Below are 1,153,433 nucleotides of genomic sequence, written 5' to 3'. Positions count from 1 at the left end.
GTGTGTGTCATTTAAACACACACAAGTTTCTTAGAGATGACTATAACGCTATATGAAAGCTATGACGCTTCCATAAGCTGCTATTGAAGTTTTAATTCATCCGACCTACGATTCCGGAGTTACGAGTTGAAGAGTGCGGTCACACAGCAAATTCCCATATAAACTTGTAACACCATGATGTCCAAATGATGTGTTACATCCTCCACTCCCACTCTACTAACCCCCACTTCCAAACCCATTCCCCTAGCATTTCAAAATATGATCACTTGAAGTTAACATTGAGCTCATGCTGACTAAGCTAATTAAATATTAAACTCCGAATGAGAGCTCCCTGACGGAGGAATTTCTCCCGACATTGATATCCGCTTTCTTGAGCCATTTAGCTCCCTGCGTCATCCAAATGTACTCGGATATTACCCGTCGGTGAAAGTGCCCTACTCTGACTTAGAGTTCCCCGACGATGGTTTTTCTCTCGCTACCGATGTCTGTTCCGTGAGCCAATTAGAACCTACTCTACTTTGAATTTCTCGGTGGTGGATTTATCCCGTTACCGATGATTCTTTTCGTGAGCCATTTAGCTCCCCGTTTCGTCCTGATCTACTCGACCTAGTCCCCGGCGGTGAACCTAGCCTACTCAACAGACCAGCCAGTAGGTCCGACGTTTATCCTATGGTTCCGGGTGGGGCATAGCTTCGCTGGCGCACCAACAGCGCGCTGCTGGCTATTCTACGTGATATACTCGAACTAATCCTCGGCGGAGGATCTAGCCTACTCACGAGCTACCAGGTAGGTCTGGCATTTCCGGTGGAGCTTGGTGTCCGATTCGCTGGCACAACGATGACCCGAAGTCGGTGCATCGTCGCGCACTACTCAACTGGTCACTCTGAGGGAGCACTCTTCCGCGGCGACTTTCTAGTCGACGGCGCTTTATTGGTCCATTCGCCATTCTCTCTGTAACTGGAAAGTACATTCGTCACTACTCTGTTAACCGCATCCCGATATGCTCATCGTGGTATATCTCTTCGGCGATATTATCGACTGTCGCACCCGGCATACCGCTTTGAACTTCTTTGAACCTACAGCATTCGAAGACCTCGTGTTCCGGACTCCTCACGCTTCCTATGCACCCACGCCGACACATTTAGGATGAATCGGTGGATCTACCTTTCTTTCTTCACGTTGTCCACTTAGCCAACGAGTCCGCTCCGACCAGTCTCCTTGTGTGGCGCCCTGAGGTACTCCCGCCGTGACACTAATCGCCATCTGCCCCAATTGCTGTCTCGTTCTCCTTTGCTCCGATACTTTCTCCGCGCTAGCGATAACTGTGCAAATGGAATCCACCGTCGAGATCCCCTGTCGGAACCCGAGCTGCCTCTGAGCATTTGAAGCCTCAAGTCATGTGGTCGTCTCCGTCCTCCGGTTTGCAGATCATGCACCTTGGCTGCTTCGTGCAGTCTCTTGCCACGTGTCCATTTTCCCAATATTTTCTGCAAAGATCAGATTTGTCCGGGCCTTTGCGGTTTCTTGTCTAATGATTGAAACCCTGAAATACCTCTCCGTGTGTTGAGTGGCTCTATACACCTTCCTCAACCTGATTGAAATCTGCTCTTTCTCCAGGTTACATTGCTCTATTAGCGCGCTCCTCAATTCACCTTCCATTGTGATTTCGTCCAGATTCCTGCACTCGACTAATGCTTCCTGAACTAAAGCTCTCACTTGCAGCTTTTCTTTCTGTTTTTCCGTCTATCTTCTACGATTAGCCATCCACTTTCGATTTGTCGGTTTTTTGCTGTCCTCTTCCTCTCCTTACTTTTTACACAGAACGGCAATACCGGTTACCCTTCGGCGTCACTTCTGCTTTCGCTACCTCCGTGGTCTTGAGTGTCTTTTCGGCGTTTTCTGCTCTCTCCAGTAGCGCCATCTGTTCGCAATCGGCTTCTGCTATGGTGGATTTGATGCTGATCATTAGATCCCTGCTCTGTCCGTGCACGTTGCCCTTGAGTTTCACGAATTCGTAGAGCACTTCGATTTTTTGCCTCAGCTTCGTCACTTTAGGTAACTCAGACTGTTGGAGGATAAGAAATTTACTACGGACCACCTGTTTCGGTGGTAAAAACCCATCAAAGAGAGAACCGCGATTCCATTGTGTCTTGCGACCCGTACACAGTGGTTGGAAACCCCAAAAACGTGAACTTTATTCACTAGAGGCCAAAACATCGAATATTTTCACAGGGTGTCTTTGGTCGAATTGTTCGTCAGAATATTCCCCTCAACATGGTAAAAATTAAAATTTGGCGTGGCTTACTATGACCGAAATAAAAAAAACTTTTTATACTGAAGAGGTAGAAAGTTGTCTTCGACAAAGTTTTAGAAATGCTGAGTCGTAGTGAAGAATTTTGTTGAACAACTTGACCTTGTAGAACTTAATAAAGCGTTTTCTATGGCAACTTCCTTAAGTTTAGATTTTTATTTAACTTTTTCCATTGCGACTTTCCGTGCAAACCATGTTCCAAACAAATATGGAGGCATTAAAACATATCGTTTTAACATTGTTAAAGATTGCATGTAAGAATACTTATTCGTTTTAAAGTTATTAAAGGTTTTAACATTTTTTACGCCAACTTCAACTACGTAAAAGAAGAAAAGGTGCAAACCAAAATGCACGAGCAGGCACTTTTCTAGTTCAATCATAGTAATCAATGCCTCATTTTAATTTTTATCAGATTGTGGTGAATATTCATCGAACAATTCCTCCAAAGACACCCTGCGAATATATTTGATAGTTTCGCTTCTAGTGAACTAAGTTCAGGGGTGGCATTCCGCATCTCGATTCGAGCGACTCGATTCGAAACGTTTTGAAGTTGTTTTGACTAAATTGCGGCATTACGTATCGCATTCGACCAAGCGTTCGAGCTTGCTAGATAGCGGTACTAGATTTCGACTGCCTGTTCGAGCGCAAACTGTCAAATAAGAGTATACAATATTTTTAATTCTGCTACGAATAAGTTTCATAAAACCAACTTTGGTAAAATATAGGAATTGTTTTAATTTATTTAGTTTTAGTCGCTTGTTATCGAAATATATATATGGATAAGTTTCGCAAATATAGCAATTTTTTCTAGTACACAATAGGGGTGAGCACTTTAAAATAAAATCGATGTTGTCAAACATCGATCCAAAAAGATCCGATGTGATATGAAAATATGTTTTTTTTCCTTTTATATACGAAAAATAAATTTACCCTTACCAAAAATATTTATACTATATAAAACAATTGGTAAAAGAACGAATCATTTCGTTTCATTCACGAAAAATAGTTTAAACATCGATGATAACTTTTATGGACTGTACGGGCCAATCAACGTCAGATTTACAAATAAAATTTTAGTTCATTCCAAATTTTTTTCTTGCATTATTTAGTTAGTTAAAAATAGTTAAATATATTTGACAGGTATTTTTGTTATGGCTGAATATAACATTTACTTCAAGGTATGAGCTTTCAACTTTTGAAGATAGAAAAATTGAACAATTTTCAATCGCTGATACCTCGGAAAGTATTTGATGCATGGAAAAAATATTAAATATAAAAAGCTGCATTTTCGCATGAGCTTGCCGGAAAAATTGAGATTTTTTTTTTGAAGATGGATCAATTTTTTTGCTTATTTTTTCTTCAAATAATAGAAATCATGATAAAAATATTGTGTAAAAAATTTTGCAGTGAATCTCAAAATGTTTTGCAAGATATTAAAATTGTAACATTAAAAAGGGCAATTTTACATTAAATGCCATGTTATGGGCCAGCTTAATTGAAATATCTCGTAAAGTAATAAGGTTCTCAATATAATTATAAATGTTTTCATAGAATAAAAAACTTATTAGCCCAAGCTTGTTTTTTTTTCAATAATAATTCATAACATAAATAACAAAAAAACTATATCAGATTTTTATTAGTGAGCTCATTTGAAAACGCACTTTTTATTATTAATAAATTTTTCCGTGCAACGAAGAGTTTCCGAGATATCAGTGGTTGAAAAATGGTCCAATTCATAAAATTTAAAGACTCATAACTTGAAAAAATCTATCGTATTCAGCCAAAACAAAAAAACGATGTCAATTATTTTGTGTTAAGATCGCAAGAAAATTTTTTGGCAGGAATTAGCATTGTGGTCGTGAATTTGACGTGGAATAACCCGTACATTAAATATGTAAGACTGCTGAACTTTTCGTTCATCAAGATGCCATTTTTTTAGTTCGTGAATTAGACGAAACGAACTATTTACAATGCACGAAAATGCTTCGTTGCCGAAAACGAGTTATGATTTTGTTCATCGTATGATAATTTTAATTCCACCTAAGAATTTTTTTTCAGTGTAAACACAATTGCAGTTTGTTTTGTTTTTTTTTTTTCGATGAGCGTCAAATTCACAAAGTAAAAATAATGATAGCGGTAAATAAGTTGACCCAAACATGTTTATAATTTGTTCACGTCACTCACCCTAACCACCTTTTTTCGATGCCTGGACATTATTTTAGTTTGATATAACTGTATTGTTGAACTTCTTACCACAAAATTTTAATATATCTCACTGTTTAAGTTGAAGCACCGAAACATCGAAATGCCTAGCTGGTAGTGTCTCTTATTCGGATCTCAGTCGCATGATGGAATGTATTATCTGCAGAATGAGTTATTCACAATTATTCTTAGATTAATTAAGATTAGATTAATATATTAGATATTTAATATCTATGTAATTGTTTAAAACAACACAACTTCTGTTTTTTTCAGGAAACTGATAGCTTCCAAAAGCAACAATTTTTTTCAGCAATTGATGATGCAAAAATTTAAAAACTAGTTAAAATAGCCATTTTTAGTTGAAATATTCAAGACAAAAATTCGTATTCGTGTTTGCGGCGTGTTCCGTGTACTTGATAGTTAATTATTTTGTTATAGCACACAACTAGAGATAGGAAGAACACTATCAAAATGAAGTATTTCCAGAAATTGTCGATGGCATAATTTTTATTCGTTGATGCATTCAAATTTGTTAGTAATTCAATTTGATTCAAAGTTCTTGGCTATAAAAAATAATATTCTGTATTTTCAATTCTGTTGGTGTATAAAACGTACATTATGGCTATATTGTGATATTAAAAACAATTGAGGTATAGTCGGGAACAAATGCATCAATTAGAATATTAAATTGTTTAAATCACCACTTTGAAATCAAGAATGATTGTGATTCAACACATCTATCAAATAGCGATTAGACAAGTCAAGGTGTCTTCACTTTGCTCCACTTTTTTATTATTACTCGGTTCGAAATACATAATGCGTAACAAGGTCGAGTCGATAGAATTTTGATCGAATCGAGATGCGTAATGCCACCTCAGTTTTTGGCATTTCCAACCACTGTGCCGTGCTATGGTTAAAATTGTTGAGGTGGTTTAAAGCATTCTCTCCAGTATGCTACATTACGCAGGGGAACGTTCACAGGAAACTTCTATATTGGAAAGCTACTTAACACAGCCTTCATAGCTTACGACAAGATAGGTATGACTAATCCACGTGAAATGCCTCGTGCATGCATTTTTACATATTAAGCTTATGACCATATCGTAGCTGACAACTCGTGATATCTGTGCTGTCACAGTTACTGTGACTGTCGGTAGCATAGACGAAAAGCATATCTACCGCACACCGAGTCATCGCCTTCTGATGACTACGAAAGCTCTCTGTCATATTCTAGAAGACAAGAGCTTTCGCTCATTATGGGCAGTGATGCAAATGCTCATCGTATCATTTGAGGAAACTCAGACAGCAATCTAAGAGGCGCTGAACTGATTGAGTACATAAGTTGTACAAATCAATGCATGTAGGAAACTGAACAACTCTGGAAGATCTGGTAGAAAGAAAATGTTAGATATAACGCTATGCTCTGAAACAGTTTTGCTTGAGCTTGAAAATTTGATGAGTCCAAATTATACAGAGCCGCATTGATCAGAACATAAATATATATTTTTCGATCATCTTGATGTCACCCTAAAAATGGTAGCAAATCGTAATCTTTACTCTACAAACTAGGATCTCTTTCTGAAATATTAGGCGACTAAATTTCATGGACAAAAACTATCCAGGTCGTATCGATCAGGAGCTGGACAATGTTCACATATCACATTTTATTGATTTGAAATCGGTCAAGAGGACAAATTTACAAATCGCTCGGAAAAGGTGGAATCTTTCCCGTGCTGCTGCAAAAGGGATTTGATATTCTCAAATATGTCTTGAAAATGATTATGCTGACCAGTTTTGCTACCGGGTATATCCCGAAAGCAAAGTGAGAAAAAACTGTTAGATTTATTCCCAAATACGGGCGCTCAAGCTATGAAGAAGCCAAGCGTTTTATGCCTTTCAACTCAAGTTCTTTTCTCATAAAAGGTTTGCAATGGATAATCGATTCTATGAAATTAGGATTTAAAACATTCGTTTAACATCGCCCGTACATCTAATCATAGATTTTTTAACAAAAGTTTGTACATCAACCCTACTATTTTGCACCAGGAATAGAAGTCATGATTCTTTATCCAATTGACAAGCATTAAAAACAGATAAAAGGGTTCCTCATTCTGGATATAAAATAAACCGGAAATATTTTCTTCGTTTCAAATATTATTTGCAATTTTCTAATTTTTTTTGAAACATGACCAAACCGAGATGCTACGTGGTAGAACTAAACACTCTCAGATCATCGTATCGCATCTGTTCGCTCAACATCGACCTTATTGGCGTTGACCGCAGATGAGTGGAAGAGGCATTGGTGCCTTTTGAAAGGAACCATTAAGCATTCGCGCTTAACCATCAGCAGGCGATGTTGCAGATATTTTCCAACTGAAGAAATGATTAACGCGCTTCCTGGAAAGTTTTGTGCATAGCATTCTGTAGTTAACTTTGTCAAATTTCTTTGTGTATAAATGAGATTCTCAGCTCAACCAATCCTACGGAATGACGCGTGATAAATAAATTAAAAAATAATTAATTGTGGAAAGCACACCTTATATTGGAATATGGCGTCCCGATGAACAATATATACGCGAACGGAGGTCTTAGTGGAATGTACGTAATGTTTCAAAGGTTTTCTTCCATTTAATTCCACTATGTTTCACCAGCAGAAACATAGTGGAATTAAATGGAACATTAGTCCCGATGAAGCTGTTTGACTGCTGTTGGTTTTAGTGAACGAAGTTTCATAGTTCGGTCTTACAATGGAATGAAATGTAGCCAAAACGTTTATCAAACAAGAAAAAAATGCTTCGGCAGATAAAACGTCCTATGCTACAGTCGAGAAGTGATAACAACGGAATCGCCTGTCAATCGGTATTAGGCTTCCCCGTAACAATTCTTTTATCAGCTCGATACGCCCCCTTTTCGGAACCGCTTTGCATGAACGGAATGCTGGTTCTGACATTTTTTTTGTCTTCCCGTTCAGCTGTGGCAAACATTAAGACGTGCATAAATAATGCTTCTTTCGTTTTTGCTGGGAGAACTGAAAGCCCATAAGACATCAACGTCTCCACCAGCTGTCAAAAGCACATTAGGTAAATCCTAGCTACAACTAGGCCAATCTCCGGCTGATATCGCGTCGAGTCGCGGTCGACGAGGTGCACGAGAGAGAGAGTGAGCGAAACAATTCACCGGAGCTGCGGCACAGCGATAATTTGATTTCGCGCCAAACCAGAAACCGGCAGCAGCGGTACCAGGCTGAGTGATGTTGAGAGAGAGTTGATTTGCGGAAGCTGTGCATTGTCTCTAGAAGGAGAACCTCTCACGCCGCCATCCATGTCAGTTCCTTTCCGATAAATGGCGTCTCAATATGGCTGCTCGAGAGGCGATACACGATGCCAAGATATGGATTTGAATAAATTATAAAGTTGAAATGTATGTAATTATGTTTGCAGCCGTGTTGAGATAAGCGGATGAATGTCATCTTCTTAGCCTCCGCTCGAGTGATGCGCCCGAGGGACTGAAGAAAGTCAGACGCAAAGTAGATGTACAAAAAGCGAAACTTGTACATCAGATAGCGCACCGTGGGGGACGGCGCAGGACACCGAACCTCGGCATGTGCAGAATGTCACGAAATCGATACTTTGTAGGTATCTAAATACGTACTGGAGGGAGGCTTTTTGCTGGTTTACTTTTCTTCGTGACGTTTGTTGATTGTTTATTTATTTTTCGGAGTGTCGTTTGACGAGGAAGCTGCGCGACCGGATGGGTACGAGCTGATCGTGATTGAAAGGTGAAGGTGATGTCCATTTATTTTTCAACATTGCACATCCAGCTGCGAGCGTAATGTATCACGTTACTCTGAGTGCTCAAAATGGTTTCTGCTTAGATCTGAAATTTTTTAACGGTGATGATTAAGCTACAGGAAACGCTAGGTCGGGTCGGCCATACTATTTCGAAGACTTTTATACTCAGAATCTGCGAGATGGTTCGATGCCTTCAGTAGTATGTAGACTATAGATATTCAACTATTGAATCATTCGTCACTAATGAGATGCGAGAAATATGAAGTGACTTGTGAAGAATGGAAGTGAAGTTTAAAGAATGAATAATGAAGAGTGAATAGTGAATAGTGAAGAGTGAATAGTGAAGAGTGAAGAGTGAAGCGTGAAGAGTGAAGCGTGAAGAGTGAAGAGTGAAGAGTGAAGAGTGAAGAGTGAAGAGTGAAGAGTGAAGAGTGAAGAGTGAAGAGTGAAGAGTGAAGAGTGAAGAGTGAAGAGTGAAGAGTGAAGAGTGAAGAGTGAAGAGTGAAGAGTGAAGAGTGAAGAGTGAAGAGTGAAGAGTGAAGAGTGAAGAGTGAAGAGTGAAGAGTGAAGAGTGAAGAGTGAAGAGTGAAGAGTGAAGAGTGAAGAGTGAAGAGTGAAGAGTGAAAAGTGAAGAGTGAAGAGTGAAGAGTGAAGAGTGAAGAGTGAAGAGTGAAGAGTGAAGAGTGAAGAGTGAAGAGTGAAGAGTGAAGAGTGAAGAGTGAAGAGTGAAGAGTGAAGAGTGAAGAGTGAAGAGTGAAGAGTGAAGAGTGAAGAGTGAAGAGTGAAGAGTGAAGAGTGAAGAGTGAAGAGTGAAGAGTGAAGAGTGAAGAGTGAAGAGTGAAGAGTGAAGAGTGAAGAGTGAGGAGTGAGGAGTGAAGAGTGAAGAGTGAAGAGTGAAGAGTGAAGAGTGAAGGGTGAAGAGTGAAGAGTGAAGGGTGAAGAGTGAAGAGTGAAGAGTGAAGAGTGAAGAGTGAAGAGTGAAGAGTGAAGAGTGAAGAATGAAGAATGAAGAGTGAATAGTGAAGAGTGAATGGTGAAGAGTGAAGGGTGAAGAGTGAAGAGTGAAGAGTGAAGAGTGAAGAGTGAAGAGTGAAGAGTGAAGAGTGAAGAGTGAAGAGTGAAGAGTGAAGAGTGAAGAGTGAAGAGTGAAGAGTGAAGAGTGAAGAGTGAAGAGTGAAGAGTGAAGAGTGAAGAGTGAAGAGTGAAGAGTGAAGAGTGAAGAGTGAAGAGTGAAGAGTGAAGAGTGAAGAGTGAAGAGTGAAGAGTGAAGAGTGAAGAGTGAAGAGTGAAGAGTGAAGAGTGAAGAGTGAAGAGTGAAGAGTGAAGAGTGAAGAGTGAAGAGTGAAGAGTGAAGAGTGAAGAGTGAAGAGTGAAGAGTGAAGAGTGAAGAGTGAAGAGTGAAGAGTGAAGAGTGAAGAGTGAAGAGTGAAGAGTGAAGAGTGAAGAGTGAAGAGTGAAGAGTGAAGAGTGAAGAGTGAAGAGTGAAGAGTGAAGAGTGAAGAGTGAAGAGTGAAGAGTGAAGAGTGAAGAGTGAAGAGTGAAGAGTGAAGAGTGAAGAGTGAAGAGTGAAGAGTGAAGAGTGAAGAGTGAAGAGTGAAGAGTGAAGAGTGAAGAGTGAAGAGTGAAGAGTGAAGAGTGAAGAGTGAAGAGTGAAGAGTGAAGAGTGAAGAGTGAAGAGTGAAGAGTGAAGAGTGAAGAGTGAAGAGTGAAGAGTGAAGAGTGAAGAGTGAAGAGTGAAGAGTGAAGAGTGAAGAGTGAAGAGTGAAGAGTGAAGAGTGAAGAGTGAAGAGTGAAGAGTGAAGAGTGAAGAGTGAAGAGTGAAGAGTGAAGAGTGAAGAGTGAAGAGTGAAGAGTGAAGAGTGAAGAGTGAAGAGTGAAGAGTGAAGAGTGAAGAGTGAAGAGTGAAGAGTGAAGAGTGAAGAGTGAAGAGTGAAGAGTGAAGAGTGAGGAGTGAGGAGTGAAGAGTGAAGAGTGAAGAGTGAAGAGTGAAGAGTGAAGAGTGAAGAGTGAAGGGTGAAGAGTGAAGGGTGAAGGGTGAAGAGTGAAGAGTGAAGAGTGAAGAGTGAAGAGTGAAGAGTGAAGAGTGAAGAATGAAGAATGAAGAGTGAATAGTGAAGAGTGAATGGTGAAGAGTGAAGGGTGAAGAGTGAAGAGTGAAGAGTGAAGAGTGAAGAGTGAAGAGTGAAGAGTGAAGAGTGAAGAGTGAAGAGTGAAGAGTGAAGAGTGAAGAGTGAAGAGTGAAGAGTGAAGAGTGAAGAGTGAAGAGTGAAGAGTGAAGAGTGAAGAGTGAAGAGTGAAGAGTGAAGAGTGAAGAGTGAAGAGTGAAGAGTGAAGAGTGAAGAGTGAAGAGTGAAGAGTGAAGAGTGAAGAGTGAAGAGTGAAGAGTGAAGAGTGAAGAGTGAAGAGTGAAGAGTGAAGAGTGAAGAGTGAAGAGTGAAGAGTGAAGAGTGAAGAGTGAAGAGTGAAGAGTGAAGAGTGAAGAGTGAAGAGTGAAGAGTGAAGAGTGAAGAGTGAAGAGTGAAGAGTGAAGAGTGAAGAGTGAAGAGTGAAGAGTGAAGAGTGAAGAGTGAAGAGTGAAGAGTGAAGAGTGAAGAGTGAAGAGTGAAGAGTGAAGAGTGAAGAGTGAAGAGTGAAGAGTGAAGAGTGAAGAGTGAAGAGTGAAGAGTGAAGAGTGAAGAGTGAAGAGTGAAGAGTGAAGAGTGAAGAGTGAAGAGTGAAGAGTGAAGAGTGAAGAGTGAAGAGTGAAGAGTGAAGAGTGAAGAGTGAAGAGTGAAGAGTGAAGAGTGAAGAGTGAAGAGTGAGGAGTGAGGAGTGAAGAGTGAAGAGTGAAGAGTGAAGAGTGAAGGGTGAAGAGTGAAGAGTGAAGGGTGAAGAGTGAAGGGTGAATAGTGAAGAGTGAAGAGTGAAAACCGAAGATTGCAGAGTAAACAGTGAGTAGTGAAAGGTGAGTGTTCGATAAAAATGAGCAGTAAAGTTTGAAGAGCGATAAACAGTGAATAAATAGAGAAGCGCGATCAAACATTATGTAACATCAATCTTGTCTGTGTTATGTCATATATACCGTTAAATAGAAATGATCAGAAACACTGCACAATCTTCAAGTGAAACTTCTGAACCACCCGGAGCGTTGGTAACAGTGGGAGCGTTTCTTTCTTTCTGCGAAAAAGCTGTCCACTGGTGAGTGCCAACCAAGTGGTAAACGCTCAATGAAGGCCTATTTGCCGACCGCAACAAGTTACCCCCTAAGCAGTTTTATATCTCCGGGCGCTGAATTATTATTTTAATTTAACCCTTTCATGCCCAACTTTTTTCTAGCACATGTAGGGTTTCAAAACTATTTTTCCTTGAAAACGGTGGGGTCAAGAAACACGAAAATCCTATTTTCATAAAGACAGGTGCTTCCATAGCAGTGCTAGAAGCTGGTCAATTTTTACGTTTTAATGCTCAATACAATTCTCATAGAATAATTACAATAGTCCAATTACGTGGAAAACGTAGCCAACAACGTAAACTGTCCCTGGCAGCACTGCTCCATCGGAATCCAACCAGACTAATTGCAAAAACTTCAGTTCTATAGCTGATCCTTGTAATTGTTAATACTCAAATTAAATGTAATTTTGTGGACTTTCGACTGGATTATTGTTATCTAGAAATTTGAACGGCTTTTTTACAGTCCTTAGTGGATTAAAACGATTTGTTTGCTTTTTAAATCCCAACGTTTCGACGCCTTGTTTGCGCCTTCTTCAGGGGAGACTATATTGCGGAGTAACAGAGTAGACGAATTTTACATTTAACAATTAAAATAAAATATTACAAGAACTTACAAAAACTGATTATCGTTCCTCGTTAATATCACTGACATGTAAGTGTATGGTCAATATATGGGGATTTTGCTTCTGGCACAAACGCTACAAATAATACACAATAAATTTAACGAGCTACACACAAACTTTGACTAACTATTTAAACTGAATCTGGACTTACTGCAATAACGATGAATTTACACATTTGGTTAAATATTCTTTGGCTATGATCGATCTTGTTTAGAGCAGACGTACAAAATGGGTGAAATATAGTTCTGTGTAGAAAGTGAAATGTTTCTACAAGATTCCCTGTTATAGCTGCCCAGGTGTGTATATTGGTATGACAAAGAACTTGTTAAAAAGTAGATTATCCGGCCATAAGTCCAACGTAAACAAACTCGATAATTTGATACAAGATCAGACCACCACAACAGATAGCCGAGTGGCCTCTCTCGGAGCACAAACAGCTTTAATAGAACATTGTATGCAATACCAGCATAGGTTCGCATTTGAGAAGACCACGATAGTAGATCGCACATTCCGCTCATCGTCTCTCCCATATTTAGAAATGTGTCACATTACTAATACACCCCATACCGTCAACAGTCGCTCAGATGTAGACAATCTTAGCGTCATATACGCAGCTATATTACACACCACAAAGAATTAAGAATTATTTCGCCCGCAAAAAGTCCACTCCACCATAAGCTCTATTTGAAACAATTCCACACCAGCACTGAAACATTTCACTTTCTACACAGAACTATATTTCACCCATTTTGTACGTCTGCTCTAAACAAGATCGATCATAGCCAAAGAATATTTAACCAAATGTGTAAATTCATCGTTATTGCAGTAAGTCCAGATTCAGTTTAAATAGTTAGTCAAAGTTTGTGTGTAGCTCGTTAAATTTATTGTGTATTATTTGTAGCGTTTGTGCCAGAAGCAAAATCCCCATATATTGACCATACACTTACATGTCAGTGATATTAACGAGGAACGATAATCAGTTTTTGTAAGTTCTTGTAATATTTTATTTTAATTGTTAAATGTAAAATTCGTCTACTCTGTTACTCCGCAATATAGTCTCCCCTGAAGAAGGCGCAAACAAGGCGTCGAAACGTTGGGATTTAAAAGCAAACAAATCGTTTTAATCCACTAAGGACTGTAAAAAAGCCGTTCAAATTTCTAGAACTCAAATTAAAGGCAACAAACACATTAATGAGCCTTACTTGTTTTTGTGAGCAAATCTCGCCCCAATCAAAAGTTATAGCTGTTTAAAAACGTTGTTGTCCACAAACAACATGGGCATGAATGGGTTAATTGAATGTGAGTGGATTTCGTTTTACTCCGCTGTATCATCACACAGAACGACGAGAAGAATAAGAGGAAAGGATGGAAAACCACTGGAAGCTTTTTTATTAGTGCTTCCCTGTTATCATTCGCGTGGATGGTTCACACTCTTGGGGGTAAAGCATTTCTTGAAGTTCAATGCTTGAAGCGCATTCGGAGAATGCGGACTCCCAAAACTGTTTGATGCTGAAAGATTGCTTTGGTCCCACGAGCTTACCCTCACTTTCATCACCCCCCCATTAACTTCAGGAACCAAACGACCTTGGGCGAACAGCCTCCCACACCTTTGCAGTCGGCTCAGAACAGATCGGCTGCAGATTCTGATTGATGTTTATTTGCCGGTTGGATGCTTTCCATTCCACATGCTGCTATACTGGTCTTCTTTGTAGAATTATGAGCAAACATGTTTAATCCTCAATAAGCCGGCTGTTTCTATTAGACAAACACATCTACACACAATCATTCGTCTCAACGAACACAAATTCTTTCGGCCCTTGCGCCCATATATTGCCAGTTGCAAACCGCACCCGCAGTTGGTAGTAAAATGTATATACATAATTTCCCGACTGCCTATAGAGCATGGGAAAGGTGGGAAAGCGCCCGCCCGGTGAGGAAGCCGCGGTAGCACCGACGGTACGTGATTCAATCAATGTAGAAAATTTGAGCAGATTTTACGCTTGATTAAACCTGAAAATCATTATCGATGCGAGCAATTGGAACTGAAGCGAAGAAATATGTATCATGTGAAAATTGCTTCCCCGGGATTTCGTTGCGCCAGGGAAGGCATTGCTCGTCGCTGGTGTTGCCAGGGAGAAGGTAGCGGTGTGCAGTGCACTCTACTTCTGTTGTGCTTACACGAATGCTGAAACCGGGAATTCGCTGCGAAGCGGAACAAGTTCACACGGTTTTATGGAATGATTCCCATATTTGAGCGGCCGGCCGTGCGTAGAGAAAAAGGGATCTTTACGTTTTTTGAGGATGTTTAGAGACTGAAGCAATTTTTATTCAAAGAAAAAATCATAATTAAAGTGTTTTAATATTTAATATTTTTTTAAACAATTACTTTGCTCAGTGGTTCGCAAACGTCGACTACTGTAAAGATGTAATCCAATGTTTAAAAAATAAAAAAATAAAAACAAGTTAGGAATGACGATTCCCTCTATCTGGTGCCTGATTAAAGTTTTGTTCATTTGACACGAATTTACTAGTTTCATGTTTCTAAATTTCAATCACAGGGATAGAAAATATCCATTTTTATAATTTTTTTAATTCCAAATGAATAGCCTTTTAAACACTAAAGGACTAAAACTATCAGTTTTCGTTGTATGTATAAGAAAAACTATTTAATTTATTTAAGCGGGCGGGCATACTTTAGTTTTAAAATCTATTGCATTATTGATTCAAACCCGCACAAAGGGTTTGAGGTTTGTCTAACCCGAAAAAAGAGGCGAATGGCCCTAAGGTTAAAACCTCTATAAATGAAATAAAAAATATATTTAAAACTAAAGAGGACATAGAACTGTCTAATGCGGGACGTCGACTTCTTTTCTATCCGCTTGATTGTTAGTATTGAACGTCTAGAATAGTCTCCAAAAATCTTGGTGCCCAGGCTGAACTTCTTTCAGCCATGCATTAATCGCGCGTATTTGCTACAACACACGCAGATTTCAATTGATTGGCAACAATTTTCGAAAAACGGACGGCGATGAAATACAGTGCAAACAATACACTCTAAACTACTTCAATCCAATTTTAAAGAGTGTACCCACTGGATAATTTTCTACAGCGTTTTTTCCGTGGCGCAATTTGATGTCGGACACCCTTTAAGGTTGGACAGAGAATGCGCAAAATTCGCAAACGAAAAAATCAGTTTTTTTTCCACACCGTATGTCAGATCTTCATAAAAATCAATCAGCGTATGTAGAATGTTGTTACAGTACTGCTGATTGGTTTTTATGAGGATCTGACATACAGTGTGGAAAAAAACTGCTTTTTTCGTTTGCGAATTTTACCCTTTCTCTGTCCAACCTTAATAGTGTTTTGATTTTTTATGAGAATGCACAATATATGTAGCCTGTTGATGAACGACAGAAAACCGTATAAAAAAAAATTATCGCTAATTTTTTGAAGAGAAGTGAGCGAATTTTACAGTAAAATATGAGATTTTTTGGTTTTCATGAAGCGGTTTTCCGAAACTCGAATTTTTTTTCTATTTTTTTTCTTTGGTTAAACTACAAGTCTAAGCTTTACAAATCTTATTAAATTTCATGTGCCAGACAATTTTATCGTGATCATCGTGGCGCTCACCGACGTGGAAATAGTTGGACGTGACCGAAAATATTTTTTTCGTAGCTTTTTAATGTATAAATAAATCTTAATATTACACAAAAGATCAATTGTTGCCTTACTCTCAAAATCGTTAACACAAAATAACTTTCGGTTTGAGGACTTTACACCAGACGCCCCTCTTAAGACCACTTAAGATAATATAAATTTGTAAATATTATGAAATTGAACTTGAAATACACGAATTCATTCGTCGTTTTCTGCAACGAAGTATTTTCGTGCATTGTAATTAGTAGGTATCGTTCATTTCATGAACAAAAATGGCCGCTTGGTGAACGAAAGCTTTCGTAAATTTTACATATTTGGTATAAACTGCACGAATGTTATTGTTGATATCGACATTATTTTTCGTGAATGAAACGAAATGTTTTGTTTATTTTAATAAACGTGTGTGTATATTACGAACGATATCGTTGGTAACACGAATTCATTTCGTCTATCTTAGAAAAGTTTTCGTATTTATTAGCATATTATTTTTGTCATTCGATCTTTTGGGATCGATATTTGACAATTTTTTTTTAATTTAAAAGAATCGATCTGGCCAAATCGATTTTATTTTGGTATGAAGCAATGGCCGCTTGATGAACGAAAGTTTTCGTAAATGCTACTTATTTAGTGTACGTTGCACGAATGTTATTGTTGAAAACGACGTTTCGGGAATGAAACGAAATGTTTCGTTTATTTTAATAAACGGTTGTGAATATTATGAACGATTTCGTTGGTCATATTCGATCTTTTAAGATCGATGTTTGACAGTACCGATTTTTTTAATTAAAGGGATCGATCTGGTAAAATCGATTTTATTTCAACCTGCTTATCGTTATTGAAGACTAGAAAGATTGTGGTATAAAGAAATGGCCGCTTCATGAACGAAAGTTTTCGTAAATTTTACTTATTTAGTGTACACTGCACGAATGTTATCGTTGATAACGACATTGTTTTTCGTGAATGAAACGAAATGTTTTGTTTATTTTAATAAATGTTTGTGTACATTACGAACGATTTTGTTGGTTGCACGAATTCATTTCGTTTATCTTAGAAAAGTTTTCGCATTTATTACCATATTTTTTTCAATCGTTCTTTTAGGATCACAACAATGATGCCTGACGATGCAACGATTTTTTTTTATTTTTTTAGCTGGCGAAATCGATTTTATTTCAACCTGCTCACCTCTATTGAGGACTAGAAAGATTGTGGTGTGAAGTAATGGCCACTTGATGTACGAAAGTTTTCGTAAATTTTACATATTTAGTGTACATTGCACCAATGTTATTGTTGTTTTTTCGGGAATGAAACGAAATGTTTCGTTTATTTTAATAAACGGTTGTGTATATTACGAACGATTTTGTTGGTCGCACGAATTCATTTCGTTCATCTTAGAAAAGTTTTCGTATTTAATTGCATATTATTTTTACATTACTCAACTGGATCCGTACTGCTCCGGATTATGGATCAACTGGAAGCGAAAGAGGTTCAGGAAATCTTCCTGAAACCGGAGGACACGGATACGGTTACTAAATAGTCAGACCGAGATCGCCGTGATGATCAACAATTATTGACCCATATTCTATCTCTCTTTTGACGTTGACGGTTTGACGAATGATGCTTGTAAATATTACGAAGACTTTCGTATATAGCAGTGAACAATTCGTTGGCCTAATGAAGCCGTTTCGTAATAAGCCAACGAAAGTCGTTTCGTGGTTTTCACGAAAAACTCGTAATAAAAAATAAAAGTGTTTCAGTTGAACTGCGAATGATTCATCATATGTACGAAAAAATTCGTACACTGAAGTTTTTTTTTATGCGGGGGATACGTACCGCATAAAAAAATCCGCATAAAAAACCGCATAACTTTGAAAATCCGCATAAAAAAACCGCATAATTTTGAAAATCCGCATAAAAAACTGCATAATTATGAAAATCCGCATAAAAACACATAAGGTGTGAAATATTTTTCAATATTAAGAGCCATAGTACTCAAGGAAGAGCAAGGATTTGAAGTAAGAAAGTTTAGAGAAAAGCGTGGAGTAGGGTCATATGAGCGAGCTTAGAGTTTCATGGCTACTTAACACTTTTTCTTCTGCAACGCAGGAATCAGGATCTTTTGGCATTAAATGCGAATCACCTGAGTCTGCGGCATGTCCAGACAAGCGTAAAGGCACTTAATGACTTATACTGTCGGAACCGTGACTTCCCGAAATCGCAAAACTGACCTCGGCACCTAACCGACCAGCATCGAGATAACGATTTAGAGAGAAATTTCAACGTCGGGAAATTTTTCCGTCGGAGTAGACTAGGCCCACCGCCGGGAACTAGTTCGAATACATCGAGAAGTAGCTCCGGCATATGCTCGTCGGGGCGCCTGTCACCTGGAAGTCACCCTCCACCCAGAATCGCAGGACCGACCTCGGCATCTGCCCGGGTAGTATCGGTTTCGGAAGATTTTCCACTGCCGGGGAACTCTTCGTCGGAGTAGGAAAGATCCACCGTCGGGGACTATTCCGAGTAGTCCGTAGCGAATCGTCGGCTTGAATCATCGGGGCACCAGTGAACCGGACGCAATCCTCCACCGGGAATCGCTGGACTGACCTCGGCATTCTGCCGGACTGCATCTAAGGAAGAATAACGCGTCCGTCAACGGTAGCGTGAGACATTCTTTCGTCGGGGAACTCTCCGCCGAGGTAGGCTGGCTCCACCGTCAGCGACTACGCCGAGTAGCACCGAACGCGACAAACCACCAGGGACGTCGGGGCACCAGTGAACCGGAAACCACCTCCCCAACCGGAATCGCCGGATCGGCCACGGCATCCAACTGGTCAACGTAGAGAGGAGGGCATGTAGGATATAATGCCGTGCAGGATTGATATGGCGGTTATGAGACAAGCGACCAGCTAGACCTGGAATCAAGTGAAGTGCATTAGCACGCCTCCCCCCGAAGTAGTCATGTCAAATGGAATCCTGGGGATCAGGCAAATGTCGGACTTCTTGGTGGAGTTTAGAGGAATAGGGTTGAGAGTTATCCTCTCTGTTCAGAGTCCCTCACTCTGGCACACGATGGACGAAATCGGTAGTATGGTCTAACTACTGAACGTGTGCCGGGTCGGCGTAAAAGCTTTATCACCAAGTAAAAAAAATACACGCTCAGAGACTTTTTTCCGATCTCGCCGAACTGAGTCGAATGGTATAAGAGATTCGGCTCTGCGGGCCTCGGTTGAAAAGTCGAAATTCCGACCGATTGCATAAGTTTTATTATGAGAAAGGTAAAAAGGTATTCAGTCATTTTCTGTTTTTATTTTCACTGCATCAAGAATGCTTCTCATATCCTTAACCCAAAGACTAGTAATTTATAACCTAAAATAAAAATGTGAACATTTTATGTCTTTTGTTTAAGCATGTGCATTCACGAGGGTCTTTTTTTAAAGTCGCTTCAGGTGATGCCCTAGAAATTAAAAGGAAGCTGCATAAAAAGAATCGCATAACTTTGAAAATTCGCATAAAAAACCGCATAACTTTGAAAATCTGCATAAAAAAACCGCATAACTTTGAAAATCCGCATAAAAAACCGCATAAAAAGAGACTTCAGTGTATGTAGTAGTATGGTTCTTCATGCCGCTCTAAGGCTCTACCAAACATATCAATTATGTTTGTAAGGGAAAATTATCAAAAAGTACGTAGAAAAAGGTCAATTTTCAGAGTGATTGCATATGTTTATAATAAGAGAAAAGCAAAAGCATGGATACTGATTCTTCCACCAGGTTGCATAATACACGCAAGATGATCCGAGTTGATCCAAAAATTGTATGGCAAGTCATGCGCATGACTCTAAGGTAGAGCTACTATCGATTAATCAGGAATCAGGAGTCAGTTACGACTGGCTCAAATGGCACGTTTCCCATGTTGATCGGAGATTTGTGCCTTGCAATGATCTGCTTTTTCATCATTTTCCTGATGGGAAGGATTGGGGAAGTGGTAAGGAAAATAACGACACAGAACAATTGAATCAGAACATCCTGAACCCCCGGAAGAATGGTGAACAATCTACAGGTGCTACAATACTAGAAATAAAATTTCCAACCACCGGAATGATTTCGAATTTTTATTCAAACAGTGAGCGCATATATCAACACCCCCGAGGGTTAGGAACAATAACAAATCTTTGAGATTCAGCTCTTTGTACATAGGTTCATCTGAATATGGAGAAGCAAAAATCTGAATTCGCTATTGCATTAGATATCAAATGATTTGAAGTTCCGTAATCAGATTCACAAAGATCACACGAGTAACACGCTGAATAGAAGCCAGGTGATAATTGAGTTTGCAATGTCCAGTCACTGCTCTGACTAGAATGCTGAAATTGTGCTTGAAAAAATGCAGCAAATTCTTTAACATTTTCGGACTCAAATCCGTCAGAAAAGTGTTTGTTTTAACGTAAGTTTGCGCCTATGGTTGGCATATTCCGATGCAGCCAAAGAGCGAATCTTGTGCTTTATCTAGTTTATCAAAAGTGGTAAAACTAGTTCTGGACCAACGAAGTCAGTCGCAGCGCCAACTCTAGCCAATTCGTCCGCCTATTTATTTCCAGTAATACCGGAATGACCGGGTATCCATAGAAGATAGATAGCGTTTGAAAGGCTAAGTTCTTCGATTTTAGTTCGACATGCGACTACTAATTTCGATCTCGAATCAGCCGAACTAAGTGCTTTCAGGGCAGCTTGACTGTCAGAGCAAAAATTGATTCTTTTACCGCAATTTCCCTGTTGAAGTGCTGATTGTACGCCACACAGAATCGCAAAAATTTCTGCTTGGAATACGGTACAGTATCTACCAAATGAATGGGATTGGTTTAATCTCATTTCATGACAATAGACACCAGCACCGGCTCGGCCCTCTAACAAAGAACCGTCAGTATTACAAACTACGTATTCTTCAAGTTGTCACTCCATCCAGCCAGACAGGCATTCCTCTGCGAAGAGGAATTCTCAGATTGAAAGTTTTAAAAGGAAATCTACATGTAAGTGTGAGGTTACTGGGAACAAGTGTATACTTGTATTACTCATCCTAAGTAACCATTTGGGGCCACAATCATATATGGCTAGTTGTACGATCTATTGGGTTACTGTTCCAGAGTCCAGTAACCTTAAGGCGGTATTCACAAGAAAGTGCTTCTTGATTCAGAAACATGTATATTGGTTTTATGTTCAAGAGTGCCGCAGCAGTAGGTGTTGTCGAGAACGCACCAGTCATCACCATCAAGTCCATCCTCTGAAGATAGTTTAACTTTGATTGGACTGTCATGACTTCTCCCTTCTGCCACCAAACAAGGCACCCATATGCCACTATTGGTCTAACAATTGTTGTGTAGATCCACTGAATGTACTTGAGTTTGAGTCCCCAAGATTTGCCGAAAGCTCGTCTACATTGGCCGAAGGCCATGCAAGCTTTCTTGATTCTGAAATCGATGTGAGCTGTCCAATTAAGTATTGAGTCAAGAATTACTCCAACGTACTTAACTTGATCTGTGATAAAAATTTCTGAGTCAAGAAACTGTAATGGACGAGATCCGGTTGTAATCCTTCGTTGAGTGAAAAGCACCATTGATGTTTTATTTGGATTAACTGATAGCCGAATATGAAGACACCATTGCTCAACAACACATAAGGCTTGTTGCATCAAATCAAAAAGTGTGTTAATGCAAATACCGGTGATCATTATATGATAATCATCGGCGAAACCATACGTCGGAAACCCAAGCTCATTAAGTTTCCTTAACAAGCCATTGGCGACAAGGTTCCATAAAAGTACATAAGTACATAGTGACATAACACCACCTTGAGGACATCCCCAGACATTTAGTTTCCTGAGCACAGATGTCGGTTGTTAAGCATTGCGTGTATCCAGTTCGTGACATATGAAGGTACTCCATAACCTCGCGATGCTTCCAAAATGGAATCGAAAGAAACGTTGTCAAAAGCACCTTCAACTTCGAGAAAAACTCCTAAACTTGATTGCTTTTATGAAAAAGCTTTTTCAATGTTGTAGACAACATAAGCTCTTTACCTCCTCATAAGTGAGTGACGCGGTCACCTTTGGGAATGAATTTGACAGTTATTTCACGCCACGCTAATGGAATGTATCCTGTTGCAAGACTACAAGTAAAACACCTTTTTCACAATATGCTTGAAGTGTTCATATCCCTTTTGTAGTAGAACTGGAATGATTCCATCCTTTCCCGGAGACTTATACGAAGCAAAATTTTCAATCGCCCATTTGATCGATTCGGTTGTCACAATTCTTCGAGCAAATGCCCAAGAATCAGCACTACTCGAAAAGAACTCAGAGGCTGCCGTCAGTGATGGCTCCGTACAGCCTAGAAAGTGCGTTTCAAAAAGACAGTTGAATACTACATTTTCGTCAGACCAGTATTCACCATCAACAGTTCTAATTGAACTGACATGAAAGTCTTTCGATATCGAAAGTAATTTATTTAATCTCGCTGAGACTTGAGACATTTGTGCTCAGGATTTTCCAACCAATTCGCTCAGAGGATCGAAGGGCATTTCTGTATGCTTCACGAGCCAACTTAAATGCCTCTGACCCGTCCCTGCGTCTGCGATTCCAAGCTCTTCTACATAACTTTTTAAGTCGAACAAGTTCGGTATTCCACCATAGTGTTCCTCTAGAACAAAAACGGATCTAGAAAAAAAAGTTTGGGAGGGGAAATATCAATTTTTAATTGAACGTTACACAATTAGTAATATGTAGTAACCTTATTTAATCACACACCTAGAAAAAAATAGTGTAAATTTACGTCTCCTGACCCTGACATATACGAGCATCAAAAATGACTTAGTTTTACGTTTGATTTTAATTTTACATGACGTTTAATTTCGTAAATCATGTAATTTTACTCCACATACAGCGTTTGTTCTGAATGGTAGGAAGTGTAATTTTATGTCATTGCGCATGTAAAGTATATGTTTCATGTAAAATTGAATGGAACACGGTAATGTTCCGTCATTTCGTAAATTACGGTTTGTTGAATTGTGTCATGTTTACAATTACGTCAATTACGTCAACAAACGATAAAATTCAGATTTTTTTGGTGTGCAATATAAGTTTTGTTGGTCAAATTTGGTATGGAATGATTTTTAACTTGAAGCTAATATAAACTTGAAACTAATTTAAATTTTTTCAACAAGTAAAAAAATCGGACCCCCAGGACCCTTCCCCTGGATCCGCCACTGCTCTAGACGAACGCATAACTCGAAGCGGACAACCGTCTTGGTATGCTGCTACTATGAGTGAGCTTGTTTTATCCACGACCTCATCCAAGTCACTAGGAGATTCAATCGTCGGAAGATACCCATGAAACCTAGTCGCCAAGGCCTCGTCGTAGAGGTCCCAGTTCGTAGATTTAGGATTACGATATGTGACGATATCTAGCGAGACGTTTAAATAATCAAAGACGATGTACTTATGATCAGATAACGACGGTTCGAACGCGTTTGGTACGAGCCAGTTTGCCAACTCATGTGTAATACCGTCAGAGCAAAGAGTTACATCTAACACCTCTTCTCTGCTAGTTCGTCCAAATGATGGGCGGTTTCCTGCATCAAGAATGTGCAAGTTTGTACTACTTAAGTATTCCATTAATTCGGTGCCTCTCAAATTGATATCTGAACTGCCCCAAATTGCATATGCATCACTGCCGATTATTAGAGGTGACCCATACAACCCTTTTGAAATCATCAGAAGGTGATGGTTCATTATGCGGCAAATAAGCTGAACAATAGACGTGTTTCTTGTATATGTTGTCAACAGTCATATTTACCAAAGCTATGGAAGCTTTTCCTTCCTGTAGAAGGCGGGATAGATTCATAGTTGCTGTAGATTTATGCTGAAGATTAATTTGTGCTACTCTAACAATACTCGATTACGGCACTACACATTTCATCATCAGCATTTGTTGTACAGTAATTAGAAGGTGCCAAACACGTTGGCTTATAAACGCCTATAGCGAACCCCGAAATGGGTATTACGGACATGACCATCATTTGAATCCCATGATTTGCGATTAAACAAACGTCCACTGTGTCAGAGATTCGCGTAACACAGCAAGGGTAAAACACACGACACTCTGTGCGCGACTGGCATATTTTAGTCCTGCCAGCCATTCAGTCCTCGGCACCGAGAAACACCTTAACTGGAGGACTCCTGATTTCAGTTGCCTCTTACGACATGGAAACAGGAACCCAGTGGATCAATTCTTGGTTGAAATACTTCAACCCGCCGGATACCTAACGGCCCTAGGCTGTTATTAATCTCCTAGTGGACCACAGCCGGTGAATACGTACGTAATTTTTATATGTACTAAAGAGTCTCAGTCCGATATTTCCGCTTGAAATTTCAATCTGATTTTTAATATCCAATATATTTTTGCCTTTCTCATATAGAAAGGTTATGCAATCACTCTGAAAAATGTCAACTTAATCCCGGCCCGGATGGACGAGTGTCATGTCCCATTCGACTCAGTTCGTCGAGATCGGAAAAAGTCTGTATGTGTGTGTGTATGTGTGTGAATGTATGTGCGTATGTGTTAAATAATGTCACTCATTTCTCTCAGAGATGGCTGGACCGATTTGCCCAAACTTAGTCTCAAATGAAAGGTGCAACCTTCCCATCAGCTGCAATTGAATTTTGGATCGATCGGAATTCTGGTTCCGGAATTACGGGTTTCAGAGTGCGGCCACACAGAAATTTCTCATATAAACTATAGGAAAAATTAAATAAGAATTTTTATTTTTGATGCTAAATGTGTTCAAGGTGCATGAAACGTCGAGATTTCATGCAAACTCGAAAAAAAATTTGACGACGATTCACTTTTTTGGATTTTGGCACATTTTTGCCTTTCTCATATAGAAAGGTTATGCAATCACTCTGAAAAACGTCAACCTAATCCCGGAGGGCCAAATTTTTTTTTTGACTCGCATAAGGTTTCTGGATTTTAACAGGGGCGTAGTTGATGGTTTACGGAGAGGGGTTACATCCCCCCCTCTACTGTTCACTCCCCTCCCTTAAAAATCTTCTTAAATCACCCCTCAGACCACCACCCCATCCAGCCCTCATACCCCTCCCTTTCAACCCCATCATCTTTAAAGCACCACTATATCACAAAGCATACCAATTTAAGCTGGGGAGCCGTTCGTTCATGGGACTTTCGCCATCCTCACATACCCACCTCCGCATGACAAAATGAGTTAGCAAGCAGATAACATTGATCTAATGCTGATTAGGCTAATGAAGTACGATATTTTTTTGTTTCAAGTGTTTCACCGTCGACACGTAGCTCATCAAGTTCGTGGCTGACAAGCCATTGTGTATAAGTGCAAAGTGTACTAAGAATGTAATGGACATTTCCACAATTATGTTGAACATAAAAAGCCTCCGTGCCATAGTTTAGAGAAATGAGAAAGGCACAATTGCACCGCTAGGTGGATTAAAACAGGTTTTACATTTCTTATAAAAGAAATGTATAGAATTCGCTCAAACTTTCAAGATTTTTTCCGAGGCCCAGAGGGCCGAGTCTTATATACCAATCGACTCAGCTCGACGATTTGGGACAATGTCTGTGTGTGTGTGTGTGTGTCTGTGTGTGTGTGTGTATGTAACGGACAAATTCTCATTCGTGTTTCTCAGCAATGGCTGAACCGATCTTATCCAAACCAATTTTAAATGAAAGAACTAAAAAACAGTATGAACGCTATTAATTTGTTTTTGATTCTGATGTTTAGTTTCCAAGATATGAATGTTTGAATGCGTAAAAATGGCGTTTTTTGCAGTTTTTTTTTCAATTATCTGCCGAAACTGACATGACAGAATAACAATTTATATGTTTTTAGACAGCTTTAACGAATACCTTTCGAACAAGCTATAGATTGTTGAAATCGGACTATTATCAAAAGAGATATTAAACATTAAATACGGACGAAAGATTTTTATCATTTCCCATTGCCAGAAATATGACCAAAAACATATAATCTATTATTAACGCCAAAATGGCTTATTTTAGGTCAATTGTATCTTCGGAGAATTTAATGGAGGTAATATGCCCTTTCTTTTGGTATTGTGCTGTTGCTGATTAATCCCCCTATGAGTGAGATATTTTCACAAATTTTCTTGGAAGTGATTATATCTAAATGATGCCTTCAGCAAATTTGTAGCTCTTACTTTTGCGAATAACTTTACTGAAGACTTCAAATATTTATTTTGAATACTTTAAAAGTTATGGGTTGTTGTTTGTTGCTTACTCTTTGTTGGCTATTTATTGTTCAATATAGAAATAATCCATTGAAATAAGCCAAACATTATTTCGATAAAACGAATTTTTTATTTCATTTTTCTATCTACAACCGCTAGAAATAATCACCGAACACTTCCAAGTTGTCTGGAAGGAACTTGATAACTTATCAGTGTAAAAATGTTCATTTGTGCGAACCTTCTGACTGCAATTTTTCTAACTTATAACCATCGGATCGATCTGAAACATATCGAAAAAAGAAAAGCGAAATAAATAACCCCAAGTAACGGCATAGCCAAGAGAAGGTTTTGGAGTTTAACACCATACAACCCCCCTCCCCCACCACACCCAAAAAAAAAATATTGGATTGAAGTTGAAAATTTATTGATGCAGACTGATTTAATTCAATAATACAATAACAATTATCTGATCCGTAGATTGATAACCTGTTGTTGTAAACATCATGAGGACTTTTGATAAATTGTCGGAATGGGGTCCTGATATGTAACTGATCTATTGGTCTTGATTTCACAGTTGTCTAATAGCATCAATATCAAATTCCTGCCTGAAAACATTCCAATAGAAAATTCCAGAGTTCTGTAATCAATAATAATCCTCAGATTTCTTTTCAAATTGAGCTCGCATTTGTAGAGATGTACTGTAATAAGGGTCTTTATTTAATAGAAAGCGAAGTTAAAATTGATTTAATGTCTATGAAACATAGAACTGCTCACCAAAACATTGCATAACTTTCAACATTTGCTAAAAATGTTCTTGCCTTTCTCATTCACTCTAAAATTCGTCAATCTAATCCCGACCCGGAGGGCCGAGTGTCATATGCCAATCGACTCAGTTTGTCGAGATCGGAAAATGTCTGTGTGTATGTATATGTCTGTATGCGTGTATGTGTATATGTGGAAAAAAATTGACCTCTGTTTCTCAGAGATGGCTAGACCGATTTGCACAAAGTTAGTCTCCAATGAAAGGTACAACCTTCCCATCGGCTGCTATTGAATTTTCTATTGATTGGACTTCCGGTTCCGGAGTTACGAGTTGAAGAGTGCAATCACACAGCAAATTCCCATATAAACTGAAATGAAAATTTTTCAAAATCAAATTTGTATTTTGGATGCCAAATGACTTTAAAATGCATGAAACATTAAAATGCATGACAAAAATTGACTTTTTTGGACTTTGGTACATTTTTGCCTTTCTCATATAGAAAGGTTATGCAATCACTCTAAAAATCGTCAATGATACCGGCCCGGAGAGAATATGCAGTGAGGGGTTGCTACTTTAAAATTAAAACTAGTTTAAAATTTGTTAACAAGTTGAAAATTTTCGGCAGGACCCGGATCTCCCGGATCTTTCTCCATAATCCGCCGCTGGTTTCAAGCGATGTTTCAGTATCACATAGTATCTCAAGATCGTAGCTGTCGATCCGTTGTATGTATGTGCAAATCGTACTGAACATGTAATATTCATTTCCACCATTGTATTGAACATAACCAGCCATGGAATCGTAGTCTGGACAAATTAGACAAGCACAATTGCACCACTAGGTGGATTAAAACAGGTTTTTATTTTGGGAATGCGTCGAGTTGAGACGAAAACGTAATATGATTAATAACGAGGATAACACTTTCCGAATGTAGAGAGAAATTTATGAAAAATGACGATTTCCATTCGACTCTAGCAGGTCCTGATCGATTTTGATGGGCATTTGATTTTTGTTGTATGACCAATTATATGTATAGGTCAAATGTTCAAAAACAGTAATTTAAGGTCAAGATAGCATCATTTTGAAACCGCCAATTTCGGAAGTTTAGTATCTTCAATGAGTTTTACAAACGTTAAACAGCGCATCATTTGATAAAATAATTTTGACGATATATCGTCCAAGAAGTATTTATGGTGAATTTTCTCGGGTTAATATTCATGACAAGTCTCAACAAATTCGCTAAAGACACGAACTCTGTTACTATTTTCTGACAAATTAATTCTGCATAATTTTATAACTTCAAAAATGACGGTTTCGGAATTATGCCGTTTGGACAGTAAGATCGATTTTCACCAAACCCCCACCAAACCGAATTTCTGGCTACACCGCTGACTTCCAGTAAGTAAAAACAAAGTCGTTCTACACTCGTTCACAAGAAACGTCTTCGAATGCTGAATATCTATTATAATACATTAAAACCCCGATTTTATCAGCCAAATATGAACATCTGTTTGATGGGCTCTAGCAGACGAACAAGACAGAATTCGAGTAAATCCTTTCTTGAGCACGTTTTCCTTATCATGGAGATGGAAATATGTAAAGTAAAAAGTTCATCATAATCAGAAATAGTTATCAGACTACATCAAGGGACGGGAAGAATATTTTAACAGCTTCAGTTTATTATAAAGAAAAAAATTGCCCGATTTAGTCAATGTACCCATTTTGTCAGCCTAAAATACACCATGAGACTGATAAAAATGGGTCTTTATTGCATGTATTATTCACTGTGTTTCACATTTATAGGTATATTTCACTTTTGGGGATTTTTTTATTGCATCGAACTACAACAATTTTTAGGTAGTTTTCAAGGGGTTCTTCCAAAATTTGGCGAACCTATTCCAATTCGTATACCAATTAATCGGTATACTTAAGGGTTTATATGTTGCAGATAGAGAAAATACTGAATTTTTTTTTCCTACACAATATTACGAAAGCAATTTTTCTTAATAAGTTTGTGAAAATTATAAACTATTTGAAATTTTTAAATAGTTTTATTTTTTATTTAACCGTGATTTTTTAATAAATAGTGACCATCGCTTCACAACGTAGTCTATTTCTCATGGCTTGCGGTGAGCACGATCTCTCGAATTGCTGAACTGAAAATTATGGAATAGAAATTAATTTTTAGTATTCTTTACAGATTTAACTCGTCGCGCAGATAGCTCTGAATTAGACCCGCTGGTGCCCTAAGACGATTTCGCTAGATTTTCAGAGCACTGTGCACCCAGTGCATTAACGCAAGTGACGGAAGGTTATCGAGAAGTTTCGCGAAAATGAAAATTTCAGTAATGATGATGATTTTCCCAAACGGTTCGTTTTCGAGAGGTTTTTATTTGTTCTTTGGCATTAGGATTAGCGATAATAATTCAAATCAAGGATACTACTGGGAAGTCACCTTTAGAAAAAGTCGATGTCGAAGTAAAATTTGGAACTATGCACGCATGCACTTCAGAGATAGCGTGATATCAGGAGCTGCGATTTCATTAAATTTTCTTAGTTCTCAGTCGCGTTGGAAATTTGAGTAAAGTATAAACTTCAAATCGATTAAAAAAAAATCCGATTTTTTTGGCTCAGTACAATATATAAATTTAGTTTTCCCACCACAATTTAGATATTTAGATATTTTATGGGCCATTTTTTCGCTTTCGCATTGATTTGGTTTGAGATTTCTAGCACTGATGTTGTCCTATGCTGATTTGAGCGATTCTCTGAGTCCTGCCACTATCCCATGTAATATGTGTTATCAAAAACATCGCGAAGCATCACGTTCTAAATGTTCTCAAACGATATAATACCCGAAGAGAGTGATAAGAGTTATAAGAAATGTCTCATCACACTGTTAGGTGGATTAAAAGCGTTTTTTATTTCGATTATAGTGGTTTTAACTTTAAGGTCATTCGCCTCTTCGGGATAGAAAAATCTTTGATGTAAAATTTCCAACCCTATGTGCGGGGTCGGGACTCGAACCCTGGTGCGCTGCGTACAAGGCAATCGATTTACCAACTACGCTACGCCCACCCCCAAATATATTTAAAGCGGGTCTTTTACAGAGCATTTTCTGCCCTTTACATCCTTAGTTTCGATCACTCTTATTTAGAGAGGTCTCCTTGACTGTAATATGAAAGACCAATATTATGTTTTTTACGAGGTATACATACTGCCAGATACTGATGAGACGAAGTAGAAAGACAATGGAATGAAAATTTTGAAACTTTTCAAATTTCTCTGATAAATTGTTACTTTTTATCGAATGGCTGTCAGTATAGACTGACAAATTCCCTAACTGAAGTAGAAATAAAAATAAATTGGTTGAACTTCAAATTGCTAAGTAGTGTTCTATACACAGATTTCGTTCAATGTATTCACCCATCACTCGTTACGAAATTGTCCATCCAAATAGAAAAAGTTAACAGTACATACCTGGAATGAAATTCCCATCAGCATTGAAAACTGAACCGAAGATTCAACCCACCTGATCCGACGACACCAATTCGCTTCCACCGATAATCTCCTGCATAATGGCAGCAAAAACAAGCCATCCCCGTTAACCGCAGCAGCGCATCAATAAATTTCCCCTTATAAACAAATTAACCACAATCTTTCGCTATTAGCGCGGGCTCTCCCGCGCTGTTCTTTGACTCGGTCAGTGGTGGAGCTTTGCAGCCACCGCCAAAGCAAGGCTTCGGATGCATCGAATGGATGCATTTGGGATTCGAATTAAGCCGCGCGGATATTTCTGCGTGTGCCTCATTGCACGGGAGAGACAGAGAGAATGAAGAAAAAAAAACACAGCGATCTCGAACAGCTTTTCAACGAATGGGACCTACCGCGAGCTAGAGTACGAGACGAGAGCGTGCGCACGCCCGAGACGAGATCGATCGAGCCGAGTGGCGAAAGAAGTTCAAGAATAAAATAATACTCAATCATGAATGAGAAATTGGCTAGCGGGAATGACCGTACCGGGGTCCAGATAGGGAAACCTATGACTCAGGGAGTGCAACGTATGGGCGAACGGGCCCGAGACGAGTCCTCGTTTAGTGGAAACCCAATGCAACTAACTATGCATAACGCTAATGGGCAGAAAAAAGAGTTAATCTTTATTCATTCTCAGATGCTGCCCGCTGATGCGATGTGCGATGTACAGTTTGAATTTATGTTTGCAGGTTTGGCTTGGAACTTGTGCTGACCTGGAGCGAATGCGTTTTGGTCTCGTGAACGTTAAAAGGAAAACAGCAGGTATGGTGTGAATTGTGGGTGTTTTAAAAATTTCTGCTCTATATTTCATGAATGGTTTTAATATGTTCAAACGACAGAACGATAACTTCCTTAGCAGAATAGCAATACACATTCAAATTAGATTCACTTCTGGACCATTTTCGAAGCAATCTTTCCCACTATCAACGCATCCAAAAGACACTGCACTGATCAACCGAAATGTGAGTGTGTGCAATCCCGAACGGATCGACTATTAGCTCTTGTCCCTGAAGCAGATTCGCATGTTATTTCGTCTTGCTTGATCTCGGGGCAATGGAAAAACAAGTGATAAATTCTCGAACAAGTGAATAATTTAAAGGATTTACAGCTTTCCTCAGCCCTCACATACACGTTATGCCCCTCCGCGATCCAAGCAACGTAAGTGAACAGGTTCAGATAAAAGTTACCATTTTTCGACCCTTTAAAGGAAGATCTCCGCTCTCGAGGAGGCACTTCGATTCGCCAGGTTCCTCTGCCCGAACCCGGTTCAATTAATTATGATGTAGCTGATAAGGGTACGCGCAGTAACATGGCTGAAGGTGTCAATGTTATTTATCACTACTCGGTACATACACTCTGCCGCATAGATAACTCTCACGTGCAGACACTAATCGAGTCTTAATTGAGGCTCCTCAACCCAACCAACACGTACGGCAGCGCAGCAATTGAGAATCCAAAAGACTAGCATTTAATGCATCATCGCTCTTCGGATTAAGAGGGCCAGTCAAAGACACAGACCCTGTACTTATCGACTAATCCTTCCGTCAGTTTGATAACAATGTAGTCAGAGTCGAAGTTCTACTTCAAAAAGCAACTGAAAATGCAAAGAAGTCCACAATGATAGCAGCCGGAGAGTCAGAGACGTTCGCCAGGACAGAGGGAGAGATTGCCGTTCGCCCGGAGCATACATCAGGCGAAATTGCAGTAAGAAGATTAAGGTTTTATAGCAGTAAAATCATTCAGATTTTAGTTTATAATTATAATGCCATTTTATGTATCAGTGTAATGATGGAGCAAGTGGTCTGCGGTCGAGTAAGATTAAAGAACCGGTCGAAGTAAGCGAAGGCATAATCCCTTGTCATTCCGGTAGATTTACTCAGAGGACAGTGAACTACTTCCTTTGAACGAAATAAGATTGCATTTTACATTAACGTGAGTAGCGTCTTGTTTTCAACTAATCGTGGTTATATTGTTTTCAAGGATTTGATTGAAAGCTATCAACCATCAATCCAGCCAATTAAACTGAATGATGTATTGATTCGGCTATTTCAGATGGTTGGAATTGAAAAAAAAGTCTTCCACCATGTTTAGGTGTAATTATATTCCCTTTTCGACGAAGCCATTTGACCTCCTTTCTCATGCCAACGGCGGCGGTAATTGCCCTCATCAATTACACAATTAACTCCCGCAAACAATGTTGGGCCTAATTCCTACACACTTCATAAATCACGAACCGAAAGTTTGATGCCTATCATCAATCAAGAAGACACAACGACCGCGATGCGTGTCTTTTCGGTTCTTTGTCCTGTCTGAAGTCGGGCCGATTTGGTTCTTTCCCATCGTCGATGATTGCGGGGGACTTGGTTATTATTTCCATGTAGCTTTGTCAGCTTTGCTTACATATAGAATATTTTTTTCGGAAATGTATATCATTTTTTGCGGTTTAACTGTTCACAGCTTACTATCAAACTTTATTTATTTGGATACTTATAAATAACACTCGAGTAAGAAAATCGAAATTTACAATTAGGTCGCTGAATTTTTAAATTTAAATTTAAGTTTGTGCTCTTTAAGATTGTATTTGATCCACAATGTGGAGTCATTTATTGGCGCAATGGATTTTAAATTCGGGACAAGTGGCAAGAGAAATTTTGACTAGATGAATTCGCAATTGCGCTCTGCGAGTTGTGCAGTCACTAAAGACGGCTGAGGCTATTTGCCCAAATAGTGTAAGGTATGATTTGTGCATCTTTTAAAATATCGATCGATTTTGTAGGATTCTGCAAATATTTTCATAGTGAAACCATCATTATTACCTTACTGATTACATGTAAGAAGCACCTAAGGCTCTACTTGGACATGTGCGTAGTAGCGTGCTTCGTCATATGTATTTTTAACAGTAATACTTTTTGAAATCCTTTTGTAGTGTCAAATGGTTGTAAATTTTGGAATCGACCGGAGGCTCCTGGCTTTCCACATTGCGTTCAATGTTTATATGGAATAGTCAGGGCCGCAGAAAGAAAATACGGGCCCGGGGGTTCCAACGTATTGGCCCCCACCACTGTGTATTGCCTGAGTACAAAAAAGTTAATGTTTGAAATCCATTGGAGTTCATTGATATTATATTATGAAATTTTATATTTCTGTCCAGTTTTTTGCTCTAGTTGTTTGTAGTACCAATGAATGAAAAAATCGTACAGCTTTTTATAATTTGTGAGTTTTTTAATACCTCTTCGACAGTTTTGGTGAGTTTGAAAAGCGCCATTTTTGTCAATAGTATTTGTAAAAGTAAGGAAATGGAAAGATAAAAAATGTAGTAATAACAAAATTTAAAAAAATATCTAAACGGCGATCAACGGCAAAAGATAAAAAACAACAACTAAATAATAAAAGAATGTACAAAAAAGCTAAAAACAACAAAATCAACCAAATAAACAAATTAATGTCAAAAAATATTTAATCGAGAAAAACCAAAACAGAACCTATAAAAGTTGATAAAAGAAAACAGGAAGCTAGATAACCATATTGCAAAGATCAAAGAAGTCGAACATTATTGAACAAACGGTGAAAATAATGAAAAATCGGTAAAAAAGTAGAAAAAATGTTAAGAATCGATGAAAATTTAAAAAAAACTGCTGAAAAGAATGCAAACAATAATATAAAAAATTCATAAAACTGAAAAACTCGATTAAACAAGAATAATAAAATTTATTTAACATTAATAACATGACATATTTAAAGCAATAGAAAAAGTAAATAAAACGTTAAGAAAGCATAAAATTAGAGAAATATACATATATAAAAAACGAGAATAAAAAAACCATAGAGACATTTCAAAAAATGGACGAACTGGAAAATTTTGAAAATCTGGAAAATTGGCATGATGAAAAGACAAAAAAGTAAAGAAAATTGGAAGTACAGTAGTATTCCGTTTTTGGCAACAATTTTATTTTTTTCAGTTGCCAAAACCGGAACCGTGCCAAAAATGGAACCTTTTTTTTAAACTTTAGATTTTCAATTTACGATTTCAAAAATGTTTCAAAGATTTTTAATCATATGTTAAATGAGATGAGATGAAAGAAAAAATAAGCAAATTCAATTTTATTCGTGTTTTTATCAAATTCAGACGTCGTACGGTGGGGTAGAATGCTACTTTCGACGGTCGAAACCTCTAGCACCTTGGGTATATATCCTGGAGGATTAGTGTTTTTAGAAAAGTATCTTAGATGGAAATGATAATTACACTGAAACCTCCATTTACGAACTCTTTTTTTACGTAATATTCGATTTACGTAACTTTTTTTACGAACTAAATTCGAAATAACGAACACTTTTTGGAAAGTTTGAGTTCGTACATTACAGCATGAAGTTATATACTTATGTATTCTTAGTTAATTGTTACTAATATAAGTTGGGTATTTTCGAAATAGGGTTGACGAGTGCATGACGGAAATCGATATCTTGAGCCATTTTGGAATCCAAGATGTCGACTTCCGGTTTAGATAAATTCTCTATAACCCCAACAATATGGGTATTTTCGGAATGGGGTTGACGAGTGAATGACGGAAATCGATGTCTTGAGTCATTTTCGAATCCAAGATGTCGACTTCCGGTTTAGATAAATTCTCTATAACCTCAACAATATGGGTATTTTCGGAATGGGGTTGACGAGTGCATGACGGAAATCGATGTCTTGAACTATTTTGGAATCCAAGATGGCGACTTCCGGTTTATATAAATTCTCTATAACCTCAACAATATGGGTATTTTCGGAATGGGGTTGACGAGTGCATAACGGAAATCGATGTCTTGAACTATTTTGGAATCCAATTCTCTATAACCTCAACAATATGGGATAGGGTTGACGAGTACATGACGGCAATATAACCCATATTGTTCGTTATCAAGAATAATGCTCAACCAGCAATCGTCATATTGAACTTGGAAAAGTTTCCAATTGTCAATTTTCATCATCTACTTGTCAAGCCCGTTCCAAAAATACCCATATTGTTAGGGTTATCGAGAATATTGGTCAACCGGAAGTTGCCATCTTGGATTTCAAAACGGTTCTAATTGTCCATTTTCAGCATCTACTTGTCAATCCCGTTCCGAAAATACCCATATTGTTAGGGTTATCGAGAATATAGCTCAACCGGAAGTCGCCATCTTGGATTTCAAAACGGTTCCAATTGTCCATTTTCAGCATCTACTTGTCAAGCCCGTTCCAAAAATACCCATATTGTTAGGGTTATCGAGTATATTGCTCAACCGGAAGTCGCCATCTTGGATTTCAAAACGGTTCCAATTGTCCATTTTCAGCATCTACTTGTCAAGCCCGTTCCAAAAATACCCATATTGTTAGGGTTATCGAGAATATTGCTCAACCGGAAGTCGCCATCTTGGATTTCAAAACGGTTCCAATTGTCCATTTTCAGCATCTACTTGTCAAGCCCGTTCCAAAAATACCCATATTGTTAGGGTTATCGAGAATATTGCTCAACCGGAAGTTGCCATCTTGGATTTCAAAACGGTTCTAATTGTCCATTTTCAGCATCTACTTGTCAAGCCCGTTCCAAAAATACCCATATTGTTAGGGTTATCGAGAATATTGCTCAACCGGAAGTCGCCATCTTGGATTTCAAAACGGTTCCAATTGTCCATTTTCAGCATCTACTTGTCAAGCCCGTTCCAAATATACCCATATTGTTAGGGTTATCGAGAATATTCCTCAACCGGAAGTCGCCATCTTGGATTTCAAAGCGGTTCCAATTGTACATTTTCAGCATCTACTTGTCAAGCCCGTTCCAAAAATACCCATATTGTTAGGGTTATCGAGAATATTGCTCAACCGGAAGTCGCCATCTTGGATTTCAAAACGGTTCCAATTGTCCATTTTCAGCATCTACTTGTCAAGCCCGTTCCAAAAGTACCCATATTGTCAGGGTTATCGAGAATATTACTCAACCAACGAATAATAATAAGAATGTGAAGCAAACTTTTTTTACGAACTAAATCCCAAATAACGAACACTTTTTACGAACTAATTCAATTTACGAACCCCCGGCTTGGTTCGTAAATGGAGGTTTCAGTGTATTTTGACAACTTTGGTTTTGATCTAGATAAGTAGAAACTGTTCTAGATCAGTTTCATCTTTTGACTATAAAAAAAACCTTCTTCGGCAAAGTTGTTTGTTTGATATTTTTAACATATGCCCTGAAGACATTTATACTTTATAACTTATGTAGATGGCGCTACATGACATTTAAAAAATTACTTGAGAAAATGAATTTTAACATTTTTTTATGAAAAATATATCTAGAAATAAATGTTTTATTCTTAAATCTTCGCAAAAAACACAATAATAAAAAAGCTTCAAAGTGTGACAAATGTTATCATGACATTCGTTCCTGGGATTGTTATCTTTTCTTTCGTGAATATTAATGAACAATTTTATTAAAAAACATAGCTCTTTTAAAAATACATAAATTTTGTTCTCTATAACTAACCAATCGTCGATCTTCCAATTGGAATTGATAGATTGAAAATCAAATTGCAATGTTTGAAGATAGTTAGGTATAAAGAAAACCTGTATAAATCACTTGCAACTATCCAAACAAAAGGGATTGAAACATCAGTGCTACTTTGAAAATGTGCTCCAAAAAAAATCCAGAAATCTCTAGAACAATGCATTTGCAAGAAATTAACACATCAAAAGATAATATAAGCAACCCTATTTTTCAAGAGACACCCTACCTTAAATCTTTGAAAAAATCATAACAGATTAACCATTATAGATAGCCTTGTTTATTTAGCAAACTTGCTTCAATTCATTTGTGTTATTATATTGTAGGGCATTTCGCAGGTAAAATTCACACATCTAAACAGTCGATACTTTGAACACCTCAACCACAAGGACCACCCTAATTCCATTCATTTGAAAAAAATTCGCCAAAAAAACTAACAAATATTCCAAAGCTAAACCAAACTATTTGGGGGCCATCAGTTTTGTATTCCCAAATACGTCTTTGGGACGCACCATGGTCAGCTTTCGATATGTACTGAAAATTTAGTGCCAAGTTTTGTATTGACGTCGTAATAATCCAAAGAAAAAGAGGCTCGCAATGTTACTAAGGTTCTATTGAAAATTTTCTCCAGAACTAGTCTTATTATGCAGTGTAGCGCATTCCTCTTAACTTGACTCTTAAAGCGCTCTGGGTCTTACTATAAAAATTGATTCCGTCAGACACTAGTTACACTGTTACCAGTTATATTATACATAAATAATACATTTCTATACTTATTGTGATCATTAAACACAACACGCATAGTGTACAATATAGTTAACCCTTAAATGCATAACACTGTTTCAAAACAACATTGCGAAAAAACATCTCAAAATTATCACAGTAATGAATTGAAACTATGATACAATTTTAACAAAATTTAAAAAAAAAGATTTGCCCCTTTGAGGATTAATATGACTTCCATGTTTGGAAATAAAGTCAAATGTGATGTCAATTGATATAAAAAAATATTTATTGCACAGTTTTAAAAGACGTATTATGTACAACAAGAATGTTGCCAAAATCGGAGTGTGCCAAAATGGGAGCATGCCAAAAACGGAACGTGCCAAAAACGGAATCTTACTGTATTGTACAAAAACGGAGACAACAGACAAAATGGAAAACAAAAAATAGTAGGAAAAAGCCAAAATGGTATACTATAGAAACATACAAAATGGGGAAATTAGCACGAAGAAAATGAATAAAATGGATCAATTATTTAAAGAATAGAAGAAAAACACTAGAAATTAAATTTTAAATAAACCAAATGTAAAATGAAGCAAAAGTTTACATAGTGTCAAAAAAAGATAAATCACAAGTTTTTTTTAGGAAAATAAAAAAAATAAAAAAATTCAAAGTAAACGTATAGAGGAATTCCACGAAGATCCGTCCGAAAATAATTAGAATCCTGGCCGACCATCTTAGATTTCTATGAAACTTTACACATTTCATCGGCATGGAAGACTAAACATTTTCCATTTCTACGTGCATTAATTTCAAAAAAAAAAAGTTCGATTACTATATTTTATATAGCAAAACTTTCTGAGAACGAGTTTCAGAGAATGAATAATTATATACGAAAAAAATATACACTGAAAAAAATATTGTGTCATATTTCACAAAAATAAAAATTTTTGCTAAAAATTTAAATTGAAAAAAAAAACATTTTTTCTATTTCTTTATATTTTGTAAATAAAACCTCAAGAGAAAAGAAACATTCTGAATGTGGTTGTATGATGGACTTATCGGTAAAAAAGTTTTACTAACAATAACTTTATACCTGTTTTTAAATTTCATGCTAAATTTCATATTTAAATGCCCGTTCTCGCGCTATCATGAACCATACTCGTCCGGAAGCACATTCAAACTTAAACAATGGAATTACGGCCCGTGCGAACATTTCAAAGTTGACACGAATATGCAAATGTCTACACGTTTAAATAGGCGAATTCAAACACCCAAAGTTATTCACATTCATACGCAACATAAAAATGCTCTAGCGGTAAAACACGTTAACATAGAAATGCTTATACCCTTCGTGATAATACAAATCTGGTCACTCGTGTGCGCGATGATCAAGTCAATATGTTAGCACCTACGAATTTATAACCGCGATCTCAAATGCGATTATACCAACAATGAAACTTTTTTAAACTCCCGTAAACAACAAGAAAGTATGCCAACGCTCTTTGGGTCCATGCCTTCAGTCACACATATATACACTAGAAGTCTCAGGACGCCAAGACCTTGGAAAAGCCCACGCAAATATGCAGCAATTACACGATTATATAAACTAATTTATGCGCGCCAAGATACATACATGCGATAGAAACGCGGCCACGCCTTGAAACCTCTTGGCATACAAACGCTGTAACTCAACGCGCTAACACAATATTAGCTACAAATTGGAACATACAATTGCAATCATCCACGCAAACCGACGCCCTCGAAGTCGCAAACAAAAAAACGGCCCCTTGGTTCAGTGAAAGTTTTAACTCCTACGAATTTATAAACGCGCACTCTTAGAAAAAATGAAAATTAAATTTGACGTAAACAACACAGCGACGTATTTTCTGTCCGATAAGAAGATTTTACATGCTATAATATGTAAAATAGAATATTATGACTCTTTTGATATAAAACTCAGACTGAATGATCTAGAAAAAGCCGAACATCTCACATTTTTGTAATGTAAATTTATGTGAATTGGGACGCTCCTTTTATGTGCATCTGGCAAGACGTAAAGTTACATGATTTTTTGTTGCTGTGCGGTCTTAACTGCTATTATATAAAGCGGACCCTACACGAGTAGAAATATTGACAATAAATCATATATTGATAAATATATTGATGGGGTAAGGTCATCTTTAAAATATTGACTCTGTAGAATTTAAATGGGATTAATGGATTGAAGCAGTCTTGAGAATATATTTATTGACAATATTCCTGTCTCGTGCAGGGTCCGCGATCATGGATCGGTCTAGTCCAGAAGCCATACCCTCGTTCCTAGCAGCATAGGTTGATGCTTCAGATGGACCATTTTCAAAATAAAAACACTTATATACCTATACAACAAATTCGAGGGCGACATTGCCGGGAACTCTAGTGATATGGGAGTCTCCACTTTCTTATAGCATCTGAACCGTACACGCAAAATTATACATCAGAAATTATACAATCGAATTTATGCCAGCTAAGTCACGTATACCCTAGCACGCGCGATATGCAAAAGCCCACACGACCAAACGCGTTAACATACGAAAGCTCGGGCCCTTCGCGATCATTTAATCACACCTACATCCGAGGCATTTAATATGCCCCGCTAATCAAGTTCATGATTCAGTACTTATAATTTTAAAAACGCGGGCTCAAGCACCAACATATAAACGCCCGTTCCCATTCAATTGGTCTTAAGCAGTGCTTTAGAGTGACCTGAGTATAAGGAGTACCATGACTCATGAAAGATTGGAGTGCGTCAGATAACTTACATTTGTTATTAATGCCAAAACAAAAACTTATCATAACGTGATTTGTCACAGATTCCACTTCTTGAATATTGTAACCGAGCCATGGGACCATGAACAAAAATCGTGTGTTTTATAATTATGTTCCATATTCATTTGAACGTGAACTAGTTTCTATCTTTATTAACATTATTCATAAAATCAAAGGTTGAATCATGATTTTATTCATAAATAAGAAAGAATACTAGTATTTTTTCTTGTTTTTGATATACTTTTCTATTCTATTCTAACCCTTACACAGCCAGTATTGAAAAGCATCCTGGAAAACACCACAGTTAGTCTGTAGTGTTTTTCTTGTCAACATTAATATTTGAAGCATATTTTCATATGTCGCAAATATTGAAACGGCCAGGCCTACTGTGCAGAGTTGGGTTTGAAGATGTTTCAAAATTAGACGGCAATTAAATTATTAATTTAATGAATAATTTAATTAACGAATTGTTTTGAATCTTAAAGGAGGAAGAACGAGGACAACCGTACCGACCGTTTCAGTTTAAAGGGAATATAATAAATCGTCGGGAGTGACTTGACTAAGAAGGTTAATGTCACTCCTTTGGTCCTTTGGGGATGGGACAGAGGTATTTACACCTTGCCCTGGCTAATAAGCCTAGGTTAAAGCGCCTTCACTAGCTCTTAAACTTATCGTGCCGTGTCAGATAATAATATTAACAGTAACTACATAATTCCGAAGAATTAGGAAGTAGGTGGAGACATTATTATCTTTTGACTAGAGACAGGCGATTTATGTACCCTAATCCATGTCATAGTTCGTATAATGCTCTGATGCACCCACCCTGCCCAAATATTGAAATAAATAAACATCATGGATTAAATGCATATAACGAACCTTACAGATAGTGAAAATAAAAAGTAATGAAATACTTAGAAGGAATAAAATCACCTACCACTATCGAAAAAATGACATACAATTTGAAAGTAGAAACAATATAATCAGAACGATCTCACCGGTAATTGCAGATACATCACACTGCGTTGTGGCCCTGTCGGCGTAGGTTGTGGAATGATGTTTTGCTTTGGATGATAATGATGAAGACGCCGCAATATATTCGGACGTTGGCAGTGTCAGTTTTGCTACTGGAACTTGTTAGCCACAGCTGGGGTCTATCGGTGGCGTTGATTTTCCTCTCATTGTACGATGACTAATGAAGCAAACAGCTCACCGCCATCCAGCAGTGTCTCCTGTACGATGACCGCTGATGTTACTTCCGAACACAACCAGCAGCGGTAGGCCCGGCAAACGTTCCGCTTGCACGAGCAGCACAATGACGCCAAAATCGTTCCGGGAACGCTGAATTAGCTATTCAATGTATAGCACTCCGTGTTCCACCACCGAGAATTCGTCTGAAGTGGTACAACTAGTAAAACTTCTGAAACTGCAGCAAACTTGTGAAAAAAAAACACTGATGGAAAAAAACAGAACTGTCTTGAAAGAGACCCCGCCTACTATCTCCTTGTTTTTGATATACTTTTCTATATAAAAACCCGTTTTAATACACCTAGTGTTGGAATTCTGCCTTTCTCATTTATCCAAACTACGATTCCGTGGCTGGTTATGTTTAATATAATGGTGGAAATGTCTATTACATATTCAGTGCGCAGTGTCGACCCAGAAACACTTGAAACCAGCGGCGGTTCTAGGAGAAGGGTTCGGGGGTTTGAATCCCGCCAAAAATTTTCAACTTGTTAATAAATTTAAAATTAGTTTCTCAACTCAAAATCATTTCAAATCAAAATTTTCACTGGTTTTTCAAACCCATTAGGGACCATTCATAAATTACGTAACGCTTTTAGGGGGGGAGGGGGTACAACAAGTTGTGACATGTTGTGACATAGGGGGGAGGGGGAGTTAGCTAGATCGTTACGTAACATGTTTTCACCGAAGAAAGAAAATTTTTTCTAGGAATTTGTTACGTAACAGGGGAGGGGGGATGAAGAAATTTGTGACAATTTGTTACATGGGGGGAGGGGGGAGTCAATTTTGGGCAATTTTTGCGTTACGTAATTTATGAATGGTCCCTTAGGGAAATTCATTCTAAAGGAACTACAAAATTCCATTCGGGTATGGGGCTACATGATGAGGGAAGGGAGGTTTAGGGAATGGTGGTGAGTGATGTGGGAGGGGGTACCCCTCACCGTATTCCCCTAACTACGCTCCTGTTAAAATACAGAAAACCTATGCATGTCAAAAAAAATTGGCCGGGATTTAGTTGACGCTGTTCAGAGAGATTGCATAACCTTTCTATAGGAGAAAGGCAAGATGTGAATTAACTTTGTGTCCGCACTCTTAAACACGTAACTCCGGAACCAGAGCTCGGAATTTAATGAAATTCAATAGCAGCCTATGGGAACGTTGTACCATTTCATTTCATTTGAGACTAAGTTTGATTAAATCGGTTCAGCCATCTCCGAGTAACCGATGTGCATATTTTTGGTTACATACATACACACATACATACGCACATACACAGACATTTGCCGAATTCAACGAACTGAGTCGAATGGTATATGACAGACGGCCCTCCGGCCCGGGATTGAGTTGACGATGTTCAGAGTGATTGCATAACCATTCTATAGGAGATGGGAAAACCATTTAACAAATTTTCGATTGCGATTAGAGCTATGTTCACCTGTTAAAATATGTTAAGATATATCTTAGGAACAACATTTGATGATATGTGGGCATGTAGAGCCTGTTAAAACTTAGTGTATATGATCTTACTATGGAAACAGCAAAAACACGATTTTTGATTGAAGGTACCTCTAAGTCATGTCCAAGTCATTTTTGGCGAAACTTTTATATTTACTCGTAGAACAAAAATCTGAGCTGACTCATGTATATTTCCAAATTTTTTAAAATGTGAATGTAAATAGTCTTGAATTTTTCAGGCACTATTTCACAAAATTTGTTTTTTTTTCAGGAAATATTAAACGGTTACGTCTAGCTTCTAGCGACTAATAATAACTAAACATTGCAATATTACGCCGTTTACATTTTTGTGCGAATAAGGTTTTTGAAAACAGACATAGTTTTATGAATACGATTTTTGTTATCCATAATTTCAGGAATATGGTCAGGTTTTTCGTAAATTGTTCAGTTTACAAAATCATGATTTTTTGTTCATGAATTTATGAACGGATTTTTTCCGTGTGTTAGGATTTGAGTTTCTAAAATTGGACACATCTAAATTGACTATTTTCCTAAATCGTGAATAAGATATATTTTCACAAAACTTATACTCCCTTTTTGCCAGCCAGTAGGAGCAGCTCATGTATTTCGATGAAATATCTGATTGGCATTGCTAGTGTAATAGTTTGAAATATCAACAGATTGCAGTTTCGTTTTTGATTAGTGATGGGAATCGATTCTACCCCACATTAATTTTAACCCATTTTATCACTAATCTATAATTTCTCCTAGCTTCTTCCATATACACATGTGAAGCAAACGAAATTTCTGACTCACCACTTTGGCATGCGGGTCACACATTCCATCTGTTCGAGTAACCTGTTCCATCTACCGTAATTCGTCGTCCACCCTCGTTTCATCGTCATAGGTATGTAAGTAATTTAAAAGGACACCACAAAGAACACATCCTAATTTAATCCACTCAAACCCACCATTACCGGACACATGTCATTGTCTAGCTGACTTGTGCTGCCGCGTCGCTTTCGTCCCCTACCCCCATCACGCTGAAGTCACACACACACGGCGACTAAACGAACAAAGAACAAACCGATTCCGGGGATCAGTCAGATGTTGTTAAATTCTTCCCTCACACTTTGCATGGCGGAACAATTCTTCCGAAGCCGTGTCGGGTTGGTTGACGGAACGGGTCACCGCATAAATTTCTCACCTCAGTTCTATCCTTCCCTACCTGGCCACCTATCTATATCTAGAGCAGCAGCATTTCGGGCGAGAACTTTTGGTTGCGCGAGACATGTGACGGTGTGTATTCGTTCGTGCCACGGACTGGAATGGAATCGGACAGAATGGCATGACATTCCGGAAAATGTTAATGGATATACCTACACATCCCCTACTTGAGTCGAGTTGACTCGGTTCGGACTGCTGACTGCTGCTGGCTCGGCTCGTAAAAGTGTAACTTCATTCTTATCATAAAAATGCAGCCATAAAGATGTGTTCTAGTAGATAAAACTCCAAGTTGGACCAGGTTCGCCACTGCGGATGGCGATGGAGCAGTATCTAACTAGTTTACGGTATTATACGGCAGATATCAACGGACGTGAACGTTTCGGCGTTCTGGTTGCCTGTTTCAAAAACAGCAACGCAAAACCAAGGGGATTGTTTTCATAAAGTCGGTAGACCGGTAAGAAAATTGAGTGTATCTACGGCGTATAGAGAAAAGCGGTTTTCTATTCCCAATTGCTCACTTGCAGTTATTGTTTTATGAGGTGCACTAAATACATATCGAGTTCTGGTGGGAATGGTGCTACGGAAATTTACCTTTGGTGCATTTAAATGGAATTTTATGAAATGGAAAATTTATTATGAATAAAATATCAAATGATTTGACAGTGAAAAATTTTGCTGGAAGTATTTCTAAAAAACCAAAAAAGTACAAAAAAACCACGTCGTTCAAAATCGTAAATAAGCTTTCTTAATCAGATAAGGGATTTGTGGAGATTGTTTTTTGGTATCGACTTTAAATCAAATATTTAAATTATAAGATATGCAAGAGTTTGGTTATTATGCACATCTTGTACCACAGAAATAAATAGTTTATTTAAACCTACACCAAACAAAAATCTCCACAAATTTCTCATCTGGTTAAGAAAGCCCACCTACAATTGTAAAACTGCATCCGTGGCCTTAGACACGACTAATCGAATAATTCAAATATTGATCTAGGCAAGATTTTATCCTATCGCGGAAACATAATGACACGATGCAACGGACGCGACTCAACAAACAAAACCCCCGCGATCAAAAGAGGACACATTCGGGTTTAACGGCGGCTAGGGATCGGGAAAAAACACCGGCGCCATTCTGATGTCAACGCGTTTTAATAGGAGAATGATGGATCGAGTCAATTTATCACAACAAAGTTTCATCCCCACCCGGACCGGGTCGGTTGCCGCTGTTGTTTGGTTGGTTGGTTAGTTGATATTAAGACATGTTCCGATAGAGAGAGTACCAAGAATATAGCCGTTATCCGGCCCCGGTGGTCAACTTTTGGGAATGCTCCAGTTGGACAATATCGAGGGAGTTGAAACGATTTTATTTCTTGGAAAAGAAAATCTCCGCATTCTCGGTGGCCGGTTTCGGTTACCAGCAGGCGGGAAGGAGAAAATCTCATCAATAATTGTTGTCAGCTCGAGCTGGCTGTGTTTCAGGGAATTATTTGTTTCCAGCTAGGAGATATAGCTAACCGGGCCGTTTTTTTGTTGTTGTTTTTGTTGATTCAATTAAATGGTTCGTTGAACCTACAACAAACTGTGCCGGAATGAGTGACTGACACATCCGAGAAGATCTTTGTGATGAAGATGAATGATAGTTTTTCGGGTGGAAAAGTTTATTCGCTTTTCGAAAGGCTTTAATTTTCTGAATGGCAATTTCAGATGCAAACATGTATGGTGGTTGTCATTATGTCGCAAGTATTTTATCAAGCAATCATTTGATTGCAGCTGATACTGCTTCACATAAAAACATAAATGTTGTTGAATTTTTTGTCCCGTATCTAATGATAGCCTGCTGGAGCGCAACGATGGAAGCGTCGTTCGTTCCATCAAACCGACAGGTGTAACACGGAGGTTGATTGGATCGGAAGATCATAAAGTTGATGCTTGGAAAATGCCCCAACAGCAGCAACTCATTTGCATATGATAACATAATGACGGGCCGATGGGTATGTTTTTCGATTTATTGCACAAAAAATTTGAAAGGATGTAGTTTTTAATCATTTTACGTTTACTTACACTGAAACATGTGCGCCGTACTTTCTTAGTATGTTTATTTGATAAACACATTACGTTTAGGTGTCAAATTTCTCTGTTTTTCATTTAAAATTTTACAAAACAAGGTATTCACAATTTTACATTATTTTAATATGATTTTTTAATACTTTTATAAGGGATTCAACTTTATCGCTTACTTTGACTAGGGATACTAATAGATACATAAGCTGATCAACTGTGTTTTGTATTTCTCTTGCTTACTTTATTTTAATACAGGTAATGGGATTTTTAACAGTTATGTGTCCAACAAAAAAAACACCTTTAACAGGCCAACGAGGGTACCCGGGTACCCACAAATTGAAATGCTCATAACTATGGCTTCCTTTAACCGATTTGGACACTTTTAGATATTTTGGATTTAGGAACTCGTCCACTTTTTGATTCTGTACAATAGAACCGGAATATTGGATCTGGTTTTTGGTGATCCGGATTTTCCGGAGTAATGTTCCAGTACTAGGGTATGACTTGTAAATTTTAATAATGTACTAGCAATATGAGTATCAAAACTCTTCAAATTGTCTCGGAAGTCTGTTTTTTATTGTTTCGGGACCCTATGGCAATTTGAAAAATGGAATTGGAATGGAATGGCCACTCACGGCCCCACGGGAACCTGCTCCGGAATGTCCGTTCCGGGGTCAAATCACCAAATGGTTCCAAAACCACGAGATACAACCTACTGATGCAATTCCAAGAATTTTGATACCCATATTGCTAGTATTCCATTGAAGTTCGCAAATAGTACCCCAGCACAGGAACCTGCTTCCGGAAACCCGGATTCCCGGGAACCGAATGAAATAACCCGATGTATTTTTACCAAGTCCAAAAGTGGGTGAGTTTCTGAATCCAAAACGGTCAAAAGTATCGAAATCGGTTGGATATTACCTTAGTTACGGGCATTTTAGTTTTGTGGGTACCCGGGTACCCACGTCGGCCTGTTACGTAGTAAAAAAATTCAGGAGCCCCTCCTCACTCCCACCCTTACTATAACAACAATATTATTAACCCAAAAGCTTGACTTAGTGAAGTTCGAAGATGTCACAAAGTTTCAATTTTCAGCTATGGATAAAACATAGGAATTTAATTAATTGAAACTTAAAAAGGTACCCGGGTACCGCGTCGGACACACAACGGTTAACAACGATTTTGAGGGGATTACATATCGTAGTTGGTAAATTGATTGGTTCAATACCCAACCCCGAACACAGGGTTAGAGTTTTTTCAAAAGAGATTTTTCTACCCCGAAGAAAAGAGGTAAATGACCATAATGTTAAAACCTCTAGAATTGAAATAAGTTCTGGATTCAATGTAAGGGATGGATCACAGATATTGTATGTCAGAGTTCCTGTGTTAGTGTTCTGATCGGTTTTCTCCATGTACATTTGTTAATTAATTATCAGTGCATATTTATGGTACCAAACTACATTTAGTTTACCATCAAAGTCTAGTTCGACTATTCCGAGACATCGTTCCGTTCTTCGGATTATGTTTTTAAAAAATCCAGCAAAATTGTCTTCTGTTTAACATTCTTCATGTGAAGTTCACAACGAACTGAAATTATTTGCCATGCAGAAGGTTCTTAGAAATTATATGGGTTTCTGTAGAAAATTAGGGGTGTATCCCATTAGGCAAAAATACTTTAGGCATACGGACGTTTTGCATAATATACGGTAAGCATAATGGACGTTAGGCATAAAGACGTTTGACATAATGGACGTCAGGCATAAATTATTATATTGAAGTAGGAATCCTTTAAGGAAATAACTTTTTGGTTGTGAGAGCCTCGGGTGGTGAGAGCGTAAATGTTTGAAATTTTTGGAATTACTCTGGAAGCTGATAAAACTCGATCAATATTTTATTCTATTGTATATACCTGTACAAACCTGTATATACCCCAAGATATCTCCACTCAAATAAAAGAGGCAGAACGAATGAACATCTAATGAACGTATGAACAAATTGCACATCTCTAAAATAGGTTAAATACTCTTGTTTAAAATCAGTCTGTATGAGCTCAGTCAGGTATGAATAAAGCACATAAACCCCTTCATGCCCATGTCTTTTGTAAACAACAACGTTGTTAAACAGCTAAAACTTTTGATTTAGGCAGAATTTACTCAAAGAAAACAGGGAAGACCAGTAACTGGGACTATTAGAACTAAGAACTGAAGTTATTGCTATTAATCTGATATAACTCTGCTGGAGCAGTACCACCAGAGATATTTACAGTTGGCGTTGATAAATCAAATTTGATATATCTAAGGATTAACTTAGATTAGTTCTTCGTGCATGTAAGGTGTAATTGTCCAAGAAGAAAATATATAACCTTTAAGAACAGCTAATGAAAGTAAGAATGATGCAATTTATTATACGAATATACTGCCCATGATCGCATATTTGTCCCGTTTTCTATGGGATTTCCTATCATTATGGGACTGATTTGCGATCATGGGCAGTATACTAATATCGCTGGTTCTAAATTGATTATCTCCCATATTTTTAAGCACAATGGTCCCGAGATCCATCACAAATAGAACTACGGAAACTCTTTGATGTGAGAGAGAGTTTATTCCTGTACTGTGATGAGTTACCAAAACGAAAAAGGTAACGTCACAAACGAAGAATCCGTAGCCTAATGTTGATCCTGTACATAACACTGCTAGTTTCCATTGGATCCAAAACTTAATGTCTGTTCATTATTTTTCCCCATTTTTTTGTTAACAACCTATTGAATCATTTTGTTAAAAGTAGTAACGGCATTTAATTAGCAAGGAACTGGAAGGTGAAGTATATTTTTCAATATTAAGAGCCATAGTGCTCAAGGGAGAGAAAGAAGTTGAAGGAAGAAAGTTTAGAAAAGTATGGAAAGGGTCATATGAGCAAGCTTAGAGTTTCCCGGCGACTTAATCCTTTGTCTGCTACCGCAGGAGTCAGGATCTTTTGGCATTAGAAATGCGAATCACCTGAGTCTGCGGCATGTCAGGACGAGTGTAAAGTAACTTTGTATTTCATGCTGTCGGAATCGATCTTCAAATCCTTGCTCTCCCTTGAGTACTATGGCTCTTAATAGTGAAAGGGTTAAGTAGTTAAGGGTTAAATATTTCACATGGTATTTTTCAATTTAGAGTCTCTCACTAGAGTTATGCGAAGGTATGGTATACTGCCTATAATCGCAAGTCAGTCCCATGTAGATAAGGAATCCCATAGAACATGGGACTAACTTGCGATTATGAGCAGTATAGCAAAGCGTCATATTTTCCTAACCTGAAAAAACAAGCGAAATTTCTAACGAAAGCCGTGCGATTATTTTTAACGTATGTTTGCCAAACTTACTTATGCCTAACGTATTTATGCCAAACGTCGCGCACCCGAGAATTAGATACTCCGATCGTTGCTCGATCGATTATGTTGCTTAGAACATTGGATTCAAAATGATTAGGTTTCGATCTTAAATATCCACGAACATCCAATTCCGGAGTTATAAAATTTTATTAGGATCTGAATACTGAGACCAAAGACCTGAAACGTGTGAGTTTTTTGTCGTGACTAACGACTTACCTTTCAATATAGGGGCTCCTTTTCAAAATTTCGGAAGAAAAATGATGTAAGATTTTGAACGCTTATATCTTTTGTTGTACTGAATGGATTTAATCAATTTCTTCGGCATTTTGTCGAAAATATTTGTACAAATATTGCATTAAACTTTGAAATATGTAGGACATTCATTATCAACGGAATAATAGTGTTTTGAAAAATCTTTCGAAAACGACTAGGAAAATTGAAAATTTTCAGCCCATCCCGCACAGAGCCGTCAATGTGGTGCACCAACCGAGCAATAAAATAATGAAAAGTTTATATATAGGTCCACTACAAGTTTGTTCCTATGATTATTCGTATTGGGTTGCTTGACGAGAGCAGTTGGTGGGGGAAAGCCGGCATATTAGTTTTGGTTATGCCATTAGAAGCCGGACGGAAAGGAAAGGCTCATACACGGCACGAGAACGAGCGAGAAAGCGATAGTAGTGCGTATTAGCGAAAGCGTTACGTACATTTTGAACCTTAATAACATTTCTTCTACTAAACGGATTGTCAATCTTGTTTCATAAAGCGGAAGGAAAACGTTCAACACTTGCTACCGATACGTTGTTTGCTATATAAAATTTGTTTAAATAGTTCAAAAACTACTTTAAATGAGAGTCAACATTAATGATAAAACCTATAAATAACCCCTATTTATAGGTTTTATCATTAATGTTGACTCGCATATCGCAGCTTTTCTCAAAGCCAGACGTGTGTAAGACGCAGTGCATAACAGACGTGCGTTGTCGTGAGAAGCTGCATCGGACGACCAATCAAATCGGCTACCACCAGAGAGAAGAAGAAAAACGTTGGTGGAGGTGGTGGCGGTGAGAAGGCCAAAAAGCCAAAGGCTAAGAAACGCAGTCACTGAAAAAGCGGTAGCAACTGCCACTAAAAATGCCACCAAAACATCGAAGGCTGCAGCGAACAAGCCGAAGACCCTAAAGCCAAAGAAGGCCGCCAAATCTGCCAAGAAAGCTGCCCGATGAATATAAGTAAATTCACGCGTCTCTAATGTTGCCAACAGTCCTTTTCAGGACTAACAATATACTGGTGCTTATTTTCCGCTAGCGCTGTTAATTGTAGATGGATTTGTGGCATAGTTATATGCAAACCGTAATTAGGATCAATATATAATGGAAAAAGAATTTTATTAGGAAGTTCCTTTTATTAATATGTATAATCAAAAATAATTATATAAGAAAATATTTTTCAAATTAATCTACAAACCCGAAAATTTTTGCAATTCCATCCAAGAAAATCAGTGAATGTGGCAACTCTGCCACTAAGCGAAAGCTACACCAAAACGAATGGTGAAAATATTTTCATTTATCGCACAAAAGGATGGCCTTCCATCTGCAACGAAAAGTTAATAAATAGGATCGCCTTGATGCAAAGCGTACTCATTCGGTGTGAGCTGCGAAAGGGGAATGTTCGTATGTGTGTACGCAGTAAAAACAAATCGTCGGCAAGGTTTGAATCGTTTCAAAAGATTCTCGTCTTGTGTCACCATATTATTAGGACGTCCTTATTAGGACGAATGCAAAATGGGAAAAGAATTTAATTAGAAAGTTTCTATTATTAACTAGTATTAAGTTTGCGTTTGTTAATTCTGTACTTTTACCAGTGAATCATAAGAAAATGTTTTTCTAATACACATACCTGAAGATAACTCTGCTACTAAGCGAAAGCTACACCAAAACGAATGATGAAAATATTTTCATTTATCGCACAAAAGGATGGCCTTTCATCTGCACCGAAAAGTTAATAAATAGGAACGCCTTGATGCAAAGCATGCTCATTCGGTGTGAGCTGCGAAAGGGGAACAAAGGTTCTTTTCAGAACCACCATAATTATTAAAAAGAATAACTTGAAACATTCCCACATATTTCATTGTGTATCATTCGATTTGAATTACAAGTCAAACGAGTAGTCACGACACTCCGGTTATGTCCTAGACATTACCCACCCATCTTTTTATCCTTTTTAATTTTGAATCTTGGAATAAAGAGGATACAATCTATACTTCAAATTCACAAAAACAGTTGTACGTACAAGAATTCCATATAAATCGACGGATTAAAAGTTAAATGCAAATGCGTTTCGAATTCATCTCATTAGTAAATGCTACAGTATTAGCACCACTTAGACCCCAAGTCCGAAAAACCATAAATGAGGCAGCAGAAACAAGCACAGGATCTCTAGTTTGCTGGTAAAAAAGTGCACGCTACTTGCTATGGTGCATGGAAATTACCTTTTTCATAGCGGAACGGTATCTAGGGGGCATTAATTTCTCTCAGGTTGTCCTACAATACGGACGATATGCGATATCGCGGTTGGGTCTTCTTTCTTTCTTTTAACCATTACAAATCGCAGATGTGGATTCGTCCTCTTTGGCATTTTCGTCTCAACTAAAAACTGTGGCTTTTGATTTGGAGTTATTGCACACAGTTTTTGCTGTTTTTCAGTTGCCGTTATTGGCTGAACAATTGTTACAAAATTGACAACCATTTGCTTATTGAAGACTGTGCATTGGTATTGATTGTCGGAGATGAGTTTTTCTTAACGACACGAGAATATTGGATTTCATTCTAATGCGTCACGATCAGCGACACGTTGTAGATTGTTCTGCAAAATGATTTTATTTGTCTGGCGCAATCTATTGAAAATGATCATTATTGAATTCCTGATATGATGGCATTGGATAGAGGTGACTTTCGCAAGCCTAGGCTATGAAACCTGTAATAAATATTCCAAAAACTCAGGCTAATACGAAAAGACTCGAAGTCACGTTCCTTGACCAGAGTTCAGCTTTTGTTTTTCATTTTCACACACCTCGACACTAAACGATCACTTCGGCAAGAATTGAAGTATTACAGCCACTGTTGTTCAAATCGGCTTTTCCCGACAGATTCTACAATACAGTACCTAGTTCCTCCAAGATTTATCCAAAAATCTTTAAAATCGCAAACGACCATCTTCGATACAGATGAAACATTAGACGTTTTACCAGCATGGTTTCTGAGCATTTTACAAGGCAAAGCAAATCATTTTGATTCAAGGGCAATACTTTAAAAGGGCCTAAGATTTTTTGTAGGCATCGTTTTCAAAAAAAATTTGCTCGAGATCTGTATTTTGTACATCAAAACACTCCGAGAAAAAGTTGCAGGGAATAATCTTCGCAAAAAACAAACGCTGAATAAAAAGTTTTTTTTTCAAAAAATTTAAAAAAAAATATTAAAAAATAAAACTACAATAAAAACTCATTTTTTAGAAACCTTTATTTTCTGCAAACGAAAGTCTGAAGAGAATGGAAACATTTAATGTGGTTGCATCGCGAAGAAGTTATTGGTAAAAATGTTTTTTTTTTCTTTTAACAGCTTTAAATAGGGTAGACGTGCCCTTATTCATCTCATTAGTAACGATGTCACACTATTTCGCTGATAACTCGGCTTTCACTGATTGGATTGCGCTTAAATAGGTATCAACATCTTTGCTTCGTTCTTAAGAAGCAGATCAATAAAAATCTGACTTGGAAATTGTAAAATACTCGCATTAGAGCGAAGCGAAAAATCGAACACAACGCACCCTTATTCATCCTACCATTTGAGCTCATGCGTTGAATAGAGATAGCAGACACTGCTCTAACTAATGTGTTCAAATATGTGGGATGAATAGCGGTGCTAAGATGAATTAGGGCACAGTAACCCTATGTTTCTAAATTCCATACTAGGTAACTGGTAGTCAAAATCATAATATTATTACAGACGATTCTCAGAATTATATTAAATTTTGTTTTCTTTCTTTTTTTCGAGAGTTGTCCTACTGGAGCTGTAGAGCTGGCTTCAGAGAAGTGCTCCCCATCAGAATCACTTATTACAATTGCAGACGAGACGTGAAATGTCGTCCACTAAAAGACTAACAAAATCATTGGGGCGTTTTTGTGTTTGCAAAATCTTGGGCGTAGTTGTGCGTGGATGATCGCGATTGTATGTTCGTATTTGTGCACCATCCCGAAGGGCTCGAGTGTTTGTATGTTATGTTGTTCGATCGCATGGGCGTTTGTATGTCGCGTTTGCTAGTGTATCATTTCGCATGCATAAATTCGATTTAAAAACCGGGTGTCCATTCGCATCATCGCCTGTGTTCTTGGACGATCCTGCTGACCTCTAATCTAATACCTAATTTTCAGTGTATGGTTCAGATGCTAGAAGAGAGTGAGTTCTTTATCACTATCAATTCTATCACTAGAGTTATCAGTCATGTCGCCATGGAACGTGTTGTCTGTGAATATGAGCGTCATTTTTTCTGATTGCCAACTGACGGCATGGATCTAGGATTCTAGGGCCGAAAAGAAGAACTTCTAGGATCAGATCCTAGAAGAGAGTGAGTTCTCCCATATCACTAGAGTTCCCCGTTATGGCAAAAGAAGCATCCACATAAAATAAAATAATCCCAATAACTGAAATGGAAGTCAAAAATCTCATCACGACAGCTTACAGCAGTAAATATGGAGGCTTTTTGATACAAAAAAAGCCTGATATATAACACAATTTCTATTATGCCATAATTTTATGAACGCTCCTGAAGCCACGCAGTGCACTAAGTATACGACACTATAGTCAAAAAAAGCAGCAACTATTTTGCACAAGAAGAAATTTATTACTGAATATAAAAATACATGTCCACGCATTTTGCGCTTATGCTTATCATGTTCCTTGTATATCGAGCTGCCCGATCAGTTTATCTGGTTAATATTTAACGTAAAATTAAATATTCTATTGTACTTAATTGTATTAATAATTTGGTACCGAAAATGTATAATTCGGATCATTTTGAGATACCTTCATAGGAGGTAAATTGAGTTGAACCAAACGTGTACATCGAGTGTATCATCGCGAAGGGCTCGAGCGTTTGTACGTTAACGTGTTCGATCGTGTATCCATTTGTATGTCGCTTGTGTTAACGTGTATGGAACTTCGCGTATATAAATTCTATTTTATGACCGTTTGTCCTTTCCCACATTCATGCGTATTCTTAGATGATCGCACGGACCGTGAATCTGACACTTAATTTTCGGTGTAGGGTTCAGATGCTAGAAGAAAGTAAGTTTTTCCATATCACTAGAGTGTCCGGTCATGCCGCCATGGAATTAGGAACCAGTAGCGACTGGCTCAAATGGCACGTTCTCCATGTTGATTGCAGGTTTGTGCCTTGCCATGATTTGTTTTTTTATCATTTCACTGATGGGAAGGATTGGGGATATGTGCTACCTAAGTATTCCATAAATTCGGTGCCTCTCAAAATGATGTCAGAGCGGCCCCAAATTATACGGTGGGCATTTGCATCACCGCCGATTATGCGGAGAAACCCACCTCAGCAACAATATAATACAACCCTTGATGATTCATTATGCGGAAATAGAGGTATTTCATGTTTATGTTACCAACAATCATATTGACTGTGACAGCACATGTACCGCGAGTTGTAAGGTCGGATATAAGACATGCGTCAGTAGCACTATTCAAATGTATACATACATACAGGAGGCATTTCACGTGGATTTGTCATGCCATTTTTGTTCAAAACTACGAAGACGGGTTGGCTTTCCAACATAGAATTTTCCTTTACGGAAATACGGTTCTTGAACCAAAGCTATAGAAGCTTTTCTCCTGCACAAGATGGGATAAATTGATAGTTGCTATACGTTTATACTGAAGATACATTTGAGCTACTCTAACCATACTCGATCCCAGCACTATACATTTCATCATCAGCACTCACTTTACAACAAGTAGAAGATACCAATGCTTATAATCGCTTACAGCGAACCCCGAAATGGAAATTAGGGGTATGACCATCATTTGAATACCACGATTTGCGAAGAAACAAACGTCCACAATGTCAGAGATTCTAATATCTATTCCAATTGGACACATTTTTTGAAAATCTGAAGGCAATAGATTATGCCATAATGCATGCTAATACAAATGTTGTTAGTAAACATATTCTCATCCCGAAAGAAATTGAAATAATAGCTTTACCATGAGAACTGAGGGACAAGGCTGTCTTTGCCGTGAGACATGTTGGTAGACTTGAGTCATTCGTAGTGACACTGCCTAAGCTCGACTCCTGCCAGCAGAAGACAAAAGATTAGTCCGCAAGATTTTAAGTCTGTTTCTTATGACCCTGTCACTCTTAGTTTTGTGATCTGCATATTATCCTTACTCTCACCTCTAAACTTCCATAACTTTCATTACTCAGTAATCTCCAGCTAATTGAATGTCGTTAAAAAGTAAAAAAAGTGTGACTACAAAAGTCGAAATAAAAAAATGAAAAAAAATATATTAATTTCTGTTATTACTAAAATAAATCGTCTCACTTATTAGCGTTACTAGTTTTAGCTAGGAAAAAATATTTGGGCCGATAGTTAAAGTCAGTCCCATGTTGGTAGGAAGTCCCACAAAACATGGAACAAATATGCGATTATGGGCAGTAAAATGGTTAAATGAAGGAAATTTCAAAACATTTTCCAAAACAACTAATAATTTATTTTGATTTTTGATCAACTCATTTTATAGTAGACACTAAGTCCCTATATTCGCAAGTGCCCCATGAAGTCGGACGGTCACATATTCGATTATTTTTGGTAACTTCACAAGATACGACACACAGTTTCGATACATGCTGAAAAAATAGATTTCTTTTCCACAATTTACGCTGCAACCACCCGAGCGTCGACTACGAAGCACGCATGAGACTGGCCACTTTCGTCCACCAAATCCATCTCGATGGCAACACTGACCAACGGATATATGGCCGTAATTGGCATACTCAGATGGTGAACAAGATCCTCTCCGGCCGTCAGCGGACAGCGCGATTGCACCAGCCAGTTACAGGCGGCGGCACGATCCGCCGGCAGTTCATAGGGAGCAGTGATACCCAGAGCGGTTGCAGTAACCTGTGTGCGTAGATTGGATGCATCCTGGACTAAAATTGTAAAACGAATAGAAGTTTAATCAATGTTAGTTTACAAGTTGAACAACTGTGTACTTACCAGCAGTGAAGTCAACTGCCATCTTGGCATCTGTTCCACGTTGCAGTAGACACGGAACCGATGGACAGTCCCGAAGCCGAGTTACAGCTGGAAGTGGTCGAGCACCAGCACATGGTCTGACGGCTACCACGTCCCAATCCGAGTAGTCGATGTTGTCAGCGTTCTGCAACAGAACGGCTGGGATGAGAGTGGCTAAGAGCAAGTACTTGAACATTTTTGCTAAGCAGAGAAGGTTTACTCGATTGGTATTCTACTAATGGGTCAATCAACGAATTGGGTCATAGTTTTATACTGAATCGTGAATTGGTCGACATAGATAAGCTAACCTTATCACACGACATTCAGGTGTTCATCGACTACTCGGCCACTAGTTTACGATTAGCGAAATCATTGCAGGTGTGCAGTTTGTAAATTATCCTCCGTTTTTTGGGCCTGCCATCGAAACCTGATAAGAGACAGCCGATAGTAGGTAATACTCACGACAAGGAAGTAGATATGAGGTTTCATAACATGACCAGACGGGAATTTCCGGGTAAAACGTTCCAGGATGTCGATTCAGGGGATTAAAAATTACACTCGTTCAAATTAACCGAACCTGTTCATTCGACAATTTCCGTATTGTGTTCCACGAAACAAAATATCAATTAATAAATTAAATGTCACCCAAGCCTATCTCAGACGGTAATTTTTGCGGTCCACTTACTTTCGGTTCACCGAACGCTCGAACGCACCCATCCAGACACCCTGATGCGGCGGCTTATGCGGTCGATAAGATCAGGATCGTATCCCTCCTGCCCGGGTTAGTCAGGGCGGCCGGGTGCAGTGCGTTCGAGAAGGCGGCTGACCCACAACACCCGGACCTATCAGATAGAATCTTCACTTCGTTCGGCGTGCCCCGAAGGCTTCTAGTGGTTCAGAACCGAACTCGAAAAAGGATAAGAATTATATCTTTGAAGCTGCAGATGCGGCACAGCAGATAACATTCAGTTTAGGGGATTAAATTCAACATTTTGCTTTTGCTTTTTCCATTCCCGACAGTTGTTTGGACTGCAAAATAAACCTGTAAACAGAATTATTTTTCCTTAATAAGCAAAAGAAAATCTATCTGGATCTGTTATTAGAGCTATTGCCGTTTGAGATCTTCGCCGCTTTCTACAATTGTAGACAAAAGTTTGTGTACGTTCCAGCTCAGCAAATTTCTTGGCTCAATTTCGCTTTTGTGGGCCATTAGTCTAAATCATAGCTCCGTGAGCAAAGGACCCGGTGAATTTTCTTCGAACAATATTCCTACATCCGAAGAAAGGATGTATCACTTCACTTTTGCACTTCTGCTTGTGTCTGGGCTAGCGTTAGAAGGTTATCAGTGCCAGACGATCTTGAATGAGGGTTTTTAAAAAGCAAGCAAAGGCAGAAACAAAGAGCCAAACAATCTGCTCTCCGTTTGCTTTTTTTTCATGTGATATGACTGATGGTAAGAGGATCTTCGTCTTTTCCCCTGCAGGACGAGTTGATAGTTGATAGTTTCAGAGTTGCTAAAATGAGTAACTAAATGATAGCTCCTACGCTGGTATAGGATTAGATTCTTCATAAAGTTTGTTCTTTGTTCACTGAGTTGTCATTAAACAAGTGTCCAGTCTTAGTTATTTGATCTAAAGTAGTGAGTACTTTTATGGGGGGAATTCTAATATTAAAATGCTCTGATACTGGACAATTGCTCATAGCGAACGGGTAAAAAGTCGTGCTTGACACCATAGGCTTTTATGTTTTTGCTGGTACTATACACGATGTCTGGAATATTAGAGAAATATAAATCATAAACTAAAACAGCAGTGCATCGATTTTTATGCTGTTGATTTTATGAATGTTAAACCGATTTTGTTTGTACACGGAAAAAATCGTTCATGAATTATTGACAACAAATCAAAATTTCGTAATTCGTTAACGAAAATCGATGATAAGTTCCCGAAATCATAAATAATAAGTTTCGTATTCATGAAACAATGTATGTTACCCCAAAACTAGCACACGCTCAAAAAATACAGAAATTAATAATTGGAAAGGCGAAGCGGAAGATACCGTTTTTTTGTTGGAGACGAACCACTGCGACCAGTATTTAGATCTATTGTGGAATATACCGTTGAATCTGTTACTATTAAAAGTCATTTGTCGGACTAAAAACATTCCGACGAGGATGTAGCCTATCATAGGACCCGAAGGGCTCAGGCCAGTCCCGTAGTCAGGAGAGGGACCTAAAACTTATTGCATAAATGTGTTGATTCTGGTTACTTCGCAGTCAGAAGGACCTTGACTAAACCCCTAGTCCCTGGTCAAACCACGGGGACCGTCTGGGGTGGTCATCAAGCGCTTCTTTTATCTTTTTTTTGGGGATTATCGATTTCCACGCAATCTATGATGAAAGGCTAGTTTCTCGAGTGCTCGTCAATACCCGACAAAAATGGCGGTTTGGTTTGGATGGCTCGACGGGTTGAGTGCTTGTAGATTTGCGCTCTCTGATTTCTGGGTTCTGCTATTCCCTTGCTTTGGAACTAGTCCTTGCCAAAGCGTCGTGATTTCCCAGGGAATACCAACTGGGCCATGATTGGATGAAATGGCGTGGGTCAACCAGTATTAGAGGAATTCCACGAAGATCCGTCTGAAAATATTTAAAATCGTGACCGACCATCTTAGATTCCTATGAAACTTTACGCGTTTCACCTGCATGGAAGACCTAAAATTTTCCACAATCAGCAAGATTATTTTGACTAAGGAGTATTTTTTTTAAAAGGGCGTAAACATTCCTACGTGCATTATTTTACAATTTTTTTTGTCTGATTATTGTATTTTATACAGCAAAACTTTCTGAGAATAAGTTTCAGGGAATAAATATTTATGTACGAAAAAAATATGCACTGAAAAAAATGTTGTTTCATTTTTCACAAAAACGTAAATTTGTGTTAAAAATTTAAATTGCAAAAAAAAAAACTATTTTTTCAAATTTTAATATTTTGTCAACGAAAACCTAATGAGAAAAGAAACATTTTGAATGTGATTGTATGATGAACTTATCGGTAAAAAAGCTTTTCAAACAATAAATTTATACATATTCTTAAATTTCATACTAATTGACATACAAAACTGTAATTTTATTACAGATCATAATTCTAAGTATCGTTTTAAATCGAAATGCATTTAACAAAAATCTTCCAAAATGCCATAGTTTCCGAGATATTTAGAATATTGTTCCAACAAAAACAGTTAATTAGTGTTATGATGCCCTTTTTAAAATTTATTCGAGTTACCCCATTATAAAATGTCAAAAATTAAATGTTTATCATTTTAAAGACGGAAAGTAAACTTTTTAAGTGCATTTGGATCATGGAGAAGCTTTCAATAAAAAAGTTTTCCTAACAACAACTTTTGACATATTTTTATAATTCATACTTTTTCAGTCAAAAATAAAATTTTCTTTTTGAATATGATTTTAAACGCTTTTTTAAATCAAAATGCTCATAACAAAAATTTCCTGAAATGTTGTTCACGAGATATTTTAAATTTTGTTTTAACAACACAAATCTTTTGTTTTATTACGATCTTTTCAGAACTTATTCGCAATTCTTCATCAACAACAATAAGTTTTTCAGAAGGCCCATAACATTTCCTGTAAGTTTCTCTTTGACATCAAAGTGATATTGTAAACCATTTGAAAGCTATACGAAAACAACAAAAATACTATTCAACCATATGGTCTTATGATTTTTCCGTTATTTTCATGTAACTTTCAAATGGGTTATAATATCGCCTTGATATCAAATGATATGATACAGGAAATGTTATGGGACTTTTGAAAAACGAATTGTTGTTGATGGAGAAATGCGAATAACTTCTGAAAAGGTCTTAATAAAACAAAAGAATTGTGTTGTTTAAACAAAATTTAAAATATCTCGTGAGCAACTACATTTCAGGAAATTTTTGTTATGAGCATTTTGATTTAAAATAGCGTTTAGAATCATATTCAAAGAGAAAATGGTATTTTGACTGCAAATAGTATGAATTATAAAAATATATCAAAAATTGTTGTTAAGAAAAAATTTTTACTGAAAGTTTCTCCATGACCCAAATATACTTGAAAAGTTTCTGTTACATCTTTAGAACGATAAACATTTGATTTTTGACATTTTATGATGGAGTAACGCGAATAACTTTTAAAAAGGGCATCATAACACGAATTACTATTTTTGTTGGAACAAAATTCCAAATATCTCAAAAACTATCACATTTTGGAAAATTTTGGTTAAATGCATTTCGATTTAAAATGATACATATAATTATATTCTGTAATAAAATTACAGTTTTGTATGTCAATTAGTATGAAATTTAAGAACATGTATAAAGTTATTGTTAGGAAAACTTTTTTGCCGATAAGTTCTCCATCATACAATCACATTCAAAATGTTTCTTTTATTTTTGGGTTTTCGTTGATAAAATATAAAAAATAGAAAAAATTGTTTTTTTTTCGCAATTTACCAATTTTTAACACAAATTTTTGTTTTTGTGAAAAATAGCACAACATTTTTTTCAGTGTATATTTTTTCGTACATAAATATTTATTTCCTGAAACTCGTTCTCGGAATTTTATGCTGTATAAAATAGAGAAATTGATCAAAAAAAAAAAAATTTAAATTAAGGCACGTAGAAATGTTTACGCCCTTTTGAAAAATTGCTCTTGTATCAAATGGAGATTCATAAACCGACCACAACTTCAACGTTTCGTTCGAATCGACGATGGTCATATTTTGTGGTCGGCCGGTTTCTCATGGCATCTCTCTATAGGACAGGTGCTACTCGGTTGGACTAGAATATTATTGGATAATTCGTCCTACCTGATTCCAGTATTCCAGAAATAATCTACTTGTCGGAACTATCCGGCAAAATGTAGTACTACTTCACTTTCTTAAATTCTAACCAACCTGTATACGACGATTCTAATTCCAACTGTGATTTTTTATTTGTTTTTGACGACTTAGTCAGTCTTTATAGAATTAATAGAACGTGTTTTATTTTTTGTCCGATGTTTCGGTGCTGTTTAGCACCATCTTCAGGGAAAAAATAGTTCGTTCTTTGTCTAAATGCTTTTTGAAGCTAGACAAAGAAAGAACTATTTTTTTCCCTGAAGATGGTGCTGAACAGCACCGAAACGTCAGACAAAAATTAAAATGCGTTCTGCTAATTCTTTAAAGGCTGACTAAGCCGTCAAAAACAAATAAAAAATCACAGAAAACCGTCACAGTCGAACTCCACATATAATAAATCTAATTCCAACTTTACAATCTGACAAAGTGACGATTCAAGTGAAAATGAGTTTTACATTATTCTAGTCTCAAACGCAACGTCTCCCTATCAATGTCCATTCCGTTTTTATTATTTCTGTATCCTTCTCCAATTTTTCCCTTTTTCCAGTAGATCTATCAATTAGTGTAGGTGTTTTGTAAAGTAGATATAATGTGTGTTTACAAATTGTGTTCTATAATTTTCAAATTGACCGTTAATCTATCTTATCGCTTATCGTAGTGGAGTGTTTATCTAAATCGGTTATGTATTTATAAATATTCTTTTAAGTCTTAACTAACTATTATATTCGTTATTTAAACATTTATTCTAATTTAGTGAAACTAGATCTTGTGCATGCTAAGGTACATTACCACAAATAGTAACTCCGATTTTATAGCACTGAGTCGATCACACCAGGCTACAACGAACAGTAGTATAGAGTTCTCTTATCTTCTGCTTTTTGCGTGCGGACTGGTTAAATAAGGTAAACTACCCAAACGGTAACACTTGAGATAGTCACTGAACACTGAAAGTAATTTTGTTGTGTGAAGTTCTTAGTGAAAACAGTTCCAAATTAAAGCAATAGACAATATGTTATCTGATACAAGAAAAGCTATAGTAGAACGACGAATTATTGCTTTTGAATTTGATTTTTATTATTAATTTACAAGTTACAATTTTCACCTTTAGAACATCGTCTGGTCATGCAACTTAGAAAAATTGAAGCTGTCCAGCGCAGATTCATACGACATGCGTTACGTCAATTGCCTTTGGACGATCCGCTCAAACGAAAACCGTTGTCGCTTATTAGGACTACACACTTTAGAAGATCGTAGACACGCGTCGCAAGCTACCTTCGCATCCAAGCTTCTTCTGGCTGAATATGATGTTCCCAATCTCCTATCACAAATTAACCTCTACGCACTAACCCGTGTCCTTCGTCCTTAAACACTGCTGCAGACCGAAATGCGTAACACTAACTGCGCTGCCAACAGACCGATATTAGAAATGACCCGTTGCTTCAGCGATTATAGCGAAAATTTGGACTTCGTCATTAGTTCTACACACTTTCGTAACCGTTTGTTGCCACTTTAGGTCACTTCGTTTTAGCTTAGTTTATTAAGACTCAGTGTCAGCTGGACTTAAATTTTTTAAATACAAATAAAAGAGAATGTCTATTTAAAACACCTGTGAAATTTTTCTTAAATTTTTTCCCCCTTTTGTGTACCAAACTATATTGTTAGTTTTAAGATAACTGTAAATATTTCCTAAAAAACTTTTACTATTGAATTACTTGTTTTAAAATTTTTCATAAAAAAAATCTTTTGCCCCCTCTCTTGTATATAGTCTTAAGATAGCTGTAAAATTTTTCTTTTTAAAAAAAATATTTCAGCATTGTAACCTCCTAGTTTTAAAATATCCAAAATGTAAAAACAAAAGAATTTGGCACCGCCAAGCTAACGCATTTGTGCCTATCAAATAAACAAAATGAATAAAAAAAAGAGAATGTCTAAATTCGCTACACATCTTCGGATCAGGCAGGCGATTTGCAGATGCAAAGAAACGGTTTAACTGCTATTTAACCTAAATTTTTATTAATTTTAATTTAAATGATAATACAATAAAGACTATTTTCGGCAATATTACCAGACAAGTGAGAACAACTAATTGTTTATCCCTTAAGATATTCAGATGTTTTCGCAGATCCTATTTTTACCTCTCTTCTATAGAAAGGCTATGCAATTACTCTGAAAATCAAGTTTTTAACCGAGGCCCGGAGGGCTGAGTCTCTTATAACATTCGACTCAGTTCGAAAAATGTCTGTGTGTGTGCGTATGTGTGTGTTTATATGTTTGTATGAATGTGACAAAAAAATGCACATCGGTTACCCAGAGACTGCCGGACCGGATTTCTCAAACTTTTATTTAATTCCGACTTCCGGTTCCGGAGTTACGGGTTGAACAGTGCGGTCACGCATGAAATTCTTATATAAATAGGAATGTTATCTAAAAGATGCAACACTTCATAAAATGTGTTTTAAATTGCTTGAATTTATAGCTTCAGCTCACTGGTACTCAGTCAAAGCCACATTAACCACTTTGGACAACTTGGGCGAAACCGGAAACTTCGGAAAAGTGGCTAAGTTCTTGAAATGAATGCAAATCTGCTTACTCGATTGTACCAAATTTAGTCTCAAATGAAAGCCGCAATATTCCTCTTGACTGCTATTTAATTCCATTAGAATCGGAGTTGTGGTTCCTGTGTTACGGGTTGAAGTACGGTCACATAAGAAATACCCATATAAAGCGGTATAATTATTATATCTAAATGATATAAAACTAACTGAGATGAGTTCTAAATTGCTTGAAATTGTTGGTCCAGATCACTAATTGCAAACCAAAGTCTCTTTAACCATATTGAGAACTGTTGAGGAACCCCGAAGGGAATTGCCATGTTCCGAAATTAGATTCACACCTATTTATCATACAGGGTGTTTGGTTCATGGTTAAGAATCTCTCGGGGGGTGATAGACTGCCATATTTGGAGAAAAAATTGTTCTACACATACCATAAAATCTCAACCGTTACAGAGTTATTAAAAATTTTGTGTAAAAAACTTATTTGTCCTAAAATACCTCTAATTTTAAAAGTGTACTTTGTATTTTAAATATTTCAGTTCCATTCGAAAGGTGAGAAAATTTTCTATTGAATGGTGTTCTCATATCTTTTAAGTAATTAGTTTTAATTACCCTTTAGCTGTAAAGTAGTTAAAAGTTAGTGTTTTTGAGGAGGTTTTTGCTAATTTTCTCGAAATAATCAAGTATGATTATAGCAATATCCATTACCCAAAGGTTGGGTTTTGGGACGATTCATAATTTGTTCTTGGACGTCATATTTCTATCTCTTCTCATTTCTTTGTAATTTCATTACTATACTTTTCCTGTAACCGACTTGCAAGTGCTTAAAAGACTCTAATCTAAAAAATATGCTTTATATCGTTATTTACAAGATTTCATTGGAAAGCTGAGAAAATGTCCTATCAGTGTATGTACAAATATATTTTAGTTAAGTGTACTAAATGATTTTTTACTAACGAAATAACTCAAAATTTGTGTTTTTTTGGGGAGTTTTTTAATTATTCTAATTATTAATCAACAAAATTTATCGTTACTATTGTTCATTTGATGCCCCTTAATGTTCTCTATAACTTTTTACTTGACACTTTGTCTATATCTCTTTTCATTTTGCTGCTATTTAATAGTTAACACAGCATGAGCTTGCCTTAAATGTAGTGGGTTCGAAATCGTTATTTTTGCATATGAAACGAGGTGATACAAACGATTTTGCGTCGAAACCAAAAGAGATAATTGAATGGAGTCAATAAAAAAAAACTGTAGAACTTGCTGAGATGCATTATTTCCATGATACTAATGGTGATGTTTATTATTCACTATTTTAAGTAAATTGACGAAAATGCTAATAATAGCACTAACTTTAAACTAATTTACTTCTAATAGAATACTAAGTTCACTTGACTGACAGGTATTAATACATTTTTCGCTGTAAAATTTTCCTGGCTTTCGAATAAAAAGAAAAAGTACAATAAGTGCCATAATTTTTCAATTAGAGCTGGTACTAGTGAAAATGAGATAAAAATATCCAAGTTAAATAACCCAAAATCATGAAAATAAGAAAAGGTAAGTGTATCATGTCAAAGAACGAATTAAGCAGCTTATCAAGACTAATAATCTGAATTATTAAAATGATGAGGTTAACTATTAGGATTTTCAAGAAATGAACGAAAAATCGTTTGAAATTGTTTAATTTTCAATAAATTACTTTGAAAAGGCTACTTAAACTCATAAGCTGAAACAAGTGAGGGCATCACTCAATGCGAAATTTTCTTCCTTTCGAATGGAACTGAAACATTTAAAATACAAAATATACTTTTAAAGTTAGAGGTATTTTAAGACAAATAAGTTTTTTACACAAAAAGTTCAATAACTCTGTAACGGTTGAGATTTGATGGTATGTGTAGAACAATTTTTTTCTCCAAATATGGCAGTCTATCACCCCCCGAGAGATTCTTAAGCATGAACCAAACACCCTGTATACACTCAGGTTTTAGGCAGTTTTTCGCGCGGTTTTTTTTACGATTTTTTTACGCAGAGTCCGTATAAAAAAAACCGCATTAATTGAGAAATCTGCGTAAAAAACGGCGCTAATTCGAAAATCCGCGTAAAACAAAACCTTCTGCAAAACAATTAATTTTTGGAATATTTTTGGAAGTTTTTTAGCGCGGATTCCGCAAAAATATTCTAAGACTTAAAAGATTTTCGGAATGATGGTAGAGATGGGTCTGGAAGACTCCTCACGGCCCGCACCTCAACAATATGGGTGTTTTCGGAATGGTCTTGAAGAGTAGGAGACAAAGGTGACGTCACTTCGATATTCTAGATGGCTACTTCCAGTTTACCGAAATTCTCGCATAAAACATCTGGGCGATCATCCAAAACATCCTCGAGTATAAGATCTAATCGTAAACCAGCGAAATGCAAAATATTTTTATGTGTTCATCCAGAAGAGTTCGGTGAGATTGGAAGTGAGAGAAGAAAGAAATGGATGTGGTGTAGGTTGGAGGTTTGAATTGATTAAAATTAAACACATTGCTAAATTCAAATGTTTAATTAAAACTTTTTGTACTACAACTTCAATTACCAAAAATACCCATATTGATTGGGTAGGAAATTTAGCTAAACCGGAAGTCGCTATCTTGGATCTCAAAATGGCATCAAAAATCAATTTCTGGCACCTATTCGTCAAGACTATTCCGAAAATACCCATACTGTTGAGGTGCGGGCCATAAGGAGTCTTCCAGACCCGTCTCTACTATCTTTCAGAAAATTTTCTAAGTCTTTTGCATTCAAAAGGATTTAGAATATTTTGACGTAGGACTACGTCTTTGTTTTCGATATGGGGGTGCACTCTGCAAATTCTACAAAAATGATATGTAACGAAAAGTGGTCCAATTTTAAACGCATATAATTCAGCCATCTCACGATAAATTTTCAAATTTTTTGCACAAATCGCTCCGAAATACTTCTAAGAATAGATTCCAATAGCTAAACCCAAAGATTTTTGATATCATAGCATTAAAAAATTAAATAATATACAACCTTGTCAAAATATCGCGCATTAACACACAGAAGATAGCGCTTCCCAAGCCCTGTATGACGGATTGGTGTACGTAGCGCGCAACGCTTCTATGGATGACGTCATCATCGACCATTTAAAGAACGGACTTGGCCAGACACGCTCAGTTCCCTGTTGAACGGCTGGCGAAGCAGATCGCTGCGCTGTGTTTTTTACAGCCCGTGTCACTGAGCTATAAGTCCGTTACACTGGCTGTGGAGGGACACTACCCTGTGTCGTCCAACAGGCGACCGCTCCAACTGCTTCCTAAATGCCGCTGTAATGTTGCCAGTAAATTTTTGGTTTAACTAGCACATGTATTTGCTATTTGCGCTTGAAATTAAGTAATGTAGTGGTAGTAATAAGCTTCCCATTTTGGTTTAAACGCAAGGACAGTTTTTAAAACAGGATTTGATTAATTAGTTTAGCTCATCTAAGCAATTTTATCAATTCTGTAATTTAAAAGGAATTTTACGGAACTTGATGAATTTGGCCCCACTTGCAACTGGTATAATCAACCTGCACAAAGTGTTGCATAACGCAGGGCTGTTTTTGGAACAAAATGTGTTATCATTCAGCCCTTCGCTATGCAAAATCACGATATTATGACAGATGGGCTAAGCGCGGCCGTTCCTTTCAATCGGGAATGGCCGCGTTGAATTTTGGTGAAATGCGCTAATAGTGTCGTGGTGGTACTAGTTGTCTCTTTCGCTCTACCCATCATCATCAGCGTTGACTCATTTTGCACTGTACGCTTGGGTTCAATGTATGGGGCGAATGTGTTGGTAGGTAGGGGAACTGGCGGTAAAATGAACACGTTAAGCAAAGTCATTATTTTCTGCAGATACTGTCGACTCGCCGTATCTTCCTGCATAGAGTTTTTGTTTTCGACTTGCTGTCAGGTAGGGTTCGTCGCGGTTGCAGTAATTACTGCAACCGCGCGGTATTTACCGAATCCGCACCGCAAAAACTGCGGTGCGGTGAGACACTTTTTCCCGCGGATGCGGTGCGGGAAATGAACTTTTACCGCGCGGTATTACCGCAACCGCGCTTCAAAAAATAATTGATAAAGTCTGCAGTCTGCTTTAAAAAGTGAATTAAAACTATGACTTTTACCATTTGAGAATGACGCAAGATTTATTTTCTTAACGAATGCTTAGCAATGCCATTATTAGGAACATCTCTCTATCAGAACGTTCGAGTTTTATTTATTTCCCTACAATAGAGAAACATGATAAACCTCTAATTGCTCTAATTTCCATAGACTTGACAATGATTTGAAAAGAAATCCGAATATAATGGGTTTTCGACTTATAGCTACTTGATTTTTTACATGTTGGTCATTCAAATATGATAAAACATACTGTTACTAAGAAATAAAATCTATAAGCTGTGTCAAATATAATTTGGCATCATTATTTTTACGACATACTTTGAAAACTATTTATTTTATACTTCAAAAAAAAAATTTAGAAACGAACCTTTTCAAATACATAAAACGCAAAATCCAATCATTGAAAAACAATTGAATTTTACTGTCAAATCCAATTACAAAATGCATCATTTAGGAGTATTTTGTAACTTTTTGAAAGTAAAGCTTTCGAAGTCAGTGTAGGGCATTGCGATTTTTTGTGTTTCTCAAACTCTTCCTTCACATTGTGACAAGTGTCAAAGTTAGCTCAGATGCCAAATTTTGCATAGTTTGGACAGTTTTTGCTTTAATTGAAAATTTAATCGAAACTTTAACGTAGGGGTTAGGTATTTTTACATAGAATCTGTATACAAAGTTTGAAATACATCAGTTAAGTAGTTTTTGAATGGCAGGTAACACCGCGAATCATGTTTTTCCAGAGACGTTCTACAAAAAGCTTCGTCACCGAGTCGTTTGTCGATATTTTTGCATGGAAAAATTACAGCATGTTATTGACATGATACACTATAATGTACAAAAGTTTTGATCAGTTCGCTTCACGTAAAGTTTAAAAAAAAAATCGAGAAAATCGTGTTTGTTTCACGCCAAAACTCTTACCCCTCTTAATAAAAACTTGCAAAGTTGAATATTTTCATAATTGATACATTCTGAGGATTCCGTCAAAGAAATTTTTCGTGTAAATAAGAATAACATTTTACTATATATGGCTATACAAAACAAATGAATAATTTTTCAGCACAATTTTTAAAATACATGATTTTTACCGCATTTACCGCGCGATGCGGTGCGGTAAATGCAATGCGGTTGCGGTAAGCGGTGCGGTTTTATTATTTTTTTGCGGTTGCGGTGCGGACTATCCATTTACCGCCCACATCCGCACCGCGACGAACCCTACTGTCAGGTAATATCGGCAGTCCTGATCTTCTCTCGGGCGTTAATTTGTATGCGCCCCTCCGTGTTCTTCGTTACCCCACTCTGTTGTGGATCTCTGGACACCGTACTTCATATGATCAAAATAATCCACTGGATATTATTTCGTGCTACACCAATCAGCGAAGGTTTTAAACTGTTTTTGGAGTAATCAACAATCTTCAGTAGATCGGATGAGAAGAAATAGCTTGAGATCGTCTACGAAGGACAGGCTCGGAGTCTTCAAAACTAGTTGGGTGTTGTTGAGGTGAAGAAGGAAAACCAACGGTTCCCTGAGGTACTCCTGACGTAGAAATAAATTTGGGTGCCTGACAATGAATATATCTCGACCTGTAAGATAGGGTCGAAATAACTGTAACAAACTACCGTCTCTCAATTTTAGCGATTGTTCACTTTGTCAAAGGCAGCAGTTGGTATGTGTAAATAAGATAGGTTTAAGTGCGACGTTCTACGCTCTCTGTTATGCAGGATGTTAGACATAGCAGGTTAGCCCAGACATGATGCCATGTTGATCGTCATTTAGGTACTGTTTGCAGTGATGAGGTTCCATAATCACCAGCTCGAACAAATTCGAGACGTCTAACTTATTCCACTTTTCAAGGAGAGGGAACATGTTCGTGAACTTCCAGCAATATGGAAAAATGCCACTAGCAATAGACGCTCTACAGACGCTAAGAAGCGTAGTCACTGAAAGATCCATATGCCTTTTCAAAAGTACTGAAGGGAAACCGTCTCACAATTCGTCGTTATGATTTTCTTCAAGCGTATTGTTGGGCACCTAATAAATCGCTTCTGGAAGTCGGATGCCCAGAGATTTCTAAAATTTTGAATAACACACAGCACAATTTTTAATCGAATACCTATCCATACTTCCAACACTTGTGAAGTGCCCAGTAGTATATACGTAGTATTCCTTCTGTTCCCTGCTTCGATTGACGTACAGGCCTGTAATGATCAATAAATAACTTTGGATTACCAGGAATTGTACATTAAACATCATTCTCCCAAGCATTACCATCTATTGATTTTCAGTGCAATTCCAGTTAGTCCCGATCAATAACGTAATTGGAACCCAGAGAGGTCGCACAAGCTCAAGCTATTGGGTATCCGATAATTGTAGATTTTTTATATTCGTGCTGTTGACAGAATTTTTCTAATATTACATCACATTCATAATATGAGCTACCTCTAACGTACTTCGCCAATAAAAGTTATTTTAATAAAAACGTTCCCATGTGCTGAACGCTCGAGCTTCATGGCTCGTTCACAATCTAGTAACCCACTGTGACACTTTTCAATCCCTTTTGCTATGTTATTCATGGATATCAGTAGGCACACTTTGGATCTTTGTGATCAACAGTTAGCAGCTGCTGCAGGAGTGAATATGTTTTTAGATATTTGATTGCTCGTGCCTTTAGCAACTCCAGGCATAACGAAAATTTGATTTTTATTTGCAGGAATTCATTTGTCATATTTTTTATTTCAGTCTGTTGAAAGATGCACGGATACAATACAACCAGAACACAGCTCGCAATATTGTTATCCCAGTATAACAGCCTTGTTGCATAGCCCCGGAGTAAAAACTCTGTTACATTCAAACAGCTAACTACAAATGATGGTAATACCATATATTGAAACATGGTTCCGCACAAAAAGCGCATTACATAAAAAACATAATTTCTGGTATGTTTTCTAAACTCTACGGCACCTCCAAAAATATTTTTCTGGCTACATGCTTTCATTCCGATAAATATCATCTTATGGCGGGTTAGTATCACAACTTTTTTTTATTGTTTGTTCTTTAGTCCAAGCACATTGAACCCGGCGGGAGAAGCAATGTCAAAATTACAGCATTCGGCATTCTATTCTTTGCTGGGCACCGACAGCCGCGACACCCACGATAAACGCTCGCATTTATAGCATTCATAATGCAGTCCACCAACCACCAATGAAACGCGCTGTCATTGATAAGTTCCCTGATTTCATTCGTCCCCACCATGGTAACCTCGTTCCCCCCACCAAGTCCTATCATCATTATCATTGTCACCCCGAAGGGACACTTTACTGACACAACAACGTGCTTCATTTCGCTTATCCCCACAGAGTGAAACTTGAGCTACAGTTATAATACCACCTGAAAAGCTTGAAAATGGAAATTAGTCTGCGTGGAATAAAATGTAAAATATGCACTTGGTGATCTTTCGACGGAAACTATTGCCAGGGATGCCTCGAGGGAAGCTTTTGCGAAGAGAGTTTTCCTGAACCAACGCCACCTTTCGGGACGGGAGCTGAGACGATGGCATCCCACCTGGCTGTCGTTGACGGAGCCGGGTGGGGGTGGTAGCAAAACCGGGTGTGAAAAGGAAACTTTTGCCACACTATCGAAGGAAACCAGCAGGTGTAGCTAAGATTTCTGAGGTATTTCAATTTAAAACTTTGAATTAGCTATTTGAGTAAGAATTTTCCCGTGGATTTTCTCTCAACCCTTTCGGTCTTGGGTGGTGGTGCGGGGTAGGGTGGCTTTTATGCTGTTACTATGCAGCAGCTGGGTATATTATGCGACGAAACTTTAACAATTCTTCAGAGGCACTGTTTACCAACTGTATGTAAATCTAATGCTCGCTTTGCGGGCGCAATCAACTTTTATTACGAATCGAAGAATAACAAATTGGTTCTCCAGGGGACGGTTTTCATTTGCCTATTTGAAACATCCGCTCGGAATGCATTCACATAAATCTTCATATTTCCATTCAGCTGCCATACCACCCGGTGCACGGTGGAATTATATGCGGCTATCAACGGTCTCGCTGGGTGGTCCGGCCGGTTTTAGCACTTGCAGCTCTTGTCCAAGCGCGACGCATCTTTATGTTCCGTTCCCTTTTCGTTTGGTGAATGCTACATACCTACCTACCCTACCTACGTGTAACTTGTGATAAGTGTCGATGCTGAGAAACGAGACGGATAGCGAGGTGAACGATTGAGCGAGAGTTGCGCAGAATGCGGGTAAAAATGATACAAAGTTGCTTCGGTGGTCGATCAGGTGCCTTTGATTCGCATCTCCTAGCTAGAACTGGCTTGGAATGTTCCCTGCTGATTCGTTAGCATGCCATAGTAATTTCAATTCCACTAGTTGGTATACGTTTGTACATTGAAATGTTCAATTATAATAGAATAGAGTAATGAAGGAAGTGCGTAATGGGAATTATTCAGAACCAATATATAAATCTAGTTAGATTAGTTAATTGGCACAGATGACGCCAGTATCACCTCTTACGACGTCACTTTTCACTATGTTGAAAAAAGCTCCATGTTTGATACCAAAGCCTTGTCTTTCACATATGCGAAGTATTTTGAAATGGTTGATAGACTAAATGCCCGAACTACTTTTTAACGCACAGTTACAGTTCTTCGACTGTTGCTAGATTATAACATAAGGTAATAAGTTAGCGCCGGCTTCAGAATCAGTTTCTTTTAAAATTACTTGTAGTTTTGGAGGGCTTCTACTACAATAATCATTTGGCGTTAAAGACGAACTATTTTCGAGGAAGAATATTCGTATTTTTTTTCTTTAGAGTTCCACTCGAATCATCGTAAAATCATTTTCAAAACACTCCACCTGTACTTCTCGTAATGTCTAATGTTGATTTCGGTTTTAGAACAGTGTCATTCTTGAAATTCTACTTGAGACTCTCATTTTTATATGGATTTAGAACAAACCTAAAGCGATTCGAATCCAGAAACGAAATCTGCATTTAGATAATACGGTGCTACTGTGATTTTGAGCCTTTCAAGTGAACTATAGGTTGTAGGTCTCAACTGCCACACAAAATAATGTTTGAAAAATGTTGTATACCCTCACAATCTTGATCTAAAACAAAACAATAAACATTTTCTGGGTTCCCCGGCACCAAAAAATTAGCTGCGCTATCATTTTCAGTCGAATTTGAATTTTTATCAGTTCCAAAATTAAAAAAAATAGGCCTTTCCAATGATGTGCTAGATTATGCTGTTTGTAAAGAATTTTTGCGGGATATTGGGACAATGATATGAAAATTGCGATTTTCGCGATTTTTTTATGAAAATGGTTCAACTATGTCCTACTGCAAGTCCTTGTTCTAGTAATAATTAGAAAGCTAGAACACTACTTAAGGCCAATTGCAGCGGACCGTGATTCTGAATGCGATATTTATTTATGGTTCAAATATGTGCGGGCGTAGGGATGCGATCGCGTGTATCATCGCAAAGGGCTCGAGCATTTGTACGTTAACGTGTTCGATCGCGTGTGCGTTTGTATGTCGCGTGTGCTAATGTGTATGTAGCTTCGCGTGTATAATTCTATTTTATAACCGAGTGCATTTCGCATACTCGCGTGTGCTGTGAAATGATCTCGCATTGGCCGTAAATTTGATACTTAATGTTTGGTGTACGGTTCAGATTCTTGAAGAAAGTGGGTTCTTCCATATCGCTAGAGCTCCCGGTCATGTCGCCATGGAACGTGTTGTCTAGTGGATATGAGCTTTATTTTTTTTATTGGTCCAACTGAATTTATGAACCTAAGTTGCTAGGGTGGAGTATAAAGATTTTCCTGCATGACCGATTCATGATCGCGCGGACAAGGACGTTTGCGGGTTCGCGTTTGAGACCGCGTTTATATCTTCGTAAGTATTATAACGTTCATCTTGTTACCGGAGTGGTTAACAGTTTGCGCGATTGCGGTTGTAGATGTGCGTAGATGATCGCACCTTCGTCTGTTGACGTGTTTGTCTCGTGTGCTCGCTTGTATGTGACTTAGCGTGTACAAATTCGATTTTGTAACCCTGTGGCCATTCACATATTCGCGTGTGTTCTTGGATGGTCGCGCAGACCATCATTCTGATATTTATTTTTCAGTGTACGGATCACATTATGACAGGCAGTGAGTTACCCTATTTCACTAGAATGGAATATGTTGTCCAGTGGATATGAGAATTTCTTTTTTTTTAAATCGTCCAATTGAAGGCTTGGACCTAGACTACTGATACCGAGAATGGAGACTTTCGGAAGTAACCAATTCATGATCGCGCGAGCGCAGGAGTTTGTAAGTTCACACTTGAGATCGCGTTTCAATGTTTATAAGTGCTGAGAAGTGCATATTATCACCGGGATGTTATCATATCTGCGAGAACGCGGGTGTAGGTTGCGTGGATGATCGCGAACCGCTCAAGCATTTGTATGTTAGGGTGTTCGTCGCTTGTATAAGATCGATGTCGCCATATAACGTGTTGTTTAGTGGATATGAGTGTCATCAGTGTCCACCTGAAGGCATTGGGTCTATGCCGAGGATAGCGACTTCCGGACATAACCGATTCATGATCGCGCGAGCACGGGCATTTGGAGGTTCACCGTTGAGACCGCGTTGGCGAATTTATAAGTGCTAAACTGTTCACTTACTCACCGGGGTGTTATCCTGTTTGCGAGATCGTGGGCGTAGGTGTGCGTGGATGATCGCGACGAACTCGAGCGTTTGTATGCTGACGTTTTTGTTGCATGTGCTAGCGTGTATGTAACTTCGCGAATATACATTATTGTTTATAAGCATGTGGCTATTCGCATGGTAGGTATTTGTTTATTTGTTTATTTGTTGTACCGTCACCAACAGACCCCTTGGCCCCAATGGTGGTTACTTAAACTATAACTCGCGTATTTTTGAATGATCGCGCGGATCGTGAATATGCTTATTTTTTAGTGCATTGCTCAGTTGCTAGAATATAGTGAGTTCTCCCATTTCATTTCAGACTTCTCAGTCATGTTGCCATGTTGTCTATTTTTTTTTCTATTGGTCGAACTGAAAGCATGAGTTTAGGCGGCTAGGATCAAGGGTAGAGACTTCCGGACGTGACCGATTCACGTGATGATTGTAAATGTATATGTGCTAAACGTTCACTTAATTACTGGGCTGTTTCAATTTTGACGAGATCGCGGGCGTGCGCGTTTGTGACCAGATTTGTGTTATAGCGAATGCCTCGTTGGTACGTTTGAGATGAGAGAGATTATGACTGTATATGAGAGAAAAAGAAATTTATTGTATTAGTGAGTGTTAGCATGGATCTAATTTAGGATATAGCAATAAATTAGCAATTATTTTTGCTGCACTTGAGTAGTGGAAAAGCAAACTACTACAAGTACAAAAAACAAATTAATGAAGTAGAAGAAGAGAACACATGTAACACGCAATCAAACTACTTAAAATTGTCTTAATGCCAGCAAATGATACTTATTGCGATTGCATTCCGTTAGAAGTTTTTCGTGCTATGCTGATCGGGAATGAATGATTCACGTGCGTCGGTAAATTAATCGTACATTAATTTATCCATTCCGATCTTCCTGTATGAATCAAATCGAATGCACGAATTGACAACCGGTAAAAAGTTACCAACGAATCCCAAGAAGGATTACCCACTATTCTATCATATACGCCAGTTCTTCATCTATTCGCTTACCCATCTGTCACAACTACTTAGATGAATACATACATAGATAGACATACGACTAGCACATAACAATTGATTACTAGTACTAAAACTACAATTATTACAACACAACACAACTAATAGGGTTCAACTGTTATATTTTTTTGGTGCCAATTGTTGGCGCCCGCATCTCTGGACAATCACTCTATAGCCTACGCACTTTTTTTAATGAACAAGCGTTCCAAGTCTGTCGGAAACCACCGATCTAGGCCATTTTCCGAAGAAACAGAAGTTTCGTAGGGATCCGTTATGTCGACCACTATCATCTTCGTTACAATGGATGGAGTGTACTTCAGACTGCGTAAAGAGGGGTACATTTTCGTCTACGCCGACGACATTAAAGGGCGAACACGAAATTATTGCGACACATTCAACAGGGCATAACTTTTTTACCATTGGGTAAAAATCAACCAAATTTGCACACTTTCTCATTAATGTGTATTGTTTACATGCTGTCAAACTCGAAGTCGTGTTTTTCGATTCAACGAAAATGGAGGTGAACCAACGCGAGTCGAGAGAACAAATTCTTTCCAAACACCTGGAATTTTCTGACCTGTCACACCAGCAGTTGGGAAAAATGTTGAACTATCTCCATTCAACCGTCTCTAGAGTGTTGAAGCGGTTCCAGGAGCGGTTGACGTTGTACCACGGCAAAGGAACTGGAAGAAAACCGGGACCGGAGAACAAAAAGACGGAGGGAAAGGTGAAGCGGATGATTAAAGCAAATCCCAACGTCTCAAGCCGTGATTTGCCGAAAAAGATCGGCATGTCGCAGAGCTACATCCAGAATGCAAAGAAGAGAGCTGGACTACATACATACAAGGTACAGAGCCTCCCAAACCGCGATGAGCGGCAACAATCGACGGCTAAAACTCGGGCACGGAAGATCTACGAGAAGATGCTAACAAAATATGGCTGCTGTGTGATGGACAACGAAACGTATATAAAAGGCGATTTTAAGCAAATTCCGGGGTTGCAGTTTTTCACCGGCAAGAGTAAGTTCTATGTGGACGACAAATTTAAGAAGAAGAAAATGTCGAAGTTCGCCTCCAAATATCTCATTTGGCAGGCCATCTGCTCTTGCGGACTGAGGAGTGAGACTTTCGTGACAAAGGCACAGTAAATGGCGAGATCTACAAATCTGAGTGCCTCGAGAAGTGCCTTTTTCCGTTCTTGCAGCAGCACGACGAAGCTCCGCTATTTTGGCCAGATTTGACATCATGCCACTATTCTAAGAGTGTCCTGGAGTGGTATGAGGCCAATTCTGTCCATTTTGTTCCAAAGAGCATGAATCCGCCAAACTGTCCGGAGCTGCGCCCGGTGGAGCAATACTGGGCAATGATGAAGCGGGAACGTCGGAAGAGCAAGAAGACAGTCAAAGACGAGAAGGACATGTTACGAAAATGGAAAAAAACTGAGAAACTGGTACTGGATGACACTGTAAAGACTTTGATGGAGGGCATCAAGCGAAAATCCGTCAATTTTACACTCAAGGCTCCATCGATTAACTTTTCTTTTGATTTTTGAAGTAAATATATGTATAAAACTACCTTAAAATTTTGGTTTGATTTTAAACATTATAAGAAAATAGGCATGACATTTTTGGTGTCGCAATAATTTCGTGTTCGCCCTTTATGCTGTTATTGGTTTGTAAAACACTAAAGGCAGCAGGCAGAAAACTACAGGCAGCCATCAACGCTACTCACATCTGGTCTTCAAACAGTGATACCAGATCCCCACTCCGTCTCCTCCGCCGAAGCCGCAGCAGTTTTCGTGGATAATCTAAAAAAACGGTTAAAAATGCTTTCTTCACACACACACACACGATTATCCATATTCTGGAAACAAAACAGCAAAGCCGAGGATCTATTGCATATTTCCACTATATAAACAATAAAAATAATAAAACGAGGTTTACTGGTTGCCCGGAAGATCTCGCGCAAGCGCTTAGCCAATGTAAATGCATCTGGTTTCGTTCATTTCTATCTCGCTACACTTCCGTGACATCATAGTGGTTGCAGCCGTCGCGAACATCTGATTTATACCCGTACGAGTGTGAACTTCCTCAATGATGGTACTGGTTGTGGATTTTGAGGTACTTGACGCAGCTTTTGCCGTTGTCAATATTACCTGAGCAGCTGCTACAAGTTTGGCCATTGTATGTGTTCAGCAGTATCTGAGCAGAAAAGATCGTAGTATTCGGTTTTTTCACGGAACTGGCACGTATTGGTTTGTCCCTGATATGTGTAAAGAATTCTCTATGTAACTGTACTATCGCATTATCTTTTCTACTGCAAGTAGAAGGAAATGGATCGGTCCACTGATATTCGCACCACAAACGATAAGTAAAATACTGGGAAATACTTCGTACATGTGTCCATCGGAATGGACATGAATGTTGATTTTCTCATCGTCAATATATATGAGGATTTGATTTTAATTATAGCATTACCACACACAATTATGTGTTTTAAGTTATTCAAAATGAATGGTTTTGTCTGATCCAGTTTAGTCTAGTCTACACATACAAAGCCAATTCATGTAGGGAACCTGGAAAATTGCAAACGTTCGTCTACAATTTTTCTTGTTAATATTAATATTTGTGGCACATATGATATACGCGACACAACCATTAAAGCGGCCAGGCTAACTGTGCAGCGTACAATGTAGAAGATGATTCAAAATTATACGGCAATCAAATTATTCATTTAATGAAGAGTTTAATCAACGAATCATTTCGAACCTTGAACAAGGAAGAAACATGGACAACCGTACCGACCGTTTCAGTTTAAAGGGGGTTTGATAAATCGTTGGGAGTGCTTTGGCTAAGGAGGTTAACGTCACTCCTTTGGTCCTATCTTCCTGGGATGGGAAAGAGGTATTTCGACTTGCCCTGGCTAAGAAGCCTAGGTTATAGCGCCCTTACTCGCTCTCTGAAATAAAGAAAGATAAAACCAATCGCCGAATTTTGTTGTACAGTGGGTTATTGTTTGACTGGTTGTGGTTGGTTTGGATAACATTTAACAGAATAATTATATGAAAACACAATAATATGATCGTTAGACATAGGAACAATTTGAAGGTGTTTTATAAAAATATGAAAAAAAAGATCTCACCGAATTTCAGTAACTGCGGTGGACATTCATCTAAACTATGATATCTATAAGATCCATTCGGCCTTTTTCCAATTGAAATCCGGTTCATCTTTTCAGCAATTGCTAATCGTGATTCCTTCGATGTAGATTTTACTACTCCGCCAAAGCCCGCCAAATTTTTCTTAGGTAAAATACGATCGAAGCCGACTCACATTCATTTTTTCGAGGCTAACATCAATTAATTATTCGCGACAATCTTCAGAATACGCCCGGGTACTTGAGCGCCAGCGGCAAACACGCCATTGCCTTCACTCCCGCAAGAGTTCCTTTCATATCCGAAGTAATTTTTAGAAAGTTTCCTACCTTAACACTGTATTTTACGGTAGCTGAAATGTTTCACATCCTACGCGTAAGACTGCTGCGATCGAATCTCTCAAAATGAATGGCCAATTTTTTAATGTTGTAAACGCTGAATGTCTGACATGGTAGAACGCGATAAAGGTGACTTCCATAAGTCCATCATCTATTTTCACCTTCATAAAATGTTCCACATCACGAATGCTCGGTCTTATACGAGTCATCAATCACCACCCTATTAGGCCGGAGCACCACTTCTTGTTTCTGCGACTCACTCATCTCGATAGATTACTACGCCAAGAATTAGGCTAACAGTTTCTTCTGTTCTTCATAGAAGGTCCACAATATAAAAGTAGTTTTTTGTCGTTTGCTTGGCAATGGCACGGGCAAAAGCACATCGAATTTCGTGATACTCTTTGGTGGTTGGAAATAGCAATCTACTTGAACTTCTCCTCAATAATTTGTTCAACCAAAAAAATACAAATTTGTTTAAAGACGTCGACCTTATTCGCCTTTATAAATTGCATCAACATTCCATTTCGAAAGATTCAGGAACTATTATTCCCACTTTTGACGAAAGCAAACACTAGAAAAAAAAATAAAACTCAACAGCCGAATCAAAAGTGATGATAGCCACGACCAGATAAAGTATGTTTTACATTAATGTAATTAACGTTGGAATGGTCAGAATTTATCACCATCATTCGGTTCGGTTGGTTTAATTACAAGCCTTCCCTTCGAGCTGTCCCATTTCGCCCCTCCGTATAGTCCACATCAGCATTCTTCAACTTTTTTTTTGTTTTTGTGTGTTTTCTCTCTTCCGATTATCCATGGAGGACGCAGTTAAAGCAGCCCGAAGATATTGGCTAATGTTCTGTAAATAGTTTAGTTTTGATAAGGGGCCGTTTTGGTCGTCTTGCACAACTGCTGCCGCCTTCGACGACGTTGGAATGATTTACTGCTAAGACAACCCTTTTGTGTTTGCTGTGGGCTTTCGTTAGAACTTTTGTTTTTTTTTCTGATGGACCCATTTTTTGGCTACAGCCAAGAAGAAAATTTAACAAATTTGTAAGGGGACCAGTCCAATATATAATGTCACTTAATGACTTCTAAATGACTTAAAGGCAAGAACCAACGAGGATATAAGATGATATAAATTTGAATTTTTATGTGAGTGTTCTCACTTCTCGAACGGGCAAACTGTTGCTAGTTTCGTTTGCGCCATGTGGTGGATAGGATATCAACGGCTTTAGATTTTAATCAACCATTACAAAATAAGGGCCCTACACAAACTGGGTCAAGCTGTCAGGTTGATCGAACAAACTCTCTATTACTGTTTAGCTAATAACAATTTTACTAACACAGGCACCGAGGATCTTCCAATTATAATTTTAATCAAAATGTATTACCACGCCACGCACAACACCAAGCTGACAGTGCACTCAGCAAAATTCACCGGCTGTAAAAGTGAATTAAACGTAATTGAAATTCTACTGACATTAGACTAATTTTCAATTTATCCTGCCGTGTGCAGCCAGCCAGCCAGTTGTTGCTGCTTTGAGCCTTGGAGACGAAACACGCCCCAGCTCAGGTGCTGGCCACGAGGCTTTCAAATTATCATCGTCCTAAACTGCCGTCGTAATTCGCTCACAGCCAGTGATGATCGTGCTCGGTTTATTGTTTTCTCGCACTAGTTTCCGCTGATGCAGCTGCTCTCCGGGTGTGGGCTGGGTAGGCAGGCAGCAGTGGCAAGTGCGTCGGTCGGTATGTGTGTGTGTGTGTTGATGACATTATAATCAAATTCCCACCGACCTGGTGGACCTACTACAACGCAGCAGCCAGCCGCCGAGCTTGTGTTCGAACAAAATGGGTAACTGCTTTTGAGCAGTTGCTAAACTCGCCCATTGTAACTGCTATCGTGCCTTATTACTAGTGTGCAACATGTTGCTAAATTGGCTTCGACGTTTGTTTCGTTTATAGCACACACGTGCACTTATAATTTCCCCAAAGTGCACCGATGACGTCGGTTGGACAAAGTTTTCTACACTTTATAAGTTACCAGCAACCATTATTCGTGTGGGGGAAGAGTTTCTGAACGCATGCAATTCTCCGGTGTGATTAAAGTTCATGTTTTAATTAATTATTCTAATCGGGTTAGAGTTGCTGAACGGCGCTCGCTAGATGGTCCTAGCATCAGTCTTGCGGAAACTAGAGCTAGTCACTACTTATAACAGATATTAAGAATAATTTAATTAAACAAAACTTTTAGATATTAGTTCAAATTTCATCGAGGTGCTCTGTAGTGTCTACTGGCACGATTATTGTTTCACGATCGAAGATGGACTGTTAGAAAATATGGTTAACACCAGGTATTCAGCATCATTTTGGTCGAAGGTACTGAAGACTTTCTAGTTGTCTTGCACATTTGCATGCGCACATCTCTCTATATCACACAGCTTCATATGCGGCTCCAGCCCACAAAGGGGGGGGGGGGGGCATTTCAACATGACAAAATATATCTTATTCATGATTTCAAAAAGAGAAAATCGAGTAAGTTCGAAACTTTGCTGGTACGGTTTGTATGTAGAGAGTGACGAATAGTTGGTAAAATCACACTCAAAAAAGGCTTCGCCTGCTTTAACGGTCATTTTGACCCATTCATGCCCATGTTGTTTGTGGACAATAACGTTTTTAAACAGCTATAACTTTTGATTGAGACGAGATTTATTTACAAAAAACAAGGAAGGCTCATTAATGTGATTATTGCATTTAATCTGAGTCTTAACAGTTACAAGGATCAGCTCTAGAACTGAAGTTATTGCAATTAGTCTGATTGGATTCCGATGGAGCAGTGCTGCCAGGGACAGTTTACGTTGACGACGGAAAATGATTTTTTCATATGTCTTCGTTTTAGTGCAATATTATTGAAAACTGATAAAACTTATCAATTTAGACTGTCGTTGGCTACGTTTTCCACATAATTGGACTATTGTAATTATTCTAGGAGCATTGTATTGAGCATTAGAAGGTAAAAATTGACCAGCTTCTAGCACTGCCATGGAAGCACCTATCTTTATGAAAATAGGCTTTTCGTGTTTCTTGACCCCACCGTTTTCAAGGAAAAATAGTTTTGAAATCCTACATGCAATAGAAAAAAGTTGGGCATTAAAGGGTTAAATATATTTGTAGTTGGGACTCTGGTCATTTGCAATTATGGCGCCACCTGCCAGACATATGGGGGATAGACCACTAGTGAAAAATTGTTCCCAAACCTGAGGGGTGACCCATCTGCGAATAAGTGTTTGGGACCGTGAACAAAAGGTGGAGATAGTGTTCTGGGAAAATTGCCGGATCGATATTTTTTTAGGTAAATCCCTCATAGTGTTAAGACTATTAGTCTGTAACTATAGTTTAGTCTCTTCTACTCTTTAGAGGCGCCCCGAGCAAAGTTGAACATCAAAATTACAACAAGTAGAAATCATATTTTGATAATAGCATCAAATTGAAATCTTATTTTGCTATCAGTTTTAGATTTTTTAAATATAACATCAGATTTTGATCTCATTTTGCTATCCTTCTTTTTTAGAAGAATTTTCTATGTTTATATTTCTTTGGTGAAACATCTAAGTGAATTCATATTTTGTTGTAAAAAAATATCAACATCGCAATGAGCTTTCAATTTACTCTCACTGATAGCAGAATTAGTTTTCTGTTTGATGTCATAGAACATTTTTGCTGCTCTCCATTTTGATCTTTTAACCGTTAAACCGACCAAAACGACAACAACCTGAGTAATCATTTGCCGAACATCACAACATCAAGTTTAGTTTTCAATTTATTGTCAGACTCTGCTCGGGGCACCGTGTCATAAATTCCGAGGTCATAACGTGTGAAGGGTCATTATGACGCATCAGGCTACATCATTACATCCAAAACGGATGTGCGTCATAATGTCCCGAACGTTATTACGCACATTCGATTTTGATCTTATATCGCAGTCGATATCCTGGAAACTGTGACGCACTTATAGTTTCGGATATTGTGACGCATAAGAACTGCGTCGTAATGTCCCAGGTAATATCGTACCAAAATAATGTGGGTAGTATCGTCCGGGACATTGTGACGCACGAGAGTGTGTCATAAGATCCGAAAATAAATGTATGTCATAAAGTCCGCAAACATTCTAGTTTCCCAACGTCCGAAATCTGTACTGCGTCATAATATCTGAGATTATATGACGAACATAAATTGGGATGTTACGACGCAGAGGCACTGCGTCAAAAAGTTCAGAATTCAATGACGCACTCATAGTTTCGGACATTACGACGCATAACGTCCCAGGTCATAAAATCCCATCATAACGTCCCAGGTCCTAAAATCCCAAAGAAGGACGTGTCATAATGTCCGAGACAATATGACGCACCAGGCTGCGTCATATTATCCGAAAACGGGTGTGCGTCATAAGTTCCCGGACTTTATAACGCACTTTTGTTTTCGGATCTTATGACGGTCGTCAAATGGTGGGATAACAAAATTCTCACAAGTTTCCCATCTCATGCCTCCACGCGAGTCTAAGTCTATTGATGACATCTGGTCCTTAGACCGGCGACGACTGGGTGCTATCAGCCTTCTGCCGATAGTAGCAGATTGAGAGAGTGCGAACAGATCTAGTCGAGAAAACATTGCTGTAAAAATGAATAGTTGATCGGAAATTAACCCCAATACGACCAATCTGAATAGTATTGATGATCACGAGTCAATACGTAATGAAAATTCGCCGCGTCTGTTTTTATGAACCTAATTTCAAGCTCCGCAATTGCTAACAAGCCCGTGCATCAGGTTAACAATCGTTTATATTTCCCTTCGGTGTTCGTTATTATCGCTCGTATACTTGTATTCCAAAAACAATCCGATATGGAAAATAAGAAATACTTTCCATGATTTATAATATCTCGCGCTATCTTTGCCTGTATAATGTGTTATCACTCGGTAGTTTTCAAGCCAATAAATATATCGTAGAGAAGAAGTAACAAATTCCGTCTAAATACTGTTTCAAGAAATAGTGATCCGGCCCATTACACAGATAAGATTAGCTTACCTAGGCAATACTCCCACGGTCGGCCGAGTGGAGTTCAAATTGCTTTTGTTTTGGGAACAAAGGATACTCTCGGTAGCCGGCTGCCCAGAGTTTAAAAAAAACCAAAAACTATTCAAGATCTTTTTTTCGAGTCATCGTGCACTCGAAGGCTAACTAAACAACTATCTAATAAAATATGCTTTACAGGTCGCATCGCTTGATTGAAGCGAATCCTAGACCTGATACCCTTCCAAACTACCAACTCCGCAACTCTAAAAACCAACTCCGTTTTCACAAAAAATAAATGTAGTATGCAACCTAATTGATCGTGTTGACCAGATGTCCACCAATTTAAACAATAGACAAAAACGTAAAATCACCTCACAACAGCTCATTTCCAATGATTATCCTCGTAGCTTTGTAAACAGATGCTTGATTAGGATGGATCACATAGTCAAACCAAAAAATGCAAACGAAAATCAAAACACGGAAAACCTTTTAGGGCTGGACCCTACATACTAATCGCTATCATATATTCCACAGCTAACACAAAAATCTTCCGCCAAGATTACCCAAATGTAACCATAGCCACCAAATGTGTCAGTACCGTAAAAAATCTACACACGCGCGTAAAAAACCCGCTACACATACTACACCACCACAATGTGATATGTATACCGGATACCATGCCAGAGATGTACCTGTAGGAATGACCCGGAATCTACTTAAAACGAGATTATCAAGGCACCAAAGCAGTATACACAAACCGGATCAGCCGCTCAGCTCTGATACTATGTATAAACAATTCGACATCATGCATCTCAGAGAGAAACCATCTCATCGCTCACTGCATAGATGAGCACCAGACTTCCCATGAACATCGACAAGTTTGTACCTGTGAACAAAACAGGTTCGCCTCGAACATCGAACCTAAGCGAACGATGTACAAACTCTAGTCAAAGCTAGTGATGATGAGAGTGAGAAAGAGAAAACTGGTGCCACGAAGCTGATTGTTCGCCTGGTGTACGCACACCATGTAGGTACATGGGGTTCGGTTGAGCAGACGAACATGTGCACGTGTTTTGGAACTAAATAGTGTGTTCGAGTTCGTACACAAAATGTGGGTTTAATATGAGAGAAGAACCAGAGCGAACATTGTGTACGATGTTCATTTGGTAAGACTGATGAGCACTACCTTTTTGACCTCACAGCAACTACAATACTAGACCAATCAGAGAAGCACTCAGCTCTCGCGCTGCTGGAAATGATGTGAGTCTGACACACAATAGACAAACACAAAACCATTCAGAGAAACTCACAAAACGCTCAAATTTCAAGCATTTTTAACAACACGCACAGTTAGTAACGCATTAATGCCAAAACAGTGTACACGCCAATATATATTTTCAGTTCACCCCACACGTATGAAACAGTATATAAGCAAACAAAATAACGAATAATAAATTTAAAAATATCTTTAGTACAGTTATGTACAACAGACGAACGAATATTGAAATACAACATAGTATGACAATGAAGAAGGCAAAATATATGAGCCGAAACGTCGGATTAATAGACAACTACTGTTGTATTCTACCAGACTGAATGCGGAACAAAATAACATCTGAAATTCGTTTCCGTGAGCTATTTAGCTCCCCGCTTCGTCTAGATCTACTCGATCTAATCCCCGGCGGTGGATCTAGCCTACTCATCGGGCCAGCCAGTAGGTGCTAAAGTCCATCCAGCAATTCCGGGAGGAGCGTAGCTTCCGGTTCACTGGCGTCCCAACGACCCACTTCTAGCTATTCGACACGGTCTAATTCCCGGCGGTGGATCTAGCCTACTCACGAGCTGGCGGGTAGGGTTCCGAGGTCGGTCCAGCGATTCCGGTGAAGCCTGACGTCCGGTTCGCTGACACCCCGATGATCCTAACCCGGTGCTACAACGTGTGCTACGCAACCGGTCCCCTGCGGTGGACCTTGTCTACATCGTCGGAGAGTTTCCCGGCGGCGGAATTTCTCCCGAAACCCGATTTGTGGTTCCACGGCGGCGTTCTAGCCAATGACGGTACTTTGTCGGTCCCTTCGCCATTTCCTCCGCAGAGCTCTGTTGACAGCGTCCCAGATATGCTCGTCGTGGCACATCTCTTCGACTATATTGTCTACTGTCACACCAGGCATACCCCTGCGAACTTCTTCGAACCTAGGGCATTCAAATACCACGTGTTCCGGTGTCTCTTGCACTTTCACACACTCCAGGCAAAGGGGTGACGAAGCGTGTCCAAACCGAAGCAGGTACTTCCGGAAGCATCCGTGTCCGAACAAAAACTGCGTCAAATGGAACTTCACCTCTCCATGTTTCCTATGTACTCAAGCAGACACATCCCGATCAGAAACACATAACAGAAATATTTCAAAATTATAACTCGCATTGTTACTTGTTATAAATTTCTGTTATTTTAACTACTAACGAGACCTAATTTATAACACAATATGTTACAAAAAATGTGTCCTGTTATAATCTTATTATTTCATTCTGATCGGGATGTGGGATGCGTCGGTGGGTCCACCTTTCTTTCTCAGTGTTGTCCAACTCTTGCTGTCACTTAGCCAACGAGTCCGCTCGTACCAGTCTCCTTGCATTCCGTGCATTTCTCCTCGTCCTCAGCCAGAGTGATGCAGCTGGGAATCATCTCGGCAACTACGCATACCGCCTCCGACGACATCGTTTTGTACGCACTCGCGACTCGAACAACCATTAGGCGAAACATGCTTGTCAACTTTAACCGGTTCCGCATTGAGTTCAGCGCAGCAGTCCAGGTCTGTACACCATACCTTAGTATTGAGGATGAAACACCCGCCAGGAGATGTCTCGTGCTGCCTCTTGCTCCTCCGTGATACGATATGAACCCGACCGGCTCCCATGATCCTCCAATTTCTATCATGAAGCTAATTGTAAATTATATCATAAAGACTAATCGAAAGATAACTTTGAAACTTAGAACTCAAAAACGATTTCAACGCGCAGTGAGCAAACAGACATAAAATTTTTTTTGTAAGTTGTGTATTAAAAGACTGCAATTTATTTTCTATTTCATACTCTACTATAAGTATGTCATGAATTTTAACCGACTATTTGAAAAATTCTTAAGCGTTTTTGAGTTCCGGGTTCTCAAAATATTTTTTTTAATATTTAACTTTCTCAATTTAAATAAATTTTTAAACTTTTTTTTTGACATTTCGTCGGAGAAATTCTATGTTCTTTATATATGCTACCGCTTCTATGGTTTCTAATTTTTCCCTTTCCATTATTTCATATTTGATTTTCTGTGTCTTTTTTTATTCCATACTGGGATTTCATTCTTTCTATTTTCTCCATTTAATCTTATTTTACATATTTTGCATGTGTTTCCCCATTCTTTTTTTGCCATTTTTGCTTAATTTTTACAATTTGTTTAATCTTTTCATATTTTTTCGTATTTTTCATTGTATCCATCGTTTTATTTGTTTATTTTCCATTATTTTCATTTTTGTTCAAATGATTTCATTAAATTAATTTAGTTTATTTAACTGAACTTTTGCATTCTATTATTTTTTGAATGTTTTTTTTTCAATGCATTAATTTTAGTATCTCTATCTGACCTTTTTCCATATTTTTCATTTTAGGTCTCTCCTATTTGCTTAAAAAATCATTTTCTTTATTTTTTCGTTTTACTATTCTTCGTGTTGAGAATTTTTCCGTTTTTCTTTTATCAGTGGATTTATCGTGTGGATTATTTCAATAATTTCCCATTTTCCTTTATTGTTATGTTCTATTACCTTAAGCATTTAACTTTGTTACCCGTTCAAACAATTTTGAATATCATGCTTTCTGTTTTGTTATTTTTTTCATTTGAACATTTTTGCATTTTGTGAATGTTTTCTGTTTTACATTTCATCAAATTTTAATTTTTTCCACTTTTATTTTATGTAGCCACGGTGTGCCAAAACCGTTATTAACAACAATTCGGCATTCGAAAGATACAATATAAAATAATCTTCTCAGTAAATTTTAAAATTATGGTCGTTTATTTTTCCATTTATTCTACTATTTTCATTTTTACCCATTTTAACCATTTTGATTTAAAATGTTTTCATGTTTTCTGTGATTTCCATAATTGTTTTTTATCATTTCCTCTATTTTGAAACATGTTTCTATTTTCCTATTTTTATTTTCTATTTCGTTGCTAGTTTTTATATTTCCAATAACACAACAATTATTTTTACGTCTAACTTTTGTTAATTTTTTGTAGTTTTGTTTTTATATTTTCTGTTGCATTAATTTTTCTTCATTTTGCCGGTTTTCCTGCTCTCGATGCTTGGGATAGTTTTTTTTTCATTTAAATGTTTATCCGCTTTCCACTATTTTAATTACTTTGAAATATTTTTCTATTTTTTCAATTTTTGTCTAATTTTCTGTTTCGTTTTCTTCGGTTTTATCGTTTCAATTGTTCAATATGTTTTATTTTGCCATTTTTTTCAAATTATCTACATACAATCGAATTTAAACTTTTCCATTGTCCTAATTTTGTCCATTTTCTGTTGTTTTTCTACTTTGCTTGTTTTTTTATTTGTTGATAGTGGTAGGTTTTTGAATATTTCCATCATATTAATCTTTTTCCATTATTTTATGTGTCAGCTTTATCGGTCTGTTTTATTTTATTTATTTATCAATTTTTTCCTCATTTGTTTTTGTTTTTCTATTTTGTCTCCATTGAATGTTTCTTTGTTTTTTTTCTAATTTATCACACTTCCGTTTTGCTATTTTTTCGCAATTTGTACAATGAGTTTTTGAATAATATTATACCAAATATATAAGCAAACGACTCGCAAAAATCATTTGAATTAGTTTCCCCCGAAACCAGAAATAGTCAGATACACTATCGATCAAATGCGATGTTGTATTCAAAATGTTGGCAATGTTGTTTCCTTAACGAATTCTAGGTGAAACAGTTAAGTTAAGGGGTTATATACAAAGTTGTGGCAAAAAAGTGAGCGAAGTTTGTGATTTCTATAAAGTGTTTTATGCAAAGTTTATTGGAAAAAGCGAAAGACCGTTCGTTAGTAGTACTATCGAAGATAGAAAAACCAAACCAAGAATTAAAAAAAAATATTCAAGGTTGTCGGAGTTATGGCCCCTCCCCCGAAGCATGTTTTTGGCAGAGGTTTGCGATTAACGCTCTCCAAGCCGAACCGCTCAACTGAAATCCAAAAACTAAAAAGATTATTAAAGAAAAATGTATTGTGGTGTACTTGAACGGATCGGTTTCACAAAAGAAAATTTTTCTTTCCTGCAAAAAAAATGTTGACCAAAAAATTGAGTTTTTTGTGTTCTAAATTTTAAACAATAATTCGTTGCAAAGAATTGAAAATTTTTCCATGAAAAGTGAACTGTTCAAGTACACGAGAATGTAAATACAAACAATTCAAAAAACATGTTATGAAGATCTGATGAATAATTTTTTAGATATCACGTTCACCGCAACGGTACTTTTAAAAAAATTTCATTCCGAGATAATTGCGTTTAAAGTTTTGTGTTAACTTCATACGTGGAAGAACCAGCTCGCTACAAATGGCTGTACTTTGAAATCTGGTGCTTCGATCTTGATGAAATTTTGAACAGATGCTTTCAAAAGCATGTCCTTTCAGAATTTTCAACTTTTTTTTCCGATTTTTTGAGTTTCAATTTTTTATATAACCTCATAAATAATCGTTAAAAGTGACCAATTCAACTGTTGCCAGCATAATGGTAATAGGAAGGATTAGTGATGGATATTTTCAATCATATGAACCTATCGAAGTTGACACAGAAATATCTGGTTTGGCAGGCTTTCTGTATTTGTGGTTTGAAAAGCGACATTTTCGTTTCGTTGACCGAGTCCGTCAACAAAGACAATTACGTCAAGATTGCATGAAAAAACGTATGCTATCTTCCATGAAGCAACACGATTGTTCCACGGTATTTTGACGGGATTTTGAATTCTGCTATCACGTAAAAAGGAAGATGTAGTGGGATAACGCCTACAAGGCTCAGGTTGCGCCCAAGGATAAGAACCCTTTCACCACACTACCGTTCAGCCCGGGGAATATTGGTCAATTGAATAAGCTCCTATTGAATTTTTAGTTGATGCGACTTCCAGTTCCGGAGTTACGGGTTGAAGAGTACGGTCACACAGCAAATTACCCTATAAACTGGTAACACTATGGTGTCCGAATGATGTGATACATATTCAATTAGAAAATTACTTCGATTTGCGGGTCTAGATCACTAATGACCAATCAAAGTAGCTTTGACCACATTGGCCACCTATGACGGATCTTGATACCCCCGGGAAACTCGCTAAGTTCCCAAGCTAATATCACACCTATTTTCCAGCGAACTCTTAACCGATTTTTACAAACTGAATAAAATAAATGCTTTTATTTTAATAAAAATATTAAGAAACAAATAAGCTTAATAGCGTAAAGATCATTTGTAGGAGACTAGCCAAAACCAAGATATCACGAAAAAAAATTTATTATCTTTGTACTATAACTGGACCTTATGGATGAATAGGGAGCGGACCACAAACAGCTTGCGAGAGCGGGAACTATTCTTCATAACTAAAACCAACCAATGACATCAGCAAAGTGTCGAACGCCTATGAGAATATTTGCGTGAACATTTCCTCATTCGTTTGATATCAACACTTAAGCTATCACAAAAATATTATAAATTCACTTGACTGCCTTGACTTTGCGAAGAATACTACTGTGATGAACAATAGAATCACTACGCCTATCGTAGAACGCTAGTTTTTATCGCCCGCAGGCCGTTATACGAGAACTGTACATGGTATCAGAACCAGCCCACAGTTTGATAATTTGTACTTTTAAAGTATACGTTCTCGGCCTTCTTTTAGCGCCAGCCAGTCAGCTAACGTGTCCATTAATCCATTTACACATTTGACTCCGGCGGTGGTAATTTACCCCCGTATAAACAGTCTAGAAGCACTCTGCACTCCAAAACTGAAAATAGGAGGCAGACCAAATTAATAGATAACCCAACCGCAGAAGGCACACTCGATTATCTCGTTTATAATACACATTATGAAGGTATCTACGTCATACGTCATTGTACCTAGACATAGGACGAGGCCTGTCAAACGGGCGAAACCATTTAGGAACAGAGAACTATCAGATTAGATGGTTCCCCTCCCCCTGCTGGATAGAACGCGAATGAACGAATGTACAAACGAAGCAATCTATTTGTTTTTGGATGAGATAAACATTAATTTTATGTGTATTTATGATTATGATTATTATGTTTATGGCACTCGTTTGGTTGCGATGAGCGGTAAATGAAATTTTGATGGGATTGCATGGCAACTTTACCTCACTTAGAGCCTCGCTGCTGCTGATGACGAGACTCAGATAGGGATGCATTTTTTGACCTTTTTTTATTTTGGAGGGGTGAAGTGGAACGGAATGACCGTCAGTATTTTGGTCAGCTAATTAAAATGTCTCTAGCAGTTAGGAATTTGAAAATAGAACCGTCACTTTTAATTGTATCATTTTCTATGGATGTCGAGAGATTGCATTGTTAAGGGAAACTAATGACAATCATATTTCATACGTTGAATAGGGTCATTGCTTGTGTATCGTTAGCCGAAATATGTACCCGGGAGCTTTCTCTGTCCAAACTTGACTGGCATTCTTTGTACACGAAACTATCTGCCAGGTGCCAACAACCCTGTGAACACGTCGGCAGAATGCCACAGTAAAAATGTGCTCGTCGCCGACGTCGTCGTCCTCCGAACCAAATTGAACTAAGTTTACACAGAGCACCCATATCAATTTAATTTGCATTAGTAATTTCCAGTCGCTGCCTGCCCAGGCCTATCATTTCGGACGTTTGCAATTTCTGTGCTGCTCAAATAAACACTTTCCCGACCGGTCCGGAGGGAAAAACATTCGCGCTATTGCAAATCTTGATGGTGCAATCCGGAGCTCTTGGACGTAATCATAATAACAGTTTTCGAAAATATTAAAAATTTATAAAAGCTGTCCCGCTTCCTCCCAATGCTGTTTTGTGCCAAAGGTTTGCACGAGCAATTACCCCCACCCCGTTCAGTGCTTATGTGTGTATCCGCTGTCTGCTCGCGTAAAACAACCGAAAACAGGCACTCGAGTCGGGAAGGAACATGCCAAGACAATTAACGTTAAGTGTAGGTTTGGTGGCGCAACTTTCCGTTGGTGGACCCAGGACCAAAACCCTGGTCACCGAGTCCCTTCTTCCGTGGTGTAGCTGGCTGAGGGGAGATCGGATGGACTGTGAGCAGTCAGGTCGTGTCAGTTACAATTATTTCAACCCTTCCGAACAACAGAACAAAAACTGTTTTTTTTTCACTGTGGAAATTTCACCGATTTGGAAGGGAAAATTACATGTCGGTAAAACACTCCGGCACAGTTGACGAATTGCACGATTTTCGGGCTAAGGAAGGCACGATTGTCCAACGAATGCCACGCCGTCGCCACTAACTGCGGCCAAAGTGATGAAATTCATACCCAGGAAAGCCTCAAAAATCCTACAGGTAATGAATATTTATTTATGCACTCTTGTTTATTTATATCTGTAATACACCGTGGAGAAGCATGCTAGAACTGTCAAGAACCGCGATGCCAGAAGCGAGGGCGAAACAAATCCAGTGAAAGAGCGCAAAATCGTGACGTTTTGAAATCATAACTGTTTCGGCTAGTCAGTGGTTAAGGCCTTGTTCGAACTGTGCCACAGTTTGCTGGTTCGGATCCTTGAACGGATGGGACAGAAGAGGCTCGGTGAGTTATCCACCGTCAGGGTGGATAACTCTCTGAGTAGAGGACTTTCGGCACCAGACAAAGTTTTAAAAAAGATTGAAATTCTCTATGAGAGGATGCGTGTACTAATTATGTTTAAATAAAAGTCTCACTTAGAATCCGGACACTCTATTTATTCTAAAACAGCGACTCCAGTGGTCGGATTCGGAATGTTTTGGCTACAATTTGTTTTGAAATCACACTGTCGTGTCCCGGCTTAGATTTGGTGCGAAAATCCATTTTACGTCCGTTCTTCTATACGCTACTCCGAAAACTGACTGTCGCGAAGAAGGTTCTTGTTTTTTAACTACCCACCGTAACCAAAGTAACAGAATCCTGAGGATTTTGTGAGAAATACGTTTCCAATAAAACTAACTGTTTGTCGCTTAGCACGTTCTACAGTAACCAACGTAACGGATCGTGGAATCACGCTTCAACAAGAGATTTGCTTTCTGGTTCAAGCGTCTAGTTTCTAGGGAGACGAAATTTTCCAAGCAACGGTGTTTGTGGAATCGCGCTTTGTCGAGTGTGTCATGTCGATCTCCTTGTTGTTTTATGCGGGTGTATATTATATCATATTCACATTTTCTATGTTGCAATGAAGCATAAAAACTAACCGTTAGCGCATCTTTTATGCACATAGTTTAGGTACATTGAAACAATTATTACACTTTCTTTATCTTTCTTTTTTTTTTTTTTTTTGCCTTATCTATCATATATACTACAATTCATCCCTCCCCTACTCTAGATGATGTTTTTTTAAACATTAAAGATACATAGTCAATGGACGGGATCATTCAGTATATTTACTAGTGTATGTTAACAATGTATTATGTGTTTCAATTTGCATTAAACAGTAAGAACAATTGGTTTCAAAAATCTATCTATTGGTACACGTGATATATAAAGTTATCATTAAACCTAGCTGGTTTGCGAATATCTCTCTTTGGTCTCTTTGGACAGGCGTTGGATACATCTGTCGAATGATCGTTTGGTTCATCCAAAGGCACAGTTGGAAACGAATCGAAATCAGTGATGGGCTCTACAACATTTTCTTCAGAATCCTTCAATGATTCAATTAATCCAGAAACCTTTTTAACGTCCTGAATGTTACGTGCGTACTGTACACCGTCTTCGTTTCTGATAACTACTTTGGCTCCATGACGCTTTAGAACGGTAAATGTTTCCGAAGAGAACGTTGGGTCTATTTTGCTTTTCTTTGGAATCGAAACGATGACTTTATCCCCGACTACAATGTCACTGCATTTTGCTCCTCTACGCTGATCTGCATACTGCTTACTTATTAATTTAGCCACGTCATCAGTATCTCGAACATCTGATCTGTCCAAGTCTCCGCAATCTTTCGCGTCCCACAAACTTGGAAATGTGCCACGATATTTCCAGCAGACGAGAAGCTCAAAGGGTGTTACTCCTAATCGTGCATGAGGTTTCACGGTGTTGTGGACGTGTACATATTCCTGCAAGGCTTTTCTCCAATCATATCCGCTTTCTTTTGCTCCAGCGAGGGCCTTTATTATCCCTTGGTTTTGTCTTTCGACTAAACCATTCGATTGTGAGTGCAGAGGGATCGACTTATAGACTTTGACACCTTTGGATTCCCAGTAGCTGGTAAACTCGTGTCCTTGAAACGGTGGACCGTTATCGCTCTGTAGCGTTAAAGGAAGTCCCCAAACGTGAAAGATCTTCGATAGTGAAGAATTAGTTGTTTTCGCGTCTATAGCCTTAATTTCCATAACGGACAAATATCTCGAATATGTATCAACACATACCAGAAGCTCACCGGATCCACATCCGGGAACCGATAGAAAATCGATTTGTAACATTTGCCAAGGCCCATCTGGCAGCTTACGACTTGTAAGGGGAATGGGTGGATTCTTTTTTGATATTACAAGACAGACCCTACATTCTTTGACAAATTTCTCTACGTCCTTGCTCATTCCCGGCCACCAGAAGTACTCTCGCATGATGCGTTTCATAGCTGCACAGCCAATGTGCCCTTGATGTGCAGTTGCCAAAGCTTTTGAACGGAGGCTGCTAGGGAGCACGGTTTTGTCATCTTTGAATACAATTGATCCGAAAATTCGCAATACTTTACAATGCACCTCAAACCGCCGAAGGTGTTCTGGCCATATTCCAGAGGTTAAAGCTGCTCTTACTGTGCATAGATCTTCATCGGATTCGGAAGCAAACTCAATGTCTTTCCAAGTGATATTCATATATCCACTGTCTACAGCGTATAAAACATGTTTATCGTTATCATCGTCGAAAGGTTCATCGCTTTGTGTCCTTGCTATCAGGCGAGATAATGCATCTGCTAAATTTAAATGACTAGGAACACGTTTGACCAAAAAATCGAATGACTGAAGTCGTAGTGCCCACGACTCAGCACGGGTTATTGCGCGTTTGCTTGATCTATGTCCATTCCCGAAAATAAATTCATTGGCCTCTGAATCTGTCCGAATAGTAAACGATTTACTAGTCAGGTAAAAAGCGAACCTCTCCACGGCCCAAACCATAGCCAAGGCTTCTTTTTGCGTTTGAGGATATTTTTTCTCCGTATCCGACAATGCCTTTGAAGCACATGAAATTATTCGGGGTTTTTCTTCTTCGTCAAACTGGATTAGTACTGCTCCTAGACCTATAGGCGAGGCGTCCACATATAATTCCGTTACGTGATTCGGATGGAAATATCCCAACCGAGCGATGGATTTCAGTGCTTCAAACTTCAAATAGAGAAACTCATCTTCTTCTGCTTTAGACCAATAAAATGTGTCAGACTTTGCTAATAACCTCAACATTTCCGTTTTATCTGCCCTTTTTAATATAAATCTCTCTGTGAAATTCACCAGGCCCAAAAAACTCTTCACCTCCAATTGTGTTTCAGGTCTGCGAAATTCTCTGATCGCTCGTAATTTTTCATCCTCTACTCGCATTCCATCATGTGACAAAAGAAACCCAATAAATTTCACGGATTGTTGTGCAATAACGCATTTATCGACGTTTATGCTTACTCGATGCTCCTTTAGTCTGCGTAATACTTCTTTCAAGTTTTCGTCGTGCTCTTTTTTTGTTTTTCCATGCACCAAAATATCGTCAAGGTAATTTCTAACACCGCGACAGCCATTTAGGATTTTTGTCTGTAGTATCTCCTGAAAAATGTCGGGAGCGTTACAGAGACCGAAGGGTAGCCTTTTGAAACGGAAAGTAGAACTTCCGGCAAAAAAATTTGTGAGATGTCTTGATTTTTCAGCTAATTCCACATGGAAAAAGGCACTGGTCAAATCAATAGTAGAAAACCAAGTTGAACCGTGCAAATCTGAGAGAATTTCTTCTAGAATCGGCATTCTGAACGGAGTCCGTATAATTGACTTATTGGGTCCTCTCAAGTCCACGACGAGTCTGATATCGTCCTTACCTTTAGGTACTACTAGCAGGGACGAACAAAATGACCTGTCCATCGGATCGATAACTTGCTCAATAATACCGGAAGACAGCAGATTATTCAATCTACGTTCTGTTTCTGCCCGGAAAGCCAACGGAATATTCGTATATATGTTTCTTGAAGGTGGTTTGGTTCTGTCATAATCAAGGACAACAGCAGGTACATTGAATTTCGGGAATTCATCAAAAGATTCCACAGCGAAAATTTCACCCGGAAACGGCTTGTTTGCACCATCGTTAGGTGATGAGCAATGGATTGGGACATTTAGCCCGATCTGCAGCACACAATAACGGATCGCTGTGTTTCTACTAAGTAACGGTTTGACATTGTTAATAACATAGAACTTTTCGAGAAATTGCGGACGATCCTCCGATATGAATAACTCGGCCACGAAGGATGCCACAACAGCGATCTCGCCAGGACTTGCATATGCCTTCAACGGTTTGTCTGCACCCTTGGTGACATCGAATAAACGATCTTTAGACTGTGCACAACTCGTCAAGAGCTCATACACATCTTCTCCAACGGTGTTCACTTCTGCCCCAGAATCTATTAAGAACTCGACGCATATCCCAGCGATACAACCAACAATAATCCCGCTTTGGTTTTCTGTTTGTTTGCCACATTTCATATTGGAAATTCCGTTAATTTCTTTCTGTAATAAGATATCTGTTAGGGCCAGTCTACTTGTCGTAAGTAATTGATCATCCATGCGTTTGCGTTTTGATATAGAGTCCGTTGATAAAGGCAAGCCTGTAGGAGATTTTGATATTGAAATTTCAAATTGACCAGAACATATTTGTATTTATTTACTCCTTAACAACAAAGATACAGTAACTAATTCTAAATCAAAACATTTAATACAAGTGATGAAATCGAATCGCAGTGGACTAATCAATAATCAAGGTAGTGCTAATTATTCACTTACGGCATTGTTGTCTTCGTTTGGATTGTCCTCCTTAACCAATACGGCAATCCTTTTTGCTTTTGGTGTAATTTCATTCTCGTTATCGCATTCACGTTTCGTAGTTGTTGGCGATGGCATCTCTCGACAAGCACGTTCAATGTGGCCGATATTTTGACAGTTTCGACAGATCTTACTTATAGCGTGACAAGCAGAAGGCAGATGAAATTTGCTGGTGCATCTCCAACACGGGTTTCTAGCTGCTTCGGAGATTCTACCCGTACCTGAGCGCTGAAAGTAACCTCTATCTCGATTGTTCCGCCACTTGCTGAAGTTCCCAGCCTGTTCGTAGCCAATCCTGCGTGAGCTATCTCCCTTTGAATGGTTGTCCGTACGATTCAAATACCTCGATCTAGCCTGTCCACTTGAAACAGCAGCTACTTCTGCATACGTTACCGCTTGTGGGTGATTTTTTTTGAAAATTTCCTCGTTTGCTTTGTCCACCTCGTATGCGCGTATCTTCTCGATAAGATCAGTAATCGTTCCTCCTTTTCGCAGAAGTTTCCTACCTGCTTCGCGAACTTTTAAATTCAAGGCGTGCAACTGGATTACATCCGCCACGTTTTCAGCTAAGTGTTCTTCCTCAAAGTCACACAACTTAGCGGACGCAATAACCCGCTTGACATATTTCATGTCCGATTCGCCGACTTTCTGTGAAGTCGATCTCAACTTCTGGCGTTGTAGAAACTTGTACTCGCGAGATCCAAAATAGTACTTTAGACGACTGACAGCATTCGAATAAGGGGCAGTAATTACATCGGGCGCATCGGATGGTGCGGTGGTACTGTCCAGAAGCTCCAGAAGCTTAGGACCTGCTTTCACTTTGAAGACGTTCATTTTTGTTGTTTCATCGATTATCCCCACAAGCTGAAACGATGCCTCTATCATCTCCTTCCAATTATCAAAGCACTTTCTATCTATCTCGTCTTCATTTTCTGAAGGTTTGCATTCTGCCACGTTCAGTGAAGCCACTGATAAATTATTTACAGATGTCATGAGCAGGGATTCGCCGTCGCTAATCTGCCGATCATCGCGCATCGTAGAATTACCACGCGTGAAATCAACTTGCGCGTCATGAATAGCGTAGGCCTCTTCAAGTTCACGTTTATCTGTTTTTGCTTTTTTTTAATTTTGAAACTAGGCAAGCCGTTCGTTTTTTCTCCGATTCGAGTGCTTTTTTTAAAACTTGTAATTCTTTCTTAGAGGGTCCGTTCCATTTCCTAAAAATACAATGGAACATTTTAGGACTTTAATACATACTTTATGTTTATGATTCTTCATTTATATATTCTTTATCGGCAATCAAAAATGAGAATGGCATGGTTATATTGCAATAACCACGGTTTTAACATTAGTTTTCCATACAATTGATTTAAAACTGCAGGAATAATAATCATTGTCCAGCGCAGAGGTCAATTAGTCCCGCTCAAGGGTTGTATAACGACTATTCTCGCAGCCACGCAAAGCTGCTGTTCCCTCACGAGGGAACTCATCCACGCACGCAGGCGTAATTTTGAATCATTCAGCCACACCAAGCTGGTCCCTCTCGGGGAAAGATTTTGTCATAGGATTAACGCATTTAAACGTAATTTTAAATATTTTAAATTGAATTTTAGTTTTACCAATGGATTTGTTCCGCTCGAGGAAGCTATTTCAATAACCAGTACAGGCACTCAAGCGTACGATCATGAATTGAGCATTATTGGTGAAAATTTATGCTCTTATATAATTTTCACAAAGATGGAATCGCCATATTGGAAGTTCAAATTTAGCTAATTTACACGCCTTTTTCGGAAACTTCTACAAGTCGTTCTGAAATCCAAAATACTGCTAAAATGGATGCCGCTACTATCTATTGGACCCAAATTACCGATGAAACAGAATACTTACTTCCCCGGAGCGTGTTTTGCGCCATTGTCGTGTCCCGGCTTAGATTTGGTGCGAAAATCCATTTTACGTCCGTTCTTCTATACGCTACTCCGAAAACTGACTGTTTGTCGCGAAGAAGGTTCTTGTTTTTTAACTACCCACCGTAACCAAAGTAACAGAATCCTGAGGATTTTGTGAGAAATACGTTTCCAATAAAACTAACTGTTTGTCGCTTAGCACGTTCTACAGTAACCAACGTAACGGATCGTGGAATCACGCTTCAACAAGAGATTTGCTTTCTGGTTCAAGCGTCTAGTTTCTAGGGAGACGAAATTTTCCAAGCAACGGTGTTTGTGGAATCGCGCTTTGTCGAGTGTGTCATGTCGATCTCCTTGTTGTTTTATGCGGGTGTATATTATATCATATTCACATTTTCTATGTTGCAATGAAGCATAAAAACTAACCGTTAGCGCATCTTTTATGCACATAGTTTAGGTACATTGAAACAATTATTACACTTTCTTTATCTTTCTTTTTTTTTATTTTGCCTTATCTATCATATATACTACACACACGTCTTTCAATAGTGAAAGTTTAGTGCATGGAAGAAGATAAATGACTACATACCTGGGAAGAAAGCCCGATTTGATCAATTCTAAATGTTGTGAAAAAATTGTAATTGGCCCTTTCTACCGAGTTCTGAAGCGATTTTGTGATCGCAGGATCTATGCTCCTGTAAACGTCGTGATGTGTGGACTTATGGATGCTAGCGTCGACAACAAATAAATAACAAATAACAGCTGTAGTACCTAGCGGAAGGTATAAACAAACGTACAGGCAGAATCTAATGGTCAGAACACGCACCCGAATTGTTATTATTTTTTTTTATTTTCTTAATTTTATAATTTTCCGGTTTCCGGAATTTAGTATTTTTATTTGACATAAGATTTTTTTTATTATTTTATTGCTCCTATTTTTTACAGTTTTATTATATGATTAAAGTGGTCATAATCACTTTAACTTTAATATTATTTTACTTTTTTAACGACATTGAATTAACTAGATATTACTGAATAGGAGAAGTTATGAAAATTTAAAGCCAAATGTGAGCAAAGATGTGAAATATATTATTACATTTTAATCACTAATGAATCTGACAACATGCTTCTGCAGTTATTTCTAAAGCAAGGGGGGACTCAACTGGACTTGCGTCTACAGAAACGCGAGGATTGGTTGGAGATATTGCTGGGCGAGCAGACTGAATTATGTTAGAGCAGTTTTACTTTTGATTTGTTTTCAAAATTTTGAGAGATAATCTATAGCGATCCTTGGTACATGCACTAAGTTTATTGCTTTAATTTCAAAATGGAACATTTTAATTTATTCAATAATTTTATTTGTTTGTTCATTAATCGAATAAGAAACACTTAAATTTAATTGGAAAATTAAACTTCATATATTCTGGAAGAACCTAGTATTTCCTTTGGCGATCGTGGGCTTCCTCGTCACAGTCCTTAATATGGAGCTACTCGTTTTTAATATATTTTTAAAAACAGCCCTTTCTAATTTTGCTAGATGGATCAGCTAAATAATGCCAATCAGTTCGTGAGATAATTGAATAATTGAAATAATTGAATGACCTTCAATGAATTATGTTTGAATGTGGAGAGTTCATAGCAAATTGCAGTACCGTCTTTTCGCATGGGCAGACTGGGCCAGAACCAAAGGGCCTCGGAATTGTGGGGCTTCGAACTTAGGATGAAAATAAAATCATTCCAAGGCTATATTCTAAAACATAGTCGCACTAAATTGTTTATATTAATTCAGCGTCCTGAACATGAGATAACCAAAGCGCAACGATGGTAGCTGTAGGAAATGAGGCGCCAAACAGTTTTGAATCAATTCGAACGTCAATCCAACATTACAAGTTTCAATTTATTTTGAGCAAAAAACGTTTAGCACAAGGAAACTGTACAAAAGAGTGGAAGAATGTGTCTATAGTCGCTGAAAAATCTTTATTTGTCAGGCAAACCGCTGATGTGTCAAGTATTCATTTCTTTATCACTTTCATGAGGTCTCACGAAGGCTCGATATTTTCTCGCTCGGATTGGTACATAATCAATAATGTTATTTTTCTACTATACCACGCCCAGTTCAAAAAGTTAGGGTCAACTTTCCTAATATCCCAACAAAAAAAAATATTAAAAAAGCCCTTGTGGTGACAGTGTGATAGAAAGGCCACACTCCCTTCACTCTAAAAAATATTTTTGTAAACATTGAACAGTATTGTGAGGTGTGTCCATTCAAAGTATAGTTAACACAAGCAGTGTGCTTCCGAAATAAAATGATTTTCATTTTAAAATTTGGCTTTTGCCTCGCTAAATTAAAAATCTCAGCTTACAGACAAATTATGAACACGAGGGCATATTATGCGTCACGGCGACGTGCACTCGATGGGTTCCGATAGTTTGACATGACGGGTATTGAAATGAATTGTACCGCTCATATTAATAAGTTCAGGTAATTTCGATATTTGGCAGCATTTTTGAACAAAATGGACGTAACAATTAGGGTATTCAATTTGCTGATTTTGTAGAAAATATGTTTACCAATATTGTATATAGTTTTGAAGTATGTATGGCATGCTTTAATAACGAAAAAGCTGTGTTTTGAAGAGACTTTTGAAAAAAATAGTAAAAATTTCCAGATTATCTCGGTCAGAGCCATCAATATGGTGCCCCAACCGAATAATAAAATGATAAAAAAAATTAAATGAAGGTCCGCTACAAATTTGTTCCTATTATCATGCGTGTTAAGCTCCAAAGAGCAAAGAGTTCTACAACAGCGAGAAAAACATATTTCTGAGCATTGCACGGTTAGTGTGATTGAATTAGTTTGTATCGGTCCGTGCTACTAACAAAGGCATTTTTAATTCGGATGGTTGAAAACCAACATCCAAAACGTAAAAACCACTTTAAAAATATTAAACTCATTTGTGATTTATCCCCGCTAATTTCATGCATCGAGCCGCAAATCTTGAACATAATGAATTAGGATTGCAGTTGAAGCTGCTGTTCAAATCCGTCGGGTTTGTCCTTTTTTTGGGAGACTTCATATCAACACCGAGAGAGAATATAATCAACAGGAAGCCGTTTCGGTGGATAGTCATTTTTAGTTTGTCTAGTTCCGTGCTCGTAGCAAGACCTAATTGGATAAAATTAGGCATATAAGGGACCATTCATAAATTACGTAACGCAAAAATTGCCCAAAATTGATTCCCCCTCTCCCATGTAACAAAATGTAAAATTTTTATATACCCCCCTCCCTTATTACGAAACAAATTCCGGGAAAACATTTTTTTTCTTCAGTATAAACATGTTACGTAACGATCTAGCTAACTCCCCCTCCCCCATATGTTACAACATGTCACAATTTGTCGTACCCCCTCCCCTCTTAAATGCGTTACGTAATTTATGAATGGTCTCTAAGTACCGGGTGGTAAGACGATTAGTACGATTATTAATTGAATATCAATTTATTTGAATTAACAGCCCGAAGTGTAGTGCCGACTCTCCTGTTAAGTCACAGGCATTAACCACTCATCGTTTTTTAATAATTTCAACATGTACTTGTTTCATATTTTTAAAAAATATCAGAGCAGCGTTTCATCATTTTACTTTACACCAGTTTATAGCTGTTCAATTGTAGGGTCCCCTAAGGGCCCCGAGTTGCTTTAAGACGACTCTGGCCAGTTGGTAGTTGCGATAGATTAAATTTCGTTAGCGAATTATATAGTAAGCTCTTGAAAAAAGCTGCATTCGGCCTAATGACCATTCGGTCTAATGACCATTCGGCCAAATGACCATTTGGCCTAATGACCATTTTTGACCTGACTAATCTTCCATTTTCGGTCGTGTGCAAAACGCCTTGCTCAACAATAACAACCGTATATAGTAGTACCTTTTTTCTTTTTGCTAGTTTTATATGCCTCTATACATTACGGCCTATTATATGGCGTCGTATGCTTTTTGCACTTCTGCCCATCACGGAACATGACCTAGAAAAGCTTGTGTACTACAATACCTTTGCGGAATTTCAACCGCTTGCTTCAACTGATACCGTAGTCGATCCTTATCATACATAACAATTTCAGGGCACGTGCTATGAGCCTCCTAATTCTTAGAATCCTGCCCGTTCAGGGCTATGACGACTGCGTCCTGCTATACCAGAATTACTATTTCCACACGGAAAAAAATAAATTCGTTCGCTGAAAAAAAAATCCCATATTCCCAATTTTTGAATAAAGTCCCGTTTATACGTTACGAAAACAGGACCATGATAAAATATCACGTTTTTTGCCGTCTTGTTCAATTTTTCTCTCGTAACGTCCAGATAACGCCTATATTTCTGAAGATTGTTTTCCTTCGCGAATATTAATCATGTTTTCTGCTATGTTTTTACCCAATCGTGATTTTGTCCATAAACTATTTCACGAAACTCGAAATATTATTCATGGATCCATCTCTGCCTCATGAATCAGTTCCAGATTCATACTGTATTGGTAAGGGTTCAAAATTCCTGTGCGTAAAATTGTTCACAAAATCGTATTCATTAGCCTATCATACAATTTTGTTTATCGTCTAACGTGAACTACTTTCACGAAACTTGCAAAATTATTCACGGGCTTACGAACTAGTTCATGTATTGGGGCATGGTCTCACGTAAACTACTTCACGAAACTCGGAATAATAGTCATGGATTCACGCACTAGTTCACATATTATGCAATTTAGGGCATAGTAGTACGTGAACAATTTCACGAAACTCGGAATGTTATTCATGAATTCACGAACTAGTTCACACATAGAGAAATAACTGAAATTATGATTAAGTTCCTAAAATCACGATAAAAGTTCACTTCTTGTGAAAGTCTGACCGTAAATTCACGAACTCAATATCACGATAACCTACAGAGAAATAACGGAAATTGTGAGCAAGTTTCTGAAACCATGAATATGAGTCCCTTCACTCCTTGTGAAAATCCGACAATTATCCGTGAATAAAATATCACGATAACGTAATAATAAATTACGTAAATCTTGACTAATAGTTACTGAGCTAGCGGAACTTGAATCCTTATAAAGTCATGAACTCGCTTCTTTATGAATAATGCAGTGTAAGTAATCAGGATTCAAACTAAACATTTGCTGGTAACGCCATGTTTTTTGGTGTGATCTAGTTTTGTGAAAACATAAGTGATTTCACGAATTCGAAGTTTCAGAGCCATGATTTAGGAACTTGGTTTTAATTTTCGTAAATCGTTCAGTTCACGAAATCTGTATTGTTTGTTGATGATTCTATGAAAGGATTTTTTCCATGTAAATTGCATGAAACAGATCGTACAATGCACGAGTTCATTCGTCGTGTTCCAAACGAAGTATTTTCGTGAATTATAAATAGTTAGTTTCGTTCATTCCACGAACTAAAAAAATGGCCACTTGACGAACGAAAGATTTCGTAATTTTACATATTTTGTGTACATTGCACGAAAGCTATCGTTGGTTAATTGCGTTTCGTGAATGAAACAAATTGTTACATTATTTTAATAAATGCTTTTAAATAGTATAAATGATTTCGTTGGTCACACATCCAAGTAACAATTGCGATTTTACACCACTTTTAGAGAGCCTCTTAAAACTTAGATTGCGCTTGTAGCACGCTATTAAACTTTAAATGCTACTTGGGCACATTCATTCTCGCTCATCGAACAAGACTTTTTGCATCGGTCATTTTTGATAACCCTTATTTTTTTAATCGATTTTATTACAAACTGCTCACCACTATTGAATACTAGTGTGATTGTGGATTTTTTGTGGATATTTTTGGAATACTTTTAGGCAAAAATCGCGAATAGCGCAAAAATATTTCTCGGGTTGATGGCGAATCTATTTCACTAATAGTAAGATTTTTTGATAAAATACACGAAAAATGTGTAATATTTACCAACATCTTTAGGCCCCCTTACATGCACAATAAAAGCCTCAAAACTACATAATAACATGACTGGAATTGTACAAAAATTCTGTCATTTCTCCCTTTACACGATTATGAAAAATGACATACTGGATAACGAAACCAACGTCACGACTTTACACAACTTTCTGCATAGGAATATTATACATCGACATGCAGAGGAAAGGTGACAAACACATTAAGCTGTCGAAGTTCGCAAAAAAATATCTAGCGTGGCAGGCCATCTGTTCCTGTGGCTTGAAGAGCTGCAATTCCTTCGCAACCGGGCCCATAAGCCAGGAAAATGTCTGTTGCCTTTCCTCAAGCAACACAATAGTTACGTTACGTTTTAACCGGATTTGGCATCTTGCTATTACGGAGAAAAGGCCATGAAATTGTATGCCGCGTCCAGGTGGTGACCAAGGACATAAATCCTCCCAATAAGCCAGAGCTCCACCAAATAGAAAAAAATATTGGGCAATCGTCAAGCGGAACCTCAAGAAGACGCGAAGGACAGTCGTCAACGAAATGCAGATCAATGCATCAACACAAATAGTACTCTGTATATTAGACTTTTTATTATATTTAATTTTTTGGTTCGTTAAATTCGAAGATTTGGCGCTTTCCCGTTTGTTTATAAATTCTTATATTTGTTCTAAAAAGAATCGTCTCAGAACTACATAATATTTTTTGTTTCCTCTTTCATTTGCTTTTAACCTCTCCATCATTTTTTTAGCAATTCTTATAGAGCGAATCACAAAATTTTGACTTTGTCTTCTTCGACTTAGATCCAAGTTTAAGCCAATGGTTGAACCGGTACACTCTGTACCGCCACAATCTGAACAAATATGATTTCTGAGTCATCTATTATTTATGGGATTGTCGGATCTATAATATTTGTTTTTCACTATTCATCAACGAAGCTTTCGAATTTTAAAAATCGTTAAATTAAAATATCATCGCTAGCTTCTCATGTTACAATAGTAGCAATAATAAACTGAAGATAATATGTCAATTTCGGCATCCCCAGATAACTGCTTAGAAGACATGATCTTTTCGATTGATTACAACACCTTTCTTCCCTTCTATTCACGCCAACCAAAAATAATCTCACTCTCGTCGAATAACTCCACCAATAACCGCACCAAAACAACAGTGCCTGGCGATCCGTAAAACAATGTTTGAACTGCGGAACTGACGCCCGTCATCACCAAGTGTAAGTCAGTCAGTGCCATGTCGGCCAGCCAGCCAGCCGGCCGATGATACGGCTACGGTGTGGTGTCAGCTCACGACTTTTCTTTCACTCCCCCAGCAGATCATCTCAGCCGGAGCCTGAGCGGCACAAAGCAAAATCAGTAGGTAGGTTGGTAAGTAAGTAAGTACTTCATGGGACTGCAGTTTTAAGCCATGGTTGCGCAGCTTTACTACACACCGTATAGGTATAGTGATCGTGTCCGGATCACAGCGGGAATGCAGAGTCCCCTAGTTCGCCGCAAACAACGCCTCCTCCCGGAGAGGGTTCGATGAAAGCCGTAGCAGATTTCAATTTGCAAAACAATTTTCAGTTTCTCGTCTTTTCGCGTGTGCCAGAACTTCACACTCCGCAGCGAATCGTATACGAAACTGTCCAGACTGCGAAAGTCTTTCACAGCCGTGTAAACCGGGACCGCTGATTTCCAGGTGATGCAGAGTGATTGTATATTAAAATTTGCGGCACACTGCACCGGGGCGCGATTCGGTTGATTGTTTTCGATTCACATCAGTTCCTTTGTTTTCTCGGTGTAATTTTATTTGCAGGCTTTTTTGGCAGTAAATGGCTTGGGCCAGACCGGACAGCTAATTGAGATTGCCGCAAGGATTTACGCACGTCTTTCTGCGGTTTTCTCCGGCCAAAATTCAAAATAATTGGATTTACCGTTTCTTTTCTCACCTTCACTCAACACTTTCGGAAAAGGTAGCCAGAAGGAATTGTTTGTTGATTCCTAAAAATGGTTGCGCATTATCGCACCGGATTGGCAACCACTAAAAATAAATTCAATTATGTCTCACGATCCGCTTTCTCTGAATCCCATCTGGTCGTATTTTTGTCACTTCATAAAATGCCCGTTTAATTGCTTGTGAACCCAAAATCCGAGGCCTACGGGTCAGAATAAATCCGCAAACAGGCAACAATTATGATTTGAATAAACTGTTCCCGCATTGTTCGTAACGAAATACCCCCGGCGAAAAAAAAGGCTAACGACTCTTGTCACTCGGAGAGTGAAAGGAACAGGACAGATGGCCAAACAAATGATTAGGATCCAATCAAATACGGCTTTGCCTGTTTGCTGCCACTATTGCTTGGTGTTTGTTGCTCTTTTACACCTCCTGATACCGTGCTGTTTATGCGTTCGACTATAGAATCGAGCAAAGAAGGGCCCGAAAAATCCCTAAGCATAAGTGACAAATCAGTTAAACATACAAATAAACAGGCGACACCTAACGCATTCAAGCTGTTCCGGGACTTTTGATCACAGCCAGCCGAGCCGAGAAAGTGCGATTGTGACAGATTTTTGGTGCGGGAATTTTCAACGTACATAATCCTACCTGCCTCAGTCAGCAGCATCCCGAGTGCGATCACTGAAACGACCTGCCCGTGTCGGAGAGAGAAACGCTAGCAGCAACATGAGAACGCTAAAAGCCTCAACAACCAAGATAATCCGAAGGCCTGAAAGATTTTCGCCTTGGGGTCCTTTGCCGGGCGCGATCAGAACGGTCTCGAATCCGATTAGGAGGTAGGTAGGTAGGCATTGTTTTCCCTCTGCCCGAGGAGAACGTCAGTCTGTCGGTTCTGTTTCGGGTTCGTTTCCTACGCCAGTCAGTCTAATCTGAAAATTGCTTTATTGTGAATTCAGGAGATTACCATTCGAGGAATGCATGTAAGCTCTGGACAGGGTTCATTCGATTGCAGTCGTGTGTGTCTTGGGATACCGGTGTGATGTGTACGTATAGGTATCAGGCAGCAACGAAAGCGAACCGCGAAGATGATTCGAAAGTGGAATTAGGGGAAAATTGATTGGTTTTTCCTTCTGTAATTTCTCGCTTCGATGAACTTCTTGGATTCGGTTCCCTGCAGTTTTTGTTGTAGAACTTTCTCATTCTTTTAAACGTTTGAGCCTACTAGATCCGTTTGCAGTGCATTTATTTATGGACCCTGAAGACAATTTGGATGTTTTGCGATGTAGACCGAATATTTGATGGGCAAAGCAATTATTGGTAACTTTGATTTCCGTCATGATCTTAAATGTTTTGCATCGATCCTTCTATCAAATTTATGCTGCTGTTTTAGAGTAGATGATATTTCTGTCCATTCTTTAGAGATTTATCCACTTCAATCGTCGATGAAATGTTTTTTGTTTTCATTTCGTCGCAGGGAAGTGTCATTGGATTCTGTTCCGATGTAGAAATGTCCACATTCGGCCTTGTCAATGTGTCAGCACCACTTGGCCTCTAACAAGAATCTGGAATATATGGTTAAGGCCAATAGAAACGAATACAGCATTTTTACGTGCTTTACGTTTGAAAATATTAAAGATATTTTTACCATCTTAAGGCAAATCTTTTAGTGTTTGCTAAATAATAACGGGAAGAAAAGCATTTTGTTGTCGCGGAAGGAATTGATTCCGCCACAGGATTAGGTCCTCTAAATACCGTCTACTAACGGCACGAAACGGAACAAATTAATTGAATTCGCAATAATAACCAGAGCTGCTAATTTTCAACAGGTTCGTTTGAACTTGAAGGGGGAACAAATTTCAAATCATGCCCTACTATATTCAATCAGCAGTTGTTCGTTGCATCATTCATTCAAACAGCCAAGCCACTCAATCATTTTCAAATATATTTTCAATTTCATTGACCCTGTGAATATCATTCTACTGGGGTAGAGATTCCAAAACTACCCAGAGTAACTTAAGGGTTAATGATTGAGTGTGTGTTTGAATTTGAAGCTTGCTTGCGGTAGTTTCAACTGAAAGTTGACATTTGAAAATAACAACTCGCATCACTGAATTAAGGGGGGCAAAGGTTTCAGCGTGAAAAAAAAAACTTTTTTTGCGATTTTTTAGAACTTTGCGTGAAGCAAATTTATCAAAATTTTGTACATTATAGTGTATAATTCATAACATGCTGTAATTTTTCTATGTAAACGACTCGGTGACGAAGCTTTTTGTAGAACGTCTCTGGAAAAAACATGATTTGCGGTGTTACCTGCCATTTAAAAACTACTTGTTCGTTCTCAGCGGTAGGACCCATTTCCTGCCATCCAACTTTCGACGCACAAAAACTCCAACGTATACGGAAAAGTAACACAAAGACGGACTGTGATAGAAGTGGAAAGGAAACAATGAACTACGATCAAGCGACCGCCGCCGGCGGTGGCTGGCTTAGGCTGAACTACTTTTATTATTGCTCAATATCACAGATTCAATTTCAAATGCAGAAAAGTATAAATAAGTGGCGAGGGGACGACTAGAAATTGCGCTCTGCCGCAACACCACTTAACCGATTTCTTTCAAACTTTGCATACACATTCTATGTTAAAAATACCTAACCCCTACGTTGAGTTTTTTAGATAATTTTTGATTTAAGGTTGTGTTTAGTGAAAAAAAAACCCTTAATTGAATATTTATTTCAAAAACACGCCTCCGTAAGGGAGCAAGATGAAAAACGCTAGAACTTTGCGTCTACTTCCACGATCTCTATAAAAATTTGAGATAACATTCTTAAGAACCTGAACTTTATGATAGTAGAATAAACAAAATTCGATGTTTGTACCGACCTCAACATATGTAACCCCTTAAGCGGATTTGAAGTGACTTCAAGCCCTGTACCATAGTCACCGTAAAAATATCTTCATATAACGTCACAATTTAGTAATATAAAACTATTACCAACAAAACGAGAATAAGGAGTTGAGGACATTTGTTTGGAACATGTCATAGTCACCAGTCACCTTTATATGTCACCATTAACTGAACGGATTCATTTACCGTGTATTTAAAATTTTGGGTCAACTTTATTTAGAATGTTTCAATAATATAATGAAATGAGAGGAGTTGTGGTTTCAGTGAACTAGTTCCGTCGATTTCGTGGATTTGAAACTGCATGGTGAATGGAGCGCGCACGGCGACTTGACGGTATTCGGTTCAATGGTAGAATAGAATACACAACGTAAGACCTAGCCACCAGATGAAACATTATTTCTCTCGTTAATCCGTGGACAAACCGATGACACTAGCCGCGTTTTCAGCATTGATTAAGTTTGCGGTTCTAACGTTGCGTATATTCGAAAAAAAATCGGGCGATCTGACGATCAAAAAGTCCTTATTCTGTGTGCTCTGTACCCACCACAAAGTGGCAGACCGTTCACTGCTGTTTGCCGGGATCTCGTTTCGGCTGACCTTTAAACACAGTGTCGATAATCAAACCAGTTAAAACCTTGTGTGCTTCCACCGGAGAAATTTCTTGTTTTTATTCGATTATTCCAGATATAGTGGACGCGTAGCTGTTCCCATCAATAGGCACACTAATTGAGCTAAATTATGACAAGCGTCATTTAGCACATTTCGATAAAATCGATTTTTAAAATTTGAGATTGAATATCTTGAAACTTATAAATGGTAAAAACAATTCAAAGAAGACAATTAATGCTTCAATCTATTCTGTATTAAACTCTCAAATATCACGAAGCTCGGTTGACTATGTTGCGAGTTTTCACTATAAATGTAAACAAAAGTCGCACTCACACGTGTCGTAGGCGTGTATTTGTATGGCGTGTCATAATTGTGCATGGAAAATTTTCCATAGAAAAAAAAGCATCAATTATTAACTTTTATTAATATCTTCGGCTTTATTCGGCCTAGAAACAATCGATGAGATGCATTTTGAAGGAAATTGAGCAAGCAATCTAGAAAAAATAGTAGTTTTTAATTACAGTGTTGCCAAACATGAAATATTGCCAATTTAAAAGTACAACTGCATATTTCTCGCAATACATGTATTTTATTTTAAAAATTATTATGCCATTGTGTTCCTCAGACATTTTTACATATAAAACATCTAAAACTTCTACATTACTTAAGCGAATCCCAAGATACAGTGATTTAAAGCAAAAAACTGACAATTTCTCATCACTTTTTTCGCTATACCTTAGTAACCAAGCAAAATTTCAAAATTCTGAAAACGCCATTTTGTAGAGAATTTTCATATTAGTAATGTTGCCTATCTATCTCAGTTTACCCCAAAATGGCGTTTGTCATAAGATAGCACAACAGCGACGAAATACAACGCGCTTGACCGCAATGGAGGAGTAGTAATGATCATATTGAAATTGTTGCGAATATCATGCAGTAAGATAGATCGGATATTAACGTGAAGACAATCCTATGGCATATCGTGGGAGTTGAAGTTTTCTTGAAGCAGCTAAGGAGCGATGTGTAGGGGAATAATGTCTTCCTTCGGACTTGACAACCGACAACTTCAATATCTGGTACCGAGGATTAACTTGGCCCTGGCGAAAAATGTTAAAATTGTGGAAGATCTACGTCGGAAGTTGACCAAATACTTCGTGTTGAACCTAGGAAAATCATGGGAATGAAATATAGGGACACTTGGGGTTTTCTATTTTATATTTTTATTTATATACGCAACGTTAGAACCGCAATCGCTAGCATTATTGCAACAATCTCCGTTGTTAGAATGATTCTTGGTACATCATTCGTAACAAATGAACATGTTGCCTATAAGCTCCGCCTCTTGCGCGTTTTCAATTGCAATAACAGTTGTATAACGCTTGCTGAACGAATATTTTCACAAATTAATGATTGACATTGATGTTGTAAAAACAGCTTATCAACATACGTGTTGCTTGGGAAGTAAATATTGTAATTTCATTCTATGTAGTTTACATATGCTTGTCGAATAAATAAATAAAACAATTTCACCTTGATATGCAGATCACAACACAAGAATAATAGTAACGGTGTTCTTTGTTCTTCAGACAAGGCACACAAGATACTAGCAACTGTATGCGCTGACTTGGGTAACCGCAGGGAGCACACTGGTATCGTTACCGATGTCGTTGGTGGTTGAGAATAGACTGATTGTTTCTAGAGTTCCTAGTATCGACCCTTTTTGGCAAGAAACGATACAGCGGTATTGAAGCCCTCAGTACCGGTAGTACCGGTAAAGTACCGGTACATGAATATTTATGCCTACTATTTTGCTGTTAACTATGGAGTTTTGCTGACCTTTCCGATCACTACAAATTACAAATCGCTCTATTTTAAGCAGTTCACCAACTCTAAAATTGTTAGCTAACTAATCGCTGTTCATTCTTTCATAGATAAACATTTAAGAACAAACCAAATACAGACATGACTTAGGCCAAAGTCTTATTGTGCGGCACTCAGTGAATAATGGGAATCAATCAGAATATCGCGAATATAAAAAATCGAAACAATTTTTTACGTCTTTTACGCCATATGGTCGGTATTAGATCAGACCGGATCAAGTCGCAAAACATCAAAAAATTAGTTAATGATAGCACTGGATAAAGAATTTCTTCATCTACATTCCACTTTTACCAGATTTGAAATATGAAACAATAAGCAAGAATTATGGTAAAAATTATTTTCCAATTATAATGTAAAGGATGCTGCGATTCAAACTTTAAACGCGTTTTTCTCGAAATCAATGCACTGTCACTTAGTCCGGTCTGACCTAACACCGACCATATGTGAGTACTTTGAAATTTGTTACAAGCTTCAATTAATGTGTGAAGCAATTACTCAAATTTTAACATTTAAATATGGGTATGAATCGACTCTAAAGATTCCTGGGGCTAGATCAATTACAAAGATGTGAGAATGAACACAATCCATGTCCGTGTCATGGCTTGTAACTAGAAGAAATAACACCGATTTGAGGAAGCGATTTGGTATTTATAAGAACCAGGGTGATTGGTGGCACGAAACAATGACCAAAAGACACCCAAACAACTAAACGACAGCTATCAATCAGATGCGAGTGTTCTGCCCCCGTTTCTTGAGCAATCGTCACAACCAAGGACAAAAGAGTCGACATCTAGCAGAAACTACATGTCATCCCATTTAAAGGAATTAAGTTATTCATTAAGTCGACAAATTTGAGAACATTTTCATATTCAATTATACCAATAATATAAAAGTTTGGTGATATAAGATCTCGTCACACTGTTAGATAGATTAATTCGGTTTGCCCCCATTTCACGTAGATGTCCAGATGAACAAAATAATCTTATAAATTGCTATCATTTTCATTTATAAACTGTTCTTTGGCCTGAAGATGAGAAATAAGAAATGGTCGGTTAATTGATGCTCTTGTGGCATTATTTGTATTGAACGGTGAATGGCATTCTAGAGTTCACTTTTCGCGAATTCTGTAGTAAATTTGCATATTTTTGCCTATCTCATATAGAAAGGTTATGCAATCACTCTGAAAAACGTCAACCTAATCCCGGCCCGGAGGGCCGAGTGTCTTATCCCATTCGACTCAGTTCGTCGAGATCGGAAAAAGTCTGTATGTGTGTGTGTATGTATGTATGTGTGTGTGTATGTGTGTGTATGTGTGTGTGTATGTGTGTGTGTGTATGTATGTGCGTATGTGTCAAATAATGTCACTCATTTTTCTCAGAGATGGCTGGACCGATTTGTCCAAACTTAGTCTCAAATGAAAGGTGCAACCTTCCCATCGGCTGCTATTGAATTTTGGATCGATCGGAATTCTGGTTCCGGAATTACGGGTTTCAGAGTGCGGCCACACAGAAATTTCTCATATAAACTATAGGAAAAATTAAAAATAGAATTTTTATTTTTGATGCTAAATGTGTTCAAGGTGCATGAAACGTCGAGATTTGATGCAAACTCGAAAAAAAAATTGACTACGATTCACTTTTTTGGATTTTGGCACATTTTTGTCTTTCTCATATAGAAAGGTTATGCAATCACTCTGAAAAACGTCAACCTAATCCCGGCCCGGAGGGCCGAGTGTCATATCCCATTCGACTCAGTTCGTCGAGATCGGAAAAAGTCTGTATGTGTGTGTATATGTATGTATGTGTGTGTATGTGTGTGTGTATGTGTGTGTGTATGTGTGTGTGTATGTATGTGCGTATGTGTCAAATAATGTCACTCATTTTTCTCAGAGATGGCTGGACCGATTTGCCCAAACTTAGTCTCAAATGAAAGGTGCAACCTTCCCATCGGCTGCTATTGAATTTTGGATCGATCGGAATTCTGGTTCCGGAATTACGGGTTTCAGAGTGCGGCCACACAGAAATTTCTCATATAAACTATAGGAAAAATTAAAAATAGAATTTTTATTTTTGATGCTAAATGTGTTCAAGGTGCATGAAACGTCGAGATTTGATGCAAACTCGAAAAAAAAATTTGACTACGATTCACTTTTTTGGATTTTGGCACATTTTTGCCTTTCTCATATAGAAAGGTTATGCAATCACTCTGAAAAACGTCAACCTAATCCCGGCCAAATTTTTTTTTCGACTCGCATAAGGTTTCTGGATTTTAACAGGGGCGTAGTTGATTGTTTACGGAGAGGGGTTACACCCCCCTCCCCTCTACTGTTCGCGCCCCTCCTTTAAAAATCTTCTTAAATCACCCCTCAGACCACCACCCCATCCAGCCCTCATACCCCTCCCTTTCAACCCCATCATCTTTAAACCACCACTATATCACAAAGCATACCAATTTAAGCTGGGGAGTCGTTCGTTCATGGGACTTTCGCCCTCGTCACATACCCACCCCCGCATGACAAAATGAATTAGCAAGCAGATAACATTGATCTAATGCTGATTAGGCTAATGGAGTATGATATTTTTTTGTTTCAAGTGTTTCACCGTCGACACGTAGCTCATCAAGTTCGTGGCTGGCATGCCATTGTGTATAAGTGCAAAGTGTACTAAGAATGTAATGGACATTTCCACAATTATGTTGAACATAAAAAGCCTCCGTGCCTTAGTTTAGAGAAATGAGAAAGGCACAATTGCACCGCTAGGTGGATTAAAACAGGTTTTTTAATGAGCGTTGAAAGTAAAAATTAGTCGTGATTTATGTATATTGCATGTTTATAATATTTAAAAGAATCGAATATCGGTTGAAAAATGCCCGAGTTTTTCAGTTTTTCTCAAATAAGGGTACTATCTCATATGAAATTTTCATTGATTCATTTTTACTCGATTGCAATTATATTCAAAAGTGGAAAAAATAACGGAATATTTAGTTATAGAATCTCACCGAGCGCGACAAGACACACGGCCAGCAGTATCGGTCGCCCATGTCGATTGTCCATGGGGAAGGATAGAGGTAGGGTAGACAGGAAGAGTTGATGCTTCACCTACTTAACGTAAAGACGACGACTCATCCGACTCTTCCATAGGTGTCGCGGAGTAGGAGGTTTAGAAGAGTATTAAGTATAGGATTTGCTCCACGCTGTAAAGCATAGTTTATTATTTAGTTGTTTCGTTAGTCATACACGGTCACTCGAAATAGATCGGATCTTTAATTTAGTACAAAATCCAAAACTTTTTGAGCGACTTAGTGAAATGTCACAATTAATCCTGTTAAGACAGATATCTTCCGTTTAATGCCACTATAATAATAATAATGAAAAACTGTTGCTTTTCACCATCAACCAGATACTAGTATTCCAACTACTACGTATAGTCTTCTTCTAAATTGCCTATTGTATGCAGAGAATGCTTTCAAGAACTACAACAGCAATGTCGGCAGCTAAATGACTCAAAGGACCAACAATTTAATGGTTCAAATGAGGCACCGAGCTTCGTAAGCAAAACACAGAGGTGCGGTAAAGTAATATCAGCTCCTCCAGCAGTAATGCTTTGAGGCAGTTCGGTGGAGCAAAATCAGGAAAGAAAGTAAAGAATATTTTAAATAGACTGAAAGTGAGCCTCTCACAGTACCAACACAGTACAGGCAATGCTTTTCGGATTTCGACAAACGTAGTCGAAATCTATGAGAGATTTGGCCCTCCAGGCCTTGGTTAAACAGTCGAAGTTCGGAGCGATTCATTATCCTTTCAATATGACAATGTAACGTTTTGTATCGATTTTTTGTCTTAAAATGCTTCTCAATCGTCAATATTGATTCTTTTCATTGTAACGTTGAAGATTATATGAGTTGTTATTGTGCAGTTACGGATAAAACTGGAACAACTGCTCGCGCGATGACTTGATTTTTTTCTTAGTCGCACAGCAAGGTTAAAAAAATTGCTACAGAGAGCACCAATTTCTTTCGTAAAAATACAAAATATCGAATATTTTTTTCTTCACTGTATCTGCGAAAATCAGTTTAAAATTAAATCTGTTGCTGACCGACCCTACGGCATAACATGACTCAAAAATTCACCATAATGGAACGATTTGGAACGTGGTGAAGTATTGTCGTTTCCTGACTAAATAGTTCAGAACAATCGAATCGTGATAGTGTCAAGATAATACGGAAACATAGAAAGGAAGTATCCCGCTTTACTGGGAAGTGTCATACCGATCATGATGTAGAGTTGGGCCCTATTAATGATTTAAAATAACATTAAAAAATATTGTCACCGAAATTCTCCCCCCGTCAGCCCGTTGTTTAAAACACACAGGACATGGTTCAACCATGTGATACAGATTGTCCATTCTTCAGCCGGCCAGAAATATGCACCTTTTCCATTAATCATTATCAGACAACAGCCTCAAATCTATAATTTATAGTCCGATTAGTGAGCGCGTAATGGCACTTCAAAACAGAACGCATATGGAAAGAATTTAGGAACTACTCTAAATGGACCATAACTCAAGGATTGCCACTGACCGTCGGAGCCAATTTTATAAACCAAACAAATACTCGCGAGAAGGAGAAAAAAAACAAGAAGGCTAACAACAATCCGTTTTATCTTAATGGAAAATTATTTCTTTCAGCTATCGCACAGCGGTGCTAAGCTTTTATTCCCACAGTAAGAACGATTGGTATTGATCATATTTTATATATGCCTTTAATATTCTTAATATAAAGCGTGTATCACGGTGGAATAATTTATAGACCTTATTGGGATGCCAATAAATTCACGAATTCCGCCGACTGGTAGCCATAAACAAGAAAGTCATGTGGGACAGAAATTCCGTGGCAAAGGGTGTTAATGAGAAAGATGTGTTTCGCCGAAAATGGATTTTATTGGGGATCGACATTTTTATCTGATTCAGGTAGGAACAATCGAAATCTTTGTTTGGAAGAAAAAGTTACCCGCCTCTGGTCGGATTAAATGCCAACCGTTGGGAAGCTTTTTTCCGCTGCAAAAACACTTTACACAGCAATCGCAATAAAATTATTAAATTAATTTTCGAATTAAATCAATAAACTTACCGCGGGACGGTCCGGGTGCAAGAAGGGAACCTCAAAAATAAAACCCACACAGACTGAACCGAAGAACGCCTCCGAGTGAGTGAGTGGCAGTCGTGAACGGAAGCTTTCAGTTGCCTACTGCTAGCCCCGGAGTTACTGTCAGTCTGCTTCAGGGAGAGAGTGCTGCTGCACAAACAGGCAGCAGAACAACAATTTATGAGAACTTTATTAGCGTCCATCAGTCGGATCCGGAGAACTGGCCGGACGGAATTGAAATGTGAACTTGTGTAGGTACGCTTTCGGAAGGTTTCACTAGTGCGAGGGTTGGGGGTAGAACTGAGGTAGGATTATAATTCGTTGACCTGTTTATCCGATTATTTCCATCCGTGTGTCTCGGTAGCATGGACTTTCTGATTGGATCCGATGAGTACGGTGGTGGTGAGTCGGGATGCAATTTCTCGTGCTGCTATCGATATTTCGATGGTTCGTGGTTACTGTATTTAGCTTCGGAAAACAATTTACATCTTAGCAGTTGGCCGTTGTTTTATCGGAATGACGACGCTAGTAATTAATGAGATTGAGTGATACCTGAACTGGGGTTGATCGGGGAGATGAAATGTCTGATGTCAATTTCTAATTGAGACAAAAATGACTTTTTACAATGACTTGACGTTCAGAGAAAATATTAAATTGGTGACTTAAAGGTTATTAGGTTCCATCATACAAAAGCCATGCTTATATTTTGCTGCTTTGTTATCATTAATTCTTGAATTTGGAGTACTACCTTCTGCTCTAATAACAAACGCTTTTCTCATCCTATCACTACTGTATACCTTGAATGATAACAGATAACAGCTAGAGTCACCCCCTGTTGGGTACGTATCCCATCGTCCAACGTAATTGAACAAACCAACGAAACACATTATTGAGAAAACCATTCCGCAGTGAAAGCATTATGGAAGCAAATTTTAAAGTTGGAAAAACTTGTTAAAAATTCAATCTCATTTGTGCTATCTGTAGATTAAATAGTCCTTTGAAATTCTATTTTATTCCCGTTCGAAGCTTCGGATTTTAAAACTGTCTTAAGGTGGAGACAAAATTAGTCGTTAGGAAATGTCTTTTCGCACCTTTAAGCTTGCTCGCTAGAAGCGTATCTTATAACCATACCTTCAAGCTACGAAGTGGGAAAGCTATTTTCCAGTTCCACAGAAATATAATTGGGTTGGATCAAATGTAATGTGTTACGATAACGTTTCTTCGTGATTGTGGTAATTACGTTACTCTTGAAAACGCGATGTGAACATTTCCGTGTGGTATAACCGTAACCACAATTCAATAAAATATTATGATCAAATATTTAATTCGATTTTCATTGTATATTTGGATACTAAATATATGCAAAAATTTACAAATTATGCAAATTATACAAATTGTACAATTTATACAAATTATACAAATTATACAAATTATACAAATTATACAAATTATACAAATTATACAAACTATACAAATTATGCAAATTATAAAAAAAATATACTAATTATACTAATTATACAAATTATAAAAAAAATATACTAATTATACTTATTATACAAATTATACAAATTATACAAATTATACAAATTATACAAATTATACAAATTATACAAATTATACAAATTATACAAATTATACAAATTATACAAATTATACAAATTATACAACTTATACAAATTATACAAATTATACAAATTATACAAATTATACAAATTATACAAATTATGCAAATTATGCAAATTATGCAAATTATGCAAATTATGCAAATTATGCAAATTATGCAAATTATGCAAATTATGCAAATTATGCAAATTATGCAAATTATGCAAATTATGCAAATTATGCAAATTATGCAAATTATGCAAATTATGCAAATTATGCAAATTATGCAAATTATGCAAATTATGCAAATTATGCAAATTATGCAAATTATGCAAATTATGCAAATTATGCAAATTATGCAAATTATGCAAATTATGCAAATTATGCAAATTATGCAAATTATGCAAATTATGCAAATTATGCAAATTATGCAAATTATGCAAATTATGCAAATTATGCAAATTACGCAAATTATGCAAATTATGCAAATTATGCAATTTGCGATTTGTAATATGGTTAATATGGTAATTAATGATTTAGTGCACCCCAAGCAGCACTTGTAACAAGCAACGACAGCGATTAGTTGCATAAGCAAAGGCTTTTACACGTGCGCTTTTTGGGTTGCTTAACCAGCGCAATAATGGTTGCCATATACCTTTATGTAACGAATTATGTTGCTGAAACTGCTAGTCAACAACTGGTGTTGCTCGGGACGTACCACTCAAAAGCATATGAAGGTACTCAATACAATGTGAACAATTAATATGATGAACACTATTCAACGAACTGAAAGTAAACCAGCCTATATGACAATAAAACATTTGTTCTTCGTGTTGATACTTCTGCCGCAAATTGCTAACTGGTTTTTGATCCTTTTCGCGAATTGTCAATTTTCAAACTTCATGTACCTCATCAGTTCTCGTTCCACTCAGACAAGACCATGCGTATTCCCCACGCACTAAACAAAAAAGAAATTAGTTTACTCAGTCCAGAGAAATGTAAGCTCGTTTAGCATCACCCGGTAGACACGTGCCACTGTTTGTACTTGAAACAGGAACTGGCTCGCCATTAACAGCTGTCAGTCAGATATTTGGACAGGTTAACGGGTTGGTGATTAACCCGGTTCTGTTACAAGCGAAAGCGGCATTGAAGATCGACTGGGATCGGTGGTCGTATGCTGACAGGAAAGTAAATCTTTTGGTAAAGATAATGGTTATTTTAAGCCGCTCAAAATTATTTCATATTCCCTTCACGAATAAAATCGATAGTTTTCATTTGTAGGCTCGGAGTGTTTACTATCCTCTTTCTTTTGCAAGTTTTCCCTTGGTAGTTCTTATTTTTTATTTAAATAGCCCGCCTCTTACCCCCACACCAAAAAGCTCACACAACTTCTGTAAAACATATTTGAAACCAAAAATTCTATTGATACAGTTCCACGATTCAGCATGTCCAGATAAATAACGGAATTGCAACCAGGCGCTATTGCGCAAGCTCAAGCTAAACGAAAACTAGAAATAAGAATAAAAAATCTGGAAATGTGCATTGAAGAATAATTAACAAGGAACACTCCCGTCGGCCGATAGTCCGAAGCTCAAGTTGCTCGATATAAATTCGTAGAAATTGATCACGAACGACGTTCGTTCATATTGTTAAGATCAGATTATCTATTAAGACATAGTTCCTGATTTTTCCCTTTCTTACAAACGTAATTCCTTTCCCGCGATGCTCGTTGAGATGCAGAGGTAGTTTCGGTCTCTATCAACAGTGAGTGTCGAACTAACATTCCTCTCGTTCCCCAGTAGATCAGCATTGGTCCAGGCCGGCGTCGTTATTGACCATTTTATGGAAAGCTTGAGACAGTGAAACATGGACGGTGAGAATGATTCGCTCCTCACACTATGAGAAGTCTTCCTAAGCTTAATTAAGCTAAGCTAGCGTTATCTGGATCGAATGAATTGTGGACTCTCAGGCAGCACGATCTTGGTAGCACATACCGTGTTTTTATGCAAGGGCACTCTGGGCTAGGGCTAGAGGTCCCGCGATTTTGTGGTTTCCGTACTTTGAATGGGTAAAATATCATACTAAGACAGTATTCGAACAAAAATTTATATGACCCTTAAAAATGCGACAAATAATCTTGTGTTGCAAGCGATCCACGGATGTAGCCAGATGATTAATCTTTTTATCATATCTGGGACCGTCAACGGACAAATCTATAAGGATTAATGCCTTTAAAAGCCACTTCGGCATTTCATAGGGCCTTACAAAGACCCGACGTTGATTTGGAAGGATTTAACATTAATCATTATGCACGAACCGAGTTAGACAGATACAGAACCAATGACGTTAGTTTTGACCGTGAAATCCTAAAAGTGATTAAAATACATTTAAATAAAGGAAAGCGTGATTGAAACTTTCCACTCAAATCGACCCTATCTTAGCCTAAACCTGCTTGCATTTGGGTTGAAAGTTATATTCGCTTGCCTCTTCGGCTATTTTGAATCAGTTTAAACAGCTTTGTCGGATAGTTATGTTCAAGTGTTATCTGCCACAGTTCGTTTTGTTTAACTGAATACTACGCTGCTTTGAAATCCATAAGTCCATAAGTTGTATACCATCACTGTCAATTCGATAAAATGTATTTCACAAATGACTGTTACCTAATTTTTAAAGACGCAAAAACATTTTTGAGCTCCATCTAGCTTCAGACCCACTGTGCTCGCATGTTTGTAGACTGATGGGCACTTCCGTTGACTGAAGAGTTTCTGTCCTGTAATGTTTACTATTATCTATCAGTTCAGACACATCCACCTATTATCGGGATATCCCTTTTAGTCGATCGTTCAGTTTTTCTGAGTTGCAACCATGAATTGTTATTTTTTAAATTATGGTAAAAAGACCCAGTGAACAGTAAATGGAACCTGAACTGTAGACGTTGCTGATATGTTGACAACCGGAGCGTATATGTAATTCGTCTCCGAAAATGTAATATATGTTAACGGCAAACTTGAAATAGCAAAACAGAAAATTACGTGTTGTGCTTTTTAGCTCACATGCCATCAATTTTGCATAGCAAAGCTAGTGTGGTACTACATCCTGCTAGGGCACTTGACTTGACTCATTCACCATACTTCGCAACAGTTTTGCAGCATAAAATGATACAACAAACCTTCTGATGGTGAATATCGATTCCGATCGGGAAACGATCATACAACAACTGGCTTGTGAGATCAACGCCTATCATCTGCTTCACCGGTGCAGTGAACACTGAATCTGGCCTGTCTCCGCTAGTGAGCAGGTGAAAGGCAAGCAGCAACATGTCCTCGATGAATGCGTCCCATCATCGTTCCAACATGCTTCCAAATGGCAAAACTTGTTCCATTTCTGGATGAAAGTTTTGCGCTATTATGACCCCTCGGGAGTTTGATTCCGAAAATGTCACCTCTCACTCCCAGCCAGCCCACACGCGGCTGGTAAATTCTGGTCGGAGCATCAAAATTTGTCACCTCGAATGGGGCGAAGTTTGGGTGTGAACGGTAGCGAGGGGGTGTCTGCATAATATGACAAGATCAGGTGTACGGTTTAATTATTCCACGGCAAAATAATTTCGATGTCGGCACTTGTAAATAAACGCTGCAGAACGGACGCTGGTGTTTGGATGCTCTCACACAGCTACCCGACAGGCTTATTTTCACTTTTGCTCTTTGTTTAGTTGGCAGTAGTGGAGCCATGTGGGAACAGTCGGCTTGCGTGTCATTGCACCATATGGCGACGGAATAGCATGATGATGTGTTAGATACTGTGGGGTTCTGTTGTGCAACGCTTCTGCCAGGTGTTGATGCGGTTGCGGTGTACCGGTTAAACATGAAGGCATTTCGAGCTGGTTTGCTGCCAAAATGAGAAGCCTTTTCCGAGTGTGTAGCTTGTAGAATTCACTTCTTAGTCGCTGTTATCCTGTTTGGTACAATCAACTACAGATATTTTGGCAGTAAATGAACTCTACGATCTGTTACATAAGTTGCGAGGAAGTTCATTGGTGTCTTTACTGGTTGTGTTGCTTTATTTGACATGTAACTCATTTAAGGATGTTAGTGGGAATGTTCCAATAACCCGTTTCACATGTTCTATTTTTGGTACAATTATTTACTAGATATACCGGAAACACCTGACGCATTCACATACATATCCGCTCTCCAAACGTTGCGTAATTTTCCAGCATCCTGTCAACACGACTTTATTGCTACTTGCTCACTAATATCATTTCCCTGTTCAACAACCATCTTTAATCGCTACATTATTCAGATTCATAATAATATATCATCGCAATAATGGTATCATCTTTTCAACCAAAGGTAAAGAAAACTTCCTTGCCATCTGCACAGCATAGTCATTACGAGTGGATCCTGTCCCGGTCCCGCAATGATCATAGCAGGGCTCAACAACAAAAAGTCACATTCTTCCCTGATGGTGACGCATTATTATCCACCTATGGAAACATCCTGAGTTTCGTCGTACACATACACACTCACATTCTACCCATGCCTCCAGTGAGTGATTGCGGACGTTAAGAGGTAGCCTCCCCCCCTGTTTTAGGCTCCGTGGACTTGTTGCCTTCTGTGTAACGCAGTTGAGGGTAATAAAAATTTTCATAAAGGCTTCAAACCATCATCAGTCCTCTGTTGCTTTCGAACCGGTATACAGGCTGGACGAGGACCTGGCACTAGGAACGGACGGGACGGATTGCGCTTAACGTTGTGACCAAGTTGCGCGTTCGGGGTCTGCTTGTATGATTAAGCGTATTATTATGGGAGGTAATTACAGACATTACTGCTTTATGAATCTACCTCCTTCTCGTCTTTTTCGGAGCACGGTACATATTACGAAATATTCATCTCGTGAGGGCTCTCTTCATATAAGGAACTCGGATCGTAGGTTGGTAGTTGCGTTTTGGGATTGGGTTTTATTATTATTAAAGTCAGGTTGGTGACTGTCGTCGTCGTTTTCGTCATCATCGTTCATCAATTCATGACTCCAATCGTTGGCAGCAGCGGTGTGGGAAGCATTTCCCCAACCTGCAACTTGGCATAGGGAGTCATTATTGGCCTTTTCGTGTGCATGTGGAGTACTTATTACCGATATACGTTTCGAGTGTGCATTAGAGGACGGTGCATACAAAATTGTACCCAGATTGGCATCACTGGCTGGAGACGACTACAATTGGGAGCACCTGTGCCTTTACATGGATGGTTCGGAACACTCACTTATTAAATATTTCGAAATGAAAGGTTATGAATGTTCTTGATCGCACCACGCAGAAATAATTAAATTTAATGCATGGGGAGAATTATTTTTCAAAATAAAAACACATTCGTTGAGCAATCGTCAAAACAGCTTTGCTGTCAACTACTATTAAAAATTTGTAAAACTGGTGATTGAGCCACTATTGGAATTCGTCTGCAATAAGTTCTTCTCGAAAAATACAACTGGCTTGCTTATTATAGGCAAAGCTGATTCCGAAACTAAGTAAAAAAATTTAATAAAAAACATATATGATTATACTTACTTTAGCTCGTCCTTTGTTGAATATTATTTGATCCGAGGTTCATTCTCAATGCTACACAGTTCAAATCTGGAAACAAAATCGTATTCTGAACATTCCTCGCACGATATTTTCGATACTGTGAATTCTTTGGTACGACGTGAAGCACTAAAAAACGTTAGTTGAGAAACAATTGTCACGGAGCCGAATGCTTGCAGCGGCTATACGTCAGAACAGAGAATGATATGGTGAGTTGAGAGAAGCTGAGAAATAGTTCTGTAGAAAAGTGTTAAAAAATTACCGTTGATAAGAAAAGAACCAAGGTTGAAGTTTTAAAAGTCGGTAGTTAAGTTGTTAGAATAAATTGGTTCGATTGGCACGTTCCTTTTCCTAACTGTCGAGGATGAGCAATCCAGCGCGTAATCGGAATAATTTGGGTGACAGTAGTATAACAACTGAGTTCATCGAGCTTTTTAGCAGACTGCTCCATTGGACCATTTCATGTCGCTAATACCAAAGTGGCTTCTGAGAAGGACAACCAACGATGGAGTAGATAAATTTGAACGATTCATTGTTACAAATCGAACAAGAACGTAACATTCTCGAATTAGATTAGGTTATATCAAAATAATTGAAGAGACGTTCGACTCGTTTTTGCAAGTGTTTAAGTGGTAAAAATATTTCATTGCGCGTGCAGTATTAAAAATTTTCTTCTAGATGTAATGTCTCAAACCCGGGTTAATTGATTCGAACAATCGCGAAAATGTTCAAAATAGCTGTTTCTACTGTGGACAGAGCCGCAGCGTGGTCATCTGTCGCCCTTGGCGAAGTTTAATGTTTGCGCCCCTTAGGTGTTTACTTTTGATTTCTTTTTTTGCTCGACCTTCGAACAATAATTTTGTGAGTGGAAATGTCATACTTTCTCCTATTAATTTTTTTACTTATCCGCGACGGAAGCTATCCCGGTCAACTTCAAACAATGTGCTGGTAAAATTTAATTGTGGAAAAATTCGGCATTTGTTAATGTTAGCAACATTGTCAGCAAATATAGGGTCACCAAATTGGTTAAGAGCAACTAAAGGACACGTTGAATATCGACCGAGACAAGTTGGAATTATTTAGATTCCGGACACTTTATTCAATATCAGCAATTGTGGTGGACGAATTAGGAACGTTCAAACGGGATTTTTTGGAAATATCGATTCGGTACGATCAGTAATAAGTTGTGTTAGATGGAAGACGAGAACAGAAAATTGATCCTGCACACATCCACGTCGTAAACGAGTTTCTGTAGGCCCTAGGATAAAAGTTTTATCTAGCATAAGGCCCCCAGCAAATTCAAGCGCACGCTCACCGATAAATTTGTCCAGAAACTGACGATCTGGCAAAGAATTTGCAGCAGCGGATTAAAAACCAAGCTTTTTACTCCTAAGAAAGCGATGGACTCTACAGCCGGAAGGTACTACAGTAGTACCGAAGATTCAGCAAGATCGGAAATTCCTGCGCCGTATTAAAACTATTTGTAAGCTAACTTTTTCCAGTCTCCAGTATCTAGTGTAATGTATTTCTCAATTAAGCGCAACGTAATTGTGTTTAATGTGAACATTTTTATTTATTTTGTTAGTGGGATAGTTATGCGTAGAATTGCAACAATGGGACAGACAGACTAGGTATTTTTGCACGGAGTCTTGGAGCAATGATGATGATTTGATTTGGATGTGTTTTCTGAAAATATACATTGAAAGGGAATCATTGATGAAAAAAAACTGAAAATTCACAAAAACTAACAAGGGACTATTATGTGTAGAATGGCAGAGTTACCAGGAGTTAAATAGGAGACAATTTCTGGAAGTTGTGACCTGGTTGGTAGATTGTTCATTACGATGCATATCATTAGATTATATTAGAGATTAGTCCAAGTGCCATTACGACATTACGAGTAAAACAAAAGTGCTCAATCATCTATTTATGAAAAGGTTTTTTTCACATTCTTTGTGCCAAGTGTAAAAAAATCGGAAGCATCCAGCCATACAGAAAAAGACTCAACTGATGATAATATGGGTGTAGAACCTGATTCATCAGCGAGGATCGAATCATATCTGCTATTCTTGTAGATAGAAGGTAATCAGCTACGTATGCTCACGATCTCAAAATAACTGACGCAGAAATATTCACTAATACAAATATATCGAAAGTTCACCCAAGCTGTGATATTCTATCGAAAGCAATCAAATTACATTACTGGTGACACATCGTTTATATAGAGCTGCCATATCGACATACCCGCTCACAAAGTAGAGATCGACGGTGTGATTGCCGATTCAATGGTTTTGTATGGATCTGCTGAAGCTCGAGGTTTGCTGTTTCAGTCGCACAGGACATGACAAATTTGTATGTCGTTTCAAGCGCGTGTCGGATAATCTGCTTTGCCTAATTACTTCTTATTCAGCATGGTTCGACTAGAGCTTCCATCCCGGGAATTTATTTCCCGGGAATCCCGGGATTTTTAGATTTTCCGGGATTCCCGATTCCCGGGAAATTGTGTTTTCTCATTCCCGGAATTCGGGAATCCCGGGAAAAACGATTTTTAATTTATTCCAAAAGGCTTAGGTTCTGCGAAAGAAATTCTGTAGGAAATATCTTTATCGGCAAATATTTGGAGTGAGCAGTGAATGCAGATTGTGCTTTTCCAACTGATTTGCAAATCAATGGACTAAATATCATTAGGTTCGCTGATATGTTTTCGTGATTTTTTTAGGTATATGGTCCAAGCCTTACTCAAAACACTGCTAAAAATGTTGATATTTTCATGCAAAAATGTATACATTTGCCGGCCGTTGTACCGCAGCATTTCCCTACAGTAGCATTAGTGATTCGATATCTCTGCAACCGATGAGCTGATTAATCAGATTTTTTACAGTGCTTTTAATAGTTTATTTTAATAATTATAGTAAAGGGCTTGCAATCAAATTAGTAATTGAAATAGCGGTAATTTCTTAAAAAAATCAATGAGTTTTTGTTTCAAAACTTGGGATGGTTTGTAGTGATATCATGCTTAACGCAAAATAAAATTTAAAATAAGAAATGTTTCTAGAACGTCTGCAGAAATATTTTATTGGTTCACCGAATGCATATTTCGTCTTATTTGTTATACCGTAACTGTAACATCTGTAAATTTTTGGATGCATGAAAAGAAATGCATAACGCTGTAGCTGTCCAATATCATGCGCATCCAAACTCTACGAATGTCGATTTCAAGGATGTTGCACTTAATTCGGAATGATGCTGATCCTACTGCGACGGAAATGGATTCCATATATCACATTTTCCCATTTGATCAGAAATAATTGCACAATACACTGTAGCAGCTGAATCTTTTCATTCAAGAATAACAAAGAAAGTGCTTTGCATTAAATTGATCACATTCCATCGTATCAGAACAACGAATTCCAATTTTGGACAGTAACTCCAGCAGCTGCGTATATCGTCCAATTGTAGTCATAATTACCAAAATTTAGGTTATACATATAACCAAGAAAATCATCAAAAGAAGTTGATGTTGCGTAAACTTATTGACGAGCTATCAAATGATTGAATGATTTGTAGGACACCAAATCGCCGTTTTCTGACAACTGCTTCCAGGACAGATATATATGCAATCAAACGGGTTTGAAAACTTTTCAATTTATTCTTTTATTTAAAGAAAATCATTCGCCTTTTCATTTTTCTTCTGAATTCCCGGGATTTCCCGGGAAATTTATTATTTATTTCCCGAATCCCGGGAAGCTGAAAGCCGTCGGGAAATGGAAACTCTAGGTTCGACTACCTGTTCGGCTGTTTGTAACGCGCGTCATGTTTTGCAATAAATACAAGCAAATGAGCCGTTGTAGTAATTGTAATTTATTGTTTTATTGGTTACGAAAATCTCTCAGTACAGGACTGTATATCAGGTCAAGGATATAATAGTAATAAGACCTGCTGGCAAGCACTAGGAAGTGCTGACACAAATACGAAGCAACCAGCTCCGGGTTCTAGACTGTTGAGATCAAACAAGGAGTTTCTAAGACTTCCAAAAACAGCAAAAAATCCAAATAGCTCATCATTTCAACCAGGGACTTAACTCAGTACACAATGGGTTTGCCCTACATTGTGCAACGGTAGCTTTGTGACATTGTGGAACTTCTGGCACCGAGGATAATTTCAGTTCTAACGGTGCGGCATGGGATTATCTTCTCAATCATAATCGATCTAGCTTACTCCACGATCTTTGCTACAGCTTTATAAAGGCCCATGATAAGATTTCTGTCTCATTTGTTAAGCAATAAAACTGCTAAAAGAGCGATAAAGTTTGTAATAATTTTCGCTATTTTTATAAGTCATATCTCGTCCATCATTCTCTATCTGTTAAGGTTGGGTATAATGAATCTTACAATTTTATCGATATGTCAGGTGTACCCGAAGGAAGCAACCTCGAACCTTTGTTATTCTCTATGTTCTTAAATGATGCTTTCTATGTCATCCCACCAGGATGCATACTTATATAGGGTGTTGAGCCCATTTTCGCCATGTTTCTATTATCACCCTACCCATTTGAAGCCGTTGGTTAGAGCAGTGTCTGCCATCTTTGTTCAACGCATTGAGTCAAATGGTAGCGCAACAATAGGGGCACTCGATTCGAGTTTTCGTTGCGCTCAAACACGAGAATTGGTTCTTAATGACGAAGCAAAGCTGTTGATGTCAATTTTTTCGCATTCCATTGATTGTAGGCCGAAAAATTAATGAATTAGTGAGACACCCTGCTTAGTATGGTGAAAATAGGCACTTTACTCTATGCTGACGAATCTAAAATCGAAATACTCTGAGTCACTTGAGAGAGTGTCAGTCGTCGGAGACCTTGGTGTTCTTCTGTTGACTCGTAGTTATCTTTCAGAGATCACTGCTTCCATGTTATAGTAAATGGGAACAGAAACCTTGGTTTAATTATGAGAATATCCAAAAATTTCATTGATCCATACTGTCAATACTCCGGCGACCCTGGCACTAGTCCAGCGTGCCCATGCATGATATTGATGTTATTCCTATGGATAAATATAATATGTTATTTTATTTATTCACAATACTTGTTGTTTGCTTCTTTGCTATGGTTTAAGCCCAAGGGTAATTCGCTTTGTACACTACACTAGAACCTCTTTATACCGTTTATTTGATAATGCATGTGTGCGTTATCTTGAAGATGCCATTTTCTTTGTTTCATATTTCAATCTAATAGTAAATTATTTATTTCGACCCAATTGTTGAGGTGAAATAGGTTAATTTTCTCTAACAACTTTCGGATAAAGAACTGCATTGCAATCGGTCGATATTGGTTGTGGTCGGAGTTTGGTTTTCTTGGTTTTTGGATGACGATGACCATCAGTTGCCTCCAGTAGGGCATTTAAAAAACTTATTTTTGAATTCTCATATATATGTTAAAAAGAGTTCTGATGCCAAAGTTCACATGACTTGAACAATTTTAGACCTCCGCTCACTTCGCTTGAAATTTTGACATTGGAACTATGGAAAAAATGATAAAATATATTATATGCTATAACGTTTTATGTAGAACTGAGAAAATTACAGTTTATAACTTAAAGGAAAGAACCCGAATATAATAACCGAATAGAATATTTCTGTACACGAAAGATACAAGAAACCGGGGCTTTGGAACACTTTCTGCTCTATGCTGCAAATGATACATATTTTGCATTTTTTCTTATGTGGAAAAGTCTCAGTAATCTAACGAAATCTTTGCAATTTTAGTTCGAATATAAAGGGATGGGGTTATAGGGCATTTTGTCAATCATATAATTTATTTTATTCTATTCTATTCTAAAATTATTCAATAAATTTTTATAAGGTCTAGGATTCGCTCCAAGCAAGCGATGCGACCTGTAAGGCATAGTTTATTTGGTAGTTGTTTTGTTAGTTTTCGAGTACACGATCACGAAATAAATTGCTTAGTTTTTAATTCCTTTTATGCTCTGGGTAGCCGGCTACCGAGAGTATCCTGTTTCCTAAACAAAGGCAATTTGATCTCCACGCAGCCGACCGTGAGAGTATTGTCAAGAAAAGAAATATTATCTATACGTAATGAGCCGGATCACTATTTATAGGAAAATATTTCCTATTTTCCATATCGGATTGTTAGTAAAATACACGTATATGAACGATAATATCGACCACTGAAGGGGTAATACAAAGAATTGTTAACATGCTACACGGGCTTGTTAGCAATAACGGAACTTGAAATTAGTTTCATAAAAACAGACACGGCGAATTTTCAGCACGTATAGACCCGTGATTCTCGATACTAGTCAGATTAAAGTCTGATTTCCGATCAGCTGTTCATTTTCACGGAAGAGTTAAAAAAAATCTTAAAATTGTATTCGTGTAGTGGTTCATGATACCAAATACAATATTCACGACTGACCATTCGTTCTCGCAAAAAAGTTCACAAAATCAAAAAAATATTGTTCACGTATTCGTAAACTGGTTCATGATTACTAATATATTAGTCACAATGTAATATCCGAGCTCGTGGAATAGTTTACGAAATCATGAAATATTACTCACGTATTCGTGAACTGGTTCATGATACCTAGTATAATTTACCATTCGTGCCCGTGAAATAATTCACGAAACCATAATATATTCCGGTATTCGTGAACTGGTTCTTGTTTCCTAGTACATGACATACGATTTTTTTTGACCAGTTGGTGATATTAAGAAGATATCCCTGATCAGCTTCAATTTCATACAACATTCACGTGAACTGTTTCACACAATATGGAGTATGTCGCGGAATCCTATTTTTACATGCACTTGCCCATGAAATGCCTAGCGTCTAGCTACAGTAGGATTCCGTTTTCGGCAGCAATTTTTTTTCTGTTGCCGAAATTGGAACCGTGCCGAAAATGGAACCTCACTTTAACCCATTATAACCCAGCTATGTTAAAATATTTGGTAATTTATAAAATACTTCATAATCCCTCATATTATGTCGAATTATGTATTGGAAAAATAAAATAAATGTTTCGAAAAAAACTAACGTATGAAATTTCATACGCTGGCCTGATAGGGTATCAAAAAACCATTACAGGAAAAAATCGGCTAATATCCTTATACTTAGCATAAAATCCAATAATAGTTTCAACCTTGCGAGATCATTCATTTAGCAGCTTTCTTGAATGATTTTAACACTTCTCTTCTCTCTCGTGCCGTTTTGTTCCATGATTGGTTCATTGAATCAAACCATCTATTTCTCAAACTTTGTAATTATTTTAAAAAAAAGGACATTTTCTTACGAGAATTTACTTAAAAAAATATTCTGGTTAGAACCAGGAATGATTTGCAACGTATTAAGCATTTGTTAGCCTTGAATGCGCCGATTCAACGTTAAAGACAGCGAGAAAATTATAAATCCCCTCCGGGTATTAGGGAATTTAATTTTGCCTTAGGAAAAAACGATATCGGTTCAGCGTAGCGTATGAAATTTCATACCTTGAACTATCAGCAATTCACAATAGTTTCACCAATTTCTTCCATTTTTTCGCACAGAGCCACATCTTTCACACTGCTCTTGATCACTCATTCTCAGTCCGAAACAAGAATAAGTGATTTAGAAGAGGAATTTAACAATATGTATTGTTCATATTTTGGTTTGAATTTTGTCCAACTTTGACATTCGAAAACACAATGGAATTTAAAAAAAAATATTGAGCTTACACATTATAAATTATAATGTATTAATTAACGTTCACAGAAAACCAGAGGTTTGAAGACGCCTTTATTGTATAACAAGTATGATCCAGAAATGTGTTGTTTTTGCGTAATAAATTTCATATGCTGGGCCATAATGGGTTAAAAGCTTTTATTTCCAATTTGTGACATCATAAATGTTACAAGGACATTAATTATATAAAAATATGTGAAATGGATTGAAATGATAGGAAAAAATCAGCAAATTTAAATTTATTTTCTATGCCCGCCCCCATAAAATATAGTATATATGGCTCTCATGTTTGGAAATAAAGTCAAAAGTGATATCAATTATTACAAAAAATGTGCATTGAGCATTTTTTGAAAGGTTTACTAAGTACAACATCAATGTTGCCAAAAACAGAATCCATTTGTTGCCAAAAACGGAACTTTTTTGCAAAAATAGAGCATGCCAAAAACGGAATCTTACTATACCAGTAATAGGTACAGATTTTTCATGAACCTCGACAATTTCGTACCTGTGTACAAAATTTCGCGCACGCGTTCAATCTCAAACATGCTTTATTTCAATGTACAGGTTCGCCTCGAACATCGAATCCAAGCGAACGGTGTACAAACTCTAGTTCAAACATTCGTGTATGTACACCGGGAGCATACACGAGAACGATTCGCACAAGGCAAAAAGAGTCAACGCTAGTGATGATGAGAGTGAGAAAGAGAAACCTATGTGTACGCACACCGTACGTACTACATGGAGTTCGGTTCTGCAGGCGAACATGTGCACGTGTTTAGGTACAAAATAACGTTTTTGAGTTCGTACACAAAGTATGGGTTAAATATGAGCACAGAACCAGAGCGAACATTGTGTGCGACGTACATATGGAAAGAGTGGGTACGAGCAGTAATTATAAGAAAACTATTAGGGCCTCGAATGAATAACGATTCATTTGACAAGGATCAGTGTGATGTCTGGACAGAAAACGAAAACTACCCTGGGCACCACAAATCGTGCTCGTGATATAGTTTACAGAACAAGATAGCGCATATCAGTAACACTTTCATGATTTCAAAACATCGTCACGTTACTCCGAATAAAAAACCGTTAGTAATAAAAAAAACCTGTTAGCGGTGCAATTGTGCCTTCCTTTATCATAAACACGAGATTTTTTTAGTTGCTTATATTCATTAAAAGCTTTCAAATGTATACACTACAATTTTATTAGACATGACTTGACAACTATATACAAGAAAAGAAATCATTATTCGAGTACTAAAATTTTACAAAAGAAAAAACAGCCACGGTAATATTGAATTGAAAAAAGGAGCGAAATCAGCTAAGTCTCAAAAAGTCGATCTTTATAAAAAAAATTTTCGATATAACATAAACTCTCGACGTTTCATGAATTTTAAAGATGTTTGGCATCAAAACACTAATTCGATTTCTGAAATTTCATAGGGTCCCCCCTTTGAAAAAAAAAAATGAGTTTCGGCTTATATGGGAATTTCATTTGTGACCGGACGGTTTAGTCTATATTTCCGGAACCTTATAAGCGATCCGTACGAAATTTTATAGAAATCTGTGAGGATAACATAGTTATCATTTGGGACTAAGTTTGTGAAAATTGGTTGAGATTTCCGAGAAACTGATGTGAGTTCGTTGATTTGGAATGATGGCCGCTTCCGGAACAGTCTATGGTGGTCAATGTAGTCAACAAAAGTTTGGTTGGCCCTTCGGTGACCTAGAACTGCAAATTTAAGTTGTTTTTACCTTTTTTGCTTTCATCGGAGTATCGGTTTGAATCGCAATTTGCTATGTGATCGCACGGCACAACCCGTAACTGTGGAACCAGAAGTCGGATCGGGATAAAATCGAATTGCCATTTACGGGGACGCAACATCTTTCATTTGAGACTAAGTTTGGTTGATTCGGTCTAGCCACCTCCGAGAAACCGATGTGACTGTTATTCTGAATTTGGATACTTCCGCCGGGGCTTCCGGAACCGATGATGGTGGCCAATGTGGCCAAATAGACTTTGAATGGATGTTAGTGACCTAATACTAGAAATCGAAGTAGTTGTGGTTACATTTTGGGAAAATTTTCACCTTTATACATTCATTGCAGAATTTATTAAAATCAACATTTTCTGCGTGATCGTGCTCAACACCCTGTAATTCCGGAACCGGAAGTCGGATCCATTAGAAATTCAATAGCAGCCTATAAAAACGTTATACCATTCATTTGAGACTATGTCAAAATCCGTTTCCTCCATCTCTGAGAAAAATGAGTGACATACACACACGGACGCACATACATACACACATACATACACACTCACAGACATTTGCCGAACTCGATGAACTGAATCGAATGGTTATGTGGGTTATCACGGTAAAAATAGACACGTCTATCGATACCAGGACACATGTTAGTGAACTCGGGTGATTCGTAGTTATACTGCCTAAGCTCGACCCTCATTGACAGAAGACAAAGATTAAGGCCATACGATATTAAGCCTGTTCTAATGACCCTGCCACTTCTAGTTTTCCGATCTGTTTATTTCACATCCTTGCTCTCACTTGAGTACTAAGGCTCTAATTTTCATAACTTTCCCTACCCAGTAATCTCTAGCTAATTGAATGTCGTTAAAATGTAAAAATAGAATCGAATGGTATATGTCACTCGGCCCTCTGGGCCTCCGTTAAAAAATTGGTTTTCAGAGCAATTGCGATACCATTCTATTGAGAAAGGCAAAAATAGATTGCGAAAAGGCGGAGAGAATAAAATATAACCATAACGTGAACATAAATTACGAAAATCGTGACTAACATCCTGAAATCATGAACAGAAATCTCTATTTACGACTAAAATATCACAACGTGTATAAAAATAACGAACATCGTGACAAAGTTCCTGAAATCATAAACATCATTCATATCACTCTTGATTAAAATATCAAAAAATCATGACAAAGATCCTGAAACCATGAACATGAATCCCGCTAGTCTCACAGAAAAACCGATGGTAAAATCATGAGTAAAATGGCACAGTAATGTGATAAGAAATCTCAACAATCGCGATTATGCTCCTGAAATCATGAACATCGTTTGACTGTCGGCTGTGTATTCCCAAATAATGAACAAGAATCATAACAAAAACTAGACATGGCCTGGGAAAAACAATTGCAACCCAACCAAACATTCAAATGTAACGCCATGTATATATTCAGGGTGATTTTTGGCCAGCCTTTTGGAAACACAAATAGTTTCATGAATACGAAGTTTATTATTCATAATTTCAGGAACTTGGTTACGGTTTGGGTAAATCGTTCAGTTCACGAAATCTTTTGTTCTTGATTGGATTTTTTTCTGTGTAGAACAGGGAAAGTATGCTAGAATATGACGAAATATATCCTACTGAAGAAAAAAAATAAAGGAATAAAACAAATTACTTTGTGTACTAGACGTTCCAAATATTTGCAGCTTGCAGAAAGGAGGAAGTCAATTTTGAGAATTTTTGCGTTACGTGTTTTCTGTGAAGCCCCTTACGATTAGATCAGATATTCTCATTCTGATAAGATCATAGCAACATCGAAACGCGGATTAGCTGCGGATAGCAAGCCAATGCGAACGATGATTGTTGGCTCGCTATATTCCGAAGATATGAAATCGAAACATTAAATACAACTTATTAAATGTAGTACCTTGCCTAATCCTTCATCTATTATTCTTTTAGAGAGATACAAAAAATCTATTTTATTTATTCACTATACTTCTTGTTTATTTGTCTATTGGGTGCTTAATGCTAAGGGTCATTCATCTTTCACAATACTTCCATGCAAGGACCTTTATAAACTTTGAGTCAGAACAGATATATTTTAAATTATTATGATTTTACAATATTTGTCCTACAACGAATTTAGTTTCTTTGTTTCGGAATAATTTCTAAGGGGTCAAACAGAGTCCTTCGTCACTGATGCAGCGTCGGGCTAAATTCAATAAGTTTTTAATTAGTCATTGCTACATTGCCTTGCTCGCAACATAAGCTGTCCATGATTTAATACACGTTTCAGACAGGCTCTAACTTAAGACCGCATTTCAAGAAGGCTGACAACTCTGTCCAGAATTTAAAGACAGTAACAGCAAAACTTCTTCTGGGTGATGGTGATACTTTCCATAGTGGTACACATTTCTACTTTTACAGTGAGTTGCCTAAAGGGCGAACACGAAATTATTGCGACACATTCAACATGGCATAACTTTTTCACCATTGAGTAAAAATCAACCAAATTTTGCACACTTTCTCATTGATGTGTATTGTTTACATGCTGTCAAACTCGAAGTCGTGTTTTTCGATTCAACGAAAATGGAGGTGAACCAACGCGAGTCGAGAGAACAAATTCTTTCCAAACACCTGGAATTTCCTGACCTGTCGCACCGGCAGTTGGGAAAATGTTGAACATTCACCATTCAACTGTCTCCAGAGTGTTGAAGCGGTTCCAGGAACGGTTGACGTTGGACCACGGCAAAGGAGCTGGAAGAAAACCGGGACCGGAGAACAAAAAGACGGAGGGACACGTGAAGCGGATGATTAAAGCAAATCCCAACGTCTCAAGCCGTGATTTGGCTAAAAAGATCGGCATGTTGCAGAGCTACGTCCAGAATGCAAAGAAGATATACATGGTACAGAACTTCCCAAACCGCGATGAGCGGCAACAATCGACGGCTAAAACTTGGGCACGAAAGCTCTACGAGGAGATGCTGACAAAATATGGCTGCTGTGTGATGGACGACGAAACGTATATAAAAGCCGATTTTAAGCAAATTCCGGGGTTGGAGTTTTTCACCGGCAAGAGCAAGTTCTATGGGGACGACAAATTTAGGAAGAAGAAAATGTCGAAGTTCGCCTATAAATATCTCATTTGACAGGCCATCTGCTCTTACGGACTGAGGAGTGAACCTTTCGTGACAAAGGGCACAGTAAATGGCGAGATCTACAAATCTGAGTACCTCGAGAAGCGCCTTTTGCCGTTCTTGCAGCAGCACGACGAATCTCCGCTATTTTGGCCAGATTTGACATCATGCCACTATTCTAAAAGTGTCCTTGAGTGGTATGAGGCCAATTCTGTCCATTTTGTTCCAAAGGACATGAATCCGCCAAACTGTCCGGAGCTGCTTGCTGGTTTGGTTTTAAACATTATAAGAAAATTGGCATGACATTTTCGGTGTCGCAATAATTTCGTGTTCGCCCTTTACCTTCATACAACAATAGAGACGTCGCAGCGAAATCTCTGTCGCTTCTTATTTGTACGGGGCATGTTGATTTTCTTGATATGTAGTCTTCGTCTTAATGCTCAGTCAGTAACGAAGCGATGCATTTCTACATGTCTGCAACCACGAAGCGATTGTAATTTGTTGCTAACAAGACTGAAAATGAAGCATTCAGTTAAGATAGCAGTTGTACCAATCATATGCCATCTAGTACTACACATGATTATTGTGAGAAACGATGTCGCTTGAAAAAAAAAACAAAAAATAGTTCACATACTATTGCTATAAACTTTTACAACACATTATAAGTAATCATTCCGAAAAAAGAAGGTCAAACAACAAGCCATTGCGTAACCCCACGGAATGTATAACAAATTTTACGACTTTTCACATCGCACTGAATCGCAGCTGGACTGATAGCTGGAAAGCATCTAAACAAACCCGGCAGCACTAAAATAAAGAAGCCATTAAATCTACACTTAACTTCACACTTTCTACCTCGTGCCACGATGTGAAAGATATGGGATGCAGTTTTTCCTGGCTCATCATTTTTCACAGGACGTCGTCGTCATGCGAAGAAAGTAATGCAGTAAGTTATTTCTTTCTCCTCCTGCTTCCTTCCGTCTCTCCCCCCCCCCCCCTCCCCCCCGGGAGCGGATTTCGTGCTGCACCAGTAAACTACATATATATGTGTTTGACCCATTTCCGGGTGGGTCGGGTTTACGAGCATCGAAGAAATGCACCCTCACCTTCACCCTCACTCAGCTCAGTCAGTCAGTCAGTCAGGATGGTGCGCTGATGGAAGCCGGAGTGTTGATTTAAGGCAGTGACCGGAATAATTGCGCCTGCCGGAGAATCCCGTATCCTCGGCGAGCAAACATTTTCGCTCCAACCAACCGTAAACAATCACCGTAGGATAGCAGCGGGCGGTTGCTGTCGGCTCGCTGCGATATTGGCAGAGCCGAGAACGAGGCAGTCCTGCTTAGCGCTGCTCAATATTCATTATACGTCATTTATAATTCATTTATTGAATTAATTCAATACGTGAAGGATTATTTGTAATAATATGTCGGATTTGCTTGCTTTTCCACACGCTTGCCGTTCGTCCGGGTCCGGGTGGTAAATATTTGAAATCTTCGAGAAGCACCGGTCTGTCATACATCGACGATGTGATGCTGGTGATACCTTTCTAGGTCTTCTTTTGCAGAGGGTACAATTGGAAAGGTCTTGAGCGTGGGATCTACTGGACTAGAACATATAACTCTATGAAGCTCCTTGCCGGTTCAACTTTTTGCTGAACAGGCGAGGCGATTGGATTTATGACAGTTCAGAATTAAAACATTTTTGTGATAGGAAAATGGAGCTATTCTGGTGGATGGTTCTGAACTTTAATTTTTGTGAAATGAGTTTTTCTTTTATTGACAATATAGTTATTTGGTCAAGATTCACCGAACAAGACACTCCCCATGCTCATAAACATTAAGTACTTAAATAAAATTGCTACGTGCCAATCAACTGACGACCGACCAGATTGTGCTCATTTCTATATTATCTTATGAAGCTATTTTATGATGATAGAAGAATCTTTACCACTACGACCACTATTCGGGTTAGCTATTATGCTGCCCCTCTGTACTATACATGCTGAAGTTATTAACCTTATTACGGGTAAAATGAATTAAATAAAGCTCCTCCTTCTTGAACTAGAGTCCCAACATTTTTAAATTTAATTCTCACTCTATAGTCCTATCACATTCGAACGATCGTCCCTTCGAACCGAACATGCTACCAGCCGCAGCGCGTTCAGATTGCCTAATCGTTTGCAATCAATTGAAGGGCTCACCTAATGACCTCCACTTTCTCGTCGTGGCAAACGAGACGAGAGAATCATTCCCTCCCAATTCAATGAACCTCCTGCGGGCTGGAAAGTGACTCATTAGTCAACTGTTCAACAACAACCGGAATTCAGTCGGTCGGTCGGTCGGTCGGTCGGTCGGTAGGGATCGATTTCCCACCAACCAACCAACTAACCGCACTTGACTCGACTCGAATCGACTCAGTCGGTGCCGACAGATGAGCCGGCCGACCGGGCCTACTACGTTGGTACTGCCAACTATAACTTGTTGTGCGCAATCAATTTGAACAAATTTCCTGTGAAAATTAAAAACATTTATCTTTTCACGAACCGAGCAAGCTGGGAAGGCTCCTGCCGGAGCGCGATTGTTTAGCCCTTGCGCGTACCAAGTACTCAGCCTACTGTAATGAGCAGGAAAAGGGGGTTGGGTTTTGTCCGCGGTAAGTTTGGCTTTGTCTCTTGCGCTTCATTTACTTCCCCCGTAAGTTGTGAATGAAGAATTTAAATAATTATAAAACTGTCTAAATGGATTGCTACCAGCGATTGTTGTTGATGATGTTTACCCTGTTCGCCTTGCAACAGGCAGAAACGGGGGTGGAGTGGAGGACCGAAGGATCGTTCTTTTCTTGAACAGTTCCACCAGACAGCATTGGAACAATTATCAGCCGCGCAGTAAATCGAAATGAAATGAATTGAGACGCACCCCGTCTCGGACAGAACCCCGGATTGGCATGAAAAAATGTGAAAATAAAAAACTAATGTAAGAAATTTACAACAAAATAAATAACGCTCATTTGTTTTAATCTCGGCGAGCCTGGAAGCGAAAACAAAACACACAAAGACGCGACGGTGTTTTCTTCGTCGATGGCCACTATGGGTCCCATCCCTCAATGGTTGCTAGGCTACCAGCAATAAACATCGTTATTCTCGTTGTCGTGGTGCTGCACTGGATGCCTTACCAGTGCCAGTGCAGTCATTTAAATCTTCCACATCGGAATAGCCGGTGGGGAATCTTTCTTCTCGCAAAATCGCGAAAAAGCTATTGGATCCGCCTCCAGATGTGGCATGCGATACGGACATAGACACTAAACTCCATGGTGGCGGAATCAATTTGAACAAACCCGCACGCATGCACTTGCAAACTTCGAGGGGTCACACGATTGAGTGGCGATAAATAAACCAAGCTAAGACTCAGTAGGCAAGCTATCAGTCATGTAATTTGACGTATTAGGGATGTTTTAGGAAGTTTTTTTTAATAATTTATTCTCTTGAACCCCTAGCACGCAGGTTCGGTCAACCAATTTTATTACTATCAGTGTTATTGTCGAAGAAGTCATATCCCTGAGGTTTCCTCGACTAACATTTGTTTATTCATTTATATACCTCTATAAATTACCTATTTGTATTCATAAGCAATTAGGAAAAGTTTAATTGCATTTTACTTATGTGCCTATTTTTCTTCCAGCGCTGATATCCGATATAGAACGGTGAGGGGTGCACAACCGTGGCTGTTTGTTGGTAGCCAAGCAAATTAATAAGTAATAATAGAGCCAAGATTTATTATCGCGATTTCACGCCGTTGCTACCGAGGCGCACACGCGGGAGGTTTCTGAGCAAAGCTGGATTCCGCCGATCTCGTATGTTTCCGCTTCAGTCTTCCACCTGCACGGCAGCACCTCGCTGGTCCGCCAGTCGTCCGACCAACCGTCCGCCCGACCGACCGATCTTAAGCAGATTTATCGCATTTGCGTAATTTATTACCAGGGATGTAGGAATTTTAAACCACTGCCTATATAGTAGGGGCTCTTGTTGAATGTTCACCTGTACCGTGGAGCACTGTGGCCCTACCTTTTCGGTCTGTGGAACAAGTCCTCTAATTACCGCCGGCGCGTCGTCGGTTGCACCGACGATGATGCGAGAGGGCGGAAAGAATAAATATTTTATCAAATCGAACTACAATATTTCTTACTTAAAATAAACTTTGCTCCGGCTTCGCTGCTGTTGCTTGCGAAACCGGGGTTTGGAAGCCGCGTTGGGCCGGTTCGGTATCGAAGTCTAATATTTGAATTATAATAATTTATTAGCGGCTGATATAAGTGAAGGCGAGATTTTAGGTTGGTTGATATTTGTACTATTGCTTTTTACCTTCTTGGTAAGAGCTCGACTGTTTTGTAATATATTCTTGTTGGATTTATTTCGGCTAAGCAGTCATTCACTATTTTTGAACTTTTCGCTTTTTACTTCGGTTTAGAATTTTCAGCGGAATACAAAAAGCACTAGATTTTTCGCTGTATATAAGAACGCGAAGAAGATTCTATTGTGCCGATTTCTAGAAATTTGAAATTCCTGTTCCGAAACAAGATTTTTGTTCCAAAATATGTGTGATACATATACAAAAAATACATTGGACATACAGAACCTGTAGTAGTCTCGTAGTTTGATGTTTTCAGCAAAAGCATTCGGGTCAAAATGTCCAGCATATTGACATATGTGATAGAAGTACAAAGAAAAAAATATTTTGCAATTTTAAGTTTATTTTCATGCACATATTTGGAGCATGAATATAAATGTAAAATTAAGTTCCACCAAAACTCCACACGACTTGTGCTTTCTTCAACGAATTTTATTATAATTTTACACGTGGATTGAAAATTACAGTTTCTTTAAACGGAAAACCAATGCACTTCAATGTATTTTTATACGCATATTGCTGTAAAATGAATGGCATGTAATATTACACGAATGAAAGTGTAAAATTGTATGCTTTTTGATGCTCCAATTGAGTGCATTGTTTTTAATGCAATTTTCAATCAAAGTTTTGATTCAATCTCTGTATGTTTACATTCGTATTGATTTACATGTCGTTTAAATTTCATTTTTTGTTGTGTGTATACTAGCAAATCAAAAATTCTTTATTTTTTCATTTGCAAACATATGCTTTGAAGACCCTCATACTCCAAAGTGTGTGCGGATGGTGATGTAAGGCTTAGTCCTAAGTTTTACATTTCTTACAAAAGAAATGTATAGGATTCGCTCAAACTTTGACAACTTTTTCTGAGGCCCGGAGGGCCGAGTCTCATATACCAATCGACTCAGCTCGACAAATTGAGACAATGTATGTATGTGTGTGTGTATGTGTGTATGTATGTATGTACAAAATGTCATGTAGTTATCTCAGCAATGGCTGAACCGATCTTAATGAAATTAGTTTCAAATGAAAGGCCTAACGTTGCCATTTGACACTATTATTTTTGATTTTCGATATGTTGTTTACTTTCTGAGATATGGGCGATTTTGTCAAAACACAGCAGGTTTTTCGCAAATAACTTTTGAACAATACAATATTGTCCCACAAACTGCACATAAATAGAAAACTTGTAAAAATACCTTTCTAACAAGCTATAGATTGTCTAAATCCGTGCACGAGCGACGGAGATATTAGACATTTTGTATTTTTAGTTCTTGCTTACCAATTTCCACCAATTAAAAATGAGATTGTTTCATACAGAGTATTGCTTTACTGGTGTTTTAGGGGCAAAACTAAACCGATTTTGAATATCGGGGTATGAAAACACATCTACGTGATTCAAGGAATTCGATGTTGAGAACATTTTGTGAATTACCTTTATAATAAAAGAACTATTTCTCAAAAATCAATATATAAGTTCACTTCAAAGACAAAATAATGCATTGATAAAGAAACAGTGAGTTCTAGTATTTATTCCTTGGATTGGGCATTGCGTTCAATCATGAGGTAAATGTTGGATGGTATATCAATACACAGATCAACAAGTAATTCACCTAGTAGTGAGATAAAAGATTTCTAATATAATTATACTTGTGGCGTCACCGAAAGCAACTGTATGTTTGAAGCCCAAAAATCTAGCGAAAATTTAGCTCTTTTGCAAGATTTAGGTTATACTGGTTATGGAGCAAAAATTACTACTTACATTATTTATGATAAGAATGTAAGAATCAATATATCATAATAATATACCTATAAAAATAATGTCACTGCATTAACCATCATTTGCCATTCCTCACACGCCCCCCCCCCATCTCTCTCACTCTCTCTCTCTCTCTCTCTCTCTCTCTCTCTCTCTCTCTCTCTCTCTCTCTCTTTCTCTCTCTGTCTCTCTTCTATCGCATCTATCTAGCTATTTCTGTATGCATTTCTAAGTTGTGTGATAAGATCTTCTGCCAATCTGAAATATTTATTAATTGTAATTGCGAAGGTTTGAGAAAACAAAACTATTTTTGTCTGCTGCTACATCAACTTAACTTTAATTCAATTGTATTCAAAACCTGTTTCTACACTATAATTAAGGAAATTCATGGCTATATCAGAAAAATATTTGGCTTAACTGGGTAATATGAAAGTTTGACGATGGAAATTTTCAAAAGAGACATTCCACGTGCGATATTTAAACTATTCGTATCTCTATTGAATTTTGAATGAAATATATGCTCAAAGACTGAAAGCTGAAGCCAGGATTTCGAAGACAAAATACATGAGAAGAAGAGGTTCTAGAGACGACAATGTGAACCTCCCACCCGAGTTCGGATTGACGGTGACGAAATCGAGATGGTCGACGAATTCATGTATTTGGGCTCACTGGTAACCGACGACAATGAAATTCAGAGACGGATCATAGCGGGAAATCGTGCCTACTTTGGACTCCAGAGGACGCTCCGGTCGAACAAAATTCGCCGCCGCACGAAGTTGATTATCTTCAAGACGCTGATTAGATCGGTGGTCCTCTACGGCCACGAGACCTGGACTATGCTCGTGGAGGACCAACGCGCCCTTGGAGTTTTCGAACGAAAAGTGTTGCGTACCATCTATGGTGGCGTGCAGATGGGAGACGGAACGTTGCGCAGGCGAATGAACCATGAGTTGTATCAGCTGCACATTCGTTGTATTGGTACGAACTTTCATGAAAAATAACGGATCAAAGACCACAAATTAGATCCAGGAAAAGAAGTCCCCAAAGTACCCACTCTCGATGGGGGATGCAACTACAATGTGTCTTCTAACTTATCGTCGTCCATATTTGGATATACTGAGTAGTTTGAACCATTTCTTTTTCACAATATTGGTCTGTATAGGACTTATTTATCCATATTTCCTACACGAGAATTCCGAACGAAACAATACAAACACGGCTTTTATGCAATCGACATAGCCTAGACATTTCACACTATTTACTTCAATGCAAATAAAAACATTGAAATATCTACCTGTCTCATTCACGAATCGCATTCTCCCTCTGTCGTTCTCTGTTCAAGGGGCTTGAAAGCACATGTGACCTTGTCTCACTTTACTATATTCAATTGCGCGTTAAAATACTGGACCAGTAAATTCTGTTCTGCACATAAATTTTTTTTCGGGAATATGTGACCAAAAAGTAAACTTTGAATTCGTCTAGTAAAGGAGCATGAAAACAAAAAGAATAAAACCAAAAAAAGATGGAAGCCCTAGAAAGTCCATTGCATATTTATTAGCCTTTCCTCAGAAGATAGGATTTTCAAAAACATTTCAAAACTTTCTGATGCAATGGTTTTCATATTCGTACATTCCGGTTTATTCATTATCTTTATTCAAAAATGTGTTTGGCTTCAAATATATGACCATTTCATTTTAATTAATAATTTTAATAATTTCATTCCGCATCTTTTTATTCGTTTTGTTCATCTGCGTTCATTTTACTTATTTTATTCGTTTCATTCTTTGGATTCACTCTGATCAGTTTATTCTTTTTGTGCATTTTACTCATATCATTCATTGTATGAATTTTATTATTTTTTTCCAGTTTATTCATTTTGTTCAGTTTCTTCATTTTAATAATCTGACTACTTTTTCAGTTTTAATCATTTCATCCAAATAATTTATTTGATTCAATTTATTTCTTTATATTAATTTATAACCTTTTACCGTTGTTCAATTTTTCATTTTAATCAATGCATTTAATTCTGCTAATTTTTTTCTTTTTATTCATTTTATCACTCCAGCTCATTTTATTTATTTGATTCGTTTGTTTTATTAATGCATTTAATTTATTTTTTACTTTATTCATTTTGTTGATCCAGTCTTTTTATTCATTTGATCCATTTCATTAATTTGATTCATTGTATTCACTGGATGAATTAAAGCAATTTGATTCATTTGATTCATGTGATTCGTGTGATTCATGTGATTCATTTGATTCATATGATTCATTTGATTTATTTGATGCATTTCATTTGATTCATTTGATTCATTTGAATCATTTGAATCATTTGAATCATTTGAATCATTTGAATCATTTGAATCATTTGAATCATTTGAATCATTTAAATCATTTGATTCATTTGATTTATTTGATTTATTTGATTTATTTGATTTATTTGATTGATTTAATTCATTTGATTCATTTGATTCATTTGATCCATTTGATTCATTTGATTCATTTGATTCATTTGATTCATTTGATTTATCTGATTCATTTTATTCGTATCTTTAATTTTATGCATTTCATGTTCAGTCATTCGTTTTATTTCATTCAATTTGTTAGTATGAGTCAATTTATTCTATTAATCTTATAACTATTTCTAAATATAATCTTAATTTTTATGTAATAACCTAATCTAATTTGATTCGTGTATTTGGATCAAAATTATAATGATTTCCATTAATTTTTCGACTTATTTTATGAATTTAAAAACCTATTGTTTCATTTTTTGCTTTACTTTATTATTTCGGTCGTTTTGTTGATTTCTATAATTTATTCAGTTTATTCGAGATTTTATTCGTGCAAGACTAGAAACTGTTTTCATCCCACCTCTAATTGGGTGCCTACTTCTCGTGAGTTCTGCAAACTAATCCAATAGTGAAATGTGTAAGAAATGTCTCATCTCACTGCTAGGTGGATTAAATCGGTTTTTTTTTTACTATTTTCAAATTTATAATTTACTGATATTATTCACATTTTAATAATTATTTTCATACTACAGTCATACCTCACAATAAATCAGCTTCGATATAAAGCAACCTTGACACAACGTAACTCGGTATAACGTAATTTTTACCTCGATATAACGTTTTTCGAAAAAATAACTTCCATCGCTATAACTTTAACATCTAGGTTTCCACGAAATTGCAGCATCATGTGCTTGTCCAATGTCCAACTCCATATAACAGTATAAATGGATATCTTTGATTGCTAACATCATTAAAGGTTATGCAGACTTAATGTTAAGATAAGTCAAAATAACAGTTACTGCTAGTGTCCAATTGTAAACTACCAAAATATAAAGTGATAAATTACAACTGTACTATAGGTATGTTTCCTTTGAACAGCAAGCTGGAGATTAGGTCGGGAATTTCAAAATAGCACATCCTGTTGATTTCAAAATGCAGAGTTACTGAAAAGTTGATCTTGTTACTTTGGGAATATTTCATTTATTTTTTTATTATTATTTAATTTCAAATTATTTTTTTTATTATTATTAAATTATCTAGCGCATGCGGTGTATCACTTCCTAGAATACACTGCACAGTGGTCCAGAATTTAAGTTTAACAGAAATTTTAACTTTTTGTCAAAATTAAACAACATAGCCTTACAACAAGTTTAGGAAGTTGTTGTACTTTTCGTTTAAACAGAAGCTAAGGTGGTTCTAATTTTAGCAAGATTTAAAATTGAACTTTTTAAGGGTTCGAGGTAATTCTTGACGGTCTTCGATAAAGTTGTAGAACAACAAACTTTTAAAAAAATTGCTGAAGACACACAAGCTCTATCTTTTATACTTTCCATTGCACGACAAAACGAAATGTAAGCTTTAGGGTGTTCCTTAACCCTCCGGAAGTTGCGCTCATGGCCCACTGAACGAGCAGCCGCTGGTGTCCTAAGACGATTTCGCTAGACTTTCAGAGCAGCGTGCACTCAGTGCACTAGCGCGACTGCCAGAAGGTTAAAAAACGATTTTATTTCTATAGCTTTTGTAGATTTCATTTTACACTGAAGTGCCCCTTGAACAACTTGAATTGCATAATTTGTTTTCATATACCAACTACTAAACTTTTTTCGATTAAAGTTATGAGATTTTTCACATAAAAATATAACTTTTTCAAGTAAATAGCTTTGATGTCACATGAAATATCATGCATAAATCATTAAAAAAATGGCAAATGCGATTTTTTTGTATATCTTGCAAGATTTCCTCACAAATAGTTCATTTTTATTAAAAAGTTGTATAACTTTACAACGAAAGAAGCTAGAAGTTCAGTATAATAAGACCAACTGTTCTCTTTCGAGATATCTGAAACATCATTTTACGGAAAAATCAAAACTGCAAAAATCATATAAATCAAACCATTATTTTCAAGAAACACCCTGTTTTTTCAGTAATTTGCTTGTGAAATGAAAAGAACAATACAAAGGGTTCCAGTGTCTTCGACGAAGTTTTTTAAAATTCGATTTTCTTCAGTTTTTTGCAAGACTACAAAACTGTCTCGAACCACTAAAAAGTTTATTTTCTGATATTCATAAAATTAGGACCAAAAATTTTCAAGTGAAGAATCCTTTCCTCATAGAAAGTATTACGTAATTCGTAAATATACGTTAAAGTAGTGAAATGATTCTATATTAATCGAGTGATTGGAATGAAGAAAGATACAAAATTTCGGATATTTACTTTTCTCTGGTACCTAATGTAAATGTTAATCATGCCACAAAAACCCGCTTAAACTTCAGCCTATAGTCAACAAAGTGAGCAATTATATGTAATCAGTACGACGTAATCAGAACAGTTAATCCCAAAACGGAAATGCATTAAAAAATCAAAATTCATGAAATGCTATCCTTTTATATTTTTACTGTTACTAAGGACCTCGAAAATATGGGAGAAAATGATAAGTGCATGTTTTATGCCATTATTTTTTGTACTGATATTTCAAAATTCTCTTGGACAAGTCTCCCAGCGGTGGCAAGACTTGACCAGAAAAAAACGATTATAGAAAAACTTTTATATCTTTTCAAAAAGTAAATTAAAAATTCTGCAAAAAATCGTTAAATCCGCGCAATACTATTCAACACTTCAACGAATTTTGAGGGATTGAAAACTTTTTTAGAGAGCTACGTAGGTTTAACTAAACACCTGGTCAAGTCTCCCCATGTTCCTCTATCTATACTATCAAAAATTGATTTTTTTGAAATAAATTTTGCGAAATTTTAAAAAAATATCGTTGATCAGTTATACCTCGAATCATAACGTTATATATAGTCGAAAAAGAATTATCTCTTATTTGCCCCAATGAGTGATATCGTAATTCCAAAAAACACATTTTTGGCGAAAAAACGCTCATAAAATTTTCAACGATAATATTTGGATATGTTAGAAAATAGTTAGATAATTTGCCTTAAAGATGTCTGAAGATTACTGGGGTTTCCCTCGGTCTAATTTGATTGACATGAGCAACGACAGTAGTGTTGGAAAACGAAGGTGAAGAAAAGATAGAAAACAAATAAAATATAGACGACAGGTGGTGGAAGATTATAATTTTGGATTGTTTAGAAGGAAAGTATTACGGATAGAAAAGTGTGAAATATTTCAGAAGTTTAATTAATTCAGATATTCAGAGCACTGAGTAAAATTTAAATGAATTCTTATTCGATTAATTAAAAATAAAATATTTACAATTATAACTACCTGCAGCACCGTGATTCTAACCTTAAAATAGATAGAAGAAGCTGTTGAAGGTTCGGACAAAGTCGGGTAGGAGACTGATGTTGAAAATATTAATCGTGAAATATATTTACAGTTTGAGCTGCACGCAAATGGCTGCTACAGAAATTTGGAAAAAAAATCGATCCGAACACTACCCTTTAATTTAAACTTATTGTAATATGACAGATAGAGCGAACATGTTTTCAGCTAACTTTTCTAACAGTTGTCGTTCTGCAATTTCACTGAAGATCGTGTGGTTCTATCTAGAATTATTATAAAGTTAAATTTTTGATATTGGTAAAATTACAACCACCCTAACTGTTGTTTTAACAAAAAGGGGCTCACAAACTACGAAAACTTTTGCAAAGACATGATAAGCCTAAGTGGTTTAGTTTAAGGATTTGCAATCTAGACCACTGTGCACTGATTCTTATAACGGTATACGAAAGAAAAACTACTCTTCAAAATTAGTAGACAGATCCTGGAAAAAACAAAGAACCATGGCTCACATTCCTGCTTTTGTAAGCATAACCAATTAGTATGTAGAACTCACACAAAGTAAGTACCCGACTACAGATGGGGTGACAATAGTTTCGAGTCCTGCATGAAAAGGACTTCAAACAAAAAATTATGCAGAATCAATAACATGAATGACATAAGTTAATTAATGTAATTAACAAATTGGGAAAAGATGGAAATATCTGCATGCAATGAAAGAAACAAGCAAAATCATAATATGAGTTGTATGAGTCATATAAATCAGTTAAATAAATAAAACGAATAAAAAATAATACGATTAAAATATAAATAGATGTAATAAATTAAATGAACCAAATGAATAGAATAAATACATAAAATAAAATAAAGAATAATATGAACAATAAGTAAACTCAATAAAGTAAAAAATAAATAGAATAAAGTAAATCGAATGAAGAAATACATCGAATAAATTGGAAAACAATGAATAAAATAACTAAAATAAATACTGTAAATAAAGTAGATAAAATAGTTATATTATTAGAAAGAAAACAATAAATAAAAGGAACAAAACTTATAAAATGAATAAAAAATAAATAAAATGCTTGATGCAAAAAAGGAAAAAATGAATAAAATGAGCTTAATAATTTCAATAATATGACAAAATTAACTAAATGAATACAACAAACAAAATGAATAAAATAATTTAACGTGTAACAAAAATAAAACGAGTAAAAGCTATGCAATGATTGAAACAAATAAGACGAAAGTTGTGAAAAAATCTTTGAAATGCTCAAAATTTATTTACATTCGGTTTGGATGTTTTGAAGAAGAATGCCTCTCTCCACTTACGGTTGCGTCCGATACCTTCCAGATCTTGCTACACCTGGTCAGCCCATCTAGTCCGCTGTGCTCCTCTTCGCCATGTACCTGCCGGATTTGAGCAGAACACAATTTTAGCAAGGTTTTTGTCCGGTTTTCTCGCAACGTGCCCTGCCCATCGTATCCTTCCGGTTTTGGCCACCTTCTGGATACTTGGTTTGCCGTACAGCCTGGCGAGCTCGTAGTTCGTCTCCAAACACCGTTCTTCTGCACGCCGCCAAATATAGTCCTAAGCACACGGGGCTCGAAGACTCCGAATGCTTGCAGGTCCTTCTCGAGCGTGGTCCAGGTTTCGAGCCCGTAGAGGACTACCGGTCTTATGAGCGTTCTGTACATAGTACATTTAGTGCGTTGGTGATTTTTTTCTTGATCGCAATTCCTTTTGAAGCCTCTAGTAGGCACGACTTCCTTTGATGATGTGTCTTTGGATTTCTCGACTGTTATTATTATCAGCCGTTAGCAGAGCATACAAATTGGCTGGATCGTGTAAAAATCTTACCTCGGTTGTTGAACCCCGCTCTCCGCATAACACCTTCTAGTGCAATGTTGAACAGCAGGCACGAAAGACCACCACCTTGTCTTAGTCACCTGCAGGATTTAAATGAGCTTTGAAGTTCACCCGTTATCCTCACACACTTTTGCACCCCCTCCATCATCGCTTTAATTAGTCTTGGGAGCTTTCCGGGGAAGCCGTGTTCGTTCATAGTTTTCCATAGCTCAGAGCCGTTGATGCTATCGTATGCCGCCTTGAAATCGTCGAACATATGGTGCGTTGGGACCTGGCATTCACAGCATTTCTGGAGGATTTGCCGCATCTGGTCTGTTGTCTAGCGCTCGCTGATAAAACCGGCCTGTTAACTTCCCACGAACTCATTAGTAATAAGTGAGAAGCGTCGGTGGATAACCTAGGATAACATTTTGTAGGTGGCATTCAGGATGGTGATCGCTCTATAAAAATGCTAAAAATGTAAGTAATGAATGAAAAGGATGAAATGAACAAAATTTCAATTGCATAAAAAAGAATAAAATTAATAGAAAGAGTAAAACTAAGTAAACGAACAAAATAAATTCAATCGAATGAATCCTTAATGTTAATGAAGTATTACTGTAAATAACAGAATTAAATTAACCGTTGTGTGTCCGACGCGGTACCCGGGTACCTTTTTAAGTTTCAATTAATTAAATTTCTATGTTTTATCCATAGCTGGAAATTGAAACTTTGTGACATCTTAGAACTTCACTAAGTCAAGCTTTTGGGTTAATAATATTGTTGATATAGTAAGGGTGGGAGTGAGGAGGGGCTCCTGAATTTTTTTACTACGTAACAGGCCGACGTGGGTACCCGGGTACCCACCAAACTAAAATGCCCGTAACTAAGGTAATATCCAACCGATTTCGATACTTTTGGCCGTTTTGGATTCAGGAACTCATCCACTTTTGGACTTGGCAAAAATGAATCGGGTTACTTCATTCGGTTCTCGGGAATCCGGGTTTCCGGAAGCAGGTTCCAGTGCTGGGGAACTATTTGCGAACTTCAATGGAATACTAGCAATATGGGTTTCAAAATTCTTGGAATTGCATCAGTAGGCTGTATCTCGTGGTTTTGGAACCATTTGGTGATTTGACCCCGGAACGGACATTCCGGAGCAGGTTCCCGTGGGGCCATGAGTGGCCATTCCATTCCAATTACATTTTTCAAATTGCCATAGGGTCCCGTAACAATAAAAAACAGACTTCCGAGACAATTTGAAGAGTTTTGATACTCATATTGCTAGTACATTATTAAAATTTACAAATTATATCCTAGTACTGGAACATTACTCCGGAAAATCCGGATTACCAAAAACCAGATCCATTATTCTGGTTCTATTGTACAGAATCAAAAAGTGGACGAGTTCCTGAATCCAAAATATCTAAAAGTGTCCAAATCGGTTAAAGGAAGCCATAGTTATGAGCATTTCAATTTGTGGGTACCCGGGTACCCACGTTGGCCTGTTAAAGGTGTTTTTTTTGTTGGACACATAACTGTTAATAATAATTGTAAAACATGGAATTTATGACATAAATGAATTTATAAATATGTATGTATATATGAGATTTGAAGTAAATTGAAGAAAAGGAACAAAAAGTCAGTACAATGACTAAATAAATACTGAATCAATAATAGTCTAATAAAAATCTATCCCGGCATTCGAAAGGCAAACAGAGATTAACAGCAGCAATCTCATTGATTGATGCTAATCGTCGACTGGTTGGTGATCTTGCGTGGCTTTTCTTTTGTCGGTTCTCACGGTAAAGAGGGACAAGCCTGTCTTTGCCAAGAGACTTGAGTGATTCGTAGTTATGCTGCCTAAGCATGACCCCCACCAGCAGAAGACAAAAGTTAAGCCCGTAAGGTATTAAGCCTGTTCTAATGACTTCTAGTTTTCCGAATTGTATACTTCACATCACTGCTCTAACTTGAGTACTATGGCTCTAAATTTCCATAACTTTCCCTACCCAGTAATCTCTAGCTAATTGAATGTAGTTAAAATATAAAAAATAAATCAATAAACTGAAGTACACACTGAAAACAAATGCGTCGATGAAAATAAAAAAAAAAGTTAAAATACTTCAAACGAATAAAAAAAATAAATAAACAAAATTAATTAAATAAATAATTTAAATAAAAAAAATTAAATCAAGCGAATAAAAATGATGGGAATGCTGAATTTAATAAAATAATTATAATTAATGTATTGAATGAAGTCAATAAGTAGGAATATACTACGTTCACACTACGAGTTTAAACGTGTTTTAACGCTATCTGGATGACATTTTTCTTATTGCTAATTGTTATAACGTGTTTTAACTCTTTAGTGTGAACATAGTATTGTACAGATGAAATGAATTACTGGGCGCAGATAATAATAAAATTTCAAAATTGATGGGTTAAACGAAATGAAAACAATGAATAAGATGTATTAAATAAATTAACAGACGAAAAATTCATAATATGAATGAAAATGATTGAATGGATAAATTAATAAAATGGAAAAAATGAATAAAATGAATTAATGGAACGAATGAAATAAAATACATCAAATATAGCGATGTAGGGGGCGGTTCTCATTAAAGTTACCAAAAAGTAAGCAAAATTTTATATTTTTTGTCGGCCAATAAAAACACAAAAGAAAACAATTTTTGGTTTCAAAAACAAAAAAAAAACAAAATGGCTTAGGCGATGACGTTCTGTCTAAGGTTATGTGCGCGTGGAATTCCAAAACTGCGTACAGCCTGCTGCACCAGGATCGATCTGAAACACAAAACTAGTAGTAAGGTTCTAAAGTAAATTGCAGGAATGACCTAAGAACGGGTAAAAAACTTCAAATTTAACATAATGGTACTATCCCATACTTTGAGATCGATTTTTTAGCCCTTTTCTAACTTTAAAGCTTCGCTAAAAATAATGACCTATAAAATCTGTAAGGAATTTGCAGATTTTATAGGTCATTCCTCCAATGAAAAGGGGTTTTCATTTGAGAGATGAAGTCTTGAAATTGAACCGTTTTCAAATGAGAGACGCGGTTAAAGTTTTTAGAAGACACTCGATGAATTATTCGTGGTAGAATGTCAATATTTTGTAACAATTACATGAAATTATGGATTTTCGGCAGCGACATCCGTTTACGAATCTGAGGTCAGTTTTTCGAAATTCAAAATGATCGATCCAATATGACCCACCACACGCGGATCGAAAACCCCATTTAACACAATACAGTAGACACTTATACCTTTCAAAAATTGCTAGGAATAAATCTAATTTACGAAATATAATAAATGAGATGAATTTTAGAACCATCGTTTCAGAAAGCCCTACAGTATTAGTGAATACCCTATTATTTGATGGTTGGTTTAACAGTGGTTAAAGTGACTAAATAAACAATGAACCTTCCCGTATTAACAATATATTTATTGTCTTTATCGTTTTCACTCTTTTTGGAGTTTCAACATTGTTTACCCAAGAAATCTGTTTTGCGATAATCACGGTTTATGCCCCGTAAAATTTACCAAATCGATCTCTTTCATAAAAAAATCGATGTTGTCAAATATCGATCCTAAAAAATTTAATAAAAAACCATGCAAACATTTTGTTCGATGAACGAAAATGAAATCGTGGGACTAACGTTTGTGCTTGAAGTTCTTAAATTAAGTTGGATTTTTGTGTTTTTCTATTCCATTCTAACCTTTAATGCTTTACAGGTCCGTGCGCACGGGGGGGGGGGGTTTTGAGCGTTTTGAATTACTTTTAAACATTTATTATCTTCCTGTCCAGGAAAAAAATATAGTGCAAACCGTTTGGCCACAAAATGTCATTTGAGTTCGGTCACTCTATAAACAAGTCAATGAAGAAACCAAGGACGAAACTTTGCGAGGGTGGCTGGAAAGGGATGTATGTCAAGTTGGACGGATCGGTTAACGTTTTGACAAGCTTCTATATTAGCAAAAGTAGTGTGTAGACAGCAGATGTCGGTCAGCGGGCTAGCAACGGCAGTTAAGGAGGAAAAACACGAAGTTGGAGAAAATCGGGATATCGTTGTCTAGAGAAATTTTACCGCCGATGATTATTCCGTTAGAGTGGCTGCGAAATGGATCGCGAAAATGGGTATCGGTATAGGGTGAAATACTGCCGCCAAGAAGTTCTCAGTACCAGCTAGTAGGACAAATAGGAACGACTAGCACCAAGAAGGATAAGAAACCCGGCGAAGGTGGTTGTAAATAGATTTTTTTTTTTTTTTTTTTGTTGTTGTAATATAGATTTTTTTCGCTGTGACTTTTCGTGCAAACGATGTTCCAGACAAATGTTGAGGTATTAAAACCACATAATATTGTTGAAGACTGCATGTAAAAATTAAATTATTGTTGAAGACTGCATGTAAAAATAATATTGCGCACACCTCTTGTAAAAATACTCATTCGTTTTAGAGTTATTGAAGAATTTTAAATTTTCTTACACTAAGTTCAGCTGCGTATAAGAGAGAAAGGTGCAAACCAAAATGGACGAGCATGCACTATTTTCAATGTCCAGACTACGCATAATAAAGGTAAGAAGGTTTTAAGCTCATTTTGTAATGTTTTTTACTTTGGTATTTTTACTTACAGTTTTAAACAATATATGGTTTTAATGCCACTTTTGTCTGGAGCACGGTTTGCACGAAAAGTCACAGTGGAAAAAGTTATATTTAAAAAAAAAACTAAATTTGAGGGTGTTGCCATAGAAAACGCTTTACAAATCGATAACATTAAATCCTACAAGTTCAACTAGTTCAACAAAATTCTTTATTACGAGCATTCTACCTCGTCAGCATAAAAAGTTAATTTTTTAATTTGAACACAGTAACCCATGCCTAATTTTAATTTTTATCAGCTTATGAGGAATATTCTAACGAACAATTCGTCCAAAGATACCCTGTGAATATATTCGATGGTTTGGCCTCTAGTGAATTAAGTTCACGTTTTTGGGGTTTCCGACCACTATACACCGGTGTCTTTTGATGACTCCTTCTCGTTAACAAACATTTACCATAACTCTCCGAGCTCTCGATCGAAGCAGTTCGTTTTCTGGTGCTGTGCATAAAGTGAACAAGAATAAATTGTCAGTGAAGGTCAACCATTGTTCGAGGCAGTCTTTGTTCGCCGGTGCCCAGGCTGGTGAAGTGAATACCAGAATAGCCGGAATCGCCGCTATATAAGCTAAGTATTTTTTTTTCTTTCATTTCCCTTTCCCCGATCGGTCTCTACTTCTGCCCTTTCCCCTGAATATAAGTTTCATCTCTCGTTTACACCACGTGTTATCCTCGTGCCTAAATGGCCGAGGGCGAAGTAACATTGGATGGGAATGATATTCCCATGGATATACCGGATAAACCCGAAATTACTCCCTCCCCTGATTCCCCCAGTCCTCCCCGTATTAAAACATACCCAGCCAGTTCGACTGGACCCTGGGTGGTGTATTTCCGGCCCAACACGAAATCGCCCAATATTCTAGAAATCTCACGGGAGCTGACTGCCAACTACCCGTCCGTGGCTCAGATAACACGTGTTCGAGCTAATAAGATACGCGTTATAGTAAATGACCTCGACCAGGCAAACCAGATTGCTCGCAGCGAGCGTTTTACGAAGCAATTCAAAGTGTATGTGCCTTGTAGAGTTGTGGAGATCGATGGGGTCGTCGCCGAACCGGGTCTAAAGTGCGAAGACCTGTTGAAGTACGGGGTTGGCTGCTTTAAGGACCCTTCACTTCAAAAGGTGAAAATTCTGGAATGCAAGCAATTGTATTCCGCAAAAACTGAAGATGATAAGACAACTTATTCTCCGTCAGACTCGATTCGGGTGACTTTCTCCGGATCTGCTCTTCCCAACTATGTCCTCCTGGATAAGGTTCGCCTACCTGTTCGCCTATTTGTACCGCGGGTAATGAACTGCAGCAATTGCAAGCAACTGGGCCACACAGCCACTTATTGTGGCAATAAAAAACGGTGCGGCAAATGCGAGGGAGAGCATGAGGATGACGCTTGCGGTGGAGAAACTGAGAAGTGTATTTACTGCGGGGGCCCTCCGCATGCTCTTAAGTCATGCCCGGCGTACAAGCAGCGCGGGGATAAAATTAAGCGCTCCCTTAAGGATCGCTCGAGGCACTCTTATGCAGAAATGCTAAAGAATGCTTCGCCATCTGTCGCTTCCGAAAATTCCTTTGCTCTTTTGGCTGGCGTTGAGCAAGAATCTGACGACCCACAAGAGGGAACATCATTGGTTAACCCAGGGGAATCCAGGAAGAGGAGAAATCTAGCCTCCCCTACATTGCCTCGTAAGGGTGCCAAGGTGTCGTCCACTCAGAGTGCGCCAACCGCAATCAATAAATCCAACGGAAGTGATGCACAAAAGCCGAAGCAATTTGCTCCAGGACTTGGAAATATTAATTCTAACAAGGAGTACCCACCACTTCCAGGGACACCAAAAACCCCAAGTGTCCCCTTTTTTCAAACAGATACTCAGTCCAGTAGCGGACTAATGAAATTTTCTGACATAGTGGACTTAATTTTCACAGCTTTCAATGTTACTGATCCTCTTAAAAGCCTTCTGATACGTTTTCTCCCTATAGTGCAAACATTTTTGAAGCAGTTGACTACTAAATGGCCCCTCCTTGCAGCGATCGTATCCTTCGATGGCTAAGTCATCGAACGAGGTCACCGATTCGATCACTGTTCTACAGTGGAACAGCAGAAGTATCCTCCCGAAAATCGATTCCTTTAAATTTTTACTAAATAGTTTAAAATGTGATGCTTTCGCATTATGTGAAACTTGGTTAACTTCCGATATAAATCTCAACTTCCACGACTTTAATATAATTCGTCTGGATCGAGAAAACCCCTATGGAGGAGTACTTTTGGGGATCAAAAAGTGCTATTCTTTCAACCGAATTAACCTCCCTTCGACACCAGGCATTGAAATTGTCGCTTGTCAAGTTTTAATCAAAGGTAAAGACCTTTGCATTGCTTCCATCTACATTCCTCCTAGAGCCTCGGTAGGGCACCGAACGCTTTGTAATATCACGGAATCCTTACCGGCACCGCGGCTAGTTCTGGGAGACTTTAACTCGCACGGTACGGTATGGGGCTGCCTTCATGATGATAATAGATCAACATTAATCCAAGATCTTTGCGATAATTTCAACATGACCATCTTAAACACGGGAGAAATGACGCGGATTCCTACACCACCAGCACGCGCAAGCGCGTTGGATTTATCTCTATGCTCGACTTCGCTACAGTTAGATTGCATGTGGAAGGTGATCCCTGATCCCCACGGTAGCGACCATTTGCCTATCGTGATTTCAATTGCTAACGGTTCAAGACCATCGGAAACAATCAATGTATCGTATGACCTCACACGGAACATTGATTGGAAGAGTTACGCGACCGCGATATCCGTTAAAATCGAATCCACTCAAGAACTTCCTGCGGAGGAAGAGTACAGGTTTTTGGCTGGCTTGATTCTCGACAGTGCGAATCAAGCTCAGACTAAACCAGTACCCAGCGCGAATACCCATGGACGGTCTCCCACACTGTGGTGGGATAAAGAGTGCTCAGAGCTGTACGCGGAGAAGTCCACTGCATATAAGGCCTTCCGGGAAGACGGGTTACCCGCTAGCTATCTACAGTACGCGTCGTTAGAAAGGCGAATGAAGAGTCTAATGAAAGCCAAAAAACGCAGTTATTGGCGCCGGTTCGTCGACGGGTTAACGAGAGAAACAGCGATGAGCACTCTTTGGGGTACGGCTCGACGTATGCGTAACCGTAATAGTACCAACGAGAACGTGGAATATTCAAACCGTTGGATATTTGCTTTCGCCAAGAAGATCTGTCCGGACTCTGTCCCGGTACAGAAAACGTACCGCGCCGCGTCTCCTCACGATACCGCGAACGAAACACCGTTTTCGATGGAGGAGTTTTCACTTGCTCTCTTATCATGCAACAATAACGCCCCAGGGTTAGACAGAATCAAATTCAACTTGCTGAAGAATCTACCTGACACTGCAAAAAGGCGCTTGTTGAATTTATTTAACAAGTTTCTTGAGGGTAACATTGTCCCTCATGACTGGAGGCAAGTGAAGGTCATCGCCATCCAAAAACCAGGAAAACCAGCCTCCGACCACAACTCATATCGGCCGATTGCAATGCTGTCCTGTATTCGGAAGTTGTTCGAGAAAATGATCTTGTTTCGCCTCGACAATTGGGTTGAAGCAAATGGCTTACTGTCAGATACACAATTTGGCTTCCGCAAAGGCAAAGGGACGAACGATTGCCTTGCGTTGCTTTCTACAGAAATCCAAATGGCCTATGCTAACAAAGAGCAGATGGCATCAGTCTTCTTGGATATTAAGGGGGCTTTTGACTCAGTTTCTATCAACATTCTGTCAGAGAAGCTGCACCAGCATGGTCTTTCGCCAATTTTAAATAACTTTTTGCTAAACCTGTTGTCTGAAAAGCACATGCACTTTTCGCATGGCGATTTAACAACATCGCGATTTAGCTACATGGGTCTTCCCCAGGGCTCATGTCTAAGTCCCCTGCTCTACAATTTCTACGTGAATGACCTTGACGATTGTCTTGCCAATTCATGCACGCTAAGGCAACTTGCAGACGACGGCGTGGTCTCTGTTACAGGGCCCAAAGCTGCCGACTTGCAAGGACCATTACAAAATACCTTGGACAATTTGTCTGCTTGGGCTCTTCAGCTGGGTATTGAGTTCTCCACGGAGAAAACTGAGTTGGTTGTTTTTTCTAGGAAGCGTGAGCCGGCGCAACTCCAGCTTCTATTAATGGGTGCAACGATCAACCAGGTTTTCACATTTAAATATCTCGGGGTCTGGTTCGACTCTAAAGGTACCTGGGGATGTCACATTAGGTATCTGAAACAGAAATGCCAACAAAGGATCAATTTTCTCCGAACAATAACTGGAACATGGTGGGGAGCTCACCCAGGAGACCTGATCAGGTTATACCAAACAACGATATTGTCGGTGATGGAGTACGGGTGCTTCTGTTTCCGCTCCGCTGCGAACATACACTTCATCAAACTGGAGAGAATCCAGTATCGTTGCTTGCGCGTTGCCTTGGGTTGCATGCACTCGACCCATACGATGAGTCTCGAAGTGCTGGCGGGCGTTCTTCCGCTAAAAAATCGATTTTGGGAACTCTCATATCGATTATCATCCGATGCGACATTCTGAACCCGTTGGTGATTGAAAACTTCGAGAGGCTCGTCGAGCTTAATTCTGAAACCCGATTTATGGCCTTGTACTTCGACTACATGGCACAGAGCATTAATCCTTCTTCATATACTCCCAGCCGTGTTCGTTTCCTAGATACTTCTGATTCTACTGTATTCTTCGACACATCCATGAAGGAAGCGATTCGTGGAATCCCGGACCATATACGCCCGCAAGTGATCCCCAATATATTTTATAATAAATTCCGAGAAGTCGACTGTGACAAAATGTTCTACACTGACGGATCAAATCTCGATGGGTCCACTGGCTTCGGTATCTTCAACAATACTATCACCGCTTCATTCAAGCTCAATGATCCCGCTTCAGTTTACGTCGCAGAGTTAGCTGCAATTCAGTACACCCTTGGGATCATCGACACTCTGCCCACAGATCACTACTTCATCATTTCGGACAGCCTCAGCTCCATCGAGGCTCTTCGTGCGATGAAGCCCAAAAAGCAATTCCCATATTTCCTGGGGAAGATACGGGAGTCCTTGTGTACGTTATCTGAAAAATCTTATCAAATTACCTTTGTTTGGGTCCCCTCTCATTGCTCTATCTCGGGCAATGAAAAGGCCGACTCATTAGCAAAGGTGGGCGCATTAAATGGTGACATATACGAAAGACCAATCTGCTTCAACGAATTTTTTAGTATTTGTCGTCAGAGGACACTCAACAGTTGGCAAACCTCTTGGAGCAATGGTGAACTTGGACGATGGCTACATTCCATTATCCCAAAGGTATCAACGAAGCCTTGGTTCAGGGGGATGGATGTGGGTCGGGATTTTATTCGTGTAATGTCCCGACTTATGTCCAACCACTACACCTTGGATGCGCATCTGCGGCGTATTGGGCTTGCGGAGAGTAGTCTGTGCGCTTGTGACGAGGGCTATCACGACATCGAGCACGTTGTCTGGGTATGCGCCGGGTACTTGGACGCCAGGTCTCAGTTAAAGGATTCCCTTCGGGCCCGAGGTAGACCACCCAATGTCCCAGTCCGAGATATACTGGCAAATCGTGATTTCCCCTATATGTCCCTTATTTATACTTTCATAAAAACGACAAATATCCCAATTTAGCCCCTTTCTTTTTATTTCTCGTTTTAGAAGCTTTCTCTTGCCTTGTGGGACCGATCAGCTCCAGACTGCAACTATGTAACCGCCGTCGCACTTACCACTACGGAAACTGAAGCGAGAGCGACTCAAGGTCCGATGACTTTTGAAGGATTCCCCGCGGGTCCGAAGAATACCATCCGCCAATCCGACCTACTAGACTGAGGCGGTAATCTTTCGCTGATCTCCCGTTTGAGCGAAAGTTGCAAGTTTTGCTCTTCTCTCCCGGTCACCATCTACGCTTTCTCTCCCCTGTCCTTGATACAACTGCTTCTACAGCCCCCCTCTGAATATCTTGACCAAGCATAAGTCTCCGCTAAAAAAGTTCAAATTTGTATTCTGTATTCCTAGTTTTAAGATAGTTGTAATTTTACCTCTTTGTTAAAACTATTGTCCCCCATCTTGTAAATAGAATAGTATCCCTAGTCTTAAAACACATGCGAATTTTCTCATAAATATTTGTTCCCCCTTTTGTGTACCAAACTATATTGTTAGTTTTAAGATAAGTGTAAATATTTCCTAAAAATTATTACTATTGAATTCCTTGTTTTAAATTTTTTTCATAAAAAAAATCTTTCGCCCCCTCTCTTGTATATAGAATCTTATTTCTAGTCTTAAGATAGCTGTAAAATTTTTCTTTTTTAAAAAAATATTTCAACATTGTAACCTCCTAGTTTTAAAATATACAAAATGTAAAAACAAAAGAATTTGGCACCGCCAAGCTAACGCATTTGTGCCTATCAAATAAACGAAATGAATAAAAAAAAAAAAAAACAAACATTTACCCAATTTGTTGAGCAGAGTCGTTTGGTTCACAAGACTAGGTCCAGGCCTCTTAAAAAATATTCAAAGTTTGAGGGTTTCTGTACGTTTCTTTTAAAATAAACTTCAAAGTTTGAGGGTTTCTGTACGTTTCTTTTAAAAACGTTAAACGTTAACAAATCAACCCCCCCCCCCCCTTGAGAATTTTCTGCGCACGGGCCTGATGCTTTACAATACTGATTATTCTAACATTAATGCTTATCAATACTGGCTGTGTAAGCAGTTTTGAAAAACATCATGGAAAACACTGCAGTTATTCTTTAGTGTTTTTCTTGTCAACATTAATGTTTGAAGCATATTATGTGTAATATGTTGCAAATATTAAAACGGCCAGGCCTACCGGTCAGAGTTCGTGTTTAAAAATGTGTCAAAATTATAGGGCAATTAAATTATTCATTTAATGAATAATCTAACTAACAAATCCTTTTGAATCTTGAAGGAGGAAGAAACGAGGACAACCGTACCGACCGTTTCAGTTTAAAAGGGATATGATAAATCGTTGCGAGTGACTTGGCTAAGAATGTTAACGTAACTCCTTTGGTCCTTTGGGATGGGACAAAGGTATTTACACATTGCCCTAGCTAGTGATCCTTTTGTGTTTCGAATTCATCTCATCATCAACTTAGGGACAAGTTGGACGATGCGTCTAAACTAGTACCCAAATCAGCACTAGTTACACACTATATCCAAACAATCACACGACATACATGACGCCCCAAGCAACTGGCAAGTCCCGAATGATAAGTTAATCTACGGACCGTTTTTATAACGATTACGATTGCCTTAGCGCATTTATGATCGGGTTGGTATTATCGCGTTGGTCACGAGCGTTTGTTTGGTATCGGATTTGATCGCCTGGGCGTTTATATGTCGTGTGTGTGAATTTGTTTGCATAACAGTGTGTCCGTTTGTACAAAACCGTTGTAGGGTAAAAACGTTTACTGCTTTGGTCAAACTAGAATTGGAGTATACGTATATCTATATTCGCATTTCATTAATGTTCACTTTTTCGTGACTCGGAGTGTCAGCTCCATTCTGGCTTGCCATGAGATTTACAGACTCTTTCTGCCTTCCAGGTAAGCTTTATACCATATTTCTATGGATAATGAACCTTTTTGATTTACAGATCTAGATTTCGGGAAAATCCCGGTTTGTCGTTTTCAAAGATGGCTTCTTTTGACGTTTTCTCAGTTGAACCAAAAAGAGCAATTAGCTCACGAGCGCGGATCAGCCTGTACCTATAATGCATTTAACTAAATGTTCGACCTAGAAAATAATATTTTAGATACGACACCAGCAATACTCAGATGCGGTTCGATCGATATGAACTATATGCGTTCCTAAACCAGCCAAACGACACCTTCAAATCTCACTCAATAATTCACAAAATTTGATTGCCTTTACCCAGCTACGCCAAGCATCAAAGGTAAAGTGTATTTTTAGAAACATCTAACCAAGCTAGAGAAGCTTAGTCCGAGATAAGTGTTTACTTGTGCAGCGAAGGGGCTTTCCGATGAGAGAATAAAACTCGATTGCCTCCTCAAAAGTATCAAATTTCAATCTACTAGAAAGCTTGTCGATTTACTCGAGTGACGCCTATTCGCGCTGAATGGGGATTGCTTACTGGAAATTACACAGCAGGATCTAGCAGAGAAATGACTAAGGATAGGAAAATTTCGCGAAGGGAAGAATTTTGCTTTCGCATTTCAAGCGTTGGTCAATGGGTTGAGTACAGCACGTACCGATTGCTATTTGAACCCTGCGATCAATTACGGAAAGTATAAACTAAAACGGTCTTTTGGTGGGTTCGTTGGCGGATAAAATTGGTTTGATGTTATCGATTGATTAATGTTGCCTTCGATCGAAAACTACACGTACAATTTTAGCGGCGCAAAGGTCCGTTTTTTTGTTAGGTATATCCAATCTTGAGGCGTAAATCTAGTGAATTTCTTTCCAAAAATGCCCGTTCGTCGACCGTTGTAACACCTCACGTGGTCAGAAACCCGAAAATTTCGGTTACAAAACATTGAGAAAATGGCTAGGCTACTTTGATTACCGGAATATTTTATTTGATTTTGGTGACTCACACCAACTGTCCACTGCATTTCCAATTATTTTTTTTCCATTTCCCGGGTCAATACAAATTCTGCGATTTGGCTAAATTAATACGCTTCTGTGAGTTCCGCAGGAATATGCGTGTTGCTGTGGGTGCATACAAATTAGAAATCACACGCCCCGGACACATTTCCAGTAACCGGCGACATGCGAAAGGACGATCATGGTAGCTGAATGCGTGTCAGCCGCACCGCAATCAACCAGAACCGGTTAATTAAATGCGAAACTATTCACCAAACGAACTTCACTTGATCATCATAACTAGTTAGCCGGAGTTTCAATAAAAACCGCTTGATACGTTTCCTACAATTGGACTGCAAAAAAAAAAAAAATAACATCCCACTCGAAATGTAAAAAAAACCGAGGGTGCCACTCACACATTTTGCGGCTCTAAAGTTTTCCATTGAATTAATTCTAATTTACACCCGTGTGCGACTGTCATTCTGTAACACTGCTAGAATGGCGTACGCGAAAAAAAATACTCCGCTGTTACCGAAAAAAAGGGTTTGATTTCGTTTGCTTTGGCAGATTTGTTTGTTGAGCGGCGTCCGTTGGAGCCGGAAAGTGTGCGATTCGTTCGCGGTGTTGATTTATGAGTGCTTGAAATTAAAGAACCCGCTATCTCTCTGGTTAGGTTAGCTTTTTACGAGCAGATGTGATTACAATACTAAACTAACTATGAGTTGTAGTTGGCGGCGCGTGGCAATCAGGAGGCGGGTGTTTGCATTTTAATCGATTCAATGAGGTTTGAAATGGATTAAATGCTGTTGGGGGAAGAAGTTTCTATGATTTACTGCTGTAAAGTGCGAATTTGAAACAAAATTTTATTATGAAAATTTCCACTCAAATTTTACCTAACGGATTGTCAAAACGATATGGGTGCTCGAAGTAGCATTAGATCGAATATGTTCAACTCTGTTATTGTTAGAGGAAAAAGTGATATCGGAAAGTTTCTTAATCCCACTTTCATAGCTATGAAAAAACGGCATGACAAATCCACGTGAAATGCCTCGTGTGCGCATACTTACAAATAGTTCTTTTGACGCCTGTTTCATATTCGACCTCATAACTCGTGATATTTGTTCTGTTACCTTGATTGGAAATACGTCTATTATTTGGCATATTGCGGCAAGCATAATGATTCCCTTCTGATAATTTCAGGAGGTTTGCAACATATGAAGACAAATATAAGTTATAAATATAAATTTCCAAATGCTCACTATGTTCATTGGGGCAGATCAGATGTCGATACTCCGCATACTCATGGATACTTCACATACTCAATACAGAAAACAAGGCAGATGTATGAGATATATTTCGCCTAAATATACGAGCTCACTCATAGTGGCATCACAATAATCTTAACCATGTCGAATTATACATACCTCTAGAGAAATAGATCAAGTCACCACTACAGTTTTCACTAGCACTCAGTGGAAATCAATTTAACCCGTTTCCGATTAACGCATAAAACTGCACCCGAGGAGCTGTTAACGTTAAGATCCGCTAAGCCATCTGTCGCTTCTATGCCTTTTGAAAGCCGGCGGCTGGCGAAGGTAGATGGTGGTGCCGTCAAGCGTGATCGAAACAATAGCAAACCGAAGGATTTGTATTGACAGGAGGAATGGAAATAATTGACTGCCGCAGGGCCATTTTCAATTAGATTTATTTGCCGTTCCGATCAAGCCAGACTTTCTTCTCGCATCCAGCTCGAAACAGATTGACAGGCATTGTTGTGCTAGGCCAACAGGCGAAGTGCCGAATTTATTTCAATTAATTCGGCACTTGCTGGCTGGCCGACCCGCTCGAGGCTGCTTGACTGCGGTGGATCTGTAAATATTTGACGATTTTGCCATTCTCGTGTTTCAGATTTTGAATATTTAATTGAACCGTGGAGGATAGCGGACCTCCGGTTAGAGTTGAGAAGGGAAAAGGGCTATTTCTGTGTAGGTGGATAGGAAAGGATTACCCGATGGGAGTGGTGTCACGTGGCCGGGTCGTACAAGTTCGCGCTTTTCGGCGGAGGTGGTGAATTGTGCTAACGTAGACAACGAGGGGGAGTTTTTTTTTGTGCCAGTAGGACGAAGAGTGCCCTTTTATTCTTTGCAGACCCAATCCGTCCGGTGCTAATCAGTCGATCAATCAATCATGATTAAAATATTCAAAGGGTTCAGTTGCAGTGGTGCTGACAGTTGATTGATATGGCGGCTGGAGTGGAAATTGAATTTGATGTGCCATGTTGCACTGAGTTAAATGAGCTATGTTGTTTAATTGATAGTGTTGAATGCGTGAGAATGTGCATTCAGTGGGCGGCAAATATTACAGTGATTGACCGGTTTCTCACAAAGCAAATCGTGATTGAACTAGTTGCTGTCGAACAATATCCCCTGGATGGGTCATTTTATGTTGCTATCGTTTCACAGAAGTGTTTTCACAGCTAAGCGTGTCAAGTGTTGTCCGCTTCGAGCACTATCTGTTCAACCAATTATGTAAATTGCTTATTGAAATTGATTTTACACCAATTTTATTCAATGGATATTTTTTGCAAATTTTCCAATGTTTAACATAATATAATTGAGGTCGGAAGGTATGCAAGGTAAGTTTTAGTGTTTTTGGATGAAACTTTGCCTTTACTACTGCTATTGTTTCTGGCATGGGTGAAATTGTTCCTTCGCTATTTATTATTAAGTAGTCTTAAGTTGTAAAGCATTTTACTTGTACAATGTACACAGAATGAAGCAAAGCAACCCGGTGCCGCGAATGCACGATAGTCAAAACTGCATCAGCAAATGAAAGATACGCAGTTTTTATGTTGTTCGGCTCGTCTCAATGCTAAAGGTTTTGTTCGTGATGCTCTTTACTTCACCAGCAACTCGCGGAATGTAATAAGCTTGAATGAAAAAAATAGAAAAATTGATTCCAAAATATATTTGGCGAACCAGATATCTGTAATGAATCTTCACTCCTTCCAAATTACGAGCCAGAATTTATCATCAAAAACAAGCCACAAACCCGGTGACAATTTAACAATTAAAAATAAGCAACAATGAAAGATGATAAAATTTAAAGGTGTAAACATTGATTGATTTTGAGCGCGTTGATTGCTTGTTGGCGAAATTGGTCATGACGATCGGGCCTGCGGTGCCTAATGTTATCACAACCAGCCACTTTGTTTCGATTCGTTGGTTTTGATAACATTAGGCTCCACACACAAAAATAAAAAAAAGGCGGCATGGCTCACAAATGATATATTGTCACTGTTGTGCTATCTTATGGCAAACTCCACTTTGGGGTAAAATGAGTTAGATATGCCACATTACTTGTCTTGAAAATCTCTACAGAGTGGCGTTTTCAGAATTTTGATATTCTACTTGGTTATTGAGATATAGCGAAAAACATGCTGAGAAACTTTTAATTTTTTGCTTCAAATGACTGTGTCGTAGGATTGACTCAAGTTATCTTCATGTATAAGATGAATTGTGAGAAAAATGCAGTTTAAGTTTTAAACTGAAAATATAAGATATTTGGCAACACTGTAACCAAAAATATCTATTTTTTCTTCAAAATGCGTCTCACCGATTGTTTATAGACCAAATGAAGCCAAAGATATTAATAAAATTAATAATTGATGATTTTTTTCTATGGAAAATTTTCCATGTACGATTATGCCATGCCATACAAATTTTGTCATCAAGACACACCTATGACACGTGTGAGTGCGACTTTTGTTTACATTTATAGTAAAAACTCGCAACATAGTCTACGGATCTTCACAAGATTTGAGAGATTGATTTAGAACAGATAGAAGCGTCAATTGTCTTCTTTGAATTGTTTATACCATTTATAAGTTTCAGGATAGTCAATCTCCAACTTTAAAAATCGTTTCTCTCGAAATGTGCTAAATGGCGCTTGTCATAAGATAGCACAACATCGACGATATGCATTTACATCACTAACAAATACGAACAAAGCGAGGCACAACGTGTTTTTGTTATTGCTTTCACATGTTCTCGTTCGTTCGAAAAAAATAGGACACCAAAATTCACACATACGATCTAAAGCGATCGACCTTTACCCACAATGTACTTTGTCACTAAAATTCATTGAACGAAGGCGTAGCATGTGGTATTTCCAAATTCAGGAAGTTTCACGAAGCTAATCTACAAGATTGCGTTGAAATTTGTACCTGTTTCAAGTTTGCATACCATTTTTAATTCAATTTTTCATGCAAGCATTTATACAAGCCTACACACAAATTTACGTACATAGTTGTGGTCACGTTATATGTAGTAGTTTATGTACAAATTCACGTTTTAAACTTGAATACAAATTTGTTCGTTTTGTAAAAAAAATCACACAAGCTTTCGTGCACATTAACGTTCTAAGTATTCGTTTCAAGATTGAGTTTCATATTGCGCTCAAATTTACGTTTCATACTAGCTTTACAAGTTTGTGTTTCAACTTTGCGTACTATCTTTCGTTTGAAAATGTGGTCGCGTATTTAGTGTGTGAAGCTCGTGTGCGTTTCATGTATGCGTGCAATTTGACATTTTAAATTTGCGAATAAGTTGGCGTGTATTTTAAGTTTGCGTTTCGGGTGCCTGTTTAAATTTGCACGCAAGTTAACACATACGCGATTGTATTTAATTTTGTAAACAAGTTTGCGCTCAAGTTTCCAGATTATTTTGAACACAACCTCAAGTATCATTTTGCGATTCCATTTGCGATCGCCATTTTGGGCACACGTTTGCCTTCAAATATGCGTTTCAAGTAATCGTTCCCGATTTTCCTTTAAGTTAGCGTTTTATACTGCCACTTTAGTCTTGCTTACCTTTCAAGCTAGAGTTTCAAAGTTAAGTTTTTGAGGTTGCGTTCGAAACTTACGCATGATTAAGTTTGCGTGAGTTAGTGGACAAATTTACACGTAATATTGGGCTTTCAGCTTGCGTTCAAGTTGCCGGTTATGTGCACCCAAGTGTAAACACAAGTTAGCGTTTCTAGATTGAATGTTATAATTGCGTCTCGAATTTGCTTTCAAAATGATAATTAGGATCTGCTTTTTAAGTGTGCGCTCTACACAGCGTTCGAGCTTGTATTTCTAGCTTGCGTATAAGTTAACATTTGAGCTTGCGAACAAGTCAACGTACAAGTTTTCCGTCAAAGTTTGTGTACGGTTTGCGTACATGTCATAATTTCAAGTTTGCATTTCGAGGTTGCATTTCGCGTTTGCGCTTGGAGTTTGTTTTTCGAATGTAGATTAAATCTGCGATTAATTTTGTTTAAAAGTTTTCACATACACATTTTTTAGCATACACATTTTTTCGTGAAAGTATCAATAAGTTTGCAGTTCTAGTTTGCATTTAAGCATGTGTTCAAGGCGTGCGTTTCAAAGTTGTATTCAATTTAGTGTACAAGGTTACATTCAGATGTGCAATATTGCAGGCAAGATTGAGTGTACTTTTGTGTCTGATTTAGTAGAAGTTCAGCGTTTCACGCTTCGTGCAAGTATTTATAAAACATTACATACCTACAAGTATATGTTCAAGTTTTCGTATGAAATTTACAAAAAGTTTGTGATTCATTTTTACGAAAAACTTGTCGTTTTAATTGTGTACAATTTGATTGAAAAGTTGGCGTAAACATTTTCTTACTATTTACGTACATTGTTTCATACATGTTTTTATACAAATTTACATGAAACATTGCGTTTCAATAGTGCGTTTTGAGTTTGTTTTTCAAAACCGTGTATCCGGTTCAAGTTTACAGTTATTCATTTCAAGCTGCTATTTAAATTTGCGTACAAGTTTGGTGCACATGTGCATATTAATTAGTGTACATGATTGCGTTCAAATTTTACTAATTCGATTTCTTAGCTGTGTTCAAAGTATTGTACAAATTAGCCTTTGCTTCGGTATCGTTGCCAAAATGCACATCCTTCGACTGGAACGAACTCAGTATCAGTGGTTGCGTGTTGGCAGCATGCATTCAATTCACTCGATGACCTCGAAATAAGAACCTTTCGATTTTATTCCGAGATTCGTTCAAAAGCTGCTAGATAAATAAACTCTAATTCGATTTTAAAACTGTGTTTAAAAGAGTGTACAAATTAAAATACAAACTAGCATAAGCACATATTAAAAAGTTAAGCACTTTCGTGTTTAACTTTTTAATATTGTACGCTTGAATTTGAATATTTGCTTGAATTTAAATATTATTAGATTCCATGCAATTATGCACTCTACTTTGCATACAATTTTGTGTACGAAATTGTCTAAAAGGTTGCGTTTTTCATGGTTACGTAGAACTTTTAGTTCAAATTATGTACAAATTTACCTAGAAGTTTACACATCTAGATTACTTCTTAAATTTTCCTCAATTTTTTCTAGCCATTTATGTTCAATGTTTCGTACATGTATTCAATTACGATTGACCAAAATATTGCTGTTCAAAGATACGTGTTGAGTTGGTGTTTTACATTGCGTTTATGGTTTATCTTTAGGTTTGCATTTTAAAATACTTTTCAAATTCTCGTACTAGTCTTCTCACAAGCTTGCATTCCAGTGTACATACAAGCTGGTTACATATTTGCGTTCAAAATTTACTCCTTGTCTAGAGTTTCATGGTTTGCGTACAAGATCGCAAACATGTTCGTTCTCACATTTGCACCCAAATTTTCCCTCAAATTTTCACACAATTTTACGTTTTCGCATGCTTTAGTGGCGCACAAGTCAAAACATACGATTATGCGTTACGAATTTGCGTTTTAAGTTTACATTCAAGCTTGCGTTTGTGTTTGCGTACATGCTTCCGAACAAATGTATATATATACAAGTTTGAATACAAGTTTGCGTACATGCTTGCATCCATGGCTGGGTTTCAGTTTGCTTTTCCAGCGTACATGTCCACGATGGCGTTTACGTGCAAGTTTTCCTTCCAGTTCCTGTTCCGTGTTAGCATGTTAATTTTGCTCCCTAGTATGAATTTTAGTTCACATACAATTTTGCATTCCCAAGTTTGCCTGCCAGGTCACATACGAGTTTGATCTCTGCAGGAAAATTTTCACAGCAGATAGTGTACAACTTTGTCTGCAAGTATACGTGCATAGAATATAAAATAGTTTGCGTATCAAAAGTGCGTGTCTGGCTTGCGTTCAAGCTTATGTGCATGTTTTTAAACTTGCGTTTTTGGCTATCGCTTCAAGTTTGCGTTTGATTCGCGTCTCTGTTGCGTGCAAGTATACGTATAAAACTGTCCGCAGACGAGGCAACAGGACACGTGACACGAAAAATATTCACCATGGATTTTGTTCTAGCTATTCTAACACGGCAACAGCAACAGCGTGTGTATAGCTACAACAAAATCCATGGATATTTTTTGTGGCGAGATGCCTCATCTGCGGTCAGTTTAAGTTAGAAGCTGGCGTGCAAGGTTCGTAGTGTTACCGTTTTTGGGTTGATATTTTTCGGTCATAGTTATTCAAAAACACACTTTACCTTTAAGTTTTAGCTTACTTTTTATTTTCTTTCTGCCCTTCTCAGAACCAACACAAGCAGGTGCTACTTTCTCTCGAGGGAAACTAGTTTCGAGCGAAGGCAGGACGCGCTTGGGTAATATAATTCTGAGGATGGCTGAAAGGAAATAAGTAAGCAGAAACGTAAACGGTTAACTATGATTTTGAATAAACATCACCGTAAAATATCAACCAAAAAACGATAACATTCATGAACGGTGACTAAAACAGGAAACAAGTTCGTATAGCCAAAGCTTGCTCCTAGATTTGCACATAGGTTCACTCTCAAGTTTGTGAACACGGGTGCATTGAAGTTTGCTCACCAGTTTGCCTTAAATGATGCACTCAAGTTTAGAAAAAAAAATTATAGTTCGCCACTATGCGTTTAGTTGGGGAACACCTTTGCGTATAAGCTTACGATTCTAAATTTCGTAAATGATAACCTACATGTTGGCCCACAAGTTTACATACCATATGCGTGCCAGAATGCAAACAAGTTTACGTACAAGATTGCCACAATCATATCAAATATGCGTTCTGAGTTTCCGTTTCAAATTTGGATTTAGACGTTTCAAGCTAATGTTCAAAAACCTGTTTCAATCCACCTAGTGGTGCAATTGTGCCTTGCTCATTTGTCCAAACTACGATTCCATGGCTGGTTGTGTTCAATATAATAGTGGAAATATCTGTTGCATATTCAGTATGATTTGCACAGACTTATAATGGAAGTCACGAGCTTGAGATGCTATGCTCGATTGGCACGTTTCACACGTTTTTCGGAGAGTACAAAGTTTAACGTTTCATGCTTGCGTTAAAGTAATTTAAAATATTCCACACAAGTATGCGATCAGGTTTGTTCACGAAATTGAATAAAAGTTTGCATTTCTCGTTTACGTTCAACAAATGGCTCGAATTGCGCACAAATTTGCGTGCGTTTGACGTTGTTTTGTTATGCTTGCGTAATTTTTTTTTATTTGTGTGCAATGCTGCATACAGTTTTGTATACAAGAGTGCGTTTCCATCATGTGAAAACGTGTTTAGGTTTTAGGTTAATGTTTCAAGTTACAACTCAAGTTTGCGTACAAATTTGCGTAATAGTTTGAGTTTGAATTAGTGAACATGTTGCGTTTATATTTTGCTAGTTGCATTTCATGCTTGCGTTTCAAAATTAAGCTCAAGTAAGTTTACAAATTTGAAAACAAGTGTGCTTAGTTAGCATACACTTTGTGTCTATGTTTGAGATTTTAGTTTTGTACTTATGTTTCACACTTGCGTTCGACCACAGTGAAAACCGGATTTTATCAGTCCTCGATTTTGTCTGCCACCAATTTTGTTTGCCTCATAGGAAAATTCGTTCGATTTGTTCTAGTACTATTTTTTTTAAATTTCGCGCTGTAAGACCCCCTTAACGGGGGCGCCTGGTGTAAAGTGATCAAACCGAAGGTTATTCTAAAGTTCCTTTTGCTTCAGCCTGACGCCATTTGCACCAACTGTCCTCGCCGGGTAAACACTTTGAATGTTGGGGATTTTCGTTCGATGACGAGCAGTGTTCGAGGGAAGCCCAGATTGCATTTCGCATATGTTCTACAGAATTTAAGTTTCTCCGAATCGCAAACCCATAAGATTTTGTTAGCACGCCGATTGATTTGTCCGTCAACTTTCCCTTTCCTTTCCCACCGATACCTATGTTTTCTGTCTTCACTTTTCGTCATCTCGTTTTCTCGTCCCAAAAAGACAAAAAACCATTCACAGACACTCACCCATTCATAAACCCTCAAGAATGGACCGGAGAATTCTTTAAACACTGATGTTTCCATAGAACAGCCTCAGAAACAGCCGGAGCTGGGCACCTTTCGGTTCTTAGAAACATGCCAAGGAATATGATTTTCATAAAAACCTTTCTGTGGCGTATACTCAAATGTATATAGATTGAAAATAAACAAAGAAAAAAATCAATTTTTGAAACCGTGAGAGTAGAGCTTGCGTTCCAGATCGTTTACAAGTTATCACAGAAAATTGCCTACAATTTTGTCTGCAAGTGTTCGTACAAATTTGTGCACAATTTTGCATGCAATATTACACAGATAAAAAAATTCATGTAAAATTATGCTAAATGGTCTGCACATAAATGGAACACGACTAATAGTGTAAAATTATGCGAGTGATTAATTTTACATTGGCCACAAATCGTACTATAAATAACTTACGTATGTATTGGTGACGATACGGACATCAAAAACCCGTTAAATAATACTACCAAGACTTGAACTGACAATCATTTACTCACCAGAGACATCCCCTTAGGGACTAGGCTAAAGCGACACATAACAACGTGACTGCAAAGTGGTGTACATAAGCTTCGCTTGAGCGTGGACGATCCAAGCGCATTGAGTTGCGGCTCGTGCATGTATGTGTATGACGCAGTTAGTTTTTCTCTCTGCTCAACACCGTTTCGTATAAAATCGTGTAAAAATAAGATATTTTACCTGCAAGTTGAATTAATAGCGCGCAGGTCTCGAGCAGAATAATGTAAATTTTCATAGGAACATACAGATTTGCACGATTTTCAGGGGTCATTTTATGTGCATGATATATAGCGTAAATTTATTCGTGAAACATAATTACACGAATAGTTTTTCTGCGATATCATGAAATACGCTTAAATTAATTTTCATATTTTTTTGCTGTGTATGTACAAGCTTGCGTTTGGAGTGTGCGTGTCAGGCGTGCGTGTACAAAATTGCGTGCATACTTTTTTTTTTTTCAAGTTTGCGTTTCGGGTTAGCGCTTTAAATTTCCGTTTAATATACGTTCATGTAGCGTATAAGTTTGTGTATAATTATATGTATAAGTTCAAATAGAAGCTTTAATAGAAATTAGTGCGCAAGTTTGTGTACAAATATGCTTTTTAAACTTCGCTTTATAATTTGCACACAGGTTTACTCTCAAGTTTGTGTACACGGGTGTATTAAAGATTGCATACAAGTGTGTCCAAAATTTTGCACTAAACTTCAGCATAAAAATTATAGTTTGTAACTTTGCGCTAATATTCGGGAACCAATTTGAGTATAAGCTTTCGATTCTAGATAGCGTAAAAGATAACCAACATGTTGGCGTACAAGTTTGTATACGATTTAAGTATATACCAGAATGCAAACAAGTTTACGTAAAAGATTGCTACAAATCTGCATATCGAACATGCGTTTTGAGCTTATGTTTCAAATTTGGATTTAGATTTACGGGTAATGTTCAAAATAATGCATGCTTGCGTAAAATTTTTAATTCAAATTTTAGGTACATATTTGCGTGTAGTTTCACGTTTCCATGTTTGCAAAGTTTGCATACATGTCCGCGAGTTAAGTAATGACAGTTTGTATTCAAGTTCCAATTGAAATTTAGTTACAGTTTGAATACAAGCTTGTGTGAAAGCTTGTGGTCAAGTCTGAATTCAAATTTGTGTACTACGTTTACTCTCAAATATGCATACCAGTTTGCTCTTAAATTTACACCTTACTTTGCCTGTATATTTGCATATAATTTTGAGTAAAAGTTTACATACAAAAGCAAGTTCGAAGTTTTCGTAGAAATTTGCGTGCAAGTATACGTTACGAACGTGCGTTGCAGGGTTGCAATTAAGTTTTCATTTAGATTTGAGTACAAGTTTGCGTACACTTGTACACTCACTCTTGCGTTGAAGTTGGTGTTTCAAAAATCACGTCTACGTATGCGTTTAGGTTTGCGTAGAAGTTTATGTGCAAGTTTGCATGCGATTCAGCGATTCAGCGCTTCTACTTTGCGTATGGGTTAAAGAATAAGTTTTGCTTCAAGTTTGAATTGAAGTTTGCGTACAAGCTCGCTTTCTAACCTTGCATACTAGTTTGCGTGAAACTTTATCTACAATAATAATTTAATGTACAGGTTTGCCGACAATATATCATTCAAGTTTGTGTACAAGCTTTAGTAAATGCGTTTCTAATTTGCGTTTCAGGTGTGCGTTCTAGTTTTCATACATATTTTCACATCAGGTTTGCATATAAGTATGCATTTCGGGTTTGCGTACAAGCTTGCATTCAAGTTAGCATACAAGTTAAAATACTAGATTGCATTTAAGTTTACAATATTTTCATTTTAAGTTTTCGTTTAAAGCAGTGAATTCACCCCCAGGGGTAAATTGGACTATTGTAGGGGGTGAATTATGCGGTACAATTTTTAACTTGTTATCCTAAAATTCCCGTCGCATGTTTATCTGTCAACAATTGGGATGCTTACTGAGAGTGCTCATGAACGGGTTTATAATTCGAAAACTAAGGTTTTTGGCCAATTGAAAATCTTTTTTTCTGATAGGGTAATGATGGTAAGCAATTTTCCGAAAGGGGTACATCATGGGGATCAATATTTAGAAAGGCGTATATGGAAGCACTGGTTTGAAATTTGTGTTTCAAATTTGCCAACAATTTTGCGTGCAGCCATCATACGGAGTGTTTTCATAATTTTTTATCTTTATTATACTTTGATCATTTTTTTATTAAAAGTACCTTGTTGAACGTGGGAACATGGAAAAAACGGAAGTGGATTCCTTATCGGTAAAATTCAAATTATTTTTTTACGTTTATTCTAGAAACCACATTTTAAATTATATTCATTCATTATTATATTATTCTTATTACTAAATCATTATATTTAATAAAGAATTAGTATTTAATTCACTACTTCTAGTATAAAATGCTCGATCTGTTAAAATAATTTCCTAAATTGCGTGTTAAAAATTCAGGAAATTCGAACTAAAAGCTGCATAAAAAATTATTTTATCCTGAGCGAATTTTGCTTAAAAATATGAGATTTTCAGAAATTCAAACTTTCTCTATTTTTTTGGTTCATCGAGTTTCAAAAATCGAATTTCCTGTTTAAGACAATTTTGTTACGAATTATCATGGTCGCCGTGGTGCTCCTCGAGGTGGAAATGGTTGGACGCCTATTCTTTCAACGCTCGTGCGTGTGGCTTTGCGCTACTGAAAAACATTTTTTTCTGTTCATAATAGTTTATATTCAACATGACAATAGTTGTCCATTGTTACCTTGCTTTCAAAATAGTATAGTAAAATTACTTTCGGTTTGAGCACTTTAAACCATACGCCCGCCCTTGCAGTTGTGAGACATTCTCCTTGTACATAGAATGAAGTAAAGCAGCCTGGTGCCGCGAAAGCATCCTATTCACAGCTCATCGAATGAAGTAGTTAAGAACGGAAGCTTTTGCTTCAGATCCGTTACCAAAATGCGCATGCTTGCGTGTTGGGCTTTTCGAACATTTTGTTTTGAGATTCGTTCAAAAGCACTTAGTTACATAAACTCTTTATAACCTCTGATCAATCGAATTACTGCTATTCAGAATAAATTTAATGTGATTCCATCTAACTATCCGCACAAACTTTAATTGAATGATTCAATTAAACTTTGCTTAGCTCCATTATAAAACGCTTTGCAGATCAAATAGCAAAATGAATGAATCAACTTAGATTCAGATTTCCATTTCCTTTATATAACAATGTCTACTGGCAGTTTAATTTGATTCAATCCACATTCGAACAAGGCAGCACGTTCCAGTCGCTCATTAGAAATTCATCGCTCAAAGAATCAAAGTTTCTTGGAATGCCAGCACCTTTCGAACGGATGCAGCAGAATGTACAATCTGAAATCGCTTTCGAGTGGTACTGCATGTCAATTATGTCACCTTTTACAACATTTCACGGTACGTGGCACAAAACGAGTTCGCCGGCGTCGTCGTCGTCGTCGTTGTCGTCGTTGAAGCCGTCGTTCGGTACAAATGGCGCGCCTGAATTATTCTAATTTGAAATTTCGCTCATGACTGAATGGCAGAATCGGTCACGATGTGAACGAACCTATGTTCGATGTTCTGTACCAACTTCCCTGCACACCTCGGCGCGGCGAGAAGAACGCTCGTCTTCCAGTTTCCATTGACAGCGACATCGAAGGTGTCACATCGCAAAATCTTTTCCCTATCCCTAAACAGTACAACAGGCAGGCAAAAAGTGAATGTTCTAAATTTATCAAAAATCACGTTTCATACTGAGAAATTTGAATATTACAAAAGGCAACATGTATATGAGTTCCAGCGTGACAGCACCGTTCTGCCACGGAGTTGCTTCTGAAGAAACTCGAATCAAACGACATTTTGATTTAATTTTCAACCCTGCTCTTTCCATCGACGAACACCTTCCAGCCCATCCAGTTCGTTCGGCTGTCTATTTGCACCCTCCTTTTACCGACGAAACATAACACTGCACTGCAACTCGTATGAATTTAAACTATGCTGGATACATTCAATCTTAATCATATTTATATTCAACTCTGTGCCTGTTCAGTTTACTTGGTCTGGTACAGGCCACTTGGCTTGGGGCATGCATTTGAAAATTTCAACACGTCCCATAAAATGCTATTGAGCCGAGAAAATCTGATATCGGCAAACCGACCTAGCAAACAGAAGCCAAACAGGAAGGCATACATACTTGTTTTATGTTAATCATTCTGATTTGGTCGTGCTTCTGTATGCAATTCTTATGCACTTGCGAAAAGTGAAACCAACCGGTTGAGCGGTTGATTATTTCATTTTGTGGACAGTTTTGTTCTGAATTGTCTGATCGCGTCAGAATTGGCCTCCACACATGGCATACCGGGTGCGGGCTAATGGTCCCAAGAAATGCATCACAGCCACAAGCTGAACGTGATGATTTGAATATCACCGGAAAGGTCTGTGTTAAAAGATCACTGAACTGAATCACTCAATTCGTGGAACGAAGTGCAGACAGTTCGGGCTCGCGAATGATGCAAGCTAGGGTATGACTATTTTGCTAATGTGTTAGTCTGCTCTTATCCCTCGTATTTATCGTTAGGGTAATTTCTTGTACCGAATTCGTTTAATTGACACATCTCGTTGCATTAGCTTCAGGGAGTCAGAGATTCCGAAAATGAAAGAGTTTTTGTGTTCAGTATTGTTGCAGAAAATGGCCTTCTCAAAAGCATGGTCTGACATTTATTTTTCCCAATTTTTGGGAACCGTATAAAATTAAGGTATATTCCAAAAAAAATCCATCTGTCAATTCAGCTCTGTTAAACTACACTACCATATTAGTTACATCGTGTCAGGTTATATTTTCTAAAAAAATAGTTCTGGATAATTAATATGGATGTCGTTATAGTTTCAATTGAGATTTTTCCAGTCCGTGTGCTTGTGCATAGCGAAAACAATAATATGGATACAATACTCCAGCGATCAATAAAAAAAATGTGCCTTGTTGACATTTTAGTTTTTTGTTAATAGGATACAACATATAGTCTGTGTTTGTCCAATTTGATATTTGAAATATTATTAGGTAGCCTGTCGACAGTTTCAGTATATTATGTTAACTGCTATCGGTGGTTCAGTCAAACTGAACTGAACTTCGAAAAAATCATACTACCTTGAGTAAAGTCTTGAAAATCTTTGGAAAGCTCGCGAACTTTCAAGTCATTCTCATGAAACATATAGTTGAGTAAAACGAAATATTTCGAGAAAAAATTACACGACCGGAAAAGACGGACGAATATCAAATTTCTCTGTGACCTTCAGGTAAGGCAAGTCTCACACACTTCAGATAAATCTTACTAACTTCAAGAAAATCTGTAATATTTAAAAAATTCAAATGAATTTTTGGGGTAAGCTTGAACGTGAGCTTTAGCTTATGCGACCTCTTGTTGCTACTCCGTTATTGATCAGGACCAGCGGAAATTGCACAGAGCATCAACAGACGACAATGCCTGGGAGTAACAGGTCATCCTCCATAATACGCGAAAAAAAGTTACTAAAACCGTGAATAAAATGCCATGAATTCTGGAACAATCACGTTATCACGTTACGAAAACAGGACCATAAACAAAAAGCATGTGTTTTGTAATGATGTTCCGGTTTCATTCAGTAACGCCTATATAAGGCTTTTATTAGTGAAGATATTTGTTTTGTTTTGTGAACTTCAGTCACGCTTTCCGCCATACCATTACCAAATTGGTGTTCTGTACGTGAACTAATTCACGACTTTATGAACTTTATTCATAAAGCCAAAGGTTGAATCGTCATTTTATTCATAGCTTTTGGAACATTATTTAGAGTTCGAAACGATTCATGATTTGCTACATCTTGAACATGCTCTGGTTTTCGTGGTTTTCTCTATCCCCCTCCCTAATTACGCAACAAATTCGTTGAAACATTTTTTTCTTCAGTAGAAACATGTTACGTAACGTTCTAGCTTACTCCCCCTCCTCCATATGTAACAATATGTCACAATTTATCGGACCCCCCCCCCTAAAAGCGTTAAATATTTTTTTCCCTTAATAGAAACGTGAACTGATTCTTGATTCCCAGTATAATAGTCACACCTGACCATTCATGTGTTAGTGAACGGTTTCATGATTCCTAGTATAATTTACACGACTGACCATTCGTAATCGTGAAACAGTTCACAAAATCATAAAATATTATTCTTGAGCTAGTTCATGACTCGTAGTACATGCTTCTTGATCTATCTTGAGTGCTAGTGATATTTAGAAGACATGCGTAATCATTTTCAATTTCATGCAACTCTGCACATGATATTGAAATTTTCACGTTAAATATTTCACAAAATTTAAGTTTTGTTATGCAATTTCATATAGTTATGTTCAGCTAATGGCGACTAGTCGTCGCTGTTGTGCTATCTTATGACAAACGCCATTTTGGGATAAACTGAGTTAGATATGCCACATTACTCGTCTAACGAAACTCTACAAGATGGCGTTTCCAGAATTTTGAAATTTTGCTTGGTTACTGAAATATAGCGAGAAAAGTGATTAGAAATTATGAGTTTTTTGCCTCAAATCATTATATCTTGGGATTGGCTCAAGTTATAATAAAATTTTAGTTGCATTTATGTGTAAAAATGTCGTAGGAACACAATGGCGTAATAATTTTCAAAAGAAAAATACATGTATTGCGAGAAAAACGCAGTTTTAGCTTTAAACTGGATATATTGCCTATTTGGCAACACTGTAACTAAAAATAACTATTTTTTCTAGATTCCCTGACTCATTTCCTTCAAAATGCATCTAACCGATTGTTTATAGACCAAATGAAGCCAAAGATATGAATAAAAGTTAATAATTGGTGATTTTTTTCTTTGGAAAATTTTCCATGCACGATTATGACACGTCATACAAATTTTTTCATCAATACACACCTATGACACGTGTGAGTGCGACTTTTGTTTACATTTTTAGTGAAAACTCGCAACATAGTCAACCGATCTTCGTAATATTTGAGAGATTAGTACAGAATAGGTAGAAGCATCAATTGTCTTCTCTGAATTGTTTCTACCATTTATAAGTTTCATGATATTCAATCTCAAACTTTAAAAATCGTTTTTCTCGAAATGTGCAAAATGGCGCTTGTCATAAGATAGCACAACAGCGACGTAGTAAATATGTGCGAGCAGCAGATATAAGAAAACTATTAGGACCTCGAACATCATAATTTATTCGATAAGGTTCAATGTCTGGACAAAAAAGGAAAACAACGCTGAGCGCCAAAAATTTATCATAGTGCCACAAATCGCGTTCGTGATGTAATTAATAAAACAAGATACCGCGAATCAGTTGCGCTTTTATGAACCAAGCCATATTGTGACGTTACTCCGAATAAAATCTGATGGTAATTACACATGAGCATGAGTCACATTACTCCACGTGTCAAGTTTGAACGTGAGCCCAAGAATAAAATATCACGATAACGGCTGTCTCAGTCTTTTAGAGCACAAAGATGGTTGTTTACTGCCCGACGTTTCGGCCTTGTGGTGCCTTTTTCAGGGGAAATATAAGTCTATCGTTTTTTGTTTGAATGTCGCTGTCCGACGATAGGGTGTCTGGGAACTATTTTTTCATGCATGAATTTATATTGTATGCAAAATATAGGCTGAATTTGCATTAGATAAAGATGGATGTCACTACTACACTACTTCAAATAACTCAAAATCTCATCATCCCATTAGTTTGAACATAATATCACGATAACGTGCATATAAATTACGAAAAATGGGACTATGATCCTGAAACCATTAACACAAATCATTCTACTGGTATCTAAAATATCAGGATAACGTGAATAAAAATTACGGAAATCGTGACTGAGCTCCTGAAAGCATGAACAAAGTCACACTACGCTGTTAGAAAATCCACGAAACTCATGAATAAAATATCACTAAAACCTGAATATAAATTACGAATGTCGTGACTGCAGCTCCGAAATCATGAATATAAATCTTGCTAAAATGTAGCGAATGCAGTGGTCTTAATCATGTATCGACACTATAAATATACAAGAATCGAAAAAAAAATTATATATGGACTTAGAAGCGTTTTTGCTACTGTTTTTCTAGTGGCAGTGCATTCATTCATAAATAGTCTTTGTAGTATGTACCTATTAGCAGAAATAAAATAGGATAGGCTGAGTGGAAATGAATCACGTGAAGTGGAACTGCAGGTTACGCATGCAACCGCTAACAAACTCGGATGCCACATTGAAATCTGTGTTTCGGTCAAAACATCTTTTTACCATCTGTGATAACTGAAACAGGAAAAAATCTGTGATAAATTTCCGAAAAATCTGTGAAAAATCACAATATTTCCAAAAATCTGTGAAAATTTGTGAAATTTTTATCAAAATGCCAGAAATCTGCCATCTGTGAAAAAGAATTTATGATCAATAATTGTGCAAAAAATTTGACATTACAGAAAAATCTGTGAATATGGTAACCCTGCTAACAAATTAGATATACCTACCCACACATTCGCCTCAAACATTGAACCCAAGCGCACAGTGCAAAATGAGTCAACGCTGATGATGATGTGTAGAGCGAAAGAGACAACTAGTACCACGAAACTATGTTAACAGTGTTTGCAGATGGAGCTCGAATGTACAAGCGATTTGGTGTACGAATAATTGTGTTCGAGATTGTAGGGGAGAGAGGGTAACAGTGGATCAGCAGGAACTATGAAACATTCGCAATAAAATCATAATGCATAATCAGAATCATCTCATTCCCTCATATTTCACGATTTCGAATTCTTTACACGTGTTGCTATATTTTGGAAGAGATCTGATAACTCTATCTCTTTTAATGGATATTTGTTTGTTTTGTGATAGCCAGAGTAAATTTGCAATGAAAAACATTATTCCATCTTTATGAGTTACCATTCATTGAGTAAATGTTTAGTCTATTGCTATTTATAGCAAATTTTATGCTCAACATTTGCCGCGAACAAAGTTTTTTGGTAACTTCTCATGGTTCTGTGTAAATTCACAATTTTCATGAATAGACCCATTGGGTAAATGTGGAACGATGTCGTATGGGGAACAGTGATTTTTTTTTGTTTTTGTGGTCTGTCTCAAAATGTGAATGGGTTCCGATTTTCCACAGTAAATACTACCCATATAGTGCAAATTTAGTAAATTTGGGCAAGTTTTGTAGAAATTGTCTCTTATTTCAGGATTGCAGCTAATATGCATATATGGTGGTTCGATGTTACGCGATGATATAGTGGATTCTTTCGTAAACAAACGATTTTCGCCTCAATATAACTTTAATTCAAAGCGTTTCTTCGTCAAAACAAAAGAATAAAATTTATAAGTAGAATATTTCACTATAGACGACATCGTGTTTCATAGTTCCTACCCACGGGGCACACTGATACATTTTACCACCGACTGTTTATTATCCAAAAAATGTTATTTCCCGTGAATTTTACCAGCTGGAAAAAATATATGTATTAGTTAACAACAGAGTGGCACTATGTATCACTTTTGGTTACACAAATAACAAGTATTATCATCAAAATTAAATTGTAGAAAAAATGTGTTTCATTGTTACCCTCTCTCCCCTACATAAAGTGTGCTGGAAACGAGCACAACACAAAAGAAAGCATAGTGTTTGAACGGACAATCCCAGTCGCGTGTTGGATAGCACTGGTCCACAGCCAGTGTAACAGACTTATAACTCAGCTACACCGGCTGTGAAAACACACAGCGTAGTGATCTGCTCCGCCTGTCGTTCAACAGGCAACTGAGCTTGTCCGGTCAAATCCGCTCTTTAAATAGTCGATGATGACGTCATTCATAGAAGCGTAGCGCGCTAAGTACACAAATCTGTCGTGCCGGACTTGGGAAGCGCTATCTTCTGTGTGTAAATGCGCGATATTTTGACTAGGTTGTAAATTATTTAAATTTTTAATGCCATAATTTCAAAAATCTTTGGTTTTATCTATTGGAATCTATACTTAGAAGTATTTCGGGGCTATATTTGCAAAAAAATTAAAAATCTATCGTGAGATGGGTGAATAATAAGCGTTTAAAATTGGACCTTGGACTTTTCGTTACATACCATTTTTGTAGAATTTGCAAAGTGCACCCCCATATCGAAAACAAAGGCATAGTCCTACGTCAAAACATTCCCGAATATAGAATTTTTTTATGCAACTGCTAGTTAAGGTACGAGAAATACTTCTTTACAAATGGATTTATTTGAGTTTTAAGATTTAAGTTGACCTACTGGACTTCCATCATGACCATCGCAAGCCTTCTAAATAATAAAATGGTTTCCTCAAAATACTAACTGGGACTACAAAACAACTACAAAAATATTGACTGTTTTCGTGACAAGAATATGAAATAATTTTAAGCGTCCTAAAATAAAGTATCAACTGTACTGAACTGCGTGCTTTGTGTAACGGACATACTAGCAATTTCACGCGTGCTTACTTTATTATTACCCTAACTGTCTATTAACCTAACTACAGGTTTATCACGAAAAGGTCAGAAGATGATCAGAATTAATTTACTAATCTAGTAAAAAAATTAGAAAGTCTAAAAGATGCAGTATATGAAGCATAAAGAGTCCTGTTTCTATCGCTTCTCACAACTTCAAAGCAGAATTAAATTCATGGGTTCTTCCGGTGGGTGCCTCTCGGCCTCTAGGCTGACGTTGAATTCTTAGTGGATTCCATTCCCATATGACGCCTGTTTTCATGTTTATTACTAGAACAAGATTGAAGACAATAAAAACGAATAGAAATTAATTTATTAATTTAAAACAACAATGTTTCAAATCCAAAAAATGTAATAAATAAAGAAAGGATTCTTGTTTTTTTTGCAATTAATAGTAGGGTGCATGTACTACTGATTTTGTCGCAATTAATAACACTGTGCAGGTACAGCTCAAAAGTATCAGAAAGTACCCAATACAAAGAGAAAAAATTCAATAAAGAAACTGCCGCAAATCGGTAACTGGTTTCCGACCCATCTCGCGAATTGTCGATCTCATAAATCATTATTCCACTCAGACAATTCAATGCGTATTCCCTACGCATATTTAATGGCATGTGGATGAACTCTCTAGCTGGTCAAATAAATACTAAACAAACAATGAAACTAGTTTGCTAAGTCCAAAAAACGTAGGCTCGATTGGTATCACTCCGCGAATACGTCTTTCCTTACAATGCTATCAAATCAACGAACATTTAATATAACATACGATAAAATTTTGAAAATAATAAAATGAAAACTATTACTTATTTATGTATCAGATACATATAGAAATAAATAGATACATTGTATCTATTTATATCAATATGTCTATCTATCTTCTTCGATCTACCTGTATATATACAAAAGTCAATGATTGTATTATGTGATTTATGGACTCCCAAACGGCTTAACTGCGGTAGAAAATTCTGCATTGTAGGAATTTGTTATGTAGCGTGTTTGTGTGCTATTGGTTGGGGAATTTTTGCCCGCCAGATGGTGCTTCGGAATAAATTGCGTTTTCCTCCTAATTCGTTAAAAGGCAATGCGCGGCGGGTATTAGCTAGTTTGCAATAAGATAGGATCGGATAAAAATTAAATAGAAAACCAAGGACCACACAGTGTTTTACCATTGAAAATGCTTTACTCGGTTATATCGGGCTGGAGATCGGTGTAAAACTAAAATCTAAAATTCGACCCGCGTCACGTAATTGTGCCATAATTAGAAACCACTGTAGCTCTATCGAAAATCGAAAACCGAACATCGAAAATCGCGAATCGAAAATTGAAAATCGAAAATCGATAGGCTGGAGAATTTCAGTTTACCGCGTCGTTTTTTTTCTGAAAATCGATTCTGCAAGTTTAAGTAAAAGTTATACGTAGTCATTCAAATACATACTTTTTATAGAGCGGGTCCTGGTCTTGCTGGCCGCCGCCATGAAAGCCTACTTTAAGAGAGTGCAGAAATCTAATTCAGGATAAGTGTCGAATTAAAAAAAAAACAAAACTAAGTAAATATCAAAGAGGTTTCGTAAAGGGCACTAGAAAACCACGTTCTGCATGTCACATCTTTAAATATGTTGGAAAAGGGTCAGCTAAATATATGTTCAAGTTGATAATTTTACGCTCCTCATAAAAAAATCGCTGCCTCGAAAACTGAAGCATGAAGGTGAAAATGCAGAACGAGTATGTGTCGGAAGTAAGCGCGAATACGCGTTCTTCGCTGCACTAGTGCACTGTTTCAAGCTTTTCACCTCAGCTGCAAACATCAAAAGCAAGAATCCTACTACACAGTCCAAATGACTGACACATTAAAAAATTCATCGTTTGACATTTTTAGTACCATAAAGCATTGAATACGCACTCAACCGTCAAGCGCTCGGTTCTTTTTATGTTAGTCTTGGCAATTAATATGCAACCCTCTGAGAAACGGAAGTGTCAAGCAGCCTCAACCCTTCAACCCACTCGCACTTCAACCATCTAGTCCGAGTAAGGTAGAGCCCTTTGAAACAATTTCTATGAACAATGGCTTTGCCATTAATTTCATATTCCAGTGGCTCCTGACAGGCAGTAACAGAAAGACGGTGCCAACACTAGACATCAAAGGTGAAGTGAGTAATAGCATATTTTTACATACGTGATCATTTGCGAGGAAATGAAATGCCTCAAGTTCCTTCTAAAGGAAATTGAAGATGCCTCACTAACTACCAAGACCAGCATCAATTGGAAATGCCTTATGATAAGCGTGGAATTGTTTTGACAGTAGATTTTTTTAAATAGAGATAACTACTTTAAACTCAAAGCAAAGATAAGTGCTATTTGCTAGACGAACAAATGTGTGTTACGATACGACCGTAACAAGCTCGTACCCTATTGACAAGAACATTCAAATCGAAAAGTTTGCCCACTCAGCCTGACAGCCTGAATCGGAAACAGTCTCAATAACAAAGTTAACCTGCCAATAACAAAGGTAAAACTGCTCCCCCAATCTAGTCAGTAAAAGCATCGTCAGCTGCACCGGTAGGCCACGTGATGATGCCGACGACGAGACTAGACTCCATATATCAATTCCAAAGCCAAAGCTAATCGAAGGTAATTTAATAATGGACACGACTCTAATTGAATAAGTTCCGTTAGGTTTTCCGTCGCTCGCGCGTAATGCTTTCAATTGGTGGCCGCCTGGTGACGGCACGCAATCCACCTTCCTTTTCGGCGTATTCGGAAGTGGAAATTGGATTTTTCATTTGGTAACTGAGGTGTGATTCATATCCTTTGCGCGTTTCGGGCGCCGGTAACCGGAATCGTACAACGTGCTTGCTAGTCAATAACAACTAGCAACTTTGCTGACGATATTTCAAAGCCGGACTTCGATAGACTTGTTTGACCGGTGGTAGATAGTAAACCATCCGGGAAAGGTTGTAGTTCAACCGATATCCTCTTCCTGGGCTCCGTCTGTCTCTTTCGCTTTCTTCAACAACTCATCGAAAATGCCAATCGAGTTCAAATTAAAAACCAATCAACTCACCATCATAAATTATACGTCAAATCCGAACAATATGTCTCCGCATTGATTGGTAGACAGACAAATGGTTGGTCGAACGAAGCAAAAGTTGTGGAGGATAGGTGGACCAAAGATGACGACATACGCGTCCTCTCTTATATGACAATACCATGAAACCCACAGTTCGCCCATACCTCATCGAATTTTTTATTACCATAGTATAGCTGTGACCTGCGGGTTCATCTTTGGATGAATCGGAAAACATTTTTTTTCGTGAGGTTGTCTTTCGCTTCTTTCTGTTACCCTGTTACCAATGCACTGGATGAGTTATTTTTACTTAATGTCGGAATGTAATCGATCTCTGTTCGAACTTTGGAGCACGAGTTCGATCTTCTTATGCATACTTGGTTGCCATACCAAACAAATTTAATTAAATGGAACAGGCGACCAAGTAGAAGTAACGTCCGATAACATTTACGATAAAAAGTGTGAATGATCAAATAGGTCAAAGCCCCAATAAACAAAAATAATAAAAAAAAATCCGTAAAAGCTTCCAATAGATGCAATTGGTACATTAGAATTTAGAACAGTCACGATAATAAATTGTTGAATATCACAAATTTGTAAGGTGTTTGTGACAGACACCTTCAAACGTGTTTTCCAATTTATCATCTTAAATGTCCAGAAATGTTCTGCAACAGTGTTTATGTTATAAAAAGACACTACTTTTCGGAACACAATAGTGTCTAGTATATCAGACAGCTTGCAGAGTTGTTTTAGAAAAAAATGATCTATTTTGAACTAAAAGAAGTTGAGAATAGCTCAATACTTAGTGCAAATACAAATACAATATAATGACAACAAAATTCAGTGCATTTTCCTCAATTCTCCCCGGCATGTTTCAAGACGCATTAGGAAAACCTTACACTATTAAAAATTGTCAAATAACTTTAAATATAACCAAGAAAAGATTAAATTATCTTCTTCTTCTTTTCTTTCTTCTTCATATAACACTCTAAAAAATCACACTTATCGGTGGGATTATTTGCTTCAAACACATCACTTCAAAAAAGTACTAGTGACGCATAGTGGGACCAATCCAAAAAAGATGGGACAAAACCTATTTAAGGTTAAAGTCCAAAAAGTCGATTCTAGTCAAAAAAGTTTTTACGATATTACATCAAATCTAGAGCTTCCATTTCCCGACGGTTTTCAGGTTCCCGGGATTCGGGAAATAAATAAAAAACTTCCCGGGAATACAGAAGAAAAATAAAAAGGTGAATGATTTTCTAGAAAACAAAAGAATAAATCAAAAAGTTTTCAAACCCGTTTGATTGCATGTATATCTGTCCTAAAGGTAGTTGTCAGAAAATGGCGATTTAGTGGCTTACACATCATTCAATCATTCGATAACTCGTCAATAAGTTTACGCAACATCAAGTTTTTTTGATGATTTTTCTTGGCTATATGTATAACCTAAATTTTGGTATTTACGATTACAATTGAGACTAAACGCAGCTGCTGGAGTTACTGTCCCAGATTGGCATTCGTTGTTCTGATACGATGGAATGTAATCAATCTAATGCAAAGCACCTTCTTTAGTAATCTTGAATGAAAAGATCGAGCTGCTTCAGGGTACTGTGCAGTTATTGCCGATCAAATGAGAAAATGTGATATATGGAATCCATTTCCGTCACAGTAAGATCAGCATCATTTCGAATTAAGTGTGAATCAAAATCAAGCAGATAATGGACGAACTGTGCAGCGATGGATGGAGCCTATTATCGATTTCCTGTTACGAGCAAGTATATGGATTGCTTGATCGTATCCCTTTAAAAATCCTGCCTGCATCCTTGAAAGCATTCAAAGAGTTTGGATGCGCATAATATTGGACAGATACAACGTTATGTATTTCTTTTCATACATCCAAAAATTTACAGATATTATAGTTACAGTATAACAAATAAGACGAAATATGCATTCGATGAACCGACCAAATATTTCTGCAGACGTTCTAGAAGCATTCCTTATTTTAAACAGCTTTTGCGTTAAGCATGATATCACTAAAAACCATTCCAAGTTTTATAACATACACTCATCGATTTTTTAAAAAAGTACCGCGCGTCACTACGCTACAATCTGCATCCACTACTCACTCCAAATGTTTGCCGGTAAAAACATTTCCTTTCCAGAATTTCTTTCGCAGAACCTAAGCCTTTTGGAATAAATTAAAAACCTTTTTTCCCAGGATTCCCGAATCCCGGGAATGGGAAAACACAATTTCCCGGGAATCGGAAATCCCGGGAAATCCAGAAATCCCGGGATTCCCGGGAAATAATTTCCCGGGATGGAAGCTCTAATCAAATCTCAACGTTTCATGCATTTTAAAGGCATCAAAAATACAAATTTAATTTTTCTTAACTCCCCCCTTTGATCATTTTCAGTTCAGTTTATATAGGAATTTGCTGTATTCACTCTTCAACTCCGAAACCGGTACTATATGACATTCAATAGCAGTCTATGGTAAGGTTGTACCTTTCATTTGAGCCTAAGTTTGATAAAATCGGATCAGCCATCTCCGAGTTGGTCACATACATATATACACACACATTTGCCGAATTCGACGAACTGAGTCGAATGGTATATGACACTCGGCCCTCCGGACCAGGATTAGGTTGGCGATGTTCAGAGTGGTTGTATAACCTTTCTATATTAGAAAGGCAAAAATATTTAAGCAAAATATGAATAAAAATATCTAATTCATAAAATGAGTTAAAAGATTAACATTAATCAAACTATTAAAATAAATAAATCAAATTAGCTCTACTCATTAAAAAATAGGACAATATTCAAAAAGTTATAAAATTAATTAATTATGCAAAACCATATTAAAAAAGTGGATAAAATAATTAAAAGAAAATACTGAACAGAAATAATAAAAGTCGCAAAATAAAGAAATTGATAAAAATGTATGAACAGGAAAAAAATATGAATAAAGTGATCAAAATAACTTAAATGAATTCAAAATAAAATGAACAAATTGAATAAAAATAAATGAAATGTATTAAATGAATAAAATGCATAAAATAAATAAGTTAAATAAATAAAATGAATACAACGAATAAAAGTTACAACATTCATAAAAAAATAAAATCAAAAATGTTTATTGAAATTAATAAAATGATTGAAATGAATAAATTGAATGTAAAAAATAAAATGAGTAAGACGAATAAAATGAACAGAATAATTTATATCAAAATTATTATTATAAATATTAAAATGAACAAAATCAATAGAATTAATAGATTAACATAAACTGAATAAAATTAAAACTAGTTTAAACTAATTAAATAAGTAAAAGGAATAAAATGAAGAATTACAGGGGAAAATTGAATTACATGAATAAAACAAATTTGTGTAGAATCAGAATAAATAAATCAAGCTAAATTGTTCGGATCATTGAATAAAGCATAACACAATTATAAAAATCGATTTAATCCACCTAGCAGTGAGATCAATGTTGGATCATTCATTAGTTTGCCGAACTTATGCGAAGTAGGCACCCAAATAAAGGTGGGATGGGCAATTTCTAGTCCTGCGCGAAAAAAATATCGAATGAACTGAATAAATTATAGAAAATCATTATAACGAACGAAACAAAAAAATAATGCAAAAAATGAAAGAAATAGATGTTCACATTCATTAAAAATGAGTACAATGATTAATGTAAAACAAAATTATAAAATACACGATTCAAATTACATTGGCTCATTAAATGAAAATTTGGATCAAAGGAATCAAATGAATTTAATAAATCAAATGAATCAAATGAATGAAATGAACAAAATGCATGATATGAATAAAACAAATAATAAATTAAATGAATAAATAAAACAAACGAATCAAATAAGCAAAATAAACTAAATTGATAAAAAGAAGAAAATGAGCAGAATAAAATGCATTGATTGAAATAAAAAATTAAACGATGTTAAAAGGTTAAATTTATAGATAATTTATAGCAAAAAAACAATTGTGTCATATAAATTATTTGGATGAAATGAATAAAACTGAAAAAATGAATAGAGATGAAAAAATGAATAAAACTTAAATAATGAATAAAACTGAAAAAATGAATAAACTGAAAAAATGAATAAAACTGAAAAAATGAATAAAACTGAAAAAATGAATAAAACTGAAAAAATGAATAAAACTAAAAAAATGAATAAAACTAAAAAAATGAATAAAACTGAAAAAATGAATAAAACTGAAAAAAATGAATAAAACTGAAAAAATGAATAAAACTGAAAAAATGCATAAAATGCATAAAATGCATAAAATGCATAAAATGCATAAAATGCATAAAATGCATAAAATGCATAAAATGCATAAAATGCATAAAATGCATAAAATGCATAAAATGCATAAAATGCATAAAATGCATAAAATGCATAAAATGCATAAAATGCATAAAATGCATAAAATGCATAAAATGCATAAAATGCATAAAATGCATAAAATGCATAAAATGCATAAAATGCATAAAATGCATAAAATGCACAAAATGCATAAAATGCACAAAATGCATAAAATGCATAAAATGCACAAAATGCATAAAATGCATAAAATGCATAAAATGCATAAAATGCATAAAATGCATAAAATGCATAAAATGCATAAAATGCATAAAATGCATAAAATGCATAAAATGCATAAAATGCATAAAATGCATAAAATGCATAAAATGCATAAAATGCATAAAATGCATAAAATGCATAAAATGCATAAAATGCATAAAATGCATAAAATGCATAAAATGCATAAAATGCATAAAATGCATAAAATGCATAAAATGCATAAAATGCATAAAATGCATAAAATGCATAAAATGCATAAAATGCATAAAATGCATAAAATGCATAAAATGCATAAAATGCATAAAATGCATAAAATGCATAAAATGCATAAAATGCATAAAATGCATAAAATGCATAAAATGCATAAAATGCATAAAATGCATAAAATGCATAAAATGCATAAAATGCATAAAATGCATAAAATGCATAAAATGCATAAAATGCATAAAATGCATAAAATGCATAAAATGCATAAAATGCATAAAATGCATAAAATGCATAAAATGCATAAAATGCATAAAATGCATAAAATGCATAAAATGCATAAAATGCATAAAATGCATAAAATGCATAAAATGCATAAAATGCATAAAATGCATAAAATGCATAAAATGCATAAAATGTATAAAATGCATAAAATGCATAAATCGCATAAAATGCATAAATCGCATAAAATGCATAAATCGCATAAAATGCATAAAATGCATAAAATGCATAAAATGCATAAAATGCATAAAATGCATAAAATGCATAAAATGCATAAAATGCATAAAATGCATAAAATGCATAAAATGCATAAAATGCATAAAATGCATAAAATGCATAAAATGCATAAAATGCATAAAATGCATAAAATGCATAAAATGCATAAAATGCATAAAATGCATAAAATGCATAAAATGCATAAAATGCATAAAATGCATAAAATGCATAAAATGCATAAAATGCATAAAATGCATAAAATGCATAAAATGCATAAAATGTATAAAATGCATAAAATGTATAAAATGCATAAAATGTATAAAATGCATAAAATGCATAAAATGCATAAAATGCATAAAATGCATAAAATGCATAAAATGCATAAAATGCATAAAATGCATAAAATGCATAAAATGCATAAAATGCATAAAATGCATAAAATGCATAAAATGCATAAAATGCATAAAATGAATAAAATGCATAAAGTGCATAAAATGCATAAAATGCATAAAGCGCATAAAATGCATAAAGCGAATAAAATGCATAAAGCGCATAAAATGCATAAAGCTCATAAAATGCATAAAGCGCATAAAATGCATAAAGCGCATAAAATGCATAAAGCGCATAAAATGCATAAAGCGCATAAAATGCATAAAGCGCATAAAATGCATAAAGCGCATAAAATGCATAAAGCGCATAAAATGCATAAAGCTCATAAAATGCATAAAGCGCATAAAATGCATAAAGCGCATAAAATGCATAAAGCGCATAAAATGCATAAAGCGCATAAAATGCATAAAGCGCATAAAATGCATAAAGCGCATAAAATGCATAAAGCGCATAAAATGCATAAAGCGCATAAAATGCATAAAGCGCATAAAATGCATAAAGCGCATAAAATGCATAAAGCGCATAAAATGCATATAGCGCATAAAATGCATAAAGCGCATAAAATGCATAAAGCGCATAAAATGCATAAAGCGCATATAATGCATAAAGCGCATATAATGCATATAATGCATAAAATGCATAAAATGCATAAAATGCATAAAATGCATAAAATGCATAAAATGCATAAAATGCATAAAATGCATAAAATGCATAAAATGCATAAAATATATAAAATGCATAAAATGTATAAAATGCATAAAGCGCATAAAATGCATAAAGCGCATAGAATGCATAAAGCGCATAAAATGCATAAAGCGCATAAAATGCATAAAGCGCATAAAATGCATAAAGCGCATAAAATGCATAAAGCGCATAAAATGCATAAAGCGCATAAAATGCATAAAGCGCATAAAATGCATAAAGCGCATAAAATGCATAAAGCGCATAAAATGCATAAAGCGCATAAAATGCATAAAGCGCATAAAATGCATAAAGCGCATATAATGCATAAAGCGCATATAATGCATAAAATGCATAAAATGTATAAAATGCATAAAGCGCATAAAATGCATAAAGCGCATAAAATGCATAAAATGCATATAATGCATATAATGCATAAAATGCATATAATGCATATAATGCATATAATGCATATAATGCATATAATGCATATAATGCATAAAATGCATAAAATGCATAAAGCGCACAAAGCGCATAAAATGCATAAAGCGCATAAAATGCATAAAGCGCATAAAATGCATAAAGCGCATAAAATGCATAAAGCGCATAAAATGAATAAAATGCATAGCATAGCATGAGCACCTCCACAAATCGTAGAGAGAGTTGCAGAATTGAGTATATCCATTGTCATATCAGATTTCTCCACGATCTACAATGACGTAGACCCGCTCATTTCTATACACCTGGCCACGTTCTTACAAACGTTTTATTTTACAATAGTCCTATCATTTACTTAAGGAAAAAGCTCGGAACCGAAACAGTTTTCATCGATGATATATCAAACAGCGAAAAAAATGTGTCTTCGTCATCATCCAAATTTTTTTTGTTCCATGTTGACTATTTCGTCACAGAAAGCGATTGCTTCACAAACTACCACGTGGTTGGCAGACGGCATGGTCTCTTGAACAATCTCATCATGGAATTTTCTTCAGGGTTTTGACACTATCTAATACTGGCCAATTAAATACGTGCGCAAAGCTCCCGAATCATAAAACAAATAAAATGAATAAAATAAAACGAATGAAATGAATAGAATGAATTGAATGATTAAAATTAATAAAATAAATAAAATGAATAAAAGTATTAAATAAATAAAAGAAATGTACAAAATCAATTTATCGAATAAAATTATTAATATGTATAATATGAATGAAATAAATAAGTTGAATAAAATAAACAAAATGATTCAAAAGAAAAAAATTTAAAAAATAAACAAAAGGACTAAAATGAATAAAATTGATTATACCAATTAAAAGTAATGGAGTAAAAATCAATGGAATAAATTAGAGGAAAAGATTGAATAAAATTCACAAAATAAAAAAAAATATGAATAAAATGAAATAATTTTGATTATTAAGATTATTAAAATTAGTAAAATAAATAAAATAAATGATATGGAGTTATTTTAAATTAATAAAATGAATTAAATGAAATGTGAAATTATTAAAATTGCTAAAATGAGTAAAATAAATGAATGGAATGAAATTAATAAAATTCAGAAATTAATAAAAGTTACAAAATTAATAAAACGAATAAAAATGATAAAAAAACATAAAATAAATATTAATAATACAAAAAAATGAATAAAATAGTCAAAATATTTAAAAAAATGTTATTAAATAGTTACACACACTTACCATTTTACACAGGCGGACGTGACAATATGTACCTCGATCATTTTTATCAAGATCAAAAAGTACTTCCTGGCATTATGGAGGAGGGTCCTACTTACTCAACTTGCACAAACCAGTGTCGACGACAAGCCATTCAACAAATGCGTTCAAAAGTGCAGCTATATTGAAAATTTCTACTGAATAAACCAAATGTACCGAATGCAGTTTTTCTGTACATCACGCTTTTTACAGTTCAATGACATTGTACATCGACATACCATCCGCTTATTCCCGGATACTTTCTTTCCCATCAAATAATTTTCCACGCCAGTGCACCCTTTAGTCCCATTGATACCGTACTGCATTTCGTTTGCATGCATATGAGTAACGTGTTTTTTGTGACGCCCAACTTGTAGTTAACTATGTACCCCCTAGATTCGTGCTCAGTTATCAACCTGCACGCGGTTGACAAATTTCGACAGATAAGCCACCGGAACGACCATCGCAACCATCGTCAATGGGTACGGACTTGATTGGCTTCGCTAGCAGACGGTTCTATCATTTCTTTTCAACGTTATCTTGTTTGATCTAAAGGTAGATTCAACCAATTCCCAGAATTGGTTAGCGGTAGATCAAATAGTGCCTTCCTGTGTGAGTTTTCGGTGCCACGGGGATAGTGAAACGGTGCATCAGTCATTCAGTCAAAAATGGGGGTTTGAGTGGGAGCAGTACCCAATTATAGTTCTACCGTTTTGATCTATAACCAACAATAGCTGTTGTGGTGTGTATAGGATTTCAAAAAAAAACTTTTCTTCTGATAACTATACAGTTGTAACTGTAAAGAGCCCATCAAACAGTCTCAAAACTCACAAGACCCGCAAATTTCGAATTGAAAACAGTCAAATTAGTCTCAAGAGTAATGATAACTTGGCGTTAGCATGTTTTTTTTTTTTTCCACAACAGATCCTGACGAGAAAGGACAGAACTTTGCCCGGAGCATTCTTAATGACCGAAAGGGATACAAGAATTTTGACTGCGAGCAAAAAAAATCACTGAACTAACCAAAAACTTCAGCGACTCCGACCAGTTAAACAAAATTCTCCGTTGTCCGGTCGTCGTCGTCATCGGCATCGTCTATATTCAACGGGGTGATTATGGCAATTATTTTCATTATTGTTTGCTCCATCTCCTACGTCAGCATTTTTTGTCATCGAAACATTTTTTCTCGCCCAGCAATTTTGATCCTGCTGCTGCTACTCGGAAGGAATGTAATTGTTCTGCAAAAAAACCCGAAATTTTTGCAAGGGTTCCGCCGGTTTTCAAGAATTTGCTCCTGCAATTTCCTCCATAATGCAGCCGGCAGATGCTTGCAATATCTGCTGCAATCAATTACCACCAGTAATCCAATTTCAGGTCGTCTTTGATTTCTACTGTACCCAGTTGGGACGGGCTTAATTTGCACTGGATGGCGCTTTCATCTCGAAAGACATGCTCTCTATCCACGCTGCCTGCTGGTTGAGCGCTGGAATGAGATATCGTGCATAATTACGCCTACCCATTTTTGCCATTTGCGCTAAAAGTTCCATTCAGCATCTTTTGCTCTGCTGCGAGTCTGCACTGCAGGCAGCCAGGCAGGCAGGCAGGCAACTGATAAAACAGTATCCTAGTGCATCAGCAATGCGCTTCTTGCAAGGCATTAATTAGCTTAGTTACTGGAATATTCCTTTCATATTCAATGCTATTTGCGCACAGCATACTTCTTCGTCTCTTCGAGAGGAGCAAAGCTGTGTGATGGCGTGCCCTTTCGAGTGGTGATAATATGCAAACAAATTGCGATATATGAGCGTGGTTCTAAAACTATTAAATCATTGACAAGCACAGCTTGAAATTGTTTTTTTATGTTGCAATGAAAAAAAAATCTAAGTTATTCTGACAAGTTAATGGAAATTTTTCCAAAAAAAATCTCATCTTCAAACAACGAGTCCAGCTCGGAAGCCACTGGTTTAACAAGAACAAAATAATGACCCAAAATAGCAGAGACATTACGGAAGCCCACGAGTCTCCCCTCGGCTTCCTTCCTGGGTTACGTAAATGCCTCAATTAAATTTGCTTCATCATCTCGAAACTACCTATCTTTCAGGAGGTGGAGAGCATCCTTACAGGTACTAATTCTCAACAACAGTGGCAGTATGCGAAGCTTCTGGCTTACCATCATTTGGGTCAGTGATGCGAGGGGAGGAAGGGTGCGTATCTCAGGCGAAACCCAGACCAGTGATTTGTTTACTTTCCTTCGATAGGGCACCGATTGAGCAATCCAATCTGATAAGGCTGTGGTAATTTGAGAATCTACTATAATTCCGGGTGTTGGGAGTAACTTTTGCTTCGATCGTCTCCGTTGATGAAAGCGTGTCGAGGGTGTTACCTTTAGCTCGGTGTATCAATAGATGTTCACCGTCTTCGATGGTCGGTTTGGTGAGAACGTAATTGATGAATGGACCTCATGCGGGTTGTATTTCTCACCTGTATGCTACTGATTGGGACTGGCACAATGTAGGTAGTAAGTCGGTATCGGATATTCATTTTCTTTCATTGCACCTCGGTTTATCTCATTCCCGTCGGAAGTGAGTTTGCACAATGACGTGCTTCACATGCTGAGTACATGGAAATAATTCTTACCTTAAAAATAGATGTAAATGTTGCCTGATGATGCTACCAATAAGGGGACGTTCATATATCATGTTTTTGATCCCCTCCTCCCCCTTCGTAGACAAGCGTGGACAATCCCTGTACCCCTACCCCCCTTCCTACGATGTCCCCGTAGACTTACTAAGATTTTTTCGGATAGTTTCGTAAACATGGGTTTTTGGAAAAAAGATGGGTGGGTAATGTCAGAGACATAACTGGAGTGAAGTAGAATACAATTTAGGCTGTTAATGCATTTTATGCATTTTATGCATTTTATGCATTTTATGCATTTTATGCATTTTATGCATCTTATGCATTTGATCATACAACGCCAACATTACTAGGACAAAATTATTTTGAAACCGGTAGAAAAAAATTGGCCAAGTAAGTGTTAACAAGATTCTGATAATAGACCCGGCAGTCATTTGGCCCAGTAGAAGTCGCCCTTGTGTTATCGGTTATCTGGTACGGCTCTCTTAGTCCTCGAGGATTGTTTTCCAAGACCCGAAGGGGAATCAGTCTAAACCCCAAGCTACTGGTCAGACCAACGGAAGCCGACGGGGTGGATGCAAAAGGCCTCTTTCGGGTCCTCGATTCCCAGGGCCGTCAAAGAGGTGGTGGGGAGGCGTTCGGACTTTGTAAATAACGAGATTCGGGGGTTAGTTTTAAACTTTCTGTTGCTCTCTCAAACAAAAGATGACGATGACTTAATGGTTGGTGGCTGGAACGGTGGTGAAACGGGTCGATGGCGACGGAGCGGGATACATAGCGGAACGGTCACTGACGGTTGGCGGTTGAGTGACTTTGGTTTCTGTAGCGCTGGCAATTTGCTGCAGACGGCGGTCTACTTTCACCGTAGCACTCGCCGGGGCAATGCGTGAGCCTACGCTGGGCAGTGGAAGGTTCCCTCATGGTCTTGAAAATCACGACCTCGAGTCGGGCGGGTTTCTCCAGGGGTACAAATACCGGGTAAGTAGACAACTCCCGGGACACAGTATACCACGGTCCGCCGAACGCCTCGTCCTTGGCGATCAGCAGACGGAAGTTGTGGCGAAATTTATCACCGGGATCTGCGACGATCGCCTTTTCGTATTAGCCATTCGGACACAAGGCCCGATTACGGCGAGAAGTCTCTTTGTATGGTTTTGACTTAACTCCACGTTTATCCTTACTAGGCACTTAGCACTCAAATTTGGATTTTAGGTAAAACGATGCGTTCACTTCCACGGTCTAGATACAAGAGCACTAGGTCTCGTTTCTTGGCTCCAACTAGGTTTTCGATCCTCTCCTTTCAGTGCTGTTCCCCTATCCAGCATCCGGTCCACTCGTCTAATTTTCCTCTCATCTCATTTTCTCACTCCCCGAAAGCTACCTGTTGTAGGGTTCTAAAACCTCATTCCTAATCCCGCGCATACCAAAGCGTTGAAAATCGCTATTTTGTTTTCTCGCGATAATTTTGGTAAATTGTAACACTTCATGGTTACACTGGGAAGATGAGTGGAAAAACGGTGGGTTATGTTGACCTGATTGACGGTTCGCGCAATCCACCTCGAAGTAGTACACTCACTTACCACTGATTCGTGCATCAGTGCCCTTTGAAAGTGCTTTTCACGGCGTGGTTGTTCCAGGAAAAATTTTCTGATCGGGGTTCAAACTTTGTTGAGGCCAGTAAAGAGCTAAAAAAGCTAGTAGAGAAGATAGATCGGGAAGTGATCACAAAGGAGCTTGCAAGCTTAGATACTGAGTGGGTGTTTAATCCACATATGGGCGGAAGCTGGGAACGTCTCATATGCACTGTAAACAACAAGCCATATGTTCATCACGAAAGCCGACTGATGAAGTGCTCCGCAACTTGCTTACAGAAATCGAAAACACTGTAAACTCTTGACCCTTGACACAAGTTCCGATTGATGACGATTTCGCACCCGATCTTATTCCGAATCACTTCCTGTTGGGAACCTCGAACGGTATGAAGCCACTTTGTCTGTTGCACGATAGTGGTGCGACAAAATTGGCGTGTATCTATAAGATTCTCGCGAACCGATTTTGGACGAGGTGGTTATCCGACTACCTACCGGAAATTGCAGGACAAAATGGTTCGTCCATACGGAACCAATTGCTGTTGGTGACGTTATGGTCATCTCTGACAACAAGCTAGCCCGGAATTGCTGGCCCATGGGAAAGATTATCTAGATTCATACTGGCAAGGATGGCCAGATACGATCGGCTACAGTGCGGATAGCTATAGACGTGTGCGAGCGGCCCACTTCGAAGTTGGCTGTATTGGAAGTTGGGGATCACTTATAAATTACATAACACAGCAGAACTGAAATTGATTTTTTGGACAATCTGCACTTGGTAAATTATTACAATAATTATTTGACAGCTAGTATTGTTTGCAAACATCACAGATATTGTCAAAACCGGTCGACATTCGATGCCATAAGTATCGAGGAATAGAAATATGATCAAGGTTCATACAAATTTAAACTTGGATTGTTTTGGCAGGTTGTTGGTTGAAATACTTTTATGTACGGTAAGGAATACGAAATACGAATTCTATGAGGAGATTATAGACGAAATTTGGATGGATTTGTGATTAAGGTGCGGGAAACGAACGAAATTCCAAGGAAATGGAGCGAAACGCGAAAACAACAGCAGAATTCAGGAGAATTACATTATACAACCTAGGCTATAAAATATATGCAACTTGGCTAGTGAAAAGACTTAAGAAATATGCAGGGGAAGCGGGATACCACCAAACGGCATTCACTTGGAACAGGTCCACGGATGATCAGATGTTCTACGCGAGAAGATACCTAGCAGCGTATTGGAATATATCAGACATCAGAAAAGCATTCGACACAGTAAACCTAGTCTCAATTGAACAAATCTTAATTGAACTGCAGATACCACAACACATTATAAGTAGAATTAGACAAGCAATCAATTGTGAGGTCAGCAGGATATTGTGCGAAGGAACAGAACAGAACAGAACAGAACAAAAATTGCCCCATGTCACCATATTTATTAACACTAATAATGCAAAGTGCATTAGAACAGGTAAAAATACAATTTCCATCGCTGAACTTACTAGAACTTCATGAACGGGGACTTCCAATAATATTAGCATTTGCAGACGATATACTAATTTTAACTAACAACATGAAGGATCTAGAGCAATTAATAAAAACTATTAAAAGAGAAATTGAAAAAACTAAACGAAACAAAATGCAAAACGTTGATAAGAGAACCACGCTCAGATAGAAATATACCAGCCACTATAAGTATAGATAAAGAAGCGTTTGAGGAAGTGAAATAACCTAAATATTTGGGAACCTTCTTTACAGAAACCTTGGATAGACCCAACACAACAAGAACAAGATGCAGACAAGCGATTAATAGCACAAAAATAATAAGAGAATTCATGAAAAAGTTTAAACCTAGATGGAAAATAGCAAAACTAATATACTAAACTGCGATTTCTCCAGCAGTAACGTACGACTTGAAGGCTGCAACGTTAGTAAAAAGAAACAGAAAATCTATAGCTAGACACGAGTTAAAAATTTTAAAAGAGTTTTTAGAATACAACAGAGACTGGCCGAAAGGAAGAAGCTTCAAGACTATTAAATGGAAAAACAGTTAGAGTTATGAATCGCTTATGGAAGACAAAGAGAAAATAGCCGAAATGACCGAAACAGAAGCGGAGAACAAAATGGAACTAAAAAAAAACAGCGAAATATATAACAGAGTAGGTAGCGAAGAAGAATCAGTATCTGAAATAGAAGATTGAATAAATAAAATTGATTGAATAAATTGAATCATACAATGAAACAAAATAGCAATTTAAATGAATTAATAGGAAATGGACAGAAACAAAAATAAATACAATATGAAAAAGACAGTATGTCAAAAATAGAACTGAAATTATATCGCAATGAGGAAAGAAGGGCCCTAAATTAAAATACAATATACGGAAACCATGTATTTAAAACTAATACGCAATCATTTTAAAATCTTTCTCCAAGAAATTCTACTTATTATATGACGGGGATATACAGGGTGTTTGGTTCATGATTAAGAACCTCTCAAGGGCTGATTGAGTGCCATATTTGAAGAAAACAATGGTTCTACACATACCATCAAATCTCAACCGTTACAGAGTTATTGAACTTTTTGTGTAAAAAGCTTATTTGTCTTTCAATTCCTCTATTTCAACTCAAAAGGTATACTTTGTATTTTAAATCGTTTAGTTTCATTGGAAAGGTGAGAAAATTTCCTATTGAGTGGTGTTCTCATATCTTTCAGTTAATTAGTTTTAATTACCTTTTAGTTGGGAAGTATTTAAAACTTGGTGTTTTTGATGCGGTGTTTGTCAATTTTCTCACAATAATGCATTACGATTATAGCAATATCTATTATCCAAAAGTTGGGTTTTAGGACGATTCATAATTTGTTCCTCAGCATCCTATTCCTATCTTCTCTCGTTTCTTTGTAATTTCATTATTAAACTTTTCCTGTAGTAGACTTACATGTGCTTAAAAGTCTCCAATCTAAAAAATATGCTTTATATCGTTATTTCCAAGGTTTCATTAGAAAGCTGAGAATGTACTTACAAATATCTATTAGTTAAGTGTACTAAATGACTTTACTACTAAAATAACTTTGAGTTATTGGCGTGTTTGAAGAGTTTTGTAATTATTCTAATTATTAATCAGAAAAATTTATCGTAACAATTGTTCATTTGGTGCCCCTTAATATTCTTTATAACTTGTTATTTGAAACTTTATCCCTATCGCTTTTCATTTCGCTGCAATTTAATAGTTAACACAGCATAACCTCACCACAAATGTAATGGGTTCGAAGTCATTGTTCTTGCATATGAGACGATGTGATAAAAATGATTTTGCGTCGAAAAGAGATAATTGAATGAAGTCAAAGAAAGAACTGCAGAACTTGCAAAGATGCATTAATTCCATGATAATAATGATGATGTTTATTATTCACTATTTCATGAAATTATCGAAAATGCTAATAATAACACCAACTTTAAACTAATTCAATTCTAAAAGAGTACTAAATCCACTTAACTGAAAGGTATTAGTACATTTTTATCTGCAAAATTTTCCTGGAATTCGAATGAGAAGAAGAAAGGGTACAATAAGTGCCATACTTTTTCAATTAGAGCTAATATTAGTAAAAATGAGATAAAAATATCCAAGTTCAATAACACAAACACATAAAATAAGAAAAAATAAATGTGTCTTGTCAAAGAACGAATTATGCAGCTCTTCAGGACTAAAAATCTGAATTATTAAAATGATGTTGTTAACTATTAAGATTTTCGATAAATGAACGAAAAAACGATCCCAATTGTTAAATTTTAATTAAATTATTTTGAAAAGGTTACTTAACCTCATTAGCAGAGACATGTGAGAACATAAATCAATGGGAAATTTTCTCACCTACTCAATGGGTTCAAAAGATTTGAAATACAAAGTATACTTTTTGAGTTAGAAGTATTTTCAGACAACTAAGTTTTTAACACAATAAATTCAATAACTTACTAACGATTGAGATTTGATAGTATGCGCTGAACGATTTTTTTCTCCAAATATGACAGTCAATAACTCCTCGAGAGGTTCTTAACCATGGATCAAAAACTCTGTATGATAGATAGAAAAATTAGAACTATAACATACTCACTACTAGTTAGAAAGGGCTTTACTCGGTGGAGTTCAATGAACTCAACAGTACATGCTAGATTAATCGAAGAATGTAACAAGAGTTCACAAAAATCAGTCGTTGGTAATATTAAATCAAGGTTACATAAAGGTTAAAAGCTGAGATACCTAATAAACAATAAACTAACCTAAATAAAACCAAATGATACACTAAATAGGCGTCAATTTCTTGCACACGCATTCGTAGCAAGGAATCGAAAGTTTGATTATAATACTGGTATAATTGTGGTACACGTATTATAGTTGAGCGGGGCTTGCCGAAGGGAAAATCTCCTCGGAATGTACCGCTCTGTCTTTTTGAAATGGGTATTTGGAAAATCGATAGAGCTAACATCTACTACATCCCTAGATTAATTATTTTTATAACACTACTGCCGGCAGTGGGATCTAGAAGGTTGACACACACACATACAAATACTTCTATGTACGATGTAGCAGATATTCCAAGAATGTTATTTTTAGCTAAAAATTACATTTAGCTGGTAATGCTGAATAAATATGTTTCTAGCCAGTGAAAAAATCTAACTTGAAGTTATAATTGCACATATTTTTAGCCAAACAGATATTGACCTTTTCGTCATTATGCTTAGTTAGAAAGCAATAGGTATGAAATAGGATAACAATATTTTGATTTCATAAATATTAAATTAAATTAATTTACACCTATTCTCGTTTGACCAAATTTTGATCGTAATGCACTTTAAAATTAATTAAAATTAAAAAATTGAAAACAAGCCTAAATTAAAACATAAAATTTCCAATGCGCTTCTGCAAACTCTGAACAGTTTCTCTACTGAATCATTCAAAGAAAGTCATTTAAATCTTCTACAAAAGTTGGAAACGCTAATACCTGTGCAACTAAATCAAATCCCTTCCGAATAGAAAAATGCACCTCAAACGACCCGTTCATTGAACCCTTGTTAAACATACTGCACAATGCGCGTCACTTTATTTCGCTAGAGAGCCACCGCCAGCCTGCAGCGGCGGTGAACTACAAACAATAAAGAGCTTTGGGGTGTTGCTGCGCAGCCAGCATTAGTGTTCTAGCTGTGTCCCTATCGCCTGGTTGCATTGTGTCTGCTAAACGACATTCGAACAGACGAAATAGCGACTGAAAATGTGTGTCACCCTCCCGTGTTCGAACGTCTAGAAGGGACGCGCATAGCACCTTCCATGGAGAAAGGATCACACACAGGCACGCATATATGTATATTGAACGACAACAATGTGCAGCGTCGATATGATGAGGATTAAAATATGAAATATTGGAGACGCGCATCGGAATGGTACTCTATCGACCAGCAGCGCGTTGGCGCTGCTGCACAGACCGGAGGGAGAATCCTTTTGCCGTGGGTTTACCTTGTTCAGAAGGAGCAGCTTCACCGTTTCGAATCCAGTCGCCTGCCACACACAGTGACAAATAAATCAAGGGAAAAATACGAGCTGAATAAAAAATAGAGGATTGTCGCGTGCATTCTGTTCCGGGAAATCCTTTTTCGGGTTATTTAGCGGGTTGTGTGCAGTGTTTCCAGGTGGTGTTGAAAATTTTCCAATATATTATACGCCATTTTTAAATTTTTTGAAAAAAATTTAAAGTTATATTTGAAAATGTGTTGTGAAACTGGATCCTGTGTCACATTTTACATATATGTTTAATTGGTACTGTTCTTAAAATATGTTAATCCATTTCAACTGAATTTTTAATCAAGCCTTATAGTAAAACAATGTATATTTACTGATTTACACATCGTTAAATTTCATTATTTATTGTGTACTCTGGACATCTCTATAAAAAATGCTTACATTCCAGTTCTGTAATCCGACGACAAATTTTGCGATATAATGCATAGGAGCAAATACGGAATACTAATCTATGGTAATTAAATACAACACATAGTCAATAATATCTTCATCAGCGGTTCAGGCCATAATGGTAACTGCAAAAGCTGCATCCAATATCTCCATATCAACAGCCAACACCATCAGCTGGGAAGCTAATAACAAAGACGGTGGGTTCACACATGTGACTCTCTAAGTTCAAAAAACAATGAAGAACATCTGATCGCAAACACCAAGACAGCATTACCGATGATGACAATGATAACGATAAGGAAGCGAATGACTCCCAGGAGATAGCAAACGACGGAGCAAATGATTCTCCGCCGCAAAAAAGTATCGTATGATGCATGTATTTGGTTGGTATTTATATATTTTTATGGTATTATTTTTATATTTATATATTGTAAATACAAAAAAGCCCCAAGACCCCGTTTAGCTCTTGCATTGAATAGTGTCAAATGAACGAATTAAAATAATGTATGTCAGATTTCAGACGTTTGCCCAATTTATAGATAGCAAAGATCCAGGTAATAAAAAGTGTACTGTATCGATTTTCATTAATCGTTTACGACAAGAGTGATAGAGAGATGAACACGGTTGATATCAACAGAAAGAGAAAAATAATCTTTTTTTTACTGCTTGTATTAAAAAGTTATTTTGACTTTGTTGCGTAATGTGCGTCAATCTGGCGCCAGCTAAGTCCTGTCACTAAGTTAGTGTCGGATTTTTATGAGAGGAAATCGAAACACAAATTTCATAATTAATTTAGATGATTCAAAAAGTTTTGACACGATTTGCGTCAAAAATAATAAATGTTCTCATATGTAGCTAGAATAACTTTCCCCAAAACTTGGCACCACTTCCATATCATAAAAATATCAATTGACAGCAAATAATGCCTGAGTTTCAACCGGGACTCGGAGAAGGCACGCCAAAAGGACTACATTTTTAGTCCGTAGGACAGATGTTTTCATTTACAGGATTTGATCCAAAATGCAAACACAAAAAGGCTCCGATAGTTTTTTTTTCTTGCTTGCTTTCCGTCCAGGGTGCAATGGGGTGCAATCAAACGAGAAAACAATCCTTCAGATGTACAAACCAACAGGGCGGACCGGGCGGTGAGAAGTGTTTATTGAGTCACACAAAAATACACTCCGCTCGGCAAACCGGAGTGTATATGTTGGTATATGGGATATGAAGGCACGCTCCGCATTACTAGCACTGGTGCGGATGACAAATGATCCCGAAACTGAGGCTGGACTCAGTCAAACCAGGGGATCCTTATGAATATGTTTGCTCGCGTTACGTTTAGCCGACCCGGCGAAGGAATAACCCAATACCGGTTTGTGTATAAAAATGAGTTCTCTCCTGTGCGGTGAATGAATGGTGGAAAAATGTGACCGATACCCGAAACGGGATTTAAAGGCGTACGTTGCGGGATTGGTAAATAAATAAATTGTTGTATGAACTGCTCCGTCCTGGGCGCACGCTGCTAGCCGTAACACTGCTTCGCAGTTTAATAACTCGGGAGACGGCCAAAAAAGTATGCACTTCCATAAATCATAGTACAGAATGGAAGATAGTGTTATGCCGAGCGATGTGTAGCTTGCTTTTTCGAATCTCTTTTTGATTATTGTCAATATTTGTTTTTCAAACAATACAAGGTACACTGGTGGATAGGGTAAGTCTATGAGATGTGGTATTGCGGACAGAGATTTTATTAATTAAATAAATTACTGATATTGCGCAGTAGAAACCTACAGCTTTCATATATTGATAAAGGTGAAGGCAGAGGATTTTCAGTTCCGAAAATTTTACTGCTCCGATAATTCATTCTAAAACACTGAATTGTTTACTTGAACGTAAAAGTACAGTGGTAGATATTCATTTCGTCGCATCCTAATGTTTCGTTTTTTTCAATTTTGAAACTATTTTGATTGAAATCAACTTGTTGTTTTTTTTTTTTTTTTCAAATTGAAATTATTGTTTTGCTCAAGAAATATCTAAAAAGTTGAAATGGTGTTCTGATGCACCGTCGAACTAAAAAAACAATGCGTTCATTCTTCTTTTGCTATGATTTTTCTTTTCTACACCCAACATTTATAAAGCTAGCATTTGCAACATGCGAACGTTCACGCGATAAAAAGAACGCGCACAGTAACATACAAACGCTCGAAGCATTCTCGGTAATACAAATTCGATTGCAAACGTGATCATCCATGCATACCCACGCCCATGATCTCGCAATCATGTAAACGTCCCGGCTTTTAAGTCAACCTGTACCAGCACAAAACGCCCGCTTTAAGAGCGATTATGAATCATATCGATCCGGGAGCTGCCATTCTAAATTTCGGAACTCTTATTCACTAGGCAACAAGTTTCAGGGCGCTTTCCTCCTTCATCTGAACCGTAAATCAAAATAAACATCAGGATTACGAGCCGTGCGAACATTCAAAAGCCCACGGGAATCCCGCACCCTAAATTGAAACGAATATCAGCGAAGAAGTTAATAACAATAACGACGGGTTTACACGTTAGTCACCGGTAAGTTCAAAAAGCAAGGAAGAGTATCTGAGCGTGAAGCTAATGTCGTTTTCGCTTGAGGCAGAAACTAACTCAGTTTCGGACCTAACTGCTGTCAAACCGTTTGTTTGAAACCAGTTTCGAACCTAGGTTATGCGCCACTGAAGTGAAACCCGGGTTGGGTTCAAACCTGAAATATATTTCGGGTTCGCTCACACCATCGCTGTTATGCGAGAGCCCAACTCAGCTTCATTGAAAACGTTTGTTAGAAGCAACTAACCTGGGTTAGTTTCTGGGATCTCAATCGAAAACGACATAAGACAGCTTTAACGTTGATGACCTTAATATTAAAGACACGAGAGAATTGAATGAGCTTCATGACGCAGTAGGCGGGCAGACAAACGCTTCCCCACCGCGGAAGAAGGTTTCTGCTAGCAATCGAAAGTTGCATGTTCGAGATCTAACGGACAATCAAAGAACCACAGTTCTGTTAAGCTACCGCTATCATCAGTATCAAATAAATGAAATGGGAAAAATATACCAAGCTATACACATATTAACATATGTGACTTAAGAACAGCCACGCGAACCAAAACGTTAACATAGAAACGCTTGAAGCCTACGCGATATTATTTTAAACCTGGCCACGCATGCGAACATGCAATCGGGATCATCAGTGCACACTTGTGGCCGCGATCACGCACATTTAAAAACACTCCATTGTTCAAGTCAATATTTTAGGACTTAGGAAAAATATAAACGCGGTCTCAGGTTCGATTACTGCAGTTCCCACACTGTTATGAATCGGTCAGGTGTTCCATGAAGATCAGTCCGAAAATTTTTAAGATCGTTCTTGAGGGAAAAACGAGAATAACTTATGAAAAGGTCGTAACAAACAAAATAATTGCTTTTGTCGAAGATATCTCATATCAAAATATGTTGAAATTTGTTATTGGGATTATTTATAGAAAGCTAATAACTTATGAAAGGGCATAATTTCAAGAATTATTTTTTTTGTTGGAACAAAATTCCAAATATCTCGACAACTATCGCATTTTGGAAGATATTTGTTAAATGAATTTTGATTTGATATTTTTGTTCTGCAATTTGTATTAAATTTAAATACAAGTATAAAGTTATTGTTAGAAAAACTTGTTTACTGATGAGTCTTCCACCATTCAATCACAATTAAAAAAATTATTTTCTATTTTCGTTTTTTTGTTGTCAACATATAAAAATAAATAAATGGGTTTTGAGAATTAAAAATTTTAACATAAATTTTACAAACGTTATACAAATGAATTTATTACAATTTTACCAACATTATACAAACGAAATTTTACAAACGAATACATACACGAAACACATACACATACATACTCTCGCGATCAAACCCGTTAACATACAATCGCTAGATCTCTACGTGACAATACATCTCTAGTCGTAAATACCAATATACAATCGTGATAATCCACGAAAAACTATGCACGCGATTTCACACACCTCATTTTGGGCATTTTTTCGCCGAAGTTGTTATATCTATGTTTTTGAAAAAAAAACCCACATGGAGACGCCCTGTAGCTCATAAACATTCCTACAAATTGGTTGCCCAAACAGCATCATATTACTAAAAAATAAGTGATATTTACTAGTTTTGTCAACCATTTCTGCTATCTGGTGTGATTGGCTACTCTTATTAACATGTATATTAGCTCATAACCCTTTAACGACCAACCCCAAATAGGTTTACATAAAAGTAGTATAAACATATGGAATTACAAAACTGATAGCAGAAATGGCTCAAAATTAGTAACTCAACTTAAAGCTCAAATTTTAGCCACATAAACAATTTTTTTTTAATTTTGTCGCAACTTTGTATGAACAGGTGCCACTGTGCCTCGGTCTTAGCAGCCTAGGCTTTCAGTTGGACTATTTAAAAAAACGCACAATCGCTACCTATAATTGCAACTCTGTTCCGTGTTCTGCAGGATTGATTATCTATATGAGACCGACTTGTGATTATAGGCAGCATACTAGACAACAAGCTTCAGGGCGACATATACGGGAAACGCTAGTGATGTGGAGGAATTCACTTTCTTCTAGCATCTGAACCGTACATTCAAAACTAAATATCAAACTCGCGATCCACGCAAACATTCAAGAACCCACTTGAGTATGCAAATGGTCACAGCGTTAGACAATCGCATTTATACACGCGAAGTTTCATATAAGTCATAGAAACGCCCTCGTGGTCAAACACGATAATATACAAACGCCCGAACCCTGCGCGATCATACACACGTACCTACGCCTATCGCATATTGCAAACATGAAAACGCCCCGGTAATTAAGAGGGGAAAATCACACTGAATCTGTTTCGTTGAAGTATGTCCTTTTCGTTTGGGAGATTTAACATGCAAATTCAATATGTCTTTTAGATGGTGTCTAGGATTGCAAGAGAACGGCTTGATCGATTTTCAGGATATTGATATCAAACTAAAGATAATTTTAAACTCTCTACGTGATTCAAAAATCAAAGGCACTTTATTTCTACTCTCATTGGCTCAAAACATAAAAAATTATCTTAACTGGTTTTTATAGAGAACTATTAAAAAAATAGTTTTTTTTCCTAAATTCATATTGAAGAGCTTGAAATTACACTTATTTTGATATCGATATGATTAAAGTCGAACGAACCGTTCTCTTGCAATCCGGGACGCGTTTTCGCCGTAAAATCTCCCAAATAAATATATATATATATGTACTCGAGCGAAAAAAATATTTTTGCCTATGTATAATAAAGTCTTCAAAATGTAAAAAAGCTATTAATATGGAAACTTATCTAAGTACGCATAGATTCAGTATGACATTGACCGTTTCGCTGATAATCCCTTTTAAGGAAACATTTTAGCTCCTATGAATCTATAAACGCGGTCTCAAACATGAACATACAAATGCCCGTTCCCACACCATCAGGAAATCTACACGCTTCTACATCTGAACTATACACTGAATATCACAATCAGAACCATGGCCTGCTGTAATTTGTCTTAAGTAGTATTTTCGTGGGTGACATTCCCCGTCTCGTCTGCAATTGTAATGAGTGATTCTGACAGGGATCCCTTTCGAGAATCAAGTACTACAGCTTCAGTTAAACGACTTAAAAAAATTGTGTGGAAATGACGTTGATATGCTGCACCGCATATTTTGGGAATGTTAATACCTTCAGCCAACTCTTTCGGGACAAACGCTGTAACGAGCCGCTCTTAAGATGAAGAACAGACACTCTTTGAGTTTTCATTTCCCTGTCAGTACTCGAACACAATATTATACCAGGGTTCGTTACGAGATTTTCACTAGTTTGGTCACTCAATACCATTATGACAAAAATATTTCGTACACGGAAAAAAATTCTGCCAAAAATCGTGAATAAAGTGCCATGAACTCTGGGATAACCACTTCTTACGTTCTGAAAACAGGACCATGAACAAAAATCATCTGTTTTGTATTTACTTTCAATTTTATTTCAGATTTTCTGTACGTGAACTAGTTTACATCTTTATGAACATTATTAATTAAATTCAAATTATGACTCATGATGTTATTCATATATTTTAGATTAATTCACAAATCAAAATATTCTGGACATTTGTTCGTGAACTATTTCAAGAAACTCAGAGCGGAATTCTATTCATGAATCCATTCAATCCTCGTGAACGATTCTTAATATATTAGTCACGATCCAATATCCGTGCTCGTGAAATAGTTCACAAAATCATGAAATATTATTCATGCATTCGTGAAGTGGTTCATAATACCTATTGTAATAGTCACGACTGACCAGTCGTGCCCGTGAAATAGTTCACAAGATCATCAAATAATGTTCATGTATTCGTAAACCGATTTATGATTCCTGATATATTAGTCACGATCTACCATTGATGCTCGTACATGAAATCATAAAATATTATTGATACATTCGTGAACTGGTTCATGGTTCCTAGTACAATAGTCACGTCTGACCATCCGTGCTCGTCAAATAGTTCACAAAATCATGAAACATTATTCATGGATTCGTGAACTTGTGATATGTAGAAGATATCCCTTATCATTTTCAATTTTATGCAACATAGTGATGAAATTTGCACGTGAACTTTTTCACAAAATAATACTCCACTTATTTGCGGAAACATTTTTGTTCCATGCACTTTTTCATGAATTGTCCGACTGCTAGCGATCAGTAATAGGTACGAGCATTCGATATAAGAAAACTATTAAGACCTCGAACATCGTTTTTCATTTGATAATGCTGAGTGTGATGTCTGTATAGAAAACGAAAACAGTGCTGAGCCTATAGCATATGAGCATCTGTTTTTCGTGATATAGTTCACAGAACAATATACCGCGAATCAGTTACACTTTAATGATTTATAAATTACGAATACCATGATAAATTTGTTGGTATCATGAACATAATTCACATTACTCCATGTGTAAAATCCGAAAATAAGATACAGAATAAAATATCATGATAACGTGAACAAAAATTACAAAAATCGTGACTAAGATTCTGAAAACATGAACATAAACCTCGCAGCTCGCAACAAAACTATCCATAATCGTGACTTAGATTCTGAAATCATGAATATAAAAAATATAAACCAATTCTCGCGACTAAACTATCACGACAACATGAATTGAAATCATGACAAACTTCCTGAAATTATGAACAATTACATTAATTGTGACCAGTGTTTCAAAAATCACTCCAATCAGCAGGCGTTGATAAACCCATAGTTTGACAAATCATTAAAATCCATGATTTCTTCACTCATGGTTTTTTGGTTCCTGAGGAGTGAAAACCGCCAAGGAGTGAAAACAGGTTACTAGATTATAATTGCAGCATATAGTTTAAAAGCCCGAACTCAATTTAGTTTTTCAATTTTCATTTTATCAAGCACAAAAGCAAAACAGATCCTTGGCCAACATTCAATGGTTAGCGTACCAAGCTAGGCTTAGGCCATTACTGTAATAAATAGTACACGTGTTTTGCATCCTTCCACTATGCATTTGAACTTTTGGATTTCATCACTTCAGCAGAAACTGTTTGGGACGGAGTGTGCTCCAAAACAATCATCGGTCCTTATTTTTTCAAAGAGGGTGAGACCATCGACAACGCACGCTACTGTTGGATTTAAGCGCACTTTGTCTGTCCAGAAATGCATAAAGAAGGTCTGAAAAAATTCTATTTTCAACAAGACAGGGCACCTTACCACACCGCAATCAAGTTCTTACAGAGCATATTCCCGGGACGCGTTGTCTAAAAAAATTGTGATTTCGAATACCCTCCTCGTTCTACAGATTTAACGGCGCCAGACTTTTTCTGTGGGGTTATTTGAAAAGTAAAGTGCATTCTAGCAAACCTAAGCATCTTGACGAACTCAAAGCTAATTGAAATTGCGGCGATTAAGCCCGAAACGCTGTCAAATGTCATGCAAAATGCCCGCGAAAAGCTGCTTTTTGTGAATCAAATGGGGGTGGTCATTTAATCGACGTTGTATTCTAAACCTGGTTTATAATAAATGGGATAAACTATCCTAAAACACTTGTTTACTTGTGAAAACGGCTAAAAATGGCGGAGTTGTTCAATGTTGAAAAAGGATACATCCAGCTGGCGCACGCTGTACAATCTGCTGGGATAATTGAGAAATTAAACATACAAATCTTGAAGCCACACTAGCAAAGTTTGGAATTAAATTCGGTCTATAAGCGGCGCCAGAACAAGAATCACAAACCTGAGTGGACAAGAGGAGCCAAAACCAGGAGTGAAAACCTAAGAGTCAAAACCAACTTGGATTGCTTTGATTTTTTACTCACTCCCAGAAACGTGCATAACAATGATTGGTTTCCATCGCTCCTTTGGAAATAGGCTCCTTGATGTGAAATGTGTGGTTTATTTGAAACACTGATTGTGATTAAAACGTCAAAAATTGTAACTAAGATCCTGGAATCATGAACATGAATCACTCTACTCATGACCAAAATATCACAATAACGTAAATATAAATTACGAAAATTGGGACTAAGATCCTGAAATCATGAACATAAATCCAGCTAGTCTGACAGAAAAACCTCATGGGACACCCATGAATAAAATAGCACAGTAACGTGATGAGAAATCCCGAAAATCGCAAATAAGCTCCTGAAATCATGAACATCGTTTGACTGCCAAATTGTGTACAAGTATCATAACGCTAAACATGTCCAGGGAACAACAACAGTAACCCAACCAAACATTAGAATGTAATGCCATGTACACATTCGGGGCAAACTAGTTTTTTAGAAACACAAATAGTTTCATGAAAGCGAGGTTTATCTATATATATATATATAAAAGTCAATGTTTGTATGTATATGATTTATAGACTCCCAAACGGCTTAACCGATTTCTGTAAAAATTTGCACACAGTAGGTATTTGGTATGGGGCGTGTTTGTGTGCTATTAGTTGGAGATTATCTGCCCGCCAGATGGCGCTTCGGAACAAATTGTGTTTTCCTCATATTTCATTGAAAGTCGCAGCAACGCGCGATGGGTATTAGCTAGTTATTTATAATTTCAGGAACTTGGTCACGGTTTTCGTAAATTGTTCAGTTCACGCAATCGTGATCTTTGTTTCATGAATTTATGAACGAATTTTTGTTCACGATTAAACGAATGTCGTTAACTGTGTTAAACTATAATTGACATACGCATAATAGCATCCCGATTCTAGGGTGAGTGGAGCTAGTAATGTGCTAAATTTCATGTTTACAATTCGAAAACAATCCCTTCTTGGGATTCTCCAATATGACAGATTATTGCTATTTTGCAGTCTAACTTAGAACTTTGCCATTATTTTGAATACAAGGGTATTTCTCAATTCAAGGGTAGTTTCAGAAGTTATACAAAACATCAATCCACTGATGATAATTTGCACATTCTAAATTTGCATTGAAAAGATCCAATCAAACTTATATCAACACGATAGACAAAAATACATATTTGATATGAGTATCGTTCTGCTTGGCCAATAAAAGTGAAAAAATAATTCAAATAAACTGAATTCGGACTACTGCACTTGAAGCGGCAACTGCTCCAGAAAATTCAGATTCCTTTTTATTTAGCAATCCCTTTTGTCTGAGCACGTTTGTAAACACTCGGAATAAATTATTACCGGAAAAGATCGGTTTCCGCCGCAGGGATGATGATGCTGTCGGAATGTTTACATTTTAGTCTGTCTGCATACGGCGATAGCACTATCGCTTCAGATTGAGCTGCGCTTTCACAGTTAAATGCAAAGCTGTTCAAATGGTGGCGAAAAAAATACACATTCATTCCGATTTTCCCATGATAAATATTGCACTAAGCCACTTCAAGTTCCGCTCAGCGCTCGAACCCGAACGGATCGCCCGGCGGCAACGGACGAGATTCGTATCAAGATTTTACAAGTGATCCTGCTGATTTGAAAGTGTTTTCTAAAACACGTTCAATTTTTCATGCCTACAGGTTTATACAAAGCCACTTCTCGAGTTTGCAGAAGGGGAAATTCCCCTTTTGTATTTTTTAATCGTTGCATTGGTGCTGCCGCGTCCCGCCAGTTAGGTTAAAAAGAGGTGTCAAACGAAAGTGCAACAGAATCATTATTTTAATTGAAGGGGACGTAATCGCACCGTTGTTGATATGAGCTTACCGTTTTTTCGGAAGGGATTTTTGTCGCGCTGTCCTTCGATGCAGCAAAGAAACGGCAAGCAGCTTCGAACAGTGGATAAAGGGCGAACCGGTACATTTTCATCCCGGGGGTCACCGTTGAAACCCATTCATTATACAAGATGACTATAGGTCTAGCGGTGAATAAAAAAGCAATAATAACAGGGGAGGTAGGTAACATTGGCATTTGTGCTTTGGGAAGTATTGCTATCGATTTTGGGCAGTTTCGTCAGCTCGAGATGGGTAAAAAATTACATTAAAGTAAACGAATCATACCAAAATACAATGCAAGTGCATAATTCATTACATTCCATTTTTATTTCACTGTAAATGTTGACCCTTCCCCTACTCCATTTACTATTGAGTTTATTCAGTAAAATCAATTAAATCAGAAAATAAACAGGATCGTTAAATATGCTTAATCCAGTTGCCGCCCACCTCCTCGCCAATGTAAAAAAAAAAAAATCCTTCCGCCTGATACCTTGGCGTGACTGTAAATTATTTTCATATGATTTAAATTTTAAAACAATTGAATCCGCGGGAGCTTCCGTTCGTTCCTACCGATATACAGTTTCACACCGCACGCTTCGTTTGTTACCACGTAAAACCAGGCCGTACCACGTATAGGTAGGTAGGTAGGTATGTGAATCCCCATCGGCACGATTGCAGAGCGAACGGATTAATTTCAGCAACAATCGAAGCACGAACGATCAGCGGGAAAATGATGAATACGAAACCGCACATGAAATACTCAGCCAATGCGGAGTGCATCGAGAACAAAACGGTGATGGCTGCATGGATGGGATGGTGGATGGAAGGGGGGCGGGGCAGGAGACGAAAGTGCATTAACATACAAAGAGATAAATTGCAGTGAAAAACAAGCAGAAATTCAACTGTCACTCAAAGGGTGACCTTAAATCAATCGCAATGGCTTTCAGAAGTGCGAGACAAATGAGCAGCTGGATATGTTGCACTACGGAATGGGGCCATTCGGGTGGGCATGGAGTTATTGCCAACGACAATTTTGTTGGCACTTGTTTGAAGTTACCGTTAGTTTTATTTATTAAATCTAGAATTTAATGGATTATGCAATGAAAATGTAACATCTAAATCCTCGCAGGCGATTTGAACTACTTGTGAAACTTACCTGCTACCAAGTACGTATCCAATCAAAGGGCCTGAAAGAGACCGCCCCAACCCGCGAAACCAAATTGAAGGTTAAATCAAAATGGAAATTATCTGAAGCTTTAGCTCCCCAAAACCTCTAGTGTAGTTATTTAAAACGTTAAAACGAATGTTTATATGAACCCTAAACTTCTGGTAAATTTTTGTTTTGTTCTGTTGCGCAATTGAATTCGTTTGGAACATTCGACATTAAAAAAAAAATGTTAAAAGTTCCAAGAAAGAATTGCTTTTCTTAGGAAATTTTATTTTTCAAGACTTTTGTTAATCAGTGCCAAGGTATCAAGATTTTTTTTATCCAAAACTTGCATTTTTGCTTTGACACAGATCTCAACCTTTTATTAATGTCCAATCATGCGTGCGATGTAATTGTGGAGGTTTGAGAAGACAATACTATTTTTTGTCTGTCGTTACTCTGTAAATAGATTTTTGCATTTTAGTGTATGAAAACAAGCTTAATATTACATCCTACTTGGTAAATAAATTATTTTATAAATAAATTATTTTAATTTGCAAAATGTTTGTATTATGAGAAAACTATAACTATTTTCACATGTTCACACCCTTAAGATGAAATGTTGAACTATGGGTTGGCAGTTGATGTAGGTTTCGACCAAAATTCGAAGACTACATCAACTCTAATTTAATTCAGTTCTATTCAGAGCTTCTATATACGCTATAAATGGGTAATATGGATGCTTGAAGATGAAAATTTTAAGAAGAGACTTTCATTTGCGTTATTTAAACTTTTCATATCTGAATTGAATTTTAAATGAATCATATGCTCAAATATGTCATGTGAAAAGTAAGAACATCTTTTTTGTGATGATATTATTGAAAAGATATATTCATTGTATAGGTATGAACTATTATGAAGAATAACGGATCAAAGTCCAAAAATATCCACGAATTAGATCCGGGAAAATAAGTCTCCTACAGACCCCGTTCTTGATTGGGGATACAAGTAAAATGTTTGCTTCATACTAAGTAAAATTCAATTGATGTTTCAATGGCAGTCACAATTAGTAGAGAGGCGTTGGATGTACTGTGTACTGAAACGTTTGATTTGACTACATTTTTGTCATACACATTACTGTGTAACAACAAAGGAAATAAATAAATTAAATACTTATTCTGAAAATTTGAATCATTTCATTTATCCATATTTCCTGAACGAGAATTCCGAACGAAACAATATGAAAGCTATTAGGATGACTGAAAATAGAGTATATTATTATCAACTGAATGCACGGCTTTTGTGCTATCGACAGGGCCTAGAAACTTCACACTATTTACATCAAAGCAAATAAAAATTTGAAAATTCTACCTGTCTCATTTACGAATCGCATTCTTTCTCTGTCGCTCTCAGCTTAAGGGGTTTGACAGCATATGTGACCTTGCCTTACTTTACTATTTCCAATTGCGCATATTTACGTATTCTGCGTGAAAATCTTTTTTTTTGGAATATGTGACCAAAATGACAACTTTGATTTCCAAAAAAAATGAACGTTCCATGTTCCTGATAACTAATTAAGGTCCATCAATAAGGTAGAAACACCAGATAATCTTAAACGACGCTGCCAAGAAAAAACCACGAAAAAAGGTGAAAACAAAGAAGAATGAAAACTTAAGAAAGTTCATTGCATATTAATTAGCCATTTTTCAGATGATGGGATTATCAAAAACAATTTATAGCTTTCTGATACAATAGTTCTCAAATTCGTACAATCGGGTTTATTAATTTACTTTATTTAAAAATGGTTTTTAATTTGATTGTAAATAGTCAATTTTTTCAGTTTCTTCATTTCATGGAGTTTATTCATTTTTAATACTTAACTAGTTTTAAGTATATGATTTTTTTTGCATTGGAAATATTTATTTTATTCAGAATTCTGTTTATTCATTTTGTTGATTTGGGTTCATTTTATCTATTTTATTCATTTAATTCTTTGGATTCACTCTGATCAGTTCATTTTTTCATACATTTTATTCATATCATTCATTTAATTTATTTTATCCATTGTTTTGCTTTTATGTACTCTGTTATTTTCTAGTTCTTACATGTTTTAGTTTCTTCATTTTAATAATTTGACTATTTTTCAGATTTATTTATTTCATCCAACTTATTTATTTGACACAATTTATTTTTTTATTGATTTATTTTTCATTTTAATCAATTCATTTTCTCCTTCTTTTTATTCATTTAATCAATTCAATTTGTTTTGTTTATCTGATTCGTTTGTTTTATTTATTCATTTTATTCAATTTATTCATTCATTTATTAGTTTTAGCATTTTCATTCATTCCAATCATTTTATTCATTTTATACATCTCATTCATGATAAACAAATTAATCAAATGGATATAACGAATTTAATGAATCCAGTGAAAACAATGAATCTATGTTTTCACTGGATTCATTAAATTCGTTATATCCATTTGATTAATTTGTTTCATTTGGTCCATTTGATTTAATTGATTCATTTGATTCATTTGATTCATTTGATTCATTTGATTCATTTGATTCATTTGATTCATTTGATTCATTTGATTCATTTGATTCATTTGATTCATTTGATTCATTTGATTCATTTGATTCATTTGATTCATTTGATTCATTTGATTCATTTGATTCATTTGATTCATTTGATTCATTTGATTCATTTGATTCATTTGATTCATTTGATTCATTTGATTCATTTGATTCATTTGGTTCATTTGATTCATTTGATTCATTTGATTTATTTGGTTAATTTGATTCATTTGATTAATTTGATTCATTTGATTCATTTGATTCATTTGATTCATTTGATTCATTTGATTCATTTCATTCATTTGATTCATTTGATTCATTTGATTCATTTGATTCATTTGATTCATTTGATTCATTTGATTCATTTGATTCATTTGATTCATTTGATTCATTTGATTCATTTGATTCATTTGATTCATTTGATTCATTTGATTCATTTCATTCATTTGATTCATTTGATTCATTTGATTCATTTGACTCATTTGATTCATTTGATTCATTTGATTCATTTCATTCATTTGATTCATTTGATTCATTTGATTCATTGGATTCATTTGATTCATTTGATTCATTTGATTCATTTGATTCATTTGATTCATTTGATTCATTTGATTCATTTGATTCATTTGATTCATTTGATTCATTTGATTCATTTGATTCATTTGATTCATTTGATTCATTTGGTTCATTTGATTCATTTGATTCATTTGATTTCTTTGGTTAATTTGATTCATTTGATTAATTTGATTCATTTGATTCATTTGATTCATTTGATTCATTTGATTCATTTGATTCATTTGATTCATTTGATTCATTTGATTCATTTCATTCATTTGATTCATTTGTTTCATTTGATTCATTTGATTCATTTGATTCATTTGATTCATTTGATTCATTTGATTCATTTGATTCATTTGGTCCATTTGGTGTTAGCGGGTCATATTGACTCTGATTTCGAACTTAGTTTTAAGACACATTTTCAAGCAAATCAATGTTTGTATGTATATGATTTATGGATTCCTAAATGGCTTAACCGATTGCCGTTAAAATTTATACATAGTAGGCATTTGTTCTGTGGCGTGTTTATGTGCTATTAGTTGAGAATTATCTGCCCGCCAGATGGCGCTTCTGGACAAATTGTGATTTCCTCATATTTTGTTGAAAGTCGCAGCAATGATAATAACCAAAACCCAACAGATCGCGATAAGGCGAAGAGAGGTTACGATTATCATAATCAAACTGTTGATGTGATGAACATGAGTCACATCACTCCACGTATCAAATTCGAAATTAAGCTCTAGAATTAAATATCAAGATAGCGTCCAAATAATTCATTTTATTCAATTTATTCATTCATTTATTAGTTTTAGCATTTTCATTCATTCCAATCATTTTATTCATTTTATACATCTCATTCATGATAAACAAATTAATCAAATGGATATAACGAATTTAATGAATCCAGTGAAAACAATGAATCTATGTTTTCACTGGATTCATTAAATTCGTTATATCCATTTGATTAATTTGTTTCATTTGGTCCATTTGATTTAATTGATTCATTTGATTCATTTGATTCATTTGATTCATTTGATTCATTTGATTCATTTGATTCATTTGATTCATTTGATTCATTTGATTCATTTGATTCATTTGATTCATTTGGTTCATTTGATTCATTTGATTCATTTGATTTATTTGGTTAATTTGATTCATTTGATTAATTTGATTCATTTGATTCATTTGATTCATTTGATTCATTTGATTCATTTGATTCATTTGATTCATTTGATTCATTTGATTCATTTGATTCATTTGATTCATTTGATTCATTTGATTCATTTGATTCATTTGATTCATTTGATTCATTTGATTCATTTGATTCATTTGATTCATTTGATTCATTTGATTCATTTGATTCATTTGATTCATTTGATTCATTTGATTCATTTGATTCATTTGATTCATTTGATTCATTTGATTCATTTGATTCATTTGATTCATTTGATTCATTTGATTCATTTGACTCATTTGATTCATTTGATTCATTTGATTCATTTGATTCATTTGATTCATTTGATTCATTTGATTCATTTGATTCATTTGATTCATTTGATTCATTTGATTCATTTGATTCATTTGATTCATTTGATTCATTTGATTCATTTGATTCATTTGATTCATTTGATTCATTTGATTCATTTGATTCATTTGATTCATTTGATTCATTTGATTCATTTGGTTCATTTGATTCATTTGATTCATTTGATTCATTTGATTTCTTTGGTTAATTTGATTCATTTGATTCATTTGATTCATTTGATTCATTTGATTCATTTGATTCATTTGATTCATTTGATTCATTTGATTCATTTCATTCATTTCATTCATTTGATTCATTTGATTCATTTGTTTCATTTGATTCATTTGATTCATTTGATTCATTTGATTCATTTGATTCATTTGATTCATTTGATTCATTTGGTCCATTTGATTTAATTGATTCATTTGATTCATTTGATTCATTTGATTCATTTGATTCATTTGATTCATTTGATTCATTTGATTCATTTGATTCATTTGATTCATTTGATTCATTTGATTCATTTGATTCATTTGATTCATTTGATTCATTTGATTCATTTGATTCATTTGATTCATTTGATTCATTTGATTCATTTGGTTCATTTGATTCATTTGATTCATTTGATTCATTTGATTCATTTGATTCATTTCATTCATTTCATTCATTTCATTCATTTCATTCATTTCATTCATTTCATTCATTTCATTCATTTCATTCATTTCATTCATTTCATTCATTTCATTCATTTCATTCATTTCATTCATTTCATTCATTTGATTCATTTGATTCATTTGATTCATGTGATTCATTTGATTCATTTGATTCATTTGATTCATTTGATTCATTTGATTCATTAGATTCATTTGATTCATTTGATTCATTTGATTCATTTGATTCATTTGATTCATTTGATTCATTTGATTCATTTGATTCATTTGATTCATTTGATTCATTTGATTCATTTGATTCATTTTATTCATTTTATTAATTTTATTCATTTTATTCGTTTTATTTCTTTATTCATTTGATTCATTTGATTCAATTGATTCAATTGATTCAATTGATTCAATTGATTCATTTGGTTCATTTGATTCATTTGATTCAATTGATTCATTTGATTCATTTGATTCATTTGATTCATTTAATTCATTTGATTCATTTTGTTCATTCCTTTATTTTTTATAATTTCATAATCAGTCATTCCACTTATTTATTTCGTTCAATTTTTTAGTTTGAGTCAATTTAATTTGTTCAATTAATTTTACAACTATTTTTAAATATTGACTAATTTTTCATTTAATGAGCTAATCCAATTTGATTTATGTATTCTATTAATTGATTTATATAAATCATTGTACTCATTTTATGAGTTTGAAAACATTTTGTTTTGCATTTTTGTATTGATTTTTATTTGGTTCGTTATATTGATTTTCTATATTTTATTCAGTTTATTCGAGGTTTTATTCGTGCAGGACCAGAAATTGCAAACTAATAAACGAGATCTGCAAATCAATGAATGATCCAACAGTGACATGTGTAAAAAATGTCTCATCTCACTGCTAGGTTGATTAAGTTGGTTTTTATTCTTAATATTTATTATATTATAATTTGTTGATAAATGTGCTTTAAATAAAATGTTGATAGAAAAATTCAAAAATGTGTTTACAAGTTTTCACAAACAAAAAGAAGATTTTGGTATTGAATCTAATAGTTCCATGAGAAAATAACATTTATATGCAGGATACATTATTCAAGATTTGCTTCGTGTTTTTCATTGGAATAGATTTGAAATTTGGTTAACCTTTAGGTGTTAACTTTTTGTAACGTATAAGGTGTTAGCGGGTCATATTGACTCTGATTTCGAACTTAGTTTTAAGACACATTTTCAAGCAAATCAATGTTTGTATGTATATGATTTATGGATTCCTAAATGGCTTAACCGATTGCCGTTAAAATTTATACATAGTAGGCATTTGTTCTGTAGCGTGTTTATGTGCTATTGGTTGAGAATTATCTGCCCGCCAGATGGCGCTTCTGGACAAATTGTGATTTCCTCATATTTTGTTGAAAGTCGCAGCAATGATAATAACCAAAACCCAACAGATCGCGATAAGGCGAAGAGAGGTTACGATTATCATAATCAAACTGTTGATGTGATGAACATGAGTCACATCACTCCACGTATCAAATTCGAAATTAAGCTCTAGAATTAAATATCAAGATAGCGTCCAAATAAATTACGAAAATCGTGACTAGGATTATAAAATCAAGAACAGGAATCATACTACTCGTGACAAAAATATGAGAATCGTAACTAAGATCATGAAATCATGAACATAAATCACTTTACTCTTGACTAAATTATCATGATAACGTGAATAGAAATTACAAAAATCTTGACTAAAATCCTGAAATCATAAAAATAAATCGTGACTAAGATCCTGAAATTATGGAAATGGTGACTAAGATCCTGAAATCATGGTTTTAAATTACAAAACTCGTGATTAAAATGTTAAAAATCGTGATTGAAATTAGGAACATGAATCATTATGCTCATAAATAAAATATCACGGTAACGTAATGAGAAATCACATAAATTGCGAATAAGCTTATTCCAAAATTATGAACGAGGATCATAACAAAAACAAAACAAGTCCAGAGAACGACCACAGTAACCCTATCAAACATTAAATGTAATGCCTTGTCTATATTCGGTGCGAAATAGTTTGTTGAAAACACAAATAGTTTCATGAATACTAGGTTTACTATTCATAATTTCAGGAATTTGGTTACGATTTTCGTAAATTGTTCAGTTGACGAAACTGTTATGTTTTTTGTTGAATTTATAAACGGATTATTTTTCTGTGAGATGAGGTTTTCGATTCACAATAATAAGCAGACAGTTTGATTCGCTCGATTTTAGTTTTAGTTTCGTATACTTGTTATTTTAGTAGTGTAGCATGTTGTACTGTTGTTGCAAGAAATTATTTCAAGGTGGATGACGAAGTTCGACCTCACATATTCCAAGAATACGATAATCCGTGAATTGAAGATCCTCGTTCCTGCAAGCATAACATTCAAGAATTTTATTTTAATTTATTTTAATGATACAATAATTAAAAGAATCAGAGCCTCCAATCCAGGAAAATAATAACAAGCACAAAAAATCAGATTGAAAAAATCGAGATTCTGAGTATAACGAATCTGAAAATTTCTAACGAATGGAAAACAATCTAAGTCTGGACTTCGCAAAAAAAAAACTCCTAATTGCTACTTGCACTTTCCAAGCCCGGGGATGGGGAATCATCAACGCAGCGTCTGCATCGACACAAACAACTCATCATTACCGCATTAATCGGAACTCATCCCCGCAGGACACCCAGTCAAATGGCACCAATTTCTCTCAGCACATCACAACAGTTTACGACAATCGTGGCAGAAATTTTCGACGCACTGCCACCGTCCTTCGAAGCTTCCGGCCAATTGTTAATGATGCTTCACATTAGTCGAAACTAAAAAGAGCGACTCCGCGGAACAGCTCACCCGAGCAACGAAACAAATTGACAGGAATTATGCTGCTCGCCAAAACATACCTTTGCCGAGCAGAACGAGCGGGGAATCTCAAAATCGCATGTGTCGAAGCCCACTATTTAGTGTGTTTATGCAAATGACAACGACTGAACCTGGTGGACTTTCAGGCCATGGCAGAATGCAACTGGCTTCGACGAAACGAAAAGAGAAATCAACCAAACCTATCGCTATACCTCTACCATCACCCGGTCGTGGTCAGCCGGTCGGTGCGTCAAGTTCTGTGTTCCCATCTCGCGTCGCGGGTACTACTTAGCGATAATTCCGCCAATATGTCTGCGTCCAGCGAACATGGTCTGAGATGTTTTGAGAACGCTTATTATCGGTTGGTCCCAGGCATTGCACCACTCGCTGACCGACCGTATAGCAGCAGCGGACGCGACAGCAGTAGCAGCAACTCGTGAACGAAGGGTCACTTTTCATACTTAAACCCATACCTTTCGGTCATTAAGCCGATCTGTCCTTTGCGTTGGGGACGTGAGAAAAGAGATTGTCCCTCAATTAAATCCCTGTTGATGCGGCAGTAGCGGACAGTAATCTGGGGACCCGGTTTGAGAGGTGCTGTTTTCACACGATCTCCCATTTGGTATGAGGCCGGGAGGATAAACCGACTAATGGGATTCGAGTTAAGCGTGGCTAATCGCAGTTACAACGTACAAGTTGGAACTTGGGTGAATAATTTTTCTGGGACAATTATCTGGTTTTGATATTCTAAAACATGTTTAAAGAGATTCTTTGTGTTTTCTTAATCTGTTTGCTTCGAAGATATTTCCAACAGTCCGTGTGTTCTTTGCTGACTATTACAAATCGTATTAATCTCACAAAACTGTTAGCAAGTGGAGCAGACAAAGACAATGATAAGTGTGTTAGATGAAACTATTTGCATTTCAAAACGTCAACAAAAAAACTCAGTTTACACAAGCATACCGGGTAGGCAAAGTATGTCAACATGTTGTTTATTGCAAAATCGCAATAGTAACGAATCATAGAAAATATTCCGCCAGTTCAACCTATTGGTTTCAAATAAGCAACCTACAAGCCCACCCCGGCTCCGGAGGCCATTTTCCGCTAACCATCTGGTAGGTTGGTGACCGAGCGAGGTATAATTTCACACCTCGAGCAACGGCGTGCTGCACTTTGATGGTCACAAAGCCTACTGCTTGTACAAGCTCGCCTTACAACTGGCAGCTAATTGACGCCATTCGCTGACTTAATAAATCAATCAAAGTCACCCTGGTAGTGATCGGCACGCTGGTGGTGGTGGCGGCGTTGGCGGCGACGATGGCATTGTTAAACGAATAAGCACTTAGTCGCGAGAGGGACATCGGAAAGCAATTGTGTGACCCATGTCCAAGCCATAGCCTACTCTATCGATGTCGTGAAGTACTGCCAAATGGGCCAAAAATGGACCCACACAGTTTGCAGCCTGTCGATGTTTGTTTTGAATGCGAGTACCTACCTGAGTGCACTAGCAGTCCTGAAGAATGGCAATATGATTGACTTGTACACGATCGTAGCTTAAGTAGTTTTTGACGGGTCCGCTCGATCCACGTTAGTCCGCGTTTGGTCTGCCAGATTATAGGCATGCAAACAATAGGCTTTTTCACCTTTGGCAGATTGACATCCAGCGCGGGGAGTCTCACGCCATGGGGCCGTAAGTGATCTCAGCATGACTAATTGTCGATATCGATTTCTAAGCAATGCAATCAGTGCAGTGATTGAACACGGCCGGGTGTCAATGGGAGAGCATAGCTAATGGCATACATGTTAGGCGTGACCTTGTCCGCTTCGTTCAGTTCGCTGGCCGGCCGACTGTCACTGCCAATCCTAATGGCTATATCTAATTCAATTTATGCCTACATCCAACGTGCGAACGGAAAGTGAGTTCCCTAGCATTCGGTGATGACTCAATCTTCAATTGCCAGCGCTCCACGACGATGCCGACGACCGTCATCGCATTCCAAGAAAATGATTCTTGATTGAGTGGACAGGAGAAAACCAGAAGCAATGGACGTCATTAAACTCTTCTGCCTCATTCACTAATTTGACTGTCTGATTTGTGGCATGTTGCGTCTTTCTCGGTGCGGTGCGATGGATGGATGGGCTTTCATGTCGAATGGGAAGCGGTCAACCGGAGGTTGGATCAATTAATCTAATAAGTTTTATTGCACCTTCGGAGCAGCTTCAAGTCACGGTGTGGCTACCGTTAAGGGGAAAGCCCTTTCCTGGGAGTGAATCTTGAGTCGTGAGTTTGTGTTTTATTTCGAAGAATAAGTAATTGTTGAGATGAAGATTGGGGAAGATGAAGATGATGCACAATTATGTATCACCAATAATCGTAGAAAAGCTTCTTTTAACAGTTTGAAACATTTGTTTCGTGTTCATCGTTTAAAATTGAGTACATTATCATGGAATTGAAGTAGGATTTTTAATTCTTATACAGGAAATTAACACCAACACTGGAAAAGAATTCTCATTTGAAAGGGATTCTCATTTAAAGTTTCGAAGAGAATAGAAATGAAAGAGATTTATGGAAAAGAAATAAAGGCAACTATTTTTATACCAAATGTGCAAAATTTAAATTATATATGTACTTAGGGTAAGGTGGGGCAAATCCGACCGTTGGGTAAACCCGACCCCCCTCTGTTACCGAAAATCAGAAGCACTACACGAACTAATATCAATGTTTGTCTTTTCAATTAAACTGTACATTATTCGACACTTTTCATTACATTTTACACAAAATGTTTAACAAAATTACTTTTACGCAAAATGTTTAAAATTAAGAAAATTTACAAAGTATGCTTAAAAACACAATATCGCCCACAGCTTCTACAAAACAAAATGTTTTGCAAAAAAAAAAATGAACTGCGAGATGACTTTTAATTATATTAACATAACTAGCTCTCGTTGTACTGAACGGTTTGTTTAAATTCCTGCACTATTTTGTCGAAATTAAATTTTAACGATCTTGTACTAAATTTCAAAATATTCAAATCTAGCGTAAGAGACGTAAACATTTACTATGATTTTTTATTAGCAACGTTCTGATTGGTTTCCATTATTAGTCACTGGGTGGCGCGTAATAGTTAAGACTATGATCTATGTCATGTCTGTATTTGGTTTGCTCATAATCTTTTATCTATAAAAGAACGAACAGCGATTTAGTAGCTAACACTGCTTTAAATGGGGCGATTTGTATTTATTAATGATCGGAAAATTCAGCAAAACTCCATAGTTTACAGGAAAGCAAGGAGCCTGGGTATGCATTAGAGAGTAGTAGGCAAACGACATAAAGGTCGAAACCAATTTACAGAAAAGCAAGAGAGTAAATGCGAGCAACCTGCTCGGATTCACTGCCATTCTCGCTTTGATTTACTGTTGTTAATAGGGTTTCTTACATTTACCGTCTGTTGAAGTCGACGAAAGTCGCACCGCGTAGCAGTTATACGAAAAATATCTTCTGTGAAATAAGTCATGCCATTCCAAAGCAATTAAAAACAATAAACATGCTTTTTTGATCAGCACAAATCAATCATCTGAGAATAAGGTTTTCGGTTTGAGCATTAAATTTCACTTTGACACTTTCTTCGATTTTTTGAAAAAAATATTCGAGTACCGGTACTACCGGTACTGAGGGCTTCAGTACCGTAGTACCGGTTCTCGCCAAAAAGGGTCGGTACTGCGAACCCTAGTCTACATTGAGATGCTCATACGACAAAAAGTGTGTTTTTACAACTTTTGATTTGACTTTTGTGCATCATTGACTACAAGATATTTCTGATTGTTAAAGTGATTGCATAATAAATGTAAGTGGATTTAAATTCTTTAATTTAAGTCCTACAAAAGTGCGTAGATGGATTTAGTTCAAACTTTTTCATATTTTTTTAAATTGCATCGTAATGAAAAATGACGCGGTGGGGTAAATCCGACCTCTAAATATTAGGGTAAATTCAACCGCTTTTTTGCTAAGAAAATTTTTATTTATCAGATTGAAATCTATTTTTATGATTTTTATTTAATATTTCTTTTGCACAGTGGTTCATAATTACAAACGAAAGACACAAAAACGTGATGTATATAGTATTCGTCGAGCAATTGCTCAATTGCAAATGGGAATATCATTACGTGCTACTGCTCGTAATTTTAGCATTCCAAGATTGACATTGAACTCCATTTTCTTCTTGTTACAATTCAATAAGACAACATTCATTGATTTATCATTGAAAAACCATAAAATTTGAGTAAAATCTGCACTAAATTAACCAAAAACATAGGGGGTCGGGTTTACCCAACCATTTTTGAAAACAGCAAAAATGAACATTTTTGTAAAACGCTTGTATCTCAAGATATTCACAAGACCCAAATGAAATGCCATATACAGAAAGTTTCCCAGGAGTCTAACCTTTAATTTGGTTTGTAAAACAACTTGATTCTATGTGAAATGAGCATTTTATAGCCAAAACCATTTACTAGGTCGGATTTGCCCCACCTTACCCTATCCTTTGCGTTATACTGCTCTACCGGATTAATACAGAAAAACTTTGAAAGACATCAAATCCGTAGATAGCGTCTCTTCGTACTTCACTGAAATTCTCAATAAAATCTTCAAGTACATGTTGCAAAAAAGATTTTCAGTCAAATAATTTCATTTGCCATACAAACTAATTGATTATAACTGCAACGTTCGGAGGTTTAAATCTACTATGCTATATACCTCCCTCAGGAGAAAAAAATGGGTAAACACCAACATTTCTCGCTAGGGCGGCAATTTTCGGTGAAACCATTCTTTGTATGTAAATGGCACAAATCCTAACTTATCAAAGGCATGGGTTGCGTTTCGACCTCGTCTCATCAGAAACCGACACTAACTTATTGTAGGGAAACCAATCCATTTCACATTTTCTCACATTCGGCTATCGAAAGTGTCAAATTGACAGCGCATTTACCGAATTTTCAGTAATTCAGGCTGGATCGCTCTAATTTCCGCAATTGCACTCTTGATTACATTGCTTTAAGGGGGGTGAGGGTTTCAGCTAGTAAAAAAAGAACTTTTTTTGCGAATCTTTTTAGAACTTTGGGTAAAGCGAATTCACCAAAACTTTTGTGTGTTATAATTTATCATTTCAATAACATTCTGTAATTTTTTCGTGTAAAAATATCCACAAGCGACTCGGTGACGAAGCTTTTTGTAGACCGTCTCTGGAAAAAAAACACGATTTGTGGTGTTATACGGTGTTACCTGCCATTCAAAAACTGCTTAACTGATTTATTTCAAATTTTGCATACACATTCTATGTGAAAAATACCTAACCTCTACGTTGAGTTTTCTAGATAATTTATCGATTACTCCCTGTATTTTACTCATAAAATGGCGGAATTTTTCGTGAAAGATAGCATTTATTTTTTTATTTTTAGTAGGTAGTTTTTCCTGTTGAGTTACGTGTTAGTAGGTTGAAATATCGCGAGAAAAATGTGATTTTGCATAGAAATTTGTCGTTACAACTTTGCCATTGAAGTATGTGAAGCAAGACGCGAAAAAATACGCCCGTTCGTTGCGCTTAGCGCCTGCAGCGCTGCATGGACCTGAGTAGCTGATGCAACAATTTCACGGATGGAGGAGAATTTTTCACAGAAATCTCATGAATTTATTTATTCGGAGCTGGTGAGATCGTGTCATGTAATTTTTCAATGTTTGTCTACAAAAAAATTCCTTTTCGTAAATACGTGCCAGAATAATATTTTTCATTCTGGAAGTGCGAATATATTGCAAATATACAATTGATACGTGGATGTATTCGCGCGGGGCTTATTGTATATGAAGGCAGCCTAAAAATGTACGTGTAGGAACAGGCATTCTTGAAATGGGTCGTTAGATGTACAATAGAGCTATCGCCTTTCATTTCCAGGGCCAAACATGTGTACATCTATCGATGAATACAAATATATCATTACAAAGATGTAGACAAGTTCCTTCCATAAAAGCACTGCCGGGCAGTAGGAAATGGATTATAGACACACATGCACACACAACAGCAGTAAATAAGAATTGTAATGGCAGTGCAGTAGTTTAGTCGTAGATTTAGCCAAAAGCTGCTTTTACATAGCATTTAAAACTAGTCGGAGATCACGCCGTCGATCTCTACTTTATAGGTGGGAAAGTAGATACGGTAGATAGATGAACATTTCTGTGTCAGCTTTTTACAATAGGTGTTTTTCGGGCTAATTCAATTGTGCACAGTCCTGGAGCCCAACGCAAAGTTAAAAGTTGAAAAGACAGCAATTACGGGAGATATCAGATATTAAAGGACTAATCAGTCGATAGTACAGCAAAACTGTGGTCATCTATCTTGTCTCGACGCAGGGCTGAATAATACCGATACCTAATGCAAAACCGATAGCAAACGACAAGAGGAATGTATAAAAACTTGTATCAACAGCAGATCACAAAAGCAGCACAGGACTGTAACTCTAATATTAGGCACCTTAAACAACAATCCACCACCCAGGTCTCCTTTGTATGCAGGTCTTGATATGAAATCTACTGAATATATACTCCGTCCGTTGCATTCAAATTCCTAGTGCAGTGCTGAGCTCCATCATGGTATTGATGGCAAACCTAACAGACAAAAGAGAATGAAACGGTGAGCAGTTAAAACAGAAAACAGTGTTTATTTAGTTATGGTTTTCACTCCAATGAATTGACAACAGTAAGACGGTTCTCTTTTGAATCTCTCACTCAATGGAATCATTACTGAGAAAAATGGAAACCGACCATCATTTTAATTACAATATAAATACTAGACTGGTTCAATTTTTGACTTTTAGCTCCACCAGGCTCTACTGATTCCTTTTATGACCCTTAGTAATTGTGCAAATTTTGGTACCGATCGGTTGTGTCTACGGACCCTCCAAAAATTTCAAAGTTTATATGGGAGTTTGTATGGAAAATCGGTTAACATTGAAAATAAATTCTTAAAAAATCACCTCATCAATCAACTAATCAGCGGGCGGTGGATGGCAAGTCCAGTTTACTCTTGTATAACGATGTAGCTATTCAAACAGGGTTGCTATGGTTAATAATAAAATCCACTTGTTTTGAAGTCATACTGCTTCTTTAGTTAATAACTTTTCTCAATGAATTTTTAGAAACTTGCAATGTTCCCCGAATGTGTTCAGTAGAAGAATACCTTTAGAAATATATAGTGTACTGATAAATTGATTGATAAGGTGATTTTTTAAGAATTTATTTTCAATGTTAACCGATTTTCCATGCAAACTCCCATATAAACTTTGAAATTTTTGGAGGGTCCGTAGACACAACCGATCTGTACCAAAATTTGCACAATTACTAAGGGTCATAAAAGGAATCAGTAGAGCCTGGTGGAGCTAAAAGTCAAAAATTGAACCAGTCTAATAAATACGGTTATGACGGTCATCTTATTACAAACAACGAGCTAGTACACTCAGGTTTTTACGCGTTTTTTGCGCAGTATTTTTTACGCGGTTTTTAGGCGGATTTTGAAATTTACGCGGTTTTTATATACGCGGATTTTGAAATTTACGCGGTTTTCATTTACGCGGATTTTGAAATTTACGCGGATATTGAAATTTACGCGGATTTTTTAATTTACGCGGTATCCATTAACGAGGTTTCCATTAACGCGGATTCTTAAATTTACACGATCTTCATTTACGCGGATTTTGAAATTTACGCAGTATTTGAAATTTACGCGGTTTTTATTTACGCGGTTTTTATTTACGCGGTTTTTATTTACGCGGCCTGTATCCCCGCGTTAAAAAAAACTTGAGTGTATTAACAAACAGGCAGTTTTACACAAATAGCTTTGAATAAAAGAAAAAGAAAGGTGGAATAAAAATCAACAAAGCACCGCATATTGCCTGAATACAATAGACTGATAATATTTCGTTTACCCACGGTGTGTTTGGTAGAACAAGTCTCGACAAACCCAACCAGAACAAGTCTCGACAAACCCAAAGCCAATTGTCAAAAAATTCTTTGAAAGGAAATTCTGGACAAACCGTTACTCGCCAATCACAGATGTTGGTAGTAAACAAAACAGAAAAGTTTTCTCTTTCATTAACTTTCATTAACTGCTATGTACTGTGTTTAGAAAGTAACGGTTTGTCCGGAATTTCCTTTCAAAGAGAATCTTGACAGTTGGCTTTTACGCCGTAATCATATGTTCGTCAAGAAGTTTATTCGAAAAAAAATCGGCATCTCTATAACTTCAGTATGTGATAGAATGAAAAGTACAAAATTCTGTCGGGGGCTCCAGAACAACTTTATTTTAAAGACTTTTTGTTTGACAACGCAGGTTTTCCAATGAAACTGTTTCACAGTATTGCCACTAGGTATTGCTGTAGACCTTCAAATATTACAAAAAGAGGGAATCGGATGGGCAATTGCATTGTCTACAACTTTGTAGAGAACTACAAATTGATCTAAAATCGTTCGGGTAAGTTATTAAAATGTTGTCAAAATTTTAAATTTACTTGGAGCCTATTGGTTACTAAGCCATTTCAAAAAATATTTTCATTGGTGAGAAATGCTTTGCTTAAATTGAACAGTGTGTTTAGAGGAATTTGAGTGCCGACAAAGTCCCACCTGAAAGCAGAAAAAAATATAATTCCAGATTCCACCGGTTCTTACGCACAAATGATATCTTATGACCAAGGAGGTATATAGAAGAGCAGACAAATTTGTATTATATTGGGACTCTTTTCAAAGATGCTGGAACAGTTTTTTCTGTCAAAACTATATTTGTTTTTTATTTTTAATTTCTTCCCTCGTTCTGGAAGATGGCTGATATAAACTTGAACCAACCTCATTTTCCATCCTGTAAGATACATTTGGCTTAAATTTAAACATTTATATTCCAACAAACTCGATTAGATATTTAATCATTTGAAAATCCTGATTGACGGTTTTATAATTTAATAATTGAAAAAATATGATTCAATGAGATTTAGGTTGAAGTTTGTTAACTTTTAGGAAAAATCGGAGGATTTCTGTTCATCTAACGATATACCTACAAGGCTATTCTTGTACTCCCATCACACTTTGGCTTTAACAGGAACACATTTCTCATAACCTAGGAGAAAGATGTCGAAGCATACTGTTCTCTTTGAGAAGAAATTCCGGAATTGCTATACGCTGAATACAAATCGTAATAGTCAATGATAAATAAAAGTTTTGTATATTGTACGAAAATTGGGAGCTCAACATAAAAGGTGTTGGTCTCCACGTTTTTCCACGGGGAGAGGGCTGGGGGTATGGGAAATATCCACGTGGATTTTTCATTATATTCGTATCGTCATTGGTGTGAGCGCTTATCTTCAATTATTTTCAAGATTTTGAAGTAGTTAAAGCGCCTATAACAGCATAGGATGTGAGTGGGCATGCATGTGTGAGAATTGAAAACATTGATGGCAACTATCATCAAATTGGTAAAATCTCAATTTGGATTTCAAAGATTGTGGTTGAAATTACGAACCATTGCAAAAATCCATAGGTTATTTCAATTTTGTGTCACTATGATGAATCTTTAAACCATAAGACGTTCAGAAATGAGATATTTCCATGGGAATTTCACAAAAGACCAAATAAGTGTATGACATTCTGTGGTTGAAGTTTGAACGACTTTCATCAAGTCCTTCTTCATAGTAGTCTAACACATTGCAAAGTTTCCCGAAAGCCCTTTTTCATGAAATTAAACTTTTTTGACAATTCCGTCGTAAGGAGGGTGTAGGGATACAGTAATTGTACACGCTTATCCACGGAGGGGGTCAAAAACGAAGATTTTTATTGTCCACGTGGTACATGAACGGCCCCTGATAAGTATGGTTAAATGTATTGCGAATCTATGCCAATGAAAAACACAAATATAAATATCATTTACTCATAAAACTATTAAATTCAATATCATCATTTTGATTGAATTTCTGAAAATGGAATGGTATCCCATGCACTTTTTCAGAAATATAAAATTACATATTGATGCCAAATGATTTCAAAATGCATGAATGTCAAGGTATAATTTCAAAGCAAAAATACAAGCTTTGAAAAAAAATCCTGATACCTTGATAAAGATAAATAAATGAAAAATACAATTTTGTTGAAAACAAGAATCATCCTTGGGACTTTTAACACTTTTTTACCAACGAATTTTCCAATTACAGTTTAGGGTTTCTATTTCACCGTTGTGAAGAAAAATGTCTTTGCAAACTTTTACTTTGAACTGTGGAATCACGTTTCATTTTTTTTTTAAATTCACCTCGGGTTTTAGGAACCACAATATTCGGGTAGTTTACATTTGTATTCAGCTTCCATTTTTTTGAAATTTGATTTTAAGGGAAGAGCGGGGAGGGGGATTCGGTCTCTACGGCTGGATACAACTTTGTTGTCAAGATTCTTCATCAAAGAGTTCAACTTTCCGTTTCGGTCGATCCATTCCTTCTGTCGGATCAAAGATTTTTCGCCATTTAATTTTAAGAGATCTGACGCAGTAATATTCAGCCGTGACAGGTATCTCTAAAGCTCACCCAGATGAGCTCAAAGTTGTGATGTATTTAAAGTAAGCAAATCACGTTACTGCCGACGTCTACATGCCAGCTCACAGAGTTAAGATTGACGGTGTACTTACCGATTCGAGCTTGTCTTGCTTGGTACCACTGAAGCACGGAGTTGGCTGTTTCGAGGACCCCTTGTTCCAGTGAGCAACGATTTTGAATGAGAATCTCACTGAATGGGTCAATATACCATATTCAATGGCAAACTTGTGTCGAGTTCTCTTCAAACTCATGTCGAGTGATATTTGGCGGCACTACGTTTAATTGCAACTTCTTCGAAAAGGATTGTCTACCCGTTCGGCTATTTATATAAATGGCCTATTGTAGCAATAGGGTTCGGTATGACAATTGTTTAAAGAATCATGAGAATGACTCTTGTTTTGGAAATGTTGAAATGTGTGTCTTTTGCGGGGTGCGTCCACATGATCTACTGCTATACCCCGCGTACAAAAAGCTTTACAGGAATTTAATCGGCACTCGATGTTTTGATAACCAGCTCAATAAGCTTAGCTTAAATGTGGTGGGCAGTCCGTCCGACCAAATGAATAAAAATGTGCAATGATCCAAAAAATCATGCTTGTAAGGAGTAAAGCATTGTACAGTGTACATGTTTCACTGACCCAATATCTTCATAAAATGGTTAAGAACGACGCTGGCTAGGTTCAATGCTGTTCTACCGGGGAAGGAATGGAATGTTAGTTCGACACTCACTGTTGGTAAAAATCGAGCCTACCTTTGCATATCCACGAGCTTCGCGGGAATAGAATTGTAATAGCAGGAAAGGAAAAGATCAGGAACTAAGTCTCGGTATACAATATGATCTTATGAATATGTACAAAAGTTGCTCGCGATAAAATTTCGAGAATTTTGAACGAGCAACTTGATCTTCAGATAGTCTGATATCGGGAATGTAGCTTCTTATTTAAACTACGATCCACCAGCAGACTTCCAGATATAGATATTCGGACCTTTCCTACAAACTTGGATGCAATAGTTATTTACGTATGCGAAATTGAGTGCGATGCCGATTACTGACGTATTTTTATTCGATTATTCAAGCAGATTTTTCGTAAAAAATTGTTATAGCTTACAAGTTTGTTCTTTATGAAAATATTTTGCGATGTTTTATTCTGAGCCGTCTCTCCTGTACAAAGCAGTTCATTTTTATAGAGCTCAAAACTTTTTACTTTCCAACATTATAATCTGCTCACTGATACGTGTCAGAGCTCATATAAATTACATTGATAAACATGAAACAAACTCTTGCCTAAACATGCACGATAGTGTGTGCTTAAAAGTGCGCCACGTCCCACTTTCCCCAACCAAAGGCGCTCCTGAATATGTAGGACGTAGCTTGCGGATAAGCTGATCCTGTTTGTAGATCGCTTTATAGCATAAACAATCACGACAATCACTTTGCCGACCGTCTTGCTCGGTTATTATCCTGGTTTGCTGTGGCAAACTATAAAACTCAACCAATTTTCCCTCATTTTGCTCAGTATCCAACGTCTTACGAGGAGGTGTTGGGAAAATGCCAGTATAACAGTTGTCCCACACTTTCGGTATATTGCGCCGGTTCTATATTTCTGCTACTGCAAAATGTGTACACAAAGTTTTAATTAATATTTTCACAAACCACGTATCCCCCAGTCGTCCCCACCATCCGGCCACGAGCGGTTTGGCGACAAAGGAGCAACCAAGCACAACGACGACTATACGATGAATGACTTTATCTGGACAAAGGATTTGCTAGTGGTAGTACGTGTTAATTGGTGCTGACAAGTTTGATCCAGGAAATTTTAAAGTTCTCGATTACACTAACGGAACTATTTCCTTCCCTAATATGGGCGCAAAAAGACTGTCGTGAACACAGAGACCAGCTGAATTCTTCACCATATTTGGATCCGAGTCTATCTCCTACATTTATCGACTCCATTCTCTCCAACAAAAATACTCCATCAATTCGCTATCGCTCGCGCACCCCAGAACCATTATTCTTCCATCAAAACTAGCTTATCGTCGTAATTGTATCGCCATATTCCTGGCAACTGAACAGAAGCACTACCGTGTCTCCGGTCCGCTGGACGATTAAAATTTTAATCGCTCAACTATGTACCTCCGGCTCGACGGTTCCCAAAGCAAAAATACCGGTTGTAAAACCGGTGCTCCTGAGCCTTAACCTTCCACACCGTGCAATTTCAACACCCAGCGAGCACCCCCGAGTCTGCTGCTGCCAGCAGCAGTGGTGCACTGATTATCGAGAGCAATAAATAATATCTGCGGGAATGCAAAAAAGGTGAAAAATATGTGCCTTGCGGTATTCGAACCGCCAGCACCTACTGGTCTAGCTCGTCCAATCTAGGTTCGAAGAGTTCCTCGGCACATACCTCCTAACCCCTTCGACGACCATTGCGTTGAAGTATGTGATGCCTTACTTCGGCCTGGTGCTTTTCACTTTTGTTAGTACACATGTATGGAAGTAGACTGAAGAGTGCACAATACGAGCTCTTACGTAAGTGAACCAACCGCTGCTCCAGGCCTTCAAGGTGCCAGACCAAGCAGGGGTATCAAAATTATGAATACAGCCTTTGGCATTAATTTGCATTAGAAGCGGTAAGGTTTTTTTTTCTCGCACCTTCTTGGAGGCAACACCGTCAGTGCCGATGTTGTTGGAGCACCCGGGTGATCCAAGGGGGTCGTTTGCCACTTGGAACGCTAGTACCCTGTATAAACAATAGACACATGGGTACTTAGCACATAGTCAGCGCGCCACAAGTATGTCTCGTACATGCATTTAAATCAAAGCAATATTTATTGCCATGCTGGTGCTAATTCACTCACCTAACACACAGCCGGTACCTAAACAACATACCTAGTCGTGAATATATTTTGGAAGTACTCTACCGATGCGGTGCAGCGGCGCCGCGGGGCAAAAACATGCCTATGGGGAAGTATCAATTGCCGGCGAGTGAACTTTGCGGAACATGTGTGGAATGGTTCCTAACTATGGTAGTGCCCTTTCGAGCTAATCGAATGTTATGTTGCGTTTTGCATAAAGGTATGGCTGATTACGGTAATTGTAGTGAGAATGACTTTCACTTTTATTTGTTTCCGACAGTGAAATTACAGCAGAACAGTAATATTAGTAACGATAATTCTGTTGTATAAAAATGTGGGATTAAAATAATAAAATTACTATTGACTAGAAAAGGACGGGTGGTTTGTCAAGATTCGACGACTTTTGAACGACAAGAATAATCTCGACTCCTCAAGTAGAGTCGTCAGTAGAAATTTTAAATTACGGTCAAAGTTTCAATAAGAATGGTCTACACGAACATTTTCATCTTTGACTTATAAAAATGAGTTAGACCGACCCAACATGGCCGCTACGGTACTAATATATTATATTTCATGAACCAGTTCAATCAACAAAAATTTATCCATAAATATTATTACAAATTTTCGTGAAACAGTTCACATGAAAATATTAAGACCATGTACAGAGTAGCATGGAAGTAAAAATGGTTATGGATATCTTCTAGCAGGAATAAGGGCCATTTTAAGACAACTCGGGACCCCTGGGCACTATTGAACTATGGAGCCCCTTTTAATTGACCATGTTTGAGCAGATGTATTGTAGGATGACCAATAAAATGATCCACCGCAATAACGACTTATTCCTCAAGTCACTCCTAGACATTGTTAAAAATTTTAACCATATATTTTAACAATTATCGTATAATAATAAATTCTGCTACCAAGTGGCGCCATGTATACCAGAAATGATCGGAGTTGATCTAATCAGATTAATGACATTTTATGAAAGTGGTGTTCGTTCAATAGTAGCCTAACACACTAATGTACATCCCTTTTTCAAGTACAAAAATAATAACTTTAAGCAGTCAGGTTACGGTAACTCCCAATGTGCAATTCTATCGTAATCAACCGACTTATAATTATAAATCCTGCTTGTACCAAAATTGATCATTCAAAATTTCATATAAAAGTTTTAGACTTTGGGGTATCCTCACCTAGTGGTGAAAATTTGAAATTATGGTAATTATTTATATATTTCGAGGTATTTTTCCCATACAAACTTCGAAACGGCCTAAGAAATGAGTTGGATGTTGATTGATTTGACGTAGATTTGGGACAGAGTATCTGGGTGACATGGGGAGTCAGTGATTCCTAATGCACAGAATTGTATTGCGATTCTCATTTTCATTTGAATGATGTAATCTAGAGTTAACATAATCAAAATGAGGTATCTGATCGTCATAGTTACATGATGTTGTTTGAGGATAAAGAGTGATTCGGCCAAGAAGGAAGAATGAGGAAGTAGGACGAATGATGTCCTCTCATTGAATGTTGCCTAGATCGGAAAAAAACATTTTTCGTTCTCCATGATGTGTTTAAAATTTTCGTTTCGCCACACAGAGCGCTCACGTTTATCATGGCCTTAATTCATTTAGTAGTACGGTTTTCATAAGTTAAATCTGAATTTCTTAACATCAAGGCTGTGTCTGTTGATATCAACCTTCATTAACTAATGGGTAATCATTGCTATTTCAGAAGATTATCATACATTTCAAACTTAACAAAACGGACAACATATTGCTTGAATTATTTGTTCTTGATTTTGATCGTTGTTCATTATAGGTAGGGTTGGGAAAACCGAGGTATTTTAAAAATCCGGTATCGAAAATGAAAAAAAACCGGTAAAACCCGGTATTCAAAAAAAAATTAATATTAATGGAATTTACAAAGCAGTCGTATTTTACTTAGTTTGATGCCAATTCATACTTTATTAACAAAGTAATCGTTCAACCCCAGTTACTTGAAAGCCCCTGATGTGATTCGGCAGCTTGTTTCTGCATCGCAGCATGAATAGTGTGCATGTCGTCATGTTGTCTAACTCGCTTATTGAACCAAAAAGCATAGCAGGTTATCTAGAAGCAGTAGACGTTCCGAGACTTGCCAAACCATTGCTTCGAAAACAGAATTCAAAAATGTTTGAGCCAATTGAGCATGAGCAGGATGACCGTACAATTCGTAATTGCTACTCCTTGATTGAACAGAACAAGCAAAATTGAACAGAAAATTTGCGAATGGAACCTGAAAGTAGCTATCCATCCTCAATATGTACGTTTTGAAAATTCTGTACGTTATACTGCCAATGACGATGTCGGCCGCATCCTTACAGCCATCTGGGAAGGAAAGAAATGTTAGCGTAACAAATGTTGTTACGGAGACCGTGTATACCTGTGCATCTCCACGTTTGCCACGGGCAGGAATTTTGTCTGTGGGGTGGTGTAAATAATTGCACAAGTCTAAGCAGCTTGGTGAAGTTTTATCATGTGTTTATTGCTCTGGGCAGCTAGCTGCCGAGAATTTATAATAAATTCTCAGATTGTTAAAAATGCAACTTCAACTCCGGACAACTGATTGTTGAGAATATTGTTGAGTTGATTCATGCGACATGTGACTGATTAGTATGGTAATAGCTATGAAATTGAAGATTTCGAAATATAAATAATATTCATCGTATTATTATAACCAATGAAACGACAACTATGAGTTGATTTCTCTCTCCACGAACAATTGAATTAAGATGCAAATTTTTATGCAATTAACATTCGCGCACATAACATTATTAAAATTAGCAAGAATTTGTTTGATCAAGCTTATACAAAAACATTGAAGTGTACCAAAAGAGGCGATCTTACCACAGACTAACAGACATAACACTATGAGGGAATTCACTCAAAAAATATCGATCCGATTATTTTCCCAGAACACTAGCTCCACCTTTTATTCACAGTCCCAAACATCCATTCGCTGGTGGGTTACCTCTCAGGATCGGGAACAATTTTTTACTATTAGTCTATCCCCCACATGATTGTTCATATGTCAGTGACGCCATAATTTCAAATGCGGCCACAGTCCCAACTACAAATATATTTAACCCATTCATGCCCATGTTGTTTGTGGACAACAACGTTTTTAAACAGCTATATCTTTTGATTGAGACAAGATTTGGTCACAAAAACAAGTAAGGCTAATAAATGTGACTATTGGCTTTCATTTGAATATTACCAGTTATAAGCATCAGCTCTAGAACTGAAGTTATTGCAATTAGTCTAATTGAATTCCGAAGGAGCAGTGCTGCCAGGGACCGTTTATGTTTACGACGGAAAATGAATTTTTCATATAACTTCGTTATGTTGCAATATTAGTGAATACTGATAAAACTTATCAATTTAGACTATTTTTGGCTACGTTTTCCATGCAGTTGGACTATTGTAAATACTCTATGAGAATTGTAGTGAGCATTGGAAGGTAAAAATTGAGCAGCTTCTAGCACTGCAAGGAAAAGGTGCTTTATGAAAAAAGGTTTTCGAGTTTCTTGACCCCACCGTTTTCAAGGAAAAATAGTTTTGAAACCCTACATGCACTAGAAAAAAGTTGGGCATGAAAGGGTTAAAATGCCCGTTAATGAGGATGAAGCATTGTTTTCGAGTGTTATGTCTATTAGTCTGTGAGCTTACTTCTACACCGAGCAAAATTTGCACTGAATTTCCATATGACTTTCAGACATAAGAATTATTAATGGAAATCATAAGTTTGTGTTATGATTTGGAGGGGAAATCTTCCAAAATCTTCTCTTACTATTTTCATAAGACAGTCTTATGAAATTCATATAAATATCTGAATGAACGTCATAGCTGCCCATTTATAAAACTTATTTTGTCGTATATAAATTTATTAGAAAATTGCTGAAATTTCGAACTAGAAAATATGGTAGCAATTAAAGATTTTATAAAACAGTCTTATGAAATTTATTGCAATTTTCGAATGAATAACATATGTTTTTATTTATGGATATTATTGTGCATTTATATAAAAATTCGAACCTAGCTGATATTTTTCGCGTGTTTTTATTAACAAATCAACTGTCAAAATACACTTGGAATAAACAATCCAAGTGTAGGTTCCACCAGAAGATTGAATTTGTACTTGGTGAGTAACGGTCCGTCGGTATTCCCCAAAAACGTGCATTAAGACAGACAGATTTATAACTGAATGATTACTTTTACTACTCAAATGGTTTTAATAATTATATAATATGCATCGGACACTAATTATATGCACAATTGATTTCAAAGTCCATATTAATGATAATCGAATTTCTTCTCAATTTAAAAATCATGGCAACTTTTTTAATCCACTAAATAATTTATTGAACAGCATAAGCACACTAATTTAAGATTTTGTTTCAATTTGTGTGTGAAATCTTCCATCTTTGCCTGTACTGAATTCATAAGATCCAATTATGAACTTTTCACAAAAGCGACGTTTATGAAAAATAAAATATGATACTATAAAATCAATACCATTTCTCATGCGGGTTTCTTAAGAAAAACTTATAAAATTCTTAAACGCATATATTGGAGCGGGGTCATAAGACTGTCTTATGAAATACATAAGTTGAACTTCCATGGACTGCAACAATAATTAGCCTGCTTATGACATTCTAAAGGACGACTCAGACGATACATCAGCTTCCGTCAACGTCAACGGAACGTCACCGTTCCGTCAGGATAAGTTACATTCACTATGCTATATTTCACCCTAAGGAGGAAAATTTGGTAAAAACCAAAATTTCTCACTAGTGTGAAAATTTGTTGGTAAAAACCAGTCTTTGTACAGGAGGGCACAAATCCTTATTTCATACTTAGTTGCGTTTCGGCTTCGCCTCATCAGAAACCGACACTAACTTATTGTCGGAATAGATTAGCGCCGGCTTGACGCAAATCCCTTAAAACTAAAACACACTTTGTGTTTCAATCGAACGACTGATCAAACGTGATGTCCCGTTCGAGCAGAAGTTCTGTTTATGCCGATGAGACACAGTGAAGCCGAAACTTGTCTTGGCTTAGCAGGCCTATGCGAAAGGGCCGGCGCTAATCTATTCCGACAATAAGTTAGTGTCGGTTTCTGATTAAGCGAAGCCGAAACGCAACTAAGTATGAGTTACATTCAGTTAAATGGAGGCATTCACACACAACATCAACGGCACGGAACGTTTTGACGTACGGTACGTATGAACGGGCGCAAGAGAAAAGTATTTAACTTATCCTGACGGAACGGTGACGTTCCGTTGACGTTGACGGAAGCTGATGTATCGTCTGAGTCGCGCTTAAAGCGTTCGATGGAATCGGCATAAGGCTGGTTCATATGCCGAGACTTATGAAATTCTTGAATGCTATTTCCTCGGTGTAACACTACTAGGTGAAAATATTTTTAAAGTATTTCGAAAGCTCTATTATAAAAAAACCAAAGAAAAATTATTAAAATAGTTTTGCTAACAAAAATACCGAAAATACCGGTTTTTCATTCTTGCAAAACCGGTATTTCGGTATTGAATATCCGACATCCAACATCAAAAAATTCATATAATCTCTTTACTGAATCTTACAACCTTTGAAATCTATCGATATTATGTTAATTCTAAGCAGGCATATTGCTTGACGGCTGGCTCATTTCCGATCCTTGCGTTCCTTGCTGTACGAATCGAAAATAATGGTTCTTTGTAATATTGTATCTTTTTGCACGAATTTTAATAACAATAATCTCCCGACTCACACTTAACAGACGGCGTCTGTGGTTGAGTTGTAAGTCTGAATGGTTTAGTGTCAGCCGAGGTCGTTGGGAGTTTTGAAGTTAAAATCTACGATCACGGTTTTAATAAGTGTATTTTGATTGTCAGTATCCCATAATTTAAGTAGGGTGATGTGCCTATTATGGCAGTAGAGCCTATTGTGACCCTATTTCGTACCCCTTGGTTTCGAACCAAGCATATGAGATAATGACACTATCGATTTGGCTAAAGCAGGTGAGAAAAAATAAGCTCAAGTTATATTCTTTATTTGTTGTGCACATATGTATTTAGAACTATCCTCTAAATCCAACTTTTAATTTAAACAAAATCACCTTATTGAAATATCTACTAATCCGCCTCACTCACGTAGTGAACCGAAACTGGATGCAACGGCGCTTAGCAAAATAAACACTTACGAGCCAGCATTTACCGTCTCATATCACGTTATTCCAGCACAAATATACTAAACATTGCACTGATACATAGCTTTATTTTAGCTGGAGAATCTTTTTACGATAATTTCACTTTAAAATCACTCGTCAAACACTAGAATAGGCCTAGTGTTATAATAGGATAAAACTAAATACGGGGGTTCCTATTATTGGCATGTTTTGCTGATACACTACCACAATCAAAACCAACTTTTTGTATCCATCATACAGAAAAGAATCACCAGTGCGGCCAAACCAAAACATGAACTTGTAAATATAATTTAATGCAATTTCAGGTATAAGTAATCAATTACTTCAAGTTATTCAACTAATTGTATTAGTTGCACATATTTTATTTTCATCTGCACATACAATTCGGATCGGGAGAAAGCAATGTGTGATGTGAAATTTGTCATTCCAGTTGCTAACCTTCGAATGGTTTTTTTCTGCGTGCGCAATTCTGGGCGCTCTTCTACTAACAGCTGATGAGTTTCATTGATGTGCGTGATGTTTACGTTTGTTTTGATCGGCTAAAAAAAGCAGAATGATTCGTTTTACAAATCACACGTTGGCGTCCATGATCTGGATACCTAGTTAGAATCGATGCAAATGGAATATGAGGCATTGCGTTTCAACTAGATTGTTTTTCGATGAGGTGGAAATTGGCACACCCATGAGGCGATAATTGGATCGTTGAGGTGGGAATAGATGCACAGAATGGAACATTTATTTTCATTTATGCTGAAAATTGAGGCAATTCTGCTAAATAAGCATTATATAGATGTTTAAGAAACAGTACACTGATACTTTATGCTGAGAAAGGTTATAGATAATATGGCTTCTTTTAAAGTTGTTCATAGTGCGACCCTCTCCCTAATGGTGCCAAAATAGGCTCATCACCCTATGTTTATGAAAATATTTTAGAAAAAAGAAAGAGATGTTCAATTTTTGAAATTTCGTTACTGAACCATTACACTCACTCGACTATTTTTTGAAAAAGTTAAATAAGTACAGAAACGCATAACAATTTTCATCAAGTCACATCACTTCTCACTTTCTGGTGGAAGTTAAGTACTATGAAATCATTGACATGATGATAGATGTGTTCTATTAAGTTCCATCTTTCAAGCCAAACACCTGCAACTTAACCTAGACTTCTTTTATTTAGTTTGTTTGGTTAGAGAATACTTATTTAGACACTTCTTTTAATGCATATTTAGTTGCAAATAATCTTGTAATATTACGAACGTTTGCCTTCGAGGCGGTTCAAAATTTCTTGTTAAGGCGTAGTTCTGGGATGTTTGCAAGGTTAGCCTCTTTTAGTTCCAAAACAACATTATGTACTAATCTAAAACGGTCGGGAATAGTGGAAGATGCTACATTAGTAATAACAATGCCAACTCTTCCTGACACCTCACAAAAGGAAAAAATGATTTTGGAGGCATTTGTCCGTTGACGACACCAGATCAGGAGCTGATTCACTAGGCCACATCCGCAAATCGCTTGCTAAACAAATTTTTTTTCCAATTTTGATAGCATTTTCTTCAACTTGCCGCAAAGTTGTTTGCCATTACGATTCAGTACCTTTTACATGGTTTGTGCTTAAGTATTTCAAAAGGTTTCATTAATTATGGTCACAATAAATTGAAACTTGAAGCGAAATGCTGGGTTGACACATTACGGTGTCTCTGGTAGAACAATATTTATACAAACAAATCAGTATTCTTGAAATACTCACTAATTGAAAGCTTAGATACTCCTCTTTCACCTGAGAATAAATTTGAAATGTTCTATCGGGGAGTCTAGAACAATATTTTTTTCAACATTTTGATGATTATTTTTGAAGACTGCGTTTCAACGAATAGCTCTCAGAAGATATCTCACTTTTAGAAGGATGAATCTTTGGACATTCAGTATCAGACGGGGGGACTTGTTACGTTAATAAATACCTCCGAAGACACCAATGACCGACATTTAGCAAATTTTGCGTTATTTCACCTTTAAATATGAATAATATTTTTACTCGGTATATTTGTTGTCTATGGTAGAACAATATTACCTCATGTAAATCAATATCACTGATGTACGCACTATTCGGAAACTTGCTTCTCTTTTAAAGGAGACAAGTTTTGAATTGTTCTTCCTAAAGGTTTAGAACTTTTTTATTTCAGAAAAATAAATATCTATTTTTATAAAACACGGATACTATTACTCATTTGTAGGTCAATCTAGGAAACTAACTTTTTTGAACCTTAATGAATAATTGGCATCAGAGAATAAATGTTCAGTTTATGATGTATTTGAATTGTGTTCGTTGAATTCAATTTCATGGTAATGTTTAATATTTAAATTTAGAGAACTTTTTTTACAAACGAGCATCCCTTTGTTCGAGAAGTCATTTTTATGTAATCGACTTCAATGTTAGTTAGTACATACGTTATAAAACATTGACATAATATATGCTTCTTACTTTCTAATATTTGCTGCTTCCTACTTCAATGGTAAGTGTGATAAAACTATCTTTGTGAATTAACCTTCCGAAATTGGTTGAAATTTTGAATATTTTCTCTTTTTGGATTTGCGGTCAATTCACTAAAATATTATTATATTTTACCAGACTTCCCATGAGCATCTAAAAGTTTGTATCTGTGTACAAAATTTCGTGTATGCGTTCAACATCAAACCGCTTCGATGTACAGGTTCGCCTTGAACATCGAACCTAAGCGAACGATGTACAAACTCTAGTTCAAACAGCCGTGTACGTACACGAGAACGATTCGCACACTGCAAAAAGAGTCAACGCTAGTGATGAGGAAAGTGAGGAAAGTGAGGTGCCACGAACCTATGTGTACGCACACCGTGTACGTAACTGGGGTTCGGCTGTGCAGGCAAACATGTACACGTGTTCAGGTACGAAATAACGTGTTTGAGTTCGTGCACGAAACGTGGGTTTAATATGAGCGCAGAACCATAGCGAACATTGTGTACGATGTTCTTTTGAGAAGATAGTATTTTATCTTGGAAATACTACTATATAAAAATTTGTTTTAATCCACCTAGCGGTGCAATTGTGCCTTTCTCAATCATGAACACAAGAATGTTTGCGTTGTTTATATTCATTAAAAGCTTTCAAATGCAAATATTACATTTTATTATTATACATGACATGACAAATATACAAGAAAAGAAATCATTATTCGAGTTCTAAAATTTTGTAAAAGAAAAAAACAGTCACGGTAATATTGAACTGAATAAAGGTGCGAAATCGGCAAAGTCCAAAAAAGTCAATTTTTATAAAAAAAAATTTCTTGATAACATAAAACCTCGACGTTTCATGCGTTTTAAAGATGTTTGGCATCAAAAATACGAATTCGATTTCTGAAAAAAAAATTTGAGTTCCGGCTTATATGGGAGTTTCATATGTGACCGGACGGTTTAGTCTATATTTCCGGAATCATATAAGTGATCCGTGCGAAATTTTATAGACATCTATGGGGATATTATAGCTATCATTTGGGACTAAGTTTGTGAAAATCGGCCGAACCATTTCCGAGAAACTTATATGAGTTTGCTAGTTTTGAAAGATGGCCGCTTTTCCCGGGCACTTCTGGAACCGTCAATGGTGGTAAATGTAGTCAACGAAAGTTTGTTTGGCCGTCGGGGACCTAGAAATGCAAATTTAAGTTGTTTGAGAGACATTTTAGCGAAATTTTTACCTTTTTTGCTTCCATCGGAGTATCGGTTTGAATCCCAATTTGCAATGTAATCGCACGCCACAACCCATAACTCCGGAACCGGAAATCGGATCGGGATAAAATTTAATAGCCATTTACAGGGACGCAACATCTTTCATTTGAGATTAAGTTTGGTTGATTCGGTCTAGCCATCTCCAATAAACCGATGTGATTGTTATTCTGAATTTGAATACTTCCGCTGGGGCTTCCGGAACCGATGATGGTGGCCAATGTGACCAAAAAGACTTTGAATGGCTGTTAGTGACCTAATACTACAAATCGAAGCAGTTGTGGTCATATTTTGGAAAAAATTTCACCCGTATAAATTCATTGCAGAATTAATTAAAATCGACATTTTCTACGTGATAGTACTCATCATACTGTAATTCTGGAACCGGAAGTCGGATCCATTAGAAATTCAATAGCAGCCTATGGGAACATTGCACCTTTCATTTGGGACTAAGTTTGTGAAAATCGGTTCAGCCATATCTGTGAAAAGTGACAGTGACACACACAGATGCGCATACACACACATACATACATACACATATATACACACAGACATTTGCCGAACTCGACGAGCTAAATCGAATGGTATATGTCACTCGGCCATCCGGGCCTCCGTTGAGAAGTGGGTTTTCAGAACAATTGCAATACCTTTCTATTAAGAAAGGCAAAAATGATACAATTTTTCGCATCTATAGAGTTGTGAAAAGATTTAAACAGATGAGCTTTTGGGCCAACATAGGGTTATAAACCTGTTATAATAACGTTTTATAAATTCTTCAAATCCGCGAAACAATACTCTTTTGTTTATATTTTATGTTATTAGAGTTTTTGCTCGGGATTCTTTTCCGACCCTTTTCTTTTTCAAAATTATATTATTTTCGGATTTTTCAGACCATTTTACCATTATATGATGTATTTAGATCCCTTGTTTCGTCGATAAATCAAATCTAAATACTTGATAAATTGGACTTTACAATTTCAACTTTCCCATATTTCCTATAATTGCTTTGCTACTTTGAACAAATACAAAATCCCTAAAAACAGATAACATCCTGCTGCTTCCAAACATTTTTCTGCTGTATACAAATCAGAACATGAAATGATTTTGCGGAAATATAACTTTCTACTAAAATGTGAACCACTGATTTTCTGTGTTTTTAAAGGGAGAGTCTTTCGATCGTGTTTTAACTCATATTTTTCAACAAAATTAAAAACGAAAACAAATCTAATTGAGACAAAATTGTTCAAAAAATCCATAGAATAGTAATAGAATATTAAATGAACAATAATTTACATAGAAACCCCGAGCAAAAATATATTTCGAAGAAAAATAAATTGAAGAATTGTTTTACGAATTTCAAGATACCTAATTATCAACGCGAAACTGACTAAATGATGTCTTCGAAGGTTTTCTTAACAGTCCATTCCACTGACCGTGTGTGCTCATTGATTAAACCTCCCAAAATGGAGATATCTGTTTTCAGCTACAAATTAAAAAATTACCCTAAAAATCTATCTTCAATATGTTTAAAAAACAAATGTTCTAGACCCCCCGATAGAACATTTCAAAGTTATGCTCAGATGAAAGAGGAGCATCTAATCTTTCAATAAGTGAGTAGTTTAGCGATACTGATTTTTTGTCTAAATATTTTCTACCAGAGACACCGTGGCATGCATTTCTATAATACCACCCTGACTTTGTTGTGCTGTATTTCCTACCACTATCATCGTTCCGATTAGTTGGCTGATGCTCTTTGATCATCTTGATCTCATGAGATACAGATCAATTTATAATTCTGAGTTGATCTGCTACGAATCCATTGGTTTGAAAAGTTTGGATAATGACGAAACTCTTTCAATATATTCATTAGATTGTAAACCATATTCGATTCCAATTCCAATTTCAATAGTTCGTGCTCAGTGTGCCCATGCGAAAAGAAAATTACTGAAATTACTGGAAAAAATCAAGAATAAGAATATATTGGCTCGAAAGGCACCTTCCCCGTGTTATTCGGAGATTTGTGCCTTGCCAGGTCGTCTCATCACTTTCCTGTTGGGAAGAGAAAGAGAGGTGGAAGAAAAAAGGTAGGGAAATGAAAAATGGAATAATGAACTCTACTGATAAAGCCCATATCTCTTTACCACACTGGGTTAGAAACAATAGCATATCTTTGAGTTAAAGCTCTTTGCACACAGATTCTTCTATGTTAAAAAAACAACATGTTTGGAGACGCAATTGCATTACTACAGGGCTGTTAGTTACATATCAATTGATGGTTTAGGGCTATAGAGAGTAATTATGGGCCCGAGAGTCCAGCATAAGGCCCCCCTCCATCATTGTAGATTTTTGGAACACAGAAACGGTAAAGCTCGAAAACTATTGGAAAAAATAGTTCTACAAATTACACTTTTTACTAAGTTTTAATGGCTGTTCTGTCGCATAATCCCAAATTTGTACAAACTAATTAACCAAACTTCCCCATTTGGATCTCCAGAAAAATAAGGAAAATGCTGAAAAAATCTAAGACAGGAACACTTCAACAGGCATAAATTTGAGATTTTACCCAAAACCGACACATTTTTCAAAACATCTTAATTCGCTACCTGTAGGGAGCGTTTTAGCAAATTCACACCGAAGAAGAAAGTGATCCTTATACCTTAACCTTTCATTTAAGAATTGAACCCGATGGCTTTTTTAACATGATGTCATTTTGGGACACCCTATTATAGAGTCCAATTTTGTGCAAAATTTAGCGCAGTTTTGCTTGATTTTATAACCGGCCGTGGTGAACAATTTATTTTGAATTACACTACTTACATCCAAAACCTCTTCAAAACTGTAGTCCAGGTAGTCGAACTGTTGCTATAGTAATGTCTTACAGCAAGGAGTTGGTCTTAACGAATGTTATATAAATATTCGGCAATCGAACCAAACCAGAACCCGACATGAATAATAAGAAAATACAACAGTTTCTTACTACGGAGAAATATTTTGCTGCAAATCACTTAACGATAAAACTTCCGACTCTTTCCCCTCAATCACCAAGCAGTGCCATTTATAATAACCGTAACCCGAGAAGTGTACAAGTTACTAATATGGAAATGGCAATGTTTTCGTCTTGCGCAAAATTTATTGATGCTAATTTAATAAAATGTTTGTACACTTCTTTCCCTTGTTTCAGCCTGCCCATGTCGCGACTCCAGCTGGGGTCTACTTGCTTTTGCTTTCCGCCCGACTTGGCCAAGCTGTTAATGCTTCGCCACTTTTGTGCGAACAATTCTCAACTGCAAAGTTTTACTTCTTGCCTTCAAAAAACAAGTACAACGTTGTCGCTCGCATACAGTCGTCCGGTAAACTTTGAAATCTTCGGTCCAATCTTCCCATCGAACTTTCCGTCCAACTTTGCCCGGGCACCGCACGGGAGACAATGGCACGGCCGCCAGTAAGGAGCGAAAATCTGGGAAGCGAAAGCAGTTAACAAAAAAAAATCCAACTTAACACACTTTACAAACAAGCTGCAATAAATTAAAACTGAAATTTATTATCTTAATGGCCATATTTAAGAACTACTTTAAATATATTAAAATGCGCTGATACGTTGGTCTCCATCTTGCGCACGGATATATCGCCCGATCGTGATTCGTTTCTGCTGCGGTGGCTGCTGCTGTTGCTGCCGCCGCCGGAGAGCCTACGGAAAGCGAAGGTTGGTCAGCCGCACCCGTCGCGTCACCTCGCAGCGAGTCAGCGCGCACACTGAAGTGCTGTTTTGTTTTAACTGTTCGCAAAGAGCTGCGCGCGGTTGGGTCGGTGCTGCTGCTGCTGCATTTGCTGCAGCCGCGTGTGCGAACGATGCGAAGATCATCCTGCAGAGCGACATAGGACGATGCGTTGTCGTTCTGCCTACAGCTTAAGACACAGACCGAAATTGTCCCGGTCCCGGTATGCCATAAATTCCGAAATCATAAAATATTCTTCACGCGCGCTCGCGACAAGTGAAAAATGGTGTCTGAACCAATAAAAGCAATCCCACGCCAACGGCTTGAGAGAGCCGTTATTAGGAGCTTTTTTTACATTCGGATGATTCGGTGCTTTGAAATTTGAACTTTAATCTTGACGAAATGATATTAACGAGTGTTTAATTGAATAGATCTTGATGTGTTTGATTACTCCCATATCTTGATCGGATTCTCTTATCATTATTTTTTGTCTATTTCATATACAGTGAAGACCCGTTTTTATCAGCCACCTTGGTTTATGTTAGGTTGACAAAATGGGAACAATGGCAAAACATATTTGTTTGTTTTATTTAATAAACCGAAGCTGTAAAAAGCAGTTCTTTAATCCTTGAATGTAGACTCAAAAACCTGGCGGACCGATAAAATCGGGTCAACAAACTGATAAAATCGGGGGCTGATAAAATAGGGTCCTCAATGTAGCATTCCCAAACTAGATTAATTGTAAAACGACACTTATGCGGCGTATATTATAGTGTATACAGTGAAAACCGGATTTTAACTGCCCCACATAAAAATCCACTTGGTCAAATTCTTGAGCATAGTTGTCTTATCTTAAAGATTCAAAATATACAAAATAAAAATGTTATTTTTAAAATTTTCCTCTTATTGGCGTAGTCAGAAATTCGGTTTGGTTCCGCAACCGTCATCTTTGATATTTTATCGATAAAGTTTTCCAACATGAAACAAAGCATCTTTTGATAGATTATTTGAGTAATTATTAATTTAATTTGAGTAAGTAATAACGTAAGTAAAGATTTTTACGAAATGTTTTTTTTCGAAATATCTTTTTATTGTGAACTTCACAAACTCAAGCCTTGGATTGTGATCTTTTTTGTTTTTAAACCGCAGAAGAGATTTATCATAAACAGTAATATCAATTTTGAAGGCTTCCTTCCACAAATAGCAGGAAATATTTCAATATGCTGAATAAATGGAGTATTCATGTCTTCTTCAAACTGGTTTGTAGTAGCACTCTTGAAAACCTCACTGAAGACTTCGAGACTTAATTCGTTTGAAGAGTAAACTACTTAACTACTTCTTGGATGATTTAACGCCGAAATAATTTTATCAGAAGATGTGTTGTTTTACGTTGTAAAGTTCTTAGAATATGCCAATCCTCCGAAATTGGCGGTTTAGAAATAATGTGATCTTTACTCTACATAACTATTTTCATTTAACTGGTTATCGGGCCCGAAGCGTTAATTAAAAAATCAAATCATGTTTCTTTTATAAGTTCAATTCATACATTTAAAAAATTCACTGAAACTTTTTTGTTTTTAATACGAATTACAGGGCCTTACGTTTCACTCCTTTTATTTGGTTTAGCACAGCCTACTTTTCTCGCCGCAGAACGCCGATATGCCTTGAGCTACCCCTCGTTGACAACTGTCTTGCGTGTTATCTTGAGGTCCCGCCTAACGATCGCCCAATATTTTTCAATTGGTGGGAGCTCAGGCATGTTGGGAGTGTTGATGTCCTTGGGCACCACCTGAACGTTATTTGCGGAATACCACTCAATGGCCATTTTACGCAATGGAAACCCAATCAGAAAGAAATGACAAGATTTGAACAGAACGCAATTTTTGTAACATATTGTGTTATAAATTATTTCCAGGTATACACCTGTTCAAACGTCGATCATAAAAAGAAAGCCAATGTAAACACCAAAGGGGTGCACAACAGAAACTCCGTTAAAGGTCACGTTACAGCCCTGTTAGTTCCATTCACAGATTTATTCACAATAAATGGTGTTATTCTCAATTGTGAAATAGATAAACAAATAAACAACGAAACGTATTTCAGTTGCACGACACGGAAATGTTAACTGCTAGGAATTCAAATAAAAAATGGCAAACTTTATCATTTGTTTTTTCAGTTTTATTGAAACATTAGTTTTATTAACACTCGGAATACCAAGGGGGTAAAAAAAATGGGAACGCTTACTTTGACCGGTCATATCTCAGCTGTTACATAATCGATTTTAAATCTGTCTTCACCAATATAAAGGTATGTCTTTTGTGAACACGTCGAATTAAAAAAATAGAAGAATAGAGTTGTCTACCGTAAGTTACAGTAAAAAGAGTATAACAAAGTCAGTGAGAAAAAAATGGGAACGCTTCTTTGACTTGCCATATCTTAGCTGTTTGCTCACCAATTTTAATTTTTTCTTCACCATTGGATAGGTAAATCTTTTATAAAAATAGTGAACAAAGAATGATGGAAATCAAATTTGTATATCTGAAGTAATTGTAAAAACAGTAATTGAGAGTCAGTACAGACGAAATTACTTTTTCTGTTCAAACAATCGTATCACGACCGTTTGTCAACCAATTTCAATTTTCCTTACACCAATGCAATCCTTAGAGCTTCTAGACTTGTAAATATATGCAATAAATAGTAGATTTTCAAAAATTACTATACTTTTTCGAGTTTTTAGGAGATAGGATTTTTACAATGTACGTAGCATACGGTTGATTGAAATTCTTTGCGACTTGTTAGTTTTGCGGTTTGAAAATTACCTGTTTACTCAATAGTTCTACATATTATACATGGATATTATTATATCAAAATGTTTGCACGGACGTGGAGAAACACATTATTGTATGTAAGTTACTAAATAATAGAGTGTGTTAGGACGATTCAGTAAATACGAAGAAGTTCAGAATTTTAAAATATTCGTGATATAACTTTAAATTTGAAGCGATGACCCATGCATTTTAATACACCAGTCGATTGTAATTGATGGCGGCTACAATTTCTGAAAAAAAACATTTTTATATTTTCTCAAAAAATAGCCAAAAGTACGTAGAAGTACAGAAATTTCATTTAGTTGGCAAAAAATGTTGAATTCAAAGCGATGGCCTATACCTTTTTATATACCAATCGATTATAATTGATTTTGGTTACAATTTCTGGAAGAACAATTTTTATATTTTCTCAAAAAATAGACAAAAGTACGTAGAACTACAGTAATTTCATTTAGTTGACAAATAGCTTCAAGTATTCAAAGCTATCACCTATTCCATTTATACACCAATCGATTGTAATTGATTTTGGCTACAATTTCTTAAAGAACAAATTTTTATATTATCTCAAAAAATAGCCAAAAATACGTACAAGTACAGAAATTTCATTTAGTGGGCAAATAACGACGAATTCTAAGGGATGATTTATACTTTTTTATACACCAATCGATTGTAATTGATGGCGGCTACAATTTTTGAAAGAACACATTTTTATATTTTCTCAAAAATAGACAAAATACGTAGAAGTACGGAAATTTGATGTAGTTGGCAAATAAGGTCAAATTCAAAGTGATGGCCTACACTTTTATGTATATACCAATCGATTGTAATTGCTTTCGGCTACAATTGTTGCAAGAGAAACTTTTCATATTTTCCCAAAAAAATGACAAAAATACGTAGAAGTACAGAAATTTCGTCTGATTGGCACATAACTACAAATTTCCGTACTTCTACGTATTTTTGGCTATTTTTTGAGAAAATATAAACAATTGTTCTATCAGAAATTGTAGCCGCCATCAATTACAATAGATTGGTGTATAAATAGTGTAGGTCATTCCTTTTAATTTGCAGTTATTTGTCAATCAAACGAAATTTCTGTACTTCTACATATTTTTGTCGTTTTTTTAAGAAAATATAAAAAGTTTATCTTGTAACAATTGTAGCCGAAATCAATTACAATCGATTGGTATATATAAAAGTATATATAAAAGTGTAACTTTGAATTTGACCTTACTTGCCAACTAAATCAAATTTCCGTACTTCTACGTATTTTGTCTATTTTTTGAGAAAATATAAAAATGTGTTCTTTCAGAAATTGTAGCCACCATTAATTACAATCGATTGGTGTATTAAAAAGTATAAATCATCCCTTAAAATTCGACGTTATTTACCCACTAAATGAAATTTCGGTGCTTATACGTAGTTTTGGCTATTTTTTAGAAAATATAAAAATATGTTCTTTCAGAAATTGTAGCCAAAATCAATTACAATCGATTTGTGTATAAATGGAATAGGTGATAGCTTTGAATACTTGAAGTTATTTGTCAACTAAATGAAATTACTGTAGTTCTACGTACTTTTGTCTATTTTTGAGAAAATATAAAAATCGTTCTTGCAGAATTTGTAACCAAAATCAATTATAATCGATTGGTATATAAAAAGGTATAGGCCATCACTTTGAACTCGACGTTATTTGCCAACTAAATGGAATTTCTGTACTTCTACGTACTTTTGGCTATTTTTTTGAGAAAATATATTTTATCAGAAATTGTAGCCGCCATCAATTACAATCGACTGGTGTATTAAAATGTATAGGTCATCGCTTCAAATTTAAAGTTATATGACGAATATTTTAAAATTCTGAACTTCTTCGTATTTACTGAATCGTCCTAACACACTCTATTATTTAGTAACTTGCATACAATAATGTGTTTCTCCACGTTCGTGCAATCATTTTGATATAATAATATCCATGTATAATATGTAGAACTATTGAGTAAACATTAAATTTTCAAACCGTAAATCTAACAAGTCGCAAAGAATTTCAATCAACCGTATGCTACGTACATTGTAAAAATCCTATCTCCTAAAAACTCGAAAAAGTATAGTAATTTTTGAAAATCTACTATTTATTGCATATATTACAAGTCTAGAAGCTCTAAGGATTGCATTGGTGTAAGGAAAATTGAAATTGGTTGAAAAACGGTCGTGATACGATTGTTTGAACAGAAAAAGTAATTTCGTCTGTACTGACTCTCAATTACTGTTTTTACAATTACTTCAGATATACAAATTTGATTTCCATCATTCTTTGTTCACTGTTTTTATAAAAGATTTACCTATCCAATGGTGAAGAAAGAATTAAAATTGGTGAGCAAACAGCTAAGATATGGCAAGTCAAAGAAGCGTTCCCATTTTTTTTCTCACTGACTTTGTTATACTCTTTTTACTGTACCTTATGGTAGACAACTCTATTCTTCCATTTTTTAATATGACGTATTCACAAAAGACATATCTTTCTATTGGTGAAGACAGATTTAAAATCGATTATGTAACGGCGGAGATATGACCGGTCAAAGTAAGCGTTCCCATTTTTTTAGACCCCCTTGGTAGTCCGCGTAACTTTTTACCCCCTTGGTATTCCGAGTGTTAAAACACTAGTTTTATTGAAACACAAGTGGCACCGATCTGTGCTCGCAGCAAAGTTCGTAGAGTTAGCCAGATAAATTATCATCTAGAAGACAACCCCATGCCGTACCGTGGTAGTTGAAGTCTCTTCGATGTCAGCTCAACACTATGCTTCAATAGGTCTACGCATGACAAATTCGAATCAGTAATTACACCGTTGATTTCAACTTTGCGAGTAGGTATGTAGACACGGTAGTCCTTCATATAATGCTTGTCACGGGAAGTCGAAATCTTTGTTCGCGAATCTTACTCGACATCTATTTTAATATTAGCTGGGTTTATTTGTGTGTGTGGGCCTGGAACTCGGCGCAAAGTAACAATTTAAAGAATATGAAGGAAAAGACAGAATTTAGGGGAAATATAAAAAAATGAAAGATAAGCCATAATAGATAAGGATAGCAAAACAAAAATGTGGTCAGGTATCTTCACTTCATGCATAATAGATTGTCTTCGAAGTCTGTATGGTAATCCTTATCAGCAATCATTAAAGTATCTTTGCTTCATGTGCGTGTTTAAAAAGGTGGGTAATGTTTGGGAAATAACACGAACGTCGTGACGGCCCTTGTGAAAAGCGCGCAACTTGAAATATACAAAGACAAATCAACACATCATATAGCGAGAAAAATGCCTTGATGTCCCGAATACCGAATTTTGAATAGTCAATATGTGATCAACACGTCCACTCCATCATTCCTCATTCAAGGCCAAGACACTTTTTGTCCTAGTACAACGGTACACCACTATAAGGCTAGATTCTCACATGTTAGTTCCTTCAGTATGCGGATGAAACTAGGAGAAGCGCATCTTAAAGATCTCCGAATGATCTGTTGTCTTTACACTTGCTATTAAAAAAAATTATATTTAAAAAACTTTTAACGAAATACGATGTGCTGAAGTTAATCATCTGTGCGAGGTGAAGTTTTATCATTTTCAGCCAATGTAACTGTAGTAGAAAAGATTGATTATTATACCCGAATGGTCTTCAGATAACTGCTTTGTTATGTAACTAGTTACACTTGCAGATAGTTCTAACAATGAAAACGATTAATATTCAAACCAATCAATAAAGCACTAATAATAGTTACTACCATCCTCAAACAATTACCGGACGGGATATCTTTCGCTGAATTCATTTTGAATAATATTAACCTTCTGTATAAAAAAACCAAAGTCGTTTTCCTGAGATTACTAAATCTCGGAAATTAGGAAAAATAAATTTTCCGCATTTCAAAATTCCGGAATTCCCGGGGAATTATTACCTTTTAATAATTCGTCAGCAATAACGATAAAAGCATCCACCATCACCCCATTCATGTCATTTTCCACTCTCGAACTACTGACTATTCGGCCATTTTGGTCGACAGGTCAATCGGCTGAATGGATCATTTGTCCGAATTGGTTTTTGGCCGAATGCCGATTGGCTAAACGAGTCGTCGCCGAATTTCGTTGGCCATTTCACCGAATTTGGCCGAACTGGCCATTTGACCGAATTGGCCATTTGGCCGAATTTGCAAATTTGCCGAGTTTACAGAATTTGCCGAATTTGCCGAATTAGCTGAATTGGCCGAATTGGCTGAATTTGCCGAATTGGCCCAATTTGCCGAATTTGCCGAATTGGCCGAATTGGCCGAATTTGCCGAATTGGCCGAATTGGCCCAATTCGCCGAATTTGCCGTACTGGTCATATTGGCCGAAATTGCCGAATTGGCGGAATTGACCAAATTTGCGAATTGTCCGAATTTGCCGAATTGGTCGAATTGGTTGAATTTTCCAAATTTACCAGATTGGCCGAATTGTCCGAATTTACCGAATTGGTCAAATTTGTCGAATTGGCTGAATTTGCCGAATTGGTTGAATTGGTCTAATTAGTCAAATCGGCCGATTTGGCCGAATTCGCCAAATTGGCCGAATTTGCCAAATGGGCCGAATTTGCAGAATTGGCCCAATTTGCCGAATTGGCCAAATTTGCCGAATTGGCCGAATTTGCCGTACTGGTCATATTGGCCGAAATTTGCTGAATTGGCAGAATTGACCAAATTTTCGAATTGTCCGAATTTGCCGAATTGGTCGAATTGATTGAATTTTCCGAATTTGCCAGATTGGCCGAATTTGCCAAATTGGCAGAATTGTCCGAATTTGTCGAATTATCCGAATTTACCGAATTGATCAAATTTGTCGATTTTGCTGAGTCAAATCGGCCGATTTGACCGAGTTCGCCAAATTGGCCGAATTTGCCAAATTGGCCGAATTGGGCGAATTGGTTGAATTTGTCGAATTTTTCGAATTTTCCGAATTTGCCAAATTAGCTGAATTAGCCGAATTGGCTGAATTTGCCGAATTGGCCCATTGCCGAATTGGCAGATTTTGCCGAATTCGCCGAATTAGCTGAATTGGCCGAATTGGCTGAATTTGCCGAATTGGCTGAATTTGCCGAATTGGCCCAATTTGCCGAATTGGTCGAATTTGCCGAAATTTTCGAATAAGCCGAATTTGCCGTACTGGTCATATTGGCCGAAATTGCCGAATTGGCGGAATTGACCAAATTTGCGAATTGTCCGAATTTGCCGAATTGTCCGAATTTGCCGAATTGTCCGAATTTGCCGAATTCGCCAGATTGGCCGAATTTGCCAAATTGGCAGAATTGTCCGAATTTGTTGAATTGTCCGAATTTACCGAATTGGTCAAATTGGCTGAATTTGCCGAATTGGTTGAACTGGCCAAATTAGTCAAATCGGCCTATTCGGCCGAATTCGCCAAATTGGCCGAATTTGCCAAATTTTCCAAATTTGCCGAATTGGGCGAATTGGTTGAATTTGCCGAATTTTTCGAATTTTCCGAATTTGCCAAATTAGCTGAATTAGCCGAATTTTCCGAATTGGCCGATTTTGCCGAATTCGTCGAATCGGCCGAATTTGCCGAATTGGCCGAATTCGCTGAATTATCCGAATTAGCCGAATTGGCTGCATTTGCCGAATTGGCCCAATTTGCCGAAATGGCCGAATTTGCCAAATTTCGCCGAAATTGCCAAATTTGCGAATTGTCTGAATTTATCGAATTGGCTGAATTTGCCGAATTGACTGAATTTGCCGAATTTGCCGAATTGGTCGAATTTTCCGAATTGGCCTAATTTGCCGAATTGTCCCATTTGGCTAATATGCCGAATTGGCCTTTTGGACGAATTTGCCGAATTGGCTGAATTTGCCCCGAATTGGCCGATTTGGTCGAATTTGCCGAATTCGCCAGATTGGCCGAATTTGCCAAATTGGCAGAATTGTCCGAATTTGTTGAATTGTCCGAATTTACCGAATTGGTCAAATTGGCTGAATTTGCCGAATTGGTTGAACTGGCCAAATTAGTCAAATCGGCCTATTCGGCCGAATTCGCCAAATTGGCCGAATTTGCCAAATTTTCCAAATTGGCCGAATTTGCCGAATTGGGCGAATTGGTTGAATTTGCCGAATTTTTCGAATTTTCCGAATTTGCCAAATTAGCTGAATTAGCCGAATTTTCCGAATTGGCCGATTTTGCCGAATTCGCCGAATCGGCCGAATTTTCCGAATTGGCCGAATTCGCTGAATTATCCGAATTAGCCGAATTGGCTGCATTTGCCGAATTGGCCCAATTTGCCGAATTGGCCGAATTTGCCAAATTTCGCCGAAATTGCCAAATTTGCGAATTGTCTGAATTTATCGAATTGGCTGAATTTGCCGAATTGGCTGAATTTGCCCCGAATTGGCCGATTTGGTCGAATTGGCCGAATTTGCCGAATTGTCCGATTTCGCCGAATATGCCGAATTGGCCATTTGGCCAAATCAATTGACTTGAATAATACTTAGACAAAAGGTTGGAACGATTTGAACAAAACGTGGTAGGTTCAGTTTTTCTACATAGTGCAATCAAAACATTTTTAGATTGTGGTGGACTTCTTGCATTTTGTAATACAGCTACGGTAGTTTTTCTCTCTCAACACATCGAATGGAGGTTGGTGGAACTGATAATAATTCATAACATCTTTTTGCCTTTCTCATATAGAAAGGTTATGCAATCACTCTGAAAAACGTCAACCTAATCCCGGCCCGGAGGGCCGAGTGTCATATCCCATTCGACTCAGTTCGTCGAGATCGGAAAAAGTCTGTATGTGTGTGTGTATGTATGTATGTGTGTGTGTATGTGTGTGTATGTGTGTGTGTATGTATGTGCGTATGTGTCAAATAATGTCACTCATTTTTCTCAGAGATGGCTGGACCGATTTGCCCAAACTTAGTCTCAAATGAAAGGTGCAACCTTCCCATCGGCTGCTATTGAATTTTGGATCGATCGGAATTCTGGTTCCGGAATTACGGGTTTCAGAGTGCGGCCACACAGAAATTTCTCATATAAACTATAGGAAAAATTAAAAACTGAATTTTTATTTTTGATTCTAAATGTGTTCAAGGTGCATGAAACGTCGAGATTTGATGCAAACTCGAAAAAAAAATTTGACTACGATTCACTTTTTTGGATTTTGGCACATTTTTGCCTTTCTCATATAGAAAGGTTATGCAATCACTCTGAAAAACGTCAACCTAATCCCGGCCCGGAGGGCCGAGTGTCATATCCCATTCGACTCAGTTCGTCGAGATCGGAAAAAGTCTGTATGTTTTTTTTTTTTTTTTACAATGGAGAAGACCTTTATGTCCTAGCCCAGTACACGTGCTAACGGTAGGGTCCAATCTACCACACGGGGTGCACTGAGGGCGTGTCGGACTCGAATGGTGACCAGCCATTAATACCGACTAAACTCCATTGGGCTCCGCCATCATTCCTCCCAGGAACTACCTCTCGGTATTACTTCTGACTGGCTGACTTTTGTGCTCACCTTTTTCATTCCTTGCTAGGCTGACTTTTGTGCTAGCCTCTACCAACCTGTGAGGCTGACTTTTATGCTCACCCTTAACATGCAATGTGAGACTGACTTGGATGCTCACCCTTTCACTCCTCTGCCACGCCATGAGGCATCGATAGCTTAGTTCCAACATACTACGCTACGACCCTCCCGTCTTGGCATGAGGCAGTCCACTTATACGCCTATACACTCACTCTTCTGTCTTGCTTCGGGGTGGCTGGGTTTACCCCTTACGCGGTTGCCATTCGCTGCGCCAACCAACCTCGGCATGAACAGACCATTCACTCTCTTATTTTGCGCTTGGCCTTTTTCGCTCCAACTAACCAATCACTAGTTAGCCGTGCCCGCCGTCTGTTGCTCGGTTCGCCAGATTACCTGTAGCCTACTGGCAATCTGGATGGTAGCAGCCGAGACTGCGTTCCACTTCTCCACCGTTTGACACATCCGCTGGATAAGGGTATCCGGGGTTGTGTCCCAGCCACAGACGTCAAGCATTGCTCTTCTTTCGACGTCGAACCGATGACATACGAACAGTATGTGTTCGGCAGTTTCATCTACACCTGGGCAGTCCGGGCAGACTGGGACCTCCGCGTGTCCGAACCTGTGGAGGTACTGACGGAAACAGCCATGGCCTGACAGGAATTGTGTCAGGTGGAAGTGAACTTCCCCATGGGGTCTTCCCACCCAGCTCGATATGCTAGGTATCAGCCGGTGGGTCCACCTACCTGACGAGGAGTTGTCCCACTCACGCTGCCATCTGGCGACCGAGGTCACCCTGGTGCGCTCGCGGGCTCCCCTATTTCCACGTAGCTCAAAGCACTCCTCATCTTCCCGAATGACCAGCCCGACTGGCATCATGCTCGCTATCACGCAGGATGCATCGTGTGATACCGTGCGGTAGGCAGATATCACTCTGAGGCACATCACGCGGTAGGTGCTCTCCAGTTTCTGTAGGTAACTGGTTACCCTCAGTGCTCTTGACCATGACGGGCCGCCGTACCTGAGGATAGATACGGCAACGCCTGCCAGTAACCTACGTCTACTGGCGCACACCTTTGAGCTGTTGGACATCATTCTCGATAGTGCCGCAACAGCAGTCGACGCTCTCTTACACGTATAGTCGACATGGCTGCCGAAGGTCAGCTTGTCGTCTATAATGACTCCGAGAGACTTCAGACTTCGCTGTGAAGTGATCGCGACTTCTCCCACATGGATAACTGCATGTTGTGCCGACTTGCGGTTGTTGACGATAACTACCTCCGTCTTATGATGAGCGAGCTCCAGGCCTCTCGCGCTCATCCATTCCTCCACCGTGCTAATCGCGTGTTCTGCGGTTAGTTCTACCTCAGGAATTGACTCCCCGTAGACCTCCAAGGTTACGTCGTCGGCAAAGCCGACGATCTTGACCCCAGGAGGGAACTTCAGTCTCAGAACCCCGTCATACATGAGGTTCCATAGCACCGGGCCTAGGATCGAGCCCTGCGGGACTCCGGCGGTAATCGGAACCCTTTTCTGACCGGCATCGGTCTCGTATAGCAGTACGCGGTTTTGGAAGTAACTTTCCAGGATCCGGTACAGACCCACCGGTAGGCTAAGCCGGTGTAGCGAGAGCGCGATGGCATCCCAGCTTGCGCTGTTGAATGCGTTCTTCACGTCAAGTGTCACTAACGCACAGTATCGAATACCTCGCCTTTTTCGTTGGATCGCTATCTCGGCAGTATTTATCACTGAGTTGAGAGCGTCCACTGTGGACTTACCCTTTCGAAAGCCAAACTGGTTGCTTGACAGACCGTCCGTACCTTCCGCGTACGGGGTGAGCCTGTTGAGGATGATCCTCTCAAGCAGTTTGCCAGTCGTGTCTATCAGACAGATTGGTCTGTACGCCGATGGGTCGCCTGGCGGCTTCCCGGGCTTCGGCAACAGCACCAATTTCTGCCTTTTCCATCTATCGGGGAAACGGCACTCGTCAAGGCATCTCTGCATAGCTAGCCTGAACATGTTCGGGTTCGCTATGATCGCTGCCTTGAGAGCGTTGTTTGGAACTCCATCTGGCCCTGGAGCTTTGTTCATTGCTAGGGATTTAGCCACTGCGAGTAGTTCTTCATTCGTCACTGGAGCCACCATTTCGACCGTGCCCGCACTGTCTCGTAGTGCAGGTGGCCAGGGGCTTGTGGCTCGAGACGGGAAGAGTACTTCGATAATCGTTGCCAACCGGTCCTGAGACCGTTCTGGGGGTGAGGAGCCCCCTTTGATCTTGGCCATCACAATCCGGTAGGCGTCACCCCACGGATTCGCGTTGGCACTCTCACACAGGTTGTCGAAACACGCTCTCTTGCTGCTTTTAATAGCCTTGTTAAGGGCTAATTTCGCAGCTCGAAACACTTCACGGCGGTTCTCTCTTGCATCCTCGGTGCGAGCTCTTTGCATCCTACGTCTAGCTCTGAGACAGGCTGACCGTAGAGCTGCAATCTCGGCACTCCACCAGTATACCAGTATGTATGTATGTATGTGTGTGTATGTGTGTGTGTATGTGTGTGTGTATGTGTGTGTATGTGTGTGTGTGTATGTATGTGCGTATGTGTCAAATAATGTCACTGATTTTTCTCAGAGATGGCTGGACCGATTTGCCCAAACTTAGTCTCAAATGAAAGGTGCAACCTTCCCATCGGCTGCTATTGAATTTTGGATCGATCGGAATTCTGGTTCCGGAATTACGGGTTTCAGAGTGCGGCCACACAGAAATTTCTCATATAAACTATAGGAAAAATTAAAAACTGAATTTTTATTTTTGATGCTAAATGTGTTCAAGGTGCATGAAACGTCGAGATTTGATGCAAACTCGAAAAAAAAATTTGACTACGATTCACTTTTTTGGATTTTGGCACATTTTTGCCTTTCTCATATAGAAAGGTTATGCAATCACTCTGAAAAACGTCAACCTAATCCCGGCCAAATTTTTTTTTCGACTCGTTTAGGGTTTCTGGATTTTAACAGGGGCGTAGTTGATGGTTTACGGAGAGGGGTTACACCCCCCCCTCTACTGTTCGCGCCCCTCCTTTAAAAATCTCCTTAAATCACCCCTCAGACCACCACCCCAACCAGCCCTCATACCCCTCCCTTTCAACCCCATCATCTTTAAACCACCACTACATTACAAAGCATACCAATTTAAGCTGGGGAGTCGTTCGTTCATGGGACTTTCGCCCTCCTCACATACCCACCCCCGCATGACAAAATGAGTTAGCAAGCAGATAACATTGATCTAATGCTGATTAGGCTAATGAAGTATGATATTTTTTTGTTTCAAGTGTTTCACCGTCGACACGTAGCTCATCAAGTTCGTGGCTGGCATGCCATTGTGTATAAGTGCAAAGTGTACTAAGAATGTAATGGACATTTCCACGATTATGTTGAACATAAAAAGTCTCCGTGCCATAGTTTAGAGAAATGAGAAAGGCACAATTGCACCGCTAGGTGGATTAAAACAGGTTTTTTTTTTAAAAATGCATTTTTCTAGTAAATTTTTTATAATAAATCAAGGACAGAAGAAAATTCTTTTAGAATTTAATGAGATAAATTATCTTTTTGCATAAATTTTAATCGAATGGTCACAAAAGTCGGATGAAAAATGTAGATGGTATGAAGCACTGAGTGAAAATTGTAACTTTATATTTTTCGCACAATCATATTTTCGGCTGAATTAATCTTCTATACTTGATAGTTATTGTTTGTGTGGGGTACTGTCTTCTCGAGCTTGCATTCATCCATCCTGGGGCATTTGAATGGTTTTGGACATTTCATTGTACAACTAAGTGCTCTTTTTAAAATGTGGAAATATCTTTGGAAAAGTTTTGTTTTGTCTGTGGTGAGTACATATTTTACGAAGTAAAAGAATTTTAGCCTTCTGCTTCAACAGGCTTCACAGCAGATTTTCAGTTCACAGAATATTACTTGGCTAGTGCTACGATCCCACTGAGACTCCTTCCCGATAGAGACTCGAATATTTGACGACTGGCTTATGAGACCAGTGCTACACCCTCTAAACCGCCGCACCAGGGCAGGGTCCGCTAAAATCATAAAATTTCCATTTCGCTCAATGTGCCATAGCATCAACATTTTCCATCCGATGTTAGTGATATTAGGCTTAAAATTAACGTAAACATATTATTTATCATCTTAGATTCTAAAAGGTCCGAAAAAAAAAAATTTCAGTAAAAAAATCATTTAAACATGAGTAACTTTTAAAAATGGTCAAAAATGCTTTTTGCCTTTCTCATATAAAGAAAGGCTATGCAATCACTGTAAAAATCGACTTTCTAACCGAGGCCCGGAGGGCTGAGTGTCATACACCATTCGATTCAGTTCGTCGAGATCGGCAAATGTCTGTGTGTGTGTGTATGTGTGTGTGTCATTTAAACTCACACAATTTTCTCAGAGATGGCTGAACCGATTTTCGCAAACTTAGTTTCATCTGAAAGGTATAATGCTCCCATAAGCTGCTATTGAATTTTTAGTTGATCCGACTTCCGGTTCCGGAGTTACGGGTTGAAGAGTGCGGTCACACGGCAAATTCCCATATAAACTGGTACCATCATGATGTTCAAATGATGTAAAACATATTCAAATAGATGTAACATTACTCTATTTTGGGGGTCTGGATCACTAATGGTCAATCAAAGCAGGTTTGACCACATTGGCCACCTATGACGGTTCATGACGCCCCCGGGGAACCCGCCAAGTTTCTAAGCTAATATCACATCCATTCCCCAACGAATTCTCTACCGATTTTTACAAACTTGATTTCAAATGAAAGATACAGTAATGCCATTGACTGCTGCTGAATTTCATTCGGTTCTGGCTCTTACTTCCGGAGTTACAGGGGTGTTAGTAAGGATACACTGGAATTTCCCATATAAATCGGTACAATCGTAATACCTCAGAGGCTAAAAACTATTGAAATGGTCACCAAATTACTTCTAATCGCAGATCTAGATCACTGTTTGCCAATCAAACATTCTTTGAATATATTGTCCGACGATTCCGGAAGTCCGGAATTCCGGGCATATTCCACAATTAAAGTCACATCGGTTCATCGGTGAAGACTGAACCGATTTTCTCAAACCAAGTCTCAAATGGAAGGCAAAATATGCAGTTGAGTATTGCGTCGCCGCCCCTCCCCCCTCCCACCTTGCCTTTACACCTTCCTCCTTCATCACTCCCCTCCTCTTGGACCACCCACTCCTTCATCCACCCCGTATACCAAAATAAGATGATGGATTTCTGACGCATCCTCCACTCCCACTCTACTAACCCCCCATTCCCTACACGTTCAAACGCATTCCACCAACCTTTGCAAATTATAATCACATGAAGATAACATTGAACTCATGCTTATTAAGCTAATTAAATATTATTCTTTTGCCTTTCTTATATAGAAAGATTACGCAATTGCTCCAAAAAACGACTTTCTAATCGAGGCCCGGAGGGCCGAGTCTCATATAACATTCGACTCAGTTCGCCGAGATCGCAAAATATCTGTGTGTATGTGTGTATGTGTGTATGTATGTATATATGTATGTATGTATGTATGTGTGTATGTATGTATGTATGTATGTATGTATGTGTGTGTATGTGCGGATTTGTTAACAAAATGTCCACATCGGTTTCTCGGAGATGGCTGAACCGATTTTTACAAACTAAGATTCAAATGAAAGGTATAATATTCTCATAGGTTGCTATTGAATTTCATTTTCAACTGACATCTTGTTCCGGATTACGAGTTGAAGAGTATTGTTACAAAACAAAATTTGTTGATTTGTCCACATCGGTTTCTCGGAATTTTCTGAACGAATTTTGACAAACTTGATTTTAAATGAAAGGTCCATAAGCTGCTGTTGAAATTTGTGTGGATCCGAGTTCTGGTTCCTGAATTACAGGGTGATACGTACGATCACGCAGCAAATCCCAATTCTAACGAATTCTGCGATGAATGTAAATAGGAGAAATTTTTTCCAAAATGTAAACATAACTGTTGAATTTGTAGATCTAGGTCACCAACAGTCATTCAAACTCTCTTTGGCCACACTGGCCACCATCGACGAATCCGGAAGCATCCAAATTCAGAATAATGGTTATATTGGTTTCTCGAAAATGGCTAGACCGATTTGATCAACTTAGTCTCAAATGAAAGGTGTTGCGTCCCCGGAAACTGATATTAAATTCCATCTCCATCCGACTTCCGGCTCCGGAGTTACGGGTTGTGGAGTGCGATCACATAGAAAACTCCGATTCAAACCGATACTGCGATGAATGCAAATAGGTGCTCTTATATAGGTATACTTACTAAGTGTAATAATAATGAAAGACATTTCCATAATGTTATATTGTACGAACCAGCTATTAAATCATAGTTTGAAGAAATGAGAAAGGCACAATTGCACCTCTAGGTGGATTAAAACAGGTTTTTTTAGAACTCATTCGCTTTGGATGTTGAGTCCCTCCTGAAATGCATTAAGGGGCTATTAAGACAGTGGGGGTAATTCCTACCCCCTCGATTTCTCAGAAAATAGCAAGGCTTTTCCACTATCGTACATATTCGTGGAACCGCTACTCTGAAACAAAAATTTTGGGAATTGAATTTGATGCTTTGTTCTTTGTAGAAAGGAAATACAATGTGTTTCATTTTTTTCCAATCCTCAAAACAAAAATCATTATAATGATAAAACCGTGAATAAACCAACAAATAAAAGTGAAAATATAAATGGTAACTGTTTTGGAAAGCTTTAGGCTTCTATTTAATGGAATGATTTTTGTTATGGTGAAAACACAGACATTTTCGAAGCGCTCACTACTATTGTGCGAAATGAGCATACGGGGCTATTCGGACCCCCTATTCCGTCAACCACCGTTCAGCGGCTTGCGGCTGCGCACACGCCACAGCAAAGAAAATACATGGGCCGCCAATCGACAGCTGTGACTTACCAGATTAAGTTTTTGTAGAGCATTTTTTTGCTCCTTAAGGAGTGTCTCTTATAAATATTTCATAGGTAAACATAATTCCACTGCAAAAAAACAAAGAAAGATGACGCTCTGAATTGCCTCGTAGAGAGGTCCGATTTACACCTACATTTTAAAAGGATGGAAAAACGTAGAGATTTGCAAATCGTCGCCAAGCGCTGCCATTGAGTGGTTCAAATGAACCTTTTATGGCACCAAAATGTAGCTGAGATTTCAAACTAACATTCAGGACCTTTGGCCTGTAAATTTCTCCACATCTATCCACCTTGCGATTTGCTTAAGTAGGTTCAGAACCTCCCTATAAAGTGAAGGTCAAGTTATAATTCTAATTGTAGTATAAAACCTTAACACTGCTCCAACAAACGTCGCTGTACAAAAATGGACTATCATTGTACTATATATTCAATTGAACAGTATATTTTGTAATGTGTATCAAATTGTATCTTTTTAATTATTCTCCATAGCCTATAGAACTGTTTATTGAATATAATATACTTTTTAATACTTTTATTGTCAACATAATATTATCAATCATACTAAAAGCAGTTCTTTTAGTCCAAATTATTGTATTTTCTTCTTTTCGTTATCAATACAGTTTTGAGCCCCGCCGCCACAAAACATTCAGTGAAACGTGTATAAAATTCAATAAATTCGTGATATTGTGCCAAAGTCAACTTACGTGTGGCCATATGGCATTCGGTTAAACGGCTTTCGGCCAAATAGTATTTGATCAAATGGTATGCGGCCAAACGGCGTTCAGCCAAATAACCCTTTCGGCTAAATGACAGTAAGCCAAATGAACCCTACGGTATAACAGCTTTCGGCCAAACGGCCCTTTCGACTAAATGGCATTCGACCCAAAGGCATAATGCTAATTGACTGATTCGGATAAATCATATTCGGCCAAACGACATTCGGGCGTATGGCTTTCGGCCAAATAACATTCGGCCTAAAGGCATTCGGCATAACGGTATTCGACCAAAAGGCATTCTGCCAAATGACTCTTTTGGCGCAATAACATTCGGGCTTTTGGTCAATCGGTCTTTTTGGCCAAGTGGCACTCGGCCAAACGGCGATCGGTTTAATTATCCATTCGGCATTCGGCTTAATGACTCATTCGGCAAGCGGCATTCAGCCAAATGGATTCGGTGAATTGAGTTTAATCGACGAAATCTTACCAAGTTACGCAAGTTTCGTTTAAAGCCAAAAAACTTATATTCTTATTCTTGCTTTATTATTTATTTTCGTCAAGCATATGTAGACTACATAGAATGGTATCAGAATATTTGCTTATATACTATACATTATTTCTACGATTAAGTTCAAATTTAATTTGTTTTCTGGGCATGGAAAGGTCGTTTATTGCACAATTTTTATTATAATGACGCATCATTCTATTGATGGGGCTATTTTTAGCATAGTTTGCCCTAAAAGATTGTTCTTGGCATAAATTACGAGTCCTTAGTTGACGGCTAGGTACATAAAATTTGATTTTCGAGAGTAATGATGCGGATTGTACACGTTGAGAAATAATGTCGTTGATAAAGCAAAACATGGTAAATTCGCGCCGTTCTTTGAGTGTTTGTATATTAATGAGCATACAGCATGCTTTATACGATGGAAGAGGAAATGTCGTCCAGTTTAGATTACGAAGTGCGTGCAAAAGAAATTGTTTTTGGACTGATTCGATGCGTTCTTCGTACAGGAGAGTGTATGGGTTCCATACTACGCTGCAATATTCCAAAATTGGCCTGACATATGTATTTTATAATGATTTAATTGTGTAGGAGTCTTCAAAATTATAGCTGAAGTGTTTAACAAAGGCCAGCATACTATTTGCTTTATTTATTATTATATTGTAATGTTCCACAAATGTGAGCTTGAAGTCTAGGATTACGCCTAAGGGCCGATTTCTTCACCCTCGCTTAGCGTTTAAGCCAGGTTTAAGCGTATTGGTAAACCTGGTTTAAAAGTTAAGCGAGGGTGAAGAAATCGGCCCTAAGTCACGTACTATTTTGCATTTTCTACTAATTTGTTTCCTAAGTGTATTTCTATTGGAATATTTGTTTTTCTGCTGAATGTTATTGTGCTACATTTCTTTACGTTAAGTTGGAGTAGACTTTTGCTACACCATATGTGGAATCGGTTGATTTCGTTTTGGAATACTTCAGCGTCTTTAACATTTCTTATTTCCGTGAAAAGTTTCATGTCGTCTGCATATATGGCCTGCGTTAAGCCAAACCGAACTAAGCGTACTTTTTTCGTATATTTTTCGTACCAAAATTCATTTTTCGATAACTTACCATTTACGTAGAAAGTCAAAGAACACTTGCTTGCTTTCGTTTGCTATTTGAGCTCCCAAAACATAATAGATATTAGAGTTCCTGGTGTTACATTGGATGTTAAAGCGATTTTAGATAAAGTACCTCAAAATGGCGCTTGGTCCTCTCTGGCTTAACACAGGCCATATAAGCACTTTTATATGATTGAGTATAAAAGTAATGTCATTTACGTACAAAATAAAAAGAAGAGGGCTTAAGTTGGAATCCTGGCGTACGCCAGAGGTGACACGAATTGGTTCAGACAGTATATTCTGGAAGCGAACTGTTAGTTCGCGTTTCGTTAAATATGATTCGAGCCATTTCAAGAGTTTATTTTCCATGCCATATTTTTGCAGTTTGAAGAGTAATAAAGGTATGTCAATACGGTCGAATGCTCTACTAAAGTCTGTGTAGAGAGTTTCCACATGGTTGCCATTGTTCTTTGCATTTACAGTGAATGTTACAAATTCTAAAAAGTTTGAAGTTGTTGAGCAGCCTTTATAAAAGCCATGCTATTTGCTTGTTATTTGATTTTTGATTTGCTGGAATATTTTGCATTTATTAGTTTTTCAAATAATTTTGGAATGAATGAGATAATGGCAATTCCTTGATGGATTTGAATGTCAGATTTAGCGCCTGAAATTGCCACCAAAAAGAATTATTTCCATATTTCTAGGAATGCTCCATTTTTCAGTGACATGTTGAAAATACGGTGTAATGGTAGAGTAATTTCTTCTGCTAGATTTTTTAAAAATATTGGGATAATTCCGTCAGGTTCAGGTCCTTTTGAAGAGTCTAGGTTTTTTAGTGCAGTGGTAATTTCGTGTTCAGATAGTTCGTGGACGGAAATGTCATTTGACAATTCAGGTATAGATGAAAAGTAGTCGCGTTCGCGGTCTGTTTCGGAATGTGGAGTATATACTTCTTGAAAGAATTTTTTTAATAAAATGCAAATTTCACCACTGTTATTTCCTACAAGTCCGTCAAAATGCATTTGGGATTGAAAGTTGCTACTTTTCAATTTCGTTTTTACGTAATTGAAGAATTTTTTTGGACAAGTCTTGATTTCAGTCTCGATTTTATGATTATGTTTTTCATGTGCAGTGTTAATGGCTATGTCGAGTTGGGAACAAATGTCCAAATAATTTTGCCGATTTTCTATGCTATTTTCTTTCTTGTAAATTTTATGTGCCTTTTGTTTTCTATTTTTTTTTTGTTTTTCAGATTTTGGTTGAACCACACAGGCTGTTGACCGCCATGAGTTCTTCTTCTTCTTTTTACAGATACTGTTCCAGAGATTAAATTCGTTATAATTAAATAGAATTTAGTCACTGCTTCGTTGACATTTCCTTCTATACTCAATACAGTTTATTCTACATAGTTTACGTTTGACTTCTTCGAAGTCGGTTTTATGGTATTCCCGCACTTCATAATACTCCAAGTCGTTCGGGGAAGAGTTTTGATGAATAAAAATTGGATATTCGATTGCTGTGTGAAATACTTCATTTTTCCATAATAGAGTTAAAGATGCATTAACACAGAAGTTTTCAGTGCAGTTCGTGAATAAGAGGTCTAAATATGAATTTTGTCTATTTTTTACATGGTTGATTTGGTGCAGGCCAAATTCTGATATTTTGTCAAAGAAGTATTGAAGTGTTTCATTTTTGCCTACGACTGGGAGTAAGATAGGTTCGTTTTCAATGTCTACGAAGAAGTTGGTGTTGCGTTGATTGAAGCTGTACACCCAGATGCTGACGAAACCTCATTGTCTCATCATGGAAGATGGGACTTACGTTAAGGCGAACTTCCGGCAGCTTCCTGGGCTACTGGTTTTCTTCGCCCAGCGCAAGTCTGATGTTCAGGAGGAAGTAAGGAATCAGAAGCTTTCAAAGTTTGCCAATAAATATAAAATCTGCTGGCAAACGGAGTGAGCCTGTAAACGGTGAGATCCATCTCAAGGAGTATCTACAGAAGCGTCTGCTTCCTCTGTTGAAACAACACGAGGACCCTACGATTCTTTTGTTGAATTTAGCTTTGCGCTACTATGCACATGCTGTCCTAAAGTAGTACGAAGCCAACGGGGTATACGGGTACCCAAAGAAATGAACCTTCTACGGAAGCATCCCAAGGAGGTTAAATCTAAGAAAGACATGAAGAAACAGTGGGTTTCCGTATAGAAGAAGCAGCAGCCAGATGTTGTACAAAGCGTAGAGAGCGTACAGTTATGGTAATGTAGTTTAATGAAATAAATATGCCAAAAGCCTACTAATCGATTATATTTTATTATCTGAAAGTTTGAAAAATATCGGTCTACTAGGTAGTTTCCCACACCGTTTTTTCCGTGGTTCAATTTGATGTGGGGCACCCTTTAAATCAATTTTAACATGTTTTAGAGCTGTCTGTCTTAGTTTTTACATTGTGTTTACCAAGAATTTTTAAAAATTTCAGTTTTTGTCAAGTCGTCATATTTAATATATTAATGCAATATCTTTTCAAGCCCCTCCTACTGATTGTGGGATTTTTTTGGCAATCCGAAAAGTTTTACTCGTATAAATATTCCATCGTGTTATTGTTGGTCATGTTTCCTGGAGCTTAAGAACTATTTTAATAGTGAATACCGTATTCTTTGTTTCGATGATATTGATCACTTACTTAGCGGACTCAGATGGCAGAATCGATAAAAATATTTTTGTCATGGCCCGGTCTTTGAACGAATTTTATTTACCAAACATTATTTTTACTATTTGCTATTTTAGCGTAATTTGGAAGTAATAAGAAGAAATAATGGGAACATAAGTTAAAAAATGTCATGTCTGACCATTAAATTTTAGGAACAGAGACTTTCGAATTTACACTCCATTTCGATCACGACCATTAACACCTGAAACCAATCCGCCTGCAGTAGGCTCTGGCTTTAGCATGTAAAACGCGTGGGCAACCAGGTGTGAAACTGTGGACCTAAATTTAATGCGATACAAACATTACGAAAGAATAGAAGCAGCAGCAGTAGCCAACAACTCGAAATAAATAAATCAGTCGAAGCCACTTGACTGTGGACAAGGGAAGCAAACACCAAACCTAACCAAATGGTCACAAACGATGGTCATCGAAAAAAATAAGCGTACAACGTGAACAGCGTGAAAGCAGCATAGTTTTACATGGGGGAAGCTTTGCCAGATTACAATGACGACGACGACGACGTCCCACATCCTGACCTCCGCCCGCTACTGAGCTGAGCTGCGTGAGGTGAGAATGATTAATAGCCGTTATATTTGCTCGATTAGATAAACGAAAGTAAAAGTATTGACTAACTATGGCCAAAACATTCCCGGTCAGGGGTCTCCGCTAAACAAGCTGTTTGCAATGGCGAATGGTTGCTTCGGGCTACCAACCGTATCTAATCGATATCTGGAAAATTTGTGAACTACACGCGTTACGGTGGCACCGCTAAACCAACCTACGGACACCGATGGGTGGACGGCCGGACGCATAACCACAGCGGCACACTGATTCTTTGGTCAGGCGTCGAGGAATTTGTTACTATTTTGGTTGAACCGGATCACTGGATTGACCGTCGAAGCTATAATTTATTGAACAAGCTGTTGAGATTAATTAAGGCCGCACTGCTATAATTGGCAGCATGTTTTGCGCCCATGGTCGGGTGTACATGTCGGATCCGGGAGATTGGGCGACATCCCGGTTGTTAGGGGTATTTTTTCGGTGTGCTGTACTTTTGGGTACAGTCGGTTTTTCGTGTGTTCCGAGTGCGAAAACAGTGAGAGCGGTATGAATGGATTGAAAACAATTTAAAATTTGTTCGTCGTGTCCGTAGATCAGTCGTAAAGATTTAGGGACAAGACTTGGTCCATAGCAGATCAACTTTGTACCCTTCGTGGTTCAGTTTTCATACGTTGTTTGCTTTGAATACGAGCTGGAAAAGAGGCAGTGGGTAACATAGCGAACATGTTTGCGTGATTAACTTTCAATTAATAAAAAATCAAAACTAAAACTTGATTCAAACTATAGTAAAAATTTTTGGTTGTTCAAACAGCTCTAGAAATATTTAAGATTATAGTAAAGTATTTGAACAATCAAATAATCTCACCAAATTGTAAATTAAAAAAAATTATCCTTGCTTCTTAGCCAATCGAACAGTAGTAGTCGTTTTCACTCAATCCAAACAACCCGCCTTAAAAACTTCGTATATCTTATTTAATCAACATTTATGGTCACTGCTCTTTCTTCATGTTAACTCGGACCCGTCCCACAGTAATCATTTAACGGGCAGCCACAGACTCTGAATGACAGAAAATAAACAACAAGAATGAATGAAGCACTCGTCAATCTAATCATAGAGACTCGCATTCTCACATGATTGCCTACTGAGTTTACGGGCGAAACATAGACACCAAGGCTACTATCTGGGGACATAAATCTGGCAGGCTCAATCTTTATATTTGGCACATAAAATTTTCCCTCCGGCGCATGGTTAACTGCCGAATAACTAGCTTCCATTCTTAAAATTTAACGACTTTTCAGAGGTGTACTGTCAGTCGTGATGGTAGATTAAAAGTGTTGCTCATATTGTGATCATGATTGAATTAGACATGATATGATCTTGCTGTGTGTTGCCGGCAGGAGGCCTTTCTCCCTAGAATTTCTCCCACCACGGGAGGGTGTGTCGGAGATATAGCTCCAACAGCATCCTCAAAGCAACATTCCAGAATTTCGACACACCCTAATCCCGAACCGGTGCGAATGAGCATCCATTCTAGGTATTTGCAATAAAAATAGTTACATTTTACTCTTTTTCGACGGGACTCATATTAAATCCCAACGAAACTCACTCGTAAACCTACCGACCAAAAGACCGGCAACGTTGGTGGCGGAATTCGTTGCAGAATTTCATTCACTCCAGCTATGGCAGCGCACAACATCGTCACTTATGAGCCGTGCAATATTGCTGCTTAAAAATAGAAACTAATTTTCCACCACGCCCGGCCAAGCGAATCGCCGTGAAGTGAAGCAGTTGCAATTGCCGCTGCATGCCCATCAGGGAAGATTGTCGTCACTAAATTTGCACATCCCGCGCTTCTTGCACCTTGATCGTATTCCGCAAATACGTGTAGTGTAGATATATAGTTTATGCCACTTTCGCTGGAAGGTGCAATTTCGCTTCCTCCCAGCAAGCCCGAGCCGCCGCGCAGTCAGGCAGTCAGTGATGCACCTTTGCATAATTGAAATGGTTTACCGTTGGGGAGTGATTTTTCGACCAGGTGGGATTTTACTCTTCGATTAGAGTTTTCATTGTTGTGCTTAGTGATTGATTACTGCAGGGTTGAACATAATATTAACTCTTTCATGCCCAACTTTTTTCTAGTGCACTTGGGCTTTCAAAACTATTTTTCATTGAAAACGGTGGGGTCAAGGAACACGTTCCTATAATATTCACAATAGTCCTATTGCGTGGAAAACGTACCCAAAGACAGTCTAAATTGATAAGATTTACCAGTTTTCAATAATATTGCACCGTAACGAAGATTAAAAAAAAATTATTTTCCGTTGTCAACGTAAAGTGTCCCTGGCAGCACTGATCCATCGGAATCCAATCAGACTAATTGCAATAACTTTAGTTCTAGAGCTGATCCTTGTAACTGTTAACGCTCAAATGAAAGGCTATTGTCGCACTTATTAGCCTTTTTTGTTTTTGTGAGCAAATCTTGCCTCAATCGTAAGTTATAGCTGTTCAAAAACGTTGTTGTCCCCAAACAACATGTTCATGTATGGGTTAAATTGAAATCAGAAACTTTGAAATTTTAATTTTCTCATGTCAAACAAAATTTGAACATCGCTGTCTGACGGCTATGAACACATCGTTGCTCGAAAAAGGTTTAATGTAATTTGGCCGAAAGGCTAATTTGGCCGAAAGGCTAATTTGGCCGAAAGGCTAATTTGGCCGAAAGGCTAATTTGGCCGAAAGGCTAATTTGGCCGAAAGGCTAATTTGGCCGAAAGGCTAATTTGGCCGAAAGGCTAATTTGGCCGAAAGGCTAATTTGGCCGAAAGGCTAATTTGGCCGAAAGGCTAATTTGGCCGAAAGGCTAATTTGGCCGAAAGGCTAATTTGGCCGAAAGGCTAATTTGGCCGAAAGGCTAATTTGGCCGAAAGGCTAATTTGGCCGAAAGGCTAATTTGGCCGAAAGGCTAATTTGGCCGAAAGGCTAATTTGGCCGAAAGGCTAATTTGGCCGAAAGGCTAATTTGGCCGAAAGGCTAATTTGGCCGAAAGGCTAATTTGGCCGAAAGGCTAATTTGGCCGAAAGGCTAATTTGGCCGAAAGGCTAATTTGGCCGAAAGGCTAATTTGGCCGAAAGGCTAATTTGGCCGAAAGGCTAATTTGGCCGAAAGGCTAATTTGGCCGAAAGGCTAATTTGGCCGAAAGGCTAATTTGGCCGAAAGGCTAATTTGGCCGAAAGGCTAATTTGGCCGAAAGGCTAATTTGGCCGAAAGGCTAATTTGGCCGAAAGGCTAATTTGGCCGAAAGGCTAATTTGGCCGAAAGGCTAATTTGGCCGAAAGGCTAATTTGGCCGAAAGGCTAATTTGGCCGAAAGGCTAATTTGGCCGAAAGGCTAATTTGGCCGAAAGGCTAATTTGGCCGAAAGGCTAATTTGGCCGAAAGGCTAATTTGGCCGAAAGGTTAATTTGGCCGAAAGGCTAATTTGACCGAAAGGCTAATTTGGCCGAAAGGCTAATTTGGCCGAAAGGTTAATTTGGTCGAAAGGCTAATTTGGCCGAAAGGTTAATTTAGCCGAAAGGTTAATTTAGCCGAAAGACTAATTTAGCCGAAAGGCTAATTTGGCCGAAAGGCTAATTTGGCCGAAAGGCTAATTTGACCGAAAGAGTGATTTGGTTGAAAGGGTTATTTGGCCGAAAGGGTAATTTGGCAGAAAGGGTAATTTGGCCGAAAGGCTAACTTGGCCGAAAGGGTGATTTGGCCGAACGTGTAATTTGTCTGAAAGGGTCATTTGGCCGAAAGGATGATGTTGTAACATATTGGGGGAGGGGAGTAATCTAGAACGTTAAGTAGCATGTTTCTACTGAAAAAAATTCAAGGTATTTGTAACGTACTAGGGAAGGATAAAGAAATTTTGTGAGAATTTGTTGCATGAGGGGAGTCAATTTTACATTACGTAATTTATGGATGGTCCCGAATTGGAACGCGATTGTCCAAATAGCATAGTACATTGCGTTCGTTAGTAAATCGCAGCATGATTCGATTTCGTTGAGTCTCAGAGCAATTAACAACTTCTGTGGTTACGGCATTATATTCTAAACTAAGTGGTTTTTTCGCACTCATATGTAGTGTTAAGTTTTTGAAGCTTCTGTGCGGTGATAAATCAGTGCCAGTTACTCACAAGATGAACTCGACACCGTCTTAACGATGAACACAGATATCGGTTGCAAAGCATTGCGTGTATCCAGTTCGTGCAGTATAAAGGTTTTCCGTGACCTCGTGCTGCCTCCAAAATGGATTCGAAAGACCTCAACCTTCAAAGCACCTTCAATATCAAGAAAAACTTCTAAACTTGATTTCATTTTTGAAAAAGCGTTTTCAATGTTATGGACAGCATTGTGTAACGGGGTGGTAGTAGACTACCCCCGCTGAAATTCATGTTGCATTGTATGCAGTGGGTGCTCGCTCAAGCTAACATCCCGAATGTAGTGGTTTATTAAACGTCCCACTGATTTGAGAAGGAAGGAAGTCAGACTGATCGATCTAAAGCTCTTTACCTCCTCATGAGTATGCTCAGAGGATCGAAGGACATTTCTGTACGCTTTGCGAGCCAACTTTAATGCCTCCGATCCGTCCCTACGTCGGCGATTATAGGCTCTTTTGTATAACTTTATGAGTCGAAGTTCGGTAATCCACCAAAGTGTTACCCTAGAAACACGCATAGCTCGAAGCGGACAAGACTCTTGCTATGCTGCTACTATGAGTGAGTTTATTTTATCCACGACCTCATCCAAGTCACTTGGAGATTCAATCGTGGGAAGATACCCATGAAACCTAGTCGCCAAGGCCTCTTCGTAGAAGGCCCAGTTCGTAGATTTGAGATTACGATATGTAACGATATCTAACGAGACGTTTAAATGTTCAAAGACGATGTACTTTTGATCAGATAATGAAGGTTCGAGCTCGTTTGGTACGAGCCAGTTTGACAACTCATCGGTAATATCGTAGGAGTAGAGAGTTACCTTTAACACCTCTTTCTATTCCATCAATTCGGTGCCTCTCAAATTGATATCTGAGTGCCCCAAATTATATGGTGGACATTTGCATCACTTTGCACCCATTTCTGCTACAGTATGATAGAACCCTTTTGAACTCATTAGAAGGCGATGATTCATTATGCGGCAAATATATTGAACAATAGACGTACTTCTTGTTTATGTTGTCAACAGTATTATTGACCGTCAAAGCACAAATATTGCGAGTTGCAAGGTCGGATATAAGACATGCGGCACTATTTGAAAGTACACACGCACGAGGAATTTCACGTAGATTGGTCATGCCATTTTTGTTGAAAACTATGAAGACGTGGTTAAGTAGCTTTCCAACAATAGTTTCCTTTATGGAAATACGGTTATTGAACCAAAGCTATGCAAGCATTTCCTTCCTGCTCAAGGCGGGATAGATTCATAGTTACTGTACGTTTATGCTGAACATTGAATTGTGCTACCCTAACCATACTCGATTACAGCACTACACATTTCATCATCAGCACTTATCGTATAGCAACTAGAAGAAACTGGATTCTAATAGCCTATAGCGAACCCCGAAATTGGTATTAGGAACATGACCATCATTTGAATCCGACGATTTGCGCAGAAACAAACGTCTCCTGTGTCAGAGAACAGTAACACAGCAAGGGTAAGACCCATGACACTCCGTGTGCGACTGGCACATTTTCGTCATTGACGTGAGACCTCCTATTTTCAGTCGCCTCTTACTATATGGGAGCAGGAACCCAGTGGATCAATTCTTGGTTGAGATACTTAAACCAGCCGGTTTTGTCCAGAGGAAGATATACTGTTATCAACCTCCTAGTAGACCACTACCCATCAACACATGAACCGGGGCCAACGGTTTCACTTCCCTTCCGGGTGACCACAGATTTTTCAGCTCAGATAATCTCAACGACCTCGGCTGAGATGGAACCTAGACCCACTAACTCACAGGAGCCAAGAACCTAGAGCCAAGAGCCAAGCGCCAAAAACAAAGATCTAAAAGCCAAGAGCCAAGAATCAAGAGCCAAGAGAGAAGAGTCAAGAGCAAAAAGCCAAGAGCCAAGAGCCAAGAGCCAAGAGCCATGAGCCAAGAGCCAAGAGCCAAGAGCCAAGAGCCAAGAGCCAAGAGCCAAGAGCCAAGAGCCAAGAGCCAAGAGCCAAGAGCCAAGAGCCAAGAGCCAAGAGCCAAGAGCCAAGAGCCAAGAGCCAAGAGCCAAGAGCCAAGAGCCAAGAGCCAAGAGCCAAGAGCCAAGAGCCAAGAGCCAAGAGCCAAGAGCCAAGAGCCAAGAGCCAAGAGCCAAGAGCCAAGAGCCAAGAGGCAAGAGCCAAGAGCCAAGAACCAAAAGGAAGGTACCCAACAAAAGAAAAAAGTGTTAAGAGGCATGATCTAATATCCAAGAGCCAAGTGCCAAAAAGCCAAGAGCCAAGAGCCAAGAGCTAAGTGCCGAGAGCCAAGAGCCAAGACCCAAGAGCCAAGAGTCAAGAGTCAAGAGCCAAGAGCCAAGTACCAAGAGCCAAGAGCCATGAGCCAAGAGCCAAGACCCACGACCCAAGAGCCAAGAGCCAAGTACCAAGAGCCAAGAGCCATGAGCCAAGAGCCAAGACCCACGACCCAAGAGCCAAGAGCCAAGAGCCAAGAGCCAAGAGCCAAGAGCCAAGAGCCAAGAGCCAAGAGCCAAGAGCCAAGAGCCAAGAGCCAAGAGCCAAGAGCCAAGAGCCAAGAGCCAAGAGCCAAGAGCCAAGAGCCAAGAGCCAAGAGCCAAGAGCCAAGAGCCAAGAGCCAAGAGCCAAGAGCCAAGAGCCAAGAGCCAAGAGCCAAGAGCCAAGAGCCAAGAGCCAAGAGCCAAGAGCCAAGAGCCAAGAGCCAAGAGCCAAGAGCCAAGAGCCAAAAGCCAAAAGCCAAGAGCCAAGAGCCAAGAGCCAAGAGTCAAGAGCCAAGAGGCAAGAGCCAAGAACCAAAAGGAAGGTACCCAACAAAAGAAAAAAGTGTTAAGAGGCATGATCTAATATCCAAGAGCCAAGTGCCAAAAGTCCTAAGCCCACAATCAAGAGCCAAGAGCTTCAAATCTCAGAAGCCTAACCATGGAACCAAGGATATTAAGAAACATAAGATTGGTTTCCGAAAGTTCTTTAAATTCATAATAAAAGAGCAATGATTAAGCTATACCGGGAACCTGCAAAAGGTATTCACAAAGTAAATTAGATAGGAAATAGAAGATTAAGTCTGTTGTTTGGAGGAACTGATCACAGTACTTGTTGAGTGGGTTATCTTTGTCGGCTGATCAGCTGCTAATATTCGGGTAACTATTAATGGTTCTGCTGAAGATGTTGAAAATTAGTTGTTAGATTCTATTACAGTATAGATGTATTGTTCTTAGAAATCCCGGTGCAGGATTTTTAGTAGCGTTTCGTGTACTTGTACGTACCAATCTGTCCTTGAAACGAGCACAGTGCGGTCTACCTAAAGATAGTGGCGTCTGCTTGGTGTGATATCGTCAGATAGGAAATAATAAGATGATCAACCAGCATTTTTACTACTTAACCAAATTATAAATACCTGACCATAGCGTTTTTCATTGGCAATGAATTGCGCTGGTGGTTCACTTTTTAGCAGAAGTGGGAATGAAACATGTGGCCCGCTCTTCTGCTAGAAAATGTACCATCAATTGTCCCGGGATGTACATATTTTGTGGTATGAAACATTTAATGTTCGTTGAATTGGTGACATCGTAAGAGAACACGCTTCCACCGAGTGATGCCAATCGAGCTGACATTTCTTTAGACTGTGAAAACTAATTTCTTGATTTGTTTAGTGTTTATTTGACCAACTAGGGAACTAATCCACAGGGCATTAAAGTTCGTGGACAATACGCATGGTCTTGTCTGAGTGGAATGATAACTGTTGAATCGTGTATGAGGGTTGACAATTGACAACAACTTTTTTCGGGACAAATTTATCCTTTAGAGTTACCAGTAAAGTAGAGTGAAATTTTTTTTTGAAAGGTTCTGGCATTCATCTCGAAACATATTCAAGAAAAACTTTTTCTCATCTAGGTAAACCTGGGACACAACAGGAACAAGTTTATAATTCAATGGAATAGTAGTTTCCTCTACTACTGATGTGTTCAGTACTTTTCCTCCATTATCAATGCCGCATGTAATTACCGACCTATCTTTTAAATAATGTTCGAATAAATATGCTTAATAAGATGCTGATTCGCGATGCTTTCTGATTCGAAGTCATTCTAAAGGTTTCCGGATCATCATATTCAATGCACTGCCGATGAATCTAGTCATACTCCCTGAATCTCTTTGACTTCATGCACCCCGTCTACTAAATATTTTACGTCTTCCAAATCGGCATAAAAGATCAATCTAACTTAAAATTTTCACGAATTTACTTTTTAAGCTCGATTTAAAAAATTTATTCCTCGGGTCAATTCCCCATCGACTTTATAAATCAGGCTGTTTGGATTTCAAATTGCTTTTGTTTAAGGAACTATAAAATCATTTTCGATGGGCGGCCGTCCAGAGTTTAACCACCTAACTTAACTAAATATCTTCTTACGCTGAATATTCGCGTACTCGGAGACTAACCAACCTACCACCTTTAAAGCATATTCACTTCGCATTGCCTACTTGTGGCGAATCCTAGACCAATACCTTTCCTTCAATCCAACTCCGTGATATTTATGGGTGCGTCGCTGAGTCGGGGGCCTTCCTTTAAGTAGGTATCACATCATCATTTCCTATCCTATCTTAATTACCGGTGAAGATGGTCGTGACCGATAATGACGATTCTCGTGCTATTGGTTCATTGGCCTCGAAAGATGTAATGCTCATTCTCGAACAGCAATCTACGAATAGCACAGTGCTTCGCAACTACTGAAGTTTAGAAAAAAAATATAGTTCCACTGACTTAAAAAATCCTTTAAATCCTCTAGAATAAGTAAACAAAAAAAAATCGCCCAAAGGATGGATAAGGAAAATAAATTTCTAAATTTCTATTTCTAACAAATTCTTCTATTATAATATCAAAAAAGCAATTTAAATGGACGTTATTAATGAAAATTATAATTAGTTAATTAAAAACTGGTTAACATTTTAATAAAGGATGTTCTTAACTTCTTTTTTACGTAAATGTGACGTTCACGCAATTTAAATCATATTTCAGAAAATCATTTCCTGAATTTTAAAATACGTGAAACTGAAATTTAACCAAATTGCATCAATTTTGAATGCCAGACCGGTTATACCCCCTAATGAACCTTTCAATAGAAACGCAACGACCTATTTCGACTGTGAACCACATCATACCGATCATTCAACTAACAACAGCATTCCAACTCTCGCCGACCTGACGGTGGCACAGCATATCTATCAATTTTACGTCTACCACGGTTTACCCGGTTGCTCGAACTACACACAGGTCGTCACATTTCGGAACCGCAAATGTTCGGAATAAGACAACGACACATTCGGCATGCATGCTCATTTCACGCGCACAGGAAGACTCAAATTTTTACCGGTCTCCTGTAAGCTAAGCGCACTAAATATTTATAACTTGGCTGTTTGCAGATGCAAAACATTCGCGAACTTCGTCATCGGTAGAGCGATACACAGTACCTAAGCCGAATAATGTGATGGCGGCGGCGGCGGCGATGGCGCATCCTCCATCCAACACAGGAAGCTACAAATTATGTGACATTAAATTTACACGGATAGGACCGGTTAAACAGCGCGCGTAGGTTGATACATACATAATAAATGTGCGGAGGGAGAAAAACCTCTTTAGTTTCGAAATAAAAAATAAGGCTATATAATAAGCAATTTGCGTCAACCTGACTACAAGCAATGCTCCCTCGTATGTTCTGGAACAGATCTCGCGGCTGTGGCTCGCACCGTTTTGCGATCTTGTTTCTCATTCTTTTTATTTATTTTTTTTTGTAGCCGCACGAGACCCCCGAAAGGTGCGGTTTTTATTCCAGTCCACTTCGAAGGTTGTAATTTTAACACCATTCACGTCTTCGATTTTTGACCCGTTGGCCGGACCTGAAAATAAAAAAAAAACACTTCGGCGAAGAATATTTGCAGAGCGATGGTTAAAAGGTAGCAGCAGGAATTAAATGATCGCATGATACAATGTAATTTTAGTTTTACGAGAGTTAATTGGAGGTTAAAATATTATTGCTTCTGCTGTTCGATTGGGTATTGATGGGGGCAAACGATAAACGGTTCAAATTAGTAGTTCTTCTGACAATCTTGAGGGAAGAGATGTTCAGAAATGTTTGCAATGTGCCATGTGTTGAAGTATGAATGTGATGTAGCTAAAAAACTAAGAAGTATGTTATAGCTTCCTAATTGGCAAAATTCATGGCTCAACCATTGGTGTGGAGTACAATCATTTAGATCTCAACCACCAGCATCACAGATGGATTGCATCTGACATTCAATTTTAACTAATTTTTTTATCGATCAGCGTTTCTGAAAAGTTCAAGATTATTTATTGTTCACTCTTTTTTCTATATTTAACATTCAACAGGGCCGTAGAGAGCAAATCCGGGCTCGGTGGTCCAACATAAGGGCTCCTACCATTGTAGATTATTCGACCATCAAAATGTTTAAGCTCCAAGATTCAATGAAAAAAATACTTCTCTGTTAAGTATAGAGCATAGCAACTTTATAGTTATGCAGCAGTTTTTTTTTTGTTTTTGTTTATAATATAGTGCATCTGTAAGACAACTTGATTTTAATTAAAGTTGTTAATTTATTGAAGCTTCTCTCAATACCTCTTCATAAGCACGAGCCTACAATTCGAATATGCTACAATGGGACTGGCCGGAATAAGCGAAATTGCACAGAAAATCATCGAATGGAGATTCAATTTTTGCAATACCACTTCCAAAAGAAAACACATTGGACCTGATTGGTATATGAATGGAAATGAAATGAATTTTAGAAAATATGTAGAATACAAGTTGGACGAATTACGGATGAAGAAAAAATATTCGAATAAAAAAAATAAGTATAAAAAATATAGAAAACGGCTGAAATAAAAAAAAAATACTTATCTCTATGTTTACAATTCAAACTTTTGGCCAGTTATAGGAAATTCGTTGCGAATCACGATTGTATATTGTCACTATTAGGAAGTCATCTTTGTAACTTTCCCAACTCTTATACGACGGTGAATGTGGAAAACGGAAAAAACGATTTTATGTACGGTAGTGTAATTTAGACAAAAAATTATCACATTATTTGAATTGTTTGGAAAAATGCAAAAAAAAATATATTGGTAAGTTGCAAACTGTTACTGGGTGTTCAATAAAAAATGAAAATGATTTTAATACCTTTCTGTAATTTTTTTCTCTCCCAAGAAATGGGTGGCATGTTTCCAGGCACGGATCCAGAAAAAAAATTCGGGAGGGGTCCGAAATTTCGACTTTAAAACGAAGATTGTACAATTCGTAATACGTAATAATGTTATGTAATGAATCTCAGTTTTGTTGGTCAAATTTGGTTTGGAATTGTTTCGGGTTTGAAAATAGTATAAAATTGAAACTCATTTAAAATTTCTCAACAAGTAAAATAATTTCGGAGGTGGTCCGGACCCCCAGGACCCTCCCCCTGGATCCGCCACTGCATGTTTCTTTTCGCTCGGATGCTGTCAGTTCAATCGAAGATGGCATAGAAACAGCAAGCACTCCGTGAGCGTGTTGTACGGTTTTACGAAACGCATGGTCATCGTGGAAAAAAGTTTACGGTAGACCACTTACCACCACTTTACAGTTTACCGGATCCTGGCATCCCTGAGTGTGTAGCGGAAGGCCGGTAGCGGCCGCCCGGCGAAAATAATAACGAATAAGAAGAAGAAGAAGGAAACGTTGAAAAAGCTGTTCGAGAACAAGGACGGAAAGAGTTTGCGTGACGCCGGTCGAAAATATCACTGCTCCCATACCTTGGTTCACCGAACCCTCAGCATGGAGGACATCATCTGTCGGAGGAAAAGTCGGTCCCACAAGTACACGGACGATCAGATAGCGTTCGTAAAATCGCAGTGCCGGTGGATGACGAAGAACTACCGCGGGACGTCGTTCGTGCTGAACGACGAAAGTTACTTTCCGCTCTCAAAGAGCCACATTCCAGGACATGACAGATACTATTCCAGCGACAAATTGGCCCTCACCTTCAGAATTAAAATATAATTTGAAACATAATTTTGAAAAAAAGTTATGCTGTACATCGCCATATCGGACTGCAGGATACAATAGCGGCGGTTCAAGCCTAGCGATCTGGCCATCAATCAACAACCCTAGTAACAATTGAGGTCTTATGGTAGTTTTATAGCCACTAATAAAATTTAGATTGCACTTGTAGCGTACTATAAAACTTCAATTGATACTTGGGAAGTGTATCAGTGGGAGTGTCTTGAGAAAATTCTTCTACTGTTCTTAAAGGAGCATCATGCGGATGGGAAGTAAGTCTTCTGGCCGGACAAGGCGTCTTTCCATTACGCCAAGAAGACGCTGGAGTATATTGAGCAGAAAAAATACCGTACATGCCGAAAGAAAGGAGCCCGACCAACTTCCAATTGAGAATTTAAAAAAAAAATTTTGAAAAATTTACCATTTTGGCTACCAAATTTTTGCTAGCTCACAAGCTCCTCAAGAATTATGTCAAAACATATTCCTATATCATTAATTTTTTGGGATATATTGCAATCTACGCTTGCACGCTCACTAGCGCCGCATAGTGAGAGTATCTCAAACTAATCTGTCACCATCGGGCAGTCCTTGACATCGCGAGCAACTTTGCTGAAGACATCACCCTTCTAAATTGCTATTATTTGGAGATACTTAAATAAAAAAAGTTTGCTCACTAGCGCCGCCTATTGGGTGATATCCATTTTAATATTTACAACTTAAAACAGCCCATGTCGTTCTTGGAAACTTTACAGAAAACATCATTTTCCTAAATTATCAAACTTTCGTGACAAAATATCACCTAACATTTACTGGAAGTTGAATTCTCCCTAGCGCCGCCTAGTGGTTGAATTCTGAAATTATCTATTTGCCTTCGGGCAATATTCGACCCGTTGATGAATATTGCGGAAGACACCACACTTCTAAATTATCCTGATTTCGAGATATAGAATTTGAAAAATAGTACATGCTCACTAGCGCCACCTGGCGGATCTATTCTATTTTGATTTGTCCATAATCGCGCAGCCCTTGACCTTCTCTAGAAATTTGCCGAAAACACCATATTTCTTAGTTGTTCGACTTTTGAGATGTATCATATTCATATATAATGTGCTGAAAGGTGGTACGCTCACTAGCGCCACATAGTGAGAGTATCCCAAACTAACCTGCCACCATCTGGTAGTCTATGATTTCTCAAGCAACTTTACTGAAGACAGTACCCATCTAAATAATCTCATTATTGAGATAAAGAATGATTTTGACATTAATTGAAAATATGCATTCGCTCTAGCGCCGCCTGGTGGGACAATTCCGAATTATTATTTCCACCATCCAGAAGCTCTTGACTTTCTAGACAAATCTGGCTAAAGCACCACCTTTCATGTTAAACCCATTCAACAATAGTCACATTCACGGTTTATTTACTCTCTTTTAAAGCACCCCTGTCGGCATAGATGTCAACTAATTGAATATCCAATTTCTCTGAATTGTAGGTCTAAGCAAGCACAATAACTTTGTCAAAGAAAGTATGCGCTAAATGTTAACGAAGATGAAAGATTCGGGCACAGTCATAATTAGTCGAAATCCCATAAGCTAGTGGATTCCTATTACGCGGATTCCTTTTCACGTTCCAATTGTTCGCGTAGTAGGACTGTAAATGCCAAAGTGGATTATATGAAAAAATGAAGAAATAGAAATAAGGAACGTTTAAGAAAATTACAGAGAATAATTGAATAAGCAAAACGAAATGAATATAAACGAACAAAATGACGGGGCAAACGAAAAGAAAAATCAGAGGTTAATGAACAAATCGAAAAACTGTGAATGATTTAAATAATAGGAATTTTTTTTTATAAATTACAAAAAATAAAATATCTTGTATTTCATGCATATAAGATATTTTATTTTTTGTAATTTATCAGAAAATTATTAAGAAAAATATAAAATATTAAAAGGCACAATTACAATAAATGGAACAAATAGGCAATTCGAAAAAATGGAATATTCAAATATGAAGCAGTACAATAAATTAAAAACAAAGATGCAAGAAAGGATATAAAACTTTCCATTGCAACAAAATGCAAATAATAGGATAATGTATTGAGACAACCAAATAAAAATTGTAAAAAGACAAGGAAATTACAACTAATTATAAGAAAAGCGAAAATGAATAAAATGAAGAGGAGAATAAAATGAAAATCCGGTAACAGCAAAAAATAGGCAAGAAAGGTAAAGTGGAAAAATGTAAAATATGTACATTAAAATTGATGTGAAAAAGTGAGAAAACAGGCTAAATATTGGAAGAATTAAACAAAACAAAAAAGTAGAAAGTAAACAAAAAATGAGAAACTACACAAATATTAAAAAAAACTTTGTGGTCGGGTCGTGTGGCATGCTGGTTTCAAAAAAAGAAATGTTGTGTCGTTCGTGGACATTTTGGAATATATTGAAACAATGTAGCAACTTTGGAACAAGAAATTGTTGCGTTCAAGAAGTGAAAATTTGTAGGTTCATAATCTTACGCTCTGACAGGTGCGAAAACTTTTTTTGCCTCGCTATAATTTTCTGGTGAATTTTGGACCACCAAATACGAAAATCGTTTCTTTTTGTGTTTTCGAGTTTAGGATTTTGTTTTTTTTTTTTGGGGGAGTTTCAGATTTTTTTCATTTATTATAACTGCAATTTTTGAGATTCACCTTGTATTTGAGAAGCCAGAAATTTTAACAAAATGAAAAAGCCAAACTTTTTCTGAAACTTACGGGCAAAAGAAATGCTGATCGCATGTACTGCCTTTATCGGGTTAGAGAAATCTCTTTTGAAAAATTTCTTACCCTATGTGCGGTGTTGTGAATCGAACCCTTGTTAGCTGCGTACAAGGCAATCGATTTACCAACTATGCTATGCCCGTCCCCAGTAACGGCTTTGTATTTAGCGCTGTATTTCAGCATAGGGCGGTAACACCAGGGTCGCTAGAAGTGGTTCGATTCCCAGCCAGTAGAGTGGACAGCAGTCTTAGTAAATGGATTAACGTCAAACTTAAAAAACAAAAATCATTAGCAAATAAGCACGAGTTCAATATGAGGACCAATATATTTCATTAGTTGACAAATTTTTTTTGGCATTTTTTCGTATTTAAAAATGATTTTGCTTATGGACTTTGCCCCAATGAACATGAAACCATAGATTTTCAGTTTTCGTCTCTTCTTTAACATTGAACAAGCTGTGTGGTGTCCGGCGGACTAATTTTTTTTTTGTGCTGTTTCAGCCAAGAATATAACTACTGGGAACTTGTTCCCATGTCGTAATAGGCGACTAACAACATGCTAGGAGTTTCTGGGTCAAGATATTGATCTGTACCGAAGACTTAACCTGGACGGACTTAAATGTTTTGCATCATAGCCTCTATTCATTCTATATTGAGTGAACCATTGACATATACTCTCCTTTTCTGATTCGCCATTTCCTATTGTGACCTACGTTTTAAGTTTCTTCTGGCGGTTGTATAATAGGCGTAAAGGATGAAATTCTACACTAAGTAACAGGATATATTAATATACCGGCTCTTCAACGCCACGATATAACTTTCGAAGCTTTGGTTTAAAACCGTATTTAAAAAGTAAACTTTTAAGTAGGAAATTCTTTGAATTGGCCTAAGACGAAGCTGTCGAATTACACAAAATGTTTTTTGTGTGGCAAGCGATCTGTAGATGTGTCGAAATAAGCCAGTTTTTTATTAAATCTGGATCCATCTACAGACAAATCTACATTGACGAATACCTCCAAAAGTGACTTCTTGAGGTCTCATGAAGGTTTGACACTAGCTTCGTACTAATTTTGCCTTCCTAAACAGTGGTAAACATTTCAACACTCCAGAACTTCACTCTGTCAGAAAATGTAGACCATCGCAAACTAAAACTTAGTAAAATCGCACTACTGGTCCTTTCTTCAAAATCATCCAGTGCAGTATTCTGCACCACACTTTCGAGTTTGAACCGTTCATTTGGTAGTCGGTCTTTGCCAGTATTGCTCTTCTTCCATTCATTCTTCTTGTGGGTCACCGATGGATCAAAAGCCCTTGTCGTTCATTACGCATAATAAACACGTCGTTTGCAATTTGGCATTTAACCCAATTATGGGAACGTGTTTGATAGGGAGAGTAGAGATGCCAACTTGTCATTAACATTTCGCATAGAATTTCTTCACATTCATTTGAGATATTTTTTATGCTTTTGTACGCTTGCTTCGTACTCAAACATTGGAAATGATCATTGAAGTGTTAATAAGAAGCAATACTCCCGGCTGTTCGGGGTTCAAAATACTCGTTTAGAGTTATCGGAAACTGATTGCGAGTGACTTTCGTACATATTGCTACATATTGCTAAGATCATATTATCTATAGATGAATGACCTCTATTTAATTCTGCGTGGCTTTATCCTTTTATGTAATTCCCCGTGGAAGAATAATTATTAAAATGCCTATTCGAACGGCATTCATATTTCTATCTCCTGAGAACTTTGATCTAAAATGAAAAGACAAAGCGCGTGAGTATCTATCTAAATCACAATATCTACCAAGTTATATCCTGATTCATTTCCCTACTTTCCAACACCCATTCTATCTTGTGACACTTGTGGATAATACATAGAATTCCTTGGTCATAATAGTCACAAGTGTTGAACTAACAGCGGCCATCTATATTACTGATCATACTATAATATTAGTCTCTTTATGTTGCACGTTGATTATGATGTACTACTCCTAAGTATCATACAATTGAATCAATATACAATTTCAACAGGCTTTGATCAATCACGGGAAACTCACGGGAAGTCAACTAAGCTAAACTGTCTCTAATAAAGTTATTGAACTGCCGTGTGAGCATTTTGTTGCATTGTGAGCATCGCCCAATCGAATAACTATGTATGGATATGCATAAAAGAAATTGAATGGGCTACTACTTCGACTCTGCCATCCTGTAATCAGGCGACACACTGTGGAAAACATTGTACGGAAGATAATGAGGAGAATCACAGCAGGTTGCCCACTATTCTAAGACAATCAAAGCCAGTCTTCAATAGTATCACTTGAATCACAAACGGTTGCAAATTTTACCTGTTTAAAACATGATGACAACTTCAAAAGTGGCATCTAGTACCCCAAAATGAACAACCAGCACCATGAATGAGAAATTACAAGCGACAAGGAGGGATATCTGATCGCGAGTACCAAAATAGCTTTAACGATAATGACATGGATGTTAACGTCAACGAGAGAGAATTGTATGACCCAATGGGCAGTAGACAAGCAAATAAATGATTTCCCACCGCTAATATATCTTTATGAAATCAAATATCCACATCCAAACCCAATTAACGTCAACTGCACAGTTGTTCCACCGCACCTTTTTTGAACAAAGTCCTTAATCACAAAAATAATATAACCCGAAAACCAGATAGTCGCAGCTTGCCGCGCAGTGCTCCGCTACTAATTGTGCTTGTTATCGGATATGCACCATCATTGATCACGTATGTAATAATATTTTATCTTCCATCGCCCAGCACCAACCGACCGGGCCCGGCCCAGGTGGAAAATATTAGAGACAGCAAAAATATTCCCCTGGCCAGGAAATAAATTTTGATTTATACGACACCTCACACGATTGCAGGCGAGCAGCGCGCTTGCCATGAATCAAAGCTGAATTCAGACAAGTTTTCTCGTTTGCCGTTTGGTACCCCCCTCCCCACCCCTAACGATATCTTCTGTAAGCCCAATCAAGGTAACCCCGGCAGGAGAATAATTTTCGAAGAAGAACAACGATTCTGCTGGTTGTCTTTTCAAGTTTGCGCATCCCAAGAATAACAATCCTTTTAAGTCCAATTCCGAGCAATGCAAAAGCTCATTCAAACTTTCAGTGACAAACGAAACTCCATTGTCTGTCTGGCTGTCGGTCTGTCCACGCCGCTGCCGCCGCCGAGAGTCGAGCAGCAGTCGAGGAAGCTTCACCTTGTCATATCGGTCGGGAAAACTTTCAATTTATTGACATGGATTTTCGGTGTGCATCCACGAGTCGGAAAAGTTTATCCTTCGGTTCGGGTCCTTTCTCAAGCTACGTGAGACACAAAGAAGGGATTTCTTACATTGGGCTTTCTTGGGTCTTGGGAGAGAAACTTTTCCTGGGTACTACTATTTATTGATGAAATTCAATTATAAATTTTGTTTTACATTCTATCCTTCGCTGGATGTTACTTTTCCGTTTCGCCATCCGCCTTCTGCCTGGAACCTGCAAGTCAGGGTTCGGGAAATTTCTCAGCAGGAACGAAGCTTCAAATTAGAAAGAACCTCAGCGCAGATTCACTGCCAGTCAACCAGAGGAAGGGATAAGTTTTATTTCCTGGATTGGGAGCAGCAGCAGTTCAAATGGAGCGCAATCATTTGTGAGTGCAATTCTTACCGGAAAGTTTTACACCGGAGAGATATAAAAGTTATCGGGGAAATATGTTCGGTTCGGATTATTGCAGCAGTTGGATCCAGCGAAGGTAGCTAAAGCGGGGAATAATGGAGATTGATTGATTGCGTGGAAAAATCTTGTTTAGCAAAGTTGGAAAAAAAAACCTCCAGGGATGGACTTTATGGTGACATACGCTGTCCTTGACGAAAATCACTAGCATTAGCAAAAAAATCCAATAGCACAAGACAGTTCCAGTTTGCATGTTCCATGGCTATGAATAGTGCCAAATTCAGTGATGTCATACCGAACGCTTCCCGCCATCAAAACACGTTTCGGGACATTACTTCCAGATAGTTAACGTCATAATTTTTCTGCTCAACTGAATGAAGCGTCACCCCCTTTCAAAGCTAGCAAGCCGTTTTCAGCGGGAGCGAGCCCCGGATTGTAAAGCACCAATCGCTCTCGAAAAATACACAAATCCCCCATCAAACCGTATTGTAACTATACTTTTCCAGAGCTAAGAAAATCTTGGTCGCGGAAAGTGGGGCAGAAGGAAAAGAGTTTCACAATAAATTGCATTTCCCTTCAAGTAACAAACCATAAATTCTCGATTTTTTGCACTTGTTTGACTTTCATTCAGCGAGGTTTCCATATTTTTATCCTCGTCCCGTGGCACAGCCACCCGAACCTCTACAGGACTTGGTTGGAAAATGGATGATTCTGGCACCAAACCCTACCTGCTTTTCTTTGATTGTGGTGCCGGCGGTTGGTGGTAAGTCGTGAGAATATGGTTTTATTTGCCAAAGTGAGTATTCCCAGGAACTGCGCTTCTACTGGGGAAAATCCCTGGCATCATCATCTACCGGCTCTGGGTTTGACTGGGATGCACCCACTGTCACGTGTTCGGGGGGAATTGTAAACGCTTCATGCCTAATGCTTTAGCGGTGTGGTATCTTCCAATTGTAATGCTTGGAAGGTAGGTAAATGTTTCAGGAGCGGAAATGTTATGCGATTAAAAGTGGCATAAGCGTACCAGCCTTTCAGAAACATCAGATTGTTTGTCACTCGGGCGTTAATAAAATAATAATAATCATATCTTTGTATTCAATAGCCATATATAATTAAGTCATGAAAGTGCGGATGAAAAGAATACAAGATCGAATAAATCGAGTATTTATTGAGTGAACTGATAGGACTGTCTAATAAAACTAAATTTAGAAGATTCTTTTACATATTTTCCAAGATTCATTCGTTTCATTCGTTTCATTCGTTTCATTCGTTTCATTCGTTTCATTCGCTTCATTCGTTTCATTCGTTTCATTCGTTTCATTCATTTCATTCGTTTCCTTCGTTTCCTTCATTTCCTTCCATTCCTTCATTTTGTTCATTTCCTTTATTTCCTTCATTTCCTTGATTTCCTTGATTTCCTTGATTTCCTTGATTTCCTTGATTTCCTTGATTTCCTTGATTTCCTTGATTTCCTTGATTTCCTTGATTTCCTTGATTTCCTTGATTTCCTTGATTTCCTTGATTTCCTTGATTTCCTTGATTTCCTTGATTTCCTTGATTTCCTTGATTTCCTTGATTTCCTTGATTTCCTTGATTTCCTTGATTTCCTTGATTTCCTTGATTTCCTTGATTTCCTTGATTTCCTTGATTTCCTTGATTTCCTTGATTTCCTTGATTTCCTTGATTTCCTTGATTTCCTTCATTTCCTTCATTTCCTTCATTTCCTTCAATTCCTTCATTTCCTTCATTTCCTTCATTTCCTTCATTTCCTTCATTTCCTTCATTTCCTTCATTTCCTTCATTTCCTTCATTTCCTTCATTTCCTTCATTTCCTTCATTTCCTTCATTTCCTTCATTTCCTTCATTTCCTTCATTTCCTTCATTTCCTTCATTTCCTTCATTTCCTTCATTTCCTTCATTTCCTTCATTTCCTTCATTTCCTTCATTTCCTTCATTTCCTTCATTTCTTTCATTTCCTTCATTTCCTTAATTTCCTTAATTTCCTTAATTTCCTTCATTTCCTTCATTTCCTTCATTTCCTTCATTTCCTTCATTTCCTTCATTTCCTTCATTTCCTTCATTTCCTTCATTTCCTTCATTTCCTTCATTTCCTTCATTTCCTTCATTTCCTTCATTTCCTTCATTTCCTTCATTTCCTTCATTTCCTTCATTTCCTTCATTTCCTTCATTTCCTTCATTTCCTTCATTTCCTTCATTTCCTTCATTTCCTTCATTTCCTTCATTTCCTTCATTTGCTTCATTTGCTTCATTTGCTTCATTTGCTTCATTTCCTTCATTTCCTTCATTTCCTTCATTTCCTTCATTTCCTTCATTTCCTTCATTTCTTTCATTTCCTTCATTTCCTTCATTTCCTTAATTTCCTTAATTTCCTTCATTTCCTTCATTTCCTTTATTTCCTTCATTTCCTTCATTTCCTTAATTTCCTTAATTTCCTTCATTTCCTTCATTTCCTTCATTTCCTTCATTTCCTTCATTTCCTTCATTTCCTTCATTTCCTTCATTTCCTTCATTTCCTTCATTTCCTTCATTTCCTTCATTTCCTTCATTTCCTTCATTTCCTTCATTTCCTTCATTTCCTTCATTTCATTCATTTCCTTCATTTCATTCATCTTATTCGTTTTATTTATTTTATCCATTTCATTTATTTTATTTCTTTTCTTTATTTTATTAATCTTTTTCGTTTTAACTATTTTATTCTTTATATTCATTTGATTTTATTATTTTTACGATTTTTGTTGTCAATTTGGTTAATTTTTTTCATTTTATCCATTTTATTCGCTTTACTCCTTTTTCAGTTCAATCATTTTATTCCGTTTCTTCTTTTTATTACTGCTTTATTATTTATTTTTTCAATCATTTCATCAAATTTGTTTATTCGGCTAGATTTAATAGATTCTATTATTGTTGTAACTTTTTCAGAAGTTTTGTAATTTTTCATTTAATTAATTGAACTAATTTTATTCATTTGTGTTAATAATTGGATTTACATTAATCACTCTACTCATTTTATCAATTTAGGCATTTTAAAATAATTTTGCTTCATCATTTTATTTTAAAATTTCATTCGTTTTATTGATTGTCTTTAATTTATTCGGTTTATTCGAAGTTTTATTCGTGCAGTACTAAAATCTATGTACATCACACCTCCAGTTGGGTGCCTACTGCGAATGAGTTCTGTAAAATAATGAATAATCCAACATCTCACTGATAGGTAGATTAAATTTAATTTAGGTAATTTATTTCATTTATTTCCTTCAGGTAATTTTATTCATTTCAAACATTAAACTAATTGTAAATATATTATAAATTTAATTATTTATTTCATTCGTTATTTTTTATTCGGTTCATTCATTTGATTCATTTTATCTATGTTATTCGTTTCATTTTTTGGATTCATTCAGTTTATTCATTTCCTGCATTTTATTAATTTCATTCATTAAACTTATTTCATTCACTGCGTTCATTTCATCCATTTAATTCATTTTATCCAGTTTCTTTGTGTTATTATTTAATCTGACTTATTTTCATTCATTTCATTTCATTCAGATTATATTTTTTTACAATTTTGAGGCAAATTCATTTCATAGTTTTTGAATATCATTTAATTTATTTTATTCATTAATGCTATTGATTTTATTAACTTTTCTAATATTATTCGCTTTATTTATTTATTTATATTATTTATTTCATTTTTTTATCCTCTTCATTGTTATTTTATTTTATTAAATTTTTCAGTTCATTAATTTTGTTCATTTTATTAATTTTTTTACCGCATTCATTTTATTCATTATTTAATAATCTTTTTTGGATATCCCTTTTATCCATTTCATCCATTTGACTTAATTTAATTTATGCTATTTTTTTACTTTTTAATATAGTTAAATTTTTATTTTAACGAGCCAAACCAATTTTTGATTTATTTATTTTATGAAATTGATTTCAAATTTATTCAATTTATGAATTTATTAGCTTTGTTATTTTTTTCTTTAGTATTTTTATAATTTCATTTGTTTTATTGATTGATTTTCTATAATTTATTCAGCTTATTTGAGGTTCTTGAACAACTCGAATGAATGATTCAACAGTGATATGTGTTAGAAATGTCTCATCACACTGCAAAGTAGATTACATCGATATTTTTAACTAAATTTAAAATACCGAACTCTTTTTCCAACCAAGTTTGAATTCGAACGGTACTGTATGAAGTTGTATATAATTTTATAAATTATGAGTTCACTACTACTAATAAAAGTTGGATATTTTCGGAATGCGGTTGACGAGTACATGACGAAAATCGATGACTGAAACACGATGCCCAGTCAATCGTTTGCCACTGTTCCTTTTTGGATTTTACGGCTTTATTTCGCTGAAGTCGACTGTCAGATATTAAACAAACGAAGACAAAACGTAAATCCACGGTTTACCAAAATTTGAGCTGGTTGAATTACTTAATTTAAATGTAATCTTCATAATAATGTAGGATAGAGCGAGAAAAGGCGCTTTAACCTAGGCTCATTAACCAGGGCACCGTTTAAATACCTCTGCCCATCCAAATGGACTAAAGGAGTGACATTAGCCTGCTTAGCCAGGTCGGTACGGTTGTCCTCGTTTCATCCTCATTCAAGTTTCAATACGATTCGTTGGTTAAATTGTTCGTTAAATAAATAATTCAATTGCCGTGTAATATTGAAACATCTTCAAACCCAACTCTGCACAGTAGCCCTGGCCGTTTTTATAATATAGGATATTATCTACCTATAAACACGTTTTATTTCAATAATATGAAATTTTGAACCTCCTTCAGCGCTACTAGTGAGCAAATAGTTCTCATTTCGGTAATAATGGACAAATTGAATATTTGATGAATACTAAAAGATGGTTAATGTGAACACATTAGTTTGATATCGCTTACAAAGTTACAAAGTTTAACAGACCCATCGAAGTCATAGCAGAGATTCCAAATACGAACACTTTCTCGCTTACAACCAACCGTCCACCAAAGCCGGTAGATTGAGTTAACTAAATCAAACGGGTATTGGCTATTTCTGGCTGCCCACCGGAATTTATCTAGGTTAACAGGTCCTCCATCGGCGGCCAAAATGGTGCCATCGGCTACCGCAAATAGCTGTGTGGATCGATCTCTACCGACATCGAAAGCGCGAAAGATGCAAAGAATAATGACTGAAGTCAGCACAAGGAAAGCAAGCGATGGAACTGTGATTAATAATAATTGATTTTTATTTTATGAATTCATTCTCTACCTAGGCAGATGTTGAGTGATAGCTGCTGCTTTGTGCGGGACACTGAAGTGGGCGCGCCGGGGTGTTATCGAACATTGGAATCAAATTTCACATGTCATAGTTTGCGGAAGGCGACGTCTTCTGAACGATTCCTCGAAGTGGAATGGGGTGCGACGATTCGAGCTGTCGAATGCGATTGGGCACGGAAGAGACCGGATTCCAATGCTTTCGTCTGTCCGCGATCATCAACAATTTATGCCCAACGCATTCGATGGACCACGCTGGAGAGGTCTTTAATAACGCATAAAATTTGAACGGCTTTGTGTGCCCGATGGTTTTGGCGTCTTTATTACTGTACATATTGATATTTTTTTTGCTCCGATCGATCGGTTACAAAAGTGAAACCTGACACTTTTATGACCCGTGATTTGTTTTCATCCGGCCGGCAGCGGCGCAGCTCGCTCTCGGTGGTGGCGTGAGTGATAATGGTGGACGAGAAATTTGGCGCGCTCGCGTGCGTTCATCATTTTTTCTTTCGGACATGGGTTAAGATCGTTCGGTTGTCATTCACAGGTCGTAATCAACTAAATTGAAGCATAATTTCCGGGAATGGGTTTGACCACGGGTCAATGGCTGTTGATGGAGTGTGGTCTTTCAAGTTGTGATGAAATGAGTAGGGTGGATTTATCTGTTGTCTAAGGTAACGATGATGCAAACCATTGATATAATGTTCGAAATCGAACCTTTTTGCACAGTTGAAAATTACTTCGAACATAAATGTTACTAAATCAAAAGTTAAAGTAAACCGCTCCTCGAAATACCACAGCGCCAGGTAGACCTACCATTTTAGGAATTTCTCCATTCCCAATTTGTTGGATGCTATTTCTCCATATGAAGGCGTTTGACGCACCAACCCGTGAATTCCGAAGGCGTGTGGGCAAGCTGAAAAGGAGTACGCACGCACTCACAGACGGTCTCCCAGCTTCTTTGTTGAATGATGTTTACTTTGATGAGCATAAAAAATAAACGTTTTCATACTCCCTCTTTGTCCGAGTTCTCCATGGCACTTTTGATGCTGTGGCAGGTCCAACCAAGTTTCCTGTATACACAAAATATTAATTATCGTTTGATCTGTACCGCCCGAATAATGTTGAGGTTGCCCCAACAGAACGTGAAGATGTCGAACCTACGTAACGTTTTGGTTGCCACCTTTTCTTAACATTTGTTGAATCATTATCATCATCATCATCAAGCTACTTATTGCCGTTGCCATTTTCGGGTGACTTTAATATTGGAAGAGTGCTACCACAAACTGAACATGGTTATGTGAGCTAACAATATTTGTCGTATTTACTGCTAGCGTCGTGTTGGCAATGTTAGAGTTAGAGCAATTTACCTGTTTTAATGAATAGTATAATAAAATAATAAAATATGCTTACGAAGCTGAAGAGATCGAAATGGGCGGATGTTTTCTCTAATTTATTTTTGAATATAGTTTTGCGAACGACGTTGTTATTTTGGCATCGACCGCAGAGTAGTGGAAGAGGACTTTTCAGAGCCTACGATAATCGGACTAAACTCTACCAAGTTCTAAAGTCCTGGTGTTACAGGAATGCGAATTTGTAACGGCCGAGAAGATTTTGTTCCTCGTCTGCTTACCAATCTTTCCATCGCTATACACTGGATAAGACTCGGGCTTCTCTATTTCTTAAGTTGGGAAGGGCCCACCTTCCTAAATCCTGGAGAATCTATCTGGTAATGCTCTCATGCCAACCAGGGGTAAGTATCTCAATAAGGAATAACCACGGCGTTCAAATCTGGCAGAATTGCTCCGTGGCCACGCCAGCCGAAGGCTCATTGCCCTCCCAATTCTCGCCTGAAGTGAATGTGATAAGAATATCCTCCAAAGTCCACTTCGTTTTAAGAGAGTAGAGAGAAAGGGATTCCGTTTGCAATTCCGTAAAACATAAGCGTTGTGGAACTGTTGACGGATAGTGCGAAACCGTTTTCGCTTTTTTGCTGCTTAGGTATTCAGTCACTATCTACACTGTTCCGCCATCTACTGGTCGGTGATGATTCCATCCCGAAAGGCAGCTCAACTGTACGTCAATACCATCAGATCTATTTTCTAACCGCTCGTGTGTACCTGATACACTCGGGTCGATTGATAAACGACACTCTTCGATGACACCTGTCCTTCTTCATCGTGTTGTTTCTGCGGTTGACAAATAGGTCAACGTGCGACTTGTTGTCGAAACGGACACTTCGAATCACTTCTCATTGATCCTGTATTGCTACCTGATAGCACCAACACTACAAATGAGATTACCCCGTACTGTCTTGCAAGGGTAGACAAATGTGTCTACCCGTGTCTTGCTGTCGAAGAACCTTTTGTAGGAGATGCTTAAATCTCCGCGTTGAAAGAATAAGCTGCTACTTGTCGACTACGCCTCCGACTATCGAGCTACAGTGAATCAGTCGGCATCTGCTTCCTACTTCTCACCATGTAAGCCGTTTTTAGGTTGCTCATTCTCTCGGGAACAAAACTTTTCTACATGAGGCACAACAATCTTAGCTGGAGGCGAAAGTTTCCACACGTCTGAATCTTCGTGTTGGCAGGGATGTACTCAGCTTTTGTGTGATGGGGAGCATCCATCGGAAACTCCCTAACATATTTTGGTATACGGCGTGGATAAAGGGTATACAGGTGTGAGAGTGGTCTGATTTGGGGTGGGCGAGATTTGTAAGGGGAAACTGGATCTCAAATGCTGCAACACCCAGCAGCATATTATAACTTCCATTTGAGACCAGTTTTGTGAAAATTTGTTCAGTCATCACCGAAGAACAGACTTTCGGAAATATTGTTAGTGAACAATAACTTCAAAGAATCTTGAATTGACCATCAGTGATCTAGATCTGCAAATCTAAGTAATTTGATGGACATGTCAATTGACATGAACCTCTAAAGTATATTGATAGTACCAGTTCATACTAGAAATTTCCATGTGATCTCAGTAACCAACTTGTAACTCCGGACCGAAAAGTCAGACCTTAATGAAAGTCAAAAGATGTGACATAATTCCTATCTATTCTATTCTATTCTAACCCTTACACAGCCAGTATTGAAAAGCATCCTGGAAAACACTACAGTTATTCTATAGTGTTTTTCTTGTCAATATTAATATTTGAAGCATATTTTCATATGTCGCAAATATTAAAACGGCCAGGCCTACTGTGCAGAGTTGGGTTTAAAGATGTTTCAAAATTAAACGGCAATCAAATTACAGTTAACTCTCTCTATGTCGAAATTGAAGGGACCATCGACATAGGGAGAGATCGACATATAGAACACAATGATTTTCTTTGAGACAACTTTTCCTTCAGGACATCATAATACATACCGGGAAATGAATATAGATGCTCGTATTGGGGGGAGTAGGGTAGTAGACGACTTGGTAAAGTTCACTCGCACTGTAAAATATCAAGTTTGCTGTTTGAGAAGGAATCCCTTATTTGCTGTTTATCATTCTGCCGCACATGTAGGGGAACATGGGGAGACTTGACCAGGTTTTCAGATAAACCTGCATAAATCTCTAAAAAAGTTTTCAATCCTTCCAAAGTCATTGAGATATAATGTATAAAGGTATTATTCGTGTTCATAATTTTTTGCGGAATTTTTAACTTACTTTTTCAAAAGTTATAAAAGTTTGTCTGAGATCGTTTTTTTTGTAAAATCTCCCCACTGTGGGGAGACTTGACCAAGGCCTGGGGAGACTTGACCAAGAGAATTTTGAAAAATCAGAACAAAAAATAATGACATAAATAATACTGTAATCCTTTCTTCCATATTGTCGAGGTCATTAGGTAGCAGTAAAAAATATAAAAGGGTTGCATTTCATAAATTTCGACTGTGTTTAATGCATTTCCTTTTAAGGATTAACTGTACTGCTTACATTGCATATTAACACGTCACGAAATCAGCCATATTACTGCCTACTTTGTTTACTAGTACAAAAACATATAGACTGATGTTTGATGTGGGTTTTTTTTTGTGACGTGATTAACTAACAGTAGGTACGACAGCATAGTAAATATCAGAAAATTTTTATCTTTCTTCGGCTTATTGCCACTTGCTCATGTCTCCCCATAAAATCTTGGTCAAGTCTCCCCAACATTACAACGATTTCGTTCAATCTCGTGCAAATTTTAGTTATAACTATTTCAATGTTCCGATTTATGTAAAATCATTTCACTAGTTCATAAAGTATAAAATAATGTATGAGTACTTTAGAAGTAATTATTAGACGAGTAGTCCATGTCCATACAAAGTTTGATACATAATTACATCATTTAACGCAAATTTATTAAATACGAAATCTTTTCTATAAGGAAAGCATTTTTCATTCCAAACTTTTAAAATTACCATGACGTACCGAAACTAGTATAAAAATATTTTTGAAATTTTTTTAAGATCCTAATAGAACACGTCATAGCCAATAATAGAATTGTGCGCTTGGTCAAGTCTCTCCATGTTACCCTAATTTAAAAATTGTTTTGACCACGAAAGAATGATGGCTGCATTTTGAATATTTTTATAGCACGTTGAAGTTAAAATTTTGAACCTAAAAATGCATAATTTCTAGAAAACCTCGATAGTTGCAGATTAAGATGAATTCGTTTTACAAAGTCTCGTAGGAAAACATTGAATATCCACTTAATCCCAAATCGTGTCTTTACTGTCCCTACATGCAGAATATTGATATAGGACTTAGCGCCCTGATCGCCGATTTTCATTTCATTATGTATACGTTTTGTGATGTCCTGAGAGAAAAAAAAACAAATCGACATAGAGAGAGAATAATACAGGCAAATATAAAGCTAGGTATATCGAGATAGGGAGATATCGAGATAGAGAAAATATCGACATAGAGGAGTTTTTATACGTGCGATCTGAAGGGACCTACGAAATAATCGAGATATAGAAAGATATCGACATAGAGAATATCGACATAGAGAGAGTTAACTGTATTCAATTAATGAATAATTTGATTAACGAATCATTTCGAACCTTAAAGGAGGAAGAAACGAGGACAACCGTACCAACCGTTTCCGTTTAAAGGAAATATGATGAATCGTTGGGAGTGACTTTGCTATGAAGGTTAATGTCACTCCTTTGGTCCTTTGGGATGGGACAGAGGTATTTACACCTTGCCCTGGCTAAAAAGCCTAGGATAAAGCGCCTTTGCTCGCTCATTACACTCTTATCTTAAAATTCTCGCCAAACATGATTAGGTTTATGATTAGGGCTCAACTGTCAAAACTCACTTTGGGGGACAATTCCGGACGAACCGCCAATCGCCCAACACAGAGAGCAAACGAAAGAAAAAAAGTTTTCTCTTTCGTTGACTGCTATGCACCGTGCTTGGGTACTGGCGGTTCCCTCAGAACTTCCCCTGAAAGTGAATTCCGACATCCGGCCCCTAAGCCCCAATCAGATATTTGTCGAGAATTGAATTAAATTATTTTTATATTATTAATAAAACAAGACTAATAAAACTAAGAGAACACTAGACAAATGAAAATAAACCCTACTTAAGTCGCATTACTGAGAGGCTCTAGCAAAGCCTCCTAGAGCTTCATGCGGTCCAAACGCAGACAATGACGCGACTACCGGAAGACCAAAAGTACCATCCAACGATTTAATTAAAATTTAAACGATCTCACCGGTATGTCCTTCCAGTCGTGCCGAGACATGTTGCTGAACACATCAATCTGCAGACTTCGGGCCACTTCCTAACCATCCGTGGCAGCTCACTCAGCTTATATTGTATCAGTGGCGTTGCTTGACTTAATCCGCTCTTCACTTCTGGAGGTACTTCAATGGCAGGGCATGTATAACTTTCGGCTGAATCCGGCTTCTGCTTCCGGCGAATTCAGTGCATCAACTCGATTGCTTTCTTTCTTCACCACACAGTCCAACCGATCCGTATTCCAGAAATCACGACAAATGCTTCCACACTGAGACTTGTATAATATTAAATATCCGACCTCTTAACGTATTTATTCCTGTTCGCAGAGCAAAAATATGACGCGAGAAAATATTTATGTTCACCTTCGGTCGATGCCTACTTCGATCTCTCTTCAAAAGTCAAAAGATGTGACATAATCTTAGAAACTAGACAAGACCTCACCGTTTCACCTACAGCTCCGGAACCGGAATTTCGATCAACAAGCAAATTCAATAGCAGCTTGTAGGAGTGTTATATCGTTAATTTGAATCTTTGTGCAAATCGGTTTAGTCTTCTATGAGAAACTTGTATGAGTCTAAATGATACATACACACATCTACTCACAGAAATTGCCCGATCTCGACAAATTGAATCGAATGGTATATGACGTTCGATTGCAAAGTCGACTTTTGGAGTGATTGCATAGCGTTGTTTGATATGAGAAGGTAAAAAGGCTCCGGGAATATTATGTGTAACCGTCACACACACACATGTACACTGGACTGCCCAGAAAAAAAATGAATTTTTGAAAACTCAACCAGCCTACTCCTGAGTCGATTCCTAGTCCGACAAGGAGTACTTACACCAAATCGCACGAGTCTAGCTACCAGATAAACGCATCTGAAGTTTGTATAGGATTTTTCGACAATTTACATGGAGAAAACCCACTTGCTCGCATTTTCATTGCTAGGTGACATGTATCGTATTATCACTGTCAGGGAGCATAAGAAAGATAATTTAATTGTATACCACTTTGCCCAAGAATGCTAATCAATCCGATTTTGTTAAAAGAAGTTATTAAACTTTTAGTGAAGTGTTGTCTAAGTCAGTTTTGCATGGTTCTGTAGCTGCACTCAATTCCCACGAACTATAATTTTTTGTTAAATATTTTTTTAGATTTAGGTTAGATTTAGCTCAATAGTATGTTCAGAAGAATTGTAGTATATAATACGAGTTATGTTTTGGTTAGGAAAATTTAGTTCCAGCTGTGACCTCATAGAGGGCGCCAACACTAACTGTACACATAGGAGAGATAGGATATCGAGATGCTCAGAAGAATTATTGCAAACTGTCCGTTCTACAACTTTGTAGAAGACACCTAATTTCTGTCTCTCTCCGTTGAAAAGTTAGTGTTGGTGCCCTCTATGTGGTAACATGAGGAAATAATATGTTTTGACTAATACATGACTCTACTGAGCTAAACCTGATCGGGACAAAGCGGGAAGCTAAATGAAGCATCGGTATCGGGATAGATCCCCCGCTGAGGAATTCACAATTGGGTAGATTCTAATTGGCTGGGAACTAATTGGTTCACGAAACAGACATCGGTACAGAGAGAAATTCCGCCGCCGGGGAACTCTCAGTTGGAGTAAGGTAGTTTCACCGCCAGATAAAATCCGAGTAGATCTCGATAGAACTAGGAGCCAAATGTCCCAAGAAAGTGGGTATCGGTGTCGGGAAAAAATCCTCCGTTGGGGAAGTAGGGTGAGTTAATCGCCGGGGAGCGAGTCGATCGCGAAAAGGGTGGGAGCTGAATGCGGAAACAGGAGCTAAACGGCTCACTGAAACTAAAGTTAAATGGCGATGTAATAGACGAAGATTAAAAGCCAGAGGAGAGTCAAGAGCTAAATGGCTCAAAGGTCGAGCCATTCCTTGAATCAGGCTTCGAGATAGCTGAGTAGTGCCAACTAGAGGGGTGCGCCGCGTTGCCGTTTTCAGGTAAAAATCGGCGGCGCGCCGGCGCCACGCTGGCGTGCTTACTATTTTTACCTGCAATCGTCGGCGCGACGCACAACTCGGGGAACTCTCCGTCGGCGTATGCTAGATTTACCGCCGGGAACTAGACAGAGTATACCGCGACAAGACACTACCAATAGCGGGTCATCGGAGTACCAGCGAACCGGATGGTCTGCTCCACTGGAACTATCAAACCAAACTCGCCACCTAGCTAGTTGGCTTGGTTTGAAATAACTTCTCTCACCGAGGAATTCTTCGCCGTAATAAGCTAGGTCCATCCTATGGGACTAGTTTTATTACATCGTGATGTAGCATCGGCAAATGGTCGTCGGGGAGCCCGTGAACTGGAAGTCACTCTCCACCCAGAATCGCAGAAATGACCTCGGCATGAGCGCGGATAGCATTGATTTCGGAAGATCTTATACTGTCGGAGAACACTTCGTTGGAGTAGGAAAGATCCAACGTTGGCTACTCTTCCGAGTAGTCCATAGCGAATCGGCGACTTGAATCGTCGGAACCAGTGAACCGGATGCAATCCTTCAATCGGAATCGCTGGGCAGATCTCGCAGTTAGGTTAGGGGAGTAGGGTTCATAGTTATCTTTTCTATTTAAAGTCTCTCACTCTGGCACACGATGGTCGAAAACGGTAATATGGTCTAGCTACTAAACTGTGCTGGGTCAGCGTGAAAGCTTTCCAACCAAGTAAAGAAAAACATACAGACATTGTTCCAATTTGTCGTGCTGAGTGCATGGGTACAAAGATTCGAACCTCCTGGTTTCGGAAAAAGATTTCAAAAATAGAGCGAATCCTATACATTTCTTTTATAAGAAATGTAAAAAAATCATATAGTTATAGGCGAAGAAAGTCTAGAGTACTTTCTTCCTACTGCACCCCTTGAACGCTCATCTTCATCTGCTTTTGGCAACCCAGCAGTGATTGAGAAACTCATCTTACATGCGCCACTGTGTACGGCTGATATTCATGCCTTCTTCCTGCTGCACCCACTGAACGCGCATCCACATGCTTCTCATTCGACTATCGATAGATGAATGAAGCATTAAAATATATGCGGGACTTATAAAACTTCTCTGTGTTCGCTTAGGTCCCTTGGGTCCTCCGCTTTCTCCGAAAGATTTGACAAAATTAGTTTTTCGGTTAGAGCTCATGAAAACTTCGAAATTAAATACAAGTTTAGTAAGCATTTCTTTCCAACTGATCAGTGTTGTCATGATGCAATTCCAATAAGTGCAACGAAAGTTACCAACTTTCAAACCTCTTCTGATTTACCCGAAATTTTTAAAAGGCGACAAAAATCTCAAAAAATACGCTGTTTCTTAAGTTAGTTATGAAATTTGCCTTTCGATTTCGTCTCATCAGAATTCGACACTAACTTAGTGACAAGCCGTCAGTTAGACACGAAACCCAAAAAAGTATACAGCTTAAAACTAGCGTTAGGACTAACGTCCCGCATAGCACCCCGATTTTGGTTTGCAGCTAAGATAGTGTTACCAAAATGGCGTAGAGCAGATTAAGGTCACATTAAATCAAATGTTAAAGCATGTAGTACTCGGAGTATTCGGACACTTTGTTAATTATGTGGCAATGGTCTATACTAGTGGTTAGATTTTCAAATTTTCAAACAGCGATTTGCTTGGAAAATGTGTTTCAGTGGAAAATGTTTCGTCTCGCTATCATCAGTAAAACTAGAGGAAAGATGCGAACAAAAAAATGGTTAGGTATAATATCAAAGACGTAACCGCCATGCTGTAAATTGTCTTCGGAAACTCGAAGAAAGTTATTTGGAATGATTTTTTTCAAATTTGGTGAACAAAAATCTCAATTGTTATTTATCAAATTCAAAAAAAATCGTATTCAGTGTTCTGGAATGTGCAAGTACTTTAAACCAATGAACATTTTCTCTGGGACGATATTTGCAAGGACTTTTATTATTTTAATAGTAATATTATTTACTACAAAAAATCTAGAACTGAACTGCTCCTGGACTTGTCCTTCGGTCATTACTTGACTCAAAATTAGGGGAAGGCGATCTAATCTGAGTGTAGTGTGCTGAACACTCTTCATTCAAAACACAGATCTAAATGTGTTTCAAATGAAGCAAAAAACAGAACGACAGCATATACCAGTTTAAAAGTTTGAAACAGAACAGTTCGAAATAATGAATTAAAATGCTCTGCTTAGTATGTGATCGTTTCCATTCCAATTCCATTTTGAAACTTCTATATAAAAATCCACGCTGCTGAATATGCCCTACGGAATTCGATCCGAATAAAAAATTAATGCTTGCAAACTTGTGATAAAAATAAAAACCATTCTTGGTCCTTGCTCTAAGAGAGCTCAATCTCCTCACCCTCCAAAATTTCCCACTAACCCTCGCTTTTGAATGATCACAAATCCAGTTAAGTCCGTCCGTGCTTTAGAAATACTTTCAGAAGCACGTTATCATGTGCCTGTCGTGATAAAAACGCATCACGTATATTCGAAATCTGCAGCGTGTGTGCCATAACGGGTGTTCAATGAAAAATGAGAATGTTTTCAGTCATTCAGTTGAACAACAACAAAGAATTTCAACGAACTCAGTATTTTTTATTAAAAACATAATGTTTATTCTTCAAAAAACATCAATGAATATTGGAGAAGGGCCCCAAGAGCGCTAAACGGCACTGGCGTCCAGCTTTCAGATACAATTCCGGATCCTGGTGGTCAACTGCTTCGTATCTTTGGCCTACCAATTATTATTATACACTAGGGCACTGAGGGAGCCGAATAAGTCCTCAATGGGACGGCACTGGGGCAAGTTTGTCGAATTCCTTTCTTTCAGCACGTACGGTATCTTTTCTGCTCCAGCGTCTTCTTGACGTAATGGAAAGACGTCTTGTCCGGCCAGTAGACGTATTTACCATCCGCATGATGCTCCTTTAAGAACGGTAGAAGAATTTTCTCAAGACACTCCCCCTGATACACTTCCAAAGTATCAAGAAGTTTTATAGCACGCTACAAGTGCAATCTAAATTTTATCAGTCGTTATAAAACTACCATATGACCTCAATTGTTACTAGGGTTGTTGATTGATGGCCAGACCGCTTTGGTATCCTTCTGTCCGATATGGCAATGTACAGCATAACTTTTTTTTCAAAATTATGTTTCAAATTATATTTTAATTCGGGAGGTGTGGCCGACTTGTCGCTGACATATTAGCTGTCATTTCTTGGAATGTGGGTATTCGAGAGCGGAAAGTAACTTTCGTCGTCTAGCACGAACGACGTCCCGCGGTAGTTCTTCGTCATCCACCGGCACTGCGATTTCACGATCGCTATCTGCTCGTCCGTGTAATCGGAAGACTGAGTATTCTTCCGACAGATGATGTCCTCCATCTTGAGGGTTCGGTGTATCAAGATGTGGGAGCAGTGATATTTTCGTTCGGCGTCACGCAAACTCGTTCCGTACTTGTCGTCGAACAGCTTTTTCTGCGCTTCGTTCTTCTTCTTCGTCATTATTTTCGCCGGACGCTCAGGGATGCCAGGATCCGGTAAACTTTACTCACGGGCACATTTTCGTCTCGAAAGGTATCTTCCGTAAACTTTTTTCCACGATGACCATGCGTTTCGTAAAACCGTACAACACGCTCGCGGATTGCACCCGAGCGAAAAGAAACGTGGCACCTATTTCTAGGGAGTCCAGAGAGAAATTTTGTTGGAGAAAAAAAAAATTACGCTCTTTACTTTAATTACAGAAAAGTATTGAAATCATTCTCATTTTTTATTGAACACCCGTTAAGCGGTTACATACCTTTTTGTGAGAAAAATGTCAAAAAAGTTTGAATTTACGTAATGCAATGATTTCATTACATCAAATTTATAATATTTTGGTAGCATATTTTTCAGTGAAATACATATGTATAACTTTATAAAAATGTATTAATAATTGGCGGAACTATGGTAGAGACCCTTTTCATTGAAGAGGTTTGCGGTAATCACGATTGAAGACGAAAAGATCAACTAAAGTCCCAAAACTCAAAAAATTCTATTAGTATCTGAGTATCCCCCGTACCTTAACGTTTAGTTGAACAAATAATATATTTTTCCTGCATTCGGGAACGTTTTTTCTAAAAATTCTCTAAAAATCGTGTTAAAAAATTTCTATCTGCAAAACAAAAATTAATGCATAAAAAAGTACACACCTAGAAAAAATAGTGTAAATTTACGTCTCCTGACCCTGACATATACGAGCATCAAAAATGACTTAGTTTTACGTTTGATTTTAATTTTACATGACGTTTAATTTCGTAAATCATGTAATTTTACTCCACATACAGCGTTTGTCCTGAATGATAGGAAATGTAATTTTATGTTATTGCGCATGTAAAGTATATGTTTCATGTAAAATTAAACGGAACACGGTAATGTTCCGTCATTTCGTAAATTACGGCTTGTTGAATTGTGTCATGTTTGCAATTACGTCAACGATAAAATTCAGATTTTTTTGGTGTGTATGGTTAAAGTAAAATTAATTACGATCAATTGAAAAAAAAATTAAGAATATCGGTTGAGTGGTTGTTCGGCAATCGTGATCACGGAAAAACCATTTTTGGAAAAACGACATTTCGAGATAAGCGAGTTTAAAATTTCAAGTTACCACTGCTCTTGGTAGACAAAGCACTGTAACTTTCAATATATTTCTCAGATCTCTATAAAAAATTGGGAAAATATTCTCATCGTTCTATACTTTCAGATAAAGTAATAAAAAAATCGATTTTTTGAAAAATAAAAAGGTATGTAACCCTTCAGTTCATTGCCCTAGGTACCTAAAAATCGTCAAAAGCATTTTAATTTGAGAATTACCAGTCCAACGCCCACATAAGCATAAACATAAATAATTTGTTTTTAAATTACAACTAACAAGCTGCAACACGTCGCACTCTGCAGTGTGGTGTACTCAATCTAAACCCACCCTACCAACATTATTTTGTAAATCATTAAGAATACACGACTCGAATCATACCATAGCAAAAGTATACTCGTTCGTTTCAAATCGCGCGCGTGATATGCTATGCCCACGGAAAAGAAACGAGTGCAATTTTGAGCATGGTTAACGTTATAGCCATGATGTTGTTCGTTTGACAAGCGAGCGACGAATGATACAAACGGACACGCGGCATTTCTATTTAAAAATCAACGTACTTGATTGAGTCTCTCAGGTGCCACACCCACCATATTGACGGCTTTGGATAACCAACGAGCGATCTGAGTTTGACGGGCAACTGCAATCACGCTGCAGCTGCTACGATATCAAGAAGCAAACTGGTGAGCTTTCCTTCTGGATCATGCCTTATATGTGTGTCGCAGTTCATTTGACGTCAAAAGGGCCGTGCTAGCAACGCTAGCTCGCTCGGTGGAATAGTACGGCCAATCATGGTACAAATAATTACTGCTTTCACAAAATCCATTATTTTCGTTATTTGCACTAATTTTTCAATCTACGAAATTAGTTAAAATTTTGAAATGGGATCACTGTATGGAAATTTATTAAGTAGTTTAATTTTTTCCTTTTATATTTCGACCAATATGTAACTATTCTTTTTTACTTTTTAACGACATTTAATTTGCTAGAGATTACTGAGTAGGGAAAGTTATGAAAATGTAGAGCCATAGTACTCAAGTGAGAGCAGGGATGTAAAATATACAGATCGAAAAACTAGAAGTGACAACATCATTAGAAACAGGTTCAAAATTTTACCGGCTACTCTTTTGTCTTCTGTTGGTAGGAGGCAGCATAACTACGAGTCACTCAAGTCCACCAGGAGACATAATTCGTAGTTATACTGCCTAAGCTCGACTCCTGCCAGCAGAAGACAAAAGATTAACCCGTAAGAGTTTAATCCTAATTTCTATTGTGAAAACTATAATGATTGTTTGAAATGTTTGAAAAATCGTGCTTCAGTATTTTGCATCGTATCATAAACCAAATTGTACGCCCAAATGTAGCATCCGTGATGATCGAGTTTATCCGGCCACTGTTTCGCCATTCGTGCTTACTCACCTTGAATCCCGCGTAACAGGACGCCACCCGTAGCAAACCGGACACAGCATTCGCGATGATGTTATCTGTTGTCATTTTTCATTGGCACGTCCAAAATATCTTCCCAGCTGCCGCCGCGGTTAATGTGTTGCTTCTGTGTCCAGCAAATGTTTTCGTGTTCGGGTGGGAATTTTATTTATTACACCTTGTTGAGATATCACCGATTCGGGTGGTGCCATCTTTTGATCAATTGGAAAGTATGTACCAGCAACCAGAATGACAGAGTATCCAGCTTTCAGAAAGTGGGTGTTTTGCATCGGAGGGCTGTACAAGTGTTTCAATAAATTACCCCGATGTCAGACGAAATCCGTTCTCTGTTGATTATTAGGGATCGTTATTCACTGTTTGGACATTTTGGTGTTCAGATGCCGTGGAAAGATCGAGTTGTTGTTAATTACCAATTACTTCAGTGGAGGAAAAGTTGGCAATGCTAAAAAAGGAGTAAACTGTATCATTGAAATATGCAACTTTCCCAGTAGTCGACAAGGCTTGCGGAAAGATGCAAACGGTTCGGCAATAAAGCAAGAAACAAATGAATATGCACTTTGCTTGTTCCAGAATCAGATAAACATGTCATATGTCTCTCGGCAATAATTGCCATGTCCCGGTACGAGATAGCAGAATCGATAAGCGTTCATGCCTTGGGCTCGTCTTCTCGCGATCTTCTCGTGGCGGGGCTCGATCGGATCCAGGCAGATCTTTTCCGGGCGGTGACCGGGCCAAGGCAGCTCTCAGCAATGAAATATGTGCTTTGGACTCTCAGTTCACTCTGTGAGCTGTTCCGCGGCGAGGAAACAAGTTCTCAATATAATATTTTAATTTCGATAACATCTATGATGAGAGCAAGAAAAATGCCTTCCCAGTGCCAACGTCAATGCTATTTTACATCTCGAATCGCATGCACATACCGAGTCCGAGACTAAGCTATACACATTCACTTGTTTCCCGCTCCGGAGGGCCTAGTTCCCGGGCTTTGCGTTTTTGTGCAACTACTGCCCGGTCGGGGAGAAAACTACACCGACTCGTAAAAAACACGCTCAATAAATAACCGTTTAGCGAGCGAAAAGGCAGATTAATTTCCGACGATACCGAATTAGCTGTCGGTTCATCCGTTACTTAGTTAGTTTGGAGGACGCAACGAAGAAGCCTCCCAGTCTTTAATTTATATACCTTGGCGCGCCGGTCTATCTCTGTTTTGAAATCAATTGCTCGGTGCGGTTTGCTACCTCCGATCGGAAGCTGAACCGAATCCCGACAGACAAACACAGACAGAAGCTGATTCGACTGTCAAGATACCGGTGCCGGGAATTGATCTTTGGATATTCGACGACCCGCGTGGATATCCGCTAAGCAGCAGTGGAGGTGATCTCTATCTAATCAGCGCAATCTTTTAGTTTGGGGTATTTTCGAAAATTCTTTTCTCTCTATCTTAAACAGTTTTTTTTTTTTATGATTAGTTCGTGGAACAATATTTAAGCTACTGGAAGTTCAATAACAATAACGTAATCAACGTTTAACATAAATTGACTAATTTCCCTCTGGTACGTCATTCGATTGTCGTCTTCATTTCGGTAGATTGAATCTTCAAAGTTCAATTTGCTTACAGGTTGTCAGGCACATCTGCGGTTGGTTTCGCATTATTTAATTCCATGAAATTTTACTTTTTCGGACAGCTGACAAAGCTTGCCTCCCCGGGAACGGAGTGCCACTCTCACTTTGAAAGAATCGAACTTGATGTTTGACGCGTCTGTTCACTTTGGCTTCGAGCTCGGTCCCCATGATGCCAACGAAACGGGTGTCCTTTCGTTGGATTGATTTATGCACCTGTGCCCTTCTTTTGTGCTTCTTCAAGGACCAGCCGCCAGTGTATGGGGCAAATTAATCTTTCTAAACGAAAGGTCAGATTGACATCGCCGGCGTACCACCACTATGATCGTTATCGTGTTTCTTATGCTCTTGTGTGGTAATATAAAACATGGTGAACCAGATGTGCACCGCGCGCCGCCGTCCGTATTGTCCTTTCAGGGATATTTGGCTGCGACAGTTTTGGCTTTATTATGCTTTGCATATTTTCGCTTGCTTCGATTATGGCGCTCGGTAACTGCCGTACCTTCCTTGGGAGCTCATAAACGCCCTGATGATGGTAGAACTTTTAACACGGCTCGTAAATCAGCGCTGAAGCGCAAAGTTTTCACGGTGGAGTGCAATCTGAGAAATTGGAAAATACCACGATGAGTAATCTGTAAGTGGCTGTTGGATTTTTATATATCATGATCATCGAAATTTTTATGCAACACATGTCTCTACTTTTGAACGGTCATTTTAAAAGTACTCTGTATATATAAGCTTACATTGTATATCAGGTCGAGGGGATATAAAATGAGAGGAGAGGCACAATAGACACATTCCACGCACTTGTATCGCTTACCTCATAAACATAAATCTGCTAATATAAGTAAAAGTTGTTCTGAAATATGTTGGTATAGGTTTAAGGCTCCCAAATAATAGATATATAGATTTTTTTTAAAAGAATTATTGCGGTCGTCAATGAAAACCAGACTCTTTTTGCCTTTCTCAATAGAAAGGTATTGCAATTGCTCTGAAAACCGACTTTTTAACGGAGGCCCGGAGGGCCGAGTGACATATACCATTCGATTCAGTTCGTCGAGTTCGGCAAATGTCTGTGTGTGTGTGTATGTGCGTCTGTGTGTGTGTACGCGAACACAATCTCACTCACTTTTCTCAGAGATGGATGAACCGATTTTTACAAACTTAGTCCCAAATGAAAGGTGCAACGTTCCCATAGGCTGCTATTGAATTTCAAATGGATCCGACTTCCGGTTCCGGAATTACAGGGTGATGAGTACGATCACGCAGAAAACGTCGATTTTAAGAAATTCTGCAATGAATGTATAATGGTGAAAATTTTTCCAAAATGTGACCACAACTGCTTCGATTTGTAATACTAGGTCATTAACAGCCATTCAAAGTCTCTTTGGTCACATTGGCCACCATCATCGGTTCCGGAAGCCCCGGCGGAAGTATCCAAATTCAGAGTAACAGTCACATTGGTTTCTCGGAGATGGCTAGACCGAATCAACCAAACTTAGTCTCAAATGAAAGATGTTGCGTCCCCGTAAATGGCTATTAAATTTTATCCCCAACCGACTTCCGGTTCCGGAGTTACGGGTTGTGGCGTGCGATCACATAGCAAATTGTGATTCAAACCGATACCCCGATGGAAGCAAAAAAGGTAAAAATTTCGCTAAAATGTCTCTCAAATAACTTAACTTTGCAGTTCTAGGTCACCGACGGCCAAACAAACTTTCGTTGACTACATTGACCACCATAGACGGTTCCAGAAGTGCCCGGGAAAAGCGGCCATCTTTCATAACTAGCAAACTCATATCAGTTTCTCGGAAATGGTTGGGCCGATTTTCACAAACTTAGTCCCAAATGATAGCTATATTATCCCCACAGATGTCTGTAAAATTTCGCACGGACCGCTTGTATGGTTCCGGAAATATAGACTGAACGGTCCGGTCACACATGAAATTCCCATATAAGCCGGAACTCAAAATTTTTTTCAAAGGGGGGACCCCATGAAATTTCAGAAATCGAATTCGTATTTTTGATGCCAAACATCTTTAAAATGCATGAAACGTCGAGATTTTATGTTATCTCGAAAAAATTTTATATATGAAAATCGACTTTTTGGGACTTTGCCGATTTCGCACCTTTTTTCAGTTCAATATTAGCGTGGCTGTTTTTTCTTTTACAAAATTTTAGAACTCGAATAATGATTTGTTTTCCTGTATATAGTTGTCATGTGATGTATAATAATAAAATGTAATATATGCATTTAAAAGTTTTCAATGAATATAAACAACGCACACATTCTCGTGATTCATGATTGAGAGGCACAATTGCACCGCTAGGTGGATTAAAATAGGTTTTGCCTTTCTCATATAAAGAAAGGCTATGCAATCACTGTAAAAATCGACTTTTTAACCGAGGCCCGGAGGGCCGAGTATAGTACACCATTCGATTCAGTTCGTCGAGATCGGCAAATGTCTGTGTGTGTATGTATGTGTGTGTGTATGTGTGTGTGTATGTGTGTGTGTGTCATTTAAACTCACACAATTTTCTCAGAGATGGCTGAACCGATTTTCGCAAACTTAGTTTCATCTGAAAGGTATAACGCTCCCATAAGCTGCTATTGAATTTTTAGTTGATCCGACTTCCGGTTCCGGAGTTACGGGTTGAAGAGTGCGGTCACACAGCAAATTCCCATATAAACTGGTACCACCATAATGTTCAAATGATGTAAAACATATTAAAATTGATGTAACATTACTCTAGTTTGCGGGTCTGGATCACTAATGATCAATCAAAGCAGCTTTGACCGCATTGGCCACCTATGACGGTTCATGCCGCCCTCGGGGAACCCGCCAAGTTCCTAAGCTAATATCACACCCATTCCACAACGAATTCTCTACCGATTTTTACGAACTTAATTTCAAATGAAAGATACAGTAATGCCATTGACTGCTGCTGAATTTCATTCGGTTCTGACTCTTGCTTCCGGAGTTACAGGGGTGTTAGTAAGGATACACTGGAATTTCCCATATAAATCGGTACAATCGTAATACCTCAGAGGCTAAAAACTATTGAAATGGTCACCAAATTACTTCTAATCGTAGATCTAGATCACTGATTGGCAATCAAACATTCTTTGAATATATTGTCCACTATCGACGATTCCGGAAGTCCGGAATTCCGGGCATATTCCACAATTAAAGTCACATCGGTTCATCGGTGATGACTGAACCGATTTTCTCAAACCAAGTCTCAAATGGAAGGCAAAATATGCAGTTGAGTATTGCGTAGCCGCCCCTTCCCCCCCCTCCCCACCTTGCCCTTACACCTCCCTCCTTCATCACTCCCCTCTTCTTGGATCACCCTCACGCCCAGATTTCCTTCATCCACCCCGTATACCGAAATAAGATGAAGGATTTCTGACGCATCCTCCACACCCACTCTACTAAACCCCCATTCCCTCACGTTCAAACGCATTCCACCAACCTTTGCAAATTATAATCACATGAAGATAACATTGAACTCATGCTTATTAAGCTAATTAAATATTATTCTTTTGCCTTTCTTATATAGAAATGTTATGCAATTGCTCCAAAAACCGACTTTTTAACCGAGGCCCGGAGGGCCGAGTCTCATATAACATTCGACTCAGTTCGCCGAGATCGCAAAATATCTGTGTGTATGTATGTATGTGTGTATGTGTATGTGTGTATGTATGTGTGTGTATGTGCGGATTTGTTAACAAAATGTCCACATCGGTTACTCGGAGATGGCTGAACCGATTTTTACAAACTAAGATTCAAATGAAAGGTATAATATTCCCATAGATTGCTATTGAATTTCATTTTCAACCGACATCTTGTTCCGAATTACGAGTTGAAGAATATGGTTACAAAACAAAATTTGTTGATTTTTCCAAATCGGTTTCTCGGAATTTTCTGAACCGATTTTGACAAACTTAATTTTAAATGAAAGGTCCATCAGCTGCTGTTGAATTTTGTGTGGATCCGAGTTCTGGTTCCTGAATTACAGGGTGATACGTACGATCACGCAGCAAATCCCGATTCTAACGAATTCTGCGATGAATGTAAAAAGGTGATTTTTTTCCAAAATGTAAACACAACTGTTGAATTTGTAGATCTAGGTCCCCAACAGTCATTCAAAGTCTCTTTGGCCACACTGGCCACCATCGACGGATCCGGAAGCATCCAAAGTCAGAATAACGGTTATATTGGTTTCTCGAAAATGGCTAGATTTGCTCAACTTAGTTTCAAATGAAAGGTGTTGCGTCCCCAGAAACTGATATTAAATTCCATCTCCATCCGACTTCCAGCACCGGAGTTACGGGTTGTGGAGGTCGATCACATAGAAAACTCCGATTCAAACCGATACCGCGATGAATGCAAAAAGGTGCTCTTATATATACTTACCAAGTGTAATGAGTAAAGCCATGTCAAGTGATCCTCGAATTTTTCGCAAAATCACCGATTTTCATGAGATATATTTTATTGTATAGGGATTATGGTAAATAGGTTTTGGTATAAATATTTCGTTAAAACTCCTTTTTTCCTTTGAGATATTAACCCTTAAACTTTATAGCATGATAAAATTGTAAAATTTATATCTCAAAACCTACTGAAGATAATTGAATGAATTTTTGTACACTTATGGAATGATATTTACACTATCTCATAAAAATAATTTTACAATATAATTATGTGAATAACGGTACTTTGCATCTACTTAAAAATTTCAATTGTATTTTTTCTTGTGTTCTTCACGCTAAAAATTTTCAAAAGGTATGTCAAATTACGCGTCAATCTCTCACCTTCAATAATATGTATTGATAATTTTTCATTTTTGTTTCTATCGAGAGTTATTGATGATTTTGTAACGGTGCGTACCATCAACGCACGGCCCACTTTGATGCAGCCCGGTGGAACTTACACATTGGCAACGCCGCATGTCCAAACGTCCTACTGCGCATCGCGTAGGAAACATGCATCGCATGACTAAATGAAACCACATCTCTAGATTGGTGCAAAAGAACAAACTTATATATTCGAATTATCAAAGGTTAATGTTTTCTGGATACTTTGAGATACTTTTAGATTTTTTTTGACCGAAATGCACAACAAAAACAATTTTGTTTAATGAATACTTTTTTATTATAACTTAACGTTACTAGGAATTAAACTGTATCGCAAAGAACCGAAACATAACTTATATAATACGCTTATGTTATTGCCATTTTTGAAGACACTTTTGTTATGGCATTTTCGTTTTTGACAGTGTACACCAGTATTGTCGGGGCTATACTCATTCAAACTTCAGTGTATCTCTTTTTTTTCACTATACCGGTGTATACCAGGTTAAAAACGAAAACGTTATTAGTCGATGTTTCATCCAAATTCATTACTAGTCTACAACATTATACAGGAAAATTGAACATTTTATGAAAACAGCATTTTACTTCGCTTGTTTATGTCCACTGAGTGATCTTACTTATAAGCAACGAAGTGTCTTGCGAAAAAAAAATTACTTTGAATCTGTTTTTCAATCGCATTGGCGTGTTTTCTTTATCGCTATTGCTTCTGTCAATTCTGTTAATTAGTGGTTCTCCAAGTTCTAGTAAGATATTATTTACTTTATCAAATTTCAGTAAATCATCAACGAATTATAATTCCAAATCTTCATTACTTTTTTAACGAAATACAGTATTCGGTTGGTCGAACCATATTTATAACATAAAAACAAACGAATGTTTTTTGAGCAAATATACTGTGCTAACACCTAGACAGAAACAATTGACGATAAAAAGTGGTAAAATATGTCAATTTGCAAAAAAGTCATATACATGCAGATTCAAAAATGCCCATAGCTCAAGTTTGCACAGCAACTGCCAACATCGGAGCGCGCCGGTTTGAGAGTTTGAATGACAGAAAATTAAATAATTCCTGAAAAATATAACACTAAAAACCATGCAAATTACTCGGAATATGTTCACCTTTAAACATCCGCACAGAAAAGCTTATCTTTTTGCTCTAATATCGAAGATGGCAATTTTGGACATAAGATACGCTCTGCCAAAGCGATACGCAGTAGGACGTTTGGACATGCGGCGTTGCCAATGTGTAAGTTCCACCGGGCTGCATCAAAGTGGGCCGTGCGTTGATGGTACGCACCGTTACAAAATCATCCATAACTCTCGATAGAAACAAAAATGAAAAATTATCAATACATATTATTGAAGGTGAGAGATTGACGCGTAATTTGACATACCTTTTGAAAATTTTTAGCGTGAAGAACACAAGAAAAAATACAATTGAAATTTTTAAGTAGATGCAAAGTACCGTTATTCACATAATTATATTGTAAAATTATTTTTATGAGATAGTGTAAATATCATTCCATAAGTGTACAAAAATTCATTCAATTATCTTCAGTAGGTTTTGAGATATAAATTTTACAATTTTATCATGCAATAAAGTTTAAGGGTTAATATCTCAAAGGAAAAAAGGAGTTTTAACGAAATATTTATACCAAAACCTATTTACCATAATCCCTATACAATAAAATATATCTCATGAAAATCGGTGATTTTGCGAAAAATTCGAGGATCACTTGACATGGCTTTACTCTAATAAGAATGAAAGACATTTCCATAAAGTTATATTGTACGAACCAGCTATTAAATCATAGTTTGGAGAAATGAGAAAGGCACAATTGCACCTCTAGGTGGATTAAAACAGGTTTTTTATAATTGAATTGGTTTTTCCGTACCACACCGGTAGGTTTTTAATAAAATTATTCTGGAGTAATCTTAAATGTCATTTTATTGTTTACATTTTGTGCAAAGATTTCATCTTTGGACGAAGATTTATTGAGTGAATGGATAGCCGGATAAAATTGGGGTAAAAATTGACCATCTTTGCGTTGTCCCCTAACGCAAAAATAATGTTTTTTTCAATTTTTCACGAAAACAAAGCATGATATCTATGAAATCATTTCAGAAGCTATTAGTACTCATCAATATCATTCTAAAAATGTGCTATTTTTATATAACAAGCTTTGAAATCGTTCCCTCACAGGGGTGCACTGAAGTGTTGTCCCCAAACGCTTTCCGTTACAGTACGATAAATCCTACTGAAGAGTTATTTTGAGAGTTTATAGAACAGGATATGGACATAAAATATATAAGCAACCTATTTCAGCAATAGTGGAGCCATGGAATGATATGACTGGCTTAAGAGGTGGAGGGAGTTGGGGGGCATGCCATTATGGGCGAGGCCTAACTTATAATATCGAAAAATAATCAAGTTTTTTATTGCCATTTCGCCAATTTTGCCAATATTGCCAATGTTACCAATGTTGCCAATATTGAAAATATTGACAATATAAACAATATTAACAATATTTACAATATTGACAATATTGACAATATTGATAATATTGAGAATATTGACAATATTAACGATATTGACAATATTGACAATATTGACAATATTGACAATATTGACAATATTGACAATATTGACAATATTGACAATATTGACAATATTGACAATATTGACAATATTGACAATATTGACAATATTGACAATATTGACAATATTGGCAATATTGATAATATTGACAGTATTAACAATATTAACAATATTGACCATATTAACAATATTGACAATATTGACAATATTGACAATATTGACAATATTGACAATATTGACAATATTGACAATATTGACAATATTGACAATATTGACAATATTGACAATATTGACAATATTGGCAATATTGATAATATTGACAGTATTAACAATATTGACAATATTGACCATATTAACAACATTGACAATATTGACAACATTGACAATATTGACAATATTGACAATATTGACAACATTGACCATATTGACAATATTGACAATATTGACAATATTGACAATATTGACAATATTGACAATATTGACAATATTGACAATATTGACAATATTGACAATATCGACAATATTGACAATATTGACAATATTGACAATATTGACAATGTTAACAATATTGACAATATCGACAATATTGACAATATTGACAATATTGACAATGTTGACAATATTGACAATATTGACAATATTGACAATATTGACAATATTGACAATATTGACAATATTGACAATGTTGACAATATTGACAATATTGTCAATATTGTCAATATTGTCAATATAGTCAACATTGTCAATATTGTCAATATTGTCGATATTGTCAATATTGTTAACATTGTCAATATTATCAATATTGTCAATATTGTCAATATTGTCAATATTGTCGATATTGTCAATATTGTCAATATTGTCAATATTGTCAATATTGTCGATATTGTCAATATTGTCAATATTGTCAATATTGTCAATATTGTCAATATTGTCAATATTGTCAATATTGTCAATATTGTCAATATTGTCAATATGGTCAATGTTGTCAATATTGTCAATATTGTCAATATTGTCAATGTTGTCAATATTGTCAATGTTGTTAATATGGTCAATATTGTCAATATTGTTAATACTGTCAATATTATCAATATTGCCAATATTGTCAATATTGTCAATATTGTCAATATTGTCAATATTGTCAATATTGTCAATATTGTCAATATTGTCAATATTGTCAATATTGTCAATATTGTCAATATTGTCAATATTGTCAATATTGTTAATATGGTCAATATTGTTAATATTGTTAATACTGTCAATATTATCAATATTGCCAATATTGTCAATATTGTCAATATTGTCAATATTGTCAATATTGTCAATATTGTCAATATTGTCAATATTGTCAATATTGTCAATATTGTCAATATTGTCAATATTGTCAATATTGTCAATATTGTCAATATTGTCAATATTGCCAATATTGCCAATATCGTCGATATTGTAAATATTGTCAATATTGTCAATATCGTTAATATTGTCAATATTGTCAATATTGTCAATATTATCAATATTGTCAATATTGTAAATATTGTTAATATTGTTTATATTGTCAATATTTTCAATATTGGCAACATTGGTAACATTGGCAATATTGGCAAAATTGGCTATATTGGCAATATTTGCAATATTAACAATATAAGCAAAATTGGTAATATTGGAAATATTGGCAATATTGACAATATTGGCAATATTGGCAATATTGCCAATATTGGTAATATTGGCGGTACCGGCAATATTGGCAATATTGGCAATATTGGCAATATTGGCAATATTTGCAATATTGTCAATATTGTCAATATTGGCAATATTGGCAATATCGGCAATATTGGCAATGTTGGCAATGTTGGCAATATTGGCAATATTGGCAGTATCGGCAATATTGGCAATATCGGCAACACTGGTAATATTGGCAATATTGGCAATATTGGCAATATTGGCAATGTTTACAATATTGGCAATGTTGGCAATATTGATAATATTGCAAACAACTAAACATTCCAACTCGACAATATTTCAGTTCGTATTTTATATATTAAAGCTCCCCCCTCCCTTCCCGTACTACGTCCTATTGCTCAACTACCTACGTCCATGAAATCGATCTAAGCCTTTTGGATAATTCATCCAACCACATTCCAATGTGGTATATCTAAAATATATGTTGCTGTTTTGATAAGCTATATTAAATATTATTGGTACACCCAGCAGTGTTGGCAAAAAACTTATTTTTGGCAATTGATTCGAACTATCGAAACTTAAACAGCTGTGACTTGTTTTAGAGACATTCTAACACCATACATTTTTCGGTAAAGTTGTTCAGTATATCCGCACCTATACTTCTGTCTAACTAGTTGCATACTGCAGGAAGCATTGTAGTCTGTTGAATTGAAAATGCAAAAAAGTAGATTTTCCCATACAAATTTCCATACAAATTTCAAACGCAATTCGCTATGCCGGATCAAAACCAATCGACCCGAAATTTTTAGTTATTAGAGACCCCAAATGGAACCAAAAAAGTGCTGCGCTGAAAAAACGATCATTTTGCTTCATCCTATTCTATATATTTATAAAACAAAATTAGTGCAAGTTAAAATAATTTAATGTGTTTATAGCAATTAGACAAAATAAATTACAAAATAAAATGCAAAAAAAAAATCCAATAAGTACGACACTTAAACGCCACTTTAATTATTTAAAAATTTGTCCATCACGCTTGGTTTCCCAGAAAGACATATTCATCGGAAGAAAAAGTTTACGGGAATGCAATGTTGTTTGTAGCCACTATTTATTTCCACACTTTCCTCTAAAGACAATCATTAAACTTTCTCGTAAACTGTTCGTAACCATTACTGAATAGGAATTTAGCAGGTGTCTTCCCATGCAAAGAACTCATAATAAGAGTTGGTCGTCGAATCATCAATAATATCACCATTCCGCTGTCGTTGTCTCTGAATGTCCAACCTCCGTAGCTTCCGTCTTACTCACCGACACACACTCACACGATCAGCAACATCAGTAGGCGAAAGCACATCACAAACAAGTCAGGACCATCTCATCGTTGGAGTGAAGATGTGATGAGATGCTATCGAAGGTCATAGCTACCGCCCAGTCACTACCTTACGTTTGCTACCTCCAAACAACCCCATCTCTTTCCAATCACCAAGCACACTTGGACTCACTTGGTGTTGCAGGAAAAGAAATTATGATTGCTTTCGGTTCCTCTCGCATCTCCCTCGCATCACGTCGTCGACATGACACCAGAGATCGAGATAGTACTGTAATTTATTATTATTTGCATGTAGCTGTACATTCGCCGAAGTAATTACTCAGAGGATGCTCCAACAGGTATTCTTCACTCCCGTGTGTTTGGTTCGGTTTGCTAGGTTGGTCAGTCGGTTCATTAATTATGGCCTACAACACCTTCGGTCGGCTGTAGCAGCACTCATGCCAGGGCTACCCGTCTATGCAAAACTAATGGATTATGGATCCTGCTGATCCCGAAAGACAACTAGTGTCCGATGCTTGTTCGGTGCTTATCAACTGTGTCCACTGTCGCATCTTCTAGCCGTCTTTTGCCAACTAGATGTGACACTTTGGCTGATGATGGGATGCGCTTTGCGGTTGGGATTTGCTTAATGGCTTTTACTGCATTCATGTCACTGGTCATGGTGGAATGGATTCAGGTACAGGGAGGTATTCTCAGTGGTCAGTTGAATCGTAGTACTAGCTTTGTGCTTTACGAATCTGCTACGAATCTGCTTGTCCAAAAAGAAGGTCATGTTCCACAACGGAATGAAAATACCTAGGATTTGTTTTGATTTACAGAAAAAATGATTCGAATTATCTTTGGACCCCTGGCGGGAGCTATTGTGATAAATGAAAACGACACAAAGCCATGCCACCAAACTAAGTAACAAAACCAAAGGTTGTATGCGACCCATTATTACCGATCAAATCAGCAACTGCATTAGCTGGAACTTTCCGAAGAACACCGGCTGACAGAAAATAAATCATGCGACACATTCTGCATCTGTCTCGATCTAATTTGCCTCCCCTAATTTAGTACACAAACCTGATTCCTCTTTTCCGTAGCACGCAAAAATCTTCGAACAGCGTTGAGCGTAAAGTAACAAAAAGGTGTGCATTTAATTTACATAAAATCCGGGTGCATTTTGCAGCATCACCGGCTGGACCAAGTCGCTGGCTACCGTTCTGTTTCGTTCTGCGCTACACGAACGAGATCATGTTGCGTGACCATCTTTATCACCGCACACTTCCCCTTGCGAAGCCCCATTGCCGCAAATTGCTACCGGTCGAGTAGTCGGTAGCTTCCCAAACTCCAAACGAGATACTGACTAATCATCTCCCGACGCGGCGAGCTGGTAACTTCGTCCGTTCCACACAGACTTACTGGGAAATAATTATCCACGAATGAGGCTTTCCTTGTTGGGTGTGCAACAGATTAATTTCCCTCTGTTTTAAGTTAGATATACTGCAGTTTCGAAGAATAAGCTGCACATCTTGCTCCGCTTAGCGGTCGATGCGGGCTGCATGCGACTCCTGCTTTAAATGATAACAAATTGCACGCAATGTTTTTGACATCTGGAATCAACCAACATGGAATTTAATCCTTTCGGTGCTCTGAGGCACTCTTTTCTGACTGCAGCGTGGGTTCGTTGTTTTAAATTTATCTACGTTTAAGTCCCTTGAAGTAGGTAAAATGTCGTGACGAAGCGTTGCTATGTCTCACTAAATCTATGCTTGTGGTTTAATTGAAAGCTTTCTCGACCTTTATTTGTTAGCAAAGAAAGGAAATATTTGTAATGTCTTAACCAATTTACAAAAATATTTTACTAGAATTGTCGAATAGAAAAAAGATAATTGAAGAAACTCACTCGCAAGCGATAAAGAAAAGAAACTATTTCGATGTCTTTCAATTAATTCCTTACACCCCACCAGCCACTAGCTGATAAAAACCATTTCTCGAGTTAGGATTGCATGTTCGAGCTGTTCAATACGATTGAACAACCATCGCCTGGCTCGTGTTGGAATTGTTTGACCTTCGATAACCACCGGCACGCACAGTACAGGTATACAAAACAGTCCAACGACGTACGTAAGCACTAGCAGGTCTCGGGAGCAATTAACCAAGTTTGGTGAACCCGAACCCCTTCTAGAGCCGTCCTTGTTTTTTACCGTGTCATTATCGCAGATCGGGCTCAGATGGATGCGCAGAACGGTAGCCTCCGTTGGGATGGGGATCCAGCCGACTCCAGAAATTCCATCAACTGCGTGGCGAAGAAAAATGACCTGACTGACCACCATCGGGAGAATGATTTATCGACCTATCGACCGGTGCGGTGATATCGTGCTGGCTGCCAAAGCTTCTCCTTTCACCTCGGAGACGGAAAAGACGGCATGCAGATGTGATGACGGGAACCAGCACGCATCACCTCGGAGATGAAGTTGGAAGTTTCCGCCGGTAGGTCTCGCGTTCCTACGTGTACCTACCTACTGTTATTAATGGTTCGGGTGCAGAAATTCGAAGCAGTGTGCAATTTTGACTGATTGGTTCGTTCACCTCTGCGCGTCGAGAAGTGACAGGGAAATGATGAAGGAACCTGGACCTGAACTTAAATCAAAATATAAAGCTGATGGGATGTGATTGTTTTACCTTCTCCGGAATATTATTTCCAACAACAAACTACAAAAGAGAGCTTTGTGGAGTTGCGCCAACTGTTAACGTAGGACTACCCTAATGTAAAATATTTTGATTATACAAATATCATTTGTTATATATATATATATATATATATATATATATATATATATATATATATATATATATATATATATATATATATATATATATATATATATATATATATATATATATATATATATATATATATATATATATATATATATATATATATATATATATATATATATATATATATATATATATATATATATATATATATATATATATATATATATATATATATATATATATATATATATATATATATATATATATATATATATATATATATATATATATATATATATATATATATATATATATATATATATATATATATATATATATATATATTTGTTCGTATAACTTATCAAAAATTGATGCGACCAGGTTTAAAAATTTTCAACTGAACTCGTATTCCGAATTTTGATTGTTATACTATTTTTGGTCACAAGTGATCAAACTAGATGCATAAACTATAGAAATGCACATTCTACAGGTTTTGAAGTCAATAACCTCTTTGAAACAATGCTTCAAGGATTTACTCATTGTAAGTACTCGGGTAGAAACCTCTTGATTCACATAATACTTACAAAAGTAATAATTGTATTTTGTATATAATTTCCACAGCTCACTACACAGGATTCAAGAGTACCGTGTAACTGGTTATTGTTCAACTTTGCTTTTCTCATTAGAGAGCTATAGCAATAACTCTGAAAATGGACTTTTTAACCGAGACCTGGAGAGCCGTGTGTCTATACCATTCAATTCAGTTTGTTTTTTAGAGAGCAGAAAAAATGTTCAAGAACCCGATCAGAAACACATAACAAAAATATTTCAAAACTGTAACTCGCATTGTTACTTGTTATAAATTTCTGTTATTTTAACTACTAACGAGACCTAATTCATAACACAATATGTTACAAAAAATGTGTTCTGTTATAATCTTGTTATTTCATTCTGATCGGGAAGACTCTGAGCAGGAAAAAAATATAGCATAGGAAAAAATGTACAAAAACCAACAGCTCAGGGAACAGATTTGAGCAGCCTCCCGACCCGCTAAAACAATTACTCTTGCATGGAACCTGATTCCTCCTCGGCACTTACTAACGGCATTATTTCAGGGAGGGATTTTTTATGTACATAGCACTCACACTAATCCTACTGCTTAGTAGTTAGCTTCTTCAGTAGGATTAGAGTACCACACCGCGACACACTACCAATTTTCGACCATCCACAATTTATTTATTTATAGTAATTTCTCTATGGCTGTAGGAAAGCCAGGTGTGGGTAAAGAACAAGTGCTCTTCCCCTACGAGGACAATCAGAGTGGAAGTCTTCAGATTGTATAATTTTCGGAGTCCTTCGGCTCCCTTGTGTCATTCAACACTACGACGCTGCTCCCTTGTGCCATTCAGCACAGAAACTTCTCGAACCCTTTGGCACAGAATCTACACCGACGAAGAATTCCCCGGGGAGAGAAGTTCACCCGAAACGGAACCAGCTAGCCAGGTGCCGAGGTCAATTCGGCGATTCCGGAAGAGCAGGACGTCCGGTTCGCTGGTGTCCCGACGAACCGCGACTGATGCTGTTTCGTCGCGATCTACTCAGTTTATTCCTTGGCGGTGAGTCAACCTTTCGCCGACGGAGAGTTCCCCGGCGAAAGAAGTTCTACCGATACCGGTTCTTCTTTGGCTTTCACTGTGTTTCTCTCGGGCCAACAGTTATGGTACCGCGGTCAGTCCGGCAATTTCGGATGGAGTGTTGCGTCCAGATCGCTGGGGCCTCGACGATCCATATAGTCTACTAGTCTCCTGCGGTGGATCTAGCCTATTCCGTCGGAAAATTTCCCAGCGTTGATTGATCACCCGAAACCGTTACACGCTGTTCATCACAACATTTCTGCTGTAAAGCGATCCTGATCGGTGTTACCATTCTGTTGAACGTGTTCTACGTGTTTACGTCGCTTGTCATTCCGTTGACGACGATATCCGGGTTGATGTTCGGTCCTCCCGTTTCAAGCGAACACGAGGCCTGATCGTTCGAGGGCTTTCCTGACCTTGGCAGCAATACTAGCTTCTGTATCTTCCACATGTCTGAACATGTCCAGATATGCCAAGATCGCAGCTTTCAGCACCACGTTTGGTATTCCATCCGGACCGGTGGCTTTCTTTGACTTCATTCGCTTCGATGCTTCAGCAAGCTCATCGCTAGTCACTTGCCGATCGTCCGTGTTTGCTCCTTCATCTTCGCCGTACGATGTCGGTAGTTGGTAGGCCAGGTAGTTGGATCGTGCTTCGGGAAGACACCCTCAATGATTATCTTCACCTTATCACAATTCAGCTGTCATCGACGGGCCCATCATCTTCGCCATCACGACGCGGCTCGCGGGGGATTGGCGACTACTTCGCGACACAGTTCCTTGTGGTAATTGGACATACTAAGCTGGATTTCCCATTTTAGAGCGACCCTAGCTTCCCGAAACGTTGCCTTGCGCTCCTCTGTATGTGGCTACAATACTGCTCTCTGAGCCCGCCTTATGGCTCTGAGACAAGCAGCGCGTAACGTACTGAGCGCCTCGGTCCACCAGTAAGCTAGACGCCGTCTACTGCACAGCTCCAGTTTTCGCGGCATTGCGGCGTCAAATGAGTGTGTGTATCTGCGTGGGCATGTTTTTTTTTTTTTAATTTGATGGAAAAACTTTTATGCCGACCCAGTAGTTAAACTAGAGAAGATAACTCTGAACCCTACTCCTCTAACTTCCACCAAGAGTCCGTCATTTGCCTGATCACCCCGGATCCCATTTGATATGACTACTTCCGGGTAGGGGGCAATACTCATGCATTTCGCTTGATTCCAGCCTGTAGCTGGGTGTCCTTCTAGTTGATCTCATCACCGCCATATCTGCTCTGCACGGCTAATATTTTACATGCGCTCCTCTCTGCGCTGACCCGTAGGATGCCGTGGTCGATCCAGAGAATCCGGTTGCAGGGTGGCTTCCAGTTCGCTGGTGCTGCGACGACCCGATACTGATGGTTTGTCGCGTCCGGTGCTACTTGGCCTAGTCCCAGGTGGTGGAGCTAGCCTACATCGGCGAAGAGATTCCCGACTAAAGAATGTCTCCCGAAACCGTTGACCGACGCGTAATTCTTGCTTCGATGCTGTCCAGCTGAGTACCGAGGTCTGTCCAGTGAGTCCGCGTGAAGGATTTCGTCTAGTTCAATATTTTTCAACCGGGGGTGAATTCACCCCCAGGGGTACATCAGATTATGAATTATTTCGGGAAAATTTTAACTTGTTATCCTAATATTTTCATCGAAATATTGACTCTTTGATATAGAGACAATAATTCGATGGAAATATTAAAATAACAAGTCGAAATTTACCCGAAATAATTCATAATCTGATGTACCCCTGGGGGTGAATTCGTCCCCGGTTGAAAAACACTGGTCTAGTTGATCGATGCCCCCACGATTCAAGCCGGCGATTCGCTACGGACTACTCGGAATACTCCCAGACGGTGGATCTTTCCTACTCCGCCTAGGTCTATCCTGCGATTCTGGGTGACTTCCAGTTCACAGGCGCCTTGCAGACCATTTGCCGGTGCTACTTCACGATCTACTCGAACCAATCCCCGGCGGTCGGCCTAGCCTAGCAAATTCTCTCGAAACCGTTATTATAATATAATAAGCGTATACGCTGCTGGTCGGTTAGGTGCCGAGGTCAGTCCTGTGATTCCAGATGGAGGATGAATTCCGGTTCTTAGAGGCTCCCATGACCTATCATCGACGAGACGTGCGCTCAGTCTAGTCCCCGGCGGTGGATCTAGCCTACTCCGGTCGCGCCCGCTGGTCTCCTTTATCTCTCTTCTTCTAACTTGTCGAGTGTCAAGGTCGGTTCGGCGATTCCAGTTGAGTTGTGAATTCCGGTTCATTGGTGCTACGACGACCTAAAGCGATTGTTCTGTTCACCGCGTCCCATTTCATCCGTTCACATTCTTTGGTCAATATTGTCCATGTTGACGATTGTATATCGACAACGGTTCTCATTTCGTTTTGCTCATGCTCGAATCGCGGGCATTCGAAGACCACGCTCGAACGCTCAGGCGTTTCCTATTCAGATACTTCTTGAAACAGCCATCACCAGGTAAGAACTACGTCATGCGGAAGTTCACTTCATCGTGCGGCTCTACTCACCCACACCGACAGGCACGGAATTAGTCGATGGGTCTCCATCTACCGTTTATAGCGTTATCCCACTGATGTTGCCCTCTTGCTTAAGATATCAGCTCGGGCTCATTTACGGACTCCACTCGTGCCTCGATCCTTATACAACTCGCCACTCCGCCAGGCATGGTTTCTTGTATGCTGAAGGATCTTCAGGGGGCTTGCCAGGCTTCGGTAGCAACATCAGCTTTTGTCGCTTCCAGATGTCGGGGAAGTTATCATCGTCGATGAACTTTTGCAACGCGATCCTAAACATATCCGGGTTAGTTAGGGTTGCTGTATTCAGAGTCACGTTGAGGATACCGTCTGGTCCCGGGACCTTCTTGGTTCTCAAGGCTTTGGTACCACTGTCAGTTTCTTGTTGGTTACCCGAATTTCTTTGTCGTAGTCATACTGACTCCCGTACGGCGAGGGCGGCCAGACTGTCGACTTCAGGCACCAGTCCGGTCCTCTTATCCTCGCCATGGTAACTCTATAGGCGTCCTCTCACGAATCTGAATTGGCGTTGCGGTAAATCTCCTCTAGACAGGCTTTCTTACTGAGCTCCTTGATTTACTTGTTAAGTGAGGCTCTTACCGCCTTATACGCTGGTCTTAAAGCTGCTTTTCAAGCGACGTTGTGGGCTCTCTGTATTCTATTACAGGATCGGTGGCAACATGCATGTAGGTCAGCAATCGTCGAGTTTCACGAGAAAGCTGGGCGGCATCTGTGCCTTGGTTTACCAGCTCTTGGCATGGTTGCATCGCACACTCTTGCTAATGCCGTTTTCACTTCATCTGCACTAAAGTACAGGTGATTGCTCTCCCGCCTCAACGCTTCCACGAACGCTCTGTTGTCGAACTTCGGTCTTTTCCTCCTCCGCTCGTGTGATTGATTCTACTTGTCACCTGCTATGAGGACTGGCCTCTGATCGATAAGCTCATAAGAAGACTCCATTGATTTTTGCGATTACAAAGTGTTCATCTGCGCGATAAACTACTCCTTGCAATGGATATCCTTCCGTCGTCCAAATCTCTACTGATTTTGCTTCAGCTGATATCCAGTTTCCATCGCTGGCCTGGACACGGTATGGCTCCGAGATGATAGCTACAGCGTACTTAGAGTCCGCTACAGATTGCCACAGCAAGTGTTATACTGTGTCGCCGGGGTTGAGGTTGATTTGCGTTTCCTCTACTGTGACTTTTCTCAGTGGACATACCGACCAGCCAACATTGATCTTAGCGATTTTTAGTACCCTTGTTTGCTGCTTCGACTGGAAACCTAATCGAAGCCGCTTGTGTGTTTCATTCGGATTGACATCGTACGAGTCATCGTAAACTTTGACTATGGGTGCTTCTTCTTTGTTTCGTCCCTTGAAGAGCTTTCGCTTTCCGGACCTATCCTTGTTGCTCGCCTTCCGTCTTGTGCTACCGACGACTTCCCATTGGGCGTTTTTACCCACGTTAGTTACTGCTTCGTTCGCTACGCGTTCCACGATGGCGAGAGCCTCTTTATGTTTCTTGTAATTTCCTGGTCTCGCATCACCTGGTGAAGCTATTGTTCTCCTACACGTAGAGAGTGTTTTTCTTATAATAAGGTTTAAAAAGCTTCAAAAGCCTGGCATGTAAAAAGCCTGGCATGTAATGTATTGGTACCGTGTGGGACTCACGACTCACTTTCGTGCCTAACCACCAAAAACACTCCTTATTTATTTTTCGCCCTTCTTGCCCAAGGAACTACATCAAGGTATTACTTCGTAGGGGGCCTGCACTCTCTCGGAGCCTCACTTGGTCCATGAGATTGCTCAACCTTTGAGCTTTGATTTAACTCTTGTCTCCATCCATTACGTCGCCAAGCCATTCAGCTTCTGTTTCCGTGAGTCATTCAGCTTCCGGTCTTTTGGAGATTTGCTCTCGGATAGTCCCCAGCGGTGAATTTACCTTATTTCGACGGAGAGTTCCCCGATGGAGGAATTCTTCCCGACATTGATACACGCTTCCTTAAGTCATTTAGCTACCAGCTTTATCGCGATCTACTCGGATACTATCCGGCGGTGAAACTACCTCCTGGCAGCATAATTTCACTCGGTACTGATGCCTGTTTCGTGAGCCAATTAGCTCCTATTTTTGTCACGATACTGTCGGATAGTCCACGGTGGTAAATCTATCCTATTGTGAATTTCCCGGCGATAGATTTCTCCCTATACCGATGTTCATTTCTGTGAGTCATTTAGCTCCCCGCTTCGTCCCAATCTACTCGATCTAGTTCCCGTCGGTGGACTAAGCCTACTCACGAGCTACCCGGTAAGTTCTAGAGTTCAATCCGGTGATTCCGGTGAAGCCGACGTCCGGTTCAATGACACGCGACGACCCGAATCCGGTGCTACACCGCGCATTATTCCAATAGTCCCTGGTGGTGGGCCTAGTCTACACCGGCGAAGAGCTCTTCGGCAGCAGAAACCCGATTTGTTGTTTTACTGCTGCTTTCTAGCGGACGGCGTTACTTTGTTGGTCCCTTCGCCACTTTCTCACCAGCTCGGAGAGTATACTCGTAACTGCACTGTTGCCTTCATTCCAGATATGCTCGTCGTGGCATATCTATTCGACGGTGTCTCGTACACGTTCACACACTCAGGGAAAAGGGGTGACGAAGCATGTCCAAACCGATGGAGGTACTTCCGGAAGTGGAAGTTCACCTCGCCATGCTTCCTATGCACCCATACCGTGCTTATGTATGTGTGTATGTATGTGACCAACAATTGTACTTCGGTTGCTCGGAGATGGACGAACTGATTTTATCAGACTTATTCTCGAACGAAAGGTACAGCGTTACCATAGGCTACTATTGAACTACGACTTCCGGTTTAATACACTAATAATATAAATTCGTAAATATAATAAAATCGATCATGCAATGCACGAATTCATTCGTCGTTTTCTGCAACGAAGTATTTTCGTGCATTGTAAACAGCAGGTTTCGTTCATTTCATGAACAAGAATGGCCGCTTGGTAAACGAAAGCTTTCGTAAATTTTACACATTTAATGCACACTTCACGAATGTTATCGTTGATAACAACATTATTTTTCGTGAATGAAACGAAATGTTTTATTTATTTTAATACACGTTTGTGTATATAACGAACCATTTCGTTGGTCGCACCAATTCATTTCGTTTATTTTAGAAAAGTTTTTAGTCGATCTTTTGGGATCGATGTTTGACAACATCGATTTTTTTAAATTTCAAAAAATCGATGTGGCCAAATCGATTTTATTGTAGTACGAAGTAATGACCGCTTGAGGAACGAAAGTTTTCGTAAATTTTACTTATTTAGTTTGCAATGCACGAATGTTATCGTTGATAACGACATCATTTTTCGTGAATGAAACGAAATGTTTCGTTTATTTTAATAAACGTTTATGTATATTACGAGCGATTTCATTGCTCACACGAATTTATTTCGTTCATCTTAGAAAAGTTTTCGTATTTATTAGCATATTCTTTTTTCAATCGATATTTTAAAATCGATGTTTGACAACAACGATTTTTCAACTAACTAAAAGGATCGACCTGGCCAAATCGATTTTTTTTTCAACCTGCTCACCTCTATTGAGGACTAGAAAGATTGTTGTGTAAAGAATTATCTAGTGTTATCGTTGATAACGACATTATTTTTCGTGAATGAAACGAAACGATTCGTTTATTTCAGTAAATGTTTGAGTATATTACGAACGACTTCGTTGGTCGCACGAATTCATTTCGTTCATCTAAGAGAAGTTTTCGTATCATATTATTTTGACATTGCGCCGGCAGAGAAAAATTCAAACTTATTCTTACAGAACCAACGATCAGTTCGCGATGGCTCAACTGAATCCGTACTGCTCCAGTTTCTTGATCAACTGGAAGCGAAAGAGGTTCAGAAAATCTTCCTGAAACCGGCAGACACGGATACGGCTACTAAATAGTCAGACCGAGACCGTCGTGATGATCAACAATTATCTGACGTATATCAACAATGACTCCATATTCTACCTCTATTGAAGCTCTTTTGACGTTGACGGTTTGACGAATGGTGCTCGTAAATATTATAAAGATATTCGTATATAGCAGCGAACAATTCGTTTGCCGGACGAAGTTGTTTCGTAATAATCCAACGAAAGTCGTTTCGTGGTTTTCACGAAAAACTCGTAATAAAAAATAAAAGTGTTTCAATAGAACTACGAACGATTCTTAATATGTACGAAAAAAATCGTATATTTTATGAAAACTTTCTGTACGAAACTAATTCCTAGCGATTTACGAATATATTCTATCAGTATAGTCACGGGTTGGAGAGTGCGGTCACGTATTAAATTCCCATATAATCAGGTATCAACATGTTATCTAAAAGATGCAAAACTTCATAGAATGTGTTCAAAATTGCATGGATTTATAGCTTTGGCTTACTGATGCCCAATCATACCCACATTGACCACATTGGACGCCTTCGGCGGAAGAGGAAGTTTTAAGAAATTGTCAAACTCCTGAATTGAATTCACATCCGCTTAGATAAGTATGACTCAATTTTATCAAATTTAGTCTAAAATGAGAGCTACAGCGTCCCTATTCACTGATATTAAATTGAATTGGATTCGGAATTCTGTTTCCTGTGTTACGGGTTGAAGCATGCGGTCACATGCGAAATTCCTATATATTTCGGGATAATCGTTATATCTAAATGATGGAATGAGATTTAAAATTACTTAACATTGTTGGTCCAGATCCCTAAATGCAAATCCAAGTCTCTTTGACTATATTGAAACTGCTGAAGATTCCAGAAGATCCGAGATCCGATCTACCTGTGCCCCGTCGAAGGAGAAAATTCTTTAAAACCACCTTTGTGCGTGAAGAGCACAAAACCTATAACTAAATTAGTTATGGAATTTACGTTTCATCTCCTCAGAATCCGACACTAACCTAGTGACAGGACTAAACTAGCGCCGGATTGACATTAGCTCCAAAAATCCTGAATCCTGCGCGATGTCCCACAAGAAAAAGAGTTCTGATAAAGCTGATGAGAATTAATGAAATCGAAACTTGGTTGGGTTTATCAAACCAATGCAATGTCCCTTAAATAATGAAAGTATTCAGGTCATTCACGGAAAAATAGAAGAAAAAACACTTTACACTTGTTAGGGATAAATATCTCGCGTGGTATTTTTCATTTGGCAGTCTTTCTTTAAAGTTATACGGAGGTATGGTATAGCAAAGCGTAGTTTTTTTCTAGCCTAAAAAACGAACGTAAAGTTGAAATCTCTCCGATAGAAAACGGTTACTTTATATTTCTGTGAATTATGCCAATCGTCCATTAAGCCAAATGTGTTTATGCCTAACGTATTTATGCCAAACATCGCGCACCAGTTTATTTTAAAACCAATAAGTGGAATACTACCTTGATATTTATATGATCGAATAGAAAGGGGAAATGTTAAAATAAATTGTATCCCTACTTTTTAGAAAGCATAATTCATTCTTCCTAGCGAAATGAAAATTATCGAATTGCATCACTAGTTTAAGAAATCCTTATATTATGCTCTCTAGTTTATTTTTTCCATTTTTTGTTATTTTTCGACTATTATGCAGCAACTTTCCTTAAAACAACATTTAAATTAACAAGAATTACTAAATACGAATAGTTACGAAAATTTTGAAACCATTGTACTCATGTGAGAGCAAATGTTTGAAATATACAGATAGAAAAACTATAAGTGGCAGGATCATTTGGAGCAGGCCTAAAATCATACGGATTGCTTACTATGGTACTATGGTTCCAATATTTTTAAAACTCTCCCGACCTAGTAATCTTTAAGGTTCAAAGAACTTTCGGAGAGCATCTACACGAATTGAGCGCTTGATAAAATGGAAAAAATGCGTTCAACTTTGTCACCGCTTTATCCATATGAAGCATTTATTAAACTCTAAAAGAAGAATATCAGTCGATTTATTAGATTATCACGATTCAAATCATGCAAAATAGTTGGTGGAAAAACAATTGACCGGGCGGAATGGTGCTTTTAAAAAAATGGTTGGGATTTTTCGTCACACCACCACACTGTGCCGGGGCACGCAACACAACTGCGAAGTGAAAAAATCACAGCCACTTTTCCAAAAGCACCATCCCGCCCAGACAATTGTTTTTCCACCAACTATTTTGCATGATTTGAATCGTGATAATCTAATAAATCGACTGATATTCTTCTTTTAGAGATTAATGAATGCTTTATAAGGATAAATCGGCGGCAAAGCTATACACATTTTTTCCTACGCATACTACCAAGCGTTCAAATCTTACACATACTCAAACAAAGTAACTTGAGCCTTACCTGAACCATTTACGCACGCGGACTCCGGAAGCTTAATCGACGGTTTAAATTCAGCTTGTATTCGAACCATAAACGAACTTTTCCAATCGAACCATAAATGGAACTTTTTCAAACTTTTGCAATCAGTTGCATACACAAGAACTAGATTTTTTTTTTCTATTTGTTTATTTGATAAGGCACGTATGCGTTAGCTTAAAGGTGCCATTTTTTCATTGTTTTACATTTTGAATTTCTTAAAACTAGGGGGTTACACATTTCAATATTATTTTGTTTTATATATATATATATATATATATAGTAGACGTCAAGTGGTCCTCGAAAAATCCACAAAATCACCGATTTTCATGAAAAATATTTTTTTGTGTAGGGAACATGGAGTGTAACTTTTGGGATAAATATTTCGTTAAAACTCCTTTTTTTGGTTAAGTTATGGGCTTTCAAACTTTTAAAAACGATAAAATTGCTTTTTTTTTAATTTTTTATTTCTCAAAAACTACTTTAGATAATTGAATGAAATTTTGCACACTTCTAGAATGATATCTATACTGTCAAATGGATAAATATCTATGAAATATTTTTTTTAGTAACAGCATTTTACATACATTTTTTAATAAACAATTTAATTTTTTTTGTGTTCTCGGCGCTCAAAATTATCAAAAAATATGTCAACTGACGCGGAAAACGTTCACCTTCAATAATCTGTAAAGATATTTTTGTCCTTTTGTTCCAATCCAGAGATATGGTATTTTTTGTCACGCAAGGCGCGCTTTCAACGCGCTGCGCATGCGCTCAACGAGTCACGTGACGCATTCGCTCGAACAGACTCACGCTACGCTGCCGGCATTCTGGGACCGATAGCAGACGGTGATGGATATTGACGAATAAATAGAATGGTTAGATTATGGAATGAGGTGGTACACCATGTGTCATTTTTGTGAAGTTTATTGAATTACAAAGTTATAAAGCAGTAACATAATTTACGGGTTATTGTTCCTTTTTATCTCGTTACAATACTATCGAAGAAAGTATCAGCATATGAAAAAAATTTGCTTCGAATCTTTTTATGAGTTGTAGGTTGAAAAAAGTGATATTGCCTCGTGTGTTTGACAGCTACTGCCATACTTTGGCGCACACTAAATTTTTTTTCATGAGCATCATGATCCACTTGAGTGCAAAAAGCGAAATCTATTGTTTTGAAAGCATCTTTTGCCCATTCAAAAAGAATACGAGCATTAACTATATGATCCCAAGCAACACGTTGCATGCTTGCTTTGCGCGCTAACCTTTTGACGGTCCCTCCAACCCCATCGCATGCTCCCTTACCATGAGATGTTGCAAAAAAGTTTCATTCGGCTTCTATGCCAAAATCTTTTTTGTGGTAATATAAATTTTGAAAATTAAACTTATTCTTGTATTGCGATGCAGCTCCATCCGAGAAATAGTGAATTTTTTTGATGTTCCTGGATCCAAATTTGCTTTTCAAATATTTCACAAGTCTTGTATTAAACAAATGTACTGACTGTGCATCATGAGTCAGTTTCTCCGATATAATTACAAAGCACAAGTGATTCTGTTTGCCGTTGACACAATAATAAACTACGTATGGGTGAATAGTTGCTTGACTATTTGACCAGTGATGGGCTTGGATTGCGTCTTGGACTTGGAATGTATAATTTTCCGCGAAATCCAACGTGACAACAAATTCGCCCTCACTCACAGAATTTTTTTTTTCAACGAGGTAGGTTGCTTGTGTTTTCGATAAAAAATCATGCTTCAACAAAGAAGCCAAATCATTCTTCAGTTCTTCTAAATATATCGCTGTTGTTTGTGTCGATTGCACTATATCACATCTGTGAAAATGGGTTATTAACAAATAGAGTTTTCAAACTAAAATGTGCTTATTACCTGTCAGTAGTGATCCATTGGCTGAATGTAAGTTCTGTGACGTTGTTTTCAGTCAATTTTCGTTCCAATTTTTCGATAACAGCTGCAGAGCCAGGACATTTTTCGCAATTTCCCAAAAAACAATTGGACGTTGAGTGTTCGCATACTGATTGCCTAATGTATTCACTCACGGAGTCATTGAAGGTTACCTTGCATTTTTGGAATACTTGCTTCATTCCATATATTTTCAGTGCTACATTTTTATGCATCTTGCAAACGCAAACATTGTGCGTACCGTTTTTGTCAGCCAGAATGCATTCAGGTGGTCTAAGATCTTGAAATTTTGATAAGCTCATCGTTACATCAGAATATTCCATCTTAAAATGTTCGTGTAAATCCATCAAATTATATAATAAAAGTCGTTTTGAGCCTTTATCCTTTTTTCATGTTTAATAATTGTTTTACAGTCTTTTATTCCCGGTAAAAGTCTGCTAGAAAAATCTGATAAGTAGAAATTTTGCACTTTTTCCACTGTTGAGTAGGGAATTCTTTTCCCGCGCCGCAGGCACGGATGCAAACCCCTTTTCTTTTTTCAATTTTTTCGATATTCTTGCCATTCGTTTTGAAACAGAAAATGTTTCACACATTTCTTTTGTAGTCCAATTATCTGGAACTGTTGTCAAGATTTGAATTTTATTTTTGGCATTTTGTTTACCACGCAGGGCATTACTTATGTTTTCCACAAAACTTGTATCCAAACTGTTTCTTCCTACTTGGCTATTTACTTCAAAATTTTTCACTGTTTTATTCATTTGAACAATCTCTGCAACAATTTCTCTTATAGTTCTATTACAAAATTTTGAAAACCGTTTTTTGTTTATTTTCGGTAGGGTTCGTCGCGGTGCGGATGTGGGCGGTAAATGGATTGTCCGCACCGCAACCGCAAAAAAATATCAAAACCGCACCGCTTACCGCAACCGCACTTTATTTACCGCACCGCACCGCGCGGTAATGCGGTAAATGCGGTAAATTTTTTATATTTTTAAAAATAGTGTTGAAAAATTGTACATTTGTGTAACCATATATAATAAAATGTGATTCTTATTCACACGAAATTTAACTTTAAGAGACTCATCAGAATGTAAAGTTTATGAAAAAAATCAACTTTTGCATTTTCTATTAATAAAATTCCGTTCATTTTGAGGCAAACATTATACATTCAAAAACGTTTTACTGCAGTAATAGGAAAACTTTTATTTTAGCAACCCTTCAGTTAATTGAAAAAAAGTGGAATAAAAATGTAATAAGAAATAAAGTTGCATATTTCTTGGTTTAAATTTTCATATTTTCAAGTCGAAATACCAGTACTTATATATAGTAGCGCATATATTCCAACACAGTGGCATAAAAACATTGTATTTCATCAATAAGAACGACGCCATATTTGACAAAAAAATGCTCTATACATTACATCCAATCAGGAGTCCGGTCTCAACCGGTACAGAATTACTGAACATTAGAAAAACTGCTAAAATGGCAAAAACTTCAATTAAAGTGGACAGGAGTCAAACGATGTGGTATTTGGCAAAAATAGTTTCAAAAAAGCTACAAAATAGTCTTAACCCTCCAGCACACGCGCCGTTGTATTTTGTGTAACACCTTCCGAAACTCTAGCGAAATCTTCTTTCAGCAACAGCGGCTGCTCATTCGGGAAACCATTCGCGCGGGTGCTGGAGGGTTAACTGAAACATTTTAGGACTTAATGTGGTAGAAAACTATCGTAAATTTGAATGGAAGTACGCGAAAAAAAGTTATGTAGCATAGTTTTTGAGAAAGAGTCCAATAAAGTTGACTGCATTGACTCACATTGAATTTACACAGCAATCAAAGAAGATAGAAATACGATGTTGATGAACGAGTGATAGAATAATCATCCTAATTTGGACCTCTCCTTATTTTGGACGATTTAATACATTTGTATCCTTTACTGTCAATTACTTCAAATTCGTTTGGTTTGATGAAAATAATTATATTCTTTGGGTTGTGTTTGAGTCCCAGCATAATTATTTTATCTCTAATTTCTTTAAATTAATCAAAATTCACAGGTGAAAAATTGATATCGGAAACGATTCATAATTCAACGATTTCCAACAGAAATCGGGAGAAGTGATGCACTTTTAAATTGGGTTTAAGAGTAAAAATTTATTGTTTTTAAATGATCTAATAATTTTGTCTCTATCTGGATCTTGCATTTTATGTATTTGAAATGGTTAGTTTGTGAAGTCTTACTTAGTATAAAATAACTAGTGTCCAAAATATGTCGTAAAAATAATAGCGTCAAAATATTTCGGACACAGCTAGATTTTCTTTCGTAATAGCAGTCCGTTTATCAATTTAGAATAACCAAAATTATCACTTTATCAATTTTTTTTTGCGGTGCGGTTGCGGTAAAACCGCGCGGTAAAAGCTCTTTCCCGCACCGCATCGGCGGGAAAAAATGTCTTACCGCACCGCAGATTTTGCGGTGCGGGTGCGGTAAATACCGCGCGGTTGCGGTAATTACCGCAACCGCGACGAACCCTAATTTTCGGTTCACCAAGTTGTTGCAAAATATCATTAATTTTATCTAATTTTAAAGAATCGTCGATGCACTTGTTTTCATAATTCGAGCCATTATCGGAATCGTCGCTTGAATCGGACGAAACTTCACACGATTCTCCTTTATCAGTACTATAAAAAGAAAGAAAAACAAGTTTTCTTTAACAAATACTGTTTGCTAGGACAAACATTTAATTTAACACGTATATTTTCGTTAAAAATGTGAGTAACGTTTAGATGCATTATTAAAGGTGAAAACAGAAAAAAATTACAGGATCAGGTTTTTTCCAACGAAATAAATAAATGCAAAGTGTTCATTTAAATAATTATAAAAAATCAAGTGGTTTTAAAATTGTAATAAATATGATACAAATTATATAATATAAAATCATAATACACCTACTGTAAGTTTGAATGCTTTAAACTCGCAACACTTTCAATAACACAATCTTCTTCGTACATCTTCCGTCGACATGACTTACAAACGTATTTGCCAACGTACGGTTTAAACTTTTTATTCCACTTAGCAGTTATTAAGAATAAATTATAACGTACAAAGCTGTGAGATTTTCTTCCTAGTGGATTGCAGCATTTATTCGGCTGAACCATATTTGTGAAATTATCGAAACTCAAATTATCCCACAAAGTACAAAGGTGTTTTCCGTACTCAAGGTAGACTAACAATAGATATTTCAACGTGTTAAACAATATAACTGGCGAAGGTCTCAATGATATAAGTTGCCACGTGCAAAACAATATAAATGGCGTGGTGCTAAACTATACTTATACATGTTTGAACACGTCCGAGGCATGAGACAAGGAGCTAAACGCTGTTCAAACTTACATGCCTGTTGGTCGCGTTCACGTGGGCTGCGGCCAATGAGTTGTCGTAGGCAGCATCGAATTGCGCGGCACATTGGAAAAGCGCGTCGCGTGTCAAAAAATTCTATATCTCTGGATTGGAACAAAAGGACAAAAATATCTTTACAGGTTATTGAAGGTGAATGTTTTCCGCGTCAGTTGACATATTTTTTGATAATTTTGAGCGCCGAGAACACAAAAAAAATTAAATAGTTTATTAAAAATGTATGTAAAATGCTGTTCCTAAAAAAAAATATCTCATAAATATATATCCATATGATAGTATAGATATCATTCTAGAAGTGTGCAAAATTTCAATCAATTATCTAAAGTAGTTTTTAAGAAATAACAAATTAAAAAAAATGCAATTTTATCGTTTTTCAAAGTTTGAAAGCCCATAACTTCACCAAAAAAAGGAGTTTTAACGAAATATTTATCCCAAAAGTTACACTCCATGTTCCCTACACAAAAAAATATTTTTCATGAAAATCGGTGATTTTGTGGATTTTTCGAGGACCACTTGACGTGGTTTGACTCATAATGAAACTAAAAAAAAAACTTTACAGCTAACTTATACATATAAAAGAGGGTATAATATAATATTCGTAAGATTTGGGGGACGGGTCATTTTGTGTGTTCTTTGTATAGTAATTCACTTTATGATTTTTAGAAGGGAGATTGTAGGAGAAATTAATTATTAACTAAGCGGAACATTTTACAAGCTTATTAACTAGAAATAACTAGAAAGAGTGGTTCAAGATTAAGGGGAATTAATTAGGGCTATTTTAAAGTAGTGGTACTGCTGGGCATTTCTTAACGAGATTAAATATTGATCAACTAAAACTAAGCACATAAGTTTTGGGGATATATTCAAGGGGAGAAGGGGGTGAAGTCATACATCTGTGTATCAGAGACATGGGAGGGAGAGCGGACAAGGCTGAAGGGGGGGGGGGGGGGTGAGATATAAACTTTCAGTTTCCGGCATCAGGAATTAACGGCCAGGATTACAGATTCGAACGGATTGATCAACTAACACTAGAAGATAGGGGGGCACATAAGTTTTGGGAAGATATTCAAGGGGAGAAGGGGTTAAGTCATACATCTGTGTATCAGAGACATGGGAGAGAGGGTGGACAAGGCTGAACGGGGGTGATATAAACTTTCAGTTTCCGGCATCAGGAATCAACGACCAGGATTACAGATTCGAACGGATGTATCAAGTATTGGGACGCCGGGCGGTTTTCCTCGAGCCGGCAGGGATTCCTCCAGACGATTTCGTAGTACGGCTCAGATACGGATCGGGAACACACCGTGCTGCGTGTGTGATGTTGTACTGTAGATCTCGTGTTGTTGGTTCATTCGACAGATGTTTTGTCTCGTCTTGGAGTCGTATCAAACCATCGTTGGGGTACGGTAGGCGGAAGAGGGCACTTCTGGGAATGATAAGAGAAAAGATAGGGGCATTTAAATTTGGATATTGATGGTTTTAAGGAACGTGTATATAAGGGACATGTAGAGATTATCGCGGCTTGCAAGAACTAGATTTTATCGACTAGTAAAATTTTTGAAAGGTTAGCGACACAGTATTAGTGCAATTGGTACAGAAACCACTCAATATTCTATTCCTAAGTGAAATCAGCAAATTACCAGCGTATTTAGTTCTAGGTCATGATAACCATCACCAATGAACATAAACTGTCCATTACTGTGGTTACTTTTTGTTCGCGGTTTTTCCGTTGATGTTAGTCACGCTTGACCAGACTAGAAGCATTCCTTTGGGTGCAATTTCAGCGCAACAACATCGCGTCACCACATTCACCATTCGCGCAGATAGCGTCCGGAGATTTTCCCTTGAGAAAAATTGCACCTGCACCGGTCACACTGGCTGCCACCGATTGCTCCCCTTTCCAAGCTTATGCTGCCCAGCAGGCAAAAGGGGTGAGAAATCAATAAACCTAAATGAGATTGTGGTTTCGGTTTGGTCTCAAAGTTACTTTTCCGCTCAGTGAATTTCACATTCTTGCGTGTTTTCGCAAATCAGCAAACATAAATGAGCGAGGCAGACAGGGTGTAGCGTAATAACTTTGGTCCCTCCGGAAAAAAGACCCAAAGCTGCTTCCTACACCTCCCCTTTCGTGCGGCAGTAGCAATTTGGTCTGCGGAGCAGCAAAAGGAAATGCTGAGAGTGAAGTAATTTCTTGATTACGTTGTGGTTAAATAAATTAACGCGTAAGTTTGACGCCGCGACGCCGCTGCCGAAGGCTTTCCTCATCTTTTGCTTCCAACGTTGTTACCGTATTTTTTCCACCTGATGCTGTGCCTGGTGTAGGTACACTGGTGGTTTACGAACGGTTACGATACAACGCCGTGATTGACCGTTTGGCTCGTGAAATCGATCCCCAATTAATTACGTCGGCCGTCTCACAAATTAACGAAAAACCAACTTCGTTTCGGGCAGCCTGAGCAGGATTAATTTCGCGGTGATTTATTCATTAGGCTTGAAAGCTTTACTGGCAGTCAGCAATGAAGAAATAATCAGGTCACAGCGAAACACACACACAAAAAACCGTAACACCTACTGACGAGAGAAGCCATTGAAATCCATTAATTAAAGCGAACGATGAGTAAAGCTTCGCTCAGGACAAACTTGGAGAAACAGTCGGGGGTTTTGCGAAGGTCAACCCGGGCTGTATGAGCTGCAAGGAATTAAAAGAGATTTGCATTTTGAATGTACGGGAGTTGAGCTCCGCCGAAGTTCATCGTGATGCAGTTCAGGTGAAAAGAATCCTATAATATATAGCTGGATTTAAAAGTCTAATATTGATTTTAACTTTCATCGCATTTATCTTAAGCGAACTGTTACATTCATTAACGGAGCTTATTTGCGAGGATTATAATCAACGAGTCAGCCAGTCTGATTACAACCCATTAGGAGCGTCTTAACATGCATCTTAAGCTGTTGAATTTGGAGTCACGGGCAAAAACTGTGTCCCGTTTCCCTGAGCAACAACATTCAAATTGCTTCAAATCAGCACAGACCATCTGCCGCGCAGAAAAGAAAACCATGATCTCGTATAAATATTTCATATTCTTTCCTGGGGAGGTTACTGTTGATGCTACCGCACGGAAAGTTGTCTGATTGTATTTCCGTCTAAAGAAATTATTGCTTATTTAGTTCTTTCGGATATAAATTGCTTTCCCTGCTGCCTTACAGTTGTATGTGTGCTTCGAATGAAAATAAAATTAGGTGGATGAATTGAATGTTAACAAAATTATAAGTAAATACATGTCTAGAAATCAATACAATGACAAAACATTTTTTTTTTTAATTTTTTCGATTCTGTTTGTTATTTTCGGTGAATTGATGACTATCACAAGAAATATGAAATACACTCAAGTTTTTTTTACGCGGTTTTTTTTTGCGCGGTATTTTTTTACGCGGTTTTTTTAGCGGATTTTGAAATTTACGCGGTTTTCATTTACGCGGATTTTGAAATTTACGCGGTTTTCATTTACGCGGATTTTGAAATTTACGCGGTTTTCATTTACGCGGATTTTGAAATTTACGCGGTTTTCATTTACGCGGTTTTCATTAACGCGGCTCGTATCCCCCGCGTAAAAAAAAACCTGAGTGTATTTCAAAATCGAAAGACGGATAAATAAGCTAGAGCAAATCTATTATAAACTTAAAACTAGGCAGGATTAGATGAGAATGAGTGAAAGAAAATGCGAAAAATATTTTGTCTATTACCTGAGTCTTGTGGCGAATTTTATTTTGTAATCTCCTCTTTCGAACGGGTTTCCGTGTTTTCAAAACCATAGGCTATTAGTATATCATAATCCTCTTCTTGCCTTTCTTCAGTATTTCTAATCTTCTCGGGCAGCAGCTCAGTCTCAATATTTGAAACGAATCAGAATCTAAAGATTGCGTCAATGACCGAAATGTCCGACTGGAATGCTGGTCCCAAAATCGTTGAAGCCAGTCACGCTCAATAAAGCGCGGCATGTTTGTGATATGTTTTTCACTTTTTTCACAACATTCGTCTGAACTGAAAGACCCACACCGATTATATAGTCCTCTGGTATATGCTAATCTTGACTGCATTTTCTGAGAAGTAGAACGATTAATAAATACTCTCTACCATTCATCATCGGTCAATTTTTGTCATTTTTTCAATGCTCTGTAACCGCCTAGCCAAAACCTACTTGGAAGAGAAACGGAAAATAATTTTAATATTTTTCTCATTCTAGGAATCTGAGTATAAAGTACATTATTATATGTACCTTCAAATACCTGCAATACAAAAACATGAAACCCGTGCGTAGCCATTCAATTCAGTTCGACGAGATCGAAAATGTCTGTGTGTTTATATGTGTGCGTATGTGTATGTGGCAAATAATGTCACCTCTGTTTTTCAGAGATGACTGAACTGATTTGCACATATTTAGTAGGTTGAAAGGTACAACCTTCCCATCGGCTGTTATTTAGATTTTTAGTGATCGAACTTCCGGTTTCGGAGTGTCGGGTTGAAGAGTGCGGTCACACAGCGAATTCCCATATAAACTGAAATCCACCATGATGACTAAATGATGCAATACATATTAAAATGTGTTGCAGAATTACTTGAATTTGCCTGTCTATATCATTAATAAAACGAAGTAGCTTTGACCACATTGGCCGCCAATGACGGCTCTTGATGCCCCCGGGGAACTTGCCAAAGTACTAAGTTAATATCCCATCTATTTCCCAGAATTCTTGACCGATTTTTGCATACTTGATTTCAAATAAAAGATACGACTCTACCATTAACTGCTATTGAATTGTATTAAGATCTGACTTTTGTTTCCGGAGCTATAGGTTCGATAGTACGGTCACACAGGAATTTTCCATGTAAACCGTCTCAATCGTAATACCTCAGAGGTTAAAAATTTATTGAAATGGACATTAAATTAATTCGATTTGCAGATCTATATCACTTGGCCAGTCAATGATTCCTTGAAGTTATTGTGAACTATTGACAATTCCGGAAGTCCCTGGTTTCGGGCATATTCCCGAATTAAAGTTGCACAGGTTATTCGGTGTTGACTGAACCGATTTTCACAAACCAAGTATCAAACGCGGTTGATTGCACATCCTGTCAACTATCCTCTCTTTCAAAGTCTCGTTGGCCACATTGACCATCAGTCCCGGGAAAAATAGCTATCTTTCAAAATTACCAAACTTACATCGGTTTATGGTTATGGTTCTACCGATTTTCACAAAATTAGTATCTATTGAAAGGGATTTTTTTTTGTTATGCGAATCCGGAAATATAGATTGAATCGTTCGGTTACATATGAAATTCCCACATAAGCAGAAACAAAAAAAATTCAATGAGACCACATGAAATTTCAGAAATCGAACTCGTAATTTTGATTCCAAACATCGTTGAAATGCACGAAACGTCAAGTTTTGATGTAAACGCAAATAAAAGTTTGACGAAAATCGACTTTTTGGCACTTAGCTGATTTTGCATCTATTTGCCTTTCTCATATAAAGAAAGACTTGCAATCTCTACAAAATTTTACTTCCCAACCAAGGCCCGGAGGATCGAATGTCTTATACCGTTCGATTCAGTTCGTTGAACTCGCAAAATGTCTGCTTTTCTTTTTTTTAATTTTATAGTACGGTTTAAAAAGCTTCAAAATCCCGACGTGTAGTGTATTGTTACTGTATGGGACTCACGACTCACGTTCGTGCCCAACTCCTTGCTCTTTTTTCGCCCTTCTTCCTCACGGAGCTACCTCAAGGTATTACTTTGTGGGGGCTTGTTGTGCTTGTCTTTGTCTATTACGTTACCATTTTAGCTCTCGCCCCCGTCAGTCGTTTAGATGCTGACTCCATGAGATATTTAGCTCCTGTTTCCGTGTGCCATTCAGCTCCCGGCCTTATCACGACTTACTCCGTCAGTCCTTGACGGTGAATTTACCCTACTCCTACGGAGAGCTCCCCGACGGGGGAATATCCACCGAAATCGATACTCTCCTCCTTGCGGCATTTATTTATTTATTTATGTATTTCTTATCTTCGGTATACACCGTACAGACACCTTTTAAAACTATATATTTCTATATAACTTATTAATAATTTTTATCTATGCTTGGAAATGTTAAAATCATACAAAGAAGAAGCTTCGTTAAATCTGCGGCAACATCTTTCCAGTGGATAATTTTGTCCATATGAAGTACGGTGTCCAGGGATCCACAACAGAGTGGGGTTACGAATAACACGAGGTGATACAAATTAACGTCCGAGAGAAGATCGGGACTGTCGATATTACCTGACAGCTAGTCGAAAACAAAAACTCTGTGTAGAAAGATCCGGCGAGTCGCCAGAGTCTGCAGATCGAGTAGCATACATCTATCGGCTTAAGGAGGCAATACAACTGGATCATTCCATGGAAGTTTTCTGAGGACGAATCGCACAGAACATCTTTGTATACACTTGCACAGCATACTCCAGAACACTTCTGATCAGGACACAGTAAAGTGCTTTTAGGGCATAGAAATCATCGAAGTCCACTGTGTTCCGCTTTAAGAAGCCCAGCATTCCGAAAGTCTTAGCAGTTGTCGCGGTGATATGATCGGGAAAGCTCATCTTCGTATCGAAGAGCACTACCAAGTCAAAGATCGAACCGACACTTTCCTGGAGTAAGCAAGCGTCCGAAACATGGCATTTATTAACGTTGACTTCCATTCCGTTAAGCTTGCACCATTCTTGAATAGTACAGATATCTTCTTGAAGCACTACGGCGTCAAGTGCCGAGGCAAAAAAAAAATCCCAGGCTTGATCCGACTACAGATATCGTTGATAAACGAAATAGAAATAAGCGGGCCCAGATGACTGCCTTGCGGGACATCTATGGATGTTCTGAATGGGCTTGAGCGCGTGTTTTTTATACTCAGGAATGCCGTGCGATCGGAAAGATACGACTGCAACCAGTTAGTCAGCCAGTTTTAATTTCAGGATTGCGATGTTGTGCAGTACTTTGTCGAAAGCTTTTGAAAAGTCGTTATAAATTGCGTCCACCTGATGACGCTTCTCGACGGCGGGAAACAACTTAGAAGTGTAAGCTATCAGGTTAGAAGTTGTTGATCGTTTCGTGACAAACCCTTGTTGATACTCCGAGATAATGTGGGAAGTAGCTGCATACGTGACGTTGTAGACCAGCTTTTCGAGAACTTTGGAGAGATAGTTTAGTAATGAGATACCTCTGTAATTTTCGACGTTATGAATATTGTCAGCCTTATAGATGGGAAAGATTGCAGCTTCTTTCCAGACGATAGGAAAATGCTTTCAGTGAGAGAGCGATTGAAAATATGCACACTGGAAGAGAATTTAGCTCCCAGCTTTATCAAGATCTATTCGGATATTATACGACAGAGAACTGTACTATGCCGACTGAGAGTTCCGCGGCAGCGGCATTTCTCTCGCTACCGGTGTTAGTTTCGTGAGCCAGTTAGCTCCTATTTTTGACACGATATAGTCGAACAGTCCACGGCGGCGAATCTACCCTACTGTGAATCCCCCGCGGTAGATTTATCTCGATACCGATACTCGTTTTCGTGAGCCATTTAGCTCCCCGCTTCGTCCCGATCTACTCGATCTAGTCCTCTGTGGTGGACCTAGCCTACACAACGGGCCAGCCAGTGGGTGCTGAGGTCTATCCAGAGATTCCGGGTGGAGCGTAGCTTCCAGTTCACTGGCGCCCCAACGACCCATTGCTAGCTATTCGTCGCCGTTTACTCGATATAATCCCCGGCGGTGGATCTAGTCCACTCACGAGCTACCCGGTGGGGTGTCGAGGTCGGTACGGCGATTCTGGTGAAGCCTGACGTCCGGTTCGGTGGCGCCCCGACGACCCGAACTCGATGCTACGTCACGTACTACTCAACTGATCCCCGGCGGTTGATCCAGTCTACACCGACGGAGAGTTCCCCGGCGGCGAAATTTCTCCTGAAACCCAATTTGTGGTTTCACTGCGGCTTTCTAGCCGTCGGTATGCAGATGGGAATCATCTCGTCAATTACGCATACCGCCTCCGACGATATCGTTCTGTACGCACTCGCGACACGAACAGCCATTAGGCAAAACGTGCTTGTCAACTTCGTCCGGTTCCGCTTTGAGTTCAGCGCAGCAGCCCAATTCTGGTATTGAGAATGAGACACCCGCCAGGAGATATCTCATGCTGCCTCTTGTTCCAATGCGTTAGTTATCCTCACAGCCTTTTCACATACATAGTCGACATGGCTGTTGTAATTTAATTGATCGTCGACTATTACACCCAGGTACTTCAGCGCATGCATTGATGGAATGGAGTATCCCCCGACGCTGATCACGACAAGCTGGATTTTTTACACTTCCTCCGTCTTGTAGTGAGCCAGCTGCAACTTGACGTCAGCCATACAGGTTTCCACGATACCTATTGTCTCTGCCGTCAACATACAACTCCTCAAGGGTCTTGCCGGTTATCATCAGGACAACATGATCTGCAAATCCGACGATCTCAACTCCCCTGGGCAGTTACAGCGTTAATACTCCGTTGTACATTATATTCTAGAACGTTGGGCTGAGTATGGAACCCGGAGCTACTTCCACCGTGACCCTAATCAACCTCTTCCCCATGGTCGTTTCATAGACCAGAACTTGGATCTGGAAGTAATCTTACATAACCTTACACAGATAGTCCGGAACCCGCTTTCTGTGCAGCGCTCTGGCTATAGCCCCCCAGCTAGCACTGTTGAACGCGTTCTTCACGTCTTACCACGGTGCAGTGGCGGTTAGCCCTTCTCATTTGCTTCAATGCTTTCTCCGCGCTCGCGAACTGCTATCACTGTTTGCCCCCTTAGCTAACTCAGTCGCCGCCAGACTTTGGCAGGGTGCAGAGCTATTAAGCGGCATGTTGATGTCTGCCCTCAAAGCCTATCGGCAGATGCTAACGACAAATCCAGTCGTTGATGGAATTTATATATTCCCTTGTTTTGACGTGAGTCTTTGTTTTTTTCCTTTTTCAGAGATTTTTATGAACGTGTCCACTGGAAAGCAGACAGAGAAGGAATGGACCGGAACTGTGAGAATGAAGAAACGGCGAAAATTCACCTTGTTATTGGAAACACTGCAAAAAGATATGTCCTCAAGCTTCAAGCCTGAGTGCAGTTCACTGGACCTAAAAATAGATAACGAGAGTGATTTGGCCCGATCGATGAGAGGGAGAGGTGACGATCTGTTTATAGGGGACATTGGGGGTCGATAAATCTATTAGGAGGTATTGGAGGCTGTTGCGGTGATCACGATACTGTTGGGAATATGTGATGACATCATCACAGTTCCTCGATGGCGGAGTGGTTAACGCACCCAACTAGAGACTGAGAGATCGCAGGTTCGACTCCAGCTTGAGGACAAATCTTTCTTCAGTGTTTCCAATAAAAAGTTGAATTTTCGCCGTTTCTTCATTCTCAGCGTTCCGCTCATTCTTTCACTGTCTGTTTTCCAGTGAATTCATAAAATCCTTCTAAATGGAAAAAAACAAAGACTCACGTCAAAACAAGGGAATATATATTTCTGTCCAGAAATGTCGATCGCAGTCTTCAGTGCCACGTTAGGGATACCATCCAGTTCGGGAGCTTTCTTCGCTTTCAGCCCTTTTGCCACTATAAGGAGCTCGACGTTGGAAACTCGATTGTCACCTGCATTTTCACCATCTGCATCAACGTACGGTGTAGGTAGCCATGTGGTTGGGTCGTGCTTCGGGAAAAGACCCTCCACGATAATTTTCAGTTTGTCGGCGCACAATTCGACAGACGTCATTGGACCCTTGATCCTGGTTATAACGACATGGTAAGCATTGCCACAGGGGTTAGCGTCTACTTCTCTGCACAGCTCCTTGTAGCAGGTGGACTTACTTGGCACTATCTTGCGTGTAAAAGTGGCCCTGGCCACCTTACATTCTTCTCTGAACGCGTCTTCTGGCTTTCAGGCAGGCAGTCTGGAGGATATAGAACCTATCTTTCCACCAGTACGCTGGACGTCGCTAGTTCCTCGGCATTGTTACATCACATGTCCTCGCTGCTGTTTCCGACAGCTCTTCAGCATTCGGAATCGGAGTGACGTTATCAACACGAAGTACTTCCATAGAAAGGTCCTTGTCGACGTCCTTTACTTTCCACTTCCGCTCGCTAGTCTTCATTCTCTGCGGTACCGTGAAATTCCGCCGACCAATGGTGTAGTGGATCGCTTGGTGCTCACTAACTCGCCAATTCATGTTATCTATCAGCGAAGGACGGCTGCATGTTATGTCGACGATGGATTCCCGACCGTCTATACTGAATGTGCTAGCGGAAGCTTCGTTACACAGTCTTACATCCAGTTTCGCCAACCTCTTGCGTTGGTCAGCCTGATACTCCACTCCACGGTCCAAGCGTCAAAGTCTCCTAACAACCGGCGTTCGTCCGACTAACGAGTCGGTTAGTGCGTCCAGCATCCGATTGAGCTGCGCTGGTGTCCAACGTGGGGACTATAGCAGGTACAGACGAATACGCCGTTGAAGCAGGTGATCACGAAACCTTCGTGTGTGCCATCCACGACCTTATGGACAGGGAAACCGCCCATTACTTATGTTGTAGCCATCCCTGCACTATCCACCACCCAGTTACCGTTATCGGGAGGAACACGATACGGTTCTATAATAATTGCAACGTCGCATTTCGTTTCTGTTGTCGACTGCCACACCAGTTGCAGTGCAATGTCGCAAAGATTGAGATTTAGCTGAGTTATCTCCATCAATGTTGGCCTGCCTTCGCCTTTATGTACGCAGGGCATTTGAAGCCTCACGTCGTGTGGTCATTTCCGTCCTCCGGTTTGCAGATCATGCACCTTGGTTGCATCGTGCCCTTTTCAACCGTATTCTGTACACAGTTCAGACCTGTCCGGGCCCTTGCAATTCCTCGCCTGATGTCCGAGATCCACCTCGTCCCATCTGCTTGGTAACTCGCGGAGCAACTGTCAACGAGCACACCGACCATTCAATTTTTATCTTGCCGATCTCCGCCAGCTTTTTGGCAACGACCACCGGTAATCGAATCGCCTCCGTTTGAGTGCCTCCATAAGGTTTCCTAACACGGATCGTCTCCGGTTCATCAAGTTTGCACTGTTCGATCAGTGTACCCCTGAGTTCTTCTACGGTCGTTATCTCGTCTAGACCTCTGCTGAAACAGGGCTCTTACGTTCGCTACACTGCCCAAGAATTTAGCAACGAGCTCGCGGTAGGTCAAACTCTTGACGGAAGGATATTTTTTCAGCTCGAAAATCATCTCACCTCGTTTTAACAACATGGTATTCCAACTCCTTCAGCTTTGGGTTCTCTTTCACTTTGTTGAGAAGAGCGGCGTAGAACGTCTTATCGTTCGTTTCGATGATAATCAGTGTACCGCAATTGTTTCTCTCCTGAGGAGTTTTACGTTTCTTTTTTTTCTGTGGTTTCTTCTTCTTTTCTTTCTTTTGTTTTCGTTCCATCCGCTTCGCCTGCTGGCTTCCCACGATGCACCAGCCGCGCTCTTACCCAACGTTCCTCTACTCGCGGGTGCCCTCCAGCTCGCTCTTTTGCTTTTTCGGGCCCTCTTGCTCCCCCACCGTGTCACTCACTCTTTTTTCCGAGCGAGTATTGTGGTAACTCTTCGGCGTCACCTCAGTTTCTGCCGTCACGTGTTCTGTTCGGCTTCCATAAGAGCTTTTTCGGCTGATTCAGTTCTCATCAAGAGCACCTTCTACTCGCGTTCAGCAGCTGTTACGGTCGATTTAATACTCATCACCAGCTGGTTCACCTTGGCGTGCACATGGTGCTTGTCCTTCACGAACTCTTAGAGCTCGTCGATCTTTTTTCTCACCTCCATCTAGTTCGATTTCCCAAGATGTGAGTCATGCTGGGTGAAATCGCCATCTGATCTCGGGTGAACACTCGATTCAGTAACCCAATCTCACGCTGCTGGTACTCACTGTGGTTACCGGTGCACAGTTGCTCAAAACAGCGTTGTGAGGTACTTAATTTATTATTGACAAAACTGTCCATATTTGCGATTTTACAATATGTAAAATCGCCAATATGGCCAGCTTTGTTTCTAACAAATTAAGTACCTCACAACGCTGTTTTGAGCCACTGTGCACCGGTAGCCACAGAGAGTATCAGCAGCGGCTAGGTTTGTGTGTGTAAAAAGCGCCATTTTTTCGCAACACTTTGTTTTAAATTGATCATAGTAGGCTATACAAAATTTAACTTTGGAACCAAAAGAGATAGCGCTTGGCTGTCGTCTACATAGTTGTAGAGGAGAGCATTTTTAAAAATTTTGCGAAAGACATGCACTCACAATAATCGAGTTACAAGACGATTTCTATGATGAATTTTTCTAATTCTTATTTTACCTTATAATGCTTCAATTGAATTTTCAACGACAGTCACAATTAGTGGAGAGGCTGTAGAGAATTCAGTACACGTTTCCTTTGCGTACTCCGTATACTACAAGTAAGTTAGTGAGGATTACAATCAGATTTCGTGCTTTGCACAGACAGTTTATCTGACTACATTTTTACACAGTAATATTGGCAAATGACACAGATTTGTACTGAAAACCCCAAGGTACCTTTTTCAAAATCAATTTGACTAAACATATTTATTTCGATACCCTCTTTCTTTTCCAAGAATTTAAATATATATTCTGATAGTTTGTAGCATTTTTTTCACCACGATACTCGTCTGTATAGGATTCTTTATTCCATATCTCCGGAACGAGAATTCCGAACGAAACATTTCGGAAGCTATAATGAAGCGTAGAACGAGACTGCATTGTAAACGACTGAAAGCTTGTGCTATCGATAACGAAACAATCACCAACATAGCCCAGAAACTTCATACTCCCGTCCATTTACTTTAATGCAAATGATTACTTTGAAATATCTACCTGTCTCATTTATGAACCACTTTCTCCCTTCCTCTCGCTTTCTGTTTAAGGTACTTGAAAGTACAGTTTACTATTTCCAATCACGCGTTAACACACTGGACCTGAAAATTATATTATTACAAAAGTCCTAAATATATGTGTTTATTAATTCTTTCATGTTTTAAACTCACTTCATTAGTGTCGTTTTTTACTATCATTTCAAGCAAACTTTTTGCGCATGAATATGAGACAAAATATTTTCAGTCATCCGTTTGTATTAAACCTCCCATTTGACGCAAAATGAATATATTTTCAGAAATCTTTTACCAAAGATATCTTTGAAATTTAAAACAATTTTAAAGATCCAGCTTCCTGATTACCAATAACCCGATAATTACAAGAAAAGGAGAACAGAAACCAAAACGTGAATACAGAAAAGAATAGAATCACTAGAAAAAAGTATTTTCTAATAATTAACCATTCTTGAAATAATGGAATTTAAAAAAAAATTCATAATGGTTCTTAAATGTGTCTACTTCGTTTTATTCATTTGCTTTATTTAAATAATCATCGTTTGGATCATGTATTTCATTAAGTATTCTTTTTATTCATACCATACATTTGACTTATTTTATTTGATTGTTTTCATTTTATTCATTTTATTAATATTTTTGGTTCATTAATATTATTCATTTTTCATTTTAAAAGTCTTACTATGCTTTCAGACATTCATTTTATTCATTTCATCCAATATGTTTATTTCACTTAACTTAATTTATTATTTTGATTTTATAACCTATTTTAATGGTGTCTAATTTTTCGTCTAATGAGCTGAACTAATTTGATATATAAATAATGATTAATTTATTAACCCATTATTGCCCAACCTACTATATATAGTAGGTGCTAAGAATAGTTCCTATTACATAATTAATAACGCAGAACAAGCATTGTTAAAGAGTTAATATTGTTCATATACTCTTGCAGAATATGTTTAGAGAAGTTAGCGTGATTTAACCAGTGTTTATGTTTTGTTTTAATCAATTTTTCCTTAAGGGGTTACACATTTTTGATAGGGAGAAAAAAATAGATTTTTTGTAAATTAGATATTCTGAAACTGCATACGCTGAGAAAAATTTTCTCAAAGTTTCATTAAGATCAGAATACTACAACTTGAGTTACAGCTATTCATAGACCGATACCCATTGATCACTCGTAGGCGGTGCGTAGTGTTTGATACGCTAGACCGTTGACACGCTGCACCGACAGTAAAGCTCGATTATCTTGGAGTTGTATTTTGTTGAAAAGTTCATTCGCGGCGATCACGATATCTCAGGAACCGATTAACCGATCATTCTTAAATTTTCACTGGTTGTTCCTTATTATATCAGCTACTTTGAGTACAAAAATAATTTTACTGGAATGAATACATCATTTTTCTTCGATCTGAAAACACAATTTGTGATGCTCGTGAAAAATAAGTTGGGCAATAATGGGTTAATTCATTTTACGATTTTGATATTTTTTTGGCTTTATGAAGCTTTTGATTTCGTTTGTTTTATTGATTTTGTAGAATTTATTCAGTTGCTTCGAGATTTGAATGACTCGAAACTGTATTAATCCAACTTTTAATTGGGTACCTACATTACATAAGTTCTGAAAACTGATGAAGAAATGTCTCATCTGACTGCTGCAGCATACTGCATGGATTAGATCGGTTTTTTCATAACAAATTTTTGTTCGGCAGAATCCGAATTTCTTAATCGAAAATATATTAATGCAATTTAACGCATATTTAAAAAAATAAAGAACTATAAAAATCTACTCTTACTACCTAGATTTGTCATACTTAATTTTTACCGCAATTTTTCTAACGCGGCCCGGTTGTGATGCGGTAAATGCAGCGTGGATGGCGTATGCGATGCGGTTTTGATTTTTTTGCGGTTGCTGTGCGGATTATCCATCTACCGCCAGCATCCGCATCACGAATAACTATAACGGTAGGGTATGATTAAAAATTTGTTTCTCCTTCAAGTTCAAACAAACCTTTCGAAAATTAGAAGCTCTGAGTGAAACCGTTGTATCTAATCGGTGGCGAAATCATTCGTATTGTGTCGTTTTGATCACATGCCCAGACTTTTTCCTTAGATTTCATCCCCGTTACAAACGCACGTAATGGAATCTTAATGCTTCCCTAGAAAAGAAATCAAATCGATTAGCAAAGCGTGAACCAAGGCGCACTTCTTTGCATGTTTCTCCAGCGAGTATTCCAATCACTTCCAATTGATTACATTCGAGTGAAAGATTGTACAGTGCAGACCATTTCTCTTCATTACATCACCCGTCGCAATCGCAATCGCCGTAGTCGTCGTCGTCGTCGTAGTTGTTTGAAATGAAATTCATTAATTTGCAGTGACTTGTGACAGTGCCTGTAGACTTGAAGGAATGAAACTCGAACAGTCCCGGTGACGCCCACCCCGTTTGCATTCAGAAGAAAACAGTTCCAGTCCGGGATGGGGACAAAAAAGAACCGGCACTTGCTCCTTTCCATTTACACTTGGCAGACTTCACCAATTTCCACTTCATCACGCGTTGCCGAATGAAATTTCTTTTTTCGTCGACTCCATTCAGTTGCTCGCTGCTGGTTGGGTTTTCGTTCCGGTAAAATTTGTAGCCCTGTTTCACTTGAGGTACTGTGGGTAAGGTTGTCATCTTAAAAGACGACAGGTTTTGAGTTCGATTCAGTATAATTTTTTCGATCAATTTTGTATCATTATCACTAATTAAGCAGTAAAAAAAAATTTAATTTGTGGTAGTTAAAAAAAGTCTCGCCTTAAAGTCGATCGATCGAATTAAAATCGTGTGCGGGAATGTGATTTGTTAATTTATCAAAATGTCACACGCCACCTTCAATCAGAGTCTCGGCCCACCCACCGCTGCGATCGGGCAAATTGTCCCAACTGGCTTTCAAAACAGTTCCGTTCCCCGGTTCTTTGTATAGAACACTTTTCATCCAGTCCAGTCCTCGTCGTAGTCGTCGTTCCGGATCGATCGTTTGTCACCTGTTCGTTTCGTGTTCTGTTTTTTTTGCCTCGATTTATTTTGAAGAACTAACCCACCTATTCCAGCTTCAAAGGAGCCATTTTTACCGCGCGCGCAGATTGTGGTACATGGCCACCGTGATGCGTGATGGGAAAAGGAGGGGAGAAAACCGAAAGCCAATTTCATCAAGTGGTGGAAATATTGCTCACTGCCACCACCACTAAAAGACACCCAACTTCCCAAAACTGAAGAGCATTTGAACAGTGAATTCCAGTCACCTGATTGAATTAGACAGTTTTGGGATGGGAAGTCATTCAGAATTTTGAAACACTTTGTGAACCAGCGCACTCCTCCCCCAGTACACCGAATAGTGTAGTCAAATGGGGCAGGTGGGTAAGTTGCTTCGGAGGTGCCACCATCGCCAAGCGGAAGTTTTTCACGCTGCTTTTCATGCGGAGATGAAGAGTGTGTAGTCCTAGGTGTTCACTGCTCTACGTTAGAAGGCGAACGAGAATAAATGGTTACACGGAAATTTAATTTACGATTCGATTTGTGTTGAGCACGAGGCACTCGCTATGTTTTTGTACGAATCGGTAACTATTGCACCGATTCGTTTTCATTCCTTTTGGAAAGCGGGTAATTTGCTTTCCAATGAATTTTCAGTGGTTTAATATATTAAGCGGGAAGATTCATGGTGGGAGTAGTGCGTTGCTCTTGGCAAGATCTTTCACAGTTGAGTGGCAGTTATTACAAGATTCGAAACGGTAGATGAGTTCTTGACAGCTTGCAAGAAAGCACCGTTATAGAGAGATATTTTTAAGGTCTTTGAAAACAGCCCAGAGATATTATAAGAAGTACACTAAAATATTCACCGAAAGAATGTCTCAAATGGACTTTTCGATGAGTAGTTCCGTGCCCTGTTTTATTTTTTTGCACCTTAGAGCAGTAGCGGAAAAATGGATTGTTTCATAAGCATTTCTGCTTGGAAGTACCAGCCCGGGGACAACTTGACAGCTCCCATATATTGAACTCATAAGCAAATTTTGTGGTGATTTGGTGATGTCATGGCGGCTGGAATGGAACAAAATTTAAAAAAGGCGCATCCCATCTGTTATTTTCTATAGCTGTAAAAAATGAACAATTTAAGCATTTCTATCACCAAATTTATTTCGCTGTTCAAATTAAAAACTGTCCATACCTTAACAGAAACATAGATTCCATTTTGGATCTAAAAATCCAAGAAAAATAAATCGATTTTCAGAAATACAAGAAGATGGCTTTCAAAATCGAGCCACTTCCACTTATGTTGAAATTTCCGAACATCTTCGAGATCGAACCGACATGAAATACTCCGGTGTTCAATTGGTTTTCTGTCGGGCTGGAGCTGAGTAATATGCGAAATGAATTCTGAAGGAATCCGTACCAAAACCATCGCAAAATCTTTTGGACAGAATTATTGCAAAAGTCGAATAAAACTCTGGCAAGAGTCGAACATAATTGTAATTCCTGGCAGCATTCTAAAACCGGCCACTACCAGTTTGCTGCCAGAATTCTGGTAAAAGCGCTCAAATTCTATCCAAACCCAATTTTGCTAACTGTGTAGAAAATCCTACATATTTCGTTTATATTCCCAAACAAAATTATAGAATTCTTGACGTTCTTAATTAATTTGAAACAAGATGTCATATGTTCACGAATTGTTAGGCTTGGTGATTTACTTTCATTGGCCAAAATGATTTTCATTCATATTTCTCGGGCAAAAAGCACAAATGATTACACACTTCACACAACAATAAAACAAAAAAAAACAACGACTTCCAGTTAAATTTATAATAAGATTTATGTACCTTGCTGACAGTTTCCAGTTAGGGATAAGTTTATTCTCTAATAATTGTTTTCTTTATCCACATTTTGGAATACGCTTTTTCTAAATGTTGTTCTTGCTGCATTGACGACGTTCATAACACACGTTACGAAACACGCTTTTCTCTTGAAACTATTTCGTTTCGTTGTTCGTGGTACTCGTACGGAGAAGGCATACTAGCGCCACCATAAAATTAGTGGTACACATATGAAACAAGCACTATCTGTCAAGTTGCCCCCGGGCTGGGAAGTACACTCCACTACGCAGGTGCACGACCATCGAAAATGGTTAAAGATTCCCGGCCGTCATGGAGAGGGTTTTTTTTTCCGAACAGTCACTTTACGTGATTCGCGGCTTTCATGATTTGGTACAGCTTTGTGCCAGCGCTTTCTCATGCAAATAGATAAGGCGTCTTATGAAGATAAAAAAATGACTATAGTTTTAGGAGCAGTAATATATGTCCCACAGAAGGATTTCAGAGTCGCACTCTCCTAAACCAAAAAACCATAACGAGTGACGTAGCTCTCTAGTATTTCTGCAAAAGAGGACTTAAAGCGTCTTCTAATGGACCTTCACTTCATTTCTGATTCTCCGGGTGGTATTTGTACGCGGGGCATGGTAATAGATCACATGGACTCTCCCCACAACAGGGACATTTTACAACATTCTCGAATGCGATAGTCATCGTTATTGGTACAATGATCAATTAGCTTGCATTTTGTGCAAAACATGATGCGCGGTGCAAACAGCCGAACAGGCAGACGAACCTTGCCGCAGAAGACATAACTAGGCAAATGAGTCCCGCCAAAGGATACCGGACACGAATTTTAAGGGACGTACAATTTTATCTTATCCTGCGTGATTCCCATTCAAAATTTTCGCTCACTGACGAAAGACTCAAATCGGTGACAACAGCGTCGATCTCAACTATGTGATCGGGTAAATAGATGCGGTAGTACCTAGAAAAAACTGGCAATTCAATATCATGCTACTCGTTACCTTTCCCGATTCATCAGAACCAAAATTTAACAATAATTTCATCTTTATACCAGAGATGGGCGAATGAATCACGAATCGATCAAAAGAATCAATTCTTTAGAAAGAATGAACGAACCGAGATTCTTTTTTAAAGAACTGCGATTCACTGAAAAAGTGACTAATTATTATAAACAAAATGACAACCAACAAGAACCGAATGAGTCGATTTGACAGTTTACCATGACTATGAATCATTAGAGCGAATGAAACAAAATGAAGGACAAGCATTCAACACTGTTTGTCTATACGGAATATGTACATCAGCAAAACAGCTGTTATATTCAACATAATGGTAGAATAGGTGTTTCAATTAACCAAGGATGAAGTAAAGCCCTCTCATGGTTTCCGAAACAGCTACTGCAGTTGCAGTTGTAATTTAAATAGTCTTAATAGTTTAAATAGTAGTCTCTTCAATAGCTCTTGTCACATTCACATGTGATTCAACTATTTGATGGAAGCAGGGCCAGCGGAATACTTTTTGCCCTAGTGGGGTAGTAAGATTCGGAGCAATTTCTACTCGCATTGATGAAAGTTTAGACAGGGCGTGTGTAAGTGAAAATGAAAACTCCCTGATGATAGCTTGTATTCATTTGGATTCCCCCCTTGGTTACGGGCTGTATGACCGACGGCTTAGCGAAAATGTGTTTATTGATTACTAATACTACATAGAACATTTGTACAGCTAAGTACCAATCAGTTTATTGTTTTCAATTTCGTTGAATTCCCTGCGATAGAACCTTCTTTGGTGGATACTGATGCCCGCATGATAATATTGACTAAAGGGGAGGTATCTCCGATGACCGACATATAACGATTTGAATATTTCTCCGACGGCAAACATAATGCCAATAAGTCACCTTTTCAATACAAACCATATCCATCTAATACAACCTGCCCTTGGACGGTCTACTTCCGAACCAAAGATAAGCCATTTAGCATCATCCATATATCGCGTGATCTAACTAAACAACACTCGGGCGAATACGAACAAGTATTTGTATACGTACCCGCCCGAGCAGTAGAGATTGATGGTGTAGTCTCCGAGAGGGGGCTTAGTTGCGAAATATTAGATTGGTTCCTTTCAGAACCCTTCGCTTCGGTTGGTGAAAATTCGGCTATGCAAGCAATAACGTTAACCAACAATCGAGGAGTATAAGAAAACATTCCATATTTTCAATTGGCCTCATTTCAAGCCTTTCGCCGGATCCGTACTTTTAAACTTTGTTCTTTTGAACGAGGCTCGTCTAGCTGGTCGCCTTTTTGTGTATAAACTACCGACCGGAAAATGCGGAGAGAATCGTGAAAAGTTTTCCTTCTGTGGAGAGACTCCGTATGAACTGTCGATACATCCTACATATAAATTAGACGGGAAAACATTGAAGCATTCTTTTGAGACCACTCCGAGAAGAAAATGAAATGCTTAACCACTACTTTCTACGCTCACTAAAGAGTGAGATTCTGACAATCCCATTAAGGGGACATCTTGTAATATGCCTATAAATTTTCGAAAGAGACACGAAGTGGTTAGTTTGAGGTTGTGGTTTGCCAAACTTTTGAGTAGGACATTCCCCCCCCCCCCCTCGGTAATTTTCGAGTGGGTAGTACTACGCCTATACGTACCTTCAACATCAACATTCTCTTTAACAGTATTCGTGAAACATACAATGAATTGAGTCCATTATTGAAAATGGAAATATGATAGAAAATTGCTTCAAATATGTGTAACACGAAAGCGTTTCACAAAGCCCTAGATTTTTTCTTGTTTTATCTCAAACAATCATTTTTAAGGTACTTAAATCAGTCTGCGAATCGATCAAAATCCGATTCACTCTCCTAACTGAATCGGTTTGCCCATCTTTGCATTATACAACTGCCGAATACAACGAAATTTTCCTGTCCGTCTACTACCAGAATGTCCATGGAATGCGAACAAAAACTCAGACGTTCTTGTTTGGGCTTACCTCCTGCGATTACGACATCACTCAGCAAACAATTTTGTAGTTATATCAAAATTTCAACCGAGTTGTACATGCAAATATACCGTACAACAAAGTCGTATACAATGCACAAATATGCTATATACGGACAAAAGTGCAAGAATTATATGTACATCGAGATGAAATTGGGTTTCACTACATGATGTAAACTGTGCACTCAAGTTTTTTTGACGCGGTTTTATGAGCGGTTTTTTACGAGGTTTTTCTACGTGCATTTTCGAATTAACGTGGTTTTTACGCGGATTTGCCAAATACGTGGATGTTTCAATAATAATGCAACAGACTTAGACGGTCAAATACAAAGAACTTAGAAGAATTTTAGCAGCTTTTATTTGCGCGGATTTCGCAATTAACGCGGTTTTTGAAAAAAAAATTCTAAGTCCCTTCGAATACAAAAGACTTAGAAGATTTTCGGAAAGATGGAAGACACGGGTCTGGAAGACTCCTTATGGTCTGCTTCTCAACAATATATGTGTTTTTTCGGAATGGACTTGACGAGTAGGTACCAGAAATAGATTTTTGACGCCATTTTGAAATCCATGATGGCGACTTTCGGTTTAGCGAAATTCGCTATAACCCAATCAATATTTTCGGAATGGTCTTGACGAGTAAGAGACAAAGGTCGATGTTTGACGCCATGTTGAATTCCAAGATGGCGATTTCCGGTTTAGCGAAATTCGCCATAACCGAATCAATATCGGTATTTTTGGAAATTGAAGCTGTAGTACATATAGTTTTAATTAAACAGTTGAATTTTCTTGAATTTTAGCAATGTGTTTAATTTTAATCAATTCAAACCCCCAACTCACACCACATATGTCTCTTTTTTCTCTCACTTCCATTGTCACCGCACTCTTCTGGTTGAACACATAAAAATATTTTGCATTTCGCTGGTTTATGATTAGATCTTATATTCGAGGATGTTTTGGATGATCGCCCACATTTTTCACGCGGGAATTTCGGTGAACCGGAAGTTGCCATCTAGAGTTTCAAAATGACGTCAAACATTGACATTTGTCTCCTACTCGTCAAGACCATTGGGAAAATACTCACATTGATTGAGTTGTAGAGAATCTCGTTAAGCCGGTAGTCGTCATATTGGATTTCAAAATGGCGTCAAAAATCAATTCTTCATGGACAATATTGCTCGGAAGATGCAGATTTATTTATTTATTTTTTTCTTGCACCAACTCGTTAAAACCATTCCGAAAATACCCATTATGGTTCAACTGCAGAGAATTTCTTTAAACCGGACGTCTTCTTCTTGTAATTCGAAATGGCGTCAAAAATCAATTACTGGCACCTACTCGTCAGTACCATTCCATTATTGATTGGGTTATAACGAATTTCGCTAAAGCGGAAGTCGCCATCTTGGATTTTAAAATAGCATCAAACATAAATTTCAAGCACTTACTCGTCAAGACCATTCCAACGATTCCCATATTGTTGAGGTACGGGCCATAAGGAGTCCAGACCCGTCTCTTCCATCTTTATAAAAACTACTACGTCTTTCGCATTCAAAAGGACGAGTTAACGCGGTTTTTTCCGCGGTTTTTACGCGGTACTTATCCCGCGCGTAAAAAAAAACCTAGGCGTACATAAATGCGACTGGTTGGTACTGAGTCTAAATTTATGTGGCAAGAAAATTACCTTTTATACACTTTTATGACTCAAAGCAGTACCATATACGATCATATTAGGCTTTCTGAAAATATTAATCTCTCGACCGCCAATTTTTTTGAGAACGAGAATTACTTTAAAATTTTCGCATGCTAAAACGTTCCTAGCATTTTTTCCCACAAATAGGTTCGCTTGGTCTCGAACCCTGAAGCATTAGTGTACGTGCCTGCAGCATACTCATACACCATTTGATAGGTGGGGTTAGTTCGGACCAAACACATTGACCCTTGGGAAAACGCTTATCATTATACCATCTGTTATACGACTTTGTCTATGCGAACGTGAGTTAACTAACTCGCCTATCATAACATACTTTTATTGATATCCAAGATGTTCTGTATTCAACTAATACATTATAATATCTTCCTTGTACTGTTGAAAATGTCCATAAATGTCCATATTTACATATAATGATCCAAATAATGTCAAATTTGTATAAATTCTTCTAGGTCTCTCGATCATTTGCTCCATTATAAGCTATGCATCTTCGCCAAAACCATCGAAGAGAATGCCACATTTTATTTTATAAAATAAATTATAAATTATAAATTTTTGCTTCGCTACTCCGAAACATATATACAAGTTGGCGTAAGATACTCTATCGGCATTTTTCTTAATGAGCATTTTTCGTCAATAGAAACCCAATTTTTTTTTTGCAAAATTTATCAAATCATAGAAATAACCAAAAGAGTCTGAATCAATCACAGGATACACTTTAGCTTCAACATGTTTTGATTTCTGTAAATACTATCCACGATCTTTATATTTTTGGTTCTATTGACATAAGTGCCTGCTCTTGTCTTGAAATTAACTTATGCTGTTTATAAACAACATATAGAAAAACTCATAATTCAAACTATTTTTAAAAGTCTTGTCCATATTTCCGTAGTTCTAAGTTCCTATTTATGGTACATTTTGATATTTCATTTTGTGGATTGGATTGTAGTCGGTACCAAGCCAGCATTTCATAAGAAATTAGCCCCACCACCCTTTGCTTTGCGATTCTTCGCGTACAATACTTGTAATAATTTGGCTATTACCGACACACATTTGTGTAGTCGTAATTGTGGCATATGACTGCACAAATAACGATCCTTTACAGACATTATATGAATTAGTTTGCACTCATATACGAGAATCGTAAAGGTGACACGACTTAGAACAAAAGGTGGACTAAAGTCCAAACTTTTCCCTGTCGGTTCATATAGGACATTTTTATGCAATTTTGGTACGCTGAATTCGTTTTCGATATTAAAACATTTCAAAAATGAACATTTACTATTCATTAGGGTGTCTCAAAAAATTATTTTTTTCTAAATCGTTCTTAAAATTTGTGTATGTTAATTTTCGTGTGCTAAATCGTTTTTGATATTAACATTTGCAAAAAAAATCATTATACATTAGGGTGGCTCATAAATAATTATTTTGTTGCGAAGATTCAAAAAATTTTTAAAGACATTTTTGTGCGATGAATTCTTATGTTGGTTGTCGAAAATAGAAATTAACTTTACTACTTATTAGAGTGGCTCAAAAATAAATATTTCGTCTTTTATAAAGATTTCTTTCAATTGTAATTTTGGAATTTATTTTCCGTATTGAAACGAATTGATTCTCAATATGTGGCTTTAGAAATGACTATATTATTTTTAAGGATCAAATAAGATGTGATCAACTAATTTTGGAACGCTTAATTCATTAGTGGGTTGCTTGGTATGAAAACTATTTTTTTTTCATTTTCAAAACAAACATTTTGAGCGTCTTAGTGGAATATATATTTACATTCACTAATCAACAAGTTGGTTAACGATTTTGTTTTCGCAGGTGTGTTTTAAGTTGCTTAGATTGCTTATTTCATACCTTAAATTAAAATAAATCCAAAATCCTTTTTTCGCGTATATGTTTCATTTAAAAATGGTCTTATTTTATTAGGATAATATCGCATACCCTTAAGCTATATCAGCGCTATGCAAACTCGGAAAAAATAGTCTCACCAAATGACTAGAACTCAACTATGTTTACTCAATTTGACAGTTATTGCGTAAGTTAGCAAAAATAGTTCATGAATCATTTTATGACACACAGATGGTTGAAAATATTTACTGAATTTTAAACATTCTTAATTCCTTTACCACTTAAAAACCATACTTCCCATTCGGCTCCTTACTCTTGATCACTAGTAAAATCCTTGTAGATCATGCTCTAAATGCTATTTGAGAGTTGTGCATAAATTAGTGTCATTATTCTAGTCATAAAGTGAATATTCAAATTAAATATCAGTAATAACCATGCGTCTCCATTCACAGTTTTTTCAAATTTTGACTGCTTATCGCAAGTTTTCGCAAAACTAGGATAGGCAGATTTTAAAGAGAATATGAAAAGCTTTCGAATGAGCATAGTGCGATCGCGGGCATTCACGGGCGTCGTTGTTGTTATCGCTTTAGAAGTTCGAATTCAATAAAAATGCGTGACAAACAGTTATCTTAACACTAACTAAACCAACTAGTGACACACGGATAATTTTGGTGAAATAATGCAATTCATAAAATCAACCGTTTCTTTGAAAAACGAGAATAACCTATGTAGTTCCTATGGTCAAATAATGCAAAAACACTTGAGTTATGCCCTTCGAAAAGCTGTCAAAAATTCATTTTGCATTCAAATCACCTAAAATCTCGCGAAAATGTCTCTGATGGCTCAGCTGATACGAGAAAAATACTAGTGAGTATATCGCATAACCTTCATATATGGACTTAAGTCCGGGCTCGTCCCACTGTGCAACGCACTAGTTAAGATAAATTTTGTATAATGCGAATACATACGGTGTACCATTCTACGATTCCGATAAAAATTGTATGCTTATACGATTTTTGTTGGTTATCTTTATACGACACCTGGTTAACTAGGTATTGTTCTCACCGAAACATGGCTACGTGATGAAATTGGTGATATATTAAATTCCGAGCTTACGACAAACTACGTTTTTTTATCGTTGCGATCGTAATCCTACCAGTCATCTACGTCGCGGAAGTGGTGTTCCTATTGCGATAAAGAAAAATCTTACTGCGACTGAACTAAAAAGGCATAGATGCGATTGTTTGGAACACATTGTCGTACGCATTTCTCTGCCAGGTCGGTCGTTATTTATTTGCTGTATTCATCTGAGGCCGAACAGTGATCCTGATTTGCATAACGTTCATTATTCTGCGGTCCAGAGCATTCTTGACGATGCCAGTAGGCAAAACAATGCACTTGTTGCAGGTTTTCTACGATGTAATATATGGGATTCTTCGTGGTAATGTTCCTAAAAAATGTACCACTGGAAAAGCAGATTATAAGCATCCGTGGTGGAATGGTGTTTGACCGGTTACACAACGTACTCTGGAAGCATAGCAAGCGATTCTTACGTCACAAGACCGACGACAAAAAAGTTATTCTTCGACAAATTGAATTTCAATATGAAACAACCCTAAACAGTGCATTCGGTGAGTATCTTATTCCAAGTCCAATGCAATCTGCGAAATAATCCCTCGACATTCTGAAATTTTATAAATAGCAAAAGACGATCCAGGGGTATTCCAGAAAGTGTTTATTTTCGAGACACAGTCCGAAGCCGATCGGTGGATCTGTTTGCAGATCGCTTACCAGCTCTCCTGTCTGTCCATCGTAAGACTACCTTGAAACATTGCCAACCTATATCAGCCACCCACCCTAACGTGAACGATGCCGATGCTTGGAGAGATTTGTCCAGCGTTGACCCGTTTAAAGGGCCAGGTCTGGATTACTTGCCTCCTTCGTTCACAAAACATTGTGTACGAGCGCTTTCTGTACCACTAAGCATTATTTCGTTCGATCACGGAAAATTTTTTTCCCAAGTGTATGGAAAGAAGCTGCTATAGTTCCTTTCTATAAGGAAGGAAATACTCATAATATTGAAACCTATAGAGGGATCTCGATCCTAAATTGTCTGGGCAAAGTTCTGGAGCAGTTTGTTTACAATGCGATGAATACTGCTTCTTCAAACCTAATTGATGAACGTCAGCACGGATTTTTAAAGAAGCGCTTGACCACTTCGAACTTAATGATGAAGTGTTTTAGTTCCAGCCGTCGAGAAGCGTCAGCAACTAGATGCAATATATTTTGATTTCTCCAAAGCCTTCGACGGGGTGCCGCACAACATTGCAGTTATGAAACTGCAGCGACTAGGATTTCCCTCCGTAAGTAACAAGATGGCTACAACCTTACCTTTCTGAACGATCTGTTTTTGTTAGAATCGGCACCACATGCTCAAGCGTATTTGAAACCCCAACAAATGTCCCTCAAGGAAGCCACCTAGGACAACTTTTTTTGTATTATTCATCAAGGATCTCTGCACCCGCTTCATGTCTGGGAAACTGCGTTGATGATCTGAAAATCTTTCGTTCAATTGCTTCGGGACTGCAAGATAAAATGATTACATTTAATATGAATGACAAAAAGCCCTATAACCCCAACTTCTCGTATTCGGACAAAGGTCAAAAAGATTCCGCAGGATTTCTGAGATTTTTTCACATTAGAAAAACTGCAAAATATGTATGAATTACATTACGGAGAAGAAAAATTATTAAAAATAGGGGATTTTGGGGACAAAATGACCCAGTAATCTACTTTCCTGTATTTTTCGAGACACAGAAATATCTCCATTCCAGTACTAAGGTTATTTTCTTTAAAAGAGGTGTGAATTGTAATTTTCCGAGTGCTACTGCAAAAGTTATAGCATTTAATGTATTTTTCTTTCAAATTTTCCAACAGTAAATATTTCAAAAAAATTTACGCGAAGTAGGCGGGGGTCTAGAATTGTCCAAATGTTGTGAAATTTTGAATCTGAGCTTACTTTGACATGTGTCACAATATGAGAGGAGGTGCCTTTGAGCATTCAAAACAAAAATTGGTTTTGCAATGCCCTAACCAAGGGCGCCGGAAGTGTACGCTACGGCCCTGTCGGTATTATGTGTCCAATGTTTTTAGAAGACCGCATAGGCGGCAGCATGAAAAATTCGAAAAAGGTGTCATTCTTTATATAACGAAAAATATATGCATAAAAATTCTTGGAATGTCGTATTTTTAATCAAAGTATTGTTATGCTACTGGAATAAAATAATGTCAATTTTAGAATTCAGTTTGTTCCCGTTAAACTCAAAACTTTAGTTTATGAGTAAATGCCGAACGTAAAGACACATTAGTCACTCGATTGACGTACAATCGACGTGTTTTCTACTCCATCGAAAACAAATTTATTGAATATTCTGAAAGTACACACTTTTGAAAATATCTATGCGAAATTGCATCCAGATCGCAGCACTAGATTTCACATTACAGCCGTTTGTAGCGCGCTGGTTTTTCCACAAATGAAGTGAAAACAAAACTTTAAACGCAATTATCTTGGAATGAAGTTTTTTGAGAAGTACCGTTGTGGTTAACGTGATATCTCAAAAACTATTTTTTTAATTGTTTGTATTTTCATTCTCTTTTTATCAAAAAAAATTCGATTCTTTGCAATGAATTTTTGTTTAAATTTTCGATCACAACAAAACTCAATTTTTTGGTCAACATGTTTTTAGCAAGAAACATTTTTACATTTCGTATAAAAGAAATGTATAGAATTCGCTCAAACTTTCAAGATTTTTTTATGGGGAACCAATCCGTTCCAATACACCACAATACATTTTTCTTCAACATTCTTTTTAGTTTTTGAATTTAAATTGAACGATTCGGTTCGGAGAGCGTTCACCGTAAACCTCTGTCCAAAAACCACGCTTCAAGGGAGTGACCATAACTCCGACAACCTTGAATATTCTTTTAAATCCAACTTGTTTTCTCTATCTTCGATAGTGCTACCAACGAACTCTTTTTCGATTTTTTAAATAAAATTTGCATTAAATGCTTTTAAAAAATCACGAACTTAGCTAACTTTTGGCCACAACTTTGTATATAACCCCTTAATGTATGCGTAATAATAAATGTATGGAACAATTCTATTCATGGTTGATGACTAATAATCTTACTCGAATGACAGGTAGCAAAATTAAAAATTTTAATAAATTTTATTCAAATTGAAAACTTCTATTATTAAAATTCAATGTTTTCATTAAATTAGGACTGGCGCTGTCTATTGATTTGGAGGTACTGTGTGTAAATTTTGCAGTTGTTGGATTCGTTTTCTATAGTTGAATTGTCCTTAGCGGTTTCTGGTCTTCCAGCTTACACTGAATTGACCACATTTTACCAGTTTATGCTGTAGTTCACTTTCCCCCACTGTTTTATTAGTTTTTATGTGCAATTTCATTTTATTTTTCAAACTGTAATAATAGCTAAGCATATATAGCATAGCCAAGTACGATAAAAATGCAAAGTCCGCAAACAAACATTTCTACCAAAATAGCCGCTATACTCAAGCGCTATTGAGAAGTAATAACAATTTTCTCACTGATTTATCAGCACAATGACTGCTACACTGCGTCAGTAGTTCGTCGGTCCCCGATTTTCGTTGAACCAGAAGAAAACATCGGTATTATCGTTATGATTATATTCCACCGGCGACCTTTATTTTCCATTCATTTCCAATTGCACTCCGGGTATGCCCGGTGAACTGAACTTTGACATTAGTTCGAGAGCGGAGAGGCAACAATTGCAAAAAAAGAAGCATCAATAGCGGACGCGACCAATCTTAGTTCGACTAAGAAAAATGATTGGATTACGGTTGGGTGGAAGTGGATTGGTTTGAATGGGACAGGCAGGGGTTTGATATCGGTTTTGATAGAGAACCAGGAGGTTATATGACGCAAAAACGCTACCGGTAGTGGTTTGAGACTAACAAAAATAACTAAACTAAAATAACGTTGATTTTCGAATTTAGAATACGCTAGCGTTGAAAAAAAAAATTATGATGGATAAAATGTGATACTTATTTTGCGATGGAAAGACAATGAATTTCGGAGACCATGATTTTGTCTTCAGGTGGTTTTTATAGTTATGGTTTTTATAGTTAAAACACTTGTCTTATTAATTTTTTTTGCGATTTAAAATTTGGAATAATCTGAGTTAACTTATCTCCTCCCGATGTCATAACATTGGTTCAAACGGCAGTAACTGGCGTAATCAAAAATATTCTTCATCTTTTTCTCGATCCAGCAATACGGTGCATGCTAGAATAGCCATGAATCGAAATCGGATTGATTGTGATGGCTGAGTAGTGAAGCAGCTACGTTCGTGATTTATTTTCTTCCAACACAGGAGCATGCAAACTAAATAAAGAAAAAAAACACAAACCAATACTAAAAACCCGGTCTCAAAGTCAATTAAATGAGATTCAAACTGAAAACTTCCATAAACTCAATAACACCAACTCAACCCAAATCGCAATGCCACCTCGAAAGGTATTAAAATAATTCCTCTAGATACCGACATTAATGGGGGAAACCGGTAGTTGTTTGGATTAATTTAATATTTATTGAAAAGAAATATCGCGGAGCCGCAGCAAGCTGAGTCTGGACTCGGCTCCATTGCGATGAGGTCTGTCTGTACCCGCACACACGAACATATGCCGCATAAATTCTTCTTTTCTTGGCGCTTCCCGTCTTGTGTTTCCCTCCACAGCCCGTTAGTGTTCTTTCCGCTAATCCTGGTAAATGATAGCAGCAGCAGCAACGGTGACTCCGCGCTCGTGTATTTGTGTTTGTATATGATGAGTTGTCGAATCCGGATTATATGAAAGTCGTTCCCCAAGATTTTCTGCTCCCCCTATACGGTGACGTCTTAGCAGCAATCGCTGTGGCTTCTGAATTCAAACCAGCAGCGCTTAGCGAGACGAAGGGAACAAAAAAAACATAACGAGAAACAACAACAAACGAGAAGATTTAAGCCTTCAAATCGATATGACAGTAATATATTCTAAATTTATTAATGCTATCAATATGAGAAAGGGGAATTTGCCTCCAAAAGACGCTTATTATTGGTGGCTTTCTTTTCTATGGATATTCCGTGAATAAGTGGGTCTTTGCCGCTGCATCATTCCCGGGCGCGCGTCGTTGGCATTCGATGATGACCCGGTATCCGGTTTGTTTGAGTCCGGCGTTTGGTCGTAACGTTTCTCATTGTGTTCGTTTTTTATCAATTTTGTTATTAATATTGGCGCTGGTTTTCCGTTCCTTTTGTATTGCCCCCGGAGAACACGGACCAAACAAATAAACATTCACCTATTTTCCCGATTCCATGTGATGATAGTCAAATAAGGTAAAGGACCCATTCCGAACGAGAGCGTATTCGATGAAAAAGGCAAAGAGTGGATAAATTCTCAAACAAATCTGCATAAGGTATGCATATGCGTAATATGATAATCCTCCGAAAATCTCAAAAAGGCCACATCTTTTTAATTTTCAGATCTTTTGGTTTTATTATTCTAGTTTTTAGGATTTGTACACTAAATTGTATCATTTGTTCAAGTATATTTGAAGAGCACGTTTGCGTCGAACTGCCTCGGAATCTTTGGTGCTCTCGGGTTCGGGTCGAGTTCGGGCTTCGAAAATCTATCATTTCTTGCCGCTGTTTGCGTTTACACACCGTGCAGCAAATCAAAGCGTGTATGAGAAGAGCGGAAGATTCAAATCTTTCTCTTGATAGTGGTGCTGAGAGATCGTTTGAACCAGCGTTTCCAATCTTCCAGATTTTTCGTACGTGAACATGAACATCCGGTCAAGCCAGATATTTTGTCAGATTTTATCAATTTTGCCAGATTTTCCCCGATATTTTGAATACTACGTTTCACTTCGGAATCACACTTCAGAAGATGAATTTGACTCTCGGGGGCTCTTTTCTCGATTTTATAAAAATCTTCGATATTGTAGGAAATAAAGTAGTATTGATTTATAATATCTGAAACTACCCCTTGATGAACATGTATCTCTTCTCTTATACTAAACCTTTGTAGTTAACCTGGATTGAATCGATTAGGAATATTGCATAGGTAGAGATTAAAATTAAGGGCGGACATAGCGTAGTTGGTAAATCGATTGCTTAGTACGCAGCTCAACTGGGTTCGATTCCCAACTCCGCACATAGAGTTAGAGATTCTTCTAAAGATATTTTGCTAACCCAAAAAAGAGGCATCGTAGACGACGACAAAATCAATCGATCACCTACGCGATCTGGCGCTTGATACTTCAAGGAACAACATATTTTTTGTAGTCTTCCTTCGGTAGGAAAGTAAAGCCGTTGGTCTCAATACATGTGTTAATGGGCCGAGCAATAAGGGATCAAGAGATATATTGTGGCGGAAAATGAAAAAAAGTGGAATCCATTATTATCTTTGGTTACAGAGCTAAGGTGTCTTTGGAAAGGTTGCTGTATGGTACCTAGCGTTTTATTTGGTTGAATCGTACTACTTAGGAATTCAGTTGCTAGATCGGCGCTGTTATCAATTTTTTTTATAAAGCTAGATAGAAATGTAGTGTCTTCGAGAAAGTTGTAGGTCCTATCATTCTAAATATATCATCTAGCATCTTTAGACTTTGTTATAGGCCCTATATGTTCCGAGATAGAGCATGTTTTGATTAAAAATTTTAGTTACAGACAATGTTTCCAAAAACGCGCTATATTTCAAAACTTTAAGGACCTAAAAAGGTAGTACATTCAGAAAATATACCTACAATTGCTTGCCATACAACTGTGTCGTAGACACTATCTTTCTATCTCGTTCCATTAAAAAAAATGATAACAGTCTAATAACTAATAACATCGTGTATTTCAACAATCAAACAATGTTAATTTGGAAATGAGGAAGTTTTTTTTCCATTGGTCCATTAGTCCAGGTGCATTGGTCAAGTGCCTTGGTTCTGAAGAGACGAAGTCAAAACGCAAGTACCTGGACTAATTATTAGGTTTTATCAGATTTCAATAATATTGCCAGAGTACGAAGATATTCCAAAATTTCATTTTTCGCCGTTAACAGAAATCGCCCCTGGCAGCACTGCTCTAACGGAATCCAATCAAACTAATTGCAATAACCTTTATTCCACTGATAATACTCATAACTGCTAGAGCTCAAATGGAAGCTAATAGTGTTATTAGCCTTACTTGTCGTTGTGAACCTAGGTTGTCTAAACCAACATTTAAAGCTATTTAAAACGTAGTAGTTTATCAACAACATTGGACAACATTGCGTTGAATTCTATCGGAACTCTGAGCAAGACATTCATCAGAACTTCACATAGTATTTCATCGAAAATATGAGCATCATTCTATCAGTATCCTGAATAAAAAATAAACCTTCCGCAGTATGCTACATTGAGATTCTGCCAGACTTCTGAGAAGCTTTTCTCTAATCCTGCATTAAAATTCAGTAAAAGAATACGTTGATATACGGTAGTGTTCGAAACTCTGAGATAGATTCCATTGGAATGTTTAGAAGACATTAAAAACCTGTTTTAATCCACCTAGCGGTGCAATTGTGCCTTTCTCATTAATCCAAACTACACGGAAAAAAATTGTTCTCAAAATCGTGCCATGTGTCATGAATCCTGGAACACGTTTTTACGTTATGGAAACAAGACAATGAACAAAAATCATGTGTTTTATAATTATGTTCAATTTCTCTTCAGTAACGCCCGCAAAACGCTTATTTTAGTGGAACTATTTGTTTTTGTTTTGTGAACTTCAGTCATGGTTTCCGCCAAGTCATTTTTAATGCGATATTCAGTACGCGAACTAGTTCACAACTTTTTGAACATTATTCATAAAACCAAAGGTTGACTTATAAGGTTTTTCATAGATATATGGATATATATATATATATATATATATATATATATATATATATATATATATATATATATATATATATATATATATATATATATATATATATATATATATATATATATATATATATATATATATATATATATATATATATATATATATATATATATATATATATATATATATATATATATATATATATATATATATATATATATATCTGGATATGTTCTCGTGAACTACTTCACGAAATCAAAATTGTGTTCATGAATCCATTTAATTCTCGCGAACTAATTCATGATCTCCAATATATTAGGTACGATCCAATATACGTGCTCGTGAAATAGTTCACAAAATCATCAAATATTATTCATGTATTCGTGAACCGGTTCATGATATCTCGTATAAGTCACACACAACTCACGTTCATTTTTGTGAAATAGTTCACAAAATCATTACATATAATTCATGTATTCGTGAACTGGTTCGTGATGCCTAGTACATGATTTACAATCTATTTTGCGTGCTGGTGATATTTAGAAGATAGCTCTAATCATTTACAATTTTATGCAACATGATAATGAAATTCTTCAGTGAACTCTTTCACAAAATTTGAAGAATTATTCGTGGAATCATTTATATTTTTCTCTTTCACAAAATTTGGAGAATTACGTCCAGCTGCTAGCGACCATAGTAATAGACATGAGCATTAGATATAAAAAAACTATTAGGACCTCGAACATCGTTATTCGTTTGATAAGGTTAATGGTGATGTCTGTATAGAAAACGAAAACTGCGCTGAGAATCGCACAAAATGGGCGTTATATAATTCACAGAACAATATATCGCGAATCAGTCACATTCTTATGATCCAGTTCATATCGTCACGTTATTCCGAATAATAACGAGTTTAATCCACCTAACAGTGTGATGAGACATTTCTTATAACACTTATCACTCTCTTCGGATATTATAACGATTGAGGACATTTACAACATTATGTTTCGCGATGTTTTTGATAACACTTTTTTTTTTGGAGACGGACCACTGCGACCAACATTTAGATCTATTGTAGTTTGATAACACATACTACATGGGACAGTGGTAGGCCTCAAATCAACATCTTCGGATATAATATCGATCAAATTAGCATGAGCCAACATCTTTGCGAGAAATGTCGAAAGTCAAATCAAAATAAAAAAAAACGAAATAAAAGAAAAATGCCCTTTAAAATTTGTCGAAAATCCACTTAATACTAATGCTTTGTGAATAAAACATTCAAGTTCTGCATTCAACGTACTATGTATGGCAAAACTGAATTGTGCCCTCCTGCACAAAGACTGGTTTTTACCAACAAATTTTCACCCTAGCGAGAAATTTTGGTTTTTACCAAATTTTCCTCCTTAGGGTGAAATATAGCGTAGACCTCTTTTTTGTCTCCTAAAGCGGTTCACTCCCTTATTTGTACCTATTAATTTAGGACACTTTTCAACATAAACTACCCAAATAAATGAACGAATGGGAGAAAGCTCGCCAAATTTAGAAAGAATCTGTGAAATTATTATTTGAACCAACTACCAAAAATGGTGTAGTTGGTGTAGTTCGATGCAATAGAAAAATGATATCCTCAAAAATAATCCTCAAGGACAGTATTCGAAGAAGTTTCTTGTGGACGAGTTTTAAATGACTTTGTTTCCACTTACTTGATGTCATTTATTTCGCTTCTCCTTTTCCGATATATGTTCCAGATCAATCTGTTGGTCATAAATTAGAAAATTGGCTGTCAGAAGGTACTGGCAAATGAAAAATTGCACATTGATAAGTGATCAAGACACAATCGGACAACTTGAAATTATTTGGAACTTAATCCAAGCGGTGGTAGGTAGAAAATGAAGCACAAAATATGTACTGATATCATCCTTTCCCGTTTCATCGAAACAAAATTAGGCTGGTATATTAAAACTGATCATTACTACATTGAACGATAAATGATAACATGATATAACTTTTAAAGTATACAAGACAGACACGTGGTGTCTTCAGCAAACTTATTCGAAAAAGAACGAACTAAAAATTTTGCAGAAGACATTATCTCAATATAAGCACTTAAAAGAAAATAATGACAATATCTCACTTTTACGGGGATTAATCAGTAAAAACATAATGTAAAAAGAAAGAGCATATTAATTCCAATAACTTCTCCGAAGATGCTATTGACCTCAACTTAGCCGATATTGAGAAACGGCAAGAAACTGTCATCCGTAATTAATGTTAAATATCTCTTTCGCTAATAGTCCAATTTCAATAAACTATAGTTCGTTCGAAAGGTATTCGTATAAGCTGTCTGAAGATGTCTAAAGTGTTTATCTATATTGTCAATTTCGACAGTAGTTCCAAAAAGTGCCTTTTTGGACATTCAAACATCCATATCTTAGGAACTAAACATCAGAATCAAAACCAAATTAATAGCGTTCTGTCTGGGTGTGAGGCCTTTCATTTGTAATTGGTTTGGATAAGATCGGTTCAGCCATTGCTGAGAAACACGAATGAGAGTTTGTCCGATACATACACACACACAGACATTGTCCCAAATCGTCGAGCTGAGTCGATTGGTATGTAAGACTCGGCCCTCCGGGCCTCGGAGAAAATCTTGAAAGTTTGAGTGAATTCTTTTATAAGAAATGTAAAAACCGATAATAACCAAAAAGTAATAGATCACAATTAGGCGAAGAGAATTTACGAATACCATGGTAAAACTGCTGATATCATGAACATTAGTAATATTACTCTTCATGTCAAATTTGGAAGTAAGTTCTAAAATAAAATTTTACGATAACATGAACAGAAATTACGAAAATCATGACTAAGATCTTGAAATTATGGACATGAATTACTTTATTTATGACTAAAATTTTACGATAACATGAACAGCAGTTACAAAAATCGTGACTTAGATCCTGAAATATTGAAAACAAATCACACAACTCGTGACAAAAATATCTAAAAGCGTGACTAAGATCTTGAAATCATGAACATAAATAACACTCCCGCTAGTCTGACAAAAAAGGCGATAGTAAACTCATGAATAAGATAGCACAATAACGTGATGAGAAATCACAAGAATCGTAAATAAGCTCTTGAAATCATGAACATCATTTGACTGTGTATTCACAAATCATGAACTAGAATCACAACAAAAACTAACATGTCCAGGGAACAACAACAGTACCCTAACCAAACATTCTAATGTAACGGCATGTATATATTCGGGGCAAACTAGTTTTTTGAAAACACAAATAGTGTTATGATTTCGATGTTTATTATTCTTTATTTCAGGAACTTGTTCAGTTCACGAAATCGCGACCTTTTATTTAAAAAAATGAAACTACAAGTGTCGGAACACTCCGGAAAGTTATGTATCAAAGACTATGGCAATGAACGACCGTTACCACCGTAAAACTTGAGCACATTACTTTGCACCGTTTTATGCAAATGTCTCTCCCGAACAAGTCCACCCAGGAGGGGAAGCAATAACACCCAGCTCGGTTATCGGTTCGAGACTATCACCTATACACATTCCATACCGATTGATGCGGTTAAAAACCTGCTCTCGTTACCACTCCATTAAATCATAAATCTCGCAGCATCCAGCAGCAGTCAGGTAGTTGCTTCACCACTGTTCAAACTGCTGTCCGAAGAAAGGAAATCTGATATGCCATTATTTTGGACTCATTTCTTTGCTCCGTTGTCTTGGGATGCCCGATGCTACGCGAAAGGAAACTGGACCCGCTACCCGGTTGTCGGTTACCGTCATCAATCGTGATCTTCACCGATCCGCTTGCCGCTTGTTCCAACCAACTGCACACCGTTTTCATCGTTCGTTCGTTCGTATAAACCGTCCTCACGTACATACGACGACGACGGATGGACACCAATACGGGGGGACAGTGACTCTTGGTGTCATAACATTGATATTGACCGTTGGCCGGTTGTGCTGGTGATACGATGGGTTCCCGCTTTGCCCGGTGAAACCTGGTTCACTGCTACCGTGTTGATTGATTACTTTAATCATCTACGCTGACGTCGTTTTATCGGTTCGCGATGGCAGGTTTTGTTTTTGCGCTTGTCATATCGATAAAAACAGACCGGGAAAACATCGGCTTATATTTTAATTAGCCGTTGCTTCTGTCGTTGCAACTGTCCGGTACGTTGATGGCATATAAGCGAGTGATCTGTGACGTCCCTGGCGGTTAAATGTTCCCATATGAGTTAGCGAAATAAACGTCTCATCAAACAGCTGTATCTAACACGCTAGAGAGATGTAAAAAAAATATTTTTACTTTGTATTCATCTGCTTACTAGTCTAATAGTTGCACGTTCCGTCGTTTAGCGATATTCGACTGGCATTGCAATAAAATCTCGCTCATATTTGCAATCCAATCCAATTCCATCATGCCAGTGCTATACTCGAGAGAGAACCCCGGTTATGAATATGACAGTAAACTCCCATCACACTGATGTTGCATACTAACGCCAAATGGTACCGGCATTCATCCTGTGTGGTAGCGTTTCCAGCCAACATCAGCAACAGCAGCTCCACCAGTTGCGCACCGCACGAAATCGAACATATTTTTTTTTTATTTCTGCTGATTGGATTGAATCCGTTATAAAATATAGAATGTATGTACAGTCTTTCGATTTACCAAGTGGTACATCGAGTACCGGCAACAACAAAAAAGTGCAGCCCTCCTGTGCCATCCGCCAAAATACGAGCGTCAACCCGGGATCGAATTTCGGTAGCTGAAGACACATTCGCAGCGCATCCCGGCGATGGCAGCGAAAGGCACCCAGCTATTTTCCACTTTTTTACCAAAGCATGTGGCTTTCCAGCGCAAATACCGGGGTGTTATAGTTTTTTAAGTTCATTTATTATATGCTTGTCTTATTTCATGAAGTGTGTTGTATTGTTATTTTTCAAGTGGGGTCCGTGCGAGGGGCGGCTCCTCGTGTCTCCCAGTTTGAAGTGGAATCTGCTGAAGCTGCATAGGAACAACATTTCTCGAGTCAGCTTCTGTTGTACGGTGTGGTGTGGAGTCCGGTGTGTGCGAAGCGATGCTGCAGGAAATTGAATGCAATTTTTTTCGCGCTCGCTTTGCTCGATGAATTTTGACAAGCGACCGTACCGTCGTTGGCTGCGTCGTCGTCGTCGTCGTCGTTCGGTGTGCGAGGATGTGGAAGCATTTTCGTGCAAGGTTCACCTAATTGAGGCTGACATTCTGCAAAGCGATGGTTTCTCTACCGGGGGAGATGGTGATTCCTTGCTAGAACTAAGGTTCGGACTTGATTAAATCATCACTGGACTACCGCTGGGCTGTGAAGTTAGTTGAATTTTGCATGAAATAATGTTTCACTAGATTGTGCTTAAACGAAGGCAGTTAGTACCTTACAACTTTGTTGTCAGTAATAGTGAATCAATTTTCCGCCCGTTGCACAACAATTGATTATGTTGGCGAGTTTTTCCTTTACAAGGCTTTATTCTAGGTATTCCATCAAGATTCTAATGAATTTCGATCAGCCACACAGCCGAAAAAAATCATATAACTTTACGTATTTCCAGATGCACATAAAAGGAGCGTCCCAATTCACATAAATTTACATTTTATTACATGTAAAAATGTGAGATGTTCGGCTTTTTCTAGGTCATTCAGTCTGAGTTTTACATCAAAAGAGTCCCAATATTCAATTTTAAATATCATAGCATGTAAAATCCTATTGACGGACGGAAATATACATCACTGCGTTGTTTACGTCAAATGTAATTTTCATTTTCTCTATGAGTGCAGGTTTATTAAAGTAATTTACTATTATATTTAAAATTCACTTGTCAAGTGTAATAGAATCCAAGTTTTTTTTTTGGGGATAATTGTTAGGAATATTACAGTAGCAACTCGTCAAATCAGATCAGAAAGAATAATGCTATTATGGTATATTCCAAGCATTTTCACGGATTTTTTCGTACTAAATTTGCATATTCAATTTTGTTTAGCCTAAACAACTCATCAATATTCTGAAAATTTATTTTCTAAAAAAATCATAATTTGTAGGTTTAACTACAACCCAAAGTTTTTCATAATAATGGAAATGATGAGCAACGCAACCTCAATTTCCATAAGTATTTGTTTTACACTCAATGTAATATTTTCCTAACTCGGATCAGAAGTACTTCCCTCCACTAGATTGATGGGTTTGACGGTATTGCAAACATCATCAAGCATATTTCGTGTATCAAGTGCTAAAGAACTTCTGACAGACAATTGCTTTAACATGCTTATTGCATTACGCCTCGATAGTTGTGCATCGAAGAGACCGAGAGCGCTGAAGCTCGTTTTTTATGTTTGATGTTTTTTAATACTCTGCACCAGTCCTAACTAATAATCAACCACAAGCCTGTGTGCGCTGGCGTGGCTGGTCATCGTGTATTGGCTTTAATGGCAGTATTTGTGAACACGGCTCGCAGTGGGGGTCATTGTGTGTATATTTATCGGTCGACTTCATCATCGTGCACAGGCTAATTAAATAAATAATAAAATAGAAACCCGTTAGTGGTAGTTTTGTAATAATTGTAGTTTCTAGTACTAGCGTAAATTGTTATGTGCACCTTGTATGTCTATCTGTGTATGTGTTCGTCTGAGTATTTGTGACAGCTGGGTCAGCGAATGGATGCAGAACTGGCGCATACGATAGAATAGTGGGTAATCTTTCCGGTGTTCAATTTATACATTTAATCCGATTCATGTGGAAAATTGGATTGAAAAAATTATAGTTCAATAAATGGTATAATAAAAATCGAGCAGAATGTAATTGTTGTTAATGATAAATAAACATCATTTGAATTCAAGTAGTCAGGTTGTAAGTTACATGTGTTCTCTACTTCTACTTCATTAATCTGTTTTTGTTTCACTATTAGTTTGCTTTTCCACTACTCAAGCATACCAAAAATGATATCGGTCAATTTATAGACTTCTAATTAATCTCTGCATTTTTTTCTTTATTCGGCATGTTATGTTTCCTTTAATTACTATATCTTAAATTAGATTCATCTGTATCGATTTTGTTGGCTATTTTCGGCGAGTTTGAGACTTGGAGAGGTGAGGTTAAGTGACAGATGGATGTTCTAGAGCGAATCAGTTGTAGACTTAGAACGGAGGGCTAGGACTGGGCGTAGGTAAAACGTGATGATGAGTTGTGTTCAGCTGCCATGCGGTAGACTTGGGTGGAACGCTCGAATCCTGCTAGCGGAGGGTAGGCGATTGTTCACGCTTCCTTTCGATCGTGTCCATATGAGCCTGCCTGGTTCTGGTTTTCCATTCTGAGTTTGTAGCTGATTTGCGCGTCTTTCGATTTAATTGCTTTCGCTTCTATTGGTCTTGAATTTGCCGAGGGAAGGTAACAGGATCAATACAGCAGAACCTAACGCCAACTAAAACATAGTAATAAATAAGATTCATTCTGTCACTAACTAACACAATTAATTGCATAATCTCTCATATATACTCACAATCCCTCCCATTCCAAACATACAAACGCTCGTGCCCTTCGCGATAACACAAACTTGATCACAAACGCGAACATGTAATTGCAATCACCGAGACATACTTACACCCGCGATCTCGCCAACATTCAAATAACCCGGTAATTGAGCTAACGTTTTAGTACTTATAAATTTACAAACTTGGTCTCAAGTATTAACCCACAGCTCGCGTGACCATGAATCAGTCCCGTACAGAAGTTTCTACCCTTGGTCCTAGCAACCTCACACCTTCAGTAGGACAAATAAAAAAATGACGCTCATATTCACTAGACAACACGTTCCATGGCGACATGACCGGGAACTCTCTTTTAGTATCTGAACCGTATAACACACGAATATGCGAATGGCCACACGGTTATTAAATCGAATGTATCCACGCGAAGTTACATACACGTTTGCAGACGCGACAAACAAGTTAACCCTCCGGAAGTCGCGCATATGGCCCATTGAACGAGCAGCCGCTGGTGCCCTAAGACGATTTCGTTAGATTTTCAGAGCAGCGTGCACTCAATACACTAGCGCGACTGCCGGAAGGTTAACATACAAACGCTTGAGCTTCGTCCATGCAACACTACGCCCGCGATCTCAAAACAAGAAAACGCCTAGGCGATTAGATGAACGTTTAAACATGTATAACCTGCTAAGCTTATAAACGTGGTCTCAAGGGCGGTCCTACAAACCTATGTATTGACACGATCATAAATCGGTCACGTCCGAAAGTTTCTTACCTTCGGTGCTAGTAGCATAGGTCCATGTCTTCCGTTGGACCAATCGAAAAAATGGCATTCATATCCACTAAACAACACGTTCGATGGCAACACGAGCGGAAACTTTAGGGATATGAGGAATTTCAATCTCTTACAATATTCAGTACTTTAACATATAGACGCTTCAGACCTTCGTGATCATCCACGCATACCAAAGCACACGATCTCGCAAACATGAGAACGCCCCGGTGATGAAGTGAATGTTTCAGCAGTAATAAACGTATAAACGCGGTCTCAAGCAGGAATCCCATGTTCGCGCGATAATGCATCAGCCACGTCCAGAAATCTCTTTCTTCGGACTTAATATCCCGGGGCCATGCAGATGAACAGTCCGCGTGTGATCATTTAAGAATACATGCGAATATGCGCATTTATGAATTCGAAGTTACATACATGCTACCGCAAGCGACAAAAAAGTTAGTATACAAACGCTCAAGTCCTTCACAATCATCCAGGCACATCTACGTCTGCGTTCCCGCAAACATGAAAGCACTTCGGTCATAAAGTGATCGTTTTAGCACTTATAAATTTATTAACGTGGTGTTAAGAGTGAACCTACAAACACCCGTGTACGCGCGCTCATGAATCGGTTACGTCTGGAAATCTTTATTCGGTCCTAGCAGCCTATGTCCATACCTTCAGTTGGATCAATAAAAAATGACGCTCGAATCCACTAGACAACACGTTCCATAGCGACATGAGCAGGAACTTTAGGGATATGAAAGAACTCACTCTCTTCCAGCATCAGAACCGCACACCAAAAATGAAGTACTACGGTCCGCGCGATCATCCAAGAACACATGGATATATGTGATTGGACACCGATATGAAATCGAATTAATACACACGAAGTGACATACACGCTAGCACATGCGACACACAAACGCACACGCGATCGAAAACGTTAACACACAAACGCTCGAGCCCTTCGTGATGATACACGCGATCATGAAGTCCCTACGTCCACACATATCCGAACCATACCAAGAATATCACATTCAGAATCATGGCCCGCTGCAATTGGCCTTAAACAGTGTTCTTGTGGGTGACATTTCCCGTCTCATCTTCAATTGTAGTGAGTGATTCTGACGGAGAGCCCTTCCGAGAACCTAGCTCTACAGCTCTAGTAGGACGAAGCACGAATCGTTTACGAACACAATAGACAGTAGCGGGCCTAGATGGCATCCCTGAGGTACGCCCGAACCTTTCAAAAACGTAGATTATCTCGTTTCATCTCTGCGCACATGGTCGAAGCTTTTGTCTGTCACGTTACATGTGTACGCATAGTTCATAAGATAGGGTCAGGTGGGGCAAATCCGACCATGTGAGTAAACTCGACTCCTCTCTGTTATCGAAAATCGGAAGCACTACGCGATCGATATCAGTGTTGTCGTGCAGGACATCGAAAATAATCATAATGGTAGCATGAAAGTCTACATTGAGATGCTCAAATGACAGTAAGTGTATTTTTACAACTTTTGATTTGATTTTTGTGCATAATTGACTAAAGGATATTTCTGATTGCTAAAGTGATTACAGAAAAAATGTAAATGGATGTAGATTCTTTAATTAAAGTCCTACTATGCTCATAGATAATTTTGGTTCACTTTTAAGTAGAATACTTCTAACGTTTCAATATAGGGGTCCCGTTTCTGACGGATTTTTACCCGATTTTTTTAACGTGAATATTAGACCTCTCCACATTTTGAAAAAGTTTTGAAATATACATGGGTCAGCTCTTCTAGGTGTGAATTTAAGAACTTTCGCCAAAAATGGCCTCATTTGGACATGATTTAGAGGTGTCTCCAATCAAAAATCGTGTTTTTGCTATGTTTCCATAGGAAATTCACTTAATAAGCCCTACACGTCCACATATCATCAAAGGTTGTTCCTTACACATATCTTAACATGTTTTAACAGGTGAACATAGCTCTAATCGCAGTAGAAAATTTGTTAACTGGATTTTCATATAGAAAAGTATATCAAAATCAAGGAAAAATAGTAGTATTTTTTCTTGGTTTTGGTATTCTTCTATTCTATTTGGTTGCGTATTAGCACGTTATCGTGGTCAAATAGGCCTCGCATGTCAGCGTTACGTCAGCACGACGTGTCAGACTATAGAGCTGACGTCAGGGTTACGTCAGTTCCACGTTTCTTACTGGGATATGTACAGCTTGCTATGGAGAACGAATGATGCATAGCAGTTGATATCTCTTCGAATGGGAGAGAGAATGAGCAACGGGTACTATTACGCTATGCTCATATACCTACACTTAGGGTTCGTCGCGGTGCGGATGTGGGCGGTAAATGGATTGTCAACACCGCAACCGCAAAAAAAATCAAAACCGCACCGCTTACCGCAACCGCACTTTATTTACCGCACCGCACCGCGCGGTAAATGCGGTAAATTTTTTATATTTTTAAAAATTGTGTTGAAAAATTGTTCATTTGTATAACCATATATAATAAAATGTTATTCTTATTTACACGAAATTTAACTTTAAGAGACTCCTCAGAATGTAATGTTTAAGAAAAAATCAACTTTTGCATTTTCTATTAATAAAACTTCGTACATTTAAAATGCAAGCATTATACTTCAAAAACGTTGTACTGTAGTAATAGGAAAACTTTTATTTTAGCAACCCTTCAGTTAATTGAAAAAATGTAATGAAAATGTAATAAGAAATGAAGTATTTTTTTCTTTAAATTGTCACATTTTGAATGTGTTTGACATATGAAAATGAAATGGATGATGAACCACCTTTTCTTAAAGGAATTTAAACAAAAAAATTAAAGTCGAAATACCAGTAATTATATATAGTAGCGCATATATTCCAATACAGTGAAATAAAAACATTGTATTTCATCAATAAGAACGACGCCATATTTGACGAAAAAAATTGCTCTATGCATTACATCTAATCAGGAGTCCGGTCTTAACCGGTACATAATTATTGAACATTAGAAAAACTGCTAAAAATGTATGATTTGTAACATATAGCAGAAATGTTATTAAAAATAGAAGGGTTTTATGGACAAAATATCTCAAAACTCTAACTTCCGCATTTTTCAAGAAACATATGTATTCTCATTCAGAAACTAAGATTGCTCCCTTTAAAAATATATGAAGTGTAATTTTCTAAAGGCTAGTTCTAGAATGTTCTAGCATTTAATATATTTTCCTATAATATTTTCCCAAAGAGCCAATGGCAAAAACTTCAATTAAAGTGGACGGGAGTCAAACGATGTGGTATTTGGCAAAAATAGTTTCAAAAAAGCTACAAAGAAGATAGAAATACGATGTTGATGAACGAATGATAGAATAACCATCCTTATTTGGACCCCTCCTTATTTTAGACGATTTAATACATTTGTATCCTTTACTGCCAATTACTTCAAATTCGTTTGGTTTGATGAAGATAATTATATTCTTTGGGTTGTGTTTAAGTCCCAGCATAATTAGTTTATCTCTAATTTCTTTAAATTAATCAAAATTCACAGTTGAAAAATTGATATCGGAAACGATTCATAATTCAACGATTTCCAACAGAAATCGGGAGAAGTGATGCACTTTTAAATTGAATTTAAGAGTAAAAATTTATTGTTTTTAAATGATCTAATAATTTTGTCTCTATTTGGATCTTGCATTTTATGTATTTGAAACGGTTAGTTTGTGAAGTCTTATTTAGTATAAAATAACTAGTGTCCAAAATATGTCGTAAAAATAATAGCGTCAAAATATTTCGAACACAGCTAGATTTTCTTTCGTAATAGCAGTCCGTTTATCAATTCAGAATAACCAAAATTATCACTTTATCAATTATTTTTTTTGCGGTGCAGTTGCGGTAAAACCGCGCGGTAAAAGCTCTTTCGTAAAGTGTCTTACCGCACCGCAGATTTTGCGGTGCGGGTGCGGTAAATACCGCGCGGTTGCGGTAATTACCGCAACCGCGACGAACCCTACCTACACTATAGAACAGCAATGATTCACCAGCCTCGGTGGTGGTGAACCAAAGCCGTCAACTCCGCAGCTCAGTGGTGAATGGTTCAATAGGGTGTATGTTCGTGAAGCTAAGAACGAATGAAGAGTGTTCTTTCTTTTTCAGCTGATTCGTTTTCCAAGCTCTGCTCTCTTGCCATTTAAAATATATGCGGCGTCAGGTGCGTATTTGGATAAATTTACCATGGCGCGCTTTCCAGAGTGCACCGTAGTGAATTTATCTATGTATTTCCTCCGGCAAGCGGTAGTGCGGGTGCGATCGACGATTTGATAAACACTGGTTGTTTCGTTGTGTAAAGGAGACTGGTTCGTAAAGCTTATTTACGAGTTTAAAGAGCATTTTTACACTACCCGGGAAAATGTAAAATACTCGGTCCTCGAGGCAAACTGGGAAAAGATTATAGCATATCATCATGCTATAAACATAATGAAATAAATATCCGTCAAATCAGACTAATTGTATAACAGGTTGATGCATGACGAGATTTTTACATCCACATTAGGGCCCGCTTATTATATGTGCGGCTAAATGACGCAATGTGCATTTTACTTTTCTGTTTGCGAATATCGCGGCTCAACAAATGAAAAGCTCCATTGAAAGTAATGTCCTGGTACTGAATTCGTTATCGATCATCATACGTGACAAATGCAGGCTTATTGCTAAAATTTCACTCTAGGAAATCTGCTTGGTTGAGGTTTGAGCATATTATTATTTAGGAAAAGAGGGAGTAAAACGCGTCCCCTAAGATGATCGTAACTTAGCTATTAGAACAACAAGAGAATTTAATTTTTGAAATCTTTTAACCCTTTCATGCCCAACTTTTTTCTAGTGCATGTACGGTTTCAGAACTATTTTCCCTGAAAACGGTAGAATCAAGAAACACGAAAAGACTTTTTTCATAAAGATAAGAGCTTCCCTTGCAGTGCTAGAAACTGCTCAATTTTTACCTTCCAATGCTCAATACAATTCTCTTAAAATATTTACAATAGCCCAATTGCATGGAAAACGTGGCCAAAGACAGTCTAAATTGATAAATTTTATCAGTTTTCAATAATATTGCACCATAACGAAGATATATGAAAAATCAATTTTCCGTCGTCAATGTACACTGTCCCTGGAAGCACTGCTCCATCGGAATCCAATCAGGCTAATTGCAATAACTTCAGTTCTAGAGCTGATTTTGGTAACTCAAATGAAAGGCAATAGTCAAATTTATTAGCCTTACATGTTTTTGTGAGCAAATCAAGCCTCGTTATAGTTATAGTTATAGTTATAGTTATAGTTATAGTTATAGTTATAGTTATAGTTATAGTTATAGTTATAGTTATAGTTATAGTTATAGTTATAGTTATAGTTATAGTTATAGTTATAGTTATAGTTATAGTTATAGTTATAGTTATAGTTATAGTTATAGTTATAGTTATAGTTATAGTTATAGTTATAGTTATAGTTATAGTTATAGTTATAGTTATAGTTATAGTTATAGTTATAGTTATAGTTATAGTTATAGTTATAGTTATAGTTATAGTTATAGTTATAGTTATAGTTATAGTTATAGTTATAGTTATAGTTATAGTTATAGTTATAGTTATAGTTATAGTTATAGTTATAGTTATAGTTATAGTTATAGTTATAGTTATAGTTATAGTTATAGTTATAGTTATAGTTATAGTTATAGTTATAGTTATAGTTATAGTTATAGTTATAGTTATAGTTATAGTTATAGTTATAGTTATAGTTATAGTTATAGTTATAGTTATAGTTATAGTTATAGTTATAGTTATAGTTATAGTTATAGTTATAGTTATAGTTATAGTTATAGTTATAGTTATAGTTATAGTTATAGTTATAGTTATAGTTATAGTTATAGTTATAGTTATAGTTATAGTTATAGTTATAGTTATAGTTATAGTTATAGTTATAGTTATAGTTATAGTTATAGTTATAGTTATAGTTATAGTTATAGTTATAGTTATAGTTATAGTTATAGTTATAGTTATAGTTATAGTTATAGTTATAGTTATAGTTCTTTAAAAACGTTGTTGTCCACAAACAACATGGGCATGAATGGGTTAACCAACATTTTCCCCTGTAATCGCAATCATAACGCTTTGCAAAAAGATGCAAATATTTCAAAATCACTATAAATTACGCTTTGAAAAATGGGCAGGGCAAAATGCACTTGTGCGGGGGTAAACTTCACCACAACAAGGGGCCATAATTCACTACAACAATGTGACAGAAGGCTCGTTTGACAAACACTTTATTTTGTATTTTGTTTTCTGTCGAGATTTCACAAAAAAAATCATCTGAGCATTCCAAATCGACAATATTTCAGCTATTTCAGATCGAATTTAAATATATTGAAGAGGAACCCTCCCCCGCCCCTCGCTACGCCTTATTCCTCAACTACCTACGCCCATGAAATTGAGCTGAGGTTTTTGAATAATTAATCCAAAAATACCAATGTGGCAAATCTAAAATATATTATGTTACGTTGGTATGTTATATGGAATATCATTGGTAACCTGCAGTGTTGCCAAAAAAAAGATTTTTGGCATTTATTTCGATCTATCAAACTTTGAACAGCTATAACTTGTTTTAGAGACATTCTAAGATCATACATCCTACGGAAAAGTTGTTCATCATATCTTTGACTACACTCCTTTCTAGTTGTTGGCATACTGCAGGAATAATTTCAGGCTGTAGAATTGAAAATGCAAAAAAGTAGGTTTTCCCATACTAATTTCCATACAAAACGCAATGCGTTACACCGGGCCAAAACCAATCGATCCCAAATTTTGCACAGTTATTTGGGACCCCAGAAGGAACTAAAAAGTGCTGCACTTCCATTTTGAGACATCGAGTGACTTAATCGGTTTACGTGACTGTAGATATCGCGAAATAATAGCTTGGAATGTTCCAAGGTCTAGGTCAAGTCTATTTATAAGTAAGTACATTGCATAAAATTTCATTTTTTACAGGTGCATGTTGCAGAATGAAGGTAAGTATTGAACATTTCAATCGTCAATGAAATTTTGAGGGTATTCAACGGGCATTAGCGGTGGAAGTTCAAGATTCTTTATGGTGATTAATGTTCAACGGGATACAGAGATACAGAGTCGTCTTGCCTGTACAGGCCCCGTTGCAAAAAGGGAGCATCTGTACGAGAAGTGTTGGTTAGAGTGGGGCACTTAACTTGAGTAAAGTCCATGTCGAGGGTTCTAGGATCCCACATGGCGAGGTTTGGCGACTCAGGGCTACTATTCGGTGTTGCATGTGTACTACGCTGGATGGCGCAACTTCAATCGGAAGCAAACAGAGCTTCGAGATGGCGCGTCGAACAATGCCGAAGTTCGACTTCGCGGACATCAGAGCCGGGAGCAACGCTGAGCACGCGTCCCTGGGGCCATTGCAACGGCGGAGTTCTCTCATGTTTGAAAGCGACGATGGAATTAACGACTAGGTTGTCCAAAGCTTCTGTCCAGCGGTAGCGATTTTACAGAGTGGTAAGTACTGGTTGTACTTTCTCTCATCGAGGCAAGCTGGATTCAGGAACTTCGTGGCAATCTAAATCAGGTACCGCATTCAGCGGACGACCAATCAGGAAATATCCAGAGATAATCGAAAGGATTGCCCGGCAACGCCGTGATTGGGCGAGAGTTCAGCATTAACTCGACCTGAATCAATGCGGTTTGCAGTTCTGATTCTGTAACTTCACGCAGACTTTCCGAATTCCACCGAATGTAGTAGAGATTCAAAAGCACGGTTTTGGTAGTCATACATACGTCAACGATGATGTAGGATTTAACGAATAACTATCTCTTATTTCGGAGTGACGTTCTCACGAATATTGGCCCAGCCAAGTCAACACCAACATTCTAGAACGGTTACACCTTTTTGATCCGAACATATGGCAGGTCCTCTCTCAGCTGTTGCAATGGTTTGGGTTTGGCCATGCTGCCGTGTACAATGTTGCGAGCTATGTTCCGTCCGCCGAAAGGCCAGAATCTCTGGTGGAGTGAGGAGAATAACAACCTGGGACCGGCATGGAGCGTCTTGTGGTGTTTTCTTGTGGTAATCATCTTGGTGAGCTGATGTTTAGGGAGGACGATCTGGCGTCTTTCGTTAACAGCATTATTCCAGCATAGCGAAACCGGCCGCCGATACAAATAATGCTGTCCACGAATTGCGAATACAGATACTGCGGTGCGATGAGGCATTTTCCCCTCCAAATGCGATGCGGGAAATGAGGTTTTACCGCGCGGTATTACCGCAACCGCACTTCAAAACAAGAATCGATAAAGTCTCACGTGTGCGTTAAAAATTAGATGAAAACTAGAACTTTTACCATTTGAGAAGTACAGATTTATTTTCTTGGCGAATGCTTAGAAACGGCATTATTAGGAAAATCCATCTGTTAGAACGTTCGAGTTTTACTTTTAACTTTACAATAGAGAAACATAAAAACATTGAATTGACATAATTTCCGTTGAATTGCTAATGATTTAAGAAGAAATATTCCGAATATAAGCTGCATTCGACCTATCACTACTTGATTTTCGTTTATTTTTTCACTGCGAGATTTTGATAAATTTGAAAGAATTAGAGGTGAAATAATGATGCTGGGATCTAAATGCAACAAAAAGAAAGTAATCTAATTGGCAGTAAAGGAGATAAATGTTTGCAAATTGTGAATTTATCTGCAGTCCATTTTATAAGACTCTTTATCAAAAAGCATGCTACATAACTTTTCTTCACATACTTCCATTGGAAAGCTAGGAAAATTTTTTACCAAATTAAGCCCTAATGTTTTAAAGCATTTTGTGACTATTCAAAGTTAATATTTTTATACTGTACGGTATTGCGATTTTTTGTTATTCCCAAAGGCCCTCTTCATACCGTTACAAGTGTCAAAGTCAACTCAGATGCCGAATTTCACATTGTTTTGACAATTTTTGACCCCAGTACCCTTCAATTGAAGATTTTGCCATTGGCACTATGGGAAAATACCTGGTGAAATTACATAAAATGCGAGAATTTTAGAACTAGCCTTTAGAAAATTAAAGTTGCTACATATTTCAAAGGGAAGAATCAGAGTATTTTATTATGAGAATACATCCGTTACTTGAAAATTACGGAAGTTAGAGTTGTGGAATATTTTGTTCTTTAAATGCCCTTTTTTCACTAACATTTCTGATGTAGTCCGAAAATCATACATTTTTTCAGTTGGTCAATAACTCTGTACCTCTTTTTTCCTGTCAAATATGGCGTTGTTCTCATTGATGAAATCCAATATGTTTTGGGATTGGGATATATGAGCTAGTTTATAGAGTACCGGTGTAATATCCCTTTCATTTTTATGTGTCGAGAGCATTGATAGTACGAAAAAAAATTACATATTTTTGTTATTCCATTTATTTTTTTTTTCAATTAACTGAAGGATAGATTAAATAAAAATAAAAGTTTTAATTTTAATTGCTGCGGAAAATGAAATACAGTGACATTTCGTCAAATGTCGTCTCTAAATATTAGCATAGCCTTACTATGCTAATATTTAGAGGAATGGTATTATTTTTCCTTGGTTCGAGAGTATTTGTCTTAAAATGTATGGCATTTTATTATTAAAAATCACAAAACTTGATTTTTTTTTATAAACGTTACATTCTGAGAAGTCCGTCAAAGTTGAATTTTATGTCAATGTGATTACCATTTTATTATATATGGTTTTACAAAATATATGAATAATATTTCAACACAATTTTTAAATATATCAATTTTACCGCATTACCGCGGTGCGGTGCGGGAAATGCTGTGCGGTTGCGGTAAGAGGTGCGGTTTTATTATGTTTACGCCCGGAAATGGTATCGTTATCCTTTGGGTACATCGATGTGAACGAAGTTTTGGAAGCTTTTGATAGAAGGCTCTAAATTTGGATGACAAAAATTATCAACATTGGAGACGCTGTTTACCTTGTGGACCGGTATAATGAAAAAAACATTTTTCGACTCTGATCCGAGTAAATCGTGATAAGACTGGGAGCTGAATGATTTACGGGAACAGAATGGCTCAAAAAAATCAGCAGTTAAACGGCTCACTGGGACGAGAGCTAAATGACGACGTAATAGATGGAGACAAGAAGCAAGAGAAGAGTCGAGAGTTAAATCAAAGCTCGAGCCACTCCATGAGTCAAGTGAGGCTCCGAGATGAAGCAGAAGAAAAAGGAGCGACGAAAGCACAACGATCCCCCCCCCCCAAGTAATACGATGACGTAGTCCCGTGGGGAAAAAGGGCGCAAAAAGTAGGGATTGTTTTTAGTGGTTAGACACGAACGTGAGTTCCACACAGTGCCAATACACTACAGGCCAGGTTTTTGAACCTTTCTAAACCTTATATAAAAAAAAATTCTACAGTCAACAGTCCTCAATCAACATTGCAGAGGCCACTATGCACGGTTCACAGTCCATAGTCCACAGAATGCGTTTGGCGTTTTTGATTTGACATAATCGACAAATTTGTTTAAGACACCAGGAGTATTACTATTTTTGAAGAGTTAATGCTCCATAATAACTTGTAGAAGAATTATTCACTAAAATTATTATATCAAAAGATGCGTTGCTTTGTGTTGGACATCTTCTGGCGGAACTCCCTCACTCCAAACCGAATTTCTAGTTTCGCCACTATGTTCGACAATTTTGTAGCCAAATCAGTTTTCTAGTGGCACCGTGCAGCTGTTATAATTTCAAAAAGGTTTCTGCAAGACAAAATTTGTCATTTTGGTTACCTTAATCCGTTCTAATTGATTTCATAATTTAAAAAATCCGTTATCAGAGAGAAGGAAGATTAAAAGTTTATTATCCAACGAAATCTGCTAGAACTTTTCCAATAAAGCAGATTAATATCGTCAAAGATGCAGACGTAGGTTTTCTTCGTTGGAATAAATTCAATTAAACCGAAAATTCTATTATACATGCAATGTTTTTCCCGATCGTTTCCACAGTAATACGTTTGTTTGTGGGAATGAAATTTGCATTATTCATCTTTGAATTCATTTCTGCCTAGATTAAAGCCATGGTACGTACGAAGGAGAGCTTCGTAAATGAGAAAAAGGAATCAAAAATAATATACTATTTTATTGAGGATTAACCTCGATGAACTTGATGATGCAAAAACTCTTAAATATAACCGATTCTAAAATAAATTCAAGGTGTATAAAAGATCTACTATTCGCAAGTAATAACCGATAGCCACGATTCAAAAACCAGTTAAAAGTCAAATGATGCAATCCACTAGTATTCAATATTAACACTTCCTCTGACATCGAAAAACAATTTCAAGACGCCACGATGATCTCATTCCGCGAACTCTCCATTCTGTCCACAGCTTTCCCGTCTCACACTTGTCACCCACCAATGGATCGTCTAAATGGAACGGCTGAAACGATATTCAATGGATCAATAAAACCCATTAACATGATAATTTTACATTGGCAATTTCGCCGTTATGTTCTCCTCCTTTTCACTGCTGATGCTGTTGCTGCTTCTTGGATTTCACACCTCCACGCACAGTCGTAGGTACGTGGAGCGGCTAGAGCTATTCACGCACGTCCCGCATCGTTCAAACGTTCATCGTCCATCCGTGCTTGAGCCAGGCCCGTAGCCAGGATTTTGTTTCGGGAGGGGCTTAAAAAAATTTGCATAAAGCTTTTAATTCTGACAATTTGATATAGTCACTAGAAACTAAATTAAATTTTGAAAAGTTCATAATGAAATCAATTCCAAATCAAAGACAATCCTAAAAATATGTTCATTGTCACAAGAAAGGTTATAGTACTTACTCTCGTTACAACAAAGTATATTCTAGAGTTCACAGTATTTATGCGCTAACCGAATATAACAATGCTTGACGGTGCTGGAAAACACTAGGTGTTCCAAGCTACACCTTTAAAAGGCGTAGAAGATGCTAAACCGAAATGAGTAGAAAAATATCCATAAAATGTTCGAACGAAGAGAATGTCGAAATTCGTACAAAATCTTCTGATCAACTTCTATTTTCTTTGTCTGGTGTTCTGCGAGTATTACCAGTTCCAAGGCATCATGCTAACACAATTTTTTGATATATTCTATTTAAATGAAACTATTTTCAAGACTAGCCTTGGTCGGGTAGATTAGAACCCCAGTTAGGAAGGATTTTTGGTAATCAATAGGATCAAAATATAAATTTAAATGATTAAATCAACTGAAGGAAACTGCCCACAATTTAATTGATTAAAGAAAATTGTCTACAAATCGAATGAAAACACTGATTACTAATATCTTCTAATTTTCCTTCAAATCGCCAGTCGCCGTGCATGTGTCGTTCACCGTGCAGTTTCAGAATCACGAAATTTAAAGAACTAGCTCCCTAAATCCATCGGAGAGATCCAGATCCCAAATCCTTTCGTTTCATCGTTTTATTGAAACATTCCAACTAAAGTTGAATCAAAATTTTAAATACACCGTAAGTTGATCATATAACGTGCACTGGTGCCAAACAAATGTCCTCAACTACTTATTCTCGTTTTGTTGGTAATAGTTTTATATTATTTCTAAATTGTGACGTATTTAGATAGGTATTTTTACGGTGACTATGAGGGCGGTTTTCATTTTGATAAAAAAAACAGGATTTGAAATCACGTCAAATCCACCTAAACGCACGGTAACTGGGGACTTGACGGTACGTGAAATTTGTTAAATGTATTACCAAAAGAACTAGAAGGTCTACCTTCTGATGTCGCAAAAAGCAGAAGCAAAAAAAATTGCTACGCTATAGCAGGCAACAGGCACCAGTGAATCAAGCTAGCTATTGTTCTATATCAGTGCACATACAAATTGTATCGTTGCCCCCGGCTGCGGAGTAAAATGAGTTTGCCAAATGAAGCAAAAGTGCCTGTGCTACGGGATAACACGAACAGTTATGGAAGTGGAACAATTAGTTAAAGTGAAAATGGAGCTTAATCTCGCTGAAGTTACCTACATTCAGCTACATCACGTAAAAACTGTGTTTTGATCACGTTTAGAAGCTTAGCATAGGCCGAAAACTTTATTGCAAAGAACAACATGCAACACGAGGTCGAATTTAATAACACCAGAATCAAGATCCCCGTGCATATGGAAAACGACATGGTGGACGTGCGTATCCATGATTTGGCCCCGCGCACGAAGGAGGATTTCATCAAACAAATCATGTCGTAATATGGAGAAGTAGAATCTATTACGAATGACACCTGGAGAAATTTTTTCTCCGGCATTCCCAATGGCGTTCGTATTGTGAGAATGCGAGTGACTAAACCAATACCTTCTTACATGACTATCGAATGCAAATCACCGAAGGATGGCGTGACCTATAAGCAAACAACGCTAATCACATATCCCGGGCAGACCCCAACATGCCAATTCTGTAACTATACAGCCTACTACGGAAAAACATGCGCCGAAGCAACTAGTCAAAACTCATCTACTACAGCCAACTCTAACACGCAGCCACCGATACCTTCAGATAAACCTAAAACAACGATCCAATTACCCAATAATGCAGGTACAACGACCACGACAACCGCTCCCAAACCAACAACTAGCATCGCCAATAAAGAAGCAAATACCGATGAAGACGGATATACAACAGCGACCCATAAGAACAAGAAACAAATAAGAACCTCTGATCGTGAACAGGAAGAAAGCAGTACCGATGACGACATGGACGGGAACGATAACGCGAGAGAAGGCAGACTGAATGACCACCAAGCGGCCTCACCGCCAAGGAAAAAGATCTCAACACGCAGCAGCAAACTGCGTCAACAAGATCTGGCAGACCGACATTCTTAGAATTTTTTTTATTTTTACTTATTGTAAAAAAAATTAAAAGACCCACGGATCAGTTGTGCTAACGCATTGAGCCGTTTCAAATAAAATTTTAGATTGAAAAAAAAAAGAAATATTATAAATATGAACAAGCTCAATAATTTCAGCATCTCTTTATTCCGACATATGGACGGGTATACATCGTACTTACTTCACCTCTGTCGAAGAGTAACGTAGGTGTAAGGCCAACTTTCTTTGATGATTTCTGTTGTTCTGTAGTTGAGTGCCCAGAAAATATAGAACAGCTGCTCTTGGGTCGATTTCAATTTATTTATTATTTTTTCTCTCTTTTTCTTCGTGATCTCTGCTCATCTCTCTCATTTTATTCCATAACGAACACAAATAAAACGAAAACATGAAATCGAAACATTAATCCCAATTTATTGACTGTAGACTCAACTAGTTACAACATTTTAGTCGCTCTCCGTGATAGGCTACTGATGTTTGTTCACTGTATCGTCACGTCGTTTTTAGACTTACATGGACATTAATTGGAAACCATCGAAAGAGACAGAAATGCTGCTGCTTACAACATTAAGTTTATTATGATTGATTGACTAATATGTGGTTTAGCATCTATTGACATCCGTTGAAAAGTAAGGATAAAATCACAACAGATAGTCCTACCGCTACTATGTACGTTTCTGTATGTGAACAACATTAGTAATATACGACGGTATACAATTCTTGGGTTGATGAACACCTCAGAAAAACCGCTGTTTTACCACTTTTTGGCTTGTTTATTTTTTGGCATTTTTCTTGCTTATTGTTCGATTGTTTAAAATATCACTACTTTGCGGACTAATAATGTTTAAATACGGACCGCATTCTCCGCATAAAATGAAATTGAGTGTCAACAGAAATACTATTGCATTAAAATGACGCGAAAACAAAAACTGTCTTCTCGACTATATTGTCATCAACTAACGGAAATGTTTTTGTCTAGCACGCTTGAGTGAGATGCCTGATGTTTCTACTAAGCGTACAGTGCACTAACCTATTACAGAAATTCAATCTGCTTATGCTTTAACTAACTTTATTCTGGCTAATATATAACATAATATCTGAGTTTTGTTAGACACAACCACTAGCGATAAGGTTCTCATTTTGGGACAGTTTTTGAGCTCACTTTTCTATAAAACTTCTGCAATTTTATTATATATTTCGTTTATTTTATTCGGTTCAATGCATTAGCTAAATGAAGCCTTGTGTCTTCAATATATTTCCATGATGTGAACAATGAAAGTGATAAAACGTAAATGGTTGTCCTACAGATCTCGTGCGAACAACTAGCGATTGCATGTGGAGAACTATTTACTAGGCTGAGAAATATTTTTCCTAACCAACAGTGTCGCGGTGGTGTTCATTTCTATCTCGTACACTTCCTTATCATCATAGTGGTTACTGCCATGTCCATATTCGCGAATTTCTGACGGGTCACGAGTGTCGACTTCCTCAATGATGGTGCCGACCGTTGATTTTGAGATACTAGACGCAGTTTTTGCCGTCAATATTATCCGAACAGCAGCCAAAATTTGGCAAATGTTTGTTTTTCAGGAAATGGTTTTGGAGACTATGTATATGCAAAGATATAATGTGTAAAATAATTCTATCGCATTCAGTTTTTACGTGCAGGGTCAGGTTGGAGGAAATATGTCTGTTCACCTAGATTTTCACCACAAAAACACCATTTAATATACTTCCTAGATGTGTCCTTTATAATGAATACCATTTTTTCCAAATGTGACAGGAATCTTTTAATAGCCACAGTGCAAGTAAGTGGTATCAGATCTTGTAGCATTGATTTTCTCATCGTCCATATATATGAGGATCAACCACATGTTACAAGTTGTTATGCAAAATGACTGGTTTCGCCTGGGCTAATTTGTTAAATGGCATCAGCACTGAACGCCTGACATGGTTAAACTCGTTAAAGGCGATGTTCGTAAGCATAACCTCCATAATCACCTTCAGCAAATATTTCACATCATTAATGTTGCTCCAGCCAAATACGGAGGCTATTGACTTCAGGTCTTTTCGCATAAGATCGATCTTATGCGAAAAGACCTGAAGTCAATAGCCTCCGTATTTGGCTGGAGCACTACTTCTTGCTTCTGCGACTCAATCATTCGACAGATCCCCACAGCAAGAATTAAAGTAACAGTTTCGTTTGTCTTCCGACGAGTCACACAATATGAAGGGAACTGTTTTATCACACTCAGCATACTGAGTAGATATCCTGACCGCTGTCTTCGGTGGTTCGAAATAGCAATCTTCCTCACAATTCTCGCATTAATTTGTTGAAACCAAACAAGATACAATTTTTTTAAGAGTCACCGAAAAACATGTTGTTTCTTAAATTTATTTTTGAAAATTTTCGGGGGGGGCTTTAGCCCCCTAGCCCCCCCTCTGGCTACGTGCCTGGCTTGAGCTCCACTATCGAACGAACGAACGAACTTGCAACCGGACGGAGGAGTGCCCGCTTGGTTTGGCGCTGCTGCTCCGTGATGGGACATTCCAGTGTAGTCATCTAAAGGAAAGGCACATCTTAATTTTCGACCGTGTGTGTCTGTGTGGTGTGTGGCTGCATTCGATCGTGTCGGCGGCCTTCGTCGGACACGCTCTGATTGTCACATTATCGCCCACATTGACATTGAACCACCCTGCTGCTGGATGATGGGACCCGCCGTTGCCGGGACGGGAAATGCAAATTGCACAACTTTTGACCGAAACCGCACCATCCCGTTTCGAAGGCGAATTATCTTCTTCTGATCCGTGGGTTTAAATTAAAAGGCTTTCAGGGGGCTTGAGTGATTTTCGGGAGATGGCTCTGCTGATGGGTTGATCAAATGGCAGCCGATGTGGGGTGTAGCGGATTAGAGCGCGGTTGACACGAACGGACCTAAAGTCGTTAAGTCTTAATAGTATTCGTATGATTACGTCGCGAGCTGCATGTGAAATGTTCTCACAGCTTCAAAGGTGTTTTACTTCAACCTGGTTTCCAGCTTATCTATTTGCATTGTACAAGTATCGCGGGTACGATTTTCATCTGCGAACTTATTACTAGTAAACGGTTTTTGCAATTTATCAAGCTTCAAATTGGCCAGGTACTCTTGCATATACAGAGTCGAGGTTAAAGTTTTAATGATAATGAATAGCATGGTTTTGAGTTAGAAGTTGCAAATTAACTGTCAGATCATTAGTAGAGATTCCATTTCGTGCTGTTACCAGACAAAACTTTTGTCTTTGAACTGTGCCCGAACTCCATCTTGACATGCATCTCCTTCCCTGATATACATAAAGTGCGACAATATATGCTTGATATTTGGTGAACTTCTATACATATAATAGAAATAACCAAATGATAGAGTTTCGTTAAAAAGATCCAAAAGGTCTTCTTGAAATTTTGAAATTTTCGGAAGCTTGAAAACTTTCTTTGCGTTTACAAGATAAACCAAGGATTCTCTTTAATTGAATTGTAATTCACAAAAAAAGCTCGTTTTTTATTCTTATTAAAATTCTTTTCATCAATGTAGCTTACAAAATTTAATAATTATTATGTTTGAGTATTTTTGAAATGTGCTTGACGAGCGGTTGATGAAAATGGATGTCTAGAATCTGATTGAAGTCTAAGATGGTTACTTCCGGTCGATCAATATTATCGATAATTCTAAGAAAATGGGTATTTTTTGGAACGGACTTGATGAGTAGATGACGGAAATCGATGAGTGACGTTGTGAAGGCCAAGATGGCGATGTTGATAATAATTTTAATCATATCATCACTATATGTATCTATCTCCATATACAGTCAATACCCATTTTTATCAGCCTCTTGGTGAATTTTGGGCTGACAAAACATGGATATTGACGAAATCGAGAAATATTCTTACTTGCAACTTTTATTTTTCCTAATTGAAAAGAAATTGGATGTACCAATTTGCGCTTAAGGACGCAAAATCTAGCTTAAAGATGTTGCATTTGAATGTTACGTGTTCCACTCGTCAGTAACTGACACCAACTTGCTGTCAGTTAGACGATTTATTTGGACTAATACCAAATTGGCGTCAGTTAGACAGTTAGAGTTAAATCCAAACAGTTCGCACAGCATGTGTCAAGGCATGACTGGTTCCGAGTGATTGCTCGGTTAGTCAGGATAGGTTCGGGTCAAAATACTGACAAATTCGGGGTAAGACGAAATGGAAGGTAGACAAAACCGGAGGCTGAAAAAATCGGGTCTTCCCGGGTATCTACCACATAGTTATTCAATTCCAAAAATACCAGTACTAATGAAGTTATAGAAAATGTATATAAACCAGAAATCACCATCTTGCATTTCAAAATGGCTTCAGACGTCGATTTAGTCATCTACTCGTCAATTTAATTTTACCTACAGGTCACGTCAGATTTACAACTAAAATTTTAATTTCGTCCAAATTTTTTTTTCTTGCATTCTTTAGCTAAAAATTATTGACACGCATTTTTTGTTTTGGCTCCATATGATATTATTTTCAAGTTATTAGTTTTTGAACTTTTGAAGTTTGCAAAATTGAAAATTTTTCAATCATTGATAATTCAGAAACGATGCTATATATGTGAAAATCATTTAAAAAAAAGTTGATCTTTTAAATGAACTTCCCGAAAAAATAAATCAAACAAAAATTGTGTAACTTATAAAATTTGTCATAATTAAAAAGAAATTGAATATTTTAAAGGTTGGGCCAAATTTTTTAACTTATTATTTTCTTTAGATTTTAAGAATTATGTAAAATAAATTATGAATGAATTTGGGAATAAACATAAAAATATTTTTCGAGAAATTACAATTGTAAACTTAAAAAAAGTCAATTTTACACTAAACACACAGGGATAGACCTGTCATAATTGAAATATTTCGTAAAATACTTCGAGCTCCATTCTGAAATTTTCACACATTTTTATCGATATAATTATGTTTTTTTATTTCAATTTTTTTTGTTTGGTTTTAAAAATAGTATTTGCTTCTAACATTTACAGAATACATAAGGTACAAAGCGACTGGCTCAAATGGCACGTACCCCATGTTTATCGGAGATTTGTGCCTCAAACATATATAGAAAAAAAATTCCGTGAGATCATACGAAAACTCAGCTTTTATTATTTAATGGTTTTTCTGACAAATCTGAAAGTTACTGAGTTATCGGTAATAGAGACATGTTCAATTTTATAAAATATATGAAATTAATAAAAATATTTTCAAAAGTTCAAAAACTCATAACTTGAAAAAATATCATATTCAGCCAAAGCAAAAAATCGTGTGAATAATTTTTAGCTAAAGAATGCAAAAAAAAATTGGAGGAAGATAAAATTTTAGTTGTAAATCTGATGGATGACCCGGATTTTGCAAATGTTGGAAGCATTTTTTTTTCAAAGTCGCACAAAAACATTTTTTTTCGATAACATAATTATTTTAAGAAGATTGTGTGAACATCTCAGAATGAAGCTCGAAGTATTTTACGAGATATTTCAATTAAAATAAGCCGTTGGGCGTTTAATGTAAAATTGCCTTATTTTAAGTTTACAATTGTACTATTTAGCAAAGTATTTTTATATACAATCAAATGTCTACACATTCTTTTAAACATGATTCCTAATATTTAAGTAAAATAATAAGTAAAAAAATGTGTTCTAACCTTAAAAAAAATTAATTTGTTTTTAATAATTGTGTAGTTTAAGTTGAACACAAAAATTTTTTTTTGTGATTTTTTCGGTAAGCTCATTTGAAAACGCAACTTTTTTATTTATTTTTTTCCATATATCAAATCGTTTCAGAGCTGAGAGCTGAAAAATCTTGAAATTTATAAACTTCAAAAGTTCAAAAACTATTAGGGGAATTGTGGGTAAAACCGACACCCCACAACATTTCCTAGAAATCAAATTTTTATTCATTTCATAATGATACATTATTATTAGTACGTTTATTTAGAGCATTTGAAGAAAAATTGGATTTACGTTAGTACGCCAAATGTAATAAAAATAAACAAAACATACGACAGCAGCGTTCATACTCGTCTGGATGTTAAATTTCGTTGGTAGATTTTAAGGTTTTAACCGAACAAAAGCTTTTCAAATCACCACATTTTTCAGTACCTATTATTATCGGCCTGTCCTATGATCAACTAGGTGCATTGAAGACGAGTTTGAGAAATTCAATATTTTTAATCGCTTTTATAAAAAAATGTGCGCTGTTGGGGTAAAACCGACACCCTATGGTTATGGTAAAACCGACACGCTGTTAATATGGTTGTGTATATTTGCGATTCATTTGAAAATACTGGGGATCTTTGTGACACTTCAATTAGCCTATTAGAACACTATAGTATCAACAGAAATGCACAGAAATACTTTTATTGTGTTTATTTCTTGTAAGTCTCTTTAAAAATCAAAAATTGGAATTTTTGCTTATCTGATTCTATCGAAGCTGTTGCTATTTCTGCAAAAAGCTCATCAAACCGAATTTCTAGTGTTCTCTTGGTTTGTCATAGACGAACTTTATCACAATGAGACAGTGATCTTATGTATACCCCAATAGATCGTTGATGATCAGAGTCCGAAAAATCAAACCTGAAAAAAATAGTTTTACTAAGAAGTGTGTGTGTCACTTATAAGTGAATGAATCCAATTAGCAGAACGTAGAACGCTTGCAAATCTTCTCTTACGAAATAATATGAAACTGGAGGTTGCAACGATTTGCGCAAGGATTATTTGGAAATACTCATCAATAAATAATCCTATAGCATAAAATACTCTTATTTATAGTACTACGCTTTCGAACTTTCTTCCCCTCACTACATGATGAAGCAATAAAAAGCACATATGTGCATCATACATACTCACACTTTATTATTCACGCATATATCTCATGTTTAATAAAGATAAAGATTTTAATAAATTGGAGAGAAAATAAATTAAAGGGCCTGTCGACCTTACCCCTATAGGGTGTTGATTTTACCCGCAGTGCCTACAAAAAATCACTTTGTTTTCCAAGTTTTACAACCAATAATTTAATTTTTTGAAGCGCTGAAAAAATTAAGTCTTCTTAAGAATTTTCTGAAGAAGAATTCTGCATAAAAACTATAATTTTATTGGTTTGGTGGCAACTTAGAAAAATTGTTAAGCTTAAGGTGTCGGTTTTATCCACAATTCCCCTACTTGAAAAAATATCATATAAATCCAAAATAAAAAATACGTGTCAATTACTTTTAGCTTAAGAATACACGAAAAAAATTGGAAGGAATTTAAATTTTGGTTGCAAATTTGACGTGTTATGACCCCTACATTTTTGAAGTTATAGTGAATTTATCTAAACCGAGAGTCGCCATCTTGAATTGGTTTCAAACATCGATTTCCGCTCTGTGCTCGTCATTAATATTCCAAATTAACTTTTATCAGCAATGTTTAGCTATACGAAAACTAAATAATAATCAAAATAATATGTATGAAGAAGAGGATACTAGTAAAATCAATAAAATTAATAAGAGGAATAGATTAAAAAAAAATGAATGAAATTAATAAAATGACTAATATAGACAAACGAATAAAAATTGAATGAATTGAGCAAAATTAATAAAATAAGTAAAATAATAAATTAAATTAAATAAAGAAAATAAATAAAACAAATAAACTTAAGAAAATGCATAAAATAAATAAAACATGAAATGAATATAGTGGATACAATCAGAAAACTGAACAAAAAAAAATAAAATAAATTGATATGATGAATTCGATGGATCGAGAAAGAGCAAGATAAATGTAAGTCATGACAGTTGCCACGAACACGAGGAGAGAGATAGACTGAAGATGGATTAAGAGGGGGGGGGGGGGGCGTGTGAAGAATGATTAAACGATAGGGGGAACCCGGGGCTATTCGGATCTACTTAAGCAAATCGCCCTTTTAGGTGGATAGATGATACAAAATTTACCGGTAAAAAGTCCTAATTGTTAGTTTGAAACCTCAGCTACATTTTGAGTTCCATAAAAGATTCATTTGGACCACTCAATGGCAGCGCTAGCCGACGATTTGCAAACCTTTCCATTTTTCCATACTTTTACAATGTAGGGGTAATTCGGACCACCCTACGGGGCAATTCAGGTCGTCATTTTTCTTTAATTTTTTTGCAATGGAGTTATCTTTACCTATGAAATATTTATAAGAGACACTTCTTAAGAAGCAAAAAATAAATAAATTGCTTTACAAAAACTTATTCTGGTAAGTTGCAGATGTCGATTGGCTGCCCATGTATTTTCTTTGCTGTGGCGTGCGCAATGGTGTGCGCAGCCGCAAGCCGCTGAACGTTGATTGACGGAATAGGGGGTCTGAATAGCCCCGTTCGCTCATTTCGCACAGAACTGGTGAGCGTCTCGAAAATATCTGTGTTTTCACCCAAACAAAAATCATTTCATTAAATAGAAGCCTCAAGCTTTTTAAAACACTTACCTATTATTTTGTTCACTTTTATTTATTGCTTTAATCACAGTTTTACTATCATAATGAAAGATGATACATATTGTATCTCCTTTCTTCAAAGAACAAAGAATGAAATTCAGCTCTCAAAATTAATGTTTCAGAATAGCGGTTCCATGAATATGCACGATAGTCAGAAAGTCTTGCTACTTTCTGAGAAATCGAGGTGGTCCGAATTACCCCCACTGTCTTAATAGCCCCGAGTTCCCCTATTTTGATTCCTTACAACCTTATTATAAAAAATGCAACTGGTATTTTTTTCGCCATGATCAGTATAACCTAAACCTTGCAGAAGACGTCAAATTTTCTCCAGAGAGAGAGAGAGAGAGAGAGAGAGAGAGAGAGAGAGAGGAGGGAGAGAGAGAGGGAGAGAGAGATTATGTTATTGTCGACAGCATAAAAGCCGTGGATTCAGTCGATTACAAAGCAGTCTCTCTCAAGTCATTCTTATCGTTTGCAAATTGTTTCATTCAGAACTCTCGTTCCGGAGATATGGTTTAATGAGTCCCATATAAACGAATATCACGTAAAAATCTACTAATTGTCACTGCTATTGAAAATTTAATTGAAGCGTTCTAAGCATAGAGAAAATATGGACAACTAAAACTTTCGCTGTAAGTTAGAAGAATCATTATACTTGCATCCACCATCGAAAGTTCAAGGGGACTTTAGTAACCTTTTTTTCCCGGATCCATCCCGGAAAATTTTGGCGGGACTATAAATATTTCCTTTGTCTAGTAGGAAGTAATATTAAATTTTTTTCCGTGAGTATCTTTGTTTTTTACTAAAAAGCGAAAACTATTTTCAAGGAAACAGCAGACAAAAAGAGTTTTGTCTTCTGAAATCTATACAATCACATCGCACATATCTGATTAGCTGAACATTAACAAATATTACAGATTAGTAGAGGGTCGTATGACACATCTTAGAAATGGACAGAGAAATACCAAGATAGGTGTGAGTCATGATAGTTGCCACGAACACGATGAGAGGGATAGACATAGACTCACAAGATATTTTCGGAATCGATTTTTTTAATCACGTAGATGTGTTTTCATACCCAAATATTCAGGGGTGTAGTTTACCCCAAAAATACCAGTAAATCAATAGTCTTGATGTAAGGGTCTCTTTTGAGTTATTGAAAAGTGTTAAGTGAGGAATAAAACTAGGATTTAGAAAATCTATGACTTGTTAGAAAGGTATTCTATTTATATTCACTTAGTGCAACTTATTGCTTTGTTTGAAAGTTATTTGCTTAATACATGTTGTGTTTTGACCAAATCACCTATATCTCAGAAAGTGAACTACATATCCAAAAACAAAAATAATAGTGTCAAATTGTCAATTTAATCCATTTATTTGAAACTAGGTCGGTTAAGATCGGTTCAATCGTTGCTGAGATAATTACATGACGTTAGTGCACATACATACATACAGACATTGTCCTAATTTGTCGCGCTGAGTCAAATAGTATGTAAGACTCGGCCCTCCGTATTTCGGAAAAAAGTTTTCAAAATTCGAGCAAATCCTATGCATTTCTTTCGTAAGATATATAAAAAGAGATCGTATATGAAGGTTTCAGTGTAGTGGAAAAGCAAACTACTAAAAGTACAACAAAATCAGACTAGTGAAGCAGAGGAAAAGAATACACGTTATATGCAATATAACTACTTGAACTCGTCGAAATGCCAGCACTATCATTTACCATTAACAAAAAATGCATTCTGTTATTTTATTATTTTATCACACTATACTGATCGGGAGATGATTCACGTGCATCGGTGAATTAATCGCGTCCTAATTTATCCAATCTGATCCTCCCGAAGGAATCGAATGAAATTCTCAAATTGAATATCGGCAAACAGTGACCAACAAATCCTAGGAAGAAATAGATGGCACGCGAGACAATAAATTGCCCACTATTCTATCATATACACCAGTTCTGAGTCCATACCCTGCTGGGTCAAATATTCAGAAGGAACACATATACAGAGCCATACGACTGGCCCATGAAAATTGCACACTAGTACAAAAAACTACAACTTTTAGTACCCTACACTAATAGGTTACTACTTTTACATCGGTCTCCTCGATGCACCACTATCGAGAAGTAATGCAGTAACCATTTTAAAACAATTCTCTATCAGAGGGTCTTCAAAACTGATGCACGAAATATGCTTGATGACGTTGCAATACCGTCTAACCCATCAACCTAGGTGTGGGAATTTTTTTATGTCAATCAAAAAGGAATCCAGCACCCCAAAATCAATTTAACATATGTTTTTCAGCAACCTTTTTGAGGTTTACCCGACTTTGGTTGCCGCCACTGTGCGACGGTTCTTATGTTCTGAAGACAATGCGTACTAGATCGAACTGATACTAGAAGAAAGTAGTTTTGTTATAGTCTCGAGGTACTCTGGCAAACGCCTGCGAGGGACCTAAAAAACTAATTTTATTGAAATCTTCGCATTCAATTATGGACACTATTACATCAGTCACTTATTTCATCACTTGCACAATTTCACAAGTTTGTAAAATACTGATTCAGCTGAAAAAACTAAAGTAAAATTATTGTAAACATCCACAAACAGCAATGGTACCACGGTAACAAGCACGTAGCCAGAGGGGGGGCTAGGGGGCTAAAGCCCCCCCCGAAATTTTTCAAAAATAAATTTAAAAAACCGGTGACTTTTAACAAAACTTGTTGCTTATTTGGTTTGAACAAATTATTGAGAAAAAGTTAAAGAAGGCTATTTCTAACCACCGAAGGCAATGGTCACGAAATTCAGTGTGCTTTATGCTTTTGCTCGAGCCAGTGCGAAGCGAACAACAAAAAAGTAACTTTTATATTGTGTGCCTTGTCTGAAGAATACAAGAGACTGTTACTTTAATTGTAGCTGTAATAATCTGTCGAGATTAGTGATTAGCAGAAGCAAGAATTGGTGCTCCAGCCAAATGCGGTGATTATAAAATTATTGATCATTCGCATCCTGAAGGTGTAAATAGAGATTAGACTTTCGGAAACCGGCTCTATCCAGTTCTATCATGGCAGGCATTTAGCGCTCAACAAATTAGTGCAGACGAAACCATTCATTTCGCACAACTTAAAGCACAAGGTTGTGTGTGACAATGCTATAATTAAGATCCTTCTGTATATGGACTATGAGAAAATGAATGTTCCGCTACAAGATCAGATACCGCTTACTCGCAGATTAATGTCACATTTGGGAGAAATGGAATCTATTTGGAAGGGCAATTATTGAGGGCGAAAAGCAAGGAAGATATTCGCGAACATAAGGCAGCAACTACGATGATGACACGGAAATGTACAATAGCGAGATAGAAATGAACTACTCCCCCCCAAGACATAGTTGGTGAGGAAAAAAATATTTCCTCGCCTCGTAAACAGGTTTCCACGTGCAATGGCTAAGCGCTTGCGCGAGATCTGTAGGACAACCACATAAACTCGTTATATTATTTTTATTGTTTACATAAGGAAATATATAAAAGACCCACGACCCAGTTTGTTATTTTTAAATGATAAGTTTTTGAATTGCACACAATTTTGAATTTCTGTATTAGGTCAGTGCACACTGTACACTCTGTTCTCTGTACACTACTCTGCGCTACACAAAAAGTATTTCAATTTATCTGAGAACGATTGAGCCGAGAATAGAATTTTCATTTCGCGTCATTTTAACGCAATACCATTTTTATTAACGCTTCATTTCATTGTTACGAGTAATTCGTTCCGTACTAATACACTGTTAATCCGTAAATCCGTGATATCTTCGACAAACGTGCAAAAAAAATTCTTTTAAAAGTGGACCGGGCAAAAAGTGGTAAAATAATAGGCAATCACGAAGAGGGACTAAAATGTTGGGACTGATTGAATCTATAAGTCAATAAGTTGGGATAACAGTTTCGATTTCATGTCTTAAGTATGTGACAGTCTTTCGTTCCGTTTTTGCTCGTCATGGAATAAAATGAGAGAGATAATCTTAAATAAGAGAGCAAAGAGAGGAAAAAATCAACCAATCTAAATCGACTCAAGATCACTCTTCTATCTTTACTATACACTCAACACGAGTTCTTTCCGAATTGCGCTCTGATCTTCTCATTTCGTCTTCGTTGCGTTAGGTGCAACAACTTTAATTGAAACTTTTTCCCAAATAGTGATAAAACAAACATGTAATCAGACAAACATTACAACTTTCTTCAAGAAATCATACATCTCTTCCAATCTTGATGATGATTGAAAAAAATCAAGAGCTAATTATTTTTATTCACAAACAAACCTATTACTAAACAGATTAGTGTTCACATTTGTTTAATGAATTGGCAAAGAGTTTTGCAAAAGTTTTACAGGAAACGGATAATTTGCTGTAATTTAAAACAGACAACTCTAAAAGAAAGCCTCGGCAAATTAGGTGCAAGTGCGATGTGTTCTCTTCCATGTGTCGGAAGCAAGTGATGCTGAAATTATTATCTATGTTTATAGTCTCTAGTTATATTGGTGTCATCAATGTTATATTTACCAAATTTTATGTAAATTAGAAGCATTGAGTAATCAGTGCTAAGTAATTTTCTTTCGATTTGTGAATAGATTCTGAGCAGTTTCGCTCAGTAGATTAAATTCTGGGTAGTTTCCATTAGTAGATTAAATCATTGAAATATATATTTGACATTGTCCAAAACCCCACGAATTCCGAAATAAAACCTTCAAATAAATAAATAAAACCAAAATGTTCAAATATAATATTTACTTAATCTAGGTAATCTTCTCAAGTTACAACGGTTTTGCAAGATTGTCAAAAGTCAATAGAGCTAAGGCATTCTTGCTTTGTAGTGAAATCAGTAGTTTTTGCACTCACTTTACATTTTGACTTTTACTATAGTTTTAGGGATCTAGGAAAATCAGTCTACGATATTTTTAATTCATAAGTACAATGATATAAAAAGTACCTAAAAAGAATCAACTTAAATAGATAAAAAGATAGTTATTCTGAGTTGCCTGATAATGTTGTCGAAGATAGTCTTTAACCCATTACCTATGAGAGTCAAATGAAAAAACATGTGTTTTTTCAGGATTGTTTTGATTACGACATGATCAGTATCATTTAAATTGAAAATTTCATAAAGTCGAGTTAACGCAAACTTCGGATGAAGTCAAAGAGCTAGTAATAGTAGAAAGAAACCTGATCATGAAAATAGGAGTTGAACCTATTTTCTGCATCTACAAATCGCCTGCCTTATCAGAAGATTTGAAGCAAATTTCGACATTCACTTTGTTCGGACATTCTTTGCAACGGTAAACTTTGATTTCACACTGATATATTCCTATTCATGGGGACAACCTTGACGTTGGTTTCGTTCTTCTGATTGGCAAATGCGTGTAAAGTTTCATGAGACGGGTTTTTGGATATTTTTCTACTCATTCCAATTTAGCGTCTTCTACAAATTGTAAAGGTGTATCGAATGTGTAGCATTTTCAAGCAGCGTAGCATGCAGCGTAGCATTTTCAAGCAGCCCTTAATACTTTGAGCTCTTGACTATTCATTTTTGTAACTAGAGAAATTTCTAACTTGTAAATCAAAAATAATCAAATTTAATTCGTCGATGCACTATAGCCTTTCTTGTAACAGGCAACATATTATTAGAGTTTTTAGTGTCTATTGTCTTATTTTTGGAATTGTTTTCACTAAGAACTTTTCATAATTACGTTCAGTTTCCAGTGATTGTTTCAAGTCATCAGAATTAATACATTTATGCAATAATTTTTAAGCCCCTCCCGAAAAAAAATCCTGGCTACGGGCCTGCACGGTAACTACCCTCGGCCAACTCAACCCAAAACCACCACCCTCGGGTAACACAAAAAACCTCCCCACCAGTAGTGCACCAACTGCGGTCATCACTTTCCAATGACGATGCCGCCAAACGTATATCACTTACAACGATCGCTGAAAGGAAAATTGTATGCCACCGGACGTCCACAGAGTGGGTGCATCAAATTGAATAATTTATATCGATTTCAACTCCGATTACGGGCGAGATTCCTGTCTGACATTCTCCAACCCGGACCCGGTCTTCACTAGCGACTGTATACGTGGCGGCGAACGACGTGCGACGTGGCCACTAGGTGCGGTAGTACCACCGGACCGCTACTGCTGCAGCTGAAGGACTTTTCACTTTAGCGCACTAACTCGCAGTTTGCCAACTCGCACCGACCGACCGGGGCGATAGTTCTTGTCTTTGGCTGGCGAGGAAAATTTATTTGAATTTCAATTGATTTCGAAATCAGTATCCATCCTTGCTGCGGACGATTGGTTTTGTGTGCAATGTGGCCTTTCGGTGGTTCGGTTTGGTTGAAAGCTCAAAGTGTGGGGGTGTACCACCCATTCATCATGGCGGACAGGGCTTTTCTGCAGATGGCGAAAAGAATAAGGTCAGAATAAATTTCTACTCCTGGTCGGTAGTTGTTTGACAATGGTTGAAATCGGAAATAGAGGAAGTTGATTGATAAAGTTTTAATTGAAAATTTAAATTAGTTTACTCCGCTATCAGTTGGATACTTTACCCGAGTGCCGGTGATGGCCGAGCTGATAGAGTGATGGGTGACCTTTTTCCACTTGAAATGAAAAATAGCCTTGTTTGGGTTCGGTTCGGAAATGAACGATGCCAGTTGAGATAGCTGCTTAGGAATGGAAATTCAGATACGTTAATTGCTTTATTCTTGTTAGAAAGCGAGGGAAAAAAGGGCAAAACTGATCTATTGTTGGAAAGCAGCACAAAACGCAAATATGTACTAGAACGAAGCACCACACGAGCATCAATTCAGCAATCAAGAATGAATGAATCAGACATGCACATATGTTTTATGGTTCCCTCGTTGAGTCGATTTGCTCGTCGTTGTTGTTCGCTGCATTTGGCCTTTGATTACTGCGAATTGAAGTGAATTGATTATGCAAATGATTAGTTTGCATGCAATTGCGAGTCGCTGCTTTTCCATTCGGTCGTTCTCGCTTCAACAGCTTTGGCACAGATTTTCTGACGGAAAAGCATAAGGTAGAGGGACAATTAAATTCAATAGATTCTGAATCCGTTCTTAACCTTCCGGAAGTCGCGCTAGTGTACTGAGTGCACGCTGCTCTGAAAATCTAGCGAAATCATCTTAGCACACCAGCGTACAGTGATGCCGCGATGGCAAAAACCCCCAAAAAGTTTTTATTTAATTCATATGCCATATTATTTTTTCCCAATTCTATGGCACTTCAGACATCATACTTCCAATTTTCTTGATTATCGTATGACAAATAAGCTCTCCAGAGCATTTTGAACTAGGGGTGTTGAAAGATGTTTTTCATTCTTTTCATGGAAAACATATGGCGCTATAATGCAATAATACAACTAAGTTTTTAAATAGGAAGGAAAAGGCAGAAACGGATCACTCCAACTTTAATTTGTGGCAATTTTTGTGTACTTTAAGGAAATCTTAGTGCGATCTTGCGCAAATCTGCGACAAAAGAGTTATGATTAATTTTTTTCACCGTTGACTGTAGAAACTACGCAAGGGCTAGGTATCAAGTGGTATGAAGTTGATAATCGCAAAAAATTTTTTTTTGATTTCCAGAAAATAATCCAAGCTGATCTCAAATTTTGATGTCTTATTTTGATTATTAAGTACTATTGTGAAATAAACCGTCCAATGTTAAAGTGATATTTTGTTCATTTTGCACTTGGCCCATAACAGTACTTCTCACATTAACCAGGCCAACTAACGAATAAAATGGGTTTTTTGTATCGACAATGTTCAATTTATATTAAACCTTATTAATATGTTGGTTTCCACCCTAGAATATTTTTTTTCGTTCAAATGTTTTTTTTTCAAGACGTAGTTTTTAAAATGGCGTATCAAAACAATTTAAGAACATTGTGAATTATAAAAGAAAGTTTGATCGAAATGACGAATGAGAAAATATCATTGCATAGTAAGTGGTAATTATTGACAAAATACACGGAAAAACACCATTTATTGCACCTAGCAGTGAGAATGAATGAAGTGAATAAAATGAACAATAAAATGTAATGAATTACATGAATATAATGAACGAAATAAAAGAATAGAATAAAATAAATAAATTGTATTAAATGAATAAAATTAACAAATTCTGGTTGGGCGATTTCAAAAAATATTTGTTTTTGTTTTACATATTTGTAATCTATACCTATATAATATCTATAAATGTATGGAATATCTATCACCCTGGCAAAACCGATTAAATCGTAAGTTTCAATAATAATATTCTATTTAAATTTTTATTTTATTATGCGTTTTCTATAAAGTCGTGTTTTCGTTTGTGTAGGCATGTTCCGTTCTAAAAATTTTAGTATATCGTGTGTTTACGAGTTTTGATTTAAAAAATGTTACTATGGCCAGACACGAGCTATTTGGGATTCTAGGTAAAAGAAACAGTTATTTTTTTTTGATCAGCGAAATAAAAAAAACTGCAATAAATACATCCTGGAAAACGATGCTCGAAATTCGACCTCACGGCTAGAAGACAGGGAAATGAATAGCATATAAATATAAGGAGTAGAACCAACAAAATGAATTTATGAATAAAATTTATATAACAAATAAAAAGAATTAATCGAATAAAATAATTAAAGTAAAAAGAACTAATGATATGAATTAAGCAAATAAAATTAGCAATATGAACAAAATGAATAATATGAGGAAATTTAATAAAATTAATTAAATAAAACAAAGAAATTACATCAAAATAAATAAAAAAGAATAACACAAATAAATAAAATGATGGAAAAAATTAAAGAACAATTTAAATAAACAATGAAAAAAATAAACAAAATGATTAAAATGAATTCATAAGTGATAGGAATAAAAATGATTACATGAATAAATTTCATAAAAACCAATAAATTTAAACATCATATAAAATTTCTGTTCTAGATCGAACGATTCAAATTAATAAAATACAAAAATGAATCTAATAAACAAAATGAGCAAAAATAACAAATAAAATTAGCAAATCATCAAAGTACATAGAATAAAATATAGTAAAAAATAAAGTCAAAAATAAATGCCTATATTATATGTATAATCAATAAAAAATGAAAAATTAAAGATAAATTTTTTTGTCATAGTTTCAACAATCTCTAAATATGAGCAATAGGGCTACTTTTGGCGAATTTCGCGCCAACTCGAACAAATGTTGGCAGCACCCTCTCAGATTTTAATGAAACTTACTGTACATGAAAACTTTGTCACAAAAAGCCACTTTGCATACTTTGTTTTTTCAAAAATGATCTAGACTGTCTTTTGTAAAGGGCCAAACTTTCTTTACCAACTTTTTTTCAAATGGCTATAGTCTAAAAATGACAAGTCCTAAAAAAATGTTGTAGGGGTGATTTTCATAAAATTAGTCAAATTTTTGAATAAAAATATTGAAAAAATTCTTCGTTGACTCCCACACTGAAAAAGATCGATTTTAAAAATTTAAAGTCGATTTACAAAAATACCCATTTTTGATTTGGATGAAATTTATTTGAAAAGTTATTTGAATAAAAATTTTCCTTGTCCAAACCAAAACTGACTTTTTTTCAGTGCATTTTTATCGAAAATTAAACCAATGAAAGTCATAATCATCTCAGATTCCATTTTCCCAGCTGCTAGTTGCCTGATACATGCAAAAAGTATCAGTAACGAACTTGGTATATATTCATAACAAACTTGAATAAAGACTGGAAGGCTGGAAGATTGGAAGATCAGAAGACTGGAAGATTGGAAGACTGGAAGATTGGAAGATTGGAAGACTGGAAGACTGGAAGACTAGAAGACTGGAAGACATGAAGACTGCAGTTCATTTGTTCCTCTCAAAACTAATAAATTTCTAAAATTTATTTTATGTCTGATGGAGCAGTAGCACAATACAAAAATAAGAAAAACTTCGCAAGCTTGTGTAGATTCCAATCAAAGTATGAGTTAAGCGCAGAATAGAATTTTGTTGCAGCATCCCATGGAAAAGGACCCTGTGATGCTATTGGTGGTACTCTCAAGCGAATGGCAAAAACATCCAGTCTTGCTCGCGACTATGGAAATACCATAACAACTCCCCGAGAGTTATATAACTGAGCAGTTGAACAAACTGATAAAAATATCACAAAATTAATGTTCTGCTACATATTCACAACAAAATGTCAAAAGAATTCGAAGAGCTGTATAATAACTCCAAAACAATATCTGGTACTCAAAAATTCCACAGTTTTGTGCCTATTCCTAGTGGCGAAGTAGAAAAGGTTTTCAAACTCAAAAGATGAACCAAAAATATTTTCCTTGTATAAAAATAGTACAAAATAGCATGCTTGAAGATAATTCTAAGACAAATGTTATATATAAAATTCAATACATAATGTTGTGGTGGTTTTTTTCTTTCTCTGATTCTTCCTCAGCACTAAACAAGAAAATAAAGCAGTAATAATGAAATATTCGTTTAATGACGTTAACTCTTTTTAATGGGATTCTTGATTAAGGAGTTACATACCTTTTAATGATAAAAATGTCAAGAAAATTTGAATTTATGTAAATGAATAAAGCAATTATTTCATTACATCAAACTTATAATATTTTGGTAGTACACTTTTCAGTGAAATAAACAAGCATACGTTTATAAGAATATTTTGATAATTGGTGGAGTTATGGCTTTTCCCGAAAACCGTTTTTATTTAAGAGGTTTGCGGTGATCACGATTGAAGACCAATAGATCAACTAAAATCCCAAAGCTCAAAAAATTCCATTAGTATATGAGTATTCCCCGTACCTTTACGATTAGTTGAATAAAAAATAACTTTTTCCTGCATTCGAGAACGTTTTTAGTAAAAAACGCTGTTTTAAGCTCTAAAAATTGTATTAAAAAATTCTTATCCATGAAACAAAAATTTATGAATAAAAAAAGAATCGTTAAGGTACGCGAAAAATTTATTACGATCAATTGAAAAAATAAGAAAATTGATTCAGTAGCTTTTCGACAATCGTGATAGCGAAAAAACCATTTTTAGTAAAACTACATTTCGAGATAATCGAGTTTAAAATTTCAAATTACCACTGCTCTTGGTAGACGAAGCGCGCTTGGAAGCACTGTAACTTTCGATCTATTTCTCGGATCTCTATAAAAATATGGGAAAACATTCTCAAGGAGTTGTACTTTCAGATAAAGTAATAAAAAAAATTCGATCTTATGAAAAATGAAAAAGTGCTTAACCCCTAAATAAAAATATGCTTTGTTGCTAAATTAGACAACATCTTCTCACAAACCAAGTTTTATTGGAGTCTGAGATGATTACGGCTTTCATTGATTTAGTTTTAGATAAAAATATACTGAAGAAAAAAATCAGTTTGGTCAAGGAAAAGTTTTTTTTTATTAACTTTTTTCCTTAAAAGTGACAAACTTGAATTTTTGACGGTAAGTAGGGAACATAATTACCTATCTTGGAACAAAATTTCATCCAAATCAAAAATGGGTTTTTATTTGCAAACCGACTTTAAATTTTCAAAATCGATTTTTTTCAGTGTAGGAGCCAATGAAGAATTTTTTCAATCTTTTTATTTCTTATTTGACTAATTTTGTGAAAATCACTTGTTTAACATTTTTTTGTAGGACTTGTCATTTTTAGACTATAGCCATTTGAAAAAAATTGGTAAAAAAAGTTTTTTCAAAATACAGTCTAGATCATTTTTGGAAAAACAAAGTATGCAAAGTGGCTTTTTGTGACAAAGTCTTTATGTACAGAAAATTTCATTAAAATCTGAGAGGGTGCTGCCAACTCTGAATACGATTTAGCGCAAAATTCGTCTTTTTGAAAGTTTGTTTACAAGTTTTTGGAAAAGTGGTTACATAAAGTACCAAAAAGCCTGCCGGTACTTCCATTCCATTCTTTTCCACATTCTTATTTTTATTTTATTTTATAATTTCATAGTTTGTTTATAATTTAATCATTTAAACTTGTCATTTACAAAAATAGCTCAATTAAGTGTTTAATCCTAAACTAGCATATTTCTTTTTGTTATTCCTATACAATAATTGAATCCAGAGGGAAATATCAATCGCATGAATGGCAGAGATACATTGTCCTTCCATTAAGTACATTTCGGCACTTTTTGGGTAACACTATTAGGAGTCTGTACAGAAATGGGATTAATACGAAATAATTTATCAAATTCATTATTTTTCTATTATTCAAAAGTGCTTGAAATGCTTGTTTGTACACGAATTTATCACAAAGAAAACGGTTAGTGATATAGGGATACTTTATTCAGAAACATTATGTTGTATTAAAATATTGTGAAAACTTATTTTTGGAGACTTTAATAAATATTGCGATAAATTTGGAAGTCCATTCAAGGTAGAGAATTAATGTCTTCAAAAAAGATTGTTTAGATTGTAACTTTGCTGAGAATGAAAATTTTCTAATAACATTTTTACAGTCGGTAGTTTTGTTGAGTTTTTTTATGATTACTGACCGCTGAGAATTACGATTAATGCAATCAAAATTCGGCATTTATATGAGCCAAAACGCAGACTGTTGCATTACAGCCAGATGATCATTTCATCAAAAATTGCTCGAAAAATACATACTTTTACTATTTTACCTTAAGGATTTATATATGTTGTGCTTGGCCAAAAACCGAAAATAAATTTCATATATTTGTGAGTATCATATCCTCAATAGCGTTTGGTGAACTTTTCATGGCGAACTGAGCACTCTGAAGTTCATGGGGTATACATGGGTGCAAGCTATATCACAGTGTATTTCCGGAGACCTGTTTCAAACTTTAAGTATTGTTGTGCCGTGTTTCAAAACAACGGGATCAAACAAATAATAGTCTTCTGTGCTCTACGTTCGGGTACGTTTTCATTGAAATGTGAATAAATTACACAACGTGATTATCTCGAGGCGACTTTTCAAAAAGTGACCGCGTGATGACTAAAATATTCTAAATACCGCTGAACCAATCGATCTGAAATTTTCAGAGACTGTTTATAATTACACAATTTCAATTTTAACCATTTACACTTGTCCAAATATGAAAGCACCCAAAAACCGTTTTTTAAGAAAAGTCGTCATCATTCTCGAAAAAAAAGTATCTTCGCGAAATCCGTTTTTCGCCAAATCCCCATTTTTATGGTTGATAACTGTGTGATAAGGTGTAGGTATCAAGAATATTACTATAATCTTTTATTAATTTCTAAAGCTTAGCCTAAGCTGATCTCGAATTTCAATAGTTTTTTTATTGCTTGGAACAGTTTTGAAATAAGGCAAATGTTAAAAGTGATGGTTTCAATAATTTTGAATATGGTACACAATTATTCTTATTTCGCGTTTTAACTAGGCCAAATAGCCAAATAAAACTAATTTTTGTGACAATAATGTTCAATATATAATGAATTTCTTGAATATCTTGAATATCTTGATTTATACCCTGTAATATCTTTTCGTCAAAATATATTAATAGTTTAATTGCTTTGAAGTCTGTACGAGGTAAAGTACCTTCAAAAAAGTTTCTTATGAAAAAATATTTTGTGTGGAAGTTACAATTTCCTGTCTATATTAAATCGAATAATTGCTAATCTCACTTTCAGGCAGATTCTCCACTCACTTACAGAATTCGTTCTCTCTACAAGGAACTTGAACTCTTTCAGAGCGATCCAAAGATTTAAAGTTCGACAACAAGTTATCGCAGGGTTCTGCAAAATTAAAATATCTGCATTTATTGAAAATTGGGGTTCCTATTTTCTGCAACCAACCAGTTTGAAATTATTCACTGATTGTTTGGAAAAAAAATAATCATATATATTTCGATTTTATTAATTTTTCCATTCGATTAACAAAGAAGTTACGGTTAGTTAATAATATCGGGTTATTACTGTACTGCATTAATATTTATGAAAGATTGATTCCTAATTATTCAAAAAAAAATTCCACAGCTATTTGTTTTGGTGAGTTTCGTATCGTTATCGACTACCGGAATTAAAACTTCTGATTGCCACAGATAGCGATTATTGCATCGAAAATGCAACATCCATTTTCATAAAGAGAGCATGCGTTTAATTGTTTGCTCATGCAGCATGATTAAAATCATACATTTCTCGAATAAGATTATGTTGGAAATCGATTCAGAGACCTGAAATCATGGAAAAAAGTTATCAAATAAATGTTTTTGTACACCTTTTGGGTTATTGCCAACTTCTGTATGGAGTGGAATCACTGTGCAGCGGCTGCTCAATCAGTTAGCCATTTGCGCGACTTCCGGAGGGTTAATATACCTTCACTCACAATTTTCAAGTAAACATATTTCTAGAAACATGTGCCCATTGAGACTCGCTCTCCGAACAAAACAAATTTTTCCCGCCGAACGTGATTTAAGCTTCGCTGTGGTTATTTTTGTTTTACGATTTCTCGCCAACTTCCAGCCAGCGGCCCGGACTGGTCCCGAAGAATCCCCTTGGCAGTACATCGCAATACGGAATTGTTTAATGGTTCGAAGCTGACTTGCAGAGGCATATTCTTTTTTTTTCGCCGCTTGGCTCAGCTGCATTGTTGTTGTTCACCTGCAAAGTAGAACCCGCGCGGGCCACAAAAGACCATGATTAGCTTATTGCTGCCAACAAGAACAGTGGCGCTTTCATGCCGGTCGCTGGTTCTGGAATCGGCGCAGGCAAAGGCTTGGTGCTGGGTGATTTTATTATGATTACAGAAGAGCGACTGGAATATTTCGTTCACTACATCCTTTCGGCTATTTTCTTTCCGCCGACTGAAGTTGTTTACAATACATACTGCAAATTAGTGGTGCTGCTGCCTGGAAGCTACTAGGTATGTGGGTTGTTGATTATTGGCAGTGAGGTGCTGTTATGCAATGGTTCACGGGTTGCCGTTAAAGGGCTTTGTCGGGCAAATTACGGGGACATGATTTTTTGCAGTCACCCAGCTTTCGCTTTATGTTCGTTTCAGCGACACCGAGAAATGTTATCCATGGATAAATAGCTAAAACCTGTAGTACAGGTTTTAGCTATACACATAAAACTGGAATATTTTTTGATGAATAGAAAAATAAACCCGATAATTTCGCTAAAGCTCGTAGAATTAGTAAGAAAAAATTATCAATCTCTAATTAAGATAAACATTGTATATCCAATACAAAAACATCTGTAGCAGGCCGACAAAGGCAACCGAATGTGTTCCAAATGAAAAACTCATAACTATGATTCTTTAGCCGCATTGAAAATCACTTTCCGGTTAATTTTGGTTCGGTAGCTCAAAGGGGGCTGTTTGTTTAGCGACTTCCGGGCAACCTGTCCACTCCAAAAACTACAAGGGGCAGCCCTATGTGGTTGCACGAACTGTAGACGTAGGACTATACTACTTAATGTAAAATATTAATTTTCTTAAAACATTTAGAGTAATAATAAATCAAATATATTTCTTACGCATAGTTTAAGCACAACCAATCAACATCGAATGTTACATATTGAACCACACCTTCTTGGTTATCAGGTTATTTCATTTGTAGTAGATGATCGAATCCGATTAAACTTATTTGAGAAGATCTGAAGAAAGAAGATAGAAAACCTTGACCGAACTAATATCCGGAACTAAATTTTTATAGCACAAGATTAGCTTTTAAAAATTGTAAAAACTTTTCGATTGTGTGTGTTAAAAAACCCGGACCGGTGAAGAAAAATCAAATTTTAGACAATATAATCACATTTCATGTATAGACCAAGCTTTCTAGTTATATTTTGCCATTATTGTATTTTTCCTAAAGTTCGCATACAAATGTAGCAAATGCAGTGATCTTAATCATATATCGAAACTATAAATGTACAAGAATCGAAAACAATTTCATATATGGACTTAAATGCGTTTTTGCAACGAGTGGCAGTGCATTCATTCATATATAGGCTTTGTAGTATGTACCTACTAGCAGAATCAAAATAGGATAGGCTCAATGGAAATGAATCACGTGAAGTGGAAATGAATCAATGAATTGATCGAAGGTAAATAATAAACTTTCGTTGTGCTTTCCATGGATCCGCGTAAATTTGTTTCTAAGAAAGTTTTCGTCTTTACGCAACGAAACCACAGATTGCTATCAAGCAGGTTATGCATGCAACCGCTAACAAACAGGGATGCCACATTGAAATCTGTGTGATAACTTTAACACGACAAAAATCTGTGAAAATCTGTGAAAAATTTCCGAAAAATCTGTGTAAAATCACAATATTTCCAAAAACCTGTGACATTACAGAATAATTTGTGAATATGGTAACCCTGTTAACAAATTAAGTACGATTTACACGATACATCAGGCTTCCGTCAACGGTATGAAACGTCAAGATTAGTTACATGCAGTCAAATGGAGGCATTAACACACAACATCAACGGCACGAAACGCTTTGACGTACGGCACGTGTGAACGGGCACTAGAGAAACGCATTTAACTTATCCTGACGGAACGGTGACATTCCATTGACGTTGACGGAAGCTGACGTATCGTCTGAATCGTCCTTTAGATATACCAACATTCGCCTCAAGCATTGAACCCAAGCGCACAAAGCAAAATGAGTCAACGCTGATGATGATGGGTAGAGCGAAAGAGACAACTAGTACCACGACACTATGTTAACCGTGTTTGCAAATAGAGCTCGAATGTACAAGCGATTTTGTGTACGAGTAATTGTGTTCGATATTGTACACAAAAGTGTGCTGGAAACGAGCACAACACAAATGAAAGCATAGTGTTTGAACGGACAAGCTCTCAGTCGAATATTGGACGGCACTGGATAGCGTACCTACACAGCCAGTGTACCGGACTTCTAACTCAGCTACACTGGCTGTGAAAACACACAGATCAGTGATCTGCTCGGCCTGCCGTTCAACAAGCAACTGAGCTTGTCCGGCCAAATTCGTTCTTTAAATAGTCTGTCGTGCCGGACTTGGGAAGCGTTATTTTTTGTGTGTAAATGCGCGATATTTTGACTAGGTTGTACATTATTTAAATTTTTGATGCCATGATATAAAAAATCTTTGGGTTTATCTATTGGAATATATTAGAATAATTTCGGAGCGATATGTGCAAAAAATTGGAAATTTTTTCGTGAGATGGCTGAATATATAATTCGTTTAAAATTGGATCATTTTTCGTTACATACCATTTTTGAAGAATTTGCAAAATGCACCCCTATATCGGAAACAAAGACGTAGTCCTACGTCAAAAGATGTCGCGGGAATAATGTAAAAATTCGCGCCACTACCACCGCTGTCTGTGATACTAGAGACTGACCCACCTCGACTCGAGTTATATAGATTCTAGCTATGACCAAAGAACCACCCCCAGCTTCTTTAGTATGCCTGGAGATTAGACTGCCCAGGAAAATAATGAATTTTTTAAAACGCAATCGGCCCACCCCTGATTCGATTCCTAGTCCCACCAGGAGAACTTGCACCAAATTTGAAGCAAATCGGACAAGTCTAGCTATCGGACCAACGTGCCTGAAGTTTGTATGGGATTTTTCGACAATTTACATGGAGAAAACCCACTAACTCGCATTTTTGCCACTAGGTGGCATTGTATGTATCGCATTATCACTGTAAGTGAAAATAAGTTAGATAATTTAATTATCTACAACTTTGCCGAAGACTACTAGTGAATTCGGCTTTGTTAAAAGAAGTTATTAAGCTTTTAGTGAAGTGATGTCTGAGTCAGTTTTGCATGGGGCCTAGCAGTGCATGGTTGTGTATCAGTACTCGATTTTTTTTTCTCATTCTTCTTTTCGAATATTTTCACCCTGCCAAAATCTTCCGAACAGTGTTGCTATTTTTATTAATGAAAATGGAGTCTTGTTAATTTATTTTATGCCGGCAATATTTTGCATCTTGAATTCACTATATTGAACTAGGGCATCGTTTTTCCATGTCATGGGTGTTTAGTAAGGTTTGATGAAGCCATTTTCTGAATAATTTTAGATTATGGTGTGGTTTCTGTCTTATTTTTGTTAAAGTTAATCAACCACGTATACGGTAAATGCATGATAAATACTTGCTTCACTTCGCCGCACAATTTCATTTCAATATAGTAATTTTCTTTTTTTAACGATAATAATTTTATTTGTCACAAGTAATGACAATCCTTTATTATAAATATAGCAACACTGCCAAACATCATTTCGCTATCCCTGCAGTAACATTGCGTACGGTGCAAAAAGTCAGAATCAACCAATCAGGAGCTGGAACATTCTGACGTAAAATTGGAACGAATGTTGTCGTTGAAAACGACATTAATTTTCGTGAATGAAACGAAATGTTTTGCTTATTTTAATAAACGTCTATGTATATTACGAACAATCCCGTTGGTCGCACGAATTCATTTCGTTCATCTAAGATAAGTTTTCGTATTTAATAGCATATTCTTTTGACATTGCTCCGGCAGAGAAAAACTTGATCTATAGGTAACCCCATTCCGTACATCTCTAATCCCTGTTAAAATCCAAAAACCCCACCTCAGTCAAAAAAAAATTCGGTTGACGATTTTGAGAGTTCTTGAGTTGCATAACCTTTTTATATGAGAAAGGTGAAAATGGCCAGTTTGAAATCATAAAAATTGCCCCGTGTTACCGAAAGTGGAGAATGTAAAGTGATTTTTACGCATCGCACGCCAACAAAAACGAACAAAATAGATCGGAATGTATTTCTATCGAAGTTCTCAAAACTGGAATTGTTCAAAATTGTTTCATAATTTCTTGCGCATTAGTAGTTTTTACTAAATTTAATGTCTCGATATATCAAATTTGATCAGATGTATTCAATGGGTGCAAATTTGTCGGTCATTGCATCTGGTGAAAAATTTTAAAGTATGCTGGGTGCAAACACTACGGAATCTGAAAATAATCTCAGAGCCTTTTCGGTCTAACATGTTTAAAGAACCGGCTCAATTATTTGTGAATGATAAAATCAACTACATATTTAGAATGCATAAGGATTCACCTCCATAGGGGAGACTGGAGCTAGTTTGCAGTGTCTTTAGTTTTCATTTTTACCGCTTATCTTGTAAAAAAGAATATGTTGCATAAAAGGGGAGACTGTTCGCATCACCCCTGAATTTTATGGAAGTGTTTGTTACATTGCCTTTGTTTTCATAGATAAAAATATGGGACGCGGAAAATTCGCCAACTTACCCCGGTTCCGGTACGCTAGAATATGCAATCAATTTGAGATTCAAATGCTTCAGATGTCCTTGTGGAACGTGCTGAATGTCTTTCCCATAAAATTGTATATTAAATAACATTTGCCATTATATTGCAGTCCCAATACCCCGGCATTTTGACTTCAACGCGTACTCCATATTCAACAGCAAATTTTCGAAATTCTTCAGACAATTGGCCGAAATATATGCCACTGCATTAACGAGATACAGATACGGGATTTTCTTACTTTGGAGTGAATTCCAAAAATAAAAATATTTGATGATTATTTTGCACTGTAAATAGTATCGCCAACTTGCCCCGCGTACATCACCGCCAACTTACCCCAACCGCATATTAAAAAAAAAAAAAAAGAACTGTAGATATAGGACTACACTACTTAATGTAAAATATTTATTTTCTTATTTTCTACATATGGGGAACGTGCCATTTAAGCCAATATATTCTGATTCCTGATTAAGCACAACCAATCAACATCGAATGTTACATATTGAACCAAACCTTCTTGGTTATCAGGTCATTTTATTTGTAGTGGATGATCGAACACTATTAAACTTATTTGAGAAGATCGAAAGAAAGAAGACAGAAAATCGCTGACGGACTAATATCTGGAACTGTTTTACATTTTTATAGCACAATATCAGCTTTGAAAAATTGTAAAAACTTTTTGATTGTGTGCGGTAAAAACCCCGGACCGGCGAATAAAAATCAAATTTTAGACAATATAATCACATATAATGTATAGACCAAGCTGTCTAGTTATGATTGTAAGTTTCCCAAAATGCGCATGCAAATACAGTGGATACAGTGATCTTAATCCTATATCGAAGCTATCAGTACCGTCTTTAAGCATGGGCACACTGGGCCCAGGCCAGGAGCCCCTGGATTTTGGGTGCCCCGCGATGAAGAGAGGCGCATAAAATCATGCTGACTGTCTGCACTACTGGCGCCTTGGAAATATCAAAAGAGAGAGCCGCCCAATTTTTATTTGTTTCAAAAAATATTTCGATGAACACTCTTGGATTAATATACCGATCACAAGCAGAATATTCTTCAACTCTGATTTCAGTTTCGGTAAAACCAGAATAATGTCAAACGCATAGGAAAACTATGAGTCTCGGTGACATATATTCGACCAATCAAAGAGCCATTATTACTTATCCCGCAGCAGGAAACACGAGGCTTGAAAAAGAATCATCCCGATTCTAAATTTTTTTGAAAGAGATTCGCCGACATAGTATTGATTGATTTCAAAGCCTTCTGCTCGCGAAAAGATATGTTTATTGTTAAAAAATATGACTTTTCTCAGTACACAATATATCCAGCTCAGCTCTTGCATAGAAAAACCCGTCGACATACATCTATCATTGGTCCTATTCGTTAGATGTTGGATGGAAACGACGATTTTGTAGTACGTTTAACACACCCAAGTAACGCCAGAAAAGATAAACAAGAAATAATCAGCTGATCTAAAAACGTCTCATGGAGTCGAATTAGAGATGACTGTGACATTTTGAGGGCCTTTGTGGTATATTGAACAGGTTGACGGTGGAGCCACGCGTCGCCTCTGTCGAGAGGCTCAAGCATTTGTAAGTTAACATATTCTGTCATGTGGGCTTTTGTATTTCGCGTTTGCAAAGTGCAACTTCGCTTGTATTAATTTGATTTGATAACTCTGTACGGTGCACAATGTACGGGATCGAGAATCTGGATGGCTTCTCCTGATGGTGCTCCAAAACGACGCACAGTGGCGGCTCTTCAAACAAAAGTTGGACAAAACCTCAAATCTTACCTAATTTGGCTGAAAATCGCAATTTAAGCTAATTTTGAGGTGCTGAGCTCATTTTTGATGTCAAAAGTCGTAAAATGTTAAATGCATTTTTCCATACAGTGTCATCGAACCTTTCTTATAACTATGATGCCGTTTTCATGATAGATTTTCCGTTACTGTTCACCAATGTCAACAATATCATAAAAACGCTTTTAATCCACCTAACAGTGTGATAAGACATTTCTTATAACTCTTATCACTTTCTTCGGATATTATATAGTTTGAGAACATTTAGAACTTGATGCTTCGCTATATTTTTGATAACAGATAGTGGCAGGACTCGCTCAAATCAGCATAGGACAACATCAGTGCTAGAAATCTCAAACCAATTTAATGGGAAAGCGAAAAAATGGCCCATAAAATAGACATACAAACGAATTATTGCTAATGCTCTGTTAATAAAATATCTAAATTCCTCAATCAATGCATTGTGGTGGGAAAACTGAATTTTGCTAAAGGGGTTATATATTGTACTGATCCAAAAAAATCGATTTTTTTTTTGGAATCGATTTGAAGTTTATACTTTACTCAAATTTCCAACGCGACTGAGAACTAAGAAATCAATGCTTTTTCTTGAAAAAGCGATACTAGCAGTGACACCATTCAAAGAAAATCAACAGTGAATATTTCCAGACTTGGTTTTATTTCCTATTTAAGAACTATTGTGTTTTTACATCCTAGATTGCATGATTCAGTGATTGAAACCCAAAACTTCATGAAGTATTTGAAATTATTAAATTAAAATTTGTGTTTGCTATTGAAATTGACAAAATGATAGTATATATAGTATATAGTCCCTTTGGCGATTGTTTACTTTTTCGGTCCCACCTATCAGCATTGAAGTATCGCCCTTACGTTTTTTTACAATACCAATTTTACAATTGGTGGGGGTTTGGTGAAAATCGATCTTACTGTCCAAACGGCATAATTCCGAAACCGTATTTTTGAAGTTTTAAAATTATGCAGAATTAATTTTTCAGAAAATAGTAACAGAGTACGTGTCTTTAGCGAATTTGTTGAGACTTTATTGTAGTCATGAGTATTAACCTGAGAAAATTCACCATAAATACTTCTTGGACGATATACCGTCAAAATTATTTTATCAAATGATGCGCTGTTTAACGTTTGTAAAACTCATCGAAGATACTAAACCTGCGAAATTGGCGGTTTCAAAATGATGCTATCTTGACCTTAAATTACTGTTTTTAAACATTTGACCTATACATATAATTGGTCATACAACAAAAATCAAATGCTCATCAAAATCGATCAGAACCTGCTAGAGTCGAATGGAAATCGTCATTTTTCATAAATTTCTCTCTACATTCGGAAAGTGTTATCCTCGTTATTAATCATATTACGTTTTCGTCTCAACTCGACACATTCCTAAAATAAAAACCTGTTTTAATCCACCTAGTGGTGCAATTGTGCTTGTCTCATTTGTCCAGACTACGATTCCATGGCTGGTTATGTTCAATACAATGGTGGAAATGAATATTACATGTTCAGTATGATTTGCACATACGTACAATGGATCGACAGCCACGATCTTGAGATACTATGTGATACTGAAACATCGCTTGAAACCGGCGGCGGATCATGGAGAAAGATCCGGGAGGTCCGGGTCCTGCCGAAAATTTTCAACTTGTTAAGAAATTTTAAACTAGTTGTAATTTTAAAGTAGCAACCCCTCACTGCACTCCCTCCGGGCCGGTATGATTGAGGATTTTTAGAGTGATTGCATAACCTTTGTATATGAAAAAGGCAAAAATGTACCAAAGTCCAAAAAAAAATCAATTTTTGTCAAACATTATTTTTTTTTTTTTTTTCGAGTTTACATCAAATCTCAATGTGTATGCATTTGAAATTGGTAACAAGCCCGTCCATCAGGTTAACGATCCTCTGTATTTCCCTTCAATGTTCGATATAATCATTCGTATACGTGTATTTCACAAACCATCCGATATTAGAAATAGGAAACACTTTCGTTGATTTATAACATCTAAAGCTATCATAACTCTTTGTCTGTATAACGCGTCATCACTCGGTGGTTTGTAACCCAAAAAATATATCGTAGAGAAGGAATAGCGAAGTTAGTCTAAATAATGTCGCAACAAATAGTGATCCGGTCCATTAAGCAGATAAGATTAATTTTTCTGGGCAATACTCCCACGATCGGCTGTGTGGAGTTGAAATTGCTTTTGTTTAGAAAACATAGGATACTCTCGGTAGCCGGCTACCCAGATTTTAAAAGAATAAAAAACTAAACAAGATCTTATTTTTCGAGCGATCGTGTTATCGAAAACTAACTGAACTACAAACTATGCTTTACAGGTCGCATCGCTTGCTTGGAGCGAATCCTAGACTCTATTTCCTTCCAAACCACCAACTCCGCGACACCTATGGAAGAGTCTGATGAACCTTCTGTATAAGATTCCTCATTTTATTCAAACGATCGCCGGGTAAAATCAGCACCGACACGATAGAAACCACGAAAAAAATTCGTCGCGTGATTGAATATTATTAAAAAATATAAGCAGTGCTCCTTATAGCCGGCTATCCGGAAGTCAAGTTGCTTATTTTGCTAATCGTATTAATACAACAAATGATAAATTTACCAAATTCTCGGCAGCCGGCTGCCCAGAGCAATTATTACATGATAGCGCTATGGGCACACTTACTAACAACTCTCCCCTTCCCGTAATACATGTGGAGATGCAGAGGATTCCTCGGTCTCTAGTAGCAACATGTATCGGACTAACATTCCTTCCTTTCCCAGAAGATCTGCATTCGGACGTGGCCGGCGTCGGTATTGATCAGCATGTAGGGATCAGAATAGATTGAACAATGTGGCTCATCATGTTATTCCCAAGCATGTTGTTCCAATCAACTACGGGCGATCTCTTATGCTTATGCTTATTTGGGATTCTGTTTCAACAAAACAATTAATTCATGAAATTTTGTCTTGTTTATAAGTTATTTGCGTTTCTCATCATAAACTATAAACAATCAAATGTTTATCGATTTAAACACGAGCAAGATTTTGTTTTAGTGCATTTGCATCATGGACAACAATAAAGTTTTCCTAATAACAATTTCTAACATAATTTTATAATTCATTAATAACAGTCAACAATACAATTTATTTCATAGTAAGTAATTCTAAATGCCATTATAAACCAAAATCCTTACAACAATTTTTTTTTAAAATGTAGTTATTTTCAAGATTATTTTAAATTTTCTTTCAACAAAACAATTAATTGGTTTTATTACGAACTTTTCATAAGTTATTCTAGTTTCTCCATCAAGAACAATAGGATTTGAAAATGCGCAGAAAATGTCCCATTGACATCAAGACGATATTGGGTCATATTTGCAGGCTATTAGAAAACAATGCATATATCATTGAACTATATTGAGAATCTGAGAGCAAGGGTGGGTTGAAAATTCACTAAGAGCAAAAACCAAAGCATGATTTCAGAAGCTATTTATCACAAATCAGTAAAAACCATCATCAATACCATTTGAAGGCTGTGGTCAATACATATAGAAAATTGATGATTAATGCCTTTTTGAAATCCATGATGGTTACTTCCGGTTACCAGAACTTAGAGAGAACACTCGTCAATATGGGTATCATTTGAAAAAGGGTGGTCAGTAGACAACGAAAATTGATGATTAATACCGTTTTAAAATGCAAGGTGCCTACTTCCGGTTACCACAAAACAGTGAAAATCATCATGAATATAAAAAGAGAAAGAGATGGTATGTAGACATCGGAGATTAATAATTTGGAAATCCATTATAGCGACTTCCAGGAGGCACAAAAATAGTGAACCATCGTCAATATGAGTGTTATTTTAAAAGGGCTGCTCAATAGGCGCTAGAAATTCATAATAAACGCTATTGTGAAATCCAACATGATGACTTCCGGTAAGCACAAAACAGTGAAACAAATCGTCAATATGGGTAGCATTTGCAATGGGGTGGTCAGTACACATCAGCAATTGATGGTTAACGCCATTTTAGCACAAAACACTGAAAGCCATCAGCACTATGGGTGTCATTTGCAATGGGGTGCACCCACCCGGGTGGTCAGTAGATATGAGTATTAACTGATGATTCTACGGAATTGTGAAATCCAAAATGGCAACTTTCGGTTACCACAAAGTAGTGATAACCTTCAACAATATGGGTGTTATTTGAAATGGGGTGCTCAGTAGGTACCAGAAATTGATGTTTAACCTTCCGGACAGTGTTCCGAAATTTCAAAATCAGTTACTTATTTCTGCTTGTATTTACCGAAACCGACATTCAGATTCAACGCCTCCCTCATTCATTTACTTTCCCACTGACTGAAATTTCATGCAGAATAGAATGCTTGAGTGCAGAGAAAATATAAATGCATTCACCAACCAAAGCATTCATTTGTTATTATGTCGACAGTTTGAAGACAGAAGCTAGCATTTTCTACATTTTCGAGCATAAGTGAACTGCGTAATCTATATCTGGTGCACTTTTGATCAATAATTCCTCCAGAGCTAGCATAGAAATAAAATTCACTTTGCTTCTGAAACTGAACATGTTCGTACCTGAAAGCGCTGCGTCGGGAGAACGAATGACGATGGAAAGGAATCAAAAATTTCATTCATCGCAGCGGGCATGAATTAAATTTCGTTTTCTTTCAAGTTCATGCAGCGATGCCAATTTTTTTAAGCTCTACTTCCGGAAGTTGCGCTAGTGCATTGAGTGCACGCTGCTCTGAAAATCTATCAAAATCCTCTTAGCCGCACCAGCAGCTGCTCATTCAGTGGGCCATTTGCGCGACTTCTGGAGGGTTGACGTCATTTAGAAATCCTAGATGGCTACTTCCGGATACCGCAAAACAGTGAAAACCATCGTTAATAAGAGTGTCATTTGAAAGGGAATGGTCAGCAGATATCGGTAATCGATGATTACCACCATTTTTAAATCGAAAATGGTGACTTCCGGTTAGGGAGCATCCATAAATGACGTAGCATTATATGAGGGAGGGGGGATTTTTGTATTTTGTAATAATGTGTGACGACAGGAGGTAGGCGGTCATGTCATGCTACATAGCTTTTTCAAAGGGGAATAGGGGTTGACCTGATGTCACGACAACCTTACCCGTTTCATCTAACTAACTTCGCCTTTCATTTTTTTTTTAATTTTTTTCGGTGACAAGGGAGGGGGAGAGTAACCGTCAGGCTACGTTATTTACGGGGGGGGGGGGTATTTAGAGATTTGTATCGAAATGCTATGATGGGGGAGGGGGATGACCACCCCTTCAAATGACACCCATATTGATGATGGTTCTATCTATTATCTGGTAATCGAAAGTCCTTATCTTGGATTTCCAATTGGTGGTAATCATCGATTACCGATATCTACTAACCACCCTATTGCAAATGACACTCTTATTGATAACGGATTTCACTGTTTTGTAGTAGCTGGAAGTCGCAATCTTGGATTTCCACATGGCGTTAATCATTAATTCCCATACTGACCACCCCCTTTCAAATGACAATACTGACCACCCCCTTTCAAATGACACCCATATTGATGATGGTTCTCTGCATTTTCTGGTAGCCGGAAGTCGCAATCTTGGCTTTCACTGTGGCGTCAATAAACAATCTCCGTTAGCTGCTATTATGATCAAAATTTACTGAAATTCCATCACCTAGAGGTCCGAATAAGAAATATTCCTAACGCCTGTTATGAACCTATGTATTATTTTCTTTGCGCAAAAATTTGTTAATATTCTATACCTTCGTAATCAAACGAAATAATTTAAAGATTTAAAAAGTCTTGAAAATGAATTTCATTTTGCTGTAAGCATTTTTATTTGAAATGGCAATAAGAATAAAATTCTACAAGAAAATTGTATTTTTGACTGCAAATAGTATAAATTCTAGATACATCGTAAAAGTTGTGCTAGGAAAAAAATTTACATTGGGAGCCTCTCGAGGATGCAAACGCACTTTTTTTTCTTTGTTTAAAACGATAACCATTTTATTATAATTATAATTTCATTATAATTATTGATAGCTGCCGGTCGGCAAACTTTTCTTTGGACTGAGCAAACTAATTTTTATGTTTCTTTAGGGTTTGTTTTACCAACGGGGGAACTGATTCACAGAGCATTCCATGTGCTTTGGGAAAACACATGGCCTTATTTGAGTGGAATGATGACTTCAATCATGTATAAGGTTTGAGCATTGACAATTCGCGAGAGGGATCGGGGACCGGTTGGCTATTACCTTCAGTAATGTCAGCACGAAGAATAAGTGTTTTGCTGTCATTTTCATTGCTTAGTTTTCTATTCTATCGCATGCCTCCACGCGAGTCTAAGTCTATTGATGACATTTGGTCCTTAGACCGGCGACGACTGGGAGCTATCAGCCTTCTGCCGATAGTAGCAGAATGAGAGTATGCGATATAGCCGAGAAAACAATACCGTAAAAGTTGTTCGGAAATCAGCGCCAATAAGACTTTAATTTGACTAGTGTCGATGATCGCGGGTCAATACGTACTGAAAATTCGCCGCGTCTGTTTTAATGAATCTAATTTCAAGTTCCGTTATTGGTAACAAGCCCGTGCATCAGGTTAACGATCCTCTATATTTCCCTTCAATGTTCGATATAATCGTTCGTATACGTGTATTTCACAAACAATCCGATATTAAAAATAGGAAATCCTTTCGTTGATTTATAACATCTAGAGCTATCATAACTCTGTCTGTATAACGTTTTATCACTCGGTAGTTTGTAACCCAAAAAATATGTCGTAGAGAAGGAATAGCGAAATTAGTCTAAATAATGTCGCAATAAATAGTGATCCGGCCCATTACACAGATAAGATTAGCTTTTCTAGGCAATACTCCCACGATCGGCTGTGTGGATGTGAAATTGCTTTTGTTTAGAAAACATAGGATACTCTCGGTAGATCTTATTTTTCGAGCGATCGTGTTCTCGAAAACTAACTGAACTACTACCTAATAAACTATGCTATACAGGTCGCATCGCTTGCTTGGAGCGAATCCTAGACCCTATTCCCTTCCAAACCACCAACTCCGCGATACCTGTGGAAGATTCTGATGAACCTTCTGTATAAGATTCCTCATTTTATTCAAACGATCGCCGGGTAAAATCAGCACCGACACGATAGAAACCACGAAAAAATTCGTTGTGTGATTGAATATTATTAAAAAATATAAGCAGTGCTCCTTATAGCCGGCTATCCGGAGTTCAAGATGCTTATTTTGCTAATCGTATTAATACAACAAATGATAAATTTCCCAAATTCTCGGCAGCCGGCTGCCCAGAGCAATTATTACATGATAACGCTATTGGCACACTTACTAACAACTCTCCCCATCCCGTGATACATGTGGAGATGCAGAGGATTCCTCGGTCTCTAGTAGCAACATGTATCGGACTAACATTCCTTCCTTTCCCAGAAGATCTGCATTCGGACGTGGCCGGCGTCGGTATTGATCAGCATGCAGGGATCAGAATAGATTGTACAATGTGGCTCATCATGTTATTCCCAAGCATGTTGTTCCAATGAACATTTTGCAACCTAATTTGGTTCTGGTCAATAACGGAGTAGCAACTACGGGCGATCTCTTATGCTTATGCTTATGCTTAATCTCAATGTGTATGCATTTGAAGTCATTTGGCATCAAAAATACAAATTTGATTTTGAAAATTTTTCATTTCAGTTTATATGGGAATTTGCTGTGTGATTGCACTCTTCAACTCGTAACTCCGGAACCGAAAGTCCAATCAATAAAAAATTCAGTTGCAGCCGATGGGAAGGTTGTACCTTTCATTTGAGACTAACTTTGTGCAAATCGATCTAGCCATCTCTGATTAACAGAGGTCACATTTTTTTCCACATACACACACATTCATTTTCCGATCTCGACGAACTGAGTCGATTGGCATATGACACTCGGCCCTCCCGGTCGGGATTAGATTGACGAATTTTAGAGTGAATGAGAAAGGCAAAAACATTTTTAGCTAATGTTGAAATTTAGGCATTTTTTGGCGAGCAGTTCTATGTTTCATAGACATTAAATCAATTTTAACTTCGCTTCCTATTAAATAAAGACTCTTATTACAGTACATCTCTACAAAAACGAGATCAATTTGAAAATAAATCTGAGGATTATGATTGATTACAGAACTCTGGAATTTTCTATTGGAATGTTTTCAGACAGGAATTTGATATTGATGCTATTAGACAACTGTGAAATCAAGACCAATAGATCAGTTACATATCAGGACCCAATTCCGACAATTTATCAAAAGTCCTCATGATATTTACAACAACAGAATCTACGGATCAGATAATTGTTATTGTAATATTGAATCAAATCAGTCAGCATCAATAAATTTTCAACTTCAATCCAATTTTTTTTTTTGTTGGGTGTGGTGGGGGGGGTGTTAAACCCCAAAACTTTCTCTTGGCTACGCCGTTGCTTGGAGTTATTTATTTCGCCTTCCATTTTCCGATATGTTTCACATCGATCCGATGGTTATAAGTTAGAGAAATTGTAGTCAGAAGGTTCGCACAAATGAACATTTTTGCACTGATAAGTTATTAAGTTCCTTCCAGACAACTTGGAAGTGTTCGGTGATTATTTCTAGTGGTTGTAGATAGTAAAATGAAATACAAAATTCGTTTTATCGAAATAATGTATAGCTTATTTCAATGGATTATTACTATATTGAAATAGGCGACAAAGAGTAATCAACAAACAACAAGCCATAACTTTTAAAGTATTCAAAATAGATATTTAAAGTCTTTAGTAAAGTTGTTCGCAAAAGTAAGAGCTACAAATATGCTGAAGACATCATTTCGATATAATCACTTCCAAGAAAATTTGTGAAAATATTTCACTCATAGGGGGATTAATCAGCAAAAGCACAATACCAAAAGAAAGGGCATATTGCCTCCATTAAATTCTCCGAAGATACTATTGACCTAAAATAAGCCGTTTTGGCGTTTATAATAGATTGCATGTTTTTGGTCATATTTCTGGCAATGGGAAATGATAAAAATCTTTCGTCCGCATTTAATGTTAAATATCTCTTTTGATAATAGTCCGATTTCAACAATCTATAGCTTGTTCGAAAGGTATTCGTTAAAGCTGTCTAAAAACATATAAATTGTTAATCTATATTGTCAATTTCGGCAGATAATTCAAAAAAATGCCAAAAACGCCATTTTTACGCATTCAAACATTCATATCTTGGAAACTAAACATCAGAATCAAAAACAAATTAATAGCGTTCATACTGTTTTTTAGTTCTTTCATTTAAAATTGGTTTGGATAAGATCGGTTCAGCCATTGCTGAGAAACACGAATGAGAATTTGTCCGTTACATACACACACACAGACACACACACACACAGACATTGTCCCAAATCGTCGAACTGAGTCGATTGGTAAATAAGACTCGGCCCTCCGGGCCTCGGAAAAAATCTTGAAAGTTTGAGCGAATTCTATACATTTCTTTTATAAGAAATGTAAAAATGAAGAACACTACTTAAAAACCATTGTTGAACGTGTTGGTTTACTGTAGATTGTCTAACTATTTTACACAAAACACCATGCGTCTCCATATCAGCAACAAAACTTCAAAATCTGCTTAAAACTTTTTGCGCACCTAGACGCAAAACGAGACCATGATATTCGAAAAGTAGAGGTAATTTCACATAGAATGTATACTATGTGACCGTTCCAAACTGATTCCGAAATTTGTACAGAATACATTAGTGAACAAAATATTTTTGATCTGACCACCTTAAACATATTTAAACTAAAAAGTCACAGTTCCAAGCAAATTTACCGAATGAATTTTACTCACTAACCAAGTTCTTTCGTTCCTCTACACAATGAAACTAGTTGTGCTAAAATCGGACCAAAATCAAAAGAGCAACATGCATTTGAAGTGAACAGAGCAATGGTGGTTTCGGAAATTTGGTACGTTTAAACTCGTGTTAAAAATCGTGTTCTTATCAAATGATCATAAAATTTTGAATATACATCATTCAATACATGAGAAATTCAGGAAAAATATAAAATATCAATATTTAAAAAATAATTTTTTGAGGTTTTGGCCAGCCTCCGGCCAATGTGCGACGATGGTAGTCGATTCGAAACAACAATAGGTTGTCCGTGTGCAAGTCGAACTGGTGTCCATAATAGATTACCGCGGGTGGGGTCTAAATGTGGATCAGTTCGATGGGACCAACGCTAATTGCCTCCTCGTGTGCGCACTCCGATGCGCAGCAAGTCAGTGGACTGTATTGTGATGGCTCAGTTACAGCAGCAAACGGATGCCTCAGATCCAGCAGTGGAGGACGAAACACGAATGGTGCTCGAAAATTCCGGATTCTCTTAGGATATGTATATTTCGCGATGTTTACAGTTCGAGTTTTACAAAATTACTGGTGCTGATACGTGCAAATGCATTTCATTTATAGCTGATTGCTTTGCGGTCTGCTGATCTGAATCGGCTTTGTATGATATTGGCTCCTCCCACTTCCATTGAAACAAAAAAGCATGATGGTATGGCTGAGCGGGAAGAGGTTTCTTTATAGGACATGATTGAACAGGATTTTCTACATCTACTTATGAGCTATGGGAGAAAGATACAAGAATGGGATAAGATTTATTTTCAAGAGAACGATTCAATAACAGATTGGGATACTCCACGTTTAAAAGAGTTCCGAACCAGGGCTCAGAGTACCTCCAGAGAGAACATGGTGCTAAACCCACTTTGTACACAAAACGTTATCTATTCATATCCTAACCATGTAACCATGTAACGTTCTCTATACTAGAAATCATTACATACTGACCACTCTCTTTCAAATGATACCCATTTTCCCACTATTTTGAAGTAGCCTGAAGTAGCAATCTTGGATTTCAAAATGGCGCCAATCATTAATTTTCTGTGTCTACTGACCACTCCTTTCCAAATGACACCCCTACCGATGATGGTTCTCACTATTCAGCGATAACCGGAAGTCGCCATCTTGAATTTCAAAACAGAGCTAATTATGAATTTCCGATGTCTACTAACCACTTCTTTCAAATGACTTCGATATTGATAAAGATTCTCACTATTTTGTGGAAACCGAAAGTCGCCATGTTAGATTTCGAAATGGCGCTAATCATCAAATTCCGATATCCACTGGTCACCCCCTTTCAAATGACATCCATATTGATGGTGGTTATCACTATTTTGTGGTAATTTTGGATTTCAAAATGGCTTTAATTTGGAAAAATTGCGTCAGTTTTTCATATGTATTGATAGAGTATACTCACATTATTTTTAAACCTTAATAACCTTAATTTTCTAACTTTTAAATTAAACAAAAAACAAATAAATTCAACCAACAAACTGGCAGTTGTCCTACTAAATAATCTGCAAATATCTCGTTCGCCTCATTGTTAACCGGGACAATATCCCACATAGCATGATCTGGTACTTTTGCAATCCGCTAGCAGCTTGCAATCCCAAGTTTTATCTACAAACTATGGTAGATCTGATGAGGGAACCTATAGAGTCGTGCAAGTCGCATGGGTTTGGAGCTGATATTGTCCTAAAAACAGAAAAAGGATTGAGATATTCACTCATAATACTAATCTGCATCAGAAAATGCCTAAGCCCGCACACCCCTAAAGATCCCTATTTTCTGTGGGCTTTGGACCATCCCCTTTCAAATGACACCCATATTCATGGTGGTTCTCACAATTTTGTAGCAACCGGAAGTCGCCATCTTGAATTCAAAATGGCGGTAATCGTCAATTTTCGGTGTCTGCTGACCACCCCCTTTCAAACAACATCCTTTTTTTTATTTCAATTATAGAGGTTTTAACCTTAATGTCATTCGCCTCTTCGGGTTAGAAAAATCTCTTATGGAAAATTTCTAACCCTATGTGCGGGGTCGGGACTTGAACCCAGGTGCGCTGCGTACAAGGCAATCGATTTACCAACTACGCCACGCCCACCCCTAACAACATTCTTATTTATGGTGGTTTTCATTGATTTGTGATAAATAATTTCTGAAACTAGGATAAAAATGGAATATTTTTCCTCTCAGGGCAAAGTGGAATCTTTTTATCCCATTTAATTTTTAATCAACTCTTGCTCTCAGCCTCTTAATAAACTTCGGCATGTTTCATACCAAAATCTTTGTGTAAAAAACCTCTTAACCCTTTCATGCCCAACTTTTTAGGGTTTATAGGGTTTCAAAACTAATTTTTCTTGAAAACGGCGGGGTCAAAAAACCCGAAAAATCTTTTTTCATGTCGATTGGTACTTCCCTCGCAGTGTCAGAAGCTGCTCAATTTTTACCTTTCAATGCTAAATACCATTCTCCTAGAATATTTACAATAGACCAATTGCGTGGAAAACGTAGTCAAAAACGTTCTATATTGATAGATTTTTATTAATTTTCAATCATATTGCAAAATAACGAAGATTCATCAAAATTTAGTTTTTTGTCGGCAACTTAAACTGTCCCTGGCAGTACTGCTCCATCGGAATCCAATCAGATCAATTGCAATAACTTCTGTACTAGACATAATACTTGTAACTGTTAGTGCTCAAATGAAATATAATAGTCACAATTATTAGTCTTACTTGTTATTGTGAGAAAATCTTTTCTAAATCAAACGTTATAGCTCTTTAAAAACGTTATTGTTTATGAACATGGGAGTGAAGGGGTTGGCTTTCCTGATATCACACAAATGGTCACTGGACAAACAACCGCTAAGGAACGTAGACGAATTCGTGGTCGTAAGGAACGTTTCTAATTCGTCCAATTATTTTTTTTGTGATTTTTCAAATTTCACTTTGGGGAATTGTAAGTAAGACAGACAAAGGGGTAAGCGAAACATATGTTTTTATAAATTTAACATTTAAAATTCAAGTAAATTTTATGTGCATTTTCCACTCTATTTTATTTCAATACGTAAACACAATAAACAGAAACAACTGCAAAACTTTTGACCGAAAAAAATCTGACAATCGGTAATACGTGATTCAACTAGCAAACATGATAATATAGCATACAGCCTGCTTTGATTATGCAGTGTTGCTGGTTTGAATTGTTTCTGGCAAGATCGGCTTTTCAAGACGAAGCTGAAGAGTTTGGTAGTCCAAGTTGACTTTTCGTTGAGCTCACAGATCGAGATGTGTGCTACCTTGGAGTATGTATTTAATTTAATTTAATTTTTAATTTAATAAAATAAATTTTGTGTTGGGCTGATGTTAGTAAAAATATGAAATTACCCAGGTTCATTTGCTAATTAGTCTACACTAATTCAATTCCAACATACATACCTGATCAACCGAATCTGTTTCTGCCTTTGTCTATTCAAATTGCTGGTGTTCGGCAAGCCCTTCAAATAAAAATACCGCTTATAACTGCTTGAAACATGATTTACAGCCCATCCGGTCCGTGCCTACCGCATACTCAAAGACTCCTGATTATTACAACATTTTCATCGCAAAAGCGAGATCCGACGTGCGATCTTCACCGCTCTGTAGGTAACCAGCTTGGCGCAAAAATTGCGCCATTGCGAATATTGCCAGCTACTATACCCGTGGTATCCCCGCCATAAAGTTGCGCTATTTGTACAATGCAGATGATTAGCTCCTGCTTACTTCCCGCCACAGTATCCTACTAGGTAAGTACATGTATTTACCGCGGCTACTGCTTGTTTGCCGGCAGGCGGCAATTGGCAGTAGGCTGCTGTGGTTTTTTTAACAGCCTTCTAACTGTGGTGGCGGCTACGCGGTAGCGAAGCTAACGTGATCACGACGAGCTGCGCCTTGGAACTACCTCCTACCGATATTGACGGTGCGGCTTGGCTGGTAATTTGTAGTTGATAACTAATTAATCATAACCGAAGGGAGCTGCAATAATAATACAGTGGGTCTCTTTAAATTGGTTACTAGCAGCGGCTAGTAGATGTTTCAATCTCATTCGGGTTAGGTAATTGGAAAACTGGGAGCGATATCACTAAACTGTTAGAACCGCCAACGTTAAGATATGATTGCATCATTGGACAATGATTCATTACAGTTGACTTTTGTTGTTATAAAAGCGAAAATGAAAAGCAGGATATTTCGGATATAGCAGCTCGAAAAAAATCACAACCAGCCTACTTTGATATCTAAATTTATTTTACTTTCGTATTGCTTTTTCCACTTGTTTTCATTTAGTATTTCAGTTTTACAACATTTGCTCTTGATTTACAGTAACTTTGTTCACATTTTTCTCGCTTTTCCCTCTTAACTGCCTACCTTAACGCACACAAGTATCAGCTTGTTTAATTCTTCCATCTGTATTTCTACTTTGATTAATCTTCGGACCCATTCATACGCATACTTGATTTCATCCATCTCACTATTTTGGGGGGTTGCTCCTAACTTAAATTTCACGACTATGCCACCTTACGTTTGGACTTTATCTACTGTTTTAGCACAAAATATTGTTCTAATTTTCACAATTTACTGCGGAATTTCGCTCTACCGCGCTAATGAGTCTTCCTATCCCCGTGAAAAGAAAAAAACAGCCCAAAAACAAACAGTTTAGAGCAAAAACAGTTACCCATCTGCTCTGATTCTTCCGTCTGCTACGACTAAATGGTTCCAATTTCAGTTCAACCCAAACTCCTCTAAATCCGATCCGCTCAGTACTGGTATGCTAGTCGCGTCGTCGTCCTAGATAACGTGGCTTGGCTGAAACAACGGGTATTGTTTTTTTTCTCGTTACGTGTTTCATCCTAGGACTCACAACACTCATTTGAATATAATTTAATTTTCATTTTGAAATGCAAAACTTGGAAACAGAAAGCGGTTGCGGTTTCGCTAGGAACCAAACACAAAAAACAATCCGATTTTTCCTACTAGCTTTAAATTCTTTTAGCTTTTGTGTTCGTTTTTTTTATGTCTGGTAATGAAATTTTCTCTCGTTTTTCGGTGTGACTGCCCTTTGCTGCTAATATTCTATCGCTTTTCACGGTGCTAGTAGTAGTTGTGGTAGTAGTATTTCGATTGCAGGTTGAAGAAGTACAGGTGTTTTTTGTTCTTGCGCGTTTTTCTCACTATTTATTTAAATATTCAATTTTTTGTCTGTTCACTATAGCATTGTTCTATCTCGATTTGGTTTCTGTGTGTGTGTGTTAAGTTTTTATTTCGAAAGGCGCTGAATACTGTAGAACTTTTTTTTCTGGATGGAAATTTTACTCTCTTTCTCTGCACTAGCTAGGTTATGAGACACTGAAAGAGGTAGGATTTTTAGGAGGAAAACAGGACGTCCCGAAAAGTTATGTACTGATAGCAAAGCACGGAACATATAGGTTTTAGCTATTATCAATTGAATTGTAAAATTTTAATTCAAACGTCGTGGTCATTAATATTAATTAGGGAACAAAAAGTAATTATCTGAAAATGCTTGAACTCAGGTTTTTTTTTCAACAAACTAGACAGAAAAGAAAACATTTCATCTCAAGTTATTCACAATATTTTAGGTCGTCATAAGCATTTGATATTGAAAGCTGTGAAAACAGATTGTTGACCCTACAATTCCCAGCCGAAAATAAATTTCAAAGGGGATGATATTTACTTTTAAATAGCGGACTTTTTTGTTAGTGAAAAATTAGACTACGGTCTGGTATGCGTATACTGTTGTACTTCCAAGCTTACGAATGATAGAACCAAGGTAGCCAGCCGAGCTGTTGGTTTGAACGAGGGTGGGAAATCGAAACAAAAGCTAAACTGATAGAAACGGTTTGATTACTTTTTTCTCGTTAATGCTATGTGCTACACGATGTATTTTTTTTTGTTTTCGCTCTTGCCAACGGATTCCGTGACTGGTTTCGAGGGTTTGCTTTCCCACTTTTCTATACAATAGTTCACTACAAAACGTATTTACAACCACTTAATGCTCATTCATTTATTTAGTTTTAATTTACGATATCACATTTGCATATATTTCTTTTCCTCTTTCTGTATGATTTTTTTTCTGTGTGTTTTCGTTAGTTTCTTCCCATGGTAGAAAATATATAAAATAAATTTTATAGTTCTATTCAGTTTACTTCTTCTCTTCAAATTCTTTCTCGTTAACACTGCAAGTTTGACTGCCGGTAGTCCGAACTTGCAATCAGTTTACTTCATTCTTTTTTTGCCGAGTTTCACTTTCAACCAATGTATTGCTCAATCCTTTGTGAACGAATCGATGGGCGCAGTAGCCCACTCTTTATATTAGCATTAGCCAGGTGTCTTCTAACTCATTTCAGGTGTCTTTGCGAAGGAAGGAAACGGATGCCTACTAATTATTTGACCAGCAGTTTATAAGCACGAATCGGTACCAAGGGCGCAGCGTATCATTTGATATCCCACAGGGAGAACAAATAATATTAATTTTCGATATGTTGTCGAACAATATTGACTGTCTCGTTATTCTCTCCAGGATTCGTTTCTTTGTTTTGTTTTGTTTCGCTCATGACAGGAGGCAAATTAAGGTCATCGCCATCTGAAACCAGAAAAACCGCTCTCCGACCACAAATCGTATCGACCGATTGCAATGCTGTCCTGTATCCGAAAGTTGTTCGAGAAAATAATCTTGTTTCGCCTCGACAATTGGGTCGAAGCAAATGGCTTACTGTTAGTTACACAACTTGGCTTCCGCAAAGGCAAAAGGACGAACGATTGTCTTGCGTTGCTCCCAACAGAAATTCAAATGGCCTATGCAAGCTAAGAGCAGATGGCATCGGTTTTGCTGGATATTGAAGGGACTTTGGATTGAGTTTCTAACAACATTCCTTCTGAGAAACAGCACCAGTTTGGTCTTTCACTAAAAATAAAACAACTTTTTGCTAAACTTATTGTCTCAAAAACACATGCATTTTTCACTTGGTGATTTATCGACATCACTAATTAGCTACAATGGCCTTCCCCAGAGCTCATGTCTTAGTCCCCGTCTCTTCAACTTTTACTTGAATGACATTGCCGAAAGGCTTGTCAATTCCTTTACGCTAAGGCAGTTTGCAGATGAGGGTGTGGTCTCTATTACAGCTGATGTGGCTTTTTAAAAAAATAAAAATTGAAGCGAGATCCGCTATGATTTATTGGAATGCAGTTGTTCCTCGATTTTGTCAGTTATTAGTGTAGCTTTTACTTTGTTTTTAACGGCTTTATCTGTCTTTAAATGGTGAGTGAAATGAATTTTAATATTTGGACACGTCGGTGCTGTTTGGCACCATTTTTTAAAAACTGACGAGGCCGTCAAAATAGAAGTAAAATTTACAGTAAACCGTCACAGTTGAACTCTACTTATAAATATTCGTCAGTTCTTAGATATTAGATATTTTTTAGATATTTTCGCAAGAGTTGTGAGAAATTGCTTCCACTGAATATGTTTCGTTGAAGTCAGCAAAAAATCAATGTGGATTCCGAGTGAGTTGTAAAGTAAAAGCCTGTTTTAAACCACCTAGTGATTCAATTGTTGCTTTCTCCTCTATCCACACTCTGATTCAATAGTTGGTTATGACTTCATTGGTGATATACCACAGGGAGAACAAATCGAAATGGCAAGTTAAACAAAAGCAGTTATGTGAAAAAATCACCCCCGAGGCAGGATTCGAACCTGCAACCCTTGGGACTTCGGCCCAATGCACAAACCCTTAGCTGGGGTAGCATAAGGGTTTTCACAGGGTGTGAAAACAAACATACACCCAAAACGGCGCGGTCAGATTTTCTGTTTTTGGGCTCACAATCTCGTTCCCAAAAGCAATCCTTTTTGAACATTGAGCTGTTCGCGCACAATTCAAGATGAGCACAACGCTCACGAAAAGAAAAAAAAACGATGACACACACTCACATACAAGGAAACTTTGTTAGTATTTGGTTTCGTATCTTTCTTCTACACCTTACATTCCCCCCACCCAGGAATCAGGAACCCCCCACCCAACCACCACAAGCAATCTCATCATCATTGTTGCTGCATTGTATTTTGTTTTGTTTCATTCTTTTCTCCGCTGCTATAAATAGCTAGTGACCTGAAACTTCCAGTAAAAAAAATCCTGATATCAGATTCTAGATTAGAACCGACAAACTTCTATTCGGTAAAAACACCTCTTTACTACCCGTACCATGACGACACACTGGTGCAATATTAAAATGACATATATAAGCTTCACACTAATGATGAATGCGATAATATCGTTTGCCTCCCCACCGTCGGTATTTCAGCATGGTCATTGACGCATTTTGCTTTGTACCATTTCCCCGCTGTTATTAATATTTCGTTTGTATGTATGTGTTGGGAAATAAGCCTAACTAGAAAAAAAGATTACCGGGTAGCGTCAGAACTGGAACCAACAAACATCTACTCGGTAAAACGCCTACTTTACACCTTAGGCCATAAGGACACATAATGAGTAGTTCGAATGAGCTATATATAAATATATATAACTTCTCATCATTGCAGCAAACTTCTCATCACAAATGGGACAGCATGGAGACGATGGTATGTGTTATTCAAGTTATCTCTGCACTGCATGAGCCAACAGCGTGTAGCTATGTGGTACGATATTGTATTGCACAAGTATGAGGTTGGTTGAACACTAACGCATCGTTTGGGAGCTTATCGCTCACAGTTCGAGAGCGAAAAAAAACAGATACATTTCCGCTCTCAAAGATTCGTTTTGGGTGTATCCAGAATGAAACGCAAGATAGACTAAATTTCGAAAAAAAAGTAACGAAGGTCACGTACCAATACAGGAAGCGAAAGACGACAGTTGGGCTGCCTTCCTAGACGGCATCGGACTAAACTAAACGACAGCGGAAATGTGGAGGAGAACTAATGCAATCAATGACAAATGGAGACACACAGGATACCCAATAACAAGCAATGGAGTAACCACAATTGATCCGATGGAGATCGTCAATCATCACGGTCAGTTTTTTCAGCAAACATCCTCAGACAAGACGCTTCCACTGAACTTCTTAAAAAAGAAGAAGGTTATCAAGACAATACCAACTGTCTTCGCCTCCGCACCCAACGAAATGTACAATAGAGTTTTTTTCGCATAGCCTTAAGCACGGTCAGAAGCAAATCTGCCAGACTGGACGTATCCTCTTCTTCAACATCTACCACCAATAGCAAAGAAATCTTGACTAAACAGCTTTACTAGGTTGTGGGAAGACAGTCAATTTCCTGACGATTCGCCTAAGTTACTGGCGATACAAATCTCAAAAAGAATTCAAGGAAATAGAGAAGCGGGTGGTTATCGTCTGATAAACCTGGTATCATGCACAGCTAAAATCCTCAAAAGGATGGTGCATCGCAGGCTTGTGTCATTCCTGCGGGATAACCAACTCCTGAACAAGAGGTAATTTTCATTTAGGAAAGGTCTTGGACCAGGTAACTAAGCAAAGTACTATAGGGAGCGAGGCAGGATGGGATCCACAGCGGATATAGTGATACTCGACATCGCCAAAACATAAAACAGTGTCTGGAGAGAAGATATACTGCGCCAACTACATGAATGGGGAATAAGTGGAAGCATCCGGAGGAGGAGAATTAAGTTTATGAACAGTCGGCGTTTAAGAGTTGAAATTGGTGGAAGAGTCTCTGATGAATTATGCGAAGTCAACGGGGTCCACCAGGGATCTGTTATCGCCGTTACGTTGTTCCTAGTGGGAAAGAATTCACTATTCGCAGCACTTCAGATCGGGGAATTTATTTTCGTTTATGCGGATGACAGAGTCATTGTTGCCAAAGGCCATCCAAAGCTACATACCAGGAGGAAGATCCAGTCGTCTGTTAGCTGTTGGGCGATGGGCCGAATCTGTTGGCTTCAGCATTGCGGCCAAGAAGATCATCAAGACAGAGTTGTTATCAACGCATCTACAACTAAACACCGAACTGGTCACGGTCGCAAGGAGAATATCGTACCCCATTCGCTGCTCCTTAGTCTGCTTGTACATACCCCAGGTAACCACCAACATCAGAAACAAACTATCCAGCTTGATAAATCAGACGCCCGCCTCGTTTGTCGAAATGGGGGACTTTAACGCCCACCATACGGCTTGGGACTGGGACAAATGTTGTCAGAGAGACAACGAATTCATCCGACTCATCGAAGAAGTTGACGGAGTGATACTGAACGGCAGCACCACCATCGGATAGGACACCACTTCCAATGCTTATCCGCTGACGAAGTCTTGCCTGCTGCCTTCGTCCAGTACTTAAAGAGACTAAAAAGCTTGTTGTCTCCGACCACGTTCATGCCTAATTCCTACAAAAAACCCTTCACTGTAATGGAACTCACCACCGTCCTCAGTACCGGAGGGAAAAGGGCCCTTAAGGACTCTTTCAGTGCAATCTGGGAATTCGGGTCCTTCCCAGAAGAAAGGAAACTGGCCCATGGACTCATTCCCAAAAAATGCCTGGGCAGCCGTACCACTAACGACTTCCGGCAAATCAGCTTGCTCTCCTGCACCGCCAACACTCTGGAAAGGATGGACACCCGGCGACTGACTACGTGGCTGAAAGAGCACAAACTCCTTGACCCTCGTCAATTTGCTTTCCGAAAAGGACTCGGAAAAGGAGCCCACCTAAGATCCCTCGGGGAAGTGGTCGACAAGGCCTGTAACCATGAAGTGTTACACTTTACCAAAATTATCGCGAGAAAACAAAATAGCAATTTTCAACGTTTTGGTATGCGCGGGAGTAGGGAGGAGGTTTTAGAACCCTATTTACTCGCGGCGATGCAAACCAGTGGGAAGCAAAATAAAAACCCCAGCTTTTGGGGAGTGAGAAAATGAGATGACAAAAATTAGACGAGTGGACCGGATGCTGGATAAGGGAACAGGACTGAAAGAGGAGGATCGAAAGCCTAGTGGGAGCCAAGAAAATTACACTAGCTCTCTTGTATCTAGACCGTGGAAGTGAACGCATCGTTTTATCAACCAAGTAAAAGTTTTTTAAGGACGGCTAGGTAGGCTGATAGGATAGGTTCACTGATAAACGTGGAGTTTAGTCAAGACTGGACAAAGAGACTTCTCGCCGTAATCGTGCCTTGTGTCGGAACGGCTAATACGAAAAGGAGGTCGTCGTCGCAGATCCTGGTGGTAAATTTCGCCAAAACTTCCATCTGCCAATCGCCAAGGACGAGGTGGTCTGCGGACCGCGCTAGATTGTGTCCAGGAAGTCGTCAACTTACCCGGTATTCGTGCCTCTGGAGAAACCCGTCCGCCTCGCGGTCGTAATTAGAAGCAACTATCCGCTACCCAACGTAGGCCCTCGCATTGCCCCGCCGCTTGCTACGATGAAGGTAAACCGTCGTTTGTAACAAGTGGCCATCGCTACAAGAACCAAAGCCACTCACCCGCCAGCCGCCTGTAACCGTTCCGCTATGAATCCCGCTTCGCTCCCATCGGCCCGTTTCACCACCGTCACAGCCACCGCCGTGCTCAACCAGCTACCATAAAATCGTCGTCATCTTGTGTTTGAGAATGAGTAATAGAACGTTTAAAACTAACCCCCAAATATCGTTATTAACAAAGTCCGAACGCCTCCCCATCACCTCTTCAACGACCCTGGGACTCGAGGACCCAAAGAGGTCTTTCGCGCCCGTTGGTCTGACCAGTAGCTTGGGGTTTAGATCGATTTCCCTTCCGGGTCTCGGAAAGCAATCCTCGAGGGCTAAGAGAGCCGTACTAGATAACCGGTAACAGGCCATATTAGAAAACCTACACGCCAATATCGTCATCCTCGACGTAGCAAAAGCCTACAACACAGTGTGGCAAGAAGGCGTGCTCCAAGATCTCAAATGATGAAGTCTACAGGGAAACCTCGGCACATTCATCCAAATTATCTCACCGACTGCCGCTTCCGGATCTATATAGACGGGACCTTATCCCAACGGAGAGCCGCAAGGCTCCATGCTTGCTGTGGTATCAACCTGGTGGCCCTGGGGAAAACCTTGTTGCGTACTCGGATATCGTTATAGGCGGCCGCCACCGCCGTCGGCCAATGGGCACTCGCCGCAGGGTTCAACATCTCCGTCGAAAAATGCACTATTACTCACTGCTGCGGCACGAACCACCTAGCCACCTGCAAGTCAATCCACCGCAACGACACTTTTGTACCCTTTCGGAATGACCAGTGATCCTCGAAGTTACCCTCGACAGGTAACTTACGTCGACGTCCCACTTCCGAAGAAAAGAAAGGACTGTGAAAGCAGAAAGAAGCTGGTCCGCCTTATCTGCTCCCGTCAGCCCAAAAATATCCGTAGAACTACATCCCTAATCCCTAATAAATAGCTAAATATTCTACGAGATCGAATTCACGTGCCGAAACTTAGATGGGCTCTCCACTATCCTTTGCTCACTATACCACGGAACGGTGCGGTTAGCATCCGGATTACTAACAAACACCCCTGCCCAAAGTACCCTCTGTCGAAACCGGAGTGCTGGGAAGCAGCCAAGGTATCTCTTAAAAGGGCACCAAACTTCCTCGAGAAGACAGTGGGCAACGAATACCACATTCTCACAGCCAACATCTACCAGGAGTTCACCAACAAGCCCCTCCCAACCATCGCCCGACTGCATCGCGTGAGACTGTGAGGTACGACCCTGAACGACATCCTTACCCGCACAATAAAGGTTGATGAACCCCCGAGCATCATTATATCGAGACACAGGGAACTCATCAACCGCAAGTACCAACAAGATCTCAAAGAATACACCGACGGCTCTAATGCGGATGATGACGTCGGAGCGGGAATCAGCAGATTGGGAAGCGGACTCTCTTTCCATTTTCCCTCCTCTTGCACAGTTTTCACAGCGGAAGCGGCAGCCATTGCTGTGGAAATGGCCAAAAGGAACACAGACGAAGCCACAATTTTGCTCACTGACTCCCTGTCAGTACTGAGGGACATCGCATCCGGAACGACCACCCATCACTTTGTGCAGGCCAACGAGGCGTACCGAGACCCACTGGTTACACTGTGCTGGGTACTTTGCCACAGTACTATCAAAGGGAACATAGATGCCAACCACAGCAGACGAGCACGAGACCGCCTTCAAGACGAAATCTCAACAACCAACAACATCCACAGAGAGTTCAGCTTGAATCTGCGGCACGGATTCACCAACCATTGGCGGAGATCCCAAGGCCATACACAGAAGGTCAAGGAATCAGCGAACATTTGGACCGACCGAGCAAACCTAAAAGAGCAAAGAATACTCTCCCGACTCTTGATACATCAGACTGACCCACGCCCAGACCATGTGCAGGGAACCAATGCCGAACTGTGTATCTTGCAACACCCTACTCTCTGCCGAACATCTCCTCTTCAACTGCCGAGAGCTTCAGGTCCTCCAGCGACAATATGACCTGGTAGAATCAATACGGAATGTACTAGCCAACGGTAAAGTGTACAGCAATGATTTCTTCTAGGTTGTTTTATGATGATCCAAAACCTTTATTTTGAAGATATAGTTATAGTGATTGATCCCCCTTGAAGTGAGATATTTGCTACATTTTTTTAAAGTATGAAAATCAAGATAAAGAAAGTATTCAGAAATTTCAAAGAATTTGTTTTTGCGAACGTCTTTACTGAAGACCAAAAATTCCTATTTATAGTACTTATAGACCGCTGTTTGTGAATGACCCCTTCCAGGTTTTAATTCAACATAACTTCTTAAATATCATGGATTAAACTTCGGCATGTTCTCCAACTCTGATTGCAATTATAAATGATACATCAACACTAAGGAAATTCAATAGAGTTCACTTGTCTCTCGTTGTCTCCAGTAGAGTTATAGACGATTTCAAAAAAACTATTGTTTTTTTTAAAAAAAAGTCAAATATTGTCGAAAATACTCGAGATAAGAAAAATTATACGTAAATAAAAATTGTGTATTTTGACGATACTTGGATCTCGTAGAATATATGAAACCCGTAGGAATGATAATAGAACACATATTTTAAAATATATATTTCAGGGGGTCAACCAAATATAACGAGCTATAACATCTTAATCATTGAAAGAAGAAGCAATCTACACAACTTTTACGACGAACGAAACGAAAATCATAACAGCAAATGATAAACCTTGTTATTTTTGATGAGTAGTCCAAAATCACCATTGACGTCAACTCAGCCGTTTTCCTGATAACAACCAATCCCCATTTGACACACTTTATTTACTTATTATAGCCAAATTACTTTAAGAATACACAAGATAAGCCATTCTTATAATATAGAAAAATTTTCATTATGATAATTCAAAGCTTTCTACGGAACATCTCGAACTTGTCAGAATGATTCGCAGGAATTTGTCAACACTATAAGCCCTTTCATATAGTGTTGATATTTTAATGATTAATCTCCCTAAAATCTCCTGCAAGCGTATGTATTAAAATTAAAAAGTTGTATTATTGAATTGACTTTGAAGGGATCATCCAAAAACAATCAGCAATCGAAGATACTAAAGATAAAGACTTTTTGTCTTCAGTAAAGTTGTTGGCAAAGGCTTGCTCAACAATATTGCCATAGATATAATTTTAATACATACGCTTGCAGGAGATTTTAGGAAGATTAATCATAAAAATATCAACACTATATGAAAGGGCTTATAGTGTTGACAAATTCCTGCGAAGGCATCATTGATTCAAATTTAACGATATATGCGTAATTAATAGATCGCAGGTTTGGGCCAAAAAAAAACCGCGGTGGACCTTCTGTCACACCCCCTAGCGGGTGCTGGAGAGACTTCCCACGGCCTAGATCAGCGAAACCGGACTCTTCGAAAGCATCCAAACAGGAACACACCATGACCACACCATCAATAGGCCCTCTGCCACAACCTCACGGTGAAGGAGAGGTCGTCCATGACCCAAACAACTAGTAACCCAACGAACTCCCCATCAGCACCCTACAGGCCCAGCAACGGGACCCGAGGTAACCTCAAGGGGGCCATTCGCCGCTCTCAGCCGAGCTGCTAGGATTCTTCCCGCGATCAATCGACATAACCAGCTCAGGCCGTTAAAACATAGTAGGCATAAAATTAATGAAATGTAATTACGAAATTTTTAAGAACGAATAAAAAAAAGTTTTGGTACATTGAAACAAATTGTTCTGCTTCAAAATATCTGAAACTATTTCTAAAGTCATCCTAACGAAAAACCAAATCTGCAAAAATTATATAATTAAAACATTTTTTTTAGAAACACCTTATTTTTTTGGCGAAAACTCGTGTAAAGTAAAAAGTTAAAGACTAGGAGCTCCAGTCTCTTTGACAAAGATTTTAAAAATTTTATAAAAGAGTGCGAAGCTCTATATCGAACTATTAAGAAGGTAATTTTCACATTTTAAAAGACTTCCCCACCCACTATTTGAAATAACAGAAAACGCTTGTAAAGTGCAAAATGTTATCATGAAAACGAAACTATAGCTTTACTAAGGGTCATTTCATAAAGAACTAAATGTTTAATATAACTTTTGCAGTTTTAATTTTTTGCTAACATATCTTTAAAGGATTTTCAGTGTTTTTGAAGATGAACCTGAACTTAACAGAAACACTTTGTAGTTTATAGAAATTGTCAAAAGTTGTTACAGGCTACCTCAAACTTTATAGACATTTCCTGGATTCTGACATCATCCAATCGCTTTTTGCTGTAAATAAAGCATAATAAAATAACCAATCAATTTCTATCCACATATGGTCGGTGTTAAGTCAGACCGGACTAAATGACATCGTGTTGATTTCGAAAAAACGACTTTAAATTTTGAATTACATCATCCTTTACATTATAATTCCAAAATAATTTTTGCCATATTTCATACTTATTGTAACATATTACAATTCTGGCTAAAGTGAAATGTACCCGAAGAAATTCTTTATCCATTGATATAATTATTTCACTTTTTGATATTTTGCAACTTAATCCGATCTGACTTAACTCCGACCACATGTACAACCAAATGTGAGAGTCTGGTGAATCTAAATGAGACAAAAACTATTGTTAAGTTTATTTCTAACAATCCCAAAAACCGTATTCACAGTGCTGTTGGCGGTGGTCAGCTATTTTCGTCCGCGTCTCTTATCACCATTTTTTATAAAGTGTTTCATCAGCAGTGCTATCTTTGAAAATAAACACCCTTGGTTATGCAACTAATTTTTTCAGATCGTTTTTCAAATGCAAATAATTAAGAAATCTAAGTTTTATTTTGAATGGCACATATTTTGTCGTATGTAATTTTAAATGTGCTTTCATTTGATGGCATTGTAAGGGAACACGTATCCGCCGGTTGATGCCAATCGAGCTGACATTTCTTTAGACTGAGCAAACTCATTTATTTGTTTGTTTAGTGTTTATTTGACCAACTAGGAAACGAATCTACTGGGTATTTAATGCGTGTGGGAAATACGCATGGTCTTGTATGAGTGAATGACTTTCGAATTATGTATGAGGGTGGAGCATTGACAATTCGCAAGATCAATTCAACTACAATTACCAATTTGTGGCAATCATTTCAGCACGAGGAACAAATGTTTTATGGTCATATTTATTGTTTTACTTTTAGTCCATTAACTCATCGGTCAATTATAATGAGCTAAGAATAAGTTCGTACTATTTGGAAACGGGGGGTGTTTGATTCGTGCATGATGTTAATATCGTTTAGGGATCGGAACGTTTACTCGAACGAGATGGAAAGTTTCAAGTTACAGGATCTCAATATGCTTGTGATTATACCAATAAGGACCATTTATAAATTCTGCCACGCTATTAGGAGGAAGAGATATGACTAATTGTGACATGAATGGGAGGGGAGCACATTATGTACTTTGACGCAATCGGCCGTTTTACGCACGATTGCGCCATGTATATAGGAAATTCCACAGAACATGAACACTTTTGCGAGTAGGGGCATTAATGTGCTACTACAAAATGAAAGAAAAATTAAAATCATTTGAGTCGTATTAAATTAAGTGGCAAAATAACGTGGTAATATAACAGAGAGTTAGTTAGTATTGGGTAATCTTTGCGTGACATAATTTATGAATGTTCCAGCATACCACTTTTAAATTCATTGTTTAACACTCAACACTCCCGACAGCCGGCTGTCCGGAGATCAAGTTGTTTTTGATGGAACAACCTCGATAAACGATTACCCAGAGTTTAAACGCCTACAAGATTTACGTATCCTACAGTCAATCAACTATTCAAACATGCACGAAAATATATTCTCAGTCGCATCGCTTGCTTGAAGCGAATTCTAACTAACAACCCACCCACTACCCAATCCGTGGTACTTATGGGAGTGTCACTGAGTCGGGGCCTTCCGTTAAGTAAGTACCACATCAACACTTCCTTTCTCATCCCAAGTTACGGTAAAGATGGTCGTGGCCCGCAATGGTGGCTCTCAGGCGAAATTCTCGCTTGGACTGGATCAATTGTTATTCCCAAACAATGCTCCTCAAGTAGTCTGGCTGGAAATGAGAGTCTGCAATCTACGAAGTATACCGTGCTTACGCAACGCAACAATCCCAATAATCATATTCACAGTGCTATAGATCAAATAGAATGCTCCGTCACTGACGCAATGTCTAGGGTTGCCACCTCTGGAGAGGCTTTGACCCGGAGATTCTCACTGACCTGGGACTAGACAAAAATTGGAATCTAAGCGATTGCTCGGCGTTTTAGAGCACTTTAATCTGGAAAACAGACAGGAATGACCGGAATGGTGAGAATGAAGAAACTGTGAAAATTTACCTTTTTATTGGAAACACCGAGAAAAGATATGTCCTCAAGCAGGAATCTCTAGTTGGGTGAGTTAACCACTCCGCCATCGAGGAACTGTTATGATACTCACGTCAAAACAAGGCACTTTAATCACTTTTTATTACTACGTTACAGTAAAGAAAGCTGCGAATTTTTTCCGTTTGAGAACGGATTTGTCGGTTTAATCTGGTGTAGTATTTCACCTCTCTGGCTAAGTACCCAGAATACAAAGGCACCGGCTACTCTCGCGGTGGTGGATACGTCGAACGAGCATTGCTCTCCTCCATAACTTAGAGGAAAAGGAAAGCAAAGGAGGCAGGGCTGCGGCATCATAGGACGCAACAAAGGGGCAAAACTCACTTCCCTAGCCAACAGTTTAAGGGGCGCTGCAGGAGTAGCAACAACACGAAAAGAAGTCATTTGATGTTGACTTAGTCAGTTGGGTTTAAAACAAATCTGCCAGTTGGTCAGTTGGATTAGAACAAATCAGCCATACTTTATAAAGTGATTTGGTAAAATTGCAGCAAAATATCTTTTTTACACCATTGTGGGATGCTACATTTCAATTGTAGCATATAGGAAATATTACTTTCCTTTATTTGTAGTAAATTTGATTTGTTTTTCATTTTCATAGCTTTGTGAAAGAAATCAGCGATATTTTGCGAACTCATCTCCGCCACCTTGAAATGAAGGGTTAGTCGGGCAAAATAAATCTGAACCAGAGTAATACTTTACTTAGACTTTTTAAATATTTTGCAAAGAATCAATTAATTTAAAAAAAATGAAATCATGCTTCTTCCCACCAAACCCGGAGAAATTTATGTGAAACCTGGATGCCGGTAGACCGCTCCCGAAAACCGGAGTTTCCGTGTCAAACCCGGAGTGGTGGCAACCCTAGCAATGTCAGAGACAATTTAAAAAGTTTCAACGCTGAGGTACAAGCGGACCAAGCACTGGACAAGCCATTATCCAGCATAATTGTTTGTTGGCTATCGCGACAACATCACCCCACTCACCATAGAAAGCCATGAATAGCTTGGCATACTTTCTAATCCAAGAATTGACGCTTCTTCATTGATGGAGTATTCCGTTTGAACTTTTAAACTATTGCCCGAGCAAAGACGACTGCGATTTTCGAAATTCAATTCAATATTCCATACAAAATCAATGGCTGAAAAATAGCTGTTCATTAAACTGAAATATTACTAAAAAATTCATCGACTAATCTACCAAGCACTACACGTGCTCGAACCTAGGTCACAAGAACGATTCAAGTCACGTAAACCTGCTTTATGTTGCTCTTTAAAACGTGCACCCGCATCTCGGCTCTATACGTGTGATTTCACCCGGTGATACATTACACTTACCCCAGGCTCCACTACCTGAACCGTGAATTATTCCATCATGTGGAATCAAACACTTTCCTGCGAAGAAGAGGGAAAACAACCCAATCCCAAGAACTGAACAAATTATGAGGGTATCTCTTCTTGCTAGTACGTACGTAGTTAAGGAACCGAGAAACCGTTTCCTTGCCCCATTCCACACCAACTTCGCAGACAGACTGAAAAGTGCTGACACAGTTTCCTTCCTTTCGCAAAAATAAACTTTTCTCATTTTCCTCATAAATTCCAGATTGTTTCTTTCTATGCTTTTCAACCGGCTGGCAGGTTTATGATTGTCTCTCCCTTTAAGTTACTCTCTATCTCTCTCTCACTCACTCGTCCTCTTTCTCGCTATCTATCTTTCTTTCTCTATGTGCAGGCAAAACACATTGGTAACATATTTACCACTTTTCGTATCCTACTCCTGGTATCTACGGTGGATTCGGTGAGGGATGTTCTACTTTCCTAGTATGTATACTTTAATGTTTCGGTTTCGTAGCAGAAAGACACCAGGCTCTAGTTCCTTCTTCAATGGACTACCGAGTAAAACTTTTTTTTGTTATAATTCTCTTTCTCTTTCTTTAAAAAGACATTTCAACAAAGCGGGTAAAGTGGAAACCTATGACGTCCCTCCACGGGCACGTCGTCTGTCTTACTTTTCATACAGGAAACAGCAGAAACAAGAAAACAGTGTGTATAGAGGCTATAACAAAAAAAATTAGACCAGTTTCATCATCTCGCTACTGACTAGACTACGTAGTACGGCATCATTTCTTAGTTTAACGACACTAAAATTTACATCTGCTACAATGTTGCTTCGCTAGAAGGGTCCTCCCAGGCTTGTTGCTTCTGGTACAAAAACACTATTTACAAACAGCTCTGCCCCATTGCATTGGGTTACACACAGTGGACAAATAGGACTGCTATTTACAAAACACTTTACCCCAAGATCCGGCTTGACTTAACTTTTGCCATTATAAAAGTATATTCATTAAAGTTATCATACTACTGAGCTGTTTTCTGCGACCTCTGGCTTCGCACTAATGCTATGTTTTATCTCATTTTTTCGAATTTTCAGGGTGGCATCTTGCTTAAGGTTATGGACTCTCTATTTCTCTCTCTCGTTAACGGATCACTGTTTTATACAAAAGCAAAGAAAAACAGTCGAAAGGAAAAGTTTCGAGGATATTTTCTCCATTTAAAAATAACTTTTTTTCCATCTTACTTTTCTCTGAACTATTTACACAATTTCCCCCTTCTGCTATCATCACCTGTTCTTGGTCCTTCACGGACAACGACCTCCTCGTAAGAGGACGTAGCAAAAAAAACTTTATCAGTACCACATTTTTTAGCTGGAACACCAGTCTCCACAGTCAGTGTGCAATTTGTTGCCTACTTATTGTTAAATGGTTCTAAACCTTCTCTCTACCGCTTGCCTCCCGAACACCGAAAATACATCTAAAGGGGGTGGGTAGAAAAGTTACAAGCTTTCCAAAAACCAGAAAGCGGAAACCCACGTATCAACCCGACCCGACCCGAGGAACGGAAAGGAAACGAACCCAGGGCATCGCCGCGGTTTACGCTATCCGGAACGAGTTCAGGAAGATGATGAACAGCAGATACGCCACCATCTGGCACTGGATCCCGGCCAGCGAGGCGCCACTCAGACCCATCGACTCGGTGGCCGAACTGCGCGACACTTTACTCCGGGCGGCACCCTCTATCACGTTGTTGTCGTCCAGCTCGTCGTCCTCCACCAGCGGCAGGTCGACGTTCGTTTCCGACTCGGTTACGTAGTGATTTCGGTTCTGGAAGTGCACGTTGGCAACGTTCGGACCTCCGCCGGTAGCGGCACCGGCCGGCGGCCGATTGAAGCTGCACGATTTCGCCAGCTTGTACGATTTGGTGATGTTCGGTGCGAAGCCGTCCAGGCTTTCGGTGCCCTGGAATGGAAGTTTGGAAAATGACGTTACAATTGATGTATGACTTGGTGTATGAGCGGTTGAATTAAAAAATATTTTGATAAAAATTCGAATTTGAAGAAAAATAAATAGAACCAATTTAAACCTGGAAATATTTGTCAGTAATAACCTGAGGTTTTAAGAACTTCTGAGAAGTTTCATTAATGTCGTTGGACAGATTTTTAAAAGTAACAAAGTTAATCGATGCATCCTTAGTTCTACTACCAGGACTATAGTCAGAAGTTTGAATTGATGGGAGGTGTTAGGCAATATCCATTGCACTATGCTAGATTTCTCCACACGGGGAAAATTTAGGAAAAACTGAATTTTCTCCGCTAGGCAGAAAATTGGGTTTGCTCACTACTATCTTAGTTCTGGCACTAAGTGTCGGATTCTGTTGAGACGAAGTAAAAACGCAAATTACATAACTAATTTGATATTAATCGATGTTCGAGGACATTGTGGAATGTAATGTAAAACTTATCTTAAACTTAATACAGATTAAACTGTATATTGCAACTAATAAAACAGTTTAAACAACCGTAATACGCTCCAAAAGATTTTCTCGTTCCAGGAACTTTAGAAGCAAAACTCCGATTTGATTCACCTAGCAGTGAGATGAAGCATTCATTATAAACTGTCTGCAGACAGTTTATAATGAACACGACAGAACACACGCGACAAAAAATATTCAATAGAGATTTTGTTATAACTGCTGACACGCTGTTGCTGTTCCCGGGTGCGTATAGTAAGAACAAAATCCATAGTGAATATTTTCTGTGGCGCATGTCCTGTTGCCTCGTCTGCGGACTGCTATACATAACCCTGATTGCTCATTCATTAGTTTCATGCATGGAAAACCCCTCGAATAAAATGAATAAAGTCAATCAAACGAATGAAATTGCAAAAATGAAATTGTAAATAAAGTTGTCAAAATAAAAAAAAAATAAGACGAATTTAAAGAAGAGGAAAGTGAAAAATAAAAAAAAATTACAAAATGTCCAGAAAAGTTACTGTGAATCAAAAAAATAATATTATCAATAAAGCAATTAAAAAATGAGAGAGAAAATTAGTAAACTAGATATAATTATTAAAATATGAAATTAGTGAAATTAATCCAATACATAAAACAAATAATGTAATAAAATGCATTGAATGAATAAAATGAATCCGAATGCGAATATTAGAATACTGATAAAACTAATGAACGGATTAAAATGATTTAAAGGAAAAACATTATTAAAATCAATTATATGAGTAATTAAATCGAATGAATGAAAAGTAGGTATAAATGAAATAAAAAGATGAATCTGAGTAAAATTAATAAAATAAGCAGAATATATTGACCAAAATGAATTAATATAGCTAAATAAATAAAATAAAAAAAAAATTAGCGAACTTTGCAGATGCTTAAGGCTTAACGTATCTTGAAAGCTGATTAAGCCGCTATTATAAAACGAAACATATCGGAAAATTACCTAAAACGAGAAGCTTATGCAGTTAGCTTATTCGAACTTTTAATTACTTGAGAAGTATGCGTACAATTCGTAAATTTTTGCACATCGGCTGACAAACTTAAATGTTGTAGCTTGATTCCATTTTGGGTCGATTTGAACCTGTTCCTACTATATATAGTTTATTTATTACAAAATTTTGCGTATGGAAGAGAACTTTTAATTTCAATGTTTGAAATTTGAGTAAAATACAAATGGTTCAATGGTTCGAATTTGATCAACGTTGGGGTAATTTGGGCCTTTGATATACTTTTGCGTGGAAACACTTATTTAAATTATGGTAAGAGATCGAAAAAATGTGTGTCAAAAAAACTGTAAATTGATCAGGACTTTAGGAAAAGTAAGCAATTGCACATACGTTGACACGTTTCAGTTCTGTAGGCCATAAAGCTTTGCTAAGCCCAAATCAACCCAATGCCCCTAGTCATGAATAAATCTACAAACTTAAATAAACTGTATACAGAAAGGAAAAGATACAAATGCCACACATATTTGAATAAAATATAACAGCAATCAATTGAAGATTTAAAATAGAAATTAGCTAAAGGAATGAAATGTATATAATCAATAAAAATTTCAAATATTCACGAAACAATTAAAATAAATATTATTACTACAATCATTGGAATTCATTTAAAAATATTAAGTAAAATACCTATTAATTAAAAATAGTAAAAAGAAAAAAATACAATACTTAACAGAACTAATAAAGCAAATTATATTGACAAGATGAAATAAATGAAGGGGATTGATCACAAGGAAAAATTATTCAAACGAAAAAAACTGAGCAAAATAATAAAATAAAAACAACGAAATGAATAAAAAGTAAAAAAAGAATAAAATGAAAGCTGTGAATAAAATTTATTAAATGCATTAAATAAATAAAATGGATAACTTGAACAAAGCGAATCTAAAATATACAACGAAATAACGTGACAAAATAAGCAAAATAAAAAAAAAATGAACAACACAAATACAGAATCAAATAAATAAAAAAATTATCAAATGTTAAAATTGAATAAAATAAACCAAACGAATAAAATGCACAATGCTGTACGCACACGAAGCGACAGGACACACGCCACAAAAAATAGTCACTATGCATTTTGTTCTAGCGATTCCAACGTTGCAAAATGCATCCTAGTGAGTATTTTTTGTGGCTTGTGTCCCGCCGCCTCGAGTGTAAACTACTTAAAGTGAATGAAAGATTGTTGAAAAAATTCAAATAATGAATAATAAAACGAATAAGATAAATGTTAGAGTAAACTTTTCAGAAAGCCCTTGTTTCCGCACATCAACGTCTGTAGAGCTGTCGGATTTTATGACGAGGGAAAACTGTTCGGTTCACGGTGCAGTAAGAACTCGCGGTCACTTAGATAAATTCCGTGGGTTTATTCAGTAGAACTAGGCACTTATTATAAGCCCAAACTATTCAGTATAAAACGTGGCACTATTCTGTATGTAATTCATTTTCTTCTATATTGTGACCTTGTAGTATGATAAGGTTTGTTACAAGTTATTAGGAGTAACTATTGACACTGATTAACTATGAATAATGACTGACTGTTCTGATTGCAATTTGTACTATATATAGGTTGCTACAATTATTAGATGAACACAACTGTTCTGTTCAGGAAGTGAGAATCTTCTAGAAAACTGACTGCAGTATGAGTGTTGAACGCAACAAACTCTTCCGTAACGCCTATAGTAGTTGGTTCATTATGCGACCTAACTGTCCTGTACTACAGTGAAGTCTCACTTCCTCGAACTTATGCAACCCTAATGCTGGCGCAAACAGCCCTCAAATGATTGTGAAACACCTTTTATTTGTCGGTTGGCTTACATGCATCTGAAGCAATCGCTAAATAAAGTTACAATAAACCTTTCAACCTTTCGATTGTATTACTTTTACCCTTTTCGTTTTCGTTTTTATTTTATAGGCAGCATCGGTTACTTTCATCTCATGTTTAAACTTTTTACAAGGGCCTTAATTAGTTTGCATATGTCGTGTGACTACTTGGATTTAGTGTCCAACTAGTGCTAATTTGGGTACAAGTTTAGATACAGTTAGCATTCGAAACACAAAAATGCTCTTGAATATCCATCTAGCTTACCCTACAATCCTCAATCTTTTTTCTATTTGTGAATTCTCTACTTGTGTTTTCCGCAATAGGCCTTCTATAGTTGCTCTTCCGTTCAATAATGTCTGAAAGTACTTGTTCCAAATGGAGCTGGCTGGGTTCTAAAATTTTCCTATGGATGTTTCGTCCTGGAAGGTAGTGAACAATCGTCTTTTGGAAGGAATTCAATTCATATATTCTGAAAACCTTTTCTGTAATGCTCAAATCTGGCGGAGAAATGAAGACTTAGACGCTTTTATATTGCTAGCTGTCGCAGTTTTCAGTTTAGAGGTTTGGATTTATTGAACGTTTGAACGTTTGAGATGTGTTTTGAGGGACTTGATCGCTGCCTCTCAAAGACCTTCAAACGTGGGGAGCGTCTGGCGGGATAAAGTGCTACTTGGTTTCTCATGTGCGGCAAAACTGCTCGATTACTTCGAACCGCTTACTGGTCACGAAACTAGAACTTGTGCTTCTCGTGACTGTGACTGATGAATCTTCTCAGGGATACCAGAAAAGCATCGGTACAGAGGTCGGGCATTGCTTGGACGGCCATAGAAACCATGCAAATGTACACGATTATGTATGCCTTTGCTAGGTTGGGTGGTCGTGATCCTTGACTCAGAATGGAGTGGAGCAGTCGACGCTGGTGATTGTGAACGGTAGTGACGAAACAACTCTCGCGGAAACCAGCTTTCTCATCAATTGCATAGTGTCGGTTGGATTGCATCAAAAATATCTCACGCAACACCGCGTGATTCGCCTGCTAATCGATAGAACCTTTAGCAGCCAATATCAGCTGCCGAATGGCGTTGATCAGCCCACTTTGACCGATGTCACGTAGCTCGACGGGCATCCACATCAGAAGATTCTTGTCTGGCAGTATGATTGGAGGGCGGGTTTCGAAAAGAGGTTGTGATCAATCTAAACAACCAGTCCGTCTTGGAAGAGAGGTCGGAGGTTGCTAATCTTTCTGCAGAGGTTTTTGCATTTAACTCGCTGAATATCATCACCCAGATGGACCAACTAGATCATCTTGAATAATGCCTTCTTTGATTAGCACGTAGTTCATGGATGGTCAAATTTTGACCAGTTCCAAGTGAGACTGCTTTCTTCCGGCAGTTGTCGACAAACCACAGTACGTATCCGATGAGTCGTTGCAGTTTGCGGCAGCTACTGCATCATTTCATTTTCGTGTTGCAGCGTTTGGTGGGGTAATGAGGGCGCAAGTCAGTCCAAGGCCGATGATAGGAGGGGCAATAGCTGAATGGTTCATGCAAAACACATAAACGCGATGGGTGGTGTATCAGCGTTTGGGTTGGGGTGGTATTGAGAAATTTATGTATTTATTGACGAATAATTGTGCTGCAGAATTTGATGAAAAGGTGAATTGAACAGTACCACTGTTGGCTGTTCAGAAATAAAAATAAAATGTTTCTCCATATGCTTTGTATTTTGTGATTATGTGATGTCGATTCAGAAGTGCTGAAAAGTTCACTTTAGCAATGTGGTGTTAACATAATTGTGAGATTGTGAGCGTAGGTGTGCGTGGATGATCGCAAAGGGCTCAAACGTTTGTATGTTCACGTGGTGTATGCCAGCACATATATGACTTCGCGTGTTAAATCTCGAGTTCATAACCGTGCCATTTGCGCGCGGTCGTGAATGATCGCGCGAATCGTCAACACAATACTTAATTTTCAGTGCTCGGGTAAGATTGTAGAAGAGAGTGAGTTCTCCCCTAACACTAAAGTTCAGGGTCATGTCGCTATGTTGTTGTGTAGTGGATTTCAGCGTTATTTTTGATTGGTTCTAGGACCAAGGGTTGAGGCTTCAGGACATGACCGATGGATGATTGCGCGAATACGGGCATTTCATGATTGAGACTGCGTTTGTAAATTTATAAATTATAAATATCGCCGGGGTGTTATCATGTTTGGGAAATCGCGTGCGGGTATGTGTGGATGATTACGGAGGGCTGCCAAAGTTCATCTGGTATATTCTCATCTGCGGGAATCTTGGAATGGGACAATTGAAGTGTAAAAGAGTACCAAAAAAGGCTCATCTTCAAGCACAAAGCATATCTATAGTTTACTTGTCTGTAAACCCACTTTGTATATTATTTCGACCATGGCTAAGTGGGTAATATAGGTCGCTAATTTAAGTACTAAATTTGATCACAATGTAGCTTAACTAAAAAGAAAAAAGTCGTACTTAAAGTTTCTATGTGATACAATCACTGTAGCACCGCTTTAGTGGAAAAACCCTCGAATCACGTCAAGGTACAGTATCATGCCGAGGGCGTATGCGGAAGCTACTGCATCGAGAAAAAAAGTGAAGGCGTATAGCAAGGGGTTTCCAACAGCATTGATTACATGTCACTCCTGAAAAAAATTACCTAGATTACTTCATGGTTATAAAGATTACTTCTTCGAAAAACAGATTACTAATTAATTACTCGATTACTATAAAATTCCTCGATTACTCTGGATTATTTGGAAACAACGCGAGTTCTTGTTGGAATTACTTCAGATTATTCAATTATTTTAAGCGGAAACTGTTCATGCTCAGCAAATTTATCGCTATTTTATTACATACACCTTCAATACATTCTAGCTCTGCTGGATTATTCTCACTACAAGAAACCCAAACCATGTGAACCGACGAAAAATTCAAAACGACTATTCGGATAAATAGTAAGCTGTTTTTTGCTTGTTTTTTTTTATCATTTCACACAATCTTTAACAATTTTTATAAAATTAAAAAAGGCATGCGTCTTCCTCTTAGCCCCCTTTTGTACAATTGGCTTGTAAACGACATCTATGAATATCTTGTAAATATTAACACGCTAATGCCACTAGCAGATGATGGAGTGGTCTACGTAATAGGATCCAAGGCCATCGATCTGCAAGATACTTTGGATAGTTTGTCTGCTTCAACTTGCAACCGGGTTCAAGGTTTCCATGAACAAAACAAAGCTAGCCGTATTTTCAAGGAAGCGCGATTCAGCATAAGTACAGCTCTTTTTAATAGGTCAAACTATCGCTCAAGTCACCGCAGTAAAATATCTTGTCATCTGGTTCGACTCGAAAACCACATTAGAAATCTGAATTAGAAGTGGCAACATAGAATCAATTTTCCAAGTTTTTTTTTTCAATTCAATAATCAGAATATAGTGGGGTGCTCAGACTCATCAAAACTCGACGAGTCTCCTGGCTTCGACACATTCAATCAAAATTCACCGTTTTCCACAAACTGCTTCAGTTTATGTCTCAAAATCAGTCGTAATTTGGGATATCCTTGGGATTGTCCACACCCTGCCTGTAGACCATTATTTCTTCGTTGCGGATAGTTTAAGATCGTGAAAAGCACTCCTAGAATTTTTTAGGGAAAGCACGGAAACTCCTGATTTTTTTTCTTCTGAGAAATCATACCAGATTAGTACATTAGTTTGGGTCCCTTCTAATTGCTCCATTCTGGGTAATACGAAGGCGCAAACTCTAGCTAAGGTGAGTGCATTAGAAAGTGATTTTTACAAAGGATCAGTTCACTTCACATGTGATTTTGTCGTCACTGGACACTCGAAATAAGGCAAATCTCGTAAAGAGCAGTAAAGACTTAGGGAGGTGGCAACATTCTATAATCCCACAAATGTCCACGTAAGCCTGTTTCAAGGGGATAGATATGGGTTGTAATTTAATTCGAGTGAAGCCCATGCCAAATCATTATACGTTGGCAGGCCCGATGAGAGGGGGAGGTAGCCAGGGCAATTGCCATGGGGCCCGGGTCGTATTTTCATAGAAGATATATTAAAATAGCAATAGTAATTTCTTTGTAATCATTCGCATTTTTAAAATGATATATGATGAAACCGTCAAAAATGAAAATTTTATTTGATAGTTGATATTTATTAAAACAAACGTTCTTAAGGGAGTTGTCTAGCTTGTGTACAAGTTTAAAAAATGAGTTTTTTGTTTGAATCGACGGAATACACTACAAAATATTGAGAAGCTAATTTAAAGTATTTTCGAAGAAAGCAATAGAGCGTCAAACAGAAATGCGAGCTCACAGGCAAACGCATCCGTCCTCTTCTACGTTCGATTTTTTTATGGTGGTGCCGGTTGTTGGCATGGAGATACTGGGCGTGATTGTTGTTTAGTGAATATTTGTTCCTGTCAGATCCGTACATATTGGTTTTGTAGCTAAAGATGGCTAATGTTTACAATTTACAATTTCAACATATTAGACATAGCGTGCTGTCTATGTTCCAGACCATCAATCAAGCAGAAGTGTTTGTTTCGCGAAACGAAATATATCCGCTTTTTGTTAAAAAAAAATAAAAAAAATCTAATTCCCTCCGGGGGTTGGAAGAATTATTCCTGCTATTGTAGCACCTGCAGATGGTTCAGCATCCTTCCCGGGTGCAGAATGCTCTGTTTAAATTGTATTGCGTCGGTACCCAGGTAACCATAAGCACTAATTTAAAACTCTAGATAAGCTATAAGTTAGCATTTCCATTGCTAACTAGCCGTATACAAGTATTTTCAATGCTTCACTGCACCTAAAATGTAAAGCATTAAATCTAGCACTATATCGACATACAGAACATAGACATCGTGCTAAAAAGCTTTTGAAGATAAATGCTATGAAGCTTTTATAGAAAACTCTAAGTGCTAATATAGAATCTTCTTATAGTGCATTGAGACACCGAGCAATAACAAATATACGTATGCGTTCCAATAGTCACCTAACCTCGTATGCCTTCATATAATAAATGATGATGCAATAAACTTAAAATCAAAATGCAAATTATGCACGATTTTTCCAAAAATTATAATTGCAAATATAATCCACAATAGACGTTTGCGTAATATTAACCAAACATCTAGGTAGAAATTGGAATAAACCAAGTATACATGCAAATTTTCTCATCCCAGTTCTGTAGGCACTAAATCATCAATTTAAACAGTCGGCATGTCAAACAAAAGAGGAGAGGAAGGGTGGGTACGTTATCGAAAGTTATTTTTTTTCTTTTTCTGCGTCGACAAAGAAGTAGAAAGTTATTTAAAAAAACACGGCTCTATGTTACCATTGCTGACAGTCATTAAGGTGCTTCTGAACTTGCTCTATTCTGGCACACTATTTCGCCTTTTCCGACACTAAGTGTGCTTTAATGATCTCTATAGAACTATAAAGCCGTAAAGAATATGTTTTGTATGCGAATATAGAACATATTTAAAGCCATTAAATAATACTTCGTGGTTTCTTGGGTATGTTCATTACTCCTAACCTTACCACTTCCCCCATCCTTCATGAAATCATGAAAAGACGATTAATGGCGAGGCACAAATCTCCGATCAATATGGGGAACGTGCCATTTGAGCTGGATGCTACTGATTCATGATTCCTGAGTACTCGCAAATTAAAAAACTCGTAGCTATGGCAATTTCACACGATTTGGATACCACGGAATAAGAAGCTGTCGAAATTCTCCTGTCTGGCACGCTATCCATGGATGTAGCAATATGAGTCAACCGGAGACTAATAGAAACCACTGACTCACGAGTTCCCTATGGCTGAAGAGGTACTAACTCATACTAAACTAGAGGGCTTAGGTTTAAAAGGGCCCGACGCGGCTCTCGACGGCCTTGTACGTTGGATGTCCATTCCCAGCATATTGGGCTTGTAGAGAACGATATTTGAGCTTGTGGCGAAGGATTATCATGACATCGAACATGTTGTCTGGTCATGAGATGAGTATTGTCGCGCCAGATCTCAGATAAATTATTTCCTTTGAGTTCTGGATGTGTTGGCGATAAATGTCCAAACATAAACTATTTCTTCTCTTTTCTCTATCATTCTCTGATCTCTACTACAAGACCAGCAGAAAATCTATCGCTGGAAGTCGGGTCTTTAAAAAAGACCAGCCGCTTGCCATAATGGTGCAAGTTTGTGTTCGTCTTGTTTCTGTCATCGTTGTCCGCCATCTCTTTGCTGTCCCTAATATGCTCTTTACTAATAAATCCCCCGAATGTCGCTCTTGTGAATGACCCCGTTGTGAATGTATTTCCAAAGAATTGATCCCCTATGTGAATGTCTTTCCAAAGAATATTTTGCGCGCCTACCAAGAGCTGAAAAGTGTTTTCCTAGTTTTAATTGTTAAGGGGTCTGGTGTAGAGGGCAACAATAATCGACTTTTGTTTTATCCGCTTAATTGTTAGTATTGAGCCTCTAGAAAGGTCTCCCGCAATCTCTATGGCCACGCTGAACTTATTTTGTTTTAAACCGCCATGCATTCCACGTGCGTATTTTCTATAAAACACGCAGATTTCAATCTATCGGCAACAATTTTCGAAAAACTGACTGCGGTAAAAATACAGTGTAAACAATACACTCTAAACTACTTCTACCCAAATTTTTAAGAGAGAATACCCAATGGGTCATATATCATTTTTAGAGGATATCAAATGATTTTGAAAGATAATGATATTATCTAATACGCGAATCATCAGATATTTAAGCAAATCAATACTTTTTATCAAGGGCACGCAAATGGGTATAATTTTTAACACCCGCAAATAATGAATGATCTCGGGAAATGGTTTGACATGATGTACTGGTTATTTAGCACATGACTGGTGAAAAGCAAAAAATTTAATAAGTCGTTCATAATCAAGGAACTTTTTTAAAATTTTGTATCATTCTGGGTATAACGGACACAATAGGATAGGGAAAGATGGGCATATTTCTTGGGTGAAACACAGAAAAATGCCGTTAAATTGTACACCCTTGGGCTATTTTTCAATATCGAAACGTTGTGATATACCGACAGAAAACTAAATTTATTAGTTGCGAAGCTTTTCACTCTTCCCTTGTCCTATCTTCATCTTTATCAACACCACATGTCCATCTTACCCATAGCACTTTTGAAATGACGATTTTGTTCGTCATTTTCACAAACATTTTATCTTTTAGTTTGAAATTGAGCAAAAATGTGAAAATCAACATAGAATGAGTCTTGTAGTAATAAATTACTTTATGATTAACTGATTACATAGTATTCATGGTTGATTACGCGAATTATTTTAAAAATACAGACAATTACCCTGCTTATTATTGATTACCAATGTAATCGACGGATTATCGAATTATTTCGAAAAAGCGAAGTAATTCTTGATTAAGTGTCACTATTTTGGCTCGTTGGAAACCCCTTGGCGTATAGATTTTTATAGTGGGCGCGGCTAGGACTGCTTTCATTTCTGGCCAATCAGCGTCTACTGCAGACACTACAATATAGTCTATCAGACTAGAGGAATTCAATGTCATGCCACCAGCGGTTATTATGCTCAGGATCTTGAGTAACTGGCCACGGAAAACGACGTTGGCAGAATTGTTCTCGGTGCTAATGTACGTTGCGCTTGTTGTTTGGCGAGAACGATGGATGGTGAGTACAGACCGAGAAAATCGTAGAACTTAGCGACTTGGACGTAGATCAACCACATGGTCACAACTGCTCTCGTCGCTGACTTCATCCGGTTAGCGAGGAATAGTGTGTCTCTAGATCCTAGAGCAGACATAGATGACCTTATTCACTCTGCTTTTCTTTCACGGTACTTAGGGCTCACGTTCTTAGGGTGGAACGTGCTGGAAGAAATCTAATAAATTGGAGCAGTATTTTTTTAATTTGTTTATTTAGCACGACTCATTGTGTGAGTTTAAAGGAGCCGTTGGTCTTTTATATATTTACATTAAAAAAAAGTAAAATCGAATTTTTATGTGATTCTATTGAGCCCTTCGCACGCAATTTTTCTTTTCTAGCGAAGATTCATTTCCTAGGCTTGTGGAGCTTTATCGGCGTCGCCAGACAATGCCTGAGGGTCATTCAATCTGCTACCTCGATCATCTATAGTATCATTGCTGCTGTTGTCTTGAAGGTTACGGTCGATCATTTTGTTATACTTCTTTGTTTTGCTGGCTACGGTCTCGAAGCTTCCCTCCTTGTTGTCTGTATTTTGTTTTTGTGGTGATTCTTGTTGTAACAGCACTTGTAGATGGGAAATCTACCGCGAGACAGCAGCTACTTCATTCCCAGCAGTTCTACGATCGTTTTCGATACAGATACGATACCACAAAGCATATATAGTGATGGTTCGTTCTCACCAGATGCTTCGCTGACAGAGTTAATGTTCAGGTGCCATCAGAATTCAACGACACCTTTTGGAGATGTCTGCCGTGAAAGCTACTTTGTGGGTGCAAAACGAAGCATGATGTAGGCGCTTTGCACTACCGGACCGGCGTCAAGATTGTATGGGAATGACTTTGCGCTGGCATCGAATAAAAGCCGACATTTCGTGGCTGAGCTAAAGGGCCGAAAAATGGCATGATGTGACAGGTAAAATTCCTCTGGCACGGTGCGACGGGTTATCTGATTCAGTCACTTGGTGACAATGACCGAGAGCCTCGTATTCTCGGAAGAATTCAATGTACTGCGTTTGAATCTCGGGGTTACGTATCAATCTCTTCTCTGGCATGAGGAATCGCTTCAGTGCCAAATGTCGGTAGTCGTCCAGCATGGAAACGATTTCTTCGTTTGGTTCTAGTACCACAGGGAGGCCCCTGTCAGATGTCTATAGTACGTGAACATGAAGTGGGTTTTGCTGCCAACTTTTTCTTTGGATATTTCAGGGCTGCCCGGTAATTGCTCGATCGCTGCATCATGGTTTCAACCTCTGTAATGGAGACCTCATTGGAGTGCTGCACAGGCTCATCGGCGACGTAAGACTCCTTAAGAACACCAGCTACGATCCACCCCAGGTGAGTTTCTCGCAGCTGTGACAGTTTGTCGGACAGGCTCAGATGTCTTGGCTTTAGGATCTTACTACTACACTTCATCGATCAGCATATCCACCTTGTCGGGTATGTGGAACGCTGGATCAGCACGAACTATTCCTTCCGATAGGAGCCATCCGCTGACATCGATTTTGGAGGTTTGGATTTTTGTCAGGGACTTTTATTTTGAGTTTGGGCTCTGAATGTCTTGATAGTTTGTCCGTAACTTGAAAGCTCTCCCTTTCGCTTCATGGACCCCCAAGCCTTTCATGTCGACTTGTCAAGAACACGGTCATGCTATCCGACATGCCGATCATCTCTTGCTTTAGGTAGCACAGACTCTCCTTAGGTAGCTCAGACTGGCGTGTAGCCTCGTTGACTAGTTGACTAGGCAACTCTTCATGAAATTCGGACGTCTTGAGCGAGAGCAAACCCCGCAGGTGAGACTCCACAATCGCACGTATATTTTCGAATCGATCAATTTGAATGACCTAGGTTTGTTGGTAACTACCCTCGCTTAATACCTTGGCTTCTAGTTCTCCGAATGCTTCTTCAGCCAAGCACTTGCCGAGATGATACTGTTTTATACGTTCGGTATAATTCAAGTTTGCCATCAGATCCAGGAAAAAGCTTTCAATTTCGGCCAGCTGGGGTAACTGCCATCAAACGTAGGACTTGGCGCTTTTAGGGAATGCTTGATGATGATACCAATATCTACGCTGTGCGCTATGGGTAGCATAACGAACATAAGGTATTAGACGAAATATAGATATTGTCGTATGAAATCCGTGACCAAAAAGCCATCTCTTCATATTATAACGAACATAGTCTTGTCGGGTACATCACATGGAAATCAGCAGTATGGTTTGTCCAACGATGACTTGTTCAATGTGCAATACTGAATACTGACCAAAATAGGTGTAAGATTATTTTAAATTTTTCTTGGGTTGTTACTGCATTTTTCTAGGATTCTAATGGTACTCTACTTAGGATCCTGACGATAAATTTCATACATGGAATCTATCTCAGCATTCTGATGGAATCCTTCTCTGATGAATGTATTTCTCACGATTCTGACGAAGTCCGACTCAAGATTCAGATGATATGCAGATTAAAATTTCGACGAAAGCCTCGGGATTCTGATGGTATATTTAGCAGAGTGCTGAAGGATAGCTTGTCATGACTCTGGTGGAATCCTGTTCAAGGAAAAGTTCTGCTGAGGATTATGATTTGCTTAGAATTCTGATATAATCGTGCTCATGATTTTAATGGAATGCTACCAAATATTCCAGAAAAACTTTGATTCAGAGTTGTGTTGGAATCATACTCTGCATTTTTATAAAATTTTTCTCATGAATTTGCCACTCAAAATTCTGATGGAATTGCTGTTCTGGTTACATTCATTTCCAGAATGAACTTTTGAATCTCTCTCTGGGTGTTTAAGTGCAAGTTATTCTATATGCACTTATGTACTCAAAAATCAATACGAATTTTCCAATTTCACAACAGCGGAAAGGAATAGAAACGTCGGAACGTTGAACGGAAAACGGGGAGAGGTAGTCGAAGTTCGTATTGGGATTGTTGGTGGATCAAATTCTTCTCTTGGCGCCATTATTGTAGTTCATAGCTTGACACATTATCATCATTAACAAATCATGGATTGCGTACCAACTTCGTCTTATCCGAATCTAGCACTAATTTAGCACCTACTTGATGCTAAATCCAAAACGGAAACACGATTTGTGTTCCAAAGCAAACAACTGGTCAAGCGTAATGAATCGTAAGAGAAGTTCTGATTTACTGATGCCAAATCGGTGTCATAGTCCGATGGGATAAAATCGAAACGCCAGACATGACTTAATGATTTTTCAATCTTGGAATTGGAACTGCCGAGGTTAAACTTCTATGTTTAAAATGTTCTCTTTTTTCTAGTTTGATTATTAAGTTTTGGATTAATTTCCACTAATCCAGTTGTCCTGGAAAATAGACCACCGACATCGCTGATTAACTATTTCAACTAACTTTTTAGTTCCACTCTGGAAAATTTACTGCTATTTGCACATTGCACAAGCAAGCCAATCTAATCCAATTTCAATTTTAATCGTCCACCAGCAAATATTTCATTCTCACCCCACCATGATCTCAGCTGCAAAGCATCTTCCTTGGAGAATTTTCCCAGCAAATCAAACCACCTATAGCCAGGGCAGGCATTCCAGTCAGGTTTAAATTATTGCTTGCTAAATCTGTAGCAAATTTTCCGTTATAAATAAATTAGGTCCGACCGAGGCATTCGATATATATCCCGGAACATTCATCCATCCACAAACGAGCTTCAGTCCTCCGGTTGTACTCTCTAGAGCACAGTGCACGGCAAACCGAATGGCAAGTGGAGAAATTAAGCAATGCATTCGAACAGTCTACACACTCGAGCCGGCAGCAAACTACTAGACTATATGCTACCATCACCTCCGACTCCGGAGACCAAGGATCTATCGACCGACGCACCCCCGCCCGTCCGCAGGCTGTCTGCGTGTAGGCTTAAGGAATGCAATTCCTCTGTGAGGCTTTCAGCTTGTCGAAGAAGTTCCCCAACGGCGATGGTGGTTTCTTCGCACCATATACCGCAGCCGCGCGGCTGCGAAAATCGATATTGGTAAATGCTAATTTTCGGCTGCTAATAAATTCTATTGATAAAGCACTTAAAGTCAGCCACTGAATATTTCAAAACTGAATCCCATTTATATAAGCTATTTATGGGCTTTGCTCAGGCTGTACCGGAATGGTTTTCTTGTTCCCAGGAACTAGGCGTCGTCCGGAGCTTCACGTATGTATGTACTGTGCGGTGCAGTGTATAGGCAACCGAACGATCCTTGCACTAAAGCCTACACGCTTCTGTGAGTACCAGTGCCGTTTCCTGATGGTATGCTTGGGTGGAATCTTTTAATAAATATTCTAAAGTTCTTCGTTCTCGGTTCGATAGCTCTTCATTCACTCACATACGTATATTCTCTGCCAGTTTCAAAAGCCAACTAAACGTTATTGCTAGATTGTCAATGTGTGTGTGTGTGAGTGGTTGTGTGTTTGTGAGTAGGACATTTTAAGCTCAGGCACCATAATTTCCATTCATTTTCACCTATCCTCTATTTTCACTGCTACCAAACACTCCAACGATGAAGAGTGCATCATTCGACTACCGGGATGCTGATGTGGTTTGGTAAACTTGACATTGGGAATATGCACGTTCTACGTTTGAACCCAGGAGAGTGCTTAATGTCAACCTCCATGATTCTCTGTAGTAGAAACGAGTCCGAAAAAGTTCTCGGTGTCAGTCAACTTATTCCGAGCAAACGGTGTTTTATGTTCATTACGTGATTGGTGCGGACCAAAATCACTTTTATGTGATAAAAAATGAGTTTTGATTCTACATTGATTGGGTTCGTAGTTTGTTCATCATCCTAGGTACAACAAGGAAGAAGTGACTTCGAGCATAGCCTGGCTTTATCCGTGCTTCGTCAAGCGTGTCTGAATCCGATTTAATATATCAAACATCATCACGGGGTTTTTGGGAAGAGCAATATTCATTGGGTGTCTGGAAATGTGGTGGATTTCAGCACGCGTCTCCATAAAAAATTCGTTTATCGTTAAACCAACCAGATCGAAATGAAATAACAAAATTCTAACAGAATGCAATTTTCGTTTCAATCAGAATTATAAGTGATGAGAATTAAAAGAAAGTTGGATAACTTCAGTAAGTAGAGTAATTTGCATTTCAAATTCATCTCAGCAGTATCTGACACTGACTTAGCACCAAATAATCAATTTCGTCTCATCAATATCTGGTATTAACATAGCTGCTGCTAAATCCTGAAAGGAAATACTAGGTTTGTGTTCACAGCTACCACAATACGCGAAATTAATAGGCGAACCATCACTTATTATACTGAACTTTCAATTGAACGCGTAACGAACCGAAATAGGTTCAATACCGCTCCAATTTTGATCGGGTATTTTTTCAACACTGGTTCTACATTAATCCACCATTTTGCAGTACTGGACAGTGCACTGGATTGATATTGCACAGCGGTCCAAAAATGGGGACTTTTTTGATTCCGCAAAAATATATATTTTAGCAATGCGATGTCTTTGAGAAAGTTTCTTTCTTTTCATGCAATTGGACCGATGATTAATCCTCCTTACAATGAGTTACGAAATTTATATTCTTCAATACTTCAATACTTTTAGAGATATAGAGGGCTATTTGTGAAAGACCCCTCAAAAACAGTTTTATCACGGTAAGCTCTTTTGTATAGCTTTAAATGATTTCTGAAGTTCTAGAAAATTACGTAGACGACTAAAATAGACAACTTTGTGAAATTTGCTAACGTGATACCACTTGTCTTTACAATGTTATTATTATTAATAATTTTGTTCGACATAGAGAATTTCGCAATATTCCGGAAAACAAGAGTGTAGGAATTCCAACGATTTAAATATTTCTTGTGCTGGATGAAGTAACTAAATTTTTGCACAATTTAATCAGAAATGATTATATATTGAATTTAAAATAATGCATTAATAGAGAAAAAACTGATTCCCATAAAAAAACTCGCCGAACTGGCGCAGAACAACTCAATATTCTTCGTCTATCTCGAGCAGAGCCATCAATAACAAGCTCCAATCGAAAAGGAAAATCTTTTAAATTTGTAATTTAGGTTCGTGCAATATTTGCCGATACCACCATTCGTAGCTAGCCGTGTTAATGCAATGAAGCTGCACTGTACACGTGACCAGTATACTGAGAAGGCAATATTGCAAGGCCAAACATGGCTGGATTGTTTGCTATTCTGGTAAATAATTTATTCCATTCCTTGCCTTTTTGGGTTGGGGTCAGGTTCAAATTTTTGAAGATTTGAAATTTCGGGTTCCATTTTTTTTAATTTCAGTTCAGAACATTCTTTTAAATCTTGTTTTCAGTTCCAACCACAATATCACTCTCTTTCGTCCATTTGGACTTGTGCCCTTCGGCATAATGACCATTAGTCGTTATGACTATTCAGCCTAATGTCACTCGGCCTTACAGTTTAATGATCCAGCATCATCAGAAACTATTTGTCAGCCAGATTGTTATTAGGTTAAAAGATTAATTTAACGAATCGTTGCATTGCGGCCTGTCGATTGACAGGCTTTAGACATTTAGTCTTCACTTGTAAAATTACTGTCTTCTTCAATAAATAGCTGGTCTACATGTTTTGGGCATGATGCAAGATTTACAGCTGCATGTATCATTAATTTGCATGTGTTTTTTCTAGCTATTGAGCTTTAACTGTTCTTTTAGCATTTTGAACAAGTTACGGTTTTGAAATAATCAGTCAACAAAGCAGTCAAGTCGAGCAGATAAGAATCCAGTCCTACTTAATAGGACTCAATAGGATAGAATTCGGTCCAATTCCGATTTGTGACTGAATGTTTTTCAAATTGCTTGATCTTGGGTAGCCAGTCACAAGGCCCTTTTTCCACTAGACATCTGTGAATTTTACTGTATTGCACTATCACTATGGCCATTTGGGGACATGGCAAAGCAATAAACACATTGTTTTGGGCATTAAAACCAATAAATGTTTCCAACGCAGATGCAACCTCAGAAACACTGAACTAATTTTCACCTGCATTGTTTTCACCTAATAAGCCCACATTTTTGGAGCGTGTTGAATTCACTAGCCATCTGGATCCACCCACTCGGCCTTATGACACATTCGGCTTTATGACCTAATACTGCCTTATGACCCATTTGTTCTTATGACCCATTCAGCCTTATTATCCATTCGGCCTTATGACCCATTCGGTCTTATGACCCATTCGGCCTTATGACCCATTCGGTCTTATGACCCATTCGGCCTTATGACCCATTCGGCCTTATGACCCATTCGGCCTTATGACCCATTCGGCCTTATGACCCATTCGGCCTTATGACCCATTCGGCCTTATGACCCATTCGGCCTTATGACCCATTCGGCCTTATGACCCATTCGGCCTTATGACCCATTCGGCCTTATGACCCATTCGGCCTTATGACCCATTCGGCCTTATGACCCATTCGGCCTTATGACCCATTCGGCCTTATGACCCATTCGGCCTTATGACCCATTCGGCCTTATGACCCATTCGGCCTTATGACCCATTCGGCCTTATGACCCATTCGGCCTTATGACCCATTCGGCCTTATGACCCATTCGGCCTTATGACCCATTCGGCCTTATGACCCATTCGGCCTTATGACCCATTCGGCCTTATGACCCATTCGGCCTTATGACCCATTCGGCCTTATGACCCATTCGGCCTTATGACCCATTCGGCCTTATGACCCATTCGGCCTTATGACCCATTCGGCCTTATGACCCATTCGGCCTTATGACCCATTCGGCCTTATGACCCATTCGGCCTTATGACCCATTCGGCCTTATGACCCATTCGGCCTTATGACCCATTCGGCCTTATGACCCATTCAGCCTTATGACCCATTCGGCCTTATGACCCATTCGGCCTTATGACACATTCGGTCTTATGACCCATTCGGCCTTATGACACATTCGGTCTTATGACCCATTCGGCCTAATGACCCATACGACCTAATAGCATTTGGTCTGACGACATTCGGCATAATGACCCAGCACCGATTTTCCATTATAAAGTCTAAAGGAAACATATGCTAGTGTTTGGTTCCTAATGTGATTATTGGATGGTATCAACTACTAAACGTGAATTATCTGCACAAAATTTTATTTAACAGAGCAATCTAAATATCGATTCAGGTATTTTGTTTTCAAATTAGTCGTTTCTTTTGTTCATCAATTTTCCCATAAAATCGAGACAGAAACAATCATTTCTAGGTTATGTTGCGGCCCGTAGTATTTGTGCGCTAATTGATTATGACAATCCCTGACGGTGCTAAAAATGCAAGATGCTCAAAACTAAACGTTTACAAGTTGTAGAAAACGCTAAATCCACGTGAGTAGAAAAGTATCCAAAGAATGTTCGAACGCAGAGAATGTCGCAACTTGCACTAAATCATCTGATCTGGCAGGCGATTTGTAGATGCACTGAAACGGTTTAATTTTTATTTATCTGACATCTTACCGCTATTACCAGTTTTTTTTGGGCATTACGTTAAAACCATTTTTTATGATATGATGAAACAATTTTCAGGACTGGCTCTAGCCTAGCAGATCAAAGTCCCAGCCAATAAAAGTTTTCAATTAAAGTATATATTTCAATGAAAATGCCAAAGGAAAATGCCCACAATATAATCCACCAAAGAAAACATCTCACAAATCGAAAGAAAATCACTTTACACTGATTACTGATATTTTCTAATTTACGTAAAATGTGTTAAATGTATCATTGATGAACAAACTAATTAGAAACTAGAAATATGAATAAGTTCTATAATTTCAGCATCACTTGCTTCCAAGATATGGAAGAGAGTACAATGCACTTGCTTTCCCCTTTGCCGAAGAGTAAGGTATCTTTCTATGACCAATCAGTTACACTTTCTAAATTAATTCATCACTTCGTTAAACAAATATATTGACACTAATATTGTTGAATAAAAATAATTTGCTCTTTTTTTCGAAACTACTATAAAGATTGGAAAATATATTCGACTTCTTGAACAAAAGTGTGATGTATGGTTTTACCACGATTTGGAAAACAGTTTCAATTAAAACTGTTGCACCTAACGCATCAAAGCCCTATGGGTAATGAAAACGAAAAGATTTTTCTAAAAATGAGAGAATTACGGCGCAATTCCGAAAGCACTCAAGTGTATAGTAAAGATAGAAGAGGTGTTCATTAGTTGATTCCAGGTGATTGATTCTATTTTCTCCCTTTTCTTCGTGATTTCTGATTAGTTGATTTCAGTTGATTGATTCTATTTTCTCCCTTTTCTCCGTGATTTCTGATCATCTCTCTCATTTAATTACATAACGAACACAAATGGAACGAAAGACTATCAACATTAATCTTAACTTAATGACTTATAGATTCAACCAGTTACAACATTTTAGTCGCTCTTCTTGGTTGATGTCTGTTCGCTGCATAGTCACGTTTTTTTCAAACTTACATAGACAATAATTGGAAACCGTAGAAAGCGACTAAAATGCTGCTACTGGTAACAACATTAAGTTCATTACGATTGATAGACTAATATGTGATTTAGTAGCAATTGACATCCGATGGAAAGTAAGAACAAAATCACGACGGTTAGTTCTGCTTGTAGTGTGTATGTTTCTGCATATCAGCAAAGTTAATACACTAGAACTTCCATTTAAAACGAACTAACCCGGTCGTTCACAAATTGAATTGGTTCGTAAAAAATAGAGTTCGTTTTCGGGATTTGGTTTGCAACCAAAGTTTGCACATTTCTAAAGAGAACTTGAGTAATATTCTCGATAACCCTAATATGATAGATATTTTTGGAACGGCCTTTACAAGCATATGATGGAAATAGATATTTCCGACCTTTTTGAAATCCAAGATGGCGACTTACGGTTGAAAGCAATTCTTGATGACTCCAATTTGGAAATTTTTGGAAAGGGCTTGATAAGTAGATGATGAAAATGAATTTTTGGCGCCACTTTAAAATCCAAGATGGTGACTTGCTGTTGAGCAATATTTACGAACACTCATTATTTTTGGAACGGGCTTCACAGGTAGATGATGAAAATTAATGTTTGACGCCATTTTGAATTTCATGATGGCGACTTCCGTTAAAAAATATTCTCGATATCCCTTTCAATATAGGTAGTTTTGGAAGTGGCTTGACAAGTAGAAGATGAAAATGGACGTTTGGCCCATTTCGAAATCCAAGAATCCGAGACCAATATTTTCGATAACCCTAACAATATGGTTATTTTTGGAACGGGTTTCAGGAATAGATGATGAAAATGGATGTTTGGTGTCATTTCGAAATCCAAGATGGCGACTTTTGGTTGAACAATATTCTCGATTACTTTAACAATATGGGTATTTTTAGAACGGAATTGACGAGTAGATGATAAAAATGGTAGCTTGGCGCTATCTCGAAAGCTAAGACGACTTTCATTTGAGCAAAATTCTGTATAACTCTAATGAATAAGGTATTTTTGAATGGGCTTTTCGAGTAGATGACAGAAATAGATGAGTGACGTTACTTTGAAGGCCAATAGCGTCTTCCGGTTGAGAGAAATTATCTAGAACTATCATCCGCCTCACTATTCATTGTACCTCTATCTACTATATGATTATCTCTTTCGAAAATGCCTATATTTTTCAGGTTATCGAGTTACCGGAAATCGCCATCTTAGATTTCAAAACAGCTGCAGACATCGATTTCCGGCATCTACTCGTCAACTTCAATCCGAAGATACCCATACCGTTGATATTCTAGAGAATTTATCGAAACCAAAAGTCACCATCTTGTATTCCAAAATGGCTTCACACACCGATTTTCGTCATCTAATCGTCAACCTTATTCCAAAAATACCCGTACTGTTGAGCCCATACTGTTACCATACCCGATCAGAAACACATAACAAATAGATTTCAAAATTATATCTCGCGTTGTTACTTGTTATAAATTTCTGTTATTTTAACTACTAACGAGACCTTGTTTATAACAGAATATGTTACGAAAATTGCAATCTGTTAAAATCTTGTTATTTCATTTTGATCGGGTATACCCATACCATACCCATATAGATACCCTTATAGATTATTTATTTAAACATGAAGGCGCCATTTTGGTTTTCCAAACAGTTTCAGACATCGACTTCTGTCAAGTATGAAATTATTAAAGATATCACGGTTATCCGGATTACAAGTGCGTAAACAGAAGCTGGGGTAGATCTTATATTGGTAAGGTTTAAAATTGAACTTTTAACCGGTTCGAGATAGAGTTAGGCTATCTTCAATGAAGTTGTAGAACAACACATTTTAGACGAATTTGCTGATGACAGGCAAGCACTATCTTTTATACTTTCCATTTAAACTGACGCATATTGGTCACCAATACACATACATCGCTAATGCATAGGCGAAATTCGTTTTTTCTGTTTCTTACATTACATGCAAAGATGCTTCTTGCAATTTTCGCTCGTATTTATTGCATTCATGTAAGCGATTCTTACCGGGTACGTTTTGGGTGTAAAGTTCCTTTTGGGTAGCTTGAAGATTATTTTAGGGTTCATAATTTGTTTTTATACATCAACTACTAAACTTTTTTCGTTCCAAAGTTATGAGAACTTCTACTAAAAATATAACTTTCAAATAGCATTATCTTTCATTAGGGCACTTAACATTTGAAATATTCAACTTTGTGGAATAAATCATCAAAAAATGGTAAATGCGACATTTTTATACATCTTGGAATAATTACTCAAAATACAGTTCATTTTTAATAAAAAGTATAGGGGTCATTCCATGCGAAGTTATCAAGGCACGTGTAATCGACCTTCACGGATTTGAACCAAATTTGGAAGAATTGTTCATCTAGGGCCAATATATAAAAACCCAAATTTTTGTGACAATTGAACCACCCCTCGGGTCATGGGATTTTTAGTGTTGTGCGCTTGCGATTTTATATGAGAAAATGAGAGTTTTTCCCTTCAAAACGGTATATCTCAGGTTGTGCTCATAATATATTGGGATGATACGTGTTTTTTATGTAAAAATGTCTGAGAAACGCGATGGCATTAAAATTTTCAGAATTAAAATATATGTGCGGAGAGAAAAAACTTTATTTAACTGAAAAAATCGCATAGTTGGCAGCACTGCCGGCAAAAATAATATTTTTTCTAGACTCCTTGCACAATATTCTTCAAAAGCCATCTTGTGGTTTGATTCTAGAGTAAATAGAACCGGAGATATGATCAAAAGAAAATCAAGAGTTTTGGCAATTTGCCAAAATGGGGGGTGCTCCCATGACCCGAGGGGTGGTTCAATTGTCACAAAAATTTTAGTTTTTATATATTGGCCCCAGATGAACAATTCCTCCAAATTCGGCTCAAATCCGTGAAGGTCGATTTCAAGTTTGCATCTTTTTTTGATCACTTCGCGTGGAATGACCCATAGATAACTTTCCAACTAAGGAAGGTAGATGTTTAGTATATTGAAACAAACTGTTATCCTTCAAAATATCTGAAAATATTCCTAAAGTCATCGTAATGAAAAATCAAAACTGCAAAAGTTATAGAAATAAACCCATTTTTTAAGAAGCACCCAAATTAAAAATAAATTCTTGTAAAACGAAAAGTCCAAGACATAGAGCTCCAGTGTCTTCGAGAAAGTTTTTTTAAAATTAAATTTTCCTTCAATTTTCTGGAAGACCGCTAAACACTATCTAAAACCAATAAACAGGTAATTTTCTGATTTTATTAACTTTAGTTCCACCCTACCACTATTTAAAACAATAAAAAGGTCTTGTAAAGCGTAAAGTTTTATCACGAAAATGATACTATATTTTTTACATTGTCCATATTGAAAGTAATAGTAACTAAATTAAAGAAAAACCAGATTTTTGATTAAACTTTTGCAGTTTTCATTTTCACATATTCTTTAGATGTTTTTCAGAGCTTTTAAAGGAAAATATTTTCCAATAATACATCAAAAATCCAGCTTCTGTATTAAATTTTTCAGCAGGTCTAGCGTCTTGGTGGTCGTTCATTTCTATCTCGAACACTTCGGTGTCTTCATCGTACTTTCTACTTTTATGTACGCAAACATCTTATTTCTTATCCATACTAGTCGCGAGTATGAATTTCCTCAATTCTGGTGCTGGCTGTTGATATTGAGATACTTAACGCAGATTTTGCCGTCAATATTACCTAAACACCTGCCACATATTTAACAATTGCTTGTGATTCGGGTTATGGTATTTGAGCCTAGGTATTTGCAAATATGTAATGTAATAACGCTTTATGTTTTGTGTGTGCATGATCAGGTAGCAGGAAATGGATTGATCTACCCGAATTCTCACTACAAAATCACCATTTCAAATACCGGGAAGTAATTCCTAGATATGTCCTTTATAATGAATTCCATGTCTTCCAAATGTGATATGTATCTTCGAATAGCCATGGTGCAAGTGAATAGTATTAGATCTTGTAGCGGAAGACTAATTTTCTCGTCGTGTATTAATATGAGGATCAAAGTTATAGCGGTATCGCACACAACTTCGTGTTACAAGTCGTTATGCAAAATGATTGGTTTCGCTTGTGTTGAACGCTATCAGCATTGAATGCCTGACATCCCGAGCAAACGTAAAGTCCATAATACACCCATGCTCATGGGTTTTGACATGGGTGTTTGAAATGGATTCAACCCATGAAAACACCATCACCATGGTCCGGTAGATCCCATATAAAATACCATATGTTGGTGTATTTGTGGGTTATCGAGACCATTTTATGGTGTCTTAATGGTTGTGAATTTTGGCACGGACCATGTTTAAGATATTTTTAAGGGGCTATGTGGTGTTTGAACCCATGAGTATTTGCTCGGAATGGTAGAACTCTATAAAAGCGACGTTCGCAAGCCTTACATTCAGAAAATGTTTCACCTCACTAATACTCGATCTTATACGAAACGGTCGGAAGTCATTGGCCGACGTATTTTGCTGGAGCACCACTGCGACTCACTCATCATCACAGCAAGAACTGTTTTGTTCTTTTGATGAGATAAACAATATGAAAAAAACTGTTTCGTCGTTTGCTTCGTTCTGGCTCGGGCAGAAGCAGAAAGCAAATTGAGTATCGTAACTGGTGTCTTTGGTAGTTCGAAATAGCAATCTTCTTCATTAATTTGTTCAAACCAAACAAGATACTAATTTTATTTAGAGTCACCGAAAAACATTTTTTCTTTAATTTGTTTCCAAAAATTTCGGAAGGGGGCTTTAGCCCCCTACCACCCCCCCTCCCTCATAGCGACGTGCATGGTTATTTTTTGTTTCCTGAAACACACATTTGTAGGAATAAAGCGCACAAAAGAGCTGTTTTAATGTTTCTGATGTTCACAATTTTTAGACCTTTGCAACATCTATCTGAATATTTTTTAATACTGTAAAATATTTTGTTTTTGTTATATTTATTTTCTACTGATTCCATCAGATATCTTTCGATATGGATGAGTTCTAAAAACTTTTATCCTCCCAACAACAGTAAAGTCATCTCAATGGTAATTATTAATTCAACCCAGGTGCCGACATCCTCCACTTGTCTTAGAATGCCTTTGCGCCAACCAACACCGGTACGGCGATTACTCGCCCGTAACCCCTAGAAAGAAAAAATAAACGCCGCCGCCGGTAAGCAAACGTCCCCGAGGCAATCTCTGGACCACACCAGCAGCAGCAGTAGCCGGTGATGTGGTGAGGTTTGCAATTTAAGAAAACATCGTTCTCAAACAAGCAAAAGCTCTCCTGGGAACCAGATGAGCCGTTAGGCGTTTCATTCCGAAGAATATTTTATTCCCCTCACCGATTTTGGCACTAATGCTAATAGGATTTCCACCCTCCTGAAACACCCGGCGCGGTCGCGGTCGTGGTCGGTAGTTCGTGCTGTGGCTAGGAAATTCGACTTCTAAAAAGCTTCATTCACAGCTCACAGTCACTCTGACGCTGGTGGTTAGGAACGAAGTACATGTTTTGGTATATTAAAACAACTGAAGCTAGTAAATGGGCACTTACCGCCAATGGTTGATTTTTCGCACTCCAGCAGAGTGGCTTGAAGGATCCTTTACGCGTTACGTACTGAAAACTTTTGAAGTTGTTTCGCCAGTCGTACGAGATGAGACGCGTCTCTAGCGTCATGCCGGAAAGTTCCGTCGGGGAGGCGATCCGCACCGGATTCGAACCGCTGTTTTCGGAAACAAACGAACTAATTAGCATTGTTAAACAAAAGCATCAAATAGCAAAATACTTACGGAACGAGCTCGTTGATTCCCAGCGAATGCAGCACCGTTGGTAGGCTGGGCAACGAGTGGCACGTTGTTAGTTCTTTCTGCCTCGGGAAGTACAAGGTTAGCACCAGGCAGGTTTCCTCCCGAGTGGTCAACCCACCCAGAGTGATGGCTGCTCGTCCCGAACTATCGTAGATGCATTCGGCAATCAGTCGATCACCCGGAAGCACCCTTACCGGAGATGTTAGCCTTCGATACTCCTGATAGTTGTAATCCGTGTTTCTATCGTGCGCGATTGGCAAAAGTTCCTCCCGGTAGCGGATCTGCCTCAGTTTGATTTGCCTGCCAATTTGATGCGTCCGCATCATAACAGCAAAAATATTAATCCCGTCACGTGGAAACGCTCGCTGGGTACACTCGCCGACGCAGTGTCCCTCGGACACAACGTGGTCCTGCCCAGGCGGTATGATATGCCTCCAATTTGGGTCCATTCCAACCGACAGCACTCCGGCATCGTGATTCCTCAGCGCACTGGTGTAGTAAATTTTCAACCCGGAATTGTCCACCATCACCTTACTCTTGCTGGCAGCGGCTGCCATGGAGGCAGAGGCGGCGGCATTCACTGCACTTTCGCCAAACTCCACGCTGCTGCTGTAGTGCGTCTCCATTAGATAGAAGCGGGCCTGATTCGAATCCAGCGGGTATCCGGCTTCGGCAGGAAACGAAAAGCCCTGATAGTGAGGACGATGATGCGGATGTGCGATAGAATAGGATAGAAACAAAAACAACTTCTTTAGTGCAATTTATTGGATTCAGCGCGAGCTGCAATAAAATTCCGATGGTCAGTCCGGGGGTGGTGGGAATGGGGCGGGACCACAAATAAAGGGACCATCAAAAGGCAATAACTCAAAATCATATTTATTGCTTGGTTCGGTTGGTAGGTCGACTGCTTGAGTGGGTTTTATTGTCATCGGTGTGGCTGAGTCACCGCGGGAAAGGGGGTTTCCGCATTCAAGTGAGAATGCAAAACAAAAGCAGAGATAGAGATGTCGTAAAATTCTGATCTAGTAATCTCGATCTGCTGGAAGTGACGGAACAATGGCAGAATTGTTGACGCAGGATTCTTGGAGCCCGTTTTACCCAGGAATTTATTGGATTTTGATTGAAATCGTAAATCTTTTATAGGATGTATTTTTCGAAGGAAACAACATGGTAATGAAATTGGATTAAGGTGTTCTATCGGGAATATTTATTGCTGATTGAAGCTGTTGTTTTTCAAGAAAATTTCATCAATCAAAGTTTTTGTCGATTATAGTTGAAAAAAGTCCTTGAAGTGGATACAATTTTAATGGCAATAAGAGGAACTTGCTTAATTAATTAAGTTTCAGGCTGCGATCCACTAGGAGTTTGGTCTTTGTTCGGACAAAATCAGCCTAGAATTCATTTGGCATCCGGCAAGTTGCAGTATCTCAACCAAATAAATTTCGAAATAAATGAAATGGGTAGTGCTGTGATCAAGTGCGGTTAGAGTGGCACAAATTTATCTTCAGTATACACGTACAGCAAGTATTAATCTGTCCCGTCTTGTGCTACACGTACAGCAAGTATTAATATGTCCAATACCTCCTAATTGACCTATCGACCCTCAATGTCTCCTATAAGCAAAGCAGTCACCTCTCCCTCTTATCGATCGGACCAAATCTCTCTCGTTTTCCATTTTTAGATCCAGTGGACTGGGCTCAGGCTTGAGATATTTATTATCACTGTTTGCCCCCTTAGCTAACTCAGTCGCCGCCAGACTTTGGCAGTGGGTAGAGCTATGGAGGGGCATGTTGATGTCTGCCCTCAAATTACTACTATTACTGTTGCTAGTGTAAATAGAAAATATGTATGTTGTTTGGCATATCTGATACATAATGAAGCTTCTGGTAATTTCAAAAGGGCTGAATCATACTGTTGCAGAAATGGGTTTTTTCTCATAATCGGTGGGCATGCAAATACCCACCACATAATTTGGACCAGCTCAGATATTAATTTGATAGGCATTGAATTGAAGGAATACTTAAGTAGTACAAATATGCTCAACATTTTCACGATCTGGCTGAAAAGAGGTGTTAGATGTAACTCTCTACTCTGACAGTATTACGCAAACGGGGTCGTACCAAACGAGATTGAACCTTCGGTATCTGATCATAAGTACGTCTTTGATCATTTAAACGCCTTGCTGGATATCGTCATATATCCTAATCTCGAATCTTCGAACCGGCAACTCTTCGAAGAGACTTTGAACACTACATTTCATAGGACGGTTCCAACGATTGAATCTCTAAGTGATTTGGATGAGGTCATGGCTATCACAACCTTACTTATAGTAGCAGCATATCAACAGGGCTGTCTGTTTTAAGTTTAGCGTCCTTTAGAAGAACCCCTTAGTGGAATACCGAACTTGTTCGACTCAAAAAATTATGTGGAAGAGCTTGGAATAGCAGGCGCACCAAGGGGTAGGAGGTTTTTAAGTTGGCTCGCAAACTATAGAGAAATGCCATTCTAATCTCTAAGCGAAGTTGTTGGAAAAGCCCCTGAACAAATGTCTCAAGTCTCAAAGTTTAAATACTTTTCAAATTGAAACACATTTATATATTTTCGCTTAAGACTGCTAATGGTGAACTCGTCTGACGAAGATGCAGTACTCAACAGTCTTTTTGACACACACTTTCAAGGCTGTGCGGAGTCATTACTGACGATTGTCCCTGATTTCTTTTCAAGTAGTTCTGATTTTTAGGCATTTGCTTGTAGACCGAATCGATCAAATGGGCAATTAAAAGTTGTACTCCGTATAAGTCTCCGGGAAAGGATGGAATCATTCCAGTTCTACTTCCAAGAGGACATGAACACTTCAAGCATATTTTGAAAAACTTTCTTACCTGCAGTCTTGTAACAGAATACATTTTACAATTTGGCTAGTTATGGCGGGAAATAACTGTGAAATTCATTCTCAAGGATGGCCGTGTTACTTATGAGGAGACAAAGAGTTTTAGGCCGACCAGTCTGACCTTCTTCCTTCTCAAGTCAATGAAACGTTTAATCGATAACTGTATTCCAGATGTTGGCCCAGCAAACAAGCAGTCGTATATTAATGTCCAATACAAATTGTAAATATTATCAGACGAAATCAGAATTATAAATACTTCCAGCTAAAGTCATGATAAGTTGTAAAAAAGTTACTTAAAATGCAAATCAATGATCGAAATACAATGTTTATTTAAAGTTGTTTATTGATCCTCCCTAACTCAACACAGAATTGCAAAACAGAAATAGTTATGACATCTTCGATATATTATATATAAGTCGATTAGGAATTGGATTAAATTGTAAAGTTGTTCTTAATAGTAATCTTATTTTTACAAACGTTGCTCTTTCGCGGAATTTACTGAGTGTCGAAAAAATAGAGAATGAACGCTTTCGTTATTAAAAATAAATTGACTCGTATTCGCAAAACTGGAACGTACAGTCGATTGCTCCAAAAATGCAAAAGACAGATTTCTTCTCAGTATAAAGATCGAGTAAGTAGGGATTATTCTGGCCTACAATATTGTGGTTCATCACTGGAACCGTTAGATGTTCCGAATATTGAAATCAATGAACAAGAAAATATGCACAATAATGAAGTTCCGTTTGAATTATTCCAAGAAGCTTGTAAAGTAGACGATTCTGAAAGTAAAGGTATTTTTCACTTATTATTTTGAATTGGACATATATATTCACTATGTTCTAATGGGCTTCTGAATACCAAATATCGCAATCTGCTCTAAAATCACTTATTGGTGTGCTGAACACTCATATACATGCTGATCTACCAAAAGATCCCAGGACGCTTATGAGGACTCCAAAAGAACTAGAAATAATTAACATGAAGGATGGTGGAAAATACTGGCATCATGGATTGAGATCTGGTCTTCTCTATCATCTCTATCAACATCAATATCGACGGTCTACCAATATATAAAAGCATATAACAATGTATCAATAATTATTTTCGATACTAATGAGTTATATAAATGACCGGTTAGCAATTCAAATAATGTCAAACCTAATCGCATATATTTCCCAATAAAATCATTTAGCGAGATATCATGCATTGAATTCTAAGCAATGTTAGAGTATCATATTTGAATTCCATTATGGTATTTCGAAATCGTAAACACAAAAAGAATAAGATGGGCGAATATTACCACTTGTCAACGGTATACATATAGACCAATGCATAACGGCTACGCTGTGGATACAGATATCTCAGGATCCAGACTGGAAACAAAAGGTAATTTAAATTCAAAATTTTATTTTCAGAGAATAACGACTTCAACTATGAAATATTAACAGTCTTAGCAAATTAAGCAAAAATTATCCAGATTTATTTATTTTGAATATATAGGAAGAACTGCTTGCTCTTTTGCATTTTTAAGCAAAATGCAACCCGTATTCGTTATAGGATACATACCTTTTTTTGGCCATAAAGTTGTATAAGCTTCCCAATATAACTGTACAGCTAATCACATACAAATTCAAAAGAACAATCTGAAGGATTGTATAAACATTTTGATGGAATTAGCATACATCGTATATCACATTGTAGCTATAGTCCGAATTGTACCTATATGGCCTCCACTTTTGTTCACTTAGAAGGAATGTATGCATTTTATACAATAATTTTGCATCGTATAAACGTATGATTAATTGGTTTGTAATCGGTAAAAGTGAATCAAAATGTTGGCTGGGGGTTTAGCCGTGCACCCGTTGCATGCATCAGCAGGGGAAGTCTACTACCACTCTGTTACACAATGCTGTCTACAATATTGAAAATGCTTTTTCGCAAAAGCGATCAAGTTTAGGAGTTTTTCTTGATATTGAATGTACTTTGGACAATGTGTCTTTCGAATCCATTTTGGAAACAGCACGAGGTCCGGGAATACCTTTCTGTATCACGAACTGGATACACGCAATGCTTAGCAACAGACATCTGTACTCATCGTTAAGACAAGTAAAGATAAGGATGCGGATGTCCTCAAAGTGGTGCGCTGTTACCACTTCTATGGAACATTGTCGCCAGTGTCTTGTTGAGGAAGCTTAATGCGCTTGAGTCTCCGACCTACGGTTTCACCGATGATTATCATATAATGATATATATTAACACAGTTTTTGATTTGACGCAACAAGCCTTGTTGTTGAGCAATAGTGTCTTGATTTTAGAATCTCAGTTAATCTAAATAAAACTTCAATAGTGCTTTTCACGCAACGAAGAATTACAACCGTAGCTCGTCCGTTGCAACTCTTTGACGCTAAAATTATCGGCGCAGATCAATGTATCTACGTTGTGATAATTCAGTACTCAAAATTCATTTGGACAGCTCACCTTGATTTCAGAATCAAGAGAACGGCCGATGTAGACGACCCTTCGGCAAATCTTGGGGACTCAAACCCAGGCACATTCAGTGGATCTAAACAACAATTATTAGACCATGTACTGGTATACAGGTGCCTTGTGTGTTGGCAGAAGGGAGAAGTCATGACAATCCATTTAAAGTTAAACCATCTTCGACAAAATCTACTTCTGCTCTAGAGGCACTCTTGAAAATGAAACCAAAATACGCATTTCTAAAATAAGAAACACTTTCTTGTGCACATTATCTTAAGGTTACTGGGCTCTGGAACAATAACCTAATGGATCGAGCAACTACACGGGAAAACATTGGTCCCAAAATCTTGAATGAAGTGCCATGAATTCTGAAACAATCACGTTTTTACGTTACGATTACAGGACCATGAACAAAAATCATGAGTTTTATTATTAGTTCCATTTCCCTTCAGTAATGTCTATATAACGCTTTAATTAGTGGAAATATTTGTTTTTGTTTTGTGAACTTTAGTCACGGTTTTCGGCATACCATTACCAACCCGATTGTAAGTGAATCAGTTCACTACTATATGAACATTATTAATAAAATCAAAGGTTAAATAGTGATTTTTTATTTTTTTTTTGGAGCATGACCTGCTTTTCGTGATTGTAAAGTTTTTCACAAAATCAAAACACATTTTCTCGCGCACTATTTCACGAAACTCGGAATATTATTCATGAATCCTCTCCATCATCGTGATGTAGTTGATGATTTCTAATGCATTAGTTACAATTCAATAGCCGTGCTCGTGAAATAGTTCACTAAATCATAAAATGTTATTCATGTATACGTGAACTGATTCATGATTTCTAGCGAATGTCGCAACTTATCATTCTTGAAATAGGTCACAAAACCATGAAATAACTTTCATTTATTCGCGAACTAGTTAATGATTCCTAATATAATAAAGTATTTATGTATACGTGAACTGATTCATGGTTCCTAGTGACTGACCATTCGTGACGATTCATGATTCTTAGTATAATAGTCACATCTGATAATGTGTACCCGTGAAATAGTTCACAAAATCATTAAATATCATTCATGGACTTATGAACTGGTTTATGATTCGTGATATATGATTCACGATCTATCTTGAGTGTTTATGATGTTTAGAAGACATCCGTTACCATTTTCAATTCCATGGAACTTTGCACATGGTATAAAAATTTTCATGTGAACAATTTCACAAATTGAAGTTTTTTCATAAAATATCTAATAGTTATGTACAGGATATATAACAAAACTTTTAGTATCTTGAACAGCTTTATTTATTGGATGAGGTTCAATGAGATGTCCGGATAGAAAACGAAAAATGAGTTCAGCACAAAAAACATATGATAGAGCCACAAATCGTATTCGCGATGTCACGTTACTCAGAGTAAGAAATTCGACGGTTGTTAAACATGAACAGGAGTTACATTATTGCAATTGTGTCAAATTCGAAAGTGAGCTCAAGAATAAAATATCACGATAACATAATGAAAACCGTGACTAAGATCCTGAAATCATGAATATAAATTACACTATTCGTAAATAAAACATCAAAACTCGTGACAATGATTCTGAAATCATGAACACAAATCACTCTCTTTGTAACTAAAATATCACGAAAACTGGAATACACTGAAACCTCCATTTACGAACTCTTTTTTTACATAATATTCAATTTACGTAACTTTTTTTACGAACCAAATTCGAAATAACGAACTCTTTTTTACGAACTAAATTCGAAATAACGAACACTTTTTGGAAAGTTTGAGTTCGTACATTACAGCATGATGTTATATACTTATATATTCTTAATTAATTGTTACTAATATAAGTTGGGTATTTTCGGAATGGGGTTGACGAGTGCATGACGGAAATCGATGTCTTGAGCCGTTTTGGAATCCAAGATGGCGACTTCCGGTTTAGATAAATTCTCTATAACCTCAACAATATGGGTATTTTCGGAATGGGGTTGACGAGTGCATAACAGAAATCGATGTCTTGAACCATTTTGGAATCCAAGAAGGCGACTTCTGATTTAGATAAATTTTCTATAATTTCAACAATATGGGTATTTTCGGGATAGGGTTGACGAGCGCATGACGGAAATAGAGCCCATATTGTTCGTTATCGAGAATATTGCTCAACCGGAAGTCGCCATCTTGGATTTCGAAATGGTTCCAATTGTCCATTTTCAGCATCTACTTGTCAAGCCCGTTCCAAAAATACCCATATTGTTAGGGTTATCGAGAATATTGCTCAACTGGAAGTCGCCATCTTGGATTTCAAACCGGTTCCAATTGTCCATTTTCAGCATCTACTTGTCAAGCCCGTTCCAAAAATACCCATATTGTTAGGGTTATCGAGAATATTGCTCAACCGGAAGTCGCCATCTTGTATTTCAAAACGGTTCCAATTGTCCATTTTCAGCATCTACTTGGCAAGCCCATTTCAAAAATACCCATATTGTTAGGGTTATCGAGAATATTGCTCAACCGGAAGTCGCCATCTTGTATTTCAAAACGGTTCCAATTGTCCATTTTCAGCATCTACTTGTCAAGCCCGTTCCAAAAATACCCATATTATTAGTGTTATCGAGAATATTGCTCAACCGGAAGTCGCCATCTTGGATTTCAAACCGGTTCCAATTGTCCATTTTCAGCATCTACTTGTCAAGCCCGTTCCAAAAATACCCATATTGTTAGCGTTATCAAGAATATTGCTCAACCGGAAGTCGCCATCTTGGATTTCAAACCGTTTCTAATTGTCCATTTTCAGCATCTACTTGTCAAGCCCATTCCAAAAATACCCATATTATTAGGGTTATCCAGAATATTGCTCAACCAACGAATATTAATAAGAATGTGAAGCAAACTTTTTTTACGAACTAAATCCCAAATAACGAACACTTTTTTTACGAACTAATTCAGTTTACGAACCCCCGGTTTGGTTCGTAAATGGAGGTTTCAGTGTATAAATTACGAATATCGTAACTCAGACCCTGAAATCGTGAACATAAATCGAGCTTCTGTACTAAAAAAATCCGATAGTAAACTCATGAATAAAAACGGAAACGTGATCAGAAAATACGAAAATCTTGACGAAGCTCCTGAAATTATGAACATCGTTTAAATGCCGTTTCTATTAGCTGATATACTTTATACAAACCGGTGTATCCCAAAAGCATGTACAAGAATCAGAACAAAATCTAAACATGTCTACACACCAAAAAATTATGAATTTTATCATTGACGTAATTGCAAACATGACACAATTTAACAACCCGTAATTCTCGAAATGACGAAACATTACCGTGTTCCGTTTAATTATACATGAAACATATACTTTACATGCGCAATGACATAAAATTACACTTACTGCCATTGAAAACAAACGCCATATGTTGAGTAAAATTACACGATTTACAAAAATCAACGTCATGTAAAATTAAAACCAAACGTAAAACTAAGTCATTTTTGATGCTCGTATATGTCAGGGTCAGGAGACGTAAATTTACAAGATTTTTTCTAGGTGTGTAGAGAACAACCACAGTAACCCAACCAAACATCGCAACGTAACGCCATGTACAGTTCTGCACGAACTTGTTTTTTGAAAACACATAGTTCCATGAATACGAGTTTTATTATTCATAATTTCAGGAACTTGGTCACGATTTTCGTTCAGTTTATGAAATCGTGATTTTTTGTTCATGAATTTATTAACGGATCTTTTCCGTGTTGGCACACAGAATTGGCCCCAAATGATTATCCTGGATGAGTGTATGCTTGCTCCCAGTGACATAACACTCACATATAGTTTTCCTTTTACAACTTTCAATGCGAGATTCCTCCTCGCGAGCAACGGCTGTCTAGCTGGATGAAGCGACAATTGAAGAATACGTAGTTTGTTATACTGACGGCATTGCTTGCAAACTTGCATTCAAACAAAGACTTTGTTGCTGGATGTGAGTCCGAAAATGTCAAAGAATTTTCTGCATTTTCCCAAGCACAATTGTAGTATTCTAATCATGGCACTGACTTGGCCTTGCAAACTCAATTATTACATGGCTACTATGCAGCGTGCTTGATATGATATGTAACTGCCCTGCAGTAATGCGATTGTGTAACCGTATTTTTGGTTTTCCATACATAGCTTATGTACAGAAAACTGAATCTGAAGTATATGCTATTGTTTTTAACCCAGTGTGGTAGAAAGCAATAGAGTTTGCTGGGAAGTTCTGAGAACCAAGTCGATTACAAAGAAAATACAGCAGTACTTTTGCAGTATCAACGACTGATTTTTGGAATATCTGGCGAAAAACAAAGCTATGAACTGAGCTATGACTTCCAAAAGTCACGCAGGCACGTAGCCAGAGGGGGGGCTAGGGGGCTAAAGCCCCCCCCGAAATTTTTCAAAAATAAATTTAAGAAGCAACATGTTTTTCGGTAACTCGTAAAAAAATTGTATCTTGTTTGGTTTCAACAAATTAATGGGAGAATGGTGAGGATGATTGCTATTTCCAGCCACCGAAGACATCGGTCACGATATCTACTCAGTATGCCGAGTCTGATAACACACTTCCTTTCATATTGTGTGACTCGTCGGAAGAACAAAAAAACTGTTACTTTAATTCTTGCTGAAGCAAGAAGTGGTGCTTCAGCCAAACCTGGAGGCTATTGATTTCCGGAATTTTTGCATAACCGAATTTCATGATGGGAAATATTTGCTGAAGGTGAAAATAGAGGTTATGCTTACGAACTTCGCCTTTAACGAGTTCTACCTTGTCAGGCATTCAGCACTTATGTTATTCAACAAATTAGCTTAGGCGAAACCAGTCATTTTGAAACTTGTAACACGTGGTTGATTCTCATATATATATGGATGATGAGAAAATCAATGTTCGACTACAAGATCTGATACCACTTACTTGAACCGCGGGCGAACGACCAAGAGGTTAAAGCCCCAATAAACAAACTTAACTTATTTGAACCGTGGCCATTAAAAGATTACTGTCACATTTGGAAAAAATGCAATTTATTATAAAGGACACATCTAGGAATTAGACGGGCAGGGTAAGCTAGGATTTCGTCCTAGCTGACCCTGCACGTACAAAACGCAATGCGATAGTATTATTATACACGTTACATCTTTGCACATCCATAATCTCCAATACGATTACCTGAAAAACAAACAATTGCCAAATTTGTGGCTGCTGTTCATATAATATTGACGGCAAAAACTGCGTCTAGTATCTCAAAATTAACAGTCAGCATCATCATTGAGGAAGTCGACACTGGTTGCCCGTAAGGGGACAAAACAAAAATGAAATCAGATATTCGAGAACATGGACATGGCAGTTACCACGATAATAATACGGAAGTGTACAAGATTGATATGAACGACCACCAAGACGCGGTTGGTTATGAAAAATATTTCTCAGTCAGTAAACAGGTCAATCGCACGAGATCTGTTGGAGAACCATTAGCGTTTTATCATTTTCATTGTTTACATCGTGGAAATATATTAAAGACTCAAGGCTTCACTTAGCTAATGCATTGAACCGACTCAAATAAACGAATTGTATAATAAAAACGTCAGGCATCTCACTCAAGCGTGCTAAACAAAAACATTTCAATTAGCTGATGACATAGTTGTAACCGAGACGACAGTTTTTTTTTATTTTCGCATCATTTTAATGCAATAGTATTTCTATTGACACTCAATTTCATTTTATGTGGGGAATGCGGGCCGTATTGAAACACTGTTAGCCTGGAAAATCGAAAAGCAAGAAAAACGTGAAATAGTAAGCCAAAAAGTGGTAAACCAGCGGTTTTCCTGAGGTGTTCATCAACCCACGAATCGTATATTACTAATTTTGTTGATATACAGAAACGTACACAGTAGCGGTAGGACTAACTGACGTGATTTTACACTTACTTTCCTTCGGATGTCAATTGATCAATTGATGCTAAACCACATATTAGTCAATCAACCATAATAAACTAAATGTTGCAACCACCACCAGCATTTTAGTCGCTTTCGATGGTTTCTAATTAATGCCTATGTAAGTTTGAAAACGACGTGTCGATAGATTGATTAGACATCAGTAGGTTATCACGGAGAGCGACTAAAATGTTGTAACTAGTTGAGTCTATAAGTCAATAAGGTGGGATTATTGTTTCGATTTCATGTTTTCATTATATTACAGTCTTTCGTTTTATTTTTGGTCTTTATGGAATAAGATGATAAGACATCACGGAGAAAAAAAGCAAAAAGGAATCAACAAATTGAAATCGAGGGGAAGTAAGTGCGATGTATTCCCTTCTATGTGTCGAAATTAAGAGATGCTGAAATTATTGAGCTTGTTCACATTTATAGTTTCTAGTTATGTTGTCAGCAATGAAGCATTTAGTAAAATTTTACGTAAATTAGATGATAGTAGTAACAGTGTTAAGTGATTTTCATTCGATTTGTGGACAATTTTCCTGAATAGATTAAATTCCGGGCAGTTACCTTTAGTTGATTAAATCATTGAAATACATAAGTCATTCCACGTCAGTTTTACAACCAAAATTTCAATTCCTTCGAAAATGTTTTCTTACATTTTTTAGCTAAAAATAATTGACACGTATTTTTTGGTTTGGCTAAATATTATATTTTTTTCAAGTTATTCGCTTTTGAACTTTTGAAGTCTATAAAATTGAACATTTGTCAATCACTGATAACTCGGAAACGACTCGATATATGGAAAAAAAATTAAATAAAAAAGTTGCGTCTTCAAATAAGCTTAACAAAAAAAAATCACAATTTTTTTGTTATATAACTTATGAAATTTGCAATTACTTGAAACAAATTGAATTTTTTTCAGGTTGGACCAAATTTTTTATTTATTATTTTCTTTAAGTATTAAAATCATGTTAAAAAGATTGTGTAAAAATTTGGCAGTGGAATTCTTTGCGAGATATTACAATTATAATCATAAAACAAGGCAATTTTACACTAAACGCCCAGTGAAAGGCCTGTTATAACTGAAATATCTCGTAAAACACTTCGAGTTCCATTCTGAAATTTTCACATATTCTTCTTAATATAGTTATGTAACCAAAATAAATTTGATTTCGGGGGACTTTGAAAAAATATTTGCTTTTAACATTAGAATACCCCCAAAAAAGTATTAAATTTGCAGAATGCGAGTCATTCCACGATTTACAACTACAATTTTAGTTCCCTCCATTTTTTTGCATTCTTTAGCTGAAAATTATAGACACGATTTTTTTACTTTGGCTGAATTTGATATTTTTTTTTTCAAGTTATGAGTTTTTGAACTTTATAAAATACTAGCTAATACCCATCGCGTGTTGATGCGACTTTCAACCAATATTTGTTTTTGTTAAATAATTTATGTATTATGCAAATATTAGTAACAAATAATTTTTTTTCAGGGTAGAGCCAAAAAAATCTTTTTAGATTTTTCAAATAATTTATAATTATATCGAAAAGATTGTGTACAAATTTCAGAAAGAAATTCGAAGTATTTTACGAGATATTCCAATTACAATAGGCCTATCACTAGGCGTTTGGTGTAAAATTGCCTTGTTTTAAGTTTATAATTGTAATATCTCGCAAAGTATTTTGATATCCACTCCCAAATGTTGGTAGTTTGCACAATTATTTTAACATGATTCTTAATATTTAAAGAAAATAATAAGTAAAAAATTGGTCCAACTTTAAAAAATTCAATTTGTTTCAAACAATTGCAAATTTCATAAGTTATATAACAAAAAGGAATTGCAATTTTTTTCAGTAAGCTCATTGAGTACACAACTTTTTTATTTAATATTTTTTTCCATATATCGAATCGTTTCCGAGTTATAGGTGATTGAAAAATGATCAATGTTATAAACTTCAAAAGTTCAAAAACTAATAACTTGAAAAAATCATATTCAGCCAAAATAAAAAAATACGTGTCAATTATTTTTAGCTAATGAATGCAAGAAAAAAAATTGGAAGGAATTCAAATTTTGATTGTAAATCAGACGTGGAATGACCCATATATTTTGATCCTATTGATCACCAAAGATCCTCCTTCCTAACTGGGGTATGCCAAAAAATTATGTTAGCATGATGCATTAGAACTGTAATAGTTACAGGACGCCAGATCAAGAAAATAGAAGTTGAACCATCTACAATTCGTTTGCCAAATCAGAAGATTTTGTGCAAATTTCGACATTCTCTTCGATCGAACATTTCCCGATCAGAATGAAATAACAAGATTATAGCAGAACACATTTTTTGTAACATATTGTGTTATAAATTAGGTCTCGTTAATAGTTAAAATAACAGAAATTTATAACAAGTTACAATGCGAGTTATAGTTTTGAAATATTTCTGTTATGTGTTTCTGATCGGGTTTATGGATATTTTTTTACTCATTTCAATTTAGCGTCATCTACACCTTTTAAACGTGTAGCTTAGAACACCTTGCGTTTTCCAGCACCGTCAAGGATTGTCATATTCGGTTAGCGCATAAATTCTGAGAACTCTAGAATATCCATTGTTGCAACGAGAGTAAGTTGTAAGTTGTAAATAAAAATAAATAATAAAAATCAAATTAAACATCAATAATTCGTTGATGTACTATAGCCTTTCTTGTGACAAAGAACATGAATTGTCTTAGATTTGGCTTTGTTTTCATTAAGAACTTTTCAAAATTTCGTTTAGTTTCTAGTGACAATATGAAGTAATTAGAACTAAAAGCTTTATGCAGGGGCGGGTAAAGCGTAGTTGGTAAATCGATTGCCTTGTACGCAGCTCATCACGGTTCGTTCATCAATCCCGCACATATAGGGTTAGAAATTTTTGTAAAGAAATTTACTAACCCAAAAAGAGGCGAATAACCATAAGGTTAAAACCTCTATAATCGAAATAAAAAAAGCTTTATACAATAATTTTTAAGCCCCTCCCGAAATAAACTCCTGGCTACGGGCCTGAAGTCACGGCAAAAGTTTATAAACCTAAATCGGTTTAAGCCGTATTTGAATGACAATATCTCTTCGGGGATAGTGTCGTTTTCTGGTATCTCAATATTCTCTGGGAAGTGTTGATATAACCGCTCATCGAAACGTGTCTTATATTCCCTTGGCAATGAATAATATTGTCTATGTTCTCTGTGTTGTTATTTTCCTTATCCCCAACTTTACCACTCCTCAATCACGGCAATGCGAAAATCTCCGATCAACATGGGAAACGTGTCATTGGAGCCAGTCGCTACTGAAAGTATTCTATAGGAAGTGTTTATTGTAATTGAAAAAGATCCTTAACGTGGATATAATTCGAATGATGATGAGAAGAATTGCTTAATTGAGATGTTTATAAATTTTGCATAAATAAATACTTCTTCCCAAATTTTGATCAGTAAAACGTTATCTCCAGCCCCAGAAAAAATAAACTTTTTTTTTAACGTTTACATTACCTTACACCGGTAGTGTTTGGATTACATGGCTGCATCAAAATTGAACAATAAAGCTAGAACGTAAAAATCCATACTGCGTGATAAGTGTATGATACAAGATAACAAGATAAGATCCACACCGAATATCAGAATCGATCCCGATTTTGTTAAAAAGACCCTTGAAAAATAAAGATGAAAATAGAAACCGGTTCAACTTCAGCCCAAACCATAACATAACCTTCAAACGGGTGCGATATTCCCGCTGGACGCACTTACCTCCGAACCGCGGGTCCACGCGGCCACAATCGAATTGCACGTCAGTATCGATCGGTCCGCTTGGTAGCAAGGTCGCCCGTTCTCCCGGGACATGATTTCCAGCTCCGGCGACGAGCCCTGGCACTCGTGCAGAATAATGTGATTCAGGTAGGGTACGCTGGAGGCCGAATCAAACACCGGTTCGTACTGAAAAAAGGAGAGAACAAACATAAATGGCACACTTAAACATACGTACGAGAGCACATGTAAAAATTCGGAATTCAATGTATTTATGCACGAGAGCCCCATCACTTGCCAGTGAGTGATGCATTCTGATTTCCGGCCGAGATTTTCACCAAAAGAGCCCCTCCCCCCCCGTTATCTCACCCACACCGTTTGCAATGTATGTAGATTACAGCGCAACACGAGTGCTCTCACGTTACAACCATCATGGGTCGCTTTCCGATTCTCTGATTGATATGTTTTAAATTGTACATTCGTTTTATTTGATCAATTTAAAATTGCCAGAGCAATCTCGTTGCCATCCGTCGCCACTGACACCGCTCCAGCCATCATGATTCAACGACGGTGGATCGAGCATTTTTTCGCAATTGAAATAATCCACGTTGCACAAGCCGCTTCCACGGCCACCTTTGACGCGGGGTTGGTTTGCAATCCGATGATGGTAGGTTCTTTGAGGTAGGTCAAAGCGGACCCGTTCAACCGTGGCGCGCTGCAGTCGGCAACCGAGAGAAAAAAAAATCCAACGACTATCGTTTTCATTTAATTACATTTTATTTACATTCTCGTGATTTTGCAATTAAAAATATTTAACAGCAAACAAACGAATGAGAATTTTTCAGTACCGTTTTCGATTCGCTATTTTTTCGCGATTGATGGTGACGGTTTCGCTGAACGAGAGGGAAACTCCAGCTCTTTTCGATTGTCGTTTATGTTCGAGCGGCATCGGCGGCGGCGGCGTCGGTTGCAGCAGATTATATCTGGGAGTCACGTGCAGGTTGAAGCATTGTAGAACACCGGCTAGGCTGGTAAGGCGGGAACTGCATTGACAGCGGAGGAAGGAATGTGCATTCGTCAGCCAACTCTTTAGCACAGCGATGGGCCTTTTTGTGCCACGGTCGCAGCTTGGTAGGGAAACATACGACCATTGAACTCTGCCGGTTGCTACCAACAATTAAAATGGCAACCTACATACATACATACATACATATATGACCAGAAAGCAGCAGCACCGTTTGGTAACTACGGGAGCTCCGCTTGAGCCTCGACCCCACACCGCACCTGATTGTAATCTGTCTGTCGCTTTGTCGACTCCAATGCACCCCGGAGACATAATGTATTTAGGAGTGAAGTGGTTGACTGGGTAACGCTGGGCTCTGGAAGCTGGCTGAAGCCGGCTCGGTTTTAAAAGCGAAGCGCGAATTTTTCGTTATTGTGAGAAATTGCCCGGTAGCAACGTGACCCTCGGAATCCACCTACCCAGCCAGCTACCTATCCGGTCTCCCCCGCCTGGAGAAATAGAACACCGGTGGCATTTATTTATTTTTTCCTGTGCCGCCGAACGTTTCAGAGACAGCGTGCGGACAAAAAGCGATTGAATGTTGCATTAAATGAAATTGATTGTACTCGATGGAGGCCAGGGAGAAAAACGAACAAAAAAAATTGTTCATTTGTGATATTTTATGAGGATGCAAAGTGGGTCGCCCTGGTTGGTTCTTGTTTTCAAGGAGATGATAGTACGCCGTGCAGTTAACGGTTGAATTAAGAATGAATCTATCAATTTTGGTTCAGATATTTATTGAATCAAGCCTATTCCTAATTCTATTTTCGTTGTTGTGGATTGAACAATTTTCAAATCGATTTCTAATACACCTTGTTCCACGTTGAAACAGTAACCAAGTTTGTTTTGTTACAGCGATATTACACTCACATGTAGTTTTCCTTACAGGACATTCCATCTGGAGATTCCATCTCGAGAGAAGTGGTTAACAACAACAAGCGCAAGTGGCTCGTTACGCTGACAGCTCTCTAATGGAAGGACCTACTGAGTCTGGTGTCCACTGTCGTGAAATGGAATTGAAACAGCCTCACTTGCAAGGTAGATACTGTACCACAAAAAGAAGTCGTTGTCAGTCTCATCCCGACACGAAAATTTCAAATGCAATGACTTCAAATGGGAAAAATTAGCGGAGATTATTGCAAACTGTAGTGCGCTAAATTGATTATCATCAAGAAGACAGGAGGCGGGCATGGCGTAGTTGGTAAACTGGTTGCCTCGTACGCAGCTCACCTGGGTTCGATTCCCAACTCCGCACGTAGATTCGAAAGTCTTCAACAGAGATTTTTTTAATCGAAAAAATAGGCAACTCTAAAGCTCGAACTTCTACAATCCCAATGAAAATCGAGTGGACAACTCCATATCATACCGCGAGAATCAAAATCTCCTCGGTATTGGAAGGAATTTCGCAATAACACAAAGGGTCCGATGCCCAACCTAAGTCCATCCAGGCCTACACTAAGTTGAATCTCTGGAGGAAATATTGAGCCACCTAAGATTTTCGGTGTTCCGGGAAACGCTGAAAACTCCCCGTTTGATCTAGAATTACTAAGATCAGAGGCGGTTTTCTTAGGCTTTGTATTAGTGCTTCCCCGAGCTGTTATATTGGGTGCCCCCAAAGAGAAATTTTTTAGCCATATGCCTATAGATTTAAGGTGCAAAAACAACTGCTCATAACATCGCTTCCGGTTTTCTGTAAAAGAGTGCATTAACATTTGTATACCTGGTTGTTTTTGATCAACATCCAAAAATCTCTTTAAAAACGTCTTGTTATTAAACTGCAGTTTGAATGATCAACAGCAGTAAGAAAGAATTTCAATGGCAGTGCAGTAATGTAGCTGCATATTTTACCTAAAGCGGCTTTAAAATGACCCTCCCACTTCTAGTTTTCCGATCTGTATACTTCACAACCTCGCTCTCACTTGAGTACTATGGTTGTAAATTTTCATAACTTTCCCTACCCAGTAATCTCTAGCTAATTTAATGTCGTTAAAATGTAAAAAAGAAAATGTGACTACATAGCCGAAATATAGTAGGAAAAAAATAGCATTTAACAGTTATGTGTCCAACAAAAAAATCACCTTTAACAGGCCAACGAGGGTACCCGGGTACCCACAAATTGAAATGCTCATAACTATGGCTTCCTTTAACCGATTTGGACACTTTTAGATGTTTTGGATTCAGGAACTCGTCTACTTTTTGATTCTGTACAGTAGAACCGGAATAATGGATCTGGTTTTTGGTAATCCGGATTTTCCGGAGTAATGTTCCAGTACAGGATATGATTTGTAAATTTTAATAATATCCTAGCAATATGAGTATCAACACTCTTCAAATTGTCTCGGAACTGTGTTTTTTATTGTTGCGGGACCCTATGGCAATCTGAAAAATGGAATTGGAATGGAATGGCCACTCACGGCCCCACGGGAACCTGCTCCGGAATATCCGTTCCGGGGTCAAATCACCAAATGGTTCCAAAACCACGAGATACAGCCTACTGATGCAATTCCAAGAATTTTGATACCCATATTGCTAGTATTCCATTGAAGTTCGCAAATAGTACCCCAGCACTGGAACCTGCTTCCGGAAACCCGGATTCCCGGGAACCGAATGAAGTAACCCGATTCATTTTTACCAAGTCCAAAAGTGGAAGAGTTCCTGAATCCAAAACGGCCAAAAGTATCGAAATCGGTTGGATATTACCTTAGTTATAGGCATTTTAGTTTTGTGGGTACCCGGGTACCCACGTCGGCCTGTTACGTAGTAAAAAAAATCAGGAGCCCCTCCTCACTCCCACCCTTACTATATCAACAATATTATTAACCCAAAAGCTTGACTTAGTGAAGTTCTAAGATGTCACAAAACTTCAATTTCCAGCTATGGATAAAACATAGGAATTTAATTAATTGAAACTTAAAAAGGTACCCGGGTACCGCGTCGGACACACAACGGTTAAAACTGGTTGGCGATCATGCCGTCGATCTCTACTTTGTAGGCGAGAATGTAGACACGGTAGTCATATATAAAATTCTTGTCGCCAGTAACATCATTTGCTTGCTTTAGATATGGTATCACAATGCTGACCTTATTTGGGCGCATTTTCGTGAGCTCCGTAGCGACTGAATATTTCTTTGTCAAGTCTTTAGAATAGGTCTTTTGAGGCTAGTTCATTTACGCACGGTTCTAGAGCCCGACGCAAAGTGAAAAGTTGAAGAGACAGAATTTACGGGAGATATAAAAAAAATGGATAACCAGTCATGCGATTGTACAGCAAAAACATAATTTCCTTTTATAACGTATGGCTGGATGCTACCGATACTAAACAGAAAAACCGGTGGCAAGTTAGCAAGAAGAAAACAAAAAAAAACAGCCGCATCTTTCTTCACTCGCTTGTGACAAAAGAATGTCGTGACGGCCTTCGGTCGAGAAATTCAACTCTATTATTATGGACGGCAAACAACAATCCACCAACCAATTTACAGTTCCAAAAGTCTTGATATTAATCCTACTGAATATATATTCTGACCGAATAGCTGTTTTTCAAGAATAATTTCGCCATTTTATGAGCAAAAAGCCCCCTTAATTGAAATAATATCCCAAAAACTCAACTTAGGGGTTAGGTACTTTTTACGTAGAATGTGTATGCAAAATTTGAAATAAATCGGTCAAGTAGTTTTTGAATGGCAGTGAACACCGCAAATCATGTTTTTCCAGAGACGTTCCACAAAAACCTTCGTTTAGTCGCTAGTTGATATTTTTGCGTGAAAAAATTACAGAATATTATTGAAATGATGTAGTATAATGTACAAAAGTTTCGATCAATTCGTTTCACACATCTTTCTAACAAAATATGAAAAAAAAAACTGATTTTTTTTACGCTGGAACCCTTACCCCCCTTAAATAAAAAGTTAATAAATCCCAAACCCAAAACAAATTAATTTTCTAAGCAGTACACATGTAATTACAATGAATATAACTCAACTGATTCGAGTAGAAAATTCCAGATATTTCGTAATTAAACCTCAAACACTATAATTGGTCTTTTTAAAAAGTTATAACTTTTGATTGAGGCAAGATTTGTTCACAAAGACAAGTAAGGTTAATAAATGTGACTATGGCCTATTTGAATATTAACAGTTACAAGAATCAGCTTTAGAACTGAAGTTATGCAATAAGTCTGATTGAATTCCGATAGAGCAGTGCCAGGGACAGTTTACGTTGACGACGGAAAATTAATTTTTCATATATCTTCGTTATGTTGCTATATTATGGAAAGCTGATAAAACTTATCAATTTAGACTGTCTTTGGTTACATTTTCCACGGACTATTTTAAACTTTCTGGGATTGAGTAGCTTCTAGCACTGCGAGGGAATCACCTATCTTTTTTTAAAAAAAAGCTTTTTGTGTTTCCTAATCCCACCGTTTTCAAGGAAAAATAATTTTGAAACCCTACCTGCACTAGAAAAAAGTTGGTCGTGAAAGGGTTCCTTTTGTTTTCAAGGATATATCTACACGCGTGAAGCGCTTTTCAGTCCGCCAGGTAACGGAGCTCGTCGTGGCAGAAAAGGGAGCAGAAGTGGCTGTCGACGACGATGGAGAAAATTAATCCAAAATATGCAACACTTGCTATTACTAGAAATTGTGCTTTCAATGACTATATTACTGTTTATAAATATCAAAAATGATAATTGTTATAATATATTGAAAATGTCTAATTTTTCCAACTTTCGATTTGCTGAGAAATTGTTTTTTTTTTTCAAGAAATTATATTTTTTTTAGTCAAAATATGACTAATATAACCGTTCTGTATTTTAACAGGGGCGTAGCTAGAGGTTGCCCTTCTCTCCCCACATTACGCGACAACTTTCCCTAAATACCCGCCCCTCCTCTCAAGTTCCCCCGTCAAAGCTCTCCCCAGATCCCCCACAAACGACCACCTCATTCATCCACTTCAGACCCTCCCCCCCTCTCTCATCCCAATCACCTTCAACTAGTAAGCATACCAAGATAGGCTGGGGGTGGTTCGGTTGCGGGTTATTCATCCTCTTCACACATACACCCGCATGATAAAATAAGTTAGGCGAAAAACGACATTTGAGTTAATGCTGATTAATTTCCTATTGGGTTTGAACTTTCGATTTTGAAATGAACACATTACGTAATACGCAATAATCGCATTTAATACCAACCAGTGAAAAATATAGTTTGAAATGATTTTTAGTTTAAAACTAATTTCAAATTTCTTAATAAGTTGAAATTTTTTGGCGGGGTTCCGACCCCTCGAACCCTCCTCCTGAATCGGCAGCTGGTTTAAGGTGTTTCAGCGTCGACACATAGCATTCCAAGTTCTGTCGATCTATTGTATGTATGTGCAAATCGTACTGAATAAGTAGTAGACATTTTCACCATTACATTAAACATAACCAACGAAGGAATCGTAGTTTGGATAAATGAGAAAGGCACTATTACACCACTAGGTGAATTAAAACAGGTTTTGTACATGACAGCTGATTTGTTAAAAATCAGAGTATAACATCGATGTTAATAAATAAGTGTTTTTCAACATTTTTTTCTTTCGCCCCTCTCGGTTTCTTAAATTAAAAGATGAAATTTATTAACATTAATATTTATTTAAGTCAAATATTAAACTACAATGGAAAACTGAATATTTAAAATTGATTGATTTGAACTAGAGATAATTGACTTTGAATTTTACGCCGGGTCGAAAATATTTTGGAGTTATAGCGTTTGATGGTTAAAATAGTTAATTCCAGAAATTTAATATCGAAATGTTAACACTCCAACCATTCTTGTTATTCGTTTACTCGATACAGGTTTTAAAACTGATCATCATATCATAATAATATATATTATTCAATATTTTAGTTTTCGGGTCCATCCATAAATGACGTATAGGGGAGGGGGAGTTTGGTATTTTGTGAGGATTTGTAACGACAGGGGGATATGAAGTCATGTCATGCTGCGTAGCTTTTTTTAAATATTCTCTGAAAAATTAGGGAAAATCGGACTATTGTTTATAAAGGTAAACAACTTTGAACGGTACCGCTTTTTATATGCGAGCAAATCGTACACAAAACTTTACACGCGTTTTTTATTGAAACCATGGCTTCAAAGTCGGTACTATGAATATCGTTTAAACCGTACATACTATCCCCTACATTTTTTGTTGTTTAGAAGCTTATTAAATTATTTAGTTTTTAACTCATCTTATTTTGCACAATTTGAAAAATATTTTTCCGATGCAATTGAAGACGCATTTTGCGCTAAAAATTAATTTTTGTCTTCAATTTCATGGGTCTAGTACAAAATAGTTAAGTATACTTTAAGACCCTATTTAATTTTTCCATTTCCAATAAGCGAAGCAAAGATAGTTATAGCGATGGCTACATGAACGTGTACCATGACGCGAGAAAAGGCACACTGATTGAATGCCAATACAATCAATGCTTCAATTATAAGAAAAAGGATCTGCATCAGCAGGACCCAGCAAATGCAGTTTGTTTTATTTTTTTATTATTTTGTATACATTGTATATAGCCAATCAGCCTAACCTACATATTTCTGAAAAGAATGGAGAAAATGATTGACTTACAGATTAAAGCAGAGTAGTTGAAAGACTCCGCTGAGCGAATTTCAATTGACATATCAAAACAACAAATCAACAATAGATGCATTACACATGTTGGTTGGAAAAGGATTCTATTGAAACAAAACAAATCTCACTTGCGGCTTTTTCAGACATAGAAGGAGCTTTCGACAATGCATCTCATAGTTCAATGCGGAATGCTATGAGAAAACATGGGTTTGATATTTACACAATAAATTGGATCAACTCAATGTTTACAAACCGCGAAGTAACTAGCACGCTTGGAAACACGTCACTGACTATGAAAACAAATAAGGGATTTCCTCAAGGCGGAGTTCTATCACCCTTATTGTGGTTATTAGTTGTAGATGAGCTATTGAAATCATTAACTGAAATGAGATACGAAGTGATTGGATTTGCAGATAATATATTCCTCGTGAGGGGAAAATGTGATTATGTTATCTCAAATAGAATGCAATGTGCACTGAACTTCACTTCGAAGTGGTGTAAAAAGGATGACCTGAACATAAATCCATCGATTGTTTTGGTTTTGGATAATCCCATTTACTCGAAAAAGGAAATATTCAATATCAACATTTCTGTTCAACGGAACAGTAATTGAAATATCCTCTTAGGTAAAGTATCTGGGATTGGTACTCGATAAAAAACTAAACTGGATTGCGCACATTGAGAAAGTTATAAGCAAGGCAACTAGTGGTCTTTAGGTGTGCAGTAGAACAATTGATAAAAACCCGTTTTAATCCACCTAGTGGTGCAATTGTGCTTTTCTTATTTATCCAAACTACGATTCCATGGCTGGTTATGTTTAATATAATGATGGAACTGTCTATTAGATATTCTGTGCGAATTACACATACGTACAATGAATCGACAGCTACGAACTTGAGTTGCTATGTGTCGACGCTGAAACACTTGAAACCAGCGGCGGATCCAGAAGAAGGGGTTCGGGGGTTTGGACCCCGACAACATTTTTCAAATTGTTAAGAAATTTTAAATCAGTCTTTCAACTTAAAATCATTTAAAAAAATAATTTTTCGCTGGTTTTTCAGACCCACAATGAAAGTTTATTTTAGAGGAATTAGAAAATTTTATTCGCGTAGAGGGAGGTTTAGGGAAGGGTGGTGATTGATGTGGGGGGGGGGGTTCCCCTCACCGTATCCCCTTAACTACGACCCTGCTAAAATACAGAAAACCTATGTAATTAAAAAAAAATTGACGATGTTCAGAGTGATTGCATAACCTTTCTATAGAAGAAAGGCAAAAATGTGAATTTGCTATGTGTCCGCACTCTTAAACCCGTAACTCCGGAACCGGAACTCGGAATTTAATGAAATTCATTAGCAGCCTATGGAAACGTTGTACCTTTCATTTGAGACTAAGTTTGATGAAATCGGTTGAGCCATCTCCGAGTAACCGATGTGCTTATTTTTGGTCACATACATACATACATACACACATACATACGCACACACACAGACATTTGACGAATTCGACGAACTGAGTCGAATGGTATACGATAGACGGCCCTCCGGGCCGGGATAAGGTTGACGATGTTCAGAGTGATTGCATAACCTTTCTATAGGAGAAAGGCAAAAACGTCAAAGTATTTTTACACTCGCAGTGGTGCAAATTAAACGAGCGCGTAATTTGACGCTCGGCCTGGTGGTGCATGGCTGAAAAGTCGCAAAGTGAATTTTAGAAAAGATTCGCAATACTTTGCGTATCCATCGGTCTGGGCAATGTTGCCAGAACTTCGGTCGAAATTAATTTATTTGCTGTGGTTGCAATAATCACATTTCGTGGCTTTTATCCGTTTAAGTAATGTACAGGTATATAGGAAACTCCTATGTGACCGCACTAACCAACCTATAACTCAGGAGCCGAAAGTCAGATCGGAATGAAATTCAATAGCAGCCAATTGAAGCATCACACCAATCACTTCATATATAGAAGATGATGGAAAACGGTCAAGAATGCTCTCTGAGGAATAGGCGTGAAATTAACTCTGAACATTGGCAAGATTTCCGGGGCATGAAGACATTCTAGGTGACCAATGTGATCAAAGTGACTACATGCCAGCGAATCTAAGTAATTTAACAAGCATTTTAATAAGTTTTACATCTTCTAGGTATCATGGCAGTACCAGTTTATATGGGAATTTACTGTACGATCGCACTTGTCAACCAGCAACTCTGAAACAGGATGTCGGATCAGAATTTAATTCAAAAGCAATCTAGCAATCATAGGCGTGCGCAGGCTTTTCCATTAGGGGGGCTAATAGCTTAAAAACTTTCAATTGTGTTAAGCCGTCATTATGAGTTTGATTTATTGTAGAGATTCGATTGTAAAACAATTATTTTATTTTGTTTTTGAAATTTACGTTGTTTCATTTATTTCCTAAATATATAAAAATATCATAACACATTTTCAACTTCCTTGAAAAAAATGTATCATGGTCTCCAGCGCAAAATAATACTCACGTTTTTTGCAATATAATTTTTTTGAAGTTTATAAAATTGATGTTTTTATTTTGGATCTTTTTACTGATAATTAAAGTTCCCTATGAGCTGATTGGAATTTTTTTTTTAAACTTTTAAAACAACGAATTTAGTTGAAATCGAACAAAGATTCTGTTGGGTTTTAACTAAGGGAACAGTTGGATCTAACAAATTTTATTTTGTTTCAACAATGTTTCTATTTAAAATGCAAACAGAAGTATTACACAAAATTTGTACTTTCGAGAACAGTTTGAAGCAGTTATTCGTCAAGTTTAAAATTTAACTAAACGTTTTGTTGTTTCAAAAAGGCCTGATTTTTCTGCGTGTATGTATTTATAGAGTGTATAGATATACTTAGATTGTGTGGAATCCCGGGCAGTTTAGGGAGTTCAACCCATTCTCATGGACGTTGATGTTATTTTCCTGGCACAGCTATTGAACATTCTTACTGTAATGGCTACTCGCAACATCTGGCAAAAACTTGGGAGGGCCCTTGTGAGACCTAATTACTGGACGCTTTTCAGACCATCGTTGATGTATAATTCGGTTCATACTGTTGGTTGTGATGGAAATCGGAGTCTTGCGGCCATAACTGCAAATTTACCAGATTACAAACTTTGTCCGGCAAAACTGTACGCAAAAACATTTTTTTACTTCTTGGGAACATCTCAGTGATCTTTGGAATCATAAAGCTTCTGTTTCGGAAGCTGTTTAGAGTCAAATTTGACATTCATTTCATCAGCCTTTTGTTGTATTTATAGAATTTGTTCAGATGCTGATCATATGTCTTTGAGACCAATTTTGGCCGTAATGTTTTGCTTTACGGTCCAGTTCGATTGTTTGATGGTCCCATGCTTGAAGAAAATTTCCCACAACCATGCCCAAAAGTTCTGGATTAGCTTTGAAAGCCTTTATGAAGTTCTGACGCAGTTTCCGGTACCCCTTCGACGACACGATGGCACCTTCTCCTCAGCAGACTAACATTACTTGGAATCGGGTTATACTGCACATATTGAGGTTTATCCATTGTGGTCATCATACTCGGTTTTTAATTTCTAGTGTGCAGAATTAATTCTCTTTTTTTTCTATCGCTTGATAATTTATGAAAACATTACTTTTTCAAACCTTTTGCACGAGGTCAAATGTCTTTCTCTTGAAGACATTATATGCAAATTGTAGTCAAAAGCTTCCGGAACTGACCACAAAGAGCACTGTACCTGATAAGAAGTAGCATATCGATTCTACATTCGCAGAGCATGTATCTGACTTTTTGTGTAAATTTTTGGAATTATGTTGAGAAAATTTTGTTAAAATCTCAAGCTGGATCTCAATACACCAACTGTTTCAATTTTAACAGGCCACTTTCTATAAAGTTGCCTTGCTTCAGTTGTTATAAGACCAATAAATTTTTTCTTGAGTATCCAAAACTCGAAAATGTTTCAGTGAAATGTTTTACAACTGAACAAAAAACAAAAAATAAATAAAATCAATAAAAAAATATTATTAACTGGTGGAAAAATCCATAAAAAATCATTGTGAGATATAAAAAAGTCGACGACGTCTTGCAAGTTGTCTACTAATCACTCTAGCGGGTCTCTATCCTCCGCGCTTCATGCCCAAAAACCTCTCGACGTAAGCATGCGTGTATAATCCGTACAGCTCGTTGCTCATGCTTCGGGGTCATATTGTATTTTCTTTTCGTCGTAGTATTTAGTAGTAAATCTTTAGTAGGAGTTTGGCAGAACTTATATTTCGTCATTTTTGCCTAATCTGTGATTAACGCCATTTCCGAAGTCTTTCACGAAACCAAGAAGCATGCAATTATGGTTTCGTTTCTTCGTACACTACAGTGTATCGTATTTTCAAGTGCATTTCCATATTTTCATTTATCTTTTGATTTGATTACCAGTCCGCAAGTAGCATTGTCATAAGAAAATGGTCCTTCGTTTGTCTTCTCGTAATCCGCTGTGGTAATCACTGACAAAATATTATGTCAATGGCCGTTGCTTGCTAAACAGAACACGGAAGAGTAGCTTATAAGGGATATTGAGGCGCGTTATGTCTTTATAGTTATCGCAGTCGAGTCTGTAGATAAGCCGTATATGGCCATCCAACTATTCCGAATGCAGTTTTTTTCCATTCATCATCACAATCACGTGGTGGTTCACATCGTACCGCTTTTCAACTACTGGATATCATTTTACACTGCCTCTAACATGCTAGTTCATAATTCTCAAGCCTTATACGCCCCTGTCATGATCGTCTTTTTCAGCGGCTTTCAGGTCACTACACTGTTCCAGCATATAACCAGTGTAAGCAATAAACTTCTAGTCCAATCTGTTGCTCGTTGGCTCTCCACATGGAACCAATTTCCTCGTGTGAGTAAAGCCATGTCAAGTGATCCTCGAATTTTTCGCAAAATCACCGATTTTCATGAGATATATTTTATTGTATAGGGATTATGGTAAATAGGTTTTGGTATAAATATTTCGTTAAAACTCCTTTTTTCCTTTGAGATATTAACCCTTAAACTTTATAGCATGATAAAATTGTAAAATTTATATCTCAAAACCTACTGAAGATAATTGAATGAATTTTTGTACACTTATGGAATGATATTTACACTATCTCATAAAAATAATTTTACAATATAATTATGTGAATAACGGTACTTTGCATCTACTTAAAAATTTCAATTGTATTTTTTCTTGTGTTCTTCACGCTAAAAATTTTCAAAAGGTATGTCAAATTACGCGTCAATCTCTCACCTTCAATAATATGTATTGATAATTTTTCATTTTTGTTTCTATCGAGAGTTATGGATGATTTTGTAACGGTGCGTACCATCAACGCACGGCCCACTTTGATGCAGCCCGGTGGAACTTACACATTGGCAACGCCGCATGTCCAAACGTCCTACTGCGCATCGCGTAGGAAACATGCATCGCATGACTAAATGAAACCACATCTCTAGATTGGTGCAAAAGAACAAACTTATATATTCGAATTATCAAAGGTTAATGTTTTCTGGATACTTTGAGATACTTTTAGATTTTTTTTGACCGAAATGCACAACAAAAACAATTTTGTTTAATGAATACTTTTTTATTATAACTTAACGTTACTAGGAATTAAACTGTATCGCAAAGAACCGAAACATAACTTATATAATACGCTTATGTTATTGCCATTTTTGAAGACACTTTTGTTATGGCATTTTCGTTTTTGACAGTGTACACCAGTATTGTCGGGGCTATACTCATTCAAACTTCAGTGTATCTCTTTTTTTTCACTATACCGGTGTATAGCAGGTTAAAAACGAAAACGTTATTAGTCGATGTTTCATCCAAATTCATTACTAGTCTACAACATTATACAGGAAAATTGAACATTTTATGAAAACAGCATTTTACTTCGCTTGTTTATGTCCACTGAGTGATCTTACTTATAAGCAACGAAGTGTCTTGCGAAAAAAAAATTACTTTGAATCTGTTTTTCAATCGCATTGGCGTGTTTTCTTTATCGCTATTGCTTCTGTCAATTCTGTTAATTAGTGGTTCTCCAAGTTCTAGTAAGATATTATTTACTTTATCAAATTTCAGTAAATCATCAACGAATTATAATTCCAAATCTTCATTACTTTTTTAACGAAATACAGTATTCGGTTGGTCGAACCATATTTATAACATAAAAACAAACGAATGTTTTTTGAGCAAATATACTGTGCTAACACCTAGACAGAAACAATTGACGATAAAAAGTGGTAAAATATGTCAATTTGCAAAAAAGTCATATACATGCAGATTCAAAAATGCCCATAGCTCAAGTTTGCACAGCAACTGCCAACATCGGAGCGCGCCGGTTTGAGAGTTTGAATGACAGAAAATTAAATAATTCCTGAAAAATATAACACTAAAAACCATGCAAATTACTCGGAATATGTTCACCTTTAAACATCCGCACAGAAAAGCTTATCTTTTTGCTCTAATATCGAAGATGGCAATTTTGGACATAAGATACGCTCTGCCAAAGCGATACGCAGTAGGACGTTTGGACATGCGGCGTTGCCAATGTGTAAGTTCCACCGGGCTGCATCAAAGTGGGCCGTGCGTTGATGGTACGCACCGTTACAAAATCATCCATAACTCTCGATAGAAACAAAAATGAAAAATTATCAATACATATTATTGAAGGTGAGAGATTGACGCGTAATTTGACATACCTTTTGAAAATTTTTAGCGTGAAGAACACAAGAAAAAATACAATTGAAATTTTTAAGTAGATGCAAAGTACCGTTATTCACATAATTATATTGTAAAATTATTTTTATGAGATAGTGTAAATATCATTCCATAAGTGTACAAAAATTCATTCAATTATCTTCAGTAGGTTTTGAGATATAAATTTTACAATTTTATCATGCAATAAAGTTTAAGGGTTAATATCTCAAAGGAAAAAAGGAGTTTTAACGAAATATTTATACCAAAACCTATTTACCATAATCCCTATACAATAAAATATATCTCATGAAAATCGGTGATTTTGCGAAAAATTCGAGGATCACTTGACATGGCTTTACTCGTGTGTTATCCGATAGTCATGTGACTGCTGAACTGATCGCCTTATGAACTTGTGCTATGTTGTGATCTCTTGTTGGTCGTTCTGTTTTTGGTTGTCCCTAGGGCGGAGTTATATATCTGATGCTTTCCATGAAATAAGAAATTTAAGCAAATATTTTTTGGTATTCACTATTAAACTATGTTTATTAATACATTTTTTTCAGTTTTTTAACGGAATCTTTTCAGATGTTTCAGAAGCATTTTTTTTCTATAAATGAAACTTCAATATATGGATTACATGCTAGGGCAAATAACCCAATAGTTATGGTAGCAGATACCATCATGCTGTTTTCATTAGGTCACACTCAAATAAAAATAGAACAAATTAACATAAAAACTATAAAATGAAGAACACTTTTTTTTCTAAATATGTATCCCAAAAACCTATTTTCATATTTCTCATTCGTATAATGAGTTCTTGGACAGTTCCTTTTTTTCCTTTTAACGACTTTAAATTAGTTAGAGATTACTTAGTAGGGAAAGCTATGAAAATTTAGAGCCATAGTACTCAAGTAAGAGCAAGAATTTAAAATATACAGATCGGAAAACTGGAAATGATAGGGTAATTAGGAACAGGCTTAAAATCTTTCGGACTAATCTTTTATCTTCTGCTGGTAGTAGTCGAGCTTAAACAGAGTTACTACGAATTGCTCAAATCTACCAACATGTCATGTCTCGATCATCTACTTATTGAAAACGCTCGGAACCGAAACAGTTTTCATAGATGACGGAGATAACGAAAGGCGAATCGTATGTATATAAACCTATATTGAAGTTATATCAATACTAATAAAATTTCCAATGCATACGCAGTTCTCCTGAAAACAATATAATCAAAATAACATGGAAAAATCTCACCGGGAACTCCGTGGTGCCGTCACAACTTCCAGCGGAATGCCGGTACTCGTGGGTCTCCTAACAGTCGGCGAGGGACTTCCGCATTGCCGTATCGGCTTTACACCAGCACGTCGAAGCAGTCCCAAAAGCCGGCAGATCAAACAAAGCAACTAATAGTATCTTGTTGGCATCACGTTGGAAACTGTCCTCCCGGGAACGCTGCGCCTAATGGTTCACTGATGATTCACTATCAGAATTACGGCACCGAGGGTGAAAAACAAACTGTTTTTTCAATTAAAATGCACACCAGAACCATGAGAACCGACAGATTTCCTATCCGTATATTCCAAATCCTATCATAACTAGAAATTTTAAAACTTTTGCTAAATAGTAAACTCTAAACTAAAAAAGATATAAGTAGAATAAGTTGTTATCCAAACAAATAACATCGATATAATTCCAAAAGTTCTTTTCAGGTTATATTACTGTTTAGAAGTTTAGTTTTAGAAGAAAGTTGAAAGTTTCTCTTGTTATCGATTTCCATGTAATACTTCTTGAAATAGCCATATATGCCTTTGCAATAAAAAGTTTATAATTTTTAGTCAAAGCAAAAAATGAAATTGATCACCAGTACTCTTGTATTTTTAAGTCGGTAACCGAATCTTTGTTACAGTTACTGCTTCCTCTCAGCAACCTTATCTTGTTATAGAGATTCCTGATTTCAAAGAACTTGCGCCAACTGTTGATTTTATCGAGGCGTTCTAAGATTAAATGGCTTGCTTGAACAGAATGAGTTCTGCAGTTTCACATATGTATCGTAGGTCTTCATCATTATAATCATACTTATAAAAGTTCATAAAAAGTTCCAAAACATTAGGGGGCCCCCTAGCCCCCCCTTGCGCACGCCAATGCTAGCAATACTATCTACCTTGAGTAACCGATGTGCGATTGTTAGCCAAATACGTATGTAGGGGAATTGTGGGAAAAACCGACACTGTGGGTAAAACCGACACCCCACAACTTTTCCTAGAAATCAAATTTTTATTCATTTCATAATGATACAATATTATTAGTACGTTTATTTAGAGCATTTGAAGAAAAATTGGATTTACGTTAGTGCGCCGAATGTCATAAAAATTAACAAAACATTCGACAGCAGCGTTCATACTCGTCTGGATGTAAAATTTCGTTGGTAGATTTTAAGGTTTTAACCGAACGAAAGCTTTTCAAATCACCCCATTTTTCAGTACCTATTATTATCGGCCTGTCCTATGATCAACTAGGTGCATTGAAGACGAATTTGAAAAATTCAATATTTTTAATTGCTTTCATAAAAAAATGTGCGCTGTTGGGGTAAAACCGACACCCTATGGTTAGGGTAAAACCGACACCCTGTTAAGATGGTTGTGTATAGTTGCGATTCATTTCAAAATACTGGGGATCTTTGTGACACTTCAATTAGCCTATTAGAACACTATAGTATTAGCAGAAATACACAGAAATACTTTTATTGTGTTTATTTCTTGTAAGTCTCTTTAAAAATCAAAAATTGGAATTTTTGCTTATCTGATTCTAACGAAGCTTTTGCTATTTCTGCAAAAAGGTCATCAAACCGAATTTCTAGTGTTCTCTTGGTTTGTCATAGACGAATTTTATCACAATGAGACAATGATATTATGTATACTCCAATAGATCGTTGATGATCAGAGTCCGAAAAATCAAATCTGAAAAAGATAGTTTTACTAAGAAGTGTGTGTGTCACTTATAAGTGAATGAATCCAATTAGCAGAACGTAGAACGCTTGAAAATCTTCTCTTATGAAATAAAATGACACTGGAGGTTGCAATGACGTGCGCAAGGATTATTTGGAAATACTCATATCAATAAATAATCCTATAGCATAAAATACTCTTATTTATAGTACTACGCTTTCGAACTTTCTTCCCCTCACTACATGATGAAGCAATAAAAAGCACATATTTGCATCATATATACTCACACTTTATTAATCACGCATATATCTCATTTTTAATAAAGATAAAGATTTTAATAAAGTGGAGAGAAAATAAATTAAATGGGGTGTCGATCTTACCCCTATGGGGTGTCGGTTTTACCCGCAGTGCTTACAAAAAGTCACTTTGTTTTCCAAGTTTTACAACCAATATTTTTTAATGAAATTAATTTTTTGAAGCGCTGAAAAAATTAAGTCTTGTTAAGAATTTTCTGAAGAAGAATTTTGCATAAAAATTATAATTTTATTGGTTTTGTGGCAACTTAGAAAAAGTGTTAAGCTTAAGGTGTCGGTTTTAACCATAATTCCCCTACATACGCGCGCACACACATTCGCCGAACTCGAGGAAGTGAGTTGAATGATATAAGAGTTACGGCTCTCCGGACCTCTGTTGAAAAGTCGATTGTCAGAGTGATTGCATAATTTTTCTATATGAGAAGGGCAAAAAGGTTTATTTGGGAAATTTATGGTGTGAACGTATTCTTATATTTATAACTCCGGAACAAATACTTCGTTAAAATGACAATCGGTAGCAATCAATGTGAATACCATACCCTTCATTTAAGCATAAGATTGTGAGAATCGATTCAGTAATATATGAGAAACAGATGTGACTCTAATTTCAGAATTTGCCCATTTCTTCGGACCTTCTGGAAGCCTCGATGGTTCCCAAAGTGGTCATAGAGACTTTGATTTGCAATAGTGATCAGGACCAACAATTTCAAACAATGTAAAATTCATTTCAATTAGTTTTGCATCATTTTGATGTAATGATTATACCGGTTTATATGGGAATTTCGCATTAGACCTCATGCTTCAACCCGTAACACAGGAACCAGAACTCCGATGCCAATGGAATTTAAGAGCAGTTAATAGGGATTTAGTAGCTTTCATTTGAGACTAAATTTGAGAAAATTGAGACAGACATTTCTAAGAAGCAGATGTGAATTAAACTCAGGAATTTGGTCATTTTCCCGAAGTTTCCGGTTCCACCGAAGGTGTCCAAATTGGTCAACGTGAGTTTGATTGGACATAAGTTAGCTGAAACTACAAATCCAAATAATTTAGGTCACATTTTATGAAGCTTTGCTTCCTTTAGATAACATGCTGATGCCGATTTATATGGGAATTTCATGCATGACCGGACTCTTAACCCCGTAACTCCGGAACCGGAAGTCAGAATCAAATGAAATTCAATAGCAGCCTATGGGAACGTTATGCCTTTCGTTTGAGACTAAGTTTGATAAAATCGGTTCAGCTATCTCCGAGGAACCGATGCACAGTGGCTCAAAACAGCGTTTAGAGGTACTTAATTCATTGGAGTCAAAACTGTTCATATTAGCGATTTTACATATTTTACAATTTTTTTGTGTGTAAAAAGCGCCATCTTTTGGCAACATTGTTGTTTTAAAAAATTGATCATAGTAGGCTATAAAAAATTTAACTTTTGAACCGAAAAAGATAGCGCTTGGCCGTCTTCGACAAAGTTGTAGAGGAGAGTATTTTTATAAATTTTGCAGAAGACATGTTGTCTCTGTCACTCACAGTTATTGAGTTATAAGATATTTTCTATGTTGAAGTCCTACAATTCTTATTTTTATTTATAACTTTTTTGTTTCTGATTTTTTGCGTTAACAATGTTCGAAGGTATTTTTTATCATTACAAAACACACAACTTTTTCGAAGAAACAAAATAGCTGTGAATGCTGTGTAAAGACTTATGGCTGATTTTGATTTTATTTTGGACTGTTTTTGAACCCGTGTAACTTTCCTATCGGCAAAAACTGTGATTATATTATCAATTATTCTAATAGGACTGGGTTTCACCTACAAAACGAAGGCAAAACCGTTTGTCCATAATCATCCGTTCAGAAGTTATACCCTGTTGAAAGTTGTACATCTGGACCTCTTGATGTCGCGCGTATGGCTCACTGAACGAGTAGGCGCTTGTGTTCAAAGACGCTTTCGCTTGTTTTTCTGTGTGGCGCACACTCTGTGTACTAGCGCGTCTGCTGGAAGGTTAACATCGATATTGCATGATGTTCTAACGGGTAATGTACAATTTCATTTCCGTCCGGGTTACCGTATGTATGTTGTTAGCTTTAGAATAAAGAAGATGCACAAAATTGCTACATTCACCACGGTATGAAATATTTGAAAATATTAAGGCAATTAATACAGCGATTATATGGAAAAGTGTATCTTTTGCCTCTTCTTCAATATCCAGAAACTAAAATTCATTCGATTAACTGGAAAAATACATCACCCGTTAGAAAATCATTCAATATCGGTGTTAAGCTTCCAGCAGACGCGCTAGTACACAGAGTGCGTGCCACACAGAAAAACAAGCGAAAGCGTCTTTGAACGCCAGCGCCTACTCGTTCAGTGAGCCATACGCGCGACTTCAAGAGGTCCAGATGTGCAGCTTTCAACAGGGTATAACTTCTGAACGGGTGATTATGGACAAATGGTTTTACCTTCGTTTTGTAGGTGAAACCCAGTCCTATTAGAATAATTTATGGTATAATCACAGTTTTTGCCGATAGGAAAGTTACACGGGTTCAAAAACAGGTCAAAATAAAATCAAAATCAGCCATAAGTCTTTACACAGCATTCACAGCTATTTTGTTTCTTCGAAAAAGTGTGTTTTGTAATGATAAAAAATACCTTCGAACATTGTTAACGCGAAAAATCAGAAACAAAAAAGTTATAAATAAAAATAAGAATTGTAGTACCTTTAAACGCTGTTTTGAGCCACTGTGCGATGTGCATATTTTTTGTCACATACATACATACACACATATATACGCGCGCACACACACAGACATTTGCCGAACTCGACGAACTGAGTCGAATGGTATTAGAGACTCAGCCCTCCGGGCCTCGGTCAAAAAACTGGTTTTCAGAGTGACTGCATAGCCTTTCTATAGGAGAAAGGCAAAACGCATTTCATTTCCATTTTTGCATCGACTTTCATTCTTTCGCTGAAACATTTGTTCAACAAGCGTCTTACGCTGATCTACTTCGTTCGAAACTTTGTTGGAGTAGAATTATTTTGTGGCAGGGCTTTAACGTCTTACACTTAACGCAAAATGCATTTCAAGTTTCTATTTTGATGTAAAGTAAATATTTAATTTCGTTGATTTTTAAAAATGCATCTCAAAAGAACCGTCCCTAGATTTCGGTACACAATTTGAAGAAAATCTCTGCGAATCTTTATCGAACGAGGACTATTGAAAAATCTCGAGCTCGATTGGAATGACACTGACAGTAAACGGTGAACACACTATAGAAATGGCGAGTATTCAGCGTGTTTATTTCAATTTATTGCGCCACTCAAATTTGACAACCGCACCGTTACATAGTAAAAACCCCCACCTTTCATTTACCATCCTAGACAAAGTCACTGTCAAAAAATCTAAACCAGCAAGCTGTGATTTAGTCCAGCATAAAACTTGTCACTATCAATATAGATGCAGAAGTGCCATGATAAACACGTTTGCTATATGAATTGCTCAGTTACGACCGTTTTAGGAGGAATTGTTTATGACAGGATTATTCAAGTATACCAAGATTTATTTAAAAAAAATGTCGCCTTGAAGCAAAAATAGCAAATTGCAAAGTAAAATTTCTCAAATATACGACTTCTTGTTCGTATGAAGGGTGGAATCAAACATTTTGAGACATTTTTTGAAAGAATCTGCACTTATTAACAAAACATTTAACATTTTTTACCAAAACTTGGCTAAGTATTGTTTAAATATTTGCAGAAAAATAGTACCGAATGCTCTTTTTTAGCAGATTTAATGGGGCGCATTTGTTTTGCGTTGCTCTTTCATGAAATTTAATCATAAATCCTTAACGGCATGCCTTCAAACACGCATGGATATATTATAAACAATAATAAAGTTCTAACATAGATGGAATAAAAAGCTTTATGGACTTCTTCAGGAAGACTTTACACAGATTTATGATGGTTTAATAGCGCTCATATAGTGGTTTTCCACACTGCTAGGTCAGAAAAAGGTTTTATGTTGTTGGTTTAATATCACACCTAAAGAGTAGAATAGAACTGTAATAAAACTATTACTCCTATGATAGTTTGCATAACAAGTTTTACTGATTACAATGAAACTGGGCCAATTTGTCATAACATGGGATTATAGCAGCCTGTAGGAAGTACATAAGACCATAAATTTAGCATGGGAGGTTTTAAATATTAGTTTTATTAAACGCTATAAAACTTCAATATAACCAAAATTGTTACTTGGGCGTGACCGCCACTCATTCCAGTTGGTCTGGGTTCAATCCCAACCGAGGTCATTGTGATTTTTCTGAGGTGAAAAAATCTGTGGTTTTTACAACAAAGCTTTCTGCTATATTCGATAAATAAACATTTTTGGTTTGAGAAATTCGAGTAAACAATTTTCCTTCGCTTCTGCACCTTTTCATAATTCAGGATTTTTTGACAACACAATGCCCTTTACTAAAACTCCACTCAAGCTGACGATCCTGAATATTTGTCCCCATCATTTCATCGGAAGCTCGGCCCATTTATCTAGTCCCAACTCGGCCAGTGCCTCTACCCGATGACTCGTTCTGGCCACTAGCAAGTACCCATTTGCTAGCTTTCGTGACACCAACAAAGCCACCGTACAACCCAAACACAATGCTAAACGCCATTATCTTAAAACAACACCCATCAGCACCGTCATCAGCTTCATCGCCATCAACGGTTTCACCATTCCCCGGTCCGAGTTCATTCTAACTGAACCGTATCGGTTCATATATAATTCTTGGTTCCATCATCAACATCATCACGGTGGTAGTAGGAACAATCGGACCATTGTCCAATCGGAGCTCAGGAACTCGGGTTGGATAGGAAAAAAATACGCTGCTGTTTAGCTTTGAATGGGAAAGTTCCATTCAGGTACTCTCCCACATCTACCATTTCCTTTCATAAACCCCAGCTCGGAAGCTTCGACAGTCGTCAGAAGCGGTGATCTTCTATGGTCAACGATTTGTAAAAGCACCGAAAGGCAACCCCCTTCCACTGGTTCTAGTTTGCGTCCTCAAACCCATGGTTTCGTGATGACGATGATGACGATGATTTCGGTTTATCCAGCCCGAATTGAGTAGGTGGAAAAAGTTGTCCAGCTGGCAGCGAACGAACATGCAAATTCATCGAAAATGCAACCGGCAAGTTCTAAATTGTCTGAGGGTACATTCGAACCACCCCCTGTCTGTGTCCACTGTTTGGACAATCCATGAGTTTTGTTAGTCTTTACTCTACGAATTCGAGCAATAGTTCTCCGGTGAACAATGCTTTGGATTTTTTTTCCTGACTTGGACTGCAATCAACTTCGAGAGCCTTCCCACAAATTCAATGGTGAAAGCTCTTTTTGTGCTGCTACCGACTCTGGGCCGGGGTTGGTTACTCCAATGGCTTAGAATCTAGTCTGCCCGGTTGTCGGTCAACTATCGTCGTCACATCGGTACATATTTCCAACAATTTTATGCTCCTTTCTGACAAAACTGTCGGCCATTATTGCAGGGATAGTACTAGTCACAAGGGAAAGAAGCAATTGGAGCATGTTTTATGTCGATTTAGAATAATGTTTGTTCGGACGTGGCTTGGATAGTATGTAAATTTCCGAAAAAAAAATCATTTCTCATTTCACGTGTATAAAAGAGTCACACAAAGGCATGGTTTAGTTATAAACAGTTGTAACATTGTTTACATCCGTTCACCACAGAGGCCAATTTCAGTTACATGAGGACACAAATTTATGTACCGCATTGTGGTACAAAATATTCTAGTCTGTTTACCCGAGCATCATCTCATGGTTAACAGTTTTGTTTTCATTGTTCCCATTTTTCGAAACGTGCTTTTCCGAAATCTCCAGTTCAGAAGTATCAATGTTGGTATAATATTTTTTACGCCAACCCATCCGTGCAAAAGGAAGAAAGCTGCAGAAGCAACGAACAAGAATAATGCTTTGAACAGCATGGCACTTTTGGCACAAACAACAACCATTTGTTTGTTATATTGATTTGCTTGTAGTAGCTAGTTTTTCGAATCCGGCAGCTGTTCTCGTTAGGCATTACTGCAGCAGTAAGTAAACTGACCTGAATTAATATGTACCAGGTTCTAGTGACCTCGGAAGGTCGGAGCAACCTAGCTACCGTCTTACGTTCGTTTTCCCTACTGTGACAGCCACCGAAGGCTATGCTCCATCAACCACAAAGCCTCGTCCTGTAGGCAGTCCGTTTGAAGTAACACTACCTTTCACACAAGTTTCCATGTAATGAAACCGTTTAAACCTCTTCCTTCTGATAAGGACACAACAAACCTCAGGCTGATGAACGGCCACACATATGTGAATCAAGCTGCCATGTCGTTATCCCCTGGGCTAAGACCCAAACCGGTGGAACCAAGAGATGTTAATAGACAGTAGGATATGTTTCCACAGATTTTCCTCCCCCTCCTTTCCACAGAGTCTGACAATCTGTAGCCGAGTCTTCGACTGGTGAGACGACAAATGAGTCTACGCCTCCTCTCGCCGTCCATTGCACGCTTGGAACGAAGCAAAACATTTTCATTGGCCCAATAACTTCTGCCCACCATTAGACGGATGGAATTCAGTATCTTCCTCCACCGTCTGCGAGCATATATGTGTGTATGTTTGTACGTCTTTGCTTGATGTGGAAAGGTCTTCTTTCAAGCAAATGATAACAGTGCGTGGAAGCGACGATGAGATACCGCACATACATGGGGACATCAGGGTCCACAACCCTATGAACTAATAGGTTGAGGCGAGTGCCCGAGGGGTCATCGAGGTTGACAGATTTCAGCTTCAGTTGAAAAGATTACGTGACATCTAAATTGGACCTTCAGTTACATGTAATTGTGCTAATTGGATTGCAGCAATAGTAGATCCCATATGGGGAGCCGTTCTTCCGCCGTCCTGTTATCCATTTGTGGGTTGACTCTGTGTGGAACCCTAGGGAATATGGGTCATTTGCGGTTCGGCTTCTTGTTTTCCTTGTTAGCATGCTGGGTTTATTCTAGGGAGAATAGTTTTGTCGGGCTCTTTATCACTACAACCACTACAACGGCCGGTCGGTGACCGAGTTTTGGATAAGCTCTGGCACGAGAGATTTTAAATTTTTTGATGCGAATCGGATGGGAAAGAACGATATGAGTATAAAATTAGCCACTACCAATATATTCAAACTGAAACTCAAACAGAATAATTTTTGGGAATAAGTATAACATGTTCAGTAGAATAACGATAAATAATAAGACGAAACATAGCACTTAATTTGAAGTGACTTGAGCCGTACAAACTCTCGACGGAACTTGAGGATGTTATGTTTCATGTACCAAGCTCATAATTTCACGAAGCACGTATTGCACAATCTTAAAGGGCGAACACGAAATTATTGCGACACCGAAAATGTCATGCCAATTTTCTTATAATGTTTAAAATCAAACCAAAAATTTAGGGTAGTTTTATAAATATATTTACTTCAAAAATCAAAAGAAAAAATAATAGATGGAGCCTTGAGTGTAAAATTGAACGCATTTTCGCTTGATGCCCTCCATCAAAGTCTTTACAGTGTCATCCGGTACCAGTTTCTCAGTTTTTCTCCATTTTCTTAACATGTCCTTCTCGTCTTTGACTGTCTTCTTGCTCTTCCGAAGATCCCGCTTCATCATTGCCCAGTACTGCTCCACCGGGCGCAGCTCCGGACAGTTTGGCGGATTCATGTCCTTTGGAACAAAATGGACAGAATTGGCCTCATACCACTCCAGGACACTTTTAGAATAGTGGCATGATGCCAAATCTGACCAAAATAGCGGAGCTTCGTCGTGTTGCTGCAAGAACGGCAAATGGCGCTTCTCGAGGCACTCAGATTTGTAGATCTCGCCATTTACTGTGCCCTTTGTTACGAAAGGCTCACTCCTCAGTCCGCAAGAGCAGATGGCCTGCCAAATGAGATATTTGGAGGCGAACTTCGACATTTTCTTCTTCTTAAATTTGTCGTCCACATAGAACTTGCTCTTGCCGGTGAAAATCTCCATCCCCGGAATTTGCTTAAAATCGGCTTTTATATACGTTTCGTCGTCCATCACACAGCAGCCACATTTTGTCAGCATCTTCTCGTAGAGCTTCCGTGCCCGAGTTTTAGCCGTCGATTGTTGCCGCTCATCGCGGTTTGGGCAGTTATGTAACTTGTATGTATGTAGTCCAGCTCTCTTCCTTGCATTCTGGACGTAGCTCTGCGACATGCCGATCTTTTTAGCCAAATCACGGCTTGAGACGTTGGTATTTGCTTTAATCATCCGCTTCACCTTTCACTCCGTCTTTTTGTTCTCCGGTCCCGGTTTTCTTCCAGCTCCTTTGCCGTGGTCCAACGTCAACCGCTCCTGGAACCGCTTCAACACTCTGGAGACGGTTGAATGGTGAATGTTCAACATTTTTCCCAACTGCCGGTGCGACAGGCCAGGAAATTCCAGATGTTTGGAAAGAATTTGTTCTCCCGACTCGCGTTGGTTCACCTCCATTTTCGTTGAATCGAAAAACACGACTTCGAGTTTGACAGCATGTAAACAATACACATCAATGAGAAAATGTGCAACATTTGGGTGATTTTTACCCAATGGAAAAAAAGTTATGCCCTGTTGAATGTGTCGCAATAATTTCGTGTTCGCCTTTTATGACTAATTGATCGAATGAGGTTACCGATTTGATCACTGTTCTATAGTGTAATTTCAGAAGCATTATCCTGAAAATTGATTTATTTGAAATTTTGCTCAATATTTTGAAATGCGATGCATTTGCATTTAAATTTCAGCCTTATTCGACTGATTCTCTTACTGAAGACTCTTACGGAGGAGTACTTTTAGGGAAATAAAATGTGCTATTCTTACAGTCGAATCTGTCTACTCTCGAGACCAGGCATTGAAGCTGCCGTTTGTAAAACTAGAATCAAAGGTCCTTTGAATTGCTTACAACGTACATTTCCCCAGAACCTCAGTTGGCCACCAACGGCTTTGTAATATTACGGCACTCCTCCCCTTACCGAGGCTAGTTTTAGGTGATTTTAACTCTCACGATACGGCATGGGGTTGTTTTCATGACGATAACCCATCTACCTCAGTCCTCTAGCTATATGACGACTTCAATATGACTATTTTGAACACTGATAAAATGACACTAATTTCCGCAGCTCCAGCGCACCCGAGCGCCATCCACTTATCCCTCTGCTTGACATCGCTACGGTTAGATTGCATTTGGAAGGTAATCTCTGATCCCCACTGTAATGACCATCTGCCAATCGCAATTACTATTGCTAACAGTTTAGGACCACCAAATACAATCAATGCTTCGCATGATTTCACTCTTCACCCATGGTGGTACAAAGAGTACACAGACGTATACGCGGAGAAGGCCGCCGCTTATAAGAGCTTCAGGGATGACTAGTTACCCACTAGCTATTGACAGTACGCAACGTTAGAATAGCCAATTAAACGCTTGAAGGCAGCCAAGAAACGAAGTTATTGGCGCCGGTTCGTCAACGGATTAACGAGGAAAACATCGATGAGCACTCTTTGGAGTACTGCCCGGCGTATGCGGAACCATAACAGAACTAATGAGAGTATGGGATATAATTGTTGGATATTCACAGAAGATCTACCGCGCTGCGTCCATCTTTATCGATGGTGGAGTTCTCACATAACAATAAAGCCCTAGGGCCAGACAAAATCAAATTCCACTTGATGAAAAATCTGCCGGACTCTGCCAAGAGACGAATTTATTTAATAAGTTTCTTGTGGTTAATATTGACCCACACTATTGAAGACAAGTGAGAGTCTCCGCCATCCAAAAACCAGTCTCCGATCACAACTCGTGTCGGCCAATTGCAGCGCTTTTCTGCATGCCATAATTGTCTGAAGAAATGATCTCATTTCGCCTCGACAATTGGGTCTAAGCAATTTCGTTTCCGCAACGCTAATGGGGCGAACGATGACCTTGCGTTGATATCAACAGAAATTCAAATAGCCAATGTCAGCAAAGAGCAAATGGCATTAGTTTTCTTGGCCATGAAGCAAATAGTTGTTCAAAGTCCTGCTTCAGTTTACGTTGTAGAACAAGCTCCTATTCAGTACACCCTTGCGGTCATTGACGCTTTGCCGGCAGATCATTGCTTCGTCGTTCCAGATGGCCGAAGTTTCATTGAAGCTATTCATTCGAAGAAAACTGGGGAACACTCTTGGTATCCAGAAATTTCCATATTACCTTAGTTTGGGTCCCCTTCACATTACTCCATTCTGAGCAATGAGAAAGCGAACTCTTTACCGAAAGGGAGTGCTTTAGAAGGCGACATTTAAGCACACGAGGCGACAGGCAACGGCAACGTAGCACAGTAGTATCATGGTCGTTGCAAATCTATTACCAGAATGTTGGGGGTATGAATTCCTGTACAAATGCTCACCGTCTAGCTTGCTCCGATAACTGCTATGATTTAATCGCACTCACCGAGACTTGGTTCAACGATAAAACTGCGTCAAATCAGGTTGTCGGTTCTGGATACGATGTCCTCTAATGCGACCGATACCCTCTCAACAGACGTAAAACATTAGATAGAGGTGTTTCATTACTTAGAATTTGCTAAACATTTGTCAAAATAATTATTTTAAATTTGTTGTTGAAAATGTGATAAACTTTTAGCAAGATTTCATAAAATATTAAAACAAATCTATAATTAAATTCTCAACAAGTTTGGAAAATATTTACTAATCTTTATATGCAATAAAGTAATTTTTAACAAATAAAAAAATAAAAATTAATGTTACAACAATTCAAATAACATTTCTATGGTGCTTTTAACAAATTTCTAACAAATAATTACAAATTTACTAAAAATTTGTTAAAAATTTGGTAAAATCTTTAGGGATTATTTTAAAACTTTAAAAAAATCAAATCATTTTAATAAAATTTTAAACAAAATATTTTTAAAATACTTTAAATAAATTGGTTTGAATGTTATTAAAAATTCCTCACAATTTTGAAATCTTTTTAAAATTTAAATAAATTTAACAAAAAATTGTACAACAATTGTTGAAAATTTGCTAAATATTTAATAAGAATTTGTATGAAATATTTTGAAACAATTCCTAAAATGTGGCAATTATTACTTGATTACGCTATTGGCACACTTACTATCAACTCTCCCCTTCCCGTGATGCAAGTGGAGGTGCAAAGGATTCCTCGGTCTCCGTCAGCGACATGTATTGGACTAATATTCGTTCCTTTCCTAGAAGATCTGCATTCGGACATGGTTGGCGTCGGTATTGATCGGCATCCAGGGATCAATATTGGTTGCACAAAGTGGCTCACCATTTTATTCCCAAGTATGTTGTTCCAATGAACATTTTACAAAATCAATTGATTCTGGTCAATAAAAGCAGCAACCAGGGGTGATCTCCTATGCTTATGCGTATGCTTTTATATTGTAGACCATTTATCTTTAAGCATTTTGTCCTTTCGAGTTTGTCCTTTCAACTTTTTATTTTGCGACCATTTGTCATAGCCAGAGTTAAAAATATTCAAATTCATTGAATGAAAATTGATCATATTCAGACGCATTCATTTTCAATATTCAGTGACGCAGCTGAAAACGTCAAACGACCAAACCGCCCATTCATCCATGCAGATTTTCATTCGTCTCCGATTATTACACGGAGCGCCCGTCCAGTAACGAATCAAACGCATCAAAGTAGGCCCTGGCACAATGTAAGCGATGATGATTGTTATTTCATATGCTTTACCGGCATCTGAAAACATTTTCCTAGATAAATACCGAAATGAATATATTGTACGATATTCAACTGAATGAATAACATGGATATTTGAATGAATATTTTTTCTATTCACCGCGAGTCGCATCAGGTTCATTTTCAGCCGTCAACAAAGAGCTTCGATTATTTTTAACTCTGGTCATAGCTTCGCTATTTGGAAGGTGAGCCCGGTTTTCTTCAAAACAGCAACTTTGGTTTTGTCTGAAAACCTTGGTCAAATTTCACCAATATTAGACCTTGTGTTCAATAGGATAATGAGTAGGCGATAATAGGAGCATTCGATTCTAGTGTTCGTTGAACTCAAATACAAGCTTTCAGGTCATTTTTGTTATCATATTGGTTCGTAGGAACGAAGCAAAGATGTTGATGCCAATTTATACGTATTTTTTTGCATGTAAGTCGAGTATACCCTCCCTAATAGGGTCAAAATAAGCTATTTACTCTGTTTCATTATTCCCTTTTATATTAAATTATTTCACTACTAAAGCGACCGTCAGAGAGACTCAATTCAGTTTGACCTCATCGAACCGTAACGTGGGTGACGTCGTGAAAACTGTCGAATAGGAGTTGATGACAGCTTAAAGAAGCATCATACGGTAAGATTCTTGGATAACACCAGGGCCTCAGTTGTGTTTGTGTTATATAATAGCATTTATGCGCAAATCACTAATACTATACCGATTGGAATATTCACACGTACGTATCGCCCAGTAAACAGCTGATAGATTTTTTAACTACGTGGTTTTTATTTTTTTGTTAAAAACAAAAAGTTAAAAAATTTCAAACATTATAAAAATATCTCACAAACTCGTTGAGACGTTAGTATTTTCTCAAAGATTGACTTACAATAAGACATTCGCTTTTGTCGGACTGCATTCAAAAAAAAATTCAGCTAATGTATATGTATATTAATAAGCAACGAGTGAGAGTTTAGCGATTGATTGTTGATCTTCAAGATGATTTTTCTAGGAACTCGTAGACGATTCATAAATATTATTCGTGATATTGAATCGTATTTCGCATGAACTATGCGACTATATGAAATTCCCAGGATCTCAGTATTCTAAATTTCGGAAGAAATCTTTATCGCTATAAGTTTACGAACTGGTTTATGTCACAAAATAATGAAACACCAGGAAAAATCCCTTTGCTTTATGGCACTTATATTTGTTTTCACTTCTTATTTAATTACCTTGATTACCCTCTAGTGTATTGATCAGCCTAACAAAGCCGCTTCATACGTACCCTCGAAAGGAAAACCAACCGAGTGAATAAAATTGTGCAAAAATCAAATTGTCTACGTGTCGCCAAGAATTGCTATACATACAAATATATTACCCCCTTTCGGCAACGCCAAAGTTGCAGAACCTTAATTCACGCGAGGGAAAACAAAGAAAAAACCATCCAATTCTGGGTCCTTTTTCTCAGTTTCTTCTCGGGGCCTCGAGGCATTTTCACACACCACCGAGCGCAACATTTCGTTATCGTAAGAACACGAAATCGAACGCGCTCGGAACGACAGTGTTGAAGTAGGTAGGTAACGAACGAAACGAATAAAACTTACCCTAATCAGATGATGTTTACGATTGATATCGCTCAGCTTGAACATTTTGCACCAGTGCAGGGTGTTGTCGGCCCGCGGCAACTCGACGTCTTGATTGCGTAGCTCCATGATCTTCATCCGGGCGTCGAGCTTGATTGGAGCCTGATTCACGCGTTGTGTCAGGAACAGCGAACGTGCCTGCTTGAAGGCTTCCGCCGGGTCCGGCAAACTCCCCGGTGTGTACGAGGACCCGTGCGGTTCCTCGTCGTGGTACATGAAGATCACGCGCATGGTGTCATTCTGCAAATGAGAGAAAGAAAGGAAACAGAATCAACGGTTTGGTTTCGTCAAGGATGGCACAATTTATCGGTAGCATTTTTCTTCCCCGGGCTAGCTTTTTTTGTATGATTTTGTTGGTCACAAAACAGAACAAAATAAGAACAAATAGGACGGATAAGACAAGACACCAAATCGTGCGTTGAAACTCCCTCCTCTCGACAATGCAGCTATTAATTGTCCAGATAAATGGGTCATTAAGATAATTAAATCCTCGTTTCACAGACCAACGTGTCGGAGTGACCGAACGAATGAAGCACAGAAGCAGCGAAATCTCGGCGCGCTCGCCCTTCTATTGGTAAGGCCCTTGAGAGCGAAACTTGGTGCCAAAAAGTCAGGGTCCTTTCGCAGTAAGCAACGACGTTGCACTGGACTTCCACATCCAATTTATAGTTTTTGTAACGAAGAGATGGTGTTCTTGGTGCTATCTTTCTGCTTCGGTCGTGCGAAGAAATCAGCTCTTTTTGTTCTCGTTTTGAATGGGATAGGGGTGATTAGTTTAGGGATTTTATTCCGAAAATTGTATTTTTCTAAAACACATAGCAAGTGGGAAATAATCTTGGTGATGTTCCGAATTGCTTCGTAATTAATAGAAATCCGTTTAACAAACATACCGCAAATGGGATGCATCTTAAATTTTCAGTAGCAGTAAGATCAACCCACATCCCTCCTTTCTGATACTAATCCTGATGCATCCCATGTTCAACCGTCGAAGCAAAAGAAAACAAAAGATACACACTGTCATAATTTTTCTTGTGCTCCGACAGGATAACAAGAGTTGGTGAAATCTTTTATCATCCAACCATTTGACACATTTGTCTTTTAGCCAACTTTCTTCCCCTGCGCTGGCAACAACGGTGGCCGAAGTGGGACCATCTATCTTTCAGCTGCTCGTTGGCGTGCGAACGACAAAAAAAACATACTCAAAAAAGCGAGGAGAAAGGTCGTGGCGTATCGAGCAACCCATGAAATATACAACAAGCTAAAATCTTTTGGACGAGAAAGTTCTGCTCTAACAAGCAAATCTTCAACGGAAAGTTGATAATGTTAAATGGCGGACTTTCCGCTAGGTATCGGGACTGCTGTGCTGTGTTGCATTTTTTATGCTCACCTGATGCAATCTGGGTCGAAGTTGGTACTGCCGAGTACATTTTTACAGCAGTTTGATGATGGCCATATTAGTGCTCAATAGGGGTTTGATAAACTATTTTGAGCACGGCGACAGTCTGTTCGTTTAAATAACGAATAAATACAGCTTGAAAATGGCTTGTATTTTGAAGGATTGTTTATTAGGATGGGGAAATTGATCGTTTGTTAGCACGAAGTTTTTTTGGTTCCCTTTCGGGTTCCAAATAACTGCAAAGTTTAGGATCGATTGGTTATGATCCCGCGTAGCGCGTTTGAAATTTGTATGAGGATTTGTATGAGAAAACCGAATTTTACCATTTTCAATTCTAGAGACCGCAGTTGCCCATGCAGTAATTAAACAGCAGGAATAGTTCAGGAATTGGCCAATAACTTTGCCGAAAGAAATATGGCGCGTAAGATATCTTTGAACAAAGGTTCGATGGTTCAAAATAATATCGATGATAGTCAGACTTGAAGCTGAAATAACTTCGTAGTTTTTCGTTCTACTGAATTGGTATATTCGGGTAAATAGTACAAGTTTACAGCATTTCTGAACTCAATAAGTTGGTGGTCATTTTCGATGTAAAATCGTGTGTTGAATCCGAAAATGATGCCCAAAAAACCAGTAGAATAGTTAAAAATTAAAAAAAATGAATCTCAGCTTTAAAATAAAAAACGATTTTAATCCACCTAACAGTGTGATGAGACATTTCTTATAACTCTTATCACTCTCTTCGGATATTATATCGTTTGAGAACATTTAGAACTTGATGCTTCGCGATGTTTTTGATAACACATACTACATGGGATAGTGGCAGGACTCAGAGAATCGCTCAAATCAGCATAGGACAACATCAGTGCTACAAATCTCAAACCAAATCAATGGGAAAGCGAAAAAATGACCAATAAAATAGACATACAAACGAATTATTGCTAATGCTCTGTTAATAAAATATCTAAATTCTTCATTAAATGCATTGTGGTGGGAAAACTGAATTTTCCTAAAGGGCTTATGTATATTGTACTGAGCCATAAAAAATCGATTTTTTTTAATCGATTTGAAGTTTATACTTTACTCAAATTTACAACGCGACTGAGAACTAAGAAATCAACGCTTTTTCTTGAAAAAAGCGATAGTAGCAGTGACACCATTCAAAGAAAATCAACAGTGAATATTTCCAGACTTGGTTTTATTTCCTATTTAAGAACTATTGTGTTTTTTACATCCTAGATTGCATGATTCAGTGATCGAAACCCAAAACTTCATAAAGTATTTGAAATTATTAAATTAAAATTTGTGTTTGCTATTGAAATTGACAAAGTGATAGTATATATAGAATATAGTCCCTTTGGCGTTGGTTAATTTTTCGGTCCCACCTATCAGCATTGAAGTATCGCCCTTACGTTTTTCTACAATACCAATTTTACAATTTGTGGGAGTTTGGTGAAAATCGATCTTACTGTCCAAACGGCATAATTCCGAAACCGTAATTTTTCAAGTTTTAAAATTATGCAGAATTAATTTTTCAGACAATAGTAACAGAGTTCGTGTCTTTAGCAAATTTGTTGAGACTTTATTGTAGTCATGAATATTAACCTGAGAAAATTCACCATAAATACTTCTTGGACGATATACCGTCAAAATTACTTTATCAAATGATGCGCTGTTCGTTTGTAAAACTCATCGAAGATACTAAACCTCCGAAATTGGCGGTTTCAACATGATGCTATCTTGACCTTAAATTACTGTTTTTGAACATTTGACCTATACATATAATTGGTCATACAACAAAAATCAAATTCTCATCAAAATCGACCAGGACCTGCTAGAGTCGAATGGAAATCGTCATTTTTCATAAATTTCTCTCTACATTCGGAAAGTGTTATCCTCGTTATTAATCATATTACGTTTTCGTCTCAACTCGACGCATTCCCAAAATAAAAACCTATTTTGATCCACCTAGTGGTGCAATTGGGCTTTTCTCATTTGTCCAGACTACGATTCCATGGCTGGTTATGTTCAATACAATGGTGGAAATGAATATTACATGTTCAGTACGATTTGCACATACGTACAATGGATCGACAGCCACGATCTTGAGATACTATGTGATACTGAAACATCGCTTGATCGCCGCTGGTTTCAAGCAATGTTTCAGTATCACATAGTAAGATCCGGGAGGTCCGGGTCCTGCCGAAAATTTTCAACTTGTTAAGAAATTTTAAACTAGTTTTAATTTTAAAGCAGCAACCCCCTCACTGCATACTCCCTCCGGCCCGGTATGATTGACGATTTTTAGAGTGATTGCATAACCTTTCTATATGAGAAAGGCAAAAAGGCCAAAAAAATCAATTTTTTTCAAACATTATTTTTTCGAGTTTATATCAAATCTCAATGGTTCATGCATTATAAAGTCATTTGGCATCAAAAATACAAATATGATTTTGAAAATTTTTCATTTCAGTTTATATGGGAATTTGCTGTGTGATTGCACTCTTCAACTCCTAACTTCGGAACCGGAAGTCCAATCAATAAAAAAATCAATTGCAGCCGATGGGAAGGTTGTACCTTTCATTTGAGACTAACTTTGTGCAAAATCGATCCAGCCATCTCTGATTAACAGAGGTCATATTTTTTTCCACATACACACATACACACATACATACATACACACACATACATTTTCCTATATCGACGAACTGAGTCGATTAGCATATGGCACTTGGCCCTCCCGGTCGGGATTAGATTGACGAATTTTAGAGTGAATGAGAAAGGCAAAAACATTTTTAGCAAATGTTTCATAGACATTAAATCAATTTTAACTTCGCTTTCTATTAAATAAAGACCCTCATTACAGTACATCTCTACAAAAGCGAGCTCAATTCGAAAAGAAATCTGAGGATTATGATTGATTACAGAACTCTGGAATTTTCTATTTGGAATGTTTTCAGGCAGGAATTTGATATTGATGCTATTAGGCAACTGTGAAATCAAGACCAAGAGATCAATTACATATCAGGACCCCATTCTGACAATTTATCAAAAGTCCTCATGATGTTTACAACAACAGGTTATCAATTTACGGATCAGATAATTGTTATTGTAATATTGAATTAAATCAGTCTGCATCAATAAATTTTCAATTGCAATCCAATATATTTTTTGGGTGTGGTAGGGAGGGAAGTTGTTAAACCCCAAAACCTTCTCTTGGCTACGCCGTTGCTTGGAGTTATTTACTTCACTTTCATTTTCCGATATGTTTCCGATCGATCCGTTGGTTATAAGTTAGAAAAATTGCAGTCAGAAGGTTCGTACAAATGAACATTTTTGCACTGATAAGGTATCAAGTTCCTTCCAGACAACTTGGAAGTGTTCGGTGATTATTTCTAGCGGTTGCAGATAGAAAAATGAAATACCAAATTCTTTTTATCGTAATAATGTTTGGCTTATTTCAATGGATTATTACTATATTGAACAATAAATGGGCGACAAAAGGTAATCCACAAACAACAAGCCATAACTTTTAAAGTATTCAAAATAGATATGTGAAGTCTTCAGTAAAGTTATTCGCAAAAGTAAGAGCTACAAATTTGCTGAAGGCATTATTTCGATATAATCACTTCCAAGAAAATTTGTGAAAATATCTCACTCATAGGGAGATTAATCAGTAAAAGCACAATACCAAAAGAAAGGGCGTATTGCCTCCATTATATTCTCCGAAGATACTATTGACCTAAAATAAGCCGTTTTGGCGTTAATAATAGATTACATGTTTTTGGTCATATTTCTGGCAATGGGAAATGATAAAAATCTTTCGTCCGCATTTAATGTTAAATATCTCTTTTGATAACAGTCCGATTTCAACAATCTATAGCTTGTTTGAAAGGTATTCGTTAAAGCTGTCTAAAAACATATAAAGTGTTAATCTATGTTGTCAATTTCGGCAGATAATTTAAAAAAAACTGCAAAAAACGCCATTTTTACACATTCAAACATTCATATCTTGGAAACTAAACATCAGAATCAAAAACAAATTAATAGCGTTCATACTGTTTTTTAGTTCTTTCGTTTAAAATTGGTTTGGATAAGATCGGTTCAGCCATTGCTGAGAAACACGAATGAGAATTTGTCCGTTACATACACACACACAGACACACACACACACAGACATTGTCCCAAATCGTCGAGCTGAGTCGATTGGTATATAAGACTCGGCCCTCCGGGCCTCGGAAAAAATATTGAAAGTTTGAGCGAATTCTATACATTTCTTTTATAAGAAATGTAAAATAGGTATAGTAAAATACAAATATATTCGGTTGTGGTGCATCGATATGAAATATTAATATGTTGAATCAAAGGTAATTGAATGCACTTTTGATCGCTTAATATTTTGTTTTAGTACGACTACTGGTTCTGACGTTATTTATAAGTGTATTCAACTTTTTCTTAATTTTTTCTCATTTTTACATTTCTTACAAAAGAAATGTATAGGATTCGCTCAAACTTTGAAAACTTTTTCCGAGGCCCGGAGGGCCGAGTCTCATATACCAATCGACTCAGCTCGACAAATTGAGACAATGTCTGTATGTGTGTATGTATGTATGTAAAAAATGTCATGTAATTATCTCAGCAATGGCTGTAACGATCTTTATGAAATTAGTTTCAAATGAAAGGTTTAACGTTGCCATTTGACACTATTATTTTTGATTTTCGATATGTTGTTTACTCTCTGAGATATGGGCGATTTTGTCAAAACACAGCAGGTTTTTGGCGAATAACTTTTGAACATTACAATATTGTCCAACAAACTGCGCATAAAAAGAAAGCTTGTTAAAATACCTTTCTAACAAGCTATAGATAGTCTAAATCCGTGCACGAGCGGCGGAGATATTAAACGTTTTGTATTTTTAGTCCTCGCTTACCAATTTCCACTAGCTAAAAATGAGATTGTTTCATACAGAGTATCGCTTTACTGGTGTTTTAGGGGCAAAACTAAACCGATTTTGAATATCGGGATATGAAAACACATCTACGTGATTCAAGGAATTCGATGTAGAGAACATTTTGTGAATTACCTTTATAATAAATTAACTATTTCTCAAAAATCAATATATATATATATATATATATATATATATATATATATATATATATATATATATATATATATATATATATATATATATATATATATATATATATATATATATATATATATATATATATATATATATATATATATATATATATATATATATATATATATATATATATATATATATATATATATATATATATATATATATATATATATATATATATATATATATATATATATATATATATATATATATATATATATATATATATATATATATATATATATATATATATATATATATATATATATATATATATATATATATATATATATATATATATATATATATATATATATATATATATATATATATATATATATATATATATATATATATATATATATATATATATATATATATATATATATATATATATATATATATATATATAAGTTCACTTCAAAGACAAAATAATGTGTTGATAAAGAAACAGTGAGTTCTAGTATTTATCCCTTGGATTAGGCATTGCGTTCAATCATGAGGTAAATATTGGATGTTATATCAATACACAGATCAACAAGTAATTCACCCAGTAGTGAGATAAAAGATTTCTCATATAATTATACTCGTGGCGTCACCGAAAGCAACTGTATGTTTGAAGCCCAAAAATCTAGCGAAAATTTAGCTCTTTTCCAAGATTTAGATTATACTGGTTATGGCGCAAAAATTACTACTCACATTAATTATGACAAGAATGAAAGGAATCAATATATCATAATAATATACCTATAAAAATAATGTCACTGCATTAACCATCATTTGCCATTCCTCACACGCCCCCCCATCTCTCTCTCTCTGTCTCTCTTCTATCGCATCTATCTAGCTATTTCTGTATCCATTTCTAAGTTGTGTGATAATCTGCCAATCTGAAATATTTATTAATTGTAATTGCGAAGGTTTGAGAAAACAAAACTATTTTTTGTCTGCTGCTACATCAACTCAATTTTAATTCAATTGTATTCAAAGCCTGTATCTACACTATAATTAAGGAAATTCATGGCTATATCCGAAAAATATTTGGCTTAACTGGGTAATATGAAAGTTTGACGATGAAAATTTTCAAAAGAGACATTCCACGTGCGATATTTCAACTATTCGTATCTCTATTGAATTTTGAATGAAATATATGCTCAAAGACTGAAAGCTGAAGCCAGCAGGATTGGTTTTGCCATTAACGTTTCGAAGACAAAATACATGAGAGGAAGAGGTTCTAGAGACGACAATGTGAACCTCCCACCCGAGTTCGGATTGACGGTGACGAAATCGAGATGGTCGACGAATTCATGTATTCGGGCTCACTGGTAACCGACGACAATGATAACAGCAGACAAATTCAGAGACGATCTTAGCGGGAAATCGTGCCTACTTTGAACTCCAGAGGACGCTCCGGTCGAACAAAATTCGCTGCCGCACGAAGTTGATCATCTACAAGACGCTGATTAGATCGGTGGTCCTCTACGGCCACGAGACCTGGACTATGCTCGTGGAGAACCAACGCACCCTTGGAGTTTTCGAACGAAAGGTGTTGCAGATGGAAGACGGAACGTTGCGCAGGCGAATGAACAATGAGTTGTATCAGCTGCACATGCGTTGTATTGGTGCGAACTTTCATGAAAAATAACGGATCAAAGACCAAAAATATCCACAAACCAGATCCAGGAAAAGAAGTCTCCCAAAGTACCCACTCTCGATGGGGGATGCAACTACAATGTGTCTTCTAACTTATCGTCGTCCATATCTGGATATACTGAGTAGTTTGAACCATTTCTTTTTCACAGTATTGGTCTGTATAAGACTTATTTATCCATATTTCCTGCACGATAATTCCGAACGAAACAATATGAAAGCTACAAGGATGAATTGAAAGAGACTGCATTGAAATCAACTGAATGCACGGCTTTTATGCTATCGACATAGCCTAGACATTTCACACTATTTAGGGTAAGGTGGGGCAAATCCGACCTAGTAAATGGTTTTAGCTGTAAAATGTTCATCTTACATCGGATCAAGTCGCTTTATATACCAAATTAAAGGTTAGATTTCTGGGCAACTTTCAACTTTCTATTTATAGCATTTCATTCGCATGATGGGTAAATTTTGAGATACAAGCGTTTTACAAAAAAAATCATTTTTCCTGTTTTCAAAAATAGTGGGGTAAACCCGACCGCCTATGTTTTTGGTTAATTTAGTACAGATATTACCCAAATATTATGGTTGTTCAATGATAAATCAATGAATGTTATGTTATTGAACATGTAACATGAAGAAAATGGAATTCAATGTCAATTTTGGAATGTCAAAATCACGAGCAGTAGCACGTAAAGATATTCCCATTTGCATCGGAGAAATTGCTCGACGAATACTATATTCATCCCTTTTTTGTGTATTTCGTTTGTAATTATGAACCGTTGCGCTAAAAACACATTACCACTGTGCTAAAAATAATAAAAATATATTTCAATTTGATAAATAAATATTTTCATTGTAAAAATGCGGTCGGATTTACCCCACCATTTAGAGGTCGAATTTGCCCCACCGTGTCATTTTTCATTACGATGCGTTTAAACAAAAATGTGACAAAATTCATCTATGCTCTTTGTAGGACTTTAATCAAAGAATTTAAATCCACTTACATTTTTTATGCAATCACTTTAACAACGAGAAATATCCTGTAGTCAGTGATGCACAAAAATCAAATCAAAAGTTGTTAAAACACACTTATTGTCGTTTGAGCATCTCAATGTAGACTAATAAAATGCTGTCATACCACCATTATGATTATTTTCGATGCTCTACACGACAACATTGATATTAGTTCGCGTGGTGCTTCCGATTTTCGATAACAGATGGGGGTCGGGTTTACCCAACGGTCGGATTTGCCCCACCTTACCCTACTTCAATGCAAATAAAAATTTTGAAATATCTACCTGTCTCATTCACGAATCGCATTTTCCCTGTCGTTCTTTGTTCAAGGGGCTTGAAAGCACATGTGACCTTGTCTCACTTTACTATATTCAATTGCGCGTTAAAATACTGGACCAGTAAATTCTATTCTGTACATAAATCTTTTTTCGGGAATATGTGACCAAAAAGTAAACTTCGAATTCCAAAGCAAATTGAGGTTCCTGATAAATAAATATGGTCCTACAATAAAGTAGAAACACCAGATAATCTCAAAACGACGCCGTCAAGTAAAGAAGCATGAAAACAAAAAGAATAAAACCAAAAAAAGATGGAAGCCCTAGAAAGTCTATTGCATATTTATTAGCCTTTTCTCAGTAGATGGGATTTTCAAAAACATTTCAAAACTTTTTGATGCAATGGTTCTCAAATTCGTACCGGATTGGTTTATTCATTTTCTTAATTCAAAAATATTTTTAGCTTCAAATATATGACCATTTCATTTTAATTAATTATTTCATTCCGCATCTTTTTATTCGTTTTGTTCATCTGCGTTCATTTTACTTATTTTATTCGTTTCATTCTTTGGATTCCCCAGCCAACATTTTGATTCACTTTAATAAGTTGCAATTATATGAATTGATTGTATAAAATGCACAGATCTCTTCTATGTGAACAAAAGTGGAGGCCATATACGTACAACAAATCGGTATTGTAGAACTATGTGATTTACGACGAATTTTGATCTCATCAGAAGCATTATACAATTATCTAGCTTATCATTGTGAGTTTATATGTGATCAACTTTACAATCACACATGAAGATTTATGCAGCTTAAGGTCCCCAATGTGGTAACAAGAAGTATTTTTTTAAAAATATTATGAAAATAAAAAATCAGGATGAAATTTCCATAATTCTGTTATAAGACACAGTTACGCCCACACTGGTAGATATGTTTTTCATGGGTGAGGTTGGAGTTACTAGAATATCAATTATTAAAATTACCTGCTACGATTTACTTCCAGTTTCGAACCTGAGATCTTCGTATTCCCAGCATAGCCGCTATGTACTCATCTATTTATACACTGTCACGCAACGATTATATTTAATCATTTTTATCGCTTTGTGATTACGATCTAAGAATACCATAATCCAACTTAAATATGGCACTCCAATGATACCTTCTATACCTGTCAAATCACCACCTACATTCTGTACTCAATCCATTTTTTATTGCTCAAATATTGAACTAGTCTGGCAGAGAATTTGCGAAGTGCTATAAGGAGGTAACTATTTTTTTGAACGATTTTGCAGTTTAATCTAATTGTAAATTAATTTCTATACAATGTTTCAAAATTGTCTTTATTATTCCGCATATACAATTTTGTTTCAAGTTGTAGTGGACTAATAAATAACTTCAAGTCAACATTGTATTTCGATCACAGATTTGCGTTTTATGTGAACTTTTTACAACAAAACATAATTTTTGCTTCCACTATTTGTAATTTTGATTTAGTCTGTCATTATTTGTAATTTATTGTAAACTTTTATATACGATTGCTGGTTTGCTGGGACTCTGATCAGTTTATTCTTTTTGTGCATTTTACTCATAACTCATTTAATTTATTTTATTCATTGTTTTCATTTAATGCATTTTATTCATTTTTCCAGTTCAATCATTTTGTTCAGTTTCTTCATTTTAATAATCTGACTATTTTTCAGTTTCAATCTTTTCTTCCAAATAATTTAATTGATTCAATTCATTTCTTTATATTAATTCATAACCTTTTACCATTCTTCAATTTTTCATTTTAATCAATGCATTTAATTCTGCTAATTTTCTTCTTTTTATTCATTTTATCACTTCAGCTCATTTTATTTATTTGATTCGTTTGTTTTATTTATGCATTTCATTTATTTTTTACTTTATTCATTTTGTTCATCCATTCTTTTTATTCATTTGATCCATTTAATTAATTTGATTCATTGTATTCACTGGATGAATTAAATCAATTTGATTGATTTGATTCATTTGATTCTTGTTATTCATGTGATTCATGTGACTCATGTGATTCATGTGATTCATGTGATTCATTTGATTCATTTGATTCATTTGATTCATTTGATTCATTTGATTCATTTGATTCATTTGATTCATTTGATTCATTTGATTCATTTGATTCATTTGATTCATTTGATTCATTTGATTCATTTGATTCATTTGATTCATTTGATTCGTGTGATTCATATGATTCATTTTATTCATATCTTTAATTTTATGCATTTCATGTTCAGTTATTCGTTTTATTTCATTCAATTTGTTAGTATGAGTCAATTTATTCCATTAATCTTATAACTATATCTAAATTAATCTTAAATTTTATTTAATAACCTAATCTAATTTGATTCGTGTATATTATAATTTTGATTTACATTATTTTTTCTACTCATTTTATGAATTTAAAAACCTTTTATTTCATTTTTTGCTTTACTTTTTTTTATTTCGTTCGTTTTGTTGATTTCTATAGTTTATTCAGTTTATTCGAGATTTTATTCGTGCTAGACTAGAAACTGTTTTCATCCCACCTCTAGTTGGGTGCATACTTCTCGTGAGTTCTGCAAACTAATCCAATAGTGAAATGTGTAAGAAATGTCTCATCTCACTGCTAGGTGGATTAAATCGGTTTTTTAAAGAAAAGGAGCGTTTGGTCAAGATTTTGGGCAAGATAAAGCAATCCTAAAAATTATATTTATTTGGAAAATTAAAGCCTGCCTATAACCAATAAAAATAAGCTATTACTAGTTCAAATCGGATGCAAATTGTGAATTTTTGTAGAATGGGAATTTTTGAGTTTCTCTGGATCATCTTATTAAACCGTCTCGATCGCATTTTTTCTAGGGCTTGTTTCATAATATATGTCAGAATGGTATTGAACAAGTATGGAAGAATTTTGAGAGAATTTAATCCAGGGTAATGATTCTCGACTGCTGAAAACAGGCTCAATGAGGTTAAAAGTTGCGGCATTTTTAAACACTAGCAGCATTGCCAGAAAAATTACGCCATGAATATAAAGTTAAGTGTCTGGGATACAATCTTAACGATAAGTAATGTATGCCCACACCTTGAATACTTCTGAATCTATTGTTTTTTTCGACACATCGACAAACGTGATTCGTGGAATTCCGGGCCACATACGCCCACAAGCGATTTCAAACATTTTTTACAATAAATTCCGAGTAGTCGAATGCTCTAAGATGTTTTATACTGACGGGTCAAACCTCGTAGGGTTCACAGGCTTCGATATTTTCAATCGAAAATTCACCGCCTTCTACAAACTCAGTGTTCCTGCTTCAGTTTTCGCCGGAGAACTTGTTGCTATTAAGTACACCCTTGAAGTCATTGAAACATTATTCGCAGACTATTACTTCATCGTTTTGGATAGCCTCACTTTCATTGACCCTGTTTGCTCGATGAAACATGAAAAGCGCTCCTCGTATTTCTTGGGGAAAAGTGCTGAGTGCTTTGTCCGACAAATCTTTCCAGATTACCTTGGTGGGGGTCCCTTCTCATTACTCCATTCCGGGCAATGAGAGGGCGATGGCGATGGTATTTATAGAAGACCAATTTGCTTCAACAAATTTTTCAGTATTTCTCATCAGAGAACCCTCGAAAGTTGGCAAACTTCGTGTAGCAATGGGGGAATAGGAAGGTGGCTACATTCGATAGTCCCTAAGGTATCGACGAAACCTTCGTTCGAGGAGATAGATGTGGGACGTGACTTCATTCGTGTGATGTGCCGACTCACAGCAAACCATTACTCGTTGGATGCGCATCTCCGGCGGATTCGAAGGATAGTGGTATCCGCGCTTGTTGCTATCACGATATCGAGTACATTGTATGGGCGTGTACCGAGTACAGTTCAGCCAGGTTTCGGCAAATGAATACCCTCCGAGCTCGAGGAACATTCTTTGTGCTAGTTTCTAAGAAAATCGGTAGTATCCCGTCGTACATTGCGTGAAAACAGGTAACCACATTATTACTTTGCAATCCTCTAAATTTTTTTCGAACGTTGTGAAAAAGTTATAAATTTTCAATTAAAACATACTTAAAAACAGTACATGGGTCATTCCACGCGAGGTGATCAAAAAAAGATGCAAACTTGAAATCGACCTTCACGGATTCGAACCAAATTCGGAGGAATTGTTCATCTAGGGTCAATATATAAAAAACCAAATTTTTATGACAATTGAACCACCCCTCGGGTCATGGGAGCACCCCCCGTTTTGGCAAATTGCCAAAACCCTTGATTTTCTTTTGATCATATATCCGGTTCTATTCACTCTAGAATCAAACCACAAGATGGCTTTTGAAGAAAATTGTTCAAAGAATCTAGAAAAAATATTTTTTGCCGGCAGTGCTGCCAGCTATGCAATTTTTTCAGTTAAATATTAAAAGTTAATTTTTCTCTCAATACATATATTTTAATTTTGAAAATTTTAATGCCATCGCGTTCCTCAGACATTTTTACATAAAAATACTTATCATATCAATATAATATGAACGCATCCTGAGATATACCGTTTTGAAGGAAAAAACTCCGATTTTCTCATATAAAAATCCATTTTTAATGGTCAACATTGAGAAAATCTTCAAACGGTCATAAAAATTGACCCTGATCTGCTAGAAGCAAACCAAAAACGTAGTTTTTCATCATTTCTCGTCTACTTCACGAAAAATTGTGTTTGAACTCAGAATGCTCAAGTTGGTTTTTTAGTGTTGTGCGCTTGCGATTTTATATGGGAAATTGCGGTTTTTCTCTTCAAAACGGTGTATCTCAGGATGCGTTCATATTATATTGAAATGGTAAGTGTTTTTTGTATAAAAATGTCTGAGGAATGTGATGGCATTAAAATTTTCAAAATTAAAATATATGTATTGAGAGAAAAATTAACTTTTAATATTTAACTGAAAAAATTGCATAGCTGGCAGCACTGCCGGCAAAAATATTTTTTCTAGATTCTTTGAACAATTTTCTTCAAAAGCCATCTTGTGGTTTGATTCTAGAGTAAATAGAACCGGAGATTTGATCAAAAGAAAAACAATGGTTTTGGCAATTTGCCAAAACGGGGGGTGCTCCCATGACCCGAGGGGTGGTTCAATTGTCACAAAAATTAGGGTTTTTATATATTGGCCCTAGATGAACAATTCCTCCAAATTTGGTTCAAATCCGTGAAGGTCGATTGCACGTGCCTTGATCACTTCGCATGGAATGACCCACATGCATTTATTTTCATTATGAAATTTCAATTGCTTTGGGGCATAAACACGTCTAATTTCACTCAAAATTCGCACATATTTTTTGTACCTTGATCGATTTTGAATGGGCGTCCATCAACGCAAAAATATCTGGCACCCTAATACTCAATTAATTTGCTGCTTCAACCCGCACCGCAGAGGAGAACGACAGAGATTGGATACTTCCATTTAGTGTGCATTTTCTAAAGAGTGCAGGAAATCATTACGTTTTTGCCTTTCTCATATAGAAAGGTTATGCAATCACTCTGAAAAACGTCAACCTAATCCCGGCCAAATTTTTTTTTCAACTCGCATAAGGTTTCTGGATTTTAACAGGGGCGTAGTTGATGGTTTACGGAGAGGGGTTACACCCCCCCCCTCTACTGTTCACTCCCCTCCTTTAAAAATCTCCTTAAATCACCCCTCAGACCACCACCTCATACCCCTCCCTTTCAACCCCATCATCTTTAAACCACCACTATATTACAAAGCATACCAATTTAAGCTGGGGAGTCGTTCGTTCATGGGACTTTCGCCCTCCTCACATACCCATCCCCGCATGACAAAATGAGTTAGCAAGCAGATAACATTGATCTAATGCTGATTAGGCTAATGTAGTATGATATTTTTTTGTTTCAAGTGTTTCACCATCGACACGTAGCTCATCAAGTTCGTGGCTGGCATGCCATTGTGTATAAGTGCAAAGTGTACTAAGAATGTAATGGACATTTCCACAATTATGTTGAACATAAAAAGCCTCCGTGCCATAGTTTAGAGAAATGAGAAAGGCACAATTGCACCGCTAGGTGGATTAAAACAGGTTTTTTATTTTCGTCGTGGTGACCAGTTGAGAAGAGTGAATTTCAAAAGAAATAAGTCAGACTTCTCATGAACATTAACAAGTTTGTACCTCTGTACAAAATTTCGTGCACGCGTTCAACCTCAAACATGTTTCATCTCGATGTACAGGTTCACCTCGAACATCGAACACAAGCGAACGATCTGCAAACTCTAGTTTAAACATCCGTGTACGTACACCGGGCGCGTACCCGTGAACGATTCGCAAGAGGTGAAGGGTGTACGCACACCGTTTACGTACATGGGGTTCGCACTTCTATGCAGATGCACATGGGCACGTGTTTTGGTGCGAAATAGCGTGTTCGAGTTCGTACACAAAATGTGGGTTTAATATGAGCACAGGACCTGAACGAACATTATGTACGATGTTCATTTGGGAAGACTGAAATAAGCAATCGCGAGTTAGAATATTTCCTGGTGCGGAAAAATGGAACTACCCATATTGATTCGGTTATAGCGAATTTCGTTAAACCGGAAGACACCATCTTGGATTTCAAAATGGCATTAAAAATCAATTTCTGGCACCTACTCTTCAAGACCATTCCGAAAATACCCATCCTGTTGAGGTGCGGGCCATAAAGAGTCCAGACTCGTCTCTTCCATCTTTCCGAAAATCTACTAAGTCTTTTGCATTCAAAAGGACATTTTTTGCTAAAACTGTGTTAATTGCGAAATCCGCGCAAAAACTGCCAAAATTCTTCTAAATTCTTTGCATTTAAAAGGACTCAGATTTTTTTCCAGGAAAAAGTCTAAGTCTTTTTCATTCAAAAGGACTTTTGCAAAAACAGTGTTGATTGCGAAATCCGTGCAAAAAAAACTTCCGAAAATAAGTCCTTTGCTGAGAGTTTTTTTCATGAGGATTTTTGAATTAACGCGGTTTTTACGCGGATTTTCGAATTAACGCGGGTTTTTCAGGCGGGGGATATGTTCCGCACGTACGTACCGGGGTGTATTTATCATCAATGTAAAACTTACGTAGCTCACATGAGAAATTTGACAGATGTGCCAGATTGAAGCTGGTACCACTTCACAGCGCTCACCCTGTATAACCAAAATCTGCACATAGTCATCATATGCTAAACCCCAAACGGCTGCAAAAGCAATATCCGCCGATCAGACAGTAGCATATACTCAACAACCGTTGCTCCTAGTACCTTCAAACCAACAACCAGCACCACTAACAAAGAAGTTAACGCCGAAGAAGGTGGTTACACAATTGCGTCCCTAAGTACATCGGCGTACATGATTACGCGAGAAATCCTCAAATTGCACTGGACAGCTAGTGCTTCCACCAAGAAAAAAGATCACAACTCGCCGCAACAGATTGCGTCATCAAAGGGTATATTGCGTTTTTATTTATTTTTCATCGATTCAGAAATTTATTTAAAATTTTCGCTCATTTCAATAACTAAGGAAACGTCCGACTTCTTTTTAATTTTTTTTTATTTCGATTATAGACGTTTTAACCTTAAGGTCATTCGCCTCTGTTGGTGAGAAAAATCACTTATGAAAAATTTCTAACCCTATGTGTAGGGTCGGGGACTCGAATCCAGGTGCGCTGCGTACAAGGCCATCGATTTACCAACTATGCTATGCCCACCCCGTCTGACTTCTGTTTGCAGCTCAAGTATCTAGTTTTGTTTATCGTCTATGTTGATAACTGAATCGTTCTACAATAATTATCCAGCTTTCATGTTTTATTATTTCTTTTCTTAAAGCTGTCAAAACGCCGTAAAACAACTAAAACATTTCTGTCTCTTATTCTTTAATTTTTCATTTTGCGCCAGACTTTAAGCCAGCGCATAAGTAAAATCTCCTTAAAAGTCCCAGCTGATGGTAAAATGGATGTCGAACAAGATTCGTTATAAAAGACTCCCCTTTTGAAATCATACACATTGAACTCGGTCGTACCATATCTGATCTTTTTTCGGATTAAAGATAATCCGCTAAGTTTTCCAAAGATGTCGAAAGAACTTGACGCAGAAATATACAGCCGTAAGACATATCTAGAAAGTTCACTCAGATAAGCTCAGAATTGTGATATTTTGTCTAAAGTAAACAAGTGATGTTACTAGTTACAAGTCTTCTATGAAGGACTTCCGCGTCTGCATACCCTCTCGCAAAGTTGAGATGGACGGTGTCGTCACCGATTCGAGTTCGTCATATGAGGATCTACTGGAGCACATGTATTCGAATCACATTCGTACTGGACGGGATGTTGATATGAATGCATCTATGAAATGATGTAAAGTATCACTAATAAACAAACAAACAACGTACTGGACTGGACAAATTTGTGTGTCCCTTTAAACTCGTATCGGGAGACTTTTGGCGGCATTACTTTGCAATTAGATTACGGTGTATCGGTGCTATAACTGCGCAGAGAATCATGAGAATGACTCTTGCATTGAAAATTCTATAAAGTGTGTCAACAATGGGGAGAGTCTACATGTTGTGTTACCATACCCCGCAGTCCAATTTTTATAATGTTATATTTCCGTGTGGTTAAAAATATTGAATTTGGTATACATATGCCAAATCTGACGCAAAAATCCGCTCACCATTCGCAACGCAATCGTTCATAACGCTCAGGCACACGGTTCGTACAGTGTTCAAATTTGTTTGACATTAAAAATGTCCTCCTGCACTATCTGAGGCTAGGTGTCATTCAAAAATCTAAATTATCCCCAATGTAACGAAACTTTGTAAGGTTTGCATTCTTAAAGCTACTTTTTCAGGCAGAGTCGTCAGTACGAAGCACCTAGGTGGCTCAATCCAATACAAGAGGTTGTATATAGAGGTGCCGCGTATTTGTTTGAATCTGTTTCAATTATTATTGCTGCTGTATTTTAAGCAGTGGTGGTTTTTATCCGCACACAGTTAATCCGTATCCAAATTTTTCGGGTGCCATCAGCGATGCCAGACTTGCAGACATGTCTGCATTTTGAATTTTTCAAGGTCAATTTCAAATATCCTGCCAAATCCAGACATTTACACATTACTAGGCAGTTCAACAAGTTTGCTCAAAAACTACTGTATTCAAACATTGGTCCTACATTCAAAATTGTATTCCATTTTCAATCTACATTGTTCTATTGTGAGTAGGATTTACAAAACTGTCTACTAGGGTGGGGCATTGTTATATGGAAAAACGTAATCATAGCCGCATTAACCGAGCACAGCACTTTTTTGGTACTTTTTGGGGTCCCAAACAACTGTGCAAAATTTGGGGTCGATTGGTGTTGACCCGGCGCACAGTGGCACGACTTAGAACAAAAGGTGGACTAAAGTCCAAACTTTTCCGTGTCGGTTCATATAGGACGTTTTAATGTAATTTTGGTACGCTGAATTCGTTTTCGATATTAAAACATTTCAAAAATGAACATTTACTATTCATTAGGGCGTCTCAAAAAAAATTTTTTTTTCTGGATCGTTCTTAAAATTTGTGTATGTTAATTTTCGTGTGCTAAATCGTTTTTGATATTAACATTTGCAAAAAAAAATTCATTATACATTAGGGTGGCTCAAAAATAATTATTTTGTTGTGAAGGCTCAAAAATTTTTTAAAGACATTTTTGTGCGCTGAATTCCTATGTTGGTTGTAGAAAATAGAAATTAACTTTACTACTTATTAGAGTGGCTCAAAAGTAAATATTTTGTCTTTTATGAAGATTTCTTTCAATTGTAATTTTGGAACTTATTAATTTATCCGTATTGAAACGAATTGATTCTCATTATGTGGCTTTAGAAATGACTATATTATTTTTAAGGATCAAATAAGATGTGATCGACTAGTTTTGAAACGTTTAATTCATTAGTTACTTGGTATGAAAACTACATTTTTTTTTTTTTCATTTTCAAAATAAACATTTTGAGCGTCTTAGTGGAATATTGATTTACATTCACTAATCAACAAGATGGTTAACGATTTTGTTTTCGCAGGTGTGTTTTAAGTTGCTTAGATTGCTTATTTCATACCTTAAATTAAAATAAATCCAACATCCTTTTTTCGCGTATATGGTTCAGTTAAAAATGGTCTTATTTTATTAGGATAATATCGCATACCCTTAAGCTATATCAGCGCTATGGAAACTCGGAAAAAATAGTCTCACCAAATGACTAGAACTGTGTTCACTCAATTTGACAGTTATTGCGTAAGTTAGCAAAAATAGTTCATGAAACATTTTATGACACATTTCAAATGGTTGAAAATATTTACTGAATTTTAAACATTCTTAATTCCTTTACCACTTTAAAACCATACTTCCCATTCGGCTCCTTACTCTTGATCACTAGTAAAACCCTTGTAGATCATGCTCTAAATGCTATTTGAAAGTTGTGCATAAATTAGTGTCATTATTCTAGTCATAAAGTGAATATTCAAATTAAATATCAGTAATAACCATGCGTCTCCATTCACAGTTTTTTCAAATTTTGACTGCTTATCGCAAGTTTTCGCAAAACTAGCATAGGCTCATTTTAAAGAGAAAATGAAAATCTTTCGAATGAGCATAGTGTGATCGCGGGCATTCACGGGCGTCGTTGTTGTTATCGCTTTAGAAGTTCGAATTCAATAAAAATTCATGACAAACAGTTATCTAAACACTAACTAAACCAACTAGTGACTTTATTTTGGCAATTTTACGATGTAATTTTATCACACGGATAATTTTGGTGAAGTAATACAATTCATAAAATCAACCGTTTCTTAGTTCCTATGGTCAAATACAGCAAAAACACTTGAGTTATGCCCTTCAAAAAGCTGTCAAAATTTCGTTTTGCATTCAAATCACCTAAAATCTCGCGAAAATGTCTCTGATGGCTCATCTGATACGAGAAAAATACTAGTGAGAATATCGCATAACCTTCATATATGGACTTAAGTCCGGGCTCGTCCCACTGTGCGGCGTGGCGCATTGCGTTTGAAATTTGTATGGAGATTAGTATGGGAAAATCTACATTTTTGCATTTTTAATTCTACAGACTACAATTCTTCTTGTAGTATGCCAACAAATAGATAGAAGTATAGTCCAGGATATGCTGAACAACTTTGCCGAAGGATGTATGCTGTTAGAATGTCTCTAAGCCAAGTTATAGCTGTTCAAAGTTCGTGCATCGAATTAAATGCCAAAAATCATTTTTATTGCCAACACTGCGGGTGTACCAATAGAATTTCATATAGAATTCCAAAATAACATTATATATTTTAGATTTACCACATTGGAATGTTTGGATGAATTATTCAAAAGCCTTAGCTCAATTTCATGAGGTAGTTGAGCAATAGAGCGTAATGAGTGGTGAGGGGGGGGGGGGGACTTTAATATGTAGAAATTCGAACTGAAATGTTGTCGAGTTGGAATGTTCAGATGAATTATTTCAAAACATTTACACATTGTCCTACGCATAATAGTAACGATGAAATAAAACATACTGTATCCATTTGTCTTGACTTTTGTCAATAGAAGTTATGTTACAGACTGAATCAAATGATGTCGAGTTGATATGTCAGAGGATTGCATTGATTATATTTCAGTTTAATACGCACTATGATTTGATGGGATGCTCATTTCGATGCTGCTCGATCACCTGAAGCAAAAATTGATGTAGGGATCTGGTAGATTTTATGTTGAAATCCAAAAATTAGCTTCACGCCTCGTGATCGAACAGCATAGAAATGAGCATACTATCAAATCATGCGTATTATACCGAAATATAATCCTCTGACATATCAACTCGACATCATTTGATTCAGTCTGTAACATAACTTCTATTGACAAAAGTCAAGACAAATGGATACAGTATGTTTTATTTCATCGTTACTATTATGCGTAGGACAATGTGTAAATGTTTTGAAATAATTCATCTGAACATTCCAACTCAACAACACTTCAGTTCGAATTTCTACTTATTAAAGTCCCCCCCCCATCACCCCTCATTACGCCCTATTGCTCAACTACCTCATGAAATTGAGCTAAGGCTTTTGAATAATTCATCCAAACATTCCAATGTGGTAAATCTAAAATAAATAATGTTATTTTGGAATGCTATGTGAAATACCATTGGTACACCCGCAGTGTTGGCAATAAAAATGATTTTTGGCATTTAATTCGATGTATCGAACTTTGAACAACTATAACTCGGCTTAGATACATTCTAACACCATACATCCTTCGGCAAAGTTGTTCAGCATATCCTGGACTACACTTCTATTTATTTGTTGGTATACTACAAGAAGAATTGTAGTCTGTAGAATTAAAAATGCAAAAATGTAGGTTTTCCCATACTAATCTCCATACAAATTTCAAACGCAATGCGCTACGCCGGGTCAACACCAATCGACCCCAAATTTTGCACAGTTGTTTGGGACCCCAAAAGGAACCAACCATCGTGTACACACGATGATTCGCAAAGATGGCAGGTAGGCTAGATTTGGATTGAGTTGAACTGTGCAGAGTGCGACGTGTGCGCGCTGCTGGTGAGCAGATTTATCTGCATTATACTGATTTTAAGCGAAGATACACTGCCCATAAAAGCATAAGAGCCCCATATGGATTTTTGTCGAAAATGAGATATCTGTTGGATTGTATTCTGTATCACAACTGAATCATAATGCACAAATAAGATTATCAGGTTTGTTTAGAAAATATCGAAAAAATACCAAAACATGGTTGTCCCATCAATAAGACTCAATGAAAATGTAAATCTTGAACAGCGTTTTTCTCGGGTTGCTGTTTTTCAATATGGGATTCCTATGCATATATGGGCAGTACAGATCTGACGCTGAATACGGTTTTCATTCAGATTTTTGATATACAGATTTCATTGAAATTTTAATTTAAAACATTTTTATCGAACCCTCCTTGCAGCCCTTTTTATTATTAATCCTTCTATAAATTCTTGTCAAATAAACCATAACACTCTTTAAATTTATTTATATGTGCAAGTTATTTTGAAGTTCGCATATCCAACATCTTTTTTTTTATTTTATAGAGTGAAGAATGCTTTAAATTCTTAAACGCTCATAAAATAAGTGGGACAAACTAATTTACTTTTATCATTTTGTGTGCGATGTGTTGACGATCCGGAGAAATTCTCATATCAAGATGCTTTCGGCAGTCTGTAGGTACGTAAGGTAATGTGTATTGGCACACATGATTTATATTATATTATACTTGATGCTTTTTTATCTCTACGGCTTCTGTGGGTATTTTGAAAGCACGGGCGGACTCAACTCGATTTATGCTTACGGGAATGCGGAGATTAGATTAGGTTTTGGTGGGTGAGCAGATTAAGCTGTGTTAGAGCAACTTCAGTTTTGCTTTCGAAAAATTACGAAGCAACTAAAAAAATGCTGCGGATGATGCACTAAATTCATTGTATTAGTTACAAACTGGATACGGTTTAATTCTAAAATTGTCAAAATTTCAGATTTGCACGATAATAATGCTGAAATTTGCTATGTAATGTTTATGTTAATGGATTAAGAAATTCTTAATATAAAGATTGTTTACCTAAGTTCATTAGTAGTTTATTGAAAATTGTATTGGAAATTTCATATTTCGTGGAAGAACTGATTATTTTCTTTGACTTTGGCTTCCAAACCACAACTCTCAATAATGAAGCTGACAGTTAACCACAAGTCAGAAGCAGGAGGAAAACCGGGTACAACGAGTGAAGAAACCGACAGAGTGTTGATTGCTGATTGCAAGTAGAATCCGAAGATTTCGACGCGAGACTTGGCCAAAAAACGTGCAAAATACTGAATCCCTCAATCACTTTTAAGTTCCTGTTTTGGCAAGCCATATGCACTTGTGGTAAACTTACAAGCTGTATTGAAGAGCGTCAATGTCTAATATTGAGCATTTTACTAAAAATTCATTCTAAAGATAATCCGACATATGTAAGCTGAAGTATATACATAGGTACTGAACTATAGTAAAACTTTGATTCCATTGCGACAACGACGGTCGATTTACCACTCAACGCTGTAATTGTCGACTGGGAAGGGCTTAAGACTTTTTTTTCATTTTGAAGACTTTATTATAAATATTTAAAAAAAATCATTAACTTTTTCACATATCTATATACATAAAAGTCAATGTTTGTATGTATGTGATCTATGGACTCCCAAAAGGCTTATCCGATTGCCGTAAAAATTTATACGTAATAGACACTTGTTGTGGAGCGTGTTTGTGTGCTATTTGTTGGTAATTATCTGCCCGCCAGATGGAACTTCGGAAAAATAGTGTTTTACTCCGGTTTCGTTGAAAGTCGCAGCAACGCACGAAGTGTATTAACTAGTTTATAACAAAATAGTATTCTGAACTAGATTACCGCCAGAATTCGCTAGCTAATAACATATTTTTCAACATAAACGCACATTCGAGATAATGATATCTACAGAGGTTATTTTAGATAGATGCAGGTGCATAAACAATTTCTAGATTTGGATTATGACTTCAGAACTGTTTTTGATTCTTAACAGTCAATATTTTCACCAAGATACAAAAAAATAACTTTATCTATAAAATCAACGCTATAAACCAAGTAGAAACATGCCTGGCAAGACCGCTAAATTCAGATGTTTTATTTTTATTTGAAACGGCGAGGGTGCATGAATCCGATCTGAAGTGTTACTCTTCAATCGATTTCCAATTTACAACAATTTCCCTTTCCAAGCAATGCCGTGCCGTCAAGAAGCTATTCCCAATCCAATATCCAACCAATCTCACGTTTGTCGCTGATGGATCGCAATCGCCACAATTCATCTTGTCTGGGAAATGCAATCAGCGACAGCAGCAACCACATAAAAGATGGCTTCATTCCATGCTATCGGTGACTATACATATAACGAAACTCGATCTGGCCAAGCATCCTGCGGAGCATCGCTCAACCCTGGTGCCAATTGCTTATCACTTCTGGGGCTGTCCATCGACGACAATAGCTGAGATGCTGGACGAAATGGGCACAGATGGGAGGGAAAGCGTTTGTTCAGATAGCCCACACCGTCGTCGTCGGTCGTCGGTGTCCATCTTTCTTGTACGGAAGAATGAAGCAATATTTCCCGGGGGGCGCAAAGCTTCCATGACGAAGCATGGAATCGAGCACACATCGGGTGGCTGTGTCCGCTCTTCGAATTGATGTGATACGATGCAAAAGTTGTCTCTATTGTTGACTGATCACCCGATGGCAGACCGTGCATCCGTGGATGTCTTGCGAGATGACGAGATGTTCTCCTAAAAATACCTTAAAGGCACATCCTTCGGTATGTTGATGATGAGTGCACACAAATGTTACGCTCGTAGCGAAAAAGCTCACTGAGCTTCGCCACGCTTTCGTGCCTGAGGGCGACGGGATGAGGAAGAACCGGTTTTCTTCCTGCGGACCTGTCCGATGGCAAACATAGAGACTGTCACGAATAGCTATCGTTTAATATTGCGCGGTCGCGCAAATTATATCAAGGCGGGACGCTCAATGATGGCGGCGATATAGCGATCCATTTGGCGCTATTAAATGCAGACAGGCACTGCTCTACGAATCGGGGGGCATGGTGCAGCAAGCACATTGCACTTAGGCTGCACGCTACATTAGGGAGCAAGCTGGCCCCGTGGGGCTCGGCCGTGCGTTGGCTGGGCATAGAGCTGAAAGAAGTGCGAAAATGCTCCGGTCTTTTATGGCATTATGTTGTCATTCAGCGCTGATTGGCAGCGAAATTAGCGATGACTTTGTCACAGTCTTAGACGGAGTAGTTGGCGGAATTACTCGGCAAAATGTTGACATGCTGCAGAATATAATATTTGAATGGATAATAATTATATGAAATATTCTAAGTCAATCGACAAATAAGTTAAGTAATTTATTGATTAAATTACGAAAAGAGTAGGCCTGACCAGGTGCAGTCCCCGGAGGGTACCCGTTATCGGTCGCATAAGAGTGCAGTTTATCCTCGGAAACCGTGTCTAGCCGCGACAAGACGGTACCTTGACATAACACGCAAGCAATTGCGCAACTTTTCTTTTCCGAACACGGTCCAAGCGATTCGACCAGACAGCAGCTGTGGCCGCAAGCGAATGGGTACTCGATGCGCTCTTGATAGCCACAGTGTTGTTACTTAATAATGCATGTGATTAATTTCGAACCGACAGATTTGGGCCACTGCAGAAGCCAATCATAGACTGCGGGACGGTGGTGTGGTACGGAGATAAATAAGCCATTTTCCGACACCCGTTTTCTACTGCGGTGGCAATGGGGACATAGGCTGACATAGTGACGGTTCACGCGTGTGAATAGTTTCAAGCATTTTAAAACCGATCACGAATTCGTGTTGGTTCGCGATTTTCTCATCAGTTTTATTATTTATGAAGTTTCTGCTTCAGTTTGCACGGTTCAGCTTGATTGCGCCATGCACCAACCGCTTTGTACTGTTTCTGGTTAATTAATGTTATGCAAAACGATTTGAAGGGTGCGAAATGCCTTTGAATGTGGATCTATTTTATACGAAACTGCTCCCGTTTTGGGCTAGAGTCGTGATTCACCAGCAGCAGATTTGTTCTTAATGTACTGTTTTTTTCATTTCTTTGAAGGTTCTTGTCTAACTAATTCGTTATTATGTTCATTACGGTTCGAGGTGAATTATAGCCACTGAATAGAAGTTGAAGTGCTAAATAGTAATGCAATTTGTTATTATTTATTTTCTTGAGTTTTAGTTAGCATGAAAAAGGAATATGATTCGAATTTATCAGCTATCTTGCAGGATTTCTGTTACGCACCTTTAGTGCTTCCTCATATAGCTGTCCAGTAGAAATTAGAAAGTGAAAGGGTTCCGAACATCAACATTTAGTGAAGGGGTATGTTCCCGGTTGTGAGCCAGATTTTAAATTCTGCCCATAACATTCGTTTCGATCATTCGACGTTCTATACACTATTTGAACGGAGTGGCAAATAGCTATCTTTCCACCGAAGATAGTTTATTGACTCTGTTTGAAACAAAAAATGTTATGAGCAATTTTCCGAGGATATATTTATTAGCCAACAATTATTTTGCCGCCACTCATGTTGTGCATAAGATCGCCCAGAAAATTTTTTTTTTTGAGAATTGAATCGGCCCATCAGATCTGTTCCAAAAATGGGATAAATCACACAGGTTTAGCTATCGGAACTCATTTTAACCGATGTGACATTAATTCTGGAATATGCCCGAGATTGTAAAGGTTTATATTAAATTCTTTTGTGACCGTACTAACCAACCTATAGCTCCAGAACCAATTGTCATATCTGAATAAAATTCAATAGCAGTTAATAAGAGTTCCATATCTTACATTTGAATAATTGTGTAAAAATTGGTTAAGAATTCACTGAGGAATGGGCGTGACATTAACTTGGAAGTTAACAAGCTCCCGGGGGCATATAGAACCGTCGCATAGTGTTTCAGTTAACCATCTCTCACAGAAGCCGTGTGTGTGTGAGAGAGAGAGAGAGCGTATTAAAATGGTAGGTAGGTTGAGTATCATTTATTTTGTATTGGTATGGTAAACGAAATATTATCAGTGTATTGTATTCAGGCAGCAAGCGGTGCTTTGTTGATTTTTTCTCTACTTTTCTGTTTCTTCTATGCAAAGCTATTTGTGTGAAACCGTCTGCTTGTTAACACTACTTCGTTGTTTGTAATAAGATGACCGTCGTAACCGTATTTACATCTCTATATATAAAAATGAAATGGTTTCCGTGCGTCATCACATAACTCAAAAACGACATAACGGATTTAATGTTTGCGTTATTTTGTTGGTTATTTTCTGTGGAAAGTTATTTGGCATAAAACTGAAGAATTGAAATTTTCTTAATCCACCTATTTGTGCAATTGCGACATTTTTAGATTGTTTGCATAGTTTGTCATTATTTGGAGTTACGTAATAAAATGTCACTGGTATTTTGTTGGGTTCCCGTTTTTCCGCGATGGAATGTTTTGTTGAAAAATTCTACTTCATGACATATCTTGCTTTCATGAATTTTAAAACAAGAGCAAAAACAAAAGCGTTGTTTATCATAACATATATTATAGGACTTTTCGTAACATGTTTTAGAATTTGAACCACCTCACTGGACTTGAAATTTATAAAAAATTAGGTCCAGAAGCATTGCTATTTTTACTTTCGTTGTATTTTCCAGTAAATAATCATAAGAAGGACAACGTCTGTCGGGTCAGCTAGTTGTAAATAAAATGATGGTCAGTTTCAATTCCTGTCAATAATAATTCCAATGAGTGAGAGATTCAGAAGAGAATCGTCTTACTGTTGTCAATTCATTGAAATGAGAACCGTAACTCAATAAGCATCGTTTACTGTTTCGACTGCTAACCGTTTCATTCTCTCCAAGGTTTGCCATCAGTACCGTGAAAGAGGTCAGCACTGATTGCACCATTTGGACATCATGGTGGTACCAGTTTATATGGGATTTTGCTGTGTGACTACACTCAACATCCCATAACTCCGGAACCGGAAATCCGATCAATAAAAAAAATCACATCAAAAATAGAATAAATACCCTGGAGTGCAACGAATCTAATCATTCATAGTGATACAAATATCATATATCGTATGGTGGTCTACAGCTGGGCACAATTTTTTGTACGGTAAACTACACCTTCAACAGCATGAAAAAAACTCAAATAGCTTACAAAGTTTAAAAAATATTTTAACCATAATTGTCATAGTTTTAAATTACATTTTTAACGTGCGAAACTTCGCAATCTATAAGCTAAAGCAACGTGTCATGTATAACAGAAAATTAATAATTTATTTAATATTATCTGATGTGGAGGATCAATAAAGCAAATCGTTTCAAGATTTGTATGAATTCTAGCTTTAATAACTAACAGGTTGACAATAGTCTAAAGTAAAATATAAAATTATTGACTGTTCTAAAACTGACACATCCCCACTACTTTTGAATTTGAATGGATTTAAAAAAAAAACAATCGCGAATAGCGTAGTTCACGGGTTGATTAAAAAAAGTTTAATAGTTTCTTCTTCTCATTCTATCGCTTTTCAACTTGCTCGTCATTCTAGTCTGCTTCCATACACCAAAGACACCGGTCACTAAAAACGTATTCAAAGCGGAGAAAAAAATGATAAATAGTTACCCGGCGCTTGGGTCATGTGCACTAAAGGTCGAACACGAAATTATTGCGACACCGAAAATGTCATGCCAATTTTCTTATAATGTTTAAAATCAAAATAAAATTTTAGGGTAGTTTAATACATATATTTATTTCAAAAATCGAAGGAAAAGTTAATCGATGAAGCCTTGAGTGTAAAATTGAACGCATTTTCGGTTGATGCCCGCCATCAAAGTCTTTACAATGTCATCCGGTACCAGTTTCTCAGTTTTTTTTCCATTTTGTTAACATGTCCTTCTCGTCTTTGACTGTCTTCTTGCTCTTCCGAAGTTCCCGCTTCATCATTGCCCAGTACTGCTCCAGCGGGCGCAGCTCCGGACAGTCTGGCGGATTCATGTCCTTTGGAACAAAATGGACAGAATTGGCCTCATACCACTCCAGGACACTTTTAGAATAGTGGCATGATGCCAAATCTGGCCAAAATACAAGAACGGCAAAATGCGCTTCTTGAGGCACTCAGATTTGTGGATCTCGCCATTTACTGTGCCCTTTGTCACGAAAGGCTCACTTCTCAGTCCGCAAGAGCAGATGGCCTGCCAAATGAGTTATTTGGAGGCGAACTTCGACATTTTCTTCTTCTTAAATTTGTCCTCCACATAGAACTTGCTCTTGCTAGTGAAAAACTCCAACCCCGGAATTTGCTTAAAATCGGCATTTATATACGTTTCGTCGTCCATCACACAGCAGTCATATGTTGTCAGTAGGGTTCGTCGCGGTTGCGGTAATTACCGCAACCGCGCGGTATTTACCGCACCCGCACCGCAAAAACTGCGGTGCGGTGAGACACTTTTTCTTGCGGATGCGGTGCGGGAAATGAGCATTTAAGCATTTGATTTTTTACATTTTGTTTATTCTAATATGATAAAATAATCTGTTATTAAGAAATAAAATCTATAATCTGGGTCCAAAATAATTTGCCATCATTATTTTTACGACATATTTTGAACACATTGAAAAATTTACAAGCGAACCTTTTCAAATATATAAAATGCACAATCGAATCATTGAAAAACAATTGAATTGTACTATCAAATCCAATTTAAAAATGTATCATTTCTCCCGATTCCTTTTGGCAATCGTGGAATTATGAATCGTTTAGGATGACATTTTCTCAACTGTAAATTTCGATCAATTTGGAGAACTTAAAGATGAACTTAAAAAAGTTTTAAGACTTCAAAACAACCCAAAGAGTGTAATCATAATCAAACCAAACGAATTTGGAAGAATCTGCAGTAAGGGAGACAAATGTTTGAAAAGCGTCCAAAATAAGGAGGGGTCCAAATTGGGCTGATAACCTTATCATTCGTTCTTCAACATTGTATTCCTATCTCTGTTGGTTTCTGCGTAAATTCGCAATGAATTTTTCTGCGGTCCGTTTTTAAGACTCCTTCTACATAACTTTTTTTCGTATACGTCGATTGTTCGTCCAACTGGGAATATTTTATACCAAATTGAGTTAATGTTAATTAACAACTAATATTTTGCAGTTAGGAGTATTTTGTAACTTTTTGAAATTATAGCTTTCGAAGTTAGTGTAGGTTATTTCGATTTTTTTTGTGTTTCTCAAAGCCTCCCTTCACATTGTGACAAGTGTCAAAGTTAGCCCAGATGAAGTTTTTGCCATTGGCATAATGGAAAAATATTAGAAAAAATACATAAAAAGGTAGAAATTTCGAACTAGCTATTAGAAAATTACAACTCATACAATTTTAAGGGAGCAATCTTAGTATTTGAATAAGAATACATCCATTTCTTGAAAAATGCGAGGTTTTGACGTATTTTGTTCCTAAAATCCCTTATTTGTGATAACATTTCTGCTGTATGCTGTAAATCATACATGTTTTGCAGTTTTTCAAATGTCCTTCAACAACTCTGTACCGGTTGAAATGGGATAGATTCATGTTATGTTATGTGTAGAACGATTTTTGATAATTAAATTAAAAGTTTTCCTATTAATTGCTGCGGAAGTACGTTTTTGTATGTATAATGATGAAATACAGCTACATTTCATAGGACTTCAGTGCTATGCAAATATTTACCTTGTTTCGAAAGTATTTATCTAAACGGCATTTTATTGATAAAACTTGCAAAGTTGACATTTTTTAATAAATGTTACATTCTGAGGGGTCTGTCAAAGTTAATGTTCGTGTAAATAATTATTATATTTTATTATACATGGTTAAACAAAAAAATGAATAATTTTTCAACACACTTTTCAAAAACACAGAATTTTTCCGCATTTACCGCACTACCGCGCGGTGCGGTGCGGTAAATGCAGTGCGGTTGCGGTAAGCGATGCGGTATTAATATTTTTTTGCGGTTGCGGTGCGGACTATCCATTTACCGCCCACATCCGCACCGCGACGAACCCTAGTTGTCAGCATCTTCTCGTAGAGCTTCCGTGTCCGAGTTTTAGCCGTCGATTGTTGCCGCTCATCGCGGTTTGGGAAGTTCTGTACCTTGTATGTATGTAGTCCAGCTCTCTTCTTTGCGTTCTGGACGTAGCTCTGCGACATGCCGATCTTTTTAGCCAAATCACAGCTTGAGACGTTGGTATTTGCTTTAATCATCCGCTTCACCTTTCCCTCCGTCTTTTTGTTCTCCGGTCCCGGTTTTCTTCCAGCTCCTTTGCCGTGGTCCAATGTCAACCGCTCCTGGAACCACTTCAACACTCTGGAGACGGTTGAATGGTGAATGTTCAACATTTTTCCCAACTGCCGGTGCGACAGGTCAGGAAATTCCAGGTGTTTGGAAAGAATTTGTTCTCTCGACTCGCGTTGGTTCACCTCCATTTTCGTTGAATCGAAAAACACGACTTCGAGTTTGACAGCATGTAAACAATACACATCAATGAGAAAGTGTGCAAAATTTGATTGATTTTTACCCAATGGTAAAAAAGTTATGCCCTGTTGAATTTGTCGCCATAATTTCGTGTTCGCCCTTTAAGCCATAGAAATCCTTTTCAAAGTATCGTTATTCTCATTGTGTGTGTGTTGTGTGCATTATATGGATCACGATGTCTCAGACGGGGTACAATGGAGTTACATTGAAGCGTTATTTCACAGCGGTCGTTGACCTTAAAACTTGTAAAATTCGTCCGACCGTACGAGAGGTTGTATTGCCGATTCCAAAATTATATCTATTCAATTCCAAAATGTACGGAATGGGGTATAATACATACATACATACAGTTCATTGCATATACCGCACTGTGTAGCTGTGACAACGAGACTGCCACGTGCCAGTTCTGTGAACAATCTGCACACTATTGGAATCGTTGCAGGGGAACCATAAAGAAGGACCTAACTGTTAATAAAATTGTATAAGGACAATATTTTAAGTGATTTATACACAAACCAAATGAATAAAGCCTGCAGCACATGCTTTGACCTAATATTTCGAAAATAAAAAATTATAATTCTAGAATTTTCAGTAAATGAATGTGAATAGCTTTCTAGAATTGTTGGGCTTTTCGGCTATTTATCACTCTCAGCAAATTTCTTTATAAATTTGCGTATATTTCTTAGTAGTTGATTGAATATTCTAGTTGAAAACGAAGATCGAGGTGAAATATCTCTTAATATTATTTTTTAAAGGCGTTGCAAGTAAAAAACTCTGTTAATTGAGCGGTAGATGTTTCGTGCAAAAAAACCTATCCAGCTCAGCAATATTAACATCTTCAATGAAATTGAAAATGAAAGGTAATTTATTGTGCGACTGGGGTGTCTGAATGAATGATGCAACGATTTACTGCTATTTGAAAACATGATTTAAAAAAAATTACTACTTCAAATTCAAATAAACCTGTCACCAATTAGCATGTTATGGAAGACAACTAAGTCGAATCAGAATGTCAGAAGTTCTATGGGAGATTGAATAAATCGCACATTTTTCTTCATTAAACACTTTCTGTGAAGATTTTTATTCATAGATGCTCCAGAGTGTTTGAAATTTAGCGTCTCCATACACAATTTCAGATGTCTTGCTAAATCATTAATTTGTTACTATTTTTTAATTGCCGCATGGTTCTAATGTATCGATTTTGTTGGCTATTTTTGGCAAATTTAAGACTAAGAGAAACGAAAGCAATGAAATTGAAAGAAGAATAAGGAATTCTAGAGTGGGTCAGTTATAAACTTTGAGCGGAAAACTAGGACTAGGCAGGCACATATGGACATGATCGAAAGGAAATGTGCAGAATCCTTTGCCTTCTGCTGGTAGGAGTTGGGCTTTCCATTCAAATCTATCGCATGATCGTTGATAGTATATCATCAATCGAATTTTTGGGACTGTATGTATGTGTGCTTCAAATAATGTCACTAATTTTCCTCAGAAATGCCTGAACCAATTTATATAAACTTATTTTCAAATGAATGCTATAATCCCATAAGCTGCGATTGAATTTTTAGTTGCTTGGACTTCCTGTTCTGGAGTTGAAGAGTGCGATCACACATTCCAATATAACCTAGTAACACTACGATTCTCGTTTTAGAATGTTCAAAACTATGACAAGTTGTCGAAGATAGTTAAGCTCTGTGCCTTCAAGAACCAAAGTTATAGTGACTATTTCAAAATATCAGTGAAATTCACGTTTTTGTACCATTTTATTCATATTCGTTCGCCTACAAAATTAGATTTCTATCAGGACTGATAATTTACGTCAATTACCGAAAACTTTGTAAATTTCCGATACATGTTAAATAAAATGTGAGAAAAAGTGTTGAGAAATATCAAAATTTTAAAACTCAAAAAGTTGCAAATGGTAAATAACCATCAACATTTCTTAGTCTACCATATGTGTCCTACAAAATGTGAGAATAGGCCAGGTACATGTTTTGATATATTTGAGATATCTTGTTTTAAAAATTTGATGATTACCCGCCTTTAAACGAACAGGCGCTAGAGTTCAAAGACGGTTTTGCTAAAGTATCTGAACGTGGTACACTCATTGGATTCGCGCGACTCTCGAAAGGTTAAACATTACAAAGAAATAATTTTTTGATTATCTTGCGTGTATTTGTAATATATTCATTATTGCAAACATGTAAGTTTCACGGAAAAACCACATCGAATGGAATCCAACTCGAGCATTGTTGTGTTGTTTTCATAATCGGTCAAATAAAAAAGACGTTTTCATTTCCGCTAGCCATGCCATTTGATTAATCTAACAACCAAACAAATAAAATGGTCATTTACCGTCAGATTACCGATTTTTGATTAAGCGCTTGAAACATTAATGCTACTTAGTCTGCAGTTTAGTTGATTGACGATCTTTGCCCACCCACCACGCATTTCAAAATATGTTAACATTAAGATAACGTTGAACGCACGATGCTTAAGCAAATTAAATGTTATTTTTTCTTTGTTTCAAGTGTGCCAGAGTCGACGTATTACTCGTCAGGTTCGTGGCAGTGGTGCATTTATATATATCTACCAAGTGTAATATGAATGTAATAGACATTTCCACAATGTTATTATATGCGAAACCAGCTTTTAAACCAGAGTTCTAATAAATGAGAAACGCACAATTGCACCACAAGGAGGATTAAAACAGGTTTTGGCACTTTCGACAACTGTGTACTGTTATCGCTTTTGTTATATTGTTGAACTGGAGTCGACTGTTTCCAATTTTTATGTTAGGTTACGGTTTTACAGTTTTATTTTTAAGCAAAATCAAACTAAAGTTAGCAGTTAGTTGAAAAATTTAGAGGAAGAAAAGACAAGCGTTTCAATCCAGAAAAGACTTTTGCACGATCGGAACAGATGATCCTAAAAAACAAAATGACAACAGATCTGACTACAAATCAACAATTATCGAATCCTTGAAAAAGGTCCCAAACGGACCGAAACGTCGGATAAACATTCAACAAGATGCTTATGCCTATGCCCCTAAAAATGCCCCGTAATAGCAATCAATTCTACCTACTGCTTTGTAGCTTATCCATTGCACAAACCATATAGCCTCATTCCACCAGCTACGTAGCGAAATAAGAAGGCCACGGAAGTGTGAAGTACCCCATGCTACAAAAATATAATTGCGATTGATCTTAAGGACATTATACATGCGAGCCACAACATAGCTCCTACGCCGCACACACCTCTCTCCCCTGCCTAACCATGTATCTGACATGAGCAAATATAAAAATAAGTTTTTCAACACACTAACCTTACGGGTGTGCCACGAAACTGCTACTTAAGGAAGCTAGAACATTTTCCTATACAATCAATCCGAGTTTTTGACGAAATGCCATCTGTAGCTCCTATTTTGTGCGAAAATATCACCCCTCTTCACTTGGGGTTTCTTTTCGAAACACTCTTATTTTTCTTCTTCTCGTTTTCATTGCACTTTTTCAAATGCACTTTATTCATACAGCACTGCAAAAACACTCGCGAAACTTTAATCGTTTACTAACAAAACTTCAAATTTTCTGCCAAAGGAAAATGTTCGGAAACTCTCATTTGTGCGTTCGAATTTTCACTTCAGATTTCAGTTTTTCTCAATGTAAACAAGCGAGTCGGTGCCTAGCAACGTGGCTTCCACATATCTTCACCTTAAACAAATTCGTTTTGGACTTACATTGCGGGAGGTGGAATAATTACTACAGTTGAAAATAAGGTTTATCCCAACAGAAATTGTTACATCATGCGCCTATTGCAACACTGAAAACGTTCAGAGATGTACCCAAGGCAATAAGCTTTATTGTGAAGAACAACATGCAACTCAACATCGAATAAAGCAACGTTTTGAGACAAGAGCTGATGATGGAAAATCGAGGAACGTCTGCACGATTTGGCATCGCGCACTAACTCGACTTGAAGGAATCAAAATCGAAATCGTTTGCAAACACTTTTTGTTCAGACCCCGGGCGAATGATCAAACAGTTAAAGCCCTAATGCCCAAAAATTGTTCATGCAACCGTGTTCGTGAATGGATATTAACTGTAATAAAACAACCCTAATCACATACCCTAGTTAGATCCGAATGTGCCCTATTCTGGTCAAGGTTAGGTACTGAGTCGATATTTGTTTTTTTTGTGGATTAATTTTAACAGCAATATAATGCATGTGTGACTTAGGCCACTTAGTATGTCGGAACACAACGATTAAATGGATACCAATCCGAACGATGTGTATGGTTCTGGAAATAAATCAATTTTGTTTCTATTTATGCTACGTCTAAATACTTTGAAATTTAATACAAAATGGTAGTAATTATTTTTAAAAGAATTGTACACTCTCTTCAGTTCAATTAGTATCCTTGAGCTTCTAATACCACCTTGCTGGCCGATATTATGCAGTAAGCCGCTATATTGAAAAATCGAATATATTCTTCATTAAAATCTATGCATAGTACCGAACACACCCGCATTTTTATCAATTTGGTACCAGCAGGGCCGCCGTGAGGGGGGGGGGACCGGGGTGTTTCCCCCCGGGCCCGGAGTTTTGAAGGGGGCCCGGATTTTTAACAGAAATTAAAATTTTGACAAATACTTTTTCGACAAAAATTTATTTGAGAATACAATTAAAAATTCAATATCTTGTGTATGAGGTAACTAGAATGGCGAAAATTCTAAACTATTGCATATTTGATATCAACTATGTTTATACCAACGTAAATCTCGCATCGAAACAAGATCAGGCTCGAGCGGGCATAGCGGAATTTGTACATTGAATGTCATGTACGCAGCTCACCTGGGTTCGAATCCCAACCCCGCACACAGGAATTGAGATTTGTTATAGGAAAATTCCTAACCTGAATGAAGAAGCGAATGACCTTATTAGAAGTCATGAGGTAGTCTTCAAATTTCGCCAATTTGAAATCGATTTTTTGATTTATTGAATTTACAATCTTCGAAAGCGCTGGATTAGTATCGAAAGTAATTATTGAAAGAAAAAACCCTGCTTAGGGTTGCAACACCGGTTTTTGGGGGCTAATTCCGTGTCTTCGTAAATCTGAATTCGCCCGGAAGAATCCATTGGATTATTTTGCAATGTTGCGTTGCCCTTTTCTTTACCAGGAATCGCCCAGCATCCAGTCTTCATAAACATCATCCTCGGGTTGCAGGCCCTATGTTCCTCACAAAGATTCTCGAAAGAAACTGAAGTGTGATTTCACATCCCGTGTTTGTTTACTGAGGAGCAGAGTAAAACTCGCTCGGGTTATCCTTCACAGCAAGAGTGGTTGGTGCTTTTGGATTCTTTGTGAATATCCGAGAAAGCGATTCACTACATCTAACTAAATAAACAAAACTGTTAACAAATGCAAAAACATACAACTAAATGTGAACGTCACAGAATGGTGGAGTGCTTTACCAAAACATTACACTCTACGGTGAATGTGAAGAAAATAAGATATTTTTCCTCCTAGTGCTACGAGCTACATAAGATATAAAACAGTGCATATTTATTTATTTTTAAGCGTTTTATACAATAAAAAGCAATAGAAGCGCTCCAAAATTCTGTCGAGTGATCACTTTAATTCGAAATTCGAATTGATTTCAACGCATACCCATGTGTCTCTTGAAGTCTATCCCCTGCTAACTAAAATTCTGCTGGTCAAAGTACCACTAGAGGCGGTAACCCTACCTCTATTTGAGAGCTTAATTTGTCAAATGAGTCATCAAAAACTCTTGATATACCAAAAGAATTCGAAATTAATCCAAAAATTTAAATTTGAAATTTAATATATTTGGTTTGCAGTTCATTGATAGAATGTCTTATTGTTTAATTTTTTACCTTTTTCCTATTTTCTTCCTTATTTTCTATTTTTTCTCTTATTTTCTTCCTTATTTTCTATTTTTTAGTTTTCCGTTTATCGTAGTTTTATTTTTTCCCATTGTTCATTTAATATATTTTTTTTATACCTTTTTCTTATTATTTAATTCGTTATTGTTATTTCTTAATGTTTTCCATTTAACCTATTTTGAAAATACTTTTTCAGTTGACCATTTTCCTATATGTTAACATTGATTTTTTTTTTATTTTTCTAAAAAAACATTTGATTTATCTTTTCCTGACATAGAGTCGCACTTTTTCTAAATTTTACATTTAGTTCGTTGTTTGAATTTATTTCAAGTTTCATTTCTAGTGCTTTTTTATTCTTTAAATAATATCCATTTTATTCATGTTTTTCGTGTTAATATCTTCATTTTTGTGTTTCTATAGTATGGCTTTTTTCTACTATTATTTTTCTATTTTGTCTGTTTGCTCCATTTTTGTTCAATACTTCCAATTTTCTTTACTTTTTCGTCTTTTCATCATTTAAATATTACAGTTTTTCAAAATTTTCTGGATCGTCCATTTTTTTAAATTTCTCTATGGTTATTGCATTCTTGTCTTTTATATATACTCCTCTAGTTTTATGCATTTTTAACGTTTTATTCATTTTTTCTATTGCTTTAAATATTTCTTGTTTTTAATGTTAAATAAATTTTATTATTCTTGATTTATCGAGTTTTTCAGTTTCACTCATTTTTTATATTAATGTTTGTATTCTTTTTAGTGGTTTTTATCATTTTCATTGATTATAATTTGTTTTTCCTAATTTCCTATCAGTTTTTAATTATTTTCACCATCTGTTCAACAACGTTCGACTTTTTTAATCTTCGCAATATGATTGTCTAGTTTCCTGTTTTCCTTTTTTTATAGGTTTTGTTTTGGTTTTTCTCGATTAAAGATTCTTTGACAATTGACATTTGTTTATGTGGTTGATTTTGTTGTTTTTAGCTCTTTTGTACATTCTTTTAATATTTAGTTTTCCTATTGTTTTTTTATCTTTTTTTAATCTTGTAATTTCCTTACTTTTATAAATACTATTACAAAAATGGCGCTTTTCAAAGTTACCAAAACTGTCGAAGAGGTATTAAAAATTAGAGCAACAAAATGGTACATAAATATAAAATTTCAGTATACTATACATAATATCAGTGAACTCCAATGGATTTCAAACATTGACTTTTTGTACTCAGGCAATACACAGTGGTGGGGGCCCGTACGTTGGACCCCCCGGGCCCGTATTTTCTCCCTACGGCCCTGGGTACCGGTGTTTTTGTAGCAATAATGGGAGGGTATTCCCGGAACCGACAACCCTATCTGCTACTATATACCTGAAACGATTGTTGCTCATTGATTGAACCCAAATATAATCTGCATATTTCCTTCATAAGTCATACTTCATATAAACAATCGGTCAAATATGCAAAATTCGTACTCTTTGTAAATTTAAGCATTAAGCAGCTGCTGTTGACGATATCACTTACATCTAAATTATGCTAAATTTGCCACTGAAATGCCTTATCCATATTCAACGGTACCAGGAAACCAAGCGCAATTGTAATGCCAAGAACGCTCCATCTCAGCTCCGCTCGATTAAATAAATATGGTATAGAAAAAGGAAATGACACATTGAATTAATTTCATTGAACATTATTCGCACACGCAAGTGTTTGTTCCGTTTCTAAAACTGGAAAATACGGATGCTTCTGTGATTCGATTTCAGTTCAACTAAAGCAATGAGTAGAAGAACGTTTAGTTTACTGTTCATCATCTTGCCTAGTGTAACCATCGGCACTCTGGCAAATGATGCAGCAAACAATTTCACTTTAAACGTCTTCCGGGAAGTATTCGCCAGAGAACCACGAAGTTTTGTCATCGCACCTTCCGTTGTTCGGGCAACTTTCGCCCTTCTGAACGGAGTGGCCAATGAGCGCGTGAGGATGGACATGCAGAAAGTGATGCAATTTCCAGCGGATGAAACCGAAGTATTTGCTGAGCTTGAGAGATTTTCAACCGAATCATTCAAAAACGGAGAATATTTCCGTGTCCAATCAAACATCTATCGGGATCGGAAGGAACTGAGCGGGGAATTCTCGTCATTGCTCAATAGTCACTACAACGATGATCCAAATTCGTTCCTTGTGATTTTACCAAAGTCCGGCAGGCATCCTGTGTACAGTTTACCGATTGAAAGTGTGTTCAATTTCGGACCAGTGCCGTGGAGGACCAGATTCAACCCGTCAAATACGGAAATTGGAAATTTTCGGCATCTTAATGGTGATTTGCCGGTGGACTTTATGAAACAAACCGTTCGTTGTGGAATGGTTAAACTGGATGGATTGGTTGCTCTTGAGCTACCATTCAGCTGGGAATCCGATTTGTCTATGGTTTTTATTATGCCCGAGGAGGAGGAAACGCCATTTTTCGAAGCTATGGAACAGTTTAGCTTCGGTTCGTACCGAATGATTGTTGATGGCATGACGCAGCGGCTTGTAGAGGTGTCGATTCCAAAGTTTTCGGTCGAAGCTTACGTTTCTTTCGGTGGAGTTCTAGCTGAAATGGGCATGGTGAGCGCTTTTCTGGCCAATGCTTATGATATCTACCGATACAGGGGAAGCGGTATCGGTCCGATCGAGCAACTGGGGTTGATTGCAGTGACGGAGCAGGGCACCGATGATGGCGAGGAAGCTGGTAGGTGGATTTGTTTTGGAACGTAATTTCGAAGTGTTGATTCAATGTTTCTTTTAGTGGACCGTGATCTTCCGGTGTTCAAAGCCGATCGACCCTTCATGTACTTGGTACAGAAACGAAGTAGCAAGGAAATTGTCGGGATTGGACATTACTCATATTACTAAGGTTGGCCATTCGTGTCAATTCAGCGTGTTGAATCATTTTCTCTGGGCTACCTGAGACCAACATAAAGAAAAGGAATAGCTAGATTTTTTTTTTCAATATATTAATGACGTTTCCGATTAAGCAACACACTGAAAACAATTGGTAAAAGGTACTAAGTACCTACTCAATCCGTTTATATATCGACAACGTCTTAACTATCAATTTCCAATCATTAAGATAAAATAGCATTTTGTTGTAAACTGCCCGGAACAGAACTAAACGACAGCAATCAATTTATTAAAGTCCATTAAATAATCCCGCAATAAATTGAAATTCATTTCAGACACCATATTGACCACCAGTCGAACTTTTCCTATCACCAGTAGCGTGATTGATGAGTCAAATGAAAAGATCCAACCAACGGCGAAGAAAAACTCATTCGAAGGCCATCTTCATTTCCTGGACACAACAACAACAACAAAAAACTAATCGTGCGAAAGAAAGTTTTTCCACCCGGCTCCCACTCGATAACGTAGCCCGACACACGGACGACATTCTCATTCGATTTCATTGAGACTTAAATGGTTTCAACATTTCGCACGACTTTTTTTCAATCTTTCAGCTACTTGACGCTGATGACGCTTTCGAAACATCATCCAACAGCGCGATTCGCTCGATTGGCAATCGATTTTCTCCCCATTTGGCTTGAAACCGTCTCCAACCGTCCATATAGAAAAACCATTCAGATGTGACTACTGTTTGGGATCGATTTTTTGTCCTCTTCCAAGCTTGACCCCTTCGATGACTTCATTATTTTCATGTTCTTCGAAGTGGGTGAGTGAAAAACGTTTAAAGAATCGTCGCCGCAACAATTTACAACGATTAACAGTACATTTGAAGTGCTCGAGTGGCACTTGCGCGCGTTCTCTTTCGGCAAAGCTGCTCCAAAGCAGCCTGGAAAGGAACGGCCGTTTTCCCATCATCAATAGTTGATAATTAAAGTACAGTCGGAGCGGCATCTCCAAGTTGGGGAGTACAAAAGGTCCACCGATCTTTGGCTGCTGGTTTACTGACTGCCCGACTGACTGGATGGATGGATGGATGAGTGCACGGAAAGGAAATAATGAAGTCTAATAATTAACGCCGTACGAAGAAATCACAGACTTTGCCGTTCTTCTGTCTCAGATTTTGGAGCTGGTGCAGTAATGGGCGCTTCACTTCCTCTGTTTGTTTCGAGCGTTCATTGCCCGGGTGCCGTTGGATGCAACGATGTTGATGATGATGATTATGGTAATGATACACCTGACACCTGTGTAGAAGTTTCGTTCTACGAGCAAAGACGAAAACGGTTGATGTAACGAGTAGCTGTGTAATGTTTCGTTTTTAATGTAGCCACGTTTGCGCTATTATATAAGATTATAGGAGAACATACTAATGCAAGATGGAAATGCAAACGTGAACAAAATGGAACACATGATTCCAATCATATGTGATCAAAATGTAATCGATTTAGTTCTATCCAACTTCTGAAAATTGAATTGATCAGATAGATACGGTTGAGGTATTTTACAGAAGAAACACTTTTCGCCATATTCTTATTACAACTAGTCATGGAGATGAACCATGGAGCTAACATTTAATTACGTATGACTATGACAAAAGAATTTGTTTCATGGTTAAATTATATGTAGAACAATAACTATTTTTTTCAAGTGGAAATTTCCCGCTCTGATTTGAAAACAATTTAATTTAACCAATTTGTTCCTAAACGGCACAACATCCAATTTCGATAAAGTTGGATTTTACTTCGAATTTATCTCATCAGTAACTAGCACCAACTTGGAGCCCCTTAAACAATAAAGCCCATCAAACGAAAATCCCTCAATACTCTCATGCTTATAGTACAAATTCAATGTTCACTGCATAGTGGTTTAATAGTGTTTGAAATGAGATCAACCCACGAAAACAACAACAGTATGGTAAGGGCTGTAGAGAGAAATTACCCAGGTAGATTTGGATGTAGATCATTGTAGATTTTTAGAACACCGAAGCGGTTAAGCTCGAAATCTATTGGAAAAAATAGTTCTTTGCTATTATGTAAATAGTATATAGAAACTTTTGTGGCAGAACTATAGTAGTATGCACTTAGTGCACAACCAGATATCGGTTCTTCAACCCATGTACCGGGACCAACGGCTATACTTATCTTGCGAAGGAAGAGGTGACCCAGAATTATCACTCAGAAATACTCAACGACCTCGACTGGGTTTGAACCCAGACCCACTGGGATGAATGGTAATCACGGTTACCACTAATCCTCCGGCATTGTCAGTGATCAAAATGGGTTCAAACAATGCATGTAAATTGATCAAATTTTTTATTACAAAAGATTGTGTTTTTTAAGTTCAATTAGAATAAAAAACAGAAACATATTCAGCTAAAGTTTTGGTCAAGGTTCATTTAACTACTGCCACTAAATTCTGCCCAATCACCTCGTCCACTTTGTTCGCCACAACCAGTTTACTTAAACCTCCGAAAGTCGCGTTTATGGCCCACTGAACGAGCAGATATTTCTGTGTGAACTTCGGCAGATTCCTATGCTTGAAAATATCGACAGCTTTTCCCTTACGGTTGCCATTAAACTGGTGCAAGTAGTTCGGATTCAGGCGACACGCGAGCAAAATTTCGCTGTGTTGCTCCACTTGCTTAAACGACACTTTTATAACTGAAGACCAAATGTCAACAAAAAATTTAAATATCATGCAAAGAAATGCGCAAAGTTTAAGTCGGCCAAATTTTGACCATAAATTAAATTTTGGTGGCTTTGAAAGGAGTCTAATGATTAATAATTCATATTATCCTGGTGTCAATATTGCATGGATTTCTTCGGATGTTTGTCTGGTTTCATCTGGAATTTGTTAAGGAAAAAACACATTCGGACAAATTGGCGCACTACAATATTGCCAGCCTCTAAAAATCCAACATCTCGTTTGTTTACAATACAGCTAACTGTCTTTAGTATCGAGAAGAACGGATGCAGGTGATTTTTGCGAGTCTCTAATTTATATATTTAACACAATATTATTTAAAAACTCTTAATTAAGACGAAGAAGTAGTAAAAAAATGGAAAAGAAATTTAAATTTAAAAAAGCAAAAAGAACAATCAATAGAGATAAAATTAAAAAGAGAAAAGAAATAAGTAACATTTGAGGAAAAAAATATGAATGGATTAAATGCAATAAAACGAGAAAGTTGAAAAAATGATACTTAAAATAATAGAAAACAATTAATAGTATTCATATAATCAAAAATCTACCAATATCCAAAACAGAACAAAAGAATCCAAAGTGGAAAAACAAAAGAAAACAAACAAAATTAAGGCCAAGTTAAAATTTGGAAGTATGTAAAAAAATTGAAGAAATATCAAAATAACATAGATTGAATAATAGAAATAATCAAGTTAAACGAAAGAAATTAAAATGGAAATTAGACAAAAATTTGAGAAATAGAAAAATATTGCAAAGTGGTAAAAATAGTGAAAAACAAGTAAATAGAAAAAATGACAAATAAAATATCATGAGTATAATACTATATTTCGCTATCGTGGTGAACAATTTTGGTAAAAAGTCCTTTTTCTGCATTAATGAGAAAATGGTTTAAAACTATACTTACGCGTGGAGAGCACAAAACCTTTAACTAAATTTGAATCCACATAAAGTAAAAGTAAAAAAAATGATATTTGATGAAATGGAAAACATGCACAAAATGCAAAAAGATCAAAACAAATTAATGAGAAAACTGTTTACATGAAAACATTAAATTCAAAATTGTTTCAATGGGTAAAAAAGGAAAACGAATATAACAATAAACAAATATGACCGAATCTTGGGAAAAGTCCATACAAAAGAAAAGCATAAATATCATAACTGATAATTTGAGTACAGAAATATCCACAATACTAAACAAATTGAAAAGAAAAAATAGAAAAAATGATTTGTTTAAGAAAGCGGAAAAAACTTCAAAATAAAAAATATGGAAAAAGGATAGAGAAAATACTAGAAGAATTGGATTGTATTGGAAAATATAAAAAAAATAAAAAAAAATATAGAAAATAAAAGCTTAGTAAAACGTGTCCACTGGAAAACAGACAGAGAAAGAATAACCGGAACAGTGAGAATGAAGAAACGGTGAAAACTCACTTTTATTGGAAACACTGAGAAAAGATATGTCCTCAAGCAGGAATCGAACCTGCGATCTCCCCCAGTCTCTAGTTGGGTGCGTTAACCACTCCACCATCGAGGAACTGTGATGATGCCATCACATGTTCCCAACAGTTTTTGTGATCACCGCCGTAGCCTCCAATACTTCCTAATTGACCCATCGACCCCCAATGTCTCCTAAAAGCAGATCGTCACCTCTCCCTCTCACCGATCGGGCCAAATCTCTCTCGTTATCTATTTTAGGTCTAGTGGACCACTGCGCTCAAGGCTTGAGATATTTATTATCACTGTTTGCCCCATTTCCTAATTCCGTCGCCACCAGACAGTTGGCAGTGAAAGAGCTATGGAGGGGCATGTTGATGTCTGCCCTCAAAGCCTATCGGGAGAAGCTAACGACAAATCCAGCCGTTGATGGAATTTTATTTATTCCTTGTTTGGACGTGAGCCTTTGTTTTCTCTTTTCTTACGGATTCTTTATGAACGTGTCCACTGGAAAACAGACAGAGAAAGAATGAATGGGGGTAGATGGGTCAATAAGAAGGTATTGGTGGTTGCGGCGGTGAACACGAAACTGTTGGGCACATGTGATGGCATCATCACAGTTCCTCGATGGCGGAGTGGTTAACGCACACAACTAGAGACTGGGAGATCACAGGTTCGATTCCTGCTTGAAAACATACCTTTTATCAGTGTTTCCAATAAAGGTGAATTTTCACCGTTTCTTCATTCTCATCGTGTTCCGGTCATTCTTTCTTTGTCTGTTTTCCAGTGGACACGTTCATAAAAATCCTTGAAAAAGGAAAAAAACAAAGACTCACGTCCAAACAAGTAATAAATAAAAAATGCCGAAAATTAAAATATGAATCAATAAAAAAGAGAAAATTGCAAATAATAGAAACTGCAGATTATATGAAGGTTTTTACCGACGAAATGCCAAAAATTGGCAAATTTATTTAATTTGAGAAAATTAGTTAAAGTTAAAAGAATATTCAAGTAAATTAAAAAAAACACAGATATCGTTCTACGTGGATTTTCACATTCCTTCTTGCTATTTGACTAATAGAGTACTTTGAAAGAAGTTTGTTGAGTGTTCTTCTTCTTTCTAATAAATACTTTTGTGATTCATTTAACAGTTGCTACGGATTAAAACGAGTAGAGTGGAAGTCGCAGATCGTCCAGAAAAGATAAGAAATCGCCATTGGACTAATGATTCCATTTTAACCATAGAGCTTAAACATAAAATTAACCACCGTTTTTCGTAACCCATCCACAGATTGCAAAGCTTTGAATTATTTCATGAAATACAAATGAAAAACATTTAAAAAAAAATTCAATAGTGGGTCAAATTTCATAAGATAATTATAGTAAAGTATGAAACTTAAACAATATTAAAATATATTTCAGTCTTTATTTACAAAATTTATAAAAAACGATCTTACTCGTTTTTGCTCACTGCTCGTTAAAATCGTCAACAGAAAACAAACAAAATTAAGACAGTGGAAAAATTAAACAAAAAATTGAATGTATGAAAATAGTTTGAAGGAATAGCAAAAAAAACCGATTGCATAATTAAAACGATCAAATTAAACGAATGATATGAAAAAGGAATTTAGACAAACATTGAAGAAATAGAAAAATATTGCAAAATGAGTAAAATAGTGAATAAAAGAGAAAAAACTAAGTTAAAACTCAAACATCATTAATATGAAAAACAGTAAATATGGAAAAAGAAAAATGAATTCAACAAAAAATACTACAAGACTAAAATAAACAAATAAAGAAATTAACGAAATGGATCCACTGACGAAAAAATAACAATTATACAAAATGTTTGAAATATAAAAATTAGTGCTACATTAAAAAATGGAAAGCATGAAAACAAGAAAATAATAAAATGATAAAAATGTTTCATAACAAAAGAAAAAATAAAGTACAAGAATGGTATAAAAGATAGAAATAAAATAACTATGAAAAATCAAAAAAGGTTTTTTTAAATGGATAAAAATAAAAATCCTAGAAGACATGAAAAAGAACAAGAATATTATCATGAAGAAAAACAAGAGAAAATTTAACAAATATATGGATAAAAAAATAAATAAATCTATATAAAGTAAAAGTGCTAAAATTTTTAAATTTGATGAAATGGAAAACCGTAAACAAGCACAAAATACAAAAAAAATCAAAATAAAATAATAGGAAAAATGTTGAAGTAAAAAACAAAATAGAAAACATGCGATTCAAAATTGTTTAAATGGGTAAAAAGGAAAATGGGACATACATACCAATATACAAAAATGGGATAATATTGAAAAAATCCATACAAAAGAGAAGCAAACATTTCAAGTGGAGAACAGAAAAGTTCACAACACAAAAAAATTAAAATGAAAGAAAAAGAAAAAATGGAAACTTTAAGGAAATGAGATTAATCTAAATTGAAAAATATAGACAAAAGAAGGATACAGAAATACTAAAATAAGTTTATTGGAAGATATGAAAAAATACAATGAAATAATAGAAAATAAAAGTTTAGTTAAATAAATTAAATAGATTTAATGAAAACTTTTTTACATTTTAACGACATTCAATTAGCTAGAAATTACTGTATAGGGAACGTTATGAAAATTTAGAACCATTGTACTCAAGTGAAAGCAAGGATGTGAAGTATACAGATCGAAAAACTAGAAGTGACTGGGTCATTAGAAACAGGCTTAATATCCTACAGGCTTAACTTTTGGCTTCTGTTGGTGGGCGTCGAGCTTAGGCAGCAAAACTACGAATCACTCAAGTCCACCAACATGGCTTCTGGTAAAGACAGACATGTCTCTCTTTACCGTGAGAACCGACTCTAGCTAATTGAATGTCGTTAAAATGTAAAAAAAATAAAATGTGACTACATATTACACAAAATAAAAAGGGAAAAAGATTTTATGAAAACAATTAAACGAAAGAATACAGAGGAAACGTATAAAAGTATAAGTAAAATGGAAAAAAAACATGAAAAGATGAAACAAATCGCAAAAATGGGACAAATTTAAAAAAAGACGCAAAAATGGTAAAAATAGAAAATGGAAAATGTGGGGCAAAATATAAAAAAAGGAAAAAAGATTGAATGAAGAAAATAGAAAGAATACAAAACCTGGATGAAATGGAAACAGAAACAAAAAAGCAAATATGAAACAAAAGAAAAAAATGGAAAAATTCAATTAAATTGAGAAAGTGAGTTAAAGATGAAAAAAACTTTCGGGTTCTCGTATTTAAATAAAAAATTTAAGCGAATACGAAAAATTACTGTGGATGCTTCGTGGATTTTCATATTCCTAATTGATTTGTGGAGTTATTCAGAATTCGTTTCACAAGTTGTATTTCACCAGTTGAACATGCTAAAAGAAGGTTGCTGAGTTTTCTTATTCTTTCTAATAGATTATTTTAAGTAGAAATAGAAGTCGCTTATCCTCCTGAAAAAATAAAAAGAATTCGCAATTGAGCTTATCATTAAAAAAACCACTGTTTTTTTGAAACCCATGTATAGATTAAAAGTTTCAAATTATTTAGTAAAATACGAATCAAAATCAATTTCGAGAGCCCACAACTTTCAATTTTAACTAACTCAATTTTTAAATAGTTGATCAAAATTCATGAGATAATTGTTTTATAGTCTGAAATGGAAAACACATTTTAGTCTTTTAATACACAATTTACAAAAAAAAGATCCTGATTTTTTGCCCACTTCACGCAAAAATCGTTTTTGAGTTCTAAGTTTCAAAGTTTTCTTTTGATTAATCTTTCATGCAGTATAAACTTTATACTGTTTTGTAAGATAATGTTTATGTTAGAAATTGGAGGAAATTAAATTATACCAACATTGAAACTCTAAAGATTTTCAAATAAATTATTATTGAAAAAATATTTTATAGAATCATTCCTTCTGTTCATAGTCCGGGTCCCCTCCACAACTCCGGGCCCGGGGGAAACAACTGGTTAACTTCATTTGTGGAGGAATCAACTGTAATTTGAAATCTAGTGCTCCGATCTGGATGCAATTTCGCAGAGATATTTTCAAAAGTAAGCACTTTCAGAATATTATAAATATTGTTTCGATTTTTTGAGCTCCAACTTTGTATAAAACCATGTAAGGTACTTCGTTTCCCGTTCCTAGTTACAACGAGTAACGGACTAATATTTCCTCCTTTACCTATTAGTATAGCCTTGGTCGCATTCAGTGTCATTTTTATTATGTGACAATAAAATAAATTAATGGCTTGTTTCTTCCGATCGTAAGTTTGTTTGTTGGCTGAGATATATTAAAAATAAACATTTCCCTAAATTGATGTTTTATTATCATCAAATATGTTCATTAGACCGCCCAGAAAAAATACGAATCCCACTAGGAGCATCTGGTCCGAATTTAAGCCAAATTGTACTTGAAGTTTGTATGGCATTTGTCAACGATGTCCATGGAGAGAACCCTCAAACTCGAATTTCCATCACTAGACGGCACTGAATGCATCACTTTATCACAACAAGTAAAAATAAGAAAGATAATTTTATTATCCATAACTTTGTCGAAGACTACAAATAAATCCAGCTTTAGTAAGAAAAGGTATTAAAATTTGAACGAAGTGACATCCGAGTCAGATTTATTTGGGGCTAAACAGCGCATAGTGCTGAATCAGTCGTAGAGTTACACGATTTTTTTTGTTTGTGAAATAACAGTCGAATTTAGTTAAACAGTAGCTTCAGAAAAAATTCAGAGCATAATAAGAGTAATCTTTTGGCTTCAAAATTTTAGTTTCATATCTCATCACACTAACTTTTTAATGAAGAGAGATAGAATCTGAACATGTCCTGATAAATTATTGAGAAATATCTCTCCTGCAACGTTGTAGAAGACTTTCTATCACTTATTTCGCAAAAAAACAAAGTTCTTAAAAATCGACTACCAATTCACTGCCTTCGCGGTATGGATCTGTGTGAAACTCACTCAAACATCCTTTCGTTAAAAGTTTAACAACTTCTCCTACAAAAGCTCGATTTATTCGTAGTCTTCAACAAAGCTGTGGGCAATAAAACTATCTTGTCCATTTTCACTTGTACTAATAAACAGATGCATACAGTGCCACGTAGCGGTGAAAATGCGAACAAGTGGGTTTTCTCTATGTAAATTGTTGAAAAAAGCTATACAAACTTCAAGTACGTTGGTCCGGTAGTTAAACTTGTCCGACTAGGCTAAAATTTGGAACAGATACTCCTGATGGGACCAGGAATCGACTTTGGGGTGGGCCGTTGTAGTTCAATTTTTTTTTCTTGTCACTCTAATGTTCATCTGAGATGTGTCATATGACTATTTACATTAAGGCGACTGCTTGAAACTCTAACACGGCTTAACTTGAATTTTTAAAGGTTGTGGACTCAATGCACTGCGTGACCTCCAGAGGGTTAAACAAATTATAGGGCTTCATTCTCCATAATTTATTATACAAAAATATATAAGGACACGTAAGATTTTTTTTTCAATCTCGATTTAAAGTAGTCTCCTACTACGGAACGGAGAACCAAGTTTTTAATAAGGATATTTCAAGCAATTACATTATCACGAATCAAGATATCTTTCCAGTTCACATGCTCAAATAGACTCAATTCCAATGACATGCACGTATTTCCTGCATGTTCTAGACTACATTTATCCGACCGTAGAACAAGCTTTTATTAAGAAGACATGAAGAATATCATAAAAACCAATTGCTATTGCCGACAACGACGACAACGCCGCCGCCGCCGACGACGACGACGACGAGGAGAGAAGATAGCAAGTAGCCCATCATTACCGTTCAGTATGATTAGACCGATGCGCGCCTTCTCTGCTTTCTTTTAGACTACATACAGCCTCATGTACCCATGTGTGATGCCACCATGCTAAGTGCCCATCATCAGCCTCATCTGCTTAGTCAGTGCCCACAAGAGATGTCGGCCGTCACCGGGGGACCGTTTGGTTTGTATTGCGTTAGGAATTTATGTGATCTGGATAACTGTGAGCTCCACGGTGCAATTATATTGCGCTGGCGTTGGACGACTAAAAACTGGTGAGAGCAAAATGGGGGCTCTTCCTTGGATGCAAGTGCATTCGTTGCCGCTTTGATTGAAAGATAATTGCCGCGTGGCAGAGAGACAGAGAGACTTCATGCGTGTGTGAAATAGGGTGGCTACGTTTCCCCGCAAAATTACCACCTGATGGTCGTTAATTGCAGGCTTTCACCTGGTAATACGATTGTCTAACGCGACACCGTGCATGTGGGGCAATCTCACACGCTTGGCAGATTCTAATGTTGGTTATCATGACGACGGTTTGAGTTTTATATGAAACGAAGTCATCTACAGTTATGACTCTATTTCAACAGAATGCGAAGAAAGAAAGTATATAATTGGCGGGTAAGTTATGAGATTTTCCTGTTCAAGCTGTATAATCAGTTAAGTTCAAGCCACGCTTGTTTGTTTCGCAGAAGCGATTCTTGTAACTTCGACAGTTCATTGATTGATCGATCTAGAAACGTACGCACATTTCCGGGCTACGCAACCGAAAGAGCTACCGCAACCAATAACGACCCAAACCGAGGCGTCCAATTACCGCATGTAACCAGAACACGTGAACGTGCGAAACTCCTACGTTGAAAATCACTCGTTAACAAACCGCTCATTAGCGGTACCGGCACCGGTTGTAGGTAGGTACCTGGCCTGACAAACCGAATGGGGTGCTGGAGTACCTTCTTCGGCGAAGAACGACTATCATCGCATCCGCATCGCGGGATAGGGGAAAACGGCAAAACTTACCGTTATCGGCACATCGTACGCCACGTCGCAGGTGTCCAACTTCCGCTTGAACCGCAGCACCGTGTGCGTCTGGTTCTCGTATCCAAGCAGTAGGACGTAGTCCTGGGACGAGTCCACCAGGGGCTGACCGTCGCCGTTCTTTTTCACGTGTCGATCCTGTGGGAGGCAAACAGAGAGAGAGAGAAAGAGGAAAAAGACCATCGTCAGTCAGAGTGTTTACCGCGGGAGATAGCAAATGTATATTGCTGTTCTGTGGTTTATAATTATGGTTGCCACTCTCGGGCTTTTCCCCCCGCTAGTGATCGGGGGGCCAAACGAGTGCGGGTGAAGTTTTGTGTTGCCTAATGATAAATAAATAGAAGTACGCTTGCTGGGCTGGAAAAACAAATTCATGATTAATGAGCGTCGTTTTTCCTTGGTGGCCACAAGTTGGTCTTTTCGTGACGATTGTGTGGTAGGCGCAGGGGAAAAGTTTTCTGTTTGGTTGTTTTGTCATTTACTTCACCTTCCCTTTCCGGTAGAATCGATGAATATTTTCTTACTGCGGGGTGCAATCGTTCTAACAAAAAGGGGGTGATTCAGTAGGTTGGTGACTAATGGATGAATTTTGGGACTACTAGGATTAGCCATCTTATTGCGGTATTGGCCGTAGTTAAATTGCATCGTGGCTTCCTGAAAAAATAATTATTTCAATATATAAAGAAAACACGATTACTTTTGCAGTACTCGAGACACAGGATGCTGTAATGTACTTGGTTTGACGAAAACGATATTTGAAGTCCTAAATTACGCTCTATCAAATGACAAACAAATATGGGATAACTCTTATAAATCGATTTTTTTTTCTGTTTCGACTGTGAGTAAACATTGATTCGCAACTAGCATTCTCTATGCGTAATACACTACTCAACTTTGTCGATGTTAATCCAATGAGACTTTGTAGAGACCATCATTCAATCAAAATGTTTGTTTAATCAATTATAGTTTTGTACAATAATCTTCCTTATAAACTCGGATAAAAACATCAGCGAACGTTAAAATAAATCTCCGCTAATGTTTTGATCATCCAACCGCGATATTGTTTTCTGGAATTTCTGAAAACCTCAAAGGCATTTTGAATGAAGCACTGTCCTATGAGTAATCGAAATTACATAATAAACGGAATTTCACTAGAAAGTTTTTTTCGGAATCTGCAGATCTACGTAAACTTAAAATTAGCTATGGAATTTGCGTTTCCACTTTGTCCCGTCAGAATCTGACACCAACTTAGGGACAGGACTAAGCTAGCACCGGATTGATGCGCCATAAAATTAAAAAAAAAAATATTTTTTGTGAGCACACCACTAGCCCTGCGTGATGTCCCGCAAGGAAAAGAAATTCAGATTAAGGGATTCACGGTGTTTCCAAAACCGTTATTAACTAAAAAAAATGACCATAAATTTGGCATACGGCATTCGACAGATACAGTATCCAAGCATCTTCTCAGTGAATTTCAAAATGATCCATCGAGGTATTCGAGAGATATGGCGAATTGAAGTTTTATGATACGCTTCATAAGGCTACCAGCAAACACCCACGGGTTTGGTCCAATCTCCATGAACAAAAAATATTTGTCTACTTATTTAGTACATGGCATTCAAAAGATATAGTAATCAAGTATATCCCTTGCAAGTTTGGAAATATTTCATTGACGGAATCGAAAGTTATAACGGTTTGGATGTGGTATGCGGTCATAGATGGGTTTTCTACCAGACTTCAAGCGTGAATCCATGTTTGTCCATTAACTATTTAGATCGTTTATACGTGTCGCGATTTTTAAAGGAAACCCTTGCGATTTAATTAGATAAATATAATGTACAAATGGTATTATTTATATGGTGCACTGAAAGAATATGAAAATAGGGTTGTCTACCAAACGTTAAATATAATGTGTAAATTAAAAAAAATAGATGAAAGTTGGAATGTTTACTTCAAAAGGCTATATCTCAATAGTATGTTGACTGATTCTAATTATTTTTTCATTATTGAACAGGTAGACGTTTCATCGTAAATTTTCATCAAGAAGAATATAAAATAGAGTTTGCTACTTCAATAGACAACTTAATTATCCTCAACTATATGTATTATCACTATTTAGTAAATATCTTTATATTCAAAACGACGACCCATCAATTTCTATACATTAGTTGAATGCAACGAACGCAAACTACAAATCATGGAAAAATAAAACCATAAATTCATATATTCAAAAATATGAAGGTATTTGCTGATTCAGATCAATTTATGTTATGATACGGTTTTTGTTGGAAATTTTGTACAATCGTGATTCGCTGGTTGGATTGACAGATGTTAAAACTGGGGGATGTTATAAGTAGGGGGATCAAAGGGGATGATATTAGTACAAGTTCATCTGCGCATATCTGTAACTATTGTCAGTTTTATTGTCGAATTGAATTTAACATGAGAATTTGACATTCAGATATCCACAATGGACCAACTAGCGGAGGTCCAACTAAAAAGCGGCTCCTGTTAAAAATTGAGCGACCAGCGAATCACGACTGTGTTAGTTTTAACATTTCATATATCCATAATTTGTAGTAAACAGCTATTGCAATCAACTAGTATATAAAAATTGATAGGCCGCTATTTTTAATACAAAAATAATCACTAAATAATTATAATACAAATAGTTGAGACCAATTATATTGTCTACTTATTTATGTAGACAACTCTATTTTATATTCTTCTTGATGAAAATTAACGATGAAACGTCTACCTGTTCAATAATGAAAAAATAATTAGAATCAGTCAACATACCATTGAGATATGGCCTTTTGAAGTAAACATTTCAACTTTCATCTATTTTTTTTAATGTACCCATTATATTTAACGTTTGGTAGACAACCCTATTTTCATATTTTTTCAGTGCACCATATAAATAACACCATTTGTACATAATATTTATGTAATTAAATGGTAAGGGTTTCCTTTAAAAATCGCGACACGTATAAACCATCTAAATAGTCAATGGACAAACATGGATTCACGCTTGAAGTCTGGTAGAAAACCCATCTATGACCGCATACCACATCCAAACTGTTATAACTTTCGATTCCGTCAATGAAATATTTCCAAACTTGCAGGGGATATACTTGATTACTATAGCTTTTGAATGCCATGTACTAAATAAGTAGACAAATATTTTTTTGTTCATAGAGATTGGACCAAACCCGTGGGTGTTTGTTGGTAGCCTTATGAAACGTATCATAAAACTTCAAATCGCCATATCTCTCGAATCCCTCGATGGATCATTTTGAAATTCACTGAGAAGATGCTTGGATACTGTATCTGTCGAATGCCGTATGCCAAATTTATGGTCATTTTTTTAGTTAATAACGGTTTTAGGAACACCGTGGATTATATACAAAGTTGGAATCCAAAAATCGAAAAAAAAAGTTGGATATTCCGAAAGTACATGTTTTTGAAAATATCAAACTACAGCCGTTCGCAGCGCGCTGGTTCTTCCGCGAATGAAGTTATCACAAAACTTTAAACGCAATTATCTCGGAACTAAGTTTTTTGAAAAGTACCGTTGCGGTGAACGTGATATCCCAAAACCTATTCATCCGATCTTCATCAAACTTTTTTTGAATAGTTTGTATTTATATTCTTGTTTACTTGAACGGTTCTTTTTTCATCCAAAAATGTTCGATTCTTTGCAATGAATTTTTGTTTAAAATTTTGCACAGTTGCTCAAAACGTTGTTGATGATCCTGGCAAGGAACACAAGGCTCGTGCTCTACTCGACTCGGCCTCAATGTCCAACTTCACCTCATGGTTCGTTACCGAAGGTTCTATTCAGTCGTCGCATCAAGGTGAAAATTTCGGTCGCAGGAATCGGTCTCTCAACGCTGGAGGTGGAAATGTCATCGCCGCCGAAATGTGTGCACGTTCGATTAGGAGATGCCAGTTCCATATCCCACCTCGATCTCGTCACTGGAAGTGAGGCTTTGTGGCAACTTCATGCCACTATAACGATGTAAACTTGTTGGATTTAGTGTCTTGGCGTCAATTTGGTATAAGTGGCAGCAAGTTGGTGTCAGTTTCTGACGAGTAGAACATGAAATATTAACTTGTAAAAATTAAGTTACATAGGAAGATCTTGCTCGGTGGGTAGGTGAAACGCTATTCGGATGGCCGGCCTCTGGTTACACGTTCAATGGATCTTCCTGCATTCCACAATCTCTTCATTACCAACGAATATTTGAAAGCTGTACCTCAGAAGATTCGGGACTTAGAAGCGATTTTCAATGGTCCCGTACAGTCTCTTGACGACTGGGAAAAGTTGTACTCCAGTACAGTCAAGCGTGATTCGATTGGAAGGTACGTCTTCCGTGCATCGAAGATCTAGAAATCTTTTTAGATGCCTCCAGAACCATTTTAGACCGCCGTTCAACGAGATCCTGCAATCAAGGAATCGTATCATCGCTTAGTGGACGACTACCTACAGCTCGGTCACATGAGAAGTCACGACGAACCTATTAGTGACGTGAAGGTTCACTGTTATCTAGCACAGCGTTCTGTTTTCAAGGAGTCGAGAACCACGACGAAGGATGATGATAAGATGGATGTGCGTCGACACGATCTATCCACGCGCATTATTAATGAATTTATTATAACCAATATGTCAGAATACGTAACGGTAAAATTTGTTAAATTTGAAACATTCAAATTTTTTCCAGGTATTTCCAACGGTTTTAATGTCATGGGACTGCGAGTGACGGAACCTATTCCTTCATACCTAAACCAGCAATACGAAATAGACGGCGTAACCGAATCTCAAATCACGCTGCGCACATATAAAGGACAAACTCCTACGTGCTAGTTCTGCAACAAGAAGCCACTCTAGGGAAAACCATGTATGAATGTACCAACGAAACAACATCAAAGCACATCCAAAAGACAGCCCTTATCAACATCAACAAAATCACAAACAACCAGAAGTTCGGTTCAGGCACCAGCAAATGCTGGAACCACATAACCCATGCATATCGTGTCCGATCATTGTGATGCGCCTACCACTTCCCAATCAACTGTCAGCACCACGGATAATAAAATAAATGAAAAAACACTGAAAGACGATGGTAACCCGTAGATATCACAAATCGCTCAAACCAGCGACTAACCTGTCGAGTATAGCATCCCACATAACAGGAAGTATGGAATGTCGCTCTTAAACTGATATTATTTACAACAACCTATCTCCCAGTTTCATGTAACAATCAATAAAATGGAGAAATTTGGAATCAATGGTAGGTTTTGCAGCTGTTTGGATCCTAGCTCTCAGATCGAGAGATAATGGTTGTCATTGGAGATTGTCGGGTATAGCGCAGGGAAGCTACTTGGGACCGTTGATGTTTCTGCTTTACTTCAATGACGTGTTTTTAGTGCTGAAACCTCCTCGCGGGTCCTACACAGATGACCTCAAAATATTTCATCTCTTCCGTTTAATTCAGGATTGCCGATTTCTCCAATAACACCTTGAAACATTCGCTGATGGTGGTGTAGCAAGAAATGCGTGTGTGTAAATCCGAAAAAGTGTTCGCTGCTTACGAATGTTTACGAAAGGATTTCTGGTAGAGCTCTTCATGGCTGGCGAAACACCTTTTTCCCGAGTGGGTAGTAAGATTCGGAGTGATTTCTCCCCATACTGACGAAAATACTGATATGGCGTGTGTAAGTGAAAATGAAAATTCCCTGATGATATCTGGTGGCTATTTGGAAACACCGTTTATTAACAAGGCTGTATGTCCGACGGCTCAGCGAAAATATGTTTGTTGAATACAGATACAACAAATGTTCCACAGCTAAGTACCAATCACTCCATTCTTTAACATTTCGTCGCATTAATTTTCCGTTCCCTGCTTTAAAACCTTTTTTTCGCGAGCCCGCATGATGGTGACTCCGACGACCGACATCTTTCCAGGTTTTGTGGAGGTCGATTTGAATATTTCTACGATGGCAAAAATAATGCCGATTAGTCTCATTGTCGATTCAAATTCTATCTAATACAACCGGCCCCTGGATGGTCTACTTTCAGACCAAAGACAAGCCATTCAACAGCGTTGATATATCACGTGATCTAACTAAACAACACTCGACCGTGCTCGAAAAAGTATTTCGTCTACGTACCCGCCCGGTAAGTAGAGATTTATGGTGTAGTCTCCGAGAAGGGTCTTAATTGCGAAATAGGGTGTGGCTCCTTCCAGATCCCTGACCTTCAGTCAGTAAAAGTTCTGGTATGCAAGCAATTGCGTTCAGCAAAAATCGAGGAGTATAAGAAAACTTATTTTACATCAGCTTCATTTCGAGCCTTTCGCCGGATTTGTTCTTTCAAAATTTGTTCTTTTGAACGGGGTTCGTCTACTTGTTCGCCCTTTTGTACCACGGGGCATGAACTACCGTCGTTGCAAACAATGGACCCATTGTAGAAACAAGACGCTGTGTGGAAAATTCTTTTGAGAAACGCTGAGAAGAAATGTTCTACGCTTCCTACGCTTCGTCTAATGTGCCTATAAGTTTTCGAAAGAGGAGAATCTTTTTCTCCCCTGAGTTTCCTTGTAAAGGCTTGAAAGTGTCCCTTGATGGATGCTGCTTCAAAACCGAAGAAAGTGGCTCATGGTCTCGTAAAGTCCGCATAGGACATCCAAAACTCCAAGTGTCTCTTTATTTAAGTCCTATTATTTTCTTAGGTTTTACACAATGCATTTGGTTTACTTTCGACGTAGATCTTCCACAATTTTAACATTGAGGACTTTTTGAACGTCGCATCGCCCAACTTTTTTCGAATATACGCGACGTTAGAAACGCAAATGAATAACTTGATGAAAACTGAAAAACGCGGTTATTGGCACCGGTTCGTCAACGGATTAACGAGAGAAACGACATTTCGTCTGGTAGCTGTGCTCTACGTACTGTGTACTCGATTCAACCTTTGATCGGAATACACGGAACTAAAAATCCTTTATCGGCGACAACAGTATTACACGTAGATTCACATTCAAATGATAGACGTTTCGCGATGAAATTAAAATAATGTATATAAACGTAATAATTATTCTGCAAACACACAAATTTATCTGACAGCAAAGATACTCGCACTAAGCATTCTCCCTACAAAACTTATCGTTTTATATTTACCATGTCCACATCGTTACAGTTTCAAGTAAGCACTTCGATCGATGGAGGATGGAAATCACTCTGTGTTTTTTTCTCCTGGAGAAAATATGTGTGTTCCTAAATTCTTTATGTTAAAATCGTTCCCGACTACCTGACACAAATATTAGTTTGAGTTCTTTTACATTGTTCTATTCCGGGTAATGAGAAAAGTGGCAATTAGATTAGAATGTTAATGAGAAGATCAGTATTTCTTGTCAGAGGACGCTCGAAGATGGGCAAATTTCATGGGATAAAGGAAGTTTTGGAATACCAAAGGCATCAACCAACCTTGGTTAAAAAGAAAGTATGTCTAATCATTATACGTTGTATGCGCATCCCCGGCGCATTGGGGTCGTGGAGAGCGTTTTCTGCGCTTAAGGTGACGGCTATCGCGAAATTAAGCATGTTGTCTGGTCGTGCGCCTAGTGTTCTAGCGCCAGATCTCCGTTAAACGAATCCCTTCGGCCTGGCTCTAGTCTAAGATGTTCTGGGTATCCTCCAAATTTATTTATATCTTCTCTTTTAGTTGACTTTCTACCAGCTACCTGCAAATGTGATCCAAAGATTTCCCAGCGGATCCAAGGAGGCTAGCCGGCGATCCGGTTCATGATGTCCTGGTAGTGATCTTTAGTTTGCCACAAATCTACACGTTTATTTTTTTCCGGCCATTTTTGTTCTCCATTCCCCTTTGTTAGTTTATTTACGATTTTTCCATTCCAATATGTTTGAAATGGGTTTTGCGAAGCGTATTCCATCCTTGCGACTTATATTTTTGGTCCCTCATTTCTCCTTAGTGTAGAACAATTTTGGTAAAGACTACTTTTTCTCCATTAAGGACAAAATTGTTTAAAACCATCGTTGTGCATGAAAAGCATAAAACTTATAACTAAATTAGTTATGGAATTTGCATTTCGACTTCGTCTCATCAGAATCCGACACTAACCTAGTGATAGAGCTAAGCTGCACTAGCTTGGTTGGATTGACGCTAGCTCCAAAACGGAGACAAAATTAGTGTTCCTGATCAAAATTGTTCTCCGCTAAGGAGAAATCATCTAAGGAGAAGTTCATCTTGCATTGACTTGCTAAGCCAAACCAAATGTTTCGATTTCATTAGTTCTCATCAGCTTAGAATAAGCTCCTTTTTTTGCGGGACATTACGCTTGACTAGGGGTTTGCTCAGGAACACAAATTGTGTCTCCATTTTTTGAAGCTAGCGTCAATCCGGCGCTGGATTAGTCCTATCACTGAATTAAAGGGCGAACACGAAATTATTGCGACACCGAAAATGTCATGCCAATTTTCCTATAATGTTTAATGTTTGGTTGCTATGTCATCCCCCTGTACAACCAACGCTACCAATATTGCGGTGTAACAGCTACTACCCGGCGCATGATATCAGATATCTCAATTCACCACGTTTGATCACCGAAAGGGACAGCGAGTGATAGTGCTGATGATCTTTCTCGCCGTGATCGATCGGCAGTCGTCTCCAACCACCTACTTGTATAGCACGTGCATGTACGGCGGTCCACCGCTGGTACTTATTTTAACCTGTCTGTCTAAATGTTAAGTGAAGTAAATGTAGTAAATCTAGTTCTAAGTGGAAAAATATAATATTTAAGTTTAATAAAGTCGCGTGTGATAATTAAAGTGAACAAGTACATGTTTTACTTGCCGTCGGTGCGGCATTTCGGAAAAAGGAGAACCGGTATCGCTATCCATCCCATCCCATATCAGCTGGCCGCTGGCAACCGTTCAGGTGACCTTCAACCGACGTAACCCCCAAACAGCTGGTCCTTCGAACCGGATCGGTTGGAGGCCTTTTCGGAAGGACGGATTTCCCGGGATTTGGCAAGGACGCCATCCACCATTGTCGCGAGGACGCACAATTGGTTACCACCATTGCTACAAGGTTGTACAAAAGGCATCTAAGAAATCGCCATTGCGATTGGCCGCCATTACGAACGCATGCATGTGGTCCGCGTGGTTCTGTAAAATTGCATGAGAACCCTTTGGAGACGACGAAGGTTCCAGATACCAAATAATTCAAGGTCCAATATTATTTGGAATCACGTGAGTAGTATTCCAACACGTTCACGTTAGTTGCATAGGTGCTTCCCTTGGTTTTTTCTCTCTTTTATGGTCGCGGGGAAGACTTTACGATTGCTACTGAGAGGCGCTGAACTAGACGGCGAAGGAAGCGATTGTTCTCGGCAATCGGCAACCTGCGTTCCCGATCAAATTAAAATACAAAGCCCGATTTATTCGGGAGCAGGTTAGTACCTCTCCAAGCATTTTAAACGTGTTGGTCGGTGTTACCTTTGGTGTTTTCTCCTTTTCGCGAGCTCAATTCGAATATCTAGCTCAGTTGCTCATCCAATCACCGGGATCGATCGACACCCTTCAAACGGACCAAGGGTCGGCAAGGGTCGATTACCACAAGTCGGCTATACGGAGGTCGGCGTTTATTATCACGGAGGAGAGGCGGAATTTCCCGATTTTACACAACCATTTCAACAAGCTGCTGTCTGCATGCAAATTCTAAACACTTGAGGAAACCAAAAACTGTGGCAGAGAACCCAATACTTTCAAGGCACGAATTTATTGGGAGCAGGTTAGTACCTCTCCAAAAACGGTAATCATATCCAAAGGGTGCTTCTTGTGGATTTTGTTTATTTCTCGGTATTGCGTCTGTTGCCGTTATTGCTTCCAAGATGTCCAAACTCCGCGCCAAGCAAACACGGCTGCGAAATTTGATGACATCATTCAACGTAATCTACGCATTCATGGAGCATTATGAAGACACCAGGCATTGCAGTGAGCTGGCTTCGCGGTTGGAGAAGTTAGAGCCACTGTGGGAGAAGATAGACGAAGCTATGACGGAGACGGAATTAGCCGACAGTGAGGAAGGAGCGGCAGGAGAGAGGTACGTTAAGGAACGAGTGGACTTCCAGAATAAATTCTTTATCCTTAAAGGATTCTTGGTCTCTAAAATTCGGGATAGCCCCGAGCATAACTGTGCCCTGCAAACATCTCAGGTTTTGGAGTCCACTTTTGCACCCCCGCACCCGCATGTTAAGCTGCCTTTGATTAGTCTTCCCAAGTTTTCTGGCAACGTGGAGGAGTGGTTGTCTTTTCGCGATTTGTTCATCTCATTGATACATTTCTCGACGGACTTGCCGGACATCGAAAAATTCCACTATCTTAGAAGTCAGTTGGAAGGGGAGGCGTTAGCAGTAATAGCGTCATTACCACTTACGCAGGCTAACTACACTGTGGCTTGGGAATTACTGGTCAAACGGTACTCGAACAGTAAGTGTCTTAAGAAGAAGCAGGTACAAAATCTATTCGATTGTGCAGTCATGCGGAAAGAATCAGCAGTGGAACTGCACAAATTGGTTGAAGGTTTCGAGAAAGCTACCAAGGTCCTAGATCAGGTGGTGCAGCCAGGCGATTACAAGGATCTACTGCTGATTCATCTGATGTGTTCAAGGCTGGATGATAAAACGCGGCGAAGCTGGGAAGAACATGCGTCGACTTTGGAGGAGGAAGGCTTCAAGGATTTGATGGAGTTTTTGCTTCGACGCATCACGGTGTTGGATTCTTTACCAAGTAGGCAATCGGATACCCAACCCCCAATGGTTAAAAAGGTTTATTCATCTAAGGTCGCTAGCCATGGAGCAGTCCAATCGACTCAATCAAAATGTTTCTCTTGTTCCGACACGCATCCACTTTTCACGTGTCCAGTTTTCGGTAAATTGGCCGTCATCGAAAGGGAAAAACTGCTGCGGCAACATTCGTTGTGTAGGAACTGTTTCCGGAAAGGGCATCAGGCGAAGGAATGTTCATCCAAGTTTTCGTGTCGACGATGTAAGGAACGGCACCATACCTTGGTTTGCTACAAGGAGGAGAAACCCAATACTCAGCACACAAATGGGACTGAAAATCAATCCAAAGAGGGAAGGGGTCATAACTCCACTGAAAGGGTATCTACAGCTAATGCCGCGGAAGTCGCATCGGTTAGCAGTAATATCGGGCGGTCGGGATCGAAGGTACTTCTAGCTACAGCAGTAGTTCGCGTGGTCGACGATTATGGGCACGAGTTTCATGCGAGAGCGCTCTTGGATTCCGGATCGGAGTGCAATATTATCTCCACCCAACTTTCGCAGAAACTGCGTGTCAAGAGAACTAGGGCAGATATACAAATAACAGGTATTGGACAGGTTCCAACGAAGACCAGGGAGAAAGTCCGAGCAACAGTCAAGTCGAGGTTAACAGACTATTCCGAGACCTTGGAGTTTTATGTACTGACTAAAGTGACCGAAGATTTGCCCACATCAGCCATCACTGTGAACAACTTGGAGTTACCTGCTGGAATTCAGTTAGCAGACCCGGAGTTTTTCAAAACTCACACCATCGATTTACTTCTTGGTGGGGAGTTCTTTTTCGATTTCTTCCCGACGAAACAACGAATTGCCCTTGGCGAACATATGCCTTCACTCGTTGATTCGGTATTCGGATGGTTGATGACTGGTCGTTGTGGTTTGAGTCAAGGTGGGGCATTAACGGTTTGTCAGCATACGGCAGTTTCAGAGGCGATCGAGGATCTCATGAACAAATTTTGGGAGTGTGAGGAGGGGCATCTTTGCTCGAACTATTCGGTTGAGGAAACCAGGTGCGAAGAATATTTCTCTAAGACAGTAAAGCGAAAGGAGGACGGTCGATATTTAGTTGGTTTACCAAAATCTCAGGATGGCTTGGCTAAACTGGGTGAGTCAAGATCTACGGCTTTCCGACGTCTGATGTTGCTCGAACGGCGACTGGCACGAGATGAGGCGTTAAAGAAAGAGTACCATTCGTTTATCTCCGATTACAAGGATCGTGGACATTTAAGGAAGGTTGCTGAAGAACATCCCGGGGCTATTACTAGCTATTATCTTCCGCATCACCCGGTAATAAAGGATTCAAGTACAACAACCCGCGTCAGAGTGGTTTTTGACGCATCCAGCAAATCGTCCACAGGAGTGGCTCTGAATGACGTACTTCTGAATGGGCCAGTTATCCAGGATGATTTGCGCACAATTATCATGCGAAGCCGACAGTATCCAATTATTCTAATCGCAGATGTTGAGAAGATGTTTCGGCAAATTTTGATGGATCCCGAAGATTTGTCGTTACAAAGGATTCTTTGGCGCTTTTCACCAGACCAACCGATAGAAACATACGAATTGTTGACCGTTACTTACGGTACGAAACCAGCTCCCTTCTTAGCCACCAGAACCTTGAAGCAGTTGTCTATCGACGAAGCGGCCACCTTTCCTCTGGCGGCTGAACGGATTGCTAAGGACGTCTACATGGATGATGTTATCACTGGAACAAACGACGTGGAGGAGGCAAAGATCATCCGAAGTGAACTTGATGGATTGCTGCGAACGGGAGGATTTCGGTTACGCAAATGGGTTTCGAACAATGAAGACGCTCTTGTAGGTGTCGCTGAAGATAATCTGGCTCTTCCTTTCGAGAACGATGTCGATTTTGATGCCGAACGAACGGTGAAAACTTTGGGTTTGGTTTGGGAGCCTCGTACGGATACTTTCAGATTTAAGATCCAATTCGAGGAGGTTCAGTCGGTTGCGCTTACTAAACGGAAGGTGCTTTCCTGTATCGCGAAGGTGTTTGATCCATTGGGGCTAGTCGGACCCGTCGTAACGAAGGCGAAGATGTTTATGCAGCAAATTTGGGAGCTTAAGGATACAGCACAGAAGGCATTAGGCTGGGACGATAATCTGCCGTCATCGTTAGTAGACTCTTGGACGGATTTCTTTGCTCAATTCCCCAATTTAAATGAAATTCGTATTCCTCGATTCGTTGCCTGTCCCAATGCGATTTCGTTTCAACTACACTCATTCTCGGATGCATCGGAAAAGGCGTACGGTGCCTGCATTTATTTGCGTTCTGAAGACAGCAAAGGACAAGTCACGGCGTCGCTCATCTCGTCCAAATCTCGAGTTGCACCACACAAGCGTCAGACGATTCCCCGGTTAGAGCTGTGTGGAGCACAGCTGGCGGTAGAACTGCATCAGAAGGTGACGAAGTCTCTCAACCTGACATGTGAATCGTTTTTTTGGACGGATTCCAAAACGGTTCTACAATGGCTCGCACAGCCACCGAATACCTGGACGACGTTTGTAGCACATCGCGTCTCATTCATTCAACACTCTACCCAGAACTGTCATTGGAGGCATGTACCAGGGATTCAGAATCCAGCGGATCAACTCTCCCGTGGGTTAGATCCAGGCCAAATGATTGTAAATTCAGCATGGTGGGATGGTCCATTATGGCTGGTCGCAGATTGGAATTCATGGCCAACGCAATTAGGAACTCTACCAGAATCAGATACACATGAAATGGAGAGAAGGAAAACTGTCGTAGCTGTGGTGGTTCCTGTGAAAACGTTCAACGATTGGTATTTTGAGCAGTTTTCTGAATATACAAAACTCATCCGTGTTACAGCATATTGCCGGAGATATTTAAGAAACCTTCGCACGGGAGCAGAGAAAAGATTACGGTCTTTACCACTTACCACCCAGGAACTAAGCGAAGCAGAAATGTGTCTCGTTCAGCTGGTCCAGCAGGAGGCCTTTCCCAAGGAGCTCAAGGCACTTTTCACAAACGAACCGGTTCACCGAGGATACAAACTTCGCTGGTTCAACCCAGTGCTTACCAAGGAGGGAATCATTCGAATTGGAGGTCGATTGGCGAATTCTAGTATTCCCGAAGAAACTAAACATCCTATGGTCATTCCAGGAAACCATAAATTCTCAAAGCTTCTCGCCAGCAGCTATCACAAAACACTCTTGCATGCGGGTCCTCAACTCCTGTTGAACTCAATTCGATTACGTTTTTGGCCACTTGGAGGGCGAAATCTATGCCGTTTAACAACTCATCGTTGTCTAATGTGTTACCGAGCTAAACCGAAACTTCAACAACAATTCATGGCTCAATTACCTGCACCAAGAATCACCGCAGCTCGTCCATTCACTACAACAGGCGTCGATTATTTTGGTCCTGTATATATTCGCCAAGGCTACCGGAAGGGATCAACGAAGGCTTACGTAGCGGTGTTTATCTGCTTCTGTACGAAGGCAGTACATTTAGAGCTGGTTTCCGACTTGTCTACTGCAAGGTTCATCCAAGCTCTACGAAGGTTTACAGCACGGAGAGGAAAATGTTCGGATATTTATTCCGACAATGGAACCAACTTTGTCGGTGCACGCAACAGTATAGCAGAACTCCTTCGTAACTTAAGAGACCGCAACCACCACGAAGCAATTCAGAAAGAGTGCAGCAACAATGGCATCACATGGCACTTTAACCCTCCTGCCGCCCCTCACTTCGGCGGACTATGGGAAGCCGCAGTACGCTCCGCTAAGAAACACTTGCTCCGTGTCTTAGGCAATTCCTCCGTCTCTTATGAAAATTTTACAACCCTCCTAGCCCAAGTAGAAGGTTGTCTTAATTCCAGGCCCCTCACACAGCTTTCGGACGACCCCACAGATCTCCAACCGCTCACACCAGCTCACTTTCTTGTTGGATCATCGCTACAAGCACTTCCCGACAAGAACTATAACAGTGTTCCAGCCAACCGGCTCTCACACTGGCAGCTAATCCAGCAACAGCTTCAACACTTTTGGCGCAGATGGCATACCGAATATCTGTCGCAGCTTCAGGCACGAGTGAAGAATTGGCAGCCAGCAGTCAATATCGAGCCCGGCAGACTTGTCATCATTGTCGATGAAAACCAACCACCGATGAAATGGAAATTGGCACGGATTCACCAAATACATCCAGGCGACGGCGGTGTAGTTCGAGTCGTCACTCTACGAACTTCGACTGGTTACCTGACGCGACCGGTGACCAAAATATGTCTGCTACCACTACCGTCAGCAGATGAGGAGAAAACTAGTAATCAGCCGTAAGAATCAACTGAAATCGTGCAATTTCAGGGTGGTTCGGGATGTTTGGTTGCTATGTCATCCCCCTGTACAACCAACGCTACCAATATTGCGGTGTAACAGCTACTACCCGGCGCATGATATCAGATATCTCAATTCACCACGTTTGATCACCGAAAGGGACAGCGAGTGATAGTGCTGATGATCTTTCTCGCCGTGATCGATCGGCAGTCGTCTCCAACCACCTACTTGTATAGCACGTGCATGTACGGCGGTCCACCGCTGGTACTTATTTTAACCTGTCTGTCTAAATGTTAAGTGAAGTAAATGTAGTAAATCTAGTTCTAAGTGGAAAAATATAATATTTAAGTTTAATAAAGTCGCGTGTGATAATTAAAGTGAACAAGTACATGTTTTACTTGCCGTCGGTGCGGCATTTCGGAAAAAGGAGAACCGGTATCGCTATCCATCCCATCCCATATCAGCTGGCCGCTGGCAACCGTTCAGGTGACCTTCAACCGACGTAACCCCCAAACATTTAATATCAAATCAAAGTTTTAGGGTAGCTTTATACATATATTTACTTCAAAAATCAAAAGAAAAGTTAATCGATGGAGCCTTGAGTGTAAAATTGAACGCATTTTCGCTTGATACCCTCCATCAAAGTCTTTACAGTGTCATCCGGAACCAGTTTCTCAGTTTTTTTTCCATTTTCTTAACATGTCCTTCTCGTCTTTGTCTGTCTTCTTGCTCTTCCGAACTTCCCGCTTCATCATTGCCCAGTACTGCTTCAACGGGCGCAGCTCCGGACAGTTTGGTGGATTCATGTCCTTTGGAACAAAATGGACAGCATTGGCCTCATACCACTCCAGGGCACTTTTAGAATAGTGACATGATACCAAATCTGGCCAAAATAACGGAGCTTCGTCGTGCTGCTGCAAGAACGGCAAAAGGCGGTTCTCGAGGCACTCAGATTTGTAGATCTCGCCATTTACTGTGCCCTTTGTCACGAAAGGCTCACTCGTCAGTCCGCAAGAGCAGATGGCCTGCCAAATGAGAGATTTGGAGGCGAACTTCGACATTTTCTTCTTCTTAAATTTGTCGTCCACATAGAACTTGCTATTGCCGGTGAAAAACTCCAATCCCGATATTTGCTTAAAATCGGCTTTTATATACGTTTCATCGTCCATCACACAGCAGCCATATTTTATCAGCAGTCGATAGTTGCCGCTCATCGCGGTTTGAGAAGTTCTGTACCTTGTATGTATATAGTCCAGCTCTCTTCTTTGCATCCTGGACGTAGCTCTGCGACATGCCGATCTTTTTAGCCAAATCACGGCTTGAGACGTTGGGATTTGCTTGAATCATCCGCTTCACCTTTCCCTCCGTCTTTTTGTTCTCCGGTCCCGGTTTTCTTCCAGCTCCTTTGCCGTGGTCCAACGTCAACCGCTCCTGGAACCGCTTCAACACTCTGGAGACGGTTGAATGGTGAATTTTCAACATTTTTCCCAACTGCCGGTGCGACAGGTCAGGAAATTCCAGGTGTTTGGAAAGAATTTGTTCTCTCAACTCGCGTTGAGAGAACAAATTCTTTCCTCCATTTTCGTCGAATCGAAAAACTCTCTGATGAGACGAAGTCGAAACGCAAATTCCATAACTAATTCCTGCCAGCAAAAGACAACGGATTAATCCGTGAGATTTTATACCTGTAGCTAATGACACTGCTAATTCTAGTTTTCCAATCTGCATATTTCACATCACTTGAGTACTATGGCTCTAAATTTTCATAACTTTCCCTACTCAGTAATCTCTAGCTAATTGAATGTCGTTAAAAAGTTAAAAAATAATTTAGAAAAATTACTACGTTATTTTACACGGAAATTCACTTCTGATGGTAGTGGATCACATTTTGGTTAAATTATTTCAATCCACCGGGCTCAATACGTCTTGTAAGCTAGATAGTATTTAGACCTAATGTTATTAAACTCTTAGTAGAATTCAACTTCACATTTACCTTCGATTGCTCGTACTGAAATAAGTCAATTTAATGATATCAAATTCTCAAGCGACTTCAAACTCCACCAACACTTACGATCGATCGATGCAGATTGCAAACACCGTTTGATGATTATCTGCCTTTTGCACAAACATATCAGCATCGATTGAACGATGTGCCCTTTAATTATTCAACACAGCACATAGAGGCTGCCGTAATTCAACACCATCCATGTCTGCTTAATTTACCTGCTGTATTTGGTGACAACACTTCACTCACTTAGTCTCAGCAAAGGAAACACAATCCCTCTCATTAACCTTATAGCAGATACCACCCTCCTTGAACTTGGATCCGTTGAAAACGATGACGACAACGACGACGACGACTACGACGATGAACATTCCACCCAAATTGCCAAGTTCAACGATGGCAGCAAGACAACCCCCGCACATGGCTCTGACCCTGGAGGTTGTTGCGCCTACCTGAGTAGTTAATCCGCAGTTGAACGTAATCCATGTGTGCACCCGTCGTGGCTCAAAAAACGCGAAACGCCTCCGCAATCCGAGAGGCACTCATTAAAATAACAACGACAACGCATTGCTCGTTTAGTCCAATGTACGTACAACCTTGCGATGGTACCAAAGTGTCGTAGACCAACACGCGTGAAGCTGGGCCTGAGCTGAGGGATATCTCTCAAGCCAGTGCAAATCGTCGCGATGCTAAAATTATGCGAAATTAAAATGTTGTTTTTTTACAAGCACCAAGCACTTTGTTCACTGCTACTGTGATCTTTCCTTTGCTGGTTCGCGCAAACGTGCAATGTCTGTGGAAGAGGCCAACTCTCAACTCGACTGTAATTATTCAATTACTGTGTCTGCATATTTAAGCGAATTAACGAACTCCCGGTCCCGGCTCGATCCACCGGCTCTTAACATTCAACTCAAACCAACCTTCAGCAGCAACAGCAGCATCAGCATCAGCATGGGGTCAAGTGTGAGACCCGCTTCTCCAACTGGTCCTACTACATACACGGAAAGATAGACAGTCGTAGCGATTCATAGATGAGACAGCGAATTCAACTGGGTGCTCATTTTTTCACTTTTCTTACAGTTCGAGAGGCCCTACCTGCCGTTGGACAGGGGTGGAGGGCAATAAATCTGTTAACAAATTAAATCGATTCCGATTCTCACTAATTTGAACGAATCCCATGGTTGTTTGAAGGTTCGCCTAAGCGAACCAAGCAGCGAAATGGAAAAAGAGACAAGGAAAAAGCTTCAAATTATTGGGAAGGTCTTCCTCATTCCGTTCGTTTCATTTTTTCAACTTTTTCCCCAAATACATTGACTAGTTTTTGGGGAAAGAACAGGAGGAAATGAATACTTGCAACATTGACTCTTAATTAAAAGCGAAAAGCGAACGGATTCGGATGAGAACGAACGATGGAGGGCGCGTTCATTTTGTTGTTAAGAACATGGAATGCATTGTAGAACGATATTAGGAAGTGGGAGATTGCTGGTTGTTTTTTTTTCTTGTGGCATGCTTTCCCATAGCAATGAAAATGTTTACATTTTCGTGCATCTAATAAATTTCCGGTGGAATCTGTAAAACAGTGTTCGAATAATTGATTCTAGAAACAGACAGAACTTACAGAAAATATGGTATTGACAATATTCACAGCATTATAATAAAATTGGAAAAGTTTACAGAATTGATTGAAATGGCAGAATTTACAGAGTCGCATAAAAAGACGAAGAGTCTATATTTTAATTTTCCGGAAGAACATGAATGGAACGATACTCCAGCCAAATAACATTTTTTTCATCTATTACGTTCACATGGTTGAAAATTCCGTTAGAAAATAACACTCCCGTCTTGCATAAGACCGCTCACCAATTCCCAAATCAATATTCCCGAGGAAAAAAAACCATCACTCGCTTCATCATTCAATTATTCGCTGCTGTTCGGAAGTGAAGCTACATCCCTCCCACTTCCTGCCACAATCTTCGCAAACAAAATACACCCCCTGCGTCCGCCCACGCTATCCCACCCCGCGTATGTACGCTGATATAACCATCATCATCACTCATTCTTACCAATATCCAACCCGACATATTCGGCGAACCTCGGCAATTTCGCCTTCTACCGTTTTCTCTTTGCGCACTACGTTGCGGCGCCCATGTCGCAATCCCCAATCCACCCGTCGTCGATGTGTGATGGAAAGTTATCGAACTGCGCTCCGGCTCCGAGTGCAATCGCTAGAGGATCACTGTTACCCCGAAAAGCTCCTACAATTTCTTCATGTGCCCCTGCGCGTGTCTTCATGTCCCCATCGACGTTCTGTCGATTTCCAGGAACGAATGCACGAAACCATGCACAGCTGATATTTGACCGAAGCCATCATGGATCATGGATGAAAACCCACGTTGGGTTTACTCTTTCCTACTCGTTCCCTTCGCTGTCGATCATCGTTGATAAGCGAACCGCAAATGGTACAGCTGCGATGGGATCTGCACACGCGAGAAAAGCGTTCTCTGGTGGTAGATAAGCGGGCAAATAATTAAAGTAAAACAAAAGTCGGACACATGGGAAATTAATTAAGAAATCAATAAGCGGAAAGGGGCATCGCTGCCGGCATGACGGCCGATTGGTTGGTTGATGTGGGGGTGTATCTCGGTTATGAAATGTTTAGCTACGGCCGCTGCGGGCTTTTGGGTGTAGGTGGTGGGAAGCGGACGGAAAAAGCAACTGGTTACTGGTGTTGGCTGAAATAATTGCTAATTACACGAGGAACAAGGGATGTTCTGAGGTGAATTATTAAATGGAATGATATTTCGACTGTGGTCGGATGCTTATACACTTTTAATGCGGTTCAGTGGCACTCGGCCGAATTTCAGCTCTGTAGCGATTGTAGCAAGTTTGTATAGAATTACAATAACTAAGGGCTATTCTAATTTTATTAGAAATGTGGAGAATGACGATACCGCACAATTATGCAATCAGATGTTTATTGCTCAAGCTGAGTCCAATAGATCTGCAGCGCTCCTTTTTAAGAATTTACGCGTTTTTTAAGTCGCAATACAAAAGTCGTATATGCACTCAAAATATTATTTTGCATCATTTGCATCTTCAAATTTCCTGCTAGATCTTGAATTTTTTAATAAATTCAGTCTCCAGTATAGTTTGGTTGCTTGCAGTATCGAAGAAAACGGCAAGCTCCATTCAAACGTATCCTTCAAGTGACACAACGTGCAGTGAAAAAAGCAGAAAATTGCAGCCAGATGAAGTTTATCAAAAAATACATTTCTTATGTCAAAAATCTGAACGTCAATTCCATACTTTCTCTCCTCTAATTTGTTATGTTGCTTAAGCTGTAATCTTAAACATCTTCAGCTAAATCACAATCAAAACAATGGGAAATTAGGAGTATTTTTTCCTGGTTTTGGTATTATTTTCTATATAATAATCCAATTAACAATTTTTCTATTGCGATTATAGTTATCTTCACCTGTTAAAACATGTTAACATATGTCCAAGGAACAACCTTTGATGATATGATGGCATGTAGGGCCAATTAAATCAGAGTATAAGTGATCTTACTATGGGAACATAGCAGAAACACGATTTTTGAGTGGAGACACCTCTAAATCATGTCCAAATTAAGTCATTTTTGGCGAAAAGTTTAAATTTACACATAGAACAAAAATCTGAGCTGACCCATGTATATTTCAAAGCTGTTTCGAAATGTGGAGAGGTCTATTGCCCAAGAGGATGTAGTTCGGCCAAGCGGTACCAGCGTAGATCACCCAATAAGAGTTTGATTGGGGGTACCTTTTTGAACCATCCCCCGCAACTACTACTGAGTGCAAACGCTTGCACTCAAGTATTTTCACTGGCTGAAGTAAACGGTTTCTAAAACGGCCAGCCCCCTACCGCAGCAGAACCTCACACGTCGAACTCTCATCGGTGATGACGCCTTCAGACTGTACCTTTACAGCTGGAATATACACGTTATAATCCCGCGAAAAGTGCTCACAGCAAGCAATATCGTTTGCCTACTTTGAGTTGGCTAGCAACACCCTTATCTTGTCCCTTTTGAAATTTCGGTCACAGCCGAGAACCGTTCTGTCAGGTCTTTAGAAATCTGAAGAAGATTCAGCGATTTAGTCTTGGGCCGAAAGAAGACCACAAATGGACCGGTTGAGAGTTCTGGGTTATTGTAACTTGGACTAGATGTCGTGCGCCGCCAGCTTTCAGTCACAAAATATGAATACTACCAGCGAGCGCATAATTCTTCGGAATCATACTGTTGCTGTGAAAGTTCTTCTCTGACAAGTGGTAACAAGATTGACGCGTCCTTCTCACACAAACCATCAGGTAGTGCCTTAACAAGTACCGTAAACCGGCGTGACTTTGATCATCGGAGTGACTTTGATCACTCGAAACTTTTTTCGTAGATCGCTTATTAAACCAGAATAATCTACCGAATCATTTTAATTTGAAATGATTTTTACTCTAAACTTATAAAATACTGATTTCTTATACTTTTTAAGTATATTGTTCGGTTTTTGGGTGCAAAAACTACAAAACACCAAAATTTGACTTTCCCTTATTTTTACGAAGCTTTGCAAAGTGTCTAATTTATATAAAACAAATAAATCTCAGATTTGAGCAAGAGTAATAAATTGCAAGCTAGTTTTTATTTTCCTTTAGAATGGGATGTGCCAAATTTAGTTTCAAGAGTTTGTTTATTTTAAATACATTTTTTGTGAAACTAGTTGGCAATTATTTCAAATTATTTTAAACTAAAATTCGAAACATTTTTTTATTGTTCAATATTCCAACGTGTTAAAATGGATAAAACTTTTTGTGCATTAATAAAGCACTGAAATAAAACCATTTTTGCAGTTTTTGAGATTTTCAAAATATTTTATTCTAGTTGGATACAAATTATACGAATTTTGGTTACTCGAATTGTACAGTACATTGAAATACTTTTTATAATACCAATTAACATCTATTTAACAATGAGTATCTTTCCAGAATTAGTTTGAACAAACATTTGAACGAAAAACATTGACATCAACAACTTAATGTGGGTGAACATGCAGGTTATCAAAATCACCCAGGAATACGACAACGGACTTCAACTTGAAATTATTTTTGGAAAAATTACTATAAGCGGATAATTTTAGGTGAAACCATCCAATCTTGTTCTCCATACATCAGTACATGGTTTAAAATATTAAACTTGAAAAAAAAATGTGTTGCGTCTAAAAATATGTTATGATTACTTCGAAAAGTGATCAATGTCACCCCGATTTACGGTATTGAAAATTAAGTTATGCAACTGGCTGGATCTTTTCATTGGAAGGAGATTCTCTGTCCCCTCGGATTGCGCATAAATGACTCTGTTTATGGGTCCGCCCCATTTTGGCCCTTCATACAGTGTTAATGTGAATGTCGGTTGATCCTTACTGTTAAAAGCATCTTCAGCCACCGGAGTATTCCATGCACTGATGGTGGGGTCCTATATCATCATCATAATCATCGTTCGAGTCTAAAGCACCACGTTACTTGAGGCGGAAACCAAACTACTAAGGCATTTCAGAGAATAGAGCTCAAATAGGTGATCAGTTTGATTCCAGCATTAATGGCGAAACTTGAATATTCCTCCCACGGTCTAAGCTATACGCAAATATATCCACTGAGCCATGGGTGGTGGCTTCCGGCGAAAAGTTTTTTTTTTAAATATTATTCGTATTTCTTGGGATCTGATGGTCTATTATATGACCGTGAACGATACAAGAATATAATCTACACACCAAAAAAATCTGAATTTTATCGTTGACGTAATTGCAAACATGACACAATTCAACAAACCGTAATTTACAAAATGAGGGAACATTACCGTGTTCAATTCAATTTTACATGAAACATATACTTTACATGCGCAATGACATAAAATTACACTTCCTACCATTCAGAACAAACGCTGTATGTGGAGTAAAATTACATAATTTACGAAATTAAACGTCATGTAAAATTAAAATCAAACGTAAAACTATGTCATTTTTGATGCTCGTATATGTCAGGGTCAGGAGACGTAAATTTACACTATTTTTTCTAGGTGTGTAGCAGTTTGTGCGTTGTTATTGGTAACCTAAAGCAATCAAATGCAACTGTTTGCGCTGGTCGCTTTACAACGGATTATCGTGTCTACGTCCCAGCTTGTTACGTGGCGGTTGACGGCGTCATTTCTGAGATGAGTCTCACAGGACATCTCAATTCAGAGAGTGAAGATATTGCTTTGAAAGCAATATTCAGCCGTGAGAAAGCATGGCATTTTGCCGCCTATTGCCGCCTATTGCCTCATTTGATTCCTTTGTTGTAATGTTATCTGCACTGCCATTACTTTTGAAAAACCACACATTGTCCGAAACATTTAAAATGAACGACTGAAGGCCGAGACAAGATAAAATTTTACTTCCGTGTGCAGTCGAAGATTGCTGCGATCCCACATTCCCAACGATTGCCTAATCTTGCTCTCAACAGAAATTTAAGTCGCATTCAATACATTTTTACGTGAATGACATTGATAAATATCTTGAAAATCTCTGCTCTAAAACCATCTATTTGCCTGGACCATTGCGAGATACCTTGGACAATTTGTCTCCCTGAACGCTTCATCAGGGCATCGAATTCGTCACGGAGAAAAATAATCCGGACGTATTTTCTAAGAAGTGTGAGCCGGCGCAACATTTATTCATGAGTGTTCGGAAAAAAAATTGTTCCCAAAATCGTGCTAAAAGTGACATGAAAAATAAAAAAATGCCTTTCAATAAACTAGAAGAAACCGTGCAGAACGAAATGCGAGAAAAAAAATTCTGTCTGAATCATTTGATTCAATCTTCTGTGCCTTGGTCAAATACTACTACTTTGGATTGAGAGCTTGTGGTTGAAATTACGAGTCAATTCAAGAAGCAATTTTTTGTTATTATGAATTTTAAAACGAAAATATAAAAGATCATAATGTTGTTCTGAAATGAGATATTTCCATGGAAAATTCACAAAAGACTAAAGTAGTGTATGGTATTCTGTGGTTGAAGTTTCAACGATTTTCATAAGGACTTTCTTCGCCATAGTAGTCTGACACAAAGAAATAATTTCTGAAAACCCATCTTTTATAAAATTACAAAAAAACTAGAAAGTCACGTGGACATCATAGGTAGGGGTAGGGGTATAGGAATTATCCACACTTGTCCACGGAGGGGAAAAAAAAGTGGAATACGAACGGCCCTTTATGTATCCTTTCAATCATCGTGAACTAGTTCATAATTCCTAATATATTAATCACTATTGAATAGCTGTGCTCGTGAAATAGTTCACAAAATCATAACGTGTTATTCATGTATACGTGAACTGATTCATGATTTTTAGCTTGAACTACTTAATGAATCCTAGCGAATTCTTGCTCATCGTATAGCTCACAAAATCATGAAATCTTAATCATGGAAACGAGAGCTGATTCGTGATAGCCACACCTGGCCATGTAGGCACGTGAAATAGTTCACGAACTTTTTTGTGTTCGTGAACAGGTTCATAATTCCTAGTATAATTTTCACGATTCACCATTCGTGCTGGTGAAATAGTTCACAAAATCATAAAATATTATTCAAAGATTCGTGAGCTGGTTCATGATTCATATTAAATGATTCACGATCTATGTTGGGCGCTTGTGATATTTAGAAGACATTTTAAATTTCATTCAACTCTGCACATAGTCGTGAAACTTTCACGTGAACTATTTCACAAAATTTGGGTTTTTGCATGAAATATCATATAGTTATGCCCAGCTTCAAGCGAGTAGTAACAGGTGCGAGTAGCAGATATAAGAAAACTATTAGGTCTTGAAACATTGTTTTTTATTCGAAAAGGTTCAACGTGATGTCTGGACAGAAAACGAAAACTGCGCTGAGCGCCAAAAATATATAATAGAGCCATAAATCGTGTTCGTGATGTAGTTCACAAAACAAGATACCGTGAATCAGTTACGCTTTTATGAACCAAATCATATTCTCACGTTTCTTTGTATAAAAAATCGATAGTAATTAAACATGAAAACGAGTCACATTACTCCATGTGAGAAAATTCGAAAGTGATATCATGAATAAAATATCGCGATAACGCGCATATAAAATACGAAAATTGTGGCAAAGATCCTGAAATCATGAACATAACTCTTCCAGAAAAATCCAACACGAAACTCGTGAATGAAAGATCATGAAATTGTGAATTTAAATTACGATTATTGTGACTAAAACCCAGAAATTATCAACATAAATCGTGCTACTTTGCCAGAAAAAACCCAAAAGTAAACTCATGAATAAAATATCACTTTAACGTGATGAGAAAATAACGAAAATCGCAACTAAGCTTCTGCAATTATGAACATTGGTTTAATTGATATACTGATTTTGGAACAATCATATTTTTACGTTACGAAAATAGGACCATGAACAAAAATCATGTGTTTTATAATTATATTCAATTTCCCTTCAGTAACGCCTGCATAGCGCTTTTATAAGTGAAAATATTTGTTTTTGTTTTATGAACTTCAGTCACGGTTTCCGCCATGTCATTACCAAATCGATTTTCTGTACGTGAGCTAGTAACCAAAAAAATAACAGATAAGGATTTAGGCGATAAGGCGAAAAGAATTTACGAATACCATAATGAAACTGCAGATATCATTGACATGAACAGCATGAATACTCTAGAATTAAATTACACGATAACGAACTGAAATTACGAAAATCGTGACTAAGATCCTGAAATCATGAATACAAATCACACTACTCGTGACAAAAAATATCGAAAATCGTGACTAAGATCCTGAGACCGTGAACGTGGATCAATCTACTCATGACTAAAATATCACAATAACGTCCATAGAAATTACGAAAATCGCGACTGAGATCCTGAAATTATGAACGTAAATCCCGCTAGTCTGACAGAAAAATCTGATAGTAAAATCTTGAATACATTAGCACGGTAACGTGATGAAAAATTACAAAAATCACGATTTAGCTCCTGGAATCATGAACATCGTTGGACTGTCGGCTGTGTATATTTTCCGTGTAAAAGGATCGCTCAGGTCATTAATTTATCTCTGGGTCTGGTTTGACTCCTGAGGTACCTGGGAATATCATATTAAGTATCTGAGAATGAGGCGCCAACAATCATCAACTTTCTGCCATGGTGGGGTGCTACCTAAGAATCCTTAGGGGAACGAGTAGGATCACCCTGCGTATCGGTTGTGTTCTTCTTACCTCTGTCATCGTTGTTCGCCCCCTCTCTCTTTTTCTCTCCCTCTCTCCTGTCTACGGTAAGCCTTCTGCTATCTTGAGGTTCTTATTCTTAATCATGAAAACGTGATTCGAAATTACTAGTGTAATACTCACACGTGGCCAAGCGAGCCCGCAAAATAGTTTACAAAATCATAAAATATTGCTCACGTGTTCGTGAACTGGTTCATGATTCCTAATATAATTTTCACGACTCACCATTCGTGGTCGTGAAATAGTTCACAAAATCATAAAAAAATATTCATGGATTCGTGAACTGGTTCATGATACGTAAAACATGATTCGCGATCTATTTGAGCACATGTCACATTTAGAAGACATCCGTAATCATTTTCAATTTCATACAACTCTGCTGTGATGTCTGGACACCAACGAAAACTGCGCTGATTGCCAAAAATATATTATAGAGTCACAAATCATGTTCATGACGTAGTTTACAAAACAATATACCGCAAATTCGTTACGCTTTTACGAACCAAACGATATTGTCATGTTACTCCGAGCGAAAAAATTGCAAGCGAGCGCAAGAATAAAATATAACGCCAAGATGCATATAAATTACGAAAATTGTGACAAAGATCCTGAAATCATGATCACTTCTCTGCCAGAAAAATCCAACACGAAACTCGTGAATCAAAAATCACGAAAACGTGAATATAAATTACGAATATCGTGACTAAAGCTCTGAAATCGTTAACATAAATGGTGCTACTTTGCCAGAAAAATCCGATAGTAAATTCATAAATAAAATATCACCGTAATGTGATGCGAATTTACGATTTTATTAGTGGAAATATGTTTTTGTTTTGTGAATTGCAGTCACGGTTTCCGCCATGTCATTACTGAATTGATTCTTTGAGCGTGAGCTAGTTCACAACTTTATTTATTTATTTATTTATTTTCTCAATATATTAGTCATGATCAGATATCCATGCTAGTGAAATAATTCACAAAATCATAAAATATTATTCATGTATTCGTGAACTGGTTCATGTCACGACTGGCCATGGGTTCCCTTGAAATAAATCAAAAAATATAAAATTTTATTCATGTATTCGTAAACCTGTTCATGAATCCTAGAATAATAGGCACGACTTACATTCGTACTCGTCAAATAGTTCACGAAATTATAAAAAATATTCTTGTGCTCGTGAACAGGTTCATGATTGCTAGTACAAAACTTGCTATCTATCGTGCTGGTGATATTTAGAAGATATCCTTAATCATTTTCAATATCATGTCACATGGTAATGAAATTTTTACGTGAACCATTTCACAAAGCTTGGAGTATTATTCGTGGAATCATTTTTGTTTTACATAATTTTACATGAAATCTCAGCAACTAGTAATTAGTACGAGCAAAAGGTATAAGAAGACTATTAGGACCTCGAACATTGTTATTCACTTTATAAGGTTCAGTGTGATGTCTGTACAGAATAGGAAAACTGCGCTGAGCAGCCCAAATCGTGTTCGTGAAAAAGTGCACAGAACAAGATATCGCGAATCAGTCACATTTTTATAGTCCAGTGCATATTGTCACGTTACTCAGAGTAAAAAAACCGATAGTAACCAAAAAATAGCAGATCGCGATAAGGCGAAGAGAATTTAGGAATACCATGAATGATGAACATGAACTTCATGAATGCTCTAGAATTAAATCTCACGATAACATGAACAGAAATTACGAAAATCGTAAACTAAGATCTTGAAATCATGATTACAAATCACACTACTCCTAACAAAAATATCGAAAATCGCAACTGAAATCCCGAAATCATGAACATAAATCCCGCTAGTCCGAAAGAAAAATCCGATGGTAAACTCATGAATAAAAGAGCAGAGTAACGAGATGACAAATCCCAAAAATCGTGAATAAGCTCCTGGAATCATGAACATCGCATGACTGTCGGCTGTGTATTCCAAAATCATAAACAAGAATCAAAACAAAACCTAAACATGTCCAGGGAACAACAACAGTAACTTCACCAACTTATATTCGGGGCGAACTAGTTTTTTGAAAACACATATAGTTTCATGAACACGAGGTTTATTATCCATAATTTCAGTAACTTGGTCACGATTTTCGTAAATCGTTCAGTTGGCGAAATCGTGTTTTTTGATAATGAATTCATGAACGGATTTTTTCCGTGTGAAAGGATCGCTCAGGTCATTTATTTATCTCGGGATCTGGTTTGATTTTTAATGTACCTGGGAAGATTACATTAGGTATTTGAGACAGAGGCGCCAACAATCATCAATTTTCTTTCTACGATAACCGGGCCATGGTGGAGTGCTACCTTAGAATCCTTACGGGAACGAGTAGGATAACTCTGCGTCCCGGTGGTGTTCTTCTTTCCTCTGTCAGCGTTTTTCGCCTTCTCTTTCTCCTATTTACGATACGCCTTCTGCTATCTTGATGTTCAAACTAGTCCTTGTGAATGTCTATCCCAAGCTTACAAAATATAAAATTGTTTTTATTGAATGGATTCAATTATCTTTCCAAGTTTTCGAAATATTTGATTGAAATAATTCTAATTGTTCTAATCTCTAATCCTTCTTGTATTTGAACTGTATTCAAAATTTTTTCTCAAATCGTTCCGTTTAGAATTAATATATAAAATAGTATCATATTCTATCATCTCCAAGTTTTGAAAAATTTAATTTGCAAAATAATAAAATTGACACCATCAAGCTAACGCAATCGATACGATTGTCGAATAAATAAAATGAAAAAAAAACTGTGAGAGCGGTTCACCACTACCAACACAGTTAAGAGCGTTTCACACTGAGTTCGAGAGCGAAAATACAGAAGCATTTGCGAACCAGAGGATTTGTTTTGAAACAAATGAAATATAACGACGTAGAGAAAAGCGAAAATTCAAAATTGGAACAGCTGAACCGCACATCCTACCCGAAAACACTCATTCTCCATTAGGGAAAACCCCGGCCAGAATTCGCACTTTCCGAGCTGTCGGTTGGCCGCCCTGTGCCCAGCTCTACTAGACTAATAAATCAATATAATACTTCCCCCTGAAGTAATAAATCAAGCACCTTTTATTTCGGAACTTCGCATCTACTTTCTCTCTCTCTCTCTGTCCCTCCGCGTGCTCGAATGTTTGCAAGACTTTTTCTCTCCTCGCTGTCCACTAAGCCGCACTGCGAGTGGCATAGCAGAGCGTTAGGTTGTTTCCACTCGTTCCTCCCCCCGAAATACACATTTTCAGAACGCACTATCTAGATTCTCGTAAGATACCACCTCCGGTTTTTTGGTCGGATTTCGGTGTGCATCCAACTATGCAAAGATCCAGACGATTTCGTCGGGAGAGAAAAATTTATTCGTTTTCAGATAACTGGCCGCGATATTTATGAGGGAGGCCTGGCCTCCGCTAGCAAAGCCTGGTCTTAATTAGTATCGATAACAACCAAGCCGAGCAGCCGGGCGTCAAATTGCGCTTGTGTATTTTTTTTCTTTTCAAACCATGAACACGTGTATGCACGGAAATGTTGTTATTTGTTGGCGACCGTTTCACAGCAGCAGCAGCAGCGTCATCGTGGACGGTACGACAGGTTCTTGACTAGACCACTTTCGTTGCGTAAACAAATTTTTCCTGTTCTTTCCCGCTACTGGCAGGGCTGATTCTGACCATTCCGGGTAGGGTTCGTCGCGGTTGCGGTAATTACCGCAACCGCGCGGTATTTACCGCACCCGCACCGCAAAAACTGCGGTGCGGTGAGACACTTTTTCCCGCGGATGCGGTGCGGGGAATGGCTTTTACCGCGCGGTATTCCCGCAACCGCACTTCAAAAAATAATTGATAAAGTCTGCAGTCTGCATTACAAAGTGAATTAAAACTATGACTTTTACCATTTGAGAAGAACGCAACTAGATTTATTTTCTGAACGAATGCTTAGCAATGTCCCTCTATCAGATCGTTCGAGTTTTACTTATTACCCTACAATACAGAAACATGATAAACATTTAATTGCTCTAATTTCCATAGACTTGACAATGATTTGAAAGGAAATCCGAGTATAATCTGTATTCGACCTAGCGATACTAGTTGATTTTTACATTTTGGTCATTATAATATGATAAAACGTACTGTTACTAAGAAATAAAATCTAAAGGCTGTGTCCAATATAATTTGGCACCATTATTTTGCGACATATTTTGAAAACTATTTATTTTATTCTTCAAAGAAAAAATTTACAAACGAAGCTTTTCAAATACATAAAACGCAAAATCCAATCATTGAAAAGCAATTAAATTGTACTGTCAAATCCAATTACAAAATGCATAATTTCTCCCGATTGCTCTTGGTAATCGTGGAATTATGAATCATTTTCGATGACATTTTCTCAACTGTGAATTTTGATTAATTTGGAGAACTTGAAGAACTACTAATACTAAGACTTAAAAACAATGTAATTATCATCATCAAAGCAAACGAATTTAGAGGAATTTTTTTCGCGTGCATCTATTGTTCGTCCAACTGGGAATATTTTCTACCAAATTAACAAATAATACTTTTCAGTTAGGAGTATTTTTTAACTTTTTGAAAGTAAAGCTTTCGAAGTTAGTGTAGGGCAGTGCGATTTTTTTTTGTGTTTCTCAAATGGCGTTTTTCATTGAAAAACCCCGGGGCGGTGGATTGCACTGGTGTTGCATTTTCTAGCAGAAGAGCAGACAACTAGACGTGTTTCATTCCCACTTCTGCTAGAAAGTGCAAAACCAGTGCAATCTACTGCCCCGGTGTTTTTCAATGAAAAACGACAAAAGTCTCCCTCAAGGCCTCCCTTCATATTGTGACAAGTGTTAAAGATAGCCCAGATGCCAAATTTTGCATAGTTTGGACAGTTTTTGCCTTAATTGAAAATTTATCTCGAAATCTTAACGTAGGGGTTGGGTATCATCTACATAGAATCTGTATACAAAGTTTGAAAGAAATCGGCTAAGTAGTTTTTGAATGGCAAATAACATCGCAAATCATGGTTTTCCAGAGACGTTCTACAGAAAGCTTCGTCACCGAGTCGTTTGTCGATATTTTTGTATGGAAAAATTATAGCATGTTATGAAAATGATACACTATAATGTACAAAAGTTTTGATCAATTCGCTTTACGCAGTTTAAAAAAATTCGAGAAAGTGTTTTTTACGCCAAAACCCTTACCCCCTTAATAAAACTTGCAAAGTTGAATATTTTCATAAATGTTACATTCTTAGGAGTCCGTCAAAGTTTATTTTTGTGCAAATAAGAATAACATTTTATTATATATGGATATATAAAACAAATGAATATTTTATTCAGCACAATTTTTAAAATACATGATTTTACCGCATTTACCGCATTACCGCGCGGTGCGGTGCGGTAAATTCAATGCGGTTGCGGTAAGCGGTGCGGTTTTATTATTTTTTTGCGGTTGCGGTGCGGACTATCCATTTACCGCCCACATCCGCACCGCGACGAACCCTAATTCCGGGAGCCAACCGTAGCAGATCGATGCCGTTCCGATGGGGATTGCTCTGCTAGTGGAATTGTAGCCGAGCATCGAGAGCAATGTAAATATTTGATGAATATTTATTTCAATCCACAGACGTCGATGAGGGCAGTGATCGAATAAATTTCCATTCCCCGACGGTTAATTGGAAGAAAATGACGGGAAGCTGCACCACGACTGGCTGCTGTGCTTCTGCCCAAGAGTGGAAATCGGGTTTGCCAGTCTCTCTCTCGCGCTCGTATTTCAGTACCCCTGTTGTAGGTGTGGAAAACGAACCGTTGTGGCAGGATGGGGACGGGCGGTTATAGGCTGTTTGGTTGTTAATTACATGCCTGTTATCTGCGAGCAGGGCAGGTCTGGTTGTGTAGTTTAGAACGTCATAAAATCACAAGACACGGAAGAATCAGACACGTGCAGCCAATTGGGAACAGGGAGGGGAAGGGCGGCATAGCTCGGAGCGCGATATTCCCGGGAGGGCTTTTAGATGCGCACGTATTACCTACTCGTTCGAGGAAGGGAAGATCAAAAGGAATGGAATTGCTTTAGAAGTGGTTTGATTATAAAATGGGTTGGCGGTATTTGAAATGAGTTTTTTTCCAACTTTGACTTAGTTATTGATAGAAGGGGATGCATTCGCATACCCCAACTACGTGGAAGTGATTTACGAGTAAAATTAGTGGGGACGTGAAAAATTTAACTCAATAGCTTGTCAATGTCACCCCAGTCGGAAAATACCCAGGCCGTTCACTGCAAAAGAAAAATCTCACAACCTCAATTTCAAGCTGTTGTTCCGTTGTGTATCCCCTTTAAGGTAATCATCATCACCGTGTCACAGCAGCGGAATCGCCGATAGACGAGACCTGTCGATGGTAGAGTGTACGCGACATCGACATGACATGCGTGCCATTGCTCGCGGGAATTCAACTCAATCCCACCGCACCGTCTCGTCGTTGTCACGGGCACCACTCTTAAGTAGATCCCTAGCGGTAGGAGAAGTGTTTGTCGACGGCGATGATGATGATGACGGATGCCTTAAATCAACTCTGTCTAACAACAGCATCACACAGGAATCCCCTGGAGGGAGCATCGCTCCCTTCCGTGATCCTTTCCGCGCTAAACGAACACCTATTTACCGCCGATTTTAAAATCACAATATTTCACTCTGAATGTCATCCAGTGTGACATATGTTTTTAATGCGTTTGCTCTTTCGCTGAACAAAAACAACATCAACTGTGCGAGATGTCTTTATAGACGTTTTTCTCATTCATCGCCGAGGACTGTCTATTTACCACGGATGTCATGACTGGAAGTTACATTCGGGAGTCTTCTGCAACCGTGTCAAACGAAACCAGATCTCGGTCGGCCAGCGTCAGCCGAGCTATAGTCACAGCTATTTATGCTATTGAATGTGTAGTAGTAGGATGGAAACTCATTTTCCTCAAATTAGTCTGTAAATGAACCGTACTAATTGAGAAAAATATGACGACGTGAAACAAGCTCCGTTGCCGTAGTCCGGACCAATCGTTTGGCAAGGAAGTAGATAACCCGTCTACATACAACGAACGAACGGACGCACGGCGAAAGCAAATTTCGTGAAAAACTCCAACTGACTGACAGCTTCGGAGTGGAAAAATTCAACCGACATGACAAACTTCAAGCGGGTGCGGGTTTGATTTTCTTTGGGTTTTTGTTTGCCGCCCGGAGACCCGGCTCGGAAACATTTGTGCGAATTAGTCGCCTTAGTGTCACGGTTACAGGAAAGTGGGTGGTAGATTGACTAAAATGAAGAACACGTTGGTCTTCGTTTGTCGCTCGTTTTGGTCGGCACTGGTGACGCACTGATGGATGGCGGGCAGGATCGATGGGTTGGGCTGGAGTAATTTATTCTGAATGTTGTTCCTAATTTGACTATTTATTAGTTTCGACGGAAGAAAGATTTTGGCACGGGGAAAGTTTTCTGCGAAATGGTTGCGATTTTGGACGCTGCGTGGTCGTGTCGCTTGCTGGGTGAAACATTTTAAGGAACAGAATTCAATTTACTGAGAATCTGGTTAATTACGTTGCCATGAATATTCATGTGATGGTAATTAGACAATCTGTATAAAGATTCAATTGAAAATGATTATTCTAAAATTAATGCTTCATTGTTCCGTGTGAATGATTACTAATGACTAAGACTAATTCATCTCATTAGTCATCGCCCCATACTAGCTCATTGACTATTTGGCCTATAATCGATGGACTATGTTAAATTGGTATTAATATTTCTACTTCATTCTTAAATCGGTGCTGCAGCTATTTGGTTTGAGCAAAGCGAAAATTTGAATCTTTCACCCATTTTTTCATCCTAAGACAAAACGTAGAAAAAAAGTTGCTCTGTTCTGCGGGTTTACATAGGAAGAACTGTCTTTTAAAATCTTTTTTTTAATCATGTATATTAAATAAATTTTAACAGAAAGAATCGTATAGCGCTCATAACGAGCCATAATAGCGGAGTCTAATGTTCTAATGTAGGATGAATTTATCATAAAAGCTTTTAACATTGTTCCAGTATATATCGTGATTCGAGAGGCTTTGACTTAGACTAGCATATAATATAAATAGTTAAGGTTCGAGCGGCCAAATTATTAACAGATGAGAAAGTAAACAAAGAGAGACTCTCATTTGCATTTAGGTTTATTTGACGTGGTAGTCTAGTACACTAAAACCTTTGGTTATAACGTGACAGATCAAAAAACGTTTCTTCAGAAAAAAATTATTTTAAACGCTTCTTTGTTTTCCAAGCTTAAACGTAAAACTGTGTTCACGCAAATTTGCGGGCTAGTGCTTTATCGAGGAAGATGATGAGTGGACAGATAGACTGGTGAGAACCGACTTAAGACTAGTTTCTTATAATCCTCATAGTTACGTTGCGTTGCGTAAGCACGGTATACTTCGTAGATTGCAGACTGATGACTCTCATTTCCAGCTGGACTATTTCAGGAGCATTGTTTGGGAATAACAATTGATCCAATCCAAGCGAGAATTTCGCCTGAGAACCACCCTTGCGGACCACGACGATCTATACCGTAGCTTGGGATACAAGAAAGGAAGAGTTGATGTGGTACTTACTTAACGGAATACCCCGACTCAGTGACACTCCCATAAGTACCACGGATTGGGTAGTGAGTGGGTTGTTAGTAAGGATTCGTCTCAAGCAAGCGATGCGACTGAGAATATATTGTCGCGCATAAAAATTTTGAGTAGTTTTTTATTCGTAGGATATGTTTCATCGAAAACAACTTGAGCTCCGGACAGCCGGCTGTAGAGAGTGTTATCGACAATATAAAATGTCACGCAAAGGTTGCCCGATACTAACTAACTTTCTCTCATATAACCACGCTTTTTATCATCTTGGTCTAATACGAACCAAATGATTTCCGTTTTTCCTTTTTTTGTAGGAGCACAATACTGCCGCTGCACGCAACATTGTCCATGTTTTACGAAATTTCCCATATACATCGTACAGTTGTAGGTAAAACGGCCGATTACGTCAAAGCACATGACGTGCTGCCCATCCCATTTAGTACACTATTTGTCATAGCTCTTCCCCTCAATAGTGTATTAGAATTTATGAGTGGTCCTTTATAGGTATTAACATACCCCGTCTCCAAATAATACGTACTTATTCTTAGCTCAGTACAATTGACTGACCATGGACTAAAAATAAACCATTAAATATGAAAATAAAACATTTGCTCCTCGTGCTGAAATGATTACCGCGAATTGGTAATTGGTTTTGAATTGTTCTTGGGAATTGACAATTCTCAACCCAACATACATGATTCAAAAGTCATCATTCACTCAGACAAGACCATGCGTATTCCCCACGCGCATTAAAGACCCAGTGGATTCGTTTTCTAGTTGGTCAAATAAACACAAAATAAACAAATAAATTAGTTTGCTCAGTCTAAAGAAATGTCAGCTCGATTGGCGTCAACCGGCGGATACGTGTACCCTTACAATGCCATCAAATTAAAGAATATTTAACCGTTGTGTGTCCGACGCGGTACCCGGGTACCTTTTTAAGTTTCAATTAATGAAATTTTCATGTTTTATTCATAGTTGGAAATTGAAATATTGTGACATCTTAGAACTTCACTAAGTCAAGCTTTTGGGTTAATAATATTGTTGATATAGTAAGGGGGGAGTGAGGAGGGGCTCCTTAATTTTTTTTACTACGCAACAGGCCGACATGGATACCCGGGTACCCACAAAACTAAAATGCCCATAACTAAGGTAATTTCCAACTGATTTTGATACTTTTGGGTTTTTTGGATTCAGGAACTCATCCATTTTTGGACTTGGTAAAAATGAATCGCGTTACTTCATTCGATTCCCGGGAATCCGGGTTTTCGGAAGAAGGTTCCAGTGCTGGGGTACTATTTGCGAACTTCAATGGAATACTAGCAATTCTTGGGATTGCATCAGTAGGCTGTATCTCGTGGTTTTGGAACCATTTGGTGATTTGACCCCGGAACGGACATTCCGGAGCAGGTTCCCGTGGGGCCATGAGTGGCCATTCCATTCCAATTTAATTTTTCAGATTGCAATAGGGTAACGTAATAATAAAAACAGTCTTCCGAGACAATTTGAAGAGTTTTGATACTCGTATTGCAAGGATATTATTAAAATTTACAAATCATACCCTAGTACTAGAACATTACTCCGGAAAATCCGGATTACCGAAAACCAGATCCATTCTTCCGGTTCTATTTTATAGAATCAAAAAGTGGACAAGTTCCTGAATCCAAAACATCTAAAAGTGTCCAAAACGGTTGAAGGAAGCCATAGTTATGAGCATTTCAATTTGTGGGTACCCGGGTACCCTCGTTGGCCTGTTAAATGTGTTTTTTTTTTGTTGGACACATAACTGTTAAAATTACATACGACAAAATATGCGATTCTTAACTGCTTAACTGCTTAATGATTTGCATTAAAAAAAGATCGGAAAAAAATAGTTGCATAACCAAGGTGGTTCATTTTCAAAGATAGCACTGCTGGCCACCGACTTGTTTCTAATAATCCTCATAGTGGTCCAAAAGTACTAGAAATTGTCATTTTTGAGCATTGTGCTGATTATTACAGACTAAGTTAGCGTGTAAAAAGCTAAAATAAACAATACTCAATACAATTAACAACGTGAAAATCGTATCACTGGAAGTTTTTAGAACTTTATTACAATTAGTATACTCTGTTTACGGAAATAACCTTCAACATATCATGGAATACGAAGAATAATTTCTTGCCTAGATAATGTTCAAATTATAAACGTTCGCCATTTCTCCTTCTTGGTGAGGGCACATAATTGCTCCTCATGCTAGATTGAGGCAGAAGCTTATGTAGAAAAAATTATCCAAATCAATGGAGAATTAATGTAATCACCATGATTACAGTTTTGCACATCCAGTCCAGAATCACTGTCTGCTTTGCCCTCTGCTGTTTTCTGCTCGTTTCATCTGACTTTTCCGTCGCTCGTGCGTACGTCCATGTCGTCGTCGCTATAGCAGTTTTGGTTTTCACTGTTGAATGTTTGAAGCTTTTTGTGTTTCTGAGTTACTATGGTATACTCGTCTTCTTCTTTGTTTATAACTTCCCTAGCTATTTTTGCTGGTTCGGGGATACCCTGAAATATTGTTTGTTCGGCAATTACTTTTTGGCCAGCTGTCTGTGGGGTATCAACAGATGTTGCAGGCTGTTTGTTAGTTGAATTTTCTTAAATTGTTTTGACGCATGGCCACCGTAGTGTGCCGTCTGGTTACAAAACAGCATGTGCAATGCGTTTTTTGTATGTGGTTAATATCAAGAGATGATCTCGAAGGTCAAGTAAGAAGATATAGGTTGATTCAGCCGCATGCTCACACACCCGCACACTGTTGAGAATGTCAAGGAAAAAGTTTCCCCAAACGTCATTTGTGATGAATACCTTTTTTCCAAATTTCAAAATCAGTCCACATCCTGATTTCGCACCAGAGGCTAACTACACACTGCATGTTCACAGCAAAGCAAATGAACAAATTTCATCCGCGTCGCTTCGTTACTTATTAAATTCATTTCGAAATACGTTCGTGTGGTTAGAATGTAGATAAACCAATCTACACTATCTCTTACTTGAATTTCAAATGCAAGTCTGCTCAAGGTAGTACCTACATTGAAAGAACGCTTTGCACATACCCTGGAGAGAAGCCCACGTGCAAGTGCTGCAACCAGACGACACAATACGACAAACCATGCACCAAAACTGTTAAAAGAAATAGATCTACTACAGCATACACAAACAAACAGCCTTCGATTGCTAAACCACCGGTCAAACAATAATCCTCAATAACCTTAAACCAAGCGAATGAATAACCAAAAACCGATTTAATGCACCTAACAGTGAAATGAGACATTTCTTACACACATCATTGTTGGATCATTCATTAGTTTGCAGAACTCACGCGAAGCTGGCACCCAATATGAGATGAAATTTACACAGTTTTGAGTCATACGCGAATAAAACCCCGAATAAATTGAATTAAATAAAAAAATCAATAAAACAAATAAAACTAAAATATCACTAAGCAAAAAATTAGATATAAAATTCATAAAATGGGTAGAATGATTAATATAAATTATTATTAAAAATTATTAAAATAAATAAATCAATATTGTTCAGCTCAAATTAAAAAAGGACAAGTTTAAAAAATATTATAAAATGAATAGAATAAATTAAATTGTTTCAAAGTATCAAATTGGATGAAAAGAATGAAAAGAACGATAGAAAAGATTTAATAAAATGAAGAAGCTTAATAAAATATATGAACTGGAAAATAAGAAAACAATAAAATGAATAAATTAAAATAATAAAATGATAAAATAAATAAAACAAACCAAAATGAATAATATGGATTAAATTAACTCCCAACGTTGTTCTAGCGCATATAGCGTTGGAGTAAAGAAAACGAACAACCAGTTTTGCTCAACTACTTTTCTAGCAGTGCTAGAAGCTGCACAATTTCAACTTCCGATATACAGCACACAACTCTTGCACAGTTTCCAATAGTTGGATTGGGCGGAAAAGGTCTAAATTGAACGATTTATCAGTTTTGAAAAATATGTTAATACAACGAAGATATATTAAAACATTATTTATCACTGATAGCTGAAAACGTCTCTGGCAGCACTGCTCCAGCGGAATTCAATCAAGGAAATTAGAATAACTTCAGTTTTACGGATAATTCTTGTAGTTGTTAGCGCTCAAATGAAAGGCAATAGTCACAGTAACTAGCTTCTGTGAAGAAATCTTGTCTCCAACGTTATAGCTGTTTAAAAACTTTGTTCTTAATAAATAACATGGGCATACAAGTGCTAAAAATCAATAAAACGAATAGAATGAACAAAATAAGCAGCATTAAAAAATTGATGAAATGAATAAAAAGAAAAAAAAATAAACAGAATAAAATGAAAACTTTAACGATATTAAAAAAGTTACAAAACAGACAAAATAAATTGTGTCTAATCAATATTCTGAATGAATTCGATATAATGAATGATTGAAAAAAATAGTCTGATTTTTAAAACAAAGAAAGTGAATAAAACGTATATACTAGAATGAAAAGCATGAAAGTGATTAAAATAAGTTAAATTAATGATATGAATAAAATGCATGAAAAAAATTTACTAACCGTAGTGAATCCAAAGAATGAAGGGACTAAAATGGATAAACGAACCAAATGAATGAAAACAAAGTTAAATAAATATATTTAAAATTAGTCATCTATCTAAATTGAATAAAAGGGGGCGGATGTAGCGTAGTTGGTAAATCGATTGCTTTGTACGCAGCTCATCTGGGTTCGATTCCCAACATAGGATTAGAAATTTTTCCAAAGAGATCTTTCTAACCCCTAAAAAGTGAATGACTCTACGGTAAAAACCCCTATAATCAAAATTAAAAAAAAAATGAGTAAAATGAATTGAACGAATAAAATCCGTGAAATGCATGAACTGTACAAAATGAGTACATAGATATTTGGAAAATGGCTTATTAATATGCAATGCACTTTCCAGTGCTTCCATTCTTTCTTGTTTTTACCTTTTCGTTTTTGTTTTTTTCTTTTCTGGATGACGTTGTTTTAGATTACCTGGTGTTTTTACTTCATTGATGGAACCTTATTGTTCATCAAGAAACTAGAATGTAAAATTTGTTTTGGAAATCAAAAATGTCTTTTTGGTAACAGATTTCTGAAAAAGAGATTTTTGTAAAGAATAGAATTTTCAGGTCCAGTACTTAACGCGTAATTGAAAATAGTAAATTGAGAAAAGGTCACATTTGTTTTCAAGCCTCTTACACAGAGAGACGGAAAGAACACGATGAATATATACGCGAACGGAGGTCTTAGTGGAATGTACGTAATTTTTCAAAGATTTTCTTCCATTTAATTCCACTATGTTTTTATAGTTAGATGCACTTGCACTTCACTATTTAACAGATACCGGTATTTCGATTACTACTTGTAATCTTCTTCAGTGTTTGTATCAGTCTAGACTGATACAAACACTGAAGAAGGTTACAAGTAGTAATCGAAATACCGGTATCTGTTAAATAGTGAAGTGCAAGTGCATCTAACTATAAAAACATAGTGGAATTAAATGGAAGAAAATCTTTGAAACATTAACACGATGAAGTTTTATAGCCGTTCATAAAATTTAAATTGCACTTGCAGCGTGCTATAAAACTTAAATTGTTGCTTGGGAATTCTTGTAAATAGTATTCATTTGCACTAAGGGTACATACCTTATTTAGCGAAATATGTCAAGAAAGTTTGAATTTACGTAAATGCATAACGCAATGATTTCATTACATCAAGCTTATAGTACTTTGGTAGTACATTTATCAGTGAAATAAACAAGCATAAATTTATAAAAATATATTGATAATTGGCGGAGTTATGGCTTTTTCCCTGAAACCCTTTTTTGTTTAAGAGCTTTACGGTGATCACGTTTTAAGACCAATAAATCAACTAAAATCCCAAACTTCAAAAAATTCCATTAGTGTATGAGTATACCTCGTACCTTAACGATTAGTTGGATAAATAAAATTTTTTTCCTGCATTCGGGAACGTTTTTCCTAAAAACTCTAAAAATTGTACTAGAAAATTCTCATCTACAAAACAAAAATTTATGCATGAAAAAGAAATCGTTATGGTACGAGAAAAATTAATTATGATCAATTGAAAAAATAATTAAAAAATCGGTTGAGTAATTTTTTGACAATCGTGATCACGGAAAAACCATTTTTTTGAATAACGACATTTCTAGACAAAATTCAAGCTACCACTGCTCTTGGTAGGCGAAGCGTTCTTGGAAGCGCTGTATTTATTTCGAACTATTTCTCGGATCTCTATAAAAATTTGAGAAAATATTCTCAAGATGTTGTACTTTCAGACAAAATAAAAGAAATAATTTGGATTTTTTGAAAAATAAAGAGGTAGGTAACCCTTTAAGTTAAATAAAAGACAATGTAAAGTGTCTAGGCCTTGTCGGCGATTATATTATTGTCGATAGCATAAAAACCATGCATTCATTCAATTACAATTCAGCATCTTTCCAATTATTTCTCATTCCGAAGATATGGAAAAAATAGTGCTCTAAAATCAATAAAAAGAAAAGGAAAAGGTTCAAACTATCAGAATAAGTAGTTAAATTCAAGTTAAAGCAAGAGTTCATTAAAAGTGCTCAGGACATTGCCCTAAATGCTTTTTATACATGTTTTTAAAGAGGAATCAAGTGCCTTCATATTGGGGACCGAGTCCCCACTAATCCCACTAATCTTGTCCCTTCGTTTGTTTTTCAGAAATGCTCATAGTTCTTGTCCAGTGAAATATTTTAATTTTTTAATGATTTTCAGTCATCCCTAGAAAGTATATAAAACTACATAACATTCTTAACTTTTTATCATTTCACAGAGTTGGATTGAAACATAGAAAAGGGGATCAAGTTTCCTCAGGCTATATATAAACGCTTAGTATAGAATTGAATTGGATGGGATTTCATGTAGTTTTTGATTTTTGGTCACATTACTCTTCATAGTGCAACGTTTCGAAGAAAAATAACCCTTCATCGTCAAGGGAAAGTGGGGTTTGAAAATAAATTAGGTATAGTTTTCTCATAATACAAATATTTTAAAATTTTGACAGGAATCCAAATATTTTCTCTTTTCGAGTGGAATGAAATATAAATTTTGTTTCCGTGAGTGGTTCTGCTCTATACTAAAACGGGTAAATTATTTATAGGAAAACAGCAGACAAAAATCGTTTTGTTTTCCTAAACCTACACAATTACAACGCAAACATCAAATTAGCTTGGGCATAACAAATATTTCAGATTAATTGAAGATCTTATGACATAATTTAGAAATGGATAGAGCAAAAGCAGGATAGTTGTGAGTTGTGATAGTTGCCACGAACACAAAGGGAGAGGAAGGGAGTGGACCTGTGAGAAAGGGTAAATAATGGTTAGTGATGCGATGTTATTTTTGCGTATTGGGCGAAATTTTGATTCCTTACATCCTTATTGTAAATAATGCAACTGTTAATTTTACACCATAATCAGTACAACATAAATCTTACAAAAAAGTCAAATTTTCACTTGAATTTTGGGATTCAAAAATACAGATGCTCTCGCGGATTCTACGAGTATAATATTAATAAGAATTTACCTCACGACTGAACGCAATGCTTAATCCAATGGGTAAATACATCACCTATGGACAAATTTTTACTTTGAAGTAAACTTACACATGTTTTGTTTTTGAAGTGAACTTATAACAGCACATTGTTTTGAACACAAGACTCGGGGAGAATCGAGTCGACAAACAAGTTTTCCACTATATGAAAGTGAAAAGCTAGAACTTTCAGCAGCTTATGATGTTGTTTGCTTCTTTTTGCTCCTTAACGGATTATTTAAGGTGGAAGTTACCCTAGAAAAATAGCGAAATTTTAATATATTTTTAAATATAACAGATAGAAAGTTACGTTGTTCCACAAAAATAATTACACTGCAAACAACTCTGCGGAAGATTCCAAGAACATAGGAGGATGATTAAAGAACTTATCACGAAAAAAATAATTTTAAGGGGGCTTCTATATTTATAACGTGATTTATAACTCGAAAACAATCAAAGTTAAAAATATAGTGTCTTCAGCAATTTCTTTTGTAGTAATATTTTCTACAACTTTGCCGAAGACACTAAGTTTCTATCTCAATCAGTTCAGGACACAAAGTTCGATTATCACCTTTAGGTGATAAAATCACTGAACAATATATTCCTGTAGATGCGCAATCATAAAGGCAAGTACTTCTCCGAAGAAACTATACTCCTAAAATTAACGGTTTCGACGCTCAAAATAAATGAGCATGAAAACGACGTTTCAAAACACTGTGCATTCTTCGCTACATCCGGCATCCCACAAGGAAGCCATCTCGAACCAGTAATATTCCTCCTCTACTTTTGGCCACGAAATGGCTTGGACTCACAATTTCACAAATCCGAAATTGGAAGAGTTTGGTCGGTACTGAATTTCGGTCACATCTACGGAGACTTCTGTCAGTAGTGACGGCAAAAAACCCTTCTAATCACCTATCAGAGTTACGATTCCCAGAAAATTGATACCCGAATCGTATTGAATTTTCATCACTCCCCCGCCACTTTCTAAACCATTAGTAGTGGAAAATAGGGTCAAATAAAATGGTTTTGGGCCGCGCTTAGATTCATGCTAATTTATGTTTACTTTTTTCAGGGTGTCTAGAGCCTTAACAAATGATCAATAGTACAATCATTGATTACCGATTAGATAAGCTCCTCAATTAAAAAAATTATCTGTTTCCAATCATATTGTATTATCAATGTCAGCGAAAATATATAAAATAAATAAACAAAGACACATCCGAAATGTCACATTTCAACTAGAAATAGCGACATATGATGGCGAACGCATAAAAACTAGTCGGTCAATGTTTCGTCCGGACTTCAGAGAAGGATGAATTAATTCGTGATCTCATTATTATTCTAAAAATTAGCTAAAAAATCAGCGTGAAAATTTATAGTTTTGTTCATTTATGATAGCGGCTAGCTATTTCAATAGCAAATCAACAGAACAGAACATTTAACTACGAAATTAATCTGCGCTGTCAAATCTGTCAGTATCTTTTCCATAATTAATTGAATCTCCGCGCGACAGAATGAATACAATTTGCTGCTGCCCAACGCAGAATGACAGATGACTATTTGCACTGATTGTCGACCCATCAGTTGGTACATACTACTTTTCTTCGTTTCTAAGTTTACCTTCATTTGCATAGACACATACTCACCTCATATGACCAACACCCACCCCTCCTCCCTCACACAACCAAACGCAAACACAAACCAGCGCAGATCAACGAACCGAAACGGCTTCCCCCGGTGTTGGGCCGCCGCAGCATTCGAACGAAGTATAAACCAGCTAATTATCTCCAATTAGCTTGATTAGCATGAGTCTCGTTTGCTCTTCCGAATGATCGGATCCGACCCGAACGCAAAACATATGCCCTCTTTCAACGCTCCGCTTTTCCACCGCCCGCCACCGCCATCTCAATCATGATGGTGATGGGCCCAACCAGAGACGATCGATCTCCTCGACCGGTGCTCTCTCGGCCTCTGGAGCATGCACTTGATGAGAAGCAGAAGAATGCACACCTCTGACATTGAAGGGAATCCCCCATCGTTGTTCGTTCCACCCACCGTCGGCCACACATTGTGAACTAATTAGTGTAAATTGAAGCATAATGTGAGTCAAAGTACTAGAGAACACGTCGTCATAGGAACCAGATCGGAGATGTTTATTTTTAACGTTACGCTTGCATGGTTCTGATGGGATGATCGAATCCGAATAGTGATGCCCGTTTCCTTTCCCACCACCCATCTGGGACACCCCCGTGGAAGTTGTACAGTCAAACAACCGAACGGTAGCTGCTCCGGGGTGTGCAGTGTAAATGCAGTTGGAAACACACTTTTGGAATGTTTAAATTTAGACATAACCGAGCCGCGCAATGCCAGTGCCGGCTCCAAGTGGGACCAGCAGAGCCGACCAACCGAGATGCGGCGGTTCTATTGTAGAAGGAAAACAGTGGCACTGAGGCTGGTTGATTGGTATTTTCCTGGCTTGTTTGATGTCAAACACTTGAGAAAATAAACCCGCGATTTGCATCTGGAAGCCGTAGTAGCAGCGATGCGGCGGTGCGAGGTGCTTGAATCTACACACCCCGGTCAATGTGGGGGTCAGTCGTAAAAAGCGGTACGGTTATAAACGCGGGAAGAAAGCGGTTTGTTTCCGGGGTCTTTTTGAATACATATGATTGTATATAGTATAGTAATAAATCGCTTTACGGTTTTCTTTAACTAATTCAGTCGAAGGTCACTGCAATGTATACCAAAATTGGTAATCTAACCTAATTTCAGGAAACCGCAATATTAGGAATAAATTTACGGCGGATTTCGCAGTACTTTCAGAAACGTTACCTGAATGTTTGGTTAAACATATTTGGCAACCGATTTTCATTGTACAAAACAGTTACTGGGCTACCATAACGGGTCCTTCTTCACACTAAGAAACCTTTGGTTGAGATGTGAAATGTGACAACAATATAGCGAAGCTTTAAAATTGCCTGATAATCTCACATATCAATAATTTGTCAAGATAACGTAATCTGTGCGATCCTCTTCGCTGTATAGTTTCACCCTCTTTTTAGTAGCCTGAACGGTTTCTGCGTTTTTCCGCATTTTTTAAGAATTGTAGAACCATATGTTTTGTAAAATTTACAACCTAATTCATGGACACTCCCCCAAACTTCATATTGTAATCACAAGTCTAGCGGCAGTACCTAGCTACAACCGAAACTTCAAACCGTACCCAATAGCCTGGTCCAGTGGACTGCTGCACTCATCAAACAACGAACGCCCGAGGTTCGTGCACGGCCGGCGCACAATGTTTACCTTTCTTATTCACCGGTAGCGGCTTCCGCGGTTGACTGTTGGTGGCGTTCTGTGTTTGAATTTTTGTCGGTGTGTTTTGGGTCCAATGGTTCATCGCCACCAACGGCCGATGAGGAACCGATCGATGCCGCTCACTGGTAATAGTCTAGAACCGTGCGTCGTCGTCCGAGGCGGCAAACGTGATGGAGTCGTCTTTGAAGCAGGACCAATTGCAATTCGATCCGCATACCTCGTGTGTCAATTTGACTAATGGAATTCCGGTATCACTACGTTTGGAAAGTTTTGTCTCTGTGATTCGTGGAGATCAGTGCGTTGCGCTTGGAATAGTGTCACATTTGCTGTAGTCATCAAGGCAATTATACCGAGTAGACATACCTTCACGGCATCTGGTCGGCGTCTGGCTTTGAGCAATTACGTGGCGTCATTGCCATGGTCAGAAAATGAAGCAAACCAAAATATCTCAGGATCAAAATTCTTGTTTTCCCACAAAAAATTAACCGAAATAAGATAATCACCTCCGAATACTTCCACAAAGCACATGAAAACGATTCGACCAAACAAAGCGTACTGACAATTGGCCGCTACTTTACCGCAGAAACCGACCACCCCGCCAGCCGGATGCCGCAGCAAATACCTTCGGACCTCAGCATTCCGCTCGCATTAAGTCGCATTCAATTGCAGAAAAGTCAATAAGGAAAAGGCAAAAACCGCAAGCACATAGCCCTGTAAACGACCTGCTCTCTCCTGGCCGGATATGGCAAAGGATCGATTAAAATAAATTTCCACCTCCACACGGTTCCACCACGTTCCTTCGGGGCCCCCTAGCACAAAACTTTGCAATCTGTTTGATGCGAGAGAAGAATGCTACACGAATACGCTACACAATGTCATCAACGAGTATCGGAAGCTGGACAATTGAATGGAACGACACCGGCTCCATTGCTACCTCAAAAGAATACCGTAGTTCGGAGCAAAAGTTAGCAGCAGCATCACACGGTATTGTTCCCCTCCGGTACCGAAAGGACACGTTTTCCAGACTAAATCCTCCGACCTGACGCTGACTGTTTTGGAACGGATGCTTCGGTGTCCCATTTTTTTTTTTCGTTCACCCATTTCGAAGTATCGTCCGGTATTGCATATTGAATCAGCATCGTCACCCTCTTCGATGTGTTTCCCCGTAATTAAACTTCCCTATAAAAGTCTCACTTTGCATGTGGGCCACCGACGCTCCATTTTGTGCGTTTTCAATGTGGCTTTGTAGGGATGTGGAAACCAGTTAACACCGTTGTGGAAATACTGCGGTCAGCAATTTACTGCGGACAATTTCTATTGACGCGGTGTTTCTTCAGGCACGTAGCCAGAGGGGGGGCTAGGGGGCTAAAGCCCCCCCCGAAATTTTTCAAAAATAAATTTAAGAAGCAACATGTTTTTCGGTAACTCGTAAAAAAATTGTATCTTGTTTGGTTTCAACAAATTAATGGGAGAATGGTGAGGATGATTGCTATTTCCAGCCACCGAAGACATCGGTCACGATATCTACTCAGTATGCCGAGTCTGATAACACACTTCCTTTCATATTGTGTGACTCGTCGGAAGAACAAAAAAACTGTTACTTTAATTCTTGCTGAAGCAAGAAGTGGTGCTTCAGCCAAACCTGGAGGCTATTGATTTCCGGAATTTTTGCATAACCGAATTTCATGATGGGAAATATTTGCTGAAGGTGAAAATAGAGGTTATGCTTACGAACTTCGCCTTTAACGAGTTCTACCTTGTCAGGCATTCAGCACTTATGTTATTCAACAAATTAGCTTAGGCGAAACCAGTCATTTTGAAACTTGTAACACGTGGTTGATTCTCATATATATATGGATGATGAGAAAATCAATGTTCGACTACAAGATCTGATACCACTTACTTGAACCGCGGGCGAACGACCAAGAGGTTAAAGCCCCAATAAACAAACTTAACTTATTTGAACCGTGGCCATTAAAAGATTACTGTCACATTTGGAAAAAATGCAATTTATTATAAAGGACACATCTAGGAATTAGACGGGCAGGGTAAGCTAGGATTTCGTCCTAGCTGACCCTGCACGTACAAAACGCAATGCGATAGTATTATTATACACGTTACATCTTTGCACATCCATAATCTCCAATACGATTACCTGAAAAACAAACAATTGCCAAATTTGTGGCTGCTGTTCATATAATATTGACGGCAAAAACTGCGTCTAGTATCTCAAAATTAACAGTCAGCATCATCATTGAGGAAGTCGACACTGGTTGCCCGTAAGGGGACAAAACAAAAATGAAATCAGATATTCGAGAACATGGACATGGCAGTTACCACGATAATAATACGGAAGTGTACAAGATTGATATGAACGACCACCAAGACGCGGTTGGTTATGAAAAATATTTCTCAGTCAGTAAACAGGTCAATCGCACGAGATCTGTTGGAGAACCATTAGCGTTTTATCATTTTCATTGTTTACATCGTGGAAATATATTAAAGACTCAAGGCTTCACTTAGCTAATGCATTGAACCGACTCAAATAAACGAATTGTATAATAAAAACGTCAGGCATCTCACTCAAGCGTGCTAAACAAAAACATTTCAATTAGCTGATGACATAGTTGTAACCGAGACGACAGTTTTTTTTTATTTTCGCATCATTTTAATGCAATAGTATTTCTATTGACACTCAATTTCATTTTATGTGGGGAATGCGGGCCGTATTGAAACACTGTTAGCCTGGAAAATCGAAAAGCAAGAAAAACGTGAAATAGTAAGCCAAAAAGTGGTAAACCAGCGGTTTTCCTGAGGTGTTCATCAACCCACGAATCGTATATTACTAATTTTGTTGATATACAGAAACGTACACAGTAGCGGTAGGACTAACTGACGTGATTTTACACTTACTTTCCTTCGGATGTCAATTGATCAATTGATGCTAAACCACATATTAGTCAATCAACCATAATAAACTAAATGTTGCAACCACCACCAGCATTTTAGTCGCTTTCGATGGTTTCTAATTAATGCCTATGTAAGTTTGAAAACGACGTGTCGATAGATTGATTAGACATCAGTAGGTTATCACGGAGAGCGACTAAAATGTTGTAACTAGTTGAGTCTATAAGTCAATAAGGTGGGATTATTGTTTCGATTTCATGTTTTCATTATATTACAGTCTTTCGTTTTATTTTTGGTCTTTATGGAATAAGATGATAAGACATCACGGAGAAAAAAAGCAAAAAGGAATCAACAAATTGAAATCGAGGGGAAGTAAGTGCGATGTATTCCCTTCTATGTGTCGAAATTAAGAGATGCTGAAATTATTGAGCTTGTTCACATTTATAGTTTCTAGTTATGTTGTCAGCAATGAAGCATTTAGTAAAATTTTACGTAAATTAGATGATAGTAGTAACAGTGTTAAGTGATTTTCATTCGATTTGTGGACAATTTTCCTGAATAGATTAAATTCCGGGCAGTTACCTTTAGTTGATTAAATCATTGAAATACATAAGTCATTCCACGTCAGTTTTACAACCAAAATTTCAATTCCTTCGAAAATGTTTTCTTACATTTTTTAGCTAAAAATAATTGACACGTATTTTTTGGTTTGGCTAAATATTATATTTTTTTCAAGTTATTCGCTTTTGAACTTTTGAAGTCTATAAAATTGAACATTTGTCAATCACTGATAACTCGGAAACGACTCGATATATGGAAAAAAAATTAAATAAAAAAGTTGCGTCTTCAAATAAGCTTAACAAAAAAAAATCACAATTTTTTTGTTATATAACTTATGAAATTTGCAATTACTTGAAACAAATTGAATTTTTTTCAGGTTGGACCAAATTTTTTATTTATTATTTTCTTTAAGTATTAAAATCATGTTAAAAAGATTGTGTAAAAATTTGGCAGTGGAATTCTTTGCGAGATATTACAATTATAATCATAAAACAAGGCAATTTTACACTAAACGCCCAGTGAAAGGCCTGTTATAACTGAAATATCTCGTAAAACACTTCGAGTTCCATTCTGAAATTTTCACATATTCTTCTTAATATAGTTATGTAACCAAAATAAATTTGATTTCGGGGGACTTTGAAAAAATATTTGCTTTTAACATTAGAATACCCCCAAAAAAGTATTAAATTTGCAGAATGCGAGTCATTCCACGATTTACAACTACAATTTTAGTTCCCTCCATTTTTTTGCATTCTTTAGCTGAAAATTATAGACACGATTTTTTTACTTTGGCTGAATTTGATATTTTTTTTTTCAAGTTATGAGTTTTTGAACTTTATAAAATACTAGCTAATACCCATCGCGTGTTGATGCGACTTTCAACCAATATTTGTTTTTGTTAAATAATTTATGTATTATGCAAATATTAGTAACAAATAATTTTTTTTCAGGGTAGAGCCAAAAAAATCTTTTTAGATTTTTCAAATAATTTATAATTATATCGAAAAGATTGTGTACAAATTTCAGAAAGAAATTCGAAGTATTTTACGAGATATTCCAATTACAATAGGCCTATCACTAGGCGTTTGGTGTAAAATTGCCTTGTTTTAAGTTTATAATTGTAATATCTCGCAAAGTATTTTGATATCCACTCCCAAATGTTGGTAGTTTGCACAATTATTTTAACATGATTCTTAATATTTAAAGAAAATAATAAGTAAAAAATTGGTCCAACTTTAAAAAATTCAATTTGTTTCAAACAATTGCAAATTTCATAAGTTATATAACAAAAAGGAATTGCAATTTTTTTCAGTAAGCTCATTGAGTACACAACTTTTTTATTTAATATTTTTTTCCATATATCGAATCGTTTCCGAGTTATAGGTGATTGAAAAATGATCAATGTTATAAACTTCAAAAGTTCAAAAACTAATAACTTGAAAAAATCATATTCAGCCAAAATAAAAAAATACGTGTCAATTATTTTTAGCTAATGAATGCAAGAAAAAAAATTGGAAGGAATTCAAATTTTGATTGTAAATCAGACGTGGAATGACCCATATATTTTGATCCTATTGATCACCAAAGATCCTCCTTCCTAACTGGGGTATGCCAAAAAATTATGTTAGCATGATGCATTAGAACTGTAATAGTTACAGGACGCCAGATCAAGAAAATAGAAGTTGAACCATCTACAATTCGTTTGCCAAATCAGAAGATTTTGTGCAAATTTCGACATTCTCTTCGATCGAACATTTCCCGATCAGAATGAAATAACAAGATTATAGCAGAACACATTTTTTGTAACATATTGTGTTATAAATTAGGTCTCGTTAATAGTTAAAATAACAGAAATTTATAACAAGTTACAATGCGAGTTATAGTTTTGAAATATTTCTGTTATGTGTTTCTGATCGGGTTTATGGATATTTTTTTACTCATTTCAATTTAGCGTCATCTACACCTTTTAAACGTGTAGCTTAGAACACCTTGCGTTTTCCAGCACCGTCAAGGATTGTCATATTCGGTTAGCGCATAAATTCTGAGAACTCTAGAATATCCATTGTTGCAACGAGAGTAAGTTGTAAGTTGTAAATAAAAATAAATAATAAAAATCAAATTAAACATCAATAATTCGTTGATGTACTATAGCCTTTCTTGTGACAAAGAACATGAATTGTCTTAGATTTGGCTTTGTTTTCATTAAGAACTTTTCAAAATTTCGTTTAGTTTCTAGTGACAATATGAAGTAATTAGAACTAAAAGCTTTATGCAGGGGCGGGTAAAGCGTAGTTGGTAAATCGATTGCCTTGTACGCAGCTCATCACGGTTCGTTCATCAATCCCGCACATATAGGGTTAGAAATTTTTGTAAAGAAATTTACTAACCCAAAAAGAGGCGAATAACCATAAGGTTAAAACCTCTATAATCGAAATAAAAAAAGCTTTATACAATAATTTTTAAGCCCCTCCCGAAATAAACTCCTGGCTACGGGCCTGTGTTTCTTATTGGGTTTACTGCGCTTATTGTAGGTCTGAATCATTGAGAATAATACATAATTCCTTAGGGTTCTGTTCAATGTACCGGACGAGCTGAATAGTCGGTCTTTGTTGGAAAAGTCTTATTATTTTAGTCGGATTCGCTGAGAGAAATCTGCAACATATCTCAAAAAAGTCAGTACTATATAGGTCGGGGTTATTCGTGGACTCGATTACCTAAGGACTCGATTACCCGGGGTTTGACTATCCGGCATTTTAGACTCGATTATTCGGAGCATTTTTTGGTGATTTTTTTTTTAAGTTTTTGTGCAGAAATTTGAAAAAATTCAGTATTATGATATATTTACTTAATATTTTAACAATAGAACTCCGTTACCCGTAGTGTAGATCTAATTACTATATTCAAATTAATATATTTATTTTATATTTATTCATAATAAAGTTATTTGAAGGAATATGAACGTAGCCAAGAACACTAGAGGCATTTTCATATATTTTATCTCATTCATAAATTGTATACGGTCAAAATCATATTGAAATGGAAATGACTTTCAGTATTTCTGATTACTTAATCAAACATGAATGTAGTAAGAAAGATGAGGGTTCGGAAAGGGGGGTATTGGAAGTGTTTGAAAGTGGCCTTATTTTTATCCTAATTTGCTACATTACCATCGCAGAACCTTTATGATTTCAATAATCGTAGATAAATGAAACTAGTAAAGCTTGTCAGGTATCTTATTGTTTATTTCGGAACAAAAATAAATTCATTCATTCCGAAACAATGCATTCGCAAAAAGCAAACATTTAGTTACGCAAGAAATATAAAAACAAATACTAACCTTTTCGTAAATCAATTATTTTCTCTAAAATACTTCCACGTACGTTTCGCAGCAGTAACTGTCTTTCCAATGGAAGTCCGTTTTCCACTGCCCGAGCAATTACTAGATCGATTCTCGATAAAGTTTTCGTGACAAATAGATAAAAAAATTAAGCCACGTAAAAATCTAAGCTGCGTTTCGGCAGTACAGTTAAATATCTTTGCGTCGATTATTTCATTATCTTCGCCAACGATTTGTGACTTTGTCGATTTTTATCGAGTGAGTAGATTCTCGGTTTTATGTTTTTATGTTATTTATGTTTTATGTTTAAATTGTTCCTTTAATAAATGAGCCCTGAAGAAGGCCCAAACCGCGCGTCGAAACGTTGGCAAAGATAATGAAATAATCAACGCAAAGATATTTGACTGTACTGCCGAAACTCACCTTAGATTATTTAATCAACAGTCGAAAACATTCCATCTTACTTGTAAATAAAAAAAATGGTAGGTACTGTCATAGACATAACCGTATAAAAGTAGAATGCACTTACGATTATTTATATGAATATGTAGTAATTGTATTCAAATGAATACTTCATCAATTTTTTATGAAGATTTTCTGTACACGCGGCTACAAGGTACGATATATTGACTTCTGTGGCACTTGAATATCGATTTTATTTTTTTTTAATAAATTTAAATGCTGTTTATGTTGAAGCAATCTATTTGCGCATGATATTTTCTGCGGAAATTTTGTTGGATTTTATAGATTTCTAGTGAAACAAACCATTTCTATGCGATTTTTCCGTCTTTCGCGCATTTTTGGAATTCCCAAATCTTGCCCGCGCAGAAAATTCTCAAAGGAAGGGTTTTATTTAAGGGGTTATATACAAAGTTGGAACTCAAAAAACCGAAAAAAAATTTATTGAATATTTTGAAAGTACATACTTTTGAAACTATCTGTGCGAAATTACATCCAGATTGGAACACCAGATTTCAAACTACAGCCGTTCGCAGCGCGCAGGTTCTTTCACGAGTGAAGTTAACACAAACCTTTAAACGCAATTATCTCGGAACTATGTTTTTTGAAAAGTACCATTGCGGTGAACGTGATATCTGAAAAACTATTCATACAATCTTCATATTTTTTTTTGAATTGTTTGTAATAATATTCTCGTGTACTTGAACGGTTCCTTTTTCATCCAATAATTTTCGATTCTTCGCAATGAATTTTTGTTTAAAATTTTAAACACCAAAAAACACAATTTTTTGGTCAATATTTTCTTTTGATCGGAAATTTTTTTATTGGAAAACCGATCCGTTCAAGTACACCACAATCCATTTTCTCCAATAATCTTTCTACTTTTTTGATTTCTGGTGAGCGGTTCGGCTTGGAGAGCGTTCACCGCAAACCTCTGCCAAAAAAACACGTTTCGGGGGATAGGCCATAACTTCACCAACCTTGATAATTTTTTTAATTCAATCTGTTTTTTCGAACTTCAATAGTACTACTAACAAACTGTCTTTCGCTTTTTCAATTAGAATTTGCATAAAACACTTTAAAAAAACACGAACTTATCTCACTTTTTCGCCACAACTTTGTATATAACCCCTTAATTTTATACGAGAAAGGCAAAGAAACCCTTTTCCTTGGTTGAGGGGTTTGACGGTATTGAAAACATCATCAAGCATAGCTAGGTCAGGGAATGGATGCAGAACTGACGTATATGATAGAATAGTGGGTTATCCTTGCTAGGATTCGTTGGTCACATTTTCCGGCGCTCAACTCGAGCATTCCATTAGATTAAATTACCGACGCACGTGAATCATCTCCCGGTCAGCAAAGCATGATAACATTCTAACAGAATGCAATTGTCGTTAATGGCAAATAAATATCATTTACCGGCACTCACCGGAATTCAAGTAGTTTGATTACATGTTACATTTGTTCTTTTCTTCTATTGGTCTGCTTTTTTGTACTGTTAGTCTAGTCCTGCTTTTACACAACTCATATGTACCAAAAATAATACCGGTCAATTTATACGCTTCTACTTAATATCTTTGTGTTTTTACTTTATTCGGCATGTTATTTTTCTTTTTATTGATTTATCTTTAATTAGATTCATACTACCACTCCCTAACACAACACAATAGCATATTCTCTAATATACACTCACATTCTCTCTCATTCCAAACGTATAAATGCTCTTGGCCTTCACGATAACACAAAGCTGGTCACAAACGCAAACATGCACTTGCATTCATCCAAACATACTTACGCTCGCGATCGAGCCAATATTAAAACACCCCGGTAATTAAGCGAACGTTTTAGTACTTATACATTTACAAACGCGGTCTCAAGCATTAACCCACCGCTCGCGCGATCATTAATCGCAGCCATCTGGTAATCTCTACCCTCGATCCTAACAGACTAGCCTCATGCCATCAGTTGGACCAATCAAAAAATGACGCTCATATTCACTAGACAACACGGTCCATGGCGACTTGACTGGGAACTCTAGTGATATAGGAGAGCTTATTCTCTTCTAGCATCTGAATCGTACACTGAAAATTAACTATCAGATTCAAGGTCTGTGCACTCCTCTAAAACACACGCAATTATGTGAATGAACACACGGTTATAAAATCGAATATATACACGCGAAAACATATACACGCTACAAACACGTTAACATATAAATGCTTGAGCCCTTCGCGATCATCCACGCAACCTACACCAGCGATCTCGCAAATTTGATAACATACCGGTGATAAGGTGAACGTCTCACTTCTAGAGGTCTCTATCGTTGTTATCAGCAGACTAGGTCCATGCCTTCAATTGGACAAATTAAAAAAGAAAGAAAGTTCCATGGCGGTATGACCCGGAACTCCAGTGATATGGAGTAACTCACTTCCTGCCAGAATGTGAATTGTACACCGAAAACGCGGTGCTACAGTGATTTTGTACTTTTCAAGAGACCTAGTACAGGTGTTGGATCTCATCAAATGCCACACAATACTATATATGAAAAATGTTGTATAACCTCAAAATCTTGATTTATTGCAAAAATTTTGTCGGAACTTTCGACGCTAAACAAATTTTTGCGCTGTCATTTTTCACCCGAATTTAATTTTTTTGAGTGTTTTGAAAAGAAGAAGAAATCACCTTTCCAATGGTATGCCATGTTATGTTCTTTAGTTAAAAATACTATGCGGTTTTGGGACAAAAATATGATAGTTACCAATTGCGATTTTTCCATTAAATTTGCGATTTTTCCATTAAAAATATGAAAATTGCTCAACAGTTTTATTAGGAAACGTCCTTGTTTTCTTGAAAAATTAAGGAGCACATTTAATACCGCATCAAATTACCTATTTGTAATCAAAATCGGTTGAAAAATGGTTGAGTTATTTTTTTTCCAAATTAGAAACCTGCTCGCTTGAACTCTCAAGGGGTTAGTGAGGTATTGTCTCGCATTATGAGATGCTATAATTATATCTTCCATTATTTTATCCTACTTCAAATTCAAAGTTCACTCACATACTTTTGAATGTATACGCAATCGAGCAAAAAATCGTTTTTTTGAAAAAAAAAAATTATGAGACCGTTCCCTTAAAAGTTCATGCAAGAAAGTTTCTAATTTGGAAAAAATAATAACTCAGCTATTTTTCAACAGATTTTGATCACAAATGGGTCGTTGGTTACGGAATTAAATGTTCTCCTTAAATTTGTATTAAAATAAAGACGCTTTCTAATAAAAATGTTAAGCAATTTTCATATTTTTCATGAAAAAATTGCAAAATAATGGTAACTTTCATATTGTTGTCCCAAAACCGTATAGTACTTTTAATAAAAAAAAAACTTAACATAGCATACCGTTGGAAAGATCATTTCTTCTTCTTTCCAAAAGACTCAAAAAAATAAAAATCGTTTAAAAAATGACAGCGTAAAAAATTTTTTGCGTCGAAAGTCGAAAAATCGTTTTTTGGCTGTAAATCAAGATTTTGAGGGTATATTAAATTGATCAAACGTGGTTTTGTGTTATATTTGACCAGACCTACAATTTTTACTATGCCACTTTAAAAGTACATTCAATTATTTTTATTTTGTAGCACCGTGAAATTTAATATCAGAATGACGGATTGTGTGACCATCCAAGAACGCACGTGAATATGTGAATGGCCACACGGTTACAAAATCGAATTCATACACGTGAAGTCACATGCACGCTAACACACGTGACAAACACGTTAACATGCTTAAGCCCTTGGTGATCATAAACGCACACCTACGCCCGCAATCGCGCAAACTTGATAACACCCCGGTGATAAGGTGAACGTTTTAGTACATACGAAGATACAAGGTCTCAAAGGCGGTCTCATAACGATCGTGTCACCATGATCATGAATCAGTCCCGTCCGAAAATCGTTACCCTTCATCCTAGCAACTTAGGTCCATACATTGAGTTAGATCAATCACAAAAAAGCTCACGTTCCTATAACATCTGAACCGTACACCGAAAAGTAGGCATCAGATTCATGGTCCACGCGCGATTATCCAAGAACACGCGAATATTCGAAAGGCACACGGTTATGAAATAGAATTTATACACGCGAAGTTGCATACACGTTAGCACACGCGACATATGAACGCGCACGCGATCGAACACGTTAACGTACAAACGCTCGAGCCCTTTGCGATGGTACACGCGATCGCGAAGTCCCTATACCCGCACATATTTAAACCATATAATGAATATAACATTCAGAATCACGGCTCGCTGCAATTGGCCTTAATGAGAAACCCTCAAACTTTAAAAAAATTTCCAAGGCCTAGACGGCCGAGTTTTGAGTACCAGTTGTAACCCGTCAGGGTAACAATTTAGCACAGGATGGAAATATATCTGTTTGTACGCATTCTCTCCGTAAAGTGTATTGTTTTGCAACATAATGCTCACCACTGTTCCATATGATCGTTCACTTTTTACGTAAAATTTTGTTTATATTTTTGTTTGTGAACGATTTTGTTAATTCACACAGAAAATTATTGTCTATTCACGGGGAGTGAGTGGACCCGACGAAAGTTTGCCAAGCTAAGCTCTAGCTAAATGGGGTAAATGTCTGCTATCAAGAAGAAATCTTTGACAGACACCGTCGTCTGTTAGCTCGTGGTAGTGTCGGATTGGTTTGATCATTTGTTTATGTTTTGTATCTTCACCAACAGACCCCTTGCTACCAATAGTGGTTGCTTAAACTCAGTCAACACTGTTCTGTTTTCGCTATTCGCAAAATGAACCCAAGCTGTCTTGATGATCCACGTTGTATGAAGAATGTGATTTGAACTTTAGAACGTTTCCGCGTGAACGTAACGATTGAGCATTTACTCGGGTTTAAAACCATTCTGTTTTGATCACATCACGTGCTAAAGCTCTACAGTTCCCTCTGAAGAAGCTTGGCATCGTTTTTATCTAGTATTTATAGAAAAATGTTCATGTCGTCGGCGAAAGAAAGACATTAATTAGACATTAACATCATTAAAGTAGAGGAGAAATATTATTGGACCGAGATGGCTTCCTTGTGGGATGCCCAATGTAGCGAAGAATGGTGCAGATAGATGAATTGTCTTCCATTGGGATAGGAACGAAATCAGTGCAGAAGTTGTCCATGAATACCGAATGTGTCCAGCTTCGCTATTGCGATATCATGGTTGATTTTGTCGAAGGCCGCAGTCAGATCCACGTAAGTAGAATTGGTTTGCAATCCGTCAACGAATCAATCTTGTACATATGTTGCGGACGAGAGCAGGTTCTAGCAGGTCGTTGTCGATCGATTAGGCATAAAACCGTATTGGTGGTCTGCGATGTAGTGTTTGCAGTGAAAGAAGATAGGGTCTATAAGAACCGGTCATCTAGGCCCGGGGAACTAAATGCTTTCAGCTTGGAATTTGTTGCAAGAATGGTAGCACTATTAACGCAAATTCAGTTGATGGATCGTCCAAGAAAAAGATTTAGATTAGGAGCGGCAGCTTGTTGTGGTGGAAGTTTGTAGTAAAGTTTAGCGACTAAACCTAAACCTCTTGTATCTCGCCATCCTCATCCATCCGGGGCAACCATTAGGTACTACTTCAGTGGGAATTGTGCTTTTTCTCTTTTTATTTTGTGTTAATCGTTCATGTTTTTCCCATTTCCCATTTCCTGCTTTTTCTTGCTTGCTGTCTAACCTTCGCGGTATATCTGATCTGTTTAGGTCTGGTGCATATGTCGTCATCTGAGAGCGTGAGACATGAACCGATCCGTAGGTGTCGACCGTAATGATTAACAATTCTTCGCACCCACCTTCGCAGGGTTTATTATCCCTCCTATTTATCTGCTAGTTGGTGCTGAGAATTTCTCGGCGGCGGTATTTCTCCCCATATCAATACTCCCATTTTCGCATGCCATTTTTTCCTCCTTAGCTTTCGTTGCTAGCCCGCTGACCGACCTTTACTGTGTAACTGGTCTTCTTACAACTATTTCTAATATCGAAACTTGTCGAAATCTGAACCGATTAAGAGATGCCGACCATCTTGACTTACATCCCTTACCAGCCACCATCGCAAGGTTTCTTCAACGACTTGTTTCTAGATAACTTGCTCAGTTGTGACCAGCTTAGGAGTATGTGTCGTACAATTGATTTGTGGCTTCGCCACTGTATCATAAAAATAAAAAAAGCAAAGAAAAAACTTTTCGTTCTTAAATTACAGCTTTGAACATTATTTTTATGTGATTCGATTATCAGGAGTGAAAAAAATTTAATACTCCAAATAATCGAGTCCGACCTGTAGTTATATTTTGAACAACAGAACAAATTATTTCTAGGTGTGCAAATCCCGCCCAAATTCATAAATCTGATATTACCAAAAATAAAGCGCAATTCGCACGGTCAATGAAGTGAAAAGTTTTCTTTTCCGCTCAAAGCAATAGCAGGGCGAAATATTTATGTCCAGCAACCACCTCAGATGCAAAGTGTTGAAAAATAAAAACCGTTCACGCGTACATTCAATTTAATTTTATGTTATCTCGGTTTTATGGCTTGTTTAAATCAATTTAATTATCACCTTTTGCCCGTTGATCGAATTTCCTGCTTTACTACAGGAAGTTTTCCCTTCCGTCGTTGCTGATTTTACTGGGCTACAATTGGCTAGGTGGGGGCGAGGAACCGTTTGTTGTTCGTTTTTCCTTCATGGGTGCAAGTTTTTCTGTTCCCTGCAAAGCGGCCACCAGTGCTGCGGAAGGTGTTGGTTGTTTCCGGTGAAAATGGCCGCAGCGAAAAATACCGATGGGAGCTTGGTGCGTCGGGTGTTTCAGTCTCTGCTCTTTGGGGATGATGCTGATGCTGATGATGATGATGGAGATGGAAACGCATCACAAGGCAAGGGGCTGTTGGGTGTTTGTTGTTTCGGAATGGGAAAGTGTCTTGGATAATAAATTATTCTTGACAGTTCAGTAATAGAGAATGAAAGTAGGTCACTAAAAGTAACAGTGGAGTCGAGTTTTGAAATAAATAGGGTATACATTAAATTGTACCACATTTCACAACGCTTTAAATTTAATAAAGATAAACTCACTTCACCTAACGTTGTTTCAGCTATGCGCTAGAAAATGTTCGACCACCTCAAAATCACAAGGGTCTACGTCAAGTGGCTAGCAGTGATTCTGAAAATCATATTATTGTGCGATAAAATTCAATTTCCTGCAAACGTTCCCAACTTTCTCCATCCTCTCAATAGCGTGACTCTGGCTGTTGGTTTTTGTATGTAGGGGAGATCAGGTCAGGACTAATTTTTTTTCGTATCTGGAAGTGTAGTTCTGTTTCAAACAACTGAAAATATGAATTGTATTAAGCATTGTAGCTACATGTTCTGGTCAAATCATTTTAGTTTCAAAAATACCTAAAATTGACAAATTTCGAAAATCATTACTGAATACCTGCAAAGCTTCGACGAGTATCAACAAACCCCAGTCTCCCCTAGCAACGCGTTGCCAACTGGAGATATTCAAGTGTGAACAGAATGCCGAAACGCTTCGGTTTTGGCCCTTCTGCCGAGGTCCTTTATACGTATGTCCGTATGTTCATTCTACATTGTCCATTCCCAGATGCCTTTGGTGATTGTGGTGACAGTGGTGGTGACACACTTTTTTTTTCACCACCAGCATTCTCTGGGTTTGGCTGTGGGGTGTGTTTTCCTTCTGTCTTCATCGCGCTTCGCTTCCACACCAGCATTGATGATGCTGAAGCTTTCATGGTAATTGAGCGATTCGGGAAGATTGACACTCATCTAGAAGGCTTATAGAGGGTGTGCGTGGATTGAATATTGGAAGAGTATTTTCTTTTTACGTGAAACTTTTTTTTCAATAGGAAGTAGGAACAAGAACAATGAATACACATGCTCAGATATAGAAACAACAAGGGCCGTAACCAAGACTTTGTTTTGGTTCAAATTGTCTTGACTAACTGTATTAATTCGGATGACTTGAGATGATCATTGGAAACTAAATTTAATTTTGAAATAAACTCAGTGGAAATAGTTCCAAAACTAAGACAATAGACACTAAAAATTCTAACAATAAGTTATCTGGTACAAAGAAGGCTATAGTACATGGACGAATTTCGGTTTTATTTCTATCATTACAAGTTACAATTTTTTTTAACTACAAAAATAAATACTCAAGAGTTCAAAGTATTCTAGACTACATGCTTACAAGGTGTAGAAGACGCTGAATTGGAATAAGTAGAAAAATATTATTCAAAAAAAATCATCTCACGAAACTTTACACCTTATAATAAAATCGTGTCCTACTATGATGGAGGACGAAACCTACGTAAAACGTAACGTATGTAATCTCCATCGATAGGAAAGCATGAAATTCAAGTTTACCGTTGCAGAAAATATTCGAACAAAGAGTATGTCGAAGTTTACTTTAAATCTTCTGATCAGACAGGCGATTTGTAGATACGGAGAAACGGTTCAACTCCAATTTTCTTGATCAGGTGCCTCACCCCTGTTACTACTGTTTTGTGTCATCACCCAAAGTTTGCGTTAGTTCAATTTTGTGATATTTCCAACTTAAATGATGCTACATTATCAGACAAGTGAAAACAACTATTTATTTAACTCCTTAAATATACTGATTCTTTCAGATTGTACATTTTTTACGAAATTGATATCATTGAACTTACGAATTAAAAATATTGCAGACTGATTTTTCTAGTTCAGAAAAATGTCTAGATTCCTGAAACTACAGTAAAAAAATTAAGGCCATAATGAAAGGTGCAATTTTTGCCGAAGAGGCACTTTTTGCCAAACAGACAAAGGAAATGTTTGCCGAACAGGTAATTTCTGCCGAACAAGCATTTACATTGAACAGGCAATTTTGACCGAACAAGTAACTTTTGCCGAACAAATAATTTCTGCCGAACAAGCAATGATTGCCGGACAGTCAATTTTCGCCGAACATGCCATTTTTGCAGAAGAGGCAGTATTTGTCGAACAGGCAAGTTTTTGCCGAATAGGATATTGATACCGAGCAGGACATTTTTGCTGAACAGGTCATTTTAGCTAAACTGGTTATTTTTGCCGAACTGGCCATTTTTGCGGACCAGGTGATTTTTGACGAACATGTAATTTTTACTGAACTGGTCATTTTTGCCAAACAGCCAATTTTTGCCGAACAAGCCATTCTTGCCGAACAGACCATTTTTGCCGAATTGGACGTTTTTCCGGAAAGGTTTTTGCTGAACAGGTCCTTTTTGCGAACAGATAATATTTTCGAGCAACCCATTTTTGCCGAACAGCCAATTTTTGCCGAACAAGCCATTTTTGACGAACAGATCATTTTGGCCAAATAGGTCATTTTTTCTGAACAGTCCATTTTGGCCGAACAGGCCATTTTTTCCGAGTAGACATTTTTGCTGAACAGGTCATTTTACATGCAGTGGTTATTTTTGTCAATCTGGCCATTTTTGCAGACATGTAATTTTTGCCGAACATGCCATATTCTCCGAACAGGCCATTTTTGCCGAACAAGTTATTTTTGCTGAACAGACCATTTTTGCTGAGCAGGCCCTTTTTACTGAACAGACAATTTTTGCCCTTCAGGCTATTTTTTCCTAACAGGCCATTTTTGCCGATTAGGACATTTTTGCTGAACTGGTTATTTTTGTCGAACTGACAATTTTTGCCGATTAGGACATTTTTGCTGAACTGGTTATTTTTGTCGAACTGACAATTTTTGCAGATCAGGAAATTTTTGGCGATAAAGCAATTTTTGCCGAACATGTATTTTTTGCCGAACTTGCAATTTTTGCCGAACTTGCAATTTTTTGCCGAATTGGTCATTTGTGCTGAACACGTACTTTTTTGCCGAACAGGCTATTTTACCCGAACAGGCCATTTTTTCCGAGCAGGACATTTTTGCTCGACTGGTCATTTTAGCTGAACTCGTTATTTTTGCAGAACTGGCCAGTTATGCTCTCCAGACAATTTTTGGCGATGAGGCAAATTTTGACGAACAGGCAATTTTTTTCGAACTGGCCATTTTTTCAGAAAGTATCCTAAATAAGTCATTTTCGCCGGCCATTTTCGCAGAACTCGCCTTTTTTGCCGGCCCGACCATTTTTACAGAACACGTCCTTTTTGCTGAACCGGCCATTTTGGCCGAACAGGCCATTTTTTCCGAGCAGGATACTTTTGAGGAACAGGTCAATTTAGCTGAACTGGTTATTTTTGCCGAACTGACAATTTTCACAGATCGTCGCTGTTGTGTTATCTTATGACAAACGCCATTTTGGGGTAAACTGAGTTAGATATGCCACATTACTCGTCAAACGAATCTCTACAAGATGGCGTTTCCAGAATTTGAAATTTTGCTTGGTTACTGAAATATAGCGAGAAAAGTGTTTAGAAATTGTGAGTTTTTTGCTTCCAATCATTATATCTTGAGATTGGCTCAAGTTAAAATAAAGTTTTAGTTGCTTTTATATGTAAAAATGTTGTAGGAACACAATGGCATAGTAATTTTCAAAAGAAAGATACACATATTGGGAGAAAAACGCAGTTTTAGCTTTAAGCTGGAAATATTGCCTATTTGGCAACACTGTAACTAAAAATAACTATTTTTTTCTAGATTCTCTGACTCATTTCCTTCGAAATGCATCTAACCGATTGTTTATAGACCAAATGAAGCCAAAGTTATGAATAAAAGTTTATAATTGGTGATTTTTTTCTATGAAAATTTTCCATGCACGATTATGACACGCCATACAAATTTTGTCATCAATACACACCTATGACACGTGTGAGTGCGACTGTTGTTTACATTTTTAGTGAAAACTCACAACATAGTCAACCGATCTTCGTAATATTTGAGAGATTAGTACAGAATAGGTAGAAGCATCAATTGTCTTCTCTGAATTGTTTCTACCATTTATAAGTTTCATGATATTCAATCTCAAACTTTAAAAATCGTTTTTCTCTAAATGTGCAAAATGGCGCTTGTCATAAGATAGCACAACAGCGACGAGATCGGCAATTTTCGGCTATAAGGCGAATTTTGCCGAACTGGCCATTTTTTCGGGAGCAGGCATTTTTTTTGAAATGACCATTTTGTCTACCAAGCAATTGTTGGCGATAAGGCGTTTTTTCCGAACATGTAATTTTTGCCGAACCGGCCAATTTTTTTCCGAGCAGGTCATGTTTGCCGAACAGCCAATTTATGCCAAACAGACTATTTTTGCCGAATAGGTCAATTTTACTGAACAGGCCATTTTGGCCGAATAGGCCATTTTTCCGGCTCGGCCATTTTTACCGAACAGGCAGTTTTTGCTGAACAGGCAATTTTTGCAGAACAGGCCATTTTTTCCGAGTAGGATATTTTTGCTGAACAGGTCATTTTAGCCGAACTAATTGTTTTTGCCGAACTGGCTATTTTTGCAAAACGCAATTTTCGGCGATAAAGCGGTTTTTGACGAACATATAATTTGTGCCGAACTGGCCATATTTTCGAAACAGGCCATTTTTGCTTAACATGCATTTTTTGTCGAACAAGCCATTTTTGCAGAAAAGGATATTTTTGCCGACTAGGACATTTTTGCCGACTAGGACATTTTTGCCGAATAGGTCATTTTTGCTGAACAGCCCATTTTGACCACTCAGGTTATTTTGAACATACAGGCCCTTTTTGCAGAACACACCTTTTTTGTCGAACGGGTCCTTTTTGCTGAACAGGCAATTTTTGCCGAACAGGCCATTTCTTCCAACCAGGCCATTTTTGCCGAGAAGGACATTTTTTTGAATAGGTCATTTTAGCTGAACTAGTTTTTTTTGTCGACCTGACAATTTTTGCAGATCAGGCAATTTTTGAGGACTATGCAATTTTGCCGAACATGTAATTTTTGCCGAGCTGGTCATTTTTGCTGAACACGCCTTTTTTCCGAACAGGCCATTTCTGCCCAACAGGCTATTTTTGCCGAGCATGACATTTTTGCTAAACAGGTCATATAAGCTGAACTGGTTATTTTTGTCGACCTGGCCATTTTTGCAGACCAGTTAACTTTTGGCGATAAAGCAATTTTTGCCGAACAAGTATATTTTTTACCGAACTAACCATATTTTACGAACAGGCCATTTTTGCCGAACAGTTATTTTCGCCGAAAAAGTCATTTTTGCCGAACAGACCATTTTTGCCTAATAGGTCATTTTTGCTGAGCAACTCGTTTTAGCTGAGCTGGTTATTCTTGCCGAACTGGCCATTTTTGCCAACCAAGCAATTTTTGACGATAAGGAGACTTTTCCGAACGTGTAATTTTTGCCGAACTGACCATTTTTTCTGAACAGGCCATTTTTACCGAACAGCCAATTTTCACCAAATGGGTCATTTTTGCTGGACAGGCCATTTTGGCCAGATAGGCCATTTTCGCCGGCTCAGCCATTTTTGTAGAACACGTCTTTTTTGCCGAACAGGTCATTTTTGCTAAACAGGCTATTTTTGCTGAACAGGCAATTTTTGCCGAACAGGCCGTTTTTATCGAACAGTAAGGAAATTTTTGCTGAACTGGTCATTGTAGCTAAACTGGTCATTTTAGCCGACATGGCCATATTTGATGACCAGGAAATTTTTGGCGATAAGACAATTTTTGCCGAACATGTATTGTTTGTCGAACTGGCCATTTTTGCATCATCCAATTTTGCCGAATAGACCATTTAGGCCATTCTTGCCGGTCCGGACGCAGAACACCCTTTTTTTACCGAGCAGGCCGTTTTTGCTGAACAGGCAATTTTTTCCGAATAGGTCATTTTTGCCGAACAGGCCATTTTTGACATTTTTTGGGTCAAGTCTTGGGAATCAAATGATATTGTATCATTTCAACCTGATATGGCTCGCTACATGCGTTTATATCACAATTTACTTGGTGTCCTCCAGCATAAACGTATAGAAACTATGAATCTATCTCGACTTATACAGGAAGGTAAAGCTTCCATAGCATAGGTTCAAGGACCGTACTTCCATAAAAGAAAACTTCTATATTGAAAAGTTTGTTAACACTGCCTTCATTGGTCACAAGACAAACACGACTAACCCACGTGAAATACCTCGTGCATGCATTCTTGCAAATAAGGCTATAGACGCGTGTCTAATATCGGAGCTCACAACTCGCCATGTCTGTGCAGTCACAATTATTCTGACTATTGATAACGTAGATAGAAAGTATTTATATTGTGCAGAATTTCAATCGCATAACAAGTCATCTCCTTCTGATGATTTCAAAAGAGTTTTATCATATTGTAGCAGCGAATGTCTTCCGCTAATCATCAGGAGTGATACAAATGCGCATCACATCATTTGGGGCAGCTCAACGTGGTAACATATCGTAATCCTAAATCGACAAATCTGTTTTTTGGAAAACTTGTGTTGCAAGTTAACGCGTTTGACTGTACCTCATTTCTCCTTCAGTCGTCCGCTCCAGGACAGACGCTATTCTGGGCCACTCATAACATGGAGTACAGATGCATACCAAATCGAATATGGATTATTTGTTCAAGTTTCCACTAGAATTGTTGCGCTAGTCCCGGAAGTTTCTTATTGAATGTAATACCAAGGATGAATTTTAATGTATACCCGTCTTTTATTCCCTTTATCCAGTTCCATCACCTACGACATGCAGTATTGATGTCATTCAACACATTTGCCAGGCAGAATTTTCGTTCTGTAGAACATCCTAGAACAGAATGCACGTCTCAAACCGGAGAAGTGGAGTCCGTTACACCTGATACTTGATGAAACTTGCTATGAGGTATTCATAATGGTGTGCTTCTCCTATCTGATTATACAATTCAAAACACATGGAACTTAAATTACACAAACTACGCGTTGAATCCACCAAACACTACAGTGTGGAAAACTTCAAACAGATGGCACAGCATGAAAATAAGATTCAACGAGCATCAATCTTATATTAATATATTTATTCCTTGTTTGGACGTGAGTCTTTGTTTTTTACTTTTCAAGGATTTTGTGAACGTGTCCACTCGAAAACAGATAGAGAAAGAATGACCGGAACGGTGAGAATGAAGAAACGGTGAAAATTCACCTTTATTGGAAACACTGAGAAAGTCCTCAAGCAGGAATCGAACCTGCAATCTCCCAGTCTCTAGTTGGATGCGTTAATCACTCCGCCATCGAGGAACTGGGATGATGTTCATCACATATTCCCAATAATATCGCGATCACCGCCGCAGCCTCTAATAATAATATATTGTAAATAGAGAGGTAGAGTGCGGTTGGTCAGGTTGGCCCCAAGGGCGCTAAAATCTTGATCTGGTTTTTAAAATAAGTGACCTTTAGTCATGAAATTTATCAGGATAGGTACAGGTACACAAAAAATTATGGTTTGAAGTCGAACTGAAAAAGAAAGCCAAAGCAGACAGCAAAAAGGCACATAACTGATACTCTACCAAAGGCGTCAGAAAACTATGTTACGGTACTGACTTCAAATTTCAACAAAGAGCAAAAATATTGCAAACTTTTTCCGCTCGTTTTCTCAGTTTCATAGAAACAAGGGGAACGGAAATGTGGTCATAGCCATTAAAGCAGGCCGCCCTTTTAAAGCGGTAGTGACCATCGCTTAACGCACCCATTTGCTGTTTACCAAACATAGCAGTGGTGCATCCTAACTAGCAGTGTCAATATTTACGCCACATTCATGAAGTGCAACAACTTCACATTAAAAAAAATTTAAACTTAGGAAAAAAATTTAAAAAAAAAACTTTTTTTCGTTATTCATAACTTGAAATTTATTGAAGCCATTAATGACTGTGTACGAAGAAGTACTGTTTCGCCAAACGCTTCAAAGTATAACAGTATTTCTGCCTAAATTGTGAAATAGGATCTACACTAAGAGCATTTTGGTGTATTCTACATTGACACAAATTTGCGAACAATATTGTACGTATTTCAAACTACATTTTCAATATCACCGTAGTCATGTACTGTAAACAACCCATCTGTGGATATACAAGCCTACAACTAGATGCGCAATAAACCGATCTGATTCAAGCTGCTATTTCTGGTCCCAAAATCATTCGCCCCAAAAACCTTCCACCTAATGGTTCGAAACCAATTATCAACACAAACGCGCGATATTAAGAACCCAACTCGAACACCGATAGCGGCCTGAGTCATTAAATTGCGCAGCCCAAACAGCTTGGTACCAGCAGCCGCCGCCTACCGAGTGGCAGCAATCAACTAACTTTTTATTGATTTTCCATTCCCCCTTTTCAATTTAACGAGTTAATAACTGCCTTCGAGAGCTAATCAAAATTGGCAACTACTGTTTTGAGCCACCGTCAATCGTACCAGGCCCAGGCTTCTGCCACGTCCGTATTGCAAATGCCCGAAGCAGCAGCTGATTCAAAGGCCTTAGGTACCAGTAACCGACCGCACAGTCAAAACACATTCGAAACAAACCCTTTCGCATCTCGTATTCATTCAATTAAGCAATCAATCAACGAAGTGCTTCCCAGGTAAAATTGTTGCAATTGAAAGCCTATTAAAACCACATCAGGAATGCCTCTGTTGGAGTTCCCTCTGGCACAGTACAACGCGAAATTGTGGTGCCTTCATAAACACAAGCTGAGCCCACACAAAACAACACAAAAAAGATTGTTCAACCTGTTAAGTAGACACAGCCTCTCGATTCAATGCCAGAGGCCTCCAAAGTTCGAAGTCCGAGCCCGGCAGCTCTTTGTGGGAAACCCATCGAACGGAAGGCTTACTACAAGAGATCAACATTTACCAGCATGCATTACGAGTACTTTTGTAAAAGACCACTTCTAGGCTAGTCTAGGCCAACCAACGCCACCGTGCCGAGTGCGTGCTGGTATGTAAGTTTGCAATATATTTCCGTCAAGTGGTCTCGAACAACAATAACAACAGCCGCTTGTTTTAAATAGGAGAGCACACACATCCAGCACTTGACTCAAGCAATAGGTATGTACAATGTCTAGTGGTTATGCGATTCTATTGGCGCACTTGGCCCTGCTAAAGCTGGCTGCCTGTGTTTTAGGAGATAATACGCGCCAGTTGTTTTTGACCGAAGTATGTTCGCACAATATACTGCCACACACGCACACGGTAGCCGGTGTGGAACGAGAGCCTCTAATATGCCTCCCGTCCGACTTGCAGACCGCAGTTCTCAAGTTTCCAAGTGAATGGTTCTTGTAGCCGATTCGTGTGAATACATTGCAACCGACTTTCCATTTGCCAGTGGAGAGATCCTTGCAGATTGGAATCAAAATCTGTCCAATACTATCTTGTGCCAAACGATGGAGCTGCCTCCAAGCTCGACGAGTGTCGTATGGCCTTCCTACATACGATATGTGGGTTTGATCTATGGACGATGGGAGATATGAATCTATGGTCCAACCCGCCGGGAGATTAATCTCTCAACATCAAAGTGATGTGTTGCGACGCAATGACGTTCCGTCGAGGTTAGGAATTGCACGAAATGATGTTTATTTGTTTGTTTTAATCATAATTATATGCCAACCAGATAACAGTACGCATGAGAGTATGACTTGAAGGATAGTCAGAAGAAGTGGTGAAAAAGCGTGTTTACCTGGTAATGCACTGAACTGTAGTAATTCAAGTAAACAAATATTTCTTTCCAATGGTTGAATAAGCTGTTTGAGATCAATAAATAATATAACCTTTCGAAAACAAGTCCATTGTAAAATTGCGGAACAGTTCAAAAGGTAGTGTAGTGGTCTTAGTGACCTTAATAATCTTTCCGCGCCAGGGTTCAAACTTGCGGCCAGCGTCAACCTTCACTTAGGAACACATATTCAGTAATACCAAATGCTTGTTAATTTTTCAATTGTTTAGTTATTTCTGACTTCATTCTGGATTTTCCTTTTTCTCACACTGTTCTAAATTCCCTTTTTTCAGTTTGCCATTTAAATGGTGTACGGAATCAAATTGCATCACAATGAGAGGCTAGTCAAAACTAAAACATTCATCCGATCGGTTTTAAACTTCCAAGCAATAAAATAAAACGTATTATTAAACTTTTTCATGTTCGTTTAATTCAATCTCATAGCCATATTCAAATGTGTATGTGGAAGGTATGTGTTGCTCTCAACACTTATCATAAGATCGACGTTTGGAACAACCTATTCATGATTGCCCAGTATTTCTCAATTGGCCACAATTTCGGTGCATTCGGAAGATTGAGATTCTCAGGCACGGAATTGATCTCCTTAACCTTCCACCCCTCCAGAACATCCTTCGAGTAATTGAACGAGGCTAAATCCGGCCAGAAAAGCGTACGACCATCATGAGACATAAACCTGAGAGTAGACGCTTTTAGAGTCATTCTGTCAAGTAGACCTGCGCATTGATGGTTTTGGTTGTCACGAACGAGATGCTCCGATTTCCATGCCAGCAAATTGCCTGTCAAATCATGTATTTATTTGCAAACTTGCATCTTCTGCTTTCAAACTACGTCAGGGATGTCGAAGTTGTGACAAGAAGTGTGAAAAACTACAAGGGACCGCCAAATGGGATTGCATGAACTATAGACGTAGGACTACTATACACTACTTAATGTAAAATATTGCATGTCTTAGTACATTTAGATTTATAACAAATTAAATATTTCGTTCAGTTTAAATATCGAACCGTCTTGTTTATCAAGCAAGATCTGAAGAAAAAAGACAGAAAACTGAGACCGAAAGCCGAACTAATAGCTGGAACTGTTTTAAATCTTTATTGGACAATATAAACCTAAAAAAATTGTAACAACTTTTATATTGTGTGAGGTAAAAACACTGGTGCAGAAAAAATCAAGCTTTAAACAATATAGTCTACAGGGCCGACGGATCACGTGGGTAGGATAGATAGTACTACCCGCCTGAAAATAACCCACTCGAAACTTTGGAACAAACTAAAACCTGAGATTACCCACGTATCTGTCTCGTGCACACAAGCGTCTGAAATTCTCGATGCATAACAATTTAATTATGTTTTATTCAGTCTAAAAATATTAATGGAATTTTATTCAGACTAAGGGATGCATTCAGAATTATTTTAAAAGAATACAGGGTTTTTTTATTGTTTTACAACAACTAATATTTGATTAGCAATTAAAACAAGGAGAAAGACTGTTAGTCTTTTTTATAAAAAGGAAAAAACATAGAGGGCGGACAACAATGATAATAGAGGGACTCGGGGCTATTAAGATAGTGGGGGTAATTTGGACCCCCTCTATTTCTCAGAAAATAGCAAGACTTTCTGACTATCGTACATATTCGTGGAACCGCTATTGTGAAACAATAATTTTGAGAGCTGAATATGATTCTTTGTTCTTTGTAGTGTTTCATTTTTTGCCATCCTCAAAACAAAAATCTTTATAATGGTGAAACCGTGATTAAAGCAATAAATAAAAGTGATAAAAATAGAAAGTGAGTGTTTTGGAAAGCTCGACCCAGCAAACCAGCAATCGTATATAAAAGCTTACAATAAATTGCAAATAATGACAGACTAAATCAAAATTACAAATAGTGCAAGCAAAAATTATGTTTTGTTGTAAAAAGTTCACATAAAATGCAAATCTGTGATCAAAATACAATGTTGACTTGAAGTTATTTATTAGTCCACTACAACTTAAAACAAAATTGTACATGCGGAATAATAAAGACAATTTTGAAACATTGTATATAAATTAGTTTGCAATTGGATTAAACTGCTAAATCGTTCGAAAAAATAGTCACCTCCTTATAGCACTTCGCAAATTTTCTGCCAGACTAGTTCAATATTTGAGCAATAAAAAATGGCTTGAGTACGTAATATAGGTTGTGATTTGGCAGGTATAGAAGGTAATGCCATATTTAAGTTGGATTATGGTACTCTTAGATCGTAATCACAAAGCGATAAAAATGATCAAATATAATCGCTGCTTGGCAGTGTATAAATAGATGAGTACAAAGCGGCTATGCTGGGAATACGATGATCTCAGGTTCGAAACTGGAAGCAAATCGTAGCAGGTAATTTTAATAATTGATGTTCCAGTAACTCCAATCTCACCAATATATTTACCAGTGTGGGCGCAACTGTGTCTTATAACAGAATTATGGAAATTTCATCCTGATTTTTTATTTTCATATTATTTTTAAAAAAATACTTCTTGTTACCACATTGGGGACCTTAAGCTGCATAAATCTTCATGTGTGATTGTAAAGTTGATCATATATAAACTCAAAATGATAAGCTACATGATTGTATAATGCTTCTGATGAGATCAAAATTCGTCGTAAATCACATAGTTCTACTATACCGATTTGTTTTACGTACGCCTCCACTTTTGTTCACAAAGAAGAGATCTGTGCATTTTATACAATCAATTCATATCGTTGAAGAGTACAGTTAATCAAATTGCAACTTATTAATATGAATCAAAATGTTGGCTGGGGAGGCTGCTATTTAATGGAATGGTTTTTGTTTGGATGAAAACACAAATATTTACGAGACGCTCACCACTTCTGTGCAAAATTAGCGTACGGGGCTATTCGGACCCCCTATTCCGTCAACCACCGTTCAGCGGCTTGCGGCTGCGCCCACCATTGCACCAGATTAAGTTTTGTAAAGCAATTAATTTATTTTTGCTTCTTAAGGAGTGTCTCTTATAAATATTTCATAGGTAAACATAATTCCATTGCAAAAAAATTAAAGAAAAAATACGGTCCGAATTTCCCCATACGGAGGTCCGAATTACATCTACATTGAAAATGGATGGAAAAACGTAGAGGTTTGCAAATCGTCACCTAGCGCTGCCATTGGGTGGTGCAAATGAACCTTTTATGACACCAAAATGTAGCTGAGGTTTCAAACTAACAACCTTCGACCGGTATTTTTTTTCACATCTATCCATCTAAAAGGGCGATTTGCTTAAGTAGGTCCGAATAGCCCCGGGTTCCCCTAAATACTGATAACTCGTTGAAGCTAAATGATCTTTTAAAAATATCACCTGCTAATGCCTAAGTGTCCGTTGAACTTAGTGAGATATTTCTTTACTCGATTAGCGCAAATAATCGATTAATTTCTTAAATAATCAAAGAATTAATAATCGATTAGAAGCTTTCGGTATAATCGAGTAAATTGATTAGCTGACATAATAATTCATGAAGGGTTTGTGCAAACGCTAAATATGAAAACCGCAGAACAAAGTATGCAAGCATCTCAAAATTTCAAAATAGACCCGGCGGCCTTTTTTTCTTGGTTGACAAACTAAGATATCAAGCTCTAAAAAATTACTCGATTAACGGATAATCGATTATTTGCAAAAATCAGATATCACTAGTTGAACTGTAACGATATAGGCCTGCGTTAAGATGAAGAGAAAGGAAGGTGGGAATATTTAGCATTTTTGAGTCTATTAGTTTTATACTTAAGCATGGCGCCCGGACCCCTGTTAGAAAACATAAACATCCGAACGAGCATTCTGATTCATTGACGTACGACGAAAAGAAAGAAAAGGCCAAGCTTTACATCGGATCTTCCGGTTCGAACACTTAGAGACACTTGTTATCTCGAAACTACCGATAAAAAATAATTATGACCGAACCAAAATAAAACATAAAAGCCTACAACGTCATTTTTTTCGCTTTTCTTCTTCACATACTTCTGTTTTATAGGCTTCATTGAAGAAAAACGACAACCGAACTCATACTTCGAATAAAAAATGTGCCCACCTGTATCCGTCTTAGACATGATTGTTGGTAGGTAAATATAAAACCATCAGTTTTGTGGGGAGGATGTTGCAGCCCGCTCTCTGTTATGGTCTCAGAGAGTAGACGACAGCAGGCTTCTTGCTCTTCTTAATTTTCTCTACTAGGCCCTGTCAAAAATCTAAACACATCAAGGGACCATCATTGCCAGATTCCTTTTGTATAGGTATTGATGACATTTGGTTAAAATAATTGTACCTCAAATCACCTAACTGTTACTGGCGCTTATCTGCAGCTACGCTCGATAGGAGGGCGGGTGGTCCAATCCAACCAGTTGGATCAACATCAAACGAGATGTTCCCGTATAAACGTTAACTGTTCTTTCACCCGTCCTTAGATATTGACTAGGTAGGTGAGCTTTGCTCCTTTTTCGCAACCTCTCTAGCGAGCGCTTCCCAGGCGATGCTGCTCTCCTGACTCTCTCTTGTTCCTGTTAGCTGTGTAGGAAGGCAATGCTCATTTGGCTTATCCTCCACAGTGAGTGTGGCTGGTGCTTTTGTATACTTTTCCGTAAACCGGGGAAGTAAAATTCTATACTAAGCGAAAGCGACAAAACCTTCAACAAACGCGAAAAATAACAGTTTAATGTGAATGGCACTCGATAGCGGTGCGTTTTGCAAATCTGGTAATTTTGGTAATTTTCAACCAATCAGTGCTAAATTCCATATTAACTTTTAAATAGGGCTAGTAAGATTTGCAAACAAACTTTTGTTTGCTGATTTCTCTTAACTTGTTACAATTACTCAGAAAACATTTGAAATATATTCTACGAAGAGTAAAGATGCTGATTAATGTATATTTTCCATGATATTCAACTCGGTAGCGGAATAATGAGCGAAATAAGTTTGTTTACAAAAATCTCTTCAGCCCTTTTGAAGACTTAATATTGAATTCAAAATGCAGGAACGATTTTCTCCCTGTTCGCTCTGGATCACTTCCAACTATGAAGGCGATGTCGCAGCGATTTTTTTCAAAATCGATTTTTTCTACTCAAAAATTGATTTTTGGAATCCGATCTTTTCTGTTCGATATTTGACAACATCGATTTAATTGAATCGAAAAAATCGATTTGGCAAGATTGATTTGTTTTTCACAATTTCCATTGAAAAGGAGCGATTTTTTCACAATCGATCTTTTTGGCTCAAAAAATCGTATTTTTTATCCGATCTTTTCCGTTTCGATGCTTGACAACATCGATTTTTTAATTAAAAAGATCGATGCAGCAAAATCGATTTTATTTTTAAAAATGTCCATCACTCTTTCCAGTTTCTCCCTAAGGCAAGACGTGACACTTTTCCTTCGACGTTCTTCTTTTCGCATAATTCCCCCTGCCGAAATCTTCCGAATAGTGTTGCTATTTTTATTGAAAATGGATTATTATTGTTTAAATTTATGGCTGAAATATTTTGTATCTTGAATCCACTATACATTACACCGTTTTTACATGTCATGGGGGGTCTAGAATGGCTTAAAAAATATATAAGGATAGTTGGGGTTTTTGATATCCCATGTGAAATTCCCTGCAAGGTTCTAAGGTTTCCGAGAACAGGAACGACTTACTTCGATTTTGTAACAACACTTCCTCGAGCTATTATATTTGGAGGCCCATCAAAACACACCCTCGGGCTTTTGCGGCGAGAAAGTTTAGGAGCAAATGGTTGTTGCGGGAGCCAACCCCATACTTTAGCGGATCTCCACAATAAAGGCCTACGCCGGAGACAGCACCATCAATCTCTACTTCCCGGGCGGGTACGTAGGCAAGATATTTCTTTCTTGAAAGCGATATGTCTAATCTTTGGTCAGAAAGTAGGCCATTTAAGGGCCGGTTGTATTAGACGGATATAATTTGAATCGGAAAGAAGACTTAAAGGGCATTATTTTTACCGTTCGGGGAAATCGACCTCCAGTAACTTAACTGATGGGGTAACATTACCAATATATTTTGTTAAAGGGGATTCAGACTTTGTCAAAAAACTCGTGTTTGGCTTATTCATCTTGGTTTTTCAAATCTTCACCGCAAAAAGTTACTGCAATTATTGTTGTACACTTGGAGATTAATGCGTTTTTTAGGAAATTCCGCTTTGCAGCGGAATATTGTAAATAAGAAAATATTTAATTAATCAATTTTAAACAATGTTTACAGTACGAAAATTGTTCTCTTGGTCAAAACATTTTCGATTACCGATTTGCACATTTATAAACTGTGTGTATTGTATGAATAAAAATACATAACAACACGGAGTAGAATGTACCAAAAACAACTAATTTTTCTCCTAGATTTGTTTTCTCTCAGAAACATGGGCTCCGGCAGCGAATTTAACACCGTTTACCCTGCTTACCACCGCCCCCCCCCCCTTGATACGAACATCTATCATCGTTTCATGGCATGCATTATAATATCCTGAAAGAAAAGATGTCCTGAAAAAATGTTATTATATTACATATCTCGATTTTTCCCTACCTCGATGGTCCGTTCAATATCGACATGGAGAGAGGCAACTGCACATTTTTTCCGTGATTTCCATTTATTTTCATTTTTTACAGTTTTTAACCCTTGGATATCCCGAATATGTGAACCTGTATAGAATAAAAAATCGACGGTCCATTTCATTTTATTTCTCCTTCAACTAATCTATTTTTGATTTTTGCAGCATTACTTTTTCGTTTTCTATCATTTTTCCCCCTTTGACCTCTCGCAATGTTACACTTAAGAGTGATCGATGAAACAAATGGTATTTCCCGAAGTTGACAGCTCCATTCGAATCGAATCTGATCGAAGGACATTCAAGTTGCTGTAGCCATGCTTCCCGTATAACACAAATTTCATATTTGCCTTATTGGAAAATATGGGTGTTTTGCGATGGTAGATGCAGTTACTCGACCAGTTAAATATCTGTTATTACATTTATCGGCGAAAACCAATTTGAACCTGTTCGAAGCATCATCTGTGCGTTATTAAAATTAATTTAATTTAAAAATTGAGCTAAAAATAATCTTTGGGTGTGCCGTATACTGTATTAAGAGATGGCATTTTGGTCACGACAATACCCTTATTACTATTAATATCAACATTTCGAGAGAACAAAAAAAAACGGTGCAGTTATTTAACGGCCTCATTATTGCAAAAAAAATGCTCTCAAAATATTACCATACCCTTCACAAAGTAAGGCTTCTCCTGGGTCTGACTTAAAAACGGTGAATGTTAAAAAAATATGACAATTTACAGTTTCGGATATACAACACCTGTAGAATTTTGATAGCACCATGAACAATGAACGTAATCTATAATTTGAATCACGTGTTAAATATCCAATATTGTTCCTGACGCGTCTTCCATTTTTCAATAACTCACGTAATTCTATTTTCTCATTCATATTCTTTGTGTTTCTAGTTTACCACGGGATCCAAGATCGTGCATAATTAGCTTTTTTGATAAAGACTTTCTTGCTAATAAAATGAAATTCAAACAAAATTTGTCATTTACAGCCTCGATCTTACACTTGAAAAAATATCCATCGTTCACAGTCGAACTGTTTGTGATCTTTTGCTGACGAAAGAGAATAAAACGGTAAATATTCTAGATATTTAAAATAACCTGACTTATTCACTTTCGGACACATCAATGCTTCACCCAGGTTAGCTAAGGTTAGTGGTTTCCATACTAAAGCAGGAAAATTGAGATTGCTACCGGTATGCTTTTAATAAAGGAGTATCGCGTCTACGTGTCCGCTCACCTAGTTGAAATGAACGGTGCGGTTACCGACATAAGTGTGATAGGCTGCAGTACGATATAAGCTGTTTAAAACTGTCACGCACTCCACAGAAAATGAACACCATGGATTTTGTTCTAATTATTCCAATGCGGCAACAGTAACAGCTACCCTGATCCTACCGTATTACCCTGTGCTATGAGAATTTCAAATTGTTCGCATGCGACGTTTTAATACCCACATTATATCATGACAGTTTGCAAACTTTGGTGGCTGCTGATACTTTTAGCAAATTATGTTTTTTGCTTAACACACCTAAGATTATTATGTTACATTTCTTACAAAAGAAATGTATAGGATTCGCTCAAACTTTGAAAACTTTTTCCGAGGCCCGGAGGGCCGAGTCTCATATACCAATCGACTCAGCTCGACAAATTGAGACAATGTCTGTATGTGTGTGTGTGTGTGTGTATGTGTGTATGTATGTATGTACAAAATGTCATGTAATTATCTCAGCAATGGCTGAACCGATCTTAATGAAACTAGTTTCAAATGAAAGGCCTAACGTTGCCATTTGACACTATTATTTTTGATTTTCGATATGTTGTTTACTTTCTGAGATATGGACGATTTTGTCAAAAAACAGCAGGTTTTTCGCAAATAATTTCCGAACAATATAATATCGTCCCACAAATAGAACATAAATAGAAAGCTTGTAAAAATACCTTTCTAACAAGCTATAGATTGTCAAAATCCGTGCACGAGCGGCGGAGATATTAAACATTTTGTATTTTTAGTCCTCGCTTACCAATTTCCACTAACTAAAAATGAGATTGTTTCATACAGAGTATTGCTTTACTGGTATTTTAGGGGCAAAACTAAACCGATTTTGAATATCGGGGTATGAAAACACATCTACGTGATTCAAGGAATTCGATGTTGAGAACATTTTGTGAATTACCTTTATAATAAATTAACTATTTCTTAAAAATCGATACATAAGTTCACTTCAAAGACAAAATAATGTGTTGATAAAGAAACAGTGAGTTCTAGTATTTATCCCTTGGATTAGGCATTACGTTTAATCATGAGGTAAATGTTGGATGGTATATCAATACACAGATCAACAAGTAATTCACCTAATAGTGAGATAAAAGATTTCTCATATAATTATACTCGTGGCGTCACCGAAAGTAAAGTAGTAAGTATGCTTGAAGCCCAAAACTCTAGCGAAAATTTAGCTCATTTGCAAAACTTAGGTTATACTGGTTATGGCGCAAAAATTACTACTTACATTATTTATAATAAGAATATAAGAAATCAATATATCATAATAATATACCTATAAAAATAATATCACTGCATTAACCAACATTTGCCATTCCTCACACGCCCCCCATCTCTCTCTCTCTCTCTCTCTCTCTCTCTCTCTCTCTCTCTGTTATTCTTCTATCGCAGCTATCTAGCTATTTCTGTATCCATTTCTAAGTTGTGTGATAAGATCTTCTGCCAATCTGAAATATTTATTAATTGTAATTGCGAAGGTTTGAGAAAACAAAACTATTTTGTGTCTGCTGCTACATCAACTCAACTTTAATTCAATTGTATTCAAAGTCTTTATCTACACTATAATTAAGGAAATTCATGGCTATATCAGAAAAATATTTGGCTTAACTGGGTAATATGAAAGTTTGACATGAAAATTTCCAAAAGAGACATTCCACGTGCGATATTTAAACTATTCGTATCGTTTAGAGGACAAAATACATGAGAGGAAGAGGTTCTAGAGACGACAATGTGAACCTCCCACCCGAGTTCGGATTGACGGTGACGAAATCGAGATGGTCGACGAATTCATGTATTTGGGCTCACTGGTAACCGACGACAATGATAACAGCAGAGAAATTCAGAGACGGATCTTGGCGGGAAATCGTGCCTACTTTGGACTCCGGAGGACGCTCCGGTCGAACAAAATTCGCCGCCGCACGAAGTTGATTTTCTACAAGACGCTGATTAGATCGGTGGTCCTCTGCGGCCACGAGACCTGAACTATGTTCGTTGAGGACCAACACACCCTTGGAGTTTTCGAACGAAAGGTGTTGCGTACCATCTATGGTAGAGTGCAGATGGAAGACGAAACGTGGCACAGGCGAATGAACCATGAGTTGTATCAGTTGCACATTCGTTATATTGGTACGAACTTTCATGAGAAATAACGGACCAAAGACCAAAAATATCCACAAATTAGATCCAAGAAAAGAAGTCTCCCAAAGTATCCACTCTCGATGGGGGGTGCAACTACAATGTGTCTTCTAACTGATCGTCGTCCATATCTGGATATACTGAGTAGTTTGAACCATTTTTTTCACAGTATTGGTCTGTATAAGACTTATTTATCCATATTTCCTGCACGAGAATTCTGAATTAAACAATATGAAAGCTATAAGGATGAATGGAAAGAGACTGCATTGCAATCAACTGAATGCATGGCTTTTATGCTATCGACATAGCCTAGACATTTCACACTATTTACTTCAATGCAAATAAAAACTTTGAAATATCTACCTGTCTCATTCACGAATCGCATTCTCCCTCGTTCTCTGTTCAAGGGGCTTGAAAGCACATGTGACCTTGTCTAACTTTGCTATATTCAATTGCGCGTTAAAATACTGGACCAGTAAGTTCTATTCAATACATATATCTTTTTTTCGGGAATATGTGACCAAAAAGTAAATTTCGAATTCCAAAGCAAATTGAACGTTCCAGGTTCCTGATAACTAAATAAGGTCCAACAATAAAGTAGAAACACCAGATAATCTTAAAACGATGCCGTCAAGTAAAGAAGCATGAAAACAAAAAGAATAAAACCAAAAATAAGATGGAAGCCCTGGAAAGTCCATTGCATATTTATTAGCCTTTTCTTATAAGATGGGATTTTCAAAAACATTTCAAAACTTTCTGATGCAACACAATCCGGTTTATTCATTTTCTTTATTCAAAAATGATTTTAGCTTCAAATATATGACCATTTCATTTTAATATATTATTTCATTCAGCATCTTTTTATTCGTTTTGTTCATTTGCGTTCATTTTACTTATTTTATTTGTTTCATTCTTTGGAATCACTCTGATCAGTTTATTCTTTTTGTGCATTTTACTCATATCATTCATTTAACTTATTTTATTCATTGTTTTCATTGTATGCATTTTATTCATTTTTTTCAGTTTATTCATTTTGTTCAGTTTCTTCATTTTAATAATCTGACTACTTTTTTAGTTTTAATCATTTCATCCAAATAATTTATTTGATTCAATTTATTTCTTTATATTGATTTATAACCTTTTACCATTGTTTAATTTTTCATTTCAATCAATGCATTTTATTCTGCTCATTTCCTTCATTTTATTCATTTTATCACTTCAGTTCATTTTGTTTATTTGATTCGTTTGTTTTATTTATGCATTTGATTTATTTTTTACTTTATTCATTTCGTTCATCCATTCTTTTTATTCTTTTGATCCATTTCATTAATTTGATGCATTGTATTCAATGGATGAATTAAATTAATTTGATTCATTTGATTCATTTGATTCATTTGATTAATTTGATTCATTTGATTCATGAGATTCATGTGATTTATTTGATTCATTTGATTCATTTGATTCATTTGATTCATTTGATTCATTTGATTCATTTGATTCATTTGATTTATTTGATTCATTTGATTCGTGTGATTCATGCGATTCATTTCATTCATATGAATCATTTGATTCATTTGATTCATTTGCTTCATTTGATTCATTTGATCCATTTGATTCGTTTGATTCATTTGATTCAATTGATTCATTTGATTCATTTGATTCATTTGATTCATTTGATTCATTGGATTCATTGGATTCATTGGATTCATTGGATTCATTGGATTCATTGGATTCATTTGATTCATTTGATTCCTTTGATTCATTTGATTCATTTGATTCCTTTGATTCATTTGATTCATTTGATTCATTTGATTCATTTGATCCATTTGATTCATTTGATTCATTTGATTCATTTGATTCATTTGATTCATTTGATTCATTTGATTCATTTGATTCATTTGATTCATTTGATTCATTTGATTCATTTGATTCATTTGATTCATTTGATTCATTTGATTCATTTGATTCATTTGATTCATTTGATTCATTTGATTCATTTGATTCATTGGATTCATTGGATTCATTGGATTCATTGGATTCATTGGATTCATTGGATTCATTGGATTCATTGGATTCATTGGATTCATTGGATTCATTGGATTCATTGGATTCATTGGATTCATTGGATTCATTGGATTCATTGGATTCATTGGATTCATTAGATTCATTGGATTCATTGGATTCATTGGATTCATTGGATTCATTGGATTCATTGGATTCATTGGATTCATTGGATTCATTGGATTCATTGGATTCATTGGATTCATTGGATTCATTGGATTCATTGGATTCATTGGATTCATTGGATTCATTGGATTCATTGGATTCATTGGATTCATTGGATTCATTGGATTCATTGGATTCATTGGATTCATTGGATTCATTGGATTCATTGGATTCATTGGATTCATTGGATTTATTGGATTCATTGGATTCATTGGATTCATTGGATTCATTGGATTCATTGGATTCATTTGATTCATTTGATTCATTTGATTCATTTGATTCATTTGATTCATTTGATTCATTTGATTCATTTGATTCATTTGATTCATTTGATTCATTTGATTCATTTGATTAATTTGATTAATTTGATTAATTTGATTAATTTGATTCATTTGATTCATTTGATTCCTTTGATTCATTTGATTCATTTGATTCATTTGATTCATTTGATTCTTTTGAATCATTTGATTCATTTGATTCATTTGATTCATTTGATTCATTTGATTCATTTGATTCTTTTGATTCATTTTATTCATATCTTTAATTTTATGCATTTCATGTTCAGTCATTCGTTATATTTCATTCAATTTGTTAGTATGAGTCAATTTATTTTATTAATCTTATAACTATTTCCAAATATAATCTTAATTTTTATTTAATAACCTAATCTAATTTGATTCGTGTATTTTATAATTTTAATTTATATTCATTTTTCTACTTATTTTATGAATTTAAAAAACTATTATTTCATTTTTTGCTTTACTTTTTTATTTCGGTCGTTTTGTTGATTTCCATAATTTATTCAGTTTATTCGAGATTTTATTCGTGCAAGACTAGAAACTGTTTTCATCCCACCTCTAGTTGGGTGCCTAGTTCTCGTGAGTTCTGCAAACTAACCCAATAGTGAAATGTGTAAGAAATGTCTCATCTCACTGATAGGTGGATTAAATCGGTTTTATGTCATCAAACTGCTTTTTAGATTGTCACTGTGTATGGATCCAAAACGGAGCGGATCCACAAACAGTGTCGTTTAAACGCGATTCGAAAGGGTAGAGCTGCTTCTACCAGTGCTAAGATTTTCCGTATGTATTCTTGATTCCGGAACACTTGTTAGGGCGCTGCCTTTTTAATTTGTATGATAATTTCCTTGCCGCTCGATAGGTAATGATGTTAGCACAACACCTAGGTCACTTTATAACTTCAAGGATATCAGGATATCAGGATGCTGCCTTCCACCACACTGGCTTTTTAATAGTGAGTAATGAAAACAATTAATATGAAATTATCATAAAATAAAAAAAATAACCTTTCGAATGAAACTGTACAATTATCGTGCACAAATACTGAGGTTTGAGAAAGTCGCAGAATATTTAATTTAGCGTTTTTTGCAGCAACATAAAGACCGATGTTTTTGCACATGAGCGCATAGACCATCCAGAATAAAGTTTGTAATCTCGATTTGCACCACCGGCAAATACGCGTCGTCTTACATGATATTTATGATGCAACATACAAGCAACATCCCATACAGTTAGAAATATCACAGAAACCATATGCGCTCCTTCAACCAACATCGAGTTCCCATTCCCAGAAATACTCACGTTGCCTCCTTGTCAGCAGAAACGGTATCATGACTGAAGAGACCCGACTGACGGAAGAATGAAAACAAAGTCCACAAGAATAGGTAGGACAAAAAAGCAAAATCTTGCTGACTGTCATAATTTCCAAGATGAAATTCTTCGCGCCACATCGCGGTTGGTTTGTATTGAATTTGTCCTCCGTCTGTCTGTTTGTTTGTTTGGCTTGGCCCGAAAGGAGCAGAAGAAAAGTTTCGAACCGTATCATGTCGATCCGAAAGGGGAGATAAAAATAACAAAATACCCACCACCATTCGCCCGTCAGTTCGTTCGTCCATCCAGGCACTGACTGTAGTCGGTGACTGGGTGTGCGGGTGGTTACGCGACCAAAGTTTGATTGATGCCTCCTGGTCTGGACCCAGTCCCCAGGAACGATGGTTCTACGGGTGGTGGCCGGGGGCTGGAAGGTGGTCCAAACGAAAATAAAATAGCATTATGTGCCTCCAGTTTTTTTGTTGTTGTTGTGTTCGCTCTTCTATCCGAGGTATGTTCGAAAGCCAATGCACAGGCAGGCGGGCGTCAAGCCGATCGTCATAACAGAAATTCGACCGACTGGTGATTCTATTGTGAGGTGAAAAATGAGGTTTTTGTTGATTTGTTTACCTTTCGATGTAATTTTGTTTTCATTTTACTCGCAGCGCTGAATGGATCCAATTATTTTTTTCGACTGTTGTCGGTGAAATGTTTTTAAACCACACATTTAATGGACAAAGGCAGTATAGGGTTCACTCAGCCATAAACGAAACACTTGTCGGCTAATTTGATTGAATGAGGGTATTTGAAAATTTAACCCTTCTGTGCTGGACAGCTTTTTGTACGTACCAACATAAAAATGGTTCGGAAAATTTCAACGCTCGATGTGAGTTGTTTAAAGTATGAACGTTTTGCACATGTGACCGCAAAAACCGAACTGAAAACTTGTTACTTTCGATCATATTTTTTTTTCAAGCAAACCAACGTTGGCAGATAGAGCACTTTCCCAAGGGATCCATAAATAAAAGCTCACAAAACTATCGGATGATGCATGGCTCCCTGGAAACATGCCATCATCGTTTCGCATCACCGTACCCCGGCCAACTGAAACACGAAGAGGATGCAATCTTGTAGCGAAGTGCATCCAGTGTGCACCATCATCATGCGAAAATCTTTCTCTCTACTTTCAGCACCCAACGTTGCAGTGTCCTGGCACTGTGATAGAAAGTTCCTGAAATGAACTTTTCAAAACATAAATTGACTTGTTAACTAGCAATTATTGCAATTTTTCCAACGAAACATCCACGTCCACAAAGGACACCTCATACTTCGTCAAGCTGCAAACGATGTCGGTGCCATCATCGGTGGAGATGGAAGGATGTTTCCCGGCTAGACTCCGACTCAAGCTGCTGAAAGTACCGCCTAGGGAAAACCGATGCCTGGATAGATCTCTTTTACCTCGGTGCTAGTTTCCAACAGACATTCGTGTCATTTGACCACCATTCCGAAACTGCCAGGAACCGGCAAATTCAATGTTTCATTTCATGGAATTTACATTCAAAAACGAAAACGGATGCCCGGGTCGTCATGGTCATCATTTTACAGTTGCCGTTTTTGGGACAACTCGACACGAATACTGATGGAAAATTTTATTACAAAGATTGCGATCAACTTATTATTGATTCAACACGATTCGCTAACAAACAGTAGAATTCTAAAAGTAAAGCACCACCCTAACTTTCACCAGTCTCTGAAAACTTAGCAAACTTACATTTACTGCAACGAAGCATCAACCTGCAACTTCGCCGTACCAAAACCTGAGCTAGACTGCTCTTAATAATTAATGACTGTATTGAAGAGGTTGACAAGGCAGCGATAAATAATAGATTTAACGATCATTCGATGTTTTCAAATGCTAGAACCGGGACCGGTCTTCCCGTTGACGAATACAAGCAAGCGACTGAAAAGCGAAAGAGTTAACTATTCGCTCGACTTTGCCCCCTCTCGTACGCACCCGGCTGCTTCCCAGCGATGTGACGATGGACAATATTTCTTCTATATTGCTTGCTCTTGGATACGGCAATCGAAAGAACTGCATCCGCCGATGCTGACGATGCCGCTTCGGGGGCACACGCGCTATCATTTGCTTATTCGTTTGTTTTAAATTTATGATTAATTGCTGCGCTTTCATTCCTGACTGCAAACAAGATTAGTCTTCGACGCCTTCTCGTCGTCATCATCGTCGTCGTCGTCGCCGTTGGTCTTCGTTGTTGGGTTTGTCACCCGCCTAGCGAGGACACGGGCCGTCAAAGTGAGATTAAGCGTGTTTGCATTTGCTGAACCCCGTTCGTCCGGTGGCCGGGCGGCCCCGGGGGTGAAGAGTTTGCAATTTGATCTATGCAAAGTGTATCCCATTTTTGTTGTCGCTCGTCGTCGTCGTTGTCGGTTGGATGATGGCGGATATTTGAACAACGGGGTTCGCCGCATCGACTATATTGGAACCAGCAATTGAGATTGGCACGGACCGAGCGAGAAATGGGAAAATGACACCGATTAGATTGCGAGATTGCTGTTTTACTACAAATTAATGACGCTTTTGTGATTTGTGAATGAAGATTGAGATGAGAACTTGCATTGGATGGAATTGAATAAAATATGAGTAGTTAGTTTCCGGTGGCATTTAATTTGTTGAATGAATGAAGAATTAACATTCGGAAAAATCTAATGATTCAATGATGTTCCAAAAGCTTTTAAGCTGTTGAATGGAAACTGACAAAGAAATGTCATTGGAAGAATAATAGATTAGTGTTTGAATTCGTAATCTAAAATAAATATTGAACAAAATAAAAGTCATGCGAGAAAATGTATGCATCTGATAGAATCTTAGATATGCAGAAAGGACCAGTAGAATTAATAGTTTTTGCGGCTAAGCATGACTAATCTTCCTTCATTTGGAACGTTGTACAATTAGTAGTCAGATATTAAAACGATCTATTTTAATAGAATAATTGGGCAATCAGGTATAGGGAATCAGAATACAGAATGTGCATAGCCTTATCATTTCCTAAGCGGAAGGAAAGGAGAAGTAGGAGGGAGGAATTAAAAATGGAAGGGTGGGAAAAATAACCACAAAACTAAACAGCAGGTAAGTTAAATTCCCAAGTAGTTCAAATTGCCTGCCATCTTGAATTGCAAACTGGCGTCAATCATCCATTTTTGTCATCTCCTAGCCAGCCCCTTTCAAATGACACCCATACTTATGATAGTTCTCACTGTTTTGTGATTACCGGAGGCAGCCATCTTGAATTTACAAATGGCCTCAATCATCAATTTTCGTCATCTTCTGATCATCTCATTTAAATGATAGGGGAACTCGGGATTATTAGGACCGTGAGAGTAATTCAGTCTCCTTCCATTTCTCAGACTTTCTGACTGTCGTACATATTCGTGGAACCGCTATTCTGAAACTAATTTTGACACCTGAATTTAAGTCTTTGTGTTTTAGAAAGAAAATACAAAGTGTTTCATTTGTTGTCATCTTCAAATCAAAAATCATTGTAATGATAAAACCATGATTAAAGCAACAAATAAAAGTGAAAAAAATATCAGATAAGTGTTTTGGAAAGCTTGAGACTCTTATTTTATAAAATGATTTTTGTTTGGGGAAAAAAAACGCAAATATTTTCAAGACGCTCACCACTTTTGTGCTAAATGAACGTACGGGGCTATTCGAACCCCCTAATCCATCAACCACCGTTCAGCGGCTTGCGACTACGCACACAATTGCACACGCTACAGCAAAGCAAATACATGATGCGCTAATCGACAGCTGTGACTTACCAGATTAAGTTTTTGTAACGCAATTTATTTATTTTTTGCTTCATAAGGATTTTATCCAATAAATATTTCATAGGTAAATATAATTACACCGTAAAAAAAATTAAAAATGGACCCGCCGTAGGGGGGTCCGAATTATCCCTACATTGTTAAAGGATGGAAAACGTGCAAATCGTCGACTAGCGCTGCCATGGAGTGGAGCAAATGAACTTTTATGGCACCAAAATGTAACTGATGTTTCAAGCTAACAATTGGGACCTGTGCCCAATAAATTCTTTCAAATCAATCCACCTAAAAGGATTTGCTTGCATAGGGTCGAATAGCCCCGGGTTCCTTTACTCATATTGATGGTAGCTATCGCTGTTTTCGCTAACCGGAGGTCGCCATTTCGAAATCCAAAATTGTCTCTATCGTCAATATCCGTCATCTACCGACCCTTCAAATGATACCCATATTAACGGTGTTTTGCACTATTTTATGGTTACCGGAAGCCGCCAGTTTGGATTTAAAAATGGGCTCAAACATCTATTTTCGTCATCTAATGACCAGTCTCTTTCAAAAGATATCTATGTTGAAGGTAGTTCTCACTGCTTTGTGGTAACCGGAAGCCGCTTTCATAAATTTCAAAATGGCACCAATCGGTAATATCCGTCATCTACTGACCATCACTTTTCACCTTCAAATGATACCAATATGATGGTATTTTGCACTGGTTTATGGTTAACGGAAGTCGCCATCTTGAATTTCAAAATGGTCCTAATCATCCATATTCCACACCTTCTGACAATCCCCTGTCAAATAATACCTATATTGATGGTAGTGCACACTGTTTGTGGTGAGAAGAAACCGCCATCTTGAATTTAAAAATGACCTCAATTAACTTATGGCCATCACTTTTAAAATGATATTCATATTAATGGGGTTTATTGCTTTTTTGTCGTTACCGGAAGCCGCCATCTTGGGTTTCAAGATATCCTCAGTCATGAATTTCTGCCATCTACTAACCACAACTTTTCAAATAATACCCCTATTAATCAAGCCACCGATAAAAACTTTCAAATGTCCTCTCTCGTCAATTTCTGTCAACTGCAGACCACCATTCTTCAAATGATACCATATTTATGGTGTTTTGCGCTGTTTTATGGTTACTGGAAACCGAAATCTTGGATTTCAAAATGGCCTCCATCATCCATTTTTGTCATATCCTGACCAAATGATATTCATAATTGTGGTAGTTCTTGAATTTAAAGATGGCCTCAACTATCAATTTTCGATATCTTCTGACCAACTCTTTTAAATAATACTAATATTGGTAGTTCTCACTACTTTTTGGTAACCGGTAGTCGCCATTTTGAATTTCAAAATGGCCTCTATCGTCAATTTCCGTCATCTACCGACCACCATCCTTCAAATGATACCCATATTAACAGTGTTTTGCATTATTTTATGGTTACCGAAAGCCGCCACCTTGGATTTTAAAATAGGCTCAATCATCTATTTTCGTCATCTTTTGACCAGTCTCTTCCAAAAGACACCCATGTTGATGGTAGTTCTCACTGCTTTGTGGAAACCGGAAGCTACCATCTTAAATTTCAAAATAGCCCCAATCGTTAATTTCCGTCATCTACTGTCCAAAACCTTTCAAATGATATCCATATTGATGATGTTTTTATTGTTTTGTGGTAACCGGAAGCCGCCATCTTCAACTTCCGCCATCTACTAACTACAACTCTTCAATAGATACAAATGATTACCGGAAGCCGCCAACTTGGATTTTAAAATGATCCTAATCATTCATATTCGTCATCTCCTGACCAGCCCCTTTCAAAAGATACCCATATTGATGACAATTTTCACTGTTTGTGGTGACCGGAAGCCGCCATCTTGAATTTCAAAATGGCCTCAATCATCAATTTTCGTCATCTACTGACCATCACATTGCAGATGATATCCATATTAATAGGGTTTATCACTGTTCTGTGTTTACCGGAAACCGCCATCTTGTGTTTCAAAGTGGCTTCAACCATGAATTTATGCCATCTACTGGTCACAACATATCAAATATAATCCATATTGATGGTGTTTTGCACTGTTTTATGTTTACCGAAAGCTGGATTTCAAAATTTCATTCATTTTTGTCATATCCAAACAAGTTTCTTTCAAAGGTACCCATATTGATTATAGTTCTCACTGTTTTATGGTTACCGGAAGCCGCCATATTAAATGAAATGACCTCAAGCACCCATTTTCGTCATCTCCTGACTAGCCCTTTCAAATAACACCTATACTGCCGTTATACGCGTAATTAACCCATGTTACTTTTTGATCACTTTCACTTTTTTTCATCAAACAGTCTTTTTGAAATATATTTTCAGAAAACACATCCAAATCATACAGTTTGTTCGAAGATACCAAGTCTGTTTGTCCCATTGTTGAAATTCTACGCATAATTGTCCCACTATCAAAAAACCCAAAAAAGAGTCCAATAAAAAAATAATTACGTAGCGTTTAGTTAAAAAGCACATTACACTAGATGTCGGGCACTGCAAAAATTGATGGAAAAATACAGGTTCATTAAAAAAGAGATGGCCGTGGTAATCTTAATTACAGCAAGCTCTTCATCACTACCGTCGCTTGCATAACATAACGAACGCATCTAGGATAATGAGCCTATTTTCGCAATATTACTACTATCACGCTACCCAATGGAGACCGTTGGTTGGTGCAGCATTTGCTATTTTTGTTTAACACATTGGGTCAAATGGTACGGCGACAACTGGGGCACTCGATTCGAGCTGTCGTTGCTATCAAACATTAGCATCGCCATTTGTGTTATAAAATTGGTTCGCAAGAACGAAGCAAAGTTGATGATGCCAAATTATACGCACTCCATCGAGTGTAGGCAGAGACGTTAATGAATTTGTGAGGTACCCTCCTAAATAAAGTGAAAATAGGCACTTTACCCAATTTCAGATTTTGATGAAGCAAAAAATCTCCCGAGTAACAAAAAAAACTTAAAAAAAAAGATTGCTATGAACGTAATTCTAGATCAGTGGTTCTCAACCTTTTTCATACCACGGACCCCTTAGAATTCACTCTGGGTTGCCGCGGACCCACACGAATGAACATCGATTATGTATGCTATCAAAATGTTATTTTCAGTTTGTTAGGAAGCAAGACCTGAAATTTTAATATGCACACGGAAAATATATTTTTCTTCGCGGATCCCCAAAAACGACTTCGCGGTCCCCTAGGGATCCGCGGACCCCAGGTTGAGAATCACTGTTCTAGACAATAAAGCTTTATTTGTTGCACCGTTTCCCTCCACATTATCAATTTGCAATTTTTGTCTTCAATTGCGTTTTTCTCAGTTGCCAGTTTTGCAACATGGGACAATTGGGCATAGAAGGGCAGTATATTGATGATAGTTCTCGCTGTTTTACCATAAGCCGCCATCTTCAATTTCAAATTTGGTCTTAATCATCCATTTTCGTCATCTCCTGATTAGCTTCTTTCAAGTGATACCAATATTGATAGTCACCTTTCAAATGATATTCATATTGCTGGTGTTTTTATTGTTTTGTGGTTCCCGGAAGCCGCCATCTTCGATTTCAAAATGGCCCAAATGATGAGTGTCACCATTGTTAGTGATGATATGATTCACGGGATTCCCGGGCACTGCGGCATGCAGGGTAACAACGAAGCAGACCACCTGGCAGCGCTGGGTAGGAGATCCATGAGGACCCTAGCCAAGAAAATGTCAGCCGTGGACATCATTAGGCACTTCGCAGAAGTCCTTAACAATAACTTTATCGACCATTGGCAGGCGTCCCAGGAACATCTACAGAAAATTAAGGGGATACTCGTAGAATGGAACAACCGCCCGGACTGAAAGAAGAGAAAGCTCTACCCCGATTGCGGACCGGACATTCGAAAACAATGCACACCCACACACCCTAAACTGTACCACATGCGGAACCAGGGCAACAGTAGAACACATTCTCTCCAACTGCCTCGAGTTTCAGGACCTCCGGGCAAGACACGACATCCCGCCCACAATTCGCGATTCCCTGACCAACGACCCCATAAGGGATGAAATTGTTCTATACTTCCTCAAAGACGCCGGTCTCGTCGACAACATCTAAGCGGGAACTCACCACGACCACACTAGCAATGGGCTCTCTGCCGTACCCCCTCAACAGTGTTGGATAGGTTACCTATCGCCCAACAAGACCAAAAACAAGGAACCCTAATTCAAGACCCAAAGACGGCCCCCGCTCATCCCTTCCTTCCGGGATAGGGAAGTCGCCCGTAGCCTGACCCTCTACCTGCACCAAATAAAACCAGCGATTGGCGACCAAATAAAACCAGCGAGAACTCTAACCAGGAATCAGGAATCAGAATATATTGGCTCAAATGGCACGTTCCTCGTACATAGTCGGGGATTTGTGCCTTGCCGTGTGTTTTCATCATTTCCTGAGCGGAAGGAAAGGACAAGGACGTGTGAGGAAGTAGAATTGGAAGGGTGGGAAAAATAACAGCACAAAACAAAAATAAACAACAGGTAGGTTAAACTCACAAGTAGTTCAACTTGCCTGCGAATAAGCCTAAAGCTCTTTACCACATTGGATAAGAAACTTTAGTATGTCTCTGAGTTTCAGTCGACCAAACATGGTTTCGTCTATATAAGGACGGCTGAAGACTCGTAATCGCAATTGCGCTACCGCTGGACAGTTGCATATCAGATGATATGAGGTTCTGTAGTCAGATTCACAAAGATCACATGGAAAAGACTCAGCGCGCTGAATAGTTGCCATGTGATAATTGAGTTTGCAGTGGCCGGTTAAAGAGTTGGTCAGCATGAAGCAGTGGAGCTTCGAAAAATGTAAGAGATTTTTCGAAACCACTGGGCATGGTTGTTCTAGAAACGCCTTTGTTTGGCGACACGTTTGTAGATTTCTCCAATAATTGCGGTGCTCGGACGAAGCCCAGGACCGTATTTTTTCCCGTATCCAACTTGTCGAAATTGGCAGCGCGGGTTCAGGACCAACGAAGTCAATCGCTGAACCTGCCCTGGCCAATTCGTCAGCTCATTCATTTCCAGTAATACCGCAATGTCCGGGCACCCAGACAAGGTAGATAGTGTTGACAATGCTTAGTTCTTCGATTTGGGTTCGGCACGCGATCACTAGCTTGGACCGGGATTTGTCTGAGCTAAGGGCCTTGATTGCAGCCTGACTATCGGAGCAGAAGTTTATAACTCTGCCGGACAAACTCAGTTGAAGGGCCGATTGCACCCCGCACATAATCGCAAAGATTTCCGCTTGGACAGTACAGTATCTACCTAGTGAGTGAGATTGTTCCAATCTCATTTCACGACAGTAGACACCAGCACCGGCACGTCCCTCCATCAGAGAACCGTTAGTGTAACAGACTACTTGCGTTTGTTGTTGTCTTTCCATAAAGGCAGACAACCACTCCTCTCGAGAGGGAATCTTCACATGGAATGTCCTGTAAGGAAAACTACAAGTGAGTGTAATGTCGCTGGGAGCAAGAATATCTTCACCCCATGTAACCATTTGTGACCACAATCGTGTATGACTGGTAGCAAGATCAACATGATTACTGTTCCAAAGCCCAGTAACCTGCAGTCTGTATGCACATGATAGTGCTTCTTGTTTTAAGTGTATGTGTAATGGTTTGATATTTAAAAGTGCCTCAAGAGCAGCAGTCGGAGTCGTGGTGAAAGCACCAGTCAACGCCATGAGCGCCATTCTTTGCAGATGGTTTAGCTTTGACTGGACTGTCACCACCTCTCCCCTCTGCCACCACACAAGGCATCCGTATGACAGTATTGGACGTACAATTGTCGTGTAAATCCAATAGATGTATTTAGGTTTGAGACCCCAGGTCTTTCCAAAAGTTCGTCTGCACTGCCCGAAAGCCATGCACGCTTTCTTGACTCTGAACTCAATGTGAGCAGACCAATTCAGTTTGGAATCCAATATGACTCCAACGTATTTGACTTGATCTGTACACAGTAGCTCAGAATCAAAGAACTGCAAGGGACGAACTCCGGTTGTTATTCGCTTCTTCGTGAAAAGAACCATTGAAGTTTTGCTTGGGTTAACTGATAGTTTAACCTGTCGACACCACTGTTCGACGGCTCTTAATGCCTGTTGCATTAAGTCAAAGATTGTTCTGATGCAAAATCCAGTAATTAGTATTTGGTAATCGTCAGCAAACCCGTAGGTTGGAAATCCAAGCTCATTGAGTTTCTTCAACAAGCCGTCAGCTACTAAGTTCCATAACAAAGGTGACAGAACGCCGCCCTGAGGCCAACCGCAAACACTCGACTTCCGTATCTCAGCCTGTCGCAGTGACGAGCAAAGTATGCGGTTACTAAGCATTGCGTTTATTCAACCTGAGATACATGCAGGTATCCCATGACCGCGCGTCGCTTCCAGAATAGACTGGAAGGACACATTGTCAAAAGCACCCTCAATATCTAGGAATACACCCAAGCTAGATTGCTTGAGCGAGAAGGCTTTCTCAATGTTGTAAACAACATCGTGAAGCAGAGTGATCGTGGATTTCCCACACTGATATGCATGTTGCATTTTGTGCAGTGGATATTCAACTAAACTAACGTTCCTGATGTGATGATCGATTATCCGTTCCAAAGCTTTCAGAAGAAAAGAACTTAAGCTGATAGGCTTAAAACTCTTGCCTTCTTCATAGCTTGAGCGCCCCCCTTTGGGAATAAATCTAACAGTTATTTCTCGCCATGCTTTCGGGATATACCCGGTAGCAAGACTGGAAAGCAAAATCTTTTTCAAGACATGTTTAAGAATATCAAATCCCTTTTGCAGTAGCACGGGAAGTATTCCATCTTTTCCGGGTGATTTGTATGGAGCAAAGCTGTCAACTGCCCACTTGACCGATTCAGTGGAGACCAATGTGCGTGCTAACGCCCACGAGTCCGAATCACCAGAATGAGATCTGTGAACATTGTTCAACTCCGGATCGATACAACCTGGAAAGTGTGTGTCGAAGAGACAATTAAGAACATCTTTTTCGTCCGTCACATAAACACCATCTCTGGTTTATAAGGAATTCATCTGAAAATCATTCGATTTGGAGAGAATTTTATTTAATCTGCTAGCCTCGTTCAGACTAGAGACATTAGTGCATAGGATTTGCCAGCCAGCCCGTTCTGCAGATCTAAGACATTTCTTATATGCACTACGAGCTGACCTGAAAGTCATCACGCTGACGCCGGTTCCAAGCTCTTCTCATAACTTTCTTCATTCTTTCAAGCTCAGCCCTCCACCAAGGGGTTCCCCTAGTCGATTTAATAGTACGAAGTGGACAAGCTTCTTCGTAGGATGCTAATATGAATGAGTTTGTCGTATCCACGACGTCATCTAAGTCGTCTAGTTGGCTAATTGTTGGAAAATATCCATGAAATTCAGTCGCCAAATTTTCCAAAAAGAGGTCCCAGTTTGTAGATTTAGGATTACGATATGTTACCACATTGAAGGTGACATTAAAATGATCGAAAAATATATATTTATGATCGGATAGAGATGGTTCAGTTTCATTTGGAACCTGCCAATTTCCCAGTTCATGCAAAATACTATCAGAGCAAAGTGTTATGTCTAACACCTCCTCCCTCCCAGACCTCGCAAAAGTTGGTCGGTTTCCCACATTCAGAATATGGAAATTTGTACTACTTATATATTCCATCAGTTCAGAGCCTCTCAGATTGATATCTGAGCTGCCCCAAATGATGTGATGAGCATTCGCATCACTGTGGATAATGAGCGGAAGCCCATTTCTGCTACAATATGATACAACGCTTTTGAAATCATCAGATGATTCGAGATGATTCGTTATGCGGTAGGTATGCTGAACAATATATATATTTTTTGTCTACGTTTCCGACAGTCAGTGTAACTGTGACAACACAGATATCGCGAGTTGTGAGCTCCGATATGAGACACGCGTCAATAGCCTTATTTGCAAGAATGCAAGCACGAGGCATTTCACGTGGGTTAGTCATGCCTGTCTTGTTGTAAGCAATGAAGGCAGTGTTAAGTAACTTTCCAAAATAGAAGTTTCCTTTATGGAAATACGGTTCTTGAACCAATGCTATGGAAGCTTTACCTTCCTGCATTAGTCGAGATAAATTCATAGTTGCTGTACGTTTATGTTGGAGATTGATTTGTGCTATTCTAACCATTGTTGATTAGAGAACTGTACATTTCATCTCCAACACAAATTGCACAACAACTAGAGGACACCAAGCGAGTTGGGATGTTAACGCATTTAGCGAGCCATATCAGGTTTAAATGGGACATGATCATTTGATTCCCACGATTTGCGAAGAAAATAATGGTCCACTGTGTCAGAGATTCGCATAACACAGTAAGGGCAAAACCCAAAATGCACCGTGCGCGACTGGCATATTTTAGACCCTCCAGTCATTAAGTCCTCGGCACGGAACTACACCTTGACTTAGGGTCTCCTACTTTCAGTCGCCTCCTACGACATGGAAGCAGGACTCCAGTGGCTCAATTCTAGGCCGGATACCACACGGCCTCTGGGCAGGTTCATCTGTACACATCGAAATTTGATAATCGAAACTCAACAAAACTTCACCGAACTACAATCAGCTGAGAGTCTAAGCAAACTCCCAGCCAACAAAAATTCGGCAAAATTAAGTGGATCATCGGTGAAAAAACAACAAGACCAAAAAGAAGGAACCCTAATTCAAGACCCAAAGACGGCCCCCGCTCATCCCTTCCTTCCGGGATAGGGAAGTCGCCCGTAGCCTGACCCTCTACCTGCACCAAATAAAACCAGCGAGAACTCTAACCAAGACACAGCATGGGTCCTCCAATATCCCTCCCTCCTTCGGGATGGGGAGGCTGCCCGGATCCCAACCAACTTTCCATCAGTACCCTATAAACACAAGGAACAGGACCCGATGGAATCCCACATCTTTTCAGTAAATTGATCATAACTTGTTTCTTTTCCAGATTAAAAAATATACTTTCTTCGGCGAAAAGCTAAGCATAAGCTTTCAAACGGTGTATAAAATTTAGCATCCAATCGATCGAAATGAATTAGGTATATAGACAAAAAGCAAGACCTGCCCATAACCGGGGGCACTCTTCTACATATGTCTACACTTCCTGAATGTTTTCCGACCATCCAAATACGTCTCCTTCAGAATATGCAAAATGTGATCAGGCCTAGATTAGTTTTCCGTTCCGAATTTTCAACTTGATTCACTCTAAATACCAATTTGTTTGCAATATTCATACATTTCCGTTTAGCCATCATTTATTGAAATTTTACACAACCATTCGTGCAGGTTTGCTTCCCATTCATTGTTGGACCTATGCCCGCATCCACTCGCTCATTTGACTTTCAATTCTAATTGACCTCTAATCAATGCTAATCCGATTGCATCATTGAATAATCTTGAAACTGCCACTGAATGCACTCATTTCACAAGAAACAAAAATGCAATTACCTAGGCACTCCTGTCTGCAGCCACCAATAATGGTGCATTTCTCAGTTCCGTTTTTCTTCAATTGCCTCGCTCGAGTGTGTACCTGAAGACCTCACCGACCTCACTTGTATCACACCTTGCGCTACGTATCGCAGCTAGGCAACAGGCTAAACCGAGCTACTGCCATCCCATCCCTCGCGCACTCAGAAGTGAAGTGATTTTCACGACGCCGCAGTCGTCATCCTCGCCGTCGTCGTTGTCGATTCTGTCCATACTGAACTGGGAATAGACATACACACGAAACAGCACGTCAGCCAACAGCAGCAAGCCGCCACTCCGACATTGACTGTAAATTCATTCATGAATATTGCAAATAACCCAAGCAGCAGCAGCCCACTTTAAAGCCCCATTAGAAGAGTGCCCTATCGCTCAATTTCAATATGCGCTCCTGGCTGTGATGTGGCTTTAGCACAAGTGCCGTGAAGTTAATTATCTTGGCAACTCTTCCAAGGGGAGTTCATTGAAAACTTCTCAAGGGGACGTTACTTCCCGCTGCAAGCAGACCACTTCTGAGAGCACACCGGCAGCACTTCGTTCAAACTTTAATTGACTCTGTCGTTCGTCACTGGCGCGAGTAAATGAAGTCACTTCACCCACTGTAAGGAGGAGATGCGGGCGGTTTAGGTTTCGAACAGACAGACAGGATTTCCATAGCGCAGTTTTGCACCTTCTACAGACCCCCCCCCCCCTCCTCAAAAAAGGCTCGTGGGAAAACCGGAAGCATCCGAAGCATATTAATTACCATCATGTGTCATTAAGACTATCAACCAGAAAAGTGAGAGAGAATGAAGCAAAAGAAAAACCATTTAAGCGCTAACGCGAGGATAACTTATTTTATCCCTCAGCAATTTTCAGCAATTAGTAACTGGCGAAAAAGTTGCGGCTTGTGCTGCTGGTTTCTGGCAACCAGCTGAGAGAAAAAACTGTCGGTCAAGTGATTAAATCTTGCCTTTAATTTGGATTGAAAATGTTTCTGTTTTTCCTCTCCCTCTAAACTGCGCTGTGGTTCACTTTCCGATGTTTGTGGTCTTACACAGGACAAACTAGTGGCACCGGCATCGTTGGCGAAGCTGAGACAAAACTTTTCCCTTACTCAAGCCAGCTTTCAAGTCTGCCGAGCTGTAATGAAAATGAAAGCAAAAATTTTAATTACACCCACTGCTATCTCTGTCCCTGATCAGCAGCGCGCTCAGTAGGCATAGGAGCTAGCTGAGGCAGAGGAGCGGCGGCGCGCGCGTGGTTGGTGTCATCCCAGCGGGTGATGGTTAAAAGTTTTTCCGCCCCGAAGAAAAGAGGGAAACTATTATTTTTTTTGTGTGCTTATTTCTCCGAAAGCTCACGAGCAGACATTGCGGGGTGTGGCGTAGATTGCTGATTTAGCATTTTTATGAGTTGGCTGGCTCCTGGCTACTTGTTTGGGCCGCTCCCGGTGTCACCGCAGTTCGAGGGAGGTGAGCAAGAAGAATTATTATTGGACTTTGGAAAAGTATTTAAAATGAGGGATGGTGTTAATTTAGGCGGGCTTTCGGCATGCGATGAGTTCGCATAGCAAAGATAGGAGTTATGCTTGGATTTTTTTTTTCGTTGAATAGTTTAAGTTGAATTTTAATTTTAAACATTTTAGAGTTGGGTGTCGTTTTAAAATCTAGCGTTGATCCAGGTTACATTTTGGTATCTTGCAGTAACAGTTCTGTTATTTAGTTCGGCTCCCTCCGAAACCACATATTTTGGTACCCTAAAAACCCGTGGTAAAGTTATTTTTTAAAAAATAGAACATGGCTTCACAGTTTAAAACTAAAGTTTGTATGTACATGTTGCTTCACAGTGGTCTAGTAGAAACCCTAAACCGCTGGTAATGTTTGGGTTTATTCTGATCCGCACTGGATCGTTCGAAAAATTCGTTCGTCAAAAAGTCCGAATTTTTCTTCAAGACTTTAACTTTTACATTATACCTCAAGCTTTCATGAATTTTAGAATCATTAGGCATCGAAATAAAAATTTTGATTTTCGAAAAAGTTTACGGGACGAAATTCTTTTTGATTTTCAATAATTATATAGCTTAAAGGGCGTTAAAAAGGCGATCTCATATTTTAAAAAAAACTTAAACTGAAATCAAAGTAAGAATTTAATTTGTTGCTAGAAAAAATACAATTTCTACTAGCTTTAATTTAAATGTTTGACTCTGTTCGGGAAATGAGATACTCCTCATTAAAAGGTGACCATGGGGATCCTCATGGCTTTATCCAATTTATCAGCCACTTCAATTTTACTAATTATACTAATTATACCAAATTTCTTCATTTCTTGTTTGACTATTTTCAGGTTTTCAAAAGTATTGAGCAACACTACTCAAGAGAGAACAGGGGTTTGAAATATATAGTAGTTGAAATATATGACTGTTGTACGGAGCACACCTGGGTTCGAGTCCCGACCCCGCACATAGGGTTAGAAATTTTTCATAAGAGATTTTTCTAACCCGAAGAGGCGAAGGCCCTTAAAGTTAAAACCTCTACAATCGAAATAAAAAATGAATGTTGATAACATAAACAAGAAATACGTCTATTGTTCAGCATATTTGAGACATAATGAACCATCACCTTCTGATGATTTCAAAAGGGTTGTCATCATACTGTGGCAGAACTGGGTTTCCCCTCATAATCGGCAGTGATACAAATGCCCACCACATAATTTGGGACAGCTCAGATTTCAATTTGAGAAGCACCAAATTGATGAAATACTTGAGTAGTACACATACTTAATGTAGTTAATCACCCAACATTTGCACGATTTGGCAGAGAATTGCTGTTAAATGTAACTCTCTGCTCTGACAGTATTACGCATGATTGGGCAAACTGGCTCGTACCGAATGAGCTCGAAACGTTGTTATCTGATCATAAGTACATCGTCTTTGTTCATTTAAACGTCTCGCTAGATATCGTCACATATCGTAATCCCAAATCTACGAACTGGGACCTCTGCGACGAGGGCTTGGTGACTAAGTTTTATGGGTATCTTCCAACGAACGAATCTCCACGGGACTTGGATGAGCTCGTGGATAAAACAAACTCACTCATAGTAGCAGCATACCAAAAAGGCTTGTCCGCTTTAAGTTATGCGCGCTTCTAGAGGAACAACTTGGTGGAATACCGAACTTACTCGACTCAAAAAATTATGCAGAATCGCAGACGCAGGGACGGGTCGGAGACCTTTGAGGTTGGCTCGCAGAGCATATAGAAATGCTCCTCTATCGTCATTGCAAACTTAATAACCACATGGTTACTATTCGGCGTGCTGAGTATTATTCGTGTGATCTTTGTGAATTCAATTACGGAAGCGGCAGGGTCAGTAAGAACAACTAGGATAACCTGCGGTCCAATCTTTTGTCTTCCGCTGGTTGAAGTTGAGCGTAGGCAGAGTTTCTGCGAATCATTGGTGGATGTACCATTGCAGAAGGGAAACCTTGTGAACCGACAATTGATTTGATTAATTTCACAGGCTTTAATAGATTTTCTCAAATACCAAATTTAAAAAAATTTGATATTTTTTGTGCTTTAATAATTATTTTTTCTTCGCAGATTTAAATTGCATAATTTTATTATTTTGTAAAGGTTTATCATTTTTTTCAAATATTCAATTGATCTATTTACCAATTAGATTTCAATAAATATTGTACTTTTCTATGTTTATTAATTTTATTTACTATTTTTGGGTTTTTAAGATTATGTATTTTATTCGCGTTAATATTTCTTTTATTTTATGGATCCTTTCTAATGCGTAGAGTAGAATGTGGTCAAAGAGGTATGGGGATACAATTGGTATAGGGCATTAGCTTTGCTATGTTATTTCACAGGTCGCTCATGTTGCATGCATTAGATATACGGTAGAGAACATCGTTGACGCCTGTCATTTTGGCTGTTACTGTGGATCAGCTGTATTAGTTACGGCGTAGTTAATGTTTTCGTGTGTTTTTCTGCGAAAACGCATTATCTTTTGTACTCTGTACAGTACATTTAAGCAATGTAAAAAAATGTCAAGTGAGTTTTTTCCTACGTAAGAAGTGATGCTAAACACGAGTTTTACATTGATTTTCCGATATTTCTGTTTTTGAAAAAGATATGGACATGACCACGAAACATACGCTTGGGGGACGTTAGGTCAGCCTTTTGGAGGCACTATAGGTCATGACTGTAATGCAAATTTGAATTATTTTGACAGAAAAATTGTGTGTAATTTCATGTGAAAAACTAAACCATTCAAGGTTCCGTTCAAAACTCGTGTGAAACGAAAGTTCTTGTCATGCATGAAAGTACGTCAGATATTTCGCTTGAGTTAACAATATAATAATTTATGGTGTTATTGAAGTAGTAGATCGAAAAAAAAATCATGATCGATGGAGAGAAGGAAAAGGATTGAAAATCAAAAAAATGCTCCGAAACGTGATCGTAGCATAGTTAAGCAACCACGTGAGCTGGAATGCACAACTTCAATTCCACACTCTGGCGACGACGATGACATCGAAGAAGGGTCATTCGCAAGCACAAAGCCAGACGCAGTTGCTAAAAAATATGTTTTTTTTTCAACATTTCGTTCCGCGGTTTCATGATTTTTCACATCATTTACTACTTCCTCATTTTGTTACCTAAATGACTCTATGGATTTCATATACTATTTGTGTTATGAATTTTAAAATAATCCGTAGAGTTCATGCTCTAGAAATAAAAGTTGAACCGCTGATTTTCTAGGTGTGTACATTGTTTTATTTAAACAAAAATATAGTGACTTATCTTACCCCAAATTTTAAAAACGTCGAAAGAAGTACCTTCGCCTTATTGGATCTAGCTTAAAAATATTTAGCCATTATTTCCAAAACGTTGGCAGATGTATAACCTTTCCAACGAATTTTGTTTTGTCATAATTAGTGCAAAAATAACGTCGCAGGAGCTCGCCAAAAAATTGACCTACTTAACCCAACTCTACGCTATACTTTTTGGAAACCGAAAAACAAAATGTGAAACAGAAGTAATAACATGAAAATAACAGAAACGTTTATCGTTATTAATCTTCATTTTCGCTCATTGCTTGTGTATTGGACGAAACTGAAAATAATTTGGGGGATTCAGCTGTCTTAGGATGTGCTCTCCATTGCCGTTGAACCATTGTCGCACGTCATTGCTACAATTGCAATTGGCTTATCCATAGCAAAAAATGCTGATGTTCTTGCCACAGAAACAGATCTCTTGCCAAACCATGATTTTTTTTCGTGAAAACAATATTGAATTTGACAACAAGTTTGTTGCTAACAGGAGCCTTGTAGAATTTGTTTAAAACTGGGATCCGCGTATTGATCGTCGATCTAGACACATCCATAAAGCTTCGACAGCATCTGAATTTTGACCACTGTTTGGTATTTGGGATTTCGGTTGGGTTGTTTATTTTCTTGGTATTATTTGTAGCATTTTCGGAAACGGATTCGCAAACAGTAAAACGGTTAGTATTCAGTTCTTACGCCAAACCATTATCAGGGATGTTGGGAGAAGGCTTGATTTTCCGAATGACCTTGAGTTGTTCGAAAGTGCAGTTTTCAATAAATGGTTCCACTCCGACGCATCAATTGCACTTTGTGGGCCGAGTTTCATTCTACTTTACTTTTGAATTATTCGAGTCAGATTTCTTTTAGAATTACCCAGTATTTCGTTGTTCGCAATCATGGGAAAAGTCGCATCTCGAGCCCTTCGTTCGCCATTGACAAGAAAGCCTTCTTCACCTACTAAACATTCTACTTGCATAGAAAGCGAAGCAAAGCAATCTGGCGCTGCGAACGCACCCTAGCCGAAGCTGCAACAACAAATAAAGAAGTTAATCAATTGTTTTTGTTCTATCTTTTTCCAACGAGGATGGTTTTTCTCGAGTGGCTCACGACATTAAGTTTTTCATCAACAATTTTATTTTGAATATAATTTTTTTATAATACTAGAAATCCTTGGATAATCATTCATCGTTTATTAGATATCCGGTAATCGTAGAGGAGATAGTGTCCGCTAGGACGTTGGTATCACAATTATTTTACCCCGGACAAACCAAGCCAGGAGGCCGTGTTGCATCCGTCGGCAGACCCCAGGGATTGATTCAAAGCGTTCCAAAACTTGTTAATTTCCTCCATCTTTTAAACTTTCTAATTCTGTGCATTAAATCGGTAAATTATTTATTATATTTCTTTTTATCTATTCATAATAAACCGGCTTGTTTCTTTTTCTAATAACTGGTAAGTCCGTCATGCAGCTGGTAGCTAATACAAAGTAAGGTTTTCAGTGGCAGTTAATGCTTATTTTGGGCCGCTCAAAATTATTTCATATTCTCACCGTAAATACAATCGATATCTTTTCAGTTGAAATCTTAGTTTATTTACTGTTTTCAGCTATTTTTTTATTAGATTATTTGTATAGAGCGATGAGCCTATTTACGTCATGTTTCTATTATCACCTTACCCTTTTAAAGCCGTTGGTTACAGTAGTTTCTGCCATCTTAGTTCAACGCATTGAGTCAAATGGTAGCGAAACAATAGGGGCACTCGATTCGAGTGTTCATTGCCCTCAAACAGGAAAAATGGCCGGATGTGAATATTTTTATAGCAAGTTGTCATACGCTTTCCACTGACAGGTAGAACGTTATATATTTGCTGCATTTATCTGAAGCCGAACAGTGATCCTGGCTTGTACAACGTTCACTCCTCTGCTGCCCAAAGCATTCTGGACAAAGCTAATAGCCGCGACAATGTACTTGTTGTAGGTGATTACAAGATCACTCATCTCCGGTGGATCTACCTTCCTGAAAATGCAATATCGGGACAAGAGACGGTAATCAGTAAAACATTGGTCACTGGTGGCTTGTATCCACCAGATTGAATTGACGGACCCTCGATCTAGCTTTCGTTAACGACACGGAAGTGTTCGAACTGATTGAGCCTCCGACATCTATGCTGAAGGTAGACCCTTGCCATAATCCCTTCGTTTTAAGATTTGATATGCGTTCTAATGATGGTAAAGCTTTTGATACACATAACGACGGCCTCAACTTTGTCTTTACTCCATGCAACTTCAATGAAGTCTCAAGCTTTCTAGTTCCAGCCGCAGAGAAGCGTCAACAAGAGGACGTTATATATTTGGATATCGCGAAAGCAATTGACAGGGTGCCTTACATCAAAGCTGTTTTGAAAGTGGAGCGATTAGGTTTTCCTGGATGGGTAACCAGAGGGCTGCATTCTTACCTCGTACAACGATCCACCTTCGTTAGAATTGGCTTCACGCGCTCAAGCGCATTCGAAACGTCAACCGGTGTGCCTCAAGGATGTCACCTAGGGCCTCTGATCGTTCTCTTATTCATCAAAGACCTCTGCGTTAAGTCTAAAAAATTACTCTATGCTGACGATCTGAAAAACTTTCGTTGAAATTGCCTCAGTACTTGACTCTGCTGTGCTCCAAGACGATAGAGCTAATGTAGTGGTGCGTGCTGAACGACATTCAGATCAACAGCGATAAATGTAAGGTGATAAATTTCAGACGCTCGGCAACACTAAAGCGTTGCAAATTAACCCATCAAATCTATGTCATCCAGAGGAAGGGTTCTATCCGCAACTTTGGTGTTTTTCATTTCGCCGACCACAGACTTTTCATTTTCGATATATTGTTTTATTGCTATATTAATTGGTTTTCTAATAGTATTTCAAATCATGCCCATTTTATCAATTGTTATCATTATACTGATTGCTCTTATATACTGAGTAACATGTTATTTTAGTTAGTAGATGCACTAAATTATTAATTAAATTCAAAAACTATTTGCAAATTTTTTATATTTGTCGGAATTATAATAAAGTGTTCTTAATTCACTTTTCAATAGTTTTTTTGTTTAGTCTACATAAATTATCGCTTCGTGGGGCAAGCAAAATATTAATTTACCCAATTTGAATAGCCAATACTTACAATAACGAGTAGTTGCGTCACGGTTCAATATAGTAAAACTCCCCTATGTGGAATAAACAGTCCACTACAATATCAATTATTCAGCGAGCCGGTGTTTTTCTATCCCTCCGATGAAAAGCCTCGGCAAATTTGACCACAGGAATTGGCCTCACTTGCCCTAATTAATTTCAGTGAAATGAAAAAAACCTAGTTGATGCGTCCCGTGACAAATATTCCGAGAGAATTAACAACTAGCTGCCGTACAGGTACATCAATGATTCTACTTCCTATCTGGCCATCCAACCCCCACGCCCGACCGTTCAGGAAGCAAGCGAAATATGAGACTGCTAAATCGTGCTGTTGAGCTACCGCAGCATGCTGCACCGGGCACTGCTGCACTGCAATTCTATGTTTCCGCTCTTTTTTATCCAACATAGGTTACATTAATGCGTAAGCTGGAGGACGAGTATTTATACATATGACTATGTACACGTAATTACAGCAGTCAAAGTTGTTGTGGGTAACATACATTACATTTCTCCGCCGCTTGCCACCAGGTTTTATCAGTTGCGCTATCCGACGACCCTTTCCGGCTATTACGAGGTGCATAGATTACACCGAGCAGGATGCTGCTGTTGAGCATCAGAGAAGAAAAAAATCCTTTGATGCTTTTTGCAGTCGAAATGCTTACAACAGGGGGGTTAGCAGCGTGTTCAGAGATGCCCAGCGAGCTGGTTTGTTGCGGACCTGGGAACAAGCGTTGCACTGCAGACGGAAAGAGTTCGTTCGACGGGCAGGTCAAGAGTGAATAATGGCTTTGATGATGATTGTACTTATTGGGTGTGTTTGAGTGCGGTGCGCCAATAATATTCATCCAAACACAAAAATCTAATGAAACTTTCAATAAATATCATAACAGTAGGTAATGGTAATTTCTTTCCTAAAAGGACTAAACTTGCGACATAAAATCCATCGTTTCAAGTACCGTTCATGACCAGTACTCCCAAATTTACAATAAGTAAAACGAAACTGAAGTTATGAAAATACGCGAATAACAAAGAAAGCACAAAAAAGGGGTCTATCAGACTGACCTGTCCAGAGCATCAACGGCAAAACAAGCACTGGCGGTATCTACTTCAAGCTAGACTTCAGTATAACCCGTTTTTTGTGCAATGTCGACAGGAATGTCTACGCTCGTCTCCATCATTCACGTAACTGTCGATCACGCGCGGCGGGGTCGTTATTCAGGCTCCACATATTTTACAGCACTTCGGTGGGTGCGCTGTCAGCCACAGCAAAACAGCAGAGCAAACTCGGACTGTGACTGAAAACAGGGGCACATCACGGGACTCGAATGAGATACCGAAAAACCTCCTCGTCCCCTTCCCTCTCCCATCCCTCTAAAGTAATTTATGGTATTATGACGAGCGAAAGCAGTAACCAGTAAGATAAAAGAGAGTACTGAAATGTCATTAATTTGATTGTTCTGGAAAACAATGTAATGACACGGACTGGTGCAACGAACCGTCAAGAGATATTTTTTTGCACATTGAGGAGACCATGGGTACATGGAATAATGTGAATAGCGGCGTGATTGTTGACTAGACGCGTCACTTTTTTATATTGTGGTTGGGTTTTTACCATAGACCGATATTGTAGCAAAGTTTTTTGATGTGTTGAGATAAACATTTCGATTTAGTTGCATCCTAGCTTACCAAAATTTATAGGAAGTGGTCAGCTATTTTCGCCCTCGTCCCTAATCAACAATCTTCATAGTGCTTTGTCAATTTAGTGCTATTTTTTTAAAAATGAACCACCTTGGTGATGTAACTAATATTGATCCGATCTATTTTTATTACAAATAAGTAGTAGTCTTCATTTTATTATTTTCAAAATTGCATATTCTTTCTCGCATGCATTTTGACATGTATAGTGATTGTTTGGTCAACTAGGGAACAAATCCATAGCGCATTAAACATGCGTGAGGAATGCGCATGGTGTGGTCTAAGTGAAATAATGGCTGTTTAATGACGATTTAGAATTAACAATTGGCGAGAAGGATCTAAAACCAGTCACCAATTTACGGCGGTCATAATAGCACGAAGAGATATCTTTTATTGCTATATTTATTGGTTTTCTTTTATTCCGTCAAATCATGCCCATTTTATCAATTGTTATCATTATACTGCTAGATCTCATATACTGAGTAACATGTTCTTTTGGATAGAAGATGCACTAAATTATTAATTGCCAAAATAGGAATCGTTTCTTAATTTCTTGAATCTTCTGCATTTCCTAGCTTTAGCACATTGCTGTATTAAATTAGTAAATTGGACGGCACGCCACTAGTTGAGTGGCGAGTGTGGTCGCTTAGCACCCCAGTCGGTCTTGGTTCAATCCCAGCAGAAATCGCTTGGTTTTTTTTTCTGAAATGAAAAATCTGTGGCCAAGTCTATCTTCGGTAGGGAAGTAAAGCCGTTGGTGCTGATGGGCCGATATCTAGGGTCCAGATGTTGAATTAGTAAATTAAATAAAACTAGGTTCCGTTCCGTTCGATTCGATTAAACATAAGTAACACTGCCGCCAGTCGGCTGTCCGGAGTTGAAGTTGCATTTTCACTAGCTGAGAATTTGCGATTTAGTTCAACTAACGAAAAAGTTAGAATAAATTCTTGGCAGTTGGCTGGTGATAAAAAATGATGACACTTCTGAGCTTAGCATAGATCATTTCTCTCATCAAGATGTATACAGATTTGTGTAAATTTTAACCCCGCACCACTAACGAGAACTCCTTCCCGTGGCAAGCGTGAAGATGCAAAAATATACACGATCTCTATAGCGACGTTTGTTACACTAACATTCCTTTCCTTCCTCCGAAGACCGCTAGGACGTGCCTTCGCCGTTAGTGGCATTTCAAAGTACAGAACTCTCGAACCTGCACATTACTAACGGATAGTTACTCCCAGGCTCCTTTCGTTTATTATTGGAGTAACTACTACGAATTTCGCGGTTATCATTCCCATGATCATGAATTATTTCGTCAATTTCAACGTGTAACCCGTCAGGGCAACAATTAGCACTAGGTGGAAAAATACGGATATACCCCATTAGGCATTAATACGTTAGGCATACCAATGTTAGACATACGTACGTTAGGCATAAAGACACTAGGTATAATGGATGTTAGGCATAAATTATTATGTTGATATGTCAATTAAAGAAATTTATTTTTCGCTGATCGGTATCGGGTGCTGAAAGTCTGAATCTTTGAAGCATTACGCTGGAAGCTGTCTAAACTTGATCAACATTTTATTCTGATGTATAAATGTGAAGAAAATTTTGCTCAAAGAAGCAGACCAAACGCGGAACATAGGTAAACTCAGTTTGCGCTAATTACTTGACATACAGTCGATAAATTGAACATATTACAATATCGTTGATTTGATCCCCAGAAACAATACAATTACAGACTTTGTCAAAATGTGAAACTTCAAACGAGCGCCCTTCTCCCTTCTTATATGCGATTATTTAAGCCAAAGCATCAGGCTCAAATAGGTAGAGTCACAATAGAAAAATGACTAGGAGAGCTTGAGCTTGAGCTTGTGCGACCACCCCTGGCTGCTACTCCGTCATCGATCGAGACTAGCTGAAGTTGCACAGGGAATCATTATGCTTCGGATTAGCGAAACATCTTTCAATGAGCAACTCCTGGTAATCCTAAAGTGTTTCTGATCGGCGCCGGCCGGGCCCAAACGTAGATCGCGGAAGGAAAGGGAAGGAATGGTTAGTCTAGAGTTAGGCTAGAGGCCGTATATACTACTGCGCACTCCACAAGTATCACGGGAGGAGGATGTTTTTGTTAGTAGAGTAGAGAAGTTGGATATACTTCTTCTTTACCGACGCCAGAGAGATGATTGGACTAGATATCGATCCACCAATTTCATGGCCCGGGGACCAACGGTTTTACTTCCCTTCCGAAGGAAGACGTGAACACAGAGTTTTTCACGTCAGAAAAATCTCAACGACCTCGGCTGGAATTGAACCCAGGCCAACTGGAATGAGTGGCGGCCACGCTTAATACTCAACCACCGGCGCCGTCGCAATAGAAAAATGGCTAGGAGAATAGAAAAAATAGGAGTGTTGACTCTTATTTCGAATCAATATCAATACAAATGTATTTAGGTATAGATAACACACGTGTATGTTGCAATTGTCCAGGAAGAAAATATTTACTTTGAAGAACAGCTCATGAAAAAAAGAATGAGTTTCATAATTTTTCACTCAACATTTTCGCCTGTCGTCCATTATTTCTAACGTACATTTTGTCTAACGTATTTATTCCAAACGTTTGTTTATTTTCACGTTTGTGAACAGTTTTGTTTGTGCAATAAGGTTAGATAATTTTTGTGTGTGTTTATGGGAAAAGAACGGCGTGTGAGATAGAAAGTGACGGACCACGGTATCGAACAGGCAGCCAGATAAATTTTGCCTTTCCGGGACAGTTTCCCGTCACCATAACCAGTACGGTAAAGTGCGATGGTGACAAATCCCAGTCGAAATTTGCCGACCCGTGATTCGGGTACTCGTATATGTGGTGTTGGTTCGCCGCAGTAAAGAAGCATTCTCGGGTCTTCTACTAAAATCCAAGCAACCGAACACCGTTGGTGGAGAATCAGTCTAATGAGCCAAACTCTCATCCACAGTTAACTACTAATGAGAAGCAAGCAAGTCGGGCAAAGGTTCCTTCTGGGAAGTGCACCGTGGTGACCTCCGGGATCGCTCGCGACGAGTGCGCGATCCGGTGATTTACCACCAACCGTAGCTAGCTAGGTTCCAACAATCGAGACGTACTCACCTCCTGAGATAAAAAAAAACCAAGAGCCGGTGCCTGGTATAGCAGCTAACGAAGCAGTTGAGCCCGGCCGCTAAGATCTCGACCGGTCTGAAGCGGTAATAAAACGCAACGCTTTCCTGCCACCAACGTCATTCGGCACAGGTAGCAAAACGTAACGAGGAGCGAGGAGAATAAAAGTTTGTACATTTAGTATACTTATTTTCTTTGTTTTTGTTGTGTATAGGAAAATTCTAAATTCTGGTAAAAGCGTCTTGGCCGCCCTGAAATCTAGGGTCTACCGGGCAGTTAAAGTACAAACTGAAGTAATAGGGAGACTTTTTTAATTTTTCTAACATAACAATTGTAATGTTTTGCTGGAATATTTTGTCATTATGCATGAACGGTTTTGTGAACGGTTCTCCAATAAAGTTTGTTGGGTCAAAATGGATGAACCAATTTGCGCAAGGTGGCACAACGCCAAACTTAGAAATGTTCAATTTGAATGTTTCGTACTCCACTTATCAGTAACTGACACCAACTTGCTCACTGTTAGACGATATATCCATACTATGGTGTGTGAACTGTATGGATTTAGTGTTTAACAAGCATTGGTTTGAATATAACATGCAGCAAGTTGTTGTCAGTTACTGATGAGGGAAACACGAAAAAATTAAATCCAACTTATATAAATTATTTTATGAAAAATTGTAGTTATGGACAGTTTTGGTAATTTTAACGGCGATTAAAAGTGCTATAACCTAGGTTCATTAGTCAGGATAATGCTAAATACCTCTGTACCATCCCAGGAACCTAGGACCAAAGGAGTGACACTAACCCTCGTAGCCAAGTCACTCCCAACGATTTATCAAACCCTCCTCAAATTGAAGCGGTCGGTACGGTTGTCCACGTTTCTTCCTTATTCGAGGATCGAAGGAATTCATTGATTAAATTCGAATAATTTGATTGCCGTACAATTTTGAATCATCTTCATTTTGTACGCTGCACAGTTAGGGTGTCGCAAAATGACATTATGTTAAAAAAGTCATCGGGCTCACTTCTTAAATGAAAGGTTAGGGTATTGGGACCACCTTTTTCTTCAGAGTGAGTTTGCTAAAACGCTTCCTACTGGTGGCGACTTTTGATTTTTTGAAAAATTTATGCCTGTTGAAGTGGTCCTGAACTGTCTTAGATTTTTTTTCAGCATTTTTATTTTTCTGGAGATCCAAACGGAGAAGTTTGGTTAGTTAGTTTGTACAAATTTAGAATTATAAGAGCGGCAGGGCCATTAAAACTTAGCAAAAAGTGAAATTTTTGGTGTTTTTCAGTATTTTTTCTTCAAAACTGGATATCTATAAAATTTTAAAAGTACAGAAAACACTTTATATAGTTGAGCCGAATTCAGGGGTGTAATTTTGCTGAGGAAAGTGTATAGCTATGGCTAATGGGGTATGAGTTATTTAAGGTTTTGTTAGATAACCTTTGACATTTTTAGCAATTTATCAAAAATAATGCTGTTCCAAAAAGTAAATCAGTTCAAATGTGCTTTGACCACACATTGTTTTTCGAAAAATAGAAGGAAAATTATGAAAAATGACGTTTTCTGTACGTCTTTAGTATGTCAGAACGAGGTTTAATGAGCATCTGATGATTTTTTTTGTAACTTAAATTATAAAAATAATAACTTTGCTAATGACGCCAAGTCTCTAACTATTTTTTGAAGAGTTAATTCTCCATAATTACTTCTAGGAGGCATCTTCAACAAAACGATTGTGTCTGAAGATGCGCTGTATTCTGTTGTAAAACTTTTTCGAGGATATTTGCCCCAAATTTGACTATTTCGGAATTATGTGATCTAAACAGTAAATATCAGTTTTTCAACACTCACCTCACTCTTCTGCATTTTTCTCCACTTCAAAGTTCCTAACATGAAAATAAGACTTTATATATAAAATGTAAGTACGTTAATCAATTCAGCCTTCAAATATACGCCATAACTTGAAATTAACTCAACATATTTGTTTAATTTTAGTAATTTTCAAACCCACTAGGTGGCTATTAGTATAGAAAATATTTTTTAAAAAAATCGTCAAATTCTCATAAAAACCGATTCTGATGTACTAGAGACAAGCGAAAAACGCCATTTTTCATCATTTTCCTTTTATTTTCCGAAAAATATTATGCGGACTAAGACCACTTAAGTTGTTTTATTTTGTAGAACTATCTATCTATCTATCTATCTATCTATCTATCTATCTATCTATCTATCTATCTATCTATCTATCTATCTATCTATCTATCTATCTATCTATCTATCTATCTATCTATCTATCTATCTATCTATCTATCTATCTATCTATCTATCTATCTATCTATCTATCTATCTATCTATCTATCTATCTATCTATCTATCTATCTATCTATCTATCTATCTATCTATCTATCTATCTATCTATCTATCTATCTATCTATCTATCTATCTATCTATCTATCTATCTATCTATCTATCTATCTATCTATCTATCTATCTATCTATCTATCTATCTATCTATCTATCTATCCATCTATCTATCTATCTATCTATCTATCTATATAAAAGCCAAAGTTTGTATGTATATGATTTATAGACTCCCAAACGGCTTAACCGATTTCCGTAAAAATTTGCACACAGTAGGTATTTGGGATGGGGCGTGTTTGTGTGCTATTAGTTGGAGATTATCTGCCCGCCAGATGGCGTTTTGGAACAAATTGTGTTTTCCTCCTATTTCGCAGAGTGTCGCAGCAATGCGCGATGGGTATTGGCTAGTTTTTTATGAATATCATAAAATGTCAAAAGGTTATTTAACAAAAACGTAAATAACTTATACCCCATTGGCCGTAGCTATACACTTTCTTCAACAAAATTACGCCCCTGCATTCGGCTCAACTATATAAAGTGTTTTCTGTACTTTTAAAATTTTGTAGATACCCAGTTTTGAAGAAAAAAATACTGAAAAACGCCAAAAATTTCACTTTTTACTAAGTTTTAATGGCTCTGCCGCTCTTATAATTTAAAATTTGTACAAACTAACTAACCAAACTTCTCCGTTTGGATCTCCAAAAAATAAAAAATGCTGAAAAAATGTCTAAGACAGTTCAGGACCACTTCAACAGGCATAAATTTGAAATTTTATCCAAAATCGGCCCATTTTTCAAAAAATCAAAAGTCGCCACCAGTAGGAAGCGTTTTAGCAAACTCCCTCCGAAGATGGTCCCGATACCCGAACCTTTCATTTAAGAAGTGAGCCCGATGACTTTTTTAACATGATGTCATTTTGGGACACCCTACTGCACAGTTGACCTGGTCACTTTAATGATTGTGTCACATACCATATGTGCCACAAACATCAATATTGACAAGAAAAATTGCAAGCGATCGTCTGCAATTTTCCAGGATCCCTACATGTATTGGCTGTGTATGTGTAGACTAGACTAGACTAGACTAGACTAGAAGATAGTTTGTGTAATTTCATTTAATTTTTTTTTATTTTTGATAATCTTTTCGTTGACAAATTTTCCAAACACACAGACGGAAGGTTCACAACAAAGAAACGGACTCATACAAAAACGAGATGTGGTTGACCATAAAGATGCAGTTGGAAAGAAAGGAAATATTTTCCCGTCGTGAAAACGCTCACCACGTGCAATGGCAAGTTGCGTACACGGGATCTGATGAACATTATATCATAAGTGTGTATTATTTTAATTCCATATTCTGTAGAAGTATAGAAAAAACTACGGCTCCGTTTAACTAACACATAGAGCCGTGTCAACAAAAGGAACTAAAATTTAAAAAAAATATTATTTCACCAATATTACAGTTCGTTTTTAATTTTGTATGTTGTTTTTTGTTTTGTCATATGCTAAAGTATAGTTATCATTTTCAAGCGATATGTGTCATGAATCCTAAATAAGATTCCTAGAAGCGACCCTCATTACTGGTAGTGCCAATAAAATACCGCTAATCTAATATTTTTTTCAACACAGTCGAGGAACAAACCAGAGTGTAACTAAGAGTGTTTGGAATTATTGAAACTTAATAATAAAATGCATTCCCGTTTATACAACGCTTGACCGAGAGTGTAATATTCGCTGATATTAACATTGAAGTCCCTAATTCGCCTAACACTCAGATTGCTTCACTAGGCCATGCTTGGTGTAGTAGCTGACTACTAAGTACCCGGCTGTAACTCTGATCACATGTGGTCGGGAAAACAAGATACGTCTTATAGTGGCAAACAAGATTGCTTGCTGTGAGCGCTTTACGTGGTAATATAAAGTCTACTTACCAGCAATAGCCGTAGAAATTGACGGGATTTTATCCGAACCGGGCCTAATATGTGAAGACTTGTTGAAGCACGAGTTTGGTTACTGTAAAGAGCCCTTCAACAGGTAAAGATCTTGGACTGCAATTGCAAACCACAAACATCGAGAGGGAGTAAGACAACCTAGTCTCAATTCGGCTTGCTTCAGGTGATCTTCACCGGGTCTCTTCTTCCTAACTATATCATAGCGGGGATAAAATTAGGTGCTCTCTTAAGTAGCGCTTGAAGCGCTCTTAGGCAGACATACTAAAGACTGCTTCATCATCTGTTCTTTCTGAAAATTCCTTAGCTCTTTTGGCATGTAACCAACATGTCCATTGCGGATTTTGTCGCATTATTAATAGATAACGAATGGGAGCGCGGCTCGGAGGATTTACGAGAGAAGCGGTGATGAACACTCTTTAAGGTACGGCTCGACATATGCGTAATCGAAAAAGTACCAACGAGAAGGTGAAATATACAAACCGCTGGATATTGACTATCGCCAAGAAAATCTGTCTGGACTCCGTCCCAGTACAGAAAACATACCACATCGCTCCTACTCTTGATAGCGCGAACGAAATACCGTTTTCGTGGTGGAGTATCAATTGCCCTCTTACTATGCAACAATAACGCTCCAGGATTAGACATAATAAAATTCAACTTTTTAGTATTTATTGGTCACCGCAAAATTGTTATGTATTCGGTTTGTTGAATTCAACTTGTTGAAGAATCTACTGGACACTGGGTAACATTGTTCCCTATGACTAGATGCAATTGAAGGTCTTCGCCAATTCAAAACAGGAAAACCAGCCTCCGGCCACAACTTGTATCGGCCAATATCAATGCTTTCCTGTATAAGGAAGTCTTAAAAAAAGTCATAAAATATTAAATGCATTTTGCCAAACAGCGTCATTGAACCTGTCTTAAAACCATGATCCTGTTTTTATGGTAGATTTTCCGTTACTGTTCACCAATATAATCATTATCATAAAAAATGAAGAACACTACTTTAAATCCATTGTATAACGTGTTGATTTACTGTAGATTGTCTAATTATTTTACATAGAACACCATGCGCCTGCGTATCAGTAACAAAACTTCAGAATTTCCTTAAACCAGTTTGCACACCTAGGCGCAGAACGAGACCATGGTATTAGAAAAGTAGAAGTAATTTCCCATAAAATGTACATGTTCCGAAATGTTTCGCATGATTGAACAGAATACATTAGTGAAAAAAGTATTTTTGATCTGACCACCTCAAACATAATTAAACAAAAAAGTCATAGTTCCAAGCAAATTTAGTGAATATATTTTAATCGCTAATCAAGTTCTTTCGTTCACCTACACAATGAAACTAATTGCGAAAATCGGACCAAAATCAAAAGAGCAACATGCATTTGAAGTGAACAGATCAGTTGTGGTTTCGGAAATGAAAATCATTTAAAAGTCCAGCTTTGCTACGTTTGAACTGATGTTAAAAATCATGTTCTTCTCCAATAATTTTGAATATACATCATTGAATACATGATAAATTTAGAAAAATATAAAATATCGGCCTGACCACGTTTGAAGTATTCCCTGCGGGTCCGAAGAGTACTACCAGTTGATCTGGTTCATGATGTCAACGCAACCCGAGGCTATAATTAATGTCGCTGATCTTCCGTTTGCCCTAATGATACAAGTTTGAATGGCGTTATCATATTAGTTTAAATACTTATTGTATAAGACCGTGTAAAACCGTTTACGTAGATCAATACCAGGCATAGTTTCTTTTGTATGTTTTTTTCATTATATGAATCCTGATATTGATATCATGCTAATGTTGACCACTGATCGATATTTGTCAAAACGCTTGATTTTTGTAACAAAGGACAAGAATCCTAAAAAATTAAACCAGCCCAGTTTGTAATTTTGAACTTTTGTGACATCTAATATTCATCAATTTGTTCCACCAGTTTCTACAGAAGAAGAATTCAATCATTCGACAAAGGTATCTAAATCATTAGAAAAAAACTCAAAAAAACCTTATGAAAGTAGTTAGAAAAAAATGAGCTGGAAATAAACAACATAAAATAATATATATCACGAAGAAACCATTAATGTAAAAAAAATAAAATAAATATTCCTTTCTCCACAATTCTGCAATTTTTCTAATTTCTCTATAAATTGAGAAGATGTACTGCCTCGCGTTGGTCTAGTTTTCCACATAGAATAAACCATAAGTCGATAATTTAAAACCAAACTTTTTTTCAAATTAAATGGTTAAACGGAAGCCGTCCCCCGAATCGAGGCCAGGCCGGTCGTTTATCGTTCGTCGTTGTCGGTGACCTGGTTATTCCTCCACCGCGACAGTTGCGTTCTCTTCCTCCGCCTAGCGAACCACCCACCTTGGCTTTTTCGATCCTTCAATCCCATCCCACCGTTATTTCGTTGAAATGCAATAAATTTTCCTAAATCCTAAATCTTACGGTTGCCACATTTTATGGTTTCCCTTCGAGCAATATTGCTAAGTGCACGTTGAACTGTTCGGGACCGTTCTCTTCTTCCACCCCCATGTTCGTGCAATGACATTAGCTATGTGTGCGGAACGAATGACCTTTGGAGGCCGTTTAAGTACGATGCTCCTGAAGCGGAAATTCCAGCTAGCAGATAAAAACCCACCACTGCCGCCGAGAATTTGAACGAAAAAAAAACTATGCTACATTAGCACCGTTTCCAACTCACACAAACCGATTACATAACGCCTCGTTTTCGAGTAAATACAACCCTTTGCCTCTCCTAGCTTTACCACATTAACCTCAACTCTGGATTACCGTCGCCCACCTTTCAGTGAGTTCGGGTAGGTGATCGCAAAATGCCACCCCGAAAAGTAGCTACGGCCCACCGGTTAAGCTCATGATGCACACCGAAACTCTACAACTTTGCAAATGGCAATACACCCCTTTAGTCAGCATCAGCTTCGCCGAACGATGTGCGATTCGAGCAAGATTTTTCTCCCCGGCGAACTTCACTGGAATGTGACCTATATTTTCAGCAAACTGCAGCAACCTGCAGCCCCCACTATTAGAATTCACGCTATACTAGCTTCCTTCATCGCATGCTGTATACGTACGTACTACGTGCTGTCGAAGTTCAGCGAGGAAAAGGTGGTCCTGACCCGTTTGACTTTTCCGCCTGCAGTGTCGATATCAGCTACTCCACCGCATTGCACCGATACCTGCCTACACACACATACCCACCGTCTCTGGTAACGAACATGTGTGTGGTTTCATCGCTTCATCGTAGGAACAGCAGAGGCTTGCCTCCGATGGCACTCACTTGACGGCTACTAGGTCCACATATAGGTAGGCATGTACATACTGTCAGTTTCGGAACCAGCTCAGCCGGTGTCATCGTTTGGTAGGGCTTGTTATGCTTACCTGGAAGAGATATAGAGAGAATGATAGGAAAAAGTTTAGATTACTATCGATTTTTTCTCGTTCGGGCGACTTTGCGGTCGGTAATGCGACAGATGCGGCGGAAGGGCAAAGTTCACCCAGTGTGGTGAGATTCAATCTGAGTTTGCTGGTTACGATAAGTTACGAGATCGGTAGCTTGCAGGTTCTGAACTACAATTTGTGAAATGTTACTGCTGTCCCAATTCGATATTTGGAAAAGTGCTAACCGCAAGCTGTTCGCGTATTCAGGAAGCTGAGAATTGTTCAATCAATTTTCTGGGCGTTAGATATGTATAGAATGAATGTGAACTTAAGATTCGAGTTACCTTTTTTGAGCATGTGTTAGAATTTAGCGCTTGGTTGCATGGGTAGAAAAAATTCTGTTTAGCTTTGCCACCGGATTACCCATTCCAACCTTTTCAAAAAACTAAAAGAAGAATATCAGTCGATTTATTAGATCACGATTCAAATCATGCAAAATTGCTGCTGGAAAAACTATCGGCTTAGCTAAATGGTGCTTTTGAAAAAGTGGCAGTGATTTTTTGTCATACTACCACACCGTGCTGGGGTACGCAACACAACTGCGCAATGAAAAAAAAACGCAGCCACTTTTTCAAAAGCACCATTTAGCTAAGCCGATAGCTTTTCCAGCAGCAATTTTGCATGATTCGAATCGTGGTGATCTAATAAATCGACTGATATTCTTCTTTTAGTATTTTGAAAAGGTTTAAATGGATAATCCGGTGGCAAAGCTGAACATAATTTTTCCTACCCATACTACCAAGCGTTCAATTCTAACACATGCTCAAAAAAGGTAACTTGAGCCTTAAATTGCAGTTGTAGTTTTAATATATGCACGATATTCTCGTGTGCAATTAATTATTAAAATCAACCTGTGTCGATACTTTACATAAAGAAAACTTCTAGCGAAATGGGCGAGGGTCTAAAATTGTCCAAATGTTGTAAAATTTGGCATCTGAGCTTTCTTTAATGTTTGTCCCAATATGAATAGGGCCCTTTGAGAATTAAAAAATAGTGATTTTTGGCTATACCCTACTGAGAAGGTGCCGAAAACATTATTAAAATGTGCAAAAGTCTCAAATTTGTACTATAAAGTGGTGTCAAACGTCAAATTTCGTCATCTACTCGTCATCATTCCTATTAGAGCTAAATTTTAAAGTGATAAAGAATTTTACACGACTGCACGATCTTGGATGTTAAATTGCGTTTAATATTTTTACAACACGAAACATACCCGAGCAGCATAGCTTGTTGATTAGCAGTTTTTACAACAAAACATATGGAAAAGAAGCGTACATAAACCATTATTCAACTTATTTAGCAACTGAAAAAGCGCACCAGCAAAAGTTTATGGTTATGCAACAAACTGCGGCCATTACATGTTGCAAGTGTTGCTTGGGTAACCTGTTGATGGTCGCTAAATTAGTATGGTAGTAGGTATGTTTAAGTTCGGTCTTTGATTGATATAGACATCCGATTGAACTATTTTCTTATACAGGTATACCTCGATAGTACAAACCCCATTCAGTACGTACCCACGGTAGTTCGAACATATTACTTTGACAGTATGTATGCCTAATTTTAAATTTTTTATGGGTATCTTCACGAACCTCAGAGATGGCCTTCAAAAAAACCTAAGAAATTTCAACATCGGTGATCCAATAAGCACAGACTTCGGGAATATCTTTCAACTTGAGTGATTATCTACACACTCAAACGATTTCTTTGGACTGAATAGTGTTCACGTTTCTCCGGCATATTCTAATAAACTCAGAGTGGCCGAGTGAACTTCAGACATGTTTCCCAAAATTTGTGAGAACATTAAAACTATGGGAGGTATCATTTGAATCTGCTCCATATTGTAATGTTTTGAAAGCAAAATTGAGGGATATAGTCTACATGGTCGTTCAGCTAGTTTGATAAACTGTGTGGTAATTGCATATTACACCAATCAAATTTACGATACAACACACTATTCGGCTATCTAGAAAACCTGTTTCACATTAAATTCACAAGAAAAGTTTACTGATGCTGAATGCAATCCTGTAATTTTAGTGACAGAAGCATGGGATCAGCCATGTGTCAGCAGATCCACGCAATTCAAACTCGAATCGGTGACGACTCCGTCACATTCAACTCTGTTAGCTGGTACATATACTCTCTGTACTCTTTCGTAAGAGGCTCGTAGGTAGCAATATCATTTACCTGCTTCCAGCTATTTAACACCACCCGAAGCTTAGCAGGGCGAATTTTTGATTTAACTGCCAAAGCACAGATCATTCCGTCAGAACTCGAGAAATCTTCAACAGATTTAAAATATTTTTGTCTTTGGTCTGGAAGAAGATTACGAATAACCTGGTTGAGGAGGTACCCCCCCCAATTTCCGTCAGGGAGTTGTCTTAATCCTTATCGACCATTGTGCTATCTCTAATTTTGCTGTGTAGATCATTTGTTTGACACGGCTGAATGCGTGGGTTTAACGGAGTCATACGTCTTTTATATAATTACAACAAATAAGTATTGTATTACTATTGAATCCGTCGCACGCAATTAACTATTGCGTGTGGATATTTGTGTTGGGGAATTTTTAGCAACGCCTGACGGGCATTCAGTCTGCTTCCTTGACCATCGCTTTCGCCCAAACTTCACATCGATTGGTTTCATATGCTTCTAAGTTTTACTGATTACGGTCGTGAAGCCTTTCTATCTACCATTTGCATCTTGCTTGGCGTTTCACAATCGTCCATATTTTAGTTTTGAACGTTCAAGTCTGGATGTTTTCGTTGGTTGTAGCTGATGTTTTTCATCAGAGCTCAAAAATGTTTACAGGTGAACTTGGAAGAAGAACGAAATTAAATTAAATTTATGTCCAATGAGCTAAAATGAATGTTTCAATTATTTGCATCGTCCTTCATCCGTTCGGTGCAACGTATTCATTCAGTTATTTTCGGTTCAAATTCAACTTCAGTTGCAAACAGAATTTTGTTTAGTTTCTTGTGTTGGGGTGGGATCGTCGAGCAAAAATGCACCAGGCATAGATTACGAAGTTCACTTATACTCGAATATGTGAAAGATTCCACCTTCGGCCTTCATTTCCACATAGGGCATAGAAATCATATACTCATATACTTTGGTAGGTATATTTCCTCCGAAGTGAAGGTATTCGATTCTGCCTCAAGCTCCAGGTAATTTTAACAGTTATGTGTCCAACAAAAAAAAACACCTTTAACAGGCCAACGAGGGTACCCGGGTACCCACAAATTGAAATACTCATAACTATGACTTCCTTTAACCGATTTGGACACTTTTAGATATTTTGGATTCAGGAACTCGTCCACTTTTTGATTCTGTACAATAGAACCGGAATAATGGATCTGATTTTTGGTAATCCGGATTTTCCGGAGTAATGTTCCAGTACTAGGATATGATTTGTAAATTTTAATAATGTACTAGAAATATGAGTATCAAAACTCTTCAAATTGTCTCGGAAGTCTGTTTTTTATTGTTACGGGACCCTATGGCAATTTGAAAAATGGAATTGGAGTGGAATAGCCACTCATGGCCCCACGGGAACCTGCTCCGGAATGTCCGTTCCGGGGTCAAATCACCAAATGGTTCCAAAACCACGAGATACAGCCTACTGATGCAATTCCATGAATTTTGATACCCATATTGCTAGTATTCCATTGAAGTTCGCAAATAGTACCCCAGCACTGGAACCTGCTTCCGGAAACCCGGATTCGCGGGAACCGAATGAAGTAACCCGATTCATTTTTACCAAGTCCAAAAGTGCATGAGTTCCTGAATCCAAAACGGCCAAAAGTATCGAAATCGGTTGGATATTACCTTAGTTACGGGCATTTTAGTTTTGTGGGTTCCCGGGTACCCACGTCGGCCTGTTACGTAGTAAAAAAAATCAGGAGCCTCTCCTCACTCCCACCCTTACTATATCAACAATATTATTAACCCAAAACCTTGACTTAGTGAAGTTCTAAGATGTCACAAAGTTTCAATTTCCAGCTATGGATAAAACATATGAATTTAATTAGTTGAAACTTAAAAAGGTACCCGGGTACCGCGTCGGACACACAACGGTTAAAGTGAATTAACGAGGAAGGCGTTGAAACTGAGTGCTACACTGCTGTTTTCCATAGTGTGCAGATTGCTCACAGAACTGACACGTTACAGTTTGTTGGTAATATGTGCACAGTATGCTCTGTGCATAGTGGGTGCCATGTTCGCGAGGACTGCATCGTCCTCCCTGTAGACTCGTATCTTAACCTTAACTTTATCGTGTTCAACGTCATTTCTGTAGATAAATTGATCTAGCGTGATAAGCGTTCTGAACTGCACTAATGCCACATTTCAAACATGTTATAGCCGAATGAGATTAACACCATATTTGACAATACACATTTTCTCAACAAGCACTTCCCTTCACAGTGGTTGGAAACCCCCAAAACGTGAAATTAATTCACTAGAGCCCAAAGCATCGAATATATTCACAGGGTGTCTTTGAAGAAATTTTTCAAATGATTATTCCCCACAATCCGATAAAAATTAACATTAGGCATGGCTTACTATGATTGAACTAGAAAAATATATTCTTATATTGACTAGGTAGCAGGATGGTGTCTTCGACAAAGTTTTAGAAATGTTCGTAATGAAGAATTTTGTTGAACAACTTGAACTTGAATGACTAAAGGTTATCGATTTATAATGCGTTCTATATGGCTCCCTTTAAATTAAGTTTTTTTAATATAACTTTTCCACTGTATCTTTTCGTGCAAATAATGTTCCAGACAATTGTTGCGGTATTAAAATAATATTGTGGAAGACTGTATATAAAAATACTCGTTTATTTCAAAGTTATTGAAGATTTAAAAAAAATTTGCTCCAGTTTCAATTACGTATAAGAAAGAAAGGTGCAAACCAAAGTGGAGGAGAAGGGACTATTTTCAATGTCCATTTTTTTGTATGGAAAAAGAAAAAAAAACACGATAAAGTAAGGTTCTAGAGTACCATCAAATCTTCTCACTTTATTGTGCATAGACATTTAAAAAAGTGCCTGCTCGTGCATTTTGGTTCGCACTTTTTTTACGTAGTTGAAGTTGGCGTAAAAAATGTTGAAATCTTCAATAACTTTGAAACTAATGAGTATTTTACATACAGTCTTCAGCAATATTATGTGCTTTTAATGCCTTCACATTGGTTCGGAACATCATTTGCACGATAAGAAACAATGGAAAAAGATATATTAAAAGAAAAAACTATTTTTTTGGGGCTTTCCATTAAAAACGCTTTATAAATCGATAACCTTTAGTCCTACAAATTGAAGTTGTTCAATAAAATGCTGCATTACGAGCATTTTCAAAACTTCATCGAAGACACCAACTTTCTACTTCGTCAGTATGAAAAATTTATTTTTTTAGTCCGATCATAGTAAGCTATGCTTAATTTTATATTTATAAATTAAAATATAGTTTATAATTTTAATTTATATAATAGACTGTTACTCTTAGACATCAAGCTGTGTGAAATGAACGAATTTAAAAGAAGTCATCTTCATCCTAGATATTGATTCATCAACATAACGGCAGAGAATTGAAGTTTGCTTCAATTCTATAATAGTTAAAACAAGTTATCATTTGCCAGCCCGGGGACAATTTGACAGCTCCCATATATTGAACTCATAAGCAAATTTTGTGGTGATTTGGTGATGTCATGGCGGCTTGTATGGAGCAAAATTTGAAAAAGGCGCATCCCATTTATTATTTTCCAGCTGTTAGAAATAAACAATTTAGCGTAGTTTGTAAATCGATTGCCTTGTACGCAGCGCACCTGGGTTCGAATCCCGACCCCGCACATAGGGTTAGAAATTTTTCATAAGAGATTTTTCTAACCCGAAGAGGCGAATGACCTTAAGGTTAAAACCTCTATAATCGAAATAAAAAAAAAAACAATTTAAGCATTTCTATCATCAAATTTATTTCGCTGTTCAAATCACAAACTGTCCTCGTTTCACCATACCTAAACAGAAACCTAGATTTCATTTTGAATCTAAAAAATTCAAAATAAAATAAATCGATTTTCGGAAATACAAGAAGATGACTTTCAAAATAAAGCCACTTCCACTTATATTGGAATTTCCCTAAATCTTTCCAGGCATGAAATCCTCCGGTAGATGCCATTCCGTTAGGTTTCTATCAGACTAGAGTAAAATGCCAGAATAATTCTGAAGGGATCCGTACAAAAACCATCGCAATATCTTCTGGACATAATTATTGCAAAAGTCAAATAAAATTATGGTAGGAGTCAAACAAAATTATACATTCCTGGCAGCTTCCTTGCTGAATCCGAGCACTACCGGTTTGCTGCCAGAATTCTGATAAAAGCACAAAAATTGTATTCAAAACCAATTTTGCTAAATAAGTAGAAAATCCTACATATATTGTTTATTTTCCCGATCGAAATACTAGAATGTTTGACGTTCTTAATGAACTTGGAACAAAGTATCGTAGGTTCACGAATTGTTAAGCTTGGTGATTTACTGTTATTGGTCAAAATGTTTTTCATTTAAATTTTTAAAGAAAAAAAGCACCAGTGATTTATCGACTACAAACTTCACACAACAAGAAAATCAAAACATTTGTAGGAAGCAAGAGAGCCGGTTGCTAAAAACAACGACTTCCAGCTAAATTTATAATAAGATTTATGTAACTTTGTTGACAGTTTCCAGGAATAAATTAATTCTCTAATAATAGTTTTCTTTAGCCACATTTTGGAATACGCTTTTTCTAAATGTTGTTCTAGCTGCATTGATGGCGTTCATAACACACGTAACGAATCATGCTTTTCTCTTGAAACTTTTTCGTTTCGTTGTTTGTACGTAGTACTCGTACAGAGAAGGCATACTAGCGCCACCATCAAATCGGTGGTACATATATGAAACAAGCACTATCTGTCAAGTTATTCCTGGGTTGTCATTTGCAAACAAGATTGTTCCGCAGAAAAATTTATTTCCCGCAGATTTTATCTACGTATTCGTACAAAACCTTCATATACGCAGGTCTACAGAGATTTCCGCGGATCTGGCATCGCTGCACGGACTTGTTACCCAGGTTGTGGTGGTATTAGAAGCAAGCATGGCAAATGTAATATTATCGTGATACTTAACGTGGAAATGCAACGGTATTCAGGCGGCTTATAAAAAAGAAACACTACTTCTTCACTGCTCTGCCTGCCGAATAGCGGTTAACGCACACATACACAAAAGACGGTCTGTGAGTCACCGCACGAATGATGTGGTTTATAAACTTTATCGATTCCAAAAGACCTGGATGATAAATCCAACAGTTATTAGAATTATATTTAGCTGTTATAGAATACATATGATTCCGAAAATTTGAGATCATGGATGATCATCGTGGAATAGATATCTTCCAACTCGGATGAAATTTGCTAGTAATAAAATAACTAATAACTATATCATTGGTTCTATTTGGGAACACATCTGTATATTTTAACACGAAAGAGATAAAACTTCTGAATTTTACTAATTGAGCTCTTCACAATGGGCGTTCAAAACTACTGACAAAAACTAGAAACGATAAAATTGTATAAAATTGACATGCTCAAAAAACGTACAACCAACTATCCTTACCCACTAAAGCTTTATCTAACCACGGTGTGCATCCAACCGTGTGTGTCTCATTCAAATCCAGACGGGGTCCTGATAGCACAACCACTATGGATACCTTCCGCCAGTCTGCCACTGTCGTATGTGTATCGAGCGTGTTCACTTTTTCCACGATTTAATAATTTCGATGATAAATGTGACATAACGGGATGCCGGCGCGCGGACCGATGCCGATATTGGTTGTGAACTAGAGTTGCGATGTACATTCATATAAGCTGCAAGGTGCACGTTGCAGAACACCACTGACTGGTCCGTGTGACCACTGACCGACCGACCGACCGGCAGCCATGTCGGGTGCGAGCAAATCGGCTTTAGCCGGACACGTTCTAGCCTAAAGCTGCCTCATGGATAGGACACACTCCGAAAACAGTAATTAATTTATTTCAATTCAAATAAGATTCCTATCTCCTGTCTAGTGTGCATGGTGTTTGCACGAACGTGAATTTTAATTTGTGTGGCAGCATCCGATTTGGTCGATCAGGTGTAAAATTGTTTGTGAGCGATAAATTTCCACCGCGCGGCCGTCGTAAGGCGATTATTAATTTACAACACATTACATTAATGTTTCGTGTTCGCGCATCACACATAAACATTGATATGCTCTCCGGTAGGGTCGAAGGGTGATTTTTAATTTCTCCAATTTGGAGAGTAAACCTCCCCCTCTTGGAGTGGTAAAAACAATGCTTCAGTACAGTGTTCACCAGCAGCAGTGCAATGATAATTGTGTTGCTTTTTTTTTAATTAACGCGAATTGAAATGGTCCACTGCACGATTGGCAAAAATCGCAACAGCTCAGACCCAGAGCCAACTGTCGATGCCGCTTTTGTTTGTTTATGTGACCCAGCCCGGAGCATGCAGCGCAATGAATAATGGAAAATGGATGCAATTTCATCGCAAATTAATTATTAATCAAAATAAAAAGCAATTAAGCTGGTGGGACGATTTTACTGTAGTTTTCCGACTATCCACATCTAGCCATTGTGAAAATTATCACCTGACCTGCCACCGGTTGGCCGTTCGAATAAACAGATAGGATCATTGTTGCTGGATCAGGAAATAGTTAACCTCAATTGACAGACCGTAATCATGGCAACTCGAGATATATAGCTAAATTAAAACCCGGCTCATTCGACCGCATCTCTTTTATCAGCATAACAAAACAAAACCACCGATCCACCAGAGCAGGACAGATGTTTCCGGCTTCCACGAACAACCATGCCGGTAGTGTTTAAAGGAACTCGGGTCGGGTTCGGAGTCGGAAAACCAACTGCAAAAGTACAAAAGCAGATAATAAAAGCGAGAAGAAATTACTACCCCCAGTACCTACCTTGTTCGTTCCGAAGCCATCGACTTGTTCGGCAATTCGAACAGCTCACAGTACAAATTGCTCCCAATTGAATAGTAAGTGGTATGCACTACTATCTTCACCGGGTTCGTATTTTACATCAGGTGCCGCTGTTGGTTCATCGTTGCGACTCTTTCGCTGACCATGCTGGCGATGGCGGCAGCGATGGTACCCCAGGGACAGGAGACGCGGGTAATAAAGTATTAAAAACAAGGCCTGTCGATAAACGAACTTCTGGTTCTGCGGCTTTGGATACCTGAGGGCATATGCCGCCAACCGGAGCGGGGTAATGCGGGTACTTTGAGTAAGTCGGCACGGTGGAGGCAATAAAAACGAGCCGACAATTATCGCTGGAGCATTTCACCCTCTCAGATGAAAACCTGCAAACAGGTAGTTGACTAATTCACATGGCTGCACAAATTGTAGCGAACTTAACTGAGTCAGTGCGTTGGTAGGCTGGTAGCGAAATTACATTTCAACATACATGTGCAACCACAGTATCGAAGGAAGACAGTTTGACAAGTCACAGACCGTTTCAGACTCGCACCCACTTACTCACTCACTCATTCATTCACTCACTCACTTATCCAGCCAGTCGGTCGCTTGTTTTATCACAATTTGTTGCTGAATAAAAAATAACTGTGAAGAGTTCGCTCCGGGCCGATTTCAATTAATGACTACTTGCACTGGAATTGCCTGGGAAAAAGGGGCCCTTGCAATAACGAGAGTCCCGGGTTCATAACTCCAACAAAAGCGATCGGCAAAAGTTTATGCAATTGTTTTACTTGCTACTGAACAGGTTAATGGATGTTTTCCCTGCTGCTACCTTGTCTTCACCGGATCGTTCCGTTCATTCGTTCTATCGCTCCCTGTATTATTACCCTTTTCCACCCTCATTCAAGGACTCATCGATTATTCAGCAAGCGAAAAGTTGTAACGAGTACGACCTACATTTACATTTTGCAAGGGCGGGCTGGCGGAAGGGCAGGCAAAGAAAAGATTAAATATTAAAATATGCTCTTCTTTTCACAACTTTTCAACGGCTTTCTGTGCTGCGTGTAGGTGAGAGAACCGGCTCTGCTTCAAACGCTCAACCGCCAGCTTTTGCAGTTGATTGAAATAGTCCGGGAGGCACGCCACTAATTAGACACTCTTTTTTATTTTTGTTTCAGCGACCCTACACGGAGACTTTTTGAGCTTCCAGCGAGAAAGGGTTTCATTCAGCGGGGTGTTGTGATAGCGAAACACAAATGTTGACCTAGTTTCTGCTCGTCCAGGAGCTGTCAACAAGTTAGTAGATTTTTATTTTTAGCGTGACTGTGGTTTAATTCTAATATGGGAATTTCTGTAGGGAAAATTGTTCTGAAATTCGTACTCTGAGAATAATTTCTGTGTTGTTGGAATGTCTTTTTTATTAGAAACTACCATAGGCGGCTCTAACCGACTGACAAAGACAGGGCACGCCATTCTGACAAAATAAGTGTTATACACGATATACAATTTTAGTAAATTTAGAAGCGTCGAATTTGGAGACCCAATTCTTCCCAGCAAACCAGCAATCGTATATAAAAGTTTACAATAAATTACAAATAATGACAGACTAAATCAAAATTACAAATAGTGCAAGCAAAAATTATGTTTTGTTGTAAAAAGTTCACATAAAATGCAAATCTGTGATCGAAATACAATGTTGACTTGAAGTTATTTATTAGTCCACTACAACTTAAAACAAAATTGTATATGCGGAATAATAAAGACAATTTTGAAGCATTGTATGTAAATTAATTTGCAATTGGATTAATCAGCAAAATCGTTCAAAAAATAGTCACCTCCTTATAGCACTTCGCAAATTCTCTGCCAGACTAGTTCAATATTTGAGCAATAAAAAATGACTTGAGTACAGAATGTAGGTTGTGATTTGACAGGTATAGAAGGTATCATTGGAGTGCCATATTTAAATTGCATTATGGTATTTTTAGATCGTAATCACAAAGCGATAAAAATTATCAAATATAATCATTGCTTGACAGTGTATAAATAGATGAGTACATAGTGGCTATGCTGGGAATACGAAGATCTCAGGTTCGAAACTGGAAGTAAATCGTATCAGGTAATTTTAATAATTGGTGTTCCAGTAACTCCAACCTTACCCATGAAAAACATATCTACTAGTGTGGGCATAACTGTGTCTTATGAAGGAATTATGGAAATTCCATCCTGATTTTTTTATTTTCATAATATTATTTTTAAAAAAATACTTCTTGTTACCACATTGGGGACCTTAAGCTGCATAAACCTTCATGTGTGATTGTAAAGTTGATCACATATAAACTCAAAATGATAAGCTAGATGATTGTACAATGCTTCTTATGAGATCAAAATTCGTCGCAAATCACATAGTTCTACTATACCGATTTGTTGTACGTATATGACCTCCACTTTTGTTCACATAGAAGAGATCTGCGCATTTTATACAATCAATTCATATCGTTGAAGAGTGCAGTTAATCAAATTGCAACTTATTAAAGTGAATCAAAATGTTGGCTGGGTTATTAGGAATATTTAGAGGTTCATATTTAGAGAGTGGCGAATAATGAGACAAATCGCACCGTTCTTAAATGCAATTACTTTTTTTTTCTAATTCATTTATTTAGAATGGCTCATTGCGATGACTGAAATATTTACAATATGTAGCTAAAAGTATATATAAGTAAAAACAAATATTATGTTCGTCGGATCTCGAGCACGCAGCCTTCGATTACGCTTCTTTCGTGATAGGAAAACATAGGTTTGGTCGCCTACTCATTAATAGTGCAGTCTGTTGAAGTTGGGGTGCTAGATGCTGCTTTTGTGGTTAACGTAATGGCCTAAACTGCAGCTACTAATTTGGCAACCGTTTATCGTTCATATAATAATATTAAATCCTGTTTTTTTTTTAATTTGTGTACCGTGAGTGAGTGAGCAATCGGTCGTGATGCCTCCTCTGCACGATTAGGATTCTGTTCTTCATAGATGCAGAACGTAGTTTGTTTAATAGTAGTTCCGTTCGGTTTTAATTCTATAGTGAAGTAGGTAGGAATATATATTTCGACCCGCTTCCTCACTAAACGGCATACCTGGGAAGATGTTTCTGTTAGTACCAGCAGTAACGGATTCTACTCCGAATTGCGGCATGAATTTTCCAATTGGCTCACAAGGAATACGTGGTGATAGGTCGTGTAACCTTACCTCCATATTGTCATTTACCATACACACGAGAGTATTGCTTGCAAACGCTGTCTCTTTCAAACACGTGCTTTAGGTTTCTGCAAAACAAATCTATCTGCTTGGTATAACTGAGGAATATCAGTCCTGCATTGCGTAGGCGATGATACTGAAGATAGCCGACTTCCATGAGCCTAAGCTCCAATTTCACCGCGAGAAAATACTCGCAAAGATTCAGTCGGATCAAAGCAGCACTATTTCTAAAACTACTATAAATCATTTGTTCTTGAAACTATATACACCAAATCGAATAACTCCTAGTTGTCGTTCACTTTATACATTGTTCCAGTTAGTCAAATCCAATCTGACGAAGGAAGGAATGAAGGGTTTCGCTATAGCAGGTGTGTTAGTACTGCAACATCAGGAAGTATTTTCAGTAGTGTTAATATATAATCATGCAGCCACCAGTGAACCATCGGCACGGCGTCGTCGAAATAAGAACGATGCACAGAGGAGTAATTGGGGTCGAATCCAGGCCAAAATTATCTGCTGCTGCAATTGTTGTTATTATGCCTTAATATAAACTAAAAATTGACAATTACAAGTTTTTGGAACAATTTGGCATCTACCCACCTACCAGTGTAAAGGCCAATATTTTATATTCTCTCTAATACTAGTAATTTCTAGGTGATATTTGTAAATACATTTGTTTTTCCAGTTGCAAAAACAGTTAATCACTGGGAAAGGGAGAAGAACAGGGACGTCTGTGCATATTTTCATAGAGATGCATTTTTGCAAACATAGTATTTGGCCCTACAGCATTTCGGTGTACCTCAAATTAGTAAAAATTTCAATATTTTCGAATCGCTTGGGATTGGTGGATCGGGCAAATTGGGAAGAGTTCGTATATTTTTTGTATAGCTGAAATCTTGTTTTGTAATACTGCTTCAGCAACTTTGCCGGATCTAGCCGTATAATGTAACTTTTTTATCATTCAAATTTGGAATAAAATGTTCTACAAGGGTATTTTGTAAAGTTGGTGCAATACACAGCAAGTCTACTATTTTCAGTTAGTTTTAAGCTGAAGTTATACAAACGATTGTGTTGAACTACGTTTGTAATAATATTGTCTAATTTAATACAGTCATCATCACTAGAAAGCGATTTTGCTAAATATATAATGAAAATGATTAAAATATCACCATGCTGAGCGCACAAACCGAAACGTCGAAATTAAAGTGAAGGTCGAAGAAGAAATTTTTAAAAAATTGAATATTCTACGTTAACTAAATGTGAAATTTTTCAAAAATGTTCCCTGAAAATCTCACACCATGTCTTATTAAAAAAATAAAACATTTTGCTTCAAAATTTATTAAATTATTAAGTCTTTGGCCTATACTTTTAGCGAAATTTGACAAATTGTTATTATTGTTCATAAAGGAATACACTATTTTGATTTACTCATGTTAGACCAGTAGTCGACGTGGTGGAACAGTTACTAAAAGCGAAGTGAAACGATAGCTGGAGTTTAATCTCAAACATACATACAGTTGCACCATGTCCGTAATCTGGTATTAGTATCGTTGAGAAAATTAGCCTAAACAGAAACGTTAAAATCCAGCGATCGATGACGTTGAAATGGAACTAATTTTTTTGAATTCTCAAAGGTCCCCCTCTCATATTGTGACGATTGTCAAAGTAAGCTCAGATGCCAAATTTCACATCATTTGGACAATTCTGGACTCCCGCCCACTTCGCTTGAAATTGGTACTATGAGAAAATATGGAGGAAAAATATATTAAATACTATAACTTTTGAAGTAGCAATCAGAAAATTACAATTTATACCTCTTTTAAAGGAAATAACCTTAGTATTTGAATGGAGATATTTCTGTTATAGAAAAATACGGGAAAGTGGGGTACTATTTTTAATAATTTTTCTGTTCCGTGATGCAAATCATGCATATTTTACAGTTTTTATAATGTGACAAATCTCAGGATTCGAACGGAACCTTTTTGACCTCTGTCCGAATACGAGAAGTTGGGGTTATAGGGCCTTTTGTCATTCATATTAAATTTTATCCAGTCTTTGGCTCTCCATTAAAGCATAAGAGTCTCATATTGAAAAACAGCAAACCGAGAAAAATGTTGTTCAACATTTACATTTTCATTTAGCCTAATGGATGGGACAACCATGATTTGGCATTTTTTCGATATTTTCTATACAGACCTGGTAATCTTATTTGTGCAATACCATCCAACAATAATCCATATGGGACTCTTATGCTTTAATAGGTAGTATTTGTTGACCAAATTTGGTAGGGACTTTTTTAACACTATGTATGATCCTGGCACAGCTTGGGTTGGTGCTTCGAACTATAGCTGAAATAGGTTTCGCTGTAAAGTGCACCAAAAAGTAATGATCACAGTGAAGGGAACCGACCTCAAAAAATAGTCGTCGGAGAGACTTATTGTTATACTAAGATGAATTTCAACAGGGAACAATGTTAAACTCTACCACCATGTTTAACCCTAGAACGTTGCGCTTGCGTTTTCCACCCTAGAACGTTGCACTGGGGTATAAATGTACCCCACTCTTTTGATCGCAATTTTCGCAGGTAAAAATGCAAGCAAAAGAAATGTATAATACATCATTTTCTTCATTTTTTAATTGCAAAAACAGCTGTGTAAGTGAAAGTAAGGAATTTATCGAATCAATGATACATAAATTGGTTTGAACAAAATAAAAAATGAAAAAAATTGTGGTTTTTACTTTTTTCACAAAAATTACTATAACTTTGCGAATTTTCAACCGATTTGAAAAAATCAAATGATTCTTAAAGGTGAAAGAATGGAATTGAAACGGTATAAAATGGAATTTCGATGTTTTTGAAAATGTGCAAATGCTTTGAAGAGTGAAAGTTGAAAAATCGTGTTTTGGAAAATACCACAAAATGTGGTGGAAATTTAAAATGAAAAAATATTTCTGAACTGTAATACATTGGTAACACGCAACGTTACTGTTACAGCAGTTACTGTGCGCAAATAATACTTGCGAGCCATTGCGTTGAAAAACTAAAAAATAAACAATAAAACAATAAAAATCAGCAAAAATTAGAACGATTTTTTGTTTCGCTTCAAAATTAAATTAAAGTAATTAAATAAATGATTAAAAACGATTATATAATACTAATTGTTACTTACGTAGTAAAACAACTAGTATTTAAACTGGTATTGTCACGAATCACATTTCCACTGACAGCACGAAACCTGACAAAATACTAACGGCAACGGTATACTGGGGTACAAATGTACCCCACGCCAACTTTAACACCTACTTCCACAAAGGCTATAAGCAAACTGGCTATACCACCTTTTCCTACTCTTACTAATAACTCTAAATTGAATTATGGTTAGGGTCCCAGGTCGGTAAATGCCGAATTCTCGTCTTCACAAAGAAGGCGTGGGGTACATTTTTACCCCAGTGCAACATTCTAGGGTTAAGTTAAGTGCCAACCAGTTCCGACCAGTAATCACTTCAACTCAAAAGTGGTGTGGTGTTAAAACTAAAACATCATTACTTCGGTGGGAAAAACAAACTCAGCTTGCACAACTGCACCCAGTTTCCCTAAACTGAAAAGTATCATGTAATTATCAAGCGTAAACAATAGAAGACCAGAAACATTCTATACCACATTTAATATTGTATTTCATATTTCATTTAATGAACTCTACGAATATTTCAAAAAAGATCTACAACCTATATGCATTTGCATCGGTTTCATCGAAACGTAAACTCAGGTATTCACTGAACTTCGTACACTCTCAAAATGCAATAACGTTAATTTAATGAAATTGTGTTATTGCACACAAATAAATGACCTAATCTAGAGCCTGTACCGAAACCGAAAACACCCACTCGAACCAGATTATAACATCGAGTGGAATAGCAGCTTCAAATCCGCTCAACATACTTGCTTTAGCGTATTACTGTATCAAACTGCATCGCACACAGAGAACCGACGTGCAATTTGTGCCAGGAATCAATATTGATGTTTTTGCCATATGAGAGTGCAGTGCATGAAATTCATCTACGCAAGTTTGTAAACAGCGCTTGTTTTGAAAGGCAAAATGTTTGTACACAGCGAAAATGAATCACAACAGCAACGCAAACATTGAAGTGCTGGAAGCTGTTTTCCTTTGATGGGTTCCATTCATAATCATATATTTGCAACAACAAAAAAAAATACTTTCGTTTGCCAATGTTCTGGTTTTCAATATTTTAAACAGTATAACATAAAAGGTATCCCACGTGATTTGATGATCAAAGATATAATTCCCCTGTTCTGCGACATCTGGCTTCAATACTTCACGATAGACCGTTAAAATCATTCCTAATGTGTCGCGGACGACCCCGTCAAGCTCAACCCGACTTATTGATTTTGCGGGTTAATGAGAACCCATCTTCGGTTCGCTTTTGCATATTGACTCGAAGCACGACGAAGTGATCCATCACCGCCAATCAGTTTGCTGAGATGGCTCGGGAGCACAATTTCCGCGCACAGGCGAGGGTGAGGAATCAGCACAGAAAAATTCAAATCAGAGAAGCGACGACGAGAAAGCCGTAAATCTCAATCAAGCTACATGTAGGTCTGGATAGCTTTAGTTACTACACAGCGGTTTTCTCCTCATCAAGATGATGTTTGACTGCATCATCATCATCATCATCATCATCATCATCATCATCACGACTTGTCGTCGTCATCGTACCGAACCAACATCTAATTGCGAGTTGTTTGGAATGTATATGTGTGTATCTCCTTATGTACCTACCTGTGTGCATGGATAAGCGAACATTGACCCAGGTCAACGTGCCATAAATCGCATTAACCTCACTGATGAGGAAGATGCTGCGATTAGGATGCCGAAGGAAGATAACGATTTTTATTGCTACCCATACATGTTTGCTGATTGAGATGTGGAGAAAGTATGACGGCGAGAAAATTTATATTGAAATTGCAAGCGTTCGATAAAAATAATCAACTACACTCGAGTTATTCATTGGATACTTTTCATAATGATACATCTGTCTAAAATGAAAATTGATTTGAAAACTGCGCAGAAGCTCACGATACCTACTTGACGCAGTCTGGATTAAATTTTCGCGAGTCGCATAGTAAACTGAATGTAGGTCGGCGAACCTGTCGTATTGCTTCAGGCGGTAGCCTAAAAGAAAATAATGACGCGTCATCTAGAGGGTTAATGTTTTTATTTCAACTCTACAGTATGTGACCACACTTAACTTTTTATTACTTTTCGATTAACTTTTATGCATTATAATTTTGATAATAAACCATGCGAAAGGTGATTTTGATAATAAACCCATCTTGGCCAAAAAAAGAAGTAGGCAGCGGAATTGCACAATTATGTTCATTATAAAAGTAGCAGTTGTCCAACTTTGGATGACGGACGTTTTGGTCGACCCCTGTGGTGGTATTTGAAGGTATATATTATTACGATAAATTAAACTGGATCTCAGGCTCCGATGTCAAATACCTAGACTACAGCCCTGGCGTTTGTATCTAAGGTGCTATGACAACTGATACCGGCACCAATCTAGTGAAAGAGTCTCAAAATTCGGTCGTACTTTCGAACAGTATATGAACGGTATGAATAAATTCAATAAACCTCTTCGCCGAATCAGGCAGAAGCTTAGCACAGGCAGAAAACTTCATTGCAAAGAACAACATGCAACACGAGGTCGAATTTAATAACACCAGTATCATGATTTGGTCCCGCGCACTATGGAAGATTACATCAAACGAATCATGTCGCAATATGGAGAAGTAGAATCTATGGCGAATGGTACCTGGCGAAATTTTTTCACTAGCATTCCCAACGGCGTTCGTATTGTGAGGATGCGAGTGACTAAACCAATACCTTCTTACATGACTATCGAATGCAAATCACCGAAGTATGGCGTGACCTTCAAGCAAACAACGCTAATCACATATCCCGAACAGACCCCAACATGCCAATTCTGTAACCATACAGCCCACTACGGAAAAACATGCGCCGAAGCAACTAGTCAAAACTCATCTACTACAGCCAACGCTAATAAGCAGCCACCGACACCTTCAAATAAACCAAAAACAACGATCCAATTAACCAACAATGCAGGCACATCGACCACGACAACCACTCCCAAACCAACAACTGGCATCGCCAATAAAGAAGAAAATACCGATGAAGACGGATTTACAACAGCGACCCATAAGAACAAGAAACAAATAAGAACCTCTGATCGTGAACAGCAAGAAAGCAGTACCGATGATGACATGAACGGGAACAATACCGCGAGAGAAGACAGACTGAATGACCCCCAAGCGGCTTCACCGCCACGGAGAAGGATATCAATACGCAGCAGCAAACTGCGTCAACAAGATGTGGCAGACCGACATTCTTAGAATTTATTTTTTTTATTTTTATTTATTGTAAAAAAAACTAAAAGACCCACGGCTCAGTTGTGCTAACGCATCGAACCGGTTCAAATAAAACTTTAGATTTAAAATAAAATCGAAATCTATTGAGGAATTTCACGAAGATCCGTCCGAAAATATTTAAAATCGTGACCGATCATCTACACGTTTTACACGTTTCACAGTCTTGGAAGACTAAACATTTTCCATAACCAGTAAGACTATTTTGATTTAAGAGCAATTTTTTAAAAGGGCGTAGACTTTTTTACGTGCAGTAATTTCATTTTTTTGTTCGAATACTGTATTTTATAAAGTAAAACTTTCTGAAAACGAGTTTCAGGGAATGAATATTTATGTACGAAAAAATATACACTGAAAAAAATGTTGTGTCATTTTTCACAAAAACAAAAATTTAAATTGCAGCAAAAACCCATTTTTTTCTAATTTTTTAAATTTTGTCAACAAAAACCTAAAGAGAAAAGAAACATTTTGAATGCAATTTTATCGGTTTTTTTTTGCAATAGCTTTATACATTTATAAATTTCTTATTAAATAGCATACAAAACTGTAAATTTATTACAGAATATAATTCTAAGTATTTTCTGTACATTTAACAAAAACCATCCAAAATGCGACAGTTTTCAAGAAATTTGAAATTTTGTTCCAGCAAAAACAGTGAAGTCATGTAATTATGCACTTTTTAAAAGTTATTCGCGTTACCCCATCACAAAATGTCAAAAATCCAATGTTTATCGTTTTACAGACATATAAGAAACTTTTTCATTGTATTTGGATCATGGAGAAGTTTTCTTTAAAAAAAGTTTTCTTAACCCTCGAACACTCGCGCTGTTGTAAGGGATTGTCGTATAGGTTGGGACAGCTCGATATTTTCGTTCCTATGCAGTGTTGCCATCTGTTATTTTTAGCACATACTTGACTCGATCGTAGCTCACTTTTTATACCAAGTTAAAGTTAGAGTTCATTATTGTCAAAGCTGCACTAAGCAGTGTCAAAAAACGAGCGAAAAATCTTTTGTTGTGCTGATTTCTGCGCCATCTTAAATTGAATCTTTTTCATCGAAATTTCAACGTAAAGAATTTTAAAGTGTTAAGAAGTAACTAAAATGTTATTGCCGACCAGGGTTTTGCGTTTGCTTCATTGGATTTTTTTTTCTTCGAAAAATTGGTTGGGACAAGCGTGTCGTATAGGTTGGTCTTTCAGTTTTTTTTTTTTTTTTTATTCATTTCGTTTATTTGACAGGCACAAATGCGTTAGCTTGGCGGTGCCAAACTCTTTTGTTTTTACATTTTGTATATTCCAAAACTAGGAGGTTACAATGTTGAAATATTTTTTTAAAAAAGAAAAATTTTACAGCTATCTTAAGACTAGAAATAAGATTCTATATACAAGAGAGGGGGCGAAAGATTTTTTTTATGAAAAAATTTTAAAACAAGGAACTCAATAGTAACAATTTTTAGGAAATATTTACACTTATCTTAAAACTAACAATATAGTTTGGTACACAAAAGGGGGAACAAATATTTATGAGAAAATTCGCATGTGTTTTAAGACTAGGGATACAATTCTATTTACAAGATGGGGGACAATAGTTTTAACAAAGAGGTAAAATTACAACTATCTTAAAACTAGGAATACAGAATACAAATTTGAACTTTTTTAGCGGAGACTTATGCTTGGTCAAGATATTCAGAGGGGGGCTGTAGAAGCAGTTGTATCAAGGACAGGGGAGAGAAAGCGTAGATGGTGACCGGGAGAGAAGAGCAAAACTTGCAACTTTCGCTCAAACGGGAGATCAGCGAAAGATTACCGCCTCAGTCTAGTAGGTCGGATTGGCGGATGGTATTCTTCGGACCCGCGGGGAATCCTTCAAAAGTCATCGGACCTTGAGTCGCTCTCGCTTCAGTTTCCGTAGTGGTAAGTGCGACGGCGGTTACATAGTTGCAGTCTGGAGCTGATCGGTCCCACAAGGCAAGAGAAAGCTTCTAAAACGAGAAATAAAAAGAGAGGGGCTAAATTGGGATATTTGTCGTTTTTATGAAAGTATAAATAAGGGACATATAGGGGAAATCACGATTTGCCAGTATATCTCGGACTGGGACATTGGGTGGTCTACCTCGGGCCCGAAGGGAATCCTTTAACTGAGACCTGGCGTCCAAGTACCCGGCGCATACCCAGACAACGTGCTCGATGTCGTGATAGCCCTCGTCACAAGCGCACAGACTACTCTCCGCAAGCCCAATACGCCGCAGATGCGCATCCAAGGTGTAGTGGTTGGACATAAGTCGGGACATTACACGAATAAAATCCCGACCCACATCCATCCCCCTGAACCAAGGCTTCGTTGATACCTTTGGGATAATGGAATGTAGCCATCGTCCAAGTTCACCATTGCTCCACGAGGTTTGCCAACTGTTGAGTGTCCTCTGACGACAAATACTAAAAAATTCGTTGAAGCAGATTGGTCTTTCGTATATGTCACCATTTAATGCGCCCACCTTTGCTAATGAGTCGGCCTTTTCATTGCCCGGGATAGAGCAATGAGAGGGGACCCAAACAAAGGTAATTTGATAAGATTTTTCAGATAACGTACACAAGGACTCCCGTATCTTCCCCAGGAAATATGGGAATTGCTTTTTGGGCTTCATCGCACGAAGAGCCTCGATGGAGCTGAGGCTGTCCGAAATGATGAAGTAGTGGTCTGTGGGCAGAGTGTCGATGATCCCAAGGGTGTACTGAATTGCAGCTAACTCTGCGACGTAAACTGAAGCGGGATCATTGAGCTTGAATGAAGCGGTGATAGTATTGTTGAAGATACCGAAGCCAGTGGACCCATCGAGATTTGATCCGTCAGTGTAGAACATTTTGTCACAGTCGACTTCTCGGAATTTATTATAAAATATATTGGGGATCACTTGAGGGCGTATATGGTCCGGGATTCCACGAATCTCTTCCTTCATGGATGTGTCGAAGAATACAGTAGAATCAGAAGTATCTAGGAAACGAACACGGCTGGGAGTATATGAAGAAGGATTAATGCTCTGTGCCATGTAGTCGAAGTACAAGGCCACAAATCGGGTTTGAGAATTAAGCTCGACGAGCCTCTCGAAGTTTTCAATCACCAACGGGTTCAGAATGTCGCATCGGATGAGCAATCGATATGAGAGTTCCCAAAATCGATTTTTTAGCGGAAGAACGCCCGCCAGCACTTCGAGACTCATCGTATGGGTCGAGTGCATGCAACCCAAGGCAACGCGCAAGCAACGATACTGGATTCTCTCCAGTTTGATGAAGTGTATGTTCGCAGCGGAGCGGAAACAGAAACACCCGTACTCCATCACCGACAATATCGTTGTTTGGTATAACCTGATCAGGTCTCCTGGGTGAGCACCCCACCATGTTCCAGTTATTGTTCGGAGAAAATTGATCCTTTGTTGGCATTTCTGTTTCAGATACCTAATGTGACATCCCCAGGTACCTTTAGAGTCGAACCAGACCCCGAGATATTTAAATGTGAAAACCTGGTTGATCGTTGCACCCATTAATAGAAGCTGGAGTTGCGCCGGCTCACGCTTTCTAGAAAAAACAACCAACTCAGTTTTCTCCGTGGAGAACTCAATACCCAGCTGAAGAGCCCAAGCAGACAAATTGTCCAAGGTATTTTGTAATGGTCCTTGCAAGTCGGCAGCTTTGGGCCCTGTAACAGAGACCACGCCGTCGTCTGCAAGTTGCCTTAGCGTGCATGAATTGGCAAGACAATCGTCAATGTCATTCACGTAGAAATTGTAGAGCAGGGGACTTAGACATGAGCCCTGGGGAAGACCCATGTAGCTAAATCGCGTTGTTGTTAAATCGCCATGCGAAAAGTGCATGTGCTTTTCAGACAACAGGTTTAGCAAAAAGTTATTTAAAATTGGCGAAAGACCATGCTGGTGCAGCTTCTCTGACAGAATGTTGATAGAAACTGAGTCAAAAGCCCCCTTAATATCCAAGAAGACTGATGCCATCTGCTCTTTGTTAGCATAGGCCATTTGGATTTCTGTAGAAAGCAACGCAAGGCAATCGTTCGTCCCTTTGCCTTTGCGGAAGCCAAATTGTGTATCTGACAGTAAGCCATTTGCTTCAACCCAATTGTCGAGGCGAAACAAGATCATTTTCTCGAACAACTTCCGAATACAGGACAGCATTGCAATCGGCCGATATGAGTTGTGGTCGGAGGCTGGTTTTCCTGGTTTTTGGATGGCGATGACCTTCACTTGCCTCCAGTCATGAGGGACAATGTTACCCTCAAGAAACTTGTTAAATAAATTCAACAAGCGCCTTTTTGCAGTGTCAGGTAGATTCTTCAGCAAGTTGAATTTGATTCTGTCTAACCCTGGGGCGTTATTGTTGCATGATAAGAGAGCAAGTGAAAACTCCACCATCGAAAACGGTGTTTCGTTCGCGGTATCGTGAGGAGACGCGGCGCGGTACGTTTTCTGTACCGGGACAGAGTCCGGACAGATCTTCTTGGCGAAAGCAAATATCCAACGGTTTGAATATTCCACGTTCTCGTTGGTACTATTACGGTTACGCATACGTCGAGCCGTACCCCAAAGAGTGCTCATCGCTGTTTCTCTCGTTAACCCGTCGACGAACCGGCGCCAATAACTACGTTTTTTGGCTTTCATTAGACTCTTCATTCGCCTTTCTAACGACGCGTACTGTAGATAGCTAGCGGGTAACCCGTCTTCCCGGAAGGCCTTATATGCAGTGGACTTTTCCGCGTACAGCTCTGAGCACTCTTTATCCCACCACAGGGTGGGAGACCGTCCATGGGTATTCGCGCTGGGTACTGGTTTAGTCTGAGCTTGATTCGCACTGTCGAGAATCAAGCCAGCCAAAAACCTGTACTCTTCCTCCGGAGGAAGTTCTTGAGTGGATTCGATTTTAACGGATATCGCGGTGGCGTAACTCTTCCAATCAATGTTCCGTGTGAGGTCATACGATACATTGATTGTTTCCGATGGTCTTGAACCGTTAGCAATTGAAATCACGATAGGCAAATGATCGCTACCGTGGGGATCAGGGATCACCTTCCACATGCAATCTAACTGTAGCGAAGTCGAGCATAGAGATAAATCCAACGCGCTTGCGCGTGCTGGTGGTGTAGGAATCCGCGTCATTTCTCCCGTGTTTAACGGACCACTTCAAAATAAACTGTGAATATTTACTTACTGCATATAACGATTTTTTTCACCGTATATACGGCGCTGACGGCATTCAAATCACTTCAATACCTAAAATAGAGCATAGAAAATATTTTAAAATGAATACAAAATTAATTAATTCATTATTAGCAAAGATATCCTGTCCAGAAAACTAAAGGCCTAGTATAGATTGCAATGCCATATTATTACCTGACGCCGCAATTTTCTGGGCAGTTTATCTAAGCCTCTACCAAATAAATAGTACTCAACTCACCTTGATCCCTTTGTGACACCCAATGAAAGCTCTTCAAGTCAGCAGAATCCATCAAAAAGGCCCTTGAATCGGAATTTCCTGTCCGAAAGTTCTATGAAAGTAACCTTTTGTTTACATTCATATCGGCAACACTATGGAATTTGTCAAAGTTAGCGCGCACTGTGTGCATTTTGTTGTAATGTGGTCAGAATTCAATATTGAATCCTTTGAGACATAAATTTCGAAAGATTATTAACTTTATACATGGACCAATGCATCGACAGTACATTTTGTCATGAAAAAACAATTTTGAAGCGTATTTTTTCGATTTACGTTCAACTAATGAATGAAACATGCTGACATATTTGACCATTCATGGTTGTTCGTTTGTTACAGTGTGAAAACACGTTTCATAAAAATTATATCCCATGGCCATCTACCCATAGTTTCACTTATTTGTTGACACACTTTCATCGCTGTCAAACGGTTTATCTAGTGAGCTAATTGAAAAGGGATTATATCAAATTTATGGAACCGATGCGGCAAAACATGAACAAATGCATTTGCCGGTATTTCTGGTTCTAGTAAAACTCTATATTCAATGGTGAATAAAGATACCAAAAGTAGTATATAATCGAAACTTATGCATGAGGCAGACATCATTTGTCTCTAAAGAACATTTGCAATGTAGCCAATCGTTTTTTGGAGAGCCTAAATTTGTAATAGAATATTTTTTTACATTCAGTCTAATAACTGATTGCAACCGTCGTAAGGTAATAATGATCGCATCCGGCGATGGTATGTGAAAAATATATTACAGTCTTCGGTAGAAGTGTGATGAAGAGTTATGATACTTATTGAAGAGAAAAAGCAAGTTATTCAACTACCAACGTATATACGCCAACGAACGACAAACCCGATGATATGAAAGGGAGTTCAACAAACGTGTAGACATGATGTACGAAGAGTACATAAAACATGGTGTGAAGCTAATCAGCGGGGTGGAAAATGCAAAGGTCGGTAGGGAAGAATTTTTTCGCCTAGTTATTGGTGATGAGAGTCTCCCCAGAACCACCGACGACAGCGTAAACGTCAATATTGCAGCAGGCAGAAAAATGGCTATGTGTAATACTTAGTACAACAAAATATTCGGAAACGCATTTGTAGACATCCAAATGGTGAAACGTGTTTTCAAAACAACCAGGTTTTGACAAATGGTTATTTCGTTGATGTCGTCGATGTTAGTATCTTCCAAAAATCGTAGATTCTAACCATGATGTGCTGGGAGAGAACTATTTACATGCTTGGTCAAACAGTGACTGTTGAATCAGGATGCTGCTAAAGAATATGTTGAAAAGCTCAACGAACGAATAATTGAGCTACTAATAAGAGATAAACTAAACACAGCAAGGTATCAGGTTCACGAGGCGGTCTACTACAGTCACAAAGTGTTAAAAATACAAAAGGGCATCTGTGGAACGGCTGGATCAACGTTGAATGACCAATAGCGACAAACGAGAAAATCCAGACTGTGAGTCGAATGCTTGCAGCGGCTACACAGGCAACTTACACATTCAAGTGAAAGCCGGTATAAAATTTTATCGATGTAAGAAGGGGTACTTCGAGAAAAAAATTTCGAAGTACGAGGTAAGCTTTTGCTGGAAAGATTTGCAAAAATTTTACGGGACTATTTTCAGCACAAAAAAGAAAAATTCTGTGGGATCAGATAGGATCAGGATGAGAAATCTGTTATCAAATTAAACAAAGACAACTGCCAGCGGTTGTCATAGAATGGGCAATCAAATAGAGAATGAAAACACAGAAAAAGGATTGTTGATGAAAAACAGTTTATGAATCTACCCTCGCTAGAAGAAGTTGAAAATATTGCGATAACATGTTTGACAATAAAATGATATCAGTTTATAAGGTATCAAATGAGTAGAACGTAGAGATAAGCATTGCGTTACAAAAGAAACGAAATCACATCTGATCATAAGTCATTTTTCAACTAGATTGCTAGTTGAATAGTTTTACAAATATCTTTTATAACAATAAATGGTTACAATTTTTTTAAATTACTAGATATATGACGGTGAAAAAACGTTTATAAAAATTAGGTAGCCAAATGATAATTTGAATACAACAGAGGCTGTATAAAACTTACCTCCTCTCTACAGCAAAGAGTGTTTCATCAGAATATTTTTTACTGTACACTCGATGGCAAATTCTACAAAAAATCCTTATCGACGCACTAAATTCACCAGACCTTTTATTTTTTAGATATTTCCTCTTCTTCAAAAAAAACTTTGCTGTCGGTTGTAATATTCTAGTCAAAGCACTGACTGGACATTGTAAACTCAAATATCACAAGTTTCCTACTCAGCGTGCTGAGTATTATTTGTGTGACAGTGAATTCGATTACGGAACTTCAAATCTTTTGATATGTAATTGCTCTACAATAACGCAATTACGTAATCGGATTTTTGGTTCTATAGACATACACAAACTTTTGTACAGGAAGCTAGTAAGGATATGCTATAGTTCCTAACCCAGTGTGGCATAGAGCTATAGGCTTTGTCAGTAGGGTTAATTATTCCTCCGGGAATGAAGAATTCATGCTGTTTACTGTTTTGTGTTGATTGTATTGTGTTGTCATTTTCCATTCCCCTTCCTTTTGTTTCCTTTCCCTTCTTATTAGGAATCTTATAAGGGGACAAGGCTGGGCACAAATCTTCGAATAACATGGGGTGCGTACCAATCGAGTCAATATATACTGATTCCAATTTTACGATCAGTAATAAAATAAAGATTGTCTCATCCAAAAGGGCAGAGTTCTGCTGTTTCTTTGCGTGTACCTGTCATACCATCTATTCTGTGTACCGTTACCTTGCCTTGTATAAATCCGAAAAATCTAATATAAAACTAATGGCACTATCATAATAAATGAGCCACAAAATGCTTAGACCAGTTCCAGTTACGCAGTACTCAAATTATAGGATATAATCTTATTTTTGCACACCGAGATTGTTGTTGAGCATGTTGTGAACATTAGTGAAAAACGACTTGTTCAAATGAAACGCTAGATTTTTGTTTGGCATGTCTTGTCAACGCAATCAAAGTAACCAACAGTGTTCCTGGAATATTTTCACTTTCAACACATTATTTTCCATTGAAGTGGTCCCTTAAGATGGTCATGTTGAAATTATCGCAAAGATCTTGGATTAATGTTGATCTATTATCATCATGAAGGCAGCCCCATACCGTACCGTGCGAGTTAAAGTCTCCCAGAACTAGCCGCGGTGCCGGTAAGGATTCCGTGATATTACAAAGCGTTCGGTGCCCTACCGAGGCTCTAGGAGGAATGTAGATGGAAGCAATGCAAAGGTCTTTACCTTTGATTAAAACTTGACAAGCGACAATTTCAATGCCTGGTGTCGAAGGGAGGTTAATTCGGTTGAAAGAATAGCACTTTTTGATCCCCAAAAGTACTCCTCCATAGGGGTTTTCTCGATCCAGACGAATTATATTAAAGTCGTGGAAGTTGAGATTTATATCGGAAGTTAACCAAGTTTCACATAATGCGAAAGCATCACATTTTAAACTATTTAGTAAAAATTTAAAGGAATCGATTTTCGGGAGGATACTTCTGCTGTTCCACTGTAGAACAGTGATCGAATCGGTGACCTCGTTCGATGACTTAGCCATCGAAGGATACGATCGCTGCAAGGAGGGGCCATTTAGTAGTCAACTGCTTCAAAAATGTTTGCACTATAGGGAGAAAACGTATCAGAAGGCTTTTAAGAGGATCAGTAACATTGAAAGCTGTGAAAATTAAGTCCACTATGTCAGAAAATTTCATTAGTCCGCTACTGGACTGAGTATCTGTTTGAAAAAAGGGGACACTTGGGGTTTTTGGTGTCCCTGGAAGTGGTGGGTACTCCTTGTTAGAATTAATATTTCCAAGTCCTGGAGCAAATTGCTTCGGCTTTTGTGCATCACTTCCGTTGGATTTATTGATTGCGGTTGGCGCACTCTGAGTGGACGACACCTTGGCACCCTTACGAGGCAATGTAGGGGAGGCTAGATTTCTCCTCTTCCTGGATTCCCCTGGGTTAACCAATGATGTTCCCTCTTGTGGGTCGTCAGATTCTTGCTCAACGCCAGCCAAAAGAGCAAAGGAATTTTCGGAAGCGACAGATGGCGAAGCATTCTTTAGCATTTCTGCATAAGAGTGCCTCGAGCGATCCTTAAGGGAGCGCTTAATTTTATCCCCGCGCTGCTTGTACGCCGGGCATGACTTAAGAGCATGCGGAGGGCCCCCGCAGTAAATACACTTCTCAGTTTCTCCACCGCAAGCGTCATCCTCATGCTCTCCCTCGCATTTGCCGCACCGTTTTTTATTGCCACAATAAGTGGCTGTGTGGCCCAGTTGCTTGCAATTGCTGCAGTTCATTACCCGCGGTACAAATAGGCGAACAGGTAGGCGAACCTTATCCAGGAGGACATAGTTGGGAAGAGCAGATCCGGAGAAAGTCACCCGAATCGAGTCTGACGGAGAATAAGTTGTCTTATCATCTTCAGTTTTTGCGGAATACAATTGCTTGCATTCCAGAATTTTCACCTTTTGAAGTGAAGGGTCCTTAAAGCAGCCAACCCCGTACTTCAACAGGTCTTCGCACTTTAGACCCGGTTCGGCGACGACCCCATCGATCTCCACAACTCTACAAGGCACATACACTTTGAATTGCTTTGTAAAACGCTCGCTGCGAGCAATCTGGTTTGCCTGGTCGAGGTCATTTACTATAACGCGTATCTTATTAGCTCGAACACGTGTTATCTGAGCCACGGACGGGTAGTTGGCAGTCAGCTCCCGTGAGATTTCTAGAATATTGGGCGATTTCGTGTTGGGCCGGAAATACACCACCCAGGGTCCAGTCGAACTGGCTGGGTATGTTTTAATACGGGGAGGACTGGGGGAATCAGGGGAGGGAGTAATTTCGGGTTTATCCGGTATATCCATGGGAATATCATTCCCATCCAATGTTACTTCGCCCTCGGCCATTTAGGCACGAGGATAACACGTGGTGTAAACGAGAGATGAAACTTATATTCAGGGGAAAGGGCAGAAGTAGAGACCGATCGGGGAAAGGGAAATGAAAGAAAAAAAATACTTAGCTTATATAGCGGCGATTCTGGCTATTCTGGTATTCACTTCACCAGCCTGGGCACCGGCGAACAAAGACTGCCTCGAACAATGGTTGACCTTCACTGACAATTTATTCTTGTTCACTTTATGCACAGCACCAGAAAACGAACTGCTTCGATCGAGAGCTCGGAGAGTTATGAGGTCTTTCAGTTACTTATTCTTATTCTAAAATACCAATTAACAAATATAAATTAACCAAAAATAAATATAATACATTAAAGTATAAATTGCCTTTAATTATTTGAATTGATTGAAGTGTCCCAACCTATACGACATTTTGAAAATTGATCCTGAGTCTTATTTAAAATTGCAGGTAAACATCTTCCATTTGCAGACATTAAGCCACATAATATATCTACAAAATAGTGTACTACAAGCTAAAAAATATTGTCATGGAAACAAGATATCAGCCTCTAAACAAACCCGTCCCGACCTAGACTACATTCCCCTACTTTGTACAACACTTTGGAATTTATCATTAGTTGCATCATTTAGTTGCAAAGACATTTATCAATGCCAAACCACTATGTATTCCTCAGAAATCATGTTTTAGACAAGATACACTCATCTTTGTGCACTGATATACCAATAGAACGAGCGATGTGGGAAGGTCGACCAAACAATCGACGAAGTTGCTAAACAGATCAAAACCTATGAGGTAGTATAACGGCTGCTTCAGAAAACTACCGTCAGGCGGCGCTAGTGAGCTTGTCAGTTGTTCAACCTAATGTATCTCAATTTCCAGATTTTTAGCGAGTAAGTGCATTCGGTAAAGTTGCTCACGAGGTTAAAACCTTCGAGGTGGTACATCGAATAATATGGGATTCTTCCACTAGGAGGCGCTAGTGAACTTGAGTATGTCATTTTTTCGACCGACTGTATCTCAGTTTCCTGTCTCTTTGGAAGGTCGTTGTTCTACTTTTTCTTCGAACTAAAACCAAAAATGGTGAATATCACCAAGGGAAAGAATAAATCGATGATATTCCGAAAATAAATTCACTAAATTCTCAAATGACGTTCCTCTAACTCAACTAAACTAATTTATTCATTTATAATTTTGGAATATGTACGCAAAGAAATTAACGGCATTTTCGTTTTTGACAGTGCACTACACCGGTGTAGTCGGTGCTACACTCATTCAAGCTTGGGTGTAATCAGTCTATATCTTTCTTTGCACTACACCGGTGTAGTACCAAGAAAAAACTAAAACGCTACAACTCAACCACTCACAATGGTAATCTGTAAATGGGCCTGCTTATAACATGCACAGAAATAATGAGACAACCTTCATAAGTACAGAAAAATGCTAAACAAGGACAATTGTTCTTCAATTTCTCCAACGTACTGATTTGATTCGAAAATAGTATAGCTCACTTATAACATGAATTAAACTATCTAAACTAAATAGTCGCAATCTTGAGATTCAGAAATCATGAATATGCATGCTCACTAGCGCTACCTAGTGACAGAATCCCAAACTATTCAGTGTTTCGCTTCGTAGGTATTTATCTCTTGTGCAACTATATCGAAGATACCGTCCTACTAACAAATCAGGAATTCGAGATACAGTAGGCCAAAAATGGTATGGCCACTAGGGCCAAGTAGTAGCAGAATATATTATTTCGCATACCACCTCGTAGGCTTTGAACACCAGAACAACATTGCCGAAGCCACATATCTGCTGAAAAATCAAACCCTTTAGATACAGTAGATCGAAAAAAAATTAATGCTTACTAGCGCCGTCTGGCGGTAGAATTCCATCATGTTGATTTGCCCATCCGAAAGGCCATTATCTACTGCCTAAGTTTGCAGAAGAAAGTAGTGCTTCAAATGATAAGGATCACGAAGTATTCTAAATACTATCTGTGTTGTACAAAGTACAACGCGCGAGTGCTCGTGTTACAAAAATTAGCGCGAGTGCCGGAGGGTTAACAACAACTTTTGATATATTTTTATAATAAAAAATAAAAAATACAAATTTAAAAAATTAGAAAAAATGGGTTTTTTTGCAATTTAAATTTTTAACGCAAATATTTGTTTTTGTGAAAAATGACGCAACCTTTTTTTTCAGTGTATATTTTTTTCGACAGAAATATTCATTCCCTGAAATTCGTTTTCAGAAAATTTTGCTGTACAAAATACAGTAATCTAGCAAAAAAATATATCATATATTGCACATAGAAAGATATACGCCCTTTTGAAAAATTGCTCTTGTATCAAAATATTGCAATTATCAGTGAAAATCATGGAGATTCATGAACCGAACACAATTTCAAAGTTTCTTTCGAATCAACGATGGTCATATTTTGTGGTCGGCCGATTTCTCATGGAATCTCTCTATTCGATGTGTGGAGAAATATTAATAAATACAAGTTGCGTATTTACACAAGCTCACCAAAAATTGGTTTGTGGATACGTCACGTGTGAAGTGAAAAACTCTTCCGTAAAGTGCTGTCATTTCGGACCGTTGTTTGCCAATTTATTCGCGGGAAAGGATCGTCGGACAGTCGGACATTATGGAATACACCAGAGGAAATAGATTCCTGAAGTGGGACGACTTGAAAAAGAGTTTCTCAGAGATTTTTATTCCTAACAAAAGAAGAGAAAACAAGCGGAGCGAACGAATACACCTCCGTGCCCGGCGCTCAGTACTTCTGTACGAACGCTGTTTCTGTGAACGAGAGTGTGAGGAGAACCAAGCTATTGCGAAAGCGAGACGGACGAACCCGGATGAAAAGTGCGTGTGCACACTACACGGAGAGCTTCATTTGGTCTCTCGTTCTTTCTGCTGGGAATTTGTGCGTTGAGCGTATTCGGCCTGTTCACTCATTGAGTGCTTACTGGAGTTGTATTCTATGGGGTGCATGGGAATTGAGGCAGAGTATGAGCGACGACGAGAGTAAGGGATGTGTGGGCTCTGTATGTTTTTGTATCTCGGCGTATACTGAGAGACAGAAATATACAGACTTTTCATGTTTTATATTTAGGTCTCTTTTATTCTGCTGTGATTTTTATGCATTTTCTGGAGTGTGTTTCTAGTGAGTATTCGGCGAGTGTATGGACAGAGTATGTCCAATGCGTGCGGTTAGCAGCGCGGCAGACGAGTGGCGGATATGCTGACGAAGACTGGATTCAGTTCTCTGTGTACTATTGATAACATAGAAAAAATGGTATATTTTTCTATAAACGTATTCTAAATTGTATATCAATTACATTATATTCAATTAAACCCACTAATTATGTGTCGATTTCTTACCTCATGTAAGAAATCGAAAGTCTTATTGTAATGTTGAAATCTTTTTCATATGAACATTACATTAAGGCCAGGGCTGGTTGATGGAAGGATTACCCGAGAACACGGTTTGCCCTGTATACGAAAAGGGTAATCGGAAAATCAATTGAGCTAGCACCTACCTAAATCCTGGAATCAAGTGATTTGCATGTATGCAAATAAATGCATGCCAATATTTTTTTTGTAAACCGCTTCCAGCCAGGATAGATTTTACACACACACACAGCTCACCAAAAATTTGTTTGTAATAGTTCATGTTATGTAGTCTGCAAATGTTAGTACCAAATTAATAATTTTCTAAAAGCTGGGCCAAAAAATTTGATCCAACTGTGGAAAATTTCAATTTGATTATAATAATCACAAAATAACTAAGTTATGTAACAAATAAATGTTTTTGTGCATTTTCCGGCAAGCTCATGCGAAAACGTAATAATTTGACTCAATAAAAATCAACATATCGAATAGTTTCCGAGTTATTGAAAAAAGTCTAGTTTATTTATTTATTTATTTATTTATTTATTTATTTATTTATTTATTTATTTATTTATTTATTTATTTATTTATTTATTTATTTATTTATTTATTTATTTATTTATTTATTTATTTATTTATTTATTTATTTATTTATTTATTTATTTATTTATTTATTTATTTATTTATTTATTTATTTATTTATTTATTTATTTATTTATTTATTTATTTATTTATTTATTTATTTATTTATTTATTTATTTATTTACTTTATTTACTTTATTTTTCATCTGACCTAAGAAGGTCTCCATTGAGGAACTATCCTCAAATGCGCGTAAAAACCCAGCCATCTTTTGCGACAGTACAGACAGTGCTTTACAAAATTATTGTGACAAAGTACATTAGCCTTAAATTACACATCAGTACATCTTAGTTTCTACTTAAAACATTACAAATCACATCCTATGGTCTAAGTGAGTAGTTTAAGTCTATTTTTAAAAGCATTACTAGATTCACAAAAGTCAAAATAATCATAAAATCCATTAAATGTATCACACCTTGCCCTTATAGGTTCGTTCTCGCCATATTCAGTTCGCTGAAAGTCAAGTCTTAAAAAAGCCCATGATCTTTGACTTCTAGGGGGCACATTTACATTGATCTGTGAGAGAATATAAGGAGCAGAGTTTACAATTTTCGCATTCGTGAACAGAATAAGGCGATATTTCACCTACTTCGACCAGCAATAAAAAAAGCAAACATACGATGTAACATTGTTTGCTCTCCATCTTTTCCCGACAAGACAGCATTGGATCTTATATTTTCGCGCCTAATGTAAAACTGCCGAATAACTAATGGTTTCGTAAAAATTCACAAAAATGAGTAGATACAGATCCTTAGAATGAAAATACTGCAATAATGTGGGGAAATAAATTCTATAATGTAATATATTAATGGTTTTTCTTGAACTTAATTTATCACGAGGTTCGAAGCAGCGAAATTATCACGCTTCCATATTGCATTGTCAGCAAATTCTCGCAATTTCTTGAAAGGTGGAAAGCTGGGTCCGTGCCTACTAAGGATGATAAAGATGTGCGATAAACTGCTTGTCGTGAGAATGAGCGAATATTTTAACCTCTGATAAGGAGCATCGATTTGACCAGTTAAAAGATTTCCAACAAAGACGGCTCTGGATATATCCCGTCTTTTGGCCAGGGTATCCATATCCAATAAACGACAACGACCAACGTACGATGGCAGATCCGATTGGTCACGCCACGGAAAAGATCTAAGAGCATAACGAATGAACCTCGCTTGGACTGCTTCAATTCTGTTAATCCAAATTTCAGTGTAGGGACACCAGATGATACAATTAGTTTCTTGAACAGAACGGACAAGCGAAAAGTATAAGGCTCGAATGCAGCGTGGATCAGTAAATTCTTTAGCAATTCGCACAATTAAACCAAGGTTTCTGTTTGCCTATGCTATAATGTGGGAATAGTGATCTCTAAAAGATAGTTGAGAATCCAACTGAATACCAAGATCTCTGACAACTGGCACTCTTTTGAGTATACCCCATTGATGATGTAGTTCCATAAGATTGGGTTTCTTTTGCGAGTAAAGCAAATCACAGAGCGTTTAGAGACACTGATTTTCAATAGATTTCTAGTACACCAGTTGCAGAAGGCATCTAGTTGTCTCTGCAGCTCAATACAGTCTGTTGTGGATCGTATAATGAGAAACAGTTTGAGGTCGTCAGCGTAGACAAGTTTGCATCCAGCCGGAATAACAAAGCAGACATCATTGAAGAATAAGGTAAACAGCAACGGCCCAAGATTGCTTCCCTGCGGCACTCCCGAAAAATTGGTGCAGATATATGACTCATTGTTTCCTAATTTCACAGAAAGAGAACGGTTTCTGAGGTACGATTCAAGCCATTCGATGAAATTAAGCGATGCTCCTAGCCGCTTAATTTTTGCCAACAACAGAGAATGATCAACACAATCGAAAACCGCTTTTAGATCAGTATATACGGAGTCAACCTGCGCGCCATTTTCTATGTTTTTAACGCAATACGAAGTGAACTGAGCTAAATTAGTAGTTGGTGACCTACCAGGAAAAAAACCATGTTGCTCACATGAGATGTATGAGTTAGTTTCGCGAAGAAGAACATTTCCTACTAAGGTCTCGAACAGTTTCGATCCAGCACAAAGCGAAATTATACCTCTGTAATTTGCAACATTTTGTTTGTCTCCTTTTTTGAAAACGGGAAACATGACCGATTTTTTCCAATTCGCAGGAAACTTCCCTTGAGATAGCGATTGGTTACAGATGAACTGAAAAGGGACACAGTGCACTCGCGCATCTTTTTATAATAAAAGCTGGAATTCCAGCTGGACCAGCTGACACTGAAGACTTTAAGTTTTTTATTGCAACAAGAACGCCTTTTCCTGAGAAATGAATACTTTCTAGATTAATTGCATCGCAAGGGACATCGCGAAGACCGCATTCTATCTGGTTGTGGTCAGCCGAAGCTGTGTTGAATACATTTGAGAAATGATTCGCGAACAGGTTACATTACCAGGTGTACTTGATTCACTGTTTGCAAGGAACATAGTAGTGGGGAGCCCATTTTCCTTACGTTTCCCATTCACAAATGACCAGAAACGTTTTGGATTCCGCTTGAGGTCAGATTGGGTCTGCAGTACGTGCCTAGAGTAAAGGAAGCGGTTGTACGATTTATAGTTGTTACTGACGTGTGTAAACTCCAGCTTTGTCATAGGGTTGCGTCGATTAGTATAATGTCGGAGTGCAGCTGCTTTTGAGCGTTTTAGTTCTCGTAGTCGTCGATTTGACCATGGTGGTTTTGGTCGTGCACGAGGTGCAGGAACATATACACTGAAATGCTGTTTTAAGATAAGCGAAAATCTTTCTACTGCAAAGTCAATATCAGTTGCATGATTTAACAGGGACATCCAGTCAATTGTCTGCAATGAGCTAAGAAGCCCAGTGAAGTCGGTTTTCGAAAAGTTAAACTCTCTGTCTTCAGGTTATTCGTCAAATCGAACCTGCGGTAGACATGTCTGCGAAACAAGTACCGGAGGATGATGTGAATCAATGCCAACTAGTGGTTCGTGTGTTCCAAAACAGTGCAGTTTGGTGAAGCTTCATCGTTAACAAACAGAAGAATCCAGTGTTCCAGTGTTAGTAACAGTTGACATTAGTTACATGTTTAACAAAGACATTCCGTCCAGTTAAGCTACATCAGACCTAGAGAAGGTCGATTCAGAAGGGTCGGGGACAGCAAACCCTAAGTGAGTGTCTCTCCAACCAAGGCCAGGTTGATTGTAGTCACCAAATAGTAAATGAACAGCTTGGGAGTAAAGAGAGCTTGCGATGTGGAGTGCGGAGTCAATGTGCTTCTGAATAACTCTTATGTCGTCGGCTGAGTCGGGAGGAAGATAAACAACACCCACACATATTCTAGTATCACGTATACGTATGTTTACCCAAAGTTGTTCGAGATTGCACACAATACCAGTTTTTCGTTCGGACGACAATCGATTTGACACAGCGATGAGCACACCTCCACCCCGTTTTTTTCTAGCACTGGTCGTGTCACGATCGTTGCGATGAACCGTATACATTGGACCGAACAGTTGAAGCGAATTGATTTCATCGTTCAGCCACGTCTCAGTAAGAACAATAACATCATGTTTACCATCTGAAACAGCGACGAAAAAGTCGTGAATTTTTGTACGCAGTCCTCTGACATTCTGATAGTATATCTTAAGTTCTTCATGTCGCCAGCCATCTGGTGAAACAGGAACGTTCTTTCTCAGTTGACTGGTGGGCAGAAGAGAAACGTTGCTGTCGGGTATGTTACATCCGCCGAATGTCTGAAACTGGGACACACCAAAGTGTGCGTAGACACACCATAGGGTGCGCAGTACATCGCATAGCTTCGAGAGGACATATACCTCCCTTGGTTTTACCTGATGGAACAGTAACAAATCCTCCATGCTCGTCGGGTTGACTGTTCGTGTGAGTCGGTTCTATGTAACTGGGGCATACTTTGAGGTTAAAAAGTTAAAAAGCTCAAAAACTCATAACTTGAAAAAAAAATCATGTTCTGCCAAAACAAAATAAGCTTTAATTTTTATTTGTTAAAAAACGCAAGATTTGTTTGGAATTCAAATTGAACCATACATGAAATGCGGTACTCACTGAAGCGGACCCAGAAAATTTAAAAAAAACAGCATTTTAATAGAGTACATTTTTAAAAAGCGTGTTTATTTGGCAGCAAATTGTGGAATTAAATTATGTATGGTAATATATTTCAGTTCGATAATTCCCACTACTTTGATGACAAACCCAATGGCAGTTAAGGTTGCCCATCGTATATGTCCCCTAAGCAGCCAGAAACAACACCAATGCTACCGGATAGATGTGAATCAACCGGAACAGTGAGTTATTATCGAAAACGCTATCCGCAGAAAATCGGAGAATTTCTGTAGGCGATGGACATAATTCGAACATCACAGCCACCCTACTACGTATGGAATAAATTGACTTCCTTTTAAAACACTTCAGCATCGTTTGCACTTCTTATTTCTTTCTTTGCTCATTTAAGTCTAAATTAAGTGTCATTTATGTAGAAGATAAAAATAAGGGGGCTCAAGTGCAAACCCTGGGGAACTTTAGAGGTGACGAGCTTTTCGAAACGGACACATTTTACACATTTCGTTAAATGTGATTTTAGTCATTCTAGAAGTCGTGGTTTTCTGCCGATTTTCTACAGTTCCAAAGAAATTTGTGGTATGTCAAGACGGTCAAATATTTTACTCAAGTTGATGTAAGGGTTTCCAGATGGCTGCCCTTGCATTATCCATTGCATTCAAAGTAGGTGTCATGATTTCAAGTAATTCACTTACGACGACCTGACAGCAATTATCTCAGCCAATGGAGAATCTTTGTACTAGAATTGTTGAGGAAAACAAAACGTTAGAAAAATCTCCCACGCAGTTCTCGACTGTGTGGGAATAGACCGAACTGCACAAAATATCTGCCGACTCACGTCCGCAAATTGACTTTCCCTATCGACGGATAATGATGATGATCTGTCTGGTATTCAGCCCACTCACCGATGGAGACTACGTCGCGGCAATTGTGTTTTTCCGCACGTTTGAAAACTCTCGCTTCAATGATAGAGCAGAAGAAGGAGGGTAGCGATCGAGAAAAAAAAAAACTGTCTCACTGGACGCTGACAATGCAATGAATGCCCTTTCCTTCCGGTTGCTTCTTTTATTCAGCTCCAGCGATTGATGACTGATGGTGGCCGAAGAGAGGGTGTGACAATAATAGAATTGAACCGAGAAACGTAAGCTAGTCAACGCTTTTTCGGCTCGAAACTGTTTTCCAATTAAATTTCTACCAAACAAGTCAACAAAGTGTCAAAGTTGGGGGGGGGGGGTTCGGTTCGGTCACTCAACGATGCGATGGATGGAAGGGCGGAAGCTGACTTCAGAAAAAAGTGATAACTTGAAATAGATAAGAGTGAGTGAGGGCGAACCTGACGCACTGGGATGGGACAAGTGCGTGTAATAGAATGGCTTTTCTGGTTTATTTTTGTTATTGTATGACGGAGAGTTCATTTGGTAACTGGGTTGTTGGACTTCCACCAGAGCACGTGCAGGTGAAAGTAGTTGTTTTATTCAAGAAAATCTGTTGATTGACATCAATTTCAATTATCGCTTGCGGCGACTCTTGTAGGTTGATTTGTTCGTTCGTAAAGGAATCTTATATAGAAAAAATGCTTTTAACTTCAAGTTTTGACTTTAGTGAACTATCGAGAATGTAAATGAATACTAACACCTAATGGTTTTAAACACCTCAAACAGCTTTGAATAACACCAGAATAGCTTGAGGTTCATTATCTTAGAAGAGATTTAAGGAAGTGAAATGATTCTTCTTTTGATATCTACAAATTTGTGAGGAAATTACAATTTATTGCTCTATATGATACAATCATAGCTCTATATGAAAGGTATTGAGCTGAGCAGCTTGGTTTGATCGAGTCTCTGATATGAAGTTTTGTACTCTGTCCTGTCCGATCTAGTAATCGAAAGAAACCACCATTCCCATCGTCAAATAAGCAATCCAGCTGAACCCTGCAATGAATTGCTTAATTCAACAAAGGCATCCAAAATATTTACCCTCCCTGTCGAATTCCCTGGCACCGCCCAACGATGAAGGTGTTCTCTTCTCGAAATGGTTTAGGCCAATCTTATCAGTCGAAAAATTAAATTGTCTAAAATACGACACTCATTTTGGCACACCTTCTCGTTCGTCGTTTCCCGCTGCCTGAGCAAGTTCGTTTCCTTCTTCGATTGTGTGATTGTGCTCGTCAAGCGAATTTTTCTCCAGCACCTTCTGATTCCACACTAATTTATTCACAACGCAAGCACTTCTCCCGGCGGGGGACGCTCCAGCACCGCGGTAATGAGCTGATAATTAGCACACCTTGTCGAAAGTCATGTTCAAACCCGGGCAGAGCGGATCCGTTCCGCCAGCCGCTCGTTTCTATGGCAAATTTATGAACGCCTCCATATGTATCTGTCTCAAAATAAAATATTCTTGTTCGCTGGCTGGTTCAGATTGTTGGGATTGACAAACGAAATGAAAAAAAAAAAAGAAAAACAGCAGACTAGTCTAACATCAAACGATCAGAGGTAGATAGATACACGACTCCCCAGCCGAAAGTTCCGAGTTTCCAGATGGCGAGCAGTAGATTTGGTCGAAGTGAACTCAACCCCGAGCGCTTGGTAGGGCTGGGGGAGAGTGCGGTGTGGTGGCGTAACTTAATTTTATATTTTGGGCTCTTTGGAATGCTGGGGGTGCCAAACGTGAGGCGGTCTTCTTCTAATCTGGAAAACAAACAGAACAAACTATAAACTGTCTGCTGGGGCGGGATCGAGGGCCTAACTGGCTGTATAAGTGTATAGTCATCCGCGGGAGTGTAAATATCATAGATAACGTTTATTTTAGAATTATGTTTTCACTTGGCTGATTTTAGACGGCTGATGCGGACACCTTCGTACTACAATTATACAGCCTTGAGAAGTCGTTTGATGGGTTAAACATTGTGATTAAGGTACAAAGATATATATTAGTACTAATGTAGTCGCCATAGTTACGCTGTAACAATACCGAACATATATTTACGTGAGCTCCAACGAATTCAATAACGCTTCTATTGTTTGGCAGAATTTCAAAATTAATCTTTTATATCATCAGTTTAAAAATGCAATATCGTACCTCATTCTGTGTCAGCGCTCGGTACGACAAAAGAAAATTTGTTCATAATTTTATCGCATCGAAAACAATGAACGATAACCCATCAAGCGCACTCGACGCCGACGAACGGACGCAACGGCGGAAGGTGCTTTTGTCGGCGAGACCTTAGCCGAGCAGCGCCCGTGGTGCCGTGTCGGCTGTAATTAGGTTTAAAATTATGACCCACTTTCAAATCATATCTGAATTACTTGCACAAGCTTTTGTGAAAGCTAAATAATGTTTGTTCCGTAGATAGAAGGCAGGTCGCATCATTATCTTTCGACAGTACGGCACACGTACCCCAAAAATGTAGCACCTCTGTGTTTCCTCCTAGTATCTACGTAGGTAGACTATATCCAAAGCCTAAGAAGACAACCTATCTAACGGCTGCGGTGTGCTGTTCTAATGAAATCACGAGTTTGCCTCGACGCTGCCATTGTGGTATGGTGCCAGAATATCTGATCTAATCTACAGTAACGCGATGTACTTTCTCGCTATGAATGCTCGGATGGCTAAAATTTTAGCAACCAACGCCTACTTGTCTGATACGTATGAAAAGCATAGCGCATGAACCTAACTCAGAGTTTGAGCTCGAATTTGGGCTGTTGACAGCAAACTCTGTTATTGATCGGAACAAGCTGAAATTAGACAAAGAATAAAAAGATCTGGTAATACGTGGGAGTAGCAAAATCTATTTTTTTGTAGATAAAACTTCAGCAGAAAAATTTCAAATGTTCCCATAGACATACACTTAGGCAACCAACTTGTAGAAAAATGTAAAATTGTACGAGATTTAGGCGTAATTTTAGACTCCAAGCTCACATTTGTTGAACATAATAAATAATAAATAAAGCAAATAGTATGCTGGGCTTTATTAAACGTTTCACCTTCAATTTTGAAAGCCCTTACACAATAAAATCATTATACAATAGATATGTCAGGCCAATTTTGGAATATTGCAGCATAGTATGGAATCCATACACTGTCCTGTACGAAGAACGCATCGAATCAGTCCAAAAACAATTTATTTTGTACGCGCTTCGTAAACTAAACTGGACGACATTTCCTCTTCCATCGTATAAAGCACGTTGTATGCTCATTAATATACAAACACTCAAAGAACGCCGCGAATTTGCCATGCTTTACTTTATCAACGACATTATTTCTCAACGTGTACAATCCGCATCATTACTTTCGCAAATAAAATTTTATGTACCTAGCCGACAACTAAGAACTCGTAATTTATTCCAAGAACAATCTTTTAGGACAAACTATTCTAAAATTAGCCCCATCAATAAAATGATGCGTCATTACAATGAAAATTGTGTAATAATTAACCTTTCCATGTCTAGAAAACAAATCAAATCTGAACTAAACCATAGAAATAATGTATAGTATATAAGTAAATATTGTAAAACCATTCTATGTAGTCTACATATGCTTGACGAAAAATAAATAAATAAAATAGATTGACATCTTGGTGCTTTTTTTCCAGGCACTTGGCCAGAGGGGGAGAGTAATAAATAAATTTTATAAATCCATGTTTTTCGGTGACTCTTAACAAATTTGTATCCTGTTTGGCTTGAAAAAATAATGAGAGAATGTCGAGGAAGACTGATATTTCGAACCACCAAAGACGCAGGTCACGATACCTACTCAGTATGCTGTGTGTGACAAAAACAGTTCCTTTTATATTGTGTGACTCATTGGAAGGACAAAAGAAACTGTTGCTTTCATTCTTGCATTGGTGATCTGTCGAGACGAGTGAGTCGCAGCAGCAAGAAGTGGTGCTCTATCCAAATACGGAGGTTATTAACTTCGCAAAAGACGCATAAGACATTCGTGATGTAAAACATTTTCTGACGGCGAAAATAAAGGTTGTGCTGGAGGATGTCGCCTGTATCGAGCTCTACCATGTCAGGCATTCAGTACCAGGCATTGCATTTATCGCTCATATGAGTAAATGAGTCCGGATAATTTGCTACTGCGACAATAAAAACTCACATTTTCACACGAAAAGTTATTGGCACTCACACAACTTCTCCGGATAAATACAACGTGCTATTTCTCCGGATAAAGAAAACCGCCGGAGAATGAGCGAATGAGTTTATCATGGTATCCTTTTTGTGCTCGATGGCTTGCTGTCGCAATTCCAAAACACGAAAAAACAAGTCTGTCATCATACTTCTTTGCCGCTTTCTTTTGAAATTAAGTTTATATTTTGACGCTTTCATTGATTTCAACGAAATTAAAATATTATCACCTTCTCCAGTGAAAAGATAAAAAATCAAATAAACTTTATCCGGAAAATTTATTCTCACGCTATTTGTGGAGACGGAGTATATTGCGACTCATCTTATCTCGGAAAAGTTGGACATCGGATAAGCCTCTTCTCGCGTGAGTAAGAGAGAATTACAATGCCTGTTCAGTACTGATAGTGTTGAACAAATTAACCCAGGCGAAATCAGTCATTTTCATAATAACTTGTAGCACGTATTTTCTGTGGCGCCACTATAAATAAAATCCTCATATATAAGGTCATCGAGAAAATGAATGCTCGGCTTTAACAACTGGTACCACCTACTTGCACCGTGGCCATTAAAAGATTCGTATCTCATTTGGAAGAAATGTAATTCATTTTAAATCTAGGAAATAATTTCCCGTATTTCAAATGGTGTATTTTGTGGTGAGAATCTATGTGGACCGACCCATTACCTACTATCTGACGTGCAAAACATAATGCGATAGTATGACTACACACATTACATATTTGCATACCAATAGTCTCCAATACCATTACCTGAACCACAAACAATTACCAAAATTGTGGCTGCTATTCAAGTAATATTGACGGAAAAAGCTGCCTCAAGTATCTCAAAATTAACAGCCAGCACTATCATTGAGGAGGTCCACACTCATGATCCGTCAAGGTATGAAACAAGGATGAAATCAGATGTTCGCGAACATGAACATGGCAGTAACCACGATGATGACATGGAAGTGTACGAGATAGAAATGTAGCTAACGCATTGAACCGAATCGAATAAACAAATTGTAAAATAAAAAAGTTTCAGTGAAAACTGAGCACAAAAACTCTTTAAAAATGAGCACTTTATCGCTATAGATTGCCACGTTTAACAAAACTCAGCGGCTAGATATTAGCCAGAATAAAGTGACTTTTAAGTTTTACTGAGCATCTCACCCCCCCCCCCCTCCTAAATCATAATAAACTTAATGTTGCAACCAGCAGCAGCATTTTAGTCGTTTTCGATGGTTTCCATTTAATGTCTTTGTAAGTTTGAAAACGACGTGACGGTACAGTGAACAGACGCAGGTAAGCTATCACGGAGAGAGACTGAAATGTTGTAACTGGTTGCATCTATACGTTAATAAGTTGGGATTAGTGTTTCGATTTCATGTTTTCAGTATGTGCCACTCTTCCGCTTAATTTTTGTTCGCTATGGAATAAAATGAGAGAGATTATCAAAAATCACGGAGAAAAGAGAGAAAAAAGAAGCAATCAATTGAAATCGACTCAAGAGCACTTCTTCTATCTTTTCTATACACTCACATCGAGTGCATTCTTAATTCCGCTCTAATCCTCTCATTTTCGAAAGACGCTTACGTCTTCGTTATCCGTAGGACTTTGGTGCGTTTAGCGCAACAGCTTTAAATGAAACTGTTTTTAAAGTTGTGGCAAAACCTACAATCCTACAACCTACAATCAAGCAGATACTACCGTTTTGTTCAAGTAGTCGAATATCTTGCAATCTTTATGGAAATTGTGGAAAAAAGAACAAATAATTTGCATTTGTTAAACGTAGTGACGAATTGAAAGTGTAACAGAAATCGTCATAGAAAACTCGTCTTACACCATACTTATTCTTCCTGAAAAGGGAGGTGAGGTCGATGTATTCCTTTTCATATGTCGGAAGCAAGAGATGCGGAAATTTTGGAGCTTATTCATATTTATAGTTGCTAGTTATTTTGATGGTGGCATCAATTATACATTAAACACATTTTACCTAAATAGGAAGGTAGTAGTAATCAGTCTAAAGTGATTTTCTTTCGATTTGTGGACAATTCGCCAGATTAAGGAAATAGAAGATGAACCGTTTCTGGGCATCTACAAATCGCCTGCTAAATCGGAAACTTTTATAAAAATTTCGTCATTCTCTTCGTTCAAACATTCTACTCATTTCGATTTAGCGTCTTGTACACCTTGCAAACGTGTGGTTTGTAATACCATTTCCTTGCTCAGTCAAGGATTGTCATATTCGGTTAGCATATAAATACTTGAACTCATGAATATCCCTTGTTGCACCGAGAGTAAATTGTAAATAATAAAAATCCAATTAAACATCAAAAGTTCGTCGATGTACTATAGCCTTTCTTGTGACAAGCAACTTGTTTCGTAGGATTTCTCGTTTCTATTGTCTTACATTTGGAATTGTTTTCATAGAAACTTCTCATAGTTTCAGCAGATTAGAATTGAAGAGTTATGCAATTATTTTGATGGAATTATTGATCATTAAACTAATTCCAAACGTACATAAGGAATGGAAGAATGATTGTTAGCAATGCTAATGATTCGATTTTAAGCTATACTGGTATCCACAAACGACTGTTCGGATTTTCTTGTTAGTTGGCCAAGCAAATGCTGTATTTCACAATTTAATGCCTAAACTTGAAACCGCAATAATAACTGAGTTAACGAAAATTCCGAGAGTTCCCAATGATCCACCAGAAGGAGAGCGGAGCCATCTCCATGTACATTCGAAATCATTGTTCGAAAGTCGAACTAAGAAGTTAACACCAAAGGGGCGCTAAACTGAAACTTCGCCAAGGGCACCAGAAGGTTACGCTACGGCTCTGCTGGTACGGTATTGATAATGTTGTGTTTTGACTTCAAACATTCCAGAACTCCATAGGGCTAAAAAGAAGCGAACTCTTCTTTTTGTTTCTAATAATATTTTTTCCTGAAATTAAATGATTTAAATTTTGCAATTCAGTTTATATATGTTACATTAAAAACTTCTTGAATTTTTCATTTTAGAAAATCCCAGTAAACACGACTGGGAACTTAGACACGCTGGGATCAACAGCAGTCAACCTTATTAGTTATCGATCGGCGCTATCTATCAAATGTGTGTAGGTAGTTTTTTATTATATAAAACGTATCATTTCGTGAGCTAAATTCTGCGTCTTACCAAGCCGATTATAACCCAAGAAGCAATTCTGGGTTTATAGCACACTACAAATGAACATAGAACTAAAGTTTACTAAGGGATTTAAGAGTTCCATAAAACCTCAATTGTTGCATAGGAATAAACCAGTGTACAAAACGATTATTGAAATATTTGACAAAAAAAAACTTACCCACAACAAACAATTTGTACAAAAAGGAAAATATTACAAAGAGCTGTTATCTCTATTCCTACAGCGAGTATGGAACAGGAATTAATCTCAAGGCGAAATGCGCGCTTAGTATCAACATTATATCGATTCATTTCGACGGTGACTAGATTCAACGAAGTGGAATGTTCATTTGAAGAGAATTTGTGGCTTTCTCCGAAGTTGGATGTCGACTCAGACCAGTTTCATCACATCAGGAAAGTTGTACTGACCAGAATCAAGAAGCTCTGAACAACTTCGATTTAATAGTTATCTAATTACGATTTTTAGTCGAGTAAGTACATGCAAGAGCCCTAGATGTTTTAGCTTGCAGTGAATCCACAGCAGGAACACACAGAACACAACAAAAAAGGAACGCGAACTGTCCTTAATTTATATTTTTTTGATAACGGAATTTTACGTTGCGCTTTTATGAACAACAATTCCTTTCATAATTCAAACAGAACCAAATTTAACTTTTTGAAGGCCGGTCTATTTACATAGGTTCATGGTACAGGTACCATTATTGGTAATTGACACTACGGATGTAGTATTATTCTCTGTAGTCGGTATTACTATATAATTTCAAGATCTAAAGTAAAACTCAAATAACATAATTTAACAACGCAAAATAAAGTTTTCCGTTGTCAAGCATATACAACATCCTGGATTCTCTATACTCAGAATAACACAAATTTACCTGCGAATAGTAGTGAAAGAGGTATAAAATGTGCGGGTAGAGTGAGACTTGATGTCTCACTCACTGATGTTGATTTGCGGATCATATGTAATTCCAGTCTAGTTAATAATTCAGGGCTTTAACTTAGAATTTTCATATCAAATTATATGTTAATCAAATTGCCTTCGTTAACAGCTGCGCCAATTACCAAACGTGCTAAACTTGTGCGAATCAGACACAAAACCAGGTGACTTTTCGTTTTCTGATCTGACCGTGACCGCCGGTACTGTACCACATAAAGATAATTGAGCTTCCTCGTACCCCTTCGTAGCACAGCTGCAAAATTATTCGATTAAGGTTTCGCTACAGTGCTGGGAGGAAGGGAATCAAATGTTACGATAAATCACTTGTTTTCATGCACGTGTTTAAAGCTTTTTGAACCAAGCTGCACCTATTGTACGACACCGTATCACTCCTCCAGATCATAACAATGAACGACTGAAAACGAACTTTTTTATGGAATTTGTCCACACATCTGTAACTTTCTGTCACTTTTCAAAACAGCATTTGAATAGCACACCTATTTAGGTAGAGCATACCATTCGCATTTACAGTATGTCCTATTATTTGTCTAATTCTCTTGAAACATGCAAATTATTCCAAAAGTTTAAATATTTAGCATATTGTCCTTCTTTGTGTGATGAGCTATTCTTTCGAATTTATGTATTGGACAATTGAAATTTATTTCAACCAGCAAAATTGCATTTGCTCCCTGGTTCAGACGATAATTATTAGCTTTTTCATTTCTTTTGGATAACGCTAAGTTTTCAAGGTGAAAATTTATTGAATTGTCTAGGCCTATGTCGTTGATGTGTTGTTCGTGTTTGAGCGAGCATTCAGATATGGAATAGTTGAAGGTGATTTGGTACAAATTCGGATAGTAGGAAAATGTGTGACATTTGTCTTTGTTTTAACGACAGAATATTCGTCGAGTCCCGGATACGCTGAAGTTTTAAGCAGTCCAGCATGTTTTCCGAGACCTTGATTAATCTTGAAACGTCAGCATAGAATGAACTACAGTCAGCTGGCAGCGGCACAGCAACATCAATAATGAAAAATGGGAATGGTCACGGTCACAAGTTGCTGCCTTGCAGTACTTTAAACAGCACTGACAAAGATTCCGAAGTGGATAATATAATTTTTACGCGAATATGAATCATGCAATGATAGCCGAGGATGAGCCTAACCTCTATAACTTTTCAAGCGGAATTCCATGGTCAACTCCATCGATCATTGCTTATTTTCAAGGAGCTATTTTTAAGTGGGAGCGACAAAACAATCGTCGTGATATTAAAACAACTTCAGTTATGGTTGCTTCGACGTTTCGATACAAGAATTTCAGTTTGTAATTTTTACAGCCTACAAAAAGTAATACATTCATTATACTCACATACAATTTCGCGCAGGCCCATATAGACATTACATGGGAATTTCGTTAAGCTCCCTTTTTTGTAGATAATAATACGTATTTAAATGGCACGTTGCTACTTAACCTTCCGGCAGTCGCGCTAGTGCACTGAGTGCACGCTGCTCTGAAAATATGGTGAAATCGTCTTAGGGCACCAGCGGCTGCTCGTTCAGTGGGCCATAAACGCCACTGCCGGAGGGTTGATAATCGTTTGTTACGTAAATTGTCCATTTTTAAAGACCGAAAGACGACAGGAGTCGATTTGGAGCATACCACTATTACCGCCTTCTGGATTTATAAACGATTTTGATTATTTTCAAATGGAGTTTTCTTACGTCATTTGACCGCCAAAGAAAAGTTTTGAGGAATTTTTGGCATAAGGAATTACATGGAAAAAATTTATCCCAATGACATGAATAAAGTGTCCTGAATTCTAAAACAATCCACAGAACCATGAACAAAAATCATGCGTGTTTCAATTGTGTTAAATTTGCTTTCGTAACAATTGCATAACGGTTTTCGCTATATAATAATGAAATCGTTTTCCTGTCCATGAACCAGTTCGCAACTTTAGCAATCTTATTTATTAACCAAACATTGACTCGTGAATTTTATTGTTTAATTTAGGATCATTGTATACGGTCCGATTATACAACCTGAACTAATTCATGATTTATAACATCTTAACTATGATCTGGAATCGTGATTGCAAATTAGTTTACAAAATCGAAACAGCCTTGATATTTTTTCGTGAACTATTTCACGAAACTCGGAATATTATTCTTGAATTCATGCATGCTTTATAAACTGGTTCATTATTCCGATTAACTACCCTTGCTCGAGAAATAGTTCACAAAATTATAAAATACGTTTCTGCTTTCAGGTAATATAAAATTTATAGAATGATCATAATATTTTCACGTAAATAATTTCATGGAACTCAGAACATTATTCATAGATTTGTGAACTAGTTCTTGCGTGGCAGTAAATAAGTTCATAAATTTAAAAGATTCCCACTCATACTTACTTTCATGCAGGTCTGTATCAGTGATGTCCCTATCCTCTGTGCAGTAAAGAGAAATTGAAATTACTCCCCACAATCTGGCAAGCAAAACGAGAGCGCTTCTCTTTCGTTCATATACACCACCGTATTTGATATGTGTAAGCGCACGTTGATGGCAGAGGTAAATTTTCATACGCCCAACACTGGAACGATCTAGAGTGTGGAGAAGAGCTCTTGAAATTCTCTGTGGCGTGCTCAGATAAATTCGCCACCGCGCGCGCCCCAGAGTCGCTGTGGTGTATTCACTGGCGTGGTTTCACTGGCGTGTATTCACTGGCGTGTGATCTTTGGTTTGTTTTCGTCTTACAAGCGGCATTGCGGGTGAAATTGATTTAATTTGTACAGGTTGTTGCGTTGTGTTGTGTGGATGGTGGTGGCTTATTTCAAGCTTATATTATTTTCTACTGAAGATTTCATACAAGTTGCTTGGTAAAGCGAACGAGTTTATAAAGTATTGTTACACTACATGCAAAACTAAAAATACTCGGTCCTCGGAGCAAATTGGGAAAACTTTTTACGTATCATCGTATAGAGAGTTTTATAATGACCAGAGGCACCTGATATGCAAACTCGTGTTATAAGTATTAATAGTTTTATTATAACTTAATCCTACAAGTTTAAAACGAAATCTTAGATTTCGTCGACAGGCTTCACATATTCAGTAAAATTAGGTATACGCTTGTGACGATAATTAATTTACATACAACATCACAATTGAGCGTACACCAGTTATTCATTTGCTTATTTGTCTATTATTTTGCGTGGAAATTGTTTAAACAGCAGGCGAAAGCGAATGTTTCAAGAGCATGGGACCTAGGACCGGGATTCTGCGCGTCAATGAGCGAAATAAATTGGCTGAGTTTCGGGGTCAAGAAAAAAGGCCACTAGTGTTCACGCTTATTTTAAATGAACAATGAATCTTGTGTTCCATAAAAGGATGTTATAAATGGGTCAGCAGCAACAATGTTTATTATACGTATTCTAGATTTTTGCGTCAGTTAGTATTTTAGACCGTAATTATAATGCACGGATTCATTGCACGTAATATCAACAGCAAAACAAAGTATTAGGTATCTGCTAGTATCTGTCGGAATCTCTGTCAATCTCTATGAAATTTTCGTATTTTCAAGTAACAAGGTAAGATGTTTCCTCAAGTTTAAACAAGCGATTTTTGTGTGATGAATTATTCCTCATTATAACTTTCTTGAATGAGGTGTTTTATCATAAAGGTACTAGGAAAAGAACAATGAAAAGTTCCAATTGCAAGCTTGGAAATTTGCTGAAAAAACAGTTGAAAAAAAATTGCGTTGAACTTTGAGCTCCTTTGCACATATAGTTGAGCTAATGTATCTATAGTTGCATGTCCTATAGGAGCCGTAATTAGGAATGGCTACATTAATGATACATGGTAGTGGTAATGGTACAAGAAATTTCACATACATAAATTGGTTAATAAACAATCTTAACATTTTTTTTTTATCATTTTTGGGATTAAATGCTTTCGTTTAATATATTGACATCGCCCATAGAACTTTTCATCGATTTTTTAGCAGAATTTTCACTTAAATATTCTAGTTCTTTGCACACATACCAAAGATACGTTGAACGATTTCCCATATTTGCAATTAAAATTCTAGGGCAGTTCATAAGACACGTAGAACAACTTTCAACATTCTGCTTTTATTGTACTATATTATTAGTCTAACTAATGCTATCGTTGTAATGCAGTACTAGTGTAGATTTTCAAAAAAATTATATTAGAATTAGAACGAAATATTTTTTTGTATCGCTACGTCGCTCGAGAATAGGGAAAAAAGCGTAAAATATTTGGCTTTTACTGACCCAAGCATGACTAAAATGCGACTCACACCTTAAGCGCGGAACTATTAAACTATTATGTATTTACTTTGTTAGCATTACTAGAGCATTCGAAATTGATAAATTTTGAGAAGAAAATGGAATATGTTGATAAAACTTATTTCATCAGGAATCAAATCCTATATTTCTGTTTATCAGAAAATTTGAATCACTTAATTGAACTAAGAATAAAAATCACGGAAGTGTACTCGATTCGAAGTGTATGCATGAATACTTACAGGTGAATTGATTAATATACGATTAATACGAATTAATATAGAATACGAAGTTTACGTTAATTTTTGGGATAAACGTAGATCGTATTCCTTTTTCGGATCGAAATGAAAACAAAAGCACATCCTCACGTCACGAAATCAACTATAGGTTTCAAGGTTTACACAAGAAGATTTTTATTTGATGAGGTCATAAACATCCTCTGATACATAAACTTAATATTATAAGTTTTACAAATTATAAAAACACGGTAAACAGATAAACGTTCTTTGGAACAATTTAGTATGTACTGCAAAGACGGTGGATTTGCCATTTTGAACTTCTTTGCTATACTCGTACCCGAACATGTTAGGTTTTAATTTTATTTCTCTCTCTTATTATTCCATCGCATGGAAATTCGAGAGAAAACCAGCTAATTTATGTAAATGATGGCACAGAAGAAAAATGCCGTCAAAAGATTCCAGAACTAATTATTGAGGGGTTACACCACTATAGAGCACGAAAAATAGGCATATTTCGGGAATTTTTCTAGACGCAATAATGAGATGAATCGAGATCTTGTTTAACTTTCCGGCAGTGCACGCTGCTCTGAAAATCTAGCGAACCCGTCTTAAAGCATCAGCGGCTGCTCGTTCAGTGGGCCATAAGCGCGACTTCCAGAGGGTTAATGAGATATATAACATTACTTTATTGCAAAAAAATGATTTATTCGAGTAATTTCGTCACAAGATGGCGGCTGTGCAGCACTTTCCCGTCGGGGTGTTTTTTTTTTTGGAAGGGGTCCACGGCCGGAACTCTATGTTCCGTAATTTTTGATCCAGAGCCAAAAACCAAAGCTTTTTAAACTTCTTAGAGCGACAGCAAGCAGCATACATAAGATTTTTTCTATGTCTTGATTTTTCACGAAATGGCACATTTTTTAGTCGAAAAACGCTGAAAATGTGTTAAAAATCGACACAAAATTTGCTTATTAAAAAATTATGCAATGAAAAAATTAAATCCCACGTACATCGCTGGAGAAAGTAATCTTGAACATGCTGTAAAAATTTTAGGCTGATCAAAAATCATTTGTTCGAGTTACATTTCCGGCCAGATAAAAAAAAACACGGTTAACGTTTTCAGTATACTCGAGGTATGTATACATAACAGGCGTTGCGAAAAAATTTGAATATTTATTTATTGTTTTCGCGATTCATTTTTTGGAATATCATTTTCAGCATCCTAAAGCACCAGTAAACAAAATTCAACCAATATATAAAAATTAAATGTTTTAAAAAATCTACAGTGCTGTAACCCCTTGAAAGCACTGTACCGGTCAAATAGAAGCGCTTCTAAATTGGCACGTCATTATTTTTAATAACGCGCTACAGAAAAAAACAAGTAACAATGTGAATTCTCGTGAACGTTATCTTGTTTTATGTGGATTTTATCTCGGAAAAGTTGGACATCGGATAAGCCTCTTCTCGCGTGAGTGAGAGAGAATTACAATGCCTGCGTATGATAATAATCGAAAACGTGTGTAATACCAGGTAGGGTTCGTCGCGGTGCGGATGTGGGCGGTAAATGGATAGTCCGCACCGCAACCGCAAAAAAATAATAAAACCGCACCGCTTACCGCAACCGCACTGCATTTACCGCACCGCACCGCGCGGTAATGCGGTAAATGCGGTAAAAATCAAATTCATTTTTCAAAAGTGTGTTGAAAAAATATTAATTTATTTGTATAACTATATATAATTTCCTATTTACACGAACATTAACTTTGACGGACTCCTCAGAATGAAAAATATATTAAAAAATGTCAACTTTGCAAGTTTTATTAATAAAATGCCGTACATCTTGAGATAAATACTTTCGAAACAAGGTAAACATTAGCATAGCACTGAAGTCCTATGAAATGTAGCTGTATTTCATCATTATACATACAAAAACGTTTTTCAGCTGCAATTAATAGGAAAACTTTTAATTAATATCAGATCAGGTATCCATCCCATCTCAACCGGTACAGAGTTGTTGAAGGACATTTGAAAAACTGCAAAATATGTATGATCTACAGCATACAGCAGAAATGTTTATACAAATAGGGGATTTAAGGAACAAAATACGTTAAAACACTTCGTATTTTTCAAGAAATCGATGTATTCTTATTAAAATACTAAGATTGCACCCTTAAAATTGTATAAGTTGTAATTTTCTAATAGCTAGTTCGAAAGATCTACCTTTTTATGTAGCTTTTCTAATATTTTTCCATAATGCCAATGCAAAAACTTCAATTGAAGTTGGTAGAGGTCAAAAATTGTCCTGTGCAAAATTTGGTATCTGGGCTAACTTTGACACTTGTCGCAATATGAAAAGAGGCTTTGAGAAACACAAAAAAATCGAAATACCCTATACTTACTTCGAAAGCTTTAATTTCAAAAAAATACAAAATACTCCTAACTGAAAAATATTAGTTGTTAAATTGGTAGAAAATATTCCCAGTTGGACGAACAATGGACGTATGCGAAAAAAAAGTTATGTAGAAGGAGTCTGAAAAACGAACTGCAGGAAAATTCATTGCGAATTTACACAGAAACCAACAGAGATATAAATACGATGTTGAAGAACGAATAATAAAGTTATTAGCCTAATTTGGACCCTTGCTTATTTTGGACGCTCTTCAAACATCTGTCTCCCTTACTGCTGATTCCTCCAAATTCGTTTGTTTTGATGATGATAATTTCATTCTTTGGGTTGTTTTTAAGTCTTAAGACTTTTTTAAGTTCATCTTTAAGTTCTCCAAATTAATTAAAATTTACAGTTGAGAAAACGCCATTGTACACGATTCATAATTTCACGATTGCCAAGAGGAATCGGGAGAAATGAGGCTTTTTTAAATTGAATTTGACAGTACAATTCAATTGTTTTTCAATGATTGGATTGTGCATTTTATATATTTGAAAAGGTTCGCTTGTAATTTTTTCAAAATGTTCAAAATATGTCGTAAATATAATGGTGCCAAATTAATAATGTAAGTAACGATGGGTTGAATATAGATTATATTCGGATTTCTTTTCAAATCATTGTAAAGTCCATGGAAATTAGAGCAATTAAATATTTATTATGTTTCCCTATTGTAAGGTAATAATTTGCGTCGTTCTTAAATGCAAAAAGTCAAAGTTTTAATTCACTTTTTGAAGCAGACTTTATCAATTATTTTTTTAAGTGCGGTTGCGGTAATACCGCGCGGTAAAAGCTCATTTCCCGCACCACATCCGCGAGAAAAAGTGTCTCACCGCACCGCAGTTTTTGCGGTGCGGGTGCGGTAAATACCGCGCGGTTGCGGTAATTACCGCAACCGCGACGAACCCTAATACCAGGACATTACTTGTAATGGATCACTTTACTTTTTGGCGTCGCCAAATTCGCAATCAAAATAAGTTAACTTACCATTGAGTTATTCAGTCGAACAAAAAATGAGCCGTTCTTAATGTCCCGTCTTACATCTGTTATACGATTAATCTGATACTACAGATCATTATAAAACTTTGTTTATACCAGCCGATACATTGATACGTAAAACGTTTTCCTTGTTTTCCCCTAGGCTCGAATACTTCAGGTTTCCCACGGTAGTGTAACAACACTCTATAAACTCGCAAGCTTTACCAAGCAACTATGAAATCTTCAGTAGAAAATCATATAAGCTTGAAATAAGCCACCGCCATCCACATAACACAACGCAACAACCTGTGCAAATTAAATCAATTTCACCCGCAATGCCGCTTGTAAGACGAAAACAAACCAAAGATCACACGCCAGTGAATACACGCCAGTGAAACCACGCCAGTGAATACACCACAGCGACTCTGGGGCGCGCGCGGTGGCGAATTTATCTGAGCACGCCACAGAGAATTTAAAGAGCAAGAGAGCACGGTTATCTCGCACCCAACTACCTCAACACCAGCGCACACTTGAAATCGGTCTACACAGCTCCGAAAGAAAGAGCGTTCTGCTTTTTTTCTGTGGTGTGTGATAATTGTATCCTCTGTGTAGGCATCACACTTACGCGCCAGTGCATCACTAGGGTGAAATGCCATCACTGGTCTGTACAACTTTTAGGACACTCCTTTGTTTTGATGTGATGTCTTTGTTTTTTCCTTTCTTAAGGATTTTTATGAACGTGTCCACTGGAAAACAGATAGAGAAAGAATGACTGGAACGGTGAGAATGAAGAAAACGGTGAAAATTCTCCTTTTTATTAGAAACACCGAGAAAAGATATGTCCTCAAGCAGGAATCGAACCTGCGATCTTCCAGAGTCTAGTTGGGTGCGCTAACCACTCCGCCATCGAGAAACTGTGATGATGTCATCACAAATACCCAATAGTATCGTGATTGGCTGCGCGACGTTTGGCATAAATACGTTGGGCATACATACGTTAGGCATAAGTACGTTAGGCATAATGGATGTTAGGCATAATGGACCATTGGCATAATATACGTTAGGCATAATGGACGATTGGCATAATTCACAAAAGTATAAAAATAATCGCAAGGCTTTCGTTATTATAGAGATTTCGCTGATTTTTGTATATTTGGAAAAAAGGATGCTTTGTTATACCATACCATCGCATAACTTTAGCGAGATCCATACTATGTTGCGTTTCGGCTTCGCCTCTTCAGAAACCGACACTAACGTATTGTCGGAATAGATTAGCGCCGGCTTGACGCAAATCCCTTAAAACTAAAACACACTATGTGTTTCAATCAAACGACTGATCAAACGTGATGTCCCGTTCGAGCAGAAGTTCTGTTTATGCCGATGAGACACAAGTGAAGCCGAAACTTGTCTTGGCTTAGCAGGTCTATGCGAAAGCACTATGCTATATTTCACCCTAAGGAGGAAAATTTGGTAAAAACCAAAATTTCTCACTAGGGTGAAAATTTGTTGGTAAAAACCAGTCTTTGTACAGGAGGGCACAAATCCTTATTTCATACTTAGTTGCGTTTCGGCTTCGCCTCATCATTCCGACAATAAGTTAGTGTCGGTTTCTGAAGAGGCGAAGCCGAAACGCAACTAAGTATGAAATAAGGATTTGTGCCCTCCTGTACAAAGACTGGTTTTTACCAACAAATTTTCACCCTAGTGAGAAATTTTGGTTTTTACCAAATTTTCCTCCTTAGGGTGAAATATAGCATAGTTTAGCGAGATATTTAACCCTTCCAAGTGTAGTTTTTTTTCTATTTATTCTGAAGACGAGACGAAGAAAATATCCCTTCATTTAAGTGAACAGTTTTGAACAGATGGAGATGGCTTTTGGTCACGGTTTTAGCAAATATTATTTTTTTTGTCTATCGCCTACGTTTCAAAGGTCTACGCCTTCATCTTCAGGGCGAATAACGGTTACAATAATATCAGTTTTGATACAAGCACATTTCAAGCCTCTTAGATTTGTTATTAATACCGTTGCTTCCAAATATTAAAAAAAAAAAACAAAATAGTTTACAGACGTTAAGTTTTGGATCCTATTAAAACTGGCAGTGTCATGTATAACATTAGGCTACGGAGTCTACGTTTGTGACGATGCCTTTTTCGTTTCGGTAACTCGTCACAGTACGGGATTAAACTTTCTCTCATATCAAAGAGTTTCCGTAGTTCTATTTGTGATGGCCTCGAGAATACAATCATTGTGCTTAAGAATATGGGAGACAATCATTTTATAACCAGCAATATTCGTATATTGAATAATAAAATGCATCATTCTTTATTTCATGAGCTGTTCTTCAAGGTTATATATTTTCTTCTTGGACAATTTCATCTTGCATGCATAAAAACTAATCTAAGTTAACACTTACATGCCCAACTTTTTTCTAGTGCTCATAGAGTTCAAGAAAGACGATAAACCCGCTTATAAAGATGCTTCTTTCACAGTGCTGGAAGCTGCTCAATATTTACCTTCCGGCGCTCGACACAATTCTCCTAGAAAATTTTCAATATTCTATATGCTAGGAAAAATAGTCGAAGACGGTACAAATTGATACGTTTTATCAGTTTTCAACAATAATGGAAAATAATGAAGATATATCAAAATTTCATTTATCAACGCTAACTGTAAATATCTCTGGTAGTACTGCTCTAGCAGAGTTATATCAGATTAATAGCAATAACTTTAGTTCTAAGTTATAATAGTACCTTACTTACTTAGTCTTACTTGTTTTTTGAGTAAATTCTGCCTAAATCAAAAGTTTTAGCAGTTTAAAAACGTTATTGATTACAAAAAATTATGGGCATGAAGGGATTGATGTGCATTATTCCTGCCTTAATACAAAATAGACCGATTTTAAACAAGAGTATTAAGCCCATTTTAGAGATGTGCAATTTGTATATTCGTTCATTCGATGTGCATTAGTTTTGCAACTTTTATTTGATTTAAGCTATTTTGAGGTATTTACAATAGAATAAAATGTTGATCGAGTTCTATCAGCTTCCAGAATAATACTACAATATCAAAAAAAATTTGCGCTCTTACCACCCGAGGCTGTCACCACCAAAAAGTTATTTTCGTAAAGGATACTTCAACATGATAATTTATGCCTAACGTCCATTATGCCAATCGTCCATTATGCCAAACGTCCATTATGCCTAACGTATATTATGCCTAACGTCCACTATGCCAAACGTCTTTATGCCTAACGTCCATTATGCCTAACGTACGTATGCCTGACGTATTTATGCCTAATGGGCTACACCCATCGTGATTACCGCAGCAGCCTCCAATTCCTCCCAATTGACCCATCGACCGCCAATGTCTCCTATAAGCAGATCGTCACCTCTCCCTCTCATCGATCGGGCCAAATCTCTCTCGTTATCTATTTTTAGGTCCAATGGACTGCGCTCACAGCTTGAGATATTTATTATCACTGTTTGCCCCCTACCATAAATTCCATCAACGACTGGATTTGTCGTTAGCATATGCCGATAGGCTTTGAGGCAGATATCAACATGCCCTCTCCATGGCTTCTACCCACGGCCAAAATCTGGTAGCTACTGAGTTAGGTAGGGGGCAAACAGTGATAATAAATATCTCAAGCCTTGAGCGCAGTCCACTGAACCTTTGGTCTAGTACGAATTTGTTGAAAGTCAGTCGTAATGGTTATTCTCGTAGTAAGCGCATGTTTCACTTCTATGGTTTTCTGATTGCACTGCTCAGCCGGAGGAAAGATACCGTACTGTTTGTGCAGTGGATAAGCAACAAAGCAGTACAAATTGATTGTTTGATTTATTGACAGCTATACAGCCTACGATCGCAAATCAAACACATAAAGATAGTAAATCCCATAAAAAATAGGACAAATATGAGAACATGGGCACTTTAAAAGTTTTTTTTCTGCTGCTTGGAGTGAGATTAGAAGGTAGACTGAATCATATAAAAGCTTACAAGTAAAAGTATATGTTTTATGATTTTATGTCGTTGTAGTGTTTTTTAGTTTTTGGATAAAAACATTCCAGTGCCGGTATTTGACCGATACATTCCTTACTGAGAGATACAGTGCCAGAAAAACGATTCTCGCCAGAAAAGATCATCACTAGAATCCCTACTACATACGCCGGATATTTAATTATTTTTGAAATGGCTTACTTTTTATAGCAAACGGGCTAAAAATGTTATTGAAATCGGTACAAAAGATTATTAAATTAATTAAAGAGACTATGCAATGAAGAAATATAGTTTTACCCGGATAACTGGAAAAAGCAATTTTGAATATACTGTGACCATTTTGAAACGAACAAAAAAGAATTGATCGAGTTACACTTCTGATCAGCTCAAAAAAGTGGGTGGTGCGTTTAATTGTTCCATACGCTTTCCTAAGATACGTTGCGGCAGAACTGATGATTTGAACATTTTGATCTATAAACCCCTTCAATTTTAATATATCTCTATTAGGACCTCAGGCACATTTTTTTTAATTCCATAGTGGTGCGAACTTATAGTTCTCTGATATGATTACAGAGGTTTTAGTAAGCAGGTTGTAACTAAAACATCTTCCTTTCAGACTTTTAATTATAGCTCTTTGGATAAAACTCTAAAGATATGCTCGCAACCCGCCCCGAGCTACAGTTTGTGTTAAAATATACTGATGATATCATGAGTTCCAGCATCTGATTTAATAATGTACGGTCCGGTTCGATGAATTATTCACCCACTCCCATCTACCTCACCTAACAAAACCACCACGCAGCTAAACCGCTTTTCAACCCATCGGTCAACGAAGTACCGAGCGGAATCTAATAATTTTTGTAAACTAATTCCCTGTAGGAACACAATGGATTCGATTACACACATTTCAACTCGAATCCCGGCTTAAAATTCGATTCAGTTTCCCCGGACCACGGTAACGAGCGGCAAACAATAGCGCCCCTAGTTTCAGCCAATCCCGCGGGGGTTGGAGAAAACTAGATAAAATCCAACTCTAGCGGAACCAACAAAAGCACACATGTGCGGTCGCAGCAACCTAAAGCTGCGAGATTACCAGATCAAACTTTGCCGTAACTCACCGGTTCACCGGTCAATGCCGACGCTACCTGGGCTCCTCTTTTTTATGTTGCGCGGTAACCAACTATTGAATTTATATGATTTACATCGTCGAGCTGTATCTACCCGATATCCGGTTGGTCTCGCGTCCGCTCGGAGGTGTGTGAGTGAGTGTACATTCACTAGCAACCGAGCGCCTCCAGCATCAGCCTGCTGCGGTCAGACCGGGCTGAACGCCCCGCACTTTCTGTTTCCAATGCTGTACTTTTTTTCTCCTCGGACTGCCTACCTTGGTGGGTGTGTGCTTCTCAGGGTGGACCCAAACGCCCGAATCGCACCTACTGAGATGAAAAATGCTGTACCAAACTGAATACACATTCACCCTGCAAAAAGCCATTTCGTTGATTACTGCTTCGACTTTCCAGCGAACAGCATCCTATCGGGCCGAAAAGGACCATATAGTGGCAATAACAGGAGAAACAACAAAAAGTTTCCCGTGTGTAGGATACCACGAAAAAAATGAATATGAACCAAAATCGAGCGCTTTCATAATGAAGATTTATGTGAACTCTATCCGGTTTGGTCATTGGGATGCGTCTGCATTTTCCTCCGGATTCACATTGAACAAACCGAGTCGATTCGCGGAAGGTGTGAGAAACTTTTTTTCTCTCGTCCCGTTATTATTTGCCCGTGAATTCCGCAGGAAAAATGGTGAATGAATCGGAGGGCTTGCTAGCGCTTTCCGGGAAAAGTTACTTACTCCAGGGGAAGTTGGATGTTGCTATCAAATGTTGTACGATGTACATTTGTTTTTCCGGCGAAAGTACGTTTTTCTGTTTTCATCCGTGATAATAAATAGTGTGGCTTTTTTGGATTGGGTCTCTAGTGTCTTTCGGTACCGACAGCGATGCCTCGTAGGGGAGGTTTTGTACGGTTGCAATATTGGAAAATTACGTCTTGCAATCGATGAATATCTACTAGTTGAAACTGTGTCTAACTGTTCAGGCTCATAAGAACTAGAATCAGACTGACAAATGTCACTTTTTTGAGCCTCTTAGAAAGGAAATAACAACTTGTAAGCTCCGTTAATTTCAAAGTTTGTTTTTTCAGAACTTTCAGAAGCATTTTACTGCTATTTTCCAAATATCCCTTAGTTGACGTATTTCTGTCAATCTTTCCTATTTCCTTCGATTGCCGGAAGGAAGAAAATAATATTTACGCAACAAGTATTTGATAATTTTGTACGTTTTGTGACTTTTATTAAGCTGATGCACGTGACCGTATTCGGCCAGGAAAGCTCCAAGTAGATAGGACAGTTTACCAAACTTATTGCTTTTACCCCGAGTGCGATGGATCCGGTACACTTCCCTTCATGCCGTTGAAGTTTTCCCGAACAAAGCTGAACCGTCCTTGGATTTGGCACGTTCGGTTTACTTTTTCGGTTAATAGAAATAGCATTTCCACCTCGTCATCAAAAGTAGCAGGGCATATAGTCTCGAAAAGTTTCGCTGACCTGCCTTCAACCGAAACCATCAGCTCGCCTTCTTTTCACATCGCCTCAGGAGGAGAATTCGTACTTTTTATTGTTGTTTAAACATTCATGACCTGCCAAGCCACCGTCATCCTTCGGAATCAGCGAGGGAAGGACCCACACAATGAATTGGCAAAATTTACTGGGCCGCAGATCAGCAGCCGGGACGTGGCCAACGACGGAGAAAAGACGAACCACAGAAAAAAAGTGTAATCGAAAAAGCTGATTATTCTTCACTTTTCCAGTTTGCCAAAGAGCTATGACTAAGCCGATTTTTGCCGGGTTTGGTATTGCTGCTGCTTCAGCAGCGAGGCTCGCTGCGATTCCGTAACTCGTCCATTATTGCGTGTAAGCGACGACCTTTCACTTGTTTGTTGTGGGTATCCAACTGGCCGCCGCCGTCGCCGGCTGGATTTTTGGTCAGTGTAGAGATTCTGTAGCGTGCATATGTGACGAACGAAAGCACCGTAAGCGATACACACGTAAGTCCCCGTACACCCGGACTGACCGAGGTCTTCGTCATCGAAGCTATTTGTCTCTGATTGTTGTCGGCCATGAGTCAGCCGAATTGGCCGAACCAGGCCAAAGCGAAAGGTCCGGCGGAAAAATGCAACGTGTGTCTGCTGTGTTTGTACGTAGCTTTGGTTCCAGCTCAAGATTTGCTATCTGTGCCATTTGTGTTGGAATAACGGTGGACAGTTCGGACAGTCATGATATAGCGGAGATCCAATCGGCTCGGTTCAGATTATCTGTCGCGGTAGCATGCGACGGATGATTTGCTTTGAGCGAGAAGAATGAGACGAATGCCGTTAGTGGGCTGTCGATATTATTCGGTGGGGTTTGAAGTGTTGTGTCTATTGTAACCTTCAAAATCTTACAAAATCAAATTTTAAACAGTTTGTTTGAAAATTACTATGTAAGAAATCACAAACGTTCCTTTTTTCTCAATAAATTAGACCAATAAAAATTTATAATGATATTACATATGTCGGAACAAATAGGATCCCAGCAATTGCTCTGATAAATTGTACATCTAGACTCACGGCACTATTTTCGTACCTCTTCAACAACTCTCTGAGCTCAAGGATTTTCTTGATTGTTGAAAGCGATGCCGTTTTCTCGCTATTCAAAAAGTTTTCACAACTGCCTTAGCATTATAGCAGAAGGAAGCATGAATTCATTCCTAAGCGATGTACCAGTTCATACGTAACTCGTACAGACTTATACATACAATACTGCAGCTACCGACAAGACTTTTCGCCAAACTCGAATAGCTCAATTTTCTTGGCCTTTTTCTCAACAGGTTACGTTTGATTCAAATTGGCCATTAAATAGCAGTAAAATAGGAGATACAGTATTCCATCCATTTGTTACTACCTCCACAGGGCAGCCACCTGGGACCCATAATTTTCCTGTTATACATGAACGATGACCACTATTCCCTCCAATGTCTAAAGTTTTCCTATATCGATGACTTCAAGCTATGGTTTTATGCGGTCTAGGAATAAAATGAACTTTATTGCATCGAAGTACCTTAAGTCTTAAGTATTCATTACTTTTTTCTGTTTTGTGTTTTTGTCAACCATTTTCGGAGAGACACTTCTGCTAAGGATCTAGGTGTAGTTCTTGACTTTAAATTAATAGAACTGCTAATATTTTACTATACAACGCGGAAATTGAGAATCCAAAAATTTATTTTTACACTAGGTGAGCCAGCTACGAAACTGGTTCATTTTTATGTTCAGACACTCTACCTGTTGTATAACAGCGTCTATAAAGGTCTGAATTGAAAAACAAACACTTATTTTCGAATTATCGAAGTCATATTTCGCATCATTTGGCCAATTTTAGACTCCCGCCCACTTCGCTTGAAGTTTTTGATCTTGGTACTATGAGAAAATAGGAGGAAAAATAAATTAACCCTTTCATGCTCAACTTTTTTTTAGTGCATGTAGGTTTCAAAACATTTTTTCCTTGAAAACTGTGAGGTCAAAAAACACGAAAAGCCTTCTTTTCATAAATATAGGTGTTTCCCCGCAGTGCTAGAAGCTGCTCAATTTTTTCCTTCCAATACACAATACAATTCTCTCGGAATATTTACAATAGTCCAATTGCTTGGAAACGGTAGCCTAAGACAGGCTAAATTGATAAGTTTTATCAGTTTTCAATAATATTGCAACATAACGAAGATATATGAAAATTTTTCGTTTCTGTCGTCAACGTAAACACTGACCCTGGCAGCACTGCTCCAACGGAATCCAATTAGACTAAGTGCAGTAACTTCAGTTCTAGAGCTGAACCTTGTAACTGTTAATACTCAAATAAAAGGCAATAGTCACATTTATTAGCCTTACTTAGTTTTGTAAGAAAATCTTGCCTCATTCAAAAGTTATAGCTGTTTAAAAAGGTTGTTGTCCACAAACAACATGGACATGAATGGGTTAAATGCTTTAAATATTGAAGTAGCACTCAGAAACCTACTATTCACATTTTTTTGAAGCAAATAACCTTAGTATTTCAAAGGAGATGTTTCCGTTACTCGAAAAATACAGAAAATGGGATACTGGGTCATTTTGTCCTCAAAATCTTCTATTTTTAATAATTTTTATGCTTTGTGCGGCAAACAATGCATATTTTGTAATTCTTCTAATGTGAAAAAAATTCTGACATCGAACGGAACCTTTGCGATCTTTGTCCGAATACGAGAAGTTGGAGTTATATGGTCTTTTGTCATTCGTATTAAATTTTATCATATTCTCTTGCATATATATCTATTATTCTTCAATAAATTTCTTGTTGAAAGTAAAAAAAATCTCAGAAACAAAACGAAAATTGATTCGTTACCTGAAAAACTAAGAGACATCATTTTGCACATTTAGTCTAAAAACCATATCTTTTCATTAAATGCCCTAATACCTCAACTTTCCGTATTTGTCCCGAAATGAGACTTCTCTGATGCGATCCCTAAGCGTACTTCACACTAGAGGCGGGAAATTAAATAATAATTTATCGTGAAAGGTACTTGACATCTGTAATTTAATAATAAAAATGTTGAATCCAGACAAAATGTCAAAAAATTTGCTGCTTCGGAATTTTACCGATAAGGAATCCATTCGTGTCATTTCGCGCAAAGTGATCAAGACACGTGTAACCGACCTTCACGGATTTGTACCAATTTTGGAGAAATTGTTCCTCTAGGGCCAATATGTGAAAATCCCAATTTTCGTGAAATTTGAATCACGCCTCGGACCATGGGAACACCCCTCCCCCTTTTGACAAATTTCCAAAATCCTTGATTTGCTTTTGATTATACCTACGGTTCTGTTAATATAAAAAAAAGATGCAATTTGCACAATATTTGTATTATAAGAAGAATATAACTAAGTTATGTTCAAACCATGCTTTTCTCTGAAGATGACGAGCTATTCCTTCGAAACGTTGCACTAAGGGGAGTCATGTAACCAAAAACCGAACACTACAACTCCAATTTAATTCAATTCTATACTGAGCGTTTGTATGTACTATAATTTAGGAAATCTTTGGGTATTTCAAACTGGGTGATATGGATGTTTGAAGACAAAAACTTTGAAAAGAGGTATCCCACGTGTATTATTTTAAATTTTTCGTATGTCTACTGAATTTTGAATGAAACATATCTTCAAATATGTCATTTGAAAATTAAGGATACCTGTTTTGGGATGACATTATAGAAAATCAGGCTTCCCATTAACATCGACAAGTTTACACCTGTGTACAAAATTTCGTGCACGCGTTCAACCTCAAACATACTTTACCTTTGTGTACAGGTTTGCCTCGAACACCGAACCCAAGCGAACGATGTGCAAACTTAGGCTCAAACAGCGTGTGCGTACACAAGAAAGGCAGGCACAAAACAGATTGAGTAAATGCTAGTGATGATGAGTGAGAGTAAGAGAAACCTTGTGTCAACAACCTGTGTGTATGAACACCGCGTACGTACATGAGGTTCGGTTGTGCAGACGAACATGTGCACGCAAAAGTGCGTTCGCGTTTGCATGCGAAATGTGGGTTTAAGATAAGCACAGAACTAGAGCGAACATGGTGTTCGAAGTTCATTTGGGAACACTGTTGAAAATACATATTCATTGTATTGGTATGCACTTTTATGGAAAATAACGCATCAAATTCCAAAAATATACACAAATTAAATCCGGAGAAAATGGCGCCAAAGACCCTTTGAGCTCTCGATTATAAGTATAGTGATGCTTTTAATTTATATCAATAGTTTCAATTGCCCAAATTTGCTAAGAACGCTTCAATTAAAGCTGCAATGCTAGAATTAGTAGAGAGGCATTGGATAATTCAGTAAACATTTCATTGGAGTGCTCCGTATTCTACACGTAAATTAACGAGGATTACAATCAGAGTTTATGCATTTTACGGATAATTGATCTCACTGAATTTATGCCACACATATTACTGCGTAACTACAACCGACACTGATTTATTCTGAAAACCCCAATATACATTTTTCATGATCAATGTGCCTAAAAGCATAATTATAGGTTTGTCTGATAGCTTATCCGATTTGGTTTATTTTGGAGCATACACTCCTTGTGGGACTGGCAATCGATTTATCACTCCTGTCTATCTGCTCCGAACTAAAAAACGAACCGGATTGTCGACTTATAAGAAGAGGGTGATTCCAAATCGCGTATACCAAACAAAACAATTCGGCCATAACGCGATCTTGGAAACTGTACACTGATGATGCTGATGTAGTCTGATTGTGTGGTAACAGACGACGGAACCAAAATCAAGGCAGACTTTAAACAGTTTCCTGAGCAAGAGCAACCGGAAGCGGAAAGATGGAAGACATTTTCAAGCATATGCAAACTGTCGAAGTAAGCGAAAAAATGTCTTGTTTGACAAGTTGTCTGTACCTGTGGCTTCAGTACCATTATGAAATCTGATTCTGCATTTTCGATTATTTAACACTACTCATTGTGGTAACTTAACAAAGCCGTGCATCTTGGATTTTGTTACAAAAGGTAAAAATAATAATAACAAATATTACTGGCCTTTTAAGTGCTATTTAACGTTGAAAACAGATCGAAATGATGAATTAAGCGAAAGCAATTATGTGAAAAAATCCCCCCAGATGCAGCATTCGAACCTGCAACCCTTGAGACTCCGGCCCAATGCACAAACGCTTATACTAATTCTGGGATATGATGACGTTCCAGAAAAAATATGATTATCGCATTGGCAACAGTGATCGTACCCTACCTCTAAAGCGAGACCCCATACAACCACAGCTGCCACCCAACACATTAGCTACATTTAATTTCCCCGCTAGATACTAAAGCCCGAATTTTTATTATCGTCTGGTGTCTAATTTTAGCTCATTACCCATCGTACTTGGATGTGTGACAGTGCCAATGAAGACTGTCAATTTCTGGGCCCTTACACAGTTAACAAATAAACATTACTGATAATCCGTTGAATCCCATGTATACAATTTGTTATAGCGCGTAGATACCTCACTTTCGCGGCGGAGAAACATTTGTCTGTTCGCATACCGCACCATGGAGGGCATTTAGCTGCTCTGTCTTTCACTTCAAGGTCATCGCAAAAGCTGTCTTGCTACTCGCGATCAGATATTCCTCCCTGATTCTCGCACTTACGAATGATCAGTGTATTGACTGATTCAACAATGTTGTTTAAAGTTAATTTTGGAATGCTTTTGTGGGGGTCATTATGGCCCGAATAGTCTGCCACAAATTTGGAAACAGTTTGTGGTTAAGGTACTGGTATTGAAAACGCCGTTTTGATTTGGTTTGCCGTAGATGATTTAGCAATCGGTTGAGACCATGGTTGAGACTCGTTCTCTTCTGCATCTTCCGTGCAATGGTGTCAATGGTATTCTATTTGATTACAGTAAGTACAGCACGTAAGAGTATGCTCCTGATGGGTGCATAACGTAGTTTGTTTAATAGTAGCTTCGTGAGTTTCGAGTTCTACATTCAAGTAGGAGGGAATAGGTCTTTCGATCCACATCCGCACTAGAAGAACACCGTTAGGAGCACCCAGAAAAAAATTTCACCAAGAATCAGGTAAAACGGATGCTACTTTTTCATATTGCGAAATGTATTCTGAAATTCACTCAGAAAGGGTACGCGGTGATAAGTCCTGTAGCCTTACCTCAATATAGTCATTTTCTATATATACAGAAATATTAATCTTGTCACTTTCAACCACGTGCTTTAAGTTGTTCTGTAAAACGAAACGTTCGGCTTGGACTAACGTGTTGTATGATATTAATATAGAATTGCAGAAGATTGGCGATTTGCTTAAGCCTAAGGGCTATTTTCACTTTCCGGCGGTGTTCCACTTCACTGATAACAGGAGTTAAACTAGAGGCCTGGCAACCGGAAGCTTAGTTGAATATATTTTTTTTGTATTCTATAATAATTGAGATTCAAAAATAAAAATTTTATTATTTTTATTAATAATCCGTAGTAAAGTAAAATACTAATCGTAATTTTTATTGGAACACCCTTTACAGTGCACAGTGGCGGATTTCTCAAAAAACCTGGCCAAAAGTCTAAAATGGTTTTGATTGACCTGCAAAGGTCATACATACCACGGTTTTTTGGGGCGCAGATTACGATTTTGATATCAGATTTTCAAAATTCAAAATGACGGATACAAAATGGCCGAAATTTTAATCTGAATAAAAGTAAATTTTCACGAATGAAGATTTAATGGTTCCAGTGTATGCCAATAACGTTTACAATGTGTCGAATTTTACATGATGTGTAGTTAAATGATAAAATTTGTTGATTTGCATGCATAAAGACGTTTTGGTGTCTTTATGATGTAGCTATTATGAAAATCGATGGAATAAGTCATTTCAAACTATGTATTTTGAAATATTATACAACTTAGTTACAAAACTTTTAAACTCTCTGTACAATTATTATTCAATTGCTGTCCGATGCACATATTTTTCAAAAAACTAAAAATAGTATTTTTCTAAATTATAGAAAATAAGCCGATTCTGCGACGAAATGCATGGAGTGGAAATTGACAACAAGTTTGCATGCAAATTGCAGTAACTAAAAAATGAATATGACAAAAATACGAAAACAAGTGAAATTCACAGTGAGATTTATAGTGTTATTTAAATTATTAGACCGAGGATTTGTCTAAAGTTCATTACTACGATGAAGAGTCCATTTAAATTCATGGGTTATGCTTGGTCTGAACATGCTTGTAATGCTTCCTGGTATAGTTTTGAGCAATTACGTTTTGTTGTCATGCTTGCTGACATACTACGACTGACAAACTTCTCGCAAACAAATTCGCCAAGCTGTAGTATACGCCAAAATGAGCTTTTTGGCCAAATCACAGCCGGAGATTCCAGTATTCTTTTGCACTATTCTACTGATTTTCGCACGTAGTATCCTGTCATATATTCCACCTCCAGATTTGTTTTGCTTTGCATGATCCAACGTCATAGTTTCCTGGAAACGTTTAAGCATGGTATTCAAAATCGATTTTTGAAATTTGGATCCTTTGACGATCACTTCTGTAGACCTCGAGCAATATCAACGACCAGAATTATTTACGTCCTTTACATTCCACTTTTGATAACTTTTGAATATGTTTATGAATCTTGATGAAATTTTCACCACTAAATACACAATTCTTCCTGATCAAAATGCAGTATTATGCGACTCGCTAGGATAACCAAAGGTGCAGCAGTAATTAAAAGTACGAGTCTAAATTTTAAACTGAAAATCTTATAATCCGTCTCCGTCTCCACTTAAACAATAATTACTCAAAAACGGGCAAATTCGGGCAAGAATTCTATAATGTTCCAAATGAAGAATCGTTCAAGGAACATAAATTGCCTTGAAACATAGTGGACATAAGTGGGAAAAAAAGTATTTCAATAATTTAACAAAAATGTGTGTTGGAACCGTCTGCTACAAAAGCGTGAAAGTTATTTTCATTTTCTATAAACAAACAAAATAACATCTTTTGACATCAATACATATAAATAAAGTACATACCGTCAGCATAACTTTCCATTATTCTACATTCGAAACCGGCACTTTTATCAAAATCCAGCTGCACTTGAATAATACTGATATTTCGAGCGCTCGATAAAAAATATGAGCGAAACTCGATGGATTAAACTGTTTTGATGTGCCAACACCTCAAATATGGACATTTTGGAGCGTTACACTTTAAATAGCATGCGGTAGCACCATCTGAAGGACAACATATCTACTAGAACTCAAAGTACTACCATGCAATTTTCGACCTTTGGTCAGGTTTTCAGGCAAATCCGCCACTGTGCAGTGGGCTGGTCATGTAGCGCGAATACTGGGAAAGTAACCTGGAAGTTATCTGAGACCTCGTTGGCTGCGTGCAATCGTGTTATAATGTGCGTGCGTACAGAAAACTAGAGAGCGTCGGCTCAATATCAAGCAACATGAAAGTCTACAATACATTCTATTATGATTGGGAACACAGACTGTTCGGTCCCAATAATCATCATGCCTTTCGTTAAAAAGATCCCTTCGAGTGTATTTTGTTTACAGAATAAACATATTTATGTTTGATTCTCTTGGGTACAAAGCGTGGTCTGAGCCTAAGGAGTACCATTAGTCAACAACACCAGTCATTGTCAGCCTACTAACTTTGTTATCAATGCAAGGACATAAAAAGTTTGTTTGGATTCCACTGAATCTACGATAGTACGCGCAAAGAAATCATAAAAAGCACTACCAACTTTTTGTGAAACATTGGCCTTCTATTGCAATAGGCTTTCCAGCCGCTTCTAAGCGTTCAAGAGCTTCTTTCTCGCGAATACTGACAATTCTTTCTGGGTGGGCATCGAAGAAATGATGACGGGCAAATCATGCCAGTGTCTTACCCTCTGAACCGGTAAAAAATAATCAGTCTCCAGAACCCTCCCCTGAAAGTTGCACTACCGGGTTCTAATGAAGTACCGAGGTTTCTTTATAATGGACAACGAAACTTATCCCCGGACGACAGTGTTATTAGAGAACAGCACGGGGTATTGTCTACACCATATTCAAGCAAGTCTCCACCGATAAATTTGTCCACAAACTGGTGATCTGGCAAGGAACTTGCAGCTGCGAACTCAAAACTATGCTATTAATAATCAACAAAACGATGAGCTCGCCACTGTATAAGCAGGAGTGCCTGGATAAATGTATGCTACCTTTCCTCACGACTCACAAATGTTCAGCAACGCTCTGGCCAGATTGAACAAGCTGCCACTTCAGTCGAATGGTGCTACTAGGGGTACCACGACAATAAGTTGGATTTCATCGACAAAAATGTGAATCCATCCAACTGTCCGCAATTTCGAAAAGTATTGGTCAACTGTAAAGTGGCAATTGGACAAAACTGGGAAGACGACGCAGGATGCGCGGAAACTCAAATGAAAGTCCACGAGTTTATCCGAACGCCGTCGGAGTAATTTGCAATTATTTGTTTGGAAAGTGCAATAAAATATCTTCAATCGCCTGGTTTTATGTGTTCGGATTTTATGTATATTGTTCCAAATTGAATTGAATTTTAAATATTGTTAACAATTCACAAAGTAGGGCCTAAGGCGAACAAAACGAACGCACATTATTAGTGGGCAGCTGATCAAATTCGATTCCTTAATTCTTTTTCAACCATGATACAGCACTGAATTTAAGGGTGTCTCAGTCGTGGTGAGTTTTTGTCAGAGGCATATGTTGTTTAAGGTTGAACAGAGAATGGGCAAAAATCGAAAACGAAAAAAGCAGTTGTTTTCCACACCGCGTGTTAGATATTCATAAAAATCAATCAGCAATACTGTAATAACATTCTAGATAAGCACGGTGTGGAAAAAACTGCTTTTTTCGTTTTCGATTGTTGCCCATTCTCTGTCCAACATTAAGAACGCTCTGCCTACAAAATTAAGCGATACTTTCTATATCTATCTAGAATGTATGAATATGTTGAATAATGTGATTATTCAGATATATGTGTTTTCGCGAGACTATTTTTGACTATACTTAACCTATGTGAGAATTTCGAACAGTATGTTGGTTGAATTTAGATTCATAATATTTAAATAAACGGTATTTTCCCTGAAATTGAGTCACTTTCAAGATTATTTGAATCAATTCTGTGATATAGGGACTACTATCATCGATCCCTGCCTCTTCTCTCCCATGAGCCACGAAAAGATGGCAGAAGACCGCTACAATCGATTGTCACCAAATATCATAACTTTCTTAAATTAACCTCAAATTAACCGCAATAGATGCGTTTGAATGTAGGTCAGCGTTCCAATTGAGTGCTGTAAAATATTTTTCCTTCCATACCAACGGATGGCACACAATAAAATCCCTTACCACCCCGTCCCTACTGGCGAACAATGCCTTCATAGAGGCACACTGTAAACGCCAACTGCCATCGACAACGTGTTGGAGGGCCAAATGGTTTGGATACGCGCCCCGATGCGCATCGGTGAGAGGGCAAACAATCGCAATAATTTCCTTTGTGCATGCCAAGCTCAAATAAAACCTGCCAGCTCGGTACGGTACCACTACCATCATCACCACCACTACCACTGCTAACTGCTCCTTCAGTAACGAGCCCACGACAACCGTGGCAGCGAAGGTGCACTGCCGCCGCCTCTTCGGCCGAGTTGAACAGTAAACAAAACGGAAATTCTGCACCAGGGCACAAAACAACAATATATGAATGGTTTGGTTCAGCTGGAGCTTTTCCATTCAGGCCCAACTTGCGGGCGCCACCTTAACGACATTATCCGGTGTGTGTGGCGCCCGGTCGTCTCTCACCCACCCAACAACCACCAGCGATGAGAGGTGGGATTCTTGTGGCTTCAAGGGTGCTCACAAACGGTAGGCCGATTCGATTTCGTATAGCTTTTTGATAACATGTTATCAGTACCCACATTAATATTCGTTCTAAAAAACTTTTTCCATAGGCAATAAGTGTACTTCTGATGCATGAGAGCTTATGCTGTAATTAAAAATTCCAATATTCATCAGCCGCATTCCACATGCCCTCACGACAACTTCGACTAATGTTTTATTTACTTTCGCGTTTCACTGTGGGGTACAAACGCACCCCTTACCGTTGCGAGGATGGAAAGCTCTTAGCACAAGCACAACGGCAAGTGAAACCATTATGAAGTCACCGGCTTCATTGTGACCTACCATGATGCGATGTAACACAATATATCCACCAGCACCAAGTACCGCCATCCACAGCCCCGGAGCTACTACCCCCGGCTGTGGCACGGTGGTCGGAAAAGTTATGAATTCTACCCACACACATAGCCCGATTTATTCACGGGCGTTGGGGCGTCGGGGGCATATCACATGTACAGCAACGTTCTCCCAACTTCAGTTATAATTAGCTCTAATTTCATTAAAATTAATTGTTACATAATGGCACATATTCATGCGTACTTTGTACGTACCGCGTGTGCGAGTGGCGGGGTGCTTGTTGAACGTTGAACAACTAGACGAGCGCAAGGACAAATATCGCATTCCTTCCCTTCTTCTGGAGCCTAATGGCGATGATGGCGTCAACAGTTGACAAAAAGTGCCATACTTTTTGGGGGCTGCGTGTGTGTTTGTGTATCGCAACGTTAATGAAAGTGGATCCCCACCGCACCTAGTCCTCCTACTCCGGGGTACGCACAACCGTTAATGGTGAGCTGATGGAACGGGAATGGGTGCGGGTAGTTGTATCGACCGTAATCGTTTATGAAATGTGAAAATGAAACTTTTTGGAAATACGATAATGGTTGTGCTCCTTCGGAGTAGTTTCAATAAATAGTCGTGTGTATGGTTCGAATGTGAACGACAACGAACATCGCTACAATCAAATCAAAAACATGGAATGTTTGGCTTTTGAATTGAGATAATAGCTACATACAAGGACGACATTTTACTTTCGAGACGTTTACGATATTAGCTCACCCAGTCGGATGGCAAATAATGGCATGTAATGTATAAACAGAATCTACGTTCCCACAATAAACATGTTTGTATGAACAAGACATTATTTTGATACCATAAAGCCTCGGCTGTCTTTCAGCGTAAATTCCTCCTCATTGTAAATACCGTAAAGCAATTACTCTAGTTGCCCCGACAAATAATCTCCATAATGAAATGTTAACAATCATTGTTAAACAATGGAAATGAAATATTTTGGGTCAAATTTAAAAAATCGGTTCAAGGCTTGGAAAATGTTACATACTTACTGCTAATGTGTTTGACGTTATTGTTAGCAAAATGGAGTGTTATTCTTACCTGAAATTTAAAAGAAGAACAAGATTGATATTTGTCTGTTTTTTATATTTAAATATCAGTAAATATTAAAAAGAAAGCTGGAATATGTTATGGTTCAAAAAAATTTGTCTTTAAACAAGACGGATACATGAGTAAAGCGACAGAAACAAAATACAAATTAGTCTTAAAATAGAATCTCGTTATCTCGTATCATCTCAAACACCATAATTCACAGTGCACGATGCTATCGTTTGTACGCAATCAAAGTTACAGGAAAATTTCCTTTAAATATTTCGTGGAAATGAATTGAAAGCTTCGACATATTTCACAGATTATTACACTTGGAATAGATTTAACGACTATATTAAATATGGATAAAAATTCTCAGTTTCGGAATAAATCCAACAACCAAAAAAGATTAAATCATCTGTACTAAAATAATTTTAAAATCCTCTAATCTACACACACAGAAAAAATCCGTGCGTAAATTCACGAAACAAAGATCACGATTTCATAAACTGAACGATTTACGAAAACCGTGACCAAGTTTCTGAAATTATGAATAATAAACCTTGTATTCATGAAACTAATTATGTTTCCAAAAACTAGTTCGCGCCGAAATTGTACATGGTGTTACAGTCGAATGTTTGGTTGGGTTACTGTTGTTGTTCTCTGAACATGTTTAGTTTTTGTTATGATTCTTGTTTATAATTTGAGAATATACCACAGGCAGTCAAACGATGTTCATGACTTCAAGAGCCTATTCGCGATTTTTGTGACTTCTCATCACGTTATCGAGCTAGTTTATTTAAAAGATTCACATCAGATTTTTCTATCAGACTAGCGGGAGTTATGTTCATGATTTCAGGATCATAATTTTAATTTCTATTCACGTTTTTGTGATATTTTATTCATGAGTAGAGTGATGATATTGTCTTAATTACGATTTTTGATATTATAATAATGAGTCCTGTGATTTATGTTTATGATTTCAGAAACTCGGTCATGATGTACATAATTTCTATTCGCGTTATCGTGATGTTTTAGTTGCGAGTAGAGATTTATGTTCATTTATGTCACGAATTTTGATATATTTGTCACGATTTGTATGATTTATGTTCATGATTTCAGGATCTTAGTTACGATTTGTATAATTTCTGTTCCCATAATCGTGATATTTTATTCTAGAACCTATTTCAAATTTAGCACGTTCAGGAATGTTACTCATGTCCATGATATCACATAGTTTTATCATGGTACTCATAATTTCTGTTAGTTTTCGATTACTATCGGTTTTTATACTTTGAGTAACAAGACAATATGAACTAGATCATAAAAGTGCAACTGATTCGGCGTATCTTGTTCTATGAACTATATCACGAACACGACTTGTGGTACTCAGCGTAGTTTTCGTTTTCCGTCCAGACATCACACTGAACCTTACCAAATGAATAAAAGATCGAAGTGCTAGTAGTTTTCTTATATCCACTGCTCGTACTTATTACTGGTCACTAACATAACAACTTGACAATTCATGAAAAAGTGCATGGAAAAATTAATTGCATCCATAATATTCTAAATTTTGCGAAAAAGTCCACGTGAAAATTTAATTACCATTCTGCATGAAATTGAAAATGATTCAAGGGATCCTCTTATGTAATTGTGGCCAAAACTAACTAATGTTTAATCATTTTTTTTTTTTGAAGCAGTAAAATAACTTAGACATGTGCGCTATTCTGCAAAATGATTATTAATGTTTATTAATCAACAAAATTAAAATTTTTGAATGTAAGGTGTCAAAAATGGCGGTTTTCTCGGAACAAGATTTTTCGAATCAGCGGGCATTCTCACCTAACCAATCAACTTCGGGTTTTGCCCGCCTAGAAGAGGACAACATTCTCGGGTGCTGTAATCTACAAAAATATTTTCATTATTAACGATTTTTTATAGCCGACCAAAGTGGAAAAATCATGCGAAAAAACAATACTTTATTTTCAAGTGGCCGCCATTTTATTTCTATATCGATTTTTTTTCATGTTTTTTTAGTTTGGGACGCCTGAATGTAATCTTCAAGATCATTTTGGTTTGCTTGTTATAGACGACGAATTGCGACCTGTATCGTACCCGCAGATGAGGTCGGTTTTCAAAACACCTTTTGCTGGAGCCGCCATTTTTGACACCTTTCACTCGAGTCTGAGTCATTTTACTTTTTCAAAATTAATTATCAAATATTAGGTACTTTTTGCATAATTATGTAAGAGGCCCCCTTAAGTATATCTTCTAAATATCATATGCACGCAAAATAGATCTTAAATCATCCACTATTAGTCATGAACCATTTTACAAGTCCATGAATAATATTTCATGATTTTGTCAACTATTTGACGAGCACAAATGATTAAACACAACTATTGTACAAGGAATCATACACCAATTCACGAATCATGATTAAAATTTTATGATTTCATGAACTATATCACGAACACGAATGGTAGGTCGTGACTGTTACACTAGAAATCATGAACCAGTTCACAAATACATAAATAATATTTTATGATGTCACAAGCACGGATATAGGATCGTGACTAATATACAGGGTGTTTGGTTCATGGTTAAGAATCTCTCGGGGGGTGATAGACTGCAATATTTGGAGAAAAAAATTGTTCTACACATACCATCAAATCTCAACCGTTACAGAGTTATTGAACATTTAGTGTAAAAAACTTATTTGTCTTAAAATAACTGTAACTTAAAAACTATACTTTGTATTTTAAATGTTTTAGTTCCATTCGAAAGGTGAGAAAATTTCGCATTGAGTGATGCCCTCACATGTTTCAGCTAATGAGTTTAAATAGCCTTTTCAAAGTAATTTATTGAAAATTAAACAATTTCAGACGATTTTTCGTTCATTTCTTGAAAATCATAATAGTTAACCTCATCTTTTTAATAATTCAGATTGTTAGTCTTGATGAGCTGCTTAATTTGTTCTTTGACATGATACACTTACCTTATCTTATTTTCATGATTTTGGGTTATTCGCCTTGGATATTTTTATGTTATTTTCACTAGTACCAGCTCTAATTGAAAAATTACGGCACTTATTGTACTTTTTTTCTTTTTATTCGAAAGCCAGGAAAATTTTACAGTGAAAAATGTATTAATACCTTTCAGTTAAGTGAATTTAGTATTCTTTTAAAAGTAAATTAGTTTAAAGTTAGTGCTATTATTAGCATTTTCGTTAATTTTCTTAAAATAGTAAATAATAAACATCACCATTATTATCATGGAAATAATGCATCTCAGCAAGCTCTACAGTTCTTTTTTTGACTCCATTCAATTATCTCTTTTGGTTTCGACGCAAAATCGTTTTTATCACATCGTTTCATATGCAAAAATAACAATTTCGAACCCACTACATTTGTGGCGAGCTCATACTGTGTTAACTATTAAATAGCAGCAAAATGAAAAGAGATGTAGATAAAGTGTCAAATTAAAAGTTATAGAGAACATTAAGGGGCATCAAATGAACAATAGTAACGATAAATTTTGTTGATTAATAATTAGAATAATTAAAAAACTCTCCAAAAAACACAAATTTTGAGATATTTCGTTAGTAAAAAATCATTTAGTACACTTAACTAAAAGACATTTGTTCATACATTGATAGGAAATTTTCTCAGCTTTCCAATGAAATCTTGTAAATAATGATATAAAGCATATTTTTTAGATTAGAGTCTTTTAAGCACTTGCAAGTCGGTTACGGGAAAAGTATAGTAATTAAATTACTAAGAAATGAGAAGAGATAGAAATATGACGTCCAAGAACAAATTATGAATCGTCCTAAAACTCAACTTTTGGATACTGGATATTGCTATAATCATACTTCATTATTTCGAGAAAATTAGCAAAAACCTCCTCAAAAACACTAACTTTTAACTACTTTACAGTTAAAAGGTAATTAAAACTAATTACTTAAAAGATATGAGAACAGCATTCAATAGAAAATTTTCTCACCTTTCGAATGGAACTAAAACATTTAAAATACAAAGTATACTTTTAAAGTTAGAGGTATTTTAAGACAAATAAGTTTTTTACAGAAAGTTCAATAACTCTGTAACGGTTGAGATTTGATGGTATGTGTAGAACAATTTTTTTCTCCAAATATGGCAGTCTATCACCCCCCGAGAGATTCTTAACCATGAACCAAACACCCTGTATTAGAAATCATGAATTAGTTCACGAAGATTGAATGGATTCATGAATAAAATTCCGTCCGAAAGAAAAAATTTCGTGGAATAGTTCACGAGAAACTATCCAAAATGTTTAGACTTTGTGAACTACTGCTCCTAAATCAATGAATAACATCATGAGTCAGCCTTTAGTTGTTTGAATAATGTTCATAAAATTGTAAACTAGTTCACGTACAGAAAATTAATTTGGTAATGACATGGCGGAAACCAAACTAGCCAAATTGCACAGCGAATAAACGAATTGGGAGTGGCTATCCATTTTCAATGTACACGTTACAAGTGTACTATACTTTTAAATGTCAATGATGCCATTATTAAAGGGCATGTCCTCGCAGTCATCGGGTCCGGAAAGTAGTGTTAGTTTGTGTGTCACGAGAAAGAGTTTTTGTTGGTGGGAGGGTGAACAGAGTCGCATAAATCTGGACTTACTTTGATAAGTGATACGATCTATGCAAATCTTGGAAGAGATATTATATTTTCATTGCTCTGGGCAGCCGGTTGCCGAGATTTAATTTTAGGTTTATCGTTCGTTATTTCGGAAATTCCTATGTCGCTGGGCAGTGGATTGCACTGGTTTTGCACTTTCTAGCAAATCTGAGAATGAAACACGTCTAGTGGCCTGCTCTTCTGCTAGAAAAAAATACTAGTGCAATCCACTGGCCTGGCGTTTCTAAATGAAAAATCCCATTACTTACTACTACTTGGGTGTGAGCGAACTCATTGAGACATTGGACAAATTTTAAGGCGAGTGGCTCGTATGTCAAAAAATAAGAGAAAATGTTGGCGTTCACAGGTGAACTTTTTCATTAGTACTTCCGAACATGCAGATTAGACAATTGCTGACTCTTTGCACATCGGTGACAGCAGTGAAATCTGTTTTCCAAAGAAGGACATACTGCTGCGAAAGATTTTCTGAAGACACTGCACGGAAAAAAATCTGTTATTTCATGAACCAAAAATCACGATTTCGTGAACTCGAACGATTTGCGAAAATCGTGACCAAATTCCTGAAATTATAAATAACAAACCTCGTATTCATGAAACTATGTGTGTTTTTTTTAAATGATTTCGCGTGAAAATGTACGTAGCGTTACATTACAATTAGTTGGGTTTTTTCGGTTGTTCCCTGGACATGTTTAGTTTGTGTAACTATTCTTGTTCATATTTTGAGCATTACTGGTTTATAGTATATCAATTAAAACGATGTTCATGATTTGAAGAGCTTGGTTGTGATTTTCGTAATTTATACGTTACGGTGATATTTTATTCATGAGTTTACTATCGGATTTTCCTGGCAGAGTTGCACGATTTATGTTCATGATTTCAGGGCTTTAGTCACGGTTTCCGTAATTTCTTTTCACGTTATCGTGATATTTTATTCACCACCAGAGTGATTTGTGTTCATCATTTCAGGATCATAGCCACGATTTTTGAAATTTTAGTCACGCGTAGTGTAATTTATGTTCATGATTCCAGGTTCTTTGTCACAATTTTCGCAATTTATATGCACTTTATCGTGGTATTTTTTTCTATTTCACGAGCACGGATGTTGCATCGAGACTAATATATTAGAAATCATGAACTACGTGGAACGTGGAATAGTTTACGAGAAAATATGTTTTGATTTTGTGAACTTCACTGAACTCTTTTTTACGCGGTTTTGATAACCGTGTTAATTCAAAAGTCCGCGTAAAAAAGCCTCGTGAAATAAAAAAAAGTGTAAAAAAACTTTTTTCTTAGTAAAAAAAACTTTCTTCCGCAAAGTTTTAGTACTGTTCAAACCACGAGACTTTGCTTAAAGAACCGTATTTTTTTATTTATAAATTTTGGAGATATGAGATGTTTTCCATTGAACATTGTTTCGAGTTCCATTCTAACCACTTTAGTTTGAAGTGTACATAAGATTAAGACAAACACGAAATCAGTACAGTGGCACAGTTTTCCCACAGATACCATTTGTATATTACACGCTTAGAAAGGTCGAAAATTACATATGACGTAAACAGTATTGCGACATATTTGTCTATTTCATAATAGAATTTTATATGTTTTGACATGTAAAAAAAATATTGTGTTTCTTTTGATGTAAAACTCGGTTGCAGAGAATGAAAAATTCTGAGATATACATATTTTAACTTGTTCTTAAATTTAAATTTAAGTAAATTGTGACGCTGCTTTTATGTTACATCTTGTGAGATGTAAATATTTTTAAGTGTGTATGTATTACTGCGAAATTTTATCTCATTCCTAACGCTCGCTGTATTTTTCGGGCAGAGAGTGGCACTCCATAACTCAGGATTCAGTATTTATTAGTTAGACTTACCATTAATCATAAAACTAAGAATATTTTATCGAAACGAATGTGTCACTTTTTTACCTGATTCGGTTAGCACCTAATTTTTAAGGGATTAGTCTATCATCATCAATCAAAAATGTGTTTTCATTTGTAACCTTGAGAAACAGTTGATTTGAAGTAACTTTGCTGAGTACCTTCAAAAAATCACTTTAAAATCAGTATTTTGAGGTTTTCTCCATACAATGAATATTTATCACACAGGTTTATTCTAGAAAGTTTCAGATATCAACGAATTACATAATTTTCATGAAATCAATTCAATATTTCGAAAGTACCTTTCGCCATTCATCAAAAAAGTTTGTATGTTTGTGATGACTTCTTGCGACAGGCTGACAAACGGACTAACAAAATCCGGACATATTTTTTCGTTCTTTGTGACCATTGATAAATTACGTGATGCAAAAATTGCCCAAAATTGGGTTCCCCTCCCACCATTTACCAAATTGTACCAAATTTCTCTATCCCACCTCCCCTATTACGTAAAAATTCTTTTAAAAATTGTTTTTACTTCGGTAAAACATGTTACGTAACGTTCTAGCTTACTCCCCCTCCCCAATATGTCACAATTTGTCGAAACCCTTCGCCCCCTAAACGTACTACGCAATTTATGAATGTTCCCTTTATAGTAAATCAAAGTTGTCGAAATATTTTTTCCTATTTTTCTGCCATTTAACTCAAAACCATTTCATATTATTTTGCAAAAAAAAATGCATTGAGGGAGTAGTCCCTGACATAAAATTGAAATAAAAATCGGAGATAGACACAATCGGGGGTTGACCAAACCACTGTAAGAAGCCTACCCTCCACAATCCATCTGACTATTGATAAACCAACAATTCGGCTCATACACACACATACAAAATTCGGCAGGTGAATGACTCAAGTGTCAGTTTTTTACATCGTAAATGTTTTTCATTCTGTCCTCTAGCCCATCAAACCAGGAAACGGTTCTGAACCTAGGGCTAAAAATCTTTGCTAACTCGAGTGGAAATGTGTCTGTCCGCTTAAAACCTAAAAGAAAGAAGAATAGATATTCCATATTATTACAGTATCTATTTTCCAGCTTGATAACGGTTTTCCAACTTGAGTTTTATCATGGAAATCAATTCACTATTATACGTACCATGCGTCTCCATCACAATAGCAATCAGAGCAGGCGTTTTGTATTCCACACACCTAAAATGATGAATACAAAATGTTGTACGATTTTCGTTATCCGAACAAACCACACCACCCATAAAAGGTAGCTGCGGTTGGTGGTGGCAAAAATGGCAACCCCGCGCAGCCGGAAGGACAAAATCATTTCCAACCTGCTATGGCTGCTGCACCATGCTGCCGACACCGTGTGATGGATGACAAACTTGTGATTTCGGGCGGGAAGGAAGGTGTCGTGACTGCGTGACAGACGAAAAGTACGAAAAAAGCAATAGGATGTGCTGCACGCATCATTGGATGTATCGTTTCTTTGCCGACTTCCGTTGCGCTGTTTGCTGTCGCCTGCTGCTTCTTCTGCCTTTCCGCTATTCTTTTTTTCGAAGGGAAATAGGAATCAGGTTTTATCTTCTTTTGTTCAGAATCACCTGCTGGAAGTACATATGTATATATATGCTCGGGTGTGTACGTCTAAAGTGTCAATGAAACATGGATGATATGTTGGAAATCCATTTCCTCTGCTCTTTGGATCGACACGGTTGGTTGAATGAATTGGAACAATTCTCGCATCCGTTCGAACACAAAAAATGTTATCGCAACAGATTGAACAGTCAGTGCATCTTCTCAGTCGGTCGTAAAAAAACCTCTCCGGACAAAAGATGCAGCCTTTGTTTTATCTTTACATGCCGGCCGCCCGGGTTGCTCCGGCATTATTGTGTCAGTTTCAACCCCCTGTCCTGGGTCTACCTACGACTTTTCGTACGTTGCCTCTCAGCCAGCGAACCAGAACATTCAGGACACCGATTGTGGCACATGTCTAAATTCCAGCACTTTTCCTGAGAGCGTTACACCGACCGGGCTCCCTACGTGACATTTCCCCCGTTGTGACAGTAGGCAGGAAAAGCAACAGCTCGTTTGGCCCTCCCAGGGGGCGGCGCGACAGTAAAATAACCCACCCGGTCTGCGTAACCCCCCCCCCCGGCCCAACGAAACGGATGTAGTAAGATTCCGGTGGAGCTTCGCCTTTCGAAACCGGTGAAAGTAACGTAAGAGCTTAAAGATATACACACACACACATACGAGTGCCTTTCAGGAAAAGTGGTTTTTATACTTTTTACCCTTTCGCTTTTCACCTCCCCCCTGCGGGAGCTAAGGATGGATACACGAAATGGATGTAATAAAGCTAACGAAGAAATTTATACTACGTTTGTCTTTTTTCACCCTCTTTGGAGAAAGCGCGATGTTTCTGAAAGTATTTACTGCAAACGGGTTTCGTGAAGGAGGGCTTTGAACCTTTGGCCGTGGACATCGGCTTTATCCGATTTGGAACGGAAATTGTGGCAACGAAAACGATTCAATATCCTGAATTTAGGATCGGTTGCGTATGGATATGGGATGGAAACGGGATGCTATTTGCGTACATAACTTTCGCTGCTGTTGACAGCGAGAAATTGGTTATAGTATGGGGAAGACAGTCGATATCTTGCGTGAAACTGGGCTACAGTATAGCAATTGGTAGATTAATTCTGAATGTAGGTGGGCGGTTGTGAATATTTGAAGAAATTTATCGTTATTATCGCCAAAATTTAGTTGCAGTTATCGGAATTTGTTGGGACGAGATTCACTGCACCTTTCCTACAAAGGTAAGGAATAGAAACATGTAAAATGATAATATCAAAAAAGAACCGTCAAACCTCCATTATTTCGTTGGATATTATTCGTCTTCCTAAGCAGTGCTGAATAGTGCCTAAAATATTTTATGTTCCATTTGCTTTTGTAGTTGAAAATCCGTCAAATGATTTTCTCTTTTTCATTCATTTAGTAGCTCGGTATATCATTAAAAAACACATGCAATTTGTAGCACCTTAAGAGGACGTAAACCCGAGCAAACGAAAAACCCATAAAACCTTCATGCTCATGGGGTTCGACATGGGTGTTTGAAATGGCTTCAACGTGGGATCAAAAATATGGAGTTTTTAATATCATTTGAGATTCCAAACTAATATTTACACCAATACACATGTCATAATGAATTAGACGATTACAAAAGAATGTTAAACCATTAATTACAACATTTTACGAAAAAAAATTCTCATTTAAATTTTTATCAGATTGTGAGGAACATCCATACGAACAATTCCTCCAAATACACCCTGTGAATATATTCGATGGTTTGGCCGCTAGTGAATTAAGCTCACGTTTTTTGCATTTCTGACCACTGTGCCTAGGTACCCTGTCGACCTGGCGGCCTATTAAAGATTTTATTGGTGAATACAAAAAGGTCAATGAGTGTGTAACATGCTTGTGTCCCAGTTATTAATATTGATCCGACAAATGGTCTATCTTTTTTCCAGGATCCTCCTATTTACTGGCTGTGTATGTGTAGATTAGATTAGACTATAAACTATACCGTAAAAAAATTGTTCCTAAATTCGTAAGTAAAGTGACATGAATTCTGCAGCAATCACGTTTTTACGACCGGCACAAAAACCATGTTTGACATTTCCTATAAAATTCAGTTCGACGAATTGGAGCCATATGTTTTTTGCCTTTCACATATAGAAAGGCTATGCAATCACTCTGAAAACCGACTTTTTAACCGAGGTCCGGAGGGCTGAGTCTCTTATACCATCCGACTCAGTTCGTCGAGTTAGGCAAATGTCTTTGCGTGTCTGCGTATGTGTGTGTGCGTGTGTATGTATGTATGTGACCAAAAATAAGCACATCGGTTACTCAGGAATGGCTGAACCGATTTTTTCAAACTTAGTCTAAAATGAAAGGTACAACGTTTCCATAGGCTGCTATTGAATTTCATTTAATTCCGACTTCCGGTTCCGGAGTAACAGGTTGAAGAGTGGGGTCACGCATGAAATTCCCATATAAATCGGAATCAGCATGGTATCTAAAAGATGCAAAACTTCATAAAATGTTTTCTAGACCGTGAAAGCCGAAAATCCACAAAAAAACCCATCCGGTCGTTTTCTACGTTTTCGAAAATGTTTGAATTTATAGTTTCAGCTCACTGATGCCCAATCGAACCCACGTTGACCACATTGGACAACTTCGGCGGAACTGGAAGCTTCGGGAACGTGGTTATGTTCCTAAGTTGAATTCACATCTGCTTCTCAGAAATGTCTGACTCGATTTTCACAAAGTCAGTCTCAAATGAAAGCTGGAATATTTCTATTGAATGCGATTCAATTTCCTTTGAATCGAAGCTCTGGTTTCTGTGTTACGGGTTGAAGTATGCGGCCACATGCGAAATTTCCATTTAAACCGGTAATATATGTATAAATGTTGCAAAAATAACTAAAATGAGTTACAAATTGCTTCAGGATCTTAGTAACGATTTTTGTAATTTCTATTCACGTTATCACATTTTAGTTATGAGTAGGGTGATTCATGTTCAAGTTTTCTGGATCTAAATCACGATTTTTGTAACTGCTGTTCATGTTATCGTATTATTTTAGTCAAAAATAGATTAATTCATGTTCATAATTTCAGGATTTTAGTCATGATTTTCGTAATTTTTGATCAAGTTATCGTAATGTTTTATTTTAAAGCTTACTTCCAAATTTTACACGAAGAGTAACATGACTAATGTTCACGATATCAGCAGTTTTACCATGGTATTCGTAAATTCTCTTCGCCTAATTGTGATCTATTACTTTTTGGTTACTATCGGTTTTTTTATTCGGAATAAAGTGACAATATGAACTGGATTATAAAAATATGATTGATTCGCGATATCTTGTTCTGTGAATTATATCACGCGCACTATTTGGGATTCTCAGCGCAGTTTTCGTTTTCACACATCACCATTGACCTGATCAAACGAATAACGATGTTCGAGGTCCTAATATTTTTTTTTATATCTAATGCTCGTGTCTATTACTGTGTCTATTACATTTCATAAAACAGTGCATGGAATAAAAATGATTCCACGAATTTTGTGAAAGGGTTCACGGGAAAGTTTCATTATCATGTTGCATGAAATTGTAAATGATTAGCGATATCTTCTAGATATCACCAGCACGCAAAATAGATAGTAACTCATGTACTAGGCATCGTGAACCAGTTCACGAATACATGAATAATATTTAATGATTTCGCAAACTATTTCACAAAAATGAAGGTGAGTTGTGACTTATACTAGATATGAACCAGTTCACGAATACATGAATTATATTTCATGATTTCTTGAACTATTTCACGAGCACGGATATTGGATCGTGACATATATCAGGAAACATGAACCAGTTTACAAATACATGAAAAATATTTGATGATTTTGTGAACTAATTCACGAGATTAGATCGTACCTAATATATTAGAGATCACGTTTTAGTTCACGAGAATAAAATGCATTCATGAATACAATTTTGAATTTCGCGAAATAGTTCACGAGAACATATCCGGAATATTTTAATTTTGTGAACTAAGGCTCCTATATCTATGAAAATCATTATGAGTCAACCTTTGGTTTTATGAATAATGTTCATAAAGTTGTGAACTAGTTTGCGTACTGAAAATCGCATTAGAAATGACTTGGCGGAAACCGTGACTGAAGTTCACAAAACAAAATAAATAGTTCCAATAAAATACACTTATGCGAGCATTACTGAAGGGAAATTGAACATAGTTATAAAACACATGATTTTTGTTCATGGTCCTGTTTTCATAACGTAAAAACGTGATTGTTCCAGGATTAATGGCACTTTATTCACGATTTTGGGAACATTTTTTTCCGTGTAGTTTGGATTAATGAGAATGGCATAATTGCATTACTAGGTGGATTAAAACAGGTTTTATTTTATTCTTTTGCACTTTAGTTCAGTTTATTAATTTCACTCAATTTGTAACCCTCATTTATTTATTTAATTTCATAAATTTTAGTAACGCTATTCATTTGATTATTAAATTACTTTTATTCTTATTATTATTTTTGTCTATTTTGTTGTTTATATGCTTGATTTGTTTTATTTATTTTAGTCGTTTATTTTGTTATTTAAGTACTTTAATAATATTTCAATTTCTTTTTAATTTTTTCTCAGTCTGTTTGATTTTCCTATTTTATATTTTTTATTCATTAAAAACAATTCAAAAAGTTTTTTTCATTACGTTTAATACATTTATTTCTGTTTATTAATTATATCAGCGGTATTCATTTGAGTCCTTTTATTCAATTTATTAATTTTATTAATTTTATGGTCTGTATTCATTACACACATTTTGTGCACGTTATATGATTTTCATCTCGTTCTTTTTATTTGTTTCAAGCATTATTTCAGTTTCATTCCTTTAATGTAAATACCTCATTAAATTCATTTTTTTAATTTAACGATTTAATTAACACAATTTAATCTGTGTAAATGTCTGTGTGTATGTGTATATATGTATGTGAATTTTCTTGTGACCAACAAACTCACATCGGTTACTCGAAAATAGCAGAATAAATTTTAGCAATCTTAGTCTCAAATGTAAGGTTTAACGTTCCTATAGGCTGCTATTGAATTTCATTCAATCCGACTTCCGGTTCCAGTGTTATGAGTTGAAGAGTGCGGTCACGCATGACATTCTCATATAAATCGGAATCAGCATGTTATCTAAAAGACCCAAAACCTCAGAAAATGTGTTCTAAATTGCTTGAATGCACTTTGGACACCTTTGGCGGAACCGGAAGCTTAGGGAATGTCTTTAAGTTCCTGAATTGAATTCACATCTAATTCTGCTTATTTAGGCTTCAAAAGTTTAAAACAATTTAGGAATCCGAAAATAAACGAAACATATGCTAACGAAAAATACTAACACTTCAGTGAAATCATATTTAAATCAGATATATGTCTCGAACTCGTAAAAAGTAAAATTTCCTTTCTGAGTACCATACAATTTACGCAATTCGTAATGTGTAACTCTGCTCGCTTTTTTCATATTTTGTACTTAAAATTATACACATTTTGGAAACGTACTTTGCGGATTTTAGGCTTTTAGATTGACGTTAGTTTAGTTATATATAGTCCAACCATTTCTGATGAACGATTTTGAGAATTTAACACATACCCACACACGACCATTACCCCAATTCATCGGACTCATTATTGTGGGAATCGAACAATTTCACTATTAATTCTGTCGAAAAGATTCCTCCGATTATTGCAGAATACAATGACATTAAGCTAGCAAATGACTTACGAATATTCGGTGGTGTAAATGGCGCATAAAAAATAAATAACAAGCAGACGTAACGTTACTTATTACATATTCTTAAAGTCATGCCCCAGAAAAGTTTTGAAGCAAAATACAATAAAAGAAAGGGAACGCAAAACATTACCTAATTCAATTAATGAACTTTCTTTAGAGACTTTTTTTCTTCATTCTCTCTTATACTACTCTAGACTATAAATATTTCTGCTGTAGGAAATACAAAATGGAACAACTTCTTATCCTCATCAAAGCAAAAAGTTATTATCTCTGCTTTTCCCTTGCTCATTTAAGAACGCCCCTCGATTTTCCCAATTCACAACTGGATTTGCTCCTAAGTCCGCAAATGTGATTGAAAATCTTCTCGGTCTGCCATAAACCACTGCCCTGTTTTTTAGCTCTTGGGGTGAGAGGGTTTCACACTGCATGCCAGCTGACATGCAACAGCTTATCGGATTCTGACGAAAAAGAAAACTTTCTCTCCCCTCTCTGAGTTCGTTCTACGGGGTAGTGTGAAATTTATGCAAATCGTCTATCGGATTTTGAGCCCATTTCACTCGAAACATTTTTCCAGCGTCAAGAGAAGCGTCTGGATTACAGAAACGAAAATTGAAAACATAAAGTAATATCACACTTTAATCCGCATCGAATGTCAATTACTTGTGACTGGCGGGGGCCCGAGAAACGCACCCCTCTCAGCTCGACTCGTCATGTGCCAATCATAAATTAGCAATCATTTCGAAGAAAATTTCGATCCCCCTGCAGAAAAAAAAATGTTCGAAGCAATTTCTTTTATGATTGAACTAAAAAGCAAGGCACAATTTTCCACGGAAGAAAATCTCTTCTCGTCGCCTCGCCGCGCCGCACCAACTAGCGACCGTCCCGTCAAAGGGATATATCCTCGCTCGTCCAAGATTCGCTGATTTCACTCGAAATCATTTCTTCCCGTTTCCCAATTTGTAAATAAAAAATAAAAGTATTCCGCACTCCGTGTATCGGAACCGGAGTGTGGCTCGAGATGACGGATCAGCACAAATCGAAACAATCAAACTTTTTGCTGTCTTCGATCATTGGGCATGGCATGGAGGCAGGAAGGTGGCAAGGCCACCCTCGAGCTACTACAGACGTTCGAGTGGTTGATGCGAGAGAACGAGATAAAATTGATAAATTCCGTTCCATGTAGCAATTTTCCTCCCTGGAGCGTTCATATCTGAATCAACCCCACCCACTCAGCAGGACCCAACAGGATGAGAGTAAGCCGGCCCGACCGGTCGATCGATCGGTGGCGGTTGGTCGGGATGTTGGAGCGAAAATCGTAGCCAACCGAGATCTGTTGGAGGGGGGTGGAAGCGTGTAAAAATTTATGTTTTATTGTTAGAGCAAAAAATGTTCTAATACGGATGTGCGTTGTTGTGGCATAATATCGGTGCTTTTTTTTCTCTTCGTTTGCCTTGTTTTATATGGGATAACATGGTCTTCGGTGAGGCTTAATTCATCGGGAAAACATATTGCAAACAATAATTTTCGCGTGGTTGAGTAAATTATCTACGGCCTGCTAGATTGGCGCCACGTGTGCTGCGACTGCGACTGAACAGTATTTTTTTTATCTAGCGTATTCGCAAAATGTGATATTTATCAAACTTTTTGAAAGGGATTTGCTACGTTCGAAGAAAAATGTACGCTTTATCATTTCAAAAAATCATCCCTGTCAGCTATTTAAAAATACATTTCAAATCTATATTTTATCCGAGTAAATTTTCTATGCCTATAAATATTACAAAAAAAATGAAATATTATAAGATTCCAGAAAGTTCGCAGCAATCTATTGGCACAGCAAATCAAACAGATCTTGTTATTAAATTTCGTAGCGACAGTTGAACATTCTGTTCCGAAAACCTTTACTTCTGAAGGGCGAATGGCCCATCGAGGCTATAGCTCCAATAAACAACACAATACAATACAACCTTTACTAGTGATTTCTAGCGTGGAAGAAAGTTAATGGGCTGAGTTGATTCATCAATTGAACGTTTGTATTTAAAAATCTTTCAATTTTATACAAAAGCGAAGCGATTTAGTTGACTCCCCAGAAGTCGCGTCAATATCCACATTTACGCGTTCTTCTAAAGCTCTAAGATACTTTTACTAATTTCTGAAAGTGGTGATATCAGAGCACTAATATCTGAATCAAATAGAAACATGAATAACAACCAAAATTGGCGATTTACAAATAAATCAAATATTAAATAATACAAAGACAAAACCAATAAACCAACAATGAAGTTTGTAAACATCAGAGGAGTATTTTGTAGTGAAATGCAGGTATTAGAGCAAAAAACCGACGAACTTGGGAAAAGTTTTGACGACTTCAAGGATGCTCTGCAAATGAAAAATTTTGAGTACATTAGGGAAGATCTACAAACTTCAAGGAACTTGAGGGACTTTCCTTCCAAAATATTGCGGACAATAGGAAGCCATGTTTTCAAAGAAGTTAAGCGAAATTTAGGAAAGTTCTCAAATCTTCATGGCAATTCTTCAAACTCGACAGAAGTTCTGTTAATTCCAGCAGAGTTCAGAGAATTGCAGTGAAATTCTGCAAATTTTTGGAAAACTAGTCAAACTTCACAGGGATCCAAGAAATTTAGAAAAGTTATACGAGATTTGGAAAGGTTCCAAAAACCTTGAAGAAGCCTGGAAAAGCCACATATACTGCAAATTTCACAAGGTTTAGGAATAATCTACAACCTATACGAAAATTCTACAATCTTCAAGGACTATCAACAGTCTTTAGGCAAGTTTTGCGAATTTTTGCGAAATTCTACATCGTATTACAGGAAAGATCTGTAAACTGCGTATAGCAAAGATTTACAAGCATGAAGAATGTTCTGCATACTAAAAGAATTTCTATTAATTAATGCGTTTATCAGGAAAGCTTTGCAAATTCCAGGAAAGTTGTAAAAACTGCACGAAAGTGCCGCTTATATAAGCGAAATTCTGAAACCTTCAATTATCTCTAGGAAAGTACTTCTCAACAATTTGCTCTGCTGTTAAAGGATTTACCAAAAATCTCTGTAGTTCGTATATATTTACCGAATTTTGTAAAAAAAATCCTATGTTTACTCAAGCAACCGTACATTTAAGCTTTCCGTTTTAAATAATTTTCAGATGCGTTTCATTTTCTAATGGCAGCTTAGGCAGCTTTCAAGTTCCATTCACGCATAAGCAGCTTAAAAATTCGCTACTTTAAAGTGTGCTTTTTAAATATTATCCCAACTTTTGGTTACTTAGGTACTTAGTTATAATTCGCAGAGCTTCACTAAAGCTTCTCTGAACTACTTGCCAGAAACATTTGGAGCAATTTATTGAAATTCGTGAAACAATCCAATAGTATCACAAATTTTCAATTAAGTTCACTGCACTGACCAACAAACAGTATGAATTTTAATGTAGAAATTTCCCAAAATCTGTTGTAAAATTGTGCTGGATTGCAATAGATTCGCCGAACGTCCTTAAAGTTTTCTAAATTTTGCAGATTTTCATGATTGTAAAACTGAACGCGGATCTGCCGCGAAGAACTTCCTCGTAGTTTATAAAACTGTCTCAAAAATCACAAAGTATCCCTAAAATTGCTGAATTTTTCTAAAATTTTGTGCATATCCCTGAATTTTGAAAAACTTTTCTAACGTCTGAACCTCGCCGTACTGTGCAGAAAGTCCCACAACTTCTCTGGAATTTGCTGAAAATTCCTCGAATTTGCTTCCTCAAGAACTTAACAGGATTAATTGTGACATTCCACTAAGTCGCTCAAAAAGTTTTTAATTTTTAAAAAATGGTACAAAACATTCACAAAAATCACTGAACTTCCCTGAAATTTTGTGCACATCCCTGAATTTTGAAAAACTTTCATTACGTCTGAACCTCGCAGTACTGCGCAGAAAGTCCCACAACTTTTCTGGAATTTGCTGAATATTCCTCGAGTTTGGCGAACGTTCTTGCAATCCGTGCAACGTTGTTCAGAATCACAGAACTTCCCTAAAATTGGACGATGTTCACGGAACTTATTAGAACTTTACAGTACTTTTCTGCGGTTCACAGAACTTTCCGGAAGTTCACAGAGTTGAACTTTAAGTTACTTCCCTTAAATTTCCCTGTTCTTTCGTAGAGTTTTGCAACGGATTACTTGTGCACACAACAGTCGACAATTTAAGCGCCACTTCCGTTAGGAAGGCTGCCGACGCATGACGATAGTCCGGCCAGAGACTCTATCCACAAGGCGGGTATGTTAAAGTGGCTCAAACACCGTTCTTACTCGGCTAATCCACCGACGAGAGCCCAAAACAATAGCCAAACCGAATAAGTTAATTGAGAAAATCTTTCGCGTAAAAATCTAACAATAAAAAAAGTAAAACGAACGAACCGCGCACTTTAATCGAGATGGTCATAAACCCTCAGGGAGATAGAGAGACACTATAGAGCGGTATAACATTTCTATTTTCCTATGGATGCGTTTTCTAGTCCCGGGACGCTTAGATATAGGTACAATCTTGGTCTGTCTCTCTTAGCTTCTAAACCTGACCTGATAAGATCCAGTTCGATGACGATCGTTTCCTTCCCACGCTGACGATGCAATTTCGGTCGTACTTACTGCTCGCTTAGTGACTCCACGCACGACCATGCGCGTGCAACATATCGCCCAGTTCTGCCTAGCGGTTGACGATTTACCTGGACGACGAGGGTGCCCGTGGGATGGCAATGAGCACGAGAATTTGTCGGACTGTTCTCCGTCGTATACGCCCGACGGAATGCTACCGGGCGAGGTACCGTCTTAACGTCACAGGATGGTGAATTTGGAGACGTTGGATCGGCGCGTAATTGCTGCTAGGCGGTGATTGGCTGGCTGGCGGGTTTTCCGATCTGCCCAGGCTGAAGTTGGCTGGGTGGTGCTCCCAGAGAAAAACCCACGTTGAGCGGGTTGCCTACCTGATTTGTATCACTAGGGTGGCACAGTGATCAATAAATAGGGTTTTTAAACAAATTATTACCGCCTTTTTGATCAAGAGAGCGCACTACGTACAGCATCTGCGCACTAAATATGCTGTTTTATCAGTTTTCTAATTAGCGGATGCTATTTCAATTTTTAATTAAACATTTGCTTCGAATCTTCTCGTGTGAACTTTCTTCAACTGCCAATCTAATACTTTTTGGTCACGCTTCGCACTTATCCCCAACTGATGGCTTCGGCAATCTCTTTAAAAGTCAGAACAAATACCCTTTTTTGGTATAGTGGCGTGATTCCCGAAACACAAAAGAGTTGCCCATCTCACTCACTCTGTCCGGCAAGTCTACCTAACGTGATCGTTTACGATCCTCGTTGGAGTTATCCTTCTGGGGTTCATCGGGTGGAAAAGGCAAAGGAGGGTGAGGTGGAGCCCGTGTAAAGTTAAACTTTTCCGTGAGCCGCAGCCTTCCTGTTGACGGAGAGATGGCGCAGTAAGCAATGCTGTCAGTGTGATACCGACTGGTATATTCTATCTCGTTACAGTTTCGCTGTAGCTCACATTTATTCTCTGAACTTCTTAGAAATCCCTTGAGATTTGCTTAACCGTTATATGTCCGACAGATTTCGACCAATGAAATTTCAGCCAGACGGTGCTAAGCGATTGTAAAGTGTAGGAGGAGTTAAGGAGGAAAACCAAGAGATAGGTGTCCACAACGTTCAAGGCTTTGGGTTGGAAGGTCGAAGCAACCAGCCAAACGGGGAAGAAGTACCTGGACAAAACGGCTATTGTTATGCAGAATTAGTAGACGAGACCACCCAGAGCAGTTTAACCGATTAATAGTGCTAAGGTGATAGAGAATCTTAGGTTAGTCTAGAATTCAAGAAACCCTTAGTGTGGTATTTAGAGTGCCGTGATCGACATCGAATAGTCTTTTGGAATGATAAAATAATGAACAACTATAGCAGAACAAAACTCCGAGTCGTCAACAACTCACGTGACCTTCAAACCATCGTCAAATCTATTCGCAGCCAATTGCTGTGGAATTCACTTTATTAGCAAAGAAAATGAGAAAATGACCAAAAAACGGAAATAGATTATTATTTTATTCGGTAATCCCGTTTCATGGACGAAAGCTTATTCACTATCATCGATTATGTAAAGGTCACAATTGCATAAAATGACACTGTGTTCGTGGTCAGGAAGGGGGTTGAGATGATTGGTGATTCGAGGGACAGCAGCAATTATGCTGGTCTGGTATACCATTAAATCGGACATTTCGAAACGGTATGTACCTCGTTGGAATTAGTAACAACAGATTTTTGGCACGCATAAAATGCAAAATGCGGATACTAAGAAGTTATAATAAAATTACTTATGTACTGTATTGGTTGCCCTAAAAAGAACTCACATATGTTGGTGGGTCGATAGACAGCAAAAGTTATTTCGGGCTGATAATCTGGTAACAGTCTGATCAGACCGGTTCTTGCTGCTTACTTCCGTACGCCGCTGCCGACAAAAGGAAACATAAGCAATGGTTTCAAAGCCGTTGCGGTAAATGACAGCCAATTAAAGCTTTCTAATAGCATGAGTAGTGCCGATATCAGGCTTTCGAACTTGACATTTGTACGCTGTAGCCGTGTGGTGTCCGGCGGGCTAAAATCTTTTTGCACTATTTCAGCCAAGAATAGAACCACTGGAAAGCTGAACCCATGTCGTAAGAGGCGACTAACAACATGCTAGGAGTTCCTAGGTCAAGATATTGCTCCGTACAGAAGACTTAACCTGGACGGACCTTAAAGTTTTGCATCATAGCCTTTATCCATTCTGTATTGAGTCAATCACTGACATATAGTCACCTTTTCTGATATGCTACTCCTGATTGTTTACCAACGTTTTTGGTTTTTTTCTGGCGGTTCTACAATAGCCGTAAAGGATGAAGTCTATAACTTTCAAAGCTTTGGCTTAAAAACGATTTAAAAAAAAAACAAATTTTCATGTAGGAAATTTATTGAATTGGCCTAAGCCGAAGCTGTCGAATTGCACAAAAAGTTTTTTATGTGGCAAAATAGGCCATTTTTTTTAAATCTGGAACCGACTACCGACAAATCTACGAATACCTCCAAAAGTAACTTCTTGAGGTCCCATGAAGGTCTGACACTTTTGCTTTCCTAAACAGTGGTCAAAATCTCAACATTCCAGAACTTCACTCTGTCAGAAAATGTAGGGCCATCGGCAGCTAAAACTTCGTAAAATCGCACTCCTGGTCCTTTCTTCAAAATCATCCAGTGCAGTACTCTGCGTCACTCGTTCGAGTTTGATCCGCTCATATGGTAGTCGGTATTTGCCAGTTGCCTGCTGTTGTTCTCCCAGCCATTCTTATTCTGGACCGCCGATGGATCAAGAGGCCTTGTCGTTGTATTTATTATATTTATTAAATTTATTACGCATAATAAACTTGTCGTTTGCAATATTGCATTTAACCCGATTGTGGGAACGTGTCTGATAGGGAGAGTGGAGATGCTAACTTGTCATTAACATTTTGCAGTGAATTTCTTCACATTCCTTTAGGATACCTTTTATACTCTTTGTACGCTTGCTTTGTACTGCAACATTTGGAAATGATCATTGAAGTATTAATAGTCTAGGGGGCTAAAGCCCCTCCCGAAATTTTTCAAAAATAAATTTAAGAAACAACATGTTTTTCGCTGACTCGCAACAAATTGTATCTTGTTTGGTTTGAACAAATGAATGGGAGAATAGTGAGAAAGATTGCTATATCGAACCACTGAAGACAGCGTTCACGATATCTACTCAGTATGCTGAGTGTGATAAAACAGTTTCTTTCATATTGCGTGACTCGTCGGAAGAACAAAAGAAACTGTTACTATAATTCTTGCTGAGGTGACCCGTCGGATGATTGAGTCGCAGAAGCAAAAAGTGGTGCTCCAGCTAAATACGGAGGCAATAGATTTTCAGTTTTTTCTTTAGTTAGTCGTATATAGTGTTCCGGAATCGTATACGAATTATTGACATCGCATAAAATGTGAGATTGTGTCGATTACGCATCTGTAAATATTTTCTCTAGAATCTTTTTAATACGAGAAGTAATCGTATTCAATGTGTATATTGTTGACAGGTATCGTCAATTTCAGCAGCTATGTGCGTATAAGGCCTCCAGTTTGGTACGCATATGGCGTTTTTATGCATTTAGTGCGACTCTTTTGGGAGTATATGAACACTCATTATTCAGTTGCAATTTGAATATACCATCAAAAAGGCTGACTGGGTAGCACCGTGGCCACTAACAGCTTCCTGACACATTTGGAAAAATGGGATTCATTATAAAGGACACATCTAGGAAGTAATTCCCACTGTATTACATGGTGTTTTTGTAATGAGAATATTGGTGGAATCCTGGTCGTCCTAGTTGACCCTACACGTACAAAACATAATGCGATAGTATAATTACACGCATTACATATTTGTACATCCATAGTCTCCAATACCATTTTCTGAAAATCAAACAATTGCCAAGTTTGTGGCTGCCGTTCAGATAATATTGACGGCAGAAGCTACGTCTAGAATCTAAAAATTAACAGTCAGCGCCATTAAAAGTGATATTCGCGAACATGGTCGATGCTGAAACGAAGGTGTACGAGATAAAAATGAACGACCACCAAGACGCGGTTGATTAGGAAAAAATTTCCCAGTCTAGCAAACAGGTCTCCACGCGCAATCGCTAGTCGCTCATTGTTTACATTATGGAAAAATTATAAAGACCCAAGGCTTCATTTAGCTAATGCTTCGAACTGAATCAAATAAAAGATTTATATAATAAAAATGTTGAAATTATATAGAAAACCGAGCACAAAAACTGTGAGCATTTATCGCTAATGATTGCGACTAACAAAACTCAGATTTTATGCTAGATATTGACCAGAATAAAATGATTTATCACACGCAAATTCAATTTCGGCAACAGATTAGAGTATTGTACGCTTAGTATAAACATCAGGCATCTCACTTACGCGTGCTAAACACAAACATTTCAATTAGCTGATATCAATATAGCCGAGAAGACAATTGTGTTTTCGCGTAATTTTAATGCAATAGTATTTCTATTGACACAACATTTCATTTTATGCGGGGAATGCGTTCCGTACTGAAACACTGTTAGTCCGGTAAATCGAACAATAAGCAAGGAAAACCGTGAAAAAGCAAACAAGCCCAAAAATGGTAAAACAGTGATCTTGAGGTATTAATCAATCCACTAATTATTTACCCTTGTATATTACTAATTTTGTTGACATACAGAAACGTACACAGTAGCGGTAGGACGAACTGTCGTGATTTTACCCTTACTTTCCATCGGATGTCAATTAATGCTAAACCACATATTAGTCAATCCATCATAATAAACTTAATGTTGCAACCAGCACCAGCATTTTAGTCGCTTTCGATGGTTTCCAATTAATGTCTATGTAAGTTTGAAAACGACGTAACGATACAGTAAACAGACATCAGTAGGCTATCACGGAGAGCGACTAAAATGTTGTAACTAGTTGAGTCTATAAGTCAATCAGGGATTATTGTTTCGGTTTTATGTTTTCAGTATATGACAGGGTGACGGGCATAGCGTAGTTGGTAAATCGATTGCCTTCTACGCAGCTCACCTTGGTTCGATTCCCAATCCCGTACAAAGTATTAGAGATATTTCCAAAAGAGATATCTCTAACCCGAAAAAAGGCGAATGAAGGTTAAAACATCTATAGTCAAAAAAGTATATAACAGTCTTTCGTTTTATTTTTGTCGTAATGGAATATAAAGAGAGATATGATCAGAGATCACGTTGAAGAATAGAGCAAAAAGGAATCAATAAATTGAAGTCGACTGAAGAGCAGCTCTTCTATATTTTCTATATACTCAACTCGGTTGCTTTCGGTATTGCGCTCTAATCTTTTCATCTTCGAAAGACCCTTACGTCTTCGTTATGCGCAGGGCTTTGGTGCGTTTGGTCAGCAGCTTCAATTGAAACTATTTCTCAAATTGTAGTAAATGAAACTGTCTATTTTATTACATTACAGCTTTGTTCAAAAAGTCGAACATCTTCCAATCTTCAGGGTAATTGTGGAAAAAAAAAATTAGCGAATTATTTTTATTAAAAAAAATGATAAATTGACTTAGAAAGTGTAACCGAAATCATCATAGAAAGTTGACCTTACACCTACTCTTTGGCAATGGGGAAGTAAGTGCGAAATATTCCCCTTCCATGTGTCGGAGTCAAGAGATGCTGAAATTATTGAGCTTGTTCATATTTATAGTTTTTAGTTAAATTGGTGGTGTCAGCAATGATACATTTAACAAATTTTACGTAAATTAGTAGATATTAGTAATCAGTGTTACGTGATATTCATTCGCTTAATGGACCAATTTTCTTTAACAGATTAAATTCTGGACAGTTTTCTTTACTTGTTTAAATCATTGAAATATATATTTTGATTCAATTGATCACCAAAAATCCTTCCTAACTGGGGCCAGGACAAGGTCAGTCATGAAAATAGTTTCATTTAAATAGAGCCTATCAAAAAATGTGTAAGCATGATGCCTTAGAACTGGTAGTAGTTGCAGGATGTCAGATCAAGAAAGTAGATGTTGAACCGTTTCTGCGCATCTACAATTCGTTTGCTAAATTAGAAGATCTTTTGGAAATTTCGACATTCTCTATGTTCTAAAATTTGATGGATTTTTGATTTAGCGTTTAACCTTTTAAACGTGTAGCTTTGAACACTTTTCGTTTTCCAGCACCGTCAAGGATTAAAATATTCGGTTAGCGCATATATACTGAGAACCCTAGTATATCCATTGTTGTAACGAGAGTAAATTGTAGCTTGTAAATAAATACTAAAAATCAAATCAACGTCAATAATTCGTTGATGTACTAGGTATAGCCTTTCTTGTGACAAAGAACATGTTTTTAGAATTCTCTTAGATTTGGAATTGTTTTCGTTGAGAACTTTTCAAAATTTCATTTAGATTCTAGTGACTATATCAAGACGTCATCAGAACTAAAAGCTTTAAGCAATAATTTTGTAAGCCCCTCCCGAACTAAAACCTTGGCTACGGGCCTGAATAAGTAGCAATATTTCCGATAGCCGGCTGTTCGGAGTTCAAATTCTCAGAAATTGATTGCGAGCGACTTAGTAAATATTGCTAAGATCCTATTGTTGATACACGAATAGATTTCTATTATATTCCACGCGGATTTATCTTTTTATGTAAAGCCCCGCGGAAGAATAATTATTAAAATGCCTATTCGAATGGCATTCATATTTCAACTAGAGGTCACACGCCTGAAAACTTGGATCTAAAATGAAAAGACAAAGCGCGTGAATACTTAGCCAAATCGCAATATCTACCAAAATATATCCTTACTCATTTCTCTACCTACTAACACCAATCCTATCCTGCGACACTTGTTGATGATGCAGAGCATGCCTCGGTCATAATAGTCACAAGTGTTGAACTAATATTCCTTCACATCCCCAAAATTGATCTGCAAGGGCGTGGCCATCTACGTTATTGACCATACAATAATATTAGTCTCTTTAGGTTGCACGTTGAGTATGATGTACTACTCCCAAGTATCATCCAATTGGCTCAATATGCAATTTTAACAGGCTTTGATCAATCACAGGAAACTCACGGGCGGTCCACTAAGCTAAGCTGTACGTTGGTGCGCAAAAACGGGCTGTCAATTTTGCACAGTAATTTAGCTTTTTCTTGCATAATACCAGCATTATATCAGTATACAGAGTTTAACGGCTCTAGACTGCTCTATATGTAGATCTAAAGCAGATCTTAGGCTACGTTATAATGCTTATTGGTTAATTGGTAGGTATGCGGAATAACCTCAAAAGAGTGCATCTCACGGTCATGGAACCATCCGGTGATTCGACAGGTCCCGTAACGATGAAAACAGACTTCTTAGAGAATTTCAGTAATGTTTGTACCTGTATTGCTGGGATTTAATCGAAATATAAAATAATATTACTAGAGCATTCCTCCGGAAAGACGTCGAGTAGCTGAATCCAAAATATCTCAAACTGTCCAAATCAGTTAAAATATAAGCCACAATTATGAGTTTTTATATTTTGCAGGTACCTGGGTATGCTGTTGGCCTATCGAAGGTGTTTTCAATTGGACACACATCGCATCGGTTAACTTCACAATACATTTCTTGTGCTTGCATCGTTCCCATACTCGCAGAACATCCCTCCATTGCATCTAATTTGGTTGAACTTTGCTGAAGTTCGTGAAACTTTCTGGAATCTTCTGAAACGTCCATAGCGTTCATGGAACTTTTTTGATAATCTTTAAAAATGCAGTTGAAATTTATACAGATTTTCAAAAATATGCAAACCCATTGCTGATGTCCACTAGGAGATCGATAATACTATTATTAAATAGTTTTCATTCTATGGACAAAACCAACCTAGATACTGTGTGGCAGTCGGCGACTGATGCGAGGATTCACCCACTGTGCTCCTGTTCTCATGTCGTAAGAGACGCCAAAAACAACTGTTTCGTATACTTTTATCTAATCTTTTTGTTTTGTATAAAATTAGTATACCCCATCTTACTAAAAGATGCCTATAGGTACGTGCAAATAAATAAGCTAAACGCTTTGAAAACATGTTTTATAGAAGAGCCTAACCCATTTGGTCCTCTTCAAAAACCGATCGATAATTTGAGTGTAAATATTCGAAGAAGCGGTTTCATTTTGAATGTTTTGTTGATGGATTAATTCGACAGTCTCTCATCCCTACCAAACCTCAATAGACTTCGATAGAACGACCCCAGGCAGTAACAAGCAATGTGCAAACAGCTGAGGATCGAACTGCCATAGATTAAACACCACGGAGGCAAGCGAGAAAATTTTCAATTAAAATTTTGTTTGCTAATTTGATACTCTGCCCCCACTGCTGGCGGAGACTGAGATTGTTGACCCAATCATAATTGTCTCATTTAATGGAATTTCTCGTTAGATGAAGAAATTAAAATTCCAGCGATCAAAAAAATGACTGAAAAAATATTGGTGATAGCGTGAGGATATTCCGAAACGACCACATGCAGTCACTTTTCCCCTTGCATAGATTCACCCCGAAAATCGGCTCGTTATCGGCAGAACAAAACCATTTGTATCAGATGGATTTGTTTTTATTACCAAGCGGCAAATTGAAAATGTAGTCGAAACATTTCTCTACCGGCGATGTCAGCACCCCACTGCACTGGAAGATTGTCTTATTTAGAAAATTACTCCAGCATTATATTACAATAACGACGTCATAAATCAAAACTGCTAATACGTACACACAAAGAACCTTAGTTGGCCGTACTAAACGAAAAAAGAGAACATAAATATATCGGAAACAAAAAATTTCCTTGCGTGAAGAAAAAAAAATACATTCATTTTCACTCAAACGCACGCAGAACAAGGAACCACCTAATCAAGGCATCCGATCTAATTTTCCACACGTACGCGTATCGCATCGGAAGTCTTGATGACGTACTGAAAGGGGAGACTAACAGAAGCGAAGCGTCGGTGGAGAGGACTGTATTGAATCGTTTACCTATCAAAAGAAGGTGCGTACTCTACACGTATATACCATAGACAATTCTCGGTGGGGATGCGGTGAAAGGATTCGCCTCTTCGGGGTTAGTACGAGAACAGAGGCAGTGAAGGTAATTGATTTTTTATGCTTCACTTGGCGAAATGTGAAGGGCGCTTGGGGGAATTTCGCCGAAAAAAAAACGTCCGTGGGGGAATCCAAATCACCCCATGCTCGCGGCCGTGGTGATTTGTGTTCGGTATTACAGTCTAGAGTTTTTTGTGAGTGTTTTTATTTGTGCGTAGGAACGATAAGACAATAAATTTCTTGAGAAAGAATCGTTAAGGTTAATTGAAGCGAAAAGAGCGTGCAGCGGATATCGAATCGTTCCAAAGTGAAGTCGGTCAAACAATGGGGTTATTTTCAAATATACTCAGAAGAAAAAAAAAATTGTAGTTCTCGAAGTTGAATTTGCCGGTCTAGATCACTGATGGTCATTAAACCCAATTGCCCAAAGCCTGAAATGTCGGAAATCGATTAAATGTTATAATAATGCTCTCGAAATTTGGTATAATCTCGAAAAACAAAAATATTGATGGCCAAACAAGAATCTCTTTTGTCACTTTTTCTTCTTTTTTAATTTTTTTATTTCGATTATAGAGATTTTACCCTTATAGTCACCTCTTTTTTGGTTAAAAAAATCTCTTTTGATAAATCACTAACTTGATGTGCGGGTTTGGGAATCGCGCCCAGGTTAGCTGCGTACAAGGCTGTCGGTTAACCAACTACGCTATGCTCGCCCCTCTGCCTCTTTTTCATAATTCAATATTAATTCTTCAAAAAGGCTAAAGAGATTTTTGTAAACAAACTTATTTCGCTCACTATTCCGCTGCAAAGCTGAATTTCGTGAAAAATAGATTTTAATCAGCATCTTTGCCCTTTATAGTAGCAATTGCAAATGTTTCTCTGCTGTAATTATCACGAATTAAGTAGAGTATCAAAACAAAAGTTTGTTTACAAATCCTATTAGCCCTTTTCAAAAGTTTGTATGGAATTATTATGATGATGGTCAGTCATGAATTTTCAGTTGACAGTTATAAAAAAGACACAATTAAAGACACGGTGCAGTTTTTATGCGATTTTTTGCAGGTATGCTATTTCAATAATCATATATACTTTCGCATTCCCAGTATGAAAATAGACTTCAAAAATTCAGACTATTATTGCGGTTTTTTGTAGGGGTCCTTTTATGCAGTTTTTTCAAAATCGTACTAATGTTGTTCAGTTCAACCTGAAGAAATTCGGCATCGGTTGTATTCCATATCCCTCTTCATGTCATCAAGACGAAAGATGGGCGGGGTCCTTGTGATTTGATATCGACGCCATTAAAGTAGAGGCGAACTATTACTGGGGGTGAGATGGCCTCCTGTCGGGATGCCGGATATAGCAGGTAATGGTGCACAAAGACAATTGTTAATGCTGATTAGAAGTTGCCTTCCATCGAGATAGAAATGATGAATAGATAGCGAAGAAGTTGTCCGTGAATGCCGAGTGTGTCTAATCCTTCTTGGCTAGTGTGATAGAATGGTGGATTTCGTCGAAGGGCGCAGATAGATTCATGTAACCAGCATCAGTTTCAAATACGTCTATCATTCAGATATGAAACCGTGTTGGTCGTCAGCGATGTAGTGCTTCCAGCGAAAGAAAAAGTTTTGGTACGGCATTCCCCAGTAATAATCGATGATCGATTTGTTTCCATTGTTGTGAGCTAGAAACATGAGGATCGTTTTCCAACAGCAAGAAAATATCCTGTAGCGAAAGATGATTTGAAGCACTTACTTACCAAAATCTAGCGAACGCCCTCTGGGCCCGGGAAAACAGAAGCTTACAGTTTGAAATTTACTGCAAATATGGCAGCACTCAGCATTATCATCACTGTGGCCGAATAACGGACACTACGAATCATAACCGAATGCAATTTAGATTTTCATGTTATTCGATCTTGGGCCGCCATTGTCCATATGCTTGAACGCCCGTCGCACGCGCATCTTTCTCGATTGTACATATCCAGCGAGTGCGGTGTCTGCCGACAACCTCTTTCGGGATCTCTGCTGAGTATATTTTAGCTGGTCTCTCTTTAGGCATTCGCACTACATGTCCAGTACACTGTAGTCTGACCTGTTTTATCAGTCTTCCAATGTCAGCATGTTTGTATAGTTAGTTCAGGTCATGTTTCAAGCATGTGCACCATTTTCTATTTTATACTGTGCCGCCAAGTAGAATTCTTCTCTCAAACAAAACCCGTACTAGATAGACTACTTCCTTCAACACCCATGCATCATGGTCCCACAAATGAACCGCGAGTATCAGCGATTTGTATAGATCAAGTTTCGTGCTCGTTTTGTAGGCTGACTCTGTCAACCATACAAAGTCCCATTCACAGCAGAAATACGCCTTTTTACCTCGCGGCTAACATCCTTATCACACGTCACCAGTGTTCAAAGATATATGAATTCGTCGAGAACCCCTTACAGCTGTACATCTATTTCCACCTCAGTGCCAACACCGTTCTGACTGTATCATTCTCTTCTAGTTACCATGTAGTTTGTTTTATCAGAATTTATGGACAGTCCGTTTCACACAGCCCACCCCCCGCCACTTTCAAACGGTAAAAATGCCTCTTCCTCTACTCGGCGATCAACGATGTCGATGTTTCCTGCAAAGCAAAGACACACGTAGGATCTCGTGATGATGATTCCGTTTTTTTTTGCACAACAGAGCTTCGTATCGCACCTTCCAGCAATATGTTGAACAATTAATTAGAGTTTGCATTGCCGTGCTTCAATCCAGCTAGCGTAACAAATGAGTCGGATGTTTCTCACTATATTTTGAGTTTTGATTTTGGCCCCTCTAACGCCATTAAAAATGTTCAACCATGTTCAAGCATTATCTACTACAGTTCAGTTCGTTTCACTGAATCGTACGCTGGTTTGAAATTCACAAAAAGGATAGGTGAGTCCGCAAGGTGTATTTCAGGAATGTATCCAAAATTTGTCGTTTTGAAACCCACTTTGGACAAATACGGCACCGAGTCGTGGTCCTCCTGATATATCGAATATCATTCTACTAACAAAACTAGCTTAGATTTTGTGTAGAATTTGGTGCATTGTAGTATCTTAGCAAAGAATTGATCTACTAGACTCTTGTTTTGGTAACGTCCCTAGCGCGCTTCACAAGGTTCACTGCAGGTAACCATAAGCCAATGTGTATGGTATATTCTAGTTGTTTTACTCTAAGTCTTATAGATTAAATTTACAGTGCATCTCTCTCACCAACGCTAAATTACTTTTTGTCCGTCGAGTATCAACACATTTGAAGTACGGGCTCTTAATGTATTTTACATCTCTCCGGTTATGTCAAATAGAATACTCCTAACATTTCACAATATTTCGCTGGAACAATATGAACGAAATAACTGAATTTTTGCACTGTAAAATTAGAAATATGCTCAGGAATTTTTTATCTCGTCCCGTAAAATATAAACCTAATAGAAGCCTCCATGAATTATGTCACGCGAAAAGTGGCTGAACTTTAACCCCCAAACCTTACTCAAATTGTCACAATTTTCCCTTCGCTTTTTCAGCATTTCATTTCATTTTATTTTTCTCTGGCCCTCCCACTGCATAATTCATGAATGATCCCATATAACAAAGACATGAATTTTGTGAAAGTAGTAATTATTTTTTTTACTTTTTAACGATATTCAATTAGCTAGAGATTACTGAGTAGCGAAAGTTATGAAAATTTTAGAGCCTTAGTAACGGGTGTTCAAGAAAAAATGAGAATGATTTCAATATCTTTCTGTAATTAAAGTAAAAAGCGTAATTTTTTTCTCTCCAAGAGAATTGCTCTCTGGACTCTCTAGAAACATGTTGCATGTTTCTTTTCGCTCGGGTGCTGTCAGTTTAATCGAAAATGGCGTCGCAACAGCAAGCACTCCGCGAGCGTGTTGTATGGTTTTACGAAACACAATGTCATGGTGGAAAAAAGTTTACGGTGAATCACTTCCGAGACGAAAACGTGCCCGTGAGTACAGTTTACCGGATTCTGGCATCGCTGAACGTGGAGCGGAAGGCCGCTAATGGCCGTCCGTCGAAGATAATGACGAAGAAGAATCTGTTGCTCCCATACCTTGATTCACCGAACCCTCAAGATGGACGACATCATCTGTAGGAAGACTCGGTTCCCCGTATACATAGATGAGCAGATAGCGATCGTGAAATCGCAGTGCCGGTTGATGGCGAAGAACTACCGCGGGACGTCGTTCGTGCTGGACGACGAAAGTTACTTTCCGCTCTCGAAGACCTGCATTCCAGGAAATAACAGCTACTATTCCAGCGACAAGTCGGCCACACCCCCTGAAGTAAAATATAAGTTTAAGCATAAATTTGAAAAAGAAAGTTATACTGTACATCGCCATATCGGACAGAGGGATTTCAAAGCCATGGTTCAAGCCGAGCGGTCTGGCCATCAATTAACGAGTGTACCAGGAGGAGCGTCTTGAGAAAATACAGCCGTTCTTAAAGGAGCATCATGCGGATGGGAAGTACGTCTTCTGGTCGGATAAGGCGTCTTCCCATTACGCCAAGAAGACGCTGGAGTATCTTGAGCATAAAAAGATACCGTACGTGCTGAAAGAAAGGAATCCGTCCAACTTGTCCCAGTGCCGTCGCATTGAGGATATTTTCGGCTTCCGCAGTGCCCTAGTGTTCAAAAATAATTGGCGTGCCAAGGATACGAAGCAGTTGACCACCAGGATTCGGAATTGTATCCGGAGGATGGACGTCAGTGCCGTTGTGAGAGCATCGCGTTTAAATTGCGTCGTACGGCTGACCAGGGCCCATTCTCCAATATTTATATTATGTTTTCAGAAGAAAAATGCTGAATTCGCAAATTGCCTTTTAACTACAGTAATAATATCTGCGACGTGATTGGTAGGTATTTTTCGATCAACGAGCAGCAGATGTTTGCGTTAAAAGCAGCACTGCTCCACTACATGACTAGGAACACTGGCATTGCATAAAGGAAATTACCTGAAAGTTGTATATTTCGTATGTAGGGTAATGGGTCTAATTGTGCACTATTAAGGAGACGATCGCACTATTTTTGTACAGCGTTTCAATGAAGCTCTATTGTCTATAACCTTTCTCAGAAAAAAAACATCAGTGCACTGTTTCCTAAGCATCTGTGTAAAACTTGAGCAGAAAAGACTCAAATTTCAGCATAAATAAAATTAAGTACAGTAGGATTCCGTTTTTGGCAACAATTTTTTTTTTCATTTGCCAAAACCGGAACCGTGCCAAAAATGGAACCTTATTTTTAAAGTTTGGATTTTCAATTTACGACTTCAAAAATGTTTCAAGGATTTTTAATCATATGTGAAATGAAATGAGATGAAAGAAAAAATAAGCAAATTCAATTTTATTCATGATTTTATCAAATTCAGACGTCGTACAGTGGGGCAAGCTTTCGACGCTCAAAACCTCTACCGCCCTAAGTATATATCCTGGAGGATTAGTGTCTTTAGAAAAGCATCTTAGATGGAAATGATCATTATTTTGACAACTTTGGTTTTGATCTAGATAAGTAGAAACTGATCTAGATCAGTTGTATCTTTTGATAGAAAACTTTCTTCGGCAAAGTTGTTTGTTTTGATATTTCTAACACATGTACTGAAGACATTTATACTTTATAACCTGTGTAGATGGCGCTACATGACAATTAAAAAAACACTCGAGAAAATGAATTTTAACATTTGTTTATGAAAAATATATTTAGAAATAAATGTTTTATTCCTAAATCTTCAAAAATTTACAATAATAAAATGCTTAAAAGAGTGATAAATGTTATCATGACATTTTAAGGTTGTTTTCGTCAAACATATTAAAAAAATATGTTCCACAAAATTTTTAATAACCCACGAAGCGACAGATGGCGGCAGCTGGAATTTTGTTTGTGACTAGTAAAAACCTTTAACTTTATAACCACGAAGAGAAAAAAGTAGGGCAAGGTGGGCCTTTTGCAGACAAATGAAATGAGGAAAAAAAATATAATTCAAGTTAAATAGTTCCCACTTCGCTAGATAATTTTTGAGAAAACTAAAATATATGCAAATATTTTCTTGTTTTCGAAATCAAATATGTATAATATTTCGAACTGAGAATAAATTTATCAAGTAATTTATAAAGTAATCTTATTTAAATCACTGCTGTGTCTAGTCCTTTCTGCAGTTTTCCGAATTGTAATTCAGTCATAAGGCTGTGCTTATTCTTTGCAAGAAACGTTTATCAGTCAGTTGTCAAAATAATGGTCATTTTCATCCAAGATACTTTTCCGAAAACACAAATCCTTCAGGATGCATACCCAGGGCGCTAGAGGATTTGAGCGTCGAAAGTAGCATTCTACCCACTGTGCCGTCTTGTAGAATTCTCACAATCTTCGCGCACTTCTCGAGTGCAATTCCCATCATTACAAATATGTAAAATAGCATTTAATTCGAATCGCTTTTATTCGGCCCACTGAACGTCAAAACTAGAACAATTCACTGAATGGTAGTGTTGATTTCGCTCCTGGGGCTGTTATGTCTTCTTTCTGAAAATTATTGAACAATTTTGTTTAAAAAACACAGTTCTTTAAAAAAAAATAATAAATTTATTGCTTCTCCATAACTAACCCATCGTTGATCTTTCAAATGGAATTGATAGATTGAAAATCGAACTGCAATGCTTGAAGATATTTAGGTTTGAAGAAAACCATTTTTGTTGTAAAAATCACTTGCAACTTGTCCATATTATAGGGGAAAGTCGTCGGTTGCCGGCACTGGTCTGTTGGCGGCTATGTAGCTTTTGACAGAAACCAGATATGGACATTCTGATAAACATTATTTGTGTTATGCATTAGCGCTATCTTTTTGTGCCGATTGCTGAAGCAGACTCGAAAGTTCTGTTCTACAACCAAAATATTTTTTGAACAGTTTCACTCACTACTCAAAAGTTTTTTTTGATGATTTGCTTAGTGTTACAGAAAGAAGTAAATCAATCGAAAAAGTATAAGCATTGAATATTTACGATGTGAATTTATTCTATTTTGTGATTCAACATTGAATTGCACCGAAATGTTCGCCACAAGTTTTCTTTTGATCAGTTTTCAAAAAGGTTACTAAAATCCCCAAACATTACCCAAACATGGTCGGTTGTCGGCACCCAATTTTTTGTGGCAAATGCTCTCAATAACCTAATCAATATGGGTATTTTGGAACGGGCTTTACGAATAGATATCAGAGATCGATCTTTGGCACCATTCTGAAAACCAGGAAGGCGACTTCCGGTTTAGCGTTTTACATTTACATGAAGAAAGCCCACCTGGTCGTGTTTTCACCGCTAGGTAGCACCGTATATACCATATTGTCACGACCAGATAATTAGGTGGGGGGCTCGGGGTTACCCTGTAGTCCCCCTCCCGTTTTGACTGACTTCAATCTTATCTGTCTGAAGCTTTGGTAAAAACCGGAGTGCCTGAAACTAACTCAATTAGCAGTGCGTAATATTCGCACTAGTTTTTCCTATACACATATTGTAGTTCTGATGAAAAATGATGTTCATAATGCCTTTGATGGGTATTGAACTGAATAAATTGCCTTTTCCCTTTGAATCGTGATGATCATCATTCATATTTATCCATTTTTAGTAAATTTTTTTAGGGTTCCGACAACCGACCACATTTTTCAAAATGGTAAACAGTTATCATTTTACTAAATTGTTAATAACTTTTTTAAGTTGTCAAATGAAATTAAATTTTTCGATAAGTTGTTAGCTAAGGACTCTAGCTTTCTATTGGTATGCTTATTCCCGTATATTGTTTAATTGGAGTAATGTTGTGAGTCAAAAACAAAAGTGTTCCGACTACCGAACACATTCCCCTACATAAATAGTGCATCTCTACACTTATTGTAATGATTAAATAAAACACGTATAGTGTAAAATATAGGTAACCCTTAAATACATAACACTGTTTTAAAACAACATTACGAAAAACATCTCAAAATTATCACAGTAGTGTATTGAAGCTATGAGACAATTTTCACAATATTAAAAAAATTGATTTGCGCCTTTGAGGGTTAATATGACTCCCATGTTTGGAAATGAAGTCAAATGTGATATAAATTGTTGCAAAAAAAATATCTTTTGCACATTTCTAAAAGATTTGTTATGACCAACAAAAATGTTGCCAAAAACGAAAACCATTTGTTGCCAAAATCGGGGTGTGCCAAAAAGGGAGCATGCCAAAAACGGAACGTGCCAAAAACGGAATCTTACTGTAACTGGCAGCATCTTGGCATCAGATGGACACAAAATCCAAAAAGTCACACGTTGTGTCTGAGCACCTACACAAATGGCTGATCTTGAATGATGTCTCGGGAAAGCAAGCACACTAAATACAACTATATTCAAGCACGCTAAATACAATTATATTCATTAAAAGGGGGCATAATATTTCATTCTTGAAAAATCGAATTTCTTCTTTTCGCATATTTTGAAATAATGTGGAGAATGTAGTTGTTAAACCATTTAAAGAAATTAAAAAATTGACAAAGTTACCGCTGTTTGTACCAAGCTTCACTTAGACAAATATGGCTGAGCGCACGAGCAGCATCATCGATCTCAATATAACTCTCTGCTCCGACCGTATTACGGCTACCAGGTCATTCTGAGCATACTGGTAAAGCATGGGCTAACGAATCTGTTACAACAGGCACTGCGGTTGACTTCATATGTCCATAGCAAAATCATCGAAAGATTATGCTAATAAAAAATGAAAACTACAAGTTATAATAAAATTTGGTTTTTCATCAATAATATGTATAATGTTTACTTTCGCGGTGGGCAATATAAGAGATATAGATCCATTTCACGATAATTTTTTGTACTTTACAAAACTTTTCTGTTATTTTAAATTGAGGGTATGGTGGTTCTAAATTTAGTAAAACTTGTACATTTCCTTTTTATTGGTTCAAGATAGAGTATCACAGGCTTACAAAAAATAAATAAAGACAATCTATTTAAAAAAACTTTTTTTAATCCACCTAATCGAATTGGGCATATCTCATTTCTATAAACTATGATTCCATGGCTGGTTATGTTCAATAAAATTGTGGAAATATCTATTACATTTTTAGTATATCTATATACAATGGCTCGCAAATTTCTAAGTTTCTCATCTGCAAGCAAGCAAGCAAGGTGGCGAAACATCACTAGTGAACAGTTGTTTACTAATGAACACAGTCAGTGTCAGCAGCCTGCCATCATGTTGATGAGTCGAATTCGAACGGAAAATTTCTCGAGTTTCTTTCATAAAATGCTTTCTTTCTTTTTTCTTATTGGCAGCGTAGGCTGTGAATTGTCTACAATAAACTTTTTCTTTTCAATATACTAAAGAAAATTGGCGCTCCTGCCATAATAGAATTACCATTTGTTGCTGCACTACACTTAAACAGTAAGTGCCATGTTCAACGCTGTATGCTACCTTGCTTTTCAAATTTCCCATGTTACCTTTACACAACTCCAAAGAAGTGGCGGAAAACACTTCGCCCCAGTTCGGACCAGAGGAAGAAAGTGATAATAATCGCATGTTTAATGGATTATCGCTATGAAAAAGCAAGCAAATATCCGGTGTAGAAATTTATGGCACGGAATTAAATATTAATGAATCTTTTTCGTCCTTCCCTATCGTCGGTTCCTTCGCTGTGTGTCGCACAGCTGGCAGAGCCATTACGACCGATTTACCCCTTATCGTTGGGGATCTGGCCTGGATGACGGTCCGGTGGTCACTAGAAGTTGATTCGATTTGCACCGAATCTTGCTGAGCAATCGAGAATTCGCTCTCCAACCCTTCTGGCTCCCGGCAAGCCACCCACCAGCTCGAGCTTACCTGCTCCGGTGCGGTCGCCGCTACTGGTTAGGATAACAGTTTCTTGCTAATGTATCTTTCGACTCGGTACAATCTTCAGTGGGGTTTCTCGATTCCACTTAAGCTAGCTCTCCAGACTGAGCTAAATACACCAAACATACACACCCACACTGACAAACACCCTGTTAATGACCCGGAAATAATTTAATTTACGCTAAATTGATTCCACCAACAGACTCCCGACCGGCCAGCCGGCCGGTTAGTAGTCTGCAGAACTTGCGGTTGAAACGCCAGAAAACCGACGGAATTCCAAAAATCAGTCCAGCCCCGTACTCCGCACTCAACACGGACTTACCAGATTTACTTTAGACTCGAGGGCAGGTAGGCAGGTGGTGAGCCTCTCTCTTGTTTGGATGCGGTGTGTAATTAAGGTTCAAGTGCTCCGCCGGTCGTTCTGTCCGCTGTTTAATGATTCAGAAGGTTTTCCGGGCGCCGAAGGAGAACTTTCTGGTGGGTGAATGTCGAAACGTTGAACGGCCTAGTCTGTGGGATGGTATCCCCGTAGTCCGTCCATTGGTCCGGGGGTAGATATTGAACAGATATATTTCCAGCAGTGATACACTGTTCAGAGCCTTAAGTGAAAGCTCGTTAAAGGATCGAAATTAACTTGCTTTTACTTTTGGGTTATTTCGTAGAATTCGTTTTTCGAGTAGAATTTATTGCAATCACGTGTTCCAGTGGGTATATGGTCTATGTTGCACCTGGGACTATATCGTGTGAAAATTTCAGATTTATTGGAAATATTTATAATTCGGAAAAAGGACCAGAGTCAGAGGGAACCCCAGATTAATCTGAACACCAACGCTTTATTTTGATGTAGGAAAAAACAGAAATTGTTAAATTCAAAATTATGGTTTTGGTTTCTTCGAATACCATGAAAGCATTAGACCACACGTCACTCTACATCTAAAACGCATTTGGTAAGAACTTACGTTAACATAAGGATCTCTTGCAAAAAATGTTCTTCGGAAATATTGTAAAAAAGGTAAGAAATCTTTCAATATGAAATAGAAATAAGAAACCTCCCTGCATAATATGTCAGACCAAACCGAACCGATGTTGGATCATTGTTTGAAAATGTCCAAAAACTCCAAAAATTCAGTTCTCAATGACTCAAGAAAATGTAACATTCTCTTACAAAAATTCGTCGATCATTCAAGGTAGGAGTTTTCTATTTTGGGTGTAATGGTGATCCTCAGTGACCGAATTATCAGTCACATTGGAATTATATTGTTACTTGACCATCGCCAGTGAAGTACGTTCAAAGAGAAGAGTTTAAATTTCGCAAATGTAATTGCTTGAACCTAAGGCCTGTTTACTATTCCTTAAATTTGAACCCCGACCAGGAAGTACTACAACTGTCAGTACGAGCTTTGTTTCAGCCTTTTGATTGTACTATTCACAAAGCATCGACTGTGAATTCTGTCGATATATAAGGTCAAGTGTCGTAACGGGATGTAGTACGAATGTTTTACTTCTTTTTCTAACAAAAAAAGAGAGCAACATCCCAACTAACCCGTAATTTAAAAACGCTTGCATTCAGTGGGAGAACTTGAACAATGAAACAATTTATTTTCATCGCTAACCCCAGACTGATCCTGGGCGTGCGATAGGAATCGGTCCTCCATGTACCAAACCATCCTTACTCCCTGTGTTTTGAGCTTCATCAGCTTAATATCGTTGCCATTTTACTTTTTTGTTTTTTTGCTGCCCTGAGTTAAGAGAAATGCGCTTGGTTGGATCCATCCATTATTGGACCCAACTGAAACGGAAGAAACAAGGCAGCTTCAGTTAGTAGCGTAACAAAAAAAATCCAGAGCACATAATCGCTTTATCTCACAATCAGGCGCTCTTAAATACACAACTTGAATACATCGCGAATCTGTTTGATCCGGGGCTGGCTTCTGGAACCGTGCAGTGGCCACCGTGTTGGTGGCTGCTCGGTAGCGACAATGCAACAAGGTTGGAACGGTTAAGGGAAAAGAATGAATGCTCGAGAAGTGATGAGAAGTTTTAGTCGGATATTATTTATTAAAATTTATTACCGCATTAAATCTATCGGAACCGGGGAATCTTTCGCAAGCTGGTGAGTTGCAGAAAGGATAGTTACTGGGGCTGGTTCGGAAGGGTACGCTGAAAAGATGTTATTCTTTCGGAGTAGTGTAATGTGCAAATGAGAATGTGTTCTCTAGAAAAGATGCCGAAAACTTCTTTTAAAAGCACCAATTCAGCTGGGTGCCTTGATTTATAGAATTTATGTTTAAAATCTCAGGACTGTGAAACGCAGTGATTAATTCAAAATCACCAGTTCTATAAAGTCGTAGTATTTTCCGTTCTAACTAACTGTGAGTAAATCAATTTTTTTTGTCGTTTCTAACGACTTACTTTTCAATATAGAGACCCGTTTTCGAAATTTATGATGCAAAATCGTATAATCTTTGGAACGCTCATATCTTTTGTTGCACTGCATGCAATTACTCAGTTCCACCGACATTCTGTCGAAAATAGGTAATGTTGTTATGGAATTTAAAGTATGTATGACATGCATTAATGACGAAAAAACTGTGTGTTGAAAAATCTTTCGAAAATGGCTCGGAAAATTTCCAGTTCATCTCGAGCAGAGCCATCAATATGGTGCACCAACCGAACACTACAACAATGAAAAGTTTCAAGTATAGGTCCGTTACAGATTTATTTCAATTAGCACTCATATTGAGCTGTTTAGAGCAAACGGAGCAGTTCTTTTCTTAAAAATAATTTTTTTTTCGGGGGTGGGAGGTCTGAATTTTCGGTTTCAAAATGAACATTGTACAATACGTAATTCGTATAAACCTCATTAAATGAAAATCAATTTTGGCTATCAAATTTGATTTGAAATAATTTTGAGTTTAACACTAATGTATCAACGAGAAATTTGGAGGGGGGTCGGACCCTCCAGTGCCGGGTTTGGGACAACAATATGAAAACACTCATTATTTAGCGTTTTTTTATGAAAATTACGAAAATGGCTCAACTTTCTTCTAAAGAAGTGCCTTTGTTTCAATTAAAATTTAAAGAGAAAATTTTATTCCGCGTCTAACGACCTATTTACCGTCTGGATCGGTTGAAAAATTGCAGAAGTCTCAATATATTTACAAATTAGAATCCAGTTGCGATAAATGCTTTTTTCTCGCACAGCAACTCTCTGGAAAAAGTTTTACCGAATCACTTAAATTGCTGTATGATAATTACCGCAACCGCTTCGAGCCCAACACATCACGTTCTGATTTGCAGTAGATTCACAAACCCGAATTGTAAGCAGTGGAAATTAAAAAAAATCAATGTTCAAACACGTTAGATTAAACTCGAACTCGTGCACTTGTGTACAACTCTGGTACACTTGTGCTCATGTATTAAATGAACTGGGGTACAATCTCGTATACAAGTTCGCGCTGGACTTTCGCATGAAACTATTGTACATAAGCTCAGTACGGTGTATGTTTTCGTAAGATTAGAGGTGCCCGAGCAACACCGTTTGTTGACTAGCAGTTTCTGCAACATAATTCGTTGAACAGAAATGTACATCAACCATTATTCAACTGGTTTAGCAACCAAAAAGCGCACCAGCAAAAGTTAATGGTTATGCAACAATTCGCGGCCATTACAGGTTGCAAGTGTTGCTTGGGGTGCACATCAACCAAGTTGAATGGGACCTAGGAGTCTTCGTGCCCTACAAGGCTGGCGGCAGTCAGCCATGGACCGAACAAACTGACGACGCCTTTAGGTTTTGTCAATGATCTCACTGGCAATGTCTTGAAGATTCGCTATCGATTAAAATACAGACATTATTTCAATTTAACAAGCTCAGGAAACCTGCCCGCCTATGACAAAATCCTGCGCACGGGTCTGGAGGCTTAGACTGCGTTTCGACTTCATCTCATCAGGATCTGGCAGTGACTTAGCAGCGGTGGTCAGCTGTTCTCGTCTGCGTCCCTTATCACCCGTTTATATTAGATGATTCTAGTACTATTTTTGAACCTGAACCACCTTCGTCATGTAACTATTTTTCCGTTTCTATTTTATTGAAAATACTTGTTACTATTATTTTCATAATTGCACATATATTGTCGTATGTTATTCTAAATGTTCATTCATTTGATAAGGGAACGCACATCCGCCGGGTGATGTCAATTAAGCTGACATTTCTTTGGACTGAGCAAACTAATTTCTATGTTTGTTTAATGTTTATTTGGCCAACTATGGAAATAACCAGTGAATTCAATACGCATAGGGAAAACGCATGGTCTTGTCTGAGTGGATGATGATGACTTCAATCATGTAAAAAATTTGGCTTCTAAATTCACGAGATGGATAGAAAACGAGTTACCAACTTCCTTCAGTCACGTAAACCATATTTCATACTCATAAAAATATTATAGCTTAATTTTTGTGTTAAAAAACGATAAAACCGGGAATCGCCCCTTTATTTCATGAATCTTTTGCACTTTCTGGTTTTGGTACATTATTGTTGCAATTTAGTAACTTAGTTTTTCTTGCTCGTAAGAAACGATAAAAACGAGGCCACTTCATTTCCTGCATCTTTTAAACTTTCTAGTTTTCTGTACTTAATTAGTAAATTATCCAATTAACATTTTGTAATCTCAATTGGTTCTGCTCAGTAACAGAGTGGCAAGCACGGGCGATCTCTCTTATGCTCTTGTAATAAACAAGTAGATTAATTCTGATAATTATTATCCTCTATTCGTAATAAACTGACATGCTTCTCTCTCTAGGAAGTAGAGACCCGTTTTTATCAGCCCCTTGGTGAATTTTAGTCTGATGAAACGGGGACATTGACAAAACCGAGACATACATTCTTCTTTTTAAGAAAGCGAAGATCTTAAAATATTCATCTTCAGTCACTAGATATAGTCTCATAGCCCTTTATGAATATTTAGTTTAAATTTCCTTTAAGGGAGTTTGACAGCGCAAAATTTAATACAAAATTAAAAAAAAAATTATTGAATGCTTCGGATCTCTAAGATAAGATAAATTTGAAAGGATTTACTCGAATTCAACTTGGTTCGTCTGCCAGAGCCCATCAAACTACCAAGTATCCATTTTCATACGAGGCTGATAAAATCGGGGGCTGATAAAATCGGATTTTCACTGTAGTTGGGATAATAATAAAGATTATCAGTTCGAATAATTTGCACCGCTCAATTATTTTTTCATGTAGCGAAAATAATCGAAATTTTTCAGTTATAGCCCCAGTTTGATTTCAACCCTCATTTTTTTGCAATTCGAAATTTTTGTTGCTTTTCCTTTTGCTAGTTTGTCTCCTCTTAAAATGATATTTGAAACAAGTATAATTTTTAACATTGTCTCGTTATTTGACATTGCGTGGCCGAGGCTTCCAAAATTTTGAATCGTACGGGAACTTCAACACAATTTCCAATCATTATCTTTACTAACAATCTCCTTCTCCCCGTGAGACTGTTGGAGTGCGCAGTAGTATATACGGCTTCTAGTAAAAGCAAGTGTTGGACTAACGTTCCTTCGCTTTCTTACTGCGATATACGTTCGGGCCTGGTCGGCGCCGCTATTGATCAATAAACAACTTGGGATTACCAGGAGTTGTACATTAAAGGATGGTTTGTCACTCCCAGACATTATCCTCAAAATCAAGCTCACACTGATTTTCTTTGTTGTTTAGTTGTTCATCTGCGTCCAGAAATTACTAACAACACTAATTTAAAATAACAAAATGAATTCAAATATTGCGCATATCATTAGAGATTATTAAGATAAAAGAAATTAAATATTCGTTGGGGAAAATTTAGGATTTGATTAGGCTTCAAAATATGGAATCAAAAGTTATTGGAAATAAAATTAACTGAGTGTAGAAGAATAAAAGTCACGACTTGTGACTGAACATTGCATACATTAAAGAAGAAATAGATTGTGAACAAAAAATAAAATTAATCTGCTTCTAGTCATCAATTACACTGGTCATTGGTCAAGTCAAGTCAAAGCAAGCGGCAGACAGTGTGGGCCCCTTGCGTTTCGTTTCTGTACGCTGCTCTATCCAATAAAAAAGTACCATTATTATTATAGTGGACATTGTGCGCGTTTTGTTGATCGAGATGTTTCAGGCTGTCTACAATGAGGGCACCTTGAAACGTTGTTTCACAACGGTCATTGGCTTCAAAACCTCTAAAATTCGATTGCCCGCATGAGAAATTGATTACAATTACAATTACAAAGTGACCCTTATTCAGCTGCAACACATGTGAAATGCGGTACTGATAAAACTCCGAGGTCGACTCACACTAGATGCATGGTTCTCGAGTATCTAGAAGATAATGCTGTCGACATGCGGCTACATGATCTGTCCCCATATACAACTAATAGCGCAATCCACAGATTCATGTTACAATAGGGAGAAGTGGTCTCCGCTGAAGATGACTCTTGGACTCCTTCTCTGGCAGAGGTAAAAATGTGGCTAAATTACTCTATTGTTTCCTTCGTGACCTGACATGTGGCACCCCCTTTGCACAGAGCAGTTCTGTGAACAATGTGCGCATTATGCAAAACCTATTCTATTTTTAACTGCAAATAAAAATATGTTAAAAGTTTTTGTTAGTAAATTTCTTCATGGAAAACTTCTCCACGATTCCAATACACTGAAAAAGTTTCTTTTACGTCTTTAAAATGATAAACATTAGATTGTTGATAAAATATGATGAAGAAACGCGTATAACTTTTAAAAAGGGCATAACTTCACGAATTAATGTTTCTTTGTAGGAGAAAAATTTCAAACATCTCGAAAACTAACGCATTTTGGAAGACTTTTGTTAAACATAGTTTGATATGAAGTAATACTTAAAATCATATTCTATAATAAAATTACAGTTTTGTATGTCAATTTGCATGAAATTTAAAAATATGTGTAAAGTTATCGTTGGAAAAACTTTTAATAAGTTCTTCATCATGCAATCGCATTTAAAATGTTTCTTTTGTCTTTGGGGTTTTGTTATCAAATATAAAAAAATGGGTTTTCTGTAATTTAAATTTCTTGACATAAATTTGTTTTTGTGAAAATTTACACAACATTTTTTTCAGTGTAAATATTTTTCGCGCAGAAGAATTCATTCACTGTAACTCGTTCTCAGATAGTTTTGTTGTATAAACTACGGTAATCGAACAATATTTTTTCGAATATGCTACAAGTAGAAAATTTCACGCCCTCTTAAAAAATGGCTCTTGAGTCGTTTTATTGACTGTGGAAAATGTTGAGTCTTCCATATCGGTGAAACTTGTAAAGTGTCATCGGAATCTACGATGTCACGATGTATAAGATTTTCGGGCGTATCTACGTGGAATTCCTCTAAGACGACTTCTAGGTACATAAAGACTGTAAACAAAACTCTCCGTGAGATGATTTATAAAAGCAGAAACTTGTTATAGTGCAGCGCTTGATTCTCTGTGAATTGTAGTAGATCAAACATCTACTACAATCCAAATCTAGAGGTTATTTTTTAGTGGGTAAGTAAAAATAGAGTCAAAAAAGGGGGTATGTGGGACGGGTGGAAGGTTGTTGACAGATTCCAAAGTACTGCATAAATGAGAAAGTCCATTTTCTATTTTATATGGGACAACACTAAAAGTTCGTGGAATGTTTCAACCATAATTGTGATTGATTATCTATATTGATATTACACAATTTTGAACTAAGCTATATTTCTCTCTTTCGGGAAGTTTGAATAAACCATTTTAGGCCATAAGCGAACAGAATTTCTGTACCTGCGGGCCAAATTCAGACCAGCTTTTTTATTGTGAACACAAGTAGTGATTCCATTCCTGGATTTGGCATAGATCTGGCGGCCAAGTTTGTCCGCGACGATACTGATGAGACAAAGTTGAAACTAAAATTCTTCGACTTACGGGTTTGTAATTATATGACCAAATCAATGATCAATGTATAATTAGTTACGGATCCAAATGCGTAATTTAATTAAAAAAAATCAAAAATCATCAAACACTGTTGAATATTTTTAAACCTCATTCTAACAAATTTTGATAAATATCGACGTAACACAAAGTGCCTTACTTTTAACCCAAAAATAGACCTTGCCCCCTCAAAAATGCTTCTCCCAAAAACATACAACATCCTTATCGTTAGCTTCAATCTGGAACCTCATCAAGTCGTGTTGCTTTCAATGAACCGTTTCCTCATCGCTTTCCCATCCAACTGAACTGAGCATGGCCCGCCACCATCGTGGTCCATTCGTCAATCATTTTTACGATCCCATTAGAACGTGTAAGAATCGTTCTATTCTGGAAATCTAATTCGATAGGTAAGCGAGAGAACGTTCTTACAAACAACACGAGCGAAGCAGCAACAACAAAAAAAAATAGAAGCGAAATCAACAAAATAATAACAAGCGGCATAAAACGAGTGGAAATGCTCCAAACAACATCAATTTCCATATACTTGTAGGGCCTGGCCTTGTCGAAGAGGGGCGAAGGTAGCATTCATCGCCTGCCGGTTGCCGTTCGAGCAGGCGGGGGGCAATAAGACTTTAGTGTTAATAATTTATTTTTATGACCAGCCAAAGCGGAGTCCTTTTGCCAGGGTACTGTTGCTGAACAGAATCGCTACCGATATCGTTTCATCAGGACTCGGTGTTTGCTTCTGGCCGTGACTGCCGCCGCGTCGCCCGGTGTGTAAGTTGTTGATGATGACGCGCGTGCGATCCACACATTTTCTGTGTTTTCCGCACTTCGGTAAATATCGCTCTAGAGCCTTCGAGAGGAGGGTGAAAAAGTAATTCCAACTGCGATTGACTAGCAATGGAAAGCTGTAGATCAACGGAGCTAGCGGGGTTGGCTGAATTAAATGCTTCCCTTCATCATTCTGTTCCCCCTTCGCTCTGTGGAAAGAATTTGGATTTTCTTCGTATCGGTTTGGGAACCTGTTCGGGTGGGGTTAGTTATCAAATCCTTATCTTGAATTCCGTTTCCTACTTTGGAACATTTCTTCGTCAACGACTTGACATTGTGGCACGTCAATTTTCTAGCAGAGCTGCATTCCATGTTAACACGACAGCCCGATAGCGACAAACTGTGAATAAATTCAGAGTTCTCACTGAATTATTAAGAGATTTACATTGAAGTTTCATAAAACACCATTTCATTATAAATTACTCCATCATAGAATGCAAATTGAATCGTTCCGGAAGCGATCCAATCGAAGGCACTTGGCCTCGTCAAAAGTGTGCCACCAAACGTCAAATGCAGCATAGCACAGCACCCACAGATGGATCATAAATATTCAATCGCACACAAACTATTCCGTTCTTTGCCGGGAATCGATTCCCGGTTGCAGCTTTCAACGGGTTTGAGGGGAGTTATCGGTTATATCAGAGCAGATGCTGTAACGTAGGGCCGGTTGTGTGCTTGTTTTACGGTACTACCGCGCTCATCGCGGAACTAAGATGGCATTTTGTGAAACAATTCTATGTAGTAAATTGTTATAAGTGCAATGCAATTATTAGTTCAGAGCGATGGTAAGTATGTCCAATTCAAGGCAAAGATAAGCAACAAAGATATGCCAGACCTGATTTCATCTTGAGAAAATTGTAAGAAAAACTGATACTGCACCGTGCTCGGATACCAGCGAAATTATGGTTCTATTAAACAGAAAGTCTCAGAACGACTGCCAGGGTACAAATTGACTATGCAGTCAAGCTACAGCAAGTTTGGCTGCGGGGGTCGCCGTAGAGCCATGCGATATAAAACAAAAGCTTTATACCTCGATGCAACCTATAATATGGTCCTTTGTTTGGAGATCCAGAGACTGTTTCTAGCTGAACGGGGGTATACAAATTCACATAATTTTCGTGTTTTATTTTGGTGAACATTTGAGATATGAGTTTGAATAGGTGAATTATAGGAATCGAATAGATTTTATTGCATCTATACATGTTTCAAAGTAAATAAATACATACCTTACCAGAGTTTCGAAATTTTTCAATCTTCTTGAGAAATGTTATGAATTTTCATATAAAACGTTTGAAGAAATACATGTAATTCCTACAAAAAACTTTTTTTTTTTTTATTCATTTCGTTTATTTGATAGGCACAAATGCGTTAGCTTGGCGGTGCCGAATTCTTTTGTTTTTACATTTTGAATATCTTAAAACTAGGAGGTTACAATGTTGAAATATTTTTTTTATAAAAGAGAAAAAATTTACAGCTATCTTAAGACTAGAAAAAAAAAATTCTATATATAAGAGAGGGGGCAAAAGATTTTTTTTATGAAAAATTTTAAAACAAGGAATTCAATAGTAATAGTTTTTTAGGAAATATTTACAGTTATCTTAAAACTAACAATATAGTTTGGTACACAAAAGGGGGAACAAATATTTATGAAAAATTTCACAGATGTTTTAAAACTAGGGATACAATTCTATTTACAAGATGGGGGACAATAGTTTTAACAAAGAGTAGAAATTACAACTATCTTAAAACTAGGAATACGGAATACAAATTTGATTTTTTTATCGGATACTTATGCTTGGTCATTTCCAAAATCGGTGTAGAAGTAGTTGTATCAAGGACAGGGGAGAGAAGGCGTAGATGGTGACCGGTAGAGAAGAGCAAAACTTGCAGCTTTCGGGCAAACGGTAGATCAGCGAAACAAATTTGCGCCTCAGTCTAGTAGGTCGGATTGGCGGATGGTATTCTTCGGACCCGCGGGGAATCCTTCAAAGGGAATCCTTCGGACCTCGAGTCGCTCTCGCTTCAGATTCCGTAGTGATAAGGGCGACAGCGGTTACATAGTGGCAGTCTGAAGCTTATCGGTTCCACACGGCAAGAGGAAACTTCTAAAAACGAGAAATAAAAAGAGAGGGGCTAAATTGGGATATTTATCGTTTTTATGAAAGTATAAATAAGGGACATATAGGGGAAATCACGATTTGCCAGCATATCTCGGACTGGGACATTGGGTGGTCTACCTCGGGCCCGAAGACCTGGCGTCCAAATACCCGGCGCATACCCAGACAACGTGCTCGATGTCATGATAGCCCTCGTCACAAGCGCACAGACTACTCTCCGCAAGCCCAATACGCCGCAAATGTGCATCTAAGGTATAGTGGTTGGACATAAGTCGGGACATTACGCGAATAAAATCCCGACCAACATCCATCCCCCTGAACCAAGGCTTCGTTGATACCTTTGGGATAATGGAATGTAGCCATCGTCCAAGTTCACCATTGCTCCACGTGGTTTGCCAACTGTTGAGTGTCCTCTGACGACAAATACTAAAAAATTCGTTGAAGCAGATTGGTCTTTCGTATATGTCACCATTTAATGCGCCCACCTTTGCTAATGAGTCGGCCTTTTCATTGCCCGGGATAGAACAATGAGAGGGGACCCAAACAAAGGTAATCTGATAAGATTTTTCAGATAACGTACACAAGGACTCCTGTATCTTCCCCAGAAAATACGGGAATTGCTTTTTAGGCTTCACTGCACGAAGAGCCTCGATAGAGCTGAGGCTGTCCGAAATGATGAAGTAGTGATCTGTGGGCAGAGTGTCGATGATCCCAAGGGTGTACTGAATTGCAGCTAACTCTGCGACGTAAACTGAAGCAGGATCATTGAGCTTGAATGAAGCGGTGATAGTATTGTTGAAGATACCGAAGCCAGTGGACCCATCGAGATTTGATCCGTCAGTGTAGAACATTTTGTCACAGTCGACTTCTCGGAATTTATTATAAAATATATTGGGGATCACTTGAGGGCGTATATGGTCCGGGATTCCACGAATCTCTTCCTTCATGGATGTGTCAAAGAATACAGTAGAATCAGAAGTATCTAGGAAACGAACACGGTTGGGATTGTACGAAGAAGGATTGATGCTCTGTGCCATGTAGTCGAAGTACAAGGACATAAAACGGGTTTGAGAATTAAGCTCGACGAGCCTCTCGAAATTTTGAATTACCAACGGGTTCAGAATGTCGCATCGGATGAGCAATCGATATGAGAGTTCCCAAAATCGATTTTTTAGCGGAAGAACGCCCGCCAGCACTTCGAGACTCATCGTATGGGTCGAATGCATGCAACCCAAGGCAATGCGCAAGCAACGATACTGGATTCTCTCCAGTTTGATGAAGTGTATGTTCGCAGCGGAGCGGAAACAGAAACACCCGTACTCCATCACCGACAATATCGTTGTTTTGTACAACCTGATCAGGTCTCCTGGGTGAGCACCCCGCCATGTTCCAGTTATTGTTCGGAGAAAATTGATCCTTTGTTGGCATTTCTGTTTCAGATACCTAATGTGACATCCCCAGGTACCTTTAGAGTCGAACCAGACCCCGAGATATTTAAATGTGAAAACCTGGTTGATCGCTGCACCCATTAATAGAAGCTGGAGTTGCGCCGGCTAACGCTTCCTAGAAAAAACAACCAACTCAGTTTTCTCCGTGGAGAACTCAATACCCAGCTGAAGAGCCCAAGCAGACAAATTGTCCAAGGTATTTTGTAATGGTCCTTGCAAGTCGGCAGCTTTGGGCCCTGTAACAGAGACCACCCCGTCGTCTGCAAGTTGCCTTAGCGTGCATGAATTGGCAAGACAATCGTCAATGTCATTCACGTAAAAATTGTAGAGCAGGGGACTTAGACATGAGCCCTGGGGAAGGCCCATGTAGCTAAATCGCGATGTTGTTAAATCGCCATGCGAAAAGTGCATGTGCTTTTCAGACAACAGGTTTAGCAAAAAGTTATTTAAAATTGGTGAAAGACCATGCTGGTGCAGCTTCTCTGACAGAATGTTGATAGAAACTGAGTCAAAAGCCCCCTTAATATCCAAGAAGACTGATGCCATCTGCTCTTTGTTAGCATAGGCCATTTGGATTTCTGTAGAAAGCAAAGCAAGGCAATCGTTTGCCTTTGCGGAAGCCAAATTGTGTATCTGACAGTAAGCCATTTGCTTCAACCCAATTGTCGAGGCGAAACAAGATCATTTTCTCGAACAACTTCCGAATACAGGACAGCATTGCAATCGGCCGATACGAGTTGTGGTCGGAGGCTAGTTTTCCTGGTTTTTGAATGGCGATGACCTTCACTTGCCTCCAGTCATGAGGGACAATGTTACCCTCAAGAAACTTGTTAAATAAGTTCAGCAAGCGCCTTTTTGCAGTGTCAGGCAGATTCTTCAGCAAGTTGAATTTGATTCTGTCTAACCCTGGGGCGTTATTGTTGCATGATAAGAGAGCAAGTGAAAACTCCACCATCGAAAACGGTGTTTCGTTCGCGGTATCGGGAGGAGACGCGGCGCGGCACGTTTTCTGTACCGGGACAGAGTCCGGACAGATCTTCCTGGCGAAAGCGAATATCCAACGGTTTGAATATTCCACATTCTCGTTGGTACTATTACGGTTACGCATACGTCGAGCCGTACCCCAAAGAGTACTCATCGCTGTTTCTCTCGTTAACCCGTCGACGAACCGGCGCCAATAACTGCATTTTTTGGCTTTCATTAAACTCTTCATTCGCCTTTCTAGCGACGCGTACTGTTGATAGCTAGCGGGTAACCCGTCTTCCCGGAAGGCCTTATATGCAGTGGACTTCTCCGCGTACAGCTCTGAGCACTCTTTATCCCACCACAGTGTGGGAGACCGTCCATGGGTATTCGCGCTGGGTACTGGTTTAGTCTGAGCTTGATTCGCACTGTCGAGAATCAAGCCAGCCAAAAACCTGTACTCTTCCTCCGGAGGAAGTTCTTGAGTGGATTCGATTTTAACGGATATCGCGGTCGCGTAACTCTTCCAATCAATGTTCCGTGTGAGGTCATACGAGGCATTGATTGTTTTCGATGGTCTTGAACCGTTAGCAATTGAAATCACGATAGGCAAATGATCGCTACCGTGAGGATCAGGGATCACCTTCCACATGCAATCTAACTGTAGCGATGTTGAGCAAAGCGATAAATCCAACGCGCTTGCGCGTGCTGGTGGTGTAGGAATCCGCGTCATTTCTCCCGTGTTTAAGATGGTCATGTTGAAATTGTCGCAAAGATCTTGGATTAATGTTGATCTATTATCATCATGAAGACAACCCCATACCGTACCGTGCGAGTTAAAGTCTCCCAGAACTAGCCGCGGTGCTGGTAAGGATTCCGTGATATTACAAAGCGTTCGGTGCCCTACCGAGGCTCTAGGAGGAATGTAGATGGAAGCAATGCAAAGGTCTTTACCTATGATTAAAACTTGACAAGCGACAATTTCAATGCCTGGTGTCGAAGGGAGGTTAATTCGGTTGAAAGAATAGCACTTTTTGATCCCCAAAAGTACTCCTCCATACGGGTTTTCTCGATCCAGACGAATTATATGAAAGTCGTGGAAGTTGAGATTTATATCGGAAGTTAACCAAGTTTCACATAATACGAAAGCATCACATTTTAAACTATTTAGTAAAAATTTAAAGGAATCGATTTTCGGGAGGATACTTCTGCTGTTCCACTGTAGAACAGTGATAGAATCGGTGACCTCGTTCGATGACTTAGCCATCGAAGGATACGATCGCTGCAAGGAGGGGCCATTTAGTAGTCAACTGCTTCAAAAATGTTTGCACTATAGGGAGAAAACTATCAGAAGGCTTTTAAGAGGATCAGTAACATTGAAAGCTGTGAAAATTAAGTCCACTATGTCAGAAAATTTCATTAGTCCGCTACTGGACTGAGTATCTGTTTGAAAAAAGGGGACACTTGGGGTTTTTGGTGTCCCTGGAAGTGGTGGGTACTCCTTGTTAGAATTAATATTTCCAAGTCCTGGAGCAAATTGCTTCGGCTGTAGTGCATCACTTCCTTTGGATTTATTGATTATAGTTGGCGCACTCTGAGGGGACGACACCTTGGCACCCTTACGAGGCAATTTAGGGGAGGCTAGATTTCTCCTCTTCCTGGATTCCCCTGGGTTAACCAATGATGTTCCCTCTTGTGGGTCGTCAGATTCTTGCTCAACGCCAGCCAAAAGAGCAAAGGAATTTTCGGAAGGGACAAATGGCGAAGCATTCTTTAGCATTTCTGCATAAGAGTGCCTCGAGCGATCCTTAAGGGAGCGCTTAATTTTATCCCCGCGCTGCTTGTACGCCGGGCATGACCTAAGAGCATGCGGAGGGCCCCCGCAGTAAATACACTTCTCAGTTTCTCCACCGCAAGCGTCATCCTCATGCTCTCCCTCGCATTTGCCGCACCGTTTTTTATTGCCACAATAAGTGGCTGTGTGGCCCAGTTGCTTACAATTGCTGCAGTTCATTACCCGCGGTACAAACAGGCGAACGGGTAAGCGAACCCTATCCAGGAGGACATAGTTGGGAAGAGCAGACCCGGAGAAAGTCACCCGAATCGAGTCTGACGGAGAATAAGTTGTCTTATCATTTTCTGTTTTTGCGGAATACAATTGCTTGCATTCCAGAATCTTCACCTTTTGAAGTGAAGGGTCCTTAAAGCAGCCAACCCCGTACTTCAACAGGTCTTCGCACTTTAGACCCGGTTCGGCGACTATTCCATCGATCTCCACTGCCCTACAAGGCACATACACTCTGAATTGTTTCGTAAAACGCTCGCTGCGAGCAATCTGGTTTGCCTGATCGAGGTCATTTACTATAACGCGTATCTTATTGGCTCGAACACGTGTTATCTGAGCTACGGCCGGGTAATTAGCAGTCAACTCCCGTGATATTTCTAGAATATTGGGCGATTTCGTGTTGGGCCGGAAATACACCACCCAGGGTCCATTTGAACTGGCTGGGTATGTTTTAATACGGGGAGGACTGGGGGAATCAGGGGAGGGAGTAATATCGGGTTTATCCGGTAAATCCATGGGAATATCATTCCCATCCAATGTTCCTTCGCCCTCGGCCATTTAGGCACGAGGATAGCACGTGGTGTAAACGAGAGATGAAACTTGTATTCAGGGGAAAGGGAAAAGTAGACCGATCGGGGAAAGGGAAACGAAAGAAAGAAAAATAATACTTAGCTTATATAGCGGCGTGTCCGGCAATTCTGGTATTCACTTCACCAGCCTGGGCACCGGCGAACAAAGACTGCCTCAAACAATAGTTGACCTTCACTGACAATATATATTCTTGTTCACTTTATGCACAGCACCAGAAAACGAACTGCTTCGATCGAGAGCTCGGAGAGTTATGACAAAAAACTTTTATTTTTGATTATAGAGGTTTCAACCTTAGGGTCAATAGCCTCTTTTCGGGTTAGAGAAATCTCTTTTGAAAATATCTCTAATCCCTATGTGCGGGTTTGGGAATCGAACCCAGGTGAGCTGCGTACAAGGTAATCGATTTACCAACTACGCTATGCCCGCCCCACAAATAAAACTTCAATCGAGTCCTAAAGTGTTAATATGATGCAATTTCGCTCAAATTTAGTTTATATTTTGTTTATACCTGGATTTATTTTTTTTTACCGGAGATGGACAAAATTCCTACAAATCAAAAATAACTGCCACCCTAATGAAGACCGTTTGTTTGTCAATAAAAATACTTCGTAGCCATTGCTAAATATGTAGCTATATTTCGATATTTCTTAGCATCTCTGCTTCTATCGTAATCTTTGGCAGCATCTCCAAAACTACCCAATCAACCGGTATTTTAAAATTTGCATTGCACAGTGGTCCAGAGTGTGAATTTAGTAGGAAATTTAACTTTTTCATGCAAATAACTAGCTTAGCCTTACATGTTTAGAAAAGTTGTTGTGCTTTGCAAAGCTCTTCTTTTTGTTTAAACAGAAGCTAGGGTGGTTCAAATTTTATCAATATTTAAAATTGAACTTTTTAACGGTTCGTGATAGAGCTCGACTGTCTTCGATAAAGTTGTAAAGCAATACATTTTAGATAAATTTGGTGAAGACATGCAAGCTCTAGCTTTTCTACTTTCCATTACACGACAAATTCAAATGCAAGCTTTAGGGAGTTCCTTAAAAAACGATTTTATCTTTATAACTTTCGTAGTTTTTATTTTACACCAAAGTACAACTTGAAGATTATTTTAGGGCGCATAATTCACTTTACCACACCTACTACTAAACTGTTTTCGTTCCAAAGTTATGAGAAATTTTATATAAAAAAATATAACTTAACATTAAATACCGTTGCTGTCATATAAAATAGCATGCTTCATAGTATAGATCACCAGAAAATGGTAAATACGATGTTTTTTATATCTTGAAATATTTACTAAAAAGTAGTTTATTTTTAGTGGAAATTATATCTTCCTAACGAGCGAAACATTGGGAGAAATTGCTCGTCTTCAAAATATCTGAAAGTATTTCAAAAGTGATCTTAATGAAAAATAAAAACTGCAAAAGTTATACAAAGAAAACCATTTTTCAAGAAAGAACATTCTTTTGGAAATTTTCTTGTAAATTGAAAAGTGCATGACATTTGTTCAGGTGTCTTCGACAAAGTTTTTTAAAATTTTATTTAGAACAATTTTCTGAAAGACAGCAAAACTCTACCTCGAACCATTAAAAAGTTAATGTTCTGATTTTTAAAAAACTAGAACCACCTTACCTACTGTAGTAACTATTGTAAAGTGAAAAATTTTATTATGAAAACGAAAGTTTATTTTTATATTGTCCATCGTGAAACAAATTTAAATATATTACAAAGGGTCAAGTCATGAAAAACCAAATTTTTAATATAACTTTTTCAGATTTCATTTATTTTCCAAACTATTATTCAGATTTATAGGCGAACATTTTCTTGTAACACACCAAAACTTACTTCTATTATTGAAAAGATATAAGTACTTATAATTTCAAAAATGGATTTTTTGAAATTAATTTTATGAAATTTAAAGTATCGTATTCGCCATTTTTGCCCCAATGATTGATATTGTTCTTCCAAAGAACACCATTTATGGCGAAAAAGTGCTCTTTTCGTGAAAATAGTTCGATATGCGGTGCCTTGAAAACAAATTATTCGCCCTAAAAAATCCTAAAGTTGTCTGAAGACTACTTTATTTTCAAATCAACATCGCAAAACTTATTTTAAAAAAACAGTTTTTCTGAGAAGCACCCTAACCTTCGGTTTTAAGTTTGTCGTAAAAAGGAAAGTATGCCAGATACAGCTTACATGTCTTCAGCAAACTTTTCCAAAATTTGTCGTTCTACAACTTCGCTCAAGGTCGTTTGGCTCTAGCTAGAATGATTAAAAAGCTAATTTTCTGATCTTGACAAAACTTAGAACCACCCTAACCGTTGTTTTAACAAAGAGAAGGGGTTCATAAACTACGAAAACTTCTCTAAAGACTGCTCAAGGCTAAGTTTTTGTAATTTTGAATATTTAAGTGTACGTTGCACAAAACGTATCGTCATAGACGAAACTATTTTTCGTGATTCAAACGAAATGTTTCGTTATTTTATTAATTGTTTGAATATAGCTAGAGTATTTAGTTCGTTGCTCGAATACATTTTCGTTCATCGAACAAAATTTTCGCATATTTTTTTCATCCGATCTTTTAAGATCGATCTGGTAAAATCGAGCACTATCGAATACTAGAATGACTGCGATATTTTTTGTACGTGACATTTACGAAAAATGTTTACGAAAGTTTCATGAACTCTCGCAGTAGTTGTTTTTTTGTGTTTTGGAAAATAAATGGGGGATAGGTTTTTGAAAAATATTTTTCTTGAGGCTTTAAAATTTTTGGACAATCGAATTTTCTCAACGAATTGGACTGGAGAGTGGAATAAATCCAAATATAACCACGGGTTTGAAATTGCTCTAAATCGCTGTGCAAAATTTATTTCAAGAAATTGGAACGAAATTTGACATTTTAAAGCTAAAATAGATAGTAAACCAGGTGAATACGAATGTTTTGTGTGCATAGATTTTTCTTAACGAACTGGGTTCTTAATTTGGGAATTGACTAATCAAATTTTTTTTTGGGTGCTTCATATTGGTTTACGGATTTCAAAGTACAACATTACGTCTGAGCATTACTAGATTGACGAAAATACTTAAGTAGACCAGAATATTATCCGTGCAATGGTTCTATTATATTCGACATTGCCTATTACCGTGCAAGCAACCGAAGCATACACGCTGTCATCCCGAACGAGGACATATCGATATATGTTTTGCTTTTTGCTTTGTGCAGATCCATCCGCATGTCACTCGCTCTCGCCGCCGAAACGTGGTGTATGGTGTAGCGCGTCAGTGCTCGTTGCTTACATCTCGCAAAAGAGGCGAATCCAATGCATTGTGAACTCAGTCATTCGAATAAGTCAGATATTTGCCTGTTGTTTTGTGTGGATATTCCCGCAAGGGTGGATCGTAGACTGCCCCGAAAAATAATTAATTTTTGAAAACTCAATTGGTCCATCCCTGAATCGATTCCTAGTCTTATCAGGAATACTTGCACCAAATTTGAAGCAAATCGGACAAATATAGCTACCGGAACAACATGCTTGAAGTTTGAATGGGATTTTTCGACAATTTACATGGATAAAACCCACCAGCTCGCATTTTCGCCACCAGATGGCACTGTATGTATCATACTATCACTGTAAGTAAAAATAAGAAAGATAATTTAACTGTCTACAACTTTGTCAAAAACTGCTAGTCAATCCGGCTTTGTTAAAAGAAGTTATTAAACTTTCAACGAAGTAATGTCTGAGTCAGTTTTGCATGGGGCCTGGCAGTGTATGGTTATATATCAGGACTCGATTCCCACGAACTATAACATTTTTGTGAAATAATGGTTAGATTTAGCTCAATGGTATGTTCAGAAGAATTGTAGTACATAATACCAGTTGTTTTGGTTAGAAAATTTTAGTTCTGCCTGTGGCCGCATAGAGGGCGCCAACACAGACTTTTCATAGAAGTGAGATAGAGTATCGTGAAGTTCGAAAGAACTACTGAAAAATGCCTGTTCTACAACTTTGTGGAAGACACACAATTGCTATCTCTCTCCGTTGAAAAGTTAGTGTTGGCGCCCTCTATGCGGTAACATGTGGAACTAAAATGTTCTAACCAAAACATGACTCGTATTATTTACTATAATTCTTCAGAACATGCTATTGAGCTAAACCTAAACATTATTCAACAAAAATGTTTAGTTCATGCGAATAGAGTACTGATACACAACCATGCACTGCTAGGCCCCATACAAAACTAACTCAGATATCAGTTCGCTAAAAGTTTAATAGCTTCTTTTAACAAAGCCGGACTAACTAGCAGTCTTCGACAAAGTTGTAGACAATTAAATTATCTTTCTTGTTTTCACTTACAGTGATAATACGATGTGAAATTTGCTTGTTAGCCATTTTCAGGATCGACCACTTTCTTTCATCTCGTTAAAATTAAACGTTCCTGCAGTTTTAGAACAGGAAATCACATAACCATATTTATGGCAAAACAGTGTGACAATTTGTTCATTTTAGAACGTAATCCTACACTGAACTCTTTGCAGCGCAGTACCCGGAAAATAACGCAAGGCAAACCGAGCTCGTCCCAACTCGTACCACTTCCACGTCGTTTACAAGAAACTCGCAGCAACACTCCTGTTCAATCATTACAAACGATTACCCCCGCACCCCAATGCCAGCTGCGCATTATTTTCAAACATCACAAGAAGTTCACTACCAGAACGTTGGTACAGTAACATCTCTCTCCTGGCTTTCTCGAACCGTAAGTACGAAATGTAAGTATTTAATAAAACATTATTCTGTGTTTAAAGGGAAAGAAACGAACAAACCATCAGTAAGAAGAGTGGTTATGGAGTGCTTATTGCATTACGTTCAAAATTCAAAACACGTTTGGTGTCTCTCTCTCTAACGGTACCAGCGATGAACAACTTTGGTTCGTTCCCCCTCGCAATCATTTCACGCTTTACATTTGTGTGCTTCACATTTCACTCGTTCACGTCAATGATTTTGATCTCATCGATCAACACTTGCGCTCGCTTTTATCGATCACGACTGAAATGGCTTTGAGCGACAAGATCATCATGCTAGGTGATTTAAATTTTTGCGGTTTTAAATGGATTCGCTGTTTTTCTAAATGATTGTACTGGGATGCAAATATTCAAGAACTTCATCCACTTTGCGTCTTCTGAATGACTATAACATCGCAAGTCTTGTTCAACTAAATGATTATTATAACAGCAAAAATCTTCTGCTTTGTCTGTGCAGTGGTTGTCAAGAACTTACAAACTCGTGCTCAACAACCGTTGCACCTTTCTATTATCTAATTGCGGTTGAAATTCCATCAAGGTCCCTCTTCGTTCTCTTATTGGCTCTCACCCTCCAATTACAATCACCATGGTGAATACTGCATGTCCCAAGCTGATAAACTGTTCAACTAGTATTCTCGTACCATTGGCAATGCTCTTCAATATCTCTCAAAAGTCTATATTGCGTGGAAAAAATCGTATATCTTCCAAGTCTTCAAAAGAGGTAAGAAATCCGACATTGTCATGGAATACCTGCATAACATGCTGTGTGTAAGCAGAGCCGTAGCGTGCGGTTGGCCAGGTTGGCCCCCGCCAAGGGCGCCAACCTTAGGGGGACACTAAAATTTTGAACTGATTTTTAAAATAAGTGAGATTAAGTCATGAAATTAGTCAGGATAGGAGTATCATTCCCAAGTACACACAAAAATATTGTTTGAAAGTCGAACTGAAAGAGAAAGCCAAAGCAGACAGCAAAAAGGCGCATAACTGAGACTCTACCAAAGGCGTCAGAAGACTACGGTACGGTCCTGTTAGTTCAGAATAAACAACAAATATGACAAAGACTTCAAAATTCAACAAAAGTAGCGAAAAATATGGCGAAATTTCCGTTCGTTTTTTCAGTTTCATAGGAACAAAGGAAACGGAAATATGGTCATTATCAGTAAAGCAGGCCACCAGGCGGCACAAATAACCGATCATGCAGACAATCTTTGTCGAAGAAGACGCAAAGTAGTCCCGCCAAAAGGTCACCCGACACTAGTTTGAAGGTCCGGTGCGATTGTCACTTAAAATATTCGCATACTGGAGCAAGGGGTCATGGAAACAGACAATCCTGTCCTTCAGTAGATCCGCGCATGCCAAGTTCGATTCGATAACCACACCATCGATCTCAACTTTGTGAGCGGGCATGTAAACGCGTTAGTTCTTCATGAAAGTTTTGTCGCCAGTAGCGTCATTTGTTTGCTTTAGACATAATATCACAATCCTAAGCTTATCTAGACGAACTTTCGAGATATCTGGCACCAGAGCTGCAAATTTTCACCAGGTAGTTTTGATTTTGAAGGAAAGACAATTCTCAAATCATACCCTACTATGTTCAATTTGCAGTCTTTAGTTGGCATCATTCATTCAAACAGCCGAGCTGCTCTATCATTTTCCAATCATTTTCAATTTCATTGACCCTGTGAATATGACTCTACTGGGGTATCGACTAGGTTTATCAAGCAAAACTACTCTGAACATACTTCTTGCTGTTCATGTAAGCTTGAAAACGCATAACATTCCAACAATTGACCTAAACTGGCATCTACAGAGCACATGACAACTTTGGTTAGTGAATGAAAAAGCATCAATTTGAAATGAAGACGTACGGTTTGGTCATGAAAATCCCGCCAACTTGAAAGTGAATGATTAAGGGAGGCTTTGACTTTGAATCACAGTTGGGGTTGAATTGAACTAGAAGTTGGCATTTGAAAATGAAAATTTGCACCACTGTCTGGCACACGTCTTGCGGAATATTGGAATACTTCGCAGACTATCTTCGATCCGAAAGAAGATCGGATACGGTCGAACCCAGTTCGTTATGTTTGATTTTAAATGGAAGTTTGAATCTTTGACTACGAATCTTGCTCGATATCCACTTTAGGATCATTTGGGTTAATTGTATGGAGTACATTTAATATACGTTAAAATGCCAATATTTATGTTCTTCTTGAATTTTCAAATCGGACACACATCAAAAGTATTGGTACCTCGAAAAAAATCCCCAAACAAAATTTGAGTGCAATCAAAAAACAATGCCATGAACCATAGAGATCTGGTGTAATGTTAAAAAAGTGTCTTTGTGGTACAAGGAATATTTTTGAATTGAGATGGGACTTGAGCTTGCAGCTTTTATTATTATTTTTTTGAATGCCAAATGTTTTAGAAATCAATTAATTATCAAAATCGGGTTTCAATTCGAAAAAAACAAGTTTTTTTATTTTTATTTGAAAATCATAGTTTAAAAATTAAAAGAACCAGATAGGTTACTTTTGTCAAAACAATTTTTTTTTATGAGAAGATACAAGATACGTAATTTTATGCAGTTCTAAGACATTTGGCACATAAAATAAATTAAAAGCAGCCTTTTCAAACCCCAGTATCAACTCAAATCCAGAATTTTCCAAGTTTCCTAAAGACTATCTTAAAACAAAATTAAGAGTGGCAGTATCTCGACGTTTCATTACATCCTAAGCCTAAGGGTCCTTTTGTGTTTTCTCACGGGTATTTTTTTTTACATGCCATTAGCACTCTAACGTACAGTCGTCTAAATAGTTGCTCCCTTCGCCACCTTCAAACACCTAGCGTCAACTAATTTCCTGAACATTAAAAGATTTGTGGCTGGAATTTACATGACATGAACGACAGTCAAGTATGAAATAAGTAGGGAGTAGGTGGGCTATTTCCATGTACACAAATTATTATTTGAAGGTCGAACTGAAAAAGAAAACCAAAGTAAACACCAAAGAGGCGCAAAACTCAGACTCTGCTAAGGGTGCCAAAAGGTCACGCTACGGCTCTATGTCTAATCTGTTTGAGTGAATAGGTCTCGATTTTATCGCCCATAATTGTTCGAACATATCAGAGATTCAACACGGTTTTATGCCTAATCGATCAACTTCCACGAATCTAGTATCTAGTAAGCACGTCAACAGGTCGGCTCTATCTACACCGATTGCACCGCCACATTCGACATAATTAACCATCGAATAACTGTAGCAAAACTGAATAGGCTCGGATTCAATGGCTCTAAATACTTTTCTGAATTGGTTTCAGTCATATTTGATAGGTGGCGAAACGACAGTAAAGATTGGAGACTACACTATATCTCATTTTATAGTCAGTTGCTCAGGGCAGTCATCTAGGATCCTTCATATTGTTGCTCTACCTTAACGATCTAAAATTTGCAGTAGACTGTTTGAAACTATCTTGTGTTTGTCGATATCACCTTGTTAACAACTTAGAAGATGCAGGATGTCAACAGAAACAGTATGATTTGATTTCATACTGATAAATAGATAAATAGAATGTTATTAAACACTTCAAAGTGTTCTGTCATCTGTTTCACCCGCTACGCTCTATAAGTACATATGACTACAATATTTCGCAAACTGTTCTCAAGCGAGAAACTTCTATGAAGGACTTAGGAGGTATTTTATATCCCAACCGCAACTTTAAGGATCCTATAGAATTTATCATTTCTAAGGCCTCAAAGCTCGTAATTCGTAATTAACCATGGGAGCACTCGCTAAACCAACAAAGCTATCAGGATCACTGTCAGCTTATCGACCTCGATCTGCTGTCTGTTCGTCGAGATGTTTCAAAGGCAGTTTTTATTGCTGACTTCAATCAAGAATCGATTACTCAGATCTCGTGAAGCTTGTGGATTTCGACATCCGCGGTAGTAGTCTTAGATCTCATCAATTTTTCCTTCGTGTCTGAACCAATTACGCCTACAGTGAGCGATTCTTCAGTATGTGTCGTCTATTTAATCGTTGCTTGTTCCAATATTAAGAAGAAATTAAGAAGAAGAATTGTTCAGATTTACCATCGCGTTCTAATCGGTGCCACTAAATTGGATTTGAATTAGATTGAAAAACGCAAAGAGGATCACCACGCAATATTTAAGGCAAAAAGTCGATAGTGAGATAGGCCCCCTAAATATCAATAGAAATATAAGAGATATAAATGCGACTCATGTGATTTATTCAACTATTTGCTAAGCTCCTCTTCCTATAAACCAGGCCACGGTTTGAGATTCTAAAATTCAAAATTTCAATTCTAATATACCGTTAGAAAGGAAACTTCATCACTTACTCATGGTGATGCAATGATGGTAGCACATTTGGTCGCTCAGCTGAAAATATTTTCCTCCTTGTGTTCAACTAGATTGTGCTTCAACAGCCACGAATACGACTAAATGGTACATGATTTGAGATATTTCTCTCTTCAATTTTTCCAAGTTTCGCCAAGGGACTATCCAGTTTTTAATTACGAGCCTATCATCGTTTTTCTCTATCATAAATGCGATGTCTGCCTACATCCACTAGCTCAATACATTTTCGGATATCTCACAAAAAAGCAAATTTTCTTGATCAATTCGCAAGTTGGCGCTTTCCTTCGCCTTTATTCTCGTTTCGCATTGTGTGATAGCTAAAATACCTTTTCAAACAAACGAATCCCAAAATTACTTGTTTTATTGTGCTCCTGTGAAGCACGCTTCGAACCAGCAGAAAAATAAAAAACCCACAAACAACGCAAAATTACAGACAATTTCACTTTCCTGTAATGGCTTCTCGGATGAGCCGAACGCTTCCGGTGTAATTTCAAGGGTTCTCCATAAACCAAGTCAGACTCATTTTTTCGGACTAAAATTTACCTGCTAAAGCTTCTTTAGGACTTCAACGTAATTCTAATTGGTTTTCAACTTTTTAATTATTTATTTGAGACTTATTTTACACTTATTTGCAAATTCTTTATTTTATATACGGTTTTGAAAGCTTAAAAACCAACATTTTCATTCCAAACCAACAAACTATTCCATTAATCACGATTGCTTTTCAGTGTCGAACGTAATTTCCAACCTACCCCGCAACTCATCCCGCATCGGGCAAAAAGAAAATCGAAGCGACCAAGAATGCCTCGGTCCTTGGCTCTGTTTGTGTGTTGAGTCGAATTACATGTTTCCTTTCCCGAGACGATTTTCACGTCCGTATCGTACTTTATCGTTTTCGTTTTTTGGCGCGGAGGGAAGACTCCGGCTAGCGAAGGCAAATTTTCCAAACTTATTCCACTCTAATTTCGGCAAGTTCGTTTCGTCGTCTTCAAATGGGCAAATTATACAAAACCACCCACCCCGCGGCCGGTTGGTGGAGGAGGGTAGCCACAATTGGAATCGGTACCCCCACTTGTTTTTGTTCTTCGATTGCGAGCGCGCTGAAAAGCCATTGTAGTGATGCTTGCGGTTCGGTAGACAAAGCAGTCTCGAACGATTTACTTTTCTCTATTCTACAGGTCCCTTCGTTTTCCCATTGGGTACAGTTTTTCGTATATTGTTTATGGTAAAAAGCTGGCGCGAGAGCAAAAATATATACCTTGTCAACAAAAATGCGACCCTGGTTGACCAAAAAAAAAAAATGCTCGCCGAAGGAATGTGTCGCTAACAAAACAGTCGATTATAAATTACCTGAAAATGAACCTGTCCTTGGTCGACCCAGCCGATGACGATATCGGCCCCGTAGATGGTGCCGTCCTTGGAGAAACCCAGCCCGATGTAGCCATGTGTACGGGCTTGGACTTCGAAGGTAATGTCGTACCCCGAAATAGTCCACAGCAGCCGGTAGTCGTCGTCCAGAAACACCGAATGGTCCCAGTGAGCCCCAACGGAGCTGCTGACCAGGCACACACTCACCACCAGCAAGGAATAAATCACATTCGCCATCTGGTTGGCTTGGCACACCTTCACTTCACGTGCACGGGCCATTTTAAAAACCCCAACTTTCTTTTCCTTGAAGTTTCTTCCGATTTTCAAACTAAAATATTTTTTTTACACAGCACTGGACCGCTTCCGCGTTGGGCGATTCTTCAAGTTTTCCTCCCGGGCTGCGAAGGCATCTTTCCAGAAGGTAACCTACTGCGCGCCCATTCCTGCTAGCGGCGCGGGTATCACTTCCAGCAGGCTCCGAATCGAATCGCAATTGTCTCACGTGTATCCTTCAACGTGACGCAAGAAAACAATTTTCCGCTAGCTAAGCACCTGTGCGCACGTTTTGTACCACCTTCACCAGCACCAGCACTCGGTACCGCGTTGTTCTGAAAATGGAAAAACAGGGAAGAGAGAAAAGGAAGACAATGTAATAAACAGAGACTGGCAGTTTCCATTTCAAGAAGGCGAATTTAAGTATTGGCTGTTTTGGCTTGTGATTGTGCGGGTGGTGATGGTGGAGGGAGAGGAGTATTTGGGTGGTGGTTGTTTGTTTGGTTTTGCGCTTGATCAAATTTGGAGCCAAGTTGAGAGACCTGTCAAGGTCAGATTTGCTCACATGGTTCGGTGATTATTGTGGAAGCATGTTGTGCTGAAAGGTTGTTTTGGCAGGCATCCTGCTCGAGAATGTTGAAGTTGTATGGAATAACAATATTGGGAGTTTTCGTCTATGTTGGTTCTATTGAGAGGGATATCGCTCTATTTCATTCTTAAGTCGTCATACAAAAATAGAATAATCATTTTATTTATTTTACATTGGAAGATTCCTTTAAGGAAATTTAGACTACATAATCAGGAAAGGTTATGAGACCTGTAATGTCCAGCTACAAAAGAGGAATATTTCAACAGCTTAGATATATTAACAAGAAAAGAAATATTCTTTCAAATTTTGTCAATACCCCCAATTTGTCAGCCTAAAATACACCAACGAGCTGATACAACGGGTCTCCACTATACTCTGACCCAACATCGCGGTCGTTAATATTGAAATGTGGTGCTGTATGACCGAGTCTTTGTGAGAGAGAAAAATTAAGCCTACGAAATTTGCCTATATACAGTTTCATCACCTGCAACATTAAGAACCTAAATCATTCCACTTTCCTAAGAGAAACTTTCGTTTTGCGGGGCAACCTAAAATATGGAGTTCAAAATGTGATTTCCCAAACTTAATATTTTGAGAAACATATTCCTAAAAAGTTATGATATGAGTGCTGAGTAAATTGCTCGAGCTTAACTCTTGTTGCTCATCATCATCGCCATTAGTTAACCTTTCGGTTACCGTACTAGTACATTCAGAGCACCATTGTCGGAAATTCTAGTGGGCTAAATTTGGGACAACAAACGACATTCTTTGATGAGATATCTGGAGGATAAGTGCTCATTTAAACGACTTGTAGAGTGTCGATCAAATATCGAATGTGACAAGTAAGTATGATTAATCGTTGGAAAACAAGGATTTTTGTCCAATGGCAAATTCCTTTTCTTGTGGTTTTGCTCAGGAACACAGGCAGTGTCTCGGTTTTTAAATCTAGCGGCAATCCAGGCACTAGCGTAGTCCTGTCACTAAGTTAGTGTCAGATTCTGATTAGACGAAGCCGAAATCCAAAAGCCACACCTAATTCAAATTTAGGCTCTATGCCCATAAGTGGTTTCACCTACTTATTTTATTAGCGGAGAATAATTAGTTTTCACTCAAATTTTGTTCCTTAGGAAGATAGCATAGAGCCTAATTTAGTTAAAAAAATCACATTTTAAAACCTTTTCAAAAAAAATGCAGGCTGCTGTTAGAGTGCAACTTTTTCTCTCGCAATGAGCCTAATATATATCGATACTGAATAAATAGAGCATTCATGTCTTCAACAAAGTTATTTGCAGTAGCGCTTTCAGAAACTTTACTGAAAACATCACATTTCTAACAAACTAATTTGTCACTTCTAGGCGAATTAATCACCACCATTACTTTATAATTCAATGCGCAGTTTTATGTTGCAAAATGTTTTTTTGAAAATACTATACTTCCCTAGTTGATGGCTTCAAAATGTCAACAAATATAACAGTTTTCAAAAATGAACAATTATTTAGCTTTATCCAATCGATTCTGAAAGTTACTATGCGAATGAGGGCGCTCCCATGAAGTTATAACGAAAGCTTCAATTCCATTTCTACTACGAGGCCTATTCTATCTCCTAAAAAGATGGATGGGTAATGTCAGGGACAAAACCGGAGTGAAGTAGAATACACTTTACTATATCTGCAAGGTACTGTTAAGGATATGTAGGCAAAACGTTTGTTTTGCTTAACAAATTGTTGTAGCATGGTGTTGTAATGAGAAAACCGTCGCCAGTTCAGGAATGTTGCAGATTTTTCATTGCCCAGCACCATCATATTACGAGTTACGATTTGTTTGATAATAAAGGCAATTTTCTCCAAGTTTTTACAACTATAGTGAAGCACTATCGGTTAACTTCTTGCTTTTTTTTATTTTTTTTTAAGATGTTTAAAAAGTTGAAATATTTTTAACTAAATTAGGCTCTATTATGCTATATTTCTCCCTAACCAATAAAATACTTCAATTATAAGAAAATTATGTAAAGCCACTTTTGCACACGAAGGGCACAGAACCAGAAACTGAATTAGTTGGGCAATTCGCGTTTCGACCTTATCTGATCAGAATGCGACAATGACTTAATGAAAAGACTTGCAGTTGGTTTATTGCACCGCTAAATCATCGAGGTTTTTTAATAAATTAAGCGGATGATTCTGAAAACAAAGTTCAACGAATCAATCCATCCTGAAGTCATATTTTACTAAATTAACTTAAATAAGTGATAAATAATTGATTAAAATAATATAGAATGATTCTAAATGTTCGGGATAGTACAGTTCTTATTGAGCAATTTAAAGAAGAAAGTGGTCATTACTTAGTTTTAGGACTGCGCTTTCTTCACTAGTACCCGGAATCCAATTTTTTCCTGAAATCGTGAATAAAGTACCATGAATTCTGAAACAATCACGATTTTACGTTACAAAAACAAGATCATGAGCAAAAATCATGTGTTTTACGATTATGTTCAAATTCCCTTCATTAACGCCCGCATAACATTTGTATTTGATTTGTGAACTTCAGTCACAGTTTCTGCCAAGTTATTACAAAATCAATTTTCTCAACATTATGACGCACGATTTTATTTATAGATTTAAGAACATTAGTTCACAAAATCAATACAGTCTGGATATTTCACGAACTTAGATGTTTTATTCATGAACCAATTCAATCCTCGTGAACTAATTCATGAATCCGAATACATTAACCACGATTCAATATCCATGCTCCTGAAATAGTTCACAAAATTATCAAATAATATTCATGTAATCAAAAACTGGTTCATGAGTCCTAGTATAGACCTTTCTACGGCTCATGTACGTACACGTCAAATGACACAAATACTACGTCATTAGCTGGTGGAAAATAATAAACAAAGACGGCAAAAGCAAATGGGATTATATTCAACCAAATAACTGCATTAGTGTTCGTGAGACCGGCCGACAAGACCTCAATAATAATCACAACTGACCACGCGTGTCCGTGAAATAGTTCACGAAATCATAAAATTTTATTTATGAACTGGTTCATGCTTCCTAGTACAATAGTCACGACTTGCCATTCGTCATCGTTAAATGGTTCACAAACACATCAAATATTATTCATGCAATCATGAACTGGTTCATGATTCGTAGTATAATAATCACGACTGACAATGCGTGTTCGTGAAAAAGTTTATGAAATCATAAACTATCACTCATGTATACGGGAACTGGACCATAATTCCTAGTAAAATAGCCACGACTCATTCATGCTCGTGAAATAGTTTACGAAATAAAAAATAATCTGTTCATGTATTCCTGAACTGGTTCAGGATATCTATCACAATAATCACGACAAATAATTTGTATTCGTGAAATAGTTCGTAAAATTATTTTATAAAATTCATGGATTCGTGAACTGGTTCACGATTCATAGTACATAAATTAAAATCCACCTTGCGTGCTTGTGATATTTGGAAGACATCCCTAATCATTTTGAATCTCATGCAACTCTACAAATGCTCATGTAACTTTGTGGTGAACCGTTTAACAAAATTTGGAGTATTATTCATAGGATTTTTTTGTTCCATGACTTTTCCATGAAAAGTCATATGTCTTTTCCATGAAAAGTCATATATGTCCAGATGCTAGCGACTTTTTTTTCTTTTAATAAGAACTCGGTGTGCTATCTGGGCAAAAAGAACTGCGCTGAGCACCAAATATACATTGTAGAGTTACGAATCGTGCTCACAATATAGTTTACAGCACAAAATACCGCGATTCAGTCACACTTTTATGATCCACTTAATATTGTCACAGTACTCCAAGTAAGAAATCCGATAGTAAGCAAAAAATAACATAACTCGATAAAGCGAAGTGATATTACTAATTCCATGACAAAACTGCTGATATCATGAACATGAGTCACTGCACTTCTCGTGTCATATTCCGAAGTAAGCTCAAGAATAAAATATCACGATAATTTGCATATAAACATATAAAATTGTGACTGAAATCCTGAACATAAATTTAGGATCGTAGCATGCGGTTGGTAGGGTTGACATCCGTCAAGGGCGCAAAGCTAAGGGCGCTGAAGTCTTGATCTGATATAAATTTGAAGTAGATTAGAACAAGGATGCCATGTCCATGCGAAGATAATTGCAAATTTTTTCACTCGGCTCCTCGGTGTCGGGAGAAGTACTACAGTAACACAAAGCTGTCAGTTCTACACTAAGTTGAATCTCTGGTTATAATGTTGAGACATTCATTGCGTTCCTAGAAGCCTTGAGTACTTCTCGATTGAACTCAAAATTCTAAGATCAGAAGCTGTTTGCTTTGGCTTTGTGTTACCGTTACCGGGAGCTATTATATTTTAGTTAGAAAAAAATTAGTTTTTACAAGAAGTCTTATCGTCATTGCCGTAGTCTTCTTGTACCAAGAAATAATGATAATGATAATGATTTGTCGTGGCGAATGGCGTAGCGTCTTTCAAAGGAACACTTGAACTGGGCATGGTGAGAGATCATGTGAACTCTTCCCACAATATGCAAACTTTTCAGTTTTTTCAATGCAAAAGTCATCCTAATAACTTTCTACGCACTTGCCTTACCGGGCTTTATTACTACAATGCCCATTTGCTCATATTTAGTGTAATGCACGATGGGCGGCACCAATAGTCCTACAAGTAGACGAACCTTGTCGAACAAGACGTAATTACCAACCAAAGGTCACTAGTTTGACGGAACATGGAACATTGTCTCGTCCAATGCGAATGCCATTCAACATCTTCGCCCATTGGAGAAAAGGGTGCTTCAAACAGCTTATCCCGTGCTTCAGTAGATCCACGCATGACAAACTCGAATCAGTGATTACACCGTCGATCCTAACTTTGTGGGCAGGAATGTAGCCGCGGTAGTTTTTCATAAAATACTTGTTCCAATCATTTGCTTAAAAGAAAATCATATTTTTTTCTGCGTGAGTTGTTCCGACATCTTTAGAATTATTGGAATCTTTTTTGAAGTGGTTCGACTGAGTCCAATGTATATCATTCTTTACAGGAAGTCGTAGTTTTCGATGTGAAATCTTGAAATCGACATTTATTTTACTATCGGCTGGGTTCTTCTCCCGTAGAGTTTATTTATCCTTAGACCTATAACCCGGCTTTTAGGAATAGAAAGAGACAAAACTGTGGGAGATTTATGTAATTGAAAGACGGGGCAGGGGATAATATAGCACAAATGTTGTCGCCTATCATTACTCCACGTATGTCTGAATGCTACCGTTCTTCTTAGAAAATGCCAAAAAATAATATGTAAAAATAGAAACAAATCGTAAAATCATCTATGTTTCTCTCGTCTGCGCAAAATAGTATGTTGGTAATCTCTGGGACATAACTGTAATGCCGTGACGTGACTGGGACTGATAATTCAAATCTAATTATACGTACCGTAATCAACAAACCACCAAGCAGTTTACAGCTCTTGAAAATTAACTTCTCAGTATACTGGTTTTGATATACAGTCCCTTCTGAATAACTGCTCCGTACATTGCTTTCAAACACAAAGTGAGTCCACGAATGATTTGCTACTAGAATTTACATGAAATGAGTGAAAGTCAACCACGAAAAAATGTTGTGGAAATCGAGTTTTCCGGTGTTTTTATAACAGTTAATGAAGGAACAAATGCTGAAATCAATTCTTCAGATTTTTGTATGATTTTTGTCTGCTCAGCAAATTAATCTGCACGCACAGTCTTCCAGAACAATGATCCATCCGTCACCTTTGAACACCTAGCGTCAGCTAGCTTCACAAAACCTCCCGGGAAAATGCTTTGCATTGAACTTATATTTACAATTTCATAAAAATTTAGTGTTTTGTTGGTGCTCCCCATTGATAGCTTTGCTTAAAATATGCTGTTAATTTTGATTTTTCACATGCTTTCGGTTTTTTAAAAGTCGAAGTATACTTCGAATTTGAGTAAAAACTGGTTCAATTTTTTTAGGCGGATATTTCATCCTTACGAACGAGCATTGTTCTATCAAAGTAAAAAATTTGCTCATGTTTTGTGTCAGCCGAATATTGTTCAACTTCTGTTGTATTCACATGTCTAAGTAAAATTGATAATTATTTAAACCTCCTCCCCGGCATATTCGCTGACAATATTGTTGTCGTTGATATATGCCGCAACTTTCAATAATTTCATTTCATCTGCACAGGCCCGTAACGTTCTGTTGGCTCGTTTGCTCCGGCCTAGGACGTCAGATTGAAGAGAGCGCTGAAGTCTTAATTTTCTTTATCAACTTAGTGAGGATATGCCATAAAATAAGAATGCTGCTTAGAAGTCGAACTGAAAAATAAAGTCAAAGAAAACATCAAAGGGGTGCAAAACTCGATCACACGGGCAGAACGTGAAGAAATTTTTGAAAAAAATGGAACGAGGCTCCACAATTTAAAAATAAAATTTGTTTGGGAACCAGGGGTGTTGAAGAGGGAAGAAATCAATGAAAATGGTTATCTTAGATTTTCGCATAAAGTTTTACATAAAAGGCATTTTGCATCGAAAAAGGAATTTCGGCAATTTTTAGCTCAATTGGACATCATTAAGGGGGTGCGGCGTTTGAATATTGATTTCACAATATTCGAAAAATTCGAATTTTATTTGTCGAAATATGTCCAAAAAAATGCATGAAACATCAACATCAAAACAAACGAAAATCGCTAAAAACAAATTATTTTTTTTTAGTTCCAAAGACTTAAAAATTTTTGAAAAAGATTCGGAAATTAAAAATTTTATTGTAATGACCTACGATTTCAAAAAAAAAATCCCAACGAGCTGGGTTTGGGAGCAGAATAAATAAAAAGATGGCAGGGATTTAGGGTTCCAACTAAATCATTGTAAAGAAATTCTTGAAAAAAATTGCAACGAGACTTCAAAATTTGTGAAATTAAAAAAAAATGCATCTTTGAAGTGAAAATAAGGATTTTGAATTTTTTCGAATATTATGAAATTAATATTAAAATGCCACACCCTCTTAATGATGTCCGATAGAGCTAAAAAATTGCATAGATTCCTTTTTCGATGTAATAATTTTATGTAAGACTTTATGCAAAAATTTAAGATCATTAATATCTTCTCTCTTGAACGCCCTTAGTTCTTCATACAAACTTTGGTTTTAAACTGTGAAGCCCCGCTTCAATTTTTTTCAAAAAAATTTTCATCGGAGGTTTCCTGGAACCCTTAAACTTTCGCCATTTTTCATTCGTTCTGCTCCCAAAATATTTTTTTTTGGTTCCGCAGTGTACTCTGCCAAGGGCGCCAGAAGATCACGCTCTGCATAAATCACAGTATTTGTGACACAGATCGTAACAAAAATCTTAAAATCATGAAGATAAATCTCGCTACTCGTAACTTAAATATCACAATAGAGCCAATAGAAATTACGAATTATGAAATCTTGAACATAATTCACACTACTCGTGACAAAAAGATCAAATATCGTGATCCCTAAACCATGAACACAAATCACACTACTTGTGACAAAAATATCACACATCATGGCTAAAATCCTGAAATCATCAACATAAATTTCTCTAGTTGTGACTAAAATAAAAATTATGAAAATTGTAACTAAGATCCTGAAATCATGAACATAACTCGTGATTAAAATATTAAAAATCGTGACTATGATCCTAAAATCATGAACTTGAGTCACTCTACTCGTGACAAAAATTTCACGATGACGTCAATAGATATTAAGAAAATCTTGATTATGATTCTGAAATCATAAACATAAATCACGCTACTCTGACGGTAAACTCATGACGGCAAAGTGCTGAGAAATTACGGTAATCGAGAATGAGTTTCTGAAATCATGAACATAGTTTAACTGTCAACTGAAAATTATGAACCGGAATCATAACAAAAACTAAACAGATCCACAGTAACTCACCTAAACATTCGACGGTAACGCTATGAATATGTTCGGCGCGAACTAATTTTTTGGAAACACAAATATTTTCATGAATACAATGTTTGTTATTCATGATTTCAGGCACTTGATCACGGTTTTGGCAAATCTTTCAGTTCACCAAATCGTGATGTTTCTTCATGAATTTAGGAGCGGTTTTTTCCGTTTGGACAACACAGAAGATCATCAAAATACTTGAATCTATCAATGGTTCATTCTTTTAAGAAACCATTCATAAACTACGTAGCAGTTTTATGAGTGGAAGGGATATAGTAAAATGTCATATTTTCTTACTGATGGGAGAGTAGAGGTAAGCTAGAATCTGATGTAACGTAAGTTAGTGTCGGATTCTGATGAGACGAAGTAGAAACGTAAATTTCATAATGGATTCAACAGTATGAGAAACTTTATCGAGCGCGTCTGAATGATAAAACTTTTCCGCGTCTACTTGTTATCATTCATCCACAGCCGTGTACAAGACACTGGTGTCAGCTATTCACTTGGAAACAGTCAAGCGCTTCTTTACAAAGTCGTATTGGAAATTAGACAAGATATGTGCCGGTGGTATGGTATTAAAAGTTTGGGAAAACTTCAAAAATACCACTGAGAATCCTTACTTAATTTTCTGATTTTCTGTCGTCGAATTAATATCATCACAATTCAAACATTTTTCTTTGAATGAAAAGTGCGACGAGTAATTTGCGAATATTTTTATTGATTTGCTTTCTTGCTAGTGGCTCACTTCTGTGATGCTTCCGTTCATTGTTCTCCTAAAAACCTGTTCGATAGAAACCACAAACCTGTCCCATAACATATCTGCAGTTAAGGCAATAAAATATTAAAAAGAGAAGAAAAACGGATGCTTGGTTCAAAAGTCAATTTTAACGGGGTCAATTTTAATGACTTTTATCAATATCCTATTATCAAGTAGAGCCGTCAGTTCGTATTAGTCCTAATCTATTGCGTTTAGAAGAAAATAGAGCTAGTATCTTCGTTTTATCCAAACACGAGATTCAAAAAAATAATTTATCATATTCTCCAAACGCTGGAACAAGTTACTCTGCGTTAAAACTAGCACCACTGCCATCCCTTCACGGCAATGCATCAGACGAAAAAAACGACTTCAATCCCCAGAAGGTCCACCGAAAGCGAAATCGATAATATTAAAATAATAAATGTTGAGTGATGTTTCATCGTCCGGTTTTCATTTCACATTCCCAAAGCTTTCCTCCTCCGTTAGACCCGATTGGATGGGACCTTCAGTTGATATTTTTTCGATAATTCAAAATGACAGAAAACAAATGAACGAATAAGGGACTAATAGCTGCTGACGAGTGGCCGGGAATGGCGGCAGCAGCAGCAACAGCAAAAAGATATCGCAAGATAAACGATGAAACATTTATGCTCGTTACACCGGAATCAGAGTGCTTTCCTGGATCGTGACGATATGGTGGAGACGACGGGGGGCATGCATTTACTTTGCATACAAACATCCATATGTATATAATCCACCGGCCAACCAGCAATGATGGATCATCCGAACGCCACCGGAAAGTATAATGAAGCTGTTGTTGGTACTAAAACAGCAGCAGCTCGTTTACTGAATTTAGTTGCCTGCAGTCGAAATTTCTGCTCTGAGTAATGGATGAACATTTTCGGCACCGGATGTTGATCTGCCGGTCCAAAGAGCAGTACCGAGTTTAGTTGCAGTGCTTGAAACGGCGGCTATCGCTTTTAACCTGCGGGGACTACTTGATCAGAAGATCATAACAAAATGCTTTTGGAATTATAACTTCATAAAAAATTGTTATTGTAACATAGACATGACACATTTTGTGTCATTCTGTTACAATTTTGTTATATCAAGTTGGTCGGATAAAGAAATCTACTTCAATATAAAAATTTGTATCGCTATATATAGGTCAATAATCTGATCGTTGACAAATCGAACAGAACAGAATTTCCGGAATAGATTAGCGAAACATCAATCTGTTCCCCAATCCGAAAGATTACAGTCTGTCAATCTTAAGGTTTTATTCCTTCCAGCAAATACCCAAGTCTCCTCTGAGGACTTCGGAAAAACTTGAAAGAAAAAAATAAGCACACAACACTCAAATCTCCAAGAGAAGCGGATTATCATGCTTGTTGTCATTTATCAAATGTGTTGGAAAAATAGCGAAAAAACATATGAAAAACTTTAGCTCGCTTTTCGCCAATGCATTACACGATTGTCTCACGGCTGACTGCTGGCTGAGCATGGTTCAAACTTTTTCCACCTTCTGACCTCTCAGAGCATTCCCGGATCAGCCAAACTAGCTGTGCTGAAGCGTTCGTACCATCAACGATATATGTAGGAAAACTTGCTCCATGTACCACGGAATGTCGATTCAAGCGTAAAATGACGTAATGTAAGTTTTCCAAACATCCTTCGATTTCCCTCGCATCACAGTCCGACCCAAGGAGGAAAACATTCCTCTAATCTATTTTTATTATTCTCTATTTCGATTCATCGCCCATATAAAAGATGTCGGGTCGACCGGTTTGCGGGACTGGGTAGCTCCATATTGGGTGGAAAGCTGATGATACAGCAAACCTTATGACCTTATTTATCAATGACCTTATTTAGTGCGTTTTGGGGAAAAGGCGGCATTCCGGGGGTGGGATGGAAAACAGAAGGACGGTCAGACCGATCTGATGGCTATGTTGATTTCACACACTCTATATATGTTTGATTAAACGGCCGTAAGTGGATTGCTGATTCCCGCTGGCATGGCGGAGGTCGTACCCGGGGGTGGATGGGAGGAGGGTGGATTGTACCGGAAGCACGTGTTTTATGTTGCCACGGCGACCAGCATTTCAGCAAATCGGAAAAACAGACTCCAGGAATGATGGGACGTGAGGATTTGTGCGTTTGGCTTGCGACTTGTTAGTTGAGATTGCGATTTAGTTTTGTTTATGGGTGTTCTTTTATTAGCCGCGCGTTGTTGGAGGCAAATGCGAGAGATAAAGGGAACTAATCAGGGGATAAGCAACGGAAATGTTGAATTATTTGGGATGGTTTTCTGTTAGGGAACATCGAATTTATGTAGATTCTTTCTAAGTTGAATTTGCTACGATTTATATTCGTGATAAATATTTTGACCAAATTAATAACACTAGAATATCTAGATATGGAATCAACCGGGATTATTGATATTGCAATATTCTTTGTGAATCAACGTCCGTTGACCAATTGTTCACATGTGAATCGTGTTCTGGTGACAAGATACTGATGGGGTAAAATTGAAACACAACTCCATGAGTTACAAAAGTCACAGGTTATTATACCCTTCATACATGATTTGAGCTAAATAACTGCCATACCCGAAAACAATTTATTCAGTGGCGTAGCCAGGGGGGGGGGGGTTTGGGGGTTAAACCCCCCCCCCCAAACCAAAATTAATTGGAATGAAAAAAAATGATGCTGACGAATTTAATTTAATATTCCACGAAATATTTTTGGAAAAATATTCTCTGAACACTACATTGAGAACTGTGTTTAAAGCGTCATGAGAACTTTTGGAAAATTGTGGGAAGGGGATCTTGTAACTTATCTCTTAGCCAAAATCCCACAGTTGTCAAATTACGTCAATGTAAAATAAAATAACTATCTGAATTATTATGAGCTCATTTTGAGAAAGATGCTTCAAAATATCGATTAGAGACAATTTTTCGAATGGGAATCTAAATTTGAATAGGTTGATTGCATATAAAACATAAGCTTGTTTACCGAAAACTTACATACATTTCAACATTTGCTGAAAATGTATTTTTTAGATTGTGTAGAGTTTAGACAACAATTCAATATGGTTAACAACAAGAATAACATTTCAGAAACTAGTTGAAAGCTGATGTAATTTTGTCTCTAGCAGGTCAGGATCGGTTTTATGAGCATTGGATTTTTGTTGTATTATCAACTATATGAATAGCCTCTTAGCAGGATGCAATGAATGGCGTACTAAAATTTTGTGTGCTACGTACTAGTACTGCAAGTTGTGAGGTTGACTAATAAAGAAAAGTAAAATTAATGCTCGATAAATTTTTAACGGTCACGATCACATTCATTCGAAACTGCCAAATTTCGATGTTAAGTAACATTGAAGAATTTCAAAACGTAAAACTGTTCATCTGCTGATAGAATAATTTTGACGGTTAATCCTCCTAGAAGTAATTATAGACAAGAATTACTCTTCAACCAAATTTGGGTCGAGACTTAATGCCTCCAGCAAAGTTTTCGAAAGTGCTATTTCAAACAACTTTGTCAAAGACATAAATGTCCCACATATTCAGAGTACCGAAATATAGTAGTAGAAAACTTTTACAACAAGCTATTCTGAAATTACTGTATTTGATAAATCTCTTCTGCGGTAATTAAATAATAAATTCACATTGCGTTCAAGGTGCCTTTGAAGCTTACAAAAAAATAAGGGAATTGGATATAAAACAAATAATTCCCAGATATTAAAAGGACTCAAAAACACAAACAGTGATTCCATTTTCAGGAGCTAGCATCAATTCGGCGCAAGCTTAGTCCGCCCACCAAGTTAGTGTCGGATTCTGATGAGATGAAGTCGAAACGCAAGTTTCAGTTCCATCCATCCATAATTTAGTTATAGGTTTTGTGTTCTCAACTCGCAATGATTGTTTCAAACAATTTTATCCGTAGCGCAGAAAAATATAGTTTTCACCTAAATTTTTCTTCGCTTAGAAGAAATATAGCAGGCCCAGTCCATTTAAATCCCTATATGTTGAATTCATGCAGCCTTCATATTTTCAACAAAATTGTTTGAAATGACATTATCAAAAACTTTGCTGAAGGCACCATGTCTCTTAATATTTTTGAAAAATTAATTCACCATAATTACCTCTATGAGAGTTAATCACTAAAATTTCTATATCAAAGCAGGCGCTGTTTTATGTTGATAACTTCCCGAAGTTGTCAAACCTTCAAAGTCAAGGATTATTATATTAGGTGATCTTGAACGTTGAAAATTTTTAGATCATTTATCCCACTTTAAAAGATCGCAATTTTTGACTTCATTGACATATTATACAAGAAAATAATCTATGGAGGCTTGAAAACTGTTCCATGTTGATCCTTCTTGTTTGTAGACTGGAATGACATCTGTTAGACTACTTATGTTTTTGAGTTTCCAATAATTTATCAAACTCATATTAAATTTTAGCATTTTTTCAAAAAATTTGCGATTTTCATCAAAACCCCCTCCAAACCAAATTTCTGGCTACGCCACTGAATTTATTTATACAGAAAAAATAAATTACATATACAATTTTATATGAATTGTTTAAAAACAAATACGAGAAGACATAGAAGTCCAAAAATTAAAGTTACATTGTTAGTAACATTGAATTCCATGCGATTTTGACCAGAACTATTTGAGATTACAAAATGTTCATTGGAACAACATGCGTGGGAATAACAGGATGAGTCACATTGTGTAATCTCTATTGATCCCTGCATGCTGACCAATACAAACGCCGGTCACGTCCGAATGTAGATCTTCTGGAGAAGGAAGGAATGTTAGTCCGATTCATGTCGTTGCTACAGACCGATAAATACTCTACATCCCGCATGTATCACGAGGAAGGGAGAGTTGTTAATAAGCGTTATCATGTAATAATGGCTCTGGGCAGCCGGTTGCCATGAATTGTGGTATTTTTTGTATTAACACGATTGTCCAAATAAGCAACTTGAATACCGGATAGCAGACTATGAGGAGTATTACTTAAATTTAATAAATCGGTATTATTCACTTTTCTATCATGCGACGAATTTTTCGTGGTTTCTATTATGTCGGTATTAATTTTGCCCGGCGATCGTTTGAATCAAATGCGGAATCTTATAAGGGAGGTATATGTGTGCGTCCTAATTTTTTTCTTGCGTCTTGTGCTATTCTTGTAGATAGTTGAAATTGCACATGTATAATGGTTTCGTATTAAGAGTGGCTTTTATTAATATTAAACTGCAAAAATAATATGAAAACAGCGATGAAAACTGAGTTATTTCCGTAGCATTACCGATTTTAAGCGATTACGTCCGCGCGCGATTTTTTTATTGTTGCGATCGCTACTGTTTATGCCAAGAAAGTACTAAAGAAGAATAAAAACATGAGAAAGTTGACAGTATCTATTACAGTTCTGAGTGAAGATAAAGAATACAGTTAATTCTTACATTATTCCTCCAGAAGGCAAACCAGCTAAAGGGAAAGAAACGATCGGGGGCCACTACGAAATAATATTGGCCGTGTTCGCGACAGGGATATGAAAACATTTCTTCGTACACATATGACTGCGAAAAATCGATAACTGGCCTTTGATCCCTCTGGCGGATAATCAATTCTCAACTTACATGACTGAAGTCTACTTAGACAAGACCATGCGTTCATCCCACGCACACTAAATTTCCCGTGAATTAACACCCTAGTTGGTCAAAAAATCACCTAATAAACATAGAAATTGGTCTGCGCAGTCCAAAGCAATGTCAGTCCGATTGCCACCACCTAGCGGATACGTTCTCCCTTACAATTCCATGAAATCAACGAACATATAAAATTGTATACGACAATTATGTGCAACTTGAAAAATAATGAAATGAAGACTATTACTTAATTGCAATGAATAAAATAGTTGGATAACCAAACTGACTCACTGCACTGTTGACGATTTACCTAACAATAATAGGTGATAAGGGACGCCAACGAAAAAAGCTGACCACCACCCCATTTCGAAGTGAACAATTACTGTATTTGGGTAGGTTACACACTAATGGAATCAGTACAAATTTCCAACAGACCTTCAAAATGTGTCTATTGAGTTGATGATGGTTGTGGTCTACTAGTGTCCGAATTTGTACGACGAAAATGTTGTTCGGATCTTAGGATTTCACTCAACCATCAACGGCAAGGACCAGAAGTAACTCAAACTGGCCTCAGTTTGAGGAATGGGGTATGATATGTTACACGGAGAAATATTCTGAAGAACACATATAGAACCTTGGATACTTACATTCTCGTAGGCGCATACAATTTCAACAAGACTGAATTTTGGTGGTAAAATTAGCACATAATTGTGTGGCGTCACCGGTCCCAAACGTTAGATACACAGGTAACTGAACCATGCAAGAATCCAACAAACGAAGAAAGACACGTTGGAGATAACCGGAGGGCAAATAATATTAAGGATGTGTGTTGTGTTGGCTTTCTGAAAGTCGAAAGCGCCTGACTATATTGAAGCAATAATACATAAGATGATCGGAATGAACTGTAAACAAGTATCGGGACTAGTCAAATGGGACCAAGAAACGTCACATACTTATTTGCAGAACTGTGGCGTACCGCCTCTTAATACAGTCAACGGAGTATGCCTAGTTCAGCAAACTGCGCTCGTTTGCTTCTGACAAGAATGATCGAGGTTAGGCCAGATATTTAAGCATCGATCCGTTATTAATCAACAAGGGGACTGATCATCTACATGTGTATTCCAATAACGTGTACGGTTCCGTGAGACAAAACAAATCTAGATTGCTAAAACAGAAGTATCTGTTGTGTATTTTCACAAGTCACAAGAACTTAGAATGAATCTAATGTCTATATTCCAAAAAATTGTCACACACAATTGTTTATACTTCTTTATTATGTGGATAACAGTGGATCGGTGGCAGCTCGGAATCACAATTAGCAACTTATCTTCTATGGTCGTTGGTCAAGACGTTTAAAGAGAATCAAACATCCAACCGGAGTGATGGTACCAGGTGGAAACGAGACACTACCAGAGCAGGATGGTATTGAACCAATTCAATCGTCAATCAAACATTTCGATTCCAATTTCAATTAAATTTGAGCAATGTACGTGTATAAAATGCGGAAGGTACCAAACAGGAATCGCAATCAGAACACGGAGACAAAACTTGCACAAGGAAACTATACAAAAAATGTAAGAAGATGTCAAAATTTACTACAAATTCTTTGTTTGGCAAGCGATCCGCGGATGTGGAAAATATTCAGTATATCTCAACATCTGAAACCGTCAACGGGCAAATCTACATTGAAGCATCCAAAAGTGACTTCTGCACTTCTTGAGGTGTCACGAAGTTTCGACACTTTCTCGGGCATCTTCCATTATATCGTCTTAGATTGGTACAGAACCTATTATGTTATTATTGTACCACACTGCACCATATCAAAGCATTTGAGGTCTTAATGAAAGCAAACGTTCGCGATATCCCAGAGAAAGTTAGAAAATGCACTCCTTTCCCTAGGGAAGGGATTTGGTGCATAAGAGCACACAACTGAAAATTCCAGTGAAGGTGTCATATCTCTAGATTGAAAATTAACCGAGAAACATCCCTAGTAGCAATAAAGGTTTTATGGTACTCTTGAAACATTTCTTAAAACTTGGATTGCACTTGCAGTGTGTTATAAAACTATAAATGCTACTTGAGATGGGATCAAGAGAAAAACGGTACAATATTGTGGTAAGAAAGTGAAAAAACGTGGTATAGATTATTATCTTTTGTTGTAGAGTTTTGGTGTCTTCGGAAAAGTTGCTGTATGGCACCTAGCGCTTTATTAGGTTTCAACATACTAGTGCGAAATTCAATAGCTAAGGCGACGCTGCCATCAACTTTTTAGTTAAGCTGGACAGAAATATAATGGTTTCGAGAAAGTTAAAGATCCTATCATTATAAATATATCTTCTCAAGATGCAAACTTTCTAGGTACAATATGTTTCGAGATAGAACATGTTTTGAATAAAAGCTTAACTTACAGACTATGTTTTAAAAATTCATCATATTTCTATATTTGTAGAATCTACAAAATTAGTATCTTCAGAAGATATACATTTGTAAGTACCTGACATACAACTTTGTCGTAGGCCCCACCTTTTTAACTCTTTCCAGCAAAAAGTTGATACCAGCGTCGCCCTAGCGACTGAATTCTAAACTAATATGAATTGATCAAATAAAGCGCAAGTAGTACATGTAATGATCAGATTTCTAGTCAATGAACTACTTATAACATAATATATTTTAACAACTACAAAAATGTTAATTTAGAAATACGGAAGTTTTTATTTCAATTTTCTGTAAAAAATTTAAAATGTGCGTTACCCCCTTTTGGATACCAGCCACTCATTTGATGATATATGTTATATATTGCCAATTCCGACAAGTTTACGTAACTGGCATCGACATGAATTGTACCGCTCCTATTAATAGATTCGAGTAATTTCGATATTTCGTTATGATGCTGTTTTTAAACAAACATTAGGTCATCAATTAAGGATTTGATTATTTGTTCTTTCGAATGATGAAAATGATAATTATAATAACAATTCAAACCTATTTTTTGTCGGTCTCTTCCCGTACTGTGTTCCGATTACCGACACCAAAAAGGCGAACTTACCATATGGACCCCAGACAACTTAACTACCGGCACCGTCTTCTAAATATCAATTTTTCTAATAGGGAGACTGATTTATTTCAAAAAATGTGCATGTTCGCTTTACACGCCTCTCCAAACCAGCCGAAATAATCGAACGCACAAAATATCTGTTGAAATATATAACAAAAATCAACCTCACCAACAATTTTGTGGAAAAATAGAGAATATTCGATGACTGCAATATTCGGTCATCTGTATATAAAATATTATATATTGTCATCTTTATATATAAATATTAGATATTGATTGAAAGAAAAAATACTTTTTCGAAAGCTTCAAATCGAGTTGAAAACAACACTGAACAAAATATAGTAACTATAGTAAGCCCCGTGGTTCTGAAATATGTACGTTTTACGGCATTATCATGTTTGGATCGTAAGCGAATGAATTGGCTAGAGCGGACGCTGCGACTGACTTCATTGGTCCAGAACCAGTTCTACTACTGTCGCTAAGTTGTGTAAAGCACAAGGTTCGCTCTTGGGCTGCATCCGAACATGCCAACCAATGCGGTGGCGTAGCTTGCAAACTTGCGTTCAAGCAAATACTGTTCTGCCGGATGTGATTCCGAAAATGTCATGGCTCTAAATGGACATTGCAAACTCAATTATCACATGACTACTATTCGGCGTGCTGAGTATTATTCTTTGTGAATTTGATTACGGAACTTCATATCATATGGTATGTAAATGCCCTATAGTAATCCAATTGCGTGTTCGGATGTTAGGTTCTTCATGCATAGCTGAACCTAGGTACAGTGAGCTGAAACTCAAGAATATGCTATTGTTCCTAACCCAGTGTCGTTAATAGCTATAGAGTTTGCTGAGAAGTTCTAAGAATCAAATCGATTACAGAGAAAATACAGCAGCATTTTTGCAGTATCAACAAGAGATTTTTTTGAATTTCTGGCGAAAAAGAGTTATAAGCTGAACTTTGGTTTCCAAAAAGTCACAGCGAAAGTATGTAAACTGAAATCGGTTTAAGAGGAATTCGAATGACAAGATCTCTTCGGAGGTGTTGATAAATCGAGAATTGTCTTTTATTCCCTTGGGAGTGAATAATGCTTCTATATTGTTCTGTGTGTCGTTATTTTCCTTATCATTAACCTTACCACTTCCCCAATCCTTCCCATTAGAAAAAATGCTGAAAAGACAAATCAAGGCAAGGTACAAATCTCCTACAGGCATGTGCAACGTGCCATTTGAACCAGTCGTTACTGATTCCTAAAGAAATTATTAAGAAATACAACTCCTGGTAATTCCAAATTGTCTATTGATCAATACTGGCGCCGGTCAGTCCCGAACGTAACTCGCTGCAGGAAATGGAAGGAATGTTAGTCTGACACTTGCTGTTACTAGAACCCGCACGCGCCCTCCACAAATGTTAGTAAGAATAGGGACTCGAAATTGTGCTGGAGTTCGCACCCGATTCAAGATTTAGGAGTTTCTAGACGCTTAGCCACCAGAAAACTCATTGGGTGCATAAAATACGTTTTGCGAAAAGCGTAACGGCGAGAAAATGTTCCAAAATATAGTTCAACCAAATTAAGACTAATCGCCCTTTTCAGTGGGTAGATATGAACGAATTTATCGGTCAAAGGTCCTAATTGTTAGATTGAAGCCTCAGCTACATTTTGAAACCATAAAAATTCATTTGCTCCACTCCATGGTAGCGCTAGGCGACGATTTACAAAACCAAGTTTCTCCGTCCTTTTACAATGTAGAAGTAATTCGGACCTCCCTACGTGCCAAGTTTTTTATATTTCTTTTCAATGGAATTAAGCTTGCCTATGAAATCTTTATTTGAAGAAACTCATTAAGAAGCAAACAAATAAATCGCGCTAAAAAATTAATCTGGTTAATCACAGCTGTCGATTACCGCATCAAGTATTTTCTTTGCTATGGTGTGTGCAATCGTGTGCGCAGACGCAAGCCGCTGAACGGTGTTTGATGGAATAGACGGTACGCCTCGTACGCTCATTTCGCTTAAAAGTGGTCAGCGTCTTGAAAATATTTGTGTTTTCACACAAACAAAAATCATTTCATAAAATAGGAACCTCAAGCTTTCCAAAACAGTTACCTGATATTGCTTCCACTTTTATGTGTTACTTTAATAGTTAACAGTTTTACCATTAGAGAGATTTTTGTTTTAGGAAGACAAAAAAATGAAACATTTCCTTTCTAAAAAAAAACAGAAGAATGAGATTCAGCTGTCAAAATCAATGTTTTAGAATAGCGGATTAATGAATATGTACGACGGTCAGAAAGTCTTACGATTTTATGAAAAATCAAGGGGATCCTCATTACCCCCATGGTCTTAATAGCCCCGGGTTACCCTAATTTTTTTACAGATGATAAACTAGCAAAAGAGAAAATACCAAAATATGTCGAAAAGAATGCAGGAAAAATTATAAATGAAAGAACTGGAACTACAACTAAAAGAATATTAATTATTTTCGCGACGAGAATATGAAATAGTCTTGAGCGGCCCAAAATAAGCATTAACAATACTGCAAAGTTTACTTTGTATGACAGACATACAAACGATTTCACGCGCGTAATGTACTTATACTTTTAGCAACTAGAAAGGAAATTTGTCCCTGTGAAGGAATGTGGTTAAAAGCATTTGCGGATAATGGCACAAAACCTACTGTTGTTCAGTTTTAATGCTATCATATGCATTTTCGTTTTCTCTAGGTGTCCGATGAAGATTCATTGTCACACGCTCAATTTTCAATATTTTGCAGCGAAAATTTAGGAAAATATTATTCAAATGTTTTTGCAGGGAAATTTACTGAATGGAATAACACTTTCGGAATCGCGGAAACACTTTTTTGTGAATGATATTTTGAATTACCTTACACCACCCTTCCCTCCCTTAAAGCGAAGTAGGTGACGCGGTATGTTATATTTTATGAAATATTATTAGGCTCAATTTTAACAGTTCCAAATTTTACGAAACCATGCGGTGCTATTCTACACCCAGGCAAAACGTATAGAGACACTCATAAGAATTATCTTATGATGCATACATGAGAAAAATCCGTTCATAAATTCATTAACAAAAGGTCAAGTTTTCGTGAACTGAACAGATTAAGAAAACTGTGACCAAGTTCCTGAAAGTATGAATATTAAACCTCGTATTTATGAAACTGTTTGTGTTTTCAAACAACTAGTTTCTGCTGCGATTCTTGGTCATGATTTGGGAATATACAGCCGACAGTCAAACATTGTTCATGATTTCAAAAGCTTTTCGCGATTCTTGTGATTTCTCATCACATTACGGTGTTATTTTAATCGTGAATTTTCTATCGGATTTTTCTGTCTCACTAGCGGGATTAAAGTTCACGATTTCAGGGCCTTGTTCGCGATTTTCGTAATTTCTATTCACGTTATCGTAATATTTTAGTCATGAATAGAGTAATGCATGCCCATGGTTTCAGGATCTTTGTCACGATTTTAGATACTTTTGTCACGATTTTAGATACTTTTGTCACGAGTTTTATGATTTGTGTTCATGATTTCAGAATCCTAGACACGATTTTAGTTATTTTTGTCCCGAGTTGTGCGATATGTGTTCAGGATTTCAGGATCTTTGACACGATTTTCGTAATCTGTGTACATGTTATCGCGATATTTTATTTTAGAGCTCACTTTGATGTTTGACACGAAGACTAATGTGACTGATGTTCATGATATCCGCAGCTTTATCATGGTATTCGTGAATTCTCTTCGCCTTATCGTGATCTGTTATTTTTTGGTATCGTTTTTTGCCTTTCTCAATAGAAAGGTATTGCAATTGCGAGTGACATATACCATTCGATTCAGTTCACACATCAATTTCCCGAAAATGGTTGGGCCGATTTTTGCAAACTTAGTCCCAAATGATAGCTATATTATCTCCACAGATGTCTATAAAATTTCGCACGGATTGCTTATACGGTTCCGGAAATATACACTGAACCGTCCGGTCACATATGAAATTCCCATATAATCCGGAATTCAAATTTTTTTTTAAAAGGAGGACCCCATGAAATTTCTGAAATCGAATTCGTATTTTTGATGCCAAACATTTTTAAAATACATGAAACGTCGAGATTTTATTTTATCTCGAGAAATTTTTTTTTAATAAAAATCGACTTTTTGGGACTTTTTCAATTCAATATTACCGTGGCTGGTTTTTCTTTTGCAAAATTGTAGAAATCAAATAATGTTTTCTTTTCTTGTATATAGTTGTCAAGTCATGTATAATAAAATTGTAATGTATACATTTGAAAGCTTTTAATAAATATAAGCAACTAAAAAATTCTAGTGTTCATGAGAAAGGCACAATTGCACCGCTAGGTGGATTAAACAGGTTTTTTACTCGGAATAACGTTTGTCACTTTGAACTGTATCATAACAATGGGACTGATTAGCGATACCTTCTTCTGTGAACTATATCACGCATGCTATTTAGGGTTCCTAGCGCAGTTATTGATTTCTGTCCATACCTCACAATGAAGTTGATCAAATGAATAATGATGCTCGAGCTCCTAATCGTTACTAATATCTTCTGCTCGTACATGAATATTTCATGAAAAAGTGCATTTAACAAAAATGATTCCACGAATAATACTCCAACTTTTGTGAAAGAGTTCACGTGAAAGTTTCATTAGAACGTTGCATGAAATTGTAAATGATTAGGGATATCTTCAAAATATCAACAGAATAGATTGTAAATCATGTACTAGGTATCATGAACCAGTTCACAAATACATGAATAATATTTCATAATTTCGTGAACTATTTTACCAGCGCGGATATGGGATCGTGAATAATATATTAGGAATCACGAACCTGTTCACGAAAACATGAATTATATTTTCATTAACAAAATTTCAAATTTCATGAAATAATTCACGAGAAAATATTCAGAATATTTTGATTTTGTAAATTAAGGTTTCTATATCTACAAAAAACATAATGAGTCAAACTTTGGTTTTATTACTAATGTTCAAAAGTTTGTGAACTAGCTCACGTACTGAAAATCGAATTAGAAATGAAATGGCGGAAACTGTGACTGAGTTTACAAAACAAAAACAAATACTTCCACTAATAAAGCGGTATGCTGGCGTTACTGAAGGGATTTTGAACATAATTATTAAACACATGATTTTTGTTCATGGTCCTGCATTCATAACGTAAAAATTCTTCCAGAATTTATGGCACTTTATTCACGATATTGAGAACAATTATTTTCCGTGTAGATGAGTAACAAAACTAAGTTTTCATAGGATTAATATGTTACCATACGACTTTTATGATTATCATAACATTTTATTAGGTATTGAATATGCCATTCATTTGAATTTCACACGAGTATCTTATGATTCTCATAAACATAAGAGAATGTATAATATTGACCCATGAAAAAGTAGAGATGCCTTATAGAAAAGCAAATTATTGCAAAACAATTTGACAAAATTTTTTAATTGTGTCTAAAAATATACGATATTCATTTGACACTCAATATATTTTTTGCCTGAGTGCATGATTTGCAGTGATCCAGTACGACGGAAGATTATTTAGAATGTCTAAAAAATCTAACCACCAATCGTCCAACCCTGTCATGTCAAATTTACCAACCAGTACCGCAAGAAGTGCGGAAAGTGCATATGTTTCTCAACCCGAAATGGCATTTCGTGACTGGGATGAACATTGCAACGACACGCCGGTAAATGCTGAGAGAATAATGCAAGAAACAGCACGATAACATCAAACATCAAACAACAAACAACAACAACAGGAAGAGTCCCGGAACGCGGGAAACTTAATATTTTGAATATAAATCAATACGTGCAGAGCAAGGGGGCTAAGTGCACGCGCTCACACCGGCTGGTGTCGTCTGCTACATGAAGTTACAAGCAACCCGAGTTGTACATACAAACATGCCGTCGCGTCGGTCGGTCGATCGTTCCTGTCCCGCGTGTTCTTGGTACGACCCGAAACAGTGTTCTTCTCGGCCGGAAAATTGATAATATGGGAATGTCGTCGCGTTCTGTCTGTGTTGTTTTCTGGCGTTTTCGTGTCTATGGTCGCTGCGACTGGATGGATGGATGCTTGGAAGGAAGTTCTCAGTTGTCCTCTTGCCCCCATGCCACACCACCACCGGTTCGGAATAATAAAACAATGTTTCGGATGGATGTCGCCTGTCAAAAAAGTCGAATATTTCAAACTAACGAGCGTACCAATCAAAATATTGTTGATGGGAAGTGAAGTGAATGGGAAAATTTGACACAAACTTGTACCTGCGATCCTACAAAGCGCAGCGGTATCGATGGCAGTGGTGAGATAAGCGGTTATGCGGTTATGAATTTTAAATCACTTTGTTGTTCCTTTTGTGAGTCTACGACGGTAATTTAATTGAATGATCGAAATCGATAGCAGAATTTGAACAAAGCTTGTCTGGTTTGAACACATCGAACAATTAGTATTGTTTGGTTCTTTTGTACGAGGGCCAACGCCAAATTTAGTTATTGTGTACAGAAAAGCTATCTCAAGCCCTTCAGTCTCATGATGAATCCTCGAGGGCATTTTGCGTCGCTTTGGCAACATTAAACTGTACAACCCCTATTAACAGTCTGAACCACAACATGATATCACGGATGAATTAGACCGTCTCGACGGTATACGTAAAACCGAAAGCATGTACAAACAACTTCAAGGACCCGAAGGAACAGCACGGTGCCACACGAAAATTATCGTCATTATAATATCAAATCATAATTATGATAATGTGTTTTCTTAGAAACTGAATCTCTCGTCAGATATATGAACATTAGGGGCCCGTTTTCCAACATCTCGGCAAACAGCCGTCTAATCTTCTCTGACAAACTGTTTTTTACCTTTTGTTCTAGCAAAAACTGAACGACTGAACCAGATCTGCCACCCTCTCTGCGCCGCCCCCATCCCCCATCACAACGAAACTGAGCTAATTTTAAAGACAAACAACGTAAGACGTTGCGGCGACAACGACAACGACGAGGTCGCCAACGTTGAAGACCCGGTTGATGATGACGTTTCACTGTCGCCTGCAGTTTTCTCCGACTTCTGCTGCCGGGCAATTTCGGCGGAAAGTTTTTGTTGGCTGTGGCGTTATCTCCTCCACTGCCATTAGGTTAGTTATCCCCAGAGCGGCGGGGTGAAAAACAATAATTCAAAGCTGAAAACAACTTTTTCTTCTTTCGTGTGCGAAGTGGATGGAAGAAGGCGACGACAGCATTTGAGAAATTAAAGCTTGTGGAGTTAGGAGAGGATTTTACGTTTTGGACTTAGTACACACTTAGCTAAATGAAGATCTAAGTTTCCTCTATTGACTGTTGACTATTTTTAATAAGTTCGTTTATTTGTTAGGCACAGTTCTTGAGGATGTACCACCTCATGATCTGGCAATTCAGCCGTTCCACAATCTTAAGCATGACCACGCCACCTTCACACACGGCATCATTTGGGAAACGAAGTTGGACATAATACACTTCAAGGCTCAATTGCCGCTAGCCGCATCCGTCTTGACGAAATGCAAGGTGATCGTACATTGCCCAAATCTTTTATCCACTCGGACTTGAGGGTCAAACGCTCTTCAAAGCCAAACTCTTCATACAGCGACTAGGGGCTCTGCAGCAGAATGGCGAAGCTTGTGAACAGAACACACTGCTCCCGCCACAACTTCAAGAAGATTGGAAACTGTACCATACCACACTCCACCTGTTGAGTGAAGTTCGCGTAGTCCGCTTCTTTTTGATACCCGACACCGTCAACATCTAGCTTCACATCTTCTGTGATGCGTTTGAGCGGAGACGTACTGTTATGTTAGAAGAAAAGCATATGACACAGTTTCGTTCCAGTTGTTGGCGTCTAAGTCCAAAGTAGCTCCGCTTTCTACTCACCATACAATCGCCAGACTGGAACTTTGCGCCGCCCATTTGTCGAATCAACTGTACAAGCAGCTGAGCTCAACGCCGAATATTCGGGCTGTTGTACATTTCTGGACAGATTCCACAACTGTTCTCCAGTGACTTCGCGAGAACCCGAGTTGCTGGAAGACATTAGTCGCAAACCAGGTTTCGCAAACACCGGTCGCAACGCCTGGAAGCATGTTCCTGGTTAACATTTTCCGAGCATTGAGCCCTAAAGACATCCTTAACCGTACATGATGGTGGACTGGATCACCGTGGCTATCAAGGTATCCGAAATTCGACGTTACGCACAGAAATTCGACGTTACCTGCTGAAGCATCTACTGAAGTGTCCGCCGAAGGACGCAAGATACCGCTAGTCACCGTGGCCATGATACAGCTGAGCTTCTGTACAGGATCCATTCGCTCGCCAATCCAGTTGCTTCAAGCTGCGCCGAGTGGCGGCTTTCGTTCAGTGCTATCTGCATGTGCTTCGTAAACGTCGTTCGGAAAGGTAGAAGTACAATCCACTCATCCGAGGATTAACTCGCATCCAGTCCATACGCTTACTACACAAGAGCTCCAACACGCCGAACTTTCGATCTGTCATCTTGCACAGGGTGAACTCTTCACTGAGGAGATTTCTGATCTGCAAGATCTTCCAGTGGCCGAACCCGTTCATCGATCCCAAAGTAACCGTACGTGTCGATGGCCGACTTCGCAATGCCGCACTGACCGATGCGAAGAAGCAACCGATGTTCCTCTCTATCAAGCATCCACTTGCTGTTCTGTTGGCTAGTTTGTGCCATTTAAAGCTACTGCACGCCAGAAGTTTTTGATTCTGGGCGGCAGAAATCTCTTGAAATCCGTCTTTCACCGTTGCCACACTTGCTTCCGTAGCAAGCTTACGCTAGTCCGACAGAGCACAGCAGATCTTCTGGAATTGAGGGTGTCTCCAAACCTACCGTTTTCCGTCTGCGGAGTCGACTAATGCCGACCGTTCTACTTGAAGTCCGCCGTCCATAACCGTGGCCTAACGAAGATGTACGTGGCCATATCGTCTGCTTTTTTACGAAGTCAATTCACATCGAGCTAGTGAGCGGTCTGTATACTCAAGCGTTCCTCTGACAATGCTGCCGCTTTCAAAGGTGCTTCGAATGTACTTAAACGTATCTACCGCACACTGAAGGTCGATGAGTCTGATCGGAATCAAATCTTCGACTGGTGCTCCGACTACGAAATTTGCTGGAAATTCATCCCACCTCGAGCAACACACTTCAGCGGCTTTTGGGAGGCCACAGAGAAATCAGCGAAGACACACCTGTTGACGGAAATCGGCAACATGAACGTTGCGTACGAGGACATGCTCACACTGCTGGCGCAGAAAGAAATGTGCCTCAATTCACGCCCGCTTGAGGATTAGGACCGTGACTTTTCATCGGAAGTAATCTCGAAGCTGTTCGGAAGCTGATTTGAAGGAGACTCCTGACATCCGCTTGAACTACTGAGAATTGACCCAGAAACGGTTTCTAACAATTTGGTCTCGCTGGCACCAAGAATATCTGCAGTTCGTCGCTGTTGTGCTATCTTATAACAAACGCCATTTTGGGGTAAACTGAGTTAGACATGCCACGTCACTGAATTTTGAAAACTCTAAAATGTGGCGTACCTATTCAGATTTTTTAAATTCGGCTGGGTTACTGAGATAAAGTGAAACATGGGTGGACCAGGGATGCCATATTGAAATCTGTGTTTCGATCAAGAATTTTTTTAACCATCTGAGATGTCTAAAACAGAAAACAAATCTGTGGATATCTGTGCGCAATTTTCTAAACAAAAACGCTGGAAATCTATGAAATGTGCATGAAAATTCCAATACTCTGTTATCTGTGAAACCCAAATCTGTGATGCAAAATTATTTAAAAAATTTGTGATGTTATAGAATAATCTGTAAATGTGGCAACCCTAACCTAGACAACATGCTCGATGTCGTGATAGCCATCTTATAAGCACACAGACTTCTCCTTGCAAGCCCGATACGTCACAAATGCACATCCAACATATATTGGTTGAACATAAGCCGGGAGATAATAAAATGTAGTTATCGTCCAAATGTTGAGTGTCTCTTGACGACAAATACTAAACAATTCATTGAAACGCATTGGTCTTCATAGATGTTACCTTCTAATGCAAGAGTCCGCTTCTTTATTACCCGCGTTGGAGCAATGAGAAGGGATCCAAACGTTAGATTTTTCAGAGAAGGTATGCAGGGATTCCCGTATCTTCCCTAGAAAATACGGGAAGTGCTTTTTGGACTTCATCGCACGAAGAGCCTTAATAGATCTGAGGCTGTCCAAAATAAAAAAGTGATGATCTGTGGGCAAAGTGTCGATGATCCTAACGATATACAGAATAGCAGCTAAGTCTGTAACGTAAACTGAAACAGGATAGTTGAGCGTTAATGAAACGGAGTTATTATCATTGAAGATATCGAAGTCAGTGGACTCATCGAGATTTGATCCATCAGTGTAGAACATTTTATCACAGTCGACTTTTCGGAATTTATTATAAAATATTTTAGGGATCACTTGCTGGCGTATATGATCCGAGTTTCATGAATCTTTTCCTTCATGTCGAATAATACAGTTGAATCAGAATTATCAAAGAATCGGATACGATCAGGATTATATGAAGAAGGATTGAAGCTCTGTACCACGTAGTCGAAGTACAAGGACATAAATCGGGTTTGAGAATTCAGCTCGTCGAACCTCTCGAAGTATTCGGTCACCAACGGGTTTGGGATGTTTCATCGGATAAGCAATCGATATGAGAGTTCCCAAAATCGATTTTTCTGTAGGAGGTTTCCCGCCAACACTTCAAGACTCATCGTATGGGTCAAGTGTATGCAACCCAAGGCAATACGCACCAATAACATGTTATTTGGTATAATCTGATTAGGTCTCTTGATTGGACACCTTACCATGTTCCAGTTACTGTCCGCAGAAAACTATTGGTACATGTGTTCCTACAGTGGTACAAGCGGTTTTGAATACATGAATTGGATAATAGGTTTGTATTTTTCCTATAAAGTAGAGATTGAAAGCTTTCGTTTAATGTATTATCATTGCTCATAGGTCTATTCATCGATTTTTTTGCAAAAGTTTTCCTTAAGTTAGCGACTATTGGTACATCCACCCTAATGTGACATCCCCAGGTACTTTCAAAATCGAACTAGATCCCGAGATATTCCAATATGAAGACCTGATTGATCAATACACCCAATAATAGAAGCTGGAGTTGCACCGGCTCACGCTTCCTAGCAAAGACGAAGAGTTCAGTTTTCTCCATGGAGAACTCAATGCCCAACTGAAGAGCCCAAGCAGACTAATTGCAATGATCCTTGCAAATAGGCAGCTTTTGGCTCTATTGTAGAGTCCGACTCGTCGACTTCAAGTTGCCTTAGCGTGCATGAATTGGTAAGACAACCGCCAGTGTCATTCACATAAAATGTAGAGTAGGGCACTTATGGCATTTTCGTTTTTGACAGTGCACTACACAGGTGTGCATAGTCGGAGCTACACTCACTCAGATTTGGGTGCAATCACTCTATCTCTTTTTTGCACTACACTAATGCAGCATCAAGTAGAAACAAAAACACTTTTAAGACCTATGTAGATAAATCGTGATGTCAAAAAGTTTAGCAAAAAGTTATTTAAAATCGGTGAAAGACCATGGTGGTACAGCTTCTATGAAAGAATGTTGATAGAAACCGATTCCATCTGCTCTTTAGTACCATAGTGCAAGGCAATCGTTCGTCCCTTTGCCTTTGCGGAAGCCAAATTGTGAATTTGACAATAAGCCATTTGCTGTGACCCAATTTGACCCAATTGTCGAGACGAAATAGGATCATTTTCTCGAACAACTTCCTGATACAAGACAGCACTGCAATCGGTCGATACGAGTTATGAGCGAAGGCTGGTTTGACAGGTTTTTGAAAAGCGATTACTTTCACTTATCTCCAATCATGTAGAACGAGGTTTCCCTTAAAAAACTTAAATAAGTTCTACAAGCTTCTTTTGGCAGAGTCTGGTAGATTCTTCAACAATTGGAATTGGTTTCTGTCTGGCTTTTGGGCTTTATTGTTACATGACAAGAGAGCAAGTGAGAACTGCAGCATCGGAAAAGGTGTTTCTTAGCGAAATCGAATATCCTACGGTTTCAATATTCCACGCTCTCGTTAGCACTGGATCGGTTTCGCATGCATCGTGCAGTGTTTCAAACAGTGCTCATCGATGTTTCTCTCGGTAATGCGTCAACAAATCGACAACAGTAGCTACGTTACTTGGTGATTATCAAACTCTTCATTCGTTTTTCTAAGTCGATAACTGTCGATAGCTAGTAGGTAACCCGCCGTCCCAGCAGGTCTTTCACGCGGTGACCTTCTTCGCGTACACGTCTGAGAACTTTGTCCCACCATGGGTTGGGGGAACATCTTTGGATGTTCGCGCCGGATGCTTGTTTTGTTTGAGCTTGAATCGTGATTTCGAGAATCAAGTTGGAAAAAAAACTTGAATTCTTCCCCCGGAGTAAGTACTTGTAACGAACCGACAGTTTCGGATATCACGGCAGCATAGCTCTTCCAATCAATGTGTCGTGTGAGGTTATACGAAACGTTGATTGATTCCGATGGCCTTGAATCGTCAGTGATTTAGATGACGACCGGTTGATTATCACTAACGTGGGGATCAGAGATTACCTTGCCCGTGCAATGTATCTGTGGCGAGATCAAACAGAGATATAAATCTAGTGCGCTTGGGCATGCTATTGCGAAAGGAATCCGTGGCATTTCACCTGTATTCAAAATGGTCGAATTAAAATTATCTCAAAGATCTTGAAGGGAAATCGAATATCATTATACAGTCAACCCCATATCATACCGTGAGAATCGAAGTCTCCTAAAACTAGTCCCAATTCGGGCAGGGATTCTATGACGTTGTGTAGCTGTCGGAGGAATAGCACGTTTGATCCTCAAAAGCACTCCTCCGCATGGGCTATCTCTATACTGGCGAATAATATAATAAAATCGTGGGAATAGAGATCTGAATCGGAAGCTAACCAAGTTTCACATAATGCAAATGCATCGCATCTCATACTATTTTCGGGATTATACTTTTGCAATGTTAAAAAATGATAAAATCCGAGACCCCATTCAATAAATTAGCCATCGAAGGATACGATCATTGCAAGAAGGGCCCTTTTGAAAACAATGTTCTTCCTGTTGGCATAAAAGCTAACAACAGATTTTTAAGAAAATCAGTAATATTGGAATTATTCATTGTCCAGTACACAATGCCAGAGAATTCAATAATTCCAGAACAGCGATCATTATTGGGTTGAAATAAGAGAACACTAGATTTTCGGTGTTTCGGAAAAAGTTCCTTATCAGATCTTAATTTTTCGAGATTAGAAGCTACTCACTTCTTGTAGCATTACCGAAAGATGGTGCTACCTCAAGGATGTTTAAGAGAGAAAATGTTTCATCTCTTCCTATAACTTCTAGGCACTCCAGAGGATGTTCCTTCTTGCGGGTCACCAGCCTCGCCCTCGTCAGAAGGCAAGAGAGCAAAGAGTTGAAGGTGGTGGCATAGCTTTCTTTAGCTTTTCTGTAGTAGATCGCTTGCACGCGGGACATGTCGACAGAATGCGGATTATCTCCACAGGATTCCTACTGCTAGAATCTTCTTTATGATTTTTACTGCGAGGTTTACGGCTAGAATGGGAGGCTGTGTGGCTCAATTGCTTGAAACTAAAGCAGTTCATGATTCGCGGTACAAGCACATGGACAGACAGACGCAAGAGGATGTAACTCGGTAAAGCGGACACAGTGACAGTCACCTGATAATGTAAACACTTGCAATCAAGATTTTTCACCGGCTGAAATAGGCGGTCTTTAAAACAGCCAACCCTGTACTGCAGCAGATCGTCGCATGTGAAACTCTCATCGTTGACGACACCTTAAATTTCCACCCTTACAGCCGTAATATATACTTTACACTGAGGATGTTATCGGCTGAATCAGTCAAAATAAAACGGCAAAAACGAAGTATTGCTTCTTAATCCGACAGTTTCGGTGATCACCGAAACTGTCGGATTAAGAAGCAATACTTCGTTTTTGCCGTTTTATTTTGACTGATTCAGCCGATAACATCCTCAGAATAATTAACAACAGTCGTCAAACAACTTAAAATATATACTTTACAGTAAATGTAAACTTTTCGACTGTAAGGACAGAATATATGAATGGGATTCTTTCTCCAGACACCAGCACCACCGATCTACAAGTAATAACACTAAGAGAGCAAAAGGCACTTATGAACCACAGTATAATATCTCTGTCACAGCCGAGAACCGTTCTGTCAGATCCTTAGAAATCTGCAAAAGATTCAGCGATTTATTTTTCGATCGGAAGAAGACCTCATATGTACCAGTTGAAAGATCTGGGTAACATTTGAGTCGGAAGAGAACCTTAGGAGTCGGACCTGTTTCGACCTCCATTTGACCATGCAGCGAGGGAAACATCGAAACCGTCAACGTATGCGGTCAGTGCCCGCGCAGACGGAAAGCAACAATAAAAACGATCAGACAGATAAATGTTACTTAACTTGAAATCGGTTATCAGCGACGCACCGACACATCTTAACAGTCGGCGATAGACTTCTGAACAGCCGTTCGGGCTTCTCACCAGACAGCACGTAGAAGCAGCTCCAGAGTCAGCAGATCAATCACAGGAACTAATAGCTTCTTGGACAAATTCTTCCCGGGAAAGCTGCGCCTAACAGTTCACTGATGATTCACTGGCAAAATCACGGTATCGAGGATACAAAGCAAACTATTTTCTAAAATAAAAATACACACAGAAAACTGACAGCGAAAAAAGCGTCCTACTCTAGACACAAGATGGCCTACTATGTTCTAAACTGTTAATATTTTATTTAATGACATTTAAGCTTCAATAGCTCGAGTCACTTCCCAACACAAATTTTTGGTTACGTCTTTGAGTTCTACAAGATGACGACACGAATGAACTCATGATGAATGAAGTTCATGTTTGACAATTCTCGGTGGTTTGTTTGCTTGGCCGGTTGCGTGAGCGCGAGTGCAACGGGTGCTCATCTGTTACATTCGAACTCACGTAACTCTCATGTAAACAAACCACTGAGAATTGTCAAACGAAGTTCATCCGGCTCATTTTGTGGGGTTATGTTGGTTGGTGTAAAACCTAATATGTTGTTGTAAAGGGGTATTTGTAGAGACTTTATTGCTTAAACCGGACAAGCATTTATTACATCAATGAAGTGAACACGTGAACAATAAATACTGATAGTATTTTTAACTTTTGGCGAATTTGTAATGCAAACAATCCAAATATCTAGAACAACTCGAACCAACGTCATCGTATGCAAATATTTCACCTCAAAATGGAACTTGTTGCGCCGAAAGGTAAACACAGTTGAATAATTTAGCAGCCTACTAATTTGCAGAGCTGCGGGAACTTTTTCGGCACCGATTGAATCCATCGCATAACTGCTTTATAATAACTCAAGCCCACAGTCACCGCCATCATGACCATCACCGACATTGTGAAAAGTAGCACTCCTCGGGGACTTTGCCTGCCACTCAGCCTACAATCGTCACACATGTAACAAGTCCAAACGAAGTAGTGCGTTATACACAGCAGAACGTAGCCGGAAGCTACCCAAAGTAAACCGAAAATTACTCTCCCACCTCATCATCATCATCGATTATTTTGTTACCTGTCTGCCTGGCTGTTCATCTCACTTACATTATTCCGTCGTCGGGAACCTCACCGCCGCCGACGACGACACACGGGGTGCGGTTGGTTCCTGAAACTGTTGGCAGTTTGGTTGCCTGTTTCTGACGCGGTACGGACCTGCGGGTTGCGCCTGGAACCCCGAAAGTGAGTATTAAACTGGCTATTTTCCGATGGGCCCATCCAGCAATCAACTGGATGGAAATTAAATATTTAGCAGGTATGGCGCTGGTTTTAAGGCACTGCTGGCATTCAGATAGCTCAGCAACACGTCATGAGCGTTAAAAACTTTTTGCTTCACGGTTTGGTTCGTGGGGGTCGGTGGAGTTGTTTGACTCTAAACAGTGATTGATATTTTTGTTTTGCTTAATTATAAAGATACCAGAACGAACAACAACACATAATTTACTACTTTAATACAACAAAACAGCCAAACATTTTCCGAACATCGTAAAAATACATCCGCCACTCTACTTTAACCGCCCGGCCAGAATCCCCCACGAAAGGGGTGTGCCGAGTGTTCGCGGGTTTGGGAGTAATCACTTTTATCATACACCTTTCGACAGTTCCTCGCCAAGCGGGTGCGGTTATCGTCTAACGAAAACACGGGTCGGGGTGATGTGCACGGTGACGGGCGTGAGTTTTGAAATTTCGAAAAAGCTCACGAAAGTTGCCAACCGACGCGTTCGGAGCCCGGACGCCTAGCCAGGCAGCAGCGCGGTGTCTGTCTGCTCTGCGCCCGGGTGTGTCGACTTTTGGGAGCAATAATTTATTCTAATTGCCCTCACGTGAGTTTACCGATACATGAGCACATACAAGCACACACATGTGCCACGCAAGGAATTGGACGGACATGAAAATCCACCCTCATTGGGGTTCCCTAGCGGGATTCATGCAAAACCACAAAAAGTGGATCCATAGCTGGTGGAGTTTTAAAACACACATCACGTTGAGGTGAGTTTACCCGGCGGAAAGCGAGATTTATGTTTTTTCGTTGGAATGGTATTTTGGAAGCAATTTTGCTGTTGTCGGAATTATTCTGTTTGTTAATTATATTATCAGATGGCAGCTGGATATTCTTAGTCGTTAAAATGCTATGATTCATGCGCAGTATTATATCTTTGCTAGATAAATTATAGATGACATTTCTTGAACAATTGAAGCTGTCGCCATTGTTTTATGCCACAACAGTGATTTGTTAAAGTGCAGAGAAATACAGTTAAGCAGATTGCATTGCGTGATGTTCGCGGCCTGTAATATAAATCTAAATCAAGGGAAATTATCAGTATAAATCTAAATCAATGTTATTTAGAAATTGACGAATTTCGCACCAAATCGAACTAATGTTGGCAGCACCCTCTTTGATTTTAATGAAACTTTCTGTACATGAAGACTTTGTCACAAAAAACCACTTTGCATACTTTCTACAAAATGAGATTCGGGCAAATAGTATTCGTCCAAATAGCATTCGCCCAAGCGGCGTTCGACGAAATAACATTCGACCAAATTGAATTCGACATACGATCAATGGCATTTGACCGAATGCCATTTGGCCGTATGCCATTTGGACGAATACTATTGTTTGACCAAATGTCATTTGCCCGAATGATGTTTTGTCAAACGGTCTATGGCCGAAAGCTATTAGAGTTGAATACCATTTGGTCGAATGCAATTTTTCCGAACACCATTTGGCTAAATGTCGAATCACCTAATATAATTTGACCATTCAGTTTTATTTTCAGGTAAAATTGCGGGCCTCTAAACAGGACCTGGGGCAGTTGCCCTACTGACATTTTTAGCTCTGGAGATGGAAGGTGGTAGCTCTACTACAAATTAAATGACCCATTTTAACAATGGCTCTTCATATTCGTACATTCTGATGTCACCGTTTCCAGAATATAAAATGCATGCTTGATTCTAGCTTCAGTTTTACAGGTTAGTCAGAAGTAGCTAGGATAAATTTGAATTTCTTTCAGTTTTATGCAAGTGAGAAAGAGACAGTAAGTCGTGTATATTCATGTTTAGACAAATTGTCAACTCTCAAAATGAGCCTTTTGTGTTACTGACGTAATCAAAGAAGGAATTTCCGCGGCCAACGCGAATGCCTGCTACGACAACCTTCGACAAAATCCTCGCCCACCTTCAACCAGAGATGCACCAACATTGGTTCCCTAAAATCACTTCCAATTTCACACATTCCGTTCGCCATATTCCTATCCCTCCTGCTAGTAGAACCTTTTCTTCGTCATCCCTCGGCCCACCGAAAGGGTTTATTCGTGACAACTTTTCGCATCATAAATATCGCTCCGCCGGCGACGACAAATCTCGAACGGTACGACAGCAGTGATGAAAGGACGACACCATTATCATTATCGTCATCTTTCTAGCGAGTGATTCATTCTCTGCTCCGTAGGACGTATGGTTGGTTCGAAGGCTGGGCGAGGGACCTGCTAGGTCCGATTTTCATTTATTCACGACGACGTGAGATTTCATATAATTACATGCTTTGTGTAATAAATTCCTCGTTCATCTCGCCGCAGCGGGTTTGAGGACGCGGGCTGCGCGAGGCGGTGGAAAAGGATCAAATGAAACCCTTTCGAGCCGGAGCCGTATCTCATTCACCCAGTGGGAAAAGGATTCACTGCGAGCAGAACGATTATACAATCAGGAAACAAAGAGCTATTATTTTCGTTTGTCGTCCGTGTTCCATCGGTCTCCAGCTCGGTTGCGTTCTAGGAGATTCGATTACCAGCAACATCTTTTCTGATTTCGTTCGTTCCCCGCTTAAAATTCAACGAGTGAACAAAACGTATTATTATAACAAAATTTCAACTGATTTCAGTGCGATTATTGTAATAGTGTTTAATTTTGCTGAAATTCTTCGGGTTGGTGGAACCCCTCTCTCTCTCTTTATTATTATCCTGACTCAGCTCAAACGAAACGTAGCGAAAGTCCCAAGGCAGTCTCAAATTTAACGACCATTATGAAAATAATATCCTGGCGAGCGGGAGATACTTGTAAAATTGATCTATCCTTTGGTTCCCTGTGCTTTGCTATTCGCCGTACAGTCGGAGCTAAGAGGGAAAATCGGACCTCGTAAGGTGAAAGGGAACGTGATCCCTCCTGAACCGAGCAGACAGCCGCAGTTTTCTGCTTTGACTTTTGTTATGATTCCCCTTCCAATCAGTCTGGGCCAGCTAGAGGTAGAGAGATGATAGAGTTCTTTATTTTTATTGTAAATATCATAAGTTTATTATTACCTATCATTTATGTTACCCCTGCATCCTGACAGTCTCTAACTCAGGCACCCTTCCTTCGATAATCTTTTATGAACTTTCTCTTGCTTTTGCTCGATTGCCGGGTACAGTGGATTACAACGACACGACTAAACCATCGACGGCAAGGCTCGAACGACTCCCTGGCCAGCCATTTGGATTAATGCTGATGCCTAAGCACTTGGAATTAAATCTTTCTCCTGCCGGATTTTGGCTGTTCCTCTATACGGATTGTGATGTGTGTATGCGTAGGTGTAAAAGTAAATAAATAATAAAACGACCTGTCAAAATATCTTCTGATGGCTCTCAGCTGTCTGATGCCCCGCGTGGGATCCTTGCTACCTGCTATTGTTTGGCAGTTCTATCAATATGTGTATGGATTCTATCCCAATTCGTCCATTTGGATATGGAATTGATACACTCTTCTGGTTTCATTCGGGAGAAATTAGTTTGAGTTCGTTTTAATTGGAATTGATGAGAAAATTACTCTACTTGCTCGGGTTGCCATCAGAACTTAGGGATTTAGGGCTTGATCGATTTCACGCAGCACTGCGTTCGTAGAAATTCACCGAATCTGTAGTTGATTGATTGTTTGCTTCTAATAAAAGTGATGCAGGTCAGTGTGTTCACCTGGTGATTATTTTTTTTTATTTCAATTATAGAGGTTTTAACCTTAAGGTCATTCGCCTCTTCGGGTTAGAAAAATCTCTTAGGAAAAATTTCTAACCCTATGTGCGGGGTCGGGACTCGAACCCAGGTGCGCTGCGTACAAGGCAATCGATTTACCAATACGCTACGCCCACTCCCACCTGGCGATTATTATTCATTGTGAGTGGATGGTAATTTGCGTTACTTTTCTTAAAACAGTTACCTTATATAACAGGCGCTTAGCCTCGTTTATTCCTTACGCCAGTCGACCCAATTTCTGCCCTCTTTAATGGTGCCGTCGCGCTAATCTAGAGGTAAATATTTGAAATTTGGGACCAGTACATGACGATGTTCAAGCTATCACTCTTACCGTTCGAACTTACACGTCCAGCGAGAATAAGTATTTTATTATTGAATTAGGTTTAATTAATAGTTCACACAACTTCAATTATATTTAAATAACTTCGCAAAATGTAACCAGAGTTGGCTGTCGACATACCGTCGTGGGCTCGACCGGGTCGCCCAAGCTGTAGATCGACCAGTTAGTCTCGTGTTGCCAGAATATCCCCCACTTGATGAATCCTGAAGATGCTCATTTTTATCCTTCTTTGATTCACTAGAAACTCCAAGCTCCTTAACCACTAGCTTGGTGACTGGTCGCTTTAGAATTCCAGAGGCAGATTGTACCGGGTGCGCGATGTTAGGTATAATGGACGATTGGCATAATGTACATTAGGCATAATGGAAGATAGGCGTAATTCACAAAAATATAAAAATAAGAAAAAATGATACTTTGTTATATCATACCTTCGCATAACTTTAGCGAGAGACTCCAAAATGAAAATTACCATGGGAGATATTTAATCCTTGAAAGTGTAGAGATTTTTTTCTATTTTTTCTGTAGTCGTGATGAAGAAAATATCCCTTCAGTTTTAATACAAGCAGATTTCTAGCCGTTTAGATGTATTACCAATAAAGTTGCATCCAAATATTTAGAAAAGAAAGCAAAACAATGAACAGATATTAAGTTTTGGATCCAATTGAAACTGGCAGTGTTATGTACAGGATCAACATTAGGCTACGGATTCTACGTTTGTGACGATACCTTCTGCGTTTCGGAAACTCATCACAGTAGAGGAATAAACTCTCTCTCTCTCTCTCTCTCTCTCTCTCTCTCTCTCTCTCTCTCTCTCTCTCTCTCTCTCTCTCACACACACACACACACACACACACACACACATCAAAGAGTTTCCGTGGTTCTTTTTGTGATGGCCTCGAGAATACAATCATTGTGCTTAAGAATATGGTAGATAATCAATATAGAACCAGCAATATTGGTATATTCGTTCAATGAATAATAAAATGCATCATTCTTTCCTTCATGAGCTGTTTTTCAAGGTTATATATTTTCTTCTTGCACAAATACACCTTGCATGAATGAAGAACTAACTTCACAGGGTTCAATAAAAACGAAAACCCCGCTTTGAAAGAAGCTTCTTTCGCAGCGCTGGAAGCTGCTCAATATTTACCTTCCGATGCTTAACACAATTATGCTAGAAAACTTTCAATATTCTATATGCTAGGCAAAGATAGTCGAAGACGGTCCAATTTGATACGCTTTATCGGTGTTTAATAATAACGGAAAATAATAAAATAATATATCAAAATTGCATTTATAAACGCCAACTGAAATATCTCTAGTGGCACTGCTCCAGCAGAGTTATATCAGACTAATAGCAATAACTTCAGTTCTAAGTTCTAATAGTTGCAGTTACTGATCTTCCTTGTGTTTGTGAGTAAATTCTGCTCAAATCAAAAGTTTTAGCAGTTTAAAAACGTTGTTGTATACAAACAACATGGGCATCAATGGTTTTTTTTAATTATTATTCTTTATTACATTGTACAATCAAGAACAATTACATTCTATGTTACAGTTAATCGGCATAATTTAGTCACTCTATAATTTAACTGATGCTTTTTTAAGAAATTATTTTGTGTTCGTACTAAAAGATGTTCAGATAATGTTTAAAATGTCTATGAAAAATTTCCTTCTCATTAAAACGTGCGTTTCTAATAATTTGTTTCAATTCATTCAAACTCCCACAACCTTTTTTCTAAATTAAATGCAATCACTTCTGCAGTCAACCATAGCGCTGCTTTATATCTATATCCTCTACTTCCTACGTTAAATGATAACAGCTCGTCCGGATCTGTAACTCTTATGTTGAGACTATTGTTGAGCATATGTTTCAACCATGCCCATATGGGCTCAGAGGACTTACAATGTTTAATTATATGACTAACTGTTTCAACTAAACCACAACTCGAACAAAGCTTTGATTCTATTCCCCTTATTTGATTTTGAAATAATTTATTGTTATTTGGAATAATATCCTTCAAAACACAAAATATAGCTGTTTTACTTCTCGAGTTCAGAAAATTACTATTCAAATTTTGTAACAAATTTTCCCATAGCAAGTATGGCATATCCTCTTGCGTTTTACATTTTATATTAAGTTCATTAATGAACTGATCGTAAAACTTTTTAGTGCTGTCTAAATGACATTCATTTTTTAAATCGTCTGATTTTGTTATCCATTCCCTCATATTTCTAGTTAATAAGCGATTGTGCTTATGCCCTAGCATGAAAAAATCTATTTGTATACCGTCATTTGAGTTAGCTAACAATATATTTTTTATAAAAAGAGATTTGGCTTTGGACTCTACATCTACAAGTGCTAGACCACCTTTCACTACAGGTAAGTATAAAAATCGACCACATACTGTTTTTATTGTTGCAATATGCTTATTATTTGGCGGGAAAACTTGACAAATGTACCAAAGTTTAGCTAAAACATATGTGTTAAGCAACCATACCTTTTAAAATATGTTCAAAAAACGCGTTTGATGTAAACTAATGGTATATTTCAACGTATTTATATACCTATTATAATTAATTTCAATTAAATTTTCAATTTTTTGACATAATGAGACTCCAAGGATCTTCAATATGTTTGTTTCTTTAATCAGATGTGGTCCAGAAATGCAGCAATTAAGTCGTAGATACTGTGATTTGTCCAAATTAAGTTTAATTTTAGAATATATACTAAAATAACTAACTAACTGTAAGACAGTATCAAACTCGTGATTGTTTCTAATCAAAATATTGAAATCATCTGCATAAACAACAATTTTGATAAAATTGTTTGCTATCAGACAACCATTAATATTTTCGTACAGCATTCTAATGAGCGGTTCAACATAGAGTGAAAATAGTGCCATACTAAGCGGGCATCCTTGTCGTACAGAACTAAGAATGGGAAATGAAGGTGTTAAAAATCCATTGAACAAAACTTTTGAACTTGCGTTTTTATACAATCGCTTGATACAGTCAATGAATTGACAAGGAAAATTGAATTTAGCTAATACCGCCCATAAAAAATCATGGTCTACTCGATCAAAGGCTTTCTCCAAATCGAGGCTTAGAATCATTCCTTTGAAGTTCTTCGATTGATTAGCTTTTATTAATATATTTCTTAAACTACGCAAGTTGTCCACACATGAGCGATCCTCTACACAAGCTGCCTGACCAGGGCCAATAAGTTTACCTAATAACGGTTGCATTCTACTCCACAAAATTTTTGTGAATAGCTTGCTATCCGTGTTAAGCATGCTTACTGGTCTTCTATTGGCCATATCGCACGCGTCACCTTTCTTTGGTATCAGTGCAATGACACCAGCTGAAAAGGGAGCCGGAGGATAGACACCATCGAGTAAGTACGAATTGAATAATCTGACCATGTCCACTTTCAGGGTATCAAAATGAGCATTGTAAAATTCATAGCCTAAGCCATCAGGGCCAGGGCTTGTTCTTTTGGAAGCCTCTTTGATGATTTTTTTGAGCTCGTCAGCTTCAATCGGCTGTAGTAAAGTTTGATGATCATTATCGCTCAAAGCAGTTTTAATAAATTTCAGCACATTTTCATATTCCAAATCTTCATCAGGACGTTTTTGAAAATTGGATTTGAAATGTTCATGCAAATAGCTGGATAACCGTTTTGATTTAGATGTTATTTTACCCTTTATTCTCAACTTTAGGAGGTTTGATGATGATAATCGGTTAATTCTTGTTGAAATTTGAAATAAGCTTAGTTGCTCCATCGACAGTAAAGTATTGGCCTTTATTTTATAATTCGATAAATTCATTCTTCTATTCTCAATTTCCATCAGTTTTGATTTAACGGTTGCTAGGTCCAACGAAACATCATCCCCAGCACGCTGTAAATCAAATAACTCATTCATACATGTATAATAAAAGTTTTTCTCTCGATGAAACTGTTGATTAAATAAGTAACTTTCTTTTTTATAAAATTTTTGAGCGTTTGATTTGAAGACTGTGTTCCACCAGTAATTCAAATCATAATAGGAATTTCTTGTTTTCAAGTTGTTATATAGTACAACAAACTTGGAATTTATGTCGTCGTTTTTCAATAAAGCAGAATTCAACTTCCAGTATCCTCGTCCTAAAAAAGAACAATTAGATTGATCCTGGACTTTGTATTTAGCTATAACGCAATGATGATCGGAGAAGGCCATTGGTATAGTTTCAATTAATGTTACTGTCTCGTAAAAGGCCATTGGTGCATAGAAGCGATCTAGTCGTGATTTTGATCCATTTCGATAAAAGGTAAAGTTTGTGTTGTTCTGTTTCATTTGCTTTTCAATATCCACCAATTCCAAGGATGAAATTAAATTTCTCAATCCTGTGGAGATATTTTTAGTAGTGCTATTTGAATCTGTTGGTAAAATTATGCAATTAAAATCCCCCAGGATTACGTTTTGTTTTTCCTCGGCCAGATGAATTAAAATGTCTTGTGTGAAAAGATGGTCTCGCTCTTTTTTGAAGCTACTACCGGAGTGTGCATAAATATTAATGAAGTTGATATTATCTATACAAAGTGACGTTATTCTTCCGTTCGTGTTCATCAATAAATTTGAAAATTCTAAGTTTTTACGCAAGAGAATACCTGTGCCTTTTCCATCATGACTGATATTGACCAAAGCTCTGTGAGAGTTGATGAAAGAAAAATTTTCAAATGCGATTTCTTGCAGAAAAATTACGTCTAAATCGTTATTCCAAACAAAGTCTCTCAATAACAGTTTTTTTACCATCAAGCCTATAGCATTTAAATTAATTGTCGCAATTTTGCGAGTCAGAGACATTCGAGAGTCAGAATGAAAAATGCCAAAGTGTCAATCTCATTACTATCACCGATCCGAACCCTTATCTGAACATCTATAAATACCATCATATATGGTTCCAATCTGATAATTAGTAATATTATTCTAAGAAATCGCTCTCACTCTTGCCGATTGTACTTAATTTTTACCTTTAATGGTGCTGCGTGATCGAGACCTCTTCGGATTGGAGAGAGATCGGTTCACCGGCCGTAATCGATTACCAATCGCCTCGATTGGACTGGCTAAGTTCGTTTCTTCTCTGTGTGTTTGCTTCATCTTCGTTCCTTTTCGTGTATCCATCGTGTAGTCCGATCTGGAGTCATTATTCGAAAACTGCATCGCCCTACTCGATGGTCTCGCTTCCGCTTCACCGCTTAGTTGAACATCGTCACCAATCGTTGTCTCGCCGATCGCATTTTCGCCTCGCTTAACATTAAGTGTATTCGGCGAGTTGTTCACTACCACTTCTGTGGTGCTTGCTCTGGAGCTTGTTTGTTCGCTTTCCATTTTTTGGTCGTCTGCGTTGTCTCTTCCGGGTGTGGGATTACCTCCTCTGTTCTTGTTTGTTACCGACATCGAGGTCATATTGAGCGAAGTTGAGATCGGAGTTTTAGACAAACCGATCACCGCATTCGCGAGCACATGGCTGTACTGAGCCCCATTTTGTGTTGCTTTGATACTAGCCAGCTTTGGGCAATCTGCCTTTACATGACCTTCACCCTTGCAGTAGAAGCACTTGTTTTTGAGACCTTCATAATAGAGCCGCGCCTTGAAATGGCCAATAAACAGGTTGGCCGGAACCTCTTTAGAAATTTCCATGTGGACACCTCTTACACCACTGTACACAGTGAATCCGTAATCCACCGGGTACTTCTCTCGCACGTGTTGTCTGATTATCCCGAATTGTCCCAGGACAGTCGCGATCTCTCTGTCTTCTATTTCGGGGGGCAGATTAAAAATTCGTACGTACCGGAATAGGCTGCTGGCTACATCCAAGCGAACGATCGTTGTACTGAGGTCGATGTACTCAAACGTGTATTGTTCTTCAATGTAAGTGGTGAACCGATTGAACGCGGCATCGTCGATGAACTTTATGTAAAACTGTTGCTCATTCTCATCTTTGTAGATCGAGTGTATACTTGCGGCCGAGATATTTAGTGTTTTTCCAACAAACCGTAGAATGTCAAGATGCTGTGGTATTTTTGCAGTTGTCCCGAAGACTATTTTCAATGTGTTCTTCCTGGTTTTGTCCATATTTTATTCCGTAGTGAATTCCGTTTATGAAAAATCAGGCCACAAATGTGACGAAAGAAACTGATTTGGGAGCGCAATATTCTCGTGTGCGATCGTATCCGCGTCCGAACGTGAACTGGTTGATATGCTTTATTCATACCTTAATAACAAAATAGACTGATTTTAAACAAGAGTATTTAGCCAATTTTAGAGATGTGCAAATTGTTCATTCGATGTGCATCTGCATCTTTTATTTGAGTGAAGATATCTTGAGCTATATACAATAGAATAAAATGTTGATCGAGTTTTATCAGCTTCCAGATCAATTCAAAAAAATTCAAACATTTGCGCTCTTACCACCGTAGACTGTCCCCACCAAAAAGTTATTTCCGTGAAGGATACTTCAATATTATAATTTATGCCTAACGTCCATTATGCCAATCATCCATTATGCCTAACGTCCATTATGCCTAACGTATATTATGCCAAACGTCCATATGCCTAACGTAATTATGTCTAATGGGGTATACCCGATTGTACCACCGCCTACCGAATTCTGTTATCACTGGCAACAACCGATTTTGCATCTTCCAGCTATTTGGAACACTTGTTGACAGTGGAGAAGTACTCCTTCAGTCACCGGTCCCAAATCGCATCAGCTACGATCGCTTGAAGCCACTCCTCAAAACTTCTCCGGGTTTTGTTGGCATTGTTATCGGTTCGTGGGCTCCGGGCATATTGCCAAACAGGAAGTGGTTAGGAGTTAGTGTCCGTATTCAGTAAATTCCTGGCGCATGTAGGTTATCAGTCGAGCGTTGATAAATCCTTTGACTTCCGCTAGCAATGACGATGGGATTTTGTTAGTTAGTTTACGACCATCATCGATTGCCCTCACGACTACCTTCACACTCCGTACCATGCACTTCCATACCCTTCTCCCCCCATATGGAGAGCGAAAGGTGGGTTGAATGTCCACTTTGTTCGAACGTCGATGAACGTCTCTGTACATCCTTCATTTATTTGTTAAATCTCTTCCTGATGCTCCCGACTGGCGCCGACGAAATTATTGCCGTTGTCGAAACAATTTCTAACTGCGGACCCCGTCTGCGCAAGAATCGTTTGATAGCCGATGATGAAACCTCCAGACGGATTGCTCTTACGAGCAGGCAGGTAACTACGGCTACGTATCTTTTTCCTAACGTCTTCCCGCCGTGACGTCCAAGGGTCTCATATAGTCCACACCGACAGTCTCAGTCACAGTCTCTTTTCCACATCGTAAGAGCGTCCGCCACGTACTCTTTTGACGTTACCCTCCCCCTCATAGGGTGTGGAGACTATTTTCGCCCTATTTCTATTATCGCCCTACCCATTTGAAGCCGTTAGTTAGAGCAGCGTCTGCTATCTTTGTTCAACGCATTGGCCCATATGGTAGTGCGAAAATAGGAGCATTCGATTCGAGTTTTCGTGGCGCTCAAACAGAAGTATTTTCCCATTCTCAGGACATTTTTGGTATTAAATTGGTTCTTGAGAACGAAGCAAGGATACTGATGCCAATTTATGTGCATTTCATCGACTGTAGACTGCGTAATTAATAGAATAGTGTGGCACCCTCCCTAATGGGGCGAAAATTAAGTCTTTACCCTATCAGGATCGATTAGTGATTGGATTTCTCCGACTCGATGGGCTACATAATGCAAGTATAATTATGATCCGAACGGATCTAAGTGAGAACTGATGTGAAGCTCGTCCAGAAGAATCGATTGGAGACTTTCACCGTGTGACTATCGCAGACATCAGTCGAGCCCCCAATGCCGCGGCCTGAAGTTCCAAGCGGGGAACCGATTGCTCATAAGGCGGCGCTACCTTATGTCTCGCCATAACTAACGAACAGCTTGTTTCCCCATGGTTGACGATAGTACCGTCTTTACGCATGGGTACACTGGGCCCCGGGATTTTAGGGGCCCCGCCAAGAGGATAGGTGCATAAAATCATACTGAATGTCTGCACTACTAGCGCTAGTTTTTTGTTTCAAAAAAATATTTTGATGAGCATTCTTGGATTAATATACCGAGCACAAGTAGAATATTCTTCAGCTGCCGATATCAATTTCGATTAAACCAGATTAATGTCAAACGCAAAGATGAACTATGAGGCACGGTGACATATACTCCAACAACCAAAGAATCGTCATTCCTTATCCAGCAGCCAGAAACGTCTGATTGTACATCATCTGAAGGGATTCGCCAACACAGTATTGATTGATATCGCGAAGTGGAATGTTGTTTATTGAAATATTATTTTTCTGAAGCCACATTATAACCAGTTTCATCACATCGGAAACGTGGTACTGCCCACGTTGAATATGTTAAGAAATAATCTTTTGTAAGCCAAAAAGAAAATGGATAGATTCGTTAAAAGACATATTCGTGTTGAAATCACAAACAATGCATAATTTTTGGCATAATGTTACTTGGTTTTCGTAGATTGCTATAATGCTTTATTAGCCCTATTATAATACTTGACCAAACGAAACAGACAAACAAATCCTCGATACATGCACTTCTTATTTCAGTTAGCTCAGTCCATAGTAAAACACATCAAACTGAATTGTATTAAAGTAGTTTATATCATGTGTACTTCTACTATATTAGGTTTTTTAAGGTTTACAACCAAAGCATGTCCACGAGACTTGCACTAGGTGGAAAACGCGGCTGAAAATTAATTTGTTTTCCAAATTAGGAAAAAGATTCAGTTTGTGATATATAATATTTAAAAACAGTTTTGAATGGTAGTCATAAAATTTTACACAGTAGTATCTGCAACTTCTCTCCCAGCAATATTCTACTTTCTTTCTTTCCCAGTAATTTTCTACTTTTGCCCAGGGTCTTTCTATTTTTGGCACAAAATTAATATTGATGACTCTAAACAATTCTAGAATTCTTAACGGTACGAAGTCAAATCAGGCCAAAACCCCGGAGAACCACAGGCTTGTCAAAAAGAGGTAGTCGACGTTTGTGAAGGCACTCTATGTAGTATGTTTCAGACCCTGGTGCATAATTCCGGTTGTGACACAAATCGGACCTCATTTGCCGCAACTGCAGATTGCTTGTCAGACAAAAACATCATGACCAATATCGAATTATTGATATTTATTCTATTTCTGGCGGTAATGGTTAGTCACACTCGAAACTGTGGCGTTCACTACTCCAAGTCGTGTCTAAGTTCACGACGGGATCATTTAAAATTCATGCGATGTGCAAGCTGAATTTTCTAAAAATTTTCTTGGCTATATTTTCTGGGTAGGGTAATTTGAGGAGAGATGCCGCACATTTCTAAAAATCGATCCTGCAGCAAAGCAAACCATTCAATATTTGATGAAATCATTTTTATCCATTGCGACAAATTTCTAAAATATTGTGAAATGGTTTTTGCTTTTAAAAAAATAATTATCAAATTTCCATGAGCGGTCATAGGCAGAGTTAAAAATAATCGAAGTTTTTTTTTGACGGCTGAAAATGAACCTGTTGCGACTCGCGGTGAATAGAAAAAATATTCATTCAACTATCCATCTTATTCATATTTGAATATCGTACAATATATTCATTACACTAATTAACTAGGAAAATGTTTTCAAATGCCAATAAAGCATATGAAACAACAATCATCATCGCTTACATTGTGCCAGGGCCTACTTTGAAGCATTTGATTCGTTGCTGAACGGTCGCTTCGTGTAATAATCGGAGACGAATGAAAATATGCGTGGATGAATGGGTGGTTTGTTCGTTTGACGTTTTCAGCTGCGTCACTGAATATTGAAAATGAATGCGCCTGAATATGATCAATTTTCATTCAATGAATTTGAATATTTTTAACTCTGGTCATAGGTGTGACCATAAAGTACTGCATACACTGACAAGTGCAATGGTAAATGGCGTAGATGGTAAATCGATTGCCTTGTACGCAGCTCACCTGGGTGCGATTCCCAACCCCACACATAGGGTTAGATATTTTTGTTAAGAGATTTTTCTAACCCGAAAAGAGGCGAATGACGTTAAGGTTAAAACCTCTATAATCGAAATAATAGAAGTGCAACGGTGAGACGGTAGGTGTACAGTTAATGCACATAGGTAGCAGAAATAGGTTGGTGAGACGATTTTATCTACCCCCGATTTTATCAGCTTTTTGACTCGATTTTATCAGCTTCATATGAAAATTTATAGTTGGTAGTTTGATGGGCTCTAGCAGACGAACCAAGTTGGATTCGAGTTAATCCTTTCTTGAGCATTATTTTCTTATCTTGAAGGTCCGAAGTAAGTAAACAATTTTTTTTTAATTTGGTGCAGTCAGACCCCCTTAAGGGAAGTTTAAGCTAAATAATCAGGAAAGAATATGAAGCTGTATCTAGGGACCAAAGAAGAATATGTTAAGAGCTTCAGTTTCTTAAAAAGAAAAAAAATATATGGACCGATTTTATCAATGTCCCCGTTTTATCAGCCTAAAATTCACCAAGAGGCTGATAAAGACGGGTCTTCACTGTATTGGATAAATATAAGTATTGATGTTTTTGGTATTATGCAAAGCTTTTAAAGAGCAATATGATTAACCTAACTTTTTAGCACATATAGGAGCCTGTTTCAAACATCGGTCAGCAATTTGGCATTAGAAGATTATCATCCGTTATTCGCAACTAGATATTTGAACTATTTATTCGAACTATGCTATATTTCACCCTAAGGAGGAAAAATTTGGTGGTATTCGAAACTAAATACAACGATTTTTCATTCACGTATTTTGAACATGCATGAATAAGATAACAATTGATTTGTTTTTAGAATGTCCCGTAAGCAATAAGTTTCGAGCCTAAGCCTATATACATTTTGCTGTTAAATATTATATATCTATAAAAGAACGAACGCCGACTTAGTACTTAACCTCGATCTGAATAAGGCACGTAGGAATCTGACTTGTTCTTGTAATCAGCATTGTTTGATTATATACGTGATTCTCATCCAAAGCCAGGATGGAATATGTTTTGTCATCTGGATTCCCATAACAAGAGCTGTTGGAAATAAATGAGAAAAAGTTTCTTCAACCAATGGACTCCAATTCTCTTTCTTTAGATATGATTCCTTTAACCTTCCAGCAGTCGCGCTAGTGCACTGAGTACAAGATGCTCTGAAAATTTAGCAAAATAGTTTTAGGGCACCAGCCCGGAGGGTTGATGAAATCCAAGTTAGAGCGCGGTTCAAATCGACGTACATTGATTTCATCATCATCATCATATACGCTTCCAGATTCGGTTAAACTTTAATGAACGTTGGCAGTACCGCACCCACGATGTAACCACTTCCATGAGAATTATCGCCGTTATCAGCTTTAGGACCTGTTTCACCTATCGCATAATTGGTCGAATACGAATTTGTTTAAAAATTCAGTCGCAATTACCAATTACGAGAATTACCTCGTAGTAAAGGCTATTTCACTTCTGTGGTCTCCAGATTTCACTGCTCGGCCGGAGGAACGATAATGTACTGTTTGTGCAGTGAATAAGTAACAAAGCAGTAGAAACTGATTGCTTTATTTATTGATAACTAAAACAGAGTATTTTTTTGTCTTCGGCATACAAAAGCTTACCAATAAAAGCATAGTTTTTAACATTCTGCTGATTTTTAGCTTTTTTTGACAAGAATATTCCGGTACTGGTATTTTGCCGATACTACCAATACTGAGGGATACAGTACTGAGGAATTCCATAGGTTGGCTGTCGGAAAAGTACACGTCATCATGATTTTCTAGAGCAGGCAACTTTCGAATCTGTCATTCAGTATGTCGCGTACTCTTCTGACTTTTGCGGATTCCGGCAACAACCCCGTAATAGCTCCGACATCGTCTGAAATGAATCTTTTGCGAATCATTTCATTCAACTCCGTGTCGACTTCGTAATCGCACTTGTGGTGATTCAAGAAATGCTGGGCTTCCGCTTTTGTGTCGTTTGGACCGTACACCGCTCACCCCAAAACACTTCGGACCGCGATCGGGTCTCCGGGCTGACCAACGCGACTTTCTAGGGAAGGCAAACAACTCTAGGTTTTGCCTCCCGCTCAAGACTCTGCTTCAGAATAAGATAAAATCGGAAGATGCAGCAGGTGAACGTAGCGGCTGCGTAATTCTTCGACATTTGAACTTTGTTTTGGAAGGTTTATACGGTTGATAGTGTGCGCAGCAGGCCCGTGCCCAAGGGAAGAGTTCTGGGGGTTCAAACCCTTCCCATGAGAGTTTTGAGTTACTTTTTAAAATATCTTAACTTCCTGATCAGGAAAAAAATATACTGCGAACCGTTTTGACACACACATGTCATTTGATTTGGCCGGCATAGCATTGGTTCACGTCTCGACAAGTTTTGGTATTAACAACAGTTGTGAGTAGATCGAGCTAGAAACAACAGGTAATGAGGAAAAATAACCAACGAGTTGACTCGAAGAAAATCGGGATAACATTGTCTAGAGAAATTTCACCGTAGGTGATCTCCGCGACAGAGACTGAAAACTGAATGGCATCGGTATCGGAAGAAATTCCGCCGCCGGAAAACTCTCAGCACTAGCTCTTAAATAAACAGGAACGAGTATCGCAAAGCAGGATAAGAAATCCTGCGAAGATGGTTGTTAAGAGGTGTAAGTCGTTATGTTCGGCAGTTCTGGATTGGTTCCCGTCTCGATGTTCGCAGTGGACCTGAGCAGATCAGCTAAACCACGAATTTTTCACAACAAGCGAGAAGCTGCATCAATGGAAAAAAACACAAAATAAAAAGAGCAAGAGCCCAATCCCTCCTGAAGCAATACCTATCGGTGACCCTGGGAATATAAGGATTGGAAAGAACAAGAGGTTTGGGTGTAGTTCATAGGTTTACTACAAAGCACCACAGTAACACTACCATGAGCCAGGAGGTGGTGGTTGCTGATCAAGATACCTTCTCGATAACAGACATTGTACCAATTGGTTGAGCCAAGTCGACACAAGACTCACCCCTTTGGGCCTCGAAAAAAATCTTCAACGTTTGAGGGTTTCTATACCTTCCTTATACAAGGAACGAAAAAATCAAACCCCTCTCTTTAGAATTTTCTGGCCTGGTGCGCTGCCTTCTAAGCGCTGCGGTAGACCTTTCGGGGTGATTTGAATGTTCACTAGGGTGGGACAAAAATTAGATTCCAGCTCCGAGCAACTTTTTAGGTACCATTTGGGTCCTAGAACAACTGTGCAAATTCTTAGCTCGATCGGTGAAACTATATTTTTGCGCCCACTGTTTAAAGTTTACATGGGATTTTGCATGGGAAAATTAACTTTTACAAAATAATTCCTCCAGAAGTCGCCCATTACTTCCTAAAAATAAATCATTATTTGGCTTTTATAGAAAATTTAACAAAGAAACAAAGTCTCGAAAATCACGAAACGATCTGACGCTTGAGAAAAAAGTTATTAAGCAGAAACCGATTGATGCTCTGATGATTCATAAAATATTCATTTTTTCTAGCACCACTGCTGTTGGTTATCCAATTATACGCAAATTTGATTTAATCCTCTCTTAATGTGTCTAAATCGTTTATCCATATTATTTGGCCACTTCTCAAGGTTTTGAGGGATAAATTGAGGCTTCTTTTGTACATATTAAGAGGATGTTAAAGTTTTTTGTATATAATTAGACCGTCAGAAGCAGTGATGCTAAGAAAAGTGAAATTTTCATCAATCTTCAGGGCATCAATCGGTTTTTGTTTAATAACTTTTTCCAAAATCATCAGATCGTTTTGCAGATTCGTTCTTCTAGACTTTGTTTCCTTGACAAATTTCCTATAAAAATCAGCCATCTACTTATTTTTAGGAGATAACGGGCGACTCTTGGAAGAATTAATTTGCAAAAGACAATTTTCCCATACGAAATCCCATGTAAACTTTAAACCGTGGGCGCAAAAATATAGTTTCACCGATCGAGTTAAAAATTTGCAGAGTTGTTCTGGGAGCTAATTTGGACCCAAAAAGTTACTCGGAGCCAAATTTTATTTTTTTCATATAACCATGTCCCACTCTAATGTACACCCGACGAGAGTTCTTTTCATTCCGTACAATATTTGAAGACCATTGTAGCTCTAATGGTTCTAATGTTTGAAAAAATAGTTTTTAACTACTAAAACACAAAAGCTCAGCAGTACGAATGTTATGAACCCAGTTTAACAGAAAACCTCAAACACAAATTGTAACTAATTGCCATTAATTTCTGGATACCAAATTGTAGTCAAAATTTGATCTCTGAAATGCCCACCCAAATGGGAACCGCAATCAACTCGCAATACATCTCCGGTACCTGGGAACCTGAACCGGTCCAGGATACCGTTAGAAAAAAAAATGGCTCAATCTCTCAGATAGTTTTCACCGTCGTCGTCGTCCAGCTTTAATTAAATCTTCGTACCACTGTAAATAGACGAACTACATCCTGCAGCCATCCAGCATCATCAGCAAATGTGTACCGAGATACATTTTCTACATTTACTCGTCGTCCTGCACTTTGTACGTATAGTGGATTTGTATGCGAAAAGCGGAAGCCATCCGGGAGACTTGAGATGACACAAAAAGCATCTCCTTCGCTCCCAGAGCTGATTTACTCGGCTTACATGGCATACGGAACAAATCCAACAACCAACCAACCAACCCTTCTCCGAGCCTCGCACGAGCTGACAGCCAGTGCAGATTTGTAGCACTCAGCTTAAAGCTGCTTTCCCATTGCCGGGGAAGTATGTAGCAGAAAAGGATATAATTTAAATATTTCTACTACTCTGAAATGATGTGTGTTATTTCCTTCCATCAACCAGTAGTGATTCGACCGACTTCGAGGCTCGGCTCGAGCTTGGGACAGGACGGCTGTTATTCGGTGTGTGTCTGTGTGGGTGCTGATGTTGTTTATGTGCACTTGGCGAAATTGAAAATATGTGTACATGTTTGCACTGGCAGCTTGCTTTGCTATATGGGTAGTGCATCAGCACTGAGCTGTTATAGAGTATTCTCAGCATCTTGCCGGAGGCTGGAAGTGTGAGTTTCGTTGCGTAACATCCGAGAACGACGAAGAGGTTGACGAACAGGGGACGATTTTTTTTTCGTAGGCGACGAACGCAACGATGAATAAGTGATGTACTTCAACAGAACAAGGGGGAAAAAGTGTGAGCCGCGGGACGAGGTGTGGCAGTCAAGTGGGAAATATGAAAGGATTCTCAGCTTCCAAGCCATTATGAAATGTGCAGAATTCCAGTACGGCGGGGGGAGGGGAGTGTACTCCTATATTCTTCACTTCTGGCATGTCGTTGGATGCAGCATCAGCTGACGCGACCGAACAATGGCCGAGCGCTGGGAAATGGAATTGATTTTCCGACTTTTGAAGTTGTCACCGAAGATGACAGTGGAGATGCTGGTGGTGACGGTGGGAACGTCCTCTCGGAATGGTTTATTGGTTGAGTCGTCACTTTCCGGCTAGGTTGCAACGGTGGAACGGTACAACGCCGAGGTGAACAGTCCAACGAGGTCATGTCATCTGGGGGGATTATAATTAAATGTCGGTGTGTGCAGCGAATGGAACCGGTTTAATGTCAACATTGTTTTAATGGTGTGTTTATATTCAACTACAAGGGATCAGGTCGGTGGACATTGACGACTTGCGGTTAGCGATGTTAACTCGGCCGGTGTATCGGAACTTTGAAGATTCGCAATATTGGTAAATTCCGAGGACTCACCTGGCTTGCGTACATTTATTGGGATAATCGTCTTATTAAAACCAAATAAAAAATTTAAATTATTTGGAATCAATAAATTCTAGTAAGGGTGCGATTCTTATGACTCTAAATATATTGTTATCATGACCGAACCATCCGGGTATTCCGAGTATTGACAGAGTTCATTTCTGACTTTATACCCAGCCCACTATAGCCTATCACACTTGGTCAGCCTTTTGATGACAGCATGATTGTATACTTGCTACAGCTCGTGTCTGTGGTTTTCTAAATTTTCTATTGTGCCGACGAACACTGCTCACAAAACACCGAGCACTTGGTTGCCGATTTCCTCCAATATCCAGATCTCAGTCCGAGCAACAAAGCGTATCATCGATATGTATCGAGCAAGTTCAACGCATCCGTTAGCTATGAAACTTGTACTGTCCATGTTAGTTACATCAATGGATGCTCAAAAATTCGGGTATCATGGCCGAAAATGACAATCAATGATGTCATCGAAAATACGAGGGGTTCAGGTCTACATGTTTATAAGTTGTAGATGATACGGTGCCGGAATGAGTAGAAAACTGTCATCGCAAAAGCCCAAAAACTGCATCGTGATGGATGACAAGATTGGCTCCAGCTAGTTCCCTGGTCGGGAATATTTCTGCGTCAAAATTCAAGAATAACGTTCCACTGAATGTTCAAGGGTAGTGAATGTTGAAATTTTCCTAAAAATTTCTGATCTGGCAGGCGATTTGTAGATGTAGTGCTACGGCGTCCTGCCACTATTACCAGGTTTCACGCGCATTTGCCGCCAATTGTATTTCATGGTAATTCGAACATAAAAATAAAACTCAATTGATGACTTTGTGTTTGGCAAAATTGTTAGTTAGGTAAAAAGTTTATGAAACCCTAATTGCAACTACTAATTTTATTAATCTTTTGAGTGACTATTTCCATATGGTCAAGGCTTCGAAAATGGCAACCACAGGCGAAATTATTTTTTATCAAATTTTGCGTCAAACTGTTTGTTTTCCGTATGTATATAACCTCTAATATTAAAAATATGAATGGTGAGTCCAGAAAAAAATTCCATGTCTGTCATTTATACAAGTTTATTGGTGCTACTTGCATGAACTGAAAATGACTAAAAGACCGTATGGAGATAAAAATGTAAACAAAATCCATATTTTCAACTTTTTGCCTAGAACCAAATTTTTCCATCGTAGTCTAATTTAAATTTGATGATATTGCTTCAAAATTTTTGATGAATATGGATTATTGCTTATTTTCAGTTGTGAAGTAATGGAAACCAAATAACTTGTAACGTGGCAGATCAAAAATTCAAAAAAGTTTTGTGGACCACACCAACAGCATGCATACAATGTCTAACCTACATTTTTTCTTACTACTTTGAGTCTACTTTTTGAAACTGTATTCTGAAAACTTTAAAGTTTTATTAATTTTTAAGAAAACACAGTTTATCTTATGTAACGTGACAGATTTTTTTCTGGTGTAATGCAATTCTATCAAGTTTGATTCAATTGCGTCAATATTGGTGACCATCTTTGATTCTGATGAAACCTTTTACGTTTCATGTATATGGGAGACTCAGTATTTTTCAATATTAAACAAACATTTTTTATTCAAGAGTAATATTTGAAAAGGGCGTATGAGATCTTGAATGCACTGCTTTCAATATATATTTTTCGAAAATCGCCATTTGTGCAGCAAAACTATATGATAACGAGTTCTAGGCAATTAATTGTTCTGTGTGAATATTTTTTGGTGAAATTTTTCAAAAAAAAATGCAAAAAAATGTTAAAAATACAAATATATTGTTAAAAAAAACAAAAAAATGAAAGTACAATTACAGAAAAACAATGTTTTTTTTGTTAACGAAAGCCTGTAAACTGATGAAACTATAATTGCACTATTAGGAAATTATTAGTAAGAAAACATTTTTAACATCAAGTATTCTTCTAAATTTCTTAGTATTTGCCAGTCATAAATATAATTTTCTTATACAATATTAATACTAAATATAATTTCGAAGCAAAATGCTCTTAGGAAATTTTTTTCGAAATATTTTGATTTTTTTTTCAACAAAAATATCTAGTAGTGAAAATACGCCCTTTTAATAAATTACTCACAAATACCAAACGCAAAAAAAACACGTTTAAAATTTAATTGCAAATAAAAAAACTTTAAAATATAATTGCATCGTAGAGAAAATAAAAATAAAAAGTTTTAACATATTTGAATAATTCTTTTAATTTTGAATTTTTATTTAATTTTTCTTTTCTTTAAATAATTTAGTTATAGAATGTATTTCAAAATGGGTTTTCAATTCAAAATGCTCACGAAAAATTATCCTTCAAAATGCAGATGTTTTCAAGTTATTTTGGATTTTCTTTCGACATAAAATGTTACTTCGTGAAACTACGACCTTTTCAAAAGTTTTTCACGTTTGTTCATCAAAACCAATATACTTTTCAATATAGACATGAAATTTCTCGTTAACACTCAGTTCCTATATTAAGGATGATTTGTGTACGATTGTCTTGATATCTTTGCTTCAATGAAAATGCAGAACTGTAACGTGACAGATTCTGGTTGTAACGTGACAGATCATTGAGAATACTCCATAAAATCGAAAACAAAGTTTTTCTCCAGGAAAACTATATTTCTAACTCTTCCTTGCTTTCTAAGCTTCAACTTAAAACTGTTTTCATGCAAATTTGGGGGCCAACGGAACAGACTTTTTCTATTTAGTCGGGCAACCTCCAAACTAACTGCGAAAATTGTGTAACATGACAGACGTATCAAAATGACAATAAAGCGAAAACGGTTCATGATAGAAAAAAACTTTCTGTAGAAAAAATGTGCGGTTCAGTGACCTTAATAATGTGCAGTTGTGATAGAATATGGTTTTATTGTTTTTGCTGACTTATCTTATGAAATATGCGTACAAATGTAACGTGACAGACAGAAGCCTTGACCATATATGACTAGTAGAAAACTAAAATCGCAGTATTCAAATTTTGAGGTTGTTTCACATTTTGCATTTTTCGTGAAATGAAATTTTGTGAAATTGACCATTGAGCTTACGAACTTAAAATAAGCCAAACATATTTTTCTAGTTCAGAAGACAACCTCGATCCCTGAAATAATGGCAAGAAAAGTCGAGCAACCTTCATTGACTTTTTCAATTGAATTTCTGGTGCTCCAACAACAAAATTTTTTTCCACAAATTTTATGTCTTTAGGTTCTGAATAATTTTGTAAAGTATTTGATAAGATCACATAAATTTGTTATGGAATTTGCGTTTTGACTTCGTCTCATCAGAATCAGACACTAAATTAGCGACAGAACTATTCATTAATTCTCATCAGCATAATCAGAACACCTTTTCTTGCAGGATGTCACGCAGGAGTAGGGGTTTGCTCAGAAATACAAATAATGCTTTCGTTTTTTTTCTTAAGTTAACGTCAATATGGTGCTAGCTTAGTACTATTACTAAGATAGTATAGGATTCTGGTAAGACGAACTCGAAACGCACATTACATAACTAATTTACTTATAGACGAATTTCACGCCAATTCGAACAAATGTTGGCAGCTCCCTCTCAGATTTTAATGAAACTTTCTGTACGTGAAGACTTTGTCACAAAAAGCCCTTTGCATACTTTGTTTTTTTCTAAAAATGATATAGACTGTCTTTTGAAAAGGGTCAAATTTTTTTTACCATTTTTTTTCAATTAGCTATAGTCTAAAAATGACAATTCCTAAAAAAATTGTAGATGTGATTTTCACAAAATTAGTCCATCTTTTGAATAAAAATATTGAAAAAATTCGTCATCGACTCTTACACTGAAAAAAATCGATTTTAAAAATTTAAAGTCGATTTAAAAAAAGGCCATTTTTGATTTGGATGAAATTTTATTCCAAGATAGGTAATTATGCTCTCAACCTACCGTTAAAAATTCAAGTTGGGCGTATCAGTAACGAATTTGGTATAGCATCTCGGACTGGACTTAGATAAGGACGAAGGGATATCTGGTACTAGAATACTTAGCGCACGACCAGACATGTTTTATATCGCGATAACCGCCACCACTAGCGACCTCAATACGTTGGAGATGGGCCTTCTACGTATAATGATTGTACATGACCCGAGATATACCCCGAATGAAATCGTGGCCTTCATCCATTCTCTTGGACCAAGGTTTGTTCGTACCTTTGGGATTCCTGAACTTCCATCGCTCCCGAAATTTGCCAATTTACGAGCGTTCTCTGAGAAGAAATATTCAAAAACTCGTTTCTTTCATAAATATCACCTTCTAACGCCTAAATGTCCATCTTCTCATTATCATTCTAATCCAATCGTCCGCCTTCTTATTACCTGGTATGGAGCACTGCGAAAGAACTAAAACTAAGGTAATCTGCTATGATTTTTCAGATAAAGTACTCAAAAACTCCCATGTTTTCTCCAGGAATACAAATAAATAAATAGAGTGGCTTCCATGCTCCATCAAACAGAGAGCCTCCTGTAACTGAAACAATGTGGGCATGGTCGTTGATAGGTAACTATAAAACCATCAGTATTGTGAGGAGAATGTTGGCAGCACAGCCTCTTTTATGATTGCACTCACCACTACTGTCATAATAATTAGCAAAAAAGTGATGCTTAGCTGTCATCATATGACGAACGTTCGGTGTATTCCAATCACAGGATGAATCGAATTTACAACGTAGGCCCTAGCCACCAGACGAAACATTGTTTCTCTGATGATCCGTCCATTAATCCGTCGACGAACTGGTGCCAATAGTCGCGTTTTCAGCTTTCATCAAGTTTTTCATTTGCATTTGTAGCGTCGCGTATATTGGAAAAAATATGGCGATCCGTCATTCATAAGTCCCTTTCGCGTACAATTCTTAGCAATCTCTGCCCACCACGAAGTAGGAGACTATTCACGGTTGTTCGCGTTGGGTACTCGTTTCGTCTGACCTTTAAACGTAGTACAAATGCATTATGTAAAACGTGGGGGAAAATGTAGGGACTGATATATAAGGACACTTGAGGTTTTTGATGTCCTGCTAGTTTTTAAGATTACTGAGACCAGGAACCACTTACTTCGGTTTTGTAACAGCACGTTTCAAAGGACACTCTCAGGCCTTTATGAGGAAGCTTAGAAGAGAAAACTGATTTTCCTCTTTCGGAAATTTACAGGCACATTAGAAGATGTTTCCACAATGGGATAGTCAGACTCTCGTTCTTTAGTAAACAAGGAAACGTAGAAATTAATCGTCGTCAGTGGCGTAGCGCTCTTTAGCATTTCTTATCTGAGCGTTCTCTAAAATAATGTTTCGTTTTCTACACAGATAATTTATATGTGGGATATGTCGAGAGATCATGCAGAGTCTCTCCACAGTAGGAAAACTTTTCATGATTCTCGCCCCATTTCCCACAGCGTGCCTTGTTTCTACACTAAGTCGTTGTAAGCCCAATTGCTTGCAACGACAGCAGATCATGCCTCGCGGCACAAAAAGGCGAACAGACTAGCCCTGTCCAAAAGATGAAAGTTTGGAAGAGCTGATTCGGCGAACGGTTCGAAATTAGGCTTTCAACTTGCTTGCGAGCCAGAATCTTCATTGGCTGAAGCAAAGGGTTCTTGAAGGAGCGAACCTTATACTTCGTAATTAAGACTTCTGTTGGAGACTACACCGTCAATCTCTACTTCCCGGGTGGATACATAGACAAGATACACGGCCAAGTGGTATTTAGTTAAATCTCGCATATATCGATGATGTTTGCCCTCGTTCAAGTTTCTTATGAATATATACCAAATTCTTTGCTGGTACTTTTTACATGTATCAGGCAACTAGCAGTTGGGAAATTGGATTCTGAGATAATTATGGCTTTCATTGGTTTAGTTTTCGATAAAAACACACTGAAAAATAAAATCAGCTTGGACAAGGAAATTTTTTTTTAAATAACTTTTTTTCCTTGAAAGTGCCCAACTTGAATTTTTGACGGTAGCTAGAGAACATAATTTCCTATCTTGGAACAAAATTTCATCCATATCAAGGTGTATTTTTTGTAAATCGACTTTAAATTTTTAACCGTTGTGTGTCCGACGCGGTACCCGGGTACCTTTTTAAGTTTCAATTAATTAAATTCCTATGTTTTATCCATAGCTGGAAATTGAAACTTTGTGACATCTTCGAACTTCACTAAGTCAAGCTTTTGGGTTAATAATATTGTTGTTATAGTAAGGGTGGGAGTGAGGAGGGGCTCCTGATTTTTTTTTACTACGTAACAGGCCGGGTACCCACAAAACTAAAATGACCGTAACTAAGGTAATATCCAACCGATTTCGATACTTTTGGCCGTTTTGGATTCATTAACTCATCCACTTTTGGACTTGGTAAAAGTGCATCGGGTTACTTCATTCGGTTCCCGGGAATCCCGGTTTCCGGGAGCAGGTTCCAGTGCTGGGGTACTATTTGCGAACTTCAATGGAATACTAGCAATATGGGTATCAAAATTCTTGGAATTGCATCAGTAGGCTGTATCTCGTGGTTTGGTGATTTGACCCCGGAACGGACATTCCGGAGCAGGTTCCCGTGGGGCCGTGAGTGGCCATTCCATTCCAATTCCATTTTTCAAATTGCCATAGGGTCCCGTTACAATAAAAAACAGACTTCCGAGACAATTTGAAGAGTTTTGATACTCATGTTGCTAGTACATTATTAAAATTTACAAATCATACCCTAGTACTGGAACATTACTCCGGAAAATCCGGATTACCAAAAACCAGATCCAATATTCCGGTTCTATTGTACAGAATCAAAAAGTGGACGAGTTCCTGAATCCAAAATATCTAAAAGTGTCCAAATCGGTTAAAGGAAGCCATAGTTATGAGCACTTCAATTTGTGGGTACCCGGGTACCCTCGTTGGCCTGTTAAAGGTGTTTTTTTGTTGGACACATAACTGTTAAAATCGATTTAATTTCAGTGTAGGAGTCGATGAAAAAAAAATTCAATATTTTTATTCGAAAATTCAACTAATTTTGTGAAAATCACTCCTACAATATTTTTTGTAGGATTTGTCATTTTTAGACTATAGTCATTTGAAGAAAATTGGTAAGAAAAAGTTTGACCTTTTACAAAAGACAGTCTAGATCATTTTTGGAAAAACAAACTGTGCAAAGTCGCTTTTTGTGACAAAGTTTTCATGTACAGAAAGTTTCGTTAAAATATGCAAGGGTGCTGCCAACTTTGAATACGATTTAGCGCGAAATTCGTCTATAGGTTTGGTGCTCTTCATTTTAATCGCTCCGCGTACATTGTGACATTTTCTAACGATAGTCCGAAAAAGAGAATTATTTTAATTTTCAGCAGAAATCCATTCCCTTTTTTTACAAATTTTACATTTGAACGTAAATAACACAACGGTCGAAAAATGGCAATGATTTCCACACAAACGTCATACTGTTGGCATAGAAGCATCACAATCGCCCGGCCCTAATTGGGTCAATATTTCTTCGCGTCCGTTTCCCTAGTTACAAGTCCTCAGAAAATCGCCAGTTTACTCGTTTACCAGAAAGTGGCTGGTGTCGAAAAAAAAATCGTGACAATAAATCACCCCGCCGTCTCCCATCTAACAATGTACATTGTGAAATCCGACCGTTTCACTTTGACGGTCCATTCATTAACCTACGTCCATTGGCCAGTTCCATCCTGATGCAGTTGAAATTGCCATCATCACACGTGAACAGTTCTATTCCGCAGCAGCGCATCGCGTAGAGCCATCACCATCAGTGAATGGAGCCCCAGCTCCGTTGCAGAAGTCGGACACCGTAATGAAGAAAAGTGAAAACTATTAAAAGGCACATCATCATCATATTTTATCGTGGCAGGCTGGCTGGCTGTCTTGCTCGCTCTACTCGACTCTACTCGACACGAGACAAACAACGATCCTTCACTGGTGGTGGAGAAGGGCCGCAAGGGCTCTTCGTGCGGACCCGTTAGGAAAAAGGTTGCAAATAAAAAAAAATCGAGGCAACTGATTTACCGAAACAAAACAAAAACCGACTGGAGAACTATCGCGCCAGCGCGAGACAGGATGTTGGAGGGCAGTAGACGTAAATATAACTAGCAACATGGTGCGGAGGGGTGGCGGTGGCGGCGGCAATGACGCTGGTGTTCTTGTTCACACTTTGCAGATCGTGGTACGGCACACACTTTTGTAAAGTAGAGTAACCGGGGTTTGTAGAATCTAGCACATAGAGTACTCGGAGAAATACTCCGACCCAGAGAAGGCTTTCTTCAGGTCCTTTTTTGTGTTGCTATAGTGAGAGTACCTCAGCGCTTCACCGGGGAAGGGTGATTATTTCAATTCTTCGTACTACACGCGTGTTCAGGTACGTAGTCAGAAGCCAGCTTTCCCGAAATCTTTCATAAATAAATTTAATAAAAACATGTTTTTCGGTGACTCTTAACAAATTTGTATCTTTTTGGTCTGAACAAATTAATGAGAGAATATCGAGGAAGACTGTTCAACAAATTACCCCAGGCGAAACCAGTCATTTTGTATAATAATTCGTAGCACGTGGTTTCTGTGACACCACTATAATCAAGATCATCACATATAAGGACGACGAGAAAATCAATGCTCGGCTTCAAGAACTGACACCACTTACATGTACTGGGACCATTACCGACGTATTACCTCCTACCTGACCCAGAACGCACAAAACAGACATCTTTACATTTCCATTACCTGAACCACAAACAATTGCCAAATTTGTGGGTGCTGTTCAAGTAATATTGACGGTAAAAGCTGCGTCAAGTATCTCAAATTTAACAGCCAGCACCACCGTTCAGGAAGTCCACACCCGTGACCCCTAAGGGTATGAAACATCGATGAAATCAGATGTTCGCGAACATGAACATGCCAGTAACCACGATGTTGATACGAAAGTGTACGAGATAGAAATGAACGAGCAACAAGACACTGTTGGTTAGGAAAAATATTTCTCAGCCTGGTAAACAGGTATCCACACGCAATCGCTAGTCGCTCGCACGAGATCTGTCGAAGGACCATTAACGTTGAATCATTTATATTTTTCACATCTTAGAAATATACAAAAGATCCACAGATCCGGACCGGATCGAATAAACGAATTATATGATAAAAAAAAATTTAGAGTAAATTGAGCACAAAAACTCTTGCCACGTTTAGCAAAACTCAGATGCTACATATTGACCAGAATAAAGTTAGTTAAATTATACGCAAATTGAATGTCAGTAATATGTTAGTGTACTGTAGGCTTAGTATAACCACGAGGAATCTCATTAACACTCCTCCAACCATGCCAGTTTTACTTACACGAACAAACATGCCTCAAAAAAAGTCAGTACCTATTTTCGGTATTTTCAAGTCGCTATATTTCAACAGTCGCTAGATCAAATTGAACAATTTTGATATCTGTGGATTTTTGGACTATCTAGATCACATTAGAATTTTGCGACCAAGAGTGAACTACGACTACGACTGAAAAAGTTGGAGCAAGTACTACAAAAAATCCGGAAATTTGCAATCATTGTGAAGAACTTTAGATCTAGCGCGATTACCTACGCATTTCATTATGTCAAATTATTTGTATAAATATGGGCAACCGACTTCTAGTTGATTGTTGATAATTTCTTATGGAAGGAACTACAATATCTTCACAAAATTGCATACAATACAGAAGATGACAATTTTTGGAAATATTTCGAATTTCATAGCAATGACGCGCATATATTATGCTGTCAAAGTGCTCGTATATATGTGAGAGACAAGTTTCAACAGCACTGTTAGCAGCATTTTTTTAAGTGAGTTACAATATTTTCACAAAATTGCGTATTTCACAGAATATTTCTTTATTTTTCCATTATCACTTGAAATTTTCTCAACGCGCATCACATTTTATTATATAAATTTTTTTTTCGTATTAATAAAATAGACAAAATTTCTAGAACGTTGTTCGTAGTTTTTAATTCAAACTCACAAAATCATGCATTTTTCAGGACATTTCTTTATTTTTCATTATAAATTGTAAGCTTCACAATAAATATCCTATTATATGATGCTAAAATATTCGTATTTATGATATAGACAAGTTTTTGGTACATTGTTTAATTTAATGAACTACAAAATCTTCAAAAAATCGCGCATTTTACAGAATATTTCTTTATTTCCGATTGTAACTTGTAATTTTCACGATAAATATCATATTTTATGATACCAAAATGTTCTTTTTTATGAAATTCACATGTTTCTAGAGCGCTTTTTAATTCAAAGAACTACATTATCTTCATAAAATCAAATATTTTACAGAATTTTTTTCATTGTAACTGGAAATTTTTACAATGAATATAGCACTTTATAACATTAAAATGTCCATATTTTTGTGGTGGATAAGTTTCTGGAACATTGATTGTAGTTTGTAATTCAATGAACTACAATATCTTCACAAAATCACGTATTGTCCAGATCAATTCTTTATCTACCTTTGTAACTTTTAATTTTCGCAATGAATATCACATCTTATGATATCAAAATATTCATATTTATCGGATCCATTCTGGAACATTGTACTTACTTTTAATTCAATGCACTATATTATCTTCACAAAATCACATATTTTAAAGAATTTTTCTCTATTTTTCATTATGAATTGAAATTTTCACAATGAATATCCTATTTTATGTTAGTTTTTATTTCAATGAAATAAAAATATCATCACAAAATCACGTATTATATAGAATATTTCCTTATTTTCCATTGCAACTTAAAAGTTTCACAATGAATATTGCATTACATGATATCAAAATGTTTGTATCTATGTGATAGACTAGTTTGCAGAACATTCTTGATAGTTATTAAATTAATAAATTACAATATTTTCACAAAATCGCGTAATATACAGAATATTATTTTATTTTCCATTGTAACTTGAAATTGACTCAACGAATATCGCATTTAAAGCTACCAAAATGTTTTGCTGATAGTTCGGGTAAAAACATTCCAATTTTCTGACAACAATATATCCAAAAAAACAGTTTTTGTTTCGTGCCATTTTAATGTTGTACAGAGAATGGGCAAAAATCGAAAACGAAAAAAGCGGGTAGAATGTAACAACATTCTACATAGGCTGATTGATTTTTATTAATATCAAACACACGGTTTGTTTTAGATTTTTTCCCATTCTCTGTCCAACATTAATGCCAAGTATTTCATGTCTATGGGGGAATGCGTTCCGCACTAAAAACACTGTTAATCCTCAAAACCATATGAAAAATTGTACACAGTAGGCGTAGGACTAACTGGCGTGATTTTATCTTTACTTTACATCGGTTGTCAATTGATGCTTGAACCGCATATTAGTTAATCAATCATAAATAAACTTAACGTGGAAACCAGCAGCACCATTTTAGTCACTTTCGATGGTGTCCTCTTAATGTCTCTGTAAGTTTGAAAACAACGTGATGATACAGTGAACAGACATCAGTAGGCTATCACGGATAGCGACTAAAATGTTGCAACTGGTTGAATGTATAAGTCAATAAGTTGGGATTATCGTTTCGATCTCATGTTTTCAGTATGTGACAGTACGGAAGAAAATGAGAGAAATGATCGGAAATCACGGAGAAAAGAGAGGAAAAAGAATCAATCAATTGAAATCAAGCCAAGAACACTTCTTCTATCTTTAACCTCGTGACGAATTGACTTAGAAAGTGTAACCGAAATCGTCATAGAAAGTTGGCCTTACACCTTACTTACTCTTCCAAAAAAGGAAAGTAAGTACGACGTATTATCTTTTATGTATCGTAAGTCAAATATGCTGAAACTATTGAGCTTGTTCATATTTGTATTTGGTAGTTATTCTGATGGTGTCATCAATGATACATTTGATTTTTTACCTGAATTATAATATAGTTGTGTTCAGTGTTAAGTGATTTTCTTTCGATTTGTAGACAATTTTCTTCAATAGATTAAATTCTGCCCAGAATTTCCATTAGTTGATTAAATCATTTTTATATATATTTTAATCCTATTAATCACCAAGAATTTTTCTGGCCGGGGCTCTGGTTTGTCAGGTAGGGGCCAGCCTTGAAAACAGTTTCATTTAAAAAGAATATATAAAAAAACTGGGATGTATATGAGCCATATTTAAGGTTATGTACACACCAAAAATCTGAATTTTATTGTTGACGTAATTCCAAACTTGCCACAATCTAACAAACCGTAATTGATAAAATGACGAAATATAGCAGTGTTCTGTTTAATTTTACATGGAGGATGTACTTTTCAAACGCAGTGCCGTAAAATTGCACTCTTCAATATTTTAAACAAAAGCCATATGTGTAGTAAAATTACGTGACTCGCGTTCTTCCTATATCAATAAGTGTGTTAGCATGCGAGATCTGGAAAATATAAGTTGAAACGTTTCTATGCATCTGCAAATCGCCTGCTAAATCAGAAGCTTTTTAGTAAAAATTTCGCTTCGTTTTATTCGTTCGAGCATTCTAACAATATTTTGCTACTCATTTCGATTTAGTTTTTCTCTACACCTTGCCAACGTGTAGTTTAGAATACCTCACATTTTGTAACTTCGCCAAAGATTATCATATTTGGTTTGCCTATAACTACTTTCAACTCTTGAATATCCGTTTTTTAACGAGAGTAAATTGTAACTTGTGAATAAATATTAAATATCAAATTCAACATCAATAACCCGTCGATGTACACTAAGGTTTTTTACGCGATTTTTTTGCTCGGTATTTTTACGTGGAGTTTAGTATTTACGCGGTTTTCATTAACGCGGATTTTGAAATTTACGCGGTTTTCGTTTACGCGGTTTTCATTTAAGCGGCTTGTATCCCCCGCGTAAAAAACCGGAGTATACTATAGGTGATTAAAAACATGTTTTAGTTTCTATTGCCTTACATTTGGAATTGTTTTCATAGGGAACTTCTTAAAACTTCATCAGATCAGAATTAAACATTTATGTAATAATTTAAAGCACCTCCCGAAATAACATTCTGGTTACGGGCCTGCGTGTGCTGCGCTGTTGTCGAGAATGGTGAAAGTGTTATGGTGGTGTGTCTTCTTCCTACCAAGGATAACAGTAGTAAAATTTTAAATGTGTGGCCTGTTAGAGTCGTAAAAAAATATTATATCTGTGTGCAGTTGTGCTGCACATACACTATACTATTAAGGCACTTAAAAAGCAGATCCAAATTCAAATTAAACAATTATCGTAATGAAAATAATTACCATGGATCTTACTGTGAGCAGTCACCAATTACACTGAATCAGCCCAATTCTGCAGACGCAGTGGACTAAAATCTGTATACCGCGTGCATTTACCAATGCACTAAGGTTGAATGAAATAAGCAGGAACTTTTATCTTCTTTGTTGTAGGTTCATACCCACACCCATTCGTCACTAGGTAGCGCTTTTGATGTCACCAGTAGTTCGTTAGAATATTAAAATTATAGGGTTTCTAATTGCTGTTATGCTATTATTAGGGTATTTACCGCACCCGCACCGCAAAAACTGCGGTGCGGTGAGACATTTTTTCTCGCGGATGCGGTGCGGGAAATGAGCTTTTACCGCGCGGTATTACCGCAACCGCACTTAAAAAAATAATTGATAAAGTCTGCATCAAAAAGTGAATTAAAACTTTGACTTTTAGCATTTAAGAACGACGCAAATTATTACCTTACAATAGGGAAACATAATAAACATTTAATTGCTCTAATTTCCATGGACTTTACAATGATTTGAAAAGAAATCCGAATATAATCTATATTCAACCCATCGTTACTTACATTTTTAATTTGGCACCGTTATATTTACGACATATTTTGAACATTTTGAAAAAATTACAAGCGAACCTTTTCAAATATATAAAATGCACAATCCAATCATTGAAAAACAATTGAATTGTACTGTCAAATTCAATTTAAAAAAGCCTCATTTCTCCCGATTCCTCTTGGCAATCGTGAAATTATGAATCGTGTACAATGGCGTTTTCTCAACTGTAAATTTTAATTAATTTGGAGAACTTAAAGATGAACTTAAAAAAGTCTTAAGACTTAAAAACAACCCAAAGAATGAAATTATCATCTGATGAACGAATTTGGAGGAATCAGCAGTAAGGGAGACAAATGTTTGAAGAGCGTCCAAAATAAGCAAGGATCCAAATTAGGTTGATAACTTTATTATTCGTTCTTCAACATCGTATTTCTATCTCTGTTGGTTTCTGTGTAAATTCGCAATGAATTTTCCTGCAGTTCGTTTTTAAGACTCCTTCTACATAACTTTTTTTCGCATACGTCCATTGTTCGTCCAACTGGGAATATTTTCTACCAATTTAACAACTAATATTTTTCAGTTAGGAGTATTTTGTAACTTTTTGAAATTAAAGCTTTCGAAGTAAGTATAGGGTATTTCGATTTTTTTGTGTTTCTCAAAGCCTCTTTTCATATTGCGACAAGTGTCAAAGTTAGCCCAGATACCAAATTTTGCACAGGACAATTTTTGATCTCTACCAACTTCAATTGAAATTTTTGCATTCGCATTATGGAAAAATATTAGAAAAACTACATAAAAAGGTAGATCTTTCGAACTAGCTATTAGAAAATTACAACTCATACAATTTTAAGGGTGCAATCTTAGTATTTTAATAAGAATACATCGATTTCTTGAAAAATACGAAGTAAGTGTTTTAACGTATTTTGTTCCTTAAATCCCCTATTTGTATAAACATTTCTGCTGTATGCTGTAGATCATACATATTTTGCAGTTTTTCAAATGTCCTTCAACAACTCTGTACCGGTTGAGATGGGATGGATACCTGATCTGATATTAATTAAAAGTTTTCCTATTAATTGCAGCTGAAAACGTTTTTGTATGTATAATGATGAAATACAGCTACATTTCATAGGACTTCAGTGCTATGCTAATGTTTACCTTGTTTCGAAAGTATTTATCTCAAGGTGTACGGCATTTTATTTATAAAACTTGCAAAGTTGACATTTTTTAATAAATTTTTCATTCTGAGGAGTCCGTCAAAGTTAATGTTCGTGTAAATAGGAAATTATATATAGTTATACAAATAAATTAATATTTTTTCAACACACTTTTGAAAAATACAGATTTTTACCGCATTTACCGCATTACCGCGCGGTGCGGTGCGGTAAATGCAGTGCGGTTGCGGTAAGCGGTGCGGTTTTATTATTTTTTTGCGGTTGCGGTGCGGACTATCCATTTACCGCCCACATCCGCACCGCGACGAACCCTAGCTATTATCTAAGATTTTTCCATTGATACTTCCTAGAAATGTTTGCTTGTGAACATCTTGTGTTCCATTTTGAATTTTGCATCTTGTGACTAAGTCGGCCTGATACTGATGAGACTTAGTCGAAACGCAAATATATTATATAAGGCAATTAAAAAAAATTTCTCGAGTAATTTTTTGCTCCCTATTCACGATTTTATTGTTCCACGTAAGACAAAACTCTCGCTCATTGTCACTTCAGCCATCTTGTATCACAAACGACGGTTCAAAGAACTCATGCTCTACGTATATTCACTTCCGAAAAACTGACTGCAATCCAGTATGTTTTCCCCGTTCATATCCCCAGACTCCGAACCGATGTTAGTCAACTGCATCTCACGTACGTGTCAATATTCTCCGCTCGCTCAATCGATCCATCTACGTCTTCGGCTACGGAAAGCCCTGCACCGCTCCGGCAAACGATATTCACTGTAGATCACTATATCAGGAATACTTTCGCTCCGTACAATATTCTGTCCCCCGGAAGGAAAGAATCGAACTTTAATCCTCGCTACGTGTCTTCCGACGGTGAACCCTTTTTGCCAGTAGCTCACTCTGGCGAACACACACATCTCAAAAACAGTAATCCACTTAAAGTGCCTTCTCCCCACTATGGGGAGCGGCGGGCAAACGAACAAACAAGTGAAAAAAAATATCCTCTTCTTCCGCGCAGGATGTGCGATGATGCATAACCAAGCGACGATTCTGACGGTCTTCTGCGTGCAAAACAACGCACAGCCAGAACCGACTTGCCAACGATAATTTTGATTTTAATAATGAAACTCAAGCCGAGTTTCCAATCACTGGGATAACCAAACGTAGTGGGATGATGGGAGATGTGGGAATGAATAACATAACAACGTGAAGCGCACTGACTGCGGCGCTGCTCTTTGATGAAACTTTAATCCAACAGCGAAATTGAAGATTCACTTGCTCTTGCTGCTGTTTCTGTTATTCAGCAGGATTACTCCACGTTATTGTTGAAAACTCTTGGATGGTTTTCATGCGTAGGGTAAGTGGTTGATTGATTAACCTTTTGGATTTAATATGTTGATCTTAATTCAGTTAACCAAAAAAATTCTTCGTGTTATGAAACACGTGATCTCTAGAAATTTGGTTGGTGTTTCAAATAAAAAAAGTTTCTTTACAAAGATATATACTAGATATAAGTGGAATGAAAGCATTTAAATGATTTAAAAAAAAGTAAAAAAAAATCATATCACCTGTAAAACGTATCCTTCGAGTTCAACAGCGCGATTCGGTACCCTTCATAGAAAATTCTCAGAATGGCACGACGGCAGTCGGTTGTTTGCGCGCGAAATTGAGAATGTGTAATTTAATATTTAAATTCAATTATGGTGCACAGCGTGTGGAACTAGGTCGACCTGGAATGTGATCGGGCGCGGGTCATTATGATGAATACTTCAGCTTGCCACGTTCTTACAGCCGTGTACACTGCAATTGGTGATTTCGGATATGTTTATTACCGACTGACGAATTGGTTCATGCATATCATGTGGCAATTATTTCCACGAATGATCTGTCGACAGTGGATCAACGCACATCATCTGTTTGTGTGCAGTTGCATATTCATATATATAGTGTGTAGTTAAATGGCGTGTTGATTCTCGCTAACGAATATGATATTGAATCATAATCAATTGTAGCATGTATCACTAAAAAGTGAAAGATAGAATCCGATTTAACACATTATATAGACTGCTATAACAGGCTCGACGAGAAGGGGGAGGGATGTTTCCCCCCGGGTTCGAAATCCGGATTTTGTACAGAAACAGCAATTCTGATAAATATTATTTCGACAAAAAATTTCCAATAAATTCCAACAAATTCCAAGAAAATATAATGCGTTTCTTGCCTCTGAAACTTATACCTAAACCTAATCATTTTCACATTCATGATCTTATGTATAAATCAAGTCACTCATACAATGGTTTTGATAATTACACACATACGTAAGGTTGTAAGGGTGCTACCTCTGGAGATTTTTACTGTCCACGAACTGAAACTAGACAGAATTTTGATACAAAGTAATTGTTTGATAAAATTTTCGAACGCCGGCAGCACCGGTAGTTGAGTGGTGAGCGTGACTATGTATAATGCAGCGGGTCTGGGTACAATCCCAGCCGAAGCAATTGAGATTTTTTTAAGTGAAAAATCTGTTGTCAAGTTTTCCTCCGAAGGGAATGTTCATCCGGTGGTTCTGCGAGCGTTGTGCCTTTCGATAGCAAAAAAAGCGAAGGAGTGGGGCATTGTGATTCGCTATATATGTAACTCGCTTCTCTTGCTATCAGTAGGGACGGCTGCCAACGATTACACTATATGAACTCAAATATTGTTTATAGTGGAGTGACTTTGTGAAATAAAAGGTTGGCTTTTTTAAACAATTTAAAGTAACTTAATGCAATGCATAATTACAAATTTTTTCAAAAGCGGAATATTTTGTTTTAAAGTTGTAATGAAATTGAGTTGTTTTTCATTTTCCTTGTTTCACGTACGAATCCGAAAAAAGTGAAAGATTTATTTTGACCATTTTGAAACTAAGAGTCAGCCGAGTAAAATACGCTAAACACAGTGACCTAACCCGTATATTGCAAAGAAAACATGGAAATCAGCACTAAATACGAGAAATATAATTATGCGTCGTCTCGCACAGTCCAAAGAATTTATATGGATATGGAATCCCGAAGGCTAGAGATCGACTCCAAAAGCCGAAATTTTCGGATCAAATTAAGAAAAGTGACAACACTACTCATACGAATTGTTCTAATAGTACAAAAGATGGAAAAGATTCTGAATCCAAACTAAGCAGTCCAAATCAGTAAGCAAAGTTTTTCAACTTCCACTTACCCAAATACCGGTATTTAAGACACATAACTGCATCTTAACTAAAGCACAAATAATAAAAAATGTGACACAGAATGTTAGAGGAAACCTAATTCAAAAGTCCACCTACCTTCTCATCTTGTGCAGAGCATAGGCTAAAAATCGTTATACTATAGCTCTCAGTAAAGCAGGCGATCAATTCTAACTGCCGCTTTGTTCCGTGCCCACTGTACAAACAGTACAGTATCGCTCCTTTCCCCAACCCCACCTATTGAGTGGAAATAATTGACACGAGTAGAAATCGGCCATGCGGGTAATTACGGTTGTAAATGATATGAATCTTATGGATGTCTCCCATAAGCGCAAATAGATACCAAACCGGTCTATAGGTAAACACAACCCTATTCGCATAACAATTTAAAATGCGTGGCTGAGTGGGACAATGCCAAAAATCAAGATCCCCGTTTATATGGACGATGGCAAAATTGAGGTACGGTAAGATGATTCTGCACCACGTAATTTCAATATTACCTCCAAAAAATTCCCAGCCAACATTTTGATTCACTTTAATAAGTTGCAATTTGATTAACTGTACTCTTCAACGATATGAATTGATTGTATAAAATGCACAGATCTCTTATATGTGAACAAAAGTGGAGGCCATATACGTACAACAAATCGGTATAGTAGAGCTATGTGATTTACGACGAATTTTGATCTCATCAGAAGCATTATACAATCATCTAGCTTATCATTTTGAGTTTATATATGATCAACTTTACAATCACACATGAAGGTTTATGCAGCTTAAGGTCCCCAATGTGGTAACAAGAAGTATTTTTTTAAAAATAATATTATGAAAATAAAAAAATCAGGATGAAATTTCTATAATTTTGTTATAAGACACAGTTACGCCCACACTGGTAGATAGATATGTTTTTCATGGGTGAGGTTGGGAGTTACTGGAACATCAATTATTAAAATTACCTGCTACGATTTACTTCCAGCTTCGAACCTGAGATCTTCGTATTCCCAGCATAGCCGCTTTGTACTCATCTATTTATACACTGTCAAGCAATGACTAAATTTGATCATTTTTATCGCTTTATGATTACGATCTAAAAATACCGTATTCCAACCTAAATATGGCACTCCAATGATACCTTCTATACCTGTTATATGTCAAAGCCATTTTTATTGCTCAAATATTGAACTAGTCTGGCAGAGAATTTGCGAAGTGCTATAAGGAGGTGACCATTTTTGAACGATTTTGCAGTGTAATCCAATTGCAAATTAATTTCTATACAATGTTTCAAAATTGTCATTATTATTCCGCATGTACAATTTTGTTTTAAGTTGTAGTGGACTAATAAATAACTACAAGTCAACATTGTATTTCGATCACAGATTTGCATTTTATGCGAACTTTTTACAACAAAACACAATTTTTGCTTGCACTATTTGTAATTTTGATTTAGTCTGTCATTATTTGTAATTTATTGTAAACTTTTATATACGATTGATGGTTTGCTGGGTTAATGTCCCGATACGGGAAGATGGAATCCGTTACGGAAGATACTTGGACTAATTAATTCCTCGCCATTCCTAATCGTGTTTTGTGGTGAGGATGCGCTTGAATCGTGCAATTCCCAACTACCTAGGAACTACGTTTCAAAACACTAAGAGCAAAGTTACAAAGAGTAAATTAGGGCGTTGAAATTCTGTGTTGTGATGGCGCATCACAAAAACCATCCACAGAATCCGCTAAGGAAAACACATGTACAGAAATCCAATTCAACACATCGTCTGCAATATAATTTGCTTGATTACAAACCCAAATTTATTGCTAGCGTTCAGCTAATTATGGATACTGCTGCAGTTTCGTACAGCAGCTCCAAAACATTGGTATTAACGAGGACGGTAGTATTAAAGATGCCGGGTTCAAACTCGTGACTCGTAAGTGCAACACATAATAAAGAGCCTCTGATCGAGAACACCAAAACAGTTTTATCGATGACGATAACCGCAAGATACAACAGACATCAAGGAGTGAAATAAATAAACCTGCCCACGACCACAACTCGTATCGACCGATTACAATGCTCTTCTAATGCAGAGCAGGTGACATCGGATGTATTATATAAAGGGGGCTTTCGATTCAGCTTCTATCAACGTTCTATCATAAAAGCTAAACTAGTATGGTTTTTCATCGTATTTTAATATTTTATAATTTCATTTAATGGAAGTTCCCTTTAAATAGTTTTAAAAATTACTTATTTATCAATAATAGATTCGAGGGGTAGGCGCAAAAGGGTGACCTTATTTGATCGTGTACTCCGCTAGAACCTCGCCTAATAAGCCAGAATATTTGGCATGCGAGAACTCAACTTTCGTTAATTAGCAACAACTTGTAAGGTTTACGATAGTTTTTTCAGGAGTTCATAAAACTTATTGTAACATGCTTTCAAACTTCAATTGCTACTATTTTTCATTGAACTGTCTGCTCTAAATATATCCCTAAGGGGCCGTTCATGAAACTACAAGTAAAGCTTCCTGCAATGAATTTTATCTGATCGTGTGCCACACTTTTCATCCAACAATTAAGGCATTGACAGTGGTTGTATGCCCTTTTCTAATAAAAAGTGTAATAATAGAAGCAATGGACGGAGCATCCTGGATCCAAAATGATACTGATTGCATTTACAAACCTGTCTTAAAGAACAACTCATGAAACAAAGAATGGGAAATTGTATGTATCTTCGGTCAGCCTAACAAGTATATTTTTGCTGCCATCGAAGAGAATACTAACTGAATCGTTTGCTTAAGCGAGCAAGAGATTTTTAGTGAACTGTGACGTTTTGTAGAAACAAATAACAGGTTTCAAAAATTAGGTCTGTTATTATTATTTCATGAATATTGCGTTAATGATATGTTTCTCTAAATAACTTACATATTTTCCATAATTTTGCAGTCTCTCGATAAATTTTATGAAATTTTATTTATGCCTAACGTACATATACTCTCTAATGTCCATTAATCGCATTGAGAATTACCCGCCTTGTATGTTGCACATGGGGGCTTTCGCGTTCCGAGTGGATCTCTAACCCTCCTCCCTCGTTCAACTTTCTTATAGCCGTTCCTGCACAGACGGCTGATTTACTCTCATTTGTTCCATTGACATTCACAATATAAAAACAGGTCTGAGCTGAAGACGCAATAAAAAATACGACATAAGAGCGACCTCATTCTTTTGTCCACGACAAATATTGTTATGAACATTCCTGGATCCAATAATATTAAAAAATGACGAATACGAGCACTAAATTGTGGTACTACATTTTAGGATTTAGATTATTCATGTTATATGGCAAACCTCAGCTTAGGAATAAACGTAGAACATAAAGGCAAGTTATGAGCTACGATGGCAAATATTCGACGTGTTTTTCTCCTATCTATCATACACGACTGCCGCTATCATGAATTATACGGTTCTTATTTATAGATTGGAGCAATTTCAATCTATTGAATTGAAACTATATATCGAGGTTTATAACAAAGAACTTACCACAACGGCAATTCGTACAAAAAGATAATATTACTAAGAACCACGTTTAACTCCTGCAACAAGGAACATAAAATACAAAAGTGATTGCATGACACAAAATTAACACAGTAGTGATTGATTTCAAGGGCTACGAGCGTCATCAATATGGTAGCGAAGTTCAATGTTTATTAAAAGCGAAAACAAGGAAATTTCCGAATGTAGATGTCTACTGTATCCAGTTTCATCACATTAGAAATGATGCACTACTTATATCCATTTTTTTAATAAACAAGTTTTAGGACTTTATCGTATTATAAATGTTACCAAGACACAATATTGCATATTTTTTAGCATTATATTGAAGATATTTCCTAAAAATAAAAAAAATATAGCAAGCAAACAGTAAATAATTGCTTCTACATCAACCGCATTGTGTATACCACAATAGATGTTAATACTGGTCACAGTGGTTCATCTCCTACACAAAAAACGCATTATGTGGATATAATTGTTCAACATTCCAGTTATGGATTTCTAAAGAAGCAGATATCGGCATATATTAGTCTCGATATTCTGGAGTGCAGATTTATTATGTGAAAACAATACTACTTGAAGTATTGTAAATTACAGAACGCTTCGATTACAACATCCAAATCAAATACATCAGGAAATACAAAGAATCCTTAGCTTATCTAGAACAGTTAAGCTGAAATTCGAATGGTGAAGTGCCCGTCCTATTCCATAAATCTTCATTCATGAACGAGTGAACTGTTAATCCTGAAACAACGCCATCTACCTATGACGGATCGCCTAAAATGTGTCATTTTTACCAGTATACTGCTATCAGTAGACTATATTATGCGTATGCAGTTATAAGAAACACAGCCCAATTTTTTAAAATTTCATCAATGTTTAATACAACATATCTCAAAACATCAAATGATGAAATCAGTATTCCATTTCATTAGACGCCTGATCATTTTCCTCGAATGTGTACATCTGTTTACACCTGTTGGTCAATTATAGGGCCCCCTTAGTTCAGTAGTGCCCTGAGGAATATAAGACCGAAGAATCATTTGCACATAATTAATGTTAAACACTTCAGTGTTTGTCACAATTTAGATGCGGATAATCGTGTATTCCATGAAATCGTTAAACCAATAGAACATTGCGAATGAAATTTATAGACAACTAGCTAATACCCATCGCACGTTGCTGCAACTTTCAACGAAACAGGAGGAAAACAACAATTTGTTCCGAAGCGCCATCTGGCGGGCAGATAATTCCCAACCAATAGCACACAAACACGCTTCATAACACATGCCCTACTATGTATAAATGTTTATGGCAATCGGTTAAGCCGTCTGGGAGTCCATAAATCATACAGGGTGTTTGGTTCATGGTTAAGAATCTCTCGGGGGTGATAAACTGCCATATTTGGAGAAAAAATTGTTTTACACATACCATCAAATCTCAACCGTTACAGAGTTATTGAACTTTTTGTGTAAAAAACTTATTTGTCTTAAAATACCTCTAACTTTAAAAGTATACTTCGTATTTTAAATATTTCAGTTCCATTCGAAAGGTGAGAAAATTTCCTATCGAATGGTGTTCTCATATCTTTTAAGTAATTAGTTTTAATTACCTTTTAGCTGTAAAGTAGTTAAAAGTTTGTGTTTTTGAGGAGGTTTTTGCTAATTTTCTCGAAATAATGAAGTATGATTATAGCAATATCCATTATCCAAAAGTTGGGTTTTAGGACAATTCATAATTTGTTCTTGGACGTCATATTTCTATCTCTTCTCATTTCTTTGTAATTTCATTGCTATACTTTTCCTGTAACCGACTTGCAAGTGCTTAAAAGACTCTAATCTAAAAATATGCTTTATATCGTTATTTTAAGATTTAATTGGAAAGCTGAGAAAATGTCCTATCAGTGTATGCACAAATATCTTTTAGTTAAGTGTACTAAATGATTTTTTACTAACGAAATAACTCAAAATTTGTGTTTTTGGAGAGTTTTTTAATTATTCTAATTATTAATCAACAAAATTTATCGTTACTATTGTTCATTTGATGCCCCTTAATGTTCTCTATAACTTTTTATTTGACACTTTGTCTATATCTCTTTTAATTTTGCTGCTATTTAATAGTTAACACAGCATGACCTCGCCACAAATGTAGTGGATTCGAAATCGTTATTTTTGCATATGAAACGATGTGCTAAAAACGATTTTGCGTCGAAACCAAAAGAGATAATTGAATGGAGTCAAAGAAAGAACTGTAGAACTTGCTGAGATGCTTTATTTCCATGATAATAATGGTGATGTTTATTATTTACTATTTAAAGAAAATTAACGAAAATGCTAATAATAGCACTAACTTTAAACTAATTTACTTTTAAAAGAATACTAAATTCACTTAACTGAAAGGTATTAATACATTTTTCACTGTAGAATTTTCTTGGTTTTCGAATAAAAAGAAAAAAAGTACAATAAGTGCCATAATTTTACAATTAGAGGTGGTACTAGTGAAAATGAGATAAAATTATCCAAGTTAAATAACCAAAAATCGTGAAAATAAGAAAAGGTAAGTGTATTATGTCAAAGAACGAATTAAGCATCTCATCAAGACTAACAATCTGAATTATTAAAATGATGAGGTTATCTATTAGGATTTTCAATAAATGAACGAAAAATCGTTTAAAATTGTTTAATTTTCAATTCATTAGCTGAAACATGTGAGGGCATCACTCAATGCGAAATTTTCTCACCTTTCGAATGGAACTAAAACATTTAAAATACAAAGTATACTTTTAATGTTAGAGGTATTTTTAGACAAATAAGTTTTTTACACAAAAAGTTCAATAACTCTGTAACGGTTGAGATTTGATGGTATGTGTAGAACAATTTTTTTCTCCAAATATGGCAGTCTATCACCACCCGAGAGATTCTTAACCATGAACCAAACACCCTGTATACATACAAACATTGACTTGTATATACAGGCCAGATTCGATTATCCCTCCCTTACTATATCAACAATATTATTAACCCAAAAGCTTGACTTAGTGAAGTTATAAGATGTCGCAAAGTTTCGATTTCCAGCTACGGATAAAACATGGGAATTTTATTAATTGAAACCTAAAAAGGTACCCGGGTACCGCGTCGGATACACAATGGTTAATGTTTGACTTATGGACGAATATCGATCACTTTATATTCTATAAAGTGAAAGTAAGACATGAAATATGTTATTTAGCCAACTTATTTTATTTTAAAGTATTGTGTTCGATTAATTTGGATTAATATGATTATGTACGGTCTAATAATCAAGACGCATAAAACTAAAATCTCTGTGTGAAACTTCAGTCAACTTAATACTGGTTTTAGTAAATTCAGACAGGAATAACCACTGAGTTTAAGATTACGCACCACTAGTTTGTATACAACAACAAAACTTTGGGAATTATCTAAGAGAAGCAACACGCTAGATTCCACTGAGAAGCCCAAATTTTTGTTTCAATACCATCCAACACAAGTCCAGTAATGGACGCCTGCTTAACGGTCTGCTGAGCGTAACCCAACGTTGGTCCATCAAAGAACCAGCATTGGACGATTTTGAAATATGGATTTCTAAGGAGGATGAATTTTGCACACGTTACAAGTATCAAAAATGCACAACTTTTTATGCGCACGACACCAAGTAGCAGCAGTATTAGTGCATTTCCCCAAAAGTTCACGCGGCCTTTCCTAATCAAAAGGAACGGCCGCGCTTCATGAAAAACCGCGCTTAGCAATTCTGTCGTAATGTTGCAAATTTGCATAACGAAGGGCTGAATGAGTAAACAAGTTGTTCCAAAAGTCAGCCCTGCGTTATGCAACGTTTTGTGCAGGTTGAGTATACCAGATGCAAATGGTGCCAAATTAATCACGTTTAGTAAAATTAAAAAAATCTTTTTAGATTACAGAACTGATAAAATTGGTTTAATGAGATGTACTTATCAATCAAATTCTGTTTTAAAAATTGTCCTTGCGTTTAAACCAAAATGGGACGCTTATTACTATTTCAAATAATAAATACAAGTACTAGATACCAAAAAAACTTGTTGGCAACCTCGTGCGCTCTAGAGATATTGTTTAGTGAGCCAATCAGAAACTAGCTGACTCTTGGTTCTTGGATATTTTAGCTCTAAATATGCTTGTTCAAACGCATTAAGTGATTCAGTTTGCTATACATCGTCGCACAGTAAACTTTCTCCTGTTTGCTTGGTGGAAACATCATCCAGGATCTTCATTCATTGCACCTACTTCATAAAGAATTATTAGCGCTGTTCTTTTCAGAGCGGTGCAAAGTATTGATTACAGTGGAGATCCTATTTTATTATTCCCCGTGTTTGTCCGCTGCCGAATTTTTCTACAACAGACTTTGTCAGATTTTTTACCCGATTTTGTCAGCCACATTTAGGAGAATGTCTTCTGATTTAATTTGCCTATGTTACATGATGTAATTAAAGCGAAAGCCTTTGCGTAATTGTGTTAAGAGTTCAAAATGTCGATGTTCTTAAAGTATTTAAAAAGTTTCGTTTGTTTTTCAAACTGATGCGATAATAGACTGATTCCGAAGAGTATTCTAGGGTTTTATTTCATACCTGCGATAGTCTCAAACAATCTGAAACCAATAAATTCAGATTTCGTCAGTCTTAAATACATAATGGGGTCATTGTATTCATTCTAAAAATTACAGAGAAAATAACATGCATCTACAGGAAAATGCAGTTTGTAGCCAATCGATTAGGTGCATCAAATTTTATAGCATACCGCATTGAATTGAAGTATTTGTTGATTAAATGAAATCTCTTTATTTTCGAAAATTATTGTAATTTTCAAGAGTTTAAAATTTTGTGCTTCCAGGAAATGTAGCTGATATCAATTTCTAACGATTTATGTATTTAAATATTGGGATAGAAATAAGGTTTTTTTTTGCAAAAAAGGCGAAATTTCTGTATTTCTACGTATTTTTGTGTGTATTTTGTGAGAACATAAAATTCTAGTTTTCCGAAAACTGTAGCTAGTATCAATTGTAATTGATTGGTGTACGAAAATTTGTAAGTCATCGCATCGAGTTCAAAATGATAGGCTAATTAAATAAAATTTCTGCACTTTTATGAAGTTTTTCATAATTTTTTAGAAAATATTTATTCTTTCAGAAACTGTAGTTGGTATCAATTACAATTATAGATGTGTAATATAGCTTTAGAAAAAATAATTTACGGATAATTGAAACAATTTCTTCGGACTACGGATAGGGTAAGGTGGGGCAAATCCGACCGTTGGGTAAACCCGACCCCCCTCTGTTACCGAAAATCAGAAGCACTACGCGAACTAATATCAATGTTGTCGTGTAGAGCATCGAAAATAATCATAATTGTGGTATGACAGCATTTCATTAGTCTACATTGAGATGCTCAAATGACAAAAAGTGTGTTTTTACAACTTTTGATTTGACTTTTGTGCATCATTGACTACAGGATATTTCTGATTGTTAAAGTGATTGCATAATAAATGTAAGTGGATTTAAATTCTTTGATTAAAGTCCTACAAAGTGCGTAGAAGACTTTAGTTCAATCTTTTTCATATTTTTTTTAATTGCATCGTAATGAAAAATGACGCGGTGAGGCAAATCCGACCACTAAATATTGGGGTAAATCCGACCGCTTTTTTGCTAAGAAAATTTTTATTTTTCAAATTGCAATATATTTTTATTGTTATTATTTATTATTTTTATGCAAAATGGTTCATAATTACAAACAAGACACAAAAAATTAAGATTATAGTATTCATCGAGCAATTACTCCGATGCAAATGGGAATATCATTACGTGCTACTGTTCGTGATTTTAGCATTCCAAGGTTGACATTGAACTCCATTTTCTTCATGTTACAATTCAATGACACAACATTCATTGATTTATCATTGAAAAACCATAAAATTTGGATAATATCTGCACTAAATCAACCAAAAACATAGGGGGTCGGGTTTACCCCACCATTTTTGAAAACAGCAAAAATGAACATTTTTGTAAAACGCTTGTATCTCAAGATATTATCAATGTCGAAATAAAATGCTATATACAGAAAGTTGCCCAGGAGTCTAACCTTTAATTTGGTATATAAAACGACTTGATCCGATGTAAAATGAGCATTTTACAACCAAAACCATTTGCTAGATCGGATTTGCCCCACCTTACCCTAATCGAGTCATTTTCTACGGATAATCGAGTCTACGGATAATCGAGACTACGGATAATCGAATATGGCCTGTATATAGATAGATAGCTTCACAAACAGCTAGGGTTATGAAACTCAATTTTAAGCATATTCCAATTGTCACAAAAGTAAACTGTGAGACTCGGCGAGACATACTCGGTGTGTTTTCTTTTCCGTCTATCAAGCACGACTGGCGCTATAAAAAGTTTCACTGTTCATATTTATAGATTCGAGTAATTTTGATCTTTTGCTTTGAAACTATACATCTTGATTTATAATGAAGATTAATCAAAACAGAAATTCGCACAAAAAGAAACAATATAACCAAGAGCCGTGTCTAACATTTTTATATTAGCGAAACCATTTTTAGCAATAAATCGAATCATATTCAACAGTTTCAAAGTGCAAATATTACAAACAAACTCCATTAGCAGTCAACTCTTTGACACACCGTTGTCGTCGTTTTCTAGGGAATCCCTTAGCCTCCACCGAGTGGGAGGATTCGAAAAACCCATTAGTGTGCCTACCACCAACATTGAATTGTGACTTAATTTAAACCACCTCTCCCGTCTCATCCCACCATCCGCCGACAGAACCGAGGGCCGCAAGTAAATTACTACTAACGATCGTCCTGTAGCCCTTGACGTCCCATCACGCACTTACAGATGGGAAACTTTCTCCCAAAGCAGCACACTCACACACCCGGAACAAAAAGTGTCAACAATGGTTGTAGGACTACCAGTAAACCTTCACACATACACCACTGGCCTGGCCTGAGGTGTCTAGTGAGAGTATGTACCCGTTTTTGTTAGATCGCCTTTTCCAGCTGTGAACGAGGAAATCGTACACTCTGAAGGGGCGAGATTATTTAAAGCCGTAAATGAAAATAATTTTTAATGAAAGCACCCTTGAAAGCTCTTCTCTAATTAATATATGTCTAGGCCGCTCGGTTCGTCCTCGCAGTCATATCTACTTGCTGGATAGTTGATGGCTTGGCTTAAACTTTTGCTGCCATTGTTGGATCACGTTCTCATAATTTTAGGCACCCCGAAAGGGACCGTTTTTTTGTCGGATGATGAAACCACACCGACAACCAACAGTGGCAGTTCAAAAAGTGAAAAGACATTCAACATCTGCTGGGCGTTCGCTCTCGCTGGTAGGACCTCTCGTAGTACACTGAAGTCGGACTACCGACCGTGTGCGGGACGGCGGGCGTGCGTGGATCTACGTTCGTACGTACGTACGTACGTGTATAGGAACGCAGCAGGCTGAATAATGCTTTCATATCAGCGAGCTTTCCTGCGAACATATTGCCCAGCAGCGGCGTGTAGGTAGGTAGGTAGGTTGTACGTGGTCAACCACTTTGCTTTGTCGGATGGAGGATGTTTTGTTTGGATACTTTTCGGGGCGCTTCAAACGGGAAACTCATTGCAGCGCTCCACAGAAGCAGCCGGCGGCGGTGGGAATGATGATGGTTATGATACTCTCCACAGCTAACGAGAGAGTATGTTATTTGTACGTGACTTTTATTAAATTACTCGGTAGCTCTTCAGATTGAAGTAATTAGCTATTGCTCGGTCGACGGCCAGATCGGTTCCTGTGTGGGTTGCAAGCGGTTGGATTTGGTAATCGGAGTTCATACATAAATTTTTTGATATCTAAAACGAAGTACTATTCAGCAGGTTAGAAGCTGGATAATAGACGGCTTCAACCTATGCGTAGGGGGGGATCACGCTCCCATGGCTGAATTTATATTATTCACGATTGAAGATTTGGGTCTAGAATACATCTAAAACAAATTTTCAAAAAAAATCCGATTCCAAAATATCGAAACCTGCAAATACGTGACAAGAAAATTGCAAAGGTAAGGCCATACCTGTTTTTATTTTAACGATGTTTCGATTTTTACAGATTTTTTAAATTTTCCTTGTTCTTCTATTTCAATTTTATCAAATTTTCACAATTTTAGGTGTGTTCCATTTTATCAGACTTTTTTCTGTTCTTTTTTCTATTTTTTCATATATTTTATATTGTTTTTTGAATTTTTTTCTAGAACCAATTACCAATTTATTATACATCCCAGGACACTAGGACCAAAGGAGTGACATTAACCCTCTTAGCAAAGTCACTCCCAACGATTTATCAAACCCCCATCAATTGAAACGGTTGTGTACGGTTGTCCACGTTTCTTCCTTATTCAAGGTTCAAAATAATCCGTTGATTAAATTATTCATTGAATGAATAATTTGATTGCCGTATAATTTTGAATCATCTTTATTTTGTACGCTGCACAGTTGGCCTGGCCGCTTTAATGCTTGTGTCATATTCAATATGTGCCACAAACATTAATAATGACAGGAAAAATTGTGGACGAGCGTCTGCAATTTTCCAGGATCCCTACATGTATTGGCTGTGTATGTGTAGACTAGACTAGACTAGAACCAATTACCAATTTATTATACTCGTTTCACATAGTTTTATACAGTAGTAATGTAGCATTTTTGTGAAAACTAGAATTACAATTTAGTTAAGGTTTTAAGCCAACCCCCATACCTGATTTTTTTCTACGAAACCGTCAAGTAGGCCTCGTAATAGCAGCACTTACACGTCCTCCATAAAGGTCAAATGAAGCGGATAATTCAGTGCCAGGCACACTGTGATTCGTGAACAGTCTCTGAACATAAGTGCAGTAAACTTCGTAGTTTCCTACAATAGAGCACCTAGCATCGCTATGGCATCTCGAAAAGCGAATAAAATATCCATGAAACATTTGCATGCCACGCGCAGAGCCTGCTACCAAGAAAAGAGTAATATCTTTCCTGCTATCGCAGCCCCGTTCCACCAACTGTTACTGCAGCGGCACCAGCAGCATCAGAATAATTCCTATATTTTTCGTCATATCCAATTGTGCATTTCATCTGTAAGAAGATTTTTCTTCTTTCAGGATCACAGGAAACAGAACGGGACCAACATACACAGCCACACACAAACACACACACCCTCGAACAGGAACTCGCAGGGGAGGATTTTCCTCGTTACAAAGCGTTTTCCTCCGTGACTTTTTTGAAAGAAACCGAAGAGGGAAAATTTATTACATCATGCAGAATGCAGATTTTCCTTCACTAGTGTACTATATGCCATTTTTTTGTCCCATTTGCCGCTGCTCACTTGGATGGCAGCGAAAAATCGTGAACTGCTTGTGTCAGCAGGCCTCATTCGCCTGGATGCAATTTGCAATTGTCAGGCTTGTTTTTTTGTCTTCGTCGTTTTCCCCGTTTCTTCGTTGCTTGCAGTGACGCATTCGGAATTCTATTCATTACGAAATAATTGCATTAAAAAACAGCATCAAAGGTTGCAGCAGCAGTAGTAGAAGTACCGATATAGACGATCTGTGGCAAGTCATGCGAATCCGGGCTGAATTCTGTAATTTCCAGGAACCACTTGAGTCGCGCCTGTATTTGGGAAAGGGAGTGATTTTATTTCCGAGCATTGCTTCTGCCGTAGCACAGTTTTCTTCCGAATCATAGCAGACAGTGAAAAGAGATACAGATGTTCGTTGTCTGGCGAAGAAAAGCTTTTCCAACGAGAAGCGCACAAAAACATCTCGAGAGGTACAATGAAAGGAAAATCAATATCCCTTCACAAACATATTCCCAACTCAAACCGCAGCACCATCGTTAGGAAAGAATGGAACGTCTCTTCACAAAAGGGTGGAAGTTGCCCCAAGTTCAAAAAGGAACAAAATTTCGCCCGTTTCCTTATGCTTCAAGGATTTCCTTTATCGAACTATGACTGCACAAAAGCTCTCGCAGCTTCTAATTCTGAGTACCGACCGCCCACATCACATGCTCGGAAAGTTTGCCCGGCTCAAGCATGCGGGGCAGACTGGATGACTGGCCGAACTGGCTGGTGGGAGTTCTAGTTCGGACAAAAAGTTGCAGAAAACTACGTCCGGATGCTGCGCATCTTCTGCTCGCAGGGAAACCGGTTCACTATCCTTATCTGTGCAAGAATTTTATTTCTGCGAACCAGGCGGCAGTTGACAATCAGATTCTATCGATTGCGAGGGTGAGCGTGCAAACTCGTGTCAATGCGGATAATAGAGTATAATTTTAACTTTATGAACCCCTTGATCAGAAGAGGAAGATAGTTCTGTGGTTTGTTGGAAAGACACTGGCTGTTTCAAATCGTTGCGTTGGCGTTGAAAAAACAATCTTTTTCGGTCGTGAAAAAATTACCCCTTAGCGTGCATTCTCATTCTCACTTTTGACGTAGCACAGTATCCCACCACTCGTGAGATAAGTTTGCAAAAAATGTGCTTTATACTAATGTCATTTTGCTTAAGATACCGCAGAACTCCATTTGGTTCTAGCGAAACAGGGCGGTGTTAACGAATCTGACATTAATTTAACTTCAAAGGCGGACGGAAGGTTTAAAACGGGCTTCAAACAAACGGATTATCAACAGTTATACTCGAAACTGAGTCAGAAGGATATACAAGAAAACACATCGTCGCTGTTGTGCTATCTTATGACAAGCGCCATTTAGCACTTTTCGAGAAAAACGATTTTTAAAGTTTTAGATTGAATATCTTAAAATTTAAAAATGCTAGAAGCTTTTCGGAGAAGACATTCGATACTTCTATCTTTTCTGAAGTAATCTCTCGATTTGTGTGAAGATCGGTTGACTACACTTACAGTTTTTGCTTAAAATGTAAACCAAAGTCGCTCGCATACGTGTCATAAGTGTGTATTCATGATAAAATATGTATGACGTGTCACAAATGTGCACAGAAGATTTCATATAAAAATGAATTATAACTGATTCGTAAAATTATGCGTTATAGATCACTATGTCCAATATTATACTTTTCCATGCGATAGCAGCAATATCAGGTTGCAAAATGATAGTATTGGAACACAAAGTTTTCCCAATTTTCCTCCTTTATTCAGGAAAAACAATAAACAAAAGTTTGTTTCATTGACAATTTAGAGACAATGTCTATCAAACAATGTTATTGTTGACAGGTGACTAGACGAAACAAATATTCTTCTTGCATAATCCATCACTACATTTCGGTATACTTTCCAAAACAAGTGAAAATCTCAAAAGGAAATTTGTTCAACAATCTTGAATATATAAGCCAACCATTCCCAGAAAAAAACTATGGTAGGAAAAGTTTTGCTCCCGAGACAAGAACCTAGCTAATGCTTATGGTTGATCTGCATAGGAATTACGTATGTCATCAGAGACATCTGTTGGCTTGCTATAAGCTTTTCGGTTTATAGTAAGCCAACAAACTAAGAATGTCGTCTCTTTTTTCTTTGTCATAAGATAGCACAACTCGATCACTCGAGAAATTGGCGCTTGTCATAATCGTGTTTCGCTATATCTCAGTAACCCAGCAGAATTTCATAATTCTGAAAACGCGACTTTATGGAGATTTTAAAATTTAGTAACATGGCATATCTAACTCAGTTCACCCCAAAATGGCGTTTGTCATAAGATAGCACAACAGCGACGACATTGCATTGGCTACTCGAGAGCACTCCTATGCGAGCTTTTGTATCTTCTTCGATTGCTGTTGGTTGGTATCTTTAGATAGGGTTTACATCACCCTTCCTCGACACACTACCAGTTTTCGACCATCCACACAACGTGACAATTTCTGTATGGCAGTAGAAAAACTATCTGTTGGTCCAGAATTAGTGCACTTCCCCTACGACGACAATCTGGGCGGCAAACTTCAAACTGTCTAATTTGCTGAGCCCTTTCGCTCCCTTGTGCCACTTAGCACAACTTCTTCGTTGAGAACCCGACTTGTACGCGAACCACTCGGTCTAGTCCCCAATGATGGACCTAATCTACTCCGGCCTCCACCGAGAGAAGTTCTCCCGAAACCGAGCCAGCCAACCAGGTGCTTAAGTCAGTTCAGCGATTCTAGTTATGTAGAGCGTCCAGCGGTGAGTTCCCCGGTGGTAATTGCTTACCACTCTGTTGACCGCGTGCCACGTGTTTACATCGCTTGTCATTCATTTAGACGACATTATCCGGGTTTATGTTCGGTTCTACCGTTTGGAACATCTCCCTATACGTCGCTAAGAACCTCGGACAATCGAAGAACACATGTCCGAAACCGATGAAGATATTTCCTGAAGCAGTCGTAGCCCGACAGGAGTTGTGTCAGATGGAAATTCACCTCTCCGTGCGTTCTATTGACCCACGTCGACAGGTTTGGGATGAACCGGTAGGTTCATCTTCCATTCTTCCTATTATCTCATTCCCGTTATCACCTCGCCATCAAATCGGTTCTCACCATCTTGCTCACGTTTCTGGTGTTTCTCCAATAGTAACCCTCGATTTCCTCCGCCAGAGTGATGCAGATGGGGATCATCCCGGCGATAATGCCTACTGCCTCCAACAATATTGTGAGCTTGCGACTCGTACGGCCATCAGCCCGAACGTCTTATTCAACTTTTCGCCGTTTTTCTTGGTTTTCAGCGCTGTATCCTACGCGGGAACCCCATTTCGCAGTATCGATGACGAAACGCTAGATGATGCTACTTCTCGGGTTGCCGACGTTTGATCATTGCTATTGCGTTTGTTCCCTTCGCCGACTTTTCGCAGTCTTTATCGAAATGGTTGTTGAAGCTCAACCGGTCCGTATCTACGTCACTCCGTATTGCTTCAGTGCACGCTTCGATGCAATCACGTGCCTTGGTCGTCGATCTGTAAACCGCAGGCAACATCACCCACTTTCTAAGTTGAACAACAGCCCCCTTCTTGCTTAACCACGTTAATCCAGTTCTCGAGTGCATCTATTGTCTCCGTCACCGATACCTTCACTTTTCTAGTGTCTCACCCATCACCGCTAGTGACAAGTCATCTGCAAAACCCACGATTTTCACTTTCCTGTGTAGGCACAGCGTCAAGACCCCATCGTAGATCCTGTTCCAAAGAGTTGCACCGAGTATGGAACCCTGAGGAACACCCGCTGTGACTCACATTGACTTCTGTTGTATCTGCTCTGCAAATAGCTCTTTAGGGTCTGACATAGATAATCGGAGACTCCCATTCTGTGCAGCGACGGCTCCTCAGCATGTAGTGTTAAATGAATGCTTGACATCTACCGTGACGACAGAGCAGTATCGATCTCCTCTTCGCTTCCATTTAGATGCCTTCTCCGCTCTCTTGAACTGTCCGAATTGCATCCACTGTCGATACTCCTTTGCGGAATCCGAACTGCATCTGGAATAGTCCGCGCTCGCTATCCATGCATTTCATCAGCCTGTTATGAAAGGTTCTTTCCTGCAGTTTTCCGAAGCCTATATGCAGCGGCGGCGAATCACTTTACGCCCGAGTGGGTAGAAAGCATAGGGTGAGGGGTCCATTAGTAAGGATTTTTTTCCCTTTTCGCAATGCACACGCTTACATTACATTCACATTAAATCACGTTCGTTTATGCAAATGGAATTGTGGTACAACGATGTTTTCAAATGTGTGTAGTTCGAGATACATGCGTTGCACATCTAAATGTTTTGAAATGGTTCAAAATTTCGAGTGGGTAATTACCCACTCGGTTATTTTCGAGTAGGTAGTACTACCCATACTACCCACGCTTTCCGCCGGCCCTGCCTATATGAGGCCTGATTGCAGGGTGGCTTCCCTGGTTTTAGCGGCATCACTGATTTCTGTACCTTCCACAGTTCGAGGAAGCTCCTTCATCTTTCTGAGCCTGCTTCTGATTTTCAGACAAGCAGTGCATAATATAATGAGCTTCTCGTTCCACCAGTAAGCTGGATGCCATCTATTGTGTGGCACCAGTTTTCGTGGCATTGTGGCACCACAAGTCGTCACAATCCTTCTTGTTAGATCAACCGCATCCACGTTCTCGGTCCCGCCGTCTGGCCGAAATGCCTCAACGAAGAGGTTTTTGTTGAAGGCTTTCCTCTTCCACTTTCACTTACTGGTCATCTTTCTCTGTGCTGAAGCTGGGTTCCGTTGGCCAACACGATAGCGAATCACCTGGTGGTCGCTATGCGCGTACTTCTCGCCGTCAGTGAAGGGCTGCAGAATGATAGACTTCCTCCAGTCTCTCCGAAATGTGCTGACGGAGCCTTCATTGCACAATCGTACGTCTAGCTTCGCTAGAGCTTCTTGTCCCACTCCACAGCCCAGACGTTGAAGTTACCAGCAACGACTTCCGGCTTTCTGCCGATCAACCGTTCCGTTAACTGATCCAGCATTAGACCGAACTGCTCCACTCTCCAACTTGGAGGAGCGTAACCGCTGCACACGAAGACACCGTTGATTTTGGCGATCACAAAGCCCTCGTATGAGCGTTCTACCACTTCTTGGATGGCGAAAATACCCATAACTTTTATGATTCAGACTCATCTGGGTTATCTCCATTACCGTTGGCCTACAGTCGCCATCGCACTCCGCTAGCGAATGACGGATCTAAATAGTAGCATGTCTGTAATAATATACGTACATGGAACTATTGAGAACCAGAGGTACAGGTCCAAAGCCCTGGTAAAGGAGGATGGTTGTGATGATCTGGGCCGCGGTCACCACGTAAAGCAAGATAGGTCATAACCCCAATTCCAAGGCGTGAAGCGACCCGTGTCGAGGGATGAGTGATCGAGGGGGTGAAAAAGATGCTCGATCGTTAACGGAACCTGTGGGGTACCTGGGCAACCCCCACAGTAAGCGTCCCTTACCACGTTAATGCGGAGCTCTGGCGTGGCGAAGGTGGTTTGGCAAGGTCTCCCCCCCCCCCGTGGGGAGAGTAGTTGAGCGACGAGTGCTGCATCTGATAGCACCAGTGACCCCCCAGTAGTGGTAGGAAATAGCCCTACCAACGCACTGGACGGGCCACTATCCGCGATGCCCAAAGTGGTGGAGCAGCTCGATTCAAGAATCGAGTTCACTAGCGCAAAGCAAAACATAAGCAAGGAGTTAAAGTCTCCTGGAGCTCCGGAAAACTGTTCGTGTCGCAAGACAAAAACAGCAGGTTCATGCCAATAGGGTGGAATGTCGGGAGAAGTCCGACAGAGAAACCCAGACAGTGGCCTCCAAGAGGGAGGGAAGAGAGAAGGTCGATACAGGCAGTCAGACAGTGGCCTTCACGTTCTATGGAGCAGCCACGTCGCTTGAAGCGGCGGCCGAGTTCCCCTCGAAGGGAAAAGGCAAGGGCAATCGTAAGACGGCGTCAAACGCGAAGCGCCCTAGGAAGTCGCCAGGCGAGGGTGCAAAAACCGACACCACACGGCGTGCAACCGTTAAGGCCAAACGCCGTCTGGCCGAGGTAAGGGTGCTTACAGAGTGGCGGCGAGAAGCTGAGCTGGGGCTGGAACTGACATTAGAGTGCGAGATGTGAGAAACCTGCTTACTGCAAACCAAAAGAAGGATGTCAGAGTGAAAGCGGAGCAGATCGGCGCCGACTGCCTGCTTTTACTCTGACAGGCTCCATTTGATATGCTGCGAGCAGGTTTCTCGCATTTCGCATCATACTGTCAGTACAAGCGCCTGCTCAGCTTCTCGCGGCCACTCTGTAAGCACCCTAAGCGAGGGCGAGAGTGACCTCGCTGAGCAGAGCGTTGGTACCAGCAACCCGCGACCGGGGCAGGGGGGCGTTAACCCCTGGACGCTGGTCACCAGGAAGAAGCCGGCACCGACACCGGAGGTACCGCGGCTCGCGAAGAAGGCCAAGGACAAAGGCGAGGCCTTGTGGTTAAAAACCGACAAGGACAAATACCCCGATGTCCTAAAGTCGATGAAGGCGGCCGAAAGCCTTTCGGCCCTTGGGCAAGATGTGCGTAGCGTGAGACGCACCAACACGGGAGAAATGCTTCTGGTGCTGAAGCGAGGCGCACAATCTAGTGCGGTGTACAAGGCCTTGGCCCAAGAGGTCCTTGGTGAAGGCGCCCAAGTCAGGTCGCTAGGTGCGGAAATGACTCTCCAGTGTAAGCATCTGGACGGGTTCACGACCGCAGAAGATGTCGTCGCAGCCGTTAAGGAACAATGCGACGTCACAATCGAGCGGGCCTCTGTGCGATTTAGAGATGGACCCTCTGGCACCCAAGTAGCCTACCTCAGGCTACTGAAGGCGGATGCCAAAAAGGTAACCGAGAAAGGTAAACTGAAGATCGGCTGGTCGGTATGCCCAATTAGCATACCCCAGCCGCCTACAGTGGATAGGTGCTATCGGTGCCTTGAGTCCGGCCACAAAGCCTACGAGTGCAAGAACATAGATAGGAGCAAACTATGTCGTCGCTGCGGCGAGGAGGGGCATAAGGAGCGGGGTTGCACTAAGGCGCACAAGTGCCTTATCTGCACCGCTAAGAAGCAAGCCCATAAACATGCTATGGGCGGACCTTCGTGTCCCTTCGGTGAGGCAAATAAGAAGAAGCCGTGAACGTCACACAGCTAAATCTTAACCATTGTGCAGCAGCCCAACAGCTGCTGTGGCAATCGGTCTCGAAGTCGAGGACAGATGTCGCCCTCTTATCAGACCCATACAGCATCCCTGCCGGCAACGGCAATTGGGTGTCGGACGGGTCTGGAATGGTGACAATCTGTACAACGGGACGGTTCCCGGTTCAAGAGGTAATACACTCCTCCGCCGAGGGTGTTGCGATTGCCAAGATCAATGGTGTGTTCTATTGCAGCTGCTACGCTCCACCAAGGTGGCCAATAGAACAGTTCAACCAGATGATCGACGGGCTCTCGTCGGACCTAGTGGGCCGGAAACCGGTAGTCATAACGGGAGACTTTAACGCTTGGGCAGTTTTATCGCTCTTTCTTCCGCTTCAGCTGTTTCCTGGGTTTCTCCTTCCGACCTACAACGGTACTCCACCAATGACAGCGTCATAGCGCGTCTGTCTCTTGGGCTCGTCTGGTTTTCCGTCTTCTGGCGAGATTCTTGTCCTATTTGGAGTCACGGAAACTGGCCTGTTCTCCACTCCAACCATTTTCTCCTTCCCATGCTTTCAAAGTGCTAGGGAGATTGTGGTCTTAGACGACGCCAATGCTCGCTCAGCTCTATCAGCCCTCAGTGTTGCCGTGTCATACTCCTTCATAGCAGACACTAGCGCCTTTCGCATTCTGAGGACCACCTCCTTAATGTTGAAATTGTTTCTCGCGTCCATAAACTTGTGAAGCTCCTCCAGAGAGCACTTCGCTGCAAGTACTTGTGGCTTCTGCGGATTATTACTTAGCCCGCTCTGCTCTAACTTTTGTTGCTGCTGCTGCGACTGTTTCTACTGCTTCTCCTTCTCCTGCTTTTGCAGAATAACTTTAGGTGCTGAAGGTGGTGACCTCCCCAAACTACCTCTGGCATGCGGATTCGACGCACCTGCTCCATATCTTGCATTTTCTCCATTTTGTTGGGTTCCAACTCCGGGCCGCAATCTCCGCTCGTTGTATGTAATCGCCTCTTGTGATCCTATGGTTATCTATACAAGCAGGGACACCATGCTAGGGTTGACATTATTCTTCATGGGGAGTTGTAATAAAAACTGGATTGGCGTAAAATTAGGAATAGTTCATCCCAAGCTATTGGTGATGAGTTTTGAAAGTACCCGGAGACTTGCCAAGGTTTTAACGGAACGGAGGCAATCGTACTCGCCATTTGAAGTCGGTGTCATTCTTCCTTATTCGGGGAGTATAGCAGCACGCCTGTCAGCCCAAAGTCAAATTCGTGATCCGTGTCCTGTCCGTTGACGCTCGCCATGGCTAGTATGCCGTAATCAGGTTGTTACTGGCGTCGATACTCATGTGCCCGTTGGCACTCCAGTTGGGTTAGTGTACTCTTATCGCTCAGTTCTTTGATTACTAAAATCGGATCTTAGCAGAAGCGGCACAGAATCGTTTCCTCGGAGTTATGAATTATGACTTTTTATAGGTTTAGCAGAACCCAATGCTGCCACAACTCCACCATTCCTACCAAGAATCCCCAACTCACAGTAGGTCCGAGGGGAGGAGGTCATTACGCCCCTGACCTTTTGTCCCTGTTGCCGCTGTGTGTAGGTTTGTGTGTAAGTATTTGAAATTTCTGGAAAAATTGATTCCAGAAACCCGATACTTCTTAATTCTTCGATTAACCCTACGGAAATCCCGTAGTGCAGTGTATAACGTTTCTAAAATCTAACGAAAACGTTCTAGAGTTCCTGGCGATCGCCTTATTTATTCGTGCCTCTTGTTTTCGATTTTTTTTCTATTTGAATATTTCTCGTTATTTGAACTCTTTGATCCCTGCATCCATGGATTACGTTATCCAATGTTTCATAATCCACAAGCTACGTGAGATTCATCTTGTATGAGGAATTTTTATATGGGTAAATGCGTCCGTGACCGTTGCGAGGTCAAACCATCATATGATTCCGTAACGATAAGAAGAAGTCTTCCAAGACAATTCCAATTTTTTTTATTTGTTTATTGCTAAGATTCCATAGAAATTTACAAATCGAATACCGATTCTAGTAATTATCTTCGAATTCCATGGACCACGATGAATTCAGCCGTTTCGATTCCGGAGGTTCTAAAACTGATTAGGTTTCTGGATCCAAAACATCTAAAGTGTCCAAAACTATTACAAAATGTTATAGTTATGAGGTTTATGATTTGCGGGTACACGGGATTGTTAATGTAGTTTTTAGTTGGACAATTAATTGCTAAGTGCAGACTGTTTTGAAATGACCAGACATCTTTATTCTTCTGAAGTTCGACTTTTTTTATAGACCTAGATAGTGTTCATCTTGGAACGGATTTCCGCTCAAGCAAGTCCGGTTGATGAGATCCTGATTGTTGGTGATTTCAATTTCTCCGGATTAAAATGGCGCTCTGCTTCTGACGGATTTATGTTCGCTGATCCCGAATTGTCATCTTTTCATGATGGTATCACCAGTTTGCTTGACTGCTGCGCCAAACGAATAATGTGGTGAACGAGAACAACAGAATCCTTGATCTCTGTTTTTCGAGCAAATCTGACTACGCGCCAAAAGTTACCGCAGCACCGTTCCCCCTGGTAAAGACTGTTAGACATCACCCTCCCCTGCATATATTGCTTGAAGCGATTCGAGTGAAGCATGACTGCAATGCTTCTGACACCGTCAGCTATAATTTTAGAAAAGCCAACTATAATAGCATTATTGACTTCCTGTCGAATATCCACTGGACTGAAATTCTCGACAATGATGATGTCAACGTTGCAGTGCAGACCTTCTCCAATGTTATGAGCTATGCTATCGATCGCTATGTACCCAAAAGAAGTGGCCTTCAATCTAAGCACCCAGCGTGGTACACTGCCGAGCTGAGACGGTTAAAAGCGACTAAAAGAGCCGCTCTGAAGAAGTACTCCAAGTTTGGGGGCTACGTGCTGCGACAACACTACGTTCATGTTAACCAAGTCTATAAAAAGACATCGAAGCGTTGCCATGCCGATTACTTGCGAAACGTGCAACGTAAGTTGAAGTCCGAACCTAAAACATTCTGGAAGCATGTAAACGAGCAAAGAAAGGAATCCGGGTTGCCTTCAACGATGAGCTATGGAGGACGTATGAGCACTAGTTTACAGGAGATCTGCCAACTATTCTCTGAAAAGTTCGCGAGTGTTTTCTCCAACGAGACTCTGACAACGACCCAGGCTTCACGCGCGGCTCTCAATGTACCTCAATCATACCAGTCTTTGAACTCTATCAATATCGACAATAATATGGTACAACTGGCGATTAGCAAAATGAAAGCTTCAACCTCGGCAGGCCCAGATGGTATACCAACTATTATTCTAAAAAAATGCTCTGCTGGTCTAATTGAACCTCTTTGTCATCTGTTTCAATTGTCGCTATCAACCGGAGTATTTCCCGAACTCTGGAAATCGTCCTTCATGTTTCCAGTTCACAAAAAAGGTGATAAAAAGGTAGTTGACAATTACCGTGGTATTACAACGCTAAGCGCAGTTCCTAAGCTGTTTGAAATGGCTTTGTTGGAACCCATCTCCAGCCACTGCAAACAGTATATCTCCGAGACTCAGCATGGATTTATGCCGAAACGTTCAACATCTACGAATCTTCTGTCGTTCACAACATATGTTACAGATGCTATGTCGGACGGCCTTCAAACTGACGTTATCTACACGGATCTTTCAGCTGCTTTTGACAAGATAAATCACGTTATTGCAGTGGCAAAATTGGATAGACTTGGCTTTGGTACTAATATTCTCCGTTGGATGCAATCGTATCTCAGTGATCGTCGTCTAGCAGTCAAGATAGGTGATTGTGTATCCGAAGAGTTCTTTGCTTCATCTGGTATTCCGCAAGGCAGCCATCTCGGTCCATTGATTTTTCTTCTGTATTTCAACGACGTTAACTTTTGTTTAGAAGGACCACGGTTGTCTTTCGCCGACGACCTCAAGTTATACCATAGAATACGGAATACTGATGATGCAGCTTTCCTTCAACGCCAACTGGAACCCTTTGCGGAATGGTGCGAGATCAACCGAATGACCCTAAACCCCAAGAAATGTACGGTCATTACGTTCTCGAGGAAAAAAACGCCAATTCGATTCAATTACTGTCTAGCTGAATCCACAATTGACAGAGCGAATTGCGTCAAAGATCTCGGAGTTTTTCTCGATGAACAACTGACGTTTAAACAGCATATCAGCTATATTGTCGCAAAGGCATCACGCTGTTTGGGGTTCATAATGAGAATATCTAAGCACTTTTCAGATATTTACTGCTTGAAATCTCTCTACTGCTCACTCGTTCGATCAACTCTGGAATATTGTTCAGTTGTGTGGAACCCTCATTATCTCAACGGTGTCCATCGAATTGAGACAGTACAGCGCAGATTTGATCGGTTTGCCCTTCGTCGATTGCCTTGGAGCAACCCTCACCAGCTGCCAAGTTATGAAAGCCGGGGTTTGCTTATTGGACTCGATACATTGCAAGTGCGACGGGATCTATTCCGTGCTATGACGATTTCGGATATTTTGCAAGATCGAATTGACTGCCCCGAGCTTCTCAGTGCGATAAATATGAATGTTCGCCCTCGCGCCCTTCGCAATAATTTATTCCTCCGATTACCTCTTCGCCGGACTAACTATGGAGTAAACGGTGCCATCATTGGTTTGCAGCGGACCTTCAACAGAGTGTCATCCGAGTTCGATCTTCACATTCCACGTAGCAGATTACATGTTGACTTTTTAAATAGATTAAGAAATTATCATTAGGACCACACTGTGTCTGTTGATATTAATTAATTAATAAATATATTTGTGATCTTAACCATAGAGAACAATCATCAATTACAATTGTAATAATCAATACTACAAAAAGTCGAAATGTTTAAAAAATCTCTAAAGCATCACACACGGCAACACTGACCAAACCGCGGTTCCTTTTTCGAGACCACCGATGCTCCCGAATGAAAGCAAACAATCGAGCAAGAGAGCGACCAATTTGGGACAGTTCTTCACTTAGGCTGTACGGGATGTGTGTGGATATGTTGAAGGAAGGATGTCACTGTGCTTCAACTTCGGTTTGCTCCAACGGATTACTCCGTGAGGGTGGCAGGGGTGATGGGTGCCTGTAAGTGTGGCTCAGCAGTTTTTTTTTTTCGTTTCTGCCCCACCAACTTTCGGGAAACCGATTGCCATTGCTTAACTTGCAGTAGTAGCCGATGATAGAGGCAAACTGTGCAGCAAGGCTTTCCGGCTATCGGCTGGACAACCTCACATCAACAGCAAGTGAACAATTTTAGCATACAGCGACAGAGCATATATTGATTTTGATAGTTTTTGCCGCGCTTTTTTGGGTTCCTGGAATAGGGAGTTGTGGGAACGGGGCACAGCAAACTAGTTCAGCCTAACGAGCTCGGATCGATATGTGGGGTACACGGACAGGACAATAGACGGAAGGCCGACGGTGACGGAGCAAGGGGTCCCTGAGCTGACGGTGATGAGTCTGGAGGGATGATGTGTGCATGTGTTTTTTTTTGTTGGCGCAAGGACCAGCTGAAACGATTTTCTCGTTGTAAATGGATTTTTGATTGAAGTTGTTAACTTTTATTGTACACAAATCGACAGTTTTGCCGGAATGGGTGGTAGATTGGATTTTTTTTTGTGTCGGATGTTTCGGATCGGACCGAACGTTCGCTACAAGGTAATTGCATTTGCTTTATTGTTGACTTTAATGGAACTATTGAAGGTGTGGTGTATCGCGAAATTTCATATTCTCGTTGAAGACCGTACAGTATTTGGAACAGTAAGAGTTTAGATACAACTGTTATGTTTTCAGACGTAGTCTTCATTCTAAAGAATTATTTATGTTGAAGGTTTTTGGATTTATTTGAACTTGAAATCTGTTTTTTTCTGACATGTTAAATTTGCTAAAATGCTAAAATTTCATAGCCTGGACCTAACCAGCTGATATCACTCCATCCTACAGCTGTGTTAAAGTAATAAGGAGGTACATGGTACTGAAGCTTTAAACCATCTGAAAACATCGTTTCTTTTTTGCTGAAACTGGAACATTCAATAGTACTATGTACACACTTAATTTGTTCTGCCCAGTCTCAGTTCTTTTCTAAACTGAAACTAGCAGCACTGCTTCGGCGAAATTAAATCGTACTAATTACAATAACTTCAGTTCTGAGGATAGTACTTATAACTATCATCAAATGAGAGATAATAGCATCAGTTATTGGTGTTACTTGTTTTTGTGACATAATCTTGCCGAAATCAAAAGTTCTGTTTAGAAACATTTTTGTTTTAAAAAAACATGAACAAAAAGTGGTTAATTCCACTATATTTCCACCACACCCGCTCAATATTTCGCTACATTCCACTATTATCCGCTATAATAATCGATGAGGAGGCTTCAGATCTAGTAATAATCGCTGTTCAAACTGTCAAAATAAATATGTGGAATATGGTACAAAAGTTGATCGATTTTTTTTTCCAAAACTAGTCAGATGGAAGGATTTTCAGGTATCTAGGGGGGAAATTAAATAGATCAAATGTGTTGGGGTGATCAGCTGTCGTTGTGTGTGATTCTCGCTTTGCAGGCAGGGTACGATCACCGTCGCCAGTGGGATAATCATATGTTATTTCTGGGATGTCACCATACCCAGGGATAGCATAAAGGTTAGCGCATTGGGCCGGAGTCTCAAAGGTTGCGAGTTCGAATTTTGCCTCTGGGGGGAATTTTTTTCACATGATTGCTTAGCTTCACTCACCATTTCCGATCGTTTTTCCCCGTTGGATACCACCAAGTCCTAAATAAGGTATTGGCACTAAAGTCAAAAGACCAAAAATTGAATTATTAGGATTTTCACACTTCTAAGTGTATATGAAAATGTGACAACACTGAATACATCGTGATGCTACTGTTCGCTGGTCGATGGGTCTAGTTGGAAAGTATGACAGGTTGGTTGAAGCTTCAGATAACTTTTATTGGATTGATGCAGGTATGAAACGATTAGTGTGTGTGCTACCGTAAATATTTTGGTTTTTAGAATTTGTTACCTTTTCATACGCAACGTTATTCAAAATCTGGCCTTAGCTAAAATGATGAACAGGCTAGCATATATATTCCCAGTCGACGAAGGAACTTACCTGAAATTAAACATAAAGAGAATATGTTAAGTTAAAAGTATAGAAAGAGGTAGATGATCATAAATAATGGCAGAGATGGTGGGAAGTTAAAAATATACATTGCGACCATTGCATTAGAATATATATTGAATATCGATGGCGCACTGCTTAACTTATTCGGAATAGTCATTTGGCACTATAGCAGTACTTTTTTGTTTCTGCATCCAAAATTCGCGTCTAGACAAACTTACCGGACACCGTAGTGTAGTACTGCGATTGTTCGAAGAAAAACTATGGACATTCTTGAGAAAGGGTAACTTTACTGATCAAAACGTCGGGACTTTTGTTTTGATGAACGATTGTGTTGTTGAATATATTTCAGATTGATTTAGAAGAAATCATTTCATTTTCAATTTTAAGAGTTATCATTTAAATTCAAAATAGCGGCAAGCATGTGTAGAAAAATCAGCCTAAAAATTCGTCTCTTCTAGGTACTAAAGAACCGGTTTTTGGCAAAAATTTCAGATGATTCAACCAAAAAGATCCTTACAAAAAGAATCCGTTCTGAACATACGAACAGACGTTTCTGAAATTAATTACCGATAAAACCACACACAGAGCCATATAAGAACCCATCTTAAGCAATAAATCGGCACAATTCCTTCCATCTCCGTTCAATACTATCTACGGCACCTAGCACCCTATAAATCAGCCTCAAATCAAACACATCAATCTCATCAACGATTTTGTAGCTCGGTCTCTCGTGATGGTATTGCTCCGGCTCAGACATGTGCACCATCGTATACATACATATTGAATCTGCCTTAAAGCACCATACGCACAGGTGTGGAGCAATATTTCTTGATTTATGGTCAAACAATCAAATTGATTAGCGAACACATCGAGTTCGTCAAATTTCTCACACACATCAAGCAAGTCTTGAAGCAACGCCCGGCCCCAGCATTATAGCAACAGCACCCATTCACCCTGGATGGATGGAGAAATGTTTTCGCACCGGCAAAAGCCTGCATGCCATTCGGATGCTTCATCTCATTTAGGGGCCACCCAGTTCGCCGGTACAATGTATTTACCGACCGAACCAATCAATCGAGTCGCATGTTACGGCACTAACTAGACGGAGTGAGAGAGAAAGAGGAAGACTAATCTGTTGGATGGTTGTAATAATTCCAGAGTAGTGATGTGTACCAGAAGTGATTGCCAGTGATGACGATTTATCACTGGAAAACTTATTGGAACATAGGCATAAAGCTTTGGGATTCAAACGGACGGCTGGCTAATCGGACTACAGTTGGGGACGACACTCTTGCTGACTGGCCACACGGGGGCTCTAGCAAACAAATTCTACGATTTTGCGAATTGTAGCTAGATGGATAGTTCGCTACCGTTTCTGGTCTCGTTTCACGCGGCTTTTCAATGCAGGTAGGTGACGAGGTGTTCGATTGCAGAAGAAGCTGCACTGGCAGCAACAACAATAACAAACACTCGCTTAAGTTGCACCGAAGAGAATGACAATAATGATGTTGCTGCAGCGCCCGATGGCGAAGTGGCAGCCCGAGTAGAGTTTGACAGTAAATTTGATAGGTTAAGTGGGAAAACTCTTTTTATTAATAATATTGTTCCTCTAAGTTCCTAACAAAAATATTTTTAAATATTCAGGTTCGCGGGATGTGTAAAAAATGAAATTTCATCAAGTTATATTTTTCACTGTTAATTGTTTCTGGCAGCACTGCTCCAGCGCAATTCAATTTGACTACTAGTAATAATTTCATTCCTACGGACAATATGTATAACTGATATTGCCCAAATGTAAAATTTTAGTTTCATTTATGAGCTTTATTGCGTTTGAGAGCCATTTTGCTGTAACCAAAATTTATAGTTGTTTAAAAACGTGATTGTTTGCAGTAATATTAATATTGAAAATCTTCAATGTGCATGAACAATGCAATCGAGCTTTATATGAGCAGTATTAATACATAAAAGCACAGGTGAATTGTAGCATTAGCTCTATATACTATATAGCTCGTATACGTATATAAAGCTGATATAATGCATATAAACCTTAAGGACTCTAAAGTATTTTTGATCTACATATATTTTTAATGCTATTATATAACAAATATAAAGCCAATATAATTCTGAAACCGCGCTGTGATATTATTCGTTTTGCGTATTCCCTTGTTTGAGTATTACATTCGTCATATTTCATTGCATTTCAACATATCCAATCCTAGGTAGTAATCGAAGCACACGCGCCGTGAATGACGATGCAAGGTATATCTGTTAGAGCCACACTACTTGCCAATTTCGTAAAATATTCTCCATATTGTATGAGTATCGAGTATCATAGTTATTTTGAATCGTTAGTAAAGGTTCCATTACAATTCTGATCATTATTGAAGCTATCTAATAGCATGCTTAGTGTCGATAATAGGTTTTCAAATTTGACAGTTCTACATTGGTGCTTTATAAAAGCATTAGTAGTGCAGCAAACGGGCTGTCAATCTCTGCACAGTAGCAGCACTAAATTTCGCCTTTTCTAGCACTATATCAGCATTGAATTAGAATAAAGGGCTTAACAGCTCTCAAATGACTGCTCTATATGTAGATTTGAAACAAATATATGGCTACTTTAAAAATCTCATTGGAAACTTGGGGGTACCCGAATATTAAAAAGATTATATTTTTGCCAAATGTCTTTTGGACTCTTTGATTTAAATTCAGCAGCTCATGCACTTTTTCACACTGATTTTCAATGGCATGTCCCATTACTGGAATCGTGGACTTCAGTGGTGATATGGGTGTCAACGTTGTGTGCAGGAACATGGACACAGTACTCATTCGTAGGGATCTTGTCTTCAGTAATGCCATTTGCATTTGTGTACCTCTAAATTGGTTTGGGAGTGCATTCAATTGCTACAGCAGGTGGCTAAAAAAAGTATGGTGAATCTTTTATGGGTACCTGGGCACTGCGGAATTGAAGGCAATGAAAAGGCAGACTTGCTAGCAGGAAATGGATTATCAAAATTATTCCTAGGGCCTGAACCATTTTGTGGGGTCTCAGAGTGCACCATAAAAATAGAATTTAAGAACAGGAAAAATTCAATTATAGACGACATTCGAAAAAATAATACTACTCCAAAAGATTTATCTCACCAAATAAAAGAATAACTCAAAGACTGCTTAGTATGTGTAAGAAGGATTTAAGTACTTTCGGTGATTTAGTAACAGGGTACTGCTCCAGTAAATATTACCTTAAGCAACTAGGCAAAATAGAAGATGATACCTGCGCTTCTGAAACCTGGATAGGGAGAACTCAGAACATTAACTGTGTAACTGTGTAGCACTTTTTCACACAAAAAAAGCATATTCTTCGATAAGGGGGTAACACAACCCTTAGATGTATGAATGACTGCACCCAGTAAGGCGATACACTTTATCCGTTCTATAACACTTTACTGGAACCATGCCTATTGTCTGCAGATGGGAATCACTCAGATTAATAGTGATACAACACCCTGATGCGGCATACAACAAAAAGAGGCCTGCCACAATAGTTCCAAACACTGGTCGCAGTGGAATATGTACCCAAAAAAAATGCGATTTGCTTGCTCAATAATAAAAACCACATTCATGTGCTAATCTGGGCGGACTTTTGAAATTTAAATCTCGGCCGAATATCATTCCGTCAAATCTTTCGAAAATCAAAGATGGCTAATCAAAGTCTCATCAGATAAGATGGTTACTTTCGACAATTCTGTCCATAATTAAAGTCAAACCGGTTCTTCGGAAATAGCTAAACGTATAATATCATAGACTGCTGTAGAATTTGATACACAGAGAAGAGAGAAATCATCGAATGGTCCAATAACAAGAATATGCAATCATCTGAGGAAATTTCAAAAATTGTGGAATCCATATCGGCAGGATTCCTTAAAAATCACAAATAGTGCTCTATTACCGTAACATACTTACGAGAGCTTAGATCTCATGTATAAATTAAACTGATCCATTTTTACACTCAAAATAGATGAGTTCCTGATTCAAAGTCATCCAAAAGTGTCCAACTCGTTGAAAATAGTCTACAGTTAGAAATTCAGCTTCACGGACTTAATACCGAGGTCGTTTCACTACAAATTTTTGTTTAATACAACGAAGTTTTCAGCAGGTGGATTATTATCGGAAGCTGAAAAGGAGCTTAGGTTTACGAAAGTCGTCTTAATCCCATTCCATCACCTACGCAATTCAGTACTGATATCATTCAATACATTAGCACAAGCAGAAGGTTTCGTTTTACAGAATAATGTGGCATCCAGGATAACTTAAATCCACTACTACTTGATTTCACAAGTCAAATACACGAAACTTAAATTACATACACTGCCCATGATCGCATATTTGTCCCGATTTCTATGAGATTCACTATTTATATGGGACTGATTTGCGATCATGGACAGTACAACACGCTATGCAGGATAACTTCCTACGTACCAGTTGTGTAATTAATATAAGCGATATCAGACCTAAAACACAGTATCACCCATCACCTGAGCCTCGAATGGTTATTAGAACCTCCAGCACTCACGTCGTTGTAGTTCGTACGAGCATAAGCAGGGTTAATTTGTGGCTGATATGCTGGTCATAATAAGATCTGTAAAAACAAGATCCAGCAGCACCAAATTTACAGGCAGCCCTATCAACGTATATACTAATAGCTCTGATGGCGGGTTCGCACTCGGGATCGGTAAGTGTAAGAAGCAAGAGAGGTTATCTGATCGCGAGCACAAGACAGCTTGAACAGTGACTGTCGAGACATAGTTGGCGAGCAAACACATGTTTCTCCACCGCGAAAGAAGATCTTCACGCGTAATATCAAGGTGTGTACATGAGGTCCAATGTACACTTAATGACTTATTTATTTTTGTTTTTAATATTCTAAATATTTAAATGCCCCACGCTGCGTTAAGTTCCCGTAATAAGCCGTGTCCAATAAACTATTTAAATAAAACCATTTGAATGCGACCGTTCTGTAATTTGTTTCGCCCACTAGCTGAAATCAACGATACAAAAAAATTGCCATCAAAATTTACAAAAAATAAAAACTTATCAACTGGCTCAGACCAGAAGCTCGAATCGCCCAGATTGATATTGGCAAATCAATGAATTCTGTCCATACCGCTTTGTTACTTACTCACTGTAAACACAGCAAAATGTCATTGATCTCCTACTGTGAAACTGAAACGAGTGAGTCAGAGAAGAAAAAGTTACCTCACAAAGGGAAAATATTAATGAATGAAAGAAATTGAAAGGGGCAATCTGCTTCAGGAGGCGAAAAAAACTGTTTTTGCGTTTTTTTAAGTGAACAAAAGAATTAGTTTCAGTCTGCTTCCTCATCTCGTAAAGATCAGAAGTCAAAAAGTGCACCACTTTCGAAAAGTATACAAACAAAAACAATACTACCCGTGCCGCACCGCTCTATTGTGTACGTGTAACATATAGATACAGCAAGTGAAGCGAGCCTACCACAAAATAAATTTCGCCCGTTATGGAAGAGCACAATCGCAATTAAGTTTTCATAGACTCGTCGTAGACCTACAATGGAACTTGTTCTTACAGAAGTTACGCATATACAGCTACATCATACAAGACAAGTAGTACTAATAACGTTCAACTCCAGTAAGATTCTTAGCAAAGGAAAACACGTCTCCGTGTATATGGGCCATGATCCAACGGAAACTCGCCTACATGATCTGGCGTACCACGTACCAGTACGGATTATATTGAAAGATTCATGTCGAAGTATGGAGAAATAAAATCTAGGGGGGGGTGTAGGCGTAGCGTAGTTGGTAAATCAATTGTGTTGCACGCAGCGCACCTGGGTTCGAGCCCCGACCCCGCACATAGGGTTAGAAATTATCATAAGAGATTTTTCTAACCCGAAGAGGCGAATGACCTTAAGGTAAAAACCTCTATAATCGAAATAAAAAAAATTAAAAATAAATCCGTTTCTAACGACACTTGAAGAAACCTTTTCCCTGGCATTGTCAACGGTGTTCGGATGGTGCAAATGCGGCTGAATCAACCTATACCATCTTGACTTTCAAGCGCAGATCATCTCAAGGTGTTATCTACATACAAAGAATCCTACGCACATACCCTGGACAGACATCCACGTGCCAATTCTGTAACCAACACTACCGTAAGCCATGCGCCAAAAGAACTAAAGAAAATGTATCTACTACAACCAACACCATCAAACAAGCTTTGATATCTGCTGGTACACCACAAACAGCTGACCGAAAAAATAAATGCCGGACAAACAATCTTCCTGTCCCCAAGCCAATAGTTAACATACCTAGGGATGAAATAAACAAGAATGAAGACGACTATACCGGAATCACTCGAAAACACAAAAAGCACCAAACATGTAACAGCGAAAATAGAAGTTTTAGCGACGACGACATGGACAGAAACATTAGCGAGGGAGGAGGCTGACGGTGTGATCAGTAAACCCGATCAGAAACACATACCAAAAGAATTTCAAAACTGGGCGTGGGCGTAGCGTAGTTGGTTAATCGATTGCCTTGTACGCAGCGCACCTGGGTTTGAGTCCCGACCCCGCAAATAGGGTTAGAAATTTTTCATAAGAGATTTTTCTAACCCGAAGAGGTGAATGACTTTAAGGTTAAAACCACTATAATCGAAACAAAAAAAAATCAAAACTATACCTCACTCTGTAGCTTAACTATAATAACTATAATTCTCTGTTATTTTAACTACTATCGAGACCAAATTTAAGACATATCATGGTACGTCAATTGTATTCTGTTATATTTTTATTATTTTATTTAGATCGGAATGGGTAAACCTGATTGTTGGTCACCACCAGGAAAGGAAATTAAGAAGCGGAAAGCCGTGCGCCCAGGGTAGTCAACAGATATAATATTCGATTTTTTATTGATTTTCCATCCATATTGAATTGCACAATTATTTTCAAAAAGGTGATTGGCCCTCGAGATTGAAGCCATAATAAATAAATATAAAATTAGCTTACGGAAAATTTTAACGCGTATTCAAAAAGCTCAAATATTTTTTTCGTTAAAAAAATAAGTGAAGCGGCTCGTCACTGCAGTATCTAATGGGTGGGAAAATGCAGTTTCTAATTCCTGATCAACACTAATATATTTTCCAATGAACCGAAAAAACAACTTGAGAAATGCGCGAAGTTGTAACATTTATTCGAGATTTTCAGTAATATGTGGAATTTCTTAATAAGTTTCTGAACTTAACGTGCCATTTTAAATTTATTAAAATCAGATTTTAACTGCGATATTAGGTTTATGTAAAAAAGAATTCATTTCTTTTCTTTTTCGTAGATTCCAATAGTTTAAAAAAATCTGTGCAGTAAACGCGAAAAACCCAGTGGATAAGTGGGTGAAATTTCCCACGACCCATCGTCCATGGTTCGCATACCTATTCGGTACTCCTGTGCGTTCCGGTTTGTATCATCAAAAACATATTAAATAGGGCTCTATTTTTAATGGAATGTTTTTAAATGGTTTATCTATTTATGTAAGCAAAGCTTGATTTTTTCGATCTTGCAAAGTAAACTTGCAACTGACCGACAGTTATTGATCTATAAGAGATTGTTAAGTTAAAAATGCTACTTTAGCTTGCGAAAGTCTTTCACATACAACTCCACCATGCAACAAATACTCTTCTGATAATATTAAACAGCTGCACGTGGATATGAAAGATGATAAAAACATAGTAAATTAAAAAAAAGTCATGCCAAAATACGGATAGGTTTGTTACGACTGAGACCCGGAGAACTTTTTCCAGGTTTTCTCGATGGAGCTCATGAGATCAGAATGCAGGTGAACAAACCTATCCCATCCTATCTCACGTTTGAACACAATCCACTTTAAGAAACCGTTACCTACAACCAAACAACACTCTGTGCATACCCATATTAAATAAGTACCTAGCAGTTCTGTACCCAGAAGGGACACTAGGGCAGTCAAAACCATGATAAGAAAACTTATTTACTAATATCAACAGCTTTCCACATTCGCTGCCAAACTAATAATTGCAACGTCATGTATCTCCAAAACAATAGTCAGCACATCCAGCGAAGTAATTAACAACACAAAAACGGCTATACTATAGATAATAACTCAACGTCCGATAGTGAATCTCGAAACGGCACTATTAAGAGGACAGACTGAAAGATCTACGGGCAGCAGTGGATATAGTAGTACATCATGTCCCGTTGAGAAAGTAGGTTTCGTTTACAAAACCACAATTAACTGTTTATTATACTTTTGGGCACAAAAGGGCAGGGTAAAGTCTATTTGCGTATATTCAGAAGCTGTATATATACCGAAATCTTGTCGTTTAAGTTGTTCTAAATACGAATACACCATGATTTATGTAAGGATGATACTCAGATGCACTTCGAAATTCAATATTAATAATACTATGTTTGACCAAATACTGCAAGGAATAAGCACTTCTGTTCAATATGAGCTATGACCGTTTGAAAACGCACGCTATTCAGAAGAAAATCTTGAAAGATTCCACTTTAATAAAACATGTTCGTGATAAATTGAGCAAACAATTTTGAAAAATATTTCATTTCCAGGAATATTTTTTTTTCAAATAGGCCCAATTATTCTGGGACTCTGCGAAATTTTGTATAATTTATGGAATAATGGCGAGAACGGCGTAGTTGGTAAGTCAATTACCTTATACTGGATCGATTCCCAACCCCGCACCCGAGTTAGATTTGTTTAGGATGAAAAAACAGGTGAAAATATCTATAATTGGAATTAAAACACTTTGAAAACTTTAAATTTTTAAAAATATCTAATATACCGATTGGATGCTAGTTTATCACATAAATGCTGCTTCCACTTGCTCGGGAAACAACTCCGATGTTTCCGTCATGCTACCGAAGACTATGTGATAATGATGCAGATGACGACGATGGTTATCGTGATAGGATTTCGCAAAGGACTTGTTGGAAACGAGATTTGAACACTTGTTATCATGCCACCTCCTACACTGTTCACTTCTTATGTCTCTCTATTGGATAATGCAACAACGTTTTGATGCACAGCCTAACAAGTGAGAATCCTGTCAGAGTGTCGTTTCGGAGACGGTTGGCAGGGCAAATAAGCCCTTCACTGTGAATATGATTATGTCATCAGCTGGAGTAGATGTACTTCTCTTGTACGATGACGATGAAATGCGTGACGAAAGCATATGTAGCTTACGCATGTTTCGGGAAGTGTCGGTAATTGGATACAATGTTCCAGTTAGCCCCTTTTCGCGAATTTGGCATCGAAACACGAAACGCTTCAAACTTATTGCATTCGAAACTAATTGAATCATTTACTTGGCAGACCGGTGAACCGTTTCACACTCGAAGCTTTCACACCCTGCTCGTGTACAGCAAACATCGATTATTTCCACTTAGGACAAACCACTCCAATCCTGGCGGAACGGAAGCTTCCGAGAATCACACGGCCACTGCGCTACCGTTCCGGGGTTCGCTCGTTCGAAACCAGTTTCCAACTCTGAAGACAGAAGGCAGAAACAGAAGGCACACCAACCTCGTGCATCTCTCGCTCGTTATTGATCCGAGGCTGATTCGCTGTAGCATCGCTGTTGGCAAGAAGCAATCGCAATAGGCAATTGAATTATTCAAATGAAATAATTGAAAATGGAAAATTACAATCAACATTCCGATGATTGGTGAGAATGGTCATCGCGAGCTTTGCAAGTCGATGCTTTCGGTCGATGGTTGGGCAGACGACGCCATCGAATGGCGCGGCGCAACGACGGCGGAAAATAAGTCGTCCGATGGGTATCGATCGCTCTTTTTCTGGATTGGCACTTGCCTATCTGTGCCTATCGGAATGGAGGTCTGAGCCATGATTGTTGGGTAAATAGCCTCATCCACAACAGCTGAGTTCAGCACAGTAGCACTTTTTCAAACGAATTTGTGGCAAAATATCGTTCATTCTTACTAGCAACTTTATGATCCTATGGTCATCAGTTCGATGATTTTCACGTGAATCAGTTTGAAAGCGGTTGGCCATTGATAATTTAATATGACTAATCATATTTAACAGTTGAAGTAGATCCCGGATTCAAATATAATAATCAATTTTTAAACGATATGAATTTATTTTATTTACTCATTCAATCGACGATGTGTTGATCGAGGTAGTGGAACGCTGTAAATAAATCACTTTTGGAAAAATGCAAGCTGTTATATTCAACTATAAAAAAATTGTTTGAAAAAATTGTACAGAACACATCGCAGCGTGTTTCAATAAGGGTAAACATACCTAATAAAATCAGTGGCGTAAAAATAGTCCCAAGGGTTGCAGGTTCGTATTCTGCCTCAAGAGGATTTTTTTCCACATAATTGCTTTCGCCTAACTCACCATTTCAATCGGTTTTCCCCGTTGAATGCCACCAAAAAGCCACAAAGAGCTGCTAAACCAATAACTGTGGATCAGGCATTAACAATTATTCACTCAACAACGATCCAGTGTCTTTAAACCAACAACCAGCAATAATGGTAATGAAGCGAATGCCGAAGAGGACGGATACAAAATAGCGACCAGTGCAGTGGTACCAACAGTTTTTCAAATATACCGGCATATTTTTCAAAAAAAATCTGGATCTTAAAAAATGGAAAAATCTTTCCCCGATAGAAAATGTATAGTAACTTCAGAAAGATGCGATATTCAGGTTCATTTTAATGTAGAACTCTGCGGCACAATCCTATAACAAATGGATTTCTAATGTGTATTAAAATATGAGAGAGCATAGAAAAATATTGCTAGTTAAAAACAGTTTAGTTGATCATGATCTTCAGCGATCTAATCGATGTTGGCAGCTAGTAAAATAATCTTTTGGGTCTAATAAAGGAGCGAAAATTGCGCAACTGTGCTTTGACCGTTCACTCCCATCGGTTATTATCCTTAGACTTGACAGACAACAATGTGCCTATGAAAGTGAGTTAGATGAATGTTTATTCTGCTAGCAGCTTGCTTATCGGTTGAAATTCAACAAACACATAGCTCACCAAATATACATGAGCGCACAACAAATGTCTCACTATATCATGGCGTTGGATGACTAGAACTAACTACAAACATTGGTCATTACACTGTTGAACGTTCCAATCATATGGAATATATCTTTTTGAATCAAACTCCCTGATCTCGCACAAACCAGAAGCTAAAAAGATATCACTCGATCACAGCAAAGTAAACGGACTAATTTTACCGGCCTAACTGCGTTACTTTTATTCGATAGTAACAGAATAGTCTCGTAGCATCATGGTGAGCAAGATGAGTGAGTCAAAAAACAAAGTGCACCTACTAAGAGAAATACGTGGTCGATGTTAGGCAAACTCAATGAAGACTGTGAGGTGGAACAGTTGTTAAAAGTGAAAATGAACCTTGATCTCGCGGTAGTGACCCACCTCCAACTGTATCGCACAAAAAATGTGATATTGATAACGTAAGCTATCGGATGCAGAAATCTTGATGGTGTTGAAAAACATGCAACACGTCGTCGTATATATTAAAACTCTGATCCCCGTCGATATGGACAAGGTTATTTCAGAAGTTCGCCTACACGATTTGGCAGCGTGTACCAGCTCCCAGTACATTAAAAAATTCAAATGCGGATACGGATACGGAAATACGTAAAAGTGGAATCCGTTACGGATGACAGCAGGAGAAACTTTCTCCCCGGAATTCTAAATGAGGTTCCTGTGGTTAGAATGCAGCTGTATCAACCTATTCCTTCCTACTAAACCTTCGAATACAAACCTTCTCATGGTATCCCCAACAATCAAAGAACGCTATACACATACCCTGGGCAGACGCCTACGTGTAGTTCTGCAACTAGACGACGCACTACAATAATCATCGATAAACTGGATACACAAGCAACATCAAAAAACAACCACGGGTAAGAACTAAAACCGCTCTAGCGACAACGACATGGACATACACAAGAACGAGGGAGAGTGCAGACTGAACAACCAACAAGCAATAGATGGTAAAGTGAACTCACCCCCGAGAAAGACCACGCGCAACAGCAAACAGTGTGCTCAAGATGACTTATGATGAAATGGTTTTCGAATTTTTCTTTTAATTTTGTCAATATGAAATGTATCTGTTTCTGTCTATCTGTATTCAAAGAATTATATTATTTTTAAATAAACAATATTAATAACTATAATAACAATAATAACCTATTTGTATGTCAGAAGCTATATTTTAAAAATCAACATTTTTTATTTGTCTTGCCCTGCTCCGCATCCATTATCTATGCAGTAGTTTGTTCTGACCATTAATTATTCAATTGTTTCAAATGGTTTATTTGACACGGCTCGTCACAAGAGTTTCAATGAGCCATGAGTATTTTATTTATTTAATGTGACTAGGCTTTTATTTCCTCTAGTTCTTGCTCAAGCCACGGGGACTATTTGGGCTGGGCTCCGAAGCCCTCTTTTCTTGACTAGCTCGAGTTTGATGCAACGAGACTTAAACTCACTCTGCACCATTTAGAAGAACAACCACGGCGTGTATGTGTTTAGCAGGCTGACCGGCGAATGCTGAGACGAATCGGTAAACGGTCGGCTGCTTTAAATCTTTAAATAACCAGCAAAGCAATCATTACAAAAATAATTCACCGCTGGAGTTTCTTTGAGCATTATTCCAGGATCGATATTTAGCGTTAAAATCACTAATTACGAAGAATTTCGACAGATTTCTTGGAAGTTGTAAGTCTCCTTTCAAGAAATTAATTTGCTCGCCAGTGCACTGAAAAGGCAAATACGCCGCAGCAATAAAAATGATACCAAGATCAGTTTCAACTTCGAAACCCAAAACTCTCGACCACCTGGGTGTCAAGAGACGGCAAGACGCGATGTTTGGTTCTGCCATTACACGTTATTACAATTCCTCCGACGAATCCAACAATTCGATCAAAAGTTTTGGTCACAACGGCTATATGCACATTATGCACCTTTAAGAAGTTGATGAATTCGTCTTCGACGGCGTTTAGGGTGAACGAGCATTCCGTTTTAATAATTTTGAATGACTGTTTAAAATCGTGACTAAACTTTAAAATCGATATTATATTGTTAGCATATTCCCATCCAGTTTGAAAAGCTCAATCATGAAGGTAGAATTGATCATTGCAGTCATCAATTGAAACATTAATTGCAGCAAAAAAAAATTTTTTTTCTTCCGTTATGCTAGTTCATTGGAGCAAAGGAAGCATTGTGTGGAAATGAAATTGGAGGTGTAGTAGTTATTGTTCTTTTAGCTGTTGAAGCATGGGGTGGTGTGACGGAGATAGAAGATCTATGTAGAAATGACCTCAAAATTGTGTATTGTACATGAGGAACTCCACGAAGATCCGTCCTAAAATCTTTAAAATCGTGACCGACCATCTTAGATTCCAATGAAACTGTACACGTTTCACCGTCATGCAAGACTAAATATTTTCCACAGGTAATAAGATTATTTTGACTCAAGAGCAACTTTTCAAAAGGGCGTAAACGTTTCTATGTGTATGAATTTCAAATTTTTTTTGTTCGATTACTGTATTTTATACAGCAAAACTATCTGAGAACGAGTTACAGGGAATGAATACTTCTGTCCGAAAAAAATATACACTGAAAAAATGTTGTGTCATTTTTCAAAAAAACAAAAATTTGTGATAAAAATTTAAATTGCAAAAAATCCCATTTTTTAAAATTTTTATATTTTGTTACCAAAACCTAAAGAGAAAAGAAACATTTTGAATGTGGTTGCATGATGGAGAAAAAATCGGTTTAAAAGATTTCCTAACAATAACTTCGTACATGTTTTTAAATTTCATACTAATAGACATACAAAATTGTAATTCTATTACAGAATATAATTCTAAGCACCATTTAAAATCAAAATGCATTTAACAAAAATCTTCCAAAATGCGATAGTTTTCGAGATATTTGAAATTTTGCTCCTTCAAAAACAATTAATTCGTGTAATTATGCTCTTTTTAAAAGTTATTCGCGTTACCCATCAAAAATGTCAAAAAATTAATGTTTATCGTTTTAAAGACGTAAAAGCAACTTTTTTAGTGTATTTGGATCCTGGAGAAGCTTTCAACAGACCCTATGGTTGAAATATATTTTGGTTGCTTTCATGTAACTTTCAAATGTTTACAATATCGCCTTGATATCTCGAAAACTATCGCATTTTGGAAGATTTTTGTTAAATGCATTTTGATTTTAAATGGTGCTTAGAATTATATTCTGTAATAAAATTACAATTTTGTATGTCAATTAGTATGAAATTTAAAAACATGTACGAAGTTATTGTTAGAAAAACATCATGCAATCACAATCAAAATGTTTCTTTTCTCTTTGGGTTTTTGGTAACAAAATATAAAAAATTTAAAAAAATGGGTTTTTTCGCAATTTAAATTTTTATTACAAATTTTAGTTTTTTTTTAAAAATGACACAACATTTTTTCAGTGTATATTTTTTTCGGACAGAAGTATTCATTCCCTGTAACTTGTTCTCAGATAGTTTTGCTGTATAAAATACAGTAATCGAACAAAAAAAATTGAAATTCATACACGTAGAAACGTTTGCGCCCTTTTGAAAAATTACTCTTGTATCAAAATATTCCAATTGCCAGAGAATATCATGGAGATTCATATAGCGAACACACCTGCAAAGTTTCGTTCGAATCGATGATGGTCATATTTTGCGGTCGGCCGGTTTCTCATGGAATCCCTCACATGTGAACGCGCTAAACTGCAAAGCTTAGATCAACCTTGATAATGGAATATAATCTTCAAATTAACAGCTCATGTCAAAAAGAAGGAACGATAGTAATTATAATCAAATTCGGATTTATTGTATGAGGAATATAAGAAAGGACTTGCTTTAAAGAAAAGTTGCAATTGTTGTAAAAATTGTCATGCGAGAATATTCAATGAATGATTTTTGATCTGCTTTTAATAATTATTCAAAATTTAAAGCACTTGCCGAAAGGATTGGATTAATTAGGTGATTCTTGGGAAAGGTACTCGCAAAAATACAATGAAATTAGATTAATCTTGTGCAGCAGTATTGTTGGGTTGTAGAAGCATTTTAGCCTACTGGAGAAACAACTCTCAAGTTTCATTGTAGAGTATCTATTGGGTTTTCACGTCTTTTAGTTATTGCTGTCGAATTGGGCGACTAAAAAAACCGAAAAATATAATATCCATTTCTCTCAATCGCCTTTATTTACGACAATAACCAACAGAATTAAAAAATTTGAATAAAAATTTTCAACTTAAAGATTTGTGTTGCTTTGCATCGAAACAGTATTGCTGAAACAAAGGAAGGAGTTACCCAAAGGGGTTGCAAATAAACGGTGATGGCACGGTTAACATCATCCCGAAATAACTCAGAATAACCTTTCAGAAACGAAGTTTGAGTGCACATAACAGAATGCTACACGTAGCTCAGCACTCTAGTTGTTGCTCGTCAACTTATTGCTTCCATCGTGGGCTCATCGCCACCCGGGTTACCCTGTTGACTCACCACCCACAGGACTGTGGGAGGTAAGCTCACCCGAAGCAGAAAACTTTCCACGTGTGCACCACCATTATCTTAGCGTAGTTGTTTCATAAACGCCCGGTAAAATAGAACAGCAAGATGCTCCGGGCAAGGTACAAATCGTTGATGTTTGTCGCTTTTGACTCTCCTGCTGGTTGGTGGTGGGTGGATAATTTCTAAAAAGATTATGGCTGCTATCGGGATATCACCAGGAGCGATGCATGGGGGCGTTCGTGTGAGACGTTGAGTTGTTGAGAGGTATTATTCCTGCTGACAGTCACGTTGGCGTTGCCCTAATATGACAAGGCGTGTTCAACACACATTTCATTCTATTTTTTATTATACATATATACATGTTTAGTTGTTGGTTGAGAATAATGTGAAAAACCAACGAGTTGTCTTTAATGTTGTGGGTACAAACGATTGCATAATTCCGGATTGCCAGAAGAGAACTACCGTCACAATTCGCAATCATTAAACTCAATTGTACACCTGAACTGAATCAAAATTTTGACAAGTATTGATGCGAAAAAAAATCTTTCCCAAGAAACAAGTTTTCTTTAGAAATTCGAACAGTACTCCCAGCTCCAAAGTTTAAATTACGTTACAACTTTATCTGCCCTAGTTGATTGAATTAATAAACCGCCAATTTCGCAGTTTCCATCAGTTCCGACAGGCAGGATGGGGCGGCTTAGCTGCTGATACCAGCGTTTTCTGTGGTTATGGCACTCATTATTTCTGTTCACCGGACTAAATTTCATTGAACCGAAAGCTGGAACCGTTTGCTGCGTCTCTCAAATTAAGATGAGTTATGAAAATTGAACCATCTTCATCGCACCCGCCCTCCATATATTAGTCATCCTGTCGGAGCTAGCGGCGGAGTATTGATTACAAGCCACCAGAGGTGGTTTTTTTTATTTTGGTAATCTTTTTCCCGGAAAGTCTAAGGAAACTTTTGACGAGCGAATAAATAAATTTATCGATTGATTTGTGCTGAAATGGGAAACATGATATTTTTTGCGCGGCTGATTCCAGTTCTTCGTTTCTTCCACGGCACGTCGAGTCCCCGGGATTCATTAGATATAATGATTGCGTATTTTATCTGCGCGATGTGGCATTAATCAATGGAATGCGGGGGATATAGAAATAGGATGAGCTAATGGGTTCGTCCTGAGGAATTGTATATAAGACGGCTACAAATTGATATGAATTATGTAATAGCGGAGCACAAAACAGGATTCGTAGCGTAAAATGCGTCAAGAAAAATGCGCCAAATCAAGGCGGAGCACGATTCAAAAATGCGTTAGATTTGTGAAATTCCTTTACTATGACATTCGCTTTCTTTTGAATTGCTAAATATTAATGATTTTTGAATACACACAAGTTTAAACTTCTTTTGCTATAATTGATTCAATCACTCGTGTAAATGTAAATTGAAATAATTTGACGAAATCAGTAAAAAAAGAAGCTACGTTCAAACCAGAAGGCACTTCTTTGAGAGCGAGAGGTTCAAAGGGACAGTCAAAAAATACTCTTGTTGAAACGAGTTATATACATTGTTTGTTTTTTATATAAATATTTCAACGTTAGGGACAAAATCTTCACTAGAATTGGTGCGTTGAATCATTCGAGATGTCTACCTTGTGACCACGACAGCGAATTCAAAAAAAACTTTTTTTCGCGAATCGTAGCCTGCATTAATTGCAACCGATTGATTCATAAAGATGTATATGTCATAAATTTTAATGCAAAGTTATATTCAGAATAAATATTTACCGCGCTATCGTTTTATAATGCGACAAAAGCTACGACAGCCATGTTGGTCCATGCGAGTCCGTGGCAACACTGTATAAGCCTACAACGCTGTACAAGCCTGAAATCCAACGTATTTTTTCGATTCAAAAAGAGGTCCAGAAGACCTTTTTTCATGTAGAACAATTCATAACAGATAAACATAAATGAGTTTTTTCGGATCGGCAAAAATCACGATGAATCTGTATCTCTTGAAGATTTGATAACTAAATTCGGTCAATTGGGTCGCGCACAATAATTTTCTTTAAGTTAAGCGAACAAAATCCTTAATTTTTTATTATTTTTCTGCGTGGTTCATCTGGTTTAATCCTTAAACCGGATTTATGTCTTATGGAAACGATTTATGTTAGACAAATTATGAGTCACTCGACCAGACAAAAAATCGATATTCCTTATCCTGCAGCGAGGAATGCGAGGTTCGAAAATGAATTAATCTGAAGGAAATCGCCAACAGAGTACCGATTGGTTTCAAAGCCAAATGTGTTAGTGAAGTGAAATTTTTATTGAAAACAAAATGCTGCTTGTCCGAAGTCACGTTGTGTCCAGTTTCGTCACATCAGAAACGTGGTACTGCACGCGTTAAATAAATTAAAAATAGCACTGTTGTAAGCCCCATAATTTGAAAATGCGCGGAAACAAATCCTTCATAAATTCATGAACAAAAAATCACGATTTACGAAATCGTGACCAAGTTCCTGAAACTATGGATAGTAATCCTCGTATTCATGATACTATGTGTGTTTTTAAAAAAATAGCTCGCGCAAAAATGTACATGGTGTTACATTGTACTTTTTGGTTGCGTTACTGTAGTTGTTCTCTGAGCATGTTTAGTGTTTGTTATGATTCTTGTTTATACTTTGGGAATACACTGGTTTGTAGTATATCAACTAAAACGATGATTATGATTTCAGGAGTTTAGACGCGATTTTCGTAATTTCTCATCACGTAACTGAGATATTTTATTTATGAGTTTAATATCGGATTCTTCTGACAGAATATCACGAGTTATGTTCATGATTTAAAAGTTTGAGTCACAATATTCGTAACTTATATTCACGTTTTTTTGTGACATGTTTTCACAAGTTTCGTGTTGAATTTTTCCGACATGTTCATGATTTTTGGATCTCAGTCACGATTTTCGTAATTTCTATTCACGTTATCGTGATAATTTAGTGTTGATGATTTCAGGATCACAGTCTAGATTTTTAATATTTTAATCACAAGTAGTGTAATTTATGTTTATGATTTCAGGATTTTAGTCACGTTTTTCGTAATTCATATGCACGATATCGTGATACTTTATTCTTGAGCTCACGTTCGAATCTGACACGTGTAGTAATGTGACTACTGTTCATGTTTAATTACTATCGAATTTTTCACTCGAAGCAATGTGACAATATGATTTGGTTCATAAAACTGTAAATGATTCGCGGTATCTTGTTTTGTGAAATACATCGAGAACAAGATCCGTGGCTCTATAATACATTTTTGATGCTCAGCGCAGTTTTCCTTTTCTGTCCAGACATTGAACCTTATCAAATGAATAATGATGTTCGACGTCCTATAGGTTTTCTTATATTTGCTGCTCGAATGACATTTCACAACAAAACACAAATTTTGTGAAATAGTTCACCTGAAAATTTCAGGATATGTGCAGATATTTTATGATTTTGTGAACTATTTCACGAACGAACTAGTTTACGAAGTCGTGAAAATTATAGTAGAAATCATGAACTAATTTACGAACAATATTTTTTCGATTTTGTGAATTATTTCACAGACGCACATAATCAGGTGTGAATATTATATTAGGAATCATGAATCAGTTCACGTTTATATGGAAAATATTTCATGATTTTATGAACTATTTCAAGAGCACGAACGGTCAGTTGGTAGGAATCATAAATCAATTCACGTAAACATGAATAATATTTTTCAATTATGAGAACTCTTGCACGATCTCGAATGGTAAGTCAAGACTATTGTACTAGGAATCATGAACTAGTTCAAGAATATATAAAAAATATTTCAAGGATTTGAGAGCCAGATAATGATCATTAGGGCATGGCAATTTTTTTTTTTAATTCTCAAAGGCCCCCATATTGTGACAAATGTCAAAGTAAGCTCAGGTGCCAAATTTCACATCATTTGGACAATTCTAGACTCCCGCCCACTTCTCTTGAAATTTTTGAAATTGCTGCTATAGGAAAATATGGAGGAAAATATATTTAATGCTATAACTTTTGAAGTAGCAATCAGAAAATTACAATTTATACCTCTCTTTAAAGGAAATAACCTTAGTATTGAAATGGAGATATTCCTGTTTTTATAAAAATACGGGAAAGTGGGTACTGGGTCATTTTGACCCCAAAATCCCGTATTTTTTAAATTTTTCTGCTCCGTGGTGCAAACCATACATATTTTGCAGTTTTTCTAATGTCGAAAAAATCGAACAAAACCTTTTGGACCTTTGTCCAAATACGATAAGTTGGGGTTATAGGGCTTTTTGTCATTCATATTAAATTTTATCATTTTCTCGTGCATATATCTCTATTATTGTTCATTCAATTTTCATAAATTGTACCTTGTTGAACGTGTAAAATCCTTAAAAACAAAATAAAAATAGATTCTTTACCGTTAAAATTCAGAAACATCAAATTATCTGATATACAGTCTCGATTTCACATTTTTATCATAAAATCGCACATGTTAACTCCATTAAACAACAAAATTCTTATTTAATTTACTAAATATAGTGAAAAATGCGCTTAGGAATCACATGAGAAAAGTTTCATACCTGGAAAAATAGGTGAAGTTGAGATATTTGGACATTTAATGATAAAAATGTGGTTTGTAGAGTTAATGTCAAAAAATTTGATGTTTTTGAATTTTAACGCAAGCGAATATATTTTTGTTGTATTCCTAAAAAATTTCCACGTTCAACAAGCTACAATCTATTGAAATTGAATGAAGAATAATAGAGATATATGCACGAGAAATGAAAAAATTAAATATAAATGACAAAAGGCCCTGTAACCCCAACTGCTCGTATTCGCACAAAGGTCCAAAAGGTTCCGTTCGATTTCTGAGATTTTTTCACATTAGAGAAACTGCAAAATGTGTATGGTTTGTACCACGGAGCAGAAAAATTTAAAAAATAGGGGATTTTGGGGCCAAAATGACCTAGTACCCCACTTTTTCGTATTTTTCTAGGAACTGGAATATCTCCATCCCAATGCTAAGTTTATTTTCTTTAAAAATAGGTATAAATTGTAATTTTCTGATTGCTACTTAAAAGTTATAGCATTTAATATATTTTTCCTCCACATTTTTCCCATAGCACCAATTTCAAAAATTTTAAGCGAAGTGGGCGGGAGTCTAGAATTGTCCAAATGATGTGAAATTTGGCATCTGAGCTTACTTTGACATTTGTCACAATGGGAGAGGGGGGTCTTTGAGAATTCAAAAAAAAAAATTTTTTGTAATGCCCTAATGATCATGCCTGGTGAGTTGTGACTAATTCGCTAGAAATCAGGAATCAGTTCACGTACTCATGAATAACATTGTGTGATTTTGTGAACTATTTCACGAGCAAGGATACTGAATCGTGATTATTATATTTGGAATCATGAACTAGTTCACCATGATTGAAAGGATCCATAAATAATATTCTGGGTTTCGAGAAATAGTTCACGCGTTAATACGTTTTCCCAAAATCTATAAGCAAAATCACGATTCAACCTATGGTTTTATGAATAATGTTCATAAAGTTGTGAACGAGATCACGTGCAGAAAATCGATGTAGTAATGGTATGGCGACCGTGACTAAAGTTCACAAAAAAACAAATGCCTTCACAAATAAAAGCGTTATTTAAGCGTTACTGACTGAAAATGGAACTTAATTATAAAACACATGATTTTTGTTTATGGTCCGGTTTTCGTTACGTAAAAACATGGTTGGCCCAGAATTAATGATAAAGTGCCATGTTTTTGGAAACATTTTTTTCCATGTGAAGATAAATTTTATTGATATAGTTTAAGGACACGTGCTTGTTGAAATCATAACTTATAGGTATATTTAAAAATTGATTTTTTTTTTTGCATATTGTTACTTGGTTTTGGTGGGTTAACATAGTTGAATGTCAGTCCTATTATAATGCATGGTCTAATGGGACAAACACACGAATCCCGCAACATGCGCTTCCAATTTCAATTAGCACAGTAGTAAAGTAAGTTTACAGAAGTAAAATTAGATAAATCACAGAAATATTTTAGTTTTAAAACTAAAACCTTTTTTCGAAATTATTGCACACATATCAAAAATTAACTCGTTATCCAAATTAAGGTTCAATTTGTGATCATAGAAAAAACACCGTCGCATTCACTGTTATGATTCGTTTCAAAGTTCGCAATTGGATAATATCGATTTCTTACGATGTACGAGCTGAACTTTCTTACGTTTATTTGTTTGGCCAAATTTTTTGATTGTGTTCAAATTTATAGAAAGAAATCCCACCAAATTTACCAAACTCTACAAAAAAAATCACACTTGAGAAAGTGAATGGTGACCAATTCACTTGCAAAAAAAGAATCGATTCTTGTTCGATCCAGTGACTCATTTGGGAAGGATGAAGATATATTTGGAGTATTGGAGTAGATTTTTTAATTCCATGTGTACACATTGGTGCTCATGTGTTCATCGTGCTTATTTATTTTCATGCGATTTGTGACTACAGTAAGCTGTCCAGCAAACTTATTCCATTTGCTAGCTTTTTGTTTGGATGCTAATGATCAGAGCTTAGAAATATTGACATCCCCAGGTGAGCATGAGAGAGGAATGAAATTAAATTCATTTCCGACGCACTGAAGGGAATGTTCTGGTTGGCTGCCTTGTACTTCATTCTTTCGGTGCAGCGCATTCATTCAGTTATGTTCGATTCAAATTCATCGTCAGTTGCTGACTCTAAGTGGGATTATAGAGCAAAAATGCACCAGACATAGTTTACGCAGCTAACTTATTCTCTAAAATGTAAAAGATGCCTTCTTCTGGCTTCAATTTGTTCGCATATAACGAATTAATGCTTCTGTTGATAAATGAATATATATTTACTCTGAACTGAGGACTGTCGATTATGCGTGAATCTTGGAAATTAATTAATGAGGCATTGAAGCTGAACGCTAGTTTCGGTAAATAATAGGTAAGTGAATTCATGATTTCACCCTACTAATAATCGTCAATCACTCTATCAGTATCCCGTTATAAATGTTGTAGTTATACATTCCGCAAAGTCGCTCAACCACAATTTTTTTTCTCTTTAAAAGCATAACAATATTTTAGAAAAAGATTCGTTGCTCATTCAATCGATTTGTTTTTTCAATTCGCCATTCTCTTGACCATCTCTATTAAGGGAAACACAATACATACTTGAAGTTTTACATTGTTTCCTTATCCTTTCAATTGCCATAACAGAGTGTCCCATTTTGGGACCGTTTGAATAAAATACGAATATTACTCTTACTCTGTTTACATCTGTTCAACCATAGGTGCTCAAGATCCCTCTAAGATTTTACGGCGGTCCTGGTTGTATTTGACAAGACCTACAACCTTCACTGAATAACTTAAAAAGGCATATTCATTTTTTTTTAAATTTTTAGCGCCATGTTACATACGAGAAAATGTGCAATTTTTAAAATAACAAAATGAAGACTACCACTTATTTGCAATGAAATAAGAAAAAATAGTTTTTTTTTAATTTTCGATTATAGAGGTTTTAATCTTAAGTTCATTCGCCTCTTCGGATTAGAAAAAATCTCTTATGAAAAATTTCTAACCCTATTTGTGGGGTTGGGACTCAAACCCAGGTGCACTGCGTACAAGGCAATCGATTAACCAACTACGCTACGCCCACCCTCTAGTAAAATAGTTGCATAACCAAGATAGTACTGTTGAAGAAAAATGGCTGACCACGACGCCTCAAGACATTCCACAACCATTTTTGAGATATATTTCAACATGCCAGCTCATGTCATGCTCCCTGTTCAATACCCGAAAAGTGTCCGAAAATCAATTATAGTTTCATTCATAACTCGTGAATCAATAACCCCCAACCAACCATTCAGTTCCGCGTCCTGTACACCAAACACATCTCAAATTTCACCACCCCCAACTCCCAAACCAAGCATCTATTTTTGCGATACCGCCACCGACTGCTACCGGCGATGATATATTTGTTATTTGTTCTCCATCCTGTCCTCAATTTCGATGTCGCCCGATGAATCTCGTGTGTCCATCCGTCCGTCCGTCCGTCCGCACGTCATGACAATAGAAATGAATGATTTGGTGACATACATATTTCCTATTCCCAAAATGGACCTACTGGACATAGGTACCTACATAGGCACTCATCCGTGCCGACCAGCAGAACGCAGTGCGTGTGTCGAATTTCGATTGTCGTCGCACACCGTCGGCCGACGGCGCTGCTGTCTGACTCATAAAACCTGGCAGTAGGCGAGGAACGTGACCACACAACAGATCCTAGAATGGCCGCTGTTTGACACGAACTGCACAGAGGAGGCTAAAATGAGTGCGAAAAATGGCTGCAGGCTGCTCTCTCCGTGTGTGTATGTATGTGTGCGTGAGATAGAGGGCGTATGTCATCACAGCGGAAAATCCGGGATAGGACCAGAAGGGAAAAAAGAAACTTTTTTTATGGTGCGTCACAGGACCGCAGATTGGACCACAGGTCCTCGGGCGGAAATCGTGATGATTTTTCACTATTCGCTCGCCCTAGTCTTAGGTATGAGAATTTGTCTTGGCTAACTAGCACGGCGGCGTGTAAGGGAGACTAGCTAGTGATATTTTCATTAGCTAGTTGGCCGGCTGTTTTCCAGGACGTACTGACAGTCAGGACTTTTGCTGTATGAAGTGAAGTGTAAGCCAGGAGTCAGTCATGATTTCAAACATCACAAACCATGATTTACGCAATCACTACTGTACACATTTTTTGTTTGCCCGCAGTGGCAGGACATTAAGTTGGATAAAACATTTAGTTCGAAGAATGGGTGGAAAGAATAACAATGATAATAAACGCTTCGCAATCTGTTTCTTCGTTGGCGACGACGACAAGAGCTGCTGACGATGACATGCTTTGTATTGAATGACCCACATTAGTAAATTTTTCTTATTAGTTCTGAGTGGTAGTGACAGGGGATAGGGGAAGCTAGTCAGGGTAAATAAATTTGTCGGAATGTTGGCTCAATCCAATCTTATTACCAGCTTAAACCAAAACTTAACTTTCAATTCAAATACTAATGCAATGGAAAAAAAACATTCAGCACAATTAGAAATATATTTTCCATTTCAGAGCCTGCGACACTACGTATAATTTTTTTTGACAACTTCCACAGGCGTATATAAAAAAAATGCTTCAAGAAATACGACAAATCATAAAAAACAACCATAAACGGTCACCAAACATGCTCCAATGAAGTGACTATCGGCTGGCGAGAGAGAGCGAGAATGTGATATAGAAAACAAGCTGGTGGCGATGATTATGATTAACTGGAACTGTTTATGATGCAGTACGGATGTTTTTATCTGGTTTGATGTGTTTAAAAAACACATGTGCTCCGGAACCGATTCGCTTATTACTCTTTCATCGTATGAAAAAAACCCTTATTAGTATTTTTATCGCAGCGCACTTTCAAAACTGTTGAACGGTAAAATTTTGGAAATTAGTTAGTTTAAAGTTATAAAGGATCAAATTTTACAGTTTTTTCCAACCAGTATTAACATTTTCTCAATCAAAATTCTCGATTCGTTCATCTATTTCCAAGATATATACCAAAAAACACAATCAAATACGAACCAAATTCGAAATAACGAACTCTTTTTTTACGAACCAAGTTCGTGAAAAAAGCTTGAGTACGTTCAGTACAGTATGAAGTTGTATCCAATTTAACATATTGTTAGCCAGCTGTTACTAATAAATGTTTGGTATTTTCGGAATCGGGTTGACGCTCTTGAGCCATTTTGTAATCCAAGATTGCGACTTCCGGTTTGGATAAATTCTCTATAACCTCAACAATATGCATATTTTCGGAATGGGGTTGACGAGTACATGACGGAAATCGATGTCTTGAACCATTTTGTAATCCAAGATGGCGACTTCCGGTTTGGATAAACCAAACCGGAGGCTGATAAAATCAAGCCTTTACTGTATGCCAACATATGGAGATTTTCTGAAGAAAGCTAATGAGTAAATGACAGAAATCGATGCATTTAATATATTTTGATGCATGAGATGGCGACTACCGGGTGAGCAAAATTTTTGATGTTTCTAAAATTAGTATTTCCGGAAATAATGTCAGAAAGCGATTTTCAATTCCATCTTACAATCTTAAATGGCGCCATCTGAAAAAGCAAAATTTTCTATAGCCCTATTAATATGGGTATTTTTAAACTAGCTGAGTAGATTCCAAAATTCGCATTTTAAATAATGCATAACATAAAAATTTAAAATGACGACTTTCTATTGATATCTATTCGACAAATCCGTTCCAAAAATGTCCGTATTGCAAGGAATCTATTAAGTTTTGCACAACCGGCAGTCGCCATCTTGGATTCCAAAATGATGTCACTCGTTGATTTCTGTCATATACTTGTCACGCCCGTTCCAAAAAAATATATTGTTAGGGATTTGGACAATTTTGTTCAACGAAAGTCGCCATCTTGGATATCAAAATGACGTCACTCATTGATTTCCGCAATCTACTCATCACGCCCGTTTCAAAAACACCCATATAGTTAAGGTTTTAAAACTTTTTGCTCAACCGGAAGTCGCCATCTTGAATTTCACTCATCGGTTTCCGCAATCTAGTTGTCAAGCCCGTTCCAAAAATATCTAATATCCGTCATGTACTCATCAAGCCAGTTGCGAGAATACACTGAAGTTTTTTTTATGCGGGGGATACGTGCCGCATAAAAAAAATCCGCATAAAAAAAACCGCATAAATTTGAAAATTCGCATAAAAAAACCGCATAGCTTTGAAAATCCGCATAAAATAAAACCGCATAACTGTGAAAATCCGCATAAAAAACTGCATAATTTTGAAAATCCGCATAAAAACACATAAGGTGTGAAATATTTTTCAATATTAAGAGCCATAGTACTCAAGGAAGAGCAAAGATTTGAAGTAGAAAGTTTAGAGAAAAGCGTGGAGTAGGGTCATAGGAGCAAGCTTAGAGTTTCATGGCTATTTAACTCTTTTTCTTCTGCAACGTAGGAGTCAGGATCTTTTGGCATTAAATGCGAATCAACTGAGTTTGCGACATGTCCAGACAAGCGTAAAGTCACTTAATGACTTATGCTGCCGGAACCGTGACTCCCCGGAATCGCAAGACTGACCTCGGCACCTAACCGACCAGCATCGAGATAACGATTTCGAGAGAAATTTGCAACGTCGGGAAATTTCTCCGTCGGAGTAGACTAGGCCCACCGCCGGGGACTAGTTCGAATAGATCGGGAAGTAGCTCCGGCAGATACTCGTCGGGGCGCCTGTAACCTGGAAGTCACCCTCCACCCAGGATCGCAGGACCGACCTCGGCATCTGCCCGGGTAGTATCGGTTTCGGAAAATCTTCCACTGCCGGGGAACTCTTCGTCGGAGTAGGAAAGATTCACCGTCGGGGACTATTCCGAGTAGTCCGTAGCGAATCACCGGCTTGAATCATCGGGTCACCAGTGAACCGGACGCAATCCTCCACCGGGAATCGCTGGACTGACCTCGGCATTCTGCCGGACTGAATCTAAGGAAGAATAACGCGTCCGTCAACGGTAGCGTGAGACATTCTTTCGTCGGGGAACTCTCCGCCGAGGTAGGCTAGCTCCACCGTCAGGGACTACGCCGAGTAGCACCGAACGCGACAAACCACCAGGGTCGTCGGGGCACCAGTGAACCGGAAGCCACCCCCAAACCGGAATCGCCGGATCGGCCACGGCATCCAACTGGTCAACGTAGAGAGGAGGGCATGTAGGATATAATGCCGTGCAGGACTGATATGACGGTTATGAGACAAGCGAAAACTAGCACGACCAGCTAGACCTGAAATCAAGTGAAGTGCATTAGCACGCCTCCCCCCGAAGTAGTCATGTCAAATGGAATCCGAGGGATCAGGCGAATGTCGGACTTCTTGATGGAGTTTAGAGGAATAGGGTTCAGAGTTATCTTCTCTGTTCAGAGTCCCTCACTCTGGCACACGATGGACGAATTCGGTAGTATGGTCTAACTACTGAACGTGTGCCGGGTCTGCATAAAAGCTTTATCGCCAAGTAAAAAAAAATACGCAGAGACTTTTTTCCGATCTCGCCGAACTGAGTCGAATGGTATAAGAGATTCGGCTCTGTGGGCCTCGGTTAAAAAGTCGAAATTCCGACCGATTTCATAAGTTTTATTATGAGAAAGGTAAAAAGGTATTCAGTCATTTTCTGTTTTTATTTTCACTGCATCAAGAATGCTTCTCATATCCCTAACCCAAAGACTAGTAATTTATAACCTAAAATAAAAATATGAACATTTTATGTCTTTTGTTTAAGCATGTGCATTCACGAGGATCTATCTTTCGATAAAAGTCGCTTCAGGTGATGCCCTAGAAATTAAAAGGAAGCTGCATAAAAAGAATCGCATAACTTTGAAAATTCGCATAAAAAACTGCATAACCGCATTGAAAATCTCCTTTAAAAAAAACCGCATAAAAAAGACTTCAGAGTATCTTGATTTACTTCACTTGCATTTTGATCCATTCATTTTATCTGCTATTCATTACAGTGGTTACGCATGTAGATCTTTAGACCTGTGCTCAAAGACGACCATAATTGATCTGTGACATCCGTTGAACTTCATACTATGTGTACAGAGCATTATATCATGAACCTCATAAAACATACAGAGGAAAAAAATCATCAACGTATTACTTATTACGCTTACAGATCTTAAGATCTATACTCCAAAAAGTTCTTGGATGACTACAAACCTCAATTGGACGCAGTACCTCATTGAACTTAGTATTATGACCCTCCATGAGTATGTACCGCATCCATATACAACCGAAAGATAACTGAATAGGCTTTTAGATCTTTTGACCTTCACTCCAGGAAATTCTTGGAATACGTGGAATATGAGTAAATATAAGCATACCTACCAACCTATTTGATACAGTATAGTTTTAAGTTATATAATCATTCAATTTTGTAAACTGCTTTTAGGAAAGGAAATTCTATAAAAATGTGAAGAGAACTTTTTTACGAACTAAATCCTAAATAACGAACACTTTTTTTTACGAACCAATTCAATTTACGAACCCCTGGTTTGGTTCGTAAATGGAGATTCCAGTGTACAACCGTAGGAATCGGCTTACAGTTACACCACACACAAACAGAGTCGACGTTAATTATCTTTGCGGTAATATGGGTTTATTACTGCAATGTTCAATTGCATGGTCTATTATTCGAAAGATAAGATAATCTTATCGAAAAGTAATATGAACTAACTCGTCGGATTTGGGTGTAGACATCACCTGAGTGTCAAGGTTATGGTACCGGTAGTACTGGTACAAAAAATCCCGAGAATACCGATTTTTTGGTACTATAATACCGGTACTAAATAAAATTAACTCCCGCTATTTTCGGTACTATGCCAAACTTTTTATAATGGTTAGTGCGTTTATCCTCCACAGCGAAAGTTTCTGGTGCTTTAAGATTCTTTGTAATTAGCCGTGTAACTGAAATTCCCCACCTATCTAACTCGCCAACATGGTTTACAAATGGGTAAAATGTACGGTTTAGGAATGAGAAAAATGAGTATGTATACGAGCGATGGTTGGCATTATGCTTTGCAAAAAGCAATGCTCTCCATGGTGTCGTTGGCATAGGATATTAGCATCAGTTGGCCAATTAATTGTGTTTTATCAACGTCTTTCAGCATAATTTACTTCATGCATCAGTACAATTTGCCTGCTCGTCTTCTTTATACACCTCTTCTGCCAGCAAATCGCGCTACTCAAAGCAATTCATGCGCTTATTCAATCAAAAATGCTGCTGTCAATACTTTGAAAATTAAATCTTTCTATCAGTCTGTATATAATCACCAAAGGCAATGGTCACGATACCTGGCATATTTTCTGCCTCTGTCAGCGCAAAGTGAACGACAAAAACGATTATTATAACATTGTGTACATTGTAGCACAAAGGAAACTTTCATATTTATTATTGTCGTGTAATCTATCGAAACTTGTGAGTCGCAGAAGCAATAAGTGGAACTGCGGCCAAATACGTTAGCTATCCTCTTCCCGTCACCGTCCTACTAGTTCGAATATTCGCAATTTGGAACATTTACCCTGGTACCCTCAATGAAGTTTTAGTAATGAAGATGTAGTTGAAGGGAGCCAACAATAATTCTGCAATGCAAAATGCAAGGCGGTATCATCATATCTTTGCATAGACAATTTGTAGCGTGTTTGTTCTGTTATCAGACGGCACATTTCCGAAAGTTATGCTTAGAAACTACTAAGGAATGCTCATCTACGGAAATCAAATCTAACACACAGTTTAGAATACCATTCCCTGAACCATAATGACTGCAATAGCTGCGTCTAGTGCCTCAAAATCAACAGCCAATTCCATCAGCAAGGAAATTAAGACCAACAACGGCAAGTTCACACTCCTAAAAAGAGCGACAACATGGCGATGTGCAACGACTAGAGAAAAATGAATTACCGCGAAATAGCCGTTGGCTAGGAAACAAATATTGCCCCACCGCGAAAGAAGTCTTTTTCACGAGCAATGGCAAATTGCGTTGGCGTTGTAATTATTGTCGACCTAATAGTGCAGGGAAGATTGGACACATACTCCACAAAAAGTTTTGCATACACACCAAAATTAAATTTAAACAACAATAATCCAATATGGTGGTACACATGTATTATTTAAATATTGGATTGTAAATTAAGTCATTTCATAGAAGGTTAAGTTAAAATACATATAAATAATTAAAACATTTAAAAGCATATGATGTTACACTATGGTCTACAGAACAAATTGGTGTTCCCCTGGTTGTTCAGAAATTTGTGCCTTATAAGATACATATTTCATACATACTGGAAAAAAAGTGAAACATTGGTTTTTCAATTAATGAAACTAAAGTTTTCAATCAACGGTCAAATTACAACGAAATTCGCTGAAGGAGTCACGGCAAGTCGTATATTGAGAAATATTTAATTTAACATCTTTTGGAATGCTCAAAACATGTACTTTTTTACTTGTTTCTGTGTAGCACCAAAAGTACCGGTATTTACATTCGTTCAGTATCGGAATTTCGGTACCATAAATAGGTCGGTATTCCCGGGATTTTCAGTGCCGGTAGTACCGGTACCACAACCCTAATCGCCACTCGCATATTTAGGATCTTAAGTTTTAACGTTGTCATATTTGAAGCCGTGTTGTACGTTGTGCTTCGCAATGAAGTTTTCTGCCTGGTTATCTTTACACAGTTTCTCACGTGGTGTAACTGTATGTATGTAACTGTATCTTGAGATTGAGCTTCGTTTTCAGTTTTAATAACAGTCCAATGTTATGTAGAGAGTCAAAGAGGATAATTTTTTCCTCTTTACAAAAACTTTTATTTTCTGTGGCTTAATCAATTCAGTGCGCAACCGAAATCGACGATACAATACTGTTTGTGAAGATCGATTTTGTTTGCTCTCAACATATTATTTTGTTTGCGAACAAGTTTTATAAAAGGTGTTCATCTTTGCAGACTTCAGAAACCTTTTCACAGCCCGCTAAAGGTCCGCGGACGCGAAATTGAGAATCACTGAGTTAAGCAATAAACGCTATCTATGAGGAAAAACTACATGATGTTAACTTGCGATTTTTTTACATCTCGTTTAACAATAATATCTTTTTTAAATGAAGACTTTATGGGTAAATATATGATAAAAATTCATTAGGTACTAAAGTTTTTCAAGTTGCACTCGGAAAATCTAAATGGTTTAAAAGAAATTCTAAGATTCATTTGAATGGAAATTTGTCCGTTTCTTAAAAAATGCATGAAGTTAGGATTTTGGAATATTTTATCGCCAAAATCCCCTGTTTTTGATAACATTGTATGATTGCGGCGTAGCGCAAATCATAAATTTTTTGCAGTTCTCTTCGGCTCTAGCCAGAATACTAAAAATCGGAGTTCTAAGGTATCTTGTCATCCATTCCGAATTTAACCATTTTCTCATGCATATATCAATAGTATTTTTCAATCAATTTTTATCAAATGTGCACCCAAAACGAGTCCACTGGAGCGCAAATACCTCTGTTTTTTTCGCTCTCGAACTGTTAGTAATTAACTCCCAAGCGATTCGTTCGAGTTCAAGAGTTGATTTTATCAGCATATCTTCTACGTACAATTAGAGCACCAAAAGACTAATTGGCCACATCAAATTGAATAGACCTAAACTCCCTGCTTTTGTGCTAACTCGAATATTCATCAAAGTCCTAGAAAAAAACGTCAGTATCAACCTCTGATCCACCCAAGCAATTCAGTCAATTTCGTAATTACTTTTCAGCTGTATGTATTAATTTTCCGTAAAGCTACCAAACCAGCCAGTGTCCGTTTGAAGCTTAATCCAGCCGTTATCGTTTTGTGTCAGTTAGTGGGAATTTGCTCCTCTCGCTCATCAACGTCCTACAACAAAAAATCAACAGTACAAAAAGTCCTCCTATTCGGGATAATCCTTTCGATCAAAAAAGGGGGATTTTCTATCGCTTCCTTGAATGAAAGGCGACTCCCAGAAGCAGCAGCAGCAGTGGTAGCTTCCTGTTTAGCTTACCCGATGTCCTCTCCACCAGCGCCACTTGGCTCATTGCTATTCATGAGACAGATTTCCGTGCTTGCTGTCCACCCGGAGAGCGCCTGCATGGAATTTCCGATCGTATCGATATATCTTTCGTAATTAATTTTCCGTTCCGTTTAGTCCTCCAGTGCCCACAGCGACATCGCCCGGTGGTGTTTGGCTGATCCTTGAGTGATGCTACCGAAATTCTAATCAAGCACTTTTACGCTCAGCGACGGTTTGCCATCAAACGATTTTTCCCCATCAGCACATTCTACTACTGCTAGACTCCAGCAAGGCGCCCGTCCTTTTAGCAGCGATAGTCGAGCATGTCATTGGTTTTATGACCGTAAATGATTCAAATTACTTCACAGTCAAACGGTGACGGTGGAAAATCGTACCGTGCATGGCCGTCGTTTCGGTCGAAGCCATAATTCACACGCCATCTGTCCGACCGTAAAAAGCGTCATCACTGTCGTTGGAACTGACTGGCGAAAGCCAGTCTGTGACTGATCCGATGCGCCCCCACACTCATACACGAAAGGTTACACCCGTCCCATACACGATAATATATATCTAGCGAAATAACATACGAGACTAACTATCTGGAGAGTATTTGGATTTTTATTTTATTTGGTACACGGTCGCTGTGTTCTCAGTTTATTTGAGTGCTAAGCTGATCCCGAAATGGGTGATTTTCGGCGAACATTTATCCACGTGAAACTCCTGTCAGCAAATGCCAGTCGGATCGGCTAAAGTTGTAGAAAGTGTCACGTTTAATTGCCGTCATAAACAGAAGCCGAATACGACTGACTGACTGGCTGGCTGAATTCGGCGGAGGAGAGAATGTGGGATGTGTTATGGTGTTGTAGTTGGACTTGAAAGAAAAAATTATGTAGCTGATGTAGTGCAAAAATTGTTTGTTTGCCTTGGCAATTTCAATACGATTTGGGCTGTGGATAAGGAGTATTTCTTTATTACTTAATTCGTGTCGTACTTTTTTTGAAAATAGGCCAGCTTTGCTATGTAAGCAATTTTTATCCGATCTCATGTTATTGCGAATAATATATTTTGAAGATTTCAAAAGTGTCCATTTTTTTTTTTTTCAATTCGTTTATTTGGCACGGCTCGCTGCGGTAGCTTTACGGAGCCGGAGTTTCTTAATTATAATACATTTTATTTATTATGGAGAAATAATCAGTCCTAACAAAGGTATTTTAAGAATAATTTGTTGCCAAAGTTGAGCAAGTAGTGGTTGTAACGCTACAATGATTACTTTCAAATTTGGATTAACGTTTAGTGCGTCGCATATTTTGGTTATTGCTTCACTGAGTGTAATTAAGGATGGTGAATTCCTTACAGCGCCAGATTGGTCCTGCGGAGGCTGTTGTGTTGAGCTGACTTTTTGACATTTTACATCCTTCCTATTATTTGGCGATGGTTTTCTATGTAGACTCCTTTTGAGGCGTGGTTCGATTTTGTGTTGATTGATGTTCAAATCTTTTGGGTATGGTTCCGCTTCAACCACGGAAGGTTTTTGAATAGATGCATAAGATTTTTTATATCTTTGTTTCAGTTTAGCTTTTAGTTGCTTGGTTTTTTTCTGGTATACTGGGCAGTCTTTATCGTTTGTGTGTGATTTTGCACACCAACGACAAATATTCTGATTAATTTCGGAATTAATTATTGGATGATCCTTGTTGTTACAGTGCTTTGCTGTATGGCCAAATCGTTTGCATCGTGTGCATACCATAGGTTTATGGTAGAAGATGCGTACGGGTAATAAGACTCTATGAACTCGTAGAAAATCTGGTAGCACGGTGCCACTAAAGGTTATTCTAATATTGGACGACGGTACAAACTGCTTCTTCTCGTTACAATATTGAGCCAGGCGACGGGCAGCCAATACGGCAACAGGGCATATCTTTGGGTTTTTGAACACTCCGACGCCGAAACGTATAACATCGGCTATACCTAGGGTTCGTCGCGGTGCGGATGTGGGCGGTAAATGGATAGTCCGCACCGCAACCGCAAAAAAATAATGAAACCGCACCGCTTACCGCAACCGCACTGCATTTACCGCACCGCACCGCGCGGTAATGCGGTAAATGCGGTAAAATTCTGTATTTTTGAAAAGTGTGTTGAAAAATTATTATTTTTTTTTTTTGAATAACCAAATATAATAATATATTACTCTTATTTACACGTACATTAACTTTGACGGACTCCTCAGAATGTAACATTTATTAAAAAATTAAAAAAGTTGACACTTTGCAAGTTTTATTAATAAAATTCCGTACATTTTGAGATAAATACTTTCGAAACAAGGTAAATCTTAGCATAGCACTGAAGTCATATGAAATGTAGCTGTACTTAGGGTTGTGGTACCGGTAATACCAGTACCGAAAGTCCCGGGAATACCGACCCATTTTTGGTACCGTAATACCGGTACTGAAGAAAAGCCGGTACCGGTATTTTCGGTACCATACAATTTTTTTATGAAAAATATGTGGATTCTCTAGGGGGACATGTTTCAAAATATTGGTCTGCAAGATGACTTTTAATTATATTAATTACCTTCTATAAGTTAAACATTACTAGCTCCCGTTGTACTGAACGAAATGTTTAAATTCTTTATATTGTTATTATTAAATTTTAACGATCTTGTACTAAATTTCATAATATTCACATCTAGCGTAAGAGACGTAAAAAATTGCTATGATTTTTTTTGATTAGCGACATTCTGATTGGTTTCCATTTTTTACTGGGTGGCACGTAATAAGACTATGGTCTAAATCATGTCTTTGGTTTGCTCTTAAACCTTTATTTATAAATTAAAAACAGCGCTTTAGCAGCTAACAATTTTAGACTTGGTGAGCTACTCCAAATGGGGCGATTTGTGATTATTAGTGATAGGAAAATTCAGAAAAACTCCATAGTCTACAGGAAAGCAAAGAGCCTTGGTATGCAGGTCGAAACCAATTTACAGCAAATCAAGAGAGGAAAAGCGAGCAACATGCTCGGATTTACTGCCATTCTCGCTTTGATTTACTGTTATTAATAGTGTTTCTTACTTTTACCGTCTGTTAAAGTCGATAAAAGTCGCACCGCTTAGCAGTTATTGATTTCATAGTGGCTTAGATTTCGAAATAAAAGAAGGTGCCGCATACGAAAAATATTTTCTGCTGAAATGAGTTATGCCATTCCGAATCAATTAAAAACAATAAACATGTTTTTTGATCAGCACAAATCAATCATCTGAGAATAAGGTCATCAGTTTCAGCATTCAATTTCATTTTGAAGCTCTTTTCGAATTTAAAAAAAGGGCTTCAGTACCGTAGTACCGGTTCGCGACAAAAGGGTCGGAACTGCGAACCCTACATGTGCTTCATCATTATACATACAAAAACGTTCTTCCGCAGCAATCAATAGGAAAACTTTTAAGTTCTCCAAATTAATCAAAAGTTCTCCAATTTAATCAAAATTCGCAGTTGAGAAAATGTCATCGTAAACGATTCATAATTCCACGATTGTCAAGAGGAATCGGGAGAAATGATGCATTTTTAAATTGGATTTGACAGTGCAATTCAATTGTTTTTCAATGATTGTATTGTGCATTTTATATATTTGAAAAGGTTCGCTTGTAAATTTTTAAAAGTGTTCAAAATATGTCGTAAAAATACTGATGCCAAATTATATTGGACACAGCTTATAGATTTTATTTCTTAGTAACAGATTGTTTTATCATATTAGAATAAACAAAATGTAAAAAATCAAGTAGCGATAGGTCGAATACAGATTATATTCGGATTTATTTTCCAATTATTGTCAAGTCCATGGAAATTAGAGCAATCAAATGTTTATTATGTTTCCCTATTGTAAGGTAATAAGTTTCGTCGTTCTTAAATGGTAAAAGTCAAAGTTTTAATTCACTTTTTAATACAGACTGCAGACTTATCAATTATTTTTTTAAGTGTGGTTGCGGTAATACCGCGCGGTAAATGCTCATTTCCCGCACCGCATCCGCAAGAAAAAGTGTCTTACCGCACCGCAGTTTTTGCGGTGCGGGTGCGGTAAATACCGCGCGGTTGCGGTAAATACCGCAACCGCGACGAACCCTAGCTATACCGATGTATGGGTCGGCGATGACACCATCAGATTCGATTAGATCGGTTGGAATACTTAGATGGAACATTGAACGTAAATCACTTCTTTTAACCAGGTCATTCACTTCATTTCGATTGCTCAGTGTGATCTTGAGCTTTTCTGAGGTCATCTTTCTCACTTCGAGTACTGAATTGTATTTACTATGAAGGGCAGCTGAAATCTGCATTACGTTTATGGGGGATTCTCGTTGTCTTATAAAAACAACAAAAGGAGCTGTGGCACTTTTTGGATAATGTCTTATCCGATTCACCATTTGAAGGTCGTTTTCGAAAGAGAAATTCATTTGATGCTTATTTACATCCAGCACACACTTCGCCATCTTATTGTAAATGAAACAATCACTATTGTTTGTTCACAACACAGAGGGCACCGATTAAACGAACCAGCCGCTTCGGCTGTTGAGGATCGACTGAAAAGTGTCCATTATTTGTCGAATGTAATTTTTAATGTTGGTTGATTTGATAGTATTGAGAGGAAACACGTATCCGCCGGCAGACGCCAATCTAGCTAACATTTGTGTAACCTGAGTAAACTAACTGTTTATTTGGTCAACGAGGGAACTAACGCATAGGGCATTTGGTTTACGTGGGGAATACGCATAATCTTGTATGAGTGGAAAAAAGACTCTTGAATCACGTTTGTCCGTTCAGAAATAATAATTCGTGACAGGGATCAAAATTCAGCTATCAATTTGCGGCACTCACATCGGCACGATTTTTGTCATTTACATCATGTTCATTATTTCTATTGGTTTCAACGTATTGATTGCATTCATGTACTTAGTAACATGCCATTTTAGGTGCTGGGTGATTAGGCTGAAAGCCTTCAGGCTGAATTTCGTTCGACCAGGTGCCGTTAGACCGAATGCCATTAGGCCGAACCGGTCAATAGGCCGAATGGGTCATTAGACCTTATGGTTCATTAGGCCGAATGGGTCTTTAGATCGAATGGGCCATTAGGCCGAATGGGTCATTAGGTTAAATGGGTCATTAAGCAGGATGTGGTTTTAAGCCGAATTGGTCATAAAACTAACTAAAATTATGTTTAGCAGAGAACTTGGAAGAGGCCATCGACTTTGGAGTAGTCCCCGTGTTCGATGACTGTATGCAATCGAGTAAAATGCGCAGGAGTCCAGTGCAAAAGGGGCCTTGTGACTGGCAGCCAATAATCAAGCAACCTGAAACATTTAATCATGACTCGAAACATTCGGATTGGCCAAATTCCCCATGAATATTTGTTTTAAAATTTATCGGTCGCTCGCATAGTTGAATCTAGCCATTTAGGTAGTCCTATTGAGCAGGACAAGAGTTTTATCTACTCGACTCCACTGCATTGTGAACTGATCAGTTCAAAAGCATAAATTGTTCAACATTCAGTGAAAGCACAAAAGCTAGCAAAAACATATGCTTTTGCGATTTCTTCAGTTATAAATCTTTCGCTATGCAAAAAAATAAAAAAGAACATATTTTTGGCAGGAGACAGTAAGTTTACAAGTGACTCTAAAGCCTGTCAAAACAGATGCTATAATCAGGCTTGCTGGAGCATCACTCATGATGCTAAAATGAGCTGAGGTATCAACATTCTGAGGAGGACTTCACACACCTCGCCAATAGCAGAAAAAAAACTCTTCTCCCACTCAACAAGCAAACTCATCATCAGAGGTGATGACTTGTTCAATGATTAGAGGATGTTGTGGGCATCACACAGGAAAGGCGAGAGCGCAAAACTGATTGAAGATGGATTGGAATTCCTCTTCAAAAATGCTGAGAGTGTGGAGCGCGAGAGTGATTGTTTCCCTCTCTTGTTTTAATGGGATTTTGTCCGCTGCGTAGGATGCGGATATAAGTATAATTTTCGTGGTGTAGATCAGTGCTTCGTGGAATACGGATATCATCATGTGGTGGGAATCCAAGAGACTGGAGGACCCAGACTTGACTCTACTGTGCCAAACGACCTTGAGGCTTGAGCACTTCTTGTACACAGGTTTCAATTGAGCGAGGATTCAGTGGCCTTGGGAAAATACTAACTAACGATCAGATAAACCTCAGCTCGGAAAATTTAAAATCAATCCTATTCGTCAAACTTAATAACACCATAATAGAAGATAAATCTAGAGAAAATTTAGAATACACAGATAAAAATATTTTGTAATTTTATGATTATTTTCATGCACATATTTGGAGCACGAATATAAATGCAAAATTAAGCTCCACCACAAATACACACGATTTGTCGCGCTTTCTTCAAAGAATTTTATTATAATTTTACACGTGGGTTGAAAATTACAGTTTCTTTAAACAGAAAACACATGCACTTCAATGTATTTTTACTCGAATACTGTTGTAAAATGATTGACATGTAATATTACACGAATGAAAGTGTAAAATTGTATGCTGTTTGATGCTCCAATTGATGTTAACGTAATTTTCAATCAAATTTTAGATTCAATTGTTGTATGTTTACATTCGTATTAATTTACATGTCGTTTAAATTTCATTATTTTTTGGTGTGTAGGACGTAAGTAACTTTTTCATCTGTTCATTACTCGGCCATTTCAACATTTACTACTCTACTCTTTGCATAATATTCTAGTAAAAACCGTCGGCTTTCGATATGTACTGGAAAATTAGCGCAAAGTGTTGTAATGACGTCGTAAGAAAGTAAACCAAGAGAGGCTCTCGATGTTACATCCTATTGAAAATTTTCTCTAGAAATATTTTAATTTTGATATCTAATACAACATGACATCGCTTCCAAGTAAAATGGGTGCATAATATTCGATTCTATTCTAGTGTTTTTTCTCAATAAATTTTTAAAAAAATGTTGTTATCAAATAGTTTCGTTTCTATCTCTATTATAGATTGTTTTGGCTGGTGAGTTTCCAAGATATGGACAATGAAGTTTAAAAAAAAAGTTGTTTGTGTTTATTTGTTACTAAATGTCAAAGTAGAAAGTTTATGCGGATAAATTTCCAATGGGCAATACATTTTTAAAATGAGATAATTATCGACAGCGATATTTGAAATTATACATAGTCGAAAATTGTATACTATCCTGATTATCTACTTTCAACGCTAGGGTAATAAGCCTATTTTCATCTTGTTTCTATTATCACCCTACTAATTTGTAGCCGCTGGTTAGAGCAGCTTTTCCCATCTTTGTTCAACGCGTTGGTTTAAAAGGTAAGGCAATAATTGGAACACTCGAATCGAGTTTTCGTTGCGCTTAAATACGAACATTTTACAGCTTTCATACCAACTCAATCAGAAGCACAAATTTTGTTTTCGAACTCGAAACGCATCTCCATAAATAGTTTAGTTATAGGTTTTGTGTCCTTTATGCGCAAAGGTGGTTTCAAACCATTTTCTCGTTAGTGAAGGAAAATAGTTTTTAATTAAAATTTTTCTCCACTACGGATAAATATAGCATAATGCCAATTGTGTTATTATATTAGTTCTTAAGAGCAAAATAAAGCTACTGATGCCAATGTATACGCATTGTATCAATTGTAGGCCTAGAAACTAGTGGTACACCCACCATAATAGGGTTTATTTTATGTAAGGGGCTTACCTCTTTACCCTATATTCGGAGGAGAACACGAAGCTTCTTATTTTGATACTGATTTCACTAAATAATCCCCTACAAATGAAATAATTTTTTGAACAGATTGTTTAGCAAATATAATGAAAAGATGAGTTCATGAATTATGTAGGATATACGTTAGCCTTTGCCTATTCAATCAATTCCATTACAAGAATCCAACATTTGTACAATATTTTCTTAAATTTTCATTGCAAAATATTAAAACTTTGTGAGTGACATTGAATTTTCAGGAGGAAAATCGAAAAAATGCGGTGTACACACTAACCTAAAACCTCCTATACTAATCGTTTAGAAATTTCGCAGAGTTCTTTCTCACATCATTGCCCAGGTTCCTATGGGAGCGCTTTACAACATCATTATTATTTTTCAAGTAACATTTTAACCGATTTTTTAACGAATGTATTGGCATCAACGTGATATGAAAAACTCGAAAAAATGAAGGCTGCTCTCATTACTCCTTATCATCTTCACTTATAGCAAAAACATTTTCTGGGACCTTTGGCACCAAAACATTAATTACGTTGTCCAGTCTTAGCGCCGATTTCTAGCAAGTTCTAGAAAGAGAAAAAATACACCTTTCCAAAGGTATGCTGTATTATTCTGTTACAAATATTGTGCTAAATTGCGACAATAATAAGAAAATTGTCATCTTTTGCATTTTTTTTCATGACAAATATGCAAATGGTTCAACATTCTTCCAAGGGCACGTCATGGTTCTATGTAATAATAATTCGGAAGAGCATTTGATTCTGCTATAAATCAATTTGGGGGCATGCAAAATTTTTCAAAACTTTTTGTGTTGCACTATAACCTATGCTAGTTCACTTGAAAAGTTAAAAAAAATCACTATAGCGCCGTGAAAAGAGTTATGATGTGATCCGGTTATCCACCTGGACAGTGCGTAACGAATAAACGGTTTGCTTCAATATAAACATGTGTGTCACGTTTTAGCTTAGCTATGAGTGCCAAACGTCAAAAAAGGTCGCAATCTTTGATACCTAACTACTTCTTCCTCAACAAGTATTATATTTTAATAACAGATCGCTTGGCAAATTTTGGCCCTTTAAGGAGGGTACACTGGAACCTCCATTTACGAACTCTTTTTTACGTAATATTCGATTTACATAACTTTTTTTACGAACTAAATTCGAAATAACGAACTCTTTTTTTACGAACTAAATTCAAAATAACGAACACTTTTTGGAAAGTTTGAGTTCGTACATTACAGCATGAAGTTATATACTTATGTATTCTTAGTTAATTGTTACTAATATAAGTTGGGTATTTTCGAAATGGGGTTCACGAGTGCATTACGGAAATCGATGTCCTGGGCCATTTTGGAATCCAAGATGGCGACTTCCGGTTTAGATAAATTCTCTGAATGGGGTTGACGAGTGCATGAAGGAAATCGACGTCTTGAGCCATTTTGGAATCCAAGATGGCGACTTCCGGTTTAGATAAATTCTCTATAACCACATAATATGGGTATTATCTGAATGGGATTGACGAGTGCATGACGGAAATCGATGTATTGAGCCATTTTGGAATCCAAGATGGCGACTTCCGGTTTAGATAAATTCTCTATAACTCCAACAATATGGGCATTTTCGGAATGGGGTTGACGAGTGCATGACGGAAATCGATGTCTTGAGCCGTTTTGGAATCTAAGATGGCGACTTCCGGTTTAGGTAAATTCTCTATAAACTCAACAATATGGGTATTTTCTGAATGGGGTTGACGAGTGCATGACGGAAATCGATGTCTTGAGCCGTTTTGGAATCTAAGATGGCGACTTCCGGTTTAGATAAATTCTCTATAAACTCAACAATATGGGTATTTTCTGAATGGGGTTGACGAGTGCATGACGAAAATCGATGTCTTGAGCCGTTTTTGGAATCCAAGATGGCGACTTCCGGTTTAGATAAATTCTCTATAACCACATAATATGGGTATTTTCTGAATGGGATTGACGAGTGCATGACGGAAATCGATGTTTTGAGCCATTTTCGAATCCAAGATGTTGACTTCCGGTTTAGATAAATTTTCTATAACCTCAACAATATGGGTATTTTCGGAATGGGGTTGACGAGTGCATGACGGAAATCGATGTCTTGAACTATTTTGGAATACAATTCTCTATAACCTCAACAATATGGGTATTCTCGGGATAGGGTTGACGAGTACTTGACGGAAATAGAACCCATATTGTTCGTTATCAAGAATAATACTCAACCGGCAATCGTCATATTGAACTTGGAAAAGTTTCCAATTGTCCATTTTCAGCATCTTCTTGTCAAGCCCGTTCCAAAAATACCCATATTGTTAGGATTATCGAGAATATTGCTCAACCGGAAGTCGCCATATTGGATTTCAGAACGGTTCCAATTGTCCATTTTCATCATCTACTTATTAAACCCGTTCCAAAAATACTCATATTGTTAGGGTTATCGAGAATATTGCTCAACCGGAAGTCGCCATCTTGGATTTCGAAAAGGTTCCAATTGTCCATTTTCAGCATCTAATTGTCAAGCCCTTTCCAAAAAATACCCATATTGTTAGGGTTATCGAGAATATTGCTCAACCGGAAGTCGCCATCTTGGATTTCGAAAAGGTTCTAATTGTCAATTTTCATCATCTACTTATTAAACCCGTTCCAAAAATACTCATATTGTTAGGGTTATCAAGAATATTGATCAACCGGAAATCGCCATCTTGGATTTCAAAACGGTTCCAATTGTCCATTTTCAGCATCTAATTGTCAAGCCCTTTCCAAAAAATACCCATATTGTTAGGGTTATCGAGAATATTGCTCAACCGGAAGTCGCCATCTTGGATTTCGAAAAGGTTCTAATTGTCAATTTTCATCATCTACTTGTTAAACCCGTTCCAAAAATACTCATATTGTTAGGGTTATCAAGAATATTGATCAACCGGAAGTCGCCATCTTGGATTTCAAAACGGTTCCAATTGTCCATTTTCAGCATCTAATTGTCAAGCCCTTTCCAAAAAATACCCATATTGTTAGGGTTATCGAGAATATTGCTCAACCGGAAGTCGCCATCTTGGATTTCGAAAAGGTTCTAATTGTCAATTTTCATCATCTACTTGTTAAACCCGTTCCAAAAATACTCATATTGTTAGGGTTATCAAGAATATTGATCAACCGGAAGTCGCCATCTTGGATTTCAAAACGGTTCCAGTTGTCCATTTTCATCATCTACTTGTCAAGCCCGTTCCAAAAATATCCATATTGTCAGGGTTATCGAGAATATTGCTCAACCAACGAATATTAATAAGAATGTGAAGCAAACTTTTTTTACGAACTAAATCCCAAATAGCGAACACTTTTTTTACGAACTAATTCAATTTACGAACCCCCGGCTTGGTTCGTAAATGGAGGTTTCAGTGTACTGGACTATTGTATCACTTAAAAGGCCTACAATCGATGAAATTTCTATAAATTGGCACCAACACGTTTGCTTCGTTCCCAAGAACCACTAGTAAAATAATAAATGGCCCGAGAATGGTGGAATACTTCTGTTTGAGTGCAACTAAAACTCTAATCGGATGCCCAAAATATCGCACTACCATTTAAGTCAAAAGATAGTACAAATATATGGCAGACACAACTCTAACCAATGGTTTCAAATGGGTAAGGTGCTAATTGCAATAAGGTGAAAAGAGGCTCATGACTCTATACATATTTGAAAACCATGTATATATTTAGATAGTTGCATTGCTTCATGCATTTCAAATACAAATACAAAAGTATACATCAGAAATAAACTTTACACACGCATCAAACCCATATAACAAAACCTCATAGCAACTAATCATTACCTCCTCACAAGGCGTGTGATGACATCACAAACTCCTCTTGAATCATCATGAGGTGTAGCACACTCTCCTCCACGGAGCAAATATCCCATGCGTAAGAAAATATTTATCTACATCATTTCGTTGAGCAAGAGAGGAACTCTCTCATTTTTCGGTTCCTCACACACAACGGTAGAGATGCTCCCGTTGCTTCATTCTTTTCTACCTCATCCTGAGGGAGGGATATTAGCCCTCATCGTGTGTTGAAGTGTTTATAACAAGTCTGGCTATAATGCAATGGCCCGTTGAATCAATCAGGCAGATGCACGCTTTCTGACGATGCTGGATCATTAAGGCTATTCGGTTAAAGGACAATTGGGCCGAGCGGTCATAATGTCGAATGGTTCTTAGGATGAAGGGCCCTTAGGCTGAAGAACACAAGGCCAATGGGCCAAAGAAAATGCTAGATGGAGTGGTTTGAACTGAAAACAAAATTTAAAAAAAATAATAGGTTTTTAATAATTTTCAATTCGTGCATTTTTGAAATATTTTATAACTGTAGAATAATAATGTTTAATATATTTATGTCATTTACGTGGCTATATATTTAAATATATTTAAATAAATTTAAATTTTAATGAATAAATAAATTTCAATGGCTTCTTCCCTGAGGAAGATAAGAAAAAAATTATCGAAACGTAGGAGAGAAGGTAAAAATATGTCCAGATTGTTTTAAAGACTTTCATGCCAAACACCCTAATGCATAAAAACCCGACAGTCGTGCACATAAATAATAAATAAATAAAATAGACTCCGAATATGGCAACTCCTCATCTCTTCAAGTCGGGTAGTAGCTAGATATCTTTCCGCTTCGTCCGACTTAAACTAGTTCATAGCCCCTATGTTTTAGTAATTTAACGAAGTGGATCACAGGTTTGCTTGCGAGGAGCCGCCGCTTCCGAAGACGGGTCGGTTAATGGAAACAGAAAAAAACCGTAATCTTTGTAAGGTACGATACTAGTGATCATAATTGAATGGGAAAGCAAAAAGTTGCCGAGTTTTCGCGTCAGCTGTAGACGAAGATAATTTGATTAACCTATATGTTGCTATGGAAATTCAACATGCATTATAAATTCGAAAGAACTGAAAAAAATATTTGTATTCTTCTTTCAATTTTTAAAAAACAAAACTTTTCGAGCGACTTAGTGGAATGTCACAATTACTCCTCTTAAGGCAGATGTCTTCCGGTATTAGCTAAACAAAGCTGTAGTACTACATTCCGTTGTGGAACTTGATCTTCTATATCGACAGACTTCGCAGCCAATTATTGGTGTACAGGCAAGGAAAGGAAGAATCGTATCTATTTACGCTCACTTTGAGTTCATGCGCACTCAACGACCCACGATACATTTTTTCGTTTTTCTTGTTTATGAGTGTGCTCCTGTTCCAAGCACGAGCGGCAAAACCCGAGAGAGATGGTAACTCAATTATTCGGATTTTTTCTCTCTTCGGCTCATTATTGGTCGCTGCGATTTAGATGCTGTCCGATACATGTTCGAGAGGTTATCCGATGCAATGATGAGTGGATCCGTTCGGCAAATCGATTCTCCATCATTAGTTTGGATCGCGATCTTGTTTAAGTTGGTTCGCTGACGACAAGTGTGTACAGCCAGTTGACTTTCCTCTTTCCTCTCAAGTGCAAGATGAAGCGAGTGCGGGAAACGCAAACAAGTTTAATCCGTAAGGTGATATCTCAAACTGATGGGAAATTTAAGTGTATTGCTGATACAACTTGCAAATACGTCCAAGAAAAATTTGTGTTTTCAAACTTTAAACGCCACCTTTATTGTATGCATACACACGTTTTCACGCGGCTTGGTTTGTCATATACAGTGCCTCAAGGACAAAGTGCAAAAAAAAGGCAAAAAAAAATAATTGTGGAATCGAGTCGGCATGATTGCCTTTTAGGGTTATTGCAGTTGGTAACGGTGGACAGTTTTTCATTTCGTGCACCCGAGAAAATCAGCTTTAAAACATTAGTTAACCCGTTATTTAAAGCGGCCGGGATCACCGTAAACGCGAAAAAAATTAGTTCAATGGTGACGGACACTGCATTTATAATGCAGCAGTGCATAAAGGACGAAATGAAAAGGCGGATGGTCCATGTGAAAATTGACAGCGCATCCCGTCACAACCGACATTTATTCGGAGTAAACGTACAATTTTACATGGACGGAAGAATAATTGTTCGCAATCTTGGTGAGTAAAACACACAAATACTTTTATTCCATTTTACTGCTAGATATATTTACTACACAGTGTTCGCTAATTATGTTTGCATAGGGTGCCAATGTCGGAAAGAATGAAATTTTTTTTATAAAGAATAAAAGGAACTAAATGTAGTGCGCGGGGTAATGTAGTGCAGTCATAATAAAATTGCCGCCGGTAGTTCGGGCACATATGTAGTGACAGACAACGTTTATGTCGGTTAGGTATGCTATTTCTAATGCGAATTTTAGTGCTAAATACAAATCTGGTTAACTTCAAAACCAGAAAAAAATTCTCAACCACGAAAAAATACACCACTGTGATATTTAAGGAAAATTTAAATGATTCCCCTCTTAGGCATAATCTGAGTGTTCTGAAAACTTAACCCAAATTTTCCTCGAAACTACTTTTTTGAGCTGAGCGGAGTAAGTGGAAAAGTAATGTCACACATTTATACATAGTTTAAGTGAAAAATGTGGTGTGCATCATTTATACGTCCAATTGGCATTCCCAAAACAATGCTTTATTAAAGTAATTATCAATAAATAATCAACACTACATTTAGTAGTTAATTGAATTTTCATCATTTTTGAATACATGTTTCATTCGCTTCGGCATTAATTCATTAAGATTTCCCATATTTCTTGCTTGAGCTTGTCCTACAATGATTTGATTGCTTTCTTGAACTCTGAACTGACGTATTCTGCTTCACGTTACCATACACATCGCGAACCATCATAGCTTAAACATTTTCAATCGCTAAATTTTGCGCCGGCCCAGTAAATATGTATGATATCACCATTTCGCTTAAGCTGTCATTACAAAAGAATAAAACGCAATAGGTTTTCCAAATTTCGAGTAATATCGTTGATTAAGCTCGCAAAAAAAATGCTGGAGATTATTTCATGTGATAAAATTACTTGAAAAAATATTATTTGTGCTTCTTAATTATTATATACCCCATTTTACAAAATCTGTGCAGCACCAAAAAAAAAAAAAACTTCCGAAATATGTCTATATTGTCGTACTCCACAGTGGTGTAACAAGTTATTGCAGTTTTTATTTAATTACGTAGTTTTCATGACCGTTAATATTATAATTTACGGGACCTGTATCCTCCGCAATAACAAAAACCTTTCTTCTTTTTCCAAACTATAACTCCATGGCTGGTTATGTGCAATATAATTGTGGAAATATCTATTACATTTTTAGTACACTTTGCACTTATACACAATTGCTTGCCAGCCACGAACTTGATGGGTTACGTGTCAACGGTGAAACACTTGAAACCAAAAAATTCTTTAATTTGCACCTATTTTAATAATTTTTGCTTCATTTTGATAGTGGTACTAGTCTAAATGAAAAAATGCTGTGTGATTGCATTTTTCAACGGGTAACTCCGGAACCGGAATCCTGATCGAGCCGAAATCGATAGCAGCCGATGCTAAGGTTGTACCTTTCATTCAAGAGAAAGTTTATGCAAATCGGTTCAGCCATCTCTTTATTTGCCACTTAGACACATGCTCACACAAACATTTTCCAATCTTGCCGAACTGAGTCAAATGGTATATAGGACTCGATTCTCCGGTCCTCGGTTAAAAAGTCGATGTTTGGAGCGATGGCATAACCTGTCTTTGTGAGAAAGGCAAATTGGTCAACTTGAAATCATAAAAATTGCCTCGTGCTACCGAGAGTGGAGCGAGTAGTAATTATGACGCATAATCAAATACATCACGTGGTTTCCACACACCCCCTAAAACGATGCCACATTTAAATCGTACGTACAAAAATCGAAATGTATCGATGTTCTCAAGACAGAAACTGTTCAAAATTGTTTCTTATATTCTAACACATAGTTGGGTGTTTGTGATTAATTTTATTTTGCTTATATTTTCTTCTTTTTATTTATTTTAACAATTTCATTCTATATGTTTAGTTTATTCGTTTTATAATGTTTTTATTACAGTTTCTTCGTTTTATTAATTTTATTGATTCTGATCAGTCATTCCTTTTAATCATTTCAACCAGCTTGTTAGTTCGAATCAATTTAATTTATTCTATTAATTTTATAACTTTTTTATATTCTCTAATTTTTCATCTTATGAGCTGAACTGATTGGATTTATTTATTTTTAAATTTTATTTATATTATTCATTTTATGAATTTTATTGCGTTTATCATCTTTTTGATTAAAAAATATTAAATTTCATTTGTTCATTCGAGATTTTATTCGTGCAGAACTCGAAACTATGTTCATCACACTTCTAGTTGGATGCCTACTTCGCATGAGTTCTGGAAACTAATGTATGATCGAAATGAGATATATGTAAGAAATATATCATCTCGCTGTTAGTGGGTTTTTTTCTTTGAGAATGCCATATGGTGCACTACGTGGCCTTAGTCATTCAGATCGTTAAATTGTAAACTAGATCGAGTTACAAAGTTTCGAAAAAATATCTTTTACTGTTAATGTACTGCATAAACTAAACAGAATAATTATCAAAACGAGACCATAATTGTAAACTTACGAGCCCCCGCAAGAAACGCGCACTACATTACCCCTGTACTGTTAAGTTCAAATTTGTTATTATTACTTATCATTTGCAATAAGTCCAATTCAATGAACGTTACACAAAACGTTATGGTTATGGCTGCTAAAGTAACAAACAATATCAATCTAAATCCTGATCAAAATACATTTCAGCAATGAAAGAAATGCATGAAAGTCAGACCAAAGAAAATTTGGCAAACGAGATTCGCGCAGTCATGGACCGTTTTGGCTTAAATGATGAACAGATATGTTCAATCACACACGATAACGGCGCCAATATGTGCGCTTCTGTAAAAACTTTGAAAAAAATCATGATATCGCAACACGAAACAAATATGATAGAAACAGCTGCAATTCTCAGGGAATACGAATCTGACAGCAATTCTAATTGCGATTCCGATGAATCAGTTGACATTAGTGTAGAGGATTTCAACGATTTGGACGGTTTCCTCAATGACGAAACTGAGAAAGTCAACCTTGAGAACGAAGATGCGACCAGCGAATGCAGTTACGAAACGGAAATCCAAAGCGAAAAAAGCCGTGTATTCGAAGAAACACTTTCGGTAGTGTTAAACAGCACGCGCTGCGCCGCCCACACTGCACAACTTGCTGTATGGGATGTGCTAAAGTGTCACGAAAAGCCAATCAGACAGATACAAAAGATAGTAGTTACGATGAGACAAACGAAATATCAACAGTCATTCATAACCCAGAAGGCGCACTTACCTCCACTGTCGAATACAACCCGCTGGAATTCGACTTATATGATGCTCAAATCACTATTCACACAGAAAACTTTTTTTGTTACATTGAAAAAGAGTTTTCCTGAAATTGGTAAGTTGAAATCAATAATCATGAATCTAGAAACCGAATAACAGTGAGACAAATTTATTAAACGAATTAGTATGAAAAATAATTAATTAAAATACAAGAATAATATAAAGATGTCCGTGATCAAATTTGTTTTATGTTAGTGCAGCAGTTCGATTTTTTTTAGTTTTTTGGTGCAATAACGAGATATATTCAAAATAATGCATTTTTGAACTAGCTTAAAAAAAAGAAGTGCAGAATTTTGTCGCCAATCATTTTGTCTGGAAGGGGTTCTTGGCTGGAAATCCAACTTTCCACCATTTTTATTTCACTGTCGCCTCACTCATATTTGTTTCCATGTACGCATTATGTGCATGGTTGTACAAAGAAAAAGCAAATAAAATTAACATATCCTAAACACGTTACAATCCATTAAATTTATAGACCTTAGTCGACAATGGAGCTTCATAGAAAAGATGGTGGAAGCATTTGAACCGGTGTTTGTATTGACATTAAGATTACAGAAACATCATGTTCCTCTGTCGGAATTATATGTTTGTTGGCTGCAGTGTCAAGCTGATGTATCGCGTGTTACACCTTCCAACTACTTAGCAGTCAAATTATCAGCTGCTTTAAGAATCCGTCTACAGAAACTAACCGACACTACGCTATTTAAAGCCTGCTTGTATCTGGACCCTCGATTTAACTTCATAGGTTCTAAAAGAATTTCTTCAAATGATAAGGAGGTCATCATGGTAATTTTTTATTGTCAATATATTGAACTATTACTTACTGTGATATCGTTTAAGAGTTTCTTGGTTAACATTCATCGCACAATTGATCGAATGGAAAATATCCAGCAACCGAATTCAACCTCGTCTAACGCTGAAAATATAATTATGGAACCCAATGCAAGCTACTTAGAACAGTATGTATCGGATTTATTTCAAGAAGAAACAGTGCCCGCTATAGTTACATGCGCAACAAAGGAAGCAATTGTGTTGAAAATTAAGGAGTTAGAAATGGTGGAGAGAATGGCGATAGATTCATCATTGATCGTATCTGAAGCCTCACCAGGACCATCGTCACAGAAGCCGGGCACCAATGCAGTTCCGTTCGACATAGTTAAACATTGGGAAGCGCAACAATTCACAAATCCTATTATGCATCGGGTAGCGATGGTAGTTTTATCAGCCCCATCAACACAGGTTTCGGTGGAGAGGTCATTTAGTGCTTTAAAACATGTTTTAACTGACCTCAGAACAAACCTCTCAGAATCTTCTGTAGAAAACGTAATGTTGCTCAAACTAAATCCAGATCTGCTTCCTACAGTAGTGGAAGTTTATGATAAAGACTTTGAAGAACAATAATTCACTGTATATGAACATCGAAATCAAAATTCCTTTGTATTAGTAATTTCGAATAAGTTTTTTTTATTTTTTAAGAATGAAATGCAAGCAAAATTACCTGTTACCAAAAGAATATGAATTTAATAAAACTGTTTTAGTGATCATTTTTTAATTTAATTTTCATTGTTGACAAAAAATATGCGCCTATATTATTTATCAACAAATCCTTACTTAGTTTATCCACACATCGTTTCTGCCCATATAATAAAATACTTCCATGTTTTATATTCATTGAATTTTTCGTTTAGATTTTTGTTTATACCCAGAAACAGTATGAAGGGTAGCAAAAGTGTGCGTCCCGTTGCCAAAAGAGTTTACATGGATCGCGCGAAATCCGAAATCCAGCATTTCTCAGCTCTACTTTCTTTCTATATCTGGCATCCGTGTGTTGCAGTTCGTGTTTCATTTGCGAAGCCTAGCGTGCCCCTCTTTCCTACTTCCACAATCAATTAATGACGTTTAAATTGGGATCAATACTGATATAACAATCATGGTACATGCTACTTGGAGTGACACAAATTGAAATCAAATGCTTTATCTTTTCTGGACATTTTTTTTTCGAAGGAAGGATTTTAATTATGTATAATAAGTCCGATAAGTGAGTTATCATTTTGAAGGAGTGAATGACATTTAGACGTTTCAAAAACGGTTTTATTTATTGTTTTGTAGGCATATGTTCTTTAAATATCATTCCAAAGATTCAAAATTCTGTTGTCGTCTGATAATTAACATCGCACTTCTGTAGGTTTCTTTTTCTTGACCGTAAACAAGACACCGCTTTCTCGAAACCATGTTTTTCAAAATGGAAAAACAATTACGGCAAAGCTAATGACCGATTTTCTTAATCCTTAATTCATTTTAAAGTTTGTCTAGATAGACTACTTAGAAAACAAATCATTTGTATAGACCATTTTTGTCACAAAATAATTGAAAATTTTATTATAAAAAAGCAAATTTTCTTTGCAAAGCCAGTTTTTTATAGTTATGGTTTTATGGTTAATAGTCTGTCTGCAAACACCCTCTAGAGTAAATCATCTTCTGGCAAATACCCTATTGAGTAAAAAAAAGTTTTATTTTTGGAGTTCAGATTAGAATCGGCGCCAGGGTCACTTACCAAAAATAGTTGGATGTAAGTTGCCATGAAACAAATTATTCACCTTAAAACAATCTTAAAGTTGTCTGAAGACTACTTCAGTTTCAAATTAATACCGCAAAAATTATTTGAATAAAACAGTTTCTCTAAGAAACACCCTAACCTCAAACTTAAAATTTGTTGTAAAATAAAAAGTATGACAGATAGAGCTTACATGTCTTCAGCAAACTTTTCCAAAATTTATAGCTCTATAACTTCGCTAAAAGATCGTTTGGCTCTAGCTAGAATGATTAAAAAGTTATTTTTTGACCTTGGTAAAATTAGAACCACCCTAACTGTTGTTAATAACAAAATGAATGGGCTCACAAATTATGAAAACTTCTCCAAAGACTTAATAAGGCTAAGTTGTTTTGTTTTAGTAATATCTCAAAATTCCTGCTAAATTTGCATTCTGGACCACTGTGTATTGTCCTAAATATATATTATACCAATTTCATGTATAAGGGAACATGGGAGGTTTGACCAGGTTTTCAGTGAAACCCATGTAAATCTCTAATAAAGTTTTAACCCTTCAAAAATCATTGAAATGTAATATGCAAAAGTATTGTGCGTAAGCAAGTTTTTTTGCAGAATTTTTAATATACTTAAGTTATAAAAGTTTTTTGGCTGGGGAGACTTGACCAAGAGAATTTTTAAAAATCAGAAAAAAAAATAATGGCATAAGACACGCTGGGATTATTTTTTCCATAATGTCGACATCCCTAGATACCAGAAAAATATATAAAATGGTTGTGCTTAATAATTTTTTTTTGCATTTCCTTTCAGGGATTACTTGTATTGTATGTTTATATTGTTTGTTCACACGTCACGCAATCAGCCATAAAACTGCTAACTTTGTTTACTAGTATTAGAAAGATATAGACTGGTGTTTGAAGCGGATTTTTATGACGTGAATCTTTCTCCGGATTATTGGCACTTGGTTAAGCCTACCCATAAAATCTTGGTCAAGTCTTCCTAACATTAGTTCTTGTGTTCAATGTCGATTAGATTAGAAATTTGGATATAACTATTCCAATATTCCGATTTATGTAAAATCATTTCTCTAAGGAATACCAGTACTTAAAAAAATAGGGACTCATGTAGATTTGTCCATATGAAGTTTGATTAAAAATACATTATTTAAAGCACATTTATTAAATACAGAATATTTTTTATGTGAAATGGATTTTTTATTCCAAACTATAAAAATTACCTGAATGGATCGAAACAAGTATAAGCATATGGTTCTCCTCCTATACTATATTTATTTTCCCACATATAAACTGAAAAATTACTTCTTTTTTAACTTCTAAAATTAGTTCCCCCTTAGGGTTGCACGCGATTTTTAAAAATATTTTGGTTTCAGTTATAAAAATAATAGGTTCCCTAAATTAAAAGGTAAGTAACAGTTGTTAAGAATTTACATGAACCTGAACTACACATTAATATAAATTTAAGAAAACACTTTCATATAGCTTTTTATCGCTGGAGATAGGAGCTGCTTAAAAATATACTTTGATTGAAAAATCGTGGAAAAACCCACATTAATCCAAAAACCGCGCTCCAAAGATTATGTGGAAAGTGAATTAATTTGAAAACTGGTGGTTAGTAGAGGTCGGCAATTCGCGATCGGAATCATTTTTGAAATCCAAAATGGCAACTTCCGGTTATCATGTATCACTGAAATTCACACCAATTATTATTAATTGAAACAAGCTGATAAATAGATGACGGCAATTGATTACTTAAATTCCAAAATGGTGACTTCCGGTTACCACAAAACGCTAGAAATTCTTATTAATATGGGATTAATTTGGAACGGTTATCATAAAACGCTAACATTTACATCAATACAAGGCTCTAATGAAATGGGAACGGTCATCATTGTACCAGTACTCAGTTACTAAATTTCTGGCAAACTACATTCCGCTTTTCAGTACCAATAAGTCAACTGAAGTAGCCACCATTTTTTTAATCAATGAACATTCTTTATCGGCGGCACAGTATGAAATGCTGAAAGTTATGTATATATAGTTTTGTAGTAAGAAAGGCATACTGTCAAAATTCGGGTTAGCCCCTGACCCAGTGTCGTCTCAAGCGAAAAAAACATAAAATGTTTGAAAACTGGTAATTCAATTGTAACGAAAGTTGAAAACAGGCAAATTGACTAGGGACAATCGATATTTTGCCTGTTCTCCACAAACGAATATCACCGGAAGTAGTGAGCTATATTTGCACAATGATGCACTATAAAGCGCACTACTTTCGTAGCCAATAAATGGCATAGAACAGAAGACAAATCTAATGTTGCTGAACAAATCTTCTGAGTTTCAACGGCAGCGACAACGTCGCTGCACACAGGCGGACCGGAGCGCGCCCGAAAATTGAAAGTTAAACCAAACCCAAACAAATGTACATCTTGTGTACATCGTATGTACAAGTTGACCCATCACATTTGCATATATTTGTATACTGCGGTAAAGTTTAAACTCGAGCGACAGAGTGCGCAACGCAGGATAAACTTAACACGCAGCAAGGAAATGGATGCGTGTGGAACCAGCGCGTATGCAGACACTGATTCCTACTGATATTTCCAACCATACATTTCAATCATTCGGTTTCGAGATTGCCCACGAAGATTTGGATCAGTTTTACGAACGAACATATTCGCACCCGATCGTGTTCGGCGGCACTCATTACCTTACTGCATCGGTAAACGGGATCGTGTTAAAAAATTTTACGATTTCCGATTCTCTCTCTCTTCGCAATCGCATGCTGTGTGATGGGGAACGAACTGTGTGGATCTGTATTTTTTTAGCGAGAGCGTGAGAGCACGACGATATATAACGAAACAAAGTCGTACACGCTCAGGGCGATGAGCGAATTTTCCGCACCTTGTGTACAGGATAATTGGCTTGGCTAGTGCTACAGTTCTACGAGACCTGCGTCGTTTATTATAGTGGAATTAAACAGAAGACACCTGCCTTCAGACGGGTAATTCTCCAGGCAATAAAACAGTAAGAGATTCGTCAAATCGAGCTACGCAAAATTTATCTCAAGCCGAGAAGCCCTCCCAGCTCAGCAGGATAAAATTTAGCATATTTATTAAACATTCGGCTTCATTTCCTTAGACATAATGTCCATACGGAATACTGTCCATTTAGTCTACCGTCCTAGGCACCTTTAGCTGGACACCTTTCTGACGCCGCTTCTTTGTACTCTTGCTGTGAATAAGCCGACCAAATGCAGCAATCGCAGTTTTGTAAAAATTAAAAAGAACAGCTCATGATTTAAAGAAGGAAATAATCACAATTGACTTTTCCAGATTCTCAACAAACACATCAATCATGTCATAATCATTGCAGTACATGACACGAAGGGGTTTCTTCTGATGCTACTCACTACTAAGGACCGCTGTATCCCATGCCTTAAGTTAGGTCAAAGTGAAGGCAAAATATTCTCGGCTCATTTAAAACTATTTGGTGGTATTCCAGCTCACCGTCAATTGCACAAACTTCGTATCGGTACCTGACGCCGATTTTCATGGCAGCGACCCGCAGTCGCTCACGAGAGGTACCTTGTTTAACTGCATTGAGTACAACCCTCGGTTTCCGTTTCCCCGGTCAACAGGACGTACGCTTGCCACCAGCCGTGAGAAAGCTCTTAGTCCCCCCATCACAGTCGAGCCCTTCCAGATAGCGACCAGCAGCCGACCCGGTCCTGTGGTGGAGTTAAGATGAGGGCTATACGGAAAATTTACAGCAGGAAAGTATAATGCATCTGTGAGCTGTTCCTTTCCTCAAAACTCTTCTTATTCCAACCTTGGTTAACGACGGGACAAACTGCTACTATAATACCAGAATGTTGGTGGTATCAATTCAACCGTTGAGGAATATCGCCTTGCAGTCTCGACGATGCTTCTCGACAGCAGCAGCTCAACCACGTTATTTCAAATTAATATTATTGCCAATGAGAATAACCGTCATTTTGGTCTTTGTTTTGTCAGCGATCAGGATTCTGCTACATCAGTAGTGATCGATCCCTCTCCTCTTATGAAACCAATAGCACAACATCCCCCATTTATCGTCATGATCAATCGCACCCTGGCGCACTATTATAACGTTTATTCGGTCCTCGTCTCATACGACTTCCCAATCGACAAAAAGAGAAATAAGCGAGACGTCAAAAATTATCATGGAAGTACTTCATTGAGTACTTTCTCGAAGTTGTACGAGCTAGTGATTATGCAACTTGTTCAGGTTCATTGCAAGCAGTAACTAAGTGACGATCAATAGCTTCACGTCTGGGCGCCTATCCCGCTATGCCTAACATACTACTTAACAGAAATTATGGAACGTAGCGTTCAAACCGATGTTATCTATACAAACCCATCTGCCACTTTTGACAATGTGAACCATGATATAACAATCGCTAAAATGGAGAGATTTGGAGTCAACGGTAGTTTGATGTAGTTCTTTCGATCCTACCTTACTGGTCGAGAAATAGCGGCTGCCATAGGAGATTGTCAGACACATTTATTTCTGTATTATGAGTACCCCAGGGAAGTCTCTTGGGACCGCTGATGTTTCTGCTTTACTTCAACGACATTCGCCTGTCTTTCGCAGATGATCTCAAGATGTTTCATGCATCCACTTCACTCAAGATTGTAGATTACTCCAATAACAGTTCGAAACCATCCAATAACCATTCGGCCTAATAACCCATTCGGCCTAATGACCCATTCGGCCTAATGACCCATTCGGCCTAACGACCCATTCGGCCTAATGACCCATTCGGCCTAATGACCCATTCGGCCTAATGACCCATTCGGCCAAATGACCCATTCGGCCTAATGACCCATTCGGCCTAATGACCGGCCTAATGACCGGCCTAATGACCCATTCGGCCTAATGACCGGCCTAATGACCCATACGGCTTAATGACCCATTCGGCCTAATGACCCATTCGGCCTAATGACCCATTCGGCCTAATGACCCATTCGGCCTAATGACTCATTCGGCCTCATGACCCATTGGCCAAATGACTCATTTGGCCTAATCATTCGGCCAATGACCCATTCGACCTACTGAAAATTTCAGCCTAATGACCCATTCGGCCTAATGACCCATTCGGCCAAATGACCCATTCGGCCTAATGACCCATTCGGCCTAATGACCCATTCTGCCTAAAGACCCATTCGGCCTAATGACCCATTCGGCCTAATGACCCATTCGGCCTAATGACCCATTCGGCCAAATGACTCATTTGGCCAAATGACCCATTCAACCTAGTGACAATCTCAGCCTAATGACCCATTCGGCCTAATAGCCCATTCGGCCTAATGACACATTTGGACTAATAATTCATCCGGCTTTATGTTCGGCCTATCGACCCATTCGAGCTTATGACTCATTCAGCTTAATGGTATTTGGCCTATCAGTATCCGGGCCATATGATTTACGGCCAAACTGCCGACACCCATTTTGAGTGACACATGCACTAAATAAGTACCATGTTAACAATGTTTCTTCATATGCATAATATTATAGATTGATTATGATAATATATTTTAATTATTGTCGTAAGAGGCGACAAAAACAGGAGTCACTTCTTCATTTCTGACATCTTCTACTGAAATGTCGTGTTTCGCTGCAATAAAGAAACCTAGAATAAAAGAATCATGTACATGCCGTTTGGTTCAATTAAGCATAAATACAGTAGGATTCCGTTTTTTGCAACAACATTTTTTTCAGTTGCCAAAACTGGAACCGTGGCAAAAAATGGAACCTTACTTTAAGAGCTTTTATTTTCAATTTGTTGCATCATAAATGTTACAAGAACAATTATTATATATGTGAAATGGAATGAAATGATGAAAAAAATCAGCAAATCTCATTTTATTCACTATGCTCTCCCAATAATATATAATGAATGAATATGACCCTCATGTTTGGAAACAAAGTCAAAAGTGATATAAATTATTACAACAAAATGTGTATTGCTCATTTTTTTAAATATTTACTAAATACAACAACAATTTTGCCAAAACGGAACCCATTTGTTTGCCAAAAATGGAGTATACTAAAAAACGGAACGTGCCAAAAACGCAAACAGGAATAAGGCTGTCCACAGTTGAAGTTGCATTCCAGCAAACAGTAAATTTATCTTAAATTCTCGGCAGCCGGCTGCTTAGAGCAATAAATACATGATAACAATTCTGAGAACTTTATAGATCATATCAGATTTGTGTAACTAACAAAACTAAAAAAAACACCTTCTCCGATGTCGTGATAAGTGCTGTAATTGGCATTTCAAAGTAAAAAATTAATTTATTTTTTGGTTTTAGACATATATGAAAATACCCAATTTAAGGCTTTTTTGGTGGTAATATAAGGTTGGAGTCCCAAGGGTTGCAGGTTTGATTCCAGCCTCTGAAGTAATTTTTTCTTCACACAATTGCTTTCGTTTTACTTACTATTTCGATCTGTTTTCCCCATCAGATACCACCAAAAAAGTCTTATTTCAGAGCATATACTTTTCAAAAAGTTCACATTGATAATGGATAGCCTGGCTCCAATTGTTGATTCTCTGTGGAATTTCGCTTTTTCTGGTCAATCGCGGAGTAGCAAGTAAAATTGTACGTCCATCATACTCATGCTCAATTCGTTCAAATAGTGTCAGTATTTTTTCAACTATTACCGTTTCGTATTTGTTGTTCATTATTGAGACTATTCAATTACCAGGAATTTGTATTTTTCGTGATTTTGATCGTTATAATTATGCTAAGGTAAACTTTTATTGAATATGCCAAGCGTGTCGAATGCTTTCTTGAAATGCGAATATACTACCTCTTGAGTTCAAACCGCGGAACATGCATTAAAACCCACCACCAACGGAATCCCTGTCCTTACCAACCACTCAATTGTCGCGTTATCCCGTAACACATACCCAACCAAAGTCAGTCATTCACAGTTGAGCTGCTAGAGCCTCGAACAAAATGTTTATTTTCCCCCTCGGTTACGCCAACACCGATGACGAGAGCTTTCCCGCCTAGATATTTAAGCTTTAAATTTTTCTTCCCGGAAGCCACCCGCAGTTGCTGATGCGGCGAAAGTAGAGGTAATCTTTCTTCCTTCTTGGGCTGGGTGAACCACGTACGAGCCGTCGGTGAAAAATGATACCTTTCCCCCGTGTGGGCATATTTGGCCCTTCAGTTCGCCGGGTTAAGCTCTCGCGTTGCGTATAGCTTGAAGTTTTTGATATGCACAATATTCATCTTCCGGGGAAAATTAATGATAATTGCTTCCAAACGGCTTGTTTCGTACTTGGGCGAGGGAGAAACGAACTTACGCATGGGTGGAACTCCAAGATGGATGTATCGGGCTACATTTGGGGGCTTCTTTCACTTTCTGTGGTTTTGCAAAATATATGCACTTGGCTTAACTGGCAGTAAACAAAGACCGCCGAAATGGCTGGTTTCATTAACTCACGAGGAATTCGTTTGCTTCTGATTAAATTATGGAATCGAAATAGATGAGTTTCGCAAGTGCAAACGAAAATTTACTTGAATGACTAATGAAATCAAATAATGATGCTGCAGATGTATGTTAGGTGTGTTCATAACAGTTGGAGGATTAGTTCACTTTCTATTCAGTCTTACCTCTTGAATAACAGTGAAACTGCAATCAAAGCGTGAATTGAGAAATGGACGAAACATTTTCACTGGAGCGAACAGGTACATAGGTTCACGGAAGCATGACATCCGGAAAAAGTTCCACTTGAATGAGAAATTTCCAAGAAGGATATACCCGAGAGGTCAGCTATACTGCTGGATCAATCGGCTTGACGTAGAGCAGTTTTTGATGGCAGAGTAACGTCAGCTCAACCCAAGCGAGAACTGACGAAGGGGAAAATCGATATTTTCATCACATAATCCCACAAGAGAATTAACATTTTGACCGTACACCAACTGCTGATTTTCCAGCTAAAACTCTATTTAAGCCCATTTTTTAAATACTAAGCTCATTCTAAAATTATTCGAAATTGTGTCGTTATTTTTTGATTCGTTCAGCTCCATGTAATCCCATCGTATAAAAACGCGCATCCCTGTGTAGAGCCAAAATCGGATCAAAAGTTGTAACACCGGAAACAATCCTCTGTCACATTGAGCGAATGGAAGAGGGTGATGTTTCATTATTATTCATAAATTTTCGCTCCCATCGCGACAAGACAACACATATGTGCTAACAACCCGTTCGCGCAAGCGGCTGCAGAATCTAATCTAATGAAACTTTCAACGATTAATCCCATTCGGTTTGATGTGAATCAAACAGTCCTGCTGCTGCTGTTACTGTTGGGAGGATCCCGTTACTGTTCTCGGAAACTGCGCGCCGAGATCACATATTGCCGCTGCTGCCTGGAACGATTCATCGAAACCAAAAAAAAAACCTGTTTTAATCCACCTAGAGGTGCAATTGTGCCTTTCTCATTTCTCCAAACTATGATTTAATAGCTGGTTCGTACAATATAACTTTATGGAAATGTCTTTCATTCTTATTACACTTGGTAAGTATATATAAGAGCACCTTTTTGCATTCATCGCGGTATCGGTTTGAATCGGAGTTTTCTATGTGATCGACCTCCACAACCCGTAACTCCGGTGCTGGAAGTCGGATGGAGATGGAATTTAATATCAGTTTCTGGGGACGCAACACCTTTCATTTGAGACTAAGTTGAGCAAATCTAGCCATTTTCGAGAAACCAATATAACCGTTATTCTGACTTTGGATGCTTCCGGATCCGTCGATGGTGGCCAGTGTGGCCAAAGAGACTTTGAATGACTGTTAGGGACCTAGATCTACAAATTCAACAGTTGTGTTTACATTTTGGAAAAAAATCACCTTTTTACATTCATCGCAGAATTCGTTAGAATCGGGATTTGCTGCGTGATCGTACGTATCACCCTGTAATTCAGGAACCAGAACTCGGATCCACACAAAATTCAACAGCATCTGATGGACCTTTCATTTAAAATTAAGTTTGTCAAAATCGGTTCAGAAAATTCCGAGAAACCGATTTGGAAAAATCAACAAATTTTGTTTTGTAACCATACTCTTCAACTCGTAATTCGGAACAAGATGTCGGTTGAAAATGAAATTCAATAGCAACCTATGGTAATATTATACCTTTCATTTGAATCTTAGTTTGTAAAAATCGGTTCAGCCATCTCCGAGTAACCGATGTGGACATTTTGTTAACAAATCCGTACATACACACACATACATACACACATACACATACACACATACATACATACACACATACATACACACAGATATTTTGCGATCTCGACGAACTGAGTCGAATGTTATATGAGACTCGGCCCTCCGGGCCTCGGTTAGAAAGTCGGTTTTTGGAGCAATTGCATAACCTTTCTATATAAGAAAGGCAAAAGAATAATATTTAATTAGCTTAATAAGCATGAGTTCAATGTTATCTTCATGTGATTATAATTTGCAAAGGTTGGTGGAATGCGTTTGAACGTGTAGGGAATGGGGGTTTAGTAGAGTGGGTGTGGAGGATGCGTCAGAAATCCTTCATCTTATTTCGGTATACGGGGTGGATGAAGGAAATCTGGGCGTGAGGGTGATCCAAGAAGAGGGGAGTGATGAAGGAGGGAGGTGTAAGGGCAAGGCGGGGGGAAGGGGCGGCTACGCAATACTCAATTGCATATTTTGCCTTCCATTTGAGACTTGGTTTGAGAAAATCGGTTCAGTCATCACCGATGAACCGATGTGACTTTAATTGTGGAATATGCCCGGAATTCCGGACTTCCGGAATCGTCGATAGTGGACAATATATTCAAAGAATGTTTGATTGGCTATCAGTGATCTAGATCTACGATTAGAAGTAATTTGGTGACCATTTCAATAGTTTTAAGCCTCTGAGGTATTACGATTGTACCGATTTATATAGGAAATTCCAGTGTATCCTTACTAACACCCCCGTAACTCCGGAAGCAAGAGTCAGAACCGAATGAAATTCAGCAGCAGTCAATGGCATTACTGTATCTTTCATTTGAAATTAAGTTCGTAAAAATCGGTAGAGAATTCGTTGTGGAATGGGTGTGATATTAGCTTAGGAACTTGGCGGGTTCCCCGAGGGCGTCATGAACCGTCATAGGTGGCCAATGTGGTCAAAGCTGCTTTGATTGATCATTAGTGATCCAGACCCGCAAACTAGAGTAATGTTACATCAATTTTAATATGTTTTACATCATTTGAACATTATGGTGGTACCAGTTTATATGGGAATTTGCTGTGTGACCGCACTCTTCAACCCGTAACTCCGGAACCGGAAGTCGGATCAACTAAAAATTCAATAGCAGCTTATGGGAGCGTTATACCTTTTAGATGAAACTAAGTTTGCGAAAATCGGTTCAGCCATCTCTGAGAAAATTGTGTGAGTTTAAATGACACACACACATACACACACACATACACACACACATACACACACACACAGACATTTGCCGATCTCGACGAACTGAATCGAATGGTGTATGATACTCGGCCCTCCGGGCCTCGGTTAAAAAGTCGATTTTTACAGTGATTGCATAGCCTTTCTTTATATGAGAAAGGCAAAAATGAACGCATAACGGCGACGAAAGAATAATGACATTCCTGAACAAAAAACAAACCCTAAATTAATTTATTGCCCGATTTTCGCTCCGATCTGGTTCGGTTTACTGTGCTTCATGGCAAGCAATCTATGGGACGGTTTTGATGACGCTGACCGCCGTCGGATGGAATGATGATGATGAGCTGTCTGGTCGGGGTGCTCGATTGAAAAAACAACAATCGTGGCTGCCGCACGCACCCCTCCTGCATCGAGTTGCCGTGTCACTACTTAGCCAGAAATATTTTGCATTCTAGTTAATTAAGTCGAAAATGTCCAAACTATGCACGCTGACGGCGCACAGTGGGACGGATTCGATTTTGCAAGGCCTTCAAATGCTGTGCATAAATTTTGATTGTAACAGTTTGTCAAGCAAATGAAAAAAACTTCAGTTATATGGAAGCTTCATGCCACAATTGCGCAGATATTAAAAAATATTTTATTGCATTGCCCATTTACCAGCAAAATGTAATCTGAAGTATAAATTATAAGTTTTCGATGAATTTATGTTTTGTCTAATAATTACTTTTATACAATAAAGGGCCCTAAAAACGTTGGCATAGGGCTCGAAGCGTTGGTATAGGACAAAAAACATTTCCAAATGAACATTGTTTTAATTATAAAAACATATTATTTTATAGGTGGTCTGTTAGCTCATGTTGTTTAGAAAATACTAAGATCGTTAGGGTCTATTCATAAATTACGTAACGCTTTAAGGGGGGTATGACAAAATGTGGCAGGAATATTAACTGAGAAGTGTTCCAATCTTATGAAATCTACTTGCTAGGAGTCTGGCAGCTCTTCTTACTACTTTTTATTGAGATATAGTGTAAAGTGTCAGATTGGTGAAGAGATGTTTGAAAAAATTCGGCGATTTCCTTTTGGACAATAAAATTAGATTGATTTTGAAAAAAATACTCTAGATTCTATAAGTCGGTGATGCAAATTTGTAAAAACAACTATTTTCAATCCTTAAATTTGGTTTATGAGTGGTAAAAATAGCAAAGAAATAAATAAGATGAATAAATGAACGTCCGTAATCTGTGGTTTCATTTTTCAACTTATCCCCAGAATCCAGGGGTTATTTACTGTTAATTAGGTATTAACCGTTAACCCACCGCAATTTCTTTCTGAATTTCTGATTAAGCTTGATTTGTCTTTATATTTGCACCAATCTCGTTGGAAATATATCAAACAATACAAAGACTGATGTTTTCTAACGGGCGGTAGCATCTCAAAATTATCATAGTAACGTATAGAAGCTATGGGGCAATTTTCACAAAATAAAAAAAAATATTTGCGCTTTTAAAGGCTAAAACATCCTTGTGTAGCTCCTCTGAAAGAATGTCGATAGAAACGAAATCAAAAGCCCTCTTAATATCTAAGAACACTGATGCCATCTGCTCTTTGCTAGCATCGGCCATACAAATTTCTGTTGCGAGCAACGCAAGGCTATCTTTCGTCCCTTTGCCTTGGCGGAAGCCAAATTGTGTATCTGACAGTAAGCCATTTGCTTCGACCCAATTGTCGAAGCGAAACAAGATTATTTTCTTTGAACAACTTCAGGACAGCATTACAATTGGACGATACGAGTTGTAGTCGGAGGCTGGTTTTCCATGTTTTTGGATGGCGATAACCTTCACTTGCCTCAAGTCATAAGAGATAATAATACCTCAGGAAACTAATCAAGTAAATTCAACAAGCGTTGCTTGACATATTCTTCAATAATTTGCATTTGACTCTGTCTAGCCCTGGGGCCAGAAGTTCGCAAGCGAGAACTCCACCACCATCGAAAAAGGTGTTTTGGTCGCGGTATCTTGGGGTAACGTGGCGCGCTATATCGTCTGTGCCAGGGTAGAATCTGAATAAACCTTCTTGGCGAATACGTCGGGTTGTGCCCCAACAGGTATTTATCGATGTTTTTCTCGTTAATCCGTGGACGATTCGGGGCCATTAACTACCTTTCTTGGCTTTAATTAATCTCTTCATACGCTTTCCTAAAGTAGCGGACTGTCTAGAGCTAGCCAGTAACCCATTGTTCCGAAAGATGTGGTACGCGGCAGCCTTCTCCGCGCACACGTCTGAGCACTCTTTGTCTCACCATGGGTTGAGAGACCGTCCCACAGTGGTCGGAAACGCCAAAACGTGAACTTAATTCACTACAGGCCAAACCATCGAATATATTCACAGAGTGTCTTTGGAGGAATTGTTCATATGAATATTCCCCATAATCGGATGAAAATTAGAATTAGGCGTGGCTTACTATGACCGAACTAAAATCGAACGAACTAAAAATAAATTGTGGAAGACTGTATGGAAAAATACTCATTTTTTCAAAGTTATTGAAGGCTTTTACATTTTTTACACCAACTTCAACTATGTATAAGATAGAAAGGTGCAAACCAAAATACACGAACAGGCACTTTTTTCACGGTCTTAAACTATGCACAAAAAAGGTAAGAAGTTTTTGTGCGTGGCACTCTACAACCCTATGAATAGGGTAAGCTTACTTTATTATGTTTTTATTTAATTTTTCCATACAAAAATTTACTAAAAAAAATATTACTATTTTTTCCTAATTTTAGCATTTAATTCATTGTCTCTGGCAAGTGTTATTCTTCCAAATGAATCGATCTTCCGTCAACACCAGGCTTTGAATTTGTCGCTTGGCAATCTAGAATTAGAGGCAAAGGCCACCGGAACATTTCGCACCAGAGGTTAATTTTAGGTGATTTTGGCTCCCACGGGATGGCATGCTTTCATGATGATAACCGAACTACCTCACTCCACAAACGTTATGAAAACTTCAATATGACCATTTTTAACAAGGATGAAATAACAATGGATTCCAGCATATCCGGCAAATGAAGTCCACACAAAAGCTTCCTCCGGAGGGTTTGATTATCTACACCGCGATTCAAACTCAGACGAAATGCGTAGTAGATGCGAACTCTCGCGGATGATTTCTTCGCCAATGCAATGGTGAGATGAAAAGTACTCAGACGTATACGCGAATAATACCTGCCGGAACGATGAATTGCCAGCTAGCCATCGACATTATGCGACGTTAGAAACGCGAATGAAGAGTTTGAAGAAAACAAGGGAACGTAGTCACTGGCGCCGGTTCGTTGACGGATTAACGAGAGAAACATCGATGAGCACTATTTGGGGCACGGCCTGGCATATGCGAAACCGAAACAGTCATTACAAGCAAGGCCATAGTGTAATTGTCTGTTGCCCTTAGCGGAGTCTCTGGATGGCCTTTCTTTTGGTGTTTACCTTTCTTTTCAAATTCGGTAGTTTAACAATAATTTAACTGATCTTAACTTATTTTATGACTTGTCCTCACTTAGTTTATGAAACAGTTCAAAATTTCTGCGCTCTCTTAAGACTGTACAAGTAACGTTACGAAGCAGCTTGCCGTTTCCTCATTTATAGAAAATCTAAAAAAAAAGTTTTATTGATTTGACGAGGTAGCTTCGGTTAAAACAGTTGGGAATGACGCCCCAGCAGACCCGCAGGTTTATAATTTACTTAAGCAATGTGAACAGAAGTCGAAATGCACCGATGGAAAATTGAGTAGAATTAACACTTCAGTAAGAGAAATTTTATCCAATTTTTATTCAATTTCAAAGTATGTAGAACCCTTAGAAATGCGGAAGCTAATTTTCAGAAACTTTTTTGAAAGCGACGCGGAAAACCGACAATTTCTTATTTCAGGTAAACCCAGCAATGTGAAGCTCTAACAGAAAACTAAAGTTTTGAAAATATTTATATAAAAGTTTATTGCATTCGAAGTCAGGTGTTTTAAGGTGACGAACGAAGACTTTAAGACTTTGTAAAAGCAATTGAATTTATTACATAGGTGTTTGAAGGCAACGCATATGGGACTATTCAGGAAGACCGTTTGTGCAACTTTATCGTTTAAAGGCGATAAAGGGAGCAGGAAATTGTGTATCAAAACCAGTATACGGTGCAGACAAGTTTTAGGAGCTGTGACCTAGTTGATGGATTGTTGATTATGGGGCATAGCATTAGATTTGAATAACCAGTTCGATTTCCGTCACGACTTTCCGGTTATGTCCCTAAAATTTACCCCTCATTTATTCGCACATGGAACAAATTTTTTTTTATAATCTATTGCTAATACCGGTATTTACACATTAGTCATGTTAGTTAAAAGAGTCGATAGCATTCAGTCATACATCGAGTTAAAAGGGGTGACCAGGCATTGCTATCCTCTGATTTGTCTTTCAGTTAATAAAATCTCGTAATTTCTGTCTCTTCCTTTTCATTCTTTAAGTATTCACTTTGCGCCGGGCTTTTGCCCTTTCCTTAAGTAGATTCTCCTGAAAAGACCACCCTGGTGGTAAAATCGATGTCGATCAAAATTCGTCGCCAAAGATTCCAACGTCCCGTTTAAAATTAAACACATTGATCTCGCTCGGACCATATCTGATGTGTCGGATCAAAGATAATCCGCCAAGTATCATAAATATTTCGAAAGAACTGATGCAGAAATATTCAGCCGTGACAGAGATCAAAAGTTCATCCAGATAAGGTCGTAATTGTGGTATTCTACTCAATTCAATCAAATGACGGTTCCTGTTGACTTTTGTGAACCACCACCGCGTCTACATGCCCGCTCACAAAGTTGAGATCGACGGTGTGGTCACCGAAACGAGTTTATTATGTATGGATCTACTGATTCTCGTGGTTCCAATTTCAAGGACCCCTGTTCCTGTATTGTGTATCCCATCCAGGGATGCATGAAGCACAGCACGAAACCCTAACACGAGCTGAGCGGCCGCTTTGAACGAACCAAAAGCAATAAGCACTGACACCGCTCGTGCTAGGTAACCTTCGTGCTCGAGCTGTAGGATTCGAAGAGCTAGCACAACGAGTTATCATGATGAGCTAGCAGCTAGCACGAGTTAACTCAATGAGCTGGCACGGTAACCCGAGCAAATACTCATGGGTTCAAATACCACATAGCCCCTTGAAAAGACCTTAAACATGACAAAATTCGCAACAATCAAATCACCATAAAATGGTCTCAATAACCCATAAATACACCAACATATGGTATGTTATATGGGATCTACCGGACCATGGCACAGTGGCTCGACTTAGAGCAAAAGGTGGACTAAAGTCAAAACGTTGTCCTATCAGTTGAAGTAAGACGGTTTTATGTAATTTTGGCACGTACAATTCGTTTTTGATATCAAAATACATTAAAAATAAATTTACTGTTCATTAGGGTGACTCAAAAAATTTGTTTGCCGAGGCGATTCATAAATTATTTTTAAAGGAACTGTTGTACACTAAATTCGTTTTTGATATTTAAACACGCCCAAAAAAGAAATTCTCGCTCGTTAGGGTGGATCAAAAATAAATATTTTGATGTAATCGTTCATAAAACTGTTGAATGGTAATGGTCATACGCTGAATTTGTTTCTAATATTAAAACCTATTAAAAAAATCCCATCTCATTAGCGTGGCTCAAAATAATTATTTTGTCATAGCATTTAATATTTGTTAGTAGTTACGACGGCGTCGGTGGTTGAGTGGTAAGCGTGACCGCCACTCTTTCCACTCTTTGGCCTGGGTTCAATTCCAGCCGAGGTCGTTGAGATTTTTCTGAGGTGAAAAAATCTGTTATGTCTTCCTTCGGAAGGGAAGTAAAGCCGTTGGTCCCCGGTCCATGAAATTGGTGGATCGATATCTAGTCCAGGTAGTGGAATCACCTCTCTGACGGTAAAAAAGAAGTAGATCCAACTTCTATACTCTTACTAACAAAAATATCCCCCTCCCGGGATACTTGTGGAGTGCGCAGTAGTATATACGGCCTCTAGCAAAAGCAAGTATCGGACTAACCATTCCTTCCCTTTCCTTCCGCGATCTACGTTCGGGCCTGGCCAGCGCCGGTATTTATCAAAAACACTTTAGGATTACTAGGAGTTGCACATTGAAAGATATTTCGCTACTCCCAAGCATAATTATCTACTGATTCCCTGTGCAACTTCAGCTAGTCCAGATCGATAACGGAGTAGCAGCCAGGGGTGGTCGCACAAGCTCAAGCTCAAGCATTTAATATTTGTTAGTAGTTATGTTTGTACATTGCATTTCTTTTTGATATTAAAACATATTAGAAAACAGGGAGGCTAAAAATAACTATTTTGTCGTTATGGTTCTTAATTTTTTGTTAATATTGGTACGCCGCATTTATGTTTTATATTCAAAAGTTAATTTCCATTAGGGTGCTTTAAAATGATTTTTATATCTTTATGTTTCAAATAAGATGTATAACTTTGGAACGTTGAATTTATTTTTGATTTAAACTAATTTTTTAAATAACTTCACTAATCAGTAGTTTCATTCACGCATTATTTTGTTTTCGTCATGGTTCGAATTTTTTCCAACGTGACAGCTTCAAATAGATTTTTGGCTGCAGGAATTGAGTAAATGTTTTATGATAAAGTATTTCGGGGCTACCGTAAGTCTTCTCGCATCCACTAGAAAAGTATTGAAATGATTATGGCTTAATATCACATCACATCACATGTGTTTTATCAAACAGTGTTTTTCACTTGGGTTATTTTGAGATACTGAGCCGATTTATCTACAAAAGGTTGGGCAAACGAGAATTTATACATCTACAATTTTATTTAATGTTGATAAAAATTAATACATTTATTCATAAATTTAAAAATTTATTTTCTGCTTCATGAAATACTATCGACATCTAAGTAACTAATCTTTCCACTCGGCTCTCCATTTGTGCTCCTGTAAAAACTTCATGGATCATCCTCTCAATATTATTTGAAAGCTGTGCATGTCTTTATATCATTATTCTAGCTTAAAAATAATTATTTTAAATTGATATCAATAAGTACCACGCGTCTCCATTTGCAGTTTTTTTAAAATTTTGATTGCTTATCGCAAGTTTTCGCAAAATTACCATGGGCTCATATAAAAGAGAAAATTAAAAGCTTTCGAATGAGTATAGTGCGATAGCGGGCATTCACGGGCGTCGTAGTTGTTATGGCATTGGAAGTTCGTACTTTGTTAATTATCACGATAAACAGCCTTTTGCATAATTAATAAACAAGCTAGTAACTCATTTGTGGTAATTTTACGATGTAATTTAATCAAACGAATAATTTTGTTGAAGCAACCTATGCCATACGAACAACTGTTTCTTCAAAAAAGTAAAATAACCAGATAAAATCCCTGTGAGCAAATTATGCCAAAAGCCCTGGAGTTAAGCCCTTCTACTGGCTGTGAAAAATTCATTTTTCATCCAAATAGCCTAAATTCTTGCCAAAATGTCTCCGACACATAAGCCTACACAAGAAAAATATTAATGAACATATCGCGTGACCTTCATATCTGGACTTAAGTCCGGGCTCGTCCCACTGTGCATGGTTATGGTGTTTTTATGGTTTGAACCCATTTCAAACACCCCTGTCAAGCCCCATGACCATAGGGGTATTATGGGCTTTTCGTTTGCTCGGGAGGCTTGTCCGATGAGCTAGAACGGTGCAGTAGTGTAAGCTATGGAACGAAAGAATAGGACAAAGAAACAAATATGCGTTAGTAAATGTGCGACAGGTTGCTAAAAAAAACGATGCAGGCATCATTAATCACACTAATGCGTTTTTTTATTCTACTTTGCCATAGCTGAGCTATAACTCCGTACAGCGTGCTAGCTATCACCGTGCTAGCGAAAGCTCTCGCTGATCGGTGCTCGTGATACTTGCTAACTCTAGCTCATAGGAAACCAGCACAAGCACTAGCTCAATGAGTTTAGCTCTGACACATTATGAGTAGAGCTTCCATTTCCCGACGGCTTTCTCGGGATTCGGGAAATAAATAAAAAACTTCCCGGTAAATCCCGGGATCCCGGGAATACAGAAGAAAAATAAAAAGGTGAATGATTTTCTTGAAAATAAAAGAATAAATCAAAAAGTTTTCAAATCCGTTTGATTGTATGTATATCTGTCCTAAAGGTAGTTGTCAGAAAATGGCGATTTGGTGGCCTACACATCATTCAATCATTCGATAACTCGTCAATAAGTTAACGCAACATCAAGTTTTTTTGATGATTTTTCTTGGCTATATGTATAACCTAAATTTTGGTAATTACGATTACAATTGTGACTAAACGCAGCTGCTGGAGTTACTGTCCAAGATTGGCATTCGTTGTTCTGATACGATGGAATGAAATCAATCTAATGCAAGGCACCTTCTTTAGTAATCTTGAATGAAAAGATCGAGCTGCTTCAGGGTACTGCGCAGTTATTGCCGATCAAATGGGAAAATGTGATATATGGAATCCATTTCCGTCACAGTAAGATCAGCATCATTTTGAATTAAGTGTGAATCAAAATCAAGCAGATAATGGACGAACTGTACAGTGATGGACGAAGCCCACCATCGATTTCTTGTTACGGGTGAGTATCTGGATTGTTTGATCTTATCCCTTCAAAAATTCTTTCTGCATCCTTGAAAGCGACATTCAAAGAGTTTGAATGCGCATGATGTTGGACAGATACAGCGTTATGTATTTCTTTTCGTTCGTTCAAAAATTTACAGATATTACACCTACGGTATAACAAATTAGACGAAATATGCATTCGATAAACCGACCAAATATTTCTGCAGACGTTCTAGAAGCATTCCTTATTTTAAACAGCTTTTGCGTTAAGCATGATATCACTAAAAACCATCCCAAGTTTTATAACATACACTCATCGATTTTTTTAAAAAGTACCGCGCGTCACTACGCTACAATCTGCATCCACTACTCACTCCAAATGTTTGTCGGTAAAAACATTTCCTTTCCAGAATTTCTTTCGCAGAACCTAAGCCTTTTGGAATAAATTAAAAACCTTTTTTCCCGGGATTCCCGAATCCCGGGAATGGGAAAACACAATTTCCCGGGAATCGTAAATCCCGGGAAATCCAAAAATCCCGGGATTCCCGGGAAATAATTTCCCGGGATGGAAGCTCTAATTATGAGCCAGTGCACAGGAATAGAACACCCAGCAGCACCGTTCTTGTGCATGCCTGATCCCATCAAATTCGGGTGATCTTTGGTGGGACTACATTGCGTTTCTTCGACAAGGCCTACCTTTTGCCTTTCTCAATAGAAAGGTATTGCAATTGCTCTGAAAACCGACTTTTTAACGGAGGCCCGGAGGGCCGAGTGACATATACCATTCGATTCAGTTCGTCGAGTTCGGCAAATGTCTGTGTGTGTGTATGTATGTGTGTGTGTATGTATGTGTGTGTGTATGTGCGTCTGTGTGTGTGTACGCGAACACAAACTCACTCACTTTTCTCAGAGAGGGATGAACCGATTTTTACAAACTTAGTCCCAAATGAAAGGTGCAACGTTCCCATAGGCTGCTATTGAATTTCTAATGGATCCGACTTCCGGTTCCGGAATTACAGGGTGATGAGTACGATCACGCAGAAAATGTCGATTTTAATAAATTCTGCAATGAATGTATAATGGTGAAAATTTTTCCAAAATGTGACCACAACTGCTTCGATTTGTAGTACTAGGTCATTAACAGCCATTCAAAGTCTCTTTGGTCACATTGGCCACCATCATCGGTTCCGGAAGCCCCGGCGGAAGTATCCAAATTCAGACTAACAATCACATCGGTTTCTCGGAGATGGCTAGACCGAATCAACCAAACTTAGTTTCAAATGAAAGATGTTGCGTCCCCGTAAATGGCTATTAAATTTTATCCCCAACCGATTTCCGGTTCCGGAGTTACGGGTTGTGGCGTGCGATCACATAGCAAATTGTGATTCAAACCGATACTCCGATGGAAGCAAAAAAGGTAAAAATTTCGCTAAAATGTCTCTCAAATAACTTAACTTTGCAGTTCTAGGTCACCGACGGCCAAACAAACTTTCGTTGACTACATTGACCATCATAGACGGTTCCGGAAGTGCCCGGGAAAAGCGGCCATCTTTCAAAATTTACGAACTAACATCAATTTCCCGAAATGGTTGGGCCGATCTTCACAAACTTAGTCCCAAATGATGGCTATAACATCCCCATAGATGTATATAAAATTCCGCACGGATCGCTTATATGGGTCCGGAAATATAGACTAAATCGTTCGGTCACATATGAAATTCTCATATAAGTCGGAACTCTAATTTTTTTCAAAAAATTTCAGAAATCGAATTCGTATTTTTGATGCCAAACATCTTTAAAATGCATGAAACGTCGAGAGTTTATGTTATCTCGAAAAAAATTTATTTATGAAAATCGACGTTTTGGGACTTTGCCGATTTCGCACCTTTTTTCAGTTCAATATTACCGTGGCTGTTTTTTCTTTTACAAAATTTTAGAACTCGAATAATGATTTATTTTCCTGTATATAGTTGTCATGTGATGTATAATAATAAAATGTAATATATGCTTATAAAATTTTTTAATGAATATAAACAACGCACACATTCTCGTGATTCATGATTGAGAAAGGCACAATTGCACCGCTAGGTGGATTAAAATAGGTTTTTAGCTACGTCATGCAACTCCAACTTAGTACAGAACTGGTTTGGAGTTTACAATAGTTTTCGATATTTGTTTAATCTGCGATTGAAATTTTCACTTCGTGCACGTGGTTAGTTATGTATTCTTTTATCCTCTTTATTTTCACATGCGGGGTGGGTATGTCAGGTAGGTGAATAACTCACAACTGAATCCCTCTCCAGCTTATTTTGGCATGCCTGGAGATATTAGTGGTATAAGGATGATGGGGTTGAGAAGAGGGGGGAAGGAATGAAGGTTCGTGAAGCGAGGGGTTATTTGAGGGGTGTTTAACGGTGGATCAGTCACCCCTCTTCGTACCGCTCTACCTATGCCACTGTTAAAATCTAGTAACTCTATTATAGTCGAAAAAATGTGCCGGGATTAAGTTGACGATTTTCAGATTGATTGCATCACCCTTCTATACGAAAAAGGCAAAAATGTGCCAAAATCCGTCAAAATCTTTTTTGAGATTACTTTACATCTCGAAATTTCATGCATTTTAAAGACATTTGGTATCTACAATACAAATTCAACTTTAAAATTTTCCTTTGAACGTTGTGTAGTTACTGCTTCTAGAACTCAGGAACCGTCGTCAGCGACCTTGGATTGTCATTTGTATTCTAGACTGGTAAAACCAAGTAATTTTACACCCGTTTCAATAAGTTTTGTATCATTTTGATATCATAGTGGTACCAGTTTATATGGAAAGTTGCTGTATTACCGCACTCGTCAATCCGTAGCTCCGAAACCGAAACTCCGATCGACACAAAATTCAATGGCAGCTGATAGAAAGTTTGTGCCTTTCATTTGAGACTAAGTATGTTCAAATCGGTTAAGCCAGAGAAAAATAAGTGACATTTTTGGCAAATACACACTCATACAGACTTTTCCGATCTCAGATAACTGAATCAAATGGTACATGACAAAGGCAAAAATATTTGGCTTGAAGAACAGCTCATGAAATGAAGAATGATAATTTTATTGTTATTAATTCAATGATTATACAAAAATGACAGCTTCTACAATGATTTCTTCTCATATTATTTAGTTCATTTTTGCCATGAAAGATGAAACTACACAAGCCGTCTGATGCGGAAAGGAGATGTAACGAGTTACCGAAACAAACAAGGTGCCGTCTCGAACGTATCATCCAGTGCCCAATACTTAGCCTATCAAAAACACTGCATGTTTTCATAAGTTACTTTACTAAAATTAATTGCTCATAGCCGAACCAGATGAAAGCAGAAGTCTTTTATATAAATACAATTTTAGTTGTTAATCTTTGTGTCTTATGCATCAACATTTGGTTACAATTGTAACGTTGATACATCCAATAGACTAAAAATAAGTTTTAACCAAAATTGTTCACTTCAATGAAGATCCCTCCAGCCCTACTTTTACGATAACTGGGACAAGTCTACGGCTCTAGGGATTGAAGAACTAGCATAGTATTGTTCATTTTGCAGCCTCTCGTTAAAATTATACGAGAGCATGATGTAGCATAGATTTTTCTAACCCGAAAAACGAGCCTAAGGTTAAAAAAAATCTACAATAAAAAGCTTCTTTTTAGGTAAATTATGCATGTCGTTCATTATCCTTAACGTATATTATGCCAATCGTCCATTATGCCTAACGTACTTATGCCTAACATATGTATGCCAAACCTACTTATGCCTAACGTAGCCCACCCGACCACAACTCATATCGACCGATTGCAATGCTGTCGAAATTTGTTCGAGAAAATGATCTTGTCTCGCTTCGACAATCGGTTCGAAGCAAATGGCTTACTATCAGATGCACAATTTGGCTTCCGCAAAGGCAAAGGGACTAATGATTTTCTTGCGTTGCTCTCTATAGAAATTCAATTGGCCTATGCTAACAAAGAGCAGATGGGGTCAGATAGATAGGGCACTTTTGATTCAGGTTCCATTAACCCATTCATGCCCATGTTGTTTGTGGACAACAACGTTTTTAAGCAGCTATAACTTTGGGTTTAGGCAAGAATTGCTCCCAAAACAAGTAAAGCTAATAGTTGTGACTATTACCTTAGATGTGAGCACTAAAAATTACAAATATTAGCTCTAAAACTGGAGTTATTACAATTAGCTTGATTAGATTCCGATGGAGCAGTGATGCCAGGGACAGTTAATATTGACATCGAAAAAGGAAATTTTAATATATCTTCGTTATTTTGCAATATTATTGAAAACCTACCCATAGACCGTCATCGACTACATTTTCCACGTAATTGCACTATTGTAGAAATTCTAGGGAAATTGTATTAAGCATTGGAAGGTTAAACTTGCGCAGCTTCTAGCACTGCGATGAAAGTACCTGTTTTTATGGAAAAAAGTTTTTCACGTTTCTTGATCCCATCATTTTCAAGGAAAAATAGGTTTGGACTCCTGTATGCACAAGAAAAAAGTTGGGCGCGATAGGCTTAACATTCTTTCTGGGAAGCTGCACCAACATGGTCTTTCACCTATTTTGAACAACTTCCTGCAAAACTTGTTGTCCGAAAAATACATGCATTTTTCGCATTCAATGAATTTTTCAATATCTCTCGTGAGAAGACGCTAGAAAGTTTACAAACATAACCGTGAAAATGCGTGATAGTAGCTTAGTGAAGTTGAGCTAAAAACTGTATAAAATATCAATAAACATGTCGTCACGATATTTGGCGCATTTACCAGCCACAAATCCATTGAAGTAATTTTGGATACGTTTATGAACTGCGTACTCCTATGTGCAACGGTCAAATGGTATAAAAGTCAATGTGGTATCATGATGCATGATACCATGTTTGTGGTATATTACACGTCTTCCATAAGTATAGGTGCGTAACACTTGTAACCGAATATTTTTACATTCGTCCCACTGTGCACCGGTCGCTACAACGCTGTTTTATGTCGTGAATTTCTCATACCGGGAACCGCGCTGCTGCTAGGTCTGATCCGAGCCGAAGAGAGCCGCTCCGATGACAAGCGGGACGGAGGCTGCTAATTGATGAAAAAATATTTCAAATTTTGATGCCTTTCAGCGAACTCTGCTCTGCTGTTTTGAGTGTTTACTAATGGCGGGAGCCATTTTTTTGTTCTGTTCTAGGAAGCTCTGGCCAAAAACAAAAGGTACAACTGGTCGGTAAATGGAATTTTTGACTTAGCTTGATGTGAATTTCGTGTCATCCCACGTCGGCATCACGGGGATGGGATTGAGAATGGATAACAGAGTTCAAGTTGAATTTAGAAAAAGTATTTGCTTGTTTCAATTGTGAAAGTGTTGTTGGTTGGACTTTGCCCACTGACGTTGGATTAGTTTGGAAGTTGTTGCCTCTAGAAACTATTCAAGAAAGAAGGAAATGTGTATTAGGAATACCAGAAGCGCGCATTTTCGTTCAATTGGCATGGTACCAACACTGTTCAATGAAAATCTGTTCGTTTCGTAGTGTAATTGTACTTTCTGAACACAAGTTCAAAAAGTTTATGGAAAATAATAGCGCCATATTAAAATATCCATAATTTGTTTACTGTATACTGTCGTACAAAAACAGTTAGTTTAAGGACCTTCAAATAAACTATTTTGTCTCTAAATGACTCATCTGTAATGCTAGATTAGAAATGTCAACGATGCTTCAGTGGATGAAATAGATAATTGCCTCATTTTCATTCCTTTTTTCACAAAAACACAAGAAACTAATTGCAAAAGCGAATTACCCAAGTGACGAACGGTAAACGCGAATCTAATTTCCGAATAAAAGCAACAATTTTCCGCTACCATACACAAAATAATTAGACGACGCAGTCAGTGAATCCCCAAATTAAATAATTCTATAACTTCTCAAATCTCTCCCCACAGCTTAGCGCCACCCGACCCAGACGGTAGAAAGTCCCCAGCGAGCAAATTGCGTCCCACTCCGGCGACGTGCAATGAAAACAACCGGTCATCACCATTCAGGCTGACATTGCTGCATCACTCAAAAACAGAAGCCAAGTCAACGTGAACCGTGAAGATAAAGAGACAGAGAGTGCTTTCTGTTTTCCGATGTCAGCCCACAAACCCCCGGCAACAGCCAAGCAACTCAGCAACTGCACGGTTGACGATGGAAATAAAGCATCATCACCGCCACCGCCGCCAAACGAAAAGCTTTTCCACCAAACGCACATCTACCTACTCACAGTCTGACCGGCCGGCAGCTGCTGCGGTGTAGAGAGCGAAGAAGCAGTGATCCTGTGCCTGTGCGCCATCAAAATGCAAAAAGCATGCAGCCTCCGCTCTATACCTCGCCGTGGCTTTTCCGGGGTAGCTTCCCGTAAGCCACGGTCAGACTCCCAACAAGGCAGCTCCAACCAGCGGGCAACTGACCCACGCGACGCAACGGTCGGTAGGAAGCGGGCATGCTAGACAAGCAGCCAGACGACGGACTCTGCTGAACGACGTCGAACGGATGCGGTCATTCTGCGGGATACTGTGAGGCTGCTCGTGACTAGGCCGTGTCCGGTGGGTTGTTCTCTAGGCCAAGTGACAACGAGACGAAATTATTATTATTAGGTTTACTAGGGAACTACACACACATACGGAAGGAATGGGCTGGGTTTGTTTTTTTGGTTCTATTTAGTCGCTCATTTTGAGCAATTATTTTAAATCATTTGAAGTTTGTAGAAGAAATTATACTAACTCGTCCGGTATCAAAGATTACAATTCAAAATTGCTTGATTTGCACGGCTTTACGAGGATTAACATTTCAGTGATTTTGATCCAGATTTATTCGCCGGTACTTCATCCATCCCACGGTGCCTTTTACACTTAATTACTCTGATTCATGCCACTTTAACACACACTTTGGCACACGACGGTGATGATTAAATTATTTCACACCCGCTGCCACCGATAGGTTCACGATGTCAGCAGTCCACCAGAGAGGCCCAGCCATAATTCATCGCTGGAACGAGGCGCACTGTTTTCGGAAACATAATCCAATTAAGTCCGCCGAAAAATTACAATTTCAAATCCCACCACAAACGCCACTCCAAATGAGACGAACGGCCGGCCTGACGGAAGAAACCTCGATAAGCTTGTAGTCTCCGGAGCCATTGAAATTTAATACTTAACTTTTATTACTTGTTAGTTTTTCCTCCAGCTTAGCGATCCGTTTTCCCACAGATCTGTCGTAGTTAGACTAGCGTAAAGCGTAATTTTCATTTAAAGCTTATTTTTTTGCGCTTCTATTTTCTAACCGGCAGTCGTCATAGGCCACGCCTTTCCTCAGTTCCGTAGCAATAATGGCCAACGAACGACAGAGCAACAGCGGTAACTAAAATAGGAATAAAAAAATGTGCACATTCAGACACAAAGCAACACCAGGGGAAAACAAAAGACCCGAAAAGGTGCCTTAATTTTTCGATCGCTGAAAACTGATACCCCCGACTCATGGCGCCTCTGACTGCTGGCGGAGCGGGACGGCAGCACCCAATGTTGCGCTCCACCGAAAATAAAACACATTAAAATGTTAATTACTTTAGTCGTTTGTTTTTAAACACATTTATTTAATGAAAGCAACAAACCATTTCCTCTCAGGGGTCTTGAAGCGCGTCACTTTTTTTCTCCCTTTTCTTTTATTCCGGTTCTTTTTATTTCTTGTTTTGTTGGGAGCCATTTTTTCTAGTTCGATGTTGGCTCCAGCCGTGGGGAGTGCTGCAAAAATGCTGCGTTTCCAGTGTAAATGACATCCAACGTTCTGAAAGCGTGCGCCTGCCAGTCTGTCCGTTCGTCCGGTGGGAATTAGTCTCCGGAACCACAAAGCTGACACCACAACGCGCAAAACAAAACGAACGCCTTCTGTTTCCCTTCTCGGAGCGTCAACGGCAACAGCAAGAAAGAAAACACCGGAAATAGCCGGGAACCGAGCAGATAAGCGAAACCCAACCCAAAATGGCTGATATGGATGATTTTGATGATCCCGTTGGTGGAGAATTTTTATTCCGGACGTCTCAGGGCAAATGGCATAAAAAAGAGCTGACGACCGACGTTCTTTAATTCCAAATTTTATGCTGAGTGATAGCGAGAGAAATTTTGATCGTAATTTCTTCTCAGACCAGTGCGAACCGAGTTTACTGTTTTTGTGCTGATGGTTAGCGCTTGAAGCGGAAAGAACGCACCCGGATTTCACCCACAGATGGTAAGCATTATCCGTGTCTTGTCTTGGTGATGAAGGATGCTTCCTTCGTGAACATAAATGTTGGCTTGTACCCAGGAAATGTAAGAGCTCATAAATTAAAGCGAAGCTTCGAGGGTTTCGAGTTTTAATGTGTTGTAGGGTTTTCTCTACATCGAATTCAACATAGCTCTGCGGTTTGTAAAAGACTTTGCAAATCACCTGAAGTTAAAATCAGGAACGATGACGCGATGCCATAGGCGCGGTTATGCGGTTATATTTCAAATACTTAAATTTTACTGACATTAAACAAATGGCTTCATTTTTACGCATAAAAAAATTTATCTATGATAGAAACTAACTGCCGATAAACGTTATGGCGTGAATTTGATACAAAATAATTGCAATTTTCGTGCCACTTAACGTGATTTTAGTATCGCATTTAGGCCAAAATATAGAATCAAGAATGAAGAATCAAGAATCAAGAATCAAGAATCAAGCATCAAGAATCAAGAATCAAGAATCAAGAATTAAGAATCAAGAATCAAGAATCAAGAATCAAGAATCAAGAATTAAGAATTAAGAATTAAGAATTAAGAATTAAGAATTAAGAATCAAGAATCAAGAATCAAGAATCAAGAATCAAGAATCAAGAATCAAGAATCAAGAATCAAGAATCAAGAATCAAGAATCAAGAATCAAGAATCAAGAATCAAGAATCAAGAATCAAGAATCAAGAATCAAGAATCAAGAATCAAGAATCAAGAATCAAGAATCAAGAATCAAGAATCAAGAATCAAGAATCAAGAAACAAGAATCAAGAATCAAGAATCAAGAATCAAGAATCAAGAATCAAGAACCAAGAATCAAGAATCAAGAATCAAGAATCAAGAATCAAGAATCAAGAATCAAGAATCAAGAATCAAGAATCAAGAATCAAGAATCAAGAATCAAGAATCAAGAATCAAGAATCAAGAATCAAGAATCAAGAATCAAGAATCAAGAATCAAGAATCAAGAATCAAGAATCAAGAATCAAGAATCAAGAATCAAGAATCAAGAATCAAGAATCAAGAATCAAGAATCAAGAATCAAGAATCAAGAATCAAGAATCAAGAATCAAGAATCAAGAATCAAGAATCAAGAATCAAGAATCAAGAATCAAGAATCAAGAATCAAGAATCAAGAATCAAGAAACAAGAATCAAGAATCAAGAATCAAGAATCAAGAACCAAGAATCAAGAATCAAGAATCAAGAATCAAGAATCAAGAATCAAGAATCAAGAATCAAGAATCAAGAATCAAGAATCAAGAATCAAGAATCAAGAATCAAGAATCAAGAATCAAGAATCAAGAATCAAGAATCAGGAATCAAGAATCAAGAATCAAGAATCAAGAATCAAGAATCAAGAATCAAGAATCAAGAATCAAGAATCAAGAATCAAGAATCAAGAATCAAGAATCAAGAATCAAGAATCAAGAATCAAGAATCAAGAATCAAGAATCAAGAATCAAGAATCAAGAATCAAGAATCAAGAATCAAGAATCAAGAATCAAGAATCAAGAATCAAGAATCAAGAATCAAGAATCAAGAATCAAGAATCAAGAATCAAGAATCAAGAATCAAGAATCAAGAATCAAGAATCAAGAATCAAGAATCAAGAATCAAGAATCAAGAATCAAGAATCAAGAATCAAGAATCAAGAATCAAGAATCAAGAATCAAGAATCAAGAATCAAGAATCAAGAATCAAGAATCAAGAATCAAGAATCAAGAATCAAGAATCAAGAATCAAGAATCAAGAATCAAGAATCAAGAATCAAGAATCAAGAATCAAGAATCAAGAATCAAGAATCAAGAATCAAGAATCAAGAATCAAGAATCAAGAATCAAGAATCAAGAATCAAGAATCAAGAATCAAGAATCAAGAATCAAGAATCAAGAATCAAGAATCAAGAATCAAGAATCAAGAATCAAGAATCAAGAATCAAGAATCAAGAATCAAGAATCAAGAATCAAGAATCAAGAATCAAGAATCAAGTATCAAGAATCAAGAATCAAGAATCAAGAATCAAGAATCAAGAATCAAGAATCAAGAATCAAGAATCAAGAATCAAGAATCAAGAATCAAGAATCAAGAATCAAGAATCAAGAATCAAGAATCAAGAATCAAGAATCAAGAATCAAGAATCAAGAATCAAGAATCAAGAATCAAGAATCAAGAATCAAGAATCAAGAATCAAGAATCAAGAATCAAGAATCAAGAATCAAGAATCAAGAATCAAGAATCAAGAATCAAGAATCAAGAATCAAGAATCAAGAATCAAGAATCAAGAATCAAGAATCAAGAATCAAGAATCAAGAATCAAGAATCAAAAATCAAGAATCAAGAATCAAGAATCAAAAATTTTCGAATTTTCGAATTTTCGAATTTTCGAATTTTCGAATTTTCGAATTTTCGAATTTTCGAATTTTCGAATTTTCGAATTTTCGAATTTTCGAATTTTCGAATTTTCGAATTTTCGAATTTTCGAATTTTCGAATTTTCGAATTTTCGAATTTTCGAATTTTCGAATTTTCGAATTTTCAAATTTTCGAATTTTCGAATTTTCGAATTTTCGAATTTTCGAATTTTCGAATTTCCGAATTCTCGAATTTTCGAATTTTCGAATTTTCGAATTTTCGAATTTTCGAATTTTCGAATTTTCGAATTTTCGAATTTTCGAATTTTCGAATTTTCGAATTTTCGAATTTTCGAATTTTCGAATTTTCGAATTTTCGAATTTTCGAATTTTCGAATTTTCGAATTTTCGAATTTTCGAATTTTCGAATTTTCGAATTTTCGAATTTTCGAATTTTCGAATTTTCGAATTTTCGAATTTTCGAATTTTCGAATTTTCGAATTTTCGAATTTTCGAATTTTCGAATTTTCGAATTTTCGAATTTTCGAATTTTCGAATTTTCGAATTTTCGAATTTTCGAATTTTCGAATTTTCGAATTTTCGAATTTTCGAATTTTCGAATTTTCGAATTTTCGAATTTTCGAATTTTCGAATTTTCGAATTTTCGAATTTTCGAATTTTCGAATTTTCGAATTTTCGAATTTTCGAATTTTCGAATTTTCGAATTTTCGAATTTTCGAATTTTCGAATTTTCGAATTTTCGAATTTTCGAATTTTCGAATTTTCGAATTTTCGAATTTTCGAATTTTCGAATTTTCGAATTTTCGAATTTTCGAATTTTCGAATTTTCGAATTTTCGAATTTTCGAATTTTCGAATTTTCGAATTTTCGAATTTTCGAATTTTCGAATTTTCGAATTTTCGAATTTTCGAATTCTTGAATTTTCGAATTTTCGAATTTTCGAATTTTCGAATTTTCGAATTTTCGAATTTTCGAATTTTCGAATTTTCGAATTTTCGAATTTTCGAATTTTCGAATTTTCGAATTTTCGAATTTACGAATTTTCGAATTTTCGAATTTTCGAATTTTCGAATATTCGAATTTTCGAATTTTCGAATTTTCGAATTTTTGAATTTTTGAATTTTTGAATTTTCGAATTTTCGAATTTTCGAATTTTCGAATTTTCGAATTTTCGAATTTTCGAATTTTTGAATTTTCGAATTTTCGAATTTTCGAATTTTCGAATTTTCGAATTTTCGAATTTTCGAATTTTCGAATTTTCGAATTTTCGAATTTTCGAATTTCCGAATTTTCGAATTTTCGAATTTTCGAATTTCCGAATTTTCGAATTTTCGAATTTTCGAATTTTCGAATTTTCGAATTTTCGAATTTTCGAATTTTCGAATTTTCGAATTTTCGAATTTTCGAATTTTCGAATTTTCGAATTTTCGAATTTTCGAATTTTCGAATTTAGAAATTTTCGAATTTTCGAATTTTCGAATTTTTGAAATTCGAAATTCTAAATATGAAAAATTGAAATTTGAAATTGGCAATTTTCCAATTTTTCCAATTTTTCCAATTTTTCCAATTTTTCCAATTTTTCCAATTTTTCCAATTTTTCCAATTTTTCCAATTTTTCCAATTTTTCCAATTTTTCCAATTTTTCAAATTTTTACAATCTACGAACCCAGATGCGCTGGAGCTTCTTTAGGATCCCGGAGACTTCAGGCCAACAAACGAAAAAATGAACAACAACTTGCAGTTTCATAATCGAGAGTGCATTGTTTCAAAAAAATAACCATTGTCTTTATTCGCGTCGTCGCGAGTTGGTTTACCGCGGTTTATACTTATAGAACTTACAGAAGTCGCGTATATTCAGCTTCACCACTTGCGCTACACAGAACTAATATGAACGCAACACATTAGAATAAGTATAAAGTAACGTTTTACAGAACAACCCAAAATACGTTGTTGAAAGTGACGACGTTGTAATTATGATTCTCGTGTATATAGAATATGATTAAGCTGCGTACTTGCCCCTAAGTTTACAAAAATTACGCACATAAAGTTGTTTAATTTGTGGCACCTGTTAAGACCATAATGACAAAGGCAAAAGCAGCGTCCAGCACTCTCAAAACAACATCCAGTCCCGTTAGCGAGAAAGCTGTTGACGAGTTTACGCTTGCTAATAAGGAAGAACATTTGATTGCGACCACCACTACGGCTTTATCGATGATGCTACAAGAGAGAAGTGAATGATTCTCATGATGTCGTAGGCGAGCAAACAGATGTTTCCCCACCACGCGCAAAGTGTCTCCACGCATAATAGTAAGTTGCGTCAATGGTTTTGTTAACCATATTCTAATATTTGTCTAGAAAAAAGTGCACGGTATTACTTTGAACAATATACTCCCTCACTGAGAGTTTCAGCAATAAAATTTGTCCTATGATTTTTTTTTCAAGCAAGCATCCTCCAAATACCGCCGATTCTTTTCAATCCGACTTTAGTTGTAAACTCCGCTAAGAACCAAAATATATTGCATATATTTAATTATTCGGCGGTATGTTGTTACACATATACGAAACACATTTTCCGCGATTCTGAAATAGAGCTACAATCGAATCTCCCACCCCAAATTACTCCACTGTGCCGTTTATTTAATATCAACGAATGATGTTTTGTTCAGATTGGCATCCGGTATAAACAAACCATGTAGCCATGTTTTGGAGTAGTTTTTTATTCATGGAGCTTAAATTGATTACTTCCTAAAAACAAACACTTTTTTCGTGCGGTGAGGTGCGGGAATGAAGTTTCTGTTTATTCTAAATATATAACTATAGAAACGAGCTCATGTTCTTCCGCCGGCCTTAATGACACAACCGAGACCATCGTTATATTGTTTCCAGCGATAAACTAAATATACAATCAATTTGAGGGTCAAATTTTTCACTGACTTAGAGATATTTTTTTGTCTTTTCCTTTGGCAGCCTGCGCTCAAGGTTTCTTGAACACGTGCCAAGTTTCTTACAATGTACGTACGTACAGATTGCTCTCCCTCCAATCAGCTATCTATATTTTTCAAGTACAATTATAACCAACTGGCACACAGGCTGCATTTAACAACCCCTTTTTTCCCCGGGCGCACATCGAGTCCAATTCTCGTTGACCTACATATCCCGGATCCCGTCTGATGCAGCGCGCACATCTCACGCTCCGGTTATGCGCGCTATATTTCTGCGATGGTCTGTCACAAATGAATGTGTGGAATAGAACTATGTAGGTAGGTACACTACACATACGTTGCATCCAGACGGGTTGCTTTGCTTGGCTGGCAGCGCTAGACCGAGAGTTTGTTAATGGTATCACTTGAAATGATCATTCCGTCGACCTCCGTCGTACCTACATCGTGTGTGTAGGTAGGTGCTAGACTCCTTGGCAGCTCTGTTGGCCGTGTTGCTTCTCGGTTGATGAATTGATGCATCTGCTACGGATGCGTCTTAATAATTAATATCTTGTGTTCGAGTGGTGCCAACAGCGAAGGAGGATCCACATTCGCATAATTTCAATAGAGTGCTGCTGCTTCTGCGGCTGGTAAATAGTTGGGAATTATTGCGCGGTCGCCGGTGTGTTTGCTCTTTGAATCACACATGGACTGGCATATCTGTAGCAAGTGCTAGCAGCTCCCTTATTTATGACTGCCGTTAAATAAACTAATTTCACCGTTAAGTCTGGTCTTGTCCGCTTCGAGGAAGATATTTGGGTGTGAAATGCTCTTGTTAGATCTGTCTGGCTCGCTAGATTGATAGGGGGCAGACCGGGAACATGTCGTTGAAACAATTGGACTATTTATTTTCGATAATTTTTCAGCTGGTCATCCCGTTTCGGATCGGAGCGCGTCGTTTCAATGGAACGGAGCTAATGGGAGTTGTTTGGCTACGGCGGATCATTAATAACACAGCTACTCTACCCACAGTCGGGCGGGTCGAGTTTCACTTGTTTTTTTTTATTTATTTTCGGTAGAGGGAAACGAATCCGAGACGAATCGGATTCGGAGGCGGAAACATTGCTCGTAACTTGAGACAATAACTTGTCGTGTTTAATTATTATCGGTTGTTGTTTGTCCATTAAGTAAGGAAGAGCCACGTGGCGCGAATCGAAATTACATACAAATGAAGGCACAGTAATGAACAGATTTTATGTTTCATTTGGATATTTGACGCCGAAATGTGATGTGCTCTTTTCTGGTGATTGAATAATGTTCGACACCCAGCACTTTGTGTTGGTTAATTAATTTTATTCGAAGTGTGGTTCTACCGGTGGAAAAGATTTTGTAATCCAGAAATAGATGATTCTTACTAAGTAGCGCCTGAAAACGTTTCTTTCAAGTTGAATACCTCTTCGGTTTGACTAAAAGATATTCGAATACAACACAATACAATTCTGGAAGATAATTTGTTACTATCCATCTTATTTGGGAATGAAAATTTTGAAGTTCACTTCAAATCGAAAAAGTTAATTTTCCAGTAGCACCCAGCTAAATGAAATATGAGTTGTTTCTTCATATAATTGCGAAAAAAAAATCTATCGAATATTTCCCCCCGTCTACTAGGTTGATGGGTATTGCAAACATTAATTTTAAAGAACCTCTGACAATTGCCTTAAGGTGGTTATTGCATTACGCCTCGACAGTCGACTCGATCGAGAGCGAGGGGGCTTCTGGGCTTTTTTTATGTTTTGTATTTTTCATACTCTGCGCCAGCCCAAACCAACGATAACCGTTAAAGAAATATAAAAGTAGATACTCATTTGTGCTAGTGTCGCAATAATTTAAGTTTTTAGTTCTAGTGTACAATTGCTATGTGCAAGTTGTATGTCTATTTGTGTGTGTTTGTTTAAGTATTTGTGACAGCTAGGTCAAGGAATTTATGCAGAACTGGCGTATATGATAGAATAGTGGGTAATTTATAGCCTTGCTCGCATTTGTTTCCTTCCTAGGATTCGTTAGTTACTTCTTTTCGGTGTTCAATTCGAGCAATTGATTCGATTCACTGGGGATGGATGAATTAAGGTACGATTAATTTACCGGCGCACGTCAATCATCCATTCTCGGTTAGCATTGTGTATGTGTGTGTGTTAACCATTCTAGTCTCCACTGGCTGGCCGCGGTTTACAGAAAAATACACACTCAATTCGGCTCGGCAATTTCCTAACAGCTGTGTAGTCAGCAAATTTAGAAACTGCATCTCAGTAAAGTGAGATTTGGTAGCGGATTTTCGGTGAAATATTTTCCGAGTATCAGCTATGGAACGTCACTTTTAAAAATTGTTTTCTGAGATCTCAGATGTTGAGATTTCGGCATTAAGTATGTATGCTTCCATGTATTTTTTCATTCAAAAAATTTAATTCCAGGATTTGGTTAGGTGTTAGCTCGATTAATTTCCGATGACCCATTTCGTATACAGGGCAAACCGTGTTCCGAACCCATCGTTACATCAACCAGCCCCGCCTTAATATAATGTTTGCCTCAAATGGATTTAAACATTATAAAAAGATTTTCGATACCTTACAGAAGGCACGACATCGACGCGTATTTATTGTATTTATTTGATTTTTATATACGAACATGTTATATGGGGTGGAACTTGTTAATCGCTGTTATTATTTCTTTTATCTTATCTTCCTCAAGTGATTTCTGTGGTTATTTAATAATTTTGTTTCCTTAAACATTTGGTTTAGAGAGCTAGTACAATGGTTTTCTGTATTGGGAAGAGAGAACAGTTTGCTCGCGTATTTCTGCAATCATCATAAAACATTTTCAACCAAGTCAAACATGAAATAACAAATTCACAACATGGGTTTTTTAAAGGCCGTTCAACCAGTACAAACCTTTTAGAATTTGTTGATACTCGTTAAATGCTATGGATAAAGGAAATCATATAGAAGCTCTTTACACTGACTTCAGCAAAGCTTTCGATAAAGTGGACATTCCCATGTTAATTTTCAAACTTGAAAAATTGGAAATCGAGATGAGACTCCTCAATTGGATTAAGTCGTATTTAACAGATCGCCAGCAAATAGTAAAATTCTATGAGATGAAATCTGATATAATTAAAGTTACTTCAGGGGTTCCTCAAGGTTCACACTTAGGACCTCTTATTTTCATTTTATATGTCAACGACATCTCTCTTATTTAAAAAAAACATTAAAATTCTCATATATGCGGATGATATGAAGCTATTTTTAGAAATTAGAAACAGTAATGAATATAATGTTTTTCACTATGAAACACAAATCTTTTATATATGGTGTTGTAAATATTTACTGGAATTAAATGTTAAAAACGTGTTTAATCCACCTAACAGTGTGATGAGACATTTCTTATAACTCTTATCACTCTTCGGCTATTATATCGTTTGAGAGCATTTAGAACTTGATGCTTCGCGATGTTTTTTATAACACATACTACATGGGATAGTGGCAGGACTCAGAGAATCGCTCAAATCAGCATAGGACAACATCAGTGCTAGAAATCTCAAACCAAATCAATGGGAAAGCGAAAAAATGGCTCATAAAATAGACATACCAACGAATTATTGTTAATGCTCTGTTAATAAAATATCTATATTGTGGTGGGAAAACTGAATTTTCCTAAAGGGGTTATATATTGTACTGAAACAAAAAAAACGAATTTTTTTTTGAATCGATTTGAATTTTATATTTTACTCAAATTTTCAACGCGACTGAGAACTAAGAAATCAACGCTTTTTCTTGAAAAGGGCGATACTAGCAGTGATACCATTCAAAGAAAATCAACAGTGAATATTTCCAGACTTGGTTTTATTTCCTATTTAAGAACTATTGTGTTTTTTGACATCCTAGATCGCATGATTCAGTGATCGAAACCCAAAACTTCGTAAAGTATTTGAAATTATTAAATTAAAATTTGTTGTCCCATCTATCAGCATTGAAGTATCGCCCTTACGTTTTTTTTACAATAACTACCGTTTTATACCACCGATTTCGTCCGGGTTTTTTCAATAGAGATCATTGTTACTATTTACAGCTGGTATCATTTTGATAATCCCAAAAAATACGAAAATAACAGTTTCGCCTCTAAACTGCTAGCAAAAAAAGTATCGCCCTGTTTGTTTGCATGGAGCGTGGAGGGCGAAACTTTAAATAAACAAACAAAAATACAGTTTCGCCCGTTGTATTTTTTGCTGTAGTTTAAGAAAGCAATATCGTAGAATCAAAATTTTTAGGTTAATTTGTTGCGTTTCAAAGCCCTCATTCGCATGTAAGAAAAAAGCCCTATATTTACATTTGTAAGTATCGCCCTTTTCACAAAAAAGCGTTGAAATGAAATCGCAGCTCCTGATATCACGCTATCTCTGAAGTGCATGCGTGCATAGTTTCAAATTTTACTTCGACATCGACTTTTTTAAAGGTGACTTCCCAGTAGTATTCTTGATTTGAATTATTATCGCTAATCCTAATGCCAAAGAACAAATAAAAACCTCACGAAAACGAACCGTTTGGGAAAATCATCATCATTACTGGAACTTTCATTTTCACGAAACTTTTCGATAACCTTCCGTCACTTGCGTTAATGCACTGGGTGCACAGTAGGGTGACAGGAAAAAATGACCCCTATCGGCCCACCTCTGCGTCGATTCCTAGTCCCACCAAGAGTACTTGCACCAAATTTGAAGCAAATCGGACAAGTCTAACTACCGGACCAACGGGCCTGAAGTTTGTATGGGAATTTTCAACAATTTACATGGAGAAAACCCACCAGCACGCATTTTCGCCGCTAGGTGGCACTTTATGTATCGTATTATCACTGTAAGTGAAAATAAGAAGGATAATTGAATTGTCTACAACTTAGTCGAAGACTGCAAGTAAATCCGACTTTGTTAAAATAAGTTATTAAACTTTTAACGAAGTGATGTCTGAGTCAGTTTTGCATGGGGCCTAATAGTGCATGGTTGTGTATCAGTACTCGATTCACACGAACTAAACATTTTTGTGAAATAATCGTTAGGTTTAGCTCAATGGTATGTTCAGAAGAATTATAGTAAATAATACGAGTCATGCTTTGATTAGAAAATTTTAGTTCCACCTGTTACCGCATAGAGGGCGCCAACACAAACTTTTCAACGGAGAGAGATAGAAATTTGGTGTCTTCTACAAAGTTATAGAACAGGCATTTTTCAGTATTTCTTCTGAACATCTTGATACTCTATCTCTCTTCTATGAAAAGTTTGTAGTGGCGCCCTCTATGCGGTCACAGGTGGAACTAAAATTTTCTAACCAAAACATAACTCGTATTATTTACTATAATTCTTGTAAACATACTATTCGGCTAAATCTAACCATTATTTCACAAAAATATATAGTTCGCGGGACTCGAGTACTGATACACAACCATGCACTGCTAGGCCCCATGCAAAACTGACTCAGACATCACTTCGTTAAAAGTTTAATAACTTATTTTAACATAGACGGATTTACTAGCAGTCTTCGACAAAGTTGTGGATAATTAAAATATCTTTCTTATTTTCACTTACAGTGATAATACGATGTATACAGTGCCACCTAGCGGCGAAAATACGAGCTAGTGAGTTTTCTCCATGTAAATTGTTGAAAAATTCAATATAAACTTCAGGCACGTTGGTCCGGTAGTTAGACTTGTCCGATTTGCTTCAAATTTGGTGCAAGTACTCCTGGTGGGACTAGGAATCGACTCAGGGGTGGGCGGATTGAGTTTTCAAAAATTCATCATTTTTCTGGGCAGTCTAGTGCACAGTGCTCTAAAAATCTAGCGAAATCGTCTTAGGGCACCAGCGGGTCTGTAAAGAATACTTAAAATTAATTTCTATTCCATAATTTTCAGTTCAGCAATTCGAGAGATCGTGCTCACCGCAAGCCATGAGAAATAGACTACGTTGTGAAGCGATGGTCACTATTTATTAAAAAATCACGGTTAAATAAAAAATAAAACTATTAAAAAATTTCAAATAGTTTATAATTTTCACAAACTTATTAGGAAAAATTGTTTAATAAGCTTTCGTAATATTGTGTAGGAAGAAAGCTTAAAATTTGAAAAGAAATCTGAGGATTATGATTGATTACAGAACTCTAGAATTTTCTATTGGAATGTTTTCAGGCAGGAATTTGATATTGATGCTATTAGACAACTGTGAAATCAAGACCAATAGATCAGTTACATATCAGGACCCCATTCCGACAATTTATCAAAAGTCCTCATGATGTTTACAACAACAGGTTATCAATCTACGGATCAGATAATGTTATTGTAATATTGAATTAAATCAGTTTGCATCAATAAATTTTCAACTCCAATCCAATATTTTTTTTTGTGTGGTGGGGGGGCAGTATGGTGTTAAACCCCAAAACCTTCTCTTGGCTGCGCCGTTGCTTGGAGTTATTTATTTCGCTTTTCATTTTCCGAAAAGTTTCAGATCGATCCGATGGTCATAAGTTAGAAAAATTGCAGTCAGAAGGTTCGCACAAATGAACATTTTTGTACTGATAAGTTATCAAGTTCCTTCCAGACAACTTGGAAGTGTTTGGTGATTATTTCTAGCGGTTGTAGATAGTAAAATGAAATACAAAATTCGTTTTATCGAAATAATGTTTAACTTATTTCAATGGATTATTACTATATTGAACAATAAATAGGCGACGAAGAATAATCCACAAACAACAAGCCATAACTTTTAAAGTATTCAAAATAGATATTTGAAGTCTTCGGTAAAGTTATTCGCAAAAGTAAGAGCTACAAATTTGCTGAAGGCATCATTTCGTTATAATCACTTCCAAGAAAATTTGAGAAAATATCTCACTCATAGGGGGATTAATCAGCAAAAGCACAATACCAAAAAAAAGGGCATATTACCTCCATTAAATTCTCCGAAGATACTATTGATCTAAAATAAGCCGTATTGGCATTAATAATAGATTACATGTTTTTGGTCATATTTCTGGCAATGGGAAATGATAAAAATCTTTCGTCCGCATTTAATGTTAAATATCTCTTTTGATAATAGTCCGATTTCAACAATCTATAGCTTTTTCGAAAGGTATTCATTAAAGCTGTCTAAAAACATATAAATTGTTAATCTATATTGTCAATTCCGGCAGATAATTCAAAAAAACTGCAAAAAACGCCATTTTTACGCATTCAAACATTCATATCTTAAAAACTAAACATTAGAATCAAAAACAAATTAATAGCGTTCATACTGTTTTTTAGTTCTTTCATTTAAAATTGGTTTGGATAAGATCGGTTCAGCCATTGCTGAGAAACACGAATGAGAATTTGTCCGTTACATACACACACACAGACACACACACACACAGACATTGTCCCAAATCGTCGAGCTGAGTCGATTGGCATAAGACTCGGCCCTCCGGACCTCGGAAAAAATCTTGAAAGTTTGAGCGAATTCTATACATTTCTTTTATAAGAAATGTAAAAATGTAATCTCATAACTTTTAGCAGAAAATAAATCACGACCTCCATGTCAATTACATTAGGTAATCAAACCGCTCAGAAATGCGATAAAATAAGAGATTTAGGAGTTATCTTACACAAAAAATTAAAATTTGTGGAACATTACAACACAATTGTTCATAGAGCTAGTAATATGCTTAATTTTATAAAACGCTTCGGATATCACTTTCAAGATCCTTACACAATTAAAATTCTTTATGTAGCATATGTTCGGTCTATTTCAGAATATTTTAGTATTGTTTGGTCACCATTCATAAAAAAACGAAGTGAGAATTGAGTCAATCCAAAAGCAGTTTCTATTATATGCATCCGGAAATCCGCGAACTTGTTCCCAGTCCATAAAAAGGGAAATACGCGAGACGTCAACAACTACCGCGGAATCACTTCATTGAGTGCCATTTCGAAGTTGTTCGAGCCGGTGATTATGGAACCTCTTCAGGCTCCCTGCAAGCAGTACCTAAGTGACAATCAACATGGCTTCACGTCTGGGTATTCGACTGCGACTACCCTGCTATGCGTAACATTCTACATAACAGAGGGTATGGAACGTCGTGCTCAAACCGATGCTATTTACATAAACCTGTCTGCCGCTTTTGACAAAGTGAATCATGATATAGCAATCGCTAAAATGGAGCGATATGGCATCAACAGTAGTTTTCTGCAACTATTTCGATCCTACATTACAGATCGAGAAATTGTGTCTGTCACATTTATTTCATCGTCAGGAGTACCCCGGGGAAGTCACTTGAGACCGTTGATGTTTATGCTTTACATCAACGACGTTCATCTAGTTCTGAAGACTCCACGCCTGTTCTGCGCAGACGATCTCAAGATGTTTTTACTCATCCGCTGTACTGAAGATTGCAGATTACTCCAACAAGAGCTTGAAACACGTGCGTATGTAAACCCGAAGAAGTGCTCGGTGATCTCATTCTCACGAAAAAAGACCCGATTTGTTTGAACTACCGCCTACTGGATACAGAAATTGAACGCGTTAGTAACGTAAAGGATTTAGGCGTGATATTAGATTCTCAACTTACGTGTAAACAGCACGTCCTCTATTCAGTTAGCAAAGCATCCCGAATGCTGGGATGTATCTTCAGGATAGCCAAAAATTTTACAGATATTTATTGTCTTAAAACGCTGTACTGCTCTTTGTCGCTGACAATTCTGGAGTCTGTGAAGTTTGGAACCCACACTATATTAACGGTGTTAAGATAATTGAGTTCGTGCAACGACGCTTTTGACGTTTTGCGCTTCGTAGACTGCCGTGGAGAGATTCTGTTCGTCTACCCAGTTACGAAAACCGGTGCCAGCTGATTCATTTGGCTTTGTTTGTTGCTGATATTTTACGAGGTCATCTGGATTGCCCTGCCATTTTGGAACAGATAAACATAAATGTCGCATCTAGAACAACGCGTAACAACCCTATGCTCCGATTACCATTTCGGCGCACTAATTATCGTATGCAAGGAGCCATCACTGACCTACAAAAGAACTTCTACCGGATCGCTTCAGTCCTCGACTATAATATGTCTCACCAAACTCAGCGCCTTCGATTTTCCAGAACCTCCAATGTAGCCGCTAACTTTAACTGATTCCTTTATTATATGTTGTAGCATTGTTTTTTTTTTCAGTACATTGTTATTAATTTTAAATACTTTTTGTAACTATTTGACTATTAGTAAAAAGTTTTGAATTAAGACACCATTGGGGCTTTGAAATGCCTGTTGATGTAAATAAGACAAATACAGCTATGTGTTCTTTTCTTCTTCTGTGCTACTTTTAATAGTTTGCTTTTCCTCTCCTCGCGTATACGAAAAATTATATCAATCAATTTATACGCTTCTACTTCATCTCTTTGCAACTTTATTTTTATTTATTAGGGCATATGATTTAACCTTTAGATTCATACTACCACTCACTAAGACAATCAATTGCACATTCTCTCATTGACACTCACAATCTCTGTCATTTCAAACGTACAAACGCTCGTGGCATTCGCGATAACACAAACCTAGTCACAAACGCAAACATGCAATTGCAATCATCCACACATACTTACGCCCGTGATCTCACCAACATTAACCGTTATGTGACCAACAACCAAAAAACACCTTTAACAAATTGAAATGCTGGCAGCGATGGCTTCCTTTAACCGATTTGGACACTTTTAGATGTTTTGGATTCAGGAACTCTTCCACTTTTTAATTTTGTAAAACTGAACCGGATGAATAATTCTGGTTCTTGGTAATCCGGCTTTTCCGGAGTAATGTTCCAGTACTAGGGTATGATTTGTAAATTTTAATAATGTCCTAGCAATATGAGTATCAAAACTCTTGAAATTGTCTCGAAAGTCTGTTATTTGTTGTTACGTGACCCTATGGTAGTTTAAAAATGGAATTGGAATGGAATGGCCACTCACGGCCCCACGGGAACCTGGTCCAGAATGTCCGTTCCAATGCCAAATCCCGAGATATAGCCTACTGATGCAATTCCAAGAATTTTGATACCCATATTGCTAGTATTTCATTGAAATTCACAAATTGTATTCGAGCACTGGAACATGCTACCGGAAATTCGGATTTCCAGGAACCGAATGGTGTAACTCGATTTATTTTTACCAAATCTAAAAGTGGATAAGTTCCCGAATCCAAAACACCAAAAAGTATCAAAATCGGTTGGAAATTACCTTAGTTATTGGCATTTCAGTTTTGTGGGTACCCGGGTACCCACGTCGGCCTGTTACGTAGTAAAATAAATCAGGAACCTCTCCTCACTTCCTTACTATATCAACAATATTATTAACCCAAAAGCTTGACTTAGTGAAGTTCTAAGATGTCACAATGTTTCAATTTCCAGCTATGGATAAAACATGGGAATTTCTTTAATTGAAACCTAAAAAGATACCCGGGTACCGCGTCGGACACATAACGGGTCAATCATCCAGGTAATTAAGTTATCGTCTTAGCACTTATAAATTTACAAATGCGGTCTCCAACATTAATCTACCACTCGCGCGATCATGAATCTGTCACTTCCGAAAATCCCCTACCCTCGGTCCCAGCAGCCTAAACTCATGCCTTCAGTTGGACCAGATGACGCTCATATTTACTGGACAACACGTTCATAACCGGAACTTTAATGATATGGGAGAACTTAATCTCTTCTAACATCTGAAGTGTACACTGAAAATTAAGTATCGGATTCACGATCCGCGGGATTATCCAACAACACACGCGAATATGCAAATGGACACGCAACATACAAACGCCCACTCGAGATACAAACGCCCAAGCAATCGAACTCATTAAATTACAAATGCTCGAGCGCTTCGCGATGATACGCAAACACGCAATTGCTATCATCCACTCCCAACTACGCTCAAGATTTCGCACAAAAACGACTCCAATGATTTAATGAAAGCTATAGCACTTATAATCTGATTCATTGGCGTAGCCAGAAATTTGGTTTGGACAGGGATCAGAACAATCATCCCAGGCTCACGCGACGAAAAAAAAAACGGACTACGCGTGGTGTTGACTGCGCTACACCGACCGACACGAGCCCCACATAGAAAACAACACACACCGACAGTGTACCAAATAAACCCTTGCCAAGGGATCGTTAGCGAATCTGAAGGTGACCCACCATGGGATGGCAAGCTGAACGAGCGACCAACGAAAGGAAAAGACAATTGGCAAAGCGAGTGCAGCGTGTTAGCAGACCGTCTCAAAATTATTTTCTTAAATCTAACTTAATTATTATACTACCTAGTGGATTAACTAAAACTTATATCTAAATTGTTACTACTTAGGTGAGAAATGATTTATTGAACTTAAATTACTTGAATTAAACCTACAACTTAAACCTAATAAAAAATTACAGCTAGGGTGTATACCAATCACGAGTATAGTCCGATTAGGTTAGTGATTAGTACGTACATAGTTCAAGGTGAGCTTTTTTTTTAAACCGCTATTAGTGCTGTGGATTAAATAATGACTCCGCATATTTCGAATACAACAGGATCATACATCGCACACGTTCAGGTGCTTATGACTGATTAGGAAAACCACTGTACTAGAGCTACGTCATACCTGCGGGTTAGGATACACTGTTGCCCGACAGCTAGAAACACTAAGCGTACGTGAAATTAATCTATACTTAACCTAAATCTTACATTTTTTACATATATACTAAGAATTTTATAATCCTAATAAAGGAATTCGAGGATTTATAAAACTTAATTGTTTCCTGTCGCTGTCGAGTAACACGTGGAAACTTGGAACATGGAACTGCAAGTCAATTGGCTTCCCTGGGTTCGAAGTTCACTGCATGAATTTTACTTAGCGGGACAGAAGATGTCGAAAAGCGGGCATCGAACGGTTAAATTCTACCAGAGCGACAGCACAACCAACAAGCTGAGAATCAGTTTTATAGTTCTGGGCAAGACGCGCCAACTCGTGATCAGAATGTGTGTAGGTGATTCAAGTGCCTTTTCTTCAACTATAGCAACATCAACTTGCACTACGAGAAACGACGAGAAAGATGCCTTTTGCACGTAGCTCGAATGCGACTACGTTCCAATCAACAGAAACTTCTTCTGTGACATCACAAATGTACGCACCTGCCGTAGCTATATATTATGCTATAAACCATGATATCCGCAATTACAAAATTAATTTTTTTCGTTGTTCCAAAGCACAAAAATTCTTGATTGTTGTACATTCAGAAACAAGCGGAGATCAAGAATTATTATAACCAATACTATAATTACTCAAGAAATAAAAGAACCGTCCTTACATAAAATACACGGAAGCAGAATGCTGGTGATAAGAACAAAATAGAAAACTGTCAGACCAATGTCAAAATGAATTAAAAAACCAATATCAGGTGAAATATAGAACAGTACTATCGGGTGGATGTTGGATCAAATTCGATAACTATCCAGCCCAGACCCGAACTCGCGCTCTTCCACATCATACTGCTTCAACATCTGGTAGTAAGCAGTTAAACTTTCGAAAAAGTTTCAGCTGTTGAACTTTCAAAATATCCCTATACGCTCTATTTTTAAATCAGGTTTGACGATCAGTTGAACCTGGGTTGAAGGTTATACGAGGGTGAAGAAATCGGCTCCATGTAAAGTTTTTGGTAATGTCCAACACAAAGCATATCTAAATTTCAATACTTCAAGAATAAATTTGTATAATTGTAGGAGTAGAAAATAAACCAGAGAAAACTGAAGAAAATATTCTTTTATTATATTTTCACCACACTCTCATCCTCTCTATTCAGTAGATACCTGATTGCGCGCCGGAGCAAAACATATTTCAACATTATTCAATTGTATCACGTCTAGCCCATTTTCAGCACTTAGCTATTTACTTGGTTGCACTTCAATTTTTTGTTTGTTTCTTTGCTACTTTTCCTTCTTGACTTCCGAACCATTTAAAAGTGTGTTGTAAAATTGCTAGCATCGATACTGGAATTTTTTTAGCCAACATCCGCTAAACTTAAAAGTGCAAAAGTTTTAAAATTAATCTCAGTTACACAATTTTTATTTCTTTCCAGTGTTGACCTGGTTACGGACCAACGATCGGTTAGATGACGAAAGATTTTGCCCGGATTCGATGAACAGGAACTGTCGAAAAAGGTTTTGGCTCGAAGTATTTTACTCGACGGTAAATGTGGAGTATGTGCAAATTGAATCAATTTATTCTGATTCCAACGTTACCTCTGTCGACTACTCACAGCTCCGAAATATTGACATTCCCGGAAAAACAGATGAACTCCAATGGGATTATCGAGCAAAAATGCACCAGACATACATTAAACAGTTCATTTATGCTCGAAAAGATATAAGGTACTGACTTTTGCCTTTGATTTCTTCGCACAGAAAATCAATGCTTTGGTGGGTGAATGAATTTACATTTATTCTGGAATTAATACAGGAATCTGAATGTATCGGCTCGTTCCCCATGTTATTCAAAGGTATGTGCCTTGCCATGTCGTCTCATTTCCTGATTGGAAGGGAAGGAAGATGAAAGAAAAAGGTTGGAAAATAATGGAGCGCTACTGGTTAAGCCTATAGCTCTACCGCAATTTGTGTTTCAGTTCCATGTAGGTTGATCTATGGAGAACCAAAAATCCTGATACGCAATCGCATTACTGCAGAGCAGTTGCGCTGAATAGTAGCCATGCGATAATTGAGTTTGCAATGTCCAATCAGTGCCTTCAATAGAATAACAGAATTGTTCCTGGAAAATGCAAGAAGTTCTTGGACATTTTTGGACTCACATCCGGCAGAAAAGTTTTCATTTGAACGCAAATCTGCAAGCTACAGCAATGCTTTGTAAATGCAACACAAGAGAAAATTTTTAAGGCGCCGATGGTTGAGTGGTAAGCGTGACCGCCACTCGTTCCAGTTGGTCTGGATTTAATCCCAGACGAGGTCGTTGAGATTTTTCTGAGGTTAAAAAATCTGTGGTTTCGTCTTCCTTCGGAAGGGAAGTCGCCTTGGATCCTCTAACTTTCGTTCTTGATTGATGAAACCATCCATGGCAAATGCTTTCACTTTAGTTAATCTTACGATGGTCTACGAATTTCACCTCTCGTGCCGTATCTAGTCCAGCTAGTGGCGTCGATAATGAAGAAATAGAATCCAACTTCTAAACTTACTAACAAATATCCTCCTCCCGTGATACTTGTGGAGTGCGCTGTAGTATATACGGCCTCTAACAAAAGCAAGTATCGGACTAATATTCCTTCCCTTTCCTTCTACGTTCGGACCTGGCCGGTGCCGGTATTGATCAAAAAACACTGCGTGTCGAAGAGACAATTGAGTATTTTACCTTCGTCAGACAAGCATCAACACAACTTTTTGAGTCCATCAATTCCGCATTCCACCAAGTTGTTCCTCTAGACGTACATCCCAGTTCGTAGATCTAGGATTACGATATGTGACGATATCTAGGGAGCCGGACAAATAATAAAAAATGAAGTACTTATGATCAAATAACGACGGTTTGAGCTCGTTAGGTACAAGCCAGTTTTCCAATTGACGTCTAATACAGTCAGAGCAAAGAGTCACATCTAACACCTCTTCCCAGCCATATTATTTAAATGTTGGGAAATATTCCATATAGCGTATAAACAGATTTGCACTGCTTAAATATTCCATCAATTCAGTCCCATCTCAAATTGATATCTGAGCTTCCCCAGATTATATGACAGGTATTTACATCACTGTAAATTATGAGTAAAAACCTTTTACATCACTGTAAATTTTGAGTAAAACCTTTTCGGCTACAGTATGATAGTACTATTTATAAGTACACATGCACGAAGCATTTCACGTGAATTTGCAATGCCAATTTTGTTGAGAGTTACGAGGACGAGGTAAAGTATTTTGCCAAAACAGAAGTTTCCTTTTCTTGGAAATAGGGTTCTTGAGACAAAGCCATGAAAGCTTTGCTCCTTGTAAAGGCGGAATTTAAAGTTGCTGTACGTTTATAATGAAGATTAATTTGTACTATTCTAATTATTGTCAATCAGTTCACTGTGCCTTTCCTCAGCAGCAACTGACAGTTTTTTTTTATTTTGACGTAGGTGCCAATACCTTATTTAAAACTTTTTTGTGAGCTTCAACGGGGAAAACAGTTCGAAATAGTGATTTAAACGGAAGCGCGAAAAAAATACCCCATAGGCAGGATTCTGACCTACAACTCTTGGGACTCTGGCCCGATGAACTAACCCTTTTGCTATCCCTGGGCTATGATGAAAGAACACATCACTATCGCATGGCTGACCAACGTCGGGACTAGGCAAGGAACAAAAATCGACAGTCTGCTTTAGACCTGTCTCCCATCGAAGACCGATGGGCAATGGACTAATAATAAATATGACACTAGACGATAACAAAAACTGCAGCGACTAGACTTTCAACCATTCGGTTCAATTCAATTTTCCTGATCGATTCGCCTTCGTTAAATTCGATACAACACAACTCTGTTGACTTTCAATGGCTTTATGCGCCCCTCAATAGATAGACTTGAGATCAACATGCATTGTTACATTTATCACCAATGTTTGAGATAACCTTAAATATGGATATTGAAACTTTGCCGATGAGCCGAACTATTAAGTTTCAATTCGTTGGAGTCTGACGCTAATGTGATTTTATGGAAGAAACTTGTCTGCATATATTATAATGATATAATTAGTATTATTCATATATGTACAAAATTTTAGCCCTGGAGATGAAAGGTGATAGCTCTATTGTACACCAAACGACCTATTTCAGGAATGCTTGTTCACACACGAACATTCTGTAGTCGCCTTCATCTGCAATAAGTCCCGCGCGAATACATCCACGTAACTGTCATAGTTGTGCTATGAGAAAATTGTAAGAATAAATCAAATCGGCTCAACTCTAGGCCTAACTATTCAATATTAATTCTTCAAAAGGGCTAATGAGATTTTTGTAAACAAACTTATTTCGCTCATTATTACGCTGCCGAGTTGAATTTCATGAACACTACACATGAATCAACATCTTTACCCTTGGTAGATTCAATTTCAAATGTTTTCTGTTTTGAAATTATAACAAATTAAGAGAAATCAACAAAACAAAAGTTTGTTTACAAATCTTATTAGCCCTATTTAAAAGTTGATATGGTATTGATGTCAATAAAACGATGATTACCAGAGCTTCTTGTCGGCTTAAGTCGCCTTTTAATCCAAAACCCGACGGATTCCCTTCGGTGCTTCTGAGAAGGCACATCGACGGATTGGTGATTTTGCTCCTTCACATCTTTCGAGCATCTCCTACTAGTGACATTTTTCCAACTTGCTGGAAATCCGCGAACCTGAAACAAATTGAACGCTATCTCGAGCTAGTTAGTTTGGACTCACTTCAGGCCCAATATAAGCAGTACATAATCGATGATCAATATGGCTTAACGTTTGGACATTCAACAGCGACTAACCATTCATAATAGAAAGTACGGAACGTCGCGCTCTAACTTTATTGTGCACACCGACCTATCTGCTACTACTACTACTACAGAGTGAACAATAACAATCGCTAAAATGAAGAAGTGGAAACAACGGTGTATTTTGCAATAGCTTCGCAACTAGCTCGCAGATTAAGAGATATGGTCGGCACTGGTGATTGCCAGGCATTCACATTTACTTCTACGTTAGGAATAGCCCAGGAAAGCAACTTGGAGCCGTTGATGTCTCTGCTTTACTTCAATGACGTGTATTCAGTGCTAAGGACTCCTTTTGCAGATCTCAAAAATATTTCATCTCATCAGCAAAATAGTTTATGACTTCCGAGAACCTGAGAAGAATTGCGCAAGGAGCGGTTAGGTTTCAACTGTCCTGGATTCTACTCGTTCGATATAGAATATATCGATTATAGAAACTATAGAAACAAGCTCTAAGAATTATCAAAAAACTAAGTTCAACATTTTCATGCACTCCATTGTTTTATTTAATTTTGGCATGAGTGGTACGACCTTCCAGAGCTCTATGCATTAGCTCGGAAAACTCAAAAATATAAGTTCAAAAAACCGGTTTCGTTTTCAAATCCCCCCGAAACAAGATAAAACGGAACACACCGCAATTCACAGCAACATGCATGCCAATTAAATTCGGTTAAGTACTGTCGGTGATTGTTTCACTAACTTTTATCCCACTACCCTCGGCTACGGCGGCGGCTAACCAGAACCAACGAGGCTAGTGCAAGAAAGAAGACCGCTTGAAGCATTGCTGAAAAGCAAGAACCCGACCGTCTGATCTTTTCCGGTTTGTCCAGCAACAGTAAAAAACCTCCTCATAAAACACAGTCAGCCCGGCACGTATTTATAAACATTTGAAGCGGCACGCGGCTCGCCTTTTTCCCCCTTCGATTCTTCCGCTTGAACCATGTGCTATGACGAGCCGGTAGGATTCTCGTTGGTAGTTTTATTTACAGTTTTTATTTCACTTTAATATCTGTTTACAACAAATCTCACTCCGGACACTTTCCCTCGCATCCAACCATCGTTCCTCCCCATCGGGATCTCGGTTCCTTCCTCCGATCTCCGGATTGGATTTCCGTTCATTACCTACCTACACTTTCGGAAACACTGTTTTGTGCCGTCGATGGTAAGTTGGTTTATTTATATATTTTAATTACTTTCTCTCGGCTGCAGACCTAGTGCCATCCTTTCGGGTCGCTAACGCTTACACTTGGTGGCGGCCACCCACAGCCGAACTATTATCAACTAACTTTGCCCGCGGGCGGGGAGAAGTTGTTTCCTTGCCAAGCATCTACGCGCTACGGCATTAATCTTCTAGACTGGGCGCTCGTCAATGGCAGTGCCCGGGCGGCCCCGTTGAGAATGGAAAATCTTTGCAGAAGATTTAAAGTTTGCTTCGAAGCAGAAGCAGAACTCCACTCGGGTGGTACCTACCTACTTTTCTGCCAGGAGGAAAAAACGAAGAGTTTTTTCATGCACCTTTCACATCGGTTGGAGTCGATCGATTTTTCTCCGGTCTTGTAAATCTTTGGACTAGGACACCGTGTTTTTGCTGGTCGAGTCCGGACAAAATATAACGCGAAGAAGTAGTAGTCCGGAATCTATATGTACGACTAGTTTTTTTTTGTCCACGAGGGAGGGTGATAAGTTTTCGCTTTTTGTGCTGTGCTTCGTTGTCGGGAACAGCAGTAGCAGCAGCAGCAGCATTGTCCTCACTTTCTTTTGCAGGTCCTCGGGAGTGGGAAAACATGGTTTCCTACATTTTGTTCTGCTTGAGGTTGAATTACGAATTTCCTGTTTGTCGAGGTCCCCGGATAGGGTTGCTGGTTCGACGAAGGCTACCCAACTCGCAGGTTTGCTCGAGCTTTCGGGTTACCTATTGCACGGTGTCGAAAAGGAAATGATATACAGTAACAATCTGATTTCATGTTTTCAAAGGTATATCGCGGAGTGTACGCTTGGTATTAAATTACTTCACATTCATCGGAGTGGAAATCGAGAAAATGTTGAATTGAGTATTAAATTGCTTGGGTTAAACAAGGATTAATATAGCGTTTTATACATTGATGGGGGCTAAAAGAGTTCAATTCAAGTTGTCGATCGAAAAACACGTCCAATATTATTAAGCCAACGACAATACAAACGAACATCGGTCGAAGTGGACAAAAAGGACTCTTTTGTTTCCGCATCTAGTGTTTATTGTGTTATTCTCGTTTAATTTTCCCGATCGACTTATGTAAATCATCACTATCGAAATATACTTGGAGAAAAAAATTGTAGTCTAATATCAATGAGAGATGCTTATGATTTCCTGAAATATCACACGAAACTCGATGTTAACGATGAAAACCGAAAGATGCTGATGCTAACGGAAAACACAAATAGCACTTGCAACTACATTAAAAGTCACAAATTTGTTTCTATGACTGTTAAGATATGCCGTTTGCATCCACATTTGAAGGGCCGTAGTGTGGTCTTCTGGCTCCCTTGGCGGAGTTTGAATTTTGCGACCCTGTAAGATTTTAAGACAGACAAGCCGGTAAGCAATGTATATTACAAAGTCCTGAATGGTCTTCAGAATTAGAAGTTTAAGGAATTCACCAATCAAAGTAATGTAATTAGTATTCACATAAGAAGTCAAGACTGATTCGGCTAAAAACCATTGAGAATGTCGTCCTTTGCAATCCCACTGCTTACTATTTCCTCAGACAATGTGCGCAGACACAACACCGAAGTCGGAAAAAATTGAACCAATTTTTATTAAATTTCGAAGAATGTATGGCTTTCATGAAATACTGAAGCTAATATTCTGAAAATCTTTCGCTTGCGACGCGGAAAACCGTAATCAGCTTAGCTCGGACAAAGCAATCAATAAGAAACACCAACAGAATAAAAAGATTTTGTGAAATTTTATTTATAATTTTACTACAGATTTGTTAGTAATATCATTCGAAATCAGGTTGAAGGTACCGGGTGGAACATTTTTTTAGATGATTTATTAGCGACTTCAACCCGCCTCTATCATACAATAATCTAAAGAATTTATTCGAATATTTGTTCCTCTATACACCATTATATTAATTTCTGATGGTTGGTAACTCGTAAAATTACAAAAAGATATCCAAATTTCGAAAGAATCGAGCAAAACTAGTACGTGTTTGACTGTCACAAATTTCATGTATTACAAATTTTGAAGGCGACAAAGCGAGTATCTTTTCGAGAGACTGTATATCCAGTCCCGATGAGACAGTTTTTGGCAACTATGAAGTGGTTGGTGGATTGTACCTTAAAAAGCAAATAATTAAATTTAAATTTCCAGTCCAAGTGCCGTCATAATATTTCGGGTATGTCCCAAGCATTACCTACTCATACATTTGTGAATGAGAGTGGAACAAAGATGCTCTGATTATCTGATTCTGATAATGGTTATTACAAATTCTTCGTTCTTGTTTGCTAAAGACATCGATAGCACACATACACATTAAACTCCGTCGGGCCAAATATATTCTTCTGTCGGATAACTAAGATAAGATAACTCACGAATTTTTCTAAAGATTTCGAAAGAAGGGATTCAGAAATATTCAACCGTGGCAGATATCTTGAAAGTTCGCCCAGGTGAGCTCAGGATTGTAATGTTTCTATGAGAGCTCTTTCACATTAAGATCATTTACCTTTTTTCGGGTTATAAAAATCACAACATGCAGGGCTGGTAATCGAGCTCAGGTGAATTGCGTATAAGACAATCGATTTACTAACTAGTGATATTCTGTCTACGGCAAGCAAATCACGTTAGTGGCGACAAGTCTGTTACGAAGACATGCCGCGTTTACGTGTCTGCTCACATCATTGAGATCGATGGTGTGGTCACCGATTCGAGTTTGGTATGCATGGGTTCACTGGAGCACGGGAATGGCTGTTTGAAGCACCCTTGGGTTCATTAAGCGAATATTTTGAATGGTAGTCGCACTAGATGGGACAAAAATGTGTGTCCCTACTTGGTGGGACTGCTTTGTCCATAGTAACGTCATCTTCGAGAAGGGTCGTTTGTCTGTTCGACTATTCATACCACGCGTCACGCATTGCCACATTGCATTAATACAATAAAATGTGCCATTTTATCAAGAAGACTTGGTTTGCTGATTGTGCAGAGCACCATGAGGATTACTCTTGCATTGGGATAGCTGAAAAGTGTGCCCATAGCGGGGAGGGTTCATGTGATGCATTATCATGTCCCGTGTACCAACAGACCCGGAGGAAATTGCAGCTTTCCATTAAAAGAAGCTCTAAGCACTCTTTTGCAGAAATACGAGAAAGAGCTGCGCAACTCGCCATCAAAAATTATTATACTCTCTTGGCTCAGGGAGAATGTAAATCTGATAAGCCCGATCCGTTAAGCCTCCACTACGTCCAGTGTGAAATAAACAAATTAAACAAAAACATTGTCCTTAAAACCAACCTTTGCCTCTTATAGCATGCCATATCTCTGCTCATTTCAGCTAGCCTGTTTATAAGGTTTATAAGTTTATAAGTAATTAAACGCGATTCGATGCGAACCCTCACGTAAATAAATTTTCGGAATTGTCAAAAAAGTAAGGAAATTACAAAGCACTTAGATGCGCTCAAAACTAACTGAAATGAATTTTTTCACTCCGCATTTAAGAAATCTTGCATCATCAAAGCGTTTAACTATGATGAATTACTTGAAGACATCAGTATAGGAAAGAGACATTTAAGAGAATAGTGCACGCCGTCTATGTGTAATAGGGAAATTGTGTGTTCCAGGTGGCTACCCTGTGGAACATTCGAGGGAGTAGCAAATATTAGGGAATTTTAACACTCATTTGACGATCAATTCGGGAAGAACTTAATCAACTGAGAAAAGAGGAATGGAAACTGCCATGGCAAGGTATATAGGTGTCTTGTCGAAAGCGGCAATAAGGTTGCAATAATTTGCATTGATTTGATGTATTTTTGGAAAACATTCAATTTTTTAGTTTTAAACTTTAAACTAAGAAAAGTTGGATTTGAATGGAATACGAACCCACTCGTCAGTAACTGACACCAACTTGCTGGCCTAGGATGGTTGACTCGAATAACTTAGATGTGGCGCACAAGGCGGCAACTCGCTTCCAACAATCAAGAGAAATCTCTGAACGTTAAGGAAGTATGAAAAAACACGTCGAGAAACTAGACGAACCGTCTTTCAGAACAATCGCTGGGATCATGCACGGATCGACGTTGCATAAGTAGGACTACAACAAAAGATGCATACGACAGTGTTGACCAATTGGGAGTCAATATGAAACTGTTCATGGCACAAATTACAAAGATCTTTGCTGGATGAAGCTTCATTTGCATCACGGATCACAACCGACAGTTGACTTGACCTAATTTCTATTATTCCAAAAACCCTTAGAATTGGACTCAATGCCATCTTGAGAACGATGTTCGTGAATGCGAGAGATTCGCATGTGCAAATGTTTACTATAGTTTGACATAATACAACGAATCTGTAGAAATGGCGTCGGAAATATGGAGGATTTTTTTTCAATGCAGACCGTTTAGAAGATTTAAAACGTTACCGAGTTCAGTTTGTACACAGAATGAAGTGGTTTTTGCCAGGATTTTTTTTTCATTTTCAACTCTTTGGGTACGTATTGGGTAGATATATATTAAATAAAATGCGTGTCGACAAATCTGAATGTCCAAAATTCAGTACTATCAGGTACGGAATATTGCAGTGATAGGATTAGGTGCAACAGGAACCTTTATTTTGCGAGACAATATAAAAGAATATGTTCAGTATGACAATGTTAGTGTGACGATTTCCGTCTGCATTGAAGATATTTCAGTCGAGGTACGATTACACGATCTGTCTCCGTACCCAATACCCTATAAGCAAATTTATGTCGCAACCAAATACCCAATGCCGCTATTTGGGGAGTTTTGTCGTCCTATGAAGAGGCTCTCTCCATTTAGGAAGATAGAAGGAAGATTTTTTCCCAAGTATTCTGAGCGGGTTTCGAGTGGTAAGATTTCGATTCAACTGGCTGGAAAGCTGGCTACAGCTAATTCTCAGACCACGCTGTGTACTTATGAAAATCAGTCTGTCCCGTGTCAGTAGGGGAGAGTGGGTACGCTTTTGTTTTCTTCCCATAACTTTTCAATGAAATAAAAATTTCAATTGTAGAATTCGCCACCATGTAGTCAATTCGAATTGTAAGAGCTATGAATAATGTGTCAATCCGAATACTATGCCCTGTCAGTAATATGAACAGTTTTGAAAATCATACCAAAACGAGGTTTTTGTAAAAACGTGTGGTAACTTGATCCGCCGCATACTAGGGCTAAAGAAACAAAGCACACTATGACCTACGGACACGAAAGTTCAACTAACCACCTATCCTGACAAATTAATTAATAAGACTACCTTTTTAGATGCACGATAAACTTTAACCACAGTAGAAAGTCAAGATAAGTATTTGCGGTAAATCAGTGCTATTTAACTGGCTTTTTCAAACTTCAATAACTTATACGATCACTAGTTCAAGGAAAAAACATTTTAGATCAATTAATAGTGCCAGGTACGTTATGAAAATGATGTTTTTTTTTATTTTTATACATTTTGAAAGTGCTTACTTTCCCCTACTTTAAATGATCTACATACTACGAAAACCCTGCGCTGCAGCACCCTAGAAAAAATATCTATCACAAAACAAGTGAGACCAGAGACTTCGGTATCTTTAGTTAAATCACAAACTTTTGTTCATTCTCGGAATTAGATTGTTCCTGTTTTTAAGAATAATGCATTCAAGTTATAATGTGACACAATATACTGTACCAATCGTTCCAAACCAGTATTTTGAAAAACAGAACTGTTTGTGCCTAAACTGTTAATTATAGATATGTGGTATCTTCGGAAACATTTTTAGTATTTCTAAAGATCTTTTCATTCTGGTCAAATGAAAGTGATCCATGAGTCAGATTGTACGATACAGATAGTTGCGAGTTCGTCAAAGGTGAGTTTGCAACTACATGCTACCTTGAAATTCCCCTAAGGCGAATCAATCATTACATTTGGCTATGAATCTGTCATCCGATACAAATATGCGCTATACATACAAATTGCATGTCACTTGGGAAAGCGCTATCTACAAAAACTTCTGAGTAGTGTCGAAAATGCATTTTCATTTCCCAAAATCGGGCGAAAACTAAGAAAGAATGATGCTACTTTCTATATCACCCGAACCTTGTGAACCTATTAATTGGTCACGGCTCGGTTCCAAGGATTTGTCACCTAGCGATGGTATTGGAAGATAGAACCATGATAGATACACATATTTCCCGAGTTTACTGCGTTCTAACTGTATTTTATGAAGCTAATAGCAATAATTTTACTTCATGAAAACTGAGATGAGTTCCGAAAATGACTGAGTACCACCAAGAACGAGATTGAAGATTCGGATTGTCATATGAAAATGACAATCACTACACCTGTTGTTCGTTTTCGTGGGGTTTTGTCTTTGTTGTTCGGTTTGGTAGGATTTAGTAACGGAGGAGTGAGTGAGATGGCAATGGTAAACTCGTTGAATTTCATCGTTCCTTGCATAGACATGATAATTGGAAACAAATAGCAACAAGTTTACTGTCGCGAGTTGTGTTCACTTATACAGCATCATGAGTCCATAACTTCATTTATTGTTAGATAGATTTACGGAAATGATCTACAAGTTCCTGTGACGTGACCGACAAACTTCAGCTTTTGTTAGGGCATCAATTTTTTCATTCATCTTAGAACCACAAAAAATGAAACAACTTTGCTTTGTCTTTTTCCTACGTCAGTAACTGTTAAATGTTGTAGAGTGAATTAGTTAGCAGCATTATCTACAAGCGTGATACGATCTACTACTACGATACACAGCCAAAGATACTTGTCTCTGATCTCATGCCACTTTCTGATTGTTTCCCTTTTCCGTTTACATTTTTTTTGTCTTAGATTATTAAATGTCAAAACTGTATGAAACAATACCCATCATAGTCGACTGAGCCTTGGATAATTTATTCCGGACTAAATCGAATTCAGGGCTGGAGGCCGTACGGGACTAAGTAGTTACTAAGTAGTATTTAGTTGTGATCCAGATAACAAAGGTGCTTGCACACAAAGAGAAAGTTGTTGTGCATAACCTCGAGCAGACCAATTAGATTGCTTACTTCTAGCTGCTATATCGCGTCAATGTACCCACACGGGCAGATGAAATCGATGGTGCGAACACCGAGCCAGGTATGACATAAAAACACCTGTTGGGGTACGGGAACGAACTTTAACAGTTAAAGATACTGGTTGCAAGCAATTGTGTTCAGTAAATATGGTGGAGGATAATATATTATCTACCGAATCTTCTCTTCCCGAACTATATCCTTCTGGAATCGGCCGCCTGTTTGTCCTACGTCTAACAGTCTAACACGTGATGATGATGATCATGATTCCACCTCATACCGCCACAAAGGTGTGAGCTGAATGATTTATCTATAAGATAAATACTATTTTCATTCATTACAGATTCATTTAATACAAAACGGATTGGTTCAATTTGCAGACATATCCTTTCCTTCAAAAGAACGTAACCAGATACATTTTGAATATTCCGCCAACAACCAGGGTCCATTAAAAAGATTTCCATTCCGGAAAGATACTTGATAGAATCGGGAATTGAACCCAATAGTTTCAATTTCCGATAGCTTTCTGTAAGACTCCTCCCGCCCGACCAAGACATCGGTACTACCACTTGCTAAGGTGAAAAGTGACGAGCCTAGTAGCATCGCTGAGTACAGTTTTCTTATATCATTCACATCAGGTCCCTATACTGAAGGTTGCCTACCACTAACCCAAGGCAATCAAGGGATATTCCTATCCGGGAATATTCTAGATTAACTCTACTGTCGAGCAACGCCAACACAACTCCATCATCAAATCAGACATATACATTATTGCAATAAGGAACGCACGTAAATGTAACAATCGCAAATGTAACAATCGAAAAATTCAATACTGACTCTCAATCTGACTAAAAATAATCTTAATAATTTTGTTTCCAATAAAAATCTCCTTTAATAGAGTTTCCTGGTACCTGAACATTGAAACGCTCATGACTTTTGCAACTTCGAACCGATTCCAGGAGTTTTGATACTCATAGTGTTATGATTACATTGGAATTCACATACCTCCGAAAAACTGGATCCCGGAAAACAGATCATTCATTTCCACAGAGTCTGAAGGGTTAAAAAATACAATATTTATAGGAATTTCAGTTTCGTAGGTACCCGACTACCTTGTGGTCCCACTAAAGGGTTTCTAAATCCAAAAGCCACGTATTGTACCATCAATTTTATTCCTCCAGAAACAATGCTTGTTGATATTCTAAGATGTCACTAAGTAACAATTTCTAGCTTAGGAAGGAATATAGGAATTTCATAGTTTGATTTCCGAAAAGGTTCTCGAGTACTGAAAAGTATCTGTACTGTGGAGAGCTTCGCATGAACTTTCATCATTTTCTACCTACAAACTGCGTTGGAATATACTTAAGCACCGTTAAGCAGTGCTCGAACAGATCCTTTACAGAAATGCCTTTTAGCCTGTCCATGTAGAGTGCTTGGTTGCTTATTGGGCAATCTAATTCTGATGACTCACATTAGGAAACATCTTATGTTACTTCGAGAGCGTCCATGAAGAGTAGAAATCGTTTCTCCCCTCCGTCCAAAGAATTTCCAACCACATTAAAAAATAAAACGAATGGAAGTACTGCCTTAATGCCGAAGATAATCTGCTAAACCAATGTCAAATATTAAACTAACAACGGCTACTCTAGATGGCATTGCAGCAACAACTAACACCTACAATCAGAACACAGAAAACATGAACGAAGGATTCACGACCCTAATTCTCTCTCCGAAGTAATCTAAATAATCTACATTAAATGGAAAGACAAATGTTAAAATAGTTTTTTGCTTGTTTGTTGTAAATATATAAAACGCCACACGTATCAAGTCATGACAAATAAACGAAGTAAATAAAAAACGGGAGCTTTTCAATCCTGGTCATTTAATATACACTCTTAGAAAAAATTAAAATTACATTTGACGTAAACAACGTAACGACATATTTTTCCATCCGATATAAGGATTTCACATGCTATTAGATGTAAAATAAAATACTGTGACTCTTTTGATGTAAAACTTAGGCTGAATGACCTAGGAAAAGCCGAACAACTCACATTTTTACATGTAATTACATGTAAATTTATGTGAATTGGGACGCTCCTTTTATGTGCATCTGGCAAGACGTAAAGTTACACGACTTTTTTTTTGCTGTGTAGATCTTTTTTGCCGAAATATTCTTGCGCGCTGAGATAAAATTGATATGCCTATGCGACACGAGTGTTTGGAAATTCACTTTCTACTTTCCAAACAAATTGGAAAATGTAAAGGCTTTCCTTTTGTAGTTATTGGCATGCCTTTTTCCTTTCAAAGTATAACTCATCAATCGTCTAATGCTTTCAATTCTAGCGACCCCTTAATCCAGTAGTGCAACTTTTGTAATTATTGGAGAAAGGACTCTTCCACTGGTCGCCTGTATATTAGAGTGGGACACGGTTGCATGAAAAAAATAAAATTTTGCTCCGAGTAACTTTTTGGGTCCCATTTAGCTCCCAGAACAACTCTGCAAATTTTAAGCTCGATCGGCGAAACTATATTTTTGCGCCCACTGTTTAAAGTTTACATGGGATTTCGTATGGAAAAATCGTCTTTTGCAAAATAATTCGTCCAAGAGTCGCCCGTTACTTCCTAAAAATAAAAAGATGTCTAATTTTAATAGTAAATTTGTTAAGGAAACAAAGTCTAGAAGACTGCGAAACGATCTGATGCTTGTGGAAAAAGTTATTAAGAAAAGACCGATTGATGCCCTGAAGATCGATAAAAATTTCATTTTGCATAGCATCACTGCTGCTGACGATCAAATTAAATGCAAAATTTTTAACTTTCTCAAATTATGTACAAAAGAAGCCTCAATTTATCCCTCAAAACTCTTGTGAAGTGGCCAAACAGTACATATAATTGAATTAGACACATTTGGAGAAGATCAAAACAACATTTCAAATAATTGGACAACCAACAGCAGTGGTGCTAGAAAAAATGAATATTTTATCAATAGTCAGAGCATCCATTGGTTTCAGCTTAATAACTCTTTTCTCAAGCGTCAGATCGTTTCGTGGTTTTCGAGAAATTGTTTCTTTGTTAAATTTCCTATAAAAACCACATAACGGTTTATTTTTAAGAGGTAATGAGCGACTCCTGGAGGAATTGTTTTGTGAAAGTTCATTTTCCCATACAAAATCCCATGCAAACTTAAAACAGCGGGCGCAAAAATATAGTTTCAGGGATCGAGCTGAGAATTTGAACAGTTGTTCTAGGACCCAAACGGTACCTAAAAATTTGCTCGGAGCTGGAATGTAATTTTTGTCCCACCCTACTGTATATGTGGGACGAAAAAACAAAGTGGCCCACGACTTCCTTTAATAACAGACTGTTGGTACTGATGACAGCTGTGCTGTCACCATTTCCACCACCTCTGAAAATTTCGACGCATGCTAGGCTCTTCTTTACCAACTTTGAACCTACTGATAATTAGAATCAAACTTTTCAAATTACTTCCTCAAATAATCTTCAGGCACTTACACAAGAACGCCGATAGAGCCCAGGCAGGTACAAACTTTTCCACCTCAAGTCTCGTTAGTATTTACTATAGTGATTAACATTTTCATTAACTTTGTTTGCCAGCTACAGGTGTAAGTTACCGTTCAACTACCTGTACTGCACGAAACTATCAACACCGAAGTCAGCTTAATCCCCTTGTCGAGGCACCCCGCCTCAAGTCTATCACCGAAGGAAGCAACTTATTATCATAATCATCATCATCACCGTCATCATGATCGGGGAACATTCAGGAAAAATGATTGAAACCCTCGTTGAACCGGCCGGTTCGATTCCCGTCTCCTCCCGAGTTCCAACCAACTGAGCATGTATCGTGTTACAGTTTCTTTCCGCGCCTTCTCATTTGGGGGGTTCATTTGAGGCATAATCAAAACAAGTTTCGACAGTTGCTTTCATTTTTTTCCTACCTTCCTTCACTTCGTAACAGTAGGTACATCAATGGTTACAATACAAAAACGAAGGAAAACAAGAACATTTTTTGTTGTTGTTGTTGTTAGTTCTTTGGTTGGTCGAATTATGATAAAGGTATCGGTAGAGAATGTAAACAAAAAGAAAACTCACATCGGCACGAAACTTATCCACGTCTGTCAGCTGTCAAAATATGGTCCGGAGATCGGTTGATCGAACGATTCGGGACCGTTGTGTGTTGCAACGCCGCAAGATGCTCGACTGGATCTTCACCAGCGGAGGTCGCGCGTGTGGCATCAAGATATCGTATCCACCTTACTCTCGCTGTCAAGCGCTACTGGGTCGAGACTGGTCTTTGACTATGACAGCTCTTCCAAAGGAGAAACAAAAATACTGCTTTCTTCTTCTATTTTTCTGTAGATGACACTACACAGATTCGGTTGGCTTCCGAGGCCAAAATTCAACCTCAATTTGGTTTGACTTTTTGGTTATTATTTTTCTTCCATTTAAGTGCTCCACCCGAATCGACCGGAGGGCGCGAGTGATCAATTTCTAACACCACTGAATTTCTTCGTAGAGCCACACCAGCAGCAACACCGACCTACGAATAATTCATTCGCACAAACACTTGTTCCAATAAATCATCTACCCAAACCGACCCTCACTGTCGAAGGATTGTTGTTTTTCCTTTCTATTTATGTTTTTCACAAAGCAAAAAAATAGCAACGTTTTCACGAATCGTTTTCATTTGTTTGTGTACGGTTATATATTTTAATCTTGTTTTGCCTATTTTTTCTCATTTTACGTTACATCAGACCGAATTTATGTGAAGTTTTTCCTTTGTTTTCCAGATTTGATTCGGTCTTTTTTTTGCTTCGAACACCCACTTTTGCCAATGAAATCGTAATTTGCGAGAAATAAATCAAAGAAAAACCTCTTTTTTTCCCTGCGCTTTTCGTGCGCCTTCTTCACTGTCGGGTGCTGCGGCTGCTGCTGCCGTTGCTACTCACCCAACACCCGCGCCGATGTTTTCCGCTGTTAAACATCACACTCACACTACCACCGCCAGCACCGGCCAACAACGGCACACGCAGATTCGTGTGGCGAAACGACAGCGAAGACAAACCTCACAACATAAAGCAACGACCCGCGACGCTCGACGGTTGGTCTGTTGTTGTTACACTGGCTTTGGTGGCTGGTGGCGCGAACGGGGACGAATCGCGGGGGATGCTCAGTTGTTCGGTTCGGTGATGTAACCTTCCACAACCACCACTGGCTGTGCTTGCTGTCACAAAGCAAGCCTGCCCAAAATCAGGACACTGATAAACTGGTGCTTCCAGGAGAGCCGGAATCAATAACTAAGCTTGAGTCTTTTGTGAATCGCCCGCGGACAGCTCCCGGAAACGCCGATAAGGAAAACTCCACCGGAAAAGCATTTCACATAATTTGTCAATTTATATCCGAACGTAAAGGGTGGCAGGAGGGGCGAAGAATCAACCCAATTGGCAACCGAAAATAGCGACAATCGGTTTAGCGAAACTGCGTGGGTGGTCGTCGACCCAAAAATCGCCAAACAGTCTATCCTCCGAGAAAAACCCCTTTTGCCTTTAAAGCACGCACCGCAACCCGAAAAATCGAAACTTGTTTGCAGAAAATTCGCCGCGAATATCCGTGCCGTTTACGAAAAACCAGCCTTTTACGACTTGCTTTCACCGAAGCCACGACGTTACTAAATTTTCCCTTTTGTAAAGTCCCCTCAGCTGGTTGCTCGCCGCGGCTATGTTCTATGCTACGGGCTGGCTGATTGCGGCTGTTTCCGATGTAAAAGAAGTTAACTGCGGAATGCTCTCGCTTCGTAACACACCGTGTTGGTAGGTCCTGTCGGTTGCAGTGCTGGCGACAGCTCTCCGGAGCATAGCAAACATATTCGCGAGCGAACAGGAGAACGGTTCTCGCGGGAGCGATCTTGGTTTCGCGCATGACCGCTCAACCGCGAAACTCTTCTCCGTACGGCTCCTGGCATCAGAGCACCACCGGATTCGATCCGTTCCGTTCGATGGTTTGGTGTGAAATAAACTCTCGTTCGACCAGTTTTATGCCGTTTTCTATGCTTCCCCTTATCGCTTTATGGCAAAGCAGCACTCCGCCGATCGCACGGATACTTGCACCAAACAGCAGCTATTGTATTCCTTCATTCTACAACTCTGTAACGTTACGGTTACCCCTGCGGTTCACACAAACGTCGAACACGATCTTCGGCTGCTTCCCCTTCAAGTCAAAAGGGGAAAATTCGTTCGAAGGGGAAGACGACAGACAAACAGCTGAATGGATGCAGTCTGCCTGCATAAAGTAATGCTTGGTTGATTCTTTGAGATGAATGTTATGGTCTATAGCTCTGCTCTGGGCAGTTTTGCTCCGATGTATCGAGTGATTTGGGTGATAAACGGAGAAATGAAATAAGAAACTGTTACCTGTGTTATGCTTGTCTCGTTGTGCGATGTATCAGTGTCAGCCAATATGCGAAGCAGAATATGAATGAATTAGTTTGGGCCTGGCATCAACAATATTTTTTTAGGTTGGGATTTAAAGCTTGCTTCTTCTAATATGTCTGTAATTTTCATTCAATATGCGACCAAACACTAAGCCGCTAACAAAAACGGTCGTCCTAAATTTTCAGAGCGTAGCTGGGTGCAATAGAATATCACAACCGCTTTTTAAAATTTCCTTGAAATGTACATGTATATACTTCATACGCAAGAAATATTAATTTTTTTTTCACCGCATTCGAAATAAACCTACCTGTTTGAGTTGTACAAATGTACGAAACAGAATATAGTCGCTCTATAAATAGTTGTGTTGCGTTGCGTAAGCACGGTATACTTCGTAGATTGCAGACTGATAATCCTCATTTCCAGCCAGACTACTTGTTTGGGAATAAAAATTGATCCAGTCCAAGCGAGAATTTTGCCTGAAAACCATCATTGCGGTCCAAAGCCGTAACTTGGGGTACGAGAAAGGAAGTGTTGGTGTGGTACTTGCTTAACGGAAGGCTCCGACCCAGTGACATTCCCATAAGTACCACGGATTGGGTAGTGGGTAGGCCTTTAATCAGGATTTGCCTCAAGCAAGCGATGCGACTGCGAATATATTGTCGTACATAAAAACTTCGAATAGTTTTTTGATTGTAGGATACATAAATGTTCTAAATGTTAAGGCTTTTAAACTTTGGGTATCCGTTTATCGAGGGTTTGTTTAAAAAACAGGAGCTCTGGACAGCCGGCTGTCGGAAGTAATGTTGACAATATAAAATGGATCTTAAAATGAGTTTAAGGGGATACGTTAGTCTATATCAGTGGTTCTCAACCTGGGGTCCGCGGTCACCTAGAGGGCCCTGAAGTCTTTGCTGGAGGAATATATATTTTCCGATTGCATATTGAAATTTAAAATCTTGTTTCGTAACAAATAGAAAATAATATATTGATAGCATTCAAAATCGATGTTCATCCGTGGGGGTCCGCAGCAACCCAAGGTAAATTCTAAGGGGTCCGTGGTACAAAAAAGGTTTATAACCGCTGATTTATAAAAATCTAGGCAAATCGGAAAAGTGGTATTGTGAACCATTCATAAATTATGTCACGCAAAGATTGTCCAATACTAACTAACTCTCTCTCATATTACCACGTTCTTTATCCCCTCGGTCTAATACGAACCAAATGATTTCAGTTTTTCCTTTTTTATGTGAGCACATTACTGCCGCTACACGCAAAAGTGTCCATGTTCTATAGAATTTCCTACATACATGGCACAATCGTGTGTAAAACGACCGATTGCGTCAAAGCACATGACCTGCTCCCCATCCCATTTATGTAACAATTTGTAATAGCTCTCCTCCCTAATAGCGTGGCAGAATTTATAAATGGTCCTTTATAGGTATTATCACAAGCATATTGGGATCCCTTAACTTCAAACTTTACACCTCGTTAGGATAAAATTTGCGATATTACAATGTAGACGCGAAATAGAAAAAATAACGATGTTGCTAAACGATATTAATATCATACACGAATCAAACGCCCTCCGTTTCCAAATAGTACGTACTTATTATTAGCTCAATATAATTGATTGACGATTTCTTGGATTAAAAGTAACCCATTAAATATGACAATAAAACATTTGTTCCTCGTGCTGAAATGATTGTCACAAATTGGTAATTGGTTTTGAATTGTTCTTACGAATTGTCAATTCTCAACCCTCATACATAATTCAAAAGTCATCATTCACTCAGACAAGACCATGCGTATATCCCACGCGCATTAAAGATCCAGTGGATTCGTTTTCTAGTCGGTCAAATAAACACTAAGGAAATGTCAGCTCGAATTGCATCAACCGGCGGATACGTGCTCCCTTACAATGCCATCAAATCAAAGAACATTTAAAATTACATACGACAAAATATGTGCAATTCAGAATCTAACGAAATGAAGACTGCCTAATTATTTACATTAAAATAAGATCGAAAAAAAAATTGCTGCATAACCGAGGTGCTTCATTTTCAAAGATGGATCATTATAAAAATAAGTGATAAAGAACGCGACGGAAATAGCTGACCACCGCCAAATATAGCTGCTCTATAAATAATGGCTAAAAAGAGTTGCACCAAAATTTATAATGATCGTAGATCAGATCGCTGAAATATATACTGCCAATAAAAGCATCAGAGTCATATATTGAAAAACAGCTAGCCTAGAAAAACGCTGTTCAAGATTTACAATTTCATTGAGCCAAATGCATGGGACAGCCACGTTTCGGTATTTTTTTTTGATATTTTCTAAACAAACCTGTGCATTGTGATTCAGTTGTGATACAGAATACAATCCAACAGATAACTTATCTTCGACAAAAATCTATATAGAACTCTTAAGCTTTTATGGACAGTATGGTTCCAAACAGATAAAAAATGAGTACTTAACACTATTTTTTCGAGAGTTCACCTACCGGAGCTGTAAAGCTAGGAGCTCGAAAGGACTCCCCGTCAGAATCACGCACTACGATGCTTAAGACCAATTGCAGCCGTGATTCTGAATGTGATATTCATTGTACGGTTCAAATATGTACGAGGATAAGCACTTCACGATCGCGTGTATAATCGCGATGAGCTTGAGCGTTTGTACGTTATCATTCGATCGCGTGAATTCGATTTTATAACCTGTGTTCATTCGTATATTTGCGCATATCTGTTCTTGGATGATCGCGCGCGGATCGTGAATCGGCTACTTAATTTTCGGTATACGGTTCAGATGCTAGGAGAGAGTTTGTTCTTGCATATCACTAGAGTTCCCAGTCATGTCACCATGGAACATGTGTTGTGTAGTGGATATGAGGGTCATTTTTTGTTGGGACTTCCGGACGTAACCGATTCATGATCGCGCGAATACGGAGTTGGTAGGTTAACTCTTGAGACCGCGTTTGAAAATTTATAAGTACCAAAACGTTCACGTAGTCATCGTTGCGTTATCCTGTTTATCAGACCGTGAACGCAGGTATACGTGGATGATCGTGAACTGCTCGAGCGTTTGTATGTTAACTTTGTATTACTAGAACTCCCGGTTATGTCGCCATGGATCGTGTTGTCTAGTGAATACGAGCGTCATTTTTTTATTCCACTGCACAGTGGTCCAGATTGTAAATTTAGCAGGAATTTTAACTTTTTACTAAAACAAAATAACTGTTTAGAAAAAAAATAGTTAGAAAAGTTGATGTGCTTTGCAAAACCTTTCTTTACATTTAAACAGAAGCTGAGGCGGTTCTAAATTTAGTAACCTATGCCAGTCCTGGGGTTGATTGGTTGATTTTTATCTCCGTATTTGCTGGTTAATAACTTTTTCCTTAATTTTTAATTATGAATGAAAAAAATCACATATGTGCTCAAGGATTGCATCTTCACGATAGCGCATAATGTTTATCAAAAAGTCTAACCAGAATGAGTACAGAGATTCAGAAAAGAAAACTCGGCCAACCGGCCCCGGTCTCTCCTATTGCAAATGTTTCCAAAAATGACAAAAATTGACCCTTATCACAGTTGTTGTGCAACGTCTTTGTTAATCTATTGAATATAGTCTTACAATTGTGTTTTAAACATGATCACAAAAAACGTAGATGACATTCGTACATAGAATCTACCCCAATATTAGAAGAAACCAGCCCGAATTACGGATTTTTTACTGGGTAGGTTGGATAGCGAGAAAAAAATTTAGGCAGTTTCCGGATCCAGCCTAGTTGCCAGATCCGACACATTTCCCGATCCGGACCAGTTCTCGGATCCAGACCAGTTACCAAATCCGGACCTCCCGGATCCGGACCAGTACCTAGATCCGGACCAGTAACCGGATCCGGACCTGAACCAGGCCCAGACTTGGTGCTTAGATCCAGACAAGTGTCTGGATCCGGACCCTCGGTTCGAACACGTGGATCCAAACCATAGGTCTTGCTTCCCGTAAATGACGGGAAGGACTGTTCATATTTTGTGCAGTCGCTATCTTGCTGTTAACGTCCGTGATAGAAAAGAAATTTCAATTTACCACCAGCCGAAGTACCCCACCACTATTCCGAGTCGTTTTTTTTCTGACTGTGCTTTGAAGCTAGCCGAGTGTGAGCCGATCTTCAAATACGGAATGTGTCGTGTAGAAAAATCGAACCTCGTCTTTATCCCCATTGTATTTACTCCGCTTGAAGCGCAATACAATGACAAGCGAAGTACTACACATTTCCAGACGATCCGTTAATATTTATTGAATAAGAATTGATGAAACGTGAGTGCGACGCAGAGAAGATTTGAATGTGTTGGTATTGCCGTTTGGGGAATTTTTTGTTGGTACCGTTTTAGCATGAAACGTCTTGCTATTTGAGCAATTTTTTCTTAGCACCGTAAAGGTATTACGGCCGAGTTTTGGGTGCACACACGTGTCGCTAAACAAAGGCGTTTCTAAAACAACCACGCCCAGTGACTTCGAAAAATCTCCTACATTTTTCGAAACTCCACTGCGGCATGCTGACCAGGGCTTTAACCGGCCACTGCAAACTCAAATATCACATGGCAACTATTCAGCGCGCTAAGTCTTTTTCATATGATCTTTGTGAATCCGACTACGGAACCTCATATCATCTGATATGCAACTGCCCAGCAGTAGCGCAATTACGATTTCGAGTTTTCGGCCGTCCTTAAATAGACGACACCATGTTTGGACGACTGAAACTCAGAGACATACTAAAGTTTCTTATTCAATGTGGTATAGAGCTTTAGGCTTACTCGCAGGTGAGTTGAACTACTTGTGAGATTAATTTACCTGCTGTTTGTTTTTGTACTGTTATTTGTCCCACACTTACAATTCTACTTTCTTCCTCCTCCTTTTCATTTCTTTCCGCTTAGGAAATGATGAAAACACACGGCAAGGAACAAATCCCCCACTACATACGGGAAACGTGGCATTGAGGCCAATATATTCTGATTCCTGATTCCCTTCTCTTTTCCTTTCGCTCAGAAACGTGTCATTTGAGCCAATATATTCTGATTTCTGATTCCTAAACTGGATGATCCAGAGAGTGTAGAATTTCGAAATTTGGAAATGCTTCACCTGATATGCGTGAAGAGTGGAAGAATTTGATAAACCATACACAGAAAATAATTAATTGTGTTCTTAAAGGAAGCTACTATAGACTACTCGTGTCTGTTTTATCCGTCAATGATATTGATTCAATAAGCTACACTTAATAAACACCTTAAAATTTCATAAGGATTTACAAAAACGAGCTCTCACGATAGTGTTGTGTTTACATGATTTCTACTGAAACAATTTCCGGTTGAATAGGGGAGAAATCACGTCATTTGAATTTTCAGTTATATTTAAAAATTGGATTCATGAATAGAGATGCGGCGAATTTTCAGTACTTATGGACCCTTGATCATGTAAACTAATCAAATTCAAGTCGCATTGGGACTGTTCTCCGATCATTTTTACAGCAGTGGTTTCAAGCCTGGATCCGTTCAGCGGACCAAATATAAAACATAGATTCGTGTAGAATCAAGAAGTATATATCACATGACATCTCACCATTTGATGATCAACCTTGAGCTCGCGCTGGGTGTTTTTATTAATATTTTTTCTGAAAATATCCACTCCAGCACTAAAGTTTAGGTTACCTCACAGTATAAACTGAACTGTTCTTCATTTTACGCCATAATGCATATCGTGAAATGAGAATTAATCCCATCACAACAATGATGTATATCAAAAACAAGATTGTCAAATATTTAAAACTTTTATTATAGGCAAAATTTACTCACAATTTAATAAAAAGTTGGACATGAAACCGTTGTAAACACCGCTTCCTTCTTGGCCTTCGACCGAGTAAACAATCGAAAAGTGTTTAAGAGCATCTTAGCCGTAAGATTTGTTTTCAGTTTAACAACAAATCAAGAAACCCCCAAGGAAGCAATAAAAGAACATTGCTATTCATGCTGTTCTTCGAGGTGATAAATTGGTGGTGCTTGGGGTGAACTGGTTTACCGTGACAGTTTCAATATTCAGCTTTCAGGCTAGTGCTGCATCAAGAGATACCTAATTGTTAATTGCATTTGCTATGTTAGTTCAATTTTAAACAATTTCCAAAACGACCGCCTGAAGTATAATAGAGTTTTAAAAGTGGCCAATTTCGTAAAAACGGTGTGATCTGTTCAATTATTTGTCACGCTCTACATGTGAACTATACTATACGAAATAAGAAATTTTGTTTTCTATATCGTGAATAACAATTTTTTACCAGAACCACTCCAGCCCCCCCGCGATCGCTGTTGCTTCTTTGAAACAGTACGGAAAAATCGCTTGTACTGCATGATACTTGAAAATTAATGTACTTTCAGGAAATGAATGTCTTGTTTGCCCCTTGTTGTCCCGAGGAATGAAAAAGGTGATTTTTCATGATATATCTTAAGGAGTCACTTGATAGTGTTTTGATTACCCAGGGTTCGTAATGTAATTTATAACAGCCTTTCAGAATTATCAACAATTGGAATAAATGTGTATGGGGAACTGGGCCAATTTGGACCTAGTAAGGGTTTATGAGCTATAGAACTGAAACGTGTCAACCGAATCACAAATAAATAATTTTTCCTTAAAGGCTGATCAATTGCGCATATTTTTTTTCTAAGGCGACTTTTTCCGATCTTCTACCTCATTGTGTATAAACGGTTCTGTCTAAAAGTATATGAACGGTCCGAATTACCCCAACCCTGTTCCAATTCTGACCGGACCACCCATTTCTTTTCGATTTCTCGCAATAGAAATGAATTCCTATTTTGGCCTAAGTAACAGTTGATAGTCCCGCCCAAAACAGGATATGAATAAAAGATATTATCCGACAGGGGTGGGCGTAGCGTAGTTGGTAAATCGATTGCCTTGTACGCAGCGCACCTGGGTTCGAGTCCCGACTCCGCACATAGGGTTAGAAATTTTTCATAAGAGATTTTTTAACCCGAAGACAGAACAGAGCTACATTAGCTGAGAAACAGCTGGGGTCCGAATAGTCCACTTTATGTTCGTAAATGTTGAATTTTTGTAAGTAGCAAAATAAAAATTGAACATTAAATATGAATTCAGCGTCACAGAATTAACCTGTGGTGAAGTTATTATCAAATTCGGTCAACTTTAGAGGCTATGTCCGACTTTTGTATGGAGGGTGATAACTCTGTGGCAAGGCCCGAGCATGGATCGCAGAAAAAGAGGGAAACTATGTTGGTCCGACAATTGCTATTACTAGAGGCCATATTCGTATACTACTATACACTACACAAAAGACATGGGAGTAGGAAGATTGTTAGTGGGAATAGAGATTGGATTAAAAACTGTGTTCATTAGGTGAATTACGTTCAATAAATTTCGCAACAACGAGTATCGAAAAAATATCGAATAATACGATTCTAAGTAGGACGCCATATCAAACGTATATCATACAACCCAAATTGGGCACAACACTTCACCAAAAAAGCCATTTCAACTCATAGACAAAAGAGAAATGGAGTCAGCGAAACTGTTGGGTTAATCGGGAATCGTGATATTTGAGATGAAAAGTGATTTTTTAAATCGATTAAGAGGGTCATCCTCAAGGCCTTTCGCTGCTTATGTCGCGGTAGAATTTTTTTAACCCTATGTGTAATCATAAGTATCAGGAATCAGAATATATTGGCTCAAATGGCACGTTCCCCGTACACAGTCGGGGATTTGTGCCATCATAAGTAAGCTGCGTACAAAACAATGGACAAGACAAGGCAACTGCGCTCTGCATGTCCCTTAAACAATTCTAATTCTTGCATCCCACACAACACTGACTAGAAACAAGAACAAAACTGCATCTAGAAAAACAGGTGCTACCCCGAACAGAAAATCTTCAATCAGATTCTGCCTAATATTAATCATCATAAAACCTTCGTGAATCATCATCCCTGACTAGGGTTCGTCGCGGTGCGGATGTGGGCGGTAAATGGATAGTCCGCACCGCAACCGCAAAAAAATAATAAAACCGCACCGCTTACCGCAACCGCACTGCATTTACCGCACCGCACCGCGCGGTAATGCGGTAAATGCGGTAAAATTCTGTTTTTGAAAAATGCGTTGAAAAATTTTTTTTTTTTTTAATAACCAAATATAATAAAATATTACTCTTATTTACACGTACATTGACTTTGACGGACTCCTCAGAATGTAACATTTATTAAAAAAGTTGACACTTTGCAAGTTTTATTAATAAAATTCCGTACATTTTGAGTTAAATACTTTCGAAACAAGGTAAATCTTAGCATAGCACTGAAGTCATATGAAATGTAGCTGTACTTAGGGTTGTGGTACCGGTAATACCAGTACCGAAAATCCCAGGAATACCGACCCATTTTTGGTACCGTAATACCGGTACTGAAGAAAAGCCAGTACTGGTATTTTCGGTACCATACAATTTTTTTATGAAAAATATGTGGATTCTCTAGGGGGACATGTTTCAAAATATCGGTCTGCAAGATGACTTTTAATTATATTAATTACCTTCTATAAGTTAAACATTACTAGCTCCCGTTATACTGAACGGAATGTTTAAATTCTTTATATTGTTATTATTAAATTTTAACGATCTTGTACTAAATTTCATAATATTCACATCTAGCGTAAGAGACGTAAAAATTTGCTATGATTTTTTTTATTAGCGACATTCTGATTGGTTTCCATTTTTTACTGGGTGGCACGTAATAAGACTATGGTCTAAATCATGTCTCTGGTTTTCTCTTAAACCTTTATTTATAAAATAATGAACAGCGATTTAGCAGCTAACAATTTTAGACTTGGTGAGCTACTCCAAATGGGGCGATTTGTGATTATTAGTGATAGGAAAATTCAGCAAAACTCCATAGTTTACAGGAAAGCAAAGAGCCTTGGTATGCAGGTCGAAACCAATTTACAGCAAATCAAGAGAGGAAAAGCGAGCAACCTGCTCGGATTTACTGCCATTCTCGCTTTGATTTACTGTTATTAATAGTGTTTCTTACTTTTACCATCTGTTAAAGTCAATAAAAGTCGCACCGCTTAGCAGTTATTGATTTCATAGTGGCCTAGATTTCGAAATAAAAGAAGGTGCCGCATACGAAAAATATTTTCTGCTGAAATGAGTCATGACATTCCGAATCAATTAAAAACAATAAACATGTTTTTTGATCAGCACAAATCAATCATCTGAGAATAAGGTCATCAGTTTCAGCATTCAATTTCATTTTGAAGCTCTTTTCGAATTTAAAAAAGGGCTTCAGTACCGTAGTACCGGTTCTCGACAAAAAGGGTCGGTACTGCGAACCCTACATGTACTTCATCATTATACATACAAAAACGTTCTTCCGCAGCAATCAATAGGAAAACTTTTAAGTTCTCCAAATTAATCAAAAGTTCTCCAATTTAATCAAAATTCACAGTTGAGAAAATGTCATCGTAAACGATTCATAATTCCACGATTGTCAAGAGGAATCGGGAGAAATGATACATTTTTAAATTGGATTTGATAGTGCAATTCAATTGTTTTTCAATGATTGTATTGTGCATTTTATATATTTGAAAAGGTTCGCTTGTAAATTTTTAAAAGTGTTCAAAATATAACGTAATACTGATGCCAAATTGTATTGGACACAGCTTATAGATTTTATTTCTTAGTAACAGATTGTTTTATCATATTAGAATAAACAAAATGTAAAAAATCAAGTAGCGATAGGTCGAATACAGATTATATTCGGATTTATTTTCCAATCATTGTCAAGTCTATGGAAATTAGAGCAATCAAATGTTTATTATGTTTCCCTATTGTAAGGTAATAAGTTTCGTCGTTCTTAAATGGTAAAAGTCAAAGTTTTAATTCATCTTTTAATGCAGACTGCAGACTTATCAATTATTTTTTTAAGTGCGGTTGCGGTAATACCGCGCGGTAAATGCTCATTTCCCGCACCGCATCCGCAAGAAAAAGTGTCTTACCGCACCGCAGATTTTGCGGTGCGGGTGCGGTAAATACCGCGCGGTTGCGGTAAATACCGCAACCGCGACGAACCCTATCCCTGACTGCCTGATCTTCCACCGTCTGGCGAAGGTGAAGCCAAACCACAACGACGTAATAAAACGAACAAACCAAGGAAACCCGCAGGCAGTCAACCAGTTAACTCTCCACAACCCAGAATTTTCCGGTGTTTTAGAATTACATTATAGCGTCTATGAAAAAGGATAAAAACGTGCTGTAAATGTATCTGCTAGACAGTTGGGAGTATTTGAAAGTGTGGAATAGTGGTTGTTAAAATGAATTGCTCTTTCGTTCAACATTTGCTGGTTAGTTAGTACGCTCAACAGTGGGGATGGGTTGTAGAGGGTTAGTCAATGACATTTCGAACGGAAAACACAACCATAAACTTTGAAGAACGCGAAAGTTTTAATCACACGCACTTAACTGCTCACTTAGAATAGCATACCCAGTGCCAGGATCATTGGAAGCAATAATGGATGACGTTCAGTCACCATCATAAACAAGACTCGCTGTTCAGTGGAAGGGAAGACAGTGGCGGTCGCTGCGGTGTGGTAATAAACAGCTTTTCAATTTTGCTCATCCGCCTTCACCTGAGGGCTTTCAGGCTTTCAAGCTTTTCTCCCACGGGCTGCCTGCGTGTTTACAATAGTAATAAAAAGTCAAATAACATGGTCGAAGAGAGAAAAAAATCTTAGCAGAAGGCTACCAACCGAAAATCATTTGAGAGGTAGACGATCCTGTAGCACGAAAGAAACAAGAGGGAGGAGGTAATCCATTTCTCATGGTACATGTCACGATTATAAAAGTCAAAATAAAGCCCTTCGGTTTTTATGGCGGTTCGGACGAGCAGCGGCGTGCTCCTAGAGCTTCTTCAGCTGCTAAATACGCGCGACCGGTATTAAGTGGAATTTCGGGGGTGTCGAGGGAATGTACTCGGAACCAAGTGAAACTGCTCCCTCCCGCATCAAGGGACAAATTATAATTGATTTGATGTCTAAGCACATTTTCGTTGGCTAAAAGACAGTGTGTATGAAGAGTGACAAGTCGTTAGAGCACTGTGGAAATCACGTTTCAAGAGTTTATTCTTTTCTTCTGGGTGTCGGGTGGAAGTTTTTCCAAAATCTTAGCTGTTGGGTTCGGTTTTGGTCGCTAGCTAGCTAGTAAGATTAGGGTGAAAAATTCGATTACGGAATTGGTGAGGGGACATTTTTGGCGAGTATTTAAACAAATTAGTCGAGACGGGATTTGGCCGTGATTGGGTGCTTAGTAATTGGGAAAGAATTTCGTTGAGCAGCGCGGAACCTAAAATGATTCGCCTCTCACTAATCTAATAAGCTGGACGGATGATTGGAATTTACAAAATGGCTCCAATTCAACAACGTTCGGTTTATTTTAGTAATAATGTAAATATTGTCGGTCGGTTAGGCGAGGCAATCTTTGCGTTTGTATATTTAATTAGCCTTTAAAGAAAGCGAGCGGTAGAAGATTCAGTTAACTGCCATCTGTGGGTAGTGCGCTAGAACACTGTTCCACAAAACGCCGAAACCCGTTCGGCTGAAAGTCGTTCAGCAGAATTCCTTTAAGACGAATGAATCATCGACTCGAAAGCCATTCGGCCAAACGGTCATTAGATCGAATAAGTCATCTGGTCGAACGGGTCATTAGGCCGAATTGGTCATTAGGCCGATATACGAACAATTGTTCAAAAGGGCGTAGACATTTTTGCATGCATTAATTTCAAAAATTTTTGTTCGGAAACTGCATTTTAAACAGCAAGCAACGAATTACTGTCCTTGGCGGAGACTCCGTTTTGCGCCCCTTTGGTGTTAACTTTGGCTTTCTTGGGGCTAAATCAGCCTGCCTTCTTTAATGTTTAAACAATTTTAAAATTTTAGCGACTTTGCCTAAAATTTTAAAATTTTATGACGTCGCTAAATGCCGGTCGCTTTCCTGTTGTTCATGATCGGATGCTATAGTTGGTTTATTGTTCTTACGAGCCACTATTGTGTATTAGTCTTCTTTGGCGTTGGCTGCTACGTTAGTTGTGCTTGTTGTTGATTTACAGACGTTGGATGCAGCGATTGTAGAGTGCCTGTTGGTTACTTTCTGATCCACAATGAATCATAACCGATAGTGGATTAGCATAAATATAATGTGTGCTGGTGTCTGTTACAGTAATTTTGTAACATTTGACTACAGAATTGGCACATAGAGTTCTGCTTCGGATGTGTAACTAGCGTTTTGTGAGTTTATTGAACTCTATTGAATTGATTAGAGGGGTCAGATAGGAGGACATAGGTTTTGTGGAAGCATTCTCGACACGCGAACACCGTTGGGAGCACCTGAGAAAAAGGTCCTCCAATAGAGACCACCTCTCCGTAATTTGGCATGAGTTATTTATTTATGGGAGTAGTGCTAGATCGTGCAGTCTTACCTAGATTATATCCTCGTCCATATATACGGAAATGCTGACTTTCGACGGCGTGCTGTGTTATTCCACTTGATGAACGACTTTACTAGAGTAATGATCCTGAGCATAATCAGTACATTGTGTTTAAAATAGTTAAATTGCACTTCCCGATTATAATGGCTTCCCCCTGCAGACTCCCAAGTTATTTTCAATCAATTTTTAATCATTTTCACATTTAAAAAAAATGCAGGTACTGGTTTTCAGACTATCGTTTGCAAGCCATGCGGAAAATTAAAATTTTCCAGCAAGTTTCGGGTAAAACTATCATTATAGGGTACTAATAGTACACAAAAGTTTTGTTAAATTTTCAATATAAGTGCACTGCAGATGTATCTATGATATCACCATTGCGCTGTTTAAAAGCGACGGATGGAGTATATTTCCGGGAGACAGTAAGTTTCGGTTTTCTGAGTCGCTAAATGCACATCGCTTTCCTGTTGTTCATGATCGGATGCTCTAGTTGGTTTATTGTTCTTACGAACCACTATTGTGTATTAGTCTTTTTTGGCGTTAGCTGCTACGTTAGTTGTGCTGGTTGTTGATTTACAGCCATTGGATGCAATCATTGTTGAATGAGCGTTGGTTACTTTCTGATCCACAATGAACCGTATCCGTTAGTGGATTAGCATAAATATAATGTGTGCTGGTGTCTGTTATAGCAGTGTTGTATCGTCTGACTGGCACATAGAGTTCTGCTATTGTGCGTATTGTGAGTTTATTAAACTCCATTGGATTGATTAGAGGAGTCAGATATGAGGGTATAGGTATTGTCGGACGCATTCTCAACACACGAACACCGTTGGGAGCATCAAAGAAGAAGTTCCTGTAACAGAGACAACCTCTCCGTAATTTGCCAGATCGTGCAGTCTTACCACGATTAAACCCTCGTCCATATATACGGAAATGCTGACTTTCGATGCTGTGCTGCATGTTGTTGCACTTGATGAACGACTCTTTTTGAGTAATGATCCTAAACATAATCAGTACATTGTGTTTAAAATGGTTAAATTGCACTACCCGACTAGAATGGCTTGCCCCATGCAGACTCCCAAGATTATTTTCAATCAGTATTTAATCATTTTCATAATTTTAAAAAAATGCTTGTACTGATTTTCAGAATATCGTTTGCGTGCCATGCGGAAAATTAAAATTTTCCGGCCAGTTTCGGGTATTGATAGGGTACTAACAATATACAAAAGTTTTGTGAAATTTTCAATATAGGTTCACTGCAGATGTGTCTATGATGAAGATATTGCGCTGTTTGAAAGCGACAGACGGGGTATATTTCCGGGAGACAGTAAGGATAGATCAGTTTACTGAAAAGTGGATTTATTGGTGAATACAGTCCCCATCTTCCCGAATGGCGAGCACGATTGGTTGTCGAAGATATCTGCTTCTCGCTTAAAATCCTACACATTGAACTCCATTGAACCATATCCGATGTGCTTTCGGCTTAAAGATCTTCGCCTAATTAGCAGATATCTTGAAAGTACGCCTTGATACTCTCAAATTTGTGATAGCCTGTCAAATGAAAGCAATTGGCATTACTGGCGCCAAGTATTTTATGAAGGACTACCGCGTCTACATGCCCCCTACGAAGTTGAGATCAACGGTGTGATTACCGGTTCGAAGTTTTTAATGAGTGGATCTACTGATGCACGGGATTGGCTGTTTAAAGAATTTCTTGCTCCAGTGGATGTTTCTACAAACTCAAATCGCGTGACCTTTAGTGGGACTCCTTTGCCTATTTACGTCTTGTTCGACAAGATTGTCCCAAGTAATAATTGAAGTTTTATAGCACGCTACAAGTGCAATCTAAGTTTTATCAGTGGCTCCAAAGCTATCAAAAAACCACAATTGTTACTAAAGTGTGCCTATTGTGGGGAGAGTTCACATCATTTATTACCTTGTCCAGGGTACAAAAAGCACCCATATAATCTGCAGCGTTCTCTTAAAAGACGTGTTAAGTACAGTTTTCCAGATATACTAATGAGAGCTGCAGCATTTTCCACGACAAATCATTATGCTTTCTTGGCTCGAGAAGAGTTCAACTCTTAAGGACAAATAAATCTGAATGGGCCTGACAGGGTCGCTTTCTTTCTCTGTTCGACCATAATTTTGCACAGTCGGTCACGATTTTAAGAACATATCTTCGTGGAATTTCTCTGGATCGTAAGGCCGTATGGCCGAATGCCATTAGGCATTAGGCCGAATGGCGCTTAGGTCCAAGGACACAGAACCAAATGGACCAAAGAGAGTGATAGATAGAGTGGTTATAATTGAAAACAACACTTAAAAGAATGAACAGTTTTCCATAAAACTTGCATTTTTGAGACTTTTTTTAAAAACTTAGAATCTTTCTTCCTGCATATTTACTGACGTAATAGAATAAATAAATAAAAAAGATGCCTGATGGGGCAACGTCTCATCGCTTCAAGTCGCTCTGTTTCGACGGACTTAAATAATTCACATGTTTGAGTAATCCGGGCAAACGAGTGGATCACAGGTTTGCTTGCGTGGGGCCGCTGCTTCCAACGATGGATCGGCGTCCACCTTGCTCGGCGTATCCTCAGTAACTAAACACCACTTCGATTTTGGTTATGTGGCAAGACCGCATCACACTGGCTAGAAAACGATGGGTCAGTATGTGCAAATACATGCAATAAATAATGGTAACGGCACACTTCCCAGCTCTTTGGCGAAACCTTTGCTGCATAATAGTATAGATAGCGGTGCGAAGGGGCTGAAGGAAGCCGAATAAAAAACTGTAATCTTTGTATGGCATAACGCCAGTGGTCACAATTGGATGGAAAAGCAAAAAGTCGTACGTTTTCGCGCTAAATACTTAGTTGAATGTCATTATTAGCCCTCTTAAAGATTTTCCATTATTAGCCAAGGAAAGACATAGCACTACAATGGGAGGGCAGTATCGTTCAACGTAGTGGAATTACACGGAATACATCTGTCCTAAGACGGTTAATTCTCCAGGCAATAAACAGTAAGATATTCGTCTAATCGAGCTACGCACATTTATCTCTAATCGAGCATGGATGCTTCGCAGGATAAATTTTAGCTTCTCTATTGAACGTTCGGTTTCATTGCCTTCTATCTAATGTCCATTAGACATACTGTCGCAACTGATTCTTTGAACTCTAGCTTTAAATAAACCTGCCAAATGCACAGTTTTGTGAAAATTTATAATAACAGCTCATGATTTCAAGAAGGAAAAATACACAATTGATTTTTTTCCAGATTCTCAACAAACACGCATATCATGTGATAAGCATCACGATGCGTCATGGCACAGAATCAGTTTCTACTGATGCTGCTATTTGCTACAGGTCACTATATCAGAGGCTTTAAGGTAGGTCAAATGAAGGCAATATGTTACTTTTGTTCTCGGAGTCCAACCAACACAGATGTTTTAAATCTCGTGACACTTGGGCTTGATCTATCTCAGCCAATAGAAGGCTGTTGAAAAAGACGGAATATGGTACTCTCCCGTGTACTGTTTAGCAGACTGTGCCCACTGGTTGGATGCTTTCTAGGCAAATATAACTTTCGGACTAATTTGTTTTTGCATTTAAAGATAGCGTACGATTCAGTGAAACGAAACAAGCTGTTGCTGATAATGTTTAAGCATGACCTTCCGACAAAACTGATTGAGCTGATTATTATGACGGTGGATGGGACAAATTCAGACAGAATTTATCTAAAAGCTGATTCGATATAATTACAAAACTGAATCAAAATGGGAGATATAGCTTGGTAAGGACAATATACTGTACTGAAAGTCTAGCAAGACTGTCAGCAAATTATCTTATGGGATACTTAAAAAATGTCCCAACATTATTTATTATTTATTATGAATTATTTATTCAAATTGTTGTAACGGTATTCAATTAGCCAGCGACTGGAAGATGAAGTATATTTTCCAATATTAAGAACCATAGTACTCAAGCGAGAGCAAGGAGTTGATAGAAGAAAGTTTTGAAAAACGTGGGAATAGGGTCATATGAGCAATTTTAGAGTTTCCCGGCGCCTTAACCCTTTGTCTGCTACCGCAGGAGTCAGGAATATGAAACAAATTATATATGCAACAGTCAACACGAATAAGAAAATAACACGAAACCGTTTTTTCTGTTCACGTTTTAATAGTTCTGCTCTGTTCCTGACAAGAACAGGTATAAATATCTGAGCTGGCAGCGCTAGGTCCATTCGGCAATTTGCTTCAAGTCTTTCCAGAAATATTTACTGCTCTTTGCATCGTTTCGTTCCAGCTGCCATTCTTCTCACTTCCATCCTGATGCGAAAATAACGACATTATCAAAAGAACCTCTTTACTGCTCGGTTCGTAAAAGACCAAGTAGAAGTGTTTCGATATCGTAATATGAGCTGAGTGGGAGGAATATGAACCGATGTATGGAATAACTCTTAGTATCTTTGGCGCAAATTATCTTTCAGAAAATCTTTCGAAGGCGACGCTGAAAACCAAAATTTCCCAGTCTATTGAGCAAAGCATCTAGAACACTAGAGTTTGAAAAATTTTAAGCACTTGAACACTTTACTGCAGATTTGTATCTACATTGCGACGTTTGAATATGACAGACGGAGCATTTTTTCGGGAGTCGGGGATTTATTTGAATATTTTTTCTTTCACCAACCGTTATATTTATTTCCGATTGTTGGAAATCTGTAGAAACATACCGATTTCAAAAAGACTGAAGCTCGTTTGTGGTTGACAATCGCTTATTTTATTTAAATTCCATTCGTAAATCCTGAAACCTAGAATCGTGTTATCAGTTTTTGCTAGGAGTTTGAAGGAAACGGACGGAGTATCTATTCAGGAGACTGTATATCAAGATAGTATACTGTGCAGACAATTTTGAAGAAGTTTGATCGAGTGTGATTGATAGAGTATTCTGCAGATTTCGAAAGAATCAAAGCTAAAATATTCAGCAGTGATAGAAATTTCCAAAGTTTGACCAGAATTGTGATAGCCGTCTAATATTGTCAAAGACATTGCTAGCAACAAAGATTTCATGAAAGACAACTGCGTCCACATGCCTGCTCAGAAAGTTGAGATCGACAGTGTGATCACCGCTTCGAGTAAAACTGCTGAATCACGGAACTAGTAGGAATTATTTGTAAAATATGAGAAACACTTACTTGACCTTTTTTGTAGTTTTCTGAAGATTCTAACCTCACTTTCGGACCGATGTAGGTTTGTGTTTATTATCCTGCTTCTGATACCACTTGTTGTGTTACCGTACGGGCAACGATTGCGATATCAAAATGGCCCAAATATCGTTGGAACTATTTGTTGAAATATGAGAAACACCTTTTTATTGGCTAATTCAAAAGTGGTAGGCTTATATCTTTATTGACGACTTTGTGCATTCACGCAGAATATTATAGTGACACTGCAATTAATGCAAACATAATACTCGTATTGGCATTTTATACAGCGCTCCATGCATTGCACTAAACACGAGCAAATGGCCCATTATAGCAATAAAATCCGCTATGGAAAGTGCGCAGAGATCATAATAATCGTTAGAATGACTCTTGCATTGGGAATGCTTAAAAGTACGCCATTATTGGGGTAAGAGTCCACATGATCTATTATCAATATCGCCAGGAGAATCTGAAGCATTTTTTCAAAAGCTCTAAGCAATCTTGAAGAAATGCTGTTGACAGTCACGTAAATCATCAGGACCGATTATTATGATCTCTTGGCTCAGGAACAGTATCATGCTGACGATCGCCTTGTTGGTGTATCTGTTACCGCTACTTCCAATCTATAGGCAGATAGAATTTCTTGTGACGTTTAAAAAAAATTTCTCAAGAAACCGCCAAATATAACAGCACGAGGAAGCGCTGACACAAAACCAAGGTAAACAGTCTCTGGTCTTAAAAATTAGAGATCCAACGAGAAATTTCCAGCGCTTTCAGGAACAACAAACATTAGCGAAGGACTGATTAGGCCTAGGTTAAGTATTAACAATTTTCTGTAATTGCGAAACTCCTCCCGGTACCAAGAAAACTTCAATTCTCTTGTATTATCGTTTGTAAATGATCTACCGTACTCTACGATATTTGCTACAGCTTTAAAAAAGTTGGTCGCTTCTTTTTTGAATGGTCTGTCCCATTTAGGTTTCTATAAAACTTACAAAACGAGCGATAGTTCGTAATAATTGTTACAATTCTTTTAATTTGAAGTCTACTTATTTTATAAAGCCGATCGAGATTTCAGCACTTCCCTAAGATTAATGCCCTTGGCGGGAGCTAATCCGGTCAACCGCACGATACCGGCGTGCAGTCTAGACTAAACTTCTAAACGTTATCAACACAAAGTTTCTTACATGGGGTAGCTATCTTGGTTAAAATTTAGGTCTACGACGAGTTTGCATGAAGTCAGTTCAAATGTCGTTTTTTGATAATACACGCACTTTTATTCTCTCAGAGCGAGTAAAGGCGCTTTAACCTAGGCTTATTAGTCAGGACAAGGTGTAAAAATCTCTGTCCCATCCCAAAGGACCAAAGGAGTGACTTAACCTTCTTAGCCAAGTCACTTCCAACGATTTATATATCCCCTTTAAACTGAAACGGTCGGTACGGTTGTCCTCGTTTCTTCCTCCTTTAAGATTCAAAACAATTTGTTGATTAAATTATTTATTAAATGTATAATTTAATTGCCGTTTAATTTTGAAACATCTTCAAACCAAACTCTGCACAGTAGGCCTGGCCGTTTTAATATTCGCGACATATGAAAATATGCTTCAAATATTAATATTGACAAGAAAAACACTACAGAATAACTGCAGTGTTTTCCTGGATGCTTTTCAATACTGGCTGTGTAAGGGTTAGAATAGAAAAGAATATAATACACGCACTTTTATTCTCTGTCACTGGTTTATTTCACTATGCTGCCAGAGGCAACAATACAGTGCTGTTTGTGCACTGGATAAAGAACAAAGCGATAACTAAAATTGATTGCTAGTTTCACTTGTTTAAATACAGTGGAGTGATTTTTCAGTTCTGTACTGCGCGACATGAGAAGGTTACTGAACTGTTGCGCTTGCTATTTTGAAAGTATTGTTCTAAAATTTGGAACATTTAAATTGTTTTAGTGGAACGTAAACTTAAAACATAATGCTAAATTTGTGTCCAAAGAGAAAAAATTGAGCGAAAATAATTTTTTTTCACTTTTCAGATAAATGTCAAATTATATTTGCACGTGAATGGCGCAAAACCTATATTTAAATTGGTTACCGACCTTAACTTGAACTCCAAATTTATGTAGCTAGGTAAGTATGGCTTCAAATATGTGTAGAATAGTGATGAGACGAAGTCAACACGCAAATTCCATAACTAATTTGACTTCATGATGTTCATCGCGTTAACAAGTATCATTCTTCTAGTGTTTAAATGTTTTCAACATCCAGACTTTCGTTCGCGATAGCAGTCAAAATATTGCTAATATTTTATCTGTATCGACTAACAAAATCACTTATTAATGAAGGTTCGTAGGAATACTATTTTCATTTGCACAATTTCTGGAACTAAGTTAAAACACATTCTCCCTATAGAACAACGGATGTAAAAATTCAAAATCCATCAAAACGTTCCCATGGTTTCGCGCCCGATTGAATCCGATCATCCGATCACACCAAATTGCCGTCCCGTGTAGGTACAGTAAAATGATACATCCATTGCGTTCACATTTTAATTGGACTGTGCCAATTCGCTGCGGAGAATAAATCGCATGCATTTACAACACCACCACCGCCTCTGCCATCGTCGCGTCGCATCGTTCGGCTGCGTCACGCAGAGTAGCACGGCATAGAATAACCTGTACGACCCAAACGTGTCCCATCCATTCGTGTGTTCCAGGGGCATAACTCTTTGTTTTTATTTTGATCCCGAAATGGGCATAAAATATATCAAGAGATCATTTACTCTTTATCCAGCGTTCCGAATCCGAGGAAAGTACGGCCATAAGCGAAAAACCGACAGACGTTCAGCCGAGCCGGGCAGTCAGGCAGGATTGGGACAGGCAAGAGAAAAAATCTTTCAATATTTTATATAAATATGAAATACATGACACTGATCCGGCGAGTGTGTCTCCTTCTGGGTCTGGTCCGGTTCGCCTTGTCCTTTCCTTTTGTGAATTTATGTGTACCGTGCGGAGTTCAATAATCGATCACCAGTCCAAGTTAGACTACGATACGGTTATCCATGTCCGGAGAATAGTACCCGTACGGTTCCTCTCTTTATCCTTCATATTTTAACTGTCGTTGTCACAGCCTGGCTGCGCGACTGCAAGGTGAAACCACACAGCCGTAGATGTCATAAATAAATTCATAACTCTTTTCGAGTCCTCGGAACAGTCGTCGGCCGAGTAACTTCTTACTTTCAGCCATTTTTCTTCCCAGATTCCGCTATTAGTTGGATACGGTGAGCGACGGTCCGTCACCCGATCCTTGATCGTTTTCAGCTGGCACGTTTAATGATAATTTATAGTAAATTGAACAGTTGTCTCCAGGGGAGAAGGATTCTTTCTGTACCCCGAAACAAATAGATTTTTTGTTTGTTGTTTGTCTTCTAAAAAGGCATAAAATCAGCATCTGTCAGCTAATTGCCCCTGTGTGTCTGGCCGATAGCCATCCGTACCTTCTGTACCTCCTGGAACTAGCAGCCTGTCGGTAAACCGTTTTTGTTCTTTGTGGGCGAAAAAATGAAATCTGCATGGGTCTTTAGAAATAATGAAGCTTCATGGACGAGCAGTTACAAGCGGGCAGTGATTTACAACTTAATTGTGCACTTTTAACGCAAGCAGAGATACGGTTTGTTCATGTGCGAATTGCTTTGTTATTCCTTCTATTCCATTTTTGTGCTTTTGAAAGTAAATAAAATATGCTCAGGGGATGTCTTCATACATAAAACGGATCATTAGATTGTTGGCATGTTTATTCCACGATCAGGCTTACGATTAATTTTATTTATCCTCCTATTATAATATCTATTATAGTGTCCTAACAATCGTTGGATACATCTTCAATAAATTGGCTGTCATAGTTTTTTCATAGTTCATTTTTGCATGAAATGATCCGTACCATTTCCCGTCTTCACTATAGTTACTATATTCATAGTTAAGCGGACACAAAAGCCGGAAGCTGCCTGAGCTCTTATTTGAGGAAGAAAACACTGGCATCCCATGCAATACCATTCGAAAGGTACACTGATTCAGTTAGAAATTAAAAAGCTATGAGCAATTTTCTGAAAAGATGTATTTCGGCCAATAAAAAGGATGTCCACAGTCGTTGGTCGTCTAAGATAATCCCCTACAAACGTATCCCACGCTTTTGATCGCAATTTTCGCAGGTTTTTCAATTGCGAAAGCAGCTGTGTAGTTCAAAGTATGGTCATTATTGAATCCCAGGTCGGTAAATCCCAAATTCTCGTTTTCACATGACTCCCAAGCTGGAGTGGGGTAAATTTGTACAGCAGTGCAACGTTCTAGGGTTCATGTTGTGTGGTTCACTGTTAGTTGTTTTTGCTTGTCTATTAGCCCTAAAACGGTTTTTTGATTTTTTCTATACGTAAACCGTTTTGTGGGGTACATTCGTACCCCAGAACTACATTCGCTCTAATATGCCTAATATTTAATGAATTTATGATTAAATCGGATAGTTTTATTCTAAAATCATTCGTAAAGCAGCCTGTTCAAAAATATTCGGGTTTTGTCAATTTTATTGTGCTATTTTTCATTTTTTATGGAACAAGTCTTTAAAATACGACAAAATTCCCTTCTTTCCTTAATATTGCTATAACTCTGGTAGTTTTAAACCGATTTTGACCATCTATCCGGCGTTATGAAGGTTATTAAATTGCCTTTTGAACAAATAGTAAACAATTGGAAAAACAGTCAAAAATTATATTCATTCCGATGCTTTTTTGAACACCAAACGCCAATAAAAACAATACAAATACATCAATTTTCAGTAACGGAGAAAAACCGGGAAGGCGTCGAAGGAACAGATAGAATTAGTGCATTGTACGTACGGATTATATTGTTCAGCAATGTTGAAGATTATGCAATTTTACACAAGTTTCTCGCTTACTGTGTATCGATATTTTGCTTATAAAAAAACATAATAAATTTTCCGAATTATGCATACGTGACAAAACACTTAAATTCACGGTTTTGTGGGGTTCAATTGTCCCCAGACCAATTTTAAGCGGACACTGTTGGTCAAATGAAACAAATAGGTTGCACCTACCTTAATGGTAGTTTAATAATCAAATTTATTTACGATAATGATTGCTTGCAGTTATAATAAACCATAACGGAACAATAGGGATTTCAAATAGCTCTGAGGTACAAATGTACCCCACAAACCCGTTCTAGGGTTATTAATTAATCGTCCTAAAAGTGAGATATATTTATCAATTTTCTTGCAAGTACATATATTATGTATTCGGTAAAGATATAGAGCAAGCTTCTGCCAACAAGTCTGCTGAAAATACAGACTTTATCTTTAATATCTGCAACATTATTGTTCGTTGTTTGTTGATGATCCCTTTAAAGCCAACATATTAATAAAACTTTTTAAATATCATATTGATAAGCTCATGTTCCGTAAAAGGATTTGAAGTATCAAAAAGAACATGTTTTTATATAACACAACAATGGTTTACCTCGTGTATTTTCAAAGAATTTTGGCATTTTTTGAGAAATAAAGTGTTTCAAATGTTTAGTTGTTAACGTGGAAACGGCTGAGTTTAAGTCAACAATGTTTTCGGACTACTCATCATAAATAGAAAGGTTTGTCACTGGCTGTTATGGTTTTCGTGATTAATCCTCCTATAAATGAGATTTTTCAACTAACTTTTTTTGTTAAAAGAAATGAACTAACGTCTTTGGAAATTGCTTCTACAAATATCTTTGCATAATACAAGAGGTTTCCTCTTTAAATGCTTAAAAAGTTGTAGCTCGTTATATTTGGCTGACCCCCAAAAACATTTTTTTTAAATATCTTTTCAAATATCATTCCAACAGGTTTCATATATTCAATCAAGTTTAAATCGTCGAAATACTCAATTTTTATCACGGCATAATTTTTCTAACCTCGAGTATTTTCAAAGATATTGGACGTTTAAAAAAATTGTTTTTTTTTTCATATCATCTATAATTCTATTGGAGATAACAAGAGACAAGTGACCCCTGTTGAGTTTTATAGTGTTGATGTGTCATCTCTAAATGAAACTAGAGCTGACAGCTTGCATTTGCTTGTTCAAAAGTTATTACTTTTAAAACTTTGGCAAGTTTTGCCAAAAATTACCCAATTACTTCTAAGTCGCAAGAGATATACCGATGAACTCTTCGGGAAAGATATGAATCATAATAAGACGAATAACTATCTGGAACATGCTGAAGCTTTATCTACGATATTTGAGAAGTTATTTTGATAAAAAGTTTTTAAGGGGTCATTCACAAACAATGGTCAATAACTTCTAGTGTACTATGAAAAGAGATTTTTGGTCTTCAGTAAAGATGTTCGCAAAAACAAGTTATTTAACGAATTTGAAAACTTCATCTTATTTTTCATTCTATGAAAAAAGGTTAGCAAATATCTCACTTCAAGGGGGATTAATGAGTATAACTATACCATTTGAATGAAGGTCTTGAAGCATCTTAAAACATCTTAGAAGACATCATTGCTGTACGGTTTTCGCGTGAATAATTTTTGGCACGCTTTCGGCGAAAAATATCCACTGTGCATTGTGTTAATTATTAACAACTAATTTAGCATAAACGACGTTTAGATAATCTATTACTCCCTGTTTACCCCTTACTGTTTAGGTAAATAAAACCCAATGCGATAAGTAAAACATAAACTTTGTTTGATATGTTTCATCGAAATAAAACTTAAGGGGGGCGTCTAGTGTAGTGGGCAAAAAAATCGACTTAATTTTTATCTGCTTAATTGTTAGTATTGGACCTCTAGAATAGTTTCCCACAATCTCGGTGGCCACGCTAAACCTCTTTTGTTTTAAATAGTCATGCATTCCAGGCACGTGTTTACTGTAATACACGCAGATTTCAATCTATCGACAACAGCTTTGGAAAACTGACAGCAATAAAAATACAGTGTAGATAATACACTCTAAACTACCCAAATTTTCAAGACAAAATACCCAGTGGGTCTTTTTCTACAGCGTTTTTCCGTGATGTAATTTGATGTAGTGTTTTTCTCGAAACCGCGTTTTTGGAATTGGCGACCACGATAACTCAAAAACTAATCAACGCACAGACTTTATTTTTTTATGAGAATTCCCAATATGTGTAGCCTGTCGATGAACCATAGAAAACTGAATAAAAAAAAATTTCTGCCTATTATTTTGAAGAAAAGTTTTTTTTTGTTCATCAAGAAACTCCAAGCTTTACAAATCTTATTGAATTTCCTGTGTCAGACAATTTTATCAAGAGTTATTGTGTTCACCGCGGCGCTCCTTGATGTGGAAATGGTTGGACGTCTACTCTTGGAACATTCATAGGTGTGGCTCTGCGCGACTGATTTTTTTTTGTGTATGAATGTGTAAATATATCTCAACATTACAAAAAAGATCCATTGTTGCCTTGCCTTCAAAATCGTAAAACAGAAATACCTTTCGGTTTAAGCACTTTACACCAGACGCCCCCTTTAATTAATTCAATAAAACGGTGAAAATAATGTTTAGAGCTTTCTAGGAGATTCCTACAAGCCTGCTGACAACAGCTGCGTGTGGCGTATACGCAATTTATGGAGAAGTACAAAAAACTTGGGTATATGGAAAAGTGTACACGCGGCGCGGGGCCGCAATTTTGTCTCCCGCATCAAGCTGTACGTCAAACAGAAAGCACGACCACTAAAACTAGAGTAATTTTCGATGCGAGCAGCAAATCGCATGGTCAATTGTCGCTGAACGAAGTCCTTTTCACTGGTCCAACGGTTCAATCACCTCTGCGCGCCGTGGTAGCGAATTTCCGGGTACCTATGTACGTATTCAATGCCGACGCCGAGAGAATGTTTCGTGGATGTGGATAAATCCGGACGATGGCAAATTTTTGACAGTTGCTTGGCGGTTTGATCCGTCACTACTCTTGAAGTTCTATCAGCTGAAGACCGTACGGTTCGCCTTATCAAGCCGCCCGTGTATTGAACAAGCTTACAGAAGATTAAAGTCTCTCGCCACGTTGTCCTCAACTGTCGCTAAGATTATCAGCTGCATTGCTTCTGTGATGCGTCTTCGAAGAACTATGGATATTGCATCTATGTGGTTGGACCAAATGTCGAAGGGAAAATCGAAAGCAAGCTACTGATTGTCAACTCACGAGTCGCTCCTCTACGTGGGTTGTCCATTCCAAGGCTGGAACTGTGTGCGGCTGGTCTTGGCAGTCAGCTGTTTCATAATCTGCGTACAACTACGGACTTTCTTGGTTTGCAGTGTTTTAGTCGGACAGCACCGTGGTATTACACTGCATCAAATCACCTTCGAACGAGTGAAGGTATTCATCTGCAATCGTGTGGCGGAGATGCAACGTCTCACCCGAGGACTACCGTGGAACTATGTTCCATCCGAGCTTAATCCTGCGAATCGCATATCGCGACTGCGACTTGGCCGAAATTTCCATCGAATTCATCGATGATCCGTAAAATTGAGCAGGAGAAACGTGCAATCGTGCTTACTACTACCGAAAGCGATGATTCCATATTCGTAAGATATTTGGAGCTGGGGAAGCTATTGAAAGTGGTGGCCATGTGCGTTCGATTTGGTACTAACTGTCGACGCCCGAAATCAGAACGAGTATTTGGGATCCTTACTCCAACAGAGATCGACGGGGCATTAAAATCCATGATACGCCTTTCCCAAGGAAATTCAACAACTCAAATGCCTTGATCCAACAAAACCCATCGAGTTTGATACCAAATGTGCTCTTAAAACTCTTAACACTCGCCTTGATCAGTCCGATCATTTGCGCTTAGATGGTCGACTGGGAAACGCAGCGGATTCATACAATTCGAAATTCCCTTTGATTCTACCAGCTAAGCATCCACTCAGTTTCTTAATAGCGCGCTCTCTACACCACAGGACGGCCCATGCAGGACCTGGGCTGTTACTAGCAACCATGCGCCAAAGTTTCTGACCTAAACGTGGGCGCGAATTGGTTCGAAATGTTGTTCGTAAGTGCATTACTTGCTTCCGTTGCCGACCTGCAGATTATCATCAACAGATGGCACCCCTACCAGCAGTTCGTGTAGTGCCATCCAGAGTATTCTCCACAGCTAGTCTAGACTGCTGTGGGCCATTCAACGTTTGTCCGTTGTACGGGAGGGGGGCCAACGTGAAGAACCTGCACGGGATCCGACGGTTTGCTGCGTGTAGTTCTCGTACGTACGAACCGCGTCGTATACAAACAGGCAGTCATCGAGGTACGAGTACTGCCAATTGATGGCCACGATGACGATAAGCTACCCACAGTCAGGATGTTAGACGATGATCGTTGAAACGGGCTGTTTCAACGGGGCCCAGGCAGTTTGGAGCTGAATAATTAATATTCCTTTTTCTTTGCTACTGTTACTCATTTTTTCTAATATTATTTTGAATTATAATATAGCACCCAGCAACTGTGGGTAAGCGAATTTGTTTTCCACACTATAACCCTTTCTCACTTACAATTACACATATCGCCGTATTGCATTGTTACCAAAGAACTCAGTTGAATTATAACACTCACACGCAGTTGACGATATCGCGTTTTTGTCTACAATCCGAAACCTTCCAGCATCCATTCTGGTCGGTCGAATCAAAGTTCTAGGCTTTCAGTGTCGGTTCGAAGTTAAAAATAAACGCGAGTTCACCGGAAATTTCGTCGAAAAACAATATCAATATTTTCAAGTAACTTATGCCAGTGGCTTCGGTAGGAATTTTAATGAATGAAGTAGCTTAAATTACATGTTTTTGCTTATATTTTGCAAATGCGGTTGAGGTATTATCTTACGAAAATCTTTCTTTTTTGGACCACTCTAGTTTTCATCCGCGACGACTTCGTGAGACCGATATTTTCACAACATCTAAAATTTTCTAGAGCATTCGTTAGAACACATAAAAAGATTATAACAGAAAATGGATTTTTGGAGAGCCACCCCAATTTAAAAATTTAAAAATTCGTAACAAATGAACTATTGAGATATATATTTTTGGTCAGCAAAGTTGCTTCAATTTGAATGTTTTATAACTTTTTTAACTAATATAAAAAAGTCACCAAGCAAGTTTTTCAAAAACAACAGAGATCCAAAATTAATAGTTCGTAGGTATTTTCGGCATGGGGTTCACTAGCACATGACGAATATCTATATCTAAAGCTATTTTGAAATCCAAGGATTCCGGTTTAAATGTTCTCTAACCTAAACAACATGGGCATTTTCGGAAATGGAAAAATATAGAGTAGATATAGATATAGTGATTAGTATGAAATGGTTATAGAAAATTTTGCTGAACCGAAAACCTTCAAAATTACGTCACTCATCGATTTCCGTCATTTCCTTGTCAAGCCCGTTACAAAAATAGCCATATTGTTGGGGTTAAGACGCGGTTTTTAAAAACTGAGAAATATATACACACCAAAAAATTATGAAATTTTAACGACATGTAAATCAATACGAATGTAAGCATACAAAGGCTGAATCAAAAATTTGATTAAAAATTACATTAAAATCAATTGGAGCATCAAACAGCATACATATTTACACTTTCATTCGTGTAATATTACATGTCATTCATTTTACAGCAATATTCCAGTAAATTACATTGAAGTGCCTTGGTTTTCCGTTTAAAGAAACTATAATTTTCAATCCACGTGAAAAATTATAATAAAATTCGTTGAAGAAACCACGACAAGTCGTGTGTATTTGTGGTGGAGCTTAATTTTACATTTATATTCATGCTCCAAATACGAGCATGAAAATAAACTTAAAATTACAAAATATTTTTTTCTGTGTAGGCATTCGTTGAAACTTCCCTTATACTGAGGTAAGATTTAAATTTGAGGAAAAAATTACATGGTGTTTGGGCAGGTGAATATGGTGGCTGGTAGTACGTTCAATTTAGCCTTTTTATACAGCACAGGTGTGAACGAGGACGTTGCTGTGATGGTAAGGTATTTTCTTTTTATCACACCAGGACCAGTCTAAACGATTCAGTATTACGCGAAGAATACTTCACATTGATGGTCTTTTTCTCTTCCCGGTAATCGACCATTATAATTGCATTGCTATTTCACAAAACCAACAACCATTACATTCCCTTGTATTGCCCCTTTTTGCGCCCAGGTTTCTGGTGTAGTGATTGGCGTTTGTTTCAGCATCTGTTACAAAAATGCTTAGGGTTGTTACAAAAATGCATCATCCGTTGTTATAGTGTGATGCACCCGGTTACTTGGGAAGCTTACAGACTTAATAATAGAACTTTAACAAAGTTATCGTCATTGGTAGCACGTTTGGGCCATCCAGAACATAACATATTTAAAACATGAGTACGACCATGCTCAAATTCAGTTACCTAATATTTTACTATGGTACATGACAGCAAGGCTTCATCGTACACGGGATCGAGCTCGCTTTGATGGCTTGAAACCTTTTCAATAAAACCCTTATAATCGCGCATTACTGGAAGTGCTCCATAATTGACGAGATGCACAACATTTCAACTTTAGGAGGCTGCCGTACAAAAACAACTGCTCATAAAATTCTTAAAAAATATATTTCACGTTTAAGAATAGCGTCTTTCCAGCGATAGTGGGAACTTTGTTCTGAATCCCAGCTTTATCACTTAGGCCAGGGACTTTTCATATCACCCTCGAATTATCAAGCTTACACATCACCTGGTACCGTTATATGCATCCAATAGTTTAGATGAATCTATGAATCACATGTTCAATTAATGTCAAAATTTGTTCGAGCGACCTTCGTTCAGAAATAAATCAACTAAAACAACGGATACCAGTGTTTCCAAGAAAAACCATCACAGCCAGAACAGAAACTTTTTTCTACATCCCCTTTATATATCATCCCCTGTTTCGCACGCACATTTTTTACAACTTAATAGTGAGCCCGTTGTAAAACTTTTTGCCGCAGCCTTCTGGGATGTGAGTTGTTGCTTCTCAATAAAAGCCAGCGACTACCGATCGACCGACCGACCGACGCAGACAGCCCCAGCAATCAGCCGCACAATGGAATGCATTCAAATAGACACAAAAACATCCCTGAAAGTGTCGGGGGAAAAAAACCTCCGAAATGTGGATGTTGTAGGCTTGAGGGCTATAAAACAGCTCTTCGAACAGTCGATAAGCTCTACCCTGGGTACCGAACCGAACCGAACCGACGCGAGTGGCTTCCAGATTTTGGCTTCGATAGCTTCACAGCTTGAGTTTTATGGATCAATTCAATCTTCTACGGGATTGTTTAAATTAGCAACAAGTTTAAAGACTGTTGAGGAATTCTAGAGAAATTCCAGTCTTCGTTGTATGGAACCAATCAAAGTGTCGTCAGCTGCCGGCGGTGGTCTCTTTGCCTCATTGGTGTAGATTTTTCACCATCTTCTATCATGATGTGTTCATTTTTTTTTTCTGTCTCACTTATCCAACCATTAATCTGGTACGCGCTTGGAGTAAAGATAATCTGGTGCTTCGGTGTAAAACTCTTTGACCATGGCAGACAATCAGCTAAAAATGGAATAATAAAAATTTGTTACTGAAAGCTGTTCTGTTCTGTCATGGCGTCTTGTCCGAAGATGCAATTTCAAAAAGAACCAGATCGACAACGGAATTAATCGGTACCACACATCTGCCACAAACGATTAAAGGAGCTAGTCTGAAGCTTTAATTAGGTTTTATGGGATTGACTGGAGGGTTTGATGCTCTGTCGTTTAATAGTCGTCTGATTTTAAGTTCTTTCAATTTTGTTCTCATCAATAGCTGAATTTACTTGTTCGATCAATCTTTTCGGAACTCAAATTCACAGTTTCACTACAAATAAAAACACGAATGAATACTGCTTCAATTGTCTGCTACCACCCACGAGCAATTTTCAGTTTTTGGAAGGTTCTCACTGTTCGCATGATATACGACATGTTTCCACAACATCCTACTGAAGATCTCACTTCTGAGCCTACCCGCCGAGCAGGGACAGCGTGTTCGCGTCCCATAGGTCGGTCAGGCAGGATGCACCCCGAGCTACAGTTTGGTCTCATTTTATGCCAGGCAGAAAAACGCATCCCATACCCCTAATAGAAACCAACTGCGTGTGGGTCAAAAAGCAGCCCCGTAAGCGTTAACAAATTCAACTTTCTATTCTTAATAACAAACAGCGGGATACTGGAAGGAACGGGTCCTTTTTCTTGTTTTGTGGCTCCTAATGAAGAGTGTGCCGAAGACGAAGGAGAGAAGATCCTTTTGTTGACTAACATTACCTATGCACACATACAGCAACAACATCAACCTATTACTTTCCGGGACTCTACTCTTTGGCAATTTCCACCCCAACCGGTCCGAGTGCTGGTCCGGTTTTATGATGTTGTTCCAGAAGATGTGAGGAGCGATAATTCGAGCAGCAAAGGATGTGTTACACCAGTTTCAACTCAGTGGGGCGTGCTGCAGAAAAATGAGCAACTCGCCTATTGTTCAGAGCGCATCATATAATAGCAATGGAAGCGAAAATCCGTGAAGACACCGGCAGGAGGAAACTAGTGCCCAGGAATGCAGTGAAATCGTGTTTTGAATAAAAGTATGGTCTTTTCTGCTATTACACATTTTCGGCTGCTGGTTTTCTTCGGCACCGAAAAGAATTCCGATCATGCCGAACACAATGGAATAGGTGCAAGGTGCTTCCTGACGGAGTGTTATTCCGTTCTGTACCTACCTACCTCTCGAGACGCAGGGACGACTCGATAAAGAGCTGTGGAAATTGGCTGCGAATTGGATCCGGTGCTAATGATGGCGATTTCACGTGGAAGACCTTTCGGGTATAACGAGCAATCGATTTGCTCCGCAGATGATTGGAAATTTTACAGGTTCGTTCGTTGTGACGAATGCTGCCAAAAAATAAAAAAAAAATGAAACGCAGGTTAGGTGATATCCGATATCTTTTCATGAATGCAAAGACGATGTTTTGCGAGTACAAAAGAAGGTTCTTCAACTTGATTAGAAATGGACATGCGGCCTAGAAAACTCATTAACATTAGCTGATTGTGTTTTACTGTTACGGCGCAAAGTGTGACAAATTGTGCCTCTCTGAAACAAAATTAGAACAGAACCTCTTTTTTCAAGTACTCAGTTTAGTATTTTTATTTACTTTTTAGCAGATTTCGGAAAATGATTACATTGTACCGCTTTTTGATATTAAATGTTTATACTTAATACCACCAAATTTCCATTCTGGTGATCAATGTTAGATTATCCATGATTGAGGATAGGTCGCAAAATAATACTCGGAAATTGTTTCTTAAAGTACTCTTTTGACATTTCATGGATTTCTAAAATATTTAGCATGCAAAAAAAAATCTCTATTGAAAATTTTTCCTTTAACCACAAAGGATTTTTTTTTTCAACATTTCACTAGATCTAGACGCTTCTTGAAATTGTTTTTCGATTGCGCTCAAGTGTTGCATGGGGACTTTTTTTTTCGAGGTACCAAAACTTTTGAGATGCGTCCGGTTTGAAATTTCAGGAAGACCATAAATATTGGCACTCTACCGTATATCAAGTATACCTAGGCGACAATTTTATTGTTTTCGCTCACTGGAGCGGGTTATTAAAACAGCCAATTCCGTGGAATTTCAAGTTTATTTTCATGCACATATTTAGAGCATGCATATAAATGTAAAATTAAGTTCCACCAAAAATCCACACGACTTGTTGTGCTTTCTCCAACGAATTTTATTATAATTCTACACGTGGATTGAAAATTACAGTTTCTTCAAACGGAAAACCAATGCACTTCAATGTATTTTTTACACGCTTATTGCTGTAAAATGAATGACATGTAATATTACACGAATGAAAGTGTAAAATTGTATGCTTTTTGATGATCCAATTGAGTGCATTGATTTTAACGTAATTTTCAATCAAAGTTTTGATTCAATCTTTGTATGTTTACATTCGTTTTGATTTACATGTCGTTTAAATTTCATTATTTTTTTGTGTGTACACCATCGATCTCAACTTTGTGAGCGGGCATGTAAACGCGTTAGTTCTTCATGAATGTCTTGTCGCCAGTAACGTGATGTGTTTGCTTTAGACAAAATATCACAATTCTGAGCTTATCTTGGTGAACTTTCGAGTATTTGGCACAGCTGAATATGTTTGCATTTTGCGGCATATTAGAATACTTCGCGGACTATTTTTGATCCGAAAAGAGATCGGATATGGCCAAACCCAGTTCAATGTGTTTGATTTTAAATGGAAGCTCGGAGCCTTTGGTGACAAATCTTGTTTGACATCCACTTTTGGATCGGTTGAGTCAATTGAGGAGAGTTTATTTATGCACGGACCAAGAGACGAAAAGTAAAAACTGAAGAAGAGAAAGGAAGAGACAGTAATCATGGGGGAACAATCTTAATTTGATAGTAAAGGAATAACGTGGTCATTTAGATACACCCTATATATGGCTGAATGCAACCTGTTTTATAAGAAACTGGAACGAAAAATATGTAAAAAAAACTTATTTATAAATAGATCATAAAAGCATCTTTGTTTCATTTGCTTGTGCAAAAAGATGAGTGGGTGCAATCTGGAATATAACCGAAATGTTGTGACGGGCCTTGGACTGGTAATTCAAGTCTAATGATATGCACAGTAATCAACAATCCACCAATCAGTTTCTAATAATGTCTCCGGCGTTGGCGGTAAAACATTATGATGAGTTATGTTTTATCAATGACCATGCAGTAGACTTGGGTGAAATGCCCAACTACTACCAGCAGAAGGCAAAAGGATTCTTCACATTTCCTTTCGATTATGTCCATATGAGCCGGTCTAGTCCTAGTTTTCCGTTCCAAGTTTATAACTGGTTCGCTTTAGATTACCTATCCGTATACAAATTTTATTGTTTTTCTTGGTCTTAAATTTGCCGAAAATAGCCAGTCGATTCCGACAGCATAAGTCATTACATTGACTTTACGCTTGTCCGGACATGCCGCAGACTCAGGTGATTCGCATTTAATGCCAGAACACCCTGGCTCCTGCGTTGCAGAAGACAAAGAGTTAAGTAGCCGGAAAACTCTAAGCTTGTTCATTTGACCCTACTCCGCGCTTTTCCAAACTTTCTTACTTCAAATCCTTGCTCTTCCTTGAGCACTATGGCTCTTAATATTTGAAAAATACTGCACCTTCCAGTGCCTTGCTAATTATATGTCGTTACAATATAAAAAAAGGAAAAAGATTGACTGACTATAAGTCGTTACTAAAAGGAGAAAGAAAAAAAATAGCCAATAAAATCGATACAGTAAAATTGTCGCCTCTGTATTCGTAGAGTATACGGTAGACTGCCAATATTTATGGTCTTCCTGGTATGGATCATTTGGCCAAATGGGTCATTTGGCCGAATGGGTCATTTGGCCGAATGGGTCATTTGGCCGAATGGGTCATTTGGCCGAATGGGTCATTTGGCCGAATGGGTCATTTGGCCGAATGGGTCATTTGGCCGAATGGGTCATTTGGCCGAATGGGTCATCATATCGAAATTGACATTTTTGCGATTGTTCCCTTTAAATGAATCTCATTAAAAGTATTTTCATGAAAAGTAAAAAAAATCATTTTGATACAAAGACTCTCTTTTTGAAAAGTTGCAGCAGTTACCATTTTGCAATACAGACAGACCTACTTTGCAGGGCCGGCGGAAAGCGTGGGTAGTATGGGTAGTACTACCCACTCGAAAATAACCGAGTGGGTAATTACCCACTCGAAATTTTGAACCATTTCAAAAAAAATTAGATGCACAACGCATGTATCTCGCACTACACACATTTGATAACATCGATGTACCACAATTCCATTTGCATAAACGAACGTGATTTAATGTGAATGTAATGTAAGCGTGTGCATTGCGAAAAGGGAAACAATCCTTACTAATGGACCCCTCACCCTATGCTTTCTACCCACTCGGGCGTAAAGTGTTTCGCCGCCCCTGCTACTTTGCATTTAAAATTTCCAAAACTGCAGTTTTTTAGCGAATGAAGCCTATAACTTGGTGGATATCGGTCCGCCCCGCGAGACAAACTGTGCAAAATGGGGCGAGAAAAGTTTGAGTCGTCGATCTTTGTAGCAAACAAATTTAGAATTGAAACTGACTTTTGTTTTGATCCTATTCTTCTCTTTCGTCACCTAGGCCTGAAGCGGATCAATCGACTATTAATATCACATGTACATATGATAAAAGATGCCAATAGTATTGGGCCTTATTCACGTAGACTTCCACCCAATCGAAGTGATCAATTCACTTGTAAGTAGGACCACTTATACACAAACCGGTCATAGATACATCCGTACCAACAAGAATGGATCATGCCAGACGAAGGCCATAGGTCCAGCACCAACTCGCCCCATCTCAGTAAAAAATATGTATTTGTGCCTGCCCCTAACTCTTCGAAAGCCAATTGACGTAGATAATAAGAAACATCAGCCGTTATCTACTCAGACCAAACAATACGTATTTTCCCTGCATGTTAAAATCCCCGTTATCAGTTCCTAGCTTATCAAATTGAATAAGTAAAATTAGTATACTTTGTTCAATAGCTTGTCAGTTTAACACTACCCGGAGGGAACTTGTCCGTACAACCATTGCCGATGCAATGTGATATCCGAACCGGGATATTATTTGGTGATGTCTAAAAAGCACTCAATCTTACGAAAACTAGTACAGGTAAACAAGTGTCACATCTCACTCATAGTAATACGTATAGGGTGACCAGACGTCCTGGTTTCCCAGGACATGTCCTGGTTTTTGATAGACTGTCCTGTTATCCTGGGACTTCGATGATTGTTTGATTTGTCCTGGTTTTTCACTTCCAAGGCAAACATATTATCGTTATTGTTGGAATCTGGAAAATCCTACCAGCGACAATCGTTTTTCTCTTGTTTAGTGCTAATCCATGACATCGGAAGTAATGCGCCTTATAGCGCATCATAGAACGAATGAATCGCACTACTTCCGACGTGATTCCATTGTTTAGAACCAGAGAAAATACGATTGTCGCTGGTTTGAATTTCCAGTTTTCATCTGCACTCAGAATAATTCATCGCTTGAATCGACTCGGTTCTGTTCGTGGAACAAAATCTGGGCGCTTTCAATCCTGGACCCGGTGGATTTCCACCATAACTTTTAAAAAATCACAATGACGTTTGGGTGATTCCGCTTACTCGCATCATACTAGATTCTCTTGCCAGTGGTATATTCCCATCTTAAGATAGGTTGCTAGAAAAGTTTCCAGTTCGTAAAAAGGGAATTAAGCGAGACGTCAATAACTATCGAATAACTTCATTGAAAACTGTCTCGATTTTTTTTCGAGCTGGCCATTATGGAACCTCGTAGGGCTCACTGACAGCAATACCTTGGTGATAATCGTCATGGCTTCAAATCTGGACGTTTTATAGCGACTTGCCTTCGGTTTCAAACATCCTGCAATATCCTACATGAGAAGGAGTATGGAAGGCCGTGATCAACCAACAACCAATCTATCGCTTTGGTAAATCGAACCACGATGTAACAATCGCTAAAATACAAACATTTTTAATCAATAAAAATGTTTGTAATTGTTTCTATACTACTTCACGAGAGAGATTTTCAGGTACCCACATTTACTTCAACATCAACGAATTCCTCATAGAAGGGAACTGATAATGTTGATGTTTCTGCTGTACTTCAATGATGTACTTTTCGTTGCGACAGTCATGAAGTCATGAATGTCCTTCGCGGATGATCTTTAGATATTTCATCTGATTCGCTCAATTGAACATTTTTCCAACATCTGCATCCAGTTTTCGTTAATTGGTATAGAAAGAGCCGCATGTATGTAAATCTGAAATAGTTTTCGGTGAGCTTATTCTCGCGAAAAAAAGACCCGATTGGTTTCAACTATCCGCAAAAATTGAACTCGAATTTTTTTTCAGTACCGAAAACCTGGAAAAAAATCTGCCTAGTATGTTCGAGCAGGAAGTATCGTCAAATTTACTTTGCATCAACAAGAAGACGGGGTTCCCTTACGAATGTCCTTGTTTTTTTACTGGTCCGATATGGTCACCCTACATACGAATGAAATATACTTATTATATGATGTGATGGCCAGAAGATAACTCATTGTGCATTTAAAATATTAAAAATTATTGTTTTAAAACTGCATATAGCTTGAGTTTAGACATTTAGGCTGGAACAAAATTTATTGAAAAACCACGTTGCAAGTGGATCGGTAAAATGTTTGCTAACGATCCGGCAAAACAAATTCTTAATCGACCCAGTTATGGATCCACTTTTAACTATGTCAATCAATAAAACACCATTAGACTGAATCAAAATCCTTAGCCATCCCACGCCACCTATACACGATGTGGGATAAGAAATTTTTCACTTTTAGTTCAGAATCAACCTCATCAGCGGTTATAACATCTCGAAAGGCAAGCCTTCACCACCATTAGCGCTATTTTATGTGTGAAAGAGAAGGTGGCAAACCAATTTTTATGGTTTTAATTTTGATGTTGTATCGTTTATGTGTGTTTTCGTTTTTTTTTGTTTTATAACATATCATTACGTTCACGCACTTTCCAACCCATAACGGCATTAAAGCGGTGCTGATGAAAGAAATAATTGAATTTAATTGAACATAATTATGTGTAATTTACGATTGTGTGACAATGCGGTTCCTCCTCGATACCTCATACAGATACCCACGTCGGCATATTTCGAAACATAATAATAACAATAAAAATTAAGGGACCGGATTTTCGATAGCGCACAATTGACCGGGACCGGGAAATTGATACATGCTTCCACCAGACACAAAAGCGAACCAATGCAAGCCACTTTTCAAAGTGACTGTGAGTGTGTATATTCGTGTCCTATCGGCGTAGTAGGAAGTGCAATGAAAAATGACACACGTGTAACATGATTTTCGAAGGGAAGCAAGATCCGGTGCTTTTCGGTGACATATAAGTGGCAGTGTTTTAATATGTTCTACCCTGTTTGTGCCGTGCCCATTCGATGTATGAGACATTAAAAACATGAACTGTGTTTGGGTTAATGCTTTTCGATTTCCGATATTGGTAAAATATTTAATCACAAGCACCCGAGCCGTGGTTCTCAAACATATCTTGCCAAACAAATTTGACGAAAAAAAATCATCACAACGAATTGATTGGATCCAATAACTATTTGCAATTAGCGCGAATACCAATCATCGGACAGCTCCGTAACCGCTCAGCTGGGAAAAAAATGTTAATTTCATTCCTCGCGACAGCACAATTCACCCGGATCGACGTAATTACAATAAATGAGTTCGATTGTTCGGTCCATTAGAATAAATTACGAGATATCCCAGGACCCCGGAGAATCGGAAGAATGGCATCCGCATCCGAAGCAGTAGCAGACAAACAGCAGCTAGTTTGCATCAAATTCCAATCAACTGCTGGAAAGCAGCTCTCGCACCTTTTTCCTGCTAGACTGTACCATTTTCTTTGCCAAATCAACAAAGTTTCCTACCGGAACCGGATTTGTTTCGCTCTCCATCAGAAAGAAAAAAAGGTACTGATTGTACTAATTTCACGAGACATCAACCACGGTACTTTCCACGGATCCTCCCTACTTCCGGTTTTGGCAGGATGGGGACAGGTCACTCCGGAAGACCATCAAGAAGTTCTATTCCATTCGCCCACAGAAGAACCCAAATGGGACAGCGAACGGGAAATGAAGTTTCAGAATCTGCAGATCATTAATTTTCACGTCTGTCCCCAACGCGTGCTCGGGCTGACTGACCCAAACCCGTCAGGCGTCGGGACAGGTCAGGTCGCTGAGAGCTGTTTCCCGTTTTTCTCGTTTTTCACCTCATCACACATTGTTTATCACCTTTTTCATCACCTGTGGGGGATCCGGGGTTGGAATCTGACAATTTTCAAATTTACTACTTTCTTGATTTCGTTGGATGGATCAAAGGGAAGATTTTAATTCTGCGAGGGTGGAAGAAAAGCAGGAAGCCGAAAACAGAAGCATTTTTCAGTATTTTCTAAGCCAATTTTTTATTATTATCTTACGTGCTTATCGTGTCGTCGAAGGCTTTTTGACTCAGCATCGGTCGGTGGGTGGAAAATGGATCACCTTACGCGTCGATTCGGCGGGTGCCAAGGTGCGACCGTAAAACAAAACCTGCGAGTTAGGGCGATGGAAAAGCGTGGGCTGGAAATGACACGGATTAGGATGGGAGAAAAGATTACCGAGAGTAAAGCTCTGTGAAACGTATTTTTCTTCGGTTTGCAGTGGATCAAAGAATGAGGTAATCGGTGAGTACGGAATTGTGTACTCGAGCCTTGCTGGAGTGCGTGTTGTAGGAAAACGAAAAATCGCGACCTGTAAAGCCTTGACAAATAAGAATCAGTGGTCTAATCCTATGGCAACAGATGAATGTCAACCGGGAAAATAAGAACAGATTCTTGCAGGGAATGGGATGGGCGTTTACGGGGATTATTTTGTTCGGAGTTCATTTCATGATTGTAGGAATCTGTTTATTGGTGGTTTACGTACTGTAGCGGTTTATATTAGGTAGTCCTGATTTGCAAATATTTCCTTTGAGTGTTTTACATTTCGTTTACCGTTTAGATTATAGCTGTTCCTTCTTGGAAATGTCGATTTAACGTAGAGATATAATTCCCATATTAACAATAAATACGAAAATTAAACAATTACTTTCCGTTCTTTTTGTTCATTTTACTTCAAACATAAAAAATACTTATATAAATTGGATATCCTTGTGGTGTAAATTTTTTCACCAATAATTACAAACTACACTTTTCTCGCTAATTAGCTATTACAGTAACACTTAATAACGCGCAACTCCACCATTTTGTGAAATATTTTAACGATAATTTTTAATTAAAATTTTCAAATGTGTGTTCAAATATACCTAGATTCTAAAATTTGGTATGAACAGCTTTTCTTTTTTGTTTCCTAAATCAGGGTCTTAAATATGAGTCCATATTTCTTGCTTTTCTTGTCTAATGAAGAAAATCAGCCATGTCACCTCATTGGAAAGAGGAATATTTGGATCAAAAAGCCGACCAAAAGTATTAAACGAGGGAAATGAGTGAACTACAAAATAAATTTTGCCCATTACGGGAAAACAAAATCGCGATTGACTTTTCACAGACCCGTCTTAGACCTGTAGTGCGTGAGATGGAACAGTTGATCAAGGTGAAAATGAAACTTACAGAAGTATCACACATACAGCTACATCATGCGAGACAGGTAGTACTGATAACGTTCAACTCCCTAGCCGAGGCAGAAAGCATCGTAGCGAAGAACAACATACAACACGACGTCGAATATGATAACGTCAAAACCAAGATCCCGGTGTTGTGTATACCTTCATCTGACGGAAATTCGCCCACACTACTTGGCATTATTATTAGGAGATTCATATTGAACTATGGAGAAGTGGAATCCGTTTTTTCTCTGCACTCTCAATGGTGTTCGGGTGATGCGAATGCGGCTGAGCCAACCTATACCGTCTTACTTTCGAGAGCAGCTCATCTCAAAGTGCTAACTACATACAAAGAACCCTATGCACATACCTTGGGCAGACGTTCACGTGTTAGTTCTGTAACCAGACGACACACTACGGCCTTCGACTTCTACTGATACACCAAAAAACGGCTGATCAAAAAATAAATGCCAGACAAAGAATATTCCACGGTATCTCCAAGCCAATAGTTAACATTACTCTCCAGCGTCGTAGAGAAACTGCAAGAGCCTTATTCATCTCTGATCTTCTGTCAGGACGCATCGATTCTCCAGCTTTACTAGAGCGAGTTAACATCCAAGCAAGGTCCAGAACGTTACGCGGAAACGTTCTTCTGAGAGTGCCGTTTCGACGTACTATTCAAACAGCTAATGCCGCTATCACGGAACTACAACGCCTCTTCAATCGTGTGTCGCACTTGTTCGACTTTCATTTGTCTCGAATATCATTAAGAAATCGATTCCTGCAGTTTTTTAGATGTAATTAGTTTAAGTTTCCATCATTAGGGCCGAGTACGGCCTGTTGATGTGCGTGATAAATAAATAAATAAATAAATATCTTGGTGAAGAAATAAACAAGAAAGAAGACAGCTAGTCACTCCAAAACACGAAAAGAACTAAACATGTAACAGCGAAAATCAAAGCTCTAGTGACGAAGGGAGAAGGAATACGGAATGATCAGCAAGCGGTAGAGGTTAAACATGGCCATTGCTCACCACCAAGAAAGAAAATTAATACCGGAAGCGACATTCAGTGCGCCCAGGATAGTCGACAGGAATATTATTCGATTATTTGTAGATTTTGTTTTTAAACCTTGAAGTGTAAATTTAATTGGATCTTTAAAATGTATATTATTTTTAAAAAGGCGAATGGCCCACGAGGTTAAAACCTTAACAAATAAATAACAAATAACAAAAAAAACAAAAAAAAATTGTATTTTGGTAAAATGGAAATAAACAAAAAACAAATGTGATTTCTTTGTGAAAATCCGCTTAATATTTGTTTGTCTTTATAATATTGTTGGTTATTTTCTCAACATATTTCAATTTACAGCAAACACGTGCTTAGTTATTATAATTTCTTTGTTGATAGTGGGTATTATTAAATTTCAAGACTATATGCCGCCGAATGCAATTATCTATTTCTTTCTAATTTGCTGTTGATCATATATGAAAACATTGTAAACTCGTACAAAAACTCACATTACAAAGAAGAAAAAATTCTCCAGCATTAGTTCATTTGACATGACTCCAGGAATTACCCTGTTTGAGCCATTGGTATTTCATCTTATACAATGTGCAAAATATAAAAAAAAAAAACAAACAAATTTAATTCCTGTCTGATGACTCCTCTCGGTGCAGATTTTTATTCTTATAAGCGAGCAGTAGCTATACATTGTACACCGCAATTTGGGGATCAATCAGTCTGTCTTTTTTTCGCGACATCGTACACGCCATCGCTACTGCTTTCTTGATGTTCATGGTCGTATGTTCTTGTTTGTTTATTGTTCTTATATCTGTCTTCATCAAAGTTTGCTTCTTTACTTGTGTTGCTGGTTGTTGGTTTGGAGGTACTGAGCACAATCGTCGCTACTGTTCACTATCCTACCATAGTAGGTGCACAGCGCTATTTGCCTGTAATTGATGTATTTTTCTACTTTATACATAAAAGTCAGATAAGAAGAGATAGGTTTGGTCAATCACAATTCCATCACATAAATGCGTACTTCGATTTCATCGTCATCATTGTATACAGCGATTTATGTTCTGAAGCGATCATACTCGACTTCGTATAACCTATTGATCTACGCAGTCAACTTTTCTGCCTTGGCTAAACTTCTCAACGTTACTAGTACACAGGTACGAACATCGTGTAACTGTATGTAGTCTTGAGATTAAGATCCATTTCCATTTTTTTTATTTCAATTCAAGAGGTTTTAACCTTAAGGTCATTCGCCTCTTCGGGTTAGAAAAATCCCTTGTGAAAGATTTCTAACCCTATGTGCGGGGTCGGGACTCGAACCCAAGTGCGCTGTGTACAAGGCAATCGATTTACCAACTACGCAACGCCCACCCCTCCATTTTCATTTTTAGTAGCTGTTCTATCTTGTGAACTGCAAGTCTAATATAAATAATTCGAAGTTGTGTTTTCCCGTAGTACCGTTACTACCATTTTTTGTGGCTCGCTTATTTGACTAAGTAGTCGGAGGTAACGATACAATATTGTTTGTGCAGTAGATAGGCAACAAAGCAGGAGGTGAAATTTTTTGCTTACTTTGTTGATAGCCTTCGCTTTGCGAGATGGCAAGGTAGACTGACTTTCACAGTTTTTGGCTGGCTTTTGATATAATTTCCGAAGGTAATTACCGTAGAGTACTGCCCCAAATAATGATTTGTAGCATATAAGTTAAATATGACCGTATCAATAACAGTGGACAGTGAATGAGTGAGTTAATGCAACTGCCTCAAGGTATTCATGAATGTTAAGGAGAAACAGGAGTTTTTACCATGTTTTCTGATTTAATTTGTATTTCTTGGAAAAAGTAAGGCAAAATATGTTGAGAATTTTCTGCATATTGTAAAACACATTTTAGTCATGAACAAAAAGAATTGTGACATACCACGAACCCCTTTCCACTACTTCCGGCTAATTGAAGTTGTCAGTACAAAAAATAGACGAAATGCGGTACCAAGAATTGCCGCTCATACGTTCTCCGACAATGAAAAAATCTAAAAGTCTTCAAGCACATTTATTTATTTTTTCTTTGTTCTTTTTCGGAAATTCAAATTACGAATGAATTGAAACAAATAAAATTATGAAGATAACTGCAGGACATCATGAACCGGATCGCCGACCGCCCTGTTTGGATCCGCTGGGAACTCTTTTGGAACCAGATTTCCAGGTAGCTGTTAGCACAACAAACAAATGAGAAGAGATAACTAAATTTGGCTATCTATCGTGTTTAAAAATCTGTATATGAGAAACATAAGCTGACCGATGATAGCTTGCACATCTCGGACTGGAACGAGACCGAAGGGATTCGTTTAACGGAGATCTGGCGCTAGGGCACTAGGTGCACGACCAGACAACATGTTTAATGTTGCGATAATCGTCACCATAAGCACAGAGAACCGGTCTCCACGACTCCACTACACCGGAGATGCTCATCCAACGTACAATGACTGGACATGACCCGAGATATCATCCGAATGAAGTCGCGAGCTTTATCCATCCTTTTGAACCAAGGTTTGTCTGTGCCGTTAGGATTCTTAAACTTCCATTGTTCCACTAAATTTGCTAATTTTCGAGCGTCCCCTGACAAGAAATACTGAAAAACTCGTTGAAGCTACACAATCTTTCTTGAATATCACCTTCTATTGCCTAACTGTACGCCTTTTCGCATTAACATTCTAATTTAAGTGTCCGCCTTCTCATTACCCGGAATGGAGCAATGCAAAAGATTTCAAACTAAGGTAATCAGATATGAATTGTCAGATAAAGAACTAAGGAACTCTCATGTTTTCCCCAGGAAATTCAAGGAGTGCTTTCCATGCTCCATCGAATGGAGAGCATCCTTGAAACTGTAACGATGTGGACATGATCGTTGATGGGTAAATAAAAATCCATCAGTTTTGTGGGGTGAATGAATGCCACACAGCCTCTTTTATGATCACCCTCACCACTACTGCCATAATAAATAACGTAGATGCGTTGCACAGTTTGTCATCATCTAACAAACGCTACAGTGAAATGCGCACTACAATACTTAGCTCGAGCATCTTTGCTGTCAGATAATTTTATGTGTTCACAGACCAATCATTACGTTTAAATAAAGTATTATCATTTCATCGCGAAACATCAATTGTTGGAGTGTAGATCTATATGGAATGCTGTTGTCACCGAAAAAGAATTCTTGATTCCGTGTGTTCCGATCAACGTAACGTAGGAGCTAGCCACCAGATGAAACATTATTTCTCTCGTTAATCCGTCGACAAACCGGTGTCAATAACCGTGTTTCCAGCATTCATTAAGTTTTTCATTTGCGTTTCCAAAGTTTCGTATATTCGGGAAAAAAATAGAGTGATCCGACATTCCAAAAAGGCCTTATAGGACCTTTTCGCGTACAATTCTGAGTGCTCTCTATCCACCACGAAAGTGGGAGACCGTCTACTGCTGTTCACGCCGGATCTCGTTTCGTCTGACCTTTAATCGCAGTGTCGACAGTGGCGGATCCAGGGGGAGGATCCTGGGGGTCCGAACCTCCTCCGATTTTTTTTTACTAGTTGAGAGTAGCTTCAAACTCAAAATAATTGCAAACCAAATTTGACCAACAAACCTGACATTCATTAAATTAGCTTATTACGTATTACGAAGTGTACAATATTCATCTTAAAATCGAAATTTCGGACCCCTTCCGATTTTTTTTTTCTGAATCCGCCCCTGAGTGTCGATAATAATCAAGCCAGTTAAAACCTTATATGCTTCCACCGGAGAAATTTCTTGTTTTGATTTGATTGTTTCGGATATAGTGGACGCGTAGCTGTTCCAATCAATAGACACACTAACTGAGGTCTAGTACAATGATAAATCCAACGCGCTTGACCGTGGTAGTGGAGCTGTCATGATCATATTGAAATTGTCGCAAATAGTATGCAACAGTCTTCCCAAATGAACATAGTACACAATGTTAGCTCTGGTTCTGTGCTCATATTGAACCCACATTTTGTGTACGAACTTGAACACGCTATTTCGTACCTAAACACGTGCACATGCCACCAAAAGCACAGGGACCGCCTGCATAACCTAACCCCATGTACGTATATGGTGTGCGTACACATAGATTCGTGACACCAGTTTTCTCTTTCTCACTCTCGTCGTCACTAGAGTTGACTCTTTTTGCTTTATGCGAATCGTTCTCGTGTACTCATCCGATGTACGTACACGGATGTTTGAACTAGAGTTTGCACATCGTTCGTTTGAGTTACGAGGCGAACCTGTACATCGCGACGGAGCATGTTTGAGGTTGAACGCGTGCACGAAATTTTGTACATAGGTACAAACTTGACGATCTGGTATGCAGTAAGATAGATCGCTTGTAACCGACAACTTCAATATCTGGTACCGAAGATTAATACTATGTTCACACTACAGAGTTAAAACATTTTATAATAATTGGCAACAAGAAAAACGTCATCAAGATAGCGTTAAAATACGTTTTAACTCGTAGTGTGAACGAAGTATAACTCGGCCCTGGCGAATAATGTTAAAATTGTGGAAGAACATCGTGTTAAACCTAGGAAATTTATGGGAATGAAATATATGGATACTTTGGGTTTTTGATTCCCCATGAGGAAATTCCTGTTGGATGAGGAGCCGCTTACTTCGGTTTTGTAATCAATGGACACTAGACTGCCCAGAAAAATAATAAATTTTTGAAAACTCAATCGGCCCACCCCTGATTCGATTCCTAGTCCCACCAGGAGTATCTACTTGCACCAAATTTGAAGCAAATCGGAAAAGTCTAGCTACCGGACCAACGTGCCTGTAGTTTGTATGGAATTTTTCGACAATTTACATGGAGAAAACCCACTAACTCGCATATTTGCCGCTAGATGACACTGTATGCATTGTACTACCATTGTAAGTGAAAATAAGAAAGATAATTTAATTGTCTACAACTTTGTCGAAAATAGCTAGTCAATCAGGCTTTGTTAAAAGCAGTTATTAAACTTTTAACGAAGAGAAGTCTAAGTTAGTTTTGCATGGGGCCTAGCAGGGAGTGGTTGTGAATCAGTACTCGATTCCTACGAACTATACATTTTTGTGAAATAATCGTTAGGTTTAGCTCAATAAAATGTTCAGAAGAATTATAGCACATCATACGAGTTATGTTTTGGTTGGAAAATTTTAGTTCCAACTGTGACCGCATAGAGGGCGCCAACGCTAACTTTTCATAGAAGAGAGAATATCGAGATGTTCGGAACAATTATTGCAAAATGCCTGTTCTACAAGTTTGTGGAAGACATCTAATTTCTATCTCTTTCCATTGAAAAGTTAGTGTTGACGCCCTCTATGCGGTACAATGTGCTACTAAAACTTTCTAACCAAAACATGATTCGTATTATTTACTACAATTCTTCTGAACATACTATTTAGCTAAATCTAACGGTTATTTCACAAAAAATATTTAGTTCGTGCGATTCGAGTACTGATACACAACCATGCACTGCTAGGCACCATGTATAACTGACGCAGACTTCACTTCGATAAAAGTTTAATAACTTCTTTTAACCGTTGCACTATGGTCCCAAAGCTGTATTTAGGAAGACAAAACTGTTTGCGCAAAAACCGTTGGTTTTAGGCATATAGTATCTTTGGCAAACTTTCTTAGTACTTTTTGCCGATTTTTTATATTAGTTGAATTAGAGTGGTCCTTGTGGTTAGGGTGTTCAAAGTATCAACTTCTTAGATATGTAAAATTCAGCTACATAATGTTCTACAAAGTCATAAATCAATCAAATTGAAGCAACTTTTCTGAAGAAACTATGTGGCTATCTCTAATGGTTCATGTGCTATGATTTTTGCAATATTTAAGGTGAAGTGGCTCTTTAAAAAATTTGTTTTCTATTAATATCTTTTTATGTGTTAATTTCTAGCTAATACTTTGTTCTAGAAGTTTTTAGAACTTTTGTAAATACACATTTTTGCCGAAGTAATCAAGTTTCTATCTCTTTTATTTGCATAGTTACAGGCGATTTTCAAAACAAAAATGGTTTTTTTTCAAAGCTATATATCTTCTAACATTGCGAATGGATTTTCAATCTTTTAATTTCATTTGAAAGATCGGCGCTTTTCTAGTATTTGGTGAAAAAACTGCGGGAGCGTTGTTTCTGTAAAATAAATAATAAATTTTTGAAAATGGTGTATTTTTCAACAAAAATCTTTCATAACTTTTCAAATAGACGAGATAATAACTTTGTTACTTCAGCAAAAATATTCGCCATGCAAAGTTCTAAAAGTTCTACAAACAAAGCATTTACGATAAATCAATGTATGAAGTGACAAATGAGAAATAGTGATTTTAAGGGGTCATGTTTTCAACGTTCAATTTCTTATGGTAAAATCAACTGAGAAATAGTCAATGTGTGCTATAAAGAAAATGTATTGAATATGTTACACTGTTTGAAAACACAACATTCTCCATTTTGTGACATCTTAGAACTTCACTAAGTCAAGCTTTTGGCTTAACAATATTGTTGATATAGTAAGGGTGGGAGTGAGGAGGGGCTCCTGAATTATTTTACTACGTAACAGGCCGACGTGGGTACCCGGGTACCCACAAAACTAAAATGCCCATAACTAAGGTAATATCCAACCGATTTCGATACTTTTGGCCGTTTTGGATTCAGGAACTCATCCACCTTTGGACTTGGTAAAAAAGAATCGGGTTACTTCATTCGGTTCCCGAGAATCCGGGTTTCCGGAAGCAGGTTCCAGTGCTGGGGAACTATTTGCGAACTTCAAAGGAATACTAGCAATATGGGTATCAAAATTCTTGAAATTGCATCAGTAGGCTGTATCTCGTGGTTTTGGAACCATTTGGTGATTTGACCCCGGAACGGACATTTCGGAACAGGCTCCCGTGGGGCCGTGAGTGGCCATTCCATTTCAATTCCATTTATCAAATTGCCATAGGGTCCTGTAACAATAAAAAACAGACTTCCGAGACAATTTGAAGAGTTTTGATACTCATATTGTTAGGACATTATTAAAATTTACAAATCATATCCTAGTACTGGAACATTACTCCGGGAAATCCGGATTACCAAGCACCAGATCCATTATAATACAGAATCAAAAAGTGGACGAGTTCCTGAATCCAAAACATTTAAAAGTGCCCAAATCGGTTAAAGGAAGCCATAGTTATGAGCATTTCAATTTGTGGGTACCCGGGTACCCACGTTGGCCTGTTAAAGCTGTTTTTTTTTGTTGGACACATAACTGTTAACACAGACGAATTCACTAGCTGTCTCCGACAAAGTTGTAGACAATTAAATTATCTTTTTTATTTTCACGTACAGTTACAATACGATGCGAACAGTGCCACCTAGCGGCAAAAATGCAAGCTAGTGGGTTTTCTCCATGTAAATTGTCGAAAAAGCTCATGCAAACTTCTGGTACGTTGGTCCGGTAGCTAGACTTGTCAGATTTGCTTTAAATTTGAAACAAGTACTCCTGGTGGGACTAGGAATCGACTCAGGGGTGGGCCGATAGGGGTCATTTTTTTCCTGTCACTCTAATGGACATTTTTAGTCAGACCTTTACGAGGAAGCTTAGGAGAGGAAATAATTTTTATTTAAGAAAATTTATAGGCACATTAGAACAGTTCCCTCAATGGGATTGTCAGACTCTCGCTTTTTAGTGAACAAGGAAGCGTAGAAGTTAGTCGCGGTTTCTACGTTTCTACATTGGGTAGCAGTATGGTTCAATTGTTCGCAATGACGACATGTCCTGAGGCACAAAAAGGTGAACAGATAGATGAACCCCGTTCAAAAGAACAAAGTTTGGAAGAGTAGATCCGGCAAAAGGCTCGAGATGAGACTGTTTGAAAATAAGTTTTTATATTCCTCGATTTTTGCTGAACGCAAGGCTTGCAGACCAGAATTTTCACTGACTGAAGTAAAGGGTTCTGGAAGGAGCCAACCCCATATTTCGCAATTAGGGCCCTATCGGAGACTACACCATCAATCTCTACTTCCCAGACGGGTAGGTAGACAAAATACTTCTTCGTACACGGCCGAGTATTTACGTTAGTTTTTCGCGATACATCGATGTTTTTAAATGGGTTATTTTCGGTGCGGAAGTAGACCTCCCAGGGTTGTAATAGATGAATGTAACTTATTAACATTATTTTGCCATCGTAGAAATATTCAAATCGATCTCTTTTGAGCCAGAGGGGATGTCGGCCATCGGAGATACCTTCCCATTAGTTAACACTCTCTTACGTCTCCAACCCCCATTTCATTAAAAATATTAAATTTCAAAATAATGGTACTCAGCCGGGTTCCAACCAAACTTGATGCGTTTTTTTAGAAACGATCACAAAATTTGTCTAGTTTTTGGAACCAAGATCATCTTTCCGGAAATTACCGTAGTTCCGGATATATTGTTGGGTGTACTGGGGTTACCCCCCCTTTTCGAAAAACGAAAAACATTCATACCGGTGTTCAAACCCGTCTTGTGACACATAAAACTTTATGATTTTGCAAAACAAATGCACTGGAAAACATTCTGAGGATTTTGATCGATTTGGCCACACCCCAGGGTATTCCGGGAACCTGGTTCCTCCGTCAAAAAGGACACTTTTCGACCGGTTATAAAACCCACCTTGCGGCATGTCAAACTTCATGATTTTGCAATACAAGTACAGTGGAGGACATTTTGAGGGGTTTTTTTTGTCGAATTGGCCAAAAATGTCCTCTACTGTACTGCCGCTATACGCATAAATGTCCCATGTGCTATGGGATTCCCTATACACTTGGGACAATTATGCGTAGAGCGGCAGTGTACTTGTATTGCAAAATCATGAAGTTTGATATGCCGCAAGGTGGGTTTCATAACCGGTCGAAAAGTGTCCTTTTTTGACAGAGGAACCAGGTTCCCGGAATACCTTGGGGTGTAGCCAATTCGACCAAAAACCCTAGAATTGTCCTCCACTGTACTTGTATTGCAAAATCATAAAGTTTTATGTGTCACAAGACGGGTTTGAACACCGGTATGAATGTTTTTCGTTTTTCGGAAAGGGGGGTAACCCCAGTACTCCCAACAATATATCCGGAACTACGGTAATTTCCGGAAAGATGATCTTGGTTCCAAAAACTAGACAAATTTTGTGATCGTTTCTAAAAAAACGCAGCAAGTTTGGTTGGAACCCGGCTGAGTACCATTATTTTGAAATTTAATATTTTTAATGAATTGGGGGTTGGGGACGTAAGAGTTAATGCGGGCTTCAGTACCTGCGAAAAAAATGTTTTATTGGAGGAAACAGATAATTAACGTAACGAAACATTTGTAGTATCAGTAAACAACAAACACAGTTTTACTGAGCCGTTGGTCATACACATCATTCCAAGAAAATGATTATTTTAGCAATGTATCCTTTCTAGTATCTTCAAACTTGTTTTTGGGAATCACATATGCTATTGTTTTTGTTAAAAAATTGTTTCCAAATCATATGAACTAAATCAATTAAGTTTCTAGCATCCGGAGACAAATTGCCGCTAAGAGTCTTTACAAATAGAGAATTAATTCTAATCAACGCTGCTGTCGTACTAACTAAACACCTTGCTGGAAATCTTGGGCAATAATACATATTCTATTTCTCACAGGCCTGCTGATCCATTCACTTACTTATGCACTATGAATAACCAGCAGCTTGTTCGTACGGAGGGCCAATCCCTAAACACTCAATCAAGCTTCGCTCCACGTGAGCCATCAGCAGCAAGCGCATCTAACGCGATCCAATACCCAGCCTGTCGGTTTGCCTGGTCTGTATGCGTTCGACCGATTAATGCACACAAGTCCGCGTCCAGCTCCGGTAAATTTCCGACTAAACACCTAACGGTAAAGAGGGCTATCAAATCGTAAACAATTTGATAAACAATATTTCATCTTTCATCTGTTTGCTCATCAGTGACTCTGCCTGCAGGCCCTAGGATTACCGAGGCGGGCGGGCAGCAACACGGTACACCAATGCCGTAGTGGAAATGAGCCGTTTAACGATTCTTTTTTGTCAGTTCCTCTGGTCTGTTTGTTTTCATTCTACCAACAGCGATTTGTGTCTTTCCAGGGTTCTTCGGCCCTTGGAAACCGCGAGCGAGCATGGCGTAAGTCTTTGGTGCAGCGGATAAACAAATGCGGAGCAAAGGCGATCGGTTTATGGAAGAGGGAACATGTATATGAATGTGATAAAAAGTGCTGCAGCATATGCGCGATCGAGCGCTGGCTTAAATAAGGTTTAAATTGTGATTTATGATTAGAAATTGAAGATTGTGTGTTTTCAGCCGTAAGAAGTTGGGGAGCATATGAGCTTGGTACTGGGGGAAGGTCATTCAACTTTAATGCATGTGCGGTTTGAAATTTTCTTTGTCGGGTTTTCCGATGGAGCAATCCAAACTAAATTCGGTGATTGACATTTAACGGCAGTGTTTAATTTATCATTTGTTCAACAAGCTCTTGCTGTGTGGAAGAATTTGTGGAGTATGTTTATCGTTCTGGGAATTGGTCATTCATTTGTAAAGCACAGATGGAAACAATTGCTAACACCTGAATGGTTGGTTTACATAAGAAGTTTTTTTTAGTTTTTGTGAAATTTTTGGCTGCATATTATGGAAAACCATTTTTTTTATTTTAAAGTCGATAAAAATATTTCAGAAAATTAGAGGTTCTCGTTTTAAGTATCGAAAAGGAATAGGATTAATACAATTTTGGTAACAGCAATACAATTTTAGGATCAGGTTATTTGAGAATCGGAAAGATTAACTCTATTGGAGATTGACAAGTTAGCACCTGAATCGGTCATAGATGATGGATTCAATAAGAACAAACCAATCACAAGAACTTTACTTAAGTCGCAACTGATTTTCTTTAGGTATGTTTTTCGTTTAATCAACATAATTCAAAAATCTACTAAAAGGCAAAGTTTTCCAAACTTTCAAATTTCCGAGTTGTTGTAAATTTGAACTTCCCATACCTCGCCAATGGAATAAAGGCTTCATGAACAGTAAATAATTCTACGATCAAACGAGTTAGTGTTAATCAATTTGCATTGAAATGAATAAACTCAACTTTCATTTACCGAAAGTCGTAATGATTCAAACGAACCAAACTCAATTAGCTAGTCCAATATTTTAAACGAACGGGCGAACAACTTTTGAAATAATTCATTCCGAGAATATTGCTGCAATCAAACTCTCGTGCTCCGAACCTGTCAGTCCTTCGCCGTGATGTTTTCCGCACTGGTAATTAATGAACTTTTGGCCGACTCCATCAGCATTACCCGTGCGAAAGTCAGCCTGCGCCACTCTGCTGCCACTATACGTTCGGCACAGATCTGATGGACCAACCCAGCCCCATCGCGCGTCGCTTACTCGTCGAAAAGTCATCAAGCATTAGCTTCACAACGATCTTCCATCCCAGCGAAAGTACCTCTACCTACTGATTTACCTTCCTCGAGCTCCGAGAACAGGCAGCGGTAACACACCCGCCCCCAGCAGGACGCGGATGGCCGCAGAAACAAAAAGTGCATGATTGCGTGTCAAAATATTTTCTCCTCCTCCTCTTTCTCCACGAACCGCTGATAAATATCCACCGACAAGGACATGACTTCAGAATCACATCAATCATTTTTAGCTTGGCGGGTGGTTGCACGGTTTTGGGGCCGGAATTTGAAAAATCGCACCCTGGAAGGAAAACTTTACCCTCCTCCCTTCGTTTGACTGGTGCTGGTGCACCTTTCGTTGTCACCGTCATCGTCATCATCATCATCATCGTCGTCGTCGAATTTCTTGGAGAAAGGCGAACACGGTAAGTAGATGCTTCCATTAGCCTAATGCTTCTTGGCGACCCCTGTTTGCATGTCCGCTGGATTGCCGGGAGAGGTGGACCAAGTGACTTCGGTGGAGATGGTGGTATGACCTGTCCATCAAGAATTTCAAGCTCTTGACAAGGTTGGTTCAGTGTTCAGCAGGTAACCAAAGAATCACCACGGAGGAGTGAGTTCATGATTCCCGATGAACAGGGGAGGGCCGAAGTAAATGAAAAATGGAAAACTGAGCCGCTCGAGCGTCAAAATACTTTTAATTAACTTGGAGAGGTGTGATTTCTTGTGGAATTACCTTAAGCTTATGAAGTGCGATTTTCGGTATCGGTATAGGAGAGCTAAAATAATGGAATAATGCGTGATTGGTTCAAAGCGCGTGCTTTTGTCGAAGATTGAAAGTTAATGCACGTTCTCCACAAATCAGACCGAATACTTTCGAATATGTTTCATGGCATGCCGAACATCGTGACTGTTCAATTTGTTGACTGATGAATGGATTTTAATGGGATTTTTGTGATGATCGATGGCATTTCATCAAAGTGAATGTGAGCAACTTCTCGGTGGCTTCAAGGCATGGTTTTTACCAGGACGCCAAAAATCACGAACTTAAAATTCGAATTCATATTTTGGAATTGAAAACAAAATCTACGGCTATCTAAACAGAGATTGTTAATTAGTAATTACCTTTTAAACCATTTTAACCTTCCAGTGCGTCGGTCTCGTACGTGTACAAGGTGCACACATATTTGTTTTTTAAAACTATTGCTCAAATAAATATTATAATTTTTCTTATTACATTTTTGTATTTTTTATTTCGATTATAGAGGGTTTCACCTTTAGGTTATTCACCTCTTTTTTCGCATTATAAAAATTTCTTAAAAAAAACTGTAACTCTATGTGCGGGGTTGGGAATTGAACCTAGGTGAGAGTCCGACGCCATCGAGTTACAAACTACGCTGTACCCGCCATCCACCTTTATATGCATTTCATTAGCGATTTTTCTATATCTTGCAATATTTACCAAAAAATTTGTTTGTTTTTAGTAAAAAGTACATATAAATTTTTAACTAAAGAAGCTAGAGGTTCGGTTATATTGAGATAAATAGAACTCCTTCAAAATATCTGCAAGTATTTATAAAGTCATCTTGATAAAAAATTAAACCATTTTTGAAGAAACGCCCTATTTTTGGGAATATTTCTTGCAAAATGAAAAACACAAGGCTCCGAGTTCCAGTGTCTTCGAGAAAGTTTTTTTATGTTTTAGTTCTTTCAATTTTTTGGAAGCCAGTGAAACTCTATCTCCAGCCACTATTTGGCCGAAAGGGCCATCTGGTCGAAAGAGCCATTTGTCCGAATGCAGTGTGATCGAAGGCCATTTAGTCGATTGTCATTGGGCCGATTAGGTTTGGTCCAAGAGTTGTTTGACCGATAGTAATAATGTGATTTATTTACCTTAAATTGAATACTGTTCATTTCATATTGTATTTACAATGGTCTAAGCTATGTGGATATTTTGTGTCTTTTTAATATAGCTGTTCTTTTTATACATTTCTTTTATATCTATCAATGTTCCTACATTGAGCAATATTTTCAAAAAAGTCTTCAGTTTGCAGAAAGAGAGATAATGAGGGAGAAGTATTGGTAGACGATATGTGTTCATTTTGGGTTTATAGGCATCATATTTTAGAGAAATGATAATCTATTGTAATAATCTTAAATATAAGATGTTTTTCATTTTTCATCGGTGAGCTTTTTTTTTGATAACAACTAGGTGGATTTCTTAAATTTTCCCTTTTTTAACACGAACACTAACAGAGTACATTTCGACACACCTACATCTGAAAACAAGGAATTAAGATCGATATGCAAAAATATTAATGCAGTTTTGTTTCGGACTAAAGGATGCAGGTAGACATATTTTTAAAGGCTATATATTCGATTTGTATTTTTTTTAACAAGAGGTATTATTTGATTACCAATTAAAAAAGGAAGAAAAAATATTAGGCTTTTTGTAAAGAAGGCAGAAGACACACAAGAGAGATTGTTTCCAACATCAGAGTAGCAGAGAATGTTTCAGGTAAAATAAAGGAATGGTGGACATCAATGACAAGGAAAAGAAAAAAAAAATCAAACATGCAACTTTGTGACAAACGGAAGATCACTGCTAGGACATCATAAATCCGATCACTGACTAGTCCTCCTTAGATCCACTGGGAACTTTTTTGGGGTTAGATTTCGAGGCATCTGTAAGCATATTAACAAAAAAAGAGATAACGTAATTTGGATAGTTCTCATGTTCAAAAATCTGTATATAGGGGAAACCGAGGAAAGTCAGCACATCTCGGACTAGAAGAAACCATTTAGTGGAGATCTAGTGCCATAATACTAGGCTCACGACCAGACAACACGCTTAATGTGGCAATAACCGTCACCACAAGCACAGAGACCGCTCTCCCCGACCCCAATATGCCGGAGATGCGCGTTCAACGTATAAAGATAGGACATGATCCAAGAGATCAACCGAATGAAGTCACGACCCTCATCTAGCTCCTTGAACCAAGGTTTGTTCATACATTTGGATTCCTAAACCATTCCCAACATTCGAGCGTTTTCTGACAAGCAATATTGGTTAACTAATTTCCTAATTTTTCCTAAGATTCCTTATATATTATTCACGATCCGTGCTCGTAAAATAGCTCTCGAAATCATGAAAAAAATTTCATGTATTCGTGAACTGGTTCATGGCACCCAGTATAATAGTCAAGACTAACCATTGGCGATAGTGAAATATTTCACGAAATCATAAAATATTGTTCATGTGGTCGTGAACTGGTTCATGATTCGTAGTATAATAGTCTGACCGTTCGTGCTTGTCAAATAGTTCATAAAATTATGAACTATTATTCATGGATTCGTAAGCTAGTTCATGATTCCTAGCACATGATTTGCGATATTTTTGTGTACTTGTTATATTTGGAATATATTTTTAATTATTTTCAATTTCATGCAACATGGTACTGAAATTTTCACGTAAACTATATCACAAAATTTGTAGTATTATTCGAGGAATCAATCACTTTTGTTTTATGCACTTTTTCATGAAATGTCTTGTTGCTAGTGGCCAGTAATAAGTACAAGCAGTAGATATGAGAAAACCATTAGGACCTCGAACATCGTTATTCATTTGATATGGTTCAGTGTAAAGGCTGGGTAATGCGTAAGACAGAGCCTCTTCTCAGCAACTCCTATCCCTATCTCCCCGTGGTACTGGTCGGGAACTACGAGCAACCTTAGGGAAGATCGGGTGACCAACCCCGGTGGGAACTTTGGTCGCAGGCTGACAGGGAAGGGGGTTTGCTGCTGCAAGCCTGAGCGCCTGAGCGTCTGATCTCCAGGAGGAGCGGCTCAAAACAGCGTCTGTTCCCCATGTTAGGGGCGGCTGATCATCGTCCGAGTGGCAGTGAAGGACGCTAAGCGTAATTGTGCACTATGGTCCTCCGGAAAGTTAGGGGGTGGGTGTAAAAAACGAATTGCAGCGAAAAGTCAACAAGATATGAATGCGAACCGATACCAATGGCGACGACCACTGCGACGAAAAGGGACTAGCGATTGGAAGCTCGGAACGTGGAAATGCAGATCTCTCAACTCCATCGGGAGCACCCACGTACTCGCCGATGTTATCAAGGACCGCGGGTTCGGAATCGTAGCGCTGTAGGAGGTGTGTTGGACAGGATCCATGTTGCGAACGTTTAGAGGTAATCATACCATCTTCCAGAGCTGCGGCAACACACCTGAGCTAGGGACAGCGTTTATTGTGATGGCGCGTGTTCGGTTGGTGGTCGATCGACGAAAGAATGTACAGGTTGAGGATCAAGAGCCGTTTCTTCAACATCAGCATAATAAACGTGCACAGCCCTCACTCCGGAAGCACCGATGATGACAAAGACGGTTACTACGCGCAGCTCGAACGAGAATACGACCGCTGCCCAAGCCACGACGTCAAGATCGTCATTGGGGATTTAAACGCTCAGTTAAGCCATGGGGAGGAATTCAGACCGACGATTGGAAAGTTCAGCGCTCACCAGCTGACGAATAAGAACGGCCTTCGACTCATTGATTTTGCCGCCTCCAAGAACATGTCCATTCGTAGCATCTTCTTCCAGCACAGCCTCCCTTATCATTACACCTGGAAATCACCGCTACAGACCGAATAACAAATCGACCACGTCCTGATCGATGGACGGCACTTCTCCGACATTATCGAAGTCAGTACCTATCGTGGCGCTAACATCGACTCTGACCACTACCTGGTTATGGTTAAATTACGCCCAAAACTATCCGTCACTAATCGTGTACGGTACCGACAACCGCCTCGGTACGATCTGGAGCGACTGAAGCTACCAGATGACGCCACTGCATACGCGCAGCACCTCGAGGCAGCGTTGCTGGACGAGGGAGAGCTCGACGTGGCTCCTCTAGAGGACTGCTGGAGAACAGTAAAAGCAGCCATCAACAACGTAGCTGAGGACATTGTCGGGTACGTGGAACGGAGACGACGAAACGATTGGTTCGACGAGGAGTGAGTTCGGTTTTTGGAGGAGAAGAATGCAGCGCGAGCCGTCATGCTGCAGCATGGAACCCGACAGAATGTGGAACGATACAAACAGAAGCGGAGGCAGCAGACACGCCTCTTCCGGGAGAAGAAAAAAAACGCCACCTGGAAGAAGCGGAGTGCGAGAAAATGGAACTGCTGTGCCGTTCTCAAGATACACCAGAAGCTGAACGCATCCCGCAAAGGTTTTGTGCCGCAAGCCGCAATATGTAGGGATAAGGACGAAAACCTGCTGACGGACAACCGTGAGGGGAGCGAAAGGTGGAAGCAGCACTTCGACGAGCACCTGAACGGCGAGGAGAATGTAGGTACAGATGACCAAGGTAACGAAGGATTTGATTACGTCAGTGCAGTTGAGGACGGGAATGAACCAACTCCCACGTTGAAGGAAGTTAAGAATGCCATCCAACAGCTCAAGAACAATAAAGCAACTGGCAAAGATGGTATCGCAGCAGAACTCATCAAGCTGGGCCAGGAAAAGTTGGCCAATTGTCTGCACCGGTTAGCAGTCAGGATCTAGGAAACCGAACAGCTACCGGAGGAGTGGAAAGAAGGGGTGATCTGTCCCATTCACAAGAAAGGCGACCATTTGGAGTGTGAGAACTTCCGAGCGATCACCATTTGAATACCGCCTAAAAAGTGCTATACCAGATCATCTTCCGTCGTTTATCACCTAAAGTAAATGAGTTCGTGGGAAGTTATCAAGCCGGCTTCATCGATGGCCGGTCAATAACGGACCAGATCTTCACCGTACGGCAAATCCTCCAAAAATGCCGTGAATACCAGGTCCCAACGCATCACCTGTTCATCGACTTCAAGGCGGCATACGACAGTATCGACCGCGTAGAGCTATGGAAAATCATGGACGAAAACAGCTTTCCCTGGAAACTGACTCGACTGATCAAAGCAACAATGGAAGGTGTACAAAACAGCATAAGGATTTCGGGTGAACTTTCCAATCCATTCGAATTCGAAAAATTCTCTCCATGTACTGAGACAAGGTGATGGACTCTCGTGTCTACTATTCAACATCGCTCTGGAAGGTGTGATGCGACGAGCCGAAATCCGGCCAATTAGTATGCTTCGCGGACGACATGCACATTATCACCCAAACATTTGGAACGGTGGCAGACCTGTACACCCGCCTGAAACGCGAAGCAGCGAAGGTCAGACTGGTGGTAAATGCGTCCAAAACAAAATATATGCTGGTAGGCGGAACCGAAAACGACAGGATCCGGCTAGGAAACAGCGTTACGATCGACGGGGATACCTTCGGAGGATTTTGTCTAGCTAGGATCCTTATTAACGACTGACAATAACGTGAGCCGTGAAATCCGAAGACACATCATCAGTGGAAATCGGGCCTACTATGGAAGAAACTGCGGTCAAGAAAGATTCATCCCCGCACCAAATGCACCATGTACAAAACGCTTATAAGACCGGTGGTTCTCTACGGGCACGAGACTTGGACCATGCTCGAGGAGGACCTGCAAGCGCTAGGAGTTTTCGAGCGACGGGTGCTGAGGACGATCTTCGGCGGAGTGCAGAAGAACGGTGTGTGGTGGCGAAGGATGAACCACGAGCTCGCTGCACTCTATGGCGAACCCAGTATCCAAAAGGTGGCCAAAGCTGGAAGGATACGGTGGGCAGGACATGTTGCAAGAATGCCGGACAACAATCCTGCAAAGATGGTGTTCGCTAATGATCCGGTTGGTACAAGAAGGCGAGGAGCGCAGAGAGCACGATGGGCGGTCCAGGTGGAACGTGATTTGGCGAGTGTTGGGCGTAACCGACGTTGGAGAGCTGCGGTTACAAATCAAGTATTGTGGAGGCAAATTGTTGATTCAGTGTTATCATGAAATTGATGTTGAACTAAATAAATGAATGAATGAATGGTTCAGTGTAATGTCTGGACAGAAAACGAAAACTGCGTTGAGCACCACCAATCATGTTTATGATATATTTCACAGAATAAAACTGCTGATATCATGAACATGGGGCACGTTACTTAACGTGTCAAATTCGAAAGCAAGCTCTAAAATAAAATATAACGATAACGTGAACAGAAAATACGATAATCGTGACTAAGCTCCTGAAATCATGAACATAAATCACTCTACTTATGACTAAAATTTGACGATAACGTGAATAGAAATTACGAAAATCATGACAAAGTTCCTGAAATCATGGATATAAATAACACTACGCGTGTTTAAATTGTCAAAAATCGCGTCAAAGATGGGATGACATTCTGCGACGATTGGTTGTGTCGATGACTCTTGCAATGCTGCTGTTTCGGTCGATGCCAGGTCCGGTGGTGCGATGGGAAGGATGCAGATTTTTGAAACTGGTGGAGTGAAGCGACCTGTCGGCGTTTGAACCGTGACCACTCGTGTTACTCCATCTGGTCCTGGGTGAAGCTCGGTGATACGTGCGGTAATCCATTACATTGGAGCTGTAGCTTCATCTCGCAATATGATGAGTTGATTGGGTGTTTATTGTACCGGTGGGTCGCACCACTTTGTGCAACGTTATAGTGACGTTAAATATTCGGTTTTCCATAAATTCCAAATGTTTTGGAAAATTTTCTGCGTCTGTTGCCACTTGCGTAAACGGTTGTACGGTACTGAGGTGAAGTCAACGTCCGGTACCGCCTTCAGTGCTGATCCAGTCAGAAAGTGACCGGGAGTTAGCGGCTCATAATCAGTCGGGTCATCGCTTAATGGAACTATAGGTCTGCAGTTTAAGCAACATTCAATTTGTGCCAAAAAAGTTTCCATTTCTTCGAAAGGAAGATTATGCGTTCCGAGGACACTAACAAAATGCGAAGCCTTCGATGGATTAAAATTCCATCGTATGCCTGTTGAGGAGAATTACTGGGCGATGACTTGCTGATGTTCCTTGGCACGAACCAACTGTCGAAGTTCGTTTGCAGCGCGTACAAAGTTTCGACCGTTATCGCTGTGCAGATCGGAACATAGGCCCCGTCGGGAAACAAATCGACGTAGAGGTTGTAGAAATTTCGCTGTCGTGAGGTCTGGTACAAACTCAAGATGCCTTCGTACAGAAGCATATGAAGACAGTAGAGATGGTCGGGTTCGGGTTTTTAGACCCGAAACCCGGACCCGACCCGAACCCGACGGGTTTCGGGTCGGGTTCGGGTTCAATAAATTTAAGCTTCTCGGGTTCGGGTCGGGTTCCGGGTTTTGAAATTTGAAATTCTCGGGCTCGGGTCGGGTCCGGGTTTTTTAAATTTTGAACTTTCGGGTTCGGGTCGGGTTCGGGTTTTTCAAATTAGAAATTGTCGGGGTCGGGTAAGGTTCGGGTTTTGAACAAAACAACCCAACCATTTCTTGACGCTGTCTATACACAAAACCCAGCCTTTTTTATACTTCGTGATACGAATGGAAGACACATATAACCGTACCAAATGGTAGCACCTTTAAATCGCTAGAATTCGTCGTATTTTCTGGTGCTCAAATATAGTATTTTTTCATTCTTGTATAAAATTCTGTCTCTTCAGATTCGCAAACTGACTGAATTATTTTATGTTATAAAAGAACATTCATGAGAGAGCATTCAACAATACGCGTCTCACATCTAAAATCTCTTTGCGATTTATTTTTAATGATAATTAGTAATAAATCAAGTCAACAGGAATTTGTCGGAAAATATTGGTTCAACTTTCTGTTTTAAAATATTAATTTCGACAGGTATTTTAAAACCGATACGTAGGCCGCGGTCAGAGTAAACGCGTAAAACTCAGCTAAAGCGTACAGCAAATAGTGTCCAAAGCAAAGCGAGTAGAAATCTACGGAAAGCAGAAACAATAAAAACCAATCTATTGATCCGAAATCAAACAGTGGGTGTTGCGAGTGCAGTTAATGGTAGTACTTTTTGCTACATATTGAATAATAATTGTCCATTAACCCTACAACGGTTTCGTGACTTTTTCTCTAAGTAAACGGTTTTTTTGGGATACATTCGTAGCCAAGAACTAAAATCGCTGTAATATGCCTAATTTTTTATTAAATTTATAATTAAATTGGATAGTTTTATTCTAAGAAATACAATTTTTCACAAGTTTTTCGTTTACTGTGTATCGATGTTTTGCTTTTAAAAAAAGATAAAATAATGTCTTCGGAATTATGCAAACATGACAAAACATTAACGTAAATGGTTTTGTGGTATACATTTGTACCCCAAACAAACTTTAAGCGGGCACTGTTAAGTTGGTCAAATGCAACAAATAGGTTTTACCTGCTTTAATAGAAGTTTAATAATAATCAAATTGATTTATGATAAAGAATGCTTGCAGTGAAAATAAACTGTAGCCATTGACTAAAAAGGACGTTGTAGTCCGGGCCCCGGGGACGATTTCACAATTCCCATATATTGAAATCACAAATTTGGTGGTACTGCTCTGGTAAATTACCATAGCTAACATGTGATATATTATACCAAACTGCCTTGCAGGAATGGTTTTACATTTCCTAGAAAAGAAATGTATAGCATTCGCTTTTGATACAAAATTAGAAATTTTGGTTAAGTACGACGGGCAAGGTTGTTTGAAACAGTCACCATTAAGTTTTTGTTTCCCCATGAATTAACGACCGATTTATTCTACATTTCGTTTAATATATCGACAATTTGTAAGTTTCTCATAACATTGCATATTCGACGTTCAATAATAGCAAATAAAAATACGGATTTTACTCGCCAGTAATTCGTTTCGCCATAGGCAGATATAACTCAACGCGTATGATGCTACTTCAGATTCGAATGATTCTACTATTCTAGGATGAGCCTAGGGTGCCTAAAATTAAAAATCTTCGAGATCTCTGGTGGATTCTCCATATTAGCAAGTTGGGTTTGGATCGGGTTTCTCAAATTAAAAATTTTCGGGTTCGGGTCGGGTTCGGGTTTTCAAATTTTAAAATTCTCGGGGTCGGGTCGGGTTCGGGTTTTATAAAATTTTCATTCTCGGGTACGGGTCGGGTCCGGGTTTTCTTATTTTAAAATTTTCGGGCTCGGGTCGGGTGCGGGTTTTTCAATTTTCAAGCTCTCGGGTTCGGGTCGGGTTCGGGTTCGAAAAAAATGAAACCCGACCATCTCTAGAAGACAGCGACATATGCCTTTGTAGGTGCTGCTCTGCGATGCGTTGGTTGAAGCCATACGGGTCCCCAGTAATCCACGCCAGCAACGGAGAAAGGTCGAGTTTCAGTAACGCGTGATACTGGAAGGTCCGCCATAAAATGTTCCACTAACTTTGGTCGTGCTCTAAAACAAATTACATAACGATGAGTTACACTTCTTGTGAGATTTCTGGCCCCCGTAATCCAGTATCGTAGCCGCAAAAGGGTTAATTGTGGTGCTGCATGTAGGTTTTTTTCATGATAGTATAGAACCAACAGTAATGAGAAAGGGTGTTTAGAAGGCAGCAATATCTGGTGTTTACTGTCAAAAGTTTGTTGAGAATGTTGGAGGCGACCTCCAATACGGATCAACTGATCAGAGGCAATGATAGGATGGAACCATTTCAACTGAGATTTTTATGAAACCGGTTGTGCAGCGTGCAGTCAAGATCATTAGTGTGTATCATTCAACTCATGACTAAAATATGATGATAACGTGAATATAAATTACGAAATTCGCGATTAAGGTCCAGAATTCATGATCATAAATGCAGCCAATCTGACAAATAATCCGATAGTAAACTCATGAATAAAATATCAAGGAAGCGTGATGAGAAATCAGTTAAATTGCGAATACACTCTTTAAATCCTGAACATCATTCGACCTGTGGCTGTGTATTCTCAAATTTTGAACAAGAATCATAACAAAAACTAAACATGTCCTCAGGGCCGCAGAGAGAAAATACGGGCCCGGGGGGGTCCAACGTACGGGCCCCCACCAATGTGTATTGCCTGAGTACAAAAAAAAATCCATTGGAGTTCACTGATATTATGTATAGTAGTGAAATTTTATATTTATGTACCATTTTTTTGCTCTAGTTGTTTGTAGTGCCAATGAAGGAAAAAAACGTAGAGTTTTTTATTCTTTGGGAGTTTTTAATACCTCTTCGACAGTTTTGGTGACTTTTAAAAGCGCCATTTTTGTTCATAGTATTTATAAAAGTAAGGAAATGGCAAGATTAAAGATGTAGTTATCACAAAAATTAAAAATATCTAAACGGTGATCAACGACAAAAGGTAAAAACAATAGGAAAACTAAATATTAAAAGAATGTACAAAAGAGCTAAAAACAACAAAATCAACCAAATAAACAAATTAATGTCAATTGCCATTTGTTCAATAATGTTCGACTTTTTTAATCTTCGCCATTTGTTTTTCTAGTTTCCTGCTTTCCTTTATCAATTGAAAGCAGGAAACTAGAAAAACAAATAGCAAACGTTGGAAATTTTTTTAGAATCAATGGAAATGAATAAAAACTACTAAAAAGAATAATAATATAGAAAACATTAATATAAAAAATGCATAAAACTGAAAAACTCGATAAATCAAGAATAATAAAATTTATTTAACATTAAAAACAAAACATATTTAAAGCAATAGAAAAAATAAATAAAACGCTAAGAATGCATAAAACTAGAGGAGTAGGGGAACACGGGGCTATTCGGACCTACTTAAGCAAATCGCCCTTTTAGGTGGATAGATGTGAAAAAAGTTACCGGTCAAAAGTTCTAATTGTTAGTTTGAAACCTCAGCTACATTTTGGTGCCATAAAAGGTTCATTTTCACCACTCAATGGCAGCGCTAGTCGACGATTTGCAAACCTCTACGTTTTTTCATCCTTTTACAATGTAGGGGTAATTCGGACCTCCCTACAAGGCAATTCAGACCATCATTTTTCTTTATTTTTTTACAATGGAATTAAGTTTACCTGTGAATTAAATACAAGAGACAGTCCTTAAGAAACAAAAAAAACTTGCTTTACAAAAACTTAATCTGGTATGTCACAACTGTCTATTGGCAGCCCATGTATTTCTTTGCTGTGGCGTGTGCAATGCTATGCGCAGCCGCAAGCCGCTGAACGGTGATTGACGGAATAGGGGGTCCGAATAGCCCCGTACGTTCATATCGCACAAAAGTGGTGAGCGTCTCGAAAATATCTCTGTTTTCACCCAAACAAAAATTATTCCATAAAATAGAAGCCTCAAGCTTTCCAAAACACTTATTTTTATTTTTTCACTTTTATTTGTAGCTTTAATCACGGTTTTTCCATTATAATTATTTTAGTTTTGAGAATGACAAAACAACGAAACACGTTGCATCTCCTTTCTACAACGAACAGAGAATCAACTTCAACTGCCAAAATTAATGTTTCAGAACAGCGGTGCCACGAATATATACGATAGTCTGACAGTCTTGCTATTTTCTGAGAAATCGAGGGGGTCCGAATTACCCCCACTGTCTTAATAACCCCGGGTCCCCCTATAAATAAAAGACAAGAATAAAATAACTATAGAGAAATTAAAAAAAATGTCTGGACTAGAAAATTTTGAAAAACTGGAAAATTGAAATGATAAAAAGACGAAAAAGTAAAGGAAATTGGAAGTATTGAACAAAAACGGAGCAAACAGACAAAATGGAAAACAAAAAATAGTAGAAAAAAGCCAACATGGTATACTATAGAAACACAAAAATGAAGATATTAACACGAAAAAAATTAATAAAATGGATATTATTTAAAGAATAGAAAAACCACTAGAAATGAAATTTGAAATAAATTCAAACAACGAACTAAATGTAAAATTAAGAAAAAGTGAGCATAGTGATAAATAAATAAATCAAATAGTTTTTTAGGATAGGATAGGATAGTTTTATTTGAGGGGAAGTCACTTAGGGCAACTTATCTTTCTCTTTATCAATGATCTCTGCATCCGCAAAAGATCCGGAAAACTACTCTACGCTGACGATCTGAATATTTTTCGTTCAATTTCCTCAGGACTCGATTTTACTGTGCTCCAACATGATATAGCCAATATAGAGAAATGGTGCTTGATGAACGGCACACGCCGAAAAAAGCTACGTCATTTGAGTATGACCCTTTTACAAAAATGTTTCGGTATAATCTCGTATCGGAATATGATTTTTATAGATTGTGTATCAATGAATGGCAAACCAAATATATTAAATTTTAAATTTAAATTTTTGGATTAATTTCGAATTCTTTTGGTATATCAAGAGTTTTCGATGACTCATTTGACCAATTGAGCTCTCAAATAGAGGTAGGGTTACCGCCTCTAGTGGTACTTTGACCAGCGGAATTTTACTGAGCAGGGGATAGACTTCAAGAGACACATGGGTATGCGTTGAAATCAATTAGAATTTCGAATTAAAGTGATCACTCGACAGAATTTTAGAGCGCTTCTATTGCTTTTTATTGTATGAAACGCTTAAAAACAAATAAATATGCACTGTTTTATTTCTTATGTAGCTCGTAGCACTAGGAGGAAAAATATCTTATTTTCTTCACATTCACCGTAGAGTGTAATGTTTTGGTAAAGCACTCCCTCTTTCTGTGCCGTTCACATTTAGTTGCATGTTTTTGCATTTGTTTATAGTTTTGTTGATTTAGTTGGATGTAGTGATTGGTTTTCTCGGATATTCACAAAGAATCCAAAAGCACCAGCCACTCTCGCTGTGAAGGATAACCCAAGCTTTGCTCTGTTCCTCAATAAACAAACACGGGGTGTGAAATTACACTTCAGTTTCTTTCGAGAATCTTTGTGAGGAACATTAATCCATTGAAGCGAAAGTTCAATGGGGTAAAGTAAACCCAAATGGCTCTTTTAAAATATTTGTCGACGCCAAGAGGGGCCCTCCTTAACAATTAGGGCCTGCACGCAAAATTGCAAAATAATCCAATGGATTCTTCAGGGCGAATTCGGATTTACCTGAACGAAGGAATTCGCCTCCGAAAACCGGCGTGGCAACCCTAAGCAGGGTTTTTTTCTTTCAATAATTACTTTCGATACTAATCCAGCGCTTTCGAAGATTGGAAATTTAATAAATCAAAAAAATCGATTTCATATTGGCGAAATTTGAAGACAACCTCACGACTTCTAATCAAACCACTTAATTGTTTAACCCTTACAAGTCTGATCATATTTTTGTTTCGATTATAGACATTTTAACCTTAAGGTCATTCGCTTCTTCATTCAGGTTAAGAATTTTCCTATAACAAATCTCTATTCCTGTGTGCGGGGTTGGGATTCGAACCCAGGTGAGCTGCGTACATGACATTCAATGTACGAATTCCGCTATGCCCGCTCGAGTCTGATCTTGTTTCGATACGAGAATTAGGTTAGTATAAACATAGTTGATATCAAATATGCAGTAGTTTAGAATTTTCGCTATACTAGTTATCTCATACACAAGATATTGGATTTTTAATTGTATTCTCAAATAAATTTTTGTCGAAAAAGTATTTGTCAAAATTTTAGTTTCTATTAAAAATACGGGCCCCCTTCAAAACTCCGGGCCCGGGGGGAAACACCCCGGTCCCCCCCCCCCTCTCGGCGGCCCTGCATGTCCTGGGAGCAACAACAGTAACCCAACCTAAAATTCGAATGTAACGCCATGTGTACATTCGGTTTTTTGAAAACATGAATATTTTCATGAAGAGTTCCTGAAATTATAAATAATAAATTTATTTATAACTTCAGGAACTTGGTCACGATTTTCGTAAAGCGTTCATTTTACGAAATCGTGATCTTTTGTTCATGAATTAATGAACAGATTTTTTTCCGTATACTTATCGACCCAGGGAAAAGCGAATAACTCACATTTTCACATGACATTTTAAGTGAATCTATGCGAACTGGGGCGCTCAATTTATGTGCATCGTGCAATACGTAAAGTTACAAGATTTGTTTTAGCTGTGCGGTCAATGGCCACGGTTTTTGGAACCCGAGAAAAGTGGTAAAGGTATACATCGATTTTCACATCTTTTTTATCAAAACCAAATATTTTGACATTTTCTTTTAATTTCCAGATGTTTATTTTTGTCTAATACAATGTTGCAACCTAGTCAAATAGTGGTAAGATACTTCCCATAAGATAACCACAATCGTCCCTAATCCTTTACATCCAATGCTAATGGTGCTAGATTAAACGTCTAATGACTGGTGCTGGTAGTGATCTAAAAAACGACTCGTTAAACCCCCACACGTGACATTCAACACCCCGATCTTGCTGTATATTATGTTCGATGCCTAATATCTCAAGAAACGAAAATAGCTAAACAATACCAAACAGGGCGTCGTCGTTCATTGGAAGATGTCAACTGTTTTGTTGTGATTGATTAGCTTCAGGCGCTATTACGCTATAGTCACACTCACACATTTCACCTTCTCCCAAAAATGCTCGGTAATTATAAATACGAAAGCGAAAAGTTTTGGGCGACTGTCAAATGGATGAATGATTTCACTCACGCGCCCGCCATTATCCCAGATTAGAGTTTTCCTGAAAACCGAAAAGTAGCATTTTGCTTGGTTTTTGGAAATACTTTGAAGCATCTTTCAAAATCCCAGTGGGAAAGACGACATAGTCGTTAATCCTCCGTTGAAACATTCCCCTCCGACTCATTATTTCCTTCCATTGAACCGGAAAATTAAACAATAAAAAGTTGCACCCCGGCATGTTTTGCAAGAGCATTAGATGACTTGAAGCTTTCTATTAAATTATAAGACAATCAAGGAGCTACCAAAATCCATAGTCACCTAACTTCAGGTCATCACGAATTTAACCTCCACAAACTAGCGAGTGGTCGAAAAAGTGTCGACTCACAACGAAATGCGTCGCGTTGCGGACCGTGATCGAATCAGGTGATAAAACCGTATGGCACATGCGAACCGCCCAACACCCGAGACGACCCGAGCATCGATCCGTATGGTGGTGGCTGGCGCGTGACCAGAAGAAAGCCAACCTTTTTTTTCAATGGCGTCAATTGTGCGTGGTATAGAGAGTGAAAGATAAATTTAAACACAGGGCAAATTATATTAAGTGACGCCGCCGCACGTAGCGAGTGGGGTAGCTCGTAGAAAAGTGCAATCAGTTTGATCTCCGATTTTGGAGCAGCTCTGTATCCGTTCAGCCTGTCTGGTTCCGTCCGAGTGACCGGCGGCACGCTCTTGAAGAGCTGGATGTGGAGCTTGTCTGGGCGATACAAACATATACTAGAGTTTGATGCTAAGCTATGAGATTTAAATTGACTCTTTTCAGCAAGTCCATTTTTGCTTGTTCGCCTCCTTGCTCGGATGACCAGTCAGTGTGGTGGGTGGTTCAGTGAGTATGTGTGAGTCGTCATACGTGTCAACGGCTTGACCTGCCACCTCAACCGTCGCCTTAGGGTTGCTACCGGAACGAAATGGACTACGAACGAGGATGGTCCTATGGCTATTATGATCATAAAAGGATAGATAACATTGACCGGTCTGAGAAATATAAAGAATGAACCAGACTAAAAAGTGGGACCGGAGACGTTCAAAATAATGGAAGGAAGAATAGTTCTACGAGAGTGCATTGTCATTCGGTTCATACTGACCTGTTGCAGTCTGTATGAATAAAAGAAGTTATTTTAAAGACGGGGTGAGGTGTAAGGTTTGTTGAACCTGCTCGTTGGTGTCCAGTCGCATTTTCTATAAAACTTCCTTATTGTGGAAGAGCAATTGAACAATCTTCACTACAAAGTATGTTTATTTATTATTCATTCATTCAAAGCGCAGAATCGCGAAACACTAATTACGGAAAATGTGTCATAAAGTGAAGTCAGCAGAGGACGATGATATGCACACGGGGACAGCCGGGGACAGTGTTTAAATATCCAACCTGTCCCGCTGGGGCTCATTTACATCCAGACAACCGAACATGACGCTCTCCCTTGTGGCGTCTCTAACGAATCGAATGATATTCATTGAAAGAAAATCTTCTTCTCCACTCGGCTAAACTGAAGAAATCGTCGTCATGCTGCTCGCGACGGCGAATGACGCTCCATGCGCTCTATTGAATTGTCACTTAGCTTCCCAACTACCATGGTCGCGAAACGGACACTGATGACAGCCGCCGCCGCCGCCGCCACCACCGCGCGCGTCTCCGGAAAGGAGTGCACACTGCACACATCTGTCACGCTATCGTCGATGTGAAACTACTTATGATTCTTTCCTTCCAACAAAAGCGCCGAAGCTGGTGACTTGGAGCCAACTCAAGTCGAGTCAAATCGCGACGAGCGACGAGTGGACAAATGAGCGATTATCTGCCAGTCAAGTGTGAATAATGTGTGTGAAGATTGGAATCAGCGGCCGACGCACGGTGTCTTTTCTCGCCGGGGGTAAAGAAGAGCATTCCAATTTGCTACGGTGAACAACGATCAGTTTCCGCTTCAACGGTTTTTACATAATATCATTTCCTGTCGAACACTAATCGATCACACAAACGATGCTGATCGCTTTTAATTAGTTCAACTTCATGTTCTGGATATTTGGAACTTTTTTCTTGACATCGACTGTTTCAATTCAGTACTACTTCCGCATTCGAGCAACTGACCGAGCAACAGATTGTTTGAAGAAGTACCGCCGACCTGTCGATCTGATTCGATCGATTGATTATGTATTCAAAATTTTATTTTAATTAGGAAGCCTGGTCTGGTAGGAACGATCAGCTCAACGACAGCAGCGGCGAAGATCCGACTGGTAAACCAGCGTATCAGAGTACCGACCGGACCGGCGCGGCGTTACCAACCGGTGTCGTAAAACATCCGATTGATGAGGTGTCCAGGTAATTGGATTCCACGTCCAAATAAAAGAAGCGGAGTCGTATCAAAGCTTTGAATGGTTCAAACAGCATCGGACGGTGTGCCGAAACAAACGACCCTGAGTCGCTGGGCTGGATTGGACTGGTCTGGTACTGAGGGAGTAATCCAGAACTACGGTCAGTGAAGCAGATGGATTGTGGATAGACAAGCGGAGCAATTCTGTTAGGAATTTATGGATGCGTGAAAAGCGTTATGGGGTGTCAATACATGTGTCATGATTTCTACATAACAGTATAAAATTTATTGCGATTAGCTGGAAATTTGATGCGAGGTTGATTAGATGTATCGTGAGATGTGATATGTGTTAAGTTTATATCACTATTGCATCTCTCAGGACAAAACTTTAGAAACCCTATGGCAATCGAGGTTTTTCTGTTTCGTGACATCCTAATGAATATATCCTATATATATATATATATATATATATATATATATATATATATATATATATATATATATATATATATATATATATATATATATATATATATATATATATATATATATATATATATATATATATATATATATATATATATATATACATATAGTTATGTTCTTTTGATATAAGTTACAAATAATATATTTTTTTAACAATTTCGTGATTAGCACTACGCATAAGGTACCTTACGGTTATAGTGAACGTATTTCACGACATTAAAAGAATCGTATCGAAATTGCACGCATTTAGTATAGATGTACGCACAATTTATATGTTTGTTTTAAGTTTAATTGTTCTGATTAGTTTTACTCACAAATCAAATATTCCACTATTTTTATATGGTATAACACTGTTCGATAGGATAAAAACGATTTAATCCACCTAACAGTGAGATGAAATATTTCATACATATATCACAGTTGGATCATTCAGTAGGATGCAGAGCTCACGCGAAGTTGGCACCCAATTAGAGGTGAGATGAACACAGTTTTGAGTCTTGCACGAATAAAACCTCGAATAAACCAAATAAATTAAATAAAATTAAAAAAATAAGAAAGCAAAAAAAAATAGAAAACTCAAGTTAATATATTAGTTCAGCTCAAATGAAAATTGAACAATATTAAAAAAGTTACAAAATTAATGGAATAAATTAAATTATTTTGGAGGACGGATATAGCGTAGTTGGTAAATCGATTGCTTTGTATGCAGCTCACCTGGGTTCAATTCCCAGCCCCGCACATAGGGTTAGAGATATTGCTATAAGAGATTTCTCCAACCCGAAAAGAGGCAAATGACACTAAGGTTTTCACTAAGGTTAAAACCTCCATAATCGAAATTAGAAAAAAATGCTTTGAACTATCACATTGGATGAAATAATGAATAAAAAAATTACTGAGGAAAACTAATAAAATTAAGAAACTGAATAGAAATATACGAACTGGAAAAAACAAGAAATGAATAAAATGAACAAAATAAATTAACTAAGTAGAATGAGTAATATGAATAAAACAAAACATAAACAAAAATAATAAAATGATTAAAATAAACAAAATGAATAATATGGATGAAATTTACTCTTTCATGTCCAACTTTTTACTAAACGTTTTTTTTTCTTCTTAAAAGTGGAATAAAGAAATGCGGAAAACCTATTTTGGTCAAGATAGGCTTCTCTAGCAGTGCTAGAAGCTGTTAAATTTTCACCTACCGATCCTCAGTACACGTCTCCTGCAAAGTTTTCAATAGTTCAATTGGGCAGTGAAAGTAGTCGAAAACTTTCTTAATTGGTAGGATTTATTATATACTCTTTGTTTTGACGTAAGTCATGTTTTTTTACTTTTTTCGAGGTTTTTAGGAACATGTGTAGTGGAAAAAAAGACGGAGAAATAATAACAGGAACGGTGACAATTCACCTTTTGATGGACACACTGATAAAAAATGTGTCCTCAAGCAGGAATCGAACTGGCGATCTCCCAGTTTCTGTGAGAAAGGAAAAAAACATGACTCGTCAAAACAAGGAATATCTGTAAATTCTATCAACGGCTGGTTTTGCCGTTAGCATCCGCTGATTGGCTTTGAGGACAGACTTAAATTTGCTTCCCCATAGCCATCACCAAAGTCTGGGGGTGTCTGAGCTGGCTACTGAGACACAACCAGTGATAACAATAACTTTAGTCAGAACGCGATCCACTAGAGCTTCAAATAAATATCGTGTGAGATCTGCCTGAGAGGAGGTGGTGACTTTTTGCTTATAGGAGACATTGGGGTTCGATGTGTCCATTGGTAGATATTGGGGCTGCGTCGGTAATCACGAAACAGTTTGGGAATCTGTGATGACATCATTACAGTTCATCGATGGCACCCAACTAGAGCCTGGGAGATCGCAAGTTCGATTCCTGTTTGAGGACACATTTTTTCCCAGTGTGTCCAATAAAATATTTTCCATTGAACACGTTCCTAAAAAAAAGTTAAATAGTTTTTAAAATATTTTAGTACAATGAAGATACGGTGAAGACCCGATTTTATCAGTACCCTATTTTTCAGCCCCTGATTTTATAAGCTTTTCACCCGATTTTACCAGCTTCATGTGAAAATTGATAGTTGGTAGTTTGATGGGCTCTAACAGACGAACCAAGTTGATTTTTTTTTTTAAATTTTGCACTGTCAGACCCCTTAAGGGAAATTTAAACCAAATAATTAGAGAATCAGAGAGGTTATGAGGCTATATATAGGGACCAAAGAAGAATACTTTAATAGCTTCGGCTTCTTAAAAAAAAAAGAAAAATAAATGTCCCGAATTTATCAATGTCCCCGTTTTATCAATCCAAAAGTCACCAAGCGGCTGATAAAAACGGGTCTTCACTGTATAACATAATATAATTCTTCACCGATAATTGAAAATGACTCTTGTAGCACTGCTACTGCTAATTCTACGGATAACGTTAGCGCTCAAATAAGAGGTAATAGTCACAGTAATTATCCTTACTTGTTTTTGTGAGGAAATCTTGACTAACCCCAAATTTATAGTTATTTGAAAACGTTGTTATAAATAATATGGACATGCATGAGTAATTAAAATCAATAAAAAGAATAAAACAAAACAAATGTAAAAAATTGTCAAAAAAAATAAAAAAAAAAACAAAAACAGAATAAAATGACAAAAAATGAAAAATTAAACAATATTAAAAAAGTTATATAAGATAAATTAAATTAACTTGTGTCTAATTAATATTCTGGATGAAATGAATAAAATGAATGACCGAAAAAGATTACTCAGAATATTAAAATGAAGAAAGTGAATAAAATATATGAACTGGAAAAAATGAATTATTTTCATAACATGAAAAAGATTAATGGAATGAGATAAATGAATGATATGAATGACATGCATGAAATGCATAAACTGATAAATCAGAATCAGAATGAATCCTAGGAATGAAACGAATAAAACAGAATAAATGAGCTCAAATGAACAAAATTAATAAAAATAATGCTGAATAAAAAATGATTAAAATGAAATGATCATGTATTTAAAATTAGTCAAGTAATCAAAATGAATAAACAAAACGAGACAAAAAAAAACAATAAAATGAATTAACTGCACAAAATAAGTATATACACACTTAATTTTTTCTACCGAGTTTCAGCTTTTTTCGCATCTTTTGCCGAAATCTCAACGGCTGAAATTTCGGTAAACAATTTTTTGGCTGAGATCTCAGTAAAAGTGACGTTTCATAGCTGATGCTCAGAAAATATTTCACCGAAAATCAGCTAACAAATCTCACTTTACTGAGATATCAGTTTCTTAATTTGCTGACTACACGGCTGTTGGGAAATTGCCGAGCCGAATTGAGTGTGTAGAATGAAATTTTGAAAAGATAATTTAGATAAAGCAAAAACATAAAACGAATTGTACGAATTTGATAACTAATGTTTCAGACAGTTCTGAAATGCTTAATTACAATGCACTTTTTAGTGTTTCCATTATTTTCGTTTTCTCCTTTTCCTTTTTCTTCTCTTGACGGCTTAGTTTATGATTATCTGGTGTTTCTATTTCATTAATGGGTCTTAATTAGTCATCAGGAAACCGAAGTGTTAAATTTCTTTTGAAATTCAAATATGTTTGTTCAGCCACAGATTTCTGAAAAAAGGTTTTTGTAAAGAATGAAATTTTCAGGTCCAGTATTCGTGTGCTTTCAAGCCTCCTAGACAGAGAGTGGCAGAGAAAATACGATTCTTACTTGTAAATGGTATTCATTTGCATTGAAGTTAATAAAAGGGAGTGCGAAGTGTCTGGGCTGAGTAGGCGATTATATCATTGTCGATAGCACAAAAGCTGTGCCTTCAATCAATTACAATGCAGTCTCTTTTTAGTCATCCTTATAGCTTGCGAATTATTTCATTCGGGATTCTCGTTCCGAAGATATGAGTTAATAAGTCCTATACAAAATTAGTTTGTATGACACTATGACAAAGAAATGGTTCAAACTACCAGAATCAATTTTTAAATTCTTGTAAAAGTTAGTAACCATTGAAAGTGTCTCTGGATATATAAACTGAAACAAGGATATTTTTGAAATTGCAAGTCTTACTTTTGTATCGATTTTGTTAGCTATTTTCGGCAAATTTGAGACTAAGAGAAACGAAAGCAATGAAATTGAAAGAGGATAGGTATTCTAGAGCGAATCAGTTATAAACTTAGAACGGAAAACTAGAACTAGGCAGGCTCATATGGGAATGAGCCTGCCTAGTCACGGCTTGATGCTAGCAGAAAGGGAGAAAAATGATCGCATGGTCGTTCTAGGCGAGGATTTGTGAAGAATTTTTTGCCGGTATCGGCGGTAAAACATGATGATGAGTTATGTTCTACCATAGACCATGCGGTAGACTTGGGTGCAACGTCCAACTCCTACTCTGCAGAAGGTAAAGAATTCTTCACATTTCCTTTCGATCATGCCCATATGAGCCTGCCTAGTTCTAGTTTTCCGTTCTAAGTTTATAACTGATTCGCTCTAGAATACCTATCCGTCTTTCAATTTCATTGCTTTCGTTTCTCCTAGTCTCAAATTTGCCGAAAATAGCCAACAAAATCGATACAGTAGAATCTTGCGGCAATTAAAACATAGTAACAAGTCTTACTTTTTGCACATAAATATGTTTTAGTCACATTGCTCATGCTTCCCGGAATTCGGGAAATAAATAAAAAAAATTCCCGGGAAATTCCAGGAATAGAGAAGAAAAATAAGAAAATGAATGAAGAGCAAATTGAAAGGCTCTCAAATCCAATTGAACTAGCAGTACGCCGAATTAAAATTGAATCAAAATCAAGCGGAATTAAAATTGAATCAAAAATGACGGACAGTACAGCGACGGGTGAAGTCTTCTATCTATTTCCTGTTACGGGCAAGTATCCAGATTGCTTGATCCTAATGCCATTCAAAAATACTGCTTCCATGAAAATGACATAAAAAGAGTTTGGATATTCAAGATATTGGACAAATACGGCGTTCTGTACTTCTTTTCATACATTCAAACATTTAATATTCCCGGAATGAAAAATTGTGTGCATAATTCATAATAAAATTCATATTACAAGTCCGGTACAAAGCGACGCAATATGCATTCGATGACACGACCAAATATTTCTGCAGACATTCTAGAAGCTTTACTTATTTTAAATGACATTTGCGTTAAGCTTGATATCTCTTGAAATCATCCAAATTTTCGAAACAAAAATTAATCGATTTTTTTAGAAATCAACGCCATTTCCATAACTAATCTTAGTTTTCAAATCCTTTCTTTGATATCTAGCTACTAAAATAAGAAATAAGTGTTCAAAAAATCAGATCAATCGGTTCATCGGTTGCGGAGATATCATGCGCACGCACCGCTACTGATACTTCGGGAATACAGTCGGCAAATTTGTGTTAGAACATCTACATTCTTTAGAAGTCACTTCAGTATGGTATGGACCATATACCTGAAAACAATAATGAGAAACTATCTGCGCTTTACTGAGTTCAAAGACATATGAGACAACATAAATTCCCGTGACTTAAGATTCCCGGGTAATCGGAAAATCTCGGGATTACCGGGAAATAAATTCCCGGGATGGAAGCTCCAAACGAAACGTGTACTGAATTCTACATCGCCTCTCTACTAATTTTGGCATTGAAACTTCAACTGAAGCATTCTCAGACTAATGCAAATATCTATCCCCAATCGAGAGTTCAGTGAGTTTTTTGGCGACTTTTTTCGGATCTAATTTGTGGATATTTTTGAGATTTGATCCCTTCTTTTTCATGCAAATTTAATTGAATAGATATACGAAAAGTTTAAAAAAACGCATGTGTAATGTCCTTTCATCCTTAAATATGCATATTACTCAGTACCCAAGATTTTCATTAATTATAATATACTAGCAAATACCATTCGCGCGTTGCAGCGACTGTTAAAAAATAGGACTAAAATACAATTTGTTCAACTGAGTAGAGAACGGTGGGGAGTTTAGAACTTAGTTTTGTTTTCGGGGCATAACTGTCATAAACATTGATAGATTCTTAATATTTGGAATTTGTAAAAGATATCTTAATACATTATCAGGCCGAAACAATTTAAAATGCTTTAGTTTGGTGGGAAGTTGTGAACCATCGCAAAAAGTCGGAAAAATAGATTATTTTAAATCTATTTTTATTAGGGCTATAAATGATAAATTTTAAGATATTTCTTAAAGAATGGTTGGATGGAAAAGTGAACTGATTCACAATAAACAGATGATAACATGGTTAAATTCAACTGCTTATTAAATGGTGTAATTATATTTTGTAAATAAAGTTTTGCTTTTTTGAGAATACTGAAATAAATGTTCAAAAACAGACTCAAGATTACACTGCTGCAGATTCATCGTCTTCACTAAAAATGTGTATTTTATCGCCCTAAACAACTTTGTAGAAGACTCATTTAATACAAAAAAATAATCGTAAGAAGTTATGTTAGAAAAACTGTTTTAAGGTGTCTATCGCATATCTCGCTACCCTTGCTATATAGAGCTTTAGTATCTTCAGCAAAGCTCTTCACAACAATATTCTCTAGACCTTTTCTAAATACAGTAAGTTTCTAGCTAAATTATTTGAGGAAAAAAAAATTCTATCTCACTTTTAGGTAAATTAATGACTTAACTCATTATATCAAAAGATGCGTCTATTTATATCCAGAAACTTCTTCGAAGAAGCCCAATCTCCAAATCCAACAGTTCAGGAGTTATTGAATTTTTATCGTGAAAACCGCGTTTTGAAACACAGTGTCAGCTTTGGAGGTATAGTATCTTGAAAATTCAATATTACCCAGTTAGGTTAGCTAACTAATTATGGTCTATATACGCGCTAGGTATGGAATTGAATTAAAGTGGATTTGATGCAGTTTTCGATTTTTTATCCCATTCCTCCCCATAGTGCAACGTTTCGAACGGATATCCCGTCTTAGAGAGAAAGCAGGGTTTAAACACAAATCAGTTAAGTTTTCTCATTGTGCAAACTTTCTCATAACTACAAAGATTATCGTTACCAACCCGATCAGAAACACATAACAAAAATTATATCTCGCGCTGTTACTTGTTATAATTTTTTGTTATTTAAACTACTAACGAGACTTGATTCATAACACATCTTACTACGAAATTTGCGTTATAATCTTGTTTTTGCATACTGATCGGGAAGAACGATGTAATATTAAATGTGTTTCCGTGCTCTTTACTAAAAAGAAAACTCCATTTATAAGAATCTTCAGACGTTAGTTTTATCTTCCTATACCTACCACAGTCAATTTTTTTTTTCGTTTACCAAAATCAGGCGAAATGAGACTGACGCTACTTTCTAAACCAAAACGAAAACAAGACAACTGTCTACGACAAAGCATGCGCGTAAATTCAATTGCATTCTTTCCTCCACACGCTCGTTTTCGTTTTGAGATTGAGAACGACATTAGTCCCTTCGATATTGAACATTGTGCTGACCAAACAAAAATACACTGTAGTAACGATATTTACTTGTCGTTGTTCGATTTGGCGGAATTACGAGCTAGCGATGATATTGGACGACTGAAGCACTATTGGTGTGCATCTTTTCCGTGTTGGCGTTTTAAAATCAAAACGAGATTGAATTTTAGTATTGTCATAGGAAAACGATAGTCGCTACTCACTTCTGTAGAATCGAAAGAAGAAGGTGCGTTGTCTTTTTTGTTTTGCTTTGTATGTATTTAGTAACGAAGGAGGCAGCGAAAAAACGAAGGTGAAACCAGTGGATTTCATCGTTCATTGAATGTATATGAGAATTTTAGGTCCTGATACCTACAAAATTATTCCGCACGCATTAAATTAGATTGGATATTAACAAGTACTTCAGATTAGTAAAACATCTTAAGAGTAAACTAAGAAATAAATTTAGAAATAGGAGTTGCCATACATATCTTTTGTAGTGTGGAAGTTTTACGAGCAGATATCTTTCGATAATAGTTTTAACCAGAGTTAAAAATATTCAAATTCATTGAATGAAAATTGAACATATTCATCCGCATTCATTTTCAATATTCAGTGACGCAGCTGAAAACGTCAAACGAACGCACCGCCCATTCATCCATGCAGATTTTCATTCGGCTCCGATTATTACACGAAGCGACCGTGCAGCAACGAATCAAACGCATCAAAGTAGGCCCTGGCACAATGTAAGCGATGATGATTGTTGTTTCATATGCTTTATCGGCATTTGAAAACATTTTCCTAGACATAATTAGTGTAATGAATATATTGTACAATATTCAACTGAATGAATAAGATAGATAGTTGAATGAAAAATTTTTCTTTTCACCGCGAGTCGCAACAGGTTCAATTTCAGCCATCAAAAAAGAGCTTCGATTATTTTTAACTCTATTTTTAACTCATGGGAGATTCCTTCAATCTTACTTTACTACCGTGTATGCCCATCATTCTCTTTTATAAATCCAAAGGCCTCTACTTCGCAATTATCTTGCAGGCCTACTTAAATTCTCTTGGGCCACTTGGCGTATTCTGGTAATGCGTTGAATAAATTTTAGCCTTTATAAAATAAGAAGTTTTGTGTACAAGATTTCTTAGCGCTCAATAATCTCAGATTGCCGGCTTGTCTGGTTTCATACCGGTGCACATCTCTTCTGTACATAACAGTGCTACACAGGTACAGCGGCGTCATTCCAATCAAAACTTTGAAGATAAAAACAAGTGTGTTATATTCAATACGTTGCTGAACTGATATCCATTGTAAAAAATTAAGCATCAAATGTCGCGGAGTTAGCCTGTTGGCGGTGGTCAGCTATTTTCGTCCGCGTCCCTTATCACAAATTTCAAATCAGCATTGCTATCTTTGAAAATGAACCACATTGGTTATGCAACTATTTTTTTCCGATCTTTTTTTAAATGCAAATAATTAAGCAATCTTCATTTCGTCATATTCTGAATTGGACATATTTTGTCGTATCTAATTTAAATGTACTTTCATTTAATGGCATTGTAAGGGAACACGTATCCGTCGGATGATGCCAATCGAGCTGACATTGCTATAGACTGACCAAACTAATTTATTCGTTTGTTTAGTGTTTATTTGACCAATTAGGAAACGAATTCACTGGGTCTTTAATGCGTGTGGGAAATACGCATGGTCTTGCCTGAGTGAATGACTTTCGAATGATGTATGAGGGTGGAGAACCCACCCACTACCCAATCCATGGTACTTATGGGAGTGTCACTGAATCGGGGCCTTCCGTTAAGTAAGTACCACATCAACACTTCTTTTCTCATCCCAAGTTACGGTAAAGATGGTCGTGGCCCGCAATGATGGCTCTCAGGCGAAATTCTCGCTTGGACTGGATCAATTGTTATTCCCAAACAATGCTCCTCAAGTAGTCTGGCTGGAAATGGGAGTCATCAATCTGCAACGCAACGCAAATGTCGCGGAGTTAGTCTGTCACATTGTAGAAACAGTCGCATTACCTTGTTTTGTAAGATCTGCATTCGCTTACGCTGTTTCTTGGATGCTAAGAACAAAATAGAAGCATAGTAATCAAAATGGGGAGCTATTATGGTCTTGTAAACAGTCATCTTTGAGTCAAATGTGGTACAATCATATATTTGGTCTTGGAAATGTTCAGTTTGAGTTTTTTCCACTTCAACCAATCACTAAACTTCATCAGCTCAAGGTTCTGTAGCTACCGAGGGAAAGGTATGATAATTTAGAGCCATAGTACTCAAGTGAGGGCAAGAATGTGAAATAAAAAGATCGGAAAAGTAGAAGCAACAGGGCCATTAGAAACAAGATTAAAATCTTAAGGACTAATCTTTTGTCTTCTGCAGGCAGGAGTCGAGCTTACGCTTACTTCGAATAGCTCAAGTCAACCAACATGTCTCACCACTCCTGTTTTCAGTCGCCTCTCTGTAGTATAAGTCAACAAACACGGGACCCACAGCACGAAAACCACACGCTCAAGTCGATGTGTTGCCGATCCACATCTGAGCAGCAATCACCTCTAGTATATCAAACGGTATTCCTAGTTTAAGGATGGTTGTAAAATTGTTCCAATTGGTTTAATATAATTAATTGCTGCAATATTCTTCCTTGCTAAAAATTCCAAACTATATTACTACTCATAAAACAGTTCTTATTGACCCCCCCTAATCTTGATAAAAATAAATTATCTCCTCTCATATATCTGTAAAATTTTCACTTTAGAAAATATTTCAATCCCCTAGTTTTAAGACAATTAAAATGTAAAACAAAGAATTTAGCACCTTTAAGCTAACGTGCCTTGTCAAATAAAAGAATGAAATAAAACAATATATTATTTTGGCGATTTATTCCTTTTAGATATGATTATGGAGCTTTAGATCTGCAAACAGATTTAGATTAAGGCATGTTGTCTTCAACAAACTTGTTGAGAATGTGATTTCAAAGAAATTTACTAAAATGATATGAATTGAAGATATCCGAATATCTTAATCACTAAAAAACTGTTGCTAAATCTATTGAAACAGAAGGTAAACTAAACGTAATACTAGTATCAAGATATTGCCTTATTTTCTCCAAACCGGTCGATAAACTACGCAAACGAACCTCCAAGAAAGCCGCTCCGTCCAACAGCTGCTTGTTGAACGTATGAATTTTCTATTAATCTTTTTCCAACCCTGCCGCAGCAGAACAGGTACGGTTAGTAATTAGTCCGCATTCATTCCATCATAACGCAAACTCATGCTGACTGTAATTAATTGTTTGATTGGTTCAACTTTTCGGCTTCCTTGAGGTGGTTAGTTCACCGTTTGCAGGTCAATAAAATTTATACAATCGGGTTTGGGTTGACCTGTTGATTGGAAAAATATATAGTTTAACCTTCCCTAATAGTCATCATGGCAATGTTTGTTGTTGTAGGAACCAGGTTGTTGATAGAAGCAAAAAAAATCCGTTTTACAGGTGCGCACGGTACATTGAGTTCGATAAATATTGTGATAAATCCTGTTGAAAATAGCGACAGTTTTCTTTTCTACCCCTTTGTACGATAGTCGGAATATGCTAAGCGATAGAGATATTGGAGTAAAACTATGCTGACATTGTGCAAACATATTCCTGCTCGGAAGTGCACACATGAAGAATGGATTCTTATTTGCCGGGACGGACGGACGAACGGACAGACGGACGTACGAACGACCAATGCTACTCTTTTCCCCCATATGGTTAGTGTCAGTGTGCGCTGATGGAGGAACCGTTTATCAAAACTCGTCTCAAGAACTTGTGCCATACAGCAGTGGAATGAACCGAACGGACGTATATCCTGTGTCATTCTTGCTTGCATTTAATGCTCAAAACAGTGCAGCCAATTAGACCTGGGATGGATTGTCGATAAATTACGTTCATTTGTAGAATCTGATTTTCATATGTACTTTTCGTTGTCTGAACATACAGAATGTCATCACATTCGAAATCTTCGTTAACCATATTAGCGAAAAAATATCCTCAGTATCCATTATTTTGTAATAAAGCTTGTGGTAATAAGTGGGGACATATCATATAGTCGTATGTCGATTGGGTTATCGTCAATACAGATGGGAATTTGTTTCAATACAATGATGGGTTTCAAGCTTAAAGATGAATCGAACCGCTTTGCGAAAACTTATACCTTGCAAATTATCATAATAAAAAATGCCAAAAATAAGATGACTAAAATCTCGACGATTCAAAACAAATTTTTATGAAACTTTTTTGTGGACCAAAACTTCAACCTGCCTAGCATACTCGCGCCGGGAAAACTTGCAATATACAGCGGACAATTCAAGCGAATATTTATGTTACCTCAAAACTGCTGGCAACACTGACTGCTTCCAACTAGAACCCACTTCTCCTCTAGAAGTCCTAATCCTTTTTGCTTATTTATGAGCTGAGCATCCTAGTCACACCGGGCGATGGTAACCATCGTCAAATTCTCTGTGGTCCCAAAGCGATAGTGCGATAGGGAAAAAGGTGGGGAGGTGGTTCGTACGAAACGTTAGCAGTCGGAACGCAACCCTCCCGGAAAGTGCTGCTTCTATCACGTGATTGTTGCTATAAGCTGAAACAAAGATGTCTTGTGTCCTTTTGCATGCATCTTCCACCAGAAGTAGGAAGCAGGAGAACACGCTATAAGGACTGCTGATCCCCGTACCTGCTGTTTCTCAGCATATAATCATTTTTGCAAGATCATAAATTTCTTATAATTTGCCCCTTCGGTTCACGTTCGTCGTTTTTCACCGGATTTGTCTCCAAGCAGAGGTTCTCCATTGCATAAAAATAATAGCATCTCAGACGCTTTGGTCCTTTCACCGCAGGAGCATCATGCAAGTGTGAGAACATGTGGATACTCCGTACCTGCTCCATCTGCACTCAACTTGTTTGATCTACCGAAACGAAATATTATAAGTGATGACTTGCGATTCTTCAACCCATTTCCAGATCGCTTCTTTCCTATCAGTAATGAACAGATATGGACCCTCCATTGTCTAGCGATCAAAGCTGCCTTGGGCAAAAGGATGTCTATATTAAACATCTCATCAGTGAGCCCGTCGGCACCCCTCAGGTCACAATCATTATCGGAAAGTAACTTCATTCCATATATGCCGAATTCCATATTTCCAGCATTGCCACATACCAATTCGAACCCGCAGCGGTCATGTGCAAAGTGAGATTGAAAGCGTAAAATGTTTCAGTCCTAGCTGGACCACGCCGTAGCTTGAACCCCCGGGGGGTAGTTTCGAGACACCACATAGGGGGCAGTGCCTAGCAGTCAGTCAGTTAGGTTCACCGACGATGCCGGGATCCCATGGGGGAAAGCAGAAAAGCGCCCAACAACAAAGAATGACAGTGCGGTGCCCGCGGTGGATTGCGAAAATTATTAATGTGATTTTGCATACGGGTGAGCAGAGGCAGCAGCACAGCCCCAATGACATAACGAGTGGAGGGCTATGGAGGGTATAGGCAGCGGGGCAGCTAGTCCTCTTACGAGAATGAGCACTGCATCACGCGTCTTTTCTTTTTCTTTCTTTTTTGTTTATTTATGTCTTATAACTCCCAAGGAACAGCGCCGCGCACTCAGCATCTTCAGTGTTCCTCTCGGTTGGATGTTTTGCTTTGCTTTCTTCTCGTTCCTTTCGGCTCTGTCGGTGTGTCACTTTGGCAGAATCTATGAAGCCTATTTGCTGAATTATGGTCATGAAATGCCTAATAAAGGAAGATAAGTGTATGCGGCGTCGAAAGAATTCAAATGCCACCCGTCGAGAGCTCACCGAGTAGAACTACGGGAGAGCATTCAATGGAAGAGCTTAGCCAGTCCGGGTGAATGCATCGGGGGAGTCTGCTATTACGAAGGGAATAGGAATTGAATTCCATGAAGGATGAGATTGGGGGGATTACTATCTGTTGAGGATGTACAAGTTGTGGATATTTTTCGCAGATCATACCTCGAGTTGGAACGGAATTTGATAATCTTATGCAAAAAATAATTTGCGCTACCCAAGCAAGTGGTTGAGCTAACCCTTAAATGTGTAATATTTTTGCGAAAAACATCAGAAAGTAATCATAGTAGGAGAAACACCGGCGGTTTCAGGCTGAGGCACAAGCAGGACGTGCCTTTTTATACAACCAGCAGGTGATTTAGGAGAAAGGTGTTTGGGTCTGAATTATGAATGCTAGTTGTTATTTGAGGCTGGGTTGTTTAATTGCTCGCTTCTACACAGTACTGCATCCTTTTTTTAGTCAAATCTTAATCCGAGCTACTGGGATTCCGATTGATTTTACGAATGACCATCAACCGCAGTTGACAGTAAATGGTTCCACTCCTGCACTCGAATTGTCCTTATTTAGTGGACAGTTGTGAGAATTTCCTCGCATTTTTTTAATTAGTAAAGCCAGCATTTTTTCCTGCTACCGAGTTGAGGTAACTGTGCCCAATTATTTTTCATTTCTTCTCTTGAGTATGAAACATCTCGGAACTACATTAGTTCAAAACTGTAAAATACTGTTAATAAATAACAAAACGCTTTTAAAAGCCTTGACCACTGGGAGCGCTGCCAAATTTATGGTCTACATTTCTAAATTATCCTCGCCCTTAAGAACAAAATACAGTGAAGATCTGTTTTTATCAGATCCTTGATGAATTTTAGGCTGACAAAAAGGGTCTATTGACAAAATCGGGACATATATTTTTCTTACTTTTTAACCGTTGTGTGTCCGACGCGGTACCCGGGTACCTTTTCAAGTTTCAATTAATTAAATTTCTATGTTTTATCCATAGCTGGAAATTGAAATTTTGTGACATCTTAGAACTTTACTAAGTCAAATTTTTGGGTTAATAATATTGTTGATATAGTAAGGGTGGGAGTGATGAGGGGCTCCTGATTTTTTTTTTATTACGTAACAGGCCGATGTGGGTACCCGGGTACCCACAAAACTAAAATGCCCATAACTAAAGTAATATCCAACCGATTTCGATACTTTTGGCCGTTTTGGATTCAGGAACTCATCTACTTTTGGACTTGGTAAAAATGAATCGGGTTACTTCATTCGGTTCCCGGGAATCCGGGTTTCCCGAAGCAGGTTCCAGTGCTGGGGTACTATTTGCGAACTTCAATAGAACACTAGCAATATGGGTATCAAAATTCTTGGAATTGCTTCAGTAGGCAGTATCTCGTGGGTTTTGGTGATTTGACCCCGGAACGGACATTCCGGAGCAGGTTCCCGTGAGGCCGTGAGTGGCCATTCCATTCCAATTCCATTTATCAAATTCCCATAGGGTCCCGTAACAATAAAAAACAGACTTCCGAGACAATTTGAAGAGTTTTGATACTCATATTGTTAGGACATTATTAAAATTTACAAATCATATCCTAGTACTGGAACATTACTTCGGAAAATCCGGATTACCAAAAACCAGATCCATTATTCCGGTTCTATTGCACAGAATCAAAAAGTGGACGAGTTCCTGAATACAAAACATCTAAAAGTGCCCAAATCGGTTAAAGGAAGCCATAGTTATGAGCATTTCAATTTGTGGGTACCCGGGTACCCTCGTTGGCCTGTTAAAGGTTTTTTTTGTTGGACACATAACTGTTTACCCATTCATGCCCATGTTGTTTGTGGACAACAACGTTTTTAATCAGCTATAACTTTTGATTGAGGCTAGATTTGCTCACAAACACAAGTAAGGCTCATTACTGTGATTATTGCCTTTAATTTGAGTATTAACAGTAACAAGGATCAGCTCTAGAACTGAAGTTATTGCAATTTGTCTAATTGGATTCCGATGGAGCAGTGCTGCCAGGGACAGTTTACGTTGACGACGGAAAGTGATTTTTTCATATATCTTCGTTATTGTGCAATATTTTAAAAAACTGATAAAACTTATCAATTTCGACTCAATTTAGACTGTCGTTGGCTACGTTTTCCACGTAGTTGGACTATTGTAATTATTCTAGGAGAATTGTATTGAGCATTAGAAGGTAAAAAATGACCAGCTTCTAGCACTGCCATGGAAGAACCTATCTTTATGAAAATAGGCTGTTCGTGTTTCTTGACCCAACCGTTTTCAAGGAAAAATAGTTTTGAAACCCTACATGCACTAGAAAAAAGTTGGGCATGAAAGGGTTAATAAACCGAAGCTTTTAAACATTTTTCTTTATTCCCAATATATAGTCTCAAAGCCCTTCCTGATTATTTAGTTTAAATTTTCATTAAGGGGGTCTTAAAGTACAAAATTTAAAAAAAATCAAAATTTTAATTTTTGCGTATTTCGGATCTCTAAAATAAGAAAAATATGCTTTTTGCTATATGAGGCTGACAAAATCGGGTTAAAAGGTGATAAAATCGGGGGCGGACAAAATGTGGGGCTGATAAAAACGGGTTTTCACTGTATATGCATGTCATCACAATGGCACAATAGAGCAATTTTACAACCACGACAAATGTGTGTGCGTGTTAATCTACTAAACCCCACTAGCCGGCAGTGTTATTATGAAAAAATAGTCTTTTGCTTATGGTTCAATCACCCCATGCAAAAATAACTTAATCTCGGGATGTGGTAGATGTTAGCTCTACCGATTTTCCAATGGCCCACTTAAGAATGACAGTGACCAAGCGGTAAATTCTGAGATCATATTCCCGTCCGCAAGCTCCGCTTAGGTATAATACATGTGCCATTATTATACCAAACTATGACGCGTATTCAGTGTATCATAACTTTATTTACTGGGATCTATTATATAAATTTAATGGGTATCACAGAATTCTACTTTAAATATACCTTGATTTAATATTACACTGCGAAACAAAGTAAAAAAATTGGGAGCAGTTCGAAAGAAAAAATGCGAAAGTTTAAGGTCCCCCCCCCCCCTTAGTGATGAAATTTTTGAAAAAAATTGAAACGGGGCTTTCACAATTTAAAACCAAAGTTTGTATGGAGAACTAGGGGTGTTCAAGAGGGACGATATCAATGAAAATGGTTATCTTAAATTATCGCATAAAGTCTTTCATATAATGCTTATTGCGTTGCGTTGCGTTGCGTTGCGTTGTGACGATGATTTTGGCGGATTGCACACTGACTTCATCATGTTTGACTGCTGATTATCTAATAAGAGTTGCTTAGGAAGTGGTAAGTAGGAATTCATACCAATCCGACCCATATTAAAACCTCAACAGCATGATAGCCATCATTGCCGGCCGCCCCCATCTCCATCGTTCACGGGGAAGGATAAAGGATAAGGTAGACAGGAAGTGTTGATGCTCCACCTACTTAACGGAAGGACGACGATTCATCAGACTCTTCCATAGGTGTCGCGGAGTTGGTGGTTTGGAAGGGTATCAGGTCTAGGATTCGCTCCAAGCAAACGATGCGACCTGTAAAGCATATTTTATTAGGTAGTTGTTTAGTTAGTCTTCGAGTGCACGATCACTCGAAAAAGAGATGATCTTGTTTAGTTTTTGGTTATTTTTAAACTCTGGGCAGCCGGCTACCGAGAGTATACTATGTTCCCTAAACAAAAACAATTTGAACTCCACACAGCCGATCGTGGGAGTATTGCCTGGAAAAGCTAATCTTATCTGCGTAATGGGCCGGATCACTATTTATTGCAACAGTATTTGGACAGAACTCGCTACTTCTTCTCTACGATATATTTATTGGCTTGAAAACTACCAAGTGACAGCATATTATACTGGCAAAAATAGCGCGAGATGTTATAAATCAAGGAAAGTATTTCTTATTTTCCATATCGGATTGTTTGTGGAATACAAGTATACGAGCGATAATACCGAACACTGAAGGGAAATATAAAGGATTGTTAATCTGATGCACGGGCTTGTTAGCAATAACGGAGCTTTAAATTAGGTTCATAAAAACAGACGCGGCGAATTTTCAATACGTATTGAGCCGTGTTCATAGATACTAGTCAGATTAGTCGTATTGGGGCTAATTTCCGATCAACTATTCATTTTTACGGCAATGTTTTCTCGACTAGATCGGTTCGCACCCTCTCATTCTGTTCGCACCCTCTCATTCTGCGGTCTAAGGACCAAATGTCATCAATAGACTTAGAATCGCGTGGAGGCATGAGATAGGAAACTTGTAAGAATTTTGCTATCCCACCGTTTGACTACCAGAATGGATGGGAGAACAGTAATACTAGCAAATACCGACTACCATAAGAGCGGTGCAAATTTGAACGAGTGACGTAGAGTACTGCACTGAAAAAAGGACCAGGAGTGCGATTTTACGAAGTTTTAGCTTCCGATGGCCCTACATTTTCTGACAAAGTGAAGTTCTTGAATGTTGAGATTTTTATTACTGTTTAGAAAAGCAAAAGTATCATAAAGCTAGTGTCAGGCCTTCATGAGACCTCAAGAAGTCACTTTTGGAGGTATTCGTAAATGTAGATTTGTCGGTAGACGGTTCCAAATATAATAGAAAAATACCTAATTTAACACAACTACAGATCACTTGCAACATAAAAAGCTTTTTGTGAAATTCGACAGCTCCATCTTAGGCCAATTCAATAAATTTCCTGCATGAAAGTTTCCATTTTTTAAAAACGGTTTTTAAGCCAAAGCTTTGGAAGTTAAACCTTGGCGTGGAAGTGCCGGTATATTAATATATTCTGTTACTTAGTGTAGAATTAGATTTCGTCATTTACGGCTAATATACAACCGCCAGAAGAAACTTAAAACGTTGGTACACAATCAAGAAAGGCGAATCAGAAAAGGTATATGTCAGTGATTCACTAAATACAGACTGGAAAGAGGGTAATATGGAAAACCTTAAGGTCCGCCCAGATTAAGTCTTCGGTACGGAACAAAACCTCGGCCTAGGAACTCCTAGCATGTTGTTAGTCGCCTCTTACGACATGGGAGCAGTTCCCAGAGGTTCTATTCTTGGTTGAAATAGTGCAAAAAGATTTCAGCCCGCCGGACACCACACGGCTTAGTCTTTCATATAATGCTTATTGCACCGAGAAAGTAATTTGTGCAATTTTTTAGCTCAATCGGACATCATTAAGGGGGTGCAGAGTTTGAATATTGATTTTTCGAAAAAATCCAAAATGAAATTGAAATGTTGAAAATCGATTTTTTTGTTGTTGAAATATGTCATATTTCAGCATGAAATATCAGCATCTAGTGTCAAAACAAACAAAAACCGCTAAAAACAAATTCAAAATTGTCTAATTCCAACGACTTTGAAATTTCGATATCAATTTTTTTTGTAATGCCATATGATTTTCCAACGAACTGGGTTTGGGAGCAGAACAAAAAAAGTTGCTAAGGATTTAGGGTTCCAACTAAATCATTGTAAAGAAATTTTTGAAAAAAATGGAACTGGTCTAGGGCATTTTTGATCAAAATTTCCCAACGAACTGGGCTTGGTAGCAGAAGAAATAAAAGGAAGGCAGGGATTTGGGGTTCCAACTTTGTTACAGATACAAAAAAATCATCAAGCGCTTTATTTCGGAAGCACAAAGAATATATAAACACAGGTAGCGCCGGTTGCCGGCGGAACAAACCAACACGTTTCCCGAGTACTAGATATCGTCCACTGCCCACGGTGCCATAAATTTTCAGTTAATATTGAAAACCAGAAACAATAATTTGCACAATTTTTCTACGAGAAGAATTTTCACATCAAAGCCACGCAAGGCCTACTCTGATGACTTTTTTGAGTGAAACCTATAGACATTTAAAAAGATTGTGCCAATATCGGATTTCAACCAACTGGCCAACGACTAAGAAACAACAGCATATTGTCGCATATAAAGAGGATGACCTTCAACGTCAACAGAACGAAAATACGAAGTTCACGAGTACGGTCATAATAGTCACAAGTGTTGAACTAACATTCCTTTCCATTCCAAAATTGAATTTATACCTTGTTGTCACTTAAACGAAGATTGCACTTGCTTGAAAGAGCTTCTGGTGGGGCACAGCACCTAGCGATCCTTTTAAACGACAGGCATTGCCTGGAATTACGTAACCTGTCTTCATATTTAGCATATACATCATCGTATATCTCAGAAACGCTCGTATTTGCTTTTTGCATTAGTTGCATTAGCGGATTTCGTTTGTGTTGTCGTCCTCGTTGTGTTCTTTGCTGGTGCTGCTGGTTGTTGCTTTAAATGGGTTGGACACCTCCTAAAGGGACACTGCCCCGGTCACTAGATGTTGTCGAAAACGCACCAGCCACCTTAGAAGATAGTTTAACTTTGACTGGATTATCGTTGCTTCTTTCTTCCGCCACCACACAAGGTTTCCGTATGCCAGTATTCGTCTAACAAATGTTGTGTAGATCCACTGAATGTGCTTGGGTTTGAGTCTCCAAGATTTGCCGAAAGTTCGTCTACATTGGCCGAACGTCATGCAAGCTTTCTTGACTCTGAAATCGATGTGAGCTAGCTGACCAATTCGGTTTTGAGTCAAGAACTATCCCAACGTACCTAACTTGATCTGCGACAAAAATTTCAGAATCAAAGAATTGTAACGGACGAACTGCGGTTGTAAACTTTCATTCTGAAATGTACCATTGATGTTTTATATGGAATAATTGATAGCCCAACATAAAAGCACCATAGCTCAACAACACATTAGGCTTGCTGTATCAAATCGAAAAGTGTGTTAAAGCTAATACCGTTTTCATTACATGATAATCTTCGGCGAAACCATATGTCGGAATTCCAAACCCATTGAGTTTTCTCAACAAGCCATGGAGTCCATGGCATGGACACTCAGTTCTTTACTTGTATTAACGATGGGCACATATATCAATTGCTAAGAATTGCGTGTATCCAGTGCGTCATATAAAAGGTACTCCAAAATCTGGTGCTGTTTTCAAAATGGATTCGACACGTTTTAAAGCACTTTCAATCTCAAAAAACTCCCAAACTTTTTCAATGCTATGGACAACATCGTATAACAGGATGGTAGCACACTTCCCACGCTGATATGCATGTTGCATTGCATGGAGCGATTAAACGTTCCACTGATTTGATAAGGAAGGAGGTCAGACTGATCGGTCTAAAGCTCTTTGCCTCCTCATAAGTGACGCGGCTACCTTTGGGAATGAATTTCACAGTTATTTCCCGCCATGCCAATGCAATATATCCTGTTGCAAGACTACAAGCAAGAACCTTTTTCAAAATATGCTGGAAGTGTTTATATCTTCTTTGTAGTACAACTGGATTGTGACGGCGCCAGTGGTTGAGTGGTAAGCGTGACCGCCACTCATGCCAGTTGGCCTGGGTTCAATTTCTGCCGAGGTCGTTGAGATTTTGGGATGGGAATAATGCCGTTGGTCCCCGGTCCATGAGTTGATGGATCCGATATCTAGTCCAGATAAGTGGAGTAACCTCTCTGGCGTCGGTAAAGTAGAAGTAAAATCCAACTTCTATACTTACTAACAGATATCCTCTTCTCGTGATACTTGTGAAGTGCGCAGTAGTATATACGGCCTCTTTTTTTACAGTGGAGAAGACCTTTACGTCCTAGCCCAGTACACGTGCTATTGGTAGGGTCCAATCTACCACACGGGGTGCACTGGGGGCGTGTCGGGCTCGAATGGTGTCCAGCCATTAATACCGACTAAACTCCATTGGGCTCCGCCATCATTCCTCCCAGGAACTACTACTTCTGGGGGGATGGCTGTACTAAATGTACTCATTCACTCTCACTCACGCGTTCATACGTCCTGTATGAGGCTTACTTGGGTGCTCTCTCAATCGCACTTTGATTCACTCTCAAACACTCCCACATGAGGCTGACTTGTGTGCTCACCTTACTCATTCCTTGCGAGGCTGACTTGTGTGCTCACCTTACTCATTCCTTGCTAGACTTACTTTTGTGCTCGCCCCACCCATACCATGTGAGACTGACTTGGGTGCTCACCCTATCACCTGATTCACTCTCAATCGTGCCACTCTATTGTACCTTTGTCACTCCCCCTGGCATCCCATGTGGGACATTTTTCTTAGGCCCCACTTCTGACATACCATGCGAGGCTGACTTGTGTGCTCACCTTTTTCATTCCTTGCTAGGCAGACTTTTGTGCTAGCCTCTACCATACCATGTGAGGCTGACTTTTGTGCTCACCCTTAACATGCCGTGTGAGACTGACTTGGATGCTCACCCTTTAACTCCTCTGCCACGCCATGAGGTATCGATAGCTAAGTCCCAACATACTACGCTACGACCCTCCCGTCTTGGCATGAGGCAGTCCACTTATACGCCTATACACTCACTCTTCTGTCTTGCTTCGGGGTGGCTGGGTTTACCCCTTACGCGGTTGCCATTCGCTGCGCCAAACCTGCCTCGGCATGAACAGACCATTCACTCCCTTTTTTGCGCTTGGCCTTTTTTGCTCCAGCTAACCAATCACTAGTTAGCCGTGCCCGTCGTCTGTTGCTCGGTTCGCCAGATTACCTGTAGCCTACCGGCAATCTGGATGGTAGCAGCCGAGACTGCGTTCCACTTCTCCACCGATTGACACATCCGCTGAATAAGGGTATCAGGGGTTGTGTCCCAGCCACAGACGTCAAGCATTGCTCTTCTTTCGACGTCGAACCGATGACATACGAACAGTATGTGTTCGGCAGTTTCATCTACACCTGGGCAGTCCGGGCAGACTGGGACCTCCGCGTGCCCGAACCTGTGGAGGTACTGACGGAAACAGCCATGGCCTGACAGGAATTGGAGTTATCCCACTCACGCTGCCATCTGGCTTCCCACCCAGCTCGATATGCTAGGTATCAGCCGGTTGGTCCACCTACCTTTCGAGGAGTTATCCCACTCACGCTGCCATCTGGCGACCGAGGTCACCCTGGTGCGCTCGCGGGCTCCCCTATTTCCACGTAGCTCAAAGCACTCCTCATCTTCCCGAATGGCCAGCCCGACTGGCATCATGCTCGCTATCACGCAGGATGCATCGTGTGATACCGTGCGGTAGGCAGATATCACTCTGAGGCACATCACGCGGTAGGTGCTCTCCAGTTTCTGTAGGTAACTGGTTACCCTCAGTGCTCTTGACCATGACGGGCCGCCGTACCTGAGGATAGATACGGCAACGCCTGCCAGTAACCTACGTCTACTGGCGCACACCTTTGAGTTGTTGGGCATCATTCTAGATAGAGCCGCAACAGCAGTCGACGCTCTCTTGCATGTATAGTCGACATGGCTGCCGAAGGTCAGCTTGTCGTCTATAATGACTCCGAGAGACTTCAGACTTCGCTGTGAAGTGATCGCGACTTCTCCCACATGGATAACTGCATGTTGTGCCGACTTGCGGTTGTTGACGATAACTACCTCCGTCTTATGATGAGCGAACTCCAGGCCTCTCGCGCTCATCCATTCCTCCACCGTGCTGATCGCGTGTTCAGCGGTTAGTTCTAGACCTCCAAGGTTACATCGTCAGCAAAGCCGACGATCTTGACCCCAGGAGGGAACTTCAGTCTCAGAACCCCGTCATACATGAGGTTCCATAGCACCGGGCCTAGGATCGAGCCCTGCGGGACTCCGGCGATAATCGGAACCCTTTTCTGATCGGCATCGGTCTCGTATAGCAGTACGCGGTTTTGGAAGTAACTTTCCAGGATCCGGTGCAGACCCACCGGTAGGCTAAGCCGGTGTAACGAGAGCGTGTTGAATGCGTTCTTCACGTCAAGTGTCACTAACGCACAGTATCGAATACCTCGCCTTTTTCGTTGGATCGCTATCTCGGCAGTTTTTATCACTGAGTTGAGAGCGTCCACTGTGGACTTACCCTTCCGAAAGCCAAACTGGTTGCTTCACAGACCGTCCGTACCTTCCGCGTACGGGGCTAGCCTGTTGAGGATGATCCTCTCAAGCAGTTTGCCAGTCGTGTCGATCAGACAGATTGGTCTGTACGCCGATTGGTCGCCTGGCGGCTTTCCGGGCTTCGGCAACAGCACCAATTTCTGCCTTTTCCATCTATCGGGGAAACGGCACTCGTCAAGGCATCTCTGCATAGCTAGCCTGAACATGTTCGGGTTCGCTATGATCGCTGCCTTGAGAGCGTTGTTTGGAACTCCATCCGGCCCTGGAGCTTTGTTCATTGCTTGGAATTTAGCCACTGCGAGTAGTTCTTCATTCGTCACTGGAGCCACCATTTCGACCGTGCCCGCACTGTCTCGTAGTGCAGGTGGCCAGGGGCTTGTGGCTCGAGACGGGAAGAGTACTTCGATAATCGTTGCCAACCGGTCCGGAGACCGTTCTGGGGGTGAGGAGCCCCCTTTGGTCTTGGCCATCACAATCCGGTAGGCGTCACCCCACGGATTCGCGTTGGCACTCTCACACAGGTTGTCGAAACACGCTCTCTTGCTGCTTTTAATGGCCTTGTTAAGGGCCAATTTCGCAGCTCGAAACACTTCACGGCGGTTCTCTCTTGCATCCTCGGTGCGAGCTCTTTGCATCCTACGTCTAGCTCTGAGGCAGGCTGACCGTAGAGCTGCAATCTCGGCACTCCACCAGTATACCGGGCATCTACCGTTTCTTGGCAGTGTTTTTCTCGGCATAGTGGCGTCGCACGCGCGTGATAGAACAGCTACCAGCGCATCCCCGCTTAGACTGTCGGTGTTGGCCTCCAGTCCCAGGGCCGCGGTGAAAGCTTCGCTGTCGAAGTGATTGGACTTCCACCTGCGTACCTGACAGGGATCTCCCGCCCTCGGATGCTGCACACCATAGTTGATCTTAAAGCGGATTGCTAAATGATCGCTATGGGTGTAGCCTTCGTCTACCCTCCATTCCATGCCTGGAGCCAGACTCGGGCTGGCAAATGTTAGGTCAATCCACGCCTCCACTCCGTTTCTACGGAATGTACTAGCGGAGCCATTATTAGCTAGCACAATATCGAGTTTCGCAAGCGCTTCCATTAGCGCTTGACCCCTGCTATTTGTACAGCGGCTGCCCCACTCCACTGCCCAAGCGTTAAAGTCTCCCGCTATGACTACCGGTTTCCGGCCCACTAGGTCCGACGAGAGCCTGTCGATCATCTGGTAGAACTGTTCTATTGGCCACCTTGGTGGGGCGTAGCAGCTGCAATAGAACACACCATTGATCTTGGCAATCGCCA

At 37.8% G+C, this 1,153,433-nt stretch overlaps 2 protein-coding genes across 3 annotated transcripts; both read right to left on the bottom strand.

The window, feature by feature from the left end:
- Positions 1-56,546: 56,546 nt before the first annotated feature.
- Positions 56,547-57,330, bottom strand: LOC131691321 (NPC intracellular cholesterol transporter 2 homolog a-like). The gene is made up of 2 exons (XM_058977613.1): positions 57,076-57,330; positions 56,547-57,008 (listed from the first exon to the last, which is right to left on the bottom strand). The coding sequence occupies exons 1-2, from the start codon at positions 57,287-57,289 to the stop codon at positions 56,734-56,736; spliced, it is 489 nt and encodes a 162-aa protein (XP_058833596.1). The 5' UTR covers positions 57,290-57,330; the 3' UTR covers positions 56,547-56,733.
- Positions 57,331-445,144: 387,814 nt separating this feature from the next.
- On the bottom strand, positions 445,145-1,057,143 carry LOC131691337 (MOXD1 homolog 2-like). Of its 2 annotated transcripts, XM_058977649.1 has the most exons (9): positions 1,055,556-1,057,143; positions 941,693-941,782; positions 841,843-842,468; positions 586,265-586,420; positions 534,774-535,052; positions 503,690-503,875; positions 488,543-489,249; positions 488,307-488,475; positions 445,145-462,111 (listed from the first exon to the last, which is right to left on the bottom strand). In XM_058977649.1, exons 3-9 carry the CDS (start codon positions 842,137-842,139, stop codon positions 461,746-461,748), a joined length of 2,160 nt encoding a protein of 719 aa, XP_058833632.1. In that variant the 5' UTR covers positions 842,140-842,468; positions 941,693-941,782; positions 1,055,556-1,057,143; the 3' UTR covers positions 445,145-461,745. The 2 variants fall into 2 exon arrangements, with proteins under 2 accessions (XP_058833632.1, XP_058833631.1); XM_058977648.1 differs by lacking the exon at positions 941,693-941,782.
- Positions 1,057,144-1,153,433: the final 96,290 nt, after the last annotated feature.

This window comes from Topomyia yanbarensis, chromosome 3 (assembly GCF_030247195.1).
Source record: "Topomyia yanbarensis strain Yona2022 chromosome 3, ASM3024719v1, whole genome shotgun sequence".
NCBI classification, from domain to species: Eukaryota; Metazoa; Arthropoda; class Insecta; order Diptera; family Culicidae; genus Topomyia; species Topomyia yanbarensis.
This window is presented reverse-complemented; position numbering and strand designations above follow the sequence as displayed.

Coding starts and splice junctions, on each gene's coding strand:
- LOC131691337 (XM_058977649.1), bottom strand. CDS start 842,139: ATGGCCCGTGCACGTGAAGTGAAGGTGTGCCAAGCCAACCAGATGGCG. Junction 488,476..488,542: donor GGAATCAACGAGCTCGTTCC/GTAAGTATTTTG, acceptor TTCCGAAAACAG/CGGTTCGAATCCGGTGCGGA. Junction 462,112..488,306: donor CGAAAAATCAACCATTGGCG/GTAAGTGCCCAT, acceptor CTTCCATTCCAG/GGCACCGAAAGCCTGGACGG.
- LOC131691321 (XM_058977613.1), bottom strand. CDS start 57,289: ATGTTCAAGTACTTGCTCTTAGCCACTCTCATCCCAGCCGTTCTGTTG. Junction 57,009..57,075: donor GGCAGTTGACTTCACTGCTG/GTAAGTACACAG, acceptor TTACAATTTTAG/TCCAGGATGCATCCAATCTA.